This window comes from Lissotriton vulgaris, chromosome 9 (genome assembly GCF_964263255.1).
Source record: "Lissotriton vulgaris chromosome 9, aLisVul1.2, whole genome shotgun sequence".
Lineage (NCBI taxonomy): Eukaryota > Metazoa > Chordata > Amphibia > Caudata > Salamandridae > Lissotriton > Lissotriton vulgaris.
The window spans coordinates 1,115,068,042-1,116,221,474 of NC_141697.1; the positions used below are offsets into that span (position 1 = coordinate 1,115,068,042).

The 1,153,433-nt window shown below is 44.4% G+C and overlaps 1 protein-coding gene across 4 annotated transcripts; it reads left to right on the forward strand.

The window, feature by feature from the left end:
- The first annotated feature begins 88,647 nt into the window (after positions 1-88,647).
- On the forward strand, positions 88,648-923,190 carry ARHGEF3 (Rho guanine nucleotide exchange factor 3). Of its 4 annotated transcripts, XM_086939120.1 has the most exons (12): positions 88,648-88,953; positions 357,254-357,320; positions 541,043-541,117; positions 788,913-789,020; positions 810,645-810,815; positions 813,270-813,332; positions 813,743-813,839; positions 814,135-814,211; positions 864,789-865,046; positions 874,802-874,969; positions 912,811-912,997; positions 918,087-920,294. In XM_086939120.1, exons 1-12 carry the CDS (start codon positions 88,916-88,918, stop codon positions 918,434-918,436), a joined length of 1,659 nt encoding a protein of 552 aa, XP_086795246.1. In that variant the 5' UTR covers positions 88,648-88,915; the 3' UTR covers positions 918,437-920,294. The 4 variants fall into 4 exon arrangements, with proteins under 4 accessions (XP_086795246.1, XP_086795247.1, XP_086795248.1 ...); XM_086939121.1 differs by lacking the exons at positions 88,648-88,953; positions 357,254-357,320 and adding an exon at positions 412,071-412,178; XM_086939122.1 differs by lacking the exons at positions 88,648-88,953; positions 357,254-357,320; positions 541,043-541,117 and adding exons at positions 738,697-738,966; positions 739,143-739,736 and having other exon boundaries at positions 918,087-923,190.
- Positions 923,191-1,153,433: the final 230,243 nt, after the last annotated feature.

Sequence of the window (1,153,433 nt, forward strand, 5' to 3'; positions counted from 1 at the left end):
GTGGTCTGCTCAATTCAGACACTCTGTTCATCACCACCCCCTTTTGTAAATCGATTTTGGCCACTATAGGTGTGGCAGGGTATACTCAGACATGAGTCCCTTTCTCACTGCTCCATCAGGATTCAAGCAAGCCGGGCCGAAGAGGCTGAAATGCCAGAAACCGGTCCCCGGTAGCTTGTCTCCTTTCTGGTAAAGAATTGGCTTGGTAGTTTAGTCTGCCCTGTTCCCATGATGCACTGGGCCAGGGACAGACTGATTTGCATATAGCCAGGTTCTGAGCTGGGATGGGGCAGTGAGATAAATAACGGTGATGGATCAAGCCCTGATCTTTGGACTGGGTAAGAGTGGTCTGCTCAATTCAGACACTCTGTTCATCACCACCCCCTTTTGTAAATCGATTTTGGCCACTATAGGTGTGGCAGGGTATACTCAGACATGAGTCCCTTTCTCACTGCTCCATCAGGATTCAAGCAAGCCGGGCCGAAGAGGCTGAAATGCCAGAAACCGGTCCCCGGTAGCTTGTCTCCTTTCTGGTAAAGAATTGGCTTGGTAGTTTAGTCTGCCCTGTTCCCATGATGCACTGGGCCAGGGACAGACTGATTTGCATATAGCCAGGTTCTGAGCTGGGATGGGGCAGTGAGATAAATAACGGTGATGGATCAAGCCCTGATCTTTGGACTGGGTAAGAGTGGTCTGCTCAATTCAGACACTCTGTTCATCACCACCCCCTTTTGTAAATCGATTTTGGCCACTATAGGTGTGGCAGGGTATACTCAGACATGAGTCCCTTTCTCACTGCTCCATCAGGATTCAAGCAAGCCGGGCCGAAGAGGCTGAAATGCCAGAAACCGGTCCCCGGTAGCTTGTCTCCTTTCTGGTAAAGAATTGGCTTGGTAGTTTAGTCTGCCCTGTTCCCATGATGCACTGGGCCAGGGACAGACTGATTTGCATATAGCCAGGTTCTGAGCTGGGATGGGGCAGTGAGATAAATAACGGTGATGGATCAAGCCCTGATCTTTGGACTGGGTAAGAGTGGTCTGCTCAATTCAGACACTCTGTTCATCACCACCCCCTTTTGTAAATCGATTTTGGCCACTATAGGTGTGGCAGGGTATACTCAGACATGAGTCCCTTTCTCACTGCTCCATCAGGATTCAAGCAAGCCGGGCCGAAGAGGCTGAAATGCCAGAAACCGGTCCCCGGTAGCTTGTCTCCTTTCTGGTAAAGAATTGGCTTGGTAGTTTAGTCTGCCCTGTTCCCATGATGCACTGGGCCAGGGACAGACTGATTTGCATATAGCCAGGTTCTGAGCTGGGATGGGGCAGTGAGATAAATAACGGTGATGGATCAAGCCCTGATCTTTGGACTGGGTAAGAGTGGTCTGCTCAATTCAGACACTCTGTTCATCACCACCCCCTTTTGTAAATCGACACATAAATGAAAGCGAAACTGACACGCGCACGTTACACATGAATGAAAGCGCAACAAGCAGCCAAGGCGCCAAAGCGCGCCCACGAGGTCAAATCTCCGGCAGGAGAAGCGCGTGTCAGTCTGCTGTCCACATTCCCCCCAGAGTGATAACATAAGTTGCCGAGCCCTAGACAGCAAAAGCTTCGCTTTTGCTTTCGTCTAGGCTCGACCTAAAAAATCCCTGGGGATGGGATCCCTGAGACCTAATAAGGGTCAGGGAGGGGGCTGTATGGCTCTTCCTCCTATTATATATATTTTTTGGCTCAAGGGGATGGGGTCCCTGGAGCCAACCTGATGCTGTGCATGGAAAAGGCTGGGTGCAGTGTGGGGCTGGTAGCCTGCTGGTGGCAGGCCAAGTCCTGTGCTCAGCCTCTGCTACGCACAGGCAGAGGGTTTGGCTGCCTGCAGGGAGTTGAAAGCAGGGCCAGGTTGCAACACACGCCCTGCGGCTCAACATGGGGTTGGCTTCCTCTGGGTGACTGATTGTAAGGAGTTGGAGAGACAGGCCCTGTGGTCAACCCTATGCTGCGTGTAATGAAAGGCAGTGCGTGAGGGTTGCTGCCTGGAGAGGCTCAGCTGCCTCGTGTTGGGTTGACTGTGGCAAGGCCCTGTTACCAACCCCTTGCTGTGCACGGCCAAAGACAATGCATAGCACGGTGTTGGCAGCCTGTGGGTGTTTGCTGTTTGCCGGGGGGCCTAGTTGGGAGTGATAAAAAAGATCTGTGTTTGCATTAAAAAACACATTAGAAATTCACTGAAAAAAAAGGCTAAAGTGACGTTATAGTTAGGTGAATATTTCAGTGACAATATTAATGTTTTGAACTAAAAAAAACAATAGAATTTCACCAGTTATAGTTAGCAGAGTAAAAGTTTGTAGCATATTGTAACATCCAGTTTACATAAAAATACTAAACGTGTATATCCATCCAAAACGGTTTTACCTCCTCAGGTACCCATTCTTCAAAATTGACATCTAAATGATAAAATATGATGTGTCAGATTTTTACTCATTAACTATTTCAGAATCAAATAAGTCTTATAACATTGATAATACGGCACTCATAAAATTACTTATTAATAACATGTGTTATTGGATTAAGCACATGTTGCTGTCTCTCTTTGAGCATATCTCTTACATCCTCATCAATAACTACCTCATAATTGTTACATTCATTTATTAAAGGATCCGGAAATGGAAATCAGCATGGAGGAGGAAAAAAGAAAAAAGGCAATCAACAATACTGAAAAAGTACTTGTGCTTTTAGTGCCTTATGGCCGAATAAAAAATCCAACACAGATGAAAAGATCGAAGAAATACGACTTTGTTATAACGTCTGTCAGTGCTACGGTTTCTCTAAACAATATACAGTAGTCATCAATTATATCCACTGCTGCTACAATTACTATTGGCCTTACCAGAGCCATGAACCTTTAAAACAATAAAAAGCAAGAAAAACTTTCAACTTAGTTATCGAGCAACACTACTAACCAATAGTTCTTCTGTAATACACATGCAAAGCAATGTTTGAACACATTGGTCCTTAGAACCTTTTTTCTTTTGAAGAGAGCTCTATCAACAGAGGTTTCTAGAAGAGCATTAGGGGGGATATTTACAAAAAAGTCACACAATGCAGCGCCGCCCTCTGCGAGGCTGCGCTGCATTGTGCGACAGGGAGGGAGCAGGGGAGCACCATATCTTCAAAGATATGGCTCTCTCCTCCCCTTTCCATGTTGAGAAGGGCGCAGTTTTCTCACGCTAAACTCCATCTACTGTTTTTAGTAAATTGGGTTTAGCATGAGTAACCTTTGGTGGTTGCATGGGAACGCCCATGCACCACCCTTGGCACGCCCCGATGGCGCAAAGTAATGCATAGCAGTGCAATGTGCCGCTTCGCATTACTTTTATGTTATTTCCACCACTAAACAAGTTTAGCGCTGGAAAGTTAATTAGGAAAAAAAAGATTTTGCGCCGTTTCGCATCTCCCCCTAAGTGTCTCTGTAAACTTCCATTTTACCTGCATTGTTTATCATTTGTTTTCGTATGAAACTACATTCCCCACAATACCCTATTCTGTGGAAACCGCAAGTGGATGAGGTTGACCTGCGGTTAAAACAGGAATTACTTTTCTTTTATGATTCCGTCTCTTGGCCTTTGGGAGGTGCCATGCATGGACCAGCAGCATGCTGGAAACTATCACCAGAACTCATCAAATCTCGATTGCATGCCCCTTCAATCTTGGATTGATGTAACAATCTACACTTGTTTCAATGGACTGCAGATTCCGCACACAAAGCTGACTGTTCATGGAATCCTGGCAACCACTGTGCAATACTTCAATAGCCGATTGCCTCTTCCAGTCCTCTTGTGAGAATTGGATTACAAATACTCATGACTAGTTTGTACAGCCAAATCATGAGACAAGTTTCGGCTCGATGCCACCTAGAACTACTTATAAGCTGCCAGCAACTAAAAAACCTTGTTTTCTATTTTTCTACCTTGTTGCTGCCAAAGTCTTTATACTGTTTTAATGCCACTATCAGTAGATTATTCTCAGCCCTCCATCACATTTTCGTTTCAACTCTTTTTTTACCTTCAGTTTGTAGTCAACTGCAGTTCCAAGCTGACACCAACTTCCTGCTTTGTTTTACTTCCCATGCTTCTATGCTTCCATGATTCACTTCTTGTATGCCCTAAGCTTCTATGCTTCCATTTTTCATTACTGTCTGTCATGTTACTCAGTGTTTCTGATGTCTTTGTTACTCCTATTTGATGTTTGTCTTTGGTTCCTTTAATCAACTTCCCAGTCTCATTATTCTCCATATTTTGTTGTCTGTAACTCTTCTTTCAAGAATCTTTAATGGTCAGGCTTGACAGTGCAGCTTTCGCCAAACTATTATATGAGTATCACTAGAGGTTTTTTTTGTCCATATGTTGGAGTGGGAGCCAGGAGTAGTTGGTTTGATTGAACTGAAGTGGAGTACTTTCACAAAAAAAGCATCTGTAATCATGTTGTTTATCTATGCAGCTCCCTAAGCTTGAACTTTCAGGGGCACACACATGACATTGGAATGCTATTAGAGTCTCTTAAATAACTAGATCATATATGTTGTTTTCCTTTGACAGCAGCACCGATGGGAGGAGGTCAGTCATTAACCTACATGGATGTCTAGGTCTGCTTCACAGTGCAGCTGTCACCTGACCATGTATTCGACACCACTATTATTTGATTCCACACAAATACATATCAATTCCCATACTATTTATTTCACATTACCATACAACATTCGTTTAAAGCCAGACCTATTGGTATTGCCAATGATTGTTTATTTTGCAGTCCATGTTTCTTGCTGCTTACTAAGGCAGTCATTCTGTCCCCTTTGTATGGTCAGTAATAATAACATGCACAGAGACGTTTATTAGGTCTCGGCTAGTAACACGCTGAAAGCGCGTTCTCGCCAGAGAACTATTGTCGGCGTCTCAGCAGTTTGAAGGCGACGAAGTGAGACAAGACCTGGCCGCGCGCAGCGTTTTCCCATAGGGTAACGTTGTGCGCGCGGCCAGGTCTTGTATCCACGGCATTGCATGGCAGTCCGGATCGCGTCGCGCGCCTCTCTGGAATGCAGGGGGAGTCTGCAGAGAGGCGCGCGGCGCTGAGCTTGTTTTTTCACTCCAGCGCGCATTCCTTTCTCAGACCCGGTCCCTGTTCCGTCCTGCTGGAACACCCACGCCTATCCGGGGATTAGTCCACTCACTGACTGCTGAGTTTCTTGCCTGTGCATGGTCCTTCTCCCTGCTTGCTGACAGCCCACCTCAGCGCTGCTTGCTGAACGGCCACTCTGCCTCGTAAGCACCCACGCACTACACGACCTGCCTAATAAGCGTGAGCTCGCGGCTTCTTTAGCTCCCGCTCACTGCCTGATCGCCTACTCACTGCATTCTGAATGGCCACTCACTATCTGATGAGCTCGTGCACACTGCATGTTGAGCCTTCTCTCCCTGCCTGCTGTGCTGAACTCACTACCTCTTCTAAATGCTTCCTGAACATCCAGTCTGTCGGGCATGTGATTGAATCAACCCCATCCCGAAACACCTTACAGATGCATGCGCTAGTCGGCAGCTCTCTCTCCACTCATCCACGCCGGCCCATCTTTGCTGGGACATCTTACAAATAAGACCCCCAGGTGAGCCCTCTTGGCTCTTCACTCCGTGTGCGAAGAAAGCTGTTCATAGTCTCCGCTGGTCAGGGTATGCGCCTCTAGCCGTGGGCTCTCGGCTGTGACCCAGGAGCAGCTCTCCTCACTGGACTCCGCATCAGGATGCGGTTCATGGCTTTACTCGGCTGGCACAGCAGTGGTGGAGGGCCCAGTTGGCCTGGTGGTGCCTCTGCTGTGCTATAAAGCAAATTGACAACATAGCTCAGAGTTGTGCCTGACTAGTCTGCAGTGGCTGCCAGTAGTGGGGTCAGTGCATATGCGTTCGCCTCATATATCTGCACATCACAGGTCCGGATCAATGCTTCATCTTTGAGGCCAAGTAACAGAATACCATTGAGGTAGCATAATCTACTAATGGGTTACAAACGTATACAACCCTGGCAGCAAGCGCCATGAGGAATTCAAACCAGGCATATTATGAAAACAGGCCTACTGAACACAAAACGTGTAAAAAAAACACCATCATACTTCAATGGATGACAAGGCAGCTTAGCTGGTTAATGCATCTGCTACAAAGCCATGCTTGTAGCCTGTCACTGGTTACGGTTCTAGTGGAATAGACGGAGCCCTTCACCTATCTGAGGTTGATAAAATGAGTCACATGAAGATGAGGAATGGTGTACAGCAGGGTCAGACTGGGACAAAAAATAGGACTGAGCACCAGTTAGCGAACCACATAGCTGAAAAAAGTAGCCTACATTTTCAAATCAAGCCTGTTTTGAGCTTGTAAAGTCACGCTGCACGAGTATCTTGCAAGGCGTGTGAGAGAACTTCATGTATTTGTGTTTACAGTTTTTTAAAATTATTTTAGTTTACATAGTTTTATCAACAAACATAAAAACAATTACTGTTACCATAAAACATGAGTACATTGTAGGGAGGTGCATCAGTACAAGAAATCACATCAGTACAGTAAGCTGCAGGCAATGGTTATGATAATATCAGGTCTGGAAGCGGCGCATGAGCTTGTTTTTTCACTCCAGCGCGCATTCCTTTCTCAGACCCGGTCCCTGTTTTGTCCTGCTGGAGCCCCCACGCCTATCCGGGGAGTAGGTCTCCTAGGCAATCAATCATACGAGTCTGACTCTAGAGCCTACGAATCCCTAAGGGCCGCGGGAGTTGGGCAGTTAGTGCAAAGCCTATAGTTATCTGGGTTTCTAGATGCTGCCGGACAGGGTTTTAAGTGGGCCGGGTCTCACTGGGTCTGAGCACCAGCAGTTTTTAGGTCTCGCCTACGTCCACGGAAAGATGTGTTTTATGTACTGTGTATGATGTGCACAGATACAAAGCTACGCGCACATAGGTAGATAAAACTGGATTTGGTATTGTTGCCGCCACATCCCTTCTGATTTAGCATAAATGTAGTTTAAACCGCGGCCATGCCACTGAGGAACCGGTTCGGCTCTCTGGGAAACACTGGCTCTATTGGTGCTGCACGCCGTTTGGTTATTTAAACTATAGTATTTTCACCTCCTGCAATTGTGTTTTAAAATGTTTGCCATCCCGACAACATATATCTACACCCTGTGGTATAACATACGTTTTAAGTAGAGCTATGGTTGTGCATGGCGAACACGCCACTGTGATCTGCTTATTTTTACAGCAGAGACTGAAGTTTTACGTATAAAAGCTTTTTATATTTACAGGTAAAATCCATAGTACTGGTAGCGAAGTGCTATGCAATAGGATTATTTAGTTTGAAATAAGCAGTCCGTGTGCGTGATAATTAATAAAAAAGAAAACATATAAATGTAGAACACAAGTATATGCTATATAATAGTGTACTCCTTTTTCCTGTGCGTATTGCACATGTGATACGCTATGCAAAGTAGTTTGCATGGCATGCTTTCTTGAGCACAGATGCACATCTTTATTGCCCTTCCTAGAGATAAGCACAAGTTTTGTAGTATCCTTTTGGTCCACCATACAACTCATTGTGTTCTCTTTAGAAGTGAAGCTGGGGCGTGGGTTTTATCACTTTTCTCGACATTGGTTTACAAACCTGTTGCAGAGGTTAGCCGCATCTGGTGCTTTGTTATAAATGTTGTGTTAAAGATTTATTGTGTGATAAATGTAGGCCTTGTTTTCCTATGTCTTTTAATAATTGTGTATGCTTGGTATGTAGGATTATACAGCTATTTGTGGTTTATAAGGGTTTTTTAAAAGCGTGGAATTTTCCCCAAAAAATCGAGCCTCACACTCCTTTAAACCTGTAAGCAGACACTCGTTGCTTAAACGCTCCAAATGTATTTGAGTAAGTACAAAACTGGCGAAATAAAAATGCCAAAACATAAATAAAAATAATGTCATGAGCACTGCCAATGGCTCTAACTTTAACAATGCTGAGACCATTGCATTGTAAATGCTTGTCTTTTTTCTGAAGGTTAGTTCACTTTGATACATATGTGCCTTGGCTTTTCTGTTCTGTTCCTCTGCTCCTGTCCTGCACTGTATTGCTGCTCCCACTGACTCCTTGCATATACCAATACCTGCTTGTTGTCCTCTTTATTCTATTTTCCGGATCTTTAGACCAATAATATTAGACCATGTGGAGTGCTCCAATCAAGTGCCATAACATGGGGCCTTGCAGCAATCCACAAATGGCATCGTGTTTAGTGGTGAGAGACACAGTGGATAAAGAGAAGACTGGAAAGGTCATTCCAGAAACCTGGATAAAAGAGCGATGAACAGAGGTTTCATTGTTGAAGTGAGCACAGGAAGGGTTGGTTGCTTTGCCATGGATGTTGGTCGAATGTCTAATGTTGTAATGAAACAGTCGTGCTTAGTGGGCAGCAAAGGCTGGCTGGTGCAGGATGGTATGGGTGCAGCACGAAAGTATGCAAGTGAATGTCATATGATCATTATTTTGGAAGAGAGATAGAATGCAACATTGGAGTCATAAGGTTAGTGATGGTTTGGGTGCATGGAGAAATGAGGAGAAAAGTGAGCATGCTGGATAGGATAGGAGGGTGATCCATCAGCGGTTATCTAATTATGGTAATATTTTCATTTAGCCAGCTCAAATTCAGATGCTACTGCATCAATTGCCTACTTGTATGATCTGGGGTATGTCTGTAAGGCAGCAGGTTCTAACCCATGAAATACCTAGCCTAATTCACTTTTTGATCTCTAGTGTTGAGTCTCTTCTGTGACAATGGACACCCTTATAGAGTCTTACCCAATGTCAGCTTTATGTTAAAGTGGTTTTGAGCTGTAACCTCCAGGTGTCCATCTTCTAAAGTCAAATTGGCTGGTGTGCAGCTGGGTTATGAGGCTGTATGTTGGTTGCATGTAAACCCACGTGTGGACACGTGTGCAGACAGATTGTGGAAGACTGTTGTCTCACTCATCCTGGCATCTGTGCACAGGTAGCCTTGTCACGCATCAGGACCAGATAAAATGATATTATTTTATTGCATACCCAAATCAAATCGGCCATTCAATTTTGGATATAGCTTAATTTATAATACCTTTGATGGTGCTCAGTGCATCCTATTCACACAAGTAAATATTGTCATAAACGTAAGCTTATGACTGAATTGACAGTTGTACAACTGTCAAGAAAGAGGTTACTGGCAGGCATAAGCCCGTTCACACGTGCCAAGGTCTCGACCACAAGTGGAGAGTCCGCACTTGTAGCCTCACTCAGTGGGTGGGGAAGTGGGTGGTCCAGGTTGTGGCTAGCATTGGATGTTTGTGAACGCCCACAAACATGTACATTTGTAAGCTTTCATAGATTCCTCTCCTTCCTCTATCCACTCTAGAAACCGTTAGATTCCTACTCCAGCCAAGGACTTGTGGAAATCCCTTTCCCGGTTGGGAAGGGGAATGGATCATCCCAGATTTGCAGGGAATAGGGAGGAGCAGGATAAGGAATTTCTCTAAGAGGAAAGTATTTTCCCAGTGGGAAAAAAAATGGCACATTCCTCCAATGGGTCCTATACCCCTTGTACGGAGTTCTCCACTCAGAGGACTCCATATGGGGAGAAGAAGACATGCATGGAAAGTCACTTGACCTTTCAAGAAGAAGCCTGAAAACCTGCCCCTGGTGAAGTTATCCAGGTGTACTCTTGGGAGTATTTCTGACTACCAAGTTTGGAAAAGTACGTGCAAGCGGAGGCTGAGGCTGTCTGTACTTCTTCGATGTTATGGGGGAGTAGGCCCCAATATGTGTAAGTTGGATTTTGCAGTCTCCATACTGGTTTACGATACAGAGGTCAGAATTGCTGCCTTGTACCTAAATTCATTGGCCTGGAACCCAAATATGAGGTCTGTTCAAACTTATACAGGTTTATTCATGTTTTTAATAATTTGGTGTATTTCCCTAAGCCACACTTATTGAGAGTCCCTACTAAGAAAGTTCATTATTTCTGCTGCCCAGCTGGCAGATCAAACCCTCTAAACACAATGGGCTATCCTAGTGACATTAAGCCTCTCGTGGTAGAGGAGAGGGTGGGCTTAGAATCGCATTACTTGTTAGTAGCACCTCTATGTAAATTGCTTTGGCTTGCAGGATAGTCCCATATGGGACACAGGAAGAAAAGGCAGACCTCTGGCTCCAGTAAATATAGGGTGTTTCTTTGATGTTTGAGAGGAAAGAAACCAGGCCTGGTTGGGTGAAGCATGACTCAGGGGAGAAATAGGCTATGATTTCGGATGAAGTTGTCATCATGAAACCACCCTAGAGTGCAGCACTGGGGTGGTAAAGACAGAAGGCTGGGTCCTGTGAGTGATCTAAACGGGTAACGGGATGATAGGACACCCCAGATTGGGGGATGGCCCACCATTTAAAAGAAAGTCCACCCGGTAGTTTTTTAAACCTTTGCACAGTGTCAGGGGGTTGAAAAGAGGGCTGTGAAACAAAAAAAGGACCAACCCCTCTCCCAGGAGAGAGAGGAGTTGAATGTTTCATACTTGTATTCTGGACTGCTGTGCACTCTCCAGGGCTTGTTGGGCCCGTACTACCTCTGAGGACCAGTAGAGGGTGGACTTGCTAGAGAGACTGAAGACGTGGTTCCATTGGACTTCTGCTGACTGGTCCTTTTGAGAGTGCCCCTGTGATGGGCACTGAGTACGCACAGTCACACGGTGTCTGTGAAATGCAGGCAAGGAGAGAGGTCTTCCATGGAGGACCTTGGGGTATAGCAAGGAAGTCTCTCAGTCAGTAGACTATCAGGGCTGGACATGAGGCCCGCTCTAGGACCCTGTGGACAAACTGCTTTTAAGGAGGAGAACGCAGTAGCGCAAAAGGTGTAGAATAACTTCAGGACTCCTCACTTTAAAAACATGGGGAACGAAGCCCAAAGAGCATATCCCTGATGGCTAGATCACACCACCTGGAGCTAAAACAGAAAACCCCATTAAAATTGGCCCAACATGGTCTGAGATACTGGAAATGAATTCAGCTGCTTGTGTCCAGCATTTACATCCTTGCAGCAGATGCTCTAGAGCAAGGTGACCCACTGCCATCCAGGGCTGTAGCTAAGGAGGGCTGGCAGGGCCAGGCAAATCTATATTTTGTTCTGGCCCCACCCCAAATCTGAGGTCCTGTCATGAAGATCATTTAATTACTGTAATTTTTAAATGTTTCACAGTGACGGACATTTAGATCTTGGGGCAGAGTTGATCTTGCACCTCCAAGAGTATGGAATATTCTGGGTCCCCGATATAAGACTGGATAATTGGGCTGACCATAGTCAAAGAATTGCACTTTTCAAAAGGGCTGATGCTGCCCTGTCCTGTTGCCTCTGTGCACATCATTGGAAAGTGCCATCACAGTCACTCTCAGCATGCAGTTGGAGAGCTCTGCTGCATCACCTGAGCTTCTCACCCACCAACAACCCACAAGCAACCATGTATCCCCGGCAGCCTGCCTGCATGGCGCGCTGATGTTGTAATAAACAAAAGATATCCTGCAGTCAACAATTAACAAGACAAGAAAGAGACTGTGCAAAACCATATACTGAAAGGCCAAAAATACGCAAAATTTGTGCGGATTCTCATCACTCACCGAGCCCAGTGACATGCTTCATCATCTGGGTCTCCTTTTTAGGGCTACAACTCCACCCTAATGATGGAGGAGCCCAAGGATGTTTTAGGTATGGTATCTTACAGATGTGAGCGAGTATAGTAAACAACAGGTATGGGAAATGAGTGCAGTGCAAAAAGTTACGTGGTGTGAAATTAAAATTGAAGCAGAATCAGACTATGATTTTTATTCTTGTCGGATCCTGAACAAATGTTAAAAACAGTGCAGGGACGGATTTCAACAAATAATCGTCCATTAACAAGAATCGGTCGACATGTTTCAGCACCTATAGGTAAAGAAATAACCTTGTGCTTTCATCAGGACCTCTTGGATATAAAATGCTACTGCAATAAAGTGATGTGATCAAAATGAAAAGTGAAAGGATGCACTGCGAGCTTGATTTCTCACAGATTCCGTTCCTCACGCCTCTTGGACAAATCTAAAAGAGATATAAGAGGTGCATACAAACAGTTTAGGCGCACAGTCTATAATTGTCTAGAACCAATACATGTAGCGTAAATTAGCCATCGTATGTGTGCAGAAAATCTGCAACCCACTCCAATGAGTCTTACCTCAAAAGATTGGAGGAAAAACCTCACCCCACCTTGCAACAGCTCAGGACAGAAGGAGGCACCACTCTAAAAGAGACAAAACAACCAATCCTAGTTTAAGTCTGGTGTATAGGCTCTTCTACACGTTAAAAACACAACCAATGCCCATTTGCAAAGTGAAACCCTATCCTTTCTTTAACAAAAACCTCTCATTCCTAAAGCAATGAATCGACCACTTCAAATAATGTGGTCATATATCATTCATTGTAAAACGATACTGTAAAACAAATTACTCCTTGCCAAGAATTTTGTAGTCACCTGTTAGATGGTTAACATACACATGCTTCAAAACAGATAAATCTGTGTTCTACATTTGTTGTCATTAACTGGTATGACAAAACGCCAGGATGTCCTATAGTCCATTGGTACAAATGTCCAAATACTATTCCATTATATATTCGTAATTGTAAATGAATATATAATCTGCCCCATGTATATTACCATGCAGTGGTGCTCACCTCACGATGTCCCAATGCCGTAATACTCTTTGTCATCAAAACGGCTCGCAAGGCAAAGCCCCTACAGAAATAAGCAAAAGCGCGCCTTTCTACTCACCTAACTGTCGGTACCTCAGGCGTGCATCTCAGCCGTCGGGGAGGTACCGATCGGAGGTGTCTCTGCTGTATTTAAGGAGCCTCGGGTTGTCACCGGGTCTTAAAGCTACTTCCGCGTAAGTTTGCCAATCTCGTGAGACTATGATCGTAGTCACACGGGAACGTGTCAAAAACTACAAAATTATCCCGGATTCCAGGGATTTGTAGTTTAATTGTAATTTCCTCGCCTTGGATAAACTTAAATCAACCCACGGAGACAATAACTAAGTGTAAATGTGTAACAACGGCCACTCGTTAATAGTTTGTATTTTACGAAGCCGAACTGCGCCTAATGTTCTACATTCTGGTAAAATACGATCGCACAGTTATTAAAAGCAAATGGGAGGCTAGGGAATGTGGTTAGACACGCAGTGGACAAGGCATACTGGCGCCTATCTACAGATATTAACAAGTCATATGTGACCTAAAGACTTGAACTAACTCAGAGGTCATACATAGTTAATTCGAACAAGTGCTGTGTACTATAAAGGCAGGGGTGAATGTAAAGTCAGGATTTCCCAACCCGCACAGGGGTGTCAATCCCAGTCAGATCTAATACAAAATGTGTTATTGTCCTTGGTCTATGATAAAATCATAAACCATAAACCGTGGAGATAGAGTCGACCAGGGAATGGCATCATTTAGTCCTAGTTGGTCACTTTTAAGTCTAAATACCCATTTCTGTTCTTTCAACAAGAGAAATTTAGAAATGTCTGAGACATGTTGTGGAATGAATGGTAGTTCCAAAATGGTCCAAGCCATCTCATCAGGACGGTGATTCAGTTCGAGATAATGGGTTGTCAGGCGCGAAGCTTGTTTTTTGCACCTAACAGTGCTCATATGCTCCATTATCCGAAGTTTGATCTTTCGGGTAGTCATCCCTACATATTTTTAATTGCAGGGATAGATGATTAAGTAGACTACTCTCTCACTGTTGCAGTTGGTAAAAAATGTTTGAATGCACGGGCGACCAGTCCCTATGTCTACTGTCTAGCCACTTTTGAGACTCAGGTCTTATCTGACCACACACCCATCACTTTGACGCTCTTTGCCAAACTCCCAAGATCCCAGTCATGCAGGTTTTGGAAGATGAATGAGACCACTTTCTTTGACCCAGTTTTACTGACATTATAAGCGAGAAGCTTTCCTGGACTACGATCTGGGATGCGGCCCTAGCGGTTATGAGAGGAACTTTATAGCCCACACTACCACTTTTTTTAGATTAACAAACTTCAGCAAATAGAACCAGAGGAAACAATAATCAAGTTGGAAAAGGAACATAAACACACAACCTCTAGGTCCACATATAGACGGCTTCGCAAAGTGAGGGGGAGCTGGAATCCTTGCTGAATAAAGACAAGGCTTACAAATTAGTAGAAACAAAACAACTTTATTACGAGAAAGAAAACAAAGCTGATAAACTGTTGGCATATAAAATCTGGCAGGTCCGAGCCAGGAATTACATTCGGGGGATCTGACTGCCGAGGGGACATACTTGGCCTCCGATAAGTACTACTTATGTATCAGTGCTACCTTCGCTTTGTTTTTTACACAGTGGTGTATCGAAGGGAACCCCTGGATTCATTGAAACGTGATGAATGCTTGTCAGAGGTTCATCTCCCAGATATCCTGGAGGATTTCAGGGAGGAACTGGATTCTCTTATCACAGACGAGGAAGTGAGGGCCTCTATTAAATCCATTCCGAACAGTAAAGTTCAAGGACCGGATGGGCCAATTCCTTCTACAAGTACTTCTGAGAATTGCTGGTCCCCCACTTAACAAACGTTTTCAATTCTTTCCTGGACACTGTCTCGGTGATGCATATGATGATGGAGTCCACCCTCTCCTTGATACTGAAGCATTCTGACCGTCCTTATAAATGTGGGTATTTATGAAAATTCTGGTGAATCGTTTAGCAGGGTTATGGACCATGCTTATCTCCCCGCATCAAAGTGGCTTTATTGGACATAGGCAATAGGGGGACAATGTTGGGCTGGCGGTCAATGCTATTCAATGAGCCACAACTGTCGGTGCCAGTCCTCGGATGCAGAGAAAGCATTCGACTTGATAAACTGAACATTTTTGACCAAGGTTCTATCCCAGACAAATTTGGGCTCACGTTGGCAATCACATATCTTGGCTAATTTCATAACACCTACCGCAAAGACCAAAACTCGTGATCTTCTGTCGGACCCGGTTATACTATCCAGGGGCATATATCAAGGATGCCCCTTATCCCCACTGTTGTTCGCCTTGTGCGCTGAAAAGCCCAATTGAATCCTTATATATGGGGTCTCCAAATGGGTGATAAGCAACTAAAAATCATGATGATTGCAGACTATACAATTTGTTTTTCCACCTCTCCCACTGATTCTCTAGACTCCCTTCATGCCATGCTAAGAGAATTCAGGAGCATATTATCAACAACTAGCGATATTTATCGCTAAATAAGCTTAGGGAAATTTTTTCTATCGCCGCGCATCGCCCGATTTTATCGCAGAGATAACGTGCTATTAGTAATGTTTATCTCTAAAGTGATAACATTTCCGGCGATAGCGGCGAAATGCGTGAATACCGCTGGAAATCCAGCGATATTCAGGCATTATCGCTAATAGGGACTTAGCCTGAATATGCACCTCCCGTTGGATGTACAGGCTAAGAACTGGTCTGAGCAGGCATTAGGTTTTGGAGATATTCGTGCTTCGCGCGAATATTTCCATATCTACGCCTGCGTTGATAATAGGCGATAGCGATGTTAGTGACTGTTTTCAGTCGCTAACAGGTTGGGTACGCCCACTTTGCATGTCATTAGCGATAAATATCGCTGACATGCAAAGTGGGCCCCAAACCGCTCGCTATCGCCCACAAGCTGTCGCTAACTGCTGTTAGCGACAGCTTGCTAATAGGGCGATAACATTATCGCCGCTTAGCGGCTGAAAATGGCCGCTAAAGCGGCAATAATCTCTTATCCCCCGCCTTGGTAATATGCCCCTCAGGGAGGTGTACAGCTTCCAAATAAACTACAACAATCGGTGGGAATAGGGGTCGGCCCCTGACGTCTAGCTTTCAACAGTTGCTCAAGACTAGGGGATTTTCATGGGCTCAAAGCAGCTTCCAATGCTTAGAGGTATGCATCCCTATAAGTAAGGACTCTCTTGATACATATTGCCTCTCCTCAATGTACTTATTAAGGATCTCTATAGATAGTACGCCTTAAGGTTTCCTGAATGTGTAAGCAATTTCTTACTGCAGCTATTACTCACTGTTGGAGTTCTTCCACTCCAAATCCTGAAAATGGTGATCTCCTTCATCAAGAAGAAAATATGACCCTTCATATGGAACAATAAACCTCCTACGAGTGCTAGAAGAAGCTATTTATCATTCCTCGTGGGAGGGAGCGAAGTGGGTGTTCTGAATGTTACTACTTATATATTTTGGCTGTCCAGATTACTCCAGCCTTAGATTGGGTCTCTGAACCTACTTAATCATGGGTTCATTTGGAACAGCTTTCTTGCAAAATTCCACTTAAATTTATACCATGGCTTCATCAGCTCAGTCTTACCTCTACTGGTTGCCAGTTGCCCTCTACCCTGACCACCCTGTATTATTGGAGGAAAGCAGCCTGTTTTCAATAGATGAAGTTATATCTGTCCCCATATACCCCTATTATAGATAACCCAGACTTTCTTCCGGGTACATTGAATAGGAAGTTTCAACAGTGGCGTAGGAGGCGCAGACCTTACCCTTATGGATTCGTATGTAGATAGGGTCTCTAAAACCAAAGATCAATGTGCAACCGAGTTCTCTCTACACCACACTGATTTATACAGAGTAACACAGCTAGCAGCACAATGCGATAACAGTCGTTAGAGGCTTACTAGCTATAAAATCCATAAGGCAACTATCAGACATACAGTCCTAAAATTAGAAAGGTATACAAAATTACCATTGGCTGAGCAAATTACTATGTCTCCTAAGAGGGCCTAGCGATGATTATCAGAGAGCAAGTCTTCTATGCCCATTGTTTGTCACAGGGGGTAACCAAAACCAAAAACCCTTGACTACTATAGGAATCTGTGAGATTCCATATAACAACATATCTATCTGTAGGCTTTAATATAGAGAAATAACAAGAGCCCCTTAATAGCTTATTGACCTTAACATATGCTTTTTATAACACATGTTTTTGGTCAACAAGGGTGGGTCTTTGCTTGGACATCAACCATGAAGCAGCTGCTATCCCTCTCTTGCCCCCTGTGCCCATAGCACTGCCCTTATGGACCTTCAGCTCAATAGTAACCTGGGCAGTATGCCATAAACAGAAAGACAACAGGGTTCTCAGAGTCATGTTTACTTTGTGAAGGTTCCACCACTACCAGAGAGCAGCTGAAAAGGAAATGATTGAGCATCGATAACTCATTAACAAGTTAGATGGGACCCTGTCACCCAGACCTCAGCACTTTACCCTGACGAGGATTCACTCTCACAGTGATGTGTATAAGGCCAGTTTGGCAGGTTGGAGGGGGCAGTGTTGAGGTGTTCTTTGAATTGAGGGCGGCTGGATCCCAACTACGGGGTGTTTTATGGAACTATTCTGTTTAATTATTGATCTATATCTCATACACAGCTGTGTGCCTACAACCCTGGGGCCAGCAGCGATGGTCAGTAATGGTTGCAAACACAGCTATATGCCTACTACCCAGGGGCCGGCAGTGTTGAGAGATTGTTTTGCAAAACAAGAAAAATATCAAATAACAACAAAAGAAACAACTCGAAGACTTTTACCACCCCCTCCCAACCCTCCCTCATCTACGGGATGCTTTGAACGTAAGTAGGACACAATGTATGATAAGGCGACCAGACATTCAAAATGAAAAACTGAGGCAGGCCACAGCAGGGCTTAAAGAGGGCCATTTCCCTGCGGGTCTCAGACCTGGTAGTATTTTAGAAGTGACATTGAAACGGATGCCTATGGGAGCCTATATTAAGGTCCTTAACCTTATTTGGAAAACACTGACATTTCTGAACAATTAATATAATAAATGTTAAGATAATCCTTGTAAGTGATTTAGTTCACGTTTATATTTCACATGTTCTACTGAATCTTGCACTCCATTAGAGTGTTAGTAATTATCAGGTTGTTGTATTTTTTTTTTTGTGTGCAGCAATTACTCTTGTACAGCGCATGCTATGAACTCATTTGCTTTCAGGTGTTTATAACGGTTATATTTGAGAGCTCTGAATTTGAGGCTGAAGGTAGTGTGAGCTTCTCACAGTTCCTGTCAGTGGGTCAAAAAGGGTGCCATTTTGGACATGATTGACGGCCCAGCCTTTCTTTCTCTGTGTCGCATAAGCCCATGTGTAATGAGGGCCCACTGCTGGACTGACTTGGTGATCTGTGGCAGATTATACTGCCCAGGACATGCTACCTGCCTGCTGGGGGTGCGTTACGTAGACCTGTATGGCAGCGGCCTGTCGCATGTGCATGAGGAAGCTGGCTCCGCTGCAGGGCAGGCCTGCCATTCCCCTTGGGCTGCTCTGGAAGACTTGCGTGTAGTGCGGCGAGGCAAAATTCTGGAGGCGCGGGTGAAATGCGTACGGCAATGACAGGGTCACAGAGACTCGCTCTGGTAAGTGTAGCCTCAAAACAACAGATTAAAGCCTTAGGATGAGTTTTCCTTATTTGTGGTCACTGCCCCCAGGTGTTGGTCACCGTACTACTGTTTGGGGGTGGCCCTATGAGCAATGCATGACCGGCTGAAGAGCGGTGGGCTCACAGTGAGTCAACAGTAATTGTGAGGGTGCAGTTGGTCCATTTGGTGCTTCTCCTTGACAACAAAGTGGTGGGGGGGGGGGGCTCCTGAACTCCCTGCCCCGCTGTTTACCCCTACCCTGGCTCTTTGTTGATGCTGTAGACTGCCACCAGAATAGTTTGCGACATCCGGCAAGGGCCGCATATCAGACACCAATGTCACCATTGTGATGTTCTAATAGAATTGGGGACCCTTCTGATTGTCATTTACGCCTTTCAATACTGGTAATTACCTGTCACACCAAGACAAAAACAATGTAGCAGCTCAGCCTCACACTCTCCCTCCCTACCCCATCAAACAGCTCCTACATGTTGGCGATAGAGGACTGTATACCCCCATGAAGGCTGACCCACCACTGGACAAACTAGGCATTATCCTGAAGGAAATTACCTCCCCAAAAACGGGTCATTCGGGTCACACAGGACCATCTCTATGCCTTCCCAATAATAAAGAGTCAGTCAGACAGAGGAGAATACAAACCACTCATTTATTAGTAATCGTGTTGCAACGTAGCCCAGTCTGAACTGTCTCCTGGGAGGACAGCTGAGGGACTAACTCCCTCCAACTCAGGAATAACAATTACAACAAACTTGCAACTTCAAGGGTCCACCCAGGCTGGAAAATTCCAGTTCAGGCCAGGATAAACAAAGGAGGCACACAAAGATAAGTCATGTTACAGAGCCGCATGCAGGCTATCTCGACCCCAAGGCCGCTCGGCTGGGGCCTACCATTCTAAGATATGGGAACGAACATATCCAACGGCAAAGGTATGCAAAGCAGATAGTACATTCACTAGGGCAGCAAGATTTCAGCATTGGAATAAGGAGGTGGAGGGGTGCGCAGGAGCAGCGGCTCAGCTGAGGCAAGCACCCGGAGACAGAAAGCTTGATCGTCTGTCATAGTACAATGTGGCACAAATAAAAATGGGCGCCATCAATGCTAACATAAGGAAGTACACAGCTTACAAGTACCAGGGGGGAGCATTTCGGGCCTAAACAACATAGAAATGAAATATAAAATCTAACAGACCCTCCTTTTAGCATTGGATGCTAAGTGTTTTTTATGTGCCATCAGGTAGGGTCTTTACAATTCTAAAACATCAAAACTAAACACTCGTATATATCATCTGTTAATAAGGAGAAACTGTCTACTAAGGATAGCATCATAAAACATCAACATACTGAATTAATATTAAAAAATGCCCTCATCAATGTTGAAAAAATCTTGAATACCCTGCTTCATCATGACCTCTGCATTTGAGTGAGGTATCTGTGCCCTTGGACATACTTTTAGCATTGAAACACAACAGGTACAGTAAGCTGGAAGACAATGGATACATAAGCAGCACATCAGGATAATGCCCGATATAGCTATCAGAAAAATGAGAATCTTCCAACCCCACGTAGTGAACAGGCTGCAGAACTAGCCCGTAAGGTACCAGGTACCATTCTCCTGATGTATCTCTGAAGCTATCTTGTGCAATTTCTGTATGGCAGCGTACACAGTGGGGGCGTGATCATGGATGTACACACAGCAGCGACTACCAATGACACAACAAGCCCCACCCCGATCAGATAAGATAACATCTAGAACCATCCGGTTCTGAAGGTCAACCAGTCTTGTGGCCTGGACCTCTACTTTTCCACCCGAAACAGAGACGATAGACCGCGCAAAATTGCACGCCAATACCTCAGTACATACAGACAGCCGGAGATCTGTAGCCGTATTTATCTCCACTGCCGCCGTTCCACAGAACACCGGCCCGCCCGTAACCTCTGTTAAAATAGATAGCCAGCAATCCCTAACTGAGTAAACCACATTGGCGATACATCACGTGACACCGGCCCGTCTTTAAACTATCCAAACAGATAGACGGTGATCTGTAGCAGCATTTCTTCGTAGTGTCGATGTACTACGTGACACCGCCCATACCTGCAATCTGCCTAAAACAGACAGCCAACAATCGACCTCAGAGTGAACTTCGCGGGTAGGATAGCAGGTGATACTGGCGCATTTCCAAAAGATTTAAGTAAATATCCAGCATATTGTAACCTAGCAAACCCTTAACGGTTCCACGCAAAACTACATCAACCGGTTTTAATCATATACAGATTACCATCGGCCTACTTCGGACAAAATTCTACTTAGCTTTTTTACGCTCGGTAAAAAACGAACATAATCCATGGAGTTAGCTCATCGAATTTGATTGAATCTCCATGACACACAGATGAATGGAGGCCCACTTTTTTATACTCTTGTCATCATTTCAGATTATCAGAGTGAACCTAAATTACTCACGTGCATACAGATACTAAAAACCACGCGGCTTCAATTTATCAAGAAGATCTCTATACAGTATCATGATGGTAGTGTCCTGAAGAAGACACCTTCAACGTGTCGAAACGCATAGACAGGAAACCATCTCCCCATTTATTTTACTGTATATAACAATGTATTAATGTTATGTGTTTTATCATCTTTTATCAACAAGTCAATGGTTTATTCATGACATTTTTTATCAAAATTTATTAAAATGTACTTTTTCATGCTAATCTAGTGTGTTACTATTTAATTCTGACTTTGTTTATTAATTTAGTTGTGCCAGTTTATATGTTTACTTGCCTGGGTATGCTACTTTACATACACTGGACCTCTACTGTAACATTCGTCAATATTCCCGCTGGTATATTGATAACCCCTTCTACCACCCTGTCGAGCCGTCTAATATTGAGGCTGTTGGCCATAAGGCCCTAGAAGGGTAAAATGCCTTTCATTGCATCAGTAAACTGCTGCAAGGTCTTGTCTGTCTGATCTATGTCTTCTGTGCTAATCATTCTTTCAGCTCGGGGGCTGGAACACCTCTACTCTGTAGGCGATGATACTTGTGGTAGTTGGGAGAGGCTATATATACCGGGGGTAAGAGGTAGGAAAGGTAAAATTGCCCAGACCAGCCCTCAGGGAGCCACACATAGCCACCGACTCCACAAACAAAATAAACATTAGGCGGTGGAATCAAGAGTGGACTTTTGGATACCCTCAATATATGAGTGGTGTTGCATCAGCTCTCCCCCACCTCTATGTCTCCTGTCCCCTGAACACAAAAAGGGGCCATTACATCCATCAATGCCAAAGGTATGGGCTTATCTTCTGTGACATTGCAGGCTTGGAAGGATTGGTAATACTCTGATGTATTAAACGGTCAGAATATTTCCCTTTCAACCTTTGACCAATTCCCCTTCTTTCCTGATCTGATGCCTGGAGACAGGAGCTCAAGAACACCCGACTAAACTGCTCACTGCCAGGGGAAATGCCAGATAGGACTCTATGCTGAAAACGTACATTCATTGTCAGGGTGCGAAAACTAGTACTTTTACATTCCAGTGTGTCAGCTTGAGGGAACGAGCAGACCATGCTAAGCAAAGTGAAACATCCCTCACAACTGTTAACATAAGACAGAAGCATAGGCTACAAATTCTCACTTTGGTGCATTACAGAGGGTAAAAAACCACTCACCCAACATTTTGTCGTATTATAAGCAGCATTGGCTTGGTGCAAAGTTTAGATAAAACCATTGTCCTTATAAGGCTTCTGGTGTTCTTTCTTGTGGGGTGCTAAGGTGACAAAAATATGTTCAGGGGGCAGACGTGGTACTTATCCAAGTGTGCACATGGTATTTCACTTCAAGGAAATAAATCACCCAAAGTACCAATATCAGGGAAAGCAAAATTATAGCTACAAATACTCTTCGTAGACCAACAAGACGAAACAAGCCCATCTGACTGGGACGTGGAGCGGCAAAAGGCTTCTCCTCATCATGGCTAGGGCGACCAAAGGGATACATTTTTATTATGCAATGGAAAAGTCTTACACTTGGAACCAAGCTGGAATAGCCACAAAAGAGCCAAAATCTATCTAATGTTCATTGGGCGTTGGCGCTTTTGAGCACCGGCATTGGAGCTCTTCGTCCAGCTCGGATCCTGAGCCAACGTAGCAGGGCAGAAATCTTCTACTTTGAAAACACAGTCCTTTTGCCCCGATCGGTGGCACTCTGAGAGGAAAAGAAAATGAGAACGGCACCAGTCTCCTGTTTCCTAACCTATTTCACGCACCACGGCCAGGGTAAGCACAACCAAGGGCCAGATGTTGGTAAGTTAATTTTACTGATTCATAAATACCGAATTTTACCGATTCGGTATTTATGAATCGGTAAAATAGAAGGGGGGAGATGTAGAAAGATTTGGTAATTGAATTACCGATTCTGTAAGAATCGGTATTTACCGAATCGGGAAATACCGATTCGGTAATGCCCATTGATTCCTATGGGCATTGAAGCCCATAGGAATCAATGGGCATTACCGAATCGGTATTTACCGATTCGGTAAATACCGAATTTTGCAAGGGTGCAGGGGGTGTCACTTTGACACCCTCTAGCACCCCGATTTAAGGCATGTGTGACATGTGGCACACAGACATGCCCTAAGAGCATGTTCGTCTGCCACATGCCATAGGTGTGCATGTACACATGTGCATGCACACCTGGAATCGGTATTTTACCACCCAATTGGATTGGGTGGTAAAATACCGATTCGGTAAGGCCTGTGGGACTCAGAAGAGTCCCACTTACATTTCAAAATTACCGAATCAGTAAAAATACTGATTCGATATTTTACCGATTCGGTAAATTTACCGAACCGGTAAAATAGGCCACCTACATATGGAATGACCATTTACCGGTCTGTAAATGGCCACCTACATCTGGCCCCATTTGTTCAGCAATACAGTCCATCCCTAGTCTTTGGAAAATACAATCAATCCCTGTTCAGTAGACTGTCCCTACTGGTGCATTAGTCTTGTGGTGGGACGTAAATTGTACCTCAGTGTTCCAGGTATAGCAGGGTCTGGAAAAAAAGGTTTGGGTTCGAGGGGATCAAGAGGCAAGGGGTCAGATGCAGACTGATCATTGGATTAAGACTCAAATGGACGTGGCTCAACCACCCGTGGACCAACAGACGGAGACTCCTGGATGGACTTTATTTTGGGAGGCACCGCCTCATTCAGCACAGGCTGATTTTCTTCTTCCGTAGGTGCAAAGGTGAGGCGGGTGTCAGAGAAAGGGATGAACCAAGGTACTTGCTCTTCTTCACAATCCCCGATCCCGTCTACAACGTATTGGTCATAGGGCAGCGGAAGAGGAACCCTTTTTGTATGGGTACTGTGGATTCAGTTCTTCCGACCGTCGACTTTTACAGCTGTCCTGGTGGCCAGAAGGACCAGGAGAGGTCCCTTCCAGCGTGGCTCCAAGATGCTTTTCTGTGAAAAGCTCCAGACAAGAACCCAGTCGCCCAGCTGTATCTGATTGCCCGGTCCCTCTGGGTGGGGCTGCAAGACCTCCGCAACCTGTTGATGAGCAGAGATTTTTGTCAACTAGTAAAGGTAATCTATCAGCAAAGGGTATTCTATATCAGAGCATCTGTGAGGCCGCGAGGCACCACAAACATTCGCGGGTGGCCCAACACGACCTCATAAGGGGATATTCCTGTCCTAGTGTGGGCTATGACTCTCACAGACATCAATGCTAAGGGTAGGGCATCCAGCCATTGCAATCCTGTGCTCTCGTTGATCTTGGCCCTCTTTAACTTGAGGATCCCATTGTATTTCTCCATGAGCCCAGGAGATTGGGAGTGGTTCGCTGCATGGAACTTCTGTTGAATATGCAGCCCCTCACAGACCAACGGGATGACCTTGACATTGAAGTGACTGCCGTTGTCACTCCAGATCAAACAGGGCAAACCAAAGCGCGGGAAGAACTCTTTCGCGAGCACCTTTGCCGTCGCTAGGGCGGTTTTCTCTTTGGTGGGGTAAGCCTCAACCCATTTTCTGAATGCACAGACAACAACCAGCACATATTTCAAGCTGTTGACTTGTTCCATTTTGATGTAATTCATCTGGAGACCCTCGAAAGGGAAGGAAGGTGGTGCAAAACTGCCAACGGGAGTGGGGGTACCTTTTCCAGGATTGTGCATCAAACAAACCATGCAATGTTTTACTAAGTGTGGTGCAACTTTGGGAATATTATTGTTCCCCCACACGGGATCTAGTAACTTACAGATCCCCTTTGCACTAATGTGCGCGGGTCCATGTGCCATAGTAACTACAGGGACCACATACGCATCGGGCAGCATCCATCTCCTTTTGCCAGACAAATCCATCCAACATCCATCCTCATCCAACTCAGCAGTACTCTCCTGCCATATTGCTGATTCCTCCATTGTGGCCTCACTCTGAATCTCTTGCACATTGTCAAGTGTATCCTCAAATATTCCATTGTCAGGCACCCACCTTGCTGGACCTGCCACAGACATTCTCTTCATCTTAAACCGCGCGTTCTCCTTGGCTGTCTGATCTGCAAATGCATTCCCCCTACCTAGATCATCAGTTAACGACTTGTGCGCACTACACTTTATCACTGCCAATTTCCCAGGGAGTGCTAGAGATGACAAGAGTTTATGGATCAAGGGAGCATTCTGTATCTTTGAACCGTGTGATGTTAGAAACCCCCTCTCTGCCCAGAGCCGTCCGAAATTATGAGCCACTCCAAAGGCATTCTGGCGTTCACTGTAGATATTCACAGACAGTCCGCTGAACAATGCATCCTGGGACTATACCCTGGATCTAAAGGCTCTAGAGTTACGGCACTTTTTTTGATTTAACACTATTATTGCCAAAGTGCCTTCTGACAAGATGCTGGAAGTCCCCTGTGATGGTCCACGTCTCTCAGTCGCATGAGGAGGTGCTAAGTTGCAGCATGGCTGAAAGTTGCACCATACAGAGGGTGGAATAACGAGGTTTACGTAAGCACCCCATCGCTATGGAGTGGGATGCAATACTTGAATCCTTTAGGTCTCAAGAGGTGGATGATGATTACTCCTTGCCTCATTTCTTGTTAGGGGCACTCACCCTGCCCCGCATTCAAGATGTCTTGTGCCTGAATCTCCCCCATTGTTCTGTATCGCTAGCCTGTATTAAACACATGTAAACCTCTGTTGCCCCTGGTAAATTTTTGTTGTGCATCATAGGATCCGATACTAAGTCCACAGCACACCACAACACTCATACTAAGCCCCCTCGAAATAAGTGCACATGTATGCTTCACCCCTGCATGAATGCTTTCTCTCCATTGCACAGCACTCTTGAGACTCAATATTGAGATGAAAAGTTTGGCAGAGAGGGAGGGGTGTGGTGTTCACAGGGTTATGATGTTTGCTTTGTTTGCATTTTTGTGTGTCACATACATGGCGGAATGGACTTATACATTATCCCTGATGGCTGTTTTGTTGTTTATTATCATCCATGCCAAAAGAAAGGCGAGTGGAGCGGGGAACATGGCGGCTGCATGTTGAGCGGCAATGGGTGCCCTGGGGGGCTAATCTTGCTGCAGTGCTTATCTCGATCTCCCAGGCTCCCTGCTGTCAATTGTGCTTACCAGGCATGATACTGAGACAGCGGAGGCCACCAGTGTCTGCAATGGATGTCCTTGCAGGCTGTAAAGAGCTCCAGAATACGTTGGGTGAAGTTGCTGTTGCGCAGTATAATTAGCACGCTGCAGGGGCTGCATGAACAACACGACTCCAGTAATTAAGTTCTCAGCGTGGTCCCGACTGCCTGACTCGGGCCACGCCACTTTATTTTATACTAGTGCCTGACGTTATACGCCAGTGCTATTACGCGATCTCCGGGCGTGTGGTAGACTGAACTGCTACCCCACCGGAGAACATTACATTCCTTCCAGCCTTTATTAATACATAAACAAAACATCAACAAGTTGATCTGTTACCAGTTCCATTCGGGCCATCTGCACTCAGCTCCTCTCCGTCACAGGTTACAGTCCACTGTGGGACTTCGGTTCTTCACACCATGAATCCTGCCAGACGGGAGGAGGGAGCCGGATTGCTCCTCAGGCCATATCTAGAGTGTTCTCCCCATGATGAAGATTGGGACGGGCTACTTCCTGCGAGACGCTGCCCTCTGTGGATCTCCCTGGGGAGCTCGACAGTCCTCCGGCCGGAGTTCCGATCAGTGATGGTGTTCCTCGCTCCGACCTGTCCGACTCATCCATGGGGATAGTTCCTTGGTCATCTTCTGTCTCCTCAGTCATTTCCAGCTGACAGGGGCCAGTCTCTCTACTCTCCAGCATTGGAAGGTTGGGAGTTCCAGCATTGACCTTCCTGAAGAACGATTTGTTCCGTGTGAGCTCTTCTGTTCCTCTCCGGGCGGTAATCATTCCGCCTGTCCGGCGAGTCACTGTCCAAGGACGCTGCTCAAACGGGAGACAGAATTTACTCCCTGGATGTCGGTCTTTGACATAGACCATGTCCCTTTCTTGGATGGTCGACGCTCTCGTTCTTGGGTTAACACTGGCCTGGTCATTGTTACTGGTCCTTTTCGCTAGGACCCTTGTAGTGTCAATCTGGGAGGGGGCTCAGTTTGGGTGATGTGGAATAGTGTCTCGCACCACTCGACCCATGCTTGCTGGTCCCAGTGCTCTCTCTGTCTGGGGATAAGGCGTCAATCTGTACTCTCTCAGGAAGCTATAAATGGCTCGCTCCAGGGGTGCTTCTGCCGCATGCGCAATGCGAATGACCTTGTTGAAAGTGCGTATAAATCTCTCCACTTCCCCGTTTGCTTGGGGCCAGCGCTGTGTCACTTTTTGATGTTGGATGCCCCAAGATTTGAGATAGTCGGCAAACTCTTGCCCCTGAAAGGGTAGGCCATTATCCGTCTTCACCACCTCAAAGATCCCGTGAGTCGCAATGATCTTCTCTACTTTGGTGATTACTTCCGTGGCTGTCTGATCTCCCACAATTTCTATCTCAGGGTACTTCGTATAGTCATCGATGACTACGAGGGCATAACCTCCATCCGGAAGAAGATGCCCAAAATCTATACTGATGCACTCCCACAGTCGTCGGGGGTTGTTATGTTATGTTATGTTTTGTTAGGTTTATTTATAAGGCGCACAGATGCTCCAGCAAAGGAGCGTCCTGGCGCCCGACAAGGTAGCAACACAACATAACTGGTCAGAGCAGGGAAAATTCAGGGAAACAGAAAAGTTTTTAAGGCACGACGGAAAGAAAGCAGATCCCTAAGGGCACGAATCGCAGGGGGAAGAGAGTTCCACAACGTTGCGGCACAAACTTGAAATGATCGGCCGCCTGCCCTGCAGCGCTGGAAGCGTGGGACCACCGCAAGTTCTAAGTCCGACGATCTTAAAGCCCGGGTCGGAACATAGCGGACAAAAGATTGGCAAGAATCATTGCAGGGGATCCCTTGAGGATTTTATAGGCTACACAAAGGACCTTGAACTGGATCCTTTGCGCCATCGGAAGCCAGTGCAGCGTACGCAAGGTATTAGTAGTAGGGCAAAATCTGGGAAGTCCCACAACGGCTCTTGCTGCGGCGTTCTGAACACGCTGTGGGAAGGTGATTTCTGATTGATTAAGTCCCGCTAACAGGGAACTGGCGTAGTCAAGCCTTGAGATCACGGTTGCTTGAACCACAAGTTGCCTAGTGGTAGCATCAAAAAATTTGAGCACAGGCCGTAGTCCGCGTAGGATACCAAAACAGCAGGCCGTCATGCGTTTGGTATGACAGACAAAAGAAAGATTTGGGTCAAGCCAAACCCCAAGATTTTTTAGCTCGGCGACCGGGGTTGGCGTGGGTCCCAGATCCGCCGGCCACCACCTGTCTCCCCAGAGTTCCGTTTGTTTGCCAAAAACCATCACCTCCGTCTTGCTGGCGTTCAGCTGGAGACAGTTAGACGTCATCCAGCTGGCGACCGCCCGTAGTCCTTTCTGGAATCTGGAGGCATCCGCATCCCCGCTGATCGTGACCGCTAGCTGGGTGTCATCGGCATATGACACCATGGTCATACCCCATTGCCTGACCACCTCAGCCAGCGGTCTCACGTACAGATTAAAAAGCGTGGGACTCAGCGAGGAGCCCTGTGGGACCCCCAGATCCAGAGGATGGAGTTTGGACTGATTGGGCGGTACGGCCACGCAGAAGGAGCGGTTGGCAAGAAAGGAACGGAACCACTGGAGAGCAGTCCCCGTGACACCAGCTTCCTCCAGACGGAGCAGAAGGATGGGGTGGGATACGGTGTCAAAGGCAGCGCTCAGATCTAATAGCACAAGCGCCGCTGTTTGACCCGCATCCAGCACAGAGCGTAAGTGCTCCACCATATACAGTAGAGCAGTCTCCGTGCTGTGCCCAGCCCTAAACCCATTCTGCGTGCTGTCCAAGATGTTTGCTTGGAGAAGATGGTCCGAAAGGACAGCGTTGACATGCATCTCCGCCAATTTGGCAGGCCACGGGAGAAGAGAGATTGGACGATAGTTCTCAGGCTTGGCGGCGCCAACAATGGTTTCTTGAGAATGGGCATGACCATTGCCTGTTTCCCCTTCAGCGGGACCACGCCGGATGCTAATGAGATGTTGATCAAAGAGCAAACCGGTGAGAGGCCATGGGATGCTAGATCTTTAAACAAAGCTGGCCGTAAAGGATCAGCCGGAGACCCTGACTTGACCTGCTGGGCCAATTTACTAAAAGTTTCCGGAGTAAGGATAGGAAAGGATTGTAAAACCTCCAGAGTGAGGGGCTCAAGGGGTCTCCCTTGAGGAGGTGCCACCGAAGGAAAGGCTCTGTAAATGGCATGAACCTTTTCCAAGAAGAAAGCCGCCAAGGTTTCACAATGTGCGGTGGAGCTCTGATGGGTAGAATTCACCTTTTTGGCAATAAGGTCTTTTAGGGCTTTAAAAATAGTTTTGGAGGGGTTAGTGCTGGTACGAAATTGCAGGGCGTAAAAAGCCACGCGGGTTCTGCAGACTGCACGGTGGTAAAGTTTAACGGTGGCCAAATACAAAACTTTTTTGTCGCTGTTATAGGTTTTGCGCCATTCCCGCTCGGCACGCCTACAAGTGTTTTTAAGCGCCCACAAAGAATCATCGTACCATGGACTCGGATCCCTTGACCCACATTTACACAAGACAATCGGGATAAGGGAGTCAAGGGCCCGGGTAACCCACTCACAAAAACAATCATAGCCCCCTTCCACGGTCTCGATTGGACCCAGCGGGTCAGTAGACAAAAGATGGAAAAAGTCATCCAGTTTCAATTTATTCCATCGCCGTCTAGGGATAGAGCGCACCATGGGTTTAAGTTGCCGCTCCTGCAAGGGGCACTGGATGCATACCAAATAATGATCGGTCCAGGCCAGCGGAGATGGAGTAGAAATGCTGACTCTCTTAAGATTGGTAAAAAACGGATCTAGGATGTGACCCCCTACATGTGTAGGCTGCGACACCAGCTGAACCAGCTGGAGAGCCTCAAGATCAGCGAGTGAGTTGTAAACCGCTGGCATGGATAGATTGTCGTAATGAAGGTTTGGGTCACCGAGGATGGAGAAATTGGAGCAACCTGCTGCCAAGGTGCTGATAGCATCAGGAAGGGCCTTCCTAAAGGCCACATCGCTACCCGGGGGGGCGATAGATCAAAAGACCCGAGAGAGCAAAATTGGGCGTGATGGTGATCTTAAATGACGCACTTTCACAGCCAGAGATTTTTTGCCCGAGCCACACACAGTGTCTTCAGTAATAACGGGGTGAGGACAATCCGGTTGGCCTGACACCTGGCACCATCTGCATGTTTTAACCGTCTGCTCGACCATTGGGTCCATCCCCGGGAATTACATCTTCGCTCCTGTGCCCTCTGTGCGCAAGGTCCACCCCTTTTTGAGCAAGGCTTGACTGGATCACCAGTCGAGGACCTCTGAGCAGGCACCCACTGCTGTCAACAGAGAGTTTGTCCTTGATCCGCATGATCGACTCGAGTATCGCTTTCGCTTGGGGAGTCCGTCGGGTCATCGTGGTCTGAATGGGGCGCCAATCATTCGCCCGAACTGCAGTGATGGCTAGGTGCAGACACTCATCATCCTAGGTGGCTTCCGTTATGGATTCAAGGCTTATCGGAAGTGGTTGGAACCTTTCCGCTATGAAACGGACATATTTTCGGTGTCCTCTGCATCCTCTTCCTCTGCTTTAGTTGCGGCCCTTGGATGTCTCGAGAGGTAGTCAGCTGGATTGGATGACCCTGGCATGTATTTCACCCGGTAGTGATATCCCTGCAGTTGCAGGATCCATTTCTCTATCCTCGGGGGGGGGGGCTTGGATGCAGAGCCTTGAAATTAGGGAATGAGGGGCTTGTGGTCGGTGGAGAGGGTAAATGGGTGTCCATACACGTGGACGTGGAAATGCCTACAGGCCCAGTGGATGGCGATTGCCTCTCTCTATCTGGGAGTAGCGCTGTCCGTGTCTGTTAGGGAGCGGCTCGCCTATGCAATCGGAGCCCATTCATCATTGCATTGAAGCTGCATGAGCACTGCCCCTAATCCGTAGAGACTGGCATCAACGGCGACATTGGTGGGCCGGGCCGGCTCGAAGTACAACAGCGTGGTGTCAGCCGAAAGGGCTGCTTTAGTGTCTTTGAAGGCTCAGTCTTGGTCGGGCCCCACTGCCACATGGTGGTGGATTTCGTCAGCACCCTGAGGGGCTTTGTGATGTTGGATGAAACACCCACAGAAATGTACCATCCCTAGGAAACTCCCTACTTCCGAGATATTGGAGGGTGCCGGGGCTTTCTGAACGTTGCACACCTTGTCGGGGTCTGAGGCTACTCCTCTGTTCGAGAACGTGTAGTCAAAAAAACTGATCTTGTTCTTCAAGAACTGACACTTTTATTTATGCAAGGTAAGTCCGGACTCTTTGATTCGTTGGAGGACACTGCAAAGTCTTCGGTGGTGATCTTCCAGTGACGAGGCATACACCAATAGGTCATTACTCACATTCAAAACTCCAGGGAGTCAGCTGAGAACTTCTCTGATGGTGTTTTGAAACACCTCAGCGGCACTCGAGATCCCGAAGTTGAGACACCTGTATCTCCTTATGCCGACGTGGGTAGAGAATGTAGTGATGTATCGAGAGTCCGGAAGCAGGGGTAATTAGTGATATCCTGAGCGTAGGTCCATCTTCGAGAACCACATCGCACCGTTCAGTTCCCCCAGAATGTCATCGATGGTAGGGGTTAAGTGGCGTTCCCTTTTTATAGCTGCGTTTGGGAGGTGCATGTCAACGCAGATGCAGACCTGCCCTGGCTGTTTTGGCTTTCTTGCCACCAGGATCGGGGACACCCACGGAGTAGGCCCGCTGACCTTCTCTATTATCCCTTGCCTCTCCAGTGCTTCCAGCTCTTCTTCGACCTATTGCCGTGGATGGAATGCTATGTGCCTGTGCCTCAGCGCTACCGGATGGATTGACGGGTCAATATGGAGAGAGACTTCTTTCCCTTTCAGGCATCCAATGCCCTTGAAGACGTCGTCAAGTTCCTCCATGATGGCCGCTAGTTCCTCTTCTTGAACTGCGAGAGCAAACAAGATCAGCTTCAGCTCTTCTGCTGTCTGGCCACTTACCAGCATTCCACTTCCTTCTTTGGTCACGTACACTGTGGTGGGAACTTTGAGGTCCTGATGCCTGAGTTCCGTTTTGAAACATCCTAGGAGTGGGATGGGTGTCTTTTGTCCGTAGGCGAAAACTCAGATCTTTGCATCGCGCAAAGGTGGGCGTGGACTCAATTGGTTGTATACGTTGGCAGCCAACAGTTCGATCGAGGACCCTGTGTCTATGGTGGCCCGTACGTCTTGGTGGTGAATTTTGAGTCTACACTTTGGAAGCTTCCGTCTTTTCCGTTGTGGATGATCCACTGCGAATACATAATGGATGGGGTAGTCTCCTGTGTTGTTGTCCATATCTTCACTGTCTTGCGTTTCGGCTACGGTCTGCATACTGCTGCAAAATGGTTCATCCACCCGCACACTGTGCACCGCTTTCCTCTCGCTGGGCAGTCTTGCATGCGGTGGGGCGTGCCTCCACAGTAGCCACATTCCTTCTTTCTGTCTTGCGGACGCTTTTCTGGGCTTTGCCGTGACTTGGCTTTCACCACTGGCGTAACGAAAAGTGAGGGGGCCTCCCTGCACGGTACTTAGAGGGGCCCCCTCCGGGCTCAATCCAGAGCTCTTTGGCCAGAGTGCAGTGCCGTGGGGGCCCCTTTGAGCCAGAGGCCCCCCCGCACAGCAGGGGCTGCGGGGGCCTGTGTTACGCCCCTGGCTTTCACCATGTTTACCTTCTCCTCCACGTTTACCTGTTCCGTCTTGATGGGGCGGTGGAGGGCTGCCTCCATGTGGGATGCTCTGGCCTTCGATAGTTCTTTTGACCGTCCCGGGGTGAAGATATCAGCCAAGGATTTGCCGGACTCCTGGAGGATGTTCTCTCTGAGTTTAGAGGAGTAGCACCCTTGTATTATATGGCCCCTGATCTCCACTTGTTCATCCTGGAAGCCGCACGTGCTGGCAAGTTCCTTCAAGCGTCCATGGAATGCGTCCAGAGACGACTCCGCTTCCTGCCGGCCTGGCGAAAAATAAACCTTTCGTAGTCTCTGTTCATCATCAGCTCAAAGTGTGCATTAAGAGCGTTGAGCAGTGTCACGTACGTTTTGGGGATAGCCTCTACTATCGTCTTGTAGATGCAGTGTATGTCCTTGCCCCCTAGGTGGAGGAGCAGTGCCCTGCGCCTGTCGCAAGCTATGCCTGTCCCTTCAAAATATATCTGGAGACGGTCAGTCCAGTCCCTCCATCGAGGAGCAAGGAATGAGGGGGCGCTGTCCACGATAAATGGCTCGATGGACGGGATTGACGTCATCCTCGCGTAGTTGCGGTTCACCTCGCGGCACGTGCACTGCCGTTCAACTGGGGTGGCAGCTGCCTGGCTCAGATCTACAGTAGCGCAGTTGGGCCTTGACGTCGTGCTTCCTGTTCACCCAGCCTGCTGTCTTCACCCCTCCCTCCAGGGGGTGCTCTTGGCTGACCATGTGCATGGGCTCAACCGAAGAGGCTGAGAGAGCGCAAATTTGAATACAAAATATGTATGAGCCATATTTACAAGCACATCGTATAACGTAGGAATGAAATGTATATCGTAATGTGAAGTTGACACTTATAGTATAAGGTTAACCGATTTAACCAACGTAATATAGGAAATGTAACTGTATTCACCTTAGAACATGCATTAGATTTAGAAGGCCCGTATACGTAGTGGGCTAATGTAGAAATGTGTAGAAATGCTTACGAAATGTAGAACGTGCAAAGTAGAATTCATGTACGTGTGTAACTTTAAATGGAGAAACGGCGTGAAATGTAACATGGAGAAATGTGCAGAGAGCATATACGGTGATGTAACAAATGAGAATATAAAGTTATACTCTACGTAGTTTATATTCTATGTACAATATATTCACTTATATGTAAGGATTTGCTAAATGCGATTGTATATAAATGTGTGTTAGAGGTTATACTGTGTAGAAAGCTTCGTGTAAGAATGTTAGAAGGGTTTAGGTCATTTGTGGTTTTAACCTGACTGACCAAGGGTTCGCAGAAGTGTAGTCCGCTGTTTGTAATTTAGTGGGCTCACAGGAGTCGTGAATAGCCTTGCTGTGAACGTGCGAGCCAAGGAGTCTAGCGCTTGCTAGATTTAGGGTGACAACGCTGGACAAAGTTTATGGCCTGAACGTGATAAGAAGCGCTTAGAATTTGAGAGTTGTTTTGAGAAGTCCATTCACAGGACCTAGAAGGGTCAAAATCATAGTCGTAAAGTTTAAAGTTCTGCTGAGGTTGTTGACTTATGATCTGAAGGTGTCAATTGTAATATTGAATGAAGTCACCAATGAGAAGACGAAGATGACATCTGAGGAGAAAGGTCAACTTAACGGACGGCGAAAGAGACGAAGCAAGGAAAAGGCTGGAAGATTACCTCACGGGGAAAGTCCGTGGTGGGCGTCGAAGGGGCGTTCCACCCACACTGTGATTGTGTATTTTAGGGACAGCACCCCGGGGTGAAGATAGCAATTGGCAATTAGCGATTAGAGGGAGCTCAGAGAGAAGGGCGAAGGGTAGATGACTTGAGCAGATGCGCTGAGAGAGATCAGAGCGCGAGAGAGCAGTAGGCCGAGGACCCTTAGAGAGCGGATGGGTAGGCAGAGAGGGTACTGCTTCTTAAGCTTAAGTTACCTTTAGAGGCTAAGAGAGTTTGAACTTCTTTGGGAGTCAAACTGCTGACACCTTTTTAGGTTAGGAACTTGCGAAGTAGGGATGTCACTTAGTATAGAGTAGGGACAGATTTAACTTGATACTTTTCTCTTTCTGTAGATGACGCAAAGGAACCACTTCACATCAATGCTTTAAATTGCTGATTTTGGAATTGATTTTGTATTCTTTTTGTATACTTTTTGAGATTTATCCTAAGAGGATTGTATTCGCATTTAAATTTGACTTTATATAAAACTTTCAAAACTTTATCAGTTGTAAGTGGTTCTTCAGAGTGGCGTCAGTTTATGGGGTTGATCTAACCTATGCAGGGTTTGTCTTTTACTCAATGACAGGAAAAAATCGATCCAAAATTTTCGAATGAGATAAGTTATTAAATTGATCATAAATTGATATCAAAATCTCATTCCTCGCAGTTGGTAGCAGAGAAAGATGGTTTTCTTCTTGAGGAAGACAACCTAGGTCAGGTTTAGTTTACCCCAAGGTCCCTAGGCATCGACGACCAGAAGAAGAATCCCTGCCGAAGACGGTGTTGACGGTGTGTCGAGAGAAAAGCAGCAGAGTCGGTCGAGAGTGAGTATAAGGGTCATGCGTTGTAAGATTGCGGTGTTTTATGTTGTTCCTGTGTTGTAATGTCAAGCGGAGTTGAATGCCTGTAGTGTGATTGAGGGAAGGTTGTGAGCGCGCGCAACCGGATGAAATCTTAAGCTCCAGGGAAGGACTTAAGTGGTTCGGGTGTATCGAACACCCAGAGTAATTTGTCTACCATTGAAAGGGGGTCATTAGGTACCATTGATCGCCCGACAGACTGATGATAGGGGGAGCGTAAGAGTGAGTGAATGAGTAACGGACGCTGGTCGTACGTTTACTGTGTGTAAGTAACCTATCAGTTGAGGCGATCGTCCGACCGTCAGAGGGAAGACGTTTCGCCAGTTGAGGTAGCAATTACAGTTAGACTGTGGCCGTACAGTCAGAGAAAAGTGATCGCTTGGACGGAAGTAGTCATTTTTCAGTGTATGAATGAAAACGCATGCTAAATCGTGAGACGAGTTGAGAAAGAAGGAGAACTGCTGCAGAGGGAACGAGTGACGTCAGCATAGAACCGCGCTGAGATTGGTTAGTTTGTCAGACGTCAGCGAAGAGTCGCGCTGAGATTGGTCGGTCAGCGTAGAGTCGCGCTGAGATAGGCCGATTAGCGAGAGCCGCGTAGGGATTGGTTGGTTTGTTGTCGGGACATAAACAAGGAAGAGAAAGAGGAAAATAGTAGAGTAACGAAAATGAAGTGTTTTAAGAGTTTAAGAGCAATCTTTAGGAGGAATGGAAGAAACTTATATGCCGGAGAAGAAGCTCCACCAGAAGGCACACCAGCTTATCATATGGCAGTAAATGTAGGCTTACACTCGATACTATGGATCTCCGAGTGGAATAAGCTAACTGAAGGGAATAAGGAACTGACGTTTCCGAGATTCAGAACGTTTAAGCTAGACGTGTTGAACGAACTGAAAGCGGTAATGCTTGCAACAAGACCTCTACCGAGGCCAACACAGTTTGAAGCCCTTAGTGCATGGTTTAGAGCAGCACACGAAAAGAGCGTAAAGAGGCGCCAGGAAAGAGTGAGACGATCAGTAAAGGCAGTACAGGATGCTAAATGGGACGAGGAAGCTAAGAAGTGGAGGGTACAAAAGATAGAAGCAGACAAACTGTACCCGATGCTAGAAGTTACGGGAGAAAAGAAACCTCTAGAGGAAGAAGAGGAAAGCGAGACAGAAGAGGATCTGATAGAGAGGCTATTAACAGATAGACCACCTCCGTACAGCGGAGGGGCCGCAAGTCCCATTTTACCACAAGAGGACGGAGCTAGATGGGGGGAATATAAATCGATCCCAGTAACAGAGTGGGATGCCAAGAAAGATGAGGAAGTACCTCAATCTAGTTCCGAACAGAGAGTAGTGGGAAGACTAGTGGTCCAGAAGGTGCCAGAAAGGCAATATGCAAGATCGTATCAAATGCCAGATGCTCTACAAGTACCTGTTACCATAGGCCCTATTGTGTCAATCTACAACCCAGAAGGGGTCCAGCAGGAGGAACAGACACGATGGGACAGGGAAAGGGCAGAGATGGAGAATAGGAATACCATGATGAATCCTCAGAGACAGATACTAGCACCGATGAGTCGGAGTACCCCATTAGATGCCGCAACAGGTCCCTGGGTAGAACAAGGGGGTCAAAGAGGGCCAATGGACTTAAGGGGACCAAAGCCGAAATCCCATAAGGAATTAAGGGAATACCTGAAAGAATGGGATACTGCCGAAGAGATCCGGAATAAAAGTTTAGAAACAGGAGCAGAGTGGAGAGACCAGGATAACAGGATCCTCTCTCATTGTGGAGCTGGCGAAAGCAGCCCGGAGTGGGAGAGAGGGAGTCAGGAAAGAAGAGGAAATAATTGTCCTACTATCAGCGGCAATAGGCAAATGTGCGATGACAGGAGTGCAGGGTGTGGCGAAGTGCCTCGCGTCACCTTTAGTGAGGGGGAACGAAGGACGCAGGAGTATCGAAATACTTTCAGATGCACTCACCATACCCCGGGTGAAACAGTGCAACATTGGAATCACGGGAACATGGAGAGTCGTGAAGGGTCTCGCCATGCATCCGGTGACCGCGAGCGAAGTCATGAGAATATAGGGAGTCGCGAAACGTCTCGCCATACTTCTGGTGATCACGAACGAGATCGCGGGAGCATGGAGGGCCATGAAGGACCTTATCGTTTATTGAGCGACACCAGACAGCAAGCGAGTTACAGTGATTTTGAACAGAACGGTGGATCCTATCTCGTATCTGGAGAAACCGAGCCGAAAAGGCGCAATGTAGGGATGGGGGATGGAGCAATGTTCCACCACACCCCACGGGAAGATGGAAAGGCTTGGGATCTAGAGAGGTGGGAACAAAGAGATGGAAGGAAAACTCCTCATAACTCACCTGTGTTTAGGCGTAGGGCGCATAGTGGAGGTGAGAGGGGTATGAGCGAACCACCTAGGACGGACATACTGAGAGCCGAGATAAAAGCAAAACGGCTCGATGTAATGAGTTTGAAATCAGACTTAGATGAAATAATTGATGGCACAGTGGCAATAGAGAGATTAGAGTTGTACGCACCAGATGAAATATTGTTCTTATCCAAGGATGTTACTCGGAGAGCGAGGTCAGCTCATGAAAATTTATCTAATTTGGAAAATAGGTATATGATAGACCTGTCACGAACTAAAGCTTTACATGGTAACCATAGGCTAACTTGCACGGATCAGGATCTGGATGAGCGTAGAACGATCGCGCTGAAGGTACACATAAGGGAACTGATTCAGAGTATTAGATTGTGGAGGAATTTGGATAAATGGGAGGAAAGATGGTCTAAGAAGGGATCCGTCAGAAGGAGTTCACTTACAAGGTCCCCGGATACAGACCTAATGCGAATGGAAGCTTTCCCGTTGCGAGAAATCGCGAACGGAAACTACGTTCATGTACCCTGGAGTAGGGGGGATTTAGCGGCATTTACTAATTCTTTCCCCAAGCTTAGAGAGAACCCTGTAGAGTGGTACAAGCAGGTAGAGAGGTTCGTAAAGATCTCTAAGGTGCTGTGGATCGATTTAAACACATTGTTCGATATCGTAGTACCCGGAGATTTGTGGACGGCATGCAAGCTTAGTGTTGAATGGCCCGCTTGCGAGCCTCCGAGAGATATTCGGACAAATGGTCCATCAGATAGAGTCATGGAAAAATACGAAAGAGTAATAACATGGCTAAAGGAGAAAGTGCCAGTGCAAGACATAGACTGGGTTAAGATAGATCGAACGACTCAGGAGCCTAAAGAGACAGTTCACGAGTTCTATGAGAGGTTACTGAAAGCATTTAAACAATACAGTGGGTTAGACGTGATGGATCCTAAGGACATAGGACAGTTTGTGTCAAAGTTTGTTTTAGGATTGAGACCAGACATAAGCCTGATGATACAACAGCATTTGATCTGTTGGCAGAACAAACCTTTAGATGAGATTCTGAGATATGCAAGGTACTGTAGCGATGAAATAGATTCAAAGGCAAAGAAACTCAAGGAAAAATTAATGCTGGTACAAATGCAAGCAGCTGGAAAGGGTGGACAGCGGCAACAGGGAACAGGAACGCAAGCAAAGAAACAGAATAATCAGAGCAGAGATGAGGAGGAAAGACCGAGACCGAGAATGGATATTGCGACACTGAAAAAGACAACAAGGTGTCATCAGTGTAACGAAGTGGGACATTGGAGACGCGAGTGTCCTTACAATGTCGAGACAGGGGAATTAGAACAAGAGGAGGAAGAGGTACAGAATAACGTGGTTAAGGGAGCCGCGGTCCCGAAGGGAAAGTTTATCAAAGGGGGGACCCAGACTCCTCGAGCCCCGTTTCCTCAACCACCTCGCATTACAAATGGAGGGAAAACCTATAGACAAATGCCATTGTTCGTAGGAGGAGAAGAATGCTACTACGTTGATCCTCTTACAGGGCAACGAGTGAATAGGGAGGAAGACTGTACTCTAGGTGCAGCCCTGGAAGTAGATCAGAGAGGACCATACGTAGAGGCTGAAGTAGCTGGATGTCCTACAACCTTTTTGGTGGATACGGGGGCCACTCGATCCACGTTGAGATCAGCGGTAGTCCCAGGTTTGCCAATATCGGGAGAGACGATTCAGGTGGTAGGAGTCGCAAACAAGAGGATGACGAACCCTCTGACCGAACCAGTGTCAGTAAAGATAGGGAATTACAGCGACGAACATCAGTTTGTGATCTGTGATTCTAGCCCTGTGTGTTTGCTAGGAAGAGATCTGTTGTGTAAACTGAATTGCACGATACATTGCACACCTGAAGGAGTAGAAGTACAGACCAATGATGAGGATGCCGATTTTAAGGTTGTAAACTCGCAGGAGTGCGTGGAACTATATCCTACCTTAACACTGGAGGAGCTCCCACAGGATTTGAGGGAGAAAGTGTCAGCTGAGGTGTGGGATTTTACTGGAGAAGAAATAGGACTGATCAAAGGGGTAGAACCAGTAAAGATCTTGGTAAGACCCAATGCTGAGTATCCAAGAACGCCACAATACAAGTTGACACCAGAGACGATTGCAGGAATAAAGCCTGTGATCGAATACATGATTAAACAGGGAATACTGAAGGAGATCGTGGGTAGTCCATGTAACTCCCCGATTATGGGTTTGCAGAAGCCTAGTGGAAAATACAGAATAGTGCAGGATCTTCGGAAGATTAATAATATTGTTGTCTCATGTTGTCCAGTGGTACCGAATCCATCAGTGATATTATTTCAGATACCGTTCCAAGCTGAATGGTTCACCGTGATAGATTTGTGCCAGGCTTTCTTTTCGATTCCTTTAGATGAAGAGAGCCAGTATCTTTTCGCTTTTAAGCTGGAAGATCGCGTCTTAACATGGTGTCGTATCCCTCAGGGGTATACAGAAAGCCCATCGATCTTTAACCAGCTGTTAAAAAGAAATCTTGAAAGTCTAGTACTGCCCAAGAACTCGGTTCTAGTCCAGTACATAGACGACCTCCTAGTTGCGTCAGAAACTGAGGAAGCTTGCAGAGAAGACACCATAACCTTGTTAAATCACTTGGCCGAGAACGGACACAAGGTGTCTCCAAGTAAATTGCAGTATTGTAAGACTGAAGTGCAATACTTGGGCCATAGGATTGAAAAGGGAAAGCGGAAGGTGTCTCCAGTCAGAATAGAGGCGATCATGAAAATGAACGCGCCTACAACGCAAAGAGAAGTCAGGATGTTTCTAGGTATGGTCGGTTATTGTCGGCAGTGGATAGCCAACTTCTCACTGAAGGCAAAACCTTTATTACAGCTGACGCACAAAGGAGTAAGTGATCCGGTACCATGGGACAAAGATTGTTTGATGGCGTTTTTGCAGCTGAGGGAGGACTTATGTCGTGCCCCGGCTTTAGGAATGCCTGATTACACAAAACCTTTTTTGCTTTACTGCTGCGAAAGAGAGGGATGCGCGTTAGCAGTTTTGGCCCAGATACATGGAGATGCGCGTAGACCAGTGGCGTATTTTTCGGCTACATTAGATCCAGTAGCCGCAGCGTTGCCCGGATGTCTCAAATCCGTAGCTGCAACGGGTGTCAGCATTGAACGTTCTGAAAGTGTGGTAATGGGTCATCAGCTAGTAGTGTACGTACCGCATTCTGTAGAATTGTTAATGACCAGGACTAAGACTCAGCATCTGACAAATAGCAGGCTCACACGCTATGAGCAAGTCATACTGGCTGCCGAGAATGTGACCCTAAAAAGATGCTCCGTCTTGAATCCTGCAACTTTGATGCCACTTCCAAACGAGATCGATGACGAAATTTGTACAGATCATGACTGCCTTGATGTGACTGAACTATGCACCAAACCGAGACCCGATATCGTAGATGAGCCATTGACTGACCCCGATGAAATTTTCTTTGTCGATGGTTCATGTGTAAGAGACGATATTGGTCAGCTGAGAGCAGCTTATGCAATTTGCACAATTACGAGAGTAATAGAAGCCGCTTGCCTGGAAGGAGTACACTCCGCTCAGGTAGCTGAAATTGTTGCTTTGACGCGCGCTTGTTTAGCAGGCGACAAACTTCGAGTCACCATATACACCGATAGCCAGTATGGTTTCGGGGTAGTTCATGATTACGGGCAGCTATGGTCTCAAAGAGGTTATATGACCTCCTCGGGTTCTCCCATTAGGAATGGAGAATTCGTGAGACTATTGTTAGAGGCATTGCAAGGTCCCGCAGCCATTGCAGTTGTTAAATGTGCTGCGCATACAAAAAATGTCGATTTTGTGTCTCAAGGTAACCGCTATGCGGATGAAGTAGCGCGTTACTGCGCAGAGCAGGGATATTCTCACACTGATGTAAAAGTGGGGGGAATCCAAGAAAGAACTGAATTGACAATGTTGTTGGATACTGTAGATACGTGGGATGAGCTAAGGAGTGTTCAGGAAAATGCACCAGAAGATGAGAAAAAGAGTTGGGTAACAGCTGGTTGTATTAGAAGTGAGATGAATTTCTGGATATCTGCAGATGGAGAGCAGTTTTACCAAATGAACTTGTTAGTCCAATGGCAAGGAAATTGCATGGATCAGCACACATAGGTAGAGATGCTATGGTGAGAGTATTCAGACAAACGTGGTTTAACCCAAAGTTTAGAGTAGCGGCAGAAGCAGTGTGTCAGCGATGTACGATCTGTCAGCAACTAAACGTAGGAAAGAGAACACCAGTCACACTGAGTCACATTGGGAGGTCTGGGGGGCCTTTCAATAGAATGCAGCTTGACTTCATAGAAATGCCTAAATGCAATAGACTCAGATACGTTTTAGTGATTGTTTGCATATTTTCTAGATGGGTTGAGGCTTACCCTACACGTAGGTGCGATACACTTACAGTAGCAAAATTGTTACTTAGAGAGTTAATACCGAGGTTTGGGGTGCCATCCTCTTTGGAATCGGACAGAGGAACTCATTTTAACAGCGAAATAGTGAAGATGCTATGTTCAGCTTTGGGTATCGATCAGAAACTTCATTGCAGCTATCGACCAGAAGCTTCAGGGATTGTAGAGCAAATCAACAGTACGATAAAGTCCAGACTTGCCAAAGTTTGTTCAGCAACATCCCTGAGTTGGCCAGACGCACTTCCAGTGGTTCTTATGAGCATACGTAGCACACCAGATAGAAAAACAGGTCTCTCTCCACATGAAGTGCTAATGGGGAGAGCCATGAGATTGCCATCGGTTCCGACTGCAGCCCTAGTGAACATCACAGACGATTTGATCTTGGACTACTGTAAGGGACTATCTGATGCCGTTAATTCTGTGTCCCTCCAGGTCCAGGCTGCAGAGGTTCCATCAGCACAAGATTTGTGCCATGACCTGAGTCCGGGGGACTGGGTTTTGGTGAAAAAACACGTCAGGAAGAACTGCTTAGACGTGCGCTGGAGAGGACCGTTTCAAGTCATACTTGTGACGAATACTGCAGTAAAGTGTGGAGGCCTGCCAAACTGGATACATGCCTCACACACCCGAAGAGTGCCAACACCTCTAGAAGAAACAGCTCCTCTCTCGGATGAGAATCCGGCGGAAAGCGGAGAAGCCATAGAGGGGGAAAGCCAAGCTGTGGAGGTGAGCGAAGAGGCTGAGATTGAGACGGAACAGGTCGACGAAGGTCAGGACACCAGTGAGACCGAAGTCGCCTCAGGAGAAGAGAGTAATTGGGAGATTGAATCAGATACTGAACAAGCAGAGAGTGACCAAGAGACAAGTCCAAGAACAAGGAGCGGGAGGACAAGGAGTGACGAAGCTAGTTGGCCGGAGAGAAGGAGAAGGCCAAGCTTAAAAGCAGATCAAGAAAGAACTCTTGTCCCGATCGCTGAAGAGTCGGATCAGGAGGAGGAAACTACAGACTCAGGAACTGAGAGTCCAAGGAGATCGAGAAGGGTACGTGTGCCCTGCAGAAGGTACGCCACCCCAGAGTGGACTTATCTAGCAGATGTCTTGGGGACAGAAATCTGGGAGAGTGAAGAAAGTGAAAGTAATCGATCACGATCCATTTGTGGCAGTGGAGATATGGATGTTGACGCCTGGACTCGAGACTGAGGGGTTACTGACTTTCACACTTCCCATACCCCCATATTAGAGTCAAATTCAAGATCTAGTGCTAAATAGATTACAGTTTCCGACTTTTGGTCATCAAATTCCAGAAGAAGAAGAAAAAGTCATTCGTTTCGAGTTATTAGAAATTGTTGTGAAAGCTGCAGGTGCGAGAATAATTGTTGACGCATAAAAGACTTTTGTATATATGCTATAAAGAAGAAGATAACCTAGCGCCGAGTGGAAAGAAGAATAAAAAAATTAGGGATTACATTTAGAGGACGGAGAAGGGTTAGGGTTGTCTGTTGCTAAAAGAGGAAAAGACATTGTTGCAAAAAAGAGACTTTGTTGATAAAGAGCACTTTACAGACTGAGAAACCAAATAAAGCAAACAAAAACTGGAAAAGAAAAACTTTTTCGCAAAAGAAGGAGCTACGCTGGTTGATAACATGGAGAACGGCAACCCTAACCGAAAAGCTAGATGCATAGTAGGTACACTAATAGCAGTAGTCATTTCTCTCATAATTACAGTAGTGACAATATCATACATAATAGGACATGAAAGCGATAAAGAAACAGCAGATGTAAAGCCTGTAACGACTTTGAGACCTGCTCTTGTGGGGAAGAACGAGGAGAGCAATGTTATACGTGAAAAGGCGTTACTAGCAGATGAAGCTCGTAGGTTACATGTAGACGAGTCACAGGGAAACTTTAGGTCAAACGCATATGCTAAACTATTGTACGAGTATATCGATGCCATGGAGGCCAAAGATTGCTATGTTTGTATGCAATTGCCGGCTTCTGTAGACGAAGGCATTAGATATCATCATCTCCCACTGACTTATGGGATAACATGTAGTTTACTGCTTAGTATATTTTATGGTAGGGAAGGATTTGAGTACTACTTTTCAAATTATGATTCGGTACTGCCTGAAGTTCCGAATTATAAGCAAATGAATAAGTGGGACTATTACAAAAAGGAGGATAGTGAGGTTCCGTGACAATTGTAAGTGGTGTTTTTCGACTCGCGCGAATATGGTCGAGTCTGGTATCTATGAACCGCAAATGACGAGTTTAGTAAGTGTGCGCAGTTTCGCTGTGCTAACTTAAACCGGTTGTTTGTTATGTGGGTTTTTTCATCTGTACCCACGGGTTCCATCTTAGATACGGCATCCATTTTGTCTCTTGCCCTCAAGTAGCCAGCGAACGGACGTTGTCCGCTTCGCGACCCTGGGACTCCCAAGATATTTGCGGAAGACACATGTTCTTTGTAAGTGTCTTTATGACGAGGGGGATGCTACTGTAAAGCAGATGGCGCCGCTCGAGGTTCATCTTGCCGCACGGACTTATTGTCTCAGCCGTGCATCTCATTAGGCACGTCCCTTTGATGCCTGTATCTCGTGTTTCCCGATACCTCCCCTTTTACACCCTTTCCGATCTCCCCACTGTCTCCGTCTTCCTCTGCACCTGTCTTTGTTCCTATTTCGATCTGTTTTACTGCTGATTGGAATTCGCTAATGTTGGGAAGATGGGTTTTTACAGTTGGGAACCGCCAAATGTTTCCGCACTTATGTTCTGGACCTGATGTGTTTCAAAGTGACCAAAGCGACCCCTCTGGGGGATAATGGTGGGAACCGGGTTGTAAACTTTCGTGTTCAATGTAACTCAATGGGTAAAAACTGTATAAAAGGAGCGATCCACAGAACCAATTTGAAGCAGTCTCCCCAAGTTGCACGTGGTGTACTTGCCGTGACTTCTGTGTTCCCTGCAGTAAATAAACCTTGAATCTTTGACGTCGAAGGAAGTGTCCCGTGTCTCTGTGATTCGTACGCCGGAGCAGGTTACCCACGAAGGTTTCAGGTGTTGTGCCCTGGCACCGCTGGGTCTTAAAGAACCCAGTCCTTCAGTTGGCGCCCAACGTGGGGCTGCATCAGTGGTACCGGTCCAAGCCCGACGATCGTGAGGAACTTCGTGTGAAATCTCCGAGGGAAGGTGCACTCCGCTTCATCGATCCTGTTGTCGACATAAGTGGCCCGAAGACTTTTCCCGCGAAGATTCCCGCCTCCGGACGGCTGCGACGGACTGCTGCCCTGACTGTAGACCTGTTTTGGCGCCTGGCGTAGACCTTGGTATAGCGAGACGACTGACGGGCCTTCCTGGTGACGCCATCGATCTTTGAGTTAAGTATTTGTGGGTCGCTCCCAGAGTTCTTGGTTGTTGACACTTTAGCGAGTGTTTTTGTTGTTAACGCTGTGTGAGTGTTTTTGTCGGTGACACTTTGCTAGCGAACTTTGTTGTGTTGTTTGACGACTGCAGCCGCCAAAAACCGAGGGTTTTGTTCTTTGCTGGGACTTGGTAAATCCCGTAACCCTTGAAGTTTGTGAAACTCGGCTAGTGTGCAAGATGCCTGGTCGCAGTACTTTGTTTAGTTGTTTCAGGCCTTGTGGTACGGATTCCCGACTGGAGGACTCGTGTCCGATACCTCCGGTTGGAACTCCCACTTATGAGCTCTATAGTAAACATGGGCTAGGCCCAATTACCTTTAACGATTACTGGATTAAATACACAAAGAAGGACGGCGACCTTCGTTGGCCACCTCATGGTAGCTTCGAGGCCCCGATCTTAGATAATCTAGAGATTAAATTGTTTGAGAAAAAGTCAAGGCCGGCCATGTTTGATGCCTTTCGGTTGTGGCGTAAAGAAGCCCGACAGAAAGAAATCAGACAGAATAAACGTACTCAGCGAGATAATGTTGCTACCATAGTGAAGAAAGCAGAGCAATTTCAGCGAGATAAGGAGGTTAAGGATAAGGAAGTGTTTGATAGACTACAGCGTATGACCGTAGATAAATGTTATCCTGCTTTGCCTGCGGAGTCGGAAAAGAAGGAAGAGCCAGTTGAGGATTCTTTAATGTCTTATCTTATGAAGTCGCCACCTCCGTACGTACAGGGTACCGCAGCTCCTGTGGTCCCTGCCGTTCCTATTCTTCCGCCTATTCTTCCTCCGCCTGTTCCTCAACCTGCACCTGCCTTTCCGACTGTTCCTGCTCCTTTGCCTGTTGCTATCCCTACTGCTCCTCCGCTTCCACATACTCCTGCTCCCGCTACTGCTCCTGCTACTGCTACTGCTCCTGTTTTGTTAACTCCTGCTGTTGCCACTGTTTCTACCCCTTCTCTTGTTAGTCCTGTATCGTATGCTTCTCCTTCTACTCGTTCTCGCAATTCTCCTCTTGCGGCTAGTTTCTTTCATTCGCTCGGACCTGTTCATGGGTCCGCTGGTTCTGATGGTCCTCAGAGACGTAGTCAGCTTCCTGGAAACAGAGAACGCGTTGCGCTATATAATATGGCGATGGGTTGGATGGTAAATCCTCTTAGATGTCCACCCCGTGTTGTCCTTGATACATTTTGTCAATTCAATATACCAACCCAGAGATATGTGTTTAATGAAATGTGTAAGTTCCTTTATGATCAAATAGCGGCCGATTCGCCTGACGAGGTGCTCGCCGCTCTGTCTGATCTCCAGCTTCAGTTCGCAAATGGGCTGATAGTGGATACCAACGTCCGACGTGCTGTTGAGCGGTTGCTATCTCTTCGTCCCGCTCCGATACCTCATGCATTGTTCGTTGAGGATATTGAAAAACAACCAGACGAGTCTGGCCAATATCCTATGCGTGAAGTTCCGCCGGTTTGGATACCAGCTGATCCTGCTGCTAACCCTGCGACAGTGGCGCATTTCCAGAGAGTGTGGATCCATCTCCCATGGAAACGATCGGAAGTGCTACAGGTGAAGCAATCTTTGCCTGATCCACGCAAAAATCCTACAGGGTATTATAAGGAATTATCGCAGCTCGTAGATGCTACGGTAATGAATCTTGCCGATATCGATATGTTGTTCGGCAATGTCGTACCGCAACCGGTATGGGCTAAGATTCGGCAGGAGAATCATCCGAATGAATTAGGCGGTGATTGGGCTGCCATTGTAGCGGCGGATGCCGGACAAGTGGCTGCTACTAAACCCGACCAGTTGATTACTGCTCTTCCTCAACGAATAATAACATTAATGAAAACGCTTATGCCAGCTTTGAGGGTAAACTGGGACAAATTGTCAGCCTGTAAGCAGAAGAAAGATGAGAGTGTTTCCGACTTCTTTACGAGGTTCGAGGAAGCATTCATTGATCATAGTGGACAGGATATGGGTACCGAGGGTGGTCAGAGATTGTTTGTGGATAAATTTGTTTCAAACTTATTGCCCGATTTGAGCAATAAATTGAAGAATTCGGAAAGTGCATGGGCCGTTTCTACTTCGGCTCAGATATTGGCTACGGCGCAATATTATGAGAATAGGGAGAAAGAAGAGAATGACCGTGCTGACAAAAAGACGAAGGAATTGAAAACTAAAGTGTTGCTTCAGCAAGCGTATCCTCCACGTTCGAATCAGAATAATTCGCAACAGAATAGATCGCAGCCGCAATCGAACAGATCCCAACCTCGTAATGACTCCTCTTCCCAAAGATCCTCGTTAGGGTATAATCAATGTGCTTATTGTAGACAGGAGGGACACATTAAATTCAATTGCCCTGTTTTGAACGAACGTAATAATGGTAACTCATTTAGAGGAGGTCGTGGTGGTTCCCAGCAGGCATCACGTGGTAGAGGTCGTGGTGCTCAGAATGATCGCTCAGATAACTCATCTAATTCTAATAATTGTTTCGATCAACGTGGATCATCGCAAGGACGATCTGCGCAGTACAATGTAGACGATTATTACGTCGATCAGGGAACTGACGACAGTAATTACTAGGACAGCCAAAGACAAGGAGAGGGAGTGGTATCAGTTCCGGTTGATCAGAGAGGGCCTTACGTCGCAGTTGCTACATCGGGCGTCGTTGAGCCTTTTCTGTTGGACACTGGTGCAGCGAAAAGTTCTATCATGCATTCGAAACTCCCTGGCGCACCTTTGTCTGGCTTAACAAATGTTTCCGTTGGATTCTCTGGCGCCCCTGTTAGCAATCCAGTTTCACGCCCTTTGCCCCTTAAAATTGGGCCACGTGAGCTAGAAGCTCCGTTGATTTTGACTACGGGTTGTGGTGAAAATCTTTTGGGCCTGGATTTGCTTAAACGTTTGTACGCGACTTTGTATTGTTCTCCTGCGGGTGTAAAGCTTACGTTAGGAGAGAGGGTTGTCTCTCCTATGTATTTGTCTCTCGATAAGCTTCCACCGGAATTGAGTTCTCTTCCTGCGTCTTTGTGGGCAACGGGTCCGAATGACGTGGGCCTACTTGATATCTCCCCTTATGTTGTTCAGTTGAAATCTAATGTGCGTTTGCCACGTATTCCCCAATATCGTATCTCCCTCGATGGTGAACGAGCACTGTTAGCGATCATTTATGATTTGATCGAGAAAGATGTTATTGAAGAGACTCGGGGAAACGTGTGCAATAGTCCTGTGCTGCCCATTCTTAAACGTACTGATCCTTCAAAACCGCCTGTTTATCGCTTTGTTATCGATTTACGGGAGGTGAATAAAATTGTGGTTCCTCAATTCCCCGTTGTGCCTGACATCACGGCGCTACTGACTCTGATTCCAGCTTCTGCATCATGGTTTTCGGTGATTGACTTGAAAAATGCGTTTTTCAGCATCCCGATTGCCGAGGAGAGCAGGGACCTTTTTGGTTTCTCTCTTGGTGGACGCAGCTTCCGGTTCAAACGCGCTCCTCAGGGCTACTGTGAAAGTCCATCTATTTACAGTCAAGCCTTGAAGGGTCAACTGGATGCGTTTAGGTTGCCGGTCGGTGCGGCCTTGATCCAATACGTCGACGACTTATTGGTGGCTGCTGATACTCAGGACATTTGCAAAATTGCTACAGTGTCGTTGCTGCAACATCTCTGTGAGTTGAATCATAAGGTGTCCCCTTCTAAACTCCAATATTGTTGTCAAGAAGTAACCTATCTAGGTCACTTATTGTCAAAGGAGGGAAGGAGGTTGACCCCAGAGAGAATTGCAGCAATTGCGCGAATGGCTGTGCCAAAAACCCAAAGAGATGTGCGTGCCTTTCTAGGTATCACGTCGTACTGCAGGCAATGGATTCCTAATTTTTCATTGCTAGCGAAACCATTGGTGGCTCTTACGTGCAAGGATGTTTCAACTCCTTTACCATGGACGGAAGAATGTCAGAAAAGTTTTTCTGAACTGCGTGATTCATTGTGTTCGGCTCCTGTGTTAGGTACTCCTGACTACAGTAAGCCGTTTACGTTATATGTTCACGAGAGGGAAGGTTGTGCTTTGAGTGTCTTAACGCAACCTTTTGGTGGTAAGCAACGTCCATGTGCATATTTTTCCTCGACCTTGGACCCAGTAGCTAGAGCATTGCCGAGTTGTTTACGAGCAACAGCGGCAGCTGCGGTCTCCATCCGACAATCAGCAGGATTGGTCATGGATAATATGCTTACGGTGATGGTTCCGCATGCAGTTGATACTCTTTTGAATCGAACGAAAACTCAGCACTTGACGAGTGCGAGGTTGTCTGGGTACGAGTTGACGTTATTGGCAAGCCACATTCAAATAAAACGTTGTAATGTTCTGAACCCGGCAACTTTGTTACCAATTAGCACAGAGTCAGATGAAGTAGCAGAACATGATTGCTACTTGAGGACTGAAGAGGAAACAAAAGGTCGAGTGGACCTTAAAAACACCCCATTGGAAGATCCGGATGGTACATTGTATGTGGATGGGTCATGTTTTAAGTTGCCGAATGGCGATGTGACTACTGCTTATGCTGTTGTAACATTGAATACTGTTGTTGAGACTGCAAGGTTGAATCAGAATTCTGCCCAAGCTGCAGAATTGATTGCTCTCACTAGAGCATGTGTGTTAGCAAAAGGGAAACGTGTGAATGTGTTTACCGACAGCCAATACGCATTTGGCGTCGCTCACAGTTTTGGACGATTGTGGAGAGAGAGAGGTTTCTTGACGTCGCACGGTACGAAGATTCAGCATGGCCAGCTTGTGAATGACCTTTTGGATGCATTGACTTTGCCTACGCAAGTTGCGATCGTTAAATGTAGTGCGCATCGTAAGGTGACGGATGATGTTGGTCGTGGTAATGCGTTTGCGGATGAGACTGCTAAGGAGACTGCCCGGAACCTTAGCACTCGGATGTATGTGACGAGTTCGGTTAGGTGGCCTACAGAATCGAGTATGTGTGAGGACACTATTGAAAGTGTGAAAGAAATTCAGAATGAGGCCACCGAGACTGAAAAGATGAAGTGGAAAGAAAGTACGGGAAAGTTGGATGCGAATGGTTGTTGGATTGATTTGACTGATCAGAAAAGATGGATGTTGCCTGATGCGTATGTGCTGGCCATTGTGACAATGGCGCATGGGTTAGCACATATTAGCGTGAAAGGTATTTGTAAATTGTTGTCTCCGGTGTGGAAGAATGATGGCATTACGAAATGTGCTGAACGTCTGGTGAAGAATTGTATGGTGTGCATGATGTACAATCCTGGCAAAGGAACTCCAACTCCTCCTGGCAGTTTTGCTCCCCCTTCATGTCCCTTTGAGGTGATTCAATTGGACTTCATCCATATGGACCGATGCAATAATCTGAAATACGTTTTAGTTGTGGTTTGCGCATTCTCCCGATGGATCGAGGCCTATCCTCTCAAAGACAATACTGCTTTGTCTACTGCGAAAATCCTGCTGAAGGAATATTTTCCTCGGTATGGAATGCCTAGAGTCGTGTGGTCAGATAACGGAAGTGAGTTTGTGGGTAGTGTGATGAAGAGTGTGTGTAAGGGCCTTGGAATTAATCAGAAATTCCACAGCGCCAATCATCCCCAGTCAGCTGGATTGGTTGAAGGGTACAACGGCACCCTTAAACTAAAGTTAGCGAAGATTCAGGCTACGACTGGTCTTTCGTGGCCTGACGCTTTGCCTTTGGCATTACTGTCAACTAGGGCGACTGTACACTCCCGAGTAGGGCTTAGTCCCTATGAAATAGTGTTCGGCCGTCCTGCGAATGTGTGGGGGATTCCTAGGCCAGGAATGTTCTCTGATCTTGAGTACCCAATGTTGATCGATTATCTACATGACTTGACTGCTAAACTGAGGTTAATTCACCAACAGGTTTACGACGCATTGCCGACGCAGACGGAGGGTCCAGGCCACCAGCTCCAGCCCGGAGACTGGGTGGTGACGAGAAATTTTTCACGCAAGAATAACCTAGACCCGAGGTTTACCGGACCCTATCAAGTGCTCCTGGCCACGAGGACTGCCGTTCGTCTCGAGGGACGTAAGAATTGGGTGCATGCCACCCACACCAAAAGAGTCCCCATCCCTTTGCCGGCAGACCCGTGGGTAAGGAGAGGTATTGCATCATCTGAAACAGAAACATTGCCGGCGTTTGTACCTTTCAGCGACGCACAGCCTGTTGGAGAATCCTCAGCGCAGCAGAAAGACACTGTTGAACAATTAGCATCAAAAGACTCAAGACCAGAACACTCAACTGATCAGCAGGACGCTGTCTCTTCAACGGATCCTTTGTTTGACGAGCAGACACGTCCTGGGAAAACCCGATACTTTCTACGATCTCGCACTAAAGACTAATAAAAAGATCCTGCTTTTCTGTATTGACAACTGCATTATCCCGTTTTCCGTGATCAGTTTTGAATATTCATATTACTGTGATTATTTTGTACATATATTGAGCTTCATTCCTTATACTTTTGCTTTTACAGCTGAGAGACTTTGTTTTTGCATACATACATATTGTGCATAAAAGGCCGTAGGGCCGCGCGCGTACTTCCTTCTGGATAGTAGGTCTTGACGCTAGGTTAAAGGCCGTCGGCTCCTGGGAACTCCTGGGGATTGACTATTGCTACACAGAACGAAGTGCGTCAAGAAACGTTGCGGACGGTCATAGGGAATGGCATTCTCGAAGCTGAATGATTTGGAGGGAGCTCAGGTTCACAGATTCAAGCTGCAGCAACTCAGTCGTACCAAATGTTTTAGATTCCAACTGTTTGTATTGTTTTTGACTGCTTCTGCATTATTGGCTGGTGGGGTGTATTACATGATGTCTTACTTCTTACCTTCTGCGACACTTACTCCTACTCCTGACCCTAAACTTACCTCTACTGTTTCTTCCCATTCCTTTCATATGTTACCGGAACACGAACAGGCTAGACGTGTAGAATTCCGCAACAATTCCTTTATTCAGCTCCTTCATCAGCATCAGTTAGTGGTTAACACTACTAATTGTTGGGTGTGTGGGTTGATGCCACATACTACGGATAAGGGAATTCCATATCTGGTGTTACCGTATAGTTATCAAGGGTCAGCTCGAGCATTTCAAACAATGTTTCGAAGCGCACTGGGTTTCCACCCCATTCGAGAACCACGTTCCCCCTACTCTGGTCCTACCTCGTATCAAAAACCTTTGTCGATAGCAATAGAGGATTTAGATAGTGATATCTATGATCCCTCGCTTATTCCCGAAGAAGAGATACAGGCCTATAGGGTCCTAAGTAGAGGTGAATATAGTGCGTTCACTAGCGAAAAGCAGCTTAAAAGCTCGCCTCCGATATGGGTCGTACCCCACACTGGTAATTTTTGTCTCATGGGTCGTGGCCGAAGATCGCAAGCCCGACTTGGAGCAAGTGCTTGCACTGAAAATTACATTCTGCCAATGTTCTCGTCCCCTGTGTTTCTGGCTGCCAAGGGTACATACTTTATCTGCTATGATCGTGCATATGCATGGTTGCCCGCTGACTTCATGGGCTCATGCTTCATTGCAAATTTGTTGCCTCCGACGTTCACTATAGATGCCGATTATCATAAGACTAGAGTTGTACGAGGCGTAATTAGTGAAGAGGATACTGCCGGTCAAGAGGCAGGAGACTTTTTCAAGGGTTTCCTCCCGTTTTGGGGACCTATGGTTAATAGTAGGAACCTGAGACAGTTGACTCGAGTGGTAGAATCGACAGCTAATATTACTGCCAGTGCCCTTGGTAATATCACCACAGAACTTCAGGCGGATAGACTTATGACGTTACAAAACCGTATGGTTTTAGATGTCATCTTAGCAGATCGAGGTGGGGTATGTAAGGTGATCCATTCGAGCTGCTGTATTTTCATTCCAGATAACGCTCCTACTGTCTATCAAGCCATCTCGAGGTTGCATAAGATCTCCGAATCCATACACGTGGATGTAGGGGATTGGACGCTACTTGGGTGGTTTTGGGGCCTGATGTCGACTTGGGGTTGGAAGATTCTGATGATCATCGGAGTCGTTGTAGTGTTCCTGTTTACGTGTTGCCTTTGCGTGCAGTGTGGTCCTGCCTTATGTGGCCTCTGTGCTACAACGTGTATGAGACAACCACCTGTTACCAAGGGGACTCGGTTGGACAGAGCTATGCTACAGCAACATCTCGATGGTCTGATGAATATCGAATATGATTCCGACTAGTGCTTGCCTACATGAGGGCAAAAGGAGCGTCTGAGGTTCCGTGACAATTGTAAGTGGTGTTTTTCGACTCGCGCGAATATGGTCGAGTCTGGTATCTATGAACCGCAAATGACGAGTTTAGTAAGTGTGCGCAGTTTCGCTGTGCTAACTTAAACCGGTTGTTTGTTATGTGGGTTTTTTCATCTGTACCCACGGGTTCCATCTTAGATACGGCATCCATTTTGTCTCTTGCCCTCAAGTAGCCAGCGAACGGACGTTGTCCGCTTCGCGACCCTGGGACTCCCAAGATATTTGCGGAAGACACATGTTCTTTGTAAGTGTCTTTATGACGAGGGGGATGCTACTGTAAAGCAGATGGCGCCGCTCGAGGTTCATCTTGCCGCACAGACTTATTGTCTCAGCCGTGCATCTCATTAGACACGTCCCTTTGATGCCTGTATCTCGTGTTTCCCGATACCTCCCCTTTTACACCCTTTCCGATCTCCCCACTGTCTCCGTCTTCCTCTGCACCTGTCTTTGTTCCTATTTCGATCTGTTTTACTGCTGATTGGAATTCGCTAATGTTGGGAAGATGGGTTTTTACAGTTGGGAACCGCCAAATGTTTCCGCACTTATGTTCTGGACCTGATGTGTTTCAAAGTGACCAAAGCGACCCCTCTGGGGGATAATGGTGGGAACCGGGTTGTAAACTTTCGTGTTCAATGTAACTCTATGGGTAAAAACTGTATAAAAGGAGCGATCCACAGAACCAATTTGAAGCAGTCTCCCCAAGTTGCACGTGGTGTACTTGCCGTGACTTCTGTGTTCCCTGCAGTAAATAAACCTTGAATCTTTGACGTCGAAGGAAGTGTCCCGTGTCTCTGTGATTCGTACGCCGGAGCAGGTTACCCACGAAGGTTTCAGGTGTTGTGCCCTGGCACCGCTGGGTCTTAAAGAACCCAGTCCTTCAATAGACTAGCCAAATTCTTTCTTCCTTGGGATACACTAGATACTTCATATGCACGCAGAAATAACCTAACTTGCAAAGTGTCGGAGGTTGAGAAAAAGTTTATAGGACAAGTAGATGACAGATACAGAAGGCAGAAGATTCTAAAAATGTCAGGACAGTGGAAGACGGATTGGACCGAAGAAGAGAAGGCACATAAAAGGAAAGGTAGCAATGGTCCAATAGCATTGGATAGAACGCAGAAAGGAAAGTTATGTTTAACTCGAAGCAAGACGTATTATGAGAGTGTATTTGTAGGTGAAGTAAATTGCGAACATGCTTTTCGTTTAGAGTACTATACGAAAGATTTCATGAAAGGGATGCAAGCTATTCCGAATGTGTATTTTGTATGTGGAAGAAATGCCTATGTAAAACTACCTGACAATTGGTATGGTTCGTGTTACTTGGCAATTGTCTTCCCCAAAATATATCATGCAAAGGATTTAGCGATCATAGAAGGAAAGGCTTCGAGGAGAGTGAAAAGGGAAGTAGGAGATGCAGAAGTAGTAGGAGATGTATTTGGAGCAATGTTTCCTATGTTAGGTTTAATACTTAACGATGTTAAGATCAGGAGACTAGCTACAGTTGTAGATAGATTATCTGCAAGTACTGCAAGGTCATTAATGTTAGTAGAAGGCGAGATGCAGTCGATTAGAGCAATGGTTCTTCAGAACCGACTTGCTTTAGATGTACTGCTAGCAAAAGAAGGCGGAGTTTGCAAGGCTTTGAAGGTTCAGGAATGTTGTACTTATATTCCTGATAATTCAAAACCACTTGAGAAAGTCATACAGAACATTACACGGATTCATAAAGAGATCGAAGATTTATCAAAAATAAACGTTTGGGAAAAAGTAGGTCATGGAGTAGGAAAGGTTGGGAGTTGGTTTGCCAACCTTGGTAAAAGCATAGTGTGGTATATATTAAAACCTGTATTGATAGTATTAATTTGCATAATCACATTGTTAGGTTTAGTTAAATTGTATAAATGGTATAGGTCGAACCGGTTACAAAGATCCATGAGAGAGCAAGAAAGGAGATTAGCTGCTTTACAAGATCAACAGTACAAAAGCTTAAGAGCACTCGAAACGATGAAAAGAGGGAATATTGTAACTAGTTCTGTGTAGAGATGTTATTCAAATTGCATTTAGTGATGACTCCTAAAAGTCATCAAAGGGGGGACTGAGAGAGCGCAAATTTGAATAAAAAATATGTATGAGCCATATTTACAAGCACATCGTATAACGTAGGAATGAAATGTATATCGTAATGTGAAGTTGACACTTATAGTATAAGGTTAACCGATGTAACCAACGTAATATAGGAAATGTAACTGTATTCACCTTAGAACATGCATTAGATTTAGAAGGCCCATATACGTAGTGGGCTAATGTAGAAATGTGTAGAAATGCTTACGAAATGTAGAACGTGCAAAGTAGAATTCATGTACGTGTGTAACTTTAAATGGAGAAACGGCGTGAAATGTAACATGGAGAAATGTGCAGAGAGCATATACGGCGATGTAACAAATGAGAATATAAAGTTATACTCTACGTAGTTTATATTCTATGTACAATATATTCACTTATATGTAAGGATTTGCTAAATGCGATTGTATATAAATGTGTGTTAGAGGTTATACTGTGTAGAAAGCTTTGTGTAAGAATGTTAGAAGGGTTTAGGTCATTTGTGGTTTTAACCTGACTGACCAAGTGTTCGCAGAAGTGTAGTCCGCTGTTTGTAATTTAGTGGGCTCACAGGAGTCGTGAATAGCCTTGCTGTGAACGTGCGAGCCAAGGAGTCTAGCGCTTGCTAGATTTAGGGTGACAACGCTGGACAAAGTTTATGGCCTGAACGTGATAAGAAGCGCTTAGAATTTGAGAGTTGTTTTGAGAAGTCCATTCACAGGACCTAGAAGGGTCAAAATCATAGTCGTAAAGTTTAAAGTTCTGCTGAGGTTGTTGACTTATGATCTGAAGGTGTCAATTGCAATATTGAATGAAGTCACCAATGAGAAGACGAAGATGACATCTGAGGAGAAAGGTCAACTTAACGGACGGCGAAAGAGACGAAGCAAGGAAAAGGCTGGAAGATTACCTCACGGGGAAAGTCCGTGGTGGGCGTCGAAGGGGCGTTCCACCCACACTGTGATTGTGTATTTTAGGGACAGCACCCCGGGGTGAAGATAGCAATTGGCAATTAGCGATTAGAGGGAGCTCAGAGAGAAGGGCGAAGGGTAGATGACTTGAGCAGATGCGCTGAGAGAGATCAGAGCGCGAGAGAGCAGTAGGCCGAGGACCCTTAGAGAGCGGATGGGTAGGCAGAGAGGGTACTGCTTCTTAAGCTTAAGTTACCTTTAGAGGCTAAGAGAGTTTGAACTTCTTTGGGAGTCAAACTGCTGACACCTTTTTAGGTTAGGAACTTGCGAAGTAGGGATGTCACTTAGTATAGAGTAGGGACAGATTTAACTTGATACTTTTCTCTTTCTGTAGATGACGCAAAGGAACCACTTCACATCGATGCTTTAAATTGCTGATTTTGGAATTGATTTTGTATTCTTTTTGTATACTTTTTGAGATTTATCCTAAGAGGATTGTATTCGCATTTAAATTTGACTTTATATAAAACTTTCAAAACTTTATCAGTTGTAAGTGGTTCTTCAGAGTGGCGTCAGTTTATGGGGTTGATCTAACCTATGCGGGGTTTGTCTTTTACTCAATGACAGGAAAAAATCGATCCAAAATTTTCGAATGAGATAAGTTATTAAATTGATCATAAATTGATATCAAAATCTCATTCCTCGCAAGGCTGAGGGCGGACCACTTGCCCAGCGTGGGTACACACAGTGGTAGTAGTGCTTCAGTGGTGGCAGTGGGCCTGCGCTGCTTGACTGGCTATTTGCGTGGTTACAGGACTGTACTCACGGTGGTAGGTAGCAGACTTGCACTGCTGATCTGACTCAAGGTGTGGCTTCAGGGCCTCCAGGACAGGCAGTATGTAGGCTCTGGTGTGATTGCAGGGCTGTATCACCTCGCCTATGCCACTCACAGTGGCCAGCTGATTGTAAAAGCATCGTGGGAGCAACACCACCTCGTCGCCAGTGTGAAGTTGCTGGTGCGCAGTGTAATTAGCGCGCTGCAGGGGCTGCATGAACAACGTGACTCCAGTAATTAAGTTCTGAGCGTGGTCCCGACTGCCTGACTCGGGCCACGCCTCTTTATTTTATACTAGCGCCTGACGTCATAGGCCAGCGCTATTATGCGATCTCCGGGCGTGGGTAGACTGAACTGCTACCCCTCCGGAGAACATTACACGGTGCAGAAAGTGCAGGGTGTACTCAGCGGCATAGTCTCAGCTGCATGCTGGGACGAGGCTGCTAGGGGAACGGCGATGCTGCTGGTCGTCTGGAGGTGGAGGCAGAGGCAGCACAAGTCAAGCTGCAGGTTGGAGCTCACTTCAGTCCCCGCGGTTTTGGAGTTGTGGACGGTCTTCCTCATTGGGGGATCTGAGGGTGGAAGAGCGGCTCAGGGCAAGCGTGGGTAAGACTTTTCCAGCATGTGGAGAAAGGCACCTTAGCTGAGGGTAAAGCTAATGGTAAGGCTGGGGTTAAGCCCAGTGGCGGCTCCTCCGCTAAGGCGAAGAAGCGTCACCTCACTGCTCTTAGGGAAGGGCGGGGCTGAGTGGTTTAGGCACACTAAAGTGCGCATGACTGTTTGGCTGGCCGTTTTGGCTGACCAAGCAGACATGCACACTTTAATATTCCCCACCAGTCTGTGATGGACAGCCTAGTAGGGAATATGCACAGGCTCCCTGTCCGGGTGGCCTCAGACCAATCACAACACAATGCAGCGTTGTGATTGGCTCTGGGGAGCCTGTGTGCTGGGTGCTTCCTGCAGGAAGAAAAGCGGAGACGGAGGAGAGACCGGCAGGAGAAAAAGAGTGCGTTTTTATTTTATATTTTTCACGCACCACTCCTTCATGCTTCCTCTTTTCTGTACTACTGGATTTACACTGTGTTGTTATTGCCTTTTGGTACGCTGACCCTATACGATTATGACAAATCACCCCTCTTCTCGGCTGCAGCATCGCTTGCAACACATCAGGAGCCCAGGCACTCCTTAGAGAGTGCACTTAACTCCTGACCGGTAGCACCCTCGGTCCGTCCATTAACGGCCCCCTAATCAGGACTAATGTACTCTAGTCCGCACCTGTATCTCCATGACAACGTCACAGATAGGGACTATTCGGTGTTCAAGGCAAATTGGTCTTTTCTGACAGATGGAGGTGAGCACCAGGGGTAAATAAAGTTACGGATTTTTTTTTCTATTGTAATTTTCGTGAATGTCATAATTACTGATGCAGTTTGCAATGTTTTCTGCATGTGGCTTCTCAAGTCAAAATTGGGACATTAACATGCCTTTTACGTTGTTTCAGGGAAAAAAGATCTGCAAATTCCAACCCGTATTTTATTTGCGAGGAAAACAAAGTTTTTCAGTTTAGCATGCAAGAAAATGGCACATCAGCTTTCAGAGCCGCCGTGTATTCAGGTGGCGCCCTACATGCATGTAACACTTGGCTAGCTAGCTGTGCCAGAATACCTAATTTACCGCGCCATCTAATCTGGAGTTTCAGAAACGCTGTGGCCAGTAATCAATGGAGAACGGGTTTGCTTTAATAATTAACAATGACTTATGCACAGCGTTTCAGGCTAAGCGAAAGCATATATAATTACGAGAAAATACGCGACAAACCATTTTATTGCCTTGTTAAACCTTGGAGAAAGAATGTTTTACGCAATCTTTGCATTTACTTTTCTGACACAGCAGATGCCTTCACATGATGCAGTTAAACCTGGCTGCTCCTTCTGTCGCCTGTTAACACAGGCAGAACTGATGCCTATGCAATGTTTCACCACTATTTATGGATAAATTAAAGAGCACTGGTGATAAACTACGAAAACTCTGCATAAAAAGTAAAAAAATTACATATGCACTTCTATTAGTTTTCACTGTTCCTCTTTTGTGTAAAAAAAAAACCCTCTCTGAACTCGTCCGCCACTTACAGTTACACAACCTTTTGAACTTCTTGCTTCTTTCTTGATTGCATCTTTGTGTCTCACCCTTAATCTTCCTTGTTCTCCTCACATTTCATGGCCACCTCTGGCTTTCGATGCCAAAGCGCATCCAGTATAAGGTCTCCCAATTGATCTACTTGGCCCCCCGCAAGTTAGGCCCCGTTACTTTCCCTCTTGCTTCCTCTGTTACATCTGCTTGTACTACCTAAAGTTTACCAGGCTTGCTTTGGAGGCAGATAATTTTCACTTCTTGGTTAGAACAGGGGCGATTTCTTTATTGGGGCGCAGGGGCGTTGCCCCCTGTTGTTTTGTTGCTCCCATGCAGCCCCATAAATACTTCAGAATCCATTTCAGCACATTGGTGACACGGCCCTGCAGAGTTCAAGAAGTTTGCCTATTGCCTTTGTGAGTGAGGGAGGAGGTGGAGCTTATGATGATTGACATGACACAGGTGGTTCTGGTGCCCCTTGACCTTGGGGTGAAGTGCGCATGTCGGAGCTTGACATGCTCACTTGAACCCTCGACAGACTTCGCAATGTTAGAAGCCTGCGGGTTTACAGACACATTCCCCCCAAGTCTCCTAAGGAGCGTTGCCAGCACCTGACCGAGCCAATCCTCGACTTGCTCTCATGCTGTTTATTCAGGAAGGGAGCAGCATTTGACGTTGTCTCAGGGGAAGGGGTTTGGGTCTGGAGGGCCGAGCTGGTGCTCATAGAACTCACAACTTCCCCCATGCATGCCCGGGGACAAGCAGGGCCGGACTGAGAACCAAAACCGGCCCTGGCTAAGTGCTTGGCCGGCCCCCTGGGGGTGCGACCGAGCTCTTTGCTGGGGCCGGTTTCGGCCGATTTTGTTGCAGGGCCGATCAAAAACGGGCCTGTAACAAAAACGGCCCCCAGGGCCCAAAATCGGCCCCCACCCTTGTGGCGCACCGAGGGATTGCCCTGTGCCCGCAACGGCCAGCCCGGCCCTGAGGACAAGATGCAGCAATTTAGAAGTCATATGACCGGAGCGTTTACGAGTCTCTGCGACTAGTTGTCCCGGTGACTGTGAGTCACTTACCACTGATAATTGTACCTTAACTTACTTTGAGAACCAGGGCTTCCAAAGACCTTGCGACCCATAGATGTGAGATCATGCCCCCAAAACTTACCGACATTTAGGCAGTCCGCAGGGGCGTATGTCAAGAGTCGATGTGCCCCTGCGACTTCTTCGCAGCCTGTGTGGGTATTTGGGGCAGACTGGTCCTGCTGCTGCTGGGTGTTCTTTCTTCATCGTCGGACTAAAGGTTATATATCCAGGGCCAGGGCTTTAAGTGGGCCTGGTCTCAGACATGCGCGGGCAGCTTCCTAAACACAGCAGACTTTCAAGGTAAGAGGACAGAGCTGTTGGTAAATTTACATGTTTAAAAACGTTATCACATGGCAGTTTTTTATTTCACTTTTTTTTACGATGGGGGTGAGAGTATAAATAAGGTGATGCCCGGCCTTCACACGGGAGGTTTTGTTTAAAAGGAAATGTATAGATTCCTCAATCAAAGCAAACAGCGGAGTGGAACGGCATTGCACATTTTGCAATGGAATGCAATTACTTGTATTGTATTGTATTGTAATTGCATTTATATAGCGCTCACTACCCCTGACGAGGCGTCAAAGCGCTTTTTCGGCGAGTAGCACGCTACTCCGGGACCCATAGAGGATTAGTATTGAAATATTATAGTGAAACATGCAAGTACATTTTAAGTGGGGGATAGGTTAGTCAGTTATTTGGATTTGGAATGATAGCAGAAGGATAGAGGAGGACAAAGGTTTGTATTTATATACCGCTTGTTGATGCATGCTATTCAGGAAGCCTATAAAGGATTAGTGGTGAATTAATATGGTGAAATATGAAGTCATTTCAGTGGTGGATATTAGTCAGTTACTTGGAGTGAGAAGAATAGCAGAGGGATAAAAGGGGAAGAAAGATTTGCATTCATATAGCACTTGTTACCCCTGATGGGTGTTGAAGCGCTTTTCTGGCGAGTAGCACGCCACTCCGGAACCCATAAAGGATTAGTGTTGAAAATTAGTGTAGTATAAATATGAAGTAATTTGAGTAGTGGATATGTTTTTCAGTTATTTGGGTAGTGTATTAGTATAGTTGAATATGGAATTTGAAAAGTGAACATGTTAGTCTGTTAATTTTGATTGAAAAGGATAGTGGAGGGATAAAAGAGTGAATGGTTTTCTTTTAGGTGTTTGCAGTAGGAGGAGGCTTTTGGATGAGTAAAAAGGAGTTTTGGAGTCGAGGAGTCAGATGGAAGAGTTTAGAAAGGTTTGTTTTAGGGGATCGGTATAGTAAAAAGAGGTGTCAGATGATGCAAGGAGGGGTAGAGTAGGAGAGAGTCTAGAAAGGGTTATTTTGGCGATCATAGTAGTGGTATGGGGTTTGGGATAAATGAGAGAGTGGATGTAGAGGGTGTATTGATAGATGTATAGGATGAGAGGTAGGGTAGTGCATTGGCAGGAGTAGTATAAAGAAGTTTGAGATGAGTCAGAAGTTTGGGCTAGAAGAGATATTGAGCGAAGTATAGGCTGAGAAATAGGGTAGTGCATTGGAAATGCTAAATTAGAAGAAAGTGATAAATATATAGATCCATAAGTACATATAAAGTATATTGATACATAAAGGAGGTAAGTATATGTAGATTACAGATATTGATAGAGGCACGGAAATTTGCTGCAGATGTGACACCGAACATTGCTTAAAGTTAACTAAGCAATGTACATGGGCTCCTTGTCTTGATTAAAGCACTTAGATTCAAGTTCTACATCATAATCTAAATATATAAAAACAAATGTATATCTGTCTGTTTGTCCTTTAAGCATTACTACACCATTCATCCGATCGGCATGAAACTTTGGGAAGTTGTTGAGTACACTCCCGCGAAGGTTTCTGGCAAAAACAAAACATTAAAAAAAAAGAAAAAAAACATTGGTAAAAGTTGTTGAGTACACTCCCGCGAAGGTTTCTGGCAAAAAAAAAAGAAAAATGTGTTAAATATCGGCCCCCCAGCCCCCCAGGGCCCTCATAATCTTTCCTATACTGAACGTTTCCAGTTTCCGGTGCGACTCACTTTTGCAATGACCATCAACAAAGCACAAGGACAATCGCTGCAAGTGTGTGGACTAGATTTGGAGAATCCGTGCTTCTCACATGGACAACTGTATGTGGCCAGCTCACGCGTCGGAAAACCTTCTGATTTATTTGTGTACGCACCAGACGGAAAAACAAAAAATACTGTGTATCCACAAACACTGAAATAAATAAACAGAATTAAAACAACACTTTAAAATGTTTTCCATATTAAAATGAATAAGTTTCAATAAAAATGACACAATGTAAATTGAATGTTATCATAACAAGTTTCCGTAAATTTCCTTTCTTCTGAGATCGCAGCAACGCGATCCTCAGGAATATGGTGCTCATGATGACTTCAGCCTAGTAATACCGTAGTAATTTCAGGCTAAATTGTTTAAAATGTGTTGTTTTATGGTACATTTCATTTTACATTATTTTGATGTACATGATGGTATGTTGCATTATAGTCATAACATTTTGTTATGTAATATCGTTTCATTTGTTAATTTCATGTTATTTTATAAGATTTCTATTGCACTCACTACTAGCTAAATAATCTCTAGGCATATTATCTAACTTGTCTGTAGGTTTAGGGCGTGTTTCCAAAGATCTTTACACATTAGCCTCCTGGCACTTGTGATTAAGGTACCAATTAGTAGCATTGAAGAATGCTATAATGAGAAGGTATGGATCACTCTGTTGCCTAGTCCCAATAAAAGTTGCCCCCTTTATGTTTATTATGCTATGCTGTTTTTCACATTTATGTGGTGTGCATTCTGTCATTAGTTTGGGCACACAGTGCACGTAATCATGATACCAGCTGTTGTTGAGTGAGACGATGCTGTATAAAGCAGGTTGTGCATGCTCTGCAAAGTACACATAGACTCCATATGCATGTTTTGGAGAATATATGTTGTAATTGGCTGCTGAATTACATGTTGTTAGGGCCAGACTGGCCATTCTGCCACATTGGTGTTATCTCTTTATATCATACTCCCTCTGTTTCCCCAATTCTTTCCATTTGTTTCTCTTTTTCCCCTTTCCCCTTGTTTCTCTCCCAATCTAACTGTGATGTACACTCTTTCACTATCCATTCCCCAGTCTATTCCTTTGAGTCTCTGTCTCCTCTTCTTTATATTTGCCAATGAATTGCACTCTTTCTCTCAATGTCTTTGTCCACCTTCCTCTGCCTAGCTCACCTTTCTTCTTGTCATCCACTTCTGTCCACTAATTGTCCCTGCATTGCCAACATGTCTTTCTCAGTGCTGTACACTCTGGGCTATCCAATCTACCCCTGCCTCTCCCTGCATCTACAGTCTCCTTGAACCCCAGAGTGTGGGGAAGATAAGGTTAATCATTTCACTCAACACCCACATGTTCACGGATACACAAAGTCCCCAGGACTCAAGAAGCACTGACAAAGCCAATAGGCCTGGCTTGCATTCGGAGTCCTGGCTAAAATATTTTTTAATAGCCTGCTGTAGTCACAGTGAAAAAAACAAAATAAAACATATTGCTTTCTGTACATAGTGCATCTATAACAAAGAATGCAATGTGTGACTATTCCCTGTACTTTAGAGATGTAAAATGGTCTCTCATCATTTTCATATGAAATTTCTTTACTGATGTCTTGACTACACTTTCGCAATTGCCTTACTAACCTTCTTGCTTTATTAAATTTGTTTGAAAATGCACCATTTGCCCACTTTTTTTTCCAAAATGTTCTAAAGGGAGATCTCCCTCAAACCCACCATATGACGGTCGGGCTTGCTCGCTATGCTTGATCGTCACAGGTCACTCATCTTGAACTTTTACACCCCACTACTTTCAAACTTCACTACCCGCCACTGGTTAAGCCCTCAAGATACACACTGCACACCAGGATTATCGAGGCTGGCAAGGTGGGACAGGTCCCAGACTACCCCTTTGAGACCCTCAAAGGTATTGTACAAAACGTAAAGGACGTAAGGAAGGGTAGGCGTAGGCAGCACGTTGGAGGCGTGGGGGTGGGGGAGTGACCTGTGCTCAGCAAAATAAAAAATTGGGCAAATGCCCCGCTAAGAACTCCTGAAAGAGAGGTAAAAAATCAACTACTCAACAGATAAAAATAGCTCCCTCACTTAATTCCTTCTTTTGAGTATTACCTGATCTTCAGAGTGGAGAGAGTGCCGCTGGAGCAGCTCTAATCAAGAGTTCTAGAATGGAAATGCTTCTAATTTTAATGAGTTGCATATTACAGGAGCATCTCCCCAATGGAGGTCAATGAGGTGAAGCAAAGTCCAGGAAGAGTCGAAATTGATGCAGACCCTGTTCCTCTCAGTAACAGGTTTGAAGCATTGGCATTAGGAGAAGCTCAGGAAAGAGTGGAGGATCTACCTACAAAGAGTAAGGCAAACAGTAAAACTAGAGAGGCGCCCAAGGAAAATGTTGAAGACTCACTGGCAGGTATCCTATTGGGGCCAAAAAAAACCGGGCTTTAAGTGACGGGCCTTATGTGGTTAAGGGGGTTCTCTGTTATTATAAGATCCAATGTATGCAAAGCAACAGAACAGAGGCAATGGGAGATTGGCAACCGGATGGAGGACCTGAGGAAGTTGGAGGTAAAGGTGCAACTGAAATTTCCTGCAATATTCCGCATAATGTGGAACAATCAAATGTATAACTACCTGGCAGTTGAGGACGTGGAAGCACTAATAGACTCTATAAAAAGACCAAAAAAATAGAGGATGATCCTAAAATTTCCTAGCCGGTAGTTAAACTTTAGACATGCTATTGCGAGGCAAAAATGAGTTGATTAGAGTTTTGTTCTGTAACCCCCAGTAGGCAGCTTATGAGGTTTATGTATGCCTACATGGATAGGGAGCGCTCCACAGGGTAGGGCACGTGGGAGGGGTAGGGTTTGTGACAGTGGTTGGACACGGGTGGGGACCAGCTGGGTAAAAAAACAAAAAATAAGTCCTCAGTATCACCAAATAAGCTCTGTTTATTTCACTAGAAGTATGGTAGGAGGTGGGAAATAGTGCAAAGGGATAATGGCTAGAGCAGGTAAAGACATGGGCTTCCACTGGAATGTGAATGGTCTTAGGTTTCGCTGCAAGAAGAGGGTGGTCCTGAGATATCTGGAAGAAAGCCATGCCCACATTATCATTCTCCAGGAGACACATCTGGTTGCAAGGGAGAGCAAAGAGATATTCCACAGGTATAGATGGATTGAGAGTTTTGTAGTGTCAGATCAAGAGCAATGTTGTAAGGGGGTTGCGATCTTGACAAGGAGGGTTTCTGTGGTGGAGGTCAAGTATTCTAAAACGGATGGCACTGGTAGGTGACTCTTGGTTGGATTGAAATGTGTAGATTTTGAATTTATCTGTGTTGGGTTTTTTGGCCAAAAGTGGACGATCCACAGCATATTGTTAACTTGGAATCTAACTTGATGGCGGCTTCAGTTCTGGTGATCATAGGTGGTGATTTTAATATCTTGTTGGACCCTGTACTTGATCGATCGACTCGGTGAGTAGGTGCTCAGGCCCCCAGGATTAGAAGGGCTCTCAGGAATATGTTGCAGGATTTAGGGTTGATGGATGTATGGAGGCATTTAAAAGGGCAGGTGAGAGGGTGCATCTTCCACAGTAAAAAGTATGGTCACTATTCTAGTTTGGACTATCTTTTTGTGGAAAGACGTTTAGTAGTGAAGAAAAAAGAGGTTAAACACCACCTGGCACATGTCTCAGACCATTCTGCTGTTACTATGATATCCCCGAAAGTAAGGCGGACCTGAAAGCGTGTCCTTCTCTTAGATAACGAAGTGGTGCTTGCTTTAAAAAAGGCCACATCTGAGTATTTTTTTGATAATATAGGATCGGCTTCCCCAGGAGTAGTATGGGATAATTTTATAGCATATATTTTGGGGGTACTCAAAAGCTTGGCTTGTTTTAAGAACAGGGAAGAGAGGGTAGAACTGGCTGGTATGAAAAAAGATGTTGGAGCCCTTGTGGCCTCTCTACAGTTGTCCAGTGGGTGGAAAGATTAGGAAATACTACTTAAACAGCTTGAAGAGGCACAGCTAAACTACAGAATCATGCTGGACTCAAAGTGTAAGGAAAGATGGTAAGCTGGAAACTTGAGCCAGTTTGAGTATGGGGAGAAAGCGGGAGCTATACTGGCTTGGAAGGTAAGGGTGGATAGATCTAGGAATGTGATTAAGGAATTAGTAGTGGACTCCCAGGGTGAGGCTATAGATAAATTGGAAGATATGCAGAGCCATATTTTCTGCATTGTATGAGGAAGAGACTTTATTAGAACCTCACAACTTTTTAGAATGATTACATGACATAGGCCTTCCTGAACTTACAAGAGAAGGAAAGGTGTGTATGGAAGCCCCGATTACCCAGGAGCAGATTAGAAGGGCCATGTCAAATATCAAGGGAGGGAAGGCTGCTGGTCATGATGCTATTCCTGCGGAGGTGTTCAAACTCTTAATGGAGTAGATTGTCCCAGTCTGGGAGACTTTGTTTAATTTGGTGTATAAGGGGAAGACGTGTGTTTCTGGGTCGTGGAAGGAGGGCTACCATAGTCTTGGTCTTAAAAAAAACTAAAGATCCCAGGAAGGCGGATTCACAGCATCCAATATCCCTGCTAAATACAGATTATAAGGTATTTACAAGTATTTTGTTAGTGAAATTGTCCAAATTGACGCCTCAGCCTATACTTACAGACCAGAAGGGATTTGCCCCAGGGAGGCACATACATGAGCTAGCCCAGCAGTTTATCAGTAGTATAGATCTCGCTACAGCCCAGACGATCCCCTTGGCCATTGTCACATCAGACCCAGCCAAGGCTTTTCATCGTGTTTGCTGGGCTTTTCTGTGGGAAGTCCTCTTGGCTATCGGATTCGGCCCTCTTTACATTGAAACATTAATAGGGCTATACTACAGCAAGGATCCTTGTCAATGGATCGCTTACAAGGAATTTTCCTGTCACCAGGGGCACTCGGCAGGGGTGCCCCCTCTCCTCATTGCTGTTCGATATTCATATTGAGCCACTTACTCAGCTTATTTGGCAGGGTGGGCAGGCCGTTCCATTTAGTTCGGGTGGATATAAAAAAACAAATTGCATTGTATGCTGATGATCTTCTAATAGTCACCTCAGACCAAGGCCAAACTATACCCATGGTGGAAGTTCTGGTGAGAGAATTTGGGGCATTATCTGGATATTTAGTAAATGATCCGAAGTCCAGGGTAATGTGGTGGAACATAGTATATTGGAGGGGGGAAGTAAAGGATGAGATTAGGTATCTTGGAATTACTGTCTTAAAGTCAGTAGAGTCAATTCCTCTGTATAACCTGGAGAGGGTAGCAAAGGCAGTTGATGCACTACTTGCTAGATGGAAGAACCTGCCTTTGACCATATTTGGGAGAGTAAATTTGATCAAAACGGTGGGACTCCCTAAACTGATGTACTTTTTTAACTGTATTCTCTTGACATTCCCCGGAATTGTAATCGATAAGATCCAGGGGAAGGAAAATAGTCCGTTTTATTTGGGGGTTAAGGGGAGCTCGGTTGGCCTGGAAAAAATTGTGGTGTCAGCTTGAAAAAGGTGTATACTGTATGGCCTTTCAGTTTAAATATTGTAGGGTGCTCCTTGGTACACCAGAGCTCACAATATGGGGAGGTATGTTGGAAGAAATGGTAAGGGAGTGGAACACTAAAGGCTTTTATATACAAGTTTGGTGAAAGGAATTTTTTTTAAAAGGTTCGATTGAAGATCCTTATGGAAGCATTGGCTCTCTGGCTTGGAGTTAGAAGGATTCTTGGTATAAGTGCAATTTCTAAGGCCTGTCCTCTGAAGACTGCACCATATGAAACTACAGTCCTGTGGACTACCTTGCTGTAAAAGACCTAAAGAGTGGACTCCCTGCAAGCTACAGGTTAACAGAGCTCACCTGGACATCCTCACAAAGAATTCCCCGCCTGGAGTACCAGTGGATTTGTATGGGTTGTGTTGAAGTGGATTGCGGAATTGAAGTTTCACTATTTCAAGGACCCTCTTGGAGATTCCAGAACCTTGGATTGGGAGATGGATACCTTGGGACCCGCAAGCAGAACGTCAGGAAGTAGTTCTAACTGGATCCAGCCTGCTGGAGAAGGCTGCCCCGGAGTGGTGAGAAATTCTCCAGAACAATATCTAAAGGTGTGTCTCTGTCAAAGAAAACGAAATGACTGAAAGGAGCACTGTTGGCTTCTAAGCACTAGAAAGCAACTAATCTTTAAGAATTCATATCTCTGGTTAGCTACAGTGGATTTTTCTTTCGTTTTTGTGTCATTTTAAGATAAAACTATTACCTATTTTCATAAATTGGTGTTGGATTTTTATTTTGTGTTGTGTCTTAATTATTTATTGAATTGGTGTTTTTAAATGCTTTACATACCTGTCTTTGAAGTTAAGCCTGCCTGCTCGCAGCCACGTTACCTAGGGTTGAGCATGGGAATACTTTTCTAAGACCTATTCTCAGCCCTATACTGTGTTAGTGGGCTTATTGCCAGTGGCAGACCTACATTTGCCCCTACCAATAATCCACTTTCCAACAACTGGCAATTCTCTTTCCAGATTTAAGTATTTATAGCAATCATCTTGGGTTGCAGCTAATGTAAAGGAGATTGGGGGGCATGGGAATTTGAGTCAAAACTGCAGGACGGGCTCCCCTGGGAAAAGTAGGTGGCTCTTTAGTACTGGACTTTACATGATGCTGAGAACAGGACACTGAAAGCACCATACTCGGTATGGGAAGGAGATATTCAGGGGACAGAGTTACAAACAGTATGGCAATCCTTCTTCAAACTGCTGTACTCCGTGGTCAAGCCAGCCAATCTGAAACGAAATCATTTTTTACTATCAACTGACTATATTGCACGCCCCAGAGGATAGCACAGTTTGTACAAGAGCCGGTACCAAAATGCTGTAGATGCGGCTTTCTAAGAGCCGATTACCAACCTATGTTTTTTAAGTGCCCTGAATTACAGCTGTATTGGCAGGAGGTGGAGAATGTGGTTAAGAATATCTGTGAGGTCAACATAACGTTAAGTTTAACATTGGTGCTGTTGGGGGTGGAAGACCGCCCTAGTCAGCCTCCAACAAAATCAAGACGGGCCCTGCTATTTTATTTGATCTTCCTATCTAGAAGAGAGATCTGCAAGTGCTGGATGGGTTCTTCACTGCCTAAAGGGAGTGACTGGCTTCAGGCAGTCACAAACATTTGTAAAATGGACATCAGTTCCTGAACTGGGGGGGCTAATCGCAGTTGGATATGGGTCGGCTTCCAAAGATGAAGTGGAATGCCAATGGCTTAATGGTGAGTCCTACGATTACACCTGCGCAAAGCCAGTAACCAAGAAACTGGTAGGACTGGTCCGGCAGGGCGGGAGATAGTATGCAACAGGCTTACGGTTGGGATAGGTTCCGTAGAATGGTCTGGTTTTGCAGACATTGGTGATATGAGGACACATTTAAAAAAAAAAACATAATGATTATCCATGCCACCACTTGAGTTAAGCTGGTTAGCAGTTGTTCTTTTTTTTATCTGCATGTGGTATGTATGACAGGATAATGGATGTAATATTTCAGTCACATGTATATCCTAGTGCTCAACTATTGTACATCTCACCATGATATGCATGTTATGCTCATGTATCACCACAATGCAATTAGGCTTGTGTTAAAAAATATATATGTTTCCTGTCTGCCTGCTCCCTGGATGTATTATCTGCGATGCCACAAAGAACATGAGGCAATGCCTAGGCAAATTATAGTTAGAATTAGGCGCGGGCAAAGAACTCCGCTCCGCCAGCGGAGTGTGCGGAGTTTTGCCTACTCCGTGGAACGTGGTCAGCCCCCGCGTCCACCCTCCATTAAAAATTAAATAGGCACTAATTAAAACAACAAAAAAAACCACTTACCTGTATTGCGGCGTCCCCGGGCTGCCCTCCTACTCTTCCTTGCAAAAACTGTGCATGCGCTGGCGTGCGCACATGTACAGCTTTCGCAATTATCACCCAACGTAGGAGAGAGACAGCGAGGAAGAGGAGGAGGGCAGCTCGGGGACGCCGCGGTACAGGTAAGTGTTTTTTTGTTGTTTTAATTAATATCGAATTAATTTTTAATGGGGGGGTTAAGGCGGGTGGCGGAGCGGAGTTCTACTGATTTTGTTCCCAAGTCCCGCTCCGCCTGCTTCGCCCAGGGTTAGTTAGAACAAGGACTAACCAGTTTAGTCACAGATGAGCCCTAATTGGACCACAGCTCAGACGCCAGATAGAAGGACACACTGCTCATGCGAGAGTAAGAGACGAAGCACAGGTTATTGCCCTGACAGCAGAAGAGCCAATCAGCTTGCTTTGTGTTACTCTGCTGTCCTCTACGTTCCATGTGTGCCCAATACTTTTCGTGGATACCAGATACCTTTGTTCTTTTTAGTTTACATAATGAGGCATCCTCCTGACCTTCTAGAGTTTCCTCAGAGATAAACTTCTGCTTTCGTTAATAGTAGTGAATTACATTTCAGGGTAAACAAGCATTTGCAATGCAATAGGCCTCACATTAGGAAAGTTTGAGCTATTGGTCTTGTAAATGACAATTTTTTTATTTATGTGTTGGTTTTGAAAATAGCTAAATTAATAGCATTGTCATTTACAATGCCAATAGTTATAACTTTCACAAATGTGACACCTATAACCTGGGGTTGCGCTGAGTGATCCTGTGGTGGTGCTGAGTGATGCTGTGGTGGTGCTGAGTGATGCTGTGGTGGTGCTGAGTGGTGCTGTGGTGGTGCTGAGTGTTGCTGTGGTGGTGCTGAGTGATAATGTGGTGGTGCTGTGGTGGTGCTGAGTGGTGCTGTTGTGATGCTGAGTGGTGCTGTGGTGGTGCTGAGTGGTGCTGAGGTGGTTCTGAGTGATAATGTGGTGGTGCTGAGTGATAATGTGGTGGTGCTGAGTGATGCTGGGGTAGCGCTGAGTGATGATGTGGTGATGCTGAGTGGTGCTGTGGTGGTGCTGAGTGATGCTGTGGTGGTGCTGAGTGGTGCTGTGGTGGTGCTGAGTGATGCTGGGGTGGTGCTGAGTGATGCTGGGGTGGTGCTGGGGTGGTGCTGAGTGATGCTGTGGTGGTGCTGAGTGATGCTGGGGTGGTGTTGAGTGGTGCTGTGGTGGTGCTGAGTGATTCTGTGGTGGTGCTGAGTGATGCTGGGGTGGCGCTGAGTGATGCTGGGGTGGCGCTGAGTGATGCTGGGGTGGCGCTGAGTGATGCTGGGGTGGCGCTGAGTGATGCTGGGGTGGCGCAGAGTGATGCTGTGGTGGCGCTAAGTGGTGCTGTAGTGGTGCTGAGTGGTGCTGTGGTGGTGCTGAGTGGTGCTGTGGTGGTGCTGAGTGATGCTGGGGTGGCGCTGAGTGATGCTGGGGTGGCGCTGAGTGATGCTGGGGTGGTGCTGTGGTGGTGCTGAGTGATGCTGTGGTGGTGCTGAGTGATGCTGTGGTGGTGCTGAGTGGTGCTGTGGGGGTGCTGAGTGATGCTGGGGTGGTGCTGAGTGATGCTGTGGTGGCACTGAGTGATGCTGGGGTGGCGCTGAGTGATGCTGGAGTGGCGCTGAGTGATGCTGTGGTGGCACTGAGTGGTGGTGTGGTGGTGCTGACTGGTGCTGTGGTGGTGCTGGGTGGTGCTGTGGTGGTGCTGAGTGATAATGTGGTGGTGCTGAGTGATGCTGTGGTGGCGCTGAGTGATGCTGGGGTGGCGCTGAGTGATGCTGGGGTGGTGCTGAGTGATGCTGAGGTGGCGCTGAGTGGTGCTGTGGTGGTGCTGAGTGGTGCTGTAGTGGTGCTGAGTGATGCTGGGGTGGCGCTGAGTGATGCTGGGGTGGCGCTGAGTGATGCTGGGGTGGCGCAGAGTGATGCTGTGGTGGCGCTAAGTGGTGCTGTAGTGGTGCTGAGTGGTGCTGTGGTGGTGCTGAGTGGTGCTGTGGTGGTGCTGAGTGATGCTGGGGTGGCACTGAGTGATGCTGGGGTGGCGCTGAGTGATGCTGGGGTGGTGCTGTGGTGGTGCTGAGTGATGCTGTGGTGGTGCTGAGTGATGCTGTGGTGGTGCTGAGTGGTGCTGTGGGGGTGCTGAGTGATGCTGGGGTGGTGCTGAGTGATGCTGTGGTCGCACTGAGTGATGCTGGGGTGGCGCTGAGTGATGCTGGAGTGGCGCTGAGTGATGCTGTGGAGGCACTGAGTGGTGGTGTGGTGGTGCTGACTGGTGCTGTGGTGGTGCTGGGTGGTGCTGTGGTGGTGCTGAGTGATAATGTGGTGGTGCTGAGTGATGCTGTGGTGGCGCTGAGTGATGCTGGGGTGGCGCTGAGTGATGCTGGGGTGGTGCTGAGTGATGCTGAGGTGGCGCTGAGTGGTGCTGTGGTGGTGCTGAGTGGTGCTGTAGTGGTGCTGAGTGGTGCTGTGGTGGTGCTGAGGGATGCTGGGGTGGTGCTGAGTGATAATGTGGTGGTGATGAGTGATGCTGTGGTGGCGCTGAGTGATGCTGGGGTGGCGCTGAGTGATGCTGGGGTGGCGCTGAGTGATGCTGTGGTGGCACTGAGTGGTGCTGTGGTGGTGCTGAGTGATACTGTGGTGGTGCTGAGTGGTGCTGTGGTGGTGCTGAGATGCTGTGGTGGTGCTGAGTGGTGCTGTGGTGGTGCTGAGTGATAATGTGGTGGTGCTGAGTGATGCTGGGGTGGCGCTGAGTGATGCTGGGGTGGTGCTGAGTGGTGCTGTGTTGGTGCTGAGTGATGCTGTGGTGGTGCTGAGATGCTGTGGTGGTGCTGAGTGGTGCTGTGGTGGTGCTGAGTGATAATGTGGTGGTGCTGATTGATAATGTGGTGGTGCTGAGTGGTGCTGTGGTGGTGCTGAGTGGTGCTGTGGTGGTGCTGAGTGGTGCTGTGGTGGTGCAGAGTGATGCTGGGGTAGCGCTGAGTGATGCTGGGGTGGTGCTGAGTGGTGATGTTACATTAGTTACAAGTCAACGAGTAATTTAAGTCTTTATGCTTCGTCCATAAAACAATTTATGGCACCAAATTTACACCTCTTTGCAGTGTTCCAAGTGGTATACACCAACTCGTGCTCAGGGATTCTCATGCCACACTCTTTAAGAGGTTCAAATGAAAAGTTTTGGGGGGGTCAGGCTATCTCGGTGGCTGGACTAGTGCTATAGAGTTTGTTGCCTCAATCTTTGTGTCAAAAGTAGGGGTGGGCGTAACGCGCATAGCTTGAAAGAGCAGAATTACGTGACATTACAGCACATTATGCGACATTATGTGAAGAACTTAACCCAGATTTTAACCCTAATTCCATAGTGCAATACAGATCCTCCATCCGAAACACAAGAGGATGTGCCTTGATGATCTGCTGTTACAGGGCCAGAGGCTCTCCTTGCGTTTTACAAATGGGAAGTTTCCCTGCGGAGTGAGTGGTGCGCACTCGCAACTCTTGCACCAGGGTGGTTTTTGAACTGCTAATTTGGCCACGTGTTGTTCGCGAAATCAAAGCAGCATCAACACTGCCGCCCACAAAATAATTTCCCAAAACAGAAATAAGCAGTACGCAAGCGGCACATCGCTGCAGGTAAGACTGCACTTAAATTAAATTAAATGGTTTCTAATCTATGTGAGGATGTGCCGGGGATGTATAAATATGCATGGGAGCTAAATATCACGTTTTAGAGCTCACGCTGCCTGTGCTCATGATGAACAGCCGAGGAAGGAAGGGAAACCCGCTTGCCATTAAATGCAGCACTTACATTAACCGGGAGCAAAATATATGGAGCACGAGGAAGGGTGCTGTAAAAATATGAAATGTGCAGACACAACTGTACCAGAGTGAGCCACTGAACAGGCGGCTTGATTTGCAAGGACAATGGTATTTTTTGTTTTCCCCGTGGGAAGATTTTCTTGACACAGGAACACAGCTTCAAGGCAAGGCGTGTCTGGCCACGCAATGCTTCAGAAATTCAGAATGTGTGGGGAAGGGACAATGGTGTTTGCTTACAAGTGGGTCACATTGAAGTTGTATTAGGAGAGGGTAGTGCATTCCAAAGGACGCGGGGAGAGAAGGGAGGGGGAAGTGCAATTAGAGGAGCCTCCAGGAAGCCGAGGTTAAGGGAGGAGTTAGTGCAATCTGAATGACGATAAGAGCGGGGAGAAAAGGGAGGGAGGGGGTAATGCGAGCTGAGGGGCTGATGCAGGTTTGCTGAAGCACAGATTCAAAATTTTCTAAAAATGCTGAAAGGAGCCTACTTTTTTTTTAAGCAGCAGTGATGGTAGGGATGGGTGTGGGGTGGGGGCAGCAAGACAGAGACATGCTAGGTGAGAGGAGAAAGGGAGCGAGTAAAAGCACGAGTGCCACAAGAAAAACAAGTCTTTGGAGGAGGGCTGATTAATGCGATGATGCGAGGCGGCTCGGGGAGCAAACGGCAAGCGCGTGCACGGGCACATGCACTCGGCGTAATCCGCAATGGTTTCAGACCTTGGGTTGGCCTCTATACTCTCGTCCTATTATCCCTTGTGGGATTAATAGGCGAGACCTAAAAAGAGACCATGCAGTTGTACGGCTCCAATCTGGTAGTTCAAAATTTGCTTAATCTTATAGAGCCCGGAGCCACCAGCATATCCCCGGCCCCAACCTCATGCAATCCCACAGACAACTAGCAGTTTAAGAATGTGGGTAAAAACGGCCATGTTTAATCTTTCAAAACTTTCATAAACATGACAAGATCGTTATTAAAATTCACATTTCAGAATTCAATTTTTTTTTACATTTTTAATATGTACAACTATGATAACTGTTCATAACCACCGGTTATGCAATAACTACTTCCTCCAGCACCAAGGGGCTCTCTGGCTCGCATCTCCAAACTGAGAACCACGCAAGGCGCACCCCACCTGCGTCCTTGAGCGGTGAGCCCCATCCCACGATCCTTGTCCGTCATATCCAGGGGCCCACCCCTCTACCACCAGGCTGCCAAGGAGGCTCGTGTGACCTGGCGCCCTTGCCTCCCCAGCCGGTGTCCCCATTCTCCCTGCGCAGAGCTTACCGTCTCTCTCCTCTGTGCTGGCCTCAGGAGTATGTAAGTGGGCCTCCAGTCACCCCCCCCCCCCACAAATCAATGTTCTGTGGCCTCCTTTCCGCCAATTGCCCTCTTAACCTATCCTCTATCCTAGAACCACTAATTTCAGGGACGGGTGGGTGGGAGATCCAAATAATAGCCCAGGTCAGGTGTCCAGCGCAGGAGAGAGAGGGCGAGCAGTGGTGCATCTGGAGCTAAATAGCCCATTTCGCTCCGCCCTCAACTACTGTGGCTTCCGCTGGAAGCGCGTCATTGATGACCCGGAAGGACTTTCGGTCCAGTAGCCAACCGGGCTACTCGACTGACTATGGGGGTGTGGTGGAGATCCGGGAAGCCGGGCCCTAAGGGCGCGCTTGTCGAGATCTCGCACTTTTCATAGAGCCCGGACCCCCCAGCATGTCCCCCGCCCCAACCTCATACAATCCCACAAACAACTAGCCAGTCTAAGAGTGTGGGTAAAAATGGCCTTGTTTAATCTTTCCTAACATTCATAAACATGACAAGATCGTTATTAAAATTCACATTTCAGAATTCAATTTTTTTAAACATTTTTAATATGTACAAGTATGATAACTGTTCATAACCACCGGTTATGCAATAACTACTTCCTCCAGCACCAAGGCGCCCTCTGGCTCGTATCTCCAAACTGATAACCACGCAAGGCGCAACCCACCTGCGTCCTTGAGCTGTGAGCCCCCATCCCACGATCCTTGTCCATCATATCCAGGGGCCCACTCCTCTACCACCAGGCTGCCAAGGAGGCTCGTGTGACCTGGCGCCTGTCCTTGCCTCCCCAGCCGGTGTCCCCATTCTACCTGTGGAGAGCTTACCGTATCTCCCCTCAGTGCTTGCCTCGGGACCCCCCCTGCAAATCAATGTTCTGTGGCCTCTTTTCCACCACTAGGGTGGCCAGGTCCCACAGGTCCTTCACCCTCCTCACCCGCAAACAAGTTCTGCACCAATGACCAAATCCCTTTGATCCACACATCTGCGCCAATGTCCGACAGATGTACGCCGTCATGATGAAACATCAAGTCCCCTGAGATCAGTCTATGTGGAATGTGACACAAGTGGCCCGGGCCTGAGCACACTGGGCCAATTCCCTGTTGAGGCGCCTCACCGATACGTTCAAAGCCGGGGATCTGACTCCAGCGGCCCATGTCCGGCGAGGTATTATACATGATCAATCACTGCGAGCGTTAGGAAAAGCTCTCCCTATCCAGGCAAACTCTGTCAGTAAGGCTTCTCCACCATGTCGTTACCGCCGAAATGCAGAATCACCAAATCCGGGGACTGATGTCCCTCGCGTTCTCTTGTCTCCTCGATCAGCCCCCTCAACTACCGAATTTGCAGGCCGCACACGCCACGCCATAGGAACGATGTCCCTTTCAAACCCGGTGGTTTTGACACCCGCTTCTGCCGTAGCCGCACTGTGGCCCGCCACACGAACGAGTGCCCCAACACCCACACCACGTTCGAGGACATACTATTAGTAGGAAGAGAAATGTAAACGTCAGCATTGTCATGTAAAATACATTATTCCGTTGTCTCAAAGTAATTCAGGCCGTACATAGCGCTTAAAACAGGCCGACGACCAGCGCACTATGCTCTTGACCGCTTCCGCCGGTAAGCCGGCGCCTGTTGCCAATGTTGCCGCCCCAATTCTGAATGAGTGTGAGCAATACCCGCTAGGATCCAGGCCCAGATGTACCAGCGCGCGCTTAAAGATTGCCCTGAATTGCAACAGAGACAAGCATTAGCCATATTCATGTATGAACAGTGCCTGACCACGCCCTGGCGGCCGAATTGCCATGTATGACTCCAACCTGGCCACCGGGCAAATGCCTGCCCCAGGTGCGGGGGACAAGTGAATTGTGGTCCCCTTCCCCAGAGGGTCTGTCTTGAATCTCCTTAGAACCACCACCAAGCCCCCGTGACTAGGTTTGTATCCTGCCACAGGAGCCCCCCAGTGTGGTCTGATTTAGAGGCCCCCACCAGCTCCCCTAGCCGAAATGCACCATAAAATGCTAAGGTAAAAGCAGCACCACACAGGATGCCCTCATAGTAAGACGAGCACACCGACTGTAGTACTCCCAGAATGTCCCCTAAGGTTTTTAGATCTAAAGGCCTTCTTCAATCTTTCTTAACACCTTCCAGCCTAGCCCATCCTGACAGCGGTCTCCTTACCACGAAAGCTGCGCCAGGGTCGCGCTGACCTGCCAGTATGGCAAAGTAGCCTATCGCTGTCACGTGCGCCCTAGAGTAAGAAGCTGGACTCCTCTGTTCTCTCAGAGCTAGCAAGAATTCGCAGAGCGCCCCTGTTGAATAAAGTGCCGCCTGGCTTGTGTGTTTAGAAAATGTCCTGTACACTTGAAAGTGTTGGTAGTAAGTCCTCCAAGTGCACTCGCTCAATGAGGCTCCCACAAGCCCAGCTAGGCCAGGGCTCCAATCCTCCACAGAGATGTCGGGAAAACAGTCATCTGCTCCGCTGCCTGCGGGTGATACCTTCGGAAATCCTGTAACTTGGAGCGAGACAAAGCATCAGCAGCCAGATTCTCCACACCTGGAATATGTGCTGCTCTGAAGAGCAGATTGAGCTTTAAACAAGCCAAGACTAAATTTCAACCGAATGTCATTTAGGAGAGATCTAAAAACCTACCTGTTTACGAAAGCGTACTAAGTTACCCGGTAGCCCGACACAGTAATCAGTCTAAAGCGCTGCGAGGCCTCCGGGTGGTTATGCGCTATATAAGTGCAATTTTTCATTTCATTTCATTTAAATGCTTTAACAACCTCAAAACATATTTGCAAGTAGCTCTCTGCCTATTATTAGCTTCCACCACAGCCATGTTGTCTGACCAAAAGATGACTGACTTGTTCTTAAAGAATTCTGCCCAGACTTCTACTGCCACTATAATCAGGAATAGCTCCTAAAAGGCTATGTTTTTTTCAGGACCCTCTCATGCCAAGATGCTGGCCAATCACCCCTGCACCAGTGAGACCCCAATATGGCTCCAAAACCAATGCTTCCTGCTGAATCAGTGAGCAGGCCCAAATCTGTGCTAGATATAGCGGGCTCAGGCCAAATCACCTTACCATTGAATTCACTTAGGAAGCTACGCCAAATCCTCAAGTCCTCCCTCACCTCAGCTTTTAGCCGGATGTGATGGTGTTTCTGCGTCAAGCCTACCATAGCGCGCGAGATTGACCTTGAAAATGGGCGCCCCATTGGAATAATCCTCAGGGCAAAATATAACTGGCCCACAAAACCCTGCAGCTGAGGCAGCGTGACTTTGGGACCTGCCAGAGTAGAATCTATTGCTTGTGAGAAGGCCTGCACTTTGTCTGCTGGCAACCTGCATTCTCCCTCTACTGTGTCTATCTCAATGCCCAAGAAAGACATGCTAGTCGCTGGACCCACCGTCTTACCGGGGGCCAACGGTACCCTCAGTTCCTCAACCATCTCAACTAGCTTGCTCAAGGCCTGACCACACTTACTTGACGCTGGGGGACCCATAATCATGAAATCATCTAGGTAGTGTACCATGTCCTTATGCCCAGTTCTGAAGATAAAGATCCACTGTAGCATGGAGCTGAACAACTCAAAGTACTTACATGAGACCGCACAGCCCATTGGCATTCACCTGTCATAATAAAACTAGGAGTTCAGCTGAAAACCTAGTAAATGGTAGTCCTCGGAGTGTACCGGCAAGAAGGAAAGCTGATTCAATGTTGTCTTAGCCATAAAGGCCTTGGGCCCTAAGTCGCGCTGCCTCTGGAGTGCTGAGTCAAAGGAAGAATATGTAACTGAGCACAGGGCTGGATCAATAGCATCATTTGCTGATGCCCCCCTTGGCGCTGACAAGTTGTGAATCATCCTGAACGGGCCAGGCTCCTTCTTAGGAACAACGCCCAGAGTGGAACAGACAAATCCTGGCAATGGGGGAGCGGAGAATGGGCCAGCCACCAGCCCCAGAGCCCTTTATTTCTCTACCTTTTGTGAAACTACTGAGGGGTGCCTATGTGCTGACAAAAGATTGTTGCAATAGTCCACTGGGGGTACCCCTTGAGCTGCAATGCAAAAACCTGTGGAAAACCCTTCAAACAAAGTACTGGCTGCCTTTCTGTCAGGGTACTGATTTAACCAGAAAATCAGCCTCCCCAAATCCACTGGCGTGGATAACTTATTGCTGAGGCGGGGGCTTGGGCTCTCTCCCTTTCTCTTTGGATTTCTTAATGCATTTGAACTCGAGATGGGAAGGGTGGCCACAGTATGCACATGTGTGTTTGAACATACATGCACCTGGGGGCCAGGTGCACGTCTTCCGGTTAAAGGCCCAGCATGTCACCCTTTTGTCCCCCCTTTTACGTCCGTCTGGTCCCAACCCATGTCCGGATCGTCAACCTTGGCCCATCTGAAGTCCCTATCGTAATCCAACCGAGCCTCCCCACCATACATTGTTTGTGCTTTCAAAATCTTATTGGCATAACATATCAAAGGTATAGTCAATTCCGGCTTCTTCTCTAACATTACAATGGAAAATACATTGAAACCAAACAACCAATTAGTGATGGATTTCTCTACCCTTGGGTTCCTATCTCTAAAGGAGTCTTCCTTGCCATCCTTCTCTTTAGACTCTACCTCTCTTCTCTTCTAAGGAGAATATATCCACAAATTCCCCCTTCCAAATTTTTTCCTTTGTTTCCGGCCCGGCGTAACATGCGCCGCCAACTTACCACGCTTGGATAACACGGACTCATGACCACCAATTGGGGCACACCCTTTATCTATCTTTTTGCCTCCGCACTCCACTGCCTTACCTGCAGAGGACCCTGCTGTCGCTGGTTGCGCGGGGGCCGCTTGAACCACCGCCTGGGGAGGCAGGTTCAAATCCTTTTTGTGCGCTTTGCCCAAAAGGGCCACCTGTTTATTCAATTCGCCCAGCACTCCACCAGTGCCTGCAGATGCGGCCCATGGCGCTACCGTTACGCTGATTCTGGGCGCGCCTAATTGTGCCAAAAGTGTCGCTACTGTGGTCAATATGGTAGCTGTGGCAGCGTGCCCTCCCTCCAATGTTGACCCAGACTGTCCAGAGGAGGCCGGAACTACCCCCCCCCTTGTGCCGCCCCCTGTGTGATTGGTGTTACCAATGGGACCACCTCTGTTACTATAGGGGTAGGAGGATTGGGAGCAGGCGTCAATGCCTTTAAAACACCTCAAATCTCTGCCAATATCGTGCCCACGCCATCCCACCCTTCTGCTGGTGGCACGCTGACTGGCTGCTGGGGAATCAGAATAGGTTGGGGGGTATGCTGGGCACCGGCACTGCCAGAACCACAGGTATGGGCACCACCGAGACTGTACTGGGCACTGGCGCTGCCGGTACCACAGGTATGGGGACCACAGGAACTATGTTTGGGAGCACCAGTGGCGCTGGAAGCCCGGAGTCTGGCATGCTTGGGACTGGCACCCTGGGGGCACTAGGCCCGGGCAGTAAGGGCGTTACTGGGGGAATAGGTGCGGGGTGAGTCATCTGGAACCTTGCTCCCCCTCCCTTTCTTATTCACCCTGGGTTTCTTAACTAACGGAGGGAAAGCTGCTTTTGGCGGGACTATGGTTTACATGGTCGGACCACAGGTATTGGCTTGGATACCTTTTCGCTATCTGACACTGGCGCCTCACCCCCTTGTTCCTCCTCACTATCATCGTCATCCAAATGATAGCCCTGGTCAGGTGTCCAGCGCATGAGAGAAAGAGGACGAGCAGTGGTGCACCTGGAGCTAAGTATCCCCTTTGGCTCTGCCCTCAACTACTGTGGCTTCCGCCGGAAGTGCGTCATTGATGACCCGGAAGGACTTTCGGTCCAGTAGCTAACCTCGCTACTGGACCGACAATGGGGGTGTGGTGGGGATCCGGGAAGCCGGGCCCTAAGGGCGCGCTTGTCGAGATCTCGCACTTTTCAAACTAGCTCTTTTAGCACTTTATTTATATATGCCCCCACAGGTTAACTTTCCTTGCAAGCTCCTTGGCCTACTGTGCTTTTACTTCTAGCCAGGGACCTCTAAATGTAAACAATGGTAGCCAATAGGTGTCTTTTCCTGTCCTGGACATCTCTTAATTCAACCCCTCTGAAAGCTGGCTCCGGCAAGGCGAGCGTGGTGATTGAGTCTACTGGATACTGCAGCTTTAATCTGCTCTGGGGGAGCCAAGCCTTTGCCTGCCTTGTTCCTACAAGAACTTTTGTCTTGGGCCATGCCAACACATTGCCGTGAAAAGTTAGACTATCCCTTACTACTTTAAGGCTCGTCGTTATTAGAAGTGTGCGAAATTCGGGTAACCTGCTTTTGTGCAATTACGTGAAAAGCAAAGCCATCATTTCGCGATTTCTTTCAGCACGAAACCGCAAGGACGCATTTCGTGCCCAAAAAAATAAAATTAAAATCCCCCAAAAAGCTGCTGCGTTCAGTTGTTACAGTGTTTGCAATAAATTTTCACTGCAAATTTTGCATTCATTGCAAATCTTTAGCACAAATGGCAGGTCAATACGCAAAAGTATCATAATAGCAGAATTTCAGGAGTGTTGCGCAATAAGCTAAACACTAAAATCACGAAATTACGCAGACCACGCCGGTGTAACTTCAGTTTCTCCCAGACCTACTTGTTATATCTCAGGCTAGCCTTGCTGATTCCTGAGCACTTGATTCCATCTTACTGACCCTTCATTGCGGGCATATGACCCGCAATCTGTCTTCCTCAGTTTTAGAAGATGCAAGCTGAACCCTGCCAGCACGCCCTACCACCAGTGCTTCAAATGGGTCGGTACTGTCTGGTATTGAGTACCAGCACTTTTTTATTTTGCAAGGAAGAGTACCGGCACTTCTCAAAAGCAACGTAATACTTTTAATTGGAGAGTACCGGCACTTCTCAGACACAAGTAGCTACAGAGTACCTGCACTTCTATTTTTCCATTTCAAGCGCTGCCTTCCGCATTAAGGCTGGTCGTTATATCTCGGGCCAGGGGCGGATTGGCAAGGCGGGCATTCGGGAATTGGCCGAAGGGCCGGTGCCTCAGTGCCCTCTGTGGGCCGTTTTTTTTCTCCCCTGTCCCAGTCCACAGAGAGTGGACTAGTAAAGGGGAGAACAAAAAACGGCCCACAGAGGGCACAGAGAGACAGAGAAAATGAAAGCAGTCTCGCTGTGCGGCCAGACAGCGATAGTCAGCTGTGGGCTCTCCTTCACCCCTACCCTGCCAAGCAATCAAGCTGAGGCTGGGCTGGGGAGGGGTGATTGTTTGCAATAATCGGCCTCCCTGGGGGCCAGGTGTTTCTCAGGCCTTTGAGCCATTTGCATCTCGGCCCCCTGGCGCCCATGCAGCCCAGAAACGGTGTTAGTCTTAACACCTCGCCCACAGCCCTTCACATTCAGGGCATAGTGGGCGAGGAAGAATGGGTCTTGCTGTGGGGGCCTGTGATGTTTGGAATTTTTTTGTTTTATTTATTTATTTATGCGATTTTATATAGCGTGGACTTTACCCGAAGGTGTCAGATCGCTTCACACTAGGAACAGCAATAATACATGAGGAGAAAATTATAAGTGGGCAAATTACAAAAGCAAACGTTAAGTTACATGAATCAAAGTGACAATAGTGAGCAACCAAAATACAAGAGGAGCAAACGATACATTACAGGAGGAAAAAGAGATATGTGTGCAGGTTACAAAAGCATACAAAATACAAGTAGAGGTATAATACTGCAATTAATGGCAGACACTCCAGCACAAGAACAAACGTTACGTAGGCAATGGTGGCACTTGTGCAAGTATCTAAAGCAAACAAAAGTGAGAGGTAGCAAACAGTGTGTTACAAGAGAAAAGTGACTTGTGCAAGTTACAAAAGGGTACCATACACAGGTACAAGGGTAATACTACAGTAAATGATAAATACTCAAACTACCAGAACACACTGGGAAGGCACTTCCCATGCACCAGCTTCACCTCAGCCTCCCCCCTGGCTACCTGGCTACCTTGGATGACCCAGAAAGCTGTGTTTTGTGCTCCCCTGCCAGGACATTTTCTCAAGGCCTGGAGGGTTGATTAATTTACTAATTGCAGGGGCCTTACCTCTGTTCATGTGCTCCTGAGCTGAAGGTCTGGGGAGGGCTGAGTAGGTTAGTAATAGCAGGGGCTTTGCTGCTTTTCAGGTGCTCCTGTGCTGGAGGGCTGGAATAATTTTGTGACAAAAAGGGGCCTTGCTATTTTTTTTAGTTGCTCAGCATGTAGGCCATTGTCACCTTGGCCCTGTGTTGTGTGCAAGAACAGTATCCTCCCACTTTCATTCCTTGTCTGTGCAAATGGTGTTTCATGAAAGGGCACGCCCCTTGAATGTGGGCCACGCCCCTTTAAATATGGGCCACGCCTCTTGAATGTGGGCCACTTTTTTCGTCAGTGCCCGGGCCGAATTGTGATCCCAATCCAACCCTGTCTCGGGCTAGGCCTGCAGAATCTTAGGGAATCGGTCATGTGCTTTTGACCCTTTGTATTGTGAAGATATGACCCGCAATCTGCCTTTATCAGCTTTAGAAGAAGAAGGTATGGTGGTGACTGGTGAGCCCTGCTATCCTATCCCGGAGAGCGCATCAACCCCTCCCCCAAGCTGTGGTCCAGCACAGACCATGTTATTTACTACGATGCGCTCACATCAGCTGTGGCTTAATATGCCCTTCTGCAGGCATACCTGGTGTTTATATTCTGCACAGAACTTTAAAAGTGATAATTTAGCTATTTTCTAGTGAGTTAATTATACACATTGTGCTGCCTGTTGTTATAGGTGCGGCAGAATTAGAGGCGCGGAAAGGGGAAACCCTTAGAAAGACGGAAGAGTCACTATATATAGGAAACCCGTGCTATGCCCCCCATGTAATCGCGACACGGGGCGGGAAAACCAGAGTGCATGTTAAAGAAAGTGAACTGATCTACAGACTTTAGATCGTCCGCCTTCACGAGAGTCAATATTCATGTCTGACAGTTCGAAAGATGTCGAAGTGGGCGGGCCCAGGGCGTTCCCATACTTTTCATTAAAAAAAAACCGACCATTTCTGCTCAGTTAATTAATGCTGGCCTTTGGTTGAATGCAGCCGAAAGGATTTGGAGGGGGCTACACTCTGGTTCACTTACAGCACTTCGACCACCACGAACATAGATGGTGAAGGAAGGTGGGAAAGCGCGACTCGACCCTGAGCAAGCTGTGTGCTGGTTACCTTAGGTTACTTTGGCACAGGGCTTGTACAACGCAGAGCACGTTGGTGCACTTATATCCTGTAGTCGGGTGTCTATCCTGATCCTGTAGCCAAACGTCAAGCCTGTAGCCGTGCGTCCAACCTGTAGCCGTACGTCCATCCTGTAGTCTTCTTTGGACTAAGAAGTACCTGGTTACAGGGACTTGCGGGGATAGTACGTTGGGTTATAAGCCTTGTAAAGGGTGAGCTAGGTACAATAAGATCTTTTATCCGGACAGAATTATTGGGAAGTTTAAATGAGCAATCTTTAATTGTTAAAAATTTCAAAGCTGCGGTAGACTTGCTTCAACTGGATGAAACCGTACTCTTCACCCTATCTCCATATCAATTAAAAGCCACTCTGAAACAGGCTACCTGGAAATTGAGTTTTACTAGGGATAGGGTAGCCCGCATGCTAAAGAGAAGTACTGATCCATCTATTGACTCCTGGGTGATAAACAAAGCACAGGCTTATATTACTTGTTGGAACCTGCCCCATTGAGTGTGCCGTTTTTGGTTATTAATGAGGCATGGTCTACTCCCTCTAAATAATCTACTATCTAAATGGTATAACACCTCTCCAGCCTGCAAATTGTGCAATAATCCTGTCCAGGATCTTATGCATGTACTGTTTATTTGTCCTGCCCTATCATTATGTCGCCGAAATGGATAAGGCCTATCTGTTTATCTTTATCTATTTTCTCTGCCCCGGCTCTGATAGATTCCATTTATGTACAACCGAATGCAATATTTTGTCATAGAATTTTTAACTTTTTAACCGCATCGCTGCGACGGCTATTCCGCCGCAGCGATGCGGTTAAAATGTTAAAAATTCCGCTCAATAGAACGCGCTGCACAGGCGCGGCGGCAGGGCCATGACGGAACCGCTCCGTCATCAGCACAGCGCCACCGCAGCTGATGACGGAGCGGTTCCGTCATCAGCATAGAAAGGGTTAAAGTGTTTTTTAGACATATATTAAAACATTTATATGATGGGTTTTATAGCTAAAATTGTTTTTATCTGATGTCTTCTATATTTATAGCATTTGTATATTATAGTTCAATGTTTTGAAAATGTAAATTTCAATTTTATGTTGATCTCTTCGGAGTTCCAAGATCATAAATAAATAAACCTGAAACTTGATACTCTCTGTAATCTTGCGCCCATCCTGTAGTCTTGCTCCCAGCCTGTAGCCGTACGTCCATCCTGTAGTCTTGCGCCCAGCCTGTAGCCATGAGTCCAGCCTGTAGCTGTGTGTCCATCCTGTAGTTTTGCATCCAACCTGTAGCCGTACGTCCATCCTGTAGCCTTGCGTCCAGCCTGTAGCTGAACGTCCATCCTGTAGCCGTGCGTCCAGCCTGTAGCTGTGCGTCCATCCTGTAGCCTTGCATCCAGCCTGTAGCTGAACGTCCATCCTGTAGCCGTTCGTCCAGCCTGTAGCTGAACGTCCATCCTGTAGCCGTGTGTCCAGCCTGTAGCCGTACGTCCATCCTGTAGTCTTGCGTCCAACCTGTAGCCGTACGTCCATCCTGTAGTCTTGCGTCCAGCATGTAGCCATGTGTCCAGCCTGTAGCCGTGCGTCCATCCTGTAGTCTTGTGCCCATCCTGTAGTCTTACGTCCAGCCTGTAGCCGTGTGTCCAGCCTGTAGCCGTGCGTCCATCCTGTGGCCGTGCGTCCAGCCTGTAGTCTTGCGTCCAGCCTGTAGCGGTCGCGTGCAAGTTAGCTGCTGCTTCTTCAGACGTTTGCATGTGCTGCACGTGCACCGCATAGTGTGCGTCAAGTCCAGCCTTCCGTGATGGGGCTACCTTAGGGCTCCGGGCTTTGTACCTTCGATGCTTGTCATGTGTTAAGTGAGTGCCCACCCCAGTGCGATGGCACCATGTGGGCACCCAGCTTGTGGATACGAAGGACACCTGTGCATACCTGTTGTGTGTACCTCCAGCCTCCCGTGCGCAGGTTACATGGGGGTTCCGAACTTGTACCTTCGATGCATTTCATGGGTTAGGTGAGTACCCAGCCCAGTGCGATGGGGTGTACCAGGCTTATGGCTACGATGGACACCTGTGCAGACGTGTTGTGTGTACCTCCAGCCCCCCGTGCGCAGGTTACCTGGGGCTCCGAGCTTGTACCTTCGATACATGTCATGTGTTTAGTGTGTGCGCCCGGCCCACCGTGCGATGGCTAGCTGGGGGGCACCTGGCTTGTGGATACGATGCAGGCGCTGTTTGTATCTCCAGCCTCCCACGCGCAGGACGCATGGGGAGTCTGGCTGGTTGTACCTACTCTGTGGCTCAGACGTGTCATGTGTGCGCCATGCCTCCCCTGTGCAGGATACCTGTGGGCACCGTGCTCCTATGCAGAGCTGGGAAGCGCCCTGTGCGTGAGCAGAGAAAAATGTGGTAGCCTTGTTAATGGTAGCGAATTTAATGAGGTAGCAGGGGGTGCCTTTTGTGTTCTCTGGTCAGTACCTGGATGAAAAGAGACTCCCCCCGATCACAAACATCCCAACCCCCCACAGCTCACCTAAATCGCAGGACAGCTTAGCTAGCTGCCTCACGCAGAAGATGGTTTTGTTGGTGAGCCAACAGGTGTTAGGGAACGGTGAGGAAGGTGAGGAAGGGGGCTAAAGGGGTGTTTAAAAGAAACGGCGCCAGCCGTATGATGACGAAGTACTAAAACCACTTTAAACCGGCAAATCAGACAGAAACGAACGGGCAGGGAGGGACGAGGACAAGACTGGAAGATGAAAAGGACGCAGCTGTTGGCATAACCACTTAAATGTGCACAGCTCCATGGCATGAGCCCCTCAGAAACTTGGCGGCTTGGGCCCAGCTCGCCCTGCTTCTAGGTAGGCGCTCCAGCTGTGCAGAAGTGCTACGCGTGAGTCCAGCCTCCCGTGCGCGGGTTACCTGGTGCTCCAGACTCGAAGAGCGGCGCAGCGCCGGGGGGAGGCGCCCGGGGCCTGCCTCCTCCACGCCCTCTTCTCACAGTCACGCTGAGCAGAGGGACGGACCGGCTCACGGAGCAGCAGAGCCTGTCGGAAGTGCAGAGACCCGGCGCTACCTGAAGCCTCGCTTTTTGCGCAGTCCGCTGAGCTTTGCGCCAGCTGCCTCTGGATGTGACCTGCTCTCTTCCCCTTGGATGTGCGGTTCTTGCGCGGTACAGGCTGGAGTCCGGTTAAACTAACACGACGGTTGCCAACAGCGATCCGTGCCTCCGGGTGAGGGCACAGAAGCACGTCCTCCATCACATGCACCCCGGAGGAGAGGGCGGCCATGCAGCGGACAGGTAGGACAGCCACGCATGTACCCCGGCACCCAGTGCGCTGAGCTGGCAGGGCGGGGAGCGCACGCTTCAGTGCACTGCCTTTTGTATTTGTTTTCAAGTTCAAAGTCGTTCAGTTATTTCAGTGCATCAGAAAGTGGTGGCATAGGGCGCTTCCACCAGTGAACCCTCTAACTGTGACACTTCCAGAGCTGCGCGCTTCGGCTGGACGCACTCTCAGCACACACACTGCTTGCTCCGTGGGAGGGAAGTCATGTCAGCTGAGTGAGCCATAAACTGCGTGCACATGCGGCGGGAGCTTGCCAGCTCCGTGCTAGTGTTGTGTGTTGTTGATGGTAACCATACGCATCTCCGGAGGAGGGGTGCGCGGGGGCTTGGATGGAGGCCCTTGCACTATTTTGTGCACACATTCTACTTGGATGCGCCCTAGAACAGGAGGACGGGACGTCAGACATGCATATCGCTGAGAGCGACGAGTTCTGTCTGCTTAGAGGGCTCTGTGGTGTGTCTGTATCGCTCTGTGGCGTGTCTGTATCGCTCTGTGGTGTGTTTGTATCTGTGTGGAAACTGTGCCGTGATCCCGGGAAGAGGAAAGGGCGCCTCCCAGCGCGTTCCACTGTGACTCTGCGTCATACTCACTCCCGCTCTTCTTCGAGGTAGAGGAGGGAACCCCGCAGTCCCTTCTCACTGTTTGCGTGATCAGCAGTGGCGTGACGTAAAACCATGTCCCGGCCCCTCACGGCGTGAAGATGGGTTCCTGAGGCACCCCCATACCACAGAGATTCACTGACCTATGCATTGGGGGCCCTCCTCCCTGGTGATAAGACAGCCCACAGTGCTGCAGGAGAGAGGCCAAGCTTCTCACCTCCTCCTGTAGCGTCCTCACAGGGGCGCCTTCTGTGCCAGAAGAAGGGGGCGAGCTTGGCAGCTACTTCTCAAGTGATTATGTGCGCGATGTACTCCAACGGAGGAAGCTTGTCGTCTTCTTTGTGAGAATCCCACAGTGCCTGTGTAGAGGGGAAGCGCGTCCCCTTCTGTGGTATCTATGTGAGAATAATACACTGCTGTAGGGTTGTATTACCCCAGGGATGCAAGACTGGCAGATTCTTCTGTGACATTCTAAGTTCTATGTGATAATAGGAGAGATGGAGAAGCTTGGCAGATTCTGCTGTGTGATGATGCCTCAGTGTCAGAAGATGAGAGAGGAGGTTTGCCTCCTTCTAGTGTCTCTGTGAGAATAATACACTGCTGTAGGATTGTATTACCCCAGGGATGCAAGACTGGCAGATTCTTCTGTGACATTCTAAGTTCTATGTGATAATGCGAGAGATGGAGAAGCTTGGCAGATTCTGCTGTGTGATGATGCCTCAGTGTCAGAAGATGAGAGAGGAGGGTTGCCTCCTTCTACAGTGTCTCTGTGAGAATAATACACTGGCATAAGATTCTGCGTTACCCAGAGATGAAAGATTGACCGTCCCTTCTGTGACATCTATGCATGTGATAATGCAGGAGAAGACTACGCTTGGCAGCTTCTGCCAAATTGATAAGGCCTCACTGTCAGGAGACGAGAGAGGAAACTTGTCTCCTGCTGCAGTGGTCTGTGAGAATAATACACTGTTAGAAGAGTATGCATTATCCAGGAATGAAAGATTGGAAGTCCCTTCTGTGACTTCCTAATATGTGATAATGCGAGAGAAGGGGAAGCTTGGCAGGCTGCTTCTGCTATATGATAATGTCTCACTGTCAGAAGATGAGAGAGGAAACTCTATGTGAGAATAATACACTGCTAGAAGATTATGTGTTACCCAGGGATGAAGACGGGCAGTTTGTTCTGTGACTTCCTTCTAGTTGATACTGTGAGAGAAAGGGAAGCTTGGCAGCTTCTGCTGTATGAAAAGGCCTCATTGTCAGACAACTAGAGAGGAAACGTGTTGACTCCTTCTGCAGTGTCTATGTGAGAATAATACACAGCCATAAGAGTATGTGTTAACCCAGGGATGGCAGATTGGCCGGGAGCCTCTGTGACGTCCTTGCATGTGATAATGCTAGAGAAAGGCACGTTTGGCAGCTTCTCCTATATGATAATGTTTCAATGTCTAAAGAGGAGAGAGGAAGCTAGGTGGCTGCGTCTGCAGTGTTATGTCAGAATAATATACTGCTATAAGGTTATGTGTTACCCCAGGGATGACAGATTGGCCGTTCCCTTCTGTGACTTCCTTCTATGTGATAATGCGAGAGAAAGTCAAGTTTGGCAGCTTTTCCTACATGATAATGTTTCAATGTCTGAAGATGAGAGAAGAAGCTAATTGGCTACTTCTGCAGTGTTATGTCAGAATAATACACCGCTATGAAATTATGTGTTACCCCAATGATGACAGATTTGCTGTTTCTTTTGTGACGTCCTTCCATGTGATAATGCAATATAAGGGTAAGCTTGGCAGCTTCTCCTATGTAATTATTATACGTTGTTAATCATTCACTTTGTACTCATTATTTCAAAATCTTTACTTTCACAAAGTGGACAATATTTGCCTGCCTGAAAGAGTGAGACTCCATTTGTGTGTAATTTTCTTTTACTCGCTGTGAACTGATTGTCCCTTTTGTAATAAGGTTATCTGTTGGTCCCTCGGAATGACAATGACATTTTTGGCATTCTCCCTCCTTGAAACCCCAGACATCACCCCCCCCCACTTCCGATGCTCATTTGACATGAATTTTAGCACGCTTGATCCTGCTCTTAGGCCACCTCTGTACCTCTGTTCTTATTTGGTCTGCAAGCAAGCAGACATCAGGGGCCATTATTGCACAATTCTGCACTTCTGCTTCCCAGCTTTCCACTAGCTTATGGCTCTAGTGCTCTGATGCTCGCTCCACGAGCTGGGCCTTCACATTTTCTCCTGAAGTCCCATCTATCTGATGATGCCGACCTTCGAGGAGGGGAAGCTTGACAGCTTCTTCTGCAGTGTTAATGTATCTGGTAATGGTAAATAGAAGATGAGAGAGGAAGCTTGTCCGCTCCTTCCGCAGTGCCCATGTGTCTGATAATGGCACACTGCCAGTAGCGGAGAGAGGTAGCTTGACATCTCCATCTGCAGTGTCTGTCTATTTGCCAATGAACTTTCAGAATAGAAAAAAAAGCCAAAAGAGAAGAAAGGAAGCTTGACAGCTTCTTCTGAAGTGTCCTTGTATCTGATAGTTCTACCTTGAGGATAGGAAGCTTGACAGCTTCTTCTGAAGTGTCCTTATATCTGATAGTTCTACCTTGAGGATAGGAAGCTTGACAGCTTCTTCTGAAGTGTCCTTATATCTGATAGTTCTACCTTGAGTATAGGAAGCTTGACGGCTTCTTCTGAAGTGTCCTTGTATCTGAAAGTTCTACCTTGAGGATAGGAAGCTTGACAGCTTCTTCTGAAGTGTCCTTGTATCTGATGGTTCTAGCTTGAGGATAGGAAGCTTGACAGCTTCTTCTGAAGTGTCCTTGTATCTGATGGTTCTAGCTTGAGGATAGGAAGCTTGACAGCTTCTTCTGAAGTGTCCTTGTATCTGATGGTTCTACATTGAGGATAGGAAGCTTGACAGCTTCTTCTGAAGTGTCCTTGTGTCTGATAGTTCTCCCTTGAGGATCGGAAGCTTGACAGCTTCTTCTGAAGTGTCCTTGTATCTGACAGTTCCACCTTGAGGATAGGAAGCTTGACAGCTTCTTCTGAAGTGTCCTTGTATCTGACAGTTCCACCTTGAGGATAGGAAGCTTGACAGCTTCTTCTGAAGTGTCCTTGTATCTGACAGTTCTACCTTGAGAATAGGAAGCTTGACAGCTTCTTCTGAAGTGTCCTTGTATCTGACAGTTCTACCTTGAGGATAGGAAGCTTGACAGATTCTTCTGAAGTGTCCTTGTATCTGACAGTTCTACCTTGAGGATAGGAAGCTTGACAGCTTCTTCTGAAGTGTCCTTATATCTGACAGTTCTACCTCGAGGATAGGAAGCTTGACAGCTTCTTCTGAAGGGTCCTTGTATCTGACAGTTCTACCTTGAGGATAGGAAGCTTGACAGCTTCTTCTGAAGTGTTCTTATATCTGACAGTTCTACCTCGAGGATAGGAAGCTTGACAGCTTCTTCTGAAGGGTCCTTGTATCTGACAGTTCTACCTCGAGGATAGGAAGCTTGACAGCTTCTTCTGAAGTGTCCTTGTATCTGATGGTTCTACATTGAGGATAGGAAGCTTGACAGCTTCTTCTGAAGTGTCCTTGTGTCTGATAGTTCTCCCTTGAGGATCGGAAGCTTGACAGCTTCTTCTGAAGTGTCCTTGTATCTGATAGTTCCACCTTGAGGATAGGAAGCTTGACAGCTTCTTCTGAAGTGTCCTTGTATCTGACAGTTCCACCTTGAGAATAGGAAGCTTGACAGCTTCTTCTGAAGTGTCCTTGTATCTGACAGTTCTACCTTGAGAATAGGAAGCTTGACAGCTTCTTCTGAAGTGTCCTTGTATCTGACAGTTCTACCTTGAGGATAGGAAGCTTGACAGATTCTTCTGAAGTGTCCTTGTATCTGACAGTTCTACCTTGAGGATAGGAAGCTTGACAGCTTCTTCTGAAGTGTCCTTATATCTGACAGTTCTACCTCGAGGATAGGAAGCTTGACAGCTTCTTCTGAAGGGTCCTTGTATCTGACAGTTCTACCTTGAGGATAGGAAGCTTGACAGCTTCTTCTGAAGTGTCCTTATATCTGACAGTTCTACCTCGAGGATAGGAAGCTTGACAGCTTCTTCTGAAGGGTCCTTGTATCTGACAGTTCTACCTCGAGGATAGGAAGCTTGACCGCTTCTTCTGGAGGATAGGAAGCTTGACAGCTTCTTCTGAAGGGTCCTTGTATCTGACAGTTCTACCTTGAGGATAGGAAGCTTGACAGCTTCTTCTGAAGTGTCCTTGTATCTGATAGTTCTACCTTGAGGATAGGAAGCTTGACAGCTTCTTCTGAAGTGTCCTTGTATCTGATAGTTCTACCTTGAGGACAGGAAGCTTGACAGCTTCTTCTGAAGTGTCCTTATATCTGACAGTTCTACCTCGAGGATAGGAAGCTTGACAGCTTCTTCTGAAGGGTCCTTGTATCTGACAGTTCTACCTTGAGGATAGGAAGCTTGACAGCTTCTTCTGAAGTGTCCTTATATCTGACAGTTCTACCTCGAGGATAGGAAGCTTGACAGCTTCTTCTGAAGGGTCCTTGTATCTGACAGTTCTACCTCGAGGATAGGAAGCTTGACAGCTTCTTCTGGAGGATAGGAAGCTTGACAGCTTCTTCTGAAGGGTCCTTGTATCTGACAGTTCTACCTCGAGGATAGGAAGCTTGACAGCTTCTTCTGGAGGATAGGAAGCTTGACAGCTTCTCCTGAAGGGTCCTTGTATCTGATAGTTCTACCTTGAGGATACGACGCTTGATAGCTTCTTCTGCTGGGGTTCTTGTGTCTGATAGTTCTACTTTGAGGAGAGGAAGCTTGACAGCGCCTACTGCAGTGCTCTTGTATCTGATAGTTCTACCTTGAGGATAGGAAGCTTGACAGCTCCTTCTGCAGTGTCCATGTAGGTGATAACTGTATGCATTGAGGAAAGCATAGCTTCTCCTGCAGTGTTTATTTATTCGATTCTGCTACACTTCCACAAGAGGAGAAAGGAAGCTTGCAGGTGATTCTGTAGTGTCCATGTTGTTTATACTTTTATACTTTGAGGAGAGCCAGCATGACCGGTCATTCTGTAGTGTCCATTTGGTGATATTTGTATACTTTGAAGAGAGGAAGCTTGACAGCTGCTTCAGCACTGCCTATCTAGCGGATAATGTGCTACACTGCCTCCGGAGAGGGCACAGCTTGACAGCTCTTTATTTGTGTTTTTTATTTCCCTTTTGATATTTTCTAAAAGCTGCGTCATAGCGTGAGCTTGTCAACACATTTTTGCTGTTTTGTTTGTGTGGTGCAAGACTTTGTCCTGCCCCAGGGCTGTTCTTTTCTGCGTGATACATCGCCCCACACTCCTCTAGGAAGAGGGGCTGGCCTGGGAGAGTGGGACAAGACCCCTCGCGTTCCCTCACTCCGTGCGCCTATAATCCCGTCCCTGGGACGGGCAGGGCCGCGCGCCGAGGGCGGGAGGCTCGCGCAGGGAAGCAGCGCGGAAGAAAAGCCCCTCTCATGACTGCGCGTCACATGGGCTGCAGAGCGGTTACTCATTCCGAGATGAGTAACTCGGTGTGACCAGGTCAGGCAGCGGCTTTCACCGAGTCCGGCAGTCCTGAGGCGGAGCCTGAGGTCTGGGGGCGAAGCATGCGTGACCGTCCTCCGGCCCTACACACTTTATTTTTACACAGTCAGATTGCAGTGTACAAGCTCTCTCCAGCCAGCCTTTCTGTACTTTTCTAAAAAAAAATGAATTGCCCAGAAGCACACACTATTTGGTCAAGCGTGGAAGCCAGGATTACAGCCATATCTTCAGGTCGTAACATCATTAACGAAGCAATCAGGCCACACAACCACGACTATATGCATCTTGTAAACATGTGTGCACATTTCCACTGTCACTTCTAACCTCTAATCAGGACCACTTCAATCATGCCATTATGCCTCCATCGTGTTATGTGTGTAGATATGGATTTACCGCACTAGCCACACAATGTGTATTAAAACAATAGCACCACAGAACTTGCTGCATTATGTTGCGCAATGTGCCTTTTCCTGCCTTTTCCTGCTGCATAATTTAACCAACGCTGCCACACAATTTGGTCCTCCATAGCCGCATAATTCCAAAGAAATGACAAATGTGTTGGAAGCAATGGCTCCATGCTGTGTAAGGTCAGCACAGTGCTTTAAAGCCCATCCTGCCCTATGATTGCCGGACACCAGTACTTAAAACAGCAGGGGCCTCATTTATGAAAAGTGACTGCATCGCTGCGTGAAAACAGCGATGCATCACTTTTCATTGCGACACCAATGATGCGTCATATTTACAGTATGACGCATCATGTCGCAAGGAGTTACAGATACGCCAGTATTTCTCACGTATCTGTAGGCGCAAAAGTGACACATTGCTAGAGTGTGTTACAAAAGTGATGCAACTCCAGCAATGTGTCCTTTCACATGGGGCAAGCCCCATGTGAAAGGGTCTGCGTCAGGCTTACGCCTGCTGTGAGGCAGGCGTAAGATTCTGACGCATTTGAGTCCTAGAAGTGGCGCAGTGAAATCTTGTAGATTTCACTGCGTCACTTCCATGAACCTTTCTTGTGTCAATACGCTCCCCTTGCATACATAATACCTGGCGCAGGTATGATGTGGCGCAGGGGTTTACAAAGTGACGCATCTAACTAGATGCGCCACTTTGTAAATATGGCGCAACAAGGTGCATTTTTTATGCCACTGGTGCGTCACAAAAAGTGACACACCGGCGGCGTAAAAGTGACGCATGGCCTCATAAATGAGGCCCCAGGTTCGTAAAGAGGAGCACAGCTACCAGCTGGGATATATATATTTTTGTTTTTTTAAATGCCTCGCCCTGCGATTGCACCCTTGATGATTAAGCGCGCCCTCGATGTAGTGCTGATTCCAGACACGTTTTGCTGGTGTGGGGGCGGGGGGCAATTTTGATAAAGTACAGTTTTTATGAAGACACTGAAGCTAATTGTGGGTGGCCACAGGCTGACTTCTGTGAACCAGTGTCTCCTGTAAATGGAGCGGAATTGCACACCTGCTACGGATCCATCATTTCTCCTCCTCTGCTGATTTTGTTCCTCAAACAGGGGGTCAGAGGTACCCGAATTACAGTGAGGCATCTTGTTTTTCACACTCTCCCATGGTAGTTAATATATGCAGGCCCTTACCTCTGGCGTGGGCCTGGATTCTGGGCTGAAAACATGTGGCAGAGGCTGAGGGGGAGGACGTGTACTGTGTTCATGAGCTATTTATAAGAACATGAGAGAAGATAGTTTTTTTTTACAGATGCTGGAGCTGGCATGCATGCTGAGCAGAGGGGTAAATTGCCATTTCAGTAAGTTACTCCACGTAACATTGACCTGGTCTGGAACTTTGCACGTGGTCTGGAAATGTGCCTGTGCCAGGTTGGTTAAACTCTCGGAGCTCCATTTCCATGTACAGTAAACAGTCTGACAGACTCAGCGGATGAAGAGTGTAGTTTTAGAGCAGACTGGTGGTGTGATTTAGAATATAGGAGGTTTGGGGGGCTGGGGGGTGTACTCTGTTTCAAAGGCAAAGGAATACCCTCTCCTCCAAACTGAAATTCTGCCTGCCTCATGTAGAGTTGTGCGAAGCGTAAGTATGTCAGCGACAGAGACTGCTCCATGTCTACTGCTGACGTACTCCTGATGACCTGACGGAGTACGGGCTGTCGGAGAGTTGGCCATTTGTCCGCCTGTCCTATTTAGAGCAGACAGACAACTGACCAGTTTTTAGTTTCACACTCCACAATACAAAACGTGTTGGTAAGTGAAAATAAAAACATTTTATTGACCCCCACGTCTTGGGAGAAAACTCCAGTGGTAACAACAATGAAGGAGTTATTCCAAAAACAAAAGTCAAGCTAAATATCCGGATGAAAGTAAGAAAAAGAAAATTCTTTTAAAAAGAACCCTCACTCATCATACAATTTGGGAACAATAAAGATAATTTTAATTTACTTCTTGATTCCACTCACACTCACTCTTTTCACCAAAAAGACTCCGCTCCACTGTAATCAGGCGTTGAAGCACACCGAGTGGCATTCGGCTGCTTGAGTGTGAACCCTATGATGAAGCATGTCACCAACTAGGTTGGTGAGTGAGGGTTCTTTTTAAAATAATTTTTTTTTTTACTTTCATACGGGTTTTTGGTTTGACTTTTGTTATTGGAATAACTCCTTCATTGTTTTTACTATTGCTTACTAAAGGGGACCAGGAGTAGTTCCACTCTACCCTTTCTCTCTTTTTGTTTAATTGTATAAAACTCCAGTGGCCAGGGGACTACTGCTTTTTTTGTCTTCAGAAAGAAAATTCTGTTTTGGGATTCTGTAAAACAAGATATTGAAAGTGTTCCATACGGCATCGTCATGTTGATGTCGATGAAGCTGCAGAGCACACTTTCAATTTCTTGACAGGAATCACAGTGACAGAAATTCCTGTCAATAGCCAGAGATGTCCGCAGGGGGGTGGACATCTCTAAATTTGGAGTGTGGATGCTCCAAACTCGAAATCAGTCCCCAAAACACAGCGGCGGCTGGCATTTGGGGGGGGACAAAGTGCACAAAATATTTTCAAAATAAATAAATCTTACCTAACGCGACATCCTTGCTCCGGACTTCTTCTTTGCAGGAACTGGAACCGGATGCTGGAACTCCCTTGCCCAATCCCGGCACTGCTCACATGCAGCATGTGAACAGCGCCCTGATTATTATTATTATTATGTTTCTTATATAGCGCCAGAATCGACCCCCGAAGGGGTATCTCCGCGCTTGCCTTGGGAACCCGTCCTGGCTTTTCCCTGTGAGATAGCCCCTACAGGGCATCCCCAAGGTGAAAGCCAGGCATCCCGCCGCGGGGGGCTGTTGTGGAGATTAAGCAAGCTTAATGCCCAGAGTTGCAGAGTGTGAACCCATGATTAGGTCAGGCACCGAAGCGAGAATTATCGAGTCCATGGACATTTGAGCTCAAGACCCTGCCGCGTCGGGAATCGAACCCTGGTCCCGGGTCTGACCTCTGCTTCAGGGTCTGCCTGCTCTAACCAGTGAGCCACACTTCTCCATTGGAGGAAGCGACCTCACTCAGCACTCCACAGCTCACCGGAGGCCTACACTTACTCTCAACCCAGCTGTTTTTAGACAGCTGGGTTTAGAGGTTTAAAGCACTCATACGTGGCTGGTCATCACAAGACGGCAGGCCAAAAAGACATGCACACTTTAAACAGTGCATTAGACAGCCCACCCTACACACTGTTGCTGTCAGTAAGCAGCAGCCCCACCCCCTTCCTGAAGCTCGGCTCGGGACGGGGGATAAAACATAAAATGGTAATGAACTACCATTTTATTTTTCATTTCTGGGGCTTTGCATGGATTTTAAGTGGGGGCGGCGCTCTTCCGCTCCAACGAAGGAGCCCCCCCTTTCAAAACATTTACTGAAAGTGGTACATTGGCATTTTTTTGTTTTCTTTTTATAACTTTTATTTTTAGAGTGCTTTTTGTTTGTGAAGCATGTTTTTGACTCTTAATTTTGTATTTCATCTATCTAATATCTCCCTTTTTACTGAATACAAGGAAGTGGTAAAATGACTGCAGCACAATCCAAATATTTCACCCCAGACTTTCAACCCAGGATGCCAGGTATTTCCAGCGGCCTCTTCTAAACTCTTCAGAGAATGAACACACATTTTGTTTTCTTCCACAAGAGGGAATTCATAATAACTATTAATGTAGCTACTAAAGAGATGTCCAAAGCAATGTATTTTCAGGCACAAAACTCAATGGTGAATTTCATTAAGCTGTGAATGATGATGGTCTTAGTACACAAAGCGGACTTGGAATTGAGGGATCCATCTGATTCATAGATCAACCAATGAAAAGACACGCAGGGACAGTACATGATTCCAGGCAATTTGAAGGGAGCTGAAAATATTGTGCTTGTGTTTACAGTAATTATAATACTACTTACTCTAAGCTGAAGGTTCCTCTTAGGAAGGCTCTTAAAATGGTACATCTATAGGGAAGGATGAGGAAATCCTGGATACATAGAGACAATCATCGTCTTTGAGTTTCCGCCTGCACATGCTTGTAATTAAAGTTAGACTAGTTTGAACATTCCTGATGTGTAACAGCAGCTTGGGCCCTGTAAAATATGTTTATTGACTGGGTGGGAGGTGTTCCTGATTAGCATTTAAAAGTCAATGCACACTATATTATAGAACAGCATCTTAACCTGAAAGTGATGCCACTCTGCTGGACAGCCGCTCTGAAAAACTGCTGCCCTGCTGTGTTGACCTGCTGCCAACTGCCCCCTTGCCTGGGTGAGAAGGTTTAGATGTGACTCAAAGTGCTAGCTGGCTGGCCTCCTGATCTGAAGCCTCCGGGACATAACAGCCTTCCAACTACCATGTACCTGCACCTGGATCCTGCCATCTGTGAGTCTTTACTGGCAAGAGATGCAAAGCCAGTGCTAGACCCTTGGAAGTGGGCTTAAGGTGCTCTACCAGCCCCTGTAAATCGGGCAGAACCAACACATCTCTTCTGCAGCACAACCCGGATCAGAGCCAACGCATCTCTGCTGCTGCATGGATAGGACCCTTCACAAAGACCCGCATCACCTTCGCAGCCCACAATGCTCTGCAAATCAGGATTTAAGGTACTTTGTTCAGCAGGCCTCACTTGCCTAACCGAGTCTCTGTAGCCAGCTCGCACTCTATCGCAGTTTGCGCCAAGTTGGGACTTTGTCCTGGTCTGGCATGACCAGATAGACAGAGTTGCCATTTTATGACTTTTGGTGCAATTTCCAACTAAAATCTTAAAAATTGCATGCCTCCAGTTCTACTGATTGGATTTGTGTTGTTATGGTCTTGTTTTATTTTCCTAACTTGGCGTGGGACCCTTTTTGTGTGGTGTTTTTCACCTTATTACTGTTTGTAGTTTTACACAAATACTTTACACATTGCAATTGAATTAATCATGGCTGCTTGGTGCCAAACTACCAGAGGGTTGAACACAGGTGAATTTAAGGGTTGTGCCTCACCCTGACAAGGATTGTGGTTGTTGCTTTACCAGGGCTCACATCCAAGTCAACCAACAGCCCAATTTCTTATAGCTTTGTTAAGGAAAACAACTTCTTCTGTTCCTGAATCTTTGTCATGTTACCATTGCTTGTGGCACAACATGCATGACCTGTGGAAAGAAGCAGGAACGAGGGACGATCTGGTCCTATTTCCCGCTAGGCTATGGATGATAGAAAGCCCCAAGGCAGCGACATCCTATATTGAGTGTCTTGGCCATTATTTGGAAATGAACATAATTACCCAAGATGAGACAGGTGCCATGTTGGAGATACCTCTAAGCTGTTGATGTTCCCACTGGTTGGTTGTGCTTGTTTCCCTGATGGTTGAGAGACTACACTTTTAAAGGACAAAACAAAGCTTACATGCCCCCTCCATGGCACCCTCCATCTTTCATATCTCTTGCCTTACTCCTAGACATGTTCCTAAGGCCTAAATAGCTCTCCTAGTGGTATTCAACAAAACTTGTAGAAATGTCATTATCCTTTTCTTTGTAAATTTCATCATCTACACCTCGTTTGTAGCACTCATGTGGTCTTCTCCGACCCACGAGACCATCCCTCCTATAGCGTTTTCACCATCCTGGCTTATCGACTCTCTTCCTCTTTAACCTTTCCACACTTAGCTTTTTACATTCCCCTTAGAAAAGTCCTGGTATCTTTGCAGAGCCCCAGCTGGGTGCTAATAGCACCTCTCTATGTAAGGGGCGACATATCCAGTGGTATTGGGGGATTACACCCACTATCTCGAATATATAACTTTTTAAAAGGGCTGGAATAGATTGGTATTTTCCTCTTATTGTCCCCAGTGCCATTTTAAAGGAGAGGAGAGATACAGAGAGGGGAGATAGAAATAGAATGGTGAGGTGCAGAGAAAGGGTATGAGACAGGGAGAGTTGAGGTAGAAAGAGGGGCTTCAAATGTAAAGGCAGGCACAATTAGAGTGTCTGAGAGACAGACAAGATTGTGAGAGACAGGTAGAAAGAGATGTGGTGGTATAGAGAAAAGTTTAATACTAGAGCTGAGGTACAGATCAGAGATGGAGTTAGATGTAGAGAGAGATGTAGAGGTATACAGAGAAAGATACAAAAGGTAAGCTGAATTAAACATGAGGCAGAAAGATGAGCCAGAGACAGAAAGTTAGAGGTGGCAGATAGTTGTGGCCGCCACACACAAAAGGTAGTGGGGGCACGTGGGAGAGGGTGCACAAGAGGGGGAATAAAAAAAAAGTACCTTAAGTTGACGGCCGCCTTGTGCCGGGTGCTTCCTCTTTGTGTCCAAGCAGGTACTGGGCTGCATCAGACTCTCCCCGCTCTGCAGAGCAGTGCGGGGATTGACCTGAGCAGGCTAGAAAAAACCCTGCTCAGACCATGGAGTGTGTGGGGTTTCTGGCGAAACCTAACTGCGCATGTGTGTTTTGGTCAGCCTGAGATGGCCAGCCAAACACACATGAGCACTTAGAGAGAGCACAAGCACTCCTTCTACTACCCCCTCCCATGCCCCGGCCCCTCTCTGTAAACGCTGGCTAAGTCAGTTACTTGAAAATAAAACGATAATCAAATAAAAATTTATTTTTTTGCTGCTGGCTCTGCCAGTGTGGTGACGCTCCTGTGCTATTTTAGAGGATCCTCCCCTGGTGGGAGAGAGGGGTCGTCAGAGACAGTGGTAAACCAATAGGTGAGGTAGAAAAAACGATGGGTTTTAGTGATTGGTGAATCAGAGTGATACAACAACCTAGGTAGAGAGAGATTAAGTAAAAATAGACGAGGTGAATAGAGAGGGTAGAGAGAAAGAGACAGAGAAATGAAAGGTAGACAAAGGTATGAGTTAGCTAGAGGGAGGTGAACAGCAAAGCAAAGTGAGAGGTAAACTGAGAAGTAGAAAAGTAAAGACAGGTAAACAAGGTAGAAAAAGAGAGATGGTAGATCGATAGATAGGTGAGGTAGAGAACAACAGGTAAATAGAAGGGTAGAGAGTGGTAAAGCAAGGATAGGTAGGCAAAGGAAGAGACCGAGGCTGAGGTAGACTAAGAAAGGTTAACATTGGGAAAGCGACAGAGGAGAGAGAGCGATAGCGAATTTTCAAACTGTCTTGATAACTTTAGCAGGGGTCCTCATTGAAGGTGGGCCTAGGGCAATGATCCACACTGACCATGACTTACATGTCTCTGTTGACCTTCCCCCAAAATTCCATGAAGTCCAGCCTCTCATTCTGTTATTGAAAAGCACATTTATACTCCTGAATTATACCAAACCTTCAGAAAAGGTAAGCAAGCAAGTGGACAAGACGAACATCACTAGTACCAGCAGTTTTTTCACTGGACGAAAGAGAACTTCCTCTGTGTAATGGAGTAAAAACCGAGGTTCTGATATTGGGGGCAAGGGGGCAAGGGAATGGAACATACATTCTAATTTCTAACCCAATCCAGTTCAAATGGCCATCCTGTCGTGGGGTGCCACCATGCACTTAATTGAAAGTGTGTATCCTGGGAGTCATATTTCCTTCCGATAGGACCTTCGTCCCAATCATCCACAGGGTGGAGCAGGGTTCGATCTACAACCTTCCCTTTTATGGAAAATTCTACTGCTCTGCTGCACTGACCAATGGGATAGAACTAACAAGAGGGCTAGTCCTGGTGTCATTTGACTACTGCAACATCGTCTACACCGGGTTCCCAAAGAAGCTCATTGAATGGCTGCAAAGTCTTCAAAATCTGGTGGCCACTCTATTTTTTATTTATGTGCTTTTATAGCGCCTGAATAAACCCCCAAAGGGGTATCTCTGCGCTTTTGCCAGTGGGGGAGACTGTCCTGTGCACGATCGTTTCAGTGACTGAGAAAAGTGAAAAGATTAACTATTACTAAAAAGATGAGTTTTGAGGGTTTTACGGAAAAGAAGGTGATTGGTAATGGTTTTTAATGTAGGGGGGAGGGAATTCCAGAGCATGGGTCCAGTGTGTGCCAGGGCCCGGCCTCCCTGACGAGACTTTCTTATTTTAGGGACCTGTAATAGGTGAAGGCTGCTGGATCGTAAGGAGCGGCCAGGGATGTAGGATTGAAATGCTTTAGAGAGATATTTGGGGCCCTTCCCTATCAAGCATTTGTGAATCGTACACAAAATGTTAAATTTAGTGCGTTGCCGCACAGGCAACGAGTGAAGTTTCGCCAGTAGAGGTTGGGAGGGGGTCCTGGGTGGAGCATTGAGGACTAACCTCGCCGCCGTATTTTGGCCTACTTGCATTTTGTTCATTTGGCCTTCATTAGTTGAAAAAAGAAGGCCATTGCAGTAGTCCAATCTACTGGTAACTAGTGCATGGACTAGAGTCTTCCTGTGATTATCAGGTAAGTAAGGGAACACCCTTTTCAGTAGACCTGCCTGGTCTTAGATAAACCCAGTTCCAGTGCTAAAAACATCATGCTGGTTCTGTCTGGACCAGGGCCGGAGTGGGAACACAAACCGTTCCTGGCAATTGAGTTTGACTTGCCTGTGAGGGTGGGCAGGGGATGGGGTGAGGGGGTGGAGGGTATGCGTGTTGAAAACCCTGCAGCTGCTTTTGTTACAGGGGGCCGATATTACAACAATGCTTCAAAACTAGCCCTTTGGTAACAAAAACGGCCCCCAGTGGTCCAAAACCGACCCCCACCCTGGCGGCCCACCGAGGATACGCCCGGTGCCCGCTACAGCCAGTCTGGCCCCGGTCTAGATCCAGGGGTTAAGATGAAAACCGCCTGTACTGTCTACAGGGCCTTATGTGGAAAAGGACCGGCATACCTACATACATGCATCTCACTGCAGCATCAATAGGGACCTGCCCAGGGCAAAGGGAAATGGTACAATTCCGTGACCTTCAGATGGCGGAAGGTCACTGGAAGTCCAGGGCCCTTCCTGACTGTGGAACTCACCGATGCAATGCCTGTGACTGAGCCTGAAAAGAGAACTATCCAAAACTGCCTTTACCTAAACTACTAGCCAATAGGGGCAGCACGTTAAAGATATCACCTGATAGGGTGACATGTAACACGCACTGTCTACTTGATGAGAACTGGATGACGGGGTCTGCCAGACCCTCTGTATGATAAACAATATATTTGCACATAGATGCAATACTTTATTGCTTTCTACGCTTATTTCTTCCTTTTTTAGTTCAGGTTTTGGAATTGTCCTATTGTAACTGACTTATTCCTGACTGTTGCCGCTTGCACACTACAAAATGCCAATAAATTAAATGAAACAAAAGGATATCAAACTTGAGATCCTCAGTGCACGTTGGAATCAAACTTCCCCATAATTTTACAGAGACTCTTTCTCACCTGCAGTGCCCTGAAATATGTGTAAAGCGATACAAACCACTACATAAAACTACATTGTAAGTAAATATAGTGAAAAAACAGGAAATGTTTCAGTATCTGCTGGGCAGAGCCACATTCCTCACATAATATGCCATGTAAACAAATGCAGTAAGTGCTTAGCAATGCAGCTCACAGCAGTGGCATGTGGGGGAGAGCTATGTGCCTGTCACCTTTGTGAGTCCAAAACCGAGCATGACTGCCTCGGGCAAGCAGTGACACAGACTGCAGGTCTGGCTGAGGGTTTATGATGTGGCGTTATGTATTTAGAATAAGCATGTGTTTTTAATCTGGATTTGCAATATTATGTAGGGGGAAGGGGTAGTGTGCTTGCTTCAGGGTGATATTTGTTTGGTGAAAAGTTAGCCACTTGTCGCTTGTGATTTACTTGGGAACAAGTTGCATTGTATACGCTGAATGCAGCAAAGTGGGTCAGTGCGCCTGCAGCGGCTGTCATGTGTGTTGCTGAAGAGAAGTGGTGTTATATTTTTCTGGTACGAGAGTGGTATGCACTTTGTTATGAGGGTAGTACACTTGCTACGAGTGTGATCTTTAGTAAAGATGGAAGTGAACGTGCTATCAGTATGACCTTTGCTTGACAGGGAGGGTATTGCCATTGCTACAAGTACCTTTGCTTGGCAGGGAGGGTATTGCCATTGCTACAAGTACCTTTGCTTGGCAGGGAGGGTATTGCCATTGCTACAAGTACCTTTGCTTGACAGGGAGGGTATGGCCATTGCTACAAGTACCTTTGCTTGACAGGGAGGGCATTGCCATTGCTACAAGTACCTTTGCTTGGCAGGGAGGGCATTGCCATTGCTACAAGTACCTTTGCTTGACAGGGAGGGTATGGCCATTGCTACAAGTACCTTTGCTTGACAGGGAGGGTATGGCCATTGCTATAAGTACCTTTGCTTGACAGGGAGGGCATTGCCATTGCTACAAGGACCTTTGCTTGACAGGGAGGGTATTGCCATTGCTTCAATTATGTATTAGTGGAGATAGTTAGCGCACTTACTATGCTTGCGCTGCTTATTGGGTGAAGAGTAGTGCACTTGCTCGGAGTGTGGGGTTTGGACAGAGGTAAAGCACTTTCGATGCATGTAATATTTGTTTAGTGAAGATGGGTAGTGCACTTCCATTGAGTGTGGTCTTTGCTGATATAGGGTAGTATGTTTGCTATTCGTGTAATATGTGTTTAGTGAAGATAGGTAGGTAGTGCCATTGCTTTGAGTGTGGTCTTTTCTGAAGTGTTAGTGCACTTGCTATGCATGTAATATTTGTTTAGTGAAGAGGGGTAGTGGATTTGCATTGAGTGTGGTCATTAGTAAAGAGGAATAGTGGACTTGCTTTAAGTGTGGGCTTTGCTGAAGAGGGGTAGTGCTCTTGCTTTGAGTGCGGTCTTTGGTAAAGAGGGGTAGTCTACTTGCTAGTCATGTAATATTTGTTTAGAGAAGAGGGGTAGTGCACGTCCTTTGAGTGTGCTCTTTGCTGAAGAGGGGTAGAGGTTTTGCTTTAAGTGCGGGCTTTGGTAAAGAGGCGGAGTGTACTTGCTATGTATGTAATTTTTTTAGTGAAGATGGGTAGTGGACTTGCTTTGAGTGTGGTCTTTGGTAAAGAGGGGAAGAGTACTTGCTATTCAGGTAATGTTGGTTTTAGAGGAGAGGGGTAGTGGACTTGCTTTTTAGTGTGGGCTTTGGTAAAGAGGGGTAGAGTACTTGCTATTCATGTAATGTTGGTTTTAGTGGAGAGGGGTAGTGGAGTTGCTTTGAGTGTGGTCTTCGCTGAAGAGGGGTAGTGTACTTGCTATGTATGTAATTGTATGTGTTTGTTTAGTGAAGATGAGTAGTGCACTTGATTTGAGTGTGGTCTTCAATGAAGAGTGGTAGTGGATTTGCTTTGAATGTGACCTTAGGTAAAGAGGGGTAAAGTACTTGCTATTCATGTAATATTGGTTTTAGTGGAATGTGGTAGTGAACTTGCTTTTTAGTGTGGGCTTTGGTAAAGAGGGGTAGAGTACTTGCTATTCATGTAATGTTGGTTTTCGTGGAGAGGGGTAGTGGAGTTGCTTTGAGTGTGGTCTTCGCTAAAGAGGGGTAGTGCACTTACTTTGAGTGTGGTCTTTGGTAAAGAGGGGTAGAGTACTTGCTATTCATGTAATGTTGGTTTTAGTGGAGAGGGGTAGTGGAGTTGCTTTGAGTGTGGTCTTCGCTGAAGAGGGGTAGTGCTCTTACTTTGAGTGTGGTCTTTGGTAAATAGGGGTAAAGTACTTGCTATTCATGTAATGTTGGTTTTAGTGGAGAGGGGTAGTTCGCTTACTTTGAGTGTGGTCTTTGGTAAAGAGGGGAAGAGTACTTGCTATTCTGGTAATGTTGGTTTTAGTGGAGAGGGGTAGTGAACTTGCTTTTTAGTGTGGGCTTTGGTAAAGAGGGGTAGAGTACTTGCTATTCATGTAATGTTGGTTTTAGTGGAGAGGGGTAGTGGAGTTGCTTTGAGTGTGGTCTTCGCTTAAGAGGGGTAGTGCTCTTACTTTGAGTGTGGTCTTTGGTAAAGAGGGGTAGAGTACTTGCTATTTATGTAATGTTGGTTTTAGTGGAGAGGGGTAGTGGAGTTGCTTTGAGTGTGGTCTTCGCTTAAGAGGGGTAGTGCTCTTACTTTGAGTGTGGTCTTTGGTAAAGAGGGGTAGAGTACTTGCTATTTATGTAATGTTGGTTTTAGTGGAGAGGGGTAGTTCGCTTACTTTGAGTGTGGTCTTTGGTAAAGAGGGGAAGAGTACTTGCTATTCTGGTAATGTTGGTTTTAGTGGAGAGGGGTAGTTCGCTTACTTTGAGTGTGGTCTTTGGTAAAGAGGGGAAGAGTACTTGCTATTCTGGTAATGTTGGTTTTAGTGGAGAGGGGTAGTGAACTTGCTTTTTAGTGTGGGCTTTGGTAAAGAGGGGTAGAGTACTTGCTATTCATGTAATGTTGGTTTTAGTGGAGAGGGGTAGTGGAGTTGCTTTGAGTGTGGTCTTCGCTTAAGAGGGGTAGTGCTCTTACTTTGAGTGTGGTCTTTGGTAAAGAGGGGTAGAGTACTTGCTATTTATGTAATGTTGGTTTTAGTGGAGAGGGGTAGTGGAGTTGCTTTGAGTGTGGTCTTCGCTGAAGAGGGGTAGTGCTCTTACTTTGAGTGTGGTCTTTGGTAAAGAGGGGTAACGTACTTGCTATTCATGTAATGTTGGTTTTAGTGGAGAGGGGTAGTTCGCTTACTTTGAGTGTGGTCTTTGGTAAAGAGGGGAAGAGTACTTGCTATTCAGGTAATGTTGGTTTTAGTGGAGAGGGGTAGTGAACTTGCTTTTTAGTGTGCACTTTGGTAAAGAGGGGTTGAGTACTTGCTATTCATGTAATGTTGGTTTTAGTGGAGAGGGGTAGTGGAGTTGCTTTGAGTGTGGTCTTCGCTTAAGAGGGGTAGTGCACTTACTTTGAGTGTGGTCTTTGGTAAAGAGGGGAAGAGTACTTGCTATTCAGGTAATGTTGGTTTTAGAGGAGAGGGGTAGTGGAGTTGCTTTGAGTGTGGTCTTCGCTTAAGAGGGGTAGTGCGCTTACTTTGAGTGTGGTCTTTGGTAAAGAGGGGTAGAGTACTTGCTATTCATGTAATGTTGGTTTTAGTGGAGAGGGGTAGTTCGCTTACTTTGAGTGTGGTCTTTGGTAAAGAGGGGAAGAGTACTTGCTATTCAGGTAATGTTGGTTTTAGAGGAGAGGGGTAGTGGAGTTGCTTTGAGTGTGGTCTTCGCTTAAGAGGGGTAGTGCACTTACTTTGAGTGTGGTCTTTGGTAAAGAGGGGTAGAGTACTTGCTATTCATGTAATGTTGGTTTTAGTGGAGAGGGGTAGTTCGCTTACTTTGAGTGTGGTCTTTGGTAAAGAGGGGAAGAGTACTTGCTATTCAGGTAATGTTGGTTTTAGAGGAGAGGGGTAGTGGAGTTGCTTTGAGTGTGGTCTTCGCTTAAGAGGGGTAGTGCACTTACTTTGAGTGTGGTCTTTGGTAAAGAGGGGTAGAGTACTTGCTATTCATGTAATGTTGGTTTTAGTGGAGAGGGGTAGTACAATTGCTTTGAGTGTGGTCTTTAGGAAAGAGGTGGAGTGTGCTTGCTATGTATGTAATATTTGTTTAGTGAAGAGGGGTAGTTTACTTGCTTTGAGCATGGTCGTTGCTGAAAAGGGGGAGTGCACTTGCTATTCATGTAAAGTTTGTTTAGTGAAGAGGCATGGTGGACTTGCTTTCAATGTGTCCTTGTGTGGTAAACAGCTATTTGCCGCTTCTATGAGTATGATATTTGTTTAGCGAAGAAGGGTGCCACACTTGCTATAGTTGTGCTGTGTATTTGGTGAAGAAGAGAAGCACACTTCCTATGAGCCTGGTATGCGTTTGCTGACGAGGAGGAAGGCACTGACATTGCTATTTATTTGGGCAAGAGGGGTAGTGGCCTTTCTATGAATGTAGCATTTGTCAGGCAAAGAGGAGTTTACCATTGCTTGAGTGTGAACTATTTGGGGGAAGACCAAGGAATATTTGGAATTGAGGGAAAGCATCTGTGCTAAGAAGGCGCTATTTCTGTGCTGGTAGTGAAAGGAGTGATGCCGAGTTTCTTTCAGACAAGAAGAGTTAGTAAGATAGAATTTTCTTTTTCACTTCATGTAAATAATAGAACATCTAAACATGTATGTGCATAAATCATATGCACCCCAAGCTTTGAACAGCCAAACATATTTTTTCATGTCCGCTAGAACAAAGTATAGTATACAAAAAAGTGATGGATGGAATGCTTGAATTAATCTCAGCCACTGGCATTTATTCAGGGCCGCATCCCAGTTTATCATTATTTTGCTCACCATGTCACCTCAGTTCAGACGCAGCTATATGGAACCAGTCTTGACCCTGCTCCAATCGGAATAGTCCGGCCCAAACTGCCAAGTCAGGTCCCCCCTGAACCAGAGCCACAAGCAACCCAGGATCGGTTTCTCCCTAGTTAGGGCTCATCATCCAGGTATAGTTTGGTTCCCGTGACTGTGCAAGGGACCTAATTCTGAGCATAAACATCCCTCTCAGGGAAACACACGCTAAAGTATACAAAAAAGTGATGGATGGAATGCTTGAATTTATCTCAGCCACTGGCATTTATTCAGGGCCCCATCCCAGTCTATCGTTATTTTGCACACCATGCCACTTCAATTTGGACCCAGCTAAATGCAAATCAGTCTTGAGCCAGCTCCAATGGCAACAGTCCAGCCAGGCTGGGATTAATTCAAGCATTCCATCCATCAAGTGCGACGGGTATGCCCAGGCATGGGCCCTGTTCTCACTGTGTCAAAGGAACCAAGCTATACCTCACTGACGAACCCGTAAAATGGGTAAAAACAGTCCTAGGTTGCTTGTATTCCTTTTCAGATAGGACCTGGCTTGGAAGTTCAGGCTGCAGTGTTCCTGTTAGAAATTGGGTTTCTGTTTGGCAGAGGTATGCACCCAGTCCAAGGAGGAACCACAAGCATAAATAGGGTAGGTCACAACACACCCTAAATGATCCCGCACTCGAGCTCTGTAACTTGGCAACACTTCAAACAGTAACATATTGAAACCACCACAAAAAGACTCCACACCAGGTTAAAAAAGTAGATTATGATTTTATAAATAAAACCAGATCAAATTGACAATTATCCAACAAGTAGAAGTCAAGATACACATTTTTAAAGAATAAATGCAAAATAATGAGTAGAAGCATTCAGCACTTAAATGGGTTATCTGTTCTAGCTGTACCGAGGCAAAGTCAAAAGTTCAGACCAACCGCGATGGAACGCAGGTTAGATACAGGGATACACTGAGGCCCACTGAACCAAACTACCTTGATGCAGGATGCGTTGTCGCTGACCAAGATGCGAGGTGCAGCCGAAGCGATGCATCGATGTCGAGCCACGCAGTGGATGAGATGCATCGAGATTCTCCATGCAATGGTGGCGATGCATGGTTTCAAAGTGCGAGGCGCCAGTTGCGAAGGCGGTGTGCGGCTACTGGTCTCTTAGCAGGCGATTCTAAAGGTGATGTGCTGGTTCCGAGTGTGATGCGGTGGCTCCATTCTATGCATTGACGAAGGTGAGCCAGTTCTGATCCACACAAAGGTGAAGATGCACCGGTTCCAACTCATGCAAATGCGAGAATGATTGGGTTCTGGTTGTAGAAGCACTTTAGGTCTCACTTCCAAGGGCCAAGGCTTGGGTGGCACCACTTTGCAGGGCAGACTCATAGCTTAGCATGTAGAGTCCAGATGCAGATAGTTAAAGTCTTTGATATCCCTGAGATTTAGAACAGGAGGCAAGCCTGCAAGCCTTTGGAGTCACTCTTGGTTCAAGTGATGCAGGTCCAGGCCTTCACACCCAGGCAGGAGAACAGTAGGCAAAAGGGCAGCTCAGCAACGCAAGAGTACAGCAAGGAAAGAGTCTAGCGTAGCAGCAATCCAGCAGAGTGGCAATTCTTCCAGCAGCACAGAAGTTCTTCTTCCTGGCAGAGTGGCCACAGGTCCAGACATGTACTGAAGTCATGGTGTCAGAGGTCCAGTACTCCTACTCAATTATGTCTTCGAAGTGGTGGAGACTTCAAAGAAAGCTTTAAAGTACACAGTGGCGCTCCCTTTCTACCCTGGCTCCAGACTTACTACAGGGGGGTATGCAGCCCTTTGTGTGGGGACCGGACACAGCCTATTCAGGTGTAAGTGAGGCTGGGTCCAGGTCATCCCTCCCATCCTGCCAGGATTGCCCACCACGATACACCTCAGCTCCCATTGTATGTGGCTGTCTAGGGAGAAAACACAAAGCCCAGCTGCCACCCTCCCCAGACGTGTATCAGAGACAAGCAGATTTTGAGTTGTGATTTTGAATTGTGATTCCAGAGACACAAAATTTGAAAAGACTATCTTTTCACAATTGGGCATTACACTTAAACATGCAATGAGATAATCCCAATGCTAGTTACCTCAGTGAAGAGATAGGCCTTACATGGTGAAAAACTCATTTGAGAGCTTTTCACTACTAGAACATGAGCAACTTAAAAGTGCATTTCCTGCCTTTTAAATACATTTCACCCTGCCCTGTGGACCATACAGAGGATGGCACAAAGAGTGCTGCAGGCCCACTAGTAGCATTCAATGTACAGGCCCTGTGCACATGTAGTGCACTTTACCAGTGATTTATAAGCAAATTAAATATGGCAATTTGGTAGTAGCCAATGTTTAGAGGAGAGAGCATGTGCACCTTATCAATGGTTAGCAGTGGTAAAGTGCTCAGAGTTCTAAGGCCAGCAAAACCGAAGTCAGAAAAGTGGAGGATGAACGCAAAAGGTTTGGGTGTGACCCTGCAGAGAGGGCCATTTCCACCAGTTCCCATTAGAGCAGGGTCAAGACAGATTTGCATTTGGCTGTTTTTACACTGGGGTGGAATGGTGGTTGAAAAACGATGGACTGGGATGCAGCCCAAGTTATTGCTGGTGGCTGAGATTAATTCAAGCATTCAGTTCATCACCTTGTTGTTGTTGCTAGAACAAAGTGAAATTATTTCTCTCAAACACATCAAATCTCACTCATTGAGAGGAGGTCTTCACACACTGACACCCATCCTCTTGACCATTACCAATGGTCTCATATTACTGGATGGAAACTCACTCCTGGGAATCATATTCTTTCCGTTGAGCCCAAACCCTAACTTCTACTCACCTGCTCCATTGGACTTTAAAATCTCCTAAGTGTCAAGAAAAATAACAAACAAGTTTGCAAAGAAGATACTGTTGCACGCCTAAGAATTTATATTCATTTGTCAATTCAAAACCACCAAACACAGTTGAATAATAAGAAATCAAGAATATTGAAAGTATAGACTGTTTATGAAACTGCCTTTTTTTAGAGGTGCTAAAATTGAAATAGACCTTAGTGTAAATGTAAAATTAAGGTTTCACTGCTATTTCTTTGCCGTTTAAGACGGGGCAGTGGGTATTTGTGATATTTGGCAAAGTTAACCTGCTGGCAAAATACTTTTGAAAACTTCAAAAAAACAGTAGGAGGAGCTGGCCAGTGGGAGGGGTTGGCATGTCAAGATGTGGTTTGGGTACGGACATCTCCCTCCACTGCAAAACTAAATTGGCTATAAAAAGAATTCACCTGCCAAAGAACGTGAAATCTCCTAATTGGATATTACGTTCTTTGCTGATTTCTCTACTGAAATTAACACATGAACGCGCGACATGGCAAAATTGACCTGCGGCATTAGGTAGCACTGCTTCATTTTACTTTGCAAGGAGGAGCGTGTGTATCTGTCATCATTTATGTGCTTTGATGTGGTTTGTATTTTTTTCAAAATTGAAATTTTGCAGTAGGGATAGGAGAGACATATGGGTATGTCATGAACTAGTGGCGAAGCAAGGGAGTGGGGGGCGGTCCACCCTAGGAGGCATGAGTTCCGGGGCGCGGCCTGCCCCCACTCTTACCTGCAGCTGCCGTCGGGGAGCGAACGCAGGAATCGCCATCCCACTCCTCCGCTCTTACCAGTGGCTGCTTCTGCCGGGAGGCAAAAGCAGGTACCACCACGGGTGGTGAAAGGTCTAGCTACGCCAGTGTCATGAACACATGCAGATTGAAGCCTATTGATTCCACTTTATCTCCCTGGAATGCAGATCTGAGCTATAACCAGGGCTTTAAGTGGGATGAAAAAACTGGAGTCTCTCTCAAAGGGGCGTGGCCAATGTAAGGGCGTGGTTTAAAAACACTTTAACTAAAAAATCTGTGCTCAGCATAGTGTGCTGCCCGACTAGTATTTTGTGTTATTGTGTTATTGCATCTAGATATAATACAACAAGTAACATCATGCCTACAACAAGTCAGGACTATTGGCTTTGTCAAAGGTTGTTAGTTGCATTAGATAAATAAGCAGCAACTATGGCTTGTTGTATATAATATTGAAAAAGCTTCCACTTAGAGCCCAGGTGATACCAGTGTTGTAAACCATTTTAGGACACTATTGTAAATTTCCCAATTCATGCCCTTATATAGGTATAAATCACTATGTCCTTATATAGGCATAAGAATCATAACCATATTTAGACATAGCTCATGCAGTCCAAATATGGCAGGGCTACTTCCACTAATTCCGAAAATCTTCAACGATTTCTTGGAAAACTCAGCTTCAGCAGCTAGGGACTTTCCCTTGCTCGAGAACTGACTTGTCCAAGAACTCATGGCGTTTTCAAAGAACCGAGAGTCTTTAATGACGTTGTTATGTCCAACTTTACGTCAAACTTGGCACCTTCAAGGTATAAATATGCCCACACTTGCCTTACCAAGCACACAGTGGTTTGGAGCAGTTCGACTATCTACTTACCGACGCGCCCTGCCACTGCAAGTGCCGAAGGAAGCCGACCCTCCAGCAGACGCACTGAGAGAGACGCTGTCTTTTCTCCTGCCGAGAAATCCAGCTCCAGTGTTTCCAAGCTACCCTTGCGGGTTGTTGGGAAATCGAGTCCTGAGACTGACCTTCTTCATTCCAAACTAAGGTACAGAGCTGATTAGACTCTAAGAGAAATCGTGGACAGATTCTTGGCAAAAGAATACTATATTTATGCAACACCTCACTTACTTCTTCCCTCGTACTAAGCTTAGGTTAGGTACATCGGGGTAGGCGTATTTTAGAAGCACCAGTTGAGTACTTTTAGCCTCTGTTTTTTATGTATGTATTTATCTATGGTTTAGGAACCATACAATGCTCTTACAGTACTATTTTATTCTACTCTTTATACTGTATGTATTATATTTTACAACCAGTTTTACGGTTGTAGCAGTTCATTTCTTATGCTTGAGAAAGAAGATTGTTCAATAAAACCTTTTTATTGAAAACGCCCGTCTATCTATTTCTCTGCACCTCTAGTGAAACGAAGCATGCACGATTGACTGAGTGAAATATCTATCTATTGTTTCCACGACTCTGAAGACCAGTTTTATCTTGGGGAAATAAAGTAGTCATGTTTATGCGGTCGTCAGAAACTAATCCCTTCTTGTGAATTCGAGAAAGTTTCTAGTGACCTCTGAGCTAGCTGGCACTCACAATTAAGTCTAATATATTCGATAGAGACCTAGTAGACCTCAGTCCTACGTCACATCTATAGGATATGTTATTCCAATGCGCGGAGACTATTGGGAATATAGGAACTACACTACACCAGGACAGTGTTGCTGCTTCCAAGTTCCAAAAAGAGAAGGGAAATCCAGAGAGAAAATGACTCTCTTTAAAGGATTACCCTTCTTCTACAAAGCTCACCTGGCATGACGTCATGCCGTAACTTCACTAGTGAGAAGTGAGCAGAAAACATGACGAGCCACATGTCACTGCAGTCTGGGAAAAAAATGGACTGCAGTGGCAGCAGGTCCAAAACAGAGCCCGATAGAGACCCGTTTCGAGGGCCCCTTTAAAAAAACTGCTGGTGCTCACACCCGGTGAGACCCTGCCCACTTAAAGCCCTGGCTATAACTCAAAGATGTTCTCTTTTCAGCACCAAGAGCCATTGCTGATTAGCCTAGGACTGTTCCTGCACTTCTAGTCAGTGGTCAAAGTGCGAAATAAAAAGTAGGGGAACTTTGGGTGTAGAATCAGAGGACGGGAATAACCTGAGGATGGGATCAGTGGGCGGAGTTGGACGTGTTGCCAAAATTCTCAAAACATTCAATTTTTTAGTATTTGTTTGACATTTCACTAACCAGTTATAGCTTATTACGTTATAAACTATAAGTAACAAAAGGATCTCCCTGACAAAAGCAGTAACCCTATGACCTATTTACATTATGTGCACTTTGTGATCTGCATAGTACATGTTATTTGCAGCAGGCATGTTAACCCTCTGCACTACCTTTCTATTAGTCAAAAATTCTACAAGCCAAAATTCCAATCTCTCCCTGGGAAGAACAATAATCACTGCAGTTATCATGACATTTTTATTGTTGTTGACACCGTCACCCAAAGTCGGCGCCTGGTGCGTCACACCGGTCACAGCACCCTAGAGCTGGCCCTTCTCAAGGGTCGTGTGACCTCAGTGACAGAGTCACTGTCGCTTTAGGGTGTGCTGCTTCATAGGCTTGCCTGCGAGACTGGAGGTGAACTTTAGTATGGATTGTGGTGCACAAGCCATCAAGGTTAATCCACTCTTGCCACCACTAGGGCCCACCTGCTGGTGCTAAGAACCAGGGCTTCTAAGGTGTTGCAGGACTTCGAAGGTCTAGCATGTGAATGTGCTCCCTCATGAGAGTGGTCTGGGGGACTGGTCATGAAGGCTGAACCTGGTTCCCCAGTTCCAAATTGGGCAGCTCTGACCATAGTGCCACATCCTCTCCCCCACTGAACACCATACTGACCCACTGAGAGAAATTTGCACTGTCTTCAACTACAACCCAATTGTGCCCCGCTAGAAACACCTGGATGCAACACAATTCAAATAACGCACTAGACAAGAGCAATAAGCTGCCTAAAAAAAAAAAGTAACAACATCCTGGAAAAAGCTCATAGGGACTGCAAGATTAAGTACAGCATTAAGTACAGCATGTGAAATGTAAATAGGAACAACACGGTTACCTTAACGCTTTTACACACATTATTCAGACATCAGTGTGTGCTTTTGCCTTAAAAGTTAAGAACATGACTACAGGGCCCAGAAGGGACCTATTTCAATGTCCTTTGCTTATATCCTTACAAAACGTAAGAAGTATGGTTTAAAAAGACCACATCTTCGAACACAGAGCCGTGGTAAACATTTTGGTTTCCAATCCACCCATCAATCGGGCATTGCAGTACCGCCATGAATGGCGCACTTCCGCACCCGAGGAAAATAATGCCGTTCTAAGAAAGACAGGAAAACAAAAGTAGCGCTTCACCGGCCAACTCTGTAAAGTGACGCTGGTGTGTTTGGGTATGAATTAAACCAATCTGGACACTTTTCGACCACTCTTTCTTGCTTTATTTATTTATTTTTCATATTGTGAACCTTTTATTCCAGAGGCTGCATTTTGGAATAGAAAAATGTAAAAAAAATGACATTTCCAGCAAAAAATGTTTTTTCTTTTGTAGGTTCATTTCACAGGGAAACAAATTAAAAGGTGAAAGAAGGTGAGAACCATTCCTTGAAGTCAGGGTTTTCAGTAAGTGAGGAGGAGTTAGGCAGAAAGAGAGGGAATAAGAGGAAGAAAGAGAGAGGGGGTGTGGGGGGTGGCAGGTGACAGGTGACGGTGCAGTGCAGAAGTGGGCACTACCCTTGTCTTCTCTGGGCAAGAAGGAGAAGAGAAAGTCCTTTTCCCCCTCTGCCCACCGTCCGCCTCCGAACCGCAAACGCAGAGCCTTATCTTTAGGCCTTTGTTATTTCTTCCGTCCTTGGTCCAAAGCTTAGAATAAAAAAGTAGGGGAACAGAATCTATTGAATTAAAGAAGTAGGGGCACTGCGTGCCCTGCCGATACCGTCCACTTCGACCACTGCTTCTAGTGCATGTAGGTTCTATTGCTCCAGCACTTCAGCAAACGGGGGGCAGAAGGCATTACAACTGTCTCATTGAGTGTTCCTGTTATGCCTGTAGTTCAGATGCTGTCACACCGTGGATACAAATGTAGCACAGGTCCTGCTACAGATGCAACCATGGCAGAAGCTAGCCCCCATCAGAAGCCCTACCACAGTACAAGATGGACTGTGAGGAACAGCTTCTGTTAACAACTTCTTCATGTTCACGGAGCCATTGTACCTCCAAATCAAATGAAGATGGTATTAGTGTCACAAATACAATTGAACTTTATGCATCACATGTAATGAAGAAGCGCCCAACTATGCAAAAACATTCACACGTCTAGGTATAGCAATAACATTTTCTTCATAGGCAAGGGAGAAAAGGATCAACTACAATCATTTTTAGATTGACCAAATTAATTGCAATGTTAGTTGTTTTTGTTGTTGTTGCAAATATCGACTGTCATATTTTGTTAATGATTAGCCTTAGCCTCATATCTCTATTGAAAACGAAAGTATTTGACTTCAGGGGCAGGGGTTTCGAAAATCAAGATTTTGAACAGGTGTGAGATGTGTTTTGAAGTGGAAAATGAGGCTTGGAGTACAGATGTAGATGTGGCCTAACGGCTTGAGCTGGCTTTGGAACTGGGGAACCTGGTTTGAGTCCTGACGTCTGCTTTACATCCTATAGTTTCAGGTCAATCATTTAATCTCCTTGCCTGAAAATATAAATCTTCCTTTGTGTAATGTAATCTGGTGCTCATGTAAAGTGCTTTAAAGCCTTTGGGCCAAGGTTGTGCTATACACAACTTTCGAAATAAATATATAAATATATAATTAAATGTTTGCTTAGTCTTATTTCAGAAAACAAAGATTGAAAACCCATATATCACAAGGAACTGTTAAGTATGGAAACTATTTCAACAGTTTCCGACAGCCCTCAAACCACTCTGTAGAACTTTATCATTGTGAGGGCTATCAGAATTATGCAATGGAGGACACAATTATGCAACAAGGTTATCTAACTTATGTGGCAAAAGCTAAATTATGGAGCATATTCTCTGAGAATATTATTCTCATTCATTTGCACTGAAAACAACATTTTTTGTGAAATCTGCTAATTATTTGGTAAAACCATAACCAAGCAGGAAAAGCTACATCCACGGAAATGATGTAGCCTTTACCATTCTTCTTTGTTTTATCAAAAAAAAAATCATGAAAGATAAAAAACAAACATAAAGCGTTCTAATTACTAGCATTTCCTATTATTAGCTACCCTTTGAAGAAAACAGCCTTTTTAAGCTAAAACCAAAATAAGCATGTTGTATAAAAATATATAATTGGTAACAAGTAATATCGTCTTATATTGTCATGTTGATGCTCTGGTGACATTTACAAACCACAAGGGGTGGGGTTTGGTCACTCAGTCCACACTGGCAGCCAACGCTCACTCTGCATGGCCTTTGGCCGTGCACATTAAGGGATGTCTGCAGAACCTGACCTGCGTCCAGGCCCTGTACCCAAGCAGCCTTGGGCAACCAACCCCTGCTCCACACAGTCTTTGCCCAACCTCCCATGGATGGCCATGCTCAGCTGCACATGCCCTTTGGCCATGCCCAGTGTGGGTTGACTGAAGGGCTAGGTACCATGCCCAACCCACTGCAGACCTCAACCCCCACTGCACATAGGGTTTGGCCAACAGAGCATGGCTGTTGACCAAGCTCACTGTGTTTTTTTAAAGAACTCTCTGACCATGCTTAGGTACCGCAAGCCCAGGGTAAGCGTCATATTCAGGTACCGTTTACACCAGACAATCTTCTCTGACCCATGCCTCTCCTTCTGGAGGTCTGTCTTTCTGAATCTAGTACCACAAACCTCACAAAGATGAACCATGGCTTGGTAAAGCTTGTCCTGGGGTAGCAGTACTTGTGCATGAAGCTTGCCCTGTCAACAGATCCTTTTTGGAATGCGCTGTACCTTGACAACTGAAAAGGTGCCCAGAGTCCACGGTACAGCGACTGGTGCTGTGGTTCCTAAATGCCCTTTTAGCTGTCTAAATACTAAAAATATAAAACAGGATCCACACACATGCAACAATTGAAAACATTTTTTAGACAAGGGGTGGAGCACTAAGGCCTAGGGGTCACGGTGTGCCAGGGCACAAGTCCTATAAAAAGAAGTGGGGGGACTGACAATCTGCAAATGACCTCATGACGTCACGTGGTGAACTTGTCCTGGTGTCTGAAAATTACACCATGACACCTTCAGCATATTTCTGTGCGGCCCAGGTTCTTGGCAGGGGGTCAGTCGACACTGATGAAGGCAGCAAACGCCGAAACGCATTTGTTTGACTTGATTTTGCAGCGCTAAAAATAAATATGGCAATGAAAACTATATGATACGACTTGAAGTGCCCTTAATTGAGGAGCGGTCCGAGGAGTTAGGACCGTGGGTTTATATATATATATATATGGTGAGCGCTGTGGGAAATGCGGCATGGAGAGTGGAACCTGGATATATATATATATATATATATAGTTATATATATCCAGGTTCCACTCTCCACGCCGCATTTCCCACAGCGCTCACCATATATATATATATATATATATATATATATATATATATATATATATGTGTGTGTGTGTGTGTTTATATCAAAGATTTCTGAATAGATTTACATCAGAGCAATAAAAACATGTTTTTTGAGTAAACTTCTACTTTCAAGACCAGTTTGGTGTAAATCTGTTCGGAGCTTTTGGCTGTAGGCATAAGCACTTTTTTTTACCCACCCCTTAACTTTTTCCCCCCAGCACTGATTTACATGAAAATAAGTTGCAAGACCCTAGCTGATTCCAACAACGGATTACAAAATGTGGTGCGGATCCTTCCATAAGGTCAAAAGTTATAGGTAAATCAAAAAACCTTTTCCTTGGAACGTGCAGCTGAACACAGTCGCGACTGCATCTGTGAAATAAATATATATTTAAAAATATGACTGTCTACTTTTTCTGGCGAGCGCGCGCCCCTACCTCGAGTTCCCCATAGCAAGTTGTATAGGTTTTTAACTTTTTGCCTCAGGACACATAACCGTCATGCATGTGTGCTGGGGCAGAATGCGACCCTAAGTTGAGCTCTGCAGTCTGTAGGTATGCATCATGTGCGCACTCCTCTCTCTGAGTCTGACTACCATTAGCTCACTGGCCTGAAAAGAACCTTCAGTAGTGCCAGCAACAGATTATAGTGGCAGCACAAGACATTGCCTGTCAACTGACATAGAGACTCACCTTCTGGCCTCTCCTGTGATTTTAAATAGATCTGCCAGTCTTCTGCAAACAAGTCCTTCTCTGCATCCATGTGGGACATGGATGATTTGTGTGTGTCTGTGTGTGTAACACTTGTGTGTACAGATAGCTGTGCATGGAGTGCGCAGGTTACATGTGGATGTAAAGCACTACATAACAATACACCCAGTTACTTAGCTCTAAAGCTAGAAAGGTCGGGAGGTTGCAGACAACTACGAAGTGCGAGTACTTTACTTCCGAAACTGCAATCCTTCCACAAGAAGAGAAGCAGTTGCAGAGCCTTCTCGGGGATTGCACCAAAGATTTGGAACTCCTTACCCCAGGGGTACATGGAGTCTCTTCCTTTACCGCATTCAAAAAAGAAGTACAAATACTACTAATGAAGAAATTCATGTCCTAAGACTTAATTCTATGCTGTCACTGAATCACCTATACGATCTGCATATCATTACCTACGTCCGGTGGATTGAAGGAGATTATTATATGTATGTTTATTACCACAGCCACTTAATGCTCAATTACTGTATCTAGTGCAATGATCAGTTGGCCACGGGTCCACTATACTATCCATATACCTCATACCAATGGTTCATCAGAGGAGAATATTATATGTAGCTTTATTATCACAACCACCTAATGCGCAATAACTGTATATAGTGCAATGTCCTGCTGGCTACGAGTCACACATGTTATCCATATACTATATACCTCTTTTGTACCTAATGACAAATATCAAATGCTTGTATACTACCTCATCCTTTTATGTTCTACACAGCATACTGTAAAGCGCTCTGATACCCTCATGGGTCACGTTCTCGCTATATAAAACTTTACAAATAAATAAATAAATGTAGCTGGCCAGGAATCCATTTTCAATTTCCTGAACCGAAGAAGTACATTAGATGGTGGTTGGAGAGAGCCCCAGATAGCAATGTGAATGACAGTGATTCTCTGTAACATTCCGGAGGTTCTTTGCAGTGGACCTGACACTATGATGAGGAGGATAAGAGACATACCTTAATTAGTGTAGGGACATTTCTCTATGCTTTCTTGCTCTATTGATGCCTAGAACTTCACACATGTCTACAGATTAACACGTGTTAAAAAATAGTTAAATATGGAGCCTCCACCTTCTTTCTGCTCTTGTTGTGAGTCTCGCATCACAGGAGACTCCTTACTCCATCCCACATCCTGGTCACATTGAAAAAGAGACTGTGGCTGGGCCAGTCTGAACTGGCTTCTCAAAAGTCAGGACCTGCTTGGAACCCGTCACAGAGGGGGCTTGTGGCATACATATAGGGCCTGGTTCACAAAGGTAAACTTACACCAAATGTCTAAGATTACGACTTTTGATATTCACAAAGGTAAGTTAAGAGTACTATCTTTACGTCCACATGCAGAGTGGAATCTCCGCACTCGGGTTGATCTACGCTCTAAGTGCGGAGATTTCCTGAGTGCGCAGTTTGCGCCCGAGTGCAGACATAAAGATACTACTCGTAACTTACCTTTGTGAATACCGAAATGTAGTAAAGTGAGACTTGTGGTCTAAACTTAGACTAAAAGTCTAGCTTTTACCAGCCTGTGTGCCAAGATTTCTCTAATAAAATCCAGAGATTTTAGTGCATTGGAAACCAAGAAACCCTTCTGTGTCCTAGGGTTAGGGTGACTTACTGCCACATCCATTTCAACAGGTTTGGCTGCCACGAGAAGGGCTATCTGAGGCATGTCTTGAGAGGAGGAGCTAACTTGATGCTTAAGAGTGGTGCTAGAGGTGCACTGTATGAAAAAGATGCTGCCTCGAAAAGGAGGAACTAATAGGAGGCATGTGGTGTGGTTCACAGCGATATAACCCAGGGTGGTAAGTGCACTGCCAGGTTGGGTGGTGAGGCGCGGTGGCCCTCTGGCCACTGCGACATGCACTGATGCTAAATTACCTGTCACAGTCCCCCCTCCACAAGGAGATTAATTGCCTTTGATTGCATGGCACCTAAAAAACCATAACCATAAGTCAGCGGTCAGACTCATAAAACCCAAATCATCTAGAGAAGGTGAGCGCTATTTCAACATTGCATTCTGCATTGGTGAATCTTCCTGAACTTTGTTGGATCACGACTAGAACCTGGGATGGACTTTTCACTTTGTTTGGATGGTGGGTTTTGTGTTGGGTCTGAGAAAGACTTATCCATGAAGTACCATCTTACACCAAGCAGTCCTGGCAAAGCACAGTTTGAATATGCACCAGACTGCATCTTGAACTGGAGAGCATTAATTCCGTCTCTAAATATGTACAAAGTGCAATTTGGAAAGGAAAAGAACTTATCTTCTTGGAAGCATTATTATAAAAGAATGTGGACGATAAAACTTAGCTGTGTTAATGTAATCTTTTATCACTGAAAGCTCAATATGTAAAGAGAATCCTAAGTCCCTAAATTTATAAATCATCAATTTTATTAAACTATTTTTATCTTATGTATAAAATGAAATTATATTGTATGAATTGTGTTCCTTTTTAATGACATCGATGTTGTATGATTTTTGTGCTTTTATGGTGATTTTATTCTGCACTGAATAAAGCTGAATTGAATTGAATTGAACTGGAGAGCACAGCTGTGCATCAATGCGAGGCCAGAGATACCAGAATCACTGAGAGGGCCTAGTGGGAAATTCAGGAGCATACATGACAGGGTTATGCCGACCCATGCCCTCAGCCAGCCAAAGTGATCCAGCCAATGACCTACATGAAGAGGTGCAGTGTACATAGGTGGAAGTGTGTGTAGGACCATGGACTTCGAGAACCTGTGCTTCATGCCACTATCCAGAGGTGAGTTTTTGAACAGGAAGGCAGGAAACGTGAGGGCCACCCTGGAAGAAGCAGGCCACCTTATTCCCCCTGAAGACTATATGAATGTTTTTGACAATGGCTCTATTTTAATTTGATACAATACCTTAATTGAGGAAATTAGTTGAGTAATCAGTGTCTAGTTTCTCCGCCTAATGAGTAACATCTGATATTCCGCCCTCCAAACCTTATACTTACAGTATTCTATTGTGTGATAGAAGTTAAGTATTGTTTTACATAAAGCACTAGCTGGGCATTACTTTCTTGACTGATTTATGTTTCATTGTGTTCTGGGTTTCTTCCTGTCACAGTCTCCCTTAATGAGCCTTAGTCCACAATTTGGACTGCTCAACTTTGCTACTCTGAGAGTCAGGCACCAAAGGGGTGAACTTGAAGATCAATGTTGTGCTAATTTGTAAGGTAAAGCACCAGGGAGCAAATGGTAAGAGGCTATGATTTGTTATTGCCTTGCCCCCATCAGCCAAGGCATTCATGAAACATTTCTGACAGCAATTCAATTTTTCATTAGAAATCCGAGCTGTTCTAAAATTTTGGAGAAATAACGAGGCGAAGGATGTTTTTTCGTGATCTGCTCTGTTATACTATCACAGCTACGATACATTTTCTTTGTTTGCGCCGGGTGCAACTTTTAAAAGGCGTGCCCAGCGCAAACAAGGAAAATGCGCTGTATTAGGATGAATGTGCTGCCCCCAGGGCAGCCACAAACTCGTGCTGCTCTGGGGACAGCACATTCATGAGGAAAACAAAGCAGCCGCTCTGTGTTTCACAGTGCATGCGAGAACCCACCTGCACTTAGAAGGGGGATTAAAAATCCCCTTGCAGGTGGGTGTAGTGAGTGACTGCACCCACCTGCAAGGGGATGTCTGGAAACCCATGGGACACCCGTACTCCCTGCAGAGGGCTGCCATCATGGCACGCACTGAGAGGGCACCACCTTTTAGGTAGCGCACTCTCAGTGCACCCGCTGACCGCTTCTTTGCCTCTGCCCCTGCGTCTATAATTCGGCTCGGGCGCAGAGGCAAAGCGGTTCCTTCATTTGCATGGGGCCACGCCCCAATGCTAATAAGCCAACGTCCTCTAATGATAGCTCTGGCACTTTATGTGCACCAGCGCTATCAGTATTACAGAAGGATATCTGGCACCAACTCTATGGAATTCTATTCCACTAAAATTACGACTGGAACATTTCGAAAAAATATCAAGGCATGGCTCTTCGACCAAAACTAAGACTCAACTTTACTCCCCCTGGTATTGATTGACTTCCAAGGCGCCGGGAAACCCTCTGGGTAGCTGTTGCGCCATACAAATGGAATAAATAAATAAAATAAATAAATAAATAAACCCACAAGCGCCTGTGGCCCCTTCTGTAATACCAAAGTGCCTCGGGAGCACACAAAGCGGGAACAGATGCCCATTGTGCCCCTAGGGAACTTCCGTAATACAGCCCCTGGTATATTTTGACCACTGATGGGCTTCCCTTTTCTAATGATCAGTACAATGCAGTGTCACTGCTTCCATCCCAGTTCATTACACGTTGAGCAACTTCCACCTCGGTGCCTATTGTTTCTGTACTTGCTGAAGGCAATGCTGCTGCTCTCCCTGTTTCTGTACCTCTGGTGCAGGTAATAGTGCTTCTGTTTGCTGGGTGTAGGCCGCAGTCAGTACTGCTGCTGTTCCAGTGGTTCCTTACATCTTTTTGTTTGCCATATCAATGCAGCCTCACTTTCTGTACATTTGGGGCAGATAGTAATGTTTCTGTTACAATGTTGATTTGCACCTGGTGTAATCTGTACTCCTGCTGTAGCGGTGTTTCTTTTAATCTTCTGTATGTGGTAGTGCTTCTGTCAGTTACTGTAGCTTGTGTATTCCTGCTGCTGTCAGTCATACATGACAGTTTCAGGGCTGTTGTTGTGGTGTGCGCTCTAGTCGACGGGCGTATACGCGATGACGCGTTACGCCGTAGGCTGGAGCGGATAGGCGCGCATGCGCAGAAGAGCAAAGGGAAAGGCGCGAACGGAGGAAAAGGGAGTTGGCGACCGGAGCTTGACATAGTTAGACGCTCGGCGCCCTTGGCTTATATCTTGCTTGTTATTGGCAATAAACGGAAGTTCTACACTCTTCCCTGTGTCAGTGTTACCTGTGGGGGGAAAAGAACAAACATTACAGTGGCGACGAGGCTGAGATCCGGACACCACCAGGTGCAGTGGAGACGGCAAGAAAAAAAAAAAATCCCCCACGGCCCACACCCAGGAGCCAGCAAGGCACGGGTCCTGCAAGGAAGAGCAAGGGCGTGGCAGCAGCGCAGCAGCACGGCCAGGAACACCAGCCTCACTGTCAGGTTAGTGTGGCCCGAGGCCCCAAGAGCCCCCAGGCAGCAACCTGGCAACCAAGGGAGACACCCCCAAGCCAGAGGAAGGGGGGAAGGCAGCGCAGGAAGCGCACACTACGAGGGACAATACCCCAGGTAGCCCAAGGGGCCAAGGCGACACGGCAGTGAGCGCAGGAGCGTCCGGTGCGCCTGCCCAAAGGGCCCAGGAAGGAGGACCCAGAGGCGAAGCCAGAATGGCGAATCAAGCGTCGGCCCTAATGGCGCCCGTCCCGTTCCTAACCAGACCAGGCGAACCCCAACTAAAATGGGAGGACTGGAAGGAATATTTCCTCAATTACATTGAGGCCCTTGAGGATGAAGGCGAGGGTGAATACAAGCCGGAAAGGAAAAAGAGACTGTTACTCCACAACTTAGGCCCAGAAGGGGTCAGGGTGTTTAAGAATCTGGTGCCCAAAGAGAGGGGTGCGGCGGAGACGGACGTCTTTGTGAATGCACTGGACGACCTGGACAGCCATTACCGCCCAGCAGTGTGCGTCTCGATAGACCGCTATAACTTCCAACAGAGAAAACAAGAGGCAGGAGAATCCATTGATGACTATGTGGCAGCTCTCCGCCGGCTAGCAATCACGTGTAGGTATGGGAACCTGCAGGATGAATACATCAAAGACCAAATTGTAATGCACACCACCAGCAGAGCAGTCCAAGACAAGCTATGGGCGATGAATGAGACAACCCTGAAAGAAGTGGTGGCGATGGTCAAGAAGGCGGAAATGTCGAAGAGAGGCGCAGACGCGGCAAAACGAGAAAGTGGGCCGAGACAGATGATCAACAAGATTGATGAGGCGCCACAATCCAGCAAGCCTAAAGGCGCTTACGGAGACCCGAAGAAGGACACAAGAGGGTCTGGGAAGCAGATGTATCGCCCCAGCCAGGGAACGAAATTCGCGTGCTACAGATGCGGCAGCGCGGCGCACGCGGCCCAGGACAGGCGTTGTCCCGCGTTCCGCGCAAGGTGCTCATTCTGTGGATTGACCGGTCACTTCGAAAAAGTCTGCCGAAAGAAAGGGACGAAGTCCACGGTCAAGTGCATCGTCGCGGCCACGGCCGAAGTAAGTGAGGAAGACGACCAGGAAGAGGATGACCTGGTGCTGTGCATAGAGGATCAAGTGCTGGACGTGTCTGGCAAGCGAAGGGATAAGCCCCGCACCGACATGCGCATCGGGGGCGTCAAGGTACATGTGGCTGTGGATTCAGGGTCCCCCTGGACCATCGTGCAAAGATCGATATGGGAAGAGGACTTTGTGCCAGTCATAGGACCCGACCTAGAGCCGCCGGACATCAGACCCATCTCGTATACCGAGGATTCCATTCCACTGGTAGGATGCAAGGACTTGGAGTTCGAATTTAGAGGACGGTCGGCCACGTGCACCCTGTATGTAGCAGAAAAGGGCCCATCTGTACTAGGATGGAGGGACGCAGGCGATCTCGGAATAATACTCAATCCTGGAGGGAAAGAACAGATCCTGCTGACGGACGAATGGCCCCTCTCGAAGGAGGAAGACTGGAAGGCAGCATACCCCAAGGTTTTTGAGGGCACGGTAGGCAAACTGGACAAATTCGTGCATAAAATGGTCCTTAGGGAGGGAGCAGTACCAGTAGTGCACAAGGTCCGGAACATACCGATATCCACGAGTGAGGCGGTGCGCCAGGAACTACGGAAGTTGGAAGAACTAGATATCATCGAGCCAGTGGACAGTGCGGAATGGCTATCGCCCTTGGTCGTGGTTAAAAAGCCCAATGGAAAGGTCAGGCTCTGCGTAGACCTGAGGGAGCTCAACAAAAACCTCATAGTGGAAAGGTTCCCGCTCCCCAGAATAGAGGAGATGCTAGCAAGGACGAAAGGCATCACCCACTTCTCCACCATAGACCTCACGTCTGCATATTACCAGATAGAACTGCACCCATCGAGCAGGAAGTACACAGCCTTCATAACGCCCTTTGGATGCTACCAATTCAGGAGAATGCCCTTCGGCCTGGCATCCGCTGCGGCCGTTTTCCAGAAGTTGATGCACAGGTTGTTTAAGGACATATCGGGAGTGCAATACTTCCAAGACGACATCCTAGTGATGGGCTCCGATAAAGGCGAGCACGACAAAAAACTACATCAAGTGCTGGGAGTACTGCAAGGCAAAGGACTGACGGCGGAATGGAGCAAGTGCAGAATTGGGTCTCGATCAGTGACCTACCTAGGGCACGAGATAGGAACGCATGGCATCTCGCCGAAGGAGCAAAATGTGAAAGCAATAAAGGATGCCAAAGCCCCAACAACCAAAGAGGAAGTGCGGTCATTCCTTGGAATGGCCGAGTATTACAGCAAGTTTGTCAGACACTTGGCCACGAGAACGTACAGGATGAGACAACTAATCAGACACAATACAAAATTCGAATGGGACAAAGAGGCCCAGTCTGAATTTGAGTCCATTAAAGACTGCATCAGCCATGCCATCCCTTTGCAGGGGTATGTCCCCACGGGCAAGACTATGGTAACAACAGACGCAAGCGACAAGGGCTTGGGGGCTGTCTTGGCGCAGGAAAGGGAGGACGGTACCAAAGAAACCATCAGTTTTGCATCCCGGGCGCTGTCCCCGACGGAACAAAGGTACAGCGTAATTGAAAAGGAGATGCTGGCGGTCACGTGGGCGTTGAGCAAATTTCGTCAGTTCATATGGGGCACGAGATTCAGGCTCCAAACGGATCACAAGCCACTCATCAAAGTGTTGACGTCATCGGGCCATGACACAGCCACCCCGAGGATAGCGAAAATGACCCTGAAGTTGCTGGATTATACATACGACGTAGAATACCTGCCAGGTACGCAGAACAGGGTAGCTGATTACCTCAGCCGAGCATCGGCCATGGAAGAGGCACCGGGAGAGACCCCGGATACAGAGGAGATGGTCGCCAGCATGGAGGATCACGAGTCATCCATCAGTGCGCAGGAATGGCAGGCGGCTTACGAGCTCGATGAGGAGAAGATGGAAGTAAGGAAACATCTCACGTTGGGGTGGCCGGACAAGAAGAAGCTAACGGAGGGTGTCCGACGTTTCTATGAAATGAGAGAAGAATTGTCCCTGAGTGACTCGGGGATATTCTTGTACAGAGGAGAGAGAGTAGTGCCCCCAGTGACGCTGATACCCCGACTACTGAAATTGCTCCACGAAGGGCATCTGGGCATAGTGAAAACCAAGGCGTTGGTCAAACAGATGTATTGGTGGCCAGGAATGGATGTCCACATCGAGAGACAAGTGCGGGAGTGCGGACAGTGCCAAGGAGCGGACAAGGTGCTCCGCCCACTCCGACCAGCACTGGGGAAGTTCGACACCCCGCATGGCCCCTGGGAGGATGTGGCCATAGACATTCTGGGGCCCATTCTGGACAGTAGAGGTGTGAATAAGTACATCTGTGTGTTAATAGACAAGTATTCTAAGTGGCCAGAAGTGGACATACAAGAATCGATGGATACGGACACGATCTTGAAGTTCCTAACGGGGGTGTTCCTCAGAGAAGGAATACCCAAAACCATCCTCAGCGACAATGGACCGCAATTTGTGTCGGACAAGTGGGGGAGATACATGAAGAGGAACGGGATCGTGGTGAGACACACTGCCGTGTACCATCCAGCTTGCAACGGCCAGGTCGAAAGGTTCAATAGGGTACTCATGGGCTCCATCCAGGCAGCCATATCGCAAGGAAAAGACTGGGAGGTGGAAGTGATGAACATGCTATGGGCCTACCGGATAACGCCCTCTGTAGTGGGGTATAGTCCGTTCCAAGTGTTAAGAGGACGGCATCCCTTCACCCGGGACAACGTAGCATGGAGGGAGAAGACCCTCACCAGTAAGTGGTCCCCAGCGGTGGTGCAGCACAATCTGGAGAAGGCCCAGAAGATCTATGCAGCACACTATGACAAGCGACGCAGCACGAAGGAAACGGCGCTGGAAGAAGGGGAGTGGGTTAGGATTAAACTCCCCACCCTACAAAAGAAGGGCGAAAGCAAATTCAGCCAGCCGTTACAAGTCAAAGAGGTGCGTGGCAGGGCGGCTCTCCTCAGTGACGGCAAGGTCTGGTCACAAGATCGCATGGCCAGAGTCAACAAAATATTAGTCTGGCCCAAGGTTGAGGAAGTCGAAAGATGCATGGATCACCCAGAGGTCAGGCCTCCTTCTGAGTTCGGCACAGACAACCAAGGGGAAGGTGCAGGCGATGACAGTGAAGAGGTTGTCCTGAGAGCCAGGCCGATCGACGGAGGAGGAGTACAAGCGAATGCAGAGCAGAGAACAGACGTGAGAGAAGCTGGGGTGTCCCAAGGAGAGACAGAGGCGAGAGAGAACATGCCGGTAAGACACACCCGCAGCGGAAGGGCAGTTGTAGTGCCCTCTCGTTATAGTGACTTTGTGATGGATGGACACTAGCTTGGTGCCGGCCCCCCCGGGCGCCCCACATAGACAATGTGCACAGCTGGAGGACACCTCACCGTTGGGGGGGAATGTTATGACCTTGTTTTTGGTAAAGGGGGGAGATATGTGGTGTGCGCTCTAGTCGACGGGCGTATACGCGATGACGCGTTACGCCGTAGGCTGGAGCGGATAGACGCGCATGCGCAGAAGAGCAAAGGGAAAGGCGCGAACGGAGGAAAAGGGAGTTGGCGACCGGAGCTTGACATAGTTAGACGCTCGGCGCCCTTGGCTTATATCTTGCTTGTTATTGGTAATAAACGGAAGTTCTACACTCTTCCCTGTGTCAGTGTTACCTGTGGGGGGAAAAGAACAAACATTACAGTTGTAAACAGTTGCATGTATTTCTGGTGCAGGTGTTCTTGCTTCTTTCATAGTGTCCTTGTTCGCCTGTTAGAGGGTGTACTGCTGCTGTGATCCTGTTATTGCAATCCTTGCCATGTAACACTCGTATTGCCACACTTTTCAGGGCTCCTAGTACAGGCTTTTCGGCTGCTCTCAGCGTTTAACTGTGGCCTTTTGCAACGAGCAGTGCTTTCTGCCACACAATTTCAGTGACCCAGATCAGGGTGAAATGTGCTCTTTCACTGCATCTACTCTTGGTGCAGACAGCTCTGATGTTGTAACACTGTTTATGGAATGGTGCAGGTGGGTTCAATAATGTGCGCCTTTCTGACAGCACTTCATTAGGATCACAGCTTTCATGCAACTGGCACAGGCAGCATTGTTTCCGCACACCTCTTGCATGCTGCACTGCTGCTACCGCACTGTCTGTACATCTGGGGCTAGTCTGTTAGTCTTCATAGTGTAAAACTAGTACAGTACACTTGTGCACTGACATTTGCTGACTGTTCAGTGCACAACGCTATTTGCACCGAAGGGCTGGGGCAAAAATTGCACTTTTGCGCCAGCTGGTTTTTGCAAATGGCGTGATTGTTCTGATCGGTGCAAAACTCTGTTGTAAAAGATATGCACTGTGTAATCCGGTCCTGCTGCTTGTATTACTGTTACAGTCGCACTCTGCTAGTACACCTGGGTAAGGCACAGGGCACAAGTCCTAAGAATAGAAGTGGGGGGAAGCTGTCACCGGAAGTGATGTCACGACAGGAAGTGACGTCACGAAAGGTGGCTCCGATCTCGTCCCAGAGAGGCCAAAGAGTGGAGGCCAGCTGTTTGGCAGGGGGGACGGCGTCCCCCGGTAAAATAAGTGGGGGGACGCCGTCCACCTGCGTGGTACCCCGACTCAGGCAGCATTGCTGCTGTCAAAACCGGTCTCTCAATTCAGTGCAAGAAGCATGGGCTCTCTGTAAACAAGGCCAGGAGTGCTTCCTGGTGCAAGGTGGAAGTCTCGCCAAATGAGCATGCTATTAATATGTTCAGTGGCCCTAAGTGAAGAAATGGGAAAAAGTGATCACTACACATGTCAGTAGGGAATGCACAGCTTGTCCTCTGAAGAACGATGCGGTGCAGGCGGACCCCACACTCAGGGTCCCCCTTCACTCAAGCGATTGGCCTTCATATACCAATTCAAATATTTGGGTCCCTTCACTACAATTTGCTGAGGGCTTTATGTTATATCACTTGGCGGTAGTAGTAGTCGTGACATCAGAGAAACAGAGCAAGACGTTTTAGGATCTTAAGACGTCGGCATCGAGTTAGTTTACGGTGAGGGTTACCTTTAATTCTGTATAATCTGTTCACGTCGGTGGCTATTCGGAAGAAATTACGTTAATTACTAAAATCAGTGGGTGAAATTACTCCTACTGTTGTCCATATTGACGGATATGCCTCAATTCATGGGCGCCCACCTTGAATTCAGAGATTTAGCTACAAAAAAAAGCCCTGCTGCCTTTGTGTGGCCATTTTTACCTTCTAGGGACACGGCCGATCAGGTCAGGTAAATGTACACCTGTGCAAAGTAGCCTTTTGACTCCATGAAGCGGTTTAGGATAAAATCTTAACACTTGTGAAATGTACTTATTTAGGATTTTAGTGTAGTCCCAGTACATATCACCCAAGGCCACATCGATGAGCTAACGTGGACTAACTTGCAATAGGAAGGTTCCTTCAGTTGTTGGATTATCTCAAATTAGATCCACCGATTAATAGAGAGAGGCTTGTGAGATCTGTTCAGATAACATGAATTTTCACTGAAGCCTGGCAATTTTCTGCTACACTACCTGTGATCAAGACTGGAGTCGCAGAAATCTACATTTTGCACTAGTTGGTCGGTCATCTATTGTTTGGTTGTTCAGTGAAAACAAAGCAAAAAAACGCAGTAGTACAAATTTTTAGAATTCGATGGTTAATCTGTCTAATCCATGGGGTTGAAGGCTAGGACAGTTACCTCAAACAAACGTACCTTATCGTTTGTGCGCCCAGCCGCTGCCTCTTTTACTCTGAGCAGGGACAGTCTCCCAGAACCCCCTGGCCAATCACAGCTCTGCTCAGGCAACATTGTGATTGGTGAAGCAAAGTAAGGCTAATCATAAAATTACACAAGGAGGGGGGAGTGTGCCTGGAACTGCACCTCTACTTTTCGAGTTGAGGTCTTCTAATCTGGGAGGAGTGGGGGATGCTACTTCACAGAGTCGACCTACAGACTCCGTGATGCTTATTGATTTTTCACAACCAGGGATTACAGACACTACTGATAATTTTCCTCTTGATCCCATCACAATGAGCAAGCATCTTTTGTCTAGTACACCAACTAGCTCATCTCTACTGGACTCACCTACAGGGAATGATAATGGAAGGTTATCAGGGTCTCCAAAAATGCCCATTGAGTCATCTTCCAGGTCTTCTATTTCACCTCTCACTATAAGAACAAGTAAAAAAAGGGGGGGTGACCCATTGTGTAATCGAGCTCAGAAGATAAGGAAAGGGGTAGCTCAGACCCCACAGTCACATACTGGTCAAACTTTACTAGGCGAAGAGGCCATGATGGCCAAAATTCTAGAATTAATTAGGGGTGTGATGCAACCGATTTTGGATAAGACCAACTTGATGTCTACACACTTAGACATCATAGAGAAAAAGGTTGAACAGAATTCCCTCCTTTTACATGACCTAATAAAGGGCCCGGGAAAAGCTAACACGAATTCCATAGCAAAGACTAACCTTCCTGTAAAATCTAAAGTTGTAGCTCCCCCTATAACATTAGCTCCTATAACACCAGTAACCAAAACACCAGCACCTGTGTTAAAAAAGAAACTAGTGCAAGAAAAAGGAAGAGTGGGTAGCCCCACGATCTTGCCATCAACTCCCACACTGCAATTGCCTGCAACTCAGCCGGCGGCCCCAGTAACTAAAGAACAAACTCTCAAATCTGGGGGACCTCAAAATCAGGGAGGTAGAAAGGACCCTTTAACAACTAATCCGAGAAATGAAAATCCACCAACCATTGCCTTAGAAAAGACGAGCCACACTATAGATTTACCCCCAGATTCTGCCCCTTTCGTTATTGTAATGGCAGGGGTCCCAGAACTACCTGCAGGTAAATGGGAAGATCACGTTGCCTTACGGAACAAGGTTACTTTTTGGCTCCGAGACAACAGACCGTTGCCTGCATCCATCAATGGAGAAATCCTAAGTGTAAGGCGTGCCCATTGGGTGGGAGTCAGACCTAAGGATAGAAGGGGTGATGTAATAATCATTAATTTCAAGGATTATAGGGCCGTGAGGCACATTGGAGATTGGTTCGATGCCAGTAGCAACGATGCCATCTCCACACATCTCTTATCCTATTTCTATCCCTATGCACCATCAAAAGATCATAACAAACAGGGCTGGAATAGGCAGCTATTTAAGACAACATCACACCGACAGCGGGGTTCCAGAAACGTGGGACCATGGGATAGGCCCGGTTTAACGGGGCCACCACCTTTGATGGGTTATCCTGTTTATGTAAATGCTCAGGACCCCCATATCCACATGCAAAGGTCGGAGGTGTTCCATCCCAGATACCAGGTGTCAGATTATCCATACCCTTCTTTTAATAATCAATACCCACCACATCCCGAGTCCAACTTCCTGCAAGGGAGACCATGGAACAACAGAGAGTTCCATCCATTCATGTATAATCTACCTATCCAAAATCGTTTCCAGATTTTTACTGGTCTGGACGGGGTTGATTGACAGCAAGCTCAGACATCCCAAGAAAATCTGGTTGGGAATACATTTTTTCCTCCAGTTTTTCACCCTCTTATTAAGGATATAGTTCCCCTTAAAAGTACTGAGATTTTGAGCGAGCTTTCCCAAGATTTGCCAACCCTACAAAAGGCCCCTAACTCTGACAGTTTGTTACCATGCGACAGTAATACTCTCGAACAGATGCAATCTCCCATAGTTGTTGTCAATAATAGGCGTGGGGAACAGGTAGGAGATGGCCTGACCCAGAAGGAGAATGATCTATGTGCACTGCTGTTTTGGAACATAGCAGGGTTTAGGCAAAAAATCACTAACCCAGCCTGGGAGTCAGTAATAAACGGTCAGGATATAGTGGCCTTGCAAGAAACTTGGACTCAGGAATCAATCCATGTAAGTGGCTATAGAACCTTTTTTACACTAGCTGTTGGAGGTCATTTTGGAAGAGCAAAGGGTGGATTGACAACGCTTGTTTCAAATCAACTTAAAATTAAACAAGCTCATTGCCACTTAAATTCCAGTTATTTCCAACTTTTAACCTTAAGGAATTTTAAAGGAGCTGTGATGTTAATTATTAACTTCTATAATAATGTCCCGAGAGATGATATTCTGGTTGTAATGAAGCAGCTTAAAGAGGAAATTCAGTTAGAGGTAGACAGAAATGAAAGGGAGTTGATAATCATATGGGGGGGGGGGATTTTAATTGTTCATTATGTACTAAAGGGAATCAGGGCCTATGTGGCCTAATGACAGAGAGAGATATGCATTTGACACATTTTGTTCATACTCTGATGGGGGACTTGCTTAATGAATTATTATTCATGTTTGATTTGGGGGTTGCCAATGAATCTGCCCTAGAACCCACACCCTTCGCTCCGACTTTTGTCGGTAAAGGATTAGCGACAACTATTGATTTTATTATTACCTCCAGTAATCTTAATCATAGACTCTTGGGGGTTACGAACATCCAATTGCCCATAAGTGACCACCTTCCACAATGTTTCAAGGTAGCAGATTTGTTCCCAGACCCATCGACGGCCGCGCCTCCAGTTGAGACAGCGGTTGATGTTGTCCTTGGGAGACAAAATGGGTACACACTTAAATGGAGTAAAGTAATCCCCACAACCTTTTTCGAGGAGCTCTGGGAGGTGTGCTCAAATAGTTTTAGGATTTGCCTAAGTGACAACTGCACTAACGATCAAATTATTGAGCACTTTGGAATAATAGCGGCAAACATAAAAAGTAGCCTAAGGGTGGAGGCAAAACGTAGAGGTAAGGGACCCAAGAGCTGGTTTAACACCGCATGTACCAGGGCATTGAAAAATCTAAAACAGGCAGTACACAGATGCCCTAGGGATAAAAATGAAATAAGAGAGTGTAGGCATACATATACTCAGGCCCTGAAAGTAAGGAAAACCGCGTTAAATAAGGAGGCATTAGATTCCCTTTGTGAGGCCTCGCAATCTAAAGATTCCGCTGCATTTTGGAAAGCAATTAACACCCCTTTCCCATATGAAACTCATACGGCGCGAATCGAGATTGCAATAGACGAGGACAAATGGGTAGACCATTTCTCAAATCTTTATAAGGCACAGGAAGACATCCATGGTGGGGATCTTAACTCTAGCCTGGTTGCAAAACAGAGTTACAACCTGGTTGTAACAATTGATGAAGTACTTTTAGCCTTGGGATCTACTAAAGGCGGTAAGGCTGCCGGACCTGATGGGATTCCGGCAGACCTATTTAAAGCTAATACTGAAATCTGGGGGCCAATGTTGGTACAACTTTTTAATGCAGCTCTCTCATTGGGTCTGAAAGAATCCTGGTTCACCTCAGTTATTGTCCCGATCTACAAGAAGGGGGATAGGAACAGCTGTGCCTGTTACAGACCAATCTCCCTTCTTGACTCCTCAGTAAAAATTTTAGGACGTGTTGTGTTGGCAAGACTCCAAAGCTGGGCAGAGGAAAATGATATTATTAGTGATTTGCAATTTGGTTTCCAAAAAGGGATTGGCACAATTGAGCAAGGGTTAAACCTAATGCTCTTGCAGCATAAATATATAAGGATAAAATCTGAACGCTTGTATTTTACTTTTGTCGACCTTTCATCAGCGTTCGACTGTGTATCACACTCTAAACTGTGGGGTATAATGAAAGGCTTGGGAGTGGACATTAACATTATTTGTTTCTTGAGGGAACTCTACAGTGGAGCCACAGCCTCTGTTCGTTACGGCAGGGGAGGAGAATGCTCCAGACAATTTAGTGTAGGTCGCGGAGTGCGGCAAGGTTGCGTATTGGCACCTTTTCTATTCCTTCTTTATACTAATGGGCTTGAGCGTCACCTGCTGCAGGAGTGTAGGGATATGCCCAGGGTGGGGAGGAGGGAAATCCCTGCGCTCATGTATGCGGATGACGCAGTACTCATGGCACGCACTCCTTGCGCTCTGCAAAAACTAGTAGTTAGTTTTGAGAAATTTATGTTGAACCTGGACCTACTAGTAAACTGTAGCAAGACTTTCACAATGAATTGTGGCCTAAAACCAGGGAAACTGATGAAGCGTATGTTCTTAAACAATGTGCCACTGGATAACACCCCAACCTTTTCTTATTTGGGCATTTTATTCCATGAGTCAGGTTCCTGGACAAGCGCAATTAAGGCTAGAACTCTTTTATTCATGAAAACGATCATGGCCCTACAGAATTTTGTTAGAAAATTGGGCAGGAAGCCGATAAAAGAAATGTTAACCATATATAAAGCTACATGCTTGTCTGTGGCTATGTATGGCTCAGGTCTGTGGGGATACGCAAATGTTGATCAAATCCAGCTGGTAGAGAATAAATTCCTGAGGGGAGTTCTAGCAGTTCCACAGTGTGCTGCCACATTCAATTGTCATGCTGAACTTGGCCAACCTTACATAACGGACATTATCAGAATTCAACCTATCCTACTGTGGCACAGGGTATGGACTACTAATGAATGCGTTATGAACCGGGCCCTGCTACGTGACATCCTCAGTCTGGACCATGCGGATAGATTGGAATGGCTGGGTTATGTAAAACACTTTCTAACCGAGATTGGATTACATTCATATTTCTCGGACCCAACCTCAATGGACACTATTCCCAGGAAGACACTAAAAACTATCTGCCTGGACCATCTGCTGGATAAGAGGAAGAGAGTGGAAATTTTGAAAGCCTCAGTACACTCTCACCTTCCTACCCTCTGTGAGACTAAAACTGTACAGCCATATTTATCCCTGTCCATGACTAACTATGATCGTTTTCTTTTAACTCGTTTTAGATTTTGTATATTTTTTAGACTAGTGTCTTTTCCATGCATGAACTCATGGAACCACACCTTGCCCACCTGTTTGTGTGATGGTACGTCACAACAATCTGATATTCATATCCTTTTCTTCTGCAAATTTTATACTGCCATACGTAGGAAAATCATAGTCCCTTTTTTAAAAAACATGAATTTAACCAGATGCCGCCCAGCTTTTTTAGAAGTACAGAAAATGGACACGATTTTAACTGTTACTGTGATTTTAAATTATTTAAAAAGTGTTTTTAAATTTAGGAAACAAATACAAATTGAAATAGTTTAGACTTCCTAGCGATCTACCTCACTGTACTAATAATCACGAGATGTAATTATTGTATTTATTGTAATCATTGTATTTTGTTTTTTGTTTGTTACTTTCATGGTTATCTGCTTTTAACCGAATAAAGTTTACTGAACTGAACTGATTGGTCTGATCGCCATGGTTCTGCGCTCAGATGGCGACTGGGAGGCTAAGCATGTTCTCCACCCAGGCTGTGATACAGCCTGGGTGTAGAACATGCAAATTGTTCATAATGGTTTGGCCGGCCTGAGAGAGCCAAAGCGTCTTGTGCACTTAAGTGCAGCAGGAACCACTCCTCCTCCCTCTCCCAGGCAAGCCCAGCCCCACCCCAACCTGACTGGTTCCAAGATGAAAATGATAATAATGTAAAATGTTTAACATTGCGTTATTATCATTATCTTTATCTTTTTGTACTTAGTGGAGCGACGCTCCTCCACCTTAGCGGAGGAGCCGCCCCTGGTTGGTAGTACAAATGATGGTGCAACATTAGACCAGCAGAAAATTGCTACGCAGTTGCATAATTAAGTAGTTTGAGACCAAAAATTATTACCTAAATGGCAGTTTTCAGGTATGCTCTAAACATTTAGTACATTGGTTGAGTCTCCAGGTGGGTTCCATCATGTTCTAGAGTCACCTGGGGTCAAGGTGGTCCTGAATCCATGGTTCTTCATCATGGCTTGCCCAAGCACATCAGTGTAGACCATCATTTTATAAATCTGTCATTCTTTTAGTGGAATGGTTACAGGATGTTGTAGGCCAGAAGGGTGAGTAAATGGGGGTGAGTTTCTTATCCTGTCATGTTTTTTAAGTGAAAATGAATAAACGTGGTGCATTTTAAGCTCAGTTTACTTTAGATCAATGCATTGATGTCCCATAGGGGCCACTCTCTGTCCATTCTTTTCTGGTAATTCTAGAAGTACAGACCTCTATTGAAGGGTCAAAAAGTGAAGATACAGTCCTTTTTGAGGATGCTGAAGAGTGCTGAGGTGGTCAGTGATGCAGAAGCCGTCTGATGAAGATGCAGCGTTGATGGTGACGCTGGACTGGTGTTAGTGAGCACCCAGAATTAGACCTTGCTACAAGTTTGTTACCTCAGCCATCTACGGAAAGGCAGTGTGAGGAGTGAGGTGGGAATGTGTGCAGCCTAAGAAAGTATAGGCAGTACCAGCAAAAGACAAGTGAAGAACTGTATTTTTCCCAGCAACCTGAGGAACTGCTTTCAACTTGTTTCCATCTAACTTCCTGGTCAGTGCCTTGAATGGCCAGGCACAGAACCTCAAAAGGCTTTGCAAAGATCCTTCTGCCAAATATCAGTGGTTTGTGTTGATTACATTTTCCGTAGCCTTACCACTCGGTATCAGGGGCGTAGCTTTGGGGGTGGGTGTTTGCGGTGTTACAACCCCTAAATAAATGTATTTTCTGGTAAATAGTTGGGTGCAGGTGTTTTCAGTCGGGTTTGGGTAGGTGTTTGTCAGATTTCAACAGGGCTTTTTACATACTTATAGACAAAAACGCATACAGACTCTCCCTCTGTTTTCAAAGTCCTTCTAAATGTTGGTTATTATCCAAAATATAGTGATTTCTCTCATTTAGCACCCCTACCAACCCGCATTTCTCTAGCTTTTTACTGTCCTTCAAGACACTCTCATGAACCCTGCTTGTGGTGTAAGTATTTTAACATTATATAGTTGGGAAATCTGAAGCTCATGCCCCACCAATCTTACTGACCAAGCTACGCCCATGCTCTGTATGTGAAACACCACATGGGTACTCAGCACTGCTTACCCACGAATGACCCAAAGCTTCCTGAGGGCATTCTAAAACTAAGTCTCCTCTAAAGCTGCACGATGGTCCAGCATTTCCTACTGAATGCTCAGAGAACAAGCTAGGTTTGTCTTAGTTCCAATTCTGGCTGGATACTTCTTAATTGGAAATGGGGCCATAACCCATAATAATCTTAAGTGATAGGTAAGCCTCTGATTCCTTTTAGAGGAAATGTATATTTACTTAAATGATGCCTTCATCAAGCTTCTATGTTCATCATTCATAGATGTCAGTAAAAAGAAGCAATCTAATGATAGAGTAGGAGAACCTGATTTTGATTGAAAAAAAATTGAGTTTGCCCAAACATATGGTATAGCATTAATGGTTCATAGTCCGATAACTGGGCTAGCTAGCGGCTTTGCACGTGGTTAAAAGTAGTTTTGTGGTGAGGTACAAAGAAAGCAAATGTATGACTACCAGAAAATACTGGTGATCTTCACAAGTGTGGTCCCAAAGTTAAGTGTTTTTGTGTCTGCGTGTTGTGCAGACACATAAGGTACATTGGTTTTGCCCACACTGATTGTTGGGTATGCAGTGCCTCCTACCTGAAATACAAAAGCATGCATAGCAATTATGCATCCTAGGCACCCACACTTGCTGCACTCTTGTGGCCAGAACATTGGGAAGTGAGTCACCAAACTGTGAGTGAAGACAACATAAAGTGATTGGTGGATTGCTTGAATTAACCCCAGCAATTGGTAATTACTGGGGACCAAAATCTAGCCTTGGTGTTGCACCAAGAGAAACAGTCCAGTCCTAACCTATTGGCCAGGTTCACTCCAAATGGGAACTCAAACAAACTCAAATTGGTTTCCACCTATTGTGGACAAAACCAGTCTGGGGTCCAGCTAGAGGCACAGGGCATGGGGAGCACAGGGCCCACATCTGGTCATTGCATTTCACTGAAGAAAACAAAAAAGTGACTTGCAAATTACATGGATTAATTTCCGCAACTCATATTTACTTTGGGCCAGAATCAAGTCCATTTGTTTTTGCCCACCATGCTATCTAAGACAGGAACCAGCCATATGCAAATCAGTCTTTGGTTCTACTTCAATAGGAACAGTCCAGCCCAAACTGCCAGACAGGTGCTCACTTTGCCACAGGATTCGAGATGTCCTTCAATGAAGAGGCCCAATTAGGCCAAAACTAGTCTGGGGTTGTATATTTTTCCTATCTGGAGAGAACATGGTCTGGCATTTCAAGTTTGGCTGGGCTGTTTCTAATGGGACAGCACCAAGACTGATTTGCATAAGGCGGCTCGCGGTTGGAACAGTGGATGAAAAACTATAGACTACAGCCTGAGTAATCACCCACGGCTAAGATACATTCAAGTATTCCTTCCATCACTTTGTTGTTTGTTGCAGTAAACGCCTTAAGTACAATGGCTATACCCAGTCGTGGGTCTCATGCTCACTGTGCCACAGGACTCAAGCCACACCTCAGTGACAATGCATAACTATGCTGCAACCAGTCTGGAGATGCTTGTGTTCCCATCTGGAGGGCACCTGGCTTGGCAGTTCTGGCTCGACTGTTCCTATTGAAGCCGTACCGAGACTGATTTGCATCTAGCGGGTCTTTGTCTAGAGAGGCACAGTGGATGGAAAACAATGGACTGGGATGTGGCCTGAGCGATCCCCTTAATTCAATCAATCAATCAGGGTTTGTAAAGCGAGACTACTCACCCGTGAGGGTCTCAAGGTGCTGAGGGGGTAATGAGGGGACTGCTGATCTGTCTGGGCGCTGTGGTTCAGTCTAAGAGCCAGGTCTTGAGATCCTTCCAGAATCGGGTCAGCGACTGGGATTGCCTGAGGTGGAGAGGTAGGGTAATTCAAGCATTCTTTCTATCACCTTGTTTATTGCACAGTCTTGAGGTGGCAGTTTAGTGCTACCTGTGAAAGTAGAGCTCATGTTTGGTGTGGTCCAAGCGCATGGGCATACGCTGTTGTGTTGGTTTCTGGCCCCACATAGTGATAGTCAGACACCATGCACTGTGTTCATTGGTATATGAGGATACATGCATAGTGACAAAAGCTAACATATTAAAGTAAGAGGTTCATCTTGAAAACATTATTTCTATGCCATTGGAAATGACAGAAGGTCATCCAGGAGTTACGATGCCTAAAGTCAGTGGCACCTGCACTGCTTGTGGTGTGTGATAGAACATGTCTTTAGGCGTGGATATTAATTAGAGGTGGCAGCGGTGTTCCCCTGACTTGCCCATTAGAACTGCTGTCACTGCCCTCGCCACCTCTGGAATCCTAAGCCATGAAGATAATGATATTAACCCCTTTGCTGTTGGCAGGATTCCCCCGCTGTGCTTGGGGGCGGGGGGCGCGCACAGAGCCCCGGTGCTCATGACGAGCTCAGCTCGTCATGAGCCACGGTGCAATGGAACGCTCAGCAAAGCAGGGGAATTAGCTCAGCATGCGAGCGTTCCATTTAACGGACGCGGTCATGAAGAGCTCAGCTTGTCATGAGCACCGGATCGCCGTGGCTCATGACGAGCTGAGCTCGTCATGAGCACAGGAGGGGTTAATAAAAAGTTAAGAAAGCTCTAAGAACTTCAATCTATGGTTTCACCACCTCCCTCTGATTTAGCTCCATCAATAGCAAATAAGAGTCTGTTCAGGTGTTGACTGTGGGTCCCCGGGTCAACCCTGTGATGTCTTTGGGGGCAGGGAAGGGCAGCGAGTGTGTGGTGTCACTTTCGTTGCCAGTGGCATTTTGGTGAATTGATGTCCATGCAGAAAGCCAGGGTTCCTGAGACCAGCCTGACTGCCAACCTTTATTTTATTTGCCATTTATAAACTTTTAGATGCAGGAAAATGTTATTGGTTAACATTGGCCAATTTCAACATTTTTTATGTTGATCGCATATTACAATTCACTTAAGACACTACATTTTGGTGCTACTACATAATAGGATGCTGACCCAGAATCCAGTCAGTGCATTGATTCATCGCATATAAACATTTGCATGCACCTACATGAATGATGTGGAATTCAGCGCAAACCCTATATTCTCATTTAGGCCACATTTATCCATCTTTCCTTTCTCACTGAGGCGCACCCAAGACTAATCAGCAGCAGCCAGATTCATGAAGCAAAATTGTGATCGCAATAGCTGCGAATCAGCAATTGCGATCGCAATTTGAAGAAAAGGAGTTCATGATAGTGAAAAGTTTAAAATTGCGAATTCGCTAAAGAAAAATTGCGAGTTCGCAAAGTAATTCGCAGAATCCTGGAAGAAGCCCTTTAGCGAATCGGAAATTGCGAGAAACCATGGATTCTGCGAATTAATTTGCGAAATCGCTAAATCATCGCAATCGCTATTCAAGAAAAGTCGCAAAATGCGAAAAACCCGAAAATCGCTATTAGCGACGCGCAATTTAAGGAGAACCCAAACCAGGTGGTAACCATTAAGGAAAAAAAAAAACTTTAACAAACTAGCCACAGGTGCAGGCCTGACCAAACACACTTAAGGATACGCAGCTGGAGCATGAGGACTCTCACAATGCCAGGTCTCTACATGGTGGTCAGGCGGCGAAGGCTTCAGCGAGCAGCACGGAACAGACGCAGGATACAGGAGCGAATATTTCGCCAGCGGATCACCCTACTGGGCCAAACTGTGGAGCAAATCTACTCCAAGTACCGCCTGAATGGGGCAATGATCACTAAGCTGATCCGGGACCTAGACCCCCTGATGCAGCACCCAGCAAGGAGGACCAATGCCGTGCCCACCCATGTACAGGTCTTGTGCAGCCTGCACCTCCTGGCTTCCGGAAGCTTCCAGGGGGTGGTTGCCGTTGCAGGGGGGATCTCCCAGAGCACCATGTCCCGCTGCCTAAGGAGTTTCCTGGAGGCAATGCTGGCCAGGCTAAACCATTACATCACATTCCCAACCACCCAAGAGGACTTGAATCAAACCAAGCTGGATTTTTACAACATTGTACAATTCCCCCATGTAATTGGATGCATAGACTGTACCCACATCCACATCTGCCCACCTGCACAAACAGAATACATGTACCGGAACCGCAAGTCCTACCACTCCCTGAATATCCAGATGGTGTGCAATGCTAAGACAATCATCACGGACACGGTGGCACAATACCCGGGGAGCACACATGACTCATTCATATTCCGGCACAGCGGCATGCACACACGACTGGCCAGGGGAGACTTTGGCGAAGGACACCTTCTAGGTAGGTACACATGCCACTAAATGGTACATTGTCACCATGTTGCTGCATATAACAGGCACTCACCCTCTGCTCCTTTCATTCAGGTGACAGCGCCTAAGGTCTCCGTGAGTACCTCCTCACCCCATACCTCAACCCTGCCACACCACAGCAACGGCGTTACAATGCTGCACACATCCGCACTAGAAATTGCATTGAGAGGACATTTGGCCTTTTGAAGAGCCACTTCTGCATACTGCACAAGACTGGTGGGGCCCTCAAATATGAGCCTGAGGTCTGCTGCTGCATCATGGCCATGTGTGCAATACTTCACAACATTGCTACCAAGCACAGGATACCTGTAGAGATATCTGGCAGTGAGTCGGAAGGGGACAACCGCCCACCTGCACATGCACGTCATGCACGCGGGGAAAATCCAGCTGAAGGACACAGACACCGCAACCAAATCACAATTAACTGTTTCTAGTGCACCCACTCCCCTCACCCAGCACTTCACTCATGCATGATAATTGAAATAATGACATGAGTCTGATGTACTGTTACTGAATAAATATTATTGTTGTTTTCACAATAATATTGCATTATTTTCAAAAGATACATTTGAGGTGTATTGCGTCCTATATCTCCTGATTTGTTAGAGGGCATGCTTTTCTCATCAGCATGTCCCTGCATGATGAGCAAAAATGTCAATAGCGTCTCTGGCCCGAAGCTCCGTGTCGCCTCTCCACCTCTTCCTCCGGATTCGCCTGGGATGCCGCAGTGGGCCTGCTGCTGCGGCGGGGAACTCTAACCGGTGGCAAAGAAAGGCTGCTGTGGCTAGATGGTCCCTCACTAGCATCATCCCCTCCTGCCTGGCCATGGCCAGTTGCCTGCAGAGCCTGAACTGCAGTGGTTGCCTGCTTAAGTGCCCGTGCCATGTCCTGGCAGCATTGGACCATCTGGATTTGCATGGCCAATGATCTTCGGTACAGCTGGGATGTTGCGTTGCCAATTATATAATTGGAGCGCGTGCACGCCGAGAGGCGTGTTAGGAGCTGGCGGTGGCGGCGCCGGGTGAGGTCTCACTGGGTCAGCATGGCCTCAGTGTTTGCCTCCACTGCTGTGGTCATTTGCTCCATCCGGTCGGACAGCTGGCCAACATTCCTGGCTGTATTGTGCAGCTGCAGATGTATTGCTGCAAGGTGTCGTGCCTGTTGTTGGTGGGCGCGCAGCATGCGGCGCTCTATTGAAAGACCCGGCACACGCACAGTCCCCCCCCGCATGCCTGCGCGTGGTGTAGTTTGGTGCCGCTCCCTGACCTGTTCGTTGGACTGGGTGGGCACAGTAGGTGTGCGTTGTGTTGGTGGCCTGGAGGCTGCTGATGCCACTGGCATGGGTCTCACAGTTGGCGGTTGTGGTGCGCCTGTTGTCGCTGGCGTTGCAGGTGGTGGTAAGGCTGCTGGCGCTGGTGCTCGCCCTGGTGGACCTGGTTGTTTGGATGGATGTGCGTCACCCTCAGAATCCTCAGGATTCTCGTCAATTTGCAGCCCCTCACTGTCGCTGCTGGTATCTTCAGCGCCACCTGTGATGTAAAGTGGACATTGATTAATAACATGTATCTTGCACATGGAAGGTTGCTACATGCATGCATGCAGGCTAGCATTCTCTGACTGGCTGTTCAATTGACTCTATTAGGACATATCTGGCTGTATGGGGCTTAATGTAAATTGTGGTCAGACTACATGTCCCACAATGCAATATGGATTTTCTGGTGTGCATGGGCTGCATGACTGGGGTTTCTAATGGGTAGCTCTAGGGTCATGGCCATTGTTAGGGGACAGGGTCGCAGTTGCATGGCACTTACCTTGGCTTTCTTGGGTGGGTCGGGAGGAGTCCAGCCGGGTTACCCCCACGCATGCCTCAGGTTGCAAGGTGTCCTCAACGAGGTCCTCCAATGGGGTGTTGGGAGGGACTGTTGGCTCTCCCCCTCCTGTTGCAACACGCTCACCCAGCCTCTCGGCGATCCTCTCCTTGGCACGACCTCGGAGGTCGTACCACCTCTTCTTGAGATCGTCGATTGATCGCTGGGTGACTCCAACTGAATTGACTTTTGCGCGGATGCGCAACCAAATTCGCTGTTTGTCGGCCCCTGGCACCCTCCTGGAGTCCTTCCCGAACAGTCTGTCATGATCTCTACTGACTCCCTCAATCAGATGTTCAAGCTCCTGTTCGGAGAATTTAATTTTTCTCTTTCTCCCTGTGGAACTGGTCCCTGCTGCTTCCTGTGACATTGCTGCAGTGGGGTGTATCCTGATTCAAAGCTGGAGGTGGTTTAGAGTGGAGCTCTTGGCAGTGCTGCTTCCAAATCAGCCTCAGTATTCAGAATGAGGGAGGGAACTGCCTGCTTCCTGGTTGTGATGTCATCATTGTGCTTGAAATGCGACTTCCCGTTTTTGCGATCTCGCTATTAGCGAGATCGCAATTTGCGATTTCGCTAATAGCGAGATCGCAATTTCAACACGGAAATTGTCTGATTTAGCGATTATACTGCGATTTAGGAAAAATCGCAATCTGCTTTTGCGGCCAAATGCGAATCGCTATTTTTTCCGCAGAATTTCATGAATCCCATTATGCGAATTCTAAATTGCGATTCGGTATTTCTCGCAATTTAGAATTTGCAGAGAGTGGGTTTCATGAATCTGGGGGCTAATCTTTGTTTGAAGGAGTCAAGAATGTTGTCTTTGTGCTCTGACCTACAGGTAGTTCTCGCACAATTCTGATAAAAAAACACAGAACAATGCAGGAATCCATTGGCAGTGTCACTTGAAGAATCAGACTCAACTAGGCTAACTGCGTCTATGATTCTTGACCATTCTGAGAGATCTCGGTCTTTGACCAGTAAAGTCGCGCAGCAGTGCCTTAAGGTCATGACATCGCTCAGGGGCATTTAAAAAACTTTATTATGTAAAAAAAGTGGTTCTAATTGAGAATCTGTATATCTTGACCGTTTGCATTTGCTATGATTATGACCAATCTTCAATGGGCTGCAGCGGGGCTTTGCAGGGAGTGGAATGTATATGCAATTCAATGAATATTTTCTAGCAACTCTGATGCTGCCACATGTTGTCATACCTTAAGGTTATGCTGCTAACATGCTTTACAACAAATGGAGAAGAATCCTGGATTCCTCTGTTCGCTTTACGTTTGCTACTGTTCCCAATTTATATGCCCACAACTATACACTGTGGCATACACACAAAAAGGGTGACACTAGAGGGTGTGGCATGGAAGGAACAACAATTCAACATGTGAGTAAGTGCCCTTGGGTGAATACTGTTTGTACAGTGTTGAGATGCTCAACACACAATATTAATCTGGATACTTAACTTAACAGAAGAAAAACAAAATCCAACAGTGACCACATCAGGGTCAGAGAAAGTGCAACCTCCACAGGACGGAAGAATCGAAAGCAAGTGCTGGCTCTCCAACCCTCCACCAGTTGCAGGGACCTCTCAAGCTCTGCAGCACTTTGTATGTTTCTCAGAGAGCTCTCTTAGGGTGCAGTGGGTTTTATAGGTTATCTGGTTCTAGCAGATGAATTTTTCCACAATTTAACAGTATATCTCATAAAAAAGTCTCCTTAAATCAGTGGCGGCTGGTGACATTTGAAAGTGGTGAGGTGTAAAACAATTGTCGTACTTCACTGCGGCGAGAGAGCATAGTGAGTGAGCCTGAACCACCTACTGGGGTTTCGGAGGGGTTCTCCCCTGAGGACATTTTGAAAAAAGAGTGGGCAAATGGTGCATTTTCAAGCAAACCAGAAGGTGTGATGAACAGCTAAGTCAATACTACTGTTTTAGAGTTGTGGGAGTTAAGAAACCTTATAGAAGTTTGACACATAATGAGAATGCTCTGGGAATATGGAACCAAAAGGAACAACAAAATAAACTTCAATTTACTGGTCCCACAGTGGCACAACTATTCTTAATCATACAGGATAGAACTACAAGCTAACATGTACAATACCATGATTGACATGGTGATGAATTAACTTGGACACTAGCGCCTAGGGAATGTAGCTCATCATTTTATCATTGTCGACTTTGTAAGGGTGAAATGCTGAGTTGGAGTGGCTGAGTTTGAAAGACGTGACTGCAGCCAGACGTTTAACTCGCAGAGCTATTCTGCCATCATGAGGGAAACCCAGCTTGTTCGAGGATTATTTTACAACTAAAAAATGTGACAGTAATTACAATTCGCCTTTTTGCTTATATAAGTAAGTTTGACAATCAACAAAAACGATCTGCATGTGCTTCTTACTAAACATGAAGCAAAACGTGTCCAAAGTAAATAGGGTTCCAAGTTTCTGCACACGTGCAAACGTTCAACTGGTACAGCTGCCACAAAAACAAACTATTGGTGCATGGCACCATTGCCACCGACAGGTCAAAAGGTAGGGGAAATACATTACAACACAACAATGATTTATTGGCATACTTGTGGGTAGACACATGTTCCAAAGCTTCACAGATTTGATTGGTTGTCACAATTTTACACGAGGATCCAGGTGCGGCTGGCAAAATGGGCAGGTGGGTTCGCGCGGTGGGGGTATAGAATTGTGGCCAGTGGGTCGGTAAGCTTTATATAAAATTAAAAAACTTACCTGCTTCCAGTTCTGCGACCGCATCATGTGCCTCATCGCCTGCTGCTCCTTGCGCATTTTAGGCAGCCTCCCTCCTCCTACTCCCCTAAACCAATCACAATGTTACAATGCGGCTGCCTCAAGAAGGCATATTTCGTGGTGCACAGCCTGGGTAAGGCTTTGTGTCAAAAACCATGGGTGGTAGCATGGAACGCCCAAGTGCACCATGGAATGCCTCCTTATAACAAAGGAATGCAAAGTGATATTTGTGATATTTTAGGACAAATTTACAGCACAAACAGCAACCAAAGTTTTGTGTTGAAAAATAATCTATCAAGACATTGTGTCAGTTTGAGTCAGTTTTTGTGACTTCATACCAGCGTGAAGCTTTGATGAATCTGCATTTACGGCATGGAAACAAATTTGCAGAATAAACATATCAAGCTGTGTACTAAAAAGGCGAAACCTAATCTGAGTAAATAATGACAAATGTATTTACACAACAAAAACAAATAAAACCATCTATTTTACAAAATCAAAAATATGCCTACGTGGCAGTCTCTGCAGATCATTACAAGACCTGAAATAGCATGTCCATTTGACCTCTGGGTGGTCATTTTTCAAAGATCCTCTTTGCTGCATTATCTGTGAGGGCGTCTTAAAGGTTTATATTTTTGCAGCACATTTATAAATGAAGAGATTGGTTTTGTAAAGTGGAATTCTGATTTAAAACAACCTTATTTATTTATTTTTTGCGATTTTTAAAGCACGCAAATACCCATACGGGTGTCTCGGCGCTATCGTTACAGAACTCACTCTTGAGAAATAGGTGAATTAAGATGAGAACAGCCATGTTTTGAGGTTTTTTCTGAAGTTTAATAGCGTGGGGGCGGTTTTGATGTGGAGAGGCAATGTATTCCACAATTTGGCAGTTGCTATGGTAAAGCATCTGTCTCCCCAGTTGGTCCTTCTTGTCCTCGGGACCTTCAGCAGATGGGCTGAAGATGATCGTAAGGTCCTAGAATGTTCCAGCGGGCAGAGAGCTTTTTTTAGGAACTGTGGGCCAGGATTATTGATAGCTTTGTAGGCTATGCATAGAGCCTTGAATTTGATCCGACTCCTAATTGGGAGCCAATGCAGCTCTCTGATGTAGGGGGAAGTAGAAGTAAATTTGGGGATAGTTAAAAGAATTCTTGCTGCGGCGTTTTGCACCGTCTGTAATTTGTTTAGGACCTTTTCTTGAGCATTCAGAAGGAGTCTGTTCTCGAGAACACCAAGGTGCTGATTAGGGTTTTGCCCGCGGACGGTGGTAAGTAAGGGAGTAGTTTTTTAATCCTTTTTAGGATATAGAAGGAGGAAGATACCACTGCGTTGACATGCTGGAGGAAAGTCATCTTGTTGTCAAATATGACTCCCAGATTGCGCACCTTGACTACCGGTTGGGGGGGGCCCCCAACTGAGATGGCCACCACTGAGGGGACCAGACAGGCTGCAAGTTTCCGAATGTCATCACCTCCGTCTTATCGGAGTTTAGTTTGAGACAGTTTGATGACATCCAGGAACTTATTGCCTTCATTCCCTCTTGGAAGTTGGCTGCGACTGAAGTACCATCGTTGTGTACAGATAGCACGAGTTGAGTGTCATCTGCATACGTTGTTAGGGCAATTCCGTAGGATTTTATCACCCTCGCTAAGTCCGATACATAGATGTTAAAAAGCGTCGGACTTAGCGAGGAGCCCTGTGGTACTCCGCAGGGGAGAGAAAAGGTCTGGGAGGTGTAGTTACCCATCTTAACAGTCTGGGGGCGGTTGGCCAAGAATGAGGCAATGAGATCTTTGGCTTTGCCTCTTATCCCTAAAGCCGAGACACGGTCGATCAAAGTGACATGATCGACCGTGTCAAAGGCTGCGGAGAGATCCAAAAGTATTAGAACCGCCGATCCTCCCTTGTCCATCGTGCCTCTTATTTCATCTGCTGCTTTGGTAGTGCTGTCTCCGTTCCGTGACCTTCTCTGAAACCAAACTGGGTGTCATCAAGTAGGTCGTTGTCGTTAATAAATTTCGAGAGTTGGGTGTTCATTATTTTCTCGAAAATCTTAGCTGGGAAGGGGAGACAGGCAATAGGTCTGTAGCTGGCAGGGAGAAGAGGGTCCAGTGTGGGCTTTTTTAGAAGTGGCTTAATGATAGCCTTCTTCCAAACCGATGGATAGGTGCCTGTTAGAAACATAGCATTGCAGATTGTTGATAGAGCAGGAGAGATAGCTTCCGGGATGAGATTCAGGATAGCAGGAGGACATGGTTCGAGGGGGGATCCCGATTTGGTGCTGGCTACCAGGTGTTGAACATGCTCCTGCTTAGTCGCTTCAAAGAATGAAAAGATCGGTGCGTTGTTAATGGGGGGTGCCATGAGGGAGGGAGAAGAAGAGGAGTGCGAAAAGGTCAAAAAGATGGAACTAACCTTATCCTCAAAAAAGTTGGTCAAAGCATCCGATAGAGACTGGGAGCCTTCTAGGCGCGGGGCAGGGGGGTTGGACAGATGAGTGACCACCTGAAATAATTCCCCTGCCGAGTTTTTCGCCTGATTGATTTGGGCAGTGTAATAAAGACTTTTTTTCTGATATTATGAGTTTTTTGTAAGTGGAGAGAGCATTTTTGTAGGTCATTTTGTCAGCAGGGCTGTAATGGCGGCGCCACTGCCTTTCCAGGTTCCTGCAGTACTGTCTCTGAATTCGTAAGGGCTCCGTGAACCACTGTGCTGAAGGGAGTTTCCTACTGCGGTGGGAGGTTTTAATCGGAGCTAGTATGTTACAGGCTGTGTTTAGATTGGTCAGATAATTAGAAGACGCTAGAGTAGGATCCTGTTCGTCGGGGATATGGCTATCTTGCATCATCTCCGCTAAGTGAACAAGGTTAATATGTTTCCAGTCTCTGAAGGAGACTAGAGACGAAGATGTGGGAGGGATTTTGATGGGGTTAATTTCGATAGAGAAGCAGATCGCTGCATGATCCGTCCAGATCAGGGGGATTACCTGGGTCACGGCTATATGAGGGTTGTTGGTAAATAGACCATCAAAAGTGTGGCTTGCTTGGTGAGTGGGTTCTTTTACCATTTGCAGCAGGCCGGCTGCGGCGAAATCGGTCGTTAACTGTGCTGTGTCAGGGTCATTGAGGGCTTCAAGGTGAAAATTAAAATCTCCTAGTAAGGTGAAATGTGGGGATCCTGCCGAGGCTTCAATCATATTGCCAATGTTGGCAAGAAACTTAGATCTTGACCCAGGAGGGCGGTAGATTAACATACCCTTACTGTTGGGGATTGCTTAATTGTGGCATTGTAGCATTAAGGAGATATTTGGCTGTGTTTTATGGGGAACATCCTTTACAACGCAACTTTTACCACGCAGAGCCTTTACGACACAACTATTACAATGCATGCCATTACAACGCATTGCGCTGGGGGGCGCTCTAGGATAGGGAATAGATTTAATTTACTATCCAACACCTTCCCTACTATCCACGGGGACTGGAGTTGGAATAGTAAATTAAACTATTCACTATCCAGCACCCCTCAACACTATGCGTTGTAAAAGCATACGTTGTAAAACTTGCGATGTAAAGGCATGCGTGGTAAAAGCATGCGTTGTAATGTCATACATCCGTGTTTTATTCTTAGAAAAACTCCAAGATGTGCCATTTGAAGAGTTATTCGCATAAGAATTGTCTTACTAGATTAATTTATATATATTCTGTTAAGGAGAATACAGGGTACCACTGACCAATCAACTTACATTGGCCCCCTTTGGATCTTGAATTAACTCCCAAATGTGCTGTGTCACCTACAGTCTGTTGCTAATGTGCTGCCCAAATCTCAATTATATAAATATCCCTACAAAGGTTTCAATATGTTTCGTATTTCTTTATCTGGCCAAAGTCACTTCCCATCTTTGTAAGACTGAGTTAATTTACTCTTCAAACTCCTTTACTCTTCAAACTCCTGTACCAATCAGAATATTTGCTGCAAGTACCTTAAAGTGAATAAAGATGCACCTCAACATTTCTGAATGGAGATATTTGTGTAATGCAGAGCTCCTGATAGTCTATATTTTAAAATAGATGTTTTTACACTTTTTGTTTTTTTGGTGGATTGTTTTCCACATGATGTTCTTCTGCTATATTTAAATTATTGAGATGATCTACAAATGAATCTATCTAATTTTCTTTAATTGTCTTGTAAGGTTTAGGAAGCATTCAAGGCAGGTTGAAACCTGGCATGAAGAAACCAGCTTGTAAAAAAGAACACGAAAAACAAATACAAACTAGAGCGCTGCTGTGCTGTGTTAAAGGCGTGTGTGCGTGTGTGTGTGTGTTATTAGCCCACTTTACTCTTTACAAAAATATTGTCTGATGCGAGTCAAGTTGTTTTCACAAAGGCTGGCAACAAGAGATTGATCAAAGTTGGCTGTACAAGTCCCAAGAGGACAACGATTTAATTGATCCACCCTCGTTTTGTGCTTGATTCCCTTCTATCTTGAGTAAAACACATACTCCTTTGTTTTCTGGCATTAAACCAACTTGTTTTAAATTTATTTTATGTATTTATTGATAGTGTTTTATATAGCCCGAGCAATAAAAAAACAAGGGTGTTGATTACAACAATATTTTCAGGAACAAAACAGGATGTTACAATGCCAAGCTAGGAGAGGAAGCCCATAAAAAAAGTTTTAAAAAAAGGAAAAACGTGTGAAGAGGAAGCATCATAACATGGTCCAAAAGGCGGAGTTGTTGAATTTCTAGTTCATAAAGTATTTGTCAGTAGTGCTTTCACTTCTTTGATCCGGAGGTAGAAGTTGGGGGCAGAACAGTGGGCAATTCTTAGGCTCGACTCTAATTCTTTAAAGATTGTTAGCTGGAATATCTCAGAATTGCCTACTATGTGGAAGGGCACAGGGTGGCAATTATTTATTTTAAAAACCATGAAGGTTTGCTGTTTCAGGGTATTGTCCTAGGTTGGAGGCTCGCATGGATGGATTTATTGAATATTCCATTTCAGTTATTAGGTCCAAAACTAGGTTACCAGTGGGGCGGTCTGCCTGCATTGATTACTACAAATCTTCACGCTTTGGCCAAACAAAGGGTTGTTCAGAGAGCTCCCACCAATGCCCTCCGCACCTGGATTATTCTTATTGGTTACATTTCCCCTAAGCATAGTCTTAAGAATTTCCTTACATTTATTAGGGAACTGGTGGTTGCAGTTAGAGCAGAATTTATTGAAAGACCAACTCATAAAATCTTTCTATGTAGGGACGCATCCGGGAAAGGAGTTGCTGGAAAATTTAAATGTAGAAGAGGGGATAGCTTGGCGGATCTTTGAAGCAAATACCCTTTACAGCAAAAGGAAGGTAGTGGGGGAGTGTGTTTTGCAACCTTGCTTTCAGGTTGCAGCTTGTGCTTTTTAAATGGTTTCAGGCAATCTGGTGACTGCGTGAATAAAATGTTTAGGTCCGATCAGGCTTAACTGCCTATATTTTGAAAAATATTGAAGATTGCTCTCTAGTTCAAGATATGAAAGAAGCAAATGGACTAGAAAGCGACCATCTAGTGGCTGTTGTCCACCTTAAGCCACACCAGGGCTATCCCAGCAGAACAGGAAGGCGAGGGATGTGGGTTACTGCATGACAGACAAGCCCTCAGACAATAGAAGGTCAATCAAATGGAAAGAGTTAAAATATTAGAGACAAGTTTAAGAGTTGTTCCCCCTCTGTCCTGCTCCCAACCAGTAGCGGCTGCTACTGGATGGGGTGGTGGGCCGGGGAGGGCGCAGGCGGGGCGGGCAGAGGTTCTACCTCCTGATCGTTAAGAACAAATTGTGTGAAAAGTTTCATCCCTTACTTCTGGATTCAAAAATACCTCACAGATATCATTATCTGTAGCACTGATACCAATGGTAGAGTGTTGTCCTCAAGCAACCAGACTGTGCAAAAGGTGTCCCCATCTTTTGATATGTACTAAACCCCCTTAAAACGATCAATCCCAAAAAACAACAGGATTGCTTCAATAAAGAATGTTTGGACACATCTGCTGATGAGCACACAAGATTTTTCAAAACCTTAGGAAAGCTTATGAAAATCTAATTATTAACAACAACGAAGTGCCCAGTTGAGATTTTGGAATTTTGGAATAAGCTGCTGCAGGCAGCACTGGAGTGCAATTCTTATACCTTCTGGGTTGTAGTGGCAAGGAGCTACCAAGGAAAAATAAACAACATCCAAATACGTATTAGGGTAAATCTTTAATTCTTACCAAGTCCACAAAGTTTTCATCTAGAGAACTACAGGAGCAGGCCTCACGGCCTCTAGGCACCATAAAATTAGAGGTATTCCAATTCCCCATCTGACAAATGGTAAGGCAGGATACAATGGCATTCCTCCCTATCTCATATTTTTTTAGGTCCGGCTTGACAATGCAGCTGCCCCTTACCTTATGTGTTGAACAGAAAATAGCTCTAAGAAGGACTTCTGAGGGAGGGACTTTGGCTCTGTCCACATGTTGATCCCATTGAGTAGCGCATCCACCAAGGCAGAGGCAGATGCTTCCACTGAAAAAGAGTGCTTGTAATGCATTTTTAGATTTGTGGAACGCTCATGTTCAATACATCAGGACTGAGTTAATTATTATAACAAGCCAAGAATCATGCCATAGGCCTTGAGACAATTAGAAAAGTTAAGTCAGAGGCCGTGGGTCAAAGCTGTTTCTTATGAAAACTTTCAGCAAGGGCTGTAGGCCTTGCTTAATTATTGTGAAAAGTATATGTTAAAAAGACAATAGGCCTTTCAGGGTTGATTGTTATTACACCGTGTTTAAGTCTGTAGGCAGGTGTTATGTTATATCAGGCGGGCAACTAGAGCCAAATTTCGGGGGGGGGGGCTGAAAAATATTTCGGGGGGGCTAATTCTTCCCACCATAGACAGAGTGGCTGTAAGCAGGGGAGAACACACAATAAAAGCCTCATTTACACGCAAATGGTCTTTTAAAAACCTGTTAAGTACTCGGGTGCGGCTGCAATTAGATGCTCGCCAGCCCGCGAAGCTGTCTCCGCCCGGGCTGACACACACGATGGGGGGGGGGGGGGGAGGGGGGGGGGGGGGAGGGGGGGGGGGCTGAAGCCCCGTGAGCCCAATGGGTGTTGCGCGTCTGTGTTATATGGAATTTCACAGATTACCTTAGTAGGCAAGGGTTTTGGAGTTGGTTACCTGCTCTTACAAACCCTGAGGATTAACCTTGCTAAACTCTCTTTTGAGGGTCTAGTAGGATTTTTTCTAAAATAATTCATAAAAAATGTATGCTTGAACTTACCTTAATAGAGACGGGGGCTATGAATAAGTGTTGTATGCATTCTACTTCTGGCAACAAAAGTATACAACATGCCACAATGAGTCCGGCCTCTTCAGCCGTTGCCTCTATTGCCCTCTGAGTGTTGGCATTTAGTCTGATTACAGGTGCTCATTGTGTCTGATCATATGCACATTCATCAGAAAATCGCTCCAGGATGGTGGGCCAGTCTATTTTCTCCTTGTATAGATCCTGTTTCAGTTCTCTCCTTCTGCTTTCTTAATTTGTTGTTGTTGTAAGGAACATCGCACAGGGCCCCAAGCAGAACTATGTGCAATCCAACAGCGGCGTATTTCATCTACTGTGTGCCACATCCAGAATGACCACTGCTTCTAAACTTGGCAGCCATCTTGAAAGTACATCTTCTGTGGTGTATTATTGTTTCATCGTTCCAAGATGAATACCACCACAGCCATCTGGGATCTGAATAGCTATGATGCACTATACAATACCATTCCAAGATAGCCCCCAGTACGACGTTAATTGTGCAGAAATCTCGCATTGGCATTTATATAGTATGAGTTTGAGTTTAAATTATTTTTAAAGCGCACGTACACCTGGCGGTTTCATGGCGCTACAGTATACTGAGTCCTTGAGAAACAGAACGGGGGGTGACAAGGGAGAGTTTATTGGGGGAAAGCTCTGGAAAATAGAAAGGTTTTTAACCCCTTTCTGAAGAGAGAGTATTGGGAAGAGCATCTGAGATGGAGTGGGAGGGAGTTTCAGAACATGGAGGCCAGTATGTCACTGTTAAACAGCTCCAAGATGTCCAACTCGTTACTTCTATAAATGGCGGCTGGTGTGGTTCTTTAAAACAATAATGCACTGTGTAAAAAAATATTTCAAGGCAGTCATCCTCTGGTTAATTTCAGTTTTTACTGCAAGCACATGTCTGCTATGTTTAGGCAGCAGATTGTTTTCTGTGTTTTTAGGTTTCGCCTGGGGCACGGAGCGTAAGCTCCGCCCCCAGAGAAATCTCTAGTCTTCAGTTAGGGACTCTTGAATACGCCCCCCTGTCCCATTGGCTAGCTCCATAAATGGAGGCTAGCCATTGGAACAGAGATCTGTCCGTCATTCACGGACCAGATTCGGGGGCGTTCCCGACAACTTTTCCCTCTCCACCCACTTCTGTTCGTCATCACGGTGGTGGGTGTCTGTTATTTTTTTTTGGGAGTCCGCCTGTTTTCTTCTTTTGCTAAGTGTTTGTTGTTGGAGTTGGCTGCAAGATTCGAGTTCCCACGAGGCGATCAGGTAAGGAGCATTTTGTTTAGAAATATGCGTGCGCCGTGATCCTTCCCCCCCTCCCGCTGTCCGTGCGCCGTTCCCGCCCCCCCCTCGCTGTCCTGTGCACGTTCCCGGCCCCCTCCCGCTGTCGTTCCTTTCCCGCCTCCCTCCCGCCGTCCGTGTCCTCTCCCGCCCCATCCCGCCGTTCGTGTCCTCTCCTGCCCCCCTCCCGCCGTCCGTGTCCTCTCCCGCCCCGTGTCCTCCCCCGCCCCCCTCCCGCCGTCCGTGTCCTCTCCTGCCCCCATCCCGCCGTCCGTGTCCTCTCCCGCGTCCCCCGTGTCCTCGTAGGTGCTTGTTACTAATCCTCCCAAAATGGCCTTTGACATCTGCGAGGCCTGGTTTCACATTTGATTTTTCTTCGTTCTCCGATAGCCGTGTACAGGAACAAGTCCCGTTCCAAGATGGCCGCTGTGTTACGTTCATAGAGAGATCCTCATTGGTCCGTTTGTGTTTGCCACCGCTATTGTCCTCCTTTTATTTCAAAGGTCCGTTTTCTTCGTTCCTGTTTGGAGCGTTCCCATGGAGACGGACGGTACCATTCTACCAATAACCTGAGACTGGGTACGGGGGCGTAAAAAAGTCCGCTCGGAGCAGGTGGCTACGGCCGGTGGACACTGATGCATTAGGGAAGGGGAGTACCCGGTAGAGGGAGCGCAGGGGGCTCTTGGGAGCTCCGTGTATCTACACACCCCCGGGGATGGAATAGGCTAGCCGCTCTGTCCATCAGCAGAAGGAGCCTGAGACTCCTGAGAGGCTCGAGCTGCAGAGGCGCCAGAGGGGCCGGGGCACCGCACAGGCACCGGAGAGAGAGGAGCCGGCCCTCCTCACTGAGACCCAGTCCCTGATCACCCTAAGCGGGCCGTCTAACCCGCCCAACTCACTTACGCCAGCCCCTCAACGGGCTGGGCCAACTGGCCACCAACTGTCACCTCCCTGAGGGCCCCACAACTTACCCAACTTTATACCCATGTCCGTCTTTATACCCATTCGAACGTGACATGATCCCTGACCTACGCCTGGCCCACCTCAGCCTGGCGCACTGACCCAACAGCCCTACATCACTCCCATATCACTGTCGATACCACAAGCAGCTGATATTCTCCCAGTCTGAAAGTTAGGCCATCACTTTTTCCTGTTCACTTTGACACACAACCTCCTGTCTGACGCTCCCATCCTCCTCCCCACCGTCCTCCAGCAGAGGACCATCGACCACACCCACACACCAGCAGAGACAGGAGACCCCACATCCACACCAGCAGAGAAAGAGGACCCCACATCCACCAGCAGAGAAAGAGGACCCCACCCTCACACCCGTAGAGACACAGAAGATCCCACCCTCACACCCGTAGAGACCCAGAAGACCCCACCCTCACACCAGCAGAGACCCAGAAGACCCCACCCTCACACCAGCAGAGACAGGGGACCCCACATCCACACCAGCAGAGACAGGGGACCCCCACATCCACACCAGCAGAACCCCAGAGGACTCCACCTCCACAGCAACAGAGGCTCTCACCTCACAACCACGGAGATCCAGAGGACCCGGTCTCCTCCCAGTAGAGATGGACTGGAGAGTAGGGACAGTGCAGGAAGCGAGACTCGCGCTGTTTCTCCAACTCTAATGTACAGAGGTCATTATTATGAAGTCCTGCACGTTCTTCCTATTCACTTTGCAATGACACTAGTGAAAGAAAGTTGGTTAGCGTACCAAACACGTTCGTTTACATGCAATAATGCTATTTCTCGTAGCAATGGTTATCAGTAGACAATACTCAAAACATCAGGTTTAGAAGCAGAAAAACAACCAAACATGTCACACCCGGTAACAACAAAGTAACTAAACAGCTATGTTATATTCATTTCTTGCAGATCCAAAGTTTTTGTCATACCAAAAATGCATCTTTCACCGTCTAGGATGATATAGTTTTCATAGCGCATCAAGCGCTCACCATTGCACACAGCTCTGTCAGTGCACCTCAGCCTTGACCAGTGCTCACCACTGCACACAACTCCGTCAATGCACCTCAGCCCTGATTAGTGCTCACCACTGCACATAGCTGCGTCAGTGCACATCTACCCTGACCACCAGCATCAAGCGCTCACCATTGCACACAGCTTTGTCAGTGCACCTCAGCCTTGACCAGTGCTCACCACTGCACACAGCTCCGTCAATGCACCTTAGCCCTGACCAGTGTTCACCACTGCACACAGCTGTCCGTGCACCTCAGACCTGACCACCAGCATCAAGCGCTCACCACTGCACACAGCTCAGTCAGTGCACCTCAGCCTTGACCAGTGCTCACCACTGCACACAGCTCCATCAATGCACCTTAGCCCTGGCCAGTGCTCACCACTGCACACAGCTGTCAGTGCACCTCAGACCTGACCACCAGCATCAAGCGCTCACCACTGCACACAGCTCAGTCAGTGCACCTCAGCCCTGACCAGTGCTCACCACTGCACACAGCTCAGTCAATGCACCTCAGCCCTGACCAGTGCTCACCACAATGCACCTCAGCCCTGACCAGTGCTCACCACCCCACTGGATTCATGCATCCTGTTGTATCTCGTCCTGCACCCCACACTTTTCTTGCACAGGCAGCTAAATGAAATGCAATAGGTCTCACATTTGCGAGAGATTAAGCTAATGCCAATGTAAATGACAATGCCATTTATTTATCTGTTTTCAAAACCAACACATAAATACAAATTTTGTCATTTACAATGCCAATAGCTCAAACTTTTCCAAAGGCGAAACCATTGCATTGTAAATGCTTTTTTTACGTTTATACTTTCAATTGATCTTTCTTACGCTTGTTGAGTTTGTGTCTGCGTTTAATTGTGGATGGGTAAGTAAGTGAATGCAAGAATGAGTTGGTGGGTGGCAGAATACATGCACAAGCATAAGTGACCGAGGGCTTGCATGATGATTTTTTGAGTGCTTAAACTAACCAGTTACTGGACAGACACTTAACGGTATATGCCAGACCGACTGCAAATGCCTGCTTACAAATTACATCACATTTACTGTATTTCCTTCTCCTCCCCGCAACCCTACTTTTTCCTCCTCACTCTCCACTTTTTTGTCAGGTACCATTCACCCCATGACTTTAATCAGAAACCCAGCTAATGATAGACCATACCTATAATAATCCCTCTATAGAACAGCGTTATGTTATTCTTGCTGTTAGAGACACAACATCACCATTATGTTTCACCTGCTCACTTAGGACTTGAGCGTGCTGTTCCACAAGGGTGTTGTGCCACACACTTGCATGAGTATAAAGCTGAAATATTTTAATTTTAATGAATGGTTGTAGGCCGGAACAAAGCTTTTGCGAACATGTTTCAACGCAACTTTTATTTATGGGTGGTGATTAGGTTCTCCTGTCCTTCTACAGCATAAACTTACTTTTGAATTTAAATATTGTCTACCGTCTACGAAGGGTAATTTAGGATGCTGTGAACTGGCCCTTATTAAGTTAAAGCCATGGGGTGCGACTTGTCTTCTTGCAGAGCGCTCAGGTTTCGCCCGGGCTTTTCATTAGCATTCTGAGACGTTCAGTTTTAATGTGATAATGGGATCAACAGGACTACAAATCCCAGAATCCAAAGAAAAAACACGCAAGGACTGGGCCCGTTTAAGCTGCTAACTCTTGAAATTGGGAAACTTGTGAGTTCTATGGGATGCAGATCGCATCCTTTCACACTGGCTGCGTCACATCTCTGTGACGCAAACTCAGCCAATCCCTAAGGCCGCATTAAAATGAAGTAATTGGATAGTTCGCTGTAAGTGAATGTTGAATCACTCTATTGTCCCCATGACAAGTAAATTATTAGCTAGCACAGGGCGTGGGTTCTACTCGTCCAGCTACACCCTAAGAAACACACTGCCAAGGCGTTTGAAGCAGACCCAGACGGACGCCAAACCCAGCCCTGGTCCAAATGTTCAAACTAAGCTCACATGGCACACTGCGCGCGACTGAGCTTGACACCCTCCAGGGGTTTGAGACGCCACTCAAAGAATTTCACGACAAGCATTGGCAAAGACAGCAGGTCTCGCACTGATTGCTGACCTTTTAGCTTTGCCAATGCCTTTTTTTTGGGGAATGTTTTTGTTTTTTTGTTTGAAGACACCTGTACCAGGCGGAGGTGTCCAGCTCTCACCTATGTTAAATAAGCATTTGTTTAAAAGCCAGAGCTTGCATTTCAATGTAAAAATACACATGGCACCAGTCGCCCATGGCAGTAAAGGGGACTCCTGATTGTCCTGCTCTGCACTTGGTACAAGAGCGGAATGCCTGCTTCACTCACAGGCAGGTAAACCACTTGCTGAAGCTTCCCAAGCTGCATGTTGTGGTGGCACAAGCAAAATGATTCTACAGCAGACGCATGGATGAAGAAGAAAGACTGAAAGCACCTATATGTAAATACGTATAGTATATGTCATTTTTATTATAAGAAAATTGGTTCACAATTCATTGCTAGAATACCGAAATGGCCTTATCGGCCCTGCATTTTCGATTCCAGGGGCGTGAGATTAGCATGGGCTAGGTGCCAAAGTGTCCTCATGCTGTCTGAAACCATTAAACAAACGGGTATTTAACTTTGTATAGATTTATTTGCCGCAGGGTCTCAATCGGAAATACTCCACATAAGTTGCTTGAAGGGTGCGTGTACATTTTAGCAGTGGATGCTTAGAGAGACAAGATGTAGAGAGCAGTATATATCTAGAAAGGACGTAAAGGTGTAGTAGTTCAAGGGCGCCACCCCACCTAGGGGGCGTGGTGCCGTTAGGGGCAGCAAAGGGCCTGGCAAGTGTAGGAATCCCTTCCGGGTCGCGTGACCCGGAAGTGAATACAATCCACAAGCGGAAGTACGTAAGGGGACAAGCAAGGCTGACCCGGAAGTAATTAAGTGGCGTGAGGCTTGAAAAGCCAGCGAGCCAGTGGGCAACCCCTCTTTTGTCCACTCGCCTGCCCGGGGGTCGGAGGTCGCACGAGAAGTTACCCACCCACCCATCCCTGAGGTCAAGAATTTAGGTCAGGCGAGGTCCTGGGCAAGAGGTATGACAGGGACTCCTTTGGTCGGTGCCATTTTTACCCCAGAACAGGTCTTGGAAATCATCAGGGGTTCCGGGCTGGCGAGAGATTTGGGGCTGCCCTGCTGGGGGCTCTGGATTCTCTTGCTCTACCCTGGAAGCAGTGGTTTGTCACAAGTGGTGGCAGATTATGTACCTGCGGCTCTGTTGACCGGAGGGCGGTCAGCTTAAGGAGAGCAGGCTATCTGGTTGTGGCCTGCTGGCACAGCCCGAAGGTAAAGCAAAAGACCCCTTGGAGAGCGGGTTGTAAATATAATGACAACGTATATTTGATGGCTTATTTGAATGCTGTGATTTTTTATAAGCAAAGTATTTTAAAGAATTTTACAATAAATAAGAGAGGCCAATGGAGTAATTGGCCAGAAATGTAATCTAATAAAAATACACACTGTGAAGACCAAATTTGACTCAAGTGCTTGTATGAGAGGGTGGAGTATTGGTCGGTGGAGGGAAGTGCTCTTTGTATGCCACCTATTGAACTTCCACGTACCTTGGCGCTGGCAAGGCCTAGGAGGACTTTTGTTAGAGAGTGAAAGTGAGGAACAAGCCTAACGCTTTACTTCCTCCTTATGAGGTCATAGCGGTTGACGTCATCAGACATTTTTGTTTGAAGTGCGCCGTGCCGGCGTCTGGCAGAAGTATGGGAATGCGGTCTAACCAGAACCTTCATAGGGGCGGCCCGGGGTGGCGTAGAGGAGCTCGGAGCTGTCTGCCGGCCGGACGAGCAGGACACGTTCTGCGGATGCCATTGGGCTGACTCATTCCGCTTCACCCACGTCTCTACCCTGTCAGGCACGGTGTGACCCTAACAGTGTAACAAATCACTAGGGTTTCTGTGTCGTTGCACTATTGAGGCTTTGTCTCTCAACCTTTGAATACCTCTATGTGCGAAATGGAGATGTATTACATAATTAAACAGCGCTGATATACTCAAAAGATACCCTGTGATGTAACCGCACACAGATATTAAAACATATTTCATGACTTCCGGAATGTTCTTTTTCCTGCTTGGTTTTAGGTCTGGTGGTAGCCAAGACCTTTTGATTTTACTAAAATGTTATTCATAATATAGTATAGGGGCTTTCAGCCAACATTCTTCGTCATTGGGTTTTGTCATGTAAGTCACATTTTCTTCCACAGCATGGGACAATATGTCAGCTCACTTCAGCCATTGGCTAATTTTCTTATGAGTGGCAGTTTGTTACTCTTTCAGCCAATTATTCTTACCCCCTACTTTTTTTAAATAATAAAACAAGCATTGATAAAGCCAACGCCAGACCTACTAGCTTGGCCAATGCTTGTTTAGGTTTGGCTTAATCAATGGCAAGCATTAGAAAAAAAAGGAAAAGGGCATGGGAGATGGTAGAATTTTCTGCTTTGTCGATCTGCTGAGTGAGAGCGATATATGTCGCGCTTCAGAAGTGAAGTTTAACTCCTGAGCTGTGTCCATTTGGCATTTGTTGTTTTCATTGATCTAACCCGCAGGAAAGGCTGCGTCTCTACACTGGAACCATTTGAAGGAGCATTAATTGTAATATTGTCAGTTCGCTTTAGTATCTCACGGTAACCAGTACCCCTCATGTTTCATTGCAACTTTCTTTGCTGGAAACTTACTTTCTAAAGAGATATGAAAAAGAACAATAACAAAAATGTTTCTTATACAAAAAATTTGAATAGCTGAAAGGAAGACCTGCGTCAGGATTGTTTCCTGACCATTACTCGGAAACTTGAAGCAGCCCTACCTTTGCTACATCTCTCTCCATCCTTTCAGGTATGAGTGCAGCTGGAAGTTCACTGTACCAAATTTAGAGCACCCTCTAGACTGCGCCAGCAACGTCAAAAAGCAGTCTTTCTGCATAGGCTACTTAGTGCACCAAAGCCTCTGCAATCTTATTCAACATACACAAGGATAAACGCAAGAGAAATGTAGCTGTATAACTCTTCGTGTCACTCCTTCTGTAAGTGCAGCTGTACATTTGCCGCAGTATGTTTGGGGTACAAAAGGGGGTGGTAATGGACGGAGCATCTGAATCAATCAAACACTCACACCCAGTCAAAAGATCTGGGTTTAATCCATCACCGTTCTTTAGCCCACTCTGCCACCCCAGTTCAGACATGGCCATATGCAAATCAGTCCGACCCTGTGCCTCATGGGAACAGTCCAGCCCGAACTGCCAAGCCATGCCTTCCCTGGACCGGAAACAAGCTTCCGAGGACCGGTTTCTGGCATTCCAGCCGTCTTCAGCCCGGCTTGCTTGAATCCAGTGGCAAAGTGAGCAAGGGACTCACGTCTGAGCATACCCTGCCACACTTATGGCGGCCAAAAGCGGTACAAAAGGGGGCAGTATGTTTGGAGCATCCCTCTGAACCTAGTGCATGACACCAATGCTCTTCCCCCAGAGACTACCCTAGTATAAACCATCACTCTATGAATCAAGCACAGCAGGCATAGTGCCCTGTCCAGCTTTGAGTTATTTGAGGCCTCATCACGGGTATAAGGTCCTATATGGAAACTATAGTAAAGTATAATACATTGCATTACATCTCAAACCTTGTCGATGCTGTGTGGGTGATTGGATCAAACAACGGAGTGGGGGTTAAAATGACCTCATGGTAGCCAGAGTCAATGCTTTATTATGGTCATCTGATGGTAACTTAAAACAAAAGGGAGTCAATTTCGACCTAAAATGATTCACTTGCTTCAACTACCTACTTGTGTAACAAAGGGTCAAAGTCTTCTTCGTGACTCTGATTCCTAGGTGCACTTCCGCGTGAAACTACTGATAATTGTTCGTTGTTTGGTGAGTGTACAAAATAAATGTGTGCACGATGGCTGAAATAAAATAAACAAAACACTGGAATGGAGTATCTGGTACTGATGGTAAAGAGAGATGTTTTTATTTCTCCATCCGGAAGAACTCTTGTTGTTGGTTGTGGTGCTATCTAGGACCCTGGTGGTAGTCCTGGAGGATGATTAACTCTTGAGACATGTTAGGCTTCTGAACGTCCACCAGATATCCCCCGCGACCCTGTAATTGCAGATCCCCTGACTCTGTTTGTACAAAATGTATGATTCTTGAACTGGGACTGGTGCTTGCATTGGAAAGCCTAAGTCCTTTGGAAAAACACACAAAAGTCTCCCAAATATAATAATAAGAATATGTTAGGCAAATAGCACAATATTAACAATGAACAGTGTCCCCTGAAAAGAAGTTCAAAACGAGCCCACTTCAGATAGTGATATTGAATGGATGGTAAAAAGAGCAGTATCTCAACCACACTCTGATCAGCGCATCTTTAGGAATATGTACTTTCCTGGGGAAGCTGTTTACAATTAAGTCACTTTGAAAATCATGGCTCAAAAGACCCTGGTTAATGTTATATAGCCAGAGAGTCCTTCATATTTTAATCACAATGTAGGACGATGAAATCCAAGTGAGTGTGACTTTCCCCACAAGTGAAATGGACAGTTTTCGACAGGACATGCTTTAAATCTGTTCTTTATAGCACAACAGTCTAATGAAACCTTTGGCCTAATGCGAGGGTCACACATGCACATTAGCACCCCTTCCACTATTCCAGCTCGACACAGAGAGCCTGATTCAGATAGGTAAACGTAGACTTTTGTGTAAGTTTACCATTTTTTGTATTCACAAACTACGAGCTAATAGTAAGTTTCCCAAGTGCAGGGACTCCGCATTCGAAGCGGAGAATGCTGCACATAAAAAGATGGGCATGTCCTATCTTTTCAATGCGCAATTCTCCACCCCTACTTTGGAGTCTCTGCAATTGTAAACTTACTATCAACTACTAGTTGGTGAATACAAAAAAAGTAGTAAACTTACACGACACTGTAAGTTTACCTTTGCGAATCAAGCCCAGAGGCTGCACAACAGCCCAGCCCATTTAATGTCAGCTTAATGGCAGTGAACTAAAACTTCAAAAGTTCAGATCTGCAGATAGTGTGAAGTGCTCACCCTAACCATGCACCAATCTTCCAGTCAAGCCCACCCCTCCAGTCTTCAAGTAAACATTCATGCTTGGTAAAGCCATTTGGAACAGCAGCACACCCTGTAAAGTTGTGACCATCTATTTAAGATCAATCTACGGGTGGTTGGCTAACATGATGGTTCCAAAACCATTTAATCTCCAACACAAATAACTATCCTCTGGACTTCAAGTTATGCACCAAAACAGAGAAGCTAAACGAGAGGGCAGCGCAGCTCTAGTGCAAACTGCAGTGGTAACCTAGGCAGAATTACCTGCGCGTTGTTGCCTAATACCTAATCAGTTCTAATGCTCATTTATCACTGCATTGAATAATGGCTGTAAGATAAAGTCCTTCATTGCTGAACAAACTGAAACTGACACTCCACTGGCAAAGCGTAGCCATAAAGCGTCTGCATATGCATGATATCAGTCTCTGGGTCCACATAAGCTTCTAATATTAGGAGAACGGCCGAAACAACATGGCCAGAGCCACGCGTGCAGGAACAACACAAGCAAAACCACTCTTGCCTGTACAACGCATCTGCCTTAACCGCGCACATGCGTGGTTAAGGCAGATATCAGTCTAGTGTTCAGGATAAGAGGGGAGAAGACAAGGAAGCGTTGGAACAGGAAGCTGCAGATGCGGACAGGTAAGTGGAGCTGGGTTTGGGGGGGCGTTCGTTTTTAGGGGTGGGGTTGCTTTTAGGGATCAGGGTGGGGGAGGGAGTACGGATAAATTTAAGTGTGGGTTTGGGGGGTGTTTATAGGAGTGGGGGCGGTTTTAGTGCTCAGGGCAGGGTGATCGGTCGTTTTTTAATTGGCTGCATAGCTTTAGGCCTCAAGGTAGTGAACGGGGTTGGTGTAGTTCTATGGACAGCACAGGGTAAGTAGTTTTAGGTCTCAGGTTAGTTTACTGTAGGGTGCAAAGTTTTAAGGCCTCAGTGCAGGTGGAGGGGGAGGGGTAGTTTTAAGGGCAGCGCTGGTTTTAGGCCTCCTGGTGGGGGGTGAGATAGAGGTTTAGAATTTTAGGGCTTAAGGCGGGGTGGTTGGGGTAGTGGCAATCGTAACCATGCATAACCCCTTACCATTTATGCCTTTACAATTACATTGCGTGGTAAGGGCATGCATGGTAAAGGAATGCGTGGTTAAAATGCATTCATGGTTTGGGCTACGTCGTAGAGGCACGCGTGGTGTAGCCGTGTGGGCCTCTGTCATACAACCTTAATATTATGGTGCAATCTCCATTGTGACCCAATGGCTTTTTTATTTTCCTCTCCCTCTCCTGCACAAGAAATTAGCTAACCTTCTCTGATGGGCACATCAGAAACATTAGCAAAGACTAGTTGGAGGAATACCTATGAATGTCTGATACTATGAATCCTTGCTGACATACCTTTCTAGTAATCTATTCATTTCACTGAACCTTCTGGTCTCAGCCTAAATAAGCAACTCAAGCTGGGCATCAAGTAACAAATGGCGTAACAGGGAGTTGGCTGAACCGAAACTCAAAAGTCACAACCTGAAATGCCAGTGGTGCTAGTTGTTCTCTAAAGAGATTAAGATATGCTGCAAGACAGGGTCGGACAGAGATTGTAAATAGATTCGGGCACCAAAACAAAAGTGGCCCACATTAGAGAATCAGATAGCTAAAACAAAAGTGGCCCACATTCGCGAATCGGGCAGCTTTGAACTTGTGAGGACACGCTGTGTAGGTTTTTGCAGGGTATGCGTTTGTTCTTGTTGCAGGCAATGTTTGTGGTAATAACAGAGAAATCAACAGTAAAAAATGGCCCACAATACCACAAAAAAGGTCCTCAAATTGTCAAAAAAACAGCCCACGTGGTGACCTGTCAGACCAGCTCTTCTGGCACTGCCAGATTGTCCTATAGCCAGTCCGACCCTGCTGTAAGAAGTACAGTCAAGGTAACCACCAGGCAGTCAAGATGGACCAAAAGCCTACCTCAAAAATTACAAAATGCATCAATAAGGCCATTAAGGAAACAATGAGGGTCTTCAACATAATTGACATACAGGACTGCCTATATCTTATTAAAATCCCCTGTGCTTCTTAACAATAATATGAAGCTCTACTGGAGATTTTCAAAAATCAAAATAGACAAAATCTACAGTTTTCCTTTAAGAACTCTAAATCAATTCTCACAATGCCATCTCACAACCTAACTGTCACTGACATCTGCGTTTATTGCTTTCAAACTCTTGAAGGAAAGGTATCAAGACTGGCCCTCAAGGTAAAAGCATCTAACTCGTCTCTGGTGCCGGACTCCACCTTATTCATGAAATAATGTATCCCTCCCTCACAGGAAACATCTCTACAATGATAAATTACTCCCTTCTAAATGGAGTAATTCCCAGCCCACAGAAACATGCTGTCATCACTAACTTCTTCGAAACACCAATGTCAGAACCAAACATTCTGGTTAACTACAGGCAGCCATCTAACCTAAAAAAAAGCCTTAGTAAAATGAATCTGTACAGCAATATCTTGCATACATGGACATGAATCATCTCCTCCAACTTAATCAATCAGGGTTCGGACCACTAAGAGTACTGAAGTTTTGCCCAGCCAATATTAGAAAAGAACTCTTACTTTCCTGGTTGAAGGTGGCAAAACAGCCATTTGCTACTTGATCTAGCAGCCCCCTATAGCCCATTTGACAATACCATATTACTGATATTGCTGATCAATGGACAGATGTCTGTAGGTCTACCCTAGATGGGTTACAGTCATTTTGCTCCAAAATGGATCACCAGAAGTGGTGTGATTGTTTCGCTCAGTGTTGTGAGGTATAGCACAGGTATTATGCTCTCTGGCCTACCTTTGAATAGTAACCTTTGCTTCTTGGCGCAGCTTCTACAGCAGTTAGGGGGCACCCCAAATGCATGCTTTGATACCTACATGTATTTCTGTTTGGAAAACTGATGAGGACCCAGACCTACAACACCTTTTCCAAGAATTGCTTGGTTCAATGAATATAAGAGAGCCTCGTATGAACATAGCCAAACGCTAAATTCTGGGGCTATTGGAGGAGAACCTGATGCCCTGCCTTGTGACTTGCTGCAAAATGTAACATAACTTCCTAGGGCCTTTTTGAAAGGTAAGATTCTTGGAGCTCTATTCAAACCTGAGTTATCTGTAGCTCCCAAAGTAAAGTTAGTGGTCAAAGGCATTCAACTACAACTGTCCTTGTTCAGGAACTCCTCCCATTGATATAAACCAGTCATTTGCTGGCAAGAGGCCTCATGATGGCACACTCAGGATACTGTATCATCATTAATACAGAACTGTTAAAATAATCTCTTCAAACCGGCTGAAAGGTCTTTAGGAACAGGCTGCCCCTTATCATATAAGGCCCACCAGCTGTGCAATGCCCTCAATCCAAGCCTTTGGGAAGAAAAGAACCACACATGAATAAAGGCATCCTACTGTTCACAGCACATCTCATACAGAGTTGAATAAATATGATCACATCACCAGGTACTGATGGAACTCCATTGGCTCCCCTTGGTTGACAGCACCATCTTCAAAACCAGTTGCATTATTTACAAAGCTATCACAACCACCATCCCTCTCTAACTTTCTAGCAAACTCACTGCACGGTTCCTGCCACATAGTGCACGGATTTGTGTAATGTGTTTATTTTTTGCTGCGGCATATGCTGCAGCCCTCAGCACACGCCGCAATACAAAATCTGAAGATTGCAACCGCCTTGAAGGCGGTTGCATCCTAATCCCACTGGTGGGACCGCCGACAGCTAGCTAGGCGGTCTCATTCCCGACAGGATGGGGGTCGGACGCTCGCCCAGCCACAATCATAAGTGTTCAATGGCATAATATATAACTCTAAATTAGTTTATTAAGGTTCCTTGAAAACTCTCATTATTCAGTGATTAAGTTATGCATCTTCTTGTGCGTTTGCCCTTAGAAGCTTTAAGTGAAAAAATTTCACCAAAAAAGTCGCTGAAAGTGTGTGTGTGTATGTGTGTGTGTGTGTGTGTGTGTGTGTGTATATCCTAGTACCACGCATTTATTTTAAGCCTGAAATTTGAAAACATAATATTTTGTCAAAGAACTGCCCTGTTCTAAGACATATAACGGGAGCGTCCCTTCATTGTTATAAAGAACAGAATGGCATGTTCTGGCATACATCCCTTATTAGAGGGTGTGGACCTTATGACTCACTAAGCTGCTGCCTTGGCACTTAAATAACATATTCTCTCCCTGCCACAGGATTATTTTCTCAATAACAATACAGTTTTCAGTAGATGGTGCCAGATGTATGATGTAGAAATGGACAGTGGAATCGGATTAGATAGATGTCTAAAGGGCATTTGTTTGCTTAGTGATTTAAGTTATCTTTTTCTAAAATGTTTTGCCAATTATAGGGGATTTCAAAAATACACTGTGATGGAAGCGGTCAACAAAATTCCCTTTTTAAGACTAGGAAAACAGGACAAATGGGGCTCAACTTGTAAACCATGTGTTTGGCTATGTTGCACTGTCTTGTTTGTTGTATTTTGTTTTTTGTGTGTGAGAGAGAGAGATATACATATGATAAGATAGGAAAGGAATGGAGCGGATGGGTCGGTTTTCCCATAAACTTGTGTATCTCATTGGATGGTAACTTTATATGTTGCATGTAACCCGCCCATTCATGACATTTGTATCCTAGCAGAGATCTTCAAGACATATACTTTAATGCCTGAAACACGCCCTAAAAAAATCCTTCATATGAAGTGAAAACCAAGAAATCCAGCCATCCTGGCTAGTTAAGTATCAGATTGAAACATAAATGCATTTAAGAAGAATGAGCACATAATTTGATCAACAATTTTATAAATTATTCCAATTCATAAAAATCGAAAATATATTCCAAATGAATATATGAAATATCAGGAACTGGCATCTGCCTCTGGAAACATGATGTCTTTCAAAAAATGTTTACTTTCCTCAGCTATTGATGTTATATTTATGTCACGTGCTATGCCAAAAGCAGTTCCAATAGTTCACCAGAAACTTTAGGCATCCAGAGGAGGAAGAAGCGCTGTAGGACTGCATTCTATCAAACACCACACCTGCTGGAAGGGCGTCCTCGCCTCTTGGAATATTCTGGCATCTCCATGCTCCTGGTCACCTCCAGGGGTGTTCTACCAGCTGCTTGGAGTGCAGACCATAAGCAATGGTGACAGGACTTCAGAATTTAGTGCGCCACAAAAATTGTGAAACCCATACTTCTTCATTTGACAAATGAACACCATGAATTCCAGGAAAAGGACATGAATAAACTGCCCAATCCAAGATGGTGGTTTGTCCATAGGATATTATCTGAGGCTGGCCAGTACAAGATATAGGGGATTCTTTTCTTGTGATGTCAGTTCCTGTTTGAAGCACGTACAAAGGAGGCAGTAACGAGAGGTAGATGTTACAGCACATCTGTTCCCTAATTTTTCGCTTCATTCTTTGCCCCTTTGTCCCTGGATTTTTGCTGCTAGTATTTGTAAGTTCCTCTGGATTCTATGTCTGGATATTTTACCTGGTTCCCTGATGTCAGGGAGAGTTTGGTGCCTCAGTGATTACTGCAGTGTTAATTTTCATCTCTAATCACATGCTATAAGATTGCTGAGGTGTGTTATTGCTCTTTCTGTTTTTTGCCTCTAACTGAGGCAAGACAATCATAAGGAGACACTTGACACATCTCACATCTCTTCTATGCAGGGTGCTGCTGTAGCGACGTGGCAGGATCAAACTTTTCTCGGGCAATCAAGAAAGGGACACAACAGACCTTCTCATCATCCAGTCCTAGAAAGATATTAGGCAGTCAAATAAATTCTGCTCTCAGGCCATTTGAAATCTTCAGTGTTTATTTATAAAAACAGCAATATATCTGTGACTCACAAAAACAAGGCAAATTTGACAAGGAAATCTCCCCAGGCTGTAAGTGCTCTGGTAAGCAAAGGCAAGACACAAATAGATAGAACGTTTACATCTGACTTACGAAGGAAATGATATGGTTTTGAGGAAAGCGAAGAGACTACAGTACACAAGTACCGGAGACTGAGAACACAAGGAAGGAAGAACATGAACTTGCATTGTTAGAAGAATCTAAACTTTTTTGGCTGGATAAACTAATCAATGTTTTCTGGGCTTGAGAGCCAAGATGTCCAAGAGAGGCTCTAAATCATCATACATGGTCACGCCATTGAGGCAGAATTGGTATGAGCAAGAACATCCGGATGTAGCAGTTAAACCAATGCTTTACGATGTCATAGCTTTATCAACAAAATGGAAAATAAGACCACCATCACTGAAAAAGTAACACCTCATGATTGAACACATTGGCAATGTCTTTCTAGTTCAGAACAAAAGCTCCTAAGATGATAATGTTTCAAGTTTCACCACACGAGGTCACACTGGGGAGGAAATTGCAGAAGCAAATTTCCATTCAATGAGGGAGTCTTTATATTCAAGGCTCCCTGTTTTCCGTTTTTACTGATTTTACAGGTAAAAACAGACAGAAAAACATTTATTTTCCTGTCTTTATTTATTTTTAAATGTGGATAAAAAAGGAAATTGTGTTGTTTTTGAGTGATTCTGGATGTTGTCAATCATTACCACTAAGCCAGTAGCTGTACACATTGACAGGCAAGGGGATACAAAATAGGAATTTTAGTAAAGAGCCTTAACAGCAGTAGATGTGCATAACCTTGATACTAAAATGTATATATTTTCCTACAAGTGCATATTCTACCATCTGAGTGTGTCTATATCATTGCAACCTGTCAGGTGTTCAGGCACGAGGGCACATTAACTGGTTAAATAAATACAGAAACATACACATTTCAGCTTCATTATTTAATAAAATCTAAAATAGATATGGATAAATACAGGTAAAATTAGCAAAAAAATAACAATAGATAAATACAGACGGAAATGACGAAAATATAAATACCATAAAACCGGGAGCCCTATTTATATTCTACGCTTTTCAAACTACTACTCTCTGCTGACAATAACCTGGAATGCTTTCTCAATAACGATAAAAGTCAACCAATTGTCCAGTGCTTGGCCATTTTGTTTCCAGCAAGTTCTCTTTTGGCATTTGGTTTAGTACAGGTCACTCATCAGTATCCTTATCTTTCAAAGAAAAAGGGATTATGGATCCTGCCTGTTCTGTGTTCTCCTTTTGCCTCTGGATATTAAGACTGTGAGGTCATGAGTTTACTGTGAGCCCACACATGTGTACTTCTCTGTACCTGACTTTGATTCTCCGTTGACTCCAGAATCTTTTCATTTGCTCCAGCCTTTGTGTGCTTCTGTATGAATATACACTTCAGCCAGTGCTGGTTAATTGTAAAATGTGGGTTGTCTAGCACAGGCCATTCCTACTAGTATTTACCTGGGGATATTTGTTTGTAATCAAAAGTGGACTTCAGAAAGTGGCACCAGGGCAAATGGACTTTTACAGTAGGTCAATACAAAACATTGAATTTTCCCTCCAATTCTCTCTCATCTTGATTTTGTGCTACTCAGGTAACATCCTTTACCACAAAACCATTACAAGGCAGTATGGTTACATCGTAGTCTTAACAACGCAAGTTGTTACATCGACTTGCACTGGAGGGTGCTCTAGACTAAGGAATAGTGTGAATTACTATTCCAACACCTTCCCTACTGTACGTAGACTGGAGTTGGAATAGTAATTCACACTAGTCTTAAGTCCAACGCCCTCCAGCCCAAGTCGATGTAACGACTTGCGTTGTCAAAACCGCGAAGTAACATACTGCGTTGTGATGTTACGCGTAGTATCATCATACATCCGTACTATTTATACCAGCGTATGGTGCATAATGAACCTACATGCTATTCTGTGATGTACCCTCTAGAAGAGAAGTAAAGTATATTTTACAACCCTCTTGGTAGCAGTGTGCAATTTCTGAAAGGCATGCAGATGTTAATAAGTAACTCCTGGATCTGAATTCATATTGTCGAGATCTTTTGAGTAAGGAATAATTTTAAAGTGTTTCACATTTTTGCTATTCTTCTCGGTTAAAATTTCACATTTTGTGGACTAGAACATTCGTTGAACAGGCTCATATTTGTGATTATATATCGCTCTTGTAGGCTCCTGGTCTGATCCTTCCTAAAGTGTTAACAGCTTTGAAAGGATGTGCGTTTTGTTCTGTAGAGAAGCTACACACAGATGACTGGTTCCAAAAATAGATGGTGTTTATGATTGACAGATGACCAGACCTTTGAGGTGGAATAGCAAACGCTCTTCAAAGGAAGTTAAGGCATAGCCATTTTGGCAATCTAGTAAAGTGCTTTGTGTGAATTATGAGCATAACTCATTCTTCGAGATGTTTAGCATGCCAATCTTTGCTGTAAAACCTGACTAGCAAGTGGGTATGATTGGCGGACTAAAGGCTACGCGAGCGGCAGGTGTTGGCTCTTTGGTCTGGCCCCAGTCCTCCTGATAGGTTCTTCCACCTGGGTCTCTTACCAGTCGACTTTCATTAGTTCCTATGGACTTCTATGCTGATGGGTTTCTCCATTGACTTATGTTTAACATCCTTAAAGCGAATTTTCCCACTCATCTATCATTATTATTTATTTTAAAACATTTAGTTTTAGTTGGCCTATGTCGTTACTTTTACTAAAATGATCAGAAGCTTGCTTTCTTTATTATTATTTTTTTTTAATTGTTGACATCTGCGCCTCTGTAAGAATACGTCTTGATTTGTACTACGGATCCTCAACCCCCATTCATTTTGATTTTAATTTTCCATCAGTCTTTATATTTTTGGATACTTAATCATCCTTTGTCCTCATACATTTTATTTGTATTATTCAAAAGTGTATCTCTCGTTTGCTTCTCCGAGTCTTGCTTGTGTCAACTACCATGGAGTCTGTATTCAAGTGCAAGATTTAAAGTGCAGGTCCCATTAGGAAAACATGGCTTTATCTACTATTTGGTTCCTGCTAAGGACTTGCTCACTCAAAGTAGTGATGCAACCACAATTACTTTTTCTAATAAGTTGATAGATGTACTAGTGAAATGTGCAAGAGACACCCTGAGGTTAAAATCACATGCATAGTTTTCCAGAGATGAGTGTTTGCTGGATCAAAATGTGAAAACCTGGTAAATGAGGTTAACCCTGAAACACATTGTTCTCCTCTGCATCTGTAAAAACTTCCTTCCTGCTCATCAGATGGAAACATTAACTACAAGGGAAGCTTAAACCGTGCAGCTGGCGTCACAAGCTTCTCTGCAACGTTGACTATTTGTTATGTGTCTTTTTGGAGTCAGGATAGCAGCCTAAAACTGCTTAGGAATAAAATAAATGGATTAAAAGTCCGTGGCAAAATAAAACATTATTATTGAATTCAAATTCCATGAGCTCAGGTATCTCCCAATGTATATTTCTGATACAGCCAAACATTTCAATAAATTTCAATGTGGTGTCATTTCACAGTTCTGTCTTTGACCTTTGGTTCATTCCCAGGCCCTCAAAATCCTGATTCGGGATGTGTACAGTAATAGTGCACTTTTTTCACTGCATACATTTTCTAGGGGGAAACATCCTTTACAACGCAACTTTTACCACGCAGTGCCTTTACGACGCAACTATTACACCGCAAACCATTACAACGCATTGCGCTGGGGGGCGCTCTAGGATAGGGAATAGATTTAATTTACTATCCAACACCTTCCCTAGTGTCCACGGGGACTGGAGTTGGAATAGTAAATTAAACAATTCACTATCCAGCACCCCTAAGCGCTATGCGTTGTAAAGGTTTGTGTTGTAATACTTACGTTGTAAAAGCATGCATGGTAAAAGTATGCGTTGTAATGTCATACATCCTTTTCAGGTAAAACCTGGTGGAATGTGTGTGGGGAAAATTCTGCACACTTTAGACCTCCATTAAAACGTCAATATCATTTCCTATTTGTCTGTCTGGATTTGGGAATTTCAGGATCTGCAGGAATACAGCTCTCTTAAGTCCACCCACACATTTTCCCAGCTAAAAAACTGGTGAACCTCATGGCAGAAAAGGTCTGAAAAATTGGAAATTACTGTGGAATTGGGTATGGTAATGATTACCTCATGGTAATGCCCCAAGTCTTAGTGGACTCAAGGGATGCAAATTGGAAAACTGAGGTTTTCTTGCATCTCAGAATTACCAATATTGATAAATCTAGAGTATCTGAAGAATGGTGGCGGCTTTGAGGCAAGGTGTAGCTAACATGCTTTTGTGTGTATCAGGGACAAATTCCACATGTACAATATTAGCTTTTCATTCACCCTAAAGTTGTGTTTGTCATTCACGGGCATTCAAGCTAGCCTGGCTGATGAGGGGGGGGGGGGGGGGGGGGGGGATACCCCAAAACCAGTCCCAAGATGCTTGTTTCCGATCAGGGAGGACCTGGCAGTTCAGGCTGGACTGTTCCCATTGGAGCAGGGTCAAGACTGATTTGCACATGGTTGGGTCCAAACTGGGGTGGCATGGTGAGCAAAAGATCAATGGATTTAACCAAGATCTCTTGACTTTGAAAAGTTTCAGCACTCCGTCCATCATCTTGTTGTGTTAACCAGGCAGTATTGTACCAAGATGTGCCTTTATTATTGTTACAATAAGGCTGCAGTGGATCGAGTCTCAACATGAGCTTTTCTTTTGGGCATTAGGAGCTATATATACAGGATCAATCTGCGGGTTAAAAAATAGCAACCAAATCTAACTGATCCCATTATATACCAATAACAAGTTCCAAAATGGAACTTGATTACATGGAATTTTCTCAGTAGCCCATCAGGAGATGTTCTGCATAGGGGTGCAAATATTTCCATGATCTGCTTATTATGCAAAATGTTTGCAAAATTCCGTGAACCAGAAAAACCACAACCTGCAGTATTAATATTTATCAGGAACCAAGTAGATGCCACCATATTTATTTGCGCTTTATCAACACGCCAAATGATGCCCTCAGACATCTATTCAGTCTATTCACACTGAATATTTGAGAAAATGCACAACGCAGGGGCTCTTGGGAACTGTGTTGTGTGCACAAACTCAAGTAGCTCCTCTTCTGGTATGAATAGTGTTATCTAGTTATGAGTGCTTGGGCAGGGAAATCAAACAGGGAAAAGCCATTCTCTGCTCCAACTGCTAAACACAATGCCCTAATCAGCCCTTGTGAGCTATTGTTTGATCTGAGCCAGTCGGCTCTGAAGCACAAAGGCCTTAATCTGGCCGGCATTAGCCTCTGCGGTTTCCTCAGCAGATGTGTGGCACAGGCCTTGAAACCTGCTACAGCTGAATCTTTATGTGGGGTGTGGTGTTACTCTTATAAATTTAGATCTGGGAAGGCAATCCCTCTCAGATCTGGAGGGTGGAGAGACCCTTTCACTATTGGTACGGACCAAGGGGATACGTTTTCTCTATTTAATTATACGTACAACTTATTAGTATCCTACCTTAAATGTTGGATGTGATTTGTTTCGGGGGTGGGGAGGAACTAGTCATCACAATGGCAGCACACTTCTAAATGAGGGGAAAGAAAGGCCTCTTTTTCTATAAATATCCCTCACACTCTCTAGTAGAATCATGCATCATCATCGGGTTCACCCTGACTCCTAAAGGTCAGGGTGGGCTCAACCATCTTTCGGGTAGCTCTTACAAGACAAAAGACCACTAGGCTTAGCTAGAGATTAAAATTCCTTTGACTGCTTCAAGGTATCCCTTTATTGGGGTAGTAGTTGAGGATGTTAAAATTACAATGTATGTGGATGTTTAGGACTTAATGGTCCTTTGACCCTATATCATAGAAGCTAATAAACACTTCTTTGTCGTTGGTGGCACCTTCCCCCTCGAGCAGCCGGGGTGCCGATTGTAAGACATCACCTGGTTCATCTTACTGCGACAATTGTCTTAGGGCTGACGTGGGCTTGAAGCGGGCAGAAGTCCTTTTCCCTCTGTTCCCACTGCTACAGACCCTGACAAAATGGTTGGGTTTGCCACACTTGGAGCACAAGCGCCCGTTAGCTGGGCAGTTGTCGGTGGCATGTTGGTAGTGACCATAGTTAGGGCAGTTGTTTGGAATCGTGGCTGGCTTTTTCTGCACCTGAGGTCGTGTCTGATGTTGAAAGATTGCGACCACTGCCTCCTCTATGATTTTCACTGCCTTGGCTACTGGTTGGGGGCAGGATGCTGGGCTAGCGGGTGCTCCATCACTTCTGGCGTGACTCGCGGAAGATGAGACAATGCAGGATGGCAAAATGATAGCATTGGCTGATTGCTCACAGACCTCCTTGTGCTGGTTGTCATCCACACAGCTGCTAGCCAGGGCCCTGAGGTGAGCTTGAAAACCATCAATTGTTTCATCTTCCCTCTGGAAGGCTTGTCACAGTTTTAAGCATTCATAATCGGGATAAAGCTGGGGATCAAAGTGGGCATTCAGGGCCACACGGCAGTATCATAGTCTTGGTCATCTCCGATGTTAGGGATGTTCTAAAACAGTAGGTATATCTCCTCACCCTTTAAAGTAGAGCAACGGGGGGGACCTCTTGCTGTGTTATCTGTTTCGTACATGGCGCAAAACTAATTGTTGAGCCTGCGGATCCATTGTATAGCCGCTCTTCCTGGATCAAGAAGCTTGCTGAACGGCTGCAGGCCAGGTAGGTTAGTATGAATAGATGGTCTGAAGGTGGCAGGGGTTGGCCTGCCAGGCGGCAACTGCTCATTGTCATTCATCACTGAGTCTTGTCGCTAGCTGGGCTGGGCACAGGTGAAGACCTGTGTAACTTTGGAGCACCTGTGCGAAGGTGAGTACCAGGCAAGGAGGGAGTAGTGAAGCGTGCTCACCTCGCACCCATAAACTCCTGTCCTTAGGTGGAGCCTATATCTTCAAGATGGAGCTAACGAGAAGAGTCCTAGCACAAGGAAGGATGAACCAAAGGTCTCAAGTGACTCCATCCCTATTTATTTATACTCTCGGCTGCACCCGGCCGAGAGGTGCATGTGGTATTCCTATTCAGAATATTCTTCTTCATGCATGCTTCATCACCCTGCCTGGAGAGGCCGGGTGCTACACTACACAGTGAGTTCAAAATCACAGTTTGAGACCACATTGCAAATATATAAAATAACATTCAGTGATTAGCCATGTAAAGAGGTGATAGGCCACGGGGATGCACTACCTGATGGCGGTGAAGCATAAGGCGAGCTTGCGGCTATACCTTCTTATCCCAGGGCCTTGGACCCTTGTTTCCAGTCGTTCTCTACCTACACTGCACCGTATTTACCATTTCTATGAAACTACAAACAACCCAAACGGGAGAAAAGACATTCTGTTATAGGAAAAAATAAATGTATGTAATGATGACAAACTGGCCCTCTTGGTACATATTTTCCTTGTTTCCATGGTAACGCTTCCACCCATCCTCTCTATGTTTCACTTCCGGGGTTCTGCTGCCATGTGATGTGGTTAATCGCTTCCAGAGCACAGCACTGTCAGACTTATGAATGCTGAGACTTTGTTCAGCTGCAAGTTACATAGGATCATCAGAGAAGCCTGTTCCCATGTTTACTATAAATGAACGAAGGGCCGGGCCTGCTACGCAGATGCTGTGAGAGTCTGAGTAATGCTGGTTGGGGGAGGGTAAGATGTGATTACTTTAGGGAGACATAAAACTAGCAGTTGAAAGGATATTTTCCACATACGCGGTTCTCCTTTTATTGAACACATGCTTTGTTATTGAAATGTTTCTTAAACTACTTGGTAAATATATTTTCCAGGTCATAGAGACATGTGTGCAGTTTCTGAATAATAAACACTTTTTAAGGGAAATATTGCAGTTGGGTATATATAGGGATTTTCGACCGCAACGCTTGTATGGCACTGTGAAAAATGCACAATACAAATTGGAAATATATTTCCAACTCACAGGTTGCATATATCGTCTATTCGAGGGACAAGGGATGCTATAAAAAGAAGCATTAGCAAAGCCAATGGGTTTCGCCTTTGGGTCTGAATTTCTTTGCCAATGCCTCCTGCCAATAACCTAGAGCGTCATTCTTTGTCCCTACGCTGTGTAGCAAATAAATCAATTAAAAAGGCACAATGGCCTACCCGCTGCTGGTGGTCGCGTCATTCCAGTGGTGCTCATGGGATGACATATTCATATGCATGTGTGATGACATGTACGCATGCATGTGTGATGGACAAGATGGTGGACGCCACTTGGTACAGGGCATTTTAAAAAATGCTGAATTTTTTAGGGTAAAATCCAATTGATTTTTTTTTTAAACAAGGACTTCAGGGATAGAAGTTATTGGAGGAATGAATGGCGAAAGTGGGAGGAGATGCGAAAGCGCAAAGTATGGCACGAGGGAGAGATCAACATGGGGTGAGGGGCGAAGCACACATGGAGAAAAGAACGCAGAGTGTAGGAGGGCTGGGAAGACAAGAACACTGAGCATTTGGCTTGTGGGGTAGAGCCGAACACAGAGTATGGGGGTGGGGTGGAGAAGCACATGATAGCAAGAAACACATGAAAGTGACAGAAAGACTGGGAGTGGGAGAGAAGCCCACCAGGGAGAGAACAACTGGAGCGGGAGGGGCTGGGGGAGGAGAGCACAAGAGAAAAACATGGAGGTGGGCATTGCGGCGGAACTTACGCGTAAGAGAAAGAGAGGTCTGGATAACACATGCACTCTCCTTGAATGCTTCACGAAAAAGAAAAAAAGTTCCCTAAATGTGAACAATGCTAGGATAGATACCAGCCATTTGGAGAGATGGTTCAGAGACTGTGCTCTAGGGGAAGGACAAACACATGATGGACAAGCCGGGATAAGGAAACAATCAAATAAGAATCAAACAAATGAGAGTGACAATAAGGTAAACCAATGGTAAGCAATGGGTGGCTAGTAGACACTTGTATATTTTTGGCAAGCCCTCAATAAGTCTTTTGCAACCAGACCATTTGCAGTCTCGGATAGGCTTGACCAATCAATCAATCCATTTGTAGCGCACGCTACTCACCATGAGGGTCTCAAAGCGCTAGAGGGGGTGAGGGACGAGCAGCTACTGATAGAACAGCCAGGTCTTGAGGAGTCTACTGAAGGTCAGTAGGTCCTGCCGCAGGTGGATGGGTAGGGTGTTCCATGTCTTGGCGGCTAGGTGGGAGAAAGATCTGCTGCGGGTGGTTGTTTGGCGGATGCGTGGGACAGTGGCGAGGGCGAGGTCCGTGGAGCGAAGCTGGTGGTTCGGGGGGTAGAAGGTGAGTTGTTCGTTGAGGTATACTGGTCTAGCGTTGTGGAGTGCTTTGTGAGCGTGTGTGCGGAGCTTGAAGGTGATCCTCTTGTTGACCGGGAGCCAGTGCAGGTCTCTTAAATGGGCGGTGATGTGGCTCTGTCGAGGGATTCCGAGGATGTGGCGTGCAGAGGTGTTTTGTATGCATTAATGTCTTTTCTGGAGTTTGGGCATTCAGAAAGTGTGTATGAAGGAAAGAAGGTCTGCTCTCAATTGCAGTTGTTTATTCTGCATTTCCAGGCATTCACAGGTAGTCACAAAATGAGGCATGAATTTTGTGATCCTTGCGAGGGGGCATTTTTTTTTTCTACTGATCAGCACATCAGGCATAGCTCAAAATGAAGATGGTGGCAGAGGAGTAGGTATGCAAAAACATGACTCCTTTGCGGCTCCCCCTTAGTACATGAGGCCATTGATTGGGCAGTTTAAATGTTGTGAAAAACCTTGCTGACCCAAGACCAAGCAATAGACTTTTCAGCTGCTTTGGCCACATGGTACTGACTGCCGGTAGGGGACTGCTTTGCACAACAGTAAATCTTGTGTTTAGCAATACTTTGTTAGCCAATTATAACTGGGGTCCCAAAGTTTTTGCTGTTTCTGTTTCAGTCATTAGAGTGGTCCTCTACATTAGCCGTCATGTCATCCAACATTACTTACAATGTTAGACAGCAGCACACAATATTAGTTTCAGACTCAGGAGTTTTTAGATCATCAGCTGTTCCTAGTGACAATGATCTAATAGAAATGGGAATGTTGTACAGGGTATTATATATGTGATAAAGTCCCCCACCATACTTTAGAAGAATATTGTAAGTCACCAGATAGTTCCCTGGCCAAATACAGGAACAAGGCGGAAATCCAAGTTCCTTCTTTATTAGGTCATTTAACTCTACAGTGACTTGAAATAACCTTTTTACTTATGTTCAGGTCATTTTACTCCTTACACATGTGTTACATCCTCCCCTCCCCCATCAGCCACATTTAACTCCCTGATCTCTTACTTCTAATCAAAACGATTAATAAGGTATAATAAAGAAGAAATATTTACTAAGCTATTTGTTATTACTTGCAAACACAAACTTTTATAAAAGCATTAGAAATGTGCATACTGCTACCAGCTCATCAGCAATACAAGAAATAAATATTTTACTGTAAAGAACGAATGGCAGTGGCTTTTTAGGATAAGACGCTTAGAAGACAGGGTATGAATCTATGTTCTACTAACTATACCCTATGTATATTTATAAAACACCACACTCACCCCAATAATGAAGTCCTTTGGTGCGGAGAGAAAAGATATAAAGACACCCCATAGAAAGAGAAGCGCTGATTAAAAAGCCAGATCAAGCAGTCAAAATGTAAGGTGTTTCCACCTCGTTGGAAGGTGGAAATGGACTTCCAACTCCATTTCTTTTTCCTTGAACCTGAAGTGGCATTCAGGAGCAAGGAGTTTGAGGAAAGATTCCTGGCAGGTTGATATTTGTTGAACTGACTAGCCAAACAGGGTGGCTGATTAGAGTGGCAGTTAAGTGTTTTGCTAAGGTAGTTTCTTTGCACAATTACTGACGTGATCAGGCAACTGACAGTGTGTGCAGAAACACATATTATTTTCCCTGAAATTTCATTGTATATGTACATTTCATAAAATTAAGCTGTTATAGTAAAATGTGTTTGGCAGGTATCTTTCACATAAGGGCGTATATCGCTTAAAAAATGTGTATAAGATACTGGCAGTAGACTAGTTCAGTGTAAAATATTTTTTTGTTTTGCACATAAATATCTCCTGTGTGCAAAAAGTATGTAAAACTGAGCAATGCGAAATGTCATTAATTTTCAAGTCAAGTCAAAAAGAACTTAATTTCGGCTATACAGCCATAAAAGCACATACAAATATAGCATACATTTAAAGCACCTACAAATACACGGTTTAAGATAATAAAAACAGAGGTAAAATGAAGAAAGAGGTACTAAAGTGCAATTTAATGCAATGTTCTATGACTCATCAACCTGGTACATTTACGGTCTTGATTGAAATTCATTTAGATTTTAGAACATAAAACATTATTCAATAAATACTGGATAAAAACAATCAGGATATTATTAAAAAATGTTTCTACTATTTTTCCTTATTAGAAATAATATGCAGGATTAACATAGCAGATAGTAATTGGAGAAGCAATTTACAATGAGGATTTTCTATTGGAATTAATGATCAAATAAGGTTTATTTGTTGGCAGGGACATTTTCCTTTATAATGCTCCTGCGTATGCACCACATAGAAACCTGGAGGTGGCAAACACATATAGTGGGTCTGTTTCATACTTTAGTAGTCTGAAGGCCTCAGAGTGGTGTCTAATTCTCACATTTCTGCAAAGCTGGACAATCCATTTTGACCTGAGTCTACTATACGCAAGGCAAAAGAGGAAGACGGGGGTTTCTGTTTCTTCAGTCACAGAGCATCCAGGATATCCTAATTTAGTAACTCCCTTCCATTTGTTGGTAAATGCTCTGAGCGGGAGCACCCAATGCCTAAATTGTAAATACAATTTCTTTGCAGAAAAAGGCTGAATATTATCCAGGGCCAACTCCAATTTATAATGCTGCTTGACTTCCAAAAACCTGTAAGTCAAACTGCATGAGTTAGCACGCTGAGATAATTGGGCAAATTTGTATTCCTTATAGGCAGACATTAGGGATTTTTTTAGAGATAGAGGGGCAGGTCTCTTCTGGCGTCAGCCACATATCCATCCTGCCCAGTGCCTGGCAAGTGTTCTTTACGTGGGACAGCCATAATATGCTCACTGCACCCAGGATGGTCATAACGTCTCTAAGTTCCTCCCTATAATAAATCAACTCAGGCGTACTCCAGATGCGATGCCAGAATAGAAGTGGACAGGAAGCGATTAGATCAGAAATAGGGCCAATGTCCAAGTTCATCCGTAATGGTGTCAACGGAGTACTCTTCGGAAGAGCCAATAGCTGCCTTAGAAAGGTATTCTCCATTGTAGATAGAATATTAATTGGGCAATGTCCCCAGAGCTCTGCTCCATATAGCAACGCTCCCCTTGCCTGTACTTTATAAATTTCCGCCGTTGGGCCTAACACTTTCTGGGTACAACTTTTATATACTTTCAAGATTCCCCCTATGGAATGGGTGAGCTTCAAATTGGCTTTCTTTATCTGGTTCCCCCCAGTCCATCTTGTCATTAAGTGTCAGACCTAAGTAGTCAAAAATGGACACCGTCTCTAAGGCCATGCCTCCCATTTGGGGGTGTAGGCAATTGGTGGTATTTGCATGGAAGACCATATATTTTGTCTTTTGAAGATTTATCTCCAAATCCCTCTTCCTGCAGAATGAGCAAAACACTTCCAAAACCTACTGCATACCAATTGGTGTCTTGGAGAGTAGCAGAGTATCGTCCGCAAACATTAAAGCTGGTATTTTGCGGGTACCCAACTTCGGGGAATCTTTTTTTTTACAACTAATAGTGTTCCGATAAGGCCATTTAAAAAGAGGGAGAACAAGGTCGGGGCTAAGACGCATCCCTGTCTCACCCCTTTCTCTACAGGAAAGGGGGCCGTCAATTCCCCTTTTTTACCATGCCTTACTCTCACATACGTATCATGATGGAGACGCTTGAGCATGTTGCATAGGTAGGTTGGTACTCCCATTTCCTGGAGTATGCCCCATAATCGATCCCGCTGCACCATGTCGAATGCGGATCTAAGGTCCACAAAGGTTAGAGAAAGACTGCCACCCTCCCAAAAAAACGTTTTCCAGTAGATCAATTGCAATCTGAAAATCTGATCTATGGTAGAGGTTTTGGTCCTAAATCCAGCTTGTAGAGGCGTTAATACGTTATTTTCCTCTATCCATGATTGCAATCGATCAAGAACAACCCTAGCAAATATCTTTTGGGTGACATCAATAAGACTTATTGGGCGATAGTTTGCCGGGTTGAGCGGGGAGCCTTTTTTATAGATTGGAAAGATTTCAGCCCCTGCCCAAGTCGGGGGCATGGCCGTACCTTGTAAGATAGCGTTGAACAGGGTACATAGGTAGGGTGACCACACTGCTTGCTCATATTTAAATAGGTCACCGGGGATTTTATCAAGGCCAGGTGCCTTGGCCGGCAAGAGACTTCCCAGAGCCGCAGTAACCTCTTTCAGTGTGCAGGGGGAAGCATCACTGGTTAGATTTATTTAATCTGATGGGACTTTGGTAGGAACTGCTTCACCATCAACTGTCCTCATGTATACGTTTTTAAAATGGGATCGCCAGACATCTCCCCCCAAGTTTGGCCTGATTGCAGAGTTGCTTTCAGATTTGCCAGTTTTCACTAGGTTCCAAAAGTCTCTCATATCCCGATTATCTAAAGCTTTTTTGATTGCTTCCCATTTATCTAACTCCCAGGTTGCTTTCGCTTCAGCTATAGTTTTTTTGTAGTGTGCCCTATTTATCTTGGTAGATTGATGGTCATTATTTTTAATCCCAAGTGATAGAGCACGATTAGCATCCTTGCATAGTTTGTTGTACCAGGGGTGTTTAGGTTTAGGGTCAACTCTATTGCTGCATTCTTGCTTATAAAAATACTCAGCCAATTGTAAAAACAGTTCCTGGTGGTTAGTGCTTAGTACCGTCAGGAGTTCTATACCTTGGCTGTTGTCAGGTGCTTGAAAGGCTATTTCTAAAAAAGGAATGACTTGTTTATAAAGGGTGGTCACTTTCTCAGGTGACTGCACAAAGGTTCCCCACCGCACTCTTCTGCCCCCTTCAGTTGTAATTAAATTTGGAACTACTTGTGGGGATATGCTCTGTAGAAAATTAAGCTGGGGGAGAGCTATTTCAAGTGCCAACGGATTGTGGTCACTTTCAGATCTGGGCTCGACGGAGAAATCAATGACTTTATGCCATAAATCTACATAAACCAGGATGTAGTCGATTGTAGAGACCTGCCCTATCTTGTTAAAAGTAAACTTTCCTGGGCTGACGGACGGGAAACGACCATTACAAGCCCTAATTGAATGGCTACAGATTAATTAATTCATCTGAAGCACTAAAGGGGTCCACCCTCTAACATCACTCGTAATAGCATTATCAAGACCGTTTAAGGGTTCAAAATGGCAATTGAAGTCCCCTCTGATAATTACATGTGTATATTCTAATAGCGTATACAAAAAAGAGTCGAGACAATCAATTGTCAAGGAAGTTTGCCCCGTCCTTACTGGGCGTGAGTAGATGTTGATAATTGCTATCTTCATGGAATTTGTAAAAGAAAGAAGAGTGCACAGAATGTCGGGGGAAGGGAGTTTCTACCATTTTAATGCTACATCCCAGGTGTGTACCAACCCATACACATAGGTCCCCTGAGGGTCTCCCCCTAAGCCCCTGGACTGCTGGGATACTGTATGTGACATAGCCCACTCTATGCAAGTCTACCCTCGACCAGGTTTCCTGGAAGAGGCATAATTGATGACTATCAATATACTCTCCCCAGTCAGGAAGGTCCATTTTAGCACTGAGCCCTGCTATGTTCCATGATAAAATCTTGGGGTACTGGGGCTTTTCTGGACCTGGAGTTTCATGTTGTAATTGGCTCCCTTCCCTTGGTACTGGGTGTTGCGGGGTGTTGGCCTGCTCGGCGGTTTCTGCCTTAGTCAAGAAGCTATCAGAATCCCTGTTTATCTCAGTGGGGTCCCCAGAGTTAGAGCAGGTTATTAGGGGTTTGAAGGTCTTTCCGGGCAAGACACCCCTACTCTTGGTTTTTCCGCAATTGTCGAACTCAGCTGCCTGATCAGTGAGCCATGTAGAGCTTTGAGATGTAGTATTTAGTCAATCAACCAAGTCCAGGGAGCTGTATATATTGCTCACTGGGATATTAAAAGATATGGTGTCCTCGCAACCCTGGCCCGTATTACGAAAGGTTGCACTCTGGACTTTCAATTCCCATTTTCTATAGACTCTTCCCATATCATCAACCAGCTGGCTTGGGGGATAAAAATAGTCCAAGGATAGTGTTTGAATAGCCCCCATCTCCACGGGAGATCTCCATCTCAGAATGTGCTGGACCGCCCTCCTATTCCCATAGGCCTACACTCTTGCCCAGGATCTATTGTGGGGGACGGCCTATTTTGAGGAATAGCCAGGGCCTGTTTTTATTGGGCAGGGGGGCAGTACCTGTGCACTCTTGTCTATTGACAGGTTTTTCTTGTTCCCCTCGAGGAAGTAGGAGTATAGGGGTAGGTGGAATTTCCAGAGTTCATAGGGAGGTTATGCTAGAGTTTGGTGGTTTACTCAATTCCGTTGTTTGACAGATAGCATCAATTTTGGACCCCCACGAGCCCATCATTGTAGTTAACTTATTGATGCGTCTCATTGCCACTTCAAACTCTGATTTTATAAGCTGTTCGAAGTAGTCGTTTAGCTCAAATGTTGTACCCATACTGGAGGCTCTAGAAGTTTGGGGCTACTTTCAAGAACATCTTGGCCTCCCGCCAAATTATCTATAGCCACCACTGGAGTGTTTTTCACCTGTTTCCCTCTTTTTTGGACAGTTTGCTTCCTAAGACCTCCTCTCTTTTTTGCACCCCCACCCTTGCCAGTCCTTTTGTTAGTTTCCCCAACTCACCGATCTTGAGCACAAGGTAATTCTGGCGTGGTGGGAACCACCAGAGTTTGAGGGGGGTGGGACGGCTCTGAGTCCTTGGTTGGGGAAGGGCTTAATATCACTGGGGTCAATGAAAGGCGTCTCTCAGTGCGTTCAATTTCACTCGAGACGGCTCCTATTGCCTGCTGCAACATTTTATCAATAGCAGTTGGTTTGATAGTTGGCGTGGGTAGTGCAGCTTTCTGCCTAGTTGTTGGCCTAGAGAGCGGGGAGGTGTTCTTTCCCATAATTATCCGCTTACTAAACCTCCCCAACCCACAATGAATCCTACGGCGTCTTGCTGTTAATTTGGGGCGGGGAGAATTATAGTTTCAATAAAGCTGGGTATTTCAATTTATACTCTACATTAACCCCCAGCTCAACTTGGGTTTATATCTTGTGAAGTGTATGACGATAACAGTACCTTTAGCCATCAGCCAATGGAGGTGGCCCTGCCCAGCATCGAACAGTCTCGGACGGTCTCAGACGGGCCCGCCCTTGGCCCGGGCTTCGCCCGGCGCGCCCACGCGCGTCCTGCGTGGCAGGGGTGTTAAGCAGCTCTTATTGCACCTTGTGGCGTGGTCTCTGCGTCACTGGGTGCGCGACACGCTCTGACTTGTGGGGGATGCAGTCCCTTGGAATGCCATTCCCCTCACGGTGATGGTTTCCAGGTCGATGCGGCGTCTAGAAGGCCGTTCTCCTCACGGCGACAGGAGGAAGGTAGGTGCAAGGGCCGTTTCCCTCACGGCAGGAGTTGGTGTTGGAAACGAGTTCATAAATTTTGCTTTCGAGAGACTTTCAGGAATTTCACTGTCCTATTTTATTTTTGCCCAGTCCTAAATATGGCATTAAAGTTCAGATTTAATAAACTGTTAAGATAGAGTTGCTATGTTACAAGTAGATTGTAGTAAGAAAATAAGAAAATAAATCCGGTTCTGAGCATGGATAGTTGACTTCCAGTTTTTGCAATTCAAAGAATGTACTTTCATCCCTTTTGCTCAGGATCTACAAGTTGTGTGGCAGGCAGTTATCTCATAATAACACCCTCTAGAATGTTTCTAAAGGCTGCAATAAAAATTACAGCTCTACATTTACCCATAGATGTCAGATGGAAAGACAAACATGAAAGCACCTCTCCTCACACTTCCCTATCAAGATGTCTGAACATAAATAATCTGAAAAGACCACTTTTTGCCAAGGGTGTAATTTAGAGGTAGGATTGCTGTTTTGAATTATCATTATTGAATACTCTATAAAAGATGTCTTAAGCACAAAAAAGATCAATAGGGGCAATGTTTTGTTTTACGCAAAAAACCCTCAATGTAATATAGAGTTCTCAAAGCATGTGCATAATGCTAGTCTCTGGTCTTGACATAAAATGAGGCTCCATGAACCACAAAATATGTGGAGGGGAGGCACCAATGTACGTAAGTTATTGTATGACCAGGTTGAGCTCCTGGAGTTCTTGTCTGTTTCTCTCTCTCTCTCTCTCTCTCTCTCTTTTGCTCTCTCTCTCTTGCTCGCTCTCTCTCTCTCTCTCTCTCTCTCTTTCTCCGTCTCTCTCTCTCCCTCTCTCCCCCTTCCCTCTTTCTCTTTCTCTCCCTCTCTCTTTCGCTCTCTTTCTCTCTTTTTCTCTCTCTCCCTCTCCCTCTTTCTTTTTCTCTCTCTCTCTCTCTCTCCTCTCTCTCCCTCTTTCTCTTTCTCCCTCTCTCCCCCTCTTCCTATCCCTTTCTCTCTCTCTTTCTCTCTATTTCTCTCTCTCCCTCTCTTCATCAATCTCTCTCACACTCAGTTGTTCTCCGTTGTCCTCTCTCTCTTCTCTTGTGTACCCATCTATGTGAATAGTACAAAGAAAAAAAGGCATGATTTTACATTTCTAAATTGCAATGCAGTAAATATTTGGTTTAGAGTGATTGACTAAAAAGTGAGAACTAGAAAACAAATGGCCAAACAAAGCACAGCTTCCTTAATTGCACTGAAATTTATACATGACGAAGGGACATTTTGAATGAGTAATTTGCAATCAGTCACAATAAGAATAAAAATTATAGACTCTTCCTAGGTCTAGGACCATTTTGTCTCATAAAAAAAAATGGAAAACCCTTATAATCTAGTCGTCTATTCCTAAACTACAAATCCTCCCATCTACTAATGATGCAGACTTTTTGAAAAATGGCGTTCAAACGTGTAGAGTTATCTACAGAGTTGGAATGACAAAGAAGGTAATCTGGCAACGCCCAATGGGCCCAGGTCAATAACTATTAACTTTTTTGCACAGGAAAATGGTCTACCAACCGACCGGGATTTGCCCCCGCCCTGCGGTTTCTGAAAACAAGAGTAAAGCATTATGTACTTGGAAGTAGAACATCACAGATTTTTTAAAACACAGTTTTAATGAGGTTGTACCGGGTGGGGGGGGGGGGGGTCCAAACAAAAGGGTATTCCATCAAATTGGAGTAAACCAGCCTACAAATAAACAAATGGGAACTTGAGGCATGGGGCTTGTTTCCTCTTTTTGAAAGTCTGGCTGCCTGTTGGTCTATTTTTACCAATTCTTTAAAAAATACAATCATATAACTTTGGCTCCTCTGAAAGCAGGATTTCTTTGTCACCTCATGCTACTGCCTGTTTAATATATCATTCATGTAGAGTGCTTGACTTGCAATGAAGGAGAGCCAATTTTACATCTTATAAGTACACCGAATCATTACACAAACTCTTTATCTTGTATTGCAAACAAAAAGCAATTCTTTCTTATCTTTTAACCCTGTAGCAGACGCACAAGTATAGCAGTTTGATTTTGCACGCATAGTCACATGGTGTTTTTGATAAATGGCCTTTCTGTAGCAGGTAGAGCTTCCTTTCTTCCCAAGCCTTCACACTTTTTTTAATAAGTGTTAGTTTTTGTAGGTAATTCCTGAACATTGTGTCGTGAGAGCTTATCTTTTTCATGTGAGTAGTCTAAACCATGTAACCAGTTTGAATTGTGCCTGAGTATGTGACCTGTTCCATCCATACTGAGAGTGACCAGATTCATGTTAAGAGCGGATTATAAGTTACAGGTAGGCCAGCTATAGCCTGAAGCATGATTTTTTTGATATTCGTTGTAATTATTGATGCTCTAGATTACCCTGATGAAGGGCAGAGTTCCGCCCGAAATGCATTGGGAAAGGGAAAACCTATTTGTCATCTGATTTGTTATGCTGAGCCAAGCTTCACCGCGTTTCTTTTGAAGAACTTCCGCTATGGACTGAATGAAAAGCAGATTCTAACATTGGATAACTTCTTTGTTTGATGTTTTTGGAAGTGTTTTCGACACTGTTTGTTGTAGGATAAATGATTCATTGACCATATGTTTTAAGAATACGACAATAATACATTTACATTATTTCTCACTACCAAATGTACACTTTGGATTAAGAGACATTACAGTAGTGCACCTTGAGTTCTTGGATACTTATCCAGGCTGTTATTGTCAACTTTCTAAAAGTGGCATTTTCACAATACTAACTTAAAATCTGACTTTACCATTAAAGGCAATTTAAAATTACAATTCATTTAAGAGTAAACTGCATTTCTCTATCGGGTCCCAAAATGAAGTTATCACTTATTAAGTTAGATAAGGTAACCAAGTGTTACACTAAGGGAGAGATTAGTCTTACAGTAGTAAAAAAGAAAGGGCCAGGTTCAACAATTGTTAAGTATTTTTTTTTCCTTTAGTTGTTTTCTCCCTTTAAGTGCGACCTCCTTAAGGTGACACATGATACTGTTCATGTGTGCTATTAAATGCATACTGGCTCTGCAGCTAGTGGAAGGAATCACCCTTTCTTCAACAGACCTTCTCAGCATCCAAACCTCGATATTTCCTTGCAAACGACTCAAAAGAAATAAGTCCTTATTTTCATGTGGGGGCACCCTCTGCCACCATTTGGCCTATGGACACCTTTTGTAGTTGATAGTTTTTGCTAGAATAATGAATAGTTTGCAAGAAAAAAAAGTTCTCGACTTCACACACACCTCATGATGTTCTTGGCTGTACTTTACCCCACAAATATTTCTTATTTTACCTTGTTGGTAGTGAGACCTAGGTGGCAAGGACTTTAAATATTGAGTCACTGTGCCCCATAATCATATAGCACGTGTGTTAACTATGTTGATTGTGGCTATCCCACTTACACTGGGCCTATTCAGATGCAGAGATTATGATGGGCATTATATAACACGATTTCCTATATATTTCCTATATATAATAGAGAATACATGAGTAACAGTTTATTATGGTACACTAGTGCCATTGAGAAGTTTTGATGACATCATAGACCACGTCACCTGTTTTTTTGCTTTCTTTATATTACATTTTTATGTTGAAGTGTTTGTTTCCAATGGGGGATGATTATTGAAAATTGAAAGTGAAATACTTGACCATGTAACTTGATTGTCTGCAGTAAAAACAAGCGACCAAACATAATTCTGTAGATATGAATGCTATTTAAAAAACATACTTTGCGGGGGGAGGAGCCAAGCTCGCGACCGTGACGGCCGCACTGTAGCTCGGCTCCGCCAACTTTCCTGCCTGAACGCATATCCTGACCTTCATCCTAACCCGAGGAGACACACTCGGCAAGAAATGGGAAAGTGAAACACTGCTCGCACTTACCGTCTGTCCCGGGGGCTCCTGTGTGCCGCGGATCTGGAGTTGTGCCCTCGCTTGTTCCGGGGCCTCCGCGGCGTGCAGGCCGGGGACTCGCCTGTGACGGTCGGCCGGAGTGAGGTGTCGGCGCCGGCCCCTGGTGGAGGAGAGGGGTCGGCTGAAGAGGTCGTTGTGCGGTTGTGCCGGTGGCGACTGACCGGGCCCGGTCTGGCGGCCTGGGGGCCCTGTGGCAGGGCGCGGCCCGCCTCGGACGGGGGTAGACCGTACAGGAGGCTTGTCCCCCCTCTGTTGCCTTGTCCGGCCATCTTGAAGCCCTTCGCCCGGATTCGGCGGGCGGCGTCCGTGGGACTGTGGCGCCGGCGGCCCCCGTTTTTGGTGGCCCTTCTTTCTGCATTAAGATTGCCATTACTGGGGCTCGAGGGGACTCCAGCGGTGGGCCTTGCTTGAGAGCCCACTCCAGAAGTTGAGGCGCAGAGAGTCACGGCTACACTTGCAAGATGGCGGCCAGCGCCCTGAGTCCCGGATCTGCTCGGGCGGTGAACCTGGGTTGCTGAAGTACACGGTGGCCGAGTCCTGTGGGCGTGAGCCCACGATTGGTGATGTCCTTGCCGCTCTATGTTCTTTACGTGCGGCCATGGCCTTCGACGCTGTTGTGCAAGATAGCGGTTCTGCCGCCATGTCTGTTGGACCGTCCCCCATGAACGCGGCTCGACTCGTAGTGTGCGCTGCTTTGCCCCCCTCGACTGCTGCGAAGAGTGCTGCCACCGTGCATTTACAAGACTGTATGTCTCCGGCCCCGAATCTCCAGGAAGCTTTGATTGTGGCGGGCATGGGAGGGGGCCCCACGTCGGGGCCCGTCCATGCCAGTCTGACTGGGGAGCTCGGCGGATGTTCGATTCGATCTGCTTTGGTGAGGTCCCGCTGCTGCCTTGTGGGGGAGACCTCGCTTTTTCGGGCGGCGGGACCACACCCAGACTGTTTGCTGCTCCTGATGTTGCTATTTGAAAGTCTGGTCTGCCGCAGCCATTGCTTGCTTTGCCGTTTGAGACTGGGGTCCTCTGGTTTACACCCTTGGCCTGACTTGTTTCGATCCTGTATACACTCTATGCCGAACTCTTTGCTGCCTACTACTCTATTACGCATTAAAGTTATGATCAGGAGAGGACAGGGGTGAGCCAGACTTGCCTCGGCGGACTACTGGTTAACGGATGGAGATGAGGACTGCCCGCAGATGCGGCAATATGGCCGATTCCTTTTCCTGTTCCTGATATTTGAGGTTGTGTCGATCTCGCTTTGATGTGGGTTTCAGTTGTGTGAACGCGGGGGGTAGTAGCCGAATGACTCGATTGCAGATCTCCTCTCGCACTGGATCCCCCCCCCCCCTTTTTTTCTTTTGTCTGTTGTGTTTTCTTTTCTCACTTTCTGATCTTTCTATATTTCGGGTTCCAATTAGAGCGACAGGCACGCTGCTGGGGGGGTAGGCCGTAGCCTTCTGCAGGGGTGCAGGGTGGGGTGGGAGGGATGGGGTCTCTTTACTGTTCGTTTTTCTTCCAGTTCTATGGCTCTTTTGTATCCCTTTATCGGGACGCTGTGTCTGTGCGTGTCTTCCATGGAGTGTTAGCTGGTAGGGAAATGGATGACTTCCCTACTTCCACGATATTGATTGCACATATATTATGTCTTACACGCCTTGACCCCGTTAGCGGGTCTTTCAGTCCTGCATGCTTTATTCGCCGTGGGGCGCGTGCAGTGGTGCTGCGTTCTTTCTTTCCCTCTTTCTAATATTCTTTTCTCTACCCCTCCCCCCTTTTTCTCTTTATTTGGGTTAGTATAGTGGATGACTATCTTTACGTTGCTGTTCTGATTCCTCTGATATGTATCAGCACGCATTTAGGTGGTGACGGGTGTGTGATGGGCCGCGGTGGGAACTGTTCTGAAGCGGGCGTCTATAAGTTGCTTCCTGTCAATCACTGCTGTTATTCCCTTTTCTCAATGCCCCTCTGTTTTGATGCTTTACAAGCTGCCCGCCACGGGAATTCAGATGTCAAAAGTTGCAACTGATCCTGCTATACTTCCTATTATACTATAAAATTAACCTTCTTCAATCCTGTTTCCAGCGGTTATATTCAGCCCTTTAATGTTTGATCGCTTGCCTGTAAAACACTGGGCGATTGCCGGGAAACTTCAATATTGACTCATGTGCGTTCATAATGTGTTGTGGCCGGCCTGATTGGTTGTAGGCCTGTATATGTATGCTTCCATTTGCACAATAAAGGTTTTCACAAAAAAAAAAACATACTTTGCAAAAACACACCTTATTATTGTAAACGAGGTCCATAGTTGGAACTGTTCAGTTAAAGATGCAGCTAAAATAGGGGCTGATTAAAATTAGAATGTTTAGGTTTTTTCACCTCTCATGAAAAAATTGTAGATTTACTGCACTTTCCAAACAAATTGATGTGTAATTTGCAGATTTCATTAAAAAAAATGTGTTTGTAGCTCAAATGAATTCAAATGACTCTGTATGAGAATGTGCCACATAATGCTGTTAATGTGCCTTATCTTGCAGCATAATTTCAATTACCCTACAGCATAATTAGGTCCTCCGTTGTCACATAATCCTAATGACCCTGACAATGGTAAAACAACAAATCTACAGAGGGCTTTGTGGGCTGCCTTTAAGATGAGGAAACCAATTCAAGAAATCCCTTGGTAGTTCATGGGTTCTTGTGAAATGGGAGTTGCATGGCATTGCGTTTTGTGCAACAAAAATACCCAAATACATATAATTTATAGGGGGTAGGGAAGAAAATACCTTTATCTGGGATTAGACATTCGTGCTGGGACAAGTCTTTTTAACCCTACAGTGCCCACTTGCAGGGCCGGACAGGGAACATCCACCAGCCATGACAGATTGGTGCTTGACCGGCCCTGGGAGCACCTGGGGGAAGGGGGGGCTCCCTACATGGGGCCGATATTGCAGTGACAAAACCGGCTCCCACGGCCACAAAACCGGCCCACCCCTCCGGCCCACCAGGGAAACGCCAGGTGCCCGCTACTGCCAGTCGGGCCCTGCCCACTTGCCCCCAAGCATCCTCAGTGAAGTAGTGTGGCTCACTGGTTAGAGGCGGCAGACCCGAGAGCAGAGGACGGCCCGGGACCAGGGTTCGATTCCCGGCGCGGCAGGTTTCTGGACCAGGGTCAGCGGACTCGATAATTCTCTCGCCTCGGTGCCCACTCTGATCAGCGATCACACTCGGCAACTCTGGGCATTAGCTTGCCTCATCTTCACTAACGGCCCCACCAGACCGCCGGGGATGCCTGGTCTCACCCTGGAGATACCCATTAAGGGACCATCTCTCAGGGAAGCCAGGAAGGGTTTCGCAGCGGTCGAAGCGCCTTGGGACCCTACGGGTAAGTAGTGCGCTATATAAATGCATATACATACATACATACATTAAAGTAGGAGCTGCAGTAGGTCTGCACTCAAGGACATCTTAAGGAATTTTGGGACCCCGGGCAAAATTTATTTTGGGGACCCTGTTGGGAACAATTTTGAATTTATAATCTGGTTTCAGCTCTTTCATGCCCTTTGTTGACAGGTCACTGAGAGTGCACAGGCGCACTGGTCCGAATTCTAAATGTGTTTGTATCTTATATACAGGGATAGTGATGTGTGTTTTCAATATTGTAACACAGCAGCAGATAACTATAATTACTGCAAATAATCTCTGTGGCACCCTCCCATTTCTCATAAGTGAGGTCTTATTTTGATCTAAAAGAAAACTTTTCTATGGATCTTGCATGATTCATAAACACACCAATTCTCTACAAAAGGTCTGTAATAGACTCTTACGCATCACCCTCGTTAAAAATGAATTAAAGGAAAACTCCATGCAAAACAATCTGTTCAAGAATTATTCAAGGTCATCAGGGCAAGATTCTCTACAAAACAGAGCTGGCCCCTAAAAACTGGGGCCCTGGGCCAGTGCCCACTTTGCCCATCCCTTAAAATGTTTCTGTCTGCACTATTGTCTCCAGAGATCCCAGTAAAATAAGGGACAGTTTGATCAAGATGTGAAAGCCCTGCTTGTTGTTTAAAGTTTTCTTAAAAGGTTTGCAACTGCAGCAGGTGCCTCTGCATGAGCACGTGCAAACTTCCCCCAGTAAATAAAATCATCCATGGGACTCAACACAAAATAGTTCTCGGGAGGGGGTTTTAATTGTGAAATTTGCATGTGTTTTTTCTTTGTTTGTCACACCCTCGTATAATTCTGTGTTGTATTTGTTCCATCACTGCAAATCTTCTCCAAAGGTCTAGGAAGCCTGAGTGTTATAATTGCAACTAGGCTGAGGTATCTTCCATGCTGCATTGCATTAACTATTATGTAAATTATAAGTAGTGAAAAGAAATGTAGTGATAGAAGGGAGTTGGTTAGGGACTGTTTCTGCTGTCCTCGGCTATATTTGATGAGTGCACTCGAGCCTGCTTCCTGGTGTACATTCTTCCACAGCTCCTGCCCAGGGCCATGCCAAGTAGACCTAATTACAGGCTGCATTCACTCCACCGACCACATTACTTACTTGCTGGTGGCTTGGCAGCTAAGTTAATATTTGAGCTCTGGGGGATTAAAAGCTGGCATTCGAGCGAGGCGAGGGCTGGTCTTCCGGTTGGATGGCAGATTTGGGCAGCTTCCAAGAGGGATGTCCCACAACTGTGTGCAGAGGGCAAGCAGCAGGTGGGGTCTGAAAGTGCCCACGGCTTACCGCGGGGAAGGGTTGGGTAACCACTTGCAAATTAAGCGGCAGAGACTGTGGTACAGAACAGCAGGAGCCACTTTAGAGCTTCACTTCAAAAACATATCAAAGGCCAGAGAAGAGCCTGGGGTATGCACAAAGATGGCGATGACAGGGGCCGGATGGGTTAAGGCACGTGAAGCCCTGTTGACATAGAATCTGTGTTTGTGTGTTAAGAAACTGCACTCTTTGTCTCAACTATGAACATTAAAAGCACCAGACAGAACTTTAAGACACCTCAATGCACATCCCAACCACCCACCCCATTTTGTTAAGGAAAATAGAAACCACTGTTGATTTCAAATATAAATTACATATCAAAAAAAGAAGAAAAAAAAATGCAAGTAAAAAGCACCCAAAGGAAGCAACTGGAAGTGTGACTGAGAATGATCAACTGTGCATACAACATAGATTATAGATCCAGTACTTAGGGCCTCATTAGGATGGAGGCTTTTCCTCATCCTACGGGCCGGCGGAAGCCACCGCTGGCCCGGAGGATGCGGAAAATCCTCTGCGGACCCACCAAAGACCCACCGCCACATTAAGATGGCTGGTGGGTCCTGGTTTCCGTCCGCAGCTTTTCCGCCGCGGTTGGCTTACAACCGCGGCGGAAAAGCACTAATATGGTGACGGTGTCTCTCAGACACCATCAGCAAGATTAAGATGGGCTCTGAAACATGCTTTTCCGCGGCGGCTTTTCCGCCGTGGCAAAGCATGTGTAACTTCACTGTGGGGTCCGTTGCGGGCCCCCTAGGTGAAGGGGGGGTGGGGGGTGCACATGGGGGGTACCTATGGTACCCCCCTGAATTTGTATGCAGAAAGCGGCAGGCACCGCGCGGTGCCTGCCACTTTCTACATACAAATGCAATGCGTGCATTTTTAACATTGCTGTGGGTGCATCTTGAAGCCGCACCCGCCGCAATGTTAAAAATAGAGAATGTGACCACCAGGATGGCGGTCACATCCTAAATGCACAGGAGGGAACTCCGCAGCCCATGCACAAGTTCCCTCCTACTCTATGGTGGCGGACGGACTCAGGTCCGTCCGCCATCATAATGTGCCCCTATGTTGGTGCTGTGGTTGCAGGTAGCGGGAACCAGCACTCATTTTGCAGGCTGGGACTTACTTTTCATCATCAGACTCTGCCCCTGAGCAAGTGAGAGAAAAGAAGAAAAGGAAACAGAAGAAGAGAAATTTGTTAAAATGGCGAACAAAGAGAGAAGGCAGGGATGAAAAGAACCTGCAAAAGTGAGATGAAGAGACAGGAAGGGTAGAGTGGTGATGAAAGAGACATGAGGTGGAATCAAGACCTGGCAGCCTTGGTATTTGGCTGTGCCAGAGACAGGATCCTGAGAAAAGGTGTGGGCCCTGCACTTTTCAACTGATAAGCATGGATCCCAATGTCCCGAAGTCAAACTACATGAAGTATCTCTAGTTTACCTCGGTTGGACACCCAGTAGGAGAAGATGCTCCATATTCCTTCAAATTTAGTAATTGTCCCAGATGTCATTAACATGCCTGCGTGTGCAATATAATGTGTCACACTTTTCAATACTATAACGTCGCTCCTAGGGCAGGTGGGAAATGCCACTTCTGGGCAAAGAAAGTCCACTCTGGGGCTGCTACATCTGTCCCCATCATTTGGCCTCTCCCTAAAAAGGTACACTCTGAACCTGTCCTGATTTTACCCCAGGCTGGGCAGTCGCAGACGATACGTTTTCAAGTATCTTTCCAAATACAACATTTGAGAATTTGTCAGATGTATAAGTGCATAATTCAGCACATTTTACACAACACAGGTTAGAGCATATAATCAGCCAAGTGTTAAGCAGCTTGTTCATCTTCCGCCACACTGGTTGAGAAATAGTCCAATCCAGGCCTTCAGCCCAGAGGCTGTGTATCTTATTGCCAGTGATAAAAAGATTATTCCATTTGGACTAAGCTTGTAACGTGTACTGGCAACCACTGAAATACTAAGTCAGTGGTCACCAGCAAGTAATTTGGTAGCAACATGTTGCTTACTGCACCCTCAAATGTTGCTCATCAAATGATTCATCCACTTAAATATTTATTTTTGTCAGTGCTAGACTAAGTGCAGATTGATTACCTTTTATAGGGAGGATGTGGAGGCTCTCCTGATGTGTTATCCCCTGGCGGCTACACTGGAAGCGTTGTCTGATCTGTGGTCAGATATTGTCTTAGAAAAGCAAAAAGGCTCCAGGATCCTTGGATGCGAGGCAGTGAAGCTGGGTCCTCTATGATAGTGGATTGACATCTCTGAGAGGCGTCTGCAAGCTTCCTACCCCAAAGGCAGGAGCAGGGGACAACAATTATCTGCCAATGGATGGAGCATCTGGAGAGACTATTACAAAGACAGACAGAGGCAGACCACATATGCTGCTTGGCAGACCACATATGCTGCTTCTTCCTTCTTGCTCTTCGAACTGAGACACTGCCTGTGTGCCTGTGACGCGATCTCTGTTATGGCCTTTTACGCCGATGCTGATACCTGTAGCGTAATGCCTGGGCTGAATGTGAATGCATGAGTGTCTTACCTCAGTGCATTTTTTTCAGAGTGTGCTAGGGTCAAAGTACCCAGGGTTGGGTATATATCATGCATTGCACGGACAAGAGTATTATAAATGTACCAAGTATGCCATCTAGGGCATTATGGAAACCTGGAAAGAGGCCTTTATGGATATCAATGGTACACCAGACTGGGAAAACTGGGCAATATGGATTTAGCCAAGAAAGTGCACTGTTGGCAATGTTGAGGAATGACAAGTAAACTGGAGACTTATTGAGAAATCAAAAATTATACAATGACACTTTAGAAAATAGCCATAGTTGCTAGCAGGGCATTATGGAAATTTAGAAACATATTGAATTGAGGAGCTGTATGTGTATCCTGACAGTTCAATGTAAATGTCACGCATCTTAGAAAACAGCTTTAGCTCCAGACAGCAGGACCCGTGTATATTAAGGATACATATAAATACATTCTATGATCTGGGAAGTATTGGTGCCTTCCATTACATTTGTTTAAAGGACTATTATGGGATTTGCTAAATGTGCATAGCGGTGACACTGGAGAAGGTTGCAGGTGACACTGTAGAAGGTTGCATGTAGTGGAAGCTACATTATGTAAACCTGCAGAGTGTGATATCAGTGGTATTATGAAAACTAGTACAAACTCTCCCTTTTCATTCTTGCATCCAACCACATTCCAAGGTTTACTGTCTATTTTGCTATAAAATGCACCATTCATCACAGACCCTGCTAAACAATCCTTGCATGAGAACCTTGATCCAACTTCAGAAGTGGTTGTTTAAAGCCTACCACGTTTTGATCAATATTACATGAATAATATAACTAATTTGAATAATTTCCACTACATTTGTTGAATATTCTTTAGCAAGAACACTTAATATCTCCATGTAAAATTATCATTGAAGCTTAACATTGTTTAACCAATGCTCTGGTCCTATATTTCTTCATAATACACAACGTATTCTTCAAATATAAAAAAATCACTGTTATTTTATTTCTCGATAAGATCTCAGTTGGTATAAATCAGCAGCACCCCACAGAACCTATACCCCAACATGGTCCCTGATAATGGCCTAAAGTCTGCCAAAAATGTCAGTTTGAAACTAAGTTGGCCCAGCACAAGTTCAGGGGCTTATTGCTAATAATGCTTCAATGTTTTTCCCAACACATCTGTTCCAATATTTTCCATTATGTTTTCAATATTACGCACCGTGTTTCTTGACACACAAATGTTGCTAATTGCTCAAAAAAGGTGGAGGGCCCTGCTATAAGAAGTCACAACATTTATCTTTCCTTGACACATAATTTGTTTTTCTTTCCCCACAAAATTTAAAGAACAGTCTCACTTAATTGGATACTTTGTTGCTGCATAATTCAAGTTGCATTGTCTATAACTTTCTACACCACTCTAGATACGACTCGGGAAATGTTTGACTGATATAGTCTCCCAGCATGGTGTCATTAAGAGTGACTTTTTTCAAAGTAGTTTCTCGTGCCCATGATCGTGGGAATCTGCTATAAAGAAACGAAAAAGTACAGGTATCCAGTAGCAATAGGTAAAGTAGATAGCTGCATTAACCCAAGTGGAATAGGTTCATTGTAGATTCCATAGGTAAACATTCACAGGTAAGGGTGGATGAACCTCTTGAGTAACTTTGAGATCTGCCTGATGGGCCCTGCTGTAGACCTGAAGGAAAATAAGTCAATGCCTCCATCATGAAGAGAGACTTACGAAAAATAAGACCAGCATTTGCATTTCTTAAAATGATGTAAAGCCCTGGGAAAGTTGAACAGATAGCGCCCGCCGCTTACAATGCCTATACGCAGTTTTGTGGTGCTCGGCCTGCTGGGGCCTCACTACGGGTGCTTTAGCCAGACGGGAGACCTGACTTCATGGCGCAGTTCCGCCTGCCCTTGAGCGCCTTCCGCTATCCACAAGATGGAGCTCAGCATGACCTCAAGATCAGCCCGGAGATCCAGCATGCTTCTTCCCCCACCACCATCCGGCCTTCTACCCCTATGGACATCTCCAACTCGGGGATCCCTCCAGACCCAAGACCACCACTCTTGAGTGCAACACCACCTGAACATCTGGCTGAAGGACGGCAAGAATTTCCTGCTCTGTAAATATGTAATATATCATTGACCAAGCCTAATCGCTGTAAAAATGTAATCATTAGTGAATTTGCAATTTGTATATATATAACTCTAACCACTAATATATGTAGTAGTCCTTTGTACTTACTACCATCCCTATGTGATTTTAGAGGTTATCTGTATGAATCTCTTCCTTGAGTGACTTTACAACTTGTACCTTTTGCATTTTTTCTGTTTGTATCTCTTATGTAACTCATGTAATCCAAAATCCTTATCTAACACAACTGGTTCTTTTGTAAAGCGCTCTGACCCATTCGGGTTATGTTCGCGCTATATGAAATCGCATTAAATAAATAAATACGTTTCATGTCAGTGGGGTGGTTCTATGTACAAGAAATAGATCTCCAGAGGCATTTGCTGTGTACAAAACTGTGCTGCCTTTTGGATAGGTCTACAATATATCATTACCACATCCATACGTAAATAGTGTTTCCCCATTTTAATAAACATCTTTTCATAAATACGCTTTTCTCCAAGGATCCCATAATTCCTTGGAACAAGCACTTTGATGAACACTCTTCGGAGAAGGACTGGGACAAAGGGTGTTATTTAGACCCTTGCGATCAGGGCTTCCCTCCACCAGCCCCACAGTGACCCTGTCCACCAAGTTGACTCAAATGTTTTTCCCACAACTGCTTCCACTGACCCGACTGAGTCCTGTTTAAAAAAATGCTCAATGCCAACCGGTCTGCCTATTCCAGGCTATGTGGTCAAAGCTGGGTGTTTTCAAACAACAACTAAATAATATCCTTAATGCTCTGAGAGATGTCTCTCTTTGATTAATACCTACCCAGGACCATAATGGCTTGCTCTGACAGTGGACGTGGCTGAGTCTGAAAATGGTGTCTCCCACCCCTATGCGAAGCAAGAGACAACGAAAGGAGACCATAGGGCAGGCAGGGGCAACTGGGCCACAACCCTGGGGGTTGGGGTCCTTTGCCTCTGGGGTCTGTGCCATGATGAATCTGCAAAGTAGTACAAGTACACCCTTTCCACACTTGACAATTAGGGTAGCAGCAGTAAGCAGTCAAAGGCCTCTCACCAAAGTAGTGTGGAGTGCAGAGACTCAGAACACAACATTCAGACAACAGTCACAGTAAGTTACTGTCCAACCCAACACTTCTCTTTATAAAAAAGAGATGTACTTTAATGTCACAGCAAAACATAATACTATACATGCTAATGGAGGTTCAGTGCAAGATTTGATGTTCCCACCTATTTGTTATAGCTTAATGTTCTTCCACCTCTATTGTCCCATTCCCAGTTCCTATGGTGACCTCAAACTATGGTATCTATCAGGAATAACAGATCATAGGTAACAGGTTCAGGTTCACTTCAAAGAACACGATTATGAGAAATTGGGTTGTTGGTTGACTAGGGTGAGAGCCCTGGCCAAGCAATAGCCACAAATAAATGTATTGACGCCAAAACAGCAAAAAATCCAATCAGTAGAACTGGAGTTATGAATTTTTAAAGATGTAAGTGAAAAGGCATCAAAAAGCACAAAGCGCCAACTTGGGATATCTGGTCACACTGGGCCGGGTCAAAGTCAAGAGTTTAGGTCCACCACAATGGAGTGCGGGTCAGATACAGTCCCAGATTAGTCCCGCTAAAGGTTTACCTTCTCATGTTTTGAGCCAAGAGTCCCGTTCAAGGAAGTCGTGAGGAGCAAGGTGAGCATCCCGGACGGCAGTCAGCAAGGTGCGAAGAGTAGGCTGGGCTCACAGACGAGCAGGGTGGTGCTTCATGTTGGTGGTCCCTCGTGGGCTGATGATGCTGCTAGGCAAAGAGACTGGCTGGCGGCAGCTCGCACAGATTTTGTTGAGTGGCACAGTTCTGGTGTGAACGGGCCTGTTCGTAGTTGCGTAGCACCGAAAAGCTTGATTTCAGGAGCTCAAGAGCCAGTCTAAGGGTCCAGCGCCTGAGAGGCACCACTTGGAGGTAAAGAACCCGCTAAAGTCTGGTCTAGGAGCTGTTGGGGTGGACACCTTTTATGTCTTTTTAGGCTTAGATCAGGAGTTTGGTAGATTAGCCCTTTGAGACACTCTGGTGTCCTGGGTTCAAGATTAAGTTGCAGGTCCAGTTCTTCTTCCCCATGCAAGAGGGCAGCAGGCAGCAGGTTAGCACAGCAAGACAGCAGCTCCTACATAGCAGCAGCCCAGCAGAGTGGCAGTGCTAGTAGCAGCACTGCAGTCCTTCTTCCTGGCAGAGCCTCCACAGGTCCAGAAGTGTACCGAAGAGGAGGGGTGAGGCCCTTTTTTATGCCCCTGTGCCCTTCTCCTGAAAGGTAGGAGAAGCTTCTGGAAATATTCTTTGAAGTGCTTGGAATTTCCTGGTTCTCGTGCCCTGGCTCCAAGCTGGAAGCAATGAAAATACAGCGTTGTTAGACCCTTTGTGTGAAGGCACAGTACAGGTTATTCAGGTGTAAGCGGGCTGTGCTCATTTCATCTCCCCTCTGTCCTGCCCACAGATAGCCAATTCAGGCACATCTAATTCCTCTGTTGTGTGACTGTGTAGGAGGGATTTATAAAGTCTAACTGTCCACTTCACCCGGTCATGTGACCCAAGACAGGCTGCAGGCACAAAGGGCCAAAGACAGGAAAATGGCAACTTTCTAAAAGTGGCTTTTTCAAAACTGCAATATAAAAATCGACTTTACCATTAAAGAGGGGTAATCTTTACAATTTCATAGGTACTAAACATGACATATCCACTCCACTCAATTAGGAATTACAGCTTATTAAATGTAATAAGAAATCCCAAATGTTATCCTATTGGAGGAGGTCTCACAGTAGTGAAAAACGACTTTGGGAGTTTTTCACTACCAGGGCATGTAAAACTTAAAAGTACATGTCCATTTGTTTACATACACACCATCCTGCCCTATGGGTTACCTAGGGTCTACCTTAGGGGTAAAGTGTGAAAATAAAAAAGGAGTTTGAGGCTTGTCTAGGGGGGTTTAATTGCCAAGTCGACGTGACAGTGTGACACTATATTCAGTCAGCATTGTCAGACCTACCGAGGCAGGTGTCACAATAAGTACTGCAGGTCCACTAGTAGAATTTAATTTACGGGTCGTCCTGGTTATATGGTATACCACTCTGGCAAAGTACACAGAGTTCTAAGGCCAACAGAAGCAAAAATCCAGCAACAATTGGAGGTAAGTAGGCAAAAGGTTTGGGGAAGACCACCCTGAGGCTGACAGTTAGGTTACTCATAGGTCAGGTTGTTTGATTTCGATCAAGAAGACTTCACACTAGTAACGTTATCTCCTCAATGGCATTCTTCTCTTTACAGTTCCAGATGCAGGCCCATTGCTACCTGTTTGTAGGGGACGCAGGTCAAAGCATCACCAGATGGCGTGCTTATCAAGTTTACGCCTGGCGCATCTTCAGTCACAGCACGTGACTCCTCGTTTGGGCCACTTTTAAGAACAGCATAACAGGCCTCTTCTTGTCTTCAGCAATTGTGGCCTTTGGGCTGTGGGGACAGGGTCTCCGTTTAGATGTCTATGATGAGTTGTAAGGGCATGCTGTACTTAGGCACCAGCAGTACAAGTCCCTCTGGACTGCTGTGAGGGTGCCGAACAGCATGCTGCTGGTCTGGTTGTAATTTTACTCGGGCAGTTCAGATGAACCATACAGGGAGAGCAGGTGATCTCCCCTTCCATCCACAACATGCCAATACTCATGAAGGACGAATAACCAATCCTTTGCTAAAAACACCTCATAGAATATCTAAGGGTATACCTGCCTCCATCCACTCTTACCTCATTGTCTGTTTCTGTTCGCTCTTGCTACAGGAATTCAGGCAATGCCCTTCCACTGTCTGGGGAAGCTGTACTCGCTCATTATCTTGTGCTATTCTAGAGCAATGGTCTCAACACTCACTGTCACCACACATGGAGTCTTGCTACCATAACATGTGCGGTACAAAAGGGGGTGGTAATGGACGGAGCATCTGAACCAATCAAACACTCACACCCAGTCAAGAGATCTGGGTTTAATCCATCACCGTTCTTTAGCCCACTCTGCCACCCCAGTTCAGACATGGCTATATGCAAATCAGTCTGACCCTGTGCCTCATGGGAACAGTCCAGCCCGAACTGCCAAGCCATGCCTTCCCTGGACCGGAAACAAGCTTCCGAGGACCGGTTTCTGGCATTCCAGCCTTCGTCAGCCCGGCTTGCTTGAATCCAGTGGCAAAGTGAGCAAGGGACCCACGTCTGAGCATACCCTGCCACACTTATGGCGGCCAAAAGCGGTACAATAACATGTGCAGCACATCACCATGTGTACACTCACTCGACAACTAAATTAAATGCCAGTGCACGGCTCTGGGTGTTACATTTAAGTAGAACTGTGCATGAGTTACTGCTGAGCGAGCCAACAAATTAACAGGGAGTGCCAAGTGAAGGGACTGGCTTGCCTCTAAGAGCCTGTATACAAACTGAGCCCTGAAATTTGTTGGTATGTAGATAACGCAACAAATGTCATGTAAAAATGCTACCAAATCTCTTCAAAATTCCAAAAAAGAGTGTTTCTTTAACATGTGTTCCACCTTAGTAGTTCAATTATGGCACTGCATTGAGAGGTATTATTTAAAAGTAATAGTTTCTAAAATTGAATTTACAAACATTCCTGTCCCCAACCTGACAGCAAAGCCATTAGTGAACTAAGAGGGAAGTCAGTTGTCATCTGTACACTACATGTCGCCTCAATTCTTATTATACTAGGAGTATAAAGTGTATTATACCAAAAGACAAGGGTTTTGTACAGCACATACCCTGAACTTGCGTATTTGAATATGCTCTCATATTTGAAAACAAAGAAAAAGGCTGAGGAATCCAGGATTGATTCCAAGTTTTCGGGTTTCATATTATGCAATTCAGCTACTAGATGGCTTTCTCTTTCTCTCCTGTTAAACATCACAAGTTAATGTTTTTTTTAAATTCTAATCATGTGAGGGTAGAGCATGGGTGGTAGACAGAAGCCACGTGAAAGCTTGACTTGTTTTCGCCTTGAGGGACCAAGATTACTTTGAGCTGAGCCAGAGCCTGTAGTGGATTGCTCACCTCTTTCATAAGTGGGTTGGGGGCCTGCACTCCCTCCTAGAACAGAAAAAGGTAATCTGCTCTGGACAATGAATCTACAAAAATCGATTCACACTACCAACCCTACACGTCAAAGGCCCTGGACATGGGTAGTCCCATGTCAAAAAGAGACCCTGCTTCTTCCGCCACTCTAGATCACAGAACAGTTTCTGAACATTGGCTATACCATGGACAGACCTAAGCCTTAAAGCACACTGTAGATTAGCATATTCGCTGGCTCAACAGGAAGTCAGGCTACCAGTCTCAAATGCAGTTAGGACACTCCAGGCAGGAGATCACACCTGTATACCATCTATAAATCATTCATGTCCCAACACACATCCCTCTCCCTACTGGTGTATCCTACTCTTTTCTGTGCTCCTTGATCTTCCAGACCATGGTGGCAACAGCATGTCAGATTCTGGAAATAAGTGTGAAAGACATTTTTAGATCTGTGGTCTCTCTTCTATGAATTTGATCAGGGACAAGCTACATTCTGGAGCAGTTTGCATCTTTTCACCCTGACTTTGACACTTGGGAGGATCTACTGCTCTCCAGAAATATGCTTTTGTGCCTCCTTTTATAACACTGTCATTGATGCATTCAACACTGCATCTCCTGGAAACCAGCCACACTGCAACACTTTGACATTTGGCTCAAACATGTTCAGTACAGTTTGGAAGAGGTTCTGAGTCACTTCCTGTTTCGTATTCCATTGTATGTTCATAGCAGAGAGCTATAGAAAGGCCCTAGATACCACAGGACGCGATTAAAAGACACAGGAAGCCCCTACACTGCTTGCCAAGTTACTAGTTATCTAATTATTTTATTTATTTATAAAGTTTTATATAGCGTGAACCCATGAGGTTTTTAGAGCGGTTTACAGATTCTCAGAACAAAAAAGTTAAACAAGAACGAAATTAACAACATAATCATGAGCTGTAAAAACAGTGTAGGTTCACAGATTGAGGAAGGTAAAATCTGTAGGACAAGTCGACGGGACACTGAGCATGGTCGTCCGACAGTCTCGTAGTAATCATGGGAGTGCACCCAGCATGCACATTAATGAATGGAGACATTTAGAACATTAAGAATCAAACAAAAGAGGGATGTGTTCTCTGCCGCGACGTAGCATGCTAACTTCCAAAAATTCACTTCAGCAGCTCGTCAGAGGCATAAAGCACTATCCAAGTACAATTATAATGTCACCCCGAAGGGCGAGATAAAAGGGCTCAAAACCGGTTTAGCTGCACTTGTTTACAAAACATTGTCCAAGGAAAAATATGACATGCAATTGCACAAGTAAGATTTGCGTGACTGCAAAAAATATGGCAAATTGTGGACGTAGATTGACTTGCACACATTTGTAAATCATTGGTTTGTGTTTCTTTGACAATGAGGACTGTTTAGTCAGAATTTTATTCGTGAGGACCAATTCAACGCCAGCACACCCCCTATACATAAATGAATGTTTTGACATTGCAATCCTATTTGCTCTTCCTGTCAAGCTTGATTGCTAGCATGTGCCTACATTTACAAAGAAAGTACTAAAGATACTCCACAAAGACTAGGAAACAGTGAATACATGCTCTTAAAGGCAGTGGCAGAGGCCTATCACCTGTGGCATGCCAACATCCATACACCACAAGGTGGTTGCAAGCAGTGCTTGAAATGGGAAAATAGAAGTGCAGGTACTCTGTAGCAGAGTACCTGCTTGTTTCTGAGAAGTGCCGGTACTCTCCAATGAAAAGAATAGCATTTCTCTTGAGAAGTGCATGTACTCTCCCTCCCGAAATATAAAAGTGCCGGTACTCCGTACAAGACAGTTCCAGCCCATTTAAAGCACTGGTTGCAAGGCTATTTATTCCTTATGGAAAGACCTGCAATTTGTCCGTCTTCTGCACATGCACTTTGGAGCCAGGATTGCCACAACTTGCAGCACATCTGATCCCAGGAGTCCACAGCAATTATTATTATTAAATGTATTTATAAAGTGCACCTTGACTAAAAAGCACCCTGGAGCTAACACATACTAGTACCATAGATCAAACCAACCCCACCCTTATGTAGTAAGCAGTCACGTTTTAAGTGATACCCTGCGCTGGCCGAGATCTGGAGACTTTCGTAAAGAGATCGCAAGGTTGTTCCACAAATGCGCAGACTTACAGAAAAAGCTCTTACTCCAGCCCAAGAGTCTATATTTGCTCTGAATCAAAAGACCAGCTTCAGCTGATCTTAGCCGCCAGCCTGGGCAGTAGTTCCTGAACTTACTGCGCAAAAAAATCTTAGGGAGAGGATGTGGCACAAGGGCCAGAGCTGACGACTTTGGAGCTGGGGAAGTAGGTTAAAGTCTCGTCGTTGGTGCAACATCCTGTGATTCTGGGCAAATTACATAATTGCCCCGTGCCTACCAAAAATTCATGTGTCCTTGTGTAACGTAACTGGTGCTTATGTAAAGCGTTACAATTCCTTTGGTTCGAGTTCGCACTATATAAAACTGCATAATAAATAAATACAAAAAATAAACCGGTCCCATCATATGTATAGCTTTGTAAACAATGTATGAGGATTTGAAGAGGATCCTTTCTTCCACTGGGAGCCAGTGCAGATTTCGAAGCGCCAAGGAGGTAGCGTCAGTTCCTGGAAGATCCAAAGGTAAACCTGCTACCACATATTGAATGAGAGCCAGCTGTTTAATCAGCAAACCAGATGCGCCCAAAAGCGGTGAGTTTCCATAATCTAACCTTTTGAGAATAGTGGTTTGTACAATTAGAGCTGTATATTCCGGCACTTACAGGCACTTCACTCGTCCACCGGCCGCCTTGCCTCGCTGGGATTCACTGATCGTCTCTCATGCCGGCGAACTTGAACTTACTCCGCAGATTGACGTGCACAGCCCGGTTTCGCTGGAAACCTCTCCTAATTAAGAGATCTTCAACCCTTGAATCTCGTGGACCTCCGGAGTGAGTCTACCTGCCGGATCTTGCTTCAATTGAGGATTCTTCTGCCTTGACCGCCTCTTCGTGTTGGGCCGTCCTACGCCACCCTTCCGGCCCTACAGCATCCTGCACAACTCCCAAATCAAGTGACCTTTGTCCTGATGATGACCTGAAATTCAGTTCAGTTTATAACTTTATTCGAATGTTAAAAACATCATAAAAGTATACAGTTAAAACATTACATATACATAACAAACAAAATGATGAACAGGGAGAACTTTGGCATATGGTGTGGGAGTTGCTGCACATAATTTTTACGTGAAAACCATACTAAGTCTAGCTCTAATGGATTTCAAAATGTAAGTAGCAGTAAAAAAAACATATATCTGGACTTGAAAGTGAGAATAAAAGCCTCATTGCGTTACCTGTAGTATACATGGAGTATTTAAGGAACATAGGCTTAAGATAACAAATACGCTGCGCTTTATACAAAGGACAGAGTAGTAAAAAGTGCGGTGTGCTTTGTTTGGTAAAACCGTCACATGGACAAGGAATAGATGGGTGAGATTTCATTGTGGGGAAGGCAACCAGGTTATGTGCTATGCCTAGTCTCAGTCTTGAGAGAACAAACTGGTGAGACTGTCTGTGGATAACATTAAGATACATGGGTACACCACGACTATCATCTTTCAGTGAATAATAAAATGTATGAGTGGAATATTCTCTGGTAGCATTGCTTCGTGCATCAGATTTCGCCCTCAAATAATCGTTTTTTAGTTCCTGTTTGGTCAGAGAATTCAAACAAGTGGGTTCATTACATATATCCATGTCAAACAGGTCCTTAACAGATGAGATCACATATTTTAACCATGGAATACTTAAAACTTTATCCAAGAGTAAGCAGTCCTTGATAATGTCTTTGGTAAAGGCAGTTTCCGTCTTGGTAAAAATGGATTTCCATACCATCAATGGCCTTAATCCGGTTAGATCGGACAGGTAATCCAGGTCTAGTTCCGAATGGGTTAAAACAGTGGATGCCGAAGAAGGAAGACAGAGCAGCCGTTTGAGGAACTTGTTTTCCACAATTTGCAGGGCCCTTACGTTGCAGTGTCCCCACACCCCCGAACCATACAATGCTATCGAGGTACATCTGTGCTTATATATAGTCAGCATGTCAACAATACGGCGGCTTCCTACTTTAGAGGCAAAGCGGAAGACGCCTAGGGATGCTTTCCCCATTCTGGCTTTGACATTTATCTCCTCTGGGCCCCACGATCCTCTGTTATTAAAAGTAACACCCAAATAACAAAAATTGGTAACAGTCTCAATATGGTTTTCCTTAAAACAAAAGGGTTTAAAAAGTTTCAGCTTTTTACCACACACCATGACAAAGGTTTTGGAATTGTTGATTTTAAGTTTCCTTCTCTGTATAAAATCATAAAACCCGTCCATCAGTTTTTGGAGACCTATAGGAGTCCTGGAGAGTAGGACAGTATCGTCGGCATAGAGTAATACCGGTATGGGAGTGCCTCCTACTTGGGGGGCATCAGCATGGATTTGCTTTAGTTCTTGCTCAACCGAGTTAATGAAGAGCGAGAAAAGCAACGGGGCCAATACACATCCCTGTCGGATACCAGATCTTACTCTAATCTTTCGTGTGCACTCCCCCGCTGGACCATAGCGAATTTGGGCAGATAAGTTAGAATAAAGTGTGGCTAAAAAATGAATAATGTCAGGGGGGGCTCCCATACCCAATAAAGTTGACCATAACAAAGCATGGTCAACCAGATCAAATGCGCTAGAAAGATCCGCGAAAAACACAGAAATAGAGATCCCGGTTTGGCCTTGGTATATTTCCCTATTAAAAGGTTCAAGTTGATACATTGTTCAATCGTACCAAGGCCCTTTCTAAAGCCATATTGGGATGGCGCAAGGATATGATTATCTAAGGCCCAATCTTCCAAACGTGCTAACAGGACCCTACTCAAGATTTTTAGTGAGGAATCCAGAAGGGAGATAGGGCGGTAGTTCTTAGCCTCTCCTCTATCCCCCTTCTTATAGATTGGAATAATGATGGATTCACCCCAGGTAGAGGGGGCCCTGTTATCCATAGCGGCGTTAAAAGCTATGGTCAGTAATGGACTCCAGAGGGCTGGATCGAATTTATACAGGTCGATTGGTACCCCATCTGGGCCCGGAGCCTTTCCCCCTTTACTATTCATTATTGCCATATCCACCTCGTGGATCGTGATTCTCGGGATTTCAACTGGGGTAATATAATTAATGTAAGAATTATCACTAGGTTCTCCAGTTGGGTCAAAGATCCCTGTGAAGTGTGACACCCAGCCATCTTCGCTAACTTGGGCGGTAAGAACTGGAAATTCCTCTTTTTGGAGAAATGGGCTATTGATGGTACTCCAAAACAGCTTGCTGTCCCGGAGGGCTGCAGCTTTGCTCAGATCTTCCCAGGCTATTTCTCTTAGTTCTTGTTTCCTGAGTTTTAGCTCATTTTTGTAATTAGCCCTCAGGGATGTGACTGCTTCCCTGTCTCTGGGGGTGGTGGAGAGGGCAAGTTTAAGGGCTTTTAGTGCCCTTGTGCATGCTTGGTTAAACCAACCCTGTGTATCCCGTTTAGTTTGGGCCTTCTTGGTGGTGAGGGTTTGCTTAATTATGGCACCCAATTTCTCAAAGTTATTTACGGATTGTTCTGGTGGGGCTTCAGTATCAAGGCAACTAAGTATCGTATTTAGGCCAGCTTTCACAACACTACGGTGTAGATTCTCTGATTTTTCCCCACACCACTTGATGCGTATCCCGTTTGGCCTACATGGGATAATGTCATCCACAACCCTACCGGAATGTACTTTCCTAGGGAGCTCACAGTATATGGTCATAGTAAGAGCATTGTGGTCACTCAGACCGGGGTCTAAGATCTGTGGAACCGAACAATGGGGAGCTAACCGGTTGGAAATGAGCAGAAAATCAATGATAGAGGTAGTATTTCTCCCCGTAAAGGTGGGGGCCAAGTTACCCTCATTATCAGGGGCATGTTGGTGAATGGATACATCAGACTTTAGCATCAAGTTGTTAAGGGAAGTACCGTATGGTGAGTGTAGAAAGTGTAATAGATTCTCCCCGTTGTCCCCATCGTATCCACATGTAGTTGAGTAGGAGAGAGGGCAAGTTCTGATGTTAAAGTCTCCCCCCCAAACAATATCATAGGATATAGCCGATTTGCAGAGAATTGAGTCCATAACAGATTCCAGTTCATCTACAACAGTAGTACTAGAAGGGTCAAAGATGTTATTGTAGTGGTTAATCAATAGTAAATTTCTGTCCCTACCGACCCGTATTTCCAGAATTTGCAAATGGGACCCCACTGTATGACTTTTCCTTACATGTATAGGGAGATGTACAGATAATAAGATCAGTAATCCACCTTTGGCCCTCCCCATTACAGATTCTACCGCATTACAATTGTATGAAACAAAACCATCATAGAAAATATCTTCCACTGACCACGTTTCTTGCAGACATAGGATGTCAAAGTCCATAATGTGCTCCCTCCAACCCAGGGCTGAAGCTTTTTGCCGCCACCCAGCAATGTTCCAACTCGCCATTGAATATCCCTTTGACCTTGGGTCCTGTACTGTATTAGTATGGATAAATGCGATGGACGGTGTAGTATGGGCCATATCGGGAGGAATCTGGTCCGGTTCGGTGGAGATAGCTGGGGTAGGAGGGGTGGGAAGGGTTTCCAAGCATTGGGTTGGTAATTTAACCGTAGGTAGGGCTTCAGTGTTAGCTGGGACATGGGTCGGCTCCAGGGAGGAAGAGACGGAGTGTAGTCAGTCGACTCCCTCTAAGCCTTCTAGACAACCAAAGCGGTTTTAATCTGTAAAGGGGTGGAATTGGGGCATGTATTGGGGTTGTCTAGGTGGTCTGGCTTCGTATGCTCGTTGCCTGCCCCTCCGTTCCACAACGGTCCAGTCCCCTCTTCTCGGGTGGTGGCGAAGGTTAGTTGGGGGAAAAAAATAAGAAACTGGAAGGGTCTGGATGGTTGAATCGAAGGATCTGTTGAAGCCTGCACATATGTGGGATACTGTACGGGGGTCTCTGAAACTAACGATTAGACAGTCACCATTGATGTTTTTAGGGGTCTTGCCTATCCAGGGAACCCTCCTGACCATAATAATTTCGTTGTGAAAGTGGGCCGGGAGGGGTCTATTCCAGTTAAGCCATTTGATTACCTTGTTTTTAAGGGTGCTAAAGGTTTCTGGCTCCCCTGTTTCTAGTGGTGGTACTCCAGCTAGGATGACAGTAAACCGATTAGCCTCTGGTGGAAGATCAGGCCGTCTAGGTCTAGGGGTATTGTGTACCTCATTCGGGGGTCCCTGGTTTCCCTCAACCATATGGACTGATGAATTAAATTGACTTGGTTGATGACTCACCACATTCTCGGCGATTGAATTACTGGGCATAGAGGGAGTTGGTAAGCAGGTATTCAGTGGGGGGATATTTAGTTGGTTCGGGTTCGGGTTAGGAGGTGCAGGGATCGAAGGAGTTGGAATAGTAGGAGGGATATATTGACACTGGGGGTTACTAAGGGTGGCTAAAATGGAGGCAGTTGTTTTCTCTACGTTGGATATTCTGGAATATAACCTATCCAGTTTAGCCTCTAATGGGGATATAATTGATTTAAGTAGAGCCACCGCCCATTCCATGGATATTTCTCTACCCGGGGGGGAGATATCATGGGGGTTAGTAGTGGTCTGGGGTGGCTCCCCCCGCACCTTGGCTGATTTTACAGACCTTCCCGTTTTAGTTTCTTTCTTGTTATACACTCTTTTCCGTTTCCTAATTGCACCCTCTCTCTCCCCTAGGCTCTTATTTTCAGTAATGCTCACTTCGAAGTGGGATGAAAGGGAAACATTGTTGCTTGCAGGGACACAGTTAATGTCAGCCACAGTGTCGATTGTAGTAGCCAGGGTAGCCAAGGTGCCAGGGTCTACTCTAGGCGGGGATATTACCTCCATAATGGCAGACTGGTCGCTATTTCTATTGGGCGTTTTGGCGTTAGCAAGGGGACCTATGGATGAGCGTTTGAGAGAAATGAGTTCAGTTGACAAACGCTTTTCCAGGATGACTATCTCCTTGTCAATGATATTATTGGCCCTTATGAGGAATTTCTCCATACCTCCGGCAGTTGACAGGCTTCCAGTTAACGAAGATTTGATCCTATTGTCTCTACCAGCCATTGCACTTAAATTAAGAGACTCACACAGGTTAGAGGGATGGCCCGGTCCGGTCACTCCGGGTCACGAACGGCCACAAACGGTCCCGCCCTTGTCCCGGGCTTCTCCCGGTCGCTCCCGCTCGCTCCCGCGATGCGGAAGCTATGCGGCCCTAAGTACTCTGGTCCTGTTTGATTGTTGGCTAATAGGCAGGGGGGCGTGGCCAGCGGGGAGAGCAGCCCAGGTGTTGCTGGTTGGGCGCGCAGGGACTCCTGGACACTGGAGTCCCTGCTTTGCAACTCGCAGCCCCGCTGGTCCAAACACCACTCCCACGCACCTCCCAACAGTCACCTGCAGCCAACAGCCTCCTCAGCACAGACGCGCTGCGGGACCCGCGAAGCGGGTCCGGCGAGGTCCAGTCGTCCAGGAAGACGCTTCCGCCCAGCAACAGAGGCACACCAGGTCGCAGTGTGCAGTGTGGATTCCGGTGATAGCAAGCAAAATTTCAGCAAAGGTCCCTGAAATTGATCAGGTTGAAATGCCGTCGACTACTCAGCTCAGAACTCTGGCACCTGTGTGGTCAAATTAGTTTACCCAATTGACTTAGACTGACCTTGTATATAATTTTTTGTATTTGACCACATTTAATTTTCTATTGCGCTGTTCACACAGTTTTTTTCACCCTTGTGTCACTGCGCCGCCCACTGTCACTTGGACGTTCAGTGCACACTTGTATGGTATGGTCACTGTTTTATTTAATTATACTGTAGTGCTGATATAACTACTTATATAAAATAATCCTGTTCCTTGCACCATTCCTGCTGTGGTCTCCCTTTGTTTCTCCTCCTCCTCTTGCGACTTCTGCGACTACCCTTAAAAAATTGCCTTCTCTAAATGTTTCCCAGTTGAGACATTGTGTTTTGATATAAACTGTACCCGGTCTCACCTGGGTTAACGGGTTTTACTCCTGTTTTCTTTGCCTCTCTGTTTTCATAACAGCCCTTCAAAAGGGCATCTCTGGTGGTCAGGGTCAAAATCACGTTTTGGATGCAAACAGTCCAAGAAGTCAGACTGAGGAGAGAAAATGAGGCAAAATTAGAAACTCAAAAGGGAAAAGCAGATCAAGAAAATTTAGACAACAATCTAGGCAAAGAACTAGCAAGCAAGAAGTGAGACTTGTTTGTAACTGAACAATTTATAGTTTTCAATGTAATTATGAGACAAGGAAGACACTTAGAAGGATGCACAATTATCTTGCTTGGGTGGAGAGTGTGACGCCCTCATAGGAGTAAGTACAGCTATTAGTCGAACGCCACCTTTCTGGTATTAGTCGTTGCCTACTTGAGATGTTGTGATTTCATTAATCCAACTACACCCTTATGAATATGCATAGGCATTGGTGGCAGCTGCGTAGAAGGAGGCCATCCACGAAGGAAGAAGATGATAGGTGCACCGGGGCAAGAGCACATGCCACCCTGGTCTCCTCTACCTCCTCTAAAGAGGGAGCATTTTAGGCGGCTGGGAGCTGCAGACAAGCCTTGCTTTTTATTCACCTAGGTTGCACAGCCATTGTGGGGTAGCGGGTCAGCAGCCCAGACTGGAAGGCTGTAGAGTGGGTGTAGGAAGCACTGAAGCACTCATCTGTTGCCTGCAGCCTCAGCAGTGGCTAGTGCGATCCTGCCACTGATTTTCATAGACTGGAGGAGAGTAGGGTGATGTCTATGCTGAGGGCAGAGTGCCCAGTAAAAATCTGAGGACCAGGCCATTGGATACTGTTGGTGCAATGCACACATTGCACCGTCAGACATTTAATAACACACACAGTGGTATAACAGCCCGCAGCCCAGAGCTCCGGGGGCCCCCCTCGGGCACTGTGCATGGGTGGATCTGAGACCTCCTGATTGGGTCTAGAGGGTGGGGAGCCGCCTCCATGCACTTTACAGTGGGTCCCCCTCAAGTTACGTTACGCCACTGATTACAAAGGACAGAGAGCACCACACACTTTCTCTCTGCCAGGAACGCATTGATGTGGGACCACAGATAAGCTCTGAAGAGGCTGAACACTATAGGGAAGCAGCCGGAAACAAGCCCATGGAGAAGCTGCAATGTGCCCTAGGGACTGCGTGAAGAAGCAGGGGCCTCTCAACTCACCTTCTGGACTACTGCTGCACAGTCACAGTTGGCATTAATCGTGGGTGGGGGGAGTCACGCGGGGAGGGTTGCGGGGGGGGGGTAATAATGAATAAAAAACGTACCTGCCCGTCGGCCGGGTACCGCGTTTTCTCGGCTCCTGCTCTCCTGCCTCCGGCAGGAAAAGGAAGCAGGTAGCCCCCCTCCCCTCCCCTCCTCTAAGCCAATCACAATGCGGCCCTGGCAGTGTTGTGATTGGTGGGGCCGCCGCCCAGCCAGGGGCTTATGGGGAGGCCATTTTCTCCATGTAGCCTAAACCTAACAGGAAGTTATTACTATTTTATATTTCTGCTTCTCACACTGCGAGAAAGCAGTGCTCCTCATCCCTAGTGGGGGAGTCGCCCCTGCTGCTGCACACAGAAGTCTCAAAGAGTTCAAGTGGGGAGACATAAGAGCCCGTGGTGCTCGCCGCCAACCACTTGGATCAAATTACCTGGCGAAGACCAAACAAATAGCACCACTTGGGCAGTTTTTGTAATCTAACACACAGAGTCACTTAAAGGAGCCGTCGAATGAAAAGTAAAAACCAAGAGATTGCCCTGTTATCCAATCTTACATCATCGACAATGACCAGGACTTAGAGTTCTGGAATGTCCCAATTTTTGATGATGTCTGGTTGGGTGGTAAAATCTATTGTGACACCATTCACTGGATGGCCTCTTTAAAGAAAGTAGTTGCTAACTGTGCATACTTTTTTCGGCTGGATGTTCTTTTATGCATGTTATTTGTTTTCAAATATATAAATGCAAACCAAAACAAATCACATATGTTTGAGTGAATCAACGGTTTCATAACATTAGAACAGGTCCCTGCTAAAATGCGCTGATAATATTCAAAGCAAGTCACATATGAAAATAACACTGTTCAGTGAAAGTGTTTATCTAATTCAGCTTTACATGATGTGATGTGTTTGTCTTTACTTTAAATTCTGCTGTTTTCATTGGCTAAATAACTCCCCATTGATAGCTGTGGCGCAACAAAAGTTGAGGGGTGCTCACCCTGCAATGTATAAGGAGGGCCCCCCTCCGCGCTTCTGACCCAGTCAGGATCTCTCAGGCCAGGGGCCCGATGCCCGAGCACAGTGCAATGTTATGCCACTGATTGACAGACAATCTTGACTAGTATTATGTACATTTTACAATATTGCACAATTGCCGCAAACCCATTTTGTGTAATATTAAACCTTAGCAGTGAATATATTGGTAACGTTTGACACCAGAGCAAATAATGAATTAAACTGATTTCCCAATGGTTTTCAAATGCTAAAATGTAATCAATATATTTTCTTATACTTCTGAAATGTGGAAGATAGCATTGTTGCAAAAAAAAATCTATTTGACATCTAAAACTATTTACAGGCAATAGATTTTCCAGATAAATGTTGATCTTGTTTTACAATCTGTTTTCTCCATTCTTGTGAGTGCAGAAATCTTTATGTAAATTGGACTAAAGCGTGAAAACCGTCTAAAGCCTTTCATCAGTTTTTTGCACCACTGTTAAGTTATGCTGTCCGACCCTCGTTTCCATTAAAACTATAAAACTTGCAAATATAGGATATTGAAATACCCTGTACTGATGTTTCAGTAGTAGTTTTTTCATGTACTGTCAAATCAGCGGATTACAAGCATAAACCCTAATGTGCAAGCCCTACCTTGCCTATGCATACATTTGTATCTTCCCCGCATATCTGTCCATTTGACAATAATTCCTTCCGTTGTAGACGTAAGTGATGCATAAAATTAAGTAAATAACTGTGTCCCAGGGCTCTCGCTTCTACTACGCTTTGCCTTGGGCACAGGAGAGGAGAGAGACTCGTCTATTAACAGGGTTTATATTTGTAAGGGATGTCGTTAATTTATGGTAAGTGTGCTCAGGGAGTGTATTTAAAGTGAGGCCCTGGGGTCACAAAGGCGGGATCTGCTTCATGGTAAAGCAGATCACTGCACAGGATCTGTACATAACAGCAGAGTCAGAATGTTATGCTGTGAACAGAGATTGACGTTGCTTTTGTTTCTTTCACAATACCTAAGCTTTGGCATCAAACGCATTCCAGAAAAGTACAATATGTTACACACCAGAGGGCCTCGCACTTGACTCAGATGCCATCATATTTAAAACGAGCATTTGATGAAGATATTGTGAAACCCTTAATAAATTCGCTGCACCCATGAAAGGGACAAAAACAAAGCTATTGTAAAGGAGATATAAAAAGCATCACTGGGTGCACATTGTGGAGTCAGCATGGGATCTTAGCCACCGCTAGGAGGCAAAGACACAAAGATGGAGGAGGACCTAGGTAAGAGTTGTAGTAACGTAGAAGATTTTTGTGGGTTTATCTTTTTGTGCATTAACAAAGCGTAGAATGTATTTTCACACTCCACTACACTTTTCCTAAACTAATTCCTTATGATGTGTCAAAATGCGATTTCCTGCTATTTGTTAACGAGGTCACAAATTAGGTACAAATGCTTTTGTTTCTAAAATGGAAGTCATCTCCATCAATGGTGTTTTCCCCCTGACCTTTTCTCTCCTCACAAACTCTGCAGCTCACAGGCAAGCTGAGATGTACTGGTTTGTTAGGTCAAGCCTTGGCTGTTCAAGCGCTGCCCTGCGAGGCATGCTGTATTTAAGTATAGACTTGAAGCCCCGCCCACTCTCTGTTCATATTTGTCATTGGCTTGTGTCAATTTCCTTCGTAAATGCTGGCTTACCGATTCGTTAATAAGCCTGTTAATCCCTCCTTAGTACCGCCTTGCCTTCATTTGTAACCTCTCATGAGGACTGGCCCTTCTACTTCGTTTGTTACACGGTAGGTCTTATTTAGTATGGAAGCACAATTTTCTTCAATGAGTTTCACCTACTTCAGGAACGACATGCTTTCCAGCAACATTCAGCGCACCATGCGTTCTTTCACTTTCCATGCAGCCCTGGACAATGGTGGCCACTTCCTTGAAATGAAATAGGTCTTGCATTTACAAGAGTTAGAGCTATTGGCATTGTAAATTACAATGTCTTTTATTTATGTGTGAATTATCAAAACAGATAAATAAAAGGCATTTGTCATTTACAATGTCAATAGCTTAAACACTTGCAAATGCGAGACCTATTGCATGGTAAATGCTTGTTTCTATTGTTATTGTGCTCTCAATGAGCTTTCCCCAGCATAGTTACAACTCACCACATTTCCAAGGTTATTCCATTGATTTACTGTGCCCTATTCATTCATGTTACACGTGATAGTTAATGTATCTTGTTATGTTCTAGTGTCTCCAGTCTGCAGTGTTCTAGTGTTTTGCTCTAGTGTCTCCAGTGTCTCCAGACTGCATTAGCATAGATGATGCTGAATAATTATTCATGTAGTAGGATAATGCTTAAGTGTTAAGGCAACGTGATGTTTTTTTAGGTTTCGCCTATTACCATTCGCTTGCGAATGGAATAGGCGAAAATTCAAGGGCTTGATCGACTAGTGAAACCACTGCGGTTTCTTCACAGTGCATGTGAGGTCACGTGACCACAAAAGCGGGTCACGTGACCACACAAGCACGAGCATCTCCCTAATCCGCCTGCCTCCCCTGGCTCGCATTCACGCCCCCCACCAGGCTCTCCCGCCCCCCATCAGGCTTCCCTCCTAATCCGCCTGCCTCCCCTCACGCATTCACGCCCCCCACCAGGCTCTCCCGCCCCATCCGGCTTCCCTCCTAATCTGCCTGCCTCCCCTCGCTCGCATTCCCGCCCCAGGCTCTCCCCGCCCCCATCAGGCTTCCCTCCTAATCCGCCTGCCTCCCCTCGCGCATTCCCACCCCCCCCCCCACCAGGCTCTCCCGCCCCCATCCGGCTCATTAAGTCGTGAAGATTACATCGCAATTCACTTCCTGTTTTCGGCTTTTCCGTAGCTCTAGTTCGCTGTGGAGATGAAGTTTTTCGCATTATCGTATAACGGGCTGCGCGAGGAGGACAAAGACGTACACATCGAGCTCTTCGTGAAGGTGGGTCTACTGGCCGCCTCTGTTTATGCGCGAGCAGTCTCAGGCGGTGCGGCTTTAAGTGATTGTATCGCTCCCGCCAGGGCAGGGTATTATGCCGTGGAACGGCCCCACCTCTCGCACCCCTCAGAGCACAAGCGGACATTTCCTAGAGCAGGCCAGCCTAGTGTCTCAGACATCCCCAGCACCGCACTCATGCCTTCACCATATACAGCATGGCATTTCAAAAACACGCACTAAGATTGCCGCGCACAGTGCTCGCGGAAATTTTACCAACTGAGGGATCTGTCCTGGCACAGCAATATAAGTATGCCGCACCCGCCCCCAGCAGACCACACCCAGAATGGGGAACTTCCAATAACTACCCACTAGGGAACACCCCACACAAAGGCCAAAACTACTTTTTAAGATCATACTAGCCGCTTAGCCGCAGACTGCACACTCAGTGTGGTGTAATCGCACACCAGACCCATATGTTGTTACCCACAACCAGTACCCGATTGGCCTGCACGCATAGCGTCCCAGAAGAATACACCCATTATGTAGCACCACCACAGACCACACCTGGAAGCTACAGTTCAATTCAGACCACACACCCTACACCTTCGGTCCCTACACTGCACCATGTTGGACAGCCTTGCATCATGCTTTGTGTGATTCACCACATATCACACACGTTACCATATACATCGGGCATCCTTCTGGATCTGACACCACATCCAGCAACCTCTTTTAACACACTTCGTATGACGCCCGCTCAGATCATCAACTATTTTTGCAGGCCAGATGCCAACTCTACCCGACACCCATTTTGGAGCAAGGAAGATGAACTGTCTTGTCCTCATAATCAGGCCCGGCTCTAGAATTTATTCTTTGGGTGGGCCGTAAAGAAGCATGGATGGGCCATGAAGATGTGTGGGTAGGGCCAAAGAACAACAAAGTATTTAATCGCTCTGATATTTTAGGCATTGGCATCTGTCTGCGCTTGACATTTTTGACACCATGATCAGCACCCAAAGAGCATCATACTTTGCTTTCTTTCATGTGTTTCTAACTTTGGGGAAGGGGTGTTCTGCAGAACTTTAAGACTGCAGCATGCTCCTGGTCATGTGCAGCAGCAGAAATGTTTCTGCTGCGCCTTAAAGAGCCACTTTACAGCTTTTCATGTTTTTAAAAAACTTTGGCTGCTTTTTACTTTGCAAAGCGTTGAAGTGTATGCATTTTCGGGATATCCATGCTGGTAATCATAGCCGCTAATAAACACTGCTGACTTCACACCTCTCCCCAGGCCTGAAAGTCGCCTATATAATACTGGTAATCATTAAAATAAACGATAAGGGAGAGCACACAGGAGGGCATGCCCTGTGAAACATTAAGGTGAAAAACGCTTGTTTTTCAGTTCTGAATGGCCTTGGGTGGGCCACGGTTTTCCTTGGGTGGCCCTGGCCCACCCTCTCGAACCGGGCCTGCTCATAATACATCTACCTTAGGACAATGTATTGTGCACACTAACATGGATACCAAGAAAATCAATATGGGACAGCCTTTTGCACCAAGTAGAAGAGCTTTCATTTCTCTACAACGTATTCATAGAGAAGACACTCACTCATTACGCAGCTTTCCACTGTGGTGCATCCTTCCCTTCCCACCCAGTAGGCAGAACCAGCATTTGCACAAATGCACTTGGTTTTAAACGTGCCCTCTTGTCACGCATGATAAAGATAATAGATGGTTACATCACAGGTGGTCCACCGCTACCCCTTTGGGTGCTGGAAATGGCGGTAAGGCGGTGACCACATCACACACCCTTCCAACCAAGTATTTGGTATTACTGTTCCCTGCAAATCACACTCAATGTAAGTAACCCCACGTGCAAACAAGCACTGGCGTTGCCAATAGGTTTCGCATTTGGAAAGTTGGAGCTATTGGTTTTGTAAATGACATTTTATATTTATATATTGTTATTGACAATGCCAATAACGATATATAAATATAAAATGTCATTTACAAAACCAATAGCTCCAACTATCCAAATGCGAAACCTATTGGCAACGCCAGTGCTTGTTTTCATGTGCTCTGATTTGCTGATGAAATTCTACAATTGATGACACCTCGATGAGTCTGCAGATCTTGTAATTTCATATGTGAAAATAATTTAACGATTTATAAGACCCCTACATTTTGGGGGTGAACCAGAAGACTTGGATTAATTTCTGATTTTGCATTCACTGTATAACTTTTACAATGACGGTCTTTATGGCATTGACTCTGCATGGCTTATTTTTGAATTTGCAATAAAACCCTTTAACTTTTATTTGTTCTAGAACTCAGTAATTAAGTGGGCCCTTTTACTTAAAATTTGTATTTTCAATTGTTGATGCTGTAGGAGGTGGCTTATTGCGGGGAACTCTTTGCCTTGTGAAATTGTTATTTAATATTGACTCCGATCTAGTGAAATGAGGGTATTCTGATTGAGGTATATTTTGGAGGGTTCTAAATTATTGGATTATCTGCGCCTACAGCAGAAATAAGACAGTGGTTTGGGGTAGAGATCTGTAGCAATATACAGGAAACCATTAACAAAGACCAACACACAGAAGTTGAAACGAACACAGAGAATCCACAGAATGCGTGTTCTGTAGCAAGTCAAGTCAAGTCAAGTCAAGATTTATATAGCGCGCTACATACCCATAGGGTCTCAAGGCGCTTGAGGAAGGGTGGGGAATTACTTGTCGAATATCCAAGTTTTAAGTTGCTTTCTGAATGCTAGGTGGTTCCGAGTAAGGCGAAGGTGAGTGGGAAGAGAGTTCCAAGTTTTAGCTGCCAGGTAGGAGAAGGATCTACCTCCCATGGTGGCTTTGTTGATGCGAGGTACAGTGGCAAGGGCTTGGTTGGAGGATCGTAGCTGACGGGAGGGGGTGTAGAAGGACAGTCGTGTGTTGAGGCATTCGGGTCCAAGTTCGTAAAGTGCTTTGTGTGCGTGGGTTAGGAGGCGGAAAGTAATCCTCTTATTTACGGGGAGCCAGTGGAGGTTTTTCAGGTGACCAGAGATGTGTTCTTTACGCGGGATGTCTAGGATGAGCCTGGCACACAACATGCGTGCAGTCAGACAGTAGACAAGCAGCCACAGACATAGCATGGTAGACCGGCTGGCTTTGATTGGTTTTTGCCAAAGGCTGTCTCACCTTGTGACCAAGAGCAGCTTACTGAGAAAGGGACTTCTGAACTGTCCAAAATTCAACATTTGGCAGACAGACTACGGCTAGCAGAGGCATTGCCTTTAACGTACCAGCAACTTCAAGAAAAGAGTGACTTGAAAAGGCCAATTCACACTGAGAAAAACAGATGCACATCCCATAGCTCCCTTCCCAAAGGAATCAAGGCACACCTCACTGGTGAGGCCCAACAAGTCCAAAACCGGTCTGAGCTTTCGTGTGTACCTATTCAGAGAGAAACAGGGGACATGTTCTGCCATTTAAGGCTGGATGGTTCATACTGGAGCAGGACCAAGGGTGATTTGTATGTGGTTGATCCCTGTCTGATGAGGGACAGTGAGCTGAAAAATGATGGAGTGGAATACCGGTGACTGAGATTAATTCAAGTATTCTGCCCATTACTTTTTTGTTTTTCTCAGTTTGGTGCCATACGTGTGACAGATATGTCCAGACTTGGCTCACTGTGCCCTAGAGCTTAAGCTTCATCTCACGGAGGAGGACCAAGAGGACAGAAACCAGCCTTGGGTGAGTATTTTCTTGTTCTGACATGACCTAGTCCGGCAGTTTGAACTGGACAGGTCCTCCTGAGCAGGACCGAGTCTGATTTGCATAGGGTTGCTCCCTGCATGGAGTGGCAAAATGAGCAAATAATCAATGGATTCAAATGTGGCTCAGTGACTGAGATTAATTCAAGCATTCCACCCATCACTTTTTTGTGTCTTGAAAGCAAAACTAATGCACCATGCAGCTGCATTCGAATTTTACTTCTGTCTAGTGCCAAATACAGAAATCCTGACGGCACACATTATATGTATTATGTGGCCACCAGATGTTTTTGAAAATCTTAAAAAAAGGCTGAGCCAGCATTTTCTCTCATTATTTGTTCTGGCTCAAACAAGGCCCCCCCTTTCTCTCTTTTCCTCTCCACATTTGTCTGTGTTTTGTTTTTTAAGGCTTTCTCTGTCTCTCAATCACTTGCACTCTATCTCTGTCCAGCTCTTGGTATTGGTTTTTCTGTTTCTCTCCTATTTTTCTCTTCTTTCACCTCTTCTCGTCTGTCCTTTAATACTCCTGTTCTAGTTTCCTCTCCCTCCCTGTATAACCTACTGTTCACGTACACTTCCAAGTGTTAACACATATTCATAATCTAGTGACAGACGAAAGATATGATACTTTAGTTGGGGATGCGTAGATTCGATCTTTTGTTTGGCCTCTTTCTTCAACCTGTTCAAGTTCTAAACAGAATCAAGTTGTATGTTTTGCATACATCAATATAGATTGTTCGCAAGACACATTAGACTATCCATGAGAGATTTATAATTCCCAAAGCTCTAACAAAACATCTGTTTGGAGTGCAAACTTCCAACATCCATTCCCTAGAGGATTTTGACGAAGAGCCCGTAAAATATAATAGGGCTTCCAGTTTTATGGTATTTATTTTTGTGACATTTCCGTCTGTATTAACCCCTTCCACACTCATGACGAGCTGGGCTCGTCATGGTGTAGCCTCCTCGTACACTCATGACGAGCCCAGCTCGCGGGGAGCGCCGGGAGAAGACCGGGACAAGAGCGGGGCCGTCTGTGGCCGTCCGGGGCCAAACGAGGCCGGGCTGGGCCCTTTCTCTTAGATCTACCCGGCATTCTACTTGTCCCAGTAAGTTATCCTTGTGAAATCCTGCCCACTCGCCTCTCGTACCGCTTTACTGCCGACAGTGATGTCTTCTTCTGAGGCATTGCAGGCACCGGTCGTACAAGGGTCCTTTCCGCTAGGCCCTTTGGACAAATTCTTTGCCAAAATTAAGACTGACGTAGACCGGGAGCTTACCTTGGCTGAAAAAAGGGCGAGTCGACGTCTTTCCATTGATAGGCTGAAATCAAAACCCACAACACTCTTGGATGCAATTACAACAGCCAGCTCAACTCTTATGGATTTTACTCCCTCAGTAGATCATGTTAACATTTCACCTCCCATAGATGACATTCCACTCCCTTTTCAGACGAAATCCACTGCACAGAATGAAATCATTATCATTGAGGAGCCCATCAATTCTAAGGTACTTGACACTCAGTCAATAGATTTATGTACCCCCGTTGTAGATCCAGCCCCTCTCTATGATCCAGACATTCCATCTCCCGTGTTTACACCAAGCATATCTGACCACCACACTAAGTGTACTAATCTGGTCCCGCTCCCATTGTCATCACCCAGGGACACTCCTAAAAGCTCTAAAACCCCCTCCAGTAAACTCTCCTTTGGCTCCCCTCCTAGGAAGCGTAGAAAGAAGTTGACAATTAAAAAGAGAGTTGTCCCCCCTAATCAATCATCACCTTCCATATTTACTATTCCTAATAAGGTTAGGGCTGTAGTCCCCGAGAAAGAGGCTACTTCCAGTTCCATCTCGGTACCCAGTTACGCGGGTCTACTGGATGACATCGATTGCCTTATTAAGGCATTGATCCTTCCCCTTACTGAAAGGATCAAAAGATTAGGGGAGAATGTGGAAAAACTTCTACAAGGGCACTCAGAGCCATCTTCTCTTAACTTGAATGCCCCTGGAGTCCCTACACAGTCTTCTAAAGAATCTAAAACATCTAAAACACCTAAGACAGTGTCTGGTACACCCAAGGCAATTGCACCTCTAACACCAGGGCCACGAAAACCGGCCCAAAACTCCATATCACATGCTAAAAATAGTAATAGAAGTAATAGTAAAACAACTGTATCAGAAAAACCTCCGACTGTGGATAAACCCAACTCTCCTAGAATGTCCCACGGTACGCGTCCAAACAATAGCACTAACTCAAAACCCTCATCTACCGTGCCACACCAGTCAACTAGAAGAACACAGAACACCGTAGATTTGCCTCCTGAATGCTTAAATTATGTTATAGCCCTAACGGGAGTGTTGCCCCCGCCAGAAGGCAAGCGCGAACATCAGGCAAACCTAAAAAATAAGGTCATCTATTGGCTGAGGAGGAATAGACCACTCCCGCCTCACCTTAATGGCGATATCGTCTCGGCCAGACGATGCCATTGGGTAGGTACTAGACCCAAGGATATTGAAGGTGACGTGATCCTAGTAAATTTCAAGGATCACAGATTGGTAACCTACATTAGTGATTGGTACCCTGGAATGGGGGAGGGGGGAATTTCAACTCACAACCTAAGCTATTTTTATCCTGAGGCTATACTGAGGAAACCGCCACCCCAGCCTAGACCCCACCACCCTGATAGCTATGGTTGTCCAAAAACCCCCAGTGGTTTTAACACCCCTATATCTTATAACCTCCACAAGGGCGATAACACTCCTTTTCCCTACCATCCGAATACTTTTGTCCCACTGCCATATAGACCTTTCGGCCGAGATAGTTTAGCCTATGCGAAGACACTAATAGATCAGAATCTATTCCAAAATACCAATGACTTCTGGCAACAACCCAGTCAGGCACCATTACAACCAAGGAAAACTAATTACTCAAATTTTCATTGGGGCAATCCACGTCATCACAATCCAAAAGAATTTTGGAACATACCTCTGTCAAATTTTTACCACCCGTTATCAGGATTAGATGACAATGAATGACTCCATAAACCATCTATCGGAGAGAAATTTTCGGATGGCCCTTGTTCTAGCCATCGCATCCCCACCCACTCCGCGTCATCCAGCCCTCTAAAGAGCAATAGTGGCAGAATAGAAGTGGGTACGGACACACTAAATGAACTACGGTCATCTGATCACCCACAGTCTCAACAGTGTGTGGATAACAGCGTAATTTCCAGTCCTTTGAACCCTTCATATACTCCTATCACCAGAAGACAACAACTTGACCTACCTTGTGCGAATCTAGGCTGTCCTTCTGGAGACATCAGCGATGCCACTGCCTCTAGTTCACTCATCTCATGGAACGTGGCGGGTCTAGCTAGCAAGGCCCTCAACAAAGCTTGGCTGAATGTTATCCATAGGTATGACATCCTATGTTTTCAAGAGACTTGGTCCTGTGAGGAAGTGCATTTACTGGGGTACCAAACTTTTCATTCTCCTGCCATACCATCAGCCCAGGGTCACAATAAGGGGGGACTCTGTGTCTATGTATCAACAGTAACAAAGGTTAAGATCCATAAATTCATCTCTAATACCCACTTTCAAATGTTACTCCTCAAGTGGGGCACAGTAGAGAACATAGCACTGCTGAATTTTTATAATAATATGGTTGATACTGAACTGGAGACCACCATGTCAAATATATCTCGTCTGCTGTCACACATTGTGGATCACCTTGAGGTGGCTACAATAATGTGGGTAGGGGATTTCAATTGCACCATCTGTCCACAGTCCGAATCCCCCCTGTGTGGTATTTCGGATCCTGGCGAGGAAAATCCAACTCACTTCGTGCACACAAAGAGGGGGATGTTGTTAAACACTTTTGTCCTTAAATTTAATCTCTGTTTTGCCAACCTGCACTGTCCCTCACCTGTGCAGTTTGAGCCAACGTTTTTTGGTAGAGACTGTAATTCAATCATTGACTTTATATTAATTTCTACTGCCAATTCTGGAATTTTGATCTCGTGTGTGGTTGGCAAGGATGTATTTAGCGACCATTACCCCCTTTCTGTTAGTGTTAAAACAAAGGAACGTAATTTCAAGAACCCCACCCTTTCCAGGTATCCCCATAGTGTAGATCTAGCCAAAATTAATGGCTACGCTGTGAAATGGGAGAGGATTGTTCCCGCTGCTTTTTTGAAAAAACTACTTTCAGACTCCGCAAACGATGTTAACCTCTGTCTAGAGGAACAGGCGGATTCTTTTTCTGTTATGACCGCCTTCGGCAACATCCAACAGCGAATAAAAAACTTGCTGACCAGGGCAGCGAACACTAACCATGTACAAAGAGAAGGGTGGTTTGATGGGAATTGCACAAAAGCATTAAAATCTCTCAAAAAAGCTTTAGCCCTCAAACCTAGGGACCCCGATACAATTCGTAGTGCTAGGAAAGCATATAAAAGTACATTAAAAGAAAGAACCCTGGCCTTAAAAAAGCAAGCGTGGGATACACTAAGAGAAGCCTCTGCCCAGAAAAACCCCACCAAGTTCTGGAGGCTTGTTAAATCCTTGTACCAGCCAATTAACAATGGTAATAAAATTGATCTGGCAATAACAGGTGACAGATGGTTGACACACTTTAAGAAGCTGTATACGGACACAAAGCCAGCTGAAACAATCACTCCAATAGGACATCTTCCAACTGTCCCACAAATTATAGACAGCAGGAGAAAGACCGATCCCCATGTTTCTGCATTCCCTATTGATATAATATTCACGGTGGGGGAGATGTGTGATGCAATTAGGGACAGTGCATCAGGCAAAGCTCCTGGGCCAGATTGTACCCCGGTGGATGTGTACAAGGCTGAACCAGATTTTTGGGCCCCCTTGCTCACAAATGTGTTGAACAAGGGCAACCAACAGGGGTTTATAGATAACTGGTCGGACGCAATAGTGGTCCCCATTTTTAAAAAGGGCAGGCGTGATGATCCAACCTGCTATAGGCCAATATCTTTATTAGATGGCCTTATGAAATTAGCAGGGAGGATTATCTTAAAGAGACTCCAAGATTGGGAGGAGGGACACAATGTAGTTTCGCACCTCCAATATGGTTTCAGGAAGGGTATAGGGACTGCTGAGCAGTGTCTAAACCTGGCCCTTCTTTGTGCTAAATACACGCAGGCTAGAGGCGGATCACTTTTTATTACTTTTGTTGATTTGAGTTCGGCTTTTGATTGTGTGGACCACCTTTTGTTATGGTCAATATTGGCCGAAATGGGTATTGACGCACGCCTAATCACTTTTATTAGAGAATTATACCATAATTGTGGGGCAAGAGTGAGATTTGGCAAGCAAGGCGAATGTACTGACAAATTCGCCTTGTCAAGAGGAGTCAGGCAAGGGTGTATCTTAGCCCCCAGGCTATTCACTTACTATATCAACTCAGTGGGCCATTATCTTTCTCTTTTTCAAAATGACTACCCTACCGTGAAAGGTCTACCGGTCCCGATCCTTCTGTACGCAGACGATGCGGCTATAATGTCCCGGACACAAGTGGGACTGCAGAGGGCAGTGTCCAAATTTGCAGGTTTTATGCAGGATAGAGGGCTGAAAGTAAATATCCAGAAGACTTTCACCATGCCATGCACTAACAAGCGCACTAAGGTCCCTTGCAAAGTGCTCCTGAACAAACAGAATATAGCCACCGTAGACAAGTTCTGTTACCTTGGTATAATGTTTGACAGGAAATGCCGCTGGAAACAGGCGATCGAAGCAAGAAAGCTGGCCTTTATCCACACTATAGGTGCCCTACGCGCCTTTTCAAACAGAGTGGGTGGTAAACCAGCCAAAGAACTGGTCCAAATATATCAGGCGAAGTGTGTGTCCACGGCCACCTACGGGGCGGGTCTTTGGGGCATCGAGAAGGACCAATCCTTGCAGAGCTGTGAGAACCAGTTCATCAACTACCTTCTGGGTGTCCCAAAGACTACATCCTCATTTATGACACATATAGAGGCGGGAGTCAAACATCTGGGAGACATAATTAAGATGGCCCCAATCCTCTTATGGCACAAGGTATGGACTACTAGAGAGGCCAGCTTTAACAGGGACCTTTTGGAGGACTGTTTGGCCCTAGATGGGGTCGCAAACTTCCGGTGGTTGTCATACGTAAGATCCGTACTCAGTGACATAGGTCTCCTGGATCACTATGTAAATCCCAGGAGCATGGAGGGTGTATCTAGAGCAGTTCTCAAGAAAACACTGACCACTCATCAGGAAATCTTGAGATGGAACACCGAAAAAAACAAGCAAACCATCCTAAATTTCCAAGAAATCACACCCATTGAAGGCATGCAAAAGTATTTAAAAGTGGACCCCAGCCCTTATTATAGAATGCTTTTGACCCGTTTACGTCTCGGTACTTTCTTTCGTATTGTTTCTGTACCGGAGATGAATAACTGGTCTACGTCGACTTTGATATGTCCGTGTGATAACATCGCACTTCAATCTAACTTGCATTTAATGTTCTTTTGTTCCTTTTATTCCATCCCCAGAAAACTTTATTTGAAACCTCTGTTAAAACGATGGGGAGTAAGAAATTGTAGGCCTGCTTTCTTACGATTGTTAAAATTGGAAGACGAGCATGTGATCTTTGTGGTATCTCGTTTTTTAAGATCTGTCATGCTGTTGCGGAAAACCATGCTGTGAAACACTTCTGTCTGGGTCTTTCCATGTATTTTGTGCCGGTTATCACTATTTGCAATTCTAACTGTATGATATTGGATGATTTTTAAGATTTGCTCATGACTGCAGCTCTATTTAAATGTTAAATTTAATATGTAAGCTTCTATTAAGTGTGATGTTTTTACATGCATCTGTTGTGCTTTTATGATTTTACGCAAATAGAATAAAGCTTATTCTTACTTACTTACTTACTTACAGCACTACTAAAAGTTTGAAAGTACATTTCCAAAAATCTTTCTTTTTAAGTCCCAAAATATGTGTGCCAGTGCTATAAGTAATACAGAATGGGCCATAAAAGTGTCCGTGGCCTCTTTTGTAATACAAGGGGGTCCAAGGGGTGCTGAAAAGAGGTACACACGCCTGTTACACCCCCAGGGCACTGTCTATATTATGGTCAGGAAACAGTGTTGATAATGAACTGGAGTGAGGTGGTCACCCTAATGGCAAAGTGGGCACACTGAATGCTCCAGTCGACTATCCAACACCTTCAGCCACATTCCCAATGTCATCCACCAGCAAGCTAATGCTCTACACTTTATAACACAACATTATGTTTAATATGCAGCCAAATTAAAAAAAAATTAATAGATACATAAAAAATGTTATAAATAAAAAAGATAATTTTCCTTTCAATACCAAGAATTGATGTATTATTACTTTCACTAAAAGAAGCAGCAGGGAGCAAACAGGGAAGTTTATCTTGAAGTTTCAAGAGAATGAATGCCTTCCCTTTACTCTGGTTATTTCCGCGTGACACATGTTTTTGGGTAATTAATCCGATGGTGTTTCATGCACACGCCCTTAGAAAAGCTCTTAAGGGAGCTCCCTAACTTACTCAATGGCTCTTGTTCCTTCTGGATTTCTCCATTGGCTTCTCCCCATCACCTAAATTTCCTGTTAATGTGATGCAAGCCAGGCGTCTGCATCACCACTCAGTTGCGTAACATTGGCCCACGCAGCCCCGTGGTGCGGCCGCTGATGTCCAGGAGGCCCCAACCCGTACTGTGCACGGGAGGCAGGCCCCTGGCATGAGAGCTCCTGACTGGTTCCGGGGGGAGAGGGGAGGGCAGTAGTGGCGCGTGGTGGGAGTGCTGCCGGGCGCTGACGTGGGGTGAGGGAGGGCAGAGTGGGGGGTGGAAAACTGCGGAATACGGCCGCACAGAGGTAAGTACACAAATAAATAAAACACATTTTGTTGCGCGTGCTGCATCGCATTTCGCGATGAAGCTCGCACAACGAAATTTGTTTGATTGATTTCTTTGTGTACTTACCTCTGTGCGGCCGCATTCCGCAGTTTACTACCCCCACCCTGGCCCTCCCCCGCCCTACATCAGCGCCTGGCAGCACTCCCACCACGGGCCGCTACTGGGGGAGGGCTTTCCATGTACTTTGCAGGGGGCCCCCCTCAAATTTCGTTATGCCACTGTCACCACTTCTGTGCATAAGCATGCGTAGGGATCAGTGCCTTGATCTTTTTACAACAGTTGCCCTCCACTCATATTCACTAAAGTTTTTCTCTTCATTCCTTATGTAGAGTCACCAACCCCTTACTCAGTCTGATTAGAAACCTGGCCAGACCCTTTAATCGAGGTACAGCCTACAAAGGCCCATTATGAGCTGGAACTTGGTGGCTGACCACGCGCTGCCAGGTTGTACCACAATAATAAAGACAAACGTCTCCAGCCACTGGCTTAGATCCTGGTATACAGCCCAGACCATCGGCCAAAAAGGGATAAACAGAAGAGCTGATTCTAACATACTTCCTTATCTGTGAGCCATGATTAAAATGTCATAAACAATACCAGATATCAAAAGGATCTGTATGGCCCTGCCCACCAGTCCGAATCTTCATTTATTGGTATTGTTATGACACTATAAGCATGTCATCAGAGCTTCTGAATGGAGACTTTGACCCTGATCATGAGTGGGTTGCAGGGAAGATGCAATTCATCACACTCGATAAATTACACCTATTCTCACTTTTTGGGGAATAACCTGCGGATTCTGATCAGCACCAAAATGCACCTCATGGTAAATACCATGAACTTTTCACTTTCAAATTCCGGAAGTCTTGACCTGCTGTAATTTAACAAAGGGTGAGGAATATATTGACGCCTTTTAATTACCGGATGTGGCAAATTCTACAAAGCTTGGAATTCTGATGCCTGCAAAAGAGGGATTTAGGCATAGGGGGTCTTACAATTCTGACCCACTTCCATTCAGAGCCTTTATGCTCAGCTTAAATGTGAAAATAGTGAAAATAGTGAAAGATTCGAAGTGTTGGGCATATGCCAACAGATTAGGCACAGTTTACATTGCACACACGTATAAACAGGAATTTCTATCTGTACTGGAGTGAGAGTTTGTGTATCAAATGATAGAACTTGTATTGCCTGTTATGGCTTTCAGTTTGATTGCACCTTGTAACCACATGATGCTTGGCTTATGGGATTAAAGTTGTTTTCCAGACAGGTGTATAATCTCATTGCAGGTGCAGTAATAGAGTAGCCTTGCACAAGCCTCCTTGCCCTATTATTATCATTGCAGCTTTGCACAATCAGCAGGCGGCGGCGTGTCATTTTCTAATGGCGTCTGTCTCTGTACACCAACTATTGCTGCACATAAATGATTCTGTAACCAGATGCTTAATTTCCAAGTGATGATGGATGACATTTGGGCTAGTCTTTCTTTTACTGATTCTTTATGCATCCCACACTATTGGAAGGTCGTCTCCTACTATGCCATCTCCATTGCTGCCCAGAAGGTAGTCCTGTCCAAGAATAGTAACAAACATAAATGCTCCTGCTAGTATGCTCCCCAAAACCTTAAAAAGGCATTTTGAGGTATTTTGCAATAGTGCCTTGCATTTAACCCAGCATATGCTGAAACATTTATGCATTAGGCAATGTAACAAATGGAGATTTCTTAATGGGAAAATGTGATGCATAAGTGCATACATCCATGATACCTTTTTATGTGCAAAACATTTTACCATGTGAAGAACTCCTTTCCCTTACATGCGCACCAATTTTGGACCACACATCTTTCCCACCCTGAAAGTGTATTTACTTCTCTACTAAACATATCTACTACTCTGACCATTTTGAGAATGGGAAACAACCTGTAAACATTTGTGAATACCTACAAACTTGTGAGTTTGTTAGAGTTAAACAACTTTTACAGGTGTCACCACCCTGGAGCGTCCACAACCTGCCCCTGTGATTAGTGGCCTCCTGATCCCTCAACAATAGCAGGTATTGCTAGAGTTGTCACCAAGAAAAGAACAATGGGTAGATAGAGAAGATGGAGGAATAGAAAGAAGGATGAAAGACAAGATTAAATGTAAGAGAATAAGGAAGATAAGCTGAAAGTAAGGGTGAATGGAAGGAAGGATTAACGGATGGAAGATGGATGGATGCATGCATGTATTGAGGAATGGGTGGGTGAAAGGATGAATGCATCAATGTGAGGAAGGACATAAACCAACTTCACCACCTGCAAGACCGCAGTAGCCATCTGGATGAAATCCAACTGCCTCAAACTCAACACACCTAAACGGAAGTGGTAATCTTCAGAAGGGAAACTTCTTCTTGGGATTCCACCTAGTTGTCAGCTGACCTCGGCCCCACACCTACCCCCCATTACTCATGGCAGAAAGTGGTGAAACATCCTGGATGCCAAACTCGACATGACAGCCCAAGTAAACACAGTGACTTCCACCTCCTTCCACATCCTGAAAATTCTGCAAAAGTTCTTCAAAGGCTACCAGAAAACACCAGGAAAAGGGATACCCAAGCCCTAGTTACCTGCAGACTTGACTACCGCAATGCACTCTATGCAGTGATCACAAAGAAGCTCCGAAATAGACTACAAACCATTCAAAACACAGCAGCAATCTACCTTGCTGCACCCACATCTCGGAGACCTCTACTGTCTCCCCATACACAAACGCACCTAGTTCAAACTGCTCACACACACATACAAAGCACTACACCTCAGAAGCCCTGTCTATCTCAATAGCTGCATACAAATCCACCTACCTCCCAAAAACCTCTGTCCAGCCAACTCTCACTAGCACACATACCCTGCATCTACAAATCCACAGTTGGAAGTCACACCTTCTCTTACATATCCCCTAAAACATGGAACGACCTGCCACACCACCTCAGAGCCTTCTCCCGCAAGAAGCTGAAGAGCTGGCTTTTCAAATAACCTCACCAAGGAGACAGCTGCCCAAACCTCCTGCAAGCGCCTGGATACCTTCACGGGTGATTAGCGCGCTACACAAATATACATAACCTAACAAATGGAAGCGTGAATAGATGAATGCGAAGGTGAAATAATTAATGGGTGGATGGATTGAAGTATGAAAGGATGGATAGATAGATGGAAAGAATGATGGAAGGGTAAAAGGATGGGTCAAAGAATTGATTGAATAGATGCCTGGACTGGTCAATATGCGGCTTGATGGATAAAAGGGTGGATGGATTTATTGATGGGACAATAGATGCATGGATGGATAGAAAGATGTTGTTTACTCAATTGATAGATGAATGGTTGGAAAGGTGAACATATGAATGAGTGGATGGATCGCTGTGTGGATTTATTCTTGGAATAATGGATTCAGGTGGAAGCAAAAGTGTGTGTGAGCGAATATTCTAAAAGGCCATGGCTGTTTTTGTGTGGGACATTAATCTAAGCTGCTCACCTTCCTCATACAACAGCCTGGTGCTTTCTGGAAGTGTGATCTTCTGTAATAATAATAATTCACTTGCCCTGCTGATGGAGAGATCCCAGCAGGGCTGCTGCACCCAAAGGGCAATTGTCCTGTAGGCAGAAAACCTACAAATGGGCCTCATACCCTCTGGGTACAACTCTGGCTGCGGGAAATCAAATTACAGACCGTATATGAGGTGGGTGTCGGGGAAAACTAGTGTAGGGACTTTCAGGATAGAGACAAAAATGTATAAACTTTCTAGAAATATTATAGTGATTTGTGCGCTAACCATCTAAACTCACCTTTGAGTTATGTGTTCTTTGGATAGTAAAAGGCAGCAGGATTAGAATTTCTGGCTGGTTCGTAAACCACGTTCACAATTGCAGTTTGTAAATCTGAGGCAGGCTTTGACAGTATACAATGGGTTCCTTTGGGATTCTAGGCGCACTTTACCATTGACTTATTTCCTGTTTTCGGGCGTAAACATGCTAATACGGTGTTAGTCATGCTGCAGCTTCTCCTGCAGTGGTATAGGAATGATGTGCAGCCCTGCGGCCTTCTTTTTAAAGTCAAGGTCTGAGGTGGGCGGTAGGGGGAGGGAGAGAGCAGGGAAGAGACGAAGTTTGTGGATTTCAAAATCCGCATGGGTCTTATCTGTTCTGTAGTCGAGGTGAGTATATGTCCCAATCGTAACCTAGTTCATATGAGCTATGCATCTCTCACCCCCTAAAAATACTCTTCATCAGTATTCGTCCTGTGAACGTCGCCCATGCCCGAGGCGTATGTGCCTAGTCCAGTCCTTCAGAATCAGTTGAATTGGTATGCAAAGTCAGTTCAGGTAGGTGCCTTGTATCCCATGCTCTTACCCACCCAGGGTTCTGCCAGTGGTGCATGCCTCTTTGAGATCTTGTCTTCCTTAATCAAAACCTTCTCTTCTGCCCTGGCCCAAAAGGAGACATCGTCTTCCCAGTGTACCACTAATCGTATGGGTGACCTTAATGTCAAGAATTTGCTCTAATGTGCCGGCACCAGCATTTCCCACTGATGTCCCTTGTGTCAAAAAATAGCTCTTATAGGCCAGTTCAAGCAATTTGTCACAAGTAACATATACGCCAAGGTAGTTCAGTTGAAGGCGTAACCTGAAACAGGTAGATGTCCTGTTCTTGGCTTGGTGCATTTCATGAACTAAATAAAGAAGATTTACCTACTTTGCTGAGTCCGGCGTCTTAAAGCAGCGATATTCTGATTGTGGTGCAACTTTTTCAGGTCGAAAAGGATCACCGAGATTGTCGATATGCCAAAAACTACCTCCAGTATCCTTGGACCAAAGGCAGACCCACAAGTGTAGCACACTCACACAGACACTCTCATTCATTCATGCTCACTGAAATGTGTTCACTCACATTTATTCTCACACTCATTCATTTTCACTCACACTTTCACTGACTCTCAGTCTAACAGCCCCTCTCTCACTCAGCCTCACTTTTCTCACTCACTTTTCACCCCCTCATTCTCACTAACATTTTCGATCACCCTCTCATATTCTCACTCACTCGCACTTACATTCTTACACACACATACATACAAACTCACATGCTGTCTTGCCAACATGTTAAGCCACTGTACCACTCACCTGCTCAGTCTCAGTTTCACCCATACACAGTGTATTTTGCACATCACATACACAAACGTGTCCCATTCACACACTGTCTCACTTACAATGACATGCTGCCTCAGTCACTGTCTTACACGCAGTCACAATGCCTCACTCACTGCATCATTTGCACACTGTCACTTTCACAACCTACCTCACTCACACAGTCTCATTCACAGACTCACATGTTCTCAGTCACATGCTCATTCACTCTCCCTCAGTCTCACTCACACTTTATCACTCATACTCTCATTCACACTTTGTGCTCATCCTCACATTCACTCATATGCTCACTCAACTCACATAATCACTCACTCACTCACTCTCACTTGCTCACTCATACAAACACACACCGCCTCTCACCCACATGTACATAAACAATATTTGAGAGTATTCATTTTTAGGACGAGCCTGGGCAGTGCGCATTCGCTGCCCTGCGAGGCATGTAGTATTGAGTTAAGGATGTGAAGCTCCGCCCACTCTCCGCTCATATTTTTAATTGGCTTGTGTCATTGTCCTTCGTAAATGCTGGCTTCTTATTCCTTCATTGCCTTGTTAGTCCCTCCTCAGTATTGTCTAGCCTTCATTTGAAACCTCCCATGGTGACTGGCCCTTTTACTTCTGATGTTACATGGTTCGTCTTATTTAATCTGTATGTACTATTTACTTTAATGGGTATTGCCCTACAGCAGGCAAGACGTGCTTTCCTTAAGTTCAGTGTGCCATGCGCGCTTTCACTTTCCTGACTTTTGCATTGTTTGGTCACCCAAACCTGAGTTTGAATTTAATTAATAAATTGCTTTTCCTTCTTAGCGCGGTGCTTTCAGAGCAGCTGAAACCGAGCAGCCGCGCTGAAAGAAGGCTTAGCCCCGCCCCGCCCTTCCCCCGCGAGGCACTATCTACTGAAACCTGAGAAGCAGCAGAGGAGAGTAGCAGGTGGCAGTGAAAGCACAAGAAGCATTTGCAATGCAATAGGTGTCGCATTTGCAAGATTTTGAGCTATTGGCATTGTTAAATGACGATTCCTTTTTTTATGTGTTGGTTTTTAAAACATAAATAAAAGGCATTGTCAATTACAATGCAAATAGCTTAAACTCTTGCAAATACGAGACCAATTGCATTGCAAAGGCTTGTTTTAGCTTAGCATCAGTTGACTGTGTTGATCCACTTCAGCCCTTCAGCTGATGGTGACTGGACCCTAGAGGAAGGTATAGAGCTACCACCAACTGAATCAGACTCAGAAGCAGCTAACTGAAAGCTGACGACTGCGCAGTAGATACCCATGCACTGGCTGAAGTCCGCTTTCAGCCTCTTTCTTTATCAATGCCCCCTCTTCCATCTCATCACAAGGAGGGGCATCGCCAGTTAGGGTCCAGATCGCATCCCATCCTTTGACAAGATGTAGTAGGGTGAGGCGACAACCTGATTCACTCATGGTCCCAGGAACTGCAGGGCTAAAACTTAGTGTGCCTGGGGCTAACTTTACCAGTAATGCTGCAACACATCACTAATGGGGTGGCCTTTTGCAACCAGTTTGTCTGCTAATTCGTCCAACATCATCATCAAATGTATGTTCATATGTAGTTTTGAAAACTATATAAACAGATTATTTTATACAAGCTCTAAAAAATGTACGATTTTATTTCTAGATCACATTTCCTTGTAAAGTTTATTCTGCAAGAAAATGTTATTTCACTTCGTTTGAAATTGTTCATATTATCAAAAAAATTCTAGATCTATCTAAATCGTGAAAGAAATTGACAATCTATCAAAATATATTGCAAAGTGTCCTTCTCTAATCTGTGTGACTGTCCGAGCGAGTTAGAGTGAGCATCACAGGGGTGTCACTTGTGTGTTTCTTTTTTTTTCTACCACACTGGAGATGCACCAGTGCAGGTGCATGACATGACTTAGGAACTCTTCTGACACTGCATTATCCGTATCACACTTTTATTGTATTTAAATTGCATTGCAGGGTATGGTGCCTGAATATCATAACAAAAATATCATAAGACAGAAATACTGGAGCTGGTTCACAAAGGCATTTAAGAGTACATAAAAGATGGAAGACCCCAATGCTCTTTTTATAAGAAAGAGGGACACTACAGGCGTGTCGCCTTTCCCCCTTGTTCTTTGTGCTCGCTATTGAACTGTTGGCATGCAGACTCAGGGTTGGCAATGCCGCTTTGGGGCATCCAGGTTGGGGTGAATACTCATGTTGTATCTATGTATGTGGACGAAGCCCGGGTGTATCGGCAGCGGCGGGCTTTATTCAGTACCAATCTTACTAGAAGCCTTGGAAGAGATCGGGGTCTTATCGGGATTTCCCATAAATGGTAAAAAGTTGAAAGTGTTCTCGATGGGAAGTCTTAAGGACCTGGGCAGGCACCAGCTGTCCGAGGTCAGCCTTGACAGGGTCCTTACAAGCTTTCAATATCTTAGGGTTCGCATAACGGAGAGCTACAGGCAGAATATTGGGCGATTGGTGGATGGACTTAGGGCCGCCATCAAAATTTAGAACACACATCCCTTCTCGGTCATGGCCAGGGTAGCCTTGTCAAAACTGTTTTATTTTACCTAGATGCTTATTATCCTTCAAGGTGCAATGTCTGAGATACCACAAAAGGTGCTTGTGAAACTGAACAAATTGCTGGAGGAGCTGATCTGGAGTAAATGGAGTAAATGGAGTAGGGTTAAGTTAACTACCCTAAAGAGGGAATGGAGTAAAGGGGGATTGGAGAACCCGGACATAGAGCTCTGCTACATAGCGGCCCAAGGAGTACTGCATGTGCTGTATTGGTTTGAAGAGGTTTATACCTGGAAAAAAAGACTACTGAATGGGATGCCTGAGGATCATGTACTAAACAGTTTATTGATGCTGGACAGAGCTGTTCCCTTCCATGTGCTGTTTGTTATATGACAAGTATGTGGTGTGTGTAATAGGAGATTACAAATATATTGAATCGCTCCCATTTGTGCTGGATTTGCACATTAGGAGCATTCATCCCTTTGCACAAATTGCTCAGAGCATTTCAGTTGGTCAATGGAACCGGGTAGGGGTTGTGAGACTTGGGTGCATCTTTACCCTGATTACAGATTTTCTACTTTTGTGGCCGTACATGAATCCTTTAGGACAGGTACAGGTAATTTTCTCTAGTATGCTAAGATAGTACGTATGGCTCGATGAATTCGGCCTACCTTACCCATTACATACTTGCCACTCGCAATATGGTTTAACTAGATATCTTATTGGATTGTAGTAAGTTGATAACGTTCCTTAATAGAGTACTGAGGGCGGGCTGAAAAGACCTCTGTTGAGACTGAAAATACAAGATAAATTGCAGCCTATTAAATATGTGGAATGGGATAAAGTGCTCATGGGGGAGATGCTGGTGTCCAGCAATGCACAACTCCAATTTATTCTGTATAAATATATTCACATGACTTAACTGACCCCAACTCAATGCTATAAAATCTACCCTTGGTGATCCTCTGAATGGAACACAAAAAGATGATGGGCGGAATGCTGAACAATGTCAAATACTCACCCCCAGTCACAGATCTGGGTTAAATCCACCGTTTTTTTTGTCGCTCACCATGCCACCCCAGTTGGGACCCAGCCATACGTAAATCAGTCTTGACCCTGCTCCCCATGGGACCAGTCCAGCCCAAACTGCCAGGCCAGGTCCTCCTTGGACCGAAAAACAAGCATCCAGGGACTGGTTTCATGGTATCACCCCTCTTCAGCCAGGTTAGCTTGAATCCAGAGGCATAGTGAGCACAGGACCCACCTCTGGGCATACCCTTCCCATTGTAATAGGGATCTTCACAGAAAGTACTGTTCATGAGCTCTCCATGGGATGTTTCATGTGGATAAATGCTGGTGGAAGGCGTAATTGTGGGGCTTTGGTGCAGTGGGTTAAAGTGTGCCATGCTTTTATGTTTTTTAAAGAACATGCAATTAGGAATCATTGTACAATGATTGAACAAATGTCGGATATTTTATTTATTTACATTACAATTTGTTCAGCATAGAAATTGTTCAACTTGCATGTTTGAAAACGATAAAAACAAGAAAAAAAGTATGTAAAAGAGTACTCCTGTAGTTGTACTTCCCATACTCCTGTATGCTTTTGTGAATCAACCCCTATATGTCCTAAATATTGTTCACAAAAATATCACCCCACCAGAGATAGAACTAGAAAATCTACATACAAAAGAACAATTTTTTCATATTTAGGACACACTATTTCTGTCAGATAACATTTCTGCTAATGATATTCTGACACAACCCCGTACAGTAAAGTGGAGTGGGTCGCTGGTGAGGAGATGCAGCCTAGACACTTTCAGCGATTACCCATAAACAAAACACCAATGAAAACGTGAATAAAATATGTTCAGTACCACCGATAAGTATCAATACATTTTCAGTGTAAACACCTTATAAATATTTACATTGGAGTTGTGATGTAGCCAGCATTTACTCCATGCATAATAAATATTACATGGATGAGTGTAAGCATTATGCAATCACTTGAACCTTTAGCAAGTTACAAGAATATATAACTTATAACTGAATGTGTGAGCATTTGCACAAACAATGATTTCTCATGGCAGCATTCGTTATATTGATATTAAATACTGCACTGTCACAACAGTTAATGACATGCCCCTGTCTAAGCATGTGCTTTCATTTACAAATGGTGTTGGAAGTGGTAGCTTTTCATCACTTTGGGGTGAAACAACAACGGGGCATAGTGGGTATCTCAAGGTAGTAATGAGTTTACAGGAAGGGTTTACAGAAACAGGTGGTCCTAGTGCAGAAAGGCATTTCCCTAAAGACCCCAAAATGCTCATCCTGTTTCTCAACGTTTATATCCTGTATGTTGATTAATGCACATAATAAAATACACAGTCATTAATATATTCATCATGTCTTCTCCTATGAATGCGAATGAATAAAGGATGTTTTTTCTCTTGAACATGAAACATGATCTATATCTTCCTCGGGAATATGACCTACATAGACATAATGGGAAATGTAAACAGTTTTCCACTGTGTCTATGTTCTGAGTGAGTTCCTCAGCTCTACCTTACAAGACATCAGCACCGGTCATTTTTCCCTTGTACCAAATAGAAAATATTAGCCGAAAACAAGAGGTGGACCACCTAAACTCAAAGATCTGTCAGTAATAACTGAAAACTGTACTTAACCGTACCCGAAAACAGACATCCTGGTCTCTACTTATTTATCTCTTAAAACCGTATACTATTAATTATATTTGAGGCGAAAAGGTCATTCATTCATCCTCTTACATACATAGTCATTGTCTCCTTATTGGGAATGTCAGCTTGGCAGTAACACCTGGTACTGATACAGTTCCAGTGGGATAGAAGAGCTCATTGGCCTCTCTGTATGAGGGCACCTCTGCCTCTAACTTGACCTTCAGTAACAATAAGAGACTGGGCAGCCATCATTAAGGGGCGCTTGAAGTTAATGAGGCACAGGGTGGGTCGGTGGTGGGGAATTCACAATAAGCGAGGAAGAGTCCCATTGGAAATCTCACAATGGTATGGGGGACCAATGTTAACGGCCAAAACATGCAACATTGCTTCTCTCCCATCACCCACGCATCTTGTGAGACATCAACAGCATCACTAGAACGATAACCACATAATGACTCACTCATGCACCAGATAACCTCCATAGATAATGTAGCAGTATCTTCACTTACCTAAGCACCACAGTTGAGGTTTGATAATGTAAAATAACAAACCTGTGAGGAAATTCACCGTGCGTCTTAGTCTCCCATGGTACCAGCACCATACCCAAACTCCATCTAATACTGTATGAAAATATCCTGTCCACTGCAAGAAGGTTTTGGTTACCTCGTCTGATTACTCTCCTGTACAATCTTCCTTTGTTAATCTCCATCCAGGGCAAAGAAGTGGGAAAAGCTGTTCCCTTCAAAGCTATGTAGAATTGTGAATCAAATGAAATCCTGTCTTTTATATCACCTGTGCTAGGTGACAGTGGGTGTGGCCGCTTATAATCCCCTTGTATACAGGCGCTGGAGTAGGCTTTAAACAGGTTGTGTTTCAGACTTGTATTGACAGAATTTTTGTCGCCATCTTAGAAGACCTTAACAATAAGACATCCTCAAAGATATGAGCAATCTTCTTCAATCTCCTTTCTGTAATAGGGGGGCAGCAAATACCTAGATCATGAGGTCTTCAGTTGTAGAATGTGGTCCGGATCACAAGTTCAGGCCAACAGCGATGGGCAAATAGAGGGCTGAGTTAAGTCTGCTGTAGACCACGGTGTCGAGATGTGAAGCCCTTGCTTACTGTTGCCTGGGCCGGCATCAAAGGGAGGTCCACAAGGTTCTGTGATGCCAGGTCCAGGTGCCAAGATGTGCTGTGCAGCAGTCGGTTGATGAACCGTCATTGTGGAGATGCGTCATGCAGCAATGAGTTGATGAGCCATTGTCAAAGAGACGCCATGTGATGTCCTGCGTCGGTGTCAAGGGAGCCGCCAGGCCTTGCAAGGACTTGCGATGAGAAGCATCGGCATCCAGGACAACCTGCGTCGTGCTGGATTGGAGTCGATGGCGAACTGCGGCACTCTACATCGAGAGGCGGAGAGATTCATCAAGGAGCCTGTTATGTCCCTGTGGCTTAGAACAGGGGGACAGCCAACAGACCCATGGAGATTTACTAGAGTTCTGGGTCCACACAGGCAGGCTGAATTTAGCAGGGTGGGTCACAAAAGAGTCCTGGTTAAGCAACAGCAGTCCATGGGCAGCTAAGCGTCTTTGGTCAGAAAGCAGGTCAGCAGGGCAGACTTTACAGCTGGGCAGTCTACTTCCTGGCACAGTCCACAGGTCCAGAAGTGATCCAAAGAGTTTGGTCTGTGGGTCTAATATTTAAGCTTGTCTGGGGACACAAGGTGTCCAAGTAGAGCCGTTGTGATGTGAAGGTGTGGTAGGTTATTTTCTAATCGTTGAAATTTGTGGATAACAAGAGAGTGCAGCGGTACCCATACCTTAACAGGTGTGGTAGGTGACAGATCCACCCCCACCATCAAGTCAGTGGGGACCCATCCTGCCAGCACCTCTTCCCCCTTTGTCTCACTGTCTGGGAGCAATATACAAAGGCCAACCGCCAGCTAAACCTAGTCATGTGACCTGAGGATACAAGCATCATATGGTTGGGACAAGAAAATGCCAGCTTTCTAAAAGAGGTATATTCATAATTGTGACTTAAAATCAAACTTTACCATTAAAGATGGTTTTAAATTACAACTTGGTAGACACCAAACTTAGTATTTCTACTTGCTCCCAATTGAAGGTTATCACTTGTACATGTAGTAAGGTAACCCAATGTTATCCTATGGGAGAGGTAGGCCTTGCAGTAGTGAAAAACGTATTTAAGAGTTTTTCACTGCCAGGACATATAAAAGTTGAAAATACATGTCCAACTTTTAAAATACACTGCACCCTGCTCGATGGGAAGTGTAGGGCCTACCTTAGGGATGAATTATACAATTTAAAAGGAAGGTTTAGGTCTAGCAGGAGGCTTATTTTGCCAGATTGAAATAGCAGGTTAAAACTGTGCACACAAGCTGCAAGGGCAGGCCTGAGACATGTTTAAAAAGAAAGCTACTTACGAGGGTGGCACAATCAATGCTGCAAGGAGAGAGGTCAAGCACTTTGGCTCTGGTTAGCAGTGGTTAAGTGTGCAGAGACTTAAGGCCATCAAAACGAAGTCAGCAAACACAGGAGGATTGAAGGCAAAAAGTTGGGGGAAACCACGCTACATATGTCAGGTCCACCAACTGCCCTGCACCCTACCATAGAACACTTTATGCTTCCAATAACTTAAGGACGCCGCAGTCATCCAAACTGAGGATCATTTTAATTTTGTGTTTCATCATGGACTCATTGTATTTTGATTTTAGACTCACAAAACTGAGAAGGAACTGAGAGTGTGAGAAGCTTTCCTCTCTGGGCTAGCAGACTGCTGCAGCATTTCTAACACCGCTATAACAGCCTGAGTGTAGCATCTTCAGCAGGGGGAGCAAAACTAGGAGAAGTTAAAAATTCTTTTGAGTTAAATAGGATTACATTGGTAGATTAGTCATATGCAGCTGTGTCATAATTTAGCATCATATATCACTTTAGCTTACGATGTTTTCAACAAGGCTACAGCTAGGAAGTTACCACCAGAAGTTCTATAACTAATCTATTCAGAACCTGCATACTATGGCTTTCAGCGGTATTTGCACTACATACAGATCTACTGTTCTCTGCCAATATATCACACAATAGACTTTAAGATTTCAGCATTCCTGTTCCCAGATAGTATCACCAAGAAAGTCCCACCTCTTTGATGTGGTTGTCAGCTAAAAGGTTTTGTGATGTGGTAAGCATTAGGCATTGTTTATGAAAGTGTGTGGTGTGGCGAAGTAAATCAATCTGTTCATATTTGGCTTCCGATATCCTACATCCTGTTCAGTTATCTGTCTTTTTCTCTGAAAGACCATCCTATTATTCATGGGGCGTGTCCTGGGGACCGTGAATCTAACCACTTCAAGAAACTAACTTGTTGAGCAAAGCACGTTTAGTAGCTTTTACTGTATGCTTGCAATGACAAATCAACTATAGATTTATTGACCATTGAGTATAAAGGGCACATTGTTAGGTATAAATGTTTTACTGTAGCCAGTGAAAACATAATGTCGCCAACATGTTTTATTCATCCCAAATGTGAGCTCAAGTTGTGAAAGGCAATATACATTTTCAATAACAAGTCTTCCAGAAGAGGCTGGGGGTGGCTTGGCAGTTGAACATGGCATATTCACTGAACTGAGCTCCCCCTGGCTACCATTGACTGATCTGCTAACCTGCGGTTAGGGCCATCTGCCTCCCTTTGGAACTGGGCTTTTAGTTATTGTTCATCTGCTGGTGTCTCCGCATTCAGTGAGGAGAGGGGAGGATGGCCTGGCGAACGAGTGCACATCAGCCTGAGACGCAAGTAGCAACAGAGGAGCGATTAAGCCAGGGGGCGCTACTTCCGCATCCAAAGATCCAGACCTGAGGAGTGAGGCAGCCCAATGTCTACAGTCCCACTTTCTGGTATGACCCTTCCCCACTGTGAGTGGGAGGAGGGGGAGATCGAACAGTGGATGACCTCCTAGAAAGGAGGGCTGTGTAGCTGCCTGAGCAACCCTAGGCAAGATGGTGGCTACATAGATGTGTGGGTGCTGAATAGTCTAATGGAGGTGAGGACCACAATGTGTTGTGAGCAACCCACCTCAAATCTGTAACTTCTTGAGCACCTTGGACTGGAGTACCTTAGGAGAGGCGGGGGCTCCCACAGAATCTTGGCCTTACAGACTTATCCCTCAAGCAGGGAACAAGGAGCAGCCTGCTAAGTGACTGAGGTGAATATTGGGCCCCTGAATGGCTTATATGTTGATGTAGTGGCTACGCCTTCCGAGAGGAGATTTTGATATCTGGGTGGCACTACAAGCCTACAGTAGTGTTTCAAGGAGCACTTTAAGAATGACATCCTGACCCTGCGATGGCACTGAGCCCAGTATTAGTGAGGACGTAAACACTATCACTTGCATTTAAGGCCCACGGAGGGTAATGTGAGAAGCCCAATAGATCATCTCTGGCCCAGGTACTACTGCTGGATGGCCTATGATCTTTAAATAATAGTTCACCTGGGGGTTCTATAATGTCATTGCCTTTTGTATCGACTTGTGAACCAGTTCACAAGTCCGTCTTGCGAAGGGTAAGTTTTTAGATTGAGTGAACTAGGCATCATCTAACACGATGTGCCCAGCATTATAAAGCATAGCAACTGCAGCGTAATGGGCAGACAGAAAACTGCAAAACTGCCAGATTAGGTAATGGAAAGGCTTGAATCAACAGAGACTGAACCACAGATCCAGCCACCTTCAAAAGTGTCAGGAGTCTGCACTATGGAATACAGCAATTCTCTGAGCAATTGGGCCAGATACTAGCAATAACAGAGTGATGCTCCAACAGAAAACAATGCAGTGGTAGTTGACCCGGGCCTCCTCAGGACTGACCAGAGGAAACTGGAAGACCAGGTGAAGGAAACAGAAAGTAGATTTGAAAACCTATCCCCTGAAATGTCCTAACAACTTGCTACAGCCAGAGAACTCACGGGCCAGATTAGCTACCTAAAGGGGTGGACAGATGACTCTGAGGGGAAGGTCACACCACAATAAAGTAAGTGTGGTTGGTCTACCTGAGGGCATGGAAGGTTCAGACACAGTATATCAGACTGAAAACAGAGATGAATATTGAAGTACCCAAGGAAATCTAGAGAATATATGGCAAATAGTTCAAATGGCATCCTCGTCCTAGATTATACCCTTGCAGGATGGCACCAGAGGTTCTCATTCCCAGGAGTTAATATACTTCTTAGAGAAGGTGAACTCAAGTATGCACTAATTTTCCCTGCTTGGTTTAAGATAATAGCAGATGGTCTGACAGTATTCTTTGATGCCCCAATGAAAGGCAAATAACTATCTTGAAAAATGGAATAAAAAGGAACTGCAAGACCTGCTGTCTTTCGAACGGAGACAGCGAAAGCAAAGAAAAATGAGAAAAATGCACTCCAAGAAGGACGGGCGCCCCTCTGAGTCCATATCTTAAAGTGAAAGAAAACCTCATGTTGCTAAAATAACTGTACGACTCAGGCACTGGTGCAAGGAGATCCAGGCGACGTCTGATGATGATCCAACTAGCTCAGGGCCACACACAGATGGCACTATGAAATCGGTCTCTGGGCTACTAGCACTTAGTGCAAGAGCAGCAGCTATGATAATATAACAATGTGATCTGACAGCCTGTTGGCCCCAGTTGATATTGTATGATAAATGGGGAAGCAACCTAACATTCAGAACATGATGTCAATACGAGTGTGAGTGTACCTCCTTGAGGCCCACTGGTGAAGCATTGGGATATTGTTAGGTCAGAATGCTCCCCCCCCCTCTATCCCTCCATTACTGCTCATTGCAATCCTTAAATAGTTTACCACATGTATTTTGGTTTTGTAGATTGGTAATTTTGGACGGGGGAGTTCAATGGTGGAATTTATTATTGGGTGGGGTACGGAAAAGCGATGCTGCGCCTGAAAGATGGGAATTGGGTTGGTGGCAGAAGGAGGTATTAAGGCAATGTAACTACACAGTGAACAGTGAAACTGTGTTATGCTCCTAGTGCCTAAAAAGTACAAAATCCTAACTTAGAATGTTACATTTTAAGTAATGTTACTAAGAGGCATAATGTTTATAGCAATATGAGAAACACGGGGTTGACAGCGCCATTTACAGGAGACATACCTCACCTCTGGTGAATGCCAAACGTAAGAGACGATGGAAAGAAAAGCTGTTCTGTACCACCTGGTCTAAATTTGCAATGGCAACAATGTTTTGGATCATGCTCGGTGTGTAATTTGCAGTAATGATATATGCAAAATACAGAGATGAGTGCTTTGTACTGTTGTTGGGAAAACTTGACCGTAATAGGGTCCTGATAGCGAGTATCTATATATCCAACATAGAGTGAGGCACATTATATGATGCTATAATAGCAGAGCTGGCATGTTATGTGGGCATGCCAATGATAATGGGAGGTGATTACAATGGGTTTGAAGAGGTATTTAAAGACAGTCACATCAACCCTGAGTCTACTGTGCTTGGGGGCTCTGGTGCGCTTGAGTTTGCAGCTTCAGTGGGAAAGTGACTAGCCCAAGATTCCAAAGAATATTTGTTTCATTCTAGTATATATGATTTACACATATGGCTAGATAAGATGTACCTCTCCTCCATTGGTCACAAATACTCTTTACCCTGGCATGACATACTCCACTGCTGTTGCACCTCACATGGGGAAGTAAAAGGATGACTGCCCCTTCCTGGAGATTGATGGTTGCGGCACTAGATGGCCACTTACTGATGATTCTGCTTGATTGTATTAATGTGTACCAGAATGATACATAACCTAATATCTGTTACAAATCCTGGCATTAACCCTGATCGAGGCATGTAAACCAGTGATTCTATTTGTTGTCCTCAAGAAGGCTTTTGATATGGTGAATTGGAATTTCCTGCTGGCAGTCATGAAAAGAATAGGCAAGGAAGAGACAGTCATAGAGTGGAATATAACACTATATACAGCCCTGAGGGCGAGTGTGAAAACTGGGAGAACAATATCGAAAGCCCAGATAGTGGAAAGAAGATCGAGGCACGGTTGCCCCATCACCTCTACTACTCGCCCTCTTAGGCCACAGTAAGCAAGACTTCAACATGAGGGGTTAAACTTTGAAATTCATATAGCAGTAAAACATATACGGTATTACTCTACGCAGATGATGATATCCTGATTTACCTTAGCAATGTCCTACAGAGTCTGACACATCGAATCGAGGTTCTAGTAGTTTTTCAGAATTTTTCGTGACTAAATGGTAACCTGAAAAAGGCATGTGTTTTCCCGATTGGATCAGCTGATCTGCAATCATACAGTCACATGAGGTGTTGCAGTCAGACCAGGATTATGACTTATCTGTGCTAAGGGATACGTGGGCTTGTGATTTGGACCACAAACCATCAGACCAGGTCTGGACCTCTGCATTGGAATATCCTGCCCAAATATTGAGGAATGCAAGGTTTAAAAAGCCTCAGAATAACGTCCTAACATCTTCTGAAACTTGATGATGTGCCCAAACACACACCCTCTGAATGATGTAGGTGCAAAGAGGATGAGGTGGGTTTCTTTCATCTGACTTGAACCTGTCCAACAATAAGGGATTATTGGAAGGAGGAAGATGCAGTAGTGACCTCCCCTGCTGAAGCCCCAGTGGAGCCTCCAAATTAAGAGGAAGGTGGGCAATAGATTTATTGATTTAATGGTGGAGAGGTATCCCCACATCAAGGAAATCCTCTCAAGGCCTCAGATTAGCACAATGGATCAGCACAGTGCAGTATGTAGCTGACATGGAAGGGGATGCACTTAGGCTGCAAGACTGGAGAGGTAGGAGAGAGTTCACACAAGGTTGAGCAGAGGCCATGGAGTCAGACTGCTCAACCACAGCCTTTCCATTGCAACCTCAATCTCTTCCACAACTTCATGCTCTGTCTCAATGCGATAGGAAGATTTCTGCAAATCTATTAAAACCACCTTCATCATCATTGACTGACCCAGAGACAGAACTGAGTCATCTTAATTGCCCCCATATGCCCCCTTGTTTTAGGTGCCTAAAACATAAAATAAAACCGTGTTATTCTCTCTAGAAACTCTTATCTTGACACGCTTGTTTATATCAAAACACTTTGCCATCCACAGAAGGGTCGCTGATCAGGTGCACCATTGAGTTTGGGATTGCATGCTGATTTAAAAACATTTCTAAAAAGTTGACGCCTGTGTGTCTGACCTGAGCATAGTTACTTAGAATATGGCTAGACTGCTCCAAACAACTCTGCACAACTATGATGCAAGTACTGGAAAAACAGAAAATCAACATAAAGCCAGCTGTTTCTAAATGCCTCCAAAACCTTTATTTTGCTGCTTTTTCAAAATTAAATATCCGCCTTTCTTTTATGAATCATCATAAAATGTAATTATTATTCAATGTCATTCAGAACAATGTAATAAATTGCTTAATGAATAAAAAAAGCAAAGAAATGTATGTGAGGGCGAGAGCAGATATAAATAAAACACACAAAAAGGTGATGGGAGAAGTGCTTGCAATTTGTCTAACCAATTACAACTTGGGTTGCTTTTGTTCCAGGTCAGGGAGGACGTAGCAGGGCAGTTCTGGCAGGACTGTTCTTATTGGAGCAGGGTAAGGACTGATTTGCAAATGGCTGAGTCCATGGTATGGTAGGCAAAAAATCACAATGGGTTGAGATTCTGGTGTAAAGTGATTGCCAATGGTTTGACAAATTGCAGGCATCCTCCCATCATCTTTTGTGTGTTTGATGTACCACCTTAAGTCTCAAGGGTATGCCCAGACATGTGTCCCTTGCTCCCTGTGCCAGTGAAACCAAGCTTCCCCCGACTGAAGAGCCCCAAATCAGGGCAAAACTGGGTTTGGGTTCCTGTGTCCAAGTTCAGGAAGTATGGGGCTTGGCAGTTCAGCTAAACTGTCCCTATTGGAGCTGGGGCAAGACTGATTTGCATGTGGCCTGGGTCCAAACTGAGGTGGCATGGTGGGTAAAAATAGTATGGGTTGGAATGCTACCCGAGCATTCGCCAGTGGTTAGTCTTATTGCAAGTATTCCTTCAAACACCTTTTTTGTGTTTGATAGATAAAACAAGTCTATTATTCAAAATAAAAACTGTACTCCAAAGCTGTAGCTGTCCTCTGAGGGGGGGAAACTTTCACTCATTCGCCTCAAAATGTACCTATTATGTGAGGAATGGGTGTTCCACTGATGTTTCCCATTTTAAGAGAAAACTTTGTATATATGGAATTGCTTTCCATAATATGCATGAACTGTTTCACAATATTTGATGCAAGATACTGAGATCTATTGTCCTGAAGAAGATGCCAAACCTCTTTGGGACAACAGCTGAACACTAAAACATGTTGATTGAAACAAGATAGACAATCAGGGTCCATTGTCGAATTCTAATCTTATGCTAGGAAGGCACCAGTAATAATATTGTTAGGCCACCCACACACAATTTTAGAATAGGTCTAATGGTTAAACAAAGGGAGAACAGACATGGCAACTTAAGACACATATCCTCACTCAAACTAAAAAATCTATCATCAGGACACTGCAACCAGAGGACAGTGGTGCCCTTGGATACTTGCCAGTGCTACATACAAACCCAATAATGAAGCATGTCACATTAGGTAGGTGAGGGTTCATCATCATATGAAAACACATGAATTATGGCAATTTTATAAGACATTTGGCCTTTTTGGCCTTTTGTTCCATGAGTGGTGTACTTCTTGTTTACTAAGGTTTGCTTAGGGAGGTCAGACAACGGTTCTTTAACCGATCTCTTTCCCAAGTGCGTTAGTTGTGTGTGTAACAGGACCTTGTACCACTCCCTCTAATGCTGCCTTATGTCCAGTCTTTGTGTTAGGGGAGGTAGAGCTGCTACTGCCCATGTTGTACCTGTATAGTGAAAGTAAAGCTTAGTATAACATCTTCCACTATACAAAAGCCAAAATGATTCTCATTGTCAGTGCTTTTAATATATGATACGAATGATAAAGTGAATCATTGCAAAGTACGAAAGCAGAGTTTACTTTTGGTTTTGAATGTGTAACAAGCAGATTTTTAAATAGGTTACACCCAGTTGTATAATGTTGAAATGTAACTGCCAAGTGGCAAATGACCCCCGCCCATTTTTCATATGTGAGGTACTGTTTTGATCTAAAATAAACTTTATGTATGTTGCATGGTGTTGAAAAACGAACATTTATCTGCAAGATGTCTTATAAACTCCCACACATGACCCACCTAGAATGTTCAAGGTCTTCAGACTAAGACTTTCTGCAGAACAGAGCTGGCTCAGCAAAGAGGGGGCCCCTGAAAGGCGGGGGCCCTGGGCGACTGGCCACTTTACCCATACCTTAAAACGTCTCTGATCATCCCAGGTAATTATGGTGGTCGGCTACACCAACTACTGCCTATCTTTTTTTAACAAATTGAGCACTTGGGGCCATATTGCAGATAGTGCCCCGGGGGTCTAAAAGGCATTTGGGCCCGCTTTGCGCGCCCAGGGGCACTTTGGTATTATAGAAGGGATGAAGCCGCTTATGTCCCCTTTAATAATACTTTTTTTTAATAATATACTTTTATTTGATTTATAAAAATCATAAAAGGGTGGGTCTTACCACCATACAAACAGCATGTACATCGTAAAATCGGCATAAAAAACAGCAATAAAATCACAGAAAAGGGGAAAGAAGCATTATCTTAACAAACTTACGCAAGTATACAATTGCAGTGTAAAGTTTTAAGGAAATGGCTAGGGGGGGATATGACTATATCATAGGAACTGCAAAACAACTGATGATTATTCTAAGAAAAAGTGCAAATACTCTGGGGAATAAGTGAGTTCGATGGGAGATACACATTTTGACTCAGATTAGAGAACACAGCCTGAAAAAGTGACAATAAGGGGATGTCCATTAAGAAGAGAAATGGGGGTCCAGGGACAGCCATGATAAGGCCGGTTGGTCAAGATTGTTTTTAATTACTTCCATGTTTTCTAGTTCTTCTGCGGCATGAGCCAGAAATTTTATAGTTTTGCAGGCTAGTTGTATCCGGGACCCGCTGAGGCATTCTATCACAGCCGCCCTGCAAGTTCGCACCTGTGCTTCTCTTAGAAGGGGTAGCAAAAGCGTTTTCCTTTGTTTATGCAGTGCCGGGCATATGCATATTAAGTGCAATAAAGACTCTATGGCGTTGCCACAGAGGCGACAGGCGGAAGTTGACCAGGACCGTTGCCACTTGGGGGTGAGGTCCTTACTCAGGAAGCTTCCCAACCTCAGAAGGCTTAATTTCCTCTTATAGTGGTCCCTGAAACAATCTTGCAGGTATGGCTGAGGTTTCAGATATTTGTAAGTTGGCAACACAATCCAGGCATGGCTTTTTCCTGCCACTGCGGCTTTGTCCATTAGCAGTGATGCTTCTTTGATGGCTTTATGGGTAAGATGTTTAAAAGCGTTGTATGATACAGGTAAGAGCCAGGATTCTTCCAGCTTTAGTGAAACGAGCGCTTACCTTAGGGATTTGTATGTTGAATTGGAGGACCCGGCCTGTTTTTCGACCTCTAGCCAGCAAAAATGGGCTAGGGTGTTATCTTCAGCGTCCCTCATGCACCAGTAGTACTTGGCCAGAGCGGCTTGTCTAGCCGGAGTCTGATTGGTTAGTCCATATTCCAAACGTATTTGGGCTTGTGACATGTGTCTCGGGATCAAAAAAAGACTTTTAAACATTCTGGATTTGGCTAGATTTAGCACTGTGGAGTCCCTGGTTACCATCATTTCCGAGCCATATGTGAGCGATGGCAAACATTTGGGGGCTACGATCTTTAACATAATATTACCGATAACGCTTGTGCACTCAAAGTGCCAGCACTATCAACAGAGGGTGTTCCCTCATTTGCATAGGGGCGTGCCCTATGCAAATAAGGGAATTCCCTTGACTCTGCGCCCCGCCATAATACAGACGCGGGCGCAGAGTCAAAGAACCCCTCAGGAGGCACACTGACAGCGCGTCATTTAAAAAGTGGCACACTGTCACTGCACCTCCGGACAGCAGCCCTCTGCATGGAGTAAAGGGGGTCCCATGGACCCCCCAGACATCCCCTTTCAGGTGATGCAGCCACTGACTCCGCCCGCGTGCAAGGGGATCTCTAAACTTCTTTGAAAGTGCAGACGGGTCCTGCCTGCACTGTGAAAACACAGAGCGACTGCTTCGTGTTTTCATATAAATGGCTTCCCTAAGGGGCAGTGCAAGTTTGCGGCTGCCCTGGGCGCAGCGCATACACCATAATGGGGCGCATTATCACTGTTTGCGCCCGATGCACCTTATGAAGGGAGCGCGGGGCGCAAACAGTTATTATGTGTAATACTGCCCTGGGTATGCTATTTCCAAACCTGCACACAGTGCTTCATAAAACCAGGAGTTCCATATTTTTTTCTCCATCACAGCTGCATGGAATGCTGATACCAAGAGAATTGACTTGTACCAATCACTACAGGAGCTTTGAGAGGCTCATATTAGACGGTGCAACGGCACACACCTCCCACCAACGGAAGTAACTTGGCATTCTGTGTGCTCTGGAATGTTCTTTACCTGCGACAGTGTTAACAAGTACTTAATAATTAATTTGGACTATTGTTTCACTTCACTGTGTCTTGTTTTCCGTCTCCTATTACCGTGAGAACAAAGAATGAGGTCATAGGGAAAACAAACCCTACACAGCGGTTTCCATGGTGACAGTGCTACCTCACCAGAGTGCCGTGTTTGGAAACCCAGGAGAGAGAGGCATTCATGAGATCGACAGTTTCCATTCATGGAAAATCCAACTGAAGTAGAAAACTTAGACTAAATTCCTTAAAAATATTGATCAGGGTTACAGTGCAGGCCAGGCCCCCCATGAGTGTGCCACCGCTAGTGCTACTGCTGTGTGACTGTCCCTGAAACGTGGCCTTAGACTTAGAGGTTCAGTGCATCTGACACTGAGCTTTTACTTCACGATATATAATTTGAGAACAAGGGTCCAGATGTGTACAAGCAATTAGCTGCAGAGAGCAGGTTTCCATTTAATTGTTTGAATGCTCTGAGCAGTAAATGTCCATTGCGCGGTTTGAAACCTCCGCAGGACATGGCGGCAGCCTCCAAGGCTTTGTTTGTTTTGGTTTTGGAGGGAGGAGGCTGTGAACCGATCTGCATGAAGGCACACCCGATCTTCGATCCCCCACCCCCTTCCTCACTCAGTGAAAAATGTTCATAAGCTGGCAGGCCTACGATTTGGTACCTTTAAGAGGCATGCTATACGCATCCCCTCCTATATACTGAATTGTGTACTATATATGAATGTTAAGTGACCAAGATCCAGTCACAAAACTTTGAAAAATGACTGAACTCAAAGGAGGTGAATTAAAAAATTACTGTAGGGGAATAGGTTTTTCTTTTTAAATGCAGCCCTGTTTCCAATAAGGGAAAATGGCAATATTTAACAGTAAAAAAAAGTTTTTTTTATTTTAAAGCTATCAAAGACATTGTTGTATGCTGACCCCAACAGACCTGTGCAATAATTTGTACTTTTAACTCGGTGTTGAGCAGAAATTTACTCAACCCAAAGACCACTGATTCAGTCTGATTTTTTTTTATGAAAAGTGAATTTATTTCATTTAAAATTTTTATTTTCTTTTTCTTTTTACTTGCTTTTAAAACAAAGTGGACCAGTCAATTTGAACAAAAGATTAATTTGGATGAGTGTTGACAATGAACTCATCTAATGGTCAACATATGAAACACGCTTGTTTTAAATGGTTAATTCAATCCACAAAAACAAAAAACAAAGACAATAAGGTATCAATACCAAAAACACTGATTCACCAATACAACATGAAAAATGACGCTTTTAGACAACAATCAGACAATAGACAACATATAAAAGTGATGCAGTTAAGAACCTGTATTTTCAATTCAAACTATTTGAACTAAGGCCTATTGCAGAATCTCTGCACTGATCATAGATAAGCCTATACATACAAATGAAAACATGCCTGTGTAGATATATCTTTTTCATATACGACCACACATTGATTTTATATTTACAAATTTTCAAAGAAGAGACGGTTGGTCGCAAAACAGAATAAATCAGATAGGAAGGGGAAGGGGGGGTCGACGCGTTTCGAATCCCTGCTTAATTTCAGGGATTCTCTTCAGGACCAACAGACAAAATCTGAAAAACATAAATAAACAGACACTCAGTCAAGACCACACATGAGAGACCTTCAACTCACATACTGATCAGCACGATCTATTGTTGTACCTGTGTTTTCAAGTAACGGTGTCGAAGTCATAAAGTCTGAAACAGAAAGGGTGGGCCATTCTGAGTCAATTACAGTGCTTATAAGGAAAATTCAGACTTTTTATGCAATGAATTTAAAAGGAGAAGCAACTTACATGATTGCTTGTTAAGATAGTCCAAAATTAATTATGATGGAATCAGGAATTTGTGACCCGACTTTTCAGTCAATTTGTAGGCGATTCTGAAAAAGAGCAACCGAGAGTGTGATTGGCATGGCGTATAAGCCGCAACACCATTGATTCACATAACTAATGAGAAAGAAACCAGTGTTCTTGTAGGATTGGTTACTTCTATAACCGATTGGTTGCACACGGGCGGGATGTTAATTTGTGAATAACAAGCGGCGGACAACGTGAAATTAAAAAGGGGTCTACCAAAGCGAGTCGCGCTCGTGCGAGGCGTCATGGAATAGGGAGTTAGGTGGGAGCATCGTCATTTACCTTTTACAATTGCTCTGTCCTCCTTCACTCGCTCCTCGCTTTCTCGTACAGAAGACGCCGTAAACTTTGGCATGTTCAATTCCGCATTTGACCGGAAGCGGATATAAAGAGAACCCGGTATTCATGGGAGATGTAGTCTCCACTGGTTATTGAAGTCCCATAAGTGCGGGAGTATTTAGCGGTTACTTATTTAAAAAGGGCCAAGGTTTGATTAATGTGCAAAACGGACCCCCAATTTTTAATTCATGTAGCACATGTTAGATGTTTCATTATAATTTCGTCCGTGGTTGTTGTCATATGGTTACCAGCTTCTTCATGGGAGTTGTGGTTCTAACCCATAAGAACCAATTACAAAGAAGTGTATATGTCCTTGGTTGCAATAGCGACTCATTGAAGTGCCTAAAATACCACTAGATAAGGGTATTTTAATTAATCCAAAATTAAATAAAATGCACGGTACATCTTATATACTCGGTTGGTCAGAAATTGAGTGCTGATTAGCCTATAAACGATTATGCAGTTTGGCTCACAAGTGATACAGTTCAGACATCTCGTTCAGGCCAGTAATGGTGGTGTTAAACTTAAGAATTAGCATAGCTTCTCTCTGTCTTAACTTGGCCTCTAGATCACCACCTCGTGGATCTGGTTCTATTTATGATATAATTGTCCATTTGAAATCCTCATCCCCATGGGATTCATCAATCCAGTGTTGGACAAGTGGAGCTGTTAGTACTTTCTTTTTTATACGAGATTTATGTTGTGACATTCTATGTCTGGCTTCTTGATTGGTTTTTCCAATGTATAGCTTGTTACACATACAGGTGATGGCATACACTATATTCCGCGTTTTGCAATTAGTGAACTGGTCATGTTTCCATGACACGCCACCACGTTGGAAAAGGTCACCTTCGATGGTTGAATTGCAACATAAACAAGTGCCACATTTGTGATGGCCTGTGATGGGGGGTAGGCTTACATAGTCTCGTAGAGTCAATGTCTTAGGTTTGGGTACGGCCGCTCTGACGATCTGATTGGCTATACTTGTGTCTTTTTTTAAAGCAAAAAGTGGCACTTCTTTTAGCTGTTCATTGATTTCTTTTACTAAATGCCAATTTTGGTGGATTGTTTTTTTCAAAAAATTGGATGCAGGACAGAAGGTTGAAACACAAACCGTCCGGTTTAGTTGTTTCTTCTCTTTCTTCTGAAGGAGTACTTCACGCGGTGTCCACCACGCTCGTTTTATTGCATTTTTCAGCAATTTGGCTGGGTATCCACAATCTAATAGTCTCTCTTTTAAAATGTTTGCATGTGACAGATATTCATCCTTGAAGGTACAATTTCTCCGTATTCGGAGGAACTGCCCTATTGGTAAATTTTGTTTTAGGTTTCTCGGATGATTGCTGGAATAGTCCAAGGCTTTGTTGCGGTCAGATTTCTTCCTAAATAAGGTTGTTACTAGTTGACCATTTGAACAATAAATTTCAACATCTAAAAAAGAGAGGCGTATTGCGGATGATTCAAGGCTAAATTTGATGTTTCTTGTTCTGTCATTGAGCCATGTGTGAAACAGCTCGAGCTGTTCATTATTCCCAGTCCATGTGAAGAACACATCGTCAATGAAACGGACCCAACCACCAATCCACTCACGAAAGGGGTTGTTGTTGTATATGAATGTGTCCTCATACTGACTCATATATGGTATAGCCAGCTCAGGGGCAAAAGGGCACCCCATAGCTACTCCCTGGATTTGGAAGTAGAAATCGTCTTTGAACTTAAAGTAGTTCTTAGTAAGGCCCTTATAATGAACAGCTCGAGCTGTTTCACACATGGCTCAATGACAGAACAAGAAACATCAAATTTAGCCTTGAATCATCCGCAATACGCCTCTCTTTTTTAGATGTTGAAATTTATTGTACAAATGGTCAACTAGTAACAACCTTATTTAGGAAGAAATCTGACCGCAACAAAGCCTTGGACTATTCCAGCAATCATCCGAGAAACCTAAAACAAAATTTACCAATAGGGCAGTTCCTCCGAATACGGAGAAATTGTACCTTCGAAGATGAATATCTGTCACATGCAAACATTTTAAAAGAGAGACTATTAGATCGTGGATACCCAGCCAAATTGCTGAAAAATGCAATAAAACGAGCGTGGTGGACACCGCATGAAGTACTCCTTCAGAAGAAAGAGAAGAAACAACTAAACCGGACGGTTTGTGTTTCAACCTTCTGTCCTGCATCCAACTTTTTGAAAAAAACAATCCACCAAAATTGGCATTTAGTAAAAGAAATCAATGAACAGCTAAAAGAAGTGCCACTTTTTGCTTTCAAAAAAGACACAAGTATAGCCAATCAGATCGTCAGAGCGGCCGTACCCAAACCTAAGACATTGACTCTACGAGACTATGTAAGCCTACCCCCCATCACAGGCCATCACAAATGTGGCACTTGTTTATGTTGCAATTCAACCATCGAAGGTGACCTTTTCCAACATGGTGGCGTGTCATGGAAACATGACCAGTTCACTAATTGCAAAACGCGGAATATAGTGTATGCCATCACCTGTATGTGTAACAAGCTATACATTGGAAAAACCAATCAAGAAGCCAGACATAGAATGTCACAACATAAATCTCGTATAAAAAAGAAAGTACTAACAGCTCCACTTGTCCAACACTGGATTGATGAATCCCATGGGGATGAGGATTTCAAATGGACAATTATATCAAAAATAGAACCAGATCCACGAGGTGGTGATCTAGAGGCCAAGTTAAGACAGAGAGAAGCTATGCTAATTCTTAAGTTTAACACCACCATTACTGGCCTGAACGAGATGTCTGAACTGTATCACTTGTGAGCCAAACTGCATAATCGTTTATAGGCTAATCAGCACTCAATTTCTGACCAACCGAGTATATAAGATGTACCGTGCATTTTATTTCATTTTGGATTAATTAAAATACCCTTATCTAGTGGTATTTTAGGCACTTCAATGAGTCGCTATTGCAACCAAGGACATATACACTTCTTTGTAATTGGTTCTTATGGGTTAGAACCACAACTCCCATGAAGAAGCTGGTAACCATATGACAACAACCACGGACGAAATTATAATGAAACATCTAACATGTGCTACATGAATTAAAAATTGGGGGTCCGTTTTGCACATTAATCAAACCTTGGCCCTTTTTAAATAAGTAACCGCTAAATACTCCCGCACTTATGGGACTTCAATAACCAGTGGAGACTACATCTCCCATGAATACCGGGTTCTCTTTATATCCGCTTCCGGTCAAATGCGGAATTGAACATGCCAAAGTTTACGGCGTCTTCTGTACGAGAAAGCGAGGAGCGAGTGAAGGAGGAAAGAGCAATTGTAAAAGGTAAATGACGATGCTCCCACCTAACTCCCTATTCCACGACGCCTCGCACGAGCGCGACTCGCTTTGGTAGACCCCTTTTTAATTTCACGTTGTCCGCCGCTTGTTATTCACAAATTAACATCCCGCCCGTGTGCAACCAATCGGTTATAGAAGTAACCAATCCTACAAGAACACTGGTTTCTTTCTCATTAGTTATGTGAATCAATGGTGTTGCGGCTTATACGCCATGCCAATCACACTCTCGGTTGCTCTTTTTCAGAATCGCCTACAAATTGACTGAAAAGTCGGGTCACAAATTCCTGATTCCATCATAATTAATTTTGGACTATCTTAACAAGCAATCATGTAAGTTGCTTCTCCTTTAAAATTCATTGCATAAAAAGTCTGAATTTTCCTTATAAGCACTGTAATTGACTCAGAATGGCCCACCCTTTCTGTTTCAGACTTTATGACTTCGACACCGTTACTTGAAAACACAGGTACAACAATAGATCGTGCTGATCAGTATGTGAGTTGAAGGTCTCTCATGTGTGGTCTTGACTGAGTGTCTGTTTATTTATGTTTTTCAGATTTTGTCTGTTGGTCCTGAAGAGAATCCCTGAAATTAAGCAGGGATTCGAAACGCGTCGACCCCCCCTTCCCCTTCCTATCTGATTTATTCTGTTTTGCGACCAACCGTCTCTTCTTTGAAAATTTGTAAATATAAAATCAATGTGTGGTCGTATATGAAAAAGATATATCTACACAGGCATGTTTTCATTTGTATGTATAGGCTTATCTATGATCAGTGCAGAGATTCTGCAATAGGCCTTAGTTCAAATAGTTTGAATTGAAAATACAGGTTCTTAACTGCATCACTTTTATATGTTGTCTATTGTCTGATTGTTGTCTAAAAGCGTCATTTTTCATGTTGTATTGGTGAATCAGTGTTTTTGGTATTGATACCTTATTGTCTTTGTTTTTTGTTTTTGTGGATTGAATTAACCATTTAAAACAAGCGTGTTTCATATGTTGACCATTAGATGAGGTCATTGTCAACACTCATCCAAATTAATCTTTTGTTCAAATTGACTGGTCCACTTTGTTTTAAAAGCAAGTAAAAAGAAAATAAAAATATAAAATAAAATAAATTCACTTTTCATAAAAAAATTTCAGACTGAATCAGTGGTCTTTGGGTTGAGTAAATTTCTGCTCAACACCGAGTTAAAAGTACAAATTATTGCACAGTACTGGCAACTTCTTTGTTCATTTAGTATCTGGCACAGCCTTACTGTGCTCTTGCCAAAACCCTCTTTTGTTACACAGACCCCAACAGACCACCATCCCTGTGATGGTCTACATTCATCGTGAGTCATAAATTGCGACCAGCGTCATTCATTCCAGGAGATAGGTCAGATTGTGACCCATTATTGGCTCAGAATTTTCTTATCTACCTATTAGTACATGGGCTGGTTCATAAAATTCTTTGCTGGTCGCAAAAAAACTTGTCTTAATTTGCAACCAGTATTTTGTGACTAGTTATTCATACATTTGGCCTGTGTTCATATTCTGGAGTGTAAAACGTGAAATACTTTCACTTAAGTTTCATCTAACAAGCGTTTCCACTCTTGGTGCAAAAAATATCCAGGGCAATCTCTAAAAGCGTTTACGTTCAAGAGTAGTGCATTTATTTATTTAAATTAAATTGGCGTACTTGGACATCTGGTAATTCAGTTGTAATGTACACACACATGTGACCAAGCTGGTCACATTCCAGATGTAAACCTGCAGGGAAACTTTATATATTTCAGTCTGGTGCAAAATCTCAACATGGTCTTACAGACAACCATGTGGCATCCATCTAAAAAGAAAAAGCAAAGCTATTTTTGGATTTCAAACGACAGATTTAGCACTCTTAGCCACATACGGTTTGTTAGTGTGCAAACCTGACAAGTAAAATGTTTCTCTATTAACAACAACAATTCTAACATGGGCTTAGAAGTCCAGTTCTGTGCAAGTAGCTTCAGTCACCTGCAACCTTTTAACTATAACATTCTTAATAAAACGATACTTTTGCTTTCTCTTGTTTGCAGTGTGTAGGTAAATAGGAATGGTGTGTGTCTCCTTGCTGGGTTAAGATTTTTTTCCACCATGTGGTGACAAGAATGATTTGGAAGTTGTATCTCCTGCTGCTCTTGTGGTGTTAAGAAATTTATTTAAATGAGAAAGAAATCCAAATTGTTACCTCCGTAGAAAGGGAAAGGCCTTTCTTAAATGCATGCTGGGTTTGGTTATCCTCCGAACAGAGTAGAGTGTTACGGCAGGCCGAACGTGATTGGAAGAAAACCATAGCTAAAAAGTAAACACTATATGTAAAGGTACATAATAGAAACAAGCAAAGTACATATGAAGGGCGTGCAGAGCTATTCAGCCACAAGTCTCCTGAATAAGGGTGGGGCTATCTGAGTGACATAGATTAGGAGAAGGTGCCCTCCACCCATAACTTAAACATGGTTAGCTGAATGTATATGGATTGAAACGATGAAAGAAAACAGAAAACCTAGAGCTGATACTGAAATGCTATGGATTGATTTATGTATGCAAGAAACTTGGTTATGCGGGGAGGAGGTAAAATTTAAAAACTTCTTACAGTCTAATTTTTAAGCAAAAGAAAGCACGCAAGGGCATCCCTCACATCCTTCTAACTCTAACTTCCGTAAAAATAGCAAACGATAAAATGTGATTGGGTGGAAAATGCATGGATACTTATTCGAAAAGTTTGCTACTAATCATGAGTGACTAAAATGCAAGAATTTGGCCAAAAACCCAAGCAAGGTGTGTATGAGCTGGTTACCCCATATAACATGCCCGAGGCAGTTCTTCCTGTTGAAATATGTAATAATATGGGCAGCCATTGGTCCGATGCAATGTATAGATTAGGTTTAATTTGTTTAAATGGTCAGTTTGTAAGTGATGTTCCTGCCCACCAAATATTCCGCATTGGATTACTGAAATGCCAAATTAATAATTGTTTTATTCCAGTCTGGTATTGTTATGCAGTCAGAGAGTTTAGGGTGTTTTAATAATAACAGCATCGATCACTTTGCCTTAGAAGTCCAGTGTAAAGTGGAGTGTAAGAAAGAAAGTAACCGTGACAGCTTCAGATATGACATTCCCTAAACGGTTAAAAACTGGGTTAAATGAAAAAGAGATGGCCAGATTAAGGAACATTCAATTGGACCCCATTGAAATTCCACAAAAGAGGGAAATCTAAGATGTGTTAAATTGGTATTCTGGGGAAAATGAGTAAAGTTATCCAGTGTATATCTGTGAAGCATTGCTGCTAGAAGAAGGGGACCAGAGGTGGGAGGTTTTTGCCAAATCAGAACCGATGGTTTGATGTTGAATGCCGCTTTTAAAGAACCAAGTTAGAAAATTGTAACTGTCCCTGAGGAGGGAAAGAGGTGAAGAGTTATTAGCAATAGTATGTAAGGCCCATCAAAAATATAAAGACACAACCAAAGAGAAAAAAAAGTTTTTTTATAAAGCAAACTGAGATGAGATGATAGAAGCAATCATCACTAAAGATGCAAGGAAAGTTCGGTTTCTGGTACATATGGGAATAGAATATAAACAACTGAGATTAGGATGCATGGTCCCTGAGGAAGCATGACGAAGAAATTTAGAGAATATATATGGAAACAGTTATCAGAAATGAAGGATTGGGGATTATGCAGTTGATTTTTGAAAGGTTTAACTGTTAAAAATATAAAGAGAGTAATGGTGGAATTGCAGTTGATGGTCTGCCTTCTCATCCACATTTCTACCTTTTTTGGGGTTCAGCAGAACTGGAGGAGAACGGGGACTGTGGGTGCTGCTCTGGGCCCTTCATCTGCCACCTCCTCTGGTAGCCACATACTTCTGGATGACCAGCTCCTCTGTTTTTTATACCAGAGAGTTTGAGCAAATCATCAAACAGTTTAGAGTAGTGGTTCTTAACCTGTGATCCAAGGACCCTGGGGGTCTGCGAGGCCTTTTTAGGGGGTCCACGACTGTGTTAACAAATTAAATACTATTAAAATTGATACATTACAATTAATAAGATATATACTGATAAAGAAGCAAAATTGCTAATGTGAAAACTTTCTGAAATTGATGGTAATTAAACCAAATATTTGAACATTTAGTTATATATTTGTTTTCATATTTGTGTGTGTTTTTTTAAGTTCAAATCATAGAACTTGCTTAGGCCAGAGGTCCCCAGATTTCTGTAATGACTTAGTGGGGGTGTCTGGAATGGAGTAATGACTCAGTGAGGGTCCATAGAAGCCAAAAGCTTAGGAACCGCTGGTTTAGAAGGTTGATGGAGCTGTTGATAGCTTTCTGAATGAGTCCAAAATCCCCACCCCCCAGTTCCAAACCAGTGACATTCATGGTAATGGCCTGAGATTACCTGTAACTGGCCCACATGGTGTTGCTTCTAATGAGCTTGCATTACTCCGATGTTCTAATATTCAGTACAGCCCTACCACTAGGAGATAGGCTGCAGCTCTTAGTATTAGAAAATTATTAATAATGAAAGCTGTGTGATTGTGTGTCCTGACACGTTCACATGTTTTTCTTCAACAAGCTTCGGCCTCACCCGCTCACCTAAGTCACCTAGAAGCTCCAGCACAGTGTAGTCCTACCGCATAATTTTTCATTAGGCATCCCTTTGATAATGTCCTCCTTATGCAGAGATGTAGTTGTGTAACACAATACCTTGCAGCATCTGAACTGCTGAATATGGGGCCTTTATCTGCGAGGCCAACAGTCAAAATAAAGAATGTGGACATCTCACCAAATGCTGTAAAGGGAGCAGCAATTTGTGTAGCAGCACACCTCAATGGAGTTAGGCAACCTAGGGAAATTGCAGAAAGGTTGTCGCCTAGGAAAGTACTGTGATGGGTGCCAGGTTTAATCCGATGTTAGACTCTGACTGGCGCGTGGCAAAGCTGGCCCCAACGGACAGCCCTCTCAGATGCACCAGCATGGTGGTAGTTTTCGTAATTTCACTATAGCCCCATCTACTTAACCATGTCCTGTCAGGTCCTACATATCCTCTTTGTTACTCAACACCTCTGTTTAATTTCAAGTCAATTATTACGTCTTGTACCTTTTTTTTTCAATTTCTTTAAAAATGATTAGCTCCTTTAGCTTGTGTTTGCTGTGCCACCTTCTTGCGGTTTGATGTCTCGATAGGAATTGGATAATGTAAAATGACATTTTAAATAGACAATTGTAACTAATTTAAAAATAATATTGTTTATTGAATTCTTCTCTTCTAGATTTCTGCAATTTCTACCCTAAAGGGGCATAATATTCCCATAGTATATAGTTCGTGTCTGTGCGTATTGTATGCAGGTGTGCGTAAAAATACCATGTAGCTAAGATACACTACTGTGGAACTGACATAGGATCCTGTCTATGTGAGTTGATATGACTCAGGCTCTCAAAGTGTCTAAAATACCTGCTAATACAATGATTTTACAGCCTAGGAAGTGTTGTGTGAAGTGCCTGGAGACTGACGACCTCACAAGTGCCACCGAAGCAGTCTATTTAAATGTGTCCAGCTTCATCCTCGCTATCAGAATGAAAACAACCTTGTTGTGTATCCAAATCAGGGAAGTCAGCAAAATGCAAGACTAAGCGACGCTATAAATACTCCAGCTGCCCATTACTTTCATACATTCCTGGAAGGTTGCTATGCATCTTTTTATGTGGTTTCCCTAGTTTCTTCTTACTAGATTTCTGTTATTTGTTATTTTGAGATGTGAGCAGCTGGGGACTGGTAAAAAGCTCCCAACTGCATTATCCTTTCCCCAAAAACCAACAACGATTTTGCAATCAAACAGGCTTACTTGGACCTTTGTTAAATTGACTGTAAAATGCACACATATCAACCAAGCCGTGCAAAGGTCACATTCCAGATGTAAAGCTGCAGGGAAACTCATGTGTGTTTCAGTCTGGTGCAATCATCACAACATGGCCTTACAGGCAACCATGTGCTATCCATCTCAAATGGAAAAACAAAGCTATTTTGGGATTTCAAATGAAACATTTAGCACTCTTAGCTACAGTTGCTTAGTTTGTAAATGTGACAACTAAAATGTTTTTTTTATTCGCAACAATAATGCTAACATGGGCTAGGAAGTCATATTCTGTGAAAGTATCTTCGGCCATCGACAATATTTTAACACTTACATTTTTCCTAAAATCCTGCTTTCGCCATCCCCTTTTTACAGTGGGTAGGTCAATAGGAATAACAAGTTAATGGTCAAATGTAATTCTCACAATTTATTCTGCAGAAATGACTTTTGTGTAGTCGCCGTGGTTCTGCCTTCATGTTTAACTACTCAGATCTAGTGATTTGGGCCCAAAAGTACGAAATTCCCAAATAATGATTCTAAAACAGCGAAGCTGTTGGAATCCAAAAGGGAATGATGTAACCTGTGATTTCCTAATAGCGATTCCTACGGACTCACATTCGCTATTAGGAAATCGTAAATTAGAAAATCGTAAAATTGCAATTTCCTATTAGGCAATCGAAATTTTGGAAATGGCGTCAGTGACTTACACAGTCACTGAGAATGTGAAAATATGAATTATGAAAACTCATAATCTTGTGCATGCGATGCCGCAAGCTGCCTTTTATGGTATTTATTAGCACAGAATACATACTATGTTGATGAATTCCTAAAAGAACATGTCCGCATATAACATCCTATATATGTGGTCTGTCACAGTGTTCCCTGTTAGAAAGAACACTTTTTTTTAATTGCTATCGTCTATATAAAGTGGTCAAGGAAAATGACATAACATAATTATTCTGGCTAAACCAGAAGTTGGTATCTGTTAAACAAATTATTTGATTTAATGGAACTTTGGGCATACCTGGGCCACCTGTGATGCTAGAAACCCTCCATAGTCAAGTAAATAGTGATAGGCTACAGTGAAACGTGTATTTCAATAATTAATATTTGCTTATGTGTTAGACTTGCCCCTGCCTTTCAGTAATTACACAGGAAGGGTGTCATTATAATCACAGACACAACATGCGCATGGTGGCGGTGGCGGAGGGGTGGAGTAGTTTGGAGTGGAACAATAGGATCTGGTCAATAAAATACATATTTTATTAAAAATACACATGCAGTGCAAATGTTGAATGAAATACCTTATTGTACAAGCACTAACTCAGTGATGTTCTTCTGTGTTGTCTGCATCTACACCGCTTCTGGGCAAACCTGTGTTGCTTTCCATGTTGGGTGTAATGTGAATCTTCAGCTCAAAATGTTTGGTTTGATGCAGGATATTGCCTTGCCTGCCGAATGGAGTTTTTTTTTAACTGAATAATGTTGTATGAGGGAACCACACATGCCATTACCATGCATGCCTTTACAAAGAGTTTTTTTACAGCGCATGCGTCTTTACCATGAATATGCCTTTAGCACGCATGCCTTTACAATAAAAATGCACGTTTATTACAAGTAAGTATAAACCCTTTATAGTTTATATATACAGATATTGGGTTTATACTTACCTGCAAAAAACAATTAACAGGTAAGTATAATCCATATATACATAAAGTTCCATTCCTAGACACAGAGGTTTATGTAAGCGGGAACAAACTTGAGACCCGTTTATATAGCAAGAACACCGCAGGTAACACAACTCTCCATGCAGGCAGTACACATCCCACCCATCTAATAATGAGCATTCCCTATGGAGAAATGATACGCCTAAGGAGACTTTGCAGCAATGAATCAGAACTACAACAGGCCCAGGCAGCTAGTACAGGGAGATTCCTAGAGAGAGGTTACTCCAGGAACGTGATTGAGCGGGCTAGACAGAAGTCCATGCTAATCAGCCGTACTGATTTATTATGATTTGATTTGATTTTGATTTGATTTTATGTTTTCTAGAGCGCGCAGCTACCCTAAGGCATCCCGGCGCTAACAAGAAGACCACGGTACTGAGGGAAGGAATGGTCAGGAAGGCGAGCTCACGGGAAAAGTAGGGTTTTTAGGCGTTTCCTAAACCTGAGGTGGTTATGTTCTTGCCTCAGGGAAAGAGGAAGGGCGTTCCAAAGTCGGGAGCATTATAAGAGAACAGGCGGCCGCCTGTTCTGGCCTTCCTAATTCTAGGGACATTGGCGAGGGAAAGAGAGTTGGATCTTAGTTGACGACTTGACTGTTGTTGAGTCACAAGTGTCCTAAGAATGGGAGGGCCTTCATTGTGCAAAATTCTGTGAGTAATGCACAGGGTCTTGAAATTGACCCTCTCCTTTACTGGCAGCCAGTGCAGACTTCTGAGAGCTGGTTTGGCCGAATTCCTCGTTGAGGTTCCTGTGAGGATTCTCGCCGCCGCGTTCTGTGCGCATTATGCAGATATGATATCTCGACTGAGACACATATCTATGAGCCAAATGGTAATATACATGCTACTCAAGGTGCAGATCCTTTTAAAATTATTATGGGATATTGTAATCAACATAAGGATATGCGCAAAATAATTTCTAACAGTTGGCCAATAGTACTTAAAGACCCCGTCATTGGCAAATTATTGCCCAAAATGGCATCAATTACCTACAGTCGAGACCCATCCATGAAGGATAGACTAGTAGACACAGGCCCTGAAGTCCTGGATAAAACCTCATGGCTGCAAACAATTAGAGGCTTTTTCAAGTGCAAAACTTGTAAAGCCTGCACCCATGGTACAAACAGGAAGACGTTCAAGGATGGAATCAGCAACAGGGAACATGAAATAAATAAGGTACTCGCATGTAAAACCGAATATGCGGTATACATCCTTGAATGTCCCTGTGCCCTCAGATATGTAGGGAGCACTAAACTCCCTGTGGACAAACGTATTCTTCAAATTTTGAGGGCAATAACATCCCAGGATAATACTTATCCGGTAGCCAGGCACTTTAAAGATTTCCATCAGAGTAACAACAAAGGGCTTCAATATTACTTCATAGATGCAATTTGTGCCAGTAGGCGGGGAGGTAACAGGGAGTCCAAACTGCGCAAACTAGAAACTAAGTACATTCTACAATTGGATACTAAGCAACCGCGGGGGCTTAACATCACGGAAGACTTATATACCTGTCTGTACTAATTGTAGAACAAAATAATATCTGGATACAACAATATAATGGGCATTATCATTTTAAATAGCTTTGTAACCTAGGGCAATGAGATTTTTAACACCACACCTAGTTCCACTCCACCATAGCACAATTCACTACTTATCTTTTTCGTTGATCACTACTGCAATAACCAGTGGTTCTCCTCCGGATGGAGGAAGCATACAACAAAAACTAAACCCTATGATGATGCTGTCATGTTTTTCATATAAGGTGGAGAAACAAGATATACCGCCTCACGATTTGTGTACGTGAATGATGGTTTTTTATTGACTATCTTGAAAAACTTAATGCAGACCCTGGTTACTCTGTTCAAATGATCCATTCTCAACTGATTTTAAATATTATGCAAGTATGCTGAATGGATCGCAATCCCTTCCTCCTCCCCTCCTCCCCGCTCTTGACTACAAAATCAATGTATCTAGTCCATAAGACCAGATGTATGCTATGTGAGTTGAATCCCTCAGACCAGGTACGTTCGGACTCCCACCACTCCATGAACATGAAGGTGTAACTAGACACAAAGCAACTGCCCATACCAGTCCTTGTCACTTGCCTATACCACTGATTCCCAAACAGTAATTGTTCACCAGACAGAACTGAAGCATTTCTAGAAGAATTATGCTGTGGTCTTATGATGCTATGGGTCTGTCCCTGAAGAAGTGTTTGCAAGCTTTTAGACCTAAATCAAGCTGACAAGCGTACAATGAAACAACATCTCTTGTAGCATAAATGTAGCTGGATTTCCAAGGGATACCTGAGAACTTGGAAATGAAATCCATGCTATCGCAGCAGTAAGAAGGTAGGTTGCACACATATGGAAATAAGAAATTGTCAATATAAATCGAAGCATTCTCTAAGAGGCTATCATCGGCCGAAATGATGGATCAGCCCGGTGGATTGGTGCTGTGCTTGTGGACTTTTGGCAACATATGGAAGCAGGGGATCACTGGTTTCTTAACTGTTAAAAACAATAATTCAAACCTTCAACATAAGTTTTTTTTCGTGGTAGTGGCATGCGTTGTAAAGGCAGGTCGTGGTAGAAATATGCATGGTAAAGACAGCATTGTAATTGCTTTTGCCCTATGAATACACATATGCGTATAAAGCAGGTTTCTCCTAATGGCCCATAATAAGGATTCGGACCGTTAGGAAATGCAAAATCCATTCGTACATAAGAGCCTTAATCTCTTCGCTCGTGCAGAGCCTCCTGCCCTTCACACCTCACCATCTGTGAAGAGAGGTAGCCAACTGACACACTTTCAACTCATTTCTTTCTTTATTTTTTATTTGTTTTTACTTCAAAGTCTTCTCAGTGCAATTTCAGCTGCGCCCCAAAACACATCTGCATGGCAATATATTGTATGAAACTTCAGATACATGGGGTGGGAAAAAGTATCCAAGAGATTTGAGGATTTTCTTTCATCCTTTTGAGGCAAGTGCAGAGTTTGTACTGGAATGGAGAGAAAGAAAAGAAAGGCTCAAAGCTGTAATTTTGGTAAACTGTAGCACAAGGCACTATGGGATTGCTTTTATAGTAAGACACATAAGTAGGGCAGGAACTAGGCCACAAGGTAGGAAAATGTACATTGTAATTGTATTTATATTGCGCTCACTACCCCTGACGAGGCATTGAAGTGCTTTTCTGCGAGTAGCACGCTACTCAGGAAGCCAAAAAGGATTAGTGCCAAATTAGTATAGGGAACTATTAATTCATTTGAGCTGTGGACATGTACGTCTGCTAGTTGGACTGAAAAGAAGAATGGAGGGATAGAAGAGGGAAGAGTCTAGAAAGTTTTTAATGGGATGTCATAGTTGAAGTAGGAGGAGGTTTGGGATGAGTAAAAGAGAGATGGAGGAGGGAAGAGTCATTAGAAATGGATTAAGGTAATCATAGTAGTAAACAGAGGTGTTGGTTGAGTCTAAGGAGGGATACATGAGGGAAGAATTTATTAAGGGTTGTTTGGGAGATCTTAGTAGTAAAATGAGGTTTGGGATGATGCAAGGAGGGATGAGGAGGGTAGAGTCTAGAAAGGGTTATTTTCGAGATCATAGTAGGAGAATGAGGTTTGGGATGAATCAGAGATTGGAGGATAAGGATATATTGAGAGCAATAGGGGGAAACATCGGGTAATGCATTTATTATTATTATTATTATTATTTGGTTTTTGTATAGCGCGTAGTCACCCTTGAGTATCCCAGCGCTGAAACCTCGAACTCCTAACGGGGGGCACAGGAAAAAATTCGGAGAGAATCAGGGAAAAAGGAGGGTTTTGAGGGACTTTCTGAATCGAAGGAGGTTTGGCTCAGCTCTGAGGTTTGAGGGGAGAGCGTTCCATTTTCTGGCCGTGTTCACCGAGAATCTGCGGCCGCCTATGTGGGTTTTCTTCACCCTGGGGACAACAATAAGGTTTCCTTGTTCGGACCGAAGCGCTCTCGAAGGTCTGTATGGAGTGATCCAGGTGCTCAGAATGGGGGGACCTGTATTGTTCAGGACCTTGTGTGCCAGACAGAGGGCCTTGAAAGCGACTCTTTCCCTTACGGGGAGCCAATGAAGTTTTTTCAAGGCGGGTTTGGCCGAAGTTCTTGCTGGGGTGTTTGTAAGCAGGCGGGCTGCGGCATTTTGAGTTTTTTGTAGTGTTTGCAAGGTGGCTTCCGGCGCCCCGAGGTAAATTGCGTTACTGTAATCCAACCTTGCTAGCACTAAGCCTTGAATTAGTAGAAGGCGGGACTGGAATGGGAGTAGGGGGAGTACTTTCCTACATGATCTCAGGAGCCCATAGCAGATGCCGGCTGTTTTCCTGGCCTGTGTCCGGAAAGTAAGATCTGTCTCTAGCCACACTCCCAGACTCTTGACCTCTGTCTTAGGGGAGGGGGGGTCACCCATACATGCGGGCCAGATGTTCGGAGGGAGACTCGGGGTTTTGTGTCCGAGAAGCAAGATCTCTGTCTTTGACCCGTTCAACTTTAGGTCGGAGTCGCCCATCCATTGATGAACAGTGGACAGGCAGTCTTGCAGGTTGGAAGGCTGTAGCTTGGGGTGGGAGAGGGTCACCACCAATTGAGTGTCGTCAGCGTAGCTGACGATCGTGACTCCAAAAGGGGCGACCAGCTCCTCCAGAGGGGCCATATATACGTTAAAAAGTGTGGGGCTTAATGAGGAGCCCTGGGGCACTCCACATCGGAGGGGGATTGAGGGAGACCGGCTTTCTCCTTCCCAGACTTGGAAGGAGCGTCGGGAGAGAAAGGATGTGAGCCATCTCAGCGCACTGTCTTGTACGCCAGTGCTCTCTAGGCGCTGGACTAGGACCTGATGGCTGACAGTGTCGAATGCTGCGCTGAGGTCCAGGAGGACCACTGCCACTGATCCTCCTGTATCCATGATTTCCCTCGCTTTTTCTACGGCCGCCAGGAGGGCGGTGTCTGTGCCCTGACCTGGTCTAAAACCCGTTTGGGAGTTCTTTAGGCAGTGGTTTGCTTCCAGGAAGTGGGACAATTTTTTGTTTGCGAGCTTCTCCGCGACCTTACCTATCCAGGGGAGGAGCGAGATGGGTCGGTAATTAGATAGGTCCGTGGGGTCTAGTGACGGCTTCTTCAGCAGACCTTTAACAACGGCCTCCTTCCAGCTTTGTGGGACTATTCCTTGGGAAAAGGAGATGTTGATGAGGGCCGTGAGTCTGGCTGTGATGGTTCGTGCTATGTTTTTCGTGAACCGTACGGGAACTGAATCGCTGGGGGCTCCGCTTTTCGTGGCTGCTAGAGTGGTTGCCACTTCTTCTTCTGAGACTGGTCCGAATGCGGTTAAACAAGGGGATACCGGTTTGTCCATGGGGTTTCCAGACGTAGGGGTACAGTCCTTAGCGATTCCCGGGGTGGTCTGATTAGTGGCAGGTAGAGAGGAAAGGATTTTCTTGATTTTGCTATCAAAGAAATTGGCCAGGTTGACACATTTCTCCTCGGCTGCTTTGGGGTCCAGGGGTGTCTGCGGGGGGGCTGGGACATGGAGAAGCTCCTTAAGTATGGAGAAAGTCTCTTTTGCAGAGCACGAGGAATTTTGTATTCTTACCTCAAAGAAAGAGCTTTTAGCGCTGAGGAGGGCTTGTTTATACGCCTTCATGGCAGATTGATAGGCGTTTTTGTCCGTCGCTGTTTTATTTTTCCTCCATGTTCGTTCCGTCTTTTTACACTCTTTTCTAAGAATGTTCAAGGCTGGGGTGTACCAGGGAGCATGATTGATCCTCTTTACATGTTTAAGTGAGCGTGTTAATGGAATAAGGCTGTCTAGGGGGTTGGTGAGCCAGCTGTTAAATTCCCTATCAGCGATGTTAGGGTCAGCTGCAAGGGGGCCATCGGAATCCCTGAGCTGCGCTTCCCATTTTTCTGGATTTAACTTGTGCCAGCGTCGGGTTAAAATCCTGGTTTTCTGTTTGGGGACACAAGCGGGTTGATAGGACCAGTGCATTGGGACCAGAAAGTGGTCAGTCCATGGAAGGGGGGAGGGGTCTTGGATTTGGAAATTCTTGATATTGGTGAAGACTGGGTCTAGGAGATGACCTTTCTCGTGGGTGGGTTTCGCGTTCAGGAGCTGGAGGTCAGCTGACGCGAGGTCTGCTAGAAGATTCGCGGCGGTGTGGTCTGCCGGATCTCCTAGAAGAAGAAAGTTAGGCGTTGATATTGTTTTTAGAAGGATGTGGTCCATCAGAGTGTTTGAGAAATCACCTATTGAGCCTGGTGGTCTGTATACCAGAAGGCCCGATAGTGAAGTGGTAGGCGAGATCTGAAGGGTGAAATTACAATTTTCACAGTCCTTGACCGTACCGTCGGTGATCCTGCAGCTAAAATGGTCTTTATAGAGAATGGCGAGCCCGCCACCTCTTCCGACTGGTCTGTTAAGACAGCAGATTTGGTAGCCTGGGGGGGTTGCATTGACCAAATCTGAGCCGTTGTTGGGGGTCAGCCATGTTTCGGTCAGAAATAGGGCATCTAGCGAGAGGGTTAGGGTGAGGAGGTTTACCTCATGTGAGTGCTTTACTAGTGACCTGCAGTTCAATAGGCCCAGTTGAAGCGTGCTGCTAGGTTTCGTGGTTTCAGGGGTATTGCAGAGGGGACATCCTGTGAACGGGGTGTCAACCTTCAGGATGAAATCACACTGCGGGTTTTTCTTTGTATTCCAGAGACGGAGGGTGTCTGGGGGGTAGGATAGGAGGGGCTGTGAATCGGGCATAGTGACAGGTCCTAGGGCCGTCTGGGCCCGGACGGGCCCAGACGGGCTTGCCTTTGGCGCGCCTTCGGCGCGCTGACGGCGCGCCCGCTGCGCCCGTCCGCTGCGCGTCCGGTAATTGCACATCTTTGAGGAGTGGGAAATGGGCGGGTGGGCGTGGCCTCAAAGTGGGCGTGGCCTCTCTCCCTCGCCGTGAATGGCGGCAGAAATGTTTGTTGCTGGTTTTAAAGTTGCAGCGAAGGGGTCGCTGTTTCGGCGCTTCTGGGCCCGCTCCAGTGGTGGTAGACGGGTGAGTGCTGGTTTAAAATGCAGAGAATTAAGCGTGACACAGAAATGCAATAATAATTTTTAAAAAGTGCTTGCTAGTCTCCCGGCTTCCGCCTCAGGAGTTTTGAGATTCTAGTGAGGGGCGCTGACGGCAGCGTTTATATACCGTGGGCGGCGGGTGGGCGTGGCCTCAAAGTGGGCGTGGCCTCTCTCCCTCGCCGTGAATGGCGGCAGAAATGTTTGTTGCTGGTTTTAAAGTTGCAGCGAAGGGGTCGCTGTTTCGGCGCTTCTGGGCCCGCTCCAGTGGTGGTAGATGGGTGAGTGCTGGTTTAAAATGCAGAGAATTAAGCGTGACACAGAAATGCAATAATAATTTTTAAAAAGTGCTTGCTAGTCTCCCGGCTTCCGCCTCAGGAGTTTTGAGATTCTAGTGAGGGGCGCTGACGGCAGCGTTTATATACCGTGGGCGGCGGGTGGGCGTGGCTTCAAAGTGGGCGTGGCCTCTCTCCCTCGCCGTGAATGGCGGCAGAAATGTTTGTTGCTGGTTTTAAAGTTGCAGCGAAGGGGTCGCTGTTTCGGCGCTTCTGGGCCCGCTCCAGTGGTGGTAGACGGGTGAGTGCTGGTTTAAAATGCAGAGAATTAAGCGTGACACAGAAATGCAATAATAATTTTTAAAAAGTGCTTGCTAGTCTCCCGGCTTCCGCCTCAGGAGTTTTGAGATTCTAGTGAGGGGCGCTGACGGCAGCGTTTATATACCGTGGGCGGCGGGTGGGCGTGGCCTCAAAGTGGGCGTGGCCTCTCTCCCTCGCCGTGAATGGCGGCAGAAATGTTTGTTGCTGGTTTTAAAGTTGCAGCGAAGGGGTCGCTGTTTCGGCGCTTCTGGGCCCGCTCCAGTGGTGGTAGACGGGTGAGTGCTGGTTTAAAATGCAGAGAATTAAGCGTGACACAGAAATGCAATAATAATTTTTAAAAAGTGCTTGCTAGTCTCCCGGCTTCCGCCTCAGGAGTTTTGAGGTTCTAGTGAGGGGCGCTGACGGCAGCGTTTATATACCGTGGGCGACGGGTGGGCGTGGCCTCAAAGTGGGCGTGGCCTCTCTCCCTCGCCGTGAATGGCGGCAGAAATGTTTGTTGCTGGTTTTAAAGTTGCAGCGAAGGGGTCGCTGTTTCGGCGCTTCTGGGCCCGCTCCAGTGGTGGTAGACGGGTGAGTGCTGGTTTAAAATGCAGAGAATTAAGCGTGACACAGAAATGCAATAATAATTTTTTAAAAAGTGCTTGCTAGTCTCCCGGCTTCCGCCTCAGGAGTTTTGAGATTCTAGTGAGGGGCGCTGACGGCAGCGTTTATATACCGTGGGCGGCGGATGGGCGTGGCCTCAAAGTGGGCGTGGCCTCTCTCCCTCGCCGTGAATGGCGGCAGAAATGTTTGTTGCTGGTTTTAAAGTTGCAGCGAAGGGGTCGCTGTTTCGGCGCTTCTGGGCCCGCTCCAGTGGTGGTAGACGGGTGAGTGCTGGTTTAAAATGCAGAGAATTAAGCGTGACACAGAAATGCAATAATAATTTTTAAAAAGTGCTTGCTAGTCTCCCGGCTTCCGCCTCAGGAGTTTTGAGATTCTAGTGAGGGGCGCTGACGGCAGCGTTTATATACCGTGGGCGGCGGGTGGGCGTGGCCTCAAAGTGGGCGTGGCCTCTCTCCCTCGCCGTGAATGGCGGCAGAAATGTTTGTTGCTGGTTTTAAAGTTGCAGCGAAGGGGTCGCTGTTTCGGCGCTTCTGGGCCCGCTCCAGTGGTGGTAGACGGGTGAGTGCTGGTTTAAAATGCAGAGAATTAAGCGTGACACAGAAATGCAATAATAATTTTTAAAAAGTGCTTGCTAGTCTCCCGGCTTCCGCCTCAGGAGTTTTGAGATTCTAGTGAGGGGCGCTGACGGCAGCGTTTATATACCGTGGGCGGCGGGTGGGCGTGGCCTCAAAGTGGGCGTGGCCTCTCTCCCTCGCCGTGAATGGCGGCAGAAATGTTTGTTGCTGGTTTTAAAGTTGCAGCGAAGGGGTCGCTGTTTCGGCGCTTCTGGGCCCGCTCCAGTGGTGGTAGACGGGTGAGTGCTGGTTTAAAATGCAGAGAATTAAGCGTGACACAGAAATGCAATAATAATTTTTAAAAAGTGCTTGCTAGTCTCCCGGCTTCCGCCTCAGGAGTTTTGAGATTCTGAGACTCAAATGTATTTTTTACAGTAGGAGTAAAGTAATAAATATATAGACATATAAGTACATGGAAGGTATATATGTATTATGAAGGCAATATATCAATATTTAATAAACTCAGATTATCAGGTGTTGCTGTACTTTAAGCTAATTAGTTTGTATGTTTTTTTCCTTTTCAATAATTCCCTAGTGAAGCAATTGGAGATAAATAGTTATGATAAAATGTTCATATTGTGAGAGATAAATAAACAGAGAAACATAAGGATATAATCAAATAACTTATATGAAAACAATGCAGTGACCCATATACATGTTAAGCATAGAATAATATAACCATAAGTAATATGTACATTTGTTTAGCAGACCTATATATATTTATAAACGTAATTGCTGTACATATTTATACTAAGAGATGCACATATCCAGATACATAAATATAACCAAATGAAATGCCTATATACACAGGGATATGATGTATATTTTGGTTTGAGTATGGTGGTTATGTAGGGAAGAGCCAACTCTTGAGTAGTCTTCTGAAGATAAGATAGTTGTCTGTGGATCTTATGTTTGGGGGTAATGAATTTCATAGTTTGGCTGCTTGAACAGCGAAGGGTGTGTCCCCTATGGTTTTTTTCTTGTATGTGGGATTTTGAGGCTAGGTGCCAATCTGGAGCGGAGGTTTCTTTGTTGATTGAATTTGATGATTTTATTTTATTTCGGATGAAAATTGGCCCTGATCCATGTATTGCTTAGTGAGTGATACAAAGCAGCTTGAATGTGGATCTTCTGGCAAATGGTAACCAATGTAGGGCCTTCAAGGCAGGGTAGATGTGGGCCTGTGGCATTATAGTTAAGAGCAGTCTGGCAGCAGAGTTCTGAATCCTTTGTAGTCTTTTCATTGTTGTTAAAGGTGATCTGCGGGGTAGAGGCTATTGGCGTAATTGAGTTTAGACAGAATAAGAGAGATAGTAGTCTGGATCTTGGGAGGAAATCCCAGGTGAGGGAAGATGCGTTGCGTAGTTTTCATAGTAATGAAGCTTGATCTTGCCATTTTGTCTATGTGAGCATTCATTGATAGCTTGGAGTCCATGGTAATTCCAAAGTTTCTTACTTCCTCGACTGCTTAAGGAGGTGGTCCCAGATCAAGCCAGGCGGCGAATGGGTCATAATTTTTCCCATTACCACATGCGAGTATTTCCCTTTTGGAAGCATTCAATTTGAGATGGCTCCATGTCATCCACTGATCAACAGGCCGGAGACTACTGAAAACTGGTGAGTTTCGAATGTCTTTGGGGCTTTCCAGTTTAAGGAGTATTTGTGCGTCATCTACATAGTTATAGCATGTGAGCTGAAATTCATTGATCATTTCTATTTTGTAGTATGAGCATGATTTTTTAGTTCTGCCACAAAAGTTTGCCCGTATTGATGTACACCCTGTTTCCATCTTCTGCCTCCAAGAGACCAGAGGTTGGAAGACTGTTAGCCATGTGCACTATTTAAACAAAGATCTTAGACCATAGTGACAAACCATTTCTGGTGGGCTAGGCTGCAGCTGACCTACTGGGGCCGTCAAAACTGGAGAGACAAAAAAATGACATTTATGTAGGAAATCAGATTTTCACAGGAAGAAGGGGCATAGATCTCAGAAGAGAACATCAAGAGGATTCCAACTTCTAGGAAGTTTCCTCCTACAATATTGAGAATCATGAAAAGATATCTGACATAAGTCTACTGTCCCAAAGTAATAGACTTTCAGAACTGATGATGGAAAAAGTATATAAGTCAGAAACTTCAAGTGAGCAAGACTGGTTGAATATTGACAAACACTCAACGCCAAAAAAACTATCTGTCCCAGCCTACCAGGTCCAGGCTTTTAGGGAAGCCTTCACTGTACACCTAATCCCGAGACCAAAGGAAGACCGAAACCATCCAAAGCGAAGAAAGAAAAATAGAATAATGGACATCCTTTAGCCTGAGCATGCACCAGAAGTAGCACATAAGAAGGTAATGCCATTGATTCAACATAAGGCAGATGCAGACGAAACACTTTATGGTGTGCAGAGGGTGAAGGAGGATTATGGGAAGTTGCTAATTCAGATTAACCATAAAGGAGGTAGATATTTATCCCATCAGAGTAGTGGTTCTTAACCTGTGGCCCGAGAACACCTGGGAGTCTGCGAGAACTACTCAGGGGTTCTGCAACTGTTGTACAAAATTAAATATTATAAACATTGAGTATATACAAAATAAATAAGCAAACTTTTAATTTGAAAACCTTTTCAATATTTGATTGGGAGTTAAACAAAATATTGTAATATTTGAGCATTAGTTTGGTTTATACTTTTGTATTTTGTGTTTTGTTTTAAGGTTCAAATCTCAGAAATTGCTTTGGCCGTGGGTCCTCGGCTTTCAGTAATGATTCTATGGAGTCCACACAAGTCAGAAATTTAAGAACCATGATCCAGAGCATATCATGACATGTTAATGTGTCATGAGGTGATTGAGAGTGCAGCTGATCTTTTTGAAGTACAAACTGAGCAAGAAGAAACATCATTTTTGTTGGTAGAAATGTGGAGTCCTCTGCATCAAAAACATACAACATGCTTCATTGTTGCCAAGCATCTTGCAGTAGAGCAGAGAGGTTTTCACTGGGGCTGCAATTTCAGCTAATACATTACTCAATATCTTTGCTGACCAACAGTAGGATGAAATGGAGGACGTAATAAAATACCTACCTGATCAGTTTCAGAAGAGGGCAAAGTGAGTCATAGAAGAAGAAGGGCTATTGCCAACTCACGCCTAAAGTCAGCATTAGACTACTGACACAGCAAGCAGGCTGCTCACAACAGGAGCTAAACTGCTTATGCGTGCTTGGCAGTGGCGTAGCGTAGGCAGTTGCCCAGTGTGCAAAATTCTTAGGGGCATTCTTAGGGTTGCAACATATTAGAAGAAAAGTGGAAGGATACTTGCCTTGCCCCGGGTGCTGGCAACCCACAGTACGCCGCTGGTGCTTGGTAATGCAGATGAGGGTTCAAACCTGTAGTTCGGTCTTATATTATGGATGTGCTCTTTGCAGGAAGTCTTATTTGGACCAGAATTCCGTTGCTTTCTGGAAGATATGAAGATGGCCACTGAGACCACTAAAGAAGTGGAAGCATTGAGGAGAATGAGAGGCACATACAAAGGGGACGATCCTCAGAAGGAAGAGGACAAGGTTGACAACTGTAGTGTGAAAACATACAGTAGATTTGGGTTATCACGAACCACAGCTAAGTTAACCCTTTAAAGTCTGCGGCAAAGCCCTCTGAAAGGGCAGAGCTGGATAGCACAGAGAGGAGAAGACTATACAAGTGCCTGGTGTTGTACTGTGAAAAGAGGGTCTCCAGGGTCACCCTGACTTTCTAGTCTTGAAAGTTGCTACGAAGGCTAAGCGAGATAGCCTCTTGTAGTCACACAAGGACAAAAGGGCCCAGGCTTTGGCCAGAAAATGCAGAAGGTTCTGAAGGCATAGACAGCTGCAACTACATGAAAATAAAACATGGAACACATTTTTGGGAACTGCACATTCTTGATGTTGTGAGAGTCTCTGCCACTGAAAACTGTGGAGTGGGGCCAGAAAAATCAGTCACTATGATATGGACTTTTTTGTTCATCAATTATTTTTAAAACAAAAATTTGTGGTGCTAAAAGAGAGTTACTGTTTTGAAGGTACACAAGCACATATACAACCAATCATCTTTTAAACAAGTTCCCATGGCGTGCATTACTTTATTTCAGTGCCAAAAACTAATGCACTGTTACCTACTGATGCCAGCTTGTAAGAATCTCAGCCAGCAAAGTATTTTGTTTAATTTTACTTCCAAAGACTACTTTTTGTTTCCAAAAACCTACTGGTGTTATGAATGTGTTGATCCCCATATTGTATCCCTTTCATAGGTGTGCCATTCTGCTGCTTGAATTTCAGCCTTCTTGCTTTGAACAGTTTATGTTCTTTATTACTCTACATATGTTGTTGATGTTTTCGTCAGTTGTCATACATGCATTGCCTTGAGGCAGCTTGATTAGGCAGGAGTAAGTCCGGTATTTCTCACAGAAATCAGTTTTTCCCATTAGAAACCAGGGGCTAGATGTAGGTAAATCTAATTTACCGATTCATAAATACCGAATTTTACCGATTCGGTAAAATTACCGAATAGGCCCCCTACATCTCAAAAGCCAAATACCGGTCGGTAACAGCCGAAATCGGCCGTTACCAACCGGTATTAGGGCTCCTACATCTGGCCCCAGATTCTTTAAGTTTTGTGGCAGCCCATTCAGAGCACTCACTTAGAGTGTGGTCTTAGCCCCCACACTTCTTCACGGATCAGCTTCCTTGTGACTGATTTTTTTTAAAGAAGTGCTGCAGCCTCTGCCCTAATGGGAACATTTTGTCATAGGCTGCTTCTTTTTTTTGTTTTTTGTTGTTTCAGCTTTAGAGAGCGCAAACTCGACTCAAAGGTTTTGGTGGCTTTTCATGAGCACCAGTTATATCACACAAGGACACATTCATTTTTGATAGGCACGGTAAGATGAAGTAATTTGCGCCAGAATGATCATAGAGATCTAGCTGATAACCTTAGCTGAAGACAGGAAAATCACTCACATCCCCTACAGTGTGAATTAAGCCTTTCAAACAGTGGGTGGCGTAACGGCCAGAACTGCCGACCTTGGAGCTGGAGAACCAGATTCAAGGCTCGGAGTCGGCTCAGCATTGTGTGATTCTGCCCGGCAAGTGTTCTTTTGTTATGGAGGCATCATAGACTATGATATCTCCATAACAGAAGAACAAGAGGCCAGGTTTGCAGAGGTGAATGATACGGAAGCACTAGCAGGTGAAAGTTTAATTGCATGCGAAAAGAGGAAGAATTTATGGGCTCCTCATCAGTGAGTTTGGTGTCAGACACTGATGGTAATAAGTGCCCTGATCTCTGCCACTTTGGAAGGCACAGAACTATTTGACGCGTGCCCCGGTTGCCTCAGTTTGTGTTATTGCAGGTCATCAAGGGTGTTCTTGAGATGAAATCAAAAGCGACAAAGAAGTTGTAAAGGATTAACTGAGAGTTCTGGCGTCAGTTTTGGTTAGAATGTGATGTCATCATCGATAGGGGCAGGACCTGTCCATATATGATGTAGAGCTCAAGCATAGATTTTTTCCAAGATCTCTGAGGTGGAATTGAGGTCATGATGGTGCAGGATTTTAAGAGCAAACACAAGAAAGGCCAAGGAGTATCTAAGACCAGCAGGTACAAGTCTCCCAGACAACAACAACAAACACAAAGATGTACCTGGGTCTTCCAACTGATATCTGAATATTATCTTCACAGTCACTAGATGGTCATGTTTCAGACAAAAGACAGAAGAAACATTTCGTTAACAGGAGAACCCTCAACTACCTTGAGGTGACATGCTTCATCATAGGGGCCTATATAGGTGTGGGCTACAACTCCTGAAATGGGAGGAGATCTTCGATGTTCAAAAACGCTATTAGAGTCTGAGGTGTCAGTCAACAAGCAGAGTGCAAAAAAGTGAAAAAAGAGTATAGTGAGGTTAGAACTATCTCCTGGTGTGTCACTACAAATGTATAATGTTTCTCAAGGATGGGATTAAAAACAGTGGAATAGCGCAGAGAAAAGACTCATCCCTCACATTCACATTAAAGACTGGCCAACATGTTTCTGCCGTAGTGTTACCCTTGATGGGGTGTAAGGGCATTCATCAGGACCATGCAGGATCATTCTGCTACAAAAAAACTGTGAATGAATAAAAAACTGGTACAAACGGTGGTCTCCAAAAGAGACAACGGAGATACACCTCTTTAGAGGGGGGATGGGGTGGGGGGAGGGTACCTGTGAAATAGAAATGACATAAAGTCCGAAGAGGACATCATACAGTCAAAGGTATCCATGTGGCATTATTACGAATACCTCACTTTTCTATCCGCATTTTTATGTGCACCCCAAACACAGTGCAAAATCATCCTTAAAATAGCAATATCAAACCCCCTGAACTTTAAGCACTGACAGCTGCATATGTTTCTAGGATACTGTGATTATAATTTGTGAATCCTATTGTAAATGGTATTATTTCACAAGTTATCAAATCACTCAAGTTATGAGGCATCATTCTGACTCAGAGGACACATGCCTGTTGTCGAGATCTACATTTACAGTTGTGATCTGCAAATGTCTCTTCCCGTTTTCTGTAAGCTTACGTACTTGACACAACTCCAGAACTGAGCTCTAGTTTGGACAGATCACCATATTGTACAAAGCATAGTTTAGCCACATCTCCTTTCCCTGGTGTGGCACGCCGGATGTTCTACCCATGAGTAAAATAAAAGTAAACAATAATTTGATAGTAACCATGGGTCTGGTATGATTTCTCTCTGTGGAGAGCACAAAAGTAAAAGATGGAAAATCGAGAAAAAGCTAGAATCAGTCTGTACGACTGGTAATTGCTCATGGCACTACCAATTCCACCAGTCTTAGCTATTGCAGGCATGACTCAGTGATGTGGCAATCAGTTTTAGCAAAAATGAGTCCTCAGCCCGCTTTGCCATGGGGACTCAAGGAACATACCACCATTTGAGTTCATCGTTTGGGTTCCTATGCAGAGGCAAGTTGGCATAGCATTTTAGGTTGGATTGGGAAAAAACAGCTTTGTATACTGTTGTTCACTGCCTGTAAGTATAAGCTAAGAAGTGTGGAATGGTATGCACCGAAAATATTTAACATTGGTTCACAATGATTCATGTAGTTCATGTCATTACCTTTATGTGGTGCTGCCAATGTATTTCTTATGTAGTCAGATCACCTCACCTCCAGACCCTCAGTTCTAAGTCAGTCTAATGGATGTCTTTCTCTATGTAAAACCCTAAAAAATGCCTTACCAAATACTGTGCAGTGTGCTGTATTGGGTTGAAGCTGGATAAGGCTTGGGTACAAATGATACATTTACATATACATTTTAGGACTTGAACTTTTATTCAATGTTTTATAGAGTTCTTCCACTAGGTGGGAACAGATTTAGGATACAATGTATGACTGTGAAAACTGAACATCCAATATATCCACATTGTATTTATGGGTGTTGAGGGACCAGCCATCGGTGTTTGATATATTCGCCCCTACTACATCTTTACAAGCTTCCTGCTCTGTACAGGCTGTAAGCACTGTCCAAGAAATGCTTTCCACTATAATGCTTCTATTATTGTGCACGATGAAGTAAAAAATCTATTTATTTTAACATGCAATCTTTTTATTGTTGTTAACTGAAAACTATTAAACAGGCTAGGCACAGGATGCTGAACTAAAGCCGGTAGCCATGAATGGGTTTGATGAGTTCAAGCAGCGATTTAAAAGGCTGGATAGCCTGTATCACTTTACAGGGCACAAGTTCTACCCTATGAAAGATGTGCCTTAGTTGATAACCTCCTCTATATACTCATATTGGGGGGGGGGGGGCCTGTTGCCTTACCTCAAGGTGTCTTCCCCTCATGATCTCTCACTACTCAGCTCTACTCTCAACGCTATTCACAACTGGATGTTAGTGCACCAACTCATTCTCAATCCTCCAAAATGGAATTCCTCCTCTTATCTAGCTCTCTCTCCCCGCCTCCTGTTCAATCCTGGTTGGATTAGTTGAATCTACTCAACAGTAAACCCATCATTGTGGACTGCGCTAAATCCTTAGGTGTCATACTTGACAAAGGACTAAACCTAATCTCACACATCAATTCCATGGCCAAGAGCGCACGTTATCAGCTGCACCTTTTATGGGGGATTCGTCTTTCTTGCCGGAGAATGACCTAAAAATCTTGGTCCAATCGCTAGTTCTCTCTAGACTTACTGGACTATTGTAATTCTCTTCTGACTGGCCTTCCCAAATCTCACCTCTTTCCCCTCAAATCAGTCCTCCATTCAGCAGCTCACTTCATCTCAGGGTCCAAACGAAGTGACCACATCACTCCTATCCTGTCTTCTCTCCGACGGCTTCTCATCGAGGCTAGAGCTATCTACAAAACGGCGTGCATCACCCACAAAGCTGTCACTCTACCTCCCCTCGCTATCTGGCGAATAAACTGAAATTGTCTGGAGGCTCAAGACCGTCTTGGAATGCGCAAAAGTTCCTTCTTGAGCCCCCCTCCTTCAAAAGGGAAAAATTGATGGCACAAACCATTCTCAGGTAATGCGGTGAGAATCTGGAACTCACTTCCTCCTTCGCTCCATGCCATCACCTCCATCCAGATCTTCAAAGCGGACCTCAAATCTCTTTTATTCCAAAGACACTTTCAGAACTAATTCCCTCCTTCTCAGACCCCGCCAGGAAGTTCTTTAGTCATTGTAAATTTGTCACATATATTTATATTTTTGTTTGTACATCCTGTGCTTGCTGCGTTTGATTTTGTGTTCAGTTTGCCTGCGTTGTTTTGAATCTATACCGTGCTATTTTTCGCCAGGAAGTTCTTTAGTCATTGTAAAATTTGTCATTTATATTCATATTTTTGGTTGTACAGTCTGTGCTTGAGATTGTGTGCCTTATGCCTGTGTCGCTTTGACTCTATGGCTTGCTATTTTCATCTGTTCCATTCCTGTAACAGTTCTCTCATGTAACGTAACTGGTTCTATTGTACAGTGCTCTGACACATTCGGGTAAAGTCTGCGCTTTATAAGAATGCATTAAATAAATAAATAAATACCGCCTGCCATTGTTTGGGACTCCCGGTCCCAGGGTGATCCGTGCCTGGAGGTGCCAATGTGCAGTGGCAGGAGGAGGACACACCCCCTTACAATACTTCAAAGCATGCTGCGGACTCCCACTGTTTGGTGGACGACTGTTGCTGCTTTTGCCTGCCGCTGTTTGGGACTCCAGGCCCCAGGGTGAGCCACACCTGGAGGCTCCTACATGCAAGGGGAGTAGAAGGACACAACCCCTTACAGAGCTCCAACGCGTATTGCGGGCTCCCGTGGCTTGGGGGACGCCTGTTGCTGCTTTTGCCTGCTGTTGTTTGGGACTCTGGGCCCCAGGGTGAGCTGCCTTGGAGGCACCAACGTTCAAGGGCGGACACGCCCCTTACAGAGCTTCAAAGCACGTCACGGGCTCCCGCTACTTCGGGATGCCTGTTGCTGCTTGTGCCTCCTGCTGTTTGGGACTCCTGGCCCCAGGGTGGGCCGAGTCTGGAGGCGCCAAAGTGCAGGGGGAGGAGGAGGACACACACCCTTACAGTGTTTCAAAGCATGTCGTGGGCTCCCTCTGTGTGGGAAGCGCCCGCCGGGCAAAGCCTAGGCCTAGGGTGGGCCTGTATGTGGTAATCCTAGGGAATGTTCCTCCACATAGTAATTCCACACCAGAAACCTTTAGGGAGTTAAAGAATACGGTGGTACACTGGTTTAAGTCTCATTCTAACTTAGGCATGGAGATTTATGATTCAATAATCCTGGTCAGGAGGGTAGGCTGGTTGGACCCTGATGCCAAGAGAGGGGCAGGGGACTGCGTGGTGGTTAACTTTAATAACCACCATTGTGTCACGTTTCCTGACCACCCGAGGCTCACATGACCAACATTCTGGTGCTTCCACTGGGCTTCTTTTACAATCCCGAAATTGTGTGCCAACCATCATGGACCCCAGTATGGCGTGGGCGGGTTCATTGTGGATGTCCCGCACCGGGTCTGCCAGTGTCTCCAACCCTCCCCCTATGTAACAGATTTGTACCCTTGAGTAACCTTGAGTCTTGTGATTGACTAGCTGCCCCTGAGACACTCCCACTACTGATCCTGCCCAAAACTCCCCCTTCGGATATTCCATCTGGTAACCTCAATGAGCTGAGGCTGATATCTAGGAATATTGCAAGTCTGTCTGCTAAGTTTACTGACAGTAATTGGGTGTAGTTTATTAAGGCATACCATGTCATCTGTCTGCAGGAAAACTGGGAAGTAACTAATCTTTTCCTAGATGGAAACCAAACGTATTTTTCTCCTGCAGTGGCGTCAGTGTCAGCAGGGCCAAAGGGGGTGCTGGTCATTCTTGTAGCATTGGAGTTATGTGGATACATCAAAGACCTTAAGTGGGATTCACATGCGCCTCCATAATAGATTTCATTTTTGTCTCCGCTTCCTTGTTTTTGCTTATTTTGAATTTTAAAATAGTTCATAGCACCTTCAATGACCATAATCCTTTGTCCCTAGTCACTGGTGGAGTAAGGAGCTGGATCAAGCCATGGGTGGAGACATAAGGTGGGCCCACCCTCTCTAACCAGTGTAGACAACTAAGATGCTCTCAAGTAGACCCAAAGGAATTTAATCTGTTGCTCTTTACTGAGTGCTGACGGGCGATGTTTACCTGCCTGAATCTGAAGTCCTCGAAGGGGCGATCTTGTCAGCATGTGCATGTATTGCCTAGAAGTTGTCGTCCTTATTAATGCTCCCAGTGACAAGCTCACAGGAGCCAAAATGGTTTAATCAAGACTGCTCTAAGTCCCTTCTTCTTTTGAATGTTGCCTTAAAACAGGTCTCCAGAGTCAAGGAGCATGTTGCCTACTGTCAGAAGAAATATATGAACGCCCTAACTAATCGCAAGCTTACATTATGCAAGTCTGCATGGCAGGATTTAGCCCAAGCTAACGAAACCAGAGATAGAGCCCTTTACTGGAGGGTAATAAATAAGCCTTGTTTCGCTGAACTGTCAGGGCCTGCTCTATGTCATCACATCTCGGAGCTGCAATGGGTGGATCACTTTAAAGACATGTATAATTTTGGACATGCTGACGTGCTGAAGGTGTGGTGGATCACGGTAATTTAGCGTTGGGTACAGCTAATGTTATTTTCACCTTAGATAAAGTCTCTCAGGGCATTCAGGTGCTATCTGGTAGTAATGCTCCTGGACTCAAAGGCATACCCCCTGACTTGATTCAGAATAACATTGAGATCCGTGGGCCAGTCCTGATGCTGTTCTTAAATGCCACAGTGAGGGAGGGCACTCCGCTTTCATGGTCAACTGCTGTATTAGTTCCGATATTTAAGAAGAGGGACAATTTTACTTATTGACGCAGCAGTGAAGATTCTTGGGAGGGTACTTTTAAATAGGTTGATGCTGTGGGCAGATGGGAATGATATATTCTTGGATGTTCAATATGGTTTTAGGCCAGGCAAGTCAACAACTGATCAATGCCTACACCTATATTTAATCATAAATAAGTACACTGTTGCCCGATCAAGATCACTCAATTTGGCATTCATGGACCTCACATTTGCATATGATAGGGCTAACCCCAAGAATTTGTGGGATATGCTACTTGTGCTGGGCGTTGAACCAGAAATAGTACTCCTGTTATCAAGTATACATGGTAACACCTCGGCTGCGGTGAGGTATTCGCAAGAGGCAGATCTCACTGAGCATTTTAGCCCCATGAGGCAAGTATGTCAGGGTTGTATACTTGCCCCTTTTTTGTTCACTCTTCATATTAGTGGGTTGCAAAAGGCCCTTCTGTCAGTGCAGGCCGATTGCCCTGGGGTGGGGATGAGATCGCTACCGGTCTTGTTGTAAGCTGTTTACATAGTGCTCATGGCACATACTGCCGTGTGACTGCAGTCACTACTGGAGAAGTTTGTCTCCTTTATGGACAGTTTTAATCTTGTGGTTAACTTTACAAAATTATATATCATGGTAGTTGGCCCTCGGTCCACCAGTTCTAAAACCTTTAAGTTGGGGAATCACACTTTGGCAAAAGTTCAAGCTTTTTCTTATCTCGAGTGTAATTTTAATGTGACTATGAGTTGGAAACGTTAATATCAAAAAGAAGGGAAGAGGATAAGGAGTCCATTCGGTTCCCCTATACAAGTTACTGATAATCAAAAAGAGAATGGACACTAGTTTCTGCAAAAAAACATTAGTTTTTATCGAGAACCCTCATAGACTTCCTGGAATTATCGTAGCGGTATATCTTTTTTCCGCCCCATCAGGAGTCCTGGCATAGTCATTGGGTCAACGATTAACGTGCAGGATGCCTGCCTCACCCGAGGCTACTTCTGGTGTATGCAGAAGGGTCCAGAAATAAAAAATAAAAAAGGGGGGAACATTTTTTAAAAAATAATGACTTAGTCAGAACTGAAAATTTAAATATCAAAAGAGGGACTAGTCACTATCATTAAGAACCATTGTGATATGTAGGTAGTTGAGTTATTGGGCTACCATATCATTTTGAAAGAGTGTCAACATGTTTCAGCTCTCAGGGCCCACAGGGGTCGGGGGAGCTTTCGTCAGGACAGTAACAAAAAAGTAACAAAAACAAACATAAAGAAAACACGCACACCTTCTGTGTGTGTTGCAATAGTAGTAAATTGGAATTTCCAAGCTGTGAAAGAAACCAACAAAAATCTTGTATCAGTTGGTATGCTTGTGAGGTTTGGCATACAGATGCACATATTAAAGCATTATTTTATGCTAACACAGATTAACCCTGCTTGTAAAGTTAATCGGGAGAAAGGAGGTGGTGGGAGAAACAAAGGTCTGGGGAGGGAGTGATATTCAGCCATGTGGCTGCTCATTGTTAGGGTCCTCAATGTCTTAAGGACGGAGGTCAGACATCAGCCTTCATACGATATCTGATTTTAACATTTTATGGGGATCGGATCTCTAGATCGTTACCATGTCTCCGGCGGATACACATGGTAGCGGTGATATCACGTTGACCATATTAGACATCAAATATTTGTGACTGTGCTAAAAAAATGCTGTGAAACCGGTAAATCGGTTTTCCGTGGATACCCATGCACAAACCAGTGTATTACCTTATGCGTTCAATATTTTGGCATCAACGGGGACTGGGAGTCGCTTCTGGTTTTTTACTAGGTGGGAGACAATTGAGCGTTTATGGTTAGTTGTAGGTGCGTTCTTACCTGATCTCTGTGGGAAAACAGGAAAACGCCATTCTTACCCATGCGGCGAGATTTTCGTGCCTTGTGCTGACTCTGCCCCCGGCTATGGGCGGGTCTAAGGTCTCCGGTCTTTTATACGGATCAAGGACACTGAAAAAGGACTATTGTGTGCACAGAAAAAAGCACTGTAAGATGGTGGAAAGTCTAGTGGACTTCTCAACTATCATGTACTCATTTGGATCTTCGTATGTAATGTTTTAAGGCACAGATATTTTTTGAAAGACTTGAGTTTAGTTCTACACTCTACATTCGATCAGGTAGAGTTAATAGAATTGGTGCCATGGAATGTGGTCGTTCATTCCCACTATGTCTGTCTTTAAACGATCCACCCATCTTTGTTCTTTGTTGAATAGAACTTGTTCTGCATTTTGGTCTTTGACTTCTAACATTTCCAGGACTGTCCATTTCAGGTCGTCACATGTATGGCCAGCCTCTACAAAGTGAGTGCACAATTTTGTTGTGTTTTTCTTCAACCTAACATTGCTCCGGTGTTCTCCTATACAGAGTTTGACTTTGCGGCAGGTCATGCCAATATATTGTTTTTGACATGGACACGTGATTAAATAAATCACGTGTGTTGAGTTGCTGTTTGTATGGCTTCTTTGAGTCCATAGTAAGCTGTCATTCAATTGTAAGGTCTTCGTACTGGAGGTAAATTTGCAAACCCCACACGTACCGCATGGATAATGTCCGGTGACTGGCATCATATGTACATCTCTGATGGTTGACCTTGGAAGTATTTTCTTCGGTCTGGTATGGACAAGAACATCTTTTATGTTCTTCGTTCTTCTATTTGCAAATGTTACTTCGGCCAATTCAGGGCTCCTGAAGTTAATATCTGCCAGTTCTTTTTTATGAGTCTCTGGACATCGTAGGTAGCAGGGCAGAAAGTTGTTACACAGGTGACAAGGTCTGTGACTGGTTCTCTACTCGTACTTTGTAGGAGACAATCTCTGGGCTGATGTTTCGCCCGTTTTTCGCACTTGGTTATTATTGCTGGTGTGTAGTTTCTCTTCTTCAACTTTTGGCTCAGTTCTTCTGCTTGTTTTTTATAATCTTCTTTTTTACTACAGTTCCGTTTGTGTCTCAGAAATTGACTATATGGGAGATTGTCTCGTGGGGGACGAGGGTGGTAACTGTAGTATGACAGTAAGCAGTTCTTGGCTGTCGGTTTAGTAAAGGTCTTGGTCTCCAATCTTCCATTTTCAGAGAAAATGGTGAGGTCCAAGAAATCAATTGTTTGCCTGTGTGATATAACGTGAAGTGACGGGGGGTCTTGTAGAGGGACTCCACATCCAGCCCTACCAACAACATGCTACTGGTAGGGCTGGATGTGGAGTCCCTCTACACCAGTCTACCCCAAGAAGATACCCAAAAGATGTTGGAGGATCTTCTCTTCATGCAAGATTGGACATACAAGACGTCCCGTCACTTCATACTTGAATGCTGCAGATTGGCTCTACAAGAGAATTACTTTAAGTACAATGGCCAACTATTTCTTCAATGCCATGGTACCTCCATGGGCAGTGCATTTGCGCCTTCGGTAGCGGGTCTCTATGTGAGCCGCTTAGAAGAAGAATGCATCCTTCACAACACCAATCCTTACGTTTCCAGTATCAAATACTGGAAACGTTATATCGATGACGTCCTACTCATATGGGATACACAATTTGATCTCACCACCTTCATAGAATGGTTAAATGGCAGAGACCCATGGCTGAAATTCACCTTCACATCACACAGGCAAACAATTGATTTCTTGGACCTCACCATTTTCTCTGAAAATGGAAGATTGGAGACCAAGACCTTTACTAAACCGACAGCCAAGAACTGCTTACTGTCATACTACAGTTACCACCCTCGTCCCCTACGAGACAATCTCCCATATAGTCAATTTCTGAGACACAAACGGAACTGTAGTAAAAAAGAAGATTATAAAAAACAAGCAGAAGAACTGAGCCAAAAGTTGAAGAAGAGAAACTACACACCAGTAATAATAACCAAGTGCGAAAAACGGGCGAAACATCAGCCCAGAGATTGTCTCCTACAAAGTACGAGTAGAGAACCAGTCACAGACCTTGTCACCTGTGTAACAACTTTCTGCCCTGCTACCTACTATGTCCAGAGACTCATAAAAAAGAACTGGCAGATATTAACTTCAGGAGCCCTGAATTGGCCGAAGCCTAGATTTGCAAATAGAAGAACGAAGAACATAAAAGATGTTCTTGTCCATACCAGACCGAAGAAAATACTTCCAAGGTCAACCATCAGAGATGTACATATGATGCCAGTCACCGGACATTATCCATGCGGTACGTGTGGGGTTTGCAAATTTACCTCCAGTACGAAGACCTTACAATTGAATGACAGCTTACTATGGACTCAAAGAAGCCATACAAACTGCAACTCAACACACGTGATTTATTTAATCACGTGTCCATGTCAAAAAAAATATATTGGCATGACCTGCCGCAAAGTCAAACTCTGTATAGGAGAACACCGGAGCAATGTTAGGTTGAAGAAAAACACAACAAAATTGTGCACTCACTTTGTAGAGGCTGGCCATACATGTGACGACCTGAAATGGACAGTCCTGGAAATGTTAGAAGTCAAAGACCAAAATGCAGAACAAGTTCTATTCAACAAAGAACAAAGATGGGTGGATCGTTTAAAGACAGACATAGTGGGAATGAACGACCACATTCCATGGCACCAATTCTATTAACTCTACCTGATCGAATGTAGAGTGTAGAACTAAACTCAAGTCTTTCAAAAAATATCTGTGCCTTAAAACACTACATACGAAGATCCAAATGAGTACATGATAGTTGAGAAGTCCACTAGACTTTCCCCCATCTTACAGTGCTTTTTTCTGTGCACACAATAGTCCTTTTTCAGTGTCCTTGATCCGTATAAAAGACCTGAGACCTTAGACCCGCCCATAGCCGGGGGCAGAGTCAGCACAAGGCACGAAAACCGCGCCGCATGGGTAAGAATGGCGTTTTCCTGTTTTCCCACAGAGATCAGGTAAGAACGCACCTACAACTAACCATAAACGCTCGATTGTCTCCCACCTAGTAAAAAACCAGAAGCGACTCCCAGTCCCCGTTGATGCCAAAATATTGAACGCTTAAGGTAATACACTGGTTTGTGCATGGGTATCCACGGAAAACCGATTTACCGGTTAAACAGCATTTTTTTAGCACAGTCACAAATATTTGATGTCTAATATGGTCAACGTGATATCACCGCTACCATGTGTATCTGCCGGAGACATGGTAACGATCTAGAGATCCGAGCCCCATAAAATGTTAAAATCAGATATCGTATGAAGGCTGATGTCTGACCTCCGTCCTTAAGACATTGAGGACCCTAACAATGAGCAGCCACATGGCTGAATATCACTCCCTCCCCAGACCTTTGTTTCTCCCACCACCTCCTTTCTCCCGATTAACTTTACAAGCAGGGTTAATCTGTGTTAGCATAAAATAATGCTTTAATATGTGCATCTGTATGCCAAACCTCACAAGCATACCAACTGATACAAGATTTTTGTTGGTTTCTTTCACAGCTTGGAAATTCCAATTTACTACTATTGCAACACACACAGAAGGTGTGCGTGTTTTCTTTATGTTTGTTTTTGTTACTTTTTTGTTACTGTCCTGACGAAAGCTCCCCCGACCCCTGTGGGCCCTGAGAGCTGAAACATGTCGACACTCTTTCAAAATGATATGGTAGCCCAATAACTCAACTACCTACATATCACAATGGTTCTTAATGATAGTGATTTAGTCCCTCTTTTGATATTAAAATTTTCAGTTCTGACTAAGTCAATATTTTTTTAACATTTTTCCCCCCTTTTTTATTTTTTATTTCTGGACACTTCTGCATACACCGGAAGTAGCCTCGGGTGAGGCAGGCATCCTGCACGTTAATCGTTGACCCAATGACTATGCCAGGACTCCTGATGGGGCGGAAAAAAGATATACCGCTACGATAATTCCAGGAAGTCTATGAGGGTTCTTGATAAAAACTAATGGTTTTTTGCAGAAACTAGTGTCCATTCTCTTTTTGATTATCAGCATGAGTTGGAAACCCCTAATTGAGGGAAGGAGATGTGATCTGGCCATGGAAACACCTAATTGAGGGAAGGAGATGTGATTTGACCATGGAAGCAATAGCTAGTTTTGTGCAGTGGTTGAGCTTATGGTCACCAGACACCAAATGTATGCTTTCCCATTCCCAGGCTAAGTGCTTTTCCAAGGCTCTATATGGCAGTGAAGTATGGGGATATACAACGGTCAATAAGATCTAGCTCACAGAAAACATGTTTTTAAGATGTATTCTGCAAGTTCCACAAAGTACTCCGGCCTTTATAGTTCATGAGGAGCTTTTGTTTTGATGGATTAAGATTTTGGCTGGGGAATGTTCCCATCTGAAAAGACTGATCCTGTGTACCTGTTTGTCCCTTCACCAAGCACAGAAAATCCCTTGGATTGTCTGTGTAATGGCAGCTTGTGCCAGCATGGGCAGGTTTGGCATTCCTTAACCATCTTTCCCTGTGCTCCATGGAGCTTAAAAGTGTGAAGGATTTGTTTTTCGAACGTGTTGTACTAAAACGAGAACACACAGAACTGGTGAAACCCATGATATGGGGGTACATACTATTAAAAACTGTACAGGGCATGGAGCCCTACCTATCTCTTTTACCCAACGAGAGGGATAGATTTGTTGTGGTGATATTCAGGTTTAACTTTCTGCACTATCTTTTGGCCTCCCCAGCGGATGGTCCCATCTGGGAACTTTGGGGCCCTGTGGCTGCGACAATATGTCTCCACAGGACACCCTATATTTTGTGCTGCTCTGTAATTGTTTTAGCATGCCTAGGAAACGGTTTATTGTACCGTTATTGAAAGTTCTGAATTTCTCACAAGTTCGCCCTGCACTTATGTATTTGCAGCCCCTGCTGAACGAACATGCCTTATTTTCTGTCTCATGTTGTTTACGTGCAGCTTTGTGATCAAGGTGATCTAGAACTGATTAACCCCTTTGTTGTACATGAGGATTTTTAATATAACGCACTGTGAACATAATTTTATCTTTTTTTAAACTATTTATGGTGTTATAATAATGCATGCCTATTTGTTTTTATAGTTTTATGAAGTGTATGTTTAATGCTCCTTTATAATCCAATAAAGATTTAATGACTACTCATATTGTACTTTGATAGTGTCATGGCTTCTGCCCCTGCCAGGCAGTTTTACTTTGGTACTGGAATAATATAGTCTTTTGACTCATTCGCCTTCCTTATCGTGGTTGAGAATATCGAGTCTAAGGTAAGGAATATCGTTTTGAACAACATTGAAGTCATTAATATCTTCCTTTTAAATATCGAAGTCATTAATATCATTTGTTAAAAATATAGTTGTTAAAAATATCATTTTTTTTGTTAGTGTTTTGTATTTTAGTATGTATTTTAAATATGTGTTCTAGTTTTTTGTTTAAGTATTGCATTTGTTTTGTAATATATGTAGTACATTTTTAGGAGATATTCATTTTATATTATGTAAATTTTGCATTTTAGTTCCGTAGCGGGTTGTGGGTTTATAGGGGAATAGCGTTGGAAGTCATTTAATTATAATAAATGTATTAATAATTTTTAGAAGTTATTAATTTTATTTTAATTAAATGTTGCATTTTAGTTCTGTAGCAGATTGTGGGTTTATAGGGGAATATGGTGAGAAGTAGTTTAATTATAATTAATTAATTAATATTTTGAGTAATTCATGTTTATGTATTTAATATTTTTTATTAATTGTGGCAATTTATTTATTATAAATTATTTATTAATTGGTTGTTAATTATTAATAATTCATTGGTAATTATGTTAATTGTGTCATTTTTTTTAGGAGCAGGTTGTGGGTTGATAGGGGAGTAGGGTGGGAAGTAATTTAATTATAATTAATTAAAAACATGTATTTATTAATATTTATGTATTTCATATTTTTCATTATTAATTGTGCTAATTAATTTATCAGAGGAGAAGTGCCTGGCCCTGACTAGGTCCATAGGTTCTATTGCTAATTTTGCACAAAGACTAGGATGTTGGACCCCGGGAATGATTTTAAAGTTATATATTTCAATTTGTTGTTCTAAGGTTTTATACGGAAGCAATGTTTGGGGATTTATTAAGGCTAATAATCTGCGAAGCATAAATATCTCAGGCGTTTATTGAAAGTTCTTCACAGTACTTCGATATTCTGTGTTCACGAAGAAGTGGGGCTCAGATATATCTCTGAGCTTGTGGCAGTTAAAACCCTACTCTGTTGGGTGAAGGTGTGGTCAAATACAGAGGCGGGTTTGAGCAGGCTGGTAATCCAGGGTTGTCTCTCCTTAGATCACACACTGAAAATTCCCTGGTTAAAATATGTCAGGGATTCTTATTGTAAACTGGAGCGTGTAGATTGTTTCACAGAACCTGATAAAATGAGAACGCAGTATAAGGCAGTTACTAAAGACCTGTCAATAAGTACGCCATGGCGCAACGTGAAGCCAGAGAACTTTCTAAACATACGGTGCGAGAACACCTTTTAGTCAAATCAACGCAGGGTATAGAACCATACCTAACATTAATAACCAGTGCACAAGACAGATTTTTAATTACCCATTTTAGATTACATCTTATTCATCATCTATTGGCGGAAGAGCGAGGGCCCTGTGGCTGCGACAATAGGTCTCCACAGGATACCCTACGTCTAGTTCTACTTTGCCTGTATTACACCTATCCCAGTAAAATGTTCCTGAAGGGCCTTTTAAGAAGAGTCAGATTTAGGCAGGCACGTGTAGCCTTGTTGTTTTTAAAATTGTCATCAGATGTTTTTTCACTCTTCTGTGTTTCCAATTTTTTAAGAGCTGCTTTAAAGTTAAGAGCCACAACGGGTGTTTGAAGTCTAGAGGTATTCTTGTCATGCCGCATCACTAAGGAGTCGATTCCGATCCGGTAAAAACCGCTCCGAATAGCTGTTCGGAGCGTTTTTCCCATACGATTCGTACCCTGCAACGTCCCCCATTCGTACGACGAAGTACGATTCGTACCAGCAGCTGGACTCCGTACGAATTGTACAGAGACCGTACGACTTAAATCTCCGTACAATTCTCACTTGGAACCCACTGTACGCGACATATGTACGGTTCGCGGCTGGTTTATACGACCCAGCAAGTACGATACGTGTCGAGTATGCACCGTACAACCCTTTTTCTGCAGGAGCTGAAAACAGCCGTAAAAGCAGAGTTTGCGCCAAAACAGATACGGAACGCCCCCCCCCTGGGTACCCCACGTACCCCCCATGATCGCAGGGGTACGGCGCGTACCCCTGCAATCATGGGGGGTACGCACCGTACACCCAGCATACATGGGGTACGCACGGTACCCCATGTACGCTGGGTGTACGGTGCGTACCCCATGTACGCTGGGTGTACGGCACGTACCCCCCATGATCGCAGGGGTACGGTGTGTATGTGATTGCGCGCTTTTCCGTACGAATCGCCCTTACCTGACGTGGACCGTACGGATCGCGTCCTGATTCCCCGGTCCAGATCGTACTCGTCGGGTCGTATAGCGTGTGTACGAGTCGTACAGAGACGGCTCCGGATGCGAATTGTACGGACGGTTATTTTACCGGATCGGAATCAGCCCCTAAGTGTTCTTCTACTGTTATAGCAGATTATTTCATAGCTTTTTCTTTACAATTGTTAATCTGTATTAATCTCGGATGGACTGTCATTAATATCAGGTGATATAGGTGGGAGAATGACAGTATATATAACCGGTGTTATTTATGTATGTGGTAACCTTTTTAAAGATTGTCTGTGATGTTGGCATTTGTTATAAATAATGTATCTTTTATGGTAATATTTTTGATATGCCGAATAAAGATTATTATTATTATTATACATTTTGTATTTATTATTTATTAATTGGTTGTTAATTATTATTAATTGATTGGCAATTATGTTAATTGTGTCATTTTTTCAGGGGTGGGTTGTGGGTTGATAGGGGAGTAGGGTGGGAAGTAATTTAATTTTAATACATTTTTTAAAAATGTTTAATATGATATTTATTTAATGTTATTTTATAGTGTTAATTGTGTGAATTAATTTATTATTCATTGTTTTTATTTTTCTTGTTAATTGTTATCAATTAATTAATTAATTGTTAATTAATCATGTTAATTGTGTCACGTTTTACAACATTGGTGTTGCCATTTATAGGGGAATATGGTGGGAGGTAAAATATGTATAATTAATTATTTGTTAATTAATGTTAATTAATTAAATAAATATTAAATATGCTAATTGTGGAATAATTTTGATGCGTGAGTTGTGGGGTTTATAGTTGTAAATGTTGGGACAAACATTTTTTAAATTAATTAATGATTTGTTGTTAATTGTTATTAATTTATTAATGTAAAATTAGTTATGGAAATTGTGCACATCTTTTTAGGTGTGTATTTTGGTATTTATTGGGGTAGATGGTGGAAAGTAATTTAGTTTAAATAAATTAATCATTAGTTGATCATTAATATTCATTTATCAACTGATAAATATTTTTGGTAATTGTTTTGTTTTTATTTTGTTTGGGTATTTAGGTTCAATAACTGTAATCTTTGTTTTTATCCCCTCCACTATCCAACACTTTCCCTACTGTTGCACTCATTGGAGTAGAAAGGGTAATTTATTCCCCTCCGCTATCCAACACTTTCCCTACTGTTGCACTTGTTGGAGTGAGAATTGTTAAAAGCAAAACGACAATCATGAACATTATCTGCGCCATCTTGTCTGATGGAAGTTCCTACGTGCACATAAACTGCAGTCATTCTGACCGACCGCAGCCATTTTGTATTCTGTTGGTCACCTTTGTTTCACCCTGCCCTTACTAGCATCCCTCTGACCAACCTGGTATGTGAGCTGGGGGCTATAAACTATTGCCACAACGAACATCAACATCGCTTGCTGCCACAAACTTGTTTTTCCTCTCATCTCTGTTTACAGCCAAACCCATGGACACTCTTACACAAACAGGTTCCAAATACCAAACAGACTCTTGCAAACATGGTTTATTGCACTGCACACTGCAAGACTTGTTTTTTCCAACAATGGGACCTGTTTTTATCAACAGAACGAACTCTTAGATCTGACCGGTCTCACATGTTTTAGACCCTGAAGCAAGGTCCAGCTGCAAGATTAGATTGTCTGTTTTGACCTGGGTGGGAGGAGAATTAATGATGAGCTAGTGTAACTATGTTGATGAAACAATGTTGGGCTTGTGTAACCATGTTGATGAAACAATGTTGGGCTTGTGTGACAACCTGCCCGGGGCGAGACTCCAAGCTTGTAACCATGATAAATGAAACAAATGCATTGTGTCAAACCTATAAAAGGAAGAGCCAAAGGAGTTGCCAGCAGAACACCTCCCTGAGACATCCCGGTGTTTGCAGTTGACGTGGTCTCCTCTTAAGAGTAATAAACCTTTTTCTTGCCTTTCATTTCCCAGCGCCTGCCTCATTATTTTGATAGCAAATCCAAAGTGAATTAAAAGTGACCCTGCGCCGGGCAGCTTTGGGGGTCTTAGGAGACTCGCTGCTTTTCACAAGAATAGTAATTTTTAACCCTTCGCTATCCAACATTTTCCCTACTGTTGCATTCCCTGGAATGGGAATAGTAATGTTATCCCCTCTGCTATCCAACACTTTGCATACTGTTGCAATTGCTGGAGTGGGAATAGTAAATTATTCCCCTCCGCTATCCAACAATTTCCCTACTGTTGCTCTCGCTGGAGTGGGAATAGTAATTTTTACCCCTACGCTATCCAATACTTTCTCTACTGTTGCACTCGCTGGAGTGGTAATAGTAATTTTTACCTCTCCGCTATCCAACACTTTACCAAATGTTGCAGTCCCTGGAGTGGGAATAGTAATTTTATCCCCTACGCTATCCAACACTTTCCCTACTGTTGCATTCGCTGGAGTGGGAATAGTAATTTTTATATGTCCGATATCCAACATTTTCTCTACTGTTGCAATTGCTGGAGATTGAATAGTAAATTATTACCCTACGCTATCCAAGACTTTCCCTACTGTTGCACTCCCTGGAGTGGGAATAGTAATTTTTATGTCTCCACTATCCACCACTTTCCCTACTGTTGCACTCTCTGGAGTGGGAATAGTAAGTTTTATGTCTCCACTATCCAACACTTTCCCTACTGTTGCACTCTGGAGTGGGAATAGTAAATTATTCCCCTCCGCTATCCAACACTTTCCCTACTGTTGCACTCTTTGTAGTGGGAATAGTAAATTATTCCCCTCCGCTATCCAACAGTTTCCGTACTGTTGCACTCATTGGAGTGGGAATAGGAAATTATTCCCCTTTGCTATTTAACACTTTCCCTACTCTTGCACTCGCTGGAGTGGGAACTGTAATGTTTCCCCTTCGTTTGCCCAAACTTTCCCTACTGTTGCACTCACTGGAGTGGGAATAGTAAATTATTCCCCTCCGCTATCTTACACTTTCCCTACTGTTGCTCTCGGTGGAGTGGGAATAGTAATTTATTCACCTCCGCTATCTAACACTTTCCCTACTGTTGCACTTAATGTAGTGTAAAATGTAGTTTTGGAAATTAATACATATTTTTATAATTTAATTTATAATATATATATGTATTTATCATTTTTAATATATTTCTAAAATTTTATAATTTATTAACTAATTATTATTAAGTAAATATATATATTACATTTTATAAATGTATGTTAAATTTATTTTTACATTACATTTATTCCTTATAATTGTTAACATTTTCTAATAATTCCCCCAAAAATAATTAAGGGGTTCAGTACGGTGGCGGGTGGACAAAGTCCGCCCGCCACCGTAACAGAATGCGGGACCGTCTGCAAGGGGTGCGGCAGTCCCGCACCTGCAATTAGGATGCCACCGTCACCTTGCAAAGTGAGCAAGGGATCCACGTCTGGGCATAAACTGACAACTTAGAGCGAACAAAGCAATACCAAAGGGGATGATGAACGGAGCGTTTGAGCATATCAAATACTCACCCCCAGTCAACTGATCTGGGTTTAATCCATCCCATTCTTTAGCTCACTCCACCACCCCAGTTTAGACATGGCCATATGCAATTCAGTTTGACCCTGTGCCTCATGGGAACAGTCCAACCCGAACTGCCAAGCCATGTCTTCCCTAGACCAAAAACAAGCATCCTGGACTGCTCCGTCTATCTACCTATTTGGTATCGCTTTGTTCGCCCTAAGTTGGCAGGGTATGCCCAGACGTGGGTCTCTTGCTCACTTTGCCACTGGATTCAAGATAGCCTGGCTGATGAGGGTTATAAACCCGAAACCGGTACTAGGATGCTTGTTTCCGGTCCAGGGAAGACATGCCTTGGCAGTTCGGGCTGGACTGTTCCCATGAGGCACAGGGTCAGACTGATTTGCATATGGCCATGTCTGAACTTTTTACTCAGGCTGTGGAACTGAACAGGCTTGTGCAAATGCCATATAAGACTCTCTCAGTAGGAGGGGCTGTTCTCCTGGGGCTGGGAGCCCAGTAGTTTTCTCATACTGCTTCATGGAAGCATCATTCTCTCCAGGCGCTTCACAACAAGGCCTCATAATCTGGCAACATGGAAAAAGAGGCAGCCTCAAAAGTCTGCCATTGCTGCTATAAAGTGAAACTGGAATGGGTTTGGGCCACAGCAGAGTCCAGCTCACAGGTGTAGTGACATGTTTGTCTCTTATTCGCTTTTCTATCCAGCAATGAGTCTTAGCCTCCCTAAAAGACAACTTTTTCTTATGTTAAACTTCTCTGTAAATTTAATGACAGATCTGGGGCGCCCTCGTGATTGTGAAGCCACTCAGGCCACAGACCCACTGCCAATGGTTCTGAATACCCCGTACAATGTGGGGAGCCGTTCATTTGGAGAGAACCCTGTGAGGAATGTACCCACTGCCTTTCTGTTACTCTCCAGTGCGTCCCTGCCTTCTGCAATGTAAAAATAAAAAGTCACACCCATGCTCTGCTGCACACACTACTAATGCATTTCCATATGCTTGCATCCAGCTAGAGGGAACAGGTGCAGAGAATAGGTACCAGAGTAGCAGATAGATAGATAGATAATCTCTGTACTCAGTTAAGTAAAGATATTAAAAAAATAAAAAAACACATACAATATACAAATCGGTTCACGCATAGTTAAAATACATTGTGCACAGTACTTAAAGCATAAGTAGTCAAATAAATACAATTATTACATGTGCAACTAAGAAGTGGATCCAGCGTACAAATAATGTAGGGGCAAATATTAAAATACAGAAGATTAAGGCCAGACCCTCGGAATCTTGACTACGGTGCTCAAAAAGTGGCCCATATTCACACAGATGCGAATTTCTCCCAACATAAAGAGGAACAACATTGCTGGCCTTACTTGTTGAAACTGAGCCACTTTCAGAATGAGAACCAAATACTTTTTCCTGGGCGGACTGTATAAACTACAGAACCTTACAACATGTATGATAGACTGCACTGAAGTTTAATCACACTCACATGGGCCTTTAAGAACTGTCTGCAACCCAACTTTTAGGAAAACTGATTAGTGGAAGGAAAGAATTCAACCTGAACCTGGATAGAAGCTGCCAATGGTAAACATTGTAGACCTAGGTCAGGTATGGTTCGAAGGAACTAACAACTTTTGTCAGACAGTTAGCCCGAACAGCTGGTTTACACAATTTGTGGTCCCCCCTGAAAACAGAAAGGCCAGATACAAAAAATTATCCTTGACCCACAAGAAATTGGCTTTGACAATGTTCTCGGGCTGTGTAAAAGCTGTGCAGACTTGATGTTACTCTGCCATGGAATTACTTTAGAGTTGGCCAAAAAAAGGCAATCCCTTATTATCACCCTATTAAGGATTGCCTCACTCTTATACCATATGGAGAGTCAACATAGTAAAGTCATTCATTTCACAGCATCTTAGATTTATCCAAGGCCTAGTTTCTCATGCACCATAAATGTTGGTAAACTTTGGGCCACCCCCAACAACCACCTGAAAAACGCAAGTTCCTCCAACTGAAGGGGGCTGCAATCATGATACCCCCAAAAATCACTGCCGGAACAGGTAGCCGAAACGTACTTGGCTCTATAAACCATAGCAAAGCTTTTACGAGTTTCCTGCTCACCCTTAAACTGAAATCCGAAACCGCTCCACACAATCTGGCTAAAGTGAGCCTTTTTGATTGGAATGTGGGGCCCTAAGAGGACTTGTCATCAAACAGAATGCCCTGATAATTAAAGGAGTGGACTTGAGTGATCTTTGCCATGAGGCAAAAATGACTCTAGGTTTCCGTGGCTTAACCCCCGCAGCCATCACAAAAGATTTATTTATTTATTTATTTATTTATTTATTTATTTATTTAAGTGATTTGTTGAGCGCGAACAATTGCCCAAGGGCGTCTCGGCGCTATGGATGAGGCAGAAAGTGCATGAAGGGATTGATTTATTGATTAAAGAGTCATGTTTTTATTTTTCTTCTGAAGATGGTCAGAGTAGGGGCAGACCTAGCATCTAAATCAAGGGAGTTCCAGAGTTTTGCCGTTGAAACGTGGAAACTGCGATCACCCCATTTCGAATTCAACGGAGACGTCTAAGCCTTCCATAACCTCAACATAAGAATCAAGAAGCTGTTGACGGTGTAATGCAGTCAGTCTTTGATAGGGTAGTAGTCAGGTGAAAACATAAGGCAAACAGCCCTGTATGCAAGATTGACTTTTAGGGCACTGGTTGGAGACTGGCACGGAGAACTCACTATTCTAACTAATGGAAAGGCATCAAATATTGTTAAGCAATACATAATGTGGATTGTTATTTCCCTGTGTAACTTGTTCTAACTACGCCCTTGGATACTGGTATACTTAAATATTGTAAATCAGATCAGAACTGAGATGTTTTGGCAGAACTGCGTGTCCACCCTGGTATTGAAATACCAGTAAGTGTTTTTCACTCTTCATGTGCTGTGAGGTGTTTGTGTGGATGTAATGGAAAACCAGTAGTTAGATCAGGTACTCGGTGCCGGTAAACTTTGTGAAAAATAAAGAAAACTACAAATTGTAAAACTCGTTTCCTACTCTTGAATGTAAGCCCTTAGTTGATATACCTATTTGCATCGAGGCAACATTTTGGAAGGGACCTGTGAAAACATTACAGAAGTTAAATGAAAGATATGGGTCTTTACAATTATTATATATGCATAACAGACACATTCTGGCCTAAACCTAAACACAGTTCACAAGTGCAAAGTGATCTTTCACTTTTTTCAAAAGGTTGGGAAAATGCATTTGTCCAGTAAACACGCAAAAAAATTAGAAGTCTTGCATTCTTTCGTAAAGCGAACTAGGCCACAATCGTTGAAATAGAGTGGTTAGAAAATATATTTTATTATAGAATATAAATAAATGCATCCGTTTCGTTTGAAAAATGCTACTCTGATTTAAGCTAAACACCAACAAACTGCGAATGCAAATTGTCAGTATTTCACAAATTTCGACACTAGAGGGCGGTCTCTGCCAAGCAGTGAGATATTCGATCATATGGCTCGTGTACCTCTAACAAAATAATTAAAAGGCCATCAGCAAAATATTAAAATTCTCCACTTTCAGACGTTCTTAAAAATATGTGAATGTTACTCTAAAACAATATTACTTTATAGTCTTTTTAGACGTTGTTTATAGCCTTACTCTGTGCACTATATATGTTTTATTTAAATTCCATATTGTACTTGTTGCATTAGCCAAACACTGTTGTATCACGGACACCGACCTGGATATCTTTATGGGGCACAGTACAATAAAAGAGGGCACTGTAAAACCTGGATGCTTAGAGGCACTTTAGGATGACGGGCGGACTTTGTCATTTTAACATTTTATTTGTATTGCATTGTAATTGCATTTATATTGCGCTTACTACCACTGACGAGGCGTCGAAGCGCTTTTTCGGCGGGTAGCACGTTACTCCGGAACCCATAGAGGATTAGTGTTGAATTAGTGAGTGAAACAGGCAAGTACATTTTCAGTGGTGGATAGGTTAGTCAGTTATTTGGATGTGGAATGATAGCAGAAGGATAGAGTAGGACAAACGTTTGTATTTATTTATCGCTTGTTTACACACGCTATTCAGGAAGCCTATAAAGCATTAGTGGTGAATTGATATGGTGAAATATGAGTTAATTTCAGTGGTGGATATTAGTCAGTTACTTGGAGTGAGAAGGATAGCGGAGGGATAAAGGGGGAAGAAAGATTTGCATTCATATAGCACTTGTTACCCCTAATGTGTGTTGAAGCGCTCTTCTGGCGAGTAGCACGCTACTCCGGAACCCTTAAAGGATTAGTGTTGAAAATTAATATAGTATAAATATGAAGTAATTTGAGAAGTAGATATGTTATTCAGTTATTTGGGCAGTATATATTCGTATAGTTGAATATGGAATTTGAAAAGTGAACATGTTAGTCTGTTAATTTTGATTGAAAAGGATAGTGGAGGGATAAAAGAGTGAAGGATTTAAAAAAAAATTAGGTCTTAGCAGTAGGAAGAGGCTTTTGAGTGAGTAAAAAGGAGTTTTGGAGGGGAGGAGTCAGAGGGGAGAGTTTAGAAAGGTTTGTTTTAGGGGAGCGGTGTAGTAAAAAGAGGTGCCAGATGATGCAAAGAGGGGTAGAGCAGGAGAGAGTCTAGAGGGTTATTTTGGCGATCATAGTAGTGGTATGGGGTTTGGGATAAATGAGAGAGTGGATGTAGAGGATATATTGATAGATGTATAGGATGAGAGATAGGGTAGTGCATTGGAAGGGGTAGTAGAAAGAAGTTTAAGATGAGTCAGAAGGTTGGGCTAGAAGATATATTGAGCGAAGTATAGGCTGAGAAATAGGCTAGTGCATTGGAAATGCTAAATAAGAAGAAAGTGATAAATATATAGATCCATAAGTACATTGAAAGTATATAGATACATAAAGGAAGTATATTTAGATTAAATATATTGATAGAGGCACAGGATGAGAAATAGGGTAGTGCATTGGGTATGCTTTTTCAGGAGAAAAGTAACAGACATACAGATCCAAGTACATGGAAGGTACATAGATACACAATGGAAGTATGTACATGTAGACCAAAGATGATTTTTATTTATTGATTAATATTATTTATTTATTTTCTTTTCTCTTAACAACATAATTATTTTACATGTTTTATAAAGTAATACACAAAGATAGGTACATATATATAGTGAAAACAAATGCTTATATACAGAGGGATATGCTGTAAATTTCTGTTTCCGTATGGTGCTTATGTGGGGAAGAGCCAAATCTTGAGTAGGTTTCTGAAAATAAGGTGGTTGTCGGTGGATCTTATGTTGGGGGGTAAAGAGTTCCTTAGTTTGGCTGCTTGAACAGATAAGGATGTGCCACCCGTGGTTTTTTTCTTGTATGGTGGGATTTTGAGGCAAGATGCTCCTTTAGAGCGGAGGTTCCTTTGTTGAATGTGTTTGGTGATTTTATTCCTGATGAAGAGTGGTCCTATTCCATGTATTGCTTTGTGGGTAATACAAAGCAGCTTGAACGTGGATCTTCTGGCAACCGGTAACCAATGCAGGGCTTTCAAGGCAGGGGAGATGTGGTCTTGTGGTTTGATATGCAAGAGTAGTCTGGCAGCCGAGTTCTGAATCCGTTGTAGTCTTTTCATGGTCGTTAAAGGTGATCCGTGGTAGAGGCTATTGGCGTAATCGAGTTTGGATAGAGCAAGGGAGATGGTAGCTTGGACATTGTGTGGAAATTCCAAATGAGGGAAAATTAGTTGCAGCGTTTTTATAGTAGCAAAGCTTGATCTTGCTAGTTTATCCACCTGGGCATTCATCGACAGCTTGGAGTCCATGGTCATTCCGAGGTTTCTTACTTCCTTCGATACTTCAGGCAGTGATCCCAGTTCATCAGGTCATGTGGCAAGCGGGTTATAATTTTTCCAGTCACCACACATGAGTATTTCTGTTTTTGAAGCATTCAATTTGAGATGGCTCCAAGTCATCCATTGATCCACGGCTCTGAGACAGCTGAAAATTGGTGATTTTCCAATGTCTTTAGGGCATTCCAGTTGAAGGAGTATTTGCGTGTAATCTGCATAGTTGTAGCACGTGAGGTGAAATTTACTGATCAGTACTGGTTAAGACTTCATGTAGATGTTGAAAAGCATGGGCTAGATGATAGAACCTTGAGGTACCCCTACTTTTGTGGAGTACGGTTTGGACGAGAAGGGTTGGGTATGGATGACATTAGTTCTGTTTCGAAGGTACGACGCGATCCAGTCTTGAGCAGTTCCCTCTATGCCGGCTTCATAAAGTCTTTGTTTCAGAGTGTCATGGTCACCCGTGTCAAAGGCAGCTGAGAGGTCCAAGAGGAGAAGCACGGCAACCCCGTTGCGGTCAACTGTATTCTTTAGGTCTTCCCAGATGGCAAGGAGGGCAGATTCAGTGCCTCTTCCCGGACGGAATCCTGTTTGGAAATCTGAAAGTATGTCATTCTCCTCAATGAATTGTGACATCTGGGCGAACGCTGCTCTTTCTATCAGTTTGCCCGGAAAAGTGGCAGACGTCTTTCCGTCCGCCGTGGTCCCCCCCCACCATAGTAATTTAGCGGGGGGAAATGGGTGGCGGGCGGGGACGGATGTTGGGCGGATCGCCACCGCCATGCGGGCAGTGGTGATCCGCCTGACATCCTAATGGGGCCCTTAGTATTCAAGCAGTGAGGCTAAGTAGAAGGATGTACAAAGGTATTTTAAGGAGGTTTATACTAGTGCATGGGAATATCAACCATTGTATGAAAGCCTGTCTCTAATTTGTTTATTACTGGCGACTTCTGATGCCCCTCTCACCAGTGCTTATTTTATAAAGAAGTAAGTGCAAGGGCCCTGCTAAGGAGGCCACTGTAGCTTGCACCACATATTGCCCATGTCAGCGCCGCCAATAACAGTACCACTAACCATCGGACTGCTAAAAGTGTAACAAATCAAACTATTTCAGGCTACCCAAAACTATAAGAATGATATAGATTAGTCTGAATTGTCATTCTTAATATATATTAAGAATTTTAAACACTGTTGTTGTGCTCTTCTCAAAATTAGACTGACAGCCCCACCACGTGGTGGACTGTCATTAGTGCCGGTGTTGAGAATTAAATGCCGGTGCCGAACTCCTTAATCCACTGGCTCAAATTAAACACCTTGAAAAACAAGGAGAGGGGCTTGTATGTTCCAAAGGGACAATAAACCGAAAAGTTAAAAATAAATGTTCCCTTTGAAAATGCTCTACATATTATCCACGCACTTATTCACACCACAAGCATTCACCATTTATACGCACTATGTCCAGTTAATATTCCACTCTGGATGCTAAAGCACTTATAAAGATATTTAATTGACAATACCACATTGATACATTAAAAATATTTTCAAAGGGAACATTTATTTTTAACTTTTCAAATTAAACACTGCCTGTCACTTACAGTAAAGAAATTAGCCGCCACTAGACTGTAATATCTTACTACAGTGGAGTTCTGAAGTCACAAGCCAGTAGCAGGGCGTAAAGGTAGGTCACAGTGCATAATTAAAACGGAACTTTGAAAAACGAAACCTTGCTTTTCTTCTGGACTGGTTTTGTAGATGAATAGCACTAAGCAGAAGATGATATTTATGGTAGCATGTTTGTTTTTTCCATGGTTTAAATAATTATCGGAATGATAAAATTGCTCTGCATGTTTCTACATATACTGAGCTACAGCTAATTCTAATATCTTTTCGGTGTATTTAATTTTCCTCATTTGTGATGGTCTTACCATGTATAATAAGGAATAAAGAATCCCCTGCCATACATTATAGGGATATTTGAAGTCACCTTTGCGTCAGTCCCATGACTTTATAAAGGAACTTGGCATTCAGCCTCTTTGCTCTATATGGTCTTGGAACTGATCAGTGACTTGCAATATCATTATAATGTACGGTAGGGGGTATTTTATCCCATATATTACATTTGAACTGTGATGTCACAGTGCCTGCTGCTTGGTCCAGCAGCTGATGTGTAAGACATTATTAGCCTGATTCATCAAGGTGAGTATTTGCTATTCCTTAATAGCGATTATTAAGGAATCGCTATTAAGGAATAGCAAAATGCTATTCATTAAGAAATCGCAAAATAAATTGCGATTTCTAATTATTCCTTAATTGCGATTAGCAAATTGCTAATCTCAATTAAGGAATATCTCCCCAATCATTCCTATGGGCCCAAAGGCCCATAGGAATGAATGGGAAGACATTTCAATGTGCGAATCGCAATTAGCGATTCGCATATTGAAATTGCGATTTCAAGGGTGCAGGGGTGTCCAAAGGACACCCTGTAGCACCCCTGAAATGTATGCTACATTGGTGTTGCGCACACACATGTCCTAAGGACATGTGTGTGTGTAACATGAAACTTAGAAAAATGCATTTAAATGCATTTTTCTAAGTTTCCGCTATTTACCACGAGGTTTGACCTCGCGGTAAAAAGCGGGAAATTTTTGCGAATTCGCAATTTAAAAATGTTTCAAGAATAGCATTTAAGGAATCTCTAATAGAGATTCCTTAAATGCTATTCCTCGCAAATATGCGAATTCCTAAATAGCGATTTTTGCATTTGGGATGATGAATCCCAAATGCAAAAATACCGCTCGCAAAGGGCCAGATTCTCATAATCTGGCCCTTTGCGACCGGATGTAACAATGATGAATTAGGCTGTACGTCTTTTTAAAATGATTACATCAAAAACTAACATTTAATACCTAAGTTTATGGACATGCAGAAATATAAACAGCATTTGAGTATTACAATTTCTGAGTGAGCTTTGTTTCCATGAGAACCAAAGACCTGATTCTTAGGTTTTTGAGGGTGTTGCATGTGGCATGCACAGCAAAATCCACACAGTAAATTGCCCACCACCCTAGGGAGATTACAAAGCGTATTTGAAGGACTGGAGTTTATGTAAGTCAGGAGGATTCCCCCTCTTATTAAGGCAAGTAGAGATTAGTCAGGTTGCTCTTTCTTGAGGGGATGCGTTACAGCTTATTTATGGGTTACTTAAGCTTTGTCTGCAAGTGTAGGGAATGTCATTACAAGGACCATTCTGGTTTAAGGGCTTCAATATTGTATGTAAAGTAACGTACCCAGGCAAGCAATATAAAGACTGGCACACTTCAAATGGCAAACAGTGCGAGATTAATGATGAAATATTGACATATTGATAAAACATGATAAAAACAGATCCATTACCAGATATGCACTATTTATACAGTAAGGTGATATCGAGGAGGGATGGTTTCCTGTTTTATCATGTTTTATCAATATGTCATTGATTTAATTCATGACACTTTTTATGAAATCTATTAAAATTTACTTTTTATGGTAATTCAGTGTTTCATCATTAATCTCGCTCTGTTTACCATTTGAATTGTGCCAGTCTTTATATTGCTTGCCTGGGTACGTTACTTTACATACATTATTTGCCCTGACCCAGGAACTTTATCCAAATCAGGGGGTCCTTGTTTTTTCACATATTAAGTGCTTCAATATACAGTCTCTATTGTTATTCCTCGCACATTTCTGTGCTCGTTTTACTCATCTCATATGGTAATCTCATGCTTTAAATTTATTGCTGAAGCATTTGCATAGCTATCAGATGTGTGAATGGGGTTCTCCATATTCTGAGGAACTGGCCGGCCAGCCGGAATATTTCACGTAAAGGGCATGGATGATGGCTGTCAAAGGTGAATAATAAGCTACAATTTGTAGGGTTAGTGCTTACTGCTGTATGTAGTAGACCATCCTTAGCTGTCATCCGAAGGACAAAAAGGTAAGTTACCGTCTGCTCATGTTTGATGTAAAGTGCAGATGAGAGAACTGGCCAGTTCAAGAACTTATGTAAACTGGTATAAAGCCAATATTTAATACCAGTGGTGATTGGAGTGTATTTGTGGTACACTGAGGTCATTGCAGCATTGTGGACAACAGATTTTCCAGTCTTGGTACACAAGAACAGCTCATACTTGTGCTCCCTATATGCAGACAGTAGCCTTATTCATCCTGAAAAAACATCTTCTGAAAACTAGTCTGGCCCAATCTACTATGCAAGTCGATGGCATGTGATTTGTCCAATCCTGTGATTTCAAAAGTGACCTTAATAGTTCCTAATGTCCCCTCCTCAGGTATGGTTGTTTACAAAAGCTCCAAGTCTAAGGATACTAAGATTTGACTAATTGAACCAAAACTCAGATTTTTTTATACGATTTAGTGCCTTTTATTTTTGGCACACTCATATATTCCATACATTGGATCCATTATACAACCCATTCTTCTAAGACTTAGGGTCTCATTAGGATAAAGGGCGGACTTTGTCCGTCCGCCATCCTATCGCAAAAGGGGACCGCCCGCCATAAGGGCTGGGGTCCAGTGGTGCAAACAAAACAGGTGATCGACCGAATGTGGATCAATGTCACACATTCATCCCAGTCAAAAGATCTGGGCCCAAATCCATCGTTTTTTTGCACTCCACACCACCCTGGGGTAGACAATGGCGATATGCAAATCAGCTCTGACCCTGTGCCCCATGGGAACAGTCCAGTCCGAACTACAAAAGCCATGTCCTTCCCAGAACGGAATCAAGCATCCGAGGACCGGACCGGTTTCGAGGTAACACCTCTCATCAGCCCGGCTAGCTTGACTCCAGTGGTGGGATGTGCCTGGGACCCACGTCTGAGCATCCCCAGCGCACTTATGGCGGTATTGCAAACAAAACAGGTGATGGACCGAATGTGGATCAATGTCACACATTCATCCCAGTCAAAAGATCTGGGCCCAAATCCATCGTTTTTTTGCACTCCACACCACCCTGGGTTAGACAATGGCGATATGCAAATCAGCTCTGACCCTGTGCCCCATGGGAACAGTCCAGTCCGAACTACAAAAGCCATGTCCTTCCCAGAACGGAATCAAGCATCCGAGGACCGGACCGGTTTCGAGGTAACACCTCTCATCAGCCCGGCTAGCTTGACTCCAGTGGTGTGGAGTGCCTGGGACCCACGTCTGAGCATCCCCAGCGCACTTATGGCGGTATTGCAAACAAAACAGGTGATGGACCGAATGTGGATCAATGTCACACATTCATCCCAGTCAAAAGATCTGGGCCCAAATCCATCGTTTTTTTGCACTCCACACCACCCTGGGTTAGACAATGGCGATATGCAAATCAGCTCTGACCCTGTGCCCCATGGGAACAGTCCAGTCCGAACTACAAAAGCCATGTCCTTCCGAGAACGGAATCACGCATCCGAGGACCGGACCGGTTTCGAGGTAACACCTCTCATCAGCCCGGCTAGCTTGACTCCAGTGGTGTGGAGTGCCTGGGACCCACGTCTGAGCATCCCCAGCGCACTTATGGCGGTATTGCAAACAAAACAGGTGATGGACCGAATGTGGATCAATGTCACACATTCATCCCAGTCAAAAGATCTGGGCCCAAATCCATCGTTTTTTTGCACTCCACACCACCCTGGGTTAGACAATGGCGATATGCAAATCAGCTCTGACCCTGTGCCCCATGGGAACAGTCCAGTCCGAACTACAAAAGCCATGTCCTTCCCAGAACGGAATCAAGCATCCGAGGACCGGACCGGTTTCGAGGTAACACCTCTCATCAGCCCGGCTAGCTTGACTCCAGTGGTGTGGAGTGATTGGGACCCACGTCTGAGCATCCCAGCGCACTTATGGCGGTATTGCAAACAAAACAGGTGATGGACCGAATGTGGATCAATGTCACACATTCATCCCAGTCAAAAGATCTGGGCCCAAATCCATCGTTTTTTTGCACTCCACACCACCCTGGGTTAGACAATGGCGATATGCAAATCAGCTCTGACCCTGTGCCCCATGGGAACAGTCCAGTCCGAACTACAAAAGCCATGTCCTTCCCAGAACGGAATCAAGCATCCGAGGACCGGACCACATTCGGAGTTTGCGGAGTTTTGCTAACTCTGCGCTCCGTTGGGAACGTAGAGTTAAGACAAAAACGTCAACTCCACGGCATAGCCGAGTTAGCGATTGCGCCCACGCCCCCCAAGGTAGGAAATAGAAATCCCTTACCTTCTCTGGCATCACCGGGCTGCCCCTATGTTGTACATCTTGCGAGTACTGTGCATGCGCGTTCGCGCAGTCCTCGCAAGACTTACAACGTAGGGGTTTGCGACCGGTGAGGACGGCGAGGAGGAGACCACGCTGAGGAGGAGGGCGGCCCGGAGACGCCAGAGCAGTTAAGTGATTTTATTTTCCTTTTTTTAGGGTGGAGCAGAGCAGAGTTCTTTACAATTCCTTTGCACTCCGCCAACTTCGCCCAAGGTTAAAAATTACGCAGTCACCCGTGACATGCATGTAACCCAGCCCCTAAAATGCACTTCCTTTGGAAGACATCCACAAAGTCTCTTCTGGTCTCTGACCACAGTTGACTATTCACTCACTAGAGGGTGTGATTGAGAAAGCTGTCTACGCTCCAATGCATTTTGTACATGGGATGTGCGCCAGACATTACTAGTTGTTTGACACGGTTTTCTTAGCAGTGTTTTAGGGTGGTTTCTGTTTGGCAAAAGTGCTTGAAGAGTATTAGCTGTGATTTAGCAATACATGTTTTACTATCCACATCGATGAGTCCTCTTTGCTCATTGGAGCTATTATTTGTTATAATTGTCTATTCCCCCGTTATTACTATTAGCTGATATTTTCATGCACAAGAGCCATCGTTTTGCTTCGGTTCTAACTGTCCCTATCTCGCGACGGTCACTTTGTTATATGGCTCTTTGATGAGGTCCTCACTGTATGCCTATTGAATCTTTTTGTGTTTCTTCCCTGTCTATTTTGTCTTCTACACACTTTTCAAGCTGGTCTAAAATGTATTTTATGTTTAAGGCTGCTGTAATTAAACATCCTTTATTCATTCAACATGTAAAGCTCTTTTGTGATATTTTGGTATTTGTTTTTTCCCAAGAAGTTGTGTGTTTTGATAGAGAAAAAAGACTTCAATCTTAACAAACACAAAAATGTACTATACTTAAGAATGACTTTTTCCCTTTAAGAACATCTCGTTAATACCATAAAGTTAAACGTGGAATAATAACTTAACCAAAGGATTATTATTTTAAACGTGGCGCAATGGGGACATTTAAAACAAGCATTTGCAATGCAATCGGTCTTGCCTTAGGGACCTTATATGTATTTAGCTGTGCAGCACATTAGCCTGGGTGCTAAAACATTTACTGTTCTTTAACATGGAGGTAAAGTAAGCACCAAACTGCGTGACACGCCAAGTATGAGAACACATGGAGAGAAACATTGCCTTTCAACAGGAAATGGTATAGTCCAAAGCTCTGTTTTGAATATAAAATCAGGATCTTCTGTGGTCATATCACTGAAAATACAAGATTTTGAAAAAATATTAGTGTCTACGTATGCTCGGGAAGACAATTTCTATGCACTGGAAACTAGAGAATGCTAAAGTGAATCTGGTATTTTATTGACCTCTGCTGGTCTTTTTCTATCAAGAAAGTTAAATAGAGGCAGTTGCCAGAAAGAAAAAAAGTCTCTCAGAAGAAAACAGCGGAAGTAGACCAGTCCTAGGGCTGATCTCCAAAGCCCACATAGTACATACACATATAAGTATATAATAATAAGTATATACTAAAGTATATACAAGAGGTCTCGAATGTTCGACCTTAACAGAAGACCACGGCAATGCTTTCAGTTTCTCTTTCCAAGCCCCCCTCAGCTGCATTGGAGCTTGAAAGGAAGCCATATTGGTGGTTTTATGTTTTGGTATAGCGGAAACACTTAGCTGCTCAAAATGTGTCACCTGCTCCTGCAAGTGGCAGACCCTGCTTCGAAGGATCAGGATGGCTGGATTTTTATGGGCGCACATGGCACTGACAACTGAGTGTAGTATGTACATTTTAGAGGGGAAATTGGTGTTACATGGTAGTGCCATGGAGGCTTGGCATTGCAGAAGTAGGAAATAGCTGTAACTATAAGGTATTAATGAGCATTGTTAATGACTTTTCACCGCACTCACTAAATTTCTATACCTATGGCTAGTTTAAGGGCCCCAATATGATTCTGTCAGTAAATTGAGGCGGTAGTATCTGGTGGTTTTACCTCACCATTTACTGTCCATTACCAGAATAAGGCACAGGATATGGAACAACATCCTGGACCTGGTATTACCAGCCTGTATACTGAATATTTGTACTTTAATTCGGGCCTTTTCCACTCACAAATTGCACATGTTCTGATCAGGTGGGATTTGTGATCGGAAAGCAAGTGAATATCTTGGGGGTGGTATCACAGTGTGTTTCCATTATGCTTGGTAATACCAACTCACTTGCACTTGTAATGGAGAGCGATGAACATTTAAAAATGTTGTCCAGGTGAAAAAATAGAAAAAAAAACGTTGCAGTTGTAAATTTACCTTCTTGCTACAATTGCAGTGGTAAAGTCAAGGCTGATGGCCATACTCCAGTGTAGGTCTCATGGAGAACACTTCGCTGTGTCGAAAATTATACTTGTTATATGTATACCCCTTAAGCGTGCCTTGATTAGTTATTGTTTGCGAATTGTCTCTGTCATGTTTATGGTCTTTATTATTATTACTATTTCTAAAAGCAATAGTATGCCCCAATTCGGACAGTTACAGGGCCGGCTTTAGGGCAGTGCGACTGGTGCGGCCGCACTGGGCGCTGGCCTGTAGAGGGGGCGCTGGCCTGTAGAGGGGGCGCTGACCTGGGGAGGGTAGCACTGTGTTTAGCTATAACTTATGATGGGAGATATATCGGGCACTTTTTCCCGGTGGTAGTAAGAGAATCCGAGGAGGTGGTCATGCGGTGTGGGGGCGCCAAAAATGATTGTCGCACTGGGCACCACCATCACTAAAGCCGGCCCTGGTTATGTCCAATTTTCCAAGGCTCAAAGGGAACACCTGACCTGATTTTACTGGCCTGCCCAGAGCGGGTGCGAATTCTAAGCATTACTCCCCCAAGGAACAGGGGCTACCATCCATAACACCACCTAGTAATACTGGGTCCACACAGTTAGTCCTTCTTCCATATGGATTCACTCATAATTACTCATTCCAGGCGGGGCATTTGCACAGCCCCTTAAGCGTGCCTTGATTAGTTATTGTTTGTGAATTGTCTCTGTCATTTTTATGGTCTTGATTAATATTACTATTTCTAAAAGCCATAGTATGTCCTAATTCGGACAGTTACAGGGCCGGCTTTAGGGCAGTGCGACTGGTGCAGCCTTACTGGGCGCTGACCTGTGGAGGGGGCGCTGATCTTACTTGCAAAGTTTTTTTCCCCTTTTTCATTGCATTTGCACAGTCATTATATATACAAGTTTGCACCCTGCCGCTACCGTGCAGAATGCCACCTAGTAATACTGGGTCCACACAGTTAGTCCTCATTCCACATGGATTCATTCATAATGACTCAGTCTTGGCAGGGCATCCACACAGTAACATATATAGATATATATATATGTTTAGGTCTGTTTCCTGCCACTACCGTACAGAATGCCACCTAGTAATACTGGGTGCACACAGTTAGTCCTCATTCCATGTGGATTCATTCATAATGACTCAGTCCTGGTGAGGCGTCGGCACAGTAACATTCATTATATGTTCTAGTGTGCACCCTCCCGCTACCCTGCAACTCCCAATCCCGGCCAGAGAGTTTCCCGATCATTAGGTCCTAATGTAATCGAACTCACCCTCTGCCTTGAAAGTGGGCACGCCAATCACACTTCCATTGCATTGGTCTATATGAACAGTAACTTGGTTGATGCTAACGAGCAGAAATAGGGACCTACTATACATATACCTATCGTATTTGCTCTATGTGTTTAAAATGTACTCAGCAAAGTATCAAAATTAAAGTTAAATGATTAAGCAAGGTATAAACTAAGCGGTGAAAGGGCCATTCCTGTCAATCTGGATTAGGAAATGTCACTTTCACTTTCCTGTCTCCATCCCTGACATCTCCATGGTCAGACTGTTGTGTCTGCAGAACTACAAGGACCCTGCTGTAAAGCACGGGATCCCTGTGCCCATTAAAGTCCCTGCTGCCAGCCTCGGGCCGTATTTGCAGTGAGTTGCAATGCTAAGTTAAAGCTTTAACTTGTGTAATCGATACTTTCTGCATAAATGCAATCTCTAGTGGAATGCCAGGCTGGCCTGGCGAACAAGTGCTCGGGTTTGTCTCCTGGACGCCTTCCCGGACACTAAGAAGGGGGCTTGGAGATTAGGCCTCCATTAGCCCTCGACACGGATCCCCTCTGTCACTTTTCTGATATCAGAAATACTGTAACACATCATTATTAATAAGAAAAACAAGGTTTGCGTTTGCAGGCCAAAGGGCGTGTGTGCATTGGGTCTATTTCAGATTGCATTTTGTGTTATGTTTTTACATTTCAAGCACCAATTATGTGATTTCAGGAGCTCGTCAATTACAGAAAATATTTATCCTGTGAGGAAAATGTGCATCAGCTGCTAAGTACTTTGACATTTGAAATCTAGGTACAGACGGTGTATGGAAGGCGCCAGTATTCTGATGCTGTGTAGGAGTTCTGAATGCTGATCGTCCTTTAAAAGACTGTGAAACTTTGTTGCTCTTTTTCATATGCACGTGGACCTGGACTTTGGAACAGACATGTTATTTGAAACATGGCCTATTGTAAAAATTAAGGGGCCAATGATGTGTATGGGAAGCAGTGCTAAAGGAGTAGGTACTCTTTTACGCACTCTCAAGTGTCTTTGTGAAGCTGCCAACTTTCTATTAGTAAAACTGCAAATTCTTTTGTATTTGTACTAATCGTGTATTAATTTCCCCTGGATATTTCAATGTACAAAATTTTGGACAACGCCTATGGAGCAAAGACATGCAGGGGCACGTAAAAGAGTATGTAAAGAGTACTACTTTATGTACTCCAAGATACCTCTGTGAATAACCCCCACAGAGTAAAAAGGGTCAGCAAGCCCAGAAGGTGCGGTAAGGAGGCCTGATTGCGTCTCCAGCAAACAATGGCGCATCACAGCTGCGAGCTGCAAATATCGAACTTTTGCTATGGAGACGTGGCAGGGGGCACCGCAGCCTAAAATGCATTTTTGCCTGTGGCTCTGATAATCCTCACACCTTCTGAGCGTAGATGGTATATTCAGGTTTAAATTTCTGAAAAGGCTACCCAGTGCTCCAAGATGGCTGCACATGAACAACCTGCACCAAACCACAATTATGAAGAAACTAAATACATGAAACCAATGGCCTTCTTTGCCAGCGTAGAAACAGAGCACTTTTTATCACTTTACTTAATAAGCACAGTCAATGGTCATCTAGACAGTGGTGCTATGTGCATAAGTGACTGAAGAGTCAAAACACTCTCACTCATTGTTTATTTAGATCTTTGTGGAAGTAGGAAAATTTTAGAGTATCCTGATTTCTCCCGTCTCTGCCGACTTGCAGGGCTGCATTAGTACTGCAGCTCTAATACCATGGACATGCCCTGCCCTCTGTCCTTGACGCTGTTCATTCTCTAGCATTGCAGAAAAGTCACAAAGTCCCTAACATAAAGTTTATACAAAGGGTAGGGATATTGTGGTTGTCAAGAGCTCATACCAGAATATACAATTAAGCCAAACAATGTCAGAAGAAAAATTTCATAAAAACAATACATAGAAACAGTTAAAATGCACAAGTTAAAAACCAAAATAAGATAAAAAATCTTTTTTTTAAAAGGGAATATATATCATTTATTCAAAACATGGCAAGTCCATTTAATTTCATCCATATAAAAACACAATCATAAAAAAAAACATTAGATTCACAAAGAGAACAGTTGTCGACGCAGCGTTTCGGTTTTGTACTTTAAAACACCTTCATCAAGACCAATATTCTAAATATAAGGAACATACAGTTAGTTGACAATTCATCATATTTTACAAGTGCATTTCTCCACAGAAGATTCTAATACCAAAGGCATAATTATTCTAACATTTTGTCAGCTTTACAAATTTTGAACGAATACAGTATACATATGCATGCTTTAAATGACAACCACACTACAATCCCTATTAGCAAAATGTTGTATAGTATCAATATATCTATATATTATTAATGTAGTCTATACAATATTCCTTTCTAAGGAAGCACCATGTACCTCTATATCATAGACAGAGTGGGCACGGAAAGGATGTCCTATATTTTTCTAGTGACATCTATTGTTCATGAGGATAAGAGGCAATACATTTTCTTATCTGGATGACTTCCTCGAAAAATAAAGAATGTCATCATCAGGTATTTTGTGTATGAAACGCATATCTATTTCGTTACTTCTATGTAAATGCATGGAATACCTTTGTAAATTTTAAGGAGCCTGACTGGGTTGGTCTGTGTTGGAGCCACCGTTCTTTTTCGGGTAAAAACAGGTTCTAAAAATAATTAGTTAAGGAAAGTGGACCAGAAATAGGGGGCACTTTTAAGACAATAATCTCGGTACTATCCCAAAAGATTTGCAAGATGGAACCTTACCAGTAGTAAGTCACTTGGTTACATACATATGGAAAAAATAATATCTTGTCGACAGGCGCGATGTTCAGGGAGTAACCTCCTGAAAAGGGTCTTTTGATACGACCACCTGTAAATAGTATAAATATTCTATGAGTTTAAAAGACCTCTCTGTCATAATTATCAGTTTGTCAGGAGCATTTGAAATAATCTCATTGACTATGTCATATTAGAATTGTATGAGGAGTTTTGTGTGAGCGAATTCTAATCAATAAACACAAGAATTCCTCGACCATAATAAACGCATGTTGCTTTAGTGCCTTTCCTTTATTCGTAAATATATTTTATTTTAAAAAAACGTGCACGAGTCGTTGGTATAAAGCACAATGTTGCATGGCAGCAATTTCCTAATCTCATATTATAATAACTGTTACATAAAAAGGCTTGTGCTGTTTAGTCACCAAAACTGGTTTTCTTCAATTCCATTGCTAGCTTATTAACAAATGCGGGGTGGGCGTTACCCTATGCCGCTCGTCTCAAATTTTAGATAAGAAGGCTTAGACTATTTAATCACCAAATCTGGTTTACTTTATTTTTGTTGTCAGCTTTCTAGCAAAAGCGGGGTGAGCGTTGCCTATATCGCTCGTCTAGCTCTTTAGTATATATTACTGTGACTAATTAAGACTTGAACGGCCTCGAGACAAACATAATTTTAGTCGCGTTAGACTCTATTGTGGGATCAAAGTTCCCTGCGCGTTATTTATATCTATGCCGAAGACGACTCACCTGGCAAATGCGATACGGCCTCCCTGCTCCGAACACCCGATTTCAATGGTAATCAAGGGATCTATTTTGCAGTGTAGTTTAAATCTCCTAACATGCACTATCGTCAGCTTGTGTTTAGGTCACGTGATTGGACGTGCGCGAGTGTGTAATGATTGTTGCTTGTGAATGGTTAAGCCTATTGCCACGTGATGGGCGTAACGTATTCTATATCCTACTCTTGGCTTTTACTTCTAAAATGAAAAACTTTATTAAGACAGAGACAGAAAGCGTATCCCACAAACACAGAATTGCTCGCTGTCAACAGTCGTATTTGGACATATGAGTAACCAATCGGTCATTATCAGCTTAGAGGCAGAAACTGATAATTATGACACAGAGGTCTTTTAAACTCATAGAACATTTATACTATTTACAGGTGGTCGTATCAAAAGACCCTTTTCAGGGGGTTACTCCCTGAACATTGCGCCTGACCAAGGGGACCAGCATGGGAGCCACTTGTGCTCCCAGCCTGGCCTGCCTCTATGTGGCCCAATTTGAAGAGATCCACATTTTTAATGACCTTGCTCCCTTTTATGAAAATATATCGCAATGGTCAAGGTATATAGACGACGTCTTTTTTATATGGACTGGCTCTTCCGATACTTTGGTACCATCTTGCAAATCTTTTGGGATAATACCGAGATTATTGTCCTCAAAGTGCCCCCTGTTTATGGTCCGCTTTTCTTGACTAATTATTTTTAGAACCTGTTTTTACCCGAAAAAGAACGGTGGCTCCAACACAGACCAACCCAGTCAGGCTCCTTAAAATTTACAAAGGTATTCCATGCATTTACATAGAAGTAACAAAATAGATATGCGTTTCATACACAAAATACCTGACGATGACATTCTTTATTTTTTAAGGAAGTGATCCAGATAAGAAAATGTATTGCCTCTTATCCTCATGAACAATAGATGTCACTAGAAAAATATAGGACATCCTTTCCGTGCCCACTCTGTCTATGATATAGAGGTACGTGGTGCTTCCTTAGAAAGGAATATTGTATAGACTACATTAATAATATATAGATATATTGATACTATACAACATTTTGCTAATAGGGATTGTAGTGTGGTTGTCATTTAAAGCATGCATAGAGTTCTTTAATATGTATACTGTATTTGTTCAAAATTTGTAAAGCTGACAAAATGTTAGAATAATTATGCCTTAGGTATTAGAATCTCATGTGGAAAAATGCACATGTAAAATATGATGAATTGTCAACTAACTGTATGTTCCTTATATTTAGAATATTGGTCCTGATGAAGGTGTTTTAAAGTACAAAACCAAAACCCTGCATCGACAACTGTTCTCTTTGTGAATCTAATGTTTTTATTATGATTGTGTTTTTATATGGATGAAATTAAATGGACTTGCCATGTTTTAAATAAATGATATATATTCCCTTTTAAAAAAAGATTTTTCTCTCTTATTTTGGTTTTTATCTTGTGCATTTTAACTGTTTCTATGTATTGTTTTTATGAAATATTTCTTCTGACATAGTTTGGCTTAATTGTATATTCTGGTATGAGCTCTTGACAACCACAATAGCCCTACCCCTTGTATAAACTTTATGTTAGGGACTTTGTGACTTTTCTATATTTCCCCCTGTCCCAGATTGGATAGTTAGGGGACCTCCTTTGATTTCCCCATTCTCTAGCATTCGCATGATCCTCTGTGATTTCACCTTAGATTTGAAACAAGCCAACCTTTTCAGCCAACTCATTTTTCTCCAATATCACTCTCCTATTTATTTACATGGTAAATCACTCAATCCCATCTTAAATTCATTGACACATACAAATTATTACATATCATTCTATAATCCCTAAATATCCAATCCGCATGCCTATCCTTCCAATCCAAAACACCCGTCATAAAGAGGAAAAGTATCATATTTCAATTTGTTGTGGATCACTCGTGTTGGACGGACTTCCAAATCTCCATGAATAAGAATACAGATACAAACTCTTTGAATGGTTTCCTCCAGCATTAGGCTGGGGTCAGCCAAAAACAAAGAAACTGGGACAAGCTTGCAATAACGTTGTTATTGCACATCATATCCCAATTTATTTACACAAAACATTAAACTTGCTGGAATAAGCAATTCTAAATGGTCTTTTCTAAGATCATGAGAGAAAGGAAAGTACATAGTATGTGTCCCAAACCAAACGAAAGAGGCATGGCTCATATATTTCAGAACAGTGGCTGTAACGTGCACCCACACCAGGAAGTAGAGCTGCTTGTTTGACATTTATTTTGTTGGCGGGGAGGGCAGTGTCACACTTAGTTCTGAAGAGCCCTCTCAATCAAATTTCTACTTCAATTCTGAAAATTCATAGGAGTTTGATTGGAAGTTTCCTAAGTACTTTTATAGTACATTGGAGCTGTCACTCTCAAAAGCTATGATGGCTCATGAGTAAGTGAATGCATTTCACTCATGCTTCGAACAGACGTAACTGCCTCTAGGCGCTTATGCTCATATTGAATTCTTGTGTCTCCAAGAGGAGGTTTCTCAGGCAAAAACACACTGCAGTAATCATCATGTTTCAGGATCCATCACTTTTATCACCTGGAGTTTCCATTAAAAATAAAGGAAGCATGCTGAAGAGATGCACTTTGTTGGTCATGACTCCTTCGCAGTTGATGTAGTTAGGACAAGGAAGGTGGATAGGTTGGCAGTGCACTAGGAATTTTGGGAGTTAATGACGCGTCTGTATCGCTAAGTCCTGCTGTATTTTTTAGCCTTTTCTTTTGGTAAAGAAAGGATCTGAAATTTGTATCCCATACATGCCCCAACAATTTACCTCTAAAATCTTCCAGCTATATTGCCAGGGGGCCATATAGCAAAGGAGAAGTGGCTGATAACTACATTGCCTGTTTTCCTTTATGCACCAACATAACCAAGAGTCAAACCATCGTTTCTTCTGCCTGCATCCTGTGCTGTGTGTTCTGAAGCACGCACATTTGGGATATGGAGATGTGGGATTCTGGTGGGAAACACGCCATCTTGGAACGACAGTGGCTAAATAGCCTATCCCTCTTAAAGAACTGGGGCTGTGAAAACTCTTCACTTTAACAAGAATTTAGATCAGTGGTTCTCGGGTCTTGCAAAGAACATCTCTTCTGTTGGAATCACCTTTCTGCATAGGTAACAACAAGGAAAGTGAGAGGACCCCTAACCTGAGACCACTACCACTGAAAGCAGCTCCAGCTTCCAAAATGTATCATCACCCAGTACCCAAATGCTCTACGTACATGTCTGACCCTAGCTAACAATTTACATGTCTCCATTGTCATTACTCTTTATGGTACTTGAGATATTTGCAACTTATGGCAGAAAAGAAGAGTCTTCACCAGTCTCCACACTGTTGCCTGATCCATATCTAAAGGATGCTTTTGAAAGTTTCTGTTTGGAAAAGTGTGCTTCTATGTAAATTAATTGGCTCATGGATTCCTTTTCTTTGCAAATAATATCTTGCTTGCTCCCCTTGGGGTACGGATTTGATGCACCTGAGCCCTCCTCCCCAGTTGCCCTGTTTCAAGACAATCACCAGGGGAAGGCAACCGTCACCAATGCCCCACACTTATTCAGTGCTCACTTTCATCTTACAAAAGTTTATTTACCAAATAAAGAGCAGGACTCTCCTTTTTCTTTGTTATGTAGATCACAGTGTGCCATTGATAACAAAAGAGGGGATGGAGAGGGAATATTTAACACGCTCCGGAACACATACTATCCAAACAGTTGATAGACAATAATAGTGTACTGTTCCACTATTTCGCTACAAAGGAAAATGGACTTCTGGATCCAGTGATATGCGTTTATCAAGGGGAATCCTTTTTAAAAGATGCAAATAGTTCACCCACCTAGGTGGCATGCTTCCTCATTGGGCTAGCTACTCGTTAGCCCGATGCAATCTCCATCAGGCTCCCAAGAACTAGGGCTCTTTGATGGAGATCGTTTCTCTCCCCAGCCGGTTGTTTGCCAGAGCTCAGGTTTATCTGTTTCCATGCCCGCATAGCATTTTTAAAGCTCCTGCCTGCTGGAGCAGAGTGGGTTTGCTCCCATTTGGTGGGAGCTTTGAAAATTCTCCCGCCATGTGGGACCAAACACAAGTTTCCCTGCCCATGTCAGTGCACACTCTCCTCCTCTTAAATAAATAATGTGCCCCTGTTATGTTATGTTATGTTATGTTAATAGCTTTATGAAGCGCTTCCATTACCCAAGGGTGTCCTGGCCCTAGTTTATTTGTCCTGAAGGCAAAGAGCAAGGAGGAAAAGGATGTATTCATTAAGAAGCCAGGTCTTCAAACCCTTCCTAAAGTTAAGGAGATCGGTGGTGTTTGTAAGGTAAAACGGAAGGTCATTCCAGGCTTTCACCACGCATGCAGCAAAGTTTCTGCCCCCCCCCCCCATAAAGCTCTTTTCATGTGATCAGCTTGGCCCCCAGCTTGGCCCCTAGCAAGCGTAGTGTTCTGTTTGGAATGTACCACTGGAACAGCTGATTTAAGAAATCTGGGCCTGTGCCATGAAGAGCTTTGAAGACCATACACAACGATTTGAAACGCACTCGACTCCTTACCGGAAGCCAGCGCAAATTCTTTATTTCATATGAGATGGGGGAGAATTTGGAAGTACCTGTCAGAAGTCTTGCCGCTGTATTTTGCAGTAGCTGGAGTTGGTTCATACTTTTATGTTAAATATTCAGATACAGACTGTTACAATAGTCCAGCCTCGACAGTACCAGGGCTGTGACAACTGTTTGTGGACTACCCGGGGGTAGGATTGGCAGTACTTTCCTAACCATTCTGAGCACATAAGCAGTTTTTGATGAAACTGCATTAACCTGATCCCCAAAGGTGAGTGTCTCATCCACGATTACTCCCAAATTTTTTACCTTTTTTGAAGGCAATGGGAGAGAGCCCATCGAGTCAGGCCACCAACTTTGTGTCCAAAAGTTGGTATCCTTTCCAAACAATAAAACTTCAGTTTTGTCTGAATTCAGATTCAGACAATTCTCTGCCATCCATCTCCCAACTGATTCCATGCCAGCTTGGAAGCGTTTACCTGTGCCTATAATTGAATAATGCAGCCCTGGCCTCCATTTTTATTCTAATCCCATGGGATTCCTATGGGATCGTAGCAAAAACTGCTGGGTTTCTTTGTATTTTTCCTCAAGGTGGGTTCCTCTGGGTACCCCCTATAGGGTCTGGGGACAGGGTATTCCTACCCTACCCCCTTATATCAATTTTGTTTTGAACTTTAGGGTAGGGGACTTAGTCCCTGAGTCCTGTAATGGCTGTCAGCAACAATTTTCTCATGGTGCAGGAAGCCAATCAGAGTACTCGCTCCTGTAGGAGTCTGGCTGCCGCAGGAGCAAATTGGCCCAAGGGAAAAAGAGGTTCCTGGACCACTCAGAATGTCCTATTTTTGAATTGGTGCTCCCGCAAGAGTCTCTCAATCTATTCACGAGACCTGAGAATCGCTGATCTAAATTCTTCTTAAAGTGAAGAGTTTCACAGCCCCATTTCATATAAGCACAGCCATCATTCAAGAGGGATAGGCTATTTAGACACCATCATTCCAAGATGGAGTGTTTTCCACCAGAATCCCAAGCCTCCATCTCCCAAATGTGTGTGCTTCAGAACACAGTACAGGATGCAGGCAGCACAAATAATGGAGTCAAAGTTATTAGCAATACAATAAACACATTCCTATGGAAATACTGACTTAACTATAAATACTAATAATAATAATAATAATAATAAGGCACTGGGAGATTAAGGGCTAGATGTAGGTAGAATAGATTTACCGATTTTTAATTACCGAATTTTACCGATTCGGTAATTAAAAATCGGTAAATCTAAGGGGTGGGTATGTAGGTATTCCAGATGTGCTGGAATACCGAATCGGAAGAATTCGGTATTTACCGATTCGGTAAATACCGAATCGGTAATGCCCATTCATTCCTATGGGCTTTAAAGCCCATAGGAATGAATGGGCATTACCGATTCGGTATTTACCGAATCGGTAAATACCGAATTTCACAAGGGTGCAGGGGGTGTCACTTTGACACCCTCTGGCACCCCAAAAATAGGCATGTGCGCCATGTGGCACACAGACATGCCCTAAGGGCATGTCTGTCTGTCACATGGCTAGGTGTGCATGCACACATGTGCATGCACACCTGAATTCGGTATTTTAACACCCAATTGGATTGGGTGGTAAAATACCGAATTTGTAGGGCCTTTGGGACTCAGAAGAGTCCCACCTACATCTTGGAATTACCGAATCAGTAAAAATACCGATTCGGTATTTTACAGATTCTGTAAATTTACAGAATCTGTAAAATCATGCCCCTACATCTCAAGATGCCAAATACCGGTCGGAAACGGCCAGAATTCGGCCGTTTCCGACCGGTATTTGCCACCTACATCGGGCCCCTAGTGATTTGCCCAGAATCACAGGATGTTTAGTGTCATTGCCGAGACTCGAACCCAGTTCCCCTGATTCTAGGTCGACCACCCTAGCCGTTAGGCCAACTCCTCTCTGAATTGTCTCGCTGTCCACGTAAAACATTTGTGTTTTCATCGTGGGGAAGAGTATTCGAAAATACATTTCGGCTCCTCAAAATGGGCTGGTCTTTCTATTGAGAGGTGGCCCGATAGCTGCCCTGGGCATTAACCGCTGGTATTTCTGTGCCTACTTGTTTTGGCTGGGGGAATCAAACCCCGGGAGAATAAAACCACTGGGGAATAAAGCCCTGGATTTGTGCTGAATTCCATTGAATGGATTGTTTGTTATTATAAACTGACATATGTAAAATATTCATCTCAAAATCGTTTTTAAAGATGTGACTAGCTGGAAGATTTGGACTGCGAAACAGATGGTTGTGTTTATGTTTGCTTAGGGAAGCTGGGAGGTTTAATGTCTGGAAGTTAATCTTTCAACTTTTTGTATTTTGTTAAAGTCAAAATTGAAGCCTGAAGTAAAATTCATAGGCTGGTGCTGCACTTTCCCTCCACTGGAGAACAGTCAACACTTCAGAGGAGCTAGAAGGACCTTGGCAGCTACTTTTTACATTTGGCAGAGTGTGCCTGAGAAGAGCCTAAGCTGTGAGGCTGCCCAGTGAATCACTTCTTTAAGTCCAAGATGAAGGATTCTCGAGGCCATTGTTGAATGTCATAAACAAAGCCCCAGAGAAAAGGTAGAAAATTAAAAGAGGAATTTAATTTGCAGACCCAAAAGACCTACAACTTACTGAGAAAGTTGAATAGAGAACATTTTAATTCTGAGAAACAATTATCCTCTGCAGACGTACATTAGTGAAATAAATCTAAATTGTTTAAAAACGTTGTTCCACTATAAAAACTATAAAACCACTAGAACTGTCCAATTATGGTTATATGTAATCATATCCTCCTATTGCCCTGCTCATGACCTCACACCTGACATCCCAGATATCATCACAAATTACATCATAGATGACATCACTGATGGCTTGTGTTATGTTGCGTCAAGTAGGCATGCTGTGGGTGGTGCATAGGGGCTTCATGCATCCCCCCCATGAGTTTTGATGCAAACTCTATATTTACATAGAGAGACAGACATGGGTTTGCACCAAAATGGTGTGTCTGCATGAGCCTGGTTTGATGAGGAGAAATATCTTTATTTCTACTCATTATTTCCTCTTTGCATGTGTGCTGATATTGTAGCACACATACAAAGAGGCAATAGCCCCAAAGGATAGTTTTTTTGCAGGAAGGCACTACTTCCCGCTCAAAAACAATCCTGAGCACAACGCCGACACCCTTGTACTATGGCACAAATGTGAATACTTTGACACCAGGCAGCACAAAGTGTGCCAGCGCACGAAGAGAGTAGACTTTAAAGATATAGCACAGTTCGGCTCTCTCCAGGTGACGCAACGTAGCACGGCAACTTTGCTTGCTGAACTGCATTGCACCACTGATTTGGAAGTATACTCCTTGGTTGTTTATGCAATGCAGTTGAATATTGCCTTTGTTACGGTGCTTGGTACCAGACTAGATATATATACACATGGATTGACAAAGGCTGCAGCGTCAGCCAAAACGCGTCTTTCTTGGCTTCCTGGGCTGAGGAAGGCCGGATGAAATAAAGAAGCTTTATACCTTGCAGCTTCGTGTGCGTGCTCTCTATCCGTCTGGAGTGGGAGGTGTTCCGTTATATATATCTCTGTGTATATATATATTCACTGAAAAAACCATAGGTTTCACACCAGTTATAGTTAGCTGGAAATTTTACTGACATAAAACCATTGAAATTCCCACGTTATAGTTAGTTGGACTCACTATAACTTGCGCGCCTGCAATGCACTGCTGATGACGTCACATATTACATCACTCATGACATGGTCAGTGACATCACTCATGACATCACTGATGACACCATCCAGGGAATGTGTGTCTTTCTGAAAAATCAATATGTTTTATATTTTAGTTTCTTTTTTTGAATATGTGTTTCAAGGGTTACATTACACTGAAAGGAGGTCTGTCACTCGGTCACAAGGATGGTGTCACTGTTTTTTTATTCTTTTTTGTTGTTTTATATTTTTTAGTATCAGTATGAGTGTCTGTATGGTTTGGTGGGGGTATTACTTAGCACATAGATGCACCAATGACTGACTCACTGTTTGTATGTGTTTTGAAGACAGTATATGTGCAGGACTGTATGGGTGGATGAGTGTGTATATGTGTGTGTTAGTGAGTGAATGACTGTCTCACTAGTGTCTTAATGAGTAACTACATATGTTTTAATCAAGTATATGGGAGTATTGATGTATATAAGTGAGTATATGTGAGAGTGAGAGATTGTAAGAGTTCCTGTTTAAATAAGTATGTGTTTCTATAAGTGATTGTTTAAGAGAGTAGGTATGTGTAAGTTTCCTTAGAAGTAAGGTGGTAGTGTGTGTATAGCTGTATATGCAAATAAATGGATGATCAATAGTTTATTTGCATGTGTGATTGTGTGTGAGTAACTTTTGGATGACTGTCAGTGTGTAACAGGATGTATAGGTGTTTCACTACATATGATGAGTGAATATATGTATGAGTGACTATATAGAACTGTTGGTGAATGAGTGGATGTGTATATAGATGGTGGTATTACTGAATTGGTTGTTGAAACTGGTATGGGTATCTCTATTTTTTTGAAAATTTTAGTTTCTTTTTTTGAATATGTGTTTCAAGGGTTACATTACACTGAAAGGAGGTCTGTCACTCTGTCACAAGGATGGTGTCGTCAGTGATGCCATGAGTGATGTCACTGACCATGTCATGAGTGATGTAATATGTGACGTCATCAGCAGTGCATTGCAGGTGCGCAAGTTATAGTGAGTCCAACTAACTATAACGTGGGAATTTCTTTTTTTTTTTTTTTATATCCTCATTTGTGTGCATAGCTCCAATCTATCAAAACCGAGAAGAAAACCACCACAGAGCAAAGAGCCAACTGGTCATGTACAATGCCAACGCAGCTTATAGCTGGTAAGGGGATTTGTCTAACGAGAGGCGAGGCCAGTTCCCTTCAGCACTAAATACAGTGACCAATCTTGAACTCGCTTAGGATGCTTCCTCAGTTGATAGTGCCCGAATCATCGAGACCGCAATGGAATCTAGACTATTAGTCTTGATAGCCAGGATAGGCAATGCTCACAATAATCATAGGACCTGGGGAAAAAAAAAAAAAAAAAAAAAAACCCCAGGTGAGATCACGACTAACCAAGCATTGCCCAGAATGCTCTAGTATTCGGATTTCCTACCCTGGCAAGGTCAAGTGGGACGTGGGAATTTCAATGGTTTTATGTCAGTAAAATTTCCAGCTAACTATAACTGGTGTGAAACCTATGGTTTTTTCAGTGAATTTAATAGGTTTTTTAAATGCTAATTCCTAACTATAACTAGTGTGAAACCTATGGTTTTTTCAGTGAATTTCAAAGGTTTTTTAAATGCTAATTCCTAACTATCACGTGTGTGAAACATATGGTTTTTTCAGTGAATTTCATAGGTATTTAATAGCAAATTGTTGGGCTACATCTGGCTCATATTTGGGCTACATTTGTTTTTTTTGTCTCTGGTGGCCATCTTTGGGCTACATTGGGCTACATTGGGCTACATTTGGGCTTTAACATATATATAGCCCAATGTAGCCCAATATATATTTTTTCAAAGTTAATTTTCGTAAAAACCACTGGAGCATATATCTTGACATAGCAAAGGCACATCGGGGTACCAGTCCCTACAATTTTGCCAAGTTTGGTGGAAATCCATTCAGCCGTTCGGGCTAAAAGTGAGTTTGACCGCCCTATGGAAATTAACATGGGGAAAACACGTTTTGGGACCCCCTTTTATCTCGGCCCCCTCTTGACGAATCCACCCCACATTTTCAGGGAAGGAGCGGAGCGGGCTACGAACTTTGAGAAATTCGCAAAGATTCGTCCACCGGCGCCAAACTTATTCCCAATAGAATGTTGCGGATTTCCTATGGAAAGTAGATCCTAACTATAACTACCTACTGGCGACCGCCAGTAGGTAATATATATATATATATATATTCATGGGACAAGTTTCCATCCCACACCACTTCTGCGTAGCATACCGTATGGTGAATTCACAAGATTAAAGAGAAATTGCTCGGTAGCTGAAGATGCTGAGAAAATCATCGAAGAAAGTAAATGCAGATTCAGAGCGAGAGGCTATGAAGAAAGAGTATTGACCAATTGTAAAAGAAAAATTGACCAAAAAACACGCACCCAAACACTGATAGAACAACCAAAAAAAAGTGAAACCCACACACCTCCAAGACTAATAATGACCTACAGCAAAGAAAGTTCTAACATTGCCCGAATAATGAAAAAATACTGGCATCTTCTGACAAAGGACCCTGATATTGGCAGTACCATTGGCAACTCACCACAAATAACATACAAAAAAAACACTTCACTGAAAGACCTACTGGTCAAAAGCCACTTCCAAGAAAAACCAAAACAGAACTGGCTGGAAATGCAGCGAAAAGGATTCCAACCCTGTAACACATGCAAAGCCTGCAAGATTGGAAAAAGTATGAAAGTGATTGAGGAACCAGATGGCAAGTTAATGAGAATAGATCAACAAATCTCATGCACCTCAAAAAATGTTGTTTACATAATTGAATGTAAATGTGGAATGAAATATGTGGGGTGCACAACCTGCATGTTGAAGAAAAGAATTTTGGAACATATTCGAGCAGTAAAAAATTCCAACATGCAATATGCCACTGCGAAGCACATAAGTACATGCCAGAACGGAGATTGGAGGCAAATGCATTTCTTTGGAGCAAAAGTGTTGGACAAAATGGAAAGAGGAGGTGATGTGGTTCGAAGACTGCGACAAATGGAGTCTCGCATGATAATTAGACTCCGAACCAAATACCCGAAGGGGATGAACTTTGGAGAGGATCTGCATATTCACCTGGAATAAGAACCTCAGAACAAAATTGGGTACTATACCCTTAACAGTAACGGATTAAGAGTAAACATCAATAGAAGACAAAGGGTACTAAACCCACCATTATGAACATTAACAGTTACCAAAGTGCTATAATTTAAAAGCATGCAAAGTCTTTCTTTCTTTTTTAAATTTAATTTGGTCACTGAAATGCATTGAAACTACATCTCCCATAATGCCTCATAAATGGCTAGTAATGGGCTAGTATAAATACAAACACTGTAGAGGGACTAACCAACCGTGAGCAAGGCCGAGTGAGGCCGAAACGCGTTGGTGGGGTGAAGTCTTGTAATAAATAAGGCTTAAAATCGATTCCTGATTGTGCCGCCTCCTTTGTTCTAAAAATTACCTGGGTCAGGATCCGACCCCTGGGCAGAGCACACACTGCAGAGCGCGTCCACATGGCTGAGGGATCACTTTGGATGCTGAGATATATATATATATATATATATAGAGAGAGAGAGAGAGAGAGAGAGAGAGAGAGAGAGAGAGAGAGAGAGAGATAATTATATGACAATTTATATATTATGTAGATATCACAACAAGAAGCAAAAGCTGGCAGGCCCATTAATACTGAGTACAAGTGATCGAATGTAGACAAGAATGCCTCCCCACGTATATCTGCCGGAGGAATAGCAGAGTTTACTTTCTCTAGCAGCTGGAGCTAAAAATGCAGGCGTAGGCATTTATTTGGCAAGCTGGTTCAAGTGCATGTGTATATTAAGGAAAAAGCAGTGATTGTACTTGAGTAGCCAACAATGTTGTCACCATGTCCTTTGCCTGGATCCTCGCCTCTAGCAATGATGCAAACATTTTCATAACTCCAGGAGAAATGCAGTTTTGCCTCTTGGAGCACTTCTTTTACGCTGGAAAACAAACAATTTCAGCACCGTGCTGCCCTGCCTGTCATAGTAAGTGCTGGCCCTACCCACAATGCTGCCTTAGCTTACCTTAACACGCTGGTACTACTTCCAGGATGCATTACCTCAGTGGCCCTACCCACCATGCTGCCTTACCTCACTGGTCCTACCAACCATGCTGCTTTACCTTGCGTTATAAGCGCCAACACTATCCACCATGCTGCCTTATCCCGCGTTATAAGCGCCGGCCCTACCCACCTTTCTGCCTCACCTCCCCTTATAAGCGCCTTCCCTACCCACCATGCTACCTTACCTCACCTTACTAGCTCCTGCCCTACCAACCATACAATATCAACACTAGAATTATATTTACTGTTCACAAGATAGATAGACCTCAGATGGAATACGAAGGGGGTGATAATATACCAGAGCCATACAGCCCACAGCAGTTAAATGTACTTCCTATTGCAAGGATGTTTATCCCAGAACTTCAGATAAGTATTAAATATTTTTGGAACACACTGACCTTCTTTGCTATCCTTATATTAGTTAACTTTCGGACATCCTTATGGAAAAATATCTTCTTAGCAGGGGAACACATCAGGAAAGTACCAGTTCTGCCTCCTTGTATGTGTGTGTATTCACAGATGTACAAATGAGTTAGCACCATTTCAGCAGCTAAGGCCATACTAGAAAAAGATTGGAAGAATAAATTACTTACTGCATCGCCAATAGAATCATGCTTACGCAGTACGTTTGGTTGGGACGTACGAAAGCCCCATTTCAACACGTTCATACTAGATAAGTTTAGCAAACAACAAGGGACCCCAAGTCTAGTCAGCACAGGACCTCGGGGAGCAATACTTATAAAAACAACAGTGGTCCCATGCAATATAGGATATAACAGACAAATAAATACAAACACAATGGATTCTGTATTTGACTGACTTATCCAGCCGGATAGAGGTCAGTGTGTATTTACTTATATCCAATGATAAAGGCAAAATATCCTTCAACAAACTCACATTGTGGGGCACAAGCCTGTACCTCATTTAAACACAAAAACACTTTAGTACAATCAAAGTGAAAGGAAAGGAAAAAAGGGCTTTTAGGCAATAAAGCTCAAGTTGTTCTACAAATCACAATGTGAACAAGTATTTTCATTTGTGCCTTTACAGTCAATATTAGTACAATATATACACACACTGTATAAGGCACGTCAATTGGTCTACGGCGTTTCGATCCCACTATTAAATCAAAGGGATCATCATCAGGACATTTAAGTGCATGCCTAATAATTGTAAGCCTCTAAAAACCTAAAAGGGAGAGTGAAAAAGGAGAATATCAAAGCATTATAAACAGGGCAACTGTGAATGGGCTTCAATTCGTGAGGATAAGTGCTAAATAGTGTCAAAGCAGGCAGTGACTAACACGAGATCCAAAAGACTGTAGTATTGTCAGAGGTAGTTCGACATGTGAACATAGTGACTAACACTGGTTCCCGTGAGTAGGAACCTGATATTGCGAAGGAGGTTGACTAAAAACTGTTAATTCCACGTGAATGAGGAATTAGCGTGCTTTTAAGTTTACCAAAGTCAGAGAGCTGCCCATATGGTAATGTAAATTACGGCAGCCACGAGGCAATTTCAAGGTGATCATGCCGTGCTGGTCAATGGATCAAAAGGTGTAGAGACGACGAGTAATTGACGCGTGAAGTAACGGCGCAGTGATTTAAAAAGACGCAATGGGAATGGAAGGCTCACCATAAAATTTCAGGGCAAGGTATTCACGGGGATACGGTCACCTAAAGAATTAAAGAGGTACAGTGAGAATGGGATGAAGAGAAGCGTGTGAGCCCCATTTAAGTGGGCGCAGGAGGACGCTTACCCAAATCGGGACCGGCCAGGCAGCGGCGGGGATCCGATCATATGTTGGGGATTAAAGCATAAGGCCAAGGGGGAGGAGGGTTACAGGAATCAGCTGGAGGGGACGGGGCTTACCGGTTTAGTCGGTATCGCTTCCCGCTCTGTAGTGAGTTCTGCAGTTTGCAGGTGCTGCGGTTGAAGCAGGGCATCCTTATTATTGGTGCAGACAACAGTAGTACTACTAATGTTGTCTGCACCCCTTGGCCTTATGCTTTAATCCCCAACACCCTCTTCTGTACCCACCCCAGGTACCCCTGCAACCTGCATATGATCGGATCCCCGACGCTGCCTGGCCGGTCCCGATTTGGGTAAGCGTCCTCCTGCGCCCACTTAAATGGGGCTCACACACTTCTCTTCACCCCATTCTCACTGTACCTCTTTAATTCTTTAGGTGACCGTATCCCCGTGAATACCCTGCCCTGAAATTTTATGGTGAGCGTTCCATTCCCACTGCGTCGTTTTTAATTCACTGCGCTGTTACTTCACGCGTCAATTGCTCGTCCTTTCTACACCTTTTGATCCATGGACCAGCACGGCATGATCACCTTGAAATTGCCTCGTGGCTGCCGTAATTTACATTACCATATGGGCAGCTCTCTGACTTTGGTAAACTTAAAAGCACTCTAATTCCTCATTCACGTGGAATTAACAGTTTTTAGTCAACCTCCTTCGCAATATCAGGTTCCTACTCACGGGAACCAGTGTTAGTCACTATGTTCACATGTCGAACTACCTCTGACAATACTACAGTCTTTTGGATCTCGTGTTAGTCACTGCCTGCTTTGACACTATTTAGCACTTATCCTCACGAATTGAAGCCCATTCACAGTTGCCCTGTTTATAATGCTTTGATATTCTCCTTTTTCACTCTCCCTTTTAGGTTTTTAGAGGCTTACAATTATTAGGCATGCACTTAAATGTCCTGATGATGATCCCTTTGATTTAATAGTGGGATCGAAACGCCGTAGACCAATTGACGTGCCTTATACAGTGTGTGTATATATTGTACTAATATTGACTGTAAAGGCACAAATGAAAATACTTGTTCACATTGTGATTTGTAGAACAACTTGAGCTTTATTGCCTAAAAGCCCTTTTTTCCTTTCTTTTCACTTTGATTGTACTAAAGTGTTTTTGTGTTTAAATGAAGTACAGGCTTGTGCCCCACAACGTGAGTTTGTTGAAGGATATTTTGCCTTTATCTTTTGATATAAGTAAATACACTCTGACCTCTATCCGGCTGGATAAGTCAGTCAAATACAGAATCCATTGTGTCTGTATTTATTTGTCTGTTATATCCTATATTGCATGGGACCACTGTTGTTTTTATAAATACATACTAGATAAGTGGCATTATTGAGTTTCCCAGATAATTCTTTGTCAACCGGGACACCATATTCCAGTTCAGATTTACCTTCTACTAGCTGTGTAATCTACAAATCCAGTTTAATTGAGGCAAAGGGAACTACAACTCCCAGATTGCAATTGGTTGTTAAACATATACGCAAGAGTGGACCTTGGTGTTGGTAAAAGCATGTTATAAATCATGGTAAAAGCAGTAGCGGTCGGTAGTGGGAGCGTTGCCGTGCGGTGACGTGGGGAGGGGCAGGGTGGGGGTAGTAAACTACAGAATACAGATAAATACAGGTAAGTAAACATAAACATAAATAAAACAAATTCTGTTGCGCGCACTGCATTGCATTTGGCGATGCAGTGCTCGCAATGAAATTTGTCCGTATTCCGTAGTTTACTACCCCCCACCCGGCCCCTCCCCACGTCACCGCCCGGCAGCACTCCCACTACCGACCGCTACTGGTTAAAAGCGTTATCTGCCGAATTACTTTAACCCGTTGCGTTCTAATGGCGAGCTCAGCTCGTCATGAGGCACGGTTGAGCTGCACTCATGACGAGCTGAGCTCATCACGGCCGTTGGAACGTTCGCACGCTGGGATAATTTCCCCGCTGTGCTGAACATTCGAAAAACAAATGTGGCCGTGACGTGCTCAGCTCTTCATGAGTGCAGCTCCGCTGTGCCTCATGACGAGCTGAGCTCGTCACCAGCACGGCGGCGCTGCTCGCGGTCCCCTTCCCCCCCACACAGGAGGTGAAAAACCCCGCAGGGAAGGGGTTAAACTGTTGCCCTTTGATCTTATTGCCCATGGCCCTTTTGCCCAGATCTTTTGACTGGGTGTGAGTTTTTGATTGATTCAGATGCTCCGTCCATCACCACCCCCTTTTGTACCGCAGGGCCCTTTCTTAGCATGTGCTTCGGATTGCCAGAACTAGAGTGAAACAAGGAAACCAGCATGTTGACAAAAGGGAATAATTGGTGCACCCTGACTCATACTGTAATTAATATCCAAAATTCACCTCTTAGCAGTTGTCAGCCAAGTCAAGGCTGGCGTGGAGTCCGACCTATGTCCCACCTATGGCCCTTACAACAAGAGGCGAATACGACTGTAGGTCACGGTTGTGCCAATTAGGTTGTCACATATCTAACTCCAAGCTACCTACCAACTGAGAAAGCAAGTATGGGTGACAGGTTTGCAAATGCATTGGTTGGATTGGAAATCCATGGAAACTGCTTCCCACTGAAGGAATGTAGATACAGCAGTGGCTGATACTCAGTAGACAACTGTTTCTGCTTCAAACTAGACCATTACCCACAGCTTCTGTTGACTGATATACAGGATGCTAGTTACATGCAACACAATTCCTGACTCTTGTCAAAGATGAGGTGGAGAGAAGGCAGAGTTGTTCCACTTAGCACGGCTGTGTCGGAAACAGCCATACACTGGGGGCAGATACTGGAATCACTAAGGGTGATCACCATAGTGCATCTCCCTGACATATCCCTGCTGGCTCCGCTTGGCTATGGGCAAAGGAATGCAACAGTTGCCGCCGCTTCATGTCCACGTCGTTATTGTTAGCAAACTGGAGCATGGCAACAAAACATGACCACCTCCAAAGCCCCTACATTATTGGTGAGAGGATGAGTCTCGTGGTCCCTGCATGTCGGAAGGGCTTGGGTTGGGAGTAACTCATCAGCAGCAGCTGGCGGGTGTTCTTCAGGTATGTTCTAAACCACTAAAGGTTTGAAGGCTGTTCAGTGTGTTAAGATGTCCAGCGGAGTTTGGTGGTCAGCAGTGTAAAATGCTGTGGAAAGGTCGAGTTGTACAAGAAAGCAGAGGTCACCTGTGTTTACAATCTGCAGGATATCATTCGATACTTAGTTGGTCCTAGTCTTCATGATGCATCAAGGTCTGAAGATGGAGTTGTTGGCCTACAAAATGTTTTTGTCTTTACTCTACTCTTGGATCAGGACCTGAATTAATTCCTCCTGTTTCTATATTGTACCCATTTCCACAAGACAGTAACATTTTAATTAAGTACAAGAACCTCAATTTTCCAATTGCCATTAAGTTTGCGAACCAGTAATTTACATAATTGCTTCAATATTACATGCACTTATGCTACTGCTTGCACAAAGAACGATCCACAGGGCCCATGAAATCATGTACTGACGGCCCCTTGTACCAGGCGGCTGATGTTTAAAGCGATAATCCTGCTGGGACCTCTTTAATGACTAATCTTAAGGGATGTGTGGGCACATTGACTATGGAGCACCTGTCAAATGTCCTTGCCACTCTCCTTGCTATCATTTCCTCCCTAATGTTCTGCATCTCCACTCCCAAAAGTGCTTGATGCAAAGAGACCCACTTAATTAGCTATTAAGTGAGTTCTGTTGCACAATGCAAGTCCCACCCTTTAAACACTAGCTGACATTATGGTATTAACAATCCTCTGGTGACACTACCACTTATTAAAAGCACTATTTAGGATTAATTTCCTGTGCAATTGCGCTAAGCTCCCCTGCTCAGGTCCTCGCTTATTTTGCAAGCTCCTACAATTTATGGTGCAACAATCATGTGGCCCAAATCCCTCGACATACAGATCTTTGCCTGTAATATATGTTATCCATTGAGCACGTTGTTCTCAAACCAAAACGCGCTCACAGACCGGTTCAGTTGCTGTTTATTTAACAACAGAAACCAGCAGTATGCACCAGAAAGTTTCCAGGCATAACGCGTTTCGTGCTCCCGCCCATGGTCACAGGCCAATGTGTGATGAAAGTGCAAAGCAGCATGGAAGCAATGATTACCTCCATAAATACTTATTTTGCCCAGGAGGGCCTCTGAGTGAGTTACAAACCATGATAGTAATTGTAGTCCTGCAATATATACACTCACACATTCAGACACCCACTCAGAGACACATTCAGACACTTATGCATCACTCATAGACCCACACAGACACACTCACACCCATTCACAGACCCACTCAGACACTTACACACACACTCACACACTCACTCATGCACCCACTCAGACACACACACCCACAGAGCCACTCAGACACTTACGCACCCACTTATAGCCCCACTCATTAACTTACTTATCCACTCACATACTCACTCACTCATGCACCCACCCAGAAACCCACTCAGACACTCAAACACCCTCTTACAGACCCACACAGACACGTACACATCCACTCACAGTCCTAGACACTCACACATCTACTCACAGACCCACACAGACAGACGCATACCTGCTCACTGACCCACTCAGACACTTGCACACCCACTCAGGCACACACACACACTTACACACCCACTCACAGATCCACTCAGACACTCTCACACCCACTCACAGCCCCACTCAGACACTGACACACCCACTCACAGACCCAATGAGACACTTATGTACCCACTGACAGACCCACACAGACACTAACACACCCACTCTAAGACCCACTCAGACACTTATGCACCCACTCATACAATCACCCAGACACTCATGTACCACTCATGCACCCACTCAAACACTCTCACGCCCACTGACAGATCTACGCAGACACTCAAACACCCACTCACAGAGCCACTCAGACACTTACACACTCACAGACTTAGACAGTTATGCATCTATTCACAGACCCACACAGACACTCACACCCCAACTCACACCCCAACTCACAGACTCCCACTTACAGACCCACTCAGACACTCTCACACAATCACAGACCCACTAAGACACTTATGTACCCACTCCGATACTTAGGCACCCTCTCAGAGAGCCACTCAGACATGTATGCATCCACTCACAGACTCACTCAGACACTTCTGCATGCACTCACAGACATACTCAGACACTTACTCACCCACTCACAGTCCTACTCAGACACATACACACCCACTCATAGATGTTCTCAGACCCCTACACACCCACTCACAGACCCATTCAGACACTCAGGCACCCACTTACAGACCCACTCAGACACTCACACATCCACTCACAGGCCCACTTAGACAATCATGCACCCACTCACAGATCACTCAGACACTCATACACCCACATAGCCTCTCAGACACTCATGCACCCACTCACAGGCCCACTCAGACATTCATGCCTGCACTCACGGGCCCACTCAGAGACTTTCACACCCAGTCAGACACTTACACATCCGCTCATAGACTCACTCAGACACTCTCACACCTACTCAAGCTGAGATCGACCCTGGACCAGGGTTCGATTCCCCGCCTCGGCGGGTCTCGGGCTCAAAATTCCACGGACTCGACAATTCTCGCTCTGGTGCCTACTCAACTCACGGGGTCACACTCTGCGACTCTGGGCAATAGCTTGCTTAATCTCCACTACGGCCCCTCGCGGCGGGATGCCTGGCTTTCACCTTGTGGACACCCTGCCGTGGTTTCTCACAGGGGAATACCAGGACGGGTTCCCTAAGCAAGCGCCGGGACGCTTACGGGCAGCTGTGCGCTTTACAAGTCCAGCACATTTACATTTACATTTACATTTACTCACAGACCTACTCAGACACTTGCACACCCACTCACAGACCCACTGAGACTCTTACACACCCACTCACAGACCCATTCAGACACTTACACATCTACTCACTGACCCACACAGACACTCACACACCCACTCATGACTCACTCAGACACTTACGCACCTACTCACACAGACACTCATTCACCCACTCATAAACCCTATCAGTCACTCTCACACCCACTGACAGATCCACTTAGACACACCTAGCCATCTACTAAAGGGCAGAGCTCAGGAAAAACGAATTGTAAGCTCTTTGCCAAAAAGGTCCTCATTGAATTGTTAAGGGGGAGACATGTCCTCACCATCCTTTTCTTCACAGTCTGGATTGCTACAGTTCAGCTACAGGATTGCAGTCAAAACTCTTCCACTGTCTGCGAAAGTTGTATTCAGGCTACATCTTGTTCCATGCTAAACCAGGTATGATCCTAAATGGATCCTCCTGATCTCAACACTGATTCTCGTCACACTCATAGTCCAATGACAATCCATGTACCACTCTCTCACTCTCTTTGACAAAATGTTCATCTCATTCATACATGCAATGTGCACGGAATCAGGACAAGGATCAGGTGTTCTCGTAACAGACAAATTTTGCATGAGAGGTGTCTGTAGACTACCCCTTCCATGACTCAGAGAGAAATATCTGATCACAAAACTCTATGCGGCTTACTCTGGGCATGGATGGTTTTCCTGCGGCCACTATGAGGGCATGATTGGTGCACCCTCAAGGTCACAGAATAGATTTGGGACCTTGGATTACCAGAGACAGACCATAGGCCTCTGCACACACACTAGATTAACATGAGCCAGGGCCAAACAAAAAGACGAGATACGACTTTCTCAAGCAGTTGGGCACTCAGGGCAGAGGTTCATGCCTGTTCACCTGGCAAAGAACATTCCTGTCCCAACACAAACTGAGCATTTGCTGGTTAGTGTACATTAGATTCTTAATTATAGCCATTGGATTAGTTTTGGTGATGTATGCGTGAATTGCCTATGATAGACAATCTGGTTTATGGACCCTGAAACATCTGGAGTCCAGCAATCCTATTCTTTGGTTAATGCTGCAAACAGATTATAATAGCAAGTATTTTATTTACTATGTATTTGAAAAATTCAAAGGTTTTATATTTTTACTAGTCAATAGTGATTTCTTTTTTTTAAAAGATGTACTTATTGAAAAGGCAGAAGGTAATTTAGATTTTGTTAATTTGTTTGAGGGAATTCTGAAAGTAGTGACAGTATTGTGGCACTCACTGGCAAAATGCATTCACGGGCTGTGGCGTGGTTAAGGTATTAGCTTCTTTTAAAGATGGGTGATAACATTCACTGAGACTTCTCCCTTCTAAGGAACAGGTTTAGTTTCTTTTACAAAGAAACGTGAAATATCTTCGCAGTTCTTGGAGGGGACCTCAGATTGCTGTGGGAAGGCAGACCTTTGGGAGAATACAGTCTCCTTTTAAGAAGCAATAACCCATGTTAGTTAGAACCACAAGTCCTCAGGGTGACTTGGAGAAATATCATAGGACATGTATTACATCAATTTGCTGGAAACAATAGTATGGAATAAGAAGTGATCTGGTTATTTTTTTTTTCATTTGAATGCTTATTGATGATCCTTTTGTGCCTGAAACGTATCCACCACTGCTTAATTCCGGTCTCACTTTTCTTATATTAGTTTTATTTTTATTACTTAAACTTATTTGGCTATAAAGGTATTTTATTTCATGGTGTACTGTGATTTGGTAAGCAATATGCCTATAAAAGCTTTATCAAAGATTTACTTTGTATTTTAAATCAAACTATGTAATAGAAGAATGTGACACCCTGATTAAAGTCTTCTTTCCCCTGTGGCCAGTATTGTAACTATTACTTTTAGGGCCTTTCATTCGCAGGGCCCGAAATATCTCCAGAAAGGCTTTACACGTTACTGTCCATCACGTAACCTCAGGTCATCCACTGCCAACCTGCTTACTATTCCTAAATTTAGGCTTGCTACAAAGGGAGGGAAATCTCTGGCAGTGATTGGCTCTAGGGCTTGGAATAAACTCCCCTGTCATCTTCGTCAGATCTCATCAGAACAGTGTTTCAGGAAATCTCTTAAGACCTGTATATACACCCTCACGTATACAGTGTGCAAAGCACTGATATGAATGCTAAACGCTCTTTGGACAGTACAGTTGCGGATCATCCTTACATTAATCTTTTATCCAAAGCGCCAAGATGCTCCCTGGAGTGATAGCGCGCTACAGAAATGAAGTGTTACATTACATTACATTACATTTGTAAAGCCGTGTAGATTGAATTTATTAATAAAAGGGAATGATTGTGATCTAAAGTTGTCCTTACGTAAGAATTTAATAGCATCCCTTCAGGCATCAATGAGATAACTGTTTTCTGTAGCATGTGGAAGAGCATAATTAACATTAAGAAACCAGGGGCATGATAAACTAGACTGCACTAGTTGGCTAATCTGTATGACGGCGACATCTAGTATCTTATTACTTACCTTATTAGTGCGCTACTTTCTTCCATTTCTCTATCAGGCGGGCAGCTCTGTTTATGAATTTGATAGGCATCACGTGAACAATTCGAGCAGAAGGAAAAAACCATGCTAGGTTCAGTCTACAAGGAAGTAGTATGCTGAAGTAGTTAGAGGTGCCATGATAGTAAACAGAATTTGTAGAAGTGGAGAAAGTCTCAGTGTGATAAAATTAGGTTAAACATGGACTGAATTAGAATTGATACAATGAAGGACATTGTTAAACACCAGTTCCTGTTTCAGGAACTGTGCTCCCAAGAAGCTGGAATAAGAGTGGGCTCATGGAGATATATTGACATGGTAGATGAGTGACTCCTATTTTAGAAGAGGGTTTCAGTCAACTCACTACTTTACTAATAATGTAGCTACATTCACTGTAGTGGGGGAATTGTGAGCACACTGATCGTGGAGACACAAGGTGGTTTTGACAGGAGGCAGGAACATCAGTAACGTGTAGGGCGCGGTAGAAGAGGAATTGGATGCAGGCAGTGATAGAGATCATGGCGACATAAAGGCAGAACTAGAAATGACTGGGACTAAGTGAAAGGGGAAGCAAGATGTGATATGGAGACAGACCCAGAAAGAGTGATGGAGGCCAAGATAGGATGAGATCGGAGTGGGATTGACATGTTGATTATCCACAGTAACTTAGTGGGGTGGACCGAGGATACAGAGCGCGGGAATAATCGTATATAGGGCTACAAAAGAAATGGAAAGAATCCGCTTAAGATAGCAGGCTCGCAATGTGGACAGAAATCAGACCACTGATAGCCAGACAGGCTATACAGTCAGAAGGCGGATGGGGACAAAAAATGCAGACTGGAAACAGAGCGCTCGACTATATCAGAGAGAGAAATGTGAGTAGGGAGCTCCCGAAGAACGTCCACATGTACAACTGTAGACATGAAGAGTAGCGACAATAATCCAGTGTAAACACAGTTGCGAAAATAAGACATAGGAAAGAAAGAATTGGTCTGGTTCCCATAAAAGTATGGAGGGCTTGGACTGCTCCCTATCTTTTACCTTTTCCGGATTCTTTATGTCAAATTCAGTTCAAACTAGCCTTGTCGGTGGGACAAGTAAACAGCATAAGCAAAGATAATACATACAATGTGTCCAATACAGCAAGCTGACTGCATTATTGCTTTTCATTTTTTCCTCAAAGGTTTAGACTTATGCCTTGACTTGGGTCTCAGTTATAAACTGGCTCACTAAATATGGCAAAAAGTCTGTTTTTTACTTTACAATGTTGAGTATAAGCGGGCAATGGCAGTGCAGACAACCATGGCATGATAGTCTGATAACTGGGTGCAACATATCCAGTAGATATGCGGTCTCCCTCCACGTTTTCCTAGTACTATGGTTTTTTCCCCCACATTTTTCGTATAACTGTTATTGTCTTACATGACTGAGCAGTGCACTCCATTTTATGCCACTCCACTCGACTTTATGCAACTCCATTCTACTCTACACCAATCAATCAATCAATCAATCAAAGCATTTGTATAGCGCGCTACTCACCCGGAGGGTCTCAAGGCACTTGGGGAGGGGGGTCCTCTACTGTTCGAACAGCCAGGTCTTGAGATGCTTCCTGAAGGAGAGGTGGTCTTGGGTCAGGCGGAGGTGGATGGGGAGGGAGTTCCACGTCTTGGCAGCCAGGTAGGAGAAGGATCTTCCTACCGTTGTGGCTCTTCGGATGCGGAGAACGGCGGCGAGGGCGTGGTTGGTCGATCGTAGCTGGCGGGTGGGAGTGTAGAAGGTCAGGCGGTCATTGAGGTATCCGGGGCCTTGGTTGTGGAGAGCTTTGTGTGCGTGGGTGAGGAGTCGGAACGTGATTCTCTTGCTGACGGGGAGCCAGTGCAGGTCCCTCAGGTGTCCGGCGATGTGGCTGTGTCGGGGATGTCCAGGATGAGTCGTGCTGAGGCGCTCTGGATGCGCTGGAGTCTTTTCTGAAGTTTGGCTGTGGTTCCGGCGTAGAGGGAGTTGCCGTAGTCCAGTCGGCTGGTGACGAGGGCCTGGGTGACCGTCTTCCTGGTTTCGGTGGGGATCCACCGGAAAATCTTGCGTAGCATGCGTAGGATGTTGAAGCATGACGAGGAGACGGCGTTGACTTGTCTGGTCATCGAGAGGGAGGAGTCCAGGATGAAGCCCAGGTTGCGTGTGTGGTCCGTTGGTTGGGTGCGCTGCCCAGGGCAGGGGGCCACCAGGAGTCGTCCCAGGCGGAGGGTGATGGTCCCAGGATGAGGACTTCCGTCTTATCTGAGTTCAGTTTCAGGCGGCTGTTCATCATCCACTCGGCTACGTTTTTCATCCCTTCGTGTAGGTTGGTTCTGGCGGTTGCGGGGTCGTTGGTGAGGGAGAGGATCAGCTGGGTGTCGTCGGCGTAGGAGATGATGTTGAGGTTGTGTTGGCGTGCGATGGCCGCGAGCGGGCTCATGTAGATGTTGAACAGCGTGGGGCTGAGTGATGATCCTTGTGGTACGCCGCAGATGACTTCGGTGGCCTCGGATCTGAACGGGGGAAGGCGGACTCTCTGGGTTCTTCCGGCGAGGAAGGAGATGATCCACTCCAGTGCCTTCTCCTGGATTCCGACGTTGTTCAGGCGCTGCACTAGGGTGCGGTGGCAGACCGTGTCGAACGCTGCGGAGAGGTCCAGGAGGATGAGGGCCGCTGTTTCCCCGTTGTCGAGCAGGGCTCGGATGTCGTCGGTGGCTGCGATGAGGGCGGTCTCGGTGCTGTGGTTGGCCCGGGAGCCGGACTGCGAGAGGTCGAGGGATCCATTTGTCTCGAGGAAGGCGGTCAGCTGTCTGTTGACGGTCTTTTCGATGACTTTGGCAGGAAAAGGGAGGAGCGAGATGGGGCTGTAGTTTTTGAGGTCGGTGGGGTCCACTGATGGTTTCTTCAGTAGGGCGCGGAGTTCGGCGTGCTTCCAGCTCTCTTGGAAGGTGGCGGTGTCGAAGGAGGTGTTGATGATGTCCCGGAGGTGGGGTGCGATGACGGAGACGGCCTTGTTGAAGACTGGTGAGGGCAGGGGTCGGTTGGTGATCCGGAGTGGATGGAGTTCATCGTGCGGATGGTGTCTTCGGTGTTGACCGTGGTCCAGGCGCGGAGGGCGGTGGTGGGGGGCGTTGGTACGGTCGTAGGGTGCGTCGGCTGTGTGCTGAAGCTGTTGTGTATGTCTGCGATCTTGCTGTGGAAGAACGAGGCGAGCGAGTTGCAGAGGTCTTGCGAGGGAGTGATGTCGTTGTTTCCGGTGCTGGGGTTCGAGAGCTCTTTGACGATGTTGAAGAGTTCCTTGCTGTTGTGGGCGTTGTTGTCCAGTCATTCCTTGAATGCGGTTTTCTTGGTGGTGTGGATCATCTGGTGGTGTTTTCGGGTGGCGAGCTTGAGGGTGGTCATGTTGTCTGTAGTTGGGTCTCTGCGCCAGGCTTTCTCGAGGGCCCGGCAGTTCTTCTTGGAGCACCTGAGTTCGTCAGTGAACCAGGATGCTTTATTGCTGCCGGGTCTGACGGGGGGGTCTTCAGTGGAGCGAGGTCGTCTGCGCAGTTGGTTATCCACCTTGTGAGGTTGTTGGCGGCTTGGTTGGGGTTCGTTGAGCTGGCGGGAGGGTTCTGGCTCAGGGATGTGGTGAGTTGGTCGGTGGTGATCTTGTTCCAGCTTCTGCGGGGAACCTGTTCCGGGTGGTGGTGGGTGGTGGTCCTACTGAAGCTGAAGTGGACGCAGCTGTGGTCTGTCCAGTGGAGTTCGGTGGTGTGGCTGAAGGAGATGTCCTTGCTGGAGGAGAAGACGGGGTCAAGCGTGTGGCCAGCGTAGTGGGTGGGGGTGGTTACCAGTTGCTTGAGTCCGAGGTTGTCCAGCAGGGTGGTGGTGTTGCGGTCGTTGTTGTTCTCTAGGTGGAAGTTGAGGTCCCCAAGGAGGATGTAGTCAGCGGAGGGAAGGGCGTGCGGGCTGATGAAGTCGGCGATGTCTTCGCTGAATTGTGTGCGTGCTCCCGGGGGTCTGTCGATGAGGGTGCCTCTGAGGGTGGTCTTGGGGTCGGTGTGTATCTGGAAGTGCAGGTGTTCGGCGGTTGTGAGGGTGTCGTCGGAGTTGGTCGTGATGCGGATGGTGTTCTTGTGGACGATGGCGATGCCTCCTCCGGTCTGGTTGACGCGGTCCCTTCGGTGATCTTGTATCCGTCCGGGATGGCGATGGCGATGTCGGGCGCTGAGGAGGCGTTCATCCATGTTTCCGTGAGGAAGGCGACGTCTGGTGATGTGGAGTCGAGGAGGTTCCAGAGTTCGACGGTGTGTCTGTGGACGGACCAGGTGTTGAGCAGGATGCACTTCAGGTGGTTGCTGCTGGTGCTCGGCTTGGCGGGTGCGGTGCAGGTCCGGATGCAGGAGAACTTGCAGGATTGGCAGGTGAAGGGTCCGTGGGTGCGTCCTGGGATGGCTCAGTGGCAGCCGGGGATTCGGCCGGTGTTGAGGGTGGCGGTGTCGTAAGTCCGGCGGGTGGGCTGGCAGCTGCGGGGGCCAGGGGGTCTGGCGCTGGGCGCGGTCAAGGCGCAGACGGGCTTGCCTTTGGCGCACCTTCGGCGCACAATCGGCGCGCCCGCTCCGCGTACGCATGCACTCTGCCCTAAATGGAGAGTTGGTGGGGCGGGGCGAGGGAGGAGCAGCTGGGAGGCGGGAGCGGGGTGGCGAGTGGGGGGGTGAGCGGTGCGGTGATGCTGGAGGGAGCGTGGGTGGGGCCGCAGGGAGCAGCGGCAGGGAGCGGGGTGGGGCAGGGAACAAGCAGTGACAACGGGACAATAAAAGTGAAATGCGCTAAAAACGACGAAACAAACAAATACAGGTAAAATATCAAGGCAATTAACGGCGATACAATTTACCAAACAACGAAGCAGGCACAGAGGGCAGGCAGGGTCAGGGGGCCAAACCAGCAGGGGCAGAACTCTCTAGGCAGCAGGAGGAGGCCGGGCACACTCGGGGAGGGCCACGCGGCGGGAGGAGCAACCGGGTCTGACCAGGTCAGGTCAGGTCACAGCTCCTCACCCGTGAGCCTCGCCTTATGAACCTTTGTGGGAGGGAGGAGCATCTGGGAGGCGGGAGCGGGGTGGCGAGTGGGGGGGTGAGCGGTGCGGTGATGCTGGAGGGAGCGTGGGTGGGGCCCCGGGGGAGCAGCGGCAGGGAGCGGGTGGGGCAGGGAACAAGCAGTGACAACGGGACAATAAAAGTGAAATGTGCTAAAAACGACGAAACAAACAAATACAAGTACAATAACGAGGCAATTTACGGCGATACAATTTACCAAACAATGAAGCAGGCACAGAGGGCAGGCAGGGTCAGGGGGCCAAACCAGCAGGGGCAGAACTCTCTAGGCAGCAGGAGGAGGCCGGGCACACTCGGGGTGGGCCACGCGGCGGGAGGAGCGACCGGTTCTGACCAGGTCAGGTCAGGTCACCACTCTACGCCATGCCACTCCACTCTACGCAACTCTAGTCTACCATACTCCACACTACGCCACTCCACTGTACGCTACTTATTGCCACTGGAATCAACGCCACTGAACTCTGCACTACTCTATGCCATTCCATGCCATTCAACTCCACCTTACGTCACTCTACACCACTTCACTCCACTCTACACCACTTCACTCCATGCCACTTCACTTCATGCCACTTCACTCTATGCCACTCCACTCTATGCCATTCAACGCCACTCCAGGCCACTCAACTCCACTCTATGCCACACCACTCTGTACCACCCCATTGTACTCCACTCCACACCAATCTATCCCATGCCACTCCACTTCACTCTACTCCACTCCACGCTGCTATACAGCATAGCTAAATGACATTGGCATAGCCTCTTGTGTAGGCGAAACCCATTGACTTTGCAATGCTTGTTGTGTATGCCCCTCCCTTCAGCACTGCCTCTTTACAATGATTTTGATCGGCTATTTTATACTTCTTCTAGTCACTTTTTGGGAACTACTTTTTGTTTTAGCAGTCCATGAGAGTGCACGTGTATTCCAGCTCTGTATCTCCTGCGCTTCTCCCTCCCTACTGTGTGTTGCTTTCTTCCTCAAGAGCTTCTCCCCCATGTTGCTTTCTCTTTTGGGTTCTTCTCTCCTTTACCCCGTGTTGTTTGATTACCTTGTGTGCTTACTCACTAGTCTAATTTCTTTTCATTTTATTTACCAAACCATCTTGAATCAGTAAATTAAAAGAAAATGGTGCATATGTAACTTAATAAACACGCGCATATGTGGTGATGCATGCAAATGCTTGTGTGGTGACACACATGTACGTCCTCACATGAGCTCACGCCTGCCATGGCCACCAGTAGAGGCTGCATCATATCCCCTTTCTTTTTTTTGTTTGGTGATGCCGCACAATATTGGCCAAAAACTATTTTTTGTTGATGCTGTACAGCATCACCAAAAGACTTTGCCAAAGCAAATAGGTCCCAAAGATGCACCCTTTAGGCTTTGCCAGTGATTTTTTTCTCTTCCTTCTGCACTCTAGTTTCCTATTCAAGAATATTTGTTGTTACTCGTACCAGGCTCTTTCATTGGAATCTCAATGTGTATTCCTTTGCTGTAGTTTGTGGTCTCTGTACTATGATTGCATGCTAGTGGAAGGAAAAGAGATGGGCTTTCTAGGGGTTTGTGACATAATGGTTTCTTATCTTTTGGTTAACCTGCTTCACTCTGGGACTGTTTCAGTACACAGTATTCCTTCTTGTATCATGTACCTTGGTCGACAGGCAGTGTAATCTAGGCCTATTTATTCAAGCGTCTTCATCTTTGCTTCTTAGCTCAGACTGTTTTAATTCCCTCTCCATCTATCTCATCCCTGTATGTTGGAGGAGAAAGTATCGTTCAAGAACTCTCCTTACCTTTCTTCAATGCAAGATTTCTCCAACTTGAAATGCAAGTGAAGTTCTGGCCCGTTTGTACCAAATTGTCCTGGGTGGGGGCAAGAGGAAAGAGAGAGAGGAAGAAACATAGAGAGAGAGTTTGTGGGTGTGTTACACTAATTTTGTGGTATGTCTGAGACAGGTATACACAATATCCGGTCCTATGCATACAGCAGCCCAAGCACAGGCATACTGCTACACCTAAAAAATGATGTACTGATATATGTTTCTGAGGATGGTAAGTTAATGTGTGTACTCTCCACCCTTATTTCCTGGGTGCAAAATTTGCTGTGCCACAAGTGCTGTTGTATGGTCGGCAGTAGCACTGTTTGGAGGAATGGATTCCTGTGTCAGAGTGCATGCTTCTTACTGAGTAAGTACTTTTGGGGGATACACTTAGGGACTTAAGCGTTGGCAGCTGGAATTTTCAGCCATCTGTTTGATGGAGGCCCCATCACCACCATACTTTTGGGAGAAGGCCTATCCTATTTTTAAATTCCTACCAAAGAGGTGTGGTCTTTTCCTTGAAGTGGCTACTGCTGCCATATTGGGAGCCAACTTCAGGAGCAAACAACTTGCCTGAAATTGCACCATGTCCATACAGGGTGCTGGAAATGTTGCTAAAATATGGGGGTACTGGAAATGGGACCCCAAAGTGTGGATACATTTTCTGCATCCATACTATACGGGGAAATGCAGGGCTTCCGCGGATAGACCTGACTGGTGGTCATCGTGATCTCCAATAGAAGTGGTGCTGCTAGAAATGGTGAGTGTGTGGCCAGCCTAAAATTGGGATGGCAGATCCAACACCCTTTTCAAATGTGTCACCACTGTATGATGTTAAAGCTGATGCCCAGGCAGGTGAAGGCTCTCCCATCAGATCCTTCAGTCTCTTCCCAACCCCACTTTAGGATGATAGACATCAGAGAAGGGTGGGCGTGGCTTCCAGCATTTTGTGGCTAAGGTCCAGTTATTGTCCTTCTTGAAATCAGCCCTTTAGCCTCCTTTTGGATCTGAACACCCTTTTGAATTGCAACTCTCTCTCTTGGTGTCAGATATTTTGCATGGAATGGATAGATCTTCAAACTGAAATTGTGTCTTAACACTGTGATAGTTCATGAGGTAGGTACCCACTGTTTCATTGTCCAAGCAGGTCTAGGAATTCTTACCACATTCTTATTTTAAAGGTTTTATATAGCGCTGGCTAGACCCGGAGGTATCAGAGTGCTTTACATGAGTATCAAACCATAATTGCAGGTTACATCGTTACAAAGGTTACACAGTTATTAGAACCTGGCAACATAGTGACAAGTATGGTCGAGACAAACAAAAAGGACATATACGTAAGGGAAAAAGCAGGCAAGGGGAGAGATTCAGAGGTGAGGGGGTAAGAGCAGGGGAAGTAGAGAATGGAGGAGGAAAAGAGGAGGGGAGGGTGAGAGACACAGCATGGAAAGAGAAGGGGGAGGGTGACGTGAAACACAAACCGGTAGAAAATTCTTTCTTTTCAGGCTATGAACAAACAGCCTGATTCATCATTCTTCCGTTTTGCGAGCCCCTAATAGCGATTCATAGCGAATCGCTATTAGGGACTCGCAAAACGGGATTCATGTAGAAATTGCATAAAGAAATGCGATTCCTACATAATCCTTATTTGCGATTAGCAAATTGCTAATCGCAAATAAGGAATAACTCGCCATTCATTCCTATGGGCCAAAAGGCCCATAGGAATGAATGGGGAGTATTCCTTATTTGCGATTAGCAATTAGCTAATCGCAAATAAGATAGCGATTTGAAGGGTGCCAGGGGTGTCCAAAGGACACCCTGTAGCACCCCTCAAATGAAATTTTACACAGGTGTTGCACACACACATGTCCAAAGGACATGTGTGTGTGTAACATGCAACTCAGAAAAATGCATTTAAAAGCATTTTTCTGAGTTTTCGCAATTTACCACAAGGTCTGACCTCGCGGTAAATTGTGGCCAGAAATTGCGAATTCGCAAAACAAAATTGGATGATGAATTGCATTTAAGGAATCTCAAATAGAGATTCCTTAAATGTAATTCCTCGCAAAATTGCGAGATCGAAATTAGCGATTTTTGCATTTGGGATGATGAATCCCAAATGCAAAAATCCCACTCGCAAAGGGCCAGATTCTCAGAATCCGGCCCTTTGCGAGCCGATTTCGGCTTCATGAATAAGGCTGAAAGTCCATTCTATCTTAATTGGACAATGTGCAATCCTCACCAAGGGTAGCACCCTTCAAATGAGTCCCTGCTCTACATTTCCTGAAGGCTTAACTAGTTGCTTTCTGTTCCAAGCATATGCTATACATTGTTTATAATTCTTACATAGATCTAAGGTTCAGAGAAATATTTAGAAAGGTCATCGCAAATGGACAGCTTCTATTCCAGGCTAAAGTAATCTCAGTGGAGGGTCTGGGTTGGAAGCTGCTCCCTCTTGCTTTCCATATGTTTGTCCAGTCTTTCAGTTGTTAACTCTGTGGGGTGAAAGGAAAACCCCTTTGAAGTGGATTAACCCATAGCAAGACACTGTCATCAAGGGGTCGATGCTAAACAGCCTAACATTGATACTAGAAGATCTGCAGCAATATATTATCTATCATTTGTACCTTCCTCCTGTGGTTTACAAATAACTGCTTCAAAGTGTGTGGTTCGAGATCGAAAGAGGGAGGGTACGCTGCAGGGAAGCAAAATAATTTGATGCCGACCTGGAAATGGTTATTTCATTGGACAGATAGGTTTTAAATTATGTTTAGTGTAAGGTTTTGTTGAACTCCTCTTTTCCGCAGCTGAGGTCTAGTGTAAATTTCAGATGGTTCTCAACAATCTCAGTTGGGCTGTGAATTTGTTCCGCTCTTTGAAAAAGCCAGACCCAAAACTTTGATACATACACCGAAGCGCAGTATCTCTACTCTACAATAATGTTAAGGATGTTGTTTTATAATTATGACGTACATGGCGAGTTGTGGTTCAACAAATTGTATGTTTTATTGTAGGTGTCATTGTCATCCCCAGTGCATTTTAAACTCCAGCTCTTCTCTGTGCATTCTCACTCACATGGGGTCATAGAATGTTATGTCATATGTGTGCCCTGTAAGAGTAACAAACCTGATTTTCATACATTAAAAGGCAAATGATTCACAGAATCAGCATTTCCAGGCTTAAATCCCCTTGCAAGGGTGGACAAGTCATACTACAGAGTGGACGTTTGAGCACAAGCAAGTCAGAGTGGGAGATTGAAAGAGGGAATGGGGTGTTTTGATGCCATGCATACAATATCATGCCAACATCCACAAAGTCCTAACTTCATATAGAACCTTTTTTCAGGCTTTTCATGCCTTGGAAGCACACATAAAAGTAGCCGGCAAACAGTAGTAGTACATTCTTTCAAAGCTGGGTAGTGGAATACTTTCATATTTCATGGCGTGTAAGGGAAATGGTTTCTCCAAGGAAAAAAATGCCAAAGTCCTTAAACACCTTTAGTTTAAAATAAATAAATCTCCCAGTTCCTAAAAAAAAAACTGAAATAAATGTGTAAAGTAACGGGTGCTCACGTAAAGCGCTCCAATCCTTTCATGTCCAGTTCGCACTATATGAAACTGCAAAAAAGTGGGTCCTTATTTAGAGTTTGACGGATGGAATAATCCGGTACCAACATGGCAGATGTCCCGCCCACCATATTGTGGAGTATATAGCCCATGGCCCTGGTAGTGGGGTGAACAGCATTTGATATATCTGCCACTTCCGACTGCGTATCCCGTCTGCCAATCCCTAATAAAGGGCCATAGCTTTCAACGTGTAGCTCTTTGGAATGTGGAAGCATCTAAAGTAAGGGTGAGTCTAACTAAAAGAAAAATAAATGGCTTCTACGTTGCTATTTTTACTCCTTCGTTTGCGCAGTGTCCTATACAAATACCATTACTCTATAGAGAAAAATCTGTAGAACTGCCACATTTTGCTGAGTCGCGAAGAGAGCACATTTGGAAATGCAGTGCTGGTAAAAGATGAGGTAACTTTTTTCCCAAAGGTTAAAAGGTCGCAGAAACACTGCCAGCTTCGTGTTGCTCATGTGTCCAGTGAAGCCATCACTCTGCGTCCCGCACCGCCACCTTGTCCCTCGCTGACCCTTGTTAACTGGAAACCAGAGAGAGCTCTCCCTGGGTGTCCCGGTGACCTCTCTGTCAACACTGTGCGCGAGCAGTCCTTTCATGTCCCCTGATGTTGTTTTTGGTCCTCTCCCGCTCTTTTAGTAAGAGTGTCAAAAGCAGCGGTGTCGAGTGTCCGAACCCTCCATTAGCGTTCTGTGCTTTCGAAGACTGTGTCTAGTAAACTGACTGGGAGCAAAAAACAACAGCAATTTACTTAATCCGCGCGCAAAGTAACAGGAAATGTAAAATGTCGGCTGTGCGACGCCATGTCTTTTGTGACGTATGTGAGCAGTGGAGCTGAAAGCCTGAAGCATGGAATGCACGGGAAGTAAACACTTGTTTTTCTCTCACCTTGCAGGCCTGGATGTCAACAGAAGAACACCTTTTCCTTGTTTCCTTCCACCAAGGGCTGGACTTTCCGAGGGGTGAGTCTTCCGCTCAGCCATTATTTAACATTCAAATACTTGTACTGCTGGGTCGCTCCATGGCGGCTGCTAATGGAGGAAAAAAAGACCACATTAACACACAATTGCATTTATTGATATTTCAGCAGGTAACTTGTGTTTATGGGAACCGTTACTTCCATGGTATGATTTGTCAATTACTTAGCATGAATGGGTGGCCGCCTTCAAACCTCCAAGTCCCTCATTCTGAATCCCACTGTGGACTGACCAGGAATCACCTTGGAATTGTTATCATTCCTTCATTCACAAGTGACTCTTTAAGTTGGATCGCCAGCAATGAGCAACATTCTGCAATCGTAAAAGCGAATTTGATAAAGCATAAATGACCTCTTAATTCAAAGGCCCATCGGGGAAATATGCTTATTTTATTAATGCTAGCGCGACCTGTTGATCTGCTTTCACTGGCTGCCGCGTGCCAACCGAAGTCCCTGCCCTGTGCACGCATCTGCACTCCTAGCGTGGAGCGCCTAAACACATTACTACACTGGGAGAGAGGAAGGTCTGGGCCCTTCGTAGATGGGCTATACCGCTATTAAAGTCCCTCTCCCTTGTTAAAGGCCCTCGCCTTCGGCTCGGGGCCTTTAATAACCGGTATAGCCCTCTACGGCGGGCTATAAGGCTATATTATTGTGCTATGTTGTTATATTATGTTATTTTGTGTTAAAAGTTTATGGAATCTTTGATCACCACTGAAGTGGCCTGTCGCTACAAAAACCTAGAAAATTAACCAAGTACCTGCTTGTGCGCCTGTAAGGTGTTAGCGAGCCTGTGAAAGCCAGGCATCCTCTCTTCTCTGCAGTCGACATTATCAAGAAAAGCTTGTTATGCAGTTTAGTGGTCAAACTAGGGAGGGTTTCTTTCTCACTTACAGAGATCTTTAGAGCTGAGGCACAGGATGATGTATTTCAAAGGAAGGCTTGATTATGCAAGCTGTACAAAAGCGAGAGATTTTGGATCTCCAAGGCAAGATCCAGGAAAGTAGTTTGATCCATGGGTATTAAAGAGTGGTTTGAACTCATTACAATCTGTCCAAACTAACGGTATAATTCAGAAAAAGTGGGCGAGAGATGATTCTGGCCCTTAATGCCAAATAACAAAAAATGCTGTGTTTGAAAATTGTTGTAGTCGATGCACTGTAGAGATACGATGCAGCGGTGGACTAACCAAGATGATATGATGCCAGGTAGCAGAAGTCTTGTAGAAATGGCCAAGATGCTGACAAAAAAGTCACAACATCTAAAATGCAGGAGCTGAGTAGTACATAAATGTGTAAGTCTCGCATAGCTATCGCTCGAAATAGACACCCAAGTTCTTTGCCACCTCAGCAGGAATGAAAAATACCCAGTACTACTGGCCTTATATTTGATACCTAGAATCTGTGTCTGGCACCTCAAACTAGCACTTAAGTTCTGTTTCTGGAATGTTTTTAACCACACTGACGCACACTTTCGCCTTCTGTGCCAATGGTTTCTTGGTCAAGAAAAGATTGATTAAAAAATCCAAAAGCAGAGATCAGTGAAGGCAGCAAATGTGCGTATCTATTACAGAGGAGTGGTGGCAAAGTTATTCATTTAACTTTATTTTATTAAATTATATCTCATAATACACACCTTTCTCCGTTGCAAATAATAGTAATGGTACACATTTTGGAAACATATAACATATTTCCGTCCAATATTTAATCCACCAGTATAGGCCACCTTTGAATGTTGATTGGTGACAACTACTACCTGACACAGGTCTGGGTTCCCTTCATCCTGAAGAGGAGAGGGCACATGTGAACACTCAATATGGAATTATGCACTTCCCCCCGGCCTCAGTTTAGGGAGGTGAGTAATGAAATGGTGGATAGGGTGGATTAAATGGTGGATACAGTATGGAGAAGTAACCACTAAGGAATGGAAGAAAGATACGTCAAAAATAGTGGGAAAAGATGCTTGGATTGGTTCCTTTATTGGTGGTACAAGAGGTTGGACTTGTTACGTGAGTGAAGAAGATGAGCATAAAAAGGGAAACAGGAAGGGGTTTGGAAGAGGAAGCAAGTGAGCAAATGTGCACAGAATGAGAGCAAAGAGGGGTGTTAGCAAGGGAGTTGGAGAGGGGCAGCCAGGGTCTTCAGAGCAGTTCTCTTGTGGATCAGCTTTGGGTTCTTCCAGTGTCCTTTTCTTCGAATAGTAAGGAGACCTTCTCCATGCTCTGCAATCCAGAGAATGTGTTTTACCCCATCCAATGCCTGAGCTCAACTTTGCTTGGAAGAGTTATCTCATGATGAGCACCTTTTAGCACTGTCTATGTTTACACTAATTCCAGTTTCCTTCCTCATTTATTATTGGCCGGGATATGTCTCAAAAGGGAGGAATCATGCTTCCCTTCATTTTCATTGAGTCCTTACAATAGGTCGCCTCTAAAATTCCTGAGTTAGCTTGCTTTGGGGATCCTTTATTGTTTTCTCTGGGATCCCAAGTATTTCAAAGATCCATTCTCTTGTAATCCTCTCTGGTCACTTTTCTTCTCATAGTCTGCTTATCCTCTGTGTTAGACCTGACATCCTTGGTGTGCTTTCCCACTAACTTTTTGCCTTCAGACCTGTTTTTGCTGACATTGTTTTTACTGGGATTAGGACTCTGCGCACTTTATCACTGTTAAATAGTGCTAAAGTGCTTGTGCTCTCGCCTTAAAACATGGCAACATTGGCTTATTCCCAATTGGCATTTTTAATTTACCTATACGTCCCTAGTAAAGTGGCACTACATGTGCCAGGGCCTGTAAATGAAATGCTACTAGTGGGACTGCAGTACTCATTGTGCCACCCACTTAAGTGGCCCTATAAAACATGTCTCAGCCTATGGGTCCTGCATGTCACGTCTGCCGTTCTGGTCGACACCTGAACTGTTGCATGGTGGGGCGGAAACAGAAATTGGCATGGCATTATTATGTGCAAGTATGGTATGTTTTGTTCATTGACCCTCTTTTTTTTTAACAACTCTTTTTATTGAAAGATCACAATATCACCACAGCACTCAGAACCCCGGAGGCACTGCAATCAAATAATTAGACCCTCTTTTTGAGATACCCTCTGTTACCCCCCTCCTCCCTCTCCCCCTTCCCTCGCCCACGTTTTTTTTTTCTTTGTCGGCCACTGGATGTAGGCGAATGAATTTGTGTACTTACCCACCCGCCCTGCAAAACTGCCCCAGCAAGGAAAAATAAAATGATAACATTGTGTTATCATTTTATTTGTCCTTTTTTACACTGCTGAAAAGCAGTGGTGCGATTCTCCTCCGCCTTTAGCGGAGGAACCTCCACTGGATGTGCCCATCTCTGCCAGGTATCACCTTGTACAATTTAGGTATCTACACAGGATTTATTTCACCCCCCTAGTGCCATGGCTCACGTGTAAGGTGCCCTCCTGCACCTGCCTTGCATGCCATATCCAATTGGGTGACTTCCTTCACAGACACTGGTCATTAAGAATCATTTGCCCCTTTTGTATGGCACAGCAGGGATCATTCATGTGGTCTTGGGCTGTCCCATAGACCTCACCCTTAAGATAGCACTGCTAAACATCTTATAAGACGAAGGCCTTTCTAGAGCTGAGATAGCCCAGCTGAGTTTTGAATTGGGTCTGACCAAATAGGACAGGGCGCAGAATTTGCAGCCTACCGTTGCAAGATGGAAGACAGGACTTGGCATTTGACGTCTTCTTGAACTCCTGATATGCGAAGCCCAGGGCTGCCCCCAAAAAACATACGAAAAGATGGCACCATTTGCTGCACTCTACAGAGGAAGGGATGCCTCATCAGTGTTTGAGGGGTGCTCTGATGTTCTGTGGGGCTGTCGCAAGGTACTGCTGGTATCACACAGCTGATCACGATTGGATGGAAATTGACATCAGTATACGGCACTCTTTCCTTTTTCTGAGAGTCGATCAGGGCCGGCTTTAGCGATTGTGACGCCCAGTGCGACAATCATTTTTGGCGCCCCCACACCCCATGACCGCTACCTCAAATTCTTTCACTACCACTGGGCATAAGTGCCCCTCATTTCTCCAATCATAAGTTATTGCTAAACACAGCTCCCCTACCTGAGGTCAGCACCCCCTCCACAGGCCAGCGCCCAGTGCGGCAGCACCTGTCGCACTGCACTAAAGCCGGCCCTGGAGTCGATGAGCAGTCCCCTTGCTTTTGTTTCTAGTGTATGGTTAGTAGTGTTCAAATACCTTTTAAGTACGCCCATTCCATTATATTCTTACTATATAGTTGGCTTTGTACAAGATTTTTTATACTTGTGCGACTTTATAACCACTTAATGCTGTATTGTTCAACTATGACTATTATGGATCCCCTCATGTACCTCTTGTAAAAGTTGTCACATAACATGTCAAGCGCTTTGATACCTTCGGTCCTAGCTAGCGCTATATACAAATCAAAATAAAAATAATAATATTGCTAAAGATAAGGGAAATACACGCTCTTTGTTTAGGGGCTGAATTTGCAATAAACACAACACTTCCTCCTTTTATGTAATGGTGCTAAAAACCACCAAGGACCCAGCGTTAGGTTTAGTTGCAAGCACAGAGGGGTTTACATCGAATGGGCTCGTGCCTGAAGCCAAGATCTCTTGCTATTTATGGATTTCCTCTTTCTACATTTTTTGTTCTATATTTGTGCTTGATGGTTCGGTTCACCTGCTCCTTGGGCCAGGCACCTGTCAGGAAGGCTTATTTACTGTGCTCATTTGGTGAAATGCTGACGTTTGTTAATTATGATATTGTGGCTGCTGTGGCCAAACTAAGCATATTTATTTTGAACCAGCCAACTTCATGGCCCTAATATTTATGACAAGCAATTAATTTTGAGGACATTGGCAGGAAAGATGTTTTTTATTTGTTTTTAAGCGAATGTTTCCAAAGGAGATATGTTTTGAAAAAAAAGAATATTCAGAATATGTTCCTAGTGCCTGTTGACCACTATAAATAGATCAAATCTAATATGTATGTGCCAGATGCTCGTTTATCAAGATTCTTATCAGTTTCCGCTTGTGACTACAAACTATATTAAATATTTGAGGAAGTGAAAAAGTTGTAAGATGTATTTGTACTACAGCATTGTATGATACTTTCTGAACAACAGGCAGTGGAATATAGGTATCTGCGGTGCAAAGAAAGTGAGGAGGCTATAAACTGGTGAGAAGAAAAGGCAAATGCACAAGAGTTTGAGAAACTGGTAAATACATCCCTAAACCCTCACAGTCCTTCGAAAATATGGTATGCCTTTTTTTCACTCACAAAGCAGCAGACCAGGTCCAATTCCCCTCCGAGGATGGGGAAAAAAATGGATAACACTCCAGCATTTCTAGTGTTTCACTTTTCGCGCAGTAATTTCACCCATCCCTAGGTTTAATCCTAGTGAATAACACACACCTGAAGCGCTACATGCATACAGCAGAGATATCAGCATAAGGGTATCCCACCTTTCATGCAAGTGCATCATTCTAATGCTTGGCTCCCTACCAGTCCAAGCTCTTCCATTCGCTGTAAGGCCAGTGACAACACTCAGAGAGGATATAACAACCTTAAAGCCAAGATTTTCAATTCCGCTGCACATAAAGAGATCCAGAAAGGATGATATAGACTCTATAATATTGTTAATAATTTTATTGCAGACCATAGCCTGCTTCAGACTGGCTTTGTCGGGGGACTGACACATCCTCCAAACTCAACCTTGTATCTGCAGCCTTCCCTGTCAGAGGACCCTGGTTTTAGGAATACTTTGCGTGAAAAGGTAGCTTTATCACAACACAGCTGCCTCTGATGCTAAATAATGGGAAGCATTTAAAGCTACAATTGGGGGGTGGGCATTGTGTAAACACTGTAGTGCGCACAAGGAGAATGCTAGATGCAGATCTACAAACTATAAAAAAAACCTCCTTGCTCTGCCTTGAGAATGAGGCCTTTAATTGCAAGACACCCACCCGCTCCCTTGCTGTGACCTGCACTAAACATGCTGCTCTGCTCGAGTGCCACAGTGTGTCAGTTATGCTGTCCATGTCGCAAAACTGAATGCCAATTGTGGCAACCCTCGAGCATTGCTGGCTTGACTTATCAGATAGGAATATATTCATAGACAAATCACCTTTATTTGGCTTGCTCCAGACAGTTTAGGGGCAGACTTACAAGCCCCTTGAATCACTTTTGCACCATTGTTGCGCCACTTTTGTGATGCAGCGGCGGCGTAAAAGTTGCAGACCATTTACAACGTGACGCATCTAGGGAGATGCATCACATTGTATTGCCCTGCATGACATTATACCTGCGTCAGGTATAATGTATGCAGGGTAGGCGTTCACACGCAGGAAAGCCTCGTAAAAGTGACGCAGTGAAATCTACAAGATTTCACTGCCTGACTTTTAGGACGCCACTGCGTCAAAACCTTACGCCTGCTTGAAGCAGGCATAAGGAGTGATGCAGTGTATTGGGAATAGGCCGCAACACGTATTGCTGGAGTTGCTTCATGCTTCCGACACGACTCCAGCAATGCGTGACTTTTCCGTCAACAGATGCGTCTGAATTTCTGACGCATCTGTCAACCCTTGCGTCATGGTGCACGGTATTGTAAATACGGCGCATCCATGGTGATGCAAGGGTTTTGCATGGTGGCGCAGGAAAAGTGACGCATCACTACAGATGTGTCACTTTCTTGTAAATCTGCCCCTTAGTGCTTACACAGAGTAAAATCCATGGACCTAGCAGACCTCCTAGGTGACATCCAGCTGACATAGATTTCCCCATAACAAAGCCAAGACCTTGATGCCCCTGTTACCTCTGCTGAAATAAAGAAAGCAATATGGTCACTAGAGGCGAAACTCATGGCCAAGGCGCGGTGCCATTGAAATTTTTCCAGGCGTACCCTGACCTACTAATTCCAAAACTGGAAATACTTTAAGTCAGCCGCCTCCGAAGGCAACCTACCTCCCACTCTTCAAGAGGTTCTTTGAGTTTCCATCTTCAAGCCACCTAAAAATGAGACTGATCTCTCTTCTTGCAGATCCCTGGTCACCCTAAATACAGATTATAAAATACTTAGTAAAATTGTAGCTGACCACCTGCTGCCATTGCTGCCTCACTTGATAAATCCTGATCAGAAGGTTTTGCAAAAAATGAATATATTTGAGTACATGCATAGTTGGAAAAATCTGCATTCCGTTTGAAGTCAATTACAAATGTAATGCCCTGGTAATGTGAAGATGTATTTGTAATATTTGTTAATAAAACAAGCTTCAATAAAAAACATTTAAAACATTATTCATTTTCTATTATCCTAATGGGACTATATCATAGATCGCTCCTGTGGCCATAAATGGAAGTCTTCTGTCACTTAAAAGACATGGAATAATTTAAATCTTCAAAACAAATGACAGACTTTTAGTACATTTTAAGCTTTTACTTCCTTGTGCATGATTTAGCCACCTTTCTTGCACTACCAGTTCCCCCATACATCAGAGAACCCTTACTTGGCTACCATTAAAATCAAATGGCTTACAAAAAATATACATACTGTACATGTATGCAGCAAGCATAGTTAATATTGTGTTCGTCTGATGGCAACATTAATTGTTTGCTTGAGTGTCTGTCCGATTCTATTTGTTTTGTTTCCTTTGGAACAACACTTGCACCAGCAATCTAGAAAACTGAATTTACACTGTCAATAACATCTCCTCCTTCCTTTAACTAAGTTAAAAAAAATTATACGGAAGGCAAGTAACTTATTTTAAAACTACTAATCCCATTAGACGTAATAATTATATATGATAATCAAGGCCAGACTGAGAACACAAATCAGCCTTGGCAATTTTAATCTGACCGGGAAGGTGGTGGGCGAGGATGCAAGTGTGAAACACTGCTGCGTAACTAAACCAGCCACAACACTGCTGCTTTTGTTACTGGGGGCTGATATTGCAGCACTGCTGCAGAACCGGCCCCAAGTGGAGTGGTGTGGCTCACTAGTTAGAGGCGGCAGACCCAGAAGCAGAGGACGGCCCGGAACCAGGGTTCAATTCCCGAAGCGGCAGGGTTGTGGACCAGGGTCAGCGGACTCGATAATTCTCGCCTCGGTGCCTACTCTAACCAGGGATCACACTCGGCAACTCTGGGCATTAGCTTGCCTCATCTCCACAACGGCCCCCCACATACGACGGGGATGCCTGGTTTCACCTTGGAGATACCCAGTAGGGACCCTCCCACAGGGAAAGCCAGGACGGGTTCCCCAGCGGTCTACAGCGCGGAGATACCCCATGTGGGGTGATTCAGGCGCTTTACAAGACTACATTACATTACATTACAACTGCTCCAAAATTGGCCCACACCCTTCCAGCCTCCCGGGGAAATGCCCAATGCCTGCTATGGCCAGCCGGGCCCTGATGATAATTCCTAAGAGTGTTCTCCAACTAAAACATTCAAGTCAAAAACATAAAATTGCACGAAGGCTAAAACTTTGAGTGCTGGGATTGGTGGAGCATTGAAGAACAGTAGAGTAAAAGTTTCCCTTGGCAGGATTCTTAACTAATCAAGCCCACATGTCAATATTGGACACTTACACTGAACAAATATAACAAAAACATATATAAAAACTTATATCAAATTTATTATTTTGTTAAAAACATGAAAAAATCACACAGTAAAAACAATAGTACTTAATCAAGGTTTGTGCTCACTAAAATTTTCAGTTCTAAGTCACACAAAATTTCTCAACATAAGATACTAATCTTAAAACTTAATAAACAGTGCCCTAAAATTCATCAATAAAAAACAACACAGGGGAGAGACAGACAGAAAGACAGTATCATTTGTCATTGAAACTTAGCACATCGAGTATTTCAATCTCAAACTACCAATCCTGGGCACATTTGAATCTTGTGACATGCAGGATTGGCACGGTTACTCAATTATGCAAATTGTGTAGCGTCGACGCGTTTCGATGGCTTTTGTTTCAAATTTGTGCCCTCTTTTTCAAGACTGTTTTTTTATATATGTCTCTCTTGATCGGCGGCACTGGTTGGTTGCCTTGTAGTTTGGGGACTCCTGTAGGTAAACATACTGCTATCAGTATCTGTTACTGTATTTATGAGTTATCATTAATTGGTCTAAACATTTGTTAACCTGTCAATGCATCTTATGTTGGGTACATTATATATCATTTCATCTCAAACATCAGCTCTTATTCAATGTATTTTGCCCATGATTTTACAAAATTAGCTTAGCATGTAGTTTGAGTTTACATAAAACTTCAACTCTTCAATCCATACTCTTCAGAAAAACATCCATTATACAGTTCATGATGTTTATAAGCCCAAGAGACAATTCTTAGAGTCTACAATTTGAGTCAAGCTTGAATCCCATTTGACTTCAGTGGCACGTAAATATCAATAACACATCATTGGTATACCCGTTACCGGGCATTCACATGTCTAATATTGTCATGTGTGCTTTAGAAATTCATATTTATCACCATTGGACGTAAGGGAACCATTAGAGGTCAGACAATTCATTTATATTTTATACATTGCGTCTGACCTCACACTCCTGGGGACCGAATAGGTTCATTATTTTTGCTCTATGATGTTTGTTACCTTTATCTCATGTTATGTGTGGAGTTCTTCTCGATATTGAACATCCGCATCATAGACTATAAAGTTGGTCTGAAGAATAAATTATTTGTTTCTTTTTCAGTATTTATATCTTAAAGGAACGGTATCTTATTGGTGAAAAATTTTTCTTTCTGTGTATATATATATATATATATATATATACCTCTTCTCTAATTTGGGCCCTGTTTTTACCTTGGTCTCCGATGTAGTCTCTTATATTACTTCCTCTTGGGCCACTTTGTTGGACTCTTGCACGAGCATACAGGAACAAAATCTATGTAGGGGGGAATATTTCTATTTTAATCATTTGTTTACCATGTTGTGTTTTATGCTACCTAACCAACATCTTATTTACATTTGACCATGGCGTTTATCTATTGTTTGCGATTACCTGCTGGGAGTATCGTCGCTTTTTAAACTATCGATGTCATCTGGCTTTCTCAATTCTGCCAACCCTTATAAAATCGCGTTGCTCTCTGTGCTCAATATTACCTACAAAAGATTTGGCATGGGTTGGACACTCTCTTAAACGCTGTTAGAATATTGTAACAGTTGCACCGTTACATTTCCATATAACCCACCTTTGTTAGCAAGTTGAAACGTCTTCAAGGGGTGGACAATTAGGGCCGTGGAATGATGTTGTATCACCTACATGCGGTTAAATAGAGACAAAGGGGCTGGATTAGATCTAAATGTTTCTAGCTCTAATTTTAAGAAATGTGCTCGTTGGGAGCTAGAGGACATCGTAACCCCGGGGTTTCTTACCGATTGCGTGTTACTCCCTCAGCTCATCCACTGCCGACCGGCGTTCCTCAGAGCTTCCTGTGTTCCTTCGTGAAAGGGCGCTAGTCCCCTACCCTCTTATTGTGCCGTTTTATACTCTTCAAATTGGTTCAAGATGGTGCAATTATATTGTGTTCAGCTGGTTTTAATTGCTTACGGGCAGGTTTCTCATTTAGTTGAATTTCCGCATTTTGAGATTGCTCCGCGTTTCACGCCTCGTCTTCATGTTGTGCGCGTCGCACGTCTCTTTTGTAACCGCTATTGTTTCCTGAACCTAAGCCTCATTTTCACTTTAAACCAAGCCTCATTTTGACATTTTGTTTTGTTTTCCGTAGGTTTAGCCGACATTGGATGTTCATAATATAAACAACTTACGATATTTTGTCCAATGGTACAGCGCCTATTTTACACTTAAAAACGATTGGATAATCATAATGAAAAATGACTACACAGTTTTATTTTCTTACAGATGCGACCAATTTTAACTGAAGCTGCCTCTTCTGTTGACTCCTGTATTTGCAGACTACACCTCAATTATAAAATTTATATTCTCATATTGATAGTCCTCTATACCGTTAATGTTTTATTAATTACTGCTGGATTTATTGGATATATGTCAACTGTGAGTTCTTATAGCCTCATCCAGTTTCTTAAATGTTAACAACAATTTTCATCCAGTCTTCTTTTGAATTAAGGCCTTTTTCTACAGTGTCTAGGAAACACATGTACCATTGTTCACGTGTTTTCCTGATGGCATCTAAATTGCCTCCTCTTCTGCTAACGCTTATTTTTTCTAGGATGAACCATGTAAACTCGTTACAGTTGTGGTTCTCCTTTTGATAGTGGTAGGTTAAGGGTGCATTTTCCTTCTTGTTTTTGATTGATGATCTGTGTTCCAATAGTCTTGTTCGGAGCTCCCTACCCGTTTCCCCTACGTAGCCCAAACAAGCAAATGGAATATATTTTTGCTCCTGCAATTATTTAAGCTCTTAGGGATCAGAGTTTTTCCATTAAAAATCAATTTTTTGGTTGTAATGCAATTGGGGCAGATTGAGCATGAGCCACATTTGTGGTTACCTATTGCCTTTTTATTGTCCACCAAGGTTGTTTGTACATTACTAGCCATATTTTTGTATGTTTTTACCAGGGCATTTTTAATTGTTTTGTTGTGCCGGAATGAAAACAATGGTTTGAGTATTGGTACAGTTTGGCCATTGTTGATGATCTTCCAATTGCCTGGGCAAAATACATTGAATAAGAGCTGATGTTTGGGATGAAATGATATATAATGTACCGAACATAAGATGCATTGACAGGTTAACAAATGTTTAGACCAATTAATGATAACTCATAAATACAGTAACAGATACTGATAGCAGTATGTTTACCTACAGGAGTCCCCAAACTACAAGGCAACGAACCAGTGCCGCCGATCAAGAGAGACATATATAAAAAAACAGTCTTGAAAAAGATGGCACAAATTTGAAACAAAAGCCATCGAAACGCGTCGACGCTACACAATTTGCATAATTGAGTAACTGTGCCAATCCTGCATGTCACAAGATTCAAATGTGCCCAGGATTGGTAGTTTGAGATTGAAATACTCGATGTGCTAAGTTTCAATGACAAATGATACTGTCTTTCTGTCTGTCTCTCCCCTGTGTTGTTTTTTATTGATGAATTTTAGGGCACTGTTTATTAAGTTTTAAGATTAGTATCTTATGTTGAGAAATTTTGTGTGACTTAGAACTGAAAATTTTAGTGAGCACAAACCTTGATTAAGTACTATTGTTTTTACTGTGTGATTTTTTCATGTTTTTAACAAAATAATAAATTTGATATAAATTTTTATATATGTTTTTGTTATATTTGTTCAGTGTAAGTGTCCAATATTAACCTGTGGGCTTGATTAGTTAAGAATCCTGCCAAGGGAAACTTTTACTTTACTGTTGACAAGTACCCTATTCCCCTGGTTGAGGGGGTCTCTCTCTATTTAATTCAACATTGGAGCATTGAAGAAAACAGGTGACTTCGGGAAGGCCCGAAAACCCTGGACACCCTGTGTGCATGTGTGAGCCTAACTGGAGAGCAGGTTGTCCTAGCTCAGTAGAAGCCCCAGCCCCGCTGACCGGCTCTGCAGCGGCCTGGTGGCCAGCACTCTTGGAGGAAAGGATCGTGGGAAAGATTGGGTGTCAGGGCTTGGTGTCTTGGTTCTTCAGTGAGTGGTGTGCCGGGTGCTCATCATTTTGCCAGCGCATGCTGCTCTCAATTCCCTGCCTCTCACTGCATGGGCTCACTCAGCACCATTCCTTGTTTTCTTGGGTGGGGTCAGGCAGTGGTCCCTCTTGGGTTTACTGAAGCCAGGGCAGTGGGCCGGAAGCTACAACCTCTCATTTATAGAAGCAGGGCCTTCCACAAACACAAAGGCTCAATCATCAGCACCTACCAATCACAAGTGAAAGCAGTGGCCATTTTATAATTGCAACATTGCGCAGCTCTGGGGAACACAATACGTTTCTGTCTGTCTGGGCCATACTGTGCTGTGCTAGAGCTGGGGCAAGTGAGGCGACTAGGGAAGGGAGGGTCCCAGCAGAGAGCAGCTGTGGATCAGGATGCAGACTAGGTTGTACAGGTCCTGCAGCACCTCTGGTTGTGCACCAAGCCCGACGGGGCTTCCTTCAGTGCAGGAAGGACTCCTGAATGGGACAGCAGTTCTGAGGCCAAGGCAAGGTGATGCTTACGCGAAGGTCCTTTACCAGGCCAGTGTTGCGCTCACTTGGCAGGTCCAGGGCATTGTAACACTTCCTGGCAAAGGCCCTACAGAAGGAAGTGGTTTCTATGATCCACTTTCTAGTTCATGCCTCCAGGTCCCTACTGTGGGACTCTTTGGAAGAGGTCAGCTGCGTGCCACAAGAAGCCTGTAGGTTCTGGGGATATAACGACACATTCAGGTGAGAGAGAAATGAGCAAATAGCTGGTGCGGGCCCTGCTGGAGGGACTCTTACACATCACTGTATTTATTTAATTCCATGACATCATGCTCTTCCCACTGCATAGGTTAGGCACATCTAGAGGGTGGAAACAACTGGTCAGGGAAGAGGCACATGGCCAGGATGTAAATAAAGCAAGACTGTGCATGCAGCAGCACTGGAAACATGGCAGCCATATTAGGTATCGGGAAACCCGTCTGCAGCCAATGTAACAGGAATACATGTCGCTGCATCATTACGTTTGAACATGGCAGCCATGTTAAGTGAAGGAACACCCCTCTCAAGCCAGTAAGAGTAAAGCAAGTACTTTTTTTTCAGTGCAAGCCTACACATTCTGCCCAATTAAATGTTGTACTCAAGGTAACCAACATGTAGCCACTAGTTCTTCTTGAAGATCTTTCACTGGTGATCACATGAGGTCTGGCAACAGCTGTGCAGTCAAGTCAGACCTACAAAAGCCCAAACATTGCTGACAATTCTTGCACCATTTCTGGTGATACTGCCCAGTAGCAACTCTACTGAACAGTACTGGTTCCGGTCAGCACCCTACTAGTGTATCTGTGCGCATGTTCATCTGCGTATGAGTCACATCTTAAATATCGGTTGAACATGTGATTCAGTCCCTACATTAGGGAAGAACTTTTGTTTTCTTGGCCACAGCTGAATGTTAGGTGACCTGCTTGGGAATCTAAGCAGAACATAGGTCTACTTCATTGCCTTCCTGAACCTTTACTCCCATATTTGTAAGATCAGAGATGCCTTGGATTAGTGGTGAACAGGTGAACCAGGCTCTCCCACTCGAACACATTGCTTGATCTCAGCAGGTTTGTAGCTATCACAGGATCAGTAGGGCGGTGCCATGGGATTCAAGGGTTTAAGGGCCTCACTGAAGCTCAATTATAACTACCTTTCACTACTCAGGCGGGGGACAGCAGGGTATTTTCCTTGCTTGTATTAGAGCCAATTGCACTCACGTTACACCACTGATTCTGAGTGCACCCCTTAATCATCTACCTTTCTCACCGTCCTTAGAAGATAAAACTGTGAGTATGCAGGAATGGGCTAAAAGGCTAGATTAGTGAAAACTTGGCATTTACATTGACAGATCACATGCCCACCTGACAGCCAGAGAGACAAACCTGGTCCAGATGGAGCATGTTACCATGGCAGCTGCATCTTTTTAATTTCCTTGGACCAATTGGAGATCTTTACACACATTCATCCTGCTGAGGTCCCTCAGAGCTTTTTTTTTTAAACTGAGGGGGCAAAGAGGATGCCCTAGAGGGTGAGGCACTATGGCAAGAAAGATAACTAAGGGTGTCTCAGCAACTTGCCCAATGCTGGGAGACTGATCTTCATTAAAGAGTTCAACACTTTATGTCAAGAAATTAACAGGTAACAATAAATATCTATTCTTGGGAGCATTTCTTGGAGAATATCCCTAATGTCTCTGTGCCCTCCCACAGTATCCCCAGCTCCCCATGTTACCTACTCCACTTATTCTTAGAACAAAATAACCAACACAAAACAACACTTTTGACTTTAGGTAGACATCCGACTATCCCCACATTACATCCCAAAAAAGTGGTCTTTCAAATGTGCTTCTGTGCATTGTTTTGTGTTGCACATTCTTATAGTGAGAAATTAAAAGGCATTACTGGATCCATATATGCTAACATTTTGACACTAGAAAGAGATTTTGGAAAACAAAATTCGGGCACTTCTTTTTCCCCATTGACGTACATTGAAGCAAATGCGGTTTTAAGCGCTAAAGAGCTAAAATTAAGCCATTTTGGTTAAAGAAAATCAGGACTCTCCCTCTGAATTGAATCTGTTAGCATATATGAGGATATGAGTGTCTATCTATTCATTTTAAATTGGCTTACATTATTTAAAATTGTTCTTGTACTCATAACAGGGCATGTGGACGAGTCTGAAAACAGATCAAACTCCACTGCCCTAGAGCATACCGGCTTGGGTATTGAATTGCAACACTTTCATAGCACCTACTACCCCTTGTAGGGTACTAAAGTGCCTGCCTGCATAGTCAGCATGTTCCATTGTGTAGTGTGTATGAATGGAAGCTTTCTGTCTTTTTTTTCTGATCTTTTGTGGGAAGTGTTTCCATGTCGTGTGTGAGGGCAACTAAGGTGCAGTTATTGTGTTGAGCTTAGCAGTGTGGTGGATGAAGAGTGAGAGACAGCCGTGCAGTTTATCGATTTTCAGTAAGCTGGCAGCTTCGAGCAGCTCTCTTTATGGTATTTCTTATGATCATAGTCCACTTAACAGGCTACTGCAATGGGTTGTCCATTCTGAGATTTTTGTTTAGAGTTAATGTCCTGAGCAGGCACGGGTTGTACAGAGAAATGATGGTGAGATCTGTTTAAATGCACTTTGTTACTGTCATCCCATATCTGATTGTCATTGCGAGGCGTCCAGAGGCGGTCATAGTATGTAGCAAGTTGGTATCTTTAGTGGTGGACTAAATGATGTGATGCATTGGCCAGCGGCAGGTGGCAGATCTCTTCAGTTATTCCATGTCTGGTCGGTTGGAGTTAGGTGGTTAAGTGCTGGGAACTGGTACAGTACTGGGTGATGGACGTGGCCTGTAGCAGTTCTGTCTTAAGTGAGCGGATGAGGGGCTTGCAGTATAAAATAATTATTAAGCAGCCCATATGAATGATGATCATTGAGTGTTATGGTATTAGTATGGGTGTATGAGTTTCACAACACTCAAATGATGGTCACTTCATGGTGGTTTCCCTCCTTGTCAAATGGGGCTCCTCACTTATGAACCCATCTTTTCACGAGATGGTGTAAGCGACCTCCTGACTCAAAAACTGGACCCGTAGTGTTTGGACCTGATGGGAAAATCTGTTACGCACAATGATTTTTAATCTAGGCACTATCCTCTCCAGATCCCTAGTTTTGCATGTTAAAATGAAAAATAATGGGGCCGATTCACAGAACTAACTTAAGACAAAATCCTAAACTTACTACTTTTGGTATTCACAGAAGTTAGTATTTTGTCCTAAGTTTACCTAAAGACAAACTTAAGACAGACTTAAGACAAACTTAAGACAAAATCCTAACTTCTGTGAATACCAAAAGTAGTAAGTTTAGGATTTTGTCTTAAGTTAGTTCTGTGAATCGGGCCCAATGTGCGGTTGCAGTGTTAAAATGCGTTATTAACTCATATTTGCCCTATGAACAGGAAATACCCCTGAAAACTCATCAAGGTTAAACCTGGAGTAATTTTTGTACAATAATGATCACGTCTAATGGTCTATTTTTTTTTAGTCTGAATGGGCGCTTTAGGGGGATTACCATGAAGTAATGATGAATGAAGGTTGTGGGATAAAGCACATTCTCTCCAACATGAGGGCTCCCTCCAGCACACAGAAAGACTCTAACATTACAAAGCTTCCAAAACAAAACTAAAACATGGGCAGGCCGCTAACAGGAGAGGCTTAGTAACATAAGCGCATGAGGGTGCACGTGGGCCACAATAAAGCACAGACCCTGTGCATCGAAAGGAGTACCGCTTAGGCCCCAATTCCCTATTTCCCATTAATTTTGCAGGGAGGTACGCTGGATGGATTTAATGATCCTGGCAGGTATCCTGCTGTGAGTTATGGTGATCATGTGTTAAACTCCCTGAATCGGGGAAACCCTCTCTCCCTGAATTACTGGGTCATTTCCCACTGGCTTACCCAATTCCAAAGAGCTTAGCATTGATATTTACCACCTACCCTGAGTACAGGGGTAAATATCTGCAAGGTGGGGGTTGTGCTGGTTGAGCGGTGTTGGGGCGGGGAGGATGCCTGGTGGGCGGGGATGCTCTGACCAGTCTGGTGGGAGGACTGTCTGCTTCCCCCATGGTGGTGAGTGGGTGGATAGGGGCAGGGCAGTGTCTCTACACAATGCCACTACTCTTCATCTGTGGTTTATTACCGCATGTTTTTACCGGGTATAAATCCACACCCAATACATTGTCTTTGGTGTTTCCAGATCCAGTCATTTTGGGTTGGAAACCTGAAACACCTGAGCATTCATGGTTGCCCAGAGCGATATGGTCCACATGAATGCTGCTCCAGCAAATTCGCAATGGGGCCTTAACCGCAGAAGCCACTAAAGCATCAATGCTACAAGTGCCACATGGCCCCTAATGCAAGCAAGGAATATGGGTAGTAAAATACAGCCATTATTGCGATGCTAAGGGCCCTTGTGCAACTACACATGCTGCACTATTGTTAGCTAAGCTCCAGACAAAGGGCCATATCCCAGCGCCTTGAGACCCTCGCGGGTGAGTAGCGCGCTATATAAATGGTATTGATTGATTGATAGATATGTATCATTCAAAATTGCGATCGCAAACGCCGAAATTCTCAGAATTTCAGCGTTTGCAATCGCAATTTAGCTAAGTGGGATGTATGAGTGGAAAACAACCTAGCAAAAAAAGGAGTCGCAAATAAGCGATTCCCTATTTTGCGATTGCATTTAAGGAATCGCAAATTGCGATTCCTTAAATGCAATGTAAGAGGCCCAGAAAAAGTGCAATTTGGCCATAAGGAATCGCAAATTACCACCAACTTCAAGTTGGTGGTAATTTGCAATTTCTTGAAAAATTAATTTGTTGCATTTTTCAAAGTCCCATGTGGCGCACATGCATGCCTTTAGGGCATGTATGTGTGCCACATGTGCACACATGCACATTTCAGAGATGCAACAGGGTGACCTTTTGACACCCTGGCACCCTTGAAATTGCATTCTCAATTTGTGATTCTCTAATTAAGAATCGCAAATTGAGAATGTCTTCCCATTCATTCCTATGGGCCTCTAGGCACATAGGAATGAATGGGGAGGTATTCCTTAATTGCGACTCGCAATTTGCGAGACGCAATTAAGGAATGTTTAGAAATCGCTATTTTTAAGCGATTTCTACATGCATAGGCTTTTGCGTTTCCTTAATAACCGCAATTAAGGAATCGCAGAAGCCTACCTTGATGCATGTGCCCCATAGCGCTTTGCGTTTCTCAAATAGCGATTTGCAAAAAATCGCTATTTGAGAATCGCAAAACCAAAGTTTCATACATACGTGCCAAAAAGAATTACTCAGGGATCATAATCCGAGTATGAGTGTTTAATGTCATGCTGCAGCTTGCAAGCAAGTCACACTTTCATCATGCATTCGAAGATGCTAGAAGTCTTCCACAAAAGGTATCTGGCAGGTAAGTATCTTTTGGCGTGTTGCAGTGCGCACATCCCTGCTTTTCAACTGCTTTTCATCTGCTTACTAGCATGTCCGTTTGTAAGAATGTACTCTTGAAGATTTGCAATGTCTGCAGTCCAGGGGGCATATTATCAAGGGGGTTTATCACTGCTTTTTTGGTTTTAAAAGCCAAGAAAGCGGAGATAAAATTATCTCCCTATTACCTAGCTGTCGCTAACACTAGTTAGCGACAGCTAGTAGGAGATAGCGACCATCTTGGGCCCCACTTTGCATGTCAGTGATATTTATCACTAATGACATGCAAAGTGGGCGTGCCAATATGTTTGCGACTGAAAACAGTTGCTAACATCGCTATCTCCTATTACCAACTTTTGGAGATATTCGCGCTAAGCGCAAATATCTCCAAAAGCTAACACCTGCCCTGAGCAGTTCTTAGCCATGTTATTCAATGGAAGGTGGATAACATGGCTAACAGCATGAGCTCGGTAATTTCTGAATATCGCGGACTTTTCAGCGATATTCATGCATTGCGGCGATTTTTATCACATTTGCGATAAACCTTGGTAATACCAAGATTTATTTGCGTTAAAAATCGCCACAGCTCTGCGGGAAATTTTTGTCTCTAACCAAGCAATAGCGATAATTATCGCTATTGCTTGGTAATATGCCCCCAGGTTTTTTGATTCAATGCCTACCTTTGACTCCAAGCTGACTCCACGTGTTGGGTAGGATTTCTTCTTTGTACAAACGGATTACTACAAATGTGGATTTTATCTCATGTCTGGTTACCTTTCATGCATGTAGCGTTTTTTTTCAGCACAGAACAATGGCCCCTCTGTTCGCTCTTTTACTCTTTAAACGGACTTTGGCTGTCAGAGGCGGCATTCACAGGTTCAGCTGGCACGCCCTCAAGTACCACCCTGTGTTTTGCTGCAGGTTTCCTGTCGTTAATTATAGACAGGGTGTTTCCCTGTCGCCCTGCTGTCATTACTGACTTTTCTTTCTTTGTCCGGAAACAGAAGAACATGACCTCTGGTTTAACACAAAGTGAACTCTGAAGACACTTCTCATCATTTTAACTTTTTTTCAGCCAGGTGGGGAATCTTTCGTGGGTGCGGTTTGACTGGTGTTGATGGCTTTTTCTCTTGGCTTCAAGGACTTGTGTTGACACAGTCGGACTAATGACTTCAGACAAAAGTGGCCCAGCAAGCTGATGAACTTTTCATTCGAAGTGAGAATAATTGATTGAAAGGTCTGACTTGTGAAGCGTGCCCTCTAGAGTAAATATGTGAGCCCAGTGGCAGCCTTCAGCTGTGTAAACTGTGTGTAGCCGGTGCCCCTTGCCTTGTAAGCAGGGACAACGAGCACAGGTGAAGTAAAGTTCAAAGCCCTCGCAGGTAGCAGTCTGCTACACTCACGCAAACTTGATTTTATACTAGTAGTGGGCATTTTACTCTTTCGCTGCAGCGGCTATTCCGCCGCAGCGCTAAAGGTCGCGGGGGGCGCGCGGGTGAGCTGCGCGGGTGATAGAACCGTTCCGTCACGGCTCGCGGGTGAGCTGTGCTCATGACGGAACGGTTCCATCACGGCCCCGCCCGCTCAATTAAACGTGCCGCGCAGTCGCAAAATCAGCGCCGTGCAGGCGCGGCGGCCGGGCCGTGACGGAACCATTCCGTCATGAGCACAGCTCACCCGCGAGCCGTGACGGAACGGTTCCGTCAATAGCCACGAAGAGGTTAAGGATGGTTGGTACCCATGGTGGACTGGCCCACATGCCATCCTATTTACAGAACTGTGCAAATGGGCAATTATAAAGACTAAGGTGCCAATTGTCAAATGATGGCAGACGATTTCTAATACATTTAAACTATACGCAGGGGTGTTTCGCCCCACTGCTCTCAGAGCAGGAAACATTTAAAATAAAATGATATTAAAATCGTTATTATTATTTTATGTTTCCGAGCTACTGGGCTGGATTTGGGCGAGTCAGGACTGGTGGCACAGGAGCCGAGTGGTTCATTCACTTCTTGCGCATCACGGTTTGGGCAGCGGTCTTGGGCCGGCCAACAAGTCATGCGCACTGTAATGCACAGCCTGGGAGGAGAACATGCCCAGGCTCCCAGTTCCTGTCTGAGCGCTGAACCATGATGCTCAGACCAATTACAAAGCTGCATTGCAGCATTCTGATTAGCCTGTGTGCCTCTGGGACTTGTCAGTGAAGCAACAACGGAGGAGAGATGGAGGCAGCCGTGAGGAAGTACATTTAAAAAATATCTATATTTTGTTTCCCCCGACCGCCTCACCACCCTTATTCCATGCCAGCCGCCACTGCTATAGGGCCATGCATAAAATTATGGAGACCAAGTGAAAATTTTAATTGGTAAATGTGCGTGCAATTTTATGTTTAGCATGTTCATAAAAATATTGTATGCTCAGACCCGCCCATGCAAAGTCAGAAATATAAGCTCCTGCAGTCGCTGGTCTGTTGAAATCTATTTGCAGTGTCCAGTAATGATGAACTGTGCACCATCTGTGAGCACCCTAGTGAATATTTAATTATTCTGCATCACAAGATCTGCGGCCCTCCCTCAGCTTATATAATAGATACTAGACACTTTTTAAACAAGCTTTGGCAAGGCCAACTGGCCTGTCCTTGTCATACTGGTGCAATGTTTAATTTCTTTCTTGAATTGTTTTTTGCAAGCTTGAGCCACAAAAATAAAAGGAAGAGAAAACAGACAATAATGTGGCCACCATAGGCTTGCAATAACATTTAAAATACATTCACTGATGTGGCTCATTTTCTGGTCACGCTCTCTTCAGCACTGTTGTAAAACTGCCAATGTATATGCCACTTTATTTTTTCAATAAAAATCCTTAAATCAAAAAAAAAAAAAAAAATAAAAAAAAAAAGCAAGCCTTTCATTTTTTTTTTTAACAAGCCTTTTAGGTGTGCCATACATTTTACCAGTACTTTTTTTGAAGGCTGCAAGAAGAAACCATCACTGAACAAAGCTCTTAAAATGCAAGCAACTACAATGCCTCCATGCCACATAATTATGTTTTAACAGCAATATTAAGGAGGCCACATAAATCACCATCCAACTGTGCACCTGAAGCACAAGTAAAAAATCGCCGCATTTAAAGATAATATGGAAAAATAAAATTAAAAAGCTTACTTTGAATGTGCTTTGTTACTGAAGAATAGGGAACTATGTTTAAGCGGATGAGAACGATGTGCAAGCTTTGTAAAGTCACTTGTTAAGAGGGCTGACCCCTTGCCCCTTGCAATATGCTGTGGTGGGTGGAAACAAAATGTGGACAACAATACAACAGGCAAATAGAAGAATCCTATTGACCAAAGCCCTAAATGATGTATGATTCCTTAGGAAAACAGTAGTCTGGTGAGACAGCTTAAGCTGTCTCAAAGGCCAGGCCTAAAAAGGAGAGGCTGTGCAAATCATGGGCATGATTTTCATGCTGCACTAGAATTGATCTTAAAGGAGTGGAAGGCCCACAAACGTATTGGTATGTAGGACAAGGAACAATTATGATGTCTGGAATCCGGTGGCACTCTACCAGTAATTGAAGGTGTGTCATTGAATGCAGTGTTGCTGCTTGGCTTGTGCAAACTTTAAACTTTGTCTGCAGATTTATGAAAATTCAGGAAATTTCACCCTTCACATAGGTAGGCAATGTTTCCCCAGTCAGCCTAACTTTGACGAGGAAAAGTTTAGTTTCTCTGACACTGATTCCTGGCCACCAGCTGCCGGGTAGTTGACTGCCCTTTAGGAGCGTTTCCTGCTATCACCGAAGGCTGGTGTTAGTGCAGAGTGGCAGTGAAAAAGGCTGCACTCCCCACAGACAGTAGTACTTTCCACATGCTGGGAGTCTGGTCCTAAAGGGAAGAAACTTTAGGAGCAAAGAAAGCTGGTGATCGCCATTTATTCCCATCCACCTGCTTGTCACACATACGGTGGGTGGGGCACATTGCTACACAATGTCTACTCACTGTCCGAAGGAAGTCCCACCCTTAGTAGTAAGCATTCCAACAGGCTGCATGTCAAAATATTGAGGTAAAACATATTGTAATACTGGCCTGCAATATATCGACTTCCAACATGCTCTCAAGCATATAGAGAGCATTAACTTCCCACCTATTTACCTTGACTAAATGGAAGTAATCTATGTTGTGGGCTTGATATAACTAAATTATTATGTGAAAAACCTGATATTATGGTAAATCGCCTCTTAGTCGTCAAGGAATGGAGTGAGAGAGGCCGGCAAGGAACAGCTCTTAGCACTAAGCAGCAACAGAATTGTTTTTTAAAGTTTGTCAGCTGAGCTTGCAGCCAAACTGGCAAAGTTTTAAAGAATATGGGAAGCTGTGAAGCTTCTTACTTAATATATTGCACACCAATACTCCCATAATGTCTTGGCCACATTACCTATTTTAAGGAACAGTGGACCCTAATTTTTCAGGATCAGGGAAATGATAGGCATACGTAGGATCGTACATATGTCCTTTGTCCAGCCGGACAGGATTTTATTAATTACAATATTTTGAAATAGCTCATAGATTTAACATAAAATAACATAACAAGTGGGCACGCTACCAGCATGCTTACAAGTACACACCCACCGACATCCTATTTACCATTATGTTGCCTCTGGGAAAAGGCCAGCTGATTGGAGAGGTTGAGAGTGAGCCCGCCTCCATGACACTACTGCTTCCACCGAAACCAACCGAGCATGAGAAAAAGGATTTTAGGATATGCTGAAGTTAGCATGATGGTGAGAAGATGACTATTGACCAAATCTGACCTTTAGGGCATTGGGTAGGCAGATTAAATGGATATGGCAAACTGGGTGGTAGAGTAATCCGCCACTGGATTCCAATGTTGTGGGTCACTTAAGAATTATGAGTTTTAGTGCTAATGGATTAAACAATGTAAAGAAACAACAAGTGATCACCTTCTGGCCCAGAGACTAGAGCTGTCCATTATTGTATTACAGGAAACACATTTTAAAGAACACATACAAACAATCTCTTTAAAATGGATTGAAGAATGTTTTTTCTCTTCCATGACTCATAGACGGGTAGGAATACTTTTCAGGAGAAGGAAAATGCTACTAAGCACCTGCGGACCAGATTTGCAAAGGCGATGAGCTTTGGCAATTTTTAACTGGGTGGGAAAAATTATGCAGTAGCAAGTTGTTCTGGCCAAACGAGTATAATCCTTCACTACTGTATGAGATATAACTAAAACGGGCCCCTTTGAGGACTACACTTATAATAGGGGAAGACATCAAATTCATATAATCTCCCATGTTAGACTCCTCCAACATAGAAAGAGGGACATACTATACCAACAACTCATGAGGCAATATTGAATTTTTAAGTAGGAATATGGACTGGTTGTTCTCTGGTGTCAAATCTGTCCAGGAGTTTCAGATTTTACCTTTGTATCTGGTTTGTATTTAAAAAGTTTCTACACTAGATTATTTTCTGATAGCACTTTCAATGAGCAATTTGAATATTTCCAAATATACAGTTTGCATTTCTGATCATTTTCCCATAATAGTACATTACTCCAAAGTCTGAAGCCTCACTTCGCAGATGTCTTTTTGACAAAATGTGCGGAATGCAGATTTCCTGGGAAACATTAAAGAATCCATCACATATTGTTTCAAGGTGATCTTGTAATAGCTAGAATCATAATGATATAGGAAGCATTTAAAGCAATGCTCCGGGGCAGGATAATAGCTTATGCAGTCTAAGTCCACAAAAGACAAGAAAACCATCTTTTCAAACTAAGGGCCTCACTATTTCTAGATAAACAGGTCCTTATTCAAACCCATCAGGTATAAGATAAATTTAGAAGGAGATGAGAAGAGCAGGGATTAAAAGACCACCACATTCAGTGAAATATTGTTAACTTTGCCACATTCGGTCAAAGGCAATAAGAAGAAGGAACATTCACCAACAAGTTGTTTCCATGGTCAATTGAAGAAAAGGAAATCATAAATCCTGCCGCAGGGAACTTGAGAAGAAGAAAAAAATTACATTAATTTTAGTCATAAATCTCTATACCAATCTGATTAGTCCACCTTTGATGTCAAAATAAGAGCTTTCATCAATTCTCCCTAATCCGGGGTTCTCAGAAGATGCGACTACTACTTTTTCTTACCGTACCCGTGTAAAAGAAATAACTGAGGTTATATTTGCTTCCCAAGCAGATAAACATGTGGAACCATGGATTTACAGCAGAATTTCTCAAAGCTTTCTTGGAACAACTGAATATATTCTTTTCAATTTCCTTTTAGTAGTGTGATATTCCAATTTTTAAAGTGCTGTAGTTCAGATTAGATGTCCAGCCAAAGCCTGGGAAACCTAGAGAGTACCCTCTTTGCATCTGCCAATCATTCTGCTAAACAGTGATTATAACATGATGGACAAAATCTTTGCTAATAGACTTGCACCTCAAGTTCACAACGTAGTCGACTCAAACCAAAATAGGTTTATTACTAATAGAAAAAAAGCCACAAATATATTGTGTGAGAAGTAAGACTGGCATATGCTGTCCACTATTCTAGTGGGCACCTTGCACCAGTCCAAACGACCCTTATTGATGGTAAGTTTAAAGTCAACCTATATCGAGAGCAGCCTTCAGGCTAAGTCTTAAAGGAATGTAAAGCATTTTTTTTAACAGTCTATAATCTCATGAATGACCAAATGAAAGGAGAACCACACCAGGTGGTATATATATAAAATGTATGTATTTATTCTAAACACATCCTCTAGTCTCTTTATGAGGCTAAAAACAAAAGTACATACAGTAAATTTATTTAGCACACAGTAAATTAGCACAATATACGTTGAGCCCTAGGGGCGTACCAAACCATATATTAGAAAGTGGTATAAGAACCACAACTGACATAGATACAAGGCCTAGAGCCTTTAGAACCGCTGGGGTCACCAGGAACTACTCAAGATAGTGACACAGTGGACCCACGGGGGACGCGTGCAGTGTCTAAACACATCCACGAATCACCATTAACTTCTATGGGGAAAGTCGCAGTTGGAGTTTTAAAGATTAAGGACACTTGGGAGAGGACTTGGAGCAAACCCCTTTAGAACTAGGAAGGGCTAGAGTCAATACCCACGGGAGCACTGGAGTACTCAAGTTACCTCACCCAGGGAAGCCGGTTGCATAGGTGTCTTTTGATGTAGAGTTTCGTCGTCATTTTCAATGGCGATCTGCTGCAAAGTGCTGCTGGCGACCAAGTCAAAATTGTCTGGGTGGATCCAAGGGTGGATCGGAGATATGAAGAACCTGAAAGCAGAGGGGACAGAGTCTGGGTCACCCACCAGTGACCAGGATGGCGATGACCACTGATGTCCGGTGATTTCAGGTGAAGAAGGTGAAGCTTGACTCTTTAGCCATGAGGACCAGGAGGCGTCAACGACAACCAGGAGCTTGATTGGAGCTGTCCCAAAAAGGATGTTGAGTGCTGCGGTGTCGGTATCCAGATTGGAACCAACAAGCCTCGGCAACAGCAACCCATCCAGAAAGCAAAGATTGGCTTCAGTGCAGACCAGCAAGGTGTGAGGGACTCACCAATTGGTGGGGAGTCAGGCATATCTGTAGCAACCAGGAAAGTCCAAGAAACAGAAGAGTTACCTTCATGGGGACCCACAGGTCGATGGACCAGGGATCGCGAAGGAGCCTCAAGCGGAAATGCTAGAAGCTGGCCCACGGAACACTTGTGGAGTGTAGGCCCACGGAACACTTGTGGAGTGTAGGCCCACATTCTTCGATACAAATGGTGCTCAGGGCTTGGACTACAAGTAGCCCAACGCACAACTTCGGGAGAGCTCGGGAAGTTGATGCACTTGCAAATGTGCACTGTGTCAGGAGTTCTGGTTCCACGTCAATCGTGAGGGCTGCGAGTCTCAGCTTTGCTGGGATCTCGTGTCAGCCTCTGAGAAGTCTGGAAGTCCATGTCCTGAGTCACAAATCCTTCGGGATCTGGCAGGAGCCTTGGAAATGCAGACAGGCAAGATGCTTCTTTGGTGCCTGTTTGAACAGGGGAGTCACTCCTTGACCTCAAGGGAGATTTTTCTGCCTTCTAGTCGAGTAGAATGTCGAAGTTCCAGGATATATGTTGCAGAGTTTCGTCCAGGTGTAATCTGATGTCCTAAGGACTGGGTTCCCATGATTATACTAAGTTAGAGGGATGGACATAATCTGGGGACCCACCTATGGGAGGGTCAGGGAAGAGGGGTGGTTACACCCATTCCCTTTGTCCAGTTTCGCACCAGAGCAGGGGCTGAGTGCCCCTGCAACTGGTTTGAACTGTAGTGTGCACACGGACACCAAGTGTGCCCCCAGCACTGTCTGAAAAGCATTTTATGAATGCACCCACCCAGCCCCAATACATTAAAGCCTGTCTGGGAGGTGATTACACCTCCCTGTGACAGGAAACCTATTATCCAGGCCGCCTTCAGGATTGAAAAAGGCCTGCCATAGGAGTGACTTATAGGTTTATATGTGTCAGTGATTAAAGTTAGATATAGATAACCTATATCTAAGTAAGGGGTGCATGCACCACCTTACTCAGACTGCAGTAGCAGACCTGTGGTGCCATTTTGGAAGGCTTCCCAGGGGTGGCATAATACATGCTTCAGCACCTGGTAGGCCTCTGGGGTACCTATGCCCTTAGTACCTAAGGTACCATATACCATGGACTCACAAGGGTAACCCAGTAACCAATCTGGAGTGTATCTAAAGTACATGCAATCAATTTAGAGAGGAAGCATCTAGGCTGGGGTCCTGGATAGCAGGCCCCCGGCCAGACTGAAGTCGAAAAACAGTGAAACACCAGCAAAAAGTGGGGGTAACCTTAGTAAGCAGATCCTACTCTCTTACACATTGTATCTACCAGAAAGTAAAAAAGGACATTAAAGTTTCTTAATATTGAAGCACAATGCTTTTTGAAATTATATCACAGCCCTAAACTAGTAGAATATAGGTGTTAGGAGTAATATTGTAGTGCAATATTACCTAATGCAGACAATACCGAGGAAATGAGGCTTAGCAAATGTATTTAATTCAGTCTTACTCTGGATGCCAGAATAGTTAAGACATGCAGTGTCGGACTGGCCGTAGCGGGCACCGGGCATTTCCCCAGTGGGCAGCAGGGTGAGGGCCAGTTGTGGACCCCCGGGGGCTGGTTTTGCAGCATTGCTACAATAACGGCTCCCTGTAACAAAAGCAGCAGCAGTGATGATACGGGAGTGGTTCTTTCCACTAGCACTTTCTCTTTCTACTGTCACCTTGCGCGTAGCCGATATTTGTAGCATTCCTAAGACGTGTGCTGATACTACCTGAACGTCTCAGTTGTGCATTGTGGAGCTTTAACTGCATTTAAAAGGTATGAACAGACAGTTATTGCCAGGTATCTGGTTGTGCCAACTTTTAGAGATAACTTTGGATGTCTTCTGTCTGGTGGAACAACTTTAAATCATGTTAGTGTGTGTGATAATAGAGGTTAAACCATTACAGCGTGAGCTAAAGGCACATGGGCTAAATTTCCTGAAGATCTTAGGCGCATATTTTGCAGACCAGGCGTTTTATTTTTTCACATAATGTGGTTTGTGCCTTGGCTTTCAGACTACTCTAAGTGAGGGTGTTAGATTCCACTCAGGAAAAGGACTTAGGAAATAAATCGAGTTAAAAAATGAAGTCGCTGATGAAACTTAAGAATTCTGAACTACAGCGTCTATAAACAAGTCCATTTAATCAATCTGTTGAGTGATGGATGCTAGCGATAAAACAAACCGGTTTTCCTATATACCTCCACCTAAGCTATGAATATTCAGATCTGTGCCGTTCTATAATCAGAAATGGGAATGGAAATAGTACACACAAGTGTATCATATGGAAAAGGACAAACCCTTCATATTATATTCTATAGAATTGTATACTTATATATTCCAATGCAAGCGATTTGTCAAAGTGTTTGTTGTCCTCTTTGGAATTCCCTATGAAAAGGTAAAATACACTGATGGCTGCAAGACTGCAAAACCTATATAACACCTGCTACTAGTTCCCTTATTACAGTCTAAACAACTATTTCTGGTTCCTGGGCAATACACCTATTCATATATTCAAGAGGGCGCACTATGGTGTTAGTACAGAGGTGTAAGTAGGGCATGGGAAGGGGCAGGCACAGTACAAGGTTGTTTTAGATTGAGACATGACGCCATATTTTAAAATGAATAAAGTTATCCCAACCAGGTATGCAATCTGAGTATGACAGTTTACCGAAATGTTGTGTAAATCTGTATTTGTAAAGCGCGAACTACTCACCCTTATGGGTCTCAAGGTGCTGGGGGCCGTCGTGGAAATTTAGTGAGCTATTGCCCAGAGTCACCAGGTTCTGAGCTGCCTTGCCAGAGTGAGGGATCGAACCGTGAACCCTGCGCTCCGAGGGCAGCTGCCCTGGCTGCTGCACCACGCCTATTGCGTCCAATACGCATTTGGCCATGGGTCTCTGGTCAGGCAACCTCTTGCTAATTTACAATATTTGGATATGCGCATTTCTTATTTTATGCTACTTATAACCGGTTGGGTCAGTGTCACATTTAACTATAGATCAACTATGGTCAGTTAAAGCAAGAATAATCTATTTGTAGGCAGGGGTGGCTCCTCCGTTTGAGCGAAGGAGTGTGGTCCCACACACAAAGCCCAGAGGCCACAGCTGAAAAATAAAATGGTAATAAAGTTTATTTTTTACCATTTTATTTTTCAGCAACTGACCTGTCCCGAATTGATTGACAGGACGGGGTGGGGCCATTGCTGCTGAGTGGCAGCAAGGAGCTTTGTGTTCTTGAGTTTAAAATGCACATGTCTATTTGGTCGGCCATCTTGCAACTGCTAGCCAAGCATGCACATTTTAAACCTCTCATCCAGCTGTCTTAAGCCAGCTGGGTTAGAAAAAGCAAAGGCCTCCAGTGCTCTTGTGTGCACTGATAGAGGCCGCTTCCACCAATCCTAGCGCTGCTCTCATGCTGCATGAGAGCAACGCCAGGATCGGCTTGGGAGGCAGGAGCCTGTCTGCTGTCTGTCTCGAGGAGAGAAGGATCGAGGAGGACGTCGTGCTTGTGGGAAAGGTAAATGCCTTTTATTTTTTGTTTTGTTATGTGCCCACCTCACCTCCCTCGGGACATGCCAGCCACCACTGTTGTACGTCGTTCACTCTCTGTATTAAAAGCATATCTTTTCAATTCCTCAAATAAAGAGAGATCCAATTTTTACAGCCACCAAATCTTTTCTATATAAATTATGACAGGGTTCTCTTAATTTTGTGTACAATTTCAGTGTGTGATTGCAGATTGAAACATACAAGTATCTCCCTTCACTTTAGCAGTGACTACAGTGAATATTAATGTAATGCTCACAGGTTTGCTTTCTGTTACAGTTTCTCTTTCCATCAGTAGAGACTTTATATTCTCTACGCAGGTCTGTTCGGGTAATAGGGTTATGTTTATTTAGATGGCTCATATTTTTGATGATGAATGGGGAAGAAATGAGTCACACACCAGCATGGAAGCACCTGGCCAGTTGGATTTCCATCATTGTGAGGACATAGGTCCTCATTACGTGTGGCCCTGATTAGTCCACAGTTTTTCTTTTCCCCTGGAATTGCCGTTACTAGGAGGTTTAGGTAATTTTAAGAGGTGGAGCCTGTTTTGGGGGATGTATGACGTTACAACGCATACATTCACAACGCACACCATTACAACAAAACTTTTACAACGCAGGAACCATTACAACGCATGCCATTACAACGCAGCTGCTATTACAACACATGCCATTACAATGTAAGTATGGGTAAGTATTTTTTTTAATTAATGGGAATGTAATAGTAGTGTAAGTGTTGGATAGTGTAGGGGTTAAAATACTATTCTAACTCCAGAGGGGTGTAATAGTAGGGTAAGTGTTGGATAGTGTAGGGGTTAAAATTACTATTCTAACTCCAGGGGGACGTAATAGTAGGGAAAGTGTTGGATGGTGTAGGAGTTAAAATTTAATTAAATACTTACCCATACTTACGTTGTAATGGCATGCGCTGTAATAGCAGCTGCGTTGTAATGGCATGCGTTGTAATGGATCCTGCGTTGGAAAAGTTTCGTTGTAATGTTAGTGCGTTGTTTTAGTTTTGTTGTAATGGCTGTTTCCCGTTATGGATGAATAACAAATGGAAATCAGATTTACCATGTTGATGCATGTTTTCCCCCAGAAACAGCGCCTTCTTGCACCATGGATTTGTAGTATTTCTTCAAAATCAATCATTCAGGTCGGATAGGTAACTGCTACCAGCCCCATCAGAATTATAAGACCACTCATAGCAAAGGACGTTTTTGCTTGATTACAACTTTGGCGCTGTGGCGATGCCGCAATGCCGCCTCCGCTGCGCCAAAGCCATGCAACCACCACAGACAGTATTACGAGTTGCAAATGTGCAACTCATAATACGGTCGGTGGTTCTTTGGCCTTTCCGAAATGGGAACGGCCAAATAGTTCCAGAACGGCATGGACGGTGACGTCCATTCCTTGCTGGAACTGGGGGAATACATTCAGGAGGCACGGATGTATCTCGATGGCGTGGGGTAAATGGGGACGCTGTAGGGCCCCCTTTGTTCTTGCACCACCAGCTTTTTCATGGTGCGGCTCTGTCACGAAAAGGCTGGCGCTGCAAGAACTCAACATATGCTGAGCGGGACTGCGCCAGACCCTGCTCAGCATATTGCGTTGTGGAGCTCCTGCACCACCACCAGGGGGCGCCGCCGAGCTCTTTGCCGGGGCCGGTTTTCGGACGATTTTGTTACGGGGCGATTTTGCAGCAAAAACGGCCCTGTAACAAAAACGGGCCCCAGTTGCCCAAAACCGGCCCCCACCCGTGCAGCGCACCGGGGGATTGCCCATTGCCCGCTTAGTCCAGTCCGGCCCTGATGGCAACCAAGTACAACATAGCATTTCAGCCACGGAATGAACAGATGATGATATCGAGGGGTTTGTGTCGGTTTGCACAATATATGTTTTTTGCTCTTTTTTTAAATTAGATTTTTTACACAAGAGACCCACCTCCAAGGATTTCTGGCAGGCAACTGTTGAGCCAGTGGTCGGAGTGAGGGGTGCTTGGGTATGGTGAAGGAGAGGTTTGTTTGCTGTTTGCCATTAGTGAATCATTGGTGCATTCAGGTACGTGGAAAGCACTGTCCTATTGCCCTGATATGGCACTAGCCACGATTGATACGTGTGATGCGTCTCCTACATTCACGCAGAACACGAGTTCTCTGCAGAGCGCTGCCCCATCATGCACCTCGCCATTGTGCTGTCCCTCCTATACTTGTTTGTCAAGGCAACGCCCACAGAGAAGCTAATTAACTTTTAGCATTACGAAGTACATTATATATGATAAGGTCTTGTCCAGGGTCGGATTGGGATCACAATTTGGCCCGGGCACTGACGAAAAAGTGGCCCACATTAAGGGGGCGTGGCCTACATTAAAGGGGCGTGGCCTACATTTAAGGGGCGTGGCCTATATTTAAGGGGCGTGGCCCACATTCGAGGGGCATGCCCTTTCATGAAACACCATTTGGTTACTCTTTGAGGTCTAATTTGTAGACAAATATTTAGTAAATTAAGCCTTTTAAAGCTTACAGAGCAAGTAACATTGGTAAAGACTAGGAGCACTGCAGTTCAGATAACTGAATACTTACTTGCAGTCTTAACGCCCTGCACAATGTCGTTGGATACTCTTTCCTAACCAGCTATGTCCTAGACTCTAATCATCACATAAACCAGAAATCTAGTACAAAGTCAAGGAGAAAGGGTAAAACTGGAATCTCTGGTAATAGAACATGTAATAACAAAAGTAAGAATTCACAAACGAGGAAAAGGCAGTCTGGGGTGTAAAGAATGCTGAAAAAATGTATCTGTACAATCTAGTCATACATTTATTTCACAGTCAGCAGGTGATGTCTATATACAAAAAACACAGTTTTATTCACATCTGTTGCTGCCTTAAAGTCTGGGCCATGGGGAGTGAAATAAAACAATTGCCTAGGATCACATGATCTGATTAAGATACGAAACCAGTATTAATGCCAAGTTGTTGGTATCACATTGTGCAATTCAGAAACTAGATGTATATGCCTCACTTCCCTTACACTCACCTTACCCCCAACTGCAACTCATCTGGTATCAACATAGCTCTTGGTCATAACTCAGACCAGATGTTGTTGCTCCTGGCAAAATGTTTGTGAGCACCTATGTTCAGGCCTATATCATAATGTAATACAATCTGGAATAATGCTGCAAAATCATTCCTTGGGTAAATTGTGTACATTAAATTGCAACAACATTTGACGTGGAATTCTGTGTGCAACCTGCCTATTTCTCACATTTTTAGTGGTAAGGGTGATTTGGTTGTTGTTTTGTGAGCTAGCACACAATATCACAATAAACCATACGGGCATTGTGTTTGCAATTGTAGCTTTAGTTATGTTTACTTATGCCATTCTTTCAGCAACAATGAAAACCAATGCGATGTTCTGAGGATTTTCACCATTCCATTGGAGGAAATCTAATAATTTCCTCCTTATATAGAAGAAGCAATACACACACTCTGTTCTCTGAATCATGGTACAAGAGACCTGCAAACAACTAGTGCTATTGGTTTTAAATATTCCAACCGTGTAACAATCCCTCACAATTTTTCGCATGTCCTCCATGTGTAAGACACATTATGTAGCACCAACTCTGAAGCACGTTCTGGGGCCCACATGCATGATAACAAAACACAACCAACCAGAAAAAGTTGTGCAATACCCTAAAAACTAATCCCACCATGGTCCCTTTAAATACCCCTGCACCCCATAATCATAACCCATCCTAACCCTAAAAATACACCCCGCACCCTAAAACCCAAGCCTATCCCTGAACCCTAAAAATACCCCTTTACCCCAAACCCCAAACCTATCCCTGAACCCTAAAAATACCCCTGTACCTCAAAACCCAAACCTATCCCTGAATCCCAAAAATACCCCTGTACCTCAAAACCCAAACCTATCCCTGAATCCCAAAATACCCCTGTACCCCCAAACCTATCCCTGAACCCTACAAATACCCTGTACCCCAAAACCCAAACCTATCCCTGAACCCTAAAAATACCCCTGTACCCCAAAACCCAAACCTATCCCTGAACCCTAAAAATACCCCTGTACCCCAAAACCCAAACCTATCCCTTCACCCTAAAAATACCCCTGTACCCCAAAACCAAAACCTAGTCCTGAAACCTAAAAATACCCCAGTACCCCAAAACTATCCCTGAACCCTTAAAATACCCAATCACCCTAAAACATATACCTCAGAACCCCAAAACATATACCCTATATACCCATACTTACCTTATCCTAACATATACAAAAAAACATGCTTTTATCATTCATGCATTTACGAGTTTCGTTGTAAATGTATGCGTGGTAAAAGCATATAAAATGTAATGCCATGCGTTATAACGGCATTGCGGAGTCCTAGTAGATTCGTAATAAAAGTATGCGGAGTGATGGTATGCGGCAAGAAAGATTCGGGATAATGGGTGTTTACTGTCAGAATGACCTACAAACTACAAAAAAAAACTAACCAAAACTTACTAAATGATATTTTTGGCATATAGAGAAATATGCCCCTTGTCTGCATTTTGAATTAGGCCTTTAAAATAGAGTTAAATTGTTAACTGGCACATGAAATGGAAATTTTGTATCGGAAAAGCTGTGTTAAAAATATGGACATGTTTTTATAAAGTGTCCTCTTTAATTATCATGGTCCCTTTGCAGAATCATAAAGCATGAACAAATGGTTATTTTTTATAATTTTCTTACCATTTGACAGTTTTATGTAGTGTAAATTCAGCCCAAGACAAAGGCTATTTGAGTTCTATTCATGAGTACCAATTACAGTACACTTGATCTGATTTTTTATTTAAGGGCCTGGGCGAGGAAGTGATCTGCCCAGAATCACAGGCTGTTGAGCAGACCCTGGGATTCAAACTTGAATCCCCATCTCTGCAACTCTGGCGTTAGGCCACCTATGCCTATGCAAAGATAAGGAAAGAAAGTGGGAGGATACTGTTCTTGCGCAGGACACAGGCCCAAGGTGACAATGGCCTACATGCTGAGCAACTAAAAAAACAGCAAGGCCCCTTTCTGTCACAAAATTATTCAAGAACTTCAGTGCAGGAGCACCTGAAAAGAAGGGAAGCCCCTGCTATTACTAACCTACTTAGCTCAAGAGCACATGAACAGCAGTATGGCCCCTGCAATTAGTAAATTAATCAGCCCTCCCCAGCCCTCCAGGCCCCAGGGCAATGTCTTGGCAGGGGAGCACAATGGTAGACAGGGGAAGGCTGAGGTGAAGATGGTGGGAGTTCAAAACATCACCTAGCCCCCACAGCCAGACCCATTCTTCCTCGCCCACTGTGCCCTGAATCTGAGGGGCTGTGGGCGAGGTGTTAAGATTAACACCGTTTCTTGGCTGCGTGGGCCCCAGGGGGGCCGAGGTGGAAATGGCTCAAGGCCTGAGCAACACCTGGCCCCCAGGGAGGCCGATTTTCGCAGACAATCACTGCTCCCCAGCCCACCCTTGGCGTGATTGCTTTTCAGGGGCAGGGGGTGAAGTGAGGCCACAGCTAATAATCACTGCATGGCACACAGTGAAGCGCTTTCATTTCTGTCTCTGTTTCCGTGAGCTCTGTGGGCCGTTTTTTTTTCTCCCCTTCCCAAGTTCACAGAGAGCAGATAGCAGAGAGCACTCTCTGTGAACTGAAAAAGGGGAGAAAAAAACCGGCCCACAGAGGGCACTGAGACAACGGCCCTTCGGCCGTTTCCCGAATGCCCGCCTTGCCAATCCGACCCTGGTCTTGTCCACTCAACACTGCAATGCACAGCTCTACTTCCTTAATCAACTTAACTAAACTAAAAATAGATCCCGTTTTATCAATTGATTCAAGAACTCGTTAATGGTGCAAAGCAGCACAGGGGCTGCTGCCTATAGAAATAAGCCAAGAGCAGGGAGGAAATGACCACTTTACGGCCTCACGACAACGCTCCATTCTACTCCCACTCAAGGCCCAGGGGAACACAATGTGACAGGAAGTTTAATCACGTCTCCTTACATGAAAAGACGTTACAACGTACACTCATTTTATGCAGTACCTTGTTTGTCTGTATTTAATGTGCATGAAAAGCTGCAACACGGTCACCATTTTGTTTATACACAACAGCACGTCCATTGTTTAAAATAAATCGGATGGCACACTCACCAGTGGGTAGGAGCATCGCAAATTCAGCTGCAGGAAGAAGGCCTGCCTGCCGCATGTTTCGGTTTTTGTTGTGTATGCATGCACAGGAGCCACCGAGCCCATTTTAACATTTTTGGTGCTAGTAACACACCAGAGTAAACAGATGCATTTAACATTCTATATTTTTCAACGGGCTATGAGGGATTAACTACCGAGGTGCATTCCATAGAAGAGGCACACATCCGGATAGTCACCAAAAGTTACCATGTTTCTAACTCTAGTGATCAGTCGACAACTTTATACGTTTTGTACACAACCCTTTCCCATGCTACCCCTAAATTACCAAACGCTCACCGCCATTGAATCCCGGATCAGCGGCACCGCCGTAATTTGCGATTGATGGAAAAGTCACACAACCTGCAGCAGCAAAAGTGATAAGTATTGAGCAGTGACGATCAAAACACGATTGGCTACATATGGCGTTTTTGGGACTTCATTGGGACTTTCACATACCCTTCTTTTTGTTTCATTAGTCCGATTCATATACAGGACTTAACCCTGCCATCCTCCTCTTTCTATTATTTGGTATATATTTGTTCAGTACTTCTGAGATTTTGAGTCATCTTTCGCCCTAATTTAGAGGCAGACCTAGGAAAAACGTTGTGGTGAAGGACAGTAAAAACTCCCCTTTGAGAGTTTGCAAAAAAAAAAAAAAAATATATATATATATATATATATATATATATATATATATATATATATATATATATATATATATATACATATATATATATATATATATATATATATATATATATATACAAAAATATTGGCTCCCGCAACTTCCAACCCACCACAATGATGACGGCAGCGGCGAAGAAGGAGGCACAGACCCCACAGGACATCAGGCAAGTTGTTTTTTAATTTCTCAACCGCACACACAACGCGTTTCGAGCAGAATACCCTTGTTCAGGTGTAGTCCTAGTCTTACGCCATTGCATTTTTTATATCTATAGTGACCACCCCCTTCGCCATCACATATCACATGGTCATGGTCATAGAAAACAGACTACCATTGTATGGAGAATTCTTTTAGGAAAACTCCAAGTACATTTATCAATATTTGTTTAGAAAAAGAGAAGCATGCTTAAACCACATAAGTGTATTATAAATGTGTGCACAATATAGCTAGCTTTCTTTACAAACAACCCAAGATGAAGGCTATGTCTTTCTTCAAGGATGTAAACATATAACTGGATAAATCCACTGAATACATCCTGTGGTAGTCATATATCATCCTACATTGATTTAATTGGCTAAATCCAATATCAAGCCATGTGATAAACTATACCTGTGCAATTAATTACCATAAATTCATAAATTAGTGCTTTTGCAAAATGGGTGCAAAATGGGCAAAAAAGCTATTATAAAGTGCAAAATACTATATATATAAATAGCTCTGTTATGGTATACCACCAATTCAATTATTTAAAAGCTAATATATTGATAACAGTACAATTCTCGACAAGAGAAAAAAAACACTGTTTAAAACACATATAAAAAGCATTTTTTTGCATTTAAAAAAAGTTTTTTCATTATTTTATATTAAAACCAGATCTAAAAAAAAGGGGAAAAGGAAAAACATTCACAGGATTTAATGCATTCAAGATACTACGGAGACAGGTATGCAAAATAATATGACCTACTTCCTTATATTTACAACAAGGGGTGGTGAGGGACAGAGTCTCTGAATTAAGCAGAAAGCTCTCACCCAGTCAAGAGATCAGGGCTAGATCCAACACCGTTTTTTAGCTCACTGCACCATCCCAGTTTCAGAACCTGGTTGTATGCAAATTAGTCTGTTCCTGTCCCAGTGCATGATGGGAACAGGGCAAACCAAACTACAAAAGCCAATTCTTACACTGGGAAGGAAACAAGCTCCCGGGGACCGGTTTCTGGCATTACAGCCGTCTTCGGCCCGGTTTGCTTGAATCCTGATGGTGCAATGAGCAAGGGTCTCACATCTGAGAATACCCTTCCACGCTTAGGGTGGACAAAAATATTTACAACAAGGGGTGGTGAGGGACAGAGTCTCTGAATTAAGCAGAAAGCTCTCACCCAGTCAAGAGATCAGGGCTAGATCCAACACCGTTTTTTAGCTCACTGCACCATCCCAGTTCACTACTCAGACATGAGTCCCTTTCTCACTGCTCCATCAGGATTCAAGCAAGCCGGGCCGAAGAAGGCTGAAATGCCAGAAACCGGTCCCCGGTAGCTTGTCTCCTTTCTGGTGAAGAATTGGCTTGGTAGTTTAGTCTGCCCTGTTCCCATGATGCACTGGGCCAGGGACAGACTGATTTGCATATAGCCAGGTTCTGAGCTGGGATGGGGCAGTGAGATAAATAACGGTGATGGATCAAGCCCTGATCTTTGGACTGGGTAAGAGTGGTCTGTTTAACTCAGACACTCTGTTCATCACCACCCCCTTTTTGTAAATCGTTTTTGGCCACTATAGGTGTGGCAGGGTATACTCAGACATGAGTCCCTTTCTCACTGCTCCATCAAGATTCAAGCAAGCCGGGCCGAAGAAGGCTGAAATGCCAGAAACCGGTCCCCGGTAGCTTGTCTCCTTTCTGGTGAAGAATTGGCTTGGTAGCTTAGTCTGCCCTGTTCCCATGATGCACTGGGCCAGGGACAGACTGATTTGCATATAGCCAGGTTCTGAGTTGGGATGGGGCAGTGAGATAAATAACGGTGATGGATCAAGCCCTGATCTTTGGACTGGGTAAGAGTGGTCTGTTTAACTCAGACACTCTGTTCATCACCACCCCCTTTTTGTAAATCGTTTTTGGCCACTATAGGTGTGGCAGGGTATACTCAGACATGAGTCCCTTTCTCACTGCTCCATCAGGATTCAAGCAAGCCGGGCCGAAGAAGGCTGAAATGCCAGAAACCGGTCCCCGGTAGCTTGTCTCCTTTCTGGTGAAGAATTGGCTTGGTAGTTTAGTCTGCCCTGTTCCCATGATGCACTGGCCAGGGACAGACTGATTTGCATATAGCCAGGTTCTGAGCTGGGATGGGGCAGTGAGATAAATAACGGTGATGGATCAAGCCCTGATCTTTGGACTGGGTAAGAGTGGTCTGTTTAACTCAGACACTCTGTTCATCACCACCCCCTTTTTGTAAATCCTACTTCCTTATAGTCATCAAAAGATGTGCATGTCTTCCGTATTATTTAATCCATTAGGCCATTTACTATCGAACTCTAGAATAATCTTGGTCTCCAATTGCCTCAATTGGCGTTACCTATTTCCTCCTCTTCTATTTTTAGGGACGGCATTGATGACATAATAAGAGAGGCAATTAATATCATTACCGTGAGTTAGTTTAAAATGTCTTGCCACAGGATATGCCGGGTCACTGTGAAGAATGGCCCTTATATGCTGTAAAATTCTGACGTGCAACTTCGTGCTACCAATGTAGTTAAGGCCCAGGTGCACGTCAGAACATACACAGCATATTCGGTCTTGCAGTTGTAATTGCCTTGGATAGGAATTGGTGTTTCACCAAACGGGGTTGAATAGTGCGTCATATTGCAGCCAAATTTGCAAGCCCTACATGTTGCACATTTTTTGAACCCTTTTCTTGGTTGCAACCATGAGGACGCCTTTCTTGTTTCAGGAGAAGTTTTATCTAAAGTGGTACCCATGGATTTCCCCCTTCTGAATGTAATCAGGTGTTTTTTTCTCCAATCTGTTACAAAGGACATTGTCCGTGAGTACTATTGGCCAATGCTTATTGATGATGGATCTTATCCTACGTTCCTGTTTACAATAGGTGGTAATTAGTCTAGGGGTATCTAGATCTTGAGTGCTTTTATGAGGTTTTGTCACCTCCTCGTTGATGTAATTATTAAAGAGGCTACTTCTAGATCGTGTACTGGCCTTAGTTATAGCATCACTGATAATTTTATCAGTGTACCCTCTAGCTCGTAATCTGTCAACAAGTTCAGTCTGACACCTATTGAACTCCACCTCATTGCTGCATATCCGTTTAAGTCTAAGGATTTCTCCATACGGTATGCTAGCAATGAGGTGTTTAGGATGAGAACTGGTAGCATGTAATGTAATATTTCCAGAGGTTGGTTTCCTGTATAACGTGCTAACCAATTTGACATCATCTACATACAGCCTTGCATCCAAAAAATCAATTTGTGTTTTGTGGATATGGGACGTGAATTTAAGATTCAGGGAATTGTTATTGATTTCCCTTATAAAATTATGTGCTTCATCCTCACTCCCTTTCCACAAAAGAAAAACATCATCTATGTATCTTAAATATGACACAACATGGGATTCAAAAAGCGCCTGATGGGTGGTTTTGAGGACCTGCTCCTCCCACCAGCCAACATGCAAGCATGCATAGCTGGGGGAGAAGCAGGCCCCCATCGCCACACCCCTCTCTTGTTTGAAAATGTCCTTATCAAAAAGAAAAAAAATATTATTCAGGCACCACATAATCAATTCAAGAATCATCTTGTTGTGTTCATAGAACTCACTCGGCCTAGTATCCCAAAAAAGATTTACAGCTCTAATACCTTGTGTGTGATCTATACTCGTATATAGAGATTCTATATCGAGAGTAATTAAATATAGATCATCTGTTCAAGCCAACATCTCAACTTTCTTTAGAAAGTCTCCGGTATCTTTCACATATTTTGGCAGGTCGTTTACCAAGCTTTGCAAAAAATAATCTATATATCGGCCCACACTTTCCCCTAAGCTGTTAATGGCCGAAATGATAGGCCTACCGGGGATTGGAAAAACATTCTTATGTATTTTAGGTATTAGGTATAACACTGGTAATACCGGGGGAATTCATTATACATAAACTTGTATTCTTCATTGGATACAAGGCCTTGTCTTTTCCATTGTGCCAATTGTTTTTGGAGTATTATTTTAGCTTTCTCATACTCTCTAGCTTTCTTCACTAAGCTGCCTCTGTGCTTCTAAGACATAATCCTTCTTTGGCCACAAAACCAAATTACCACCCTTATCAGATTTTTCGATAACCACATCATAATTTTCACTTAGTTTTTTCACCAAATCGTTATAAGCACGTTTTATGAAAAACACATTTCTCAGATTTCTGTTTTTGTTTGCAGTGTAATTACAGTTTTTCAAATCATTGGTGATCATATTGTGAAATATATCGATACTGTCCTTGGGCATGATAGGTACAAAACAAGACTTGGGCTTAAAGGGGCTGTTCCCTGCTCCTTTTTGTATATGATTTATTTTTCGTAATCTTTCCTGAGCAACGATATCTATGTCCACTTGTGATGTTTGCGAATTGGTTTCTTCATTAAGTTCATGTAGCAAAATCAAATTAGGAATATCAGATGCCACCAATGCCGGGCCTGTTTCTTCTTCTTGCCCCGCATCAGTTTTTTCTTTGCAAGTTTTAAGAGCAAAAAATGTCTTCAACTTCAATTTTCGAATAAAACAATACGCATCAATACGTGTGCGTGCGTAGCTGAAATCATCTCCCGGACAAAAGTTCAACCCTAAGGCTAACAACTGTTCTTCCGCCTTTGTAAGTACAACTGTGGATAAGTTGATGACACTGTTATCCATTAGCTCTGTTTTTTCTGTTGCCATTACACTTTGTTTTTTCGTATTTTTGTTTGCGCCTTTTGCGTTGATCACGTCGTCTTTTAGTCCTGCATTGTTTACTGACCTCTTTTGTCTGGGCCGCAGTGTTTGTAGTCTCTGCTCCAGGCACGGGCTGTGCCGGGCGTTATACTGGGGCGGTGACGTCAGGCAGGGGAGGGTCAGGGTGGGGGGATGTAAAATACGGGATAAGGACCATCAGAGGTAATTATCGGGGAAAAAAACAAACGAATTTTGTTGCCCACTCTGCATCACATTTGGCCATGCAGAGTGGGCAACGAAATTGTTTTTTTTTTTTTTTCGATACTTACCTCTAATGGTCCTTATCCCGTATTTTACATCCCCCCACCCTGACCCTCCCCTGCCTGATGTCACCGCCCCAGTGTAACGCCCGGCACGGCCCGTGCCTGCTCTGCTCGACTAACAAATCAAGCACTTCTCCCACATTTAGCTTTGTCTTTCCTATATGCGGTTGGTCAATTTCCACACTTGATTCGCTAGTCAAAGAGGCTGTTTCCACACTAGAGCATTCTTCATCAACCTCTGCATGCGCCCTAGAACCAGCTACATTATTCTTAATTTTTTCGCTGTATTGTTGTCTTTTTGCAGAATCAAACTTGCGTGAAAAAGTCAAAATCTGTCTGTTTTCATAGTCCGCCAAATCACGGGCGAACTTGTTGACTTTTCTAAGTTTGATCTTTTCTTCATGTTTTTTTAATCTAATTTGCATATCGTCTTTTAACTTCTTGCTTTGTTCAGACATTTCAAGCTTATCCAATTCGCTATTGATTTAATCAATGTCTTATAATATCTCTAGGCGATCGATGTTGGCATACTTAATTAAGATGTGGACCAAATTCATGGAGGCAGCTAAGTTACTTTCTCCTCATTCACGTAGCATGCTGTGGTTGGGTTTATCAAAGCTTGGCACCAAAAGGATTCAAAGCCCCCTCTGCACTCTTCCCACCTCAGCATATTTGGAGAGCGACCTATGCTCCCACCACTTTGTTATTTCTAGCTTTCGTTTCTTTTCCAAGTTTCTCAAAAGTGTTTTGACATCCGTATCTTTGTCTTTATCATTTCCTGTGTTTGGTGTTTGTGCATGGTTCTTTGAGGTGCTCGGTAAATTACTGAACATCTCTTCTGCCGCCATTTCCCTTTCTCTCATTTCAGCTGCAGACATTGGTGGTTGTATGAATATTATTGTTGTCTTTTAGCTTGAAAACTGTGGTTGCTTCAAGCTACAATTGTGCCTCGTGTTCCTGATTCTCCCCTCCTGCGTAATATTGCATTAACTCACTCACCGCTTGCCCGACGCTCTCACTCAAGTCCTCTGCCCTGGTCGATCGCATCCCCAAGTCGGTATTCGTTTGTCTTCGCCAAAATGCAGGGGGCAGCCACCAAATATCAGCCACGGATCCACTTCTGTTTCCGGTTAAGGACAGCCGCCAGCTTGCGAGAAGGGGTCTGGAAACGGAGGTAACCGTCCTCCGTAGTAATATCCAAAATGATTGGCTCCCGCAACTTCCAACCCACCACAATGACAGCGGCGGCGGCGAAGAAGGAGGCACAGACCCCACAGGACATCAGGCAAATAGTTTTTTATTTTCTCAACCGCACACACAATGCGTTTCGAGCAGAATGCCCTTGTTCACGTGTAGTCCTAGTCTTACGCCATTGCATTTTTTTTTATATCTATAATGATCACCCCCTTCACCATCACATATCACATGGTCATGGTCATAGAAAACAGACTACCATTGTATGGAGAATTCTTTTAGGAAAACTCCAAGTACATTTATAAATATATGTTTAGAAAAAGAGAAGCATGCTTAAAACACATAAATGTATTATAAATATGTGCACAATATAGCTAGCTTTCTTTAAAAACAACCCAAGATGAAGAATATGTCTTTCTTCAAAGATGTAAACATATGAATGGATAAATCCACTGAATGCATCCTATGGTAGTCATATATAAACAGTCTGGTGTATGACAATCAAAACCAACAGTAGCTAAATATCAAAAGGAGCTGCCATGATATTTTTTCCTTTCAATGTACAGAGATGACCGCAGGGCCAGTGGCCATCTCTAAATAGGACAGGCAGAGTATCGTCGGGACGGCGGACCACCATCCCGGCAGACACTACTCCGTCCGCCAAACTTTAAATCATGCCCATCAGCACTTTCCAATTGAAACCAATTCTTGCAGTGATCGGCACCAGCTTAGTCAACTGATTACACACAGCTGATTCAGGCACCCTTGCCCGGTGTCTCACATACAAATATTGCACCATACATTTCCTTCAACCCTATGTTGCTTGTACAATCATGTTTAACACTGTTTGATACTCTAGTGGCTTTCCTCTAAATGTAAATGTATATATATCTAAGGTACATGCAAAACATGAACTTAGTAGAAAAGCAGATGGCCTCTGTTTTAGAGAGGGTAACGGGTTATTGGAGTGACAGGTAACGTCTTATCATGGTAAGGTGTTTAATGTGCAGGTGGTGGTACGTCTTGTTAATGAAGACTCTTGTATCTATTGCATGGCGTACTTTCAGTGAAATTCTTTGTCTCAGCAGGGGTAATGCAGTGTGTAAAATCCCTTCTCACTGTGGAGGTGTACTGCCATGACAATACCAGCATCTGGGAACCACCTGAGTATTTTTGGGAGACTTGTTTTGTGGGGGTTGTGGAAGGAAGGGGCAATTCTAGGGTGCAACTCTGCTCAAAGGTCTCCTGAAGGTTTGTAAATTCTTCTTAACCTAGTCTTACACACTGTGGACTGTGGGTATGAATAACTTTCCATGTCATGAGAATGTGAGACCGGCCTAGCAACCTCCAGCCTTGATGCGTTCTGTCCGGTGGTACGTTGTCCCCCTTTACCATGATGTCATGATGTACAACATTTGGGTTACCCTAAAAATAGCAAACAAATTGTGAATAACAAAGCCACCCTGTCCATATTTCATGATCGGTGCATCTCAGTTTATGGACATCCTCTACATATACCATACAAATTGATGTAACAGTATGAAATTTCTCAGATTTATTTATTTCTTTTATTTATTTGCGTGTTTGTATCGCGCTGGGATCGACTCCCGAAGGAATATCTCCGTGCCTTTGGCAGCCATAATGCAAATAACGAGTGCTGGCAGTGAATGCTAGCAATTTTGGAATAGGAAAGTTTTTAATTGTTTCCTAAACGGGAGGTGATCCTTACAAAGTCTCAAAGTTAGTGGGAGACTATTCCATAGGGTTGGGCCAGCAACTGAAAGGGCTCTATCTCCTTGTCTTGCTTTTTTTGCTCTAGGTACACGCAGCAAGGCCTGTTCGCTAGATCTCAGAGAGCGCGTGGGTGTGTAAAGGGAGAATTTATTGGACAGGTAAGCAGGGCCCTTCCCCTGTAAGCATTTGTGTATTATACAGCAGGTTTTGAACTTCACCCTCTGTTTGATGGATAACCAGTGCAGCATGGTCAGAAGGGGTTTAGAGGGGGTGCGAGGGGGCCGGTTTAGAACAAGGAGAGCAGCGGTATTTTGTACCACCTGAAGCCTGGAAATTACTGCTTCATTTGCTGACAGTAGTAGCCCATTGCAGTAATCCAGGCGACTCAATACTAGAGCCTGCACCAAGGTTTTTCTAGTAGAGTCTGGCAGCAAAGTAAATACTTTCCGTAGCATCCCAATGATCTGGAAACAGGAACCCACCACTTGGTTGCCATGTTGTTTTAGGGAAAGCTCCTGGTCCAATCGGACGCCGAGGTTTTTCACCACCTGCTTGGGCTCGGGGACTGGGCCAAGATCTTGAGGCCACCAGTCAGGGGTCCACAGAAGTTTGGCCTCACCGAACAACATGACTTCCGTCTTAGCAACGTTACATTGCAGGAAGTTAGATGCCATCCAGTGAGCCACTGCCTTCATACCCTGAGCAAAGGAGTTCCTAACCTCAGCCATGAGGATTTTAAAAGGAAAGAGGAGTTGGGTGTCATCCGCGTATGACACTGGGATGAAACCATGGTACCTCATGATGTTAGCTAGGGGGGCCACATAGATGTTAAAAAGGGTAGGGCTCAAACAAGAGCCTTGTGGCACCCCCTTAGAGATCCCCAACTCCTCTGACCGATAAGCACCCATGGTGACCCTTTGGGTGCGGTCTGTCAGGAAACTCCTCAGCCACGCCAGCGCCTTATCTTCCAGGCCGATGTTAGCTAGCCTGGTGGTCATGATGTTGTGTGACACGGTGTCAAACGCCGCAGACAGATCCAACAGAACCAGGATAATAGAATGGCCTTTATCCTGGAACATGTGTAGATCTTCTGCGACTGACAACAAGGTGGTCTCGGTGCTGTGTCTTGGCCTAAAACCTGACTGGGAAGAATCTAATCCACCTACTTGTTCAATGTAATTCGACAAATGTCGATTTACAAATTTCTCTATAATTTTGCCCAAAAAGGGGAGGAGAGAGATGAGTCTTAGATTAGCCAGTTCCGTCCAGGGAATAGCAGTGTTTTTCCTAAGCGGTCAGATGATGTGAAATCTTTCACATGTGGGTATTTGTGCAAGATACTGGCATTGAAGAAGCACTCCTAGATTGGCCATTGTTGCCCTACCCACCAGTGGTAACAGAAACCATCAACGTTTATCTTTTCAGTTAGTAAACAATGAGCTTAACTTGCCTTCATTTTTTCCTGCAATAACTTCTTGTCCTCTGTGATCAGCGTGTCTGGGTCTATGAAATCATAGGGGTCCATACCAGCAGTATGCCCTGCATTGTTGTAATAAAAAATTTACACTGTTATGCAGAACCGTACCTGGTTACATCCCCAACCCCACCCATATTATTGTTATCCATATCTTGCAATATGCAACCCATTCCTTACAAGCAACCACTACTAACATAGTTTGCTACAGCCGCAATATGTTTCGCCAATAAAATCTACCAAATTACATATTCTGATTCAAGACAGTCTATTGTTCGGGGATCAAGGGGATAGATCTTCCAACTCTTCTTCTATACAAGACAACGCAGCGAGGCGACATAGTGATGACATTTGTCTCTTGCTTCATGCTTTAGCAAGCCTCATCCTAATTGGGACTCCAATGTGGCTCTGAAAACTACACTGGACAAACTTTTTGAGGCTATAGCAACTGTGCACATAAAATCAGTGACATGGAAGGATGTTTTTTTGGCATCTTTTAATTCTATGTCGGGTCAATGAACTGCAGGCATTATCAGCTGAGGTGCTGCTTTCCTGGTCTTTGAAGAATTAAGTAGATTTACAAACTCACCCTGCTTCACTTTAAAATTACCTTATCAAATGTCCAGATGATGTTCACCAAAGAGATTGGAATGTCCTTTTGAAAGCACCACCTTGTTGGTAGTGTGTGTCATATTTCTGTCCCGACTACCATGCAACACTACATTGTTGGGTGGTGGGGGTATTGGGTTTGATAGGAATTAATGTACCTGTCCAGCTTTATATAGAGTGCTCCCAGTGTCCATGCTGTAGCCAGAATACACTCAAGTCTCTTGCTAACCCCTTTACCTCATGGTACAAAGGGCATCCTCTGTTTGAGGCACTGCAACAGGCCTGCATTAGTCCCAATGCATGCATTTTTTCTGAACGTGTTTCTTGTAGACTGCCTATCATAAGCACTTCTTATTTATTTATTTATTTTTAATATTTGTAAAGCGCTGCGTATACCCGTAGGCGTCTTGGCGCTAAAAACCAATATTAGTTCAGGAAATGTGAGGGGGTAAGCCAGTTAATTAAACCGATGTGAGGGAAGAAAAAAAAAAGATTAATGATCTATGTACCTCCCTAATTAGCTGACAAAGATTGGACCTCTACTCCCAACACCCACTGAATCGAACACAGCAACAGCCTCCCCAAAGCCATCAAGAATTTCAACAATTGGATCTCCTCCTGCTCCGACTCCCTGGCCCCCTCAAACACAATAACACAACAAGATCTAGACCCCAGTACAGTTGGTACACAGAGGAACTCAGACAGATGAAACACCATTGCAAGCAACTGTAGAACAAATTGAAAAGGAGCCAGGACAATGCAGACAGGAGCAGGTTCAAATCTACCCCGAGGTGCTACCACCAAATGATTTGGCCCATCAAACGTGCCACTCTGGCATATCGCATCAATGCCAGCACCAACAAAAGCAAGCAAATCTTTGCCATTGGGAAAGACTTTACCTCATGATCGTCCGCCTCCGACTTGATCACTTCCTTTGCAGGACCTCTACAACACATTCTCTCAATTCTTCAGCAACAAAATAAACACGATTTACGGTAACTTCAGCCTGCAAGCAGGCCAGATAGACCTCACCAAATGCCACCCGTCTTACCCAAAAAACCAATGCTCACCACATGACCTGTCATCATCTCAGAAGAAATCACCACCACCTTTGAAGTCCATCCACTCTGGAGCCTCATCAGACCCTGCCCCCACCACACCCACTGCAGAGGACGTCAATCCAGCAACACCATGCTCACACCCATTCTGAATGATTCCATCTCTTCTGTGACATTCCCAGATGCTTGGAAACATGCAGCTGTCCTCCCATTGCTGAAGAAACTCTCTGTGGACCTTTCTACGATTTTCAAATGTAGACCGATTTCCTTGCTACCATTCCCAGCCAAGGTCTTAGAGAAAATCATCAGCATACCCCTCACAAAATACCACAACGGCCACCAACTCCTCAACGCCTCTCAGTCTGGTTTTAGACCCAACAGCAGCATGGAAACTGCCCTATCGCTGCCACAGATAGCAACTGCATGACTCTGGACAGAGGAGACACAGTTGCTCTCAACCTCCTGGACCTCTCCACAACAGTTGACACAGTCTCCCACCCTCCCTCATCCAACAGCTACAGAAACTTCGATTTCAAGGGCACGCACTCTGATGGATATGCTCCTTCTCGACTGGAAGAAGAAAGTCAGCCTGGCACCGTACACCTCGGACACCCGCGACCTCATTTGTGGAGTTGCACAAGAATCCTCATTGAGCCCCTTCCTCTTCAACGGGTACATGATCCCTCTAGTCAGCATTGTCCACTCGCATGATATTTATGCCCACTCCTATGCTGTCAACACACAACTAATTCTCTCCCTCACAGACAAGACTCCCAGTACCCAGATAAAGTTCAATGCCTGCATGACTGAAATCTCCCACTGGATGAAGACCAACTGTCTAAAGCTGAACACCAGCATCATGATCTTTGGGAAGAGCACACCACGATGGGACTCCACATCATGGCCAATAAAGCTAGGACTGTTATCCACCCCACCGCCTGCATCAAGAACCTCAGGATCATATTGGCAGCAAACTCAACATGACTGCCCAAATCATTGCTTGTACCACCTCATGCTTCAATGCCCTGAAGATGTTGAGGAATGCTTTCAAATGGCTCTCGATCAGCACCTGGGAAACCATCTCGCACACCATGGTCACATGCAAGTGGACTATGGGAACATCCCTCTATGCTGGGATCAACAAAGGAATCACAAGAAGGCTGCAGACCATTCAGACCTCAGCGGCCAGGATCACTCTCAACCTCCCACATGGCACTCGCATCATACCACACCAGAAGGGGCTCCACTGTCTCCCGATTCACAAACGAACACAATTCAAACTCCTCGCCCACAATTTCAAGGCACTACATAACACTGGCCCAGCATACCTCAACAATCGCATCTGCTTTACCAAACCTTCCAGACACCTCCGGTCATCCGGACTACTACTTCCACAAATCCCATACACACAGAATACCAGATCAAGTGGTCGAACATTCTCCTACATCACTCCTAAAGCATGAAACGCCCTGCTACTACACATAAGAGCCTCCTTCTCACTTCATGAATTCCACAAACACCGAATACCTGGCTTTTCGAGTAGTCCCATGAGGCACTTGGTGTGCCTTGGCTCAAACCTGCCCAGGTGATAGTGCCCTCTAAAAATCTGCATAACATAATGATAGGACCTACACATTACTTACACACAGGTTCTCTTTTTAGTGTCCTTGATTCTGTTGAAATCATTGACTAGGAAATATTGTCTATATTTCGATCTCTTCTACACTGCATCCGAGGATCTGTTAGTAATGCAGAAAATAAAACAGCTATACTAACCTTCAATCTTTTCTTCAAGATTATTCTCAAATTTATGTACCATGCCTGAATCTACCTCTTTAAACAACCCTGTACTCCAACTGTCGTTGATTCGTCACTGCCATGTCTGACGTACTCCTGGTCTAAAAGTTACTTGATGTGACAATATAGTCCTCTAACACCCATTTTGCTTTCATAGTTCAGCTGTTCTTCCTCTTTGAACATCACTCAGTCTTCTTACCTAAACTAATTATTCTCTTGTTGTTAACTCTACATCAACCACACTCCTCCATGGATCTTTCTGAGGAGGTCTTGCCTCTCATCTTAGTCTTCAATTTACAAGAACCTTCCTATTGGTTTTGTTTACTGATTGCAATATTACCTCTGGTTAACTTGGCCATCCTCTCTGTTCCATCCTTTAAACTATTTGTTCTATCTAATATAGTTGGGCTATGCTTCTCCCATATTTTGGCTCATATCTTGATGTAACACTTATCGCTTTACATTCATTACTTCCTCTTGTCTCTTTCTCACCCCTTTAAGTGCATTTCTTTCATGACCAGTTCCCTTTTAACAGCTCTTGTAAAGACACTTCATTCATGGGTTCAGCTGCTCTTAAATCATTCTGTAATACTGAAGTGAATTGGGAAAAATGTACATTCACTCTCTTATCTTGACCCTCTCAAGAACTGCTGTTCTACAAACCAATTAACTATACTATCGAAGTCATATATTTATTTCTTCTCACACCTGTCATCTGTTTATTTTCTTCAACCAACTCCTTTCTTGTTCTCCTGCCTCTACGTCTGTCTACTAACTACTCTCTTCAGTTCTCAGAAATATAATCTTTGGCACTCCTTCTCTTCCAGCTCTGCCTGACCGTTTTATTCTGCAATCCTTCACAGCTTCCTCTATCCCTGACTGAGCTCCTACTCTGTCTCTGCTTGGCAAAGTCCACTGTGAAATTTGTTGATCACCTTCCCTCCATATTTCTCATGTTTCACTTCATCTCATCACTCTCTTCAAGCTCCAAGTCTCATCTGACATGTTTTCTGCATTTAATTCAGCTCTCAGCATCTTCTTTTTACCGAGTAAATCTCCATGTCATTTTTGTTGTCTCCTGTCTCACCAAGATCTATACAACATGACTAAAATAAATGCGTGCATTATCTTGACTCCTTTTCACTCCTCTCTCATCATGTCAATTAAGATGTCATTCTGCTCACTCCACTGAAACAGCTCACGTTTTGGTATTTTAGTCTTTTACCTTTACACATTTTCTAAACTAGCCTCCTGCCTCTCCCTCATCAGCTTTCCATTAATGTCAGAATGGTGCATCGCTCAATTTTGTTTCCCATCCGGTGCTTTCTGTGCACCTCTGGTGCTGTGCTCTATAAGTTCACTTCATACCTTTTTTTTAACCATGCTTACTCTGTGTCGAAAGAAGGCCAATCTTTGCAACTACTTCCTCTTGAATGGAAGGTTCTCCCAGATTCTATGATCGTTCCTCTACATCTCTCTATTATCATCACTGTGCTTGCCTCTGTAATCTCCTCTTTAATTCCATCCGACCCTTCTTTGTAGATGGCTGCCAGATCTTTGGATCCTTCTCAAGGTTAAAGTCGGATTCACACCATTAAGATGTCATCAGTCGTTACTGGTGTTTCCCGCATGCCACTAGTCCAATCCTTGCAAAACCAACTCTGACTTTCATCCTTCCGAGTTTGACCAAATGGGATCTGTGAAATGTGCAAATAGTAACACCTTCATTTAATGCAAGCTGGAAAACCTTGCATACTGGTCTAATGACCACGTGTTTTTGTTCTTTATTACATATAACGCAGTCTCTAATCGTCGATGACCTTGCATTCCTTCCATCTTTATATTCTAACGAACCAGCAGTTCTCTATGTTAACTGCAACTCTCCTCTGTCAATCTTTACCACCTATCTTTTGTTGAACATATCTGCATTATTCAGCATAATAACATCTGTGAAATTAGACATTTCCGGACTTTTTGTCGCAGAAATCCCTATTCGTACCTATGTCTTCCCCTTGGGCTGGCGTTTCACTTATTTCGTCTCCATGCCTTGTCCATCTCTCCATCCAGTCTGTTTTTAAATTGCCTATTCAGCGCTTTCCTCAGACCACCTACCAAGGCTTGAATCTCTCCTTCACTTGCCTCTCTTCACCGACTCCCATTTCATGTCCATCTTCAGTGGTCTTTCTGTAGTGTTAGAAATGAGCATGTTTATTAGCAGGCGCCACAGTCCTTTTTCTCTTATTACCCCCCCTATGCTCTCCTGTCTAAGTTGGTCTGTCCTCATCTTCCTTTCATCCAGTTATGCTTCGGAACCTTTTATATATAGCCTGGTAATTCTGCAATCCTTTAACCCTTTCTGGTCATTTGCCAACACTCTTTGGTTTCCACCTCCTCCTTCAGGAACACTTGCTATCCTCTCAATATAGTTCTTTATATGCACAATTAGATGGTGCAATGATTTGCCTTTCACTAGTGTTGTACTCTCGTAATGAAATGTAAGGATAATACTGAAAAGGTTTCGTAAATTCCAAAAATCAAATCAAATGAATAAAGTTCTTTATAATGATCAAACACAAAAGCCCTAAAACGATGCCACTTGTAAAAATATGAGTATCAATCTGGCATCTAGCACATTCTTGTAATACATTCTGATAAAGCTGGCATGGGAAGAGCAACATTGTGAGATTGGCCTTGCATTGCAGAACCACATTAAAAAGTTGTGGAATCTCGAAAACTTTTTACAATCCTTCAAAATTCTGTTATGGGAGGCAAGTAGCAACCCATATGCTGGGCCGGACTGGCCGTTGCGGGCATCGGGCATTTCCCCAGTGGACAGGAGGGGCGAAGGCTGGTTTTATGGCCGCAGGGGGCCGCTTTTCTTACAGGGTGCCGGTTTTGTAGCAGTGCTGCAAAATAGGCCCTCTGTAGGAAAAGCGGGAGCAGTGCTTAGCGGGTAACAACCCCCTTCCCCTCCTGTTACCAGGGCGTGCCAGGGCTGGTTGCTGGTCTCAGTCCAGCCCTCCCATATGTAATCTCAGGGAGTGACAAAAGAACGCTATGTGCCCTAGAACATTGATTAGCAAACCATTTATAGGGCTTGAAGCCTGGGGATGTAGTATTACAAGTCAGCAAGGAATACATAACAGCAAAGGAATTAATAATGGAAGTATCTCAAGAGTTAATATTCAAGCAAAAATTTCGAAACTAAGTTGACAATCTCTGAAAAGATCATGATAAAAACATCAGGGAGGACCTTATTCCATCTAAGGCGCCACCCTTGCGCATTGTCCAAAGTGAGATGAACAGAATTCGCTTTGTTGACATCCCATATGAAAGACAGTGTTAAAGGATTGTGGACACTCAGAAGAACTCACACACACCCTCTAATTTTAAAAGAAAGTGAGCCATCGAGGAGGAGATAAAAAGATAATCACATTGGAATGACCTCGACCTACAAAAGTGGGTAAATTTTAAAAGAAGTGTGATTGACACCTCTGATAATGTCCGTGGCTGTAAATACTTCCGTTTTAAGAGAAAGAAACTTCAAGAAGTAGGAAGAGTCCCAAGAGGACAGATTCCTTTTGAAAATGTGTTACCACCTCCTCTGAGATATTCGTAAATGTTAACTGTTTGCGGCCGATTCTGATCTCAAGGCATTGATACACATGATACTGATTCAGTATTTGGAAGGGATGCCTACAACACACCCCTCTCCAGTTACAGAATTCCATTTTAGACTTCAGAAAAACTTTTCAGACTCTTAAAAAAGGGATCTATTAATAAGAAAAATGTGGCCTAACGGCTAGGGCGGCAAACCTTGGAGCTGGGGAACCGGATTTGAGTCTCGGCAGGGACCCTCAACATTCTGTGATTTTGGGCAAATCACTTAGGGGCATATGTATCAAGCCCTTTTCCCGTTCGCAAGCGGGACGATTCTCAGAATCAGCAGATTGCGATTCCTTAAATACAATGTATGAAGCACAGAAAAAGTGTGAGTTGGCCTTAAGGAATCGCAAATTACCACCAACTTAAAGTTGGTGGTAATTTGCGATTTCTTTGAAAAATTCACTTTTTTGAATTTTTCAAAGTGCCATGTGGCACACATACATGCCCTTGGGGCATGTATGTGTGGCACATGTGCACACATACATATTTCAGGGGTGCAACAGGGTGTCCTTTTGACACCCTGGCACCCTTGAAATTGCATTCTCAATTTGCGATTCTCTAAATGCGAATCGCAAATTGAGAATGTCTTCTCATTCATTCCGGTGGGCCTCCTAGCCCACAGAAATGAATGGGAATGTATTCCTTAATTGTGATTAGTAATTTGCTAATCGCAATTAAGGAAGGCCAAGGAATCGCAAAATATTTGCAAATTTTTTATTACATCCCGTTTTGCGATTATCAAATAGCGAATCTCTAAAAATCGCTATTTGAGAATCACAATAACAGTATTTGATACATATGCCCCTTAATCTTACTGTGCCTAACAAAAATGAATTTATTTGTCTGTAACATAACTGATGCTCATGTGAAGCACTCTGATACCTTCAGGTCTAGTTCGTGCTATATAAAAATCCACAAAAAACAAACACATTTTAACAGTTGCAAACGACGAATTTGGAAATGTCTCTAGCTGCCTGCCTGCACACAATTGAGCTATGCACTTGAGAAAAACACCTCTAAATGACAGCAGAGAGAGGCTGTGGTACTCAGCAGTGCCGGGCCTGGATCTCTCAAACAACACGCACATGCACACTTCCTGCCATGTCGTTCTGCAGGGAGGACTGGCTGGAGGGGGTTAAAAGGAAACCGCCTGCGCTTGGTGTGGGCACATTCGGTGCTTCGGGCTGCATTTAGTTAAAGCTCTTTCGGGGAAACCTCTGTCTAGAAGGAGGGACGCGTCTGCCGGGAGCCTCATGGTGTGGTGCTGTTTCTTCGTCCATCACCAGGTAAGGAAGTGGGGTGGGGGCAGGGCGGAGAGCGACTCCTCTGTGGCTGTAAGTAGCGGCTGGGCTTAGGCGGACTGAGCACATCTCAACACATTTCATAAAACATGATTAAAAGATAACTTTTGTGTGGCCCTATCTCTGTAACCTTGTCCAAATAAAGATGTGATACATACATCAAAGCAGGCATTCATGCTCAAAAAATACTGAACGCTCACAGACATCACATGATGTTGTTGTATTCATTTTTAAGCTATGTTTTAAGTACAGGAAATTGAGGTTGGCGTGCGCTTTTTAATTCATAATAATATTTAATTGGGCAGTTTGCTCAGATTTCCGGCTGCCAGTCACGTCAGAGCCTCTTGGTTCAACTATTTTCTACTAGAAAGGGCAGATTGTGGATTTCGTGAGCAGTGAGGTAAATGTTAATGATGTAGGGGTCTTTGCAAAGGTGGCGAGCAGAACAGCTAACCATTGTTTTAAAATAAAAATGCGCAGAAAATAATCTTCTGTAACTACGGTAAATTTAAAAAGAGGTGGCACATTTACTATTCAAGGTTGTATTATTTCGCCTCTGCGCTGTGTGCGGTGGTGGGACTCTAAGACGCCCGTGGCCTGGGCGCAGCTTCCTTTACTCTCTGCACATATCCTCTCCCAGTGACAGTTTCCTTTGTGCTCGTAGGCCTACTCGGTACACCTCCCCCAGCTTATGCTGACCCAGACGCACTGTGTCTTCTGTTTGGGGCTTGCACAGTCGCCTGCTGTGTTGTTGAGTAAATCCATATTTTTAAGAATGAACTGAAATGGAATGTGGTAAAGATAAGATCCAAGTGGCATACAGCGCTTAGAAGCTACAAAAAACAGTGAAATTAAGTTCTATGTAAAAACCTATTTTATTAACACATTTGTATTATGCACATGTATGTAGAATTTCTTTACTTATGTATTTATGGTCTTATAATGTGCAAACTTTACCCAGTTGGGTTTCAGAGCGCTAAGCGTAATAGCGAGAAAGTGGCGAACAGCCATCTACATCAGACCTTCTTCTCACCCAAGACACATGCAAAATGCCATACACAGCCAGAGGTTTAGCTATGCAGCAGGTGCAGTGGCAACTGTGCCCATGGGCATAAGGGACCCACCGCACCCCAAACCGGGTCCGGTTTATCTACAAAAAACATGGGGTTGGGGCCAAATGTCTTTGCTTTCTCTAGGACCCCTGGCATTCTTACTACACCACTGTACATGGATTTCAATTTTTAGAATTTTGAGATTTGCGCATGCGCTCCGGGCCTGCTCACAGCAGCCAGATGTCACTGAACATTGTTGTCCTTCCTGAATAACACCTTCCACATCCTCTCCCCAGTGAGCAGTAGGAAACCGCTGGGCACGTTTTGTCAGGACCCTCCCTTTACCAACGCTGGAACATGAAACTCTAACTCATACAAACAGATCATTGTTCCTTCACGCCTGCCATTTCAACCTCTTTCACAAATGTAATCTAAATATTGGAATATGGTGATTAAAACCTGAAGATAACGAATGAAATAAAATCCAGGGGTGGGTAATCTTGCACGTTGCAGTTAAGAAAAGGCTTATGAGTCCCCAATGGGGACAGGGCCCTCGTGTCCCTAAGCAGCAACCACCCAGTCCTTGCCCTAAGCGCCCTACTCCCCACGCGCACACACTCAAAGCCTCGGACCCCACCTCCCACATCAAGGTGATCCATCACTTTGATCCAAGTTTGCAACTGTTATTCCCTACCCATCCCATGCCCTGCAAAGATTCCTGCAAACCCCCACCTCCCCCCAAGTACACTTTATTTTGTGACTGCTGGAGGGTGCAATAATGTAACATGCTCCACCCAACACCTGGAATTCATCATTATGATTACCTGCTACACCGGTATATTCTGAAAACAGGGAAGGAAATTATCATCATCATAATAATATGGCATGTCTGGCTATGTAGATATGGCTATGTACATGTAGATGTATATATGTGCATTAAATTATGCATTGTATAAGGATATAAGAATTATGTATAAGGGGAAAATTATTAAACAATCATCTTTTATGTATATGCCAATAAATAGATGTTTATGCATTACATATACAAGTATGTCATAGTATGTGGGTAACATTTATGTACATGAGTGTCTGTATATGTTTTGTAAATGGCCATTCTTTGCAAGTCATTCCCCCAGATATTTGCCTTCTTTTGTGGTACCCATTTTTGTTTTCCATAGGACTCTGAGCACTTTACCCCTACTAACCAGTGGAAAAGTGACTATGATCTTCCTTTTAAACATGGAAAGATTGCCATATACTTAACTGGCACATTTAATTTACTTATACGTCTAGTATACTGTACTACATGCACCCCTGGCCTGTAAATTAAATGCTACTAGTGGGATGCAGAACACATTGTGCCACACAATAAAGTAACACTGTGAAATATGTCTCCAGCCCAGCCATTACAGCCTACGTGTGCAGTTTTTGCCCTGTCAAAAAAAACATTTTGCGGGCCTTAAACTTAAGTTTTATATTTATATTTACAGGTGGTGGACTGCGCCCCCTCTGCATGCCCCCCCAAATGTATTCCCTTCACTCCTCCTATTTTGTTGCATTCTGTAGTGAAGGCCTTATGACTGCCAATCAGTTCTAAACTGATTGTGCTCTGTACTTTAAACATGGTAAAATTGTCGTAAACCCAATTGACACATTTAGTCTATTTATAAGTCCCATGTAAAATGGTACCACAATTAAAATATACCTCAGGCCTGCCATTGCATTGGACTGCACTGTATGCGGTTTTAAACTGCCAATTCGGTATCCAAATGAAAACCTAGCCAGGTATAAAATGACTCCTTTTTTATTACATATAAGTCACACCTAAGGTAGGCCCTCATCAGCTCATAGGGCCGGGTGCATTGTATTTAGAAAGTTGGACATGTCCTGGTGAGAAACTCACACATTTGTTTTTCATTTCTGTGAAGCGTACACCTCCTATAGGATAACATTGGTATTCCCCTCACATACAAGACCTCACTATTCCTTAGTGAATATAACAAGTGCTGCCCTCTACACTGAGAACTCACCAGAGGGAAATAACAATATATATTAGGGTGTGGGAATGCATTTGACTGTCCAGTCACTGCTCTCCCCCGCATGACAGACTTGTACATTAGTGTGTAGGGAAAAATTGACTTCTCCACATACACCTATCTCCAGTAAAACATGGATGTGCAGTATGGCGTGGGCAAGCATTGACCTCTGTACTGATACCTCTCCCTACAGCAACAGCAATTTGCAGTGCTGTCTGGTGACGGAATGAGTTGTCCACATCTTTCTAGGGTGAGAGGTGTCAGTAGTAGGTTTTGTGAAAAATATATCTCTGCTCATACCTCTTCCCATGCTGACATGTATGCACAATGGACTGTGGGGATAAAGTGCCCTGTTTGCAGACACATCTCTCTTGCATGATAAATCATCGGTGTACATTGTGGGGAGAGACTGATCCCGCTCCTGTGACCTGTGTCTTGGATGATGGGGGTGCAAATTAAGCTGTGAAAACAAGCTTACCTCTCTGGTCACAGCTCTCCCCATCATGACAGATGTACAAGTAAGATGGTGGATGAAATTACTTCTATGCTGAGAAGTATGTCTTGCATAACAACTATAGAGACTATGAAATGTATACACCCTACCCTGTCAACTGAGACATCTTTCCAGAGCAATATATGTGCAAAAAAGGCTGTGGGTATAGGGTATAGAAATGGAGTATCTTCTCTGCTAATAACTGTCTTTGTTGATTGGTGTGGATAGTTGAATGTGGGGACACACTCACCTCTCTCTCAGACCACTCCCCGTGGGGACATTGAGGCATGGTAGGGTGTGCAAAGGTACAGACTTTTTGGCTGAAACTTCTCTCCTGAGTCACAAGCATATGTAATAAGATGTGCAGAAGAACTGCCCTCTCCACTGTCACGTATCCACCAGCTGATAGCAGTTTGCAATAGAATACGAGGATGCACTGGCTTCTTTGCCAAAACTTCTATTTTGTATGAGAGGTCTGTATACTACAGTGAGCAAAAATGACTGATCTCTCTAGTAAGACTATATATATATTACCTACTGGCAGTCGCCAGTAGGTAGTTATAGTTAGGACCTAGTTTCCATAGGAAAAGCATTTTTTGTTTTCCCAATAACTTTGGCGCCAGTTGACGAATTTCCACGAAAATTTGAAAACTAGTGGGGTGCTCCGGTCAGCTCCTATCTCGAAAGTTTCGGGGTGATTCGCCAAGCGAGGGCAAAGAAAAAAGGGGGGTCCCAAAACATGTTTTTTCCATGTTAATTCCCATAGGAAACTTTAGACACAGCTACAGCTCGAACTGCTGAACGGAATTACACCAAATTTGGCAAAAAGGTAGTGCTTGGTTCAGAAAGCACTCTTTTTCTTAAATGGTGAAAATCCATTCTGTAGTTGCTGAGAAAATAAAAAAATAAAAGTTTCGATATATAGCGGCACGGAGGATCCGCGCACCCTGCCGATCAAGAGCTGCATTCTAATTGGCTGTCAACACTTCAAACCAGGAAGTGTTGGCAGCCATCTTGTGCCTCGGTAGCACTGAGGCACAAGAAAAGAGAAAAAGAAATGAGCAAAACAAGAAAAGGGGGAAGGGTAGAAACACCCTGGCCCCCTAGGCCTGCTCAGGGGGTCCCACAAGGACCCCCAGGGCAGAAAAAAGCACTTTATTTAAAAGAATCGGCCTTGTTCACACTGGGTGCAAGAATCGGGGCGAGAAAATAAAACAAAAGTAGCACGGGCTCCCGCGCTTCGTTTAATTGAAGCCCCCACTTGGGCCAGGTCCCGGGGGCAGTAAAAAATGTGTGGAGGGACCCAATCCCCCCCACACTGTCCCGGGGACCGCCACCCCCGGGGCTTTGCATAAATATTTGCAGGGGCATATGGCCCCCGCAGGGCTTTTTTTTTTTAAACTTGGGGAGGCCTGTAAGGCTCCCCCAAGCCCCGTGGACCCCCACCCCCCAGGGCTCTCATTAATTAGAATCGCGGGGGCACACTGCCCACCCGCAGCCCCGGGACTGCCACCCCTAGGGCTTCTTTTTAGAAAGAAAATATACCTGTGGGGGGGGGGCTCGAGCCTCTCCCCCCACATGCCCCGGGGACCACAACCTCCTCGGGGCACTAATATTTAAATTTGGGGGTCTGTAATGGACACCTACCCGGGGCTGTTCAGATGTTGGGAGGTGGGCCGTATGTTTTTACTGCATACATTTCAGTAGTGTGGGTTGTAGTCGTGTAATCAACCATCTATCTGTGAGGTTCACACAATATCCCCTTGCACAAATATAGGGGGTCATTAGGATGACGGGTGGACTTTGTCATCCCGCCATCCTGTCGGTATGCGGGACCGCCCGCCATAAGGGCAGGGGTCCCGGGGGTGGTATTAGGATGTGCCCACCACAGTGGCGGGCACATCCTGCATGTTAAGCATTGTGGCGGGCGGTGCTCTCAGCGCCGCCCGCCACAATGCTTAAAAAGCACTTTTACGTTTGCATAATCAAAGCGGCAGGCACCGCGCAGTGCCTGCCGCTTTGATTATGCAAATGCAGGGGGGTACCACAGGTACCCCCGTGTGCACCCCCCTACCCTCCTTCACTCTGGGGGCCCGCAGGGGGCCCCCAGAGTGAAGTCCGCCTGCCTTTCCGTGGTGGCATTGCCGCCACGGAAAGGCATTGAAGAATGCCCATCATAATATGGCTGGCGGTGTCTGATAGACACCGCGACCATATTATTCCTTTTCCGCCCCGGCCACAAGGCGACCGGGGCGGAAAAGCAGCGGACGGTCTTTCCGTCCGCCGAGGTGCCCCCCGCAATACTATTATGGCGGGGGGAACGAGAGTGGATGGCAGGCGGATTGCCCCCGCCAGGCTGGCGGTGGCCACTGCCAGCCTGGCGGGGGCAATCCGCCCGCCATCATAATGGGCACCATAGAGTCTTAAATATCGATGTCAAAAATATCGACATCCAATATTTATAATGGTAAGCATAAAAATATCGGGTCGAAATATTAATGTACAAAATATCGTTTTTTATATATATATTTTTTTTACATATCTTAAATAATACAAATAACTTTACAAAAAAGATTTGGATGTTATATACATTTTAACAAATATAAGAAATGAATGTAATTTGAACAGATTTAAACATATATATATAAAATGTGATATATATATATATATGTACTTTAAAACAATTAATAAACTATTAATTTAAAATTATTTTTAAATTGTATAAATATATACAAATTTACAAATAAATATATATATATATATATATATATTTTTTTTTAATATATATATATATATATATATATATATATTTTATATATATATATATATATTTATACACACATGCACCTATAACATAAAATCTAATAAAAATAACATTATATTATAAATTAAGACATTAAAATATGTAATAGTCTTTAAACTTACATTTTGCACTCCATTGAGTGCAACTGTAGCGAAAGTGTTGGCTAGCAGAGGGATACAAATAACTATTCCCACTCCAATGAGTGCAACAGTAGGGAAAGTGTTGGTTAGGGGAGGGGTAAAAATTATTATTCCCAATATAATGACTGCAACAGTAGGGAAAGTTTTGGATTGCGGAGGGGTAAAAATTACTATTCCCACTCCAGTGAGTGCAACAGTACGGAAAGTGTGGGATAGCAGAGCGGTAAAAATTACAATTCCCACTACAGTGATTGCAACATTAGGGAAAATGTTGGATAGTGGAGGGGTAAACATTTCAATTCCCACTCCAGTGAGTGCAACAGTAGGGAAAGTGTTGGATAGCGGAGGGGTAAAAATTACTATTCCCACTCCAGTGAGTGCAACAGTAGGTAAAATGTTGGATAGCGGAGGGGTAAAAATTACTATTCCCACTCCAGTGAGTGCAAAAGTAGGGAAAGTGTTGGATAGCGAGGGGTAAAACTTAATATTCCCACTCCAGTGAGTGGAACAGTGGGGAAAATGTTGTATAGCGGAGGGGTAGAAATTACTATTACCACTCTAGTGAGTGCAACAGTAGGTAAAGTGTTGGATAGTGGAGGGGTAAAAATTACTATTCCCACTCCAGTGAGTGCAACATTAGGAAAAGTGTTGGATAACGGAGGGGTAAAACTTACTATTCCCACTCCAGCGAGTCCAACAGAAGGGAAAGTGTTGGATAGCGGAGGGCTAAAAATGACTATTCCCACTCCAGTGAATGCAACAGTAGGGAAGGTGTTGGATAGAGGAGGGGTAAAAATTACTATTCCCACTCCAGTGAGTGCAACAGTAGGGAAAGTGTTGGATAGCAGAGAGGTAAAACTTTCTATTTCCACTCCAGTGAGGGCAACAGTATGGAAAGTATTGTATAGCGAAGGGGTAAAAATTACTATTCCCACTCCAGTGAGTGCAACAGTAGGGAAAGTGTTGGATAGCGACGGAGTAAAAATTACTATTCCCATTGGAATCAATTCAAAATTTATATAAATATGAAAAAAAATCATAAGATAAAAACATTTAGGGGTTTATTAGTATGTCAGGCAGATCGCCACCGCTCGCATGGCGGTGGAGATCCGACCAATATTTTCCTCTGCCCGCATCCCATTTTCCCCGCCATATTAAGATGGTGGAGGACCCCCCGGACGGAAAGACTGTGCGCCGGTTTTCCGTCGGTCGACGAGTTGACTGGGCGGCAAAGGGGCTGTATATGGTGGTGGTGTCTGCAAGACACCGCCATCCATATTACAAATCATGCAGAGAAGTGCCTTGTATGTGGGCCCCCAGGGTAATGGGGGGGTGGGGGTGCACATGCATTTGCATGCACAACATGGCATGCACCGCGTTGTACCTGTCACATTGTGCATGCAATGCATAAAGTGGAAAATCATTTGCAAATAACTATTTTTAATAGAATTTATTCATAATCAAAAGCATTAATTATTACATAAATGTAATCTTTTTTATTTCCTACCCTATAACACCACACAATTCACTACACACATCTAAATTAAAAAACAAATAAAACAGATAAAAATCAATTTACTCCCCAAAACGTTACTCCTATAAAATCAAAACACAAACACAAAATATAAATAAACAATTACCATAAATATTTTTGAATTGATGAATTAATATTAATGATCAACTAATTATTAATTAATTAAACATCAATTACTTTCCACCCTCTACCCCAATAAACAGCACAACCCACACCTAAAAATCATTACACAATTTCCAAAACTAATTTTACATTAATAAACTAATATCAATTAAAAACAACTTATTAGTTAGTTTAAACAAATTTACTTCTCACCCTTTACCACTATAAACCCCACATCTTAAATTAATTACACAATTGCCATAAGTACATTTTAATTAATTAATTAGCAATATTTAACAAATATTTAATAATTAATTATAAACAAATTACTTCCCACCCTATTCCCCTATAAATACCACCGCCCACTCCTAAAAAATTACACAATTATCATAATTAATAGCCAATTAACGAATTAATAATACCTAACAATCAATTATTAAATAATAAATAATAAATTAATTCCCACAATTAACACTATCAAATATAAATAAAATAAATACTAATAAATGAAACATTATAATTAATGTATTATAATTAACTTACATCCATACCTATTCCCCTATAAACCCACAACCCTCTCCTAAAGAAATTATACTATTAACATAATTACCAATTAATTAATTAATAATAATTATTTAACCAATTAATAATTCATTAATAATAAATTAATTCCCACAATTAACGCTATAAATACTAAAATAAAAATACCAATAAATAAAAAAGAATAATTAATTCATTATAATTAAAATACTTCCCACCCTATTCCCCTATAGAACTAAAAAACGCAAAATGTAATTAAAATAAAAGTAAAAGCTACTAAATATTTAACATATATATTAAAAAACAAAAGCAATACTTATACAAAAAATAGTTCACATACTTTTTAAATACATACTAACATACATAACATTAATTAAAACCGACATTTAAGGGACTATATTTTTACAAACGATATTAATGACTTCAATATTTTCAAAACAATATTTCTTACCTCCAAGTCGATATTCTTGACCACGATATTGTTGCTGTCGATATTTCTGCATCACGATATTTCCAATTCGATATTTGTGTAGGTCGGCATTTAAAACTCAATATTCTGTCTGTGCACCATTGTGGGTTTCTGATGAAATAATTGAAAGCCCAGAGTTCCTGGAGATCAGTGTAAAGACCCCATTTATTTGGGATACAGTGGGGGAACAGGCAATTTCAGATACCCAACCCGAACTGAAGGAAAGTGCTTCTTTATAGCCAATTTTGCTCTCCTGCAAGAAAACCAAAGATTGGCAATAGTCAGAACATTTCCTATGTTTAACCAGGTGGTTGAGACCTTTGGCATTAAGGGAAAGTACTTTAAGCATGGCGTTATTAGGGTCAGACATTGATGGATGATGGAAGCGTATATGGCCTGGTATTGTAAGTGGCCACAAATTGTGGTACGGCCAGTGAGGGATCATAAATATCACAAGACTCGAGGTAGGGGAGGAAATTGAAGGGACAGCGAGTGATGGGGATAGAATAAGGAGTAATGTTAAGAGCAGCCGTTCTCCAGCTGGGAGAAAAAAGTCTGAGAAGATGAGGTGTAGGGCTGTGGATGTCACCTGCAAAATACAAGCAGTAAGCTATAACAGGTAGAAGCAAAAAAGGCGGGCATGAGCCTCAAACTACAGTTGTAGAACAACAAGATGCAAATAAGTAGGACCTTGATGGGTAATAAATATGAGCTAGGAACATACATATCTTAGAACAACTTGCTTAAGTATGTTTTAAACCAACAACAAGTACAGTAATACATGGTCACATTCAGGCACGGAAACACAGAAGAGTAAGTGGAGACATTGTGCTATGTCAAGGAGCATTACCATTGGAGTTTGAAGCATAATGACGCATCACGAGGGAGTGCACTGCATAGGTGATGGAAAGTAATTATGTGGACCAGCCTGTCTGAATTATTTTGTCTGTGGGTGTAGGAAAAAGTGTTAGTGGGATGTGAGACACCCTATGGGATGTATGGCATATGATGATAATAACAGAATCTGTCACAGGGTGATCGTTGGAGCATGGGACAGGTCAAGGCCACATAAGCTGCATAGATTCAGACCATGTGGGAACTAGCTATACCCATCATGGGTACTTTGTCGTGTCAGAGGGAGGGAAACAGGGAGGTGGGTAGAGTGTACATGTTGTGTAAAGGGCTATACGAGCCTGGTACAGCGGTGCGGAGAATGCGGTGAATGTAGTATGTGGATCATGTGTGAATTGTAGGTAGGTCGTCTGGGGCATGTGTAGAATGTGGAAGCATGTGGGAAAGATAGAACCTAAGAGGGAAAACAGTCAAAGCTTTATAGGCAATGTAAACATCAAGGTACTCTAGTGTGGCATGTCACATTATGCGGACACAGAGAGCAGTATGTGGATTCATCGAGATCGTAAAATACTGTAGAGGATATTGTTTGGCTGGACTTAACAAATGTAAAAAACATCAAATTACCTCAGCCCGGACCATTCAGAAAGCCCACCAAGTGAGTCTCCATAGTGTTGTCCAGGAACACTCGTAGATTATTAGAGTCAGAAAACACATGGGTCTTTCCATAATAAACAATCTTGAATTTGGCTGGCCAATGAAGAATGTTGGATTGCTCTGTCCATAATTGGTTGTTTGAGGGCTAGAAACCCTTTCCTCCCGTGAAACCATGTCTCTGGCATAATCCTGGGAGATATTGATCTTTGCGCCTTGCCAGAGAATTTACTTGGTCGTCTTGGTATATGAAAGGATGAGTTCTGTATGCTGGTAGTGCAAAGGTAAAAAAATCAGTGCTTGTGGGGTGGGCCTATTTTAGGTTTGAAAGAGGTCGCCTTATGGGCGCTTTCAATTTCAAAGTCTTTGCTGAAAGTAATACGAAAGTTCGAAATGATCCATGTTTTGAGAAAGGTGATCCACGAGGAGGCTTTGTTTTCTAGTCCTTCCAGGAGACCAAAAATTCGGAGGTTCCGCCTCCTATTGCAATCAGCCAATTCAGTTAGTTTGTGTTTGAGTGCATAGATTAAATTGTCGTTCTTGAGAAAGTGGGTGGATTCAGCATTTGTTACTTGCAAGTAAAGTTTGCAACCTGGTAGTGATGATCTTTGTTCTCTGACCAATGTCATGGATGTCGTTCAGTTTTCTTGACTATCATTTCGAGGTTGGACTGGTTCTCGTGTTTTTCTTTGATGGGAGAGGCAGGGTTCAGTGCTTCATGTTTTGACTGTTTAAGACCAGGTTTAGGTTCTTTGTCTTTGAGTGATCTGTGATCTGTCTAGTCCGCCATGTTTGGAGAGCATTCGGCAACTCTTGTTGGAGCAAGAAGAAGTGGTTAAGGCAGTGTGATTTGCACCAGCTGCCGGGGGCGGGGGGGGGGGGTGAGCTGTAAGTAGTTGGTATGAAAAGACTCTGTCACAATGGTATGTGGGAGTCTCAGGGTCACTGTGTCTATTCTTCCCAGTCACAACGCATTCCTAGTTGTAGTCCATGAGGGAGAAATCCCAAGAGGTGATACGGCAGGCAGGGAGCACTGTGCGTTACTAGACTCATGAATGGAATATTGCAGTTGCCAATCAGCCCCTCAGGGGTATTACACTTATAAGGACATATATGGCTCAGGTGAAGCTGTGGAAACACTACACGTCCCATGTGGAAAGGCTTGAGAGCTATGAAGCTTGTATAATAGGTGGAGCATGGTGTTGCAAGAGGCCACTGAAAGCGCTCTCAGTTGAATCAGCAGCAACAAGAGATCGTAGTCTGCACAAAACAGCCTTCCAGGTTTGGTCCTGCGCATAGTTAAAAGTGACAGTGTTGGCACCCCAAGCGGTTTAGAGGAGATGTCAGAGGGGACAGGTACGTCTATGTCGTGTGGTGTGGTATGGGTCACGAGGGCCAATACCAAGAACATACTGCAGAGGCCGCAGAAAGATATTAGCATGCTCGCCAAGGCATGGTGCAAGGAAAAAGGCTCACCGGTTATGGGCACAGGGTTGGTGTGCATAATATGCCCGTAGAGGTTCTGGAGTGTCCACCGGAGTACACATGCAGGAGGGTGTGTTCAGTTGCAAAATAATCACTGGAAGTGGGGCCGCAAAGGCTGCGGGGTAGATTAGCAGATCAGAAGCCTGCCGGGATACGGTATAGGAAGAAAGGCTCATCGGGCGGGCACAGGATGTCAGTGTATGTAGTGAGTCTGCAAAGGCCTCCGGAGTATCCACTGAAAATGTCAGGCCATATGGGAGTGAGTGCTGATGCTGCGCCTTCGCATTGTGTCTGCTTGTCCGCATTCAGTTGGATCAGAGCATCCGTATGGCCGCTGCCGCCATCTTAGCGTTCGTGTGGGGCTTGTAAAGCAAGTCAGGGAAATGGACCCTGCAAGGTCCCAGCTGCAAAATGCTCCCCAGTAAGACTGCCTCCAGATAATATGGCACTAATCCTCGCAACAGGTGATCAGAAAGCTGCACAGGGCCGGGAAAATCAGCTTATGAAGCTCAGCTTTAGAAATGAGCCACCATCTTGCGTGAACGGTTCACTGTCTGTAGGAGCTTATCAGGGCTCGAGTCGGGGTAACACGCGGGTGGACGGCGTCCCCTCACTTATTTTACCGGGTTTTTACCGGGTGGACGCCGTCCCCGCTGCCCAAAAGCTGGACTTTCAATTATGGCGTCACTTGCCTGCACAGCCGCCCCGTTGATCTCCCTTTACCCAGTGACTGGAGAGATCCATGCGTTTGAAATTTTACCTGCATTATGACTATTATATTATTATGCATAACGCAAAGCAAGGAGAGTTGTAAAACCATAACTGGCTGACATTACCCACATGGCAGTGGAAAACGTGAGAGCTCGATAACTGGAGCAAATGGAGCCACACATTCACTCTTTGGCCTCTCTGGGCGAGATCAGAGCTCATTCAGAAAGCTGCTCACGCGCTGGCTTCTCGTATGCAATCGCATCTAAGGGGTGAGTGAGGGCAGGCAATAAATCTGATGGTGCAAGCCACCTTTCGTGGCATCACTTCATGTTTGTGACGTCACTTCCGGTGACAGCACCTAACTTGGAGCGTCCCCCCACTTCTTTTTTTAGGACTTGTGCCCTGGAGCTCATCTTATCAGTTCCTCAAAAAAGTACAAACAGTAGAAGTACAGCAAGAGCAAGGGGGAGGGGATTTGGGTCAGTCCCCTTCAGTCATTTGCTTTGATTTCTTTGTGATGCTTTGCTTGGGCTGTCCACTGTGTTCCAAGTAGGTTTTGGTGATAGGGCCATCAAGAAGCCCTTTTGATGGACTGAAGATGAATCATACAGCTTAAGAGCTGGTGTATGTGTTCTTTGATGTATTTACTGTGCGAACATAATGACATTTTAGCATCTGATTTATGTTTTTAGGATGTGATTGATGTTTGAATGCATTAGCCTGTCATAAGGCACAGTGCAGTTCACTCACCACTTTCCATGTTCCTTTGTTTCATTTTGCTGTTATGATAACATGTTGTAATTATGGCTTTTTTGTTCACAAAGCGGAGACGTCTATGCATGCGCTCATTCTTAAAGATACATTGAAAATACTGGCCCTTTCTCAAATGTATCTAGTATGCATTACTTTGCTATGTGGACCTTTCAGGTTCACCATTTACATTGCAAACTTCATCATCTGATTTAGTTTCATAACATTCTTCATTGAAAGTGTAGTATAACTCTGCTACTGCAGACTACTCCCAACTTCCATACTGTTGTAGCTCACAGTGTTGCTTCATTGTGGAGTTTTATTTCTAGGCTAGTGGGGGCAACTCACTCAAAGTCATCCCAATACCTTTGGGTCGAGTTCGCTGTACATAAAACTGCAAAACAATAAAAAAGGTACAAATTGTGAACAAAAAATATGAAGTAAATAATTTTTCAACGTTTGTGAATGTTCAAACATTTTGGCGATTTTCTAAACCTAATTTGCATTACCCGTCTTTGGCTACTTATTTGAAACTTACATTTTAACTGTTCAAACTGAGGATTTTGATTTTCCAAATATTACTCCACACATGATCTGTCCACTCATGGTCTATTTATGCATAAGATGTGCATAAACAATTCAAGATGCACGTTATGCTATATTTTTTTTACATTTTTACTTTGGCGCCATGTGGACTTTATGGAGACTATATTGTGGTGGGTTGACTCAAAGTAGATGGTGCTGTAATTTCCATATTTTTACTAAGAATCTGTTGGAGCAGATAGACCCTTCCTGCCCTTCTGTTTAGTCAAATCATTTATCTGAAGGCCAAGGGGGGGTGGAGAGATAAGTAGATCAAGGTGCAGTTAAGGTACTGCAAGCAGCTCACCCCTTCTTCCTTTTCCTAACAGTTTGCGGGTTGCATGAGTTCACAGACCTCAGAGGTCAAGGGAGAGGCTGGGGCAGTAGCTGTATTTCTTTAGTGGTGGAGAGGCCCCACCCCCAACTTTTTCTAATCATGCAGAGTGTCTGTCAGCCCTAAGAAAGGTCAGCCTGATAGACACTCTTCATGTTCAGATCAGGCAGCCAGGAGCTGTACTTGCGCTAAACGCACCAGGCTGCCTCTACTGAACCTTGCCAGGCTGAAGATGAACCCTGTGAAATTGACCACCTGAGTCCAGCCCAGCAATGCGCGTGGTGGTTCTCCCCTCTTGACAAGGGGGGCTTTACTGATCGCCTCGGACAAGGGTGCTTCAGTTTTAAGCACTGAAGTGCCCAGGGCCAAGTGACACTCATCACAGAGTGTGGTGATGTCAGCAGTCTCATTGACCCCATCCCACTCTGTGACGTGTAAAGGACTGCCACCTCCTCTCATTGGTTGACCCATAACAAGGTCAGCCAATGAGAGGAGACAGCAGTCTCAACTTTCAGGAACCACCGAGGCTTATCTCATGCCACCTGAGATCACTACTGCAGCCTGGTAAATGTTTTTTTTTTAATGTTTGCATGCGTGTGTGTGTGTGGATGTGTATTTCTGAGTGCTTGTGAATGCATGGGTTTGAGTGTGCGTGTGTGCACTGCCCCCACCGCACCTACACAAATTACCAACCACCACTTAACTTTGGGCATTGTATTAAGGGGCAATCCATGACACTCACCTATCTGCTGGTATAATGAGCAATCTGGCAGTCCCGGAAGGGCAAGGGCTGGTCTGTCAGTGCGTGGACTGTTTGTCAGTCACGCAAATTTTTACGTAGGCGCTATTTGCTCATTTCCGTGGCCACCGTTCTGTTGCTTTATAAACCTCTGCGAATCAGACTCTCTGTTTCCTTCTGCGAGAGTAGAATGCTTCACACTGCGCACCATTGCCAGTATAGTGACACTGGGCCTTTATGCAGGAAAATGATGACATCGCTCTGCAGAAATAGGCCTAGTCTCCCACCACCAACCCTCTTACCCTTTCTCAAGCCAAGAAAAGCACTGGCAGCTCACAAAGACCAGCGTTTGAACCTGGACTGTATCATAGTCTCAGACAAACCATGCGCTGTGGAAATTCGTGGCAATTATTAAGAGTTATGTCGTTATTAAACAGAGACTTGTTTCAGTGTAATTTGTGGCTTGGTGCTTTATACCTGCACTTCAGTGGTAGGGCAGTTAAGCAGGGCAAGATTTAGTTAGTGGTTAAACAACAGCTCTTAGTGCACTTCAGTCAAGCCACATGATAAATATTCGCAGGTGAACCAAGTAACTATTTCCTGAGCATTTAGGCTTTAGCTGCCTATTGAACAATTTCCGTGGTATGTTTAATTTCATGTATAAGCACATAAGTGCATAAGGGCACAGACATTCCAGCGTCCAAGAACAGTGCAGTGTTTCAGCTTAACAAGCAAATATTAAAAATGCATTTGAGATAGATACCGTAATGTGTGGATCAAGGCCTGGATACAGCTATTAAAGAGAAAATAGAAATTTAAGATTATTGCTCTAAGGGCAGATCTATTCTAAATGAGAAAAAACAAAAACTTGGACAACAGAAGAAAGGCATGAGTTTTATAAGCAACCTTTAAGGAAAAAAGCAACATTTTTCCTTTAGACTTTCTAAGTGCGGAGTTGCTCGTGCAGTGACCCGGAAGTGACAAATGTATCAAATGATAACAAAAACGTGTTTGTCATTTAGCTCTTTGGAACACACTTCTACTGTTTATAGCACGGCAAATCGATTTTGGAAAAGGGGGGTGGTGATGGACAGAGTTTCTGAATGATGCAGAATACTCTTACCCAGTCAAGAGATCAGGGCTTGATCCATCACCGTTTTTTAGCTCACTGCACCATCCCAGCTCAGAACCTGGCTACATGCAAATTAGTCTGTTCCTGTCCCAGTGCATGATGGGAACAGGGCAAACCAAACTACCAAGCCAATTCTTATACTTTTTTTTTTTTTTTATAGCACGGCAAATAACATGTTTCCATCGACCGTTTTAACCTTTTCGCCGCGGCGCGAATTCGACAGTGGTGCGGGGGCAGGTCTAGGGGTGGGCGTGGTGCTCCCTTACTCATGGCGGCTCCACACCGTCATGAGTCACGGGCGTGTGCTCATGATGGCGTGGAGCCGTCATGACCCCGCCCACTCACTAATTTTCCCGCACAGGCAGGGAATTAGTGCCGCGTGGCAGTTGCATGACGGCTCCATGAGCACACGCCGCCCTTGGCTCATGACGGCGTGGAGCCGTCATGAGCATGGAAAGGGTTAAAGGTGCCCAATGTATCGACCTTGGAAGAATGGAAAGCTGAGTCAGGATTTCCGGGGTTCAGACTTGAGAGATGCGGCTCACTGCATACATATCTCAGTGGCGAGAGACTAACTCACTGAGTTATGGTGCCACTTATTATGATATAATGTATTGAAATATTTTCGAAAGTCTCTCCCTGTTAAATCAATATTTTAGTACATGTACTTCAATAATACTTACAAAAACCAACTTAGAAGTGACGCAGAGTTTAGCAAAGCTTGTGTATGGACAATATTCAGGGGTGGATAGGAGTCACAGGTGACAACTCCCCTCATTGTTTGCCAATGCCCCTTACATTCCTAGAACACTCAGTTTTCAGATGTACCACCTCATGAGTTTCCAGCACCCACTGGGGCTGCGAAGGTATCAAAGTGAACTGACCCTGAATGATAGTCCCGTCCCTCCCATGTGCCTTGAATCAGTTACCTAACAGTAAAGTCAGAGGGAAACAAGAATCATATATGCTTGTCTAAAGGTATGCATATTAAATGGTTAGAGAATAATGGAAATGGCCTTCAGAAGTCTGAGATGGACTTCCAGAAGCTCTCCAGAGCTCTCTTTGGATCCATTTACAGACATATACCTACCATTCACTTTCTTTTATCTGCGACAGCTGTTAAAAACAAGCATTTGCAATGCAATAGGTCTCGCATTTAAACAAGTTTGAGCTAGTGGCGTTGTAAATGACAATATCTTTTATTTATGTTTTGTTTTTTAAAACATAAATAGAAGGCATTGTCATTTACAATTCCAATAGCTCAAGCTTCCTTAAATGCGAGACCTATTGCATTGCTTGTTTGGAGCTCTAAATGATGATGAGCTGGTTCTATTGGAAGCCAAAGTTCTCACTTGCTAATTACATACATATCTTTGCAGCAGAAACATGAACTTTCTAAGGTGTGCTACTCCCTGGATTTGCTGCTAGGACTCAGATCCCCCCTGACCTCACTGTTTACATTTAATTTAAAAAACACAGCCAGGCGAGCATTCATCCTCGAGTCGCCATGCCTCCATGACTGGGAAAAGTTGAGCTCATTGAATCTGTTACTTCTTCTGGCAGTTCTTTGACTAACATTTGGCCCGCGTCCCGGAAGGTGCCTTCCCCGGAAAGCCCTCCTTACTGTCAACGGGAGCCTGGCCTGGGGTGGAGTCTGACTCTTGTCAAGGCCGTGTCTCTGAGCAGCCAGTTGGCCTGGGGCAGATACCGTCATCACACATCTGTTCCGTCTGTGCTTGGGTGTAAAGACAACACTCAAAATACAACTCCAACATAATGACACCACCATCAGCTGTGGAGACATCTGCCTCACGAACACATCAGGCAAAGCATTCAATGGCTTTCAGAGAGCCCCGTAAAATTATTATTTATCATGTGGGTGTTCTGTTTCCTCTAAATGTCAGGTATCCAGCTGGCACCCGGCCGCGCTGCTACTTGCTCCCGAGCTCCCTAGGCCAGGGGAGAGAGAAGGCGGGACATGAACCCGCCTTTGGCCAATTGCGTGCTGTCTATCTTAGAAAGATGCACGCAAAGGCCAATAGCAGGTGAGCAAAAAGAAAAAAGCAAACTCACGAGCGTGTGCTCCGAGTTAAAAGTCCTTACTAGAAGCCTTGCAGAGCAACGCATGCGCGCTGGTTCAGGCGAGACCTAATAAGCACTCATGGATGGAACTTCCAGGTAGGGAAAGAGTGTAGGAAGGCCTCAATGGGGTACATGAGGATTGATGAGGGATAAGCAGTATCCAAACCTCCTGACTGGGGCACTACTTCCCACTCAATATATCATCTCAGTTCCTCCTCCAGACACTAACCACACCATTTACACCACCACATCATCATGTAGTGATGCACTCCTATCAATCAAGGATGATTAGCTGTGGTCACTTCGAAAATTAAAGTGCACTGCTGAGAAATTAGTTCAATCCACACAAGACCAGGACCAGCAAAAGTAAATAAATCCAGGTTTATTCCAAGAGAAACAGAAACTCCATCCCTTTCTGTCTTCAGCCTGCCTATAAAGAACAGCAGTGATCTGGATGATAATATTCCGCATTCCAACAGGCAGGCAGGAGACAGAGAGAAAGATTCAAATGTCAACACTATACATATCAAATGAGACTAGAACTTTAAACTTATATCACAACTGCATTCTTTCGGACTAAGGAGTACTGGTTCCCGAGATGAGACAGGACTGAGCATTGAAAAGAAATAAGGCCTTTGACTAACTCAATGTCTCTGGGCCTCTCTTATCCCCTTAACAGCCACGTTCTGCCCTCCTTTGGCTTTCATGGGGTGAAGCAGGACTTGGCTTAATGAATTTAGCATACAATATCTGTAGCATCATTAGTACTTTTACTCAGACACTTGCCAGCAACTGCATCTGTCTTCTACTTCCCTAAATAGCTCTTCACTGTTGACATGACAGCAGGGGCACCATTTAGCCTTTATGCCAATCACTCCAAAACACCCACCTGAGCCCTGCCACAAACATCGTCATGCCTATCAACCAGCCAGATCCATGGAGCAGATGTACCAGCAGCCTGTGTGCCCAGAGGGTAAAACCATCGTAGGCACTAGCCATCCTTTGAGAACAGATGCCATAGTAAAGAATTGTTGGGGATCCTGACCCTTGATGGCAACTAGCCTGGTCCTGAACAATACACACCACACACATGCTTGCGCCAGTGCTTAATTTGTAAAAACAAATAACTTCCAAGGCACTCGTCAGCAGGCCATTGCAGCTTGCTTTCGCACATTGCCCCCGCTGCACTGCCAATTGTAGTAACAACACAACTACTAACCATCACACTCCTACAAGTATGAAAATTCTGACTATTTCAGGCCACCAAAATCATAAGAATGGTGTGGGCTGCAGGTAATAGTCATTTTTAATGTATATTGTATTCATAATTAACTGCTAGTGCGGTCATCTCTAAATTAACCAGACAGTGCCACATTGTGGCAGACTGTCACAAGCAACGACGTTAACAATTATGTGCCATTGTCAAGCACCGAAAACCACCGGCTCAAATTAAGCACTGGTTTGCAGACAAGGTTGAAACAAGGCTAGTCTAAGCATGTGCTTCGGAGTCCTTGCCCGCTGCTCCCGGACACTCACTAGATGGAGAAGACCTCCAATGAGAATTGTGCCACTTAGGAGGGGAGGAGACAGGAGAAAATGCCCAAAATTGAATTCTTGCAGGCCCTTTAACTCACAGTTAAAATAATCGGATATTTGATTGACATTAATAAAGTCTTGTTCCACTACTCTCTTGGATGATATGATGGAGTGTATTTAGGTGAATGGAAATATTCTTTCCAAAGGGATGCTATTCTTATTTCATCAACACATCGCTATTGTTTTTGTTCCTGGTCTACACAGCCCCTTGTCCAAAATTTACATGCAGCAATTAAATCCAATAGCATCCTTTTGGGGTCAATCAGCTGATATTTTTCCTGTTGTTTTAATATATTGTTTACGTATTTCATTTTTTCTGAGGTTTATATAACTATTTATTTATTTGTTTGTGAGGTGCCCAGCTGAGCTCACACTTTTAGAAATTCTTAGTAGCTGAAAAACGAAATGAATTTACTTTGAAGGTTATGTTTCGTACACACACTTTTAAATCAATGGTTCGACGTGCATTTTATACACAGTTTAAATACCTGGGGGTTTCCCCCAGGAAGTGCGTGGGATTTACATTTAAATGCACTTTTATTTGATAAAGCATTTGATGACAGCACTGAGAAAGATTCCAAGCACTCTCAGGCTTGGCATATATGAACTAAAGAACCTGGGGAGAATGTGCGTTTACCAGAATATGATTAAGAAGTGAAAGCTAGCACTGGTCTCCTGGAATCAAAGCGAATAGTTAAGCCAACATACCACATCTAATGCCCTCTATACAGGGAGACAAATGTTAAAATGGTATTTTCATAGTCTGGATGAGAACAACAATCAGACAGTGCTGAATTTCAGCCGGTGGCTGCAGGTGGGGCCCTCTGGTATTTATTTTTAGGTACCAGCATTTGTTTTTCTTCAGCAGACTTTGAAGAGAGAGAAAAGCATAAAAGGATGTAGGAGAAGGAAGCGAAAAACGGAAAAAGATTGACAATAGGAGATAGCAGAGGTGGAAAGAACCTGCAAGAGTGAGATAAAAAGGCAGAGAGTAGAGTGTCTGGTGGTGGATTGAGGAGGCATCAGGATGGGATCAAGCAAGACTGTGCAGCTTCAGTTATCAGCACCTCCATCTTTTATAGTACCGGCTGTGAACTTCTGAGCAACACTTTGGACATTGCCACTTATTCGCTAACAAATTAAGCACTGCAGGCAGAAGATTTGTAGTATAAAAACAGAAATTTAGATGACCCACGTTTGCTCTCAAGATTTTATAGGCCCTGTGTGTGTCTCTCAAGTTGGACTGCCTCATTATTGTAATATTATTAATTATCAGTTATAAATATGAGTATAAATAATTGTTGATTCACAGAGATTCAGTCCTTGTGGTGAAGGTATGTGGACAGTGTCTCTTTTTATAGCACAGTTACAGTAACTCGGTTCCCTGGCACATCTCGTGTCCTATTGTGTTAGCAGGGAGGATCAGCCCTTTCAGTGTCTCAGGATGTGTGCATGCACAGCACACAATGGCGCACATGTATGGGTCTGCAGACAGATGCTGAACTGTGTATCCTGCTACCGAAATACCAATTTACTGTAAGCAGAAACTCCTATCATAAAGCCTTTATTTTTAGAGAGCTAACTTTCTCAGTGAGTGGGAAACTGGACTGGGGCTCTTCCCAGATGAGCAGACATACTATATTTATTCTGAATGGTATGGGGCTACATGGACTCAGAGAGAAATAAACTGATGAGTTAGCAAATGGGTTAGCGGCCCTTTAGCATGGCTCACTTTGTAAACTGAATACTTTTAAACAATCCTATACAAACAGAATTGATGTGATATGTAGACGTATGTCTGAGTAAAGGACAGTGGTGAACTGTTTGGAATAATGTGACGAGCAAATATTATTTTAGAACTACTCCATCTTACTTTGAGCAATTTTGAGTAGTCTGTTGTTTTCAAACCCACAGTTATTGGGTGCTGGGGTCCGCACCCAGTAAAACCTAGCTGGATAGATGCAGTGATATATATATATATATATATATATATATATATATATATATATATATATATATATATATATATATATATATATACGCTCAAATTTTGCACAAGTCAGCACAAAAACCCACACTCACGGGGGGACGCAGTCATAGAATTCTATATTGCGATTTGAACTGACGCGTTTCAGCGTCAAGCAAAGCTTGACACCGAAATTTGAGGTTTATTCCACTGCCGCACACCGCACCCGCTGGAGAGTGCTCCGTTTGGTAAAGTGGAGACTGAGCGTTGATATATATATATACACAAGCATTTACAATGCAATGGTCTCGGCATTATTAAAGTTAGAGCTATTGGCATTGATCATGACATTATTTTTATTTATGTTTTTGTTTTGAAAACATAAATAAATGGCATTGTCATCTACAATGCCAATAGCTTAATCTCTTGCAAATTGCGAGACCTATTGCATTTGCACCCACACACAGAGCCACACACACAAAGCCACCCACACACACATACAGAGCCACCCACACACATACAGAGCCACCCACACACACATACAGAGCCACCCACACACAAAGAGCCACCCATACACATAGAGCCACCTACAAAAAAGCTACCCACAGAGCCACACACAGAGCCCCACACACACACACACACACACAGCCACACACACAGAGAGCCACATACACAGAGCACACCACACACACGCACACAGAGCCCCCACACATGCAGCTACCCAAAATCTGAACGAAAATTATCAGAGCTGCCTAGAATTAGAGCCCTCTTTGAGCATGGTGTGGCAGACACAGAGCTCTGGGCTGAATGTGTACTGCTGCAATAAATCATACAGACCTGAAACTGCGGTCCTGCAATGGTTACTATGAGAGACTCCTTCAGGGACCTGGGAGCCAGTATGACCTTACCTTCTGCAGGCAACCACCATTTTATGCTGCGTGCAATAAAAAGTAGTAGACTAGTGCGTGCTGCCCATCTCTGCACACATTAACGGAGAGCAGATGCACATGGTACACACGTTAGACAATGCACAACGACTTAAGAACTCATTGGATTTTTCCAAGGTCGAACGGGCAGGCCTCCCACTACCATCATTAAAGGCTAAAAGGCAATGCCCTCTAAGAATCAGTTCAGCTTCCACTGGCATTGTCTCCTCACAGCCTTGTACTACGGGAAGTACACCCTATGGGACTAAGGGGGCAACTTGGACGCACCCCTTGGCAAGCAAAGCTTGGTGTTCTGCTAGGAAGCAGCAATGGAAACATGCAGCACTCTTACTGGATGTTCAGTTTCAGGAGTTCGCTGAATGAAAAATAACAGGGCATATCTTGAACAAGCATTCACAAAGTAAACGGGTCTGGCTTGCATTTAGAGTCCTCATTGAAATACTTCTAAAAAGTGTGCATCAATGAAATACAAGCACGTACATGTTTTAAATCAACGGTGGTAGAGAAGCTGCAGCAATACATTGCAAATTTACTAATTTCAGAAAAACATGCACAACTAGAAGTACCGCAGCTGCAGGGAAAGTGCACATCGAACCAGATGGATTGGGGAAAGAGGCATGTGACTCACTGGATCGCAGACTGGGGAGAGGTGTCTGCAGCTGCACAGTAAGAAGAAGGGAAAATAAACGAACATGCGGAGAATGACGGATGGGCTATGGGCAGTTCTCCAACATGGTACACAGGGAAAGGTTGTGCCGATGTGCCCTGGTGGTTGAAGTGAACAGGGCGTGACTCGCCAACCCATGCAGCTTTTTTCCACGGGTGGCTGTACCTGAGCAGTTGATCCCTTTGCCGCCCTGGCCTGCTATCTAGAGGCGAACCATGTGTCCACAACAACCGGTTCCCTCGGTGCTGAAGAGCGTGCTGCTAATGGAAGAAATGCGAAGAACACCCAGGCGTGCTAGGCCTAGCCGCTACACAGCCTCTAGGTGCTAGGTGCAGCACTTAAATGCCACTAACCCCGGGACTTCTAGCTGTTCCTTCCAGTCTGGATCGGAAGGTCGAGTACACACAGCAAGAGAAGAAAGGTCGACTGTGTGCCTGTAATATGCCATGCGCAGGTACGGGGTGGGAGTGATATTGGCATGGCGTGTACAACTCTCATCAGCCCAGCCAACGCTGCTTCCTGGAATTGTGCACTCAAGGCCCTTGACGAGTCTGACACAGGCTTTCATTTCCAATCCCGTGAAAGGCTCCCAGGCCAAAAGTTGAGTTTCAGGCACTATACCTCACCCTGGCATTCCAGCCGTTTTAATCAAAGGTGTTGTGGCATTCGTTGTTGGACGCCAGGCTGATGGACACGCAGGACACGGCCAGCACCAGAAGCACCCAGGTGAGGCACAGCGGTGCCTCCGCCATGGCGGCCCGGAGGTTGGGGCGGGGCTGTGGGCCTGGGGTCTCAAGCTGAGCACAGAGCTCCACCGCCTGTCTCCTCCTGCACAGGGTGGCCCTCCAGTATGCCTGGCCCACCCAACGTCCTGTGTCCAGGTCTGCCCTCAGCACCCAGTGCCTCTCAAGGGCATGTTGTGCGCCGCAGCTGCAGATTTCCTGTCCCCATCTGGGAGCCGAGGTTTGGGACGCAGAGTCCTGGCACCGCTTTGATACTGTCACAGTGAGCGAGTGCAAATGAGCAGAATACCCAAACTCTTGTTTTTGCCGCCCTCTCCCTTCTGCCGCCCTAGGCGACCGCCTAGTCTGGCCTAATGGTGGAAACGGCCCGTGCTTTGAAGTGGTAAAATAAAACCAGCCTCACAGAACACCCACGCAGGTACACATAATATGAGTGGCTTGCACAACATTAACCACACAGACCTGATCGGCGAGAACACGCACATGCGGAAGACAGGCACCACCCAAGTCTGTCTCCGAGATAAAATGAACTTATGTTCCGCTGAAATGCAAAAAGGAGGAATCCTCAAGGAGAAGTGGACGCACTATCTAGTGTAGCCCCAAAAGTGAGAAAATGACCAGTGGGGTTACTACATTGGAGTATCAAAAGAAAGCACATTATTTTCACATGTAAATAGATTTTTAATACGTTCAGAGCGCTTTACATAGCACCAATTACGTTACACAAGGACACACATTCATTTTGTGAGGCACGGGGATTTGCCCAGAATCACAGGAGGTTTTCGCGATATTCCCGAGACTCGAACCGTGTTCCCCAGGTCCGAGGTCGAGCGCCCTAGCCATTAGGCCAACTCCTCTCTTCTTACCACTGAATGCAGGAGCAGGTTAACTGAGTCATGCCTTTCGTTGCAGAAGCAGCATGTACTATCTATGTTTGGGTGATGCTACAATGACCCATGCTTATCACATGTGGTGTACTTGTAGGAAGAGAAAATAAACGTAAGCACTTTCCCTCCCTCGATGCTTCGATGCACCAGAAATGCTTTAATATCAACGGGAGGCAGGCGAGCGTGGGTGAAATAAAAGAACCAGCGTTTGTCGGGCGATCCGCCCATCCTGCATAAAGAGAAGACTGCGCCCTGTGTACTTTTGAGAAGAGGGAGGAACACTACAAGCTGCTCTACCAAGTCGCACAGATGAGAGAGTGCGTGCCCTGGGAGCAGGCGTGAGCACGAGCAGCGTTCTGAGTTGTGGGAGGCTGCTTTCCAGGAGGACAGCACCTGGCCACTGCGAGCGCGTTCGCGCGCGCGTGGCCGGCGCAAATCACCTCCTTCGGCAGAAATGCGCGCGGCCAGGTGCTGTCCTCCTCGGAAGCTGAGCCGATAACTATAGGTCTCTGGCGAGAGCGAGCTTCGCTCGCTTCTAGCCGTGACCTAATGACGCCTGTGCCGAAGCGGTGAGGTTGATTTGGCATATCTGAAACTATTTGAGCATCGGTCCCCCACCACCTTAAGTTGATGTCTGTTTTATGACATGTTTTTCACGTTGTTTTTCGTTATTAGACATTGAGACTTTGGTGCCTGTGATGAACTGCATATGCGACCCCCATTATTCTTGGAATGCTCTCTGGACCCGATATTATGGTTTAAGAGATGCTGACTTTCAAAGGTGACATGTGCCAAACTTTGCCGGCATAATTGAGTCCGCCCTGTTGCATCATGGGAATGGTAGTCCTGGTACGGACATGTGCACATGCTGGATATTAGTTTGTTGTCTCATATTAATACAATTGTGTATCCTTGGTCCCGTATCATGCAAGCAGTTACCTTACCTTAGTATAATGCGACTTGGGCCCAGAGTTCATATTCTGTGCAATATATATTGGCTTCGAAAAACCATGCCTGCACTGCGGGTCAGCATCGGATCATGGGTGTACTGCTTTGTATTTTTACAGCATTCCATTTCCATATTTGTTTTCAAGGGGGAACAGTGGCACCTTTATTCTCTATCAGGATGTTATTGCACCGAGTCTCTATGTCAAATATGTTTATTGGATTTTATATTTTATATAATGGTAGATGTACAGGCAACAGATTTAGAGCATTTGGCGCCCATTTGAAATCTATGAAATTTCCCACTTAGTTTGGCCACATTAAGATTTTTTAAGATTCTGTACCCCCACTATGTATGTTTTATGCGATATTGTATGCATTAGAATTGCGCAAAGTGTTAGACATAGTTCTTGTATAATTGGGAGGGTCAAAAGTGAGGCACGTAGTATGTTGTCTATTTTTACTAGTGCCACAAGTGGGAATGACTATATATTTTGAAAATGAACTAGCGCCAAATAGATTGACAAAGGCTTTGCAGAAGCCGAAACGCGTCTCTTTGGTCTTGGGGTCGAGGGGGACCTGGCACAATAAAAGAAGCCGTATGCCATCAACCTGAAGTCCGTTCCTTTTTCAATTGGCTTTTCCTGTTGAAGTTGGATGTTCTGTTCATATGTATATATATATATATATATATATATATATATATATATATATATATATATATATGTATATATATGTATATATATAAATAATGTGTGTGTGTATGTGTATCTATATGTATACATATATATGTATGTATATATTAATATATATTAATCAGTTATATATGACTTGCGTCGCTGCCATGCACTGTTTATGACTTCACATATTACAATACTAATAACATGTTAAATGACATAATGGACGACATCACTGATGACATCATACAATCATTGGGACACCATGCTATATGGTTTGTGGACTTTAATTAATTCAACTCGCTACACCTGTGGACTGTTGAAGGAAAATCAGTTGTCTATTCACCTTCATGGGACTTCTCTCTTAAAGACTTTACATGACACGCAGTTTTAAGTCAAGAGGTTAACAGGTATACATTTTCCATTGTAAAGACAGCTTCTGTGTGGCCCTATAGACAATGCTCTGTAGTTTAGTAACATACACTACACACATTCCTGAGATGGGCATAATGGCTGCAACCTTAAAGCCATGCTTACAACACTAGTATGAGATAAACCACCTCTAAGTGGACACCCCTACAGTCTAGATTATGCAATACTCTGCAATGCCTCAAAATCTTTAGGGAAGTTTCGGAAATAAACATGCCCATTTTATAGGCTCTTTTATACCATTGTTTTATAACTATTTAACACGTGCCTAGATAACCACAAATGGTTAATATACTGTCACCAGCATCTTTGGTCTTTGTCACAGATTGTTTTAGAACAGAGAGAGAAATGGTAACGGTTATGCAGGAGCGCACAGCGTGTAAAAGCAATTTAGTCTTCAAAGAGTCCAGGTGGTGCTCAAGGTGGGCAAGGATCCGTTACCAAGACCCTTAAATATAGCCAAAGGCTACAGAACGCTACACAATTCCACCAAGCACTCAAAATTATTATTCAAATGTCCAAAAGTAACCACAAGTTTGTGTGCTCCAATCTTCTTCTTTATTGCTTCATAAAGTTTTTCATAGGAGATTTCATATACACAGCCAACACGTGTTTCGTCTTGTCAGTATATGACAATTGACTTCTTCAGGGCTGTAAATGTACAGAATAACCACTATTAGGCCCAAATTAATTACTCACAAAATAATGTAACTCCCAGGTAAACATCAACTCAATAATCACCGAACCACTAGTGAAGATACACAGTAGTAACACGGTAGAAATAGGTACCCAACACCAAGAATAAAGCCAAAATCTCCCAAGGGTGACAGAACAAGTGCCAAGTAGGCAACCAAAGTATATATCCCATAGTCATCGAAAAGTATCACACTCATGGCAAATCACTGCCTTAATAAGTATACTTTACAAAACTGTACAATTCTCAAATTAAATAGACTAGTCTTGTACATCCCGAATAAATCCCTTCCTTTAGGTCTAAGTTTTGTCACTAAAGTCTCTCCAAAACTCACCAAAAAGAGACTCCCAGCATGTCAGTAAGTTCACTTCTTTTAGAATCAGCGTTTTACTTAGCCCAGTCAGCTAAAAGTAACTGCAGCATCTAACTTCACAGCTTTGAGCGCAGCTCTTCAGTATTACTAAAAATACACAACAAACGTCATGCCAATATTAATTAACCTCACAAGTTAAGCAGTAAAGATATGCATGTCATCATGGACCGCTATATTACCTGTCCGTAGTTGCTCGCAAAGTCTTGCAACAATGACAGTCATAAGCGCAGTCCCATCCTGCAAGTAATTAATGCATAACATCAGAAAACGCGGTGCCAGGCATTTAAACAGGGCACATCGTTACTATCTATCTTAAGGTTCCAAATATCCTCAAACGCGAACGCACAGCCACCCTACAACTCAACTTAACCACATTATTTAACCGCTATTAAATTCAGCTACAAGTCAGCGCTTACCGCGTATCTGCGAGGACCCGTCCTATTCGATTCCGGTCCATGATGACATGCATATCTTTACTGCTTAACTTGTGAGGTTAATTAATATTGGCATGACGTTTGTTGTGTATTTTTAGTAATACTGAAGAGCTGCGCTCAAAGCTGTGAAGTTAGATGCTGCAGTTACTTTTAGCTGACTGGGCTAAGTAAAACGCTGATTCTAAAAGAAGTGAACTTACTGACATGCTGGGAGTCTCTTTTTGGTGAGTTTTGGAGAGACTTTAGTGACAAAACTTAGACCTAAAGGAAGGGATTTATTCGGGATGTACAAGACTAGTCTATTTAATTTGAGAATTGTACAGTTTTGTAAAGTATACTTATTAAGGCAGTGATTTGCCATGAGTGTGATACTTTTCGATGACTATGGGATATATACTTTGGTTGCCTACTTGGCACTTGTTCTGTCACCCTTGGGAGATTTTGGCTTTATTCTTGGTGTTGGGTACCTATTTCTACCGTGTTACTACTGTGTATCTTCACTAGTGGTTCGGTGATTATTGAGTTGATGTTTACCTGGGAGTTACATTATTTTGTGAGTAATTAATTTGGGCCTAATAGTGGTTATTCTGTACATTTACAGCCCTGAAGAAGTCAATTGTCATATACTGACAAGACGAAACACGTGTTGGCTGTGTATATGAAATCTCCTATGAAAAACTTTATGAAGCAATAAAGAAGAAGATTGGAGCACACGAACTTGTGGTTACTTTTGGACATTTGAATAATAATTTTGAGTGCTTGGTGGAATTGTGTAGCGTTGTTTTAGAACAGACTTTGGCTTTAAGCCACGAACTACTTTTAAACATACTTCTGCAATCAACCTCAGTTGCGCTCATCCTTTACCTTGTTGAACATGGAGTACTTCTTCCATGTCAAATTTAGTGATTTGTAAATGGTGCACCTTATAACATTTAAAATGTACTGAAGTAAGAATTTGGTTTGTAATAAAAACCGAAAATTATTTTTTGCTTATACACTGTTCTCTAAGCGAGAATACCTTCCCACAGACAGTGCAAGTTTATTATGCCAATCCATGCGTCACTCTCATATCTCTCCGGTTGCAGGATGTCAGGTGGCAATATGTCACCAGCAGGCATGGCATGCTACATGGCAGTGGCAGATGTTGGTGCTGCCTCTTCAGGGTCCCTCTGTCCCTTTGAAGAATTGTCCTTTGTCCCCTCTGTCACGTTGAAGAATGTCTAGACACAGATCTTGAGAAGACTTAGTTACTGCATCGTATAAAGCATGCAGATAAATTGTAGGGTAGATGGAAGTATATATATATATATATATATATATATATATATATATATATATATATATATATATATTTCTCTCTCCAATCAATGCAGGCACCCATTTGAAAAGAGGCCACATGAGAATCTTAGCTTCACTGATTTATTAACATCGTGCAAGCAGGCTTCCAGTACGAAGGCAAACTTCACAAAAATATACGTCAGACGCGTTTCGGTTTGATGTAAACCCCTTCCCCAGCGGCGTTTTATTGACAAAGAAGCACAGTTCATTGCGCACATTTATATTCAAAGTTTCCGCCCCACTGGGCGTAGCCATCACAGTGGCATTCTGGAATCTGTTGTGCCAATGCGTGTTCCCTAATGGGAGCACTTACTGTTGCCAAAAATTAAAAACTTAAATCCACAGTGGATTGAAATAAATCTTCGATGGACTGCCTGCCCTGCTTTCCAGATGTCAAAGGAAGCATCACTGGCACCCCGCTGCAGGGCGTCCGATGTCTCGTACCTCTTGCTATATCAATTTTCCTCCTGTTCCTCCTGCTTGCCACTGCCACCAAATCAGAGCGCGCGTCGTCGACACCGGTTACTCGAGCGTAACCCGGTACAATCTTCGAACCTCCACCTCGGTATTACCCCAGGAAGGACGAGGTCATGTGGTGATCAAATTTCCTTTATTGTCGGTTTTTCAACGCGTTTCGCCTGAACCAGCAGACTTGTTCACGAATAAAGTTTACCATACAAAACACCATTTTTAAATCCCATGTGAGTGACGTAAGTCACTTGAAACTACACAATGCATAGAACTAAAGAACAGACTAGTAGTTAACCATCTGTTCATTGCTGTGCGCGAGTCCCGACATGATTTTAACCAAAAGTGGATATTTCATACAATTTATACATCATTTAAAAAACAGTTCGAGATTTTACAAGTTTCAGTAAATTTGTGCTGTGGAATCTCACAATTCATTACATGCTCACACACGCACTACGTTCACTGTAAACAGTTGCATAGATAAATATAGATAAATAATAAAAAATAATATAATAATATAAAAATATATATTTTTTTTTAAAGTATCCAGCCCTAGTGGGCCAAAGCGGCATGTGCAACCTCTTCTGACATTCTAAACAAATTCAAAATGTTATATATCCATCAAAGTATCTAGCCCAAGTGGGCAAGATCCAGCCAGCTAAAACGCTATGCCATTGCTAACAAAAAGTGTCCACAAAAAAGTGCCTTTAAAACAATGAGAAGAGACGAGATAATTATAGCATTTGATATATAACCAGACTCTAAAAAATAATTTCTTTGTAGCTAATGAAAACTACAGACAGCGCACTCTATATATAACCCAATCTTTCATAAGTGGGTATAAAGATCTTCTTCTATATTCAGACCGGCAAGGCATTTCCAATTTAATTCTACTATGTAGCATGATTCCAGTTTCCATAGCTGTTTCTCCCTATTCCCTCCTCTAATATTAGGGGGGATAGCATTGATTACAAAGTAGACTAGACTCTGAGCGTCTTTATTATGAACCCGTTCAAAGTGACGTACCCGTGCAAAGTGCAAAGTGATATGCCCTGTCTCCATTTTTAATAGCTCTCAAATGCCTTAAGATCCGCTTGAGCACAGGTAGAATAGTACTGAAGATTACAAGCACATCTTAAACCATAGACAGTATATTCTGTCTTACAATTATATTGACCCTTGATTTTCTTGGTTCTTTTTGACAGCCCAGGACTGTAAGTTGTCATATTATTTCCATGCGTACAAGCTTTACATTTCATGCATTTAACGAAGCCATCCTTACGTTTTAACCAAGAGGGATTCACATTGGTCTTTCTTTTGGAAATCATGTTACTTACTAACATTTGTTTGAAATTTCTAGCCCTGAGGAACGGTATTAGGGTTCCGAGTATTGGATCATTCTTAATAACATGCCAGTGTTTCGACAAAATACTACTTTTAAATTGGGGTGCGCTGATCCTGCCGGGGTCCCCGGGGGCCATAAGTGGCCCGGGAGGGGGGCCAGGCGGCCCCTCCACCATTTAAAAAAAAAAAAAGGAAGGACCATGCCACTGGGGATGGGGTCCCCGGGGCCAACTATGGCCTTGGGAGGGAGCCACGGGGCCCCCTTCCAAATTTGTTTTATTTAAAAAAAATAGGGGTGAAGCCCTGGGGGATGTGGTCCCCAGGGCCAGTAGAATTGGAAAATAAGAGGGGCCACATAGACCCCCTTATTAAAAAAAAAAGACCGCCCCCTACCAGCATCATTCTGCAAATGCACCCCCTGGCGCGTTTCCTGATGGGGAAAGAAATCCCCTTGAAAACTGGGGGTCCCTGGGGGCCAACTAGCCCACCAGGAACCTCCAGTATGCGCCAGGGGGCTGCGTTGCAGAGAGGGATTCTGAGGCCACGCCCCTTTTTACACCTCTCTGCAACGCAGCACTGAGACGCTTAATGGAGGTAGTTGGTGGGCTAGTTGCACCCCAGGGACCCTCAGTATTCAAGGGGAATACTGAAACGCGCCACGGGGCGCGTTCACACAGTGGTGAAAGGAGGGGGCAGGGCCTGAGTTCTCATGTGTGCAAACAAACCCTGTGGCGCAGTTTAAGTTGGGGAATTAATTTCTACTCAATCCTGAGGGTCCCTGAGAGCCAACTAGCCCACCAGGTACCTCTAGTAAGCGCCACGGAGCTGCGTTGCAGAGTGTTGTTAAAAGGGGCCTGGCCTCTGAACACCTCTCTGCAACACAGCTCTCTGGCATATACTGAAGGGACTTGGTGGGCTAGTTGGCCCCATGGGGCCCTCAGGATTGAGGAGGAATGAATTCCCCTTCTTAAACCGCACCACAGGGTGTGTTTGCAGACATGTCAAGTCAGGCCATGCCCCCTTCCTTCACCACTGTGCAAACACACCCGTGGCACGTTTTAAGTTGGGGGATTAACTCTCTTTCAATACTGAGGGTCCCTGAGGGCCAACTAGCCCAACAGGTATCTCCAGTATGTGCCAGGGAGCTGCGTTGCAGACAGTTGTTCAGAGGCCATGCCCCTTTTTACACCTCTCTGGAACGCAGCTCTATGGTGCTTACTGGAGGTACCTAGTGGGCTAGTTTGATCCTAGGGACCCTTAGGATTCAAGAGGACTTAATCTCTCAACGCAGAACAGCCACAGGGAGTGTTTACACAGTGGTGAAGGGAGGGAATGGGGCCTGAGGTGACGTGTGCAAATACGTCCTGTGGCGCGTTTAAAGTTGGGGAAATAATTCTCTTTCAATCCTGAAGGACCCTGGGGGCCAACTAGCCCACCAGGAGCTTCCAGTAAGCGCGGCTGGATTGCAAAGAGGTGGTCCAGGACATTCCACTTTTTACACCTCTCTGCAACGCAGCTCTGTGGCGCTTACTGGAGGTATCTAGTGGGCTAGTTGGACCCTAAGGACCCTCAAGATTCAAATGAACGTAATCTCCCAACTTAAAATGGCCACAGGACGTGTTTACACAGTGGTGAAGGGAGGGGACGGGGCCTGAGTCGACGTGTGTAAACACACCCAGTGACGCGTTTTAAGTTGAGGAAATAATTCCCCTTCAATCCTGAGGGACCCTGGGGGCCAACTAGTCCACCAGGGGCTTCCAGTAAGCGCCAATGCGCTGCGTTGCAGAGAGGTGGTGCAGGCTGTGCCCCTTTTTACACATCTCTGCAACGCAGCTCTGTGGCGCTTACTGGAGGTACCTAGTGGGCTACTTGGACTCTAGAGGCCCTCAGGATTCAGGGGGACTTAATCTTCCAACTTAATACGGCCACAGGGCGCATTTACACAGTCGGGAAGGGAGGGGACAGGGTCTGAGGTGACGTGTGCAAACACGCCCAGTGGCGCATTTTAATTTGGGGAAATAATTCCCCTTCAATCCTGAGGGCCCCTGGGGGCCAACTAGCTCACCAGGTGCTTCCAGTAAGCACCACTACGCTGCGTTGCAGAGAGGTGGACTAGGGCGTGCCTCTTTTTACATCTCTCTGCAACTCAGCTCTGTGACGCGTACTGGAGGTACCTAGTGGGCTATTTGGACCCTAGGGACCCTTAGGATTCAAAGGGACTTAATCTCCCAACTTAGAAAGGCCACAGAGCATGTTTGCACAGTGGTGAAGGGAGGGGACGGGGCCTGAGGTGACATGTGCAAATATGCCCTGTGGCGTGTTTTAAGAGGTAGATCCCCCTGCCCTAATATATAGTAGGGGCTTACAGAGGAGGTCATGCTAATCACAGGGAGACCCCAACGCATAGTGTTCCCTAGTGTATGTAGGTGTTTTCACTGTATTCTAAGTGTCTTTTAACGTAGCATTGGCTCTGGGACTGGTTAGTCAGCGTTAGTTACCACCAGAACCTGTCTGAAAAAGTTTAGGGTACAGGATGATTTTCCAACAAGGCTTCTTTCTGCTCTTCTGTTTGTTCTTTCTGCACGTTTTCCTTCTTCCTGCACTTTTCTTCTTCTTTGAGGACTACTGTTGCTTCTTTCTGCATTTTATTTTCTTTCTGTGTGTTTTTTCATCTTTCTTCATAAGTCCTAGCTCTGTAGGCATAGTTAGAAATTAGCATTTAAAAAACCTTTGAAATTCACTGAAAAAACCATAGGTTTCAGGCACGTTATAGTTCAGAATTAGCATTTAGAAAAGCTTAGAAATTCACTGAAAAAATCATAGGTTTCAGGGGCGTTATAGTTAGCTGGTCATTTCACTCATACAAAACCATAGAAATTCCCCCGTTATAGTTAGTTCAGCTAACTATAACTCGTGCGTCCGCAATGCACTGCTGATGACATCACATATTACATCACTCATGACATGGTCAGTGACATCACTCATGACATCACTCATGATATCTCAAATGACATCACTGATGACATCATCCTTGTGATAGAGTGGCAGACCTCCTCTCACCATAATATAACCTTTGATACACACACTCAAAAATAAAAGCTAACATTTTCAAAACAATGGACATACCAGTACCACTTACAACACACCTATTTAGTAATTCCAAGATCTACACACACATCCACTCATTCACCAACAGTCCTATACAGTCACTCATACATGTACTCACTCATCATATGTACTCAAACACTGATACATCCTGTTACACAGTGACACTCATCCATAGTTACTCACACACATAGTCACACATGCAAACAAAGTATCAAACATCCATTAAATTGCATATACAGTTATACCCACACCACCACACTTACTGCTGCAGAAACTTATACATACTTACTCTCTTAAGCAATCACTTATAGAAACACATACTAATTTATACAGGAACTCTTTCAATCTCTCACTCTCACATATACTCACTTATATACACCAATACTCACATATACTAGTTTAAAACATATGTAGTTACTCATAAATACACTGAGACAGTCATTCACTCACTAACACACCCATACACACACTCATACACCCATACAGTCCTGCGCACATGCTGTCTTCAACGCACACACACAGTGAGTCACTCCTTCATGCATCTATGTAGTAATACCCCCCAGCAAACCATACACAATAAGACATTCATACTGATACTAAAAAAAACAATAACCCATATAGACACTCCTGTAGCTTCTCACCAACCCTTGCAGTCACTTATACACAGTGAGAGACTGATTCAGATATGTACATATTACTTACTAAGCCATGTATTCACTAATATACACCTTATCAGTCAGTTATACAATCAATTTTACCAAACAAAAACATCCATTTAGACACTTATATACCCATTTATTCTTCCAACGACCTTGAGATATACATATATAAAACATATTTAATTTTCAGAAAAACACACATTCACTGGATGATGTCATCAGTGATGTCATTTCAGATGTCATCAGTGATGTCATGAGTGATGTCACTTACCATGTCATGAGTGATGTAATATGTGACGTCATCAGCAGTGCATTGCGGGTGCGCGAGTTATAGTTAGCTGAACTAACTATAACGGAGAATTTCTATGGTTTTGTACGAGTGAAATGACCAGCTAACTATAAAACCCCTGAAACCTATGTTTTTTTCAGTAAATTTCTTAGATTTTTAAATGCTAATTCCTAACTATAACGTGCCTGAAATCTATGGTTTTTTCAGTGAATATATAGATAGATAGATAGACAGACAGATAGATAGATAGATAGACAGATAGATAGATGTATATATTTTAAGTAACATTGGTTTGTAACTTAACCTGTTTCAGTTCCTAATTCCATGTGTATTAAACCAAAAGTAAATGTGGTGTATTCAGATGTTACAAGATTTCTAACAATTCTTATCAAAATAACGATGAGTGTGAAGAAATTAATTAAGTCTACTATGGTTCCGAGATTTACGTGTAATATTGGGCAGGTTCCTATTTAAACTCCATATTTCCATACGTGAAAATGTACACCAAGTGAGAAAAGGGTGCTGCATGTTTACAATAAGACTAAATGCTTTGAAACTTGTAGAGAATAATGTTCACATATATGCTGACGAGAATGACTAGAAACAATATTAATATTTTTTGTTTTGAATTGATTTTACACATTAGTTCTTTGAAAATGCAGTAATATGTCCTAGTTACACATGCTAATTACGATAAAACTAAAATGCTTTATGAGTGCAAATAAGTTGGAGAGAAAGGGATGAGGTCTTAAAGAATGTAGAATATAATGTATATTTCCATTATTTTATATTCTATATTTCGTGAACGAAACTCAATCTAGTCCTGTATTTTCCCGACTTTGCTTGATTCTGTTCTCATGGAAAGGCTTGGTAAACTTACAATGTGAAATTAAACTATGTTTCATAGGGAGAGTTCCCATGCGCATACTAGGACTGCTTGCAACAACTTCATTACTTTGGGAAGATCTGCCATTAAACACTGTCTTCTTGAACTCACACATGTGCCTTCTGTTAAAAGACTGTTTTCAGAAAATATACATACTGGATGGTTCAACCACGTACGTGACGATCACCACCTCTTTGCCATAAAATGCGTTTTCTTTATGCTGCATGACAATCACTCTATACAAACTGACCATTGGACTGAGTAGTCTGACCAGATGAGGTGACCCATTAGGTGTCACCCTGAAACTTGAGGATTATATTATACATTATTGTGAAGCAGCAGCATACTCTCTACTTTCTGTGAGTACTGAATAAAGGAGATCTTGCACATTTGCAGACAGAGAGACACATCATTCATTTCTTTGCGGACTCTATTGTCTTTCCCTTGACTGACGCATACGCTGTGTGCGCTATTCCCGGACTCCTTTCCCTCATGGGAGAGAACCTTTGATCTGATATTGTTCACGTCCTTTCCTGAATTCTTCTAGAGCTTTGGTAATTGATAGCCCACAAGAGATAAATTAGATTGTTCTACACTCCTAAATTTAAATGTCTGATATTGATGTACTGACTCTAACTTTAACTAAATCCTGTTTCCGTTTTCATCTATGTCTTGTCTCTAATAATTGGTTGTGCCTTCCAATTGATTATTATATGAGGGATGGGAAGTCTAATAGAGAGATCTCTGGTCAGCAGATACTAATGTTAGAATTCTGCATTGCTCTAACTGAATGATCGGTTTGCATGATTTTGGTTGCACTGAATTTCTTATGTAATTTGGTCTAGCTGTGATAATTTTGTATTTGTATTGCGTAGTTTGATAATTATATCTATGAACCTAATTGCAGGCTTGTAGGTCAGTTACCCAATTCCTGATCAACATTGGATAACTGGATTGGATCCCCTATAACCGACACCTCTCAGCATGAATCAAGATCCATCAGAGGACCAAGTAAATTAATTTGAGGTGTAGTGAAGGAGATAAAGTGAGACAAAGTAAAGAGGGCCACTGGCGCTACAACAGTAGGTTGGAGAGTGTGTTGGCTGATATGTAAGTGCTGGAAACTTGCATCAGTGGCGGTAGATGCAAAATGTCTTTCTACCTGATTCATAGTGTTATATAATAGTCTTGGGTCCTGGCTGAGAGAGCGAGAACTAGCGAGACTGTCTGAAGGAAGAGGATCAATGTTTTGGGGTGGAATTATAAAGGCAGTGAAAGGAAGAATTTCCATCTTCCATCTTTGAGGAATTCATTCTCACTATTAAGCAAGGAGCTACCCTGTGTCTTATGACTGTTAAACAGGCCAGGGGGTTTGTTGAAAGGGAAATAAAACATGATTTGGGTTTCATGGCTCGAGAAGCGAAAGGAGGCCGCACAATGTTGCTTTGAGGGAGAACAGGAGGGATCCCAAGACCCGTCCTTGGGAAACTCTGACTGAAAGTGTGGGATGTGTTGAGTGCACATAGTGTTTGAGACAGAACGAGTGGTTAGAAAGGCAAAAGGAATTTATAACCTTTCATGTGACACAGCCAGTAACATACAGAGTGCAGTGTATGGGACAACAGCTGACCACAAAGTGCAGTTCCTATGGAGCATAGGGTGACTGGTACTCGCAGTGTGCTGTTTACAAGGTGCCTAGGAGGGTGCGGTTCTCATGACACATCCATTACTCAGGGGGTTCATCTCATTGTAAGCATGATACCTTGAGTGTTAGTGAGCCTTCTCTAGGCACTACTACTGCTGACCAAGGTACCTAGATAAACAAACACAAGAATCAAAGTTGTGTAGAGGGGAAGCATTAATTCTATGAAAGCAGACAACTTCTCCCAATTAAAACTGTCCATCAAAATGTGGGCGGAGCCACAAACCCTCTATGTAGTACACCGGAAAGTTATTTTTCAGGTTGATCGCATAGGGTATGGTGACAGCTGTGTTATCAAGCCCGACTCAAAAACATAGCATAATTTAATGCATTGGCAATGCCTGATGTGGCTAGCATTCTGTCAGCACTTCTAACAGTCTGACATGAACCAGGGTAACTGGAAACCAGCGACCGACTGTTTCCCTTTTAAGTCTCCTTCCTGATTATATGTTTGACCGTCTGTGGTGTAACATTGCCTAAGTAGTCATCATGATGGCTGAGGAGTAAAATAATCTCTTGCTGCTGTAACTGTAGATCCCTGTGCAGGCTAAAGTTAAAACTGTGAAGAATTTGAAACCCAGTGTATATGTGTGAAAAGTGCATATGGTCAGACTCTGGCACCAACAGTGACACAAAGCACCTTATCCGAATTAAAGGCATATTTAAATACATTTCATGGTTTGGATTATTTTTAATCTCTTTACCCTTTGAACAACTAGCACAAAAGGTGCCAATTGCGTTGCGTTTTGGATTGACACCAGAAATAAATCTTATTTTTTTTATTACTTGTGGCATGTACATCTCAACAGAGCACCATGGGATTAACCGAAAGTGTTTTTTGTTGCTATTAAAGTCATGCAATATTAACTTTATGCAATATATTGCACATGCAATGATTTTGAAGTCTACATGTTCTTCTTCTATTGTTTGGTTGGGACAGGAGGGTTCTGATGGTTTCGCTAGCATGCACCACTGCCAAATTACCCAACTACATGTTTACATTGTAATCCTGATTCTTTATTGAGCCCACCCTGCTGGACAATCATTTGAGTAGGCTGGGTCTGGCATGAGTAAAAAGATTGAGACCCAGAGTGGGACTCTGTTGTCTGTCCATGTACTGGCGTCTAGGCGCTTGGTAGTGGTGGCGCTATACCATTTTTCAATTAATACTGATATGCAGGACCTTTTTGCCATTCCTCTGGTAAAGAGTTAGTTGACTAGTGGCCTTGTTTTGTAGAGTACCACTGAAACACTATAATTGGGTACTCATGCTGACATTCTGTGTGCATGGTATGTGAGTGCTGAGAGTATAAGGTGGCTAGTAACAAGGTGCTGGGTGGCAAACAAGTAGGGTCCCCTAGTTTTATGTTTTTTTTTTATTGCCATTTCCGTCTATATTTATCCATATTTATTTTTTGCCAATTTTATCTGTATTTTTCCATTTCTATTTCGGGTTTTGTGAAACAAATAAAGCACAAATAGTACATTTCCACATTTATTTAAATGATAAATGTAAACTCTTATCAGAATGTATGGCAGATTTCAATCATATGAAGTCCCACAGATGATAAATACATGCATGCAGATGCAAATATGAACATTTTATTATCCACTTTTTGCATATCTACTGGAGTTAAAGCCTCATAATTATAATTTATTTTGTTAACCTCTTTAACCTCTTGCCTGTCAATCTACACAGCTATTGGCCTGACAGTCATGACCGACAGTACTTAGAATCACTCAACAAATATTCAGTTTTTATCTTCATTTACATATAAATGTAGACAGGGAAATTAATGGTTTTCTGTCTGTATCTGTAAAAATCAGCAAAAATGGAAAACAGTGGCCTTACAAATGAGTAAGTAGTATGAGCACAGAGCGGTCTACTTTGATTTGCCACTGGTATAGAATGCACAAGTTGGAGGCAGGTCACAGTAAGTGTGTTACAGGCATACCTGAAACTTTTGAGATGCAACACGTATTCAAATGTGGGAGGACTGAGACAGGACAGCATTTAGAAATAGAGCAGTGAACTTTCAGCAAAGATCTGTTTGATTATTCCTTCCTGAGCACTCCCATTATATTATTATTATTTTTAAACATATGTTATTAGTTTTTCAGTGCTGATCACACATACAGTAATATTTCTGCATCTTTTGATCCACAATAGTTTACACCTAAGACAACACATTGATCATGCTCTGAGTTGCCCAATTATAATAGCCAGTAATCAAGTCTTATGTATGGACATATATATGCTACAACCAATACTATTAAAATAAAGCTACAACAAATGATATTATTTCTAAGCAACATGCTCAACTCCATCCCCCCTCTTCCCCGTAAACTCGCTTATGTGGTCTGAATGGATTGATATGTGTGCCTCCTGTGGAGAGGCCATGTACATGTGGGATGGGGTGAAGGGAGAAGGGGGTGAAAGAGAAGGGGTCAAAAGCCCCAAAGCAAAGCATCCATTGTGATCCTTACCATGAATTGCAATCAGGTGTGATAGGGTGGATCATTTTGTGGTGTCTCTCTAATCGTAGCACTCCCATTATATTAGATCAAGAGTGTGGGGAGGTGGAGACAGCCGCCCCCTTTATATTGTAGAGGGAACCATTCTGCCAGGGAATGCCTTTTTTTTCTCCCAGAGATGCTGCTCCCAAAAGGCTGATGGTTGCCCAGTGCAAGGTCCTCATTCTTGATTGACCTCGTGTCTTGGGTGGCCCCATCAGAGACGGTAGACAGTCAAAATATCGAGTTGTTAATGTCGATGTACCATAATATCGAGTCCAAAATATCGATGGTACGAAATGTCGAAAACAAAAATATCGTCGTAGAAAATATCGATTTATGTGTGTGTCAAAAATATCGAAGACATGAATTTCGAAATCAGTAATATCGATGGTGAAAATATCGATTGTCAAAAATATCGATATGTAAAAGTGATGTTTTAAAGTATGTTAAGTAATGATTTATTTACATGTTGTTTATATATAAGATCATTTTTATATTTAATTTTATTATTTTTAGTTAGAAGTCTAGGAGCGGGATGTAGAGTTTATAGGGGATAAGGGTGGGTAGTGTATTAAAAAAGTATAGTGTAAATATGGAATAATAAATTTCGCATTTGAAGTAAATTTATAAATTTGCGAAATTTTATTCAAAATATTTATAAATGCGAAATTTTATATAAAATATTGAGTATTGTTGAATTATTTGTTCTTTGATTTTGGATATATATTATTAAATTGTGTAAATATATCTAAATATTTATTTTTTTAGTAAATAATTGTATATTAATGTTAGGAGCGGGATGTAGAGTTTATAGGGGATAAGGGTGGGTAGTGTTTTAAAAAAGTATAGTGAAATTGTAAAATTTTAAATTTCGCATTTCCTTTAGATTTCAAAATTTCGATATTTATAAAAATTGTTTGGGAGTAGTCGAAATTTGATCGAAATTTAGGGAGTACATTAAACATTATGAATAATTTTTGTGTATGTACAAAAAAGAATTATAAATATTAAAATATTACATTACATATTTATAAAATTTGTACTATAAATTTAGGAGCGGGATGTAGAGTTTATAGGGGATAAGGGTGGGTAGTGTTTTAAAAATATATAGGGTAATTATATAAATTAAATTTTCGCAATTTCATATAAATTAGCGAAATTTTAAAAATTGAAATTAATATTTCGATATTTGCGAAATGATATCGATTTTATTCGAATATAGTATTTATTTTTTAAGTTTGCTGTTGCCTATGTACTAAAATATATTTGTAATTATACTATTTTCATATATTTTCTAAAAATATTTGTCTAATTATGTTATGAGTGGGATGTATATTTTCAAGGGGATAAGGGTGGGTAGTGTATAAACAAAGTATACTCTAATCATAGAAGTAAAAATTTCGCCTTGTATTTCATTTTAGTTTCGAATCGAAATTTTATATAAATATTATTAAAATACGAAATTATGAACACTATTAGGTTGTTGTTCTAAGTTAAGGTATTTTGTGTATGTAGTAAAAAGAATCAAAAATATATAATGTAGTAGATATTAAATAAATAAATGTATCATATTTTTAGGAGTGGGATGTAGAGTTTATAGTAGATCAGGGTGGCTAGTTTTATCAAAGGTACATTTTGTGCGTTTAGGGTATGGTTTTTGTGTATGTGCGAAGGGGTATTTTAAGTGTTCAGGGTCAGTTTTTGGTTTGTGGGTAAAGGGGTATTTTTATGTTTTTGGGTCAGTTTTTAGTTTGTGGGTAAAGGGGTATTTTTAGGTTTCAGGGTCAGTTTTTGGTTTGTGTGTAAAGGGGTATTTTTAGGTTTCAGGCTCAGTTTTTAGTTTGTGGGTAAAGGTGTTTTGTCAGGTTTCAGGGTCAGTTTTTAGTTTGTGGGTAAAGGGGTATTTTTAGGTTTCAGGGTCAGTTTTTAGTTTGTTGGTGAAGGGGTTTTGTCAGGTTTCAGGGTCAGTTTTTAGTTTGTGGGTAAAGGGGTATTTTTAGGTTTCAGGGTCAGTTTTTAGTTTGTGGGTAAAGGTGTTTTGTAAGGTTTCAGGGTCCGTTTTTAGTTTGTGGGTAAAGGGGTTTTGTGAGGTTTCAGGGTCAGTTTTTAGTTTGTGGGTAAAGGGGTATTTTTAGGTTTCAGGGTCAGTTTTTAGTTTGTGGGTAAAGGTGTTTTGTAAGGTTTCAGGGTCAGTTTTTAGTTTGTTGGTAAAGGAGTTTTGTGAGGTTTCAGAGTCAGTTTTCAGTTTGTGGGTAAAGGGGTATTTTTAGGTTTCTGGGTCAGTTTTTAGTTTGTGGGTAAAGGAGTTTTGTGAGGTTTCAGAGTCAGTTTTCAGTTTGTGGTTAAAGGGGTATTTTTTGGTTTCTGGGTCAGTTTTTAGTTTGTTGGTGAAGGGGTTTTGTCTGGTTTCAGGGTCAGTTTTTAGTTTGTGGGTAAAGGGGTATTTTTAGGTTTCAGGGTCAGTTTTTAGTTTGTTGGTGAAGGGGTTTTGTCAGGTTTCAGGGTCAGTTTTTAGTTTGTGGGTAAAGGGGTATTTTTAGGTTTCAGCGTCAGTTTTTAGTTTGTGGGTAAAGGGGTTTTGTGAGGTTTCAGAGTCAGTTTTCAGTTTGTGGGTAAAGGGGTATTTTTAGGTTTCAGGGTCAGTTTTTAGTTTGTGGGTAAAGGTGTTTTGTGAGGTTTCAGGGTCAGTTTTTAGTTTGTGGGTGAAGGGGTATTTTTAGGTTTCAGGGTCAGTTTTTTATTATAGGGGTACAGGGAAAACATAAATTAAGATTCTTTTTAAATTAAAATTATTATATTAAATTAAATTTAATGCTATTACATTATTAATTTTTTTACATTTCATTTTTTATAGTAATTAATTATTATTTAATGTCCTGCAGTTACTTAAATTAATTGTTAATTGGAGTTGGAAGAGTAAATTTAATATGTTCTGTGTTCTGCACTTACTCTAATTAAATGGTGATTGCATTTCTAATTGTAAATTAATTACTGTTTTTGAGAAGCAATTACCTAAAGTAAATGGTTATTGGAGTCGGAATATTTAAAAATTTAATTATGTGTATTTCAAATATTGATATTATATGTATATGGGTGTATGAATAATAATTTTTATAACTTCAGTGTATAGTATGTTATTTATTTACATGTGGTATATAGAAATAGATAGAACATTACAGTTATAATACATTTGCAAAAATACATAAAAATGATTTTGTCATAGGTAATACAAAATAATGACACCAGTTTTCTTTCCAGTAAATTTTTTTATTCAACACTTGAAATATACGAACATATATACATTTTATTAAGCTATCTTTGGTATACATATAAAAAAAAATGGAGGACAATGTCCTTTTAATAATCACATTTTACAGTAATTTTCTTGACAAGTACTTTTAATTTGTAGAGAAAAAATGGTTAGTTCACATAATGTAATGTATGATATTATACATACATAATACTATTATTGTTTCTTAATAAAACATCAACATGTGTAATGAAAAACATAAGTCACAAATTTTTAATACATATAGTGATATACTGATGATGATATTAACATATGAACACTTTTAAAATTATAATATAATATAAATATCCTAATTAGAACATGGACATCATCATCAATGATTCTTTTAACATTACAATATTCTTATGTATGATTATTATTATTAATAAATACGTTTTAATAATAACAATTTTCACATATTAGTCATATTGTAAACAATTAAATCTGATAAACAAAAACAATATTACACATTTAGTTATATAATAATTTTAATAAATATTACATTAAATATTTTTATATTTTTATACTTAATGTAATAAATATTAAAAGTATGTAATATATAATTAATATACAGGCAAAAACATTTTCTATTCACAATATACTATACAATTTTTTTAACATTACACATAATTTCGAGCCATATATATAACAATAATCGACATTTATAGTAGTTCTTTTCACAGTTACATATAATTTGGATCGTTTCTTTTGTAACCACTCTTTGTCTTTTTGCGTTATTTTGGTAAAGGGAAAGTCGCGGTTGGAAGCAGGTTCACTTTTGAGTAGGTACGAATCTACTTTTATATTGTTAAAGTATTGTAAATTATAATTAAAGGTTATATTTTGGTATTTTGGGGTTGAGAATTAAAGTATGACTATTTACATATAATGGAGTGGAATCAATACGTATTTTCGGTCACGAATTTTTGAGCCATTTAAAATAGTTGGAGTTAATGAGTATGTGGTATAATTTAATGAAATTATAAATAAATAGGAATGTTATGTTTATATATTCTGGGATATTCGTTAGTGTTATGTCGGTGGGATTGTTTAGCTGTTTTTTTTTCTCGTATTTGAAACAGCTATTTCCGTTTCCGATAATTTTTTTTTAAGGGAAAGGAAGTGTGTTTCAGTTCTTAGAACGGAGATGATTTACATTCTTCCTTTATATTTTGAGTTCTGTGATATATTTATCACACTTTAAGATAACAGTCGTTATTTTAAATGGCATTTAAATAGTCGTTTAATTTGGATGATGGATAGTTTTTGCAGAGTTAAAGAAAACATAATTAATGATTGGTTGGATTAAGTGTTTGATATTTACACATTGTATTGTCGGTAAAGGATTCTCTTTATGATGTTCTATTTAAAGGTAAGTTATAAATTTATGTTATTTTATTTGGATGGAAGCAGTTTTTAAAAACAAATATTGTGATATAATAATATATTTATTTAGTCTTTTTAGAATAGTGTTAAAAAATAAATTAGACTAAATAAATATTTTTTTATTATATTAAAATATGTGTTTTTTTAAATTAAGGATATTGTTTGATCTCTATCAATTAATTTAGTTATAGCAATTAGTTCAATGTTTTGGCTATCATTTTTAAATATTCCAGTCCTCTTGTTGTAGGATATAGTTGGACTTGTTGTTGAAGATATAAATACATTTGAGCAGTTTGTCTAGAGAGTTTTGGTTTCAGTTGTATGACTGATTGCTGCATACGTAGTTCCTGAAAGCTTTGCTCTTTTTGTATAGCTGAGACTAGCTTGTGTAATGTGGGTGTTGTACGTCCAGTAGAAGAGAGGAAGGCATTGTGCCAACCTTCAACAGCATTGTTCGTTTTTGCTTCTTGGTTGAGTGTTGGTAGATAGACATTCCACCAGGGAATTGCAAATTTTGGCTGGCGTCTGTGGCCTGACCTATGTAGTCTTCCTGCCCAGTTGTCCTCAACGTAATCTAAAAGTGGGGCGAGTCTTTGCTCATTTTGGGTGTAGAAAGGACTTTCAATTAACAAATTGTAATGTTCGGCCACATCAGTTACTGGTACATATGCCAGAGCAATGAGATGTTTGATCTGGTATGCAAAATTTATATTTTTTGCATACTCAACACTAAGGGCAGATTTTTGTAAATGTCTCCAGAGACATTGATTGAAATGAAAATAACATCCTTGAATGGATGTGTGTGGGTACGTTTTCAAAATAGAATTAATCATAGCTTGCTCGAAGTCTATGATGATTTTCATTGGGAAGTAGTCAGAACTTTGTTCCTTTATTTTTTGTAAGATTTCAGAGTAAGTAGTGGCTTGTTTGTTTGGTAATAAACAATATATGAAGGGGATACAGGTATTATGATATTGCCCATGAATTGTGTATAACTGGTAGAAAGGTTTTGGGCATATAGAAAAAGTACCATCCATCATCCAAGTAGTACTTTCAGTTAATTTTTTTATATTGTTATTAGTTGCAAACATGATTATTCTTTTGTCCTTGCTATGATTATCATAAAATATAAATGGCTCGTCATTATGAGTAATTACAAGCTCTGGCGGAATTATGACTTCTTCAAAAGTTTTAGGAGTTGGTATATTGGGTCTACTTGCTTTTTTTGTTCTTGCTATTGTTCTTTTAATGGTAGCAATAGATGGTAGCTGACCTCTTGCTTCTTTGGGAACTTTAGGTAGTAATTCTTTCAGAATTACGTTGGTAGGTAATTCTGATCTGGTACTTAATTCCTTGATATTTTCAAGAGTGGATCTCACTTCTATTTCCGAGATGTTTGGTGGGTGATTATGTTCAGTGGTATTTATAACACTAGTTTCCCTTGTTGTAGCACGGCCATAGCATTTATTGGAGTAATATTTTGTACACTTCCAATTCACTTTAAGGTCTTTTTGTTTCTCTTGAGTATAAATGTAGCCCATATAGCATAACAAAAATTTCCCTTTCTGAGATGTAATAAATCTTGCATCATCAGTCATTCTTTACTTCTGGTATCTAGAAAAGTTAATATACAAATATTAATACAATATGAAATGTATAAAAGATTTTAAATAAAGCTAGTATTCTTCTAGTAATTTACTTACCACCAGTAATGTTCTATTTATCGAAAGTAGATGCTTGTTCAGTTAGATGTTGTTCTTGTATTGCCACGGTCTGTTGAGAAATAATTAAGTATGTTATAGGAAAAGTTACCATTTTTTTCTTGGTAACTTTTGTTTTACGTTATAACGTCTCTAAAAATAGTTTTGTTTATTGAATGTAAAAAGAGAAATTTCCAAGATTATACTAACAGATGCATAAAAAGAGTCATTTTTATTTCTAGTACATTCTATAGAGTTTATAAAGACTAGTTATGTTTTATTTATGAACTTACCAAGAGAATTATAGTAGTAGCAGAATGTTTGTTCTTTGATGTGAATTATCTGTTTTCTGTACCTTTGAGTTCTGTTTAGAGAGAAAGTTGATGAAAATTACTAATGCGTTTATATGTAATATAAATAATACACATTTGTTATAAAGCATTGTTACTTAATTGCTAAAATGAACCGGGGATGATACATGTATTATGAGTAAAAGCACAAAAAAACATATTTAAGAACAGGAAGATTATACTAACAGATGCATAACAAGAGGCATTTTATTTCTAGTACATTCCATAGAGTTTATAAAGACTAGTTATGTTTTATTTATGATCTTACCAAGAGATTTATAGTAGTAGCAGAATGTTTGTTCTTTGATGTGAATTATCTGTTTTCTGTACCTTTGTGTTCTGTTTAGAGAGAAAGTAGATGAAAATTACTAATGCGTTTATATGTTATATAAATAATACACATTTGTTATAAAGCATTGTTACTTAATTGCTAAAAAGAAGCGAGGATGACACATGTATTATGAGTAAAAGCACATTAAAACATATTTAAGAACAGGAAGAAAATATTTTTTACACAGCATTGTAACTTTTTTTCCTCAAAAAATTCTGGCTGCACAATATGTATTAAGATTTACAGGCTAAGAAACAAAGTATAGAGTTTTAAATTAGGCCAATAATTGGCAAAGAACGCTAAGTAAATGTTAAACATATGTAGATACCTTTTTTAAATGTAAAGTGTCCTGTATCTTGAAGTTGAAGTATAACTTGATTTGTTTGTAGAGTCTGTTTAAAGGTAAAGTACATAAAGAAATAACAAATTAGGTTACAAATCTTGGTCTATAATTAATAGACAAAAAAATTCGAATTTATTAACAGAGCTATATGATTACTTACTTGTAGTTTTAGGACGAATTTTCTTGAAGAGAAGAATATAGATGGTGCTCCCAAAATTGGCAGTATGTGGTCACGAAGAATATTTCCTGCAAATTGTATGGCTGTTTGTGATTGGTTTATATAGTCTATGTGTAATTAAGTTTGCCATCTGATTGGTCAGATATGTAAAGACGAGTTACTATTGGTTAGTTTGAATTTTTTTTAAGTAAAACATTTAAGATATATCTTATATAGTTTATGTTGAGGAATTGAAATGATATATTTATGTAAAATAAAAGTCTTGTAATAAATAAAGTTTATGTAAAATGAGTACTAAGTATTAAATAAGTATGTTTACAAAGAGTTTATATATAAATTTCGTCAGTTTGCGAAAACACAATATTGTACACTAAATGTTACTTAATAATTTGAAAATACATTAGTGAAGTCATTAGAAATGTGTGTATTACTTAGAGAATAGATTTATTGGTGTTATATATAAAAAAAGGAGTATAATTTAGCTATCGATATTTTGATATTGACGAAAATAGTGCTATCGAAATTTTTGTATTCGATATTATTGTAGTGTGGTATATGTAGTATTGAGTGTCGATATTATGGTATTCGAAAATAATGCTAACGATATTTCTGTAGACGATATTTTTGTGCATCGATATAGTTTGCTCGATATTTTTGTAGTTTACATGTTAAGTATAGGGTGTCGATATTAGTGCTATCGATATTAGAGACTCGATGTTATAGTAGGTCGATTTTTTAGAAATCGATAATCTGTCAGTGATTCATCAGAGACGCCACTCATCACTCCTTACTGTGGATACATAACTTGGGAACATACAGGTAGATGCATCAAGCACTTTTTGCAAGCGCAAACGGTGCGAATCGCAAAATTCGGCCGTTTGCTCCCACAAAAATGGCATTTGAGATGCATCAAGGGTTCATGCACTTTAAGAATTCGCAAATAATTGTTAGTTCTCAAATTGCAATTGCATTTAAGGAATCGTAATTTGCGATTCCTTAAATGCAATGCATGAATCATTCCAAGATTGCGAAATCGCAATCTGGGGTCGCTATTTACCGCAAATCCAAACTACGTGGTAAAAAGCAAAAACTTAGAAATATGCAATCTAGTGCATTTTTCTAAGTTGAAATGAAATGAAATGAAATGAAATGAAATGAAAAAAATATTTAATAAAGCGCACTGCGGCCAAGCGGCTTCCTGGCGCTGGGGACCTGGTCAGGGCTCACAGAGGGAATCTGGGGAACCTAAGAAGGAAAGGCCTGGGTGAAAAGGAAGGTTTTAAGGGCTTTTCGGAAATGGGTGTAGATGGGGATGGAACGAATGTGAAGTGGGAGGCTGTTCCAGAACTGGGGGGCCAAAACAGAGAGGCGAGTGCCACCAGTTCTGGATTTGCGGAAGCGGGGGATGTGCAAGAGAGAGAGAGAAGAAGAGCGAAGGATGCGACTGGGGGCGTGAGATGTAATTAGGGAGGAGATGTAGACAGGGGCAGAGCGGGAGTGAGCTCGAAAGGCAAAGCAGGCTAACTTAAAGAGAGATCTGAAGCGGATAGGGAGCCAGTAAAGAGATTTGAGAACAGGAGTGATATGGGAGGATTTGGGAAGGGAGAGAATGAGGCGAGCAGCTTGATTTTGAATGGCCTGTAGACGTCGGGACTCGTAGGCTGGAATGCCCACGTACAGGCCATTCCCATAGTCAAGTCGGGAGATGACTAAGGCCAGGACTATGGTTTTGAGTGCATCAGTAGTGAAAAAACGTGAGATTTTCCGGATGAGGCGGAGGGACAGGAAGCAGGACGACACAACAGAGCTAATCTGACTGTGCATTGTTAGGTCAGAACTAACTTTGATGCCAAGAGTGCGAACAGAGGAGGAAGGTGTGGATGGGGGACCAAAAGAAAGGGGCCAGTGTGCTGGGGACCAAGGGTTAGATGGACCACCCGTGAGGACAAGTTCCATCTTATCGGGGTTGAGCTTAAGATGGTTGGCGCTCATCCACTCGGAAATGAAAATTAAGGTGGAACTGAATTTAGGGAGAGAATCAGCAGAAGAAGAAAGATCAAAGACGAGCTGGAGGTCATCTGCGTAGTTATACACCGAGACCCCCAGCTCAAGAAGAGAAGTGACAAGGGGACAGATGTAAAGATTAAAGAGAAGAGGGGAAAGAGAGGAGCCCTGGGGAACACCACAGGTGACCGGACGGGGGGGGGGCAGAGAAGCCGGAAAGATGAACCTCCTGGTACCTATCCCGAAGAAAGGACGCTAGCCAGGAAAAGGCCGCGCCCCGGATGCCCGCTGCGCTAACACGGTCGAGGAGAATGGAGTGGTCAACCGTGTCAAACGCAGCGGACAAATCGAGAAGGACCAGGGCTTGGGGGAGGTTGGAATCTGCCTTCCCCTTTAGTTCATCCAGAACCGCGAGAACCACTGCCTCCGTAGAATGGCCTGGGCGAAAGCCTGCTTGATGGGAGGCTAAAAGGCCGTTGTCCTCGATATACGAGGAGAGGCAAGAAGTGACATGGGTCTCGAGGATCTTAGCTAGGTAGGGGAGGAGGGAAATGGGACGGAAATGAGCAGGGAGGGAAGGATCTAGACCGGGTTTTTTGAGAATGGGGAGGACAACGGCGGATTTAAATGATAAGGGAACGGAACCGGAGGCCAAAGAAGAATTAAGCAAAGTGAGCGGGGGAGCAGGACAGTTGGTGAAAAGAGTTTTGAGAATGCGCGCCGGTGCACAGTCCATAGGGGAACCAGATTTAACCTTGAGCAGGTAGTTGTGAAATAGGTCAGGAGAGATGGGGGGAAAAGTGAGGAAAGAGGAGGGAGAAGGAGTAACTGGGCAGGTGGGAATGGGTTGGGGCACCGTCGGAATGTTAGCTTTAATCTTCACAATCTTGTCTATAAAAAAGTCATTAAGTGACAAGCAGAGGGACTGAGAAGGGACCAGACAAGGAGAAGAGCGATCGGAAGTAGCAAGATTGTGAACTAGAGAGAAGATTTCACGAGATTTGTTTGCGGAGAGAGCTACTCTCTCAGTGAAATAGGAGGTTTTTGCCGCAAGGATAGCTTTTTTGTAGTTAGTGAGGAGTAATTTGTATTTAGCGCGCAGAGAGGGAGAGTATTGCCGTCTCCAGAGACGTTCCGACCGCCTGAGGTCGAGTTTTAAAGCTTTGAGCTCTGGAGAAAACCATCTGTGCGCATCGTAAGGGCGAACCGCCTTGATCTTTTTTAGCGGGGCCACTCGATCACACGAAGAGGAAAGCCATGTACTGATAGCATTGACCTGAGACTCAAGAGGGAGGTTGGTAAGATCAGGAACAGAAGAAGCCAGGGAAAGTGAGAGAGAGTCAAGGTCGGTCTGATTCCAATTGATTCCTTGGGACATGTGTGTGCGCAACACCTGTGAACAATACCATTTCAGGGTTGCAACAGGGTGTCCTTATTTGCGGTTAGCAATTAGCGAATCGCAAATAATGAATCAGTAGGAATCGCAAATAACATTGCGATTCCTACATGCATCCCGTTTTGCGAGTCTTTAATAGCGATTCCTTAAAATTTGCTATTAAGGACTCGCAAAACATAACTTTGATGCATCTGGGGGATAGTCTTTGTTTGCTGTGAAGAGCAACGGCACGGTCAGGGCAATGAGCGTTCCACATATTGTCACTGATCAAAGAGGTGGTAATCTGACGAGTGTAGGGGATTTCTTGTAATCTAGTGTTGGAAGTCTGCATCTGCCTCTGTGGGAGATCAGTGGGATTCCCTTCCTCCAGCGCTCGCCTGGCCCGCTTGGAGAGCAGAGCAAAGGTCACCTAGAAGAAGAGCCCTACCTGAGTTCCCAGGAGTGCAGATTGACAAGGGGCATTGCAGGAACTGACCCGAGTGCAGGAGTGGGTCTCCTTGTATCTGGCGCAGTGGGCAGAAAAGAAGCAAAAGAGCATGACTGTTGCCCATGGTTAACCTGACAAGGATGCTGCAACGAGGGGCAAGAAATGTGACAATTGTCAGTGATCACCACTTACTGGTGGGACATTTCAAGGCTGGCCTAAGTGCCGGAATGGGTGTCCCTATGCCCTACCACTGACTAGTGCACTGAGAGAACATAAACAAAGCACCCTTTCTCTCTCTGCCATGCCTGGGAAGTGGTGACTGGGGTGCTCACATTAGTGTGATCTCTGACTGCCCAAAACCAACAACTTTTATTTTATTGAATTTATTTGAAGTTTGTAGAGCGCACAGCTACCTCCAGCGGAGGTGTCCCAGTCGCTAATTGCACAGAAAAGAGGGAGGAATCAGACTGCCAAGAGTTACAGGTGCCATGGGAGGCTAAAAAAACAGGTTTTTAGGAGTTTGCGGAAGGCAGATTCCGAATTGGCCTTCCTTATGAACTCGGGTAAGGAGTTCCAAAGATGGGCAGTTCTTACCGTAAAAGACTGGCCACGGAGAACTCCAATTTACCGTTTCGGCGCCGGTTCTGTCCTCGGCCTGTATGCTCCAGTGGGACATTGTGCTGCACCTCCAAACTGACCCCAGTATCTGGATCTCCTCAGGTACCATTAGACGCGAAGTGTGACCATGCTCCCACAGTACACGATAGCAAGGGACTTGCTCTGAGAACTGCCGCTGCGAGAGCAGGCAATCCTGAACTGATTTGGGCCTAGACTGACAAGAGGGTCTAGAGTTGAAGCAGGAGCCTAATTGTTACGTGAACTCAAATTGAGTGATCTAGAGACCTAGTCACAGCAATCTTCTTGCACATTTACTTTTAGCCTGCACCTGTGATGTTGCTTTGCTAACTTAAGTAGTGCCTTTTCATGTAGAGCCACATCAGACCCTGTTAAAAATACATTAGAACCAAATGCCCTTTTTTATATCCTTTTTGAGTAGTGTTGCATCGTAAATAATCAAGTGCATCTCTTTTTCATAAAGATACGCACTGAATTGGACAGTCATTATGTTGCCCTTTTGTGTGACTATTTCTAAAAGACAGCCAGCAGTTGTGTTTCTGGACGACACCAGTCGAATATCCCAATCTTATAGCTCTCTTATGCCCACTCCTGGAGTTCTGACTGCCCACAAAACTCAATCCTTGGTCAATGTTTTCACAATTTTAGGCAGGCAACCTAATTTCCTACACATTGAACTTTCCATTGCGAATAGTATGTATCTGTAATCACTTGTTTTCAATTACTCTCCATATTTTGTTTTTCAATTGATTTCCAGACATTGGTGTCTTTCTCAATACCCAATAAAAAGATATTGTGTGTGACTGCTGACTCTCTGGCCTACAAACTGCATCCCTAAAACTCCTTGAAGTTCTCCAGTCAATGCCCTGAGATTCAAAAGCTGAGAGAGTGCGCTTGGTGCTTAGTATCCAGTGCCATAGTAGGACACGTCATGAGACAGTTGTAGTAAAACGCCCCAATCTCCTCGGTTGTGGCCCAGTGGCCCTTTCTTGCACCAGGACCCCTGTAGGCATTCTCGCAGTTTGTTTTGTGGAGAAGCTCCTTGTTGCCTTTTTTTCTTTATTGTTCCACCAGATCATTTCACTCAGGCTTTATGTGCTTATTGTGCCCAAGGTGTGACGAATGGGCTTCTGTGCCCTTAGTCTATAGCCGTACACAGCAGTGGAATTCCTTTTTCCTCCATTTCGTTAACAGATCTGAACCTTCTTGCCCTTCGACAGGCTCTTAAAAGCATATACTCCATTAGTATTTCCCAGTCCCTTTTTCATTTTCATTTTCCTCAGTTGGTCTTCTCTGTTGACCTGGTTGTTTCTGAGTGTTTGAGTCTTTGAATTCTAGCACCACCGCTGGATGGTGTAGGTGCACTCTAGGAGCAACTCAGAAGAAACACAGAGCCTAAAGCTGGACTGGTCATGCAGAGTGGTCTGCATTGTTACATACAGGTGTTCACTGCAAAGAGGACAATGATTGGATGAGCATGAAAACTGAAGCTTGCCATCACCCAGTAGATATGCTTTTTCAGGGAAGAGACTGTTTGAATGGGTGACGGCAACCCACTACTTCTTGCTAAGCCCCCACCCCATGTATCACTTCCTTTCAAAGAAGGGGTAATTATTAGGTGAACCTGGAGACTGCTTCTCCCCAGTATCAAATAAGCAGCCAACTATCTGATAATGTGTCTGTTCACCTGCGCTCTCTCTCTGTCCTTTGATGAGTCTAGGTTTGTTGTCTGTCAGTTAATCTCTGTGTTTTGGTCTTTATACATGGGTATGTGTATATCTGATCTTCTATCTTCTGTGGTGACTGCAATCTCTGTTGGTTTGTGTGTTCGGGTGGATGTTGGCCTAACGGTAGGCATGAGTCTTTAGATGCGTTGGCTAGAGTGCATTTGTGTTTGTATGCGTGTTGCTCTGCTGACATGGATGTATTTGTGATCTAGGTTAATAGGTGCATGAGTGTTGCGGCTCTTTTTGGCCATCGAAAAACTGAATTGCTTTGCTTTCAGTGCTTATTATTAGTGGGTGGGGAGCATTTCAGAAGTGATATATTATTTTACTGAAGCACTGAAATCATCACAACATTACCCATACCTGATTAATATACTTTTGAGCATTAACAAGACTGACCAACTAATCCTTTTGTTCCAGTCTTGCAACTTCACAGGGCGGTAAATACAATATGGCCTTTTACAATTGCTTCGTAATCAAGCCCTAAATACTCTTCCCATCCTCCACTAGGCCAACACTCGCACACACGCATGTGAAAGAACAGATCCTTGATTGATTTGAACATACCACAAATGACGATTCTAAACTTATTGTGAAATAAATTGACTGGACCCATCATATACAGTTCAAATCAACTTGCTACAGAAGAGCAAATCACACCACACAAATCCTCACTTCTGATACAGATGGATTAGCCTCTGCACCTAGGCCCTTTTTCTGCTGGAAGACCTGTATACTTGTATCTGTCACTCTTAGGCACTTATGCACCGACTAGCTCTTCTCCTTAGAAAGGGACTGAGCAGTGCTTATATTGTGCCTGTGTTTTCCGGTGCTGAGCACCGGCACTCATTTGTAAGCATAGCACATATTTATGAGAAACCACCACATGGTGGCAGTGTGTGTATTTTTAAGCAACTTTCATTAGTGGAGCATTAAACTATTTTAATATAGCTTATAAAAAATGATAAAACTTGAACTTAAACCTTCAGTTAAAAAGAGATGTGGATTGTGCAAGCTGCAGCGGACCAGTGAGTAATACCTTTGGCCCTGGCAGTTCATTTTTTATAAATTATGCACTGAGGGACTGTATTGTTGGATCTATTTCTGTGGTGAGAACCCTTGTGTGAAGAGCTGGTGCAGAGTCTGAAATGTCTATGCATTGAGTAACCTTTTGATAAAGAGGTTTTGCATAGTGGGATCTGTCCTTGTACCAAGCACTTTTCCAAGGTAAAATGTCCCAAACTCTGGTCCCCAATTCATACCCCATAGCTATGGAGTTTGGGCATTCTTCCTGGATGGCCGGAAAGTCTTAGAACTCTCTTCCACATTCACAGAACTAACTGAAGACAAAATCTTCAACTTACTACTTTTGGTATTTACAGAAGGCATTTAGAAGTAGTAAAGTTCGGATTGTGTCTTAAGTCTGTCCTAAGTCTGTCTTAAGCTTGTCTTAAGCTTGTCTTAAGCTTGTCTTAAGTCTGTCTTAAGTTTGTCTTAAGTCTGTCTTAAGTCTGTCTTAAGTCTGTCTTAAGTCTGTCTTAAGTCTGTCTTAAGTCTGTCTTAAGTCTGTCTTAAGTCTGTCTTAAGTCTGTCCTAAGTTTGTCCTAAGTTTGTCTTAAGTCAGTCTTAAGTCTGTCCTACTACTTTTGGTATTCACAGAAGGCATTTAGTAGTAGCAAAGTTAGGATTTTGTCTTAAGTTTGACTTAAGACAGACTACGACAGACTTAGACGAACTTAGGACAGACTTCCGACAGACTTAAAATAGACTTAAAACAGACTTAAGGCAAAATCCTAACTTTACTACTACTAAATGCCTTCTGTGAATACCAAAAGTAGTAAGTTTAGGATTTTGTCTTAAGTTAGTTCTGTGAATCGGGCCCCAAGTTTGGAAACTGGCCTAAATTATGGAATGATGTTGGAGATATGGCTTTTTACTTAGGGATCTTATTTCGTTTTTACTGGTTGTGTCCATCCCTAGCAATGTTGTATTCGCGCCTCTATGAAATATTTAACGTAATGTGACATGTCATAAAGAGAGAGAGACACACAAGTATAGAAAGAGAGGATAGAGGGGCGGGGGGGGCAAAATGCCGTGAGCTGGAGAAAAACACAAGGAGAGACACGGAGATGGAGAAGAAGATGGAATAATGTCCCACGTTTTGATCATATTGACCAGTATTTAAATGCATGATTTGCCCTAATTATATGAATATTTCTTGGCATAGAATACTGGAATCGCCTGACCAAAAGTTCACACTTTACACTGCTTCGTGGAAGATCTTTTTCCTGTGGCACTTGTTATTATGCACCTCTGGAAGTGACCCTCTTGTTAAAAATTCCTATTTTTCAGCATTTTCCAATGCGAGGTGAGGGGTGGTGGAGAGTGACGCCAGCCAATTACATGGCCATAATTAAAAAGCACAATGACAGTAGTTTATGGACTTCTTTTCTAAAGTGTACTTGGTGTTATATTGGACTGATATCAAAGCTTTATTTATAAGATTATTTTTTCTTTAAATCTTTAATTATATTAGGGCTTTCTGGCAGGTAGACCTCCTATACTATAGCCAGTGCAAATTATTTTGCTTGCAAACTGATGGTATCTTCTGCCACACCAACAGAAAGTCTCTTTTAAATAGAAATGTGCCTGTTTATCAGATAACAAAAAGGAAAGCAGATATGGGAAGAAGGGGCAATATATCACTTCTTTGTGGGTTTTTATGATAAGTTTCTTCAAATCTTCTTCTCAAACCGTTGTATTGTGGTTTCCAAAGGCTGTATGTGTGTTTGCATGAAAAGTAATCTCTGTATTCTGAAGGGCTTTTCTGTCACTTCACCGTGTGTGTACTGATAAAGGGTTAGGGAGGTAGATGTTAGGGACAGTAACAAACAGTTTAAGCAAGATACCTCACTTCACCTTGCAGGGCTTAGCCCCCACAGATTCTAAGTCACTGGTTCCAAAGTTAAGGCCCTCAAAATGTAAGCGGAACATCACCAGTCGACAACTTCAATCTGCCAATCAAAAACTGGCTTGTATTCCCAAAGTCACTCTCTAACATACAGAGGTAAGACATTTTCCATGGTGGCAGTAAAGTGGTGGAACATCTCCTGCAAACCATGTTTGGGAAAGGGCCTTCTAGATTTCAGAAAGCTTTTAAAGACCTGGCTTTTTGCCCATAGAACCCATTTCATTTTTGGTCAAGATTGACAGCACAGCTGTTGCCAGAGCTTATGTGATCAACAAAAAAAAGATCTTTCAGTATTACTACAGAGAAGGGAATTATGGCTCCACCCAAATGTTGGTTTTCCTGAGTATAGATCTTGATTGGTCAGAAGTTGTGTTATTCCACTGAAAAGAGTGCTTGAAATGCAGTTTTTGCCTTGTGGGAAAGCTTATGCTTAACACAACACAAGTGAGTTGGTTATGGTGACTTGCCATTGATCAAGGCTTTAGGCCAGATGTGTTTATTATAGAAAGTTATGACAAAGGTCGTAGGCCTGACTGACTTATTTATAGTAAAAAGCATATGTGAAAGGCAATATATCTTTGCACAGGTATTTTCTTTCAGGGAATCTCACAGATTCCCATAGTAGGTAAGGGTACTGGATATGGTTACCCCAAATGGCAATCCCATGGGTAGAAGATTTGCACATCGAAAATTCTTGTTAGGAAGGATGGTATATATTTTGTCAACTGTAATTTTACACATAATTATACATTCCTGACTACTGAGAGAGGCGCTTTGGCTCTACCCAAATGTTCATTGACTTGAGGACAGATTTTGATTGGACAACATTGTGTGGTTCTGCTGAAAAAGTGCTTATATTGCACTTTTTACCACTGGGAAACGTATACTTAACAGAGCAGGACCAGGTTGGTTATGGTGACAAGTCATTGTTTAAGACTTGATGCAAGATTTGTTCATTATGAAAAGTTATGACAAAGGTAGTATGCTGGATGTATTTGCAGTAAAAACCATATGTGAAAGTAACTCGGCATTTAAGTAGAATATAGTTGGCCTGAGTTTGTTATGGTGACAAGCTAGTAGACTGTAGGACTGAATGGATCATTAAAAAAAGTTTTGTAAGAAGCCATAGGTCTAATGTATTTATTGTGAAAGCCTTGATTGGTTTATTGGAACATGGTATGCCACACGCCATAAGTCTGATTTGTTTATGTTGAAAAGTTAAGACAAAGGTAATAAGTCTGAATTACTCATTGTTAAATTGTGTTAGTCAATAGACGCTTAAGGGTCTATTGTTATTACACTGTGTTGAAGGCTGTTGTTCGGTCAAGGAGGACTACCAATCATCGGGAGAACACTGAGATAGATTTGCTTGTGTCATACCGTGAGTGTTAGCTGACCTATGGTAGGGTCACAGGTGCACGTGCAGAGTCACAAACTCAGTCTCCCAAGTCATGTTCAGCAAAGGGGCTACGTCCGGTAACCTAAATTTCGATACTTTGCATGTTTGACTCTGACCCTACCATAGCTCAACTCACATTCTTGCTACAATGCAAACAAATCTACCTTATCTAAGTGTACTCTATATGATTGGCCGTCCTCTTCGATGCTGTTGCATAAATTGGTTCCATACGCTTACTCTACTCAATTCTGCCCTGAGGAAGCCTGTGATAATGCGAAACACGTTGGCTGAGCTTGTTTGTATATAGTGATGAAGAATACAATTATAAGACAAACACAGAAGACCTTCTCATCTTGTTTTTTGCTTTCTTAACAACTTTCCTAGTCTGTTTTTGTTGCCACACTACTATGTTTAAATATCTCTAATCTTTGACCCTTTGGTAGCTGGTCTTCAGAAGTGGCCAACTTTTGCTTGGAACCCAGTGATTGCTTCAGGTGGTGCTAAAGATCCCGTAGCTACCAGAATTTGCTAAATTAAGTGGGTAAATGAAAGAACGAGTCTGTGAGTGGAAGAATGGATGTTTGAGTGCAAGAATGAGTGACAGAGTGCATGCATCATTAATTATTGAGTGCCTAAACTCATAAGTGACTGAATGGCACATTTTGTTATGTCAGATCTATTGCCATTGCAAATGCTTGCTACTAATGTTATGCTTCCCACGTTATATTATCATCTGTAGTGCTACGAAATGTTAGTATTCGTGCCACTACACAACATTTTAGCATAAACTGTGAAAGAGCCAAATATAACATGAAAAAGGGAAAGAGGCAAAAGAAGATGTGTGTGAGTTAGCGACAGAATAACACAAGGAGAGTGATGTACAAAACGAGGTATTATAATCGGGCCACATTTTAACAGCTATTATTTGTACATTTTGGCACTATTTATGTTAATATTTCCGTAGCAGAGAACACAAGCGTTGCCTGTAAAGTAGTTGTGTAGAATCCTATCCAGTTTTGACCAACGTAAGTGACACAATGTGTGGTACAACAAACCATTTGCCACTTATTTTCCCAACAATCGCCTGAAGCAGAACTCTTAAAGCTTTCCAGATAACTGGTCTTTAAAGTTCTCTCTAGTCTTGACCAACAGGACTGGCCCTACACTGCTTGATAGAAAATCTCTTACTAAAAAGAGCTCCTAGTGTCGCTGGCTATGATGCACCTCTAGACATGGCCCTTTTTGCTAATCTGCATATTTTTCCACATTTTACTAAGTGGTGTATGGAGGGATAGGTAGGCTAAGACCTGGGCAGAACTAAAAATCCAGAATCTCTGGAAGAGGTGTGGTGCAGCGGCCAGGGTGCCTGACTCTGCACCACAGGGTTCACGATTCAATCTCCGGCGGCAGGTTAGCCCAGCACCATGTGACTCTGGGCAATAGCTCGCTTAATCTTCCCCATGGCCACCAGCGCCGGGACACCTCTCCGGAGGTAGCTGTGCGCTTTACAAATGCTGGTAATTTCATACATTTCATTTCTTCCTAAAGCGCACTTGGGAGTGTTTTGGGAAGGACTGATATCAAATGTCGTTTTAACAATTGGTGGCTTGAGTTGGAGCTTTCTGGTTAAAGTCCCCCTAGTGTCTGCCCAATTCCATTTATTTTGGTTGGAAACTAATGGTCTCTTTTGCCAATCCAGCCAAAACTCTATTAAATATATGCATTTGCCAGTTTTTCAGATAATACAAAAAGATGCAGACTTAGGAGAAAGTGATAATATAATATTCTTCGTGCTTTTTCTTAATCCTGATACAACAGATCTTTTGATTGGGTATGAGTGTTTGATTGATTCAGATGCTCCGTCCATCACCACCCCCTTTTGTACCGCTTTTCCTAATCCTGAAGCATGATACGTTTCTCCAGATCTACTCCTTTCCCTGACTACATTGTGGTTTCCAAAGGTTATTTGTTTGTTGCAATGAACATCATCAATCTATTCTGAATGGTTGTTCTGCCACTCCTCCTCTTGTGTGTACTGTTCTAGGTATGGTCCAGGCTCCTTAACAAGCTGTGCGAAGATAAGTACATAGAGAGACGTGGACGTGCAGGATAGGCGCAAAAAATTCAGGGACGGACAGCATTAAACTTCTCAAAATCACAGACATGCTTAAAGGGATAACCAAAAACATAGGCATTGATAGGATGTAAGCAGTTTCAAAAATAGGCAAAATACTTTCTAGGTAGGCAGATGCAAGAGCAGGTGCAAGTGATAATAGATTCAGCCACAACTAGGGACAGGCATATGAATTAGGCAACTGAACTTGGATTAGTGACAATCAAATAGAGTAGAGGACATTTTAGATACCCATGCCGCAGCAGGCAGGATTGCTGATAGATGGTCACAAATGGGGACAGGTGCATACATGCAAAACACTCACCAACCCACACAGGTAGGAGCAGAAAAAGGAACATAAAGGAGCTGTCAATAATAGCATCTGAGAACTAGCAAACAGATACAGGCACAAGGAGGGAAAAGCAGTGGTGGTTGGCAGGGAATGGGTATGGCGGGTGGTAGGAGAGGGGAATATGTATATTTTTTAAACGTACCTTTTAAACGGCCGCCGTTCTGCTGCTTCTCTTCTGGGTGACACCCAAACCAGGAAGCAGCCAGGCTCCCCATAGCCAATCGCAATGCAGCATTGTGATTGGTCTGAACGCTGTGGTTCGGCGCTCAGATGGGGACTGGGGGACTTTGCAAGTTCCTCACCAGGCTGTGCATTACAGCCTGGTAGGGAACATGCAATGTGCATGTGACTGTTTGGCCAGGCCAAGACGGCCGGCCAAGCAGTTATGCGCACTTGGAGTATGCAAACCACTCCACCCTCTTTGACCCCAGCCCTGCCCTGCCCCAACTGTGCCCTGTAGCAAAGAAAAATAAAATGATAATAACAAAATTATTATAATTTTATTTAAAAAATGTTCTACTCTGTGAGCAGTGGGGCAATTCACCTCCACCTGAGCGGAAGAGCCGCCCTTGGGTAAAAGTCAGCTACAGGTAGCAATCGAGGCACTATAGTACAGGAACATGCACATTTAGGAGCAGGCACAAGTAGAACGCGATACAATGGCATGCAATGACAAACACGCTGAAGCAGGCACAAGTAGGAGAGCGACACCCAGATAGTTTAAATGAACCTGTCCTCACTCACATCCTGATCTTATGAACAGCCTAGAGACAGTACCCAGAAATATGGATGATGTGTGTGTTTTCAGGGTGATCTAGAAGAGCCCTTAGGATTAAAAAAAATAATTAGGGAGGAGGCATGGGAATCTTGGACAGCAGGAAGTGTCCTGAAAGATGATCGTGTGTTCTGGCAAGTCATCAATCTCCTGGTTTTAAGAGACTTCCCTGCCTGTGTCCTAAGTACCCTGATGGGTCACTCGTTTCACAGAGGTGGATTCGTCCTCTTTATCACACAGCAACACTGCCCGGCCGAGTGAATATTTATTTGAAGGTAACTCCAGAATGTTAGATTTCTAGATCCCTGAAGTGGAGACAGCCCTGAAAAAGTGCTTCAAGGCTTCAAGGGCAAGATTTGTGGACCAGATGGGATACCGACTGACTTACTTAAGGACAGTGGGCCCGATTCACAGAACTAACTTAAGACAAACTCCTAAACTTACTACTTTTGGTATTCACAGAAGTTAGGATTTTGTCTTAAGTATGTCTTAAGACAAACTTAAGACAGACTTAAGATAGACTTAAGTTAGGATTTTGTCTTAAGTCTGTCTTAAGTTTGTCTTAAGACAAACTGAAGACAAAATCCTAACTTCTGTGAATATCAAAAGTAGTAAGTTTGGGATTTTGTCTCAAGTTAGTTCTGTGAATCGGCCCCTAAGTCCCTTTCTGGGCACCTCCGATGGCTAATTTGTTGAGAGGCGCTGTAAAATAAGGCCTACCAGCTTCCTTGTCTCACTCTATAATTCTGTCAATCTAAAATAAGGGTGACAAAGATAACCCTAGGTGCTACCGCCCCATCTCAATTATTGACTCCAGCACGAAAATCGCTTGAACATTTTTATTAGGTCTATTGGTTGGTCTGGGCGCATGAAAGTATATCCATCATAACTTCCAGTTTGGATTTCATGCAGGGTTGGGTGCTATTGAACCATGCCTCACAAACTACCTTTTGATAGAGATGAGCGATCCAAGACATTAACAGGGAGAGCCGAGCCAGAGCCAAGCCAAGGGCCTGGCTCGGATCTAAGAGCCCAAGCACAAGCCGAGCCCTGAAAATGTTTGCTATGTCAATCATATAACAAACACCACGTAAAATATGATAGAGTCTCTACAATCTAAACAAAAAAGTGTATTTCTTCATCATGTGGAATCTTTGCCATTAATACTTCACATTATAGCTCGCACTGAGAAGTTCTTTGTTAAAAGTGAACTAGGAGGCAAAGCAGTTCTAATGTATGGCCTGCACTTGGCCCAGAATATTGTAGAGCAACATTATAGCCTATTAAATCAAACACAATAGGACAATAGGGTTTTTTTACCAGTGGCATTCAGAAGTCAGATATTTAAAATGCTTTCAAATGTGATAAAAAAGAAAAAAAAATAGCTGAAATAAAATAATTGCCTAAGATCACACAATTTGAGTGGGACGTTGCAATTTATTAAGGTTTTCTAGTGTTATGCTATGTTACATGGGAATTTGTAGCGCGCACAACTACTCTTGAGTATCCTGCCGCGATGCGGTATAAAACAGATGGCAAGAAAAATGAATTAGTATGCCTGCTTAAAAAGGTGAGTTTTGAGGAGCTTTTTAAAGCATCTTAAGTCCTGAATGTGGCGCAGCGCTATAGGGAGGGCATTCCAGAGGATGGCTACTTTAACTGAAAGGGACTGGCCGCCCATCCTGGCTCGACGGAAATGAGGGGTTACCATCAGTCGCTGGGCAGCCGACCTTAGGGATCGTCGAGGAATCTAGAAGGCCACTCTTTTCCTAATATAGGAGGGACCAGAGTCGTGTAAGGCTCTGTGTGCTAAGACAAGACCTTTAAACTGTACCCTCTGGGTCACCGGCAGCCAGTGGAGAGTGCACATTTGTGATCTTATACTGGTTCTCTTAGAAATGCCAAGAAGGAGTCTGGCCGCAGCATTCTGGATAAGTTTAAGTTTATTAACCAGGTATGCCGGGATGCTAAGAAAGAGCGCATTGGCATAGTCCAGGCGGGATAGGATGAGTGCCCGAGCGACCATCTCCTTGGCCGGCTGAGGGAGCAAGGGAAAGAATCTGCCTAAGGACTTGAGAGTCCCGAAGCAGACGCCCGTGAGTCTCTTGATGTACTTCGTGAACCTAAGGTCTGCTCCAAACCAAATGCCTAGATTCTTGGCTGGGCCAACCTCGGATAGAGGTCGGGGGAAATCAGGGGGCCACAAAGCTTCTGTAACATGAGAGGGAAATTGCCCATATAGTATGATTTCTGATTTCCCCTCATTACATTTTAATTTGGCCTGAGCAAGCCATGTAAACACGGCGGCTAGGCATCTTTGCGCCGTATCAGTGCATACATCCGAGTCGTCCCAGGTAAACAAAAGCTGGGTGTCGTCGGCGTAGGCCATAATCTTGGCACCTAATTCTTCGGCCAGGAAGATCAGTGGGGTTATATAGATGTTGAAAAGTAGTGGGCTCAGAGTCGAGCCCTGAGGGACACCTGTCTGAACCTCTCTGGCCGAAGATGAAAAAGGAGGCATCCAGACTTGCTGGGAACGGGAGTTCAGAAAAGATTCCAGCCGCGACCACACTGAACCAGAGAGGCCGATGGACGATAGGCAAGCAAGGAGAAGCTGGTGAGGTGCTGTGTCGAAGGCGGCAGAGAGGTCCAATAAAATCAGAGCCGCTCTGCCGCCCCTATCCAGACATTCCCTAATAGCCTCCGTCACCTCCACCAGAGCAGTCTCCGTACTGTAAGATGATCTGAAGCCCGACTGAGCTGGGTGGAGAGCCCCCGAGGTTTCTACGAATACATTCAGTTGATGAAAAGCCACCTTGTCACAGACTTTGGCCAATGCTGGTAACAGGGAAATAGACCGGTAATTTGCCATTATAAGAGGATCCGCCATCGGTTTCTTTAGCAGCGGAAGGAGCTTAGCCTGTTTCCATTGTCTAGGCATCCTTGCTGACTGCAGCGACCTGTTAACAATGGCTGTGACTTCCATGCCTACAATATCTGCCACTCCGGCCAAAACTCTGGCTGGGCAGGGATCTGAGGGAGATCCTGATTTTAGCGATTTAAGGATGGTGAGAATATCTGGCAACTCCACCAGGTCGAACTGAGAAAAACACCTGCTGGGGGGGGAGTAGATCGTAGGTTCTGGGAAGGAGTATGAGGGGGTAGTAGACAAGGCTAAGCCTTCTTCAATAAGTTTGATTTTGTTAATAAAAAAACTGAAAGCTCCTCGCACCACCCTGGGGAGACGGGGATGGACTTAAGCTCTGCTCGAGGTGACATAAAACTTTGTACGATGGAAAAGATCTCTTTGCTGTTGTTGTTAGCCTTCAAGATTCTAGACGCAAAGTACTCGCTTTTGGCTTTCCTCACAGCAGTGTAATATATTCTCTGAGATGAGCGTAGTTTAGATTTAGCTAAAGGGCAGTAAGCAACCCTCCAGAGTCGTTCCAACTTTGTATCAATCATTTAGTAAATTGTACCTATCTTTCCTTGTGTTTACGCTTTGTTTTTACTACTTTGTGTACTTATCTGCATTTTATGTATAGCACTAACTCCACCGGAAGTTGATGGAGCCCTTTACATGAGCGCCAGTTACACTGCACAAGGTCACCCTTCATTGTTTATAGGGATAGTAAGATTAAGTGATTTTTTTCCCAGAATAGGAGGACGTTGAGCCAATGCCAAGATTAGACCCTAGCTCCCCAGTTCCAAAGTTGACAGCTCTGGCCGTAATACCACATCCAGGGTACAGGAAGAGAGGCAGGCAGAAGCAACATGAAAGCTCAGCTCTTTATGGGTTTTGAGTTTCCAAAGGACCACAAGGTGGGCCAGAGCCAGGCGTCTGGCTCAAGCCTGGCTCGAGCTTTCAGTAGCTCTCCCACCACTACCTTTTGATCAATAAATACATAACAGCCAAAGTCAACAATGTGAATAGCTAAAAACTCCTTAACATTATGATTAAAATGGGGGTGGGTGAGCATACTGTGAGTATTCTTAGGTAGTTTCATTGCGATGCAATCTCTAGTTGAGTGTCAGGTGTGGTGCAAAGTGGAGACCACGGCGCCCTTCAATCTTGAAAGGAGTGTGCAGTGGGGCTACATTCTTGCTCCATTTTTACTCAATCTTTATGTTAATGTGCTTGAGAAATAACCGGCTGATGCTTGAACTTCTCTAGTGGAGGCACACCCAGTTCCGGCTCTTTTATAAGCCAATAATGTGATCCTCATTGGAAGGACTTCCAACTGGTTACAAAGGCTGTTGGACCTGTTTACCAGCTTTGTGGCCTATTAAGACCACACTGTCAATCAATCCAAAACTCAAAATTGTCTACAGCCCTAAGAAAATGAAAATAGGAGTTTATACCATCAACAACAACAGGATCAGGGCAGTCCACACTTTTCTAGATCTTGAGGTTCTGTTTCATGATACATGCAGTTGGAAGTCTTTAGGCAATGTTAAGACAACTGAGTTTGCCATGAGTACAGAGGTGTTGTTAAGATTCTCATCTAAATTGATGGTAAAACCTTAAAAGAAATGGTAGCTATTTACAAGACTAAATGTTCTGCTACCTAAGGAGCAGGTTTGTGAGGCTACAAGTATCAACTTATTTAGGCCACACTGAATTGGGGAATGGATTCTACCACGGATTTTATTAAGATGTGTCCCCTTATTGTGGCTCATGCTATTAACCAACCAGGAAACTGATTTTAATCGGCTGGAACTTGCAGACTGCCCAAAACTTGATAAGTCTGTCAAGAGCCCGTGGTTCAGCTATGTAAACTCAATGTTTATAAGCTAGGAATGCTGAATCTATATACTAATTCTAAAGGCATCCCTATTTCTACTAAAGTTTTAGTTAAATCCCACTTCATCCATGGGTGTAATAGTGCCAGGAAACACACTGAATTTCTCAAACATATGGAGCCATATCTTACCAATGTAAGGAATTCGCAATTTAGATATTTTCTTGCACGCTTTGGATTCAATCCCGCCCATTTTTTGCTTGTATATCCTGATCCTGGTTTTCACACAGATGAGTTTCCATTGTGTTCTTGTGAATCTCGTTCACCTCAGACCACTCATTGCTTTATTTCATTCTGTAAATTTTACACTATCCCCTGTAAGTCTTTTCTGGTGCCCATTTTGATATCCACCAACTTTAGACAGTGCCAACAAACCAACTTTTGTTTGCAACTGTTACCTCATCTTTTATTTGTGTGGTGGCTGCTAATTTTATCTAATATTCAATTACATTTAGAAGCACTTTATGATGAGGGCAGGAGGAAGTAAACAAATTAATATATGTGCAATATGAGACTTACGTTGTAAATACTTTGACAACATTTGTATGCATTCTATAGACTACGATTTATTGTTCCGTGGTGGTGAATCACGGCTATGTAATGCATGTGCTGTGACGGCTTTTTATTGTTGTATGTTAATTTTATGATTTTTTTTAACATAATAAAGAATATTTGATTGATTGATAACTAAATTCAAGTCACACCCCTAGCCTTTCCCATAGCCTGTTTAATTCATGCTTTGTTAGAATAAACATACCTCATGGTGTAATATTGTATGAGTTATCTTTAAAGCATACAAAACGTGACATTTAGAACTACACCAAAAGGGGCCATTTCTTTAGCCAGGGTACTTCAATTTTGAGCTTTGTGTTAAAAGGGATCTAGTCTCGGTGACTCGGTGGTGATGGAACATTTAACTCACTTTATGTGCACGGTTACCAAAGGCAGTTTAAATGCAAATTAGTCGACTAGTTTCAGGAACGAAGAATGGCGGCAGGAGTTTCCCCTGGCCTGCCGCCTTATCAACAATTGAATCACAAGTTGAGCCTTTGTTCTCGGTGGGGCTGCGCAGGCTTTGATGCTTAAGGGTTCGATACATTTTCTGTGTAAGAAAATCAATTCTGAAGGCATAGTTGTGACCACATGAGCAACAATAGTAAAAGAAAAATGCATTTGCTCAAAGAACCTCTGGGCAAGAAAAGAATGTTAGTAATTTCAGAATTCAGCTCTGTTGTCTGCTTCTCTGTTGTCGAAGGCATTTGAGGGGCTAACTTTAGTTTTTGAAGCAGAATTCAAAAGAGGAACTGTAGCTTGAGGTAAAATGATGAACTCCCCTCCATAGGAGCCATTTCTTATCCAGAACATATACAGCTGTCGTGGTCTTAATTGCCCTCAGCGTCCTGTTGGCCACTGATATGCCTTTCAGCAGCAGTCCTATAAGACATTTTAGTATTACTTTGATGTATTGTTCTCTGTGCGTGCTAGGCTCTCTGTTCGTGCTAACATGCTGTTTTCATGTTCTTAGTGTGAAAAGGTATTCTAAATACATACAAAACCCCTTCTGCGAGGGTTCTTTAATCACATGTTAACAATGCAGGGGAGAAACGTAAGCGTGCTGCTTCAAGCCTCGACATGCAGCGGAATGTCTGGGGTTTTGATATGCTATCCTTTTTTCTTTCCGCAGTGTTGACAACCTTAGTACAACACATTTTGCCAACAGGTGCATAATTTATTGTTTGACATTAAAATAGTCCCTGGGATTCAGTGGCCCTCTTGTGCGAGGCACCACTTGTCAACTAGTATCTTTAGATCTGAAATAAATCACAAAGTGAGACAATAAACAGGAACTGCCTGGGATGGCTAAAATCGCGTTCCTACAGCGTGCACTCCTGTTACAAACACCTCAGTACCCTGCAAAGAAGTTGCAAGCAGATTATATGGAAGCTATTTTGTGTGACTAATGCATTTCCGTGTGGTGATGCAGGGACTAAAATAAGTTTATATAACCCATGATGCGTGGTACTTGGTAGGGCCGCTCATGCTGCTCACCTTCAACGCTCACTCGTGTCCCTTCTTATTATACTGCTCTCCACCCCTCCACTGACTCGCTCATGTTTCTTTCTGCCCTTCCACTTCATATCCTTGGTACCCAGGTATGCCCCTCTTTCTCGCACTGGTCATGTCTCAGGGCGTCAGGCTGGGCAGCCCCAGGGCTAGAGGTTCCCTACCTCATACTGCTTTCTGGCCTATGGTCAGGGTCACTGGAATTATGCCGTAGGGGAGCACCAAATTATGCAGCATGGTTGATTAAATTATGCGTCAAGAAAGGCGAATTATGCAGCATAATGCAGCACTTTTTCAATACTAGTATTTCATTTTTTTCGTAATTTTGACACATGGTAATACTGTCTGGGGAAAGATGTCACCTCATCATTACCACCTAAATAACCAAAAACAGGAGAAAGCAATGAAAGCATGGCCAGTTAACCTTTGGAAAGGGCCTTCCGCTTTGCACGCCCCCATGTTGCCACGATTTTAGTAACTTTTGATCTGTTTAAGCTAGAAACTATTTTTTTATAATCTGCAGCCTATGCAGCAGATGATGGATTATGTGGCCAATGCAGAAGATCCAAAATTATATGAAAAAAGCTGCAGCAGCAAAATAGCATAACTCCTGTGGCCCTGCCGATGACACGCCCTTCCCATGACACGCCCTTCCCTGGCACCGCACTCGCTGTAAGCACAAACTGTTTATGTTACTTTCCTGACACCGTCCCTTCCACCAGCACCATATCCTGGACTTTACTTCCCCTCATTCGCAATCATGAATCTCAATAACCATCTTACTCTCTTATGTGCCCCACCTGAACTGATGTTCTTTGCCACACCCTGACTGATGTACATCTGTGTCGCCTCGCTTGCACCCCACCCAGAACTGATTAGGAGCTTTATCGCCCGCTGGCATTGCTAGTCGCTTATATCCCTGTTGATTATGTGTTCCCAATGGGCCCATGTGCTGCTAGCATCCTCCCCTCTCACTCTCTCCTCAGTTCCATCTCTCCTCCTCTTGGAGCTTGTGTCCGCTACACACGCCCTGGTAGCTCTGAATGACTTACGTTGTTTTCTACTACATCCCTGTCCAGCCCCTTGTGTTCTTGTTCCCCTCCAGCTCCACAGGTCATGCTGGTCCTCTCCCTCACCTTCCAGCTTGGTGCTACACTTAGCACGAAGGCACCCTGGCCTTCCTGCCCCCTCTGGCCTATAAGCCGCCATGATTCCTGTCCTCTCCGATAAGGGGCTCACCCTACAAGCCATGCTCCTCATGCTGCTATTGTCACAGGTGATTTACCCCCAAAACTACTGTTGCACTTCATGCTGGTCATCTGCTCCCCGAACTCCTGTCTCCATGCCCAGCCTTCCTTGATTCACCATTTGTTGTCCAGTCACCAGCCTCCATTAGAACGCCATTTACCATCCCTTTACCATCCATTCTAAACCCTCCAGAACTGGACGCATGGAGCAGAGCTGTAATAGTACCAGCCAGAGTTTAGAATAAAATGTTTTCTTATATGCTCATGTGCCAGGTACTTTTTAAACCTTCACCACATCCCACCACTCACTTGTAAATACACCCCACACACATGCACCACATATAGTCATTAACTATAAGTGCTCCTGCGTAGTCGTTGGTCGCAGCACGCCGCTACCCGTTAGAGGGGGATGTACCATGTTACAACGCATACCATTACAACTACCTACTTTTACAACACGACCATTACAACGCATACCATTACAACGCATAGCGCTTTGAGGTGCTGGATAGTGGTAAGTATAATTTACTATTCTAACTCCAGTCCCCGTGGACACTAGGGAAGGTGTTGGATAGTAAATTATACTTATTCCCTATCCTAGAGCGCCCCCCAGCGCAATGCGTTGTAATGGTATGCGTTGTAAAAGTTGCGTTGTAAAAGTAGGTAGTTGTAAAAGTTGCGTTGTAACAGGTGTATACCGTTAGAGGGGTGCAAAGACCCCGATGATGAAGCATGACACCAAGGGGCCTTTTGGTGTGTGAGGGGTATTTTACAAAACACTAAGTGCTCCAACACTTGTTGAACACTTCACCCTACCTACGTGTTGGATTCTCCTTGTTTATTAACCCTTTCGATGCTGATGACGAGCTCAGCTCGTCATGATGCACGGGTGAGCTGTGCTGATGACGAGCTGAGCTCGTCATGAACAATGGGAATAATCCAAAGTCAGCACAGGAGGGGAAAACACCTAGCAGCCAAGGTGTTAAAGGCTCTTGAGGTAATCATAGTACTTCAGATGCAGTACTGAGATCTAATAAAAATATTTTGGATGATCCCTTCGGAACTGCACACAGAGCCTAAAATGAGAAATTACTAGTGATGTGCACACCACATAGTTGTAACACAATCTCCATTTCTGATATTATTATCTCTGTCTGAATCAGAACAATATTGTGTTTATTCTCCCCAGACATCTTTATACAGCTTAGCATGACAATGATGCTTAAGGACAAAGGAAGCTTGCAACTCGGTTGATGTGTGTGTGCATAAACCAATTGTGGACTTCTCCTGCTTGCATTTAACTATACTGTGTACGCACTGCTTGCTTTTCTGCATGCAATGTACAGTGTGAGTGTCTGATTAATCTTGGACGTTGGCTGCTGTTTTAATTTACTGTGTATGTGAAAGAAGATTGCACTGCTTGAAACACATAATGTACTGTGTGTTTGGAAACATACACTACTGTTACCTGTGATGTAATGTTCTATGCATATGAGAGAAACGTGTACGGTTGTCTATGGGGCCGATTCCGATCCTGGAAAAAAAACGTCTGTACGATTTTCATTCGGAGCCATCGCCGTACGATTCGTAGCCGTCCGACTGATACGCGTAGTACGATCCTTATTCCGTCAATCCGTACGAATCGACGCAATCCGTATGTATTGCAAGGCTGAAACAGTGAACCCTACGACTCGTACACATGCCGTCCGACCCGACGAGTACGCTCCGGACCGGGGTATGAGGACGCGATTCGTACGGTCCACGTCAGGTAAGGCGATTCGTACGGAAAAGCACACAATCACTTACACACCGTATGGTGCGTACACCTCATGATAGCAGGGGTACGGTGCATACCCCTGTTATCTTGGGGTGTACGCACCGTACCCCGCGATCGCAGGGTGTACCCACCGTACACCCAGCAAACATGGGGTACGGTTCGTACATCCCAAGATCACGGGGTACGGTGCGTACACCCCGTGATCGCAGGGGTACGCACCGTACCCCTGTGATCATGGGGTGTACGCACCGTACCCGGGAGGCTGTTCTGTACCTGTTTCGGGGCGAACTCTGCTTTTATGGCTGTTTTCAGCTCCCGTAGAAAAAGGGTCGTACGGTGCGTACCCGACATGAATCGTACTTGCCGGGTCGGAAAAAGCAGCCACGAACCGTACAGATGTCGCGTACAGCGGGTTCCGAGGGAGATTTGTGCGGAGATTCGAGTCGTACGGTCTTTGTACGATTCGTACGGAGTCCTGCTCCTGGTACGGATCGTACTTCGTCGTACGCCCGGGGGATGTCGCAGGGTACGATTCGTACGGGAAACGGCTATTCAGAGCAGTTTTTCCCAAATCGGAATAGACCCCAAAGTGTGGGTGTAAATTATTGTTGTAATTCCATTTCCTGCATTTAAATATATTCTGTATGTGCGAGATGGCTACCGCATATAATCTAATGTCTGTAAGTGTGTAAATATGCACTCCTATTACCTGTGCTGTAACAGTTCTTTATTTGAGGAATGCTTGGACTGCGGCTGCTGTTACCTATATTGTACCTGCTCTTTGTTTTTGGAAAGCTTGCACTGCTACTATGCTTGGTTAGTGAAGTTTTCCAAAGTTTTTTGCAAAAAGTGATCAACGGAATGCTTACATTTGTCTTAGCCGGTGGTAGTTTTGAGATTATATCCTCTTGTTTTTGTTCAGTGTGTCACTACAGACAAAGCCAACCATGTGAAAAGCAGACTTGGTCCCATACCAAAGGGTACTCAGCCCAAACTACCTGGAATTTCACTCTGTAGTGGTACCAAAGAGCAGTAACGTTAGTAATACAGATGGGCTAACAAAAAAATCTATAGAAATGCGCCCAGAAATTTCTGCTTCTGCCTTCTAAACAACTTCAGCATTTTTTGGGGAAAACTATGTGAACGTCCACACCCCAATACACTATCTCAATGAAGCCATCAACAGAAGTAGAATGCTGGTCAAGATAAGCAAGCACTGCATTAACCCTCTGCCAGACCCACCTTTTCTCAATCCACAGAAAAGTACATTATGTACCTCGTCTTCTTTGAAAAAATATAGAAGATCCAACAGCACATCGTCGATACCAAGCTTGCTTCAATTCTCACACCCACCCCTTCCCGTAGAATACTGCAGCGATCAGCCTCCAATTGGCTATCACTGCCAGATCTGTGTGACATGCTCTCCTCCCTCAAAGCTACTTACCATTGTCCTTAATCAAAGCTCTTTCTGTGGATGCTCTCTTACCCTTACTTACCATTATCAATGTTTTCGTCACTCAAGGCATCTTCCTAAAAGCTCTCAAGACTGGCCAGATTCTTCCACTGAAACCTACACCAGACCCAGAAAACCTTGCCACCTACTGGCCCATCATTCACCTACCATTCATCGGCAAGATCATTGAAAAAACATCTATTTTCAACTCCAAAATCCCATCAATGCTAACCATCTCCTGCGCATCTACCAGTCTGGTTTCAGATCACACTGCAGCATGCAGACCCCCACCTTACACATTGTAGACCATGCGGGATGCCTCAGTTGTCTTCAACATAGTTGGCCATATCCATACTGTCTCTTGTCATCTTTAACCTTTACATGGAGCGGCTTGGTGCTCTACTCGTAGATAACAGTATCAAGATTCACCAATATGCCAATGAGACACAGCTCTAACTGAAAGTATTCTTTTTTTTTCAAACATCCAATGCCTCAAACATTGCTTGCAATTCATCCAGACCTGGATGTTCTGCACCTACCTGAAACTCAGCCCAACCAAGACAGAATTCTTATTATTTGCCTAGAACATCAAACAAGATACAGTACAAACCTGGCTCAACAACATGAACCTTGACGATTTCGAAGTCCAACTCTTACCGAGTGCCAAATCACTTGGATCCACTCTGGACACCACCCTCCCCCTCGAGGAACACATTGACAACAAAACAAAGATGGCCTGGTATCAGCTGTCTCTTCTAAAGAAAGTCAAACAATTGCCTCCACCAGTTGACTTCAGAACTGCTGTTCAAGCCCTTTAACTCCCACATCTGGATGGTGGTAGAGCCATACTCCATGGCCTCCCAGACTCCACACTGGCACCACTACGCAAAGAAGCATGTCTCATCCAGGACCTGAAGATATATGATCACTTCACCCAGACCCTAATGCAATTCCATTGTTCCCCTTGCCAGCTCATGCTATCTTCAAAATCATTTACTAAGCCATTACAACTAGAGCCCCCACTTATCTTGCAAAGTAACCCACCATTTCTGGTTGTTCTGGACACACCCGCAGCCATGTCACCATCAGCTTTCACACCAAGTATGAAAAAGTACAAAAACGACAACAGGCCTTTTTCAACTATAAACCCAGGATCTCGAGCAACATCCCCCATATCCATCAAGACCAGCCCAAGTGCAGCTCCAATTCAGGAAAGAGTTGAAGACTCACCCCTTTAAAGAACATTACATCCCAATGCATTGACTATTCACACTTCGGCTGTCTCAGCTATTACTTGCAGGCTTTAAGCTTGGTTTTGACCATGTAGCTATGTTTGAGCTATAGAAATACCATATACGCACATACATACATCCTGCATTGATTAGCATAGTCAATGCATTTTACTAAGGGGTGTTACTAGTAATGAATTTCTTCACCTCGGAAGGATCAAAGGCTGCATTGGTCCTGCCAGAATTCTAATTTAGTCAATAAAGATTACACAGAAATCTCAACAGAGTGCTTTTTCACTGAACTATCTTGCCAGTTCTATGCACTGACTGACTGACTGACTGAATTATTTTTAAAGCGCTCTCATGCCGAGGCGTCTTGGTGCTCTCTATATGTGTGAGTAAGTGTTATGTTATGTTAATGTTATGTTAATTTATTTTATAATGCGCACAGCTACCCAAACAAGGGTTTCCCAGCGCAAGCCAACAGAAAATCATCTGAAGTTAGCAATGTTGATTAAAAAAACAAGTTTTTAATTGTTTATGAAAGTGGCACTCCCAACTCTCCACTGTGATATACTGACCATAATGCATGTATGAAAAAGGGGAGGATTTACCAGACAAACACAATGTGCTCATTTTATGCAACACAAAAGTGTGTGTCACTCAAAACGAGTGACACTTGGCAGTTCTGAAAAGACGCTCATGTTCATTGCTTAATTTGAGTTGCTGGTTGCAGGTGGGGCCCATCGGCACTAATTTTTTCAGACTGGCACTTAATTTCCCTCAGCAGACTTTAATTCAGATCAAGAGAGAGAGAAAAACAGAAAAGGTGGAAGGAAGAAGGAACAAAAAGAAGATAAAACTGACAAAAGGAGCAAGTTGAGTCGAAAAAAACCTGCAAGAGCGAGATAAAGAGACAGGGCATCAGGTGGAATCAAGTATACACTGCCTTGACCTTTGATGGCGCCTGTGGGCTTCTGAGCACATGCTGAGAACATGATCAGACACTTATTCTTTTAATAATCAAACACTGCTTATGTTAAGCATTTCGACACTGATAGACACTAAAAACAATTTGCAATAGTCCCACCAAGTAGAAGCACAAATTAAAGAACTTATTTTTTGTGATTTAGCAATTTAATGATCAAGTAATAAACAGGTACCACCCATTATTCACCACCCCAGTCAGAACATTAATGTTGCGCTACACTTGAAGATTATATCAATATAAGGAAATAAGCAAAGCAGTCTGCAAATTGATGGCTTGTGCACGAGTGGAATCAAGATGATCATGCACGTGGTTCTTTACCTTTTGCACCCAATGATAAAAAAAAGACGAGATAGAGGGGCCTGCTGGCTTTCTCTAACACGGCCTTACTTATAGACATTAAATCAAGATACAGTTCTTTTATTTCAATGTTTTATGCTCAATGTTGGATCCGTACTTTATTACCCCCCTGGGCGCCATTGTTCACAGAAGTCATCCGGATGGGGAAGTGATGTCTCAGTAACCATGATGATCCTGACTCACTGTGCTGCAGGCTTACTTGCAGACAGTAATTACATTTGCTCTGATTACAAGTGAAATTACTGACGCGTTGCCTCCATTCAATGGGGTAGTGTTTCATCGAAAGGGAAGGGGCTCTTTAAGAGAGGTCATTATGCAATAAATGAAGAGCCTTTATTAGCTGTAAGCCTATCTAATGATTGCAGGGCAGGCTTTTAGATCAGCTGTTAAAGGATCCTGAATTAAATGAAACATATGCAATATGTACAGGTTGGTACTTTATTTAATCCAAAAATCTGCAGGATAATAAAGTAGGGGTGATATATATCCCACTGGGCAGTTATAGTTAGGTCAGCGTTTCCATGTGAAATTCATTTTTGTGTAACTGATAACTTTGGCACTATTTGACGAATCTTCATGACATTTTCCAAAAAAGTGCTCTTTCTTTTACTAGTCGTGCATGAAAAGTTTCAGGTTCATCCGCCAAGAGGGGAATGAGTAAAAGGGGGTCCCAAAACGCGAAATCCCCATGAATTTTCCGTAGGCTTCTTTATGAAGTACTACCGCAAAAACTGCTTAACAGATTTACACCAAATTATGCAGGGAGCTAGATCTTGGTCCACAGATTGTGTGCTTTCTGTGATTTGATGTAATTTTGAGAAATTAAGGATTCAAAAATACTTGTATATCTGGACAGTTGGGTCTGCGAGAATCTTGTGGGAGAGCCAATTTAAAGAAAATAGAGCGGTCTGATTGGCCCAGGGAGCTTTTTTCCGATTGGGCCATCTCCCTCCCATGGGAGTCAAACTCCCCCGGGAGCAAGCTCCCTGATTGGCTGCCAGTAACATGAGAGAAAAGTTGCTTGAGCCATTACAGGACCCTGGCACTTAGTCCCCTGCCCTGAAGCAAAAACAAATAATATAAGGGGACCAGAGTAGGGGTACTTTTCCCCCCATGGCCCCATGGGGTGAACCAGAGGGACCCCCACCCCCAAAGCCAATATTGGTTTAAAAAATCATTAAATTTTGCAGCGATCTTGGAGGGGTCCCAAGACAACAACAAAAAAATACAATCCCCAGGAGTTTTCTTTCCTGGGGCCCAATGTATTTTTTAAAGGGAGGGAGGTTGCACAGCCCCCCTCCCTGAGCCTTACAAAGGCGCTGGGGATCCTACCCCCTCCTGGGGCGGGCCGGCTGAGTACAGGGAGCCCACTCTCGGGACACAGTAGTTTTCCTACCTGCACTACAGAGGGCAGGTATTTATCTATTTTTACATAAATATGCCAACATATGTTTACAGGTAAACATGTGTTGGCTCCCATCTGGTGGGAGACTTTTCAAATCTTCCGCCAAACGGGAGCAAACATTAAGGGCCTGATTACAATCTTGGCGGACAGGGTTACTCCATCATAAACGTGACTATTATGGAAATGTATATTTGGCGGACGGGATGTCAGTAACGTTTGTGACGGAGTATCTCATCCGTCAAGATCGTACTCAAGCCCTAAGTCTGCTCCCAGCCGGTGGGAACTAATAAAATGGTCCTGCCACCTGTGAGCAGACTTGTAATCTGTTTCCCTGCCAGCATTGTTGTGGGAAGGGAAACAGAACAACATATTGCTCCCACCTGGAGGGTAAAGCACCTTCACCCCGCATCCGTGACTCCGCATGCTGTCACAACGCGGTCAATACAATGACCGCGTTGTGACAACGCATACCATTACACCGCAAGTCGTTACAACGACTTGTGGAGGGGGGTAGAAGGTGTTGGATTTAAAACTCATCACCTTCCCTAAAGTCCGCACAGACTGGAGTTGGAATAGTAAATTTTACTATTCCAACATCCAGCGCCCCCGTTACAACGACTTGCGGAGTAATGGTATGCGTTGTCACAACGCAGTCGTTGTTACGACTGCGTTGTGACAGCATGCAAATTAATTACATGCGGAGAGAAGACGCATATTCCACCTGGAGGGAGCAGTATAAATAACTGCTCCTTCTGGGCGGAAGCACATCCAGCTCCTGCACCATTTGGGGAGCCTGCTCGGGCTACAGAGGCCATGGAGCTCCCCCCGCGGGTCCCAACTAAGCATGGGCGAATTTTGCGAATCTGGCGTTCGCGAATTTGCGTATTTGCAAACTCGCAATCCGCAAAATCCGCGAATTCTCGCGAATTTGCAGATTTTTTTTGTGTGTGTTCGCAAGGGTTTCTGCCAGTTCGCGAGGGTTTTGTACCAGTTCGCAATTGCGAACTTGTCGGCTCGCAACGGTCGTGACTATGTTGTTTCTACGTCTGGTTCATCATCACAGGTTCACAGCACCCTCTGTTTCACCACTGCCACCCTGTTTCACCCATGCCACCCTCTGGTACATCAATGCCACCCTCTGGTTCATCACTGTAGATTATGGGGGGGAAAAGCAAGCACACCTGCCCTGCTTCAACTGACATGAATTAATTTGGGGTTGATTTATTAATGTGTCACTGTTTTAAAATTCCAGTCTGGCATCTGCTTCCTTATCTGTAATTTGCTTTCTGTTGCAGTGCAATTTATTTTTCCAGGACCTTTGTGGCCTACTTGTAGCTATTATATGAGCCTGCTGTGAGGGTCAGAGCAGGGTCATAGAATTGTTGCAACTAGCAACTGAACTCTGGAGGGGCCCCAGTCAGGAAGCACTACAGGGAATGGTTACTAATGATGAGTTTGAACTTTTGCACCTGCTGAGTGCTTTCCGTTTTGCAAAACTCGTTTTTCTGCAGAACAGCAACTGTAATGCCCCAAACAAACATAGGCAACTGAACTCTGGAGGGGCCCCTCAGGAAGTACTACAGGGAATGGTTACTAATGATGAGTGAACTTTTGCACCTGCTGAGTGCTTTCAGTTTTGCAAAACTCGTTTTTCTGCAGAACAGCAACTGTAATGCCCCAAACAAACTTACTTGTGAAAGTTGATTTCTAATCCAAAAGTGATCCAAAGAAAGTCAAAAGGTCTCAAATCCAAAAAAGTGCAGGCAAATGTCAACCTGAGGAGTTATTCTGATAAAAATCATCATTTTCAGAAGGTCTATGCTGCTTGCTAGTGGATTTCTTGTGCAGAATTGCAAATTTTGTCATTTCGCAAGTGCAAGATTGTTGCTGCCCGCCGCACCTACATGTTCGCAATTGCGAACTCTCGCGATGCGTCGCCAAACTCCTGCGGGATCCCGCAGCAAGATCCAAAATGGCGCAGCACTCGCAAAATATCGAGAAAAACAACTCGGCAAACGCTGAATGACGGTAAGTGAACGCCGCACGCCGCAATATTGTATCACCAAGAAAAAAAGTCCACTGCGTGCGAATTTGCGGATTTTCGGTAAATTCGCGAGAGTTCGCGGATTGCTAATTTACTGAAAATCCTCATAATCCGCGAGCGGAACGGATTTTCCGCCCATGCTTACTCCCAACGTGTTGGCCATGGGTGCCCTGGGTAGGCACTGGGGGACCCACTTATTTAAAATGCAATCCTGGGGGATGGGGTCTCCAAGGCATGAGAAGGTTCAGGGACGGGAGCTACATGGCCCCACTCCTGTTCTATTTACATTTCAGCCCCAGGGGATGTTATACTAGGTTATATTGATTTGCATAGTGCACTAATCACTTCAGAGGGTATCCAGGAGCATGGACAGGTTTTTAGGTGTGTGATCTCCAAGGTGATTATATGAAGAGCCAGGTCTTTGGTTCTTGCGGTACTCAAGAAGTGAGGGGGAGACTCTGATGTGTCGAGGGAGGTAGTTCCATGTCTTGGATGTGGTGTAGGAGAATGAACAACCTCCAGTTTTGCTTTTCCAGCCAAATGCAGGGAATGTGTTCGAAGGAGGTTGAGGCAGAACATGGGTGTCTGGTGGGTTGGTGAAAGTGTATGCAACTGTTCAGGCATTCTGGTACTGTGTAGTGTACGTTTTTGTACGCGCGCATGAGAAATGTGAATTTGCTGCACTCCTGCTTCTGTAGGAAAAGTGATGCCAGAATTGCTTTATCACAGCTCCCACTGAGCAGGATTTCATGCAATCCAGTTTCAGCCTTGTTGGGACTTATCACTGAGGCTGAGCGTGCATCCTACTACATGGTGAAGTACTAAACTGACATATGAGCATTCAAGAATTTCATCCACCCCAAGTGAGTGTTCATAAGTAGGAAAGATATCACCTGACGTATGTACAAAGCTCGCAGTGCAAGAAACATTATGTTTTGTACTGTTTGTGCATCCCTCTCGTTGGCACTCGTGACCTGTTGCTAGCAAAGATATGTAGCAAAGCTGTCTCTATAACCCCATCCCCATTGAAACGTTTTTGACTCCCAATCACCAAAAAGATGGTGATTCTACATTTTAAATATCATTTCATATGGGGTAATAACATGTTCTTTGGAAGGCGGAAGGCACACTCAATGAAATTCAACAACCGTTCTTATGATCCAAATAATTTTCTTTATTTCCGTAATTTCTACAGCCAACGCATTTCGTTCCTCGTAGATCGTCCAGTTACGATGCTGGAGATTGCCGTTTCAGTTTGAGTTTGTGCCGCACCTGAGGGGTCCCATTGACGATTTTCCATGTTTTTATTCATGCACATGGATCCAATATTGTACTAGTCTGCAATTTATCATATGCAGTATCTCCATGTATGGTGTTCTTTTTGTTCTGACCTGTAGTGCGTACTTACGCAGTTTCCACAATTCTCCATCGGGAGCACAAAGTGAAACAGTGCTGTTGGCTTATCTATCCCATTGGTTATTGTCTCTATTAAGCCGAATTTAATGCCCTGACGAAGTTCCTACGAGGAACGAAACGCGTTGGCTGTGTCAAGTGCTTGGTAGAAATGACCAAAATAAAGAAAATAATTTGGATCATAAGAACGGTTGTTGAATTTCATTGAGTACGCCTTCCGCCTTCCAAAGAACTTAATGCCCAGAATTACGCCCTAGGACGACGGGGATAGGAAGTGTATCGCACCAGAGTCGTGATTACATTTGTACCTGTGTATTGGTTGTGCTAAACCTTGGTTGGTCGTCCTGTTTCTTAGTTTGCTTGGGGTAATAACATGGTAGATGTATTAGGTCTAGTTTTATTTGTAAATCGCTAACAAAGGATAGGCCCCTGACTGTTCGCAACCAACAGAAATATGGGTCTGCAAAAAAGAACTGTTTATAATCATACAATACATATACAATTGTTGTTAAGAGAGCTGGACATGGGTTGAAAAAGATATCAACTGGACTGGTGATGTTTGAGATTGTTTTCCACAATAGTATGTACAATAAAATCCTCTATCCTGAGGATCTTTTTTAAATTCTTTATTTAAAGTTGTAGATTAGAGAAGAAAAGAACAAAAGCTAAAAGGAAAACAAGAGCAACAGACAATGCAATAGCATATCACGTGACATCTATGGCAGAAAAAATAAATGCACTTGGAACACAAATCTAGAACATCTGGCAGTCCTTTAAATCCTGAGAATCTTAATAGGTAAAGAATGTATTCCTTAACACCGTCCCCTATTGGGGCAATTATAGTTTTGGGCTCATTAATGCTTTACTAAAGAGCTGTCAGATCTGATTCTTTTGTCTCTCTTGTGAACCTTGCTTTAGGCAGCTGTAGCTGTTGTAAGGCCATATTAGGTGTGGCCTGTTACATATAAACACCAATTGAAACCCCCCATAGGGATACATTTTGGGAATGCTTGGGACATCCATAGATCCACAGTCGTTTATGCCCTGACTTTCATTTTAAATTTAAAATAATTTATTATTTTCAATATAGAACATACAACAGAAGCTGGTAGTGTGCAGAAAAAAAGGATTGTTCAATCAATGAACATAATACATTGCTTATAAATAATAATTTAGAATATAGATTTAATTGACAAGTACACATATGCCTTAATAAATTAAAAACAACTACATACAATAAATACATTCATTGTATTAAATATATTGAAACAGATCAGATATGCCCTAACATTCACAATAGCACAGGCGCCGCAAATGCACCTACAGGTGAGGATAGAGGAGACGATAATGCTCCAAGCATCACCAGCTTTTCAGGGGATTAAGGAAAGGGACTTTTTAATATGCAAAGCTGTTTTCAATGTAAATTAGAAATGGGAAAACATGAGAATAGAATGTTTTCTCAGACCCTAGGTGCTCTTGGGAGAATAGTTGTGTGTCTATCTGCTCAAAGATTTCCATCAGGCCCATGGTGTTTTCAGAGTCCAGCCGAAAACAAATCTGAGCTTTGGTTATTTACTGGAGTTTCCACTCTTTGCCCTTCTCCCAGGCCTCCAGCAGCAGAAAGATGGCTGTTGTCGGAGGAAGGGTGGGACATGGGGTCAAACCTGTCATATCATTAGGGTCGAAGGGTAGGTAGGTCCTGTCATTATCATTACTCCTGGCATTAGGCTGAATTGACCTTCCTAAAGGATGCACACTTTTCTTCATTTCCAAAACTTCAGAACCCTCTTATTCCTTGTAGTTTTACCAATGTGCATCTTTGCAAAGTCTGAAATACCCTTTGCATGTTGTGCTGACCCTAGCCGAGCTTAAAACGCTACCTTGAAATGTTGTCTCACTTTGGTGCTGTAATGACAGCTTGTCAGCAGCTGCACTGGAGTTTTTAATGTCTGTAGGAACATCTGTTACCATAATTCCGTGTCTTATAGCAGTGAAGCATAGATGAAAGTGTTATACCCGGCCGGCATGGCATAGGAGCTCAGTTGAGTGACTTCTGTGTCTGGTATGTGCCCTGAGGCGGTGGAGCAGCTGAGCAAGTAGAGGGTATCTTTAACATCCCCTCCTTTCATATTTCACTGGCTGCTTCCCTCGGGGAAGAACATTGCGACAGCGTCCTCCATCAAATCTATCATTTTCTTATCAATTTTCCTTTAATTATGCCTTTTTGCTTGCTGCTCTGTTCTTTCAATTTTAGAAGAATCATTGTGCAGCATCGGGTCTTAAAGAGCTGAGCGCGTCAGATCAAGATTCAAATGTTCCCCATTACATTTCCTGGCTTTGCCTCTATGTCTGTGATCCCAGAATGGCGTGTGCTGGCATGTGAGCCAGGGCTAACTTAAACCCTCCATAACTCTTTAGGGAAACTGCCTTAGATACCCCCAGGTACCCCTGGCCTTGGGCACCTCTCCTCTTGCCTACTTACTGATCTAGTATCAGGGAGATGCTTATGCCCTAATGAAAGAAAGATATAAGGACACTCCATTTCCCTGTCCCCCAGCTGGGTAGAAAAAGAGAGCCGTGATTGAAGTACCATGAGCGCCTTATATTCATGTACCCTGGTGGCGCTGCACTGGCTGCGCTAGCAAAGGATAGGCCCCTGACTTTGAGAAAACATCTCTCCCCTCCCCGTCAATCTTTTTGTTCTCTTCGACCAAAAACATCACTTCTGTCCTGCCTGTATTTTGGTGCTGACTGGAAAATCTGCTCCTGATATGAATAATGCAGTATTGTTAGACCTAACATCCTTGGTGTGGTATTCCCATAAACTTATTCATCTCTGCCCTTCTGTTTTGCTGAATTTGTTATTGTTGGCTTAAGGACTTTGTGCACTTTACCACTGCTAACCAGTACTAAAGTGCTTGTGCTCTCTCCTTCAGACATGGTAAAATTGTCTCACATCTAATTGGCACATTTAATTTACTTGTAATTTCCTAATAAATGGTACTACATGTACCCAGGGCCTGTCAATTGAAAGCGGCCAGAATGCCTGCAGCACTCATTGTGCCATCCACTTAAGTGGTCTTTTAAAACATGTCTCGGGCCTGGTCAGTCTCGAACAGGCTCAAACAGGCAACTGCCCTTGTCCTCTCTGCCCTGAACAGGCTCAAACAGGCAACTGCCCTTGTCCTCTCCACCCTTAGCCTCGACGACCGGGCTGAGACGCCCTAAGCCTGGCCTTTTATAGCCCTGGTAATCAGGTGACCCAGTCAGCCAATGGGAACCCTAGCTCTAACACTATCCAATCACAACACTAGCCCTAAAAATCTAGAACCAATAGGAGACCACTGTGCCATAGTCTGGTAAAGAAGACTGGTAAGGCCAGTGGAGAAGGGTGAGGATAGCATAACGAACCCATGTATCCCGGCCAAACCTGGGGTCCATAGGCATGAAAACCCCCATTGCAGGCAAACATAAGAGTGTGGGCACAAACTGAAATAATATAGCTTTCGGCTGCCTTGGTGTTTCAACCGATCTGTAAGGAGGGCACGTTCGCCTCCACTTTTAAAGGCTTCTCATGGATGTCAAGAGATCATAATAACTAAAATACTCTGCAATAAAATCCATTCTCAGTGAGACCTGAAACACCGCATGGTGAACCTTGACGCTGCCTGGCCCACTTGGCAGAATCAGGGATCTAGTATGAGAGAGCCCCCTTTATCTCTGCATGTGCTTTGGGGTGCATCTTGGAATTGCCATATTTGGGGGCTGGTTGTGGCTTCTCATCTGTGGGTGGCAAGAGGGGGTGCTCGCTGCATCACAGGGCGATCACAATTGCAGACAGAAGACCGAAGCTGCCAAGTGTGGCTCAATGGTTAGAGCGCCAGACCCTGAAGCAGAGGTCTAGCCCGGGACCAGGGTTCAATTCCCGCCTCGGCGGGTCTTGGGCTCAAAATTCCACGGACCTGATAATTCTCGCCTCGGTGCCTATTCCAATCATGGAGTCCCACTCTGCAACTCTGGGCAATAGCTTGCTTAATCTCCACAACGGCCGCCACAACGCTAAGGATGCCTGGACTCCACCTTGGGGGTGCCCAGGAGTGGACGCCTCACAGGGAAAGCCAGGATGGGTTCCACAGCGGTATTCATACAAGCGCCTTGAGACCCTACGGTTGAGTAGTGCGCTATACAAGTATCAATTTACAATTTTTACACAGCAGAAGAGCACAGCTGCCCCGGCTCTGCTGAGTCATGGAGGCGAGGGGAGCACACTGAATAGGGGGGAGGCAATAGGAAATGTCCTTCATGCTTTAAATCCAGGCAGCAGGTGCCAGCAGCTGCTTGAAAACAATGGCACAGAACTTGGCTGCAAAGTTCCTCGCTGGTTTTAGAGTTGGCCAACAAAGCAGGGCCATGGAAATGCTCCTCCAAAATGATTCCAGAGGCATTCAGTGCATTATATGGCATGCACAATGACACAGAGTCATTCTTCACACGTGGTTTGCATGCCTTGGAGCTCTAACCAACAAGTGCCTTTTCTTTTATGGAAACTCACATATATTGTGGTTCCTTGACACTTGGACATGCCATTGTGTACTGTATATGAAAATATATTTATTTGTTAAAACTCTTAAAATATTATATTGAAAGCAAGAGCACATTTACAGCTTCTCTTGTTGGACTCAATTCTAACACAACACTCGATAGCGCCCAAGAAAGATATCAATTAAGTTGGCATCTGTACAGTCGTACTGTCAGAAGTGTGTGCATAGTTATATCAAGCATTGGCATATTTAATTTATGTGTGTTTATGTGTTTACTTTGAAATGTTCGGTATGTTGTAGAGAATTGTGGCTGAAAAGTTCTAATAAAAAGTATTATATGTGGTACTTAGTGGTAATATGTTGAGTGTATGTTGCATTTAGTAGTTTTTAATTAGGTGGTATGATTATGTGGTTTTGAGTGGTGTTATGTGGAGTGTATTTATATTGTATTGCGTAAAGTGTAACTATGTGGCGTGTTATAATGTGACACTGATTGATATTATGTTAATTGTATTGATGCTCGCACTCATGTGTAGACTATATATACATGCCAACCCTCCCAATTAAGGAGGGAGACTACAGATGTAAAAGCTATTCTCCCGCCTCCCGATTCCTATAAGCAAAAACCCAATTTATCTAAGGGCTTCAGCTGACAAGGACTGGTCTTGGGTGACTCGCAGCATGCACTGCCAGTAGCCTGTTCCTGTGGCCAGTGCACAACATTCTTATCACGCTTTTTCTGCCTGCCATAGTGCTTTCTCCATGCTTCTGACAAGTAAGAAAAAAAACTATATGTGCATTTGTAATATCTGATCCTGCAGCAGTACACTTGCAAGTCCCATACATGACAATAACCCGATTCAAGACTCAATAGAAGTCAAAGGGGTAAATACATTCTCCCGATTATTTTTCTGAAATCTCCCACTTTTCTCTTCTAAAATGTTGGCATGTATGTATATAGGACAGTCATAGAGACTTCAGGATAGCACGCACTTTAATGAAGGGGCAGTGTTACTGCTTTGTGTGTCTTCGTATCTGGGTGCGCCAGGATGACTGCATGCACTCATGCTGTTCCACCTGTTACTTGAACACCTGTCGGACCCGTTGCTCTGAAATGTGTGCCATTGTTACAGCCATCCACAGTATAAGCTAGTAGAATCCGCTATCTAGGCCCAGCTTGCAGGTGGACATAGTAGGCCGATCCGAGAGCATCAGATATCACAGTTTTTGCATCAAGGACACTGTGCTACCCACTGGAGCAGTAGCAAGCCGCACTGAGAGTTAATGTTGCGGACCTGGACAACTAGGTTGGTTGAAGGTACAGGTGGACCTTGAAATAGTGCGTGGGCACCGACTGATGTGACATGAGATTGCTGAGGTGATGAGAGAGGTTTCGCACTAGTAGCCACCACTAGGATGAAAAATACCCTCCCTTTACAAGATGTAATCTCATTTGTGGGGAGACAGAGACACAGTGAAAGTAAAAAACTGTAGCCTGTTGCAGAAGGCTTACAAAATGTATGTATTCCAGAACACAAATCTTGTGTCAGTTGGGACGATAGCAGGGTTTTAATTAAGGCCTTTGTTGAGCTCGATCAACCACAATTGATTTTAGGATAAGCTGGAGCTGTGTACTGTGCCTGAAAGTGAAAACAGTACTCGGCCCTGGAGGTAGTGTTGCAAGAGATATAAGCACCACAACCTGAGGGATTGGGTATGAGACCACGGTTGGGAATTAGATTTAGATGGTAATGAAAGGTGCTCGGAAACATTGGCCATGTGTGTCCACACGCCTATTGTGAGATTGTCGCATAGAGTGATCCACCTATAAGCAGGTGGTGGACACAGGAATGATGTCGATAGAGGAGCTACTCTGACTCTCAAAGAATTCTCAGGAAAATACTAAACCCATTTTAGCAAAGGACGCTAGCTGCCGGAAGAAGTGCTTGAAAAGCAGCACCATAGTCCATCACTGGTTCTTCAGTAGTTAAAGGAAAACATAAATATTTGGAAGAAAACGGCATACATATTACCGTTTTTTTATAGGTGAAAGGGGAGGCACATTGGATGATTGATTTAGTGGCAGACTGGCTAAAGTGAAAGATTCCTAAGAGGTTGATAGTCATTACTTCACAGATAATTATTTCAGGATTCATGATAGTGTGGCCTCCTCATTAGGAGTCACTTTACTGGAAGTACCATTACATTCCAACTTTGCAGGTAATTTCCAAATGTATTTTTTATTATCACTATTCTTTTTTACTTTGGGGTAAACAACCCCCTCAACTCCCCTTTTTTTTGTATTCAGGGGGTATAAAGAAACCCATCTAATTATTTTATATTCGTAGGGAACCCAATCCCTTTTTAGGTCGAGCCTAGCGCAGCACACATGCGCTGCTCTAGGAGATGACCTTTTGGAATCGGTCTGCACTTTTCAAACACTCGTGGGTGTGGCAGCCTCCACCTTGCGGGAGCGAGCAACGGCGTGCATGGGCCATCTGTTTCTAATTATCGTGGCCCTGCGCCCTTGTTTACATTTGCCTGTCTCGTGGTCGCTTTCATTTTCGTGCCCTGTAGTCTATGTGCCTAAACTGTCGCAGTACATGTCAATACTCCTGCAAGTGTGCATTCTTACGAGCCCATATGCCCAAGCGTCTCGTCCTAAGACTCAGCATGTTACCGATCCTATATTGATGAGATGCTGACCATTTCTGATTTACATGCAGTTGCTAACATTTCACTTAATTTTAGTTTGTCGTCTTTCCCTTTCCACTCCCACTCAGCCGTGTTTTTTCTCCTCACCACTCCAGTCCATCCATGTTACTTCTTCCCCTACTGTTCTAACTTCTGGGTCTCTACACATTACAAAACGGGATTAAACAAATGTTTCTTCATTAAAGCTTGACTAGAAAGCACAATTTTAAGTATGCAAACGCAAACGCCGTAAAAGCAGTGTGCTGAAACACTGTGAGAATGATAACACCAACTTTGCACAAAAATCACCATAAATATAGGGGCCTATTTACAAGCCCCTTGCGCAGCCGGTAAGTCACTTTTTCCAAATTTAAAAGTGACGTACCAGCAGCTCAAGGGGCTTGTAAATAAGCGCCATAGCATTTGACTACACACCAGTAGTGATCTTAAAAAGAGCTAAACACGCACCTACAGCACGTAATTGCAAAACACACGCATACACAAAAGCAGTCATGAACGCACGAGCGCACACACTCACACTCCCAATACACACTCTCTCACCTTCAGCCGCGGTCGGTAGGGGAGTACCTGTCGGTGTGGTGATGTAAGGAGTGGGAGATAGTAATGTATGGATAATGGACGTTTTCAGGTAAGTAAACATATAAATACATCAAACGAATTTCGTTGTGTGCACTGCATCCCTAAATGCAATGCAGTGCACGCAACGAAATTCGTCATTTTAGGGCTACTTGTGTGGGTGGCGCAATCTGCGCTGCAGGCCCACTAGTAGCATCTGTCATCACCAGCCCTGGCACACACAGTGCACTTTACTAGGGACTTCATGGTGATACAAATATGCCAATCAGGTATACCCAATCAATATGAGAATTTACAGAGGGAGCACTTACACTCTGGCACTGATCAGCAGTGGCAAAGTATCCAAAGCATCTAAACCAGCAAAAACGAAATCCAGCACAGCATCAAAAATACATGAGTCAGAGGCAAAAAGATGGGGTAAAAACCACGCCAAGGGTGTCAGGTCTAACACACACTATCTCTCACCTCCCCCTCAAATTAACACACAGAAACACAACACACACAAACACACAAAATCACACACAGACTGCATACAGACTCCATGTACCCATTAGTTTCTCCTCGTCTTGTGTACCAGTGCCAACAGCCGACTGTAATAAAATCGAACAAGATATAGTAAAGAAACTCTGACAAGCATTTGGTTAGCCAATGAGCTAATTAAGTTACTGATTAACTAATATGAAACAGGTATGGCGTAAAAGCGTACAAGAGTCTATGGCAGAGTGACGTGCATTCTCTGTTTAACGTGCATTGCTTTACAAGGGTGTTAAGTTCAGCCTGAGGCCAACGCTCCCAGCAAATGAGGGTTAAGACATTCCAAGGTTGACACCAAACAAGATGTTGATGCCCGGAGATGAAGCTTCTGTAAGCTCCCCTCCAACATGTCAAGCCTCAGTAATTCTAGGGTTTGGAGACAGCCGTCAACACGGAAGGGGTCTGTGAGCCTTATTATTTAGGCAGAGACCCATCAGTGCTATCTGCAGCAAGCATCTCTTGTTGACAGTGGGGTCGCATTCTGCGCCCACATTTCCTGTTGCTGGCAGCAGGCCAGGCATCGCAAATGGATTATGACAGGGCCACTGACTGACAGCTCTGCTCCCTCCTACCGCCAGGTCGGTTGTTAACCCCATGCATGCTCATGACGGAGCCGCTCCGTCATGAGCCGTGGTTGCGCTGTGCTCATGACGGAGCGGTTCCGCCATGGCCCTGCCGCCGCGCCTGCGCGGCGCGTTCTATTGAGCGGGCGGGGCCATGACGGAACCGCTCCGTCATGAGCACAGCGCAACCACGGCTCGTGACGGAGCGGCTCCATCACGAGCATGCGAGCGCCGCTCGGCCCCCCCCCCCTAGCGCTGCGGCGGAATTGCCGCCGCAGCGAAGGGGTTAATTAGAGAGTGTTAAATTGAGCAGGGGACATCACAGCAGACCCATCAGTGCTATCTGCAGCAAGCATCTCTTGTTGACAGTGGTGTCACCTTCCACGCCCACAGTTCCTGTGGCTGGCAGCAGGCCAGGCCTTCTCAAATGGATTATGACAGGGCCACTGACTGACGGCTCCGCTCCCTCCTACCGCAAGGTCGGTCATTAATTAGAGTAGTGTTAAACTGAGCAGGGGACATCACAGCATTCCATAGAATGTGCATGTGTTTTCCAGCTCTCTCCCTCTTAAACTTCTCCACCCTGCTGAATACCCCTCCCCGTGCTGCACTCTCCTTCGTCTGTTGCTCTGTCTCTCTACTGTGCTTCTCCCGCCAAAAATCCCAGTCCTCCATGTAGCTCACTTCTTCATATACTTCTCCCCATAATCCATGTTTCCCTCTCCCTCATGTGCTGATTTCCCACCCCACTCAGCTTTATTTTTAGATTACCCCACACTCCTGTTGTCCCCTCCCACTGGCTCCCCTAATGGTCATTATATTTTCTTTAAAAATATTGGCGGTGCATCAACACATTTTCAACAGCCCCTAAGCTTTACAAACAAGCAATGGCATAGCCAATAGGTCTCGCCTTTGGGACCTTATGAGTGTTTAGCCATGCAACAGTTGATGTTAGGATAGTGTGCTGCATAACTAAATACTTATAAGGTCCCAAAAGCGAGACCTATTGGCTATGCAATGCTTGTTTTCCATGTTACTACACTTTCAGTGCCTCAAACCTCTATATATGTACCTTAAGCACACACACATACATGTATGGACACATTAATACATGAACTACTAATACCTTACATGCATCCCTATATAGATATGCATGCATACATTACATTTTTATGCCTTAAACATATGTGTGTGTGTATATATATATACATATATGTATATATATATATATTTTTTTCAGAACAGATCAGCATCCGATACGATGTTGAAAAAGGAAAGCACTCGGGTCTCCGATTATAAAAGTGTTTATTGCGGACCCCCTACCCCCCAACAGACACGTTTCGCCTCACGGCTTCGTCAGTGTTGGCGTGTGTGAAAAACAGTGACCATTTTATTCGTAAATTTCCACGGACAGCCAGTAAACAGTAAAAATTGACATCTTAAAACATGTTTCCACTGGGTCAATGCATTAGATAAACGGTCACAAAAAAGTGCAGGTGCAATATTAAAAAAAAACTTCTCAATCAAAGACAAATTCATTGTTTGGAGAAAATAAGAAAAAATAAATTAATTACTTCCTTATGACAAGTTCATGCTGTACATCTCTTTTTGTGCGATGTCAATACCCATTCCAAGGATATATGCAGTATTATATACTGTGCACAGTGTAGCTTAAATGTCAAAAATGTAAATGCCATTCATCATAATAGATAACTCTTTCTTTATATATGTCTAAACTTGTCAACAGACCAGTCTCCACAAAGTATCACGCCCTGTATGGGCTTACTCAACTGCTGTCATGCCCTGTATAGGCTTTCTCATGTTATGTGTGTTAATCAAACAAGAGATACAAATACATTGTTTATATACAAAGCCGCACTAGCAGTGATGGGAGGGTATTAACTACATATCCTAGTTCTCTATTGATGTAATCCCAATTAGAATAGGTGTTTCCTCCTCTTTTCCATATTTAAATCACGATCACCTTATTCCTGTTTCTCTTAAAGCCCATTTATAGGTGAATCCATAGCTCTTCATCATTGTTAAGCCCTATAGGCCACTTACTCTGCAAATCTATGATGCATTTAGATTCCAGCACCCTTAGAGCTCTGGCACGATCACCCCTTCTTTAGGTCCCTGTTGCTATTGTGGTGTGTCTCGAAATGGCGTGGCACTGGATATGTCTTATCCCGATTAGTTATGGCACGCATGTGCTCTAATACGCGTTTCTTCGTTGGGTGAATGGTGCTTCCGATGTATCTCTTGGAGCATGGGCATTCCAAACAGTACACCGTGAAGTCTGAATTGCAGTTGAGAAATGTAGTAATTTCTCTCGGGGGACATGGGTAATTTGGTCTTCCCTCATATTTGAATCTTTTCATGCTGTATTTACAGCCCTTGCAGTGAAGGCATGCATAAAAACCTTTTATAGTTTTCATCGCCGTCTTTCTTGGTGTCCCCTCAAAGTGACTTCGTACAAGGTGATCGCCTACTGATTAACAGCGTCTATATGTTATGGACGGATGTGGTGGTAGGATTCTTTTCAGGGTGTTGTCTGTTTGTAAAATGTGCTAGTTTTTATTAAACACCTGTATTAATTCCCCTGATCTAATGTTGAAATTAGTAATCATACGTGTAAGACCCTCCCTTTCCTGTTTTACTTTTCCACCAATAGATCTTTCCTGTCTATCTTTTCGACTCTTTCAGTAGCATCTGCCAATATTGTTTTTGAGTAGCCCCTTTCTTGAAATCTTGCAGAGGCTTCATCATTAGCTTTTTTGAAGTCCCTTTCGCCCGAGCAATTCCGCTTCAGACGGAGCAGTTCTCCAAAAGGTATGTTTTGTATCAAGCTTTTAGGATGATGGCTTGCTGCATGTAATACAGCGTTACCCGCTGTGGGTTTTCTGTATAGATTTGTCTGTAGAGTGTTTCCTGCCACGTAGACATCTTGGTCCAAATATTTCACAGAGGTGTTACTTATGGTACTGGTGAATCTCAAATTGAGCTCATTGTCGATTAGCGTGGCAACATACTCCTCAGCCGAGCCTCGGTCACCACGCCAAACGACAAAGAGATTGTCAATGTACCTTGCCCAAATCATAATGTTGTCCAACCAGCCTTCGTTAGCCTCGCCCCAGGCCACATGCTTCTCCCACCAGCTAACGAACAAGTTTGCATAACTGGGGGCGAAGCATGTGCCTATGGCTGTCCCGCGTGTTTGTACAGAGTCCCTGAAAACAAGAAAATATTGTTTTCAAGGCAGAATTCATCATTGTTAAAAGCATGCGGGTGTATTGATGGTATTTGATTGGTTTACTACTCAAAAACCAAGTAACAGCTGAGATGCCATCCTTGTGGCCTATACAGGTGTATAAATTGGCTACATCCATGGTTATCAGAAGCATATCTGGCTCCCATGTAATGTTGTCAATTAATCTCAGGAAGTCCTGGGTATGTCTAACATAAGAAGATAGATCCTTTACAAATGGTGCAAGATAAGTATCTATAAATCTCGACGTATTCTCCAGGAGACTGCCTATCGAAGAGACTATGGGACTCCCTGGGGGATTTTTTTAATCTTTATGAACTTTCGGGAGGTGATAGAAGGTGGGGATCACTGGTGTTTTCCCAACTCAAGTATTCAAATTAATTTTTATTGAGCATCCCCTCATCCCTCCACCCTTCCAACAAGTTCTGATTTTTCAAGGTACAATTTACATAATCTGTCCTTGATATGATTTCATAACAGTCCTTGTTTGTTAGCCTTTTCATTGCTTTTTCTCTGTATTTCTCTTTGTTAAAAACCACCATGTTACCACCTTTATCCAAAGGTTTTATTTCAATGCTTGAATCGGACTCGAGGGACTTGATGGCTTCCTATTCTTCTCTGGTGATGTTTGAATTTTTCATGTCCATTTCAGTTGTTTTCATTGCCAATTTCAGTAGGTCCATTAGGACTGCGTCATTGAATACATCCACCGCATCATGAGGAATTTGAGGTAGAACCCTTGATTTTTTCTTTAGATTGCTTGGATCTCTTTGTTGTTCGATTCCTGCAACTCTCAAACCCTCAATTGAATTTGGAATATCTTCCATATCAGCCAGTGTCTGTGCTGTCATTAAGGTCTCAAAATCATTTTCCCTTAATTCATGTTGGTCATCATTTCCTTGATCCCCAGTTGTTATTGCATTTGTAGGATATAGAGCGAAGATTTTCTGGAGTTTAAGCTTACGAACATATTTGAATAAATCTATTCTTGTCTGGACTAGATCGAATTTGGCTGTGGGGCAGAATGTCAAACCTTTCATGAGTACTCTTTCTTCATCAGACATGAGTTCTCTGTCAGAAAGGTTGATGATTGTGTTATTGTTGTTTACCATCGTCCCCTTCTGCCTTTGCTGCGGGTAACCATTGGGGTAGCTGCAGTTGCATTTACCTCTTTTCCCTCCCCTCGTTTTGCGTTTCTTTTTTTGTTTTGTTCCAATTTCGAGGGGGGATATGTTTTCTGCAATGGCCGCTGCCATGTTTCCTTCATTACTTGATACTCGTCTAAAAAAGGAGGAGGTACCTTATCTGCTCCCCCTTGTTCTCTGCTGCTCATAGATTCCCCTTCTGAGGCTTCCGCCTCTGATTCAGACGTGTCTCTATTTGCAGTGTTCTGAGTACCTTACGCCATCCTGTTTCTTGTTGCGTCAAATTTTCGCGCAAATGTTAAAATATGTCCACTCTGATAATCCTGTTCGTCTCTCTGGAACTTAGTTTGTTTTCTTTTTCTAATTCCAGACTCATACTCTTTGAGTCTCTTCATCATCGTATTATGCAAATCTTTGCTTGATTTCGTGTCTTTGTCTTTGCTGATCAGGTTTTCCAGTCTCTGAATTTCTGCTAGAGACTTGTCTCTGTCGCTCCAGGCATATTTAATTAACATATTTACCATTCCTTTCTCCGCTGTATATGCTGCCCGATATTTCAGCAGTTGCGGGTCCGGGTTCTCATATGACGGTACTGTAAATATACGGAGCCCCCAGGGGATTCTGTTACATTCCACGTAGCACTCCAGGGAAGTTGCTTCCCACCATTTACGGATTTCCCTTTATTGGGCTTTCTCTAGTTGTTAGTATAAAATTTGCAAATTACTGCTAGTCACAGTTGGTGGTGCTGCCCCTTCTGTTCTAAAAAAAAAATATATATATATATATATATATATATATATATATATACAATCGTTGAAAAAACAACGATTAGGCATTAGCTTATAATCTCAAGATAGATGTGCAGTGAGGGCAAATCGCGTAATGAATGGAGTAACTTTTTTCCGGACAGTGCCATATATGCGATCATGCACACTGACAGCCGCCACCGTAGAGCTCTAGGTAGGTGGCAGAAGGGCACAGAAAATGACAGAACTCCGCTGGGGTTTGCTCCACAAAGAACCAAGGGTCGACACATTAACACGTAGGTTTTTATAGGCATATCACTCACACAAGTCACAGCCACGGAAAAACACGGTTACTTTAAATCTTCACAAACTGTATAATATGTCACAAGGTGTGATTTGCTTTATATTAAATGTGATGCAACATTTAAGTGTACCAGAGTAAATATATTACAAAATGTATGTAATCAAAGTACACGAAATGATTAATGTTGAGGATACCGACATTCCATATGTTAAGAGGAAAACTCTTGTATGTTGTTTGGAGTGGTGTCATACGGTTGCCATGACAACCAACCAGTTCAAAAGTGTCAACCTTGGATCTATATATTTGGCTTACTTTGAGATCAGATGTAGTGAGCAAGGTGGTGTTGTCCACCGAAACGCGTCTGAGCTGTTGGTTTTGGAATAAAGAAAATCTTACTTTGGAAGAATTCACGGAGTCAGCGCCTTCTTTTGATGAAAAAGTTTGGACTGGTGTTCAAGAGATATAGCGAGCAAGGCGGCAGGGACCGCCGAAACGCGTTTGGCAGACACGGCTTTGCACTTTACATAATGACCTAAATAAATACCTGCTTTTGGAAGACATTTGAAGAGTCTGATTCACTCGTTTCTGTTGCTGATTGGCGGCTGAGTGTGGAAACTATATATATATATATATATATATATATATATATATATATATATATATATATATATATATATATATATATTTACAGAAAAAAACAAAGGTTACAAGGACATTATAGTTGGGATCAAATTCCATTCATACAAAACCAGTGAAACTCAGCAGTTATGGTTACCTGAGCTAACTATTACTTACCCCCGCAATGCACTCCTTAAGACCTCACATATTACATCACTCATGACATGGTCAGTGACATTACTTATGGCATCTCAAAGGTTCTAAAGTTTAAAAAAAAATCTATTTCCTAACGATAATGTCCATGTAACCTTTGTTTTTTTCAGTGAATTTATATGGGCTTTTAATGTTATTTCCTAACCATAACATCCGTGTAACCTTTGGTATTTTAAGTGAATTTCTAAGGTTTTTGGAATTTTGTTTCCTAACGGTATCCTGTAATCTTTGAGAAATGGCAAACATACAGGAGGCAGCTATCTATTACAAGTCTGCTCTGTTATTGTGCCTTTTGATGGACTTGTCATCACCCAGCATTCCCACCGCCCCAAACTCTCATATGTGGTATTGCTGCGCTGATCAAAACAAGGGATATTTGGATGCAATGCTTGCAACTTAGATTTCATGAAAGAAAAAGCACACCTACCTTTCTAGGTATATGTACCCTAAGAAGATACCCCTCTTCCAAATGGTTTGTATACCCTTTGGCAGTACCACTAACTAAGAATGCTTAGACGACAAAGAACAAAATAGGTTATCTGGGAGCTACCCTTTCTATCAGGAAAAGGATTGGGTCACCAATAGCAAAAATTCAGAGTTCCTTCTCCTGGATTCACTATTTATCAAATCTTTAATTAGTCATGGGGTCTTCCCTAGAGAAGCAAGGGGGTTTGTAGTGTTACAGTAGTTACCAAATTTACACTTCAATCAAAATGGTGCCCACAGGTATCAGAAAAAACATGAAACAATAGTGTTTGTTGTATAAAAATATTGATCAATTATTTATTTAAAAAACATAATGCAAACAGTTTATAATAAGTTACAGCATGTACAAAATTACAAATTTATTCTAGGTTTTTACATACGCAAAAAACATTCATCATTTTAAAAAACATTATTATTAAAACATCATACTGTCAATTATACAATGGGTTTTGTTAAAAATTACTGGGACATAGGAACGAAAAAGTGTCGACGCGGCGTTTCGGTGCCTCTTTATTTTCCACCTTCTTCAAGGACTCGTTCACGATTCAGTTATTCTACTCTGAAAACATACAGTGATACATAATGTTAGGACCATATTTTCGTACATTTGCACATAGATATTTATTAACATTTCTAAACTTGGCTAGTATTTGGTAACTATGAACATCAATACAAGTGCCCTGCGGTTTCTTAGCATTCATTTTGTTAACAGAATGCCAGGGATGGAAACCATCCCTTGTGTTGTGGGGGGTCTACTTGTTGTTATTTAGACACCTAGTGTTCTACTCCTTACAGGTTATCATTTTCAGGGTAGATATATCGCCTTGGTGGGTTCTTTGATTTTTTAATTTCAAACTCCACCCTTTAACTTACCCAGGTGCGAACATCCTGGTGATCTTTCAGATTGAACACGTTTCTTCTTGTGCTCACTGTCTTTCCTTATCACTTATTTCTAAGGAAAATTGTATCATAAGTCATGATCGGTAACTGTGCTAGTTTTTTACTTTAACTGTTGTTTTTGCACTATAATGAACTTATTCCAAAGTTTTTTACCTTGTGCAAGTGTCTTTAGTTGAGCGTCACTTGTTTCGGAAAAGATTGGGGACACGCTTCAGTCCTGTTAAGAGGATGTGTTCTAGTTATACCACTGGTTATCTAGTATATATGCTCCAACGTTCAACTTATTTTAGCAACTACAACAGCATGTTACTGGCTGTCTAGAGGCTCTATTTAGTCTAAATTTAACGTAACATTTCTTACCGGTCCGCTTTATTCTTGGTTTTTTGAGAGTGATGGAGGACGCCTCTGGGAGCTATCTTCTGATAATTTCATCCACCATTAACTCTGTGAAATACATTTTTTTATATATTTATTACTCTATTGCCCTAACTTTTGTCACTCAATTCTACTTAACAGGGTAAATTTATTACCTGTATGGTTAGAATGAGTACATCTTAAGTTTATTTCTTTCTCCTTATGGTTTCTTCTTTGTGGGGCTTTTTTATCACATTAGCGGTCCACTCTATCAGGGAGAATCAGAAAATACTCATATTTAGTCAAGCATTGCCTTGCTATACTTTACTCTTAAGTTAACTTTGACTATTATAAATTATCTGGCTTGGTTAAACTCTTAGGGAGTACCTAAGTTTAGCCATGTTGTTAGTAGTCAGAGGGGTCCTTTCTCACTTGCTCACCTTTCAAGGATAGCTGAACTGCACGGCGTCCTCCACCTTCCTGGACTCGTTTGGAATGAATGATTGCTGTTCTAAACCCTTGTTTTTATACTACATCCTATTGGGTAATTACTAGCACCTGTGGTTCATTATTCCATCTGTTGCGTTCGATGGATGTTTTTGGTTGGGCATACCGGTCGCCATCTTGTAGTGCCTTTTTTAATTAATATACTTGTTACTGTTCCTCGTGATTGTGGATCTCTCTCTCGTTTTGAGTATCTATGAGTGGGTTTCTTCTTGTCTTATATCTAATCAGTGTATTTACGGCATTGGACCATTTGAAACGGAGCGTTCTTGTGGACTTTTTTGAATTGTCTCTATATTCGGTGTTAGTTTTTATGATACTCGCTTTTTTATAGTACCAGCGTATTTTTGTTTTTTTGTTGTACCAGTGCTCACTTTTGTACTCAAAACACCTCTAATACGCTCACGTTTTTCGCCGGTGGCAGGATATACAACCGGGCTCGATTTCTTTGTGAGGTGATCTCGGTCACATAACGTCGCCGCCATCTTGTAATGTGCAATATTCCCCTTATCATATCTCTTATTCCCTATGCTTTGAAGGAAAAAGTTGTTCTGGGTATTTTTATTTTAGTCTTTTTGTTGGCATACTATTATCCCAGCTTCTCATTGTTTAACCCTTGCGTAGCCATGTACTTTTGGCATTTATTTGAAGCTAATTTGGTTGGTGTGTTTTGCGTAGGGTTTATTTCTGAGCCCTGTGTCTACGAAATTTTCACGATATTGTTTGGCGGTTGCATCTATTTTTGCTCGCCCTTTTAGAATTGGGGCGCTTTATCGCTGTGTTAAACTCTTCCATATTCGATGCATTAAATATAGTTATTTAGACTGTTGTTTATATGGGTGCCATTTTGGATTGGGGAGAAGCTGCCTTTCACACTGAGTCGTGTGGAGGTAAAGCCTGCTTGTTTATAATGTCACTTTTCATTACTGCCCATTCACAAGTCTATACTTAAGTCCATATGAAATTTAACAATTCATCAATGTTGGCTAGAGTCATGACGTAATTTCCTCAATATTAGTTTGTTATTTGGAGCTATTTACAAATTATATAGCTATTTTTCAGTATTTTTCAAAATATTATCCATAGGGATGTGTTTGTCTTACCTTGTGGTGTGCATTAGGTGCAGCCAGGAGTTATTATTGGCTATTTCTTCCTTCCTGTCTCGTTGTCTAAATCATCTGCACGTTTATCCTACACTTTTTACTCCTGCAGATCTTTTACAAAATTCTCTCCCATTCTTCTCTATTGTTTAATCCCGTTTTGTAACTGTTGAATTTGGACATGAAAAACTGTTCCCTTAATTTTCGTTTCCTGGTCATGTCTCCCCCTCTTCTGTTTGTGGTTATTGCTTCTAGAACACACCACCTAAGGTCCTCCACTTTGTGGTTCTGTTCTAACCAGTGTGTCACTAGAGGGGCGGCCGTTTTCTTTGTACACTAATTCAGGTTTGTATTGATTGAAGTTTAGGAAAGACCTCAACCAATACAAACCTGAATTAGTGTACCCCTATCTACAGAAAGATTATTTTGAAAGACCAAGAGAAGACTGGCCCAGTAAGAACAATTGGCAGACTAACAAACGCCAACATTTTAGAAAAGGAGTAACATTCTCTGACACGTCATATACCAGCAGCGAATCAGAGAATGAACTCACATCGGCAGACCATACAGAACAAAACAAAGAAGGTCAACAAAAACAGAATAGAGAGAGTCTAGATTTTTTAGACAGACGAAAGGGAAACCGCAGTCAAAATCCAAACCCGAACCCCCGGGGACGGGGGAGAGGGAGAGGATACCACCAGATGAACCAGGGCCAACAACGTCCATATATGAAGACCAGGAGTCAGAAAACCTGGGACTAAATAAAAACACCAGAGCACCAATTATTAACCTATCCAAGAGAAACCTAAATAGGGAAGAAACAAAGATTTTAGAAAAGGGATTGGGTTTTGCGATAGCAGGACCACCAGATAATTTTGTAAAAGATCTGCAGGAGTAAAAAGTGTAGGATAAACGTGCAGATGATTCAGACAACGAGACAGGAAGGAAGAAATAGCCAATAATTACTCCTGGCTGCACCTAATGCACACCACAAGGTAAGACAAACACATCCCTATGGATAATATTTTGAAAAATACTGAAAAATAGCTATATAATTTGTAAATAGCTCCAAATAACAAACTAATATTGAGGAAATAACGTCATGACTCTAGCCAACATTGATGAATTGTTAAATTTCATATGGACTTAAGTATAGACTTGTGAATGGGCAGTAATGAAAAGTGACATTATAAACAAGCAGGCTTTACCTCCACACGACTCAGTGTGAAAGGCAGCTTCTCCCCAATCCAAAATGGCACCCATATAAACAACAGTCTAAATAACTATATTTAATGCATCGAATATGGAAGAGTTTAACACAGCGATAAAGCGCCCCAATTCTAAAAGGGCGAGCAAAAATAGATGCAACCGCCAAACAATATCGTGAAAATTTCGTAGACACAGGGCTCAGAAATAAACCCTACGCAAAACACACCAACCAAATTAGCTTCAAATAAATGTCAAAAGTACATGGCTACGCAAGGGTTAAACAATGAGAAGCTGGGATAATAGTATGCCAACAAAAAGACTAAAATAAAAATACCCAGAACAACTTTTTCCTTCAAAGCATAGGGAATAAGAGATACGATAAGGGGAATATTGCACATTACAAGATGGCGGCGACGTTATGTGACCGAGATCACCTCACAAAGAAATCGAGCCCGGTTGTATATCCTGCCACCGGCGAAAAACGTGAGCGTATTAGAGGTGTTTTGAGTACAAAAGTGAGCACTGGTACAACAAAAAAACAAAAATACGCTGGTACTATAAAAAAGCGAGTATCATAAAAACTAACACCGAATATAGAGACAATTCAAAAAAGTCCGCAAGAACGCTCCGTTTCAAATGGTCCAATGCCGTAAATACACTGAATAGATATAAGACAAGAAGAAACCCACTCATAGATACTCAAAACGAGAGAGAGATCCACAATCACGAGGAACAGTAACAAGTATATTAATTAAAAAAGGCACTACAAGATGGCGACCGGTATGCCCAACCAGAAACATCCATCAAACGCAACAGATGGAATAATGAACCACAGGTGCTAGTAATTACCCAATAGGATGTAGTATAAAAACAAGGGTTTAGAACAGCAATCATTCATTCCAAACGAGTCCAGGAAGGTGGAGGACGCCGTGCAGTTCAGCTATCCTTGAAAGGTGAGCAAGTGAGAAAGGACCCCTCTGACTACTAACAACATGGCTAAACTTAGGTACTCCCTAAGAGTTTAACCAAGCCAGATAATTTATAATAGTCAAAGTTAACTTAAGAGTAAAGTATAGCAAGGCAATGCTTGACTAAATATGAGTATTTTCTGATTCTCCCTGATAGAGTGGACCGCTAATGTGATAAAAAAGCCCCACAAAGAAGAAACCATAAGGAGAAAGAAATAAACTTAAGATGTACTCATTCTAACCATACAGGTAATAAATTTCCCCTGTTAAGTAGAATTGAGTGACAAAAGTTAGGGCAATAGAGTAATAAATATATAAAAACATGTATTTCACAGAGTTAATGGTGGATGAAATTATCAGAAGGTAGCTCCCAGAGGCGTCCTCCATCACTCTAAAAAAACCAAGAATAAAGCGGACCGGTAAGAAATGTTACGTTAAATTTAGACTAAATAGAGCCTCTAGACAGCCAGTAACATGCTGTTGTAGTTGCTAAAATAAGTTGAACGTTGGAGCATATATACTAGATAACCAGTGGTATAACTAGAACACATCCTCTTAACAGGACTGAAGCGTGTCCCCAATCTTTTCCGAAACAAGTGACGCTCAACTAAAGACACTTGCACAAGGTAAAAAACTTTGGAATAAGTTCATTATAGTGCAAAAACAACAGTTAAAGTAAAAAACTAGCACAGTTACCGATCATGACTTATGATACAATTTTCCTTAGAAATAAGTGATAAGGAAAGACAGTGAGCACAAGAAGAAACGTGTTCAATCTGAAAGATCACCAGGATGTTCGCACCTGGGTAAGTTAAAGGGTGGAGTTTGAAATTAAAAAATCAAAGAACCCACCAAGGCGATATATCTACCCTGAAAATGATAACCTGTAAGGAGTAGAACACTAGGTGTCTAAATAACAACAAGTAGACCCCCCACAACACAAGGGATGGTTTCCATCCCTGGCATTCTGTTAACAAAATGAATGCTAAGAAACCGCAGGGCACTTGTATTGATGTTCATAGTTACCAAATACTAGCCAAGTTTAGAAATGTTAATAAATATCTATGTGCAAATGTACGAAAATATGGTCCTAACATTGTGTATCACTGTATGTTTTCAGAGTAGAATAACTGAATCGTGAACGAGTCCTTGAAGAAGGTGCAAAATAAAGAGGCACCGAAACGCCGCGTCGACACTTTTTCGTTCCTATGTCCCAGTAATTTTTAACAAAACCCATTGTATAATTGACAGTATGATGTTTTAATAATGTTTTTTAAAATGATGAATGTTTTTTGCGTATGTAAAAACCTAGAATAAATTTGTATTTTTGTACATGCTGTGACTTATTATAAACTGTTTGCATTATGTTTTTTAAATAAATAATTGATCAATATTTTTATACAACAAACACTATTGTTTCATGTTTTTTCTGATACCTGTGGGCACCATTTTGATTGAAGTGTAAATTTGGTAACTACTGTAACACTACAAACCCCCTTGCTTCTCTAGGGAAGACCCCATGACTAATTAAAGATTTGATAAATAGTGAATCCAGGAGAAGGAACTCTGAATTTTTGCTATAGACGACAAAGAATACATTTTTGCATGACGCTGTCTGTGAGAAGTCAACATTATCAAACGTGGCATGTATTTTCCTGCCTATGGGGTCTGTGGGTCGGGGCCTAAGTCTCTGAGTGGGTTTGTGAGTGGTTGCATGAGTCTGAGCGGATCTGTCAGTGGATACGTGTCAGTGTGGGTCTGTGAGTGGGTGTGTGAGTGTCTAAGTGGGTGCATGAGTCTCTGAGTGGGTTTGTGCGTGTGGCATGTATTTTCCTACATACGGGGTCTGTGAGTCGGGGCCTGAGTCTCTGAGTGGGTTTGTGAGTGGGTGCATGAGTCTCTGAGCGGATCTGTCAGTGGATACGTGTCTGTGTGGGTCTGTAAGTGGGTTTGTGAGTGTCTGAGTAGGTCTCTGAGTTGATGCATGAGTATCTGAGTGGGTTTGTGAGTGGGTGCATGAGTGTCTGAGTGGTCTGTGAGTGGGTGGGTAAGTGTCTTTGTGGGTCGGTGAGTGGATGCATGAGACTCCCAGTGGGTGTGTGAGTAGGTGCATGACTAGTGGGTCTGTGAGTCGGTGAGTGGGACTCTGAGGGAGTATATGAATCTCTGAGTGAGTCTGTGAGTGGGAGTGTCTCAGTGGGAGTTTGAGTGGGTGCATGAGTGCCTGAGTAAGTCTGTGACTGGATGTATGTGACTGGGTGCATGAGCGGATGTGTAAGCGGGTGTGTGAGTCAGTGCAGGAGTCTCTGAGTCTCCGAGTGAGTGTATGAGTGAATGCATTAGTGTCTGTGAATCTATTTGATTTTCCCAATATTTGCAAATTAGTTACAACGTTATCCGGGGGGGCGCGCTGAGCATCGCAGTGAAATCGCAAATATCAAGCGTAGTGCACACAAACCTTTTCTTTGACGTTTTCTTACCAAACTGTGTCCCAGAAACACCCCTATATCTAACCCTGGGGGGCAAGGTACAAATAACCTGACTCCTTATACCAGTTTCTGACATTTCATTTGAGGCCCGAGGACTGTTCTGATAAACTAAAATGGCGGCTGCAACTATCTGCTCAGGTTGCAGCCAGTCAATTATGGCTTTCCTGTTGGCATGTGCATTAGTGATTTGTCTCAACTCTTAAATGGTTTTACATCAAATAACAAAAAGAACAATCTGAAAAACAAAATCTAGCTTTCTGCCAAATTCGGTGTAATTCCGTCCAGGGGTTCGGGCTGCAGGAGTATCTAAAGTCTCTATGGAAATTAACATACAAAACACACTTTGTTTACCACAACTCCCATTTTCCTCAGTCCCAACTTGACGCATCAACCCCAAACTTTTCAAGCAAAACAAGAATCACCAAGACACTTTTTCTGGAAAATGTTGTGAAGGTTTGTCAAACGGTGCCAAAGATATAGACAAGTCAAAATGAGTGGGTCTGTGAGTGGGTGCGTGAGTGTCTGTGAGGGTCGGCGAGTGGATGGATGAGCCTCTTAGTGGGTCTGTGAGTTGATGCATATGTGTCTGTATGGGTCGGTGAGTGGGTATATATATATATATCCCATTCCCATATTCCATTTACTGTTGTTTTTGAATTTATTTTATGCTTTAGCCATATTTTACTTTAGTTTTTTGTGTAACAATATTATTAATAATATAAATGAATATATCTATTTAATTAAGTAATATAATAAACATAGTTTAACAATAATTTAATTCATAATATTTATACAATTTTTTTTTAATATATTGTATATGTACCCAACCACTGTCCTTTAAATGAAATTACATTTCCTTGCTATGTTGTTTGAGTTTGAGCGGCGTCTAATGTTCAGATGATGGTGCTGGTTTTAGATGAGCCAGCCCAACATTACCCATAAAAATCCTTTAACTATTTTGTAAATGCGTAATATGTTAACATCTCTAATTACTTATACCTTTTATGTGTGGGTATGTATATATTTATTTATTTTCCACCTACTGCAGAGGGAAAAAAACCTTTAAAACATACCCCAAAACATTAATCTGTGACTCATTTTAAACCTCTTTCCAACTATCCCCCACCTCCACTCCCTGACTAATACTGGACCTCCCATACTACTGTTAAGTCCTAAACAACAAACACTATTTCCTTCTTTATCCCCCATTATCCTATGTGTCCACCACTCCAACGCTGAGCAATGGCCATCTTGTCTTTCCGGGTCTACTTACCAACAAATTGGAGCGACTGCACATAATGGCCTACCGAAAGGTATTCAATCTCCCATACTAAACATGTTGCACATTGATTCGGCTGGAGTTCAGTATCTCAACGATGGACATTGAATGCAAAAAGGATATAGTCAAACTTTACCATAGTGTGACTAAGGCGGGTTCTGACAGTCTGGGAAGTGCTAAAAGCAGTTTTCCAGGACAATAACAGCTGCTGGGCTAGGTATCTCCGAAGGCAAACAAGTCACTGGGCCTGCCCCCAGATATTATAACTGACACATGCTTAACAATGGCCAGCCTAAAAAGTTTATTAAAGAAACAGGGTAAGTGCATTTCAAGGAAACAGGATCTTGAACGGATTAGATATATTCCTGGCGCAGAGGGCCTTGTCTACTCACACGAAACCACAGCAAGTCAACCATATCTGAAAGCAGGGCTGGGAAGGCAAGCCTTACAGAATATACTGAGAAACAGGCTCCTAACACTGCCAATATGGGACTACAGGGCCCACTGTAAAAACACATTGGCAGGAAACATGGAATGTTGTTTGTGCCAATATCACACAGAATCAGCCGAGCAAATAATTTGTTGCTGCCCAGTCCTGCTGGGACAGCGGCGATTATACATAAGGCCCTAATGTTCCGCTACACCACCACAGTGCCGATGGTCATCGCACTATTGGCAGGTTTTCTGCAGAAGTAGGAAGGATTCTATGAACAACCCAAGAAACTGAGTCAAAATATTGCAATATACATGCAGCTGATTATTTATTGCCGCAGTAACACTTTCTGGGGGAGCACGCCTTATGAAATGGCACTAAATGACTTCACACACACACCTCACGCCTTAGGACCCCTAGGAGCACCTTGGTAGGTGCGAAGGGTGCATTACTCGAGGGTCCTGTGCACCGGTCTGACTTTACATTTAGCATCTTATTTACCTCTGACACAATCACTTGGTAGGGTTCTCGGCATAAATACGAGCCACATAGACTCATGCGCTTTACATGTACCACCGGTTTTAATACCTCATCCTCATTGATCTGGGAGGAGTACTGTTTTTAACTTGCATTATATGTTGCACCAATCAATTCTGATGCACGCCCTATCACAGTTTAATATTATGCATGTCCACATGACACAATATTGCACGCCACGCACCCCATGGTTTTTGGCTTTGCCCAGCATTACCTTATTCTGTATTTGCCACACAAAACAACTATTTGCTACTTCCATATTACTGTGCAAAAGAAACAATTGATGGACGGAATGTTGGACAATGCAAACATTCACCCCCAGTTACAAGGATCTGGGTTAAATCTATCATTCTTTTGCTCCCCACACACCAGCGTAGCTAGAGAGGGGGGGGGTGGGGGGGCGGTCCGCCCCAGGCGACACTACTTCCGGGGCGGCGGCCGCGCAGCACTGGCCTGTTGTGGCCGCCTTTATAATCTATTTGGGGAGTGGGGACAACCCAAATAAATTATAAAGGCGGCCGCAACGGGCCAATGCCAAGTGGCGCACGTGACGTGCCGCGCGCGCGGCCGTCTTTTGCGCGTGACGTCTGAGCAGCCCACTACTTCACAGCCTCCACTACATACCCAAGCCTCCTTCTTTGTTTTTTCCCAGGCAAGGTATTCCCTATAAAACCCACTCCCACCACTCACACTTCCTGTTTACTATTTTGGTGTCTGAGGGATTGGGCGCCTTACAGTATGTTTCTATTGAGGATTGCTGTTTGGAGGCACTTTTGTATAACTTTTAATCTGTACTATGACCCTCGGCTCATCTAGATAATGAACTATGATGCCAGATATCTTACAAGACAGAGAAGTGCAGCAGCCCACATTGCTTCCTTTATTTCTGACTTCTACGAGTGGGGGCACCCTCCACGCAGAGTGATACAACAGCAAAGTGGTCACATTGTTTTTATCACATTCATGATTGGGCAGGCATTTCAGAGGCCTGCCACCTGGAGGAAAGGAGCAGTGCAGCGGGCGTGGTGTTTTTCTCCTGTAGGTGATTAGGGGGCCCGCCTCCCTGATTAAAGAGTTTTGTGGCAGCCCATAGGGCATAAGCTCATGTGTAAGCAAGAAAGATATTTTAAAACTCCACCGCATAGGTGAAGATAGTGCTGCAACAGCCCGCCTGTTCTATAAGGTAACATGTCTCTTTGAGAAATATATTGCCATACCTGAGGTTCCATTGTTTTCAATAGTTATTTACAAAGGGCGCAGCTCTTTATAGGGCCACTGCAGGAGATACCCTGCCATTTTATAACTATTCGAGGCTGCCTCTTGTGTTGTATTTTATTCATGTATGTAGTCTCAAATGTCCATGCTTTGATTAATGAGTTCTAATGGCCCCTACAGTTTTTAATACAGTATCAATTTCGCTCAGACGCTTTCTGTAGTTCTATTTTTGCTTAGTGAGTCTTTTGTGTGCAGTTTGATAATTGATTACTTACTGATTATGATTCGATTGTTGCTGAATGTGCACCCTCTCTCCCCATTTATTTATTGTATTGATAAAGTAAATGTTGAAAAGCTTTAATAAAAATTATTGGGAAAAGAAATGAAAGGGGTATTCAATTGAAAAAGAGACCTACAAAGTCAAGGGAAAACAACTCAGTTTAGAGATGGTTCGAATTAAAAGGGGAAATAGAATAGATTATTAAAGGAGTGCGGAGGCAAATCGGACAAGGAATAAATTAAAGATTTAAGGGATACTCTACCAGCCACACATTTTACTTCAGCTTGTTCAAAGGTTTTAAACTGTTGATGTTGAGGTCTCCATTGTGTGACATGCTTGATGTAAGTTTGACCATTGAATCGATATGTAAAGGATCGTGAGTGACAATTTGGTGCGGATTCCAATGAATTGTACTCTGGGAGTTAGTATGCGGGTGAAAATGTGGTTGAGTGCCTATGACTGATTGCATGGTTTTAAATATGTCCTTGACCCTAAATTTCGGAGTGGACTGAGCATGGTAAAATTATCTAGATGCCACTGTCAGTAGTGATAGTATATGGCACATCTCAGTTCTCTTGGATGCATGCCCGCAACTCTAATGTATGATTTGGGATGTTTTATGTAACATGCTTTGGTTCATACTGGTTTAGTCACCCCTCCTAGCCAGCTACATAATGTATCTTTATAAGGGATGCTCTCTGTAATGTACTTTATGTGATTTCTTTTGTTGACAAGTATGACGTGATGTGATAGCCAGCTGTAAGGTATGTAGTTATGTGTCTGTCTCTGCACGCACTTGGTTGGCATGCTGCAGAATGTGATGAAAATGCACGGATTGTTGGCACCCCTACCACCACTCCCTGATGACGGTGGGTGAATCAGCTATGGTGCCTGACAACTCCAGATAGGACCCATTTTCTTGAAGTGTCCTACTGTGCCTCAGGCGGGGTGGTGGGTAGTGGGATGGGCACGTGGGATTGCTTCTACTGAGCTCTCATGGGGGGCTTGGGTGGAGTGAAAAGGCTTTCACTGCAGGGCTGGTACTGCCCCAACTGCAGAACTCGAGTTAGTCTAGTGATCAGGTGCATTGGACTCACCTTTAGTATCCTGAAGGTGCTGCCAGAGGAATCGTGGTATGATGTAATTTACATTGTCTTTTTTAGACGATTTTAGGTAATCATACAATAAAGATGTTACTTTGCTTACTTACTTCAAAATAAAACAATGCACTTGAACACAGCCAAGAGTGATTAACAGTGGTTCAGAGTAATTCAAGCATTCCAGCAATACCTTTTTGGTTTTCTTAGTACATATGGAGAAAGGCAGCATCATTTACAGAATGTACACATTGTATACAGCTATGTTGGTAGTCGCCATCCACAAAAAGAAAGATTTCAGATGTGTTTGCAGTGTTCTTGAGAATATTATAGCAGCACTGCTCTACATATTTATAATTTGCTCCCTTACAGGACATAAATGTTATAATAACTCAGCCTAAATATAAGAAATCATATTGTGCAGGCTATATTTTGAGGATGACGATAGATAAATATATGTAGGGTATGAACGGATACCCAGAGAGGGTGTCCTTGTGCTTTAACTAGAAAAAAAGGCTTATGTGAAAAGCCAAGTTTATAAACCTTTACAAATTTCCCATTGCTTGCCTCATTGTGAAGACATAAAGGGAGGGAATTCCATTGTTTAGTGGCAAGGTAGGAGAATGCCTTGCCTTCCTTTCAGGTGTGAAAGATCTGAAAGGTGTTCAACAGAAATGTGTCTGCAGACCTTAAAACACAACAAAAGACGTATCATAAAAGTTTTCTACTGCAAGCCCAGTGCTTTGCTCAGACTATCGGGGGTCCTGAATACCATGGCTGTGTAGTCTTGATACCACTTCATGCCTCTTTCATCTGCCAGAAGGCGCCCACTGACCCTTTATCTCACTCTTTAAGATTCTGTATAATCCTTGCTTTCTTTCTTTGCCACTGTTTTTTCCACCCTCCGTCTTTTCCCAATCATGGTTTCTCTGTACTGGCTTGGGTCAAAGAAACCCACAGAGGTGATAAATTGGGTATTATCAGCATAAGACATTAAAGAAAAGCCAAAATCCCTGATACTTTTAGCCGGAAGCGAGATATAATTGTTAAAGAGGGTAGGACTGAGCGTGAATCCCTGGAAAACACAAAGGACAGAAACCTGGGCACAGCGAGCGAGCACAAGAATGAGGCCAACCATTCCAGTGTTTTTCCCTAATTTCCAACTTATCGAAGTCTTTGACAGAAGACAATAAGAGCAAACATGTCAAGGTCTGTGCTTGAATCAAGCAGCATTAGTGCAGTGATACCGCTCATGTCCAACAGAATTTGATTCTCATACAACAACACAAGAAGAGCAGTCTCAGTGCAATGCAGGGGGTGAAATCCCACATGCGATTTGACCAGAATTTTATGTCTCAAGAAAGGCAGAAAGTTGGGAATACACTTCCCTTTCTAGGACCTTGACTGGAAAAGGAAGTAAAGAAATGGTAGATATATGCTAATCTTTTGGGATTTTTAACAGCAGAATTAATAATGTTTTCTTCCAGGATACTGGAATGGTAGCTGAATCTAACAAGGTGTTGAAGAGATTCCCAAGCACAAGACTCTCCATTACCTTGTGGAAGTTAGTGGCAGGACAATGGTCAAAGAGTGATCCTGACTTGCCTTGTTGAAGTTAGTGGCAGGACAATGGTCAAGGGGCGATCCTTGTTTAATCAGGATTCAAAGTGCCTCAGGATTTGCAGAAGTGAAAGTGCACAAGGAAAGTGCCAGACATACAAAATATAGGCAGCCCCTCTCCCTTTCCAGCATTGCGTCAGTAGTGGGAAAAGACTGCTTTATATTCAGTATTGTCGTCCAAACTACTTAGAAAAGACTTGCATAGTTCTTCCAACTGAGCATGAGTGTTTAATTCGATAGAGGAGAGAAAAGTTGGTTTACAATTTTGAGGACTTCTCCAGGCAAATTATCACCTGCTCTGATAAAATCTGAATGAAATGACCACTGCACCTTTCTACAGAGCTTTTTGTACTTTGTAAATTCTGCTTGGTGAACCTGTTCAGATATTGGATTGTACTCTGCTCTCCTCTACTGTTCTAAAGGTTTGCAGTGTCGTTTGGCGTCAGCTAATTACCATGAACACCATGGTGCGGAGGGTGTCCTATTAATAATATTTTGCTCAATAGGCCATGGTCATCCAATTATCATAGTTGATGGCATTGAGGTTCATATATCAGCTGATAATAGCTTAGCACAGAGAATTAGTTGGATCTTTCTTTAGGGAAGTGTCAGACGTTTTGGCCAAAGATAAGTCCTCTTTGAAAGATTTTTAGTGGGGGCACTCTAGGGGGGGCTAAAGATGATACAGAATGGAACACTCTGATGAGCTGTTTAGGGGAAACAAATATGCACATCAGTTTTTACAAGTGGAATAAAAGATTAGGTCCAAAGTGTGTACCCTCGTGTGGGTGAAGATACTAATTAATCAATTTTAAACCAGGCCAGCATCACTAGTGACATCATGCCAAATGTTAAAATCTCCCAGTAGAATCCGAGCAAGTACACGCTTTGGCCATTGGGTGGTGAGCGAGTGTTAGGCGACTGGGCGTCGGGTCTCCAGCTAGCGACGGATGGGGTGAAATATCTGGGAATATACCTAACTGAGGATTCGGCAGTGTCCCGCGATCGCAACCTCACCCCGGTTTGGGATCGCACACGCGAGGACTTGAAGGTATGGACTAAGATGCCATTGTCTATACTGGGCAGGTCTGCCATTTTTAAGATGGTGGCGCTGCCACGCCTGGTATACCAACTGCAAAACCACCCGCACATGATCCCGGCCCGCTGGTTCCGACAGTTGAATTCAGCGCTTAGCAGGTTTCTGTGGGAGGGGGGAGTGGCGCGGGTGGCCCTGAGGACGTGCTTCCTGTCCACATACACTGGGGGATTGGCCACATCGGATGTACTCTCATACTACCAGGCGGCTCATCTTCTGGTGTTGAACGACTGGTGGTATGGGGACAGGGGTGACCCGGCCTATGCGGTGGAGAGGACGCTGATGGGATCTGCTTCTTTACATGCACTGCTGTACACGGCGCCGCTCCGGAGATCTCTTCCCGCTGTGGAATTTTAGTTTGCGATCTGAACATCATCTGCGCCAGCTTGTCACCTATGTACTACGTGCACGGCAGCCATTTTAGATATCATGGTCTCCCTGTCCACGATCGATCGCCAGCGCGCCCCTCTGACCCAGCAAGCATCCCCTGCGCACCCTGGCTCCCCCTTCCTCCTCCTTATGAGCATGACCCTTCTGCATGACCCTGTCCTTGGGAGTCACGCCAGCGCCTGACCAACACCTCCTCTCCTCCCATGAATGCCCCTCTGTCGACAAACCTCCCCTCTGCACTGGATTGTCCACGCAGCATGAATACCACTCCATTGATGGCCCCTCACCCCGTGTCCGACTGTCCACACAGGTCCGAGGCCATTGCCTAAGCCGGGAGATATCATTTACTGCCCCTTATTGTATGAGGTCGCTCTCCTTCAAAGGACCCTCTATTGATCCAGGCCTCCCCACCCCCCTGTGATATGATCAGGCGCACACATCCTAAGACTCGACGGAACACTCAGCTGCGTGATGACCCCCTCCTCTTATCAGCAGGTTGAGGACCTCCATTGTGAAGGTATATGGGGGTGGGATTGACACGAGGATTACGGGGATGTCTTTTTCCTTGCTTTACAAAGTTCTGATTGTAATAAAGAAAGGTCACATGCCATAAACCAGTGTATAAGAGGCCAGGCCTCCGAGAGGCTGTTAGAGCACCTCGAGACGATACCTTGTTGTCTGATCTGATGTGTTCTGCTCCGTCGGAATAAAAACTTCTGTTTCCTGCCTTCTGGTCTCCGGCGCCTGCCTCATTGCTTGGTAAATTTGAATGGTACAAGGGCGGTTAGCGCCGGGCAAATCTTGAGAAAGGTCCTAGCCCTACCTTTTTCCACAATTGGCGTCCCAAAGCGTGGGGCCCATCAGCGACACGTGGATCCAGTGGGAGAGGTCCCGATGACAGAGTGAACGACTGCAACGATCGGGAAGAGCTCGTGTCCGATAGACCCTCGTCTGACAGCCGATCATCCGACCTTCACTAGTTCTGAACAGACCTCTCTCGAGTGATCTATGGTCCTGACTGGGAACCATCAGGAGTGCCGCGAACATCACGAAGGAGAGAGGACGATCGGGCGCTGGATCCAGAGGACAGGAAACCGTCCATGCGGTCCGGGTAAGGTCGTGTAAACACGACGAACTGAGAAAAAATTGTTTTGTTTGGATAATACTAGTATTACGCTTTGTTGAAACCTCTGGAGATTCGCTGTCTGCAAACGGAGAAAACAACAGGCTCTCTCTTTGCAAACAGTGAAGGATAGGTAACGCAGACTTTTGTCCCCGTTGTAATCCGTCGTGCCTATCTTCCTCCCCCACTGTTTCCCGGACTGTCGTTCGTGGATTATTGTCTGGAGATTCTTTTTCCTGCAAACAGGGAAGAACAAGGTCTCTCTTTGCAGGGAGAGAAAGAGTAGGTAACGATAACTTTTCGTGCCCACTTATTCTCCCCACTGAATTGTTTTGATTGACCGATTGTTCGGTATTGGTTCGTTTGAGGTATTCACCGCCGGCAAACAACGGAGAATAGAAATATTCTGTCTAGTCTTTGCCCGCCGTGATAAGATAGGTAGTGCAGACTTTTGTCCCCGTTGTAATCCGTCATGCCTATCTTCTCCCCACTGGTTGGTAGCCTGTTTAGCCCGGACCGCTTATTAGAGATGAACCATCCAGCTCCACTGGAGGGCACCCCTAATAAGGACATGTTCACTAAGTATGGACTAGTCGCTATAGCTTACACTAAACTATGGCATAAATATACGAAAAAGAACCCTGAAAGTCAGTGGCCACTGATAGGTTCCTTTAATGAAAATAAAATAAAAACATTAGAAATAGCGCTCCAGAAGAATAAGACCACGCCCACTATGCTCGACAGTATCGGCATGTGGCGCAAAGAAACGGAACAACGAAAGAAAAGAGAAGAAGCAAAAATAGGGAAAGAATTACGAAAGGCAGCCCACCTGGCCGCAAAGCAACTAGAAGAGGAAATAAAAGAAAGAAAAGAAGCTACACAAAACAAAGAATCAGGGTCAACAGGCCAATGTCCTGTTAGGACCCCCTCTGCGCTCTACCCTGAACTGCCCTCCAAACAACGGGCAAACGATGAGTTACTGCTAGGTCCCCCAATCATCTACATGCCCCCTCCATATGCTCCCAGCCAACCAAACCTGCAAGCCCCGAGTGTGAGTGAAAGTGACCCTAGTGCTAGTGCACCGGCCCTCACGGCCTCCGCACCAGCCACATTAATAACTTCGTCAAACGACCCCGAGGCTAGCAAACAATCATCAGCCAGGCTAAGTAGGTTAAGCAAAGATGAGCGGGATGGGATCAACAAAATAGCAAAGACATTGGTAGACCGAAGGGAGAGCGAAGAATACACAATGAGCATATATAATTCACATACCGACAGCCACAGACGGCATTTCATCTTGCGATTCAGCTACCACACCCTGAACGCATATGAAGATAGGTATCAGAGTAAGGGTCCCGCTAAACTAACAACACTGTATAGGAAGATTGATGTTGGAGATGGGACCGAACGTGAGGCGACGGAGCTCTTCATGCAAATGCTTGAGGTCTTCCGCCACCTCGCGGAACAGAAACCAGAAGCCAAGGTTGCGGTCCCTGAAACAACCTCGGCAGAAGTAGCCAATACTATGATGCCTATCAGAGAAGCGGCTCCTTACTGGATCCCGCCACGGGGCCAGGGAACGAGCGATGATATTAATAATGAAAATGCAAAAGGGAGGGTTGTGTACAATTGGGTTTACCAACCATGGGACCGACAGGATATCCTAACCTTCAAACAAACCCTGCCCGATTTAAGAAAGAACCCGACGGCATTTTATACCGAATTAGGCACAGCCTTGGGTTCGACAATAATGACTTTAGCGGACATTGACTTGTTCTTTGGGTTATGCCTGCCAGCTGATGCGTGGAAGCAAATCCGGAAGGCTGACCACACGGATCTGTTTGGACATACCTGGGACCAACTCGGTAAACTAGATAGACAGCGAGAGCCGGGGAATAAACCAGTGAAAGACATACTGGAACTCCCAGACAAACTGGTCCAGAAGTTAAAAACACTGGTCCCGGACAGAAAAGTAGACTGGTCGATAGTCACGGCCTGTCGACAGAAACCCCAGGAAGATGTGTCAGAATACTTCTCCCGATTCGAGACAGTGTTCTCCGACTACAGTGGCCAAGACATGACCACCGCAACCGGACAGCACCTGTTCGTGCAAAACTATGTAAAGGGACTAACACAAGAAGTCTCCCAAAAACTGCAGACGAGTGAGAGTAGTTGGGGGGCCTCCAAACCCGCAGCTATCCTTCAGATGGCTCAGTATTACGAGCACCAAAAGAATGAGAATGATAGGGCGTCCGAGAAAAAGAAGAAAGATTTAAAGGAAAGGGTAATGATAGCCCAGATACAGGGTATAACGGTAGGACGGGAACACCAAAGGGGGAACTACCAATCAACCACCCCCAGAGATCTACCTCCTAGAGATCACACCCCAACATCCCACACTGGACGGAGAGACATTAGCAATGACCAATGCGCCTTCTGCAAAGGGCTCGGCCATTGGAAATCCCAGTGTCCGGTTTTGCTAGAAGTGAATAGAAATAGAGACTCCAGGGATGTGGCAGGTGGTCCGAGAAATAGAGTACAAGGACGAGGGAGCACCAACGACACCAGCAATGACAGATCAGGGAGACTGAACACATTTGACCGTCCCCGACAGAACCAATATCAGCTGTCCGAAGGTGAAAATGCCCCCAACTTTGCATAGGACTGCCAGGGGCAAGGGAGGGATCCAGTCGAGCTCTGTGTTGACCAGCAAGGTCCTTATGTCACCGCTAAGGTCCTGGGTACAGAGTCTCCATTCTTGGTAGACACTGGGGCGACACGTAGTGTGTTATCAAAACGACTGATTCCAAGGGCACCCTTGTCTGGCTCACACATAACGTCGATAGGTTTCGATGGAACGCCCTTCACTAACCCCCTGTCCGTACCTATTACCTTTGACCTAGAAAACAACACCACTGACGCGACATTTCTACTCTCCTCCAACTCCCCTGACGCCATTATGGGCATTGACTTACTGAAACATTTTCGAGCTACCATTAGGTGTTCCCCAGATGGAATACGAGTCATCCTGTACGACAACCCAGACATGCCCAGATCCCGTCCCCCACGACACATGTGCTCCATAACTGACGCTGACCTGTCCCTGCTTGACGCCCTGCCTCCGTACCTGTGGGCCAAAAATGACTCTGATGTGGGGCGAATGATGATTGATCCTATTCACATAACTGTACGACAGGACGCTATGCTCCCGAAACTCCCGCAATATCGGATATCGCCAGAAGGTGAGAAGGCACTGGTAGCGATCATTCAGTCTCTGGTAGATGCAGGAGTGGTTGAAGAGGTGGTTAGCAACGTCTGCAACAGCCCAATCCTACCTATTGTTAAGAAGCAAGGTGAAGGAGATGAGAAAGCGTACCGCTTCATCATCGACTTACGAGAGATTAACAAAGTGGTTGTACCCCAATATCCTGTGGTCTCTGATATCACCACCATTCTGACCCTCATCCCGTCCACTGCCACCACCTTCTCTGTTATCGACCTTAAAAACGCGTTTTTCTCTATCCCCATTCATCCAGACAGCCGTTATCTCTTCGGCTTCACTTTAAAATCCCGCTCGTACCGATTTTGTAGAGCTCCCCAGGGGTACACTGAAAGTCCCAGCATTTACAGCCAGGCCCTTAAAAGACAGCTGGATGCCTTCCAGCTACCAGAGGGAGTGGTGTTGATCCAATATGTCGATGATATCCTTCTGGCGGCCGACACCACCCCGCTTGCAACAACAGCCACCGTCCAACTCCTACACTTTCTTGCAGAAAATGGCCATAAAGTCTCCAAAAAGAAGTTACAGTTCTGTCAGCCACAGGTGACTTACCTAGGCCATCTTCTGTCCAAAGAAGGGAGGAAACTTACACCCGACCGAATCCAAACCATCCTAGACACCCCCATCCCAAAAACACAAAAGCAGGTCCGCTCCTTGGTTGGCCTAACCTCTTTTTGTAGACAGTGGTTGCCTAATTACAGCCTCATTGTGAAACCATTACTTGCCCTGCTGACCAAAGATGTCCCCTCCCCGCTTCCTTGGACCGCTGAGTGTCAAGCCTCCTTTAAGGAATTACGGGATGCACTCTGCTCAGCGCCTGTCCTAGGAACCCCGGATTACTCCAAACCCTTCTCCCTCTTCACCCACGAAAGGGAGGGATGCGCATTGTCTGTCCTAACTCAATCAATTGGTCCTAAGCAGCGCCCTTGTGCCTACTTCTCCGCCACTCTTGATCCTGTAGCCAGAGCTTTGCCTGCCTGCCTTCGAGCAGTAGCCGCCGCTGCTGTCTCTATCCGTCAGAGCGAGGGAATTGTACTTTCCAACTCCCTCACAGTGCTAGTACCCCATGCAGTCGACACCCTCTTGAACCAGACCAAGACCCAACACCTGACTAGCGCACGACTGACAGGGTACGAGTTGACTCTGCTTGCACCCCACATCACCCTAAAGAGATGCACGACTTTGAATCCTGCCACATTGTTACCCTTGCCTGAGAATGACCCCGACATTCCTCCCATCCACGACTGTGTGACCCTCACGGATGAACAAACTAGGAGTAGGGTTGACCTCCGAGACACTGCTTTTCCTGACCCCGATGGAGAGCTATGGGTAGACGGCTCATGCATCAAACTCCCAGATGGCACCACTTCAGCTGCCTATGCAGTAACGACAGCCCGAACAGTAGTTGAGACAGCCTGCATCACACAACGATCTGCCCAGGCAGCAGAGCTGATAGCCCTCACCCGAGCATGCATCATAGCCGCAGGGACCACCACGAACGTATATACGGACAGCCAGTATGCCTTCGGAGTGGTCCACCATTTTGGGCTCCTGTGGAGGGAGAGGGGATTCCTGACGTCCCACGGCACCCCGATCCTCCACGGAGATCTAGTCTCCGCTCTGATTGAAGCAGTTCTCCTCCCCAAACGATTAGCGGTGATAAAATGTCAGGCACACAAAAGGGTGACATACTTGGTCGGACAAGGGAACGCATTGGCCGACATCACTGCACGAACCACAGCTGAGAATAGGACGGTGACACGCATGTACATGACCAGGTCACAAGCAGAAACATGGAGTGACACAAGGATAATGATCAGAGACATACAGTCGGCCAGCACCCCTCACGAGCTGACTAAGTGGGCAAGGGTGGGTTTGAAGGATGAGGAGGGCTGCTGGCGAACGAAGGATGCAAGCAAATGGTTGCTACCCGACTCATACCTGATTCCCATACTGACAATGGCTCACTCCCTCGCACACATAGGATCTGCACCCATGATCGAACTCATTTCCAAAGTCTGGCATAACGACAAAATCCCTGACTCAGCCAGACGCCTAGTTCAGCAGTGCCTTATCTGTCTGCAACACAACCCCGGGAAAGGAACTGTAGTACCCCGGGGAGGGTTTGGGACCCCCAATCACCCCTTCGAGGTCCTTCAGATGGACTACATCCAACTAGAGAGATGCCAAAGCCTGAAGTATGTACTAGTCATTGTGTGTGCCTTCAGCAAATGGGTAGAAGCCGATCCGACCCGTGACAACACTGCCATGACTACTGCCAAAGTGCTACTGAAGGAATTCTTCCCTCGCTATGGCCTTTGTCGAATTTTATGGAGCGACAATGGCCCCCACTTCATAGCTGAGGTTATCCAATTAATCCTAAAGGGGTTAGGGGTGAAGCAACGATTTCATGCAGTCTTCCACCCCCAATCCGCCGGTCTAGTGGAACGCCATAATGCCACACTGAAGCTGAAACTGGCAAAAATAGTGGCCACCACTGGACTTAACTGGCCGGATGCCCTCCCACTGGCTTTGTTATCGATGCGCTCCACTCCCACCAAGCACCATTTGACCCCCTACGAGGTCGTGTTTGGGCGACCGATGAATCTCTGGACTGCTCCCAAACCGACCTCCATTCATGACGTCCCGGACGTCCTGCTGTCTGATTATTTGTGCAAGTTAACTAAAACGTTGTCTGTCATTCATCAACAGGTGCAGCAGGCCATCCCCGATGCTTCCAGGGGCCCCGGCCATGACATCCAACCGGGAGATTTCGTATTGATACGAAATTTCCAGCGAACCAAGAGTCTGGAACCTCGGTGGACGGGCCCCTGGCAAGTGCTGATCACCACCCGAACGGCACTCCGAGTGGAGGGGAAGAAGCACTGGCTGCACGCGCATCATTGCCGGAAGGTCTCTGCAAACCTGGCCACAACAGAAAACGTCAGCGCCCAAGAAGAGCTCCTGAGCAAAGACCGACCGATATTGGACTGTTATCCCGATACTGAGGCACTCGAACTTGCAAAATTCTCTGATCCCACTGTGCCATCCAGAGAAGGGTATTTCCTGCGTCGAAAGGAGGGAGTTTCGGCTAAGTAGGCCACGGACTAAGTTAAATCTCAGAACGGTGACCTAAACACAATCAAGGGTTGCCGGGAGAGAAGCTAAACGAAGTCTGTGGTCCTGCCCACTACCGAGCCCCTTGAAGGTGATGGAAGCGCCAGATAGGAAGATGATGGAAGCGCCAGATAAGAAGATGATGGAAGCAACAGGAAATACCCAGTATAGAAATCCAAAGACTGACAACCTGCACAAATCAAAGACAATCACACTCTTCATTGTCTTCCTCTTCTGCCTCCTCCTCATGACCTCCTTCTGGATTCTGGAGGAAAGCACACCGGCTCACGAGACATTGCTACCTACTGCACAGCCAACACCCCTGAAAGAGCATCACCTAATCTCTCTGTCGCCTCAGCTCCGAGAAAGGCGCAGGGAATTCTGGAACAATTCCTTCGTGCAACTGTTGCACAAACACAACCTTGCTGCGAATGCTACGAACTGTTGGATCTGCGGGTTGCTCCCGCATGCCACTGGACACTCCATCCCCTTCATCCCTTCACCCTTCTCAGTTCACGGCTCTTGCCTCGCCTGGTTGATCCTCATGCAAGAGAGCCACAAGGACAACGCCACCTCCAGCCGGACAGTGTCACACTTCTACTCTGGGTTCTGGCTGAACAAAACAGGAAAGACCCCTGCTGCCCTGTGTCCTGCGCTCGCAGGCGCCACCTTCATCAAAGACATTCCAGCCAAAGAACGAGTCGAAGTACAGGTGCTCCACAATCCAGCCAGAACCACCTTCACTCATCTGCAAAAACAAACTACCGCCACTCTGACTGTGGCCCTGTCTGTTATCAATGTCACAGGTCTCGTGTGTCTCGAAGGCCATGGAACGCAGCTGGTGGGTCACAGCGCCTGCCGAATCACCAGAACATTGGACTCAGCTGACCCCCCTTCCTTTGTTGCTTCTCCAAACATGTACTTTGTGTGTGGCACCAAAGCTTACACCTGGCTCCCAAAGGGTTGGGGGGTATCTGTTACATTGCCTTCGTCCTTCCACCCACATATGTAGCCCCTGCCAACCATCACCGGCAGAGGCGTGCAGACGACCTTGGACAAGCCGACTCCACCGGAGCACAGTTCCTGGATGCAGCAAAGGGACTTGTTCCTCTGTGGGGCCCAATGGCAAACAGCCGTGCTATCCGACACCTGACCCAGGCAGTAGAAACAACGATCAACATCACGGCTGGCATCCTCGCCAACAACACTGCGGAGCTTCAGGCGGTCCGCCTCGTGACCCTTCAAAATCGTCTTGTCCTAGACGTGGTCCTAGCCGACCGAGGAGGAGCATGCCGCATCATCGGATCCAGCTGCTGCACCTACGTGCCAGACAACTCGCCTTCAGTCTACAAAGCCATTGAGCACCTCCACAGACTTTCCTCAGAGGTTCACCAAGAACAGGAAGGATGGTCGCTTGGGAGCTGGTTTTGGGACACTTTGAAGGATTGGGGTTGGAAGTTGTTTTCCTTCGTGCTGATACCTGTTGTAATATTATGTGGGTGTTGCCTAGGTATCCAATGTCTGCCACCTTTGTGCGGCCTTGTTTCTAACTGTATGTGCCCAAAGACTTTGGACTTCCGAAATGAGCACATGAGCCCCCTCTATGAAGTAGAAATACGTGGCCTTATGGGGATAAATCCAAACTGACAAGTTGGCGAGACATGTTAAAAGGGAGGACTGTGGAATTTTAGTTTGCGATCTGAACATCATCTGCGCCAGCTTGTCACCTATGTACTACGTGCACGGCAGCCATTTTAGATATCATGGTCTCCCTGTCCACGATCGATCGCCAGCGCGCCCCTCTGACCCAGCAAGCATCCTCCGCGCACCCTGGCTCCCCCTTCCTCCTCCTTATGAGCATGACCCTTCTGCATGACCCTGTCCTTGGGAGTCACGCCAGCGCCTGACCAACACCTCCTCTCCTCCCATGAATGCCCCTCTGTCGACAAACCTCCCCTCTGCACTGGATTGTCCACGCAGCATGAATACCACTCCATTGATGGCCCCTCACCCCGTGTCCGACTGTCCACACAGGTCCGAGGCCATTGCCTAAGCCGGGAGATATCATTTACTGCCCCTTATTGTATGAGGTCGCTCTCCTTCAAAGGACCCTCTATTGATCCAGGCCTCCCCACCCCCCTGTGATATGATCAGGCGCACACATCCTAAGACTCGACGGAACACTCAGCTGCGTGATGACCCCCTCCTCTTATCAGCAGGTTGAGGACCTCCATTGTGAAGGTATATGGGGGTGGGATTGACACGAGGATTACGGGGATGTCTTTTTCCTTGCTTTACAAAGTTCTGATTGTAATAAAGAAAGGTCACATGCCATAAACCAGTGTATAAGAGGCCAGGCCTCCGAGAGGCTGTTAGAGCACCTCGAGACGATACCTTGTTGTCTGATCTGATGTGTTCTGCTCCGTCGGAATAAAAACTTCTGTTTCCTGCCTTCTGGTCTCCGGCGCCTGCCTCATTGCTTGGTAAATTTGAATGGTACAAGGGCGGTTAGCGCCGGGCAAATCTTGAGAAAGGTCCTAGCCCTACCTTTTTCCACACCGCAGCCACGCAAGTCATTTTTCACGTGTGGAGGCAGGCTCTGCGTAAGATGGGGTGGTGGAACGTACTTACCCAGGAAACCCCTCTCTGGCGAAATGGCAGGCTGCCCCAGTTGAATGCGTTGAGGGGCTTTCAGGGATGGGACGCCATAGGTATCTCTACCCTCGGAGATGTTATGTCAGGGTGCGCCCTTAAATCATTCACTAACCTGCAGGAGGAATTTGGGATGCCCCGCACCCAGTTCTTCCGCTACCTCCAGCTTCGTTACGCATTGGCTCCCCATCTGGTAGGCTTGGAGCAGCTCCCCGAGGTTAGCCCTCTGGAAGCCAAGATTTTTATGGGGGAATTGCCGGACAAGAAATTGTCGCGCATATACCAAACGCTGGTGCGCCACTGCTCATCGGATCTACTTGGCCTTAGGAGTGCATGGGAACGGGATGTTGGAGAGTTGGATGAGGAGGACTGGGTATAGGTCCTGAAAAGTCCGAGGGGGGCCGCCATATCCATGCGCCTGCGCCTGATTCAGTTCCGCTACATACATCGCACATACTATACCAGGCAGCGTTTGTGGAGGGCGGGCATGATAGCGTCCCCCGAGTGTCTCCGCTGTGGGGTAGAGGTGGGCACCCTGCTGCACACGGTCTGGGAATGCACAGCGCTGCAAGGGTTCTGGGATGGGATACATCGTTGCCTGGCAGAGGTTCTGGCCTGGGAGTTGCAGAGGGACCCCAAACTAGCTCTATTGCATGTCATGGCAGGGGTGGGGGGCAACTGCTACAAGCGTCACTTATTGTTACTAAGCCTCATGCTGGCGAAGCACGATATTGCCAGGGAGTGGAAGGCGCCTCGGGCCCCGTCACTTGCCGCCTGGAGAAATGGAATGGACTATTGTATGGGGCTGGAGCAGCCCGTATTTGTGGCCAGGGGGTGTCCTAGAAAGCACTTCAAAATCTGGAAGAGGTGGGCAGACTACCGGGGGCTGGACCTGGACCCGCAACATGAGGAGGCCACCCTCCCAACCCTCTGACTGATTGGACTGTGAAAAGATACTGTTGGTGCGTACTACACATGGCGAGCGATCTATTACTGTATTATGGTTAAGAGGAGCGAGCAGCTACGCAAAGGGGGGGGACTGTTGGGGGGAGGGGGGAGGTGTTTAATCCTATTGTTACTGACATTCTGAATGGGGGAGTTTCCCTGTTCCTAATACATATTGTAGAAGATGATGCAGATTAATTGATGATGGCAGTAGACTCTGGATGACGGGGCTTTGCATATTATGTGTGTTTCAACAATAAAATGTGTCTTCAAAAAAAAAAAAGAACTCTCCCAGTAACAAGACATTCGTGGTCTTAAGAACATAAGGGGAGATAAGGTCGCAAACTTGATCCCAAATTCAGACACATCCCCGGAGGCCTCTATGACATATAATCCCTTTTTTATATATCATCTATTTTTATATTCTGTTTAGAAGGTATCTTTATATTGTTGTTTGAATTTTTCTTGTAAATATGATGATATAGCCAGAATTATCATTTTAATGTTAAGGTTGTCCAAAAACAAATTGAAGTCTCAACAAGACCAATATACTCCTAAACTCACTAGGAAGAGAGTTCAGACAAACAATATAAACACATGTCAGGGTCAGAAGGTTTAGACTTCACACAAACAAACCAATATAATTGGGAGCCAAGCACTGCTCTCTGCCACAGCATGCATGGAGCTTTCTAAAGTGCAAATTCTGTAAATTAATCATTTAGTTCTGCATTTTCTTGGCTACAATGAAACTTTAAAATGTGCATTTTTGGTTTCCCTCATCACTTATATTTTAGCAGTTTCAGTTATTTTTGTAGATGACATACATGTTTAGTGGGGTTGATTCCCAAAGTGTCTTTATACAAATATATTATGTATGTAGTGCAACACGTATGTATATGTGTGGGTGTTTGAGTGCAACATTTGCAACAATTAGCATTAATAGTTAAAAATAGATGAAAATTCATCTTTAAAAAACACAATAAAAATCTATTCCATTTTATTGCAATGCTCGTAAAATACATGTAAATGGGAAGCAGGTAACGACTACTAAATTCAATTTATAAGAGCTGCCTGAATAAGTGTCATGTGTAATCTTGCAAGTTCCCACCTAACATTTGAGTTAGATTGATGAAGGTATCATATTAAAAGTTTTATCACTCCAAGATTGAGCAGTGACTCTTTTTGTACTTTTTGACAGGCTAAAATGGCACTCCTCCTTCATTATCGACCTCCTGAGTGCTAGACAAGCATTTAGGGAGGAGATTGGCAAAGAGTGTTTCAGTGATTTTACAACCATTATCATAAAAAACAAAAACTGCACACATCAGTCAAACAATTAACCTAGGGCCATATGTATGAAGACAATTTGCGATTGCAAACGCTGAAATTTGCAGAATTTCAGCGTTTGCAATCGCAAATTATTAGTTGGCAATGTTTCGCATTAAAACCCGCTCGCAAAATAGGGATTTGCTAATTTTGCAATTCCCTATTTTGCGAGTGTATTTAAGGAATCGCAAATTGCGAACCCATAAATGTAATGTAAGAAGCACAAAAGAAAGTGCGATTTGGCCTTAAGGAATCGCAAATTACCACCAACTTCAAGTTGGTGGTAAATTGCGATTTCACTATTTTGCATTTTTTAAAGTGTCATGTGGCATGTATGTGTGCCACATTTCAAGGGTGCAAGAGGGTGTCCTTTGACACCCTTGAAATTACATTCTCAATTTGCGATTCTCTAATTGCTAATCGCAAATTGAGAATGCCTTCCCATTCATTCCTATGCATTTTTTAAAGGGGCATGTATGTGTGCCACATGTGCAAACATGCACATTTCAAGGGTGCAACAGGGTGTCCTTTGGCACCCTTGAAATTACATTCTCAATTTGCGATTCTCTAATTGCTAATCGCAGATTGAGAATGCCTTCCCATTCATTCCTACGAGCCTCCTAGCCCATAGGAATGAATGGGAAGATATTCCTTATTTGCGAATGTGGGATTCGCAAAATCATTAGCAAATTCCACATTAATTGCATTTTGCGAATCTCAAATAGCGATTCTCTAAAAATCGCTATTTGAGAATCGCAAATGTATCCTTTGATATATATGACCCTTAGTCACTATTTCCCGCTCTACCATGTACTGATTTAACCTTGACAGTTTTTCTTTAGCCTATAACCTTTGGCTCTTTGGGGAGGGTAGATGTGTTAATTATTTATGGAACGTGGTAAAGGCAGGGGCAAACCAAATGGAGATAGAAACATGTTCAGGAACCTTTAGACTGCAAATGAGACTATGAGCCAGATGTACGACCATTGATGTTTGCAACTCTCCTATTGCATTAAACTGTGAGCCGCAATTTGCGATTTGCAAACATCAATGTACAACAGTGTCAGAGACACTGTTTGTGATTCCTAATGGGGCGCAAATTACATGCTTCATGGATATTAATGAGGCTGTCGTAATTTGCGACCCTCTTGGGAATGGCTGGCACTCCCAGGGATGGGATACATCTTTACCAGCAAAATGATTTAGTAGCAGCATCTTTCCCGTTGGCCTGAAGCAATCAGTGGTTATGAAAGGTTTTTTTGCCTATATGTAATGTATGTATGTATGTATGGCGTATTTCTATAGCATCAACGTAGCCAAAACGTAGCGGACCGCTGTATAGGTCAATGGTGATGATAGGAAAAGTGTTGGGCAGTCCTAATAAACACATGGATCTTGTTCTATTCTGTGTCCAACAGCTCTTGATTCCAAGGGTACGTTCTTCTGTACACTGATAATTTCACTCCAGAATTGACACTCACCCATCTTATCTGATATTTTCAAGTGCGTTCTCTGTGTATTCTACTGTTACTGATACTTTCACAACTCCTTTGTAAGTTGCTTATCTTGTTCACTGTGAATGGGTGCTGTTCTGTGGTATTAGCACTCTGTGTGTATTCCGCCATATACGTGATTCGTCCATTTTGCTCAATGTGTCAGGGTGTAAGTCTGTAGTAGTCAATTCAGAATTTGTGTATTTTACAGCATTTTAATACTAGTTTTATTCCAAATTTGTTCAGTGTGTATATTTGTGCAACTCTATGGTAGCCAGCAATGTCTGTGTACATTCTACCACTAAATATATCACTCAATATGAGTCCCTTCTTCAATGTTTATAGGTATCACTCACTTGCATCCTATACTGACCAGTGTTTTATAAAATACACTAATAAATGTATTCCATATTTGTCCTGCATCCATCTCGCCCAATGTGTGTGGGTACCGCTCTGTAGTAACAAACATTGTCTATGAATATTCTACTGTATACTAACAGTACTACTCCAGGTTGCTTCCTCATTCATTGTATTCAGTGTGTCAGCGCCAACATGTGGGAACTATGTATATTACACAGTACACTAATAGTTCTATTCCAGATGTGTCTGTTATCCATCGTGTTCAATGTGTGTGGGTGCCCTCTGTTGTAGCCAGCATTGCTCGTGTATATTGTACTGTACATGTATGCATTACACCAGGTTTGTCCCTCATCCATTTGGAGTGGGTGTAACTTGGAAAGGACTGTTTATTTTACTGTACCCCAAAGGTTTTATTCTAGGTATGTCTCTCATCCATTTTGCTCAACGTGTCTGGCTCCTGCTTTATTTCTGGGTCCTACTCTATTATAGTCAATATTATCTGGGTGCATTCCTCTTCTTTCCACTGATGACAGTGAACAGCAGCTGTGGCAGTTCATGAAACACAGTAAAAGTTGATGCGGCTTGTGTTTGGCATCTGTCCCTTCAGAATTAAATTAAGAATGCAGGAAAAAGTAACTTGAAATGTCTGCTCATGTTATCCCTATTGAAAATGAGCAGAGTCGATCTTGAGATTTGATCCCTCTTGATTGACGTCATATACTAGGCATTTAATATGTGTCATAAAACTTTGGGGATGAAATTGTCACATGAGTAATTCCATAATTACCTGCAGTCTCCGGTACTTTAACGAGGAGAAAATGCGATATCATCTGATTACCCACGTATTATTTTACAATATTTGAGGACATTCAGTCTAACTGTTACTCATACACTCACTTAATAGGGATTCTTGTTTGTTCAAAAAACGCTCTTCCTGAATGTACGAGCAAAAAGAGCGTATGGTTTCACTGAAATTCATATTTTTTCGTTGAAAAGCAAAGAAAAGTTCTGTAGGTATTTTACGGAGCTGGTGTGATACTGCCTCCGTTTTATTTGTATTTATATTTATTATTAGATCAATACATTTTATCAACGGGTGCATCTCTGTCACATTTATTTACTGAACACACCAGGCTTGGGGTAGACTTAAGGGGGCAGGTTTACTAACTTTTCAAGCGTCCTCAACTGCGTGAAAGGGACAGAGCAGACAGGAACATGTCTACTGAGATATGGTGCGGTCTTTCTCCCTCTCTCTGCACTGGATCACTTTAGGCTGCCATGCAGCAACTAATACACCATTGTAACAACGTGCAAGGGTTTGTGCATTCTGTCGAGTATAGGTTGTTACCGGAAGGGGACCATTCCAGTACAAATACCATGCTTTAATACTTTGCCCGTGAGCTGTACAGGGTAGCTCACATGTAAAGTTGCAAACATTTGGATAGTTTTAAAACTAGCTCCACTGGCATGCCTACCACAAGGAGGCAAATATTTTTTATTTATTTTTTTTTCAAAATAATTGTATTCGGTTTTTTTTCCTTTGACAAAGTACAAAAATACATATAACAGTTGACAGTATTCGCTGGCGACACGCTTGTGCTTTCTTCCTTTGTGTCACGGTGCATATCCTTGTCTACCAATGTTAGAAGATCTGGATTTGCATCAAAACCCATGGGTCCATAGGAATGCCCAAATATCACCCAAGGAACACCCAATTTGAAGCAAAGTAATGCAAAGTAGCAAATAGCACTACTTTGTGTTATTTTGGTCAACTTTCAATCACATACCCTGATTTGCGTTGGAGAGTAAATACCACCACAGCACTTTGTGCCAGGTTTGTGTTAGACAAGTAACTCAAACCAGGTGCAACGTATCAGTAAATATTGACTGTTGTCCAAAGCATTGTGAGATCAAAGGCAACTCAAAGGAGCATAACATCTGTATTAACATTATTTCACTGTTGTGTCATGCCTCCACTGTCAGATGAATCTGTAGAATGTGCAATGTCTTCTATGTCCTGCATCTCATCATACATTGTGTTTCATTTTGTAGAAGAAGAGAAAGCAGAGTTCGCGCAACGATGATGACGAGGATGCAATCAGTGTCTGCAGCCTTGATCCAAGTGATGTAAGTGATATGTCTGCTGGTGTACCGTGGGGGTGTTGTGGTGGATAGACGATTCTGGCACTGCGTCTTCTCTCCTGCATATTACAGTACATGTTCTTCTCAATTATACTTATCGGAATATTGAACGCATTTGCGGTGTAATTTCGAGCATGTTGGATCTGTTTTATTCCTGTGCATGGCATTACGGTATTGTAAACTAATGGTTCAAATGTGTAGGGATCTTTGCAAGAGCATCCTCACATTAAAATTGTTGGATATCTATCACACATGTATGAAGCATACATTTTCGAGAAAGCATATAATGTTTATTGTTTGAAAGAGAAGCACAGTAAATGTACTACTTAGGATTAATGCACTTAGTGAGCGAGGAGTAGTTACATCTGAAGCCTCTACTTTGGATTAATGTACTTAGTGAGCCAGAGAGTAGTTACGTCTGAAGATATCTCTTTCTAGTGTTGAAGCGGATGAACTATCCCTTCTTTTCACCTACCATATTTTCTGGTGTATAAGACAACTTTTTAACCCTTAAAAATCTTTTCAAAAGTTGTGGGTCGTCTTATATGCCGGGGTCATTTTATAATGAAGCGAATATAGCCCAAACCCTATATTTTAAAAGGAAAAGTAGGGGGTCGTCTTATACGCCCAGTAGTCTTATACGCCAGAAAATAGGTACTTTGTTGATCAGATGAAAGAATCACTCCCTGTACATTAAAGTAAGGGCAGGGGGTGTGTCAAAGGATGTTCGAGGGGCTTTCCATGCAAATGTGGTACAACTCCTATATTACCCTTAGGAATGATATAGAGTGTTAATTCATCCATCATGGTTATCAACACATCTGAGTTACACCTGAAAGGTCAAGCATAGTAAAGTGCACCAATGACACTGGCCAGATGATGGGTGTGTTGGAAGAAGAGACATGTGGGAGAAGCTTGTTAAAATGGAACACATAAGGAAATCAAAAGTTTGCACGCTATGAAATGGCTAGAAAATTCACACAGTGTTGGGAAAAGAGTTGCATATGAGTTTGTGGAAACCATTCACTTACAACTGGGTCTTTAGAAATGTGTATGTTATACCTGTGAAAGTTAGCAGGTCTTCATACTAAGCCATAGGTTGGACTTACATCTACCTATTGCATCAAACATGCAACTGTGACATTTCCTTAATTCAGGGCAAAGAGGCAAGAGAGGAGGGGAATTCAAGGTCGAAAAAAGAGTTTGCATGAGTAGCACATCGCTTGTGACACTAGTTCACATTAGCACATTTGAAATATCCTCGCATTCATTTACAGTTTTGGTTTAGTTATATATGGCCCTTTCTAGTTGGACATATGTCAGCATTCAAATGTGTTGGGAGTCATTAAGAGATCCTGAAATGTTCCATCTGGCAGTACACTCTCCTGTTATTTTACAACTTTAGTCAATGTTTCAGTATGTTAAGGGGTAACTCATATTTAATTAAAACAAAGCCTCCACTATCAAGCTACTGCACCTCCTGGACACAGGAATCATTGCTTGCAAATGTTTCTTAAAGTTTTCAGTTGCTTTGTGAGAGAATGATATAAATGTTGCCTAAAAAGTCAAAGCTCAATTGACAATGTTCACATGCTCCTTGTAACATATAGTGAAAACCCTTTAAGAAGAGCTGAGAATATTCCTTGGACACTAAACACTTGAGTATTTTTTAAAACCCTTCAAAACTTCTGCCTGGAAAGTAAGAGATTGGCTACCAAACTACATCCTCAGCTGCCAAGAGAAACCAGGACATTTGTATCACTTCGCGCCAGTCCTTGCCTTTTTGTATCAGCAACACTCTGCATTCTGGGATTACTGAGCCCACATTTACTATGTGAAAAGCAAAACTACAAGTCACAGCGTACAACATGATTTAGGTTGAAAAGGTGAGACTGGATTAAGGTGTCACTCAATGCATGGGGCCACTTGGCAGCTGTGACCATCTTTCAAATAACGACAAGGCTTAATATAAAAAGATTAATGAATTGACTGGGAAGTAAATGGATTAAAAATATCAATCAATTGACTGAAATGTAAATTGATCAATGGAAAATCATCTTACTATATGGATAGTCTCTGAAAGGACACATATAATACAATAAATTGGCACCTGTGATTTTCACATGGTTTGCAGAAGTAAAGGTCTACAAATATAATCAATAAACAGGCCCTAGGTATGAAGAACTCAAAATATCCGTTGTTGCTTCACAATAAATCATCAAATTTGGATTTTCCTATGCAATTCTGGTACTTATAGTTGTTCAATTCTGTTGGCAACAGTTAAACATACATCTGAATACAACGGAAAAATCAGGAGGAGCTCACCAAAACTGGCGTGAAGCGTGTTCTCTAAATTATATAGTTTTTATAAATATATCAAGATTTGCTTTTGCTTGAAACATTTATATTTTCACTTTCCTAATGAAATAAGTGACTAACCTTGAAAAAAGAAAATACGCTTTGATCTGATAGAGGCTACCATTAACACCTTAGCTGCGTGTAAACATCCCTCCCCAGTGCTGCGCTGTCCATTGGAACCAGTGCTGAATGGACGTCCAATGGTCGTGCGCAGCACTGGGGAGGTAGCGCTGCTGACGACCGTTGCCCGTCAGCAGCACTTAAGGTGTTAAAGACCTCAACATGCATTGTGCAGTTGACGCTTGTCCCATGTTAGGCTTGAGTTATTCATCCAGTCATATTTTTTTTCAATGTTCTTTGGAGCCGGTAGTTTAAATATTCTCATTTTCAACTCAAAACTGCATAGCCCTGAATGAAACAGTATCAAGACTGGGGACTTTAGCATTGCAGACCTTTTCTGCTTCTGACAAAGTGTCACAATTTAACACTGCATCACATTGAGGATAAATCAAACCATTGCTCTAACCTAGCGACTTCTGCCATGCAATACAAGTCTTAGTGCTAACCAGAATAGACTATGGGAATTCTATGCTGGTCATCAAACCAGTTTCATCTGTAGCCCAATCAAGCTTGTTCTTCGCTCAGTAGCAAGGCTTATATCCGAAATGATTAAATTCGGTAACCTATGATCACCTATTTTAAAAGATCTCCATTGGCTCCCTCTAAATCCAAGAATAAAGTTCAAACCAGCTTGCATCATTTCTAAAGTATTAATCCTGCAGTCAACATAGTACCTCTACTCCTCCTTCAAGTTATCAGGTGCCAACAAGAACCTAAAAAACCTTAAATACATTAGTCTGGAAACGAAAATTTTCATAACTCTTTATGTGGCAAACCAGGCTTTCCCTGTGGTCCAAAACCCATCAATTTTAGCTTTACCTTGATTTTACTTACTACCTTTTGATCTAATTCACCCAGTTGGCCATTGTTGTCTTTCTTGTGCCGCTATCTCTACAGCTATATTTCTCTTCCCCTGTAATTTTGTCTGTTACTGACATCCCCTGAATCTTACCTGTCTGCTCACCCCCTCTTACTCTGTCTCTATCTTGTACCCCTCATGATACCGTTCTCTCAGTTTTGCATGCTTTATTTCTACTACTACTGCTGTATGCTATTTCTTGAAGCCACCAGTGTACATCTTAATCCTTCTCAACTCTAGCTAGCAAATTTATGACTTGGTTCTAATACACAAGTTGAGTTGAAGTAATGTTTAGGACTGTTGCTTTGTTCATGGTTAGGAATACCTTGCATCAGACTTAAATCACAGTAGTGCAGTATAAAACTGCAAAAATAAATTAGATGAACACTGCAAACCTAAGTATATCACCAATCGAAATACAGAATGGCTTCTATGAGTTTTCTAAGTAATCCTGCTTCTCAAAAATAAATACTTTCCATGCTTTTATTGATGAACCGAGCATGCACTAACTAGAGTGAATGTAACCATTCCTGAGAAACAAAACGTATTACCCTTAAAAGATACAAGCTGCAATTGGTTGGTGAATCAATGCATGGAAGCATCTGCCTAAATTCACATTTTAAGACGCATTTCACTATTGTGGTATATAGAGTATCATTATAAAACATAGTTTATTAAAAAATAATAGGAATAACCAAACGTTTAAATACAACTTGAACACCATCAGTAGTAAGGAAGGATTGAAGGCGATAACTAATACTGACTGTCATAGCTAAGTGAAGAAAAAACATTGCTACCTGCCCAGTTCTTTTTGGTTTCCCAACAGATATGGGTTTTATAAATTTACAATAATGTATCCGTAAAAAAGGCAAACAAATTAAAGGTGCAATAGACCTTGTAAACTGCTTATGCAGAGAGGACAGTAGTATATTTTCCATGCATCCTGTCCCATCCACTTCTGCAGTCATTAACCAAAGGAAGCTCGCCAGAATAAAACTTTGAGCATTAACGGCTACCTCTAAATTAACTCTGAAAGGTTATGGTGTAGGTACTGGTCAGGGAGATCCTGTATATCTTTATTTTGGATGTATGACGTTACAACACATACTTTTACCACGCATACCATTACAACGCGGTATTTACAACGAATACCGTTACAACGCATAGCGCTTAGATGTGCTGGATAGTGGTAAGTATAATTTTATATTCCAACTCCAGTCCCCGTGGACACTAGGGAAGGTGTTGGATATAAAATTATACTTATTCCCTATCCTAGAGCGCCCCCCAGCGCAATGCGTTGTAATGGTATGCGTGGTAATGCCTGCGTTGTAATGGTAGTGCGTTGTAAAAACTTCGTTGTAACAGTTGTATACCCTTTATTTTCCTAGTCATTCATCAAAGTCATATTTATACACGAAAGCTCCTGTAAGTTTGTGAGATTACTACTTAAGTATTTAATCAATGGACAGTGGCAAGCCGGGACCCACTTCTTCCCAAAGCGAAGCCAGATACTTAACTATTACCCATAATCGTTGAGTTTAAAGTGTTATGTCCTATGCATGGCAGAGTCCCCTGCACTTTATTGATAATAACTTAACAGTTCATTCATCTGGCTATCAAATACAAAGTAAGTGTCTATCTTTTTTATTTACCACATGGAAGGGTAGGATGTATGACGTTACAACGCATGCTTTTACCACGCATGCCTTTACAACGCAGTTTTTACAACGCATGGCTTTACAACGCATAGTGCTTTGGGGCGCTGGATAGTGAATAGTTTAATTTACTATTCCAACTCCAGTCCCCGTGGATAGTAGGGAAGGTGTTGGATAGTAAATGAAACCTATTCCCTATCCTAGAGCGCCCCCCAGCGCAATGCGTTGTAATGGTTTGCGTTGTAAAAGTTGCGTCGTAAAGGCACTGCGTGGTAAAAGTTGTGTTGTAAAGGATGTTTCCCGGAAGGGTACTGTGCAAGAACCAATATCACCCCTTCTCTTGCTACAGTATCGTGGCACTCTTTTTCGTCTGTCTTTGTTCACTTGTCAAATAACTCTTTTATGCCAAAAGACCTTTCAGAGGTAATTGGCCTTTTGGTCAGTGTCCCAATTGTCCATGCCTCAGCAGGCCATGCAGGAAGTGGTCCAAAGCTGAAGTAAATTTTATATCTTGTGTTGGAAGGAAGGTGAAACAATCGCATGACCTCGGCAATCAATTCGAAATCACATTCCAATACCTGGTCTCCCCACTTCCTAACAGACTTGCTGAGTATCTGAAGACTAGTATGGTTCTTAGTCTATGGTTCATTTTAGCTTTCATGCACTCAACACATCAGTGGGTTCTAGCATGCAATTAAGAGGCTTTGTGCCCAATCTTTGGAGACAGATTTTGTGCCCTCTCAGAGAATAACTTGTGAAATTAAATGCTTCTAGCAAATTCCTGCCTTTTACCGGTGGTGAAGCAGGGGGGGCGACCGCCACAGGCGGCATGAGTTTTGGGGGCAGCTGCATCCCCCGCTCTTACTTGCAGCCATTGCAAGAATCGCCAGCAACCCCTCCTCAGCCCCCGCTCTTAAATTCGGCTGCCAAGGGCAGAAAACACGGGGACTGCCACATGCGGCACAAGGCCTATCTGCGCCACTGCCTTTAACACCACTTCAAATACCTCAAAAGCATGTCATCCTTCCATCTCTTTTAAACCCTTCTTACACCTCTGGATCCCAGATATGAGATCCTGGCTGATCAAGCCAGAAGCACAACATTTGTTTCGTTGGAACGGATAATGGCCCCTGCCTCATTACCCCCGGAGATCTCCCCATTCCTTTGTCGTATGCAATCTTCCCACATTATCTCCTGTCACCACCACTACCATCACCATGCTACCTGATCCCATACCTGAACATTTCTAGATTAAGGAGTAGAATCAGTTCCGCTTTTTAGTAACGTAGAATTGTTATTAATGAGAACAAAATGACAATGTTTATGTGGCAATTGCAAAGTCAGACACCATTTTATTACACACTACTCCACCCTGCAATTGCTTAATTTTGGAAATATAAATACCATAATAATTTAAGAAGCTTAAGATGTATATTTAAATTACTACACAGCTTTTGCATATTTAATAAAATGCAAGAAAACATACGTTTGCATTGCACTGTTTTCTAATTGCATTGATAAATGACTTTATACTCATGAATCGGTGGTGAATGCAAAATATCTATGTACATATTCATCTCTTTTAAGAAATAGGGTTATTGGTTGAGGGGAGTGGAAGCCCAACTCAGGCAACAACCACAATCTTTGTTAGGGTGAACCACACAAGTCATTAAATTAACCTGTGCTTAACCCTCTGGTAGCTTGGCAGAAAAGGAGTCAGGCTTAACTTAGAGGGAATGTGTAAAATATTTATGCAGCACACAAACAATGATAACGTGAAAACACAACACAAGAAAAATCCCAAGCCAATTTAGAAAAAGAGAGTACATATTAGTAAATAAAATTATCCCAGAAAGATAAAAATCAAATCAGTAAAGATGGAGATATTCCGTTTTAAACCTTTTAGTAAAAATAGCACCCAAAAGCTCAAAGCATCAATCGCAGCCATCTGGTTGTGCTAGTTTGGAGGAATGCTACAAGTTCAAGCTGACTGCTATGGAGAATGGATCAGGTACAGGGATCAGGTTAGTTCCAATGAAAAGTTACCTTGAATAGTCCGGCACTAAGATTTTAGTTTGTGGTAAAGGAGGTCACGATGAGCAGGTACAGCATATCTTTTAGAGCCAAAGTCAGGCATAGCGTGGTTGTAGACAGTCGTCACAGTAGAGCAAAGAGCTGGTTGGGCATCATGGATGGTCGATGCTGAAGCTTTCAGTTGGCGGTCACCGCAGGCTGTTGTTGCTGTAGCGCGAAGTGCAGTTCTCATTTTGCCAGTCATCTCGGGCAGTTGCTGTAGCGCAAAAAGCAGGTTTGACCGGAGCTTTACATTGGTGGTCATCACAGGCACTCGAGTTTTCACGTGAACTGGCCTGTTTGCTGTCACGTAGAGCAGGGACTTGAGGATTTTCCCTTTAGTCTTTACAGGAGGTCAAACTGATGGCAGCCAAGAGTTTTCCTTCCAGATAGTCACTTTTTGTCACTATCTGGAAGGAAAACACAAATTTCAACAGCAAAGCCATTCACAGTCATGTGACCCAGGACACTGTTAGATGGCACAGATGATCAGGACAAGAAAATATTGACTTTTTAAAAGTGGAATTTTCACACCTCTAGCTACTCCCAATCCAAACTTTTCACTTATTAAATGTAATAAAGTAACCCAGATTTAATCAATGGGAGAGATAGGCCTTGCAAGAGTGAAAAACGGCTTTAGGTGTTTTTCACTGTTCGGACATGTAAAACTTAAACACACATATCCTAATTTTTAAACACAATGCACCCAGGCCAATGAGGTGATTTATAAGTATTAAAAAGGAAGGTTTAGGCCTGGCAAAAGGCTTATTCTACCCAGTTAAATTTGCAGTTTAAAACTGCACTACATTCTGTAGAGGCAGATCTGACAGTGGCGGCCGGCACCGAACGGGGGTGGCGCGGCGAGGTGTAAGAAAAAAAAATAACATACCTTAGCGCCGCCGCGTTAGGACTCCGTCACACAGGAACCAGGAAGCACCCAGGCTCCCACGGCAAAACACAACGCTGCAATGCAGCATTGTGATTGGTAAGCACCCAGGCTTCCCTGACCAATCACAGCACTGCAACACAGCATTGTGATTGGTCTCAGAAGGGGCCTGGGCATGTTCTCCACGAAGGATATAATGCAGCCTGTATGAGAACATGTGAAGTGTGCATGACTGTTTGGTGGCTAAACAGTCTTGCGCACTTGGAGTTGGCAAATTACTCCTCCCCTGCACTGCTCTGAGAGCAGAGCAGCCCCGCGCACCCGCCGCCCGCAAACAGCACGGAAACATAAAATGATAATAATTTTGAATTATTATCATTTTATGTTTCCTTTATTGACACTGCTTAAAAGCAGTGCGGTGACACGCCTCCACCTTAGCGGAGGAGCCGCCACTGAGGCCTGAGACATTTAAAATGCTACTTTAGTGGGTGGCATAATGAGCGCTACAAGCCCACTTGTAGCATTTCATTTACCGGACCTGGGTAAATGTAGTACCATATACTAGGGGCCTACAAGTCAATTAAATGAACCAATCAGGTGAAGGCAAATGTTACCATGTGTTAGGGAGAAAGCATAAGCACTTTAGCACTGGTTACCAGGACAAAAGGGCACAGAGTCCTAAGGACAACAAAAACGGGTTTATCAACAGAGGGCAAAAGCTGGGGGGTGGTTTATCATCTCTGTTCTTAGCTTTGTTGTAAAGATGCGGTGTTTTGTGAGGAGGATTATGAGGCTGTGCTCTTTTGGTGTTCCCCACAAACAGGTTTAGCTGTCTGTTGTCAAAGACCTGTTGTCCACAATATAATACAGAGAGTGTGTTTAGGGTCAACCCCTTTCTCATGTTTTGGTTGCTTTCTCAATTCCCCCCTGCCTGTTCAGTGGCGGTCCTCCCTATGCTTGTGTTTGCCCGGGCTCTGGGGCTTAACTTTTTGTATCAATTCAGAATGGAAGACTTCTATCCTTAACCTGCTAATTAAGAAACAGTCTGCCAAGGTCCCGCCAAGTCAAAGCGCGCACCAGCACATTGAGTCACACTTTTAAATCTATAGGTGGACTCATGGGCGTCTGCAGAAATGTTTCCAGGGGGGGGGGCAAAATCAGCACTCGCCTTCCAGGGGGGGGCAACATTGTAACTTCCTCACTCGCCTTCTTGGCACGTTTAATGCAGACGGCCCATTGTCATTCTTTATGTGATGATCAGCAGCAGACAGAATGACAATGGGCCTGTCCACAGTCCGCTCGAGGTCGGGGAGGGGCTGCTGCAGCCTCTAGAGTTCACAGTACTGCGAGAGGCCCCAAGTGAGAGAACATTTAAACTCCTGGGGCTTCTCGCAGGGGAACAGCCTGCTGTAATCTTGAACATTACGGACCAAAAGGAATAGGACCGGCGATCCAGGGGGGGCAAGCGCAACCCCTTGCCCTCCCCTGCGGACGCCCATGGGTGGACTACAGACAATGCAAACGAGAATGATGACTATATAGGGTTTTAAACACCTTTTTTCCTTTTAACATGTGTACTTAAGCTTCAAAACAATTTTAACGACGGAAGTTTTATATTGTGAGTTTTAATTAACTGTACAATAAAGCAATTCTATTCTTAACCTGCCGACATAATTGTATGACATAATTGTATTACCGTTTTAGTTCTTTCAGCACACCATGGGATTACATCACTTTCTTCTCTGCCTGTTTTCTGTCTGCTTGCTATCACGCCCTACCCACCTACTCACTTTTTGGGATCGCTGATGATTTTCTGCCTTAAAAAATGTCTCTGTGACGTGTATAAGGAAACCACAATAAGCTAGGGGAAATGAGCAATGTCCACTGGTCAATTACATAGACAAGTAGATGGGGGAGCTCTACAAATTGTAAAAATCATGGTGGAGTCTCACACATTGTGCAAAATAGAAGGGGTAAAGCATGGAAAAAGCTGAGCTCTAAGTGGGCAGGAAATAATGTGCTAGGTTTCCCATGGTGTTTTCAATTACCGCAAATCCTTTCCTTTATTTGTGTTAATAAATATTTTAACTACTTTTCTTTTTTTTAATATACGTTTTGTTTTTAAGTGCTTTTATGCATGATTTTCTAGTTTTAAGTTATTGTGTTTGCTTTTATGGACATTGCCAAAATAAAGCTTATTATGATGATGGTAAAAGAATGAGCATTCTCAAATAGCGACAGAATCGAGCGGCTCCAGCTTGTTAATTTACTGCACAGTCTATGCTCAGCCGGAAAAGAAGTGTCATCTTGAATCTTGAGCCATATCACATAAGGCGAGCAGTGAAAGTGCTAATCTAAGATAGGTCTCTGGCACAGCTTTGGGCTGACTCATGTCTTAAATAGCTGAGAAGCTGGAACAGCTGTGTATTAATGCCTTTCACACTTGTAAATGGTTGATTGTCATGGCAACTTTAAATACGTAACGTGTGTCATTTGGCTGGAAATGTAAGAGCACTCTCTAACGTAAACAACAGAATGGAACACAGCATGCATGCAAAGCAACATAACACAATTTAAACATAACAGGGCACAAGAAAACATCAAACACGAAGACAACAACATCACACTGTAATAAAACAGCACAGAAGCACAAAAGTACAAAAAGAACAAATTACCCCCACAACAAAAAGTCACACAACAACTATGAACAAACATGCAACAACTATGAACAAACACGCTCTTCACAACTGCCACCTCCTGAAATTAACTTGCATAATACAGTGGTAAAGGGTCTTTACAGTAAACACTGCTCTACTTACCACCAATCATATGAAATAGCACCATGTCTCTTTTCAGGCACACACAATCTGCATCTGCGCCAGAGGTTATTGTAGGGGTGGAATGCACAGGGTTCTTATGTCCCTTTGCTCCAGATGAGTGTAAATGCTTGACTAATAGCATTTTGAGCTCTGCATTTGCCCTTGATAAGCCAGATTTCACACTACTCTGAAGCATCTTTGATTTCCACCTAGAATATGGTGTCTTTATTTAAACTGTGCCTGCTTGTTTCACCATCAAGGTCAAGATGAGTTGCAAAAGTGCAAACCCTTTGCTTATTGGAACTTATATATTTTTTGTTATAGTAGTCAAGTTGGTGAATAGTTAGGCTCATAGTTCTTTTTATCAACACAGCTGACACTGGACCAGTGCTTAATTTGAGCCAGTAGTTTCTCGTGCCCCAGCACTTAATTGCTGGCACCTGCACTTGGTGGCACTGTTTGTGCAATTTAAAGATGAGCAGAAAACTGTTATTTGTTAATTCAATATACATTAAAAGCAACCAAAACCTGCCACCCGAACCATTCTTAAAGTTTTGGCGGCCTCGAACAGTCTGAATTGTCACCTTGTAACAATGTGATGGTTAGTAGTTGTGTAAGTACAATGGCAATGTGTGGTGCAAACTGCAGTGGCCTCCTGATGAGAACCCCAGCATTTCTTCTTTTTTTTTTTTTACAAATAAAGCACTGGACCCACCCCTTTTGCTGTCACCATCCCCACCCCAAGGCTTGTGTTTTACAATAAGGTTGACCACCTCACCAGAACTTTTTACCTACAAATCATTGATTTCAGGTGTGTTAGTTTGATTAGGACAATGGAAGCAAAGCAAGACTACTGTCCCCAGAATGTATTCATTAGGATATCACACAAATATCAAGGACTGGAAACAGTTAGTGTTAGCTGTGACATTGAAAAAGTGGTGGAGCGGTGGGAGGGGCACAGAGGGTGAGCGTAGGGGGTAGTTTAATAATATTAAAAAGTTAAACTTACCTGCTGCCAGCCGCCTTCTGCATTGGACTGTTCAATGTAGCTGGATTAGAGAAACCTAAGTGCGCATGTGTGATTTAGTCGGCCTTAGATGGCCGGCCATAACACATGCCCACTTAGAGTGTGCACAGAGCACTCCTCCTCTCCCCTGTCATGCCCCGGCCCCGCTCCGCCTTGCACACGCTGGCTGAGCACAATAATGAAATATAATTTTCATTTTTCAGCTGCTGGCTTTGTCCAGTGAGGCGACGCTCCTCCGCCATTGCAGAGAAGCCGCCCCTGGAAACGATGTCAGTAATGATCTGGAAGTAGGCATTCGCCTTCCTACATCAGTCCCCGTTTTCCTTCTTTTTTTGTCTCAAGTCAGTAGGTTTCTATTACGGATACTATCATTAATGATAAACTAAAACGTTGTGATAATATGTTCCCACAATAGTTCTAAAAAATTGGTATTTATTTTAAATGCTACCTTTTATATATTTTTCTGTTTTACAATGATGTTGTCACCCTGGTGTAGACGTGTCTGAAAGTTTCCGCCGTTGGCAAGTGTCGTTAGTTCCTCGTCTAGACGTTTAGGAGGCCTAAATATTATTTTGGACTGGCTTTTGGATTTATGTTTTTTTTTCTCTCCAGCCCTGGTCCCGGCATCAGTGAACATCTGCTTCAGGATGCTGAGTCAACTGTTATGTAACAGAGTGAGGTTTCCTTAGCTACAGAGCTTCTGAAAAGAATAGGCGCCTATTCTGCCTTCAACACACTGAAGGCTTCAGCCAGCAGAGGCAGGTCAAAGTGGAACCTATTAAACACATTTCGAATGCTCTGTGGTGGTCTTAATGATAATAACTGAAATAATAGGTAGTGTGTTATACAACCCTTACCACCACAGCTGTTCTCATTTAGGAGCCCCGAATGTAACGTATGGCTCTTGTGTGCATCATAATGGTACTTAATTTATCTCTTTTGACTCTTAGGTGATAGCCTCCTGACTGCAAAAAAATGCCTACTAATTTCATGGTTTCTGAGTATTAATGTAATACTTACGAAAAAGGCAATCACAGAGTCCATCAGTAATTACCTGCTATTCTTAAAGTGGCAAACACGCAGACCTGAAAGAGCAAGTCTTCTGTAAACCCAATGATGCTCATGGTGTAGTAGAAATGTGGTGTGTTCCCTTTTTCTAAGGAGTCCTGTGATTGGGTGGATCCCTGCCTTCTTATCCTGCTCTACCTCTATGCAGCCTTTGATGCACTCAACTTCCAGGCATCAAACCGCACACTCAAATCATGCATGGGTGTCTGTAATACACATTGATTCTCCCAGTAATCTTCTGCGAAGTGCCCCAAAAAGTCACCATTTTTATTTATATTTTATTTTGAAAGTTTTATAGAGCGCGAACAAGATCCTTGCGGATATCAGAGCGCTTTACACACATAGAGGTTATACAAACAATTAGATAGATAGATAGATAGGTAGATAGATAGATAGATAGATAGATAGATAGATAGATAGATAGATAGATAGATAGAGTGATGGTGATAGATAGATAGATAGATAGATAGATAGATAGATAGATAGATAGATAGATAGATAGATAGATAGATAGATAGATAGAGTGATGGTGATAGATAGATAGATAGATAGAGTGATGGTGATAGATAGATAGATAGATAGATAGAGTGATGGTGATAGATAGATAGATAGATAGAGTGATGGTGATAGATAGATAAACAGATAGAGTGAGGGCGATGGATAGAGTGAGGGCTATAGAGTGAGGGCGATGGATAGAGTGAGGGCGATGGATAGAGTGAGGGCGATAGATAGATAGATAGATAGATAGATAGATAGATAGATAGATAGATAGATAGATGGTTGTGTGTGTGTGTGTGTGTGGTTGTGTGTGTGGGTTGTGTGTTTGTGGTTGTGTGTGTGGTTGTGTGTTGTGTTTGGGGTTGTGTGTGTGTGTGGTTGTAGGGTTGTGTGTGTGGTTGTGTGGTTGTGTGTGGGTTAGGTGAGGCATTGGAGCAGGTCTTTCTTGAGGGTGAAGGTTAGGAATAGTGCGAGTGATACATTTGGTTCGAGAGTGAAAGTTGAGTTCACTGTAACAGATAGAAGCAAGGTTAGAAATAAGGTCTGGTTAAGGGTGAAAGTTATAGTTATGGAAGGAAATAGAAGCAGGATTAAGAGTGAAAGTTCGGGCTAGGGGAGGTTTGGATCTGGGTTAAAGGAGAAAACTAAGGTTAGATGAGGGACAGGAGCAGTGTTAGGCATAAAGTCAGGGTTACAGACTGATTTAGAGCCAGAGAGAGCGTTTGAGTTAATTTAAACTGCAGAGCATAGTTGAGATTAGGGCATGGGTTAGTGTTAGTTAAGGCTCAGTGAGCTAGCGAGGTAAATTAAAGGAAACAAAATTAGAAAGAAAAGTAAATTCAAAACATTATCTGAACTCAATGTACAAGTCAAAGATTAGCAATTTCGATGGATTAGCAAAATAATATTTTGATGAAAAGTAATTGTTATTTTGAGTAATTTACTGAAACTGTTCACCTAGTGCTGGCCCCAGGGTCACGTAGAAAGGGCCAGGTGGGTGACGGGTAAGCAAGTGCGTACCGCCCATGACCACAGATGGGCGCTACTTGTGACTGTAAGCGCTGTGATGTTTTGTATGTAGCATAGACTTAAAAGTCACAGTACAATACACGCGTAGCCCTGTGAGGAATGCTGGATGACAGAAGAGGCACAGCAGTGCCGGAGGATGGGGGCCAATGGCAGGTCCAATAAGAAGCGGTCTCAGTGGCTCTTGATCGCAGCGCTGCCAATATGCATTACTGATAGGGAGTCTGCCACGAATGCAGAGGCCTTTTGTGAATCGGCCCTTTAGTATTTCAAGAGGTAAAGGACCGGCCTTCTCCTTGTACATGCCCAGCACCTGGAACACTCTCCCCATCCATTTTAGAATTGCATCATCCATCCTACTGTGAAGAAATAACATATCTGTTTAACCCCTTCGCTGCTGATGACGAGCTGAGCTCGTCATGTAACACAGGTTTTTGTAAATTGCCGCACAGCGGAAAAATAACCGCCGCAGCGATGCGGTTAAAGAGCGCTTCTATCCTATGCAAAAGGGTCCTACTTGTTACTTGCCTTCTATTTAACAATCTAAAAATATATTCTTAGACCTCAACTGCTGTTCACTGGTCATCTACTTCCTAGCTAGGTGTACACTACGCAAGCACTACATACGTACATTTATCAAGGGATTGGATGTTTTCCCATTGATAATTTAGCACTACTCTATTCTGTGTTACCAACTCATTAGATTTGAAAATTCTAAGATGGGCAGGTAGTGAACACCATCATGTGTGTCTGCAACTAAGTGTATAACCAAAAAAGGTGCACCTATGGGATGGGCCTAAATATTATAGTAAATAAAAGTCAAATCCGCTACGAAGAGCAAATTTTATTAAAGAGCTAGAAACATTGACAATAGGCCTGGAGAATGTTATGCTGACGCTCGTTTTAGTGAAGTGTATTGTATTTAATAATATTAATCAGTTTACTATAGTTTTTTCATGTGGATGTAACTCCCCTGACACCCCATGATTTGAATGAGTCTACCAGGCATCTAAGTTTCAGAAGAAGAATCCAGTGTGCTTTATAAGAAATGTAGGCTTCAGCTGAAGGCATATGAGAGTCTCCACAGGTTTAAGAAGTGCTTAGGAGTCAATCTGGCCCAGCTGGGCACAGGGCATATCATAGGCTCCAAGTAGTCGCTGGGCGTTTGGCTTCTTTCTGCTATGGGATTAAACAGGCCTGGAACTGCTCCATCTCACACTACCCCAGAGGCCAGACAGATCAATCATGAGATACCTTACACTGGAGGAAATTACCGAGATCATCATTGACAACCAATCATGGGCCAGGCCTCATTGGTATCCCAAGAGCCGTCATGCCCGGTCCAGTTTTCATTTAAATTGTAAGGTTGGGTACCTCCCACAGCCACATCATCTACTTGCATTCTGAAGAATGAATGTCATATTTCTAAATCTTTTTCTCGTTTGAGGTTTTGAGAGTAAATGGCTTATTCAATGAAAATAGACCTGTATTGCAGCCTTCAAGGCTTTAGGCAGCATGTTCATGCCTTCGAGAAGGAGGAGAAAGGTACTTCAGGGCAGTCATTTAGATTCCCAAGTGCCCCACTTCTGTTCACAAGGAATGGACAGAAGGACTCTGGCAGATATTCTCACTCATAAAGTCAGTCACGGCTTCCTGGCTCCTTTTCTGTACAGGGGCGTCTGAAGCTCTTATATTTGTGGGAAGTGTGAGAAGCTGGCGCTGGTAACCAATTTATGAAACAGGCGCTGGTGGTCAGTGTGAGTAGCAGGCAATGCCAAAGAATGGGAGAAAAAGGCTCTTGTGGACAACTTGAACTCCAGGCACTGTTAAATGGTGCATGAAACAGGCATTAAGTGGATTCCAGGAATTGCAGGCATGTGTAAGTAGTGGGTGAAACAGGCACTAGTGGACTTCATGAGTACCAGGCACTAGTGAGGAACTAGTGGACAATGTAATGAGTAGGCACTGGTGGACTGTGCAAGGAGATATTATTGGTGGGAAATGTGAGGATCAGGCTTGTGAAAGGCAGACTTTGATGACCACTGTGAGAAAGAGAAACTCATGGGCATTATTATGAGCTGGTACTGGCAGGCTAGAGATGCTCGCATTTTGCACAGTGTAAGGAACTGCCATTCGTGAGAAGTGTAAAGAGCGGTCACTGGTGAACAGTGGGAGCAGGAGACACCAAAAGGCAGTGGCAGTTTCTTGCTCTGGTTGAAAGAATAAGGAGCTGACCCTCATGAGCTGGGTGAGAAGCTGGCACTGGTCCACACCAAGAAGATTATACTGATGGACAGTAGGAGGAACTTTCAATGGTTGTAGGACATGGAGGCAGTTTTAAAAACGCGGTGTGTGGAACACATAATTGTCGAAAATGTGAGGAGCGAACACGAGTTGTGAGGAGCTGGCATTAGTTGATTTGGTGAGCTGAAGGTACTTGCATCTAGAAGCTGGCACTGGTGGGCCATGAGAGGAGGAAGCATAGGTGTGGGGATGGTAAGCTATGCGAGAGTCTCTTTCCCACTAACGGTGTCATCCTTCCCCTACTCAACTAATCCTCCTGCCTAACGCTCCTCACCCCTTCCGTGCCATTCTTTCAAGGCAATGGTACCTGTTCCTATCAGTATCCTTTCTCGGGTCCAATCAGTTCAGATCTATCAACCTCAGCAGGCTAATCCACTATGAACTTCAGTTAACACAGAAAACAAATCACAAAATGCACCTTTGCTTCTGGAGGAAACCGACAGCACACTTGCTCAGAGTGAGCATTAGATGGATATAGTCAGTGGCGCCTGGCGCCTTTTGGGAGTGGTGAGGCGGGCGAATTGGCACTGTGAGAAACTAGCAATGCCTTTAGGCTCAATGCCAAAGCTCTCAATCGTGGTTCGTTATAAATGGCGTTTATAACAGACCATGACTGAGAGCTCTGTTGTTGACACTGGAGGCAGTGCGAGTTTCTCACAGTGACTGTCAGTGAGTCAAAAAGATGTTAAAACACCGAGCTGACTCAGGGAATGCAAGATTTTAAAAAGCATGCAAATATATATATATATATATATATTTGCATGCTTTTTACTTGTAGTTGGTGGTAATTTGCGATTTCTTTTAAAAATGCCCTATTTGGCATTTGTGAGGGTGGCATGTGACACACATACATGCCCATAGTACATGTATGTGTGCCACATGCACACACATGTAGATTTCAGGGGTGCAGCAGGGTGTCTTTGAGACACCCCTGCACCCTTAAAATAATTCTCAAATTGCGATTAGCAAATTGCGAATTCTCAATTTGAGAATTATTGCACTATCATTCCTATGGGCCTCCTGGCCCATAGGAATGCATTGGAAATTATTCTTTATTTGCGAATTCTCAAATTGCGAATTCGCAAATAAAGAATAATAAGGAATCGCTAATAAATAGTGATTTTGTACATACATACCGTTTTACGAATTCTAAATAGCGATTTGAAAAAATCGCTATTTAGGATTCGCAAAACGGAATCTTGATACATCTGGCCCTAGATGTCTCTCTACACTTTTAAAGCTCAGGCCCTCAAACACTGAATCAGCCATTTTCATGGCTCCTTCCATGCATCAGCTCCCTGTTGAACTAGATCATGAAGTAATTGGACATTGAATAAAAGCCTAACATGGTTTAGCAGAGGATTTGGATTCTCATCTTTTGTGAGACCTCAGGCAGTAGGATTTGGAACATAAGTCAAAACCATAAATATGCTTTTTCTCTAGACTAGTGCTAGTTGAATGCCAGTTACTAATGAGGATACATTTGAGGTATTTGTTACCGAACAAAGATTAACTTGCTTCTCTGTTTGCCTGAAGTCAGATCTTAATAGATTCTTTACTCTGCATTCTGTAAAAGTTTGGTGCATTAAAATACAAGTCTGTTTTTAAGTGAAGAATGTTGTCTAAAGGATGTATACGTGCCACACAATAGTGCACTCAGGCAGGGATTGCCTAGAGAGGTGTGAGCTCCCAATAACAGCACAGCCATACTACATTCACTGCCTCAAATGTATAGTCTCTGGAGGAACTTCCCTGGGGAATCCTACAAGCTTAACCCAGAGCCTGGCAACCCAGGGAGAACATTGTCATTATTAGTTGATCCTGAATGGTATTGCCAATGATGCACCTAAAGATCAGCAAAGACTTCAAGACCCTTACTCTTTCTCAGCCTACTTACCATGCTAACAAGTTAATAGGTTCAGGGGTTTCCCTAGAACTATTGATGAATGACAAGGCAACCACTTTAGCGATATTGATAATAATGAAACACCTACTATGATAACGAATAAAAAGAAGTTAAAAATAATACATAATCGCTCTTAGCAAACCAGCCTTGCTAAAATCATTTCCTAAAGAAGTGTACTTGCCCAGTAAGTGCTATATCTTGCTAGAATTGTTTCATAGCATAATCTACACTTTCCCACAATACAGGATCTAATTTCTTTACAGCAACATGGATATGCAGAAATGAGTGCCTAGTGACTTGCACATTGTACTCTCTTCCTGAACGTAACTCTAGACTATGCGGCATCATTCCCTAAGGATGCGCTTGCACATTAACAGTACTGTGCAAATAATGGTTCTGTGAAGTATACACAAGTGATAACAACAATTAAAAATAACACTTTCTACAACCACACATCCATGCTAGATTCATTAACTAAAAATGTACAGACTCCCCATAACAACAAGGATATGCTAGAATATGTGTACACGCCTTAAACAATACACCATACTCGAAGCATGGCTTAAAGGTGTAGACCCTCCCCATAAGAACGCAGCTCTGTTCGAATCATGCCCATGGGTTACAGATGTATACACTCCACGTCAGAATCCTTGAGTAGATAGGTATACATCACTCACATGAAACTGCCATGCTAGAATGATATGTATATTCTCACTATAACATCAAAGTTATGTTATAATGGTTTCTTGAAGGAGTATGCACTGCATATTACAATGTAGCCAAGTTCGTCATGTCCTAAAGATGAATACAGGGCCGGCTTTAGTGCTGGTGTCGCCTGGTGCAACAATAATTTTTGGTGCCCCACACCCATGACCGCCTCCTCGGATTCTCTCACCACCACCGAACAAAAGTGCCCCTCATTTCTCCAGTCAGAAGTTATTGCTAAATACAGCGCCTCCCCCCCACTGAGGTCAGCGAACCCCCTCCACAGTTCAGCACCCAGTGCAGCCGCACCGGTCGCACTGCCCTAAAACCGCCCCTGGATGAATACACTCTCAATGCTAGAATCATTGCCGAAAGACGTATAAGTCTCCAACAACAATGGAGCCATGCACCAATGAAGGCTGAAAGATGTTTACATTCAGCATAGCACATAGCCATGCCAGAATCGTTGCCCAAAGGCTTGCATGTTCCCCCTAACAACAAAGTCATACTGCAATCATGTCTTAAAGATACACCAAGAAAACAGTACGAGCAACATGGCCGCCAGATGTACACGCTCCCCATATGATGTACATTCCAGAGGGTTCAGGAGCATCTCTTTATCTTCCAGAACCTAAGACATGGGATAACAGAGAACACTGTGGAATGTACCCTTAACCCTTCTAAAAGGGTTTCACCAATAAAAAGGATCGAGGAAAGCGCGCCTGACGTTTTTGTATTCAAAGCACTAAAGTGGTCTTTCTTGAAACAGTAAAAAATGTCGAACGTTTACATAACAATTATGATATTGGATGGTCTTGGCTCTTGAAAAAGCTTGTACATAGTTCTGCTCGACCTGTTGTAAATTAAGCATGTTACTCTTAACATATCTACTTCTTCATCAAAAAAGCTGTTTAACTCTGAGCGCATTTAACCTAAATCAGGCGTCCTTGTATTTACAGTAGAATTTGTATGTTTAAATGTAATGTAGGACATGCTGTTAACATTACTATGACTTCATATTAAATCTTCTTGGGATATACATAAAACTATTGAAGAATAAGCTCTGTATGTTTACTATATTGCAATATGTAGTGCATTAACAGAAGCAAGGGTGCAAGGAGTTAAGGCTGATGCTTATGTTTACTGGTGCCTTCACCATAAAAACAAGAATGCTATGACATTCAAAGGTGCTGCCTTCGCCTACAAACCCCCTGTGTACAACTGATCCCTACCCTGGTTGTGACTGAGCCTCCTTTTATGAATATATATATATAAATATGCAAAGTGGGACCTGCACTTGGAAGAAGGCGGTACGCTACTACCATTGGATTCTATGCTCCAGGAAACATCCCAAGAAAGTGCAGTGCACAAACAGACTGGGTTTGAGGTGAGGCCCTATCACCATGGCTATTATTATTATTATTTTTAAGTTTTATATAGCGCGAACAAGATCTTCGCAGATATCAGAGCTCTTTACATAGAGGGGTACATGAGGGAACATAGTCAGACAAGTAAATCAATAGATCACACAGTACAAATAGTACAAATAAATGAATGCAAAGCCAATCATGTGAATAATAAGACAACTCAAACAAATAAGTAAAGGGGTCAAACATGTAGTTCAGATCGGTGCAGGGTGTTAATAGGGTTGAGTAAGTAGTTCAAGTGTATTTAGCCATGAGGATAGCTTTTACTTCTTTTTTAAAGAGTGTAGTGGAGGAGATAAGCCTGGTTTCGGGAGGGAGTGAGTTCCAAATTCTAGGCGCCATACCCGAGAAGGAGCGCTTGTATGTTTTTTCCTTCCGGAATCTTCGAGGTTTCAGCAGAAGATTGTTTGTGCCTCTCGTGTTTCTAATTCCCCCAGAGATTGTCAGTTTCTGAGCAAGGTAGCCGGGTGAGTTTAGGTGTACCGCCTTGTGTGTCATGCAGGCGATTTTCAGATGTATTCTGGCTTCAAAAGGCAGCCAATTCAGGGATTTCAAGTCAGGGGTAATGTGGGAGTGCTTTTTTGACCCAGTGATGAGTCTAGCTGCAGCATTTAGAGAAGCTTTTAGTGGTGCGGTTGTAGTTAGGGGGAGTCCGCAGAGGGCGGTGCTGCCGTATTCAATTCGTGGGATGACTAGTGCTTGTACTGCAGTTTGGAAGTCTTTGGCTGGGAGGTAGGGTTTAAGTTTCCTCAGAGTATTGATCTGGAAGTTCGCTCCCTTTGTTGCCTTGCTGATATGTTGCTGCATGCTGAGATTGGTGTCAAGTGTTATGCCCAAAGATTTTGCTGAGTCCATGATCGTGGGTTGGACATTGAGTGCCGTTAGGAGTTTAAGCCAATGTTGAGTGGTGGATATCTTCGCTGGGGGTGAGATCAGAAGGAACTCTGTTTTCAGGGCATTGAGTTTGAGGTGATTGTCGGCAAGCCAGGATTGGGTGCATCTGATTGTTGAGTTCAGGAGCAGGATGTCATTGGGTGATTGTAATTTGAGGTAAAGTTGGGTGTCATCGGCGTACATGTGGAAGTGTACATTGGATGCTTGTAGCAAGGTGGTGAGAGGTTCCATGACTAGGTTGAACAAAGTTGGGGATAGAGAGGATCCTTGGGGGACGCCTAGCGTTACAGGTATTGGCGAGGACATCCGGTTGTTGCTCTTGAATTTCTGCGACCTGTTGTGAAGAAAGGAAGTGAACCACTTGAGGACAGTTCCAGATAGGCCCATTCTTGTGTTTAGTAGTTCTAGTAAATTCTCGTGTTTAACGGTGTCGAATGCTGAGGAGAGATCAAGAAGGATGAGGAGGCAGGTGTCGTTTTGGTCTAGCATTTGAAGTGCGTCATCAATTATGTGAGTCATAGCAGTTTCTGTGCTGTGTCCTGCTCGGAAGCCTGACTGGTGAGGGTTGAGGAGATCGAATTGCTCAATGTGTTTAGTCAATTGTAGTTGTGCGCATTTTTCCAGCAGTTTGGCGAGAGTGGGGATATTGGTGATGGGACGGTAATTGTTGAGATCAGAGGGGTCGGCTGTTGGTTTCTTTAGTAGAGGTGTGACCTGGCCAACTTTGAGGGAGTCAGGTATGCTTCCTTGTTGGAGAGAGCTGTTGATGATTTTAGTCCAGAGAGGGAGAAGCAAAGGGGTAAAGTCTTTTACTGCGAAGGCAGGGAGGGGGTCCGTGAGGTGATTGGATGGTTTCAGGGTGCTGAGTAATTTGCCAATTTCTTCTTCCGAGTATGTGCCAAAGGTTGACCATGTAGCATTGTTTTTTGGATCAGTGGGTGCTAGGCATTGGGGTTTGGAGTAGAGGCTTGCGTCAGTGAGGAGATCGCTTTTTATTTTGTCAGTTTTTTGGGTAAAGAAAGCAGCAAAGTCTTCACAGGAGGGTGCCTCACGTCCTGTGTTGAGTGGTTGTGGTTGCTCCTTGGATTGTGACTTGATTAGCTCAAACAGTTTTCTCGGGCGGTTTTTTGCTTGGTCGAGTTGGAGGCTGAAGAAGTCCGATTTTGAGCGTTTTATTTTCCTGAAGTAGGCGTTTCTCTTTTTCTTCAGATCTTTTAGGTGCATTGCGGAGGGAGCTGATCTCCAGGTCCGTTCTGCCATTCGCATGTCTCTTCTATCCTCGTTGAGACTCCCGTCGTACCATGGTTTGGAGATTTTAGTAGAGACTCTTTTTAGCTGCATAGGTGCAGCCTCATTAATTATAGAGGTCATAGCGTTGACATAGTGGTCAGTCAGAGTTTGGACGTCCGTGGCGCCTGTAGGTGGGAGTAGGAGATTGCAACTGTTAGGGGGCAGAGAGCCTGGGTTGAGCTTTTTCGAGTCTCTTTTCCAAACTTTTGGCTCCCCTGGATTTTTCATCAACATTGACATTACACGCTGTACCAATTGCACAGTTGTGTTGGAGAAAGAGCACAGACTCTCTGACCTGACCGAGCGTTAATCCAGCCCGCTCAGGCCAATCCCCGCACTGCTCTAATGCTTGAGAGCAGCGCAGGAATTGGATGGGGAGTTCGTATTGCTGTCCCAGGGACTGCTGGGACCAGGGACTGGAAGCAGAGGAGCGCGAGGTAGCCGGCAGCACCAGGTAAGGATTGAATTTTTTTTATCATTAAACCCCCCACCCCCCGCCCCCACCGTGAGCGCCCCCATCCTCCCACACACCCCTTCCACCCGCCTCACCACTCTTTATTTGAGTCGGCCGCGACTCTGCTGTAGCTGATTTGTAGTCGGACCATTTATTTAGTAGCACAATTCCAATGCACATTGGGTGAAAGGCACAGCTTTTACATACTTCAAGGTATTATACAGTATCTAGGGCCATTATTTATCCGCAGAAGTAATTCATGTATGTGCCTGTAAGAAATAGTGTGTTGCATTTGGGTCTGTAAGAGATGTGGATGTCCAGTTAATGTTTTCCAGCCTAGCAGGGGCTTTTCCTGTCTCCCATATGTAAACCTCAGTGCTCTCCTCTCCAGGTCACTCAGAAACAGCAGAACTGAGGCCTGCTTGCCTTGCAAAAAGTCTAAAAAAAAATCAAAAACACTATTGTTAGATTGCTATAGGTGGGTAACTTAGACTTATTATTTTTTTGTTCAGTGAAGTTAATTTCATAAGAGGTAACATGTTTCATCATACATGTACCTAAAATACATGGCTTACATTGCTTTGCCCACGTACAACCAAGTGATTAAATGTTGGTTTTATGTGCAAAACAGTTTTCACATGCACACCTTGTTCACGTTGACCCTGAGTACACAATAATTTTGGAACAAAGTATCCATTTAAGAATCAAATGAGATGTCTCCACAGAAATCCATCATGGGCTAACCAACTCAGACATGGTGTAAGAGAAGCTAGCTTGCAAAGACATTTACATTGGAACCGAAAAGTGTATTTAGGAAGAAAGTGACATCGACAGGAAGGGAAGTGAGGGCTGCAAGATAGGCAGATTGTGTTACAACATTTGCAGGACCATTTGCAAAGAACCAAGTAATATCTGTATGCTACTGGCAGAGTCACAAAACTGCAGGAAACTGGGTTTTTAAGGTCAGAGAAGAAAGGAGAGAGCCAAAGTGCTGAAAGGAATAGAAATCATGAAACATACAAAGAAAAATTAAGAAAGGAAAAAAGAGATGAGGGCAAAAAAAGATATGGAGGGCAAAGATTAGATTAAAAGATTTTATTGAAAGTGAAATAAGTGATTGTGAGATGTTGAGTACCAGAAAGACATTGGTGTAGGGTTGTGTGTGCATAAAGAAATAGGAACTATGGCCCACTAACACAAGTGGCCATTTTATTTTGATGGAGCTGGTAACAGTATATACCGGACACACTACTGGTCCGTTTACCCTCATCTGGAGATTTCAGCTGATGAAAGAACCATCCAGGTTACATTTTTGGCCACTATGAGGAACTACCACTGAAACTGAACACAGAATTACTTAAGTCCTCATGTATTCCTCATTTCTTATTGGACCCCAAGGATATAACTAGTAATGGGTCGAATTTTCCCCACCCCAGAAACTTTTGTGACGTATCATCACAAAACTTTCCAAAAAAAGTTCATCCCCTGAGCTCCTTCCTGGAAGGTTTCAGGGTGATCCATCAGGTGGGGGCCAAGAAAAGGGGAGGGGGTCCCAAAACACATTTTCCCCATGCAGTATCCCATAGGGGCTTTAGACAAAGCTACAGCAAAAACAAGCTGAACAGAAGTACACCAAATTTGACAGATAGCAAGATCTTTACACAGAAAGTATGTGTTTTGTGATTTAGTGATTTAGTGTTAAATCTGTTCAGTAGTTTTTTGAGAAATTAAGGTTCAAAATTCAAAAATAACTGTTGCTGCTGGAATTACAGATAAACAGACCCAGAGCTGATTTACTGCTGTCAACATCAACAAAGAAGTTGGGCAGCCATTTTAGGACCCTGCAAATTGTTCCCTATGTCCTAAAAATAAATAATGAAAAAATAAAATATAGGAGAGAAGGGTAGGGATACCTTGACTCCATAGATCTTGTTGGAGTTTTCCAGAGGAATCCCCTCAGGCCCAAAAGGTTTTAAAAAATTGTTTGTAATTCCAAACAGCAGAAAAAAGATAATAAAAAAGCAGGACAGCATTTTTCAGTAAAATCTCCCAAGGCTCAGGGTGTTTTTCTTTTTTTTGTTTTAAGCGGAGAGAGGAACATGCATCAGCCATCTTCCCAAGTCAATTATTGCCCATGGGAACCAGATTCCCCATGGCCTGACACAAGTGTTTAATTAATTTAATTATAAATTGGAAAGTGGCATGTGCAGGATCGTAATGAAGGCCCCTGCAGCCCTCAAAATGGACAGAGGCCCTCACACTACAGGGGTCCCCAATCCTTCAATAGGGGCACCTTTCAGCCCAAGACAAATGAATGGCTGTGAGATATGGATCACTGAGGAGTCCCTCATTGCATTCTGCACAGGCCCCATCCTTTTGCACCCCAACTATAATGTTTATGACCGTATATATTACTTCGCTAATTATATTTACAGTGACATTGATTGCATCACTGATGACATCTGAAATGGCCACAGAAGTTTAACATTAGTGTGGTCAGTAGTCTGTAATACATAAATGTCTGCAGCAAGGGCCAATAGAGGTTCTGGATGAACACCTCCACAGCCATAAAGGACTTGCCACAAAATACAGAGGCCTCTCTCGATCCAGGTAGCACGTTGGACAAATACAAATGATCCAATGTTCACTACTGTGATAGATGGATGGATGGATGATAGACAGACAGAATAAAACACATAAAGAATTAAAAATGATTTACTTGAAACAAAATTATATATATATTTATATATAAACATACAAAAACATAAATGTAATTAAAAAATAAATTATATAATGTCAAATCAAATTTAGACAAAAATGCATTCTACAGTAATAGATAAACTATGTATTTAAATTAAACTAAAAACTAAAATATTCTAATACTTATGTGCCTTGAAGTAACATTTCTCAATGAATAAAACACAAAAAACGAATAGAACATAAATTAATATATACGAATTTAAATTAAAAATACTTCAAACAAATTCATATCTAAGAAACACCAAAACACATACAAACATTGTTGGAAATATTAAAATAAAAGCATTTAAAAATAATAACAAATTATAGTGTAAATTAAATCCTGCCAAAATAAATAAAACACTTACATGTAGATTCATGAAGCATTTTTGCGAGCGCAAACGGTGCGAATCGCAAAAATCGGCCGTTTGATCCCACAAAAATTGCATTTGGGATTCATCAATGGTTCATGCTCTCACAATATAAGAATTTGCAAATAATTGCGAGTTCTGATATTGCGATTGCATTTAAGGAATCCCAATTTGCGATTCCTTATATGCAATGCATGAACCATTTTAAAATTGCGATTTCGCTATCCGGGGCCGCTATTTACCGCGAAGTCTGACTACGTGGTAAATAGCGAAAACTTAGATAAATGCACTTTAGTGCATTTTTCTAAGTTGCATGTTACACACACACATGTCCTTTGGACATGTGTGTGCGCAACATCAGTGTACATTTCCATTTCAGGGGTGCTACAGGGTGTCCTTTGGACACCCCTGGCACCCTTGAAATCGCATCCTTATTTGCGATTCGCTAATTGCTAATCGCAAATAAGGATAATGAATGGGAAATCGCATCCTTATTTGCGATTAGCAATTTGCGAATCGCAAATAAGGAAGCAGTAGAAATCGCAAAAAATATTGCGATTTCTACATGCATCCGTTTTGCGAGTCTGTAATAGCGATTCCTTAATAATCGCTAATACAGACTCGCAAAAGAGGACTTTGATGAATCTGGGTGATACAACTTTAAAACCACAGAAACAAAATTATAATACTAACTTTAAGTTAATATACAATGAAAAAACAAGCACACCATTATAGCTCCATGCAAACAAAAGCTATAAAAATACATAAACTGAAGAAAATACAATTTAGTCCTCACACTCTCACCTAAGCAACAGAAGGAACATTATTTAATTTTTTAACTATACCCACTCCAACCTAAACAGCATTAGGATATGTTGGACTTTAGGGGTGTCAGATTTACTATTTCCACGTCAACCTGAGCAGCAACAAAATGCATTTTTTTACTTTGTTCTGGTCAGATTTACTAATCCCACTCCAACTTAAGCAATAGTAGTAAAATTTTACTTTTGAGGGGTTAGATTTACTATTCTTACTCCAATTTAAGCAACAGTAGAGAAAGTGTTGGACTTTGGAAGGTTCGGATTTATTATTACCTCTCCAATGTAACCTTCAGTAGGAAAAGTGTTAGACTTTGGAGGGGTTACATTTACTATTCCAACTCCAACCTAAGCAGCAGTAGAAGTGAACGAATTGTTGAGTTATGGTTTGCTATTGACTCACTAAATTGAGCAACATTAAGGAAAGTGTTGAACGTTCGGTCTTATTTATTATTATGTTATAAATTTATACAGCGCACAAATACCAACGCTGTCTTGGCGCTAGCAAACCGAGAAGCGAGCAGAAGCATTATTCAATAAACAGCCAAGTCTTAATGGCTTTCCTGAACAAAGTCAGGGAGGGAAGATTTCTGATGTTAAAAGGGAGGGAGTTCCAGAGCCTTGTAGCTCCAACCACAAATCTTCTGCCACCTCAGTTTGATTTAAAAAATCTCTGAGACAGTATCATTTTTGCCTCTTGTGATCTAAGGCATCTATTTGGAGAGTACCAATGGAGTGAATGTTTCAGGAACTGAGGGCCAGTCCCTTGTAGTGCATTGTATGTAATACGGAGGGTTTTAAACTTGATCCGACTTTTAATTGGCAGCCAATGCAGACTCTGGAGATGATTTCCCACTGACTGAAATTTTGGAAACCCCAAGAGGGGTCTTGCAGCTTCATTTTGGCTTATCTGGAGCCTACGTAATTACTTCATTACTTCTACAATGGAAAAAAAAGTTGGGCAAGTGTAGGACTTTGAAGAGGTCAAACTTACTATTCCCACACCAACCTCAGCCGCAGTACAAAAAGTTTAAACTTTGGAAAAAATCACATTCACTATTACCAAACCCACATAATAAAACATTACATGGAATGTGTGTGTGTGTGTGTGTGTGTGTGTGTTTGTGTGTGTGTGTGTGTGTGTGTGCGCATGTGTGTGTGTGTGTGTGTGCGCATGGGCGTGTGTGTGTGTACCCCATCCCTTTTGCAAGTGCTTTACCACCCTCTTGAAGAGGGCAGTAAATTGCAAGTGTTTTGTGACCGCAACTGCAGTTGCAAAACATTCTTACATAGGGTAGCGAATCGCTATTAGGAAGGGACACCCTTAGAACGCCCCTTCCTAATAGGGAGTAGCAAATCCTATGTAGCGAGTCGCAAATAAATTGTGACTCACTAAATAGGGTTTGTACGTGGCCCATAGGTATTTTTGATGCGCAAACGGGTCGCAAAAATGGGTCGTACATCTGTCCCTATAACCTGTAAATATGTAGAGGGATTCCAGTTGTTGACTGGTCGCTATTGAAAACATGTCTTTGAGAGAATGCAGTTGTGTGTTGCACATCTTGTGATTTGTTTCACTAAGGAGTGAATGGATGGCTGTGGCCACAGAATGATTGTTAGGAATAAAAAAAAACATCTAAAGCATTTTCAAATCCTTAAACTACTGTTTTATTTTTCCTCATAGTGGCTGTTTAACCTTGTTATTATGGTTTTTGAAGCACATAGGATATTGGCTGAGGCTATGCTTGGATTTAGGTGGACAGAATGACTGTGGGCGCTTTCTGGTTGGGCATGCAGTGTGGACGCTGAATATGTTTATTATTCCTTGTCACATTACAAGGTTTACTCAGTTTATCGGATTAGTGCAGATACCTCCACAGTGCTTCAGTTAAACACTCGATGGGGGTCATTTGAGGGCAGAGTTAGGTAGGAAAAAGAGGAAAGCAACATTCGGTTCTTGCTTATTATTTTTGGACGTCTTTGTTGATTTTGGAATGCCACAATGATTAGTGAGGTAAGCAAAGTCGCCTGTTTAGCATCATTAACTGAATCAGTCAAGGGTTAGACATTATTTTCTTTAGTATTCCATAAGGCAACTGAGGCACACCTACTGAAAGGTACAGCTTTTTCAGCTCACGTTCTGTCATCCCATAGGCCCCCCGCTGCGTGCCACACTTTAAACCTACACTGCATTGTTTTACAGCATTTTTGACAATTTGCAAAGACTTACATATTTTGTCTATTTTCATACTTTGCATTGCGTTTTTTATCCATTGTCCGTTGTGTTTTCCCATTAGACGGGGTCGTGCAACTGATGCGACCCCCAAATAATTCAAATAGACCTTAACCAGGTCTTAGGAGGTTATTAACTAATGTTTTGCGCTTGTTCTTGAATGTTGCAAAATGATGTACAACATTGTGCCAATTTACTTACTATTAAAAAAGCCAAGAGGCACAGCACAAAGTTGATCAATACCCCATGAGTGCCCATGAAACCTTTAATAAATCTAGCTCCAAAAGTCGGGTTTTCCCGATTTCTAAGCAATTGAAATAATGAAGAATTTAATAAAGTAGATATAATTTATTGGGCTTATAATGGCCAAGCAGCTGCCTTTGAAAGAGTATGTTTATTGCATATTTTTATAGCTACCAAAGTTCAGGAGCTGATTCTTATCTTTAAATTGAGACACCCATTTCAAACATTAAATTAGTTTGCTGCCAAACAATCTGCTAACAGTTGGCCGCACTTCCTTTGTTACTGAAAGGAAGGTGAACCTTTGGGCCTTTATTATTTTATTAGAACTCGGTGGTCTATTTTTTTAGACCTACATTTGGCCACACTTCGTTTGTTACCAAAAGGAAGGTGAAACCTTGGGCATTTACTGTTTAATATTTTATGAGAACTCAGTGGTCTATTTTTGAGACCTTGATCTATTCAAGGAAAATCACGTCTCTTCTAAAACTAGTATAGAACAATTTAAAAAAACACGTTTAGAGAGCTGCTGTAAAGCAGGTCTGTCGCTGCAAAAATATCATTAGCATCTCATCTCTTTCCTCGCCCCATTCCTTACCCATTGAGAATTTATTCTCCACCCCCCAATAGGTGATCACGTCTGAAGCTGTTTCCCACTTTCATGGATGACAGAGTCATCCTCCTATAAACTCCACTGCCTCCAAAGATTCCCCCCTTTTTTCTAGTGCCCTTTTCACTTTCTACTGCCAGGCTTTCGAAAGCTACAGTGGCACTTCTGTTAATTTACTGTTTGTGTTTTTTCACATATTTGAGGAAATGCAGTGGCCTCTCTGCACTTATTATTTTTAGTGAGGCAAAGCAAAGGCTTGCAGATTGGGCAGCAGCGGTGCAGAAGAGCGGTGGGGCCAGGGGGGGAGGGAGGGATTTCGACAGACGATGTAAATTAATTATTTTTTATAATTTGCCGGGTGAGCACTGATGGCGCCCGGGGCGACAATCTTTTTTTGTGTGCCCCCGTCCCCTCCCAATATGACTTCTTCCTCTGATTCATTCACTACCACCCAGCAAAAGTGCCCCTTATCTCTCCATTAATCACAAGAGTTGTCATGACATTTTTATTGGTGCCTTAAAGTTGGACGTACATGAAACTCTGCCCCAGGTGCTTCGAGATCGAATGTTATTGCTAAACACAACACCCCCCTGAGGTCAGTACCCCACTCCAGGTCAGTGCCCAGTGCGGCCGCACCGATCGCATTGCCCTAAAGCCAGCCCTGTGGTGGAGCAGTGTGAGCTGCTCTCTTTGCTTCAAGGAGCAGGGTCCAGTGCAGAGTCCTGGTTATGACCACTTGAGAAGAGGTGAGTGCTCTCTGACCTGGTTGGTAATGACCGTGCAGGGGCCTCCTCATCAGAGTGTACTTGGCAATGTGCTTGATCTTAGAGGGGCGTTTCTCATGCTTTGCAGTTTTGGTAGACATGCCCTTTGATATTTTTGACGTGAGCGGTGCATGGGGATGCAGACTTGGTTTGATGACCTAGTTGAACAATGGCGACGCTGGGATCCACATTCTTTTCTTTGAGTGGATCAATTGCGATCGACCCATACTAAGGATGGTTCAAACAAAGGGTCCCATTTTCCTTTCTATAGTTCTTCTGCTAAAGGTTTCAAGGAAAGCTGTGGGCATTGAGGCAGCCAGGTTATAGAGGAGAAGAAGTAGAATCTTATTGAAATCGAAATGCAGGAAGACTCACACTTCCAGCTGCTATGTGACCCCAGTGAGAGAGTGGGTTCTTTGGACTTCTTCTTGGCTAATGGAAGTTTTACCTGGAGTTTTGAGGAGGCACCAGCAAATAGCTTAGGTAAGCATGTAAGGCTTGTTGGCATCTATTTCCGAGTGTTTTCTGTTGACACAATGATTTAAGTATGAGACATTTATACTGAAGGTTAAGAGTTCAAGTCCTCATATCTCAGTGGTAACTTTTCTGCACAGTAATCTGTTTTATTACAAATTATCCCATTACTCATGATAATTTAAAGGTAGATCAGTGTTTTAAATCATTCAGGGCAGGAGGGATTTTGGGCACGGACTCCTGCTCCCAAGCAGACCTGTTCCAAAATCGTAGCGACATATAATACAGTGAAAAGTAGTGCTCAGTGACTGTGGTGCCGTGAGTGTCATATATACAAGGGTGAAAGTAGATTATGTACAAATTATCAAAAGAAATAAACTGAAAGGGTGGTCAGACCAACGGAAAAAATTGTGTGTCTGGTAAATAGCACAATTGCTTCTAGTTTTGAAACCGAGAAACTTGATAAAGCTGAGCCATATACTAACGTCGACGTTTCGACCCTGACAACAAAGCAGGTCTTCTTCAGGACTAACGAGAAGGATGACAGCCCATCATGGGGGTAAATTCCCTTGGAGTGGCCTCGTTGAATGCAGGCTTCCACTAGTCATGTGGATTCAGGAAGACTCGAGGATAATGAATCAGTGTGGTTTCAGGAAGACTCAAAGGGATGAATCAACGCAGTTCTAGAGGTCGTGTGAATCTTGACTGTTGGATACTCTAGCAACCGTGGTTGTGACATCAGCCGGTGGGTTAACCAAAGCAAATTAGGTCCCCTGAATATGTGCCAGTCAAACGTCCTGGCAGCGCGTGTTCACACTGCGGCAGTCTTGAGCACTACTTTTCACTGTATTATATGTCACTACGATTTTGCATTGACCATTGACAGCCTTATAAATGCATATTAAGATTGCTCTATTTAACAATAAGTAAAATCGTTTTTTGAGAACCCATACTTGCCTGTGTTTCTGTGCTCCAACCATACTGAATAGATGTGATACTTTATGATTTATCTGCCGTTTGTGAAGAAAGTGTTCTTTCCCAACAGAACCATCGCAGGGCATGCAAAAAGCATAACTGCCCGACTTGCTCTGCCTGCTCCTAGAGTGGGCAATAGGAGCATCTCTTTGCAACATTCAGAAGTCCCTAAACACTGCAAAAAGATAGTCAACAACAGGCACCCCTTTCTAATAGCGTCTCGCAAACACTATTTTGCAAGTCACTGACTTTCAAAATAGCGTTTGTACATACCAACACCTTTTTTTGCGGTCCCAAATGGGCTGATTTGGGACCACAAAAAAAGAGTCGCACATCTTGCCCCTAGTCTTTATGGATGAGGTAAGAAACTGGCTAAATATTGATGACATTTTACAACTAGGGTGATATCCTGACATGCTTTCATTCAACTTAATCATGACTCATGTGACACGAGATGCACTTTGGCGATTTACCAGTGAAAGAGGATGTCCATTTAATCTTGAATGAAAAGTTTGGTTACCAAACTGCAGCACAGAAGTCAGTTATGTATAAGGAAAACCACAGTTTACTATCACATTTGCATCAATCAGAAGCATGCCCCATGGGAAATTGCATGAACCTAATCATATAACTGCAAAGATAAATATCCAAGCATTTAGTGCTTATTACATTTATAATTAGCAGCTGTGGAGTGTCTGCAAGTTCCTAAAGGTTTAGAGGTATATGGTGAGTGATATGATTAACTTGCAAATTATCTTTAGGATTTAATAACAGCTTCCAAGACTTCCCATTAGCTATAATTGTTTCAAACCAACTATCTGTGCAAACAAAACTGTAGGTGTTTATATTAATATTAGAAACTGGAAGCAAATGTTTTCTTGAGAGTGCCTCAGTTTTTCCCCTTAGGTGATTGTTCTTCAAACCAATGCCTAAATTGCCAATAAAGTGACAATCAACTGTGCTATAAAATAAAATATACAAAACCTTTTTAATTAACATGCAGTTCTGGGTATTTTTTGAAATATGACCTGTGATAATTTATTGCCTTTCAAAATAGTGTTACGCTTTTTACATTTGCAAACAAAAAATAAATAAATAAATCACCACTAATTCTTCTACATGAAAGTTAGATCCCACACAAAAATTCATTGAGCGCTCAGGAGCAATCAACAGTTCCTCATATGTATTTAAATAAATTGACCTTGTTCAGGCACTCATACAGATTGCCAATGTTAATTAGATTTCACAACTTTAACTATGCCTTAATTATGACCAGTTCATCACTTGTTCAGGTAGATCATCTAATCCATCTAACATTTGTAAGTGCTTCATCAGTAGACAACTACACTTACAAACAAGTTTTGGCAAAGGCAGTCAGCTTTGTCAAGTTCAAGTTCAATAAGTCTTTATTTCGAAATAGAATTCATAAAAGACAAGGATACAATACATGGAATATTAATAAAACCATCATATCAGAAGAACATTTAAAAAGTTATTAAACAATTGATAAAGACTTTACAATAAAAATGCCTTCAGACATTATCATTTATAAAACATCATCAATATTTAAAACCATTATAAAATGTTGGGATTCCTAGTACGGATAATCCATGCCCAACCTAAGAACTTGGCCACACCAACCACAACAAACTCAATCTGATTAGTACGAAAAATCCTCAGGGCTTCAAGGTACCCCTTACTGTCCAGTCTACAACATAAGGGTTTGAGCCATTTTAGGCGTGGGGCTCGATAGGCTGGGCAGGCAAAGAAAAAGTGACCAATGCTCTCTAAATGATCCAGACACCAAGGACAGCTATTATTTGAATTCGCAGCCCACTTAACAGTAAAGGAATTAACAGGGAGCGTCCCGACACGGAATTGATGATATAATTTCCGGTCAAGGGTTTTACAAATCACATCCCAATATGGCTCATGGGAAGGTGTCAGTTTGTGAGTCAGAAAAAGACCTGTTAAATTAGTATCTTCCGATTGGGTAACTGCAGTTAGCCTAACAGAAGCCCAGAACAGGTCTTTAAAATCTTGTTTAGAGGGGAAGATGGAACCCCCCGGATTGGTCCAGAGCTGGTGTAGACCCATCTCTAACAATACCTGTTTTACTTCCCTATGCCATGGGATTCTAGAGGCACCCCACAGTGATTTGACCTCATCTAGTTCTTTGGCAAAGAGGCTAAGCTCCGGAGTCGTCCAGATCCGTCGCCATAATGCCACCAATCGAAACCGGGCCATCTCATTTAGGGGTTTACAACCCAGGTCTAGCAACAATGGTTTGGTAGGCGTGGACTAGGGAAGGCCTACCAGATTACGCAGAAACTTATTCTGTGCTTTGACCAGGGGAGACAGGTCCTTAAAACCCCAAATATCCGCACCGTACAAAGTGGCTGCATTTATCTTGGCTTCCTAGATTTTTAGTACAGGGGCAATTCGTTTAGTCAGGGATTTCTTATGTTCCAGAAGCAAACAACCCGTGAGGCGTACAAATTTGAGATATAATGCCTCAATCTGGGGTTTCCAATTTAGTTGGTAATCCAGAGTCACACCCAGATAAGTCATTACCTTCACCTGTTCAATCATGACACCATTCAAGCTGACAGAACTTATAATTGGGTTTTTATTACTGAAAACCATAAATTTGGTTTTGTCTACATTAATCTGTAGGTCATTTACCCTGCAAAACTCTGCAAACCTATTCAGAGCTGTTTGCAACCCACTACGAGTTTTAAAAAGAAGCAGGGTATCGTCAGCAAAAATTTGCATCGGGTACTTAGATCCGCCCAGGGATGGTGCATCTGTCTGAGATTCGGAAAAAAATTTAACTACCTGGTTGATGAACAGGAGGAAAAGAGTGGGGGCCAACACACATCCCTGGCGCTCCCCACGTGTTACCGGGAAGCTGTCTGTCACCTGACCTTGTTTGCCACACCTCACTCTGGCAAAGTTATCCTCATGTAATCTCATAACTATGTCCAGAAGTTCTACGGGCAGGCCCATAAGTCTCAATGAGTCCCACAGTTTTGCTCTTGGAACCAAGTCGAAAGCCGACTTGAGGTCCACAAAAACGGCATAAATAACACCTCCACCCAATAGTACCACCTTACAATATAACATAGTAAGTCTGAACTGAAGACCTGATCTATAGTGCTAGTGCCCAGTCTGAACCCAGCTTGCATGGAGGACAGTATGTTTTCCAGCTCCATCCACCCCTGTATTCTTGCAAGTACCATCCTAGCAACTATTTTTTGAAGTGAATCTATCAGACTTATAGGGCGGTAATTTCCCGGAAGTGAGCGGTCCCCTTTTTTAAAAACAGGTAAAATCTCTGCCCCTTTCCAAGAGTCAGGGATCCTGGCCCCTGCTGCAATGGCGTTGGCCAGCATGGTTATGTACGGAACCCAAACATCAAGATTCGATTTAAAAAGATCTGCAGGGATTGCATCCAATCCAGGTGCTTTCCCTGACTGTACAGCACCAAGGGCATGCTCTGTATCAGTGGATGAGAAAGTAAGCTCGATCCCATCAATAAAAGGCAAGACCACTGCAGGCTCCTGCTGAATATCATGTGCTGCGCTCATATCTTTAAATTGAGCGGAGTAGAAGACCACCCAGTCTACTGCGGAAACATGGTTCACAGGCGTTTGCGAATCCAAATTCCTGCCCCACTTGACGGTCTCCCAAAACTTCATTTGGTTTGATGATTGACATGCCATGAGGAGTTCTGACCAATATAGGTCATCCCACTCCCTCTTTGCTGCCCACAATACTTGTTTGTATGATATCCGGGCAATTTTGATGTCATCAATGTCCCTAGATTTGACTGCTGAGATTAATTTACTGTGTGCTGCCCTACAACTCTTATTATACCACCTTTTATGAGCATTATGTTTCTTTGACCTCAGTGGCTTTGTAAGCAAAATTTTTAATTCCATGAAGCATTGTTCGTGTAAATCGATTATTTGAGGATTAACCCCAGGGGAAGACGGAAAATCCGCCATAACACCCATTGTTTTCATTACTTCCTCCTCTATGTCTTTGATAAGCGAGGGGTCTGCAATGACCCTAGACCGTTTTACCCATCTTCTGTCATTACACAGAATGACATCAGACGTTAGGCATGCTGTTACAGAAGGTCCGTCCCCCACACCGGGTATCCTAAGGCCTAATGAGAGAGGATTATGATCACTCTCTGGCCGTACCACAACCTCCATGTCAATCACAAAAGAACAGAATTCTACTTTAACTAGTACATAATCAATCCGACTCATACTGATCCCAATATTAAAGGTCGGATGGCCAGACTTATCAGAAGGTGTACGCCCATTCACTGCCCGCAACCCCCACTCCAAACAAAGTCCCAACCAAAGCAGTGCCGCCTCAGTTCCCTTAACACCCTTGCTTATAGACAATGGCGGGATGTTCCAAACAGTATCCTCGTCAACTCCCAAATCCTCACCTAAACTAAGGCTAGGTTCAAATGAACAATTTAAATCCCCTGCCACTAGGATGAAATTGTCACTGCCTATTTCCCTCAGAAGCAGATCAAGGTCATTCAAGACTGGTTGCTTACGACCTCCTTGGCAGCCCCGGGCATAAATATTTATTAACACAATGCTCTGATCATTACCCCTACTGAGCTTCATACCTAAGAGGTCTGGGTTGCCTACCAAAATTTCAGAAGGTCGGTACCCCAAAGATTGTCTAATCCACACCACCAGTCCTCCAGAGGCTCTTCCCTTTGGGCCCTGGATAGCAGGCTTGTAATAGTTTAGGTACCCTGCTCTATATAACGGGGCTGTTGCCCAGCTCTCCTGAAGCATAACAATGTCAAAGGTGTCGATGAATTCAGCCCAATCTTCATTGTCCATGCGGCCCCTTAACCCTGCTATGTTCCAGGAGACTACTTTGAACAACCCCACTTGGCTACAGGTTGGGTTAGCCTCTGGTGAGCTAACATCCTCCACCCTAGTCTCAATAATCCTATGTACAGGACTCAAACTTAGGCTGGGGCCTTCAGGCATAAGAATACTGTCTTCTTTACATAAATCCTCCTCCACAGTGCTCAGTTCTAAGATAGATGTCAACTTGCTAATGCCTGTATAATCCCTGCTAATACCATTAGGCTTGTTTTCCTGTTCAAGGCAATCGATAGATTCTAACCCAGACAAGGGTTCAAACCTATTCGATAGATAGGGATAATAGGGGAGGTTGGGAAAACACACTGCCTGGTTCCTCCCCACTGGTCTAAATAACGGTAGGGTGTTAGGCGGGGGGACGCCATTCCTTTTGGGGTAGAAATAGTTCAGGCTTAAAGATTGAACATCCCCCAGCCTTCCAAACCTAGCCTCCCTACATATATACTCAACCACCCAAGGATCACAAAAATTAATTAGAATGCAATCACCATCCAGGTCCTTGGTGCAATAACCCACCCAATCAACTCTCCGGGCGGTCAAAATCTTAGTGGAGGAGTTGGGTGGGAGGGGACGATTTTTATTTAGTCAAAAAGCTACCTTATTCAGTAGGTCGCCATGTGACTCAGATTGGCCATCCTTGAGAGGTGCAACGCCTGTCAAAACTATGGTATATGGCTTCAATTGGCAAGTCCGCTGGAGGAGGTCCCCTTCTAGAAACATTCCTGGGGAGGTGAGCCCGTCCAGCAGTAGAGCTGGAACTAGAGCTAGAACTAGCTGCATGGTGAGTCGGTGCATTAGATTTAGCTCCCACCGCAGTCTGGGCCTGAGCATGAAACATAGGCTTGGAGGTGCCAGGCTGTGGCGCACCATTAGATTTGCTGCTAGCCTTTTTGGGAATGGAAGGTTGGACAGCCGGGGTCGAAGGTTGGTTAGAAGTACCAGATGATTTAGGATTGCTAGCCTTTGGGACCGGTCGATTGGAGCTAATATTAGATGGTCCACCAGCTGCATGAACCTTGGATGCTGGGAGATCATTCCCCTGGGGCTTTGGGTTGCTTTTAGAGGACGTAAAGGCCAACTGAACAGCCTGATCCTGTACCAGTTTTTTAAGAAGGATTGAGTTAGCTGTAATAAGGGACTCTAAACTGTCAATTTTGAGGTTCATGAGTCTTGTTCTCTCGAGTACTGGCAACAGGAGTGTCTTAAATAGAACCTCCATACGTGTCAGTAAGTCGATGTCACAATTACTCATATTAACTGTGCCCATACCTGGAGCCCCAAGAGGGGTGGTTTCTAGACTACTAAGTGATTGGGGTATTAACATGTCTCCAGTTAATAGACAAGTATTACTTGCAGGTAGTGATGGGCAAGATGTTTTTTTAACCTTAGACGGTCCCCCTTTCTGACGTCCCTTGTTGCGCTTCCTTTTGCCAGTAAGACTTGTCTCAGTAGCCTCTTCTTCAGATGAAGAGATTACTAGAGATGGACTAGCTGATAGCGCACTATTTCCCCCCTCTCCTTCTGATATATCAGCATCATTGGGATCAGTAGTGGCATTTAGAAGGGAGGAAGGGCCAGCTAAGTCACTGTGTATATCCGCTGAGACAAGGACTATACTTGTATTATTGGTTGGGGGGGGTAGAGTGGGTAAGGGACTTGTCACAGAAGCTGTATGCCCCAAAGAGGATCGTTTCCCGCTAATTAAATCTAAGGATAGCCTTTTCTCAGCAAAGGCTATCTCCTTCTCTAGTATTCCCGTTGCTTTAATTATGAAAGTGTCCAGTGGGCCTGAGACCACCCCCTTTGGGGTCTGTAGCACCACTGAGCGATCCTTACCAGAGCGTAACGGCATACTGGGAAAATGCTCGGGAAATACTATCAAGGTACAGTAGAAAATAAAAACGGGAAAAAGCCCCACAACAACAAACAGTGAGTTAAGACAGTGGGCTTAACAGTAACCCCAGGGACAGTACAATGTCAATAACAAAATGTAGACCAGAAGAAAAAAAAGCCAAAAGGTATGGCCCAACCTAACCTCGCCCGACCACAGACGGTCCCGCCCTTGTCCCGGGCTTCTCCCGGGCGCGCTCCCGCGCAGCGGCCAAGGAACCTCCTTTTGAAGCGGTGTGGAAAGATGATGGGTGGGTGGGCGGGGCCAGCAGGGAGAGCAGCCCAGGTGTGGTCAATGGGGCTCGCAGGGACTCCTGGTTGCTGGAGTCCCTGCCTCAAAGCTCGCAGCCCTGCCGGCGATTCTACACGCCCCCTAGTCCTTCCCGAGGGCAGCCCCTCTCTATCAGCTGCTCCAGATGGCGATGGCACGCTGCGGGACCCGCGAAGCGGGTCCGGCGAGGTGCTAAGTGTCCCGGATAAACAGAAGGTCAGTGGCAGCAAATACCTCTCCCAAACTGCTACACAACAGCAAATCCGATTTGGCAGGGTCCCGCAGGAAGCAACACGAAGCCCGCTTTTCACTCCGTGGGCGGGGGGGCGGGGCCAGCAGGGAGAGCAGCCCAGGTGTGGTCAATGGGGCTCGCAGGGACTCCTGGTTGCTGGAGTCCCTGCCTCAAAGTTCGCAACCCTGCCAGCGATTCTTCACGCCCCCTAGTCCTTCCCGAGGGCAGCCCCTCTCTATCAGCTGCTCCAGATGGCGATGGCACGCTGCGGGACCCGCGAAGCGGGTCCGGCGAGGTGCTAAGTGTCCCGGACAAACAGAAGGTCAGTGGCAGCAAATACCTCTCCCAAACTGCTACACAACAGCAAATCCGATTTGGCAGGGTCCCCTTTGGCTTTGTCAATGCTTGTTTTGTTTTGCCATGGTTTTTAGGAAACATTATTATGAGAGTTGCTGGACCCTCACCAATACTAAAAAATACAAAAAAAAGCTAAAATATTATTTGGGTCCCAAAAAGCATGCATTACCATAGCACTGCTTTGCACTTACGGGATCTACTTAGTGTGTGGATGTGCTCCTCTTGAAAGGGAAGAATGCCATCACTCAGAGTGAACTAGGCCAATGGATAAAGTGGGCTGAACCGTTTCATCATGCTATATGCTGTAATTGGCAGAAGCAAAATGTGAATAATGCAACAACAGACCTACGACTGAAGAGGGCTGGCTGAAAGCCCCTATTAGTAAGCATATTATATATAAAATTTTACTAACATCAAAAGGTTGTGGCTAACAAACGTTTCAGATAGATAGATAGATAGATAGATAGATAGATAGATAGATAGATAGAGGTTATTTACATATACATTAAAGCTGCCTGCAAGAATTGAGTTTAGTTGAGCGTTGGTTCAACAGGAAGTGTTCATCTCTTAGTGCTCATCAGCTTGAGCAGTTTTGTGGTTTAGAATAAATTAGTTTTGGGGTCTCCTTCAGATTTCTTTTGTAAAGGTAAATTTGCAACGTTTACGAATGTGCGGATTCGTGAAAGAAAGTAATAACTGCCACAAAGAATCAAATTTAGAACTAGGTGAAATTACTTTAAAAAAAAGATTCATCAACAAGTGTATTTTCTGGGAAAGTATATTACGGCTGGAGGAATAAATAAATAGACATGCATCAAACAACTATACAAATTGAATTATCTCAAGGGGTGTCTTGCCTAAAGGCATGGCTGCACTTCAAAACAGAAGAAAAGGAGTTTTAATTTTTCTCTGAAGGACAGGAGGTTCTTTGTGGTGTAAATGTTGATAGTCTGGGTCTTTGGACCCTATTGCACTCAAGACATCGACGAACAGATGGACAGGTTGTATACAAAATATCACCCACCTCTTTATTGCAAGCTAATCACAGATCATTTTTCACGAATCCACAACATTGCACCTGTGTCGCAAAGCAGTGTTTGTAAAACATCATTTAGATTGAATTATAGATTAAATTGCCAAAAGAAACCTTTCAGAAAAATAGATGCCTGTTTAGGGCCTCTAGTAGGCACAACCAGGGGCATAGCTTCAAGGGGGGTATATGGGGTGTTGCACCCCCCAAATGAATGTATTTTGTACTAAATATTGGACCTTACAGTTGGGTACAGTACGGTCACTGTCTGATTTAATCTGGATTTTCAATATACGCACAGATGAAAATACACAGAATGTCTTCCTCTCTATTTTTAGCTCTTTCCCTCTCTCTCTCTGTCACCCTCTCCCTGCCTCACACCCCATCTGTTTTTAAGTTTTTCAAGACTGTTGGTTGTTTTGCAAAGTATTGTGTTTCCTGCCACTTAGTACCCCTCACAATCCACTTTCCGTTCTCTCGCTACTGCCCTTAAGTGCAAACGACGCCGTGCTTGTCGTATAATGCATTTTAGTGGATATGCCAGCATTATTGTTGGATAATCTGAAGTCACACCCCAATTTTTCAGACAAAGATATATCCCTGGGAACAACCAATGCTTTAACCCATATATATCTTACTTTAAATGCAGATCTATATTCAATGCACTTTTTGTTAAAGATATTTTTATTGAAAGTACAAGAAGGAAGAGGAAAGGAAGTAAGAGAAAGATAGAAACACAGTAAATGCGACAAGAGCCCTCGCAGGAGCTCACTCTACATGGCCGAGTAATGTTAATATTGCTGAAGATTGGACAACGCGGCCACCCTAGCCAGGATGAATCTCAAAATCCGCCAGCCAACAATGTTGTCCCCAGCGGGAAGTCCTTAGAAAAGCTTCGGTTCACAGTGGCGCCAGGCAAAAGCCATCCAAGCCAGGGGTTCATTCGACCAGTCTAATTTGCGCCTCCACGTTTCTCGGCCATTAGAAGAACAATGCAGCGAGGTGAAACACAAAGACCCACCCCCCATAGAGATAGACAGAACAAAACTCCCTCCCCCCAAACTCCTTCAACCCTCCAGCCCCCCTCCCCCCAGTGGTGGCAGCCAAGTAACAGGTACACATCCGAACATTCTCTCATACTTGAAACAAATGGAGTGCACGTAAAGTGGGCGGGCAGACCGCCGACGGTAAACCTCGAGAAAGGAAGCGGACTAGTGGGCCCCATCTAAAGATGAAGTTTTTGAAATCTCCTCTGAAAACATCCGCCATACGTTCCATACTCAGCAGTTTCCATAACCTAGCGTACCAGAGGGAAAGTGCAGGGGCCTCCTTCTTTTTCCAAGCCGCCGCCAAGGTCAACTTGGCCGCACCCATGCAGAGCCAAAGGATTTGTTTATCCGCTTTAGTCTGATGCTCCAGGAGCGGATCACGGAGACCCAAGAGAACGAAGCCTATTGAGTCAGGAATCGGGTAACCCAGAACTTCCTTGATTTGGGACAGTATCTCCTCCCAGTAGGGGCGAATGACAGGGCAGTCCCACCAAATATGGCAAAAATCCCCCAAGAGACCACATCCTCGCCAACATCTATCCGACGCAGAGGGAAAAATCTTTTTCAACCGGGCTGGGTAAAGATACCAGTCCAGCATCGTTTTCATATGGGCCTCCCTGAGGTCAATGGAATGATTAAATCTATGTAAGTCACGCCAGAGTTGAGTCCACTCCTCGTCAGAGACATCCCGTCCCAGGTGCTCTTCCCACAAACTCATGTATCTAGGGCGAGGCGAGATAGCCGTGGTAAGTAGAAGGCCATAGAGGAATGAGATCACCCCCCTCATGGACGTTGCGCGGGTGATAAAGGATTCGAAATCTGTGGGAGGCCTTGTTGCTGCATCCCGCACCTCCGGTGACAACGCCCAATGTAGCATTTGGGCATGCCGGTAACGCTCGGACGGTAACACCGCATAATCACGCATGCAATTATGGAAGGTGAGTGGCTCATAACCATGAAACAAGTGCGTGAGCGCGTGGCACCCTCCCGTTCTCCAACCGTCAAAGGGGCCCTCCACGAGAACCGGTGGAAAGGCCGGGTTAAAATGTATAGGGGTGAAGTGGGACGGGAAGGAGGTCCACCTTTCATCGCCAGAAACCGAGTCCCAGACCCTCAGGGTGGTACTCGTAGGGGTGCTAATATAGGCGTTACGAGGGCGATCCCCCTTCGCCTTCCAGACCAGGTCCCATATCGACCTCCCCGCCACACTCTTATCCATATGCAACCAATGCTTCTCCGATTCCATCTGGGTCCACTCGACCAGCACTCGGAGTTGGCCGCCTTATAATAGAGGTGCTTATCTGGGAGGCCGACCCCACCCTTTTTCAAAGGCCGACGCAGCGTGATAAAAGAAAGTCTAGCGCGACCCCCTTGCCAAATATAGCGTAGGATCATGGTCTTAACACGCCTGAAAAAGCCCCCATCCAAAGCAATAGGGAGCGCTTGAAACAGGTACAGGAGCTTGGGGAGCATCGCCATCTTGACAGCATGGACGCGGCCCAGTCAAGAAATGAACATGGGTTTCCACCGATTAAGTTCGGTCTGTATCTGGGCTAGCAAATGTGGGAAGTTGGCCGCATACAGAGTGGTGACGGATGAGGTCAGCCGGACCCCGAGATACTGTATAGAGGAGCTGGCCCACAACAGGGGCGTGAGCGGCCGGATGCGATCCACCTCAGCAGGTGGTAGCGTGAGGTTAAGGATGTATGACTTGCCGGGGTTGACCCGAAAACCCGCCACTGCTTCAAACTGAGAGAGTACCTCCTGTACCCGTGGAAGGGAGCTTCCCGGGTCCGCTAGTGACAATAGAACGTCATCAGCAAAAAGGGAAATTTTATGTTGCTCTCCCGAAAAGGGGAGACCACTAATGTCCGGGTCCTCCCGCACCCTAAGGGCTAGGGGTTCAATGCTGAGCGCAAAGAGTAGGGGAGATAGGGGACAGCCCTGCCGCGTACCCTAGGAGTGTGCAAAGAAAGATGAAACATGGCCATTAACCATGACCCTTGATCGAGGACTGTGGTAGTTGGCCCGAAGCATATCTATGAATTTGGGGGGAAAACCAAAGGCCGCCAGCGTACCAAAGAGAAAGTTCCAGTCCACCCGATCGAACGTTTTTTCAGCGTCAAGGCCCACCAAGACCGCCGGGATCTTGAAGCGATTAGCCTTTCTCGATCAGATGAATCAACCTTCTGGTGTTGTCGTGGGTCTGGCGACCCTTTATGAATCCCGATTGATCGGGATGGATAAGGGCAGGCATAAGGTCCTGGAGCCGTGCAGCCAAGATGGAGGAGTATAACTTAGCATCTACATTCAGTAGAGCTATGGGCCGGTATGACTCACACTTCGAGGGGTCCTTCCCGGCTTTGGGGATAATCGAAATCATTGCCTCTGCCATGGTGCCCGGAGTCTGGCCCGCCTCCCTCATGCCATTAAAAAGTGTCACCAGGAAGTCCCCCAGTTCAGAGGCAAAGGTCTGATAGAAGGGGCCAGGCGCCTTGAGCGGTTTAAGGGACTTGATTGCGGTCAACACCTCCTCCCTAGTAAAGAGGGCTTCCAAAAGGTTGTTTCATTCCTTGGAAACCTGCGGAAGTGGATGAGCCCTCAGGTATTCCCGCTGATCTTCCGGCTCCAGGTTATCCGCCGAGTACAGGGCGGCATAGAATTTGCCGAAGAGCTCCGCCTTGGCCGCGTCTTGATGCTCCAAGGCGCCCGAGGGCGCCCGGATGCCACCTACATACTCCCTCTCACGCATATCGCGAAGCTGTCGAGCCAGATGTTTCCCCACTTTATTGCCTTGTGCGTAAGAAAGACGTCGTAAGCGCAGGAGGGTATACTCCGCCCGATTATTATAGTGGGCCCTGAGTTTACCCCGCACTGCCGCAAGCGGACGGAGCGTCCTTCGAGAAGGATTCTGCTTGTGCGCAGTTTCAAGTTGTGCCAGCTCCGCCTCCAGCGCCTCTCTTTCCTCTCGCCTAAGTTTGTTCAGGGCGTAGTTCAACGCGATGCACGTGCCCCGTGTCGTTGCCTTAAAGGCGTCCCATTGGGTGAAAACCGAGGTGTCCCCTTCTTTATTAAACTCAAAGAATTCACCAATGGCCGCCCTGAGTTTTGTGCACGACTCCTGATCACGTGTAAGGGAGACAGGGAAGTACCATTTGCGGTGGGGGGACATCCCCGGGGCCCAAGTCAGGCATACTGCCAAGAGACTGTGATCTGATACAGAGAGCGGGAATATCCTGCTTTCCCGCAGGTCCCCCTGTAACGACTGATTCAGAAAGATGTGATCGAGACGCGAATATGTGTGGTGAACATGGGAGAAGAACGTGTAGTCTCTAGCGTGGGGGTGGAGGACGCGCCAGCTATCAATGAGACCCAGACTGTCTATAGCGTCACGCAACTCAGGGGAGAAGAGGCCTGCCTCCGTCCTCTGTTGGTGCGAGCAATCAAGGCCTTTGTCCCAAACCAAATTGAAATCCCCCATCACTATCAAAGCACCCTCCCCAAAATCCCCCACCTCCCGCATGAAGGCCTCAAGGAACCCATTTTGGCCCGTGTTCGGCACATAGAGAACCACCCACGTGCAGAGCTTGCCAAGGAGCATCCCCTTCACCATCAGCCATCTACCCTCCTTGTCGCTTCGCACACCCATGGGTTGAAATTGAAGTGTAGAGCGGAACAGAAGTGCCACCCCCCGGTGCTTAGTAGTGGCAGAGGATTTGTAAATCAGTGGGCCGTGCCTATTCTTAAGCCTGGTTTCGTCCCTACGGGCCAAATGAGTCTCCTGCAGTCCCACCACATCCAGATGATGATCTATAATGTATTTCCACACCTTCTGACGCTTTTGAGGAGAATTAAGGCCTTTAACATTCCATGAACCTATCGTAACAGGCATCATTTAGACGTTACCCTCCCCCACCCCGCTCCACATAGTGCTCCCCGTAGTGCCATAAACAAACCGACCACACCCGCAATCATACCAGGTCCACCGCTACCACCACTGAGCCCATTCCAAAACAACCCTCCCCCAATCCAAAGGAGCCCCAAGACATCATACAGAAAAAACAGTTCCAGAACCAGAAAGAGAACAAATAAACCAAGAGAAGAAGCAGCTGGACATGACCATAAGGGTCGGGGGTAGAAGACCCGAGTAATGCCCCCCTCGAGTTCAGGGTCGGGGTAACCCTCCAGTGGAGCACAGTCCCTTAATGTACCTGAGGTGGTAGAGCCCCTCCGGCCCCATGGGCCGCTGTTGGGGGAGCCTAGGCTGCCGAAGAGCTGTCTATCCGGCTCGAATCAGTCACCAAGGCCACCGAGGCAAGAACCTCTCCCCTCTCACTTTGGCTCGCCGAGGGAGTTGGGCCCTCCACCACACCAAGGCGGCCCACTCTCTGCCATGCCGAGGAGCGGGAACGGCGTCGTCTTCTTGGGGAAGCGCTGGCGCCAGCCGACGCGGCCTCCTCCTCCATGCCCAGAAGTTCCCTGGCAGCTGCCAGAGATCGCATTTGCACCAGCCTGTTCTGCCATCTAAAGATGAGCCGAAAGGGGTGGCCCCAGGAGTAGGACACCCCGTGGTCCCGCAGGAAAGCCGTGACTGGGCGGAAGTCCCGCCGCTTCTGCAATGTGGAGGCCACCAAGTCTTGAAAGAACTGGGGGCTGAGTCCCCGAAATTGTAGATTGTTGGTATCCCTGCCTTTTCGTAGGATCCTCTCTTTTAATTGAAAGTCGTGGACACAGACTAAAATGTCAGGCGGCGGCGAGCGCGCGCCACGTGGCAGCCCAACTCGATGCACTCTGTCCATGCGGATCTCCGAGAGGTCCGCCTCTGCCAGAACCTGCAGGAAAAGGGCCTTCACATATTCCCGCAAGTTTTCACCTTCTCCTTCCCATGGTACAGCTCGGATTCGAATGTTATTGCGGCGGGACCGATTTTCCAAATCTTCGCAGTGTGTCTGAAGATCTAAATTTTGCTCTCGGAGCCTGAGCATGTCCTGCTGTAACTGGTGGACGTCACCAGTAAGGCCTAGATCGTGCTCCTCCAGGGTCGCCACCCGTTCTCCGATGCCATCCACATCTCGGCGGACCTCGCGCAGGTCGGAGGCCAGCTGTGACTTCAGCTCCGTGATGTCGTCCTTGATGGATGCAAAAAGTTCGATCAGGAAGGCCTTCGTGACCGGGCCATCCCCGTCGTCCTTCGCAGGGGACTTGCTGGAGCTGGGGGGCGATCCGGATGGACCCCTCCCAGGGCCGTCCTTCCCAGTCCTGTTCATGCGGTTTCTCGTCGTCATGATGAGGAGCCTCGGCTAGCCCCCGCGCACTTCGCGATCACCAGGAGCATCCCGGGATATCAGGCCGCGCTCCCTCGCACCCCCCGAGACCTCCGCTCCGCCGTCACTGGGAGGCCGGGGCTATCAGAGGATAGCAATCGACGTGCACACTCAATGTCCGCTGGGTCACCCCCGGGCTATAAGGGGTAGGGACGGATCAGCACCTCCTCTCCTCTCGTCCCTCTGCGCTGTCCAGCCGTCGCCAGACAGGTCGGCGCCTCCTCGCCACCTCCGTCCAGGTGACGTTAGCCAAGATGAACCACAGGGGGGTAGATTAAGTTTGTGACGGCCCCAGTTGGGGGGTTCTGCAGTGCGATCGTTCCTCACCGCAACTCGCTGTGGCTCAGGGTCCCCCTGGCAATGGCAGCCGATGCTCTCCAGGCGATGCAGTGTAGGCCGCACTAGCGCATGTGCGTCGCCGCCTCAACACCTCGGCTAAGTCCGCCGTTCTTGGTCGTAGCTCATCTGAAAAGGGCTCAAAAGCATTCAGGGCACCTCAGTAACCCCAATAAAGTCGATTCCGGAGCAAAGATCGCCCCAGGACAGCTACACAAGGCGATGAAAGGCTCGGGTGCCGGAGGAACTCGCAGGCACGTCTTACTCCGTCGCCATCTTGGCCACGCCCCTTCAATGCACTTTTGAGTAGTTTTAAAAAAACATCTTTTTATTACCAATGCTCATGAGACCATACAATACAAAATTGTTCCAAAAGTCCATATTTGGAGATACCACGAAAATCAGCAGTAGAACAATCATGGGGGAACAACCAAGACAATCAATAATCCCCATCCCACCAACCACTAAGTGACCCTCCAGATTCTCTGTATTTCCGCCATTACGCCCACACTTTCTTCTATTTTTAAGCACACCCCCTACTTTTGTACACCGTTTCTTCGGGTCTTTGGCACCAGTCAAGGTCCCGCTTTTGAGTAGTTTGATAAGAATTTGGAAGAGAGTGTTGATTCCGTTCCTGTAACCTAGGCCTGATTATGAGTTTGGCGGTCCGTGGACCTCCAAACTCATGGTGGCGCAGCGGGAATCTGCCATCTCTCGGCAGTGGTGCGGCTGTCTGGGGCAGCAAAATGGTGGCGGTGCTGCTGCTGCACCACGAAGGATATTACACCTTTTCAGACCTCCGCACTTTTCATGGCAGTAAGGACATGAAGGGGGCCCTACACCCCTTTCGTCGGTATACAACGTTAAGCACGCATTTGTTACAACGCACTACCATTACAACGCAGGCATTACCACGCATACCATTACAACGCATTGCGCTGGGGGGCGCTCTAGGATAGGGAATAAGTTTAATTTTATATCCAACACCTTCCCTAGTGTCCACGGGGACTGGAGATGGAATATAAAATTATACTTACCACTATCCAGCACCTCAAAGCGCTATGCGTTGTAACGGTATTCGTTGTAAATACCGCGTTGTAAAGGTATGCGTGGTAATAGTATGCGTGCTAACGTCATACATCCCTTTCGTCCCCTACATAATTTAAACGACATCTATGATTAGCCTCACTGAGGTCTGACTGAAGATAGCCAGGTGGAAAGGTGTGGGTGTGGAATATATTTAATGTTCGGATTGTTTGTTGTTGTTTTCGGTTTATTCTTTCACAAATTTGGAAAGTATTTGCCTTAATATTATGAAGCAGCTGGAGAATACTGCCATGTTTAGAATTCCTACAAACTGTGCCACTGTGAATGTCAATAAAGTTTCACTTATAAAAATACATATATACGAGTTTCTTAGTCAATGGCATGATTGACATTGTCTCCTTTGGGAGTAAATGTAAATACACTGTAACTATTTAACTTTCTCCTTACAATTTGCAAATAAAAATGAACAAATAGATATAAAATGGCCATAATGCTGTTCTCAATATAATGTCTGATGCCAGATCATGTGCAAAGTTTTGCAACAAAATTCCAGGACTACATGAGTTTGCACTCATTATCAGCACAATTTTGCAAAGACAGATGCACCAATGCATCCCAGTGTGAATTAGTAAAAATGCTAGTACTGCGCGTCAGTCATTGTGAATGATGTGTAGTCCTCGATTAGTTGACGCAAATGTCAGTGCAAAATCACACAAGTGCAAATCCCTGTAAGCAAGAAACGTTGCAAAATCTAAATAGCGCTGGTACAATCATGTCTGGCCTCTAATGTGTTGCGGGTCATGCAGGCAGATGTTGCGCCTGGATACTCTATCGGGTGATTAGCCGCGCTTTACAAATCCTGATTATTGATTGATTGATGTTGGAATTTGTAATCGGTCCCTAATGTCTTTTATGGTTGGTGACTGTGCAGAAAGTAGTGATCTGATCACTGCTATGCATTGCATTTTGATGCACTGTGCTGCAATGTACTGCCCAGTAATCTCGATAATATTTTATAAATGCCTTTGACAAAGTTTCAATTAACTAACAATAGATATGCACTTCAATGTAATCAGTGTACATTTGTGATACTTTGTAATTATTAGAAACGCCTCCTCAGGACAAAAACCTTTTGTTCATTATTCTGAACAGGTTATCTGGATTGACTCTTTTAAAGGATGCAATTTGGATAACCTGATTTTATCAGGGCAAGTCCTCAATGACTGCTGACCTCGTTACTTTGAGTGAACTGCCTCCCATGATGCAATGAATATGATTAGAATCTAAAAGAAGAAACTCCCTCAACCCACAAAGCTGAGGAACTGGAATGGGTGGAGTACGACTGAGCCACCCACAGCACCGGCCAAGAAAGTAAGAGAGGAGGGATTTATAAAAACACTAAAGGGTGGCGCTCCTGTGCTCATGTGTGCCGCCTTCTTTTAATAAACTGTTGCTGGCACACACAATTCAAAGTTTACATTTGTGCAAAGGTGATGAGAGGTAGAACTAACAATGCAATTAGGAATAATGCAAGCAACACACATTGATAAGGCCTCTTCTCTGGCAGTCATGAACACACTCAACATTCAGATATGATCCTGACCAGCAACAATTATTCTGAAGTAGAGCAGTATCTCAGGTACAAACAGCCTTATATAAAAAATATGTTTTATTTTCAACCAGGGTGCATAGGGAATAGAAAAATTGAGGTGCTGTTTGTAATGTGCACTTGTCCATCTTAATTACCGTTCCCTAGTTGCATAAAAAATAATCATTATGAATGGAATTAGGAAATATAATTTTTCACAATGAAATGTGTTCTTGATCAGCTCTGGAACTATCATTTTGTGCTCCGAAGTGTTCATTTGTGCCTTTCAAGCACTTTGCTAAATCTACCACTAAACAGAATTTCCAGGTAGTAATTCTATGTTCATGTGGTTACCTTTAGAATGAATGGAACCACATAGTTCCAGCAATGCTTGTGTAAAGTAAGATTTGGCAAGCATGTTTACACCTTAATTAATAATAAAAGTAACATTGCTGTCACCTTATAACGACCCGCATCTGGGGTTCGTGTACTATTGATTTCTGAATTTTTATTATAATTTTGCTTTTAAATAAAACCACACTTTTCTCTGTGTGAAATCTAAGGAAGTGTAATTTTCTGATAACTGGTACACCTCCATCTGGAAATTTTCAATTTATTCTGTGGTTCTAAGAATATACACTATATTGGGCATGTTCTTGATGGGACTGACATCACCATAAGTATTGTCACTGTCAAATAACTTGGATGCACAGAGTCTGATCATATATCACTCCTGATGACAGAGGAATGGGGCACAGTGCTACCTGCTGTACCTTTATGGCAACTACAGGTTGGGGCCTTGTTAGGTAGGAGCACATTGATCATTATTTTTGGCAGGGTGAAGGTGCAACCGATGATAATGTAACTGAAAGGGGTGCTTTTCAGAGTAGGTAAATGGGTATTTGCTTGAAAACTTACCTTTACTAATTGATTGGTTTTAGAGGCAGAAATGCTGCTAAGCATCAGAGAGCTACTGTCAAGGAGGCCTTAAAGGGGACCACACCTGCCCTCTTGGTTAAATAGTCCCTGTTCTGCAATTTATATCTTTACTTTACCCACATCCACTAACCATAATGTTGAACCAGATATAGTCTTGGCCAGGTCGTATCACTATGTTTGCATGTCTGTATGATACAGCCAGAACAGTTCTTTTCACTGAACTGAGATGTCAGTCCAGCATAACACAAAGGCCCACATGCATCATTGTGTCATTTTGCATTTCTTAATTTGCGAAAAATAAGGAATCGCAAATTAAGAAGTGCAAAATGCTATGCATAATTTTTTTCGGTATTTCTTTGTGATTCGGTAAAAATCGCAATTTTTACCGAATCCCAAAGAAATACCGCATTCTTAAGTTAATTTTCGCAATTCCCATTGATTCCTATGGGCCAAAAGGCCCATAGGAGTCAATGCAAATTGCGAGTGGCACTTAGAAAATTTCATGAGTGCAGGGGGGGGTCCAAAGGACCCCCCCATGCACCCCTGAAATGTATTTTTCGCATCATGTTTCACACACACATGTCCTAAGGACATGTGTGTGTGAAACATGAATGTTGAAAAAAAAACATTTAAAGCATTTTAAACACTTTTTCCAAATTTACCGAGTGGTTCAACCACTCGGTAAATTTGGAACCCTAATTGCGAATTTCCACTTGTCAAACTAATGATGCATTGCTTTTAAGAAGTCGCACATCTGCGACTTCTTAAAAGCACCCGCAATTTTAAAACTCGCAACAATGTTGCGAATTCTAAAATTGCTTCATGCATCCCAAAAAGCACTTTTGCATTCGCAAACGGCCGATTTTAAGGAATCGCACCGTTTGCGAATGAAAAAGTGCTTGATGCATGTGGGCCAATGAGCCTGGAATTACAGAAGCTCAGAAATCCTTCCTTATCATTCTTCATGAGGCTGGATTCCTTCTGTGTAGCCATGAAACCAGCTGTAAATGCAAGGACGGTGGCAAGCAAGTGTAAACAGGCCCCTGTCTCTTTATTCCAAGCTCGTCACACATTTTTTATGGGGTCCAACACCTGATACAAATTATTTTCATGCAACATATTGTGTCTGTTGGAAATTGGCTTACTGGTTGAGGTGGGTTGAAACCCTACTCAAGTAGCAACTACAATCTCTGTCAGGGTGAAGTCACAATCAAACCCCAAATTAACCTGTGATTAACCCTCTGGTAGCAGTCAGGCTTACCTTAGAGACAATGCGTAAAGTATTTATGCAGCACTTCAACCAGTAATAAGGTGAAAACACAACACAAGAAAAAGCCCACACCAATAATAAAATAGTGTAAAATGTAATACATTATTTGACAATAAGACGACAAAATCCATTCAGTAGAATCGGAAATGTGCAATTTTAAACATTGAAAATAACGCCTAAAAGCACAACATGCCAACTATGGTTATCTGTTTGTGCCGGACACGGAAAAAGTCACAAGTTCAGACTGACCGCAATGAATAACAAGCATTTACAATGCAATGGTCTCGGCATTGTTAAAGTTAGAGCTATTGGCATTGCTCATGACATTATTTTTATTTATGTTTTTGTTTTTAAAACATAAATAAATGGCATTGTCATTTACAATGCCAATAGCATAATCGCTCGCAAATGCGAGACCTATTGCATTTGCATCTTCACAGAGCCACCCACACACGCACAGAGCCACCCACACACACAGAGCCACACACACACACAGAGCCAGAGCCACACACACACACACAGAGCCACACACACACAGAGCCACACACACACACACAGAGAGCCACACACACACAGCCACACGGACTGTATGTTGGGGCGGCTCAAGCTTAGCGCTCTGAGCTAAGTCAAACTTCTAACTCTGCTCTGACACGCCTCTTTCTGCAAATTCTCCGGCTTCTCCGCCTCTATGTATGATTTGTATGTTACCTGGACAAAGAATGCCGTTAATTTGTAAGCCCGCATCTTACATATGGCACACAGATGCTCCAACTGAAAAATACAAAATAAAAAACATACAGCTCATGCTACCCCCAGCACTGTCACTGCGATCTCCTGACCTTAGAGAACATTAGCTAACTTGGAAAAGAATAATTTATTGTTCCAAGTAATGTGGATCATCTCTGTGCCTCCTGTTGCCCCTGAACAAATGAAGAGAGTAAGAAACAAATACAGGGGACAGGGAGAGAGGAGGTAAAGTTAAACAGCTTTGAGACAAAGGAAGGGTAAAATAACGAAAGAAAAAGGACTCCTGTTGCCCCTGAACAAATGAAGAGAGTTAGAAACAAATACAGGGGACAGGGAGAGAGGAGGTAAAGTTAAACAGCTTTGAGACAAAGGAAGGGTAAAATAACGAAAGGAAAAGGACACTACAAAGACATGGGTGACCAAAAGAAAACACAGGCGGATGTATGCTTGAGAGAGACAAAGAGGGTTGAAAGAGACACCAATAATACTGTGACAAACAGGTGAAAAACACAGATAAGGGAGTATGAGGAGGGAGAAAGATGACTGTAAAAAGAGAGAGAACAGTTGAGAAAGTTAGGTGAGAGAGGGACTGGGCCCCCCGCATTCTAGACTTGTGGTACTTTATCCCATCTTGATCAGAAAATACCTTTATCGCATGTGCTACTTTCTACCACAAAAACCTTGCGGCGCTATCCGCGTTCTCTGGTTTATAATTAGTGTGGGTGAAGCCGCTAGGAGCGCAGCCCTTCCTGGAAATGGGCCTGCTCTGGAAATCCTAATCACTGGAGGATTAGAGGCTTGAGCGCTAACAGCGCCAAAGCCTGTGCCTGTACAACCAGCCTATAACTCCAGCAGCCGGGCTCGATCATTACAGAGATTGAAGGGATACCCCGAGCAAGATCTGTCGATCGATAAAGAAAAACGTCCGGCACCCGAGAACTCTAATAACTTGAGACGGATTGATTCGGGCATCTTTAGTATGCTAGAACCAACATGTTGGGCCACATGCTGCACTGCACGTCGGTGCGCAATGCAAACCTACGAGTCATGTTGTGCACCGCTGCGATGCACGGAGTCAATGCGAAGTCCTGTGTCGCCTTCGAGATTGACTTTGAGGAGGGCCTGGTGATGAGAAGTCCTGTGTCAAAAATGTGTCACACACCAGCAGTTGCAGAGAAGGTACAGGGCTGCGATGTGGAGTCCTACATCGTCACCAAGTATGTCATCGAAGAGGGCCTTGTGATAGGAAGTCCTGCTTCAAAAAATGCGTCACGCACCCGCAGTTCCAGAGAAGCTTCAGGGCTGTGATGCGGAGTCCTATGTTGTCGTTGGGGATGCTATCGACAAGGGGCTTGTGATTTGAAGGGCTGCATCCAGGATGCATCGCACAGACTTGCTTCCAAAGCAGCTGTGAGGAGGTGTCGCGCTACGTTGTTTCTGTTCAGAAGAACACAGCTGGGCTGGCAGAGCACCTTCAGTACAACTTCCAAGGGTGCAGGACTGGTGTGGCACTACTTGGGGGGGCACGACTCACAGCAGACTGAGTCCAGGTTCTGGATTCAAGGTGGTTGGAGTCTTTCCTGCCCGAGCCTCTGGTCAGGGGGCCAGCCAACTAGCCCTTAAAGTCACTCTGGTGGTCACGGGATCAAGTTGCAGGTCCAGTCCTTTCACTCGGGCAACAGGTCAGTAGAAAGTAGGGCAGCAAGGCAACAGAGTAGCAGTCCATCTTGCAGAGCAGCACAGTCGTCCTTCTGAATCTTTCACAGGTCCAGGGGTCTGAGGGGCCAATATGTATATCCGGTGCCCACTTTAAAGTAGGAGAAGGTTTTGGAGGTTTCCATCCCCAAAGGTATTGGGAATGTCCAGCCTCTCTGCCCTGGCCATAGCTTGTCTGGGGTCACAATAGACTAGTACCAAACCCTTTTGTGAATGTGCTCAGGCAGACCCTTGGAATGTGCAAGTGTGGTAGGTGACAGCTCCTTCCCCTCATCAAATCAGAGATGGCCTATCCTGCAAACACCTAAGCTCCTTTATTTCACTGTCTGAGAGCATTACAGAAAGATCAACTGCCAGCTACACCCAGTCAAGTGACCAAGGAAACAGGTTGCAGGTGTCAAATGGTTAGGACGAGAAAATGCCAACTTTCTAAAAGTGGCATGTTCAGAAATGAGACTTTAAATTATATTACAATCCATTAGACACCAACCTCAATATTCCTAGCTGCTCCTAATTGAAAGTTATCACTTATTAACTGTAATAAATTAATCTAATGTTATCCTATGGGAGAGGCAGGCCTCGTAGTTGGGAAATAATGAATTTAAAGATGTTTCACTACAAGGACATGAAAAAGTTAAAAGGACATGTCCAATTTTTTACATGCATTGCACTCTGCCTTCTGGTCTGTTTCGGGCCTACGCTAGGGGTGACTTACATGTATTAAAAAGGAAGGTTTAGGCCTGGCAAAAGGTTTATTTTGCAAGTTCAAAATGGCAGTTTAATCCTGCAAACACAAGGGGCAATGGCAGGTCTGAGACATGCTTTGAGGGCTACTTAAGGGGGTGGCACAATCAGAACTGCAGCATTAAACTTAAAGGCCCTAGGTACATGTAATACCATTTTACTAGGGATTAGCAAGTAAATTAAATATGCCAATTGGGTGTAAGCCAATGTACCATGTTTAAAGGAGAGAGCACAAGTCCTGTTTAGCAATGGTGAAATGCGCAGAGTCTTAAAAACCAACAAAGAAGGAGTTCTGGAAACAGAAGGGTGAAGGGAAAAAGTATGGGGATGACCCTGCAGAAAGGGCCAAGTCTAACAGCAGCATCATCTAGGGCATTTCATCTATTTGCCAAGCCCATCAGTGTCATCTAGTGGCATTTCTAATGGCTTACAAACATGCATGGCCTGAGGAAGAACGCGCCCTCCAATACCCTAAAAAATGCAATATGAAAACACCTGTCCCTTATAGGAACAAGGGTTGTAGTGTCAAAATAATGGGATACTTTATAAAACACACCTCAGGGGGGCATGCAGCAGACAAGTGGACACTTATTGATATCCACCTCAATGCTCCCAGCTGTCATTCTCAGAGTAGAAGGTTTTGCTCCCAGACATCTTCCATTGCACACATGGATTCCCAATTTAAAGGGCAGCCGGTAACGATAACCAGCTTGCAAATGCTGCACCAGTCTAAAACCATTGAAACATTACCTGAATTGCAAGGAAGGAGGAAATACCGGTCTTCGTGGGATTCTAATACTATCACACTTTTGAAATTTACGAAATCACAGTGCAATTTAATACACTGTAATTTGTTTTTTCACCCTTTCAAACATGCACGTTTGCACCTCACATGCTTTCCAAGGGTGAAAACCATTTAATACACAGGGTCACCTAGCTTTAACACTAAACCTTACCCAATGCTTTACCCTAAACCAAAAATAGAACATTACCCTCTTACCTCTAGGTTCACTGGTATTCTTGTGTCTTCAATAGGAGAAAAAGAAAATAATCTTGCTCTTCCTGATGTGCCTAATTATGGCTCCTTCTGGTCTGGTCTCCCTTGAGCAGAGTCCACAGAGCAGATGTTTCCCCTGCCAGCAGTGCCAAAACATGCTCTCACTTATAATGGAATTTGTATTATTTTTATGAAATGGTGTATCTCTTTGAAAGCTTGTATCAGAGCAAAAGAAGAGTGACCTGGTGGATCGCCCTGCGATTAATGGGATCATGTTATGTTATGTTATGACATATTTATAGAGCGCGCAGCTACTCAAAAGAGTGTCCCGGCGCTAACAGGCCATGTACAATGAAACGAGGCAGGGCAACTCTAGACATATGAGAGAATTATTGCAAAAATAGCCATGTTTTCATTTGCTGCCTAAAGAGCCAGATGTCAGACAATTGCCTTAAAGTGGTCGGGAGTTTGTTCTATAATTGGGCAACTTGAACTTGAAAGGACGGACCACCTTTACGAGAGCATGCAAATTTAGGTACACTCTTCAAGTACAGATTGGATGATCTAAGGACTCTCCCAGGTTTATAGAATCTCACTCTTCTCTTGATGTAATGAGCACCAGAGCTATGTAAAGCTTTATAGGCCAGTGTCAAGGCTTTAAACTGAATTCTGCGGCAAATGGGAAGCCAGTGTAGGTTCCTCAGATGGGCAGAGATGTGAGCCTGGCGACCCAACCTAAGGATGGCTCTGGCTGCCGCATTCTGCACCACCTGGAGTTTATTTAATAAATATCCTGGGAGGCCTAAATAAAGGACGTTAGCGTAGTCCAGTCGAGATGTAATGAAGGCCTGGACTACTGTCCTTCTATGGTCAAGAGAAAGTAGAGGTAAAAATTAACGGACGGTCTTCAAGGTTCCATAGCAGGTCCTTGCCACTGATTGAACCTGCTTCTTCATATCCAGGGAGTCATCCATTTGCACCCCAAGATTCCTGGCTACTCTGACCGAGGACTGGGGAGGGGACATATCGGAGGGCCACCACTGCCTCCATTCATCGGGATTAGAGACCCCAAAGAGAATCACCTCTGATTTGGCTGAGTTACATTGCAGCTGATTAAGGCTAAACCAGGAAAAAATTATTTAAGCAGTTATTAATTCCATCACCGTCAAACGCTTCAGCTTTTGTACAAGTAAACAATAGCTGCGTGTCGTCAGCATAAGATATAATCTTGGCTCCTGCCTCTTCAGCCAGACGAGCAACAGGGGTCATGTATACATTAAACAATAGAGGACTGAGCATAGATCCCTGGGGTACCCCCACTTTCATGGGAGGCATACATGAGGAGAAAGGCGGGATCCAAACTTCCTGCTTCATGATGGGAAGTGTTTTATTAATTTGTCCATCATTGGCAGGCATTGACTTTGAATGCCTTTGTCCAGAGGACGGAATGATGTGCTCGGTGCACATATATATTTTCAATCAAGAACACTTTTACACTTACTTTGTATACTCTAAACCAAACCAAAGAAGAGTGTCTGGAGAAACAGAGGAGTTTTTTTGCAGATGTATGCTTAGAAAATTAAGCTGAGACCTTGTGAAAGAGAAATCCATTAGTGTGTCTAGCAAGGAAGGTGAGTGAGATCCTTTTTGGAAGAACTATCAGAAGATTCACAAACCCATGCCTGATGGGAAGGGGTGAATGAGAATTTCTGAGTAGCAAAGTTTGCCTTATGTCTTCCTTGAAAATGGCTATATATTTGCAGTTTCTGGTTTAACTGTATTGTGTATTCATGTAACGTATGCCTACTTAACATGCGAAGCTGAGCGCCCTTAGAAATTAGTGTAAGGAGGAATGGGGGATGTGCTGAAGAGTGGTAAAGAAGTTGTTTAAACACTATATACAATAAATGTGAAAGAGCAGAGATCTTGCAAAGAAAATACTGTGTTTTCAGCAGTGTCAGGGCAGTTGTTAGGACTAAGCTAGCATGTTTTATATTTATTTTCAGCTTTTCAATATTGCCGAAAAAATTTGCTTCTAGGAGCACCCAAGGCACAATAAAACATTTTTATTTCAGCCACTGCTTCTCAAACGAGTTGTTGAACATTGTGCCCGTGTGTTTTAGAGGACTGCGCTTTGTGTCTTCACACAGTATGACTGTGGAACATTTAAAAGATAGTGATATTGTACTGAGAAATACAATAACGCTATCTTTTTTATAAGCGAGGGACTAGTGTAGAAGCTAAGTAGGCATGCTCTTAACAATATATACATATACTATGAATTAAGGAGATAAAAAAGCAATATTTACAGTGTGTGCGTGGATTAAGAATAGACATAAGTAAATGACAGTAATAGATAACGTACAGTGGATCCGATGATGTACACTGAATAATTGTGTTACAGGTCAAGGTAGCCTAATAAATAAACAAACTAGAAGTGCAAGAATTGTATTATACTAAGTAAATACGTTCATTCATAAGAATCGCAGAGAAAAGATAAAGAGGGTACGTTTCAGGTTAGAGTCAGGTGCAATCAGGGGCAGGAACAAAAAAATTCGCTTTCTTCGACTGGCCAAGATAGAGACAGACCTAACCAAGATAGAGAGAGCTGGAGCAGACAATAGTGCATAACTTGAGCCGGAGGCTGCAGGTGGAGTCCACCACACTATTTTTTTGGGACTGGCATCAGACTTTGACCCAGAGCAAGAAAGAGAAAAACACAAAAGGTGGAAAGGTGGAGGAAACGAAAGACAGAAAAACAGTGACAAAGGGTGAACGCAGGGATGAAAAAGAACATGCAAGAGTAGAGATCAAGAGTCAAGGAGTCCCTTGTGGTGGATGAAAGAGGCATGAGGTGGAATCAACACTACACAGCCTTTGTATTCTGCACACCTTACATTCGATAGTATCGGCCGCAGGCTTCTGATTAAAACTCTGTGCTCCGACTCTTATACTTTTACAAATTAAACACTGGTTAGCAGCAAAAGCTAATTACTGATGAGTAAGAATGGGAGCAAATATCTACTGGACATAACACCTTCATGAATCCTTCAATATTGGGACAAGAGGTAGAGAATTGGGGATTAATAACACTGGAGACATGGGCAGCATGGGTAAAAAAGGGGTGGTAGCAAGAAATTGGGGCACATTGGGCCCGATTCTCAGAACTAACTTACGACAAAATCCTAAACTTACTACTTTTGGTATTCACAGAAGTTAGGATTTTGTCTTAAAACAGACTTAAGACAGACTTAAGTTAGGATTTTGTCTTAAGTCTGTCTTAAGTCTGTCTTAAAACAAACTTAAGACAAAATCCTAACTTCTGTGAATACCAAAAGTAGTAAGTTTAGGATTTTGTCTTAAGTTAGTTCTATGAATCGGGCCCTAAGAGTCTAATCCTCTCATTTGTTTTCTTTACCCAATAAAGTTACATATATTTACAGTTTGAGGAGGGGGAGACTTTCACATCCCCAGAATCACATGATTTCTTGTGGTCTAGACCTGAGCTGGATTAGAATCCAGGTCTCAAGATCAACAGTTTAATAATGGTACGAAATCTCCATCAGGTAGGCATAGTGAAGATTACCTGCTAGATGGTTTTTCTTACTTCGTTAAAGCTTGGTCTTGGCTCCTGATCTTACAAACACTCCCTCAGAATGCCTATTACTTTGCTAATTGTGCAGGTCAGTTGGCCTGAACAGCTCTTTAGATGATGCTGATGCAACAGGACTCAAAGATAGTATAGACTTGCCAGGGTAGCTAGTGTACCCTGGTCAATGTAGAAGTGGTATGGTTACATTTCTTCTGTTCCTGGATGAATTGTGCTACAGCATGGGCGATGCTTTTCATGGGTGCAAGTGAGGAGAGTCTAGATGTAATTGATCCAGGAAGTGGACAGTGATTCAGAAGTTGCATTATGGTAGACATAGCTTTATTTTTTAGAGTAGAGACAGCTGGTACCAAGCTTCTCTGTTTTTTAGTTCTGTAGCGGGTTGTGAGTTTATAGGGGAATAGGGTTGGATTTAGTTTATTTGTAATTAATTAAATATTTTTATTTATTTATTGGTATCAATTTTGAATTGGTAATTATTTTTTATTAATTGATTAATTGATAATTACGTTAATTTTATTAATTTATTTTCTGCAGCAGGTTGTGGTTTTATAGGGGAATAGGGTGGGAAGTAATTTAATTGTAATTGATTACATCTTAAAAATAATTTTTGTGTATTGATAATTAATTTACTGTTAATTAATTATTATTAGGTATTGATTTTTATTATTAATTAGTTTTTGTTATTGGAAATTAATTAGTTGTTAATTATGTATAGGTAATTAATTTTAATAACTAATATGTATGTGTATTTATAATTGATTCATTATTACATAATATTAAATTGGCAATTAATTTTAATTAATGTTTTATTGGTATTGATATTTAATTTATTTTTATTAATACATTAAATCATTACTTTCCCTACTGTTAAACTCACTAGAGTGGGAATAGTAATTTTTACCCCTACTCTATCCAACGCTTTTCCTACTGTTGCACTCTCTGGAGTGGGAATAGTCATTTTTACCCCTACGTTATCCAACGCTTTCCCTACTGTTGCACTCTCTGTAGTGGGAATAGTAATTTTTACCCTCCCACCATCCAACGCTTTCCCTAATGTTGCACTCTCTGGAGTGGGAATAGTAATTTTTACCCTCCCGCTATCCAACGCTTTTCCCTATTGTTGAACTCACTGGAGTGAGAATAGTCATTTTTACACTCCCGCTATTTAACGCTTTCCCTACTGTTGCACTCACTGGAGTGGGAATAGTAATTTTTACCCTCACACTATCCAATGCTTTCCCTACTGTTGCGCTCACTGGAGTGGGAATAGTAATTTTTACCCCTACGCTATCCAGCGCTTTCCCTACTGTTGCACTCACTGGAGTTGGAATAGTAATTTTTACCCCTACGCTATCCAACGTTTTCCCTACTGTTGCACTCACTGGAGTGGTAATAGTAAAGGTCACCCTCCCGTTATCCTACGGTAAATATATTGTATACTTTTTATTAATATTATGTTAATATATATATACATGTTTGAAAAAATAAAATTGTATGTTTTTTTATAACTTAAATTAATTATTTAATAGGTTATGTAAGTATTTTTAAGTATGTTTTAGTTAATTATATTTATTATTTCATTAATTTTAAATTCCTTTTTAGTCATTTTAAAAAATCCGATATTTTGACTAACTATATTTTTTAAACAATATTTTTGATTCGATATTTTTGTACATACCTGTTTGTAGATAGGAATTCGATATTTTTGCATTCTATATTTTTTCTTCGATATTTTGGTAATTCTATATTTGTGTATTGTGTCAGTGATCCATTGTGAGATGTCTGACAATTTCTGGAGGAAAGGAACTGTGAAAAGAAGTAGTGTCGTAAATCTATAATTAATTTCCTAACACTGAAATCTAATTTAAATCCATCCAACTTGTTTTAAATGGCTGCCCTGGTATATTTTCTTCTGACCTATTGAAGTTTTGACATTCTCTTTGGTTCAAAGAGCACGAGCAGTCTTTGGTTCAGGATACACACCGAAGCACTTTCAAAATGTTGAAAATCTAGAAATACTGGAAGGAGCCCACAAGCCATATGAACTGGCATGATGCAGTTTTAAGAGACACTTTGGAAGGGCGTCAAATAAACTGCCCACAGTTATAAAGCAGCAATTCTGAACACCGAGGAGACAGCTTCCTGTCTCTACTGAGCCAGCTGCTGAGGAGGAGAGCACCAGACTTGACGTTAAACATGCTTGTAATTAATGCCAGCTGCGGTTCTCAGCCGCACTTCTGCTTCCTACCCTTGATGAGACCTGCGTACGTGACTTGTGTGTGAACCGAACTAATCTAGTGTGACAGCCTGCTCTTCTCCAGCACGGTGCACTGTAATGGAACTGGCTTGGGCGGGCCTGGCCTTCTGCGCCACTGCTTGTTTAATTACACGAGATGTGACGCCTCTGTTGGGAGAGCGTGTTCATTTAAAACAGGTCTCCGACGCCTTGCTCTGGGGCTGGGGAAGTCAGCGAGATGAGTAACAACAGGAGGGGGGGCATATTTACAAAGAAATGAGGCAGCGCTGCATGCAATTTAGCAGTACCGAGCAGAGTTATTTAAAAAATGCAGGGATGCACTGTATTCACAAGAATCTGGCGCACCCTTGTGTTTTCCTTTGTGCTGGCGCTAAAAAAGCTGCCTAGCGCCAATGCAGGCACACTTCTCCCATGGTGCAAAGGTGCCTACGTTGCAGGGATGATTGTTTATATACATATAAACAATAATTAAAGCCGATTTGCTCCTTCTGTGTGTGCTGTAGAATGCATGACATATAGAAAAAGCAAAAAACAAGGTGGAGTATTTCTCCTCTTTGTGCCACTCGAACGCCTGCTTTTAAATGGTGTTAGTTTTTGGCGCGGCCTCAAATTTACAGATCCTTTTATATCTGGGGCAGCGTCAAAAAGTAATGGGTGTTGCAGTGGAATGCCCACAGCAATACCCAGTTCACGCCCCTTTGACGCAGAAAACCTCATGAAAGGGTACAATATTTACAATGTGGCATTAACCTAATATCAACAGGAGAGAGAGGGAAAATAGATAAAGGAGCACTCTTGATCCCCCGACTAAGGTAGTGTAAACAACAAAAGAGTGTGGCTTCTTGCAAGAAGAGCAAGCATGAAGAATCTCACTAGATTCTTTAGAAAGCCCTCACTCACCAACCTAGTTGGTGACATGCTTCATCATCGGGCCCCACCAGGAGAGGCCCACACCCTGTTTTTAAGTGTGTCTGATTGGCCAACTAATAAATCACTTTTGGACACAATCTTGACATTTTTAACCATCACTATCACATTCACTTGTCATTTGATCACAAAAATCCTGCTCTGCAGTAATTCTGATGTTGAAGCACACCAGGGAGGAAATCGGCCTCTCCTAGTGGGGCCCGATGATGAAGCATGTCACCAACTAGGTTGGTGAGTGAGGGTTTTCTAAAGAATCTAGTGAGATTCTTCATGCTTGCTCTTCTTGCAATGTGGTGTTAAGCCACACAAAGGGGCATAGCGCTGCATTGTAAATATGGAGCAGGGCATTGCACCACTGGGGCTCCATAAAAAGTGACACTCCAGTGAAGCAATGCCCTGTAAATATGCCCCCAGGTCCTTTGCTGTATTCTGTGTGTATGGATGAAGTGCATGTGAGTAGAACTGGCATCCCTGGTAAGATGAGCCAAGATTGGATTATGATTGAATTTATCAGCCCAGTGGAATCCGTCTTGCTTTTCCATTCAAAGTATGGTGCACAAAATGAAGGCTGGAACCATGTATGTACGTGGTACTTGACAAAGCACCAACTTAGCCAAAAGGCAAGGGAACACTGGGTCAGGCGTTAGACAGCCAGGCTAGCATTGTGTACTGCTTGCATTGCCGAGGACCTTGTGAAGAGTTAGAATCCAAGGTGTGGGAGGGATGGAGGTAATTGTCTCTTTATATGTTTAAGGATTATTTTGCTGTGTCGTTTTGGCCTTCCCAGTGTTACCCCAATTCGATTGGAGGAGGATGTGGGAAGTTTGAAGAGAGGTTTGCCTTTTTCCCAGTTCTTGTCCTCTTATTCCACTAGAATTGCTGCTCCCCAAAAGTTGATAGGTGTGAGGTCTTCCTTCTCCATTGTGCCAGTGTTTGGGTTTCTCCCATTGGGGAATTTCAGCCTTACATCCTCCCTGATCCCCATCCCGCGAAGACAATAGGCATGACTGACCTATCTGAGAACGGATGCAAAAAAGTGGCAGAATTGCCTTGATCCAGGCCCCAGGCTTCACCCCTGATACAAATGTCTGCCTGAAAAGCTAGTATAAGAAAAGAACCAAAACCTAGATCAGTGTTTCGGAACTTTTCACTGCCCATTGCAGGCAGCACCCCACGGAGTGTTAGAGATTCTAAGTTCCAGAGCTAGTGTCTTTGACACCTGGTCAGATAGGGGGCATCACCTAAAGAAGTCTGCAACAATCTGCTTGAAGTGCTGTGGGATTAAGGAGTCTGCCTTGCCTTCTGAGAGAGGGCTGTTGGATTATCCCTCCTGGACGAGTCTACCCAAAAGAGAGGCCCAGACATAGATGCCTTGTGGAGTAGGTGACAAGAGTAGCAGACTGGCCCTAACAATTGAAATGAGAACTGTATCACAAGTGAAGAGAGAGAGTAGCACTGCAAGGAGATTGTGTTGAGCCCTTACCACTTGCTGAGTGTAATGCACACTCCCAACATCCCAACTGGCTCTGCCAACCATCAAATCAGCACTCAGCCATTCAGAACAATGGAGCAGCAGCATACAGCCTTCACCACGCTAGTAAGCCATATGCTATCAAGTACAAAACACTTTCAGTCATGAATAAAACACTTTAGAGGTGCAGTATGAGATTGATTTTCAGACATCACCATGGCCGAAAGAACTAAATGCAAAGCAAACTTGAATTATGCCAATGTAAAGTAAAACAGAGAAAATCATTGTGCAAAAGGCATCTCCAGACCCTCCATGATACTTGAAACCATGCCAGTAGAGTATACAAATACCTTTACCTACTCCATCTGTGATCCTCTTCATCACATTACAAATAACTCGACAGTAAGTACTTTTGTAACTTTGTAGTTGGTATTCTCTGTAAATGAAATAGATAATACATGTTTCCATTTTAGCTGCAGAAGGATCCGTGTAGTTAATAAATTTTCCATATCCGAGACCAGTATTGTTGTTTCGAAATTTAAACGGTGTTCTCGATTCTGTGAGCAACAAATATTCTACCATTGAAAAACTTTCTAAACTCCCAGAGTCCCAAAATCATGAAAGCAGCCAACAATTTTGCAACGTGTTAGCAGACTCCTTTCAACAGAAGGTTAAACAGGTCTTTGATGCCATTCTGCCTCAAGCGACTCAATCTTCAGCGCCCCACATAAACTCTGGTTACAGTTTTGGAACTCATTCTAATCCGGATAGTTCTTCCATATCCACTTTTTCTTCTTTTCCGCCCTTCACTCTTGACCAGATCATTAAACTAATTCCCTTAGTAAAATCTGGATCTCCCTTCGACCCATGTCCACCACAATTTCTTCATTTAGTCCCTGAGATTGTGGCCTCATCGCTCTGGCCTATTTTTAATCTCATGATTTCCTCAGAGCGTTTTCCCACCGAATGGAGGAAAGCTTCCATTCTACCACTCTTGAAGAAATCTAATTTGATTCCTAATGAAACTTTAAACTACAGACCCATCTCCAGGTTGCCTTTCCCAGCAAAAATAATTGAATGGTTCCTAAATGAAGAATTATCCACCTTCATTTTGGAAGGCGACATCTTGGACCCCTCACAATATGGTTTTCGGGCCCATCATAGTACCAAATTGGTGTTAAGAACGGCCATGGAAGAGCTTAGGCAGACTCATGAAAGGGGGGAGCGCTGCTCTTATCCTGTTAGATCTCTCACGGGCATTTGACAGGGTCAACCACGAGGTGTTGGTTGACCGTCTTATCTTGCTGGGGATCAGAGATATAGCGCTCCTCCTGCTTAGTTTGTTTCTGTCGGATAGATCTCAAACGGTGGCTCACGATGAATTTGTCTCCCTAGCTTTTTCACTCCCATGTGGAGTCTCGCAGAGTTCTTCGTTGAGATCCACTCATTTTAACTTGCATGTCACCCCCCTGGCTAAGTTAATAAGAAACTATGGTTTCAGGCTGGTGTCCTATGCGGATGACACACAGATTATTGTGCCAATCAACAGCTCGTCCACTGATATTGCGTCTCGTTTCCAAGAATGTATGGTTCACAGAGGAAATTGGATGCAAGATAATTGTTTAAAACGTAATTCATCAAAAACTGAAGTTATGCTCTTTGGAAATCCGTCGCTAACTTGGTCAGACAGATGGTGGCCCAACCATATGGGTCCTCTTACAACACCCTCTAATAAAGTGAAAAATCTTGGGGTCTTCTTCGACACTGAACTGTCATTTGACACTCAGATCAATCACACCACATCAGCATGTTTCTTTATCCTTAAAATAATGAAAAAAGTATTTCTGTTCATTCCCTTTGATTTAAGGAAAACAGTGGTCACAGTGTTAATTGCATCTAGACTGTACTGCTGTAATGCCTTATTTACCAGTGAGAGCAAGCGCAGTATCCACCAACTTCAGATGACTCAAAATGCTGCTCCAAGAGACCTGTTTGTGCTTTTTCACTATGATTCGGTCTCTGCTGCTCTCATGGAGCTACATTGGCGGCCCATCTGTAAACACATTAAATTTAAAGCCTTATGCATTGCTTTTAAATCTAGACATGGACTTGGTCTGTGCCAACTGTCACAATTATTTAATAGATTCCAGCCAGACCACTCAGATCGTCAGACAGTGGTAATCTGATCATCCCCATGGCACATAAAGTAAAAGGGGGAGGAAAATAATTTGCCTACACTACCATTAAACTCTGGAATTCCCTTCCTGTATCTCTAAAAAAATAACCCAATTTGCTTAAATTTAGGAAGCGACTGACACCTGGCTATTTTAGGGGCCTCCACTGCAATATTTATAATCTGTAAACTGATTAAGCGCCTAGACACCTCCGGGTATATGTAGCGCTATAAAAATCTTTCATTTCATTTCATTTATTTGAGGAGAGAAAGATTAGTTAGGTATACCCATGCAAGTTTGATAGCTTACTGTAAGGGTCAAAGAAAATAGGTGACCAACCTGTTGCAAGGAGTGATACCCGTATCCAGTATCCGCCAGTCAGGTAACAGTTGGATATTTATTATGTGAGTTTCTAACCAAGAAACATTTTAAGATTCAACAAAGAATAAAAAGATATCACCCTCAGCAGAACATAAATCTTAGTGATTTTCCTGAATCAAAGGTTTTTGTGATGTTCTACTGTTCCTGCAGAGATGCAATGCTAAGATTTGGCAAATAGAAGACATGGTGATAAGCTCAAAACGATAATGTTATACAGTTAATAAACGTTATTTTGAATTCTTATGGAAGCCGTCACAAACGTACATGGTAAAATCATGAGGATGACAAGAAGATAAACCGACAATATTTTCTTATTAACAAAATTATTAATGTAAAAATAATTGCCAAGTCAGGTCAAAATATTGACTACCTAGGCATATCATTTTCTAATGTAAGCCTAGAAAAAAGGAAAATATAAGATAAATTAATTGCCATCAATACTTTCCTGCTAAAGTGCAATCACTTACATTATAAATCTTTGAAATGTTTATAGAAAGTTAATAGCCATTCCGAAGAAAATGAAAAGAAATATGATATTAAAGTCCCTAAAAGCAAATTTGCTCCTCTTCTCACCGCAGCTCTTCTCCTTTGGAGCAACACACTTATCACTCCCATAGCCACATAAATAAACCAAGTTTGTTTTTATACAATGTATTTACTTTACATATTAATGATGTTTTAGAATTAATACAATTACTTTAAAGCAGGTAAATGGTCTCTCCTTTACAAACAGCTTTTTGAAATATAGTTTATTATACAATATAATTTTTTTAAATCATCAGTGCTCTCAAAATGTAGTACCCCATCATATTACCTCTTTATCCCGTATTCGTGTATTTTTGCCATTATCCAATAAGTTATTAAATAACAATGTGATAGGCACATTTAGGAAATACTACTCTATGCCCAACTGATTAAAGAGAATGATGGACTAATGTCACTTTTCTCTGATTGTAAACCATTCAATACTTTTAAATATGGTGAATAATATTTGCACTGTATTAACTGAATGTATATAATTGTTTTTCATGAGTTGGGCATCTCATTTTGTAATGGTTAAGAATTTAAAAATGTTCGATAAGCTAAAAATCAGATATTAATGCAACAGAACATGTGCTGCATTGTGGTTGCATTCATATAGTTCTTATATGGTTCTTTAAATGCTTGAAGATATGCCAAAGAGCATTTAGGAATAGGTTGCATCTACTCTAGGAGGTATTTTGGATAGAAGAGTGTGTCTGTCATAAGGTCTATTTGGGTAATGTTTTGATGCCATGTGTGAGGACCGTATTTGTGGTGTTGTCTTTGTTTGCTATGCTTAAGCAGTAATTGAAGCAAAAGGAAGGGAGAGAGGTGAGAGGACATGTAGGCATTAGATCATAGTGTATGGATGGAGGGAAAGTGTGTGAGTGCAGTGTGGCTTATGCGAAAGTGTCTTGGTGTCATGTTTGGAAGCCAGAGATGGCTCATTCCATGTTGCAGCAAGCATGTAGCTGCACTTACTTGTGGATGTAGTACAAAACTGTGAGGAAAATACATGGCTGCATATCAGATATCTGCCATATTTGGAGTGGTATTAATCAAGTAGTTTAGACCAATAGAGTATTAAGCCTAATAATAGTTCCCAGAACTGAAAGGCGCTACCCTTGGGGGGGTATAATCTAACATCAACTTGAGTAATGCTCTGGAGTCCATACAGTACTAGCAGAGGAGCAACCCATTGGAGTGGGCATTATGTGTCCAGATGTGGCATGTACGCTGAGGGATGGGCATTTTGCAGCCTGCCATGGTGTATGCCCTGAAGAATAGGAATGGGCATTATGTAATCAGCCATAATATGTGTGCTGATGGGTACACGGTGGAGAGAGGGTGGAGGAGAAATAGATGAGAAGTTCATTCTCTGATTAGGAGGGTGGTAGGTATATGGGAATGGCTGCATCATTACACACATTGGGTGAGTGTGAATAGCTTGACAATTACTTCTACATAGGATTATGGGGTACACTGCAAGGATCTTAGGAACCTCGGATGGCGATTGTAACAAAGTAATTTGAGAGGGTATTTAGAAAAGAATAGATGGATAGTCCATTTCATTCCACAGAATAAGAGAATTTGATGAGTTCACCATTGGTCATGGTTCCAAAAAAATCAAAGTAGAATTTAGACAAATACACCTTAAGTCATGGTCAAAAGGGGCCGGCAAATGAATGGAATTTTAAATCAGACTGCAAGATGACATACTAAAATGTGGTAAAATTGAATGTTAGACTGCAGGTAGGGTTCTTAAATGACAAGTTCTTCCCAGTCCAATCAGAGAATTTTATTTTTCACCTCATTCACATAATGTTTGGGGCAGGTCTTCATAGACAAAGTAAGGCCCACATATTAGGAATTTAATTATTATTTCAAAGTAGTTCGGGTAGGATTGGAGTCATCTTATTTTGGAACTGTGTTTTATTTGACAGTTCAATTTGTGTAAGGGTGTGGCATGTGCACAAGGGCAAGAGAAATAACATAATCTGGGGACTTTTTTATTTGTGGAGAAGGTCGTAAGATAAATCAAAGTTTCACACTTAAAAGCTTCACCATGTATGCAAACACCATTCTAGCTTACATCACAACCTAACATTTTAGCAAACCCAGTACTGCAACAATATAAACACACGGAGAGCTTTAATGGCGTACTGACAAACATCGTTCTCAGTTACAAATTATCAAGATGTGTGAATCAATATTGGTAAAATAGTCATATGACCATCATGCAAATTGAAAACACTAGTCACAGCAAGAGTATAAATATTACAGTGAAAACAAACCCCCTAAATATGGCACAAATAAATTGTTAAATTAGACAAAAAGGAAGAAACAATATGACAACAAACAATTGTCTATTTAAATGATACCAATCTGTTAGACAGGATACATGATATAGCATGAAGATCACAATCTATTGTATCATGATTTTAGACAGATTTAGGACAGAAATTATGTTGAGGCGTTTCGGTGGAGTTAACACATTTTGTCCACCTTCTTCAGGACAAAACATATAGTCCTCCACAGATATTCAAGATAAAAATCATTAAAAACAATGGGTTCGACTAGAAGTTCTTTGATGGGACCTATAAGTAGATAATAGCATCCTGTGAGGACATCTTGTACTTAAAACTCAAGAGGCTCAGGTGCCCACCGATAGTACGGAAAGTCACTCTTTCAATAAAAATATCACCTCGTTATGTGACAATTCAGTTGCCCATGGATTGTTGTCTAAAATGAGCTCATACACAAGGGAAATTAAACCTCCTTGGAAACTTAGGAGCAGCTTATTTCCATTAGGTTTCATTTCGCACGGACACCTGTATGTGTCCAAGAAGGACCGTTAGTGTCCACTTTTTGGAAAGTTGAGTTAGGTTTGCTGGTGGTTAGAAGCATACAAAGAGGATTCTGAGTGCTAGCCAATGTGGTCCAGGGAAAGGGCAGGCTTCCTAGAAGATGCGTAGGTTAAGGTGGGAAAAATGGGACATGGGTCAGAAAAAAGTAAAGTGGCCAGTAAGCCTGGCAGGGGACAGAAAGTTCCAGAGAAGGCGGAAAGGTAGGAAGACCATAGAAACTGGTCAGGAGCCATGGCAGCCATGGCAGAGGCATTGGAGCCATGGACTACTAACATTAGCACTTCATATCACACTTCTGCAATTTTTAAGCATTATAAATAACAGCTGTTTCAGTTATTCAACTTAACAGTACTCAGTTCAACAAGATCAAAATGATGGTGGGCCGAACAGTCTTCTTGCTATTCAAATGTGTGACCTACAGATCATTGTATATTTCAGTGGTGAATGCTCAACTCATTGAGCCATCCAGCTGGCACAAGGGGTGGGGGGGTGGATGCGGATAAAGATATATTAATTTGACATTAAGGAATTTACTCTACTATGCAAGACAATGAGGATGTGTCTTTAGACCTTATGTCATCAATTATTCAGAACAAAGTACAGCACAATGTAGGGGGGCTTTAGGTCAGTGTCTTTCAGTCACTGGAATTCATGTGTATTTTATTATTTGCCATTGTTTGTATGGGGTTTCGAGGAAGGCCACTGCATTTTTGTGGATGACTACAATGTCATTAGGTTTTTCTGATAGGACATCAAGTAATCATTTTGTTAGATTGCAGATGCAACATGATTTGTAGCTTATAATTGAGCTGCCTGGCATGGTCATATTTTAATAGCTGGCTGATCGAAGTGTTTTCTGTTTGGATGACAACCTGCTGTATCTGCACATTGCTATTTACTAATCACCCTTGTGTGTTTGTTTCTTTTACTTTGCTACCATGATAACATGTTATTTGGATATTCCGTTTATTTTGTTCACCAAGTAAAGACATGCAAACAAATAGGTTTTCATAAAGATGCAAGAGAAACACTGCCCCTTTATGTACAAATTTATATTTTGTTATTTATTCCTTTTAAGTTCACTGCTTATAAAGCAAACTTCATCTTCTGACTTTTTTTAACAGTCTTATTTGCAGGCAGAACTGTTGCTTCATCATTTGACTTTCTTTCTATGACAGCCGAGGGCAACACACACAAAGCCAACCAACTATTACTGAACACTCCACTTAATAAAAAGCCATACATATAGTATTTTCTGTCTTACTTCAACTATAAAGCGAAAACGTGGGTATGTGGCTCACAGCCGGTTAGAAGTCCTTGGGTGGCTTTTAGTAATCTCTCCCTGCCTTGCCAGCCTTTACTAGAAAGGTTGTGCCAAATTTGTGGGTCATTATATGTATTATTGCATAATAAATTGTAAATAAAGTATGTTTGTTGGGTATGTGTGAGAGTGTAAATTGTGTTTTGTATTGCTCCTTCAACACAAATTTTAAAAATATATGAAATATAAAAAGTGATTCATTCGGACTAATTCCTAAATCTTGTACTCACATTAAGTTCCATTCTTTTTGTGGAGAATTCCATTTTGGTTAATTAGAGATAACAGTATTGGCTCGTGTTTAGTTGTTTAGTTAAAATGTGTGGATCAGCATGATGTGTGTGTGTTTTAGGCTGCTACACTACTGTCCTGTGCAGAGCAAAGAGCTGTGTTTCAGAACATATCTGGCCCTTCCCTGTTCAGTGAAGTCTGTGTAAAGAAGTTTTAAACACACTTTAAAAAAAAATTAAATACGTGCACCATCTGGTCATGAAAAAAGTGAAAGTAAAACGCTTTATCTCACAAAGCCCAAATATACCTATTTTTTCTACCCCGTTGTTAAAAATATTAAACAGCTCAGATGGATCAGATTTTAGCTGGATGGAAATTATTAAACTTTCCAATTTCCCCACAGATAATATCTGCTGCTTGAACATTTCCTATTTGAATTGGAAGTTCAGCATTTTCAAAAGAGGCCTGTTTTGTACCAGCAGACCAGACAATGAAGAGTATTCTATATGAAAACCGCGAGTTTGAACATAGGAAGGCGACATGTTTTCTTTGGGCCTCTCTATGGAAGCTTGCTGCTAAATCTTGCAAACGTAACTTGCTGTTTGTGCCCCTGTTCTTACCCAGCTGAATTTGGCTTCCAATGAATGATCAGGAAGTAAGGGGAATCAAGAGAGGCCAGGGGGGGTGGGGAGGGTTACAGTGCAGCATGTCTTAATTATGTTTGGCAAGTTGCACCTTTTCCTGTTTAAGTTTCTGCCGAATGATCACAGCTCGTCTGAGCTCATTCTGTACCTAAATTACATCATAGACATTGTAATTAGTGCAATATTGTTTGCTAGTACCTAATTTGGAATGCAGTAAGTGCCAAGGCCCAATATATTCTTAGAACGCCACCGCCGTTACCGCCCACTGCTGGTGCTGCCAACTCCAACCGAATATGGCCCCACCAATCACATTGTTCCTTTCTACAACACAGTTCCTATATTAGCCTTATTGCTATGTACAGCACACCACTGACCACCAACCAAGAATTCGGGCCATTTAATTTTCAATGCAGTCATTTGTGAATGTGCACAAACCACGTGTTTTCATTTAAGACATTTAAGAGAAAGTACAATTTTTTGTCCAGTAAAGTAAAGTAAACACATGTTGGGGTTGTTTCCTTCCTTTGGATTCGCATCTCAGGCAGTTGTGCTCAGTTACATTCACCCAGGCATTGTTGTTATCTGTTATCTGGGCCTTCCCTTCTCTCTCCGAGTTTCACTCTCTTCATACAACTGGCCCAGGGGAGCAGCTTGGGCAGTAAGATTTTTTTTTTAGGGGTTGGGGGGGGGGGGGGCTTACGATTTTCCGACAATCAGGCTGGCATATAATATTATACGACTATGAGAGGGGCTTAAGGGGCAACGGAAACGGAGAGGACTGCAGATTGGTAGGGATACTAATTGAGGTAAAACACAATATTTTGTAAACTAACTTCATTTTGGAAGACTTTCAAAACAGAGAGAGGGAGAGTTTGTGTGAGTTTTTGCCTTTGTTTATGTAAAGATTTCAGGTGAAATCCGACAGACACCTCACCATACCCAGCTGAAAGCACCTGCACCCAACTGTTGATCAGAAAATAACTTGGCCCTTTCGCCAGTTCTCTATCTTCTACCTCCACAATAAGAGAAAAACAACTTTATGAGGCACATCTCTTGGTCCAAGCTGGGTATCCTCACATCTACCTCCTCCGCCTCCTCAGCCATTTTGGGCAGGGACAGATCTTGCTCCGCTTAATATCAAACCTCCTTAACTAATGACAAACCCACCTTATGCAATCTTCTCTTCTGTAACTTTAATCCTTCCGCCTCTCACTGCCTTTAATCTACCTAAAGATATTCCAGTTACAGAAAACCACCTCACCAGCCGCTTCTCATCCACTGACCCAGGCTTACCATCAGTCCAGGCCTCCTTATCACTCATCTTGTTCCTATATATATCCATTCACACTCACCCATCTCAGAAAACAAGTCTGAAAAGTCTTCCCACCATAGGTAAGTAAACTCCTCTAACTTCAAGGTGAATGTAACTGTATTTCAATAACCACCTAATCACCAATTAACACCACTACCACCTACCTAACTCCACCAAAGTCAACCATACCTATACCATTTGCCAGTAATTCTCAACCCTGTGCAACCACTTTATTACACAACAATTTTTACTCCATAACATTACAACCATCATATTCCCTAAATCAAACTCCCTCAATCAAGCTACATCCCCACCTTTCGTAACACATATCTGCTACACAGTCATATCTAAATTAACTTCAATTACAGCTTTAAAGGGCTCAAAGTGGACCCAAACACCCACCCACCCACTTCACACATTCCACAACCAAAAAAAGGAAACAGCACTGCTTACCTTACTCAACTGAATCTTTCTCTTCTCCCATGCTTCACAACAAAAGATCCCAACCACGCACACCCATCACCTAAATGTGCACAAGAGACAAAATATCTTCTGTCTGATAACTGACTCATGTCTAGATCTGTTTGTGATTAATTAGCAGAGGCAGGGAGATGGAATAGCACCAGAGGCAATTCATCAAAGATACCAAAATCATACACCCAGTTGTCAAGGCAAAACCAGAGGAATATTAGTAGTAATATCCAAGGAATCTCTTCATGCCACCAAAATTGAAGAAATGCTGCTATTAGACTGTGAGTCACTACTACTAAAACCCTAAACCTGCTCCCTCCTGTACATTCTATTTTAGTACCGAACACCATCCATTAATGTAGCCTTTATAGACACCTCCCAGATTCCATATCAGACACAGCAATCAAATACCCCAACGTGTGCATCTTGGGCAACTTGACAAATAGAAAATACTCAAATAGCTTCAAAACTGGCTTGGGAGCCACAATCCATATACCTCAGCTCAGGACCTACTAATGAAGCAGGACATACATTACACATGATCGCCAGCAACCATGAGTCACTCAACAACAATGGCTTTGATCCTTTACTTAGAGCAGTCATCACCTTATTTCTTTCATGAATTATATTGTTGCTAGACTTTTAAACAACTCTCCATCGTAAACAACTACCTAAAGTCAATGGAACAAACTCAACATGGAAAGCTCAAAATTCATGTTACAGCATTCCTGAATCTTGAACTGATAACTACAGCAGAAACATTGTAAGATTATGTGAACAAAGATTTCGAGAGAATGATGCCCATAAAACCACCATACAACAAGAAAGGAAACAGGAAATACCCGGGATGAATGATGAAATGAACAAAGATAGAAACATAAATGGGCTGTCTTCAACACCAGTGGTACAGATTGAAAATCATCCCCCAAAGAGACTATATAAGGCAAAAAATGACCAATATTCAAAAACGATTTCTGATGCTCCACAAACAAACTTGGCAAAATACACAAATTTGAATTTCCCAATGCAGAATGCCCCACTTTGTTATCGCCTTAATCACATGATTTCTGTGTCCCAACAGCAGGTCACTTCGGTTCCAAAGCAAAAAAAATAGATTTACAGCTACCAAACAAAAGTTCCAGCTCCTAAACTGAGTATCTGAAAAAAGGAGACATGGGAGAAGATCCTTCTCCAACCTATTTCACAACTTCAACGAGCTGGTCACAGCTACTGGTCCTGCTAGATCCCAATCAAACCATTGACTCCCTCAATCTTCAAGAAAATACTACTAGCAGCTTTTTCTGCAACTCTAACAAATACTATAAACAAAATCTGGTATGCGACGTTTACAACGCAACCATTACAACGCCGTTCCATTACGACGCGGTCATAACAACGAAAGTTGTTACAACGAATTGCGCTGGGGGGCGCTCAAGGATAGAAAATCATTTAATTTACTATCCCAACACCTTCCCTACTATCCACGGGGACTGGTGTTGGAATAGTAAATTAAATTTTTTTAATTTGCGCCCCCCCAACGCAAGTCGTTGTAACGACTTGCGTTGTTAGGACCGCGTTGTAATGGAACGCGTTGTAAAAGTGTGCGTCGTAATGACGTACATCCACAAAATCTATGTCACTTTTTCAGCAGAGCTCAAGAAATCTAATATACAACCATTCTTTAGAAAAAATAACCAAGATCCAACACTAACATCTACAGACCAACCTCTAATAAACTCATTTGGAAACTAAATAAAAGGACAGATTTCTTCCAGACCACAAACTTCCTGGAAGAGAACATGCTACTATCTGACCAACAAACAGCCTTTTTACCAGGGAAGGGTGCTATAACATTGAGTTCCATTTGGGATGACCTAAACATGACAGTGGATAGAACAGGGGTACTTCTCAACATATCAGCAGCCTTTGGCCCTGTACATCAGGAAACATTACTAAAGAAAATAAAATAAATTGGAGTTGAATGAAAAAAACTCAACTGGACCTGGTCCTACCTTACGGACAGCTCGATCATCATTTCCATACTTCCGTTCAGCTACCCACCATTCAGCATTCAGGCAGATGCACTGCAAGGAGCAATCATTCACCTCACACGCTGTAACTGCACTGATAAACCTAAGAAAATCCTTTAACTGAAAAATAGCAATGACCTTGAAGTTTGAAGAGCCATTGGTCAGTGCATGATAAAGAACCACCTTAAACGTATCAAAAACTGAGACTCCAACACATGGAGAATAAATACCCACAACATACCAAACTTTTGTGAAGCTCTTTAGAAACTCACACATTGCATTTTGCCATGCATTTCAAATAACCAGTGTGCCACATGTATGCAGACAGGGATGTATCCCGAGTTTTTGAATCTTTAGCGGAAGTAGCTTTTCTAGCGCTCTTTTCTTAATAAGCATCTATAAAGAAAAAAACTTCAAGTATCAGGATACAATGAAAAAATGAAATAAATTAGAGTTGATATCTAAAGACTGGTGAAGCAGCCACTGTTATCTTTTGAGAAGCTTTAAAGATTGTTGAGGTACACTGAAAAATCACTATATTTCCTAGAATAATCATAGAAATGGCAAAAAGCACATCACAAATTAATCTACCCAACGTAGTTAACTACTTACAACAAGTGATTCACTGTTGGGCAGCCGCAGCCACCATGACATTTCAAAGCAAACACCTTAGAACCACTAGAAGGCTTCATCCACTGCGCTACTTTGAAACTCTAGTTGTAAGGGGAGAGTACAACAACATGGGTACCAGATAAAGTTGATGGGAGACAGACTAGGGAATAAGATGTGAACGAGCAAGCACCAGAGGGGCAACAAAGCAATGTGGTTTGTTATGATCTGATGATTTGTTTCCTTTTCTTTTCATCTTTTTGTTCTATATGTCCTACACTCCACACTAGAAGCGGCAACTGGAGCAAATCTCTGGCCAAGAATTGGACACATATAACATTACAAACTGTAAAAATGGGCAGAGGGCAAACACAACTGTTAAAACATCACAGCTGCTTTTATATAAAATCAATAAAAAGAAGAAAAAAAATTGCAGCTGCACATTTACCTAAACCAATGAAGAGTTCTAGGCATTCGTGTCTGTTTACTGATCTTTGACAACCCAAATTCTCAAAACCTGTGGCCAGATGTACTAACATTGGAAATAGCGATTTTCACATTTCAATTTTCTCTGAATCGCAATTAGGAAATCACTCTTCCTAATAGATGAAACTTTTAATTTTAAACGAGCAGTACCTAGTGGGTCGCAAATCAACCTACCTCATGAATATTTATGAGGTAGGTAGCAATTTGCGATCCATTTACAATTTATTTTCAAAAATGCAGCCTGTTTTCCTTAAAGGAAAATGCGATGCATTCCAAAAAAGAAAATTAAACATTTAAGTTGACATTTTTAAGTGTAGATAGTGGTCTGTTGGGGACCCCTTCCAATTTACAAATGCTTTTTCCAATACCCTAGTCTGTAAAAGAAATGAATGTTTTGCAACCATAATTTGGTCGCAAGACATTGATCCTTCTGCAATTCGACATTTGGAATAGATGCCCTAAACACGCCCCTTCTAAATACCGACTCGCAAACTGATATTGCATGAATCATAGTTTAGAGCTTGCGTATTAACTAAATGCATTTTTGACGTTGCAAATGGCATGATTTCGTAAATCAGGCTGTTTACGACCTCAAAAATGCTTCATATATCTGGCCCGTGGAAGCAGTAAGTGAGCCTTGTCTGCTTGTGCACTTTCAGTTCATACAATAAAGAGACACTGACGTAGCTTAGTGAGATTCAGTGGATGTTAGCCTGAAATTTTCCAACCACCCTCCCAGTGTGCCCTACTCAGAAAGTATGTTTGTTAAGCATGGGCTGGGTTTTTCCATGACCAGCATCGGAGGTGTTGGTTGGTAAAGGAAGTGGAGGGAAGTGATTTATTGAAAATTAATCAGCATTCTTGAAGTTCTTCAAATCTCTCTCTTCATTCTATGTTGTAAAGGAAGAGATTGCTTACAGCCAGTAAAAGACTAGTAAAGTGGGCAAATGGAAACCTTAATCTGTAGGAGACTATCACCTGTACTTTACAAGTTCCAGTAAGACAACTCACAAGTTAATATGCCTGTTGCAGTAATCTGTGTGTAAAAGAATTCAGAAAGTAAGACTTGTTAGACAAATGCACGTGTGTGTTTGTTTGTTTGTTTTTGTGTGTGTGTGTGTGTGCGTACGTGCGTGCGTGCGTGCGTGTGTCTCTGTGTGTGTGTGTTTGTGTCTGTGTCTCACCTCAAGGCAAATTTTGGGGCTCCTCTAAATGAGTGTTTCTTAGTTTCAAAGAGACATCGGCCTCAGATGTGATGAGCCCCAGGGTAACCCATCACAGATGCTGCCAAACCCAACTCAGCGTCACATGACCCAATTTAAAATGTTCCATTTATTAGGGGGTGTGGCAGCCCAACCCCCCCTCCCTGAGAATTTATGTCCCTGTAAATTAGTTTTTTTACTATTAACATTTCAATTGTTCTTCGCTAGGCCCCACCAGAACTAAAGAGGCAGCATACAGTGATTCAGGGGAAATAACTCTAGGCAACAACATTATCCTTTTTCAACACAAACACAACGCTCTTGAAGATGGTCGTTAGGCTGGTGTTCTCCATTTCGCTTTCTCAAACCTACCAACTAACACATCACTCTTGAAGATGGTCTTTAGGCTGGTATTTTCCATTTTCGCATCCCAAACCTACCAACTCACACAGTTTCAGTACTCATCACACAGTGTCCTGGTGGCGAGCATCTGTCATACACTACCACTCATTTGTGGGAAGTCGTACTTATTTTCCTCATTAGAGGTTTGACCCTGAGCAAGAGAGAACAAGCATTGGCAAAGTCAATAGGTCTGGTGTCGTCTGACAACCTTTTGGCGGTTCTTTGTTTGTTTTGTTATGGCTTTTGCAAAACTTTATTGCTTAGGAAAGTGACAGGGGTTTGTTAATCTAACAAATAACATTGGCTAAAGATGCCATAACTCATAGTGAAGTCAGCCAGTGGCTAAAGTGGTGTAAAGTTCTGGCCCTTGATATAGGCTCAAGAGAATTGCAGAAAAATGTGAATGACACAACCATAGACAAAAGGATGAAGTGTGGTAGATACCCCCTAAAAGTAGCCATGTCATATACATAATTTTAGTAAAATCAAAAGGCATTGGCTAACACAGACCTAAAAAAAAGCCAATCGTTGTGTCTTTGGCTATCAGCCTTTTTCCTTTAAGAAAGAAAGATAGAAGGAAGGAAAGAAAGCAGGAAAGAATGAAAAGAAAAGAAAGAAGACAATAACGAAAGAAAGAAGGTAAGAAATAAGGCAAGAAATAAGGAAGGGAAGGAAGAAGAAAGAATAGAAAGACAGACAGAAGGCTGAAAACAAGGTTAGAAAGACAGAAAGCAAGAAAGAAGGAATGAAAACAAGAAAGAGGGATTGACAGGTTGAAAGAAAGACAGGAAAAAGGAAAAGAAAAGAAGGAGAAAGCAAGAAAGGGAAGAGAAACAGAAAGAATGAAAGCAAGAAAAAAGAAGGAATGAAACCAAGAAAGAAGGAATGAAAGCAAGAAATAAAACAAGAAAGAAGGGAGGAAGAAAGAAGGCAAGAAAGAAAAAAGCAGGAAAGAAAGAAAGCAAGTGATAAAAAAGGCAGGAAAGAAGGAATTAAAGGAAAGTGAATGCAAGAAAAGGAATTAAAGAAAAAGAAGGAACAAAGGGCAGACAGAAAGGATGAATAAAGGAAGGAAAGGAAAGGAAAGGAAAAGGGGAAAGATTTAACAAAGGAAAAAGAAAGAATGAATGAAAGAAAGAAAAAAGGAAAGATGGAATAAAAGGAAGGAACGAAGGAATGAAAGAATGAAACAAAAAAGGAAAGAAGAATGCAAGAAAGAAGGAAAGAAAGAAAGCAGGCAGTAAACAAATTGTCACAAGTGCTGCAAATTAAACACAATAAAGGCTAGTTTTCTTCCTGGCAAAGTTTATTAAAGAACCATTGATGTAATTGAGTTGAGAATAAATGTGTTCTGAAGAATTGTCCGCTTATGAATTAACATTTTGAAGCATACTGAAGCGTTCGATAACTTAATACAGAACATTTTCAAATGAATGCAATCTCTTATGCTGTAAAATACTAGCAGTCAGACAGCAAACAAAGGACACTCCAAAAGGAATTTACAACAGAATTGGCTGGAGGCAGGAGTGAAGAATGTGACCTTTGTTTACATCCTGTATACGTCCTGCTGTCCCATCAGGCTCTAAACACAAAGGCAAAAACAAAGTAATAAATACATTTTAAAAACTTTGGCAAAGAAGGGAACTAGCTTGGGTGTGGATGTGCTCCTTGTTAAAGAGCAAAATGTAGTCACTCAAAGTGGAGTTATGCAGTGGCTGAAGTGAGCTGCTACCCTGCACCATGCTGTGTATGCCGTGCTGTATGTTGTAGTAGGTGGAAGCAAAACGTGAATGACACACCAACAGACTAATGGATGAAGAAAGGTGGCTGAAAGCTCCTTTAAATAAGTACATTATACATATATTTTTTTAGAAATCCAAAATATTTTGGCTAACGCCAGACCAAAGATACATATATTATACGTATATATATTTTTTTTAATCAAAAGGTCTTGGCTAACGCCAGATCTAAGAATAAATAAAAGAAAAGGGGAGAGAGAAAATGGAAAACAGTGACAAAGGGAGAAAACAGGGAGGAAAACTAACCTGTGAGGTTGAGGGAAAGTGGCAGGGAGTGCCTGGTGGTGGATAAAAGGGGCCTGAGGTGAAATGAAGACTATGCTGCCTTAATATTAGACACCTACAACATTCGATAGTGCCAGACACAGGCTTCTGACCAAATATTTTGCCCCTACATTTGGTATTTTATAAATTAAGCACTGAATTACTGCAGCCTTCTGCCGGGGCTTCGATGTACTGGATGAAATAGGTGAAAAAAACCTGCCCAGACGTCCAGTTAGTACGGGGCTACTAGTAAATCATCTCCTAAATGGAAGGACGTATAAGACAGCAGTCAGTCGCACTGCAGATAAAGAGCCATTTAACTGGAGCCTTTGAGCCTGGTGGCATCTGAAAAGCTAATTTCCTTCATTACTTTGCATTCCAAGACTATGTAAGCTAGACTGGATTTATTTGCCTGCAAGTGGATCCACATGATGATAACGTTCATACGATAGTGCATGTTTTTAATTCCACTTATTTTATTTTTGAGTATTATCCAGTGCCTCATAGTGCTCAGATTTCTCGTGATGTAGAATTACAGAGAATGGGATGGATCACAGAGCACAGATATACACATTTATTTTGAGTTGTTGCGCTTAATGATTGCACCATAGTATTATTTTGTTAAAGACTTTTGCAGTCTCCATTATTTTCTGATTTTTTAATTACACAACACTTCGGAGAAGCTTGCAACATTGAATTCATTACCACTAATCATCCACATCTAGGGGCAAATGAAACTACCACTTTTAGCCACATGTTTTTTTTAAATGTTAGAGAGTTTATGACTATATAACTTTGTACGGTTATTGCTTGCTTGATATTTTAATGAAATAATAGGAACTGCATCTTGGCTAAATGGTTTTGACATGAATTTGGAAAAAGAATGGACTTATTTGCAAATGAGTTACAATTGTTGCAAAAATTGGGGATTTATAGGCTCAGGAATTTGGTGATGCCTATTAAATTCTCAAACTGGTGAATGAAGCTCACTTTGATTGTTGGTTGGTTGCTTCGTATTATAGAAACTAGCAGCCCGTCCCGACGTTGTCCGGGTATGAATTGCTGCCGGCCAGTAGTATATTGTTTTGTAGGATTTCGTTTTGATAGCATTTCTTATCTGTGAAAGGCCTGTGAAACGCTCTGATTCACAGTGCACTGCTGATGCACTTAAGAGTGCGCGTTCAGTAGTGTGTGAACTCGAGTTTCCCGAATTTATTTTTCCTTGCAACATTATAGAGCGCGAACTCGACAACATGGCATGAGCACAATTTACATTACAGAAGAACACTTTCATTTGTGGTAGGCATGGGGAGACAAAGCGAATTGCCTGGAATCACAGGATGTTGAGCTGATGCCGAGATTCGAACGTAGGTCCCCATCTCTAAAGTTCGTATTTCTAGAACTTGTGGTGGGAGGTGTGTCTAAAAGTGTATGTCGGTGCTGGCCATCAATGAGAGAGACCTGTGCATTTTTTAAATGGATGGTGAATAAAATAGGAGTATGTTGCTGGAGATGTGGGCCGCCGTGCCACCAATGTACTTACAGGGGGAGGGTAAACACCCATTATTCCGCAACTTTCTTTCCGCATACCATCACTCCGAACTGCTATTATAATGCATGGCATTACATTTTATATGCTTTTACCACGCATACATTTACAACGAATTTCGTTGTAAATGCATGAATGGTAAAAGCATGTTTTTTTAATGTTTGAATGAGGTAAGTATGGGTATAGGGGTATATGTTTTGGGGTACTGAGGTATATGTTTTGAGGTGTTTGGGTATTTTAAGGGTTTAGATATAGTTTTGGGTTATGGGGTGCACGGGTATTTTTAGGGTTCAGGGCTAGGTTTGGGTTTTGGGGTATACAGGTATTTTTAGGGTTCAGGGGTAGGTTTGGGTTTTGGGGTACAGGGGTATTTTAAGGGTTCAGGGCTAGGTTTGGGTTTTGAGGTACAGGGGTAATTTTTAGGGTTCAGGGCTAGGTTTGGGTTTTGGAGTACAGGGGTATTTTAGGGTTCAGGGGTAGGTTTGGGTTTTGGGGTACATGGTTATTTATAGGGTTCAGGGCTAGGTTTGGGTTTTGGGGTACAGGGGTATTTTTAGGGTTCAGGGGTAGGTTTGGGTTTTGGGGTACAGGGGTATTTTTAGGGTTCAGGGGTAGGTTTGGGTTTTGGGGTACAGGGGTATTTTTAGGGTTCAGGGGTAGGTTTGGGTTTTGGGGTACAGGGGTATTTTTAGGGTTCAGGGGTAGGTTTGGGTTTTGGGGTACAGGGGTATTTTAAGGGTTCAGGGCTAGGTTTGGGGTACAGGGGTATTTTAGGGTTCAGGGGTGGTTTTGGGGTACAGTGGTATTTTTAGGGTTCAGGGCTAGGTTTGGGTTTTGGGGTACAGGGGTATTTTTAGGGTTCAGGGGTAGGTTTGGGTTTTGGGGTACAGGGTATATTTATAGGGTTAAGATAGGTTAGTGTTTAAGGGTGTTGGGGTATTTTAAGGAGTAAAGGTGGGTTAAGATTATGGTGGGCAGGGGTATTTAAAGGGAGCAGGGTGGGATTAGCACACGATATGAGACATGGCATGAAGGGCGGAACGTACCACACGCCCACAGCGCTTGTCACGCCACCAGCACACGCCCACAGCACAACGTAGACACGCCCACAAGGGACTACTTTGCTGGTACGTTTCTTTTACCTTTTAAATGTATATGGTGGGCGTCTGCATAGCCTATGTCCTTCTGCTGCAACTGCCCTTTCCAACGCTGTATTGGGTGTTGTGATTGGTGCTGTGGTTCCTGAGATTACCCGCCTCAAAGGTTTGGGCTCTCTCTTTATTATATTAGTATAGATGATACAGCATCTCACACGCCTGACAATTGGATGATTCATGCCAAGTCTTGGGCGCCTTATTTGAGTACACAGTCGATAGGATGTTGATTGTAGGTTGGCTTACATCAAGCGTGGTGGGGTTGGAATATGTGCTCTAAATATGGTGCAGTGAGTAGCTGGTCATAAGCATGAGGTGTTGCAGGAAACGAAATTTATGTATGTGGGAAAAGACAGATTTTAATGATTTTCAGAATTTGAAGTGGTTGTCAATTTTTGTTATTTTAACAGTATTAGCATGACTCTAACTCCCCGTCTGAACTGACAAGCGCTTCCACCAGTGCGCGGATTTCTGAAGGACGCAATGGTCAAGAATAGTGATGGTATAGAGTGATCTGATGTAGTTTGGAGCGGAGTGAAGTCTTCATGTCTGCATAGCAAAAGTTGTCCTACAACCATAGCGCACAATGTCACTGACCTGAGACGTATTTAATATTTTTAAAAGCCTCATTAGGCCGGTAGCATAGCTCAGTGAGTTGTGTGTTTGCTCCTAAAAAATGGGTGATCAGCTGGTTACGAATCTGAATCATGACAAAGTTGGCTCATTCTTCCAAATGTTAGTATGTAGAAAAAGGTAGGGCTAGGACCTTTCTCAAGATTTGCCCGGCGCTAACCGCCCTTGTACCATTCAAGTTTACCAAGCAATGAGGCAGGCGCCGGAGACCAGAAGGCAGGAAACAGAAGTTTATTCCGACGGAGCAGAACACATCAGATCAGACAACAAGGTATCGTCTCGAGGTGCTCTAACAGCCACTCAGAGGCCTGGCCTCTTATACACTGGTTTATGGCATGTGACCTTCCTTTAATACAATCACAACTTTGTAAGGCATGGGAAAAGACATCCCCGTAATCCTCGTGTTAATCCCACCCCCATATACATTCACAATGGAGGTCCTCAACCTGCTGATAAGAGGGAGGGTCATCACGCAGCTGAGTGTTTCGTCGAGTCTTAGGATGTGTGCGCCTGATCATGTCACAGGGGGTGGGGAGGCCTGGATCAATAGAGGGTCCTTTGAAGGAGAGCGACCTCATACAATAAGGGCAGTAAATGGTATCTCTAGGCTTAGGCAATGGCCTCGGACCTGTGTGGACAGTCGGACACCGGGTGAGGGGCCATCAATGGAGTGGTATTCATGCTGCGTGGACAATCCAGCGCAGAGGGGAGGTTTATCAACAGAGGGGCATTCATGGGAAGAGAGGAGGTGTTGGTCAGGCGCTGGCGTGACTCCTAAGGACAGGGTCATGCAGATGGGTCATGCTCATAAGGAGGAGGGAGGGGGGAGCCAGGGCGCGCGGAGGATGCTTGCTGGGTCAGAGGGGCGCGCTGGCGATCGGTCGTGGACAGGGAGACCATGATATCTAAGATGGCTGCCGTGCACGTAATACATAGGTGACCCAGAATGGCTGCCGTGCGCGTAGTGCATAGGTGACAAGCTGGCGCAGATGATGTTCAGATCGCAAACTAAAATTCCACAGTCCTCCCTTTTAACATGTCTCGCCAACTTGTCAGTTCGGATTTATCCCCATAAGGCCACGTAGTTCTACTTCATAGAGGGGGCTCATGTGCTCTTTTCGTAAGTCCAAAGTCTTTGGGCACATGTAGCTAGAAAGAAGGCCGAACAATGGTGGCAGACATTGGATACCTAAGCAACACCCACATAATATTACAATAGGTATCAGCACGAAGGAAAACAACTTCCAACCCCAATTTTTCAAGGTGTCCCAAAACCAGCTCCCAAGCGACCATCCTTCCTGCTCTTGGTGAACCTCTGAGGACAGTCTGTGGAGGTGTTCAATGGCTTTGTAGACTGAGGGCGAGTTGTCAGGTACGTAGGTGCAGCAGCTGGATCCGATGATGCGGCATGCTCCTCCTCGGTCGGCTAGGACTACGTCTAGGACGAGTCGATTTTGAAGGGTCACAAGGCGGACCGCCTGAAGTTCCGCAGTGTTGTTGGCGAGGGTGCCAGCCGTGATGTTGATCGTTGTTTCTACTGCCTGGGTCAGGTGTCGGATAGCACGGCTGTTTGCCATTGGGCCCCACAGAGGAACAAGTCCCTTTGCTGCATCCAGGAACTGTGCTCCGGTGGAGTCGGCTTGTCCAAGGTCGTCTGCACGCCTCTGCCGGTGGTGGTTGGCAGGGGCTACATATGTGGGTGGAAGAACGAAGGCAATATAACAGGTGCCCTTCCATCCTTTCGGGAGCCAGGTGTAAGCCTTGGTGCCACACACAAAGTACATATTCGGAGAAGCAACAAAAGAAGGGGGTTCAGCTGAGTCCAATGTTCTGGTGACTCGGCAGGCGCTGTAACCCACCAGCTGCGTTCCCTGGCCTTCTAGGCACACAAGGCCAGTGACATTGATCACGGACAGAGCCACAGTCAGGGTGGCGGTAGTTTGTTTCTGCAGATGAGAGAAGGTGGTTCTGGCTGGATTGTGGAGCACCTGTACTTCGACTCGTTCTTTGGCTGGAATGTCTTTGATGAAGGTGGTGCCTGCGAGCGCTGGACACAGGGCAGCTGGTGTCTTTCCTGTTTTGTTCAGCCAGAACCCAGAGTAGAAGAGTGACACTGTCCGGCTGGAGGTGGCGTTGTCCCTGTGGCTCTCTTGCATGAGGATCAACCAGGCGAGGCAAGAGCCATGAACTGAGAAGGGTGAAGGGATGAAGGGGATGGAGTGTCCAGTGGCATGTGGGAGCAACCCACAGATCCAACAGTTTGTAGCATTTGCAGCAAGGTTATGTTGGTGCAACAGTTGCACGAAGGAATTGTTCCAGAATTCCCTGCGCCTTTCCCGGAGCTGAGGCGACAGAGAGATTAGGTGATGCTCTTTCAGAGGTGTTGGCTGTGCAGTAGGTAGCAATGTCTCATGAGCCGGTGTGCTCTCTTCCAGAATCCAGAAGGAGGTCATGAGAAGGAGGCAGAAGAGGAAGACAATGAAGAGTGCAATTGTCTTCGATTTGTGCAGGTTGTCAGTCTTTGGATTTCTATACTGGGTATTTCCCGTTGCTTCCATCATCTTCTTATCTGGCGCTTCCATCATCTTCTTATTTGGCGCTTCCATCACCTTCAAGGGGCTCGGTAGTGGGCAGAACCACAGACTTCGTTTAGCTTCTCTTCCGGTAACCCTTGATTGTGTGTAGGTCACCGTTCTGAGATTTTAACTTAGTCCGTGGCCTACTTAGCCGAGACTCCCTCCTTTCGACGCAGGAAATACCCTTCTCTGGATGGCACAGTAGGATCAGAGAATTTTGCAAGTTCGAGTGCCCCAGTATCTGGATAACAGTCCAATATCGGTCGGTCTTTGTTCAGGAGCTCTTCTTGGGTGCTGACGTTTTCTGTCGTGGCCAGGTTTGCAGGGACCTTCCGACAATGATGCGCGTGCAGCCAGTGCTTCTTCCCCTCCACTCGGAGTGCCGTTCGGGTGGTGATCAGCACTTGCCAGGGGCCCGTCCACCGAGGTTCCAGACTCTTGGTTCGCTGGAAATTTCGTATCAATACGAAATTTCCCGGTTGGATGTCGTGACCGGGGCCCCTGGAAGCATCGGGGATGGCCTGCTGCACCTGTTGATGAATGACAGACAACGTTTTAGTCAACTTGCACAAATAATCAGATAGTAGGACGTCTGGGACGTCATGAATGGAGGTCGGTTTGGGAGCAGTCCAGAGATTCATAGGCCGCCCAAACACGACCTCGTAGGGGGTCAAATGGTGCTTGGTGGGAGTGGAGCGCATTGATAACAAAGCCAGTGGGAGGGCATCCGGCCAGTTAAGTCCAGTGGTGGCCACTATTTTTGCCAGTTTCAGCTTGAGTGTGGCATTGTGGCGTTCCACTAGACCAGCGGATTGGGGGTGGAAGACCGCATGGAATCGTTGCTTCACCCCCAACCCTTTCAGGATTAGCTGGATAACCTCAGCTATGAAGTGGGGGCCATTGTCGCTCCATAAAATTCGGCAAAGGCCATAGCGAGGGAAGAATTCCTTCAGTAGTACTTTGGCAGTAGTCATGGCAGTGTTGTCACGGGTTGGATAGGCTTCTACCCATTTGCTGAAGGCACATACGATGACTAGTACATACTTCAGGTTTTGGCATCTCTCTAGTTGGATATAATCCATCTGAAGGACCTCAAAGGGGTGATTGGGGGTCCCGAACCCTCCCCGGGGCACTACAGTCCCTTTCCCGGGGTTGTGTTGCAGACAGATAAGGCACTGCTGAACTAGGCGTCTGGCTGAGTCAGGGATTTTGTCGTTATGCCAGACTTTGGAAATGAGTTCAATCATGGGTGCAGATCCTATGTGTGCGGGGGAGTGAGCCATGGTCAGTATGGGAATCAGATATGAGTCGGGCAGCATCCATTTGCTTGCATCCTTCGTTCGCCAACAGCCTTCCTCATCCTTCAAACCCACCCCTGCCCATTTAGTCAGCTCGTGAGGGGTGCTGGCCGATTGTATGTCTCTGATCATTGTCCTTGTGTCACTCCATGTTTCTGCTTGTGACCTGGTCACGTACATGCGTGTCACCGTCCTATTCTCAGCTGTGGTTCGTGCAGTAATGTCGGCCAATGCATTCCCTTGTCCAACTAAGTCTGTCACCCTTTTGTGTGCCTGACATTTTATCACCGCTAATCGTTTGGGGAGGAGAACTGCTTCAATCAGGGCGGAGACTAAATCTCCGTGGAGGATCGGGGTGCCGTGGGACGTCAGGAATCCCCTCTCCCTCCACAGGAGCCCAAAATGGTGGACCACTCCGAAGGCATACTGGCTGTCCGTATATACGTTCGTGGTGGTCCCTGCGGCTATGATGCATGCTCGAGTGAGGGCTATCAGCTCTGCTGCTTGGGCAGATCGTTGTGTGATGCAGGCTGTCTCAACTACTGTTCGGGCTGTTGTTACTGCATAGGCAGCTGAGGTGGTGCCATCTGGGAGTTTGATGCATGAGCCGTCTACCCATAGCTCTCCATCGGGGTCAGTAAAAGCAGTGTCTCGGAGGTCAACCCTACTCCTAGTTTGTTCGTCCGTGAGGGTCACACAGTCGTGGATGGGAGGAAGGTCAGGGTCATTTTCAGGCAGGGGTAACAATGTGGCAGGATTCAAAGTCGTGCATCTCTTTAGCGTGATGTGGGGTGCAAGTAGCGTCAGTTCATACCCTGTCAGCCGGGCGCTAGTCAGGTGCTGGGTTTTGGTCTGGTTCAAGAGGGTGTCAACTGCATGGGGTACTAGCACTGTGAGAGTGTTGGAAAGTACAATTCCCTCGCTCTGACGGATAGAGACAGCAGCGGCGGCTACTGCTCGAAGGCAGGCAGGCAAAGCTCTGGCTACAGGATCAAGAGTGGCGGAGAAGTAGGCACAAGGGCGCTGCTTAGGACCAATTGATTGAGTTAGGACAGACAATGCGCATCCCTCCCTTTCGTGGGTGAAGAGGGAGAAGGGTTTGGAGTAATCCGGCGTTCCGAGGACGGGCGCTGAGCAGAGTGCATCCCGTAATTCCTTAAAGGAGGCTTGACACTCAGTGGTCCAAGGAAACGGGGAGGGGGCATCCTTGGTCAGTAGGGCAAGTAATGGTTTCACAATGAGGCTGTAATTAGGCAACCACTGTCTGCAAAAAGATGTCAGGCCAACCAAAGAGCGGACCTGCTTTTGTGTTTTCGGGATGGGGGTATCTAGGATGGTTTGGATTCGGTCGGGTGTAAGTTTTCTCCCTTCTTTGGACAGAAGATGGCCTAGGTAAGTCACCTGTGGCTGGCAGAACTGTAACTTCTTTTTGGAGACTTTATGGCCGTTTTCTGCAAGAAAGTGTAGGAGTTGAACGGTGGCTGTCGTTGCAAGCGGGGTGGTGTCAGCCGCCAAAAGGATATCATCGACATATTGGATCAACACCACTCCCTCTGGTAGCTGGAAGGCATCCAGCTGTCTTTTGAGGGCCTGGCTATAAATGCTGGGACTTTCAGTGTACCCCTGGGGAGCTCTACAAAATCGGTACGAACGGGATTTTAAAGTGAAGCCGAAGAGATAACGGCTGTCTGGATGGATGGGGATAGAGAAAAACGCGTTCTTAAGGTCGATAACAGTAAAGGTGGTGGCAGTGGACGGGATGAGGGTTAGAATGGTGGTGATATCAGATACCACAGGGTATTGGGGTACAACTACTTTGTTAATCTCTCGCAAGTCGATGATGAAGCGGTACGCTTTCTCATCTCCTTCACCCTGCTTCTTAACAATAGGTAGGATTGGGCTGTTGCAGACGTTGCTAACCACCTCTTCAACCACTCCTGCGTCTACCAGAGACTGAATGATCGCTACCAGTGCCTTCTCACCCTCTGGCCGATATCTGCGGGAGTTTCGGGAGCATAGCGTCCTGTCGTACAGTTATGTGAATAGGGTCAATCATCATTCGCCCCACATCAGAGTCATTTTTGGCCCACAGGTACGAAGGCAGGGCGTCAAGCAGGGATAGGTCAGCGTCAGTTATAGAGCACATGTGTCGTGGGGGACGGGATCTGGGCATGTCTGGGTTGTCGTACAGGATGACTCGTATTCCATCTGGGGAACACCTAATGGTAGCTCGAAAATGCTTCAGTAAGTCAATGCCCATAATGGCGTCAGGGGAGTTGGAGGAAAGGAGAAATGTCGCGTCAGTAGTGTTGTTTTCTAGGTCAAAGGTAATAGGTACGGACAGGGGGTTAGTGGAGGGCGTCCCATCGAAACCTATCGACGTTATGTGTGAGCCAGACAAGGGTGCCCTTGGAATCAGTCGTTTTGATAACACACTACGTGTCGCCCCAGTGTCTACCAAGAATGGAGACTCTGTACCCAAGACCTTAGCGGTGACATAAGGACCTTGCTGGTCAACACAGAGCTCGACTGGATCCCTCCCTTGCCCCTGGCAGTCCTATGCAAAGTCGGGGGCATGTTCACCTTCGGATAGCTGATATTGGTTCTGTCGGGGACGGTCAAATGTGTTCAGTCTTCCTGATCTGTCATTATTGGTGTCGTTGGGGCTCCCTCGTCCCTGTATTCTATTCCTCGGACCACCCGCCACATCCCTGGACTCCCTATTTCTGTTCATTTCTATCAGAACTGGACACTGAAATTTCCAATGACCGAGCCCTTTGCAGAAGGCGCATTGGTCATTGCTAACGTCTCTACGTCCAGTGTGGGGTGCTGGGGTGTGATCTTTAGGAGGTAGATCTCTGGGGGTGGTTGATTGGTAGTTCCCCCTTTGGTGTTCCCGTCCTAGTGCTATACCCTGTATCTGGGCTATCATTACCCTTTCCTTCAAATCTTTCTTCTTTTTCTCGGACGCCCTATCATTCTCATTCTTTTGGTGCTCGTAATACTGAGCCATCTGAAGGATAGCTGCGGGTTTGGAGGCCCCCCAACTACTCTCACTCGTCTGCAGTTTTTGGGAGACTTCTTGCGTTAGTCCCTTTACATAATTTTGCACAAACAGGTGTTGTCCGGTTGCGGTGGTCATGTCTTGGCCACTGTAGTCGGAGAACACTGTCTCGAATCGGGAGAAGTATTCTGACACATCCTCCTGGGGTTTCTGTCGACAGGCCGTGACTATCGACCAGTCTACTTTTCTTTCCGGGACCAGGGTTTTTAACTTCTGGACCAGTTTGTCTGGGAGTTCCAGTATGTCCTTCACTGGTTTACTCCCCGGCTCTCGCTGTCTATCTAGTTTACCGAGTTGGTCCCAGGTATGTCCAAACAGATCCGTGTGGTCGACTTTCCGGATTTGCTTCCACACATCAGCTGGCAGGCATAACCCAAAGAACAAGTCAATATCTGCTAAAGTCATTATTGTCGAACCCAAGGCTGTGCCTAATTCAGTATAAAATGCCGTCGGGTTCTTTCTTAAGTCGGGCAAGGTTTGCTTGAAGGTTAGGATGTCTTGTCGGTCCCATGGTTGGTAAACCCAATTGTACACAACCCTTCCCTTTGCATGTTCATTATTAATATCATCGCTCGTTCCCTGGCCCCGTGGCGGGATCCAGTAAGGAGCCGCTTCTCTGATAGGCATCATAGTATTGGCTACCTCTGCCGAGGTTGTTTCAGGGGCCGTAACCTTGGTTTTCCGGTTTCTGTTCGGCGAGGTGGCGGAAGACCTCGAGCATTTGCATGAAGAGCTCCGTCGCCTCACGTTCAGTCCCATCTCCGACATCAATCTTCCTATACAGTGTTGTTAGTTTGGCGGGACCCTTACTCTGATACCTATCTTCATACGCGTTCAGGGTGTGGAAGCTGAATCGCAAAATGAAATGCCGTCTATGGCTGTCGGCATGTGAATTATATACGCTCATGGTGTATTCTTCGCTCTCCCTTCGTTCTACCAATGTTTTTGCTATTTTGTCGATCCCATCCCGCTCATCTTTGCTTAACCTATTTAACCTGGCTGATGATTGTTTGCTAGCCTCGGGGTCGCTTAACGAAGTTGTTAATGTGGCTGGTGCGGAGGCCGTGAGGGCTGGTGCACTAGCACTAGGGTCACTTTCACTCACACCCGGGGCTTGCAGGTTTTGTTGGCTGGGAGCATATGGAGGGGGCATGTAGATGATCGGTGGACCTAGCAATAGCTCATCGTTTGCCCGTTGTTTGGAGGGTAGTTCAGGGTAGAGCGCAGAGGGGGTCCTAACAGGACATTGGCCTGTTGACCCCGATTCTTGGTTTTTTGTAGCTTCTTTTCTTTCTTTTATTTCTTCTTCTAGTTGCTTAGCGGCTAGGTGGGCTGCCTTTCGTAGTTCTTTCCCTACTTTTGCTTCTTCTCTTTTCTTTCGTTGTTCCGTTTCTTTGCGCCACATGCCGATACTGTCGAGCATAGTGGGCGTGGTCTTATTCTTCTGGAGCGCTATTTCTAATGTTTTTATTTTATTTTCACTAAAGGAACCTATCAGTGGCCACTGACTTTCAGGGTTCTTTTTCGTATATTTATGCCATAGTCTAGTGTAAGCTATAGCGACTAGTCCATACTTAGTGAACATGTCCTTATTAGGGGTGCCCTCCAGTGGAGCTGGATGGTTCATCTCTAATAAGCGGTCCGGGCTAAACAGGCTACCAACCAGTGGGGAGAAGATAGGCATGACGGTTTACACCGGGGACAAAAGTCTGCACTACCTATCTTATCACAGCGGGCAAAGACTAGGCAGAATATTTCTATTCTCCGTTGTTTGGCGGCGGTGAATACCTCAAACGAACCAATACCGAATAATCGGCCAATCAAACAATTCAGTGGGGAGAATAAGTGGGCACGAAAAGTTATCGCTACCCACTCTTTCTCTACCTGCAAAGAGAGACCTTGTTCTTCCCTGTTTGCAGACAAAGAATCTCCAGACAATAATCCACGAACGACAGTTCGGGAAACAGTGGGGGAGGAAGATAGGCACGACGGATTACAATGGGGACAAAAGTCTGCGTTACCTATCCTTCACTGTTTGCAAAGAGAGAGCCTGTTTGTTTTTCCCCGTTTGCAGACAGCGAATCTCCAGAGGTTTCAACAAAGCGTAATACTAGTATTATCCAAACAAAAACAATTTTCCTTAATTCGTCGTGTTTACACGACCTTACCCGGACCGCATGGACGGTTTCATGTCCTCTGGATCCAGCGCCCGATCGTCCTCTCTCCTTCGTGATGTTCGCGGCACTCCTGATGGTTCCCAGTCAGGACCGTAGATCACTCGAGAGAGGTCTGTTCAGAACTAGTGAAGGTCGGATGATCGGCTGTCAGACGAGGGTCTATCGGACATGAGCTCTTCCCGATCGTTGCAGTCGTTCACTCTGTCATCGGGACCTCTCCCACTGGATCCACGTGTCGCTGATGGGCCCCACGCTTTGGGACGCCAATTTGTAGAAAAAGGTAGGGCTAGGACCTTTCTCAAGATTTGCCCGGCGCTAACCGCCCTTGTACCATTCAAGTTTACCAAGCAATGAGGCAGGCGCCGGAGACCAGAAGGCAGGAAACAGAAGTTTATTCCGACGGAGCAGAACACATCAGATCAGACAACAAGGTATCGTCTCGAGGTGCTCTAACAGCCACTCAGAGGCCTGGCCTCTTATACACTGGTTTATGGCATGTGACCTTCCTTTAATACAATCACAACTTTGTAAGGCATGGGAAAAGACATCCCCGTAATCCTCGTGTTAATCCCACCCCCATATACATTCACAATGGAGGTCCTCAACCTGCTGATAAGAGGGAGGGTCATCACGCAGCTGAGTGTTTCGTCGAGTCTTAGGATGTGTGCGCCTGATCATGTCACAGGGGGTGGGGAGGCCTGGATCAATAGAGGGTCCTTTGAAGGAGAGCGACCTCATACAATAAGGGCAGTAAATGGTATCTCTCGGCTTAGGCAATGGCCTCGGACCTGTGTGGACAGTCGGACACCGGGTGAGGGGCCATCAATGGAGTGGTATTCATGCTGCGTGGACAATCCAGCGCAGAGGGGAGGTTTATCAACAGAGGGGCATTCATGGGAAGAGAGGAGGTGTTGGTCAGGCGCTGGCGTGACTCCTAAGGACAGGGTCATGCAGATGGGTCATGCTCATAAGGAGGAGGGAGGGGGGAGCCAGGGCGCGCGGAGGATGCTTGCTGGGTCAGAGGGGCGCGCTGGCGATCGGTCGTGGACAGGGAGACCATGATATCTAAGATGGCTGCCGTGCACGTAATACATAGGTGACCCAGAATGGCTGCCGTGCGCGTAGTGCATAGGTGACAAGCTGGCGCAGATGATGTTCAGATCGCAAACTAAAATTCCACAAGTAAATAGAGTACTATTAAGTTGTTTAATAGTTAAGTGTTATTTATAGCGTTTAGAAACTACATGTGTCATATGATGCACCACTATATAAGAGTAAATTGTTATAATATTGCTACATCAGAACTAACAAAGAATGAATGTTTCAAGGTAGAACCCGTACAGTCATATACCTAGCCTTACTGTGTTTACATTTCTTACACTCAAATTCATTTGTGTTTTGCTTTGAAAATAAAAGCCTTTAACTCATACCTAACTCTCTTTATTGACTGAACAAAATTAATGATAATTGATAACGTTTATGATTGACTTCAGCGCCTTACATCTCTGTCGACATCAAAGATCCATTGACTGTGTGCGCGGGGTTCATGGTGATGAGTAATGAGCAAAGGAACCCCTGCTCCAACACACCCAAGGAATGCGTAGCTGATTTATTGACCGCTAAAAATTGGAATCTGATCCCTGTCACTATCTCCTCTTTCTAATTATCTACCGTTTCAGAAATCTCTGAAAACCTGGAATAATATTTTCGTCTCCTCTATTTAAACTCAAGTTTAGGCCCATGAAGCGCTAAGACACTGTGGGCCGTATGTAGGAAGCCTAATTGCGCTCACAAATGCTGAAATTCACGGAATTTCAGCATTTGCGATCGCAATTAGGGCAGTGTGCTATGTAGCACACCAAAACCCACATGCAAAATAAGGAATCACAAAATTTGCGCTTCCTTATCTTGCTATTGCATTTAAGGAATCACAAATTGCGATTCCTTAAATGCAATGTAGGAAGCACCCAAGTGGTGCCAATTTTGGCTTAAGGAATCGCAAAATACCACCAACTTTAGGTTGGTGGTATTTTGCGATTTCTTTGAAAAATGCACTTTTTGGTATTTTTCAAAGTGCCATGTGGGTCACATACATGCCCTTAGGGCATGTATGTGGGCCACATGTGCACACATGTTCATTTCAGAGGTGCGAAAGGGTGTCCTATTGACACCCTTACAACCCTGAAATTGCATTCTCAATTTGTGATTCTCTAATTGAGAATCGCAAATTGAGAATTTCTCCCCATTCATTCCTATGGGCCTTCTAGCCCATAGGAATGAATTAGAAGGTATTCCTTATTTGCGAATCTCAATTTGCAATTCGCGAATAAGGAATAAGTGGGATTCGCAAAAAAAATTGCTAATCCTACCTACATTTCGTTTTGCGATTCTTCTCTAATTGCGATTCCCTAAAAATTGCAATTTGAGAATCACAAAACGAAAATTATCTACATATGCCCCTGTATGGAGTAACATCAGCGCTATACAAATATGTGTATTGACAGTGAGCTCCTAGTAATTAGTGGAATTGTAATTTCCTTTTAAAGATGACAGGCCTGGCAGGCCAGGGCCTCACAAACCCCAGGAGTCTCGTTGTACTGTGTGGAAAATGCAGAACATGTTGAACCGTCGCCGAAAACTTTTAACTTTCCAAAGCGGCATAAAACGGTGTTTTAAAGGGTTCTGAGGGAGAGTTTACTGCCCCAGTGCAGCCGTTTGTCAGCTCGGGATTTATTATGATTGCGTGCGAAGTGCGGCCTACCCGTCCACCGGCTCCTTGACTAGGCCCCGCAGGCCTATGACGCAGTTATTTGCCAGTGATATCACCATCTGCCCTGAAGCTGGCAACAGCGGGCGCGAAAATCAATCCAGCCCTCGCTTAGATAGAAAACACAAGCAAGAGGTTGCTTTTCAACGAGGTCATTCATTAATTGGATGTATTTCACAGTGGAATGATGACACGTGTTTCTAGTGCACAGATTTCGGCACAATCCGGTCCACATTTTTACACAGAAAGGGTGACTGTGCGGAGGTAAATACATTTACAAGGGGTATCCTGATACCAGCAGCAATTCGTAAGTAAATACAGGAGATGGCTTGTAGTGTGAGAGAGAAGACAGACCTGAAGGCAAAACAACATTCACCTCGTTGACCTGCCTGGAACGTCTTTGAAGAGTGAGGCGTTTTATAAGGAGCCCAGTCCACTTATGGAGCAAACTATTGGCTCACTTTATCAAACTTTTCTGGCCAAGATATAACTTTACAAAATAAATCTATCAGTTTACAGAGAAGTGGCCCTACATATGTTTTACACAAAGGTCATGTGCGCATGGATTCATATGTGCAAACCTCGTTAGATAGCAATACAGATTTGTACAAGAATAAAGTTAACACAGTGGCGGCTGGCATCTACTGGAGGATGAGGGGCAGACGCGCAGGAGCACAAACAACTTTTTTTTAATTTTTTAACGGCTGGCATCTATGGGGAGGGGGAGGGGGAGGCGGGCGTGCGCGAGCCTGCACAAACAAATTAAATACAAAAATGAATGAAACACTTACCAAGCATCTGGACCGGATCTCTTCTTTCTGGAACTGCAGCCCGGGCATCTTCAAACTCCCTTGACCAATCAGGGCGCTGCTCTCATGCTGTGAGAGCAGCACCCTAATTGGAGGGAGTTGCCTCACTCGGCACTCCACATTACCCTGGAGGTCTGCACAGGTTCTAATCCAGCTGTCTTAAGACAGATGGGTTAGAGATGTTTAAATTGCGCATGTGTGGCTGGCCGCCACAAGATGGCCGGCCAAAAAGACATGCACACTTTAAACAGTGCACATACTGCTCACCCTCCTCCCAGCTGCTGCCACTCAGCAGCAGCCCTGCCTCCATCCTGATGCTCTGTTCGGGACGGGAGATGAAAAATAAAATAATAATAAATTACCATTTACATTTTTATCTCTGGGGCTTTAGGGGTATTTTAAGTGAGGGACGCTCTTCCGCTCCAGCGGAGGAGTCGCCACCGAACAAATATGTGGGAGCTATCTGGTCAGGGCGCAGACAGAGAATGGGATGAAAAGGTGTTTGCCAGAGAAGCGGACTACAGAGGAGGGAAGAACAAATGCAAAACAAATATTGCAAAGCAAATAGGTCTGAGTTTATTGTGCTAATGCATGCAGCTTACGATCATAAAACACAGACAAAGAAACAAAAAGCTATTGAAGACTCCTTTGACTTTGATACTGTCCTGTTTTTATTATTATTTTAGATAAACAGAGCTGCAGTTCTAAGTAGTCCTTCTCGCGGTTCAAATCAAGAATGTGAGTGGTGGCAGTAGGATACATACAAGCAGCCAATAACATTAGGTGAGAGAGAAATTCCCTGCGTGGTTAGGCCAAAATGTGATTGACAAAGTCTCAAGCGTATGGCTGAATGAGACTAGTTGAAGAATGTCAACGGGTGAGTAGGGTGGGCCCAAAGCTTACTCTAAGTAGATTTTAAGCATAGGGTCGCTTGACAACTGCGCTTTCAAAACTCACACCTAAGAAGGGATCGAGTTAAGCAGAGTAAAAGTGTGTGCTGGAGGAGAAAGAGGACAAGTTTAAGAATAAGGAGGGGTAGGAAGCAGACGACGAGAGACACAGGCCTACATTATGAGTAGGTTGAAGAGGGGGATATGTTTTCCCAGGGCTTCAGTAACCTGGTGGTTGCACTGCATCGAGGTGTTTCTTTAAGAGAAGAGTCTGTATCTGCTCTTTCCCAAAGGTGAGGCGCAATGGGGTCTGATGTTCCACACCACGTAGCATAGCAGGCGAAGGCTCAGAATCTCATATTTCCTCCATTTCAATATTTCCAGTCTGGTCTTGCTTATGATATACGTCTTACATGTTCCTTCGTTGCTCTTGATCTTGGTTGCGAAGTAAGTTGGGGTAAGATCATCAAACGGTAACAAATAGTTGTAACCATCCATCATTGATACATGCCTAACCAGTGATAATTTTACGTATTAGACTTGCGTAATCTCAAGGTAGAGACCCTCTTCCATAAGTGATATTAGTTTCCTGAAATCTTACACTGGTCCTTTCCATGGCCTACTCCACACATCATAAAGTTAGCTTCATCTGAGCTATTGCAGTTAATATGAACTGAAAATGCCACTTTATCTTTAGAATACCAGATCTACGAAATATCAAAGTTAAAAGCTTTAAGGGACCAACCCAAGGCAGCCCTTGCGACAAGATCAGCAGCGTTAGACATCTCACATTTGGCATTCTAGATGAACTAACTTTGTAATATTGGATAAAGAGCTAATAAAACGAAATAAAAAATAAGTATCAAAATATTTATACATATGAATTAGGCAGATTAACTACAGACTGACATCTGTATAGTTTAATTTTGAAACCTGTCCACAACAAGCATTTCTTTTTTATTTTAAATTATTTTGAAAGCAAGCAGAACATATGTTGTAGTGATATATTTGCTGCATACTTATCAATGAATCCGGTCCCTGTGAGGCAACTTCAGAAGGAGTACAGTGACCGGTGGGGGTGAAGAAGGGCACCAGGCACATGGGGGCGACTAAAGAAACAGGTGACACATTTAGCAGTCAAGTAGGGACATAAGACAGGTTGATGCAGGGACGGGGGCAGAGACAACTAGGAAAGAGAATAGTGGTGACAAAAAGGTGAGGGTAAACCAGAATAGCTACCATGACATGCAAGGGAGCGGGGGAAAATGACATGTACCAGCCAGAAGTGAAGAAGTTATGGAGATAGAACAGGAATAAATAGAGTACAGTGTCGGGGGCAGAAAAGGCCTGAGAGATTAGAGAATATCAGGAGGAACATTGAGGTTCAGGTGAAGAACAAAGAACAAAGAAAAAGAAGAGTGGGTGTCTCCCCTTTTTGAAACACAAGAGTAGCCTTCCTGCTTGTAGTCATTGTACAATTGAAAGTGAAAGTGGCTTAAAAGTTCCGTCAGGAATATCTAGGATATGAACAATAATTTTTGTGGCTGCTCTCAAAAGCTAAGAAAGCTCAGAGATTAAGAGCGAGGGGTGGCACCATATACCCCTAAGAGGATCTACAAAGCTCAAGGTCAGATACATTTACTGCCACTTGATTCAAACTACATTATATTGACAAGAAGTACCTTCATTTTGGGTGTTACTCTGCATTGTGAGGAGCTGAATATGTTTGTCATGTTATGTTCACTAGGGCCCAGACGATAAGTTTAAATTGACAGTGAACGAATAATCACATTTTGTGATGAAATATTTAGTTAATGAGAAATTGTAATATTACATAAACAACCAATACAATTAAATTAATAAATCATTAAACTTGTTATACACAACAAATTATGACACAAATAGGTAGATTACCTACAGGTTGCTTTCCTGCCTTATGAGAGATTAGACTCGGCAACACAGCAGTCACATTCAAGTACCTGGTTTAACAGAACAGCTTCACACGAGGTGCAGAAAATGCTATTTAGCATTGTTCATTGATTTATTTGCACTGATTTAGACTCCAGCAACGCATTTGTTGCACTAAAATTCATTTTAAGGAAACTTAGACATATTGAACACTTCTTAGTAATGGATGCTATTATGTTTTAATTGGTTAACTAAATTAATTTAATCCAACCTTCAGCATAGAGCTTAAAAGGGAGACCTGGAGGAGACCAGGTCCTTTACTGATCTCATGGCACCTTAAATGCTAGTTAGGTTATCCATTTCCCTATGCCCTGGCATAGTGTGGATATGTTCACACAAAACAAAATACAGGGTTCGGCAGTTCTTTCACTTTGAGTGCATTCTAAACAACAACCGCCAGAGCTTGAGTGTTATCCAAAAAAATCAAGTCGGCAACAGTGAACCAAGATTCATGATCTTGAAAATCTGCAACTGCTGCTTTTGGCTATTTCATCAAGAAGTAACTGAAACCTGTGGAATTTAAATTTCCACTAGCAAGGCTATTACCAGCCTAGAGAGCAGTCTGGTAGTGATAACTATTGTAGACTCACATGAACTTGGTAGAGCTGTCTGATCTTTATATAATACACGCCTCTAGCTCCAGCGTCTTCACAGCTGGAGTTTCAAGAAAGAGGATGTTGGGTAGTTCCTTACGAATGATTAATGAAAGTTTGTTAATACTCCTTGCCTCAAAGGAAAGCCACTTCCGAGAGATCAAAATGTGCATGATGTGGTCAAACGTTCTTGAGTGTTTGGCCAGCCCGACAGCTGAATACAAGGCTCCTCGGAGGGAAGCAAGGTACATTTTAGGAATCCCTACTAGTAGTGAATTACCACTGTCCTGTCTTAAAAGGACTAGTTTTTAGTTTATTGTTTATTGTTGTTAGTTAATAAAAACCATCACAATACAAATTAGATACATATAAAAAAATCTGCGGAACTATTTGTTTGAAGTCAAGGTGAGGGATGAGCCCTTTGATACCTCACTATCAGCTAGATTCATCAAAGACCCGTTTTGCGAGTCTTTATAGCGATTCATAAGGAATCGCTATTAAGGACTCGCAAAACGGGATTCATGTAGGAATTGCAAAAAATATTGCGATTCCTACATCTTCCTTATTTGCGATTAGCAAATTGCTAATCGCAAATAAGGAATAATCCCCATTCATTCCTATGGGCCTAAAGGCCCATAGGAATGAATGGGAATTATTCCTTATTTGCGATTAGCAATTAGCTAATCGCAAATAAGATAGCGATTTCAAGGGTGCCAGGGGTGTCCAAAGGACACCGTGTAGCACCCCTGAAATGCAAATTTACACAGGTGTTGCGCACACACATGTCCAAAGGACATGTGTGTGTGTAACATGCAACAGAGGAAAATGCACTAAAGTGCTTTTTTCTAATTTTTCGCTATTTACCACGAAGTCAGACTTCGTGGTAAATAGCGACTAAATATTGCGAATTCGCAATTTCAAATTGGTTAATGAATTGCATTTAAGGAATCTCTAATACAGATTCCTTAAATCCAATTCCTCGCAAATATGCGATTTTGCAAATAGTGATTTTTGCATTTGGGATGATGAATCCCAAATGCAAAAATTGCACTCGCAAAGGGCCAGATTCTCAGAATCTGGCCCTTTGCGAGCGCAATTTAGCTTGATGAATCTAGCTGTATACTACTCAGCAGAGGCGCAACTAGAGCCAAATGTTGGGGGGGGGAGAGCTACTAAACATTTCGGGGGGGGGGGCTGATTCTCCCAGCAATATGCACAGTGGATATGCAGGGACTCTAAGAAGGGGTGAAAACACAACAATGCCTCGTTAGCAAGTAAATGGTCTTTTAAAGACCTGTGGACTACTCGGATGCGGCTGTGTGTTTGCCCGGGAAGCTGTCTCACCCGGGCTGACACATACAACGGGGGAGGGGGCTGAAGCCCTTTGAGCCCAATGTGCATTGCGCGTCTGCTACTCAGTGTCGTGTAGCCTCTTTAATAAGAACTCTTTGCCCTACCAATTTGGATAGTTATTTAGCTGGAGTAAACCAATGAAGACAAAATGTAATTGGAAGAAGAAATGTTACAAGTACGGGCAGGGTTTTTGTTGGCATCACTTTATAATGTTTTACATCAGTGTTCTGTAAACTGCTTTCCTTGCCCATATATGAGGTTTGCCACATAGCTTTCATCTTGCAAGTACCTGCAGTGCATTAGAAGTGCACTTACAACTGACGTTTTTGTATTTTCTTTTAATTATTAGCAGCTTTATAGTAGTCCATTTTTTATTATCTTCATGAAAAGTTTGCCTAAGTCCCAGCTTTAGACTGATCTCCGAGTGTTTTCATTGTCAGTGCTGCGGCTCTTTGTTTAACTTGTGTTAATGTCACTTGGCTTTGTATGAAATGTTGTAAAACTCCCACACTTCGAGATCAAGGCATTGGCATAGCCGGGGACTGATTCATACCGCACACAGACTGAGCGCTGGGGTGGTGAATGCTCGTCTGGCACACCATCAGGTGTGATGATTTATGTCAGAGATGTTCTGTTGGTTGCTGCCCAATTCTGAAAGTGATGGAGATGCAAAGGTGTGTGGGTGTGTGTGTGCTTCTCAAATGCTGGGGAAGCCTTCAGGGGCTTTCCCTAATTTTTAGCTCAGTCCTCTCATTACGAGAAACTCTCAAGAATATGTAAATGAGTCCGACCCGGCCCCTAAAGGAATATCAACAATATGCAAATTAGTCCTACCAGACCCCTACAGGAAAGCATCAACAATATGCAAATGAGTTTGACATGGGCCCTGCAAGAAAGAAACAGCATTATGCAAACAAGTCCAACAAGGTCCCTATTAGGACGGATCAACTACATGCAAATTAATACAACATAGTACCTACAAAAAAGGGTCCGCAATATGTAGATGCTTTCGACATCGGCCCTCTAAGTAAGGATCAACAATATGCAAATGAGTTTGACATGGGCCCTGCAAGAAAGAAACAACATTATGCAAACAAGTCCAACTAGGTCCCTATTAGGACGGATCAACTACATGCAAATTAATACAACATAGTACCTACAAAAAAGGGTCCGCAATATGTAGATGCTTTCGACATCGGCCCTCTAAGTAAGGATCAACAATATGCAAATGAGTTTGACATGGGCCCTGCAAGAAAGAAACAACATTATGCAAACAAGTCCAACTAGGTCCCTATTAGGACGGATCAACTACATGCAAATTAATACAACATAGTACCTACAAAAAAGGGTCCGCAATATGTAGATGCTTTCGACATCGGCCCTCTAAGTAAGGATCAACAATATGCAAATGAGATTGACATGGGCCCTGCAAGAAAGAAACAACATTATGCAAACAAGTCCAACTAGGTCCCTATTAGGACGGATCAATTACATGCAAATTAATACAGCATAGCACCTACAATGAAGGGTCCGCAATATGTGGGTGCATTCGACATCGACCCTCTAAGAAAGGATCAACAATATGCAAATGAGTTTGACATGGGCCCTGCAAGAAATGTTCAACAATATTCAAATGAATTCCACATTGGCCTGCAAGAAAGGATCACATGCAAATGACTTCGACATGGGCCCTGCAAGAAACGTTCAACAATATGCAAATGAGTTCCACATTGGCCTGCAAGAAAGGATCACAAGCAAATGAGTTCGACATGGGCCCTTCAACAAAAGTTCAACAATATGCAAATGAGTTCCACATGAGCCTAGCAAGAAAGGATCAACAATCTGTTAATGAGTTAGACAAGGCCGCTATTAGAAAAGATTAACTATATGCAAATGAATCCAACCTAGCCCCTACAAAGAAGGGTCAGCAATAGGCAGGTGAATTCGACATGGGCCCTGCAAGAAAAGTTCAACACTATGCAAATGAGTCCCACAGGGGCCCTGCAAGAAAGGGTCCTCAATATGCAAATGAGTTTGACATGGGCCCTGCAAGAAAAGTCCAACACTATGCAAATGAATCCCACAGGGGCCCTTCCAGAAAGGGTCAACAATATGCAAATGAGTTTGACATGGGCCCTGCAAGAAAAGTTCAACACTATGCAAATGAGTCCCACAGGGGCCCTGCAAGAAAGGGTCAACAATATGCAAATGATTCAGACAAGGCCCCCATTAGAAAAGATCTACAATATGCAAATGAATCGGAACAGGCCCCTACAAAAAAGGCATCAGCAATGTGCAGGTGAATTCGACATGGGCCCTGCAAGAAACGTTCAACAATATGCAAATGAGTTCGACATGGACCCCGCAAGAAAGGATCATGCAAATGAGTTTATCATGGGCCGTGCAAGAAAGGTTCAACAATATGCAAATGAGTTTGACATGGGCCAGCAAGATAGGATCAACAACTTCAAATGAGTCCGACCAGACCCCTATAAGAAAGTATCATCAATATCCAAATGAGACCGACCGACCCCTGCAGAAAATGGTCAACAATTTGTAGGTGTGTGCGACTTGGGCACTGCAAGAAAGAATCAGCAATACGCAGGTGAGTTCAAAGAGACCACTAGAACAGCAGATCACACTCAAACCACCCAATGGAACGATCTGGCCTGAACTTCTCAGACATGTTCTATCTGCACGTGATGTTCAGCCACTCGAAACATCCTTGTGAATTACTATAGTTACACTCACTAGACACGTCCAGCAAGGGATCCATGTCAGACCACACATGTCTCAGAGGGCAAACAAATCAAAAAAGTATTAACAATGTCCTACAAATTCTTGACTGAATACTTCCATGCCACAGGGGTACACTGTAAGCGCCTTTCCATAATTTTAAACTCTGCTGCAGCATTTCAAAATGGAGTCTACAATATGCAAATGAGTTCAAACAGGCCCTTAGAAGAAAATATCAGCCGTATACAAACGAGTCCAGAGAGGACTTGAAGGAGCCATCTCAAACTTCTCAGATAGATTCTACCTGCCTACGATAACATGGTAGATGTCTTTCTGATCTGTCGATCACCACGGGTGACGTGTAGTTTCATTCCTATCACAGAGCATGCAAGGGAACCTTCTTTGAACACACCTCTCATACAGAGGGTGCAAAAAAGTACTATGAATTTCCTAGAAATATCTGACTTATTTTTCTTAACCACAGATAACAGAGTTTTTAAACTTTTTATCTGCACTGTGCCATTACAAGAGTAGGTTAATGACATGTAAATGAGTCTGAACAGGGTCCTACAAGAGAGGACAAACCATATCCAGATGAAGCCGACTAGTGTCCTACAAGAAAGGTTCAACAATGTACAAATGAATCTGACCAGGCCCCAAAAGGAGAAGTCCAGCTCGAACTTTTCAGGCACAGAGTTATAGGCCACCCTAGACCTTTATCTAACTTGCCTTGAAGCGCACCTTCATCACCTACAAAAGCAACTGAACACACCTCTCTCACAGAGGGTGGTCGATCAGTTACTAAAAATGTGCTACTAGTGCTTGATGCTTAAGTGTAGACTGGACTTGACGGCACCGGGTGTTGCCCCGGGAGGGGGCCGGTTTTGGAGCGGTGGTGCTGGTTTTGTTACTGGGGGCCAGATTTGCAGAAGTGCTGCAATATATGCCCCCAGTAACAAAAGCAGCAGTGCTGGGGGGTGGTCTAGTTATGCAGTAGATCTCCCCAATTATGCCCTCACCCACCCCATTCCCTTCCCCTGGAGGGTGGTCCAATAAAATTGCCAGGGCTGCTATGTGTTGTCGGTCCAGCCCTGCATCGAATATGCTATACAATACTGCTTAATTTGCCTTTCCTTGCATTAGGTACTCAACAGTGCTGAATAATGTGTTCCTCCACTGCCAACTAGTTCCATGGACCTTCAGGTTTGCTCCATAGCACTTCCAGCAAGGGATCCAGTTTCTTTAAGACTGTTCTATAAAGGCTTGAGTGTATGCTTCGGAAACAGTGGGAATACCTAACTATGCTAGCTGTCAGGAAAGAATCAGTTGTATGCAAATAAATCCGACCAAGGGCGGCTCCTTCATGAGAGCGGAGGAGCGGCGCCCCACTTAAATGCCCTCCAAACATTAGAGATGAAAAATATTGTCATCATTCCGTACTGAACAGAGTGTTAAGATGGCGCGAGGTCTGCTGAATGGCAGCAGGAAGGAGTAGTGGGTATGTGCACTGTTTAAAGTGTGCATGTCTTTTTGGCTGGCTTTCTTGCGACGGCCAGCCAGATATGGGCACTTTAAACCTCTCAACCCAGCTTAAGACAAGGTAATAAGTAACCCTAGGCTCTAAGCTCCACCCATTCCTCTTAGCCACAACCCATACTTGCTGAAAGGGTAGTGGTGGGCACAAAGCCAGGCCCCTCTCAAGCCCCAAGCTCCACCCCCTCTTCTCACACAGTAAAAACATTTTTAAGGTTCGCAGTTCTGAAAATGTGATAGAAACGTGTGACTGTGATACTTAGCGACTGAGAAAACCTTGAGCATCATTCCACAATTGTTAGCTACTGTGTCTCATTACAACTGATGGGCTTCCATACACAAATCAGCCCCACATAGCCCAACAGTGCCCTACCCTGCTGCAAGAGGAGCCGCGGATCAGGTCATTCTCTTTTACCAGTGCGTTAAAGCGCGACCTCTAGGCATAGTAAGTGAGGCATCCGCTTAACTGAGGATGTGATAGAAGCAAATGAGTAATTTGGTAAGCTTGCTCATTTTGGGGCAGGTTACCCAAATTTGCATATGCTTAGTCACAGCGCCTGTGACGAATCAGTAGCTCCCCCACCCCCAGCGCTTTGAGACCCTTACGGGTGTGCAGTCGCGCTTTACAAGCCATTGATTGATTGATTGACAATCTTTAACGGCCCAAACAAACTAAAAAAATTATGGAATAATATGCCAATCACAAGGTTCCTCAGTGGTGAAGCCCCCTTAGATCAAGAATAACCATCACATTCTTGGTTCTCTGTGATTTCCTATATGCTTCATTCTGTCAATATTGCTTGAAAAATCAATATTAGCAGAATATTTACTTGGCCCACGTTGTTCTGAAAGTGCATGTTGATCCACGCGTTAATGGAAATCACCAGGCGTTTCTGTCACCTCCATATCATTAGCTTTACATACTGAAGTGTACACACAGATGCCAAGCGATAGCAGTTCATAATATGCTTTTACCTGGAGAGGGTTGAGTAAACCGCATGCTCACGTCATTGGGGAGTAAGGTGCTATTGTACTGCTGGGTCATGAGCCTCATATTGCTTTTGTACATCCCTGGAGTATGGTGCTGCAAAACATCAATTATCCCCATTAAATTAAACACCTTTTTTCAGGAGAAACTGGCTGACTGCAGGTGTGTGGGAGCCAGGCTGGCAGGGGAGGAAAGTACCACACGTTTAAATAGAAGAATCAACAGAACTGCAAACACTTCCGGTATATCATATAATTAATATATTGGTTACAGTCCCAATACCTGCACCTTGTTATGTTATGTTAATTTCGATTTATATAGCACCAAATCACCGACAGGTCTCTTAGCGCTTGCTTTGGGAACCCGTCCTGGCTTTCCCTGCGAGATAACCCCTACTGGGCATCCCCAAGGTGAAGACCAGGCATCCCATCGCGTGGTAGGGCCGTAGTGGAGATTAAGCAAGCTATTGCCCAGAGTTGCAGAGTGTGAACCCATGATTCGAGTAGGCACCGAGGCGAGAATTATCAAGTCCGTGGACAATTGAGCTCAAGACCCTGCCGCGTCGGGAATTGAAACTTGGTCCCTGGTCTGAGCTCTGCATCAGGGTCTGCCTCCTCTAACCAGTGAGCCACACTTCTCCTTATCAATGAAGTCATTAGCAAAAACGTTCAGTTGAGATATCCATGGGGTTGAGAGGGGAGGGCTCGAGCGATTAACATTACTATCGGATCTTTTATTAGAACAAAGTAAAAAACATATTGTATAGTTGATTAGTTTGTTTCATATTGAAAACTATAGAAAAAGTACAATTGGTCTGAAGGGATTCTGATGCGCTGTGGCTATTGTCAGAGCATGTGACCATTATAAATACATTTATTTAATGTCTAGAACAGTAAAAAGGGTGGAAAGATAATTTACCGAAATAACATAAAATACTAAAACAAAACGTGGTGCAGACATTTGGGAATTGCTAATTAAGCCACGTCATCGAACTTCCATGAATCTTGACAAGCGGCCATAGGAACGCCTTCCTGATGTGGGATTCTGGCATCGGAACAATGACTGAGCTGGTGTCTAGAGCTAGCCAGTGGCCTTCACACTGATACATCAGGAGACGCCTGCCTGGTAGGGACCCTCTCGCCAGTGCGACAGGTGCACAGGAACCATGCTCTTTTGAACCCACCTGGCAAACTATTTTTTTGTTTTGCTGCAACAAGCCTGAAAAAACAAAAACAAACAAATAGCCCTGACACTCTCGGGGTTTTCTCATTTGCATTGTTTTCTGTTTGGGACCACCAGGCTTTTCCTGGCAGTCTTGAAAAGAAAAAATCTGAAGGACCCCCCCCCCCCCCTCCCCCTCGCCCCCCACCGCCCATACCATGGTGAGCTTTCTGATGCACTTTGTCTGATGTCCCTGTGGTAGACGAGCCGCCAGTCTTGGGTTTATAATCACAGACCCATCAGAGGCTCCAAAGGCAGAACTTCGCAGGTCCCTCATTTCTGCAAGACCCAAGCAAACTACGAAATATGGGGGCAAGAACTCTGTCAACTTCCAGCGAGGCTACCACGACCTGAATGAGGCCTCAGACCTTGAATTGCCTCTTGGAAATTCGTGTGGCTAATCTGGGACCTTTGGTGTTAATTTAGCCAAAGATGTTTTGTCTGTCCTTTGAAAACACCTGTGGTAATATCCACAGCCTCTGAAGGCGAAGACTGTGGCACAATATGAGTGTGGGCGGCAGCATCCGAGCCAGCAGACAGGCACTTACATCGACAACTGCATGTATGGCACAGTGACAGCAGGATATTGCATTTCTCATTGTTGTTGAAGCTATATTCCGAGAGCTGGGTTCTGCAGGCTGAAACCACCCCAATGAGTGGGAACTTGGGCAATTTCATTATAAATTCAGCTTTTAAAAAGGCCGGTAGTGCTGAGGCAGCATCTAGTAGACACTGTCTGTCTTGTTATTCCCTGATTTATCCATAAACAGACTGACTATGCTGCAGCAATAATCACTCAGACACTAGAAATTACTTAGCACCTCAGCAAAACTCTCCCAGGCCATAAACGGCTCTGGTGGGCACACCCCCTGTTCCTCTCCACCACTCTTACCCATTCTCCACTGAGATGTCGGACTATGGAATCAAGCCCGCCTGCCACTTCCTTAAAACCCTGCCTCTTGCACAAATCCCAACTTCAACTAATTGAGCTCCTTATCTGTATGCGTAATCCCGCCCTCCACACCACAAACTCCCTATCTGAGGCAGATTAATCCCACCAAACGCCAAGGACCTCCCTTCTTTCCTTGTCTGCGGTATTAATATTACGTGCTTTCCATAAACTCCATCAATGTGTGATTATTTCAGTTGCCTTGATTGATGTCCTCAAACGTTAACTCGCCTCTCCTGTAAATTGATGCCATGGGCTAGGAGAAATCAGATTATTATATATGAAGTAACCTTTCCCTATAAAGAGTGCATGGATGAAGATTGCTAAATAAATGAGTGTTTTGCCTTGTATTGCACCAAAGAGATAATTAAATGAGTCTTCAATTTGCACACAAAAAAGGTGCCCAGTCTAAATCCCATTTAGGTGAAAATAAAAAGAGTGCTGAACCCACCAAGTGGAAGATGTTGGAGCCATATGTAATCTTCAGCCTGCCTTCAGTCTTGGCCATTACTAATTAAGTTAATATTTTTGAAGACTGGTTTGGACGAAAGTGCAGGGTTGCACACCATTAGGGTGGATAGTGCAAGTTTGCAAATTCCATCTCCGAAAGAAAATCAGCAGACTACAGCGAAACCAGGACGCCGAAACCAGATACATTCTAAACAGTCTAGCAGTCATATTGTTCATGGGACAATACATGTGACAGTAGCAATCTTCCTATAGTGTAAACTTAAACTCTAGTCAAGGAAGGAGCTTCATATCCAGAACGGCTGCACCCATGATCTATCCCCCTATTATATGAACCCACATTTACAAGAGCTATATTTCTGTAGGACAATGCCAGCCCTGGGACATCCTGGCAAAGGAAGTTAGGATATTGAGTAATCACCTAGGATTCAGAAAAGCTTTCAAAAGCTGGTTGTTCCCAAAAACATGATTCAACTAATCAATCAATCAATCAATCAATCATACCACTTGTATAGCGCGCTACTCACCCGGAAGGGTCTCAAGGCGCTTGGGGGAAGGGGGCCGCTACTGCTCGAACAGCCAGGTCTTGAGTTGTCTCCTGAAGGCGAGGTGGTCCTGGGTCAGCCGAAGGTGGATGGGGAGGGAGTTCCATGTCTTGGCCGCCAGGTAGAAGGATCTGCTTCCGGCGGTGGCTCTTCGGATGCGTGGTAGGGCGGTGAGGGCGAGGCTAGCGGACCGTAGCTGGCGGGTGGGCGTGTGGAAGGTCAGGCGGTCGTTGAGGTACTTGGGGCCCAGGTTGTGGAGAGACTTGTGTGCGAGGATGAGGAGCCTGAACGTGATCCTCTTGTTGACGGGGAGCCAGTGCGGGTTCCTCAGGTGACCGGAGATGTGGCTGCGTCGAGGGATGTCCAGGATGAGTTGGGCGGAGGCGTTCTGGATGCGTTGGAGTCTTTTCTGTAGCTTGGCTATGGTTCCGGCGTAGAGGGTGTTTCCGTATCTCTCAAGCTACAAGATGTACTCGTATGTATGCACATATGTGGTCCTGTCTTTCATGCTCTTTTAAATCTCACCTCAGTCATACCCCGCGACACGCTTTCATAACATGACTGACGCACACTTTCAAACCTCTTGCTCAACACATAAATGTAATGGAGTAAGCACTGTGGGGCCTTTTCAGGGATAGCAAAGTTTGTCCAGTGCCTGCCGTCTTTCTCATCTGGACTATTGTAATGCCTTTTACTTGGACCTGTCCAACAATTCTATCACAAGCTTCAGCACCTACAGAACATGGATGTGAGAGGCATGAGGGGATTACAAAAATTTGACCAAAGCCTCACGAGCCAAAAATGTATATTGAATGATTATGCTCAAAACAGCATATCTGATCCATAAAACGTATTACAAAAACTAGCCCTCACTGTCTTTCTGACACAGTCACCCTACTACCCAGTGAGGCCTGTATGATCAAGTGCTGCCCTGCTTCTTAAACAGCCCCTGTACTTGGCCAAGCTCTGGAATAGATTAAATCTCGAGGTCCATGCTATTCAGAACGTTCCTGTGTATAAAAAGGTATTAAGATCTTAACTTTGTACTCCGCATGAGACACTTTGGATCTAAATGATCATGCTGTGGAAGAAAAATGGCTACAAGCCTTCTTGAAGTCTAAACATGGTTATTATGCAATAATAGCAGTATAGCAGCACAAAGAGAGAGACAACGTGTTGCCTTCTTAAGCAATTGAGCTTCTAATGCTAACCCCTCCCCAAATGTGCCCAACATTTATACATTTTCTTTACATAGGTAGACAAAGGAAGATATATGTGACTGAACTTTAGATAGTGGAGCTAGCAGATGCATGGCTTTCTCACATGAAGAGTGCAAAAAGACTTTGAAAAAGATACAATAAAGGTGCTTTTTATGCACTCAGCTACCTCAATTGAGCCTTCCCGCCTTGCTGTGTCTGGAATGAAAGTGAGTGAAGAGGCCAAAAACTGCCTGGTTTAACATAGGCATTAAAATGGGTGCAAGTTGAGCAGCTTGGGGGTCAGAAAATGCGATATATGTCGAAAGAAATGGCATGAATTCACAGTGTCATTTCTCTTGTATTTTTTTAAATTACTTGTCTCTTGTCTGCGATTCGGTTGTTGCTATTTCCAAGATGCTTCAGTCATTATGTACGCTGGATAATAATATTATTAATAATAATAAGGCTCGACATTAATAGATAATACAGTGGTACAGACCGGGGTGCCCTTTCTCAATATGTGCATCCAGATGTGCCCATTTCTAGTAAATGCATTAATCTTTGGAGGGTTTGTGAGTATGTTGGACATTTTAATGAGATAGTCATTTTTAGTCTGTCTGACTGTTAATTATATGCACTTCAGGGACACTTCAAAATCAGAATTAAAGATATTTTGACACAATGGGGGGACTCTCTCTAGGTCAGGGAACTTGTCAGTGGGTATTAAATTCTGCCGGGAAGCTTTAGAGAGATGACAAAGGAATTGTCCTAATTGTGTTTGGATCAGGAAGGATTTGTTTGCCTTTCTCGCTTCCTAATTAGAAGAATTATGAATCTGATGGAATCCTTGTCTAATTCAGCTTTACTAATTACTGTGGATGTGTATTACGCTCAGTTGGCAATAGTACCTCCGCCTAAGGAGCAATAATCAGGCACATTACCTGTCAATGGTGACTTTAGCAATATATGTCGTGGATACCACAGAGACCATGGGTGCAGCCATCTTTAGCCCTTCCTGCTTTGAGAAATGGAGATTCTATGTGACACTATCAGGCCTGTCAGCTTTAGGGTGGTCTTCCACGCAACATTTTTGACTTCCGCCTTAGCTTTTTCTTATATTGTTTTTGCTGGTATTAGGACTCTGCACACTTTGCCACTGCTAACCAGTATTGAAGGGGAAACAGCCAGAACACAAAATTATGTGGTATAGGCATGCGTGATAAAGGAATGTGTGGTTAAGATTTGTGGTTTAGGCGGCTTGGAAGAGGCACGCATGATTTAGCCATGCGTACCTCAGTAATGCAACTGTGCTAAAGTGCTTGTACTCACTCCTGTAAACATGGTCATATTGGCATATCCCCTTATTTAATTTTCTTATAAGTACCTAATAAAGTGGTATTACATGTACCCCAGGCTTGTAAATGAAATGCTACTAATGGGCCTGCAGCACTGGTTATGCTACCAAAATCTTCTACCCAAAGCGTTTGTCACAAGGAGTACCGAACTTCAAAACGCTTCTGAGATTCATGTATCAAAATTAATTTCTGAAAACTTTAACACAAGGTAATGACTGTCACCCATAATAGCCTATTGGCTTTAACATGTGTTTTCCATGATAAGTATGTCAAGCATACTGCCTTTTTCATAACATTTTATATTAAGCAGATCAGGTCTTTAGTGTTAATCATTAGCGTGTCACCATGACAACCTTAGTCCTGCTATTTTGAGCATATGTTTACCCACAAGGTAAAAAGTGCAATATAAGCACCATTTTATTTCAGCAGAAGCACTCGACTGCTGACTAATCAAAATCTGAACTCAAGTCAGACAACATTTAGGTGGAGCCAAAGTTGCGCTTCGTGCAGCTCTTTTTCTGGTCATAACGTAAGGTCTACAAACAGCTGCGCTGTCAAGCCAGCCCCCAAAAACGAGCATCCCACACGAAAACTCTACCCCTGCAACAATGCACTTCCTTTGACTATGTGTTTTTCACAGGTTCTTAACCCTCTAGATTTTTTTAACTCTCTATCAGACAGACAATATCTATACCCCACTCCTGAATTCTTTACTTTCAACAATCTCTCACTAACAACTGTTGTTTCATACTCCCAACTCCTAATACTATCTATATAGCTTCATATGTACCCACATATGGTACATCTTGGGGTAAGGTATGCACATTCTGCCCACACCTGGTAATAATCCCCCAGCAGTGAAACCTTTCTCATTTTCAAGACTTAAGCAAGGAATGATGCTTCAGACCACCTATCAGCAATGCCAGTGCTAGTTATCTTCCCGCAAGAGATGTTTGCAGTACCAGCTTATGCCAAATGCTCAATTTGCAACCATTTGCCAGGGAGATTTTTCAAATGCCCACTGTGCATATATGCGCCTGTATTTGTAAAATGTGCCGGCATGGATCCATCACTTGTTTGAGTAGCAAGCGTTTGACAATATGTTTCCCGCCTAGATTTTTTGTTCACCTTTCATTGGTTGGTTGGCGTAACAAAAGCCTAATACCTAATGTACCCCCAGTACTCTTCACAAGGAGCACTCAGCAAGGAACAGTGCTTTTAGGTTGTTTCCTAGACAAACTTCCTCATGGAGGGCATGAGCCAGAAAGCTGCTAATAGCCATAGAGTACACTTAGAAGTGCAATAATTTGGACTTAAGGAAGTAAATTCCTAATTTCTGATTCCAAGAATATGGATTTGAGGAATACTGCATCCCTAAAATTGTCTTACAAATCTATCATACTATCTTAAGTACAGATTTGGTAGCGGAGGGGAGGTGTAGGGGCCCCGCTAAGAGCTCTATAAAGTTATTTGTGGCTAAACCCCAAGGTCTTTCTGTTCCTCTTACCATTTATAAAACAGTTGTTGGCCTGGAATTTCATGATATCACAGATAAGAGATAACCAGTGAGATCAGCAAGACGTGTGCAACGACACACAGAAAGGAGCAGCACCTCTCCCTTCCTCTATTGAAAAGCAAAGCAATGGAACAAGACATGGCTTGAGACCCAGCTGGATGCAACACATTCCTATTTGCTTTTCAAACCCAGCATAGACACCTAATGAGTAGATAAAGTAGTAAAAAATGATTGGAGTAAATGTGCAGATTGCAACGTTCTCCATAGGGACTTTTCCTAGTGAAAAATATGGTTTGATGTAGAAAGGCAGACAACAAAGCTAAGCTGCAAATACTAACCCCAACGCAAAGCTGGCAGGCACATATCTTTGTGGGCAAGGAAAGGTTTTTTGTGAGAATTTACAAAGGAGTAACTTTATACAAATGGTAGGCGTAAACCCGAATACATGAAAATGGCTGATTTCTGTTTGAATCATGGCTACTGTGTGGGAACCAGCTCAGCACATTATGACTAAGGCTTCCGGTTTTCCGGTTTTACTGATTTTTCCAGATAAATACAGACAGAAAACATGGTGCTTATTGTGAGAGCATCTCCATGCCGTCTTTCAGGAATTCTAGGCAACAACTGAGCAGACAGACAGCATGGAGAGTTAAAAAACAGGATTAGATTTCCTTAAATAGGCATATGTTAACATATATTTGTAGTATAACGCTAGTATGTACTTGTGAGGGTAATGTTTTGTTATACATGGCTGCTTAACCCCATGTGTGCGTCGGACGGCTCCAGGCCTTCTGACGACACGGTGGGCGTGTGCGGAGGATGGCCGGGGGCCTCCGAACTCAGCCCACGCAATAAAACGGCCGCACTGCGCAAAACTTTGCGCAGCCGGAAAGGGTTAATTTGCTAAATTGTGACAGGCATCCATGAATGAGTGCATGTTCAAGAGTTAAATAAATGTGGAAATCTACCATTTTATGGCTCCATTTATTCTCAAAACACAAAATAAATACGGATAAATACCAATAAGATGGCCAAAAAATAAATATGGGTCAATACAGATGTTGACAAAATGTTAACAAAATACATACCATAAAACGGGAGCCTAATTATGACCTTTTACCAAGCCATGTCACTGTACTGGCTCAGTTAACGCACAGTCAATATTGAAATAAAATCTGAAGGCTGTGACGGCTCTCAAGTCAGCTTCAAGGCAGTGGATAATGCATCCAGCAGTGGGCCTGGAAAGCCTCAATGGCCATATGCGCATGTAATGTCAGACAGGTGATCCGGTTTCATAGAGATCGCTGGGGCTCGTGTTCAAAAGGGCTTTTACGTTTTCTTGTTTTAGCTGCTAGGGCTGTTCTTGTGATGTGGATGTGAATTCTGCACGTAAAACCGACTTTTAATCAACATCTGTTTTGGGTACAAAGCGCAGAGGACACCGGGCGTGTTGCCCAAACTGAAGAAGACAAGACTAGGATGAACTGAAATGTTATTTTGGAGTAAGGGTAAAGGTTACTTTGGTTTACAAGCCATGTGCCAGACATTATATACGATTTAATTTCCTCCCTGCATTTTTTAACGTTAGAGGAAGTATCAAGAAGCAGAATTTGAATAATTGACTGGTATATTTTCTACCTTGACATGAACTATGGTGTTTCAATACTTATTAGGATTTATGTGGCTGTAGTTCTTCCAAATTCTTCTCTGCAATATCACATGACAGATGTGTTATCATTATGGACCATGAACATTTTTTTTGCTGTTTTATGAGAAATGGCTCAAAATCCTTTTCTGGTCTTTTTGCAGTTTTTTACTCTTTTGGCTATTGTTGACATCATTATTTATTTATTTATTTTATTTTATTTTAAAAGTTTTATATAGCGCTAGCTAGACCCGGAGGTATCAAAGCGCTTCATTATGGTGCGCATATAGCGCAACAAAACTCTTTGACATTCATGCGCTGTCCTAGACCTGCACAGATATCGAGATCATCAGCCACCCTGGTACAATCATGATGAGCTAAACAATCCCCATCTGCCAACTAGAACTTTAGTTGACTAATTGGAGCCTGAAATACCCCGGTCGTAAGTCCATGTTTAAGGATCATATGCCCAGGCATTCTTTTAGCTGTCCAGGCACATCCTCAAATGCCCAGTTACAGTCACCAGATGTGCAATTACAGTCTCCAATTGTACAGGCAGAACCATCATATATCGAAAGTCAACAGTCCTATTCCCAGGCGTAATCATACATCTTTTGGCCTGTACCATGGACTGACATGCCAGTACTGTACATGCATCTATTCTAACCTGAAATATAAGCTAGGACACTACCAAGACGACGAGCGAGAACAGTGCACCTCAGTGCCGATTGGCATAATTCCCTAATAAAAGTGAAGAGACATCTACGGAACACAAATTTGCAATGTGCACTGGTCTCCAAATACTAAAATATCCAATGAGAGTTTAACACAGTAACTGGAGCCAGCATTGTATTGAAATTGTGTTTATGTAGCACTTCAACACCAAAGTGCCTTAAGTGGATGGGAGCAGGCTGCACCATGGGGTGGTTCTTGGTTTGAAGAGCGTTGACTGTCAGTCTGGCCTATGAGGCAATTGTTTTGGAATTGTGCACGAGTGACTAGAGTGGTGATTTTAACTTGTCTGAGGTATCTGTGCCTAGGAATGTGATGGTGGGCAGAGGAGTGTGAGATAGAATACATGTATTTTACATTAATTTGCTGAGCAGATCTCTATGAAATCCACCCTCAATCAATGGAGGAGCAGGCCACGGTATTGACGGATGCAAGCAATCACGACGGGTGGTCTACATTTTACCGCCAGAGCAATGGAGGAACAGCCCACGGTATTGACGGATGCAAGCAATCACGACAGGTGGTCTACATTTTACCCCCAGAGCAATGGAAGAACAGCCCACAGTATTGACGGATGCAAGCAATCATGACAGGTGGTCTATATTTTACCCCCAGAGCAGTGGAGGAACAGCCCACGGTATTGACGGATGCAAGCAATCATGACAGGTGGTCTACATTTCACCCCCAGAGCAATGGAGGAATAGCCCACGGTATTGACGGATGCAAGCAATCATGACAGGAGGTCTACATTTTACCCCCAGAGCAGTGGAGGAACAGCCCACGGTATTGATGGATGCAAGCAATCATGACAGGTGGCCTACATTTCACCCCCAGAGCAATGGAGGAATAGCCCACGGTATTGACGGATGCAAGCAATCATGACAGGTGGTCTATATTTTACCCCCAGAGCAATGGAGGACCAGCAATAGCTGAACAACCCAAATGAATGCACTGGACTCAGCCAGCCAGGGTAGATGACCAGAGTCCATCCAGGAGTGACGAGGAGGAGCCCACAGGGATGCACATGAAAGCCTCAGCCACCGCAATGCTCTTTAGAGGCTGCTCAGGAGCAGCTCTGAGGAATGCACTGGTTGTGCCTACGAGGATGTTCTCGGGTCAATCCTGGCGCGACAGTCACAGTCTATGGCATACACTAATTCCCCTATGCATTTTTACGCCACTAATATGATCTCTATGCTGTTGTCAATCTAAATCTGATTTGCTGTGCACCCTGCTAACAGAACACAGAGACTCAGATAGAGCTTCTTAAAATTAATTTCTTGTGGCTGTGATTCGTGGGGTTATCTTTGATTAACTGTGTTAGACTAACTTAATTTGGCAATTGTCTGAGAATGGGGGTTAGTCTTTGATAATTAAAGTATTGATCTTCAAGAGGTTAAGTTAGTAGCAGCACAATCAATAGTGCTGTATCTCTGAATTGGATTTAAGTTGTGCAAAGGTACCAGTATTCAGAATGAATGCATTTTTGGAGGCAAAAGAAGAATGCTTTATGAGGTAGAGGTATAAATGGTATGGCAGGGTATGAGTATTTATGTTGCACTTACTACCGGGTGCTGACGTGTTTTGGGAAGGGAGGAACGCTCCTCCGTAGGCACCAAGTGTTAGTGGTTAGGCATAATAGTTGCAGTTTATTTGTCTTATTATCCTAATATATTATGCAGTTCCTTGTATATTGTCATGCCTTTGGGTTATTGATGCAGCATACTATTAAAATGAACAAAAACAAAAGTATATGATTATCTCACTCATGATCTGTAGTAGATAACGGGAAAGATTCCCAGTACTTGTCAGCTGAAGGCCCTCCAAGCATATGAATGGGTTTCCTGCTTACTGTCTAGCCAATTTTTTATTCTTTCCAAGCTATGAAACACAAAAGAAACAACTTACAGTTGAGATCAGAGCAAGAGGGATGCAAATGTATCCTGCATAAGACAGGAGCCTGCAAAGTTCCATAACAAAATAAGTGTGGTGTGGAAGCCGGCTTCCTGGATTTTCACTGTCCTGCTCATTTTTAGGTCTCGCCTGTCGATGCGCATGCGCATCGAGCAAGCGAGACTATAGGGGCTCATCCACTCTTTATCCAACTGCAAGGAATCGTGGCGATTCCTTGCAGTGCCCGTGACTTTTAAGGTCAATGCGCATGCGCATTAAGCTTATGCGCATGCGCATTGACCTTAAAAGTCACGGGCGCGTGCACGTCCGTGTTTGTTTACCCTTGCCTACTCTCTCTCTCTCCCCTCTCCGCCCCCGTTCCGCCCCCTCCCCTTCCCGCCGTGTCGCATTTCTCCTCCCCCCTCCCCTCTCTTCCCTCCGGCTTTTTTTTTTGTTTTTGTTTATTTTACCCGCCGATTTAGTGACAACAGATGCCTGCACTGTCTTTGGCAGATCATGCCTGCACTCTGATTTGAAAGCCTGTATTTTATTAGCTAGGTCTCCTCTCCTCCTCCCGAGGTCTGACTCAGGCTCCATGGCAAACAACTGTTCTTAAGCTCTCTGCCAAGACGTACACTTTGGCTGGATCCTGCATTTACGGCATACTGAAGCTCGCCCCGAAAGCATGATACCGACGGGCCCAACCTGTAATCTTCAGACACTGCTAATCATGGTAAATACCTTCTCCCGTCGATGGAGCGGCCTCCAACACAAAGCCGCCGCAACCTCTCAGGAAACAAAGCGGCCAGTAATCCCGCCATGCAATATACTACTGCGCCCGCACCAATTAATGAACGCGACCGAACAGTCTCTGGCATGCGGCTGGTTGCAGGAGCCCTTGGGTAACGTTGCTGAGGGCACCAAGCGCACGTGAGAAGCGTCGGCCATGTTTATTATCCCAGTAAGAAGGCAGTTGTGCACATTTCACGTTAGAGGATGCCCTGGGACAGTACCCAATATGCTGAACCATTTAATAGCCCTCACGGCAGGACTTTACTAACTAGCGTTAGCTGTGAGATTTATCTGGGGGGAGATGATTGGGCCTTTCGTGCCTGGCACAGCACTGAGCTGTTTTTTTCCCTCTTTGTCCTTCTGTTGCACTCGGTGTTTGTGCGTTTTAAATAACTGAGGCAAACATGTATCTTTCATGCAGCCCCTCGTGCTATTTAGTGCCCTCCGTGCATAAGCTTGTGCGACTTCACTGCAACAATGCACACGAGCAGAAAATGAATGGGAGCACTTGTGACTAGTTCATCTGGCATCAACTCACAAAACACCACAGTGTATACCGTACTTTAAGATCATCGTAGATCTTTACCACTCAAGAGAGGCTGGTTTTGTGGACCACTGGCAATCACCCATCGTGTCGCCCCCGTTCCGCCCCCTCCCCTTCCCGCCGTGTCGCATTTCTCCTCCCCCCTCCCCTACGGCTTTTTTTTGTTTATTTTACCCGCCGTGTCTCCGATCCTTTCGCTCTCCTCCCCCCTCCCCTCTCTTCCCTCCGGCTTCTTTTTTGTTTCCCCAGCACACTTCATTTTTACCATCAAATAGCACATTTAGTGACAACAGATTGCACTCTCCATATACACGAGGTGCAGGAGGTAATGTGCTCTGCAGACATGCCAAATAAATTCGTCCACACCCACTCTCCCCTGCACTTACATTTCTCCACCCCCTCCCCTCTCTTCCTTCCGTCTTCCTGCCGTGTCGCACCTCTCCCCTCTCCGCCCCCTCCCCGCCCCCTCCCCTGCCCGCCGTGTTACAATGCTGCATTCGGGCGCCCCCTCTGCTTCCTCCCCCCACCTTGCTTTGATCTCCATGTCGGAGCCGGCTCCAATGGCGAGCAGAAATATCTGTGCTTCTGATGGCCGCGATGGAGACAACAATGACGCGATTAAACCCCAAACCGCACAGGAATGTCACCCCCGGCCCTCATCTAATCCTGCCTGGCTGACGGCCATTACTTGACTACCCGAACACGACTATGGTCATGAGCCGTGCCTCCCCTACTCTCCTCCCCCCTCCTCCTCTCCTCCCCTGCCTGCCTGCCGCTAGTTTCCATTCGCTGCTCCTTTCTCGTCTCCCTGGCCCCACCGCCCTTCGATGTGAAAGTCCTCCCCCCCCCCGCCCCCCGTCCCCTCCTCGCTCACCCTCATCTCCACCTTGTTAATATACCTTCTATATCCCCTTTTCGCCCTTCGCTCCTAGCTGCCTCCTGTAGTCCCCGAAGCACCTCATCCCGGTAGAAAGCCTCGGAACAAGTACGATGCCGCACGCCACGGTAACAGCTCAAGCCACAGTAAGACACGTTACATCGGGGGCAGGTATAGCGCGAAGGGACTGTCATGCACAGGGCACACGGGCCACCCCCTATAGGGGAGGACATCCCTTCAAAATTAGGAGCGCGATTATTAACGGCAGGCTCCATTACTCATCAGTCCTTCCTCAAAAGTTTTGTATTAATGGCACAGCTGCTCATGGAATATTGAGCCAGTCACAAACACAGTAGCAAAGCATATTTAATTACGCACAATGACAGCAAATCGGATAGCCGGACAGTGAGCGCTCGCTCTACCACAGCCAATCACAAACGCTTTCAGTTTTATAGTACTCCCCGAGCCACATGGATTGTGTCTTACTCGATCTGAATGGATTGCAGATAGAGGGAAGGCGCGGTTGAGGAGAGGCTAAAGTTGAAGTTGATAACCTGTGACGGCCGCTTCGAAATGCTCTTGTTCACCTTCCCATTAAGAATCTGCAGACCTAGGATTTTGCAAAGATTGAAGCATTTTAATTGGTAATTATGCCTTGTGTTCTAGCTGTGTATCCTGGTAGGGTGTATGCCAGACACATTTGGAATAAGCTTCTGGCATGTTTTAGTCCATTAACTAATATCAACAAACATGGCGAATTTGCTTTGCCTTAGAAAAATGAGAACTGAGCACTGCATCATTATATTGTGGTCTAGGCCAAGCAGAATAATGACCTGTTTTAAAACGTTGTGGTAACCGAGAAACATCCAATTTCTACAGGAAACTCTATCAGAACATAAAGTCCATCAGCTGTATTGACTCCACACTCTTATTCCTCTAACAGAGGAATTGTGCCAGTGGATTCTAATTCATACCTGGTTTCCAGCAGAAATTGGAAGAGACTGAGATGCACTGAATTCTAAATCAAACCTTAAGCCTATAGCGGGCACGTTCATTGCACAGAAGTGGAAGTTTGAGTGCATTAGCTATACACTTTTAGAAACGCATAGCGCCTTTCTCTATGGATGTGAGAAATTCTGCTGCTACGTCCTTGTACCACAGCAAGATCCACTCACCCACGTCTGCACTCTGTAGTGTCTGCCACCCTTTTGTTAGGAAGACATCTTAGGGACATTCGGAAACTTACCTGGGAATGTGTTTCGCCCATTTCTTACCATTGTCCTTTGTGGTTTATAACTCACATTTGCTTGCTCTATATTTGCTGGTTCGGTTTGTTTTAGGCTGTCCAGCTTGTGTTCATCCTTTCCCTTGCCCAAACCCTATTTAATGAAGTCTTTCACCTGTACTGGATTTCTGTAAACAGCCCTTTAACTTGGTCTAGTCACATTTGCTGTGCATTCAAGGAAAGAGGTCAAACTTCAGGCTCTGTCTTCCAGGGAGCTTGGTGTTCACTTTTCTTTCTCTGACTTCAAAGTGAGAGGGTTGATATATCAATCATGCTGGCTTCTGGGGGAGTGGTTGAGGAAGCCTGTGTGGTGTTATTTTTTTTTCTAGCACCCAAGAACATTTAAATGTACTGTGTAGATATTTCAGAATATGACAGAATTAGAAAAGAACAAATAAAGCGCATTTTTGGGAAATTCTGAAGTGTGATGGAAACAAATATTTTAATACAATCAATTTAAATCAATACACTAGGTGATGATATCACAAATTATTGTTTGTGTGCTGTATACTTATATCAGTAAAACTGTATTTTGTTTTGCAAATGTAATGTTCTTTTCAACTGAAGATGTGTTGCCTGTAATGGCAGTGTGCTATCACACCATGCATATACCACTCTACGCCACTCCACTCTGCACCACTCTACATTATGCCGTTCCACTCCATGCCATACTGTGTCACTCCACTCTACAACTCCCTTCTCTACACCCCTCTCTGCCAATGCACTCTACCCCACAGTACTATACTATGCACCACTGCACACTACACCAATCCACTCTGCGCCACTCCACTATATGCCACTCAACTCTGCTACACTGCACTCTACGCCAATGCACTTTACTGTGTATCACTCCATTATACGCCAGTGCACTGTATGCCAATCCACCCAATGTCACTCTAATCTACTCTGCACTCTACGCCACACCACTGCACTTTACCATTCACCACCCAACTTTGAAAGAATTTACTCTACGCCACTTCACTCAGCACCAATGCACTCAGCACCACTCCACTCTGTGCCACTCCACTCTACTGTTTGCTACTGCACTCTACTTTGCATCACTGCACTCTTCACCAATGCACTCTAGACCACTTTACTCAAATCCAATGCACTCTACACCACTGCACTCTATGCCAATTTACTCTGTACTACTGCACTGTACGCCACTATACTCTACTCTGCAACACTGTACACCTTCACGGTACACCATTGTACTCTACATCACTGCACTCTCTGCCACTCTTCTCTGCATCACTCTACACCATTGCACTCCACGCCAGTGCACTCTATGATACACCACTGCACTCTACAACAATATGCTCTCTGAAACTAAACTCTATGCACCAATCTGTACACTGCACCACGCTACGCAACTCTACTCTACACCACTCTACTCTGTGTAACTGTCCTCTACGTTAAACCACTGCACTCTATGTCCCATGCACTAAACACTACTTTACTCATAACCAATATACTCTACACTACTGCACTATATGCCAACTACTCTGTACCACTACACTCAACGCCACCATACTCTACTCTACAACACTCTACGCGACTGCATGCTAAGCCACTCAATTCTAATCTGCACCACTGTACTCTAAGCCACTCTACTCTGCCCTCTACAACACTCTACTCTGCAAGCCTGCACTCGCTGCCACTGATCTCAACACCTCTCTACACTGAACCACTGCACTCTAAGCCACTGCACGCTATGCCACTTTACACCATTATGCTCTATTCCACTGCACTCCATGCCACCCTATTCTACTCTGCACCACTGTACTGTATATCACTGCTCTTTGCACCACTCTACTCTGCACCACTGCACTCTATGCCGCTGTACTAAATGCCACTCCACTCTACACCACTGGATTTTGAGCCACTCTACTCAACAACTCTGCACTGTACCCTGCACCACTCCACTCTACCCTGAACCACTCCACTCTAGGCCACTTCACTACTCTGAAACAATCTACTCTAAGCCATTGTACTCTACTGTGCACCAGTCTACTCTATGCCACTGTACTTTATGCTACTTCACTCTAGGCCACTGTACCCCACTGTACCCCACTCTACGACACTACACTCTATGATACACCACTCAATGATGATCTACTCCATTAAAATGTACTCCACTCTATGACACTCTATGATACTGTTCTCCACTCTATGGAACTCCACTCTACAGCTCTCTACTCCACTCTATGCCACTCTACAACACTAACCCACTTTATGACACTCTACGCAGCTCCCTTAATGACACTCCGTGACATTTTACTCCAATCTATTTTAAGACACATAACTCCCCTCTATTCCATTGCATACTACGCCACTCCACTCTATGACGCTCTATGCCACTCCAGTCTACTCTATGCCACCCGGCTGTACAACACTCTTCTCCACTCTATGACAATCCATTCTCCTACACTACTCCACTATATGCCAGACCACTCTACGACAATCTACTCCGCTCTATGCCTCTCTACTCTTCAACACTCTATGCAATACCCTCTACGCCACTCGACCCTGCTCTACACCACTCCACTACTCTCTATGCCACTCCACTCTACAACACTCTGCTCCACACTGCACCATTCAACTCTACGCCCTTCCACTCTATGACACTGTACTCCCTCCATGCCACAACACGCCACTCCATTTCACTTCATTTCACTTCATTTCACTTCACTCCACGCTATTCAACTCTACTCTTCACCACTCTACACCACTCCGTGCCACTTCATAACTGTACTCCACTTTACAACACTCCACTCCACTCTCCTTTACCCCACTAACTTTTAGACATGCTGAACAGCAGCCACGCTGGTGTACAACAAAGCTAAAACATTTTGGCAAAGCCGATAGCTCTTGCACAGACGAGACCTATGGGCTTTGCCAATGCTTTTTTTTAAGCATGGGCAAATAACTCTCTGTGAATCTCTAGCAGTTGCGCATAGCCTCAATGCTGATCCGGGTTTGCTTCTGAAGACTGGTCAGGTCATTGCAGGTTGCATCTGCTCTAAGAATAAGAGTATACCTGTATGCTTTGCCTTTTTTTAATGTGACATTAGCTCCTTCTGTTTAGTTTATCCCAATTTTTAACCTTTTTTTTTTCTTGTAATTTGCTGCTGTCACCTTATTGTAATATCCAATTTTACTCTAATAAAGCTTTCAAACTTAAAAAAAAAGAGTATACCTGTAAATGCCAACTTGTAATAATGACCTTCTGTGCCCCTGCCGCACTTTCTACATCCCTGAATGTTATATTGAAAGCACACGTAGACCACCATGCGTTGCCTCTTGCATCTTCTTTGCCTACGCCACTGTGTTGTGCCAAACCACTTCTGCTCCTGGGGTCAGCTACGTCCTGAACCTAAATGTTGCCTAGCCCTCCTATTGTGTCTGTTTGAAGCCAGGTCTCCTGGCCTTCTGATGGCACCATCCTTCAACCCTCTGCCTGTCTCCTCTATTTCAGTTTTTTCTAAGGCAGTTCCATGGTTGTAATGCAGCCACAGCGAAGCGGTGGAAGTCACAGAGGTCCCATCTGCATCACCTGCCTGCTGCCACAAAACATATCTTGTTCCCTTCCATCTGCAAACATAAGAAAGGAAATCCAACATCCCCTATTTTAAAGCCCCCCCCCTGTTTTCTGCCACACCACAAGGCGGCTTTGCACACCTCCCCACTCGCCCACCTCCATAGCCCTGTAAGATATGGGTTATTATGTAAGGGTTAACTCTGCTTGAAGACTGGACCGGTTAATTGTGCCTGTTGTGTTGTATATGAGTCTCTGTAGCCCAGGGTGCAGCTTTAGAGCCTGTATCTGAAGAGGTGTGAGTGCCCTGGCTGTCTGCCACAGTAGTAGTTGTTGGAAGACACCTCTTGCGTGAGTGTGGGTGGATGGCTATAGAGTAGACAGGTGTGGGTCATGGACTACACGTTTGAAATATCTGCCTGCTCGCATAGAATACAAATACAGACCATTAATGTCAGTCATTAATGGATAAAGCCAAAAATGTCCACAGAGACATACAGTTTTGTTATGGACAGATAGCTGTAAATGTCACGTTTGTGGCCATTTGCAGGGCCTGCCTCTTTCGAATTTAGATAATTTCATTAGAACTGCGCGGCCCTGCGTGGAATTTGGCATAGACACCATAACTACATAGAAAGGTAAACATCGCAGCTCATTCTGCGTGTTAAAAATACCACGCGTCACCCTTTATATGGAGAATTCTGATAATTAGGATTTAAAAAATGTACAACTGGCTCTTCGGGTGATTAGAGGACGTCGTTTGCTTGTGTCTTATTTTATTTTTCTCTAACTCGAGGACAGAAACGGCTCTGGTTCTTCTTTCCTCTTACGACGAAAATGCAAATGAGGCGCTCTCTCTGTCAGTAATTGGGTGTATTTCTCTCAGGCGGTTAATTTCCGATTACCAGAGGCCCTCAGTCCTCGTGATGTGGACTTCGCTGTCGGCGATAATGCGCATTAATTATTTTGTTGAACATGCGCTCGCCCGCGGCTACTGTCCTACCCTTGTAGCTATGCAAGGGCAGACATTTTTGTGCCTCGGAATGAACGCGTTGGCCAATAGCCGGCTCGGAAAGGGAACAATGCCCTCTCAGAAGCACCTGCCCACAAGTCGAGACATGACCCGACGAGAGGCCGGCCGTGCCTTTATGTAAATAGGCGGGTTCCCCCGTCGGATGTAGGAGTTTCCGTTTGTTTTCCAGTCATCTGAGGCACAAGAGGGAAGAGCTGAAAAACCTCCGCCTTCAAAGTGTGTGTGTATCAGCTCAATGCGAGAAATATTCCAAAGGACTGAACTAGGTTTAAAAAAAAAAACACGAACGTGTGGACAGTATGCTGCCCATCAACGGAAACTGTTGTTAGGAATTGCTAACTATCAGAAATTATATAAACTAGCATTGGTAATGCCAACAAGTCTGGCTTATAAAAGGTAGTGCCTACCTACTCAGTCATTGAAAGGTTTCAACAATACCTTCTCATGATGGGCGCTTGATTTAGAGGCAGTCACCATGCATGGTGTGGTACACTGCAAATAAAATGAGCAACAAGCAAGCGTTCTGGGAGCATTCTCTGGGAAACTCCAGTATGCTATTAAAAACAAATAACATAAAAGGTGCACAGTGAAAGAAAGTAAAGGGGACAGCTGATCCAAAGTGCATATATATACACATTATATATATATATATATATGCCCACACACAGTAACAGTAGTTATACATGAGATGAATCAGAGTTTTTGTTTTGCTAATAACTTTGGCACTGTTTGCTGAATTTGCACAAAACGTTCCAAAAGAAAGGGCATCCACCTCAGCTTCTTCCTGAAAAGTTTTGGGGTGAACTGTCAAGTGAGGGAATATATTTATTATTCTTTGGATTCCAAGATCCTGGCACAGGCCTCCTGAAAATATTATAGCAAATTCTTAGAATGTTAATCTTGTAGGGTTCGTCAACGGGAATAATCGGCAACAAAACCAGATTTCATGTAACAATGATACATGTATGTAAGCTTTAACACAGTGCCGTAACAATTCACCCATAAAGACCTATTGGTTGTAACATATGCATTTCATAATAAATAAATCAGGTCACCTGCCTTTTCCTAATAAACATAACAGAGTTATCACATCTGAAATACCTTTTCCCAAATAACAAAACACTACTATAGCCTTTATCATTGGCTTGTCACCATAACCAACTCAATATTGAACATTTGCTTTAAAAAAAAAGGCAAAGACCTAGGTCTACCATAATATAATTACAAATATTTTCAAAATTACAGTAGCCAAGCCAAAATAAAATCCTGCAAAAGAGGGCCTAATAAGAACTATAGTGCATATTTTTCTATCCTCACAGTAGTTGGAGTCCGTCACCAATACCTAAACTGAAGACCTTCTGAGAGATTCTATATTACAAAATACCTGCCTTAAGGCATAGCACAATGTATTAATAACACCACCCCCCTAAAAGCTTATGGCCTTTACCACAAGGTTGGCTTAGCACAACCTTTACACAATATGTAAGTCAGGCCTATTGGCTTTGTCATAATCGTTTATAATCAAAAGATCAATCCTATGGAATCTGGCATAACTGTTCCCAAAGAACAAATAAGGTCTATTGCCTTTCAAACTTGACTTGACACATTAATGAACACAGGCCCTCTGAAGTACACATACACTGGCAACCACCATGCTTAGAGTTAAAAAAAACAAGAGAAAAAAAACAAGCAAAATTACAGTTGGCACAACAATACACAACCCCTCTCGAAAGGGCTTAATAAGGATTATCAAAGTGAAACATATCTACCCCCAGGTTTGTCAATAGGGTAACCAATACCAAAATCTTTGTTTACTTCAGTAATTGGCTAGATTTCATATGACAAAATATCTGTCTGCAGCCTGTAATACAGTGTGGCAACTATACACTGTTAAAGGCTTTTTGGCTTTGACAAATGCTTCTCACAATAAATAAGCCAAGCCTACTTCCTTTGGTCTTAACTTTTCATAATAAACAAATCAGATCTTTGGTATTGGGCATAACGTTTCCAAGGGGTCCAATCAGACATAACATTTTAAAGTGAACTAAGTGGGCCTGAAGCCTTTATCATTGGTTTGTCAACATAACCAACTCAGGCCTACTTAATATAGGTTTGGACACAAGATAGCAAGTAGAAATACAGTTATGCAATTACAAATGTAAATAAAAATACAGCCGGCGCTGTACGAATTTGAAGACAACAGAGCCGGTGGAGGAATCCGGTATCTATTGTGGGATCAGAGAGGATCCGGGCATGTCCGGATGGTACTTTGCAGGTGCAGATGTGGTCCTGGATTCGGATGTGACCTCCTAGGATCAGTTAGAGGACAGAGATCGTGTTGAGAATTATCTGGTCTGAGCTGCGGTCTGGGGTTTTGGTGTCCTTTAGGATGGTGGAGCGGACTTTAATGGACACAGACACAACAGTAGACCTGTGAATATGATGTATGCAATGCGTTGTGCTTTCCCTAGGTGTGCATTTGTTAAAGACAACGCTGTTAAAAACATGAAGGAGGGGAGTGCGATTACCCCCCCATGACTACATGATCTATGTTGGTGGGAGGGTCTGTTACGCCCTAGATAGGGGTGATTATGAGAGGAGAGCTGCAGTACGCAATTTTCACTCCCTTCTCGGTTATCATGCCTCTTGTAAGGCACAAGTTAGTACTGAGGGAGAAGGTGGGAATATTTTTTGGTATTTTTTTCTAATTTCTCTTCTATTCTATGCGAACTGAGCTGGATGGTGGTGCTGCCCATGGGGTAGGGGGAGTTGTGGGTGGAGTATGGTCTTTTGTGTCAAATGGCCATGCCAGAAATACTGAATGGGCTCCCTTGCTGGTGCTGAGCGAGCATTGAGGTTACGCTGATAAGGAGAGGTGAATCGATGCTGAGTGAATAATGGCTGCCACTGTAAATAATTGATCTCTTGGAATGTATGAGGCATAACCACCTTTGGGAAACATAGAAGAGTGCTAGCCTATTTAGAATGCTATAGAGTGCCTGTGGCATTCCTCCAGGAGACACATGTCTGGGGTGACTGTATATCATGTCTGAGGAAGCAATGGAGAGGACAAATATATGCTACCTCCTATTCTGGGTTCAATCAATCAATCATTTGTAAAGCGCACTACATACCCGCAAGGATCTCAAGGTGCTGGGGGTGGGGGCGCTACTGATCGAACAGCCAGGTCTTGAGAATCCTCCTGAAGGTCAGCAGGTCAGCAGGTCTGTCATAAGCTCAGTGGGAGGGTGTTCCATGTCTTGGCGGCGAGGTGGGAGAAGGATCTCCCACCGGTGGTTGTTCTTCTGATGCGTGGGACAGTGGCGAGTGAGAGTTCAGCGTAGCTGGTGGTTGGGGATGTACAAGAAGAGCCGTCTGTTGAGGTAGGCTGGGCCGGTCTTGTGGAGTGCCTTGTGTGCGTGGGTGAGGAACTTGAAGGATATCCTCTTGTGGACGGGGAGCCAGTGCAGCTTTCTCAGGTGGGGGTGATGTGGCCGTGGCATGGTACGTCAAGGATCAGTCATGCAGAGGCGTTTTGGATGCGTTGTAGTCGTTTGATGAGCTTGGTTGGGGCTCCTGCGTAGAGAGCGTTTCCGTAGTCGAGTCTGCTGCTGACGAGGGCCTGGGTGACTGTCTTTCTTGTATCTGTCGGGATCCATCTGTAGATCTTGCGGAGGGTGTTGAAGCAGGAGGAAGAGGCGGTGTTGACTTGCTTGGTCATTGAGAGCGTTGAGTCGAGGATGATTCCCAGGTTGCGTGCGTGGTCGGTGGGTGTGAGGGCTGCCCCCAGTGCCGTCGGCTACCAGGAGTCCCAGGCTGAAGGGTTGGAGCCGAGGATGAGGACATCCGTCTTGTCCGAGTTCAGCTTCAGACGGCTGGTCTTCATCCAGTCGGCGACGGACTTCATTCCTTCGTGGAGGTTGGCTTTGGCGGTGATGGGGTCCTTGGTGAAGGAGAAGATCAGCTGAGTGTCGTCGGCGTAGGAGATTATGTTGAGCCCGTGCTGTCGGGCTCCGTGTGCGAGCAGGGCCATGTAAATTTTGAACAGAGTCGGGCTGAGGCTTATTTGTAAAATACACATGTTATGAAAGAGACTCCGAGCCACACAAATAAGTGCCCCTCATGCAAACCCAGAATAGGCGGCAGCATATATTTGTCCTCTCCATTGCTTCCTTTCAAACACCTACATCATGTTGTAAATCCAGAGGGATGGTATGTTGATGTACATGGGACACTTGAGGGTCAGGAGCTCTGTTTTATCAATGTTTATGCCCTCAATGTTGATTGTCTGGATTTTTTCCTGCCTTGATGTCAGTAGCGGCCCCATACCTAAGTGCAGCGGTGATACTGGCAGGAGGCTTTAACTGTTTTATGGATGGGATGTTGGACCGTGATCCTCCTCGAGCCCATACTAAACACGGGTCACTGGAGTACTCACTGAAGTACTCCAGGACTTACTGGATGGCACACTAGGGGGATGTTTGGCGTGTATGGCATCCTAAAAACGTTTGTTTTCTTGCTATACCCCAACAACAGGTCCATTCAGCTGCTTAGATTACTGTTTTATTTCTGTCCATTTGATAACCACAGCTGTAGATGTCACCTACCTTGCCCGATATCTCTCTGGCCACTCACTTGTATTGTTGAGCTTTTGGCAGTGTCCTGACCGGCTGGTGATACCCCATGGCGCTTTCTCATGGAGGCCCTAGGGCCCCCTTCCTTTGTGCTGGCACTCACTGATGCATTAGGCCATTATTTGGAGGAAATTTGGGGGTCGGCATCCACTCGGGCACCTGATTGGGAGGCCAGAAAGGTTGCCCTCGGGGGTGTATGTATGAAAACCTCTTATGGGGCTCGTCGTCAGTTATAGATGGTGGAGGCGACATTGCCTTTGGCCCCTCATTGACTATCAGAATGGTGCGAAATACAGAAGAATCTTATGGTGGCCTGGCGTAGGTTGGAGAATCATACATATACTGCCTACCAGCAACAATTACATATGGAAGGACAGGTGTTTTGTTGGTTCATATGATTAGACGGGAGACCCCGGAGACCTCTATCCTACAGTTACACACAGCAACCGGCGAAATGGTATATATGCAGCGTGCAATTAATGGGGTGTTTGCCGTCCACTTCAGTTGGGTATTTATGGAACCTGTACACACTTCTTGGGAAGCAATGCAGGGTTTTCTCGCAGACGCTGAGCTTCCGAGCCTTGACTCGGATACCCTTGAGGCCCTAGATGGCCCCATCACGAAAGAAAAAATACTTTTGTCAATCAGACGCCTCAAACCAAGTGCTGCTTCGATTGCTTCCATACCCAGTGAAAAAGAAACTAAGCAGAAGGTTTGTCGTGTTGGGTCTCGTGTTGGCAAAGAGGTGTATAGCCATTAGATGGCTTAGTCCTACACCCCTCCCAATTTTTAGGGCACAGTTTAGAGATGTCTGTGAATTGGCGACTGTGTAGGATCTGCGAAAGAGACATGTGAGAAGAGATGAAAAACTTGAGGATGATCTGTTGATCTAGGCAACTATGCTCTCCGACTTGAGAGAGCCGATGGAAGCTCCTACACTGATGGGAGCGGCTGACAAATCAATACCCCTTGCCCGGGGTCTGTGAATGCAGGAACAATTAAAGGTATCTGATTGGTACAGAACGTGGGGGTGACAAAGAGTGGTTTCACACGTTCTGTTTCCCCTTCTTTCTTTTTTCTCTTCTCCCCTTTTTTTGGTATTGTACTAGTCTGAACACGAAAGCAGGCTTGGGACAGTTTGGTTGACTGTTATATAGCTGCATGGGTATCACAGAAGATGATGCATACAATCCTTCCTCCTGTGCTATGGTTGAAGAGAGATACATACAATGATGAATATCACTGTGTGCCTTATTTCTGCATGTGAAACAAATTGTATGACTATTTGTCCTTCCATTTACTCTTACTCTGATCCTTCTGAAAATCCTGAACCAGTATTAAAATCTGGATTATCTATGTACACAGGGCAAGGGAGGCCGGGTAAATTCATAAGCTGACTTCTTAAGTTATCCCTTGCTTATGTGCTATACCTATATGCCAATAAAGTTATTTAAAGAAAAAAAATACAGCTAGTATTTCAAAATGCTATTTACCATAAGAAAGCCTAACAAGGATTATCACAATACAACTCTTGTATCCTCACAGTTTGTTAGAGAGGGGTAGCCAAAACCCTTGCATAATACAGTAATCTGTGAGAGTTTGTGCAAGTATGCCTCTCAGAAGGCTTTACCAAAGTGTAATACCAATCCACCCTTAAATGCCTCCTACCTTTAACATATTATTGCCACAATCATTTTCATAATAAACGGATCAGACTCATAACCCTGATCATTGGTTTGTTTCTGTACCCATCTCAGTCCTGCTGTATTGAGCATCAATGTTCTTAGAAGGCAAAACATGAAACACAGGAACTCTTCTTTAGTGGAAGTACACAACCTTAGCTCAATCCAATGCTGTACTCAAGGAAAGCAAAACATGTGGTTGAAGTCTAAGCCTCATTCTCATTCTCTCTCTCCCTCTCTCTCTCTCCCTCTCTCTCCCTCTCTCTCTCTCTGTCTCTCTTGTAGGAAGGTACATCCTGACTATGGTTGCCCCCAACTTTTTTGCCCTGTGTTTTAGCTGGTTTTGGACATAGTCGACCTGGGACCCTGCCAATCAGGACCCCAGGCCTACTGCTCTCTCTTTAAAATGGATTCCATGTACCCTAGGTGCATTTCCAATTGGTACTGGGCCACCTTATCAGACCCTGTAACTCAGGGCATAGGTGCACCCAGGGCTGCCAGGGGCTGCAGCATGTATTATGCCACCCCTGGCTGGCCTCCTAAATTTGACACAACTGGCTGCATGACAGCTGGGGCAAAGTCGTGTAATCACCCTTTGCTGTAGGTGTAGTATACCTATACCTAACCCTAAAATGGACACACAGATTCCTATCAGTCACTCCTATGGCAGGCCTTGACAATCCTGAAGGCAGAGTGCTTGGAATCGTGTGAGATGGTGCCCTGGCATGAGCTGAGCCTGTCTGCAGCTTGCGGAATCAAGTCCTAATAGCTGTTCCATGATATCGCATACCATATACTCTTAAGTGCATTATAATCCTCGCGGTTAAATGCTATCTTTGGTATTGCTTTATCAAAACATGTCGAGTAAGGTGTCATACGAATTGGAATACTAACCCCTCGCCAATTCTGGCGACGGGGTTAGCATTCCACCCTTCTAGAGGGACACGACATGTATGTAACTGTGAACCCCGGTTAAAGTTAACTGAAGCCTCAGCTCCACAAAATGGATGCTGCCACCACAGACACGAGTCTGACCCCCTGCAGCTGGGAGTCCTTCCAGCGAGGGGAGCCTGGACAAAGGGTTTCCTGTCAGGGGCGGTGCTAGCACCGTCCCAGACATGGTTTTGTGTATCCTGGGTAGGCAGGGCTTTACAGGAAGGTGACTGCTGAGTGGCACCCCGGTGCTCACTACGCATAGGCCGGTCTGAACCAGTTCCAGGGGCACACCAGCCCCTGGCCTGGGGAAGTCCAGCATGGCTGAGGGGTGTAACCACCCCCCACCTAGTCCCACCCATAGGCAGGACCTAGTCACCGGGTCAGCCCCCTTTTTTAGTATAAAGATGGGAGCGGGCCCCCTGTTAAAATTAGATCATCTTTGGAATCAAGATACCACTTTCTTCGAAAGGACTTCACGATTTCTTCTTCAAGATTCTCCCTTGTGGCTAAGGAGTAGTCACCCTGCATCAAGCGGGCACCATCCTAAAGAACACTGCGGTCTGCTGCAAGTCCTTCATCACGAATCCGACGACCCAGCTCGACGAGACCCGGCTTCCCTGGCACCTCTGACCTCTACTCACCTCTACAGCCAAGCTGAGAACCGTGAGTGCGACGAGACCTTAAGGGACCGACGATCGCCAAGACTGCACGACATCTTTACTGCAAGCCCACCGTGTCCTCCACTGGTGAGTGCTTTGGGGTCCGAGAAGCCCCGACCCTGCGCAGCTCCAGCACCCAAGATCAGCCCCCCTGCATCTCCACGATCGGCGTGGGGCCCTTCTGCTGTTTGCTGTGCACCGCGTTGTTTGGCTACTAGCCGGCTGGCTTGTGGCCTTCTGAACGACGCCCAACGACTTCACGACTGCTGGTCTGGTTGCTCCAGGCTGGCCCTTGCTTCCTTGTTTAAGAGAGGCACCCCGGACCCTCCTGGTCCACTCCAGACGCCATTTTAGGTCCACCGCGTGGGCTTGAATTTGCCAAGGCTTTGTTGCCCAATCCTGGGTCCAGCGACGCCGACAGCTTCTAACTTCGTGGGACAGCTCGATCCTCCATCCTGGTCGCCGACAACGCCTCCTGGTCCGCGAGATCTTCGAGCTACAGCGTCACCCACTCACCTTGTCGAGGTGGCTACCATCCGGTGCCCTCCTGGTGCCCACTGACTACTGGCTAGTAGTCTCGAACTTGGTCCCCTCTGCTTTCAGGTGTCATCTATCTTCGAGATCCAGGCTTGGATCCAACTGAACTTTCTTCACTGGTCACCGGCCAGCATCTTTTCTTCCGGCTCCTGGTCCGTCTACGAGGATTCCCGACGTCTTTTCAGACCTATGCAGCTGCAGCCCCTGGGCTAGGTAACTTCGGCATTTCGGTGCCCCAGCATAGCCTCACTATCCAAGGGTCAGAATCTACTTTCGTTTTCTCCCTACCAGGTCGGGTTCGCCCGAGAACACTAACTTTCTAATTCCTAGCTACCATAGACTTTTGTCCGCATCTCGCGTGAGAGTGCACACACTGCACCCGAGTCCCCTAGGCCTCCTAGAAGTAATCTAACGATTCCCTAGTCAAGTCCTAGCGATTCCAAAAGCTATTAGTACTGTACTTACCTGCTAGGAATTTCGCATTCCACTTTCAGAGTATATGGTTTTCCGTGCCCCTCGGGCATTTGTATATACTGTGCTAACTTAAGTATTTTTGTAAGAGTTTTGGTTTGTGCTTAGTACCCTGTCCTCATAAAGAGTACAGGGCTGTTGTGATCTTTAAATAAATAACTGTTTATTTTCATAACACTTGTGTGGTGTCCTTTCACTTGGTATTCAAGGGGTATATGTGTGGTAAACAGCTGGCTTAACGCGCCCTCTCGAGTCTTTAGCCTTAGACTGCTCGTATCCACGCTACTAGGATAGCTGGTCTATAAGATTGACTTACAACCAATCATCAATAAGGGTTGCTGGACTGATACATAGTGTTCACTAGAATAGTGAGCACTGCATATCAGGCCACCTTCTCACATTGGTGAGCAGCGGTTGGGATTTGAGCTTGCTGTTGTTTTACCACACGTATCCTAAGAATATCTTGTTGAAAGATCACATAAGTACTGTTAGGTACATATAACTAAAGCTTAGAATACTCTGAGTTCTACTGAACCAGCTGTTGTAGCTCCTCAAGGACTAGCACACCTTGGCTGCAACTCTAGCAAGGGACCAGTAGGTAACACATAGTGTAGGTAGGTGCATCACTTACACCACACTAGAAGCAGTATGTCGGTCACAGGAGGAAACACTGAGTCTCCCCTTGTGTCAGTTGACCCTCCACAGGTCATCCCTTCAAAATATACTGCTCTTAGTTTCCATGAGATGAGACAAGTGTGTACTCTCAGGAAACTAAAACAGGGGTCTAATCCCACCACTTCCTTTCTGATTGGTCTCCTAGAGGCTTATGATGCCAGTAGGGCTGGTAACCCAGACCCTTCTCATCCAGAAGGAAGTATGCCCTCCTTACAGGGTCCCTTTGATATCCATCCCCTCCATGAGGCAGATGATGCTGAGGAGGAGGATGAGTTGTCTGGGGATGAGGCAGATAAGGGACAGCTAGAAGTCAGTAGACTAAGCAGGTCCAACTTAAGCAGACATGAGCTTGGTACTGGGGGACCCCTGGGCCCACTCTCAGGTCAGCTTAACATTGGGAATGGACGAGTTAGGTCTCTATCAAGAGGCTCTAACAGATCCTTTCGAACCAATGGCTCTCTCAACTCTTCTCACAGAGGAATGTCTTCCCCTAAGAGGAGAGTGTATGAAGCTGAAGAAAGGGCAGTCAAACTGAGGATTGAAAGGGAAGAACTTGCCCTGCCAAAGAGAGACTTGCCCTTGCTAGAGAGCAAGAATTATGTGGGCTAGTTCCCACTGGTGGCAGCAATAAACCTAGCAATAGGGAAAGGAGTTTTGATACAAAGCACCTGAATAAGATAGTGCCCCCCTTTAAAGAAGGGGATGACATCCACAAATGGATTACTGCTTTGGAGAGAGCCTGCACTGTGCAGGGTGTTCCCCAAAGTAAGTGGGCAGCTATCTTGTGGCTCTCCTTTGATGGTAAAGGTAGAGATAAGCTCCTCACCACAAGGGTGGAGGATGCTAACAATTACCAAGTCTTGAAAAATGTACTGGTTGATGGGTTTGGTTTAACCACTGAACAATACAGGATGCTGTTCAGAGACACCCAGAAAACTCAGTCTCAAGATTGGACTGACTTTGTTGATTGTGCCACTAAGGCTTTTGAAGGCTGGCTACTGGGTAGTAAGGTTACTGATTTTAAAGGATTGTATAATCTAATTATGAGGGAGCAAATCTTAAATAATTGTCAGAACCAGCTATTACATCAGCACCTGGTAGACTCTGAGTTGACCTCTCCACAGGAATTGGGTAAGAGGGCAGACAAATGGGTCAGAACCAGGGTTAGGCCTAAAAACCAGGGTGGTGACCAGAAAAAGGAATCAACCAAGCCTCAAGAGAAGGGTGGGGATAAATCCACAGAGAAGACTTCCCAAGGGCCCCAAAATTCCAACAAGGGTGGTGGGTCCCAGAACACTCCTTCAGAACAGAAGAAACCTTATTGCCATACCTGTAAACAGGTGGGTCATTACAAAAGTGATGCCAGTTGCCCTAAAAATGGTAATAAGGGAAATACACCCCCAGGTAATACTCCTAAACCTCCTGTTACCACTAGTGGTAATCCCCCAGGTGGTGGGAGTGCCCCCAAGAATGTGGTGGGCATTACTCTGGGCCAACAGGAGGACTATGGCTTAGCCAGGTTCCCTGACCACACTCTTGTCTGTGAGACTGGCATGGGGTTTGCCAACTTCACTACTGGACCCCACATTTTGGGCAAGTATAGACAAGAAGTTTTAGTGAATGGTCAGAAAGTTGAGGCATTCAGAGACACAGGGGCCAGCCTCACCATGGTGAGTGACCATCTGGTCCCCTCTGCTCAACTGACCCCTGGTTTTACTTATCAGGTGACAGACATTCATGGAATGAAGAGAAGGCATCCCATGGCAGTAGTCAAGCTCAGCTGGGGGAATGTCACAGGGCCCATGAGAGTGGCAGTGACAGATAACCTACCTGTAGATTGCTTACTGGGGAATGACCTGGAACTCTCAGCATGGGCTGAGGTGGAACAAGAAACTCATTCCAGAATGATAGGCCTATCCAGACAGGTTAGTGGGGCAGTAATAGCTACAGCCCCAGTCCCAGCACCATTCCTCCCTGAAAAGGTTGGAAGGGCAGTGGTAGCCACTGCCCAGGCTCAGACAGACTTTCCAGAACAGGATAGGAGGGCTGTGACAGTCACAGCCCAAACACAAACTGAGTGCCCTCCTGAAAAGGTTGGCAAGGTTGAAATGGTCTCAGCCTCTACTCAGACAGATAGTGAGGTTGTGAAGCCTGAAACAATGGATCACTCCACTCCAACAGAGAGCATTGAGGAGGAAGAAGAGTCTTCCCCCTCCCAGACACTAGGTGAGAGCCAGCCTCCTCAGGGAACTGACTCTACCCCTGTTGAAGGAACTGCCCCAGAGGTAGTCAGGCCTAGCCTGGCAGAGCCCCTGATGGCAGTGGACCCTTCCCAGGTGGGACCCAGTCTGGAGCAGGTAACCTGCACCTCTCTACCCTGCCTCAGTCAGCCCAGGGCTGAAGAGACCAGGGAGGCCAGTGGTGGACCCCAAAGGGCCCCCTGTCCAAAAGAACCCCTTAATCAGCAGATTAGGATCACTGAAGCTGGTAAACCTGGCCAAGTGAAAATAGAACAGACTCCTGAGGGATCCCCCTTAAAAGTAGTTAGGGAACTCCCACAGCTGGACACTGTTGGGCACAGCCAAACATGGGGCCTAAAAACCCCAGACCTGACCTGTCCCTCCAGTAAGCCAAACAGAGGGACTCAGCCTCCAGCTTTAGGTAGCCAGAGGCTGACCCTGAGAGCTCAGTGCATCTCAGCTAAAGAAAGAAAGGCACATATGATGGATGGTGATTGGAGGAAGTTGAGCCCAAAGGTAGAGGAGCCTCACTTCAGTACTCCATCCCAGCATCAGCCTTATTCTTTCCCAAGACACACCAGAGACAGAGATTCCCTATGGTGGAGACCCTCAGATACCCTTAGGGTGAGGGGTTGCCTAGTGGACCATGACACAGGGGGAAACCAAGCCAGAGCTGGTCCTTCCTTATATGGCCACTTAGGTAATAGAGGCTTACCTGGACAAGGATAGCCTTATCTCCTTTCGTTTGGGGGGGGGGGTTGTGTAGGAAGGTACATCCTGACTATGGTTGCCCCCAACTTTTTTGCCCTGTGTTTTAGCTGGTTTTGGACATAGTCGACCTGGGACCCTGCCAATCAGGACCCCAGGCCTACTGCTCTCTCTTTAAAATGGATTCCATGTACCCTAGGTGCATTTCCAATTGGTACTGGGCCACCTTATCAGACCCTGTAACTCAGGGCATAGGTGCACCCAGGGCTGCCAGGGGCTGCAGCATGTATTATGCCACCCCTGGCTGGCCTCCTAAATTTGACACAACTGGCTGCATGACAGCTGGGGCAAAGTTGTGTAATCACCCTTTGCTGTAGGTGTAGTATACCTATACCTAACCCTAAAATGGACACACAGATTCCTATCAGTCACTCCTATGGCAGGCCTTGACAATCCTGAAGGCAGAGTGCTTGGAATCGTGTGAGATGGTGCCCTGGCATGAGCTGAGCCTGTCTGCAGCTTGCGGAATCAAGTCCTAATAGCTGTTCCATGATATCGCATACCATATACTCTTAAGTGCATTATAATCCTCGCGGTTAAATGCTATCTTTGGTATTGCTTTATCAAAACATGTCGAGTAAGGTGTCATACGAATTGGAATACTAACCCCTCGCCAATTCTGGCGACGGGGTTAGCATTCCACCCTTCTAGAGGGACACGACATGTATGTAACTGTGAACCCCGGTTAAAGTTAACTGAAGCCTCAGCTCCACAAAATGGATGCTGCCACCACAGACACGAGTCTGACCCCCTGCAGCTGGGAGTCCTTCCAGCGAGGGGAGCCTGGACAAAGGGTTTCCTGTCAGGGGCGGTGCTAGCACCGTCCCAGACATGGTTTTGTGTATCCTGGGTAGGCAGGGCTTTACAGGAAGGTGACTGCTGAGTGGCACCCCGGTGCTCACTACGCATAGGCCGGTCTGAACCAGTTCCAGGGGCACACCAGCCCCTGGCCTGGGGAAGTCCAGCATGGCTGAGGGGTGTAACCACCCCCCACCTAGTCCCACCCATAGGCAGGACCTAGTCACCGGGTCAGCCCCCTTTTTTAGTATAAAGATGGGAGCGGGCCCCCTGTTAAAATTAGATCATCTTTGGAATCAAGATACCACTTTCTTCGAAAGGACTTCACGATTTCTTCTTCAAGATTCTCCCTTGTGGCTAAGGAGTAGTCACCCTGCATCAAGCGGGCACCATCCTAAAGAACACTGCGGTCTGCTGCAAGTCCTTCATCACGAATCCGACGACCCAGCTCGACGAGACCCGGCTTCCCTGGCACCTCTGACCTCTACTCACCTCTACAGCCAAGCTGAGAACCGTGAGTGCGACGAGACCTTAAGGGACCGACGATCGCCAAGACTGCACGACATCTTTACTGCAAGCCCACCGTGTCCTCCACTGGTGAGTGCTTTGGGGTCCGAGAAGCCCCGACCCTGCGCAGCTCCAGCACCCAAGATCAGCCCCCCTGCATCTCCACGATCGGCGTGGGGCCCTTCTGCTGTTTGCTGTGCACCGCGTTGTTTGGCTACTAGCCGGCTGGCTTGTGGCCTTCTGAACGACGCCCAACGACTTCACGACTGCTGGTCTGGTTGCTCCAGGCTGGCCCTTGCTTCCTTGTTTAAGAGAGGCACCCCGGACCCTCCTGGTCCACTCCAGACGCCATTTTAGGTCCACCGCGTGGGCTTGAATTTGCCAAGGCTTTGTTGCCCAATCCTGGGTCCAGCGACGCCGACAGCTTCTAACTTCGTGGGACAGCTCGATCCTCCATCCTGGTCGCCGACAACGCCTCCTGGTCCGCGAGATCTTCGAGCTACAGCGTCACCCACTCACCTTGTCGAGGTGGCTACCATCCGGTGCCCTCCTGGTGCCCACTGACTACTGGCTAGTAGTCTCGAACTTGGTCCCCTCTGCTTTCAGGTGTCATCTATCTTCGAGATCCAGGCTTGGATCCAACTGAACTTTCTTCACTGGTCACCGGCCAGCATCTTTTCTTCCGGCTCCTGGTCCGTCTACGAGGATTCCCGACGTCTTTTCAGACCTATGCAGCTGCAGCCCCTGGGCTAGGTAACTTCGGCATTTCGGTGCCCCAGCATAGCCTCACTATCCAAGGGTCAGAATCTACTTTCGTTTTCTCCCTACCAGGTCGGGTTCGCCCGAGAACACTAACTTTCTAATTCCTAGCTACCATAGACTTTTGTCCGCATCTCGCGTGAGAGTGCACACACTGCATCCGAGTCCCCTAGGCCTCCTAGAAGTAATCTAACGATTCCCTAGTCAAGTCCTAGCGATTCCAAAAGCTATTAGTACTGTACTTACCTGCTAGGAATTTCGCATTCCACTTTCAGAGTATATGGTTTTCCGTGCCCCTCGGGCATTTGTATATACTGTGCTAACTTAAGTATTTTTGTAAGAGTTTTGGTTTGTGCTTAGTACCCTGTCCTCATAAAGAGTACAGGGCTGTTGTGATCTTTAAATAAATAACTGTTTATTTTCATAACACTTGTGTGGTGTCCTTTCACTTGGTATTCAAGGGGTATATGTGTGGTAAACAGCTGGCTTAACGCGCCCTCTCGAGTCTTTAGCCTTAGACTGCTCGTATCCACGCTACTAGGATAGCTGGTCTATAAGGTTGACTTACAACCAATCATCAATAAGGGTTGCTGGACTGATACATAGTGTTCACTAGAATAGTGAGCACTGCATATCAGGCCACCTTCTCACATCTCTCTCTCTCTCTGTCTCTCTCTCTCTCTCGCTCTCTCTCTCTCTCGCTCTCTCTCTCGCTCTCTCTCTCTCTCTCTCTCCCTCTCTCCCTCTCTCCCTCTCTGTTGTACCTCTGAATGCACGGTTTATGTTGATCATGTAAGGCCAACACCTGTGCAGTCAAACTGAATATAAAAAAAAAGATCAGTGGCAGAAACAGACAGTAAAAACCGAGCCTAAGAAAAATGTCAAGAATAACTCAATTTTCTTTTTCAAAACCAGCAGAACAAATTTCATCAGAAATGAATCCATGTATTAGAAATGTTTGCACCAGATCCATCTTGATTCTGTTACGCATGCATATGTCACAAATCTGCAACTATAAAAACGCACACAATGTAAAATCGATTGTTAGGTGCGTTCATAAAATGTTTGCATGATATGGCCAAAAAATTAAACTGGATTTCCTTTTCTTCCTCTGTACAAGGGGTATTCACAAGCAATTGCTGCTCCTGCGGTTTTGTAATCTGTCTATGATTAGCAGATGAGGTCGTCTTGACTTCTTAGCTGTAGGCAGTGGCCATTTTTATCCCGGCGCTTGTATGAACATGTGCCCAGGGCTTTTGTGCTTTTTCAACTCAGGGTTCTGTGACAAAGCCCTGTTGACGACTGTGAAGTTTAAACCAGCAGTCAAAGTGCATACAAACAAGTATGGGTACCATGATCCAGATGGCAATGGCAAAGGGGGTTAGTGAGTATGTGGAAGAGCAAGAGATGTGGCCGGAAAGAACAAAATATTATACAATCATTTTGTTAGCCTTCCACTTACAAGAAACGACATATGACAGATAAAACTTACACCTTAAATGAAAAAGAAATTAAACGAATCTGTGGAAAATGCACTGTTGCTTAGGAAAGCACATGTGGTCAATTTGACTACTGGAGTTGTGTGTGTGTGTGTAACTGGAGGGTCACAGATTTTAATCCTGGTAACATCATTACCTATGAGGTTTTATTTTAAGTCCCTAGTGCCATTATTTTACATGGGAGGGTGTCGCATTACCAGTCAGTCAAACAAGCTTTAGTCGACATAGTCATAAAAGCATTACAAATAGAAATATATTTATAAAAATAGAGTTAAAATTTAGACAAGCATTTAAAAAGTTTAACAATCATTACAATAAGGAAAATTTCATCATGTGCAAATACATCAAGTACTCAAGAGAAAAGTGATTTTTCAATAGCCTATCCCTTTACATTTTTATTTCTGATAGTCCATGCCCATCCTAAACATTTTGCCACAGCTATATATATTAAAGGGCTTGGGTTTGTACAGATGATTCTAGCAGCCACAATTCCACTTCGAGTTCCCAGCAGTTTAGCCATGGGCCGCAGCCAGACTCTGCGCGGGGCAGAGTATGCAGGGCACACAAAAAGTAGATGACCAACTGTTTCTTTGGGGTCTAGGCAAGATGGACAAGAGGCACTTCCACCATTAGACAATCTGGATGTGAATGCTCTGACAGGGATACTACTGAGTCTCAGTTGGAAGTAGAGCTTTCTATCCAGTGGCTTCATTATGTCGTCCCAGAATGCCTCAAAACGAGTCTCATCGTTGAACTCCATAAACACCCCTGTTAGTGTCGCATTACCAGTGCATGGCCATGCATGGTGATGGACGTGCATTAGATTAGAGCTGGGGTATATTTATAACTATTATGGGTCTTCTGTCGCTATAGCAACCTTAGAAGTGCAGTTTGTGAATAGGTATGGGGTTACCCCTCCCTAACCCTCCTTTAAACGCCCTTTACTCCTCCCTAAGCCCTTCCCCTTTAGTAGTAAGTATCCCCCCTTTTCCAGCCACCCCTCCCTGTCCCTCCTACATTTACAACTAAAAAGTATACTTACAAGTGCAGAGACTCTGCAGTCAGGACAGAGATCTTCCCACAGCAAAAGATAGGAGAAGTGGAGGCAGTACCACTGCACACCAGCTTGTGAACAACATTTGGTAGTTCGTAACACCCTTACAGTACTCTGTAACACAATTAAAACACCTATATGATGTCCAAGCAGCCTTTAGGTCAGATTAACCATCTACACAAATGTATTCTTCTTTCAGGTAGCATGCATGCTGGAGCAAAATTTGTTTATTCTTTAGGTTTCTGTCCCTCCTCTCCCTCTGCATTACAGAAGCGCCTCCTTCCCTTACAGGTTGAGGCAACTTGAGGTGAGAATTAACTCATTCAGGAAAGGTTGTAGCTAAGGAATTCTACTAACCAAAATGTGTGCTTGATCCAGACTCTGGTTCACTGTTGAAGAGGAGTATCGGAAGGAGACCCGAGGCCCTAGGGGTATCCTTCATAGGTTTAAGGAACCCTCACACACCGAAGTGTCATGCTTCACCATCTGGCCTGCTCCTTGTTGGGAGGCCACTGCAATGCCTGATGAGCACCCAGAAAGGGTCTCTTTATTTGAGATCTTTTTCCTATGTCAGCTCGCTGAGGAGTGCCTAATCGTACAGTGAAAGGTTGTGGTGTGTGATGTAGTGCATATTGTGGTGAAACAATATGAAATAAAATATGGTCTGACTCCCTGGACAATTTCAATCAGATTCAGGGGAGGTAGGTCTGATTAAAAACAAAGTGCAAACTAAATAAGACATCAGGGGCCCGATGTAGGTAAATCTAATTTACCACTTCTAAAATACCGAATCATACCGATTCAGTATTTAAGAAGTGGTAAATTAGAGGGGGGGAAATGTAGGTAATTCTGATTCGGTAAATACCGAATCTGTAAGAGTCGGTATTTACCGATTCTGTAAATACCGAATCGGTATCCTCCATTGATTCCTATGGGCCTTGAAGCCCATAGGAATCAATGAGGAATACCGAATCGGTATTTACCGATTCGGTAATTACCTATTCTTGCAAGGGTGCAGGGGGTGTCACTTTGACACCCTCTAGCACCCCAATTACAGGCTTGTGTGCCATGCGGCACACAGACATGCCCATAGGGCATGTCTGTGTGTCACATGACACAGGTATGCATGCACAGATGTGCATGCACACCTTGATTCGGTATTTTACCACCCAATTGGATTGGGTGGTAAAATACCGATTCTTAAAGCCCTGTGGCACTCTGACATGTGCCAGCTACATCTGCATTTACAGAATCGGTATTTTACAGAGTCTGTATTTACCGAATCGGTAATTTTACCGAATCGGTAAATACAGAATCGGTAAAATACCGATTCTGTAAATGCATGCCCTACATCTGAAAACCCTAATACCGGTCGGAAACGGCCAAAATCGGCCGTTTCCGACCGGTATTAGGGCTCCTACATCTGGCCCAATGTGTCAGAAATGTGCTACATCAAGTGAAGGTCAACATGTTTCATGCCACTGTTGGACCCTGAAGGGATCCACGGCATTTCATCAGGATCATAAACAAAATACCTCAAGGCACTCTGAACAACGTACCTAGTTCGCCGGAGGCAATATCAACCCTAGTGAGAAGTATAAACACAGGTAACCATTGCCATCCCCTTGGTGGACAGGATCCTGTACCTTTAAGAAGGAAAAACCACAGACAACACATATATGAAAAGCACACTCAGGAAAGGGTGGGTCAACCAGGTGGGCAACCTCCAAGGAAGCCACCTGAGTGCATGGGGCATCAAATGCAATTTTGGAAAAAGGTAGGTTTGATGAAATTTGTTTTTATACCAAACAAGACTCTTTTCAGTGGGACCATAATGAAGCTGGCAACGTGGGGGTGTCCAGGTGCCAGCCCATGTTATCCTGTGAACCCCCTGAGCAGTTATAGTAGCACCTAATGAAAGGAGGCTACTATAGGGACATATACGCTTGCACTTATATGTCCACACCTTCAATATAATGCACCCTGCCTCCTGGGCTCAGGAGGCCTACCTTAGGGGTGACTGGCATATATTAAAAACAGTGCTGTGACCTTTCCAATTATAGTGAGGGCAAAATCGAGTTTAAGCAGTTTGCACTGCTCATGCAGTCTGCAATGGCAGGACTGCCGCCATCTTTTTACTTGGGTCACTCGGGGTAGCAGAATAAGTGCTTCAGGCCCTGGTGACCCCTTTAACTCACATGCCATGGGTACCACTGGTACCACCTACCGGGGACTTATAAGGGAGTTAAAGTCCTTGCCAATTGGGGTTGCCAATTTACATGCATAATTTTTAGGGGTAGAGTACTGACACTGGGGCCTGGTTAGCTGTCTCCAGTGAACTTTCGGAGTCAAAAACCATCAGCATTGGAGAAAAGAGTGTGGGGCAACCTGCAAAAAGATTGTTTCCTTACATTAGCATAACTTCATCTAAGGTTTCACAGGTAGGCACAGAGGCTAGGAAAATGCTAACGTTTGCTTGACTGGATGGATCCCAGATTTAGTGTCATTCTGTGATATTTCCGGGGTGACATTTTCAAGCTCAGAGTCCTGGACAGAGTAGATCTCAAAGAGCACACATACATATGAGTAAACAGCTTATTGCATCTATTGAAACAACAGCCCCTTAAGCACAGCAGAAAAGATGTTTCTGTAGAGACTCATGAGATTGTTTGAGGGACACCTCTCCAGATTTAAAGCTGGCATATATGGGTATACATCCAATTGAGGAGTAAGCAGGAGTTAGCCCACTTATATTTTGAACGAAAGTCTGGGTGAACCTCTTGCAATGGTGTTTGAAGGGGTGAAGCCTCAAAATTAGATATTATCAGGGTTTTGTTGTTACCAGAGCCAATTCCCCAAGAGTGTAGGAACTAGAAAAAATAGTAATCTTTGTTGTCTCTTAGGTCCCATGAAGTTGTTTGGTCTGCTCCCCTTCTGGGAAAGATCCTATACGGATCCCTGGATAGAAAGTGCGAACACTGTTTTAGTTATGTGGTTCTTAACCCCTTCCATGCTCATGACAAGGTCAGCCCATCATGGGCGTTACCTGCGCTGTGCGTTTGACGAATTGACCTTGTCATGAACAATGGGATTCATGTAGGATCAGCACAGGAGGGGAAAACCCCCTAGCAGCCAAGGTGTTAAGATCTGGTCAGTACATAAAGGATAACTGTGCAACCTAGTTCATCGTAGGTAGGTTGAATCTCAACTACTACCAACATATGTGGTGCTTCTTTTGGTGCTCCCCTTGTGCCCCAGTGTACCTGGTTGTGTAGCTATTTATCCTCTGATGTGCTCCCCAGGTGCCCAATCCTAGAATCTGTACTTATGGTAATTCCTTCCAAATTGTGGAGTTATTTCTCTTGTTCAGTAGTTCAACAAGGCTGAAGCCCTTATTCTCCAATGAGACAAACAGTGCTTTGAAGATCCAGATATATCCCTAAGCCTTTTCATGTAAAATTGGTACAAGTGTGATTTGTGCCTTGCTTCTTGTAGTAAATGTACAGGAATTTATATAGCGCAAATCACCAAGCAGTTTCTAAGCGCTTGCTTAGGGAACCCGTCCTGGTATTCCCCTGTGAGATAACCCCGGCAGGGTATCTGCAAGGTGAAAGCCAGGCATCCCGCCGCGAGGGGCCGCTGTGGAGATTAAGCAAGCTATTGCCCAGAGTTGCAGAGTGCGAACCCCGTGAATCAAGTAGGCACCGGAGCGAGAATTGTCGAGTCCATGGACATTTTAGGACTCCAGACTCCGCCGAGCCGGGAATTGAACCCTGGTCCCGGGCTGACCTCTGCTTCCAGGTCTGCCTCCTCTAACCAGTGAGCCACACTTCTCCACTAGAATGGCTTTACAGATTCTACAGTGAGCTTTTGGAAGATTGGTAATGGCCATCCTTGCTTTGGCAATCCTATCAGGACCAGGTGCCTCCCTAAAACAAATCTTACTGTAGAGTTAGAATCCTCCAAGTTGCATGGTGTCTAAACCCCAAGGAGACAGTAGTACATAACTATGATTTTGGCATTTTGCATTTTCCTCAGGGTCAATCTGGTGTTCTGCCTTAACTTAAATAGCTTGCCAAAACATCTTTTCTTAATCACTTCCTTGTAGCATGCAATTATTTTATTGTGGTTAGGTCTGAATGCTGCAAGGCCTCCCCACTGTCATGCAGATGATACATTTTAACCCTTTCTATGCTGATGACGGAACCGCTCCGTCATCAGCTGCGGTGGCGCTGTGCTGATGACAGAGCGGTTCCGTCATGGCCCTGCCGCCGCGCCTGCCCGGCGCGTTCTATTGAGCGGGCGGGGCCATGACGGAACCGCTCCGTCATGAGCACAGCCCAACCGCGGCTGATGACGGAGCGGTTCCGGCATCAGCATGCGGCCGCCGAGTGGCCGCCCCGCCCACTTAGCGCTGCGGCGGAATAGCCGCCGCAGCGATGTGGTTAATTTGCCCAGCCAACTACATTGCTTTAAACGATTGTTAGAGAGATGAGTTCTGTCTGTTGCCATGTTGCACTAAATGAATCTTAGTACATCCTGATCCACCTACTATGTGCATTGTAAACATTGGTGTGGCTAGTCCATACGACAGCCTCGTTGGGCGTCTTGAAAGTATAATAATCTTGGTTTTATGTAATCCAAACCTGCATTCTTTTCAGTATATATAAACAGATTCAGTGATGTGAAACTATTGTAGGGACAGAAGGGTTACATGTCTTTGAACGGAAGTCAATAACCCCGGTGGTGCAAGAAGAACTGTCTAGAGTCTTTCCACCAGGGCCGGACTGGGAACTTAAAACAGCCCTGGCAAAAATGATAAATTGAGCCCCCATGTGCAGACATGTTAATGCATGCTAGAACCAGAGTAACTCTTTCAAGCTGCTGCTGGGATTGCATAATGTGCACCACCACTATGGCCCGGTACGGCCTAGACCCCCTCTTCCTTTGACCTACAAAACCCCCAATGGTGGCCCCCTTTCTTGGTGCCAAAGTTGCCCGCCTCCCTTTTTACCCTTAAGGCAGCACATCAATCACCAGAAGGGATCTTTGGATTAGGGGTCGTAACCCCTGGCCGTATTTATTATAAATTAATATTCCAAAATAAATTTTTATACATTATATACACAATGCGCAGAAAGTCCAGTGGATTACATTAATTACATTGATAGGTACATATGTCTTGTTTCCTAACCTTAACATATCTCTAATACATAAACATTCCTATCCGTATCTAAACATTCAATAATCAAAATAACATGCTCTTTCTGCCTATCTCTATTTGAGCCTATGGCAAGGTCAATGACTGGCCCCCAGATCCTGATCAAACTATGCCCGCACTCCAACCGGAGTGCGCATGCGCAAGGGGGGCTGTTCACCGGGAGGATACTCCCCCCCGAGCACCCCCTACGCCCCGCAGATTATCTCCATAAGGGGCCCTTGTAGTTATGCGCAGCTTACTTGTGCGCTTGTGGGGTGGCAAACCAGCCTACTGGAACACGTAGCTCCCCCCCTCGCACCCTTCCAGCCAACCGGCTGTAACTGCCCCTGGAATTCCATGAGAGACCACTTGTCCCTCCCCCTTGGGCGACGCCATAAAAAAATGAAGCCACCCGCTAAGGACCTTAAATTTAAGCTGACCAATCATGACCTTACCACCACCGGCCTGCATAGTTGCCAGACTATCATGCTCCCCCTCCAACCAGGTCATTCCCTGTCTCTGGACCTCACTAACCAAGCCAGAAGGTTCTCCATGAAGAGTTCATTCCCCAATTTGGACAAGAGAACACCGTCTCTTAAGAAGAATGGCTCTCCCCTGATGCACCCATGGGCGATCGTCTGTAAATGTGGAGCTCTGAATAACCTATCCATCTTGTTATTGATCCTCTTTACTGAGTGATTCAATGCCCTCACAGACTCCCCACCTCGCCATTGGAATCTCGGAATCATATGCGACCACACCAAGACGGACCCCGGACATAGCCGTGCCAACCAACCTACCTAGGTGATCAGTGTTTCAACCAGAACTCACCTACCCAGGTGCACCAGATCATTCCCACCCAAGTGTAGGATAAAGACCCTGGGTCGAGCCCTTTCCCTGTCCAGTAAATCTAAAACCAAACCCCTGAAATGGTCAAAGCGCCCATGGAAGTATATCCTAAAACCAGCCTGCCTTGTTCTCTTCTCATAATTGCCTGAAAGAAAAAAGTTTTGTAAGCTCCTCACATAAGAATGACCAATGACCCACACGCTGTGTGTTCATGATCCCAGGCGTGCACCTGTTGTGGTGTCCATCCAGACTGTTGCTGCGCCACGAGGTTTTTCCCCTGCGTGACGGGCTTGAGAAACTGTAAATTAGACAGAAGTAACGTGGCATCAGTGAATCCCCTCTGTAAAATCTTAAAGCATATGCAGCCGCACATAGCGCTTATAGCAATTAGAGGACCACCTGCCATTTCTCTGTACTTCGCTCTTGGTGAAACCCCTTGCCGCTGCCTCAGTGGGAGCCCCTATCCTGAATGAGTGTGTATCAAAACTGCTGGGGTTCAAACCTGCTTTCTGCACTGCCATATCCATGACCCTTTTAAATTGAAATCGCGTGAATGGGGGGACATCTGCATGACTTAACAATGGCCCCAGTGGGCCTGCGCGACAAAAAAAAACTCTAAATTGGTGATAGGGCAGCAAGGGTTGCCCTGTGCCCGAAGCAGGACCACCCCTTCCCCCCGGGCCTCCTGATTGGTCGTAGATTTATTGGATGGATATGAACAAGGAATTGCCCTGAATCCTGACATGGCTAAACTGCAACCCCCCCCTGCCCATCTAATGAAAAAGCGGCACCGAAAAGGAAAACGTCTGACTCCGTGTTGCAAACCAGGCCCAGAATCCCCAATATTGGGCCAAGGTATTAACCCCAATTGGCTGTCTAGGGTCCGGCTGTGAACCTTGAAGATGCTGCCACCCTTTCAAAGCATTCCTCACTGTGAAAGTATTAGTGGGATCCCTCCTACCCCGTGCTTGTGTGACGAAAGAGATAACCACCACATGATGCTGTGCTGCTGCCACTGAGCGCCCCTCATTTTTCAGTGCCCCCAGGTAAGAGAGAACTGTCCCCGTGTCGTGCCACCGCCCCCCCCCCCATTCTGTCCCCAAGAAGTTACAGTAGGCCCAAAACGCCCTTTTGTATGCCTTCCTGGTTCTAGGTGCTAGGCTGGCTGCCACGAGGTCCGGTAGTTGTGGGCACCAAGTTGCCAAAGCCCTTGTGGGAAAGGTGTTGGGTTCTCTGCTGCTGCTGGGAGATGTGCCCTGAAGACCTGCATCTTAAAGCGAGAGAGTGCATCAGCGGCATGGTCCAACGCCCCCGGGACATGCTTAGCCCTAAATTGCATATTCAGTTTCATGCACAACAGAATCATTTCTTTCAACAGGCGTAGGATCATTTTACACCTCGCTGCCTGTTGATTAATGCATTCTACTACTGTCATGTTGTCTGACCAAAAAACTACTGATTGATTCCTCAATTGCTCTGGCCATACAGACCATGCCACAAAGATGGGGAACAGTTCTAAAAACCCAATGTTGCATGTCAACCCATCTTGCACCCACCATGTCGGCTAGCGCTCTGCCACTCACTCAGTTCCTAGTATAGCTCCAAAACTCTCACTACCTGCATCGTCAGTCATTAAACCTCACACTGCGGAAGGTGTGAGTGGCCCGGGCCATAGTACCGTGCCACTGAAGTCACGTAGGAATTCCATCCAAATCTGCATATCCTGTTTTACCTCTCCTGACAACCTGGTGTGATGGTGTTTTTCTTTGAGACCTGACATGGCTTGTGAAATGGATCGTGAGAATGGGTCGTGGCATAGGGATGACTCGCAAAGCAAAGTTTACCTGACCCACAGTCTGCTGCAGCTGGTGGAGCGTAACCTTCTTTCGCCAGGCATTGCTGCAACGCTGACCTGAACTTTGTGATCTTTTCTTTGGGCAGACATGAACAACCCTGGGCCGAGTCCAACTCTATCCCTAAGAATTCAATCATAGTGCATGGCCTACCCATCTTCCTTTGTGCCAGTGGTACCCCAAAACCTTGCATGAGCCCGCAGAATTCCCCAGTGCCCACCCACACTCACGAGTTCCCGGTGTTCCCAGGAAAAGGAATTCATTAAGGTAATGCAAAACATAATGGTGCCCTGTTATCTGCCTAAAACCCCATTCTAAAAAGGAACTGAATCTCTCAAAGTAAACAAATGAGACCGAGCAACCCATGGGCATGCATCTATCCATGTAGTACTTCGCCTGGAATTGGAAACCCAGAAGATGAAAATCTAAAGGATAGACTGGCAACAAGCAGCACGCTGACTCAATGTCTGACTTCACCAGAGGGGCGCCAGGGCCCAAGCCCCTGAGCATCTCAACAGCCTGATCAAAATACAACAGACTCCTCTTCACACCTTCTGACCTGCACAAACGCTTCCCTAATACTCCTCACACATGCTGGTCTTGCTCCTCTCCGCAAGCTGATTTATTTCACATGTTATTTTTATGTACTCATGTTCGCAGTTTTTGGTTGCAGGTTTGGGCTCAAGTTAATATGATTTTCCACACTTCTATCCCTTTCTCTCACACACACATTTTTATGGGTAGCCTCTCCCCTTGCTGGGATGATGTTGATTTGAAACCCCAAGTTGTTGACCTTTTACTTGCCGCTGCTTTCCAACAATTAACAGTTAACTGGAAGGATCTCTCCAAAATCTCCTTCAAAGCATGGTGGTTTAATGTATGCCATAACCACAGGCTCGATACCACTCATGTTTTCCCGGCATGTTTGGCTGTCAAACGCATGGACTTATGGACCCCAGTTACACTTTATTTGGACTCTTGCAGTAAGCGTCTGTTTCATCCTCAGCCTCCACAACAAGAAGTTCCCAAACCCCCTTAATCGCCCGATACGTTCCATTTATTCTTCATTGTATCACTTTCTCAGGTTTTCTCAAAGTTTTTAGGATTGCCATATTTTATGCTCATGTATTTCTCCTGCATCTTTTCCTTATTTTTCAATCTGTACCCAGATTTATTTCTCATTACAAATGCATTTATATACTTATGTTCTTTTTTTTATTTTATTGCTTAAGAGTCTTTAACTTTGTATTCCATTGTATTTTGTTTGACACCTGATTTTCTCTTTTGATTATTATCAAATAAAATTCTTTTGAACTTAAAATACGAGTACATGACGGTGCACAGCTCATCATCAATGGCATAATTCAGTGATTGACCCCTAGGTGCAGAAAGGTTATGAATCAACCTAAATTCCCCAGGTTGTTTTTTAGGGACCACCCCCAGTGGAGAACAGACAAAATTGTCCACTGATATCCTGTCAAATGGGCCTGCAATTCTGCCCAAGCACAGCTCTTTCTCTATGTTTGCAGCTGCCACCCCAGGATTGGCCCTCAAGAGAGCTAGTTTTTGCATTCCGGTGACCCTACATAATCTGGAGCTGGAATCCTAAAACCATCTCTGAAACCTTCTAGTAACACCAGGGCCGATGAGGGACAATTATATCTCTTTAACCATGGAATCAGGGAACTTGTTACAATGGGAGAACAAGTTGAAGTTAGTGAAATACCATCAATCCTGCTTCTTTCCCCCCCTATCCTTTGTTTTCTTAAAACATTTGGGGTGGGATGTGTTGCCACAGAAAGAGCATGAGTGCTTGAACTTGCACGTGCCGACAGCCCTAGCACATGTACGCCTTTTGAAATACCAACATGCCCCTTTTTTGCCTACCCCACTGCTGGAGCTGGCGGGGGTAAATGACCGAAAGGACTGAAATGACTTGCTCTTGGCACTGTCTTGCGTCCTCTGCCCGAAGTGGTCTAACCACGAAATCATGTCAATTTTGTCACATGTTAGAGCAGGATCAGAAGCCTTCGCTCTTCTAAAATCTTTATCATATTCCTTCCTATTTGTCGTGTGCCCCAGTGATCCTGCTCTGGTAGCATGCCATTTCTTCCGCTAAACCTGGGAACCATAAACTGAGAAACCCCTCCCCAAATTAATCAAGGACTCTTTAATCCTATATTTCTGCAGTTCACTTGCCCATTCCCTCGGGAGCATCCAGTCCTTCTTTTTCTTAGCCTCCTCCCTTTCAGTTTCGTCAAGCAGTAACGAAAACATATTGACATAACTCCCTTTCCAAATGTTCTCTTTAATGTCCTGTGTCACATGTCTTGCCAGTTTTTCCATGGGGGTGCACGCTTCCCCCACACCTAACTCCGGCAATGTCTGCCACTTACCTGATGCGGCATCCCCTGCTGGCTCTGCTGGCTTCTCCTTTGTTGTGTCCGCGCCTGGGCTGACAGCGGGCAATTCTTTGCTGGCCCCAAGGGGCGGCTTGTCCCACTGGAGCGACATTAGGTGGCGCAACAGGAGATGGAGCTCCCTGCCCTTCCCCTGGCTTACCGCCCGATGACCCGTCTAACTGCGCCACTATCTGCCTGGCCTTATCAAGTAGGTTCTCTCCGCTGACAGACATACCCACTGCCTGGGACCAGTTCCCAACCTTCTCCAACCAGGGAAGGACCGCTGCTAAACTGGCTACCAAATCCTGTTGCACTGGGGGAACCTCCGCAGGGGCCACCGCCGCAGGGACACCTGGGGTCTGTGGGCCACTACCTGCTGGTCCTGGTTGCCCCTCTGTACCTAGCGGTCAGGGGCGTAACACAAGCCCACGCAGCCCCCGAGTTGCGGGGGGCCGTCCGGGCCTCACACGTAATACATCTGCCGCACAGTAGGCTGTGACTAAATGGTGCGCAGCGCTGGGCCCCTGTAAGTCTTTGAAATGGTGCGGGCAGGGCCCCGGCCGGGGGCCCCTGGGAGTCTTCAAAATGGTATGGTGTGGGGCCCCGGCCGGGGCCCGAGTCTTCGAAATGGTGCGGGCCGCGGGGGCCCCGGTCGTGGCCCCGAGAGTCAAGTCCGAAATGGTGTGGGGGCCCCGGCCGGGGACCGTCACCCGTGTGAGTGAGGCACTAGTTGTGTGTGGGCCCCGGACGGGGCGGCTCAGGCAGCTGATGATGATCGTAATAATTATACTGTGCAATATACCGTCAAAAGAGCCAGCGATGCCGAGTTGTTTGTAATTTCTAACCCCAAAAACTTCGATGGCTACTGGATAACACTTGTTTACTCCCTCCAGTCCTGACTTTCAGTTTCCAATTCCGCCGCGTATGCGCGTGGGGGCGGGGGCAGGGGCAGGGCTGGCTGGTGAGAGGTGATCTATGCCCTCGGCACAGCACATGCGCAATTGCCGGCGGCGCAAACACTCAAATGCAAGGTGTAGGGGCGCGCATAGCCAATAAGCCATAGTCGACAACTTGAAGAGAAGACAAAGCCAGGCCCTCCCACGCTCAGACAGGACTGTCCGAAGTAAGTCCGTCCCGTCACCGGCGGGGCCTTTATAATTTAAATTGCCCGGCCCCTGTCCTGGCTAGCCTTGCGCTGCCCGCATCCCCCCACCAGCCCCCCCAGCCCCTCCCTGCTGCCTTCAAGTTCTGCCCGCCTTCTGCCCATCACCTGCGCTCGCGCTGCCCTAGAGTCTGAGCTGCAGTGCAGCCTCCTCAGGCCAGGTCCAGTCCAGCAGCAGGTCCCCGAAGATGCTGCCAGAACTCTGTGCCTCGGCCCGTTCTAATCCGGTAACACGCTTTCTAACTAAAAGTCTTCACACAGGGTTGAATCGGACTGAGGATTGGACTTCCCTGATCTAACATTATCTGTTTTCTCCTCTCCACGGATTCTTCTGCAAGTCTGTAATATAATTGTAAAATATGGTTCTGAATAATTTCTTCACCTTTTCAATGTATACGTAAATGTAAAATATTTGAAATGTGCTGTAAATGCATTTACTATGGAACACTAGCTTTAGGGTATGTTCTGAATGTCTGTGACTCACGGCATGCCATTCTACGCTCTCCACTCATATTGATTAACACCTGTGGGCACTCACCTAGTTATTATTCTATATACTACTTAATTGGCCGGGCACCACTCTAAGATGGCCGACACCCGCCCTGCATATCACAGCTTAGTCTCCCCTTGACTACCGTCGCCGCCATACCATGCCATATTATTATTCCCCCGATCTAAAATGGCCGCCAAGTTTGGGCGTAATCTGATTGGTCCGTTTTCTCATGTGACCTTCCGCATCTCTTCACCGCGTCCCGCATTGCACGGAGACGCCACGCTGATTACCGGTGTTAGCAAGAACCCCCATTGTGGCCTTGCTCCCAGCTTTTCCAGGTAAGATTGGCCCCGGTCAATTTGCACCCGTGGTAGGAGTTGAGTTTATGACACCATTGTCACTTATGCTGCCCTTGTCTTTTCTTTCCCAGACTTTGGTACCGTGACTATTCCTTTCGGGTAAGATCTGACTTCCCGCATTGTTGTTTACCACGTTCACTTCGATCTTATTGCTATAGCCATTTACATGTTGCCCTTCCCTCCACAGACCACAGTACTGAGGGCACTCATTTACGGTATGAGTATTTTCTCAACACCACTTAAATGGGGAAGAATTTTTGGCTACTATAGTTTTAATAATTTTCTTCCCATTAGATTTACTCTATAATTAAGCTACACTATCAAGCTTAAGGAATTTTCCTACCTGAGTGCGACACTATTGGTAAGCGCAATTTCGCATACGCGCATCCTCACTTTAGACGCACTAGGTTTGAGTGCACTGAATGGTTAGCACGCCGGCCCGCCGCCACTTCACTCCATCTGTACTTTTGCACTAGCCACAGTTGATTCGACACTCGGCGCCACCAGCCTTGTTCCTCGTTACTGTTCTTCACTGCCCATATTCTGCATGATCCACATCTCGTTACCGGCTGCACCTTGGCATGGTATGAGTCATGCAATCTATGTACGCAGTTGTGGCAATGTTTTAATGACATGTCTCTATCTTTTTTATGTCTCCTCTTCTTTTTACATGGTATTTATCCCACTACCAGTGATACATTCGCAAATGTGTAACTTTAAGGCAATTACCCTCTGTCCTGAGGATGAACCTCTATTAAGTATGGTTCGAAACGTCGTCGACATATTACACTAAATGCAACGAATGCAGATACAATTTTTTCTTGCATATGTGTATATTTTAGATTGTCTGGTGTATGTCTTACTCTAATCAGATGTCTTGCTATTGCCTGTTATTTTGTATGTTGTATGTTCTTCCAGTGTGTTAGTCGGACACCGGACGGTGCCCCGTTTCTATCACACCCAGTGTTACATTTGTTATAGTACTTTTGTATCAGGGAATTAAACTGTCCTGCTGGACACTTCCCCAGAATATATTACCACTTGGTTTATATTTATTCTTTCGTGTATTGGTTTGTTGTTCTAAGGACCACTGTTCTTGATAATAACGCTTTCTAACCAGCCACACTGGCTGGGACCGGAAGTCTAGTTTAAAAGCAGATACAATACTATCGCCAGGCCGAACCAAAACTGCCTTTTAATGACCTATAATAATACCAAATGAACATTCATTATTAAGTACCTTCCAAATGTGTATGCAATACTAATATCTCCGTGTGTACAGCGCCTATAACAGCATGGGCGCTATATAAAAACAAGTAATTATAGCTTCTTGACCACTATATGCCAATCAGTCTCAGTGGTTCCAGATGAATATTCTGTAGAATATCAGTGGAATAAGCACTTGCGGCTAAGACCTGAAAATCGCAGGCAGCTCTTGGATTCTAATTCCGACATTTCATAGTTAGTATTTCATCCTTCTGAGGTTCATAAATTGTGCTTGTTCTCTTCCTCAATGCCTAGACCGACATCTTCCATGACAGTATATCCCCCTTATGGAGCATTTGTGCTGCCAGTCCCTTTGCCCATGCAAACTCTGGCCTCTCTCTGGAGGCTTGTTGTGCAGTGCTTGGCCCCTCAATGAGGGCTCGCCCATGGGTGCATATTTCAAGATCTCTCAATGAGATTGGCCTTAGTGCCACATCACAAAGTGCGAGGGGCTATTGAGCAGGTCGGGTGGATGTGACCTTGGGCATCCCACTGGTGAGCGTTTAGACTTTGGCCAGGAGTGCAAAGCTTTCCAAATGGTAGGGATAGGTGGCTCAGCCGCTGCGGACTAGAAACGAACATCTGGAACTTGAGATGCCCCTGGCAGGCTAATCTAGCAGTAGGCACAGAAACACTGGCCGACACTGAGGCATTCCCAGAACCACTGACCAACCTCAAAGCGTGCAAAGAAACATTATACATGACTCGCTGGAGGATCTCTGCTACTGCTTGGTACTCCTTGCCATGCACTGGACGCCTCCCCTTTAAGGATAGCACTGTAGCCTGTGCCTCAGCAACAGAGGTCTGACTTGATGGGCTGGCTCAACCTTGTGAATGAACTGTCCCTAGACCTTCGCTGACCTCACTTCCTCCATTCCTTTTCTCTCCATCTACCAAGATTTATAGCTACCGGTGCATATTAGATGGGGTGCTTGTCGTGAAGGAGAGGAGCTGGAAGAAATTAATAATAGAGCCATAGTGAGTACAATATTCTTACTTTTGTTCACCCACTCCTTTCACATGCTCACGAGAACAGTCTCCTGACGACTGACTTATGCATAACTGATAGAGACAACGATGTTATTCAACAAGGCCTGAGAACACTTCTTTGCATAATAGCTGGAGAATACGTGTGGCATAGAGCAAGACAGCCCTCAGGTGAGTGAGACTACGCAGCCTTCTGTTTCTTTTCTGTGGCAGTTCTAAGAACTCGTTTATACAGCTACGTTATACACTTTTTATTTTTTAGAATAGCACAACCTTTGCCCCCTGCACCGAGATAACAGGGCCTCGCCACCTTACAATCACACATGCTGCTGCAGGCTAATGAACGCCTTCCGAGTTCCGACATTTGGTTAACTTTTTACTTTACTGGTTTATCGAGATGGTACCACATGCTGTTTAAGGCTGATTGACGTTTTAGAGCACCGTGAGCCCAGACATCTTTGACTATAGTACCTGCCTCACTGTCGGCTTTTAAATTAGAAAGACACGGCACATAGGCACTGTATTTTCGGTACTCTGTCACCAATTACGTCGCAGTCTCCAGGTTCTCACTTTGTTTTTTAACTACGTTTTTTAATTCTTTTCACTCAGCTCGGTTGCAGTTGACTTTCACTTTTCACTGCATTGATGAGCGGACAAAGGGAGGGAGAGGGAGGAAGAGAGATAGAGATAGATATAGGGAGAGGGGGAGAGAGGGAGGGGGAGAGAGAGGGAGGGGGAGAGAGAGGGAGGGAGAGAGATAGGGAGGGAGAGAGAGGTAGAGGGAGGGAGAGAGAGGTAGAGGGAGGGGGAGAGAGGTAGAGGGAGGGAGAGAGAGGTAGAGGGAGGGAGAGAGAGGTAGGGGGAGGGAGTGAGAGAGATAGAGGGAGGGAGCGAGAGAGGGAGACAGAGAGGGAGAGATAAAGAGAGGAAGCAAGAGATAAAGAGAGAGGGAGACAGAGAGGGAGACAGGGAGGGAGAGAGAGAGAGACAGAGGGGGAGAGAGAGACAGAGAGGGAGAGGGAGGGAGGTAGACAGAGAGAGGACGGGAGAAAGCGAGAAAGGCAGACAGAGACAGAGAGAGGGAGGGAGAGAGAGGGAGGGAGAGAGAGGGAGCGAGAGAGAGGAGAGAGAGGGAGGAAGACCGAGAGAGAGAGAGAGAGAGAAAAAGATGTGTGTATTCCGGGTCTCATGGTTAGTTTTTTATGTTCTAGCCCTGCCCCTTCCCCACTGACCCCGTCCCCACCGGTGCGGCCCTCGGCCAAAAAACCACACTGTCTACACTGCCTTACTGTGTCCCAAAATTATGCATCTCCAAAAAGTGTGTCACCAACATGAAAACTTTGGAAAGCTGTGGTTTAAAGCAATATGGAAAGTAATTATAATTAGATGAAGCGAGTGATATTCATTTACAGAGGTCAGAAGAACTATGATAATAAATGTACAGAAATACAAGAATGTAAAATACATGCAAAAACACACATGAGAATTTGTTTTTTATGCTTGAAATGCTCCATAAAAGGTTACATTCAGAGTTTGGAAGAAAGAGGAGTGTGAATAACTTGTAGGCAATTAAGTAGCTCACAGATGTATGGTGAAAGGTACATTTAACAAGGATGTATGGTGAAAGGTACATTTAACAAGAATGTTTCTGGCGGGCTCTGGAGAGAGTGTAAAGCCTTAATGTGAGATGTTACTGGCCTGACAACCTGCCTAACAGACGTTTCCACAGAGATAAACAGGCTACATTAAGCTTGTGTACTTCTCATGTATATTGTCAGTCGAGTTTTTATGGAATTGCAGGTTTGGATTTCTCTTTCAAAGTTTCAAGGTATTGTCAATTCTACATCAGACCCTTCATTGTTGTTCTTTGTTCTTCAGCCATAGGCAGGTCATGAGACAATAGTATCACTCCTTGGCATTGTTCTGATTGCTGCCTCAGTTAAATAATCTGCTTTTGACAGGATTGTTGCAAATGGCATAGCGTGTATGTTGAGACTGTTTTCCACTTTCTCACTAGAACTTACAGAAAGACAATATAGAAGCATTTCATTTAAATGTTGGAGGTTTCAAAGCAAAATATGCTAGATTTCTGGGTGGTAGGGCAAAGTGGTACATGGTGGGCCGCGCCGCCGGGGGGAGGCATGGTGGGCCACGCCGCGGAGGGGTGGGCCCCCTCCATGTGCTTTGCAGGGGGGCCCCCTCAAGTTTCGTTATGCCACTGCTAGCAGGGCATCAACCCCACCACTGCCTGGAGGGATAATTCCTTCTGATGGCCCTGGCTCCCCCCCCCCGCTAACTGCCTGCGTGACTGGCATAGGGGCCACTGGATTAAAGAAATGGGGATAAGATTCTCGAACAGATGTTATCCAAAAGAAGTCATTGAGGAATCTAGAAAACGGGTGGAGAAAATGAAGAGGAAAGAACTGTTGGAAACCAGGAAAGCTAAAGAGGAAACAAGAATCGTGGCAGTATCTAAGATTTCAACACTCAGTGATAAATTCAGAAAAATCATCACGAGGCATTGGTCGATACTTAATCTGGAACCAGATTTTAACTCAATTTTTTCCAAACCACCACTGTTTGCATACACACGAGGTCGGAACATGGGAAAAATGCTAAAACAAAAACCACGACTGAGGGAGGTTTACAAGGGAACGAGAGCTTGTTTATATTGTGGAAGCTATAATAATATTATCAAGGGCAACAAGATCAACCACCCGATGAAGGGACACGAAATCAAACTCAGAGTAAACGCAACCTGTGATACCGCAAACGTAATCTATCTGTTAAAGTGTCCCTGCAGGAAAGTGTACGTCTGTAAAACTGAAAGAAAAATCAAAGTGAGATTGACTGAACATAAGTCAAACATCCGTACAAAAAACATGAAATCTTCGATTGCAGTGCACTTCAGTGAAGAACACCACAATATATCGCAACTTAAGTTTTTGATCTTGGAGTGTGTTGAAAACAGAGAAGGAAGAGACAACACAAAGTACTTATTACAGAGAGAAAATGTTTGGATTCAGAGACTGGGTTCTAACAAACCGAATGGTCTTAATGACCGCATTGAACTGTCATGTTATTTATAATGAATTGGTATATTGTAATGTATGTTTCCTTGGTACCAGTTGGACTCGTGTAATTATCACCATGTTATTATACATATTGCAATTTGACCATGTTTCTGTCTTAGCACACACAACCACACGCACTCTCTACACCACCACAGATGGTAGGGTTCACATCCTCTGCCCCATGATTTTTAACTATCGGTAATTCTTTTGAGTAATTCTCCTCAACTGTTTATTAATCTGTTTATCGTTCTTTGGAGTTTGTTTGATTTTCCCCGCGTTACAATGGGCAAATTAGTAGTCTTTGTCACCGTTGGCGTTTCACAGTGGATAGTCTTTCTTTCATGTTAACGATGACGTAGCTCTTCACATGATCACGATACTAACCAACCACAAGCGAACAGCACTAGATACGGATATCCGTTTGGTGTGCCGGGTAAAGGAAGCGAACCGGGAGTTTTGCGGTCATGAGGAATGAGATTATTACACCAACAGGTCAGTGTACCAATAGAGTTAGACACCAATGGCAGTGCGCTTATAGCAAGGCACGAACGTGAGATTTAACGCTTGATGCTTATGTTGTTTTCAATACAGATTGCTTATAACTCTTCAACCGACACCATGTAAGTGCATTCCCGATATTCTTTGGTTTCGTTTTTGGTTTGTTGGACACTTGGTTATAAGGTGCCGCTGAGCACTGAACCAAAGATAGATGTTTGTTTTCACTAGACACATTAAATGAGCACCATGCACTACTGAACTGGACTTTAACATGGTTTAACATGGTTACATGTGTCACAATTCTTCAGAGATTACATAATGTTTCATTATCCATTTTTTTAGTACTGCACCCTGAAGAAGGGCAGTCCATATGCCCGAAATGCATTGGAGTATGCTTCAGTAATGATGTATGAGCAACTAAATCATTGAATGAATAAGAAAATTCTTTGAAATCACAAACAATAAAATAACAAGCATTATCATTTTCGAAAAGAGTGTGGAATCCTTATTTTTGACCGAGAAACAATAGTGTGCCTGTGGGGATGCAACTAATGACCTATTAGGAGCCCTTTTCTCATAGGGGCCACTGGCTCAGGGGGTCCATTCGCTCCCTCTCCCCTCGGTGCCCCCTTTTTTGGATCTACTCTTTTTGGGTACAGGGGGGAATGCTGCCTTGGGAGCCACCCCCATTCTTCTGGGCCTGTCCTCTACCTCTTCATGCCCATCAACCTTATCCCTAAGGTCTGCAATGGCTTGACCCATTTCATCAACTTTTTTCAATCTATCCTCCATATCCACCATTTTCTGCATCATTGTTTCCATAAAATTCTCAATGCGAGACCAGTGCTCGTTCCGCTTTGCCTTAGGGGCCATTGCACCTCTAAACAGCAAGACTGCTTAATTCACACGTGCAGGGCTTTGCAGTAACTATACCCACTTAATAGTGCCCTCAACCAGGCTCCGACTCCCTTGGAGCAGCCTATACAGACCAATAATAGTTACTGAAACACTCCCCACAGCACAAACTTGGCCTGGGACACTGTCCAGACCCTTACCTCACAATCGTAGGAGGTACACGACCGGCCACAAGCACCGACGCAACCGGAGCCACACCCACCATCTAATCCAATGGGTCAGGTGAGTAATCTTCAACCCACGTGGCTCCCGGAAGTGCTGGAATGCAGGCCTGTCTGTGTCCCTTTGAAGCTCAGAACAAGTAACCGCACACACAGCCCTCAATGTTGCTCGTGGTATTTGCTTGTGTAGCATAAAGAAGAAATCGCCCTCCTCTCCGCAGCATAAACGAGAAAATTGCCCTTGCTCGGTGCCGACCTAAAAACAAAAGAAATCGAGTGAAGCCCCCTAGTGAGGCCCCCGTGCCACACCAGGCTCCTGCCCAGGCTGCTATTGCCACCGCATTGGAGGAAATCCCTTATGAACAACAACTCAGCTGCTCCACTGGGGCTCACGGATCCGCTCGCACTATGGCCAAAATGAACAACGATCTGGAAAACAAAAAGACACCAAAGTGAACTCCTACGAGGCTGTGATGCCTCCCCCAAGCTGCCCTGAACTGCTCTACAGCTCGCGCTGGGCTCACAGATCGCTCACACTCAGTCCAAAATGTGCAAGGATCTGAAAAGACACAAAAGTGAACCCCTAAAAGGCCGAGGAGCCTCCCCAAGCTGTTCTGCAGCTCGCGCTGTCTCCGACGCGCGCCGACCGCTGAGTCCCACGATGCTCTCACAAAGACAAAGTCTCTTAGAACTGGAGTTTAACCGCTCCTTGCCCGACGACCTGCATAGGAGACAAATGAAATTAGATTAAGCCTCCTAGTGAGGCTAGCGGATCTCGGTGTCAGCTGTTGGAGCAGCGAGCAAAAGAGGCAGATCTCGCTGCTCCCTAGCTTTTTATCCTAATTCTCTGGCCGGGAGCTGGTTCTAACCAGCCCCGGACGATTTGCTGACGCGTGAACCAGAAGCGATCAAATCACCTCATGTTCACGAGCCAGCAAAACCAATCACAGTGGAGGAGCGCCCGCCACGTCACCGTTGTGCACGGCCTGACACGCCTCCCCGTGGCGTCATTGGGGGCCGGCACGACCACCATACATGCGGCGTGTCCGATGCCAGCCCCTGCCTTAGTCTCCTGGAGGCCAAAACTGGCCTCTAAGTGTCAAAACCGGTCTTCTGGGGCTACAGCATCTCATCTGTTTGCCCAGTTGGCCAGTCCGGCCATTCTTTCCACATTTTATGATTTCATAAAAATTAAAAACATACACCTAAGAATGGCAGATTATAGGCAATGTAAATATTTATTTTCAAAGTTATTGTAGATGTGTCACAGGACATTAAGATTAATGCAACAAAATTATTATCAAGGCAGTGCGTAACAAAAAAAATAGAAACCACTGGGCTCAGAGAGGAAAGCAGACCCATTAGCTGCCATTGGTTGATAATGTGTGTGCCCTGCTAGTGCTGTTGACATGTTTTCAGATAATGTGCCCTGTGATTAAGCAGTCCCAGCACAGGAAGGTATTTTTGGAAGTCGTGTTTTGTACGGATTGTACCTTGTTAGCTTGTTTTGTCAGAATGACTTTTCCCCTGATACATCCAAGAACCACTCGCTGCACAGATAAGTCATAAGATTTCCAGTTCTATGTCCATGCAGAGTCCGGGAAATATTCGCCCTCGAAATAAAATAATGTTCTTTTATTGCTTTGCTATTTTCTGCCAGTGTACACTTAGTCAGGGAAAATGTACTCGTGTGTGGCTGCAGCCCACCTTCATTTCTTTCTACCTCTGGTACCCATACGAAGGCCTAATGTAATTTAACTATGTGAACAGCAGACCGGTATGATATTTAATTTACTCTACGCGGCATGCACGTATTTCCTGCCAATCCACGTTGTATTCCAGGCAGCTGATGAAACATTGCATGGTGTTCCCTCGTGAGGTACTGTGCTCGAAACGACAGAGGACATCTCAGTCACGCATCAGCAGCACTGGGCTGGTACTGTTTCCACTTCCTAGAAAGCAGTCCTGTAATTTGGTGGATAAGCATTCTAATTTGGGCCATGTGCCATGTCTGCTAGGAAGCAGAAGACCCGGAAGACCCGGTTCAGTGGCGTGCGTGTTTGCGCATGCGTCAAGGCCGCGCGCGTATCTACCCGCTGTTTGTAAGAAGTGTTGAAGGGGTGACGCCTTGTTCGCTGCAGCTTCTCAAACACCTTTCCCCTCACCCTAATAAAGTAAACAAGTGCGCGCGCTGTGGAGAGTGCCACGCGCATTCTTCAGAATTAATGAATCGCCTAGGGGCTAAACACATAATGCACTGGGGGGGTTTCAACTGTAATTGTCCACGTCATGAGCCAGTTCCAGCTGCTCCGCGACAGAAGGAACACAACACAGCGCAGAAATATCTCTCGAGAGAAACAAAACAGAGACAGCAAACAGTAGGCAAAACCACATGTGGACTCTTCCTAGAAGAAATATGGAAATTGAATCTTACCAATGGCATTTCCTTTGAAAGTGTACACACTTCACCTCTGATATGGCCATATAAATGCGCGTTTGCTTTTCTAACCACAAGGTGAGTTAATTCTTGCAAGTGCTAGTTGAAATGATGCCAGGTTAAGGACCATGTGGATTAGTTTGACAACTGCAGTTTCTTAAAGTGGCACAGCCTTGTCGACCTTCCCATAGAGGGACCACCTCAGTGAAGAAGTAGCCTGAATTGAGTGGCGTGGGTGGTGTTCATTAAATTGCCCAGGGGTCCTTTGGCACTAGCAAAAGGAGTTTGCCATTGACTGCTACTGCCAGAAAAATGCTCGACCATGATTACCAACTGTCTCTCTTTGAAAAGAAACCAAAGCACGCTGTGTGTGTGTGTTTTTAGGATAACTTCCCACTCGCCCCAGTCTCTTTGTGCATGTGTGTGCAAGACCACTTCCCAATGTAGACCTAATCAGCTCAATTTTCTCTTTTTGAGTGTGTGTGCGTGTACACATGTACACACATGCAGGTAGTATGAAAGGATTTCTCCTTAATGTAGGTCTACCCATCTATACATGTTTTCTGCTTGTGTATGCTATGTGTTTCAGTGTTTGTGTGCACGCTCAACACCACTCCCCTATACAGGCACACTGATATCTATTTTCTCTTTCTGTGTGTACATATATACATGTATGTATGTGAGATTGCTCATTAGCGTAGGCCTACGGAGCTGTCTCGTTTCTGTTAGTGTGTGTATGGTAGGTGTTCTGTGTGTGTGGGTGTGGGTGTGGTTGGGCGTGTAGTGTAATACCACCCCAATATAGGTCTACTTATCTCTATTTTCTCTTTGTGTGTGGGTGAACACACACATGCATGCATGTTAAAGATTTCTCTTTAACATTTGCCTACACCCATCCCGTTTCTGTTTGTATATGTATGATGTGTGTTTCTGTATACCTCTGTGTTTGTGCGTGTATAATAAGCCAGACCACTCCCAAATATAGGCTCACTCATCTCTACTTTATCTTTCTGTGTGTGCACGAGTTAGTGTAATATTTCTCCTGGACATTGCCTTAAAGATCTCGGTTTCGTATTTCTGTGTGTTTGTGTATGTTATGTGTTTTTGAATACGTGTGTGTGTGTGTGTGCGTGCTTGTGTGTAAGGCCGCTTCCTAATATAGGCCCACCTAGCTATAGCGGCATCCCTAGATGTGATTTTTACGTGGGGGCACACAAGGGTCCACAGATAACACTGACAGGCCACTTACAACGGGCAATTAGGAAGATTTGGTGCATATATATATATATATATATTTATTTCACTATTTTAGCAGGGTGTGAATTAAACAATGGTCTGTGGAAGAGGTAAGGTCTTCAGAGTATCTCAATCACTCTTGCTCTCTTTAAACCAGTCTCTTCCGCTGTCTCTTTGTTAGACATTTACACTCTTTCTCCATATATTTTTAGAAAACACTCAATATGCAGATCTCACACCTCTTTTTCTGTTCAGCACCCCTTTTTACTCTCTCCTGCACGTACTTTCATACTTCTTCTCTTAACCGCCCCTCACACAACCTGTAAGAACTCCATTTTCTTTAACTTGCGCCCTGTTAATATTTTGACAGCTGTGTACCTCCATCACACACTTTTGTAGATAATTACACTTACGACTGACACACCTGACCATTGCTCTCTGTGCTTCGTAGCGAGGCCAAGGATTGGCTGAGCATTCATTCCGAGACCATTTATAACCCACTGACATGCACTTTGAGAAATTCACACTGCGTTTGGCCTGGACTTCACAGCTCTCAACCGTGGTCCACTATAAACTCCCACCTCAACCTGTATTCATGCAGATACCTAAAAGCTAGTCTTATCACAGTATGCATTATACATGAATAATATGTTGCATGATAAAAAAAAGACTACTGAAGCATTCCATTCTGGAGAAAAAGCAAATAATCTTGGGGAATGTCAGAGTAAATAAAACGTGAACTATAAACAGGAACTATATTGCTGTTCCCAGGCTGAGAGGACAGTTGTCTGTTTTTGGTGGCTGCAGCTGTGGCTGGTGGTGGGGCACAAGGGTGAGGGGGCACCAGGACATTCACAAATGGCACCACCAATGCCCCCCCCCTGCAATGACACTACCTATCTTTATTTCTTTTCTGTCTGTGCGTGTGTCTGTCCGTGTGAATGTACAGTATGTTTGAAAACACATTTGTGTATATGACATTATATACCTGTACGTGTATCCACGTATGTATGCATTTGTAAATGTTTTCATATATTGAAATCTATGCAATACATATATTTTTCTATATATGTATTGCATATATTCAAATAGTACATACGTCTAAAAAGATATGCTCTGCATCCACATATTAGACTGTGTGCATTTTCGTGCTGCATGCTGTGGGCACTAACACCCAAGAAGTATAAATATTCTTCCAACTACTTTGATGCATTCTCCTTGAATTGTCAGTGAACCAGGGCTAGTGCAGTCTTGAAGATCAGTGCTTTTCCCAATGGGGGGAGCGGGGCGTGTCTCTAGTTGATGGCAGATACCATCCAGGAAGAGGGTACAGCATGACAGCAGTTATTTGATGTTGCTGAAAGGCCCTTTTGGCCGCCAGACGTGTAACCAGGGAAAAAGCAAGTTGCCGCATGTTACCTCATTACTCCTCCTTGAACGCGCCTCCCTCGGAGCACAGGCCTCACAGCACTATCTTTCAACACTTCAGATGCCTCCTGGAGGGACCTTGTACCAAACTAGCGAAGGAGCAGGGTATCCACATATCAAGGGTCTTATGTACCGTCTATATATAAAAACATTTATGCGCGTAAGCGAACATTTCCAGTTTATGGTAAAATACCTTTCAGAGAGACTGTAGCCCGCCTTCGGGGTGTGGACAGTTCAAAATACTTCTGTTCTGTTTTATCGTGGGTTCTTCCTGTCTGCCTGCAGGCCATTGAAATGCCTTGGCAGACCCAGCGTGTAAGAAGTCAGGCTTTTCATGTAAACGCGGCGTTCTCGAATGTTTTTTCTCTGAGGCGAAATTCAGCCTTCTTCATTTATGTTTTCATTTTCCTTTGGAATTTGTAGACTCGCTGTTCTCATAACTCGGAGGATTTGCCTCCCTTGTGCATGTGCCAGGGCAGCCAAAGTTATCTTGGTGTACAGCCACCGGATGTCTTTGGCAATGTGTGCCTTGAAGTCCGGGCCACTGGAATTATGCGGCAGGGGGAGACCTCATTATAGGCCTGGGTGACTATATTATGCTGCAACAAAAGGCAAATGAAGCAGCGTAATGCAGCACATTTTGCAGTAGTGTTACTTTGCCCTTTCTACGCATGGTAATACTGTCTGAGCAAAGATGTCACCTTATTAGTACAAATTTTAAAAGTACTGAAATAAAGAAAAAAAACATTTTTTTTAAAATACAGAAAAAAGCAATTGAACGATGACCAATCAATCTCTGCAAGAGCCTTCCACTGCGCAGGAAGACGCGTTGCCAGGTTTTTAGTAACTTTTGATCTGTTTGAGCAGGAAACAATTTTCTTTGTTCCAATCTGCAGCTGTGCTGCAAATGGGGCTAACCGATAATTATGCAGAAAATGCCATGGCCACAGAATCCCATAATCCCAGTGGTTCTGTTTATAGTGACAGCTCATATACACCAGCTTATCGGAACAGCAATTTGAACCACATGCAATAAAGACTGGTCACAAAATGCTGACCAAAGTTTTGCGTCTAGCCTTTAATTTTATATTGAGACCTAAGTATAAATAGGTTGTATGAAAAATATCTGGTTGCAGGCGGTTGCCAAATGTCTGACTAGTGAATATTAATTAGGTCACTCACTATATGCGGGCTCCTTGTGGTTGATTTCAAACACTGGGATGGTGGCAGCAGACCACCACACCTGTGTCTGCATTAACAGGTGGAAAACTTTATTTAAGCAGCTCATGTTTCTTGAAGGAACTGGGGCTGCTTTGAAAAAAAAAGTTACCTACTACCACCCCAGACCTCTCAAATGGCTGGTGACACAATTCACAAAGCGGAAAGTGTCCCAAGGGATAACTTTCCCTTTGAGAATCAGTTACAACCTCCTTTGAGGTGTCGGTAATTGATCAATGATTTGTGACATTGATACATACCATACCAAATCGCAAATAGGAGGGAACGCCACTTTCTAACTGCAATTCAGTATGGATCGGTAACCCCATTTTGTGAGCCGGAAATGCTTTACCAGACTTTGAAAAATAGGTTTAATACATAACAAAAAGTTACTTTACAGTCACACACCTGTGAATTTCAGAGTTTACAGCATCAAAATGGTTTGTACATCTTACTACCCTTGTTCAAGGAAAGCATTCAAATAGAGGGGCAAAACCTTACAAAAAAATTGCAAGTCCATACCCCTAGATTTTCTCCGTAATTTGAGGCGACAGAAACATTTTTCACAATGGTTTCTATGAGCACTCCCGAAAAGCCTTTGAGTCTCACAGGTTTTCAGAAGCACATGTGGAAAATGTTTGGGAATTCCATATCCACGCAAAGTCTACGGTGCCATGGAGTCTGCTGCAAGCAAGGAAAATGCGGCCCACCCGTCTCCTGGTGAAGTATTAGCGTGCAGCCATAACTGGATTTCAGAAGGACTTTAGACTTCTGGGTCCTGGTGTCACTGCATCTACTGCACTGCTGAGAGTCATGCTCTTGTTGTTAATGCATAATTGTACAAATTCATATGAAAAGGTCTCAGCATTAATGCAGTTGCACTTATATTTTTAAAAGTTTTCTCCAGTGGGAAAATATTTCTTTCCCACGGAGGGTCTCACTTCCTCTACACCCCTATCAATTTTGGAAGGGTTCACTTTTCATTCCCAATGGGGAAACAGATTTACTTTTGCATTTGACAGGAGTAAACACCAAATGGTTTCCAAGGTAGGAATGAATCCTGGAGATTTTATGAATACAGACAAACTTTTCACTTCATCACCACTACAGGAGGAGGATTTACTCAAGCATATCAGTAGTCTTCCTTTCTCTGAATGTTTTTGTGATTGCACTGAAATATGTTCCCAATATTTTCAACGTGCGTAATTTTACTACACCATTTCTCTTCCTGGGTAGCCTATTTCCAAAATTTTCGGCACTGAGCTTGCATCAGGCTATCTACAAAGGTGTTGGGTACATTGGTCTGCTTAACCCCTTCGGTGCTTAGGACGGCACCCGGCATTCACACGTCACGGTGGGCGTGTGCTAACGACGGCCGGGGGCCGTCCTAACCCAGCCCGCTCATTAATTCTCCCACACAGCAGGAGAATTATCACAGCGCGCAAGGGGTTAACGATCTTTCACGCTTTTGGGTGAGGTGCTTGGCAGGTCCCAAAGTCATGGTTGTGTTTTACTACTTTACTACTAATCAACTTCCGGTCTGATGTATTTCGTGCTTATGAGTGTGCTCAGATGGCATGGATGTGGTGTAATAATTTTGTAGATGTCAAATAAAAGATTGGTGCTGTGTGGTCTACAAGTGCTGAGAGCTGTTGTATGTGGTTTTCGCTGTCAGACCTCAACTTACTACTATGATCTCCCAATTAACACTTCTGGTTTTCTTCCCTCTTCCTTCGTCCACTGCTCTATTCAACACAACTAGCAGGATCAAATGAACTCTTACCTCTCTATACTAACACTATACTCATACTTCCCTTTACTAATCCACCACTAATCCTTTTGGGTTCTGGAGTAGCTTGCTACTAGCCGGAAAGTGCTTTGGCGCCTCACCAGGGTTAGTAAGCGCTATATAAATACAATTACAATGACGAGAACAACCTACTTTGGCCCCAATTACAAGCATAGGTGCTATTTATCGCACCTGATAAATAACATTACCACAGGCACGTGTTTTTTTGGGTGCAATAATAGCACTTATTGCGGGTTTGTGAGGAATAACATTAGAATGTTGGTGTTTAACACACATAAATCCGCATGATACGGTAAATACTGTATGCTTCCCCCGTTAAATTTCAGCACGTTTGTCCTGCCAAAATTCAACAAAAGTTGCGTTGTTTAAAGCATCTGATAATTATCGGAGGCATTAAATAAAACCAAACTCGTAATTCCAACCAGTGCATACACAAGGGTTTACGTACGGGTCGGACATAGCTGTTAACCCGATCCCATGCCACGGGGTGCTCTTCATCCCGTCCTTGTTTTTTAACGCTAAGCATGCTGGGACTTGTAGTTACGCTGCTCAGTTAGAGCTAAAGGCTTATGTGTCTCAGCATGCTTAGGGCTGTTGTCTGAAAAACAAGGACTGGTAAAGGGGCAACCTCGGGACATGGTGTGAGTTGACGGCAACAAAGGGTCTCCTTTAGCCAGTGTTGTTCTTAGCCAGACACTTTGAATTCTGTGGCGCGTTCTCATGATGTCACCATCAGAGGCACAATGTGCATAGTGAATGCTGGTGAAAATTGAGATTGGTGAATGTGATCCTAATGCCTTGAGGCCACTGGGCAACATTTGACCGGACTTTCCTCTCTTGCCCAGCACTATGGCAGATAATGTTTTTTTGTGGGGTGAGGGGGCATGCACAGAAGACAGCCTATTACACACGCCCCTCCTTTGCTGGAGCAGACTTTGAACATGCCCCTCTCATCCATCACACTACTCTGCCCCAGAAGGGCAGCGCCCTTCACCACTCTCAGCTGTTTTATCTGGCATTTCTTTTCAAAAGGTGCTGGGCTACTCCTCTTCAAGATGGGGCCGGAGGGCGCTGGGCTCCCGGGGCATCAGTTTGCATCTCTTTTGTGCAATGGCGAACATCAAAAAGAAAACGGGCCTTCAAAAAGGCCGCTCTGCTGTGCTAACACATCCCGGGGAGAAGCTTTCTGCTCTGCTCCACTTCCCCCATAAGCCCCATAATGAGTTAACAAGCGCTGCAGGGAGACGCACCCATCAGCATAACAAAACTGCGAAATGTGCTGCCGCGAGAGGCTCGCGGAGCCCGTGACCTCTTTACCCTTCCGGGGGCCGCCAGCCCCCTCCCATCCTTACGCCTGTGCACACACGGCACACCAAAAGATAAAACAACACAGACCAAACGTCACCTCCTACAGAACAGCCGTTCATTTATGGAGGAGCGAATGTTTGGTGAAATGTGCTGTGAGAAGTGAGGAAAAGCGGGAGCACGGTGTACCACGTGGACTTACCACATAATATCCAATTACAAATTACATCTCAATAGGCACAGTTTAATTAATGCACTGGGGGCGGGGCAGGGATGACGCCAGGAAATCAGTCAGCAGGCTCCGTTTGTTTTTCATTTAAAGAACCATTGTGCAGGCGAAATCTTATGGATTTTGGGGGCCCTGGGTCACACATATTTGGGGGGCTTCTGTTCAGAGCAGCTTTGAATGTGTGGTCCAGTTTCAGCCTTTTAATTCTCTCTTTGGCCAGGTCACTGACTGTGCACAGGCGCACTGGTCCAAATTCTAGACGTGTTTACATCTAATAATCAGGGATAGTGATGTGTGTTTTCAATATTGTAAACAGCAGCAGCTCACTCACTAACATTACGGCAAACATTCTCTGTGATACTCTGTTGTAATCTACTTAGGAATGTTGCTATGTAGAACTTAACCATGTTACAGAATGTAGGAGCTGGTACTGTGCCACTGTTTCCAGAGCTGCTGATCTGACTGGACTGTTGATGGTGGTTATACTTCTTTATATTAAAGCCACACCTGTTCTACAATCGTCGTGGTGAGGACTACCGTTATTACACTGGCGACGAGGGACCCTGCTTGATTTGTTAAATTCATTGTTTTTGTTATTTTTATTGTTGTTATTTTTATGTAAGGGAGATGTGTTGTAATCTACTTAGGAATGTTGCTGTGTTGAATTTAACCATGTCCTAGAATGTAGGAGCTGGTACTGTGCCACTGTTTCCAGAGCTGCTGATCTACTGTTGATGCGGAGTGGTTATACTTCTTAAAGCCACTACCTGTTCTACAATCTTCGTGGTGATGACTACCTTTATTACACACTCCCATTTATCAATCGTGAGGTCCTGTTTTGACCTAAAAAAACTTTTTATGGATGTTGCATGAGACTAAACACAGCCTTTTTGTTGAATTAATTTTGAATTCCTCCTTAACTGTTAGACACAGAAGGAAAAGAAAGTTGGACAAAATAAATAGCTTTTTTATATTAGGAGGAAACAGAGCTGAGAGGATGACAGTGCAGCACGACCACAAATCCCAAATCATGGGGGCATGGAGCATTTAGGCTGAGCAGGCAAAGAGTGCCATACTTCACCTTAAGTGCAATGCAGTCTTTGCACTGTTTGACCTACTGGCTTCCCCTGCTCTAGCACTTGCGAGGTGTTTTTTCCCTCAGCGCTTTGGATTGGAACAGATAGACCCGGAAGGACCTCATCAGGGGCGCATTATTGTGGTCCTGGGGGCTTGGGAGGAGCTATCATTTCCAGACAGCCTTGAAGGTTCATTCTCTTTGCCTGCCTTGCGGATGCGTCCAGCACCTGACAGCCACCATCATTGATGTGACAACCAGCCTCAGGCTCTTAAGAGTGCTCAGCACAGTATGGGCGCTTGAGCACAATGACATGGTTGTTATCTTAGCCAGTCATTTTTAGTTCCCACCTTACCAGACTGCGTGAGCTATTTTTGGCAAAAATACCGATTGTCCACTTACAGTGGGTTTGGAGCCTACCGATTGCTTACCATTTATTTATTTTATTTGAAAGGTTTTATAAAGCGCAAACATGACCCATACGGATATCAGAGTGCTGTACAAAGGACAGGAAAAAGCATGGGTACAACAACAAAATGGAACAAATGAGGTACCTTTACAACAACAAGGTTATAGGGGGGCACGGGGAAAACAAAAAAGTAAAGGTGACCCATGGTAGTCAGCCAATCAAGTGGGACCTGTAAAGTTCCAGCAGAGCAATAAATAAAAAGGACATGTGAGGAAAAACATAATATACTTTGAACAAAAGGTATACAAGAGTAGAGGGTACAGAAGTAGATAAAGATGGTATGTTGTTGATTGTCATTCAAGAGCAGCCATTTGACATGTTTTTTGAAAGAGGCCGTAGATGGGTTGGATCTGATCTTGGGAGGAAGAGCATTCCATATTGTTTGAGGAAGACTAGAGAAAGCACAATTGTAAGTTCTTTTCTTATTGAATTTGGGAGGTTTCAATAGTAGGGTGTTAGAGCTTCTTAAGTTCTGACTCGAGCCAGACTGCTCAAGTTCTTATGCCAGGTAAACAAGGGCGTTGTAATGAATAGCTTTTTGTGTCAGGCAAGCTATCTTGAACGGATCCTAGCTTCAATGGACAGCCAGTTTAGTTGAATTTGGTCTGGGGTGATGTGGTCATGTTTTCTGGAGCCTGTGATGAGTCTGGCCTAAGAGTTTAGAGTGGCTTTAAGCAGAGCCAAGCTAGCTTTAGGTAGCCCCGCAAGGGTCACTAACCCATATTCCAAGCGTGAGATAACCAGGGATTGGACTGCTAACTGGATGTCCTCGGGCGGAAAGAATGGCTTGACTTTCCCTAGAGTGTTGAGCTGAAGATTGGCTCCCCTAATAGTTGCACTGATGTGATCTTGCTTATTTAGGTATTTGTCCAGGGTTATGCCTAAAGATCTAGCAGATTCCACAGCATGATGGGTGCAGTTAAGAGCAGTAAGTTGTTTGAGCCAGTCATAGGTAGGTGCAGAGTAGTTGCGGGTCAATCAGGAGGAATTCTGTTTTGAGAGCATTTAACAATAGATGATTATGAGTTAGCCATTGTTGCATTTTTTTTAGGAGTGCATAATTTAGAGTTTTTATGTCATCTGGAGAGGAGATCTTCAAATACAGTTGAGTGTCATTAGCATACGTATGGTAGTGAATGTTAGAGCGGTTTAGAATATCGGAGAGAGGTTCCATGAAAAGATTGAAAAGTGTGGGCGAAAAAGCGGAGCCTTGAGGTACTCCATTAGTGACTGGGGTACTGGTTGCAAGGAATTGGTTAACTTTGATTCTTTGGGTACAGTTATGTAAGAAAGAAGCATACCAATTTAGGACAGGGCCCGATAAACCCAACCTATATTGAAGAAGAGTAATCGGGTTTTCATGTTTGATGGTGTTAAATGCTGTGGACAAGTCAAGAAGGATCAGAAGACAAAGAACATTTTGATCAAGATATCTCAAGGTGTCATCAACAGTTTGAGTTAGTGCTGTTTCAGTACTGTGCCTCGCTCTGAAACCCAACTGGTATAGGTCAAGGAGCTGAAATTTCTTTATGTGGTTGCAGAGCTGGGTGTGGACGCATTTCTCTAGCAATATAGCTAAAGTCATGATGCTGGTGATCGGACAGAAGTTGTTAAGATCAGCTAAATCAGCATTAGGCTTCTTTGGGATGGGAGTGACTTGACCCATCTTGAGGCAATCTAGAATCCTCCCGTGTAAGAGAGATTCTTGAATGATAATGGACCAAAGTGGGAGAATGGCAGAATTGAGATCTTTAAAAAACTTGGCTGGTAGTGGATTGCTGAAGTGATTGGAAGGTTTTAAGGACGCCATAGATTAGAGTAGCTACGTGTGATCTGGAAGAAGAAAAGAATTCCAAGATGTGTTGTTTTTGGGAGCGCAAATTGTGGGGCAGAACTGTGAACTCGCTACCGAAGGTTCTTCTGATGATGCGAGTAAGTTAAAAGGCCGCAAATTTGGAGGGGCAGGTTGCAGCTCAAGTTCATTTTTTCTTACCTTATCGGAGAAGTGTGCTGAGAAGTCCTCCCCACTAGGACAGGAGATAATGGGTTCCGAGATATGGTTGGTAGAGTGCTTAGCTTGTTGATTGATGATTTCAAACAGTTTCTTGGGTCTGTTTTTAGCGCTGTCATGCTGAGCCCTGACATGAACGGTCTTAGCATTGCAAATATGTTTGTTATATGTGCTTCTCATCATCCTTAACTGTTTGAGTCTTGTAGTGACGGGAGAGTTGCTCCATATTCTCTCTGAAAGCATACGTTTGCGACGTTCATCACTGAGTGAGCCATTAAACCAGGGTTTGGATTATTTGATCATAATCCTTTTGAGTTGCTTCGTAGCAATAGTGTCAAAAATACTAGTCACAGAGTTAATGTAGTGATCAGTAAGGTCGTTCAGTTTGGGCATGTTGGGGGGTGGCTGAAGACGATTCTTGCTAATGGATGTTAGATCATTAATGTTGATGTCTCTCAGATTACAAGTCAATTGTTTGGTTTTATGTGGTTGGCCCTCTCTGCGCAGGACCTTTTCCAGGATGTGGAAGGATATTTGGTGATGATCCGACCAGTCACAGGGTAAAATTTCATCAAGTTGTATGATGTTGTCTTTAGCTATGATAAGGTCAAGGTTAGCGCCCTTGTTGTGGGTGGTTCCCTTCAGACTTGGGTGAATTTGAGGTTGAAGAGGAAAGCCTTGAAAGAGCATACTTAAGGATCATTTGTGTCGCTCCAATGAAGGTTAAAGTCTCCAAGGAAGATATGGCTTGGGTGTTGGTACGGGCATGAGGTAATGGACTCCGTAAATTGCTTGATGAAGAGCAGATTATCACCTGGTAGATAATAATAACCTGTGGAGCACACAGACAATCTTGTAATTGTTCCAGATTTTGGTGACTAGTTGCTCATAGGAGGATTTCAAAGCATTTTGAGTCTGTTTCAACATGAGGCTGGAGCGACGGATGCAAGCAAAATTGATGATAACTGCAGAACTTGTTACTAGGAATCCAAGGAGCCCTTTATTGTAATGATTTAAAGGCTAAGATAGGTGCAATTGCACTTACAGTAGGATTTACCTCACAGGCAGTGTATTCCAGTGGGTGAATGTGAGCTAAAATGGTTAGTGGTGGGATGAAGTGCCTAAAAGGCACAATATTTAAATCATTTATACAATCAGTGATACTAAAGAATTATAATACCATAAAAATATGCATGCAAATTGCCATTGATTAACTCAAATGCATTAATTCTGAATGGAGATATATTATATGAATGAATGTATTAACTCTGCAATTAATTCAAATCATTACAGTAAAAACAATCGGCCTATTAAAGCTAAAACAATGATAAAAACTTCAATTTGTGATAAGTAAAATTTGCTGCCCCTCCCCAGTCCCAGCACGATCAGCCTTCACCAGAGTTTGTAATCTTAGATGTGTAGCCTTATGAACGATCAAGAATCCCCCTTTCGACCCTGAGGATGGGCTGCATTGCAAAGCTGTGACCCATTCCCCTTGATACTCTAGTTAGTCATCGTATGAGGCGCTATCCTTGAGGGGGTGCTGGAAGTGCGAAACGGCGTCAGTGCTCGCTGGAGACCCCCTTAGCTTTCTTCCGCTGGGTTTACAGTGCTCTTCACCGGGTTTTTTTTGCATTCATTAGTAGCTTTTAGGGCTGTCCTGATGTGATGCATACATTTTACCAGTCTTGCAGGGGCCATCGTGTTAGAGGTAGAAAAGAACATGGCTGACGCATCACTGCAGGACTTTATTCCATTGATGGTTCAGATCGGGCACAGTAGTGGCCGCGTTCGTTGATAAGATTGGGGCAACAGCATAGAAGATGCAGCCACGATTCCCTCGTGTAGGGACATAGTCTGCTGTTTATGGCTTCCCCCCTTCGGGCCCAAGCAGGGTTGAAATCAGCAATTCCTAGAGGGGTTAATCTCATAAAAATAATTTTACTTCGGGCCAATGGAGTGAGACCCTCACTTAAGTAGGGCTGAGCTTTGCCTGCCTTATAAGAGCTGTTCAGCGGCTCTAAGTGGGAACTTGAACAGAGACCAAGCATTCAGGGGGATATCCGGCCGCGGTATGCTCTCTTCCACGATCTTCAGTGTTTTTTTTTAATTTCATTTATATAAATTTTTATTAATAAAAAAAATATATATATAAGTGGAATATACATTTGGCATTACTTGTATACAGAACATTTGTGCTCACTTTTTTTTTTCCTGGCTTCCCCCGAGTAAGAGGGGGGGAGAGGAGAGAGAGAGAAGAGAGAGGGGGGGGGGGGGTTTATTGCGTTTCCTTCAGGTGTTCGTCGAGTGGGCCCCACATAAGCCCTTTGGGGGTGTGCTCCTTAGAGAAGTTGCCTGTGATGTTGTCTGCACCTCTCAGGAAGGTGACCCAGTTAATCCATGTTTTGAAGTTTGCTTTGGCAGTGTTCTTCCAGTTCGTCAGGATTATTTTTAGGGCTGCTGTGAGTAGCAGGTCCAGTAGGTCTCTCTCTTCTCTGTTGTTTAGGTTTGCGGTCAGGTGTTCTGTTGCAAGGCTTGCATAGTTGATTGTTAGGTCTGCTTTGAGCATGTCGTTTAGGAATGCGTTGATCTGCGCCCAGAACTTCCTGACTTTCACGCATTTAAAGATGAGGTGCTCGAGGGTACCTTCCTCCTTTTGACAGTTCCAGCAGTTGCTTGATTCTGCGATGCCAACCTTGTGGAGCCTGGACGGGGTCCAGTAGACTCTGTGAAGGAGCCAGTATTTTGTTTGTGCTAGTTGTGGGGTTACTTTGTTTGTTGTTTGTCGAGCTCCACATTTTTGCCCGTTCTTTTTCATTTAGCTGCCTGCCTAGGAGTGTTTCCCATGAGTTTGTCGTTTTCTTGTTTTGCGACAGTGTGGATGGGCTCAGTAGCTTATAGATCTTTGCAGTTTGGTGGCCTGCTGAGTTTATGGTCTGCGTGTATTTGATGATGCCTGGTTCTTCTCTGTGTAGGTTTGCTCTAGTTATGGCAGTTTTGATCTTGAGGAAGTTGTAGAGCTCTTGGTTTGGGAGGCCATGTAGTTGTTGTATGTTTTGAAATGTCAGCGGCTTTTGCTTGGCTTCCATCTGTTTGGGGAGGCTGATTCCTTTCTTGATCCATGTGTCGTTGTTCATTGTTTCCCCTTGGTATGTCACTTTTGTGTTGAACCAGATAGATTCCCATGTTGTTCCTCTCAGCTTCTGCATCATTCGCCTGTCTATTTTCATCAGCGCTTCCCTGGTGTGTTTCAGTATTGGGTTGGACCTTAGGGGGTGCCTGTTTGCCGTTAGCAGAGCTGTCGGGTTGAGGCCTCCTAGGAGGTCTTTCTCCACCTCTAGCCAGACTGGTTTGTACGTTTGGGTGTCGTCTATCCAGGCCATCCCTTGTCTTGCCAGGCATGCTGTTTGGTATGTTTTAAAGTTTGCCAGGTTGAGGCCCCCGAGTTCTTTGGTTAGTCTCAGTTTGAGTAGGCTGATTCTGGGTCTTTTGTTTCTCCATAGGAAGGTGCTGATTAGTTTGTCCAGTCTCTTGTGGAAGCTTTCTGTCATTGGGAGTGGTAGCATGTTTAGCGTGTAGTTTATCGCCGGCGTTATCATCATTTTGATCGTTTCTATCCTTCCCCACCAGCTGATGTATTTTGGCGACCATAGTTCTAGCCTTTCTTTTATTTTTTTCAGCAGTGAGTCCTCATTATGTTATAGCGTGGATGTTAGGTCTCTCCCGAAGTGTAGTCCTAGGTATTTGAGTGGTTTTGTCTGCCATGCCAGGCCTGAGTCCCCGAGGACCTCTCTTGTAGTGTGGACATTCATTGGTTTGCACTCCGATTTGTCTTTGTTGAGTTTGTTACCCGAGGCTTCTGCGTACTCTCCTATTGTATCCATGAGCGCTGTTATTGACGTAGATGGGTTTGTGGTTGTGATGAGGATGTCGTCCGCGTAGGCCGCTAGTTTAACTGTTTTCTCTTTGATCTTAACGCCCGTTATCCCCTTATTGTCTCTGATTTTTGCTAGTAGGGGTTCTAGTGCCAGCAGGAAGAGGCCTGGTGAGAGTGGGCATCCTTGCCTGGTGCCTCTTCCTAGTGTGAGCGTCTCGGATGTGCTTCCGTTCACCACTATTTTTGCTTTGGGTTTGCTATATAGGGCCATCACCATTGCTATGTATTTCTCCCCTAGACCGAATCGTGCCATGGAGTTCCTAAGGAATGGCCATGAGACTCTGTCAAAGGCTTTCTCTGCATCCAGCGCTATCATGACTGCCTGTTCGCTGCTCTGTGTTGTATGGTTGATTAGGTGGCATAGTAGCCTTGTGTTGTCTTGCGATAGTCTGTTTTTGATGTACCCTACTTGTGAGTTGTGGATGATGTCTGGTAGGACTTTGTTTAGTCTATTGGCCAGTATCTTCGCGTAGATTTTGCAGTCGACATTTATTAGCGAGATGGGTCTGTAGTTCTGCGGGTACAGAGGGTCTTTCCCCTCCTTGGGGATTATTGTGATGTTGGCTTCGCTCATGGACTCTGTCATCTTGCCGTTGTGTACGCAGGCTGAGTATGTTTCTGACAATAGCTTTTTTATGTGGTGGCTGAACGTTTTGTAGAACATGGAGGTGTATCCGTCCGGTCCTGGCGCTTTGTTCTGTTTTAGCTGGCTGATTGCAGCTTCGATTTCTTCTTCCGTTATGTCTGCTTCGAGCGGCGTTCTCTCCTCCTCTTTGAGCTCTGGCACGTTGATGTCTTTTAGGAGAGCGGATCCACCGTCTCTGCTCAGGTTCTTATCTTCGGAATACAGTTCTTAGTAGAACTGTCTGAAGACTTCCAGTATTCCTTTGTTTGTTGTTTGCGATTTGTTTGTTTTGTCTGTTATTGCTGCTATTGTGTGTTGCCTTTGCTTCGCTTTTAGGTAGGATGCCAGCTGTTTCCCTGCTTTGTTGGCTCTGCACAAGTTCACAGATTTGAATTTTGTCAGCCAAGAGCCTGCTCGTTCGCTCAGAATCTTGTTCAGTTCGTATTTCTTTTTTGTGAGCGTGGTGAGTGTGTTTTTGTCTGCTATGTTTGCGCAGTGACCTCTTTCCAGTGCTGCTATCTCCTCTTCTATCTCTGAGATTTTTTTGTTCCTGCTTCTGTTCATCCTTGATTTGATGTTGATCATTTTACCTCTTAGTGTCGCTTTGAGGGCGTCCCAGATGGTACTCTTCCCCACTTCACCGTTATCGTTGTGTTCAAGGTAGTCTCTTAGTGCTTCCTCTATCTCTTTCACGTTCCCTTTGTTCTGTAGGATGTCGTCATTCAGTCTCCATCTTCTCGTTGGGTTCTCGTTGTGTTTGCCGCTTAGAGCGAGCGATATGTGCGCGTGGTCAGAGATGGTTATTGGAGCTATCTCCGTTTCTTCTATCAGGTGCGTGTGGTTGTTGGACATCAGTATGTAATCGATCCTGCTGTAGGAATTGTGCGGGTGTGAGTAGAAAGTGTACTCGCGCGCCGTTGGGTGCTGTAGCCTCCATGGGTCTGCTAGGTGGTGTTTGATGCATAGGTCTTTCAGGGTGTTGTTGTTATGGGAGTTGTGGCTTAGTCTGCTTGGGTGCCTGTCCGTAGCCTGATCCATCGTCTTGTTCATGTCCCCTGCTACAAGCAGGAGGTCTTCCTGCGGTATGTCATTTAGCTTGGTATCCACTACTTGCCAGAACTGTTTGTCTTCAGAATTTGGTCCATAGATGTTGGCTACATGTATTCGATCGTTGCCTTTCTGGAGGCTTGTTATCAGCATGCGGCCGTCTTCGTCCGCGTTTGTCGTTTGTATGGTTAGGTTAGCCCTCTTGCTCAGGATGGTTATTACTCCCCGTTTCTTACCCTTCGCTGGCGAGCATAGGACGTCCCCTATCCATCTTGCTTTGAGTAGTTTTGCTTCTTCCTCTGAGAGTTTCGTCTCTTGCAGCGTGTATATGTCCCCCTTTAGTTTTGCCAGGTGCTCTAATATTTTCCTGCGTTTAATTGGATGGTTCAGGCCTTTAACGTTCATGGACACCACCTTCAAGTTCGTGGTTAGGCTAGCCCTTGTTGGGTCTGTCATGGAGGTGCTGTGTTGTCGCTGGTGTTTCTATCTTCTTTGTGATCTGGTTCTGGCTTGTAAGTCCATGTTCCGTGGTGTGCCATGTGGTCCCCCCCCTGGGGCTGGGATGTGCGAAGTGGGGTGATAGGTAAGGAAAAGATATAGCAAGGGAAGTAAAAGGAAATTATCGTTACACAAATGCCTGCTGTCTCTGCTGCCATCATGTCCACCTGTCCCGTCCACCCCCTCTGTCCGATCCCCACCCTCCCTCCCCCCCTCCCCCCGCCTGTAGAAAATCGGGTGTGCGACAGCAAGGGTCCTCACACTCCCCCTCCCCCCAAGTCCTTGCATAGTCTCTTTCGCTGAGTTCGTTTCCCGCCCAGAGTGAAGGTAGCGAAAGTGCAAAACCCATTCAAGGAAAAAGGATATGGTTGTTGTTGTTGCTCCTTCTCCGTCGCTTCCGTCGTTTCCGGCGGTTGAGGTAGATGCGGTTGCTTTGTGTGCGTTTGTTTGAGGTAGATAAGTTCGTTTTGAGTTTGAGTTCAAGAAAACGCAGCAAGTGATAGATGTGGGCTCACCGCCTTCATCATATGTCCTCTCCTTCGGCTCCGTCTGAGGAGGCTCTTCTCTTTGCTCCTGGGCTTTGATGCTCCATGTCTTCCGGAACTGGGCCTTGCAGGTATCTGTGTAGCTCGTTGGGATCATCGAAAATCTTGCTTCCATGCCTGTCCGTAATCCTCATTTTTGAAGGCCCTGCGAAGGTGAATGTGATGTTGTTTTTGCGCAAGATCTCTCGCTGGGCTAGGAAACCTTTCCTCACCTCCACTGTTAGCCTGGAGAAGTCTTGGGTGATTGTTACCTTCTTTCCATTAATCAACATTGGCTTGCCCTTCCTGGCCACGGCGAAGATTGCGTCTGTATGATTGTCTCTTAATGGTTTGCATATTATTGGTCTGGGAGTGTTGCTGTTCGCTGGTTTCTTTGCTGGTATGCGGTAGGCTTTGACGATTTCGAGCGGTTTGTCAAAATTGAGACCGGTCAGCTTGGGGATTATGTTTTCCAGCATCAGGGCGCACGCCCCCGGGGTATCTTCCTCGTCTTCGGGCACCCCCAGGAATCTTATATTCCCTTTGCGGCTTCTATCTTCTTGCTCTGCCATAGATCTCTGTAGCGCTGTGGTTCTCTTTATTACTAAGCCTAGGTCTTTATGAGTTACATTTGCGCGGTCTTCAAGCTGGCTTATCCTTTTCTCCGCCTCGTCAATTCTGCCGTTAGCTCTGCTTTGCTCAGCTCTGATCGCTATCAGTTCCATCTGGATATTGTCCACTGTCTTTTTTGTGGCCTTTGCTAGATCGTTCCCCTCTGTTATCTTCCTCAGTAGTGTGTCCAGTGTGGTAGTTTTGTTGCCTTGGTCGCCTCGCTCCTTTGCGGGTGAGGCAGTTATGCCGTTTTTGCTCTTTTTTTGGTCATTTGTGATCTGTTTGCCGTCCCTCTCCGCCATGGCGTCGAAACCTCTTCTGACCTGATGTGTTTGGAGTCTCCCTTCTGTTGGTTGATGTTTTGTGGGTTCTTTTTTTGGTCCTTTATCTTCTTTGTTGCTTGGGGTGGTTGCTGCTGTTAGGTTGCTATCCCTGAATCTGGGTGGCCACTTGACCACTCTGGTCTTGGTCCTGGATTCCGCCAGCCTCCTGCGGTATCTCCCCCTTTGTGTCTTTCCCCTCTTTTTTTCTTTTGTGTCCCCCTGTCTTAACTTTTTTCCACTCTGTAGTTATTACTGGGGTGGGGAGTCGCCACGCTGATAGCAGTCGGGTGGTTTCCTGCTTGTTGGCCTTGCTTCGGCCGTGCGTTCTACCTTGCCACAGCTTGGTTAGGCGCCTCCCTCGTTGGCACACGTCTGTTTTGGCGGCTCGTTGTTTTGTGCCTTGCTTCGTGTTTACCGTGTTTCGTTTCATCAAGTGCTTGCCCGCCTCCTTCCCTTGTCTAGAGTTGGCCGCTTTCGTGCGTGGGGGTATCGTTGCGTTGTGCGCTGTTTCCGCTTGGTGCTTCACTTCCAAAGATGGCCGCTTGTTTACTCTCTAAACGACCTACCCAAGATGGCCGCCCCCTACGCCTCTGATTTCCCGGTGGATGGCGTGTGCTCCTGATCGTCCTCGGTTAGGCAGGGGTTAGATCTGCAGTTGCGGGCTTGTTTGTAGTCAGCGGGGGGTATGTGTTTGCTTAATGGCTTCTTTGCTTGGGTGTCGCCTCCGTTCTTCGGTTTCTGCTTCTGGGTGACTTGTGCATTCCGCCTCGACCCGTCGCTTGCCTAGTTTCGCCTGAAGCCTGTTGCTTAGTGGTGCTTGGGGTCGGGGGGAGGCGGCTTCAGTGCCGTGTCGGTTCACCCCCCGAGATGGCTGCTTGTTTACTCTCTGTGCCCTACCCAAGATGGCCGCCCCCTTTGCCTGTGGTTCCCGTTGGATAGGGTGTGGTGTTGATCGACCTTGGTTAGGCAGGGATTAGATCTGCAGTCTGGCCTCGGCCCGTAGCTTGCCTCGTTCCGCCAGCCCTCCAGCGTCCGCTGACAGGCTTCGTAGCTTTGGCTTGTTTGAGCGGTGCGGCGGTCGTTCGGTTCTGTAGGAGCCCGCCTCGTCTTGCCTAATCAAGATGGCCGCTGCTGGCTTCGCTCCTGCCTAAGATGGCTGCTTCCCGTGTTGTCTCCTTCCTTTCCCTCGTGTGTGGTATTGGGGTCGGCTTGGTGGTCTCTCAATACCTCGCATGTGGTAGTGCGCCAGTGTGGGGGGGTTAGCATGCGGCGTTTATGGCGTCTGCCTTGGAGCGCTCTTACTTGGTGGTTTTGTGATCCGCGTCCCGGGTTCCTCCTCTAGGAGCTTGCCGCCATCTTGCGCTTCCCTCTTCCTTTCCCCCTGCCGATTTCCTTTCGCTTCGGTCCGCCTTCCCAATGGATGTAGCCGGTTCTGGATGCTTCTGGCGGGTGCCCCTTATGTTTATGCACCTCTCCTTATGCTTTTTGTCGCACTTATTGGCGTTTCGCTTCTCCTGCTCGCCGTTCGTTTGACTTGGGGGTCGGGAGCTCCGGACTTAGGTCTGCTGCCTCCTTGCCATCCAAGCCACGCCCCCCGATCTTCAGTGTTTTGATCGCTTTTTCTAGACTAGTGTGCCAGGTCGTGCATGGCTCTTCAAAAATGGATCTCAGTTGGTGTTTTAGTGAGTTAGCTGGGGCCCTTAATATCCTTAGATAGAGCTTTATGATCTCCCCATGGCACGTCAGGTCTGGCTTTTCCATGCCCAGCTCCAGCCTTAGCCTTGCTTTCCTTGCTGATCTCGAAATATAAAGCACTGTTTTGTATGCTTTGGCTTGAACTGAGTTAAGGAAGGCTTGCTGTAACCCGGGGAAGATTAGGTGACCATAACTTATTGCTGGTAGAAGTTTTGCTTTTAAAACTTTTAGTATTGGGCCGGCAGTCGGACTGATCTGGTGGTAGCTTAATTACTTTAGTAGGTATGTGACCTTGTTAGCCTTGGTACTCAAATGTTTCAGGTGGGCATTCGCCTTAGCCCGTTCCGTCTGCCAAACCCCTAGGTAATTGTATGATGCCACCGTGTTAATTTGCAGATTACACATTTGCCATTGTGCTTTCTTTTTCAGATGGTAAGTCCCAAAGATAACAACCTATAATATGCTTGAGATTTGTCTTGTTTCTTTTAGGCTTATTGGTGCATATTTGAAAAGAAAACTTGAATAAAGGTAAAACATACATTGAAAGCATTGGTTAGCGTAATGTAATACGATAATGGGTTTGTGTAAATTTCTCATAAGATCACACGAGGCAGAGCTCACAGGTCCTGTTAAAAATAGTATTTGGTAATGGCTGTCAAACAGTATGAACACTAACACCCCCCCCCCAAACCCTGACTCCATTAAATAATCAATATCATAGCTCCACTCATCTCTTTAAATGTGGGGTGCTGTACTTTGCTTCTGATAAGAATCTACAGTCCCTACCCATTATATGTACCAATTTCAATAATGTACTTCTTTTTAGTGCACTTGAGCTCCCTGCTTCATCTGCTAAGTATTAGACATGACCGATATTTCATGCCTTTCAGAAATTTGCTGAAAAAACACCTAATGTTGAAATCACTGACAACCTTCCCGCAGACTTTTGTCCACTCTCCCAACACAAATCACTACTACCCACCTTGACTATATGCATAGCATTGCTGAATTCACGTGTTGGACCTGATACTCGTCTGGTAGCATTTCGTTAAAAAGTTTTGCTTTTTCCACTTGGGTTTGCTGATTCTCTTGTGTGGCCTCCGGGCTTTGGGCACTTTCCCACTGTCAATACAGAGTGGAAGTAAACATGCCCTTCCTCCCGTGTTGAAAAGTGGCGCTGACCCAATGTTCTGAAACAGGTGCCTTCACTGGCACCTATCATAATTGCCCACAGTGTGCATACTATTGATATGATAACAATACGAGTAATTTTTTCAAATGTGCTTTATGCCCAAAAGTACCTGATGTTTGTGTTAGAATGATTGAATATGTGTGCTGAATACAAATGTGTACATACATCCTGTCTGAAGTATGTTTTGTGATGCTCTGTGTATTTATCACAAGTGACTGCTGCGCTTTTGCTTTACACATTGCCTCTGACATAAGCCTGATTGCTCAGTGCCAAGATACCCAAGGGTGAGCACAGGTTATACAGCAATTGTAATCACATGCCCTTTATGGGAGTGGTATGTTCTGCCTGACTGGGGGCATCCCTTCAGCCAACCAGAAAATGCTGGTTCCAACAGTTGGCTAGCTACCAAAACCCCTTTACTCTTAAGGCAGCACAATGAACTTTACTTTGTCCTCCATGTTTAATGTGGTACTGTCTTGACAAATTGCCTTATAGAGCTTTTTCTTATTTCGCTGACCATTGTTTATTGTAAATGTGTGATTGAATCATGTGTATTTTCTGAATAATTGTGGATGTGCTGCATTTCGCAGATAACTAATGAGCTGCTGCATAATCTGCAGTTTGAATTAAAAAAAAGTTTCTACATCAAACAGATCAAAAGTTACTAAAAATGCAGCCTCACAAGTTGCAGCGCAATTGGAAGACCGTCCGCGAAGGTTGACTTATCATCTTTGTGTTGCCTTTTGCGGTATTTGGATGTCTCACTGGTACTGCCCAGATAATGTTAACATGTGTAAAAATGAAAACATAATGAGGTAATGCTATCACAAACTGTGTTGCATTACACCACATATTTTTTTGCCTTTTTTTGACACATAATTTAATAAACCTGGCCACATATTGTGCTCCCTAATTGCAGTGGCCTTGCATATACTCTAAGTAAAATGATAGTACACCTTCCTGGATTATGTAAGCGCTACAAAAAAGGGTAAATAAATAAATTAATAAATGCTAATGAGTCTTGGTAAATGACTCCTCGTGAGTGCTCTTGGAGTCAGTACACCTCACAAAAGGTTACATTATATTTTTTTCATTTTTATATATGAATATTTTTATTGTATTTCAAGTTTCATGAGAAACATAAAACCTACAAAATCGTAACAAAAGGTCACACATAGCTCAATCATGAGAAATCTAATAATCACAGCCTCAGTGATCACACATGTTGACAGAAAATATCAGGTGTAACCGTAAGAGTTTCTCCCCTCCTAGGTTACAAACAGTAGCACAGTTTCCATGCAGCACTCTCACAGCGTGTCCCCATGGGGCCACAAATAGTTCCATTCCCCATCTTCTAGAATCCGTGAATCTTCATCTCGATGAGCTAAACTGTAGTGGTTCAGCGAGCTACCCGACACCTTTCTGAATTTCTTTGGGCACCCTCCACTGTTGTATGTGACTCTTTCAGTCGCCATGTACAGGTCCATACCTCTCGTCCATTCGTAAATTGTTGGTGTGTTTCATGTACCCCAGTGTCTTGCCACATCCTGCCTTGCTACCACTAGGCCCAGGGTGCTAAAGAGCAATTGAGGTCTGGGAAAATCAACATCACATGGGATGCCTAGAAGGATGAACTTTGGGTCAGCTGAGAGGGATACCTTCAGTACAGCATTCAGTTCTTTAATTATCGCACCCCAGTATAACTGTGTGTTAGGGCAATCCCATAGCATGTGAAAAAATCTCCCACTACAGTCTGGCATCGCTGGCTGGCAGCACAGGGTCTAAGCCCGACCCATTTTGTGTAGCCTGGCTCTATCGTAGTAATCCATGTGAAGGATTTTATACTGAATCAGGCGCAATCCAGCTTTGATTGCCACCTGTTTAGGGTGCATCAGGGTCCCCTACCAGTCCACATCGTCCATGGTACCCAGCTCATCCTCCCCTGTCTTCCTAAGTTTGCCAAGATTTTCAGTCATAATATTGTTCAGCGTCTTGTAAGTGAGCGACACTGCCTGGGTCAAAAGCTCTTCCTGCAGTAGTCGCCCCTAAAGTGGTGCATATTCTGGTATGTCCATTCCCACCACTCCTTCCACCCTCCATGCATTATGCAGCTGGGCATATTTCAGATGTTGGGACCTATGTAACTTGAAGTCGGTACAGAAGGTGGAAAAGGATTTGAATTCACCCTTATCAATGATGTCTTCAACACTGGAGATCCCCAGTGCATCTCAGGTTTCGAAAGCCCGTGGCTTACCCAGTTCCTTGAGCCAGTTCCCTCTCCACAGTGGCATTGCCCTGGTGATCTTATGCACACCCCAGTGTTCTAGATGCCTTTGCCACACTTCTAGGGTGACTTGTGTGACGGGGAGCAACCTAAGTGTTCCATTTCCTCCGTTGAGATAATGCAAGAATGTGTGGGGTGTAAGTGTTTCCTGTTCTAGTCTGTATGTGAGGTGATCCCAGGTTACATGTATCCAGTCATTAATGGGGGATCAGATTCACTGCCCAATGTCTGGCAATGCCAACCCACCATTGTATGGGTTATCTTATCATATCTTATCTTATCCAGAATTTGTACAGCGCACGTACACCCAAAGGTTTCATGGCGCTAACCAACAATGCTGGAAACTAAATCCAGGGAAGAAAGAAAACAAAGGAATTACGCTGATGTCTGCACAAATAGCCACGTCTTGAGCTGCTGCCTAAACTGGAGAAGAGAGGTAGATGAGCGAATCTCCAGGGTGAGAGTGTTCCACAGCTTGGCAGCAAGCGTGGCAAACCTGCTGAAACCTACATTGTAATGTCTTTTGGGCAATACTTGGGTAACTCCTTAGCCACAACAGTGACCGTAATTCAGAGTCTATTTCCCTAAATATCATTCTGGGGAGAGGGTGGTAGGTACTCTGGAGGACATAAAAAAACCGAGGCAGGGTAATCATTTTAAACATGGCCACCCGGCCCACGATGGTGAGGGACAGGTCTCTCCATCTATCTGCATCCTGCTTAAATTTGGTCAACCTCCACAGGATGTTGTGTCTACTTCAAACCCCAGAGCGGGGTGTAAGAAAAACACCAACATATTTGAATCCCTCTGTGGCTACTTGTAGGTACCCTGGTAGGGAATGCCACTCCACTATTAGTCCAGGGCAGTATAATACTGATTTATACAAGTTTTTCTTATAGCATGAGAACCGGCCATAGTTGTCAATTATTTGGAACAGGGTAGAAATCGTGGTGTGGGGTTCTGTCACAAATAGGAGAATGTCGCCCGCATACAGGGATATCCTCTCATTGTCGTTGTCGTCGGGATTAGCCCTGACACTCTGAACCCCAGGGTGCTGTCTAATCATACACGGTAAGGGTTCCAATATCAATGCAAACATAAGAGGACAAGACAGGGAGCACCCCTCTCTTGTCCCTGGACCAATTGGGAAACCCCAGGAGAGTCTGCCATTCACCCACACAGCCGCTTTAGGGGAGTTTTATAATAATGCTACCCATTTCCTAAAGTTTGGGCTGAATCCAAACTTGACTAAAGTGGAATCTAAAAAGGGCCAATGCACTGCATCGAATGCTTTTTTTGCATCTAACGACAAGAAGGCATGTGGGTTGTCGCGGTCCTTGACCGTCATCAACCAGTTATGTGTTCTGCAGAGATTCAATTGGGTGGCTCGACCGGGCATAATCCCCAATTGGTCGCAGTGGATGAATGTCGTTATTATGCGTAAAGTCGCTTTGCCAAGATTGATGCTATTATTTTGACTTCTGTGTTCAATAAGGAGATGGCGTAGTATGAGGCACACCTATTCTTAGGCTTACCTTCCTTATGTATAGTCACTATTGTGACCATCCGGAGGCCTACGGGACAGGATACCCTCATTTTATGCGTCTTGATATAGGCCAAGCATGTGGGAGCTTAATAAGTCTATGCATCTTTTATAGAGCTGAGCTGGTATTCCATTTGGGTCTTGGTTATTCCCTGGCGCAGCCTAGACACAGCCTCCCTCGCTTCCGCGAGCGTTAGGTCTCCATCCAGCCCTTTCATGTCGTCCTTACCCAGTCTGGGGATTTGATTATCTTTTAGATAGTCATTAATAGCAGCTGTGCAACTAAGTGGTCTCATTCCGTAGAATGCTTTATAGTATGTGGTGAATGCTGTCACTATCTGCTCATCAGTGGAGGGAGTAACACCCTGGTCGTCTATGATGGATCTTACCCATCTAGTCTCAGCTTCTTTCCTTCTCAACCAAGCCAGCAGTATTCCTGCTTTGTCACCAACCTCGTACAGTCGATGTAGTGTGGCTAGCCTCTGTTGTTTAGCGCTATCATGAGCCCGGTCACAGTATTCTAGTCTAAGGGCTTCTACTTCCCGGGTAGTCAATGGGACTGGTGTGGCTTTGGCTTGTCTTTCCAGGGCGAGTATCTGGTGTTCCAGCTGCTCTCGTTTCTCCTAGCTCTTTTTCTTCTCCCACGCTATACGGTTTTTGTTTCTGTCGCGCTGTACCATTTTATAAGCCTCCCATAGTGGAACCCCAGATGCAACTGTACCTTTGTTTTCAGTAAAGAACATCTCAGTGTCTGCCCAGAGGCCTCGTATGATTGCACTATTCCGTAGGTCCCAGACATTCAGTCTCCATGGTGTGTGCGGGTCCAGAGTCCTAATCCCCATATGTGCCCATAGTGGAGAGTGGTCTGCCAGTCATTGCACAAGGTAGTCAGTCCGACTTACCTCTCCCAGTTTGCATGATGGTACAAAGATATAGTCTAACCTAGAGTAGACTTTATGTGCCCCCGAAAAATAGGAGTATTGCCTATCATGTGAACGTTGGTACCTCCATATATCTGTTAGTCCAAGTGTTTCAGCACAGGGTGCCAATGGGGTAGTGCTTAACAATGTTTCATGTCTCTCCGAACGATCTAGAGAAGTTTGCATGATGTTGTTGAAATCGCCCGCAATCACATGAAAGGATGTGGGGGTCTCTAGAAGGATATCTGTCACTTTGGTCAGCATCGAGGATTGTAGTCAGGGTGGTGCGTAGACACATACAAGCGTGAGCTCACTTCGACCCCAGTTGCCTGTCACCCCTACATAACTGCCGTAGGGATCTATCCATTTACGAGTGATTTCAAAGAAAGGTGACATTTTTTTTTAAGATCGCTACACCTCATGACCCAGAGGTCAAACCTGCATGTGCCAACACTACGTATACGTCCCTCCCAAGAAATCCATACTGGGTTTCCTGTAGTTGTGTCTCCTGGAGCATCACCACATCTGGGTATAGGCGTTTTATTTTTTTTCCAACAAACTTTATTGAGTTTTATCATGCATTACAATGCATCGTAATTAAATCGGATCAAAGAGGGTACGACAAAAGTAATTACACATGGCAACAGAAGTCAACAGACCCTGCACAAGTCCCTTATGTCTAAACATACTTCTCGCCCCGAAGGAGTCCCCCAGCTCGGAGCAATACATGTTATATAAAGTACAGTCGCTAAGTGCAAGCCCTTGCGTTTGAGGGCCTCGCCTCTCTCTAATCTCTACTGAAGCTATCAACTACCCCAGGGCATGGTGCTAGAAAGAACATTGGTCTTGCAGCCCCCCTCCCCCCCACTGGGTATAGGCGTTTTATGTACTGTGTGACCAGTCCCCTCTTGATCTTATCTCTAAGGCAGTTAACGTTCCACATCAGGACAGAAAGGTCCCAATTTTCTACGGAGGTTGACAAGGGATGCTACTGCCTTATGGACTATCCTCGTATGACCCTCTCTTCGCCTCTGCTGGACCCGCCCACCGGATCCTATGCGACCAACAATAACATGAAGAAAAAAACACCCTTTCTCTCCTAACCAACCACACCCTACCCACAAAACCTTCTCACAGCACATGAACCCTTTACCATAATACAATAGTGCGCAAGAGAAGGAGAGGTCTGTCGCCTACCCACGCCCAGTTATCAAGATGCGATGTGCACAGTTGCACACTACATGAAACCAAACTAAAGAAACAAGGTGAGATCACTATGGGGTCTGATTAGCCTTTGGACACAAGTCCAGGTCAACAGGCTGTAGGCGTTCGGGGCGTTGGTTTAAACAGCTACAACTCCTTTGGCTGGTATGTTCATGCCAGTTCAAATGTTCATGTGTTACGGGTCTGGCGGGTCCCCCTGTAGCGATGGTTGATCAGTCTTTGCTTCACTTTCTAATACTGACATCGCTGCAGCCAGCGGGTGTAGGCTTTCATCCCAGAGGACATTCTCAGACCCTCCGAGTCTGTGTGGACCTATCTGTGGCCCTGCTATCTCCTGCAGTCGGCGTCCCCTTCGTCTCAATGGGGAAGTTTACATTGCAGGCAGTCTAAGGCCCCTTCGAGGCATGAATAAGCTCCACCTACAAATCAAAAGCTGGAACAAGACATCCACCTAGATTGCTCCTTTCTCAGGTTTCCTTCCTATGACCTGGACCACTTGACTTAAAGATGGTCGTCGGGCCTTTCGCTGCGCTGATTGGCCGCTTTCGCCTGACCCTAAGATGGCCGCCGTCTTCTCGCAAGATCTTTTTTGTATGCTGTGCGCGCTTAATTCTTCGGGGCTTCTTACCGGCTTGTAGTCACGGCCGGGTGGCTCCGATCTCCTCCCTCACACACAGATGTCGTTGCAGTCGGGGTGGGCTCCCGCGCCATTTCTTCACGCCAGCACTTGGAATATGGGTGGGCTCCTGGCTCCTTTTCTTCTATTCTGGGCACCTGGACACACGCCCCGGTTCTGCTTTCCCTCGTCGCCAGTTGTTGTGTCTTTGTTGTTAAAGCACGACAGGATTCATCAGTTTAATCAGGTATCTTTATTGGTTTCGGTACAGCTCTCGATCTTGCGTCCTGCCTCCTGCCCACTTCCTGGCTAACTGCCATCCCCCACTCCTTGACCGGAAGTGGTGTCCGGTTCATTGCTCCCTCCCACCCAGGGCACAAGTCCTAAAAAAAGAAGTGGGGGGACGCTGTCACCGGAAGTGACGTCACGACAGGAAGTGACGTCACGAAAGGTGGCTTGCACCATCGGGCTCATTGCCTCCCCTCGCTCATCGCTTAGATGCGATTGCATCTCCGATGTCAGCGCATGAGCAGCGTGCTGTGAGCTCCGAGCTACTCGTCCCAGAGAGGCCAAAGAGTGAAGTTCAGCTGTTTGGCAGGGGGGACGGCGTCCACCCGGTAAAATAAGTGGGGGGGACGCCGTCCACCCACTTGGTACCCCGACTCGAGCCCTGCTCCCACCAGTCGGGGTCCAGGGTCCTAGTGCCCTGTGCCCAGGTCACAACAGTTACTTCCTTTCACTTACTGCAATTAACCTTTAACTGTTTTCTTTATATTTACATGTTAGTTCTGAGTCGAGTAAACGTTAGCCCAGTGCTTGCGCTGCCCACGGGGCCACATGTAAAGGTCAGCAGGGCTGCATGCGGCCTCCTGGCTGAACTATCACTGATGTAGGGCAAGATGCTCCCTTTACCAGTGCTTTTAACCCCTTCCGTGCGCTGGGAATTCCCGTGCCGTGCAGGCTTTTCCCTTAGTGGGCGGGGATTCGGACGGCCGGGACCATCCTGCGCACATGCCTACCGTGACGCGTGACGCCTCCTGGCCGTCACGAGCATGGAAGCGGTTAATGGGCTGGTACTGTCCGGTACTTAGTACCAGCACTTTTTTTTATTTTGAGAGGGAGAGTACCAGCACTTCTCAAGACAGACGTAATAGTTTTAACTGGAGAGTACCTGCACTTCTCAGACGCAAGCAGGTACTCTGGTAGGTAGTACCTGCACTTCTGTTTTCCCATTTCAAGCACTGCCCTTTACATATTTTGAAGGCCGGATAAAAATTATTCTGCTGCTTGTCCAGATATACACAACCTAAATTTAAATCTGTTTTCCCCCAGCTCTCTCTTTGTATGCAGGGCCCACACTGTAAAACTCTTTGGATACATTTTATGGTAATTAATTCCCGCTTGTCAAACAAATACAATGAATCTGTTTTAGACAACTCTTGTAACGTGTGTCTTGGTGTAAATATACTTATCCTCTTTCCAGACATGTCATGTGTAAAGCACTTTAGGATCTCTTAGGGTAATAGCGTTATGCAACAAAAAAAACCTCTAGTAAACCAAAGTAACAAAAATAAATACATGAAATAAATACATATCAAAAACTACCTGCAATCTCTCCCTCCTGGCGCAATGCCTTCCTCTGCCATAATCTGCCTCTTATTGTAATTGTATTTATATAGCCTGGGCTTCGTGCCCACCTCTTATAAAAAGTCTGGGTAAGTGCCCCTCTGTTGTGCGCTGGGTCCTACGTCCCTCAACAAAACCCACACACGCACAGGTTTTAAGGGCGTGCCCCTTATCACTGCAGCTGGTCTCTCTTTCCCGTTCAGCGTAGTCCTCCCCGCCCCCTCCCCAACCCCGAGCGCCCGGATCTCCTGCCCACCTCACCACACAGGCACCAGTTGTACCTCTCCACATTCTCGTGTGTTTGAGCAGCGCCTCCTAGAAACCTCGGTGCTCCCCCCACCCACTCACACTCGCACTCATTCAGTTGGCCGCTCTTTCGTTTTCTGACTTAGCCCCGGCCCCGTGCCCCCCTTAACACATACCCACAAGTACAAGCAGTGTGCCCGTCTGGTGAATGCTAGCAGTGTGGCCCACTTAGACGTTCTTGGCCACCTCCCCACACAGGCACCAGTTGTACCCCTTCACATTCTCCCGTGTGTCAGCAGTGCGCACCTCTTCGACTGTATTAGGGAGTTAAACTCCCTAACACCCCCCCCCCCCCTCCTCCACACACTCGAATGTATCCAGTTTAGTGGTATTTGTCTCCCTTACACCTGACGCAGAGTCCTCGTCTCACACGTCAGTTCTGGGGGAGTGCGCCGGTGCCCCTTTTACTCTCAAAGCACTCATCTCGTCTCATAGTCCGGGTGTTCTGGCAGTGCGCCTCCTCTGTGATGCTAAACCGCTTCCGGCCCCGTCTCCATTCCCACACTCGAGTTGAGGCAATGTATGTGCTCCTTACTTTTAAAGTTCTCAGTCCCCACCACACACACGTTCTGCAGTTGTTTAAAACACGAACTCGACTCGAAGGCATGGATTGGAGCGCGTCACATGAGCACCAGCTACAATACACAAGGACACATTCATGTTTGCGGGCACGGGGAGATTAAGTGATTTGCCCAGAATCACAGGATGTTGAGCTGACGCCGAGACTCGCATCTGGCTCTCCAGCTCCACAGTCAGCACTCAGCAGTCCTGGCAGTTACGCCAGATCTGGCAGTGTGCCCCTTACCACACACGAGTTGTTAAAGTGTGCCACACAAACGCACAAGTTCTGGCGAAAAGTCATTATTTTACACTACTGTACTCCCTGCCCCTCCATTCCTCCACACACACGCGCACACACACTAGTCCTGGCAGCGTGTCCCTCTACTTTCCCCGCACTCCCTGCCCCTTCCCACGTACACACACACACACACACATTGTGGCACTAAACCCCTGCACTCCATGTGCCTCTTCACCCCTCCAGACACCTGTCCTGGCAGCGTGTTCCTCTTCAGCTTGCTTTCTGTCTCACTTTGCACTCTACACACGAAGTGTGAGACTTCTCCAGGACGCACGCCGCTCTGCAATGCACTTCAGCACTCTCTTCACACACACTGTCCCTATTCAGCTCCACCGCAGCCTGCCCCACTCCACACACACACACACACACCAGTTCTTCCACTGTACTCCAGCCCTCGCTGCCCCTTCCTTCCTTCCCCACACACACCGGTGCTGGCAGATCGCCCCTATCCAGCACTTCCCCTTGCCCCCCCTCACGCACACACAGACATCAGTCCTCTCTCTTCACACACACGCTCCACCGCAGCCTACCCCACTCCACACACACCGGTTCTGCCACTGTACTCCAGCACCCCCTGTCCCTTCCTTTCTTCCCCACACACCGGTGCTGGCAGAGCGCCCCTCTCCAACGCTCCAACCCTCCCCCTCTCCCTCACACACACAGACATCAGTCCTGGCAGCTCGCCCGTCTCTGTTCACACACACGCTCCACCGCTGCCTGCCCCACTCCACGCACACACTGTTCTGCCACTGTACTCCAGCACCGCCTGTCCCTTCCTTTCTTCCCCACACACCGGTGCTGGCAGAGCGCTCCTGCCCCCCCCCCCTCTCCCTCACACACACAGACATCAGTCCTAGCAGCTCGCCCGTCTCTGTTCACACACACGCTCCACCGCTGCCTGCCCCACTCCACGCACACACTGTTCTGCCACTGTACCTAGCACTCGCTGCTCCTTCCTTTTTTCCCCACACACACCGGTGCTCCAGCGCTCCTGCCCTCCCCCTCTCCCTCACACAGACCTCAGTCCTGGCAGCTCGCCCCCCGCTCCCTGCGCCGGTGGGCGGGCGCGCAGGCTGGGAGCCGCAGTGTTGTGTTTCACTGGCTGGGCTCGGCGGCCGCCCGCTTCCTGCCTGGCTGACACAGCGCCTCGCCGCGGCAGGCAATGCTTCCAGACAGGAGCTAGGGCTGCTGCTCCTTGCCTGCTGCGCGGCCGCCGCCGGAGGGGCGCACGTTTACCCTGGAGCTTTGCGCCTAAACAGAGTCCACTGTGACCTCCGAGGCTTCCGCGGAGGGAGCCGCGATGGTGGCCAAGGATTACCCCTTCTACCTCACGGTGAAGCGAGCCAGCTGTGCCCTGCCCCTGGAGGTGCAGACGGTCATCAGCCCGAGAGAGACCGAGGTAAGCTCCGCGCGTGCCCGCTGCCCGGCCGCCTCCTGCTCCCGGGACGTGTGCTGTTGACACATGCAATGTAGGAGGCAGTAAAGCTGTGAAGTGAGGTCTTATCTCTGACAAGGTGTGCGGGCCCTTCCCCGAACTTCAGTAGACTTTGTTGACTCTACGCCTGCAGTGCGATCTGTTAATCTAGTCCACTGTGGAGACGCGCGAGTGGGGAGAGTTAATGTGCCTCTTCATCGTTCAAAATGTTCACAAGTGGCTTCTCAGCGCAGATCCAACCCCAAACTTATCTTCACATGCACTGAACAGGGCATAGTATTTTTTTTTATACCGAAAATGAGTGCACCCGCACATTTGCCTCCATGGTTCCCGGGCCGGTAAACGGAGCATAGTTAGAATGCACAGTAGTAATTTACAACACTTGGAAATGTCTGGTTTGCGGAATTAAACGCCATGCAAAACAGTCTGTGTAAAGCACAAGTTACCGCCACATTTACATCAAGAGTTGCATATAGACTGTTGCCCTCACTGACCCACGCGAGACATTATTTGCACCTACCAATGCTAAAAACGACATTTAATATTTTTATTGATCAGTACAAAATTGCCCTGCAGTCGTGCACGTGTACCTGTAACCCGATCCCAGATCTGTGGAGGAGCAAAACCTGAGCAGAGACGGCCAGAACGGGTGTGCGCCGGGCAGTAGCTTGTTGAGGGCGACTATTTCCTATTCTGACGGCTGCGCTCCAGTTTTATCTGTTTCACGACTATGTGTTAGTCTTTGTGTTTTATTCTCTGTTTGATGTGGTTGAGAGCCAAGAATTCGTTTTATTACTCTTGTGTTAGAAATGTGTCTAATATAGCGCTGCGTGTGGACGAGGGCTTCTTGTTCAGTGTCAGCACGTTGCATTTAAATACGTGTACGTTTCATTTCCAACATTCATTCCAAGTTTTTCAAAGACGTTGGTTAGATTTTCATACATTCCCCCCAGTTTTTCGAGCGCGGTCTGGCATGTGTGGTTTGCCAGTCCCGGAAACTCCTTTTGATTCGACAGGACCGGCGTGTCTGCAAACATGATCGTGATGTGGTTGGGTTTCACGGGAGTCTTTGAGACCACCTGCAGCTGTAGTGTGTACGGCTTCAATGCCTTCCAGATTGCAAAGTTGTTCGTCAGTAGGGCTTTGTCGTGAACATGCCTTTTTAAGTCGCACATGCATTGCAAACGGTGTATTCTTGTATATAAGTGTGTGTCCAAAGAAATTGTGAATGTAAGAAGGTGGGCGAAGAGAAAACTGCACCGCAGCTTGTGTGGGTGTCTGGGGGTTGGAAGTGCTTGAAGCTGGTACTTTTGAAGGGTTCACGGTGAGAGGGGAAGAGGGTAATACTAATTAGAAGCTTTTCATTGGTTCTTGAAAGTGCAATCTGCCAGGGATGTCAAACCCAGAAAAAGGAAATGTAATGCAAAAAAAACCTGGACGTCAGATTGCCACCTTCATGCTAAATGTAAAGGCGCATGTCATGACATGACGATGTCCCTGGCTGCTGTTCCTATTTTTTTTTGTACCTCTGAACCAACCATGGTCTAGCGGACATGTGTGAACATGTGGCTATGAAGACTTCAACTGTCTTTTACACACGGTGTATATAAGGTGTACAAATGTATACAAGGTTCTCCATTCTGATGCTTTGTTGCAGTTTCTCTAAGGCACGCAATCAGCGTCTTCCCACCTGTGTATTGCTGGCTCTAAACCAACCTGGGCTTAATACACATCAGTGATTTGTGATTACACTTGGTTCATCGTGTTGGTGGGGCTTGTGCTCTGTTTGTGTCAACCGCAGCACGGGCAGCAGGATTGGCTGGTCCTGTGGGGCCTTCAGCTACTGAGGAAGGTTATTGTCCAGAGCATTTCTGCCTCCTGATCAAACCAAGTGGCAGACGGGCCCGGGGTTGTGACACTCCATCTGACATATCATCAATGGCCAGGGTGGTTCTCACGCCAAGATAGTGACACACTCCGGTAGCCATGTTAGGACAGGCTCACGTAAAACCGCCAGGGACGGCTCCTGTGAGGGCCCAAGAGGTGGAGCCTGGGTCCTTGTGGTGGACTAGGGTAGATGATGTCATCTCTTGTTCTGCACATTCCTCTGCTCCACACTGTTTCTAAGTTCCAGGCGTCTACACAACGAAGCCCATTCAGAGCCCATTCGGACTAATAGAGAAAAGACATATGTGCAGGGACACGTCGAGTCCCTTCTCACACAGACAATCAGACCAAATGTGTCCCCCCCCTCACCTGCCACTCCTGCCCCTATGAGAGAGCCTGAGACCCAACTGCAAACATCTCAGGCCATATTTTATTTATACTTTATAAACAAACTTAAGAAAACATTTAGTCACATTTTTACATGACTTTACATTGTTTCATAGTTTTCAACAGAGTCAGTTATACATCGAGTCACCTAACATTTCCACCACCCCAGCAACTAGTTTTTGTGAGGCTATGGTTGGCTATGGCTGGCCTGTCCGTGGATTACCTGTGCCCATCTCGCCGTTTTCACTCTTGTGTGGAAAATTACTGAGCCTCTCGTAAATACTGCTCCTATGAGGTAGAGGATCTTAACTCAATGCGGAACACCGGCTTGTACCAGAGCGCTCGCGCCTCGGGCACCCCATGCACTCATCGGAGGGCCAGCCTGTGCAACCGGGCCATGCCTTGGTCCCTTGGCATGGACGGCCTTCTCTATCCCCGAAAGGGCCAGTGTCCCAAAAGCACCACCGCACATGCATTGAGCTAGGCTGTGGCTGCGGAAGTGGCCATCCCAACTTCTCCACAGAATGCTGCTAGCACACCCCTTTGAGGTCCCGCTGACACTGGACCTGTGTGTGTATTACTTAGTGACTTGCAAGGGTGACCTGAAAATCCCTGCCAACCATGAACTTCCACCGCCACAATACACAATACAACAATACTTCCCATCTTGGCACCACAATCGCGAAACCCATGATATCTCTGGGCCCATGATAACACAGGGCAGAGGGCCATTCCCCTAGCGCATGGGAAATCTCCTTGTGGCCCTCCACACTGGAAATGGCTCCTGCTACCGTTGTAGCCCCACATATCCTTCAGCCGGCCCCATGCGGGGTACGCCTTGGGGCAATCGTCCTGCTAACATAACATACCCGACTGTAGAACAGTGAAGGTTTTGGATCCAACGTCTGCCCAGCCCGGATCTCAACAACAGGGAAAACAGAACAAGGTGGCTGGACAGGAAGATTTAGCAAAACAACTTTCTGCCACGTAGTCAATATATACCACGTGAACACCGGGCAAGAATCCCAAAGCAAATTTATTTTCTTTTTTAACTCAAGTTATTAAGGATTCAGGAACACGAACACCAACAAAACAACTGTTACGACAGTGGATTCATGGTAACAATATCTACAAATATACAATTTTTACAAATTTACAACATTTACAAACATGAATCAAGCAACACAGTTAGGCGAGACACACCAAAACAATACAAAATTCAGTGAACAATGTGAATTGTGATACTATACAGTGCAAAAACTTTAGGGTTTAAAGCAAATGTGTGACCAGTCCATCGGACTATGGGACCATGGGACAGGCGGAGGTGATGGAATAAAGAGCCTGCCTGTCAACCAATCCTGTGGTTCAATGTTTATAACCGGGTTGCTCGACTAGGATCCAAAATAATTGGTAAAGTTCTATCCTAGGGGCACCCTTGGTGTTTGCCACAGGGTGGAAGTGTCGACGCGTTTCGAACCGGCTTGATTACAGGTTCTCTTCAGGACGGGGACTGGGGGTCGTGATTCTGTAAGAAACATACAGAGAGGGTGTCAATTGTATCTATCATAGGACTGTTTTAAGGTTCATCTGACTCCGGAGGGCATGGAAAAAAGTGGTTACCTGCACAGTGGCAAAAGAATGGCCGTGTAGTCGGTAACTCTCAACAGGGCACAGTTTCTGAAACAATAAGTGAGAGGGTAGGCTTAGCGCGGTTGCACACCAGGGATGAAGAATAATAAGAATGGCGAAATCAAGCCATGGTATTAGATGTTTTACGAGTCCTACCTGTGCTTCACCCAGGGATTAGGCTGGGGGTGTGGTGCCCGCGATGCGGCGCACGGACAGGGTAGGCGACGGCTCACATGTTGCGGCGTCTGTATTAATGGCTGGGGGAGACCATAGAAAACAACGTGCCCAGGGTTAGATTTTTTATGTGACATGTGTACAAATGCACTGCAGACAGTCACGGACCCAAGGAGACAAGTGCCTACCTGAAGTGACGTCCACGCCAGAGAGCGGTTAGTTGCTTCTGCTGGGACCTGTCACTGGGAAAGTGTAAGCTCGAATTAGTAACAGACACGAGTCTGGCACGATCGGGATTGAAACGGAAAGCGCGTCCATCAGCGCGGGACACTTACTTGGAAAGGAATCAATCCTGTGTTTCGAGAGTCAGCGTAGTCTAGCAATGGGGCGCCGCGCTCAAACGCATAGTTAAAAGACCGCCCGGTCAAGAGAATGGTGGGCTTGACTTAATGATGCAGCCCCAAAGGATGCTGGAGGATGTAGTTGAAGTGATTGGAATGGTAGGAAGCTCCCTGGCGGTGAAAGCGAGCATTTAAACCAAAGCATGTTACAACAATTATAATGGCATTCGGAGACCAAGTTCAAACCGAAACGCATCATAAACAGTTATACACATGTATCTATCAGCAGCAAATACATATACATTTCAAAGAAATTTTTTTCAAAATGATAATGTCAGGTAAACCGCATGAGACAGCGGGGCATCTATGTTCTCATGGCAAGTGAAAGCGAGCATTTAAACCAACGCATATTACAACAATTGTAAAGAAATACGGAGACCATGTTCACACCGAAACACATCTTGTCCACAGTTGTTAGCATGTATCTATAGGCAACAAAGACATGTACGTTTCAAAAAACATGATATCGGATAAACCAGCATTGGACAGCGAGGCATCTATGCTCCCATACCAAGTGAGTGATCAGTACATGGACCCCAATAAGCACAGTGGGACATTTGCGGGTATTGACAGTTCGTACACCGACATCAAGCCTATGCATATAATGAGGGATCCATATATCACACATTCTATCATCCTACCCATCATGACCTGCCCATTCCATTGCATTTCAAGTGTGTTCATGGTTTTATGATGAGCCATCAATGTCACTGTTATGCTGGGTTCTCTTTGATCCTCAATGTGGTAGGACTTTTTAGTCCAGCCTGATCTCATTCCGAATAAAATATTCATGTGAGGGTATTTAAGGCAGAGGACATTCCTGACACCATTATGGTACCAGAGGTGCTATATTCCAATCTTTGTCATGCTCAACTTTTTCTTGACCCTTTACTTTGTTGGCAATTTGAGAAGAAGTTTGGTACTTCACTTTCCATGGTCGAGGCCCGCCTTTAAACCTCAGCCATGCCAATCTATGTCAAGGTCCAGCCCTGAGGCACGCCGCTCTCATGATCCTCTGAAAGTGTCCCACACATGTGCGGAAGTAGTTCTGTTTAGGTGAGGAAACTCTAACAATGGTGTAAGACGTGGAGCTTTCATCGTCCTCTTCTCTTGATGCTTCTCTTGCTACCTTACGCGTGCGACCGGTGCAGCCATTGTTCATGCTAACCATAGGTCCTCTTTTCTGAGGCTGCCTTCTAGGGACTTATTGATTCCCGTCCAAGTAACAAGCCAAAGGTGCTTTTGGACAGCCCCCCACAGTTTGTGAAATGAGTTGAAATCCTTCTGAGAGCAATCCTTTTGACAACATCACCTGACTGATGGGTGAGGATGCTGTTGAGCTCTGTTCAGTATGTCCACTTCCTTATTCAACCCCTCCATCTCATAAAAGGATGATTTGTAAGTATGATGTCCCCAAAGGTTACCATACTATGCCATTCTCCCACAGATCAGTCAGTCTTTTGTAGTATCCGCCGCCAGTCAGGGCAACACATTGGCTGCCTTTGAATTTTTCTCACTATTCAAAAACTCAAAAGGGATGCATGCATTGGATAGCAAGGTGTAGCTTTCCAGAAGTATAGCCCTAACGCAGATAAACATTGCCACCTCCCCATGCTGCCGCTGGCCTCGCTTACGGTGAGCAGAAATGGTTGCGTTCCTTGATCTGATGCAAGAGTGGGTGAAAGGACATTTGCAAAATACCACCACTGTCTCGGACTTTTAAAAATAAGGTTATCCTTTTCATAGTGTTTTATGTCAGTAAATGGTGATCACTTTCTGCCACTAGTTCCTTATTCAGTGGGCACCTCAAGTGGATCTTTTCGCACATGCAGCCCCTGGCGGAGGCAAGCATCCTGGTCAGATTCATGCGATCCATGCCTAAAGAGGGATCATCCACTGAAAAAAAAACCATTTATCCAATCATGTCTCATCTACGGTCACCAAGAGTAAAGATTCCAGAGTCCTTTTGTTTGGTGACATATGTCTAGGGTTTGATACCCTAATGCAGCTGAGCCTGTAAATAAATGACTGCTCCTTTAGGGTTTGAAATCCTTATGTCCCTGACCTCTTAAATAAATGGCTGCCCTCGTCCATTGAGGGATGCAGACAGGAATCTTCATACCAAGGAAGTTAAGTGGCTCATTAGAAAATACCATGTTTCCTAGTATGTGCTAATCATTTTTTTTATTTTAATGTTTGTCCTCTGGTCAATACATTCATACATACCTTTTATAGTGTCACTAATATGTTTAACTACATCATCCTTTATTGCAAAACTGAGGCCTGTGGTATTTTCTTGAAAGTCCGTAGAAAAGACAAAGAATTTCATTTTTAGTAAGTTTAATGGCTTGTTGCTGTCGTCTGTGTGGGTCACGTGTGCTTAAATCGAGGCGAGGCCATCTCTGCATCTCATCATGCCAAGGGCCCAAAAAAAATGACCACCTTTGAATCGGGTAATAGTAACACCTGGCATTTATTGTGGTTAGAATCGGCAAAATGGGTTTTAAAGCGCTATATAAAAATAGGTTGTTATTATTATTGCTACCTTCTGTCATCAATAATAATCATTATAATAGAAATTAACGATTTGTTCTGTGTCTTTGTACTAAAACCCGATGCTTCCCAAACGTTATTCATCTTTTGAAGGGTGTAATTTGTCATCTTGTGGGCAAGGGAACCACATCTGCTATTCACTGTTGGAAACAGGATGTCATCTTAAATCTAAAATGTTTGGAAGATGCTGTATCATTTTTAGTCGCATCCAGTTTGTTGCTTCATACATGGTCTCCATTTACCAGTTAGTTCACAGGCCGAGTGCACCGTGGCAGGTTTGCAGACTGCTGGTTGTCCTAGTTTATACAAACCAGCAGAGACAGAACATACACAAGCAGCGGCTGAAACACAGCGTGTTTTGAAGAGCTAGGAAAGGAACATCTGGTGTCCAAGAGGTGTCTGCCTTTCTGAGTTTGGATTTCGAGCAGCTGGTGTCTGGGACAGCCCTTTTTTGACGCTCAGCTGGTTACCGTGTGCTAGATGCAAACACTTCCAGCCAGGCCTGTTTGGAGAGGCCTCCAGTAATGTGTACCAGCTTGTTGAGGCCTCGCACAGCTGGCGAATCTTGCTTGTTCAGCAGGACTCCGCGAAAACAGAATAGGGCCTTCCACGCTGGACTGCCTGAACCGCGCCAGGCTGGGCCCAAGCTGCCCCAGTGCTTGTTAGTTCTACTTGTGTAGGGCCTGTGTTTGTCTGACAGTGCCGTGTGAACACACATGTAGCACAGTCCCGCCCATGTGGACATCTGGGCGGACAGGAGACGCGCCATGTCTTCTGCATTGAGGGGTGCCAATTTAAAATTGACAACTTGCACAGTGGGATGGGCTTGGGTGCCCAAGTGCCCATTGGTTGTTAAGAACTGTCTTGGGGATTTGTGAGTTGGAATGTAAGGAGCTAAGGTGACGTTTTTGTTTATTCAGAGGTTGTTTTGCCCAACATTTGTGCTCGCCCCCTCCAGACATAAACATCCTCCTCTGTCCTCCAGTTTTTTTTCTTCTGCAGATTGCCATGCCTACAGTCATGTCTGGAGGCTACCCACTCTGTGATTGAGTAGCTGCAGCCTGCTCCACCAGGATCTCCTTGGCCTCTACAGGAGGTTTCATGATGGCAGCTCTGTGTTTACCAGTGTTAAAACCTACAGAGGGGATTGGTGCTGCCTACTTTTCTGATTCATGGGTCAAGTTGTCCTAGCTGCCCTTTTCTTTGGTTCTTCTCTGGAGACCATGTTGGCCACTCTTTCCTCTAACAGCGGTTAACCATAGTCTGATAACATGCAGCATCCATATGTTACTCTGTCCACCACTGCAGTCCCATCATTCAGTGAGTTCCCCACCTGGTGGCGGGATGCTCTTCTGTGATCAATGTGACCGCATTTTTTAAGACAAGGCCAACCCCACCTCTCCGTCCCATGTTATTTATTTAAATATTTTGTAAAACGCGGGCTTGTGACTGAAGCCATTTCGCAGTGCAGAGTAATTTAGTATGACATGTGCAATCCATAATACAGCTAGCCATCCTGAAGGCCTCTTGAACACTGCCTCTCTTGCTGGGATTACTAACCATTCTCACTGGGAATTTATTACATCCATTGTATGGCCTTTACGACCCCTTCCTACTAGTAAGGGCACATAAACCTTATCGTTTGACTATTAGGTGCCACAAATCTCGAAGACCTGTTGCTAACTCACTGTGACTTCCCGTTCCACAGTGTTTTTGCTGTAATATCTCTGCCTGTAATAGCTCTGGTCAATGCTCTGAGGTATGTCAGACCCTACAACATCTCCAGTGTTGTTTGGATAGGGTTCATGGGATGTGCATTGAGCGTTTGGTGTACCAGTCCTGATACCTTGTACACACGACAGAGGATGGTGACATCAGCCCGTTCAATGGAAAAGACTTATTGTCAGGGCCACTGGAATTATGCGATTCTGTAGATCTTTGCATATTCATGGATTTGCTGCATTTGCCACTTAATCCATCATCTGCTGCATAATCTGCAGAGTTGAACAAAAATCAGTTTCTAGCTTAAAGAAATCAAAAGTTACTGAAAACATTGGGACATGTTGACTGGTCATCTTTAAGTTACTTATTGTTGTATTTGGGTGTTAAATAGATCCTAACAAGCAGCGGAGTGCGCTAGGTTGCGCCTTTTGCACATATTTTTTGCACAGGGTGTTTGTCCCGCGCTGGAAAATCAGCGTGAACGGCATCATGCGCAGCGCAAGAGGGTGCTGCTTCTTTCTGCCTCTCGAGTAGATTTTCTACTCGTGCGGCAACTGTCTCATCGTGAACGGAAAGTTTCTCATCCCGAGCGGTCGTTGAGAAACCTCGCTGGGAGGTGCTCTAGCGTTGGATTTTCCTCGCTCGCGCTCCCCAACTTAATGATTGCGAGTGAGGACATTTTTCGGAACTCTGCGTGCTCCGTTGAGTGCAGAAAATTCAGCACACTCCGCGAACGGAGCGGAGATCACTACCTAGACCTCCTAATAAGGTGAAATCATTAACCAGACAGTGTTAAATCAGAATTGTGCCACGTGGTGCTGCATAAATTGCCATTTCTTGCAGCATAATTTAGTCAACCCTGCCTTATAATTTGGCCTTCCTACTCCGCATACATCCAGTGTCCCTGGCTATTGTTTGTGCACTTGCGAGGCAGTGCTCTGAGAGCGCCTGGGATATTTTCACGCCCACTCTAATGTTGTTCAGATGTATTCCATTAGAGATCCTGTCACTAGCAGTATTGCCTGATATCAGCTCAGGAATCGCTCTATCAGTATAAGCCAGTGTTCTGATGGTGGGTGCCTGTAAACTCAGTGTAACAGAAGCAGGCGCGGAAGGGAAGATACCTAGAGGAGGCTGATTTGATCTCAGCCCCTACACTTGCCCACAACAGGGAATCAGCTGCTTTTATGTGGAGTTAGGAGATGCTGATGTTATTTTTAAACATTTGCAAAGTTGTGTCTTGAAAGGTCTGCTCCATTTATGTAATGAATGCTGTGGCCTTTAACCCCAACCGATGTTACCTCATAGCCAGGTCTGGTGGCTTAGTTTGACTAATGTGTCCACTGTAGGGGCCTGTGTTTGACCTCATGGTCGCAGGTTTGAAACCCAGCGGGCCCACTCAGCCTTTCATCGTCCTGAGGTTGATAACATGAGTACTGTTAGGTAACAATAAACATCTGTTATTCAGCGCCAAGATGACCGTCGCGGTGAACCTGCGCTTTACATTCCACAGTATGGTATTGCTACGAATGGGGCTGCTTTGTGCCTCAGCTAGGTTCATCTGCAGGCCCCAGACTTTGGAAACGTTTCATCTGGAGCGCAGCGTGGGAACAGTCATCACTTGGGGAACGTACCAAATATGTTTTTTTGTTTAGCAGAAAACTGCATTTTTGTCTGCTCGTTTCTATGGTTTTAGCGCTCTGCTCTGAGAGTTTTCGGACTGGAGTTAAGTCCGTAGTCTGGAGAGCAGGGCGAACTTTGACCGGTTCTCACGCGCTCACTGTCAGCCTTGGAAGCAACAGCCGTCGCCGACGCGGCCATGTCCGTCTGAGCTGCACTGTCGCAGAGTTGGCTACCGAAACGTCTCGTAAATTGCAAGCTTGCCAAAGGGATCCGAAACATTGCTCCATTTGCCGATATTTCTCGATGTCTTTTGCCCTGAGGTACAGATAAAAGAGCTGAAAGCAGTGTTCACCCTGCCATGCTTGGGGCTGAGGAAATGTTTGCTGAGACAATGTATTATTATTTTTTTTTTAATGGGAACCTAAAAACTGATTGCGTTCATTGACGCAGGCATGCACCAGTGTTTCTTCCTCCTGGTTGTGAAGTCCAGTTTCAAAAACAATTATTACCTTCGTCCAGGGATGGACTGGGGTAGGAAATAGGCCGAGCACCAAAATAAAAGTGTCCCTTAACAGTGAGCTAGGTAGCTAAAAAAAACCAGGCCCATGTTTGCACATTAGAGTAGTTTTGAACTTGTGCTTTTTGCAAGTTATGGAAGACGGCTTAGAATTGAGCTTGATGCAGGCAATGTTTGTTTTAACGTCAGGGAAATCAACAGTAAAAACTGGCTCAGCAGACCATAAATAGACCTACCGCCACCAACAGACAAAAAACCGTCCCACGCACTAATCCCTCAGTCCAGCGCATCGGGCACTGCCTGATTGGCCTTTAGGCCAGTTCGACCGTGCCCTCATTCTTTAGGTCTTGAGAAGAGGCAGTACATGTTCTTGAAAAATCAGTCAAACTCTTCAAGATGTTATTTTTGTTACCACAAGACTAGTGTTGTGAATTCAGACACCTTTTGTCTTAAAGAGTATGCAACTTAAGAGTATTTTTTTTTGCCATCCTGCTTTTTTCCTTTAATGAGTCGGATTTGTAGACTGCATCACCCGTGAGGGTCTCGAGAAGCTGGAAGAACTATCTGCCAGTTCTCCTATTGGTTGAACATCCAGACCTTGAAGGTCTTTTTGAACTACTGGAGCGAAGGTGAGGCTCTGAGGTGCGGGGGGAGGTTATTCCAGGTCTTAGTCACCTGGTGGGAGAAGGAGTGACCTCTACTGTTCGTCCGGCGGATGCGAGGTGTGGCTACTAGCAGGAGGGATTCGGAGCGGAGTTTCCTTGTAGGTTGGTGGAAGTTCATTTGAGTGTTGAGGTACGCCGGTCCTTCGTTGTGCAGTACTTTATAAGTGTGTGTGAGCAGCTTGAACTGGCATCTCTTTGTGACTGGTAGCCAGTGGAGTTTCCCGAGGTGAGGGGTGATGTGAGTCGGCCTGGGAAGGTTAAGGATGAGTCTGGCTGCAGTGTTTTGGATTGTCTGGCATTTTGCCATCAGTTGGGGGGGAGCTGCCGTAGTCTAGTCAACTGGTGATGAGGGCTTTTGTGACTGTTAACCATGTGTTGAGTGGGAGCCATCTGAAGACCTTCCTGAGCATTCGGAGGGTGAGGAAGCAAGCGGAGGAGACTGCGCTGACCTGCTTCTTCATGGAGAGCTGGCTGTAGAGTATGATGCCTAGCTTGCAGGCTTATTTGGTTGGGTTTGGGGTTGGGCCTAGCTCAGGTGGCCACCATTCGTTGTTCCAGAGGGTGTCCTTGCCTTTCCGGAAGATGAGTACATCTGCTATGTCAGTGTTGAGTTTGAGACAGTTGTTGTTGATCCAGGCAGCCACGTCTTTCATGCATCTTTGGAACTTGTCCTTGGTGGTCATTGGGTCATAAGTCAGAGAGAGGTCTGCTCCTCGGATGCCGATCTGGTGGTGTCTGTTTAGCAGTGTTTGGTGGGCAATGGGGTTGAAGGCTGCTGAGAGGTTGGGAGGATGGGGCTGCAGTTTCCCAAGGGCTTAACAGCATTCTAATGTCGTACATGGCTGAGATTAGGGCTGTCTCTGTGCCATGGTTAGCGCTAAAGCCAGATTGGGAGGGATCCTTAATGCTGTGCTTCTCCAGATATCTGGTGAGCTGGATGTTGATGGCTTTCTCGATGACCTTAGCAGGGAAAGGGAGCAGGGAGATAAGTCTGTAGTTCTGACAATCCACTGGGTCTGCGGATGGATTTTTTCCACGTTGGTTTCACATCAGCATTTCCCCATTTCTAGGAGAAGTGGGCTGGGCTGACTGAGGAGTTAAGGACCTTAGTGATTTCTTTGCTGATGGGTTGATAGCTGAGGTTGAAAGTATGGTGTGGGCAGGGGTCTGCTGCGGCTCTGGAGTGGATGGATCTCATGATGATGGAAGCTGTTTCCTTCGCGGAGAGGATGCTCCATGAGGTGAGCTGGTGTAGGTGTACGCTGGTCGGCGTGTTGGAGTTGGTGCTGTCCTCGGCAGGGGGTTAGGGTGTGAAGTCTTGGTAGATGGTGTCGATTTTGTTGTGAAAAGAGCCAGCGAGGGTGTTACAGAGCTTGCAAGGGTGTGATGTTGTTTTCTGTTATTAAAGGGTTGGTGAACTCCTTGACTATGTTGAAGAGTTCCTTGCTGCTGTTGGAGCTGTCATTGATGCGGGTAGTTAAGGCTGTTGTTGGTGGTCTTCAGGAGGTGGTGGTATTGCTTGAGGGGAAATCACTGTTTTTAAAATCTGAAGGTGCATCAAGAACACAGAAAACGGCAGGTGGTGTTCCAGTGTTGACCGCGGTGCACTGCTGGGTGTCTGGTCGTCTGCTACTCCGCTATCCCACTCTGCTCGCTCTAGTAAATCAATTACTTTTTGGAGCTCAACGTTTTCAGGAAGTATTGGGGAGCTAAGGCGTTCAGATTCACCGCCAAATTATTTATAATGGTATGAACCTAGGAAGTAATTCTGATTTGGTCAAAAGGTGTTCATCTGAAATGGTTGAAGCATCCATTTTTAATCCAATCTGATTGGCCGCTTTCAATCTGATTAAGTCCCGGTGCTTAGGCTGTTTAAATTAGTTTATGGGCGGTCCATCAGAAGATGAGCGCTTCTCCACATCTTCTTGGTGCTACGTTGAGGTCCAGAATAGTGAGCGGGCCATTGTGAAATGACCCAAAGAAGGCAGAGTCGTCAGACATTGTGAGGAGAAAGACATGAATGCACACGCCCAGCAAGTGCTAAAATGGACTCAGTCCACTAACCTGACCATTCTGCCCTGCTGCAATGGTGTCTTTTATTTTGTAGTATCTTGGATGTGAAATATGATCTCTGGAGATATCTATACTTTATTTCCCATGATCTAGAAATCAGTTTTAATTTCACCATGTACACTCTTGCTCTCCCCTACTCCGGTCTGTCAGCTGGACTGGCGCTTTTCTCTTTCACCCTTCCCAGGTCACTCAGCTTAATTAACATTTGAAACTACATTAGCCAACCATGTACATCTTTCTTTTAATATGAAGAAATGCTTTTCCGGTGCTATAGTGCTACTGTTCTGGTCAAAGGGATCTAGAAGCAGTCGTATTGTCAGAAGTTTTTATTACTTCTGACCCAATTTGCACACTAAATTTAAGTTTCAAGCAACACTGTTTCAATCACAAATACACGCAGTGTACATATGTGTGTGTAATGTGTTTGTATTTATATAGCGCCTTCTACCCAGAGGTCTCGTAGCGCTGTATTCATACCGCTGTGGAACCCGTCCTGGCTTTCCTGTGAGATGTCCACTCCTGGGCACCCCCAAGGTGAAGCCAGACATCCAAGCGCTTCTGGGACTGTTGTGGAGATTAAGCAAGCTATTGCCCAGAGTCACAGAGTGGGACCCATGATTAGACTAGGCACCAAGGCGAGAATTATCAGGTCCGGGGAGATTGAGTCAAAGAGCCGCCGAGGTGGGAATTGAAACACAAAGTCCTGCGCACTCAAATCAAGTTTAACAAGTAGTATGCTACTATATGTAATTGAAATAGAAAACTGTCCAACGTTGATTCCTGGAGTTTGATGTATATCTCCTTTTATTAGATCATCACACCGTTGGTAATTTACAGTCAGCCGACACGTGTTTTGTTGTAGGTCTGTACATACACAGATGCTACAACTCGTCAGGGCTCAATGGCTGGATCCTTATTATTAGGGCCCACGTCCGGTGATAGTTCCAACCCGGCAGGGTAATCTTATAATGGGAAGGTGACGGTGTATAGTATTCCGATATTTCGTATTAAATTGCAGTAGAAAACGCCAGTATTCCGCACATCGGTGCAACACGTATTAATCCCAATTTCATAACAGGTTAGAGCTCCTTCCAGAAATGCCACACGGATACGTGTGGTGTCATTAGCTCTAGGGCCGAATCACCCTCGCTAAACTGGCTTCTGACCCAATTTGCACACTAAATTTAAGTTTCAAGCAACACTGTTTCAATCACGAATACACGCAGTGTACATATGTGTGTGAAATGTGTTTGTATTTATATAGCGCCTTCTACCCAGAAGTCTCGTAGCGCTGTATTCATACCGCTGTGGAACCCTTCCTGGCTTTCCTGTGAGATGTCCACTCCTGGGCACCCCCTAGGTGAAGCCAGGCATCCAAGCGCTGCTGGGGCCGTTGTGGAGATTAAGCAAGCTATTGCCCAGAGTCACAGAGTGGGACCCATGATTAGACTAGTCATGAGGCGAGAATTATCAGGTCCGGGGAGATTGAGTCCAAGAGCAGCCGAGGTGGGAATTGAACCCTGGTCCCGGGCCAGACCTCTGCATCAGAGTCTGCCGCTCTAACCATTGAAACCATTAATACAATGGGGTAACCCAGAGTGTCAAAGAGACCCGGGTAGTAAATGCAGTTCAAAGACAGTGGTCTCAGACAATTATTTCTAATCAACCAATGATTACCTTCACTTAGTCATGGGGCATGTCCAATAGATCAGCCCAAGTACATTCAATGATAATACCATCAAATCAGAAACAGCAACAGCACTAATTATAAATAAAGGGCAATTTTAATTCATTACAATCATGGCTATCTCCGTGTACAGCAGGAGAAATTTGGTTGCCCAAACTAGATTATGTGCAAGAAACAGAATATAGTGTGTTAAGATAGAAAAGTATAAAAAGAGCATAGACTAAAGAAAATTTTTAAATTCAAATACGCAAACAATAAATTTACACAGTGAACAATTTGCAAATGGCCTGGCGTGTGATATTTACAAAAATAGTTTCTTATGGAGACAATGCTTCCAACTTTAAATTGCGCACAAGAGAGTCTAACAACATCCAGGACAATGTTACTATGGCGTCGACGTTTCGACTCGTCTTTGAGGCCTTATGGAGAGTTAAACCTTGGCCAGCGAGTCTTCATCAGGACTAATAGTGTGGGCAGCCAGGGGAGTAGCAAGGCCCTGAAATAGATTAAATATATATATATATAAGGCTGTTGCATAGCCAAAAGGAAAGTGTAGGCTCTAAATTTAATTTTTGGCTTACCTAATCGGTGTAGGTGGCAGGGAGGGGTTGTATAATTCAATCTCACACCCAAGAGTAGGGGGTTTCTGCCTAAAAATAAATAAATATGACAGAGGCGGTCACTAGAATGGCCCTTCAGTGGTTATAATTCATTATTGGGACCTCTAGGTTAAAATTTTTTACCTTATTCACAAAGTGAGTCTGGGTGGTGAATTAGGTCCAATCCTGCAGGCAATTAATTCTCTGATTCCTCAATATTCATGGGGAATTAATCAGGTCCTATTTCCAAGTAAAGGGAGAGGAACTCATAAGGAACGAATCTCAGAGAGCGACAGTCATCCTTTGTATGTAAGCAAGGATAATATCTTACCCATTACAGCTTCCACAGGCCCCTTCAATCGGCCAAAAAGAGGATAAAAAAGGGGAATTGGGAGTATTGTGTCAGCGTCCGTCGGTACCCGCTGCTGGTCGAATATCTAAGTGACCAATGGGAAACGGGTCAGTTCCAACCGCTACCAAGTCCAGATGAGTAAAAAACAAAGAGGTTAGAAACCGCACTCACCAGTTGAATAGTCTGTCCCAGCTTGGCGTTTAGTTCCGAGTGAGTCTGGCGTCCGTCATGGAAAGGAAAGACGGACTCTACGGAAATAACAGACTGTAGCCGCCGGTATCGCGGGACTAAGAGGCTTAAGTCTTATTTTAATTCCGTGTTCATGGGGGTGTCTCTTAAAATCAAGAATTCACTGTGCCTTGAGAGATAGTCAATTTACGTGCACAGCTGAGTTATTGAATAAGGGATATGAGAATACACCTACTGTGTCGGCCATTTTGAATTGGGGCCAACGCTCAATGAGTGCATATAGTGATGTATGAAAACATAATCATGTAAAGATATTATATGATTTCAAAATGATTTACAAACATTTTAAATTCAAGTACACTTTAACATTTTGTCATGTAATTAACGCTCAACAATGAATATTATCCCTCCAACAAGTACATAGTAATACAGTGTATAATGTGCAAATCTGCAAGTAATTCAACTCATAGTTAAGTTGATTACATCTGGTATCTCGAATGGTCTCATTCAAATTTCATAATAAACTAAACCTTCATATGGTACACATAATGTAAAATCTACTGGTTAGGGAAAAATGGCACCAGGCTGATATAGCCTATGATGCTTAATTATGCCATACTTGTCATAATGGATTAAACCCTAAGGAGAGATACCTGCCTATTTATTTCCTCCTGTTCATTAAGGCCCTGATTCACTGTGTTAAGAGAGTATATCCATTTGCATTCTCTTAGACTGAGTAGGTTTCCAAAATCGCCACCACGTGCATGTGCTGTAACCTTCTCAATTACCCACCACCTGAGGCTGTTACAATCATGGTCAAAGGTGGTGAAATGGTCAACCAATGGGGCCCCTGGTGTTTTGCATCTAATGCGGCTGCAGTGCTGGAGGATTCTGCATTTCACTCTTTGGGTAGTTTGGCCCACATATAAAAACCCACAGGGGCATATGATTGCATAAATAACCCCTGCCGTATTGCAGTTACTGTGTTGTTTTAGAGTGTGCGTTGTGTTGTTGTAGCTAAATGTGGTACATTCTTTAGTTAAGGGACATGCACGACACGGTCCGCACTTCGTATGCCCTTTGACTGGGGGTAAGTCCCAGAGAGTAGTCTGTCCCACCACTTGCCTCATAGGTAAGAGAGATCTAACCAAATGGTCCCTCACATTCATTGCCTTGCGGAATGCATGCAGTGGAGGGGGTGCTCCCCCAAGTTCCTCACTTACCAAGTGCCAATGGAGGTTGATCGATTTTTTAATGGCGCTGCTAGCTCGCAAGAGGGCGTGGCACAATCATCGGGAAAATCTACTGGCCCCAACCCCCAAAAAACAAAGCGAGGATCGTCTAGTGTGTGTCACCACCTTTAACACTAAAAGCAGCGCCATTAAAAAATCGATCAACCTCCATTGGCACTTGGTAAGTGAGGAACTTGGGGGAGCACCCCCTCCACTGCATGCATTCCGCAAGGCAATGAATGTGAGGGACCATTTGGTTAGATCTCTCTTACCTATGAGGCAAGTGGTGGGACAGACTACTCTCTGGGACTTACCCCCAGTCAAAGGGCATACGAAGTGCGGATCGTGTCGTGCATGTCCCTTAACTAAAGAATGTACCACATTTAGCTACAACAACACAACGCACACTCTAAAACAACACAGTAACTGCAATACGGCAGGGGTTATTTATGCAATCATATGCCCCTGTGGGTTTTTATATGTGGGCCAAACTACCCAAAGAGTGAAATGCAGAATCCTCCAGCACTGCAGCCGCATTAGATGCAAAACACCAGGGGCCCCATTGGTTGACCATTTCACCACCTTTGACCATGATTGTAACAGCCTCAGGTGGTGAGTAATTGAGAAGGTTACAGCACATGCACGTGGTGGCGATTTTGGAAACCTACTCAGTCTAAGAGAATGCAAATGGATATACTCTCTTAACACAGTGAATCAGGGCCTTAATGAACAGGAGGAAATAAATAGGCAGGTATCTCTCCTTAGGGTTTAATCCATTATGACAAGTATGGCATAATTAAGCATCATAGGCTATATCAGCCTGGTGCCATTTTTCCCTAACCAGTAGATTTTACATTATGTGTACCATATGAAGGTTTAGTTTATTATGAAATTTGAATGAGACCATTCGAGATACCAGATGTAATCAACTTAACTATGAGTTGAATTACTTGCAGATTTGCACATTATACACTGTATTACTATGTACTTGTTGGAGGGATAATATTCATTGTTGAGCGTTAATTACATGACAAAATGTTAAAGTGTACTTGAATTTAAAATGTTTGTAAATCATTTTGAAATCGTATAATATCTTTACATGATTATGTTTTCATACATTACTATATGCACTCATTGAGCGTTGGCCCCAATTCAAAATGGCCGACACAGTAGGTGTATTCTCATATCCCTTATTCAATAACTCAGCTGTGCACGTAAATTGACTATCTCTCAAGGCACAGTGAATTCTTGATTTTAAGAGACACCCCCATGAACACGGAATTAAAATAAGACTTAAGCCTCTTAGTCCCGCGATACCGGCGGCTACAGTCTGTTATTTCCGTAGAGTCCGTCTTTCCTTTCCATGACGGACGCCAGACTCACTCGGAACTAAACGCCGAGCTGGGACAGACTATTCAACTGGTGAGTGCGGTTTCTAACCGCTTTGTTTTTTACTCATCTGGACTTGGTAGCGGTTGGAACTGACCCGTTTCCCATTGGTCACTTAGATATTCGACCAGCAGCGGGTACCGACGGACGCTGACACAATACTCCCAATTCCCCTTTTTTATCCTCTTTTTGGCCGATTGAAGGGGCCTGTGGAAGCTGTAATGGGTAAGATATTATCCTTGCTTACATACAAAGGATGACTGTCGCTCTTTGAGATTCGTTCCTTATGAGTTCCTCTCCCTTTACTTGGAAATAGGACCTGATTAATTCCCCATGAATATTGAGGAAGCAGAGAATTAATTGCCTGCAGGATTGGACCTAATTCACCACCCAGACTCACTTTGTGAATAAGGTAAACATTTTTAACCTAGAGGTCCCAATAATGAATTATAACCACTGAAGGGCCATTCTAGTGACCGCCTCTGTCATATTTATTTATTTTTAGGCAGAAACCCCCTACTCTTGGGTGTGAGATTGAATTATACAACCCCTCCCTGCCACCTACACCGATTAGGTAAGCCAAAAATTAAATTTAGAGCCTACACTTTCCTTTTGGCTATGCAACAGCCTTATATATATATATATTTAATCTATTTCAGGGCCTTGCTACTCCCCTGGCTGCCCACACTATTAGTCCTGATGAAGACTCGCTGGCCAAGGTTTAACTCTCCATAAGGCCTCAAAGACGAGTCGAAACGTCGACGCCATAGTAACATTGTCCTGGATGTTGTTAGACTCTCTTGTGCGCAATTTAAAGTTGGAAGCATTGTCTCCATAAGAAACTATTTTTGTAAATATCACACGCCAGGCCATTTGCAAATTGTTCACTGTGTAAATTTATTGTTTGTGTATTTGAATTTAAAAATTTTCTTTAGTCTATGCTCTTTTTATACTTTTCTATCTTAACACACTATATTCTGTTTCTTGCACATAATCTAGTTTGGGCAACCAAATTTCTCCTGCTGTACACGGAGATAGCCATGATTGTAATGAATTAAAATTGCCCTTTATTTATAATTAGTGCTGTTGCTGTTTCTGATTTGATGGTATTATCATTGAATGTACTTGGGCTGATCTATTGGACATGCCCCATGACTAAGTGAAGGTAATCATTGGTTGATTAGAAATAATTGTCTGAGACCACTGCTCTAACCATTGAGCCACGCTTCTCCACGATATTCTGATATTGGATCAGAATTAATAGAAACAGCTGAAAAGACAATCATTCTGATACATTGCCATTTCCTTTGTAGACTTCAGTCACACTTGCACCTCAACTCACTAGCAGCCTCAATGTAGAAATTCTGCTATGACCAGAGAACTTTGTGAGGGTATGCAGATCCACTGACGTCACTTACAACCTGCCTGATATGTCCAGCCTGCCGGTGCAGGTGGGCAAGGTGAACAAACTGCAGCGGGTGGCAGTGGAGGAACGGAATGAGTGGAGGTGGTAATGAAGGACTCACAAGTTTGACTCAGATCAAACATAATGAAAAATCATGGGCTTATGTAGGGATCAGAGTTCCTGCGTCCTTCTTCTTATAGAAGAAATTATTGTTTTGTAATTCATTTTGGTAGTGATCTGCCAGCGTTGATGGTGACAGGAGGGGCTTGCTCTGTGCTTTCGTGGGTGCCAGAACTCTATTTTAAGGCTGAAACCTTACATTTTGAAGAGAAAATATCTGCTTAATTTGTAGCAATTTTCTACAGACAAAGCCCCTTTTTTCTCCCCAAAAGCACTGATGTCACACCCTGTATAGGAGATTTACGCACTTCCATTCTGTGGCATGAATTGAAAGTGGTGTGTGCTTGAAGGGTTAATTCACTGTTGGTATATCTTGGGGCACTGGCTGCAGTAGCTTTACATTTTATTAGTGACTAATGCTCAGAATGTCATTCAAGGGAGAAAAGTGGAATAGTTAAAGGAAGCACCTTTGTTTATTAGATTCTGGGACAACAGCTTGATCTTTGACTGTCGCAGTACATAGTAGGGAGACTCTCGCACAAATGTAGCTCGTTATTTTTGGGTTATAGTAATGTGAATTGAAGACAAAAATGGCCTTCACAACCTTAAGTAAAGTTTCCAAACTTTTTTTTTTTACTTTGGCCACCTTCGCAAAGTGATGGCGAAAACTTTGCGCATTCAAGAAGGATTATGCTTTGCCTCGTTTCCCAGAAAATCGATTTTTTTGCAGTAAGCTATGTTGCAAAAGTAAAATGTGCACAGAAAAATTGCATATGTTTTCCATGTTCATTGGTTTTAGCTAGAATGAAGGCCAAATTATGCCGGGAAACATAGCGAAAGACAAAAATTGAGATAGCGAAAGACAAAAATTGGGATCTTTGCATATCTAGTCTCAGGAAATAAAAACGTCCCACACATCTAATACCAATGTTTAAGGCCAGGTGCATATATTAAGGAAAAGAATTGCATTTATAGTTTGTTTTATAGCAGTTTGTGCACTCTCTGTATTTCAGCACACAAGGCCTGAAATAATATTCAGTAAAGCACTGCATCTGTTGGATATCTTTTTCTCCTGTAAAATTTATATAATTTTTCCTTTGACTCAAAATGAAGAACTAATAGCAGCCATTAAAATAACATGTGAATTTGGCTTTGAATTAACTCGTACATTTGGGGTCAATTTAGCATGTGGCACACTAATGGAAGAAAAAATAGTGGGAATGTTGCCACTAACAATATTTTCTTACTCTTAAAACGTTTGCTAAAACATAATAACTTCCAAGTCAAATCGAGCTTGAATCAGTGCCAAGAAAATGGCGTGTAAAGCCTAGCATTCAGCTTGATTTGGTTGGCACAGATGTAAGCTCAACTGTTTCCCTTGTACTCTATTAATAGCTTGACTCAATAGTCCTACTGTGGGTTCAGGCAAGTTAGGAGTGAGATTGTTCCACAAGTCTTCAATCATATGTGTACCCAAAATTAAAATGTGGAAGGATGAAATGTTGTTCTAAATGGCCTTCACTCACAACACTTCTTTCGCACCTAAATTCTGCGAATTTGTCGAAAAACGGGCTACTTATGGTTTCAAAAGAGAGATCTTCTCTCACAGAATTTGATGTGCCCAAAGTGTACACCTGCAGATAGCACCAGTGTCCTTGGATATTCCACAAATATGGTGTATCTTCTGCAGCCACATGGAACATGGATGTTGCCATGGGAGGGTTCCAGATGTCGGCCATGAGCGATGCTGGAAACAGCCACAAAGTTGTAACTGTGGCTATGATATCAATATCCTCAATGATTTTCACACCTACCTTTCACACTTAACTCCTACATTCTCTTAAGTGAAATGTATATATCTCCACTTGGAAAGTATTTTCCAGGGAGAGGGAAAAAGTAAATCTGCAACACATTAACCCGGACCATAAACTAGCAGACTTTTCATCAGCGGAAAATCTGCCCTGTTAGAACTAGACATAACATGGAAGCTGCAATTTTATGCGTTTCAATCCATAGCCATTGGATATTTTTGAGCCATAAAAATCAATACGCGTTACAAAAAATTCTTAAGTGACCCTTATTGTTCAGGAGCACCTTAATATATGCACATTATTATAGTATTTACCATCTCTAATGTTTAGCTACACATTTCTTTCCATATTATCCCAGGTAGTCCCTAAGAAAGGCGAGCATGTACAGTCTTAATGGTAATGATGGGTCTGTTGGAAATGCTAATCTTCTTTGGTGCAGCCCTAGGCTTGCAAAGCCCCTTTATGGAACTAGCCCTAGGATGAAGTAACGAGGGGACAGGGCACTCGCTGAGCATGGTTATCTGAAGGTGGTAGCAGTAAACAATAACCAGGTGGGGAAACGCTTTCAAAACTGTGACTTCGAATGTAGAGCACAAAGCGAAATATGATGGATTGCATACGTGAAAGCAGCCTATATAATGCAGCCTTCAACTTGGGGGTGGGTGACCGGGTAGCAGTGCTTAATTTCAGCCAGTGGTTTCCGGTGCTCGACACCAGCACTTAACTGTCAACACCGACGCTTGTGACAGTCTGCCGCAAGTTGGCGCTGCCTGGCTAATTTATGAATGACTACAACAACAGTTGAGGATGTATTCAATATACATAAAAAAATGACTATTACCTGCCGCTCAAACCATTCTTATAGCTTTGGGGGCCTGAAATAGTCTGAATTGTCACAGTTGTAGGACTGAGATGGTTAGTAGTTGTGTTGTTACTATCATTGGCAGCACGGCATGGGCAAAGTGTGGTGCAAGGTGCAGCTGCCTCCTGACGAGAGCCATGTCACTTTTTTCTTTTTTTTTTTTTTTACAAATTAAGCCCTGCCGGGTTGGGGTCCTACCACTATACTGCATCAGCGGTCTGAGCTTGTAAGAGCGGTGGGATCCGGTGGGGGGGATTTCGACATACGACCACGAGGAAAATGAGTTATTTATTAAATTTTCCCTCGTGGTCATCTGTCGAATCCTCCCTTAACTGCCCCCTCTGCCTCCTCACCTCTCTTACCTGCACGTGCCGCGGCTGCTATACTGTAACGGTGCTGCCTGGCTGTATAGAAGGCAGCGTCTCGGTTAACTATTTCTGGCTGTTTTTCCGAGATTTCGGTGTCTATTGTGCTCTCCCAGAACTGTGCCGATGCAGCCATCAAGAGGCTGAGAGTGGGGATGTGTGTTTTTTTCCAGGAATTGCTAGTTTAGAAAGAGTGGGAAAGTAATTATGTGAGCCTGCCTCTGGCCCAGCCATGGCTTTGTGTTTTTTCTGTTCAGTACAACAATGCTTTGGCCACAGTGACAGATCTGCAGAGGCCTCTGTGCGAAGGGCAGAGGTAAAGGGAGGCCTGTTGTGTGGCACCTGGGGCAGGCCTTCATTCCTGAAGTCTGTCATCCGGGTCACTGATTCTGCCACCAGAACAAGGAAGAGAGTCACTGTTGCTTTGTTTTCACTTCTACGAGAAAATCGAACTTGGCTTTCCACGAGCGGGCAGTGTGGTAATTAAGGCTGTGGGTGGCCTTGTTAAATGAGCAGAGAGCTAATCAATGTGATGAAATGGATTTAACGCGAGCTGACAGTCTGTTTTAGACCGAAACATGGAAATTCTCTTGTATGAAGCAGGTGGGGCTCGTGTTCAGGTGTGGGATACGAGTGCAACACATCAGTATATGCAATCCTTTTTTATTGTATAGTTTGTGCACTTTCACAATATTAAAATACATATACAGCAACACATACGTAATTATATATTAATTTATATCGAATTGTCAGATAATTTATAAATGAAATATCATCACGTCAATAGATAGGGTATTTTATTGTCCCTTGACCAATCTAGAGCCAACCCCAGGCAATCACTTCTGTATTTTGTCCATAAATACATGGACATCTCAGGATGTAATCTTATACTTGATGAAGTAAGTACATTGTACTTTTCTCTTTATAATCCAACTGTAGCATTAACTCAACACCTACAACCAAGCTAGACGATAACTCATTTATACAAAACAATGCTAACGGAATATCATTTAAGGAGCAGAGGCTTACAGCTAAAGGTGTTTCTGGATTACCTGTTGGTTTGGAGAAGCAATGCAATTACAATGTGTAATTTAATCTGTTGTTGCTAATTAATTTCCTGGGCCTAATTCACAAACATCAATTTGACTCTAGAGGCACAAAAATACCCCAGACTACACATGGAAACGTGCAAATCTTAGGTATATGTATACATTCCTCCTTTGCAAGTAATCATAAATTGCCGCTGGGTGAATAATGCACACACATATTTGAAGTTGAATTCTACAGCATTTGTACAGGAAACTGTTTTCTTCGCTCCTACTGTTCCCTGCCAGGGATGTTGTTGGGGAGTTATTTTTCTTTCTATTTGTGAAACACATGTACTACACTTGTCTGGTGTAGCATGTGTGTTTTCACAGTGGGGCATGTTACTCAAAATGGTTGAATATTCAAACTCACAATTTTGTGGGTCTTGCATGCAATTTATGTACCATCCCTTTTTTTAATTTTAATTTTATTTTTTTTACTCCTCATCTCACCACGTCAAGTCTTTGTGGAACTTTTACAGCCATATTCTCTACCTGTTGGCCACTTGGCCGACCACGCTTCACTCGGGTCGCTTGACCTCTTCCTCTTTAGTACCGGGGACATGGTGTAAATCATTGGAGCGAATTTATGTACCATCCCTTGACAAACCATTGCCGTGCCCCTAAGTGTCAACGTAATGCTACAGGTAATCCAATTATATGAGCATATTTTTCTTTTTTATGTAAATGGTTGCTGGTGACATTGCTTTGTGTATTTGCTGCGGCAATATTTCAAACAAAAGGGAGATTTGCAATTTTTTTGACAGATACAAAAATGTCTGCACCACTTTTAGTCTCTGAAACTGCTCTAAAAAGATTTTTTTTTGTTTCACTTTTAAATGTGGCTTTTTTCATGACCATCTATATAAACCAAACGCAAACTCAACATTTTTAAGCTCTTTACGCAAAATACTTCAATTCGTTTTTTCCACTTATCAATTATTTTGCGTTTTCCAAAGGAAATGATTAGTTAAATGTCTATTCATAATCCTTACACAATGAAAAAGAAAGCATGCTTGTGGAATATGACAGTGATTTATAAAGTAATAAAAACTGAGAAAGAATCATTAGCATTACCATTCCAAACAATACAGATAAGGAAACCCCATACGCTTACAAGAGGGAGAGGAAGAAAGAGGGAAAAAAAGGGAAATTAACTATGGAAAATGTAAAAGACGTGATTAAGTATACATTAGTTATCGTAAGATTCAAACTGAATTCACAAAAGATCTAAAATGCCCCATCCACTAGGGTTTAAACTAACCTTTGATATTCCCCATAGAAAAGATTATAACATAGGATGAAGTACCTTCATTGGATCTGTTGATGACATTAAAAATTACCTCTATGTGCTGTACAATAGACATCCAAAATGTAATTAACATCACACATGGCTTTATGACTTGGAAAAACGAATGCTGTCCATACGAGAAACTACATTTAAATGTAATACTGGCAAAAGCCACCTGCACAGTTGGATTAGGCTGCTGTTCTGCCTGTTTCCGACCCCTTGTATAGGCGTTACTACTGTGCATTTCTTTGATATTCTGAGAAATGTGATGTATTAAACCCGTTCATACCTGCCAAGGTTCCTTTTGAGAATTATTTGCAAGCATAAAAGAAGGCATTTTACTTCATGAGTCATTGACTCCTCCTCTCCACAGAATGATATTTGGCTGATCACTGGTGAGATTAGGAAGTTGAACCCCACCAAACAGTCCCTACCTCCATGGTTGAAGCTCTGTGAACATTGTGGGTCACTTGGGTGGGCATATGCAGGGCTTTAAGGGGGATGAAAAAACTAGAGGGGGGGGTCTCTCAAGGGGGCGTGGCCAATGTAATTAAGGGAGTGGCTTAAAAACACATAGGCTAAAAATTTGTGCTTTAGCATAGTGTGCCACCCGACTGGTATTTTGCTGTTTCTGTCATTGCATCCATATAAATGATACAACAAGTAACATCATACCTACAACAAGTCAGGACTATTGTCTTTGTCAATGGTTGTTAGTTGCATAAGATAAATGAGTGGCAACTATGGCTTGTATTAATATTGAAAAAGCTTCATCTTAAAGCCCTGGTTACACCAGGACAATGTTACCGCTCCAGAGTTTAAATAAGAGAAGGGAAATCCAGAGAGAAAATGACTCTCTTTAAAGGATTTCCCTTCCCCTACAACGCTCGGAAAACAACAGACCGCCTGTGCCAGGGCACAAAACAGAGCCCGATAGAGACCCGTTTCCAGACCTCCTTAAAAAAACTGCCGGTGCTCAGACCCGGTGAGACCCGGCCCACTTGAAGCCCTGGGCATATGTTCGCAACGTTTTACCGTCATCTTTATATTTACTCTGATACTATGTGTGGAGTTATTGGTGCAAATTATAATAACGCAATGAATCACTTCCATAACTTAATATCAATTTCTTGACATTTTACTGAACAGCAAAACATCAACCCTGAAAGATGTCTCTCCAGTTCAAATCTTTTTAAAAAACGGGATTTTGTAGATCCATGGGAGGCGACAAGAGCCATAAAAGGAGGGAGATGGAGCCGGGAAAGAGAGGAGGGAGGAGTACTGTGGAAGAGAGAGAGGGCTGGGAAAAACAGTACGAGGAGGTGAGTGTAGCATGGAAAGAGATAAAAAACGGAAAAGAAGGGAGAGTGATAGAGGAAGAGAGGGAAGACGACTGGAAAGGGAGAGAAGTGTCGGAGGGAAAAACCGGAAGGGGATACGAGGTGAAAGGAGGATAAGTGATAATGATGAAAGAGAGATGGATGAGAGGAGGAGAAGGTCCGGAAATAGAGAGGGGACGGGGGACATAGTAAACAAGCATTTGCAATGCAATAGGTCCCGCATTTGCAACAGTTTGAGCTCTTGGCATTGTAAATGACAATGCCTTTTATGTGTTGGTTTTTAAAACATAAATAAAAGGCATTATCATTTACAATGCCAATAACTTAAACTCTGCAATGCGAGACCTATTGCATTGTAAATGCTTGTAATTAGGTGTACCAAATGTGGTTCAGGATACTGTTGAAACCTGAGGTACTTACGCTGATCTTTCACTACATTCTTTACAGAGTTTGCGCTCTATGATTTTTAGACACATGGCTCTTATCATGTCCTATTTTTTATTATAGACTCACCACGATGTTAATATGATATGATTTGCAAAAATATTGCAAAGTTGGGAATGTTTTAAAAATGTGGTGATATTTACAAGAGCCCCAGCAAAATCTAAAAAACAAAAATCCCCTTTGCTTGACCTGCCTTTAATTGACCCTGTGCTGCCACTGGGAAATAGAAAGATGCAGGACTCAGAGAGAGGTGTTTTCTTCCAATACTGACTGGTTTCACTACAGCTGTGGTACCCACAAAACATTTCCTAACACCACTATACTGGAGTGGGAAAGCCTCTATTGTTTAACTTGAATAATGGGAATGTTACCAACACTTTGTACCAAAGACAGTTTCAGAGCGAGATGGTTCTGTTTATAGGATTGCATCGGAGCACGAATACAAAACATTGGAAAGGAAGATAGGCCTGATCATGACCTCAGGCTGCATTACACAGAAGAAAAGCAAAGCCTGGTCTGTAGGGTCCTGTTGTGAGAGTTCCATTTCGATGTAAAGGGACACTGAACACATCTTTTTCAAGAGCCCTTTCTGATAAAGTCATGTTATGAAGTGTAGGCTAGCGAACACATCTTTGGTGTTTGCATTTGTATTCTTTTAAAATATTCAGAACAATGTAAGACATAAAAAGTAACAAAACTAACGAGCAGATATAAAGAAACCCGTGGATTACAAAAAGGTGAAATGCCCTGTCCTCCTCCGCGTATATTTCTCGGAATTAAATAAAATGCTCAGAACTACAAGGCCGTACTGATGGTAGATACGTGTTATGCAAATAACAGTAACACAATAATGGGGTATAACCACATGCCCTGTTATTTAAACGAGCATTAGTAAAGCCAGTATGTTCGTTCGAGTTTGTAAAGCTGAAGTGTTTTTTTAAATACAGTTTTTATTTTATGCTTAAGTCACAAACACAAGTTAAAAAAAAGAAAGTGTTGCCACCTACCTTATGCTCGCAATATAAATATTACTGTTAAAATCATTCACTTGTATGGCTGTTATATTAGTGATGTGATGTTTTTAACTAACCTGCCTTTGGATTGGTGCTATGTGTTTTTTATTATTATTTGTGGATGAGACAATAGTAAAGTGCCTCCTAACCCAGCACTCAAAGAGCAGGGATCTACAATGTTACTCATAGCACATAGATACTATGTTCCAATATCACTTAAACACTTATTAACACAAACTTCGAAAAGGAGACGGGAAAAATAAATAACTGTCTAGCAGGCTACCTGAAGTGTAGAAAAAGAAATAGTGAGTATTTAAGGTTACTATAAAAAAAAAATAAGGGAAGCATAACTTGAACCAGCTTTGTCACTGAAAAGAAGGAAGCTGTTTAACCCTTTAAGTGCTGCCGTCGGCCAACGGGCCACCACCCGTTATTCGAACGTTCAGCACTGGGCGCTGAACGTTCGACGCTCTTAAGGAGTTAAGGCGTATGTCAACAATGTGCACAGGCTTTGTGCAGTCGCTCAAAGTGAAGTGAGCCAATCAGTAAAGTGGGCTGACCCTCTGCCCCATGCTTCATGTTGTGGTGGGTGGAAGCAAATTTTGAATGACAATTTAACAGACCAGTGGATGAAGCCCACTAGGTAAAAGCCCAGTTATTTATGTATATTATGTATGAAGTTTTGGAAAAAACAACAGTCTGGCGCAACAACTAAAGCTGTCTCAAAAGCCAGAGCTTAAAGCTCTGAAAGGAAGCCCTGGGTGTCACCTAGTGGAAAGAAGCCCTACACATTTGCATGCTTCTGGAGCTACTGGTCAATCGAGCCAGAGAATGTCCCTGAAAACAGCAACTAATATGATGGAAGTAGACTCAATATCGGGCCCACCTAGATTGAGGAAGGGTCTAAAAGGAAAACGGAATGTGCGGTAAGCCAACACAAGCATTTGTATTCTCATCAAGCACCTGTATCCTATATTTAGAGTTCCCGGTTTTATGGTATTTATTTTTTTGACATTTCTGTCTGTATTTACCCATATTTTTTTTAGCTCACTTTTTCTGTATTTATCCATTTTTATTTGTGTTTTCTGTATAAATGAAGCTGCAATGGGTATTTTTCCACATTTATTTAATTGATAAATGCATACTCACATTTGAATGTCCAAAAGGTTTCAGCTGTATACAGTGCAATAGCATTATCTGAAAACACTTGCATTGTAGAATAGCACAAAAAGCTGTAGATCGCACTAAATTACAGTTAATTAGGAAATCTATTGCCTTTTTACATCTCCTCTGCCTCTCAATCTGTACACTTACTGAACTGGCACTCATGATTGACAGTAGAAAAAATAGACCAAATAAGGCCTATTTTCTGTATTTTTCTGCAGTTAAAAATAAATACACACATGAAAAGAAGTAGTTCTCTGTCTGTATTTATCTGTAAAAATCAGTGAAAACGGAAAACTGGGAGCCCTGCATATATGCAAGAGAAAAATTGGAAATGCCGCCAGCTGTCACTTTATTTTCACAATAACAAATGGCAATAAAAAGGTTAATGAATACAAGCATTGGCAAAAATAATAGGTCTCTGATTTAAATAGCAGAGCTATTAATGTTGCTCATGCTTATTTGGACTGGCACACAAAAACATGCATGAAGACGCACTACATGCATATAGTGATATGGTTTTCCTTTAAAGGAAACTCATTCCAAGGCGATCGCTACGTGACATGATGCATGCTCGCACATGCTTCACAATCAACGTCTACATGCAGGGTGGCACAGGTGATGCCTGATCACCCTAGTAACCCTAAGAAAAGGGTAGGGTCCTTAAAAAGCATGAGAGGTTCAATTCCTGCCATGGATATGTATAAAATTACCTTCCCTGTCTGTTTTGCCACAGTCCCACAGAACAATCGCATTAATCAGAATCACACATTCCTTACTCGAATAGATTTATACTGAAAATTCTCACCTTCATTCACCAGGGCATTAACATAAACACTTTTTGTAAAACATGTCACAGTCATATCAAACAAGGTGAATTAAGGAAAATACCAGCACCAGGGAATAGATTGTGAGTCTTCAGTGAAAACTTGAAGGGCAACAATATGCCTATGTGCGCGCAAATCACAATTTGAGATGATATTATGGAAAAACTCTCCAATGAAATTTCTGTGGGTTTGTAGTTCTAATGTTCCAGTGTTCTATATGTTGTCCTGAGGCATACAAAAACCTTTAATCATCATGAGCAAAACAAGTTCTTCTTAGGTGATAAGTGACCCCTATTGGATTAGTCCTAGATAGCTCGTCCGCGTAGTGTGGTGTTGATGTGAATCAACCCATATTTCTTCTAGGGACTCTACAGGACCTTATGAGCCCAGTTTATCAAAACAAAGTAAGCATTATGTTAAAAGAACCTGGTACAAACATTTTTGTCTGAAAGTACAAGTGCAGGTCTGCATCATAGTTTGAAAAACGATAATTGACGAAGCAGTTCTACTCGTGGGCTTGGAAGGAAAACATCCATTTCAAGGTAGGCATTATATCGTAGTGCCTTTACAACGCAAGTCGTTACAACGACGCGTTGTTTCATTGCATGCCATTACAACGCAAGGTGTTACAACCACTTGCTGTAGGGGGCAGAAAGGTGTTGAATTTGTTGGATTTTCAATCCAACACCTTCTCTATTGTTGCACACACTGGAGTTGAATTAGCAAATTATCCTATTCCAAACTCCAGCGCCCCCTACAGCAAGTCGCTGTAACGACTTGCGTTGTAATGGCATGCGATGTAAGAACGTGTTGATGTATCGACTTGCATTGTAATGGCATGCGTTGTAAACGCATGTGTTGTAACAAGTGCTATTTGCTTGGAACCCTGTTAAGAGTCAAGGTATAGCTCGCTTAATTATGTAAAGCACATATTTTGTTCCGATTCATAGACCAGGAGAAGAAAATTACTTTTAAAAAATGTTTCTCTCTCAAGTGCGACACCGGAGTGCTAAGAACTTGTGCTTATGCTGGTTTAAGGGCCCCTTTAGAGGAAAAATGTTGGTCATGGTTCATGATGGCTACTCTGAAACACACTAAGGCAACTTTTCAAGGAATGAGTCATGACACAGCCTCCATGATGAATGCCCGTCCTTGGAAAAGTCAATTAAAAAAAAAAAGAATTAAATGTGTGCAAAATTGCATTTGAGAAAGAAGTGGCCAGCAGCACATTGCAGCTGCTGGGCACACGACGAAGTAGAAAGATGCAATTGATCCATTCAGAACAATGTGAGACTGAAATGCTCCATTGGAGGAAACCCACTGCATAGGAAGCAGGGAAGTGAGTTAGACAACAAAGCCATCCAGTCATGAGCAAGGGGCTGACGCAAAGTTCATTCTGCGTGTTGGGAATATGAGGTCTAAAGTTATAGATGTGTGTAGCTGAAACCTAAAAATCTGAAGGATGATAAAGACAACAAATATCAGGTGATGGTGCCTTAATGGATCACTTATACTATTCAAACAATACCGATTGTAGTAATAATAACCAGTTTGTAAATATTCTGAAACAAGTGAGCCTTCCTTACTTAAATTAACCCTATCATATTTAATAATTCCACATTACAGCTAATTCAGGATCTCTTAATTTTTGTTTCTTTAGTTTTGTAGCTTTAGCTTTGTACTTTTGCCTCAATTGTATCACTGTATCAAGTAGCAGCTTAATCAATAAACATTGCTAGTCATAAAGTTTCACAAAACAGGCTGGAGCCTCATTGGGGAAGGCCAATATATTAGAGGGTGGAGATAACATTTTTGCATGGGTCATGTTGCCACAACAATGGACAGTGCAGGACAGTTCTCAGGGCCCAACACTGCCCTGTCTGATTCTCCATACTCCCATTAAAAAGTGGGACAGAGCAAACACTATCAAGGATGGTGTGTTGTTTCTGAGGATTCTAGAAACAACCCGAAAGTCTCCAATCTCCATACTCCAACAGAGTGGTAGTATCTACTTCTTCCTATATTTATGATAAGGCTGACAGAAAAATAATATGTGATTGATACATCCTTCGTCTGGGGACAGAAAGGGCAGGTCCAGTCTGGGTCAATGTCATGTTGCCCCATTTAGCAGTGTAAATGCGCAATGGTAGGGTCCTGAAACGAAATTTTATGTACAGGATTATTACCAGTGGGAGTTCAATAGAGTCCATGTATTCTTCCATAAGGAAGATATCTTTAAATAAAAGGAAGACCAGTGTTAAGGTGCCCAAACTCCTGTTCCTGCTCAATTCTTCCTCTATATTCCTCCAGTAAATTCTCCTAAGTGCAGCCTTTGACACACCGGTCATAGCTCCCAGATTAGTCCACAGGTGTTCACATCCCAACTTTACCAAGTAGATCTTGATATGCTCAAACTTGAGGATCCTGGAAATTCCAGGCTGTCTAAGTATTACATATTTTAAAAGTCGTTCGAAAAATTAAGTGCCGAATTAATAAATTGTACTTGTTCTTTTAGTTGTGAATAGTGTGTCACCTCAAGTTGAATCACCTGTACCCACTTTGTTGGGAGTCAGTGCCTGACATAAAGTAGACATTAAGGGTTTCTTAGTTTGGCAAGGTTGTGAACGAGGTGAAGGTAGCACGTTTATTCATGAATTTTGTGACTTTTTGTGTTTTCATAGTGAAGCAACTGTTAGCATATTAGTCAACCCTATCTACTTTTCATTTTAAGCTTTTTTATGGAATTTCATTATGATTTTTTTGTTTGGATCTTGTATAATATTCGGTATACTGGGTTATGATGCTGTGCGCGTCGCAGTACGTTGTTGCTCGTGTTAAGATATAATGGTGGCATATGATATTGGTAGCGTGGAAATATGATGGTGTGTTATGTGCACATATGATGTTTTATTAAACGTCATCTTGATTGTTCATCAGGATGTCCTTTAGACAATTTTACTCCTCTGAGTTGTGTTTGCAAACTCTGACTTTTGTTAGTATTATATAATTCTATTTCAATCATGTGAGGATGACTTCACAACAGTGTCCCACCGGGATCGTAACATGTTATGAAAGAGTGTTTTTATCTTGTTTTCATCGTATATTTTTTATGTTAAACTGAATTAAATTATGAAGAGCAGTTGAACACTTTGCCTAGAACAATTTTGTGTAAAATATATCTCAAACATTGGTACAATACAAAGAAACAGTATGCATTGTATGGAGTCCGCATCTGACCCAGTTACAGAAACCTTGGTATGATGAGGAGAAGGCAGGGGATAGTAACAGTGCAAGACAACACATTATGAAGTTAGATGTGTACATTGCATATATATTTACCATTCTTAGCATCTGGAGATTAAGCGAGTTGCCCAGAACGGCACTATTTTGTTGTCATGTGCCTAACCCGGACTTTGAAACCAAAATCTGGCTTCAATTTCTGCAGTGTGGCCATCAGACCATACTTCCCACATCATAGGATATAGATTTAAAACAGACTACCCATTACTTTTAACACAGTCTTTTAAAGACATATGAGTTGTCTGCAACAAGAAATTGCACGATAAATGTTGGCCATTGATATGTATTTTTTCAAAACCTTTCCACGTAATTCATGTGGAGTGGGCTGAGTAGGCGATACCTGGAAATTGTTTTGCGGAATTAACTTTAAAAAGTGCTTATCATGCGAAACTGCAACAGTATTTATTACGAGAGAGTCGAGCCCACTTTGTGGGTGGGTAATGGGTTAGTACTCCGTGAAAGATTAGCTTTTTTAATTCTAAACGGAGAACAATCTGCTTTCTGTGTTACAGCTTGGGCTTAAGTTTGGCAGGCCAAGGTATTCTTATTTTTCAGGGGAGTGGGCCAACAAGTAAGTCCATTAGGTGGGTTTTTCATCTATCGTACAACTGGAAGACGTGCTTGATATGTGCAGGAAAGGAATTTTTGCCCTTGGCAAAAGTGGTTACCTTGAACACCAGCAATGGGTATAACCTTAAGGTAGTTTGCCTTTCACAGATCCACAGTGGGTGACAAATATGGGGCACTGGGGTTAAGGAAAAGAGTTGTATCTAAGCAAAATATCTTACCTCTGTGTAGTTGTCTCCACCCACTGGCGTCATTGCGACCATACAGGGGTGTGGCATAGCCTCTCTCGTCTGCCAAGATATGCAAACAAACCTACTGTTTGTGTGTTAGATTTTGGTGTCTTCTATTTTCAAACTTTGATCAACAATGAATCGGATGGCCCCTCTTCAGTCTTGGGAGTGCCCTCCATTAAACAGAAACAGTGTTTGGAGATCCACTGTCCTAAAGTGTTCAGTATCATACTCTCCCTTGGCCCTTTTTAGGACTAGAGGCCTTAAATGCTGTGCTGTTACTTGACAACAAGTTCAATCAAAATGCTGCTTTTGACAATGATGATTATTTACCAAAGTGACTTAAAATGTTCAAGAAGTCTGGTAAAACCAATACAAGCAGATTGCCATGGTGTGTTCTTTATTTGGCTGCTATGTTGGGGAACTGTCCGTAGGCCACTGAATAAGTGAACAGGAGGATTTTTTTAGGGATATGTTACAAAAATAACCTTTGAGCAAAAAGAATGTGAAATCTGAAAGGAGGAGGTAGCTCCAGCAGTTAGGTGGAATAATGCACAACCTGTCATAAGTGTTCTGATAATCTCTTTGTGGCGAGAGTAATACAGTGGCATGTGCGTAATAAAAAGCTACATCTAAAGAATACGCCATTGGCGCTGCTTTGTTTCTTGTACGGAAGACGATATTGTTGCTGATATCTTATAGGATTTATGAGAAAGCTAGGAATCATTTAGACGAAGATGTGGCCTGGTGGCATCATTTCTGACACTGGCAATGTGTTAAGCAAAATACAACTGTTCAGTATGTTGTCTAATACTTCATTTTATGAGAATATGATTCCTGCTGTCTCTTAGTTCTAAGAATAGCTCAATTTAAAGGCAGCCATAGAGTTTGGTGGATCTGGGACATCTACCAAAAATGTGGTAGACATGGTTTCTGTAAAGTGACGTCATTGGACCTCGTTCACAGTACTATCCTTTGTACAGGACCTCATTTTTAAACATCCTGGCACAAAAGAAATGTTATTTGGGGAGCACTTTGTCGCTCCTTTGGGATATGTCTACTCTATATGAAACATAACATATATAAAGCCAGATCAATGCCATTTGCAGTGTTTATAGGATGCCAAACATGTTCATCACATCAAGAAAAGGCAGTGAGTGGCTTTTATTCCCCTGAGAGATATCTCTGCTTTGTGGAGGGTGGACCTGAGGTGTCCCACCTCTTGGAATTGACTCAATGGGCTTATCTTTGGGGTGAATGGAATCCCCAGTCGCGCCCACAGACACACACACACACGTACGTCTCAGGGAAACCAGTGAATGCCTCTCCACAAAATTGGGCCAGCAAAAGGTGGGTTTAATCCTGTTTTTTTCTTAAATCTGCAGCCTACAACTTTGTAATGCCAATTTAGCATTTGTAGCAGTCGTTGTATACCGGGCAGTCCATACTGCCTGGCCATAGGCATATCCAACACTGTGAGGTACAGGCCAACAGTTTTCTTAAGCAGCATCTGGGTGCCTTTAAAATGATCTTCCATATACATCATGCACGTATGGAGCCTAAATACTGTAAGGACGATCAAAGGTATCAAGGAGATGTTTGTCTGGACAGATCACCCTAATGGGACAAACAGACTAGGCTGCCATGAAGGAACTAGCAGGCGTTTTATTAGAAGTGACGTCAAAATCTTGACTGAAGCTTGAATGTTGGAGGTTTGTATTCACAAATGTGCAATGTTCAAAAAAGCCTAAAAACCATAATCGTGACTGAAAATTATGATTTTTTTTCCCTCCGTCGAGAACACGGTCAGAATACAAATTGTACAGGCAGGATTGATTTCTCAGTGCCAGGTTTGAATCACCCAGCACCGTGCACAAGATAAGAGGCGACATCAAGGCACAGATTCCGCTGGGATTCTGCTCAGAAATGGCAAGGGAGCAGCGTGTGATGCCTTGGGACAGAGCATCCTACCCCCATGGCTTGTGTTATCTTCCTCCAGCAGCTGCACCACACTTCCAACCCAACATAAAATAGTTTAAATAACCGCCAGCGTGTGGGATGGTGAGCATGAAGGAGAAAGAAATAAGTGAAGATTGAAAGGCAGAGAAGGAAGAAACAGAACCCTGAAGACATAAAAAAGCAGAGAGCAACAAACATGAAAGTGCACACGGAAAAGCTGAACGGAAACGTGTCAAGATGGAAAAGCAAAGAGGAAAAACTAAAATGTAAATAAAGGTAAGGAAGCAGAGACAACATTGAAACGTGAAATGAAAAGGCGGGAAGACAATCCAGAGGGGAGAGTGGAAAAGCGGACGTGAAAACATGCAAATCCGGGGAGAAAGAAGAGCAGCGTGGGTAAACCAATAGCACCTGAAATGAATAAAGCAGGAAGAGATGAAAGCCATGGGAAATAGAGAAAACCGGCCATGCAAAGAGGGAAAAGCAGCGAGACAGAAGAAGGGAGCGGCGGCTTCGTTTCTGCGGTGAACGTTTCCTTCAAGAGAGGTTTCCCGTAGCTTGTCTGTGACCTTCCTCCTGGTGCTCTATCTGCAGTGCAGGCTGATTGATGACAGCCAGCCCCTGCCACGGTGCTCGGTGGCACAGCCCCGGCATGCCTAGCAGGCGCCGACATCTGGGAGGCATCTAGAGGAGAGCTTCTACTGCAAGATGTTCTTTCAATTATGCTTTATTGATATGAAAAAAAATCATCATTCACCAGCCAGAGCACAGAGGTGGTCTTAGCATCAGCCAGCAGGATTCAGCAGAGACAAATCGCTTCTAATTCTCGTTGGAAAGAGGAGAGGCAGCAGGACCACAGGTGTGGGCATGTTGTGTTTTTTGGATGCCAACGCTGCAGTGTTTTTGGAGACAAGCTGGCTGGTTTGGCAGGCTGGAAATACACATTTGTGGCAGTCTGTTTCACATGGATGTTTCCTGTGGCAAGGAGAGCTTGCGGACTCCTAAAAGGAATGGATTTCACCTTTCGTATGGGCGTGCCATGTCCACATCCCTGATCCCAGGACACCAGTGGTAGACAAGGATCAGATGCAGGCACATACTCCACCAAGCATGGCTGAAAAAGAAAGACTGGTTCCCATTGGCTGGAGACCTTCCTTGAACTATGGTGTCTGAGGCACTTGTTGACTCCTAGGGGAAGGCTTCCGCTCTGTGCTCTGCTCGTGCTGTCAAGGACCCAGCAGGCAATGTCAGATGGAGGAGAGCCTGCCAAGGGTAATTCCTTCTCCTTGTGTGTCTGTTCTCGTCATTGTGCATGGTCTAGACACACCTTGCAGCTTATCTCTTCATGTCTGTCCAGTGAGTGCAGCTAGGGATCTCTCCCAGAGGGTTGCCGTGGGCTCTGCTCGCGCCCTGCCTGGTTTAAAGCAGCTTTTAATGGAAAGATAAGGAGGGTGATGCTGACGCACAGGGGTTGTGTATCACTGTTGATGTATATGATGCAAATTGAACAGTACATGCTACTTTAGTAACTTGTTCTCATTAGCATGCTGGGGGCAGTCTTTCCATTTTGTAAGCTCTGACAGTCGTCCTTGCAGAAATGGTTTATAGTAGACAGATATTGAGGTAGAGCAGCCTCTTCCCAGGTCTGTAAGCTCACATTTCCTGGGGGCAGAGAGGCTGGATAAAAGTAGATGATGTGTCCGATCGAGGGGTCGTTAATGAGGTAATGGATCACACAGGGAAATTCATTTTTATATCTGTGTGCCTTTTTTGTGGTTTTCCAGCTGTGCTGCACATGTTGTGCTTCTCCACTCTCCATGGAAGAGTGTGCCTCCTTTTTCGCAAATATTGTTTCCACATGTTGTTTGTGCAGCTGGTTAGGGTATCACCAGGACTGATGCTTGTGTTTGCTTTTTGGCTGCTCTTCACCCTTGTGACCCTAGTATGCCCTCTCCAGAGTCAACAACATTAGACCAAGTGACTGTGAACCATACCTCGCAATGCTTCCAGTTAATTAAGGTTCAGTTCATTTTCAGCCACACACGCGTGGCCGGCTTCTGCATACATGTTTTTTTTACAAACGGCAAATAGGATGAAGCTTTTGGCAGGATCTTCATAGCTGGTTCAGTGAAAACCGCTGGCCTGAGCCTACCACACAGAACGATGATGTTTCATGCTATGTGTATTTGTATACTGCACAACTCCCCTGGGAGGGTATCCTGGCACTGATGCAGACATTGTAAGGGCCACACTATTGTCTAGTCCAGGTGAAGAGCCAGGTCTTCAGTTTCTTGCGGAATCCAAGCATTAAGGAGCAAGCTTTGATGTACAGGGGCTAGAAGTGAGGTGGGAGAAGTCATGATCGAACAAATCGTCACTACCGTCAATGTGTGGGGCACAGTTGATCACTGGTGCACAAATAATATCCATCTTGTGGTAAATCAAACTTTCAGAGAGAAGAGACTCCCTATATACAGGAGACAAATAGAACATGGACTTTTAGGAAGATGAGGCACAGTTTAGTGGGCCCATGAGGTATTTTTATCTCCTGAATATCTCTTGGTCAAATCTTGTGTTGCATGAATGTGTCCCAGACGAATCATAGGTTAGATGAATATCTCTGGATAGAATTGTATGTTACCTGAATGTCTCTTGGTCGAATAGTGTGCTACCTTAATGAGTCTTGGTCGACTTGTGTGTTACCTGAATGTTTCACGGGGCAAATCTTGTGTTACTTGAATATCTCATGGTCAAATCGTGTTTTACTTGGATTTGTCTGAAGTGAATCGTATGTTACCTGAATATCTCTGGATTGAATTGTGTGTTACCTGAATGTTTCTTGGTCGAATCGTGTGTCACCTAAATGGATGGGGTCGAATTGTGTGTTACCTGAAGGTTTCCAGTGCAAATCTTGTATTACTTGAATATCTCTCGGTCAAATCGTGTATTACCTGAATGTATCCAAGACGAATCGTATGCTACTTGAATATCTGTGGGTCGCATTGAGTGTTTCCTGAAAGTCTCTTGATCGAATTGTGTGTTACCTGAATGTATCCAAGACGAATCGTATGCTACTTGAATATCTGTGGGTCGCATTGAGTTTTTCCTGAAAGTCTCTTGGTCGAATTGTGTGTTACCTGAATGCCTTCGGGGCGACTTGTGTGTTACCTGAATATCTCCAAGGTGAATCCTGTGTTACTTGAATATCTCTTGGTCGAATCGTGTGTTACCTGAATATGTCCAAGGCTAATTTCTTCGTTAATAAGACAAATGCCTTTTAAGTACCACCATGAGGATAGCAGAACATAGTCTATAAAACAAATTATAGTTATCAATTTTTTTTAAATGGCTAGAGGCTTATGTAAGCACAATAAGTTAAACTTCACATTTAATTAGTTTTTTTTTTTTTACTGAGCAGTTAAGCTCCTGTATTTTACATACAGTTGCATAATAACGAGACCACCAATTTAACGATAATGCCAGAGGTAACGCAAAAAGTATCTGATGACATCAAGGGTTTACTGGTTTCTCATCCTTCGCATTGCTTCGACCACTTCCTAGCTGCCAAGGAGCTATGAGAACAGCAATGAGTTAAAGTACACGAAGCACTTAGAGCTCATAAAATCCTCTTTACTTTGTGTTCTTGCTCCTGGCTCCCAGGCACCAGAAAGCAGGTTTGCAAGAGCAGATCATGGCGTCCGCGTACAGTGATGTGAATATTTCATGGCCTCTGCTTATTACCGTAAGCCTTTCTGTGTTCATGTGGAATGCGGATAAATGGCTTTTTCCATCTACCAGTTCCTCCTGTTAGTGCACATCACCTCCATTTCCCTTACCTTCCGCGCTGGGTGACCTTCCCACATTCCTCCATACCCCACAGTCTGTGTAGGGCAAGAATGACTCAATCTCACTAGTGAGTCCAAACTGTGTTCCAGTGGTTTGGTGCAGAATTGTTTTCCAAAATTGGCCACCTCGCTGAGATTTTGGAACATAGACCTTGAGCTTTGCAGGAATGGTACAAGGCAACAGCGGCTAAGCGTGGGCAGGGCCACAGGCGCGGTTGCCCTGGGCGCAAGATTCTTAGGGGGCGCTGGGGCATTCCTAGGGGCGCACATTTTAAAAGAAAAGTGGCAGGATGCTTGCCTTGCCCCAGGCGCTGGCAGCCCACCCCACGCCGCTGCATGGCAGAAAGCTTTGACCTCACTGTGGCGAGCCGAGATGCGCAGTCCTGTATCTGAAAATACATCACACAGGAAGTCGCGACTTTCCCCAGCCATGAATCTCTGAGATATGAAAGGAGCCCTGGGGTAATATGTCGCTGCTGAATAATTTCACAGTGATAAATTCTCAGCATAGCTGCTAAACTGCAGCTGTCTCCCATGGGTTCCCTTCCTGTCTAGTGATGTGAAATGTTATGCAGTAAAATGGCTACACGTCCGAGAAAGATGGAATTGTTTTTAAATTGCATTTACACCTTTATTTGCCCGACTCTGCTATTCTCCTTCTAAGAGTTTTTTTTGATTTTCTTCTTTTTGCCCATGGTATGTTTGAGGTTTTATGTCATGAATAATTTTGCATTATTTCGTGGAGTGACTGAAATAAATTGCCACGTTTTGCACGTATTGCACAACGAGGCATCGTGTTTGTGCTATTTTTGCATTATTGCTGAATTTGATGGGTTTTACATACCTGCGAAAAGTGTGTTTTTTAAATTCTTTTGGCTGAAAAATAGAACTGGCTCACTTTACCCTCATGCCATGGGGCCAGTTGACAGCTAGGTTTGCACAACAGTAACTTTTGAACTTTAACTCTTTAAGATTCATGCAGTTGCAAAAATTCATCCTTGACATAATAAGCACATTTACAATTACCCCTTTGTCTGGAAAAGGGTAAATGAATTCTGCACTGTGAGTGGGAGTTTCTACTGATGCTAACTTATTTTGACTACTTGAATCCTCCAGCACAAAGAGAACTCCTTTCATTTTCAGATGTTTTCACTCGCAAAAGTCAACATTTTTACCTTATTGGTGCCAATTCTATTTCAGTGAAGAATAAAGCTTGGCAAATTTGAGGATCAGATCACAACAGATCAAAAGACCCTCTGCATGATTCCTATATTAGTTTCACATTCTACAAGGATTTGTATTCCACTGCAAAACTCAATTCTATAAGTACTTTATTTTAAGAATAATGGCTTCTGCATTCGTAGCCATTTGATAACTGTTCATTTTCTGCCGTAATGTTGTTTAAAATAATAGGTGACACAATATGCAATTTGATTACTCCTGTGCCTTAACTAAAAAAAATGGAAGATAATATTTCATGTAGCCTGTTTGCAGGCAGAGACTAATGTACCAAATGTAATTGCAGTTTAAGCTGCATTTGTGACTGAAATTGTGCCGCTGAGCAGGAGGTTGTGCTTGCTGGGGCATTGCAAACTGTAGGGGCAGAAGAGGGCTGGCAGGAATGATGCATGTATCATTCCTTGTTGTGTGGAAGGGCATCTGATACCAAATACCAGTCTGGAAGTGTTTAGTAAGGTTAGTGGATAATATATAATGCCTCTTTTTCAGAATACAGTCACATGTATGACATTTTTGAAAATTCAGTGGGTTTGCGGCAGTGTCAGTGTCTATTTTAAGCTTGTGGTTTCCCGTCCTCAGCTCCGGCACTTAATTATCAACATCAGCACTTTTCATGAGCATCAGTTAAGGACACATTCATTAATGGTTGGCATGGGGAGATTAAGTGATTTGCAGGGAATCACAGGATGTTGAGCCAACGCTGAGACTCAAACCTGGTTCTCCAGCTCCAAAGTTGGCAGCTCTAGTCTTTACACCACATCCTCTCCCCACTTTCATGATTAGTGGTTGGTTCTGTTTTAGGCGGTGCTAGCAGGAGAAATGGGATGGTGCAAACTGCTTCCTGAAGAGAGCCCAGGCACTTATGTTTTTTAACATATTAACCACTGGGCAGTGCCCATCTTGGCAGGGATGGGAGAGGTGCAGTGGTTCACTATTATTATTAATGGTAGTAGTAGTGATAGTAATTACAATAATGTGTAGTGATCCAAAGTTCGTAGGAGCTCGACGCGGCTGAGCAAATGATGTGGTTGCCAATTATTAAGGCTGTCGAGTCTCGATTCCAACTCATGTCTAGTTCTTCTACCACTCCAGATTTCCTATCTCTTCGTCACACTCTTCCAGCAACATTTTGATCCTTGCTTTCTCCCTTTGTATTTTTATTTTCCTCCTCCTTTCTCCCATTTCTGCCCTGAACTGTTTTGCTCTGGATAAAGGTCTGATGATGAAAGCAAAGTCTAGGTCCCCAAAAATAAATGCCAGTTTCCAGAAGCTGCAACCACCTGTATAAATTAAGCAGTAGCGGCTGCTACTAAGCACGGGTAGTGGGATGTGGGGCAAGCAGATCGGGGGAATGCAAAAAATTAAATTCAACAGACTTAGCCGGGTGCCGCTGGGTGCTGCCTCCTCTGCTCAGTCTCCTCCGTGCCGCAACAGGAAGCTCCCAGCTTCCCAGAATCCCCTGTCCAATCACAACGCTGCCTTAAGAAAAGTTATGATTGGTCTGAGCGCCGTGGATCGGCGCTCAGACACGGGCTTGGAGGCTTTCCAAGTTCCCCACCAGGCTGTGTAATGCAGCCTGGTGGGGAAGATGCAAAGTGCACATGGCGGTTTGACGGCCGGTCAAACCATTATGTCCACTTTAGAATGTGCTTTACACTCCTTCCCCTGCACTGGCCAGCGTGGCCCACACACCCTGCACAGAGCAGGAAGGAAATCTAAAACGATAATAACGTTAGTTGTTATTGTTTTAGTTTGCCTTTTTACATTTCTCGCAGAGCCATGGGTCGACGCTGCTCCGCCTTAGCGGAGGAGCCGTAGCCGAAAACTGAATTGGCACTCCAAGCATTTCAGCTCTTTTGAACTGTCTGCTGCTGCTGTTCGCAAATTATTGAGATTATATCTATCCAAAATGAATACTTTGTAGGGATTAGAGGAGAGCTGTGATGGGATGATGGGCAGAAGCCTACAAATCCCATCAGGTTTAGTGTTCTGGTGGGCTGGTAAGGTCACATTGAGCCGTCTAAAATTCTTGGATTCTTCTAAAGTCTCCACAGTGGTCAGCACAAGCATTAAAGTAAGCAGCCACCATTGTGCTATATTTTGACAAAACTCCTATGCAGATGCATTTTTTATCTGTTGCGAGTCCAGGGCAAGAGGGGGCGGTGATGTTGGCCTCCTTAACTGAAGTCATCTTTTGTGGCTTCTTACTGTACTCCACAAACAAAGATGCAGTCAAAAGTTGCATTTCACCCGTTGCTGCAGAACACTCTTGACTGCGTAAGTTACGTGTCAGTGGGAGGATCATCGGGCCCAATTCACAGAACTAACTTAAGACAAAATCCTAAACTTACTACCATTTTGGTATTCACAGAAGGCACTTACTCATTTTGGTATTCACAGAAGGCACTTACTCATTTCGGTTTTCACAGAAGTTAGGAGTCCTAACTTGCAGACTCCTAAATGCCTTCTGTGAATACCTAAAGTCGTAAAGTTAGGATTTTTCTCAGTTTAGGAGTAGTAAAGTTAGAAGTCCTAACTATCTACTCCTAAACTGAGAACAATCCTAATTTAAAGACTTTCGGTATTCACAGAAGGCATTTAGGAGTCCTAAAGTTATGAGTCCTAACTTTACTACTCCTAAACAGAGAAAAATCCTAATTTGAAGACTTTCGGTATTCACAAAAGGCATTTAGGAGTCGTAAAGTTAGGAGTCCTAACTTTACTACTCCTAAACAGAGAAAAATCCTGATTTTAAGACTTTCGATAGTCACAGAAGGCATTTAGGAATCCTAATGTTAGGAGTCCTAACTTCTGTGAATACCGAAATGAGTAAGTGCCTTCTGTGAATACCAAAATGGTAGTAAATTTAGGATTTTGTCTTAAGTTAGTTCTGTGAATCAGGCTCTTCAATCATATCAAACTGGACATCATTTCCAGACTGCTCCACCTGTTCTGTTTAGAAGACTTTGTTTTATTATCTTGGCTTCTTTAAGGATATCAAGGTACAACATCAGACATAAAATATTAATTGAGAAGGCATCAAAAGCAAAAATGTCAGGAGTTTTGTATTTGAATATTTGATTTATTTTGGTGCAAAAGCCCTGTAATTTAGTAGGTAACACTCAAAAGAGCATTTATTCAGCTGCGGTATATAACAGGAGAGGTCAGCAAGGCGGTAAAGTACGAAACAGTAGAACACTGATGCAGGGACAAAGGCTCAGATGTGAAAAAGCTCTAATGTTGGGAGAGCAAACAGAAGGCCAAGGATTAGAAAGGTAACGAGTTCATATCTTGTGGAATCTATGTAAGAATTGAGGCAGATGACCCCATTTTACACAACCCTGTGCACAGGGTCATTTACTGACTGATAATGTTGGCTTTTCTGGAAAAGCATGAACAATGACATTAAAAGAAAAACCATGAGGTCAAAGATGAAAAAGAAAAACAACACTGGAAGGGGAGCATGAATGGAAGAATATTCCCAGGGAGAGGTATCCTGTCACCTTCCCAGAAAAGAGTGCCAAGAAACAAAAAATCACAAAACTAGTTCACAAAGATTTGAATAGTAAGCGTGAAAAGAATCGAACCGAGACTTACTGATCATTTTACAGCAATTATTTTTCATATAGAAACATGTTAAAAAAGCAGCAAGTGCTCTCTGGCAAATAGTTCCTATGGCGTGGTAGACATTTCTAACATGGAGGATTTGTTCAGACATAACACCATCTTCTTTGGCTTATTTATTCAATGATATTTGGTCCTCAACACTAATTCCGCAATGCTAAAGAACGACCAAATTCCCAAAAACTAAATCACAATATAAAATGATGGACAGAGTGTTGAAACGTTTCCCACAGTCACAGATCTGGGTTTAATCCATTGTTATTTTGCGCGCCAGGTCACCCTAGTTTGGACATGTTTCTAGTCCAGGTAGGACCTGCCCTGGCAGTTCGGGCTGGACTGTTCCCATGAGGAGCAGGGTCAAGAGTGAGTTGCATAGGGCTGGGTCTAAACCGGGGTGGCATCGTGAGCAAAAGAACAATGGATTTAACCCAGATCCCTTGACTGCAGGTGAATGTTTGAAACGTTTCAGCACTCCGCCCATCATCTTGTTGTGTTTGCGAAGTCCATAAAAGGCTGTAGTTAAAAAGGATGAGCTTCCAGCTGGTAGCGGATGGTTGGTGTTGCCACTCCACACATCTAGAAGGATGTATGACATTACAACGCATGCTTTTACCACCCATGCTTTTACAACGCAAGTATTACAACGCAAACCTTTACAACGCATAGTGCTTTGGGGTGCGGGATAGTGAATAGTTTAATTTACTATTCCAACTCCAGTCCCCGTGGACACTAGGGAAGGTGTTTGATAGTAAATTAAATCTATTCCCTATCCTAGAGCGCCCCCCCAGCGCAATGCGTTGTAATGGTTTGCGCTGTAATAGTTGTGTCGTAAAGGCACAGCGTGGTAAAAGTTGCGTTGTAAAGGATGTTTCCCCATCTGGAAGTGAATTCAACCTTGTCATTTACACAAATACCAAACCTTTGCTATCGAACAAGGGAAATCCGCATCTAGGGAGGGACATTCATTTAATGAATTAAAGATGAAATCTCAGTAGGAGTTAGAATCAGTGCTTGCAGTTATTGGGCACCAGCACTCATTTGTGCGGTCTGGGACTTATTTTTCATCATTTGACTTTAACTCAGAGGAAGAAAGTGATGCAGAGCGGGAGCAAGAAGGAGGAAAAGAAAGCTAGGAAGAGAGTGACGAAGGGAGAAAGAAGGGATGAAAAAGAACCTGCAAGAGTGACCTAAAGAGACAGGAAGTGTGGAGTGATGTAGAGTGATAGAGGAAAGAGGCAAGAGGTGGAAGCAAGACTGGGCAGCCATTTTATTCGTCAGCCCCACCATTTGGTAGCTCCAGTAACAGAGCTACTAAGAAAAAAACTCTGCACCCATGATCTTATTATGTTTCTGTACAAATTAAGACAAAAATAGACTGGGCATCTTAGAGTCAGTTAAGCAAGCCATAAAATAGGAGGTAAACGACCCTTGAAATGGCGCAGTGACCCGAATGCAAAACTATACTCAGGGCCAGACTGGGAACCGAATCAGGCCCTGGCAAACTGCTCAGCGGGCCCCCCTGGGGGCTAGGAAGGGGGTGCAGCCAAGCTGCTTGCTATGGCCAGTTTCAGCCGATTTGGTTACAGGGTGCCGATATTGCCGGCCCCCACCCTGGCGGCCCACCGGGCAAATGCCTGGTGCCCGCGACGGCCAGTCCAGCCCTGCTATTCAGGGGAAATGGAATGCGTGTGGTTTACTAAGTTGTCTGAGCTTTTTACACAGATTACTTGTGCATAAGTATGTAAAAGCGACCTAAGTGTGGAAAAGCAGTGTCTGCAGATAAACCTGCCACTCACCGGTCCACAGAAAGAGCAGCTGTTGGAGAGGCCTCAGGAAATGGCCTGTGTGTAGCGGGCGACTGGTCACTGCAGATAGCAGGATTCTGTTGTTTGCACTTTCCTCTGAGTGTAAAAATATTCTATTGTGTATAGATTGTTCTCTGTTCACAATGAGCCTCTTTTAGAGCTGCTCTTGGTTGAGAGCCATTTGACTCCAGCTCGCCTTTTAATTAATAGCTTGTGGACAGCTCAGGATGTGGCTGTGTATGCCACTCTCCACTGATTAACCAGTGTGCCTCAGTCCTGCTCTGAAGCCTGGCCTCTCGAGATTGACGTGATGGGCCACTTCGAGCGTGCCTTTTGCAAGCTGCGTTATTAAATTGCAAGTTAGTGGCATATTTACATTAAAATATCAGATCGCGGAACTGCACCAAATTTGGTAGCGCACCCTCGCTGACATTTTCAAAATGCAGTCATGCGCTGTATTCTCAGGAATATGGCACGCCCTTGTGCTTCCATTAGTGCTGGCATAAATTGCTGCCTAGGGCCAGTGCAGGCACCCTGCCGCCAAAATGCAAGGGTGCCTTCGCTGAAGGGACGATTGTTTATGTGCAGAAAGGGACACCTTCCTACAAATCAAAAATCAATAATGGCATTTTGCACCTTCTATGTGTACTGCAGAATGCAGCACACGTGAAAGAGCAAAAAATGAGGAGAAATTAATAATTTATCCTCTTTGCACCATTCTAACGCCTGGTATTCCATGGCACTAGTTTTTAGCGCTGCCGCAGTTTTATAAATCTGGGGGAGTGTCAAAAAGCAATGGGTGTTGTGGTGGAACGCCCACAGCAACATCCATTGCCCGCCCCTTTGCCGCAGAGGACTGCAGCGGAAAGGGGCATATATAGAAGGTGGCGTTAAGCCACACAAAGTGGCTGAGCGCCACCTTGTAAATATGGAAAATAGAACTGTGCCCTGGAGCGTCCAAAAAAGTAACGCTCTGGTGGTGGTGAAGGCTTGTAAATATGCACCTTAGTTTCTATAACTTGGGTGCGTCTGTTGTGAGGCAGACGCCTGCCCTGTCAGTTCTAGCCTAAGAATACTGGTTTACATGAGACTGGTCACACTTGACAGACTTCTATACCGCATTGAGCTGCATTTTAGATATGGATCACTATATTTACACCTATAACAAATGACAAAACTAGTGATTTCACGCTCCCTGCTGATTTCTGGCGTGATCTTCCGGCCACAAGTTTCAATCCTGTAAAGACCAGCTCAACTGGGCATCCTTCTGATGTCAGTGAACTGACTAAGATTAAATTTGGTAATAGTGACTGACGTGTAATTCCCGGTTATTGGAAATGGCAGAAGTGCCGTATGAAGGGCTATAAAAATGCTTCGTATTAATAAATGTTATTCCTTTAGGTTGCAGATTGTGTACATCTTTGTTGAAGAATATGCAGGTGCTTTATTAATCTGCAAGATCTTAAATGTGCTTAGTGTTTTTTTCCTCATGATAATTATCCTAAGTGTTATAAATGTATTGACAACGGTGCCAAATCGTACATTTTTAAAAAACTTGTTTTAAACTGTTTTAGATCGGTTACTCATTTGATTAATACACAGCTATTGCATTAATATTCTGCAAGGACCACAAAGGTCGCATTTTTCACTGATGGGTATTAATGGACAAGTTGCTATAGGTAATTATTTGCAGACTTTATTTCTGACAAACCCAAGGATTGACATTTTGCATCTCACAGTGTGCTTTTTATTATTCTAACTGCAGGAACCTAGTACCAAGCGGGTCAAGCCACTATCCCGAGTCACATCGCTAGCAAACCTCATCCCGCCTGTGAGGGCGACGCCCCTGAAGCGCTTCAGCCAAACACTCCAGGTAAACACCAAGGATGTTATGCACATGTTTTACTGTGATGTTGAACAGCACCAAAATGCATACATATAATATTGTAGGTGCCAGGGCACGAGTCCTAAAAAGAGAAGTGGGAGGACGCTGTCACCGGAAGTGACGTCACGGCGGGAAGTGACGTCACGAAAGGTGCGCTCCGATCTCGTCCCAGAGAGGCCAAAGAGTGAAGTCCAGCTGTTAGGCAGGGGGGACAGCGTCCCCTGGTAAAATAAGTGGGGGGACGCCGTCCACCCGCGTGGTACCCCGACTCGAGCCCTGGTAGGTGTATTTCCTTGCAACATTTGAAAGCTACAGTGGCGGCTGGCATGTCCAGAGGGTGGTATTACATAAAAAAACTAAACTTACCTTTTCTCGACCGCAACGTCCTCCTCGATCCTTCTTTCGTCGAGGCAGGCAACAGGCAGGCTCCCATCTCCCAACACAATCCTAGCGGTGCTCTCATGCAGCTTGAAAGCAGCTCTAGGATTGGTGGGATCGGCGTACATCGGTGCACACAAGAGCACTGGAGGCCTTTGCTTTCTCTAACCCAGCTGAGAGCAGGGTTAGAGAGGTTTAAAATGTGCATGCCTGACTGGCCGTCGCAAAATGGCCGTCCAAAGAGACATGCGCATTTTAAACTCAAGAGCACAAAGCTTACTACTGCCACTCAGTAGCAATGGGCCAACCCCATCATGATGCTCAGTTTGAGACGGGTCAGTTGTTGAAAAATGAAATGGTAATAAATAAACTTTATTAGCATTTTATTTTTCAGCTCTGGCCTAGGGCGTTTGTTTGTGGGGCAATGCTCCTCCGCTCAAACGGAGGAGCCGCCCCTGGAAAATAATCCCCAATTACAGGTACAACATCCTTGATAATGATATTCTGTTGTGGAAGCCATATTTGGGACAGCACCAAAACCTGCAGTGGGCTTTGGGTCAGCCCATTGGTGGTTTTCTTGTAAGTCTTCTTAGATTGCTTCTTGTTCAATGGATTTCCTTCCTTCCTCTTGTATTTCTCTTTGAGCGTAGCTTTACTACCATCAATTTGATTGGATGACTAATCTTCTTCCACTGCTCACCTTCGATGAACTACTTTTTCATGTTTTTGTCACCACTCTGTGGGAGGGGCTTTGTTTGCTCTCTCTGTCTGATGATACATCTGCAACAGATCTCACTTTAAAAGCCTTTCAGGGTACTGCCATTGGTCCACAAAACAATTTATCAGACAGAAATCCTTCTCTAAATGCAAGCAAAACTAACAAAATGCTTTTTACAAAAACAATGAAGAATGAAGCCTATTTTGTAAATCAATGTATATGATCTTAGCCTCATATCTGAGGGGTCAGGCTTTTTGACAACTCTCCTCCATGGAGCATTTTCCCATGGAAGCTGTAGGTCAGGTTCAATTTTAACAGAGATATGGAGTCCACGTTGTTAAGAAATGTTGGAGGATGTGAGTCCAAAGAAATTCCTTCTGTGGCACAAGGACACACCATAATCGTGAATCTATGTATTTTCAGATTGGAATCCATCTTTGTGTCACAAGTTTGGGTAAAGAAGTTGAACACTGACATAAAAAGTTTCGTATTGACCCAAGAACCGTAATAGTGGCATCATCTTAAAAGTGCTCTATTGTAATTGTAATTGCATTTATATAGTGTTTACTACAAATGATGAGGTGTCAAAGTACTTTTTATGCAAATAGCACGCTACTCTGGAAACCAAAAATGATTAGTGGTGAATTAGTATAGGAAGAAATTGCATTAATTTGAACGGTAGACATGTGAGTTTGTTATTTGGATTAAAAAAGGATATTGGAGGGTTATAAGAGGGAAGGGTTTGTATTATATAGCACTTGCTACCCCTGATGAGGTGTTGAAGTGCTTTTCGGCGGGTATCATGCTACTCCGGAACCCAAACAGGATTAGTCGGGAATTAGGATAGGGAAATATGAAACTAATTTGAGCGGTGGACATGTTTATCTTTTAGCTGGATTGGTAAATCGTATGCATCCATTATAGATCTATAATTTGAGAAATACTACTTATACCAAATAAAATTCGCCAGGCACAAGACAATATAATTCACAAATAAGCCTCAATCAATGTCTTTGAATGAATAAATTAAAAATCTTTTCATAGAACCCCCTCGACTTATGTAACCCTTGGCCAAGTTTTCCTAAACTCATCCTGAACATTCTTAAATTCTCTGCCTTTGCATCAACCTTGAGTACCTTTCCAAAATGTGAACATTTGGTGCTGACTGACTAAGAATGGTCAACGCTCTGTCCTATAAATAATGTCAATTTATATGGAGGTTCTTATTGCAGTATAAATATGGAGTCACTGTTGCGGATTCCCGAATACATTTGATTAGATTTTTCCATAAGAGTGAGGTCTGTTGCTAAACATTTTTCACTGGAATACTTAGAAACGAGTACGGCAAATTTAATTAAAGTGTCCCTCGCCTTGAGAAATCTATAATCTGTTGCCCCCGCCTCATGTATTTCCAATGCTGTGCTTTTCCTCACTTGTTAGTGTTAGAGATTGCTTGCTGTAGGCTTTAGATTAACCCTGTCATTGAAAATGATCAATTGCCTGTACTGCAAACACAACTGCACTATAAACCTCCTGCTTTATGGCATTGGCAAGGTGAACAAATCCTGTCTGCCCACAGGTTTTAATTTAGGTGTGCATTTAAACAAGTATTCTTTGTTCCTTTCCTACTGTATATCTGTTCTACTCATTTCACAACACATAATAAAGCAGCGAAGTCTGAACAGCAGCGGTGGCGGTACAAGAAAAGGAATCTTTTTACCAGTCGACTTTTGAGGTAAAAGGTGTATTTAGCGTGACTGGAAAAGAGATGCCTGTTCTCCCAGAGGTTCATAAATCTTCCCCTGGGCTGCTGCAGAGCACCAGCTGGCCTGACTGAAAGAATATGGCTGCATCAGTTCCAGTCTGAGTCCTGTGGAAAGTAAATTAGGCCTGGCCAAACGCTTTCCTTTAAATGCTAGCACTCCCTTTACTCACTGCTTCAGACAGCTGTTATGTTCTTTTAACTGCTTGCAACCACTCCCCTGTGTTATGGTTTAGACGGATCGCGTGAAGTAGGCTTATTAAATGTAGTTTAGAGTTTTCTGTGTGAAATATGTTCAAAACACGCTTTTCACACAGTTTGAAAGCATGGTTTAGTTTCGAGATGTGTTAAGAGATACACACTTCCATTCCTCATGTATTACCTCATATTGTGTTACTTGTATGTGCCTTTTTTTCTCCTGTATGGATTAGTGATAAATGTGTGGCATGGTCCTCTCTTTCTTCTGTGTAGTTTTGTGGTACTTTGGGGTGTTATCCTTCCTGCTTTGCTGTTGTGCAGATTAGGGATGCATGTGTGGTGTGCTCCTCCCTTTTTGCATTGTATATTAGTGCTAGTGCCCGTGTGCTGTGCTAGTTCCGTTCTGCTGTGCAGTTTAGGTATATTTGTGAGATGTGTTTCTTCCTGTCTGCAATACAGATTAGTTATTGGAACAGTTTTGTTATTCTCCTTTGTTTATGCGAGCAGAACAGTGGCGCATTTGTGTTCTGTTACTCCGTTTCTGCTGTGCAGATTAGTGGTAGGTGTTTGGTATGTCCTGTCTTTGCTCTGTGCAGGTTAGTAGGACATAGGGGTATTTTCCTTCCTTTCTTTCTGCTGTGCCGTTTAGTGGTGCAAGTGTTGTATGTACCTCCCTTTCTGCTGTGCAGTGTTAGTGACACCGGTTTTGTGTGTTCCTTTCTTTCTTCACTACAGACTGGTGATATTGTTGTGGTATATTCTTTTCTTTCTGGTGTGCATATCGGTTATCAACGAGTAGTATTTTTCTTCCTGTCTGCAGTACAAATTAGTGGTGCAGTTCTTGAATGTTCCCTGCTGCCGCTGCACTGATTCTTGGTACATTGTGGTGCGTGCCTTCCTTTCTGCTGATTAGTGGTCAATGAGTGGTACATTACAACCTTCTGTGTAGATTAGCACGATTATGCTACAATGTTGTATATTCCTTCCTTCCTTCCTGCTGTGCAGATTTGTGGTGCATGCAGCATGTTTCTACATTTCTACCGTGCAGAGTAGTGCTGCCTGTGTTATATCCCTACATTTCTTCTGTGCAGAGTTGTGGTGCATGTTTTATGTCCCTACATTTCTGCTGTGCAGAGTTGTGGTGCATGTGTTATGTTCCTACATTTCTGCTGTGCAGAGTTGTGGTGCATGTGTTATGTCCCTTCATTTCTACCGTGCACAGTAGTACTGTATGTGTTATGTTCATGCATTTCTGCTGTGCAGATTTGTGGTGCATGTGATATGTTACTACATTTCTGCCATGCAGATTTGTGGGGCATGTGTACTTTTCCTACATTTCTTCTGTGCAGATTTGTAGTGCATATGGTATGTTCCTACATTTCTGCTGTGCAGATTTGTGGTGCATGTGGCATTATGGTCTTACATTTCTGCTGTACAGATTTGTGGTGTATGTGGTATGTTCCTAAATTTCTGCTGTGCAGCTTTGTGGTGTGTGTGTGATCTGTTCCTACATTTCTGCTGTGCAGATTTGTGGTGTGTGTTATGTTCCTACATTTCTGCTGTGCAGACTTGTGGTGCACGTGGTATATTCCTACATTTCTGCTGTGCAGATTTGTGGTGTATGTGGTATGTTCCCACATTTCTGCTGTGCAGATTTGTGGTGCATGTGGCATTATGGTCTTACATTTCTGCCATGCAGATTTGTGGTGTATGTGGTAGTTCCCACATTTCTGCAGTACAGATTTGTGGTGTGTGTTATGTTCCTACATTTCTTCTGTGCAGAGTTGTGGTGCATGTTTTATGTCCCTAAATTTATTCAATGCAGAGTTGTGGTGCATGTGGTATGTTCCTACATTTCTGCTGTGCAGATTTGTGGTGCATGTGGTATGTTCCTACATTTCTTCTGTGTAGAGTTGTGGTGCATGTTTTATGTCCCTACATTTCTTCTGTGCAGAGTTGTGGTGCATGTTTTATGTCCCTACATTTCTTCTGTGCAGAGTTGTGGTGCATGTGTTATGTTCCTACATTTCTGCTGTGCAGATTTGTGGTGCATGTGGTACGTTCCTACATTTCTGCTGTGAAGATTTGTGGTGCATGTAGATTGTTCCATTCATTTCTACCGTGGACAGTAGTACTGTATGTGTTATGTTCCTACATTTCTTCTGTGCAGATTTGTGGTGTGGGTGTTATGTTCCCACATTTCTGCTGTGCCGATTTGTGGTGCATGTGGTATGTTCCGACATTTCTGCTGTGCAGATTTGTGGTGTATGTGGTATGTTGCCACATTTCTGATGTGCAGATTTGTGGTGTATGTGGTATGTTGCCACATTTCTGATGTGCAGATTTGCGGTGTATGTGGTATGTTGCCACATTTCTGCTGTGCAGATTTGTGGTGTATGTGGTATGTTGCCACATTTCTGATGTGCAGATTTGTGGTGTATGTGGTATGTTGCCACATTTCTGCTATGCAGATTTGTGGTGTATGTGGTATGTTGCCACATTTCTGATGTGCAGATTTGTGGTGTATGTGGCATGTTCCCACATTTCTGCTGTGCAGATTGGTGGTGCACGTCGTTTGTGTCTACATTTCTGCCGTGCATATTTGTGGTGCACTGTAGAAAAAGGTAGGGCTAGGACCTTTCTCAAGATTTGCCCGGCGCTAACCGCCCTTGTACCATTCAAATTACCAAGCAATGAGGCAGGCGCCGGAGACCAGAAGGCAGGAAACAGAAGTTTATTCCGACGGAGCAGAACACATCAGATCAGACAACAAGGTATCGTCTCGAGGTGCTCTAACAGCCTCTCGGAGGCCTGGCCTCTTATACACTGGTTTATGGCATGTGACCTTCCTTCATCACAATCAGAACTCTGTAAAGCAAGAAACAAGACATCCCCGTAATCCTCGTGCTAATCCCACCCCCATATATCTTCACAATAGAGGTCCTCAACCTGCTGATAAGAGGAGGGGGTCATCACGCAGCTGAGTGTTCCGTCGAGTCTTAGGATGTGTGCGCCTGATCATATCACAGGGGGTGGGGAGGCCTGGATCAATAGAGGGTCCTTTGAAGGAGAGCGACCTCATACAATAAGGGGCAGTAAATGATATCTCCCGGCTTAGGCAGTGGCCTCGGACCTGTGTGGACAGTCGGACACGGGGTGAGGGGCCATCAATGGAGTGGTATTCATGCTGCGTGGACAATCCAGTGCAGAGGGGAGGTTTATCAACAGAGGGGCATTCATGGGAGGAGAGGAGGTGTTGGTCAGGCGCTGGCGTGACTCCCAAGGACAGGGTCATGCAGAAGGGTCATGCTCCTAAGGAGGAGGGAGGGGGAGCCAGGGTGCGCGGAGGATGCTTGCTGGGTCAGAGGGGCGCGCTGGCGATCGATCGTGGACAGGGAGACCATGATATCTAAAATGGCTGCCGTGCACGTAGTACATAGGTGACCTAAAATGGCTGCCGTGCACGTAGTACATAGGTGACAAGCTGGCGCAGATGATGTTCAGGTCGCAAACTAAAATTCCACAGTCCTCCCTTTTAACATGTCTCGCCAACTTGTCAGTTTGGATTTATCCCCATAAGGCCACGTATTTCTACTTCATAGAGGGGGCTCATGTGCTCATTTCGGAAGTCCAAAGTCTTTGGGCACATACAGTTAGAAACAAGGCCGAACAAAGGTGGCAGACATTGGATACCTAGGCAACACCCACATAATATCACAACAGGTACCAGCACGAAGGAAAATAACTTCCAACCCCAATTTTTCAAAGTGTCCCAAAACCAGCTCCCAAGCGACCATCCTTCCTGTTCTTGGTGAACCTCTGAGGACAGTCTGTGGAGGTGTTCAATGGCTTTGTAGACTGAAGGCGAGTTGTCTGGCACGTAGGTGCAGCAGCTGGATCCGATGATGCGGCATGCTCCTCCTCGGTCGGCTAGGACCACGTCTAGGACGAGTCGATTTTGAAGGGTCACGAGGCGGACCGCCTGAAGTTCTGCAGTGTTGTTGGCGAGGATACCAGCCGTGATGTTGATTGTTGTTTCTACTGCCTGGGTCAGGTGTCGGATAGCACGGCTGTTTGCCATTGGGCCCCACAGAGGAACAAGTCCCTTTGCTGCATCCAGGAACTGTGCTCCGGTGGAGTCGGCTTGTCCAAGGTCGTCTGCACGCCTCTGCCGGTGGTGGTTGGCAGGGGCTACATATGTGGGTGGAAGAACGAAGGCAATATAACAGGTGCCCTTCCAACCTCTCGGGAGCCACGTGTAAGCCTTGGTGCCACACACAAAGTACATATTCGGAGAAGCAACAAAGGAAGGGGGTTCAGCTGAGTCCAATGTTCTGGTGATTCGGCAGGCGCTGTAACCCACCAGCTGCGTTCCCTGGCCTTCGAGACACATGAGACCTGTGACATTGATAACGGACAGGGCCACAGTTAGAGTGGCGGTAGTTTGTTTTTGCAGATGAGTGAAGGTGGTTCTGGCCGGATTGTGGAGCACCTGTACTTCGACTCGTTCTTTGGCTGGAATGTCTTTGATGAAGGTGGCGCCTGCGAGCGCAGGACACAGGGCAGCTGGGGTTTTTCCTGTTTTGTTCAGCCAGAACCCAGAGTAGAAGTGTGATACTGTCCGGCTGGAGGTGGCGTTGTCCCTGTGGCTCTCTTGCATGAGGATCAACCAGGCGAGGCAAGAGCCGTGAACTGAGAAGGGTGAAGGGATGAAGGGGATGGAGTGTCCAGTGGCATGCGGGAGCAACCCGCAGATCCAACAGTTCGTAGCATTTGCAGCAAGGTTGTGTTGGTGCAACAGTTGCACGAAGGAATTGTTCCAGAATTCCCTGCGCCTTTCTCGGAGCTGAGGTGACAGAGAGATTAGGTGATGCTCTTTCAGAGGTGTTGGCTGTGCAGTAGGTAGCAATGTCTCGTGAGCCGGTGTGCTTTCCTCCAGAATCCAGAAGGAGGTCATGAGGAGGAGGCAGAAGAGGAAGACGATGAAGAGTGCAATTGTCTTTGATTTGTGCAGGTTGTCAGTGTTTGGATTTCTATACTGGGTATTTCCCGTTGCTTCCATCATCTTCTTATCTGGCGCTTCCATCATCTTCTTATTTGGCGCTTCCATCACCTTCAAGGGGCTCGGTAGTGGGCAGAACCACAGACCTCGTTTAGCTTCTCTCCCGGCGACCCTTGATTGGGTGTAGGTCACCGTTCTGAGATTTAACTTAGTCCGTGGCCTACTTCGCCGAAGCTCCCTCCTTTCGACCCAGGAAATACCCTTCTCTGGATGGCACAGTGGGATCAGAGAATTTTGCAAGTTCGAGTGCCTCAGTATCGGGATAACAGTCCAGTATCGGTCGGTCTTTGCTCAGGAGCTCTTCTTGGGTGCTGACGTTTTCTGTCGTGGCCAGGTTTGCAGAGACCTTCCGGCAATGATGCGCGTGCAGCCAGTGCTTCTTCCCCTCCACTCGGAGTGCCGTCCGGGTGGTGATCAGCACTTGCCAGGGGCCCGTCCACCGAGGTTCCAGACTCTTGGTTCGCTGGAAATTTCGTATCAGTACGAAATCTCCCGGTTGGATGTCGTGGCCGGGGCCCCTGGAAGCATCGGGGATGGCCTGCTGCACCTGTTGATGAATGACAGACAACGTTTTAGTTAACTTGCACAAATAATCAGACAGTAGGACGTCCGGGACGTCATGAATGGAGGTCGGTTTGGGAGCAGTCCAGAGATTCATCGGTCGCCCAAACACGACCTCGTAGGGGGTCAGATGGTGCTTGGTGGGAGTGGAGCGCATCGATAACAAGGCCAGTGGGAGGGCATCCGGCCAGTTAAGTCCAGTGGTGGCCACTATTTTTGCCAGTTTCAGCTTCAGTGTGGCATTATGGCGTTCCACTAGACCAGCGGATTGGGGGTGGAAGACCGCATGAAATCGTTGCTTTACCCCCAACCCCTTTAGGATTAGTTGGATAACCTCAGCTATGAAGTGGGGGCCATTGTCGCTCCATAAAATTCGGCAAAGGCCATAGCGAGGGAAGAATTCTTTCAGTAGTACTTTGGCAGTAGTCATGGCAGTGTTGTCACGGGTTGGATAGGCCTCTACCCATTTACTGAAGGCACATACAATGACTAGTACATACTTCAGGTTTTGGCATCTCTCTAGTTGGATGTAATCCATCTGAAGGACCTCAAAGGGGTGATTGGGGGTCCCAAACCCTCCCCGGGGCACTACAGTTCCTTTCCCGGGGTTGTGTTGCAGGCAGATAAGGCACTGCTGAACTAGACGTCTGGCTGAGTCAGGGATTTTGTCGTTATGCCAGACTTTGGAAATGAGTTCGATCATGGGTGCAGATCCTATGTGTGCGGGGGAGTGAGCCATTGTCAGTATGGGAATCAGATATGAGTCGGGCAGCAACCATTTGCTTGCATCCTTCGTTCGCCAACAGCCCTCCTCATCCTTCAAACCCACCCTTGCCCACTTAGTCAGCTCGTGAGGGGTGCTGGCCGATTGTATGTCTCTGATCATTATCCTTGTGTCACTCCATGTTTCTGCTTGTGACCTGGTCATGTATATGCGTGTCACCGTCCTATTCTCAGCTGTGGTTCGTGCAGTGATGTCGGCCAATGCATTCCCTTGTCCGACCAAGTCTGTCACCCTTTTGTGTGCCTGACATTTTATCACCGCTAATCGTTTGGGGAGGAGAACTGCTTCAATCAGGGCGGAGACTAAATCTCCGTGGAGGATCGGGGTGCCGTGGGACGTCAGGAATCCCCTCTCCCTCCACAGGAGCCCAAAATGGTGGACCACTCCGAAGGCATACTGGCTGTCCGTATATACGTTCGTGGTGGTCCCTGCGGCTATGATGCATGCTCGAGTGAGGGCTATCAGCTCTGCTGCCTGGGCAGATCGTTGTGTGATGCAGGCTGTCTCAACTACTGTTCGGGCTGTCGTTACTGCATAGGCAGCTGAGGTGGTGCCATCTGGGAGTTTGATGCATGAGCCGTCTACCCATAGCTCTCCATCGGGGTCAGTAAAAGCAGTGTCTCGGAGGTCAATCCTACTCCTAGTTTGTTCGTCCGTGAGGGTCACACAGTCGTGTATGGGAGGAACGTCGGGGTCATTCTCAGGCAGGGGTAACAGTGTGGCAGGATTCAAAGTCGTGCATCTTTTTAGTGTGATGTGGGGTGCAAGTAGCGTCAGTTCATACCCTGTCAGTCGTGCGCTAGTCAGGTGTTGGGTCTTTGTCTGATTCAAGAGGGTGTCGACTGCATGGGGTACTAGCACTGTGAGGGAGTTGGAAAGTACAATTCCCTCGCTCTGACGGATAGAGACAGCAGCGGCGGCTACTGCTCGAAGGCAGGCAGGCAAAGCTCTGGCTACAGGATCAAGAGTGGCGGAGAAGTAGGCACAAGGGCGCTGCTTAGGACCAATTGATTGAGTTAGGACAGACAATGCGCATCCCTCCCTTTCGTGGGTGAAGAGGGAGAAGGGTTTGGAGTAATCCGGCGTTCCGAGGACGGGCGCTGAGCAGAGTGCATCCCGCAATTCCTTAAAGGAGGCTTGACACTCAGTGGTCCAAGGAAGCGGGGAGGGGACATCTTTGGTCAGTAGGGCAAGTAATGGTTTCACAATGAGGCTGTAATTAGGCAACCATTGTCTGCAAAAAGAGGTTAGGCCAACCAAAGAGCGGACCTGCTTTTGTGTTTTCGGGATGGGGGTGTCTAGGATGGTTTGGATTCGGTCGGGTGTAAGTTTCCTCCCTTCTTTGGACAGAAGATGGCCTAGGTAAGTCACCTGTGGCTGGCAGAACTGTAACTTCTTTTTGGAGACTTTATGGCCATTCTCTGCAAGAAAGTGTAGGAGTTGGACGGTGGCTGTCGTTGCAAGTGAGGTGGTGTCAGCCGCCAACAGGATATCGTCAACATATTGGATCAACACCACTCCCTCTGGTAGCTGGAAGGCATCCAGCTGTCTTTTGAGGGCCTGGCTGTAAATGCTGGGACTTTCAGTGTACCCCTGGGGAGCTCTACAGAATCGGTACGAGCGGGATTTTAAGGTGAAGCCGAAAAGATAACGGCTGTCTGGATGAATGGGGATAGAGAAAAACGCGTTCTTAAGGTCGATAACAGTGAAGGTGGTGGCAGTGGACGGGATGAGGGTCAGAATGGTGGTGATATCGGAGACCACAGGATATTGGGGTACAACCACTTTGTTAATCTCTCGCAAGTCGATGATGAAGCGGTACGCTTTCTCATCTCCTTCACCTTGCTTCTTAACAATAGGTAGGATTGGGCTGTTGCAGACGTTGCTAACCACCTCTTCAACCACTCCTGCATCTACCAGAGACTGAATGATCGCTACCAGTGCCTTCTCACCCTCTGGCGATATCCGATATTGCGGGAGTTTCGGGAGCATAGCGTCCTGTCGTACAGTTATGTGAATAGGATCAATCATCATTCGCCCCACATCAGAGTCATTTTTGGCCCACAGGTACGGAGGCAGGGTGTCAAGCAGGGACAGGTCAGCGTCAGTTATGGAGCACATGTGTCGTGGGGGACGGGATCTGGGCATGTCTGGGTTGTCGTACAGGATGACTCGTATTCCATCTGGGGAACATCTAATGGTAGCTCGAAAATGTTTCAGTAAATCAATACCCATAATGGCGTCAGGGGAGTTGGAGGAGAGTAGGAATGTCGCGTCAGTAGTGTTGTTTTCCAGGTCAAAGGTAATAGGTACGGACAGGGGGTTAGTGGAGGGCGTCCCATCGAAACCTATCGACGTTATGTGTGAGCCAGACAAGGGTGCCCTTGGAATCAGTCGTTTTGATAACACACTACGTGTCGCCCCAGTGTCTACCAAAAATGGAGACTCTGTTCCCAAGACCTTAGCGGTGACATAAGGACCTTGCTGGTCAACACAGAGCTCGACTGGATCCCTCCCTTGCCCCTGGCAGTCCTATGCAAAATCGGGGGCATTTTCACCTTCGGATAGCTGATATTGGTTCTGTCGGGGACGGTCAAATGTGTTCAGTCTTCCTGATCTGTCATTGTTGGTGTCGTTGGGGTTCCCTCGTCCTTGCACTCTATTTCTCGGGCCACCTGCCACATCCCTGGAATCCCTGTTTCTATTCATTTCTATTAGAACCGGACACTGGAATTTCCAATGGCCGAGCCCTTTGCAGAAGGCGCATTGGTCATTGCTAACGTCTCTACGTCCAGTGTGGGGTGCTGGGGTGTGATCTTTAGGAGGTAGATCTCTGGGGGTGGTTGATTGGTAGTTCCCCCTTTGGTGTTCCCGTCCTAGCGCTATACCCTGTATCTGGGCTATCATTACCCTTTCCTTTAAATCTTTCTTCTTTTTCTCGGACGCCCTATCATTCTCATTCTTTTGGTGCTCGTAATACTGAGCCATCTGAAGGATAGCTGCGGGTTTGGAGGCCCCCCAACTACTCTCACTCGTCTGCAGTTTTTGGGAGACTTCTTGTGTTAGTCCCTTTACATAATTCTGCACAAACAGGTGCTGTCCGGTTGCGGTGGTCATGTCTTGGCCACTGTAGTCGGAGAACACTGTCTCAAATCGGGAGAAGTATTCTGACACATCTTCCTGGGGTTTCTGTCGACAGGCCGTGACTATCGACCAGTCTACTTTTCTTTCCGGGACCAGGGTTTTTAACTTCTGGACCAGTTTGTCTGGGAGTTCCAGTATGTCCTTCACTGGTTTACTCCCCGGTTCTCGCTGTCTATCTAGTTTACCGAGTTGGTCCCAGGTATGTCCAAACAGATCCGTGTGGTCAGCCTTCCGGATTTGCTTCCACACATCAGCTGGCAGGCATAACCCAAAGAACAAGTCAATATCTGCTAAAGTCATTATTGTCGAACCCAAGGCTGTGCCTAATTCAGTATAAAATGCCGTCGGGTTCTTTCTTAAGTCGGGCAGGGTTTGCTTAAAGGTTAGGATGTCTTGTCGGTCCCATGGTTGGTAAACCCAATTGTACACAACCCTCCCCTTTGCATTTTCATTATTAATATCATCGCTCGTTCCCTGGCCCCGTGGCGGGATCCAGTAAGGAGCCGCTTCTCTGATAGGCATCATAGTATTGGCTACTTCTGCCGAGGTTGTTTCAGGGACCGTAACCTTGGCTTCAGGTTTCTGTTCCGCGAGGTGGCGGAAGACCTCAAGCATTTGCATGAAGAGTTCCGTCGCCTCACGTTCAGTCCCATCTCCAACATCAATCTTCCTATACAGTGTTGTTAGTTTAGCTGGACCCTTACTCTGATACCTATCTTCATACGCGTTCAGGGTGTGGTAGCTGAATCGCAAAATGAAATGCCGTCTATGGCTGTCGGCATGTGAATTATATACGCTCATTGTGTATTCTTCGCTCTCCCTTCGTTCTACCAATGTCTTTGCTATTTCGTTGATCCCATCCCGCTCATCTTTGCTTAACCTATTTAACCTGGCTGATGATTGTTTGCTAGCCTCGGGGTCGTCTGACGAAGTTGTTAATGTGGCTGGTGCGGAGGCCGTAAGGGCCGGTGCACTAGCACTAGGGTCACTTTCACTCACACTCGGGGCTTGCAGGTTTTGTTGGCTGGGAGCATATGGAGGGGGCATGTAGATGATTGGGGGACCTAGCAGTAACTCATCGTTTGCCCGTTGTTTGGAGGGTAGTTCAGGGTAGAGCGCAGAGGGGGTCCTAACAGGACATTGGCCTGTTGACCCTGATTCTTGGTTTTGTGTAGCTTCTTTTCTTTCTTTTATTTCTTCTTCTATTTGTTTTGCGGCTAGGTGGGCTGCCTTTCGTAGTTCTTTCCCTATCTTTGCTTCTTCTCTTTTCTTTCGTTGTTCCGTTTCCTTGCGCCACATGCAGATACTGTCGAGCATAGTGGGCGTGGTCTTATTCTTCTGGAGCGCTATTTCTAATGTTTTTATTTTATTTTCACTAAAGGAACCTATCAGTGGCCACTGACTTTCAGGGTTCTTTTTCGTATATTTATGCCATAGTCTAGTGTAAGCTATAGCGACTAGTCCCTACTTAGTGAACATGTCCTTATTAGGGGTGTCCTCCAGTGGAGCTGGATGGTTCATCTCTAATAAGCGGTCCGGGCTAAACAGGCTACCAACCAGTGGGGAGAAGATAGGCATGACGGTTTACACCGGGGACAAAAAGTCTGCACTACCTATCTTATCACGGTGGGCAAAGACTAGACAGAATATTTCTATTCTCCGTTGTTTGCCGGCGGTGAATACCTCAAACGAACCAATACCGAATAATCGGCCAATCAAACAATTCAGTGGGGAGAATAAGTGGGCATGAAAAGTTATCGCTACCCACTCTTTCTCTACCTGCAAAGAGAGACCTTGTTCTTCCCTGTTTGCAGACAAAGAATCTCCAGACAATAATCCACGAACGACAGTTCGGGAAACAGTGGGGGAGGAAAATAGGCACGACGAATTACAACGGGGACAAAAGTCTGCGTTACCTATCCTTCACTGTTTGCAAAGAGAGAGCCTGTTTGTTTTTCCCCGTTTGCAGACAGTGAATCTCCAGAGGTTTCAACAAAGCGTAATACTAGTATTATCCAAACAAACAATTTTCCTCAATTCGTCGTGTTTACACGACCTTACCCGGACCGCATGGACGGTTTCCTGTCCTCTGGATCCAGCGCCCGATCGTCCTCTCTCCTTCGTGATGTTCGCGGCACTCCTGATGGTTCCCAGTCAGGACCGTAGATCACTCGAGAGAGGTCTGTTCAGAACTAGTGAAGGTCGGATGATCGGCTGTCAGACGAGGGTCTATCGGACATGAGCTCTTCCCGATCGTTGCAGTCGTTCACTCTGTCATCGGGACCTCTCCCACTGGATCCACGTGTCGCTGATGGGCCCCACGCTTTGGGACGCCAATTGTAGAAAAAGGTAGGGCTAGGACCTTTCTCAAGATTTGCCCGGCGCTAACCGCCCTTGTACCATTCAAATTACCAAGCAATGAGGCAGGCGCCGGAGACCAGAAGGCAGGAAACAGAAGTTTATTCCGACGGAGCAGAACACATCAGATCAGACAACAAGGTATCGTCTCGAGGTGCTCTAACAGCCTCTCGGAGGCCTGGCCTCTTATACACTGGTTTATGGCATGTGACCTTCCTTCATCACAATCAGAACTCTGTAAAGCAAGAAACAAGACATCCCCGTAATCCTCGTGCTAATCCCACCCCCATATATCTTCACAATAGAGGTCCTCAACCTGCTGATAAGAGGAGGGGGTCATCACGCAGCTGAGTGTTCCGTCGAGTCTTAGGATGTGTGCGCCTGATCATATCACAGGGGGTGGGGAGGCCTGGATCAATAGAGGGTCCTTTGAAGGAGAGCGACCTCATACAATAAGGGGCAGTAAATGATATCTCCCGGCTTAGGCAGTGGCCTCGGACCTGTGTGGACAGTCGGACACGGGGTGAGGGGCCATCAATGGAGTGGTATTCATGCTGCGTGGACAATCCAGTGCAGAGGGGAGGTTTATCAACAGAGGGGCATTCATGGGAGGAGAGGAGGTGTTGGTCAGGCGCTGGCGTGACTCCCAAGGACAGGGTCATGCAGAAGGGTCATGCTCCTAAGGAGGAGGGAGGGGGAGCCAGGGTGCGCGGAGGATGCTTGCTGGGTCAGAGGGGCGCGCTGGCGATCGATCGTGGACAGGGAGACCATGATATCTAAAATGGCTGCCGTGCACGTAGTACATAGGTGACCTAAAATGGCTGCCGTGCACGTAGTACATAGGTGACAAGCTGGCGCAGATGATGTTCAGGTCGCAAACTAAAATTCCACAGCACGTCGTATGTTCTTAAATTGCTGCCGTGCAGAGTAGTACTGCATGCGTGCTCCTTTCTCTGGTGATATTAGGGATATATGCGAAGTGTGTTTTTTCGTGTCTGTCCTGCTGATTAGTGGCTGAATTGGTCTTTTTTTCTTTCTATTTTGCAGATTAGTGGTGTTCGCTCCTGCAAATAGAGTTAAGATTTTACTAAACCTGTTTCAGACACTTCAGCCCATCTCACAGGACCAAATCAATAAAGCTGCTCCCTGCAGTTTTAATGGCGTCTGCTCACACAGAAAAAAGGCAGGGGTTGTGTACCATGCACAAAAATGTCTGGTCACTTATTACTGTTCTGTTCAACTCGCTATTTTCTCACTTCACTTAACCCCTTGGCCAATGTGCCATGTCTGGCTCCTTCCTAGTATGTCTCACACTTTCCAACACATTCTCACTCTTGGCCAGTCCCTCTTGCCCTACTGGTTTCAGTGAAAACTCTCTCTTTAGAATATCACTTTTTGGTTAAAACATAAACGTTTGGGGTCATGTTCTGTCCTAAAATCCCAATCCAGAAAACAGTTGGGTAAGCAGATCCTCAGGAACATGTCTCGTGCAGACACACACTCGCGTGCACAGACATCAGTTTTGCAGCAAGTGGGCAGCAGGAGTGCAAGCTTCCCTGAAAATTTAAATAAAGCAACAATGTTCATCCGTATCACAAATGTGTAGAACCTTCATTGATTTACTCCCGGTCAACCTGGTTTTATAGAGCTGGCAACTATTTCAGGTTTTCGGGGAGCATACCTCCGAAGGTACGTTCATTTATAATTAATCAAACCTATAGGTAAGTATATATAGAAATATGCGTTACACTTGCGAATGTCTCGCAAGATATGGCTGTTTCGGCAATGAGTCTTCTTCAAGGCACCATGTTGTTGCAAAAAAACGTTCAAAAAAATCCTCTTTAAACTATGTACATCTTTCTGGCAAAGCTCAGAAAATATAGGTGCATATTATCAAGGACAGGCGATACATTATCGCTGCTTTTATCGGCAGGAAACTGCTGATAAAGCGGCGATAATGGCCTTGATAATATGCTCTATGGAATTCCAATCGAAGCTCATGTTAGATGTGTTCACATTGGTGCAAATTAGGCACTGGCCTGATGCACTGAATAGAGCTCTGCTACTTTGTACAAGCTTCTTGCAGTGCTAAGCAATGATTTTATTTATGGGTTATCTTTGTGCATTGTTGCTATAATTGTTTGAATGGGGCATCTTACACTTCATGGCTGCAGCTGTCTGCTCTGTTTGATGGACACATTTGTAATGTTGATTAAACAGTTGTATACAATTCCTTACAATGTTTGTATCCTCCTCGGTCCAAAAAAAGCAATCTTTGCATGGCTGATGCTCTGCCTCCTAGAATGTATACAATAGGTTACCTGTACTATTTGTTCTGCTTATTACGCAGTGTGTAAGGGACTCATGCATTTTGTGTTGTCATTTAAAGTGCTTATGTTGGATAAAAGGTCATTGTTCCTTTTCGGTAGTATTTATTTCAGTTGTTTTCTTTATACTATATTGTATTTCTCTACACCACTTTAAACCCTATGTATAATGCATCTTGTTGTTCTTCTTACACTAGTTCTATATTCTTACACTGGGTAGGACTATACTCTTTATGTACAGGGCTCCGTATATTGTATGGGTAGGATTTTGTTGACTCTATACCGTGTCTCGCATTGTTTGTTGAGGAGCTACTTGCAAAGGTCTCCTAGGGTTCTTTGAATGTTTTGGTAAAAGTCCCTATTTCACTTCTGTAGGAATCCTTGCACTTTTTGTACTGTGCTCTTTGATAATCAGTTGTAATCTCTCTGTACATTGACTCATTCGTTGTTTTGTAGTTCTCCTTGCATTGTTTATATGTAAAGTTCATATTCTGTTTGTAAAGTGCTCCCTATGCTGTATATTGAAAGGAAATACATTGTTTGCATATTGTTCCTTACACTGTTTATATATAGGGGACCCTTGCCAAGTTTGTCTTGTGATTCTAACACCATTTGTGCAGGTTGTCTAAACTGTTTATAGAGACGGCTTTAAACTGTTTATAATGGGGTTTCTTATGAGTAGGCCCCCGGAATATGGAGCAATATAGGGCCAAATTCTGCAATCCAATTGGTTGAGCTTCTGATGCAGAAAACGCAAGTCACACTGCATAGTATGCAATTAAATGCAATACAAGTGGCATACTAGGATGTAGCTGACAGTTTGTCACACTTAGATAGTGATTCTTTTGAACATTCATGGATTCCTAGGAAGGAATTTTGCATATTGAACAGCCAGCAAATAAAATGGTAGCCACCAACATGTACGGGATTTTTGCAATAAAGAGGTACTTCTTTCGCAGCAGTCTCGATTGCTAACCACAACTTTCTGACATTCTGAAAGCTTTCCAGGAAATGCATTGAATCCATTGCTAACCATTAGCGTTGTCTTTTGCAACTCACATTTCCTTGTTTTTGGCTGCTCAGCTTGAGTTCGTCCCTCCAGTGAAGCTAGTATTGATGTATGTATTCTTCCACAACAGCTTTCTTGTCACATTTGCTGTGCATTCAAAGACAGAGTCAAATGCAGGCTCTGTCGTCTGAGGGAGGTTGGAGTTTACTTTTTTTTCTCTGATGTCAAAGTGAGAGAATTTATGGGACCATCCTTTAGGGACCCATGTGTGAGGAGAGGCTGTAGGATGTCAGGTTTTCTAGCACACAACACATTTTAAATGTCTGTAAATGAACTGTGCAAATATTTCAGAATTACTAGAGCACAAATGAAGCACATTTTTTATAATTCTAAAGTGTGGTGGCAACAAATATTTTAATAGGATCAAAACAAATCAATACACTTGGTAATACAATTTCCACACATTATCATTTGTGCGCAGTGTAGTCTTACCAGTAAAACTGTATGTCTGTGCAAATGCAATGGTAATTTCAATTGAAAATGTGTTGTCTGTAATGGCAATGCGCTACCACTCCATGCAGATTTCACTCTACGCAACTCCACTCTAATTCTGTCCACTCTACAACACTCTACTCCACGACACACTATAAATATCTACTCCACTCTGCGCTACTCCACTTCACGCCTTTCAACTCCACTCTTCTCCACACCACTGCACTCCTTTCTGCGCCACTCAACTCTATGCCACTCTAGATCACTTCCATTCTAGACCACTTTCACTCTATGGCACTCTACTCCACTCTATTCCACAATATTCTGTGGCCCTCTGTTTTACTCTACTGCCCTCCACTCTACTGCCCTCCACTCTACGCCCCTTCATTCTACACCCCTTCACTCTACGTTCCTCCATTTTATGCCCCTCCACGCCACTCTACACCACTTCACTATAATCCACAGCACTCCACTCTACAACACTCTACTCTCAGTCATTTCACTCCATTCTACTCTACTACATTCCACTCTACCACACTCTAATCCAGTCTATGCCCCTACACTCCAGGTTACTGTACCCTGTAACCCTCCATGACACACTACAACAGTCTAATTAACAACACAGCATCTATGCCACTCCATGACTCTCTATGGCACTACACACTCCACTCTTTGACACTTTACTCAATTCTGTGCTATACTACTCCTTTCTATGGCACTTTACTCCATTCTATGCTACATCACTCTATGCCCCTCCACTCTGTGTCACTCCACTTTATGACATTCTTCTACAATCCAGGACTCACCACTCTGTGCCCCTCTAGTTTACGCCACACCTTCACTCCACTCCATGACACTCTCCAACCCTCATCTCTGTAGTGGGCTATATCTGCCATAGAAGGCCCGCTCCAGTGCTAAAGGCTTGAGCCTAAGGCGATGGCCTTTAACAAGATAGCAGGCCTTTAATGGCCGGTAGACTCCACTCCGGAGGGCTCTAAGGCTATTAGAGCATTCCGCCCTTAGAGGGCAGAATGTTCTAATTTGTAAAACAAAGGCCTCAAGGAGCCCGAGGGGATTGAAATCCCTCAACCCCCTCGGGCTTCGCAAGGTCTTTTTCACAGCAACAGCAGTGAACGACAACATTGGAATGTAGGAATTCAGGGATTCTACTGGCCATTAGAAGCCCGGAGCACTCCATTGTTTTCAATTAAACTCCCATCATTCCAGTGTTATAATATACTTTGAAAGCGCCTTATGTCTGGTGAATCTTTTCAGCTAAGGAAGTTGATAATGCTTAATGTGCATAAGTAAAGTGCACATAAAACCTTAGAATATGGCCACTCCATGGGGTGCAAAGGTGTGCATGTGGCAGCAACAGAGCAACACAATCAACTACATGGTACACACGTTCAAACAAGTAGCTTAGGTGGTCATGGTGTCCAGTAAGCAGTCACCATAGTAGCTCAAACTGTCAACTGTATAACACAGACAATAATAACATTGACCACTGGTATGGCACATATAAACTGAATTGCTTGTAGGCACCTAAAAGGGTAACCAAGGCAGTAACCGGTATAACAAAGTCTACCTCTACAGTATCACCGGAGTAAGATAGACAAAAACAGTGGTCAACAGTGGGCAGTATGTTTAAACTGTAACATTACAACCAATGGAATATCATGGAAGGGTGGTGGAATGGTTTTCTTTTTACATTTTATTATTGCAAGAATATCAGTCGTAAATAAAAAGAAAAAAGGAAGAAAGCATTCCTTCCCCTAAGTGGCTTCCGTATGATTGTGTAACCTAAAGCCAAACACACAATTATGACAAAAAACTGATACAGACCGTCAGGAAACAAGCATTCACAAAGCAAAGTATTGGCCTACCAGCTCACCTGCCCTCACAATGAAGTGGACTTCTCGTGAGGTGCATAAGTGATCAAGCAAAACGCCCTCACTCACAGTGCAAGAGAGCCAATGAATGGATTCGACTGACCCACTACATGCTGTATGCTGTGGTGGGCCGAAGCAAAAATGTGAATCACAGTTTAACAGACCAATGAATGCAGAAGATTGACTTGATGCGCCTCTATGTATATATATTTTTTGTTTAAAATTTGTTTTGTTTTTTGCATGAGACTGCCAAGATAGCTCAAGCTTTATATATGCCGTATTTAACAAGTATGAAGACCGAATTCACCAGCTGTTTCCCCACTGTGAAACTTTGGCTTTATATCAAAAACTGTATTACGGTGGATAGATGTGCTGGTAGAGGAAATGTAACATGCAAGTAACAGTTTCCGGCCACATTATCTTGTGAGGAAGAGTATAATGCGCTTTAGAATCCGTACCTCCCTCACCTAAGGTGGGGTCAATGCTTAGAAGTCCTTAAAAGAAGTCTTTGACACCCCCCACCCTTTCCTCCCTCTTCGCTCTTTGGCGCTTTGTCTGTTGCTAAGAGTCTCCTCCTACTTCAGAAATAAGTCTCTGCATTGGCTACACCCCAGTTTCAACCTCAGTTAGCAGTGAGAGCTGGAGCCTGCGAAGGGATATATTCTTTTGACTTTGATAGCTCCTCTATCAGAACATAATATAGTTTTGCCTATGACAGTAAACGTGTAAACTCTTTATGTCCCACAGACTCTTTTATCAATCCAAATGCCTGTATGATGGAAAACGAATAGCTTACATGGTCAACACTGTCCCCCCACCCTGGTCCCGCCAATTTTGAAAGCTCAGTCGGGTGTGAAATATATAAGTAATCAATTAATTTTATATATAAGTAATCAATTTCTTTAAACTTTTTTCCTTATTATCCAGCGTTCCATCAGTTTCCGAAGTGACAGTCGTCCTGATTTATTCAGCCCACGACCGTGGTCCAGAAATGCACCCCCTGCAATCACGAAGCGGAGAGACAGCAAGCTTTGGAGCGAAACGTTTGATGTGTCCATCAACCAGGTGCTCACATCGAAGGAAATCAAGCGTCAAGAGGTAGCCTTATCACCTGCTTGTTCTTATACTTTGTGGCTAATGGTGGAAGCTATAATTTTGGAATCTGGAATGAGATGTTCAAGTACATTCAGTAAAAATTGTCTTCCTCTAAAATGATAACGGTGTAGTTTACATCTCTCCGTCTCACTGCAGATTGGAGCTGCCCCACCATCCTACATGATAGTGTGAGCATAGAGTAAGGCCTGTTTTGGATATGAAAGTTCCTACCAGTAAATACAATTTTCTTTTTTTTTTTTTTTCAGTACTTTTTTATTGAAAATAAAGAGCATATTTACATGGTACAGGGTGAATCACATGGGGAAAAAGAAAGGAAAAAAGATAGGAATTTTGCCACCAGAAATCTTACCTCCTTTGTCGTGCACTGGCTCCCATCGCAAATACTTAGAAAATTCATTGAGTTGAGGAAGGAGTCGCTATTTTTGTCCAGTTCATATCGATCATTCTATACACAAACGGGTTTCTGAAAGCTTACTGTACATAAATAAAACACATTTACACGTACGTTTTTAAAATAATAAAGCCAGTTGCAGCAGAACCAAATGCACAAATGTGAACATGAAACAGAAGTACCTTTTAAGTGAAACTCGAGGATGAAGGAAGGAAAGAGGAAAAAAGGAGAGAGTACTTTATCCACATCAGTATGGCTGGTTTCATCCACAAAATATTTTATATTTGAATTTCCTAAACTTATGGTGAATGGTGTGGTTGCCTTACATTTCCTATGATATGTACGTTTTCTGTACTAATGTAGATGGAAATATTTAAAATTAGTTCAAGTGTTTACAGTGCTTGTTTACAAAATTGATATGGTGTTCGAAGCTAAAGTGTCTTAAAGGTATTTTTGCCATAAAGTAGTTGTTTTGTCTCTTCCAATTTTTTGTTTGTTTTATTGACCAACATAAGTATAACTTGCACCACTGTAGATTACAGATGGCATGAATGATGGAATATGCAAGGTCATAAGCAATGCATCATATCGGTGTTAAGTTATACTTATGTCAGTTAAGTATAACTAGTAGATTTCAGTGGTTTTTGGCTTTTAAATTTTAGATTTTTGTTATCAGGAGACCTAAGTATATTTCCGTTTTAACCTTTGATTTTTCTGTGACTATCAAAGGTTTTTTAATGCAAGTTCAAATCCAACTATCTTACTTAAATATAACTCCTCTTTAACCTGTGTTTTTTATCAGTGAATTTCTATGTTTTTAAAAGGTACAGTAATATCTTATTATTATACGCTTGTGGCCAAACCCTCTGCCACCTTCGTTGTAAGTGGCCAACCCCATTGTAGGTGGCCAACCCCATTGCTGCAAACAGCCTTGGCAAGGGAAAATAAAACTAAATAAATTAAGCCAATTAACACTTTATTTAGAGTCGGAGGTTTGGAGTCAGAAGTTGCAAGGGTGGTACCAGGGGTAATACATGGAAAACCAGGGGTAGCATGTGATACCTCTGGCAAACCCTAAATGACAGCCATGAAATGCAATGTATATTTCAGCGTCCTAAAATAGCGTCTTATCTTTGTCATCTTAACTAATGAAGTCACACAAATGGCAAGTCATTCATTGTTTATTTGCATGCAGTTAGTTAGGTGACAGGTTGCTTTTAGAACTGAAGAACCTGAAGACCTGAATGCCTATTTTATACGAGCACGTGAAGCAAACATTGAATACGGTCATTCTTAATATACCAGCGAGGCACTTTCGCTCTTTAAGTCAATAAGTAAGTGCTTACAGATCCTACTAGGTCTACATAACTCTATTCCAAAAAAAGTTGTTGAAATGCATAAATGTCATTGTAACTTGCAGATCAGTCCCCATTACCATACAAGGATTTTAATAAGTATTGTAAGTACACATACCGTCTTTTTCTTTTGGTCTGTAAAAGTTTATTTAAAGTTGCAGGAGAATGGGCATTGCAAGACATAAATTAATAGGACCTTGGGTTGTTGGGGTACAAACTCAATAGCGACTTTAGTATGGCAGCGGATTTAGAAAGACTACTTTCAACTCACATTTTATTTTAATACATTTTTATGTAGAGAGTTTTCTAAAGCATGAATATCCAACGGGATGAGAGCGTTGTACAAGATACTTATTTCACTAAGTGGATTTATCAACACAACACTGTACCACTTTAGTCATTGGCTAACAAGACACGTTTTGCAGCACTTAAAAAAATAAATCATTGCATTTGTGCTGGTTATGATAAACCCTGGAGCTTAGTTACTCAATCCTGACATAAACATGTCACTGAACGAGACTTCCCATTTAACAGCAACTGATATCATTTAATCTGATTTAAATGGCAAAGAAAAAGACGATAAGTGTATTTACATAAACTTGTTGAAAATAACATCATGTTAGTGGATCACAATAGTTTCCCATTTTTCACGTTTTCAATTTGTTGTAACAGCTGTGATCCTTCTCGTAGGCAATCTTTGAACTTTCCCAGGGAGAAGAAGACTTGATAGAAGATTTGAAGTTAGCAAAAAAGGTAAGCTCATGCTCACGGTTGCCAAAACACTCATGAAAGTTCAGTGTACTACTTATCATCGATCCAAGTCAGCTATCCAGGTGATCTGTCGGTCTCAGACATTGAAGTTGTGCAACTTAAGTTTTTTACACCATGAACTCGGCTCAGAAAAGTATTGACATACTTTGGAAATTGACTATATGATTGGTGATTGCATACACTTTTCAGTAAGGTTGGGTTATCATTTAGTTGTTTAAAAATAAATAAGAGAAGAGAAACATGTGCGCTGAGTTAATTTTTCTCTGCACTGTTGATCATTCACTGACTTCAGCCAAACTGCCTCATTATTAGTGTGAAAGACAAGCATTGCTTTTAAAAGATCAATATTTTTCCTCACAAATGTTGACGTGTGCCTTTTTGTTTTATTCCAGGCCTACCACGACCCAATGCTTAAACTGTGTATAATGACAGAGCATGAGCTAACTCAGATATTTGGAACACTGGACTCCCTCATCCCTCTACATGAAGGTAAGAACATTAGCAGATTAAGGACCTCATTTAGAGTTTGTCAGATGGGATTCTCTGTCACAAATGTGAGAGGTATCCCATCAACAGTATAATAAGTACATTATATCCTCCGGCACTTGTAATATGGAGGACAAGATAAGTATCATGTTTTTGAAGAAATATCCTCTAAATCAGGCCATAACTATGTTGCTTCTTGCAGTCCTCTCCATCAGTTTGTCACTCATAATTGATGTTTTGTAGTACTTGTAGGCACTTTGCAGCACATAATTTTTATTTTTACTTTTGCTTTGGTCAGATCTTCTTTGTCGACTTCGAGAGGTCCGGAAGCCAGATGGATCTACAGAACATGTAGGCCATATCCTAGTGGGCTGGGTAAGATGGCTTATCTTAATAACTTCTCAGCATATGGTTTGCATAGACATATTTTTGATATCCAGTATGTATTCCATAAGGGGAGTCATAGTAGTCCTAGAGTAAAGGGCAACCTTGTTGCGTATCCGGAGTGCTTGAGAATTCAGTGAAGTGTCTCTGACGGCTTCTAGAACTAGTACAATACTAGGAACATGATCCAGTAATACCCAAGCTATTTGAAATGCAAGTAGTTTTGTTATCTAGGTTCCATTCTCAGTGATTCATGAGTGTTTTGCCTAATTTATAATTTAGGTATATATTATCATATTCTGTCATAACAGTATTATAACATTGGAGACTGGCATAACAACTTATTAACCAGCTTAAAAGGAGGTGAACATATTTGTGCATCTCTATGATTTATGTTTGGGCCAAATAAGGTTCTTAAAAAACATAAAGATTAGCTGAAATACTGTTGACACTAGATAAATGTACAAATGGATATTCATTTAGATACTTATAAATATGTACATGGTATGCCTGTGATAAATTAGGGCACTGGTTTACACAGAATACATGAAAACCCCTGGATTGTATAGCATAAATTGTTAAACTTTCCATGATTGTAATTTGTTAGAAATAGATGTCTGTACACTATAGGCAAGGCTCCACTGGTTAGCTGTATTTTCTCTGACAAATACTGATAGAATATTTTTTAATTGAAAAAGTAAACCGATATTTGTACTAGTTCAAAGCCCATAAAAAGCACCCTCTTACCCCTCCACACATATGTGTGTGTGTCTCTGCTCCTTTCCCAAATGAAAGCAATCAGCAACTTACAATTTCTCACCTTGGAAAAAGTTGAAAGTGAAATATTATTTTGAGACCGTATGGACAATTCGGTGATCCCTCAGGAGCAGAAAGTAGGAATCTATCTCGCCAGCCTGTAATCTTGGAATGTTCATTTTAGCAACAAAAGACACCTTTCTGGACTTTTTACACGGTGGAGATTGAGCCTTTTCATAAAAGCAAGTAATTTTCAAAGACTGTTCCTTGCCTAACATTGTAATCCTTAACCCCCAATCTAATTTTCCATATCTTGCTTTTATCAGTCCTCTTTGGTCATTGATGTATTTGTTATCTTACACAAGGCCATGCCTATTTGCTTACTCTTACCTTTTTCTTCGATGTACAGTCTCTGTACCCATGGCCCTTTCTCGTCTCAAACCTACGTACAAACATGCTATCATTAGTTTATGTTTAATATTGCTTTAGTGCTCTTTTGACTTTCTCTATTGCCCTCTCTCCTCTGATTCTAACTTTGGTCCATCTCTTAACCTGCTGGCTCTATGCTGCAGCATCTTTTGTGTTTTGATTTATTTTCATCCTATTTTCTTTACCAATGCCAGCCTTTATATAGTGTATTTTGTACTCTATTCGTTAACATTTTTGTGTCCCAGCCTCTTGTTTCTTTCTCCACCTCTGAACCTGTCCCCTGATCTGCTCCCGCCCCCCTTTCTGAGAACTATTCAATGCACATGAGCAAAAACATAACTTATCAATTTATACTAAAGATCCATGTTTAATTTAGATGAATTGGAATAATTTAGGCTATGCTAATATGCTCTATCTGGAGTCGTTTTCAGGGCTGGGGCCCAGATTTTAGGGCTCAGGTGGGGGAGTTGGGTTGTTTTTAGGTCTGGGGGCCAGTGTAGGGCTGGTGGCTGGGGGGGTTTTCAGGATGGGGTTTGGGTCGTTTTTAGGGCTGTGGGCTGGATTTAGGGCTTTGGGCGGGGGGCTGAGGTGTTTTTAGGGCTGGGGTCGTGGTTGTCTTCAGGGCAGGGGGCCAGGTTTTAGGGCTCAGGGCGGGGGGCTGCGGTGTAACCTTTACCACGCAAAAGCCTTTACCAATCATTATTCGTTACGAAATTCGTTATAAAGGCATGGTTGGAAAAGACACGATTGTGGTGAAAAACGCTTTAAGGCATGCCAAAAGAGATAAACAGGACAATGAGCTGTCAAAAGGCTTTCGACACTTTGAAAGAAGCAATGTTGTTCAGCACCTATTCTTAAAGCTCCAGATTATTCAAAGCAGTTCATAGTGCAGATCGATGCCTCTGAACACGGGATTAGAGTGCTCCTATCCCAGATTAATGATAATGACCATGACCAGCCTAATGATTTCATTAGCAAGAGATTACTCCCCAGAGAGCAGTGTTGGACTGCCATTGAGAGGGAAGCCTTTGCTGTATTTTCGTCTCTGAAAAAGATGAGCCCATACCTGTTTGGTACTCACTTCCTTGTCCAAACCGGCCATAGGCTTCTCAGGTGGATGGTGCAAATGATAGGTGAAAACCCCAAACTGTTGAGGTGGTCCATCTCCCTATGGGGTATGGACTTTACAGTGGAGCATAGACATGGGACTGACCATGCCAATGCAGAGGCCTTTCCAGGTTTTCCCACTTAAATGATAAAGACTTTCTTGGAAAAGGTTACTCTCATTCTCTTTTTTTGGGGGTTTGTGTGTGTGTAGGAAAGTGCCCCCTTTTGACACGATCATCACAAATGTTTGCCTGTTAATAGATGCAGTTTTAACAGAAGTGCATTCAATTCCTGCTAATCAGGGCTCCAGTGCCAGATCTCTTTCCTTAAAATGGTACAATTGTTCCCCAGTCGGCAAAATCTTTAGAACCTCCTAGTAAATGGCACCCCTGGGACCTAGGGCAGGGAGACTGAAGAGGGTCCATAAGGGCTGCAGCATGTATTGTGCAACCCTAGGGGGACCTTTCACCACACTCATGCAAACTGCCATTGCAGGCTGCGTGACCTGGTGCTTAGAAAAGGTAAGACATTACACGCTAAAGACACTGCATATTACAAGCAGTGTCTTTAGCATCTAATGTCTTCCCTTTTCTCAGCACCATGTCACGCATGTCACCTCTACAGCATGCCTTACAGCCCTAAGGCAGGGTGCATTATATTACATGTGAGAGCCTATCTACATGAGCAGATATGCCCCTGTGATGTCCATGTCGACCTTGGACATTGCCAATGAACAGGGAAGCTATCTTGAGTATATGTACTGGGCACTGCTGTTTACGAGTTCTCCGGCTACATGATGTCTTCACTGAAATTAAAGGTGTTTGGTATCAAGCATCTTGTATCAATGAGCCCACAATAATTCCAGTAATTGATTTATTAATACAGGCACTTTAGAAGTGCCCCCTGAACACCATCCAAGTTCTAGTGTACTGGCTGACTGGTGTAGACCAGCCTGCCACCACAGAGAGGTTTACGACACCCTGCAGGTGAGAGCCCACAATATCTGAGGGCAGAAACAATGTCTGCTCTGGCCAGTGGTGTTGTCACATCCTCCAAGCAGGATGGCTAAGTAATCAGAATATCAAGGCAGAAGACTTCAAAGGCCTCTGCCGCCTTTGATATGTGACCCCAGCTTCCCAAGACTTGGAAGATGCCACCTTCTGTCCTGAGGCCCATTTGGCACCCAGACAGGAGGAAACATTAACTCATCAGGAGTGTTTCCAATCAGGCTAGAAATTTTTGTAATAAATCAAGGGCCCCCTGGTAAGGATAAAGATCCTGGGTCAGGGAAAACGTACAATGTGAAGGTATCAACCCAGGCTATCTTATAAGCAAACACTAGCTATGTCCAGAAAGATTCTGTTCAAAAAATGAGCATAAACTATAACACAAACGTGAAATTGATATCAAAAAATGATTTGTTTTAATTAAAAAAGATTGATTTTACAATTCAATTTTGTATACAAGATAAATTGATGCAATAATACAGATATTCTTTATAGATAAAACACATGAATTTAAAAACACTGAAAATACAATTATTTTTGTCCTATCTAATATTGCTGTGGCTGTGGTCTGTATGTAAACGCATTTCGACACGTCGTGGTGTCTTCATCAGGACAAATATATTTGCAGCCAATTTCTCTAGAAAGAACAGAACATTTTTAGTTCTTATTCGCATTTAAAAGAGTGTTATAGGTCCTATTCACATTTTGTTTGCTAATAACAACAAAACTTTAAGTTCAAATATTATTCTTCATTTAAAATTCTGAGCATAAAACGTCTCTTTATACATAGCTTAGTGTAAGGGATTCATTCTTACATGGAGGTACTCAAAGAAAAACATGTTAAAAAGACATTTTCATTCTGATTACTGATTAACATAACAATGGAGTTATTTTTACTCCTTTATGAAATTGCCTATGTACAATTGATACATTCGCTATGTTTGATAAATCTTGATAAACCACCTTATTTTTGTCAGATCGTATTCAGTACATAACATGTGGTTCTCTTGTTTTTGTTATGCATTATCTCCCATACCTCAGATCTAATATAGATCATCAATTTCTCATAGTTAACCCTTCTACCTGGACGGCAAAGGTGGATAAAAGAAGTAGAAAAAAGAAGAAGAAGAAAAAGCTTTCAGAGATACAAAAGTTTAGTCCTATTTCTAATTTAACTGTTATATAAGTTTAGTCCTATTTCTATTATTACCGGTATGTCCTATAAAGCATATCTGTCTACGAAAATATCTATTTTGTCATAAGTTTTTCTTTAAATACTCGGATATTAACTAGCGTTTCGTTAGAACTTTACATTTGCATGCCTTGTGCCTCATGTCGGGTTATACATTCGGTATCCTTTCTTTTACCTGGTGGGACTTTTTTAGAAGTCTTTAGTTCTCCTTTTTAGTACACGAAGGGTGAGGCACCTTTAAAAATATATATTTTACGGCATGTGAAATCTGAAAAAGACACAATTGACATGTCTAAATCTTTCAAATTCTCTGTATTTTATCCTGGTAAAATTAGAAGCCTAATTAGCATAATCGCGATGTACCATCAGCATAATATCGATTACCTGTTTCTCAAGATTTCACTGCTTCCTTCTCACTTGTCGTGTCCTAAATTATTTTGTAGATATTCTTCACTTTGAAGACCCGTGTTACCTGCTAGGAAATTATGATATATCTATAGGTTACAATATAGCACATAGTCATAGAGACTGAATCTTTATAGATTTAAAACTGATATATCTCTCACGGCTTAAAGGATTGCATTCAAAGTTCAGCGGTACAACACGTTGTGCCGGTAAATGATGCCGATGGGGATATCTCGAAAGTCGCGGGCTAAACCAATGTTTACGTTTGACCCTTAAAAAGAAATGAAGAGCACTAATCACTATTTGCTACTTTCCTAAGGGTTATATCCCACGCTGTGCATGCTGTGTGGCGGTGGCGCAACTTCCTACCTTTTAAATTTCTTTTATCAAGGATCATGTGTTAGATGTTCCGTTACTGCAGCGGGTTTAGCGCAGTGTAAACCGGTCTTTTTTTTCACCGCGGAATGCAGCATTAACGTTACGGGGCATATACTTTCACCGGGACTCGGTTTTCTTTCTCCTTACAGAAATCTACGAGAATTAAACAAAAGTAAGGCAAAAGGATATATTGTCTTACACAGTATAAGTGTAATTCCTTAAGGACTAGGGGCCAGGGGAGTAAATTTTACCTGCAAAGCGTTCGCTGTCGTAGAGGTTCCATCAGATACCGGCGGGTTTGTGAAAAAGAAGGGATTTGTAAGCTGCCTTGTCATTGGTATTTGTACTGTGTATTCCTGACATCATCTATCTGTAGCGCCACCCCTATTTAAAGCTATAGTGCTACTGAAGGTGCCTATCTTTTACATTAGCCTTATTTAAAAATATAGTAGTGCTATCTTGATTCAACATATTGTTTTCTTATTGGTAGCAAAAAAAAAACGCTTCTTGTATTAAAATCTATAGTTGGAATCTTTTCTTAAAAGACGTCTTTGGGATCTGGTACACGCATATTAATCAGATTAAAGTTAGAGTCAGTTTCTTATTTCTTTCGGAGTAAACTCAGTCATTCTCTGATTAACGCATTGTACCAGAAAAGTATCTATACATTGGATTTAAAATTTTAAATTTAAAAAGAGGGTGTACCTAATAAAAAGAACAGTTTCTTATATTATGGCATTTTCCCAGGAACATTCCTGGTTCAGACCTTGTTCAAATGTATTAAGGGTAAAAATCCAGTATATTTCTCGTTTTTTTCTTATTTTATCACCTCCTGTGTTATTTGGAGCACAGATCAGCGATAAAACAAAGAAGGTCACAGCACCATTAGTAAATCACTTCTTGGATTTTAGGCATTCCCCTGAGGAAATAAAGTGGCGGATTCTAGTAAAGATACATACACCAAATAACACAGGAGGTGATAAAATAAGAAAAAAACGAGAAATATACTGGATTTTTACCCTTAATACATTTGAACACGGTCTGAACCAGGAATGTTCCTGGGAAAATGCCATAATATAAGAAACTGTTCTTTTTATTAGGTACACCCTCTTTTTACATTTAAAATTTTAAATCCAATGTATAGATACTTTTCTGGTACAATGCGTTAATCAGAGAATGACTGAGTTTACTCCGAAAGAAATAAGAAACTGACTCTAACTTTAATCTGATTAATATGCGTGTACCAGATCCCAAAGACGTCTTTTAAGAAAAGATTCCAACTATAGACTTTAATACAAGAAGCGTTTTTTTTTTGTTTTTTTTGCTACCAATAAGAAAACAATATGTTGAATCAAGATAGCACTACTATATTTTTAAATAAGGCTAATGTAAAAGATAGGCACCTTCAGTAGCACTATAGCTTTAAATAGGGGTGGCGCTACAGATAGATGATGTCAGGAATACACAGTACAAATACCAATGACAAGGCGGCTTACAAATCCCTTCTTTTTCACAAACCCGCCGGTATCTGATGGAACCTCTACGACAGCGAACGCTTTGCAGGTAAAATGTACTCCCCTGGCCCCCTAGTCCTTAAGGAATTACACTTATACTGTGTAAGACAATATATCCTTTTGCCTTACTTTTGTTTAATTCTCGTAGATTTCTGTAAGGAGAAAGTAAACCGAGTCCCGGTGAAAGTATATGCCCCGTAACGTTAATGCTGCATTCCGCGGTGAAAAAAAAGACCGGTTTACACTGCGCTAAACCCGCTGCAGTAACGGAACATCTAACACATGATCCTTGATAAAAGAAATTTAAAAGGTAGGAAGTTGCGCCACCGCCACACAGCATGCACAGCGTGGGATATAACCCTTAGGAAAGTAGCAAATAGTGATTAGTTCTCTTCATTTCTTTTTAAGGGTCAAACATAAACATTGGTTTAGCCCGCGACTTTCGAGATATCCCCATCGGCATCATTTACCGGCACAACGTGTTGTACCGCTGAACTTTGAATGCAATCCTTTAAGCGGTGAGAGATATATCAGTTTTAAATCTATAAAGATTCAGTCTCTATGACTATGTGCTATATTGTAACCTATAGATATATCATAATTTCCTAGCAGGTAACATGGGTCTTCAAAGTGAAGAATATCTACAAAATAATTTAGGACACGACAAGTGAGAAGGAAGCAGTGAAATCTTGAGAAACAGGTACCTGATATTATGCTGATGGTACATCGCGATTATGCTAATTAGACTTCTAATTTTACCAGGATAAAATACAGAGAATTTGAAAGATTTAGACATGTCAATTGTGTCTTTTTCAGATTTCACATGCCGTAAAATATATATTTTTAAAGGTGCCTCACCCTTCGTGTACTAAAAAGGAGAACTAAAGACTTCTAAAAAAGTCCCACCAGGTAAAAGAAAGGATACCGAATGTATAACCCGACATGAGGCACAAGGCATGCAAATGTAAAGTTCTAATGAAACGCTAGTTAATATCCGAGTGTTTAAAGAAAAACTTATGACAAAATAGATAATTTCGTAGACAGATATGCTTTATAGGACATACCGGTAATAATAGAAATAGGACTAAACTTATATAACAGTTAAATTAGAAATAGGACTAAACTTTTGTATCTCTGAAAGCTTTTTCTTCTTCTTCTTTTTTCTACTTCTTTTATCCACCTTTGCCGTCCAGGTAGAAGGGTTAACTATGAGAAATTGATGATCTATATTAGATCTGAGGTATGGGAGATAATGCATAACAAAAACAAGAGAACCACATGTTATGTACTGAATACGATCTGACAAAAATAAGGTGGTTTATCAAGATTTATCAAACATAGCGAATGTATCAATTGTACATAGGCAATTTCATAAAGGAGTAAAAATAACTCCATTGTTATGTTAATCAGTAATCAGAATGAAAATGTCTTTTTAACATGTTTTTCTTTGAGTACCTCCATGTAAGAATGAATCCCTTACACTAAGCTATGTATAAAGAGACGTTTTATGCTCAGAATTTCAAATGAAGAATAATATTTGAACTTAAAGTTTTGTTGTTATTAGCAAACAGAATTGAATAGGAACTATAACACTCTTTTAAATGCGAATAAGAACTAAAAAAGTTCTGTTCTTTCTAGAGAAATTGGCTGCAAATATATTTGTCCTGATGAAGACACCACGACGTGTCGAAAAGCGTTGACATACAGACCACAGCCACAGCAATATTAGATAGGACAAACATAATTGTCTTTTCAGTGTTTTTAAATTCATGTGTTTTATCTATAAAGAACATCTGTTTTATTGCATCAATTTATCTTGTATACAAAATTGAATTGTAAAATCAATCTTTTTTAATTAAAACAAATCATTTTTTGATATCAATTTCACGTTTGTGTTATAGTTTATGCTCATTTTTTTAACAGAATCTTTCTGGACATAGCTAGTGTTTGCTTATAAGATAGCCTGGGTTGATACCTTCACATTATTCCAATCAGGCTAGATCCACCCCTAAGGTGGGCTACCTCATGTGAACACAACAACTAGAATTCCACTATCTTGGTTTTTGGTGGAATTAGGCTCACTCGGTCAGGGCTATTCCCACTCCCCACTCACAGGAAGTGATCATTTAGGGGGTGTTGTCCCAAATTGTAAGTAGCCCATTGGCTACCTGTCACTCCCCAAAACACACATAAATTGAGTATTTAGGGGCACCTCTGATACTAGAAAGTTAGATTTGACAGATCCAGAAGAATAGAACAAAGAAGAGCCGCAGGAAAACAAAATCTGAAGAGTGCTGTTGACTTTTGGCACCAGTCTCAACAGTCGTGACCAGGTGACTCATCCTGCAGCTGAGCATCTGCCAAGAAACCCGGTAGACTGCCATTCCTTCGCAAATTGGCAGCAATCTCCCTTGAAGTAGAGGAACTACAGAAAAAGCAGCGTCCGGTTTACAGTGTTGCCACTCCCTGGCTAGCCCGATGCAACTGCACCTCAGGAAGAGGTACATGTGCTCCTGAAGGTCCGATATGTCCCCCAACCGATTGAGAGGACATCAGGACCGACCGGAGCCACACAGCAACAATGCCCAGGGTGCTGGATCCCTTGCAGCAACCAAGGCTTGCTTAAGTCCATTTCGGTCTCTACCAGCAACGAGACCGAGCAGCCGTTGAGGGACGTCAGCACTGCAGAGACCCACTTTCAGAGTGCCCCAGCTGCCCTGGTTTCTGCACTCTCAACCAGTGAGACCAACAACCACAAGGGCCTTGGCTGCACAGGGCCCAGCCGACCTATCTACTCTGCACCTGAGCGTCCCAACCACATACCCAAAAACCGGCTGTGTCCCCTTGCTCCCAGGTCCCTTGTGTCCAGAGCCCCCTGCTGCGAGCTTCCAGACTTGTCCCCCAGTCCCTCTCTGTCGCCTGTTTTTAGGTGGCTATCCCTTCTTTCCACCGGTGTGACGTGCAAAGCTACCAACCCAACCAACACCTCTGCACCGGACGCCACAGGGCAGGTAACGAGTAACTGCTGGTGGTACTTCGGACATTGGCCAACTATGACTCTAAGTCATAGGACCAGAAACCAACCATAAATAAGTGTAAGCAGCATATGCCATTAGAAACCATTTCTGCATAAAGACGCGTTTAAGAGAACTTTTAACTTAACTGTAACAATCAATATTTTAAAAAGTACTTGATAATGAAGTTCTTGGTTTCGAAATTTACAGAAAAATACAACTTATTTTTCTAAATTGGTATCAGATTTTTTCTTGAGTGTGTGTCTCATTTATTGCCCCTGTGAGTACAACAAATGCTTAGTATTACTTTCTGGTAAGCCTAAACTGGTCGCCGACACAACCACAAAAGAGAGCATTTAGTGTTATCATGTTTTGTCTCTGTCAACCAATTACAGTTGCCTGGACTCTGCACAGTGTAGCTCGTTTTGCTACACTGTATAGAGAGCCAGCTTTCTACACCAATTGCACATTGCATGTTTTTTTAACATAAAGGGGCCAAAAGTCTTCTTTGTGTCTCAGGCCTAAGTGTGATGGAGTACACAGAGTACACAGCCTGCTTCGCGCAGCTATAGGTATAATTGGTGCTCCTGGTGAGTGGCTCCAGGTCCCAGCTAACTTCTATGTCTGTTTTACTATTCTTCCTAACTTGCATTAGGGCCCAATGCACACTTGTTCTGCTAGTGTTGCTTTAGGCCTCTGAGTAATGGTCCAGGGGTGGGGAAAAGGGAAGCAGAGGAGACACCTTAATTTGGGTATAGAGAGAGGGCAGTGAGGGTGGAAGGAGTAAGATGGGAGCCCATGTCTTTAACAAATGGCAGAGGAGACATCCCACGTTGCGCGACATTAGCTATCATCAGTGAAGCAGGTGCAGCAGCACTGGGACCTAGGGGGTCTAAGAGGCCCACTGAATCACTCACAATGATGTCTTTCTTAAAAAACAAAAAAGGTATTGGGCACCTTCATGTCAAAAAATGCAGGAGCTCATTTTTTGGAGAAGACATGGCCTATTTGTGAGAGCTGCTGACTGTGGAACTGGTGAATCAGGTTCAAGTCCCAGCATTGGCTCTCATCCTGTGATTCTGGGTAAATCACTTAATCTCCCTGAGCCTTAAAAAAAATCTGATCTTGTGTAATGTAACTGGTGATCATTTAAAGTGGTCCAGTGCCCTTGGGCTGAGTTTGCACTATATAAAACTTCAGAAAGAAAGCATAGCAAGCCTGTTTCAAGATTGGAATGATCAGTCATGGTGGGGAAGAAGGGGAAAGAGGCAGAGTAGATTGCTTGGTGGTCAGGGTCACGGCTGTCATTACTGCAGCAGTTGTAGTTGGTTAGGGCCTAGGGGTGCAAACCCCTAGTTATGGGGGGCAGAGGTTTAGTCATTATGTTTTTGCTTCATGAATTTGATCTTTCATAAGTCTCAATACATTTTATATGGGGGTCTTAGAGAAAAAAGATTGAAGACATCTGAGTGTGCCTCTGCTGTTTAGGTTTGGGGCACAATCCAAGGCCTGCAACGACTTTGGCCAAATAAATCTAAAAGACATCAGAAAAAGTGAAGCTGTACTGGTGAAACACTGCAAGACTCCACTTAGCTCCCACTCCAGGTCATAGTTGCGTGTGCGGACCCACTCCTGCACCCAAAGTTGTTCCAGGCCAGATCTCAATGGTCAAAGTCTCTGGGTAAGTCTAATTAAAAACCATAAGAAGACCAAGTGGGACTCGGCCCCTCCTCACTACTTGCTCTCTAGACTTTGCCTCCAGGCCTCACTCCCAATAGAACGAAAAGCTGATTCCAACTTTGGTACAGATGCACCTAGAGTTGCCACATCAGCCGGCAATGCTGCAGCAAGGCAAAGCCTTTCAAGAGATCATGCTGTGCATCTATGGTAGGCTTCCGGCTCCCTCTTGCATTCCTTCGGGCCCCAAGAGTCTGCAAGGGACATTATGTCAGGTTACTTCCGGAGGATCTGTCCTCTGCACAGTCTGTGCTCTTTGAACTCACTTCAGGTTCTGCACTGGCATCGATGCTGACTGTGGTTCAAGTGCTGAAATCTGTGCCGGTCCCTTGACACTAGCACCAATGGTACCGGAGGCGGAACCAAAATCTATCATGCTCTCCAACTCCGAGCCTAATCTCAACCAAACCCATACGTAGCCAATACTAATTCAGACACTATCCAATTACTATGCAGTACCACGCAGGCACTACAACGTTATGGCTCGGACTCCTAAGAGAGCCAGCTAACGACTGTGGTGGGGGTGGGGAAGAGTTTGCCTCACCTTATTATAAAGACAATTGGTATATGGATCAACAAGATGCTGGTGGGTTGGATACCTTGCCCGATACTGGGTAGGTTTCCCCCTCCTAGATGAGCAACGGAGGAAAGTACGTCTTTTGTGACTGTCATTAAGAGGGCTGGTGAAGTCCTTGACCTCAAACTTCCCTACTACAGAAGTAAGAACATAAGTGCTCACTAAGGTACTTCAGCCTGAACAGCCACCAATAGACCTTCATTTGTCCTTCAACACGGTTCACACTGATAACCTAATTGGCATTTGGATGTAACTATGTTTTGGCCCATTACCATGTTGCCCACTGCCATAGACCAGCTCGAGGCGAACCCGATTTTAACCAACCATCCTGAGAGTTAGATGTGCAGTCGCCCAACAGCAGGGTGAACCCTAAAGCCTTTCCATCTTCTCCTCCTGGCAGAGACTCCAAATGCATAGAAACCTTTGAAAAACACATGTTTGTGGAGATCAGCCGTGCCTTGAGGTTGGTCAACACCAGCTGCCTCCTTGGATGGTGTACCCACACTTTGGGACTTGGCTGGTAAGATCTTACCAGCAATCCCTGAAGATGTGCAGGCTTCCTTGGCCCAAAACTTTTAGGATGGCTGGGAGGCGTCAGAGTTTGCCATCTGTTCAGGCCTTGATTGTCTGGGAAAGGCTTTTGGGACACGCCTGTTGCTCCAGCTCCCTGCATGGATGAGATCCAGAAAATTCTCTGGGAACATCCAGGTGTCCCAAAAGGACATTTCTTTTGACAGTTTCTACCTGTTTGGGGAAAAGGTGGACTTGGCTTTGGGGTGTCATAAAAAGAGCTGAACCATGCCATTCTGTTTTGGTCTTTCGGCACCAGTCCAGCAATCCTCCGAGCAGTTTTGCCCTTTTAGTGGATGTTGTAGGGGTTTGGTGTAGCATCAGGTTCCTGCCCCAATGCTCACACAGCAGGCCTGCCAGCACTTTTGAGGTTTGGGCCATGGGCCTAACAGATGCCAAGCAGACCATCAGGATACCACATGCCCCAATCTCCACCCCTCCATCAACCTCTTTAGTGCACCCTTAGTGGCACCCAGCCTTCCAGTAGAATGTTGAATCAGCCTCTTCCTTTAGGAGTGAACATTACATCAAACAGTCATTGCGCGCTTTAGGAGTGGGCAAACCACTCCTCCCCTGCCCTGCTCAGAGAGCAGAGCAGCCCCGCCCACCTGCCCGATGGAAGGAGCAGGACACGAAACATAAAATGACAATAACTCTAAGTTATTGACATTTTATTTTTCTCACTACTTACAAGCAGTAGGGCGACGCTCCTCCGCCCTAGCAGAGAAGCCGCCCCTGCTTAAACTGGGACCTTTCTAGATGGAACAGAGACCATTTCACAGAACAGTTAGGTGAGCGGGCATTGAGAATCTGTAGTTAGAGTATCCACCAGAAAAAGCATTGCTGAATTTAAGTAACTCATTCTTTTGATGAATACTTTTAGCGGTAGATTCCTCACCTTGTGAATTGATATCAAAGCAGTACCTTCCATGGTGGTGGGTTTGGTCCTGGACCTCTCCCCAAAATATCCTACTCACACCCCCTTGCTGATTTCTCAAATGTTTATAGAATATGTGTCATTTACTGGGGTGTTGCTCACCAGCTTTGCGATTGGCTTAGGGGAGGGAGCCTGGCTTCCTGCTTCCTGTTACTATCGGAGGCAGGAGAACAGGAGAGCTGGAGCAGAGAAAATGCCACACCTGGCTTCGAGGTAATTTTTTTATTTTTTATTTCTGATCTCCCCCACCCTTTGCGCCCGCCCCGTCACTCGCGAGCGTCCGCCCCGCCACCCACGAGCCATGCTGACCACGACTGAGTTTAAGACTCTGTACACTGGTTCTTCTGATTCGCTGATGGCCTCTGTGTATGAGGGTGCAGACAGGCTTACAAAAGAAAGTGACATCAATGCGCAGTGGTGGCGTCTAAATGTGGCTCTGCTTGTCGCTTCCGGAATGCAATGGAGAACATGTGGAGTCGCAGGGCACCAACTACAGGTACGCAGGAGCACTGCTTTTTGAGTTTCTGCAGAGATTCACAGGGTGACAAATCTGCATTTATATAGATTATGCACCAGAGAGCGTTACTGAATCTGTTCATCTACATCCATTCCAGTCAGCTGTCCAACAGCTAAGCTATGACGTCACATAGGGCTCAAGTTCAATTTAAATCTTGCCGCACGTTGGTGGCCCATTGGAGGGATATCAATTCCTTGAGGCTGAACGAAGGCAAGACACCAAGTGCACTTAATTTGGGGGTTTTCTTCGGTGCTAAGTTATCATTTGACTTCCACATCAACACACTTAGCCAGCATGCTTTGCCCTTTTGAAGATGTTGAGAGAAATCACCCCTTTTATGCCCAGCTACTTATTAAGAACCTTGGTAACACACTTATTACCAGCATCTTAGATTACTGTAACACACTCTTTCTGGGCCTTCCTGCCTGTTTTTTTTCCAATTGATATAGAATGCTGTGGCCAGGGTGATCCTAGGTTCGACGGAGACAGCTAGGATGTCTCAACATCCGGCTGACTTGTTCCAGATTCCTCTGGCCATGTAAAAGCTACTATGTTACTGCATAAAGCTCTACACAGAGTAGGTCCATCTAACTATATAACAGGTTTATTTACAAATACTGCCCGACTTAACATCTCAGTTCTTCAGAGGCCTTGCTTGTTAATGAACTAAGATTCTGTAGAAAGCAAACTGGAGGTCGGGCATGCTCAGTTGTCGCTGCTTAGCACTGAAATACTCTGCCTTTTAATATTGGTGTAGAGCCCAACCATTTGCCCTTTCATAAAGCACTGAAAACTCCTATATTCCTAATGTAATGTTCTTCTTGTATTTTTCTGGTACAGCGCCAGGACAACGATGGTAACCATGTGCTCTATGAAAATAAACAGAAAATAAACATAAGTAACTTATTCATCACTTCTGGTCTGGCTGTCAGTGCAAAATCAAACCTGTATTCTCAACTGTTCTCCGGTTCTGAGTTCAGAACCAAGAGTTCTAAGTAGTAATTATTTCAGAATAGTATTGGGTGCCAAATCACCTACAAGCTCCGCCCTTTCTTTCCCACCATTTTTGCGGCTTAACAGAAGTATAACAAAGCAAAGACTCGCGCAATCATTTTTAGGGTAGAAAACAAATTGGTTTGCCAGTGTTTGTTTCTAATTGTTACAGCCAGTCACTCGTGGAATTTTTCTGATGTTTTCCTTGATCTAATGCCAGGACCTGTGGCCTTAGGGAGGGTTGCAGCCACAGATGAAATTGAGAAATCACAAGACATCCAAGATATAAGTGGCCTACAACCTCACCCTCCTCCGCTGTGTATAAGATACAGCGCTATTCTCAGTCTTTCTGTTTTCACTGTAGAGCAAAGAATGAAATGGGGCAAGTGAGCAAGAAGGCAAGAAAGCTAGAAGGAAATAGGTAGATAGAGAGATCCTTGGAGAGCACTGGTAGGTGGAAATGTGTAAGAAGAACAGCTAGCATCGATGAGAGATGTAGATACAAAGTCTGAAAAAAGATGGAAGAGCAGAGACTGGAGTACAGAAGAAAAGTGTCCACGGGGGGACAAAAAGAAGGAGCTGTGAGAGGTCACTTCACTTGGATTCATAGACGACGCCTATACATGCGATGAGCATGCTTAATCCTAGGTACAGTCAGTTAGTGCTGGAAACCTAACAGAAACACCATGTGCTGTGTTACAACCAGGTGCTTCAGGCACAAACCACTTTTCTCAAGTGTCACTGTATTGTATTTTATTTTAAAGTGGAGTTTAGCAGGGAGATTGTTCCGGTTGTGTGCAAGTTTGTAGTTATGCATCCATAGCAGCAGTTTCTGACATCGTCTAAACATGTTTCCTTTCCACAGGAAAGACAACCGAGTACATTTCAGATGCTAAAAAACAGGTTTGAAAACTGTTTCACTATGAAATGCCACAGCTTAGCATTAACATTTAGCCACCTGTGAGGCTGCAATGTTAACATTCTGTGCAGGTGAACACCCATTAGCTACACAGGCCAGATTGCCGGAGGCGGCTCTATTATGCTGACAAGGGCTTGTACTTGTGCATCTACAAGCCCCAACAGGCACCCAAGTGCCAGCCTGGCTTGGTTTTAGAACTAACTTTTGCAACTCCAGTTACCCTTGTCTTTTTCTATTTTCTAGATGTTCATCTGTGTCTGTGTGTGTGTGTGCAAACATTCATGTGAAGTGTGTTTCTCTTTATATGTGTACACATTTGTGAGCCTCTGCTTGGAGATATGTGCTTTTTTGTATGTCTATGCGGTGTGGGTATGTGTGAGCATGTAAAAGTAACTCTCACTTGGATTTTAAAGGCATTGTTTATGTGTGCAGGACGCACGTTACTGGTTATGGCTGCACACGGTTTGTTGAAGCCTATTACATTTCTGAATGATATCATAATGCTTATTCTAAAGACTTGCTCAAAAACACTGTGTTCTCTTAAATATAAACATGTGATCCTCGGAGACTGGGAATAACTAAGGCATGGGAAGAGTGCAGTAGACCTAACAGGAAGGCTCAGCAGCTTCTACAGAAGGCAATCTGAGGAGGTGCCAAGAACCCCCACCCGGCGGACTAGGGAAGCAGTGAGACATGCTTGGCCACCAGACTAGGTTGTTGACATACTGGCATTTGGACAACAATGCTCCTTTTAATTTGACGAATAATTGTTGTAACAAAGTATATGCCTTCTCAAGCAGAGCCAAGGTTGCTTTGAAGAATGTTATTTTAGTTTACATAAAACAGGAATAAAAGATAAACTGTGTCCAAAAATTAAGAGCACCTACAGTGAAATTGAAATCTGAAGATAAGAATTTAGGAACAGGAAGAAGCCATTCCAATGTTTTTTTTTTCTTCTCCTTTCATGTTGATCTAATCTGGATGGTTCCTGTTATGAAAACAGTACAGGCAAAAAGTTGCTTGCATTCTTAAGGACAATAGATGTCGGCTACTAAAGATGCTCTTTAGTAATTCTTTATTGTAAACAATAATAGCACAAATGGCAATCTTATCTCTTCTATTCAATGATATGTTTTTTCATGGTACCTTATGGCTAGAAGTGAAACAAAACCTGCATTATAAACATGGATACCCCCCAAATATTGAAATGTAGGCATATGAAGATTTTAAAGCACAATTATTCTTAAATGTCACTTAAATATTTTTTATATAGAAAAAGAACAGTCCTGCTGTGAAGCTTCATTTCAAAGAGTGGGTGCTAAACAACCTACTGAATACAGAAAACTGGCACAGACAAACTAGTCTTAGGTGCCTATTACGACACACCACAGGTCGGAGGCTTTCCGGCTCACATCTTAGATTTCAGATCCAACAGCCTTATTATGATAAAGGCTGTCGTATTTGAAACTGGCCGGTCGGAGGCTGTCAACCAGTCAGAGGCCACTCATAATCCCCTATGTATGGCGTTTACGCCGTGGGGATTATGAAGTCGCTTTCCGACAGACTTTTCATGTCGGGCTTTCTGACATGAAAAGCCTGTCGGAAAGTGACTTTGGGGACCCCTAACACCAGGCCCCTATGTCTCCGCAGGCTCTGGTTTGGGGCCATCGATGGTGTCTCCCTGTAAATCCCTGCACCGTGTGCCAGGAACTGTGAGGTGCCTGCCACGCAGTGCAGGGATTTACTCAGGCTCAAATTTCTCCATAGGAGCTTGTGCTACAGCCGGTTTAAGGTGTCAGGACCTTCGACCAGACGTCGGTCGGTCACAAGACTGCGGCGATGTCGGGAGGACGTGATTCTGCACGACATCGTAATCAGGCCCCTAGAGTAAACTCAATTTAGAAAATGGTATTAACACAGCTAAATACTTGTACCTGGAACTAGGAGCATATGAGTCCATAACCAGAGCAAACCCACTATAAAGGTAACGATTTCACTAACAGAGCAAAACAACTAAAGAGTAAACACTATGGACAAGATTTTACTTACAACCAAAATTATCTTAATACCAAGTATACCAAGTATAAGAAAACATGTTCATAAACACAGCAAGAACATAATGTTTGATTTGAATAAGATACAGACCTGCGCTCTTTCAGACAAGGAATGATGTCAGACAATCGAATGCACTCAATTAACAAGCATATTAAAATCATCTCTAAAGAAAACTCAGAATGTGTAAGAAAAATTTGTTACAGGTACCGGGTTTAACAAAGAAAAGCATAATCTGAAAGTAGGAGATTTTATTGATAAAGAAAAACACCATTACAATTAATTCATTGTTGTACAGAAAGCAACATTTAGAGTAATTTCAGTCTATGAGATAACTGTGACATTTTAATGGCACAGTAGACCACCAGAGAAGTACAATAAATTATTTGTAAGAGATACCGATACCAATAAAATATATAGAGTAAATATGATGCAGATGATTTTACTAGCACATGGATATATATTTAAACACTTGAACTGAAGAGTAATAGAAAAAATAGGACACAAACTCCAGAACCAACTTTTTGTTTGTTTTACATTTTGGGGAATAACATTTCTATCCTTCACTTACATGTATTTTGAGAAATGTAAAGATGTGCAAGTGAGGTCTCATCAAGATTCAAATGGAGTTTTACACTTACAAATGAAGAAGCTCACACCCTGCAATGCTTCCTCCAGGATAGCCTCTCATCAACAGTAGAATTGTTTGTGTGAACTGTTGGCAAGAGAAACATCCTGAAGAAAATAAAGCAGGACCTGGAACATAACACAAAGGTAAACACTGCATTAGATAACTTACGACAGATACAAGAAGCATGAGGTAATATATGACAAATTAAAACACAAGCGATAAATGACATACCGGTACATCATGTTTCCCTTTTCACTATTGCTTCTGAATAGTTCCCTTACCTCCGGACAAGTTCCCTCTATTCTTAAGGAGGCGCGATTAATTCCTCTTTTAAAAAAGGCTGGAGCTGACACCAAGATCCTGAAAAATTACAGGCCTATCTCGCAACTTCCTTTTTTAGCAAAAATACTCGAACAGCATGTGTTGTCCAGCCTCTCTCACCACCTGGAGAGCAACTCACTGCTGGAACCCAACCAGGCCGGTTTTAGGGCCCACAATAGCACGGAATTAGTCATGCTCTCCGTGCTAGACGATCTGCGACTTAAAGCAGATAAAAAAGATCCTTGTGCCCTGGTGCTACTCGACCTCTCTGCGGCATTTGATACGGTCAATCATGACCTTCTTCTGTCGCGGTTGGGGGAGTTTGGTATCCAGGGCACGGCCCACGCCTGGCTGACCTCGTTCCTTGGTGGACGGGTTCAGAAAGTACAACTGGATGACCTAGTATCAGAGGCAGCAAGGATTATATGTGGAGTTCCACAGGGCTCAGCCCTATCTCCCTTGATGTTCAATGCATATCTGCAGCCCCTCATCTCATCTTTGAATCAGATGGACTGCAGTATATGCAATTACGCTGATGACACCCAGATCATCATTCAAATAGGCAATTCCCCAACGGCAGATCAAAAATTGAAGAATATTTTCAAATTTACCGTCAATTGGATGACGGCAAACTTTTTAAAGATTAACCCTGACAAGACGGAGGTGCTTGCAATCACGACATCATCTAGCCCTTGGAGTGACCTCTTATGGCCCACAGAATTAGGAAACCCCCCAGTACCGGCAGCAGCAGTAAAAAGCCTGGGCATAGTTATCGACACCAATCTCACTATGTCAGCCCAGGTTTCGGCGGTGGTGGGCACTTGTGTAGGCCTTTTGAGACAACTGCGCAAACTGTCTCCCATCCTAAAGGCGGACACTCTCAGGAGAGCAGTGTCAGCATTAATCCTGGCGCGACTGGACTACGGCAACGTCATGTATTTCGGCATTCCGAAAAAACTTACTAAAAGACTTCAGATTGTCATGAATGACGCAGCCAGACTCATCTATAATAAACCAAGAAGGATCCCTGCCACCCCCCTTCTTCGTGAGCTGCATTGGCTGCCAGTGAATCAACGAGCCAAGTTCAAAGGCTTATGTATCACGCAGAAAGCCTTATATGGGCAAGCCCCGAAATATATTAAAAAACGCCTTGTCCCATATGCCCCCAGCAGGAACTTACGCTCAGCAGAGGCTGCACTATTGATCTGTCCTAGGTTTAAACTGTCTTCCCTTGGAGGACGGACGTTCGCCCACACAATTCCTAAAGCTTGGAATCAACTGCCTGAGTATCTGCGCAAAGAAACAAAGCTCCTGCCTTTTAGGAAAAAGCTAAAAACCGTGCTCTTCCAAGAGGCATGGGGTAATATCTAGCCTGTTTCCTTCATAACCTGTGTCCACTCGCCTGCTAAGCGCTTAGAGACCCCTGGGTGATAAGGCGCTCTACAAATCAAATACAAAACAAAACAAATATACGTGGGCTTCAGTGAGCATGAGAGTTGCCTGAATAACACCCTCAGCATTAAACCTCTGTAATAACGCCTTTGGATCATCTTGTACACTTAGCCGAACAGGTCTGACTTCATGCACAATAGGTTTGGAATTGGACTATACTTGATTTTGTGCTCAAAATTTGTAATGGTTCCAAATTCATTTCTAAAAACTTCAGCATATGTCCAGAGAACTAAATTGACGTCATTGTCTGCATCAGTGCCAAGTAAGGAAACAGGGATATTGGCAACCATAACCAGTGTTACAGAGCCAGGAACCAACATTAAACCAAACTTGGCCAACTCTTGCGAGCCCATCAAATTTCTCCTTTTAAGTGCTATATACTTTTGTGTTGTTCTTGCCAGACAAGTTATGCACACAATGAAGTATCCCAACATAACTATGGTCTGTTCTCAAAAAGCTTTGGGATGTACATCAGGAGCCTTAAAAGAAAGATTTTGCCCCAGTACTGATGAAATACCACATTCGACAAAATAGTAATTGGAGCACCAGAATCAGCGATCATGTTCAAAGTGACATCATCAACCATCACTTCACTCCACAGGCCTTTTGCTTTACCTGGTGGAAAGGTGACTCTTTCAGGACTCGGAGATGGATTAACCTTGAATGGCCAGTGCAGGAACAACGAGAATGGAAACGCTTAGTCAGAAATGGACTGTAGGCTCCTGTCACACAGCAACTCATCTCCAAATGTAAAGAAGTGCAAGCGAAACCTCATCACGATTTAAATGGAGCTTTAGTCTAACAAATAAAGAAACCCACATACTGCAATGCTTCCACCAGGACAGTCTCTCGCCAATTGTAGAACTGTAATTGTCAGCATGTGAATCCTCCCGCAGAAAACAAAGCAGAACATGGAACATAACACAAAAGTGAACACTGCACGAGATAACTTACGCCAGATGCAAGCAGCACGTGGTAGTATATGACAACGTAAAACACTAGTGATAAATGACATACCGGTACACAGTTCTCCTTCTTCACTCATTTCACTTGTGTGCAAAACACAGAGGTAGTCTATGCCTGCAGTCTTTCACTGATATCTCAACCTTTGGATATATATTTAAATATGTGACTGTGAAGTTATAGGAAAAATAGAACACAAACTGCATTTTGGGGCATGTAATTTCTACCCTTCACTTACATGTATTTTGAGGTGTTCTGTTGACCAGATTCATGTGTATGTATTTATATTTTTACAGTGCATTTTACCAATAAAAAAAAGAACATATAAATAATGCAATTCATCTGTAATCTAATTCATACAGCAATTCATAAGAAGTCGAATGTACAACAATACAGAGTCAATTTCGAAATGCATCTCAGTCGGTCAAGTGGCAGTGAAATCCATTGGTTTATAAATGTGAAGACATGTCTAGGTACCCAATGCAATACATTCTAGTGATAGTAACTTCTCAATGGCCCCCAGATTTTTACGCACTTTTTGGTGCAAACACTAGCTCCTTCTCAGCTACTGAGCAATGGTCCATTTCCCTGAGGCCCTCGCCCAGTTTTGGAACCTCATTATCTTTCCACTTTTGAGCGATATTCCTTTTGGCCACACACAATTCCACTCCTATCAGAGTGTGAGCACCTGTGGATCCCTCTCAGCTGTTCATCATACCCAATATGACCATCTTAGAGTCAAGAACAATAGACTGTCTGATTACAGTCCGAAGTGATCTATGGATTCATTTCCAGTACTGAGTGTTAACTGGACACTCCCATATGACGTGTATGAAAGTTCCTTTCGTATGATTTCAGAGAAACACAGAGATTAAGAACTTTATTTGTCTGCCATAACCTGGTTGGGTGCAAATTGACTCTATGGAAACATTAAACAATATTAACCAGTTGTGCAGATAGTTGTACCCTAGGAAAATGTTGGTCTGCCCATCTGGAGGTTACTAATAACATGTGAAGCGGGTACTAGATGGAATAAACACGCAATAGGGATGCGGTTGCCACCTTAGACTGTATTTCCAGCCCACAAATATTGTAACCCAAGCTGGTAATTAACATAGAGTAAAGCTGGATTGACTTTGAACACATTTTTCAAATGTCGGGCCAAATAAGGAAATAGAAGATACACTTCTTATTCTTGAAAATGTAATGTTATATACAAAATGCCAATAAAAAGGCATTTAAAAAACAGTTGTGGAGATATAGCCACGGTGCGGAAGGGCACCCAAGCTTCCATCCCTTCTTCCTCTTCTAGGTCATCGGAACGATAGACCTACGCGTATGACATGAGGTAGAAAAGAGCCACACCTGAGGAGGTTGGGGTCATTCGTTAGCGTTCTCTGTCGTTTGATACGTCTCAAATCATGGTGCCAGCAGTGCAGTGGCAACTTTGTGATATAATCAAGTGAGTGGGGAGCCGATGACCCTTATAATAGTACATGCACATTGACTGGCACTAGTAGTTCCAAATCTAACCTGATCCCTGGGTCATCTCTATCGTCAAAAAGCCATACCTGGAGTGGCACTAGGTGGCATGCCCAGTAATATAATTCCAAGAATATTTCAGCTATGTTTATTTCAACAAAGAGACATGCGACAAAGCACCATTCAATAATAAATTACTTAATAGGCATTGCAGGCTCTGACAAAATTGGGGCAGCGGAGAAAATGGTAAATTCTGCAGGTTGTACAGAATCCGGCATAATGAGATGATCTTGAACAGGACACCGTGCCCCTTGATAGGTAGCAATTTTGAAGTTTTGATGAGCTGATGTTCACTTTTATGTCATATTGTGATATGTATTTGACTGAATGTCTACTTAACCCAAACTAGAATTTTTTTTGTTAAAAAAAAAAAAGCATTGGCAAAGCAGTATTGGCAAGCCTACTCTATCCAGGGTCACCATGTTTGTGAAACGTATGTCAAATATGTCCAAAAAAGGAAGGTAAACAGGATTTCAAATGCAAACGGATTCCTTTGTATACACTTGTTCACTGGTGTAAATGCAGACCCATAGATATGTAGCCTTTGATTAAATTTATTTATTTATTTGAAATTCTATGAATTCAATCCTAAGCTAAAATTGTTTTTAGTGCAGGTGTTTTTTCATTTCCAATTTGGCATGTTAATAGATGTGTATTTCACCAGTAACTGTTTAACTTGCTGCTGCGAAGAGGACCATTGTAAAAATGTTAACACATTTTATTACTCCTGCTGATCAGATTAGAACATGTTCCTTCAGTCTATTCCACTACAATATGAATATTGATTTACAAATGAGTATACTAGTCAACGCTTCAGCTTCAATTGATCAAAACCTGAAATGCTCAAGGTCAGGACAGTGAACCCCACCCTCTCTCAAACAAGGGTGGCAAGAGATGAGTGTGTTGATCAATGGCTGCCTTAGGCATAAAAATCATACCCTTGTTTAGTCTGCAGTACCAGTTTCTGCCCTGATGAGAAACACAAACTGATTTAAACTTGATTTCTGAGTCGTAATTGCTGAAAGGAAAAAAAGTAGCCAGCTTCTCTCCCTCACAGAATTTCATCCTCTTATTTAATTGTTTTGGTGAAATTCGATCTTTTTATACTTATAATTTTGTTGTGAAAAAGCCTCGTCTGTGTCAGATAGACCCAGGACAAACTAGGAGCATAAACTATGACATACACAGTCTACAGGGTCAATCACTATGCATGCAAAGTTATCCTAAGAGTATCCTGAAGTGTCTGCTGATGGTTAATTCAAGATCTACTTGATTGGAACTCTATAGGGCTCAGTAATACACTATTTTGCAGCAGTGTTGAATATAGCTACAACCAAAGGTATTACTACTTTCCATTACACTTTAGAACCTCCTTTAAAGACAGAACGCGTGTAAGGAAGCGTACTGTCAGTAACAAAGGCCAAGAAACGGACATGTTTCTACTTTGACTAAAAATGCGTTGCCTTAAGAAATTGCCAAAGGCAACAGTTTTAAGTAAGTCATAATCCAGTGATCTGTTTTACAGCGCCACTGCATTTAAGGGCGTTGGCAGCATTGCTGATTGACCATTTTTGAACATACAGATTTCAGCCTGTGATTTCTTTTCTTTTAATATTTTAATATTTTCCTTAGGTGTTCTTTGGATGCACTTATGAGTGATTCTATAAAAAGGCTTGTATTTTTAGGACAGTTTGTCTATCCATTTAACAAAACAGCTAACATGTTGCATTTTAATATGTAAATATATGTGTAACCTATGTAAGTCTAATATAAAAAGAGAGAGGAACCCCTTGAGAAAAACAAGGGAATTAGGGTATTAAACCTAAGTCAAAACAGATAGATTCCCTTGCGTAATATACACAAATAGCTAAAGGTTAGCTATAACACAGAACAAATTTATATCACACACGTTAAGAATATACACAAAATTAATATTAAAAGTATTTAACAGTTTATTATAGTAAAAAAATTAGCATACAGTACACTTCTAAATAATATCCGAAAACAGATTAAAAACAAGTTTGAAATTTTGTGACCTGCACAAAAAATACAAGACAGACAAAACTAAATTGTAAAACATGGGACTTAAGAGTTTACAGAGCGTATATTCACAATAGACTTTTCAAGCAACCCTGGTGTTATAACCTTACAATCTTATATACATCTGGGAGAGGTGCGTGAATTATACATGGAATTGCGTCGACGCGTTTCGGTGGTTGAACGTGAGAATAAGTGCCACCTTTATCAAGACTGTTGTTTTCGTTGTCTGTCTCACAGATGGATCTTCATCGATCTCCTAAGATAGATATACATGAGATTAGATATCTAATTTTCCAAACAGGGTAACTCTGTCTGGTAGAGAATTAATGCTTGTACTATTATCTGAGCAAACCATGTTATCTGGAGAGTATCTATATACATGCCTACTGTCTCAACACATGGAGGATCTCTCTACATCCAAATTCTCAAGCTGCTTTGTTTGAATGATACTTTGAAACTTCATACTAAACAATGTAATCTGTCTAGAATTGATAGTCTACTAGATCTATTTCTAGGTGAAAAACAGTACAATCTTGGAACTAGACCCTCCTTAGTTTAAAGTAGAGTGGCCGGAATTGTGCTGGTTGTTTAGATAAATTGTTGAACCATGTTAGTTCTGACTAGGGTATTTGTTCAAGGAAGTGGACTGCTTTTTAAGATAGGAAGAGCTGATTGCAAAGCTAGCATGAGTAAGCATTGGAATACGCCATGTCTACATGTCTATTCTTTGAGCTTGTTCTCTATGGCATACCTGTGGGTTTCCTGTACGTGAATTGTTCTGCAAATTATAGTGGCTGCGGTTCTCGAGATTAAAAATAAAACCATCTATAAAAGGAAGCATATAATTCACTTAATTAAGGTTGGGTTAACGTATATTCTAATTTTTATAATTCTCCATAAATCTTGCAATGAGCATACCTGTGGTTTATTAATAGAATTCCTATTTCCTTTGGAGGTAACAGTATTAGTTCGGGTCCATCAAATCGTGGATACTTTAGTACGGCCAGACGACCTCTATAAATGACATGCGTCTTGTCGTGCTTTTGATCTGGTAAATGAAGTTGACCTGGATAAATTGCTCTTGGATAAGGGGGAAAGTAACAAGAATAAGTTTTAAGCCAAAGGTCAATATGGTTGTGTTTGGATACTATTTTTAAATCAAAACTCAAAGGCGAAAATTTTTTTTTATCATTCCCTGTTTCTTACCAGTTGGGGGGGATGGCTCGATCTTAAGAATATTTGTCAGAGGCGCGATGTGCTGCCTAGTCTTGGTTGTTCGCTGGGGTATTTTCGGTCTTTTAGATAACAATATCCCCTGGAAGAACAGAGATTAGGTTTAAGTTAATTTAAATCTAATTTAAATTAAATTCTGCCTATTTAAATATTCCCTATGGGGTTTGATCTTACCTGATAGAGCAGTAGCGTAGCTTCGCTGTGGGTGTCTGGTTGCAAATGAGAAGTAACGGGTGCTGTCCCGCCTTTTCTCAAATACACCCTGCTCCCTCATGATTGGGTAAACGGCCGGCTATTATGTCAGCCAATAGAAACTGACTATTGTTGAGAAAGTCTATTTGCATAGACGGCTAGCCTGACAGCCCTTCTCATTGTGAGACAAGACTCTTGTGGGCGTGTATCTCTGGGGAAATTAGAACAGTTCCCTCTTAAGTTCACATGCGGAAGCGTGTGTGTCCTGTGTTTAGCAAAAATGCGCCGTAAGAGGGGAATGTTGACAGGAGATTGTATTAATTGCGTTCGGTACTAGGACACGGATATTCTACGCTGTCAGGGGTTGTTTGATATATTTATAAGGTTCAAATATATCAAACAACCCCTGACAGCGTAGAATATCCGTGTCCTAGTACCGAACGCAATTAATACAATCTCCTGTCAACATTCCCCTCTTACGGCGCATTTTTGCTAAACACAGGACACACACGCTTCCGCATGTGGACTTAAGAGGGAACTGTTCTAATTTCCCCAGAGATACACGCCCACAAGAGTCTTGTCTCACAATGAGAAGGGCTGTCAGGCTAGCCGTCTATGCAAATAGACTTTCTCAACAATAGTCAGTTTCTATTGGCTGACATAATAGCCGGCCGTTTACCCAATCATGAGGGAGCAGGGTGTATTTGAGAAAAGGCGGGACAGCACCCGTTACTTCTCATTTGCAACCAGACACCCACAGCGAAGCTACGCTACTGCTCTATCAGGTAAGATCAAACCCCATAGGGAATATTTAAATAGGCAGAATTTAATTTAAATTAGATTTAAATTAACTTAAACCTAATCTCTGTTCTTCCAGGGGATATTGTTATCTAAAAGACCGAAAATACCCCAGCGAACAACCAAGACTAGGCAGCACATCGCGCCTCTGACAAATATTCTTAAGATCGAGCCATCCCCCCCAACTGGTAAGAAACAGGGAATGATAAAAAAAAATTTTCGCCTTTGAGTTTTGATTTAAAAATAGTATCCAAACACAACCATATTGACCTTTGGCTTAAAACTTATTCTTGTTACTTTCCCCCTTATCCAAGAGCAATTTATCCAGGTCAACTTCATTTACCAGATCAAAAGCACGACAAGACGCATGTCATTTATAGAGGTCGTCTGGCCGTACTAAAGTATCCACGATTTGATGGACCCGAACTAATACTGTTACCTCCAAAGGAAATAGGAATTCTATTAATAAACCACAGGTATGCTCATTGCAAGATTTATGGAGAATTATAAAAATTAGAATATACGTTAACCCAACCTTAATTAAGTGAATTATATGCTTCCTTTTATAGATGGTTTTATTTTTAATCTCGAGAACCGCAGCCACTATAATTTGCAGAACAATTCACGTACAGGAAACCCACAGGTATGCCATAGAGAACAAGCTCAAAGAATAGACATGTAGACATGGCGTATTCCAATGCTTACTCATGCTAGCTTTGCAATCAGCTCTTCCTATCTTAAAAAGCAGTCCACTTCCTTGAACAAATACCCTAGTCAGAACTAACATGGTTCAACAATTTATCTAAACAACCAGCACAATTCCGGCCACTCTACTTTAAACTAAGGAGGGTCTAGTTCCAAGATTGTACTGTTTTTCACCTAGAAATAGATCTAGTAGACTATCAATTCTAGACAGATTACATTGTTTAGTATGAAGTTTCAAAGTATCATTCAAACAAAGCAGCTTGAGAATTTGGATGTAGAGAGATCCTCCATGTGTTGAGACAGTAGGCATGTATATAGATACTCTCCAGATAACATGGTTTGCTCAGATAATAGTACAAGCATTAATTCTCTACCAGACAGAGTTACCCTGTTTGGAAAATTAGATATCTAATCTCATGTATATCTATCTTAGGAGATCGATGAAGATCCATCTGTGAGACAGACAACGAAAACAACAGTCTTGATAAAGGTGGCACTTATTCTCACGTTCAACCACCGAAACGCGTCGACGCAATTCCATGTATAATTCACGCACCTCTCCCAGATGTATATAAGATTGTAAGGTTATAACACCAGGGTTGCTTGAAAAGTCTATTGTGAATATACGCTCTGTAAACTCTTAAGTCCCATGTTTTACAATTTAGTTTTGTCTGTCTTGTATTTTTTGTGCAGGTCACAAAATTTCAAACTTGTTTTTAATCTGTTTTCGGATATTATTTAGAAGTGTACTGTATGCTAATTTTTTTACTATAATAAACTGTTAAATACTTTTAATATTAATTTTGTGTATATTCTTAACGTGTGTGATATAAATTTGTTCTGTGTTATAGCTAACCTTTAGCTATTTGTGTATATTACGCAAGGGAATCTATCTGTTTTGACCTATGTAAGTCTGCCACAATATTAAGAACAAGGTACTCAGACTTAACTTTATTATACTAAAGAGACCAGAATGCGATTCATCCACAGCCCCATGGACAATGGCCCCCACCCCCACCCCCCATCATGGGCCAATGAGATTTCTAGTTGGGTACGAATAGCCTTGCCATCTGCTTGCTGTCTTCTCTTGTCCGCAATAAGCCAGGACCAGTTCGATGGAAGGCACAAGCTAAGCGCTCTAGATTACTCCAATAGCATCAATTGTTACCCCTTTTCATAACAGGGCCACGTTGAGGAAGGCATAATGCAATTTTGCATTAGGCAGCCAGATCCTTATACAAGGACTGTTCTCATGGCATTGAAGGTCCAATGCGAATGGTCACAATTCCATAAGTGATACAGGCAGCTAGAGTTTAAATGGAAGTATTTCAGTGACAATTGGAACCTGTTTCCTCTAAAGTTCAAGCACCATTAAAACCACACTATGACCTGCAATGCTCACAGTGGTTAGCTGGGGTACAAGAATACCAATACAGGCTGCAACGGACGCACAGAAGTGGCAGGAGACTATGCTAACGTTCAGTGGATTTGTTCCTACAACAGAAGCTGCCTTTGACTGAAACTGCACAGGGACCCTAAAAACTGTCATCCACTCTAAACCTTATTGACCTGTAAGCCCTACTAGTCTCCTAGATGCACTCGCCACTCTAGGCATAACTAACCGAGTACACAATTGGATATCCTCCTGATCTTTTTATGTGTCATTAAGTTCATAACTTTCTCACCCTACTCTGTGCCAGTCGCATTCCATGAGGCTCGGTTGCGGATACTTTATTTTTCTTTCTCCACAGTACATTTTTTGAGGACATCATCTTGTCATTCGGATTCTCATCTCATGCACACGCTGACAGGTAAATATTCCCCTCCTTCCCAATATTCAGTCCTGAACTCTAAACCAACGTCCTTTATTGCCTTACAGTCATTTGTGACTGGATAGCTATTTGCTCCTTGATAAAACTATTGTAAGGCAGAAATTATTGATATACCACCGAAATCAGAGTTCTCAAATCCGCTGATTTTATTTCTGTTTCCTCTTAATGCTCTCATCCCTGCACCATCAGCAATAAACCATGGTTTGTTTTTCACATGTGGCCCTGAAATCCCACATCACGCACAAAGCCATGTATGCCAGGCGCAAAGGGCGGAATATCTTAACAGAGTTTCCCCACAATGTCTCTCATACAGCCAAAGCGGTACTCTTTGCGCGCTTTAAGCAAGTTGGACAACTGGAACTTCTGATGCCCTTCCTTATTACTGGTTCCTTTAGTTGAACTGAGTACTTAACTTTGCTATAAGAAGCCTTTTTATTTTCCCTAATCTCACTACTTCATTCAGCTACCATCATCAAATCGGCTAGTTATCCGTAGTATCAAGGATACCTCCAACTTTTGGTGCATTTTTTAAAGCTGTGAAAGATCTATCCCCCAGCTACCTACCTTGAAGCTAACAGGATATGAACACTTGCAACGATTGTTAGACTAACCTGTTCTTATCCCCCAAACCTCCCTGTGCCTTCTCAGGATTCCACTAATTCAAGCTACTCCGACCAAACTATTGGATCAGACCTCCACGCGAACTGCGCTCCATAATCTCACTTCCTAATTTCAAAACATTGCTTCAAAGGCTTGCGTCCTATGTTTGAAGGTGGTTATTGCTACTTCCGACATGCTCACTCTTATACTCCTATGTCTTCCCATGACCCCTTAATGTCAGTATGTAAATTAGTATGTGTTTCGAGCTGTCAGGCCTGTGTTTTGTTAACTGTTTGTCATGCCTTTTCCTTTGTTCTTCTGTCAATACTGATCACACATCTAACATTAAAAAATCTGTTAGAAAGCAAACTGCGTATCTCATCGTGTACCACCGTTTATGTTGGGAGAGGATGTGGTGTAGCGGCCAGAGCTGCCACTCTGGAGCTGGAGATGTGGGTTTGAGTCTTGACGTCGGAGCAACTTCCTGTGATTCTGGGCACATCGCGTAATCTCCCTGCGCCCATGGATAGTGCCTGGATACCCTCACGGGTGATAAGCTGCGCTATATAAATCTTCAACCTATGTTACCAAGCAAACTGTGTATGACATATTGTACTACCATTGTGTTGCCATTCTTCTTGACACGCTTATTTCCTGCGTAGTAAATAAAGGTTCTCAGAACAGGGAGAAATGGTGTCCCCTGATGCGACAATTAGCCAGTGTCCTTACCTCCCCTGCCTGTGATATCCTTTCTTCAAGAGGGTCATACCATGAGTTCACCCACGCACTCCCAAACATTCATATTTTTCCATTATGGTTATCTTTTGTAAAATATTACTAAAGAGAAGGCACGCATATATAATCTTTTCTAGGCCTCTCTTTTCACTTATGAAAAAAATCAAACGAAATAGCAGAGCTGAGCCAGGATTTGCCCATCTTTTTAGGATGTGTGACTTTACAACGCCTGCTTTTACAACGCGTACCGTTACGACGCAGGTTTTTCAACGCAAGTCGTTACAACGACTTGCGTTGGGGGGCTCTGGATAGCAAATAGTTTAATTTACTATTCCGACTCCAGTCCCCGTGGATAGTAGGGAAGGTGTTGGATAGTAAATTAAACTATTCCCTATCCTAGAGCACCCTCCAGCGAAAGTTGTTGTAAAGACTTTCCTTGTAAAACCTGCGTGGTAATGGTACCGCGTTGTAAAAATATTGTGGTAAAGGATGTTCCCCATCTTTTTACAGGATGCAGAAACCTCCTCTTCTTGAATAGGTTTGCCAGACCATTCCCTGGTCATCAAATTCTGTCTTTCCTGGGTTTTCATTTGACAGCTCAGTGCTGTCCTGGGGTTATTGGGGGGGAGGATATGTACAAGGAAATGTCGGAGCACAGTCTAAAGCCAAATTTGGCAATGACGCGCTCTGACATTTTCCAAATGCATGGATGCGCTGTATTTACAAAAATACAGTACACCCCTGCATTTCACCCTGGCGCTAAAAAAGCTGCCTAGCACCACCGCAGGAACCCTTGCACCATGTTGCAAGGGTGCCTGCGCTGCAGTGGCCATTGTTTATGTGCAGGAAGGCAGATCTTCCTGCACATAAACAATCAATTATGGCTATTTGCTTATTCTATGTGTGCTGCATTGTGAAAGAGCAAAATACGAGGACAAATTCATAATTTCTCCTCGTAAACCTAAGACCAGGTTTTACCTGGCTTTAGTTTTTGGCGCTGCCCCACCCTTGTAAATCCTGGGCAGCATCAAAAAGCAATGGGCGTGGCGGTGGAACGCCCATAGAAACACCCATTGCCGCCCCTTTGCCACAGCAGACAGCTGTGGAAAGCGGCATATTTGCAAGGTGGCATTAAACTTATCCCCACCTTGTAAATATAGGGTCTGTGGCAACACCACTGGAGCGTTAGAAAAAAGTGACACTCCAGTGGCGTTATGGGCTTGTAAATATGAACTTACCTGACTAATGCATATGACCCAAAACAAAAAAAATCAACAATAAATGCAGGAATGGCGTTATGAAATGTGGCTTCGTCCATGAAACAATTTCTCCCAATTGATTATCAGTTTCCATTTCGTCCTGTATCCCATGTGACAACCCAGTTCAGGCTTTTTAGCCAACAGCAGTTTGGATGCTGACACTTTGACTTCACTGGTGATACTCTAAGTACCAGAATGCAGTGGTGCTGTTGGCTTCTAGTGAAGGGGTCACATACTGAGGAGCTGTGTTTAGCGTGTTTCCTGCTTCCAACAGCCATCTCGATGTAGATGCAGTGCCTTGAAACCCATAAAAAAACCCTTCTGTCTTGGACCGGCTTCTGGTGCGAGATGAATCGCCGACAGGCCTGTGCCCCCCTGAGCCCACATGTCAAGTCTATAAACGAAGCCATGTTTACATTCATGTGGCAGCAGTTGTGTTCCTTCGCTTTGATGTCCCCGCCCAGCTCGGTTCATGAAAGGAGAACAGAGAAAAAGTTACTCAGGCCTTGCAAGGAAACAAGAAAAGCAAATCAAGTGTGAAAGCTGGATTATAGGCCTGGACGGTTACCATAGCGCTCCGCCCGCAGGATAATGGGAGATTAAAGGGCCGCAGAGTGGGGGCAGGCAGGGCTGTGGCCTGGATTTGGGATGTGTGCATCCGCCAGTAACTACTCATTTGTTTTCTTGACATAAAAAAAAGCACGCCTGTTCATAGAATCTTGGAAAACAGGAAGGCAAATCAGTCGAAATTCAAGGATTCATTCAATTGGGAGTCGGAGTAGAGGGGGAAGTACATTTCCTGCCCTGGGCCAACAGAACGCCATTGTTTCAGCCACAAGAAGGTATATTTACATTATGGCCAGAGGCGGTCCAAAAGTGCAGGGGAATGTGTGAAAATCTGTTGAACTTTTTGCACATTTCTGCTGGGAAATAAAGTAAAATGTACAGAAATTCCAGTGAAACGTCACGGGGTTCGAGGTGACATCAGAGATGAGAGTGATGCTTAAATTGTCACTTGGGATTATATTTCCAGAATTTACGGATTGCGATCTCCTAATTGCGAATCTTACCGAATCACAATTAGGAAAACGCAATTCCTAATGTACAAAATGTACAAGGTTCAAATAGCGATTCCTAGTGGGTTGCAAATCGACCTACCTCATGAATATTGATTAGGTAGGTTGCAGTGCGACCCATTAGGAATTGCAGCAATCACAGGGATGGTCTCTGTTGGGATCGACAGGATCGTTGGGATCGACAGACCATTATGTCTGTGATTGCTTTTTAATAAAGCAATCTTTTATTTTTTTTTATTTGGAAAGGCATCTTGTTTTCCTTAAAGGAAAATGGGATGCTTTTTAAAAAATGAAATGAAACCTTAAAGTAATAATTGTTTCAGCATTTACAAAGGAAAAGGGGCCCATTGGGGTCCATTTCTTATTTGCGAATGGTTACCACCTCCTTCGAGGTGTCAGTAAAATATGAATGTTTTGCAACTGTAGTTCGGTCTCAGAACATTCGTACATACTAATGCAATTCTGTATGTCAAAGGAACACCCTGAACACGTCCCTTCCAAATACAAAATCGTTGAACACAAATGGTGATTCAGTAATGTTACCGAATCTCAATTTGTGCTTTGTGCATAGAGACCGCTAGTTTATACTCCATATGATCTCAAATATTCGCATTTTTTGTTTAAATTAACAAACATATAAAAAATATTGTTTATGGTGTAATGATTGTTTTATGTAAATAGTGAACAATTTTTCTACGAGTATGAAAGTGACTGGGTGAATGTTGGATGTTTGGATTGGTAGGGAATTAATGTATGCTTTGTATTTTTTTTTAATTGTATTTATTATTGTTAATAATGTTTCTGATTGCAGGGATGTAAAGTTTTGTAAAAAAGTGTCTAAAATAATTGACATATGCATTTAAAAGGAATAAAACTAAATGATGATTCAATCTGACTGAACAATTAGTCTTGGAACCCACTTTGGTTTGATTCCATTGTGCTGTGAAAAATAATAGGTCATAAGGAGAACAGTATTGGCAGTTGTTTTGTTTATTAGTAGGTCAGTGGCTTGGCCTTACTGTTGGGAGCCCACACCCAGTGGTCTTTTTTTCTGCATAGAAAAAGCATTTTTGCTGCCACAAATGACCCAATTATGCAAATCAAGCCGTTTGCGACCTCAAAAATGCTTGAAATCAACCACAAGATGAAAAATCAGTTACAATTTTAATCCTTTAAGTACCCATATTTGATATATAAGTACACTCATTATAGCACGCACATGTGCACATCTGCCGCAGTTTACCCTCCTCTAGCGAACATTCTACCTTTTATAACTCCCTAAACAGTCAATATGAGCTATCGGCCCAGTAGTGATGACTGTCAGTTTGATAATCCATTAAAAATGTAGAATTTACCTTCATCTATATTTTAAAAGAATGCAGACAGGGAAATGGTTTTCTGTCTGTATTTACCCATAACAATTAGTAAAAAAAAAAAAAGGATACCTGGGAATCTTAATTGTAGATAGTATTTACCTGGTTTTCCACCACCCACCTCAACACCCTTGTTATTGCCCTCTACGTTTCCAAAAGCACATAATACATTTGGCATCCTGCCACACTCCCGCAGCACCCTCGCGAAGAGCCTCCCTTAGCCCACTCTTGATAATTTAAAAGCAAACCCAATGCATGGTGACCTGCCACTCTGTCCAACTTCCCTTGATATTTTCCTCCTCCACCTTTACTCATGTTTCATATATGGAATAGCTATTTAAATGGCAATTCCCACCACCTTCTGCAGTGTCTCTTCCACAACCGCAACTGCAGCTCTCTCTGTTGTGAGTCTGAGAGCAGAGATCCGGCACTACGATGACAGTAGCTTTGTAACTGTCACAGGTCAACATAGCCTAGAATTCCCTATCAGCGAGTATCTGTGTAGACCCATGCATAAAGGTATTTTGCATTCTCCTGCATCTCTTGGTTCTGTGGAGGTCTGAGCGAGGCGGGAAAGACAGCAGATCATAGACTTCCACACTCTTGCCTTCTTTCGCTCTCGTGAGATGCAGAATGTCTGCAAATCAGAGTCCGCCTGAACCCTGGCTACAGGCCTGATATTTTGCTGCTATTACGAAACCTCCTTGAAACTTTACCAAAAAGTGATACTTTTTGACTCGTTTGCTCATGGAACGTCTCGTGGGGGTCTGTCAAGCAGGGGCCGTGAAGAAGGAGGGGTTCCAAAGCAAGTTTTCCCCATTCATTTTTCTATATGAACTTTAGACACACCTACTCCCTAAAGTGCTGAACGGATTTGCACCAAATTTAGCAGAATGATAGATCTTGGTCCAGAAAGTGTAAATCTGTTCAGTAATTTTTGAGAAATTAAGGTTAAAAATATGGTTTATTTCATTCCGGGGAGGATCCGCGGAGCCGACAGTTCTCAAACTGAGCATTATAGTGACAGTTTTTTGTGCTGAAATGAGTCAAGCAGGACTCCGAGTCTAATTGAGATTTTTTTAATGCTGAGACTCATTATAAGTGCCTTATATCCCTACAGGGACAAAAACACCTGTGATTGAGATGTGATTAACAATTCAAGGATGTTTAGTTTTTTCCTAGTGACAGTTTGCTTCATAACAAGAGGGAGGTTACTTTATCTAAATTGGCTTAAGTATATTAATAACCTGAAGCTTGTGGTACACAAACACCAATTCCTGCATTGTATCCCATTCCATGGGTGAAAAGCCATACTGGTGTGATGGTAACGTACCCGGACTGCATTTGCGATGCTGTCTAATTGAATCCTGTATGCAGATTTCTGACTAGGTTTTTGCCACCTACCTTGTAATCTTGAAGGTCATAGACAGATGCACTTCAGAGATCCCTGGAATGATCCCTTTGTTTTACTAATTGTTGACAAGTGTTTAGGTTCGATTACACCATGGCTCTACAAGAGTAAAGTAGTTTTTTTCATTACTTGATGCCACGTTCTACCATTTTATGTGTCTGTCAAGGATGAGTTGATGGAGATGGGAAACGATGTTGTCTTGGTTCTAAGTTAATACCATTGGAACCTGGAGACCTTGTGTATTAGCAGAGCTTCAATACTTGGCTAGAAAATATCTTGACATCTGAAAAAACACTTGTTTAGCATTAATCATCATATTAACAGTGTAGAGTCCATTTTTCACATATAACACTTGTATTCAGAAACTAAATCTGCCTACCTTAAAAATGTTAGCTCAACAAACTTGGAGTTGTATACTTATGACATCAATTCAATTACATGACAAGAAAAAAACACTATCACTGTGTGCATCACACTGTCAATATGAGCGATGTCACATGTACATGAGAGTGCTGTTTAGCATTTTTGTTTTTTGCAGTTTTATACAGCGCAAACTACACCTGAAGGTATCAGAGCGTTTTACATGAGCCCAAGTTACATTACAGCCTCCCGCCCGACTGGAACCTGGTTCCCCAGCTTCAAAGTCGGCCGCTCTAGCCGTTAAGCCACATCCGCTCTTTGTATGTTCCTAACACCCTGATTATGGCCAGGTTTCTGTAATGTGTTTTCAACTGAATCCTACAGTACTGTTCTATGTAAATCAGCTCAAGTGTTGAGATGTTACTGATGCAATAAATATGGTCTTTTTAAAGTATTTCGCTGCTTTTAGGATCTACGTTTTCACGATATAAAATGCCTAAAATAAAACGCCGTATTAAGACGTATTAAATTATAGGGCAACAAGGATATCGCATTTTTAGCACTTGGCAGCAAACTGAATGGTCCTTCACGTGTGAGCGACACCTGACAGCGAAGCGTAAACAGTAGATCTTCTAAGGGGGTCAGAAAAATAAAGAGGGGCTGGTTGCTGAAAGTAATGCTCACATCGAATCTGGCGGAGGCCCTTTGTCGTCTTCGTGTCTTTGCTTGCTCAGAAGCTGTCGGCGTCCTTTTGTTTGTTTAGGTCTTAGTGATGCCATCAGCAGGGGACGGGGTTGTGAGTGGAGGTTACACTGGCCAGGGCAGGAAGGCCTTTCATGTCTTCCTTTTGACTCTGTGTTTACACAGTGCTGCTGATACAAGGAGTCCGGTCGCATTAGCGTTTGGTTGAATGCAGAGGATTTAGAACTGTCAGCCATTTTTACTGAAGAAATAGAGCTGTTTCTTCTACTTTAACCCCCGCCGACCCCGGCCTCAGACATCTAGACCACCTGGCAAACAGTGACCTGTAAGGAAACCTGTCCAGCTGCTGCAAACCATAACTGATAATTCATTTATTTGTTTTTGCCCTCTGACCTTTTCGGTTGCCCTTGCACTGCAGTTTTACCGGCAGGGGATGAATGGAAAAGGAAGAGGGGAGCCCATTAAGTGGCGCGCGGTTAAGTGGCTTTATGTTTACGTTTAGACATCACATATGCTTTATGAAAGGCCGGCACTGTATTTAAGGATTTGCGTCTTGAATCTCTGCTGTTGCCTTTAAACCGGAGTGACAGCCAGGTAGAGAGCAGCAGCATGTACTGGGTCTGAAAGGTGCTCTTAGCCCTCGGGTGATGCAGCTGGAAGAACAAGCATCGGAAATGCAATAGGTCTCGCATTAGAAAAGTTGGAGCTATTGGTTTTGTAAATGACTTTTCTTTTTGTTTATTTGTTGGTCTTGAAAACAGCAAAATTAATAGCTTTGTCATTTACAATGCCAATAGTTTTAACCTTTCGCAAACGTGACACCTATAGCATTTGTAATGTAATATGTGTTGTATTTACATGACTATAAAAAGAAACAGGCTTGTAAATACAAAAGTTTAGTTTTGTGAAAATGCACTGCATCCTTACAGCGTCTTCCACTGGGGAGCATTTACCCAGGTAAACACAGAAACAAAATAAGTTTCAGAAAAAAAGCAGTCTATGGTTACTAAACTCCACCATCCTTGCATGCGGCTTTAGTTCAAGCCTTATCCACAACAAAACTTAAGATGCAAGGAGGAAGAAAGTGGCGAGGCATCCAATACAAAGCAGCGAAGGGCGAGGAGACAGGCACTCCTCTGAAAGAATGCAACTTTAAGTAACATTAAACAGCAAAGATGCCTGTGCTTGCACCACACGTCATAGCTCCTAAACCTCTCACTTCTTATTTTGATTGTTTGTGTTAGCTCTGGTGGCAGACGGAGAGGCAGGGATATTGTGGTGCAAAGGTGGTTCTGGATGCATTTGGTCTGGCTCTGGCGCTTGTTTCCATCTTCTCACATATTTGTTTACACAAGTAACTCTCAAGAAGGAACGGTAACCAGGAAAAAGCACTGCGCGGCAAAGCACATTATGTGAGTCTTAAGGCAAAACGCGCTATATTTGTTAAAGACTTCTCGGCTAGCGATCTTGTAATGTGGACTAATTAAAAATAATGTGCCATGGTGGCTCAATACACCATGTTTGCTGTCCCAACAGACAGCTCTGTTCCATCCAAAAGTTGCTATCTGCGTGCACTGATAAAGCGGCTCTGAGTCTCATTATAGGATACTTAGCGCTATAAAAATACCCATACCATAACTTTGCTGTTCTAATTCTAAACGTTTTGCTATATTGTTGCACGCCGTTGTCTAAATCCACTCGGTGACCTTAAACTGCGTAGGATATTGCCTTTAGCACTTTACGATCTTAATATACCCACAGACGAAGCTTGTTTAAAGATTCTATTTACAAGCTGTTTTCCCGAAAGCTGACACGGCGGGCAGGGGAGGGGGCGGAGCGGGGAGAGGTGCGACACGGCAGGCAGGGGAGGAGAGTAGGAGGAGGAGGGGGGAGGAGAGTAGGAGGAGGAGGGGGGAGGAGAGTAGGGGAGGCACGGCCTAGCGGCCGTGCAATCAAGAAGTGAGGGGGCGGAGCTGGGGGAGGCTGTGACAGAGAGAGTAGGCAAGGCAGGCGGCTGGGGGCATGTGTTTGTGTTAGCTCTGGTGGCAGATGGAGAGGCAGGGATATTGTGGTGCAAAGGTGGTTCTGGATGCATTTGGTCTGGCTCCGGCGCTTGTTTCCATCTTCTCACATATTTGTTTACACAAGTAACTCTCAAAAAGGAACGGTAACCAGGAAAAAGCACTGCGCGGCAAAGCACATTATGTGAGTCTTAAGGCAAAACGCGCTATATTTGTTAAAGACTTCTTGGCTAGCGATCTTGTAATGTGGACTAATTAAAAATAATGTGCCATGGTGGCTCAATACACCATGTTTGCTGTCCCAACAGACAGCTCTGTTCCATCCAAAAGTTGCTATCTGCGTGCACTGATAAAGCGGCTCTGAGTCTCATTATAGGTACTTAGCGCTATAAAAATACCCATACCATAACTTTGCTGTTCTAATTCTAAACGTTTTGCTATATTGTTGCACGCCGTTGTCTAAATCCACCCGGTGACCTTAAACTGCGTAGGATATTGCCTTTAGCACTTTACGATCTTAATATACCCACAGACGAAGCTTGTTTAAAGATTCTATTTACAAGCTGTTTTCCCGAAAGCTGACACGGCGGGCAGGGGAGGAGAGTAGGAGGAGGAGGGGGGAGGAGAGTAGGAGGAGGAGGGGGGAGGAGAGTAGGGGAGGCACGGCCTAGCGGCCGTGCAATCAAGAAGTGAGGGGGCGGAGCTGGGGGAGGCTGTGACAGAGAGAGTAGGCAAGGCAGGCGGCTGGGGGCATGTGCACGCGCTTTTAAGCTCAATGCGCATGCGCATTGAGCTTAAATTTCTCGTGCACTGCAAGGAATCGCCACAATTCCTTGCAAGTTGGTTCAAGAGTGGATAAGCCCCCATAGTCTCGCAAGCTCGATGCGCATGCGCATCGACAGGCGAGACCTAAAAATGTAATAACTTTCGGATTGATACACAAGGATTTTGTGAGTAGGCATAACTTGCACCGTAACTTCTAGGGGCAAATGACACCTTGAAGAAAGATTTGTATTGTATTGTAATTGTATTTATATAGCGATTAGTACCCCCTGACGAGGCAAGTAGCACACTACTCCGGAACCCATAAAGGATTAGTGTTGGATTAGTATAGTGACATTTGAGTTAATTTGAGTGGTGGAAATGTGACTGTTAGTTGAATTGAAAAGGATAATGGGGGAATGGGGGATAGAAGAGGGAAGAGTCTAGAAAGTGTGTATGGGGAGATCATAGTAGTAAGATGAGGTTTGGGATGAGTCAAAGGAGGAATAGGCGAGGGAAGAATTTAGAAGGATTGTTTTGGGAGATCATAGTATTAAAATGAGGTTTGGGGTGATCCGAGAAGGGAAGAGTCTAGAAAGAGTTATTTGTGAATCGGCCCAAAGTGAGCAGCCTACATTCTATCACCCTTGTCTTAAGTCAGTGTTCAGAGCCTAAAACAGCATCTGCTGTCTTATGTTCATAAAGTTATACACTATAGATGTTCATTTTCTGTCTGTCTAGAGATGATAGTAGATTGATATAAGCCTTTGTGGATCCTGGGGAAGGATTATCCATGGGCCTCTGGCACACTCTGCTCTTGTAGTTACTCTACCATGGTGACCTATACTGCTAAGGTTCAAGAATGTGTTTCTTTGGAGAGCAGGAGGTTCATTCCTTCAGCCATTTTGCTGATGGCAATCTGATGGTCCTACTGTGAGATATGAATTCCAGTCAGTGCTTTATTTGTACAATAATACTTGCCGGTGCCCAATGTTTTCTTCAAAAAGCAGCTGCTGACGAATGTCAGGACTGGTAAACACCAAGGCTGTGTAGTCCTAATTCCACTTTATACCTCTTTCTTCCACTACCCTACTCTCCCTGTCTGTCCTAAGTCTGTCTTAAGTCAAATTTAAGACACAATCCTAACTTTACTACTACTAAATGCCTTCTGTAAATACCAAAAGTAGGACAGACTTAAGACAGACTTAAGGCAAAGTTAGGACAGACTTAAGACAGACTTAAGACAGACTTAAGACAGACTTAAGACAGACTTAAGACAGACTTAAGACAGACTTAAGACAGACTTAAGACAGACTTAAGACAAACAATAGACAAACTATAGACAAACTTAGGCCAGACTTAAGACAGACTTAAAACAAATTCCTAACTTTACTACTACTAAATGCCTTCGGTGAATACCAAAAGTAGTACGTTTAGGATTTTGTCTTAAGTTAGTTCTGTGAATCGGGCCCAGAGTGTCTGTCCCTGCAACACAGGCTCAAATTAACCACAAATTAAGCTCTTGTTTCAGTTTCTTTGAAGCGCCCGGTCCTTGTGCAAAATGTTTGAGCACGATACCAGCACCCTCTGTCCATGGAACAATACAACATTGTCTCCCATCATCAGGGTGTACATAGTCTTGGATTCTACCAGTGCGTTAGGCAGTGACAAAGATTTTTAACTGCTGTAATCTCATCTATATAATTATTTTGCATCATATTCTGCTCTGGCTATAAGGTACAGTCCGACAAGTACGAGTATTGTATTATTTTGCTCTATTTGTATTGCCCTTTCCTATCCCTTGAACTGGTCTTAAATCTGTTTTTGGCTATTTACTTTGTTATGCAAGGTTGGTAAAGTGTGTGTTGGATAGTGTGGTCTATGTGACAAGTATTTTGCTAACATGCGTGAGCCTCGGAAATGTAGTCCAGACTTGATGCAGCAAACCTGAGGCAACGCTTACTAATGTGGAAAAGCAGAAAGATGTCTGAGATTCTCATTTGCATGTAATTATCAGACTTACTTTACCATTCATAAGACCTTTATTACAATTTTTCAAACTTTGAGTTTGTGGGGATCTATCCTTGCAATTGTGTTTGGTGAGGAAGGAGGGGACAGTACCCCAATCTGAGTGACTTGTGGTACCAAGGAACATCTTTTTTTTTTCTTCTATGGGTCCATTGTTTCAACGCAGAGGAGGGGTGCCAAGGCTGGCTACTAAACCAGCAATACTATTCTTACATGGAACTATGGGGTTCGCCCAGGTGTGGCAATGCTGTAATAACCCATGTCCCATGAGATCGTATGATCTCTCTGACGCTCTCAGGGAGTGGGCTGGAAAAGTTGACTTGGGAACATAACCTGTAAAGGAAAGCTGGAAGCACACAGCAAAAATAGCGGGATACAGTATCCACTAGTAGCCTTTAGAAACACAGGTCTTACTTACATTCATGATATCACCTCTTTAAATATCTGTTTATCCATGCAACCATCTACAACAGAATTGATCAGCAGGGTAGTGTGGTTGTGAGCCGCATCTCATTATAAACTCATTTAAGAATATTTAAGTTGCAAGCATGTGGCTAGGCCATCTCTCGTTCTTTTGATTATTGCAATTGTCTGGGTGTTTTGATAACATTTATAATTCCGTGCAAAGTATTTTGACTGAATGACTATTACACAAGATCTGCTATCCGACACAGAAAACTAGCCTAATAGTGGTGGGTTTTTATAGTCTGGCTTGACAGCCCAGCTTCGCCAGACAGTTATGTGAGCATCATTAGAGAGGGGCGTGGGCTCCTCCCCCATGTTGGGAGCCTTGAGTACATGTTTTGATTGGGCAGACAGTGTGTGGTTCCACCAAAAAAGTGTTTGCCCTCCACAAATGATCATTTTATCCAGCTTTTTGAGTTTCAATGTTCAGGAGTACTCACATTGCATTGTAATGCCTTTAAAGTGTTTTGGATCACTCAATAATTTACGGTGTTTTTCTCTGGCAGTAGGAGAGATGGGAGTAGGGCAGTCATTAACATACATGGAGATTTAGGCCTGGCTTGACAGTGCATTTTTAAGCTAGACCTATTGGCATTGCCAGTGCTTGTCTGAAATTGATTTCACTAGGGATTATGGAATGCTGATTGGTCACCACCAGAGACATTCAACTAATAAGGAGACACTATTTTACTTTTCTTATTACTCTGCAATCAATAAATAGCAAGGGGCAGTCTTGTTTCCCATGGAACCTATGCCAATATATAAGCTAAGCAACAACCTTTTAAATGTTTATATGACTTTATCCATGATATTATTATTATTGCATCTTATAAAGCCCATGGCTACCCCTTGGGGTTTCCCGGCACGAGACCCAGATAGAGTGGGTGCAGCCCCTAGTTTTAAACAACCAAGTCTTCAATCCTATGCGAAACACCGTGAGAGAAGAACAGCTTTGCAGAGATTCCGTAAGGTTGTTCCAAAGCTTTAGGACAAAGTACAAAAATGATTCCCCCCCCCCCAATACATGCTAGACGAATTCTCTGCACTTTACACAGGGACTGATTAGATGACCGTAGCATGCATAAGGACTGGTAAGGCGCCACCAGATTTTGAATGTAATATTAGCACAGTGCCTGGTCTAACCTTGTGCATATAGCACAAGGCTACAAACTGTTTACGTCTGTCTACATCCACCCAGTGAAGCTTGCAAAGAAGATGCGATGCTGATGCATACTTAGGAAGGTGAAAAAGCCGCCTGGCTTCTGCATTTTGAACTACTTATTAGCGTCAGGACTGCCTTCTCGGCCCCTATCTAGACAGGATTAATGCTTGAATCACAGTTTTCTGGGCAGAAAGTGTCCAGAAAACTGTGCCTATGATCTGTTTTACCCACCTCAGAACTACGAAACAGGCAGAGGCTACCTTGGCTACCTGCGGCTTCGTAGTAAGCTTCTCCTCCAACCAAAAGCTGAGGTTCTTTACCTTGAAAGACAGGTCTGGAAATCTACCCAGTGCCTCTGGCCAATTCTAAGTCCCCCATAATTGGGGATTTTCTCCAGGACCATAACCTCAGTCTTCTCGCCATTGACCTTGAGTGAGTTTACACCCATCCATGTGGAAATCCTGCATAGGCATAACTTCAGGGTTCTGGTGCCGTTACCTTGTGCAGTCAACAAAGCAAATATGATCTCTGTGTTGTTTGCATACAACAACAAAACTAAGCCACAGCTCTCATCCACCTCCGTGAGGGGCATACAATAATGTTAAAGAGCATCGGACTTAATGCCAAGGCCTAGAGAACCGCACAAGCAAGTGCACGCAAATCTGATCTAGCACTGCCTGAGACGACCTGAAATGAGTGGTCTTCAATAAACGAGGACATCTAGGCTAGTGCAGTACATTGTAGAGACAATGACGTTAGCCTTTCCAGGAGGATGGAATAGGACACAGTGTTGAAAGCCACACTGACGTCTAATAAAATCCGTGCACCTGTGTCACCCTCATCCTGGAGCTGTCTAAGATGTTCCGTGCCCCCTGGGAGAGTGGATTTGGTACTGTGTCCCACCTGGAAACCTGACTGTGATGGGTGAAGCCCATTGTGATCTTCCACAAAGATGGTAAGCTGTGAATTAGCATGCCTCTCCAGAATCTTTGCTAGGATGGGCAGCATTGAAATTGGTCTAAAACTTTACCAATTAGTGGGGTCAAGGCTTGGCTTTTTTAAAAGCGGTAGAACCATACCATGTTTCCATGCTTCTGGAATATGATCCTCTCTCAATGAGTAGTTGAGTACTTCAACTCCTTTTTGAAGTATCTCCGGGTCTTACAGGCTGCATTTAGATGGATGGAGCAGGTGGAGAGCTTGATTTACTTGACCTCAGTATGGTCAGGAATGAAAAAGTATCCAGCAAGGACATCTGCTCCATTTTCTGAGCATCCAGAAGCACATGTGGCAGGTTTTCCTCCCTTCCTGGGCTACCTTCTTCAATACCAATACTGGGATGGTCCCGAAAGCCTGAACGTCAGCTAGCAGAGCCTTTGTGAAAAGAGTCTGAATATCTTCCACCTTCTGAACAGAGAAGTTTGCCAATTCTTTGTAAAGTTTTTTAGACAGCAAGGGTACCGGAGATACTTTGTTAGGTTCCGAAAGTTCCTTAACCACGTTGAACAATGTTTTGGGCATTAGCGATTTTGGCAGAGTAGAACGTAGCTCAAGCGGCCTTGCAATGCCCATGGTATTTTTTTATGTCTACTTTATACACAGCCTTCTGATCCTTGCAGTAGGACCTCCTCCACTCTCTTTCTAAGCCCTTGCAGTGTTTTTTCTCCAGCCGCAAGGCTTTGCTGAACCATGGGGCAGGGGATGAATTCTCTTTGAAGATCTCCTAGTCGCTGGCAAAGTAGCCTCCAGAGCATTCGTAATCCACTGATCAACCAAAGGTCGATCTAGGTGCACTGTGTGATTAAAATCAGGTACAGTGCAGTACAATTGGGCATCCAAATCGGAGATGTCTAATCTCATCTAATTCCTGAATTTGCCCCGAGCAGAGGCCGGATTAATAAGAGGGGTGGTCTGGTTCTTAACGCAGAAAAGCACAGCCAAATGGTCTGACCACAATAACGGCACCAGGGGGTCTGTAGTAAAGGCCTCAAGATTGGACAAAATGGGATATAGGAGGTGACCAGCCTCATGGTTAGGTGCAGAATTAACAAGATCTAGATTGAGCACACTGAGATATTCTTCAAAGTTCATCACCAGATTACTGAAAGGAGATCCAAGATGAATGTTCAAGACCTTATAAGAGTAAAGTTCGCACATTTCAAAATATAGGGGGCAAATAGGTTCGGAACCAGCAAGCCCCAGTTTCCTGTGTATCCCGACAGCCTATAAATTAACACCCCGGATACAGTAAGTTTATGGATCAGGCCTAAAGAAAAGTGGAAGGCTTCATTCTCTGGAATAGATAGCTTCTGCGTTTTACACAGATTTTTATTATTAAAAATGGTGGTGATCGTGCCTCCTGCCCTACCTTGCCGATCCCTTTTGGTAATGGCATAGTTGGATGGAAGTGCAGCGATAACGTCTGGTAAGGATGCCTTGTGAAGCCATGTTTCAGTTAGAAACATGGCGTCTGTATCGTTTTCCCACAAAAAATTTAATATGTGCAGTTGGTGTACTCTTTGTTGTGCTTAATTTGTTACTAAGCAAGTTATAAAAATAAGTGGCGCTTCCCGAGCAGACCATTCACCCATTGCCCTGGGGATTGGCAGAAAAATTAAAGTTAGTACAGCTAAGTGGGTATCCCTGTGGGTCCAGAGAAACCATAAAGGTTGTCCCACATGTCAACCGAAGTACTAGGAGTTGTTTGGGGAGAACACAAGCCTTTCTTGCTGGCGAGATGCATGGTTCCTGGCCTCTGGCTCCATCCGGACACGAACGGTCACAGATGAGCTTGCCTTAGGCACACCTTCGGCACACTAGGGGTACTTCCCCGCCCTCTCTACGAAAGACCAAAGATCAAAAAGCTGCACCGCTAACTCAAGTGGGCACACAGCACCACCAAGATGACCGCCAAAGGTATAGTGAAGCGGGCGCTTGAACAAACTCTCTGTGCTTCAAAGGTTTTTTTAAATGTATATTTATTAAAAGTCCCTCTCTGAACACAGAATTCAGCCTCAGCACAAGAAAGTATTTTTAAAAATGCTGCGCTCAGATGCAGCATAGCTGTGCCTCAGACAACACCCTACCTGAGTCAGCTGCATCCAAGCCACTAACGTCTATGAAGGGCCGATTGTCAGAAAAGCTGTACCTCTAACTCAAGCAAGCGCACAGCACCACCAAGATGGCCACCAAAAGGTATAGTGAAGTGTGCACTTGAACACATGCTCTACGCTTCACCAAAAGTAAACAAAAAATGACATTAAGGCCCCAGATCCCCCCAAACATAGAATTCAGCCTCTGCACAAGAAAGTATTTTTAAAAATGTCATGCTCACATGCAGCATAGCGGCGCCTCAGACGATACCCTACATTAGTCCATATATATCAGCGAGTACCTACTGGACAATAGATGTCATAGATTCACTGGGAACAAACTGCATAGAACAATGTATAGAGTAATTGATCTGTTGATGTACATTTCTATGAAACTATAAATTTGCACTGAACACATATACACAGAGAATGAGGTATTTAACATTACTTTGTACGTTGTTGTTTCCAATTTACTTTTTCCTGTTACACTTTTGCCATCTGTTTTCCTGCAGGTAACTATTGATTAATCTACACATAATGAAATCATATAGAATGCGCTGAAGGAACCCCTGGTATTTAATGTATTTATTAATCTGCAGGCATCAACTGGCAAGGACAGTTGGCAACTCTTTATGATAAATGAATGTTTACTGTGTATGGGCTGGATGGTTTGGACTGCAGAACTGGCAATGCAGAACTTAGTTGTCACGTGGTCTGGCTAGCTCCCAACACTTGGTCCCACCAGGTCTCTGTCTATGGTGGATACATTTTAAAATGTCAACATATACATTTCAGGAAAACTTTCCATCTGTCAAACCAATCACATTGTTTATGATAAGCATTGTTGACCCAGGGAGAAGGCCCTCAACAGTAGTGATTATTCACAGGTGAGAGTCAGATGGCCCTGATGCGAAGCAGATAGCCTTTACACAACTCTATTTAGAAGACTCTTTTTCTAGCAGTTAACATTGCGTGCAAACCTGCCCCAGTCTCAGTGGTGAAGAAGATGTACATTTGCAATTGTAAGATGTTTTCCTACTTTGCCATTGTAAGGCACGCCACGAAGTAGGAGCGTCTTCCTCTTGAATAATAAATCCCAATAGCATCCCTTTTTGTTTGACATGGTCACTTTGGAATAGTGGCTATAAATTTAAACTACCTTATTGTCTTTTTATTTTTCCAACCCTTACAGCCTTGAAAAAGCCCCAGGAATATGAGCCTGAGGGGGCGAACCACGTGTTGACTGTTCTCAAACTCTATACCACACACTAAATAGTATACACTACTTCTGAATATGGAATTACTCACCTTCAATAAAACGTGAATGTCAAACAAAAACGGATGGTATTGTGATTTATTATTGAAAGGGAAGACACGCCTACTTTGTTTTCAATTCAAGTTTAACGGGAACATTAAGGGTCTAAACCCAATTGGAGTCAACACCCACAAAAAACTGGATATTTCCAACTACAGGAAGAGGATGCTGGGCCCTTAGTAACAGCCTATACGCCACCTTCGCCTAGAGAGGTATGAGTTGAACTTCATGCTGGCCGTGTGGAGAAATGGGACCTACATAGTCCTGTGCTGCGGTGTGAACTGCACTATCCCACTGGATAAGTAGCAGGAATTTTCTTAGCAACAGTCGACCTCCGTGACCACCCAAACAACAGAAATGTATCTGCGGGTAAGAGAAGTTCCCTCCTTACCACTACTTCCGCTGTTGTCTTCTAGGGAATGTAATGGAAGCTGATACTCCTTTAGTCTTGATTCGGAGACCATTTGTGGGTCTGGACTCCCAGGAAAGGGGATCTTCCTTTTGGGTGGCGTACCGCTCTCCGGCTTTATCCTCCAGTAATAAGCCTTTGCATACTGACTGCTCATTAAGCCATTCCCCCTGTTAGTTCTTTACTGTTCTCTATTTTCTGTCACACACACTCTTTACTTTATGCCTGAATAGTTTAACTGGAAACATCGACATTTTAAACTCATTTTAGTTAACTTGTGTTGAAAAAATACACATTTATTTCTCTAAAGTGTATGTGGTAAATATGAGGCAGCATTCGTTCTGGCAGTTTTGGTTTAATTTGTTAATTTTAGATATATGTAAATCTGTAACAATGGAAATTCACTGTTATGTTGGGATCCTGTTATTTTCCAGGCCTTCTAAATGCCAAACGAATCCTGACCTCTCTCTCTCTCTCTCTCTCTCTCTCTCTCTCTCTCTATCAGAGCAACTTCTCTCAGTCACTATAAGCTTATTCCTTGTTTCTACCACTCTCTCTCTGCCTAGTTTTCTTTCTTTTCTCTTGCTGTCTGTGCCTTTCTCTGTGTCACCCTGCTCTCCTTATTCTCTATATTCTTTTCTCTCTCTGTCTCTGGGCCCCTTTCAATCTCCTCCTAACTATCTGTCTCGTTTCTTTCCTTTTGGCTCTTGCTCAATCCCTCGCCTCTCTCTCTTGGTCTCTCTGTCTCAATCTCTTTATTTCTCTGTTAGCCCTCACCTAGATTACTTCTCTCTCTCTCTCTCTCTCTCCACCGCCCACCCCAAGGCTTTCACTCAATATCACACAGAGGATTCAGTGAACACTGCGTGCATTGCAAGAAACCAACCTACATTCATAATTTTATTTCTCCCAAACAGCAGCATGATTGTTCTTTAAAAAGAAATAACAAGATGCATGTCTTTGATGTATTTCGGTATCTCCCCTTTAATACGTAAAACTGTGCTTTGTTTGCCCTGCTGTTTTAATGTTGTGCCCCACAATATTTGCCCTAGTTAGACCCAAACATTAACTGCGATGAACCTTTAATTATGCCTGCCTCAGTTACAGTTAATGAAGTTCAGGAGGGGCTGATAGGAAGCATAGTTTCAATCACTTAGTAGATAGGTTGATTTTAAAGAAATGGAAAACTGCAGAATATTCTATTTGCTTTTGCAAAATAATGTGTTCTACCTGGCTGCCAGCAAGACATTAAAGAGCGTGCCTCTTGGAAACATCAGGAGGGTAGCCCCGGGGCTTGGGAAGATCAGGGCATGGGGAAAAACTGGTTTCACCGCTTTCTCGGTCTTCAAACAAAAGCACAGATTGAAAGACCAACTTCTGTGGAGGGTAAACCTGCTTCTAATTAACGTTGCCTCTGACTTGAGGTGTTTGAAGACTGTGGGAAAAGGGCCGTTTGTGAATGCCTTGGCTATCTACAAAGAGAAAAGAAGACGCAGGAAAAGCGTCAATTAATGTTCACTAAAGCCTCTGTACCTTTATGTCATGCTAAACCTCGCTGTAAATTGGGCCTGGTTGAATGATTGTTGTATGAATGAATGATTTGAGCCTTGTATAGCGCAACTTAGCCCGTGGGCGTCAAGGCGCTGAAGATGGAGAGATATGTGTGGAGGGGGGGAGGAGGTGCGCCGGCTATAGGTAGGCTTCCCTGAAGAGCATGAAGTTGTACGCATTGTTTATGGAACAGGGGTTTCTGGGTTGGAATGGGGGTTCTTTATCACAGTTTCTCAGATTGTGTTCAACCCATCTAGCTTGCCTGATTCTGTTTTGTCCAAAATAAGACCATCTGATACATTTATTTATAGCATACCCCAGCTAAAGATTGATAGCATGAGATGTAATGCTGCAGGTGTGAAGCAATATATAGAGTGTGAGTGGGTGTGGATTGGTTGACATTTAGACAACTTGCATCTTCTTATTTCTACCAGTTGCCTTGTCTGAACTCCTACAACACCTACTGCAGTAACCAGGTGGCAGCCAAGGCCTTGCTGGATCACAAGAAGCAGGATCACCGGGTGCAAGACTTCCTACAGCGCTGCTTAGAATCTCCGTTTAGCCGCAAGTTGGACCTGTGGAATTTTCTGGATATCCCACGAAGCCGGCTAGTGAAATACCCGCTTTTGCTGAGGGAGATCCTGAGACACACGGCGAACGACCATCCGGACCAGCAGCACCTCGAGGAAGCGGTGAGTTGTATGTATGTGGATCTTTGTATCACAACTTCTAAAAAAAATAACTTGGAAGCAACAGAGCGCTGTGCATGGTGGAAGGGAAAGGACAAATTAGGATGGTATACCTTATTTGCCTACGGTTGTTGTAGAAGCCTAAAGGAGCTTGATATTCTTTTATCAAAGTTGTAACAGGTGTTCCTTGAAGAGGGGCGTTTTCACATCCTTCCCAAAATGGAGAAGTAACAGAGGGTGCCTAATATGAGCAGGATCCTCAGAGTAATTTACATAAGAAAAAAGAGAAGGGACAATGAAGTTTTGCATAAAGTACAGAGGAAGGCTTTGCTTTTAAGGGTGGCCAAAGAGCCTGAAAGAATTAGATATTTATTGAAGGTGGTTAAAGCACTCTTTGAAAAGGTGCATTCTCCCCTCCTAACTAAAATGCAGAAATAATGGCTATGGCCTTAGCCTTGGCACATAACTTCAGAAAACTTGTTTCCTGTTATTATTTCCCTATTTTGCTTCTTAGTATTTCCGTCTCCTGTCTGTTCAGTGCTTCACCCTCACTGTGGCGTGGCAAAGATGCCATAGGCCCATTCGGAAAGCAAGGACATTATTCACAAAACATATTTGTTTAGCTCAGAGCGCCAATACCTCAGTAGCCATCTATTTTGGACTGATGATACATATATTTTTTCATTCAGTGGACGCTCTCGTTTTATTATCAAGCCAGGAGTGATAAACCAACATGGTTTAAATATCAGTGGATCCCACTCTAAAAGCCTGTCCACGCCCTGTTTACCCTTTATAAAACCAGGGTCAGAGCCCTGGAGCATCACAACACGTTATCTCCAAAGCAGCTTGTTATCTGCTTAAACCCAAGGCTATTGAGACAGTTGCAGGGTCGCTTACACAAAAGATGCCTTGGCCTGTTTGCTGCACTGACATTTCTCGTGCACCGACAAAAGGACATGCTTATGGGCTTGCTGGAATATAGTTATAAAGGCTACAAAAGTATTTTGCTTAACATCATTTAAGCGTAGCTAGGAGTAGTACTTTCTAATCACATCCCGCTGCTTGCATCCCTGTTGCCTGGTCTGCAATCGGTGTAGATTTGTTTTAAAATGATGTCATTAGATATAGTTAGTTTTAATACATGGTTGTTTATGCCTACTGCCCATCACTAATTTATAACACATCACAGTATCATGGTTTATATACGGATGGCAACAAGCATTGGCAAGGCCAGTAGGGTTGGCATTGGCTGCCTACCTTTTGGCATTGCCTGTGCTTGTTTTTTGTCACGGTTTTTAAGAAACTTTTTGTTGTTGAAGAAGCTCTTGTGCTCAGATCAATCTGAAAAAAGCACTAACTATCATCAAAAATGCTCCATGGTTTATCCTCGGCATCCGATTTTGTGAAGGCACTTCTGTCACCAAAGTGACTTGGGTGAGATGAAAACCACAGTGTACAATTATAGAGTAATCACTATGCCAGTCTAAAGATCCTGCTGCCACCCCACTAGAACCTGAAAAATCTAGACCCATTTTGAACCCACCCTTTATTAGGTCTCGCCTGTCGATGCGCATGCGCATCGAGCAAGCGAGACTATAGGGGCTCATCCACTCTTTATCTAACTGCAAGGAATCGTGGCGATTCCTTGCAGTGCCCGTGACTTTTAAGGTCAATGCGCATGCGCATTAAGCTTATGCGCATGCGCATTGACCTTAAAAGTCACGGGCGCGTGCACGTCCGTGTTTGTTTACCCTTGCCTACTCTCTCTCTCCCCTCTCCGCCCCCGTTCCACCCCCTCCCCTTCCCGCCGTGTCGCATTTCTCCTCCCCCCTCCCCTCTCTTCCCCTGCCTGCCTGCCGCTAGCCTTGTTGATGCTTGTTTTCCTCCCCGCCTCTCTCCTCGCCCCGTTTACTGTGCAGCTCGCCTAACTCGATCTTGACTGCACAGAACATATTTATTTAAAAGCAGGGCGACTAGTTTTGTGACAGGAACGTGCAAGGATGCGCACGCTGCATGTTCTCTTTTGTTAAATAAATGTTAGGCTTGTCTCCCTGTCCCGTGTTTGACCGCCCCCACAACCCCACCGTAATTGCTGTTTTTTTTTCCTTACAGCGCACAAACTACTCTTTTTTTTGTTTTAACAACCAGTCATGGCGGCCGCTCGTCTTGCTGTACGCCAGTTGTCCAAAAATATGCCTTGATGTTAATAAACCATGTCATTCCACTGATATTTTGAAAACCAAGTTTACATTACGATGTGGGGAAACAAATATGGGGAACACGCTTTTCCGTAGCTTTCAGTAATTGATTGTCTCTCCCCTCTCCGCCCCCGTTCCGCCCCCTCCCCTTCCCGCCGTGTCGCATTTCTCCTCCCCCCTCCCCTCTCTTCCCCTGCCTGCCTGCCGCTAGCCTTGTTGATGCTTGTTTTCCTCCCCGCCTCTCTCCTCGCCCCGTTTACTGTGCAGCTCGCCTAACTCGATCTTGACTGCACAGAACATATTTATTTAAAAGCAGGGCGACTAGTTTTGTGACAGGAACGTGCAAGGATGCGCACGCTGCATGTTCTCTTTTGTTAAATAAATGTTAGGCTTGTCTCCCTGTCCCGTGTTTGACCGCCCCCACAACCCCACCGTAATTGCTGTTTTTTTTTCCTTACAGCGCACAAACTACTCTTTTTTTTGTTTTAACAACCAGTCATGGCGGCCGCTCGTCTTGCTGTACGCCAGTTGTCCAAAAATATGCCTTGATGTTAATAAACCATTTCATTCCACTGATATTTTGAAAACCAAGTTTACATTACGATGTGGGGAAACAAATATGGGGAACACGCTTTTCCGTAGCTTTCAGTAATTGCTTGTTCCTTTCATGTTTTATGCACGACTTTTTAAAACTTTTTTTTTTTTTTACTTTTGTACCGGCACTCCAAAGGTATCACAGCGCTCGCTCGCAACCGGTTCCCTCGCTTCAAAGACGCTCGCTCCAGCCATTACATCGGGATCCTCGTCATTGCCCTGTTCTGCCTGACCCCTCCACCCGTGCTAATTAATTACAGGCATAACGGGGTCAGCATTTTGGTGAAGGCAAAGGTATCCATTGTATATGGAGGACGCTCTTTTTAGATGAGTATTGAGTGGCAAATTGTCCCCAATAACTTAGATGTTTCTGCTGATGAGACAAAACAGATTTCATTTCGAGCGACATTGACACCAAGTGAGGAGCCGTCTGGTTTGCATTTTTTTACAGCGCAAACACGGCCCGAAGGTATTTCAGCAGAAACATACGGTACAATAAATTGCTCACTCACTCACCCTCAACCCCTCCCCCTCGACCCCTCCCCCTCAACCCCTCACCCTCACCCTCACTCACCCTCACTCACCCTCAACCCCTCACCCTCAAACCCTCACTCACCCTCAACCCCTCACCCACCCTCAACCCCTCACCCACCCTCAACCCCTCACCCTCACTCACCCTCAACTCCTCACCCTCAACCCCTCACTCACCCTCACTCACCCTCAGCCTCACCCTCACTCACCCTCAACCCCTCACCCTCACTCACCAACCCTCAACCCCTCACCCTCACTCACTCACCCTCAACCCCTCACCCTCACTCACTCACCCTCAACCCCTCCCCCTCGACCCCTCCCCCTCAACCCCTCACCCTCACCCTCACTCACCCTCACTCACCCTCAACCCCTCACCCTCAAACCCTCACTCACCCTCAACCCCTCACCCTCAACCCCTCACCCTCACCCTCACTCACCCTCACTCACCCTCAACCCCTCACCCTCAAACCCTCACTCACCCTCAACCCCTCACCCTCAACCCCTCACTCACCCTCACTCTCACTCATCCTCACTCACCCTCAACCCCTCACTCACCCTCACTCACCCTCAACCCCTCACCCTCACTCACCCTCACCCTCAACCCCTCACCCTCACTCACCCTCAATGCCTCACCCTCAATCACCCTCAACCCCTCACCCTCACCCACCTTCACTCACCCTCACCCTCACTCACCCTCACTCACACTCACCCTCACCCACCCTCAAACCCTCATCCTCACTCACCCTCAACCCCTCATCCTCACTCACCCTCAACCCCTCACCCTCACTCACCCTCAACTCCTCACCCTCAACCCCTCACTCACCCTCACTCACCCTCAGCCTCACCCTCACTCACCCTCAACCCCTCACCCTCACTCACTCACCCTCAACCCCTCACCCTCACTCACTCACCCTCAACCCCTCCCCCCTCGACCCCTCCCCCTCAACCCCTCACCCTCACTCACCCTCACTCACCCTCAACCCCTCACCCTCAAACCCTCACTCACCCTCAACCCCTCACCCTCAACCCCTCACTCACCCTCACTCTCACTCATCCTCACTCACCCTCAACCCCTCACTCACCCTCACTCACCCTCAACCCCTCACCCTCACTCACCCTCACCCTCAACCCCTCACCCTCACTCACCCTCAATGCCTCACCCTCAATCACCCTCAACCCCTCACCCTCACCCACCTTCACTCACCCTCACCCTCACTCACCCTCACTCACACTCACCCTCACCCACCCTCAAACCCTCATCCTCACTCACCCTCAACCCCTCATCCTCACTCACCCTCAACCCCTCATCCTCACTCACCCTCAACCCCTCACCCTCACTCACCCTCAACCCCTCACCCTCACTCACCCCCACTCACCCTCAACCCCTCACCCTCACTCACCCTCAACCCCTCACTCACCCTCAACCCCTCACCCACCCTCAACCCCTCACCCTCAATCCCTCACCCACCCACACTCACCCACACTCACCCTCACTCACCCACCCTCACTCACCCTCACCCTCACTCACCTTCACCCTCACTCACCCTCAACCCCTCACCCTCACTCATCCCCACTCACCCTCAACCCCTCACCCTCAACCCCTCACCCTCCCTCACCCTCATTCACCCTCAACCCCTCACCCTCACTCACCCTCAACCCCTCACCCTCACTCACCCTCAACCCCTCACCCTCAATCCCTCACCCTCACCCACACTCACCCACACTCACCCACCCTCACTCACACTCACCCTCACTCACCCTCACTCACCCTCAGCCTCACCCTCACTCACCCTCAACCCCTCACCCTCACTCACCCTCAACCTCATGCTAAAGATTTACAAAAAAACCCATAAACAATTCTAAAAGCACTAACTCTAATGCTGCGAGACCTATTGCATTTCTAATGCTTGTTATCAAGGTCATGGAGGGTGATGTAATGTGCTAGTTCCAAGTCCCACAAACATTGAGATTCTTAGATCAGAACATCCATGTGATCCTGATCCATGGTACATAAAGGTCCTTATTGTGTGTGAATCAAGACTCGCATTGCGAGCTACCGCTTTACAAAACAATTCAATACATGAAAATAGGTGAATATGGAGTATGAAACAGGCTTGGACAGAGTAGTTTTCTGGAACACTGACTGGCCTGGGCACACCTCTTGCCTGTTTTATTAATAGTGCAGTGCAAGCTGCATTTTTGTACACATGTTGGACATTTCTACTGGAGAACTGCGGGTAATTAAAACAAATTGGCTGATTTTCCACTTGGAAATAGAGGCACTAAGCATAGCTGATTTAGATGGGGGTATTTGTACACTTAGAAAGTTGTAGGTGGGCATATTTAAATCCCTCCTCCTTGATCTGTCACCCCTCAAAAAAGTACATGTATTTCAGCGAAGCAGGGTGCTTTTACAGTGTCTGCCTGTAACACTGTTCTTCAGTCCCCATATTGAAATTAGGCCTGTTGGTTATTTCCCAAGTATTACCTCTTCTGTATCGCCGCAATCAATTATTTTTGGATGCTAGGCATTTTTTTCATCTCCAGAGCGCATGTTGCAGTGATAGATTTCTTGAATGTCTCTGGGAGCGGTGGGTCGAAGGGCGCTTCTGTCTGTTAATTACACCAGTTATCACACTTGGGAGGGGTGGAGTGCCTGGCTACTCCTTGTCATTCCAACCCTCCTGTGTGGTCTGCACATCAAAACAGAAAATCAAAACAGAAATTGTGACTCACTAAAGTCAAAATTGTTTCAGTTATAACTAGAACAATCAAATCCTAAATACCAGCAGGAGCAATTTGTTGTTTTTCCCCAAACATTGGTGGGAGAGACCGAGGGCTAGAGCTCTGGGGCAAGAGAAGGTCAGAATGACGAAATAAGGGCAAATGTACTCCATTCTACCACAGCTGAGCGAGAGAGGGGACCACCACAGAGCACCGAGCCTAGGAGGTGATGACATGACCCCCCACCCCCTTACATTTCAAAATATGACTCGAGAACAGCTAAACATGTGCCAGAAATCGTCTTAATAATAGCCCTTTATTTCACGCAGCAAGGAAGTGCATCAAGCCTGTCTGACCCCATCTAACTGGACGTTGAGTTCGAGTACATTGTGCAGCACTGTCTTTCAAATAGATTTCTTTTATTTATGTTCAGTTAGTGTACAATTCAATCAGAGATGCACTTTTTAAACAGATCCACCATTTCTTAAATAAACATATAATTACATGATTAAATTAATCCATTTTTTTAGATATCTATCCATGCAGTTTGTTTATAGCGCTATACAGGTTGGTATTAACAATTGTATTCTGAGCACTGTACGACTGCTTGGGAAAGGCCAGCAAGCACCTGGTTTATGGCACAGGATGTATCGAGGATGTTTAGAATGCAGAGTTTTTAGTTTCTGCATTTTACCCCCAGCCCATTCCTGTCTTTGCCCTCGCCGAGTATAAAAAGGTGGGTCATTACAGAGCTAGGGGGCAGGGTATATTACATTTAGGGCCATTGGAATTGTACAGTAATAAAAACAAATCATCTCACTGAATTATATGGCCAGAAAGGGCATGTTATGATTCATAATGTGGCATTCTGTGCTAGTATTATTTCGCTAGGGTAACACATTGTTACTGTATGGGTAAAAGTTTCACTGCTTTGGTACCAGTTTAGCAACTGAATACAGCAGTCAGCAACTCAAAGGTAAGTACTCGTTGTCGTTCACAGCACCCCAAGTAACACTTTTTTTCAGTTACTTTAATCAGTTTTAGCCAGAAATATTCGTTGTAGAAATGTACCACTTATGCAGCAGATAGTAAATAATGTCACAAGTGCAGTAAGTCAATAACAATGCAGGAAAACATGGCAGAATTGCGCAATCCCAGCTGCCATCTATATATAAGCAGACAGATATAAGAAAGATATTTTGATTAGATCTGGTAGATGCAAGGAGTAACACGGTTAATGGGATACTTGAAATGTATTCTCCCCTCTAACTCTGCACCCTTGGGATTCTGCTTCAAGAAACAGTAACACAGCTTGTGTAGGAGCAGACACCTGGGAGCAGTCACCCGGGCATCATGGGAGTGGGGAGCAGGTTGATTTGGCAATAGTTATTGTGTTCTCTAGACCCAAGCACAACCTCCTTATGGAGCAAAGATGGAGGCAATGAAGACGAAAGTACTGAATAAAACTTCGCAGCATGCTTCTACGGTACTTAGACAGTCTTCCCTCCTCTTGAGGTCTCCATCTTGTCTTTGGCCATGCAGGTTGAGGAAGTGAAGCTGACATCCTACCACTGGATTAGACATAGGATGATGCATTCCAGGATCAAAGGCACCCCCGCTGTTCAAACATCCTGGCGGAACTCCGAAGTTTAGACTAATGCCCAGAGATCAAGGAATCAAGTGAGCTGTCAGGGCTTTAATCAGGCTGTTGTTACTGCTGACCAGACATTCTTGTGATAGGAAAACTGACATCCGCCCCACAAATTCACAAAGTTAATAAAAAAATAAACAAGTGAGCTATAGAAGCGCATTTAACTGCATGGGTCTGCACGGTGGTGGGATTCAGCTGTAATGCGGCCTCACTGCTGTTTCTTTAGTAAAGATCAGCCAGTGTGAAACTGACATGTGTATAATCCCGACCACCTGTTGTTTCTGTGCAACTCGATTTTACATTAAAAAAATGCTCATTTTATAGCAGTACAAACGGCCACTTCGATTTTCGGTGTTTCCTCTGTTTTACATACTATATGTTGAGCAGCAATTTTACCCTAAGTTATATTAACACTCAATGGCTGGCAAGAGGGCCGAAATATTTGATATATCCAATCAATTAGACAACTTCAGTATTGTGTTTTTTCCAAGTGTGTACACGGTCAGATGTATCGAAAGTTAATGTTTTGAAATTAAACCTGTTTTTTAGTGAATGGGCAACATTTTAACTCATTGTTGCCCTATTAGTGAATGATGTGAGAATTTGTCTGAGAAAATGCAGATTTGAGTGTGGTTGGAAGAAATATGAAGATAAAAACACACATATATATATATATATATATATATATATATATATATATATATATATATATATATATATATATATTTTTTTTTTTTTAAATGATCGCCGCAACTTCTTTTTTTGACAATGCCAAGTGTTTTCTTTCTTTAGTCAATATTGTTCAGCCTTAGCAAAGCCAAAATGTCAGCTAGCGGCTTTTAAAGGCGAGATCTAATTGGCTTTGCCTATGCTTGTTTTGAACGCAGGCACACAGGACTTTTTCCGCAAGGAACACATCAAAAAAAGGTTCACCTGTTACCCGAATAATACAGTTTCACGCCATGCGCAAACACAAAAAAGCTTCGAGTTTCAGTGCACTGTCGTTCGCCTCTGCTCGCCCATTAAGCCCTTAAGTGGCTTGAAATCCTGTACATTTATAATAAGGACAGCAGCACATGCGTTCACAAGATCCTTTCATAGTTGCAAAAGGCGTGTAAGGATTATAAGGCAGTAGTTATGAGGGCATAGCCAGACCTAAACTCTTTGTAAAAGGCTCTGCAATCCAGCTTTGATGAAAGCTAAAATGTTGGGCCTGCAAAGGAGCTTTCATCAGACAGATTGCCTTTGTGAGTGAAGATACAGTTTCACTAATGTCTGAAAAATAGGGGCCCGAGAGTGCCAGACAGCTTTCATGGTTCACCTGATACTGTGCTAAGTGACCTGCGCTTTGCAGTTGCTCGCATTTTAGTTGTGTGTTCTGAAGCTTCATGATAATATGGATATATTTTTTGTCGAGAAGCGAGGGCGCTTACATTCTCTTTGCCCATTGAGCTGTGCAAAAAATATGTGCAGAGAGGACAGTTTATCTTTGATGACGAGTTGCTAAATAGATGTCAAAATATGCCCTGTATTATTATTATTTCTTCTCCCCTGTAAAGCAATCCTGTACGAAAACTGATAGCAATTTCTGTTGTATGAAAGCCACAGGCACAATCGTGGCCTAAATGAAGGTTGTTTTATCCACACGATGACCCCCACATTAACTTAAGATATTCATGGAAGGAAGAGCACAGGAAATAAAGCTAACCATATTAAATATCCTTCTGCCTGGGGAGAACAGAGGGTGGGATTTTCTGTCACGCATGTGAGAAGTGAAATCTTCCCATGATATACAATTACATGCTGTTTTGCTGCTAATGTGGTCGTTCTGCAATGGCAAAACATTATGGTTTCAATCATGTTTGTCATCCTATTGAACTAGCATATGGTTTCTGCTAATTGCAATATTGCTGTATTTAGCCCCTTTATCAGTTATTGTTCCTATCTGTCATACACAAAAGAGCAAAAGGTGCATTCCTTTTGGTCAGTTGCGCATAATGTGGCTCAGTATTTTGCAGAAATCTTTCATACCATGACTTTGTACTTTCTTTTCAACACAGATAATCATTATTCAGGGGATAGTGGCAGAAATCAACATCAAGACTGGAGAATCAGAATGCCAATATTACAAAGAAAGGCTTATTTATCTGGAGGGTCAAAATGATCCGTTGATTGACAATTCGCGAGTATTGTGTTGCCACGGTGAACTGAAGAACAACAGAGGGGCGGTAAGAATGCTAGCTGTCTAATGCTGTAATTGCTAAGCTATATAATATATATTTACATGATATAACTGACTCTTTGTTTCTCTTAAGTGGACAGTCGTATGGTGCTTTTTCACCCCATGACATTGCCCCCACTCTTTCCTCACCGACACACTCGACACAGCCTTCCAGGGAAGTTTTTGTAAATTCTGTTCACCCCAGAAAGGAGAAACGAACCATCCAGGTTGGCTGCAATCTGTTCATCACTGCTACCATAATGGTTCTCCTGCAGGCCCAATCCTTCCAGGTGCCTATGTAGTAGTCTCCAGAATGCCCTACAACTTTTACCTGCACTCTGATAGCAAAGGCGCAGTCAGTAATGTTCGGTAACAATAGGAGAGGTAGGGAGAATGAGGCACTCTCTTAGTCCCCGGTTAATTATGCAAAAACAAGAAAAGAGAGGTCAGATCAAACACTTGATCAATTAAGGAGTTAACTATATAAACCACAGTTCAAGGAGTCAACACAAGGTTAGCTTTATCACATCCGATTTGGGTGATAAGGAAAGCCCTCACACACTGACCTAGTCAGTGTCATGCTTCATCATCGGGCCCCACCGACAGAGGCCGAATGCCTCTGCGGTGTGCTACGACGCCAGGAAGACTGCGGAGCAGGTTTTTTTGTGTATGGAGGGCGTGCTCTTGTTTACAGTGAAATATTAAAAGTGCCTTAGGATGTGCCAGGTCGCTCCGATCCCCTCCCGAGACCCGTGGTGCTAGTAGCGCCCCTTTTGAAAGTGAGACATGTACCTTTTAATATCGATTCGAAGGGGCACAGACCTTTTAGGTCCATTGATCCCTTCATAAGGAGTACACGCAATCGCGTTTTTAAAATCCCCCATTTTTTATAGTTTCTCTTGTAAATAGCACACCTTTAGCACATCACTTCCCAGAGATATCTGCTATCATCCTCTAGGGGCTATCTGGATGGTGCATAAAATCTATGGTTATTTTTGGGAGATACCACTCGAGCCACACTTCATGGAGCACTATGACTACTCAGTAAGGCTCATATTAACAATGTTTATGTTTGTCTTTTGTTTGTCTGTGTGTCTTTCCTTACTTTACAGGTGCAGTGACACTCCAAATTTATGGAGCATTTTTTGGAATCGAGTATTTTACTCTTCCACTAATTTTTGCACTTTTTTTCACTTCCTTTTTACTTTCACGTCCCCAGGTTAGGGTGGGTGATTAGAGAGCCCATACCGCCGGGGTATAGTCCTGATGAATGCCACGGTAATATACCACCCTTATGGCTGAAACATGTTGACTGATAGCAATTGAGTATATCCTGTATTTTACCAACCTTGAACCTTGGCATATAAATACAGACACATAATACTCTTTATTTTGTGCCTCAGGGATCATTTATTAAATATATTTTTTCGATACCCTTATTTCAGGCACTTTTAATATTTCACTGTAAACAAGAGCACGCCCTCCATACACAAAAAAACCTGCTCCGCAGTCTTCCTGGCGTCGTAGCACACCGCAGAGGCATTCGGCCTCTGTCGGTGGGGCCCGATGATGAAGCATGACACTGACTAGGTCAGTGTGTGAGGGCTTTCCTTATCACCCAAATCGGATGTGATAAAGCTAACCTTGTGTTGACTCCTTGAACTGTGGTTTATATAGTTAACTCCTTAATTGATCAAGTGTTTGATCTGACCTCTCTTTTCTTGTTTTTGCAGTCAGTAATGTGTCATTCACTATGTCCCCCTAACCCCATTCCTCTTGTATTCACCCAATGTGGGCAGTTAATGACTGCTGGGACAATTCTCTCTCAGCACCTATAAGTAAGTAGGCTGTGAGTGGAAATGGAAAGGGGTGACCTGAAGCAGACAGACTCAAACTATAAAGTTGGAATTCCTATTCCCAGGGCCAAAACCAGTGTTAGAAATGTACCACAGAGGTCTGGTGGAACACATAGTATCATGTCCCTGTAGTTTGTATTTTTGTGCTCCAATACCGCTTGAGGAACTTCGCACCTCCTCCCACAGTCCAAAATCCATGACAACTGGTCATTGTGAATCTAGGTTTTGAAATATAATGGTGCCGGAACTAGCATTAGAATATTTCTCTTTAAACAGAACCATTGACACCTAACAGGAGGCTGGCTCATCTTCCAGTACCCTGGAAAATCTGTGATATCTCGTGAAGGAACCTAGTTGGTCTTGTAATTCCATGGAATATTCTATCTTAATATTTATTTTGTCGGTCTAATAAAATATAATTGATTACACTATCTTTCAGTTCTTTAGAAGACAAGCTACATTGATCACAAGAGATGATATACGCAGAGGCTTACTTCCCCAAGTCTTTTGCCAAGAACATTTTGCCAGTTAGAGGTGATATATTTCACTGATATTGGTCCCCAATTTTGAGAAACAATTAAAGTTGTAGAATGTTGATTTTCTTGGCTAAACTAAAGGAAACACAAGATTCTGTGAAAGACATGGAGGTAAGTATTAATCTTCCAATCCTTTTTAGGTCGAGCCTTATGAGAAGGTGAGGCTTTGCTGTCTAGGTCGACAACTTATGTAATCACTTTCAGGGGAATGTGGACAGCAGACTGTCACGAGCGTCTCCTGCCGGAGATTCTACCTCGTGAGCGCGCACGCCCAGCCCGGCGCCGTGCACGTCCCCTGCCACAGACACACACACGCGCGCAGGCAGGCAGGCAGGCAGACACATGCACACACGGAGTCCCCCGTCGGACGTCGCCCTCGCAGGCCGGAACACAGCACTAGTTCTCATGTGTTTTTCATAGTTGCTGTTCGTGATATAGAAGTCAATGTGTATCATCCTATGACCCGCCCTGTCCTATGAAGCTGCGCCCCGCCCCCGGCTCTAGCCATGCATTTGAAGCCGCGTTCACGGGTTGTGGAGCGTCCCGCCTCCCTTCAGACCGGGCTGCGCACCCTGAATCCCCCAGCCAGGGTCCGGGTCCGCGAGACTCACCTAGCGCCTCCCCGCGCAGCAACGAGAGGCAGAGGAAAAGCGAGATGAGGAGTGGAGGTACCATGGCGGCGGCGGCGGCGGCGGTGGCTGTACCGGGATTCAATACAACATCCGCCTTCTGATGGGTGGAGAGAGCGACCAATCAGAGCACCGCACACATTTGACGGAAGAATCGCAGTAGTCGTGCAAATGCTAGGACAGCAGCGGTTCGTGCGCGTGGCACACAGCTTCCGGGACAAACAAAGACCACGGGTGGACACGCCCTCCTGACCGGCTCATTCACTTCTACCGCGAAAACAAGAATGATGGGCCTGGATCTCTGGCAACGCTTGTCATCATCGCGCACATTTCACGACAGCAAAATAGAGAAATAAACGGGAGTTCCGACTCACAAAGGTTCCTTCTCAGTAGTATCGTTCTCGTACTTTAATGCAGCAACAACCAATTGAAAGGAGCCACTCCACCTGCACGAAGCACATTTTGTATTTATTTATTAATTTATTTGATGCGTTTTTCTCTCGCCCGGACTTTACCCGAAGGTGTCCGAGGCTTCACAATAGGAACGTTAATGATACATGAGGAGAACATTACAAGTGGGCATGTTACAAAAGCAAACGTTACATTATATGAGGCAAAGGTGACACTTGTGCAGGTATCAAGAGCAAACAACATACGCTTTCTGCCCCTCATCCCTGTCTATAGGTGCGGAGAGCGTCTTTGTGTCTGAGCATCTACCGGCACAGCTCTTGCTCGTCCCCGTCTGTGGTCTGAGCGCAGGGATGCTCCCTCAGGAAACGCGCTGAGCCAGCTCAGGTGTGCAGCAGGAGGCGCAGCTGTATACCTGCAGCAAGGGTAGGATGGGGAGAGGCACACAGCACCTCAGAGCTCCGGAGCAGCTGTCGCACCAGCAGCATGGAGGAGCCGGGCTGCGCGCAGACCCCGCTGGCCCCAGGCGAGGAGGAACTGCTTGCCGTAGGCGCCGGCGACGGGCCCAACCTGCCCCTCGGACCCACGCCCAGCCAGAGCCATTTCCAGGTGGACCCGGTGACGGAGTGGGGAGCCCCGAAGGCCCGGGACGATGAGGCCACGGTGGGGTAAGCTTTCAGAACTGGGACACGGCGCGGAGCGAGGCCGGCATCCATCACTTGGGCGGGCAGCATCGCTACTACTATGACACGCACACAAACACCTACTGTATACGTACATTCGGACACCACACCGTTGATGCCTGGCCCCGCATCGACCACTTTCGGCACACTGCCGCCGACCTGGGCTAGAAGCTGCTGTGTTTCAGCTTGATGAGCTGGAGAAGGTGAGGCTGCGATCGGGGCATGCTGAGGGTGGATTATGGAGGGATGTTGAGAGCGATGGAGAGGCCACCCTATGGAGGCAGAGACGTGGGTCAGGTCTGTACGCATTGGATGCTTCTGGAGCATTGTGTGGGTAATGTGTAGAGTGAATTCATGACCGACAAGGGAATTGAGGACCAGTACAGAACGAAGACACGGCAGGCAAAGGTAAGTAGGATGCTCATTAGTAGAGGCACAGTACAGAGTATAGCGATCTTTTTGTGTAGGTTAGCTAGAGGACGGCACTGCCACGCAGAGGGTATGAGTCATTTATAGTTGGGCATGGAATCCACCCAAATGCAGTCCTGTAAGTGCAGGGCCATGTCCTAGAATGTCTATGATCTGCATGAAGAAGTTGCAGAATATAAAGGGTACGCTCATGTTTTGTTGATTGCATGGAGCATGAAGGACCGTGATGATGGTCAGGACAGCTATCCTGTCAGTTGAGTGTAATGGGATGTGTGGACTTATCGCATTAATGACCGAGCTTGTGCAGGGTCACGTGTGTGTGCATCTGTTGGAGTTTGTTCATGGGCTGCATTTGTTATAAAATTGCACAGTGTGTGCAAAGTCCTCAAGGGACAACATAGAGGAATTGAAATGGATGTTTAGTATTTGTTTAAAATGACTAGTGAGAATTCTTCATAGTTCTTCCTTTCTGAAGTGACAGCACAACATGGCACCCAATGCCTCGTTTACTGTGTTATCTTAGAGTTAATTTACAGGCAATAGGTCAGCAATGACCATGCGATGTATGTGATTGCTGCCTGGTTGTGGAATTAATCCCAATCTAATTGCTGATGCAGACAATAGCCAAGTGCAGTTGGTTGCTGGAAGAACATTCTGATCAGTATCTGGTTAAGTGACTACTTAATGAACTCTTCTAACTTGATATCCGTTGTTGGTGCTCAGGCATTCATGCTGTTTGCCAGTGGTTTGTTGCATTTTGTTGTTCAAGGGTGCAGTTCTGTAATTTTTTTTTCTTAATCTGTACATTGCCCATTACTCTGTTATCAATCCCCGATGGAGTTGGGAGATTGCGGTGGACGCAGATAAAAACGTCATCTGGACATTTGCATTTCTCGACCCCTAATGGGGAGTGACATATGGGTCCCTGAAGGGACGACTGTGATGAGTAATGCAAAGACTGAGTCCTAAAACCCAGCTGGCTCGTGTTCGTGCAGTTTTTCTGAAGCCTTTGTACTTTGCCTCACACACAACCACACACACAACTACACACACAACCATACAACCACACACACACAACCACACCGTCGGTGCACACTTTCACCAGGCACAGACACCATCAGTCGTCAATGCACTCTTTCACCGGGCACAAACGCCACCAGCCGTCAGTGCACACTTTCACCAGGCACACATATACCAGCAGTCAGTGCATGCTTTCACCAGACACACACACACACACACACACACACCACCAGCAGTCAGTGCATGCTTTCACCAGACACACACACACACACACCACCAGCAGTCAGTGCATGCTTTCACCAGACACACACACACACACCACCAGCAGTCAGTGCACGCTTTCACCAGAGACACACGCACACCACCAGCCGTCAGTGCACGCTTTCACCAGGCACACACACCACCAGCCGTCAGTGCACACTTCCCCCAGCCATACACACCACCAGCCATCACTGCACAATTTCTACAGGCACACACACCACCACCCATCAGTACACACATCAATTGTTACTTTACTTTTAAACATATTCATCTAAAGTGCAGCATGCCACCATTGCTACGATAATAAATACACATTTTTTTGGCCTTCAATTTATAGACTTTTGTTGCATTTGGTGTTGCAATATTTAGCAATGCCAATAGCTCAAACGTAATTAATGCGAGACCTATTGCATTGCAAATGCTTGTTTATTATAGAAGGCAGTCCATAACAGACCAGACCTACCTCTCCTTGGAGACCTAAAAAAGAGAATAACCAGAGAATCAGGAAATGGTTTGTCAAGCTTAGCACAGCCTATCAAACCCAGGACTCTTCTCTCATTATGACTAGACTAGAAGGTGCTATGAAGACAAAGTAAAAACATCAAGAATGCCACTCCCAGGATTAACAGTGCTGTCCCAGATTTGATCTACTACATGTTTAGCTTGATCTGAAACCTTGATAATATAGCTGTAAGAGAAAGATCTGCAAATGACTAGTAAAAAAAAGAGGTAGAGATTCCATTTTCAATTCCAAGCTGAAAAGGGAAAGAGAGAGAGGATGGACAATATTCACGTTTGTGACTTTAATAAAGCCAGTGCATTCCTTTACCCTATCTAGGGAGGCCACATTTTATACCAAGACCAAAGGTTCCTATTTTGGCCATTTATACAATATTTACCAGAGTAATAGATTCTTCTGTGTCACCTGCTTCAACAAAATGTTCTGAAAGCGTCATCTCTTGAACACTGTACTAATTTGAAAATGTTCTGCAAATGAGCTGCACCGCAGAAAGTCTTAGAATACAAACCGAGTCCCCCCAAAGATAAATGGGTTACACACATTTCTGTGACACCACTTATTGCCCCGGTTAGCTCTGCCAATGACTGACCAAAACCAGCTATTGTCACACTTGTACAAGTGTGACAATTCAGACTATTCTAGCAAACCCTAAGCTATATAATGAAGATGTGAGTGGCAGGTATTGTTATTTTTTTATTGGTAATCAGCTTATTAAACACTGTTGTTTTCTCATTTAAAACTTAGTCAGCCCGTGCCACTGTGTGGTCTACTGTCACTAGAGCTGGTGCTGATAATTATTTGCTGGGGCCGAGCACCAGAAACCACTGGCTCAAATTAAGCAGTGCTGATGAATATATCTTCCTGCAGATTCTTAACCTTATGAAAACCTCTCCAGGCTCCAGGATGGTCTGGAAACCTCTCTCTAGCAATTAGTCTCCAGCATTGCCTGGTGGTACCATGCAACTTGAGTCATGGCACCACTCATCAGATGTGATAACATCAGAGTATGTTAGGTGCCAGCCGGTACACTGGCATCAGTTTCCGTTTTTTTCTAACTCATTGATCCAGGGCTGGAGTTCATTAGGTGCGTCCCTGATAACATTCCTCACCATTTCTGCAGTATCTAGGTCAAATGCTTACCTCTAAGGTTTGATGGTTTCAACCCAGTTGCAGATTCTGCGAGAAGATGTCTATGTAGAATCCACATAATAACTCCATGTGGTATTTATGCTTGGAACACAACGCTGCAGTCTAGAACTCCTGTTCACTGATGCACCTGAAAGCCATCTGGAGTGGGAGGACAGGCTATTTTGGACAAAGACCACAGGCTCATGCAGAAGCTTTTACCTTCACTTTCAAGTAAGTCTCCTGACATGGAATGAACTCCCAAAAGACCATCTGTCATAAAGCACCATAAGAAGAAGTCTTCCTTGTTGTGGAAATGACCCCCCTCCTAGGAACCTTTTCTCAATGTTGTTCCCTGATGCCAGACCCTTCTTCAGCAGATAAAATCTTGATGTTGGAAAAGATGGGACCGGATTTTTTAGCTCCATAGACTGAGCCTGCACAGGTCGAGGCCTTCCATCTGATGATGCTGGACTGTTTGGGACAGCTCTGGTACCCTATGTGCCACTTCCCAAAGGATAAATCAATCCTGCTTGGTTGGAAACCCCCAATTCCACACCCCCACTGCTTTCCTAAAAGAAGTCGAAGCATGTTATGGTGCGGTCACCCATTGGTGTGCTGCAGTAGACACCAACTGAGACATCGATCTTAGAGTTTTCTTCACCGCGCCTGAAATCTCAAGAAATCATTCAAGTTGTTAAATAGAAGGAAAAAGCCTGTTATTGATGACATACCTTTGGCAGAGGATTTGCAGCTTGGAGTGTCTTCTAGATTTACGTGCTGTGCAAAATGTTACCATTTAGTGGTTAGGCCTGGAAGTGTTAGATTACAAAACCTTTTCCCACTCTTGGTAGGCCTCAGCCTACGCTGAGCCTGAGTGTGACATTGTCCCATTGTAGACTCTTTTTTTCTACCTCTGGATGAACCAAGGGAGCTCCACAGCAAGGCGCTGAAGGTCTTCACTAGAAGTTAAATAGATACTGAAAAGCTCGAGAGAACATGGGAGCTAAATGCTCAACACTGGATTGAGGTTTTTTCTTTGCTCCACATTGGATTGAGGTTTTCAGAAATATTGTCAGGGGGTACTTCTACGCAGTCGTAAAATGATAAATAATGAAGTTGGGCTCCTGAAAATCCTCAACTGCATTCTGTAGTATTTACATGGTCTTTAAGTTCTAATCCAACTGGCATATGGAGTTCTACCTTAATAACTGACATCCAGTACACATGTTCTGCTTTCCTATAAACCATATATCTGAGGATTGTTATTTCTATTCACTAATAACAAATCAAAAAACCTTATTTACTGGAAGATGGTTTTACTTGCCCATTGTGCAATGACTAACATTGTAGGACTAGCTGAGATAGAAAGGTAGAAAAACGCTATGTTTATGAACGAGATGTTGATGGTTTGTCACATTAAAGAGACCCTATGTTTGCAGTGCTACAAAGCAAAACCAAACTGTTGGAGCTGTCAAAAAACTAATAATCAAAACTACAAGTGAAGTGAAGAAGGAACAGCAACAAAAATACAAGCCCTTGATTCCAAACAAATGCAGTCAAAGGAGCCTTAGAGACTTCCCATCCTAATGGATCAAATGCCATCTGTAAGGAGTTACCGATCAGACACTGGTGTTGATGAGGAAGGCTAAAGAGACTGCTAAAGACATGGGTGGGTCAGCAGATTTTTAAACCTACACTAAAACGTGACAGATAGAAGAGGTCAGGTGAGGATACCTTATGCTGTTCAACCACAAAGACATCCTACAGTGAGTCAGTTTGCCTAATCAACACAGTGGAAGCAAACACATGACAGAACAGTTTTTGTGGCAGAGCAAAGGTGTACACTACTTTAAAGAGGGTACAATCCGGTGCGGTGACAGGTTCTCTTTACCATGTTTCTCAGTCTCTGCAGTAAGGATAGTGATGAAGCATTTGGTTATGTTGGCCTCATGCATTCATTTAATCGAAACATGAGATTATATATAAGGCAAGTTGAGGAATGGCTAAACAGTCATTCTAAACAGCAATTGTTGGGAAAATTGGAGGATATAGTGGTTGTTACAGAAAGGGTCAGCAAGGCAATGAAATTGAAAAGAGAGAACATGTTGAATGGGAGGACATTCACTACACCTCTTCCTTCGACCTTTAAAACAACAGGTGCTTCACAGGTAGGCTGGGGAGCATACATGGGACAGCTAAAGGTGAGATGTCTCTGGTTCGCACACGAGGCAACAATGCACATCAATTACTAGGAATTGAGCTGAAAAAATCCTCTTGACACTCAGTGTTTGAAAGCTCAATGCAGTGTAAAAGAGTACAAAGTCTTAACAGACAACACAACTGCTATGTTCTGTCACTCTCAAGACTAGGACAGTCTATCTGCAAGGGAACAGTTGCACGAAACATACAGTTGGTAGCAAACCACATCCCAGGAGTTATGTTATGTTATGTTATGTTATGTTATCCGGATTTATTGAGCGCACAGATGCCCCAGCAAAGGGGCGTCCTGGCGCTAGAACAGAACAGAGAGCCGGACAGGTAGTCTAACAAGAACACAACACAACAGCACTAAAGAGCTAGGGGAAAAAGAAAAGTTTTAACGGCCTTCCTGAAAGAGAAGAGCCCATCAATAGCACATATGTGGGCAGGAAGGGAATTCCATAGCTTGGCGGCAAGAACTCTAAAAGAGCGGCCGCCAGTCCTGGATCTCTTAAAACGAGGCACTATGGCTAAGTGGAGACCAGAGGACCTCAGAGAGCGTGCTGGAACGTAGGGGGAAATGAGATGCTCCAAAATCTGAGGGGATGAGTGTATTAAGCTCTCATGCGGATGAGCTAAGCTTGCAAACCAACACTTCCCACAAATGGACTTTAAAACAAGCTTTGGTAGGCACAATATTCCAACAGTGTGGAACTACTAGTAGACCTGTTTGCAACAGCAGAAAATGCTAAATGGCAGTCTTTCGAATCCAGGAAATACTATCCCGGGCCCATGGGGAATGCACTGTTCATAAGTTGGAACAGAATGCTTGTTTACACTTGTTGCCCAGTGCCATTGATTCCCCTAGTATTGAAGAAGTTCAGAACATCCAACATGATTCCAATTCTAGTGGCTCCCACAGGGCCACATCCGCCTTGGTTCCCTTACATACTACAACGAACACGGGGCATCTCTGCAAAGGTCCCAATTCACAAAGAAAACGAAAAGGTGGGAAGGTGTTTCACCTAAAATTGGGAGAACTACAACTGAGGGCCTGGCTCTTAAGATAGATTAGTTTAGACACCTGGCCCTACCTGCAAGAAAACTAGATATCATTAGGGAGGCACCTAGACCATTCTTGAGGGCCTGCTATGTGTTCAATTACAAAAGGCACCTTGTATGGTGCAAGAAAAATAACTTCTGCCTTTTTATGTCTGAGGAAACATCGATAATTAGATATATCACACATTTAGTGTACTGCAAACTATCCTACACCTCCTTAAGACTACATTTGTCAGTGACTGCAGCATACATTAAAAGGATTCACATAAAGCAGGTTTTCCCTATTCCAGTCATGAAAAGATTAGTCGAAGGAGTTAAAAGACTTTTCCTTTCACTTGCAGCTCCGGTACCACAGTGAAACTTAAATTTAATACTAGCAGGTTTTATGAATTCTCTATTCAAATCAATGCACAAATCATCACTTAAGTTCCTCATAACGAAGACAGCGTCCTGGTAGAGATAACATCTCTGAGGAAAGTAAGTGAGTTACAAGTACACACGGTTAAGGAGCAAGGATAAGGTTATTATTACAACACACCTAAAGTTTTACCTAAACTAGTGTCACCATTCCATATCATTCACACATACCTCTTCTGGTTTTCATTCAGACACCGAACACAGCACAGAGGGGACTATGGGCCATATGTATCATTCCAAATTGCGATCGCAAACACCAAAATTCGCTGAATTTCGGCGTTTGCGATCGCAATCTGACTCAGTGGTATGTATGAAAGAAAAACTGCCTTGCAAAATAAGGAATCGCAAAATTTGAGATTCCTTATTTTACGATTGCATTTAAGGAGTCGCAAATTGCGATTCCATAAATGCAATGTAAGAAGCACAAAAAAAGTGCAATTTGGCCTTAAGGAATCGCAAATTACCACCAACTTTAAGTTGGTGGTAATTTGCAATTTCTTTGAAAAATGCACTTTTTTGCATTTTTCAAAACGCCATGTGGTGCACATACATGCCCTTAGGGCATGTATGTGTACCACATGTGCATTTCAGGGGTGCAACAGGGTGTCCGTTTGAGACCCGGGAACCCATGAAATTTAATTCTCAATTGAGAATGTCTTCCCATTCTGAATGGGGAGGTATTCCTTATTTGCAATTTGCGATCCGCAATTAAGGAATAAGTAGGATTCGCAAAATTATTTGCAAATCCTACATACATAACGTTTTGCGATTCTCAAATATCGATTCTCTAAAAATCGCTATTTGAGAATCGCAAAACCAAAGTTTCATACATATGGCCCTAGACATCTTATATGCGAGGAAAGCACTAGTATACTATATGCAGGACTGCCAGAATAATCCGGAAGAACACACAGTTCTTTGTGGCACATTCACTTTAAGCTCTGGGCATTGCTAGGACAAAAACATTATTGCAAAATAGATAGTACATGCAATTAAAGATTGCTCTGCAGTCCCCATCAAAACTTCGGATATGAAACCTAGAGCTCATTCCACCCAGAAAAAAAAAGCTACACATGCATTCATTGTTAATGTATCACTTGATAACATCTGCAAGGCAGCTACATTGTCTTTAGAACACACTTTTATAATACATAATTGTGTATATATTCACGCATGCAAAGAAGTGACAGGAGGACAATCCATACTAAATCCTTTCTCATCCACTTCCTCATCAAACCCCCTCCAAAGGAAAGATAACTCCGCTACGTGATCTATGGACAACATGTAAATATAGTACACACCTCATGCTGCAAAATAAACCATTTAGCCACCTACAGGTAATTATTTTGCAGGCCACTTGAAGATATTGTAGATTCTTATGTGACCCTTCCACCTCTCCAATGAAGGAGGGTAGTGGAGGAAAATAAGTTTACAAAAAATCTAAAATGGTGGCCACATAATGGGGCGTTGTGGGATTATCACTGCATACTCCAAAAAAACTCAGCCTGTGTTGATGTCGACAAAGAGTAGGAAAAGGTTTTGTAATCTAATACTTCTAGACCCAAACACTAGAAGGCGGAAATATGAACAGCATCTAGAAGATACTCATGCTAGAACCCCATTATTATAGGTAAATAACTGCTTTCATCTTCTTGGACCCAAAAAGTTGCAGGGATGGAAGAACAATTTGGGTCCAACTTCGAAGCCATTGCCTTGGCTCTTGAAGATTACAGTCACTCAGAAGATGATGCGAAATTTCAAAATCATATCTAGTTTCTACACATTTTTGCATTGCCTTTTATAAATGGTGAAATCATATCTAGTTTATTCAAATTTTTGCATTGACCTTTATAAATGCTGCAATCTAATAGAAGGCAATAGAAACATTAGACCACTTTATTAATGGCACCATTTCATCAGTAAGGGCCATATGTATCAAGGCACAATGGGTTCGCAAACGCCCAAATTCGCAGAATTTCGGCGTTTGCGAACTCATTTTCGCAAAATGGTGTGTATGGGTACAAAATAAGGAATCGCAAAATTTGCGATTCCTTATTTTGCGATTGCATTTAAGGAATCGCAAGGTTTGTGATTCCTTAAATGCAATGTATTAAGCAAAAAAAATTCCAAAATGCCCTTAAGGAATCGCAAATTACCACCAACTTTTAGTTGGTGGTAAGTTGCGATTTCCTTTGAAAAATGCACATTTCAGCATTTTTCAAAGTGCCATGTGACGCACATACATGCCCTTAGGGTATGTATGTGCACCACATGGGCACTCATACTTATTTCAGGGGTGCAACAGGGTGTCCTTTGGACACCCCTTCACCCTTGAAATGATTCTCAATTTACGATTAGCAAATTGCGAATCGCAAATTTGAGAAAAAATTCCCATTCCTTCCTATGGGCCAGGAGGCCCATAGAAATGAATGGGAAAGTATTCCTTAATTGCAAATTCGCAATTTGCGAATTCGCAATTAAGGAATATCAAGAAATCGCTAAAAAATTGTGATTTTCTTGATACATACCAATTAGCGATTCTGAAATAGCGATTTCTTAAAAATCGCTATTACAGAATCGCTAATTGGTATCTTGATACATATGGCCCTAAATGCTAAAAAACATGTTTATTCGTAATTCTCCTTAGTGCAACTTGTTTATATGCATTGGTATTACTTTGTGTGTATGTTTTATTCATCTTACATTTTAAAGCACGCTTTTACGGTGCTTCTACACTTGTCTTGGTTTCATGTATCACTGTATCTAACGTGTGCAAAGTGCACTTTCAGCTTTACGTGTCTTTAATCAGAACGTTTGTGCCGCCCATTATGATTTTTAAAATCGTGTGTCATTACTTGTCAGAGCCGGTGCTAATGCATTTCCAATAATTCCCACAATGTTGAAAATGAGTCCACAGTTTAGGCCGCAGCAGCCACACAGTTTACAAGATCTGAAGAGCTCCTCCTCATTGTCTACCACTATTGAACTGCTTATAGTTTATATTCCTTTGGGTACCCCTGAGCAGTATCAACAAATGATGTGGGAGTCATGCTTGCACTTCCAGAGCAATAAAAAAATAAAATAAGTGGAAAATTACATAAATCTGTGACAAATGTATGTTCAAGTCAAGTCTCTCAACCTGATTAGGCCTCTGGCAATGTTACAGCCCCTTAAGTGAGTCGTGGTTGATTCAGCTGACCACTGAGTATGGACCAAAGGAAGCAGCATCCAATCCGGTGCAGGCTCCGGAAAAACGCAAGTGCACCAGCCACGACTTCAACATGAGCACATCCCCAGTGGTGTAGGGCCACCACTGTGAGGCAGTTTTAATGAGCATGTCAATCTGGCACTGCTCTCATGGTCATTAGACCTTCATAATGCAGAAGGAATAAGTGAAAGTGGCGAAGCAACTATTTCAGCCTAAGTACACATAATGGAAATAAATATGCATGTCTTGTAATGAGAGAAGGAAATGCAACATACCTGCATTCAATCAGCAAGAAAAAATGAACTGGTTATTTCTAGTAAGGGTCTTTGAGGGGATAGTCTTTGTTACAGTTAATGGATCATTTTGTCTGTTTCTTTCACAGGAACTAACTGCTTTATTAAATTCAATCCGAATTTCATATAGACGCCATTGATAACACGAAAAAGGCAAGCCTTCCAAGATAGGCAGGTGATGGCACAGAAAATAGACAGAGGTGGGAAACGGGAGTAAAAGACAAAAGGCTGCAAGGTAGACACTTAATGAATTGCAACTGAGACAGACTACATTTCACAAGAAAAATGAAAGATGCAAAACTAAAATCTACATCATGATTAGGACAGTCTTGTCAAGCATTGGTCATGTATGAAAAAGAAAACCTTCCATATAATAGCTAAATAATTTGATTTGCAAGTTTCAAATCAATCAATCAATCAATCAAGGCATTTATATAACGCGCTACTCACCCGGAGGGTCTCAAGGCGCTGGGGAGGGGGGGTCCGCTACAGCTCGAACAGCCAGGTCTTGAGTTGCTTCCTGAAGGAGAGGTGATCAAACAATCTCAGCGTTAGTGTGGGACCACAATATCGTGGCCTAAATATCGCCTGACTGTATTATTGTGACATAGGCGTTGTTTACAAAAATATTGCCCCTTTGAAGATAATAATGCAAAATCAACACCCACTTTAGGTATGTTTATGTGAACGCTATGTAGGCCGCAGTATTTGTATCAGAACATATTTTTAACATTGATGTTTCTACATACATCCTTCACTGTAATGGTATGTAAAGACCCTGCTTTGAAGAACCTCCATTTGTCAGATATCATTATGAGTATGAATACTATCTACATTGTTGATAGTGCTAATGTTTGGGATTGTTTAAAAACTGTACCTCTGATAGGACTCACTAATCCTGCCCTAGCCATACCATCCTTACAGAGGAACTAACAAAATAATTCAGAAGAGTTAATGCATTAATCCAGGTGGATTACTACACTGAACTGCATTCTTATTGAAGTTAAGTTAATCCTTTTTTCATGTGGCCCTATTAACCCAATTTCATGATAGATTTTATGTTTCACAAATAACGGGCTGTTCACCTTTTTTTTTGTTTTCTAGCTAATGACAAATATCCTTTTTTTGCAGTCTTATCTGAAGAGTGCTTTTAAAAATCTGATGTTGAAAGGACTTATTGTGGTCAATACCAAATTTACACTGTGCTTAGGACCAGCCTACTGCGTACCACTCCTTGGCTTTGTTAGTCTCACTAATTTGCGTATTCAATGGCTTTCTTTCCGTTTCTTGTTTTTTACCCTTCCCTGGAGCATAGCCTCTTCACCATCATTTTGATTGGATTACTTGTATGCTTCCTTTTCCAGTGAGAATTCCATTAAAGTTCAAAACTCTCTGCTTTGCCCACCGCATTGCACAGGGGAAGGGCCCTGTCTACCTCCAAAACTTGCTATCCTTGTACCAGCCTAAACGCCAGCTAAGGTCTCTTGGTGGTATGCTCTTCCAGGTGCCCCGAATCCATCGAGTAAGGGTGGGGGGGCGCTCTTTTAGGTACTTGGCCAGTAAGTACTGGAATGAGTTGCCTCTGGAACTCCGGATGGAGCCATCAGAGATGAGATTTAGGCTGAAACTAAAAACCCTTCTCTTCCCTAAATATTAGGACTGTTCTGGTGCTACATGCGACTATCTCTATTTGCTTGATGTGTGAGCCGGATCCTATGAGTCTACACAGCAGGGGGACACACTGTCACTAGTGTAACCAGGCACTTAACAAACTTGATTATTATTATTATTATTATTATTAAAGTGCATGCCATTTCTTGCTTTCTCTTGCGTGCTGTTACACCCCTCAAATACCAGTCCCCCCACACACTGTGTTGCTCTTTCTTCTCCCAGTTAATCCATTACTTCCTCCACCCTTGCTTTCTATTGCATTCCCCCCACCCTTCCTTGCATTCCCTGCATCAAGCTCCTAAGTAGCTCCTCACCCATTCTTTTGCAGTCCTTTAAAACAAAAAAGGGAAGGATTTGATATTTTTGGAAGGTGCAGTATCTGTCATGTGCTTCCCGGCTGCTCTGTTTTTAAAAAGCGCATTCACACATTATTATATTAATTGTTTTTATTTACAACTCAAAGCGACGTCTGCCATTTTGGAATGTTAAATTAAAAAATAAACAAAATGGTCAAAAAAGGTCATGCCGTATATACACGGATGGGTGATGATTGATGCGTGTACATAAGTCATAATGCTGGGCAATTTTCAGACCCCATTCAGAAGGCCATTGGGCACACTGGGGCTGCTGTGTACCATTCATAGGGGTTGAGATTGTTTGCCCTGAGTGTTCCTGTGCCCTTCTGTCTGTGGCTCTGCAAACTGGGCCAGTTATACTATCCGCACTTCGCTCTTGCATTAGGGTGAGCAGTCAAAGGCTTCCAAGGGAGGTACTAAGGGAGGCCAGAGCTCAGAACTCAACAGTCTAACAAAAAGACCAAATAAATGTATTGTCCAGCCTAGTGCTAAACGTACCAAAAAGAAAGCGCTTTATCATCACAGCAAAATGTAATACAGCACAGTAACCCATCCTCAATAGCACCATCTTCTTGGTCTAAGAGCGGTTATTATGTCTAAAGATATTTTAATGTAACATGATCATAGACAGAGGTGCAGTTCACTAGGGCTTTACTCTCATGGAGTAACTCACAGTTCAGTATTTCAAACCCAAATAAAAGGGATCCAATAGGTAACAGTCACTGTTCCTGCTGCAGAACATGGCTTGTTATAATTGTAAACAAAACAGGTGATGGACCGAATGTGGATCTTTTGTTTGTTATAATTGTATCATTCTTCAACGACAATATTATAATGTATCATTGGAAAACAGATTTCATCTGTGTACTATTATTATTGGACTTATTCTTGTATGTCCCCAGACAGACCAAACAGAGCACTAAAGAGTAATGTAATCAAAATAATTCTAACAACACAATGGCATTCTGTGGCAAGCATACATGAAGCATAGATTAAACATTAATACAATGCATTAAATTAGTATGACAATTGTTTTATTCATCAATATTGTTTTTGAGTCCACAATCATTAACAAGTTCCTTGTCTGTCATCCTTGTCTAAGAGCAGTGAGTGTCTGCATAGGAATTTTGTCCAGAATACCCACTCCCCAGGTAGTTCAGTATGATCCAGAAGGGGGAAAGCTTAGAACACCTCGCTTTTTTATTTCCTCCTTGCAGTGGTCCTGTGTTTGGAGCAATTCTCTTTTTTAAGAGACCAGGACCACTGCAAACAGGAAATACAAAAGCTGGATCATACATAACTATTTCACAGTTGATTATGGACAACATGCGCACACAGAGTTTCTGAAGCCATTTGGATTGGTTCCCTTTCTGATGTAATTTTCTGACTGCTCTTCAGACACAGCCTTTGTGCAAGGTGGAGGCTTTCACTGCAGGTAGCAATCTTGCTATCTTTAAGTAGGAGCATACAAAACAAGTCTACACTGAAGTGTGAGATCTCTGCACCTGTCTTCCATTACCCTTTGTGAAGCAGTAATAAGGGACAAGCAAAAGGGCTAGCCATGCATAGAAACTTCCACACCTTGAACACAAGGATCTACAGTCCCACAACCCACCCCTACTATCTACCAATTGACAGTCATCAGTAAGAACAAATAAACAAAATGCCCGCCCCCCGTCCCAGTACTCAGACTCCTACAGCACACAGTGTCCTTCTACCTTATGTGTTTTACAAACTCACTGCACATGCACACTTGATCGCACATGGATTGTCAGCGCAAGGTTCCGGGGGTCACATAGCAGAACTTTACACCAGAGTAGTCGGTAAATCTCTAAAACACAGAGAAAAAGGCCTGCTTATAATAAAGATTCGCAATGCACAGTACACTAGGTCATCACTTCGTGCTCACCCAAAGCAGGGACAGGAGTCCAGTGCCCACTATGAGGGCACCTTTGGTGCAGTCCTTCAGCTAACAGAAGAGGTTCTGAACTTCACATTAGTAGGGGCAGCTTTGGGCACACACTGGATTTTTGTCATTCAAGGGTCAAAATAAAAAGTCAGGATACCAGTTTAACAAACAATCTGCCATGCCACTCAGTGCAAAGGTACAACTCATTGAACTAGCTTTGGACATCACCATTTCAACAACCACCATAGCGTCAGAATTCTGTCCCTACGGGCATATACGTCCTCTCTCTCTTTTTCAATTTGTTTTTATTTGCTGATGCCGCACAGCATGCGCAAAATAACTGATAAAACCAATGGGTCAAAAAGGCAAGACCTATTGGCCATGCCGAATCATTTTTCGCCAAAACGTGGTTTATTGCCTTTCAGTGAAAGTGATGGTGTCTGTTCAGCCCTTGAAAACATTCACATGATTTAAAGATGCCAAGCATTAAAATGAAAGCGTGACAAACGTGACTCGGACACAATGGTTACACGGCAGGGCACTGCTTTCCTTCAACTTATGAACCTCAGTTTATTGGGGTTCAGTGTGTAAAATTGGCCAGTTTTGAGTAAAATATTCAATCAGTAAATAAAGTGAACATGAGCGATGTGAATTGATCTGTGTGCCGTGAAGGCAGAAGAAGGAAGTCATTATTTTCTCCTAGTCTCCTAGTGTCTGCTTGTGGTGCAGAGGGATCCTGTGTGTTTAGCTGAGGCATGTGGAAGAGTGATGTGGAGGTCACAAGGGGCCTGTCCTTTCGGACGTGCTTTCATGTTGCAGCTTTAGAACAGACCGCCATTTCTGTTGGCCGCATCACACACATTAGTCAACAACCTCCCCCACCCCTGCCCCACCTCGCCGTGACCTTCGCAGAACCGAGGGTTGATGCAAACATCCGCTGGGAGGACGAGACTTTGATCTTGTGTCTTTGTGAATGTTGCACTTTGCCCTGCTTGCACTATGTTGTGGTGAAAATATAATCCTGTTCCATTTAAGCAGCTAACAAACCGTCCTGGGGGGTAGAGTTTGATTACTTGTCACATAAGAGCAAATCCTTGCGCCCACTTCAAGGACCACCATTGTTTCAGTTCATTATTTTAATGAACTCTATTAGCCATTTTAAAATGCACACATTAACAGAATAATACCCAAATGTACTTTGTTCAAAGCAGGTTACAAAAGTATTTATATTGTGACATTTTGTTCTACAAAGGTTTTTGAGATATTGACTTTTGCAAATATAACAAATATATAAAAAGGAGACAGCCTGTTGATGATATTTTAAGAAAATTGTAAATTCATTGAAGATAGCACAGTTATCGTCACCCACGATGCTCTTTTTAGTGGTACTGTTAACCTCTTCCATGCGGTGCGAATTCCCCGCCCATGCTGACTCCGCCTTGCGCGGGCGGAGTCATGACGGAACGGTTCCGTCATCCGCACAGCTCACCCGACGTGCATGACGGAACCGTTCCGTCAGCAGCATGGAAGGGGTTAAAGAGCACTGTGATTCTATTTGCTGAAATGTTTTCAGCTAGATACTGTTGTCTGCTCTACATTCCTACTGAGGCTGTAGTAATGTCTATCTATCCATCTTGATATATCCATAGCTAGACAGAACGATAGATATCTATCTATCTATAGATAGATAGACAGATAGATATCTATTGTCCTATCTATCACTATATAGATAGATATATCTATAAATAGATAGATATATCTATATATAAATAGATATATCTATATATAGATAGATAGATAGATAGATAGATAGATAGATAGATAGATAGATAGATAGTAGAACAATAGATAGATTACGAACTGGCGGTTGCCATAGGTAAAGCATTTTTTAACTTGCTTATATATATGCCCCCGTTTGATGAATCTTCAAAAAATTTCAACCCCCAAAAAGTGTCAAGTTAGGTCTTGTTGCAAATGGAAAGTTGTGGGCAATCCATCAAACGAGGGCCGAGAAAAGGGGTGGGGGGGTTGGAAAAAGTGCGAAGTGCTAGACAGAATTACACCGAATTTGGCAGAAAGGTAGATTTGCTTACGCTCATCACGTTTTCAGATATTTGGTGTAAATCCAGACAGTAGTTTTAGAGAAATTAAAGAAAATCCAAATTTGTATATCTCCGATTGCGAAGACTTGCCGAATAATGACGAGCTTGTGCAGAGATCAGCAGAGTTCTGATTGGCTGCGGCTAGGGAAGTCAACTTCAAAGCTGGGGAACCGGGTTCGAGTCTTCGCAGGGACGCTCCTGTGAAACCTGTGATTCTGGGTAAATCACTTCGGGCCAGATGTAGGAAGCCTAATTCTGGTCAGTAACGGCCGAAATTACTGAATTTCGGCCGTTACCGACCGGAATTAGGCTTATCAGATGTAGGTGGCCAAATTGTAGGATTCGGTAATTTACCGAATCGGTAATTTAAGGAATCTGTAAATTACCGAATTCTTAGCATACTGATTCGGTAAATTACGGAATCCTTAATGTAGAGAGCACTCAAGTGAGTGCTTTTTACATTTAAGGATTTGTTATTTACCACTAACTATTAGTTGGTGGTAAATTCCGAATACCTTTTAAAAAGCAATTTTGTGCTTTTTATTCAGTGCCATGTGGCAGACATACATGCATGTCTGCCACATGTGCACCCATGCACTATACGGTGGTGCAACAGGGTGTCAATGTGACACCATGACGCCCTTGTAGGTCTAACCCCTATTACCGATTCGGTATTTACCGAATCGGTAATTCTCATTCATTCATATGGGCCTCCAGGCCCATAGGAATGAATTAGGAATACCGATTTGGTATTACGAATTTTACCGATTCGGTAAAATTTACAGATTCATTAGCTACATATCATTTACCGATTCTAAAATACAGAATCGGTAAAATTCAGTATTTTAGAATCGGTAAATTATATTTACCTACATCTGGCCCTTAATCGCCCCTGCCTAACTAAATGAATTTGTCTGGTTGTAATGCAGCTGGTGCTCATGTAAAGCACTCTGATACCTTCGGGTCAAGATTGTGCTATATAAAAATAAAGAAAAACAAAAAACACTTCAACCAGGAAGTTTTGACAGCCATCTTGGGACTCCTCAAAAAAAAACAAGAAAAAAAGAAAAGGGGTAGGGTAGGAATACCCTGATCCCCAAGCCATGGTGTTGAGGTCCCAGAGGGACTTCGGCAGGGGAAACAATATTTTTTTATTTAAATTCACGGCGATTTTTGCCAAATATTAGCAAATTTCACTGTGAATTTAAAACAAATCAAGCACGGTCTACCGCGCTTGGCTTTAATATTGCCCTCGGGTGGGCCAGGTCCCAGGGGCATGTTGTCTCTTAAAATTACAGAGGCGGCTGCATGGGGATTATACGGAGAGGTGGTGATCCCCACTGGCTACATTTGACAAATATGCAGGGCCTTGGGGACCACCACTTACCCAGGGCTATATTGTGCAAATATGTGGTATGTGGGGGGAGCGCAGACCCCCCTATGCCCTCGGGACCACCACCTCCCTGGGGCTACTGGTGGGGGGCCTGTCCGGCTGAACCGCCCCTCTGCCCCAGGGACCCCCCCTCCTGCCCAGGACTTCCTTTTTTTCCTAGAAGGAGTGGGTCCGCGTGGCCCAACTCTCAAGCAGTTCTCAGCCCCGGGGCAGGCTAGTGTAAATTAAAGGAGGGGTCAACGTGGCCTCCAACTGGGAAACATATATAGCCATGGGGACCACCCCTCCCTGCCACCCAACTCCTGAGCCGGCTGCTGCTATGTCCCGGGGTGCACACCCCTGGGATATAGCTGTAAGCTTTTGCCTGGTGAGAAATGACTGCTCTTGCCAAGCAAAAGAAAATACTCTGGTTCCAGCAGGCGGGGTCTGTCAAAGTGCTCTCGCCCGCTGGAAGTGGAGGTTTCATCTCTTTCCTTGCCCGAAGACATGCAGGCAGGGAAATAAATTAAGCTATTGCTCTTGCATACAAGGAGTTGCATTTCCATCAGCTCCCTGTGTGTAATAGCAATGCCGGCTCCCGTAGGAAGGTGGGAGATGGCTGGGGCCGCGGGTGCCCTGTAACTTTCCCAGTGGTCCCAGAGCACACTGGGCAGGCTCCAGGACACCCAGGGAAACATGGCCAGGGGATGAGGTCCCCGGGGCCGAAATCAGCCAGGGAGGGGGGCTCCGCAGCTCCCCGTCCCCAATTCAGTTAACACTAGCCCCAGGGTATGGAGTCCCTGGGGCTGAAATCTGCCCGGGGACGGTGCATAGCTGCCAAAGTTTCAAATTGCTATGTGTGACATTGATGAAGCGGGCTTCAGAAAATATTTTATTCAGACTCGTGAGCAAAAATGATATAAAATTGGCTCTCTTGAAGGGTTTGGGGCTGTCTGTTCCAGAGGGCGAAGTGCTGTCCGATTGCCTTGGGATTGTAAGCATTTCTACTGTTTATTATTTGTTTCCCTTTCAGGTCAGAAAACTAACTTAGAGAATAAGATTTATGTTTTCTTAAGTTCATTATTTTGATCAATGCTAATTTGACAGTAAACATTGTGCCAATGTTAATGCATTTAACTGAATTAATAAAACTAAATGTTTGATTTTAATAAAGAGAGTTAATAAAGATTTTTCAAATATGGATTTAAAAAATAAACTTTTTAAAATGACAAACTGGTCTTGTTTATTGTAGATAGTTTATAGCTTAAAATCAAACAACATATTGATCCATTCACCTCATGATTCAGCTGCTCTAATGTTTTTATGGGCCTGGTATTGATTGGTAAGTGTGATAGTGGATCGTGACATTATTTATAAAGTATTTTGTTGTTGTAAAGCTTTATTCGAGTTATATACTCATAAAAGCACAAACATACAATTAAAAATACATGTTACTTAAAATCCATACTTCATACATATAAATACATTTAGAACAGTTGTGCAAGCTTTAACAAGAAAAATAATAAACTATAAAAATATCAATTCATATTGGGGATAAAGCCCTCCTCCTAATGGACCATGCCCACCCCAAGTATTTTGCTGTTCCCAGGACAATGGGCATATCAGTGGAGGTACAAATGATTCTTAACCCCTCAACACCACTAGATGCCCCTAAGTTTCTACAAACCGGGGCCAGCCATACTCTCCTTGGAATAGCATAGGCCTTACACAAAAATAGAAAATGGCCTACACTTTCGTTAGTTGCACCACACACCGGGCAGGATGAGGTATTCGAACTCCGCCACCTACCCGTCAATGATCTCAAGGGAAGGGAACCCGACCTTAACTGGAAAAATAACTTCCTGTCCATTGGGACAGTAATACTGTCCCAATATTGTTCTAATACAGGTCTTGTTTTAATTTCCAAAAATCTACCCCCCATTGTTTCAGCCTTTGTACTCCTCCAGAGTCTTTCTTCTATATAATCCCAATAGATGGTCTTAATGGTGTTTTTACTTGGGAATACTTCCCCAGATGGATTATTCCAAAGATTAGGGAGGCCAAGCTCACCCAGAACGACCCTGAGTTTCTTCAACCATGGTATTTTATGGAAGGTATCCGATTTAATTAAAGCTAGGAACCCATCAGCATAGTGTCGAATCTCTGGGGTTGTCCAGAGCCGTCTCCAATAAAGGATAGGCCTTAATCGAGCTCGATCACTAACAGATCTCCTCCCTAGCTCAAGGCCAAGCGGGATTAATGGTGCACTCTGGGGGAGGCCCGTAATTCCCCTAAGAAACTTATTCTCTGATGTTTGTAGAGTTGGGAATCTCTCAAAGCCCCACACTTCTGCCCCATACAGGGCTGACCCCATAGCTTTAGCGTCATAGACCAAAAGGACCGGTTTTATAGGCTTAATTTTTGATTTTACTTGCTCTACCCGAAGCACCCCTGCAATCTGCTGGTGTCTCAATACCGCCTTTTCTATATGGTGAGACCAACCTGGCTTGCTAGATATCTCAACCCCGAGATAGGTAAAAACATTCACTACCTCGAGCTCTATGTTGTTCAGAGATAACCTTGGTTGGGGTCTACGCCTTTGGGAAAAAACCATCAGCTTGGTTTTGCCAGCATTAACTTCGAGGCCATGCTCCCCACAGAAGGTATCAAATATATTTAGAGCACGCTGCAGTCCAGCCGGGGTCTTGGACACAATTAAGGTGTCGTCAGCGAACATCAGGATCGGGGCCCTGATGCCCGCTAGCGAAGGTGCATCCACACTTGCGTCCAACATTCTGCCCACAATTCCATTAATGAATAGGGAGAAGAGCAGGGGTGCCATTGCACATCCCTGCCTTACTCCCTGTTCGACCGGAAAGGCAACAGTGGATTCCCCATTCAACCCCCATTGGACTTTGGCAAAATTGCACTCGTGGAGTCTCATTATCAGAGTGAGCAACTCAGGCGGGACCCCCATCCCATTCAAAACTGCCCAGAGCTTGCTCCTTGGGACCAGGTCGAAGGCAGCCCGCAAGTCGACAAAAGCGACATATAGGCTGCCCTCGCCAAGGAGCACCGTCCCCCACCTCAACATAGTAAAACGGAATATTTGATCTACCGTGCTGGTTGCCCGCCTAAAACCTGCCTGGTAAGGGGAAAGAGCATTATTCTCCTCTACCCAGTCCATCAGTTTGTTTACCACCATCTTCCCCACCACTTTTTGGACGGTGGCAATCAAACTTATTGGCCTGTAATTGTCCGGGAGCGACCGATCGCCTTTCTTGTAGATGGGTATAATTATTGCTCCCTTCCATATTTCTGGGATTACAGCCCCTTTAGCTATGGCATTTCCCAGTAAGGTCACGTACCTGGCCCACCGTACTTTGTCATTTTTGAATATGTCAGAGGGTATCCCATCTAAACCCGGTGCCCTTCCCCCTTTTAAAGAGCAAATTACCAATTCCGCTTCTTTGTTGGAAAACATACTTTCCGTACAAAATACAACTGGAATTGATTCTGTATCCACGGCCTCCCTAATCTCAGCGTACTGGGGTTTAAAATACTCCACTCAGGATGCCTCATCGACGTTGTTGTCTGGTTTATTTGGGGTACCACCTCTGCCCCACTTCACAACTTCCCAGAAAAGTCTGGAATCCCTTGCCCCTGAGGTCTCCAACAGTTCATCCCAGTACTCTTGGTCCCACTTTTTCTTAGCCCGTTGAATGCTAACATTATAGTGTTTCCTGGCTACACCAATCATAGCCCTATCCCTGCTCCTAATTGCTCTACCCAGTTCCAATCTGGCTGCCCTGCACTGTTTGTTAAACCACCTAGCCATTTTGGGTGAGGCTTTCCTATTTGCCTTAATCACTCTCGTGAAATGTGGTTTTAAAAGGGAGAAAAACTTATCATGTATGGCTGTGGTTAAAATGGACCCAGGAGTTACGGGATTTGCTATCTCCATGGCGGCGATTGCAGTATCCACCTCGGAACTTATATAGTCCATAGATGCTACATTCACCAGCACGCTTGGCCATTTAACTCTACGCATTTCATTGGTCATATCAGGTACTACTCCACCACACAGTTGTGGCTTTCCTGGCTTGGCCGTCCACCAGGTGTGAGTGACACAAAGGGGGTTGAGATCGCTTTCCAGTCTACCCTTTATTTCCATATGACATATCCCCTGCCATAAATTGAGGCTACAAATGACATAGTCTATTCTACTTTTGCTATGGCCATTGTCGAATGTACAAACGCCTCCCTGGTCACTCGTTGTCCTTCCATTGAGGGCCCTCAGCCCGTATTCCAAGCATATTGCATTTAATAGCAATATGTCCTTCGTCCACCGTTTGACCGGAGGTAGATTTAGATTCGGGACACCCCATTGGGCGTCTTCCTCTTGTCCTAATGGATTTTCCGTATTATCCAACGGTTCGAAGGTCCTATTAAGATCACCAGCCACTATTATTCTATTTCCCAGGGACTGTGATTCAAGGAAAGTGGACAGGGCCTCTAGGGTGGGGGAGTTCCCAGTGTTGGTACCCCTAGCATAGATATTGTATATGTCTATCACACCCCACTTATCTGATGCCATTCTTAACAGTTGGATATCCTTGCAACCCAGGTCAAGCACTTTTATTTTAATTTGTAAACTTTGCTTGACCCAAACTGTTAAACCTCCCATAGGTCAACACCTAGGGCCTCTATTCGCTGGAATGGAAAAATTTAAATAGCCTGGAAGGAAAATGGAATCGCAAGCCCATGTCTCCTGGAATAGACACACTTCGAACCAGTTGACAAAATCTATCCAGTTTTGGGACAATAGTCTACTACCTAGCCCCGCAATATTCCATGAGAAAAACTTCCCGGGCTAGGGCTATCTCTGGTTCCCACCTCAATAACTGGCATGGGTGGAAGGTTAATCAGGCTCTCAGAGTTCCCATCCTGGTCTACAACAATATCCACAGAATTAGCATCAGTTCCCTGTATAGCAGTGGTGTTTGATATGGGCAATTCTTCACCCCCCAAGCTTTGCATACACACCCCACGGTCTCCACTCCAATTCACGTTCTTCCCATCACTGGTCACTTCTTTTGGACACACTATTGCGCCCAAGGTGGATGCCACAAAATTCTCAGATAGGTCCCCCCTTTCCACATTGCCCCCAATATTCAAAAAATCACCAGACATTCGTCAACAACCCCACCCCAAATTTTTCATCCCATCATAGGAATTGTAGCCTCAGCCATAATAAAGATTTGGTTGTGACAAAGGCACAGAAAAAGGGGTAATCCCTGTCGGTGGTAAATAACTGGAACTGCCTAAATCACTAATCCCACCAAATTGAACACCAGTTGGTCTTGGGTAAAAAAAGGTGAGATCCACAATACCAATCCCACCAGTGTTAGTGCTCCAACCCGGCCTCGTGATCAAGCCTACCACCCTTGGATCTTGAAAATTAATTATAATACATTCTCCCCCCAAGTTTTTTGAAGTTCAGCCTATCCAATTAGCCCTTCTTACCCCTATAATCAAACCATCCACTTCACCGGGCAATGGTCTATTGACCCTTAGCCCGTGCATAACCTTATTTTTTAACATCTGGAAGGTTTCTCTTTGGCCTACCAATAAAGGTGGGACATTGGTAAGGACAGCCACATAAGGATAAGAATCCGGGGTCAGATTTATGGGGGGTATCCTAGAGGGAGGCTTTGTCACACGGGGTTTCGGTCGACTTGTTTCTGGTACAACAGGGCAGGATGTGGAAACATTTTGTGGAGCCAGGGAGGCATTATTTTTCCTAGAGCTATCATTGCCACCAGTTACAGGGCCAACATTTTTTTGGTCTTGAGAAGCCTGGGACTTATTTGATACAGCATTACTTTTGCTAGGATTGCTGTTATCACAAGCAACAGGACCCTGACAGGAAATCCGGGTACTTGGTAGGTGTTGAATAACATTACTTGAAGAGGTGATATTTTTTGGGCACTCTTTGCTACCTTTAACCACAGTATCGGGGAGCTTAGTTTCCTCCCCATTGTTACTACTTAGGATAGCTGGCAGTTCGGTGGTAGTTTTACGACTTTGTCCCCTTCCCTGTGGCCCAGTTACAGTACCAACCACGGGAGGATGGAATTCAACCGTGGGGGCACTTACTTCTCGCCCAGCAAGTTGCTGGGGGTTCCTACTCTCACCCGTTTTAAAATAGGACTTAATTAGTGTTTTTGTGGAAAAAAAATTATCTAAACTGGCCTGCTCTAGATGGTCTAACTGGTCAGCTAGCTTTTTAACTCGGTCCTCGATGGGAGTCAGGAGAGACCGTATTAATTTCTCCAGTTCCAAGAACAATGGCGGAGTGGGCGATGATATTTCAGGAGATACTATCACTATGGGGTTTGAACCAGTTGGAACAATTTCTCCCTCACCCACTGATGGCCCACTAGGAATACTCCCAACAAGGTCCCGGGATCGTATACATGTTCAGCAGGGAGAGCAGCCCAGGTGTGGTGAATAGGGCTCGCAGGGACTCCTGGTAGGTTGAGTCCCTGCCTCCAAGCTCGCAGCCCTGCCGGCAGCTCCACGCGCCCGAGGTCACAGCTCCTTTCCCAGATCAGCAGAGGGCAGGTATGCGGCGCTGCGGGACCCGCGAAGCGGGTCCGGCGAGGTCTCTCTCCCCCACAGGAGCAACCACCAAGGTGAGCAGTAATTGGCAGGCAGCAACTGAAATGGCCAGCAAACAACAGCCAGAAGGGTCCCACAACAGCAAACTCCTCACCCGCTTTTCACTCCGTGGGCGGGGCCAGCAGGGAGAGCAGCCCAGGTGTGGTGAATAGGGCTCGCAGGGACTCCTGGTAGGTTGAGTCCCTGCCTCCAAGCTCGCAGCCCTGCCGGCAGCTCCACGCGCCCCGAGGTCACAGCTCCTTTCCCAGATCAGCAGAGGGCAGGTATGCGGCGCTGCGGGACCCGCGAAGCGGGTCCGGCGAGGTCTCTCTCCCCCACAGGAGCAACCACAAAGGTGAGCAGTAATTGGCAGGCAGCAACTAAAATGGCCAGCAAACAACAGCCAGAAGGGTCCCACAACAACAAACTCCTCACCCGCTTTTCACTCCGTGGGCGGGGGGCGGGGCCAGCAGGGAGAGCAGCCCAGGTGTGGTGAATAGGGCTCGCAGGGACTCCTGGTAGGTTGAGTCCCTGCCTCCAAGCTCGCAGCCCTGCCGGCAGCTCCACGCGCCCAGAGGTCACAGCTCCTTTCCCAGATCAGCAGAGGGCAGGTATGCGGCGCTGCGGGACCCGCGAAGCGGGTCCGGCGAGGTTTCTCTCCCCCACAGGAGCAACCACAAAGGTGAGCAGTAATTGGCAGGCAGCAACTGAAATGGCCAGCAAACCACAGCCAGAAGGGTATATATTTAAACTCAAAAAACAAAGATGTGGAGGGTCCAGGGGAATGTTTAACGACCTGTCTGCTCGCTCCCCATATACAGGATACAATACACACAAAAGAGTAGATCAAGTCTGGAAATGGTGTGCGTCAGACCATGCGACTGTGAAACAATTGGATATAGTTACAGGTGAACCAAAAGGCTGAGGTTTGAATAAATCCCATCAGCCCACCCAATTGGTGGAATTTCATCATATGGGAATTATTAAGTATTCAAAACCTCTCCCGACCATTTAGTGTCAAGATAACAAAGTCTCAATGTATATCGTTCCTCAAATCAAAAATATTAATAAAGTGCAGTGCTCAAATAATCGTGATGGATAAAATAGACTACTAAGACTCAAGAAATTTTCTTAAATAGAGGTCTAGGTGTCTAAAGTTAAAAAACACGCCGAGTAGTTGAACATTGATACTACCCTGTGGCGCTAAGCAATATGGTCGACATGTTTCAGCACTCCAATGTTCGCTGTATTGACCGCCAATACAAGGGGTACCGACGGACAGAGCGGGGCCTCATTCTCCCGAGCGGTTGCCGGGTGAGGTGAGGTCTTCACCCACACAAAGCTGGGAAGAAGTCTGGTCTCCCTTCCTCCAGCGAACATTGGAGTGCAAAGTTCCTGGTAGATATGTGACTTCTCACAAGCGCATTTTTTCTTACTGTTCCTCATATGTAAGCAATGTCAGTTGTTGTAGTAGCTTTTTTTGAAAGGTCCTGAAGAAAGCCGGGATAGTTCCCCTACAGGCTGAAACATGTCGACCATATTGCTTAGCGCCACAGGGTAGTATCAATGTTCAACTACTCGGCGTGTTTTTTAACTTTAGACACCTAGACCTCTATTTAAGAAAATTTCTTGAGTCTTAGTAGTCTATTTTATCCATCACGATTATTTGAGCACTGCACTTTATTAATATTTTTGATTTGAGGAACGATATACATTGAGCCTTTATGTTATCTTGACACTAAATGGTCGGGAGAGGTTTTGAATACTTAATAATTCCCATATGATGAAATTCCACCAATTGGGTGGGCTGATGGGATTTATTCAAACCTCAGCCTTTTGGTTCACCTGTAACTATATCCAATTGTTTCACAGTCGCATGTTCTGACGCACACCATTTCCAGACTATATATTTAAACTGCCTTTCAGTATTTTAGTTGCAGCGCTGGATCAACATTTTCATAATTTCAGTGTAATTATGAGTGACATTTTAAAGACTATGAGTGACAATTTCTAGTGAGCAGAGTCAAGCAATGAAGACAAGGTAAACATAAATATCAGATATTACAGGTGTGTGCACCATCATTTTATATGCAGTTTCTAAATTTGAAGGGCCAATAAAAATAGTTGCACTCTGTTCAGTGCTCTGCTGCCTGAGTGACTCACCTACGCCAAACAGAGGTGACTGCCCAGCTAGGCTGAGCCAGCAGAGAGCCTCTACGAACTGGGGCCTGGCTGTGCTGGCAACCACGGGGATGCAGACTGACTTATGCCAGGCAGATCGCAGTCACTGAGGCATCTGGCAGGAGGTCTGCTCTTTCCATTGGGCGGTGATCCTTGCACTGGGTAGCATCTCGGATTTCACTGTTACTGTGTTGTCCGGGTGACACTGTGCTGTTTATAGGTGTCAATTCATGGCAGAAAGGTGGTCCTCCAGGGTTTTTAATCCAACAGCGATCACTATATTGTCTGCCAGACAGTGTCTGGGGGTGGGTGTGGCCCCCAGGAATGTACATCTCTTTCACTAAGATTGTGCCAAAGAGTGCAACATGTCTGTTGCACAGCAGAATGGAGCCACTTGATTGTGACTGTGGGCAACAGCAAAAACAAAAGCTTTCAGCTGCTGACCACCATCTGAGTATCTGCCTCTGGCAGGCCTTTCCACTGTGTAGTCACAGAGGACAGACACCTTGCCGGAAAATAATAACAGGCATACCGCCGTCCCCCAGATCAAAACACTTTGGTGATTAATGGGATTCTTCTGTGCTGTACCAGGGCCAAAGAGGAGAGCAAGAGTTCCTTACATCTGGAAGCCAGTTTTTATGGCCATGGCAGACACCGGTGATGTGCCACAGTCTAAGACTTCATGTGCTGGTAGTGCTGGGCATGGCTTGATTCTTGTGTGCCACAATAGCACTGTGGGAGTTGATTATAATGTTTTCCAACTCTGAGCACCTAGAGTTCATGATTTATGATGTCTATTTATGGTTTGCATAGAACAACAAACAAGGGCTTTGACTCATCTACAGTAAAGCAGAGTCCAATACTAGAATAAACAAAGAGGGTGCCAATACTGTATCCGATTTTACGAAAAGACCAACCCAATTGGGATCCAAACTAACAAAGATTCAATTGTTAGTCGACTGTTGAAACATATCAAATATATTTATTTCTTTTCAATAGAAGATGTTTTTTGGTAACACAACGAGAAGTAACACAATACTTTTTTTGTATATATATAAAAGACAAAAAATGAGAGAAATAAATTACAGAATAGGACACATAATCCGTGCAGTGAACAAAAATTCCTCAAATCTTTCAGACATCAGTCATTCCACATTCATACTCACATTCCTTCCAAAACATGACGAACACTGTGCATGTGGGATAAGACAAACAGGGGAGTGAAAGAAGGTCAAAAGACAAAGTCAGAAGCTATACAGTAACAACTAAAAACTGTTATTCAAGATACTTAATATCTAAACAGTTATACGACAGGATAAATATGTACAATTCTTTCTAACCATAGACCTAACAAAGAAGGTACACAAGGTCGACGCGTTTCGAATCGGACCCTTTGTCCGATTCTCATCAGGACCAGAGAATCTGAAAAAGGAAAAAATTCCTTTAGTATGTAACGCTTATTTTTAAAGAGTGTAGACAGCGACCAAAATGCAACACAAACAAGGCCTCCTACCTGTGTGTATTCAAAGTTGTGTCAGTGTCACGGACAGATGTCTGTGGACAGAGATTTAGCCCAGAGTTAGTGATTCAAAAGAGCCTACAGTCGTCTAATGCAACAAAATGTGGGACAGAAAGTTACGTAAAATACCTGCACGTAGTCTTTAACATGTAGGACGTTAATCCAAGTAGAAATGTGTTGGGCGCGGGTAGTCAGGGGGCCATCACAGTGGGACGCTCTCTCTATGAGGGCTGTGAATGTAAAGACACAGGCAACATGAGCTGTTTGTTAGAAATCCGGTAGCTCACGGGGGAAAATACTCGTGGGTAGGTAAAGCGCTAATTACCTGTGAGGCAGGAGGTGGCGTTCGACTTCGAGTGAGAATGAATGGGGGCGGCAGGTCAACAAATGGCAGCCGCTGGCTGGAAAGTAAAACGAAGAACTCATTAGGCTCTTGAACAATGCGGCGGGTGCAATAGCGAGAATGCGCGGCGTGGCAAGGATGGATTACCTTCTTAGAGTTCCTCACGCCGCGTGGACCGGAGCGCAACTAAGTTTACATTCACAGCCCTCATAGAGAGAGCGTCCCACTGTGATGGCCCCCTGACTACCCGCGCACAACACATTTCTACTTGGATTAACGTTCTACATGTTAATACGTAACTTTCTGTCCCACATTTTGTTGCATTAGACGACTGTAGGCTCTTTTGAATCACTAACTCTGGGCTAAATCTCTGTCCACAGACATCTGTCCGTGACACTGACACAACTTTGAATACACACAGGTAGGAGGCCTTGTTTGTGTTGCATTTTGGTCGCTGTCTACACTCTTTAAAAATAAGCGTTACATACTAAAGGAATTTTTTCCTTTTTCAGATTCTCTGGTCCTGATGAGAATCGGACAAAGGGTCCGATTCGAAACGCGTCGACCTTGTGTACCTTCTTTGTTAGGTCTATGGTTAGAAAGAATTGTACATATTTATCCTGTCGTATAACTGTTTTGATATTAAGTATCTTGAATAACAGTTTTTAGTTGTTACTGTATTGCTTCTGACTTTGTCTTTTGACCTTCTTTCACTCCCCTGTTTGTCTTATCCCACATGCACAGTGTTCGTCATGTTTTGGAAGGAATGCGAGTATGAATGTGGAATGACTGATGTCTGAAAGATTTGAGGAATTTTTGTTCACTGCACGGATTATGTGTCCTATTCTGTAATTTATTTCTCTCATTTTTTGTCTTTTATGAATATACAAAAAAGTATTGTGTTACTTCTCGTTGTGTTACCAAAAAACATCTTCTATTGAAAAGAAATAAATATATTTGATATGTTTCAACAGTCGACTAACAATTGAATCTTTGTTAGTTTGGATCCCAATTGGGTTGGTCTTTTCGTAAAATCGGATACAGTATTGGCACCCTCTTTGTTTATTCTATTTATGGTTTGCTGCACACCAGTTTGCTTACTGCCAGCGCACTCTCACTCAGAGACTCATGCATCCACTCATAGACCCACTAAAAGAGAGTTACGCACCCAGTGACAGATCCTCTCAAACTCCCACTCGTAGACCCTCTGAGAGACTCATGTACCTACTCATACACCCACTCACAGACCCACTGAGACACATATCAACTCACAGACCCACTCAGAGACTCAAGCACCCACTCACAGACCCACTCATACACTCATGCACCTACTCACAAAGCCACTAGGCCCACTCAGAGACTAACGCATCCACTCACAGACCCACTCTGACTCATGCACCCACTCAGACCCACTCAGAGACTCATGCACCCACTCACAGACCCACTCAGAGACTCTTATTCACTCACAAACCCACTCACTCACTCACAGACTCATGCACCCCCTTGAAACCACTCTAATTCACTCACTCACACACTGACTCACACTTATGTAGGAATGCTAAAAACCCACTCTGACACCCACATAGACCCACTCAGACTCTCACAGACCCAGCGAGACACTTACGCAGCCACTCTCAAAACGGTTGTATGGCATTACAACGCAGGCTTTTACCACGCGTGCCATTACAACGCTGTTTTTACAACGCAAGTCGTTACAACGACTTGCGCTGTAAGCGCTGGATAGTGGAATAGTTTAATTTTCTATTCCAACTCCATTCCACGTTACAGTAGGGAAGGTGTTGCAATAGAAAATTCAACTATTCCTTATCCAACAGCGCCCTCCAGCGCAAGTCGTTGTAACGACTTGCGTTGTTATAGCAGCGTTGTAATGGTAGCGCGTAGTAATACCCGCGTTGTAAAGGCTGTTCCCCCTCAAAACCACTCAGGCACTCACAGACCTAGTGAGACACTCATGCACTCACTCAGACACTCATTGACAAAGTTTACTGTTACAGTTAGGAAATAAAATTTTAAAAAACCTTAGAAATTCACTTAAAAAAACAAAGGTTACAGGGACGTTATAGTTAAGACATATAATTTTAGAAAACCTAGAATTTCACTGAAAAATCCAAAGGTTATAGGGATTACATAGTTAGGCTCAAATTTCACTCGTACAAACCAGTGAAATTCAGCAGTTATAGTTACCTGAGCTAACTATAACTTACGCACCCGCAATGCACCGCTTAACACTTCACATATTACGTCACTCATGAAATGGTCAGTGTCAGTAAGTGTGAGTGTTTTCTAAAAGTTTGAGTGTTAAATATATATAGTAAGCTACTACATAACTTAAATCAGTATACTTTGTGTACTAGAAATGAGTGAAACTATTTCTAACATATATTATGTGAGTGGCAATATGACTGTGTGTATCCTTGTGTGAGTTGGTATCTGAGTGCTGTATGGGTGTGTGAGTGGCTGTATGGGTAAGTGAGTGGCTGTGTGACTAGCTGTTTGGTGAGTGGCTGTGTTGATGAGTGGGTTTGTGAGAGGCTGTATGGGTGAGTTGGTATGTGAGTGGATGTATGGGTGGGTGAGTGGTTGAATGGGTACGTGAGTGGCTGTGTGACTAGCTGGTTGGTGAGTGGCTGTGTTGATGAGTGTGTTTGTGAGAGGCTGTATGGGTGAGTGGGTATGTGAGTGGCTGTATGGGTGAGTGACTGGGTGTGTAAGTGGCTGCATGGGTGAGTGAGTGGCTGTTTGAGTGGGTGTTTAGTTAATTGAGTGGGCATGTGAGTGGCTATATTGCAGAGAATGTCTGTGTGAGTGGCTGTATAGGTGAGTGGACGTGTGAGTGACTGTATGGGTGAGTAAGTGGCTGTGTGAGTAGGTGTATGGGTGAGTGGTACTGTTAGGCGGTATGTGTGAGTAACTGGGTATGTTAGCAGCTGTAATTGTGAGTTAGTGGATGTGTGAGGGGCTGTATGGGTGTGTGAGTGGCTGTATGAGTAGGTGTATGGGTGAGTGGCTGTGCGTGTGAAAGAATGGGTGTGAGTGGTGCTGTGGATAAGTAGGTGGGTGTATGAGCATTTGTATGGGTGTGTCAGTGGGTGTATGAGAGTTTGTGGATGTGTGAGACGTTCTGTGGATGATGTCAACAGTGATTTCATTTGAGATTACATCAGTGATGTCACTGCCCCTGTCATAAGTGACATAATATATGAGGTCATAAGTAGTGCTTTGCAGGGGTGTAAGTTATAGTTAGCTCAGGTAACTGTAACTGCTGAATTTCTATGGTATTGTACGGGTGAAATCTGAGCCTAACTATAATATCCCTGTAATGTTTGTTTTTTCAGTGATTTCCAAGGCACTGTAGATGTTCAATACTGCCAGGGCTCATGATGTTCAGTACTGCCTTGGTCTTCTTCATGGGGCTACTGATTTTCATCCGTGCCTGGAGACATTGATGCACATTACTGTATTGGATCATTAATGTTCATTACTGCATCGACATTAATATTGTTTACTACCTGTGTCGTTTGTGCGTTCGAGGCTTGCGATAGTCCGTTCTGCTCTCAAATTTGGGCAAAAACACTCTTCGAGGCTGTCTCCCTCATGGAGCATTAAAAAAGGCACAACATGCAACCAAAACAAGCCTCCTTCAAGGACAAGACAGATACAAAAAGGCGAGCAGAATAGCAAGCATGCAGAGTAAAGCATTAGACAATGCAAAGAACAAAATAAAGATCTGCAGTTGAGCCCTTCTTGCTGGCAGTCCTCATGGAACTGCAAAGGGCCCTCTAGTGGTAGCCAAAGTACTGCAGCCTTGAAACTGACTCAGCCGTGCCCGCCAGTGAAAGATGGTGTTAACGATGCTCCTGGCTGCAGTAAAATAGGCCATTACTAAGGATCCGTCAGGATTGTGAGAACTTGAGGTACTGCACTTTGTTAAAAGATGTCCAAGGGAAGTTAACAGCCTGGTCGCAGGCCCTCTAGAGTTACAGCACCCATAATTGTTCTTAAAAGAACAGGCTTATTTGGTGAATCTGCAAAGTAATGCATTTCTGCTAGAGCGTTCTCTAGTGATAAACTTAGGTACTTCAGCTTTGATGATTTACATAATGGCAACCTCTAGAACAGCCAGTGTTACAGTGCTGTTTAATTGCTGATCGTATTATCACTGGCTTTTTCTAGAGGTCCCTGTGTAGCCTAGAAGAAGGCTGCTGTAATACAATATATTAAAAATGTAACAATGTCACTTTGAAGTCAACAAATAAGCTTTTTTTTAAAAGAAATGTTAAACTGCATTCACTCACATTTTTTCTAAAAAATACGTACATACCCTGAACTCAGAGTCCAGTGCTCATGACCATGGTCATACGCAGCGGGCATGGTATATTTTGTGAACATGGGTCTTGGTGCACGTCTTGTCCAAAGGACTTGCACCCAGAATCGGCCAAATGGCAAGCACACATTCTTCAGTTGATATGAACACTGGAATCAGGGCACAACTGAAGACCATTTGTAATGTCTAGCACTTATGTACATAAAACATGGCTTTCAGCATTGTGCTGTGTATTCTGATTACAAGGCATGCTTTAGCTATTGCCTGCACCAGAGGGTACACCATTCACCTACAGCACAAGGCTTATGCCCAAAGGCATTGTACAGTGGTTTGGTGTTTTGACAAGGGGCCATAGTATATTATTACTAAACCCACAAAATTAACTGAAAATACGTTGTTAAAGGTGCATTATGGTTAAGTACAAAGCAGATAAATAACTTTTGCATTATGTGATGTTCTCAATGATGTAATTTGTGATGTCACATATGATGAATCTGTTATGTAATAATCTCTGTTTTTAACTTAAATGTGTCTTCTGTGTTAACTATAGCCCACCTTTGTGTTTTTAGTGAAATTTATAATTTTGAATGTTAAGCCATGACACTGCTCTTTACTTTTCTAAGCTTGAGTCTTTGCTTCTTATGAATCATGGCCCTTCCCAAACTCAATAATGGCGGTACTGTTTAACATGTTACACTCTGCCAACTTGCATGAAAACACATGATTTATATTTTACAGAAACTACATGTCTTCCTGTTCCAAGAAGTACTGGTTATTACAAGAATATTGACCCAAAATGAGCAGCTGTACTACCAGCTATATCGGCAGCCCATTCCAGTGAAGGACCTCGTGCTGGAAGACTTGCAGGATGGAGAAGTGAGAGTGGGAGGATCCATACGCGGTGCCTTCAGCAACAATGAGAGAAGTACGGCTTTTGCCTCTCTTTATTATTATTCTATACAGTGCTACAAGTCGGATTTTATGACTTTGTGTTCATAACCCCTGATTCAGCCACTCCAGCTGACCAGACAGCCAAGCTGATTTCACTTACGAAGTGGCGCAATGAGATGTAGGGACCTTTCTTAATTCAAATACGTCCTCAGTTATGATACTGTTGCCTGGCAAAGAAAAATAGTAGCTTATAAACTGAACTGAAATCCTAATGAATTAGTTGACCAATTTATTTTTTCTGCCACATTTCTGGACCTTTGAAGGTTTCCGAAATTTTCACAGAAGAAGGTCATTTCATAATTGTGTAATGGCTGTTCTCCTGGGTGTGTTTGCCTTGGTTTAAGGACCCATTCTTTTCCAGCATTTTTACTGCAGTCATGAATGAGAAGGGAGTGCCCCCAATGGCACAAAGCTCAAGTTTGGCAGCAGACTTGCGTTCTCTGGGGCTGTTTTATAGAAAGTGCCCTGGGGACGCAGCATGCATGTGTGCCCGCTCTGTGCGTCCCTTGGCTCCTTGGTATTACAGAAGGGGCTGCAGATGCTGGTGTTGCTCCTTCTGTAGTACAGATAGCTCTGTTGGACATGCAGCGCCATTGCTATCTTAAGAGGGCGTTCCCTCATTTGAGAAGTTTCAAATATTACTCTGTGATCAGGTTAGGGCCAAGGCCTTCAACTTAGTTTGTGGGTGTCAAAGAGCTCCTCAATTAGCCCCACACCTATTACCTGTATATCTCACTCTTGGCAGCCTTAGTGAGATACTTTGGATTCCAGGTACTACTGTATGCCAACAACACAAATCATTGTGTTCACCAAATCTATCTGAGATGGCTGAAAAATTCCAATGTTGCATGGTTGACATTAGTAGTTGGATGGAGGATAACGTCCTCAATCTAAACGCTGGTAAGACCGAAGTCATGGTCTTCGGAGCCCAGCATTTCATCTGGTCAGAGCTGTGGCGGCACTCCCTCAACTTTCATTTGCAGGTAAACCATATCATGAGCACCTGCTTTTTTTATTATTAGATCTCTTAGGAGGATCTTCCCTTTCATCCTTGAGGAACTTCGCAAATCAGTAGCTATCACATTGATCACTTTGCAATTAGACTACTGTAACGCTCTTTATCTTAATATCAACAGCACTTCCCTGAATAAACTTCAGATGGTTCAAAACTCGGTTGTTCATCTCATACTGAATATTCAAAAAATGTCAGTGAGAGAAGGCCTCCGAAATCCTAACTGGCTTCCAGTCAGGAAACTGGTGATTTTCAAGGCTGTTAGTACTGTCTACCTAGGTCTACAACTCAACGACTTACTGGCCGTTAAGTCTTTCTTTCATTGGTACAGACCAATCAAGCACTTAAGAAAATCTTCTAGCAGGAAAGTCACTGGTCCTAAATTCCGAAAGGCGCGATAGGGCGTACGCTCCTTCTCTGTCGCTGCTGCCAAGCTAAGGACCACTCTTCCAATCCACATTGCAGACATTAGTTCCTTCTCCTCAATTAGAAAACACTTAAAAACGTTTTTTTTCAGCTTAGATCAGTTTCCTCATCTTTATGTATCAGATGCTCTTTTCTTTCATATCCTTCTTCTAGGCCATGACACTGCTCTTTACTTTTCTTCTGGGTCGGGTTCTTCCTGATAGGGCTTTGGAGACCTTTGGATTCAGAGCCTTGATACCGGTGGGTGAAGTGCGCTACATACGTTTTTTTCTTTTCAATTTAATTTGCATGGGGATCCGCATACTATGGATGCGGGTTCAAAGGCAAAGAAGCCGTCAGAAGGCACACTGACAGTGTGCCACAAAAAGCTAAGTCTCTGTCAGTGTGTATCCTAATTGCAGCCCTCTGGAGGAAGTCATATTGCCCTCCCTCAGACATTCCTTTGCAAGCGGGTGCAGTCGGTCGCTGCACCCACCTGCAAGGGGATCTTTCTTCCCTCTTAAAAGTGCATGCAGGTTTCCGGCTGCATAGTGACACACGGAACGGCTTTGAAGCGGCCACTCCTTATTTCACTTCAGTGCGCTGCTTTAAGGGCAACACAAGTTTGTGGCTACCCTGAGGGCAGGGCATGCACTTTCCCTGTTTGCGCATGGCATACCTGTTTGAAGATGCACCATTGTGCAAACAAAGAAAGTGCACCCTAAATGTAATAGGACACCAGATGTGAAATTTTAGATCTTTACCCCCGCCCCACCACAAAATATGTATCTTTCTTTGCTCTGGAATACCTTTAGATTCACTCTATTCTCTTATTTTGTTATACCTCTTCTCCTTTGGGGCCATTCTACCCTAACTTCTCTGTGTTTGCCCTAAGTGACCGTGGATGGAATACTCAACCTTTTTGAATTACTTTATCTGAGTGACATCAGCTTACTGTAGACTATACTTTTATTCATCTTTCTTTCCCTAGGTTTTCTGCTTTTCCTCTTCCGTCTACTTCAGTACTCTTATAGGTGGTTTCTAGAAATAACATACCCCTTCTGTTTTTAACAGTGAAACTCTTCCAGATTTTGCTGAAATTGACACTTTATTGGCCTAATATAATCTCTTCTATACACATATGCGTGTTACTTAGGTCACAGATTTCATTGTCCGTGCGCACCAGCTCTATTCTCACCCAGCACTTTCAGATTGGAGGCACCTGGGTTGTTTCTTTACTTAGCATGCACATATTCAATGCTTCACAGCATGCTGACTTGGTAGAAGATTCTTTCAAAACCTATTCTTAACTAGTGGTATTTCTCTACTGATCATTCACAAACTTATTTCTTTTCCATATGCAATGCCATGGACTCTTGGACTTTCGACAAAAAACAACCTAGGCAACTAATGTTTTAAGACATACAACAATATAATATATAAGGACAATTGGCTACAGCTTATTGCAAAAATACTTATTGTATTATTGGTTTTAGACATTTAGGAAAATCAATGACACAATGCAATTAAAAAACGACAAAATGACAAAATTAGAATCATATATAATACAATGTCAATAGAAATCATACATTCAAAACATTTTATATGAACACAGGTTAAAAAGATTAAAAAATATAAGTGGCACAATAAGTCTCTACGCGCATTTCGGCGAACCAACGCCTTCTTCTGGAGCAGCCACGTAAACTCTAAAAAATATACATACAGAGAGAAATCCATAATTATACATTGATCAGTTAAAAATAACAACACAGTATCGCTAGTTATAACTTAGTAGCCAATTCGTACCTTTTCTAATCAAAATGCTCATACAAAACTTTGATAGGATTATTTATCTTTTTCATTTCCTTGCAGTATCTAAGAAATTATAATTAGGATAAGGGGTCAAGGGGGGGAGAGTCTCTCTACTCCAAGCATATGGACACTATAGGCAAATGTGCCCCTACGGTTACTGTCTAAACTTTTGATGTATTCCCTAGATTGCCACAAATTGACTCATTGTGCATCAGTTCCCCATAAATCCTAGTTGATGGACAGAGATTGAGTCTTTATTTCTCAGTCCCCCCCTTGACCCCTTATCCTAATGATAATTTCTTAGATACTGCAAGGAAATGAAAAAGATAAATAATCCTATCAAAGTTTTGTATGAGCATTTTGATTAGAAAAGGTACGAATTGGCTACTAAGTTATAACTAGCGATACTGTGTTGTTATTTTTAACTGATCAATGTATAATTATGGATTTCTCTCTGTATGTATATTTTTTAGAGTTTACGTGGCTGCTCCAGAAGAAGGCGCTGGTTCGCCGAAACGCGCGTAGAGACTTATTGTGCCACTTATATTTTTTAATCTTTTTAACCTGTGTTCATATAAAATGTTTTGAATGTATGATTTCTATTGACATTGTATTATATATGATTCTAATTTTGTCATTTTGTCGTTTTTTAATTGCATTGTGTCATTGATTTTCCTAAATGTCTAAAACCAATAATAAAATAAGTATTTTTGCAATAAGCTGTAGCCAATTGTCCTTATATATTATATTGTTGTATGTCTTAAAACATTAGTTGCCTAGGTTGATTTTTGTCGAAAGCCTTGTTTTCCCTGACCTAGGAACCATCGTATCCACACTTTCAGGGGGTCCTTGTTAAATACACGTCATGGACTCTTGGACTCCCGCCGTTTAATCACCTATGCACTATGGTGTGACATGGAATACCTTTGAAAATGGACACCACATTAATCCTCTACTTGTGTCCCTTACATCTGTACAAATGTACAAAAACCATCTATTAATATTGTTTTGCAGCCTTGAGGAAGTTCGGATGAAACACGTCAGTTGCCTATCTGTAATGAAGAATGTACTTCTACTGAACCACCACGTCTGTGCAGAGAATAAAGCATCTTTATCTACACACTACAAATCTGAAACAAGATTATTATATAGAATGTATACTTCAATCATGGTCTGTGTGTGTGTGCTTGGATTTTCTTATTAAATTTGCCTATTCTTGTGTGTTTTTGTGTTTTGTTTCCAGGGTTGATGTAAGATTATTGCACTGCGGTTGACAAGCCATCTTTGCTTTCATTCCACACCTCGCAGCATAATGTGCCCCATCTTCCTCTTCATGATAGTAGTATAAATCATAGAGCAATACATGTAGTGGTGTATGGCTAAGTTGACCTCCTGATAATTTTTTTCAAATGCTATAGCGTCAAAAAGTGTTTGCTCTGCTGATGCCCCTGAATGTCTGATGCAATAGACTGTCACATCCATTGCATGATGGCTTGGGTAATGCCTGGATGTTCTTTGTGATCTTTCTGCAATTTCACTGCTTTTTACATCAAGTCCAAAGGTTGACCAACCAAATTGAGATATCGAGAAATGTTCTCACAGGCTGATGACTCTGAATGGCTGTAAGTAGAATGTTACTGTCAGTTCCAGTATACATTCTACTTTATATTACCACTTTTTAAAGAGAACTTTTAACTGTGATGGTAAATTAAGATATTTATGTACACTATTCTATTTCATTTTAAACCTATATTCTATATTCCAAATGAGTTGTGTATGTTTCAGTATGTGTATACATAGAATTTACTTAATTTTTGTTTTTTTTCTTCCTCAGTTAAAAACTTCTTTAGAGTAAGCTTCAAAAGTGGATCTCAAAGCCAGTCCCACTCCCTTCAAGCCAACGATTCCTTCAACAAGCAGCAGTGGCTCAACTGTATCCGACAAGCCAAAGAAGCAGCAGTATGTTCATCAGGTGAAGACAATGTTCTTGACTCTGAAGTGAGTTTACTGATAGCTTCACACACTGATAGTGAATCACAACTTGGAACAAAGTCAGAGCAAATGGACCATTCAGACAGTATGTCAGACTGTAGCATGGATATCAGTGAAATCAGTGTGGACTGCGAGCAAATGGAGCAAACAAACTGTTGTGAAACTGAAGAACAGATTGAAAGTAACGTTTGAGAGAAGCACATGCAACGTGCGGACGTAACCCTGTGTCTTACCTGTACAGTATTTGCATTCCATAAATGGAGCGGTGTGAAGAAGCACTTTTTGAACATTTTCGTGGTGGTGTTGGCCCAGTCCTTTTTTGTTTCTGTACCATATACTGTAGTACTGTAAATGCAATTCATGTCTGTGTAAGGTGGATTTTGCTGCCATTGCTTTCCTCTGATACACTCTGTAAGCAATTTGATGGATGATCGCACATGACCTGTCATTTTCGTAGTCCTGCTGGAGAAAAAAAACTCTTTCAGAACCGTTTATAAACGTGCATGTGTGATATGACTCAATCCGTTCATAGTAGTGCCTGTTGCTACCTCTTCAGGCACACATATTGGTGTTTTAGATTAATTGGACTATCCTCAGCATTAAAAGTAAATATATGCTTAAGACGTAAAGCCATTGTTCTTCATCTTCTAAAGTTGTAAGTAATTGGAAAAGAGTGTCACAGATCATATGGTGACAAAAGAAATGTAGAAAGCAGTTTGTTAATATCAAATCAATAACATGGTTGGAGTTATATTGTAATCCAAACGTTCATTGGAGTGCTATATAATCCAGGAATCTAAACACTCCAGAGTTGGTTATTGTCAATGTTACAGATTGCCAAATAGGGCTCTAACAATAGAAGATGCTGCTTGAGTATCTGGAAAGAACTAGAAGTGGGGAAAAAGTGAAGGCCCTTGTTTGATGCTCTTTGTAGCATAGTACAAAAATAATATTAAAACAGGACTGCTGTAATTGGGACCCAGTAATTGATCCTGCATAAATGTAGAGGTATAAAGAAATGAAGCAAAGACACTGCAAAAACCACTGATTTAGCTCCAGAATTTCAACTCAATTTTATATGTCTGACAATCAGCTTACTATAACTGGAGTATTGTTACCCCACCAAGGACTTTTGATACAAGTAAAGCAGAAGTTCTATGCTGCACATTAGTAAGACCAAAATTCCTCAAGAAGCCCATGATAGGAAGCTCATCTACTTTTTGGCATCCTTATTCCAAATTGTCTTTTGAGCTTCCCTAGAACTTAGTTATTCATGCCTGGTCTATAATATAGTACTAATATGTGAATACTAATGTGTCATTTGTTCATGATTTAAATACATTGCCAGACACAGGAATAACTACTGAAAGCACCCCTGAAAGGAACTGGAGCAGGTATTGTTAATATCAGACTTGATGTGCAATCTGCCATTGAGTGAGACGTCATACAATGTCTTTCATTCAGGTAGGTAAATCACTGGAAAAGCAAAACAATAGAAACACATTTTCGAGAACCCACGTAATTGAAAACCCGTTAAGTGGTAAAACAAATCAGCAGAGTTACAATTTGGTTGAAAATATTGGAAAATATTTTAAGAACAGTTAAAAAGATATTAATTTAGTAAAAAGAAGATACTTCTTTAATTTAAAAATAAATTGTTGACTCTGTAATTAAAGGTTAAAACATTGTTTCATTATTAAAGTGGTAAAATAGGTAAAGAAGCTAAGGTAGATTGGATTGAGTAGGAAAAGAGTTAACAGAAGGGATGAGGGCATGGAGAGTAAACCCACAAAAAAATTGAAAAAGGAGGTACAGGGGAAAGATTGAAAATAAATTAATGTAAAAAATAAGTGTAAGGAGGAAGGAAAGAAAAGGACCATGGAAGGGGACAAAGCAGTGTAAATGTGTTGGAGTTAGGGGTTAACAACCAGAACAGAAATTCTCAAAAATTTAAAGGCGGGAAAGAAAAGGACCACAGAAGGGGACAATACAGTGGAAGTGGGACAGGGGTTAGGTGTTAACCCCCAAAATTCAAAGGTGAAAAAGAAAAGGACCATGGAAGGGGACAAAAGAGTGGAAATGGGACAGGAGTTTGGGGTTAACCCCCAGAACAGAAATAAAAAAAATGTAAAGGCCACCCAATGACATGATGGGGGAAGAAAATGGGGATGAAGTCAAAAATAACTATGCAAATCTTGGAGAGAAAAACAACAAAGAGAACCAATTATAAATATTAATGCATTTAACTTGAAAAACAGAAAATGCAACTTTGTAAAAATGACACTCCAGGAATTGGTTTTAACCCAATGGTAAATGCCATTGATCTTAAAAAGGTCAAAGAAATAGTTTAGATGAACATTTAATTTGTGTTTCTATGAAATCACATACACCCATCTTTCATTTGTGGAATGTCAAAACCAAGCAATCTGAATGTGGCAATCCTTTTTTTAAACCATGGCTATCTAGACCTAAGGAGAATGGATGATGGTTTAATGCTCAGTTAGCTGAGGCCAATCAAAAGTAATCATAGCTGTAGATCAAAATGATGGGCTTTATCAAGGGAAAATTAGCTTACACTTTTTTGGGACTGTTTTAAACACTAACACAATCCAAAACTGTACCCTGGGATTTTTTTTTAATCACCACCAAAAATAGATTTTTCAAAACGATTATGGTGCTTCAATGATACCTCACATGCCATTGTAAATGTGTAGAAATAATAAAATAAAAAATAATTGTCATTCGATTTGATAAATTACATCACATTTCTTGTGCAATGGCGCCTCAATATTAAGTTAGGGCTTCAGAAGCAAGGTCGGAGTTTTTAGATATATACATGACAGCTTTACCTTTCTTGTTCATCATTTTTTAACTCTGCATGCCTATCCAAAGGGCCAAAAATAAGCACTGAGATTATGAATATGCCCAGATTATAATTTTGCACTCCGTTAACCAAAATAACTCTTTATTTGCTGAGCACCAGTTCATTGAGCAATATCATCCAAGGAGAAATTGTACAGGTTAGTTTTCTCTTTTATGCTTGTAGTCTTTTTAAGACAAATCTTTAATTGCAAAGATGATCTACAGTGCCCCATGGGAAGGAGTAGAGAAAACTGAAGTTAATAAGGGAATTGGGTTTCCTTTAGAATATATTTTTTTAATACTTGGCCTATTTGTTCAATAGATAGGGTAACCCTTTAAAGCCTCCAAGTCAATTCATGGATTCAGGGCTCCAATGAGGCGCCCAGTAAAAGATTTTCATCAGTTCATAATTGGCTAAATCCACTACTGGGAGGCAGGTCAGCAAATGCTTTCATTATATTACCCATTATCGAATGGATGAAAATGTGTTCTTTGGATAATTCGTAGGCATTCCACAAAGAGATACTATTTGTTGTATTTTTTAGGCATATATTTCCTTAGGGAAAAACTGTAATGGCAAATTCCATGACCTGTACAGTTCGCAGATGTATATGTACAGTACATTCTACATTAAAGGGGCCATCTAGCCACTGATGTCACAATAGGTCTCCAAACACAGGAAGACATTATCCACTAATGGATAGTTTGGAATCACTATTGTTGGTGATGGAGACTTATATAAAGAGAATTTGATTTTTTCTTTGCAGCAGATTACATTTTTAACTTGAGTTAAATATTCGTGTAAAGGTCAGCAAGGTTCAATTGTATGAGTCACAATAGCTATACAAGTGGCTTTACATTCTGCAAAAATATATTTCAAAATCTGGCATCTCACAAAAGCCTCTGTGGTTTCTTACCATTAATATTAAATACAAGTTTAGAGTACCTATCATTTGTCTTTTTGCAAACTGGCTCACATATTTGATGCCGGCAACATCGATTACTATTAAAAGGTGTCTTGGTGAATTATCTGTTGTAATAAATTGTAAATATTTGAAATGTGCTGTACACCCCAGCACACATAGAATTGCTCAGATATTGCCAAAACATTTTGCATTTAACGTGGTTTACAGTTTTTCAAAGAGACATAGAATGTCATAATTCTACCTTGTACATTTGTCAGTTGCATTATAGAATCAGTGTGAAAGGATGAGAAAAGATTACGAAAAATAAGGTGTATTCTTTGATTATTTTTTTAAACATGGTTCGTTTTACAATTCAGATTTTTTTCGTATTTATAATTTTTGAAAATGGTGATTTGTCTTCTGCAAACAATTTGTGATTTATTGAAGTTTGCTTCTTTATACGTTTTCTGCTGTGCTAGGTGGAGCATTAAGACCATGTCTAGAAATGAAAAACTACATTCGGAAATAACTATGAGTTTTTAAAAACAAAAGGTGGCAGATCATCATGATAAACTGAAAAGCTTGAAATTGTTGATACAACTGGTAATTTAAATTTTCTGAAGGTTGAAGTATGTTCACTGTGTGTGGAAGAAGAATTGTATGATTTAGATTGACATGAGTATTGTGGCCTAACAGTGTTAAACATATTTAGAAGCATTTCAAATAAAATACTTTAAAAAATCCTATGGACATTTAATATAATGGTGCTGTGTACCACAGAAGACTCTGTTCATTTAAAAATGTTTCCCTTTTCTAGAAACCAGACTGACCCATAAGCATTAAAAAAGTGTAGCAAAATAATTGTCATGGGCAGAGACTAATATGTTAAAGTTGAAGAAGATTTAACATTGTTTGCACTAAATCTATTTATTACAAAATATACATTTCAGCAATTTGTAATCCAAACTTAGAATTAGGTTTAGCACACAAAGTTGAGCTGCGATAAGAAACTAAAAAATGAAAACATAACGACAACCAATGAGAAATGAAAAACCTATAGTGAGCAAATGGCTTACAAAAAAAACTTCAAAAGAGTCCTATCCACTTGAGTTATTCAGAGACAACAAAGCACATACTGAGGAGCTGCATATAGATAATAAAAAATTGATAATTTCAAAATCAGTTGTTGCAATGTTGTGTCACCATTTTGGTCGCAAGATTTATTTGCAGAGTATTTATCAGTACAAAGCAATGTATTTATTGATATCACAGGACCCTCTTCTGTTAAATACTGCAGGAGACTTATAATGTGAAAAACTTTCAGATTTCTTAAGTTCATACTAGGACTGTCAAAAATAGCACATTTAAAGGACATTAACCATATAAACATGGATAAGACTTCAGTTTGATAAGGCGGGAAATTTGGAACTCATGGTGGATATGTCTTTAACTATTGCTGGCAGTCTAGTTCTGAAACATGCATGTACTGAAAAAGATGTACAACCATTCTTCAAATGACTTTACAACAATGGGTTTAATACTTTACTATGTTTACCTACCTTGCTTCCCCTGGCTTACAGGGTAACTTGATTCACTGTTTGATGTATATAACTGAATGCAGATGGAGACAAAGTCAGAACAGTCACAGACAAGAGAACCTACAAATTTGTCTTCAGATGCTACCGTCATCAAATCTGATCCATCAAACGTTCCACATTCACTGACCGCAACGAATGCAGCACAAACAGCACTAAGGAAATCTTTGCCATAGTGAAAGACTTCACCTTTCTGGAAGCAAGCTCCAACAGCGTAACCCCATCTCAGGACTTCTGCACCCAGCTGTCCCCATTCTTCAGCAACAAGATCACCAGCATCTCTAAAAACCTTGAACCCCAACTGGGCCCTTCTTCCCAGGAAGCCCTCCAGCCCATATCTACCCAGTGTATCACCCTGACCACTGGGCCCAGCACCGCCACTCAAGAATTAACTACAACCTTGCAGTCCATACACTCAGTAGTATCCTCTGACCCTGCTCTCACCAAGCTTTCATCAAGGACTGGACCCCATCAGTCCAGTCTTGATCACATTCCTGAATGACTCAGTTATCACCACCACCTACTTGGACACCTTGAAAAAATCCACAGTACTCACCCTCCTACAGAAAAACCCTCATCAGACCCGAATATGCTAGCAAACTACTAGCCTATCTTCACGCTGCCCTAACTAGCAAAAGTAATGGAAGAGATGACAAACAAACAACTAGCCACCCACCTCATTTACATCCACCACCTCAACACCACTCAATCCGGAGTCAGTCCCAACCACAGCACATAGGTGAGTCCTCATCACTACCACAGATGACATCCGGATGATCATGGACAGAGGTGATACCGCAGATTACTAACTCACGAGGAAGAGGGGGAGTTGTAGCCACTGTATGTCCTCCCTAGTCAAATACACTCAGTCACAACAGATACAATATCATCTGAGCAAAGTCAGTCGACTGTTTTCATATTTGGGTAAACAAGTCTGTGTCCAAAGTAGGGCAGTCACAGAACTACTACCAGAACATAAGGGAAGATCATTCTTATGGAAGAAGAGGTGTCATACACATATTCATGTCATGCTTCATCGGCAACCTTTCTCCACCCTGGTAGGACAGCAACAGACTCTACCTCCTGAGAGGAGGGAGTTCTTATATAAAAACTACTGGACAAAGGCAGATCTAGATTCATTAAAAATACCTTGTGGTTCCCCTGTATATCACCTTCAATTCTGGAGACCTAAGGTATATCTAAAAAACCGGGTCGAGGTGGTATTTTTAAGGACTATGGCTCAACCTGTCTCTCTAAGCCAACTTGTTTCTACCCTAATGTTTAGCCATAACAGGTCTGGGGCATTCATCATGGCTGTGGATCCCTAACTTACTCACGCGGCCTAATTGCAGAGTTACATATCTTAATAACCAAAAGAAACCCAGGTGAGTCCTGCATGGGTGTAGATATGGGTATATAAAAAATATCATATGGGAATGGATCACTTGTACCTGATTAACCAGGGTTCAGTATTCTTGCCGTCTGTCAATGAAACCCTCATTCACGTACACAGGCCGTGAGGCGGTATATCTTGGTTCTCCGCCTTGTTAAAAATGTGACAGCATCATCATTGGGTTTCTTTTTTGTCGTATGCTAGCCTTCACCAGGAGGAGTAACTACTGGTTATTGCAGCAGTGATCAGTTATAAAAAGGTGAGAGTGCGCAAGTGATGTGGGGTATGTTAAAAAAGGCGCCACATTCGCTAAACTTTACCTTTATTCAGTTTGGAATGTGGGTAGCTAAAGATAGTGTTGTGCGTGGAAGGACAATTTACCGGTCTAACGCACCGGAGTGTTTATGTGAAGGGCCGACATGTTTCAGCCCCATAGAGTGCCCAGAAGGTCAGGGGGCCTTCTTCAGGACCTTGAAACAAAAAAGGGGGGTGGGGGGGTTTCGCAAAATTGTTGCAGCTAAGGTAAGTATGCTATTGCGATCACCCAAGTAGTTGAGGTCAATAAGTACCTGTAAAAGTGAAAAAAGAAACAAAAAACATACAGAAAGTCTAGTTTTGCTATAAAAGATACTTTCACGGTAATGTGCGCCCTCACTACGCTTGAATTATCTTTCAAAGAGAAAGGTCTACAAAGAAGGGTAATTCTAGTAGGGTTATGCAATTAAAACGATAAGCAACTAAAGAAATGGCAATTCTCTACACCCGTTGGTATTAGTCATGTCAGGGGTGCCACGGGGTTAACAACCCTGTTTAAAGAAGTCATGTATGTAAAATAACTCAAACTTGCGATGTACAGGCTGGTTGTGGCGTGCCTGTCCCTAGAATAGTACTGTTTAATTGCCATGCGAGGGATACACGTAATGAAATGCCAAAAGTGACGGGATACGTGCACATCATGGTTTATGCAGCCTATGGATGGAAGGCGCTCGCGTCACAGTTTAATTGTGCACTCATAACAATACTGGATGTCTATCAAATATCCGTGGGGATCATACGGTTCTACTCTCTGTGCCCCAGATCGTATTCGGTGAAGTGAAGTAATTTTGTATTTTTGTGCAGACAGTTATTCAGCATGTTTAGAGAATGTATATGCGCTTCTTGGTTCTTTAAAAATATATATAGACGAGCCGTGTGAGGAGTTTCAATTAACACAAGTACATTAAGGCGGCATACCTTTTAGTCTCTATTAATTTACTTCCTCAGGGGACCAGCAGGCGTTTTTGCCTGCTGGAAACAAGTTAACATTAGGCATAGTAAATAGGTAAAATTCATACGATACGTGTCCTTCTGATGGTGTTGAAGGCCGTACGCATTCTCCTCGGAACGTACCTTGTACGGATGCAATGCACAACTTGTGCTCGCTCTGCTTTCGGTGCCCCTGTTGACGCGGGCACGTTAGGAGGTGTCATGACATACTATTGGGAGAGTGGCCACTTTAAAAAGACTTAATGAGCCACCCTGGTGTCAAAAGAAATTGTTCATGAAAAAGAGTTATTGTTCATGAAAAGAAGGAGGTGGTCTTAATAATAGTCTTTGTGATGTTGCAGCCATTTTTGCCAATATCAGCATAGAATACGGTCATTTGGATTATTAATCGGTTCTAATTTGCGTATTATGAGAATACCAACAAACTAAAAGGTAGAAAGGAATGATGAAAAGGTAACGAAAAAGTAATCAAAATAATAAATATACAGAGAGAATCACAAAAACAGATATTTGCGATGACTTAGAAACGCTAGTATGTCACTCTGGTGATGTTACCATAGTTAGCAGTGTGTCATTGTGTTATCTCTGGCATAAGGGAAAAGTTTCAATTTTTTCAGGTGTACTAACTGTGGAGATTTGTTCTGCTGCAGCTTACTCCACCAAGCAGTCCATCTAAAAGGATAGATGTGAGTAGTACTGACATGTCCCCAGCGTCCTGCTTTTTATTCCCTATGTACTAAACTCAACCAGGGAATGTTGTCTGAGGCGATGTACCCATCTTTGTTCCTTCTCAAAGAGTCTTCGTTCAGCATCTTGGTTTTTTATTTCTAGGATCTCCAGAATCACCCAGTTCAGGTCATCCGCACTGTGTTGTAGTTCGATGGAGTGTGTACTCATCTTGGTCGTACCCCTCTTGCATTTGACGTTGCTTCTGTGCTCACATATTCTTTGCTTTACTTTCCAGCACGTCATTCCAATGTACCTTAAGGAACATAGAAATATGGGACCTTAGGTGCTCTTGCTTTCAGAAAATCTGACTCATTTCTTGAGATCCAGTCATTCAGTTCCGCTTCATCTACCAATATTATTATTATTATTTTTATTATTATGGATTTGTAAAGCGCATGGCTGCCCTAGGACTTCCCAGCGCTGAGCAGTCAGGTACTGTATTTGGACAGGTTATACCTTAAAGATATTGCATACAGAGCCAGGGTTTGATCTTTTTACGGAACTGAAGTTCTCCATCTATCCGCCTGTATTCCAGTGGTAGGGAGTTCCATAGTTTGGGAGTGAGGTGGGTAAAAGATCTTCCTCCCCATTTTTCCCTTCTGACCTTTGTCTGTTTCGGCCGTTCTTCTGTGCTAGATCGCAACTGCCTCTTTGGAGTATAGGGGGAGGTTAGACTCCTTACTTTTTTTGGCTTTTATTGTGCTGTGCTCTATGTATAATGACCAATACCTTAAGTTTTATTCTGGCCTCCACTGGGAGCCAGTGTCGTCTTAGTAGATACTTTTTTACTGATTCTGGAGCCGGGATGTTACACAGTAATCTTGCAGCAGCATTTTGGGCTATCTGCAATTTCTGGGTAAGATATTTAGCCCTGAGTGGGCTGGGTATGCTCAGGCGTGAGTCCCAGGCTCTCCATATCACTGGAGTCAAGCTATCCAGGCTGAAGAAGGCTGATAGCCAGAAACCGGTCCTTGGATGCTTGATTCCGGTCTAGGAAAGACATGGCTTGGTAGTTCGGGCTGGACTGTTCCCATGAGACACAGGGTCAAGGCTGATTTGCATATAGCCAGTGTCTGACATAGGGTGGTGTGAAGAGCAAAAAAACGATGGATTTAGGCCCAGATCCTTGTACTGGGGTGAATATAAGACATTGTTCTGCATTCTGTCCATCAACTGTGTTTTTTGCTAAGATATTTAGGTGCCCCCGGGAACAGTGAATTTCCATAGTCCAGTCGCAAGGTTACCAGCGAGTGGATCACTGTTTTCCTTAGTTGTGTGGGTATTCTGACGTAACTTTTTCATAGACTTCTGAGAAGTCCAAAGCAGGTTGCTGTGACCTTGGCCTGTGAGATCATAGAGAGAAATGTTTCTAGCCAGAACCCCAGGTTTTTTACAGTTTCTGCCGGAGTGGGTTGTTTACCTAGGCATGCCAGTCTTTTTGAGGCCTGGGCTTGATTGCCTTATTTCCAAAGAGCAATAGCTCAGTTTTGTCTCCATTTAACTTTAAACGGCTTGCTGTCATCCATTCTTTTACTTTAACCAGGCAGGAGAATAGTCTCTCACCATCCCTGCAGTTTTTTGGCTCCAGGGAGATGATCAACTGCGTATCATCAGCGTACGAAGTCATGAATATATCAAATTCCAGTCCAATTTTGGCAAGCGGTTCAACATAAACATTAAAGAGTGTTGGACTCAGTGAAGAGCCCTATGGGACTCCACACTTCAGGGACATGGTTTTGGAGAGAATGATGTTTTCCTGTACTTGAAATGTACGATCTCTCAAGAATGATGACAACCATTTGAGTGCCGAGCCCCTTACTCCATTGACTGAGAGCCTTCTGCACAATATACGATGATTCACCGTATAAAAAGCAGCGCTCAAATCTAATAAGAGCAATTCGGCTGGTTTTACTTGGTCTAATGACTGTTTTAACTCCTGTACTACTACCAGCAGGGCAGTTTTGTACTGTGCTGTGCCCCAAAGCCCATCTGTGTATGGTGGAGGCAGTGATTGGCCTCTAAGAACTCTGACAGATTTTTATTGACATATATTTCTAATAGCTTGCCAACATATGGTAGCAGGGAGATGGGGCGGTAGTTCCCTGGTTGTGATTGACCTGCTTTTGCTTTTTTCAACAGCGGTTTTATCACAGCATGTTTCCAGGTCGCTGGGACTGTGCCTGTTTCTAGTGACTGATATATGATCTTCATTAAGATGGGTGCTACTGTTTTGAGAATATGTGAAGGTGCTTGATCCAGGGGTGAGCCAGACTTCAGCGTCTCTAGTAGGGTTTCTAGGTCCTTCTGTCCCATCTTCGGGAAATTAGTAATAACCTGTTGTGAGGAAGCTGTTACATGTTCTTCTTCCCTCTCTGTTATGTGGTCTCCATCCGTTTTGAGGCAGCTATAAATGTCTGTCATCTTCTAGAGGAAATATGAGGCTAAGGGGCCCATTAGGATGGCGGGCGGATTGCCCCTGCCAGGCTGGCGGAAGCCACCGCCAGCCTGGCGGGGGCAATCCGCCCGCCATCCGCACCTAAATTCCCCCCCGCCATCTTAGGATGGCGGGGGGACCGCGGCGGACGGAAAGACCGTCTGCCACTTTTCGGCCCAGATCGCCTTGCGGCCGGGCGGAAAAGGTTTAATATGGTGGCGGTGTCTATGAGACACAGCCAGCCATATTAGCATGGGCTTGTACAAATGCCTTTCCGTGGTGGCAAAGCCGCCAGGGAAAGGCATTCGGAGACACCTTGCGGGGGCCCGTTTGTGCCCCCAGGGACTCCGGGGGTATGGGGGTGCACATGGGGGGGTACCTATGGTACCCCCCAGCATTACAAAGTACAACGTGGCAGGCACCGCGCGGTGCCTGTCACGTTGTACTTTGTAATGCATTGCATGTATCTACAGCATTGCGGCGGGCGGTGCATTCAGCACCGCCCGCCGCATCGCTGAAGATACAGGATGCGCCCGCCACTGTGGGGGCGCATCCTATTGCCCCCAACGGGATCCCCGCCCTTATGGCAGGCAGTCCCTAGACACAACAGGATGACGGGCGGACAAAGTCCGCCCGTCATCCTAATGGGCCCCTTAGTTATTACACCTCCCCTCTGAAGTCTTGGATGGACCACTGTCAATGGGTGGATTGGTCATTGTTTAAATATTGAGAATAGTTCCCTTGCTGAGTTCTTTGCCCCCCTGATTTTCTCCTCAAAGAACTTAGCTTGACTCATTTTAATGTTATTATGATACTTTCTAATAGATGATTTATACTTTGTTTTAAGTTGGGGATCATAACTTTTTCTCCACTCTTTTGATTTTTTTACAATCTTTCTTTTGTTCCAGTAACTGGAAATTAAACCATCCCTCTGCTCTGGTTCTGGTTTTGGGCTCGTGGGTGGCCTTAGGGGCTACTACATCTAGAGAGTGTGTGATCCAGGATTCCCATTGTGAGTAGACTTTTTCAGCTGACCCTGGTATCTCTGACTGTGATCTTACAGTGTTCATTAAGGTGTCCCCCCATGGTCCTGGATTTATCTTATCCCTTTTTTTTTTTTTACTTTTTTTATTAGAACCAGCATTAACAGAGGATAATACATATTCAGTGAAATACAATACACTCAGTATTTACATTTAAATTCAGTAAAGAGAACCATTAACAGAAAATACAAAATAAGGCTTCCAATTTAATTTAACCAATTCCGCTAGGACATAGACCTTCTTTCTAGATAGACATAGGGTGCCATAGTTCTTTGCCACGGAGTTTAGTTTTGATTCCCCTAGTCGCATATATTGCATATTCAAAATTAAAGACAGCGAGAAGGCAAGCTAGCCACATTTGGAAACTAGGGGGAAGACTATCCTTCCATCGCGCAGACAAGATTAATCTCAGTACAGCTGTACCTATAAATAATAGTCTTTGTTCCGATTTACTTAATTTTAGCGAACTGTCATATCCCAACACATACAAGGTATCGGACTCTGGAAGTTTATGATGAAAGACTTTCTCCCAAAATGAGGCAATCATATTTTTTATTAGACGTAAATCGGGGCAGCTGCTGAACAGGTGAATTAACGTCGCTGGACCTTGTGAGCAGCGTGGGCATAAGTCGTTTTCCCTTTTACCCCATGCAAAAAGTTTGGCAGGGGTAAAATATAAATCATAAATGGTTTTGTACAATTGTTCCCTTAAATTACTAGACATAAATAGATTATTGCTCATTTCTAGTGTTTTATCTAGATCAATATCGGGATTATTTAATTTTACCGCCCATTTAGTTTCTGTTTTCTCGATATCATCATTGACATTTGTTAATAGAATATTGTATATTGTTCCTATCCTAGTTTTTGCGTGGTAGCATGCTTCTATTAGGTCGTTCTTCTGGAGATTAATTAAATCTTTTTTAGCTTTTAATTTTGCATGCAGTTGAGCAAATTTGAGAAAGTCCCCTTCTGGGAGACCAAATTTTGTTTTTACATCTTGAAATGTAGTCTGTGGGCCATTATCCAAACATGAACACTGTAATGACAGAATCCTCGCACTCGTATTTGTGTAGAAATTCAAATCTTGTGAATTAGATGTGTGTTGGTGCTGAATGAGATCTCCCTTCTGGGTCGTGGGAGCCAAGTAACAAATTACGGTAGCGCTATTCCTGCAGCGAACGACGTCCTCATTGAGCACTCAAAAATGATGTTCCTTAGGACTATGTTTAATTCCTTTCAATAAAGTTTTATTCAAAAGTTTCATTTGTCAGTAAATCATAAAATCTTCAATGTTATAATCATCTTTGCAAATCAAAATCGAACGCCCAATGCATTTCGGGCAATGTGCCCTTATTCAGGGGCATAGTATTCTGTTGAGGACAAAGCACAACTGTAATACAATCATTAGAACAAGTGTATACAAAAACAAACTATTTTTAAATCGAGTCTCTCACTTAGAGTACCTTATATGCCTTCCTGATGTAATATGTACAATTCAAGCACAATCTTTGTGGACCCATGAGTAAAAAAATGTTTTTAACATAAGAGTTGGCGAGAAGGGCATGTTAATGAATGAACCAGTCGTGTGGCACAGTCAACCTTAAGTACATTGTTGTGTGTTAGTTGTGTGAAGCAAGCGGTATATTAATTTTAATACCTGGATTGTCACGTCGATTAATGAAGTTTCAATAGTAATCGGTAAAAAGACATAAGGTACTCTAAGTGAGAAACTCGATTTAAAACGATTTAAAAATAGTTTGTTTTTATAACATTGAAGATTTTATGATTTACTGACAAATGAAACTTTTGAATAAAACTTTATTGAAAGGAATTAAACGTAGTCCTAAGGAACATCATTTTTGAGTGCTCAATGAGGACGTCGTTCCCTGCAGGAATAGCGCTACCGTAATTTAATCCATTTATCCAAACCTCATTAATTGTTCTTATGCCCAGGCTATACCATTTCTTGGCTGTATGTTCAAAATCAAGATCAGAGGTAATGGTCGATTGAAATAAGGGCGTATATCGGTTGATTTTGCCGATCTGTATATGTTTATGTATCTGATTCCAGATTAGCCAGGCGCTTTTAATAATCTCACCCTTGATTTGCTTTTAATGGGCGTTTTCAGTTTTTCTTAATAGCATACCATTAGCTTCATGCCCAAGCATTAGTTCATAAATTGTGGGAATAGTGGTGTTAATAGTATCCGTGGCAGAGGGTATTTCTAGAATCATTGGTTTTAGGTGTTTTAAAAAGGCTGCCCAATGGTACAGAATAATATTCGGTGCTGTAAGCCCACCTCTGTTGAGCGGAATGGATAAGTAAAGTAAAGATTGTCTAATCTTCCCATGCTGCCACACAAATTTGGAGGTGAGTTTATTAATTGATTTAATTATCTTAGAGTCTATAATTAAAGGGATAGAGCAAAAGAGGTACAGACATTTCGGTAGTATATTCATCTTTAAATAATTCACTCTGCCTATAATGGAAAGATGTAAACCGTTTACCCTATCCAGGTCTATTTTAATTTTATCTATTAGTGGGTTTTAAAAAGGCTGCCCAATGGTACAGAATAATATTCGGTGCTGTAAGCCCACCTCTGTTGAGCGGAATGGATAAGTAAAGTAAAGATTGTCTAATCTTCCCATGTTGCCACACAAATTTGGAGGTGAGTTTATTAATTGATTTAATTATCTTAGAGTCTATAATTAAAGGGATAGAGCGAAAGAGGTACAGACATTTCGGTAGTATATTCATCTTAAAATAATTCACTCTGCCTATAATGGAAAGATGTAAACCGTTTACCCTATCCAGGTCTATTTTAATTGTATCTATTAGTGGGTCAAAATTGTTTTTAGCTAACGTCTTTATATCGGCGGATAGAATCATACCAAGATATGACGCAGTTTTTGCTCTTCTTGTATCTGAGCATATAGTGTTGTCTGTGCACAGTACAATGGTCTTTCCCCTATTCAGAGAATAACCTGAATATTTACCATATTGGAGAGAGTGCAGTTCGATTTCATGTAGCGCTTCGATCGGGTGAGATGTTAATACCGCGATGTCATCAGCATATGCTAGAAGTTTGGTTTCATAATGGTTATATAAGATCGGCTTTATATTATTATTTTCTATTAATTTTAAGATAAGGGGATTAATATAGAGGGCGAAGAGTAAAGGAGAGCAAGGACAACCTTGTCTTGTGCCTCTTGTTATATTGATGAAACTTGATTCCAATCCTAGTATTGAGACTTTTGCTTTTGGTTGATGATACATAGATTTTATAGATTTAAGAAATTTGGGGCCGAAATTAAGACGCGCCATGGCAACCCAGAAAAAGCTCCATGAGACACGGTCAAAGGCTTTCTCAGCGTCAAGCAGGATCATAGACATCTGATCCCCCGTGACCGACATGGCATCGAATAAAGCGATAGTACGGCGAATATGATCAGTTGTCCCCTTGCCCGGAACGAAGCCATGCTGCCATGGAGAAACCAGATGTCCAATGACCCGCTGAGTCTGAGAGCCATCACTTTGGCGTATAATTTGGAGTCCGAATTTATCAATGAAATGGGTCGATAAGAAGTCAGCTGTTCGGGTGATTTTCCCTTCTTAGGAAATACTATAATGCTAGCCTCATCCCAAGAAGGTGGGGGAATGCCATTGTACTGTACTCCGAGAAATAAATCCAATAATAAGGGGCTTAGTAGGGAGCTAAGAGCATTATAAATTTCGATTGGCAATTTATCCGGGCCTGCTGCTTTGCCCGAAGATAAAAGTGATAGAGCTTCTACAACTTCATCAAGTGTAATCTCAGCTTCAAGTACTTCTCTCATCCCATCATCCAGCAGGTTAGTAGCTGCCGTATTATTAAGAAAACCAGCCAGAAACATATCAATATCTTTTTCAGAATTATTCCCTTCCTCGGAGTATAGATTTTGATAGTACTGTTGGAATTGAGTAATAATATCTGTAGACTGAACGTAAGTGCGTCCACCATCTACAATAGAAGTAATATTATTATACAAATTTTTTTGACGTGTACGCAGAGCCAGTTGTTTGCCTATTTTTTCCCCCGTCTCGTAGACCTTCTTTCTATAAGCGCTATAAGTTTGAGCAGCTTTTTGACTTAATTCAGTATTAAGCTCAGCTTTTAAAACCGCAACCCGAAGCCATTGAATATTGGAATCTTTGTTCTGTTCTATCATACAAGTGTGCTCTATTTCGTCTTTCGTTAGATCCATTAACTTTATTTCGTAGAGTTTTCTAGCTTTGATTCGTGCTGCATGTTGAAAACTAGAGATCTCTCCTCTTAAAGCAGATTTATATGAATCACAGACTATATTCCTGGACGCACTAAAGCGATTTATGTTGAAAAACTCTTCAGTCCATTTTTTGATATGTAGAATAGATTCAGTATTGGAGAGTAGTTTCCGGTCAAATGACCAAGACCTATGTTGAGTAGAAAGAGGATTAAATGTAATTGCACAGATTAATGCATTATGGTCTGAAACTATTCTTGGAATTTTTTTAATAGTTGAGAGTGGAATAAGGTCTGCAGTTGCAAATATGTAATCAATTCGAACCTGCTTTTGATGGGGATGAGAGAAGTAGGTAGAGCCTTGATCATGTGGGTTGTTATGTAGCCACATATCTATTAATCCAAGATTATTGATAAGTCTACTGAGGGTTTTGTAAACTCTGGGTTTGCGTCCTTGGTATTTTGTTTTAAAGGGGATATTAGATACAGGTTGTATTAATGATATGTTAAAATCTCCACATAGGATTAACGGGCCCTGCCATGTAGGCAACTCGATCTCTAGTTCTTCAAAAATTGTGGAATCGTCTAGATTTGAACCGTAAACTGTACAGATGTTTATACCACAGGCAAGTTTTGAAATAGCCCATCTGCCATGGGGATCTGATAGATGTCGTACACTTAGACCCAGATTTGCTTTTCCCGAGTATTGCGACCCCCCTTATATTTGAGGTCTGCGTGGAGACAGCCAATATATTGTACCCATTAATATTTAACCATGATTTTTAATCCCATGGCAGATGGGTTTCTTGAAGACAAAGTATGTCTACTGAAGTTAGTTTGAGCAATTCAGCCATTCGTCTTCATTTATCTCCTGTTAATAAACCTCCAACATTCCAAGTCTGAACATTTAACCTACCCATTATTAATAGAAAATGATTGTGGCAGTGCCTCAAGCAAATACAACTTTATTATAAAATAATATACTAATTCTGTTACTATACTGTTTGATCTCTTTTTACGTATTTCCTCTGCAAAGAAAGCTGGTTCATTTTTTTCCTTTTTAGTTTTCACCTCCCTAGGTAACCCACTCGTGCCCCCCTTAACAACCCAACCCCCCTTCCCCTTGAGCCCCCCTCCCCATTCAGTGGGCAATCAGACTCAACCAGAGTCTGAGTGATGTGATCACAGCAATGTGTCTGAACAACCGCTTCAAGAAAAAAAACATTAGATAAAAAGGAAGAAGAAAAAAAAACAAAAGGGTAAGAAAAAAGGATCAATAAAGGAAGAATCAAGAATAGACAGAACATTTAGTCAATAACAGTGCGATATAGTGTATAGAACTTGAGATACCCCCATGTTGATACACATAATAGCAGAGATGACGTATCATTTAAACGTGTATAGGAGTGTATAAGCCATTGATTAAGCAAAACAGTTTTTCAATTTCATTCACATTCTAATAAGCATATTAAGAAATCTGATCTAAATACGCTTTTGCTTTGATCTCCGAAAGGAAAGATTTACTAAGACCGCCATGTACAATTTTTAGCTTTGCGGGGTTATTAAGATATGCTTGTGCACCTTTGTCTTGAAACGGTTTGATCAGAGATCGCAGCTGCCAACGTCTTTCCACATTTACATGGCAGAAATCTGGTCTTGAGAAATATGCAAAATCATTGTATTGTACCTTATGATCTGGCCTAGCTTTCTCAGCTACAATCTGTCTCACTAAGAAATTTCCAAAATAAACCTAAATGGCTCTAGGATATATGCCAGGTTTTGTTGGAATATTAAATGGCATCCGGTGAGCCCGTTGAACCTCTACATTCAAGTTCCAGTCTTTGAGTGCAGGGATAGAATCTTCTAATAGTTTAACCACGAATGCTCTGGTATCACCCCCTTCAAGTTTCCCTGGGACACCTAAAATGCGAAGATTGTTCCGACGTTGCCGGTTTTCAAATTCCTCTAGCTTCCATTTGATATCAACTAATTCAGCATCTTGAAGCTTAACGCGTTCAGCATTCAACGTAGTTTCTTTTTCATTGGACATAACCCTAGCTTCCATCTCGGTGACTCTTTCACCTATCAGGTTACATGATTTGGAGAGTTTTCTGACTACTCCTTGCATTTTTCGAAGTGCAGCTCTTGATTTTTTACTATCTTGTGCAGCCTCTTCTCTGGCTTGTAGAATAGTCTCTACAGCTGAATGAGAAAACTCTGAGATTGCTGGGGTATTTGATGTTGTTGCTAGCTGCAGAGGCAGGTTAGGAGCTGTCTGTATATCCTTGGCGCCCTTTTCCTGTATTCTGGTAGTAGTTTTAGATTTGGCTCTAATCGTATTAATATTAGAATCTTGCCATCTGTACTTTCATCATTTTTTTTTTTTTTTTTTTAAATATATTTTTATTGCAGGAACTAGCCAAAGTTACATGACCGATCAGCGATATAGCTTCAGTGGAAAGGAAAAACAACCGATCCCCCGGGAGGAAACACCTTGTATACACAGCCATTCAGCCCACAACCCGAAGGTCGGGCGGCGTCTGCTTGTAAAATCGCAAATGGGGATCCGGTATACTGTCGAAGCTGATCCGGATAAACAAGCGACCTTCATCTGCTTTTCTAAATCATCCTAAAAGAACAAACCCCCCCCAACACCCACTCAGCCCTGCCCCTCCCCCCGCCCAACCCCGCCATCAGTGTGTTGTATGTGTAAAAAGAGCTTGTGGGAAGAAGCCTTAGGTAGCTGTGTAGAGATCAGTGTTATGGACATCTAACGGGACTCAGGTTGTGCTGCGTCATCACTCTCAGAATCGCTGGAAGCGCTGTAATCTCGCAGGGCCTGCACTAATGTCTCCCATTCCAATGCTGTTTCCAGCGCCCTCTCATTCTGCTGTCGCCTCGCCAGCTGGTATCGCAAAGTGCTCTCCCCTGTGGCCCACTTCAGGAGTTCGTTGTGCCATTTAGCTCCCGTTGGACCAACTCTTGCCTTCCAATGCCTGGTTATCTCTCTTTTAGCAAGAATGAGCCCTAGGTCTATAAATTTGCTTGAGATTTTATTTTTAGGGGTATGCGGGAACCAATGTAGGATCCCCACCGCCGCGTCGAAAGTCAAGGTTCTCCCAGTGACCCCATTGAGGGTGTCCCCTATCAGGAGCCAGTATGAGGACAGCGCTGGGCAGGACCACAGCATATGAATGAGGTCTGCTGTGTGTGCTCGGCATCTGGGACAAGCCGCCGTGTCTGTGGCGAAGTATTGTTGGATTTTCGCCGGAGTCAGGTAGGCCCTGTGAAGTATATAAAAATGAACCAATTGAAACCGGGCGTGGCGCGTACCTTTCCAGGCTCGACGCATTAGTTGTGTCCACGTCGTTTCCGGTATATCTTTCCCTATGTCGGCTTCCCAACGGTTCCGCAGTGCGGCAAGCGGGGGCAGACCCTCATTAATTAATCTATTATATAAACACGTGACTGCCTTGACCGTCCCCGAGGACATCATAACATACTGACACACCAACGATGTTGGTGGCTCCTCCAAACCTCTCTTCCAGTGCGTCTGAATTGCCCTAATTAGAGCTGTATGAAGGAGGAAGTCGCCTGGGGGAACGTCAAAACGGTCCAGAATCTCCTGGAAGGGCAGTAACACCCCATCTTCATAAAGATCTCCCACTAACTGCAACCCTGCATCCTCCCAATGCCTTAAGCGCGACCAGTCTCCTCCGTGCGGCAAGGCCGTTAACATCCCCAATGGAATCTCCGGGGCATATGGGAGTTTCAGCTCCTCCCGGGCGTGGGCGCGATTCCAGCACAACCGGATAGTCCGTTCCTCGAGCGTAAGGTCTTGCAGAGCTAAGCGCTGGCGTAGTGCAACGTAGGAAATAACATGTCTGGGCATTCCCCTGCCTCTCCCATCCTCCGGGCCTCGAAACTCTCTCGCTATCTCCTGGGTGTAGGTCTGCAACTGAGCCGCCAAATAGTATTTTTCAAAATCCGGCACCGCTAGGCCGCCCTCCGATTTTAGTCTCATCAGGGTCCTGAGTGCAACCCTTCGGCGGCCCGACCCCCAGAGGAACCCCACCACCATGGATCTCAAGAGCCGGAAGGTGGCCGGCAGAACCCAAATCGGGAGCGCTCTAAAATAATATATCAGCCGGGGTAGTGCCACCATTTTCAACAGTGCTATACGCCCAGCCACCGAAAGCGGCAGGGTAGGCCAGAAATCCATGCTGCCTCGCAGCGCGCGAATACAGCGGGCTATATTGCCGTCTAGAAGATCGGCGGGGTCGTGGTACACGTATACCCCCAGGTACTTGAGGCAACTAGGTTCCCATCTAATCTCTCTGGTGGTGTCGGGTCTGGGCTCTCCCTTTCGAACCGGAAATAGGCAAGTCTTGGCCCAATTCACCTTAAGGCCCGAGATCTCCCCGAAGGTTGTGAGAGCCTCTGCAGCCCCATCCAGAGCATTACCCGAGTCCTCAAGGAAGAGCAGCAGGTCATCGGCATACAGAGAGATGTATTGCTGGCCAGATAAGGTCCGTAGTCCGCCGAAGGAAGCTCCGGTCCGAACCGATAACGATAGTGGTTCCACCGCGAGCGCGAATAGTAGTGGGGATAATGAGCATCCCTGCCTCGTGCCTCGTTCCACTGGGTATTGTTGAGAGACCAGCGGGCCCGCCCTCACCCTGGCCGACGCTGAGGCATAGAGTACCATGGTCCATCTGACAAATCCCTCTCCCAGACCGAAACTCAGTAGCACTCTGCGCAAATATTCCCATTCCAGGCTGTCAAAGGCCTTTTCCAGGTCAACCGAAAGGACCAAGGGGCACAGGGCCTCCGTGTGTGGTTCCTCTAGCAGACGAAATAAGCGACGAATATTCATGGTCGTATTGCGTTTAGGGATAAATCCTGCCTGGTCTTCGTGCACCAAGGAGCGCATGTGTCCCAGCAGCCTCGATGCCAATATGCTGCTTAGAATCTTATAGTCGACCGTTAACATTGATAACGGTCGATAGGACGCCGGGTCAGCTGACTCCCTACCAGGTTTGAGGAGGGGAACTACCAATGCTTCACACATCAAGCCGGGGAGTCGTCCCAAGCGTTTCGCTTCCTTGTAGACTACTAATAGTCGGGTGCCAATAGGTCCACGTAGGCGGAGTAGAATTAGACCGGGAGCCCATCAAGGCCCGGGGTCTTGTTTCTCGCCATCCCCTTTATGGCGCTACGGATTTCCCCAAGTTCTATATCGGTGCCCAGGGCCTTCGCTATGTCAGGTTCCAGTGCGGGAATCTCTAAGGATTGTAAATAATCATCGATCAGGGTAGGATCTCGGGTAAGTCTACTACGGTATAGCCGTTCATAATAGCGCAAGTAGCAATCAAGTATCTCCGGTTGAGTATGCACCTCAAGCCCCTCCGCGGTACGCATGGACACCGTCGGGGAGGTCCGGCGCGTGGGATTGGCCAACCAAGCTAAAAGCGCGCCCGACTTATCCCCTTCCGTGAGCGATCTGGTGATATAGGCCTTATAATCAAAACAGCGCAATCGTTCGACCTCCGCCGCCACTGCCTCTCTCGCCGCAGCAGTACGTTCCTGATGTTCTGGGTGGCCGGGGCGGCAAAGCTCCATCCCGCGGAGCTTCCGGTCCGCGTTGGCCAGGTCATCCAGGATGACACGACGCATTCCAACTTTCTTGGATATACAGTAGCCCCTGACCACCACCTTGAAAGCGTCCCACTCCAAGGCCCTCGACTCAGCAGTGCCCCCCATTGGTCGCAAAATAGTCAGTAATTTTATCTTCTAGGTCCGCCCTGAAGACTATATCCTCTAATATCTCGGGGCGCAGTTTCCAAGTAGGTACGCTGGGGACCCCGGGAAACCAACTGAAATCCGCTAGTAGGGGGTTGTGATCCGAGATGGTCCTAGCCAAATATTCAGATCGCACAGTCGCGGACACCAATTCCGCCGACCCCAGAAACCCATCTAGTCTCACATGTAATTCGTGCATGCCAGAAAAATATGAATAATCTCTAGTATAGAGGTGCTGCGCACGCCAAATATCTGCCAGCCCCCATTGAGCCTGCCATTCCTTCCTGCCTTTAGCTACTCGTCGGACCGGGGAGTCCGGAAGGGGAGGGTGTGAACGATCAATGTCGACATCCACCACCGAATTAAAATCTCCTCCCAGCAGGAGGGTCCCCGATAGAAAATGGGCCAAGGAGCCCGACAACCCGGATAGGAAGGCGAGCTGGTCCACGTTAGGCGCATAAACGCAACAAATATTCAGTGCCCTACCCCCCAGTGTGCCAGAGATAGTCACGTAGCGACCCTCCGGATCCACCACAGATTTGGAAACCTGTAGGGGTATCCCAGCCCTTATCCATATCAGCACCCCTCTCGCATAAGCTGAGTATGTAGTGTAGTAAACCTGCCCTCTCCATCTACGCTGTAGCGCCGCCCCTTCCGCCTTAGTAAGATGTGTCTCCTGCAGCAACGCTATTTGCACCCCTCTACGCACTAGATAAGCGTGAATTTTGTGTCGTCTGGACATAGTGTGAAGTCCCCGCACATTCCAAGTGACGCATTTTACATTAGTGATCTCAGCCATTGTCCCAAATTGCCGCATCCAGGCTCTCCCAACAACGCTCAAATATGGAACAGTCAATATTCGATTCAACACCAATGGCGGCCATCCCCCCCAACATCAACCAAACTTCCCCTTGAAACAAACCCCCTCCCACCCACCCCAGAATAGGACCCAAATAGCGCCATCCAGTTCCCATCCAAACTGTACCCTCAGTAAACACCCTTCCCCGACTAATCCTGCGGTAGCCACCGCAGGTGTGCCTTAAGGGCCGAGTGCGGGCCGGGCGCCAGCAATGGGCCACCGAGTCTCGGGCTACCGAGACTAGACCGAGCCCCAAATCACAGGTATCAGGCAGAGCAAGGCCCCCCAACCCCATCGGTGATTCATGGTCCAGCAGCAACTCCTACAACCTCCACACCTCCCGCGACAGACCCCCGCCCAAATGGAATCAGCTCACCCGAGTTCATCCCTGCCCATCCAGCATGCCCTCAGCCGAGTCCGGAGTAACCACTGGTAAATTAACACTATCAGTCTCCGAGTCCTCCGTGTCCGAGTGAGCCCCCTCTCCACCAGGTTCCAGTTCTTCGACGATGGGGCCGCCCTGGGAGCCAGATAGGTTGGAAACCATTTCCAATACTCCTCGCCGTTCAGCTAAAGTCTCTACCGTCGAGGGCTTGCCCGGTTTACCGTGGCGGCTTCAAAGTCTTTTGGATCGCCGTTGTTGTCCCGGTTCCGACGTCGCCTGGAAGGAGGATCCGAATCCATCTTTGCCAGCCCTATACAGCTCAAGCCAAGTGCAGACGTCCTCCGGGGTTTCAAAAAATTGGGTCTTATCATCAAGGATGATGCGGAGTCTCGCAGGAAAGAGGAGAGAGTATTGTATACCCTCGCTCCGCAGCTCACGTTTGACCGCTAGGAAGGAGGTCCGCTTTCGTTGGGTCTCATAGGTATAGTCCGGAAAAATGTTCACTTGGCTGTTCTGTACTTGGTAAGGGCCATTATGTCTGGCGGCATTGAGGAGCAGATCCCTGTCTCGAAAATGCAATAAGCGCGCCACCACCGGGCGCGGGGAGCGGCCTCGTTGAGGCGGGCTTGCCGGTACTCTGTGTGCACGCTCCAGAGTATAGAAGGAGGACAGGCCTTCCGGCGCCACCACAGTTCGGAGCTAAGCTTCCAGATAGGCCACCATGTCACCATTCTCGATTTTTTCCGGTAGGCCCACTACGCGAATATTGTTCCTCCTATTACGCCCTTCGGCGTCCTCCGCCCGTCTTTCCAAGTCACCGATCCGGGACAGGACATCCTTCATCTCGGCAGCCAGAGTCTTCTGCGCCGGCTCCAGGACCTTCACCGAGCTCTCTACCTCTTTGACTCTGTCCGAGAGCTAACCATGGTCCGCCCTGAGGAGGCCCAGACTCGTCACAACCTGGGCGATGTCTTGTAGGGCAGATCGCGTATCTGCGATCGCCTCCAGGATCCTATCGAATTGTTGCTGTAGGTGAGGGCCTCCAGAACTCTCCGGGTCACCTCGATCGTCCCTATCCGGCGCCTCCGTGTCCGAGGCGGCCGGGGTGGTCCCTTTAGGTCCTCTTGGTTTTCCCATGGCAGACGTGCCCTGCAGTATAAAGCTCGGCAGGCGACCCACCAATTATGGGCGTCGGCTGTTGCTCTCCCGGTGTGCAGCCGCGGTGAAGAGGGCCTTCGATCGTCCTCAATGCGGTGGCGCAGAATCCTGCCACCCCTCCGATCTCTCGGGATGAACCACCGCTGAGTCCCCGGAGGCCACCAAGGGGGAAGTGGGGGCGATCACCGCCAATCGACGTGGGCCCGTCGGTTCAAGGGAGACCTCGGATTGCAGTCACCAATGCAGCCGGGACTCCCACAGGGTCACGTCGTAGCGTCGCCTATAAAGTTCCTTGGGACCAGGTGAATACAGGATCTTGGCGGAGTACAGCCGATCGTCTCGGGTGGCTCTGCTTTTCTGGCCAAGACCTCCGGCCGCCGAGGACCAACCGGCGCCGAAAAAAACGACTACCAATCTTCCGGGGATGTCTACGGTGTCCGGACACTCCCAGGTCGCCGGGTGGATGGTCGTCTTTCCGAGAGATGAGACGTGGAGAAGGCACGTGCAGAGCTGGCAGGCTCTTCCGGGCCGAGGGTCTCGGCAAGTCTATCGAGAAGGTCCGGGCGCCATCTTGAGCTCTGCTCCGCTTCCTCCGCAACTTCGCTTTTCGGTCAGAACAGCCGATTTTCGGGTTCACTCAGGTGCCTCCACAAGTCGGCCTCAGCTTGATCTTGGATTCGTGGGGGTCGGGGCGCCCCAAAACCCTCGGAATTCAGGATAAATGCGGGCTCAGTCTCGGAGCCGAGCTCTCAGGCGACCATCGCCATCGGCGTCCAAGCCACGCCCCCTCTGTACTTTCATCATATGAGCTAAACTGTAATTCAGAATCTTCAAGACCCTCCAGCGAGTCAGTATCATCTGACCACTCCACCGGTACATTTAAGCCATTTTCATCAGAGAATGAATAAAATTCACTAGATTCTTTCTCCTTCTCCTCAAGAGCCTGATTCTTTAATATGCCTCCCCCTGCTGTTGTTTGAGTCAATGCGTGGCCCCCCTCTAACAAATCTGAATCCTCAGAGACAACTATTTGTTGTATGGGGGGTGTAGCTGTATTTGAGAGCTCAGTTAGAGTAGTTGAGAGTCTACTAGGGGTCAATTGGCTAGATTGAGCCGTCCCTGGTGAAGGTAAGGTTGAGTCTAGTTGCACCCCCAAAATGTTTCCCCCTATTCCAGAAAAAGACATAGTTTGTCGTGCAGGCTCTGAAACATGGCTTGAGCTAGTCGGGACCTCAGAAATATGTAGGACAGGGGTCTGGATAGATTCATTGATATTACTTACAGTTTCGATGTTTACAGTAGAATGTTGTAGCTCAGGAGTAGTACAAGTTTCTGTAGTTAGCTGTCCTGATTCAGCATCAGTGTTATTCGTGGTAGTAGGAGACAGAGTGGGGATCTCGTTCACTGAGATTTGTTTGTTGGAGCCACTGAGAAGTCCCTTCTTGAGAAATAAATCAAGAACTGTGCCCCCAGTTGAGTTTAGTTTCCTGCGGGCAGCGTGAAGCTCCTGTCTTGCTGTAGAATCCAATAGTGCCTGTTGGCTTCGTGTCTTAGTCTTATCCATGTTAGACAGTAAGCATTTTCTTTCACTTCTGTCAGGTTCCTCTAGTTGTTCGTGCTGTTCATGCTGTTGTCGCTCAGCCTCCTTGCGTAAAATCCTAGCAGCCTTGGCGACCCTTGCTCTGGTTGCTGCAGCTGACGCAGAAGACTTTGCTGGCATTTTTTTAAGTGAACGTAGGTCGAAAGCGGTTATTTCCTTCTCACTCTGTGCTTTAATTATTTGCACTGAAGAAAGCCCTCCAAGTTCAGCTTTTTCCGTTCTGCAGTCGCCGTGAGCAGAGGGGCTTAATGCTACAATGTTACCGCAGTATCTGATACACTGTTGCCGCGCTGTGGTCAAACTAGATCCCTGAGCCGGAACCCCGCCCTGCTGCTCCGTGTTCGAGGAATACACTGCAGCTGTGGCAGGGAGAGCCAGAAAGAGTGATAGCGGTGCTGCAGCAGAGCCGAGTGAAGCCTCCGGCGCTGAGGGAGACGAAAGCCGCTCGGGGTGAACGTAGACTTCAAAAGTAAGCATAGGGTTTTTTTCCCCCTCAAACCACACAAATCAACCGCAAAGCTAGCCCGTACTAGGCAGGACGATTAGCGCCAGTCCATTAGTTCAAACCATTAAGCAATCCATGAATCCTTCCGTATGCCGGTTTTCCAAACGGAGCGGAGCGGAGCTCAGACACTGTGCTGCTTACATGGTCTAAGGACAGACCGCCATCTTGCCCCGCGTCTTTTCATTATCGTGCTCTTAAGAGTGGCGTCTCTGTGCTCATTTCCTGACTTTCTCACCTTGAAAGGAATTAAATAATGGTCTGACCAAGGCACTGGAACAGGAATGCCTACTGTGAGGTCGGAGGGTCATTGGAGATTTCCACATCCAAGGTGTGGCCTTTAATATGTGTGGCTGTTTCTACTAACTGAATCAGTTGGAGACTTTCTAAGTCTGATAGTAGCCTCTTTACACTTGGGTGGCTTTTATCCTCCACGTGAAGATTCAAGTCTCCAAGTATCGTAATGTGGGCTTTCTTGAGTAAGAGACTAGCCAACGCGTTGGGTAGTTCTTCTAGGAACTCCCCATAAGGTGGTAGATAGATTAATAGGCCTGATAGCATGAAGGTGTGGGATAACTGTATTGAAAATAGGAGGCATTCACATCCTTTCGGAGGCAATTGTTCTGTTGTACTTTTTTAGGATAATGGCTAATCCCCCTCCTATCTGGCCCATCCTGTCCAGTCTATGTATCTCATAGCCTGGCGGCACTGCCATAACTATATCAGGGGAGCAGTGCTCCTTAAGCCAGCTTTCCGTTACAAGTAGGACATCTATTTTTGTGTCTTCTAATAGTATTTAGAGTTCAATTGTATGTTTGGGTAGTGATCTGCTGTTGATCAATCCACAATTTCAGCTCTGACTTATTTCTAACCTCCTTGGTGCCTTGTTTGTCCTCTCTGTGATGTAAAGAGTGATCCATCTCTGTTTGCATTGCTTGCAATCCCTTACTATGGGCATGCCTTTTGAAAAGTCCCACCCGGTTTCACTAACATTTTCTTTGAATATGTTATGTCTGTACAGATCCTCCATAGAATATCTAATTCTTATGATATTTCAGGCATCCTGGCTCCTGGCCCCGGATGGGCACAGAGGTGCTTGCCTTAGGAGCCCCTTTGGCGTGCCAGAGGTGCTTCTGCTCGTCCGGGCTATCATTGCTTTTATCCTATTTCCCTTGGAGTGGCGAGCAACTGGACCGCCAACCCTTTACTCACAAAATGGCATCTGCGCCAATTTTGTGAGTGTAGCCCGAGTCTCCCTCCGCACAAACGGGAGCACCGGCAGCGGACCAGGGAATGAGGGGCAGGTAAGGAATACAGCGAAAATACAGCAATGGGGCATATTATAGCAGCAAAGTAAAATTGTTTTTTTTTAAATGCTTAAAATAAGATTGTGCAAGATACTTATTGGCAGCTGTGCAAATTAGCAAATTTTCGTGGCGAGCAATGTTCCCCTGCGTGCACCTCAGTTATTGACCATTAGTTCAATGGTTCTTTGTAATTTATTATTTGAGTCTTTGGTGATTACTTTGTAGAATATCTTGTCTGAGAGGAGTTCGTGACATTGTTGATCATACCCTTCTTTGCTCAGTAGGACTATCCCACCACCTGCTGGTTTGATTAGGGGATCCTCATGTTGTCGGAGTTCATCCAGCACCTGTTGTTCCAATCTCGTGATATTCATAAAGGGTTTTTGGGAGTGTTTCTTGATATCCTCAACCTCTTTCACGACAGCTTGTTTGAAGGTTTTAATTTCTATTGGCATCTGGTGGTATAGAGGGCAGAAAGTGGATTTGCGTTTTAATGTGTCGCCTTCTGTGGTGTATTCTTCTTTGTTGTTGAAGAATGCTTTAAGTTTTAGTTTTGTACAAAATTCAGCCATCTCACATTGTAGTTTAAATGCGTCCAGTTGTGGTGTCGGTACATAGCCCAGTCCTTTATTCAGGACGTTCTCCTGTTCCTGGGTCAAGGTGATGTCCGTCAAGTTGACTATGAGTATGTCGTACTCTGTCCTTGGTTTTCTTTGGGCATACTCCTGGTTAGCACTTGTTGTTCCTGATCCATCCATGTTACTCCTTTCCTTCTTCCCCTTTGGTTGGTCTGGCCTCTCCCTAAAAAAGGAGGCCTTTACATGTAGTTCGGTCCCATCATGGGTCCCATCGGTGGAGGTCCTTGAAAAAAGGAGTTCATTCATCCATCCATGATAGTTCGGTGTAAATGGTTGGAAGGGGGGAGGTGGTAGGTCTCCATATTGTGGAGTGCGCCATATGTTGGGTCTTCGTCGTTGTTGGCGTCTATTCTGTCCCCTGACACTTCGTTGAGTTGTTGTTTCGGTTCCACTCCAATCTGAACCTTCTGTGGAGTTGCCTCCACTAGAATCATTATCGGACAGTTGGTCCGGAGCACTGTAATCACCCTAATATATGGATGCATTTTCTCCTTTGAGAAAAGCTTCAAGTCCTTTCCTAACATCTGTATTTTGTTTTGTGTTATATACTCATTTGTCTCATTCATTTCCCGGTTGATCTCTTCTAGTCTTTTTTATATACTGTGATGTGTACCATGTTCTTCAATTTGGCCTCACTCATTTGTATTTTAATTGTCAGTGCTTGTTGCAGTCTTTATAATCAGAACGAGGTAGTCTCTAGTGCACTTCTAGGATATAGCTGACCAGTCCTTGAGGAAGGCCATATCTTGGAGAAAAATGCGCGGACATTGTGCACCCAAAGGCCTTTGGGTGCAGCATTTGCACAAAGATATTCCGTCATAATTATTCGTGAATTGCGGTCCGTACTAGTTCTCTTTTGATCTCTGAGAGTTCATCCCAGTTGTTGGTTTGTGCTAGGGTTTGAGTCAGATCACTATCTTGTAATAGGGAGGGTCGTGAAAGAATTGCATTTATCTCTTCAGCTGAGTAGCTCAGGCCTAGGTTTTCGGCCATTTTTCTAGTTCTGTGAATTCTGAAAGCCTCTTGGTTGCCAATCTAATTTGGAGGCGTATGAAAGAGGTGATTACCATATACAATGGTAAACTCCAATTAGGATATTTTCCCCCAGCTGACTGATGCTTAAGTCTGATCAGGAACGAGGGAGGAAGAAGGAGCTGTGATCCATTCAGCTTCCTTATCGTAATACAAAATATCATTGGGGAATGGATCACTTGTACCTGATTAAGCAGGGTTCAGTATTCTTGCCGTCTGTCAATAAAACGCTCATTCACGTATACAGGCCATGAGGCGGTACATCTTGGTTCTCCACCTTGTTAAAAACGTGACAGCATCATCATTGGGTTCCTTTTTCATTGTATGCTAGCCTCCACCAGGAGGAGTAACCAGTGGTTATTGCAGTCATGATCAGTTATAAAAAGGTGAGAGTGCCCAAGTGACATGAGTTATATTAAATAACGACACAATTCGCTGAACTTTACCTTTATTCAGTTTGTTCAGAATGTGGTTAGCTAAAAACAGTATTGTGCGTGGAAAGACGTGTTACCGGTCTAACACACTGGAGTGTTTATGTGAAGGGTCGACATGTTTCAGCCCCATAAAGTGCCCAGAAGGGTCGGTGGGCCTTCTTCAGGACTTTGAAAACAAGCACTGGCGTTGCCAATAGGTCTCGCAGTAGGAAAGTTGGAGCTATTACAATTGCAAATAACAATGCCTTTTATTTTTTGTTTCATTTTAAAAACATAAAGGGCTTTGTCATTTACAAAACCAATAGCTCCAACTTTCCTACTGCGAGACCTATTGTGCACTGCACATTGTGGGTGAAAGTGGCACTGCGTGTGTGTGTGAGTGGCTTTGAGTGAGTTGCGTTGCGTGGGTGAGTGGCGTTGCATGTGTGAGTGGCGTTGCGTGTGTGAGTTGCGTTGCGTGGGTGAGTTGCGTTGCGTGGGTGAGTGGCATTGCATGGGTGAGAGTGGCGTTGCGTGTGTGAGAGTGGCGTTGCGTGTGTGAGAGTGGGCTTGCGTGGGTGTGAGTGGCGTTGTGTGTCCTTAGTCATCAAGACACAATTTGCAGGGTGTGGGCTTTTCTCCAGCAACCTAATGCGTTTTTGGGCATTGTAATGCTGGTTAATTTCAACTGAACCAATTGAAACTACTGGTGGCTCGGGACTTGAAGCGGGCATCCATGGTGATATTACCCATCTGGTAACCTTTTTTCATTCTAATCGCTTTTGAACAGACTGATTTATTGTGCATAGGGAAGCAGGGGTGTAGCTACAAATAGTGCAGCAGGTGCTGTGGCACCGGTACCCAAGGGACCACTGAACCATAGCTATACCCTAGCTGAACCATGGCGATAGTTGTATACCTTCTTTCCTTGCACCAGGGCCCATAGCACCTTTGATACGCCACTGTAGTGCAGAGATGGTGTATGTTTGTGTGTATAGTGTGTTATATCTCAAGGGGACAGTCGCGTTTGAACGGAATGTGTGATTTTTCTCCGGTTGTGTTTTTTTCAGCGGGTTGCTGATTGTGCAAGGAGACAGCTGGTTTGGAAGGGGCGTGAGGGCGTTTGGGAAGGGGGCGTCTGTCCGCAGTGGGTGCGGTTCAGCCCTGTGACTGCAGGGGCAGTGGTGCATCATGATGAGGGTCGTGGGAATCCAGCAGTTCTTCTAGAAAAGAGGGCGAGGGGAAGCATGGTGCGGAGAGGGCGTGGCCTTTGAAAAGATGGATGGTGTGAGTGATGTCTGACTCTGACGCTGGAGTAAATGGCCACTCTAGCTGAAAGCAGCCACAGATGGGGAGGGGCTCTCGGGATTTGAAAAGGTGAGAGGTTGTCAAAATGTAAGAAGGAAAGTGAAAATTCAGATTTTCGAACAACCTTAAATCAACTCTTGTTTGCCCTCCTGTTTCTTAGTTGGGGTCCATAGCACCAAGAGGTCCCATTCAGGGCGCTGTATCGCGCTGCAAAATTGCTGGTGGAACAGAGGCTTTCGAAAGTGACCCCGAGAGACTGTGGGTGGAGGAGGTAGGGCGTCGGCGAGGGAGGCTGTGATGACAAACACTGTGGCGATGGCGGGAGACATTCTGGCGGCATGGGTGGAGGTGCGAGTTGAGGTGCGAGGACCTTTGGAGATTGGGGGCAGAGACTGTGGCGCTGTTGAGATGGCTGTGGTGGTCGTGGGTAGGCTGTGAGTAGTAGCTTTGGAGGGTGAGGGGAGAACTTGGGCTTCGGTGGTGGGGAGATGCTGGGGGCAGGAGAAGACGAGAGCGGGGTTAGTGGAAAGTGGGAGCGGTGGTTTTGGGGCAGGGGTTGGAGAAGTGGTGGGGTGTGCGAGGAGAGCGAAAGTGGGGTAGCTAGGAATGGTAGGGGAGGGGGTCGGGTGGCGAGATGTATCGAGCGCCAAGAAGCAGTGGTTAGGAGAGGTGGTGGAAGAAGAGCAAAGCAGAAGCGATGTGACGGAGCTGGGTTGTGTTGTTGGGACAGGCTCGGCAGTGTATGAGGGGAGAGGTCGGGGTTGGAGTGGGAGAGGCTGCTGCAGTGCATTGTTTGAATAGCACAGAATGAAAACAAGGCTGTGTTTGCGGGGAGAGAGAGGGGAGGTGCTGGTGTGGGAGGGGGGAGGTGCTGGTGTGGGAGGGGGGAGGTGCTGGTGTGGGAGGAATGCTATAGGGCAAGGCTGTGTTTGCGAAGCAAATAAAATGGAAGTAAACCAGAAGGCAAGGCTGTGATTGCGTGGAGAGAGAGGGGAGGTGCTGGTGTGGGAGGGGGGAGGTGCTGGTGTGGGAGGAGTGCTGCTAGGGCAAGGCTGTGATTGCGTGGAGAGAGAGGGGAGGTGCTGGTGTGGGAGGGGGGAGGTGCTGTCGAAAGTGACCCCGAGAGACTGTGGGTGGAGGAGGTAGGGCGTCGGCGAGGGAGGCTGTGATGACAAACACTGTGGCGATGGCGAGAGACATTCTGGCGGCATTAAGCGGGGCTGTGGCATGACGCACAACGTTGCCCCCACTGCTGACTATGATGAGGGGCCACTGAGTCTTCCGTTTCTCACAGTGTTAATTGCGCGTGTGCTGCGTGGGGGCTCCTTACTGTTTGCCCCTTCCTCGGCCGGCCTCACCCCCGGGCCTAGTTTAACCTCCTGGGTTTTGGCTATGTTGGGGGGAGCCTGGAGCGTGATGAAGTCTGGGGGGGGGTGCTTTTGCTGGGGAAAGTGATATGCCCGGTCGATAATTTGAGACTTTTGATAAATCGGGCATGAGTATGGCACTTGACATGGCGCCGGCGCGTGCCGTGGGTGGAGGTGCGAGTTGAGGTGCGAGGACCTTTGGAGATTGGGGGCAGAGACTGTGGCGCTGTTGAGATGGCTGTGGTGGTCGTGGGTAGGCTGTGAGTAGTAGCGTTGGAGGGTGAGGGGAGAACTTGGGCTTCGGTGGTGGGGAGACGCTGGGGGCAGGAGAAGACGAGAGCGGGGTTAGTGGAAAGTGGGAGCGGTGGTTTTGGGGCAGGGGTTGGAGAAGTGGTGGGGTGTGCGAGGAGAGCGAAAGTGGGGTAGCTAGGAATGGTAGGAGAGGGGGTCGGGTGGCGAGATGTATCGAGCGCCAAGAAGCAGTGGTTAGGAGAGGTGGTGGAAGAAGAGCAAAGCAGAAGCCATGTGACGGAGCTGGGTTGTGTTGTTGGGACAGGCTCGGCAGTGCGGCAAGGCTGTGATTGCGTGGAGAGAGAGGGGAAGTGCTGGTGTGGGAGGGGGGAGGTGCTGGAGTGGGAGGGGGGAGGTGCTGGTGTGGGAGGAGTGCTGCTAGGGAAAGGCTGTGATTGCGTGGAGAGAGAGGGGAGGTGCTGGTGTGGGAGGGGGGAGTTGCTGGTGTGGGAGGAGTGCTGCTAGGGGAGGAGAAGCCTGATGCCGGATGGGGGCGGGAGAGCCTGGGAATGCGAGAGGCTGGGCTTGCATGCGATGCGCGTGCATGTACACGTGAACTGCATGAAAACCGCGGGGCTGAAAGCCCTTAGTTTGACGATGTTTTCGCCACTTGAATTCTCGCTCCGCTCGATGCGCTTGCGCACATTGATAGGTCGCGAGACCTAAAAAGGGGGGGGGTTTGCAAAATTGTTGCAGCCAAGGTGAGTGCGCTATAAGTAGTTGAGGTCAATAAGTACCTGTAAAAGTATAAAAAGAAACAACAAACATACAGAAAGCCTAGTTTTGCTATAAAAATACTTTCACAGTAATGTGTGACATCACTCTGCTTGAATTATCTTTCAAAGATATAGGTCTACAAAGAAGGGTCATTCTAGTAGGGTTATGCAATTAAAACGATAAGCAACTAAAGAAATGGCAATTCTTGGGTATATAACCTATCAAGGGGATACGAATTTGTGCTTCCCTATATGAACAAATATTTACTAGTGAAAACATGCTGTGGACATGCAGGTGACACTTCACAACATGTTACTGCAAAATAACACATGTGAAAAAGCACATGCATATAAGACGCACATGCATTAAAAACATCCAACTTCAGTAATTTCATATTAAGGTGTAAATGCTTCCTAAAAGACAAGAGGATATTGCTTACCCTAGATTTTAGGGGGTACCTGCTCGGGTTCTGGAAGGGCGATGATGTCCTATATAGTCACACCCTGGTATAGAAAGAGAAAGAGTAAAAAGACTACGTCATGTGTGCTAAACACAAATTATACCTCGAGGGGTGTAACTATCGGCTGTTTTTGGCTGGTATTCTTATTAATGTGAAATTAACTTAGTGATCACTAAGATGTAGAGATAGTGGTTGTAAAAGCAGAAGCTGGATCCAAGTCGGGGCTTTGAAATAGTGGATGGACAGTGCGTATTAATCCGTAGTGCAAAGTCCATCATCACTTCATCTGCGAAAGTTAGTTTAGGTTTGTGGACGAAACGGTATCCGCATACCCACATGTTGGTTATTGTGGGCACAGTGAATAGATGTACTTAATGTATTCATCTCCCAACTCCAGAAGTATGCTTCATAAAATAGATATACACAATGTTTCATTCCAAATATGATGTTCACATTCATTCCTAAGAACCCTCCTATTAGGTTGTACGTTAGGGCACATTCAAACAATTAAGAACAGCTCTTGTGTCCGATTCCTCGGTTAACGTTTGCATCCAAAAATGGAAAGGATGCACACAGATATGCATGACTCACTTAGGGCCATATGTATCATCATCACCATTTGCGATTTCTAAATTGCGAATTTTAAGAAATCGCTATTTAGAAATCGCTAAATGGTATGTATGTACAAAATCGGTATTCTTTTGCGATTTCCAATCATTCCTTATTTGCGAATTCGCAATTTGCGAATACGCAAATAAGGAATAATTTCCCATTCATTTCTATGGGCCAGGAGGCCCAAAGCAATGACTGTGAAATAATTCTCAATTTGCGAATTCGCAATTTGCTAATCGCAATTTGAGAATTATTTCAAGGGTGCAGGGGTGTCTCAAGGACACCCTGCTGCACCCCTTAAAATTACATGTGTGTGCATATGGCGCACATACATGCCCAATGGGCATGTATGTGCGTCATATGCCACCCTCACAAATGCACAATTGTGCATATTTACAAGAAATCACAAATTACCACCAACTACAAGTTGGTGGTCATTTGCGATTTCTAAAAATGAAATCGCAATTCTAAAAAGCTTCATACATAGCATTTAAGGAATCGCAAAATTGCGATTCCTTAAATGCTTAAGTAAAATAAGGAATCGCAATTTTTTGCGATTCCTTATTTTGCTAACTTTTCATACATTCCAAAATCGGTAAAAAGGCCGTTTGCGATTCGCTAAGGCCGAAATTCTGCGAATTTCGGACTTAACGAATCGCAAAAGGCTTGATACATATGGCCCCAACTTCGGCAAAAAGCCCATCGTACAATTTCAACTAAGCGAGACCACTCCCAGCCACTGGTATGGATTGAGAGTGCATCCGCTCTGTTTCTGAGGCCAGCGTGGACGCTGAATCCGCGGTGAGTGATGTGTGCTGTGATGGCATCACGGCTGGTGCTGTGTGGTTGGTGGGACATGTAGTCCCATTGGTGGCAGTGCTAAATAACAGGATAATGTTAGTCCCCTCTATGGCATCACGTCTGGGGCTGTAAGGATGCAGGGACATGTAGTCCCTTGGTGACAGGAGTATTTTTAGTCCCCTCAGCGAGGCAGACTTTTGTAATTTATTGAGAGCCTGTATTTTACAGAGCCCTGCCAGAGCTTTTTTCTTGAACTTACAAGGGGCATATTGTGAGCAAAAAACAAGAGTAAGAATTATTGTTTGGTGAAACCACTGCAAGTAAGCACAAGTGATGCGTGGTGATTACAAGCATCACGTGTGATGTCATTCGATCTTTGAGGTAATGTCGATAGTAAGCAGGTGAGGGGGAGCTCTTCTTTGACAGCTTTTAAGAGTTTCTTTGTGTGTGATTTGTAGTCCCATACCTTTGAGCAATTGCGTCTTATACGCAAACATTGTCGAACTGGGAACTTCTCCCATAGTGCTCGTGGGTAGAAACTCTCAAAAGGCTGCAAGTAATATGATATTGTGGTTAAATATTATATTAACATCAATGCCTCGTCAGGGGTAGTAAGCGCTATACAAATGCAATAAAAAAATTGCTCTTGTAGACACCTATGTATATCAGTGACACAGCAAGTGTAGAAATGCACTCTAAGCGTTCTGTGTAGAATTAGTTAAAGGTATGTGCATAAATTAAAACAAAAATAACAATGAATGAATCAAAGTTCCGTTTCTACCTCCTGCGGAATTACTGCACAGCATAATGCCTGAAAAAGAAGTAGGTTGAGTAAACATCGAAATGATGCATGGGTGTGTTCGTCGATGCACAAGCCTGGGTTGGGTCTGACTTACCAGGTAAGTGGTCTATTTGCGTCTATTTTCACAACTAATTTTATTGGTTGATTTGTGGTTGTTTTTCTTTGTCTGTTTTTAAGTATTGATGATCTTTCATATGCCTTGATGTCTGTTATGACTTTTGCAGTTATTTTTTTCTGAATATCCTCTTTTACAACATCTTGTCTTCATTTCGTTTAGGGTTATCTCCAGAGTCTCCTCCACAATGCTTAATCATTTAAGTCTGAATAGTTCATTTTTCTGGATATTCCTGTTAATATGTTTTGGGTGGCCACTTTGGCCAAGTAGAATTTAATTTGCTGACACAGTCTTGTATAATGTTTTGTTGATGTATATTGTAACATCCAGAAAATCTAGTTGTTGATGTCCGTTTTTTGGATTCAATCCTGTTGTAATTTTTTTGCAGCCTTACCATATTAGTAAAATGTTATTAATATATGCACCAATATAGGCTGTGTATCCCATGCAGTCTTAAACCAATGGCTATTGTCATTATACTTGTCCCATGAAGCGATAGGCATGTAATCGGCCTATTCGGCTCCCATATCTGTACTTGTACCTTGTATGTATATTTCAATGTTGCAGGAGAAGTAGGTGTTATGTACATTGATTTTTAGCATTTCCAGAATCATGTTGGGGCCAGTATATTGTACACTTCTTGGGGCTAAGGTTTTGAGAATGACATAAATGTAAACTGCGTCTTTAATCGATAGTTTAATTCGTGGCCAAAATACAGTCAGGTTGACAGGTGAAGTCTTGTAGCTTGCTAAGTAAATCCTTTGTGTCATGAATATATGAAGGTAGCTCTTTCCTGAAGGGCAGTTATTATCAGTCTATGCATTCTCTTATTCTGGAGCCAAGTTGATTCCTGAAATGATTGTACATCCAGGTGGTGGTTTAGCAATTTGAATGTTGTTGTTCTTGGATAGTCGGCTGTTAAATATAGCTTTTCTTCTTGCGTGATTAGGTCTACTGTAAACCAGGCTTCAAGTTGATATTTTAGCATTTTACGGTTTGCTAGTATTTGACCATGATCGGTTTTCATATAGTAGGTTGGATCATTTATTGTTCTGTATGCTTCTCTCACTATTTTCTCATTTACCTGTTTCCTTGAAAATAAGGTTGGGGTTATTCTTTATCTATTGGAGTGCCCTCCATCCTTGTTTGATTGCTTTTCTAAATAATTAATGGTATATTTTTCATATAATTTTTCTAGGTCTGTTGTTACTGCTTGGTAATAAAAGGTCAATAAAGTTTCCTTTTGGATCGGATCCACCCTGCTAAATTCAATATAGTTCTGCCAGCGCCATTACGTCAGCACAATATGCAGATTATTTTGCTCACTACTGAATTTGGGCTGAGACATAACCTGCTAGGAAGCCTTATCTTTGCTGGCAAAATGTACATCATGTGAACATGATAAAACTAGGAAGACGATGCGCGCATTTTATTGGTAGATGAGAATAGAAGCAAAACCAGTCATATCTTTACAGGGTTTACTGACACAACGTTGATGTAAAAAATATTGATGTAAAAAATATTGAGTAAAAAATATAGACTCCTATATTTAAACAGCTAAGTACAAAAATATTGATGTAAAAAATGTAGATGTATGAAATATTGACTTTTATATACATACAAAATAAACTAATATATATTAGATATATTAATTATTAAATATACTTTTAACAAAATAAAATACATTTTTATAAAATATAGCAAATAAATATAATTAAAAAAAGAAACGTAAATGTAAATTGATACTTGTATAGCGTACTACTCACCCGCAAGGGTCTCAAGGCGCTTGTACGAATACCGTTGTGGAACCCGTCCTTGCGTTCCCTGTGAGGCGTCCACTCCTGGGCACCCCCAGGGTGAAGGCCAGGCATCCTTAGCGTTGTGGGGGCTGTTGTGGAGATTAAGCAAGCTATTGCCCAGAGTTGCAGAGTGGGACTCTATGATTAGAATAGGCACCGAGGCGAGAATTATCAGGTCAGTGGAATTTTGAGCCCAAGACCCGCCGAGGCGGGGAATTGAACCCTGGTCCCGAGCTAGACCTTTGCATCAGGGTCTGCCGCTCTAACCATTGAGCCACACTTCTCCACGTAGAAACATAATTTGTACATATATATTTACTTTAAAACAATGAATGAACTATTATTTTTAATTTATGTTAAATGTTTCAAATATAAAAAATAACAATATATATTAATGATTTGAAATATAAAAAAATAAAATCATTAATAAATTAAAACAGTAAACTATTAAAAAATATTTAAACTTACATTTCACAACACAATCAGTGCAACAAGAGGGAAAGTGTTGGATATCAAAGGGGCAAAAATAACTATTCCCACTCCAGTGAGTGCAAACGTAGGGTAAGTGTTGGATAGCGAAGGAACTAAATTTACTATTCCAACTCCAGTGAGTGCAACAGTAGGGAAAGTGTTGGATAGCAGAGGGGTAAACATTACTATTCCAACTCCAGTGAGAGCAACAGTAGGGTAATTGTTGGATAGCGGACGGGAAAAGGTTACTATTCCCACTCCAAAGAGTGCAACAGTAGGGTAAGTGTTGGATAGTGGAGAGAAAAAAATTACTATTCAGTTAAAACAAAATAAAAAATAATAAACGTTTAGAAAAATCATAAAAATAAATAAATAATATGTGGAAAATAAAAAATAAATATATTAAATAAATAAAAAGAACACATATTATACTATTAATTACATATAACCAAAGTCTACAAACAATATATAATATAAAATAATACATTTATAAAAAATAATTCTTTTAAGCTAGAAAATATTTACAAAGAAATTATTTAATACATAAATGTATTTATTTTATTTCCTGCCCTATAACACTTACCAATAACAAAACACTTCAATGTGTTTTATTAAATTTACATAATTAACACAATTAATAATCAATTAAAATAAAATAGTATTTATAAAAAAATTGAATAAACATTAATTGAATACACACCCTTTAACACTATGGGGTCGATTCCGATTCGGGATAGAACACCGTCCTACGATTCGTATTTGTAGCAGTTTCCGTACGATTCGTACAATGCTGTCCGAATTGCATAGTACGATCCGTTTACAAAGATTCCGTCCGAATGTTTACGAACCGTATGAAAAACCAGCGAAGAACCGTACGATATGGACTCGGCTAGTGAACCGTAAGATTTGTAAACATGGCGTACGACCCGCCAACTACGATCCTGATCGGAGACCGTTACCTCAATTCGTACGTGAAAACGCCGTCGCAGCGTATGAGCTGCGATTTGTACGGAAAACATCGTGTATGAGCGAGCCGCACAATCAAATAGAAAGTTAACCCCCATCAACGAAGCGCACACGTACCCCGCCAATACCTCGCGTGTGAGAGAGCTACACAATAAAGTATGAATCGAACCCCCTCAACGAAGCGCACACATACCCCGAAAATACGTCGCGTATGAGAGAGCTACACCATAAAGTACAAAACGAAACCCCCCTCAAAAAAATACACGCGTACCCCAAAAAAAGCACGAGGAGTGTTCAAAAGAGTCACACAACACCACTAAATATATCTCCTGTGTACAAAGCAATGTCCTGGCCAGATCAAAAATGGCAAACAGAGGGCCCAACAGGTCCCTTATAACACTCCCACCCAAAAATTCAAAATAAGCCACACCCACAAATGGACCAATAAAAAGGGCCCACATCCACAAACGACCATCCTTTGCAACATACCCATTTTCCTACAGAGACTGACAACACACCAACAACTGCACACATCCACCTTCACACATACCCACAATCATATTCAGACCCACACACCTCCTTCACATTCTGACCCACACCCCCATCCATACACACAGTCACCCCCCAACCACATTTGCCCCACAACATGACTACACCAAAGAATCCAAAGTTCACTAACCAGGAGATGGAGATCCTTGCAGATGAAGTCATCAGAGTTCAGCCACAGCTGTTTGGTCCATTGGTCAGACAGACCAGCATAGCGAAGAAAACACGCATGTGGGAGAGGATCGTCGGTAGGATTAATGCTGTTGCATCCATCAGGCGCACCAGGAAGGAGGTGGTACGATCTGCGGAGGATGGTAAAGCACAAGATGGATGATGACTACGCCAACGCTCATTACACCGGAGGTGGTGGTCCCCGCAGAACAGTACAGTTCCAGCCCTGGGAGGAGAAGGTCATGGCCCTGCTACCACCGGTGGGAGTACATGGAATTCCAGGAGTCGTGGAGCCTGGTGAGTATACAAACAACTCATGTCACATGGGTGGACCACCAGCATTGCCCAGACACATGAGGGGTGGCTGGATATGACTCCCAGCAGTGCCCAGACATAGGTGGGGGGTGTGTGTAGGACTCCCAGCAGTGCCCAGACATAGGAGGGGGGTGTAGCTATGACTCCCAGCAGTGCCCAGACATAGGAGGGGGGTGCATAGGACTCCCAGCAGTGCCCAGACATAGGAGGGGGTGTAGATATGACTCCCAGCAGTGCCCAGACTTAGGAGAGGGGTGTAGATATGACTCACAGCAGTACCCAGACATAGGAGGGGTGGCTGGATATGACTCCCAGCAGTGCCCAGACATAGGAGGGGTGGCTGAATAGGACTCCCAGCAGTGCCCAGACATAGGAGGGGTGGCTGGATAGGACTCCCAGCAATGCCCTGACATAGGAGGGGGATGTAGATATGACTCCCAGCAGTGCCCAGCCATAGGAGGGGGTGTATATATGACTCCCAGCAGTGCCCAGACATAGGAGGGGGGTGTGCACAGGACTCCAAGCAGTGCCCGGACATAGGAGGGGGGTGTAGATATGACTCCCAGCAGTGCCCAGACATAGGAGGGGGATGTGCGTAGGACTCCCAGCAGTGCCCAGACATAGGAGGGGGTGTAGATATGACTCCCAGCAGTGCCCAGACATAGGAGGGGGTGTGCGTAGGACTCCCAGCAGTGCCCAGACATAGGAGGGGGGTGTAGATATGACTCCCAGCAGTGCCCAGACATAGGAGGGGTGGCTGGATATGACGCCCAGCAGTGCCCAGACATAGGAGGGGTGGCTGAATAGGACTCCCAGCAGTGCCCAGACATAGGAGGGGTGTGTGCGTAGGACTCCCAGCAGTGCCCAGACATAGGAGGGGGTGTAGATATGACTCCCAGCAGTGCCCAGACATAGGAGGGGTGGCTGGATAGGACTCCCAGCAGTGCCCAGACATAGGAGGGGGGGGGGTGTGCGTAGGACTTCCAGCAGTGCCCAGACATAGGAGGGGGGTGTAGATATGACTCCCAGCAGTGCCCAGACATAGGAGGGGTGGCTGGATATGACTCCCAGCAGTGCCCAGACATAGGAGGGGGGTGTGCCTAGGACTTCCAGCAGTGCCCAGACATAGGAGGGGTGGCTGGATAGGACTCCCAGCAGTGCCCAGACATAGGAGGGGGCTGGATAGGACTCCAGAAATGCCCAGACATAGGAGGGGGGTGTAGATATGACTCCCAGCAGTGCCCAGACATAGGAGTGGGGTGTGCGTAGGACTCCCAGCAGTGCCCAGACATAGGAGGGGGTGTAGATATGACTTCCAGCAGTGCCCAGACATAGGAAGGGGGTGTGTGTAGGACTCCCAGCAGTGCCCAGACATAGGAGGGGGTGTAGATATGACTCCCAGCAGTGCCCAGACATAGGAGGGGTGGCTGAATAGGACTCCCAGCAGTGCCCAGACATAGGAGGGGGTGTAGATATGACTCCCAGCAGTGCCCAGACACATGAGGGGGGTGTAGATATGACTCCCAGCAGTGCCCAGTCATAGGAGGGGGGGTGTGCGTAGGACTCCCAGCAGTGCCCAGACATAGGAAGGGGGTGTAGATATGACTCCCAGCAGTGCCCAGACATAGGAGGGGTGGCTGGATATGACTCCCAGCAGTGCCCAGACATAGGAGGGGTGGCTGGATAGGACTCCCAGCAATGCCCAGACATAGGAGGGGGTGTAGATATGACTCCCAGCAGTGCCCAGACATAGGAGGGGGTGTAGATATGACTCCCAGCAGTGCCCAGACATAGGAGGGGGGTGTGCACAGGACTCCAAGCAGTGCCCAGATATAGGAGGGGGTGTAGATATGACTCCCAGCAGTGCCCAGACATAGGAGGGTGATGTGCGTAGGACTCCCAGCAGTGCCCAGACATAGGTGGGGGTGTTGATATGACTCCCAGCAGTACCCAGACATAGGAGGGGGTGTGCGTAGGACTCCCAGCAGTGCCCAGACATAGGAAGGGGGTGTAGATATGACTCCCAGCAGTGCCCAGACATAGGAGGGGTGGCTGGATATGACTACCAGCATGTCCCAGACATAGGAGGGGTGGCTGAATAGGACTCCCAGCAGTGCCCAGACATAGGAGGGGGTGTAGATATGACTCCCAGCAGTGCCCAGACATGGGAGGTGGGGTAGATATGACTCCCAACAGTGCCCAGACATAGGAGGGGGTGTGCACAGGACTCCAAGCAGTGCCCAGACATAGGAGGGGGGTGTAGATATGACTCCCAGCAGTGCCCAGACATAGGAGGAGGATGTGCGTAGGACTCCCAGCAGTGCCCAGACATAGGAGGTGTGGCTGGATAGGACTCCCAGCAATGCTCAGACATAGGAGGGGTGGCTGGATAGGACTCCCAGCAGTGCCCAGACATAGGAGGGTTGTGTGCGTAGGTCTCCCAGCAGTGCCCAGACATAGGAGGGGGTGTAGATATGACTCCCAGCAGTGCCCAGACATAGTAGGGGTGGCTGAATAGGACTCCCAGCAGTGCCCAGACATAGGAGGGGGTGTGGGTAGGACTTCCAGCAGTGCCCAGACATAGGAGGGGGTGTAGATATGACTCCCAGCAGTGCCCAGACATAGGAGGGGGTGTAGATATGACTCCCAGCAGTGCCCAGACACAGGAGGGGGGCTGTAGATATGACTCCCAGCAGTGCCCAGACATAGGAGGGGGGTGCGTAGGACTCCCAGCAGTGCCCAGACATAGGAGGGGGGTGTGGATATGACTCCCAGCAGTGCCCAGACATAGGATGGGGGTGTAGATATGACTCCCAGCAGTGCCCAGACTTAGGAGGGGGTGTAGATATGACTCCCAGCAGTGCCCAGACATAGAAGGGGTGGCTGAATATGACTCCCAGCAGTGCCCAGACATAGGAGGGGTGGCTAAATAGGACTCCCAGCAGTGCCCAGACATAGGAGGGGGTGCAGATATGACTCCCAGCAGTGCCCAGACACAGGAGGGGGTGTAGTTATGACTCCCAGCAGTGCCCAGACATAGGAGGGGTGGCTGGATAGGACTCCCAGCAATCCCAGACATAGGAGGGGGTGTAGATATGACTCCCAGCAGTGCCCAGACATAGGAGGGGGTGTAGATATGACTCCCAGCAGTGCCCAGACATAGGAGGGGGGGGGTGCACAGGACTCCAAGCAGTGCCCAGACATAGGAGGGGGGTGTAGATATGACTCCCAGCAGTGCCCAGACATAGGAGGGGGATGGGTGTAGGACTCCCAGACATAGGAGGGGGGTGTAGATATGACTCCCAGCAGTGCCCAGACTTAGGAGGGGTTGTAGATATGACTCCCAGCAGTGCCCAGACATAGGAGGGGTGGCTGGATATGACTCCCAGCAGGGCCCAGACATAGAAGGAGTGGCTGAATAGGATTTCCAGCAGTGCCCAGACATAGGAGGGGGTGTAGATATGACTCCCAGCAGTGCCTAGACACAGGAGGGCGGTGTAGATAAGTCTCCCAGCAGTGCTCAGACATAGGAGGGGTGGCTGGATAGGACTCCCAGCAATGCCCAGACATAGGAGGGGGGTGTAGATATGACTCCCAGCAGTGCCCAGATATAGGAGGGGGTGTGCACAGGACTCCAAGCAGTGCCCAGACATAGGAGGGGGTGTCGATATGACTCCCAGCAGTGTCCAGACATAGGAGGGGGATGTGCGTAGGACTCCCAGCAGTGCCCAGACATAGGAGAGGAGTGTAGATATGACTCCCAGCAGTGCCCAGACATAGGAGGGGAGTGTGCGTAGGACTCCCAGCAGTGCCCGGACATAGGAGGGGGGTGTAGATATTACTCCCAGCAGTGCCCAGACATAGGAGGGGTGGCTGGATATGACTCCCAGCAGTGCCCAGACATAGGAGGGGTGGCTAAATAGGACTCCCAGCAGTGCCTAGACATAGGAGGGGGTGTCGATATGACTCCCAGCAGTGCCCAGATATAGGAGGGGGTGTGCACAGGACTCCAAGCAGTGCCCAGACATAGGAGGGGGTGTCGATATGACTCCCAGCAGTGTCCAGACATAGGAGGGGGATGTGCGTAGGACTCCCAGCAGTGCCCAGACATAGGAGGGGGTGTAGATATGACTCCCAGCAGTGCCCAGTCATAGGAGGGGGGGTGTGCGTAGGACTCCCAGCAGTGCCCAGACATAGGAGGGGGGTGTAGATATGACTCCCAGCAGTGCCCAGACATAGGAAGGGGGTGTGCGTAGGACTCCCAGCAGTGCCCAGACATAGGAGGGGGTGTAGATATGACTCCCAGCAGTGCCCAGACATAGGAGGGGGTGTAGATATTACTCCCAGCAGTGCCCACACATAGGAGGGGTGGCTGGATAGGACTCCCAGCAGTGCCCAGACATAGGAGGGGGGTGTAGATATGACTCCCAGCAGTGCCCAGATATAGAATGGGGTGTGTGTAGAACTCCCAGCAGTGCCCGGACATAGGAGAGGGGTATAGATATCAATCAATCAATCGGGAGTTTGTTAAAGCGCGACTACTCACCCGTAAGGGTCTCAAGGCGCTAGGGGTGGGGGGGGGGTGCAGGTTCCATTCCATCAAGGAGGGGGTCTGTCGAAGAGCCAGGTTTTGAGGTTTCTTGTGAAGATGGGGAGCGATGTTGTCTGTCTGAGGTGGAGCGGAAGGGCGTTCCATGCTTTGGCCGCGAGGAAGGAGAAGGAGCGGCCTCCCGATCTGGTCTTTCTGGTGTGGGGGACCACGGCGTAGGAAAGCTGGGCTGATCGTAGGGTCCTTTGGGGTGCATGGAATTTGAGTCGGCTGTTCACGTATGCTGGTCCGGTGCCGTGGAGATATGACTCCCAGCAGTGCCCGCACATAGGAGGGGGGCTGGATAGGACTCCCAGCAGTGCCCAGACATAGGAGGGGGGTGTAGATATGACTCCCAGCAGTGCCCAGACATAGGAGGGGGGTGTGCGTAGGACTCCCAGCAGTGCCCAGACATAGGAGGGGTGTGTAGATATGACTCCCAGCAGTGCCCAGACATAGGAGGGGGTGTAGATATGACTCCCAGCAGTGCCCACACATAGGAGGGGTGGCTGGATAGGACTCCCAGCAGTGCCCAGACATAGGAGGGGGGTGTAGATATGACTCCTACCACTGGTCAACAGCATGGTGGTGGGTGCATGGCTCTGGGCCAGAAGGCTGCAAGGGGGATGGTGAAAAAGCTTAAACTAAGGACAACCCTTTCACCACTACTGTGTACGTACAAGCCCAATTGCAAGCATCCCATATGGACCAGGTACACACCCATGGACCATGCTCAATGTACATGGAGTGATAAAGTACTGACAACATAGCTGACACTGGGCCATGGTGTATGCTGCAAAATGTCATCCTGTGACCAGTGCAAACAGTAACATCAGGACAACAAGGTCAGATATCTTAAACCGGAACTCACAAACATGGTCATGGCACCATGCTCCATGGGGGGACAGCCACACCATGAGTGAGGCACAGTTCCAAGGCACACTCAAACTACCAGCACAGCCTGTCACACACACCCCTTACATAGACATAGCCAGCTGGGACAGGCAATGTCGTTTTCCACCGTCACCACCCTCATGTAACACCACAAATACAGATTTGATGAAGCATGTAAGCCAAAACATGCACAGGCCTGATTCATAACTCACTTGCACTTATAACACGATGCTATAGCTACACATTACTGACGCAGCGGAGGCACAAATATTACTGCAATGCTGTTGGGTAATGACAAGGTGATGCACATGGGAGATGTGTCACGTTGTAAAGCCCTGCGGCAGAAGTATGTGGACTGGTCATGGTGTGGTTGTGTTGTGGTGTGCATTGGCTGCCTGTCACAGCACAGCAACAGCTCCCAAAAGTGGCTGACTGAAATATTAACAATTTCACTCAGCCACTTCCATGCGCATGCTGCCTCAAAAACGTGTGCATGCCTGAAGCAGACATTAGGATTGACACAACATTATGCAGATAGGGCTGCACAGAGCATTTCTGGATCAGCATTGCACCAGCGACACAAATCAAGCAATGTGCCACTTCCATGGCACAGATGCGGGAAACACCTGTACTGTTATCACACTATGGGGATCCACAGTGTGAAAGTGTTACATCCATGTTGGCATAGGTGTGGTGCACTATGACTGTCAAATCACTGCTGAAAGGCCTGCCAGTGCCATTTAATGTAAATAGACCCTCACATTAAAATGTGTCCTGAACACAGATCAATCTGACACCACCACTGAACAGTGTGAAAAATCTAAAGCAGGTGTAACAGTGATAACGAAAATGTATATGAAACATAGTTTTCTGCATTGAATGCCATTAACATCGTCTGTCTCACACACAGGGCAACGTGCACAATCTACCCCCAACCAGGGGGGAGAAGGATCACAGTCGCAGGCTCCACAGGACCCTGATCCCCCAACAGCGACGCCTCTCATCACTCCATGGATGACACAGACCAACATGGCACCTCTGGATCACAAACCCGTGCAGCAGCTGGATCAGGGGCATCTGCGCCAACCACCACATCCATTCCTGCCACATCCCAGCAGACAGCTCGGAGCCCTGCCCACAATCCACAACTGAGACAGTCTGACAATGAGGGACAAGGTTTGGCGGACACCCAGGAGGAGGCAGACAACACCACCACTGTCAACCCTCAGGGGTCCCGTTGACCCGATGTGCCCACAACAGCAGGCCAGGCTTGTGTGGGCAGGGGTGGTGGGAGTGGCTCAAGGCGGAGGCGAGAACCTGACCAGCAAGCTGACGGGCCCGGTATGTCTGAACTCAGAAACATCATGCAGAGATACCGGCGGGATACCAGGGAGTGGGGGCCCTCATTGCCTTAAAAAAACAGCAGGCCGAGCAATACGCCAGTCAACGACGACACCAAGGAAGGATGGAGGCAAGACTGGATGCGCTCTTGGCGGTGCAGAGGGACATCAGCCATTCACTCCGTCGGATTGCTGACAACATGCAGCATCCTCCCTGTGTCACTAGGCAACAAACATCCAGGCAAACACTGGCAACAGGCACAGGGAGGGAGGAGGAGGTGGATACATCCGACGGAGAGTCCCAGGCATCGTCAAGGCCTGCATATGAGAGTCCCCCAAGGAAGGCGGGTCGTCCACGGAAAAGACGTTGAGAGGCAGAGGGCCATGCACATCCCCAGGTCACCTGGTCTGGCATCTTGCCTTTCTGTGCAACAGCAACACCTTATTGACTGTCACACTCGCCCACATGGACTTGCTCGTCGCAGTGTCACCAATGATGCCATACACTGTGTTCTGGACTCTGTTGACTGAAACTGCAAGGCATCACATCTCCTTATGTGAACTTTGGATTCCCCTCATTTTTGTACAGCACCTAACACCTACTCACATTTCACTCACAAGATGGAGAATAAAATATATATAGCACAATCGGTATTGATGTAGAAGTATTTTTCACCCAGAGTCAGCAACATACGTGTTGGGATATGTCAAAGTATGCCAGAGTGTTGAACAAACACAAGCCATACATACACTGGGATCTGAGTCTGGTTGTGGACACACATAGGTCATAATGTATGATCAACTACATCCATTGTGGTAAAAACTCACACCTGATGGTTACTATCTGCTGGGGGGGTTGCCATAATGCTCTGACAGACAGTTACATGAGAGTCGCATGAAGGTGTACAGGTCATGGGTAATGTGTTGGTGTCCAGGGAGGGACTACCAGGTCTTTTTCTTGATGTGAGAAATCTATCAGCCTCATGCAGTTGTACTGTGGAAGTGATGAATGTTGTCCAGGGCAAGGGTGGCTGGACGGACTACAGGCAACGTGGTGTTGGATGGGAGACGTCCATATTAGTATTTTTTGGTTGTGGTTGTGGTTGTGGAGTGCCTACTGAGTGTGGCTGAGAAGTATAAATGTCTGCCCGTAGTTGACAGTGGCACTCTCAAACAATCAATCAAACAGGATATTTCTAAAGTGCGCTACATACCCGTGATGGTTTGAAGGCGCTGGGTGGAGGGGAGGGGGCTGCTACTGATCGAAGAGCCAGGTATTGAGGAGTCTTGTAAAAGTCAACTGCTCCTGGGTCTGATGTAGGTTGTTTGGGAGAGTGTACCAGGTCTTGGTGGCGAGGTGGGAGAAGGATCAGCCTCAGGCGGTGGATTTCAGGATGCGTTCAACAGTGGGAAGGGCAAGGTTAGCAGACTAGAGGCTGCGGGAAGGGGTGTAGAAGCTGAGTTGGTCATTGAGGTATGTTGGTACGGCGTTGTGTAAGGCTTTTTGGGCGTGGATGTGGAGTTTGAAGGTGATCCTCTTGTTGACGGGGAGCCAATTCAGCCCTTTCAGGTGGTGTGTGATGTCACTGTGTTGGGGGGCGTTGAGGATCAGTCGTACTAAGGCATTCAGGATGTGTTGCAGCTGTCTCAGGAGCTTGGTTGATGTTCCTGCATAGAGGGTGTTCCCGCAGTCCAGTCTGCTGGTGATGAGGGCCTGGGTGACGGTTTTACTTGTGTTGGAGGAGATACTTTTGAAGATCTGGCGGAGCTATCGCAGGGTGTAGAAGCATGATGTGGAGACAGCGTTGACTTGCTTGGTCAAGGAGAGGGTGGATTTGAGGATGAACCCCAGGTTGTGTGCATGGTTGGTGGGTGCTGGGCCTGTTCCTAGGGATGTTGGCCAACATGAGTCATCCCAAGCTGATGGGGTGTTGCTGAGGATGAGGACCTTCGTCTTGTCTGAATTCTGCTCCAGCCTGCTGTCCATAATCCATTCTGCAAAGGCCTTCATTCCCCTGTGGACGTTTGCTTTGGTGGTGTGGATGTTTCTGGTGAGTGATATGATCATTTGGGTGTTGTTGGCTTAGATGATGTTGAGGCTCTGTTGTTGACCAACGTGGGCGAGTGGTGCCATGTAACGTGGGATAGGGACTGCGATTTTTGGCTAGATGGATATACTTCTTATTCTATAGCTGCTCAGACATCAAGCTCAGGGCGAAACAAAGGGGGCTTGTTGTTTTTAATATCTGTAAATGTGAAGGGTACTGTGAAGGTATTAAACACATCATCCCAAAACTATTTAGTTCTGGAGGTTACAATGCCTAATAGTCATAAATGTGTTTACATTAACTTTTATAATACCATACAAAGTATAGTACCAAACGCAAACATCAACTCACTGATGGAGTTCTTATGTAAATATAAGGAGGGTCAAAACACTTTTGTTTATTTTTTCCTGATGGGAGATTTTAATACTCATTTATGTATGCAGAACTGTCACGTCATAGATACCATCAACACTGATATGTTACAGCTACCACACTTTGAGCACTCAGAAAAGGGGTTTGCCCTAGAAGAACTTCTCCTAGAGAACGACTTATATGAACCAGAGTTCTTCGATAAAAAAGAGCGGGTGCCAACTTACAGTGCTAGGGACAGCAATACAATAATTGACTATATATTCATTTCACCGGGATTGTTACAGAATGTATTGTTTTATAATGCTGTTCAGACGACATTCAGTGATCACAACCCTGTTATATTAGAAGTAGATAATAACAATCTGTTTTTATTTACAAAAGGAACAAACATAGATTCAAATAAAGCAGGCTATACTGAATTGATCGTTAAGGACCAGGGGAGGCGGGTCAAATGGAGCAATATCATCCCTGAGGACTTTCTCTATTCTCTAAACTTAAAGATGGGCAAAGAAATTAACATCTGTATGGACCCAACTAGGTTTGAGGGGAATATAGTTCAGTCCTTTGAGAAGATTTGCAGCCAGGTATCGGACGATTTGAAAAGCAACATGAAAAAGAAAGAGAAGAGGGCTAAGGGGTGGTTTGACAAGGAATGCTCCAAATCCCATTGTGAACTATATAAAGCATTAAAAAGGACACCTCGGGACAAACAGGAAGTGGCCAGCTTAAGGCAAAAGTATAAGGCAAATACTCTAAGGCGGAAAAATGAATTAAAAAGACAGGCATGGGAAGACCTATACGAGAAGGCCACACTGAGGGACAGTACTAAATTTTGGAAAATCGTTAATACCCCCTTATTTAACGGGATTGAAAATACACCTCTAGAAGTAAATATCCCAGAACGAGATTGGTTGGATCAGTTTCAAAACATCTATGGTAGCAACCTCAATGCAGACCCTCTTGATCAACCACTGACTGAAACAGAAGAGGTTTTACCCAGTTTCACTATTAAAGAGGTGCAGAAGGCTATTGAGGACACGGCAGGTAAAAAGGCCCCTGGACCAGACGGCGTTCCGGCCGACATGTTTAAATCAAATCTGGGCATGTGGGCAGTGGTCCTCACAAATGTCTTTAATGTGATTAGCCTGAAAGGGACAAAAGCCCCAACATCATGGTCACAGTCCGTCATAATCCCCATTTTTAAGAAGGGACAAAGGGGAGACCCTAGATGCTACAGACCCATATCTTTGTTAGATTCTTCCTTCAAAATACTGGGTAAGGTCATCTTGGAAAGAATCTCAACCTGGGCAATAAACAACAACATCCTGTGTGAAGCCCAGTATGGCTTTCGAACCGGGAGAGGCACAGAGGATCAATGCCTAAACTTACATCTTATTCTGGGCAAATATACAGTAGCATCAAAGGGGATGATATATTTGGCTTTTATGGATTTGTCCACAGCTTTTGACCTAGTTAATAGGTCAAAGCTGTGGACAATACTTCTGGAATTGGGTCTAGACCAAGCACTAGTGAATTTTCTGGCACGAATTCATAGTGATTTGAGGGCGACCATTCGCATGTCCCAAGAAGGAAAGTGTACTGCCTTTTTTAAATCGGGAAGGGGGGTGCCCCAAGGGTGCATTCTGGCGCCAATGCTCTTCTCGCTTTATATTAATTCACTGGGAAAGACTCTGGAGACGGCTTCTATTGATGTACCACGTATGGGTGATTCTTTAATGCCGGTCTTACTATATGCCGACGATACGGTATTAATGGCAAGAACCCCTAATGGTCTTCAACGTCTTTTAAATTCTTTTGGGGCGTTTATGCAAAGCTTGGATTTATTGGTTAACATCGAGAAATCCCATGTTATGGCAATAGGTAAACGAAAGAACAGCATTAAAACCCTTACCTGTAATGGCTCAGTGTTATCCAGAGTCAAAGTTTTTACTTACCTGGGTGTGGTGTTCGATGAGAAGGGGACCTGGGCACCACAAATTACAAGCAAAGCTGCAGCGGTAAAAAGATCGGCCGCGGCCATCCTAGGTTTTGCAAAAAGATTGGGTGGCAAACCTGCTGAGGCAATATTAGCAATCTACAGAGCTAAAACTCTGTCCATTGCGAGGTATGGGGCAGCTATATGGGGATATAAAAATCTGGCCCATATACAAAGAGAAGAGAACCTTTTTTTGCGATCTATACTGGGCCTTCCTAAATCCACCCCAGCTTTTTCCGTACACATGGAATTGGGGATAGGGTACATTGAAGACTCATTGTCTTTGGCCCCACTACTGTCATGGATTAGGACATGGCTTAATCCAGCTTTAATTTTAAATCATGTGATCATTAGGGATTGTATGGGGAGGGAAAAGGTGGCTAAGATTGGTTGGTTACAATATATTAAATTCACAGCAGAATACCTAGGCCGACCAGAGCTATATACAAACCCCGAGAGCCTGATGAGAGAGGATATCAACTGGGTGAAGAAAAATTTTATAGGGAAAAAGGAAGCAGAGAGAGAGGCTAGCGAAATTTCAAAACCAACTGTAAGGGCCCACTACATGATGATTACTTCGTTATCCATTCAACTTTATCTGACGATAGTAAACAAACCTTTTCATAGGTGGGTCCTCACAAAATTTCGATTTAACCAAGCTCACTTTCTGCTAGGAGAATATGAAAAATGGTGTAAGCCTCAAGAAAGTGCTCCCTGTAAATGTGATCACTTTTCTGATCAGGATTTATTACATTTTGTATTCTTCTGCCCCTTTTATAAGGAGGGGAGGGAAAAATACATTAAACCAATTCTGAGAGGTCAAGATTTTATGCAGGTTAAACCTGCCCTACTGTATCTGCAGCTCATGGAAACTACTGTAGTAATGTATGGGGTAGCCAACTTCCTGACAATGTCAATCCGACTAAAACAAAAAAGATTAAGGTTGAATAATTAACGTTGATTGACTTTTTGACTTTAATAATAGGCCAATGTTATCTGTCATTTTGACCCGCGTTAAAAATGAACTTATGATCTGCACGTTTTGCACTTTTTCCCCAGGCTGTTAGTACTTTGTACATATAACTGTAACGACATGCTTGTTTGCCAACATTTTAAATTTTTGTACATTGTAAGGCCAAGTAAGATTGTTATTATTGATAAATGTGATGGTAAAGATGTTTTTATATGAACTTTTCTATTTTTTAATATTAATTTTTAACATGATTTTAATAACTTGTTTGTATGACTGAAACGGTTGCTGTAGCATACTTTTATGATTTTAAAACAATCGAATAAAGTGTCTTTGACTTGACTTGAGTGGTGCCATGTAGATATAGAACTGGACTGGGCTGAGGGATGATCCCTGGGATGCCGCAGAATATCTTGGTGGTCTTGGAGCAGAAGTGTGTGAGACGTACATTCGGGGTACTGCCGGAGAGGAAGGATGTGGTCCAGGCCAGGGCCATCTCTTGTATTCCAGCGTCATGGAGGCGTGCTGTTAGGGTGCAGTGGCAGACCGTTTTGAAGGCTGCTGATAGGTCCAGAAGGATGGTCCTCCTTTGTCCATTAGGATCCAGATATCGTTGGTGGTGGTGATGAGGGCTGTCTCGGTGCTGTGGTTGCTGCAAAAGCCGGACTGGGATGGGTCCAGGATGTCGTTGTCTACTAGGTAGCGGGTCAGCTGTCTGTTGACAATCTTCGCCGTGACTTTGGCGGGGAAAGTGAGCAAGGAGATGGACCGGAAGTTATTTAAGTCATTTGGGTCTGCCTTGTGTTACTTCAGTAGGGTGTTGATCTCGGCGTGCTGCCAGCTCTCCGTAAAGGTTACTGTCTTGAAGGAGATGTTGATAGTTTTTTGGAGATGGTGTGGGATGGCTGTGCCTGCTTTGTTTAAAACATGGTGGGGGCATGGGTCAGATGGGGATCCAGAGTGGATGGAGTTCATGGGCTTGATGGTATGTTTGTCACTGACGTTGAACCAGGCGGTCAGGTGACTGGTACGTGTGGGGGTGGCAGGGGTGGTGGTCTTGGTGGTGGATGAGGGGGTATCGTTGTTGAAGCTGTCGTGGATGTTGGTGATCTTGCAGTCAAAGAAGGTGGCCACTGATTTCCACAGGTCTTGTGATGGTGGAATGTCATTGGTGTTGGAGGTGGGGTTGGAGAGGTCTTTCCCGATGTTCAAGAGCTCTTTGGTGTTGTGTGTGTTGTTGTGTAGGTGGTCCTTTAAGGCGGGCCTCTTGGTAGTCCTGATCAGTTGGTGTTGTTTGCGGGTGGCATTCTTGTGGGCTGTGTAGCTGTCTGGTGTTCAGTCGCAGAGCCAGTTCTCCTCCAGCTTCCGACAGGTGTGTTTGGAGGGCCGGAGGTCTTTGTTGAACCAAGTGGCTTTCTTGTTGTTGTGATTGGTTGCAGAGGTCTTTTGTGGGGCAAGGGTGTGTGTGCAGTTGTCGATCCACTGTATGATGTTGATGGTGGTGGTGATGGGGTTGGTGGGGGCGGTGGGTGGTCCCAGGGCGAGGGTGGTATTCCCTTGGTCCTTGGTGACCTTGCCCCAGCAGTGGCGTGGAAACTGTTGGTTGGTGCGGTGTTTGGTGTGCTTCCTGAAGGTGAAGTGGACGCATTTGTGGTCAATCCAACAATGTTTGGTTGTGTGGTTGACAGAGACGTGGGGACCTGCGGACAACATGGGGTCCAGTGTGTGTCCAATGGCGTGTGTGGGTGTTGTCACAACCTGTTTCAGTCTGAGGTTGCCAAGGTTGTCGATCTGGGCGGTGGATTTGGTGTTGTTGTTGTATTTGAGTTTGAAGTTCAGGTCCCTGAGGAGGATGTAGTCCATGGATGCGAGGGCTTGTGTGCTGATGAGGTTGGTGATGGTGTTGCTGCAGTATGGTGGGCGTCTGGGTGGTTTGAATACGGGAGTCACTCTGAGGCTGGTTTTGGAGTCGGTGTGGATCTGGAAGTGCATATGCTTGGTGGTGCTTGGGGTGTCGTTGGTGTTGTTTGTGACTCTGAGGGAGTCCTTGTGGATGATGGCGATCCCCCTCCCACTCTGTTGGTGGGCTCTCTGCGGAAGATTTGGTAGCCCTCTTGGATGGCAATGGCGATGTCTTGTGCCGAGGGGACGTTCAGCCAGGTCTCCGTCTGGAAGGCAACATCAGGGGTTGTTGAGTGTAGGAGGTCCCAGAGTACGATTGCATCCTTGCGAGCAGAGTGGGTGTTGAGGAGGATGCATTGCAGGTGGTGGGTACTCTGTTAGATGGTTTGGGGGGCTGGATGCAGTAGAAGCTGCAGTTCCAGCAGGTGAAGGTCCTTGGGTGTTTTTGGGGTAGCCCGGTAGCAGGAGTCATTGCATCCGGGGTTGCGTGCGTGGAGGGTGCTGGAATAGTAGAGCAGGCTGGTGTTGTGGTGGCTTTGGGGACCCGGGGTTCTGGCGCTGGGCGTGGTCCAGGTGCGGACGGGCACAGATGGCGTTGCCTTTGGTGCACCTTTAGTGCACCAGTGGTGCACTCGCTATGTACGTCCACTGTGCGGACGCACAGCGTGCAATATTTTAAAGCATGGAGGGAGGTGCATCTGGGAGGCTGGAGCATGGTGGCAAGAGGGCGTTGCCGCAGGGGCAGCAGCGGGAAGGGGTGCGTAGAAGCAAGGGTGGGGTTGTTTATTTTAAATTGCATGAGCACGCCTTAGCGGCTACAATGGAAACACAGGGCACAGCGTACACGGAGGTGAAAGATAATACAAGTTACAAATCATTGTGGAAAGTGCAGTAGGCAACCACAAGTGCACAGTGGAAGGCTGGTCACATTAGTTGTAAAGTCACGCTACACGTAGGCAGGGAACAGGTAGAGCTGTTTGGTGGCAGGGGAACGAGCTGGCCTGCAAGCAGGATCAAGGGTCACTCTTGACTCTAGTAGGTATCTCAGGTGGACAGTTATGCAACGGTGGCAGGGGATGTTGATGATGAGGTGCGCGCATGTGCCTGTGGTTTGGAAATGTCCTCCTGGAGTTTGGCTCTTCTTCCTGTGTAGAGGTTGTTGATGTAGTTTAGGCGGATGCTGTTGTGGACCTGGGTGTCTGTCTGTCTTGACTAGGAGTGGAATTATCTGAAGGTCGGTTCCAGCATGTGTAGGGACTTGCATCATGAGTTAGCGATGGTCTGGATTTGGTGTACTAGATGCAAACATTGATGTAGCAAAGCAGGATGGTGGTGTGTCTGTTCTCCAGGCAGGAGTAGCTCTACCACTGAAACATTTTTTTTCATGTTTAGCTGTGGGCCTGCATGCTGAAGTACTAGTACAATGTCTGAGGAGCAATCAGTAAAGTTGTGTTGCAGCCCAGTGGTTTACGATTTGAACTCAATTTATGTTGAAGCCTCTCAGCTCCATTAGCATATGTTAATCCACTTCCCCTACTGACCCCCTGACCATAAACCACTACAACATCCTTGCTAATATACACTATGAACACTGAAACATCATGTGTAACCCTTAGGTCAGATTGGTCTGTAACCCAGATGTGTGGAGACACACGATCATCCTGCACATCTTTACTTAAGGTAACACAGATCCTGTTTAAGCTTCCGATCATACACCAAGATCTATCTATCAGTCCTGGCAAAGATTTATGTAGAATTTTCTTGTAAGCAACTGATGGCCTTTTTTTGAAGCTAATAGCCTCCTTCAGTACTCACTATCCAGCCTCCATCCTACCTATACTACACAGGTGGCCCTCATACAAATGGCAGACTCTATATGCTGGGATGTAGATGGAGGTTCCAAGGAGGCGTTGGTGATGTCCGACATGTCTACAGCATTTGACACCGTAGACCATCACAATCTTCAGAACCACAAGAAGAACATAGGTGTGTGGTCCTCAGTGCTGAACTGGATATTGTCATAACTATCTGACTGCACACATCAGGTCCGCACCTACAACATCGACTCCTTAGTCAAAACACACAAGTGGGGTATGCTGCAGGGCTCTGCTCAGAGTACGCATACTTAGGCAATATTTCCATTTGCCCACAGGCTGAATTGATTGCCATGTCTAGAGTCTAAATGATATCATATGCAGAGGATCTTCTGATTCTAATCAACGAAAATTCAGGCAGAGCTGCAAATGTGTATATATTTACAACAAGGGGTGGTGAGGGACAGAGTCTCTGAATTAAACAGAATACTCTCACCCAGTCAAGAGATCAGGGCTAGATCCAACACCGTTTTTTAGCTCACTGCACCATCCCAGTTTCAGAACCTGGCTGTATGCAAATTAGTCTGTTCCTGTCCCAGTCCATGATGGGAACAGGGCAAACCAAACTACAAAAGCCAATTCTTACACTGGGAAGGAAACAAGCTACCGGGGACCGGTTTCTGGCATTTCAGCCGTCTTCGGCCCGGCTTGCTTGAATCCTGATGGTGCAATGAGCAAGGGACTCACATCTGAGTATACCCTTCCACGCTTAGGGTGGACAAAAATATTTACAACAAGGGGTGGTGAGGGACAGAGTCTCTGAATTAAACAGAATACTCTCACCCAGTCAAGAGATCAGGGCTAGATCCAACACCGTTTTTTAGCTCACTGCACCATCCCAGTTTCAGAACCTGGCTGTATGCAAATTAGTCTGTTCCTGTCCCAGTGCATGATGGGAACAGGGCAAACCAAACTACAAAAGCCAATTCTTACACTGGGAAGGAAACAAGCTACCGGGGACCGGTTTCTGGCATTTCAGCCGTCTTCGGCCCGGCTTGCTTGAATCCTGATGGTGCAATGAGCAAGGGACTCACATCTGAGTATACCCTTCCACGCTTAGGGTGGACAAAAATATTTACAACAAGGGGTGGTGAGGGACAGAGTCTCTGAATTAAACAGAATACTCTCACCCAGTCAAGAGATCAGGGCTAGATCCAACACCGTTTTTTAGCTCACTGCACCATCCCAGTTTCAGAACCTGGCTGTATGCAAATTAGTCTGTTCCTGTCCCAGTGCATGATGGGAACAGGGCAAACCAAACTACAAAAGCCAATTCTTACACTGGGAAGGAAACAAGCTACCGGGGACCGGTTTCTGGCATTTCAGCCGTCTTCGGCCCGGCTTGCTTGAATCCTGATGGTGCAATGAGCAAGGGACTCACATCTGAGTATACACTTCCACGCTTAGGGTGGACAAAAATATTTACAACAAGGGGTGGTGAGGGACAGAGTCTCTGAATTAAACAGAATACTCTCACCCAGTCAAGAGATCAGGGCTAGATCCAACACCGTTTTTTAGCTCACTGCACCATCCCAGTTTCAGAACCTGGCTGTATGCAAATTAGTCTGTTCCTGTCCCAGTGCATGATGGGAACAGGGCAAACCAAACTACAAAAGCCAATTCTTACACTGGGAAGGAAACAAGCTACCGGGGACCGGTTTCTGGCATTTCAGCCGTCTTCGGCCCGGCTTGCTTGAATCCTGATGGTGCAATGAGCAAGGGACTCACATCTGAGTATACCCTTCCACGCTTAGGGTGGACAAAAATATTTACAACAAGGGGTGGTGAGGGACAGAGTCTCTGAATTAAACAGAATACTCTCACCCAGTCAAGAGATCAGGGCTAGATCCAACACCGTTTTTTAGCTCACTGCACCATCCCAGTTTCAGAACCTGGCTGTATGCAAATTAGTCTGTTCCTGTCCCAGTGCATGATGGGAACAGGGCAAACCAAACTACAAAAGCCAATTCTTACACTGGGAAGGAAACAAGCTACCGGGGACCGGTTTCTGGCATTTCAGCCGTCTTCGGCCCGGCTTGCTTGAATCCTGATGGTGCAATGAGCAAGGGACTCACATCTGAGTATACCCTTCCACGCTTAGGGTGGACAAAAATATTTACAACAAGGGGTGGTGAGGGACAGAGTCTCTGAATTAAACAGAATACTCTCACCCAGTCAAGAGATCAGGGCTAGATCCAACACCGTTTTTTAGCTCACTGCACCATCCCAGTTTCGGAACCTGGCTGTATGCAAATTAGTCTGTTCCTGTCCCAGTGCATGATGGGAACAGGGCAAACCAAACTACAAAAGCCAATTCTTACACTGGGAAGGAAACAAGCTACCGGGGACCGGTTTCTGGCATTTCAGCCGTCTTCGGCCCGGCTTGCTTGAATCCTGATGGTGCAATGAGCAAGGGACTCACATCTGAGTATACCCTTCCACGCTTAGGGTGGACAAAAATATTTACAACAAGGGGTGGTGAGGGACAGAGTCTCTGAATTAAACAGAATACTCTCACCCAGTCAAGAGATCAGGGCTAGATCCAACACCGTTTTTTAGCTCACTGCACCATCCCAGTTTCAGAACCTGGCTGTATGCAAATTAGTCTGTTCCTGTCCCAGTGCATGATGGGAACAGGGCAAACCAAACTACAAAAGCCAATTCTTACACTGGGAAGGAAACAAGCTACCGGGGACCGGTTTCTGGCATTTCAGCCGTCTTCGGCCCGGCTTGCTTGAATCCTGATGGTGCAATGAGCAAGGGACTCACATCTGAGTATACCCTTCCACGCTTAGGGTGGACAAAAATATTTACAACAAGGGGTGGTGAGGGACAGAGTCTCTGAATTAAACAGAATACTCTCACCCAGTCACCTGAGTCCCTTTCTCACTGCTCCATCAGGATTCAAGCAAGCCGGGCCGAAGAAGGCTGAAATGCCAGAAACCGGTCCCCGGTAGCTTGTCTCCTTTCTGGTGAAGAATTGGCTTGGTAGTTTAGTCTGCCCTGTTCCCATGATGCACTGGGCCAGGGACAGACTGATTTGCATATAGCCAGGTTCTGAGCTGGGATGGGGCAGTGAGATAAATAACGGTGATGGTTCAAGCCCTGATCTTTGGACTGGGTAAGAGTGGTCTGTTTAACTCAGACACTCTGTTCATCACCACCCCCTTTTCTAAATCGTTTTTGGCCACTATAGGTGTGGCAGGGTATACTCAGACATGAGTCCCTTTCTCACTGCTCCATCAGGATTCAAGCAAGCCGGGCCGAAGAAGGCTGAAATGCCAGAAACCGGTCCCCGGTAGCTTGTCTCCTTTCTGGTGAAGAATTGGCTTGGTAGTTTAGTCTGCCCTGTTCCCATGATGCACTGGGCCAGGGACAGACTGATTTGCATATAGCCAGGTTCTGAGCTGGGATGGGGCAGTGAGATAAATAACGGTGATGGATCAAGCCCTGATCTTTGGACTGGGTAAGAGTGGTCTGTTTAACTCAGACACTCTGTTCATCACCACCCCCTTTTCTAAATCGTTTTTGGCCACTATAGGTGTGGCAGGGTATACTCAGACATGAGTCCCTTTCTCACTGCTCCATCAGGATTCAAGCAAGCCGGGCCGAAGAAGGCTGAAATGCCAGAAACCGGTCCCCGGTAGCTTGTCTCCTTTCTGGTGAAGAATTGGCTTGGTAGTTTAGTCTGCCCTGTTCCCATGATGCACTGGGCCAGGGACAGACTGATTTGCATATAGCCAGGTTCTGAGCTGGGATGGGGCAGTGAGATAAATAACGGTGATGGATCAAGCCCTGATCTTTGGACTGGGTAAGAGTGGTCTGTTTAACTCAGACACTCTGTTCATCACCACCCCCTTTTCTAAATCGTTTTTGGCCACTATAGGTGTGGCAGGGTATACTCAGACATGAGTCCCTTTCTCACTGCTCCATCAGGATTCAAGCAAGCCGGGCCGAAGAAGGCTGAAATGCCAGAAACCGGTCCCCGGTAGCTTGTCTCCTTTCTGGTGAAGAATTGGCTTGGTAGTTTAGTCTGCCCTGTTCCCATGATGCACTGGGCCAGGGACAGACTGATTTGCATATAGCCAGGTTCTGAGCTGGGATGGAGCAGTGAGATAAATAACGGTGATGGATCAAGCCCTGATCTTTGGACTGGGTAAGAGTGGTCTGTTTAACTCAGACACTCTGTTCATCACCACCCCCTTTTCTAAATCGTTTTTGGCCACTATAGGTGTGGCAGGGTATACTCAGACATGAGTCCCTTTCTCACTGCTCCATCAGGATTCAAGCAAGCCGGGCCGAAGAAGGCTGAAATGCCAGAAACCGGTCCCCGGTAGCTTGTCTCCTTTCTGGTGAAGAATTGGCTTGGTAGTTTAGTCTGCCCTGTTCCCATGATGCACTGGGCCAGGGACAGACTGATTTGCATATAGCCAGGTTCTGAGCTGGGATGGGGCAGTGAGATAAATAACGGTGATGGATCAAGCCCTGATCTTTGGACTGGGTAAGAGTGGTCTGTTTAACTCAGACACTCTGTTCATCACCACCCCCTTTTCTAAATCGTTTTTGGCCACTATAGGTGTGGCAGGGTATACTCAGACATGAGTCCCTTTCTCACTGCTCCATCAGGATTCAAGCAAGCCGGGCCGAAGAAGGCTGAAATGCCAGAAACCGGTCCCCGGTAGCTTGTCTCCTTTCTGGTGAAGAATTGGCTTGGTAGTTTAGTCTGCCCTGTTCCCATGATGCACTGGGCCAGGGACAGACTGATTTGCATATAGCCAGGTTCTGAGCTGGGATGGGGCAGTGAGATAAATAACGGTGATGGATCAAGCCCTGATCTTTGGACTGGGTAAGAGTGGTCTGTTTAACTCAGACACTCTGTTCATCACCACCCCCTTTTCTAAATCGTTTTTGGCCACTATAGGTGTGGCAGGGTATACTCAGACATGAGTCCCTTTCTCACTGCTCCATCAGGATTCAAGCAAGCCGGGCCGAAGAAGGCTGAAATGTCAGAAACCGGTCCCCGGTAGCTTGTCTCCTTTCTGGTGAAGAATTGGCTTGGTAGTTTAGTCTGCCCTGTTCCCATGATGCACTGGGCCAGGGACAGACTGATTTGCATATAGCCAGGTTCTGAGCTGGGATGGGGCAGTGAGATAAATAACGGTGATGGATCAAGCCCTGATCTTTGGACTGGGTAAGAGTGGTCTGTTTAACTCAGACACTCTGTTCATCACCACCCCCTTTTCTAAATCGTTTTTGGCCACTATAGGTGTGGCAGGGTATACTCAGACATGAGTCCCTTTCTCACTGCTCCATCAGGATTCAAGCAAGCCGGGCCGAAGAAGGCTGAAATGCCAGAAACCGGTCCCCGGTAGCTTGTCTCCTTTCTGGTGAAGAATTGGCTTGGTAGTTTAGTCTGCCCTGTTCCCATGATGCACTGGGCCAGGGACAGACTGATTTGCATATAGCCAGGTTCTGAGCTGGGATGGGGCAGTGAGATAAATAACGGTGATGGATCAAGCCCTGATCTTTGGACTGGGTAAGAGTGGTCTGTTTAACTCAGACACTCTGTTCATCACCACCCCCTTTTCTAAATCGTTTTTGGCCACTATAGGTGTGGCAGGGTATACTCAGACATGAGTCCCTTTCTCACTGCTCCATCAGGATTCAAGCAAGCCGGGCCGAAGAAGGCTGAAATGCCAGAAACCGGTCCCCGGTAGCTTGTCTCCTTTCTGGTGAAGAATTGGCTTGGTAGTTTAGTCTGCCCTGTTCCCATGATGCACTGGGCCAGGGACAGACTGATTTGCATATAGCCAGGTTCTGAGCTGGGATGGGGCAGTGAGATAAATAACGGTGATGGATCAAGCCCTGATCTTTGGACTGGGTAAGAGTGGTCTGTTTAACTCAGACACTCTGTTCATCACCACCCCCTTTTCTAAATCGTTTTTGGCCACTATAGGTGTGGCAGGGTATACTCAGACATGAGTCCCTTTCTCACTGCTCCATCAGGATTCAAGCAAGCCGGGCCGAAGAAGGCTGCAATGCCAGAAACCGGTCCCCGGTAGCTTGTCTCCTTTCTGGTGAAGAATTGGCTTGGTAGTTTAGTCTGCCCTGTTCCCATGATGCACTGGGCCAGGGACAGACTGATTTGCATATAGCCAGGTTCTGAGCTGGGATGGGGCAGTGAGATAAATAACGGTGATGGATCAAGCCCTGATCTTTGGACTGGGTAAGAGTGGTCTGTTTAACTCAGACACTCTGTTCATCACCACCCCCTTTTCTAAATCGTTTTTGGCCACTATAGGTGTGGCAGGGTATACTCAGACATGAGTCCCTTTCTCACTGCTCCATCAGGATTCAAGCAAGCCGGGCCGAAGAAGGCTGAAATGCCAGAAACCGGTCCCCGGTAGCTTGTCTCCTTTCTGGTGAAGAATTGGCTTGGTAGTTTAGTCTGCCCTGTTCCCATGATGCACTGGGCCAGGGACAGACTGATTTGCATATAGCCAGGTTCTGAGCTGGGATGGGGCAGTGAGATAAATAACGGTGATGGATCAAGCCCTGATCTTTGGACTGGGTAAGAGTGGTCTGTTTAACTCAGACACTCTGTTCATCACCACCCCCTTTTCTAAATCGTTTTTGGCCACTATAGGTGTGGCAGGGTATACTCAGACATGAGTCCCTTTCTCACTGCTCCATCAGGATTCAAGCAAGCCGGGCCGAAGAAGGCTGAAATGCCAGAAACCGGTCCCCGGTAGCTTGTCTCCTTTCTGGTGAAGAATTGGCTTGGTAGTTTAGTCTGCCCTGTTCCCATGATGCACTGGGCCAGGGACAGACTGATTTGCATATAGCCAGGTTCTGAGCTGGGATGGGGCAGTGAGATAAATAACGGTGATGGATCAAGCCCTGATCTTTGGACTGGGTAAGAGTGGTCTGTTTAACTCAGACACTCTGTTCATCACCACCCCCTTTTCTAAATCGTTTTTGGCCACTATAGGTGTGGCAGGGTATACTCAGACATGAGTCCCTTTCTCACTGCTCCATCAGGATTCAAGCAAGCCGGGCCGAAGAAGGCTGAAATGACAGAAACCGGTCCCCGGGAGCTTGTCTCCTTTCTGGTGAAGAATTGGCTTGGTAGTTTAGTCTGCCCTGTTCCCATGATGCACTGGGCCAGGGACAGACTGATTTGCATATAGCCAGGTTCTGAGCTGGGATGGGGCAGTGAGATAAATAACGGTGATGGATCAAGCCCTGATCTTTGGACTGGGTAAGAGTGGTCTGTTTAACTCAGACACTCTGTTCATCACCACCCCCTTTTCTAAATCGTTTTTGGCCACTATAGGTGTGGCAGGGTATACTCAGACATGAGTCCCTTTCTCACTGCTCCATCAGGATTCAAGCAAGCCGGGCCGAAGAAGGCTGAAATGCCAGAAACCGGTCCCCGGCAGCTTGTCTCCTTTCTGGTGAAGAATTGGCTTGGTAGTTTAGTCTGCCCTGTTCCCATGATGCACTGGGCCAGGGACAGACTGATTTGCATATAGCCAGGTTCTGAGCTGGGATGGGGCAGTGAGATAAATAACGGTGATGGATCAAGCCCTGATCTTTGGACTGGGTAAGAGTGGTCTGTTTAACTCAGACACTCTGTTCATCACCACCCCCTTTTCTAAATCGTTTTTGGCCACTATAGGTGTGGCAGGGTATACTCAGACATGAGTCCCTTTCTCACTGCTCCATCAGGATTCAAGCAAGCCGGGCCGAAGAAGGCTGAAATGCCAGAAACCGGTCCCCGGTAGCTTGTCTCCTTTCTGGTGAAGAATTGGCTTGGTAGTTTAGTCTGCCCTGTTCCCATGATGCACTGGGCCAGGGACAGACTGATTTGCATATAGCCAGGTTCTGAGCTGGGATGGGGCAGTGAGATAAATAACGGTGATGGATCAAGCCCTGATCTTTGGACTGGGTAAGAGTGGTCTGTTTAACTCAGACACTCTGTTCATCACCACCCCCTTTTCTAAATCGTTTTTGGCCACTATAGGTGTGGCAGGGTATACTCAGACATGAGTCCCTTTCTCACTGCTCCATCAGGATTCAAGCAAGCCGGGCCGAAGAAGGCTGAAATGCCAGAAACCGGTCCCCGGTAGCTTGTCTCCTTTCTGGTGAAGAATTGGCTTGGTAGTTTAGTCTGCCCTGTTCCCATGATGCACTGGGCCAGGGACAGACTGATTTGCATATAGCCAGGTTCTGAGCTGGGATGGGGCAGTGAGATAAATAACGGTGATGGATCAAGCCCTGATCTTTGGACTGGGTAAGAGTGGTCTGTTTAACTCAGACACTCTGTTCATCACCACCCCCTTTTCTAAATCGTTTTTGGCCACTATAGGTGTGGCAGGGTATACTCAGACATGAGTCCCTTTCTCACTGCTCCATCAGGATTCAAGCAAGCCGGGCCGAAGAAGGCTGAAATGCCAGAAACCGGTCCCCGGTAGCTTGTCTCCTTTCTGGTGAAGAATTGGCTTGGTAGTTTAGTCTGCCCTGTTCCCATGATGCACTGGGCCAGGGACAGACTGATTTGCATATAGCCAGGTTCTGAGCTGGGATGGGGCAGTGAGATAAATAACGGTGATGGATCAAGCCCTGATCTTTGGACTGGGTAAGAGTGGTCTGTTTAACTCAGACACTCTGTTCATCACCACCCCCTTTTCTAAATCGAGCTGCAAATGTGAGCATCACCACAGTTGGTACTTGGTGTAGTATGTCACTCTGGGGGTGTACCTCACATACTTTTATCAATCATACTCCTGGAAAGTTGGTGTCGTCCTTGCAATGGCAATGTAGAAGTAGTGTTTGGGTCTTAATTACAACCAGGTCACAGTAATGATGGTTCTGTGTTGTGCTGTTATGTGGCTGAGGTAACCAAGCCCAATGTTGTGTTGCTGTAAGTAGCATGTGTGCAGAACAACGCACATGACCTGCTTGTATGGACATGCAGTGTTATGTGTGGCAGTGCGGGGTTGGCAGTATGAGTTGCACAGATAGCCTGCGAAGCTGTAATGTGATCTCTTAGGGGTTGCCTGATACCAGGTGCATGATTGTCTGGTGTTCACTGTGTGGAGGGTGGCAGGAGTATGAGTCCATAGTGTAACCTGTGTCAGTCAATGACCACAGGGCCTTGCACTGTGCACGTTGAATGCGCTGACAGGCCTGCCTTTCTCATGGATGTGGTGCAACTGTGGCACGGACAATCTGCTGTCTGCCCTAAGAATGGATTGATGGATGGTGGAGCATATTGGAGGCGTGTGTGTCCCAGAATCTGGCCACTGGCTTTTGTGGGGTCACTGGGGATGCAGCATCAGGAATGTCCGAACACATGATGGCTGAAGGTGTGAGACACCATGCAAAAGTGGCACACAAAGACAAGGATATTTGCATAGCAGCATGTTACATGTGTATGGAAAGGAAGGAGTGTCTGGTTACTCATGGGTCACTGCTATAAAATGTCAGAACAATCATCAAATATGACGGCATCAGGACCAGGCACCACAAGACCAAGCGGGGCACAGGACAAACAGCGTCAGCAAGTGTTGCATGTACGTTGTGGGTATTAAGCTCAAACAATACATACACAACCATGTATGTCAATCACAATATGGACCATGACCTATTACAAACACCATGCATGTTGAACTAGTACACATAACAACATATGCACAATCATTGTAAAGTATTCCATAGATGACGCATGCACACTGGCAAGAGATCTGCGGTGACAGTAATTGGGCACAATGTACACTTTGGAAAACATTTCATACATAAATGGTGGAAGTTTGTTGTGAGGCCATGCTGCTGTAGGCAATGTACATGGCTCGTTGCATTGCTCAGAAGAAAATAACTGTCATGTAATGAGGGTACCTGTAATGCTGGTGAAACAATCTCCATACGAATGCCCGGGACTGTCGGTACCTTTGATCCTCTGATTTGTTTGATGCTCAAATGGGTCCATCTCCAGATAGCCCCTTAGTCTGAGTATGAATAACAGACTCAAAAGGGAGATCAGGTGAGGGAAGGAGAGAATGGGAACAGCAGGGAGGGAGATCTGAAACAAAGGTAAACAAGCATTACAATTCAACTGTTCTTAGCACTGATTCACATTATACTAATGACGTATTCTGTAACTGTTACACCTGTGTACATTAACCACAGCCACTGTATCCAATTTGTCTGCACATGTTTAGAAATGATAGTACATAACAGTTTTCAACACAGACACATAAAAGAGTTTGCCTCCAAAATGAAGGGGGTCTAACGCTCACCAGGCTGATTCAATGCAATTCGAACCAAACGCTCACAAACTTACTCACAGTGTATGAATGTGGCTCAAAAAATACAGTGAATTGAATGTGTAGCAGTGCTACTCACAAGAATCTAATTACTGTAGTCAGCCCTAGGAATCAGTGCGTCTCATGAATGTAAGATACACATCACCTGCTAGAGCCGTACTTAGCTGATGCAACAAGGAAGGAGATTATTCAGACACAAGGAAGCCTAGCAAGAGCCAAGCATTGGCTCATCAAACTGTGCCTTACAATGACAAACATGACAAGCAGGTATGAGCAAACTCTACAGAGAGTAATGAGGAACAAACCCAGTAAACCACCTCTACCGTGACCAGGATATGCATCACGGCACAAGACTTTTCTGCAATTAACGACAACCGACTGGTGTAACGGAAGTGTTTACATTACCAACACCTCTACGTTTATACGTCATCAGTGCAACATTCCTGGAATAATGGGAATAGAAAGTTGACATAAAGGTACCAAGAAGGCTTGCAAAGCAGTGATCTCCACCGGCACAGATGTTGCGACCTGACAGTGACATTACATACTGGCACAGGGGGCAATGCATCCATACGAACACACTCACTGGACAATTGTCAGAACATGTGGGACCTACAGTGGTCTACACCTTCGCAACATGTCAATAGGTAAACCTAACTGTACTGGCCAACAACATCAATGTGATGAGCCAAACACATCCTACTGCACACAGTGAGTTTGCAAATCCACACAGAGCCTGTGGTTGGGATGTCACACACAATGTAAACCGGTCACATCCGCAATGTCTGTGGACCATGGTATACACACATTGATGCATTCCCCAGAGTCATCAATCAACAACAGATGACTGAGAAGAAGGGTGAGTGTCCAGTAATGGGAGTGTTGCAACAGGCATCTTGATCCATGTTAATGACACATGTATGTATGCTTCAACAACAAGAACAGTAACAGCTCCCACACATTCCCATAGCATACCAACCCAAAAAACAATGTTTAGATATCTTATCAAAACGGACATTTCCACAGGTCTGTGCATGGAACGGTGATTCGACACACGTTGCAATCATCATGATCAATAGCAGGAGTACCAAGATGACACGAATAGACACCAGGCAGAGCGACCTGGGAAAGACAGGCACACAAGGGGACACATTAATAATAATTGCATACAGACATGGTCATGTGAAAATACATCACAATGTAGTACATATGTACATTTCAAAAACACTCATTGCACATATGTGTGTGTCATTACATCATCACTTGTGTGACACATCACAACAAACATCAAAGTGTTCTCACATACAGTCAGCTGGACACACAGTATGCAACACATGCCACTCCATGCCACAAACGTGCACACAACTACCCATTGACTCACCATTAAGAGAAGAAGTTGCGTATGAGCTGACTCCGGATATCATCCTCCCCCTCCTCGTCACTTGGTCGTGCCCAAGCCCTTCATCCTCAACGGGTGGATGTTCCAGCTCATCAGGATCCAAGATGAGTGGCACGGCCTTCTCAACTGCCATGTTGTGCAGCATGCAGCACACAATGAAGATGTTACGCACCTTGACTGGGGCGTATGGGAGGGATCCGCCAGTCTTATCAAGGCACCGGAATCTGATCTTCAGGAGTCCAAACGTTCGCTCAATCACACGCCTGGTCTGCCTGTGTGCATTGTTGTACCAATGGTCTTCAGCTGTCTTTGGGTTGCGGAGCGGTGTCATGAGCCACGGCATGTAGGGATATCCTGCATCTCCCAAAAATATACAGCGTGTTGAAATGTAGGGTAAAGCAATTTTGTCAGAGAAATTTAAAAAGTGAAACATACGGGACAAACAGAGTATATCCACCAACAAGACATGCCTGATCATTGCGCAGCTGAAGCATCATCTGTGGTACCCTGCTACGTCTCATGATGAATGCATCATGGCACGATCCTGGAAAACAAGCACAAACATGGGAAATCAGCATGTTGGCAAGACACACCACAAGGGCATTTATTGAGTGGTAATGCTTCCAATTGCGGTAGGCCTGCTCCTGAGCCTGTGGTGGCACCAAAGCCACATGTGTACCATCAATGGACCCAATGACATGTTGCATCCCTCCCAGGGCATAGAATTCATCCTTGACATCTCAACTCTTTAGGGTTTGGAAATTTGATGAATTCATCAATGTGCTCTAACATGGCAGCTAAGACATCACGTAGGACACAGCTGAACATGGTCTGGGACATACCCCCCACATCTGCAATGGTAAATTGAAACGTACCTGTGGCAAAAAATGTAGGGCTGCCATCACCTTTAGCTTTGGTTGTCAGCGCAGTTGATACCTGTGTAGCGGTTGGAGATGTGGTTCCAGCCTGTCCTTCAAGTCCTGAATCAACTCTTGAGTGAATCTGTAACGACGGATGCAATCACGTTCCCTCATGGTCTCCAAGTCGGGAAAAGGCCTTGGTAGAGATGGTGCCCTGCAGTACATATTTAGGAATAATGTAGAACAACTGTCAGACAGAAATATTCCAATGTACATAGCACATGAAACTTTGCTACTACACATCAAGGTACTATGGGGTCTGGTGTAAGCAATACATCCTGGACACATGTGGCAGCTTCATGGTACTTTAAAAATTACCAAGATGCATCTGTAGTAATAGTAATAAACTTTACATGCACACAGAAAAGTGCAGGACTGCTCTGAGTGAGCAGAGCAAGATATCACTGGAGTGACACACATCGCCAGACCTGCATTAGAAGGTTGTCATCCCATACAGACAGCTGACTGCAAGGCACAGACCCAGGTCATATGGAATATCTATTGGACATATCATACAACTTGCTAATGAGGTGTGTATGTGACAATGCAAGACCACAGCAATTGTCAAGATGCAGACATGTATACTTGTGGATCATTGATGTATGACCCATCAGACACAAAATCCCTAGAAAAGGCACATGTGCCATGGTGTGCGTACATGCAAAACCATTTCAGTCACAACACAGACCCATTAGAGATGCACCCACAGCAGATGCATTATACGGACCCCAAAATGAAAAATCTGCATTAAGAATTACACACACAGTACATTGTTACATAGGGACCTGATTAGAGTCAAAATGAAAACTGATAAATTGCCACGGTCCCTGCCATCAAGTGACAGGTTCCGGAAGTGATGACTGTGCAATCCCAGTGCTTCTGTGCATGACACCATGTGCATGATGATACACAGAGGACAAGTGGAAAGGTGATGTGTAACACATAGTGCCCCATCACACACCACATGTGTCACCAGGTCATCACACATCAATTGAGCAAAACATGAAATGATATGCTGTGCTATATCAGTGCCTGCCACTCCTAGGGCCTAGCTCATGTAAGTATGAAATGACAAGAACTTGATAGACATCCTTGTGTTAACCGTGCTGCTACATCCCTAGCATGTGTGCGCCTCGTATCACTAGCCATACGTGACCGTGTGCAACGTACCATCCCCCTGCTTTGACTCCAGCATGTGAAACGCACTGTGTAAAACGCATCGTAACCCTGCATTCACATCAGCGTGTGAAACGCACTGTGTAAAACGCAGCGTACCCTGCATTCACATCAGCGTGTGAAACGCACTGTGTAAAACGCATCGTACCCCTGCATTCACATCAGCGTGTGAAACGCACTGTGTAAAACGCATCGTACCCCTGCATTCACATCAGCGTGTGAAACGCACTGTGTAAAATACAGCATACCCCTGCATTCACATCAGCGTGTGAAACGCACTGTGTGAAATGCATCGTACCCCTGTATTCACATCAGCGTGTGAATCGCACTGTGTAAAACGTAGCGTACCCCTGCATTCACTTCAGCGTGTGAAATGCACTGTGTAAAACTCACCGTACACCTGCATTCACATGGGCGTGTGAAACGCACTGTGTATACCGCATCGTACCCCGAGAGTGCGTGTGTGTGTGCAGGACATTTCACCATTGTAATGGTGCCATACGTGAATGGACCGTACCCCGACAGTGCATGCGTGTGTGCGGGACGTTTCACCATTGTAATGGTGCCATACGCGAACGGACCATACCCCGAGAGTGCGTATGTGTGTGCAGGACGTTTCACCATTGTAATGGTGCCGTACGCGAGCGGACCGTACCCCGACAGGGTGTGCGTGTTTGCGGGACGTTTCACCATTGTAATGGTGTCATACTCGAGCGCCCCGTACCCCGACCGTGCGTGTGTGCGGGACGTTTCACCATTGTAATGGTGCCGTACGCGAGCGGACCATACCCCGAGAGTGCGTGCGTGTGTGCGGGACGTTTCACCATTGTAATGGTGCCATACGCGAGCGGACCGTACCCGACAGTGCGTGCGTGTGTGCGGGACGTTTCACCATTGTAATGGTGCCATACGTGACATGAAACGCACTGTACACGTGAGGGGATCTCAAAAAATGCTCTGGGTACACTTAGGGGACAAGTAGTAGGCCCTGAATGCAGCCTGGTTGCCATGGATACTGAGATTTGGATGTGTGATACAGGTGTCCTGCAAAAGTCAGTTGGTCAACAAAATACAATGTTGCAATTTGATTGTGGAGGTGGTGCTCAAATTTTAAACCATGCACATGTGTGTTAGGCCCTTAACATTAAAGGGATTGGATGAGAGGTAGGATGCAAAGTGATCTGGCCTATCACACTGTACTCCTGAGACTGAAAGCCCCTCAGCAGCACAGATTTAAGGCTGCATGTGGCTGTGAGAGAGCACTTGCCTGCACAACATTGGAGTGAACCACACTGCTGCTATCTCTGCATTCCCTGGACCATCATGTCACATACGGTGGAGACGGCACCTGCATTCTCTGATGAGGAAAACCAGGCCCTGCTGGATGCCCTCCTACCACAGTACAGCAAGCTGTATGGGAGACCAGGGGAGCAGGTGAGTGCTGAATGCACTAGCTGTGACTGTGCACCTGTTGTGTGTGTGTCACAACAGGCATTGTGTATTGGTGGGACAGACATGCTATGTGGTTTTGAGAGAGTCACAGGGGGTGTACATGGTGGTGTCGCTCATGCAGAGCTTGATGTAGTTCATGTGTGTTCACTCCTCAATTGCATTGTGCTTACTGTGACATTCAATGCATTGTGAAATACACATTCAGGCGTGCAATACCTTGGTGGCTTTATTCACAAATGTCCGGAGATATAACAGCGTTTCCCCCAGGCTGACAGCTGAATGTACTCACAGAAGTTCATGACTTGTGGGGACCTGTGGTGATATTCAAGAAATAATGTTTCTGACCTCATGGACATTGAAGTATGTGAATGTTCCTTGTCATCTGGGTGAGTGTGTATGTGATGTGTTGCACCGGAGCTGCATGGAGTATGCATCAGCTCTGCCCATCTGATGTGACAAGTGAGCAGTGCTGTGTGCCTGACTAGCAAAGTTAGCATGACACCTGTTACACCTCTATGTGAAGTGGCACATGTGCAAACGGATGGTTGTACCTACTGTGGTCAGCGACTGGCAAATGATCTGTGCCAGTGTGTATCTGTCTGGTCTGGTGAGGGTTAAGTAGATTAGGAAATTTGACTGCTTGCCACATGCTATCCCACACCCTGTAGTTGCATGTGTTGTACAGTGTGTGCCATGATCAGGGAGTGTGTTGCCCCCCTTATGCCATCTGTTGTCTTTCATAGGCATGTAGTGCATTTGGGTTTGCACACAGGCCAAATTCACATGTACAATGGTGCAAGTCCTGTCAGCATCATATGGCCTGTTCTCATCATCAATGTAGTGCATGTGTGTTTCTGGCACATGGAGCATGTGTAGTGATGTTGTTTCACTTTCTCTCCCTGACAAGGAGCTTGCCCCCCCTGGAGCTCAGCTCCCTAATAGGGCCAGCTCGCACTTCTCGAGCACAAGAGCAGCTCCAGCCTGCCCATTGTCATTCTGTCTGCGGCTGATTGCCACATACAGAATGACAATGGGTCAGTCTGGGCTGGCACAGCATGTGGTGGCCTCCTCCAGCCTCGGTCCAGGGCAGGGCATTGGGTCACATAGAAGTGCAAAAAAATGCCCATGCTGCTGCTAGGGGACAATCCAGTTAATGGAAGGAAGGCAGTGAAAGAAGTTCAAAGGAAAGGAATATAGTTATAGTATAGCAGTCATTGTTGCTGCTTTTTTATTTTGTGCAACTAACAACCATTGACAAAGCCAATAGTTCTGGCTTGTTGTAGGTGTAACGTTACTTGTTCTAAGAGTAACGTTACTTGTTGTATTATATATCTGGATGCAATGACAGAAGCAACAAAAATACCATTCGGGCGGCCCATTATATTAAGCACAGATTTTTAGCTTATGTGTTTTAGGCCACGCATTTCTTTTACATCAAGCACCCTTTTGAAGAGACCCCCCTAGTTTTTTCATCCCACTTAAAGCTCTGGAAACACCACCATGTCACAGTCGCCCCATGTCAAGGCACTGTGCATCATGCATGACTCATGCCTTCCACTTTTTCAGATTGCCTATGTGCAGGGGCATAGTGAACCCTGCTCCACCCCATCCCTTGCTTTAGGAACTACAGCGAGGGTGGAGTTCTTGATAGGTCTCATAATTAATGTGAAAAGGGGAGTGAGTAAGTAAGTGAAGGGATGGGTGGATGGATGGCTGGATAGATGAGTGAAATGATGGATGGATGAGTGAAAGGGTGGATGACGGGCGAGTGAATAGCTGGATGTATGAGTGAAATGATTGATGGATTGATGAATTGATAAGTGAAAGGGTGGATTGATGAATTGATAAGAGAAAGGGTGAATGGATGGACAGATGAGTGAAAGGGTGGATGTAAGGCTGGAAGAGTGAGTGAAAGGGTAGGTAGATGGACAAAAGGATGGATCGATGAGTGAAGGAGTGAAGGGTGGATGGATGAGTGAAAGGATGGATGAATGATAGGTTCAATGGATGGATTCATGAGTGGATGACTAGATGGGTGGGTGGATCGAAGGATGGATGGCTAAGTGAAAGGGGAATTGAAAGAGGAAGGGGGATGGATAAATGGATGACTGAACGGGTGAATGGCTGGATGGATGAGTTGATGTATGGGTGGAAGAGTGGATGGATGAGTGTATGGATGGAAAGGGTGGATGGATGAATGAAGGGTGGATTGAGGGATAGATAAGTGAAATGATGGATGGAAGGAAACGTGATGGATAGGTTTGTAAATGGATGAATATGGACATTGTTGGGCACACAGATGGAAGGGCAGAATGAATGATGAAAGACTGAGTGATGGATGAAAATATGATTACACATTGTAAGCCCCATTATCTTAAGCAACATTTCTTATACATTGACTTTCCAATTTATATGAGTGATTGTCTCTTTATAATATGTGTGTGTTGTAACGCACTTCAAAACTCTGCCCCACATACTTGGGATGAGTAGCACTATAGAAGAAATTAAATACACATGAGAGAGGATCTATGTGAAGATGAGGGGTGCCATTGGAGGGTGGTATCAAGGCCAGACTGGCCGGACCGGGCATCAGGTGTTTTCTCTGGGAGCTGGAAAGGTGGGGGCGGTTTTGTTACCACAATTTTAACCCTTTGTCCTGAATTTTTGTCCCGAATTTTGACCCTTTGTCCTGAATTTTTACACTCACTGTCCTGAATTTGCACCCATGCCAGTTGGTCACCCTGGACATCATGGCGACCCCTCCAGGTGCCGGTGGTTGGGGGGGGGAGGCGGTGATCCTCGGCGTTCAGATGGAAGCAGGGGGCTACCAATGACAGAGGCGACAAGTGCAGGCACCCTGCAACCCACTCATCACAACCACATGAAGGTAGAAAAGAACCCAATCAGCTCGTCGACCCAACTTCCAGAAAAAACCTTTCAGACACCATGGAAAGGCAGCAGCATTTGCTGTCTGCGAGTCTGTCAAATTAGATTAGTACAATAAACCCATTTGAAAAGGAAACTGCATTCAATGTCTGCCCCATCACGGTCACCACTCTGCGTCTTCAATCCCTCGTTCACCCCTCTTTTAAACCTCACGTCAACTTGTCTCCCTCAAATTTCGGGAGGGGGGTACTTCATCCAGCCAAAGCCATGTGCAGAGTGGAGATGCAGGGGCTCTAAGTAGGGGTGAAAACACAACAAAGCCTCATTACCAAGTAAATGGTCTTTTAAAGACCTGTGTGAAGTACTCGGGTGCGGCTGTGTGTGTGTGTGCTGTGCATGGAAGCTGTCTCAGACAGGCACACACATTCTTATAACATTTACACCCCTCAGAATGACAAATCACCACCTCTAGCTGCCTTGTCATGGGGTGGGAGTGGGAAGATGTGCACAGCAGGGGTAAAGGGATGGCCAGTGCAGGTGACGCTTTTCTTTTGTATAGGAATGTCTGCTGGCATCATAGCCCAGGGTTTTCTGTCTGTGCACTTGTATGGATGTGTATTCCATACTAGTGCACAGACAGCACACCCTAGGCTATGACGCCAGCAGGAATTACTTTACAAAGGAAAAGTGTCACCTGCACTGCCATCCCTTTCACCCTGCTGTCTGTGCACTTGTATGGAATACACATCCACGGTGCTGCTCACCAGATAAATGGTGAACAGGGCCATGGATCTGTCTCTTTTTGCATCCTAGGGCACCGATGAAGAAGCATAGGAGGCCCATGCAAGGAGAATCCAGGAGACATTTGACCCACACCTATCTAGGAAGTGAGACCTTCGGGAGGGGCTGGATGGCAGGACGACAGTGCTGCTGATCAGCCCGACTCCACTGAATAGTATCAGAAGAGCAGGCAGCAGTTTTTATGTAAGTTCCAGTAACTTTAATGCATTCTACAGCATCACCAGCATTACCTACTGGCTGGATATCTAGGTTACGGTGTTTTAGACTTACATGCATGGAAACGTCAAGGAGGACAGTCCCCTCCGAATATGCAAATGTAGTGTAAGCTTGTAAGGGCAGATTTACAAGCCCCTTGGGCCACTTTTGCGTCACTTTTCCTGTGTTAAAAGTGACGCAAAAGTGGTGCAAGGGGCTTGTAAATCTGCCACGTAGCGTTCAGCTTTTGGGATGCCAGTGGGGTAATTTTAGGGTTCAGGATGGGTATGGGTTTTGGGGTGGCAGTGATAATTTTAGGGTTCAAGGTGGGTATGAGTTTTGGGGTGCCAGGGGTAAGTTTGGGGTTCAGGCCGGGTATGGGTTTAGGGTGCCAGGGGAAGTGTCAGGGTTCAGGGTGGATATGGGTTTTGGAGTGCCAGGGGTAATGTTAGGGTACAGGGCAGGTATGAGTTTTTGGGGGGCGGGGTTAATTTTAGGGTTCAGGGTGGGTATGGGTTTTGGGGTACCAGGGGGTAATTTTAGGGTTCAGGGTGGGTATGGGTTTTGGGTTGCAAGGGGGGCATTTTAGGGTTCAGGGCGGGTATGGGTTTTGGGGTACCAGGGGGACGACAATTTTAGGGGCCAGGGCGGGTATGGGTTATGGGTTTAGGGGTATAAATAAATAAACAGTTAGAATCCACTCCTTGTGATTGAGGGTGTCTCCTCCACAGTTTTCAGACTGGGGACTAACACTACAGGTCTAAATGACAATATCCCCTGGGGTCAGTCAACATAGAATGGTGCCCTGATGAATGACCTCTTCAATGCGGCGTAAAAACAATTTATGTAAACAGAGTGGTTCATAAAAATTTCCGGACATTCCCCACATGAATATCTACCAGGCGAACCATAATCTGCATCTTTCACTCGTCCTTAGAATATGTATCCACTCATCCTGGTAAATATGTATTCTCTGTCCATTTGCAAAAGAAAACGAGCAAAGAATGAAACGCAGGATTATGAACAAAGTGGGCTTTTTTTCCAACAAAATGCCATGCACAGCGCTTCGTTAGGAGGAAAAACATCATTCGGTTTGCCATAACTAACCATCATGAAATATCAGACAAGCGCAGGATAGCGCATGCGCATAACGGGTAACAAAGACACCCATAACAGCGCATGCGCAGCAGGACAAAACATACTGCATGGACGCATGCGCGAAGGGAAGACACGAGCAAACAATGACCGCGAGCAAGGAACCGACAATGCCCTTATATGACCATAAGGAAACCACAATCATGCAATTAACTAACTAAAACCGACAATGACCATATATGACCATAAGGAAACATGAATCATGCAATTAACTAATTAACTTCAACCCGGGGAAAGGGTATAAAACCCCGGTTTCAAAATTCCTTCTGGGATTATCACCGGAGCCACGAAGGGATCGATCGGGAGGTATTTCCTCGTAGAAATCGTGAGTAGAAAGGTCTGATGACCGTGAGCACTACCACCACTACATGAATGTAAGTAAAACCAAGACCTGAATATGCCTTTCTTTCTCAAACAGGTGCTAGTTACCACACCAGATCGTGGCGTTTTGGCTCATGAGGTTTATCTGCAACTCCAAAACAGTATGTTGTAAATATGTAATGGCATGATATCGATATTTTTCCTCCTCACTTTACAGGGATATAACACAAACTTTATCCTTTCCCTCTTTACCAACAATGGTGTTACGACCAGAAAATGATTTAAAAACACCTGATCAAAAATTTCCCCATTAAGTGTGTGTGCTCTATGTTGTGTGTCAGTAAGTCTAGTGTGTTTTTTAGATAAAAAAAAAATTCCCACTATGAGCACTGGAATGCGGCTATAGTTTGTCACCTGTAACCACTGGACATTTTACCTATGGATATGGAGAGAGAGACCACCAGAATTTTTTTTTTGTCTTCTTTCCTTTACAGGTTGATCAATAGACAAAGTCTTTTTTTGCTAGGTACATTACTTTAACCTGCACTGTAATTTTTCCTCACTTTTATTAGAAAATTCTGGTATTAGTTAGAGAAACGTGAGTAAGGTGGGGATTTGTGCACCCCGTCCTGAAGAAGGTGCTTCTGGCACCGAAACATGTAGACGCACACAAAAAGGAGGTAACGCACATTGTCAGCGTAGTGACCTCCCACCCTCATTTTTACCAGCACCAGCCCGGGGGCTTATTAAATAATTTTTAGTCACCCCACGAGCCAGGTTCTTTTTAACTATCACTATTTCCCAAACCCCACTATACACTCACATTTATTTAAATGACCCCCTCACCAACACCACACATAGTCTAAACAAGTGCTCCCACGTCTCCGTAGGTCGCAGCACGCCGTACCCCGTAGAGGGGTACGATGACCCCGATGATGAAGCATGACACCAAGGGGCCTGTTGGTGTGTGAGGGGACCTAAAAACATAAAGGTGTTCCCCACTGTGGAGGAGACACCCTCAATCACAAGGAGTGGATTCTAACTGTTTATTTATTTATGCCCAGGGAGAATGAATCCATTCTGATCTCTCTCTCTCCCCCCCTGTTTGTTAATTATGGGTTTTGGGGGTGCCAGGGGGCTAATTTTAGAGATTAGGGAATGTGTGAGTTTTAAGGGGCCAGGGGGGAAATATTAGGGTTCATAAGTGTGCTCTAATTGTTGTCCAGTTTCAAATGCAGAATTCACCACTTTTTCTTTCTCAGCTTGGCCTGAGCATTACCCGATCCTGATTGTCTGCCATTTTAGCCCCGCCCCTATTGATTAACATTAGCCACGCCCCTTTGTTTGCTAGGTTAGCCCCCCCTGGAAAAATTTCTGCGGATGCCCATGAGATCAGGCTTTGCATCAAACGTTATTCGTGTTCGCTCTGTAATGCCTTTGGTCCACCCAAATAAAGCCCTCACGATGAAAAGTGCACAAAGGAGCTCAAGGCACTATCTGTGCTGAAAAAGGGCACCTTTCCATCACAAAATACCTTTGCTGCTGGAAAGCGCATACCTTATCAAGAGTTTGCACCCTTTTTATGTATATGACTTAGCGCTCTGCAAACCCTTAATAAATATGCCCCAAAATTTTGTGCACATATAATTTTCACTGATTTTAGCAATTGCATCCATATGAAGATGAGTGAAAATTGTACACTGCGCTGTTTAGTGAGAGCAATTACCTCCATATGAGTACGAGTGCAAATGCCATTTGTGTATGTAATTCCAAATGTTTGAAATAATTGGGATCAAAAACACACCTAAGACCTGGGGACCCATTAGGATGTCGGGCGGATTGCTCCCGCCAGGCTGGCGGTAGCCACCGCCTGCCTGGCGGGGGTAATCCGCCCGACCTCCTTCCCTGAATTCCCCCCGCCATATTACAATGGCGGAGAAAAACACCGCCCGCCACTTTTCCACCCCGGTCGCCTTGCGGCTGGGGCGGAAAATGTTTAATATGGTGGCGGTGTCTATTACAATGGGCTTTGGTAGATGCCTTTCCGTGGCAGCATCGGCATGCAGTCTTCACTCTGGGGGCCCCCTGCGGGCCCCCAGAGTGAAGTAGGGGTGGGAATTGCACATGGGGGGGTACCTGTGGTACCCCCCTTCATTTGCATAAACAAAGCGGCAGACATTTCTAGCATTGTGGCGGGCGGTGCTGAGAGCACCGCCCGCCACAATGCTAGAAATGCAGGATGCGCCCGCCACAGTGGCGGGCACATCCTAATGCCACCCCCGCCCTTATGGCGGGCGGTCCCAAACCCCGCTAGGATGACGGGCGGATAAAGTCCGCCTGTCATCCTAATAGGCCCCCTGGTGTAGATCTTATTTACGCTGCAGTGTTTTTGCACCTTTTATTGCCACAAGTTGTTAAGTGACCCTATGAGGAGTCTACCTAGTGAGTTTAGCAGGAGGGGTGCACCAGAAACATTTTAAGGCTAACACCAACCTCTTGTTCTGTTTTTGAAAAAAATGGTAGTTATCAGACAAAATTACTTTGTGAAATATACAATTTAATTGCAATTGCTTTTCGGGCATTTCACAGTGATTTTGCTGTGATTGCATGCTATTATGCCAGTCCTGCCAAGTACACCTTGTTCCTAACAATAACGTAGTACATAGCGGGCACTGAGAGTGCAAGATGAGGACATAAGCCAAGTGAGAAACAGCCATTTTCTTTGAAGCAGTATCTGAAATTCAAACACATGCTTCATGGAAATCATAAATCAGGATTTTGTGTAAACCTTGCAAGAGCATTCTAACTATCTGGAACGAAAAAACGTAAACAACTTTAGATCAACCTAGCCTATTCCAAGGGAAGGAGCCAGTTCACAAAGTAATTTCCGTCATATCGTTTTCTTTTGTCCAGAGGGTTAAATCTATTAGGGTCAGTGCTTATTTTGTAAAAAAAATAAGTGCTGGGGCTCTCGTAATAAGGCTACTGCAGCTTGCACCACACATTGCCCCTGCCACGTTGCCAATGATGGTAACTACACAAATACTAACCATCACACTTCTACAAGTGTGACAATTCAAACTATTTCAGGCCTTCTAAGCTCTAAGAATGGCTTGGGCGGCAGGTAATAGTCATTTTTAATGTATACTGAATTAATAATTAACTGTCATTGCCATCTTAGAGGGGGAGGGGAAAACAAACATACTATTTTCACTCCAATCTTAACCATATTGGGGAAAGTGTTGAACTTTGAGGTGCACATTTACTATTCCCACTCCACATTGTGAAAACTGTTGGACATTGAGGGGTTCAGATTTACTAATACCACTCTAAATGTAATCTCATTGGTGAATGTGTTTTCTTCCTAAAGGTCGAGGGCCCGATTCACAGAACTAACTTAAGACAAAATCCTAAACTTACTACGTTTGTTATTCACAGAAGTTAGGATTTTGTCTTAAGTTTGTCTTAAGACAGACTTAAAACAGACTTAAGACAAAATCCTAACTTAAGTCTGTCTTAAGTCTGTCTTAAGACAAACTTAAGACAAAACCCTGACTTTTGTGAATACCAAAAGTAGTAAGTTTAGGATTTTGTCTTAAGTTAGTTCTGTGAATCGGGCAATAAAAATGTTCTATTTCCACTCCGAAGTTTGCCGCATTGAGGAAAGTGTTAGGCACTGGACAGCTCAGATTTACCATTCCAACTCCAAGCATGACCACATTTAAATAATGGTTAGACTTTGCGGGGGGGGTTCAAATATGCTGGGGAAAGAGTTGGACTTTTTGAGGTTTGATCACTATTTACACTCCAAACGTAACCACATTGGTGAAGCATTGGACTTTGAGGGGTTCAGATTTTCCAATCACCCTCCAAGCATACCTACATTGGGGAAAGTAGTGAATATTGACGGGTTAAGATTAATTATTTCCACTTCAAGCGTAACCACTTTGGGGAAAATGTTGGACTTTGGGGGGCAATATTTACTATTTCCATTCGTAATTTAACCGCAAAGTGTTGGATTTTGAGGGAGTTAACATTTATTACTCCCTCTCCAAAATTACCACACTTGCCAAAGTGTTGGATTTTTTAAGTGTTTATATTTCCTATTCCCACTCCAAACTTAACCACATTGGAGACAGTGTTAGAATTTGGGCAGTCCAAATGTACTATTCCAACTGCAACCATAACCACTCCGGAGAAGGTGTTGGACTTTGGTGGGGAGGCACATTTACTATTCCCACTCCAAACTTAACTACATTGGGAAACTATTGGACTTCAGGGATACATATTAACTATTCCCACTCCAAACCTAACCACATTTGGGAAACTGTTGGTCTTTATGGGGTTCAGATATCCTTTTTGTCTTCCATACCTAACCACATCAGGGATAGTATTGGACATTGATGGGTTTACATTTATTATTTCCACTCTATACCTAAACACAGTAGGGAAAGTATTGGACTTTGGGAGGAGATATCAAAATTACTATTCCCACCCCAAACTTAACCACATTGGGAAAGTGTTGGGCTTTGGTGAGGGTTCAAATATAATATTCCCACGCAGAACATAAAAACATTAAGGAAAATGCTGTACTTTAAATGTTACTAATTGATACCATCAATTTATAATATATATTACACTTAGAAATCATGACATAAATACTTCCTAATTATCCCCAATAAATAAAAACACAATAAAGTGAGCTGTGATAACCACCTAAAAATTATGAAATAACAATGATTTACTATGAAAAATCTAATTAATAACTGAAAAAAGGTTACAAAAATTTAATAAACGAATTAAAAAACAAGAACACATTTTTTTATTTTTTTTTATTTTTTATTTTGTCCTCATATTTGCCCTTGGTGACCATATAGTAACAGAAAGATAGAGGAGATGACAGGTACACTGACCCAGATATACTGGGGGGGGTGGGGGGGGGGTATTAGCGATTCCTACCGGAGTACCCCGCAGTGCATAGCATCAACCTCTTATTCGTCACGTGGTACCATCTTGACTAACATGCTGCTATATAATACCCACTTCGTAACCGAAATCACCCTTGTAGGGTATGTGTAGCCAAAGGGGACCAGTTGAGGAGACCCTTCCAAGCAGCGTAATCATAGGACATGGGGGGGAAAAAAACACAAAAAAAACCCCATGCTATTATATTCCATGATTACCAATTCAATAGAAGCCAAAATCTTCTCTTATTTGGGTTCCCAGCTCTGATCACATCTAATTTTGACGTCTGTAGCATAGAAGCACGCCAATCTGTTAGAAGTGGAGGTGCCTTATCTTTCCATTGTTTACATATTTCTCTTCTAGCCAACAAAAAGCCATAGAAGACCAATTTTTTACCCATGCCACAAAGCTCTGGGAAAATGCCAAAAAAGACTAACACTGGGCAAGGACTGACTTGAGACCCTACAGCCAAGGAGAGGGACACGCAGATTTCATTCCAGAATGATGTTAGGGATGGACACTCGAAAAACATATGTACATCTGATGCGGCTACCAAACCGCATCTGGGACAAGCAACCAGAGCGTTATTAGGAAATTTTGATAAACGTAATGGAGAATAATACGCCCTATGTAATGTGAACAGATGGTTGCGATGAAGCCATGAAGGTTTCACAATGTCCCCCAGAATTTTAAACGATTCTAGCCACAGGCTCTCCGTATCAATATTAGTGATATATGTGTCCCAGAGCGAGTGGGGGAGCAAAAATTCACCGTCAGTCTCGTCTATCATGAGGTTATACCAAAATGTGATCTCTTTCTTAAAAGGTAATTTATCTATCAGATGGGATACCAGATTACTCTCAGCACCTATTTTAAATCTGCCCCTACCCTGACTTTGAGCGTGAGCCCAGCTCTGAATTTGAAGGTATTTAAATCTTGAGAAACGCGTTCCTATTATTGAACTCAAAGCCTCCCATGAAAATAACGTGCCTTCGACAAACAGGTCCCCCCATGATGTAAGACCTGCCTCTCTAACAGGTAGAGCTAGACTATCCAAGAGCCAAGAGGGAGAGCCCAGAGAATCCCAAAGTGGAGCCCTACTGTGATAGTAATCAAGTCTGAATGCACGTCTAAAATTACCCCATGTTCTAGCTAGATCCCTCAATACCTTTAGCTTGACTTTCTTGAAATATTTGGGGTCACCAAACTTTAACAAAAAATTTGCAGGCCTAACTTTTTCCCCTTTAAGAAGTGCTGAAAATATGGGGAATGTACAGTTAAGTTACATGTAAGTTTAAAGGAACAAAAACTGAAAAAAGTAAGATTATTGATGTATCAGACAGCGGACATGGCACTGTCGTGCGACTGGACTCTAGCTGACAAGGCGCCGCCGGTCCTCTGGATGTCGGCTGATGGGCTGTGTGCATCTCACAATGTTGCTGTTGACAGTAGTTGCTGAACGCCGGCCCATGAGGATGTAGGCAAGCAAGCTATTGATGATTCTTGATTTGTCTTGTATGTAATGAACAAAAGTGCAATAAAATTCTTACACCAAAAAAAAAAAAAAAAAAAAAAAAAAAAGAAGTGCTGAAAATAGTTTCCCACACCCAGTGCAATTAGGGGTCTTTAAAAGCATCCTGACGTGAGAGAGTTGAAAGGCCCATCCATAATATTGCAAATCTGATGCCGCAAGACCCCCTTTTTCTCGGCGACGTCTTATCTTCTTCCAGGCCAATCTGGGTGTATGACGGTTCCATATAAATGTGTTTATTTCGGCTTGGAGTTTTGCAATCATGGATGGATCAAAAAAAAGAGGGATAGTGCTAAACAGAAACATAATCTTAGGTAAAATAGTCATTTTAACCAGGTTAGACCTGCCTAAAAGGGAGATAGGGAGAGCTGACCATGTTCTCATCAACCTACGACACTCCTTAGCCACAAGAGCGAAATTTAAGGGGACGATCTTATTAATATCTGCATAGATGTTTAAACCCAAATACCTCAGGATAGAGCTAGGCTGTGCCCCTGCCACCGGCACAGGATGATTCCAAACCATGATATCGGTTTTAGAAGCGTTGACTTCATAGCCGGATACTGCCCCAAACTCTTCTGCAATGGCTATCGCTGTTGGAAACGCCAAGCTCAACTCGGATGAGAAAATGAGAACATCATCCGCATATAATGCGACTTTCCGCTCCCACCCTTCAAAAATAAAAGGTTTAATATTAGGGTTATCACAAATTAATTGGGCAAAAGGTTCTATATATAAATCAAACAAAAGAGGGGAAAGGGGACACCCTTAGCGGGTTCCGCGCGTAATACTAAATGACTCTGTTAGTTCCCCATTAACCAATAATGAGGCGGAAGGGTCTTTGTATAAAAGTTTTACAGCCCGCCTAAAATTATCACCTAAGTTAAACTTTCCCAGGACCTCCGATAGGTACACCCAATTTACACTATCAAAGGCCTTTGTGGCATCGAGCGTGAGAACTGCCAGAGGAAGAGATGCAGACGTGGCCATGTCTATTGCGCCGATGAGGTCATAGGTCAGCTCATATAGCTGCCGGTCCTTTACAAATCCCTTCTGGTCCATGTGCAGGATGTTATTTGCCACCGCTCCCAGTCTATTTGCCAGCACAGATGCAAAAATTTTATAATCTGTATTGAGAATTGAAATCGGCCTATATGACCCACAGTTAGTTGCTGGTTTGCCCGGCTTTAGGATCAAAGTTATGGAGGCCTTATCCCAAGAAGAAGGGGGCAAAACACCTTCCAGCAGGATATTATTAAACAGGTCCGTTAGATAGGGAAGGATTGTTGAACAGATTGCTTTATAGATTTCAGATGGTAACCCGTCTGGTCCTGAAGCCCTACCTTTTTTGCTATTAAGAACAGCCGACCGTACTTCCTCCAATGAGAAAGGGCACTCCAGGGCGTTTCTTTGTTCTGGTGATAAGGCAGGAAGGGAAATCCCTGACAACCATTCCATTGCTTGATTTGGTTGTACATTCTTGTCCTCATGATATATTTCGCTAAAAAAGCTCCTAAAAGCCCCACTAATTCCCTCATCAGTAGAGTGTATTACACCATCCTTACTAATGGAACTAATATTATTTCGGACCCTGTCTGTCTTCGCCTTCCAGGCCAGGAGCTTACCCGCACCTTCCCCGTATTCAAAGTGGGCCAATTTGCTGGCCTCCCATCTCTCCAGGACCCGCACATTCAAGACTGAGGAAAGATCTCCTTTTAAAACCGTTAGCTTATCCTGCAAGTCCTCTAATGTGGCCCCAGATGCTACTGGGTACCTATCAATTTCTGCTTGAACTCCCTCAATCTCCAATTCAAGCGAGGCTACTGATTCCCTGTATATCTTGTTTTTATATGCAGTTTTGTTAGTTAGATACCCCCTTAATGTAGATTTAAACGCATCCCATGTGATGCCAGGTGGGGCAGAACCCTGATTAATCTCCCAAAAAAACTTAACTTCCTGGTTTAGTGCATCTGTAATGTCAAATGAGGCAAGGATTGATCTATCGAAGGACCAGTTTCTTAGAGAGGCCCTGGACATGACCTCGAGCTCAAGAAGGATGGCTGTATGGTCAGAAAGATGGAAAGGTAAATGACACACTGATTTAACCTGTTTAACCAAGATATGACTAATCAAAATGAAATCAATACGAGACTGATGGTGAAATTTATAGTTCCTGAAAGTGACCCCCCTTTGAGACCCATGAAGTGTCCGCCATATATCATTGTAATTTAGTGCTTTCATGTTGTCTAACAAAAAAATCCTAGTTTTAGATAAAGTTTTGGCCCTATTGGAAGGTGATTTATCCAGCACAGGGTCAAGGACTACATTGTAATCACCTGCCAAGATAACCGGCTCTGGGAATAGGTATAGTTGTGAGAAGAGTGTGGATAGAACTGATGGATCATCCTGATTCGGGCCATAGTATCCTACTATAGTAAATGGCGAACCAGAGATAATAACTGAGGCTATGGCCCATCGGCCGTATGGGTCCACCTGCTTAGAAACCAACCTCGCCCTAATAGATTTTTTAAAAAGGATGACCACTCCCCTAATATGTGATGATTGTGATGTGACAACACCGAAGTCTATCCACCTATTCTTACCCAACAGATTTAGTATTTCGGTTTCTGCCAAATGTGTCTCCTGGAGCACTATTATTTGCGCTGCCGAATCTGGTAAATATTGCATTATATAAAGTTTCTTCTTGGACAAGTTCGAAGACCATTAGTGTTCCAGGACAGAATGCAGAGTTTATTCATTGTGATAGAGTTCCCACCCGAGCAACAAAATCACAAGGACCAATGACCAATCTTGCCATACTCCCGTACATAAGTTATGTGATAGCTTACACCTGTCTTTCACCTCTCGAAAATGTTTTTGAGGACGTTTTAGAGGACAATTTTTAAGTTTTCCACCCCCCCTAATCCCCCTCCCACTCCAACCCCCCCTCCCTCGGGAAACCCCCACTCTATCTATCTGGAAAACCAGAGAGATAGCACCCTGCTATGGACTCCAGCTAGAACCAACCACAAACCCCGGGGACAATAACCAAAGAAGGAATCAAGAAAACAAAAATTTAGAGCCCTGAAACATAGTACTCTATGCTAAGTGAAATTACCCCCCCTAATGAGACCCTTAAGTTAGAGCGACCACCAAGCCTGTCACTATGCGAACCAGAATGTGATAACCAGTACTAGGGCCTAATTTTTTTTTTCTCTCCCCTTTCCCTTTCTCTTCCCTCTTCCCCCTTCCCTCCCATTTTTTTTAATTGTGTATGTTATCTTTTTTTATTTTTTTAAACATTTTTACCCACCACCATTTTATTTTGATAATCTCCCACTTTTTTTTTCTATTTCTATTTCATTAAGTCATGTGCCTGTAGAGGATCTCTAACCTCTAATCTATCATAGAATAGATGTTAGTACGCCTGTCAAAACCAGAAAAAGAAGGAAGAAAAGCCGCAAGAGACCCAGCAAGGTAGATATGAAAAAGCCCAGGCTACTTAGCTGGCCCGACCCCCTACTCATGGTCAGCAAAAGCTCATCTGCAGCCTGCACTGATCTTATATTATGCATGCTATTCTTGTACATAACTCTTAATGCTGCCGGAAATACCAACTGAGCAACAGCCCCATGGCTTCTAAAGGCCTCCAATCTCTTGCCTAGCTCCCATTCTTTGTCGAGTGTGGTTCTGGATAAATCCGATCTGATCTGAAAGTTGAACCCCTTAAGCGTTTAAGACCTTCTGTTTCAGCGCAATATTCAAAATGGATTCTTTGACAGAATAGGTAAGAAAGTTAACCAGAAACTTTCTAGGTTTTACCCTCTGGGGGTTCCTTCGGAAAGGCTCTCTATGAATGCGCTGGATGTCTAAGGCTATTTCCTGTTCGGTCAGGTCTAGTCGCAGTGCTTCCTTTAGCAGAGAAACCACAAATTGCTTGATATCTGATCCCTCTTTCTCCTCTGGAATATTCAGAATGCGCAAATTGTTCCTCCGGCCGTTATTTTCTAATGTCTCCATCCTATCTGACAAACTCTGATTCTCTTGTCTAAGGCCCACTATTTCCGCCTTTGTAGCGTCCATGTTGAAGGTCACTTCTGTAACCGTATCCTCAAGGACTTCTGTCCTAGTGGTAAGGGCGCCAAGCTTATTATCAAGAGATTCACAAAAGCAGCGGATATCAGCTTGGTTTGATGCAGAGGTCTCAAAGCCCTTTTTAATGTCTGCGGCCAATGTTGAAAACATTGCCTGAAAGGAAGCCTGAAGTGTGGTGACCAAATCCGTATTCGAAACATGGGTAGCGTCGTAGGCAGTGCCTCTACCTCCCCCAGCCATTAGACCTGCCGTTGAACCTGCTCCTTGAATGACTGACTGCAAACTCAACCCAGACGCGACAATAGGAGGGGCAAAAGGGAGTGGGGGAGCCAGTGGAGGAGCCAAAACCAAGGAAAAAGGTGCAGGCAACGCCAGCTCACTCGGGACATGACCATCCACTAAGTCGGCTCGGCCCGTCTCTCCTGACCTTGGGGAGATCTCTTGATCCAAAATGCTGTCATTATCATTATTGTCATTATTGTCATTATTAGCATTGTTACTGGCATTATTACTATTGACAGTGGCATAGTTGCTATTGTCATTGGGCCCCTCCACACCTTCTAGTGTAAGATTAAATATGGTGTCGTCCGGACTCTCCATATTCTCCATAGATGACTTTTGAGCTTCATTAGTGGCCATCCGTACTTCCGGGGTAAGATCACCTACTGCCTGACCCTGTGGACCGGGGGGGTGTTGTCACCCAACAGTACCAATTGAGGCACCACCTTAAAGTAAGATCGCAGTGAGGGAGTTATTTTTGATGAAAAGGCAGAATTCTTCCCTTTAAACTTTTTTGCTAGCTTAGGGGTGTACGCCCGTTTCGCTTTAACTTGCCCTGTTAAATATGTTGACAATTTTTTATTATCAGCAATAATGCTGGTATTAGTGCCTGCAGGCGACTTTAAGGTCAATTCCCCCTCTTCGCTATTGGCACTAGTGGGATCTATATCCTTCACCTCGCTTATACTTATACCAGCGTTAATATTGGAAGATTTGACTTTAAATAAGGAGTTTTGGGATGCAGACCCTTTTAAAAGTTCAATGTCTTCGGTGCTTTTATCAGTAATTACACCCATACATTTCCCTTTTCCTCTCGTACTCCCTTTCCCCCTTCCTCTACCCCTCCTAGGGACCCCCCCAGTGATTACTAGTTTGCCAACAGGTTTCACCACGCCTTCCAAACTTCCCACTTCAACCCCGTTACTGCAGATATTGCTCTCGTTATTCTCGTTCTGGTACTGGTGTTGATGCAGGGCTTGAAGCTGCTCTTCCTCCAGAGCCTCACACTCCTCACACTGCTCCTCCCGTGCAGTGGCAGCAGCAGGCGTAGGAGCAGCCAAACAACGCCGCTCGAGCAGAGCTCCCCGAATGCGGCGACCCCTCCTGAGCTCCAGGGGTCCACCCCCCTGCCGGGAAAAGCGGGGGCTCCTTGGAGCACACAGGCTCCTGTAAGCACTCGTCCACTGCCACTGCCGCCGCCGCTGCAGGCTTTACAGGCTCCTCCCCCAAACACATGAAGAGCGGGTGTATGGCGAGGAGACACCGCCGTTCGAGAATAGAAAAAACACAGCTAACCTGCTAATCCGCTTAATCCGCTATTATTAGAAAAATACTGAAGCGGAACAGTGGAGCGTCATGCCGTGGCTCAAATGTGCAGATTTTCGCCTAAGTGGTACGTCCCTAATATCAGCACACGCGGGAGCCCATAAGCAGAGCACCGCCGCGGCTCAACCAGCCGCCGCCATGTTTTTTAAATGTAACATTAAATATCATATATTTTAAACTTCCGTTGTAGAGAAATTACAAAAACACCTTCATTCACAACAAATACATGTATTACAATTAATGAATCTAAATTATTTACATTAATATGACTAATATATTAATATATTATTAGAACTGTTAATAAATATACCAATATTTCTAAAAAAATGACATGTAAAAGTTTAAATTTGATACAAATTAAAAAATATATATATATCATAGTTTTATTTAAAAAAATAACTGCTTAGAAAAATATTTAGAATGTAAAAAAGCAACAATTTTAAAGACAAGACATTAAACATTACCACCTAGCCTATTCCTCTATAAACCCAACATACAGCTCCTAAAATTTTATACAGAACAAAATACAAACAATTTAAAATCAAATACAAAGTATTAAAACAAATAAAATAACCCAAATACACCTATAAAACAATAAAAGAATATAAATTACAACTATATTACGCACACCTATATATACATGTGTATATATATATATATATATATCACAACTCCCTTTGCAATAAAAGAAATACACAACAGTGCTGAGTCTGCTGTCAAATTAATGTTTATTGCTCATTTGCGGAAGAAAACAACAACACTTTTCCCATGATCATGATGCCAATCGTTTCAATGATTGCCAATTTAAACATGTCATCATAAAAAGATATTTTGGGAAAAAATATCATGGAAAACGTAAACCATGCTTTTCTAGATATAATGTGATCAATTACATTAAAGATCGTATTTTATATATATAAATAAATACTTTTTTAACAAAGATATTAAAAAATATTTAAGAACGATAATCTTTGTTGAGATATTCTCTACCATGTACTTTTGACATCATAATATTTAAAACACAATATTTGTGTCTCACAATAAATAGTCTTTCTATGATATTTTATTGATACGCAGCATATACCACAACTTCTGTCAGTAGCAAGAGTAAGTGCATTTCCCGGACAGAAATTGGGAGGGAACATTTTGAATAGGAATGTAAAGCAATAACGGGCCTTATTAAGAGTTTGGCGGATTAAATATTCCATCACAATTGTGACAGATGTCCTGCTCCTCATATTGCAAGTGCATTATAGCCAATGACACTTGTAATACAGCAAACAGCATCTCTGTTTCGTGTTGACAGAGCATACCATAGACCAATCTTTAAATAAGGCCTTTTATTCCTTTGTTCTTATGTACTGTGTTGATACTAGGGGGGCTATTATAATGTCGGGCGGATAGCCACTGCCTGTATGGTGGTGGCGATCCACCGGATATTATTACATGCCCGCCACCCATTTCCCCAGCCATATTCGGATGGCGGGGGGGACCCCGGTGGACGGAAAGACTGTCCGCCGGTTTTCCGCCGGTCACACAGGTGGGCGGGAAAGGAGCCTGATATGGTGGCGGTGTCTACAAGACACCGCCATCCATATCAGAATGCATGCAGGAAGTCGCCTTCAACGCTGCCCCCAGGATGTTGAGGTGTGGGGGGCACATTGGGGGTACCTATGGTACCCCCCTGCATTTGCATGGAAGACGTGGCAGGCACCGCGCGGTGCCTACCACGTTGTGCATGAAAATGCATATATGCCTTTTTTGTATAGCGGCGGGTGCTGCTGACAGCAATGCCCGCCGCAATGCAAAAAATGCGGTATGCGCCCGCCAGTGTGGCGGGCGCATCTTAATTACCCATGCGGGACCGCCACACCCTTAGCGGGCGGTCCTATTTCCGGAGCGATGGCGGGGGGATCATAATAGACCCCTGGGAATAACACCTGGGCCAGTATTCTCTATAAATACTATCCCAAATATACCTGCTCCCCATACTCTATGTGTGATGATTAAAAGCAGCAGCTGTAACCCAAATGCACAAATCGATATATTGATTTAGTGATAGACTCAATGTACTTAAGCCTCAACTTCCTTCATGAAATAAGTATCCTTGAAAACGGGAAAAAAATTGTCAGGACATAAACAGAGAGCTAGATTAAACAGAAAATACCCATGCCAGTTTACATTCTGAAATGGAAGAGCAAGCTGTCAATGCATTAAACCAAACACAAGCATGAAAATGAATACCATTCAAGCAAAAGACACACAACCTTATCATGTATCGTTACTAAACAAATATATAAAGGACACGGTGATCATATGTCATGTTGCCATGCAAAATATATGGAAAACACGAATGAAATGACTTTACATTTCAGTGTGTATGCAAATGTCTTGAAGCACTAAAAATGACCAAAGCAACCACTGCATTTCAACTGTGTGTAAATTTAACATAGGAAGGGGACATAGGCGACATATGAAAGACAATATTGATGTTATATATATGTATATATGTATATATCCAGTTAACACTTAAAGGTGCTTCCAGGCACCGGAAAGAGAAAAGGACAACTCCTATTTTCTGATTTTGCTCGCCGTGATGGCGTTTTATTTTTCAATCAAAGGTGTATAGTAATGAACTCCAGGCTGGTAGATGTATTTTAGAAGTATTTATTGAGGGAGTCATATGTCCAGTAGAAGAGCCCCACCAGGGAGCAGCCAGCATGCTGCTCAGCCCCATCATAACTGTCCCTTTCTTGAGAGACACTCAACATTCTATATCACCTCATCATGCTGTAAGATTCTAGAGGCAGGGCATAAGATGAATAAAGATATACAGGCATAGACAGTAGTGTAAGATACTACATAGTGCAATCCAGAAATGAAGTGTTTCGGCCAATGCAGTGGCCTTGATCACATGAGCGCGTTACAAGTTAGTGACGTATATATTGGTTACCCATACACCATGTCACATTGAGTCTGTGTCCAGCATAGAAATAGAGGAAATACTTTGCACATTTCAAATGTAAACAAAAAATGCACTGAACATTGAATTGACGACAGTGCACTAGTGTAACAGAATACAGGCGTAATTAAAAGGAAATTCTGTTCTATAAATAGGTCTTTCGTAAGGAATATATAATAACGACAATTCATAAAAATGTGCATGTTCGTTATTCACATTACCATAAAACCTGCCATTGCAAAAATAGATTATAAAGTGCTCGAATGCAGCCATAAAATATGTATTAGCAGTAAAAGTCAGGCCATGAACAAATGGGAATTAAAAAACCCCATGATGTTAAAATTCCAATCATTTCCTTGTAGTAGTATTCTGTGTCATCTTCAGGAAGTTATTAAGAGTACTAATACTCGAATCTATATGAAAATGAGGGATCTCATCTTAACCCCCAGAATCGTCAAAGTGCAAAAGTACTACGTGCAGACCTCAATGAACTGTGCAAATGTGCAAAGAGATAAAGTGCAAAGGAGCAATAAGTGAAGCTAAAAACTATTGGAAAAAGCAGCATAATATAAGTTATATTTCATGAGAACTAAATCGATAGTCTGATATGCGTAATCCTAAATAGAGCCCATTCTCAGTAACGACCCCCTCGTGTGGAACTAATGATATGGTGGACCCTTTAATGTCCAAACTAATAATAAAAAAGCTCCTAAGCTGGTGTCACATATACCTTAATAGTGAACATTCCTAACACAACTAATGTCTAACAGTACAATGTTATAAATAACTAAAAACCTAGATCAGTATTGCATTACAATATACACATCAGGTTTGAGTTGAAAACTACAGTATAGCTACAAATAATAATGTAAATCCTCACAGATGTTCAATCCACGAGGGGCCTTACTGTCGAGTTCAACAATATATTGAGTTTCCAACTGTCTAAGCTTTTTTTCTCGATTGTATCCACGTTTGTTAATGGGTTCGCTATCTATGACAAAATATTGGAGTACATTTAGATTGTTAACGTGTTCCAATTTTATATGTCTCGCGACAGGGTACGTAGGATCCGAATTGTTAGTCGCACGTAATTGCTGCAAAATTCGTGCATATACCTGCAGTTTAGTGCTACCGACACACAGCGTAACCCACAAATACACTGCAGGACATATACAGCAAAATCTGTGCGACATGTATAATATCCTTTGAGTTTGATTGAAGTGTCAGAAAAGGAGTGGAATAGGTCGTAGTGTTCACCCCAAATTTGCAAGCACGAAAAAATGTGCTGCACTTAAAAAAACCTCTTTTGGGGGAAAACCAACTGCTTTTGATGTCTAATTCTGGGCTGGTTTTGACAAGATCACTACGCATGGAATGGGCCTTACGATAAGTGTAGTTGGGTTTGTTGGGCAGTATTTGCTGGAGCGTGGTATCAGTGAGGACTATAGGCCACTGAGTGTTGATAATGCTTTTAATGGCATTGGCCTGTCTACAATAGGTCGATATGAACCTGCAGGGGACATGTCCTGCGTTGTTGTGGCACATTGTTTCCCCTGCGATTTCAGGTGGAGAGATAGCGGTGGTGGCTAACCTACTGACAGATGTCAGTAATAACTGTCTATCCTTGCTGTTAACTTTTTTCATAGCTTCATCCAATATCTTTGAATTGTAGCCTCTCTCCATGAACCTATCTTTGGCTGCCTTTTGTGCTAATGCTAATGCCTCACTGGTACTGCATGCTCTACGAATACGAATACGTAGAAACTCGCCATGAGGAAGGCTAGAAATAGTATGTTAAGGATGAAAGCTTGCAGCATGCAATAATGTATTGCCAGCTGTAGGTTTCCTGTAAAGACATGTTTCAATGGCTCCATTCTCAATGTATACTGTGATGTCAAGGAAATTGATAGATGTAGAATCAATGTGTGTCGTGAAATTCAAATTCAGATTGTTGTGGTTTATTGCATCAACTAAGCTATGTGCCTGAACATGTGTTCCCTTCCAAATGATGAATACATCATCAATGTACCTCCACGTTTTCACTACATGTTCTTCAAACATAGCTCTGGGCTCGACCTGGAGGACATGCTCCTCCCACCAGCCTACCTGCAAGCACGCATAACTGGGGAGAAGCATGCCCCCATAGCCACGCCTTGTTTTTGCCTAAAGATCTTCCCATCAAACATGAACATATTATTGTTCAGACACCAGTGAATCATTTTCAACAGCATGATGTTATGTTTGTACATAGAAATACATCTTTGTTTCAAATAATGGTTAACTGCATTTAAACCATCACTCTGTCTAATACTTGTATATAGGGCGGTTATATCAAGAGTTACGAGCAAATATTCATTGGACCACTGCAGTGTATTAAGCTTGATAAGAAAATCCTTAGTTTCTCATAGGTACGTGGGCAGACTGGCCACATGTTCTTGGAGATAATGGTCTACGTAGCTCGAGGTGCATTCACTGAATTATTTATAACCACAGTTGAGATATTTTTCAATTTAGCCATTAGTTGGAAATATTGAGTAGCCTTGTGATTAGAATTTTTTCTGTGCTTGATAGATTTCCGATAAAGTGTTTTAAGTTTGTCAGTGATCCGGTCATGAAATATGTCCAAAGCATCTCGGAGCATCACTGGTACAAAGGAAGAGGGTGCTTTGAAGGGGCTGCGGCCTGGTGCCGAAACAATAATAACCTCTGAGATAGCTATATCTTGAGTACTGGGCTCACATCCGATCTGATCTGATCACATCATCACATCTGATTCCTTCTGCAACTTCTTTAGATCCTGATTCATTATCAGTATATGGTCTAAATAGACTATCATTATTATCCCCTTTCTCTCAAGAATCCTACCACTGGACGCATCACTTTCATGAAGTCCCTAGGAGCTGCTGACAATCTGAACGGGAGACTAAGGAACGGATTCAACTGTTCCTTCCATCTGAACTGTAAGTAACCCTGACTTCCCTTTGTTATTGGCATGGTGAAATAAGCGTCTTTGAGGTCTATTTTCACCATCTAATCTAAGTCTTGTAGAAAATCCCTCAATAAATGAATTCCTTCCATTTTGAAATGCCGATACTTTAGGTACCGATTCAAATTTTGTATGTTTATTACAGGCCTTCAGCCCTTATCTATCTTCTCCACAAGGAACAAGGTACTTACAAACCCCTTTTCTTTCTCTGAAACTTTCTCTAACATTTGCCTCACCTCTTCCTGAACCGCATTTTCCAAATATCTCTAACACACTAACTCATTTGGCTCTGACAGTTGGCATGGTTCTGAATTGAACTCTATTTGATAACCCTTTATTGCTTGCAACACCCATGCATCCTTTCTTATTAACTCCCAATGAGTCTTGAAAAACCTCAACCTCCATCTCACACTTGAAGGAATAAAACCAGGGGCGTGGCTGGCAAGATGGCCGTGTAGGGTGTCTTTCTCGGGGTCCGTCCCAACGCGGTAGCATCCGACATCATGCTGCGGTGTTTCTGAAGCACTGATCTCATCCCACACATCGGCCGATACGGAACGCTCCCCGGTCCAAGAATCGAGCATCGGGTGCAGTATATCAGGCCCACGAAACGCCGAATGTTGTGCGACCTTGCGATGGAGCCACCATCTTGGGAGTGTCAGAGGAACTGGCGGTGCTCCTCGGAGGCCGCAATCGCCTGTTCGCCTTGGTTGGGACCCTGACGTCTGGACAGGAGTCATCGCAAGTGTAGTGGCAGTGGCGGCCTTACATCCTGCAGGCCAGCGGTCCCGCGAATGGAGGTACAGACCTGGGGCTCCACCAAAGGAATGGCGATTGCATTGGCGGTGGTGCAGAGGTGATTTGGAAAAGCTCAAGTTGGTAGGAGCTCGGTGCCGATGCGGTGGACCCCCCTCCTACGGGAGGATCGAGTGGAGGGGGCACAGAGGGCGTAGTCCTGGGCGGCGAAGATATCTGTATAATTGGACCCTGCTGGCTGAGGTACACCCCCGGGGGGGGGGGGGGGGGGGAGTTGAACTTGAGGGGCCTTGCCCCCGCAGCTCACAACCGTTGGGCCGCGAATACGGGAGACAGCACTAAAATCACAACTGACTCCCGGAGCGCAGAGGACCTTTAATTGGAGGGTTGGTGTCCATTGCAATACACCTACCTCAACGCCTGGCCCTGAAGGGAGGTAGAGGCCCAGCCCCATGAAAAGAGTCTGCTGGTGAAGGTGAGAGAATCGTCGCTTTAGAGGAAGGGCGCACCTGGCCTCCTTGATCCCTGTTGCTGTAAAACGAACTGAAGGACCAGATTGGAAGAGACACTCACTGTTGGGTCAGAGCTGGGCTTTCGAGGAGGGGCTGCCCTTGGCGTCCAAAATTGTTGAAATAAAGAGGCTTGGGACGACGGGAGATGTAGCAGCGGTGGGGGGATGTTCGCTGGAGGAGTGAAGCAACTAGGATATCCCTTGCCTTTCCGCTCAGTCCAGCAGAGTGATAGAGGCTTGCTTGCAGGAAGGTAGGCACAGACTGGATCAGTGATACCACCAGGTGCTGGCTGTGTTTTGGGGCCGCCCAGAGCCAGGGAAGAGGTTTTGAGTGGATACCTTTGTCACATGGTGACCCGGTGCTTGGATTGACTGGCTCGGGTGGGGTGCAACATCACTGCTTAAAAGGGGTAAAGATAAAGGTACTAGAGCGCAATCCAATAAAATAGGAAATTATGCGCAACCCCTCATCCATGGCCCTAGTCGCAGGGATGCGCATGGTGAGGATGAAGCAGAGGTGGCGCTGGGTGAGGAACAAAGGGATTCCTCCTTAAATGATATTTTGACAGGGTATGTAACTGTTACCACGGATTTTTTACAACGCATACCATTACCACGGATTTTTTACAACGCAGGTCATTTTACAACGGAAACCTTTACAACGCAATACACTACAACGCAGATACTATTACAACGCATACCATTACAACGTAAGTATAATTATAGGTAAGTTTATCTTTTTTTAAAAACATTTATTAGTGGTATTTTGTTATGGGGTACAGGGGTATTTTTAGGTTTTAGGGCTGGGTTTGGGTTTTGGGGTACAGGGGTATTTTTAGGTTTTAGGGCTGGGTTTGGGTTTTGGGGTACAGGGGTATTTTTAGGTTTTAGGGCTGGGTTTGGGTTTTGGGGTACAGGGGTATTTTTAGGTTTTAGGGCTGAGTTTGGGTTTTGGGGTACAGGGGTATTTTTAGGTTTTAGGGCTGGGTTTGGGTTTTGGGGTACAGGGGTATTTTTAGGTTTTAGGGCTGGGTTTGGGTTTTGAGGTACAGGGGTATTTTTAGGTTTTAGGGCTGGGTTTGGGTTTTGGGGTACAGGGGTATTTTTAGGTTTTAGGGCTGGGTTTGGGTTTTGGGGTACATGGGTATTTTTAGGTTTTAGGGCTGGGTTTGGGTTTTGGGGTACAGGGGTATTTTTAGGTTTTAGGGCTGAGTTTGGGTTTTGGGGTACAGGGGTATTTTTAGGTTTTAGGGCTGGGGTTGGGTTTTGGGGTACAGGGGTATTTTTAGGTTTTAGGGCTGAGTTTGGGTTTTGGGGTACAGGGGTATTTTTAGGTTTTAGGGCTGGTTTTGGGGTACAGGGGTATTTTTAGGTTTTAGGGCTGGGTTTTGGGTTTTGGGGTACAGGGGTATTTTTAGGTTTTAGGGCTGGGTTTGGGATTTGGGGTACAGGGGTATTTTTAGGTTTTAGGGCTGGGTTTGGGTTTTGGGGTACAGGGGTATTTTTAGGTTTTAGGGCTGGGTTTGGGTTTTGGGGTACAGGGGTATTTTTAGGTTTTAGGGCTGGGTTTGGGTTTTGGGGTACAGGGGTATTTTTAGGTTTTAGGGCTGGGTTTGGGTTTTGGGGTACAGGGGTATTTTTAGGTTTTAGGGCTGGGTTTGGGTTTTGGGGTACAGGGGTATTTTTAGGTTTTAGGGCTGAGTTTGGGTTTTGGGGTACAGGGGTATTTTTAGGTTTTAGGGCTGGGTTTGGGTTTTGGGGTACAGGGGTATTTTTAGGTTTTAGGGCTGGGTTTGGGTTTTGGGGTACAAGGGTATTTTTAGGTTTTTGGGCTGGGTTTGGGTTTTGGGGTACAGGGGTATTTTTAGGTTTTAGGGCTGGGTTTGGGTTTTGGGGTACAGGGGTATTTTTAGGTTTTAGGGTTGGGTTTGGGTTTTGGGGTACAGGGGTATTTTTAGGTTTAAGGGCTGGGTTTGGGTTTTGGGGTACAGGGGTATTTTTAGGTTTTAGGGATGAGTTTGGGTTTTGGGGTACAGGGGTATTTTTAGGTTTTAGGGCTGAGTTTGGGTTTTGGGGTACAAGGGTATTTTTAGGTTTTAGGGCTGGGTTTGGGTTTTGGGGTACAGGGGTATTTTTAGGTTTTAGGGCTCGGTTTGGGTTTTGGGGTACAGGGGTATTTTTAGGTTTTAGGGCTGGGTTTGGGTTTTGAGGTACAGGGGTATTTTTAGGTTTTAGGGCTGGGTTTGGGTTTTGGGGTACAGGGGTATTTTTAGGTTTTAGGGCTGGGTTTGGGTTTTGGGATACATGGGTATTTTTAGGTTTTAGGGCTGGGTTTGGGTTTTGGGGTACAGGGGTATTTTTAGGTTTTAGGGCTGAGTTTGGGTTTTGGGGTACAGGGGTATTTTTAGGTTTTAGGTCTGGTTTCGGGGTACAGTGGTATTTTTAGGTTTTAGGGCTGGGTTTTGGGTTTTGAGGTACAGGGGTATTTTTAGGTTTTAGGGCTGGGTTTGGGATTTGGGGTACAGGGGTATTTTTAGGTTTTAGGGCTGGGTTTGGGTTTTGGGGTACAGGGGTATTTTTAGGTTTTAGGGCTGGGTTTGGGTTTTGGGGTACAGGGGTATATTTAGGTTTTAGGGCTGAGTTTGGGTTTTGGGGTACAGGGGTATTTTTAGGTTTTAGGGCTGGGTTTGGGTTTTAGGGTACAGGGGTATATTTAGGTTTTAGGGCTGAGTTTGGGTTTTGGGGTACAGGGGTATTTTTAGGTTTTAGGGCTGGGTTTGGGTTTTAGGGTACAGGGGTATTTTTAGGTTTTAGGGCTGGGTTTGGGTTTTGGGGTACAGGGGTATTTTTAGGTTTTAGGGCTGGGTTTGGGTTTTGGGGTACAGGGGTATTTTTAGGTTTTAGGGCTGGGTTTGGGTTTTGGGGTACAGGGGTATTTTTAGGTTTTAGGGCTGAGTTTGGGTTTTGGGGTACAGGGGTATTTTTAGGTTTTAGGGCTGGGTTTGGGTTTCAGGGTACAGGGGTATTTTTAGGTTTTAGGGCTGGGTTTGGGTTTTGGGGTACAGGGGTATTTTTAGGTTTTAGGGCTGGGTTTGGGTTTTGGGGTACAGGGGTATTTTTAGGTTTTAGGGCTGGGTTTGGGTTTTGGGGTACAGGGGTATTTTTAGGTTTTAGGGTTGGGTTTGGGTTTTGGGGTACAGGGGTATTTTTAGGTTTAAGGGCTGGGTTTGGGTTTTGGGGTACAGGGGTATTTTTAGGTTTTAGGGCTGAGTTTGGGTTTTGGGGTACAGGGGTATTTTTAGGTTTTAGGGCTGGGTTTGGGTTTTGGGGTACAGGGGTATTTTTAGGTTTTAGGGCTGGGTTTGGGTTTTGGGGTACAGGGGTATTTTTAGGTTTTAGGGCTGGGTTTGGGTTTTGAGGTACAGGGGTATTTTTAGGTTTTAGGGCTGGGTTTGGGTTTTGGGGTACAGGGGTATTTTAATATATATTTACAAATAAAATTAAAATTAATTTTATTAATAAAATTATTTAATAATTAAATAATAAATAAATAAATTAAATCATACAAAAATAATTATTTACATTATATATTAATATTATATACTTACCTATACTTACGTTGTAATGGTATGCGTTGTAATAGTATCTGCGTTGTAGTGTATTGCGTTGTAAAGGTTTCCGTTGTAAAATGACCTGCGTTGTAAAAAATCCGTGGTAATGGTATGCGTGCTAAAAGTACGCGTGGTAACATCATATATCCTTTTGACAGCTGTCCGGACTGCGCGTGACGAGATAGTGACCAGGATCAATGCAGTGGCGATCGATGTCAACCTCCACCGATGTGACCTACGTAAGGTCTCGGACAGGGTCACCACGACAGAACAAAACAAGGATGTGCTCCAAACGGAGGTTTAGTCTCTGCAGGAGACAGTTATGGAGCTCCAGAGGAAGACAAACAAGCTGGATGACCGCGCAGAGGACCAGGAGGGACGCTCACGAAGAAACAATCTGCAATTCGTGGGATTCCCGGAGCGGGCGGCGAGCCCCTCTGCGGAGTTGTTCCTGGAGGACTGGATAATGAAAGCGTTGGCGCTAGGCAAAGGTTTTTCGGCCTTCAAAGGGCGCACATGGCGTTGGTCCCTCGCCCACGTCCGGGGGCCCTGCCGAGAGCCATCATAGCTCGATTCTTTAACGATACGGACTGTGATATGCTCCTAAAATCCACTTGTGCCAGATCTGACCTGCAGTATGAGGGGCAACATATTGCGATCTTCCCGGACTACACGCAAAGAGTGCAAGATCAGCGAAGCACCTTTTTGGCAGTAAAGAAGCGCATGAGGGAGGCCGGGACGAAATACAGCCTTCTTTATCCAGCCAAGCTTCTAATCAAACATAAAGGCAGGGCTCTGTTCTTTGGATCAGCCGAGGAAGCTTCAGACTGTATGGACGCCACTGGAAACCCTGAAGTCCGATGGAGACCGCAGTCCAACTCAGGAGAATCCGCGGACTCTAGGGGCACACTGGGGAGACAGCTGAGACCGTCTAGAGAAGCAGGATATAAAGGCTCAAGTAATTCTGGCAGAGTTCAAGTGTGTGAGGATGGTACCCTACAGGTGGTGGACGGATCGCCAAGCTCTGACCTGACCTTGTCGGAGGTTATACCGGACACTAATGCTGATTCAAGGATGATTGGGGAATGCTGCTTAGGGGTTTTGAATATTCAGATAAGTGACTGTATAGAGAATTAATAAAAATGCTCAGTTTTTTCCCTATTTCTCTTTTGGGTAATAGATGCGGATGGGAGGGGACTCGCCCCTTAAGAGTGGCTGGGACCCATCTGGAGAGCTGGAGGCTCTTGTCTCGCGCCCCATTGAAGGCCCAGTCACTTGCACAGCACCTATTTTGTAGCTCCTGTTCAACTATTTCTCATGACAGTTTAAGTCTATGTAACTCAAATATGGGTACTGCTGCAGGGCATGTGTATGTTTTTGAGATTTCAGAGAGGGGTGGGTTAGGGTGGAGGATGGGATTGTTCGCTCTCTACGACGTGGGAGGGATGGTCCTGTTATACTGCCCAGCGGGTGGGTAGCAGCTGTGTGTGTTCAAATTATTGTATCTGTTCTTTGGTTTTCAGGGAAGTTTAAGGGATCCATGTCTAGGGTATTATTCTCTAAACTGCGCTCAATTTAATATTAAAATCCTGGGTTGGGAACGGAAAAGTGATACTCATTATGTGATCTTATGGCTCCTTCTCTAACAAAGCTTCTTACGTGGAATGTACAAGGGATGGCAATGCTGGAAAAGCGTAGAAGAGTACAAGCCTATCTGAGAAGGTATAAAATAGGTATAGCTGGCTTGCAGGAGACACATGTTTGGGATGCTTGACCCAGAGGGGCGCTACTTGATCTTACACGGTAGGTTTGACGGAGATGAGATATGTTTCATAAATGTATATACCCCCAATTCAGATACAGTCTTTTTTAATGATGTAATGGCTGCAGCAGCACCCTACCTGGGTGGGGGAGCAATCCTATTTGGTGACGTCAACTGTGTAATCGACGGGATGCTGGACCGTGAGCCTCCCAGGCTGGGTACCAAATCGGGCATGACTGGGGCCTTAGTGGAAGTTACGAGGGAGATGGGGTTGTTGGACGCATGGAGGGTCAGACATCCAGACAATAGGATGTTTTCCTGTTTCACTCCTGCGACCAACACATTTAGTAGGTTGGACCAATTCTTTTTCTCGTTGCTGTTGATGTCTAGGAATGCGGAGATAATATATCTACGGAGATATATCTCGGATCACTCCCTTCTACTTTTAAATTTAAGTACTGGTAGACCCCGGGCAGCAATTCCCACGTGGCGGCTGTTAACAGAGGCAATCACCAACCCACCCTTCGTCGTGGAATTGGAAGAAGAGATTGCCTGGTATTTCACAACAAACTGGGGGTCGGCATCCTCAAGAGGTATGGAATGGGAGGCAATGAAGGTGGTTGTCTGGGGTTTTGCATCAGTACGACTTATGGGGACTGGCAGCAACTCGAGAGGAACATCTAAGATTTAGAATAGAACCTAGCTGAGCTGGAGGCGGCTCTACACGTGGACCCTGATTGCTTGAATGAGTGGTGGGAGATATGGGAGGAGCTGTTAGCTGCACTAGGTAGTCTTGACACTGCATATCGACAGTGGCTACAGGCGGAGGGGGATCGTTCTGGGGTGCTACTTGCCAGATTGATCAGTAATGAGAAACCTGTATCCCCCATCACCCAGATGCGGTCCACCAATGGACGGATGCTATACAGTCATGAAAAGATCTTAGACACTCTAGCTGATAATTTAGTCAGGGTATATGCTGGGCACCCTCTGCCCCCTCTGGAAGGTGTGGGGGAGTTCCTCGCTACACTGAATTTACCTCGGCTGGATAGAGAGGTTAGCCAATTATTGGACAACTCGATCTCGAAAGACGAAATCTTAGAAGGTATAAAGTCCCTGAAGCCTGTGAAAAGCCCGGGAAGTGATGGCCTACCGGACAAATTCTACAGGGAGTTTGCCCCCCTGCTAGCGGACCGCCTTCTGTAGGTATATTATGAAGCGTTTCAAAACCTTACCCTCCCGTCCTCCATGAATGAAGCACTGGTAATCAGGATTCCTAAGGCGGAAAGGAATACTCAACTGTCGGGTTCATATATGCCTATCTCTTTGTTGAATATTGGCATATAAGTTCTTAGCGGGATCATGGCAGCCCGACTGCAACCATATTGCAACATTTAATACACCCTGATCAAGTGGGATACACCCCCAAACGAAGCACCACCCATAACCTGAGGTGGCTAGCTCATATGTGGCTTTCGCCCGTCATACAACAGGAAGAATGTGTCCTGGCACTATTAGATATCGAACAAGCGTTATCTCCAAACAGTCTGGAGTTTTGTGATCTATCCGTTGCACACTCGAGTGCCTAGAGGGTGAGATTAAGACCCTCGATTCTCTGCCCTCTTCTAACCCCCTCCCTGATACACTTGCACAGCTCCGAGGTAAACCCTCTGAATTTGAACAGGAGGCCGACAGGGAACTCTACTTTCTGGGTAGGGAGGCACAGGTGCGCTGCTACGGCGAGGGCGACTGCGTTGGCAAGACCGCCTTGGCAAGACCTTAGCCAACCTTATGCGTCGGCACCACGCTGCCTCCTACATTACGGCACTGCAGGACGAGGGTCCAGAACGCACCACCTCTCCCACCAAGATCATTTTGCGGGTCACCGCTTTTTACACTCAACTGTACACCGCTGAGCCTGCGCTGCCACATGCTCTTTTGGATCAATACTTCAACACCCTTGAGCTCCTCTGGCTGGGCAATAGTCACAGGGAATACCTTGACGAGCCCTTATCTAAAGAAGAAATCCTTGCCGCCATTAAAAGTCTGCCCGGGGATAAGGCCCCTGGCTTAGATGGCTTGCCTGCTTCCTTTTGTAAAACGTTTGCGCTCCTCCTTGTCCCTCGTCTTCTTGCCACTATGTATAATGACTCCTTTGAGTCTGGTCACTTACCTCCTTCACTCCGCGAGGCCCTGCTGACACTTCTCTTGAAACCAAACAAATCCCCTGATCATCTGGACTCCTATCGACCCTTATTCCTCATCAATACTGACAATAAGATCTTCGCCAAGCTATTGGCCTCCCGCCTCCTACCTCTCACGCCCCTGATCGCCTGCACGGAACAATCCGGCTTTATACCTGGGCCCGCAATGTAGCATCTTTTGGATGCCACCAAGGCCTTCGACATTCTCAAATTGCCCCTGCTTTTTTACCTTCTGCCCAGTCTTGGCTTTAGCCTGGTTTTTCTGCGCAAAGTCCATCTCCTTTATACCCTCCCAGTGGCTCGCCTCCGAATCAATGGTCATATTTCGGAACCCATTTGCGTCTAGAGAGGAACCAGGAAGGGGTGCCCATACTCGCTTATGCTTTTTCATGTAACCATGGAGTCCCTCGCAGCCCGGCTTCGGCAGCATCACACTCAGAGGGGCATGGGATTCGCGGCCCGTGCTCTATTAGTCTCCATGTATGCGGATTATGTTACGCTCTAAGTCGGTCATCCTCAGGCGAACCTCGGCCCCATGATCCGTGAGGTGGTGCGTTCAGGGGTCTATCCGGCATTCAGGTAAATTGGAGTAAATTCATTCTCTTCCCCTTGAAGGACACCAATGTCCCCTTCACCCCAGACTACCCTTTCATGTGGGCATCAGGACCCACCAGATATCTGGGCGTTTGGGTCAGTAGGGATGTGGATGAACTTTGGAAAGCCAATTTTGGTCGGGCGGTAGACTGGTTTGAGACCAAAATACCCTTATGGCGGTGCCTACCCCTATCCTTAGCGGGACGCATTGTCATCGCTAAGATGGTAGTGCTCCTGAAAATCTTGTATTTATTTCTGAATGTGCCTGTTCCTCTCAATGCCCACTTTTTTCGTGCTCTCCGTTCCCTTATCAACTCCCTCATCTGGGCTGGACATCAGCCTAGGATAGCAAATGATATCCTCACGCTCCCCCTCGTGTGTGGTGGGATGGGAGCCCCGGATTTTAAACTATACACCCTTAGTGCCCAAGCCAGCTTCCTCCACTTTTGGGTGAATCACACACTTTTTCAGCCTCACGTGGCGGTCGAAGCCGACTTGGCGGCCCCCCTGCCCCTACAGACTGCCATCTTTGCCCCTGCCAATCCACCATGTGGAGAAATTGACAGGGTGGAGACCCTGCGCTGGGCCTGGAACGGTCTTCGGAAATACACTGGCTCGAGTTTGCTCTCCGTAGGTGCCATGCCTATCACATGTCACCCGGCTTTCCGCACGCTGCACACAGCCGGAATGGCAAAACACACGGCTGACATGGGTTTGACCACCTTATCTGACCTCTACCCCAACAAAAGTTTTTTTTCACTAACGGTCGAATTATCACCCAATTAATATACTGCTTATTCCCAGACCCTGGGTATCTTGTTGGGGTGTGCACCCCACGTTTCCGCAGCCCCCCCTTTCGATGTCTGCCCTTGACCTGACGTACACTTCCTTATCTCCATGCAAATTGGTCTCTTGGCTCTATGCCAACACGCTAGCGGCCTCTTCAATGTCTGCTGATCATGCCTGCATGGCCTGGAGCGAGGACCTGGGCATTGATCTGCCACAGGAGGACTGGCTGTACTGCTGTAAGCAGCCTAAATGCTTATCTCCCAACTACCGCCTGCGCCTCATAAATTTTAAATATTTGCACCGGCTGTATCGCTCCCCTGCTCAGCTATTTAGAATGGGTCTGGTCCCTAGTGACAGATGCCTACGGTGCTCATCTCCCGCGACAGACTTCTCGCATCTTGCTTGGCTGTGCCCTCGGGTTTCTACATACTGGCACGATGTATGCTCTATCATTACAGCGATTACCTCTTCGCCTGTCCTGCCAGATCCCAAGACCTGCCTGCTCGGCCTGGTGAGGCATTGCCCGGACGCCACACACCAACTCACGGTCATGTTGCTAGTTCTCGAGCGTCGCAGAGTTGCTATGCATTGGGGTCGGAGGCCAGCACCCAAGGCGGATACCTGGCTCGAGGATGCTGCGCGATGTCAGATGCTCCTATCAGAATTTTGGGAACTGACACCCATTACAGGTAGCCCCCGTGGCATCTGGGCCCCCCTTGTGTCATATTTTCTCTCCCAGAGCACCTCTCGCTTTGCGAACTCTATGGCGCTCCCCGCCGGCACTCCGCCCGCGGCGGCCGCTGGTGCTGGTCCATAGGTCCACCTTCCCCTCCCATGCTCTCTACTCCTCTACTTGACCCCGTCTGATATTTCTAGTTGCCCTCTCCTGTTCCACTCCTTGTCATATGGTCCTACATCCCAAAAAGTGCCGTTATTGTCTTCCTGACTTTATGATGTTTATGACTGATGTGATGTTTCTAATTACGCCTGTCATTTGCTGCAGTGCTATTTGATTACCTTGTAACCTGATGTGCATGATTTTAAATAAATGTCTTTGAAAAATAAAAAAATTAATTAAAAAAAGATATTGAACATACATTTGACTCGGTTGGATGGATATACTTTTGGGAGGTCCTACGTGCATTGGGTGTGGGGCCACAATTCCTGAAATGGGACCAGACATTATACTCAGGCCCTAGTACTAGGATCAGACGGGCGGCTGGTGTCACAGGCTTTTAGATAAGGTTGCCCCCTTACCCCACTTCTTTTTGCCATGGCAGTGGAACCCCTAGTGGCAAGCTTGCGGAAGGAGATGGTGGCATTTGGGATTAAGCTGGGGGAGACTACTCATGTGGAGTCCATGTATGCGAACAACACATTGGTGTACATACGAACGCCGGCTCGGGCGATACCGATACTCCTTGATGTTCTTGTAAGATTTGGACACATGTCAGGATTACACATTAACTCAGGGAAGTCTAAACTAATTACATTGGGTAGACTGGCTTTGCTTCCGGATGAGGGATTGCCGGAGGTGCAACTCCTGTGGGCAAGATCCGCGCCAAGGTATCTAGGAGTTAGACTAGCAGAAAAGGCAGAGCAATACCTGGCGCTTAACATAGGAAAAATCATTGAGGGACTGTGAGGTGAGGTTCGCTTCTGGCGTGAGCTACCCATGTACCTTATGGGGAGAATACCCCTGTCCAAAATGGTTGTCTTACCCAGATGCCTCTATGCAATGCAGCACTTCTTTTTTAAGACCCCTCAACAGTTTTTTGTAATGTTGAATAGACTCCAAACTGAATTACTGTGGGGGCCTAAGCTTAGACGGGTAAGCTTGGCCACTCTTCAAAGAACCTAGCAAACCGGGGGACTGGAAGTTCCCTGTCTGGAATTTTAATACACAGCTTCGCAGTTGCAAAACGCGATACATTAGCTGGATGATGATGAGAACTGGGAGAAGGCGCTGCTGGCGGGAACCTTCGGAAGTGCAACACTCCCAGAATTATTAATATTGGGAGCACAGATTCCACTAACAAGCCCATATATCGTCCGGCATGTGGTGGAGATATGGGAGCTTGTTGTTCGGAGGGTGCTTAAAAGGACCCCCTACGCTCCGCAAATGCCCCTGTGGGCGGTACGACCTTTTCACCATATTTTTGCATCTATATCTGTGCGCAGATGGCAGGAGGGGGGATGCTGCACCATAGGGGACCTGTATATTAATAAACAGTACGGCACACGTGAACAGGCGATAGAAGCCTTTACGCTGGGACCAGGACAGTTCCTGCGGTATGCGAAAATCGCCCAGGTGGCCTGAGTTGTGGCCCATGTTCTCTGCAGAGCCCCCCGTCTCTAATGTGCTATGGACTATGATATTTATGGATCACTGAAATAATATCGAGGGACAAAATATCGACTTGCAAAAATATCGTGGGCAAAGTATCGACAGTCAAAATATCGAGTTTGTATCTACAAACAGGTAAGTACAAAAATATCCAGTACAAAATATCGTTTACAATAATATAGTTGTAAAAAATATCGACTTTATTAAAAAGAGTGTTAAAATAAATTAATATTAAAATGTAATTACTAAAATATACTTAAAAATACTTAAATTAACTTATAATAAATAAATAATAAATGAAATTAATAAAAATAATATTTTACAATCATATTTGTTAAAACATATATATATAGTAACATACTATAATTAAATAAGATACTATTATATTACCGTACGATACCAGAAGTGTAAAAAATACTATTCCCACTCCAGTGGGTGCAACAGTAGGGAAAGTGTTGGATAGCGTAGGGGTTAAAATTACTATTCCAACTCCAGTGGGTGCAACAGTAGGGAAAGCGTTGGATAGCGTAGGGGTTAAAATTACTATTCCAACTCCAGTGGGTGCAACAGTAGGGAAAGCGTTGGATAGCGTAGGGGTTAAAATTACTATTCCCACTCCAGTGGGTGCAACAGTAGGGAAAGCGTTGGATAGCGTAGGGGTTAAAATTACTATTCCCTCTCCAGTGGGTGCAACAGTAGGGAAAGCGTTGGATAGCGTAGGGGTTAAAATTACTATTCCAACTCCAGTGGGTGCAACAGTAGGGAAAGCGTTGGATAGCGTAGGGGTTAAAATTACTATTCCCACTCCAGTGGGTGCAACAGTAGGGAAAGCGTTGGATAGCGTAGGGGTTAAAATTACTATTCCAACTCCAGTGGGTGCAACAGTAGGGAAAGCGTTGGATAGCGTAGGGGTTAAAATTACTATTCCCACTCCAGTGGGTGCAACAGTAGGGAAAGTGTTGGATGGCGTAGGGGTTAAAATTACTATTCCCACTCCAGTGGGTGCAACAGTAGGGAAAGTGTTGGATGGCGTAGGGGTTAAAATTACTATTCCCACTCCAGTGGGTGCAACAGTAGGGAAAGTGTTGGATAGCGTAGGGGTTAAAATTACTATTCCCACTCCAGTGGGTGCAACAGTAGTGAAAGCGTTGGAAAGCGTATTTTTAATAATTATATTTGTAAAAATCACATATTAACAAATTAATCAATTAATATAAAATTATTCACAATTACTATTTAATTAATTAACACATATAAATTAATTTACAATTAATTTTAAATTAATATCAATCAATTAATTTACATATTTAATTAATTATAATTAAATTACTTTCCACCCTATTCCCCTATAAACCCACAACCCGCTACAGAATTACATTACGCAATTATTATAAAAACACAATTCATTTAATAAAATTATTTATAACATTAATACACACTTTTCACACATATTATTACATAAAAATACACTATAAAATATTATATATTAATAAAAATTCGATATTTTTGCTATCTATATTTTATACAGTCGATATTACTTCACTTACCTTAAAAACGATATTTTTGTAGTCGATATTCTGTCCAGTCGATATTTTGTCCAGTCTATATTTAAAAGTCGATATTATGTCTAGTCGATATTTTGGAGTCGATATTTTGTCTGTGCACCGATATTTATGGCTAATGGGTGCAGACTGATGTTGCATCTATACCGAGCAATCCGAGACGATAAGGTGGTCCAGACTGCCAATTCAGACAAAATGCTAGACACTGACAGAGGACCCCATAACAGAGAAAGACTGGATCAAAATCCATGAAGGTGTTAAACAGGTGAGCTTGAATGCAAGGTTCAGGCTGATTCAGTTTAATTATGTACACCAGACATATTTTACCACGAGGTTACACATGATGTACCCGGAGAGGTCGGGCCAATGTTCCAGATACGGGGAGGCGGAGGCTATATTTATTCATAGGGTTTGGTCCAACAGTGACAACTTTATTTTGGCAGCTTACCTGCACATATACATATTTGTTCTCTCAGCTTCCTGGTGTTCTCTCAGCTCCCTGGTCCACTGGGGGTCTCCGTTTGTGTGTCTTGTCCAAGAGAGAGAGTTTCAGCTCTGTATCTTTGGCAGAAGATAGGATGTCGATTCGGCAAACAGGGAGTCTGACATGTGTTTTCAAAATGATTTTTGTGTGACTCCCTTAGGGTGGCATATAACACACTGCATCCCTTAGGGACTCTCTTTAGTGCTCATGCCCTTGGCACGGCGATCCGGAAACAGGCAGTTGTGAGAGGTCACTCCTCCGGAAAAGTTGTGTTCTTGGGAGACCTCTCTGCTGGGCGCCACTTCGAGTTTGTAATATTAATAAACTCATCTTTGTATCCTGTGTCGTTGGGAATCTCCTCCACGCGTGACAATCGAGTTATGATCATTAGAGAATAGTTTATTGTGGCATTGTGACCGATTTGCAGTTAGGCCAATACCAGGACTGGGAACAATAGATGTCCTGAAGAAGACCGGGGTGACCTTTGAGGCGCAGTAAGTCGGTCGAAACATGTTGGCACAAGCAGTACCAGGAGGAGTGTTTTGAGAACCCAATTGTCTCCTTTAAACACAACCCATTCTATTTTCTTTTTAATCCTGGTTGTGGAACCTATAAATAAAGGTTTGATTGGTATCCTCAAACCAGTTTTAGAGCACTTTTCCATCAACTGCATTTTGTCATATCACCATTCCCAGTCACAGGGTGATTTTCACTGTTCTATCACTGTGTTTGTTATATTTATATTTGTTTTGTGTCTTGTGACTCTTTATCTTTTATTTTCTACCCCTTCCCTTATGCTCCGCCCTGAGTGTGGCTACACCAGGGCGTTTTGTAAGCAGACCCGATGATGAAGCTGTGTGTGAGTGAGGGCAGTTTTTGAAAACAGATGTATTTTTTCTGTCTCGTGTTGTTACACGTGAATTCTAAGCTCTCCACCCCTTCTTGTGTGTATACTTTGCCTTGGGGGTTTGGGGTGGTGGAGTTGTATAATCTTTTGACCCTCTCCCCTCCTTTGTGGATAGTCATGCCCTTGGTACACACAGGTACCACTTACTAGAGACTTGACGGGGTGCTAAAGGCCTTGCCAACTGTGGTACAATTAGACATTTACCTTTTGTTAAGGTAAAGAGCACTGGCACTGGAGGCCTGGTTAGCAGGGACCTAGTGCATTTTCTGTGGAAAAGCATCAGTACTAGGGCAAAAAGTGGGGGTGACCATGTCAAAAGGAGGCACTTTCCTACAGTAACCCATTTGAAAATGGTGAATGTTAAACAAAAGCCTGTTAGGGAGTAGGCAGTGTTCCATTGGACTACTGCCAACTCTCAAACACATTTTTTTAATCAAAGTAAACTTTTCTTTTTAAATCAGTTCCATTTCCTTCAGGGAAAACAGGCTGCATTTTAAACAACACATTTACTTTATTGAAAGACAAGCACTAACATGGAGGGCTGCTGACCCCACAGACCACTATCCCTTTGATAGTATCCAATTGGAGTGAGTTGCATATTGCAACTTACCTCATGAACATTAATGAGATAGGTGAAACTGCGACCCGATCCGAATCTGAATTTTCTGAACGGGCCTATTTGTTCATAGGTCGGTTCGGAAAACTATTTACTGGTTGCAAATTGTGTGCAGTACTTTATGAGCACTAAATAGATCTGACCCACTGGGCCTTATCTGGAGTTTTTGGGGATAGGATACGCTGTCAAAATCTGAAGGATATCCCATATGCCATATTAACAGGCTATAATTTGCTTTTAAAATGGTGGACGGTACATCTGCCATGTTTGTGAAGGAATATCCAGTCTGTCAAACTCTAAATAAAGCCATTATTCACTTAATTATTTACCTTGGTTTACCCTATAGTACTGAGTGTCACCAGGGCACAACTGTTAAAGTACTGGACTTTACTATTTCAAATCATTGTTTTCAGCTATGATAGCCAAGATGGTTGCATTGCTCTACAACAAGACTGAAAGTTCAAAAAAGAAATACTGCGAAAGCCGTTCTTGTGAAGGAAAGCAAGATGTTTTAAATTCATGCAAATTAATGTATTCGTTTTTTGGCTTTACTATTTACATGCGAACCTCTTGCATATTAGTGCATATTTGATGAAGTTGTATATCATGTATAATTTGTGTTTACCTATTTCAAATATGTAATAATGATGTTTAAAGGAAAGGTTTTACCACACTACCAGGACATGATTGCTAGTGCGCATCATTCTAAAGCTTAAAACATCTGCAACGCAATAAGTTACCACAGAAGACAAAGACAGACATGAAATGATTTGATTCGACTGATCCCATTTCTGAACTAATACCCTGTAGGGCAGAGCCATAAACCACAAATAGAGGCCCTGTAGACAATGTAAAACAACGTTGTCCTTAATTGGATAAATAAGTCTGGTGTTACGTTTCTAGAATTACAGTCAATTACAGCTATGGTTACACAAATTACACTCTTTAAACCTGGTATGATCCCGAAAGACTCCCAGGATTAAATTAAATTAATATAGGCTGGTTATGTAATTGCCTGCTATTGCCTGATATACAGAAATGAGCTAGAGGGTACCTACGCACGGAACACTGTGTTCTTGCATTTAGTAAGTCAGGGGCTGGGGGAAGGAGGTGATCTTGGGTCCAGCCGGACCAGAGTAGTCTCTCGAGCCGCGATCGAATCAGCAGGGCTCACGGTGATCTTCTTGGTTGCAAAGGAGCCGCGAATGAATCAGCAGGGCTCAAGAGTTCTTAAGGTAGCGATGGAGCCGCGACAGCGTCAGCAGGGCTCGGTGATCTTCTCGGTTGCAAAGGAGCCGCGAACGAATCGGCAGGGCTCAAGAGTTTCTCCGGATAGTAGGGAAGCCGCGACCAGGTCAGCAGGGCTCTCGTAGTCCAGGATACAACTGGTTTGATCATCCCAGAGCCACCCTTGATATAGGACTCCTTTCCTTTGATGTCCGGAATCCTCGCAGGCGGAGGTCGTAGCACCCGGGTGCTGGTTGTTGGGGGTTCCGCCTCGGCGGCTCCTTTCATCCTTTCAAGTTGGGTCTGGAGGGATCTCAGACACTCAGCAGGCCTGGAGCCAGCCCTCAGGGAGGCCGGATGAGTGATCAAAACTCATCTCTCGAGGGGAGGTGGAAGGTGTGACCAAGCTACTCCTCCCTCTCTCGTTCACAGGGAGCGCTCTACCACCTGGCTGGGGATGGCGCCGTTGGCCGAGGTCGGGCTGGGGCCGGGGCGGCCATCTTAGGTGCAGGGACATGGGCCTCAGTCTCGGACGTCAGGACAATGAGGGACGAGGGCGGGAAGCCCAGGGTCAGGGATGTGTATCATGGCGGGAAGGGTCGGGTGGTTCAGGGTCTTGGGAAGCTATCTGGTTCAGGGGTGACCAAGCCACGAGGCCGGGTCCAACACGCGTCCCCTCCAGCTGAAAGTCGGGGAGAACTACCCATCCTCTTGGGGATTCTCCTCGCTGAGGCGGAAGAACCTGGAGAGGCCGTCAGCGTTGGCGTAGTCAGTACCAGGGCGGTGTTCTACTGTGAAGTCCATCCCCTGGAGGGAGATCGACCATCGCAGCAGTTTGGGGTTCTCCCCTCTCATCTGCATGAGCCACCGTAAGGGTCGATGATCTGTCTGCACTCGGAAGTGGGTTCCAAATAGGTAGGGTCGAAGTTTCTTGAGGGCCCAGACTACTGCGAACGCTTCTCGTTCGATGGTGCTCCACCTCTGTTCTCGGGGCAGTAGTCTTCTGCTGATGAATGCTATGGGCTGATCTATGCCTTCCTCATTGAGCTGGGATAGTACGGCCCCGATGCCATGTTCGGAGGCGTCGTTCTGAACCACAAACTCCTTGGAGTGGTCCGGGGCTCGGAGTATGGGGGCAGTACACATTGCGGTCTTCAAGGCGTCGAACGCCTTTTGGCAGGAGGGGGTCCAGTGCACGCGCTTGGGCTGCCTCTTGGATGTCAATTCTGTGAGGGGACCCACTATGCTGCCGTAGTTCTTTATGAACCTCCGGTAGTAGCCGGTGAGGCCCAGGAAAGCTCGGACCTCGGTTTGGGTGGTGGGGGGTTCCCAGGCCAAGATGGCATCGATCTTCGGTTGGAGCGGGGCGACCTGCCCGCTTCCGACCTGGTGACCTAGGTAGGTCACTGACCCCTTCCCAATCTGGCACTTGCTGGCTTTCACCGTCAAGCCCGCCTGGCGCAGGGCTAGCAACACCCTCCGGAGGTGGTCACTCCATTGGGAACTGAACACCGCAATATCGTCCAGATATGCGGCGCTGAACTCTTCCAGCCCGGCCAGGACTCGGTTCACCAGTCTCTGAAAGGTGGCCGGGGCGTTTTTCATCCCGAACGGCATTACTCGGAAGCGATAGTGCCCGTCCGGGGTGGAGAAGGCGGACCGCTCCTTAGCTCCCTCTGTGAGCGCAATTTGCCAGTAGCCGCAGGTCAGGTCAAAGGTACTCAGGTAGCAAGCAGACCCCAGGCGGTCAATGAGCTCGTCCGCACGGGGAATGGGGTGGGCATCTGCTCGGGTGACTGCGTTGAGCCCCCGGTAGTCCACACAGAACCGAAGTTCGGGGACAGCTCCAGGGGCCGCAGCTTTTGGGACCAGCACCACAGGACTGGCCCAGGGGCTGTCGCAGGGCTCGACCACTCCTAGGGCGAGCATTTTTGAGACTTCGGCCTGGATGCAGGTCCGGACCCGATCAGGCACTCGGTAGGCTCGGTGCCGCACCGGCGGGCTGTCTCCGGTGTCCACGTCGTGGACACACCAGTCGGTGATTCTGGGGACTAGGGAGAACAAATCTGAGAACTGGCCCAAGAGCTGGCGGCAGTCCTCACGCTGCTGAGGGGTGAGGGAGGAAGAGAGGTTCACTCCATCAACGGAGCCATCTTTTTCTTGGGCACACAGGAGGTCAGGGAGAGGCTCCGTTTCCTCTTCCGCTCCATCATCGGTGGCCAAGAGCAAGCTCAACTCCGTCCGCACGAAGTGAGGCTTGAGGCGATTCACATGGAGGACCCGAAGGGGGTTCCGAGGGGACTGGACGTCCACCAAGTAGGTCACTTGGCTCTTCCTCTCCACGACCTTAAAGGGGCCTGTCCATTTGTCTTGGAGGGCGCAGGGTTTCACCGGGGACATCACCCAGACCTGCTGGCCCGGTTGAAACTCGACCAGAGTGGCATTCTGGTCGTACCAGCACTTCATTTCCTCCTGACTTGCTTCGAGGTTGGCTTCAGCCAGCGCTCGGAATTTCCGTGTCTGTTTCGGAGGGTGAGAATGTAGCGGAACACATCGGGGGGAGGTTCCCGGGGGGCTGCTTCCCATCCCTCCTTGACCAGGCTAAGGGGCCCCCGAACGGGGTGCCCGTACAGCAGCTCAAATGGGCTAAACCCCAGGGACTTCTGGGGGACCTCTCGGTACACGAACAGGAGGCAGGGAAGGAAGACATCCCATTTGCGCCGGAGGGGTTCTTCTAGGCCCATGATCATCCCCTTCAATGTCCGGTTAAACCGTTCCACTAGGCCATTGCCCTGGGGATGATACGGGGTGGTGAATTTGTAGGACACTCCACATTGTTGCCACAGGGACATCATGTACTTTGAGATGAAATTTGTGCCGCGATCACTCACGAACTCGCAGGGGAAGCCTACTCGGGAGAAAATCCCCATCAGCGCCCGGCCCACCACGGGGGCCGTCACGGTGCGGAGGGGAATGGCTTCGGGGTACCTGGTGGCGTGGTCCACCAGGATAAATCGGTGACCTTGGGAGGTTCTGGGGTCCAGGGGTCCTACTATGTCGATCCCGACCCGCTCAAAGGGGGTGCTGACGACCGGGAAGGGTTGGAGGGGAGCCCTGTGCGTGCCTCCACTCTTTCCACTAGCCTGGCACGTGGGGCAGGACTTACAGTGGGTTTCCACATTCGTACGCATTTTGGGCCAATAGAAGTGAGTGACTAGGCGATCGTAGGTCTTATCTTGACCCAAGTGTCCCGCCAGGGGTACATCGTGGGCCAGACCCAGGAGGAAGTCTCAGAAGCGTAGGGGGACCACGAGTACCCGACCCGATCCTGTTCACTATACAGGAGGCCATTCTCCCAGTACAAGGAATGAGTCCCAGTCTGGTCGCCCGCAGCTTGGGCCGCGGCTTGTCGTCGGAGTCCGACCAGGGACGGGCAAGTGGCTTGCTCCCGGCAGAACTCCTCTCGGGAGGGGCCCCCCTTGTGACGCCACTGCGCCAACTCGGGCAGATCTATCTCAGGGAGCTGGGCGGCCTCGGGATGCAAGGCCTCGTTGTCGGGGACGGGCTCTCCTCCTGGGGAGAGGCCGGGGGGCTCAGCTCGATCTTCCCTATCTTCTTCTACAGGGAGGTGGTTGGGAGGCTCGGCGTCGACCGCCCCGATGGGGGGTAGTCGGGCGGACATGGAGCGGGTGGTGGCGCACACCCACTCGGGTAGGCCCATCATGCCCAGGTGTGTCTTACGTTCTACCTGTCTCCATGGGGAACTTTCCAGGTCGTTGCCCAGGAGACAGTCTACGGGTTGGGAGGCCCTGACAGCGACTCGTAACTCTCCTGTCACTCCCCCCCATTCGAAAGGTACTAGGGCCATCTTGCAAAGACTCTCAGTGTTGTCAGCGGACAATACGGGGCATAGGACATTCGGAATGATCTGGTCCTCCCTGACTAGGTGGCTGAGGATACCTGTGATACTTGCCCCGGTGTCACGAAGAGCCTCCACCCGGTGGCCGTTCACCGTCACTAGTTGTCGGTACTTCTTGGTATTATCAGGTAAGGGGGCCCCAGGGATCATCTCTCAGTCTCCTAGGGAGACTAGGGCCATGGCGGCGGGTTCCCACTCTTCGGTGTCCTCCATCTCCTCCCCTAGAGCTACATTTGCTACCTGTCTGGCTGGGGGAGCTGTTGCAGAGGGTCGCGGGGCCATGGGACACAGGGGATCACTGGCGTAATGCCCGGTTTGTTGGCATCAGTAACAGGAAATCGTGACCCGGTGCCCATGGTTGCCCGGGGGAGCGGAAGTGGCTGGTGCGGTGGCTGGTATGGTCTGGGTTTGGCCTCTGGGGGGGACTATGCTGGGGTCCTGACTGGGAATCCCTCTGTCTACCTTGGTTCCCCCCACCCCTCTGGCGGGGAGATCCCTGGCTGTTTTTGGGGGAGTCTACTACGGGACCCCGGGGGACCCGGGTATTCGCCCAGTGATCAGCCTCCACGGCCAGCTTCCTTGGGGGGCAAGCTTGCTGTCGAGCAGATGCTGGCGGAGTTCCACAAAATAGTTCACGGACAGATGTTCCCCCATAGCATGAGGTCAGTTAGCTCTTCCATGGTGGTCACTTTGCTGCCCTTGACCTACTTGTCGAATGCTCTGCTGAAAAAGTTGACGTACTCCACCCAGGTAGTGCCAGGAATCTTCTTGCAGTCCCGGAACCGCTGGCGGTACATTTCTGGAGTGAGGCCGTATCTCGTCAGGAGGGCCTCCTTCATGTGGCTGTAGGAAGTCTGCATAGGTGATGGTAGGTCGAGCAAGGTGTCTCTCCCCTCGCTCAGGAATCGGCCCCACAGCCCGGCTCCCCAATTTTCTGCGGAACTCGGTGGGAGGTCATGGCGACTTCTTAGGCTTTAAACCATTGCTGGATATCATAGTTCTTATAATATTCTCTCACCACATCCTTGGGGATGTGGACTTTTGGTTCTATCGGGGGGGCCGCTTCTCGGCTCCCCAAGGTGCGATTCTCTTCGCTCCGGGCCTTGAGCTCGATCTCCTTCAGGCCGCGCTCATGCTCCAGCTGGAGTCTCTTGTCTTCATGTTCTCGTTGGAGCTTCTTTTCCTCCAACTCTCCTTGGACTCGTAGTTGTTCCACCACTAGTCTCTTTTCTGCTAGCTTCAGTTCACACTAAATTTTGAGTTTGGCCAATTCAAGTTCATGATTGCGGGTCCTTTCTCGGTCCGCAAGTTCTCCGGGGGAGAGGCCCCCGTCCGGGATGTTGCTCCGTACCGGAGTGCTGCTGCCTCCTCTTGGGTTGGGTTCGGGGTCGGTCGGTTGTTCTGTTCCTCCTCCTGACGGGGGAAGGTTGTCTTCGGACTCAACCCAAGTTTGTAGAGCTTTTTGGCATATCTTCTTTCGTATTCAGGCCTGTGGTAGCGATTCCTCGTTCCTTGCAAAATTCCTTCAATTCTCTGTGCGTGTAATCTTCTAATCGTTCCGGAAGGAACCCGGTGCTTGCATCACTCTCAGTGGCACCCTTGGTATTCTTCTCTGCCATCTCTGTTTGGTAGTGCGTCAGCCGCTTACTGTACGATATCTAGATTTACGGACTTGGATCCCGTCGCTTGCCACCAATGTTATAGGCCCGATCTTAGGAGGGGACAGATTTCGCACCTGACCACCCTGGGACTCACCTCTCTTAGGAATACAGCCGAGCACTGGCGAGCGACCCTCAGGTTGAGGATCTCGAATATAGAATCGTAACCGCTGCGCTAGCACCACTTCACAGAGAGACACCACACTGGAGATTTCAAGAGAACGTATTCTTTATCTCTTCGAATAAAAATGGATCTTTATGATCTGCAGATTATTAAGTACGGGTGAGCCGGGGCTCAAAGAGTCTTGGTAGGGATAGGGTAGCGGGACAGTCTCAAAGTTCAAGGTATCCGGCGCACAGCTCTCAATCCTCGAGCTGGGAGAAGGAGGTGATCTTGGGTCCAGCCGGACCAGAGCAGTCTCTCGAGCCGCGATCGAATCAGCAGGGCTCACGGTGATCTTCTTGGTTGCAAAGGAGCCGCGAACGAATCAGCAGGGCTCAAGAGTTCTTAAGGTAGCGATGGAGCCGCGACAGCGTCAGCAGGGCTCGGTGATCTTCTCGGTTGCAAAGGAGCCGCGAACGAATCAGCAGCAGAGCTCAAGAGTTCTTAAGGTAGCAATGGAGCCGCGACAGCGTCAGCAGGGCTCGGTGATCTTCTCGGTTGCAAAGGAACCGCGAATGAATCAGCAGGGCTCAAGAGTTTCTCCGGATAGTAGGGAAGCCGCGACCAGGTCAGTAGGGCTCTCGTAGTCCAGGATACAACTGGTTTGATCGTCCCAGAGCCACCCTTGATATAGGACTCCTTTCCTTTGATGTCCGGAGTCCTCGCAGGCAGAGGTCGTACCACCCGGGAGCTGGTTGTCGGCGGCTCCTTTCATCCTTTCAAGTTGGGTCTGGAGGGATCCCAGACACTCAGCAGGCCTGGAGCCAGCCCTCAGGGAGGCCGGATGGGTGATCGAAACTCATCTCTCGAGGGGAGGTGTAAGGTGTGACCAAGCTACTCCTCCCTCTCTCGTTCACAGGGAGCGCTCTACCTCCTTGCTGGGGATGGCGCCGTCGGCCGAGGTCGGGCTGGGGCCAGGCGGCCATCTTAGGTGCAGGACATGTGCCTCGGTCTCGGATGTCAGGACAATGGGGGACGAGGGCGGGAAGCCCAGGGTCGGGGATGTGTATCATGGCGGGAAGGGTCGGGTGGTTCAGGGTCTTGGGAAGCTATCTGGTTCAGGGGTGACCACGCCACGAGGCCGGGTCCAACAGTTGTGTTCTTGGGAGACCTCCCTGCCGGGCGCCACTTCGAGTTTGTAATATTAATAAACTCATCTTTGTATCCTGTGTCGTTGGGAATCTCCTCCACGCGTGACAACCGAGTTATGATCATTAGATAATAGTTTATTTTGGCATTTTGACCGATTTGCAGTTGGGCCAATACCAGGACTGGGAACGATGGATGTCCTGAAGAAGACCGGGGTGACCTTTGAGGCTCAGTAAATCGGTCAAAACATGTTGGCACAAGCAGTACCAGGAGGAGTGTTTTGAGAACCCAATTGTCTCCTTTAAACACGACCCATTCTATTTTCTTTTTAATCCTGGTTGTGGAACCTATAAATAAAGGTTTGATTGGTATCCTCAAACCATTTTTAGAGCACTTTTCCATCAACTGCACTTTGTCATATCACCATTCCCAGTCACAGGATGATTTTCACTGTTCTATCACTGTGTTTGTTATATTTATATTTGTTTTGTGTCTTGTGACTCTTTATTTTTTATTTTCTACCCCTTCCCTTATGCTCTGCCCTAAGTGTGGCTACACCAGGGCGTTTTGTAAGCAGACCCGATGATGAAGCATGTCACACACTTCTGTGTGTGAGTGAGGGCATTTTTTGAAAACAGATGTATTTTTTCTGTCTCGTGTTGTTACACGTGAATTCTAAGCTCTCCACCCCTTCTTGTGTGTATACTTTGCCATGGGGGTTTGGGGTGGTGGAGTTGTATAATCTTTTGACCCTCTCCCCTCCTTTGTGGATAGTCATGCCCTTGGTACCACAGGTACCACTTACTAGAGACTTGACGGGGTGCTAAAGGCCTTGCCAACTGTGGTACAATTAGACTTTTACCTTGTGTTAAGGTAAAGAGCACTGGCACTGGAGGCCTGGTTAGCAGGGACCTAGTGCATTTTCTGTGGAAAAGCATCAGTACTAGGGCAAAAAGTGGGGGTGACCATGTCAAAAGGAGGCACGTTCCTACAGTAACCCATTTGAAAATGGTGAATGTTAAACAAAAGCCTGTTAGGGAGTAGGCAGTGTTCCATGGGACTACTGCCAACTCTCAAACACATTTTTTTAATCAAAGTAAACTTTTCTTTTTAAATCAGTTCCATTTCCTTTAGGGAAAACAGGCTGTATTTTAAACAACACATTTACTTTATTGAAAGACAAGCACTGACATGGAGGGATGCTGACCCCACAGACCACTATCCCTTTGATAGTATCCAATTGGAGTGAGTTGCATATTGCAGCTTACCTCATGAACATTAATGAGATAGGTGAAACTGCGACCCGATCCGAATCTGAATTTTCTGAACGGGCCTATTTGTTCATAGGTCGGTTCGGAAAACTATTTACTGGTTGCAAATTGTGTGCAGTACTTTATGAGCACTAAATAGATCTGACCCACTGGGCCTTATCTGGAGTTTTGGGGGATAGGATACGCTGTCAAAATCTGAAGGATATCCCATATGCCATATTAACAGGCTATAATTTGCTTTTAAAATGGTGGAAGGTACATCTGCCACGTTTGTGAAGGAATATCCAGTCTGTCAAACTCTAAATAAAGCCATTAATCACTTAATTATTTACCTTGGTTTACCCTATAGTACTGAGTGTCACCTGGGCACAACTGTTAAAGTACTGGACTTTACTATTTCAAATCATTGTTTTCAGCTATGATAGCCAAGATGGTTGCATTGCTCTACAACAAGACTGAAAGTTCAAAAAAGAAATACTGCGAAAGCCGTTCTTGTGAAGGAAAGCAAGATGTTTTAAATTCATGCACGTTAATGTATTCGTTTTTTGGCTTTACTATTTACATGCGAACCTCTCTCATATTAGTTCATATTTGATGAAGTTGTATATCATGTATAATTTGTGTTTGTTTACCTATTTCAAATATGTAATAATGATGTTTAAAGGAAAGGTTTTACCACACTACCAGGACATGATTGGTAGTGTGCATCACTCTAAAGCTTAAAACATCTGCAACGCAATAAGTTACCACAGAAGGCAAAGACAGACATGAAATGATTCGATTCGACTGATCCCATTTCTGAACTAATACCCTGTAGGGCAGAGCCATAAACCACAAATAGAGGCCCTGTAGACAATGTAAAACAACGTTGTCCTTAATTGGATAAATAAGTCTGGTGTTAGGTTTCTAGAATTACAGTCAATTACAGCTATGGTGATACAAATTACACTCTTTAAACCTGGTATGATCCCGAAAGACTCCCAGGATTAAATTAAATTAATATAGGCTGGTTATGTAATTGCCTGCTATTGCCTGATATACAGAAATGAGCTAGAGGGTACCTACGCACGGAACACTGCGTTCTTGCATTTAGTAAGTCAGGGCAGTTTGTGAATAAAGAATGACTGCAATACATATGATATCGCAGATGCTAAAATGATGCATGATTAGTACCCGCATGAATTAATAATTAAAGTTGTATGATTTTAAATAGGGGCAAGCAACTTTGCCACCTCTTGCTGGATGGACTGTGATGAAAAAAATCGAGGTCATAATCCTATGTAATAAAGAATAATGAAAAATGTGAAAGGTACTTCTCGCTGCTGAAACAGTATTAAGTAAAACAAACAAATCAACACATGATTTACAACAAATTGGCCATGAATTATGCGCTAAATATTCAGATTATTTATCTGTGGTTGACAAACAACTAATGTAAGTATGTTTCTATGTATTGGTATAAGCAAAGGAGTGCTGCACATGACTTGGGGGAATGGGACACAATCATGTACATCAAGGGGCGATTACACAAACACTTGCCTAATAGTACGGATTTGTGCTGTAACACAAAAGTCTCAACGCAATTCAATGTTACTACTTTGAAGTAAAAGATATTTGTGTGAAATCCGTTGATATCACTATTGCAGCAGAGATAGTATCACACAGATAACCGTTGGTACACATGGCCATTTCTTCCTGTTTGTCAAAGAGGTATCGAACGAAGTCGTCCAAATCAATTTCAAAGGGATTCCTTTATAATGATAACGGTGCCTTCTTTGTTGCGCTAAAGGTTAACCAGCATCTAACGCAACAGGCACTTGTCTTTTCAGTCAGATCTGCAGGTGATGAAATTGGTGCCCCTGGTCCTTGTTGTTGCTACAGTGGTGGGGTCTGGTAGGGCCACCTGCTTGGTGTGAGGGCTGTGCACCCAGGAGGTCAGCCCCTCACACTTTATGGCTGAGGCAGCTATTGATAGGAATTACAACGGTCCCTTCCACCGGGCCGGAGGCAATGACATCTGATGCTTGCGCTGAAAAGCGCCCAGTCCCAGTCCCCCGGTTGGCGATCATGTCCAGCTGGTGTTGTTGTATCAGGAAGGGCCAGCAGCACTTGACAATGAAGTATCAGAGTCTGACAGTGGAACTATGAACATGTGTCCTGAGGTGTACATAGGCCGGTAAAACATTATTTCATGTAGGCTCATTTTGGTCACTCTGACAGGGGTGCTTCTTATGGTCAAAAAAACAAGTGGTAGTGCATCAATCCAGTTCGGTGGATGCACAAATCTTTTCAATTAAAAAGTTTTAGCACACCGTTCCAATCTACTGTGCTCACTGCGCACAGTGCAGTTTTTCTTCTGTTCTTTAAAGAGACTTTACCTCTTTATATGAGGAATTCAATGTTGTAGTGAAGCAATGTTCACAAAATTTTATGGTAAATTCTCATATTGTACAAAGGTGGATCTGTGTTACACCTTAGCCATCTTGCAACATTAAATGGTTCTACCTATAATAAATATGATTTAATGCTGAAAACCTTTAAAAAACCAAAGCTGTGTTCTGTAAGGTCTGCCGCCCAAAGGGATATCACTAAATCTGATCATCCTAAATTTGTAGGTTTAGAAACGGTTCAAAATCTAGAAAGACCTATCTATGACCACACTCGGATTTTGTGAATATGCAAAAAAATGTGTAAACTTACTGAAAAGTGTGAATTACTCAAAAGTGTAAGTTACCTTTGTGAATCAGGCTTTCAATCTTTTGCCTGTACTACAGCAGTACTACAAAACGTACTACAAAGTGCTATTCACAAACTGTAATTTTGTAATAACTTACACTTTGGAGTAAGTTTACCCCTTTTCAGTATTAAAAACCGCACTATTGTAGTAACTTACACATTTTGTTTAGAAAGTTCCTATCACCAATATATTCTTTGGAAGGTTGTTGCAGTATCAGTGGTTGGACATGTGTAGTGCTGGACTACAAAGTTGTAAGCTGTCAAACCATATTTTTCCACTTTTAATTATATACTTAGACTAACTTTTTTTCTCTTATTGTTAGATAATATACCCACAACCAGGATAAGCCAAAAATCAAAGTGAAATGGAGTCAGAAGGGTGTGTATTGAAACCACTTGTACAACACAATTGGAGAAATAACAGACTAGATAATTTTGATCAACATGGATGAGTTTTGCTATTTTTAAAAACAGAAGCTCAAAAACCGCCTAATAAAATGTCTGTGGAGGCCCTTTAGCATGAAGGAGGGAAGAATAGAGATTGTAGAGAATGGTAGGAAGATATTCGTCAATGCAGTCTGAGGGAAAATAATGTATTATCGATTTCTCCATTATCCATATTCAAGCCTTGAAATGTGATTTCTGACTAGAGCCATAATCAGGTAAAGTGAATTCATAAGAGTTTCTATAATGCTTCTATGCACCAGTAATGCAGAGTTGTATGTCTGGTATTTTTGAACACCCGGCCAGTTTAAAGTTGTGAGCAGCAGAAGTGTTGTTGGTACATGGCTATGCAGCTTTAACACATACCTTAATCACAAGTGTCCCAGTATTGACGTATATGATGAATCACGATACACTGGAAATCATTATTTACCAGATGACATAACCTCTAAATACAGGTGTTTCAGTGTTAACCCCTTAAGCGCTGCCGTCGGCCAACGGCCAACGGCAACGCTACTTCCCCAGTGCTGCGAACGACCGTTGGCCGATGGGCCAGCGCTCGTTATTCGAACGTTCAGCACTGGGTGCTGAACGTTCGACGCAGCAAAGGAGTTAGAGAGGAATAAGATGTAGATTTGTGTGCTTATCCAGCCCCTTTTTCCCTGGTAAACATCAACGGATTTGACCTGAAGATATTTACCTGTGAAAAACTCTGACCCACTTGTAAGTGCAACATACTTGCAAACTGGTTTACAATGGTGCTGTAGTTTAGACACAGGTTGCCATTCAGCCTCCAATGTCTGTATGCACTGATCCAACCCCATTTGAGGTTGTCGCTAATATTACAGCCCCACATTAACTCACAGTAAAGACAGAAGGTAAACCCCAACCACAGTTTTTCGTACCAAAATACAATTGATTCACTGCAGGTTACTTTTAGAAACAAATCTTTATTTAGTTTTTCCTCATTTCTGCCCAGTATTTTAATAATGCATAAGGAAGATCACTGCATCCTTCTTTTGAAACAGATGTGCCCCGCACACGTCCACCTTTCTTCACTCATTTTTAACTCAACATCTCCCCTTCTACTTCATATGCATGTCACCTGACTACATACAATGTGGGAAACCAACCAGTATAGATGACCTTTGGCACTCTCTTTGCCCGTACAAGTCCCACATTATTTTTCCCTTTCAATCCAACCGAGTCCCTGAAACTCAGTCCTGATGAAGACCTGAGAAAGGAGTTCCCAGGGTCGAAAAGTCTATGTAGTTTTTCCACCCAGGATAACCAGTAGTATACCAGCAAACACACAGAGTAATTAAGAATACTCAATAAAGGTTTTATTGACACTAACCAACCTTCTCTACAGATTCCCTGATTGAACTATACCACTGCTAACAACATACTCCTGGCAGTCCAGAACTTTGGTATAATTTTTCCGCATGGGCTACTATATCTTTTTGAGTCTCATACTTTTGTTCTGCATGTAGTTCTTATATCTCACAAGAGCAAAATAGTTTGCGCTTTTTGGACATTTTTACTCACTTGCATGCCTCAGGTTTGAACTCTCCGCGCCTTCGACAGCGCATGCGTTGCAAGAAATATTGTATTCAACAAGAAACTTAGAGCCCACCCATTGCTTACCTTTCATTGGCTTCATTATCATTCTCACTTGCTGCCTCCTAATTGGCCAGTGCATGCGGGCTTCACTTCCTCTCCTTTTATGTAGAGCACAAATTGCTTCATCTTCATTACTGTCGCTTCTTGTGCTGTGATTGAGGTACTATTTTTATCTTATATTCTTCATGTCTTGTTGCTTCTTCCCTCCCATCCCTGTTGTTGGTGTTCCTTTTAACCTCCACCCCAATTGTCTGTGCTTGCTTTTAAACCCCTTCAATCTCCCTTGCAGTCTATGCTGCTTCTCGTCTTCCTTCTCCTTCTCCGTGTTGCTTTTTATCCCTCTGCCCCCCTTGTCCATGTTGCTTTTAATACCCCTCCCCTCCCTTGCCCATGATGCTTTTAACCTCCCTTGTCTGTGTTGCTTTTAACTACCCTTCCCTTGCTTTTCTGTTTTCCTTTTTTATACCCCTCTCCTACCTTCTTTATGTTGCTTTTAAGGCCCTCCCCTACCTTGTCCATGTTGCGTTTAACCCCCATCCCTTCTATGTCAGTCTGGCTTTTAACACCTCCCGCCCCACCTGACATAACAAAAAAAGTGCAGTGAGATGGCCAACGCTGCCCATGTCATAGCACTTTTATCATCCCATTCTCTCACACCCCCCTCCCATTGTCCGTGTTGCCCGTTTCCTAACACCCTCCCTATCTTTGTCTCTGTTGCCCACCCACACTCGCTATAACAACAAAAAAAGCCCTATAATGAAGCCAGCACTGGTCGTGTTATAATGATTAAACTTTTAACCATGCTGTTGTACATGGCTAAAAGACATTGGCAAAGCCAATAGCTCAAGCATAGGCCAAACCTATGGGCTTAGCCAATGCTTGTTTCACAGGAATGTGGAAACTATCAAAAGATTCAAAGAATGTTTTCAACTGATTGGATGCGCATTTTTAAATGATCATATATTTGCTGTGTTGTTGATGCTGAATTATTTCAGACTGCAAGTTATTAAAAGCGTAGTGCCTTTTTAATATTGGATACATTCAAATGCTTATAGGATATTTTAGTATTTAGATACATGACCATAAATAACCAGTCTTCATGCAAAATCATTTTTTACAATTGACTGCAGGAAGGCTTTTATTTGGTTATTTCTACACAATTTAACACAGCAGTCATAATCAAGGCTACAAGGTACTGTAAATGTAAGGGCACTACTATGTCTCCAAATTTTTCCCTTCACCAAGCTTCATGGGTGTGCGTCAGTTTAGTTTTAACCTAACATGAGATAAAGACCTTCCCAGAGTTTAACTGGGATGTCAGAAGGAATATGTAATCAGTAGGAATCATGTTCACTTCAGTAACTGTAGCTTTTGCTAGGCAGCAGAGTTACTTTAATCAATCACACCGATATATTCAGCTCAAAACCCAAAAATGTCAACAGAGATCCCCTAACGAACAAGTTACTTACCTTCAGTATCAATATATCTGTAAGAGGCATATATTAGTTATAGATTCCTTACCTTAGAATTCCCATCAAGCAGACTGGATCTGGAGAAAGGTTTCTATCTGAATTTACAGAGGATGAGTTGCTTGCAGAACACTTTTGCAGATTTAGATTACTCTTTTCTCCAGCCACATACAGGGGCAGTACTCAAACACATAGGATGTAGTGGCATTAGTTTTCTTGAAACGGCGTTGTCATGGAATAGTATCTAAAATAGAGTTCAGGAATGTGGATTTGTAATCAGGAATATTACTGCTTAGTATGGGGAGTGGATTCAAGACAGCTGTCATGAAAACATGTATGTCTCAAGGAAGCTAGTTCAGTGGTTTGACGAGAGGAAGCGAAATTGCAGATTCAGCTAGCGAATCATGACATTTTATAAGCGAGGTTGGGCACTACTCAGTGCATATTTATTTATATTGGAAAATTGTATAGTGTATTCGTAATGGGGTGTGAAATAAAGAATGTTTTATGAATGCATGTATTTAAAATCTAATTTTTAAAAATTGATACTACGATGTCAATTTAGATACAAGTGTTGGTGCTATCGTGGGTTTAAACTGCATTTGCGCACATTGTATAACTAACTTAAAATAGGAATTGAACATAAATCACTTGCACAAGTGTTTGAATGTGTACACGTATACTGCAGGGATAACCCAATTAACCCATAGGCCTCTGAGTAAATAGTACAAACAAAAAGAAAAGAAAACCTACGGAAAAATTGCATGTCTATCTAATTTACAAGACTGAATACCATAAATTATCCATTCTTTGAAAAATCATTTTTCACAAGACTTAATCCAAAAGGGTTATATGTATGGAGTTTCTCCAATAAGCCAAGCCATTTAAACACAAATAATCTGTATGTATATGGTTTAAGTATTTCTTTTAATTAAACCATGTTTCTTCATAAAGTATTATTATCTCAAATTTAACATAAATATACACACTTTGTATATATATACAAAACAAACAAGACAAGTGACACTTATTTGTTGAAGTCACCAACACAAAAAACGTTTTTTGACATGGATGACAAAATAATGATTCAGTAGTGTCAAAGAGAGAGAGGTTAAAAGTTTCTAACCTTGGACACTCCTTTTGTTTTGTCTTGGTGATCTGTAAATAAGGAATGTTGTCAGAGATACTGTAGATAAACATCCTTTCTTTCAAAATAAGTCGGGTAAAAGAACTCTGAATTTAGTTCAAAGTAACTTGTATATATATTGTGGAATGTACTTTTAAGGTTTTAAAAAATCAAATAAAGTTTTGTTTGACTGACTGACAACTTGTATATCAGTGTAAATGTACTAGTCTTGTTTGTTTTGTATATATGTACAAAGTGTGTATATTTATGTTAAATTTGAGATAATAATACTTTATGAAGAAACATGGTTTAATATCATGGTTTTACATAACATTTATCCTAAAGGTCTTGCAGCTCACATTGACAAGTGGCAAGAGAACCGAGTAAGCCAGAAGGGTATGGTAGCCAGGTGGTAAAAGGCCAAGGTGACAGGAAAGTATTGTAGCAAGCCCAGCCTTTCAACAGTCACAGTGGTTCCCAGGTAAAGTCACAGGGAAATAATCCTTTGAAAAGAATCCCAAGACTATAAATGGTGGAGGTTGCTGGCAGATATCCCAGTCCAAACCTAGAGAAATACGTTATTGTTGTGGGCCACATGAAGCATAATTGCCCAAATATAACTCCAACACTTCAGATATCAAATTAACCTTTTAGTCTGGAAGATGGCTACCAGATTGGCCCCCCTGAGGTGGCCGAGATGGCAAGAGAGAAATTCAATCTCAAAACCCTCACAACAGTCGGATAATCTGCAACTTGCCTTGAAGGACGACAAGCAAGTTGATTGGCATGTGGGATCCTAGTGTTAGCCAAGCCATGACTGATGATTGTGCTCCCAACCCATCAAAGGTTAAATCCTGGAGTCTACTACCATGGAGTCACTGTAACTGGCAAGTGTTCTAAGTATCCGGTAGCCAGTATAGAGCTCTAGACAGATGATGGGGAGCTAGGAAGGTCCTATTCATCTAAGGTAAGACCGCACATGGAGTTCTTGTTGGGAAATGACCTTTTAGGCTAGGATCTGGAGGACACTATAATCATGATCGCATAATCTTCAAAAAAAAGCAGCCTCCAGGGCAGTTGCGATCCCTTAGAGGATGCTTCTACTCGGAGATACCGTTATGTGAGACTAGGAATTTTAGATACGGCTGTGTAGCAGTCTGAATAGCTTATCCATTCTTAGGCAAACTCAGAGCTGCCATCAGTGGGCCATAATAGATCTCTGGACCATGCCAGAGTTTCAAGAGTTGGTGTATGGTGGAGGTTCCAGAACAGTTGAATTTGTGATAGCTCAGTCAGCGTATCGTTGTCTTGAACATCTTGAAGTCTTTCAGAGAAAAGGCATAGTGGCTGGCGAGGGCCGCTTCTGGGCTGCTGACAGGGTGCATACAGGCTTGCCTTAAGCCCGCCTTTGGCACACAAGCGGCATCTATGCTGCACGTCCGTATTAGGCTCAACTTAAATGGCAGTAAGAGAGCCATGCAGACAGCTAGCTCACCCGCCCAATGTCAGACACGGGAGCAGGGAAACGAAGGCAATGCGGTGGGATTACTCCGCTGCCATAGGAGTGCAATAAAGGAAGCGCAGAGCAATACTGATTCCAATGGCATCAGTCACAAATTCACATTCAATTGTTGCTGATTCCCATTCAGTTATTACGCAGTCGTGGAATTTGTTTTCCCCCCTCACACTGACAAAACCACCATGCAAATGAGCAGTATATGAATTAGGTAAAAGCCCCCCACATTCACAAAACCCCAGTCCAAATACACCATTTTTGAAAAAGTAAATGACTGTATTTAAAATAAAATTAAAATAATTAACACTCAGTGTCTCTTTTAGTCTGCTGGCATCTGCAATAGGCTCAACTTAAATAACAGCAAGAGATGCAAGCAGAGAGCAAGCTGGTCCGCCCACTGCTAGACTCTGAAGTGGAGAAGCGAAGGGAACACAGTGGGATTACATTGGCGCCGTAGGAGTGCAATAAAGAAACACAGAGCAATACCGATTTCAATGGCATCTGTCACTAACAGCCATGTATGCCGATGACACTCAGCTATGTTTTCATTCAAGAATGGCGAGCTAATTGGCCATGATGACATTAAACTCTATTAGCAAAGTTCCACTGGTTGAGTATTAACCAACTAAGATGCAACTGAGGTTCTTAACTTTGGCTTCAGTTTTACTCTTTAACTGCAAATTCATAGACCAGACACCACCCCTCCTAAAGTACTGCAGAGGGGACACAGTTTTGTGGTACAAGCTGTAGTAAAATCGTCCATTAGTTACAAGGTAACTAATGGTCAAACATGTGGTGAGGTGTCACAGTAAGTCCTGTCATTTGTTAACACCATGCTGCCCATCTGTATTGGACACAAGAAGGGCAGGTTGAACAGTCCATATCTCTAGCTCAAATTTGAGAGTATTCGACTGACATTTTCCACATACTGATGAGACCCATGACACTTGCCCTGGGTAAAAACATCGACATTACAATGGGACTGCCTTGGATTATGACATACAAATAGCGCTCATTAGATCTGGCCTTCATGGACTTGTCTAGTGCTTTTGACACTGTCAATCGTGACAGATTATGGAGCATTTTTTTTTTTTGTAATTTTTAAAAAATCTTTCTTTTCAATTTTACACATATATATGTCAATAAACAATGCACATATCGGTACAATGGCAAGGCGCCATCGCACATATGGGGTCATAAAACAAGAAAAACATAACATGGTACTAGCCCAGGCCGCCGAGACAAGCGTGAAAGATGTACAGGTTAAGCCACATTGTCAATGATCCGTCATGAATGTTCCCGTCTCCCAGAAGCATCCTGCTGCCCTCTCCCAATAGAAGCCTTAGTCCACAGCGACCAACATGTATAGCACATAGGCACAATCATGGCTAATAAATACAAATACTACAACAACATTTCTAGCCTACTCCTTCGGGAACAATGCCACTGGCAACTGGTGCATCAGTTTCGCTGCGTCTACGGGTAATGTATGCTCTATATGGGCCCCAAATGTCGTTCGGGGGGAGGAGCTGGGAACGAGAGTCGCATATTCCTCGCAGTTCACATTACAATACTCCAAACTGCGAAGCCATGCATGGGAAGTAGGGGTTTTCTTGCTACCCTAAAGCAATGCCACCTCCCGCTTGGCCAGTAGGAATCCCAATGCAGCAAGCTTTCTTGACTTTTTTGGGGAAATGAATCATATATCCCAACAACGCAATTTTGGGAGTGGGTACAAGTGTCATAGAAAGTATGTATCCTAGTTTATTGTGTATCTGTACCCAATAGTGCATTTCTGACAATGGTGAGGCCTAAAGAGGTCTATCCTGTGTGACCAAGCCAAGCCGGGGTGTGGTACATCCTGCGAAGAAATTTGAAGTGCAACAGCTTGTGCCTACTGTTCAACGACACCTCTTTCGTGACCCTGCAACAATGCTCCCATTGATCATCAGCTATAGGACGAACGAGGTCCCGCTCCCAAGCCGTACAGGCCTGAACATCAGAGAAGGGAAGATCCATAATACACTGCTTATATATTCTGGAAACCAAATGTGCACCCGTTGGGCTCTCGGTTATTAACGACAGAGGAGTGACTGGTTCAGGAGCAATCGGAAAAAGTGGGGAAGGTAGCCCGTAACATGGAAAGCATACGTTGCAACACAAAGACATCCATAAAGGAGCAGTCCTAAAACGGAGCCTCCTCAGATACCGAGAAAACATGATTGTCGGGAGATCACCAAGAAATCTGAAAATTTCTTGATAGAAATCTGAAACTTAGCCAATGTGCGTTGCACCAAAACCTCACCGGTGATAGGAAGCAATGTGGGATTTGGGAGTGGCAGTGCCGGAGAGTATAAGGGGTCCATTCCCAACAGCCTATGCAACTTGTGCCACGCCCAACTAGTGGTGGAAACTGTCTGAATATCCCGTGGGTCTCTCAGGACCTCTTTAGGTAATACTGTAGACAATTTCTGTGGCAGTACCAGATCTGCCTCGGGCTTCAAATAAGGGACTCGGGCGTCTGGGTGGTACCAAGCATAGAAGTAACAACACTGTGCAGAACTCTCCAACTCACCCACGGTCTTTTGTCACCCTATACCAAGCGCAAAAGAAGTTGGCGCAGTTGTAAAAAAAAGGACTGGGTAAGAGGAATGGGAATGTTGTTAAAAAGATACAAAAACCTCGGGTGGACTATCATTTTAATAATGGCCACCCTGCCAGCCATTGACAAAGGCAGCCGCAGCCACCTATCGATTTGTGATTCCAACGTGCTAATCGCTCAGCCATAGTTTAGCCTAATGATGGAGGTAGTATCCAAATGAATATAAACCCCGAGATATTTAACCGCGTCATGGCACCATTCCAGCGGGAATTCACAGTCCCATGTGGTTGTACTGCTGGTTAACGGAAAAATCACTGACTTGTGCCAGTTGATACAAAGACCTGAGAACCCGCCAAAACAGATAATTTCCCTGATAAGGGGTTCGAGGTTAAGGTGGGGTTGCCGAACATATAGAACAGTATCATCGGCATATAAGGACATCAACAGAGGGCCGGTGCAAAACTGCAAGCCACGGTGTAAATGTTTCTCCTGAAAATGCCGCACCAAGGGATCCATCACTAAGATGAAAAGCAAAAGGGGACACGGGGCAACCCTGTCGGGTGCCACGGGACAAACGGAAAGGCTGGGAGATCGTGCCATTCAGGCGCAGTTTGGCGGTGGGCTCCTTGTATAGTAGAGCAGTGGTAGAGACGAAGCACTCAGGCATACCCATACGGCGCATCACCAAAAGGAAGAAAGGCCACTCAAGAGAGTCGAACGCCTTCTCGGTATTGAGAAGCACTAGAGCGGCCAGAGTGGCGGGGTCTATCCTACGTAGTACTGTAAACAAAGTGCGCAGGTTAAGGGAAGTGGACATGTGGGGGATGAAGGACTGGGTTTTGATAAGACCCAGTGGTGCCAGGGACAACACCTGAAACCTTCGTGGGTTACCTGTTCCGGCGTACAAATGACAGAGACACGGGACACTTCCTTCGGCGTCAAAGATGCGAGGTTTATTTACTGCAGGGAACACAGAAGTCACGAGAAGTACATAGCATGTAAGTTCAAGGAGACTGCTTCGAATTGTATCTGTGGATCGCTCCTTTTATACAGTTTTTCGTCATACGACAACATGGCAGACAAAAGGTTACAACCCGGTTCCCACAGTAAATTTCATAGGGGGTCGCTTTCATGTATTCAGGGTCCCGGAACATAATTACAGTAGCATCGCCGGTTCCCAACTGTAAAAGTACATCTTCTCACCATTAGTGCATTCCATTCCGGCAGTAAACGAATCAAGGAAGAGTCAGAAACAGGTGCAAAGGAAGACAATGATAGCGAACAGATTGAAAAGAGTGTAAGGGGTGCTTTCGGAAACACGATTGCAGGGATCAAAGGAGACATGCCTAATGAATGCACAACTGAGACAATAGACCGGCACGGCAAGATGAGCCTCGAGCGGGGCCATCTGCCTTGCAGTGTCATCCCCCTCGTCATAAAGACATCCTCAAAGGAACACGTGTCTTCCGCAAGAGTTTGGGAATCCCAGGGTCACAAAGCGAACAGTGTCCGCTCGCTGGCTACTTGAGGGCAAGAAACAAAATGGATGCCATATCTAAAATGGAACCCGTGGGTTCAGATGGAGAAACCCACGAAACAGACGAACGGTTTAGGTTAGCACAGCGAAAACGCGTACACCCACTAAACTCGTCATTTACGGTTCATAGATACCAGACTCGACCATATTCGGGCGAGTCGAAAACACCACTTACAATTGTCACGGAACCTCAGACGCTCCTTTTGCCCTCATGTAGGCAAGCACTAGTCGGAATCAGAATCGATCTCGATATTCATCAGACCATCCAGATGCTGTTGCAACATTATTCTATCCATCAGTGCTTCCTTGGTAACAGGTGGCCGTCTTATACACGTAGTAGCACAGAGGCCACATAAGGCAGGACCACACTGCACACAAAGACAACACGTGAACAGAAATGCTACAACAACCCCAATGATCATCAGAATTTTCCAACCCCACGTCGACATCAGGCCCCAAAACCACCCTAGTAGCGTCCAATCCCCTACGTCCACGTGTATGGACTCGGAGATCTTATGCAACTTCGAGATGGCTTGATAGACAGTTGGAGCGTTGTCAGGAATGAAAATGCAGCAACTCGAATGGATCACCTTACATACTCCACCTCTATCTGCAAGGACAACGTCTAAAACCATACGATTTTGTAACATCATAAGCCTGTCAGCCTGAAGCTCTGCTGTAATATTACCAAGGGCACTCGCAGTGATATTAGCGGTCGATTCCACCACACGAGTCAATTGTCTCAGGTTCCTACTATTGATCATAGGTCCCCAAAACGGCAGAAAACCCTTAAAGAAGTCTCCTGCTTCTTGACCGGCAGTGTCCTCTACGCTAATCACGCCTCTCACAACTCTGGTCTTGTGATAATCCGACCCAACAGTAAAGGTCGGCGGCAACAGATTCACAATATAACATGTGCCTGAGAAGTCACGAGGCAACCATGTATATGCGCGGTCGTAACAAACAAAGTACGTACCCTTGGCAGTCAAAAGAACAGGGGAAGAGAGCGTTGGTAAAACATACGTTTCGGTACAGGCACTCCTCCCGAGCTGAGCTCGCGGGCTTCGGCCAAGGCCTTTCAGACAGAAATTACCGAGATGGGGTACGATCCAGATCGGAGACAAGCTTTTAAGCTGCCGATCACCCACTGACATGCTATACTCAGCCTCACTCAGATCTCGGTATGCTCGCACCTCTTCCTCTGGGATAAGCGATGCGTCAAAGATATCCCTGTCTAAATCGGCAATCGCTCTTGCCAAAGGCTTGTGGTACGGGCCAGGACCATGATCTGCAGTGCGTGGCTCTCGATGGGGGTAGGAATCTAGTGCGCTACGAAACATTGTTTGGAATGCTCGAGCTGAACCCTGGGAACTGTAAGGAAGGACCAAGTACGGAATTCCCCTATCCGTGGTATGTGGCATTAACCCACACACCCAACAGTTGGTAGTGTTCATCACCAACTGATGTTGATGAAGGAGCTGAACGAAGGAATTGTTCATAAATTCCGCACGTCTAACCTGCTTGTGTTGGGGTAAGATGTGAAAGGAATGAGGAGAAACAGTGGAAGTAGGTTTTGATTCAGAGGAAGGGGTAGGTGAAGCAGAAGGCAGTAATGATTGTATCACATAGTATACTCCACCCACCAGTAACAAAGAAACAGTCAGGAACAGTGGGAACACCTGAAACAGAAAGCATTTGGTACGCACAACTCTATGCAGTTTGAATCTTTGCGTTTGAGCCTTCTCCACTTCCGACAACTTTGAGAATGCCATCCTCTAAAACCGTCCGCAACGTTCTTGACGCACTTCGTTCTGTGTAGCAATGGTCAATCCCCAGGAGTTCCTAGGAATCAACGGCCTCCGACCTAGTGTCAGGACCTACTAAACAGAAGGAAGTACCCGCACGGCCCTACGGTCAACCCGGATGTAAGGGTTTGTATTTTAATCAAACAATATATACAAATTCTCCTAGCTGTGGAAAAAACACACGTGGAAAAGAACTCAGAATTTGATGAAAACCACAGTTTGTTCAAAAATGTTCAGAGTGATAATGGGGGTAAGATGAATTTCAAAGGAGGGGAAAAAACAAAAATCATTTATTTGTCTCTGGTATTAGATCGAAGAAAATATCTGGTTCTTCCAGGACGAGTCTGCTCTTCAAACAATTGATCGGATTGTGGAGCAGAGTCCTGTCGGTCAGACGATAGTTCAGATCTTGAATTCTCCAATGACAAAGGTTCAACGGAATTATCTGGCTGCACTGAAGTATCTCTCACAGGCTGAGCGTCACTGAACGGCACAAAGTTCGGCAAAGCTTCCGTTTCAGATGCGGCGATGCCAGTCCTCACCCACGAGTCCGCTGGTAAAGGTATTGGTACCTTTTTGGTATGGGTGGCGTGCACCCAATGTTTGCGTCCCTCCAAACGAACAGCGGTTCTCGTGGCGAGTAGCACTTGGAAGGGTCCAATAAACCTCGGCTCGAGGTTTCGCTTCCGGCCAAAATTTCTTGTCACCACCCAGTCTCCGGGTTGGAGCTGGTGGCCTGGACCCTCTGTCTGCGCCGGCAGTGCTTCAAAGACCTGTTGATGAATTAACCTCAGTTTAGCAGTCAGATCATGAAGGTAGTCAATTAGCATTGGATATTCAAGATTGGTAAATGAACTAGGTCTAGGAACCCCCCAAATATTTGCAGGACGGCCGAACACAATCTCATATGGGCTAAGCCCTACTCGAGAGTGCACAGTCGCCCTGGTTGACAATAGAGCCAGAGGCAAAGCGTCGGGCCACGACAGACCAGTCGTCGCCTGAATCATTGCGAGTTTTAGCTTTAGAGTACCATTGTACCCCTCAACCAAACCTGCTGACTGGGGATGATTGGCACTGTGGAATTTTTGTGTAATTCCCAGGCCCTTACACACACTCTTCATCACACTCCCCACAAACTCACTTCCGTTATCAGACCATACAATCCGTGGCATTCCATACCGCGGAAAGTACTCCTTCAGTAGGACTTTCGCTGTGGACAGGGCAGTATTGTCTTTAAGAGGGTAGGCTTCAATCCATCGGGAGAATGCGCAAACCACTACTAAAACGTACTTCAGGTTATTACATCTCTCCATATGGATGAAGTCTAGCTGGATTACCTCAAAGGGACATGTAGGAGGAGCAAAGTGACCAGGGGGTGTAGGAGTGCCCTTGCCAGGATTGTACATCATACATACCATGCAATTCTTGACCAATCTCTCAGCACACTTAGCGATACCATCATTCTTCCATACAGAGGACAACAACTTGCAGATACCCTTCGCGCTAATATGTGACAAACCGTGTTCCATGGTCACAACAGCTAGCACATATGCATCCGGCAACATCCATCTTTGATTCTCCGACAAATCAATCCAGCATCCATTTGCATCCAACTTTCCTGTGCTCTCCTTCCACTTGGTCTTTTCAGTTTCGGTGGCCTCATTCTGAATCGCTTTCACACTTTCGACAGTATCCTCACACATACCAGTGTCTGTGGGCCACCTTACCGAACTCGTCACATACATTCTAGTTGCAATGTTTCTCGCAGTCTCCTTAGCGATCTCATCAGCAAACGCATTGCCACGACCAACATAGTCCGTCACCTTACGGTGCGCACTGCATTTAATAATCGCTACCTGCTTGGGCAATGTGAGTGCGTCTAAAAGTTCGTTCACAAGCTGTCCATGCTGGATCTTCGTACCATGTGATGTCATAAAACCTCTCTCTCGCCACAATCGTCCAAAGCTATGGGCGACGCCAAAGGCATACTGGCTGTCGGTAAACACATTCACCCGCTTCCCTTTCGACAAAACACACGCTCTCGTCAATGCAATTAATTCTGCCGCCTGGGCAGAATTCTGATTCAATCTTGCAGTTTCCACAACCGTACTCAACGTTACCACAGCATACGCAGTCGTCACATCACCATTCGGCAACTTAAAACATGAACCGTCCACATACAAAGTACCATCGGGGTCTTCCAATGGAGTGTTTTTTAGGTCAACACGACCCTTCGTTTCTTCCTCAGTTCGCAAATAACAGTCATGTGGTAATACCTCGTCTGATTCCATATTGATAGGCAACAACGTTGCCGGGTTTAGAACATTGCAGCGCTTTATTTGGATATGACTCGCCAAAAGCGTCAACTCGTAACCGGACAACCTTGCGCTCGTCAAGTGTTGGGTTTTCGTACGATTTAAGAGAGTGTCAACTGCATGCGGACCATCACCGTAAGCATATTATCCATGACCAGTCCTGCAGATTGCCGGATGGACACCGCAGCTGCCGCTGTTGCTCTTAAACAACTCGGCAATGCTCTAGCTACTGGGTCCAAGGTCGAGGAAAAATATGCACATGGATGCTGCTTACCGCCAAATTGCTGCGTCAAAACACTCAACGCACAACCTTCCCTCTCGTGAACGTATAGTGTGAACGGCTTGCTGTAGTCAGGAGTACCTAACACAGGGGCCGAACACAACGCATCACGCAGTTCAGAAAAACTTTTCTGACATTCTTCCGTCCATGGCAAAGGAAATGGAACATCCTTGCACGTGAGAGCTACCAATGGTTTCGCTAGCAATGAAAAATTTGGAATCCATTGCCTGCAGTATGACGTGATACCTAGAAGGGCACGCACATCTCTCTGAGTTGTTGGCACAGTCATTCGAGCGATCGCTGCAATTCTCTCTGGGGTCAACCTTCTTCCCTCCTTTGACAATAAGTGACCTAGATAGGTTACTTCTTGACAACAATATTGTAGTTTAGAAGGTGACACCTTGTGATGCAAGTCACATAGATGCTGTAACAAAGACACCGTAGCAGTTTTGCAAATCTCTCGTGTGTCCGCAGCCACCAATAAGTCATCAACATATTGGATCAAAGCCGCATCAGCCGGTAACACAAACGCGTCAAGTTGACTCTTCAGGGCTTGGCTGTATATCGATGGACTCTCACAATAGCCCTGAGGAGCGCGTTTAAACCTAAAGCTGCGACCACCTAACGAGAAACCGAATAGGTCCCTGCTTTCCTCAGCAATCGGAATGCTAAAGAAAGCATTCTTCAAGTCGATCACTGAGAACCAGGAAGCAGATGCTGGAATCAGAGTCAGTAAAGCCGTAATGTCAGGCACCACAGGGAACTGAGGAACCACAATTTTGTTCACCTCCCGTAAATCAATGACAAAACGATAAACAGGAGGCTTAGATGGATCAGTGCGTTTCAGAATAGGTAACACAGGACTATTACACACGTTTCCCCGAGTCTCCTCAACAACATCTTTCTCGATCAAATCATAAATGATCGCTAACAATGCTCGCTCTCCATCAAGGGAGATACGATACTGGGGAATACGTGGTAATCGCACATTTGATTTCAATTGGACAACATAAGGGGAGATATCAAGCAGGCCCACGTCATTGGGACCCGTTGCCCACAAAGATGCAGGAAGAGAACTCAATTCCGGTGGGAGCTTATCAGATGACAAGTACATGGGAGAGGGTACTCTCTGACCCAATGTAAGCTCCACTCCCGCAGGAGAACAATACAAAGTTGCATACAATCGTTTCAGAAAATCCAGGCCCAAAAGATTTTCACCACAACCAGTAGTCAAAATCAAGGGAGCTTTCAGTTCACGAGGCACAATTGCAATGGGCAAAGGGCGAGAAACCGGATTGCTAACAGGGGTGCCAGAGAATCCAACGGAAACATTTGTTAAGCCAGACAAAGGTGCGCCAGGGAGTTTCGAATGCATGATGGAACTTTTCGCTGCACCAGTGTCCAACAGAAAAGGCTCAACTACGCCCGATGTGGCAACTGCGACATAAGGCCCTCTCTGATCGACCGGAACTGATACTACTCCCTCTCTTTGTCTATGGCTGTCCTAGTAGTTACCCTCATCAATATCATGTTCGATGTAAATATCGTCCACATGGTACTGTGCCGATCTACCTGACGATGAACCGCGCTGATCAAAGCAATTATTGGAATCAGACGAATTAGTAGAACGCTCATTCTGATGTTGGGTAACACCACGACCTCTACCTCGTGAAGCCTGCTGAGGACCACTACGACCTCCTCTAGCTGAATTACCATTATTTCGATCACGCAAAACCGGACAATCAAATTTTAAATGACCCTCACCCCTACAATAGGCACATTGATTGTATCCAAGCGTAGATCTCTGCGAAGAAGAATCATTTCGCAACTGCGACCTAGCGGGCTGCGATTGCGATCTATTCCGCTGTTGAGAATCGTTTTGATTTGAGCGCGGAGGATACACTTGTTGTAACAAAACTTTCGTTTTGAGCTCATTCGTCTTTTTATCCGCACGATCATTTTCCTCCTTCTCTCTATTTTCATAATATTGAGCCGTGGCCAATATCTGAGCAGAGGTAGAAACAGCCCACGCACTTTCCGAATTTTTCAATTTATTGCTAAGTTCAGGCAACAAATTTGATACAAATTTATCCACAAACAATCTCTGACCTCCCTCAGTGCCCATATCTTGACCACTGTGATCGATGAATGCCTCCTCAATCTCGTAAAGAAATCGGAGACACTCTCGTCCTTCTTTTGCTTACAGGCAGACAGTTTATCCCAGTTAACTTTCATAGCTGGCATAAGTGTCTTCATAAGGGTAATTATTCTCTGGGGAAGATCAGTAATGAGCTGTTCAGGCTTAGCCTCACCAACTTGTCGTACGTCAGCCGCCACAAGAGCAGCCCAATCACCGCCTAACTCAGCTGCGTGGTTCTCCTGACGAATTTTCGCCCAAACCGGTTGCGGAACCACGTTACCAAACAACATATCGATGTCCGCAAGATTCATGATCATAGCATCTACTAATTGAGACAATTCTTTATAGTACCCTGCATGATTTTTGCGAGGGTCAGGCAAAGTTTGCTTAACCTGCAAAACTTCCGATCGTTTCCATGGAAGGTGTATCCACACTCTCTGGAAGTGTGGCAAAATAGCAGGATTAACAGTTGCATCACCTGGCATCCACACTGGCGGAACTTCACGCATGGGATACTGACCAGGCGTCGACATCCATTCCTCATGTTCATCCTTAAACAATGCACGAGGCATCACAGTAGGACGAAAAGATAGAAGATGCTCGACAGCACGTCGAACATTGCTACCCACAATCATACCATTCGAAAACTGAAGCTGAAGTTCAGTTAGAGCGGCCAGTACATCATCTGCCGCATCCACTGATATCTCGTCACGTAAGAGTTTGCACATTTTTTCAAACACAAATCGTTGTGTTGGCTCATTGAATTTAGAAAAAGTGTCTACAACTATACGTGGAGGATTCTTTTTTTTTTTTTTTTTTTAAATTTTTGAAAACCTTTATTTGTGCATCCAGAAAAGTACAAATAGTGGCCCACAACCTTCAGGCCGGCCACAAATACTGTTGAGCACAGGTGCATGCAATATGAAGACGCAATAGCACATCAATATCAATTAGCAAATAGTCAGCAGTTACACTGTAAATCACGTGCCTTCGCGCCACAGGAGTGATGAAGGTTAATTTTATAGTTTCCATAGCTACTAGTAAAGTCCAATCATTTCGTTTTAGTAAATTGAAATACAGACGAAAAAAGAAAAAGAAAAAGAACAGGGTCCGCGTAGACGTGAAATAGCATTATCAACAGAGGCATACACAGCCCAGCACTTCAGGAGACAAAACCCACACCAGGCGACATGTTGGTCAGAAAGTGTGCAACAAGGATAGTGGACCCGTGGTCCCAACAGCACCTACCGCCACCCGCCCGCCAGCAACGTCGACACGGACCCAAGACAGAGGAAGAAGAAATAAATTAAAAAGAAAAAACGAGGCACCATAGGAACGTAAAAGAAATGAAGCCCATCCCTCAACCCCCACCCTATACGCATGCGAAGGCTACGGCCTACCCCCCCCCTGCAGCGCATCTGTCGCCCCATAAACCCGAAATATAGAATAGAAAGGAAGAGAGAGAGAAGAAGATAAAAGGACACCTTAGATATAGGGAGCAAGAACGGGGAAACCCAATCTAAAACTCCCACGAAAACCTAACCCCGGAGGAGGGCCATTATGTTCGTGTCACGGACTCCAGTACCCACACCAGATTTACAACATAGCAACTATATCAAGCAAATGCAAAAGTCATCGTCTCTAATGAGGAAGAAAGTCACAGTCAGAGCCCCCGTGCGTGTCCAGATAGTGTATCAATCCGAGTCCCCCCCAACCGAACAGAGAACAGTGCAAGACCACCATCAGCAACTATTGTCCCCGGTCCCCCAGCCCGCGAATACGACCACCCCGTTAGGAAGGGACAAAGTCAGGTACATCTTCCCTGCCGGCCGATCAAATATGAAGTCCGAAATCACCCATCAGCAACATTTACCCCCGGACCCCAGCCCGCAAAAGCATCTACCCCAGTAAGCAGGACCAAGAAGAACTGACACATAGTTACAGCCTGTAATGGATAAGGACTGTTAAAATTAGCTCATACAGAGGCACAGGATAGCGTCCCAGGTGGATCTTCGTCAGCCAAGTTGAGAAAGACAGCGCAAAAGCGGGCGGATCAGGGGAACACAGCCAAGAGGAGAGTGCACCAATAGAACGCAGGCAATCCGGCACACCATGGAAGTGCAGTTCCAATGGATGTAACAAGAAAAACAGTCCGAGTCAAGTCCCACCAGCCAGTGTATAAAAAGCATTGATAATAGTCCCTTCAGCCCTGGCCAGATCTTGACCGTCGCTTCAAAGATGGCCGACGGGGGAGGTCCGGTCCAAACGATGCAGGAAGACAAAATGGCCACCACTGGTGAAGAAGAAGGAGGCAGAGACAAAATGGGCGCCTCCAGTCACTTTCGGCGCTGCAGACGCGCAGGATAAACACCCCAAAACACTGAAATCGGTATCCACTCCACCTCCTGGTAAAATTTCTCTGTGAGGCTGCAGGTTCAAAGGGGGGCGATGTAAGCGAAGGCAAAGTCTGAAGCACTAACCTCTCAGTTGACAAAGTTGCAATGTCCGACTGAAGGGGAAACATTGTAGCGCGACTGGATATGTTGATCTGCCGTTTAAAAGTAACTCGGGAGACAGGGAAAGGCAACTTCTCCCCACACGTATTCTGCGCCCCGGTGCCCCCCGCCGAGACCGACAGGGGCAAGCCAGCGCAGTCCTGATAGTTGGTCGGTCTCCCGGGACTCGAGAAAATGACCTTGTCGAGTCGCTCACTCATCCTTTCGAAGGAGGCATGCCAGTCTCGGCGGAGCTCGGTCAGTGCGGCCAGAACGGTCGCGTACGTCGGCTCCGAGTTTAGGCTCTTCAGTTCCGTGGCAGGGGATGGTGTAAGTAGTGTAGCCTTCAGGTCATCGGTGGGCCGGGCGGCAGATTTGTAGCACAGGATAGCCCTCGCCATCTCGGGGAAGGCAGCCGCCATCGCTCCCTCCCCGGGACGTACACACGAAGAAGGGGCTAGGCACGGTGTAAAGGCATCGCAAAGCGGGTCGCCGTCACGGACACAGCTCACGGTTCTGGAGCACCGCATATAGGATGTCATAGCCGATCCGCCGCTAGAGAGAGGCAATCATAGGGGTGACCAACAGGAAGGAGACAGTTGCCGGTTCAGCGGCTATCGGCGGAGAGGAGGCAAACGGGGCGCAGATCCAAGGCTTCAGCGGCCATCAAAGCTTGCGACGATATCTCCGGCAGGACAGTTCGCAGGGATCTCGGAAGCACACGGGCGGACTCAGCGCGGACACAGTATCACACTACTGCGGTCAAAAAGCAGGATAGCAGGCAGGATAGCAGCGCTGGATGTGTAGGCTCGCGGAGCCGAGACACGGCACGTCCGTTCAGGTCGCCATCTTGGCTCCTCCCCCTACGTGGAGGATTCTTAAGGGGATATCTAATCCAATTTTTCGCCATATTAAATAGCGTATCACGTTCCCTACCACCAGGAAGCTGACTTCGTCTTTGGGGAGCATCAGAATCAGCAGACCCAAGAATCGGTCCAAGAGGAGAATAAAAGTTAGCGACAATATTAGGAATACGTCGCCGAACAGACGGGGAAGAGGAGAGAAGTAAAGGGGTAACAATAGAAGGACCAAAAACAGGAGGAGCAGGAGCAGTAGGAGTAGCCACAAGAGTGGAAGTAGTGGGAACAGTAGCTTGAGAAGGTATAGACGGTGGAGCAGTGGGAACAGTAGCAGGTAGAGGAATAGGGACAGAAGGATTCGCAAAGACAGGATCAGCGACAGGCTGATTAACAGCTGCCGGAACAGCAGGTTGAGGAACAGGAGGAACCACGGGAGCTGTGGTATCCTGTGCATATGGAGGTGGCGACTTTAGTAGATAGGACAACAAAGGGTCCTCTACTGCTTCCTCTCCCTTCTTATCCGTACCCGTCGATAAAACGGGATAACATTTATCCACTGTCATACGTTGTAATCTATCAAAAACTTCCTTTTCCTTTTCTTCTTTGTCTCGCTGAAACTGCTCTGCATTTCTCATCGTTGTAACGATGCCTTCTCTCTTATTACGTTTAAGCTGCTTGATTTCTTTTTGCTTGGCTTCTTTGCGCCATAACCGAAAGGAATCAAACATGGCCGGCCTTGCTTTCTTTTTGAACAATTTTGCTTCTAGATTATCCAGAATTGATGTTTCGAAACTACCATGAGGTGGCCAGCTAAGGACACCGTCATCTTTTGTATAGCGGACCCAGCAATCATTATATGCAATAGGACCCACTCCATGTCGACTATATAATTCATAGACCGGAGTTCCAACTGGAGGTTTCGGACATGAGTCCTCCAATCGGGAATCCGCACCACAACCTCTAAAACAACTGAACAAAGTACTACGGCCAGGCATCGTGCACACTAACCGAGTTCCACAAACGTCAAGGGTTATTGGATTACAATATCCCCGCAAAAATGCAAAAACCCTCGGTTTTTGGCGACTGCAGTCGTCAAATAAAACAACTAAGAGCAAAATACGAAGAACCACAAATGCAATGGAACCATGCAACAACGAAGCACCCACAACAACTAAGGATTCTGGGGAGCGACCCACAAATACTTAACTCAAAGAACAATGGCGTCACCAGGAAGGCCCGTCAATCGTCTCGCTGTACCAAGGTCTACGCCAGGCGCCAAAACAGGTCGACAGTCAGGGCATCAGTCCGTCGCAGCCGTCAGGAGGCGGGGATCTTCGCGGGAAAAGTCTTCGGGCCACTTATTTTGACAACAGGATCGATGAAGTGGGGTGCACCTTCCCTCGGAGATTTCACACGAAGTTCCTCACGATCGTCGGGCTTTGGACCGGTACCGCTGATGCCGCCCCACCTAGGGCGCCAACTGAAGGACTGGGTTTTGATAAGACCCAGCGGTGCCAGGGACAACACCTGAAACCTTTGTGGTTTACCTGTTCCGGCGTACAAATGACAGAGACACGGGACACTTCCTTCGGCGTCAAAGATTCGAGGTTTATTTACTGCAGGGAACACAGAAGTCACGAGAAGCACATAGCATGTAAGTTCAAGGAGACTGCTTCGAATTGTATCTGTGGATCGCTCCTTTTATACAGTTTTTCGTCATACGACAACATGGCAGACAAAAGGTTACAATCCGGTTCCCACAGTAAATTTCATAGGGGGTCGCTTTCATGTATTCAGGGTCCCGGAACATAATTACAGTAGCATCGCCGGTTCCCAACTGTAAAAGTACATCTTCTCACCATTAGTGCATTCCATTCCGGCAGTAAACGAATCAAGGAAGAGTCAGAAACAGGTGCAAAGGAAGACAATGATAGCGAACAGATTGAAAAGAGTGTAAGGGGTGCTTTCGGAAACACGATTGCAGGGATCAAAGGAGACATGCCTAATGAATGCACAACTGAGACAATAGACCGGCACGGCAAGATGAGCCTCGAGCGGGGCCATCTGCCTTGCAGTGTCATCCCCCTCGTCATAAAGACATCCTCAAAGGAACACGTGTCTTCCGCAAGAGTTTGGGAATCCCAGGGTCACGAAGCAAACAGTGTCCGCTCGCTGGCTACTTGAGGGCAAGAAACAAAATGGATGCCATATCTAAAATGGAACCCGTGGGTTCAGATGGAGAAACCCACGAAACAGACGAACGGTTTAGGTTAGCACAGCGAAAACGTGTACACCCACTAAACTCGTCATTTACGGTTCATAGATACCAGACTCGACCATATACGGGCGAGTCGAAAACACCACTTACAATTGTCACGGAACCTCAGGGACAAAGTCACATTGCACCGGTGAAATAATATACTCCATCAATAAAGACAGCCGGATGGCAATTACTTTGGCTAAAATTTTGTAATCGAGATTCAGCAGGGTTAATGGTAGGTAGGAGCAACAGAGTGAGGGGTCCTTGCCTGGCTTGGGGAGTAGAATGATGACAGCTTCCCTGAAGGTTGGGGGAAGGAATTCAACCTCCAGCGCTTCCGAATAGACCTCTATCAGTCTTGGGACCAACACATCTTTATACGCTTTATAGAAATCCGCGGAGAGCCCGTCAAGGCTGGGCGCCGAGGAGCCTCTAAGTGCATCTATCGCCTCCACCACACTATCCTGGGATATGAGAATGGCCAGAAAGTCTTGCATATGCCGTTCAAGATAAACTAAGGCAATTTCGGCAATATATTCCCCTTGTTCATGAAGGTCCCCGATGATTCGAGTGGCATACAGAGCTTTAAAGTGTGTAAGGAAAGCGTCGCATATCTCCGGAGTAGAATGTAACAGATTATGGAACATGATGGGGGAAATGGGTATGGAGGAACCTTTAATTATTCTCCTGCGAAGGCTACATTTTAATACCATGGTTAAAATACTGTATTGCCCTGATGGCAGGAGAACACATTCAATAGTGTCACCCCACAGTGCCCGCCAGAGCTGCATCCTGGACCCATTTCTAATCCTTGTGTATACCTATGGTTTAGAGGTATATCTGTGTGGGAAGGCGGGTTTGATAAACAGGCAAGGAGGCTGTATAAGTTTTCGAAAAGGAGGATTTTTATTTTCAGTAGTGTGTGTCGGGTGATGAGCGTGCGCTTGACAAGGTTCTCAAGCTGGGTGATTCTTGCTCCTCTTCCTCTTTGTCATGGTGATCACCCCCGAAGGCTCATAGGAGGAAAGAAAAAAGGAAGCCGTGAGATAAAAATTTGAGGTAAGGCTTTAGTGAGGTATACCTTCACCACACCCTTGGTGTTGAAAGAGCTTTCTTTGGGGATAAGTTTAGGTTTAGTGAGGGAAGGGACTGTATTTAGTGCCTAAGGAGTTTTGGGGTGGTGCTTGGGGAAGTGCCACTGAGGTTGTATTAGTATCGTAGTACAGAAACTGTTATGCGCTAATCCCTACAACCTTCCTTGATCATGTTGCCACAATGTTCCTGCAAGTTAGGGCGAAATTACAAGAAAACTCCCCCGCTACATGTAACCCGCCCCGGTACCCTCTCTCTCTTCCCACAACCCCACTACCGGTTCCCTCGAGCCGCTATCACTCACCAGCTCCACCACAACTCTCCAGAGTTGCGGCTGCTCCCCAGCATCCTCAGGGCAACACCAGTCTTCGCACCAGCTCTCCTCTGGCTCCTTGGTGTTTCCTGATGGTCCCGCGTCCTGCAACTCGGGTCCCGCGTCTTCCTTCTCGGGTCCCACGTCTTCTTTCTCCACTCTGTCTTCCGCACTCTTCCGCTCGCTCGTCTTTCTTCCTGGTCTTTTCGTGCTACCGGCCACTGATTCCTTCCCTTAAAATCGGCTGTCTTTCATTGGGCCATCGTGAGTGTTTCTGGGATCCCTCGGGTTTGCTTCTGGGTTATCCTCAACGTCGGCGTCTCTCTGTGGATAAACATGAGAGGAGCATGGAAGTTGTAGTCCGTGTATAGAGTCTTGGTTTTGACACTCAACCCGCCTCGGTGACTCCCCCCATGGCAACACCACGGTAAGTCCTTCTTCTGTTCCCCGGTCTTCCTCACATCCCCTTTCCCTTGCTGTCCTTCTTCTAGGGTTTGAGTTTTGGGAAAATCTAGACAAGTAATCCACCTTTCCTTATTCACTCCCTTTCCTATGTTTCGTCTGGAATCCATATGGCTGTAGCGAGAGAAACCACCTAAGTACACTTTCATTGTGACCTTTGTTTCTAGCTAGCCATTCGAGGGGCGCATGATCCGTAAAAAGAGTGAATTCTCGGCCTTCTAGATAATAGCGTGAGGATTCTATGGCCCACTTTATGGCCAGGGCTTCTTTTTCAATTGTAGCATAATTTTTCTCTCGGGGAAAAAGCTTGCAACTGATGTATAGAATTGGCCTTTCCCCTTGGGGTGTCTCCTGAGACAAAACAGCCCCTATACCCAGGTCCGAGGCATCTATTTGCAATATAAAGGGACGGGAATAATCGGGACTAATCAAAACAGTGTCTGAAGATAAAGACTTCTTCAGGGATTCAAAGGAGTGTAACACCTGGGAGGGAGGAGATCCTAAGATTTCTTCAGTTCTGACATTTTTCTGAAGCAAATCAGTTAAGGGGGCAGCCATTTGGGAGAACCCTGGGATAAATCTTCGATGATATCCAAGTAACCCAAGGAAAGCCCGTAAATCTTTCTTTGTTCTAGGTAAGGGTATCTGTGAGATGGCTGTGAGCTTTGAGACCTGAGGTCTTATGACTCCTTCCCTGAGTAAATACCCTAGGTATTGAACCGTTTGGGCAGCCAGGTGGGTTTTGGCTGGATTTATCTTCAGTCCATGTGATCCTAACATCTGTATGACCTGTGATAGGTGTAACAAATGTTGTTCCCAGGTATCACTATAATTAATGATATCATCTATATAGGCACCAGCATAGGTTTCATGGGGTTTCAATACCATATTATTGGCCCTCTGGAATGTTGCTGGGGCCCCGTGTAAGCAAAAAGGCAACACTTTGACCTGATATAAACCATCCGGGGTCGAGAATGCTGTTTTTTCTCTATCCTGTTTCCGTAGTGGCACCTGCCAATACCCCTTACATAAATCTAAAGTGCTAATATACTTAGGTTTGCCTATTCTTTCCACCATTTCATCCACCCGCGGAAGGGGTTAGGTCTTGAATTCTGATATCTTTTTGACTTTGCGGAAGTCAATACAAAATCGCACTGACCCATCTGGTTTTGGCACGAGAACAATGGGTAAATTCCACTCACTCACAGAGGGTTCAATGATGACCATCTGTAACATCTTTTGTATTTCTTCCCTTATGGTCTGACGACGAGCTTCAGGTATACGATAAGGTCTCAAACGGACCCGCCTTCCTGGAGGTATTTTTATAGTATGTTCAATAAGGTTGGTCCTACCTGGAGAGGTTGAAAAGGTATTGGCAAGGGGTTGTAATACCTTGGATAGGTCCTTTTTTTGTAGTAAGAGCATGTCAGGGTCAATACATTGGTGAAACAAGGATGCTGGTGTTTCCGCAACGTTTACAGTGGCTGGCAAGGGTCCTTCCCATCTTTTTAGCAAATTGACGTGGTAAATTTGGGATATGTGCTTGGCTAGGTCTGTTTCAACACGGTACGTCACCGGAGTCACCCGTTTGACTACTCTGTAGGGACCCTGCCATTTCCCCAATAACTTTTGATCTGAGGACGCCATCATCAGTAACACAAGGTCCCCCACTTGGAAAGATCGTTTTTTTTTTTTGATCATACTGTATTTTTTGGGCATTCTGCGCATCTTCCAGATTATTCCGGACAGTAGTCCTGATCTGGCTCAAGTGGGTCTGTAAATTGGCCACATATTCAATCAAGGGTTTGGTATTGTTTGGCTCTGTTTCCCATTGTTCCTGAGCTATATCCAACAAGGTGCGGGGTTTGTGTCCATATAATATTTCGAAAGGGGAATACCCAGTGCTTTTCTGTTCTTTACATTGTATATCAAATAATGCCATGGGTAACAAGTCCTCCCATTTTCTTGTTTCTAAAGCTAACAGTTTTTTTAGAGTGGTCTTAATGGTGGCATTATATCTTTCTACCAACCCATCTGTTTGTGGGTGATAGGCAGCTGTTCTTATCAGTTTAATTCCTAACTGTGTACAGACCTGCTTCATCATCCTGGATACAAAGGGCGTTCCTTGATCGGTTAAGATTTCTTTTGGGAATCCAACCCTTGAAAACACACCAATCATAGTTTTGGATATATTAGCAGCGTCTGGACGACGGAGGGGTATGGCCTCGGGGAAGCGTGTCGCATAATCCACTATGACAAGTACATACCTACACCCACTTCGGGATGGCAGCAAAGGCCCTATTATGTCCATACCTATGCGGCGGAAGGGCTCGTCAATAATAGGAAGTGGATGTAATGGTACCCGAGTAGGTTGGTAACGGCTATTTTGTTGACATACTGGGCATTCCCTACAGTACTGTTTAACCTGTTGGTATATTCCTGGCCAATAGAATTTTTCTAGGATCAATCTTTTTGTCTTTTCTGTTCCAAAGTGACTCCCTAGTAAGTGGCTATGGGCTAAATATAGGACTTTTCCCCTGAAGGGACCTGGGGTCAGCAACTGTGCTTTTTGAGTAGGGCTTCCTTTCCTATATAATAACCCTTTGTTCTTAAAGAAATAAGGACCTACATGCTGGGGATCTTCACCCTCAAGGGCCTTATTCCATGCTTCCTGTAACACTGGATCTTCTCTTTGAGCAGCGTGGAAGTTTCTGTCTGTCTCCCAGGGGTTTTCATCTGGTATGATAGGTAATACTATCAGACTTTTTCCTTTTTCGCCCCTCCTTTGTCTCCAGCTCTTTCTGATTTTCGTAGGTAGCCACTCTTTTTTTACATCTTTAGAAAAAGGGGCTGATGATAACCAGTCTTCTTCTGAGGAAGAGGCACCTTGTAACAACTGGGGTAATTTAGGATAGTCATTCCCTAGTATGACTTGTTCAGGTAAGCGTGGTATTAAACCTACAGTTAAAGTGGTTCCTGAATCTTGGGGATGTTGTATGTGAACCTGAGCTGTTGGATAGGGTTTCGTGTCCCCAAGTACACACCGAATAGCCACAAACCCATCTATTGGCCCTTCTTGTTACCTAGGTCTTGGAGTCTTACTACACGATGCAAACATCCCGTGTCTGCTAGGGCGGTTACTGGTTGCCCATTTACTGATACCTTGCATCTATAGGATGGTGGTTTCCTTTCTGTAGGGGAACAATAATAATTGTGGGCCATCCCTATTTCCATTGGTTCCTCCTTTTGGGGGCAGAACCTAGCAATGTGTCCTATCCCTCCACATTGGAAACACTGCAGACCCATGGACGTGGAAGGGGGTCGGCAAAAAGGAGTACTGGGTACAATAGCCAGGGGTTCGGATTTCTTCACTAATGGGGGATGGGAATGATGAGTCATATGCCCCCCAGCCTTTCCAGTGGGCTCTTCTCTTCCTTTTTGTATATCCTGGGCTCTATTATAGGCAATAGCTATCTCAACTGCTGTTTCTGAGGTAAGGTTAGCTTGTTGTCTGACCCAGCGTTGTATGGGCGGGCGTAGAGAGGTTAAATACTGCTCTAAGTAGATCTTGGCCATACTCCCATCCTTGTCAGTGGTAGCGGGCTTTGACTACCGATTAGCCATATCTTTCACCCTAAAGTATAAAGCACGCAGGGTTTTTGTGGGCCTTCCTTAATTTGTCTTAATTTTAGCTGATATGTTTCATCGTCTACCCCTAATCTTTCCATGATACATTTCTTTATATCGGTGTAGGGGACTATCCCTTGAAGAGTGGCGGCTTGATATGCTGCCTGTAGATCTCCCGATAGAAGAGGGCCTAAATATTGTCCCCACCTCGGCGGGCCAGGATGCTGCGGTTGCCATTCTTTCAAAGTTATTGAAAAAAAAATGGGGGTCCTCTCCTGTCACATATCGCTGTAATACTACAGAAGGTAACGTTGTGGGACCTCTCTGTTGTCCAAGGGCCTCTGTAAGCTTGTCCATGGCAGTTCCATGTGTTTGACCTTGTCCTGTAAGTACTTGTTGGAACTTGCCACGGTCTTCTTCAACGACAGTTAGGAAGCATTCCATCACTTTACCCAGATGCTCCTGGTTTTCGGCCATTTTTGCCAAAGCAGCTTCCATTTTCCTCTCAATCCCATTTCTGACACCACTTGTGGGAGGGCGGGTTTGATAAACAGGCGAGGAGGCTGTATAAGTTTTCGAAAAGCAGGATTTTTATTTTCAGTAGTGGAAGGTAGGGATTGGGTAGGTGATTTTTCCTCTGGTTCCTCTTCCGAATTGTTGGGTGATGAGCTTGTACTTGACAAGGTTCTCAGGCTGGGTGATTCTTGCTCCTCTTCCTTTTTGTCAAGGTGATCTCCCCGGAGGCTCATAGGAGGAAAGAAAAGAGGAAGCCGTGAGATAAAAATTTGAGGTAAGGCTTTAGTGAGGTATACCTTACCACACCCTTGGTGTTGAAAGAGCTTTCTTTGGGGATAAGTTTAGTTTTAGTGAGGAAAGGGACTGTATTTAGTGCCTAAGGAGTTTTTGGGCGGTGCTTGTGGAAGTGCCACTGAGGTTGTATTGGTATCGTAGTGCAGAAACTGTTATGCGCTAATCCCCGTAACCTTCCTTGATCATATTGCCACGATGTTCCTGCAAGTTAGGGCGAAATTACAAGAAAACTCTCCCGCTACCTGTAACCCGCCCCGGTACCCACTCTCTCTTCCCTCAACCCCACTCCCGGTTCCCTCGAGCCGCAATCACTCACCGGCTCCGCCGCAACTCTCCAGAGTTGCGGCCGCTCCCAAGCATCCTCCAGGCACCACCAGTCTTCGCACCAGATTTCCTCCGGCTCCTCAGTGTTTCCTGATGGTCCCGCATCCTGCAACTCGGGTCCCGCATCTTCCTTTTTGGGTCCCGCGTCTTCTTTCTCCACTCCATCTTCCGCTCGCTCGTCTTCCTTCCTGGTCTTTTCGTGCCACTGGTCACTGACTCCTCCCCTTGAAATCGTCCGTCTTTCATTGGGCCATCGTGAGTGTTTCCGAGATCCCTCGGGTTTGCTTCCGGGTTATCCTCAACGTCGGCGTCTCTCTGTGGATAAACATGAGAGGGGCATGGAAGTTGTAGTCCATGTATAGAGTCTTGGTTTTGACACTCAACCCGCCTCGGTGACTCACATCATGGCGACACCGCAGTAAGTCCTTCTTCTGTTCCCCGGTCTTCCTCACAATCTGTTACAAAAATAAATTGGATCACCCAAAGATAGGAAATCAATTTGTCCCAACAATCCTTTACACAGACAATGATGTCCTTCTAGGAAGGACAGCCATGAGCCCGCAGAAATCTCCTGACACCTTTGTAGATTATATGTCATCCTTGGATCTAAAAGTGATCTATAAAACTATCTTATGTCATGGTTTGTTGCCCCAAGATGACAATATCGAAATTGTTTGTTGTGCAAGGTAATCTGATCGCCAGGTACAAAGTTTTTCTTATATGGGCTATCGTGGGACCCCTCATTAACTTTTAGGGTGCAGAAGACTAATAGAGCAGTGGAGGCATTTTTTCAGATTTTAGCCAAATTAGGCCAGAAGCTCGTTAAGGAGATGATCACACTCTACAAAGCAAAATTCATCTCAGTCGACACCTACGGGGCTGGAGTATGGGGCCACAATAATTGTGTGTTTTTTTTGTCAAAGATGTGTTTATTAAATTTTCGTAAACAATTCATGGCACAATCCGCCCAAGTTCCCACGCAGGGGCGACCAGCTCAAGAATTAGACAGTTAATCGACCGAAAAGGAAACCCACCGGACTAGAGTCACATACCCCGGCCCAATGTACATAGCTAATTACAGGTTACAGATTCTGGAGAAAAAAAACGGGTGCTCCGAGTAGTCCTTCCTGGACCAATTGACAGTAGCAAACCCTCTAGTTCCCACCACTCCAAGGAAGAGCTAAAGTCCCGATGGGTCTATCTGTGGTCAAAGTCCATGCTCGACAACAAACCGGATCGCCCCCCTGGGGTTCAGAAAGCAGTAGCAAAAAGAAAGCGAGAACACAAGAAAGAAGCAAGGTGGTAATTGCAGCCATGATGTAACAATAAATTGAACCCCCCCCCCCTCCATCCCCATAAAACCTTCCCCCTCCCCCTCCCCCCTTCCCCCTGGTGGTGGCAGCGGTGTAGAATGGGGTCCTAGAAGTGGGATGACCTAGAGCTGGAAGAGATGCAGGGCCCGTACTGTGGGTGGGCACACTGCTGAAGGCAGTCCCCGGGACAGAAAGGCGACCAACGGTCCCCACTTGAAGTTTTTGAAGTCCTCACGGAAGATATCCGACATACGTTCCAGACTGAGGAGCCTCCAGAGACGGGAATACCATAGGACATTGCGGGAGCCTCTCTCTTCTTCCAGGCCGCTGCTATGGTGATTTTGGCCGCCCCTAAACAGAGCCACATAATTCTTTTGTCCGCCCTTGTTTGATGCTCTAGCATAGGGTCTCGGACCCCTAAAAGTGTTCCAATCATGGAGGTCGGTATAGGGTACCCCAGTAGGTCCTTTATCTGCGCTAGTATTTCCTCCCAGAATGGCCTGATGGCAGGGCAGTCCCACCAGATGTGCTGAAAGTCTCCCAGGAGACCACACCCACGCCAACACATATCTGACGTGCCTGGGAAGATCCGAGCTAGTTTGGATGGGTACAGGTACCAATCCATCATTGTCTTTAGGTGTGCCTCTCGTAAATCTGCAGACTGGTTAAATTTGAAGATATCGGACCATAGGTGTGACCACTCTTCGTCAGTGACATCCCGCTGGGCCATTCCCTCCCACATTGACATGTATCGGGGTATAGGAGTCGGTGTCGAGGACAGCGGGTGTTTGTACAGGAAGGATATGGCCCCTTTTACGGTGGTAGATTTAGCTAGGAAAGTTTCTAACTTAGTGAGGGATCTAGTCGCACCCTCCCGCACCTGAGGACCCAAGGCCCAGTGTAGCATCTGTGTGTGGTGGAAGTGCTCAGAGTCCCCAATCCCATAGTCTCTCTTGCAGTTCTCGAATGTGAGGGGATCATAGTTGTGGAACAGATGGGTCAGAGCTAAACAACCCCCCTCCCTCCAGGAATCAAGTGGTCCCACATGAAGTGCAGGGGGGAAAGCCGGGTTAAAATGGATAGGGGTGAAGGGCGAGGGGAAGGAAGTCCACCTGTCCGACAGGGCCACCGAGTCCCAGACCTTCAGAGTGGTACGAGTGGGAGTGCTAAGGTAGGCGTTCTTGGGCCTGTCCTGTTTCGCCCGCCAAATGAGGTCCCAGATCGTTCTGCCCGCTACACTACGGTCCATATGGAGCCAGTGTTTCTCTGATTCTTCCTGTGACCATTCGGTTAGAACCCTAAGTTGGGCTGCCTTATAGTAAAGGTGTATGTCCGGTAGGCCAGCCCCTCCCTCCCTCTGGGGGCGTCGAAGTAGATGAAAAGAAAAACGGGCCTCCCTCCCTGCCAAACAAATCGCAGGATCATGACCTTCACTCTCCTAAAGAAGTCCTTGTCCATCTCTATGGGCAGTGCTTGGAATAAATACAACAGTTTGGGAAGGAGGGTCATCTTAACGGCGTGGATCCGCCCTAGCCAAGAGAGGAATAGTGGTTTCCACTTCGTGAGTTCTGCTTGAATGCGCAGCAGGATAGGCGGGAAGTTAGCACCGTATAGGTGCTCCACCTTCGATGTGAGCTGTACTCCCAGGTACTGAAGCGAGGAGGAGGCCCATGACAAGGGTGTCAATGTCTTAAGGTGAGAGGCCTCAGCCGAAGAGAGAGTGAGGTTAAGTATGTAAGATTTGGTCAGGTTGACTTTGAATCCTGCTGCAGCTTCAAAGCGGCTCAGTACATCCTGCAGGTGTGGGAGGGATGACTTCGGGTTGGAGAGGGACAGGAGGACGTCGTCCGCAAAGAAGGATATTTTATGGGCCTTGCCCGTGAATGGGAGACCTTCAATGCCCGGGTGTTCTCTAACGGCAATGGCCAAGGGTTCAATACTAAGGGCGAACAGTAAAGGGGACAGGGGACAGCCCTGCCTAGTGCCCCTGGAGTGGAGGAAGGGAGCAGATTGGACGCCGTTCATCGCGACTTTGGATCTCGGTGATCTATAATTGGCTTGGAGCATTTGAATAAATTTGGGGGAGAAGCCAAATGCCGTGAGTGTTGTCATGAGAAAGTTCCAAACGACGCGATCGAAGGCTTTTTCGGCGTCGAGGCCGACCAGGATAGCCGGAATTTTAAATTTGTTCGCCTTTTCGATCAGGTGAATGATGCGTGGGGTATTATCGTGCGTTTGGTGACCCGCAATAAAGCCAGATTGGTCAGGGTGGATGATGAGCGGCATAAGGCTGTTAAGTCGTTTAGCCAGAATAGAGGAGTAGAGTTTAGCGTCTATATTCAAGAGTGCAATAGGCCGGTAGGAGGGACAAAGGGAGGGATCTTTGCCTGCCTTAGGGATCACCATGATTACTGCCTCGGCCATAGAGACAGACGTGTCCCCGTCGGTAGCCATTTGGTTGAACAGCCTAACCAGATGATGGCCTAGGTCGGGGGCAAAAGTTTTATAAAAAAGTGCTGTGTACCCATCTGTGCCTGGTGCCTTGTGGGATTTCAAAGCTTTGATAGCAGAGAGTACTTCTTCCAGCGTGATCGGAGCAGTCAACTCCTCATTCCAGGCTGGGGAGACTTGCGGGATAGGTAGATTCTGGAGGAAGTCCCGCTGTGCCGTCGGGTCCAGGGCATCCGCAGAGTACAATTCTCTATAAAAGTCCCCGAAGAGGGCCGCTTTGTCCTCGTCTCTGTGGGTGAGTGCCCCTGAGGCGTCCCGAATACCCCCAATGTACTCCTGCTCCCCTTTGTCTCGCAGCTGCCTCGCGAGATGTTTCCCTACCTTATTGCCTTGGGTGTAGGAGAGGTTACGCAGTTTAAGAAGAGTGAACTCGGCTCGGGTATTATAAATGGCCTTGAGTTTGCCTCTGATGGCCGTGAGGTTGCGGAGTGTTTGTCTGGTGGGTGCGAGTTTGTGGGCACCTTCAACGGATGCCAGTTCCTCCTCTAGGTCTTCCCTCTCTTTTGCCCTGCGCCTATTCAGAGCGGAGTTGAGGGCAATACACTTACCCCGAACCACCGCCTTAAGGGCATCCCACGTGGTGTATTCAGAGGTGTCTTCCGGGTGGTTATGTTCGTAAAAATCCCTAATAGTCTCCCGCAGGAGGGTGCATGAGTCCTTATCCCTAGAAAGAGCTGCTGGGAAATACCAGCGGGCCGGGGAAGGGGCATTGCCCAGCCAGGACAAACAAATAGAGTACAAACCGTGATCGGAGACAGAAATGGGGAATATCTTAGCCTCTCTGAGATTGCCCTGGAGGGACTGGCTAGCAAAGATGTAATCCAACCTAGAGTAGGAGTGATGGACGTGAGAGAAGAAGGTGTAGTCGTGGGTGTGTGGGTAAAGGGCGCGCCAGGTATCCAATAATCCCATATCAGTGATAAGCCCTTGAGTATCAGGATGGAAAGAGCCCAGACCAGAGCGACTAGTATGCGTGCTGTCAAGAGTGGGGTGCCAGACTAAGTTGAAGTCGCCTAGTACGAATAGGGGGCCTTCGGCGAAATCCGTTATTTTACCCAGGAGAGTATTCAGGAAGTCTCTCTGTCCGCTATTGGGGGCATAGAGCGTCACAAAGGTGCACAGCTTCCCCTTCAGCTGGCCTTTAACCACCAGCCACCGGCCATCCTTATCAGTTAGTACATCCAGGGGCTGAAAGTGAGCGGAGGGACGAAAAATGAGTGCCACCCCCCTGTGCTTGGTAGGAGTAGAGGATCTATAAATGAGCGGGTATGCTTTATGTTTCAGGCGGAAGTCCTCAACTTTCTTTAAGTGGGTTTCTTGTAGTGCAAGTATATCTATATGGTGGTCTAAGATGTATTGCCAAACTTTTGGCCTTTTCTGGGGGAATTAAGCCCCTTATCATTCCATTTACCTATTGTGACCGGCATTACAGTATGTACACCAGGGCAACCATCTTAGCGAGACCACCCGGGTTCCCCGACGTGTACCACCATACTCTGCTCCCCTCGCTCTCTCCTGTAGGCCAGACAACATCCCGTTCACTATTATGCTCACCACCCCCCTGAAGGTGCATTGGAAAGCTCTGCTGTGTCCCCTCCAGCCCCTGTATCCCCAACCCCCTCGCTCTCCAGGTCCTGCCAACCCTGAAGAGAATTAGTAGCCACCACCAGATTTCCCACCCTCCCCCCCCCTTCCCCAGAACAAGAAACAAGTTAATCAACCATAACGAAAATTGTAGAATTTTGCGCAGCCACCCCGTGGGGCGGTCCACCTCACTCACAGGCAGGTGGGTACCACGGGCTTTGGGGCCCGGACCGCGCGGCATCCCAGCGGTAGTAGATTAGAGTCATTGGAACAGCAAGTCACTTACATAGCGATCCATTCAGCACAGTGTTCGTCACCCGGGAGAATGAGACTGTCGTCGGGTGCCCCCATGGCATGAAGATGACCTCAACAGTCGGAGAAGGCCCGCCATAGCCTCCGCGGTCACTCCTGGAGACGAAAAAGAAAGACGACGCTCCTCAAGCGGGCTATCAGCCATTTCTCTTGGTCGTAGCTGGCAACCAAGGCGAGGTGGAGGCTGCAGTCCTCGGCGGGGATTTGGATGCATCCGGCACAGGATCGCCCTCTTCTGTTGGCAGCCCCAGGAGGCACAGCCCCTCTCCCAGGGAGTTGAGGGGATGTCGTTTGTTGTGGAGCTCAAAGCTCAGACCAAAGGGGTATGTCCACCAATATTTAACGCCATCGTCGTGGAGCTTGGACGTGATGGGACGGAAGGCCTGTCGTCGCGTCAGCGTGGACGGAGCGATATCCTGAAAAATGGAGCACGCAAAAGTTCTGAAAGGAGATGGAGTCTTTAGCCCTTGCAGCCTGCAGGACTTTTTCCTTCACTTTAAACGAGTGGAATTTCGCCAGGATGTCGCGTGGACACCGCCGATCACCTTTTGGAGGGGGCCCCACTCTGTGCACTCTGTCTAGCTTTATTTTGAGCACTGTGGGGTGGAGGATCTCCGCGAAGAGGCCCTCTACGAATGCCTCCAGGTCGGGGCCCTCCGCGCCTTCCTCAAGGTCTTTGATGCGGACATTTTCCTGCCTTGCGCGATTTTCCAAATCTTTGGACTTTAGCTGCGCCAGCAGGAGCTGCTCCTTCAAAGACCTGACGTCATCTTGGCATTTCCCTATGGTCCGGCTGTGCGTTTGGTGGCCAGCCTCCAGGTCGAGCACTCTCGTACCCACTGCCACATCTTGTTGCAGGGAGGCCATGCGTTCCGTGATATCCGAGCGTAGCTGGTCAATAGAGGACTTCATGTCTTGGCTCAGCTCCTTTCTCAAATCCGACTTGAACTCCTTAAACAGGGATTGGAGGTCCGCTTTGGAGAGGGCCATGTTGGCTGTTTCGGTGGAGCCCCGGAGCGCCGGCCTAGCGTCAGTTGGGACGAAGAAATCCGAGACCCTGCCAGAACCTTTAGTTGAGCCCCTCTTTGGCGGCATAGGGAGTAGGATCGCTCAATCCGCTGTAGCCACTTGCGCCCGCCACGCCTCTAGCGACCCCCAATCTATAAACTCGAAGAGGGGTGTGGGCCCAGCTGGGTACTAGATTAGGTGGTGGGATCTGGCCGGTTCTGGTGGCTCTGGTGGACCCGGTGCACCCGGCTCAGTCGCCGCGTCCCCTTGCACCACTAGCTTCTTGGGCCGACAGGCCGTTCAGCGCGACCTCCCGAGGCTTCCCGGCATGGGCCCCGCAAGACTGCTATTCTGTGCTGCAAGCATACATGGGTTGTCTGTGCTGTGCTGGTGGTGGCTACGCATAGAAGTGGATCGGGCGCCGAGGTGCAGGGAACTCACAGAGCCCCTCGTTGCCAAGTTTCATGCAGGATGTCCCGGCGGCCGCCATCTTAGGGTCAGGCATCGGAGGTGCCGTCTCTCGGTGTTTCCCAGAACCAGCCTGGCGCCAAAGGTCAGTAGCGGGGTCCCCTGGTCCGCATCCTGTCCCCCGGAGCCGTGTAGACCCCGGCCGGGGCTCTCGGCGATCCTCCCGTCTCACGCTCCGGCCGCCATTTTGCAGGCAGACGCCCGCGCCGGGATGCTGCTCAAAAAGCGGATCACCGGGGCCTCCGCAGACAGCTCCGATGTCGCTCACTGCTCCCGGAACATTCCGCCGTCCAAAGCGCTACAGAGTGGTGAGTGCAGCTCCGTTTTGCCGCCGGATAGGGCCCGCTGAGTGCCGCGCAGCCCGGGAGCCGAAGCAGGTCACGTCTGCTCGGCCATCTTGCCTGGCCACGCCCCCAATAATTGTGTTTTTTTAAATTATGATTTAATTTTAACTTGCACTCACACTTCAAGTATTTATTTGGGTCCTGCTTGAATTGTTAATTGATGGGAGCACCAGTTAGAAATGAATGTTGGGTCAGACTTACCCCTGTCTGTTACCTTTTGTTTTTAACTTATTACCACTTTTTTCATTGTATTGATTGACACATTTATTTATTTTATTATTATTTTATTTAAGGTTTTTGTAGAGCGCGTAGTAACCCGTGAGCATCCCAGCGCTAGACCTAGTAAATCAAGAGGAGGCGGAAGTCAAGGTTGTACAAAGAGATCAGGGGAAAAGAAGGGTTTTCAGAGATTTCCTGAAGTGGAAGAGGTTAGGTTCTGTTCTCAATTTCCGAGGTAGAGAATTCCAGTGCTTCGCCGTATTCACAGAAAAGCGTCGTCCACCGGCACGGGCTTTCTTCACTCTGTGTACTACGATGAGGTTCTAGTGGTCTGATCGGAGTGCTCTGGTAGGTTTATAGGGAGTGATACAGCTTTTAAGGATGGGAGGGCCTTCATTATGGAGGAGTTTATGTGCCAGGCAGAGAGCCTTGAATACCACTCTTTCTCTGACTGGCAGCCAGTGAAGTTTCTTCAGGGCTGGCTTAGCTGATGTTCTGGCAGGGGTGTCCGTAAGCAGCCGGGCAGCGGCATTCTGGATTTTCTGTAGGGTGTGAAAAGTGGCTTTGGGGGCTCCTAGGTAAATAGCATTACTGTAGTCCAACCTGGACATGATCAGGCCTTGGATCAACAGCTTCTGGGAGTTGGGGGGTATCAAGGGGAGCACTTTCCTACATGACCTAAGGAGTCCGAAACAGATGCCCGCCGTTTTTTTTGCCTGCGTTCTGAAGGTTAGGTCTTTCTCCAGCCATATTCCCAGGCTCTTGACCTCCTTCTTGGGGATTGGGGGTTCACCCAGACAGGCGGGCCAGATGTTGGGAGGCAGGGAGGGCCCTTTTTGTCCTAGGAGCAGAATTTCAGTTTTAGACCCATTAAGTTTGAGTGCTGAGTTGTTCATCCATCCATGTATTTTGGAGAGACAGCTGTGGAGGTTGGAGTGTTCTTGGTTGGGGTGGGAGAGGGTTACTGAGCGTAGCTGATGATCGTCACTCCAAACGGGGTGACCACCACTTCCAGTGGGGACATGTACACGTTAAATAACGTGGGGCTCAGTAACGAGCCCTGGAGCACTCCACACCGAAGGGGAATAGCAGAGGAGCGGCTGTCATTCTCCCAGACTTGGAAGGAACGGTGGCTGAGAAATGATGAGAGCCATTTCAGAGCCTTGCCCTTCACTCCGATATTTCCCAGGCGCTGAGTTAAAACCTGGTGGTTGACAGTGTCGAAGGCCGCACTGAGATCTAGGAGAATCACTGCCAGCTGGGGGGGACTTCTCCTTGGAGTAGAGAGGCGTTGATAAGAGCGGTAAGCGGGGAAACAATGGTGTGGGTGACTTTCTTGAGAAAGCGCATGGGGACCGGGTCACTGGGGGAGCCACTCTTGATTGAGGCAAGTGTTGCAGCTACCTCTTCTATGGTTACTGGGCCGAAGGAATCAAGGTGCGGAGCAGGTGGTTTCGAGGAAGGATTCCTCAGAGGGGGAGAATTACCCCTATCACCTTCAATGGAATCAGCTTCGGTTGGGGGTAGAGAGGCAAGAATTTTTTTAATTTTCTCGTCAAAAAAGGTTGCTAATTTATTACATTTGTCCTCCGCAGCGTTGGAGTCCAGATATTTCACTGGGGGGTCGGTGACATGGAGGAGTTCTTTCAAAATGAGGAAGGTTTCCCTAGCAGAGCAGGAGGAATTTTTTATTTTTTCCTCATAGAATGAGCTTTTGGTGTTACCGAGTGCTAGTTTGTATGTTCTTATGGATGTCCGGAATACGTCTTTTTTGTCTGCAGACTTGTCCTTCCTCCATATACGTTCCGACCTCTTACATTCCTTCCGTAGAGCATTCAGTTCAGGGGTGTACCATGGGGCAGGATTGATCCTCTTGGCATGTTTGAGGGTGCTGGTTCAGGGTAAGAGGCTGTCTAGTGACTGGGTAAGCCAGTCATTGAATTCCATATCCGCAGTTTTAGGATCCAGGGAGGGGAGGGGGGTGGATTCCCTTAGCTTAGCTGCCCAGTCTTCCGGTACAAGCTTGTGCCAGCGTCTAATGAGGGTCCTAGCTTTGGGCGGCTGAAGCGGAATAGTCTCGAGATGCCAATCCATGGGGATCAAAAAGGGATCTGTCCATGGAAGCGGAAGAGGCAACTGGGTTTTAAAATTTCGAATATTCGTGAAGATAGGATCCAAAAGCTGGCCTTTGTCGTGGGTGGCTTGTGAGTTCATAAGATGCAGGCCAACTTAGGAGAGGTCCGTCAGCAAATCGACTGCGGAGTTGTCGGTGGGATCCAAGAAATGGAGATTGAGATCCCCTAGGAGAAGGAAGTTAGAGGCTGTGGTTGCTCTCCGGGTAACGTAGTCAATAAGCGTGCTGGGGAACTCACCGAGTGGGCCTGGTGGCCGATAGACTAACAGCCCGGAGAGAGAGATTGCAGGCGAGATCTGCAGAGTGAAATGGCAGCTTTCACAGTCTTTTATGTTACCATTATCAATTCTGCAGGTGAGGTGATCCTTGTATAAGATGGCTAGACCGCCTCCTCTGCCGAGAGGTCTGTTCAGGAAGCATATTTGGTAGCCAGGGGATACGGCATTAACGATGTCAAAGTCGTTATTGGACGTTAGCCATGTTTCTGTAAGAAACAGCATATCCATGGCAGAGTTTTGGATAAGGATATTTATCTCGTGAGCGTGTCTGACGAGAGACCTGCAATTGAGAAGGCCAAGTTGGAGGGCATGTAGGTGTGCCTCAGCACAAGGCGGGTTGCAGAGGATGCAGCCCGTATATGGGTTGTCTCCAGTGAAGATGTATTTACAATTGGGGTGTTTAGTCGGGTTCAGTGCTCGGAGCCTGTCTTGGGTATATGTTACACGACGCCTTTGAGAATCGGGCATAGTGCTTGGGCCTAGGCCTAGGCCAGGCGGGCTTGCCTTAGGCGCGCCCGCTGCGCCCGTCCGCTGCGCGTCCGGTGAAAACACATGGTTTTATGGGGAGAAAAGGGGGAGTGGCTTCAGGAGCGAGGGCGTGTTCTGCACCGGGATTCCCTCTCCCGCGTCAGCTGACCTCGGCTGCGCGGGGGGGTCAAGTCAGAGTAAGTGCCTGAGCTAGCGGCGTTTTGGGTGCAAGCAGCGAGTAAAAACACAGTATTACAACAGAATTAAAATTAAAATAGCCCAACAGTTAAAATCTCCCGGCTGTGCCTCAGGAGTTTACCAGGTATCTGAGCGCGGCTCGTATTCAGCGCGTTAAGTACTGGTAGGGGGCGTGGCTTAGGTCGAGGGGGCGTGGTTCCTCGGCGGGCGGGAAGCTGTGCCTGCACCGGGATTCCCTCTCCCGCGTCAGCGCTGACCTCGGCTGCGCGGGGGGGTCAAGTCAGAGTAAGTGCCTGAGCTAGCGGCGTTTTGGGTGCAAGCAGCGAGTAAAAACACAGTATTACAACAGAATTAAAATTAAAATAGCCCAACAGTTAAAATCTCCCGGCTGTGCCTCAGGAGTTTATTGATGAATCTATGTATTTTATTGTGCTTTTAAAAGTAAAAGTGTTTAGGATGACATACAAATATCAGAATATGAAGTGACTTTCTAAATTACAGGAGCCAAGTGTTCTCACCTGAATCTGTATCCTATATATAAGTATTTGGTATATAGTACAGAATACCGCTCCGTCTGAACTGTTTCAATAAGTCCTAACCTATACTACAATATTTGATACAAATATAGCCGCATGAGGTTATGTAGTAAAACTAGGTTCACATTGCATTCCTTTATATGATTTTTATATACTTTGATGAATATTATTAATAATATGTTTATCCCTTGATGCATTTCTTCATGAAGGACTAAAATCTTTGCCCTGCGATATAAGCAGGGCAAAGATTTTAGAAAAAAGTATGAGAGACCCAAATAAATATGGTAGGCCATGCAAAGTTAATTTAATCAAAGTTTTTACATTTTTTTATTTAATTTATGCTGGTCAGCAAGAAGAAAAAAGGAGACAATTTCACAGCATGACAACAGTTGGTATATACAATTTGGTCTCCTAAAGAACGCACACACTTATCTGCATATATGTTATACAGTATGGTATTTAGACATCCTTCATCCTAGCCTTGATTAGTGCTTGTCGCCTTTATACATTTCTTAACCCATCTTCCTTTTCGACGTTAAGCTGTCTTTGTACTATCAGGTTTTTACTTAAGGCCACTGCCTTAATTTAGTCTGTGTCTTGTGTGGACCTAAAATATTGCACAAAGTGGGGGCGTGGCTAGTAGCCGAGAAGAATGGTGGCTCACCAGCGAAGCTCCCATACCCTAGCCACTTATACTGCACATATCCTGAGTCACTCCGGACTACAGACCCAGATCGCAAGGGGTGAGTCAGCCCTGAAGTTCGTCAGCTGAGAGTGCGGCAAAATAGAAGTTGATACGACACATTGCACCGAAGAAATCAGGCTGCCACGGAGGAGCGGTGGTAAAATGGCGGCACCGCAATAAATCGTGGCAGAGGCTATGGTGTTCCTGTGGCTGATCCGGATTCCCTGGCCACCCACAGCGATCCTCTTATGCACGCGGGAAGAAAGATGGGCGAGAGTGACACCGGAGAGCTGCTGCCCATGTCGCGGTGAGTCACTGAGGGAGGAGCTGGAATTGAGAGGACGAGACAGCCAAAATTGAGGCCCAGGCTGCAATTGTCCGCTAGGCCCAGTGAGGCAGATTTCTCCTTAGGCCCCTAAAGCAGCAAGCGCGAGCCAGGTGCGTGCCCACCTCCTCTCCACCCCACCTGATGTTTGATTGGCCGGGGGGCACTTGGTACAGGCTACACGTCAGACCTGAAGTGGGGGCCATTAGGAAACAGCACCGGGGATCCTGACGGGAGCAGGCCCCCCCCCCCACTGGAGGCGTCTAGATAGACACTGCGCAATCAAGGGGTAAGCGCTCCCAGAACTTACAGTGCGGCACCCCCACCAATGTGAGAGTTAGGGAGGGTCGACACTGAGGCCTGTGGGGCTGAACAGACCTGTAATGAAATGAAATGAAAAATTGCATTTGTATAGCGCATAACCGCCCTGGGGCCTCGCAGCGCTTTGTATAGCGCATAACCGCCCTGGGGCCTCGCAGCGCTTGGGACCTGTGGGATCCCTACAACAGTTGGAGCAAAAGGACACCGCTGAGGTGACAGTAGTGACAGTAGTGTGCATAAGACTGACCTGGTTACCCAAGGTGAAGCAACCCTGCACCACCATTTTCAGAGCTCCATAGGAAAACAAGCAGCTATACACCGGGCTGGGCACAGGTTACCCTATATCCTTCAAGGACTTGGCACGTGGAGGGAAGGTTAGGACTTGGAAAGTGGTGTTGTCATTAAGGGTCAATCTCAGGGAAACCCAACAGGCCACTGGTGGGGCAGTCATCCTCACTGGGCTGGCGGCACAGATTACGGAGGCTGGTCTAAGCAGTAAGGTTGAACCCACCTCTGCACGTCCTAATCATGGCGACTGGCAAAGGACTCAAAGCAAAAGCCCATAATAAGCTAGCTAAATTAGCTTGGAACAAAACAGGGGAGGAGCAAGAGCAAGGGCCTTCGGTGGCTCCAGATAAGTAGAATAACCCCCAACAACAACGGAACCTCACACTCCAGGACATCATGGAAGCCATAGCAGGGGTATGCACCTCCCTAGAAGCCAGCATAAACTCAGTGAGTATAGGGTGTCCCTCTTACGCGCAGACTTTTGGAAGATGGAAGACAAAGTGAGAAATCTGGGTGACGTGACAACTGCATTACAGAAAGACACTTCCCACCTTCAGAAGCAAGTTAGCGAACTCCAGGACCAACAAACAGTGATGGCTAAACAATTGGATGAGTACAAAGGGAGAGCCTGGAGGAATAACATATGTATACTGGGAGTGCTGGAGCGTGCAGAGGGGCCAGCAGTGGACCTCTATGTTGAAGATTTTATCCTGAAACATTTACAACCAAAAAGGTTGTTGAGCTACTTTTCCATCAAGAGGGCCCACCGAGTACCAGGAGGATGCCCAAAACCAGGGGCACCCACGCGACCGCTCATCGTCCGTGTTTTCAATTATAGAGACCAAGACACGATTTTGCAAATGGCATGGGCTAATCCCCCGCTCAAAATTGACAACAACGTGATTACGTTCTTCCCTGACTTCACAGCCAAGGTCCAGGTCCTGAGGCGAAGTTTCCTGACAGTAGAGAAAGAACTCTGAGATCGTGAGGTGAAGTACGCCATGCTGTTTCCAGCAAAACTTAGGGTAGAGTCGGAAGTAAAACAGTGTTCTTCACCTCACCAGAGACAGAATGAGACTGAATGGAGGGTTAGCACAAAGTTGGTGGCCAGAACAGAGAACGGCGTGGAGGACACCGATCGCACAAATCACATCAGGGGGCTGATTCCGGAGGCGAATCATCTGTGGCAGCAGTGAAGGAGACAACGCTCAGCTGAGTCAAGTTCACCTTGAGACTGAGACTACCATATATTGCCTGCAGATAAGTGGCTGATTCTGAAGTTTCCTCTGACCAAGGGACAACTGCAGGATCCACCTGAGAGGTTGAGATGGGTGCACTTTGAAGGCTGTGGGCTGTAGAGACTTGAGCTACCTGAAATAGGCGCTGGACTGCAGGCCTTGGAATTTATGTGGGATGCTATACAATGTGTTTAAGCGAGGGAGAGGGAAGGCTGCCAGCCCACATCTCTCAATATTCTAGTGGGGTAAGAGGCACTTTGCCCATTTGGGGTGTGTGTAGTTCAAAATCCACGGGCAGGGGGGCAGGGAAGGGGGTGGTGCAGGAGATTGAGGTGGGGGTACGGTTTTTCAAGGTTCGTTGAGTTCGCAAATTATAGTTCACAGAATGTCGAATACAGGTTCCATTATTGCAAAAGGCAATAGGGAGGTGACACTTACAACCCGTGTTGGGATATATGTACATAGTGGCGCTAGAAAAATTAATCACTATGAGTCAAGCATGCAGGCTGTGGACATCGGGCCCCAGAGCGCCTTGTGCTGTGCCGATTCACCAGACCTTACTGTAGATGGCAGGGGTTAAAATGGAAACGTCAGTCTCCGTGCTCACTTGGAATGTAAATGGGATGGGAGACAAAATCAAACGAGGGGTGGTACAGCAGTATCTTAAACGTCAAGCGCCCGACCTGGTGTTATTGCAGGAGATGCATATTGTGGGGAACAAATGTAAAGCCCTTACACGGAGGGGTTATAAATTACTGATACACGCAAAATACACATCGGGATCTCGTGGGACAGGTATCCTTGTTAGGAAAAACCTGGCTCTTATAGTGACGCACACATGGGCGGACCCACTAGGCAGGTTTGTGGTCTTAGAGGCACAATGGGAGGGGAAGCAATGAATATTATTTCAATATACCTTCCGCCAGTGTTTGGTAAGGAGGCATTAGTAGACCTGGGTAAGATATTAGCTGACCTACCTATGGGCACACTGATTCTAGGGGGGATTTTAATATGACCATGGATGATCGGAGAGATAGGTATCCACAACGACAGCGGACAAGACCTAGTGCATTAATGGAGTTCTCCACATCTATGGGATTGACTGACGTGTGGCGTACACTGCAGCCGGAGAAAGCACAATAGACCTACTTCTCAAACACACACAAGAGCTCATCCCATATTGACTACTTCCTAACACACTCAGCTTCTATCGGAAGCTATACCTCGCCTCACACTCAAGCAGATGTAATATAAGAGTATAGCAAGGGAACAAAAGATGGCCAAACTCCTCCATACTCGGCATAGGATATATGAATTAGGAGATAGGGCAGGCCCAATGCTGGCTTGGTTAGAGAAAAAGGATCAAGGGGACAGATGGGTGCCCAGGTTAACTCTCAAAGACGGAACACAGATCACGCACCCCGGAGATATAGCTGAAGCCTTTGCGGACCATCTAGAGCAAATCTATTCCCCCTCCACTACATATATAACGGAAGACTCCCGCCAGTTTCTGTCAGACAGTGACTTACCAACACTCTCTGATACCGATAGAGACACCCTAGAAGAAGACTTGACAGATGAAGAGATCCAGAAAGATATAGGTCACATCCAGTCAGGAAAGGCAATGGGGCCCAATGGGACTCCCATTGAATTTCTGAGACTGGTCGCCCTCCAGGTAGCCCCGCACTTGAGGGCCATGTGCAATGAGAGCTATGAGACGGGGATCCTACCGTACGATCAACGATTGGCGTCCATCGTAGTGATTCATAAAACGGGAAAGCCTGTGGATAGCTGCGGTTTGTACCGGCCAATATCACTGAATAATGTGGAAGCCAAAATACTTGCGAAGCTACTTTCCACACAATTGGTTGCAGTCATTTCCTCATTGGTACATCCAGACCAATCGGGTTTTATGCCGGGAGGAATACGGCTCTCAATATACGGCGTCTTCACAACGTGCTAGCGCGCCGACAGTTCATAGAGGAAGATGCAGTTGTGTTGTCCTTTGATGCCTCTATGGCGTTTGATTTAATTGAGTGGCCATACTTATTTGAAGTCCTGGGACGTATGGGCATTGGGTCTCACCTAACCTTAGTTCATTGGTTGGGTGAGACTACTTTATACAGGTGTAAAGGGCCAAGTGCACGTAAACAACTATACATCTTGAATATTCTCATTAAAAAGAGGCACCAGGAGACGCGCGAGCGCGTCAATCAAGATGGCCGCCGCCACCGGAGCTCCGTAATTTCCAGGAGCTTTCAGCTCAATTAAACGACGATTTCCTGCACTAATCACGGCGAAATTGCCAGCGCTGGCCTGCTGAAGCCTTCCCTCACCTGTGAGTCTTTTTTCCAACGGTTTTGCTCGATTGAACTTTTCTCCTCATGCCCCATGCTCCTGCTCCGATCTGCTCATTAACTTCCTGCCGAGATTGTGAACCTGGGGGCGGAGAGTTCATTAAGACAGAGGCTGGCTTGGGGCCTAGCTCCGCCTACAGCTGTGTTTAGCTGCTGCACCTGGGCTTTTTTGATGCTTTTTACTGCATTGGTCCATATTTACAACAATTCTTCATCATTTTTTGAGGAACTTTTGCATTATTCTGTTTTATTCATAATACAGAGCATTTATTCTCCTCAGAATGGATTTGAAAAATGCTCCTACAAATAAAAGGAAGCAGCAGGTTTCCCCTCCTCCCACAAAATCTAAAGTGGTGGAATCGTCGGAACCTTCTTTGGCTCTGATTTTGGAGGAAATTAAAGCCTTGCGTTTAAATACTGACTCCATTGCCTCAGAAGTTAAAAATGTTCGTAAAGATATGGCTTCTATGTCCATGAAGGTGTCAGATAATACCATCAAAATCCAAGATAATAAGAATAAGTTGGATGCTTTTACACCTTTAATGGCCAGAATTATTCCAATGCATTCCCAGCTGCTGGACTTGGAGAATCGCAATAGGCAATACAATCTGCGCATCTTTAATTTGCCTGAAGAAATCGAAGGGACCAATTGTCGGCTTTATCTTGAATCTCTTTTGCCTGGTCTCTTAAATATTAAGTTTGCAGAAAAATTTGAAATTGATAAGGCTCATAGAGTTCCGTCACATCGTAATCCTCGTCATTCAAAACCAAGGCAGATGATATTTAAGGTCCTACGTCACCATCATCTGGTTCTTATTCGGAAAGCTGTTCGTGAAATACCATCATTACTGGTGAATGGAACCAAAATCTTCATCCATCAGGATTTTGCTAAAGAAACTGTGGCTATCCGTAAAGAGTTCTCTTCTCTTTGTCCACAACTGAGAAGCCTTGCCAGAAACCGGTCCCCGGGAGCTTGTTTCCTTCCCAGTGTAAGAATTGGCTTTTGTAGTTTGGTTTGCCCTGTTCTCATCATGCACTGGGACAGGAACAGACTAATTTGCATACAGCCAGGTTCTGAAACTGGGATGGTGCAGTGAGCTAAAAAACGGTGTTGGATCTAGCCCTGATCTCTTGACTGGGTGAGAGCTTTCTGCTTAATTCAGAGACTCTGTCCCTCACCACCCCTTGTTGTAAATATTTTTGTCCACCCTAAGCGTGGAAGGGTATTCTCAGATGTGAGACTCTTGCTCATTGCACCATCAGGATTCAAGCAAACTGGGCCGAAGACGGCTGTTATGCCAGAAACCGGTCCCCGGGAGCTTGTTTCCTTCCCAGTGTAAGAATTGGCTTTTGTAGTTTGGTTTGCCCTGTTCCCATCATGCACTGGGACAGGAACAGACTAATTTGCATACAGCCAGGTTCTGAAACTGGGATGGTGCAGTGAGCTAAAAAACGGTGTTGGATCTAGCCCTGATCTCTTGACTGGGTGAGAGCTTTCTGCTTAATTCAGAGACTCTGTCCCTCACCACCCCTTGTTGTAAATATTGGCTTCAAATATGGCCTATTTGATCCCTCTACAATGCGAGTCTGGAAAGACAATGTCTCTAAATCTTTTCAGCGCCCAGAAGATCTTCGTCTTTTCCTCGAACAGCAGGTTCCTCCAGCAATGGATACACAGGACCCTAACTCTTGACTGCTTCTCGCTGACCTCTTGTTGCAGGTTTCTAACTAATTCTCTTTATGGGCTCCAACGGTAACTGGCCATGCTTGAGGAACGGGTGTGCGTTTCCATGTCTTTATTTATGTTGTATGTTTGTGCTTTTCTCTCTCCTTTTTATTTCTCCCTTTCCTATTTTTCAGTCAGAGTTACTCTCTTAACCTGTCTTCTCCCACCTTCTTCTTGTTCTCATCTCTCTCTTTTCTTTCTATTCTATTCTAATGGCTAATGTTCATAATATTAAAATTGTTTCTCTTAATGTCAAAGGTTTAAGACATCCAGTAAAACGTTTAAATTTTTTTGATTATTTAGGTAATTCTAAGGCAGACATCTGTTTTGTCCAAGAGACACATGTTGATGATAAAGTTTTGAATTATATGAACAAAAAATGGGTGGACTCTATTGTCTCTTCACCTGCTGCAGGAAAAAAGAATGGGGTCGCTATTTTCTTTGCCAAAAAGTTGCATTGTCAGGTATTGCATAAGCTCTCAGACTCTGATGGAAGATATATTATAGCTAAAGTTAAAATTCATGACTCTGTCTTCTTTTTGATTAATGTTTATGGCCCTACGTCAGAGGATCCTGTTTTCTGGTCCACTGTTACGTCGGAAGTTTTAAAGTTGGGAAATGCTCCGTTGATTTTTGGGGGTGATTTCAATATGTTTGTGGACCCCTTATTGGATAGACTGTCCACATCTAGATTTCGACCATCCAAAACTTTTTATGCCTTTAAGACTTTTCTTCAAACCACCAAGTTAGCTGACATTTGGCGCTTGCACCACCCAACTGGTAAAGAATTTTCCTTTTTCTCCAATCCTCATAATTCTCATTCCAGAATAGACTATTTTTTCCTTTCCCCTTCCCTTATTCAATTTGCTACTGACCCCTCCATTGGTACTATCGACATTTCAGATCACGCTATGATTTCTTTTGTTTTAAATGTATCCTCTTCATTTACTAAACAGTCCAGATGGCGTATGAATTCTGACATTGTCCTTAATGACACTCATAAGCCCAAAATACTCCAGGCAATTCAGGATTATTTCACTTTCAATCCAGAAGGGTCTACATCTATCATCACTCGATGGGATGCATTTAAAGCCTATATTAGAGGTACCACTATTTCTATCATGGCTCATGAAAATAAGAAATTTAATTCACAGGTTAAATCTTTGGAGAAACAAATAGCTCATTTTGAACGTTTATTTATTACTTCTCATGATCCCCAATATAAAGAAAAATTGCAAAAGCTGAGGTATGAATTCAATGCTATTCTCAGCACTAGAGCAGGGATACAACTCTCTAAATCTAATGTTAAATTTCGTTTTAACTCTAATAAGTCTGGTAGACTTTTAGCCAATTATTTACGTATTAAACGAGATAAAACTCAAATCACTTCCATTAAATGCCCTCAGGGTAACATTGCTTTTTCCCATAATGAGATTGCTAATGAATTTTTGAATTTCTATTTAACTTTATAAAATAAACCAGATTATTGTGATGATTCTTTAATTGAGTCCTTCTTACAATATTCTGATTTGCCTCACATTTCATCCTCTGATAAAACTAAGTTAGATTTACCCATTAATACTGAAGAAATTCTCTTGGCCATTAAATCACTTCCCAAGAAAAAATCCCCTGGTCCTGATGGTATCCCTGCCGAATTTTATAAAGAGTTTCAACATCATCTTTTACCTTTTTTGGCTCAGATTTTTTCTCATTTTTCTTCATCAGGTACCATTTCTGGTTCATTCTCTGAGGCCTTAATTGTTGTACTTCCCAAACCTGACAAAGACCCTACCCTAGTTGCTAATTATCGGCCCATTTCATTGATTAATCAAGATTGTAAATTATATGCTAAAATTATTGCTTCTAGGTTAGCACCTATCCTTCACTCAATTATCCACCCAGACCAGTCTGGTGTTATGAAAAATCGATACTCTGCTAACAACACGAGAACGTTATTACATGTTATTGAGCAAAGCCCCTCTATCCTTAGCCCTGCTGGTGTTATGGCATTAGATGCTGAAAAAGCTTTTGATAAAATCCATTGGCAATTTCTATTTAAAACTTTGTTATCTTTTAATTTTGGCCCCTCCTTTATTCGTATGATTTCTGCCTTATACTATGCTCCCACAGCTAGATTATTTATTAATGGCCAGATTACTAACCAATTTTCCCTTTTCAGAGGAACTCGTCAGGGTTGTCCCCTCTCCCCTCTTTTATTTTTACTTGGTATAGAGCCATATCTTAATTACATTCGGAAATGTGATAATATTCAAGGAATTACTATCAATGACATTACTGTTAAGACTTTAGCATATGCTGATGATGTGTTATTATTTATTAGTAATCCGATTTCTTCTGTTCCTTTTTTACTTGATATTATTTCTAAGTATTCTACTGTATCTGGTTATAAGTTAAATGTTACTAAAACTGAATTTTTTCCACTAAATATGCTGTGTACTCATGATATGCTACCCTCACCAGATATAGTTTGGCAAAAGAGCAAATTGAAATACATTGGAATATTATTTTCATCGTCCCTTCCTGCTACTTTAAAATTGAATTCTGATTTCCTTCTAGAATATGTTAAACAAAAAACATCCAAATGGTCCTCCCTTCACCTTTCTTGGTGGGGGCGAATGGAATCTATTAAAATGACTATTGCCCCTAAAATATTTTATTCTCTTGCAATGATTCCGACTCAATTTCCACTCAAATTTTATAAAGATATTGACAAGCTCTTATCGAAATTTTTATGGAATAATAAACCTCCACGTATTGCTTATAAAAAATTAAAAATCCCCAAATGTCATATTGGTTTTGCACTACCTGATTTTCTTTTGTATCATAAAGCGTTTATTCTTAAACAAAGTTTGTTATGGTTTAATATATCTCCTATGCTTACTACCCCTATCTGGTTTCATATTGAGACTTCCCTTGTCAAACCTTTTCCTTTATTATCCCTATTAACCATGTCCCCAGTATCTAAAATTGTACATTCTTCTGCCATAATTAAATCATCAAGATTAATTTTTAATGATATAGATTCCAATTTTGAATCCCCCTTACTTTCTACAGTACATTTGTCCTTGTGGCATAGTGCCTTGCTCAAATTAAATAGAAATATTTCCTTTTGGTCTTCCTGGATTGCTAAAGGTATTTTTTATCTTGGAGATGTTTTCAAAGATGATGAATTTATTCCATTTATTCAACTCCAAAAGAAATATAATCTGCCTTTGTCCGAGCTGTCAAAATATCAATACCTCTGTAATTCTATTTTAGATTCCTTTCCCAATGGCATCCCTTCAAAAATGACAACTGATTTTCTGCTTTATGTTAATACTGTTTCTTTATCCTCTAAAGCGGTGTCTGTATTTTATAAAAAACTTACCGTATCCTTAGGTTCCAATGTTGATACCATTTCTAATTTCTGGAACAATGAGTTATCCCTATCATTGCCAAATGAGTCCTGGTCTTCAATATGGTCCCTTTCTATTTCTGGATGTTTACCAGTATCTATTTATCAAACTAATGCTTATATTTTATTTAATTCCTTATGGACACCATTGCGTTTATTTAAAGCTCACTTATTACCATCTAATATATGCTGGCATTGTAGTTTACATCCTGGTTCCTTACGTCATATGTTATTTGATTGTCCGACAATTTTGAAATTTTGGTCTGAAGTATGGAACGTGATACAGAAAATTTTGCCTATTTCTGATTTACCCTCTTATAATTTAGTTATATGTAAATCTGTTGCTCTGAGTGTACCCCTTGATGATATCGAAGCAAAATTATTTAATTTTCTTGTATCCGCAGCGTTAAAATCCATCACCTTTTGTTGGAAGGATGCTTTCTCTCTTTCAGTCCATGCTTGGTGGTCCTGGATTGTCTTTACAAGAAGAGGTGCACAATTGTCATTACAAGGTGTTCATCATAATTCTTCGGCTTTTCAATCTTTTTGGTCTCCTATAGATTCATATGTACAGGTTTAATTATTGTTGTTGTATTGCTCATGTAGTATTTGTAACTCTACTTATTTAAGTATTTATGCTATGAATTGTATATTTCCATTCCCTTCTCCCTTCCCCTCCCTTCCTCTCCTTTTCCCTTCTTCTGTTTTCCTTTGAATGACAAATTTTGTTATGTTGTGATACATTCTATTGATGACTGTATTTTTATGATTATTCTTTTTCGCTTCTTTGTATTTTAATGAATTTTCTTCGCTTTTTTGTATGTCTTTATGTACTACTCCTTTCTTAAAATTTCAATAAAAACTTACTGAACTAAAAAAAAAAAAAGAGGCACCAGACAGGGCTGTCCTTTATCCCCCCTGATCTTCTTCCTTGTGTTGGAACCGTTAGCTTCTTGGGTCCAAGTGGATGTTATGGTGGGGGGGTTGAAGTGGGCAGAGGAGTATGATGACCGAATATCCCTCTATGCTGACGACATTCTTCTCTATCTTGCTTCCCCGTATAGATCCATACATGGGGTATTAAATATATTTACTAACTTTGGGAAGTACTCGGGTATGCTATCAATGGGAGCAAGTTGGTATTGTTTATTCTTCGGGGCCTGATTCCTCAGCTTCCCCCAGGGTGTAATGTAGAGGTAGCCACTGAAGGGTTTTGATATCTGGGAATCTATATAACCCCAGATTGCTAACTTTTTTATGACCAAAATCTAGCTGTTCCCTTGACCCGGCTGCGTGCAGATGTTAAGCATTGGAGGTCCCTACCCCTTTCTCTAGTGGGCCGAGCGGCTCTTTTTAAGATGCTGGCCCTTCCACGTTTTCTCTACATTCTTCAAAACTGTCCCTACCGGATCCCAGATACATATTTCTCCGGAGTGGAGAGTGAAATCCGGACATTGATATGGGATGGGGCGGGTCTCCTCGTATAGCGCTGAACAAACTAACGAAGGGGTGGTACAATGGGGGCATCGCCCTCCCGGATCTTAGGCTCTATTATTGGGCGTCACAATTAATGGTGGTAAACCACTGGGTATATTGCTCCCCTATGGATCCGGGCTAATTTCTCTACAAATATCAAACTGGGAGGGAGGGGTACTTGGGGGTGTTGTATTCAAAGAACGGAAAGCACTTTTAAAATCACTACTGAACAATTCGAATATACCCTCATGTAGAGAAGCGGTAATTACCTGGCTCGGCGGGACCTCATTCCCATTAGTATGTAGAGGGGTGAAACTTTTAAACGTGTATTTAAAGGAAATCGGTTGAAACTATATAGAGAGCAAAAAAGATTCTCTAAAAAAACTAACAGCCAACCAGAAAAATAAGAAGAGTGCTGTTTTCTTTTTAAATTTTGTTTAAAAAAACGAAATTTTAAATATTAGATGCAAAAAAGTAACTTATTGATTATTTTTGTATGATTAAGCAAGCTATTCTATGTGTATATATGTAGTAGTATTATTTAAAAACTGTTATTTGGTGTAATGGTTTTTGTTTTTAAAAAAGACCGATCACCCAAAATAAAAATCTTGAAATCTTGTATTCAAGATTTGCAAAGGACGATACTTCGGACCCATGGCACATACTTGGCATCAGGTGAAATCCTGTCTCGGATGGTCAAATGTCCTCACAAAAGCCATGCCTCTCTTCAACAAGTGTTATATCATAGGAATTTCAACCATTGGAGATCTGATCAAAGTGGGCTCAGTCCTCAAGTTTGAGTTATGACATGGCCCCCGGAGAAGCGTTTAGATACATGCAAATTAGACACGCCCTCATCGCAGCCATACCTGACATGAACGACATACCAGAGTCAACCCCGCTGGAAGACCAGCTAATGGACGGGCACTTCTCACTAAAGCCATATCGCTGACTTATAAAAAAAACTATGCAATAACCTACCTGACACGTTCCTCAAACTCCGAGAGAAATGGCAGGCAGACATAGGACCCATTGATGATGAGGACTGGCAATCGGCACAAATGTCCCCTAGAGAAGCTGCCATCACCCTACATTTTAAACTTCTTAAAATCTTACACAGATCTTACTTGACCAGAGTTTCCCTGGCAAAAATAGGCTCCAGGACAGACCCGCTGTGCCTCAGGGGCTGCCAGCAAGATGCAACCTTTTATCACACAATCTGGGACTGCCCAGGGGTGCAGCCGATATGGGAGGAGGGCCCTACTCTCATCCAAAATGCCTTGGGTAAAGAGATAACCCTTAAACCACGATTAGGTCTTCTCAAGATATGGGAGGCAACTGACCTCACGGAGGTAGAACAACAACTGACCACATTGGGATACGCTTTAGTCAAACGTGAGATTGCGAAGGGGTGGGGGGTGGCGGGCGAGCCTTCCTCCCTGCTGTGGGTGAGAGATTTTGATAAATGTATGATTGCAGAAAGGGAGGTATTTAAATCGAGAGGGTGCCCGAAGAAGTGGGACAGAAAATGGGGAAATTGAATGCACACTGTGCCAACCTGTGTATATCCCCCACGGTAGAAATGGAAATGCAGCACACTGGAGAGAGACAGTTAGACATTCTATGATTGTGACCATGTTACCCTCTATTCTAATCATTGTACAAATACTCAGAATGTTGAATGGAAGATGTATGTGACCTTTGATATTGTGAAATTAATAAAAATATTTAAAAAAAATATATATTGCACAAAGGGTTCCCAGAAATCCCTAGGTCTAGATGCCTGTGGTATTTCATCTGCATATTTCTCCAGTGTCTCTTTACGGTAAGTCATATCAGATATCCAGTCTTTGTATTGTGGTGGTTGCCTGCTACCCCATCTCATCGCAATACGGCGCTTAGCTAGTAATAATGCCACAGCCAGGAGCTTTTGTCTTCTTAATTTAATCAAAGTTAGGGACTACTGGAAGTATGTTGTTAGCAGTGGTATAGTCCAATCAGAATACTGTAGAGGGCAAAAAGGGAGGCAAGTGTCGACCTTCATGATTTCTTTGGAATATTGGACATGTATTCTATCTCTGTGCAATGGCATATGTTAAGCAAAGTACTCCTACATGGCCTTCATAAATAACAAAAGCAGGGATCAGAAACCACTTCTTTTGTGAATCCAACCAACAAGAGCATGCCTTCCAGAGACTGGGCAACAAAAGCAGCAGTTGTGTTCTTCAACAGAAGCACTTCTGGATGTCCTGCTCCATGGTGTGCTATGACCAAAATATACCTATCCTCTGAAGTATTCGTGGCATCAAAGACCAACCATATCACTCCATAAACATTCAAAACGTAATCATACCACTGGCAATGGCACTAGAGGGACCTTTCTCTGTCTTCCAAACTTGCCAGATACCCGAGGCAAAGCATTTAATTTCTGCACCTATTCCAGGCAAATAGGAATTAGGAAATAACTTCTCATTAGTATTTTTCATTCTGAAGTAACCTGATAAAGACAGTTCAGGACCAGTTGCACAAGAATTTCAGAACTCAAAGGGACTACCTGCCTTTTTCTTGGTATAGGTTGTGAATCCTACACTGCATGTAGAGCAACTCATCTTCACATGTAACTGTGAAGCAACCAAGGGCTGTCTTGTATAAATGAATGAATAGCTGGAGTTCTAAAGTGCACAGCTACTCCAAGGAGTGTCCCAGAGCTGGACAAACTATAGGAGAGCAGAAGGAAATATAATTAGAGGGTAGAAAGCCAGGTCTTGAGTTGTTTTCTAAAAGGCCTCTCATTTTTTATTTAAGGTCTATTCCAGGCTAGAAGGCGTAGAAGGGAGAAGAATCTGATTCCTGTTTTTGTCAATCTGGCCCTAAGAACTATGGCCAGATGGCTATTGGAAGAACGAAGAGTCCTAAGGGGAGTAATGCATCCTGGAAGACAGGTATTCAGGGCAGAGTTTTTCAAGCTCTGTGCATAAATACATGAGTCTTGAACAAGATCCTTTTATGAACAAGGATGCCTCTCTCATGAAGTCTACGAACCGAGATGGGATGATAGACGGTATCAAAAGCGGCTGACGGGTAAAGTAAAACCAGCATAGTCAGAGTGCTGGCATATAATGATAGTCTGATGGAAGTGATACAGTCATCATTGCAGTTTATGTGCAGTGAAAAGCTCTAAACCTTGATTGCATGGGGTCCAGTAGATGATGGTCATCCCAATAGGAGGAGAGCTGTTTATTCACAAGGGCCTCCACATCCTTGCCTACGAAGGGACTGAGCGAGATGGGCGAATAATTGGCAAGCTTGTTAGGGTCAGTATTAAAAAAAATGTAAATAGGAGAAACCCAAACGAATTTCCACTCCAGTGGCAGTATCACTATGTTCAGTGATTTTTTTTTTTAAAGAATTTTTATTGCAGCAGAAATATGCGTACAAACAAGTCATCAATGCAGATAGTATCGTACAGTCATGGTACAACAGTTCTGAGAAGGAAGACTTAGCCTAACATGGCCATTCAGCTCACACCCCGGAGGTCGAGCGGCAGTATATAGTAGTCCAGTATTCGCTAAAACCTGCCAGGGCCCTCACATAGAGCTATTTCTCAGATAGCGCATATGGCTGCGTTTCTAACCTTCCTATTCGCCCTGCACCTGTTCCAGAGAGCATTCGAACAATAACAAACAACTTCCCCCCTCCGCCCAGGCCCCCCCTCAACCCCATCTTCCCTTACCCCCCCTAACCCCCTATCCCACTCCCCTCCCTCACCCCTCCCCCCTGGCGTGTCAGAGGTCCACAGGAGCAAGCCCGATTTCTACGCGGGACTATGTTCAGTGATATGTTAAACAGAGACGAGATGGACAGTATAAGAGGAGTAGGCAGAGTAGTTCACTATATGAGGGGGAGAGGGATCAGAAGGGGAGCCCGATTTAACTTTGATCAGCAAAGCCAACACTTGCTCTTGAGTAATAAATACAAACTTCTCAAGCGACTTTAAGGAGATAGATTTATAAGTAGATGAGGCAGCAAGTTCTAGTGTTGTATCGGGAAAATTCTGATAGATGTTCATAATTTTCCCCTGAAAGTGGTCCACAGGTGAATTACACAAACCTTGTGAGGTGGAAATATTGAATGTGCAGGCATGGGGCTTAGCAAATTCATTTAGCACTTTAAACAATTCTTTGGCAGAATTGCCAGCTTGGTCAATCCTATTAATTGTATATAGTCTCTCTCTGGAAGGTGATAACGCAGTATCTCTGGACCTGTTCCAGGAATGCATGCGGAAGACAGCCGACTGGCTAAGAAGGAATTCCCTACAATTTAACGCTGGAAAGACCGAGATGCTGTACTGTTCCTCTGATAGGCTACCTAGACAATTTCCCTCTGAATTCAGGCTTACCCCAGAGGAGGAACCACTGACCCCGGCAAGTAAAGTACGTAATCTGGGGTGCTGATTGACAGTGATCTCTAGATGGAATCACAGGAAAATAAGACCGCCAGTGTCTGTTTTGTTTTAATATGTATGTTGCGTAAAATACTCCCCTTGCTACCTGAAGATGAGCGATCAGTGGTCGTAAGTAGTATAGTAGGCAGTAGGCTGGACTACTGTAATTCCTTGTATCTGGGGGCCCCAGTATACATTTTGCAGGGGCTCCAAAGAATCCAGTCTGCAGCTGCTAAACTAGCCCTTGGCTGGCAATGCTGCTCCTCGACTACACTGCCACTGAGAGAGCTGCACTGATTGCCAGTGATGGAACGTATTAGTTTCAAATCCCTATGCTTGGTCTATAAAGCGATACATGAACTAGGCCCTGTTCCTATGCAGGAAAGGTTCTCTTGGTATCAACCTACAAGGCAGCTCTGTTCCTCCAGTGCCGGGCTACTTACGGTGCCTAGATTCAAACGGTCCAGGCTAGGAGGAAGGGCATTCAGTGTGGCCTGCGCCCGACTGTGGAATGGACTTCCCCAGAGCCTTAGACAGATCAGCGCCTTGCTAGAGTTTTGCAGGAACCTGAAAACCTGGCTCTTTCCTAAGGCTTAGTCCAAGCCCTCTTTCTTTGCTCCTCCAGTTGCGACCTATTCCATCGTGGTTCAGTTAGTAGTCTGAAGCGCCAGGATACCCGTGGGGTGACAGTATGCGCTATATAAGTTCAAAAATCAATCAATCAATCAATAGTCTATGTGCTCCATAGATTTTCTTGTGAGAGAACCCTAGGGCTAGTTTATAAGCCTATTATCTGAGGTAGATTTTGTGATGTGCCATTCCCTTTCCAGTCTTCTGCAAATGGTTTTCTCAAGTCTCAGTTCCGTGGGATACCATGGAGTATGGTGTTTGATGGACTTAGAGAAGCCTGCATAGGAGGGGTAACTATATCCAAAGCCTGTGAAAAAAAGTTCTGGTACTCTGTTAAGGTAATGTTTATGTCATAACCGTTCTTTATATCTGAAGCGTGAAAAGCTGTTTTAAAGAAGGGGGGTTATCTGTTTCCAGGGTCTCACGGTCCTTCTACCAACCTTCTTGTGCTCACTGCGCCCAATCATGTTTGAGAATTGAAAGCTAACAGAGTAATGATCAGCCAGTAATAAGGATTTGGGGGAATCCAAGTGTAGGTACTGGAAACTGGTGAAGTGTGGCCCGCTATGTGTGTAGAGCCTACGACTTTCTGATGGAACCCTAACATTCCAAGATCAGTGAGCAGTTGAGATACATCTGGTCCGAGCACCTTCCGAATGATAGTTAAACTTACCCATCAGGAGACAATTATCCGTGTCAAGTACATGCAGGGCCAGATAATCTATAAGCCAATGGCTGAAATCTTTCTTGGAACCAAAAGGGTGATAAACTAACGCACCCTTCCAGAAATCGCCGGAGAGAGTCTCAATCTTAAAAACACATAACTCCACCCAGTCAGAGAGAAATGAATAAATACATGCAACTTTCAGAGAATACAAAAATGTGATAGCCACTCCACCTCCCATTTTAAATTCTCTGTCCAATCTAACCATCTTATATTCTTCTGGGAGTGCCATAGGGGACACAGGGAAGGGCTAGAGGATGAAGTCAAGTTTCAGTAATAAAACAGATATCAGGTTGCTAGCAAGATAGCAAATCTAAAAGTTCTGTTGCATGTTTAGGGATGGACCTCACATTACTATGGAGGCCTTTAACATCAGGGATTTGCTGGAGAGTCTAGAATGGAGATTTTTAGAGTTGGAAAAAAATAGACATTTCCCCTAGCGACTGTACTGATTACACAATCTCAAGGTATCGTCATTAAAGAACTGCAGTCAATAGAGAGAAAATATTTGCAGTCTTGTACAATCCTGCCCAATCCTTAAAGACTAGTCAATTTGTTGCGGAACCTAGAACTAATTACAATACAATTTCTGTGAGTGGATTGTTATTGAAATTTTTTTGTAGAAAATGATGGTGAAAAGTCTAACTCTCTATCATGACATGTTAATCCAATATGTCGGATGTTTCAAAATGGCTGTCCATTATTTGAGATATAGGGTATAACTGTTTATATGCCCATGTGTGGTATCATTTTATATGTTTTTAGGGACGGGAAAGTCAAAAATAACATCAAAAACTGTTTCTGATGACCATAATATCAAATAATCGTGGGATATGTCAGATAGACAAAGTTTGTATAATTTTTTCGTTGACTTACATGACAAAGTGTGAAGGAACGTAAATATTACAATTAACTTTTGAAATAAAAAGTTTGCTATTGTTTGTGTTTTGTTTTGTAACTTTGTTGTTATTGTTTGTTTTTTTGTTAATTAAAAATGTTTCATTTATGTGTTACAGGTTCTTGCGAGTTGCTGTGAGATACAGTAAAAATGGATGTAGAAAAGTGTTTCATTTGTGATGTGGTGTTTCAAGAAGATGACGATGTATCTGTACTCACTGAAAGAGGAGTGACTGGAATTCACACAATTCAATAAATTTTATTCGGTTTATGCAAAAACCACCATAAAAGCACAACTTCTCATGTTCTACGGTCATGTGAACCCCAGTTTGATTTTAGAAAAAATTGTTTTTTCTGTGATGCTGAGTTGAATTCAAATAATCAGTTTTACAAAAATGCAACAAACGCAATGATGAATGGGCAGACAAAGTAAAGAGACGTATCCAAAATGTGTCTGATTTACATGCTGTAGATGCATGCTACCACAAACAGTATTACCTCAATTGTTATACTGGAAAATTGATTCCCGGGCAGTGCACTGATAACCCTCCAATATCTTCAGGTCGACCAGAGGACTCAGTTTTCCAGGAAACTTTTCTTCAAGTAGTTAAATACATGGGGGAAAATGATGAAGAACAAACTACTGTTAAAGAACTTGTTAATAAAATACGAGAATTACTGCCAGAAGATAGCGAACCATACAGTTCGAAGTATATGAAACAAAAACTCAAAGAGCATTTTGAAGATGAAATCTTCATAGGAACAGTTGCAGAGACTGCTGATGTCGTTACTTTTAAAAGTACAGCTGCTAATGTATTGCTAGAGTACCACAGTCATAGCCATGAAGATGTAGAAGAGGATCAAAACAATCTACTTATGGCATCTGCTGAAATATTAAGAAATTATATTAAAGACATCCCTGTAAAACCAGAAATATATCCACCCATTGAAAACATGAGTAGTGTTGACTATAATTTGAGCTATATTCCTGATTTGTTAAGGCTCTTATTATCAGTTTTTGTTACTGATAAAACCAACAGAGAGAGAAAAGTAGGTTCTATAGGACAGGCAATTATGCAAGCTGTGCGCTCACGAGTCTTAGTTGCACCGTTGCAGTTAGGGCTGGCAGTTCAATGACATGACAACACAAGCTTGAGATTTGTAGTAAATCATATGGGATTCTGCAGCTCCTATTCAGAAGTTCTTCGTTTTGAACGTTCAGCTGCAGCAGAAAGAGGAAATACTATATCTGTCCTTGTGGAACCTTCTGAAAGTCCTCCGAAATTCGTTCAATATGCAGCTGATAATATTGATCACAATATTATTACAATAGATGGCCATGGTACTTTTCATGGGATGGGTATATCATCAGGTGCAGCAGTGGATGGGTAGTCTTTTGGATCCATTACACTGAAGATTTGGACCGTTGAATGGCCCACCAGTCGCATCTCAGCAACATAGGGAAGTGGGGCAGAACATTGGAAGCAGTGTGTTCTTGTTCAGGTAGGCCTAATAGCGCGAGTCAGACTAGCGGGAACAAGCAGTACAGGAGAAGTTCTGTAGGCATTCTTCGCGGTGCAAAGTTGCAGTCCTGCAGTGGCACTTCAGCATCAGGCAAGGTAGAGCTTCGGATGGCCTGCAAGATTAAGTAGTTGCATGCTGCAGCAACCATGTGGTGCTGCTGGTGGTACACATACCATCTAATCTCAAATGCAACACAGGGAAGACAGAGATTCTGCCCTTCAGCAAGGAGAATCTGGTCAACCCCTCCCTATGGTGGCCGGAGGAGGTAGATGCCCCCCCCAACACCGTTACATCAGCCCGGAATTTAGGGATCAAATTTGACTCATCGCTGACTTTTAAACATCAGGCAGTAGTGGTGGCCGAAACATGTTTCGGCCTCATTAAAACACTGAGAAAATTCTTTGATCTCAACCATTTCAGGCACGGAAAATGGCTGCAGTAGCAATGATAACATCTAGTCTTGACTACTGCAATAGTCTATATGCAGGGAAAAATAAAACAATCTGCCATAAACTACAAATGGTCCAACATGCCGCGGCAAGACTGGTGTTGGGCTGGAATAGAAGAACTTCAGCAACAGCAGCAATGGATATACTACATTGGCTGCCGATCCAGAAACGGATCCTTTTCAAACTTCTAATAACCTTTAGGGCCTTCCATGGGAAAGGTCCCAGCTACATCCAAAAGATGTTCAAACGCTACTCCCCCCTGCGCAACCTCAGATCTCAAAAAGCTAACCTCCTGACAATTCCCAACTTCAGACTAAAAACCAGAGGAGGTAAGGCCCTGGCAGTTCTAGGATCTAAGGCCTGGAACTTTCTTCCGCCGCCCCTTCGCTAAATAGAAAAAGAAACAGACTTTAGAAAGGCCCTTAAAACTTGGATATTCAACTTATCAAGTACTATCTGCAAATCCCTAATCTGATACAGTATACCCCTTTCTCAATCCTCTCCCCACTGGATTCTGCCTTCTTTCTTTCAAGCGCTCAGATGCTCCCTGGAGTGCAAACTGCGCTATACAAAAACCTATTACATTTACATTTACATTTACATCCTATTGCTCCAAGCCTTGAAATGGCCCTAGGGGAGGGCTGAAAGTTCATACTCACCCTATATATCTCATCCTAACTTTCAGCCTTCAGGAGGTTTATAAATGTAATGAAGGATTAAGACTACAACTCAATCGTGCTCCGTCTTCATGAACTGTGAAGCCCAGCAGGCTTCAACATCTCTTGCTTGAACAGGGAATATTTATTGATGACAACTCTCATAAAACTCTAGGGCAAAATGTGCCTACATCCTCCTTCAGTACTGAACTGAAAATACACTGCACTCCACAGACAGACAAGGAGTGCTATGGTAGTGGGGTCAAGAGACCAGGATCTCCTTGAGTATGTATGTGACCATCAATGGTTCTTCCCCATTGGGGGTCCTTCCAGTGGCTACAGATTCCTTTATTCCTGGCTATCAGTACTGCAGAGAATCCCATGGGTCGTCAATACAATCTTTACCCAACAAGGCCAAGAAAAAGCATGATGTTTTGATCTGGCATATCCCTTGAATGGGGAAAGAGTCATTCTCAAAAAGAGTGTGCGTCACTTAATACCCCTCCTCCTTACTGGAAGGAAGAACCAGATGCCGTCCCTGAAAACAGGGATATTCCCTTCTCTGATGTAGTTCCCGAAGATGAGACGGTATCAGGTGGTGATCACAATGTCGACTTGCGGAAGGAACCGGGCCCAAACAGACCTGGGCACCTCGATTTGGGTGCAAAATTGCCTTTGAGGCTCAGCCAATAAAAGGGAACCTGAAACATTGGACTCCTATGATGCTCTACTTGATTAAAGTCAGGTGACTTCAGAGGCAGATTCTGTAGTGGAGGATGGTTGCTTTGGAGAGCCATTCTGAAAGCACCTACGAAAGTTAACCACATTTTCATAGCTGAATAAAGCCCAGATGACAATGAAATAGATCTTTGGCAGAAGGTTTTTGTTGGGTCACTAGAAGCAGCTGCCCCTTGACCAGCTGCCCAAACTTCTCAGCCTCTCAAAAAGAGGTGAGCATCCTCATCTAGGTAACCTGCGGCAGGACAAGAAAATGCTTGGAGGCTTCTTCCACACATGAGGTGGCTGTTGCACCCCGGCTGCAAGAGGCAGATTCCAGGATGTAGGCAATGCACCATAATAATTTTTCAATACAGTTACCCCTTTTTCCCAATCAACAGTGGGAGGGAGACTGGCACTGTTTATTCACATAATGCAAGTGATAATGAGAGGTGCATAGGTCCTTCACACCATCAAGGGTTTCCACAAATAGTTTTACGGGACACTCAGAAAGAACAGGAAACCTGAGCCACTTGACATTTCTATAGAGCAGTGCTTCCTTATTGATCAGAGAGTCGAGCCTTACTAAGGATAGGTACAGTGGTAAAAATTAACATTCACAATGGAGGATTCTTGAGCAATGTATTTTCATGGTGAAATAGAGCAATGACCACAGTCCACTCATCAACCTTTAGGAGGTTAATGAATGGTTGGTGTTATATTTCCCCTGAGTTTTTGCTTTCTGACCTCCCGGTTTTGACTCTGTTTCTGCTGGAGTAGTGTTTCTGCGCACTTTTCTCACTGCTGGTCAGTGGTAAAGTGCAAATGCTCCTGTGGTAAATTGTGTTATGGACTGGTGTTTCCATGATTGGATATTTGATTTACTTGTTAGTCCCTAGTGAAGTGCACTGAGTGTGCCAAGGCCTGTGAATCAAATGCTACTAGTGGGCCTGCAAAACAGATTGAGCCACCCACGTGAGTAGCCCTGAAAAGGTAACTCAGACCCGCGGAGCCTACGCGCAGTTTGTAACTGCCATGTCAACTTGGCTAGTGCACACACTTGCCAGTCCCTCACCTTCCCTTTTCTTACATGTCAGCCACCCCTAAGGTAGGCCCAAGGTACCCCCGTGGGCCACGTGCAGTGTATTTGAAAGGTAGGATATGCCCTGGTGTGGGTGGAATGTCCTGATAGCGCATTACAGCCAATATCGTTTTTTGCTATTGCAAGGCTACCTGTTCCCTATATAACAGAATGGGGACTTTGTTTATAACATCTTATAAACATAACTGGCCCAGGGAATTAGTTAGGAAAATAAAGTTTAGTATGCCTGAACTCAGAATCTAAAGATGCATCTTTTAGTGAAGGTGATTTTTACATTCTGTGTTTGAAAATACCACTTTTAGAAAGTAGGTATTTTCTTGCTCAGTCATCCTGGGTGCCTCTGCTGGAATGTGGATTGCCTGTCTGGGTTATGGATGACAGAAGGCTGGGGAGCAGGAGGGGCTCCAGATAGTCTAGGTGGGTCAGGAAAGGCTGAATAGAACTGGGCAGCAATTGGGGAAGAGGGAGGAGATTTCTTTGCACCTCAAAGGGCCTGGTCTGCCTCTGTCCATGCCGTCTCCACCTCCTGACAGGACGTCACACCAGAAAAGGCAGAACAGGTTCTGGCTGGGCACAGACACTCTCGGCCTAAGAGATCAAAGGATTTTGGGATATAAATATTGGTGCCCAGACCCCTGAACTTTAGAACTCTTTTGGATCAAGAAGACTGCCAAGAAGAAGAGCTGGAGAAGCTGTGAGGAGTAACTACCACTTTGCTGTGTGCTTAGCTGTGTTGGACTGCAGCGGCTGAGTCTGTTTTGATAGTGAAAGGACTGGACTGAACTATCTGCTATCTACTTTTATGAGTTTCTCCAAGGGCTTGGGGTAGAGCTTGCCCCCTGTTCAAAAAGTCTCAGGAACAGCAAAGAGTTCAAGCTCTTCTGCCCTCAGCACTGGAGACCATGTGTTTTGTGCTGCAACAGAGGAAAAAGCAATCCAACGCCGTCTACGACACCATTGCTGACTCTGTGTCCTGAAGGCACCGCAGAGGGCACCGCTGCAACGCCGCGCCGTGACCCTGGTCACACCGACGGCGGCTGCTGATGCCGCCACTGAGCCGCTGCTAGCACCGCGACCTGTTGGCACCCCACTCCGCACAGCCTCGCTTCACGACGATGCCTTGGCCTCCCCGGCGACGACGCTTGACCTCAACGCCGCTGCTTGCACAGTGGTTTGAGGGCACCTCTCGCAATGTTACACGACGCACCACCCTCATCCTGCACCGCAGCCTTGGCCTACCGACGCTGGCACCCTCGGCTCCAGACGACAGCGCTCCAGCAATGACGAAGCTGCTGCTTGCACCGTGACCTGCCAGCACTGCGACAAGCACTGCATTCACTTTGCACGCAACCCTGGTCTCACAGACAATGGCATCTGACGCCGCCACCGAGCCGCTGCTCGCACCGCGACCTAAGGGCACCGCACCACTGCACTTAGCCCTGCAGCACCCGACACCAGTACTCCTGACTTCACACGCGTTGCAGATCGAACTCCTGTTCGATCTGCAGCGCCTGTGACTTCGAGGGCCCCGACGGCTCCTGCACTGACCTGCCGAACCGACACCTGAGGACGCCGTGCTTTCGGAAACTCATCAAGAGGTTGCTGATGCCCTTGAAAAGGTACTGTTTGCGGGTCTTCCCGACACCGTAGCTGGCCCACGACGCCGCGGTCATCCAGAACTGTTTGGATTTGTTTGTTCATAATGCCGTGATAGCCCCGGGCGGAGCTATCGACTTCAAGGAAATGTTTATCAAGGTTATTTTGATAACTGAAGATTTCTAAGTACTGTATTGTTGGTTTTTATCGTCTTTGGTCTTGTCTTAAGTCTATAAAAATATTGGATATTTTTCTAAACTGGTGTAGTGTCCTTTTGTAGTGCTTACACTGTATTACTGTTGGTTATGTGCAAATGCTTTACACACTGCCTCTAAGATAATCCTGACTGCTCGTGCCAAGCTACCAAGGGGGTGAGCAGGGGTTATTTTAGGAGTGTAACTTCCTTATCCTGACTAGAGTGGTAGTTTCTGTCTGGCTTTGGCACATTCCCTAGCCTACCAAAAATCCCATTTCTAACAGTTGGTGTACACCACTTTGAAATGGAAGGGATTCATCTTCTGAGGAGTTTACTTTTCACGGGCGACAGGATGGTCAGGATAAACTTGAAGAATGCGTACCTCAAGGTTACAGTCTTCAAAACTCATCAGCACGTCCTTCAATTTCTATGGAAGCAATACCCATTTGAGTTTTTGTCCCATCCCTTTGGCGTTTCCTAAAGCCCAATTGTGCTTTAGCAAAGTGCTGATACCGTCAGTGAAAATGCTGAGGTCCAAAGGTTCATTGTGCAGCTGAAAATATCGTCCTGATGGACCAGTGACCCAAGAAGCTCAAAAGTCATATGGAACTTGCAGGTAATGGGACTCTACCTCAACAGAGATAAGTCAGAACTCTCCCTGACAAAAAGAATGACCTAATTGGGGTTCAGTTGACTCAGTTTCGGTGAAGGTGATACTTTCTCAGAAAAAGATGAGGAACATCAGGAAGTAACTGAAGAGGAACCTTCTAAAGAATATAATCTCTCTAATGCAGCACACCAGACTGGTTGACCTCTTGGCCTTATCAAGTCAAGCAATCTTTCAGGGACATCTTCACTACAGGGCCATCCAAAGACTCAAAGCTTCCCATTTGAGAAAAGACATTACCTATTCAAAGAGGATTTGGCCGTCGGAAGAAATCAGAACTGTGACCCAATAGTGATAGCATCAAATGGTAGCCTGGAATGCCAGAGCCATCTTCGGTGCCATCTCAACATCTTCGGTGCTGATCAGAGAAGTAGGTTCCTGCACACTACGCAATGGGCATGATTTAGCAATGTTACAAGCAGGCTACAGTGGTGAGAAGCGGAGCCAGATCCTCACATAAACTGCCTAGAACACCCTGCAGGTTACTTAGCACTAAAACACACATTCAGAGACAAAGTCACATTCTGCATGTTATTGAAGATTAACAATGTGTTGACAGGATGATATATCAAACACCTGGGAGGCACCAGATCCAAACTGCTCCACTGGGATTGAGAGGAAGAAGAGAAAGCCAAGGGTGGGAGGTGGGCAAGAAGTAGATCAGGTGAAGCTGAAGATGGAGATGGTATATTGAATTAGGGAGGAGCAACGGGAAAATGAAAAGTGATCTATTTGCTGAAAGGGGAAGTGTTTGTGTTTTTCTACATTAGCCAAGTGAAGGCATTGGCGTTAAATCATGATAGACTATTAGAGAGAAAGAAAAGCATTATGATTATGATCTTCAAGGAGCAAACTCAAGCTGGAGTCATTTCATTACAGGAGACACTTCTCATAAATGACATGCAGTTGTATGATGGAACCACGAATACCTAAACAGCGCAAGCCTGAACCACATAAGTGCGACAACAACCTTAACTCTACAACGCGTATTTCTACCACGCATGTCTGAACCACGCATTTACAGTAAATTCATTAAACACGTCTGAACCACACATGCCAATACTATGCATGCCTTAAACAAAGAACGATGTGGTCTTCTCACAATGTTATGAAGTCGTCTTCTTTAAAAAAAATATATATATATATATTCTGGGCAACTATGTTAGCCTAAAACCCCAGCAGCCACGTTGTCTTCATTCAATGTTCTTGTGTGTTCTTCTCCACAAATCCCTATAGTTCAAAAGGCAACTCATTAGCCTTATTCCCCAGCAGCAACGTCTTCTGCAAAAGAAAAATCTTTTTTTAAAGGCAACTATATTAGCCTTAATCCACTGCACACATATGGTCCTTCTGCAATGTTTTTGAGTCCTCTTCTGATTTAAAGTCCATTTTTTCTAATGTTGCCAGGTCGTCTTCTCCACAAATCATCTTTTTATAAAAGGCAACTCCATTAGCCTTATTCCTCAGCAGCCACGGATTCTTTTCGAATGGTTCCAGTGAATAAAATAAAAGGAAAGTCATCCACTTTGAAAACACTTCGCAAAAAATGTAAACATTTCATTTTTTATTTGAAAATGATTTAAAATAGTAGTATTTAATTTAAATGTTCTACTATTTTAAACCTGTTAAAAAAAATCTTAACGAGGGCACGTGAAAACGACCTGTATAGGAATTCATTTTTGGTTAAATTAACAACATTTGTTTACATCATTACATTCTATTACCTAACCACCTCCCCCTTCTCTCTTTACAATCGAGATAGCCACCTACATACTTAGAATTCAAACTTAAATCGAGCTTACCTGGACTAAGATATTCCTTTCTTCCAATGTTGACAGCGACGCTTCACCAACTGTCAAAACAGGAGCACAACCGTGTGCTTGAGCTAAAACTGTTAAAATAGAAAAGGGACTTTTCCCCCATTGAAATCAATGGGAAAGTTTGGGAACAACTTACAAATATTTTTTTCTATGTATAGTAATATGTTTAAAAATGTAAGATTATTTTTAATGAATTGTGTACATGAAACTTGTGCTTCCATTTTTTTTAACTTTATTGTACTAGTAATAAAAAAGTTTATTTTGTTTATAATTTATTGTAGGCAAATATAAATTCTTCTATTCAAATAAATGTTTTTTTCCTGTTCATTAATTGTTATATTCATTGCTATTGTGGAAGGGCGTGGCTTGACCACCGGCAGGCATGGACGCGTGACATGAGAGCTCCGCGCCTGCCTCGTGAATAATCCTGTTTATAACTGCTACTCTGGTGGTGCCTGCGGTTCGGAGGGGCCCCCGGGGCCATGCTGATCCCCGTGCGTTATCCAGATCCAGGGGGTGCAGGATATTGACGACGCTGGCGCTGGGATCCCTGCCGGATCCTTCGGAGGGCGCCGGCCATCTTGGCGGGGCCTGCGCTGGTACTGGCATCGCCGGCCTTAGGTGATTACGGAGCCGCCATAGGAGGAGAGTGGGCTGGACGTGGCCGCGTCTGGCACCGAGGAGCTTGGACACTGCTGCCGCTGCGCTGTGGAGGGGTCGCAGCGGACTGGACTGCGGTGCGGGCTGTGGGGCCCGTCCAGCGAAGGGCCCTCGGCGGCGGAGGAGTGCCGGGAGCTGGTGGAGCCGCGAGGAGGCCGGCGCGGCGTGCTGGGCCGCTGTGGAGGTACAGGCCCCTCGGACGCTAGCGGGAGCGGCAGAACTGGAGCCAGATTGGGACGATACTACGAAGGCCTATTGCTATGAGGGGAGATCCATTACATCTCCCTGTACGCAGATGATTTATTGCTGTATTTAGCGGATGCGGATGACTCTCTGCGGGGTGTCCGGGGCCTGCTTCGGGAGTTCGGCGATCTCTCGGGGTTAAGGGTGAATTGGAGTAAGACCTGTTTGTTCCCTTTGGCTCCGGGGGGGTCGGGAGCCTCTAACAGTGGGGAATTTGCATTGGGAGCCTCAGTGCTTGCCTTACTTGGGTGCCCGCATTTACCACACTCAGCCCGACCTCCTAGAGGGCAATGTGGGCAGGGCGATGAGGGGGCTTCGGAGCAGCATGGAGTTCTGGCGAACTCTTCCACTGTCGGTGGCTGGAAGGGCAGCGCTGCTGAAAATGGTGGTGCTGCCACGTTTGCTCTACTTTTTTCGGACGCTGCCTGTGTGGATTCTGGCGTCCTTCTTTCAGAAGCTCAGGGTCTTGACCACAGAGTTTATTTGGGGCTCAGGTAGGAGACGGGTCGCACTGAATACCCTGAAGCGACCAAGAGGGGAAGGGGGACTGGCGGTCCCCGATTTCGAATGGTACTATCTGGCGGCGCAATTGCAGTGGCTCACGCAGGCGGTGGCTCGGGAGTTCAGGGGCCCGGAAGGGCACAGGGTAGAGTGATTCCCCGGCATGTGCTGCCGTTTATAGTTCTTCAGCAGAAGATCTGTCTTGACCAGCTTACTCTTGAGGAGCGTACTCTCTGCTCGTGTTGGAACAGGAGCCAGAAACGAGCGGGGTTCCCCTGTCCATATGCCGTGGAGGTTCCTCTGGGCATGTGCACAGCCCTTCCACACGGAGGGGACTGGTCTGCGTTTGCGGTCTCGGAGGAGTTTGGAGTCCACATGTTGGGGGACGTATATAGGGACGGGGCTCTGTTATCATTCTAAGACTTGCAGAGCACTTTCGAGTTACCGCTGGGAGACTATTTTCTGCACGCTGCCTTAATAGCAGGGATTCAATGACGGTGGAAGATGGGATTGTCGGAGCCTCCGACGTCGTTGGGCTGCCAATATGTAACCATGGCAGCCGGTACGTTTAAGGCTATCACGTGTCTCTACAGGCGACTGTCGACCGAGCGGTTGCCACCCCTTGATGCCCTGAAAGGCAAATGAGAGGCGGATATTGGCAGACCTATACCGGAGACGACATGGCCACAATTACTGCTGCGTACTTGGAAAGGCACGCGTAATGTCAGGTTTCAATTAGTTCAATTCTTTACATTACATAAGGCCTATCTGACGCCGTATAAATCCTACAGTATTTCGGGGGTTCCCATTGCTGTGCCCACGGTGTAATACAGATGGAGCTGATTTCAGTCATATGGTCTTCTGCGGGGCTGGGGTCCTACTGGGAAGAGGTGGTGGCATGCTTAAATAAGGTGACAGGAAGCGCGGTTGATGAGGAGATGGGGACTGGCTTATTGCTCTGGTTCCCACATACGCCCAGCACTAAGATTACGAGTAAGTTCTACGATTTGGGGTTAATAATGGCTAAAAGGGAGCTTACTATGCACTGGAAGTCGAAAGCGGGACCTAACTTTTTCAGATGGCAAGCCAGTTTTCTACATTGGGCAGGAAGTGAAGGGACGCTTTGCTTACAACTAGCTAAGCGCACTGCGAATGAAAAAGCTTTAGTGGCAGTGAGGGCATGGGGAGCATTGGTAACAGAACTGCAGACCCCTGACAGGGATGATGAAGAGGAGGAAGAGGGGGGAGAGATACATCGGAGAGAGAGAGTGCATGTGGCGAATTCATAAGGAGCGCAGAGTGATATGGGGCACACAACTGCAATATGAAAGGGGGCCGCTTGGCACATTCCAGGCTTAGAGGTACTAACGGGCTAATGCGGAGGCATGAGGAACATGCATTTACTCAATGAAACTTCCTGCTTGTTTGTATTTTTTTTCCCTCTCTCTTGTTGGATGGGTAGCAGGATAGGATGGCTCAGAAGTTGTTGACGGGGCTGAATAAGTAGGAGCACACTGACAGGGGGGGTAGAAGTGGGGGGTTTAGGACAGTTGGGGTATGTAATAGTTGAGAGATGTAGAATGCCTTGTACACTACCTACTGAGCCATCTGCGTAATGGCCGTACTAGTAGTAAAGAGATGAAAGGTATGAAAGTACTGAAAACAATAAAAATTGTATTAAAAAAAAAGAAAAAAAATATTGTATTATTCTTTTGATCCCTTCTACATTTTTTTATTTAATCCTATCTTTATTTTATGGGCTTAAAAGTTAAAATGAGTTAATACAGCGGGAATAAAATGAATTCCTTAGTATTAATACACTACCCACCCATAGCCCCTGTATCCCCTGCACCCCGTCCCTAATGGTGAGTGTTATTTAAAAAATTAAAGTTAAATAAACTCTCTACTCTAATAATTATTACTCAGGTATTACAATTAATACACGAGTATCAATACATATCTCACCCATATCCCCTGCATCCTGTCCCTAATAGGGAGTGTTACTTGCTCTCTAAATGTTATTTAAATTTAATTTTCTAATTAAATTGAAATATATTTCTCCCTCTTTCTATTAATACTCAGGTAGTAAAACTAATACTGAGTATTAATACACTTCCCCAACCATAGAACCTATATCCCCTGCATCCCAATCCTAATGGTAAGTGTTACTTAAAAAAATGTAAGTTTAATTTCATTTAAATACTCTCTAATAAATAATACTCAGGTATTAAATTTAATACATGAGTATTAACACACTTCCACACTCATACCCCCTACATCCCCTGCATCCCGATTATATAGGTGAGAATTAATTGCCTTTTAAAAAATTATTTAAGTATAATTGTCTAATTAAATTGAAGTATATTTCCAGATCCAGGGCAGACAAACTATTCCTGGCTAATGCCACCATGGTGGCCAAAAGGGACATCGCTGCTGCATGAAAAAATCTAGTCCCCCGAGTATAAGTATAACCAAATGGCGCAAAGGCGTAGATTGGTGCGCAGCGCAAGAGAAAGCGCTATACGAAGTCAGGGGTTGTCCAGCCAAGATCCAAAGTGTATGGGCCAAAAAGCATGGGCTATTTTGGGTATTGGAGTTTCTATTCCTTTCTTGGACTAAAACTTTATATGTCAATGTGGTAAGATGTAGGTCGCAAAGTATGTCTGGGGACAGCAGAAATAATAATCCATCACTGTCCTTAACTATTATTACTCCCATGTGCATTATTGATTTCCCTGTTTTTTCAAAACCAATAAAATTGATTATCATAAAACAACATTTCCACATAGCACCTGTATCCCCTGCACCCCGTCACTAATGATGAATGTCACTTGTCTTTTAAAAATTAAGTTTAATTGGTTTATTTAATTTAAATATATGTCTCCCTCTTTCTATTAATACCCAGGTATTAAAATGAATACCTGATTAGTAGTACACTTCCCCACCCACTTTTAGATTTTTATTTTAATTTATTTTAAATGCCAGAATGGGGGGGTCGTTCTTTCAGGTTCTGGAAAGCTCAGAACTGGAATAAGCTCCCGCAAAAACTTAGGTTGGAATGCTCTGAAGCGAAATTTAGAAAGCTGCTTAAGACATATCTGTTCTCCGGCTAGTATGAAGTGGTCCGTAATTTGTGGTTAATGTCTTTCCTCTCACCCAGCGCAGGGACTCGCCAAGATGGCGTACCATGCGCTTTACAAATTTCTTTATTATTATTATTATAAATTTGTGTCACCTATATATATATTCACTGAAAAAAACATAGGTTTCAGGCCTGACATAGTTAGGAGTTGGCATTTAAAAAACCTTTGAAATTCACTGAAAAAATGATAGGTTTCAGGCCTGATATAGTTAGGAATGATCATTTAATAAACCTTAGAAATTCACTGAAAAAAACGTAGTTTTTAGGGGTGTTATAGTTAGCTGGACATTTCAATCATACAAAACCACTGAAATTCCTATCTCGCGTGCCCGCAATCCACTACTGATGATGTCACATATTACATCATTCATGACATGCATGACTGCATGTATGAGTGAATCTGTAGGTAAGTGATTAGATGTGTATATAGATCTAGGAATCACTGAGTGGGTTTTTAGAAACTTGTATTGGTGTGTCAATGGATTCAAATGTGGTGCTCTGTATTTTACAGTGAGTGATGAAAGGTTATACTAGTGTATAATGAGGTGTATTCGATTGTGATGCCATTTGAGATGTCATCAGTGATTTCACTGACCATGTCATGAATGCTGTAATATGTGACATCATCAGCAGTGGATTGCGGGCGCGCGATCGGACGAATTTCAATGGTTTTGTACGAGTGAAATGTCCAGCTAACTTTAACACCCCTAAAGCCTACGTTTTTTTCAGTGAATTTCTAAGGTTTTTTAAATGCTAATTCCTAACTATATCAGGCCTGAAACCTATGGTTTTTTCAGTGAATTTCGAAGGTTTTGTAAATGACAATTTTTAAATGTTTTAATTGTTATATATATTTTTTTATACTGATGTACTACATTTTTTTAACTATTTATTTTTAGATATTTTATTTTTTAAATTACATTGTAATTACATTATACATTACATTACAAAATATACTTTCTCAGAATGAATTACTTTAGTTTAAATACTTTGCAAATAGGCAATAGACTTTTAAGTACAGTAGTTACAGTTGTTGCAGTGGGCAACACAATTTCAAACACAATGCAAAATTGACCTCAATGTTTTTTTTTAGTTAAATGCAATTAGTTACTTTATGGATTACTTTTCTAACCACAGGAGTGAATCCTAGATTTAGTCCTCGGACATTCCCTGTAAACAGTTGAATAAAAGTGTTTTAGTTACAGCAGTGATTTTTAAGGAATATTATTGTATTTTAAAAGTTGACAGCATTTTTTTTCACATAGAATCACCAATGTTATCCTATGGGAGGAAATTCACTTAGCAGGTCAGTAGTGTCATCATTACTTTTTCTTACTCAGTGGTAGATCCTGGATCCAGCACTGGTGCATCTCCTGTAAACAGTTGAAAGAATGCGTTTAAGTAATACAGGCGACTTTTAAGGAATATTTGTAGTTTGGGAAAATAGACAGAAACTTTTCTGGTGAAAACCAGACAATGGATTCCAATGGAAGGACATACAAGTTACTGATAAGTACGGTTAGAATTACTTTTCAGGGTCCGTGCTGGGCAAAAAGATGCAGCACTGGGTTCTCTCCTGATAACAGGTGAGTAAATCGGAATTTGTAGTTCGGCTGATTTTAGAGGAATTTTTTTAAAGTTCCAAAACTCCACACACAGAAGAATTTCCAAGTGAAACCAGTCAATGTTAGCCTATGGAAGGAAATTCAAGTTACTGTAAGTACGGTTAGAATTACTTTTCAGGATCAGTAGTGGGCTGAAAGATGCAGCACTGAGGTCTCTCCTGATAAAAGGTGAGTAAATCGGAATTCGTAGTTCAGCTGATTTTATAGGAATTTTTTAAAGTTCCAAAACTCCACACACAGAAGAATTTCCAAGTGAAACCAGTCAATGTTAGCCTATGGAAGGAAATTCAAGTTACTGTAAGTACGGTTAGAATTACTTTTAAGGATCAGTAGTGGGCTGAAAGATGCAGCACTGGGGTCTCTCCGGATAACAGGTGAGTAAATCGGAATTCGTAGTTCAGCTGATGTTATAGGAATTTTTTAAAGCTCCAAAACTTCACACACAGAAGAATTTCCAAGTGAAACCAGTCAATGTTAGCCTATGGAAGGAAATTCAAGTTACTGTATGTACAGTTAGAATTACTTTTCAGGATCAGTAGTGGGCTGAAAGATGCAGCACTGAGGTCTCTCCTGATAACAGGTGAATAAATCGGAATTCGTAGTTCGGCTGATTTTAGAGTAATATTTGTACGTTTCAAAAATAGACACAAAACTTTTCTGGTGAAAACCACACAATAGATTCCTATGGAAGGAAATTCAAGTTACTGTAAGTATGGTTAGAATTACTTTTCAGGATCAGTAGTGGGCTGAAAGATGCAGCACTGAGGTCTCTCCTGATAACAGGTGAGTAAATCGGAATTCGTAGTTCAGCTGATTTTAGAGGAATTTTTTTTAAGTTCCAAAACTCCACACTTAGAAGAATTTCCAAGTGAAACCAGTCAATGTTAGCCTCTGGAAGGAAATTCAAGTTACTGTAAGTATGGTCAGAATTACTTTCCAGGATCAGTAGTGGGCTGAAAGATGCAGCACTGAAGTCTCTCCTGATAACAGGTGAGTAAATCGGAATTCGTAGTCCAGGTGATTTTGTAGGAATTTTTTAAAGTTCCAAAACTCCACACACAGAAGAATTTCCAAGTGAAACCAAACCAATCAATGTTAGCCTATGGAAGGAAATTCAAGTTACTGTAAGTATGGTTAGAAATACTTTTCAGGATCAGTACGGGGCTGAAAGATGCAGCACTGAGGTCTCTCCTGATAACAGGTGAGTAAATCGGAATTCGCAGTTCAGCTGATTTTATAGGAATTTTTTAAAGTTCCAAAACTCCACACACAGAAGAATTTCCAAGTGAAACCAGTCAATGTTAGCCTATGGAAGGAAATTCAAGTTACTGTATGTACAGTTAGAATTACTTTTCAGGATCAGTAGTGGGCTGAAAGATGCAGCACTGAGGTCTCTCCTGATAACAGGTGAATAAATCGGAATTCGTAGTTCGGCTGATTTTAGAGTAATATTTGTACGTTTCAAAAATCGACACTTAAATCTTTTCTGGTGAAAACCACACAATAGATTCCTATGGAAGGAAATTCAAGTTACTGTAAGTATGGTTAGAATTACTTTTCAGGATCAGTACTGGGCTGAAAGATGCAGCACTGGGTTCTCTCCTGATAACAGGTGAGTAAATGGGAATTCGTAGTTCGGCTGATTTTAGAGGAATTTTTTTAAAGTTCCAAAAATCCACACTTAGAAGAATTTCCAAATGAAACCAGTCAATGTTAGCCTATGGAAGGAAATTCAAGTTACTGTAAGTATGGTTAGAATTACTTTTCAGGATCAGTAGTGGGCTGAAAGATGCAGCACTGAGGTCTCTCCTGATAACAGGTGAGTAAATCGGAATTCGTAGTTCGGCTGATTTTAGAGGAATTTTTTTAAAGTTCCAAAACTCCACACTTAGAAGAATTTCCAAGTGAAACCAGTCAATGTTAGCCTCTGGAAGGAAATTCAAGTTACTGTAAGTATGGTCAGAATTACTTTTCAGGATCAGTAGTGGGCTGAAAGATGCAGCACTGAAGTCTCTCCTGATAACAGGTGAGTAAATCGGAATTCGTAGTCCAGCTGATTTTGTAGGAATTTTTTAAAGTTCCAAAACTCCACACACAGAAGAATTTCCAAGTGAAACCAAACCAGTCAATGTTAGCCTATGGAAGGAAATTCAAGTTACTGTAAGTACGGTTAGAATTACTTTTCAGGATCAGTAGTGGGCTGAAATATGCAGCACTGAGGTCTCTCCTGATAACAGGTGAGTAAATCGGAATTCGTAGTTCGGCTGATTTTAGAGGAATTTTTTGAAAGTTCCAAAACTCCACACACAGAAGAATTTCCAAGTGAAACCAAACCAGTCAATGTTAGTCTATGGAAGGAAATTAAAGTTACTGTAAGTACGGTTAGAATGACTTTTCAGGATCAGTAGTGGGCTGAAAGATGCAGCACTGAGGTCTCTCCTGATAACAGGTGAGTAAATCGGAATTCGCAGTTCAGCTGATTTTATTGGAATTTTTTAAAGCTCCAAAACTCCACACACAGAAGAATTTCCAAGTGAAACGAGTCAATGTTAACATATGGAAGGAAATTCAAGTTACTGTAAGTATGGTTAGAATTACTTTTCAGGATCAGTAGTGGGTTGAAAGATGCAGCACTGAGGTCTCTCCTGATAACAGGTGAGTAAATCGGAATTCGTAGTTCAGCTGATTTTATAGGAATTTTTTTAAGTTCCAAAACTCCACACACAGAAGAATTTCCAAGTGAAACCAGTCAATGTTAGCCTATGGAAGGAAATTCAAGTTACTGTAAGTACGGTTAGAATTACTTTTCAGGATCAGTAGTGGGCTGAAAGATGCAGCATTGGGGTCTCTCCTGATAACAGGTGAGTAAATCAGAATTCGTAGTTCAGCTGATTTTATAGGGATTTTTTAAAGCTCCAAAACTTCACACACAGAAGAATTTCCAAGTGAAACTAGTCAATGTTAACCTATGGAAGGAAATTCAAGTTACTGTAAGTATGGTTAGAATTACTTTTCAGGATCAGTACTGGGCTGAAAGATGCAGCACTGAGGTCTCTCCTGATAACAGGTGAGTAAATCGGAATTCGTAGTTCAGCTGATTTTATAGGAATTGTTTAAAGTTCCAAAACTCCACACACAGAAGAATTTCCAAGTGAAACGAGTCAATGTTAGCCTACGGAAGGAAATTCAAGTTACTGTAAGTATGGTTAGAATTACTTTTCAGGATCAGTAGTGGGCTGAAAGATGCAGCACTGAGGTCTCTCCTGATAACAGGTGAGTAAATCGGAATTCGTAGTGCAGCTGATTTTAGAGGAATATTTGTACGTTTCAAAAATAGACACTTAATCCTTTTCTGGTGAAAACCACACAATAGATTCCTATGGAAGGAAATACAAGTTACTGGTAAGTACTTTTAGATTTACTTTTCAGGGTCCGTACTGGTCTCAAAGATGCAGCATTGAGGTCTCTCTTGATAACAGGTGAGTAAATCGGAATTCGTAGTTCCACTGATTTTACAGGAATATTTTGCTCAATAGTGAAGGAAGGGGGCGGGGCCTGAGGTGACATGTGTGCAAACACGCCCTGTGGCGCATTTTAAGTTGGGGAATTAATTTCTCTTCAATACTGCGATCCCCTGTGGGCCAACTAGCCCACCAGGTACCTCCAGTATGCGCCAGGAAGCTGTGTTGCCCCTTTTTACAATACTCTGCAAAGCAGCTCCGTGGCGCTCACTGGAGGTACCTCATGGGCTATTTGGCCCCTAGGGGACCTCTGGATTGAAGAGGAATTATTTCCCCAACTTACAACACGCCACAGGGCATGTTTGCACACATATCACCTCAAGCCCCGACCCCTACCTTCACCACTGTGCAAACGCGCCCCGTAGCCCATTCTAAGTAGGGGGATTAAGTCCCCTTACATACTTGGGGTCCCTGGGGGCCAACTAGCCCACCAGGAACCTCCAGTATGCACCAGGGGGCTGCGTTGCAGAGAGGTCTAAAAAGGGGCGTGGCCTCATTACAATGAATGGCATTTACAAGGCAAGCTGCAGCGAGGCTTTACTAAACCTGATGGTGTGCGACACTGTGTGTGCTCTTTCAAAATGCTGGGGCATTTGTTTGGATGTAACTTTTGACGCGGCGGCCCGCCGTGGAAATGAGCACCGTTTCTTTACCTTTGGAAAGGCTGCGGAAAGGAACCCTTTCTTCCCATACAGCGCAACGTCGTCTTGCTTACAGAGCCTGCCTTAACCCTGCCTAACCTACTAAGGGATTACTATGCTTTTAAAAATAAAACGGACATTGAACCTACGAAGGCAATGAGTATGTTTCACCTCGTGGGACAGCAAGACCCATAATGCATAGGTTTGATGACGGCACTATGCCCAACCCACTGAGGACATTTTCAAATAAATGAACACCTGCACGAAGTGAACTCTCAATGCCTGTTTTTTACAAAGCCCATGAGGAAGAGGTGTGTTAGCCTCGAAACGCGTCGGTGGCAGCATGAGGGAAATGAATGGCATGTACAAGGCAAGCTGCAGCGAGGCTTTACTACACCTGATGGTGTGCGACGCTGTGTGTGCTCTTTCAAAATGCTGGGGCATTTGTTTGGATATATATATATATTTATATATATATATATATATATATATATATATATATATATATATATATATATATATAAATATATATATATATATATATATATATATGTATATTCATCACACAAAGAGTTGCCTCGAAGAAAGAGCCACCAGAAGGTAATATTATCACCATGATTTTAATGAAGGTTTGTAGCAGTATTTAAGCAGGATGCTGCTAAACAAAGTTCATGCCAAGCCGACGCGTTTCGGGCCCCTGCCCTTAGTCAATGGCTTCGTGGACATGCGGAGAACAACTGCAACATTTTGCACCTGATATTTAAAGAGTCACTACCCATGTGGGTGTGGCCGCTCGCACGGCCTCATGGTCTTTGAAGTGCTTGTTTTACCTCCAGTGAGTTTTGCAAGGAGTTCGCCAATTAAAATCCAATAATATCCCAAGTGGGGTGTCGCGCATACTGCTCCGTACCGCTACTCATGTGATGCCTCCATCAACTGGCACCTTCTCCTGTTGCAAAGAAAGCGGCATCCGCCTCCTTTCAGGGCTGCACCAACAGCGGGGCGTCTTTCGCGGCTAGGCGAGCCGCTCAATATTCATCACACAAAGAGTTGCCTCGAAGAAAGAGCCACCAGAAGGTAATATTATCACCATGATTTTAATGAAGGTTTGTAGCAGTATTTAAGCAGGATGCTGCTAAACAAAGTTCATGCCAAGCCGACGCGTTTCGGGCCCCTGCCCTTAGTCAATGGCTTCGTGGACATGCGGAGAACAACTGCAACATTTTGCACCTGATATTTAAAGAGTCACTACCCATGTGGGTGTGGCCGCTCGCACGGCCTCATGGTCTTTGAAGTGCTTGTTTTACCTCCAGTGAGTTTTGCAAGGAGTTCGCCAATTAAAATCCAATAATATCCCAAGTGGGGTGACGCGCATACTGCTCCGTACCGCTACTCATGTGATGCCTCCATCAACTGGCACCTTCTCCTGTTGCAAAGAAAGCGGCATCCGCCTCCTTTCAGGGCTGCACCAACAGCGGGGCGTCTTTCGCGGCTAGGCGAGCCGCTCAATATTCATCACACAAAGAGTTGCCTCGAAGAAAGAGCCACCAGAAGGTAATATTATCACCATGCTTTTAATGAAGGTTTGTAGCAGTATTTAAGCAGGATGCTGCTAAACAAAGTTCATGCCAAGCCGACGCGTTTCGGGCCCCTGCCCTTAGTCAATGGCTTCGTGGACATGCGGAGAACAACTGCAACATTTTGCACCTGATATTTAAAGAGTCACTACCCATGTGGGTGTGGCCGCTCGCACGGCCTCATGGTCTTTGAAGTGCTTGTTTTACCTCCAGTGAGTTTTGCAAGGAGTTCGCCAATTAAAATCCAATAATATCCCAAGTGGGGTGTCGCGCATACTGCTCCGTACCGCTACTCATGTGATGCCTCCATCAACTGGCACCTTCTCCTGTTGCAAAGAAAGCGGCATCCGCCTCCTTTCAGGGCTGCACCAACAGCGGGGCGTCTCTCGCGGCTAGGCGAGCCGCTCAATATTCATCACACAAAGAGTTGCCTCGAAGAAAGAGCCACCAGAAGGTAATATTATCACCATGATTTTAATGAAGGTTTGTAGCAGTATTTAAGCAGGATGCTGCTAAACAAAGTTCATGCCAAGCCGACGCGTTTCGGGCCCCTGCCCTTAGTCAATGGCTTCGTGGACATGCGGAGAACAACTGCAACATTTTGCACCTGATATTTAAAGAGTCACTACCCATGTGGGTGTGGCCGCTCGCACGGCCTCATGGTCTTTGAAGTGCTTGTTTTACCTCCAGTGAGTTTTGCAAGGAGTTCGCCAATTAAAATCCAATAATATCCCAAGTGGGGTGTCGCGCATACTGCTCCGTACCGCTACTCATGTGATGCCTCCATCAACTGGCACCTTCTCCTGTTGCAAAGAAAGCGGCATCCGCCTCCTTTCAGGGCTGCACCAACAGCGGGGCGTCTTTCGCGGCTAGGCGAGCCGCTCAATATTCATCACACAAAGAGTTGCCTCGAAGAAAGAGCCACCAGAAGGTAATATTATCACCATGATTTTAATGAAGGTTTGTAGCAGTATTTAAGCAGGATGCTGCTAAACAAAGTTCATGCCAAGCCGACGCGTTTCGGGCCCCTGCCCTTAGTCAATGGCTTCGTGGACATGCGGAGAACAACTGCAACATTTTGCACCTGATATTTAAAGAGTCACTACCCATGTGGGTGTGGCCGCTCGCACGGCCTCATGGTCTTTGAAGTGCTTGTTTTACCTCCAGTGAGTTTTGCAAGGAGTTCGCCAATTAAAATCCAATAATATCCCAAGTGGGGTGTCGCGCATACTGCTCCGTACCGCTACTCATGTGATGCCTCCATCAACTGGCACCTTCTCCTGTTGCAAAGAAAGCGGCATCCGCCTCCTTTCAGGGCTGCACCAACAGCGGGGCGTCTTTCGCGGCTAGGCGAGCCGCTCAATATTCATCACACAAAGAGTTGCCTCGAAGAAAGAGCCACCAGAAGGTAATATTATCACCATGATTTTAATGAAGGTTTGTAGCAGTATTTAAGCAGGATGCTGCTAAACAAAGTTCATGCCAAGCCGACGCGTTTCGGGCCCCTGCCCTTAGTCAATGGCTTCGTGGACATGCGGAGAACAACTGCAACATTTTGCACCTGATATTTAAAGAGTCACTACCCATGTGGGTGTGGCCGCTCGCACGGCCTCATGGTCTTTGAAGTGCTTGTTTTACCTCCAGTGAGTTTTGCAAGGAGTTCGCCAATTAAAATCCAATAATATCCCAAGTGGGGTGTCGCGCATACTGCTCCGTACCGCTACTCATGTGATGCCTCCATCAACTGGCACCTTCTCCTGTTGCAAAGAAAGCGGCATCCGCCTCCTTTCAGGGCTGCACCAACAGCGGGGCGTCTTTCGCGGCTAGGCGAGCCGCTCAATATTCATCACACAAAGAGTTGCCTCGAAGAAAGAGCCACCAGAAGGTAATATTATCACCATGATTTTAATGAAGGTTTGTAGCAGTATTTAAGCAGGATGCTGCTAAACAAAGTTCATGCCAAGCCGACGCGTTTCGGGCCCCTGCCCTTAGTCAATGGCTTCGTGGACATGCGGAGAACAACTGCAACATTTTGCACCTGATATTTAAAGAGTCACTACCCATGTGGAGGCATCACATGAGTAGCGGTACGGAGCAGTATGCGCGACACCCCACTTGGGATATTATTGGATTTTAATTGGCGAACTCCTTGCAAAACTCACTGGAGGTAAAACAAGCACTTCAAAGACCATGAGGCCGTGCGAGCGGCCACACCCACATGGGTAGTGACTCTTTAAATATCAGGTGCAAAATGTTGCAGTTGTTCTCCGCATGTCCACGAAGCCATTGACTAAGGGCAGGGGCCCGAAACGCGTCGGCTTGGCATGAACTTTGTTTAGCAGCATCCTGCTTAAATACTGCTACAAACCTTCATTAAAATCATGGTGATAATATTACCTTCTGGTGGCTCTTTCTTCGAGGCAACTCTTTGTGTGATGAATATATATGTATATATATATATATATATATATATATATTTATGCAGGAAAGGACTACAAGGACCAGCGCTCATTGCAAAAAGAAAAAAACCCAAAGACACACCTGAGGCCAATAAATAAAAGTTAAAGACACGCTGAGTTTTTGCAGTAGGATGCACGCATTTTATCGGATGTCCGTGAGGCCTCTGAGGAAGGAGGGAAAATGTACTCTGAAACGCGTCAGGCCACAGGATTTTACGAAGGAATTGGAAGCTGCCTGTTTCTTGTAAATAAAGGATGTTCCTTTTTGTTGTGATGTGCGGCCTCAAGTGCTGGGCAATGTTTGGAACATATATATATATATATCAGACAAATTACAAAGCATTCAAATTCTTCATGAATCTACATCGAGAGGCTGCACTGTAGGTTTGACAACACCTACTTTCTTCAACATATGTTTTGAAACTATGGTCTCTCTTGTATAATCATTTGGGGTTTTATTATAAATTTGGCAGATGTTCGGCTTTTTTCTAAATAAAATTGTACCTCCTGTTCAATACATCTGGTTGCCAACCCTTGTCCCACTTCCACTCAAGCTGAGGTACTTTATAACCAGAGGATCCTTGTAGTTTTAAGACTTTTTTTTGCTTGCATCAGTATCTATGATGGGAAAGACTGACTTTATATTTTTATATTCATATTTACTTTGGTAACTCCTTCCATAACTGGACCACCTTAACAATGGTTTACTTGGCGATTCCCCACATTCCTTATTAGAGCCTGCATTCCAAGCTGAGCTAGCCCAGGCCATTGATGTCAGGTCGACTCCACGGGATCCAGTCGCTGCAACAATGGTTCCACCTCCAAATGTCACCAACACCCTGAATGTATATACACAGGGTGTTCGAGTCATTAGGCGGGGGAGAAAAATAACAAAATAAAATAAAAACCGAGGGAAGGGAAAAGGCTAGGGTCAGCAGGGAAGGGATGCCTGTAACAGAAAACAAGACATGTATCAAATAAGTGCTTAATGCCACACAGTTCTACTCTCATGAAGTCTTGCTACGTATACTGAAGTATATATACCTGATGATAAGAAAAAACCAAGCCTTTGATAATAAACCAACACAGCCCTTCAGTCACAGCCTGTAAGAATAACCTAGGAACATAGAAACAGAGGGTGAATGAAGGTCCTCACCTAACAGACGCATTCACACTCTACTGGAGACTCGTAACCAATCATACCCCACATACCACAGACTGTTAGAAGGACTCAATGTATAAATGGGGGTCCAAGAATTCCGGAAATAATGTATATCAGATCCAGACAACGTACGAGAGAAACGGCAGTGTGTAGGAAGCAAGAACTACAACACTCCGCTCCCTTCTCTTCAGAGGAACCACAATAATGACCCAAAAGTGAATAAGGCTTATAACAGAAAAACCTAGTTGCGACCACCACTGAATTCTGTTAAGGTGCACCGAACGAATAACAAGAACAAAGGTCCCAGGAACGTGTAGTTAGCTTCACCACAACGCCCCGCTCTGTATTACTTCCCCTCAATTGCCAGGAGAGTAACGGTGACACGTAGTTAACCTCACTACAGTGCCCCGCTACCGATACAATCAGGAATGTACAAGGGTGTACGGTAACATGTGGTTTCGACCGCCACCGTGTTCCGCAACACCCAAAACCAAGAAGCCTATAGGAAGTAAGACACTCGCTTACAGTTTACATAGGATCGAAATGTTAAGCGTAGGTAGACTGCTGGCCGCTAGAGGCGGCGGAAGATTCGGTACAACAATACCTGCGGCACTGCCCAGACCAAGTGCTTGGCGAATAAAGTTTGAGATCGCACGGAGGGCGGTCCACACAGCTGAACACCGGAGGTCCCGCTCCGTCGCACTCCGTCAGGCGGCTTCAGGAACAAGGTACTAGCGTGCAGAGCATCCGCTCTCACGCCGAAGACGAACAGGGAACTGAATAACGCGCAACCGGAAGCGCATCTTTCCCCCAGATGTACTTCCTGAGTGGAGCCTCAAGGCTCATGGGACATGTAGTTTCTAGCGTGGCAGGCGCGATGGTCTGTGGAGTCTGACAGTACATCCCCCCTCCCTAGCGCCTCCTAGGACCAGGCCTCAAGGGGTATCTACGATGGTAGGCACGGACAGCACCCGGGGCATGTATGTTTCCAACAGGTTCCCAGGAATCGTCCTCCAATGAGTAGCCTTTCCAGGATACCAGGTACCACAGAACGCCCCTGCGCCATCTAGAGTCCTTAATACTCCGAACCTCATATTCATTTCCGAGTACCGGAGGCGGGACCCTCCTCCTAGCCGAGAGAGCAGGCTTCAAAAGATTGCAATGGAATACCGGATGTATACGCAACGAACCAGGCAGTCTCAGCTTAAATGCCACCGGATTGATTCTCTTCATGATGGTATATGGCCCAATGTAACGGGGATGGAACACACTACGCAACTTAAACCTAATGTTGCGAGTCGACAACCAGACCCTATCACCAACTTGGAACGTGGGGCCCTCCACACGGTGTTTGTCCTCCCATTTCTTGTACACAGCTTTCGCCCTCTCCAAATGCACCCGAACCTTCTTATGTATGGCTTGGACCTTCCGCATCTGTCCCAAAACCGTGGGCTGTCGAGATACCTCCTCCGGGATGTGCACGGGAAGGATCCGTGCGTCAAACCCGTAAGTAGCATGAAAAGGCGAAACACCCACTGAACTATGCCAAGCGTTGTTATACGCTATTTCAGCCATCCACAACAGGGAAACCCACGAGTCCTGAGCATCATCAGCAAAACACCTAAGGTATTTTTTCAGTGTCTGATTTAACCGCTCAGTCTGCCCGTCCGTCTGCGGGTGAAAACTGGTTGAGAGCGAGGATTGGATATGCAACGCCTGACACCACGCTTTCCAGAATCTTGCTACAAACTGAGGGCCTCTGTCAGACACGATAACCTCTGGGACGCCATGCAACCTTATAACATGGGTAAGCAGTAGTTGAGCCGTCTGCCCAGCGGTTGGCAAATTGACACAAGGTATAAAGTGTCCCAATTTAGTGAGGCTGTCGATGACCACCAACACTGCTGATTTACCCTGATCCAGTGGTAGTCCTGTGACAAAGTCTAGGCTGATGTTTTGCCATGGTTTTCTCAGTGAAGGCAAGGGCATCAACAGTCCTTTCTTCTTTCCCGGGAAGGTTTTAGCCCTAGCACATACCTCACACTGACCTATCCAAATAGGGATGTCGGTGTTTTCAGACTCCCACCAAAAATGTCTTTTCATCAGGTGAGCAGTCTTTTTTACCCCCTGATGTCCTGCCAAAGGAGAATCATGGCACCACTTAAAAGCCTTTTTCCGCAGTTCTGGAGTAGGAAGGAACAATCTATTGTCCTGAAAGGGCAAACCATTCACCAGGTTGCGATTGGCACCCTTCGTAACCCAAAGGACCCATGCATTATGATCCTTTGCTTTGCGTACAATGTCCAAAAAGGTGTTGGCCTGTATTGCACAGATCACTTTGTCAGGACTTACTATGGCCATTTTCGCTTCCTCGCTTCCATGGTCTTCCAAATGATCTCTGCGGGATAAGGAATCTGCTTTCAAGTTTTCTGCCCCTGGTCTAAAGGTGATGGTAAAATCGTATTCTGCGAAAAAGAGCATCCACCTCATCTGTCTTTGCGTTAAGTGCTTAGCTGTCTTCATGTATTGAAGATTTGTGTGGTCTGTATAGACAGTAACTGGGTGTCTGGCCCCCCCAAAGGTACTGCCGCCATTCTTGGAATGCTCTTTTGATCGCTAACAACTCCTTCTCAGCGATGGTGTAATTCTGTTCGGGTAGGCTTAGTTTCCTAGACAGATATGCCACCGGATGTAGCTGCCCGGTGTCCTTATCTCTCTGAGAAAGCACAGCTCCAATGGCTTCGTCAGAAGCATCTGCTTCTACGACATAAGGATATTCTGGTCTAGGATGAGCGAGTATCGGTGCGGTAGTGAAGGCTTCTTTTAAGTACTTGAATGCCTCAGCGGCTTCAGGGGACCACATGAACCTTACTCCTTTCCTAAGCAGTTTAGTCAAAGGGACTGCCACTTGAGAAAACCGCAAAATAAACCGGCGGTAATAGTTCGCAAATCCCAAGAACCTTTGCACGTCTTTCACACACGTGGGTGTGGACCACTCAAGTACTGCCTGTATCTTTCTATCAGACATTTGCAGCCCCTCATGACTTAACAGGACCCCTAAGAACTCAACCTTGTCCACACCGAATTCACATTTACTTATTTTGCAAAACAACCTGTGCTCTCTTAACTTTTGTAGTACTTCGGTTACATGCCGTGTATGTTCTGTGGTGTCTTCTGAATAAATCAGAATGTCATCGATGTATACCACCGCACTGACATCCACCACTTCCTTCAAAACGTCGTTCAAAAAGTACTGAAATGCCGCCGGAGCGTTGCACAGCCCGAACGGCATTACAGTATATTCATACAAGCCGTATCTCGTTTTGAACGTGGTTTTCCATTCATCCCCCTCTCGGACGCGGACCAGGTGGTACGCCCCCCGAAGATCTAATCTGGTAAACACCTTGGCATACCGTACCTGGTCCAACAAAACAGAGATAAGAGGCAGTGGATATCGGTTTCTGATGGTGTTCTTATTCAGCATCCGATAATCCACACACGCCCTCAAATCCCCGTTCGCTTTCTTGATGAAAAACAGGGGGGATGCTGCAGGAGACCTGGATGGGCGAATAAAGCCTATATTGACATAATGATCCAAATACTCCTTCAAATGAGTCGTTTCAGGGTCAGAAAGCGCGTAAACCCTACAGGATGGTATTGTGGCTCCCTCCACCAAATCTATTCTACAATCATACAACCTATGCGGGGGGAGCTGCTCGGCCTTACTTTCACTAAAGACGTCCCTATAGGACTGATATTCCACCGGTAAACACACATCCTTTTCAGCAGCAGTATCCACAATCAATGGAATAACTGCTGGTGAAAAACAAGTGTCCCCCCTTCGTTCCATGTGGGATTTACATTCCTCAGACAAGAACTGTATCGATTTCTCTTTCTAGTCGATGGAGGGATTATGATGGCTGAGCCAGGGCATTCCGAGGATCACCTCGTATTGAGGGGCTTCAATGATATTTAGTACCAGCTCTTCCCGATGCCTGCCTTCCTTTACATCAACAGTAAGTGTTACTCTCTCCGTTTGTTCTGTTATGAGGCCGGATATTAATGGTTTCCCATCAACCGCCAAGACTTCCTCAGGAGTGTCCCTGGGTACCCGATCTAATGACAAAGAAGTTACAAGACCACTATTGATGAAATTCCCAGTAGCCCCTGAATCGATCATAACAGTTACAGCATATACCTGTAGTTGACACTCTAATCTCATGGGCATTAAGATATGGGATTCAGATTCATGCAGAGTTAACACAGTTAACGAAGGTGCTTTCCAGGGTTGTGTTTCTCTCATGTTTCCGTCCTCCCCTCCGCAGGCCTCCTCTTTAGCGCTACCAGCAGTGATGGCTACTCTTTTGTTTCGAGACCATGTACCCGAACTTTTGGGTTTGGAAGGACAGTCCCTTACGTAATGTCCTTTCTTGCCACAATACAGGCAGAAGCCGGCCACCCTACGACTTTCTTTTTCTTCTCTGGTTAAAGGGGAACGGACCGCCCCGATTTCCATCGGTTCGGAGTTCGCGTCTGGAGAAGGCAAGGCCCTACGTGGAAGCCATTCTGGTCTGGAAGGGCCCTTCTCCCATCTTCTCCTGTCCCCTCCCCTATCTGTCATTCTACCATCCAGTCTCAGGGTCAGGTTTACCATAACAACAAAGTAACCGGTTGGGGATCTATTTGAGCGATGACATCTTTAAGGCCATCCCTTAAGCCCTGATAGAATAGGGACATTCTTTTTTCCTCCGGCCACGAGGTTTCAGCCACCAACCGGTTGAATTTCGTAAGGTACGTTATCAAGTCAGATCTGCCTTGTCTTAATTCGAGAAGCTCTCTGTCTGCGCTAAGAGTGGTGGCCCTTCGATCGAACACCTTCTGGAATTCGGTTCGAAAAGCCGACCAATCCGAGAGAATGGGGTCGTCTTTCCTTACCAATGGTACTGCCCAATTGGCTGCATCCCCTACCAAATAAGATATCGCGAATGCCACTCTAGAATGGTTATTAGGAAATGACGCAGGCTTACACGAGAAGTGTAACATAACTTGAGTCAAAAACACCTGAGTTTTAGCAAGATCCCCTGAATATCTCTCCGGACTAGCCAGAGGGATAGGGGGGGGGACCGTCACTTGTACCTGTGGATTGGATGACGAAAAGGGATTTCTAGACAACCTATCCACCTTTTCTTTTAAAGCAGTGGCTTCCGCTTAAGAGGAGGCCAGCTCCTGTTGAACCAAAAGCAGAGCCTGCAGAATATCATCCATGGTGGCCATTTTGCAACAACTGGACCAGGCAGAGCAACGTTCGTGGGCGCGTTATTCTGTCAGGTCGACTCCACGGGATCCAGTCGCTTCAACAATGGTTCCACCTCCAAATGTCACCAACACCCTGCATGTATATACACAGGGTGTTCGAGTCATTAGGCGAGGGAGAAAAATAACAAACTAAAATAAAAAACGAGGGAAGGGAAAAGGCTAGGGTCAGCAGGGAAGGGATGCCTGTAACAGAAAACAAGACATGTATCAAATAAGTGCTTAATGCCACACAGTTCTACTCTCATGAAGTCTCGCTACGTATACTGAAGTATATATACCTGATGATAAGAAAAAACCAAGCCTTTGATAATAAACCAACACAGCCCTTCAGTCACAGCCTGTAAGAATAACCTAGGAACATAGAAACAGAGGGTGAATGGAGGTCCTCACCTAACAGACGCATTCACACTCTACTGGAGACTCGTAACCAATCATACCCCACATACCACAGACTGTTAGAAGGACTCAATGTATAAATGGGGGTCCAAGAATTCCGGAAATTATGTATATCAGATCCAGACAACGTACGAGAGAAACGGCAGTGTGTAGGAAGCAAGAACTACAACACTCCGCTCCCTTCTCTTCAGAGGAACCACAATAATGACCCAAAAGTGAATAAGGCTTATAACAAAAAAACGTAGTTGTGACCACCACTGAATTCTGTTAAGGTGCACCGAACGAATAACAAGAACAAAGGTCCCAGGAACGTGTAGTTAGCTTCACCACAACGCCCCCGCTCTGTATTACTTCCCCTCAATTGCCAGGAGAGTAACGGTGACACGTAGTTAACCTCACTACAGTGCCCCGCTACCGATACAATCAGGAATGTACAAGGGTGTACGGTAACATGTGGTTTCGACCGCCACCGTGTTCCGCAACACCCAAAACCAAGAAGCCTATAGGAAGTAAGACACTCGCTTACAGTTTACATAGGATCGAAATGTTAAGCGTAGGCAGACTGCTGGCCGCTAGAGGCGGCGGAAGATTCGGTACAACAATACCTGCGGCACTGCCCAGACCAAGTGCTTGGCGAATAAAGTTTGAGATCGCACGGAGGGCGGTCCACACAGCTGAACACCGGAGGTCCCGCTCCGTCGCACTCCGTCAGGCGGCTTCAGGAACAAGGTACTAGCGTGCAGAGCATCCGCTCTCACGCCGAAGACGAACAGGGAACTGAATAACGCGCAACCGGAAGCGCATCTTTCCCCCAGATGTACTTCCTGAGTGAAGCCTCAAGGCTCATGGGACATGTCGTTTCTAGCGTGGCAGGCGCGATAGTCTGTGGAGTCTGACAATTGAAGAGTTTTTCTGCATTAACGGAAAAACTATAGTGGAATTCTATCCCTCGCGATCTGAAAGGGATTACCAATCTGCTATCTTTCAGGAAATCACTTAAACATGGCTATTTAATCTTTCATTTCAATCTTCTTCTATGTAGTTTACCTGTCTGAGACTAGCACCTAGACGCCCTTGCACACCCTTGGGCATTAGCTTTACAAATCCCTTTTTCATTTAATTTCAACCTAAGAACAGTTGATAAGTTTGCGACGGTGTGGGAAGCCTTCAAGGGTAATAAGAGGTTTAACCTTATCTAAGCATGCAAGAGTCCTCAAATTACTGCTGGGGCGGTTGTCTCACCTTGAAAGGGAGATTGCAGACTTGGAGTGGAGGCATTAGCTTACGGCTGACAACCATTTCCTGGGCAATCTTAAGGCAAAAATTGCTGAGTTCCATGATGCAGCCTAAATTGAGGTTCACCACTTAGGGAAATATGCTATAGCGCGCACTTATGGAGAGGGCGAGCATCCTAGTGCTACATTGGCTGTAGTACTGAGCCCGGCATGACTGCAATGCTATTCTTAAAGAGCAAAACTAACAGGGACAACTGTCGAGCAAACACATTGCAGAGCGGTTTTGTGAGTATTACGCTGACTTATACCAATCACGATTCCCACAAGACAATCCTGCTACCACAGGATACGTAGCTCATATAACCATGACCTGCCTCACCAATGAGCACAGGGAACACTTAATGGATCTGTTACAGCCAGCAAAGATATGAGTAACACTCAAGGGCAGGCAATTGGGCAAGGCGCCCGGCACTGATGGACTTACTGTAGCCTTTTACAAGTCAGATCCGAAACTACTGATTACACATTTGGCCACAATATATGAGTAGATGGTGGAAACGGGTTCTAGTTCAACCTCTAAGCGTGAGGCTGACGTAAATAATTAATTTACTCTCTTAATTTCTATGCAGGTAAGTACTTAATCAATGATAACTCAATCAGAATGAAAGAAAACAGAGTCCGTGGTGTTAGAGTTTCTAAGGGTTTTATTCCTCATAAAGGAATCAGGATATCATGTTCTGACCACCACAGGGGTGTCAGAAGGGATAGAGCGCTGAATTTTATTGATAATACATAGCTTATATACTCGGTTTATACCATAGGAATCAATGTAAGAGGCGTAACAGCTGAGAGAAGACAAGATAACAGTATACACGTGGTACTAGTGCATCATCAAGAGGCGTAATAGCTTAGAAACGTCACTAATAAGTGACGTAAGTGGGTGGCACCAAGGGGTGGTGCTAACAGAATGTTGCAATGTCAGCAGAAATCGGAAGCTTGGATGCGCGCGCAGCTGCATGACGTGTGATTGACGGGGTGCAGGGGACTTGACATTTACACTGACGGAAAGAGACAGAAGTCTGGCATGTCAGATCAACTTGTACTTCTATCATATCTGATATCTGGTGTTTAGGAACTATACTATCTGGGCGGAAAGGTCTCTAGGGCAGAAGCTGTTCTATGCTAACTGTGGATGCGTGTATAAGCGCCTAAGTGTCTACATGTGAAGCGTGGGGCACGGGGCCTTCCATGGAAGCATGGCAACAGAGGCTATGAATTACTTGCATTAAGACAGATCGGCCTTTTGGCTCTGCAGCTGGAGAGGATGTTTACAGGATCTAGTAGGCAGGAATGTATTCTCGGGGAGCGGAACAGATAACTCGAAGGTTATAGTCAGTCTTGGCAGAAAGCAGGCTGAGCTGAGCGCGAGGGGCCGCGCTGAAAGTAGGACAGAGTTCACGAGTACAGAGGTAACCTGGGCAGAGTCAGGAGCCACAAAAGAGGTTCAGATGGCAGGAATTCAGGGCCTACTCTTGCTAGAGCAGGAATACATGAAAAGTGTACTACAAAAAGACGGTGGCATAGCATACTTAGGAACGGAGTACATAATCCATTCAAGGTGGATCTGAAAGAGGACAAGTTAACGGTGGACGCAAATGTGTTTGCGTCTTCATAGCTGGCACAGGAGGGAAGTTACATGCACTTTAAGCTGGTACATGGAGTCGGTGGGGTACGCGCTAGGGAACACAACATGGCCAAAATTTAATTTTCCTCATTCCCTCCTTGTTCCCTACGGACCCTTCATGAAATATCGATCCTCATGAATCGATCAGTCTGTTCTTGTAACATCATTTGTTCTTCTTTCTTTCGGTTACGTTTTGAGTGAAAACTGGAATGTTCAATACAAGAGGTGGCACACAGTCCACAAATCGCTGGCCCGCACTGCAGGCACAGGCAGCAACTGAATACTAGGACTAGGCCAATGCCTAGGAAGGATAGGATCTTCCATCCCCAAGCTGTTAACGTTGTCCAGAACCAACCGGACCAAGTCCAGGTGCCTGGATTCTGATGTATCTGATTTGCAATTTTATGAAGACGGGTGATAGCTTGATATACAGATGGTGCGTTTTGTGGAATGAAAACACAGCAACTTGACCCGATGACCTTACAGGCTCCACCTCTATCTGCCAAGATGACGTCAATTACAAGACGATTCTGAAGGACAACAACCCGCATAGCGGACTGCTCTTCTGTTAAGTTACCTAGGGCGGAGGCAGTTTCATTTACTACTGCTTCAAGTGTTCTAGTTAATCTGCGTATTAATTTACTATTCTGGACAGGTCCTAAAAAGAAAAAGAATCCTTTATTAAAATCGGTGTACTGTTCCCATGCCGTTTCTGTGTAGTCGACAAGTGGGACATCTCTTCTGGGTCTATTCTTTACTAGATTGCTATTTCTGTGGTAATCAGGAGGAGCTAGAAAAACTGGTGGCAGGAGGAATGCAATGTAACAGGTACCATCCCAATCTGGAGGTAGACGTATGTATGCGGTATGACCACAAACAAAGTAAGAATGACTGACAGCTTTGAAAGACGATTTTCCATGATCACTGAATTCGACCACAGTAGTGCATTTACTATGACCTAAGTGTACTGAACCTTTCTTCTTGATACATAATTCACCAGTGACTGGCAGTACTGACATAATAGGTAGAACTGGCGTGTCTTCGGATTCGACAGTAAGAATCATAAGGCTAATTGTATAATTACCTAATCCATATACTTCATTTTCTAGATCAGTTCCTATTCTAGTGGGAAGTCCCTCCTTATCTGGGTAACAGACGTCTAGTAGGACCAAGTTCAGGTTTCCCCAAACCCAACCCCCATCGAAAACAGCAATGTCGGGATCTAAAGAATTAATTATTTTGAACCATGCTCCACAGGAGCCATTGTGAGAGAACGGATACGGAAAGAGAGGCAGAGCTCCCTTGTAATTCTGGTAGGGAGGGAGTCGGCCACATATCCAGCAATTTGTAGCATTGTTAGTTTGATGAGAATGATGTAACATACTAATGAATGTATTGTTGCGCAGCGCGAGTCTGTAGGAAAGCTCATGAGGAGGTAACTCACTAAAAGTGTGTTCAGCAGAGACATTGTAAGCAGATTGTTCACGCTTGAAAATAGGATAGTAGATAGGTAATAAGATGCTAGCAATAATAATTAAAATGCTGAGAATAAACATTATTATTAGTGTCACTATACAGTGACTACGAAGTGATTTGCAATATGTACGTTTCTTTGCTTCTCTCTCTCTATCTCGATCTAGGGGATACATGTCAGAAACTATTTAACCGATTCACCTAGGGGAGGACTTAAACAATTAAACTGTCTGACTTGCTAGATCGTAATTTCATGCGATATTGTTCTTGAGGAGTCTTTTCTCTTTTCGATTCGGTAAAGTCTTTGGTAACACAGTCTTTGGTGGGGGGGGGTGTGTCTTGTTCCGGTTTCAGTCCTGGGAATGTTTTGATATGGCTTAGGTGGACCCACCCCTTTCTGCCTTCCAATTTGACTGCGGTCCTTGTGGTAAGAAGAACGGTCTTCGGAGACTTCCAGCGGGGCTCCAACGGACTTTTTCTGTCGAAGTTGCGGACGAGGACAGTATCCCCGGGGCGGACGTCATGCGGCTTCACATCAGTGTTGTCAGGGAAGGCTGCGGCAACCTGTGAACGACATGATTGGAGTGCAGACATCAAGGAGGCAAGGTAATCTGTCAACATATTAGAATCAACATCAGTAATCTTTTTAGGAATGGGCGTCCCCCACATATTCGGTGGTCTTCCAAAGACCACCTCGTACGGGGATAGCCCTGATCTCGAATGGGCGACCATTCTCATATAGAATAGTGCCACTGGCAGGGCGACTATCCAGTCGACTCCTTTTTCCTGACATATTTTGGCAAGGCGGATCTTTAATGTCTGATTATGCCTTTCTACAAGGCCTGCTGCTTCTGGATGTCGGACACAATGGAACTTCCACTGGTATCCCAGTAACAAGGAAACTTGTTTCATTAATTCGGATGAGAATGGCTGACCGTTATCTGAGTACACGACACGAGGCATGCCGTATCGTGGGAAAAATTCACGAACCAACTGTTTGGCAGTGGTCGGAGCAGTGTAATCTGGGACTGGGTATGCTTCGGTCCAGCGGGACAGAGCACAGACAACTACGAGAACATATTTAAATCCTCGACAACGGTCCATCTGGATATAATCCATCTGGAGGACTTCAAAAGGGTGATCGGGAGGATGAAATCCACCTTGCTCTACAGGGACGCTTTTACCTGGATTGAACTGACAACAGATCATGCAAGTACGCACTTTCTGTTTTGCGGCTGCTCGTAAGTGTTTATTGTTCCAGAGATTTTGTAAACTGTCTAACATTGCTTTCTCTCCTAGATGGGCAGGACTATGTGCTGTATTTATCATGACTTGAACCATAGAGTCAGGGAGAAACCATGTAGATTTTCCCTTCGTCATCCAACCTTGATCTGTCTGGATCCCTCCTAGTTCGATCCATTTCTTTATTTCGTCTGCAGTAGCATGTGTCTGAATGTCAATAACATCTAGTGTGGGATCTCTGACTGTCATACAGATTGTCGGATCTGTTGTTTTTGTGGTGTCAGTTGTCTGAGTGTCGGTCAGTGCTGTATGTTTTGCTGTCTGATCTGCCAGGTCGTTACCCTGGGAAACAGAATCTGTGGCTTTAGTGTGTGCTTTACACTTCATGACTGATATGGCTGAAGGCAGATGTATTGCTTCTAACAGTGCTTGAATGAGAGGACCATGCTGTATCTTTGTACCATGAGAGGTCAGAAAACCTCTTTCTTGCCACAGCATGCCGAAGTCGTGTACGACTCCGAACGCATAACGGGAATCTGTGTATATGTTAACATTTCTGTTCTTGGCTAGAATACAGGCTCGGGTCAGAGCGATGAGCTCTGCCGCTTGAGCAGACAGTGTATCAATACGATGTGTTTCTTTAACTTCGGTTTCAGTGGTCACGGCATACGCGGCCACTAACTCTCCTGTACTTGTTCTCATGCATGAACCATCTACATAAAGTGTCAGGTCTGGATTTGTCAATGGAACATCTGCTAAATCTCGTCTGGGCTTGGTTACTGCATTAATGATCTCTATACAATCATGTGGAGCTGGATCTATCATAACTGTAGGTAACAGTGTTGCTGGGTTCAGGATACTGCAGCGTCTGATTTCTATGTGTGGCTGGAATAATGTCAATTCGTAACCTGTCAGTCGTGCTATAGTCAAGTGCTGAGTCTGGGTTCTGTTTAACAGAACCTCTACAGAATGTGGAACTTGTACTGTTAACTGATGACCTAAAACAATTGAGTCGCTTTGTCTGATTGCTAACGCTGTTGCTGCTACTGACTTTAAACATGCAGGGAGTGCCTGTGCTACTGAATCCAATGTACTTGAAAAATAAGCGCAAGGCTTATGTGAACCTGCTTGATCTTGAGTGAGGACAGACAATGCTGTACCGTCACGTTCTGTAACAAAAAGTGTAAACGGTTTGCTGTAACATGGTGTTGCTAAAACTGGCGCTTGGCATAAAGCTTTCTTTAATTCCTCAAAGGCTTGTGTGTGTTCCTGAGTCCAAGGGAGGGCAATGGAAGTTGCAGCCTCCTGTGTCGTTAACTGGATGAGTGGTTTAGCTAGAAATGCATATTGAGGAATCCATTGTCTGCAGTACGAGGTGAGGCCTATGAAGGCCCGCACTTCCTTTTGTGTCTGGGGTCGCGGCATATTTACAATTAACTGAATGCGATCGGGAGTGAGCTGTCTCCCCACTCGGTCTCGAAGCCTTTTATCAGTTTCCTGGAACTGATGTTCAGAAGAATTCGGATTAGTTAAAGCAGAGAAAAGAACTCTCTTGCTCTCCGGACGGATGCCTTTCCTAAGGTAACTTCCCTTACCTACGTACGCTATAGTATCTGTAGACCTTCCTGGTGCTTCATGTTCATCTTCCTCCTCGGAGGAAGCTTTATCATTCTCTTCCTGGTGTGCAGTCAATACTGCCTTTCTAATTTTCTGGGACATACTGGCTATGCAAGCCCCTTTATCATGCTTTCCTTCGGCTATATTTTGACCCCACTTGTTTAATGCGTCTAATTCACTTTGATCTGTCCCGGGCCTGTCTCGTTCTCTTATTACACAATTTATGAAAAATCGTAATATCTGTGCTTGAATGTCAACTTTCTGTTTATGCATGGCAGCTTTGACACTGTCGGGGTCTTTCCCGGTCTGTATAAACTTATATATTCTGTCGAGAAGTTCCTGCATTCCTACATAGCATAACAAGCTATCGGTGGCAGATCTTAATCGTAGTGATGCTAATATCATTAAATCGTCTTTTCCGGGCACTGGATCATATCTGCAAACTGACATCTTCTCTTTAAATGCGTCAAGCCGGGATAAGTGGGGAGACTGGAAAGGATTCTGCGTGTCCCTTAAGTTTAATCTGTGTGTCGGTGGCGGGGTCTGTAAACCCGCTGTCGCACCTCCAGAGGCGGATGCTTGAGCATTATCTCTCCGCGGAGTCTGGATCTGAACTGGAATTTGTCGTTTAGCAAGATCAGGTAAGACTGGTTTCGGTAGGTCTGTTTTGAGTACGGGAAGTGGCGGAGCTGGCGGAACAGGGGAGGTCTGTCGTGGTACCGGCGGGACATTATCTGGGGGCGCAGTGCCACCCCCATCCCTGTCAGTAGGCAGGGCACGAACAGGCAGATTGGTATAAGCTGGTGCTACATCCTCTAGATATGAATTTAGGAATATGTCTTTAGTAGTTTTATGCATTACTTTAGTTGGAACTAATGGTGTCGGTAAGTTTTTCGGTGTTTCTGATTGGGCTTCAGGTGTGCCATCTGCTGCAAGATACATACCGTTTACAAGATTATTTCGGGCACGGTCTATTTGTTCTGTTTTTACTCGGATCCCTTCAGTAACTAATTCGTTTTCTTGGTCTTTATCTGATTCTTTAAGTCTGTCTTCTCTACGGAGTGCTTTGTCAGCACGCTTACGTGATTCCTTACGCCAAAATTCTATGGCGTCCTTCTGAGATTGTCTAGCTTTCTTTTTCCATAATGCTTCTTCTACCCTCATGATGCACTCGGCATCCCACGTTCCGGTAACAGGCCATCTGTGTCTTTCGTCTAGGTGTTTGGTGTAATCGGCCCATAAATCTAGATATAATATGGCATCTATGCCGTGTTTCTGGTACATAAAATTGCCTGGAGTGTCCCTAGGGGGGATAGGAATTTCTTCCTCCAGTAACCCTTTCCTAGTTCCTATCTGTTTTAACTTGTTGAAGAACGGCATCTTGCTTACTTATTACTGAATGCTAGATCCTTATTCCTTAATACTCCTGACAGCTAGATTATACGAGGAACACAATAATACACATTTAAACAGTCACATTCATACCACGACATTAATCACATAAACACGTTGAAGACATAGATGACTACCCCCTTATACTAGATGTACTGCTCAACAGTACGGATACACTGCTGTAACAGTGCAGAAATTCGGAATACTTGATATACTGCTAAACAGTACAGATACACTGCCTAAAAACAGTGCAGACCGGACTTGCGTACCCAAACCCGTCTAGATACGACCCAGCAATGGTACTCACCGGGAAGCACGGAAACAGAAGGCCTCGGAAAACTCGACTGGACTCGACTCGGAACTTCGGAAAACTTCGGAAAATTTCGGAAAACTTCGGAAAACTTCGGAAAACTGGTGGGCCTCTTCACACCTCGGACCTTGCTTCTTTCGGCTAGGCTCTGGTCGGGATCCTCCGCACTCCTCACCGCCTCGTCTGGGCACTGATCGCAGTCTTCGTCACCTCCGTGGGTCAGAGGGAGATGCAGGAAATCCTGCCAGTACACGTGTGTTCCGTCTAACTGATGGCAGGGGACAGAGTTTGCAACGCACCAACCGGCGCGTGAGGTGGGGGAGGGGTCCCTGTTCGGGCGCCAAAATGACGTAAATAATTAATTTACTCTCTTAATTTCTATGCAGGTAAGTACTTAATCAATGATAACTCAATCAGAATGAAAGAAAACAGAGTCCGTGGTGTTAGAGTTTTTAAGGGTTTTATTCCTCATAAAGGAATCAGGATATCATGTTCTGACCACCACAGGGGTGTCAGAAGGGATAGAGCGCTGAATTTTATTGATAATACATAGCTTATATACTCGGTTTATACCATAGGAATCAATGTAAGAGGCGTAACAGCTGAGAGAAGACAAGATAACAGTATACACGTGGTACTAGTGCATCATCAAGAGGCGTAATAGCTTAGAAACGTCACTAATAAGTGACGTAAGTGGGTGGCACCAAGGGGTGGTGCTAACAGAATGTTGCAATGTCAGCAGAAATCGGAAGCTTGGATGCGCGCGCAGCTGCATGACGTGTGATTGACGGGGTGCAGGGGACTTGACATTTACACTGACGGAAAGAGACAGAAGTCTGGCATGTCAGATCAACTTGTACTTCTATCATATCTGATATCTGGTGTTTAGGAACTATACTATCTGGGCGGAAAGGTCTCTAGGGCAGAAGCTGTTCTATGCTAACTGTGGATGCGTGTATAAGCGCCTAAGTGTCTACATGTGAAGCGTGGGGCACGGGGCCTTCCATGGAAGCATGGCAACAGAGGCTATGAATTACTTGCATTAAGACAGATCGGCCTTTTGGCTCTGCAGCTGGAGAGGATGTTTACAGGATCTAGTAGGCAGGAATGTATTCTCGGGGAGCGGAACAGATAACTCGAAGGTTATAGTCAGTCTTGGCAGAAAGCAGGCTGAGCTGAGCGCGAGGGGCCGCGCTGAAAGTAGGACAGAGTTCACGAGTACAGAGGTAACCTGGGCAGAGTCAGGAGCCACAAAAGAGGTTCAGATGGCAGGAATTCAGGGCCTACTCTTGCTAGAGCAGGAATACATGAAAAGTGTACTACAAAAAGACGGTGGCATAGCATACTTAGGAACGGAGTACATAATCCATTCAAGGTGGATCTGAAAGAGGACAAGTTAACGGTGGACGCAAATGTGTTTGCGTCTTCATAGCTGGCACAGGAGGGAAGTTACATGCACTTTAAGCTGGTACATGGAGTCGGTGGGGTACGCGCTAGGGAACACAACATGGCCAAAATTTAATTTTCCTCAAGGCGTTAATAGTAAAGCTCCTGAAGTCCAGCAAACAGCCATTTCTCTGTTCAACTTATAGACTACTGCCTTTACTAAATGTTGATACTAAACTTTATGTCAAGGTATTAGCCAACCGGCTGGCTCTATTGGTGCCTGGTGTGGTGAGACCAGAACCAGACCAGAGACTAACTACTCCTGAGGCGAGATAGCCGGGAGACCAAACGCTTTTAACAAAGTATCTGATTTACCTGATTTTAAAGATTACTTTTAAAATTGTATTATAGTTAAAATTGTTGCACGCTGATTTTAAAGACTGCTTTGATTAAAATTGCACTTTAAAACTGTAGCACGCTACCCCCGAACACTCCCCCCACCTCACCTGTTGAGAACTCCCGGCGCTGACGATTTCATGGGCTGTGGCGGGTCGGAGTTCTTGCCGCCATAATCGGATCGAGCACAGGCCACGCCCACCGATGCAGGCCACGCCCCCTTCATAAGACCTTAAAAGCGAGCTGATCACAAGCCGCTAACAGAGACTAACTACTCCTGAGGCGAGATAGCCAGGAGACTAAACGCTTTTAACAAAGTACCTGATTTACCTGATTTTAAAGATTACTTTTAAAATTCTATTATAGTTAAAATTGTTGCACGCTGATTTTAAAGACTGCTTTGATTAAAATTGCACCTCACCTGTTGAGAACTCCCCGCGCTGCCGATTTCAAGGCTGCGGCGGGTCGGAGTTCTTGCCGCCATAATCGGAGCGAGCACAAGCCACACCCCCTCCCACTCCACTAGAAATGTGCCCTCCACAAACACGCAGCGGGCGCCCCGCCTGCGCGCCAAAGGCAAGCCCGTCTGCGCCCGTCCGCGCCAAGACCGGGCCCAGGGCCATACCCCCTGTCCAAAGTGACCCCGATAAAGGACTACGGAAATACTCCAGTCAGGAACTCCGAGAACTGAGACCCTGCATCACATGTGCCCGGATAGAGCTACACAAAGAAGGTAAAAAATGTCCGTCCTGCTCATACACTTTTGACTTTTCCCCCATTAAGAACCTGGCTAAATCCAGAATACCAAAATATAGAAACAACAATCTGAAAACCGGCCTAATTAATGTCAGGTCTTTAGTCAAGCACAACATACAGACAGCCGAACTAATAGATAACCAAAATATTGATATACTATTTGTCACCGAAACATGGGCAGACGAAGCATCAGATGCCGACCTGACCCTGGCCATTCCGGAGGGTTATTCCTTCTCTAGAGCTGACAGAAACATAAAACGTGGGGGAGGATTGGCAATCATAGCAAAAGAAGATTTTAGAATTAAGATTTCAGACAAAGGAAGTACCCCAGTCTGTGAAACCTTGACCTTCCAAATAAAAATCACAGATAAATATACGTTTAATGGACTACTAATTTACAGACCACCTAGTGCAAAAACGCCCTTAATTGAACTGCTAAGTCCGTTTCTCGAATCTAGTGTGACAAGTCCAGATTACTCATCACAAAAAGGGTATCAGAGGGTCAGAATTTCTACAAGTGATTATTGGAGACAATAGCACCTCCCCAGACGGCACAGATGCCGCGTTGGAGTACCGACGGAGAGAACGGTGCTTCACCTATGTCCTGAGCCGCAGCCAGGTGGGGTGAGGTCTCTACTTCTTACAAATCAGTGGACAACTGAATTTGTGAGAAGATACGGAACAAGTAAACCTAGGAGGTCCAGGTGACATATATATCAGTATCTAAGTTGTTCCAATAATCTTTTTTTAAAAAACACTTCTTCACACTTTGGGGTTTTTTGTTTGCAGTAGCGTCATTTTAAGGTCCTGAAGAAAGCAAGGCCACTTGGCCATTATTTGCTGAAACATGTTGACCACGTTCCACCACTAGACAGTTTATACATTTTCCCTGTCTTGGCTATTTTTAATATTGGTATTGGGAGCTATATCCAATTAAAAAATGTTTTGCTTCCTAAACCAATTTTATTCACCTTTTCTTTATCCTTTTCTTTATCCTTTGATATCACTTTGTTCTTTGCACTGCACTTTTTCACCCTGTCAGTTACATCACTCATACATATCTTTCCAACTGAAAGCGAACGCACCCTGCCTACAGGAAGGTCAGCCCTTTTCCTGTTAAAGACAAGATCAGGTGCTGTGTTGGTCCTCGGAGCCCCAAATGATGAAGGGCGGTTCCGAGTGGTGACTGATGGGTGCTAGAGACCAGACACTGACCTGACCTGGCTCCTGTTATTTTCACTAAAAAGACCTGTTGTATGGCTAGTGGTAATAACTCACTACTATTGTCTCCAATAATCACTTGTAGAAATTCTGACCCTCTGATACCCTTTTTGTGATGAGTATTTGATAGGGCATGTACTCAGAGCTGGTCATTAAATTAGCCCTAGGGTCCCCCATAATTATATGTGTTGTAGTTGTTACAAGTCCAGATTATACAATCTTAGGAGACTTTAATCTACATCTAGAGAAAAACTCAGACCCAAAGACAGCCTCATTTATTGATGCAATGTCAAATTTTGATCTGGAACAAAAGGTACACCTAGATACCCATAATGCTGGCCACACACTGGACTGTATTTTCACCTCATGTCAGAGCCTAAATAAAATTGACATTCTCCCGATCCCATGGTCAGACCACAAATTAGTCCGATTCACTTTAGAAATTAAAGAGGATACTGGGAGACCTGTGGAACATATTAAACAATTAACCTACCTCGAATGGTCTAAATTTGACAACCAGACATTTATAGAAACACTCCAACCATCCTATCCCACATTTGATGAAAACTGTAATATAGCCTGAAAACAATTCAACGAATGGTTGGATAATGCAGTCAAATTGACAGTCCCACGAAAAAAGGCTACTCTGAAAAGAAAAACCCCCTCACAACCATGGTTCTCGAAAGCACTAAAGGCTCAAAACAGACGTGCAGAAGAGCAGAGAAAAAGTGGAGAACCAACTATGATACCCACCTCAGACAAGAATACAAAGCCACCTTAGCCAGCTACAAGAAATTAATAATAACAGAAAAAAGTAAATACTTCATCCAGAAAATCAATGAGTCTAAAAACTCTAGCAAAACCCTTTTTGACACTGTTACAAAATTATAAAAATTTGAGAACAACAACTCAGAAGCACTGTCATCAGACTTCTGCAACGTACTAGGTGAATTTTTTGTTAGCAAAGTATCATCAGTCTACGACTCTTTTAAAAATCAGAGCACGGAGACGGCAGAAAAGGATACATCACACTTAATAAACCCAGTGAAACAACCAGATCAAACCACATCGTTCCTCTTCACTCCCCCTACAGCAGAACAGATCCAGAAAGAGGTTCACACCACTAACTCAGGTAGCCCAACGGACCCCTGTCCACCCAAAATAATGCAAATCTGCTCCGAACAGCTGAGCCTAGTGCTAGAAAAACTATTCTCCCAAATTATCAATACCAACATCTTCCCAGATGACTGGAAAATTATATCAATCAGGCCGCTGCTAAAAAAACCTAACCTAGACTGCGAAACTCCTAATAATAAAGACCCATAGCCAGGATCCCTTTTGCCGCAAAAGTTTTCGAGAAACTGTTAAACAAACAGTTATCCGATATCTGATGGACGGCAACTGGTTGGATCATTCTCAGTTCGGTTTCTGCGAGGGACATGGAACAGAGACTGCTCTGATTACAGCAGTGGAGGAACTTAGGCAAGTGCTGGACAATGGATCGAAGGCCGCCTTGGTACTACTTGACCTATCCACGGCCTTCGATATAGTCAGCCACGAGATCCTTATAACACGCCTGAAAACAGCACAAATACATGACTCAGCTTGTGCCCTTATTGCTTCCTACTTAGAGAACAGAACTTTCTCAGTAGAATCGGGAGAAGCAAAATCCAACCTATTCAACCTGCCATGCAGAGTCCCGCAGGGCTCCTCGATGAGCCCCACTCTTTTTAATCTATATGTGGCTCCCCTTGCACAAATAATAAGGAACTGTGGCTTCACCCAATATCCTGCGCTGACGATACCCAAATGGTGGTGTCAATAAGTAAGGATGTAGAGGACACAGCAGAAAACTTTCAACTTTGCATGGTACAAATCAGCCAATGGATGAGAATGAACTGCCTAAAACTTAACGGGGACAAGAGTGAGGTTATGATACTAGGAGGGGACACAAATATATGGTCCTCCTCATGGTGGCCAAAAGATCTGGGAAGGTGCCCCGAATCATCAGAAAAGGTGAAAAACCTGGGAATCACTCTAGACACCAATCTCTCATTCGATGCCCAAGCCAGTAAGCTGGCATCATCACTTTGGTACATCCTAAAAATGATCAAAAAAATTCTACCTTACCTACTGCATGATTCGCGCAAGACAGTGGTGACAGCATTGGCCTTGTCCAGACTGGACTACGGGAACGGCCTATATGCCGGAGCCAGGAAGAAAATCCTACTCAAACTTCAACGCCTGCAGAATGCAGCAGCCAGGTTGATACTCGGAATACCAAAGTTTGAGACAATCAGACACAAACTAAACAAGCATTTGCAATGCAATAGGTCTCGCATTATTTAAGTTTGAGCTATTAGCATTGTAAATGGCAATTGTTTTTTGCTTTATGCTATAGTTATGTTTTTACATAAAAAGCTACATATAAAATATCTTTTATTAAAGTTATTTATGCAGTATCTAAATTTTCTTTGCATAAAAAAAGTATAATAATATCTTAGTAAAAAAGTCAAATATTTTAATGGAAATTCACCAAATGTTCATTTATGTGTTGGTTTTGAAAATAGCTAAATTAATAGCTTTGTCATTTACAATGCCAATAGTTATAACTTTCGCAAATGTGACACCTATAGCATTTGTAATGCAACATTTGTATTTACGTGACTTAGATGTATTGATATTACAAATAACAATGGCTTTTAATTTTTTTTAATACTTAATAAAAGTGATTGTAATTTATAATGGCAATAGCTTAAACTTTTGTAAATAACTTTTGTGAAGATTATGTTCAGTGTATTTTATTGTAACGAAATCCAAGAACAGAAGTGAAATATGAACATCTTTTTGTGACATTTGTAATAAAGCTTGAAACATTGAGAGAACATATTTGTGCTGTGGTGGTTCTGAGTGATAATGTGGTGGTGCTGAGTGACTGTACTCACTGTCACTCTGCACTCACTGTCACTCTGCACTCACTGTCACTCTGCACTCACTGTCACTCTGCACTCACTGTCACTCTGCACGCACTGTCACTCTGCACGCACTGTCACTCTGCACGCACTGCACTCTGCACGCACTGTCACTCTGCACGCACTCTGCACGCACTGTCACTCTGCACGCACTGTCACTCTGCACGCACTGTCACTCTGCACTCACTGTCACTCTGCACTCACTGTCACTCTGCACTCACTCTGCACACACTGTCACTCTGCACTCACTGTCACTCTGCACGCACTGTCACTCTGCACTCACTGTCACTCTGCACTCACTGTCACTCTGCACTCACTGTCACTCTGCACTCACTGTCACTCTGCACTCACTGTCACTCTGCACGCACTGTCACTCTGCACGCACTGTCACTCTGCACGCACTGTCACTCTGCACTCACTGTCACTCTGCACTCACTGTCACTCTGCACTCACTGTCACTGCACTCACTCTGTACTCACTGTCACTCTGCACTCTGACTCTGCACGCACTCTGCACTCACTGTTTCTGCACGCACTGTCACTCTGCACGCACTGTCACTCTGCACGCACTGTCACTCTGCACGCACTCTGCACTCACTGTCACTCTGCACGCACTGTCACTCTGCACGCACTCTGCACTCACTGTCACTCTGCACTCACTGTCATTCTGCACGCACTGTCACTCTGCACTCACTGTCACTGCACTCACTGTCACTGCACTCACTCTGCACTCACCCTGCACTCACTGTCACTCTGCATGCACTCTGCACTCACTGTTTCTGCACGCACTCTGCACTCACTGTCACTCTGCACTCACTGTCACTCTGCACTCACTGTCACTCTGCACTCACTGTCACTCTGCACTCACTGTCACTCTGCACTCACTCTGCACTCACCCTGCACTCACTGTCACTCTGCACGCACTCTGCACTCACTGTCACTCTGCACTCACTGTCATTCTGCACTCACTGTCACTCTGCACTCACTCTGCACTCACTGTCACTATGCACGCACTCTGCACTCACTGTCACTATGCACGCACTCTGCACTCACTGTCACTCTGCACGCACTCTGCACTCACTGTCACTCTGCACGCACTCTGCACTCACTGTCACTCTGCACTCACTGTCACTCTGCACGCACTGTCACTCTGCACGCACTGTCACTCTGCACGCACTGTCACTCTGCACGCACTCTGCACTCACTGTCACTCTGCACTCACTGTCACTCTGCACTCACTGTCACTCTGCACTTACTGTCACTCTGCACTTACTGTCACTCTGCACGCACTGTCACTCTGCACGCACTGTCACTGAATTCACTCTGTACTCACTGTCACTCTGCACTCACTCTGACTCTGCACTCACTGTTTCTGCACGCACTCTGCACTCACTGTCACTCTGCACTCACTGTCACTCTGCACGCACTGTCACTCTGCACGCACTGTCACTCTGCACGCACTGTCACTCTGCACGCACTGTCACTCTGCACGCACTGTCACTCTGCACGCACTCTGCACTCACTGTCACTCTGCACGCACTCTGCACTTACTGTCACTCTGCACGCACTCTGCACTCACTGTCACTCTGCACGCACTGTCACTCTGCACGCACTGTCACTCTGCACTCACTGTCACTCTGCACTCACTGTCACTCTGCACTCACTGTCACTCTGCACTCACTGTCACTCTGCACTCACTGTCACTCTGCACTCACTGTCACTCTGCACTCACTGTCACTCTGCACTCACTGTCACTGCACTCACTCTGCACTCACTGTCACTCTGCACTCACTGTGCACTCACTGTCACTCTGCACGCACTCTGCACTTACTGTCACTCTGCACGCACTCTGCACTCACTGTCACTGTGCACTCACTGTCACTCTGCACTCACTGTCACTCTGCACTCACTGTCACTCTGCACTCACTGTCACTCTGCACTCACTGTCACTGCACTCACTCTGCACTCACTGTCACTCTGCACTCACTGTTTCTGCACGCACTCTGCACTCACTGTCACTCTGCACTCACTGTCACTCTGCACTCACTGTCACTCTGCACTCACTGTCACTCTAGCCATGCTGTTCACACAAACACACCTGCTGGTTCCATAAACAACCATGTAAAGACTACATCTCGCTCCAACTACACATTGTGGCTAGATTTCTACGTTTTTTAAACATTTTTATAGTGCTACTCTACCCAAGGGGATGTCAGAGCACTAAATAAGCAAACCGAGAAACCCTAGTCTGGAGAAACACATTTAACAAGGGAAAAACAGCGTCTCAAGAAATGCACGTAACAGGAGAACAGCAGCAAACCAGCAAGTAACATCACAAAATGCAGCAAAAAGGAGTGAGGAGACACGGTAGACAAAGGATGGTGAAGAGGGCATAGGTAAACATCGGAGAGAAAAGACTAGAAGGGAGAAGTATAGAGAAAAGATGGAAAGATTATCTGTTTGCATAGCTGAGATGTAAAACATTACAGGCAGGAAAAAATAAAGCACATTTGAACATTCCCGCCGCAATTTATTTTAGCACTAAGGCATTGACATGGTCAACGTAAATTCCCCTTCACGTACTTCGCTTAAAATCAAACCCCATACATGTCCACTGTGGCCGTCATTTTACTATATATACACTCCTATAGATTAAACAAGACGTGCTTTGAGGCAACATTTCTCAGACAACCCTGCATCCAGTACGGTAAATAAATACCGCAAGTCACCGCCTTCCGTCACTCTGCCGGCCTGCGACCAGGAAGTCAGGCAGGCCGGCGCGACAACAGGAAACAGGAAGTAGGAGGGCGGGAGCCTACCCCGCCTCCCACGGAAGAGCCGCGATTGGATGGAGCCGCCGTGTTTGGAGCACCGGAGCAGGCAGGAGCCTACCCTGCGCCCCGGTGCCGAAGGAGGGAAGAAGAGTCCTGCTGCCGGGCCCTGCAGCTGAGGAGAGCCGCCGCACGAAGGAAGCCGGTGAGTGGGTTGCTGAGCGGGGGAGGGGGGAGGCGGGGGAAAGCATGTGCGCGCGCGAGTGCGGGCGGGCGGGCTTTGTGTGCGTGCGTGTGACTGTGGGGTAGGGGGGTGTGTGTATGTGTGTGTGAGCGAGTGTCTGTGTGCCTGCGTGTGTATGCGCTCGCCTGTGTGTGCATGCATGCAGAGGGGTGGGGGCTGCCTGCCTGCGTGCAAGGGCGGAGGGGGGAGGCGGGGGAAAGCATGTGCGCGCGCGAGTGCGGGCGGGCGGGCTTTGTGTGCGTGCGTGTGACTGTGGGGGAGGGGGGTGTGTGTGAGCGAGTGTCTGTGTGCCTGCGTGTGTATGCGCTCGCCTGTGTGTGCATGCATGCAGAGGGGTGGGGGCTGCCTGCCTGCGTGCAAGGGCTGTGAGTTACTCTGCGCATGCGCGGGGACTCAGCGCATGCGCGGATCTGACGCGCGCTCCCGCGGTGAAAACTGCGAGCTCGTAACAGATTGGTGTACCCTTTTTCAGCATTCTCACTAACGGGCCACAATAGGTCTGAAGCAGACACCTCAATGCTCACGCATTGAGGGTTAGGTCTGCTCGACCTAAAAACCTGCATTGGCTACCAATTACAACAAGCATTTACAATGCAATGGTTTTGCCTTTCTTAAAGTTAGAGCTATTGGCATTGCTCTTGACATTATTTTTATTTATGTTGTTTTTAACATAAATAAATAGCATTGTCATTTACAATGCCACTAGCTTTATCTCTCGCAAATGACACACACAAACACACACAGAGCCCCCCCACACACACCCACACAGAGCCCCCCACACACACAGCCATACAGAGCCCCCCACACACACAGCCACACAAAGCCCCCCACACACACAGTCACACAAAGCCCCCCACACACACAGCCACACAAAGCTTCCCACACACACAGCCACACAAAGCTTCCCACACACACAGCCACACAAAGCTTCCCACACACACAGCCACACAGAGCCCTCCACACACACCCACACAGAGCCTTCCACACACACCCACACAGCACAAGCAGGCAACAGGGGCACAAGCAGGCAACAGAGACACACGGAGGCACAAGCAGGCAACAGGGGCACACGGAGGCACAAGCAGGCAACAGGGGCACTTATGGAGGCACAAGCAGGCAACAGGGTCACGAAAACTGAGGCACAAGCAGGCAACAGGGGCACGAAAACTGAGGCACAAGCAGGCGACAGGGGCACGAAAACGGAGGCACAAGCTGGCAACAGGGGCACACGGAGGCACAAGCAGGCAACAGGGGCACACAGAGGCACAAGCAGGCAACAGGGTCATGAAAACAAGCACAAGCAGGCAAGAGGGTCACAAGCAGGAATTGTAATTTAGACGGGGCTGAAGTGGAGAACGGTCAGTAGGGAAGTAGTGCGGCTGGTGCTGTGGTACCTTGTGAGATCTTGCTAATAATTGAGCATATATTTGTTTACTTCTAGTGAAAGACATCACCAAGCCGTTACATGCTTTAAATCATGGGTTGCAAGAATAAATATGCTTTTATTTATTCTTGCAACTCAGTGATACAGCCCCATTACAACCCAGTGATGCTGCTGCAACCTGATCTCCTGGCCTGCAACCTTCACCCCAAATTTAACTTCACAGTTCCAATGATGAATTAAGAACATAGAACTTGAGTGTATTTTGCTCCAGCACCAAGAACCAAACTCAGCACACAAGCCCCCCATACACAGACAAGCAAACCCAGCAAAAAAAAAACATATGCAAGCAGCGACAGCATAGGGAATCACACACGGTACAGGTAGCTAATCCACAACAAACCTGTCCAAATTCACAGGAAGCCTGATGGTGTACCTGCACTTTGTCACAACTTCTGTTCCAGCACTCTCACTGCCAGGCACAACAGGGGTGAGAGCATCGGGCGGCCCTAACTAACTACCTAAACTAGATTCATGTTTAGTGGTACCCAACTAATGACAACTTTTAATCTCACTAAAAGCCTGCAACCACCTATGGCAAGTCTTTCTCCATCCTCACCCAGCTGGCATTAGTCTGCGCCATCACACATGGACATCACACCGAAATCCCATCCCTTCCAATCTCTGAGGTTTGCAGCATTTCTGAACGATCCGACAACTGTGAGGGGGGTAGAGAACGTACTTCCCCTCTTTCCCCTTCCTAGATTGATGAGCCATATTCACATGCACCCTTTGTACAACGTCCAAGGTCCCCACTTCTTATTGAAATAAGACTTCCTGAACACTTGGGCCCTTTTAATCATATACTTGACTACCTCCATAGACCAATCTTTCTGTCTTTCCAGTGATATTTAAGTAAGATTGAGTTTTGCAAATTTCCCTTAGGATATAAGGGCTAAATGTTGTCAAGCTAAGCGTAACCCAATATGCCCAAAACATTTTTGTCACTTTCTGTTCCCAGTATCTACTGTTAAATGGTCTACTCCAGTGTTCCAATTATCATTTGGTTGAAGTGTTCAGCAGCCCCATTGCCAGCTGGATATTACAGGGACATGTTCCTTTGCACAATACCCTCAATGTCAAGAATTTCTTGAGGGTACTAGAATTAAATTGGGTGCCATTTTCACTTGCCACAGAACTTGGTATTCCATCTCTCTGGAAAACTTCATCCAAAAAGTTGCAGCATGAGCTAATTCTGTCAATTAAACCAACTTCAGGGGTGCGCTAGAGGGCCGGTGAACAAGATGGCCGCACCCTAGGGAGGCTTGGTTAGTCTGGTAGCATAATCTGACATCATCTGCGGCTATGAGACAACACCACATCCCCAAAATTTAACCAACGCTCTATATATACCGCCAGCATTACTCCAGGTTCCTCACCGCGCTCTGGAAAGCCGCTGGGGCTGAGAGCAAGGAAAACAGACTGCACTGATGCGGCCTGTGTAAAATGGTGGCTTAAGATGCGGAATGCCCTGACTCAGCTGTGACTTAAGGGTGAACGGTTGCGGCGGCATTACTCATCACCAATGAAACATCTACCGAACCCCCCCCCCCCCGCCGCCAGGGCTGAGGTGAGTGGGAGCTAATGTCTGCTGGAGTGGCCAGAGTCTGCGTGGGCATTTACGTAATCGCCCCGGTCGTGTCTTGTGGGCGGACTGGTTGCTGCCGGCCTGGATACTGCGGGCTCTCCTCCGCGACAGATCTGGGATTCTGGGCCTACGCTCTTAAACAAGCAGCGGGCATCGGGCAACACTTGCCTTTGGCTGGAGGTCTGAAACGGGTGGCGGCTGTGGCAGAAGAATGTGGATGTCTGACTGCAACACAGCTATACGCGTGAAATAAAGCAGAGGCCTGTAATACAGTGTGGTACACCGCCGCGACCCGCAAGTGACAGCTGAGGGGGGAGATTCGCAGCTGTGAGATCCTGCTGTTATACAGAGGAGCCCCGCACCTCCCGGAGAACAACAACCCGGCTCTTGCACTCACCGGGTCTCTGCAGGCAAGGGCTCCTCTGCTTCTGCTCCGGTCCGCGGGCGGCTTCACGAGAGCTCCCGCTCCTCGGGGCTCTCTCTGCACACTCCTCCCACTCTCCTTGGGAGCCGGGGGGGGGGGTCGGGAAGGAAAGACGCCGGCTTCTCCTCGCACCGGAGCGCGGGGTGGCCTCCCGTCCGCTTCCGGCTGTCTCT

What these genes read in the sequence shown, in the direction of transcription:
- ARHGEF3 (XM_086939120.1), top strand. Translation starts at nt 88,916, where the DNA reads ATGCACCCCGGAGGAGAGGGCGGCCATGCAGCGGACAG. An exon ending in GCTTCAGCCAAACACTCCAG is followed by an intron (nt 789,021 to 810,644) that starts GTAAACACCAAG and finishes CTTATTATCCAG; the next exon opens with CGTTCCATCAGTTTCCGAAG. An exon ending in CTTCAGCAACAATGAGAGAA is followed by an intron (nt 912,998 to 918,086) that starts GTACGGCTTTTG and finishes TTTCTTCCTCAG; the next exon opens with TTAAAAACTTCTTTAGAGTA.